A 1,153,433-nucleotide genomic window follows, 5' to 3' on the forward strand; every position below is an offset into this window, starting at 1 on the left:
CCTTACTGCTGTAGCTATTCCTGAGCTATAGTTGATACTCTTCTTCCAACCAACTCTAGATTCACCATCTCCTCCTTTTTTGACTAGTTTTTCACCTTGCTTACAGGAGCAATGAAATGACCAAGATCTTCATATCAAAAGGTTCCGAGTGTATTTGTCTTGGTCTCATGCCAAGCTAAATTTACTGCATAGAAGCACCGAGGAATGTCACACTGAAATTCACTCGTTTCATACATTTTTCTTTCTGCACCCATTGTGTAGAAGCACCCCCACTTTTTCTTGGTAATCAAGATTAACTATACGAAGCAGTCCAGTAATTCCCTTATTGCTTGCTAAGCCCCTGTAATAAAGATCCCTACATGGCCTAGTGATATTTGTAACTTCCATCTCAGTGAAACTCTTATGGTTTCCTCTGGCAGAAATTACCTCCATTAAACAGTACCTGTATCTCAACAGAGTTACTGGCTGGTGGAAAAGGAGGCACAAATTTTTCCTCATTCTCAGGATTCATGTATCAGCCATTGGATCAGCTCATACAACACCCACAAGAGGACAATGCATTTGAACTCATTGTACTTTCCAAAACGGCCACAACAGTATCTTCCATCCCATTTGCTCTTCTGCAATTCAACTTGTCAGTCTTATATCAAAAGGCAAACTCTAATGCTCCTACCTCCTTAAACTGCATTGACCTTAGTGAGTATCTCAACAAAAAATAGTATCAATGATGATATTATAGGTCAGATCATGAGAAGTCTTGCAGCTACCACAGGTGCCTCTTAGAACACTTGCTATCAGAATGCTCCCTTTCAAAACCCAGCCATAAAGCACAAGCTACTTAGGGAGGTCATGAACAGATACCCCAGTTGTCAGCCTAGCTGAGCTCCTGACAATAACTGTCAGTCATGTGAGTGAACTACCAACTTCATCAGTCTTCTGCAGTCCCAGCTACAGCCTCAATCTCAGCCCCAATTATCTGACTGCAGTCAACTAAAACTCCCAGTGAGGACATTCTAGCTGAAGCTAGTCAACCAACTGAAGAGTGAAACATAATAATAATATGCTTAAGCCACTTAGTTTACGGGTGAATTGCTGTATAGCAATAGATGACCAGAGGAGTATTCCAAACACCCCAAGGTGTGTTGACTCCAAGTTGATACCTTAGCAGAGACTTCAACGGGCCATTTCACCATTCTAAGGGAACAATCATTCTGGATAAATAAAAGCACAGTAAGATCAGAACATCCCATGGAAATGCACACATTATCATAAGTCATTCCCTTTATATGGCTCCCTTAATTAGAGGCCATGCTATGTGGGACATTATGGTATTGGACCAGGCATTCTAAAGTTCATCAGACAGTAAGACTGGCAGGAGTAAGGAAGGCAAGCCTGTATCCAGTGTATCTATCAATTTTAGTGAGAGGAATCTGTCCCTTCCAAAGTAAAAGGTGCTTTATAGAAGTTACCTCCTGCTAGATGATTCCCCTGAGTAACAGTGCCATATTCAAGAGACAGCGCTTGTCTTTTCCTCAGTGGTTGGACATTCGACAGTAGCTCAGTCAGGCTTTGCAATAGGTAACCCTTAATTTTGGACCTACATAGCTTTCAGCCATGCCACCATAGCTATTCTCTTCATAGGCCCATTTTACAGGATGGCTGAGGATAGAGGCTTACTGACACACACCATATAGGTCATCCTCTCCATCTGGTTTTTGAGAGCCTGCTTTGTGGTAGAAGGTCACTAGTGGGCATTAATACGAAACACGAAGATCTCCATACTTTGTGCTCTCACTCATAAATACATTCGTATAACTCTTCTCCAGACCTCCTTATCCCCAGTCTTTCATTCTTGTTTCTTCCCAGCCATTATTCCACAAAAAGAATTTGTTTATCCATATATTAGATGATATCACCTTCTGTGCAAAGTGGATTACTGAGTAGTTTGCTCAAAGATTTGCCTTGTGACACGATCTGATTTTATTAATGTCTTTCAGGGCCACCCATGAAAACGGGTATAATGTGGCAGGAGCCCTTTTACCGATAATGCCAACATATCGTGGTGCTCCATATGTGAGCCAGGCCTAAGTCTTTCTTCCTCTGACAACTGGTCAATTTACCCTCCATAAGGACGTATTTGTGATTTAAACAATAAACACTGAATAAACAGAAGTAAGTGACAAGGGAGTCTGGGCCATCTGTTCAATTAATTTATTTGTGCTTTCTGGAGCTGCTTCAGCCTACTACTCCTTAATGTGTCATTCCTATCGAATATTCAATTGCTATACCACCTGTCTAACTTTATGACTAAGTGAATTCAAAATAACTTAATTTATGGTGGAAAGTTCTGGTTATACAATCTCTTGGTGTTCCTTGGTCAGGTGCTCAGATGAAATCAGATGCTCATATAAAAGTTGCTAGCATGTGCAGACAAACTTATGTTTCTCAAATGGAAGATAAAGCTCTGCCATGATGAGATAAAGCTTTGCTCCATGTCCCTATGTGATTATCCTACATCCTGAGACTCAACATAACATTCTTACCTACCACAGAGTCCTCTAGCATAATTGGGTCTATGGATGAAATAGCTACAACAGAAGGGCAGCCTGCTCTGAATACTGGATCTTTGGTCCTCTTTCAAAACTGAATATGGAATCTCCTGATCAGTAGTTTAGAGCTATATTCTCAAGTGATGCACATTTGCATCCATAATGCGAAGAGGCTTATCAAGCATGATGGCTCTTTCTTAGAGCTATATAATACTATGAGCAACAATTTGTCTTTAATTTAATTCAGGATATCCTGGAATTCCCCAGATCCTTGAAACCTTAAAAATTTTACTAATCTGTCAGGCCTCCAGATTTATTACAATCTTCTGGCAATATTTCCCAGTCATGATTCTCACTTGGGTATAACACACCTGTTGAGGCTGCATATTTAGTCTCTTACGTATTTCAATCCTATAATCAGATCTTCGGTCTGATTTTCAGCAGAATCTATCTTCTAACTACAAGAGATAAAAGTCTTCTTAAAATCCACCCAAGAGACTCTTTGGCTTTGACAGCCTACCTTAAGTTGGTAATACACTTTTTATAAGGTCTCCAAAGCCATAAAAATGTTTTTCCACATTATTAGATGTTAAATTATAATTGGCTTTATACTGCTCAACTGCACTTGCCTTACAATTATACCACAAGTGAAAACATGACTATGATGTCACTGAATGCAAGGAGTTACTAACATCTCACTTAGCATGAGAAACATGGCCCTATTTCATTCAATGTGAAGCCTACTCTAAAATCTCATTCTGCAGGTTGACTTTCCAGGGCTTATTCGGTCAATTGTTTCAGCCCAAGTTCCCTTGACCATATGGCTTTAGCTAAGGCTTGCATGCTAATACTTTGTTGGTGAAATTCTAGTTAGCAAGCGGGAGGTAAAAATGAATGTGCAGCAAGGATAAAGAGAAAGTCAATACAACATTTGTTAGTAAACTGTCCCCAGCTTCTATACATAGTGTCATATCTGGGCCTGGACTTTGGAGCTACTACAACTCCCACTGCAGTGGAAATAATGGAGATTACCGAGTCCTTAGCTCAGGAGAGGAGAGACAGCCAGCCGTGTTTAGGTGTTTGGTGATAAGGCAGAGGAAGTTGCTGTGGTCATGGCCCTCTATTGATCAGACAACAGAGAAGAAAAGTGGGAATTAGTAAATCTAAGTAGGGACAAAATTTGGGTCTGATAAAATAAATTACAAAGTGTAAATATAAATTATATTTCATAATATATTTCTATTTTTATTGTTAGATTACCCTAGTCATACCTGGATTAATGGTAGCAGTTCTATCATTTTCTTCAAATATTTTGCATACTAGGAATTTATATACATTTTCCTTAATTTTTTACTGCAACATAATACACATATTATTATCTCCAGTTTAGAGATGCAGTTGCTGAAACTAAGAGAGATGAAATAACATTCCATTATCAATTAGTCTTTGTGATTCCAACCTAGGTCTGTCTGAGTCTAAAGCCCATTCTTTTTCTATTAAAGCATGACAGCTCAATAACATAAACTACTGCTTGCTCATTACTTCGTAGTGTAAAAATAAAATATGAATATCTATTTTGTCCCTTTAAAACTTGTAGAATAAATGTGGCATAAGTTCTGACTTTTATTTTACAAGAAACCTAAAGTTCTGAGTGGTTAAATATCATACTCAAGTTCACATTCCTGGAAAGCAGAAAATTAAGGAAATACTTTTATCACCCATCTGAAAATTCAGTAAGCTGCCACAAGGACTCCAGGAAAGGGAAACATTTTAAAAATGTGGCTCAACTTTATATTATTTATCACATTTTACCAATGCTCATTCTTCATTTCTGCCTGCTTATTTGATTATTTTTTAAAAAGGAGGGCAAAACTCGATGAAGAGATGCCATAATAAAGACTTCACTCAGAAAGCATTCCTATTAATGGAAAACCACAGAAAAATACAGTAACTTATAATTCCTAAGAGGAGGGAGTCTACAAACTTTTTGTAATGATTAATAAATCAGATTTTTTTCCCTTTATTATTAGAAAGTTCTAGATGTAACAGGTTGTCTGTGGTAATAATAAAGTTGCCTTTGGGGTCTGTAGTGAGGCATTCAAGTATGAATACGTGTACCAGAGGCAACCCCACCTGGGATCTAAACCTTGTACAGTCACTTTTTAACTATGAGATCTAGAGGAAGTTAAATGAACCTTTCTGGTTGCTAGTTTTCTAATGTGTAAAATGAAGATATCTAACTTGCATATAAAATGGAAATATTCAACTTGTGCCAACAAGAAGTTAACATTTGCAATGGGTTTTGTAGGTGCCTAGTTCCAGATTCCTCAACACCTGGCAGTCCTGTGGTTTAATTTCAATATTTTAAATTCCTACTTTACCGTTTATATGTTTCAGAAGAGTCAAAGTTTTCATTCATTGTACCATCATTCCTCATATTCCCACAAAGTTGGGACTAATAAGGTTAAGTCTCAATTGCTAACTAATTAATCTAAAAATGCTAAATACCGACATAAATTAAATTCTTGTTTCATCATGAGTCATTCACTAAAAATGAAGAGCTATTTAAGGTTGTGTAAAACATTGATTAATTATCTATCAAAGAGTCCAGAGATATTTAAACTCTTTGTATTTCAGTGGCAGAGTATTTAACTCAAATCACTAAATTAAGTCATTTTATGATAGAGGATGAAAAAAAAAAATGAGCTGTTGCCTGTGAGAAAGGGGCAACAGGACACAGGAGAGTGACCCTATTCCCTATTTTTTCGACAGCATGTGAAGTATGTTGCTGGGAAGTGAACAAACAAAATCACATATGGAGAGAGGTAACAGCTGTCTCCACAACGTCTTCAGCCTCCTGCCGCCCCTTCGTCCTAGAGGCAGACGTGGTAGTTGATGGCTGCCCACCACGCTATACTTTATTGCTTCATTGACTGTGTTGCAAATGCTGACAACAGTTTATCAGCCGCAAAGAAATTATTTGATTTACTCAAGTTCCTTTGCTACCATTTCAGAGTCTTGCATGTCCTTGGTTAAATGGTGCCCTTGTAAAATTGCAAGGCAAAAAAATAAACTGTCTTCCCCTTAACCAAATAGATATAGTACTGTGATCTGAAATTACTGGGGGGGGGGGGGGGGAAACATGATTTGGGGAAATTACAGTTCCTTGTTTAGTATGTATTGTGCATGCCCTACAGCCTTCCCTAACCAGTAGCTCCCAATTTCATTTAAATCGTAATGATTTCCTTTAAGGACAATTAAGTTGCCTAAGAGCACTGCATGCATACTAATGTGGCAGAGGCAAGGCTCAGTGTAGAAGAGAGTAATAACTGTTTATTAATATGATAATTAAGTGTTAATGCTTAGCAACCTAATGATATCTGTTAAATAACTTACATTTTGGAGCCAAATCCTGGCAAATGGAATTCTATTAAAAATAACAAAATGCAGTAAATATAAAAATAAATGATGCTAATCTGCCATTAAATCACATATATTTTCTGATTTGCATCTCATATGAGAGAAGTTCCCTACACTCTCTCCTACAAAATATGTGAAACCCATACAATTATCCATGCCCATTTCAAAGAGCTTTTTATGCTTGTTAATGTTTATATATTCAAAGGAAGGAGGAGTAATAAAAAGTAGAGATGAAGATAAATACCATTTTAAAATATCATTTTAATGCTATGCTTTTGAAAATATGCATATTCTGGATTTTCAAAGAATTTTAAAATAATAAAATAAAACATCCAAAATATGGTATTCAAAATTTTAACACTTTCTATGGGTCCTAATACTCTGGCCTTAAATTATCTTTTCTCTTTTTATTTTTTTTCTTTTTAAATTATTTTTTAATTATTTTAAATTATTTTTTCTCTTTTTAAATTATTTTTTCTCTTTTTAAAACTCACTTTTAAATTTTAAAATGTATATCCTTAATCCTTCATTATTATTACATCTTCAGTGATAGATACACTTGACACTAGACAGTGTCAGTGTCTATCCATTATTAGTTTAACAGAGTTCTGGACAATGTTAAATGCTGGGAGAACAAATTGAAATTGTCGATATTTTCACAAAATGGTTAATGGAAGATTTGCTCTACAAGTGTAAGGTCACACTTCCATACATTTAGTGAATAAGTGTGTTAGTGTATTGCTTCCTTTTGGAAGTTTTCAAACTACTTCCTAAGTTGAAATGAGATACAATATCTTATTCATTGAGTGATTTTTGTTTTTTGATCTGCAGTCTGAACCTAGCAATAAAAGGAGGAAAATATCCCGACAAAAGCCAAATTCCTGCAATCCTGTTTTTCTTGCTGCCTCTTGGACATCTCCTCTTACCATTTTTCTGTTGCCCCTGTGTACAAAGTGACTGAGTAGAGTCCTTTGAAGAAGATTAAATGCCTGGTGAAGTTTTCTCCAGACAGTGATATGTATGAATGTATACAGAAGTAAAGAAGTCAAATACATAATGGATTAAATAAAAATGAGGACTAAACACATTCATTGGATTTAATAACAAAGAATTCATTAATCCCTTTAAAAGAGGAAATATTCTTAGAGTACTGGGAGCTAGATCAGAGCACTATGGGCTGATGCATGAATTGGATTAAATTACATCACAAAGAAATTTTAAAGAATAATAATTTCAATGAGGCTTGGCTATAAAGGGAAGGAGAAATAGGGTATTATCTAGAGGGAGAATATAGAACTGGGGACTATTTTAAAGATAGAGAATATACTTACATAATATGATTAGATGTTAAAGGAATACTCAGGAGAGTGGTTGAAGATTAGTAGAGAAGGTGTAAGAAATGATGAAACAAGATCCCCAAGAAGAGGGAGGTGATAAGACTCAGAGCGCAAGTGAAGGTATTGGCCTTGAACCCTACAGGGGCACCTCTGTGTCTGAAACTGAAAGAAAAGAGGTAAGGTGATTGGATTTGTAGTTGTAGAAGCAAGAATCTCATACCAAATTGTTCAAACTTCTCAATGAAATAAAAAGCACTGTTATCTAACCTTTTCTTTACTACAAGTAGTTGTATGTTCGGTATATTTCTCTTCAAAATACTAAGCAGTAAACTTTTAAAAATACAGACTTTCAAAACGCAGCTGCCATCATTCTCCTTTAGTCTGCAGACCTCTCAACCTTAAAGGTGGTAGCTGGTCTAGTTAGTCTCCTATTTCCAACTTCTGGCTGAAGTTACTGTCGTAAGTTTTTCTTTGCATCTCTAGAATAATAAGGGATTCTTTCCTACTTGGCTTCAGGTTCATCCTTTGGGCTTCTGGTCAAAATTGTACTGACATACCATGTAGCTCCTTGCAAACTTGGCTGATATCCATAATGTAACTGGAGAAGGCTTCTGTCTCTTGGCTAACTCTTCTATTCAGACAGGAGCATAAGTCCTGCGCCCTCCATTAAAGCGTGCTTGCTATTTTGCTTTTCTACTTTTTCTGCCTGACTTTGGCTATTCATATCTTATCTTTTACAAAATGTAATAAAGAAAAATGCAGATAATGCAAATAGAAAAAAAGGTTACTTTTGCTGTAAATGCTTATTAGCCATTTATGTTCAGCAGTTTGAACTTTCCCTTACTATTCCAAGAGTTTGGAACTTGTTTGTTATTTAATTCATGTTTCCTGAGCAACAAGTGAGGGAAATAGGATCCAGATCTCTAAAAAATAGAGAATAATGGTTTGATTAAGTTAGAGTTTAAATGACTTCTCATTTGTTTTCATGATCGAGTTGGGTGGAATTTGTGTATAAGGTCTAGTCATGTGGAAGTAGTAAAAATAACACATTCCAAGAGAGGTTATGGAGGGGGCCAAACTCAGCTCAGAGAAAGCTAGAAAACGAAGAGGTCTGAATGGAGATATGGCACATTACCAAAAGCTTCCCTCGTGAGCCTAATGGACAAACACATGTATCAGTGGTTTGAAATTAGACAAAGGGACAGCCAAAAGATGAGTTTACTAAGGGATTTTAAGTGTGCACAAGAAATTTATCCTTTGACATCAGATGTTTCTCTTATATATACTGTACTTTTGCTAAATCACATTTACTAATACAACATTGTGCCAGAGTGCTTATAAAAATCTTTGCATGCACTTCCTAGTCCAATAAAATTACTTTAAGTGAGTCACATTGTAAAGGAGGTCATATGACAGTAAATCAGAAAGCTTCATGCTAGTGGAAGCATCATGGATGCTTTATTTTTATACAGGAAATAAAGACGGTAAACTATCAATTTCAAGATATCAAATTGAGCACATATATGTACATTAGGAAATGTATTATACCCTTTAGGTATAATAGAAATTACCAAATAAATGTGATAAATGCTTTAACAGTGCTAGAACAAAAAAAAATGGAATCAGTGCTATCGATAGAACAAAACTTCGGTTAATTTTTGTAATACAGGACTCTAATGGGATTGGATAATTTTTAAAAAGACAATTAGTTTCACACATCACTTAATACACATATCAAAAGAAGGATAAACAGAAGCAAGTGGGCTTCTATGTTGCCACCCCCCCCCAAAAAAAGAATCACCAGTTTGAACTTCAGAGAAATCAATGTTACATGTGGGTGTATACCTTTGCATGTTATTTTGGGGGTGTGTGTGCACCTATGTGTGAGTTTTGTGGATAGCAGGAATTGAAGAAGTCTGGAAATGTGACCAGGACCAAAACTGATTGTGACATATTTTTAGGGGTCACTTGATGAGTCAAGTAGACAGTCCAAGATGAAGAATCCAGTACAAAAAGTTAGGAAAGCAGTTCTCCAATTAAGTGCTTGACTGTTACTCTCTCAATAACTACAGAGAAAGAAAAACTTCCAGTAAGTAGTGAATTCTCCAAATCAGAATAGTCTCCACATTAACTCCTTTCCTACATCCTAATCATAAATGCATTTAGACTGAAGGGCATCCTCAATACACCACAGGCAGAAGATGAAAGAGTGTAGAGATTGTTGAGTCTTAGGCAGAGATTAGATCAAAAATTTAAGGAACCCCACTAGCACCCTTCACTTGCACGGTCAGATGCTGCATTCATCCTCAGGGAATGTGCTGGAGTGAGCTTTGCCCACCAACTTTTATCATCAGAGGCTTCCGCCACACCCTAGGATTCATGAAGGAGAATTCTCCAAGCACAGGAAGAGAACTCAAACTATGTTGCTCATGTCTTCAGTACCAAAAAACAAAACAAAACAAAAGAGAAATCTTAATATAGTTCCATAGTCTACATTCATAAATGTCACCTTCTCTTAACCCATCATAATAAAACTAGAAATTAACAGCCTAAAGCCAAACAAAACAAAACAACTAACCACGTAGAAATTTAACAGCACATTTTAAATAAATCTGGGATAAAAAACTAATTCAAAAATTAAACTACAGAAGTATACTACAAGGGGATCATAGCAGAAATGAGAGCTAATCTACCCTTCAAATTTCCAGAGAGGCACTGAGCCTCTCTGAGTCAGCACCTAGCATGGAGGGCCAGAGTTTTCTTCCATTTCCCTGAAAACCAGAGGATTAATTGAAGGTCTGTAAAAAGAACAACTGTTCACAAGATAGACCACTACTTTACCACTCCACGCGCATGCACACATGCAGCCCTTAACTTCTGGCAAAAGGACAAGTGGTTCTTCTCTTAAGGAATTAAAATAGTAATAAAGTGAGAACAAAGGTTTCTAATGAAGTGTTGAAGCCTCAGAGTAAAAACCTCTCTGTTCTGCAGATTTGAGAGTCCCCACCTGACAGCCCATCTGTTCACCCTAAAGGGAATGAAGACCCCCAAATCAACCCCAACTTTCCCACATGCATCAAGGTCCCTGGAAACTTCCCAGTCAAAGAAGGTGAGAAATCATCCTGTATATACAACAAAAGAAGAAACCCATACAACCTTCCCAGTGTTTAATTATTAAAATAAAAGGACAACCAGTGATTACCAGATACATATATAAAGAAAACACCAATGGAATGAAAGATAACCAAGATCAACAAAACAAAAGCTGATTTCCAAAGAAATATGTAATTCCACAGAAGATATTAAAAATATCTAATTGGTATATCCAGAGAAATTGGAAAAAAGTTGCATCTTTAACACAGAAATAGAACGTGGGGATGGGGGGAAGCTGGTGGGAATGGGAAAGATCAAAGAATAAACCAACCAACCATCCATGGGAGAATATGGGTTTGTGTGCAAAACATGATCTATCTGTTCTTTTATTCATCCAGTAGCTGCTTTTGGAATGTCTGCTATGTACCGATGAGTCGTGCTCTCTTACATTTGGATGTTGTTTGAAGACCATGCTGCAAATGAAGGCCTAAAAGGCTACTATGACCGAGAGATGAAAGAAAATTTCTAAAATACCCATTAATGTGCAAATGATAAATATCAAACATTTAGCTGAGAGAAGCTGGGCACTAGAGGGAGTAGATAAGACAAAATCCTAAGGCAAAATGCTAGAAATAAAATAAAGAAGGATACTGGATACTGAAGAAATTAGCCTAAGCTACGTGGCCTGTGACCCAGTGTGAGTTATCAGCTTGGGGAGCGAGCAGGCTCTTCCTGAGTTTCCCCACGCCTGGGAGTGTCTTTGGATACCTCATCCAGGCCTCCAGTGAACTAAAGCAGAAACTCCAGGGCAAGGGCCGACCAACAACCTAGGCTCCGATCAGGAACTGAGGAAAGGAAGGGAGAGCGGGCGGGCAGAAGGGCAAGTCGAATTCTGCACCTGGAGGAATAAAAGGAACATCAGCTCCAGGCAGACGTGAGTTTCCTGGGATTCCAGAAGCCTCAGGCACGGATGCTTTCTCTGTGTGGTGAGTAGGCTCCTCTGTTTCTCCCCCATCTCTTCTGCTCTGTCATGGTATTAGCTTCTCTAAATTTGAAACTCAAACTCTCAAAAGGAAAGACCTGATTGGTGTAATCTTAGGTCACACCTTGCTTTTCTAATCCTTAGTCTCTACTTTAAAATAGTGCTGTTGTGAATATTTACTGAAAATATCAATACGAGGAACACCTTCACAGTGCTCTTATGCCTACTGGGAACTCACTAAAAGGGAACTATTTCATGCTGGTGAATTTGTAGGTCCTACTGACAAATATTATAACCATTTTTATGACTATTTTGTACAAATACTAATTGTGTTGCCTTTTTCTTGAAAATACTTAAAGACTATTATTAATATGGCCGCTACAGCTGCCAATTTTATTTTTACATTCAGGACTCTCTCTTTAGTCAGTTATTGATGTGGATACATTTTCTAGGACAAAATGCTTAAGATACTGCATAATCCTAATTAGTTAAGGAATTTTTTTCTTTTATCAATAAGATAAACTGTAAGGCAGTGTTTGAAAAAATTTAGAAAGCAGAAGAACCACCAGGAAAATTTATTGAAGAATGCAGACTCCTCTCCCAGAGTTTCTGATTTGGGTCTTAGAGTAATTCATGCAAAATTCACAGGTCCTCAGTTCCATTCTACACTTGGAGAATCAGTCCTTACATATAAACTGTTAAGAAATTAAAATATCATCATCTGTCTCTGAGTCAGCTATTTCTGGTTAAGCCATTTATTACATCTTAAACTATTAATAGAGTTTAATATCCCCATCTTTACTCTTACTTTAATTCAAAAGGAAGAGAGTTCTGCTGTAGGGAAGTCAATTAAACCACTCATTACTATAAATATGATGAAAAGGTAGAAAATTTTATCTTACCATAACTCCTGTAAGGTACTTGCAGGCAGATTTAAGAGAAAGCTTAGCAGAATATTTATGTTGCATCCAACTTCACAGGTATAAACTGTGAGTAAATCTGCAGTTGGGGTATTTGATAAGTGCTAGTGTTGTGATGTGATGGCTCAATACACAAATGGGTTCGAATAAACTGAGGTGGGAAAAGTGTTGAATATACTCAAGCTGCCATTTCAGGTTCTTGTTTGGAGATCTATGAAAGCAGTCACTTACTTTAACTTTCAATTGGTTGTTTTGATATCCAAAAGTTCATTTGTTTATTCCATAAATAAACAGCACCATGTGTCAAGGAACACGTATAAGAAGTTAATTTTTTTATTCTTACAGAAAGGCTTGTAGTGAAAACAGAGTTCAATTTTGTCATTGACTAAGAGAGTAACATTGTTATTAGAAGACAAAGCTCACTGTGACTATTTCCACTTAAAACCTATTTCAAGTTCTCTATGCACATCTGTCCCCAGGGAAAGGAAGTGAGAAGACCTGTTCTAGAGTTTTGCATTTATGAACCTCAGCCAGATGATCAATTCATCATCACATAGAGCCACTCAAATGATTTTATTCTAATCTATAGTTTGATTTGCTTATTGAAGGATTCACTCTGTCCTAAAGTCTCAGTATTCTTTCAATTTTCCACAGGTTATCTTATAGAGGGCTCCAGGAAAAACAAAGTCTTCTCAAACATGTCCATTATAATTACTTACCAAAAGAAAAAGTATTTCAGAACACTTTGACCTAGTAAAAAATATTTATTCGCTCTTTATTTTTTCAAAATAAATATGTCTGGAGTTATAAAAATTTAACGATGGCAAAACATCTAACTACTGAGTCAATACTAAGTAATATATTAAGTATAATTGTATGGGATGGGTAAGCTTGTTCCAATTAATACATTTGAAAAGATTTAGTATTCAGGTTTTTAAAAGTTCTTCATACTGGGTTAAATATAAAATATATGAGCATTTCTTTTAAAAAATTCAGTGCTATGCCTCTCTGTCAAAAACACTTTACGATTATTTCTGAAGGAAAGTCAAGTTTGATTTACATCATTTTGACTTACAATACCTTTTATGGGTCTGTTACCCACCTTACATGTCAAGACTATTCTTGCCATTTTTTTTTTTTTTTTTTTTTTTTTTTTGGTAAATCTAACTCAGCTTTCTTTTTTTTTTTTTTTCTCCCCAAGCATATCAACATTACAAGAACTACATCATCTGAGGAAAAACAGAAAGGGAACTTTGAAATGACCTGAAAAGATTACAGTGGCTATCTGAATACAGTGAGGTCCATGTAATAAAACTGGTAGAAGGAAACAAACGAGACTGATGAGATATATAGATAGTAATCTGTTAATGGAAAAATAAATAAGTTCAAGGAAGATCTAGGAGAGATAATGGGAAATAGAATGAACAAGACCTTCCAGAGAGAAAGACATTTTAATGACAAGTCAATTCTAGTAATTAGAAATTTTGATACTGAGAAAAAGCCATCAGATATAAACAAGGAAATGATGGCAGTTTGAAGTTACTTGACCCCTAAAAGGTCACTTTCTCAATTATAGAATAGTCTAAATAACCACCCTGTTTCAATGAGTTCAGGATTAAAACATGAGAGGATTCATGGAAAGAGTTAATATAAAAATATAAATTCCCCAAACCAAGAGAACAGATGATCAAAGAGCAAAATGAAAACACTATAATATTTACAGTAATATTTTTCTGTTTAGCACTTTAGAGAACTGTACAACATTTTTCAGCTTTGTGTATTTGATCCCCACATCCAACAAGAGAGATGAGGATCGTATAATCTTTTTTTCCCCATGAAAAAATGTACATTCACAGATGCTAAACATTCCAGACTGCATTTGTGTTTTTCTCAGGTACACCCATAACTGCACTGCCAGCATCTCTTGTCTTGTTCCTTTCCTTTGATTTATTGTGCTGTTCCTTTTTTTTTTTTTTTTTCTTAGTCAGAAGACAATAAGTATCATGACAATTGGATGATAATATATTCTGAGATCTGTCTCAATGTCTTCTTTACAGCAGAGAAAAACTCAGTGATGAGTATTAGCAGATCTTATGTTTTCTATCAATACATGGTGGTACAGAGGGGCTTCTAACCTAGAATTACCTTGTCTCAGCTCTTTTCTCTCTGCACGCCAGCCTCCCTTCCCTCCAAATTTTGAGCTGAAAGATGATTTTTTTTTTTTTTACTTAACCTTCTGTTGCGGGTTGAGACTGCTAATAAAGTATTCCCCTCTCCTTCCTACCCTCTAAACTGAGAGATGTGAAATTGTAGTGTTCAAAGTGAACATGTCACTAACAGACGTGCTGGAAAATGGTTTAGGGTGAGCCTTAGTTCACCTAGCTCGAAATCTTGGCAAGGCCCACTTGAGGATAAATTTGAGCCTGTAGAGCTGATGTATTTGCATAAATCATTGACTTTCTCTGGGCCTGGATAGGGAAGGAAGGAAAATAGGTTCTTCCACATAGGAAATTTTACTCAATTGAGTATACCAATCTAGCAAAGGTAAGAGTGAGGAACAAAGTAAGAATACAAGAGTGTTTCACTAATTGATGCTCTTTCACATCAAGAATGAGATTATTTTCAGCTGTGAAAAAAATCCAAATAATAGTGGCTGACACATGATAGAAGATTAAATTCTTTATCACTAAATCTTGTATGTAGTACAGGTTTGTGTGACAGCTCCAGTGTCTTGAGGGAGCGAATACTTTTTAACTTGAGTCTGTCTTCGTTCTTCCTTTTTTTCTTTTTTGGTACTGGTCTTAGTCCATTTTGTGTTGCTATAACAGAATACCTGAGACCAGGTAATTTAATGAGAACAGAGATTTATTTGGCTTAAGATTCTGGGACAGCTGCATCTGGCACGGGCCTCAGGCTGCTTCCACTCATGGTGGAAAGCCGCAGGCACCCGACAGGTACAAGCAGATCACATGGCAAGAGGAAGCAAGAGGTGGGGGGGGGGGTACCAGAATATTTTAAACAACCAGCTCTTGTGGGAATTTATAGAGTGAGAACTCACTAACAACCCCCACCCCCAGGGAGAGCATTAATCCATTCATGAGGGATCTGCCCCTATGACTCAAACAGCTCTGAACACTGCCACATTGGGGATCAGATTTCCACATGAGTTCTGGGAGGACAATACATCCAAACTCTCATTAGTACCCAAATTTTACCTTGTGGTTTAAGCAGACCCCAGCTGCAGCCACTACCTCACCACCCAACAGAAATGCATAAAGAGAAAGGCAAGATTATGCACCCTTTCCTTCAAGGACACCTACTTACAACTGCACACACCAGTTCATTCTATAGCACACTGGTCAAAACTAAGTCACTTTCAATACTTATTTGCAAGAAGACTAGAAAATGTAGTCTTTATCCTAAGTACTTATTCTTTAAGTTAAAATTTAGGTCTCTATTACTGAGAAAGACATGGAGAATATTTAGTGGGGACAACCAGCAATTTCTAGTACACTCACCAACAGCTTTTTGCATACCAATATGCTTCTGGAGGAGTAGAGTAACATTCACAAATTTGATCATTCCTTTTCTTCCAGTGGTCAATAATTGTCCAGCTTTCTAATATGAGTTTTTGCTCTTTTCTAGTTTGATTAATGCTAATATATTCTTTTCTGCTTTTACTTTTTGTTTCTTTACTTGCTTGTTGCATTGGTTTTGGTGAGTAGGAACATTTTGACCCAGTGTTTACTCTGCTGTCTTGTCCTTGTCAGCTTTCTTTGGTTCATGTTACTGTGCTCACGCAGGGGACTCCTAGCCTTTCAGCCATGGGCAGTCCTTTCTCACCCTGTGCTTTTAAGGAATCATGTATACAGATAATAGACTCATATGTATCCCCTTATCATTCCAGCTGTGGTGAAAATTATAAGAGAACATATTATTCCACAGCATTAATTTGTCAGTTGATTGTCATTGAACTCTTAAAAGCTCCTTATGGCCCAAGTTTGTGTATTTGTCTTTTTTGAATCGCTCTATTGAGGTATGATTCACATACAAAAATCTGCACATACTCTCATTTAATGTTTACAACTTGAGTTTGGGCATAAGTATATTCCTGTGAAACCATCCCCACAATCTATGCCATAAACATGTCCATCACCTCCAAAAGCTTCCTTCTACCTTCTTATTGATTACTGTTGTGGGTTTGATAAGAACACAATGTAAGATCTACCCCCTTAGCAATATTTTAAGTATACAATACAGTTTTGTTAACTATAGCCACTATGCTGTACAGTGGATCTTTAAAACTTATTCATCTCATGGAACAAACTTTACACACTTTGAATAATACCTCCCTCTTTTCCCCCTCCCCTTGCCTCTGGCAACCACCATTGTACTGTTCCTATGAGTTTAACTATGTTTGATTCATCATATAAGTGTTATCATGTAGTATTTGTTCATCTGTGTCTGTCCTATTTTGCTTAGCATAATATCCTCTGGGTTCATCCATATTGTCACAAATGACAGGATTTCCTTCTATTTTAAGGCTGAATAATATTCCATTGAATGTATACACCACATTTTCTTATCTGTTCATCCATTCAGCCCTATAAATTTTAGGGCTGTGTTTTCTATTTCTATTTAAAAAAAAAAACACATTGTGACTTTGATAGGGATTGCTTTAAATCTGAAGATTGCTTTGATTATTGTGGATGTCTTAACAATATTTTTCCAATCCATAAACACAGGATGTCTTTCCGTTTATGTACGTCTGCTTCTTTTGTCAGGGTTTTATCATTTTTAGTGTACAAGTCTTTCATCTCCTTGGTTAACTTTATTCCTAAGTATTTTATTCTTTTGGATGCTACTTTAAATGAGATTTCTCTCTTAATTTCCTTTTCAAACAATTTATTGTTAGTGTATAGAAATGCAACTGATCTTTTATGTTAATTCATATATTTTTAATTCCAAAATATACACAGATATAAATATAATAAATTAACAAATATTTGTTGAAATAAAAATAAGGAATAACAAAAACACATAGGAAAGAAGATTCTGGTAAAAAAAAAAAAGAGGGAGAAAAGCAAGAGGAATGTGACGTGAATGAATTATTTATGCTTAACTTTATGAAGTGAAAATATTTGGAGGGTAGGTGGAAACAGGCTAGAAAACCATGAGAATCAATTGGAAAAAAAAAAAACAATGTTCAATTTAAAGTAACTACCTATGTTACATATCAATTCAACATTATTCAAAATATAATTGAAAACATTACTAAACATGTAAATTGTAGTCAAAGCAGGCAGGAAAACAAGAATGCATTTTTTTTTAACTGGCTTATGTAGCTGCCATTCATCAGTTGATACAAAAAATAATTGAATGATTGCCCTTGGATGCCTTTTGTTTTTCCTTTAACTAATGCAAATATACCCAACTCTTATACTTTCATTGAAAGAACAAACCAAATGCTGCTGAATAGAATGTCTTGTACCTTTGTACCAAAAGTCAAACCTCTGGACAATATTACCAGCAGATACACATTATTTAAGACAAATGTGATTTAATGAACTCTAAGGCTCAATGGCTGATGTTGTACATGGTCTATTTCACCTAACTAAACATGCTCATAATAATAAAACCATAGATATATCAAAACAAATAATTTATTAATGCTGTTGTGACTCCCTTGAGACTTGTTTTTCTGTATAAAACTGAGGCTCCTATGTAATAAAAGGGCCCCTTCCCTTTTATGGTGTATGAGCAAGGAAAGACTTTAGAAAGATTAGAGATTTGGACTCTGTACCTAACTGAATTATTCAACAAAGTTAAGGCTAACTCTGTGAAGTAGCTTAGGGAATATTAAATAATTCTTTTTGGAACGTGATATCAGGCAAATGAGTTTTACTCATATTATTTTCTCTACCTTCTTATTCTAAACTAATACGTTTTTATTTTTCTTCATGTGAATGTATTTTCCATTGTATGTGTTGAGCACTTATATTATAAATTATTACCATCACATCATATTTGAGTGCTACTTCATACAGAGTAGCTTATATGCTGTTCTTGGTCTTTAGGGCCTTTGCTATTAGCCAGAAAAGAGATAGCACTAGTCTTATCTACTATGCCTACACAGACTATTAAACTACACAAAAATTTGTGAGTGAGTATTTTTTAAAAAATATATGAATCAGAGAGCATACTGTATAATGATATACCTTCATTCTTGTTTTCAGCACTCACTATCATACCTGTAATACAATTTTTCAGAGTTGGTGAAGTGGGATAGAGTATCTGGACACATTTTTAATTCTACTTAGGCAAGACTAGAATACTTTGTACCTAGAATTAGATTAGTTTGGGGGGATTATGGGGTTCTAGGTAAGATGCAAGCAGATTGATGGCTAGGCTTGTGAATGACACATGGTATAGCCATCAGCATCTTACTGGAAATTCAGGTAGGAGGAACAGTTGTTCACTTGGAGTGAAGACTTTGTATAAAACTTATGTAGAACATGAAAAATGCAAGAAAATAGATATCTGTAAAGACTAGTTGCGGAAGTATATCAAGGTAGACTAGAAACAGAGGCCGACTAATTTGATAAGATCTATCTGATTTTAGACAATGTGAGCAAAAAGTTTTCTATGACAGGGATAGTAAGTTCAATATCCACAGTTCAGATAGCCATAAAAGGCAGATGTCAGCATTATCGGACTGATGGGTAGAGCCAAGGTTCAACCAGGTAACAAACTCAAGGCTGATCTATGTTGGAATGAAACTAGAATTCTAAGACATAGTGCAGTTCTACTTACAAAGCCACGACTGTAAGATAAGTAGAAAACTATGACTAGGAAGCAAATGGACTCCCACATCTTCATCCATGAGGCTCTAATACAGGTGCAGGTGTGAGCCAAGCAGGCAAAAAGATTTATAAGGAAGATTGTCAGTGAAGACCACAGTGATAGAGCATCAATAGTACAGGTGGAGGAGGTTAAGGAAGGTGTGGACAGAGGAAATGAGGTGCAAAGCTGAAAAGTTGGAAATGATAAATACTCATTTGCTTTTTGCATGAAATAAGGAAAGCCAACATAAAAAGAGCTGAAAAGAAGAAATGGAAGAAGTTTTCAGTTTTAACAGAAATGCTAAAGGGAAATATGCAGAACAAACTATTTTAAACAAAGGATTCTCAAATTGTTTTTATGGAATTTGACATATTTATACCAAGAATAAAGAATTAAAAGTAGGATATTCAAAAATGAAATTATTATACTTTGTAGTTATTAAGGACTTAAAGAGGATATGCTAACTGAGATTTAGGAGCAGGGACATATGATGTGCAAAATGAGACAATGATACATGACAATGTCAGCATATTCAGGGCTGTCTCCAACATTTAAGTTGCAATTAGAAGCAATACTGAAAGATTTTGTATAAAATGATGCAAGCGTGGTTTGTTAATACAAAATAGCTGGCCTAGAACTATTTAGCAACTACAGGTTTTATCTTAATTTTCATTACAACTTAGCCATCTAAGTATCTTTTTCTACCCCACTAAGGAAGTTAATCTTCAATATTTATCATTAATATCCAGCCCTGCTCATCTTCTTTAGCTATATTCAGGCTTTCTGAGCTGAGGAAATCTCAGCTTTGTAGTCATTAGTGATCATTATCCTTAAGTGAAAATGTACTGGAAATAACTTTTATATCATTCTTAGTGGCTAATTTAAGGGATAAAATGGGAATATTAATGTTGAAAAAGTACAATGTAAGAGCCACAAAGACTGCTGAAGAGAATATTAAGATACAAGGATCACCAAGGAAAGAGGTGTCCTTGTCTGATACTTCATGTAAGGACTCCACTATTTCATTGCACTTACCAGGAAAAAAAAAAAAAAAATACTTATTCTTGCCTTCCAAAGCAGAGAGAAGGAATGCCAGCAATGAAATGTGACATATTTACACCAAGAATAAAGAATTAAAAGTAGGATATTCAAAAATGTACCACGGTAGAGAGACGTATTCTTTAAGCTTCCTCATAGATAGCAGTGGACATGGGACTATTTTGTCCCAGTACAGATTGTTGTATCAGGATTTGAGAAGCCCTCTTTAAAGAGGCTGACTCAGCTTCCCTTGCTGTTTTTACCCTTTTCTCTTGTTCTGCTTCCTGCCTAGGCTTCAGCAAGTGTTATCATGACTAGAACTCTTGAAATCCTTTTTAGAGCATGGATTTACTACTGTCTTCCCTCCTCTTTTCTTGCTCTTTCCTTCCTTTTGCCTTGTGTTTAACACTGGATAAGAGAAAAATATACAATAAGCACTGCAAAAGTGATTGATTTTCCTCATATAGCAAGAAAACCAAGACTAGGGCAGTTGCCCTAAGATGTCTCCAATGCTTCAGGTACCATCAACCCATGGGGCCTGCAATCTTTGAAATGTGACTTCAATCCTTTATTGCAACATGGCATCTGTACTCCTACGCATCACAAAGACATTCCAGAAAATGAAAGGGGAAGGGGATAGAGTAGACTGTGAAATCTGCCTTTTTAAATCCAGGAATAAACAGCATCCTGGGAGCCCTGCCTGATTTTGTTTCATTTCATCTTGCCAGAAATGTGTCACTTAGGCCACACCTAGATGGGCAGGAGCCTGGGAAATCAAGTGTTTAGCTTGGCACATTACTAAAGCAAACATAATTGAATTTATATTTGTGAAAAAGGACAATGAATGTTTAGTAGACAGACAGCCAGCACCGTGTGGTATACATCCTCTTTTCCTCAACATTCTGATCTTTGTATAATTTTATGTGGCAAGCAAAAGTCATTGGCATATTTAATATTTAGCCCAAATTAGATAAATGGATGTGATTTTTAAGGCAGAAAAAGTTGTGGAATTTCAGTAATGGTGTTAATTATTGTTATGTACAGACGTTTGGCAAGTCTTTTAAAGGGATTAACCTGTATGTAGCAGCATTCAGATTGTTATTTATTTAGCATTAAATCAGCATTCTGTCCCAATCTATTAAAAGAAAACTGAGATAACATTTTCTAGCTTTCCAGCAAAATCTTTTGAATATTATTATATTCTTAACCCAAATGTCATTATCTTTCCTCAGGCGCTTAGCCATTTTGTTACTTCTTACAGCAGCAATAATTCTCTATTCCATAAAAAATGGAATTTTACAAGCAGGACAAACGGTTCCATAAATTAAGAGGAATACCTGCCTATGCTGAAACAACGCATTTCTTTCTTATTCATACTTTTGTGATGTATTTGTCTTGGAATCACATTCTCATTTTTCTTAAATTTACAGCTTCTTTTTATGGGTTGAAAATCTGGTGAAAAATTGGTTGACATCTAGAATGTCGAGAAGCAAGGAATTTCTAAGGAAAATGCATATTTCAGATATGAATGTTTTCAAAACATGTATCTCATCCTAAAATGTTCCTGAATATATTGAATAGAATGAGATTTTTCTCCCAACACACCTTTGAGTTATAATGTGTGTATAAATACCCATGTAAGTTGAGAATTTTCCATTGTTTTTTTAGACCAGATAATCTCATTGGCATAATATATTCTTTCACTTTAAGAGAAAGTCTGTTAGTATTAATGCAATTCTATATGTGACAATTGCTGAAGGACACTAATTTGTAGAAACAATAGTATACCAACAATAACTAACACCTTGCATTTCAAAGAACTTGACGTATTTTACGTATTTTATCAGTTTTCTTTTTTTTTCACATGTTACAAGTAAGGCAGCTGTATCAGAATGGGTAAGCACATTTCATATTTTCACATTTAAATAATGTGGTTATTGATAGTCAGAAATGAGACCCATGTACATTCCACAAGCCAAATACTTCAATAAGCCCTGAAAATACTAGAAATAATATTTGTAGAAGTATGGCTTTCTAGCATTTGTTCACCCCCCTTACTTCAGTGCCTATTAAATTTCCAGAAAAGTATAAAAATCCAAAAACCGCTCAGTTTCTTCACAATATGTGGCTTAAGAACTTTAACTTCAAGATTATGAAATATTTCTCTTATGATATCCTGAGGAAAGAAATCTGACAAATGCCAATACTGATTAATATTTTCATAGATATATAATTAATATCTATACATTTGTATAATTTCTCTGCAAATGAATTGGACTTCATTCATAAATATGTATTTCAACTACTATATATACCAGGACCCATGCTTATTTAAAAATGTTTGTCAGTCTTCAAAATTTCATTAAAACAAAGTTTTCAGGAGGAAAAAGACACAGGTAAAATTAGTTATACATTTACATCTCATATGGCTTTTTAAAAATAAAGTGCTTAATACTTTATTTCTGTTTCTATTTCAGATTAAACAGAGAGCTAGGACTGCAGAGAATGTTTAGAAAGCCATTCCAGTATCGGAAAATCATGAGTTATCTTCATGCAACAAATATTGTCCACTAGAAACAGCAAAGTGTTTAAGCAGACACAAGAATGAAAAAAACATGCTGTGGCCTCAAACGTTTAAAATTTAGCAAGCAAAAAAGTAACTACATAGTACAAGGCAAACGGAAAGTGGAATTTGTATCTTACAGCTCTTCAGTAGAGAAGGGGAGACAGGAGGGGGAAGAAAGAGAGAGAATGAATGTTTCCTTTGGGATGTCAGAAAAGTGCTTTACATACTTAATTTTCATGACAGCTTTACAAAGGTAGACACTCCTATTCCCATTTTATTGCTTAGAAAATGTAAAGAGACTAATTTCCGTAGTCTCCGTTAACCTGTGTCTCAGATTTCATAGAACTAAGTACTCTCACTGCCCCTCACCCTCATTCCCACAATGACCTGTGTTGATCATAAAGTGTTAGAAAGAAATAAACATTTAAGTTATGTCCCTTAGATTTTGGGGGTGTCTGTTACTATAACATAACCTAAGATATCCTCAGTCATTGCCATTATGTATGGAGAAACAATAAAAGCAAATGTATAAGTGAGTACATCGTGAGTAAAAAATGGTGAGAAATTTATTTTGGCTAGAGTATATAACTCGTGTAGAGCAGTCATGGAAGATCGAATTGTAAAGACCAGTTGGGTCTATGTTGTGGAAGTCCTTTAATGCCAGATGGAAAGCAACTATCTTCAATTCAATAGATGTAATTCAGTACTCAGGCAGCAGGCTCAATAAATCATAAAGATTAGTCATCAACAAATAATATATAGAATAAAAATGATTTCTAAATTCCTAATCTAGTGAATCTATTATATGTTTAAGCTGTTCTCTGTATTCTTTCATAAGTAGATATGAACAATTCTTCTCCAAAATAATATTTTTATAAAAGACTTGCAATGAGATAAGCTGAAAATAATTATTTTTGGAATAATGATTCATGGAAAAATGGAATTAAAATATAATACAAATCCTTCCATGAACTTTTTGAAGACCCCTTGTAATTAAAATAAGTATGTTAGGTGTAATTACTGAACAACTAGTAGATGGCAATAATATTTTTAGAAGTATAAATATTTTCTGCTAAGTCAGATTAGTATCTATTCAATTAATAGATACTTAAGAAGTGCCAGAAGTTGTTATGATTAAGACATGGTTATTTTCCCTTAAATGATTTCAAGAGCTATTGCTATAATTTGAAAAATGTCTTCCCATAGCTTGAATCCAATCAGCAGTGGTTGGGTACTATCTGCAGTGTAATACATATTAAAGGTTGGCTGTCTCTCATACAAGGGAATACATACTGGACTGGGAGAAACTGACATCACTGCAAGCAAAAACTGAAGATATGGAGCCCTGGAAGTAAAACTAGAAAGAGATGGTATCCAGTGTTTTACAGCAACCACAAATATCTGTGCAAACAAGCAGATGTCTAAACCACAGTACACAATATGGAATGAGAGCTTTTTGAAATCCTTGAAAGAAATTGTACACCCATGAAGTCAGAAGAAAGGTGGTAGATCTCTGTACCACATTATCCACCCACCCCCATCTCCATATACTGGGATTATAAACAGAATGATAATCCATGACAGCGTTACTAAAAAAAAGAAAAGAAAGTTTCATCTAGGTCTAGAGATGATAAAAAAGTGACCAGAAGATCTTGAAAAGAAGACAATAGCAGAGCTAGTAACAGAACATGGTGCAAAGTCTAACATGAATTTTCCTCAGCCCAGGCACCTCCCCTGCACAAATAATTGAACCATACGCAGTTATCCTTGCAGACTTAAACTTCCAGATATGCTATATATTATTCCAAGATCTCTGCAATAATAGTCAAGAAGTATTGTTGTTGAAACAGATAGTCTAAACTACAAATGGTAACACATATATACTTTTTTTTGTTTTTGGTACATTTGATTTGGTTTGAAATTAGGAAGATAAATTGTGAAATTAATTTTTTAAAAGCTCGCTTATTTGTACATGTATTTGATTAAGCTTAATCCTGAGAAACCTTGGGATCAAAAGATAGTAACCCATTTTCCAAGAACAACAATTCTTTATTCAAATACACTTTGGAATTGCAACATAACCAATTCCTGTCCTGTAGCTTCATAATAGAATTAAGATATTAAAGTTTCCTAGACATTCCACAGTAACAAAACATCTTTAACTTGATTTGAGTTAACTAAACTTATTTCCTCAGGGAAAGTCTTTTGTTTGTTTCCTTGAAAGCAAACCTAGTAACATCCCTTTAATTTCAACTTGGGAAGTGCTAGACTACACAGTTTTAACTAGTGTTTCTCAACCCTGACCCAATCAACATGTTGGGCCTCTATTTATTTTCTGCTGCATAACAATTCACAAATTCAGTGAGTTAAAACAATACCCATCTGTTAGATCGCAGCTCTGTACATCAGAAATCTGAAACAGTGTGGCTGGGATTTCCACTTTGACTCCATTCTCATCTGGAGGCTCAAGGTCCTCTTCCTAGCCCATTCCTGTTATTGACAGAATCTACTTCTTGAGGGGGTGAAACAGGCCAAGTCCCTGTCTTCATGTTGGATATTAGCCAGGACCTCCTCTTGGCTTCTAGAGGCCTCTCTCAGATCCTTGACCCACAGCCCCTTAAATCTCCACAACAGCCTCCCTCATGTCAAATTCCTCTCATGTTTGTAACCTCTGTTTTCCTCTTCCTTGATCATTAGGAAAAAACCTTCTGCTTTTGAAAAAGTGCTCATGCCTGATTATCTCACTACCTTAGAGTCAACTGTTCTAATTAATTAACAATCACAGGCATGAAATCTCATCATATTCACTGTTAGGGGATTACACAGGGTAGGTAGATGGGAGGGGGTGGTAAATTTCCAGAAGCCTCTTCGTATACTGACTACTATGGGGCCAGATAATTCTCTGTTGTGTGTGCTGGTTCTGTTCATCATAGGATGTTTAGAGCATCCCCGGCCTCTACTCATTAGACAATCGTTGCACCCTCCACCCCAGTTATCACAATCAAAAATACCTTGAACTTGTCAAATATACCCTGGGGTGCAAAATTGCCCCAGGTTAAGGACCACTGGTTAAAACTCTATTTTATTATGATGAAACTCATGGCAAAATAAAAATATGCATATTTTATAAAGTCCAAATATGGATTTACTAATTAATATAATTTTATTAGTAACGAGTTGATTATTACGTACATAATTTTAGCATCATTACAATATACGTTTTTACTTACGTGGAATCACAGCATTCTTTTAGCTTTCCTGGTTGAACAGCAACCATGGTAAACCCCAGTTTAACAAAAATTAGGCAGATAGGAGGCAGAGTATTGGGAGTTCAGGAACTTCAAAGAAATTGAACTCTACTTTAAATAATGAAATACCTCACTGATACCTCTGATGTCTTAGAGCGATATCTGCCTTCAATTCTGACTTTCCTTTTAATTTGTTATAGACTTTTCTACCTACGAAATCTCTCCCTGCTTCAGATTTATTTATATCTTCAATATGGAGCATTTTCAGGGTTTTAAGTTCCACACTTTTACAACTAACTCTGTAAAATAGAAGTATCTTGTATTAGTTCTAAAAAGTATCTTATGTGAGTTTCTGGGGATAGCCTCTTTAAATGTTCTCAGATTGCTGAAAATTTTCGTGCCCATCCTCTCATAATATTTTTGAATTTATGGATTTTATAACATCCCTTCTTGACTTTTATTTCTCCAGGTTGAAGAGTTCTAATTTTTAAAAAAAATCTCTACTTATATAGAAGCATTTTTGCCACCATAATTCATGAGGCCTCAAGCTTTTATGCTGAGAGGATAGTTTGCTTTTTGAAGCTTGCTATCAGTAGTGTGGAGAGAAGAGGCGTGGCTGACCCCAGCAAAGCACACGCTAGCTAGCTGTCTGACTTCAGACAACTTAAACTTGGATCCTCATCATCCTTCCAGTCCTTACTCTAACCTAGGAATAATATCACATGACTTTTAGTGTTGCTGGAATATACAAGGTGTGACATGTGCAAGGATCTAATACAGTAGTTAGCTCATAGAAGGCTCTAATAAGTTACTCATCTATTTAAGAAATTCATTTTGAAAACTAGTCTGTGGTAAAGCTGAGTATTTAGGAGTTGAACACACAGACAAACATTAGATGGAGTCCATGCTTTTATGAAGCTGAGGGACAAAACAACAAGGATGCTGATTATGTTCCTGCCCCACTTGTTCAAACCTTAACAAGAACTACTAGCAAGCAATAGACTAGTAATTTATATTATAACTCTGATGATCTTCTTTAGAGGAATTTACAAAACACAGGCATCTAGGTCATACCCCAGGTTATTCTGATTCAGTTTCTAGTGGGCAATATTATCTGAATGTTCAAAAAATGCCACAGGTAAGTTTGATGCACAATCAAAGTTCAGAAGTTATGGCCATGTGGGCAATACTTATGGCTGTGTATAGAATCGTCTATTGACCAATTGGGGATTACTACCTTAATAATTTTATTGCATTTTTAAGGATTTAGCAGTTTGGTAATTTCTTGCCTGTAGTTTTCAGAAATGTATATAATAGCTCAGGTCTGGAGGTATCATTATTTTACACAAGGGCAGAATAATATTCTCTGTATTGTGTTCAACACTTGCCATCTAGGGTTGTCAATGTCCCAGAATATTGTGATGATATATGTTTAAGACAGACTACACAATGACAATTTTATCTTGGAATATGAGTGACTTATGAAGAATTGAATTAAAAATGAAGTAATTTTTTATAACTAGTATAGGTATCTATGTTACCTACTGTGAAGTTTACATGCTTCTCTTCCCTCCATTTATTTAATCTCTCCTGATAATCTTTAGATTTTGCTAATAAAGATTAGAAATAATAATCTTATTGAGATAAGTGATGATGACTGCCTCATAAGCAATGTTTAGAAACTCTGTTGTTCATAGCTTTCTATCCATTTAACTTTAATCTATGCTAATTGACTTTAATTCTTTATCCATAACCAATCATTTCCTTGTTTCATCTAATGCTTTGGTTTTTTAACATTGTTTTTTAAAATTTTGTTTGTCTAATTGTTCCCCTGTTCCTAAAAACACGCAAATAAACAACCAAAGCAAAATAAAACTCTAATAACTAACCAAAGTGATTTCCACTTACAAAAGTTTTCTTTTCCTTAATATATATGATTCCATAAATCTCTCCTAATTCTATTATTCATTTCATCTCACCAAACAGAAATAAGTATGCAAATGAGACTAATTTTCCCCTTTTAGAAATAAAATTAATTGGTATTCTTAAAGAAACTATTTGTTAATCACATGGTATCAAATTCTCATAATTTTACCCTCACATTTTTTTCCTCCAAGTTCTTGGTAATTGCCTATTTTGTTATCTTTAATGTTACCTTAAAATATTGACTTTTAAGCCTTTTACTACAGCTGTTACTAAAATGTATATTTTACATGGTGACTGAAAGAACGTCCAACACAATGGATAATCATCACAGACATCTTCCCACCCCAACCTATAAACTTCCCTTCAATTTTCTTAGATCATAGAAGCCTCCTTTTAGGATGTAACCCAATGTGAATCCATGCATGAATGTCACTGAGCTTCTGCTGGACATCCAGAACTGGATTTGATTTGATTTGATTTGCAAAAATGAAGATATGTCACATTTCTTTCACTTTTAGTGTCCTGGAGCAATTAACATCCACCAAAAATGCAATTCCTATTGGTTCTTTGCCTTCCTCGAGTATTGTTGTTTCATAGTGATTCTGAAATTCACAATTTTCTCTAGAAATTAGAGATAAGAATCTATAATTAAATAGGAACTGCTTGTGACTTAGGCCTTTGTAGTCTTCTAGAACAGGTCCATTAAAATGATGGACAGAGTCCTAGAATAAAAATTCTAAGGTTGGCAAATTTTGCATTTTTTTTTAAAGACGAGGAGTAAGGTTGTTTGCCTGTGACTATTTGCCAAAGGAACAAATAATCATTTATTTTTACAAAGGCTATTCAAGGTAGCATAGTTTGGAATTTTCTTCTTTAAACATACAAAGAATCTGCTATATTTTCTAGGATGAAGATGATTTGCTTCCAAATATATATACTTCTGAATTGAAATGTCTCACACAGAAAGCCTAAAGGCAAGAAAGTTTAGATACTTGAAATTACCAAGTTTTATACGCTAACTTATAGAACCAACTGATATATATGTTAGAAATGTAAATATTTGTAAAAGATTCCTACTAAGATTTTATTTCTCAACTTCTAAGATTATTATATTTACTTTTATAGTTAAAATTAGGACCCAAAATTAAGTTCACCATCACAGAAGATAATACTGGTAAAATTAGAATAATGTATAGGAAAGAGCCACAGAGGTGAGGCAGAAATATTGCTATTTAAAGCTTAAATATTTGCTGAATTATGTCATTAAGCAAAATATAGTAAAGACTTGGACACCTTTTTAATCTACTTATGCTATCTCACCACAGGACACTATATTTGAATAGCAGACTTAATGAAAATGCATTGAGAAAGAACAAAGGGGTCATTAAAATATACACGTAAAAATGGGAACTAGGCCACAAAAAATCAGCTAAATATCAGCATTCAAAACTGTGAGGTTCTCTTATGTAGTATTTTGTTTTATGCAACTCTTTGTACTTGGCACACCTTATCAAGTAATAAATTTGTATCTTAGGCACAGTTCTAACAGTTTTAAACATTTTTTTTAAATGGGATAACAACTCCAGCAACTTAAAAATTTAGTAAGAAACTAACATGTAAGCTAAGTATAATACATTGAGCTGATTGCTACAGATTTGAATGGCAGTCTGTTTCAAACATATAGCCTGGGCTTTGAAATGAGAATGAAATAATTTTGAATCTCTGCTGTTACCAACAAGCTGTATAAATCTGTCTTATCACTTAACCTAAGTATGATTGTTCATCTGCAAAATGAAGATGTTAAGTCTTAGTGGTGTAAAGAGGCTTACCTGAGAGACAGCATTTGTAAAGTACTTAGTAAGGGGGCACGTAGTAGGCATTCAATAAGTGGTCTCCCCCCCCCAACCAAAAGGTTTCACATATTTATTACAGAGTCAATCTACTTGTGCAGAGCATAGAAACAAAGAATTTCCCATAATATCCAAATGTCCAGATTTCCAGCTTGATAATGGTAAGATGACAGTGGCATTGATAAATATGTGCCGTCTCATGTGCAATTCTTTATAGATCCAGCTTCGTTCTTCTCCGATGTCTGCTCTTGAAGTTGTACCTGATTTTATTACCAGTTTTCATCTCAATGCACTGGGGAATGGGCCAATTTTGCTTTTGTTTCTTGGTCAGGAATTGCTTGATCCTGAAAGTCTTGTGAGAACATGGTGAGGAAGGGAGGCCACTGTGCACACCACGATGGCAGAGAAAAGGAGAGAGATCAAGTGGTTGCTATTATGTTCGACAGTGAGTAATTTTTCACAAAGGCAGAGAGAGTGAGAAGCCATGTTAACAAAGGTTTCAATGAGCAGATACTGTTGGAACTTGACCTCAGAGGATGGCTTTTATACACACATCAATAACATCAATTTGCTGCTAAGTTATGTTTGTCACTGACCCTATGAACTCTCATAAAAAAAAATACAGCATAAAGAAAATAAAAACCTTCAATTATATTCATCTAAAACTTTAAGTTGGATAATGGAGACCGAAATATGATGACCAAGAGAAGCTTATTCATGTACAAAGTGTGACATCGAATTAACTATTTTCAACATATCTAAGTCCCATCACCTTTGAATTACACATTACTTCAAATAAACGATTATTGACTTGATACAATTTCAACTATGTTATAAGAGCTTCCCTCAAAGTGTCCCTTGACATTTCTAATGAGTTGCTAGAAAGAGATTACTCAGGGTGAAAATAGAGAAATGAAGTCCATTTCCAGGTTGAAAATAGGGTAATTAAGTGATTTTGGCCCTGCTACTTTGAAGACCTCCAGTCCTACAAGCTTTCACATCGTTCCAGGCCTTGTTATTTTATCCTTTTCTTCAGAGACATGGAAAGAAACAGTTGGAATAAAGACAGTGATTATCACTGTGATTTTTGAGGAGAGGCTGGAAATAAGTGACTGTTTAAGAAGGGCTGAGATTTTTTTTAAAAATGTAATGTAAATGAGCAACAAGCTCCTGGTCCTTTGTTCCATTTTCTTTGTAAGTGTTTGAGTTGGCTATTTAGGAATATTTAGGAGTGTTCACATTGTTTACAAAATCATTTGTCAACCACATAATTACTAAGTGCCTATTAGGTGCCCAGGACTAAGACAGGAGCTTCAGAACATCCAAAAAGAAAAGAAAAAAATGCAGCATAATCTCAACATCTTTGAGAATTTACTGAGTCAAAGAAAATGCATATTATGTATTGATAAACATGTGTAGAGGACATTTGTATTAGTCCATTTCTGTTGCTTACAACAGAATATGCAGAACTGGGTAATTTATAAAGAACAGAGGTTTATTTGGCTTATGACTCTGGGACAGCTGCTTCTGGTGGGGGCCTCAGGCTGCTTCTATTCATGGTGAAAAATGGCAGGGAGCTGGCAGGTACAAGCAGATCACATGGCGAGAGGAAGCAAGAGAGAGAGGGGGGAGGTGCCAGGGTCCTTTAAATAACCAGCTCTTGCTGGAACTAATAAAGGGAGAACTCTCACTCACTACCCCCAGCCCCAAGGGAGAACATTAACTTATTCGTGAGAGATCTGTCCCCATGACCCAAACAGCTCCCAGCACTGCCACATTGGGGATCAGATTTCCACATGAGTTTTGGGGGGGCCAACGGATCCAAAACTCTATCAACATTCAATACATAGAAGACAGAATGACAAGAGGACATGACCAAAGAAACTGGTGGGGACTAAAGAAATGAAGGGAAAACAGCACTGCAGAAAAAATGCAGTCTTGGAGTGGGAAAGCAATGACTGTGATAGAGTGAAACTTTGAACGCAGTAATTGTCTGAAATGTGCACTCTTAAGAAAAGACAGAGATACTTTTAATTGGCAAATCTTAGTTCTATCTGCTTTCTAACACTATCCCTTTAAATCACTATTCCATATAGTACAGTAGATATTAAAAGACTAACTTTGGAGCAAATATGGAAAGGAAGAATTCATAATTTCTTGCTCAACTTGAAAGTATTTGGTGAATCTGTGCCACCATCTCACAGGCACAGAGATATACATATAGAGTACAAGTGCTGGGCTCCTGTACTTTTCATAGCCCCTCTGTCCCTCTAGGTCAACAGAATGGCTTATGGGTGATCTGTGCTGTTGAAAAGAGAAGGATGGCCATGGAAGGTAGGTAGGCTGAGCAAAGGCTCACACTCCAAAGTCATCAAACCCACAGAACTTTCAGGGGGAGATAGGCTGCTGTCAGAGAGGTCATATTGCAGGGCAGAAATGAGGGCAAAAAAAGCAGTTCCTTGCCTGTGTGGTTATAGGTGGTGCTCATTCACATAGCAGAAGAGCGGTTTCTTGCTCGGCTTCCACACAGCTGCCTGGCCCTGGGAGAAAGGGTCACAGATCACGTGAAGATAGCATAGACTTTTAAGTGATGATCTCCATCCCTCTCACATCTAAGACCCCACAGACTTTTAGGGTTTAGTTCTCAAATCCAAGCTTTTGGAACTCAATTTTTGTTTCTCACAAATTAATACCTTTGAGATTAATATTAAAATGTGTTTTGAAAGTTAGATATTAAGCATTGTCTTTCTAGTGATCTGAACCTTTCTTTTCCTGGAGGCTGGCAACGTGGAAAGCCACAATTTTCCAGACTACAGGATAATCAGGTTAATATATGGGTATATATACACATATAAGCATATACACATTATACACATATGTAGTAAATATGTTTATTATGTAACATAGGTATTATTTTTTGAAACAACACTTTTTTTGGGGGGGGGGTACCTGGCCAGTACAGGGATCGAACTGTGGATGAAATAGCACTTCTAATTGCTACTTCTTTGTAAAAGTGCTTCATTAATAAATAATTTGGGGAAACATACTCTGTTTTCTGGAGTTTTTTTCTAAGTAATAATACATATCACTGTATGAAATATTATATGAAGCTCATATATATTTTTATATATGTATATACAGACACAAACTTCCAAATTTATTTGACTATAGAACCCATTTTGCTATATCTTTTATTCTCTCATGAGTGCTGAAGAACACTTTATTGGAAATGCTGCTAGATGGTATAGTAAGTACCTTTTTAAATGAGACTTTTCTTCTCTCTCCCATTAGCTACCCCCACCTAACAGCTCTGAGAGGGTGGAAACACTATCCTGGATTCTTAATATCTGGTATGTTATATAAATTACAGTTGGAATCAATATTAGTTCTGTTCAAATTCTCTTCATAATTTGGATTTTTTTTCTGGTGAAAATGTATCAAGAACATTCATTGCTTGCTAAGACATTGTACAGGTTTAAATTTTGGCTTTTATTATTGCTATATTGATATGGCTTTCAATAAAGATGAAGGAAAATTAGGTAAAAACACATTTAAAAGCCTGTAACTGCTTAATTAGTAAATATTTTTGTAGAATATTGAGATGGATCAGGCCCTTATAGCTATGATGTAAAACTCAGTTGGAAAGAAACACTTAACAGATTTGAATACATTTAAATTCAAACTATTATTTAAAAAATCATAATTAAATTGGAAAGGCAAACAAGAAACAAAAATACTTGCATTATTTGACAGTCTAACTACTTAAAATGCATTATTAGCTCCCATGTTTAAGTAAGAAAGATATAAAGAATTTATTAGAAAACAATATGGTATGAACAGGCAACTGCCAAAAGATGTATAACAATATCCATCATTAAAAATCTCAAATTAATGATTAAGTGAATGAAAAGTTAAAAATTATCATTTTTGCCCATTAGATTGGTAAAAATTAATAAAGATTGATCATACTCAATCTTAGAAAGGATTAGTGTATATACTATTGTTATGTTTTTGAGTTAGTAACTATCTGGAAGACAATTTGGTAATATTTATCAATATACCGTATGCATTCCCTTTGACCCAAGAAACTCAACCCTAGCTATTTATCCTCCATGGAGATAAAGGAAACAAAGATATATGTATTGTCAATACAGCATTGATTTTTAGAGAAAAATATAAAGTGTATGGATTTCCTTTTTGAAAGATTTTCCAGCTTTATTGAGATGTAATTTAGAAATAAAGTTGTATACAATGTTTCTACCAATACTGATAAAGTTGTACTCTAAGTATTTTTATACGGAGTGGTCTTTTAGAAAAACACATAGAAATATCTATATGCATATTTCCAAGAATATATAGAAAAATACAAATTGTTTTTCTCACTCCTTTACTCAGCAGCAATAACGACAACTTCTGTGACCAAATATGTAGGTATTTCCCCTCACCAGCAAGCAATCACTTCTGCAGTGGACACCAGCTGGGTGTCCTCTAATTCAAATCTATTCTGACACTATCTACCTGGAAGTAATATAAGATCCCACAAGTTAAGGGCTAAGTCCCCAAGATTGCCCCCACTATCAAATGCTAGTCCCAAGTCCAGGCAGCCCTCAGAACTTCTGACCAACCACCTATAAATTGGGGTTCCCACAACCCTCTCTCTGGGTTTGATTGATTTGCTAGAGCAGCTCACAGAATTCAGAAAAACACTTAACATTTACCAGTTTATGACAAAGGATATTACAAAGGATACAGATGAAGAGATGCATTGAGCAAGGTATGGAGGAAGGGGTCTGGAGCGCCCATGCCTTTTTCGGGCGTGCCAGCCTCCAGAACTTCCACTTATTCCACTATCTGGAAGTCCCCCAAACACAATGCTTTTGGGTTTTTATGGAGGCTTCATTATATAGGCATGATTGACTGAGTCATTGACCATTGGAGCTCGACTTAATCTTCAGCCCCTCTTCCTTCTTCAGAGGTGGCGGGTGGAAGTCTCAACCCTCTAATCCTGTGTTGGTCTTCATCAGCCCCATCCTGAAGCCACCTAAGGGCTGCCAGCCATCAGTCAATTCATTAGCATACAAAAAGACACTCATCACTTTGGAGGTCCTAGGGGATTTTAGGAGTGGTTTATCAGGAGTTGGGAACAAAGATTATATATGTATTTTACAATATCACATTTATTTGTGTGCAATTGTAAGGTGGGAATAGGGATAGAGGCTGAGAGAGTCTAGTGTTATTATATGCCAAACTGTTGGCTGGCAAAGTGGGATTATATGGAAAAGACAGTGTGAGAGGAGACATGGCTCTCTTGACGTTATACTGTTAAAATCATCTTTTTCTTTAAGAAGTTTGTATAGTTTTTGTAATTTAAGAAGATGTTTCAACTTCGAAAAACATTTTCATATATGAATGCCTCATTTTGGTGGAGAAAAAAGAATATTGAAAATAAGACTAAATTAAAAGTGGAATTTAATTACTAGTGTGAAAAAGCACCAATTTTCGTATCATACCTAAGTAATCATGTTGCTAACCTAGATATGTTAAAATGTTTACGACACAGTTGCTTAAGTTATTTGAGGAAAGTACACACTAATTTTCAGGCATTGATAGCATTTTATTTAGGATAGGATTTGAATATAAATGGACAAATTTTATAAATTTAAGATACAAAGTGGTAAGTGAAGACAATGCAGTAATGCAGATTATCAGAATTGCAAGTAATAAGTATAATTTATACTGAGAACAGATTTTAAAATATAAAAATGAAAATACTATTGAAACAAAATCAGTGAAAATAATCAAAATTGTAAAACAGTGAAATCCATGTAATTAAATATTCAATGGGAGTGATATTTTTAAGAATAAATTGAGACTTGGCAATTCCTCTATGAATCTCTTAAAGCACAAGATCTTAGTAATAAGTGTATTTTAAAGAAAAATTACATACATTTTTTCCAAGTATACATAATTTCCTGAGTTCTTTTCCAACACTTCAGAAAGATTTTTGGAGAAAAATAAACCATTTTCATGCTGGGTGATTTAGAACTCATAAAAGGTTAACAGAAAGCTAGAAACCTGATCAGTGCATGCATTTATCTTACTATAGGCAACTGAGTTTTATTAAGTTTGCAACAGAGATGCACGTGGCATATAAACCTGTTGACTTCTGTATCGCAATGCCACATACGTCTTGAATTGGGGCCTAACCCTGAAGCCTTAGAAAAATATTAACACCAGACATCACAGTAGGCTGATACATACCCTTCACATTGTGAGTGAGCTTTCTACAATGCACTGTGGCCTTTTAGGTTTGCTTATTTTTTTTTAAATATAAAAATTTATCTTCTTGAAGTGATACAATTAAAGGGAAAACAAATCAGAATCAAAGAACAAACAATCTGAGAAGTATTTGTGCAGCAAATTTAAAAACCAAATATAACGCCCTCAAATGAATCTGAAAACCACTACAACCCTATCTTAGTCCATTTGGGCTGCTATAAAAAAATTCCACACGCTAGATGGCTAATAAACAACAGACATTTGTTTCTCATATTCTGGAGTCCATGATGTCCAAGATCAAGGCACTGGCATATTCAGTACCTGGTAAGGGCCCACTTCCTCATGATCAGTGGTCCTTTTGCTGTAACCTCATATGGCAGAAAAGACGAGGGCATTCTCTGGGGCCTCTTTTATAAGGGCACTAACCCCATTCATGAAGTGTCTGACCTCATGACCTAATCACCTCCCAAAGGCCCCACCTCCTAAAACCATCATCTTGAGGGTTAGGATTTCAATGTATGAATTTTGAGGTGACATAAAGATACAATCCACTGTAAACCACAATGAAAGATTTTTTCAATATTTGTGAAGGAGAAGGAAGAGAAAGAAGACAAAAGAAAGGATGGAGGCTGAGAGTGTGTGTGGCAGGAAGATGGGCCAGCAGACTGCAGAGAAGAAGCATCATTCTTTCAGTACCTGAAGTTTCATCTGGCTGTAGGAATGCTCCCCAGGAGGTGCAGAAGTGTGGATGGGGATAAAGAGGGGAAGCATTATAAATTACCATCCAAGGAAAACAGATTGTATTCATATGTTTCTGTTGCTTATAACAAAATACACAGAACTAAGTATTTTATTTAAAAAATATTGCTTATAGTTTCAGAGGCTGAGACATCTGAAATCTGGGAAACACATCTGGTGAAGGGTGATGAACAGTGATCTAGGGGTCTCACATGGCAGAAAATGGCAGAGCAGAGACAGACTAACCTCTCATGTGCTCTTCTTTCTAAGCCCTCAGAACCAAGCCTGTGACCACCGTTATTAATCCATTCACTGCAGCACAGTCCTTCAACCTCATCACCTCTTTAAAGCCCCACCTTTCAGTTACCGTAATAGTATTTCCCACCCTCAACAGTTATGGTGTGGATTAAGTTTTGGGGGGACACTGAACCCAAGGCACTGATGAAATCAAATCCAAATCAAAACACAAAAGACACGTAATCCGGCAGGTAAGTAATTGCTTATTATGGCCCGTGGCCTGCGATGTTGCTTTGGAAACAGGCCAATGGCAGTATTGGACTATGCTGCTCTATGACTTTAGGCTGACTTTGAACAAGGAGGGGTAGGGATGAGAAGAGCCCCCAACACATCAGGAGGAGGTGGTTCCAGATGCCTGTGAAGCTGGCTGGAATTCTGCACAGGCTTTAGAACAAGTGAGGAAAGGAATGGGAAACCAGGCAGGCATAGGACTGGGCAGGCAGGGGTAGCAGCATCGGAGGAGGCTGGGGCAATCTCAGGTCTCATCCGACACTGGGGATATCTGATTCACTCTCAGTCTGGTTGCAGGTCCACTTGCTGGTGGGCTGGGCTCCCAATCTACCAAACGCAATGCTCTTCTTGATTTAGGACTGATTAGGCTGCCTGCAGCAATGCAAAGCTGAAGTTATAAGGAATCAAAACCAATCCTTCAGGGGAAACCTAGAGCGCTCATTGGTACTTCAGAGCATGGGAGGTTTTTCTGTTTGTTTAACTTGGTGTTTTGTTTTGTTTTTGTTGCTCTCTTTTCCTTGTATTTATGTTTCCATGTATGAGCAGTGACTATAACCTTTCAACACAATGCAAAAGCTCTAGCAACTAAAATAGAAGAATAGAGATTTTCTTTCTTCAGGCTCTTCCTCAAATGCTTTGCAAACATAGAAACTTACTTTGAATTTGTCAGTTTAACTACGAAATTACTGCCTTTCTTATCATGTTTAACTTCTGCTGAACGTGAAAGCAGGAAAAACAGTCTCTGTTCTCAGATACTGTGACTGAGAACTACTTTTTCTGCCAACAACAACAAGCTGGATGTCACTCTTTATCTTGGGGAAACAAGATAGACAATGGCTAGGAGAGTGAGCAAGGAGCCATGCCAGAGTCATGAGAGGTGGGATTTTAAAGTGTTTTCCCTGCATCACACATCCTACGTGCAAACTGACAACCCTAGACGTTTGCAGAATTTATCATTTTAAGGCAGATATGATCAGATGACTGGAGGCAGTTCCAAGGGCAACTAGCACAGGTGATGCCACATTCATTTTAAGGTAAATTAAGCAACTTGATTATATCAATTCTTGGATATATTTCTAAATCTAATATATTCAGATTGTGTGTGTGTGTGTTGTGTGTTATCTACATACAAAATTAATTTTTCCAGGTAGGAGAATGATTTCATGTTTTAAGTCTTTCTCTCACAATGGCAATAAAGAAATGCAGCAAAAGCCACAAGAATGAATAGCATTGAAGAATTTCATAAGAGGATGTGAAGTTTCAATTAATTTCTGCAAGATCAAAAAACAGAGGAAGCATATCTTCAGATAAACTGAAGAAAGCTGCAACTCAGAACACAGGGATTTGGGGAGTATACCTAGAACTATTCAAGACTCACAACTAACTTGAAAGTAAGAAAGACTATATGTGACTTCAGGTTATGCCAGCTGATGTGTGTGAGAGAAAAGTAAAATCTCAGTTTTACCATCTCAAAATCCATTTCTTAATGGGTACCCCAATCAGAGATCGGCTCTCCTTCAGGGATGAGTTCTGGACCCTGTCTACTTCTTTCCAGGGCTTTAACCATCTTCATAAAGTGGATTCAAAATTAAACTACACTGAGAACTACCTATTACACTCAGAACAATGAACCCTCAGACATTGTGAAAGAGCATTTGGAATTTTAAAACGTAATTGTTTGAGTTTTTTTTTTTTAAAGCAATAGTAAAAGAAAAGGAGAAAAGGGAAGGAAAGCTCTTCTCTACTGAAGAACGAAATCTAATAAAAGAAGAAAGGATTTTCCATAGAGGCTGCACCATTTTGCAGTCCCACCAACAATGTATGAGAGTTCCTTTTTCTCCGCAGCCTCGCCAGCATTTATCGTTCATAGTCTTTTGGATTTTAGCCATCCTAACTGGGGTTAGATGGTATCTCAATGTGGTTTTGATTTGCATTTCCCGGATGCTGAGTGATGTTGAGCATTTTTTCATATGTCTGTTGGCCATTTGGATATCTTCCTTAGAGAAATGCCTACTTAGCTCTTTTGCCCATTTTTTAATTGGGTTGCTTGTTTTCTTCTTGTAAAGTTGTTTGAGTTCCTTATATATTCTGGATATTAATCCTTTGTCAGATGTATATTTTGCAAATATTTTCTCCCACTCTGTTGGTTGTCTTTTAACTCTTTTAATTGTTTCTTTTGCTGTGCAGAAGCTTTTTAGTTTGATATAATCCCATTTGTTTATTTTTCCTTTGGTTGCCCGTGCTTTTGGGGTCGTATTCATGAAGTCTGTGCCCAGTCCTATTTCCTGAAGTGTTTCCCCTATGTTTTCTTTAAGAAGTTTTATTGTCTCAGGGTGTATATTTAAATCCTTAATCCATTTTGAGTTGATTTTAGTATATGGTGAGAGGTATGGATCTAGTTTCATATGGTATGGAGGTTCCTTAAACAATTGCAGATAGATCTACCATACGACCCAGCCATCCCACTGTTGGGAATATACCCAGAGGAATGGAAATCATCAAGTCGAAGGTATACCTGTTCCCCAATGTTTATCGCAGCACTCTTTACAATAGCCAAGAGTTGGAACCAGCCCAAATGCCCATCATCAGATGAGTGGATACGGAAAATGTGGTACATCTACACAATGGAATACTACTCAGCTATAAAAACGAATGAAATACTGCCATTTGCAACAACATGGATGGACCTCGAGAGAATTATATTAAGTGAAACAAGTCAGGCACAGAAAGAGAAATACCACATGTTCTCACTTATTGGTGGGAGCTAAAAATTAATATATAAATTCACACACACACATACACACATACACACACAAACCGGGGGGGGGGGGAAGAAGATATAACAACCACAATTATTTGAAGTTGATACAACAAACAAACAGAAAGGACATGGTTGGGGGGAGGGGGGGAGGGAGAAGGGAGGGAGGTTTTGGTGATGGGGAGCATTAATCAGCTACAATGTATATCGACAAAATAAAATTAAAAAAAAAAAAAAAAAAAAAAAAAAGAAATACAAAAAAAAAAAATAAATAAATAAAAAAATAAATATCTCTCATTAGAAAAAAAAAAAAAAAAAAAAAAAAGAAGAAAGGATAATAGAATTAGAAAATGCTTATTTAGTAACACATAATGCAACTATTGATTCAGGGACTCACGTCAAGATCATCAATGGATGTCAGAATCATTTGGTGCCAGTTTGTCAAGAAACAGAATATTCACATAGTCAATGCATCATCCCACAGATCACTCACTAGTTGAAAAGAGGAACAATCCTCCACAGTGCAAGGGATTGCAGGTAATCCTTTAATAAAATGACCATACTTTACATCAAGAAGAGTAAAACAATCTGACATTAGGGGTCTCCTGGTGTTATTGAATATGAAGAACAAAACCTTGTCTTTAAAGTGTTATTGCCAAAAATATTCAGCTGTAATCTAATCAAGACCTGGTCCTGTGCTATACAATATGGTATTCACATGAATTGTGACCAGTCCAAATTAAGATATGTTGTAACTGTGAAATACATGTCAGATTTCATAGATATAGCACATTAAAAATAGAAGGTAAAATACATTAACATTTTTTAAAATATTGGTTACATGGTAAAATTATGGTTTGTACATACTGAGTTGAATTAAACCTAGTATTAAAATAATTTCACCTTATCATTTTTTTAAAGTGGCTATTAGAATATTTAAAATTATGTATGCAGAGCAAATTATAATTTTATTGGACAGCACTGCTTTACATCTACCTTCCAATTTACAAAAAATATAGGTCATAGAGAATCAAGTTAATGACCTTAAGAGGAAGCAATTAAAAAATCCCAGTTGTGGAACAGTTGGCCATACAAATGTATGGAACTCATCAAAAATTCGATGTCATGAAAAAGAAATTGAGAGGACTGTTTTAAACCTGGAGACCAAAGAGATAGAAAAGAGGCAATGTGAACAGATCAGATTGGATTTAGAAGGGGGAAAAATGCTTATCAACTTTCTGGAAATGAGTAAAAAAATTCAATATAAAGTAGATATTAGATGATGATATGGAATTATTACTTTCTTAAGTGTGATAATGATCATGGTTACGTATGTTTTTCTTAGGAGATGTCTTCTGAATGATTTTGTGGTAACAAAGTCTATTCTTACATTTAAATGTTTCAGCAAATAGGTGATAAAGAAATCAAAGAAATTCAACAAAATATTAAGAATTTCTAAACCTAGAAAGAAGGTTGTCCTTTTTATCTACACATAAAAGTCTTTCCTATTTAAAAAGTTAAGGGTCCAAAGTTAGAGGTGGGCAAGGATAGCCAAATATTTTACATTTTCTATTCCTCTTTATATACTATTTTCTTCCATAGCTATTTCTTCCATTGATTAAAATATATACAATACATAAATATGTAATACCAAATAATACAAAACTATAAGAAACTTCCACTGGAAAAAAAGTTATTATACCTACATACATTGATATTGATTCAATTCCTTCCTTTTCCCTCAGTGATCATTTATAATTCAAACACCAGATGCAATATGGTAATGAAGATAATAGTCAGCGTTTCATCACTATCATCAACCCTGCACTTTTTACTCATGTAAATGTAAAATTATAATTAAATTCAATGGCATTGGACTCTTACGGATATTCTTTGTAATTAAAACATCAAATTATGAGAAGAAAAATTACTTTTATACTGACTTGTCATAAATTTCACCTTTCAATAGGCATCTCCACAGCCTTGTAGCAACTTGGCAGAATTGCATTTTAATACCACATATCTGTCTTGTTTCACTTGATTTGAAATTTACACTCTACTTTCTCTTCTTAGTCACAGAATTCGATTCGTAATCTCTAATGCTTTAGTGCAGGTCTACCATAAAGAAGATACTAAAATAGAATCCTAATCATCCCCCCAAAATGCAAATACATATAACATTGGTTATAATTGATAAAAAGTAGACTGTTTCACAAATTTTGCTAGTAATCAATCTATAATTTAGGGTACATATAAAATATATTTCATCAAGCAACATTTCTATGATTTTTAACTATAAATGTATATATTTAATAGTCACTTAACTTAAAAATGTATACTAATGGTCCCCGGAAAAATTATTGTAGAAAACACTTTTTTTACTATTCACCTATTTTTGACAATGGGAACTTTATAAGTGCTAGTATTTCTATTTAAATAGGACACATAGCAAATTACCACTATTTACACATCTCTTCAGGTCCTGAGTACCCCAGAGAGTCTCAGCCACCATTGATTTATGAGTAACTCCCCAAGAAGCAGACCTTAGAAATCAGCACATTGTGTAAGTTAACGTTCACGTTAAAACTAACATAAAAGAGGAAACACAGGGAAAAATAACAATAATAATAATACAGGTAATTTTGTTGTTTTTCTGAAAGAAACATTTATTGTAAAGTGTATAATTATACATTGACATCATTGTATTGCTGGTTTTTCTAGCTATTGATTCTTATTTATCTTTTGTAAGAATCTGACTATATTTCTGACCTAATTATTAATTCATTTAAAATATCAAAATTAAGTTACTATGACAAATGTGACAACTTTAAAACATTATGGTTAAAAAAAAGTATTTCATTCCACTAATGTCTTTGACAATGTGTCAGTATTGATATTTAAGATCATAGCAAAAAATGTTTAATAACTTACTGCTGCCATTAAGCTAATTTTATGAAATATAGAACATTTTGTCAGATCTAGGAAACCAAAATAAAAATTATAGCACAGGCCCATACATTTCACACATCTAGTTTTCATTTTGATATGCATTACAAAAAAAGTCCTCTAGATGGCAGTGTTTACCACATTTAGAAATTATTTTAGAATTATTTTAACAAAATGATACTCAATTCAGCTAAATAGTATACACTTAAAAATGAGTTTTTTTGTGTACTCAACATTTCTTCAGTATTTTTGTTTTGCTTTGAATGAATATTTAACCTAATTCAGCAAATTTTTGCTGATTTATTAGATTGTTATTGCAATTTAATTTGCTGGTTTCCAGGAACAATTAAGTTGACCTAAAAACTTTAGAGTAAATATACATGTGATATGTATCCTTGGAGGAATTAAAGTAAGTTACTGAGACCACAGTAATCAGGATAAAAGAAATCTTAGCAATTAGCCACATGAATTACATTACCCTTTTTTCCAACCTGTATAAAATCACAGATTTTAATGGAGTTATAGATGCTTTATTAGAACTTACAGTCTTAGAACTGAGGGAGGTTTTCATCTTCTATTTGAAGTTATCACAGTTTTAACTTTCTCACCGGATGAACATTTTACATGAATCACAGATGTATAACAGAACCTAGGATAATCAAATTTTGCCAGAAAATTTGTGTGTGGGTTAAATTATTTTTAACTATTAAATTATCAAAATAGTGATAAAGGTGTGATATAAATTTAAATTTTATACTGGATATATTACACAGTAGTATAAAACTAATAAAAATGCCTCATATATACACTTAAGAATCTTACATTTTCTGACAACAACGGGGGACAGAAATAGTCAAGTTTAGCCCAATGGTTGATTTGCGTATTTGCTGAGCATTCTGTAAAGATAGAACATTTGTCATTAAGGGTTGAAAGAGAAATTTATTTCTTTAGATTTCAACTAGCATTTTAGAAGCATCATTTGTAACAGAGTTTGTACAGACAAATCTTATAGATCTGTACAGATAAATTTCACTGATATTTTCTTTGATTTGGCAATTTAGAGACTCAGATATAAATTTGCTTAAACAGTACATAAAAATACAAGTGCTATTCATCTAATGCAGGGTTTCTCAAGTTTGGCATGACTGCCAGTTTGTTGTGTGGGTGTATCTGTGTGTGTTGGGGGAGGGGCAGTTGTTCTGTGCATTATAGAATGTTTAGAATCGTCTCTGGCCTCTACATTCAAGAAGACAGTAGTAACCCACCCCTCCTTCCAGGTAATTAAAATGTCTCCAGACATTGGCAAATGTCCCATGAGGGGCAAAATCACTCCCATTTGAAAACAACTGACATAAACATTTTTTTTTTCACTTTTCTTATTCTTCATTACCATGATGAAATGCCAGTCGAGTTACTACAGTTCATATTTTAGTCCTTCAGTGGATAAATTAATCACAGATAGAGTCAAGCAACATTACCAAGTTGCTGTGGTTAGCTCTTATATTGGTTTGGACTCTTGGTTGCAGGCAGTAGTTATAAAGACTACTGGTGTAGCTCTTCAGAAATAGTGGCAGGGATACAGCGGAGCAGCAATATGAATTGGAACCAAGTACATACCCACTGTAAGGGGTTCCCCATCTCTGATCCCTTCTGTGCATCATCTTCATTTTTCTCCTGCTTTCTTTTTCAACCTTCCTTTGGTATTCTAGTCTATGTAATGAAAAACTACTGCTTCTAATGACTTATGAGTATACACTGCGTACTGTTCAAAGAACAATTAGATTGATTTTGGAATAGCTCTCTTACAGATCCAGGTTCTTTAGTGAAGGGGATCAGTGGCCCATTTTTAATTTAGGGTCTTCGTAAATGCAATCAAGTGTTGGTAAAATGGATTGAATCTATCAATTCTTGACATGGTAGGATGAGTTCATGCCAGGTGAAGATATCTGCTTTGTTTATAACCATGTGGGTGTAATATGGGGAGAGACATTTCCAATGAAGGAGGAACTCATGTGAGCTTTGGAGATGACCCGAAGATGTCCACCCAGGTATTCTGTTACTTCCTTGGTGACACCTTCCATACACATCAGTGACCTGGTGCACCCACATTGCTCAGCAAGTGGCCTAAGCCTTCCCATGCTGTTCTACACAGTTCTGCCTTCCCCTGAAGGGCACCAGGCTCCAAACAGACTTCTTCCTCATTCCTAGTCAAAGTAAAACTAAAATTTAGCTCAAGCTGTCTAATCTAGATAAGAGGTAGAAAACAACCTAAATCAAATAAATATGTGAATGATGTATATATTCCGTGACCATCTGAGCAGTACTTGCCTCAGAAGGATGTTTGGTAACAAAATTAACCTCTTCATGGTAGAATAGTAGGTATAATTCTTTCTCCACAGTTCTGTCCTTCCCCCCCACACCCGCCATGAGCCATGATACTTTGTATTAAAGATGACTTTTAGGTCCTTACTATTTAAAGTCTGGTCCACAGGTCAATAGCATCAGTATCCCCTGGGAACTTGTTAGAAATGTAAGACCTCAGCTCCCACCAAATAACTAATATATCAGAACCTGCATTTTAACTTAACAAGATCTCTGGCAATTTTTATTCACATTAAAGTGTGAGAAACATGGAATAAGTTTATTACTCTAAAATGTTATTTAAATCACATAGTCAAGTTCAGTATAATATTATGCTTGCGATATTAAGCTCAGTAAACAATCTAGACCAATATGGAGATTTAAAAAAAACAAACTAGATTGTTGGCACTGTACATTTATTTATACATACAAGTATTATCAAGAACTTGCTTGTGAGCATTCAAACTATTAAGAATAACGTAACTAGCAAAATTCTTAAAATCTAAAACCTAAAGGAAAGATAGTGTGACGGGTATTAGCAGAGCAGAAAAGACTCTCAGGAGAGTAAGCCACTACTGTATAAAAAAAAATAAAATAGAGTAAGAGGAGTAAGAGGACTCTGCTGAATTACACTTGAGATATTACAGATATTTGTGTTGATCACATGAAAGATTTTTTTTATATAGGAGGTATTTTTTATTTTTATTAGGTATTTTTATATAATAAGCCTTTTTAAAATAGATTTTGAGTGAACTGGCGAATAGATTTGTAAGACAGAATTTATCCCTTAGGTGTTTTATAATCATTTCGTGTAATCCTCACTTCCATTTTTTTCCTACTAATTGTGGTATTTACTTGAAGTATCACCTGGTCTTTAGGATCTGCTTGTCTGTTTGTAATGCACTGTCCAGTCAGCCTCATTCTATGGTGAAGGACAAATGTTACACAGAAATAATCCTGTTGGTATTATTTACTATAGCCATTTAAAGACACCTCCACTGGTACAGTTGTTACTTGTAGAAATCATAAAAATTTGTAATTAGGCCATAGATATAAAACATGGGTGTTTATCTCCAAAATCAAAACATTACATGAATATTTTGTGACATAAGAAAACATTTATAATCTTTTCAAAATTATTGTAAGGTAGATTTATTTTTTGTCTTATATTTTACAAGTGATATTTTCCAAGGAAAATTTTCCTAATTAGGCTTTCTCATAAACTTCACACATAATGTTTTTTATAACATACTATTTTTTAAAAATCGATTTCGCTTATGATGTATCCTGGCTTACTTTTAAGCAAACCAACCCCATTCCATACAGCTAAGAAGTTTCTTTGAGGCTCTCAATTCTTTCTGAACATTTCACCAACCTGTGGCTAGAGCACAGTAAATTAATAGGCATAAGAATGAATGTTGTGCCTTGCAGCACTTTTCAAAGTCTTGTGTTAGTGTACAGTACAGAATAGAATTTTCACTTAAAATTACTTTAATGAATAGATGTTTAAATACAAGTAGAAACATAATTTTTGTAAGCAGAGTGATACTAACTTAAATCCCAGATTTATGTTATATTAAAGCATAACAGTATCTTTTAAAAGCTGAGCAATCCCATCTCCCTTTGGTGTTATCAGTGATATGGAGCTAAGCCAGGACTGAAGAAGTCAACCTTGAGAGAATTATATTAAGTGAAACGAGTCAGGCACAGAAAGAGAAATACCACATGTTCTCACTTATTGGTGGGAGCTAAAAATTAATATATAAATTCACACACACACACACACACAAAACCGGGGGGGGGGGGGAAGAAGATATAACAACCACAACTACTTGAAGTTGATACGACAAGCAAACAGAAAGGACATTGTTGGGGGGGAGAGGGGGAGGGAGAAGGGAGGGAGGTCTTGGTGATGGGGAGCAATAATCAGCTACAATGTATATCGACAAAATAAAATTAAAAAAAAAAAAAAAGAAGTCAACAGTATACACGGTGTCTCTGACTCACCCTAATTCAATTAGAGGGGGACTGTGGGTAGAACTGGGTTCCTAAGAGGAGACTATAAGAGAAAAATGAGGCTTACCCATCCTGCCCTATGTTAGTAAGTCTATTTATGTGCATGATGTAACTAATTGGGTTTCTAGAAGAGTATCATGTGAGGTTTTTTTTTCTTTTTTTAAAGACAGAAAACATAAGAATGAGGAAGGGGGGAGGAGGAATAGGGAATGAAAGTTTCCAAAACAATATTGTTTCAGGTAACAGTAAGTTTTGTTTTCCACAACATACTCTTCTTAATGAGAATGTGATAAAAGAGAATTTTTAAAAAATGCTGTCCTATATTTATTTCAATTTATTATAAGTCCTAATATCTAAAAAAATCATTCTCCTAATTATCTTTGGGCAAATGCTGTTGAGTTTGAAATGTGTTTTTGTTTCAACATTTTCTGTCTCTATTTTTAAATGTAAATAGAGGTGCTTCCAAACAATGTCCATTGTTTTCTACATTTCTGGACATTTATCATTTATATAAATGTGAATATATAATATGTGAATATATATTTAATATACATATAATATGTGAATAGATAACACTTGACATTTTAATCTAATAATTTTTAACTTACAGAAATAAATATCATACAGACCCAAGAAAAAAGTTTTTTATGTTATGTTTCACTTGAAATTACATGACTTAAAAATAATCAAATTATCTAAGTTTAAGCATTTATACACATATATGTACTCTCTTTTTACTCTCTTAAAACCATCTTTTTATGTTTTTGTACAGATTGCTCGAGACTTACCTGTGATGGAGAAAACATTTGTTATGAAAGCTTTGTCTATATATAATCTTAAATCTTAAAATAGCAATAATAAAAGGCAATATTTTCTTTATTTATATAATAATCATGATAAAATAGCGGCACTGAATAATGTCAGTTTATGTTGTGATAGCTGTTAGAGTTACACCCTGACATCTATAATAGTTGTCAGTCATAAAAATATAGCAAATTGGGATAAATTTAGTTCAGTCACTCAAAGAGAATGAAGGTTGTCACCTGCTTTCCTTTGTGATTTGATTACCTTGGACTAGGTTTTCCTTAAAAAAGAAAAGTAAAAAGAAAAAAAGGTATTCAAAGGAAAGAGCTAATAATAAATAGTGAAGCAAAAGAATTATTCAAGGATTTTACTACACTTTGTCAGTTTGCACAGCTTTAAAACGTGTTAATTTTCTTTTCATGGAGTTAAAATTCTGCATTGTCATTTTCTAAACAGTGATAATAGAAATAACCCTTAGCATTTTAACCACAATCTCCACCCAAAAGAAGTACAGTGCAATAGTCAAGTCTCTTTTTATAAAATGGAGACAATATCTGCTGTGACATAAGAGCCTTTGTGATTGATTGATTAATGTCTGTTAGACACAAGAAGACATCTGGATTAAAAAAACTTTAGAAGTACAGGACACAATAGTATTTTTTTTATTTTATTTAAAATTTTGCAATGTAGAACTAGTATATTAGAGTTAAAAATATTAGTCTTGAAGTCCTTAGGAGGTCATCTGATCATTCTAAATACCACAGTCTATGTCTGTTACATAAAATATAATTTACAAAAAAAGCCTTTATAATCTTGGTGTGAAATGTAATTTTAAAATGCCGAGTGGTAACTGGAAAATAGTAGATGAAAATCCAATTAATAAATTGAACTGTTTAATAATTTAAGTTTTTAAATGCCATTATAAGGAATTTATTATTTAAATATATAAATAGAACAATGGTAAATTTGTAGAATATAAAATAATTTTACTAACTCCCTATTTGTTTCTGTATAGATCTGTAATAGCATTTTAGTCTTCAGTTAGCTGGCTAAAGGAGACTTACATCCCATGACCTGTATAATCAGCAGAGAACACTAAGGCAATTTTACTGTAGCCCAGATAGCATAATTCCTGAAGTAAGCATCAGGTACAAAACAGGTGAGAACATCATAATTCCTTGCTGTAGAAAATATGCATTGACAAAGATGAATAAGGGTTAATTAAAGAGATCTAATTAGAAGTGTATTAAATATATTGGAAGATCTATATTAGAGTCATATAATTGAAAATCTAATATTTTCTTAAGTTCACTAAAGAAAAAAACATAAAATGCAGCATAAAAACCAATAGATGTTCCCTTAGAAAAATTAAAACTAATGAATAATATTTCCTTACTTTATAATTTTGCAGATATAAGTTTTTAAAAAATAGTATGGGAGACGTAGATTGGGTACACTTCTCATGCCAATAGTTTATACAGTGTTTTGGGCAGAGGTCTCAAGTTATGACAGCAGAGGGTTCAGAATATTACCCTCTCTATTTAATTTTCTTCTAGGAATATTAATAAGATCTCTAATAATAATTCTCACTCTAGAGTTTAGCAATTAAAATATAATAGGGCAAACAAGCCTCAACTATTCTAGCTGTAAGAGGGAAAACTTAATTAAAGAATCCCAATTATTTAAATATGCCAAATAAACACCTACAAGATAGAATACCCTGAATTAGTAGCTCTATTTCTATATTACATTCAATCTCCTTTGAGAAGAATCTAGATCTATTTCATTCTGGGGCTTTGGCCTGTGGTTTTCTTTAATTGAAGTCTCATGGTCATAAATTTAATCATGTGATTATTTTTTCTCATCCCTAACCTTCGTCCTGTGTTCATATTAAGATTTCATTTATGAGCACAAGGTAATAACGGGCTCTGCCAACAAGTAAAGCTATCCCTTAGCAAACAGAAACAATTCCACTTAATGATGTTAAATAATTATTGCTGAGCTATGTGTTGCGACTACAACATGACTTTCAAACGACTAAGGTATGATTACAATAAGAATATCATATAACTGTGATGCTTATGAAATCAACTGGAAAGTGGCTGCGCTGCTATATTTATTGCGAATGTATTGGAATGATGGTTCATTTATCTTAAAATACTTCAGAGCATAAAAATACTTGACAATTGGAGTAATGTACTAGCTATAATTGTAGATTCTGTGAATGGCAAAATGGTCATTTACTGCAGTAAGATAAAAGAATCATTCTTTAATTCACTCGCATTATTGTATAAGGTAATATTTTTTCTTTCGGCTTTTGGATACTTAAGCAATCCTTTTTATTCTTAAATTGTATATATTCTAATCATACCAAATATTACTATGTTTTTTTTTTTGTTTTTTTTTTTTTTTGGCTATTTCAAGACAATATCAACCTATTGTCTGCAAGAAAAGTGTTTTATATTTCACATATAAGGGATTAATGGATTTTACAGTGGGATTTTAGACACTGCAGTTTAACTGTGAATATTCACCTTAAGAAAAATTTGAATGAAAAAAAGGAGCTTACAATTTTATGTGGGGAAATTGTGATGTCAAACGAGTGATTAAATAATGGAATTATTTATACACCATATAGTCTGGTAGGTTTGACCAGTGGTCTTTTTTAACTTTTAATTTAAACATCTATATATAAATGTTCCTTTTTTTTAAAGCATTGTATTCGAAAACAAGAGGTATTCTCAAACATGCCATCATAGCGCAGAAATATGTGAAGAGCCTTTAATGCTCATACATTCCAGTACAGAATGGGGAACAGAGAGGTTTAAAATAAATGCCCTTGATTCTTCCTGTAACTTAGAACAAGTTATTCAATCATGCATTAAGACCTTCTCAGACAACCTTTATAGGTCATTCAGAAAAACACATTTTTTTGTTCCAAGTGAACTATTAATGTCTCAACTTTACTCAGGTATCTGGCGTTGGAGGTACAGCCCACTACACAAACCTTCGTGGTTTACTGATTTTAAAGGATCAAACAAATAACAGACAGTGCTTTGGGGGCCGACATTTAAGGAATAAGTCTAATTCTTTCGGGAGTCGCTCCATCCGGCTCTTATACGAAAACGAGAAACATGTGAGGAGACACTACAGAGCTGGAGTGAGAGAAATGAATTGCAGGGGGAAAGACAAGTATTGCAGTAAAGTTGGAAACAGAAGAAAGTGCATAGGGGGAAGGAAGTGTCACATCTTGGGAAACAGCGGCACGAGACTCCTTCCAGCCTCTCGGAAGCAAAGTTTGCAGTTAGGTGAGCTGCAGACGGGTTTTGCCGCAGCCGTGTCCGGGCGAGCCCGGCTCCTCGGCTTTGCAGGCGCTGCGGGTGCGGAAGGGCTGGGACCGCCGCGATCTGCCGCCGCGGCCCGTCCTGCTCCCCCAGACGAGACGTCGCACGCACAGCAAACTGGCCAGGGCTGACCAAGGGGCTCCAAGGGGCTGCCACTTTCCCTTCCCCCGACACTTTCCGTGACCCTGCATGTGAAGTGTTCACATTCCTTTCCTTTCCGGTCTCGTTTGAGATGTAAAAACCCGCTGCCCCCACCTTTCGCTCTGCGCCCTCTCCGCCCTTCTCCCCAATGTCCCTGCCAGCAAAAGCCCCTATCTTGCAGCACCGGGCATGTCCTCCGTTTCACGCGTTCCCGGGATCTGCTGGCCGTGCTCCCCACAGAGGGGTGGCGATGCGTCTCGGATCCCCGGCTGACTCTCCCAGCTGTGCATTTGGGCCCCTGCTTAGCACAGACAAGCGCGAAACAAGCGCCCAAAGACGCGTCGCCGAGGCGACCCCCCTCCGTCCGCGGCGGTGCCGGAGGCTCCCCGGATCCGTGTCCGCGCGCCCCGCCGGGCTCCTGCGCTGCCCACACCCGCCCGCCCGTCCGTCCGTCTGTCCAACCGCCCGGGATCCGCCGCTCGCTTCCCCGCCGCGCCGCGTCCGCGTGGGCCTGGGGAGCGCCGGCGCTTCCCTCCCCGGCGGACCCTGCTGGGCATGCTCAGTGCACCTCCTGGAACCCGGCTCTCGCGGGGCCAGGATCCGCTCTCCGGGTTTTCGCCGCTGCCGAGGGGGCGCTTGGGAGGGGAGGCCGGGAGACAGTCAGCGCCTTGTTCCGCGCCCCCTCCCTAGCGCCCGGCTGCGGCCGCCCGCGCCGCAGGATACCGGCCAATCAGGGGCCGGGGGCGGGGCCTCGGCCGTCACGCCCTCCCTCTGGGCTTATTGAGAGTTATATCAAGAAATTCAGTTCAGAGAGAGAGAGGAGAGAGGAGAGGGAGGAGAGAGGGGCAGAGGAGGGAGAGCACGCGAGACGCGAGGGAGCCTCAGTCTCCAAGGCACGAAAGACATAGCCGATTAGGAATTGTTCGGGCAACTGTCACTCCGGAGAGCAGCCAGAGCATCACCGTCACCCCAACTCTGACGTTTCCTCCAAGAAGTTAGAGACTTAAGCAGTATTGACATCGGGTGGAAATGGTATGCTTAATGCTGTGGAAATATCCCTGAGCTGAAGAAGTGCAACTGGATGTTGTCTGTGTGTTAAATACCAGAACCCAGACTCAGTGGGTAATAGAGACGAAATGTGGAGAGAATGACTAACGACAAATCTGTGAATTTGTTCTCTGGAGTTGCTAATTTGCCAGCCCGAAGCAACACATTTTACAAGGAGGAAACGTTTTGCTGCTTCTGATTTCTCCCCAAACTGGTGCTACCAGATGCATGGCTTTCTATGTGTTGGAACAAATCATTCCTAACTGCAGCATACCGGGAAAGGGGAAAGGTTGAGGAGACTAACGTAAGTGTAAAGTTTCGCATGCACAATTGTAAATTCTGTGTTTAGATATGTCCTCAGTGGAGACGAAGGATGTTTGTAATTGGGTAGACGGTTGGGGCAGAGCTCACCTACTCGGCTGTATCTGCATCCCTACCTGCATCACTCTGCCGGAACTAATCGCGGGCATCAGCTACCGTGCAGCCTAATGCAGATAAGATTAGAGCCCAGGAACTGACCAGTCCTACTCAAGTAGGTACCTGCCTAGAGCTTTGCACCCATTGCAATTGCAGTTAGGGGAGCATCGAAGCAGAAGCCTGTTTACCTGCGTTATTGGTTTGGAGTATTTCTGTGTGGCAAATGTTACTAATGTTATAACCAAGGATCAGGGTTAAGAAACTGCACCCCCCCCCCCCGCCTCTTTTATGCTCAGTAGAAATTATTGTGGTGTTACATGGGAATGTTAGCTGCGTTTCACTTACATCTCAGCACTCTCTTCCACCTCTAGGATAAGGAAACCATGTTATTATACATTTTTAAAAGTTTTAATGTGTTTATTAATCCTCAAGGGATAATCTGGAGAAAGGAGAGCAAGCTGTGGGTAAGAAATTTGAAGTCTTGGTTTTGTGCTTTCAGGCTGAGAGTATGTAGTGGCCGGTGACTATTGCTTCTGATGCTGCAGCAGTATGTCCGATGCTCGTTTCCCAGTAAGATTGTGTTAGAAGGCAGTTGAAGAACTGAGAGGAAAGAAAAATACAGTCTTTTTAGAAGAAAAAGATGATTCAGTGTGGCAGAGAAGAAAACACATCACATTTGACATGTGACAAAGCAATTAGCAGGAGCCATAGCTAAATACTTAGGGTTTTTCACTTGTACCTAAAAAAACTGAGGGAGGTGGGTTAGAGGCCAGAAGGCCGGTGAGATGGGGGAGGGGAAGAGGAGAACAAGAAGGCATGTTTTGAATTCAATAGTATTCTAAAAAACAGCATGGATGAGTACAGGTAAAAATAGCAGCTGTCCTTAATTCAAGAGTAGATAATTTCATTTTCTCTGGGCAAATGCAACAAGCAGGTCATATGTAGTGTTTTTATCCATAGAGTTAACTTGCAAACAGTGGCATAACAAACTGCCATGTTTACTAAAATGCAGTGGAAAATGTGTTGTGATATTTTATGACTGTGTGTTTTTATTTACTGAAGAATAATATTTTCTATACGATTGTGTTGACAGTGGCTGTCTCCAAATAAGTGATGAGATGTAATGCATCCTCCAGTCCATGCACACTTCCTCTTTCAATTCGTGCATCATTCCTCAGTGGGAACCTTTAAACCCTAAAATCCAGGAAAAGAAAATAAACACATTATCATGGACCTGAGGGATTTTTACCTGTTGGCTGCTCTGATTGCCTGTTTAAGGCTGGATTCTGCAATAGCTCAAGAACTTATTTACACTATTAGAGAGGAATTGCCTGAAAATGTGCCCATAGGAAACATACCAAAGGATTTGAACATTTCTCACATCAATGCTGCCACAGGGACCAGCACTAGCCTTGTCTACAGACTGGTTTCTAAAGCTGGGGATGCCCCTTTGGTGAAAGTATCCAGCAGCACTGGGGAAATTTTCACAACCTCCAATCGAATAGACCGAGAAAAACTCTGTGCTGGAGCCTCATATGCTGAGGAGAATGAGTGTTTCTTTGAACTTGAGGTGGTGATCCTCCCCAATGACTTTTTCAGGCTGATCAAAATAAAAATAATTGTCAAGGATACCAATGATAATGCCCCGATGTTTCCATCTCCTGTCATAAATATTTCCATTCCAGAAAACACTTTGATCAACAGCCGCTTTCCAATTCCATCAGCAACAGATCCTGACACAGGCTTCAATGGTGTACAGCATTATGAATTGTTAAATGGGCAGAGTGTTTTTGGATTAGATATCGTAGAAACTCCAGAGGGAGAGAAGTGGCCACAATTGATTGTTCAGCAAAACTTGGATAGAGAACAGAAAGACACCTATGTGATGAAAATCAAAGTAGAGGATGGAGGCACTCCACAGAAATCCAGCACAGCCATACTGCAGGTCACAGTAAGTGATGTAAATGACAACAGGCCAGTGTTTAAAGAGGGTCAAGTGGAGGTGCATATTCCAGAGAATGCTCCTGTAGGTACCTCTGTAATTCAACTCCATGCCACTGATGCAGACATAGGCAGTAATGCTGAAATCCGGTACATTTTTGGTGCCCAAGTCGCCCCTGCAACCAAAAGACTCTTTGCTTTAAATAATACTACTGGGCTGATTACAGTTCAGAGGTCCTTAGATAGAGAGGAGACAGCCATTCACAAAGTGACAGTGCTGGCTAGTGATGGCAGCTCCACTCCTGCTCGAGCAACGGTTACCATCAATGTCACTGATGTAAACGATAACCCTCCTAACATAGACCTCAGGTACATTATAAGTCCCATCAATGGCACAGTGTATTTGTCTGAGAAAGATCCTGTCAATACAAAGATTGCCCTAATTACAGTTTCAGATAAGGACACAGATGTGAATGGCAAAGTGATCTGTTTCATTGAAAGAGAGGTCCCATTTCATTTGAAGGCAGTATACGACAACCAATATTTGTTAGAGACCTCTTCTTTGTTGGACTATGAGGGCACCAAAGAATTCAGCTTTAAAATTGTTGCCTCTGATTCTGGGAAGCCCAGTTTAAACCAGACTGCCCTGGTAAGGGTTAAGCTTGAGGATGAAAATGACAACCCACCAATTTTCAACCAGCCTGTAATTGAGCTGTCAGTTTCTGAAAACAACCGACGTGGGTTATACTTAACAACTATTAGTGCCACAGATGAAGACAGTGGGAAAAATGCAGACATTGTTTATCAGCTTGGACCGAATGCCTCCTTCTTTGATCTGGACCGAAAGACAGGAGTTTTGACTGCGTCCAGAGTCTTTGACCGAGAAGAGCAAGAACGATTCATCTTTACAGTCACTGCCCGGGACAATGGGACCCCTCCCCTCCAAAGCCAAGCGGCTGTGATAGTTACTGTTCTGGATGAGAATGACAATAGCCCCAAGTTTACTCATAATCATTTTCAATTTTTTGTGTCTGAAAATCTGCCAAAGTATAGTACTGTGGGGGTAATCACAGTGACAGATGCAGATGCTGGCGAGAATAAAGCTGTGACTCTTTCCATTCTAAATGACAATGATAATTTTGTGTTGGATCCGTATTCTGGAGTCATAAAGTCAAATGTCTCCTTTGATAGAGAGCAGCAGAGTTCCTACACTTTTGATGTCAAAGCCACTGATGGTGGACAGCCACCTCGTTCCTCTACTGCAAAAGTAACTATCAATGTCATGGATGTTAATGACAATAGCCCAGTTGTCATTTCTCCACCGTCAAATACTTCCTTTAAGTTGGTGCCCCTCTCCGCCATTCCTGGCTCTGTGGTAGCAGAAGTTTTTGCAGTGGATATTGACACTGGAATGAATGCTGAACTTAAGTATACAATAGTGAGTGGGAACAACAAAGGCTTATTTCGAATTGATCCAGTAACAGGTAACATTACTCTGGAAGAAAAACCGGCACCTACTGATGTGGGCTTACACCGTTTGGTGGTCAACATAAGTGACCTGGGATACCCTAAGTCCTTGCACACACTTGTGCTTGTATTCCTTTATGTTAATGACACTGCTGGAAATGCCTCCTACATCTATGACTTGATCCGCAGGACTATGGAGACCCCGTTGGACAGGAACATAGGGGATAGTAGCCAACCCTATCAAAATGAGGACTATCTCACCATCATGATTGCCATTGTCGCAGGAGCCATGGTGGTTATAGTTGTGATCTTCGTTACCGTTCTGGTGCGCTGTCGCCATGCATCAAGGTTCAAAGCAGCTCAGAGGAGCAAGCAAGGTGCCGAATGGATGTCCCCAAACCAGGAGAACAAACAAAACAAGAAAAAGAAAAGGAAGAAAAGAAAGTCTCCCAAGAGCTCTCTTTTGAACTTTGTTACTATCGAAGAGTCCAAACCCGATGACTCAGTTCATGAGCCTATCAATGGGACAATAAGCTTGCCAGCTGAGCTGGAGGAGCAAAGTATAGGAAGATTTGACTGGGGCCCGGCACCTCCGACAACCTTCAAGCCTAACAGCCCTGACCTGGCCAAGCACTACAAATCTGCTTCTCCACAGCCTGCTTTTCATCTCAAACCAGACACTCCAGTTTCCGTGAAAAAGCATCATGTGATTCAGGAACTCCCTTTGGACAACACCTTTGTCGGGGGTTGTGACACCCTTTCCAAACGCTCTTCCACTAGTTCAGATCACTTCAGTGCCTCAGAGTGCAGTTCCCAAGGAGGCTTCAAGACAAAGGGCCCCTTACACACCAGACAGGTAAACGAGCACTTTTACTGGTCTATAAGTACTGCATACAAGTGCCCAGTCAACCAGTATTAACGTGCCAGTGTGTCTCTTGTTTTGGTCTAACTTTAGCTTAGTTATAAAGAGGGAAAAAAAAACTTGACCCCTTTTCTATTCCTCTGGGGCTCAGTCAAGAATTTATAGAACAGCTTTGAAATTTCTGAGTTCTGAGATTTATTTAACCTCCCAGTTCCCTTCAAATGGCAAAAGATGAAAAGAGGAAATTATTCCAAAATGTCCCAGGATAATGTTTGCTGAAGAAGAAAACCTGTCCCAATATGCCAAATTCTGCTCCTGGGGTTGCCAAATTTTGACTACTTTAAGATTTTCACATTACCTTTTGATCTAAAAAGTCACCTTCAAATCTCAAGTTTAAGTGACGTTTGAAGGTCTGACTGCAATCATGTTGGAGCTGTGGTTGCTAAAGGGGTTAATTTTTTTTTAGTCTCTAAACAAGATAATAGAATATTAAATGTACATCAGCTGGGAAGCACATGATTGTTGATAGATTGCAACTAAGCCATATAGGAAGTCTTCTCTTTGATTTTGAGTTGTTTCATTGTAATATAGTAAATTGGGTATTTAATAGAAAGATTTTCAGTATCCACAATGGCCAAATACTCTTTCAAAAAAAGAGAAAGAAAGAAAGAAAAAAAAAAAAGGAATGCTTTCTCCCTAATATAACTGATTTGTAGAGAAAAGAATGAACCCATTGTAAATATTCTCTCATCATAGTAATGCATAAGTGATCTGTCATAACTCATTTTAAACTGTGAAATATGCCATATGAAGAGGGATTAAGAGACTGAGAAATTCATATTTCAACCAAATCCAGAATTAGTTTTTCTTAGGTCTAATAATTCCTTGTTAATAAAGATTTAAATGCAGCACTGTCTAATTTATTTCACTAGTGCTTGTCTGTTGCCACAAAATTTGAATGTCGATAACAGCCTGTAGATGGCACTGGGGTATCGTGTCGCTTGTACTGGCCAGGTGCCAATCCCGCAGTAGCAGGGAAAGGGGGGAGGGAAGGATCAAGCTGGTACTACAGCCAAAGATACCTTTTATTTAATGATAGTTGCTCTGGAGCAACTAGCATTTAAGTTCATTTGCTTGCTCTTATGTGATTGGCTCTCACCACACCAACTTCTAGAGTTTCATAATCCAAGTTCTATCTTTGTTGGTATGGAGTCCACCTATGGTGGTAGCCCATCCACATTTGTTAAAAATAAAGAACGTACAGATTTCAGAAAATTAAGTAAAGCAAAAATAATTTGCAAGATAGTATTGAGAGTCATCGATTAGTCTTCGGAAAATCATGAGTTTTTCTTTTCTGAGGGTGGAATGGAGTAGGGTGTCTTATTGAAACTCTGTTTTCCCTTACCACCTATATTTATTGTTCTGGAATGACCTTAAGGCCATGTGGTAATAAGATATTTATAGAAATAATTTTGACAGTGAACCACATAGATACTCCTAGAGTATTAAGTATAATGCTTATGATTATAAAACTAAAATCTCCATTTCTTAAGGTAAATTAATTATCTAGAGTGTTTTAAAAGTACCTATGCTTAGAGCTTGAATACACAGGATAAGAGGACTTACATCAGAATAGAAGTTATAGAGGAGAATATGAAGTTTTTAGATATAAGCTGAAGTCGGAACAACTAATTTTTTTGTTAACTTTGTCAGCATTTGAAACGAGGTTGATGTTTTAAAACTTAGAAATTGTTCAGGCTTAGTAAAGTTTTTAAAAATGTGTTAAGTATTTAATTATGATAAGAAAAACAATTTATGAAACTAAATGGGTTAATTAAGAAATTGATATTTTAATGAAAAGAAAGATTTTTTTTATTAATATTTACTTTCATTGTGAAGGTCTCTCACAATATACTTACGGGATTTTATGATTTGGACAATATCTTGAAAAAAAAAACTAATGTGATTTAAAATTTTTCATGTAAAATCTAAAATTTTTTTCCAGACAAATGTAGTGATACACTTCCCACTTCGTCTTTCTTTTCATGTAAGTGTGATGGGCATTAGCACTGATGTACAGACCCACTTTTTCTGACTTCTCCCCAAAAGTTGAACCTATATATAGTTCAGTAACAGAAATGTTAAGGGCATTTCAGCAAAGTATGGAAAAGACCTTTCATTGAGGCTTATTCAGTCATAAAAATATTTGTTTGTATGATGTAATCTTTCAAATAGGATGCTAAGTAATTCTCTAACTGGAACTAAAGTGAATTTTAGACATTTCCTTGTGACCATGTGTCACTGCAGTTCTGTAGGCATTCCAATGTTCGAATGTAGCTATAATTTACTATGATGATAAAGGATTATTGAAATAGCTTTGCTTACATCTTTAAGAAGTTTTCATGCTGAAAAAGAAAAGTTGTAATATTGGAGAAAAAATATTAGAAGTAGGTAGAGATACAGTGCTATGTATAATTTTAGGGAGAAAAAGCCTATTTTCTATGAATGAAAGATATAAAGTATATACTACCTATTAAAAATTTGTTTTTACTGAACTATATGATTGTTATCTGAAGATGTTTTAGTTAAGCTAAACAGTTTTTAAAAAAAGAGAAATTTTTAGCTCCTTTACTTCAACTAGTGGCTTTTATATAAAATGTGCTTCTGAAGCTACACAATTTTGAAAAAGGAACATTTGTTACTACAAAAGCTTTCAAAGGAAGTTCTAAACTAACATATAACCTGTGAAGATTTGTAGTTAGGTAGGCACAATTGCTGTTAACAGGAACACCTTTTCACTTTATGGTGCTAATTGATACATGGGTAAAATGCAAGATTCTTGAGTAAAGGGTCACCAAACTTAAATGTCACTAATTTGTATTGTCTTTACATTGAAAACATACTGTCTAACTTACATCGTGGGTTTGTTTGTGGTGCATCAATTCCTGTTTTGTTTGAGTTTTTCCCTTTGCTATTTTTTCTTGTGTTAACCTGCAAGGAACATACAAATTAAAAATCACATTCTTCATCCACTTTATTTTACAAAGCTTTCATTTTTCTTGAATATAACAAATTTGTCAAGGAATTTTCCACAAATTATGTTTTTACAAATTTTTGGAAGTGCCCTTAGCATTCACAGATTGAGAATTTGCGTTTTTTGATTTGTTTTGCTTTTTTAGCAAAAGATCATGTCTTGCTATTTATTTATTAAAAAAAGCAAAGTTCACTGCTATAAGGTTAAGAGGATGACAACATAATCAATTCCAATGAGGCTTTAAATGATAGTTTGTTGGAATTTTTCCCTAAAAAGAAAAATGTATTAAAGATAGATATGATTTTAAAATATGATATTAGTTCTCAAATTCTAGGATGTCTCAGAATCACCTGGAGCAGTTCTTAAAACATGGATTGCTGGGCGTCACCCCAGGAAGTTCTGATTCAGTACCACCAGGGTCAGGCCTGGACATTTTCATTGCTAACAAGTTCTTAGGTGATATTGACGTTGCTTACATAGGGACCACACTTTGAGAAACACTGCCTTCGCATATTGGAACAAGAAATGTCTGCTCCTTTCCCTTTCATACTATCATGACCAGAGGATCCGGTTTTGCACAGCCCAGCTCTCAGCCCACTTACTGATAACCTTTTTATTGTAGCTAGAGGCTTTACAGTAAGCTGCTTATTGCTGTTTCCCACCCTGGTTGGCAGAATTTGGAGAATTAATTTTCTTTATCCCAGTGTGCTTTTTATATTGGGGGGGCGGGCGGGGCAGTGGGGCTAGACAAGAAAATGTTAAAGTAAAGAAAAATAGTGAACTATTCACATTTGACAACTTCTTCAAGCAATGAAACAGCCTGTGAGAGTTGCACAAGAGTTTGGTTCTGAGTAAACAGTCATGTTTAATTTTCTAAGTGAAATGCTTATTTTAGAACTTAAACATCCTGATTTTAACTTTACACATTCTAGAATAAGTATTTGCTCATATATACATTTGTGTATCTATTGAAGAATTTATGCATTGAAAATGTGTATGCATGCTGTACTCAGGTTCATACATGAAATTTTACAGTGTAAAGGGAACTGCTTCTATTCCAAACGATTTGCAGATACTATATTACATTTATGATTACTTTTCATTTTTGTGTAATCCACTACAACCACTACTGAAATGTTATTATGTCATGTAAAATGCACAAGGCAGTCACAGAATTCATATTTAGAACAGTCAGAAAGAAAAATGCAATTGAAAGTGAAGGGAGCAAATGTTAACTATGTAAGGTCAGTAAAAACTTTAAAATATTTTCAACTACTGAATTTTGGAGTATATAGATAGTGACAGTTGAACACTGGTGGCATGAAGACAAAAATTGCTCCCCAAAATGCAAATTATTTTTAAAATGTTATCAGTTGTGATTTTTTAATTTCCATTCTTCCTCTTTGGCAAAGTGGCCTGTAGCTATGAAGTCAATTTTCAAACTCACAAGGTAGAAGATACCCAGAACCCCTTGGCTATTGGTTCAAGATGGGCCGTCCGTTCAAACTGGCTACCTTTCCTCTTGGGTTCCTGAGACACATATTTGATTTTTTTTTCATCTTGATACTTCTAAGCTATAGAATTCAAGGTACATTTTGGTATTCATTGCTAAACACCTTATAGGAGAATAAAAATGAAAAGCTGTCACTGTATTAAACATAGACATTTCTGCTAATTCCTGGACATTAGTTAACATAGAGAAAATAATTTCTTTAGTTAAAATATTCTATTCTGTTTTCTAAATTGTGTTGCAATTAATTCTAGATATAGTAACAATGTACATTAATGTTTCAGATGAGTCATACTCATAGTGTTGACAGAACAGGCTTTGGCATCATTAAAATTACCCTGTCAATATTGTACTTGTAATTGCCTGTAATATTCTTACAATATATGCATATTCTGATAATTTAAATAATTTCAAGCTATCGCTTATCTTCTCGTAATAATACAAATTAAAGTATATGAAAGAGTAAAATAGAGAGAATTTAGATTTAATGCAAAACCTCAAATCTAAAGTAAGGACTAGCCAGTTAGCTCAGTTGGTTAGAGCATGGAGCTGATAAAAGTCAAATTTCCTCATTATCAATTGGGATTTATTTCAAATCTTAAGGTTTCATTTTATATTGATATATATATATATATATATTTATAAATTACACCTAAAATATTAAATGTGGCATCTTAATGCATTGTTTTTTACATTGCATTCTTTTACACTACAGTACTGAGGTATCAAAGTGACACCTTTAAAACATATTTACTTGTAAGCTCCATTTCCACAATTATTTTCATTTTATTATTTATACTTTCTGATTTCTAAAAATTTTGGGTTGGCGGAATTCAGAAATCCTCCAAATACTGAAAGCTACTGTGTTGTATTGGTCCAGCCATTCCAGTCTGGGTGTTTACAGGGTTTTGAGGCCAAGTCAAATGTCTGTATTGTTCTTTTTTAGTACTTCTCAGTTTGACTTTATTAGAAGTGAACTCTTATCTTGTGTATAGTTAAAAACAAAACAAAACTGTGAATCTAGTGGATTGATTATTACTTTCACTTAAAATCCTTGGAGTAAGCTTTCTCTGAATTTAGTCTGGTGTTTTCTTGAAGGGGACCCTTTATTAAAATGATCAATTAGTCTCTTGCTAATATTACTAAGTCAGTTAATATTGTATATATTAAACAAAGTTGGAAAATAATTAGGAATGATTTAACATGAATTTTTTTGTTCATTTTCCCTTTTTTAATACCCAATTTCGCATTTAATATATATTTTTAGAATTTATTACATATTAGGGCCCTAAAATTTACAAGAGGTTTGTTAAAAGGTGACTCTAATCATAGGACAGCTGTTAGTGAGAATTTGGGACTGCAAGTCAGGAAGAGGTTTACTTTGAAGTTTCATGGAGGCATAGGAGCCAGACTTTCTAAAAGGTAATAATGTTGATGTCTCATGGCCTTTTTAATAATCAGCACCCCCTCATTCTGCATCATACTATAGAAGTAAATACAAATATAGAAATATAATTTCTTGTACATAAGGAGATACACTCTGCTGTTTAAGATTTCATCAGTTGTTATTTCAGAAAACTGTTAAATCTGTCAAACATTTCATTTGGAAAGGAATGCATGCTTTCTGCCTTTGTTTGATACAAACCTATTGGGCTGTCAGTCATCAGAAATGTAGAACAAGAAAGATATATTACCATGATTGACATTTTGCTTTTGATTTATATCCTTTTTTCCCTAAGCCAAGATTCATTAAAATGTGAAATTCCTAAATAAGTTAAACAGCTATCCTTCCTTAACACTAAAGAGTGATGATGACAGGAATGAACTGGAAAAAGTAACTCATATTTAATCTCTGTCACTCATATTTTTGTCCTATAGACAGTTTGTCTCCTGTAGACAGGAATAGTGGCAGACTAAGTAGAAATTTCTGAGCCGTAACATATATCTTTAAGGAATTCAGAACTTGAAGTCATTCATTAGGAATCTGTTTTTGCATATTTATCCATTATTTAAATGGCATGTGAAAATATTTTCCCTTGATCTTTAACATTTTGATTGATTACAGTGCCATAAACACATATCACATTTAAAATGATGAACTTGGGACCACCTGTACAGCTAGGATTGGTGAGGTTGTGAGCACAGGCAAGATATTTGAGGCATATTTGATTGATTCTTTATAACCATTTTACATTAATTATTCCAGAATTCCTTGAGAAAATACATGAAATTAACTTATCTGTTCTTGAAAGGACTCTACTACATAAAGCTTTACCACTTATTAATTTATATAGATTTTTAATTTTGTGGGCTGCAGAAAAGAATGAAAATATGTTTAATTTCAGAATGTTTTTATAATATCTTGTATTTCAACATTCTCTCACAGTTTGTCTATCTGACCATCTCCACATTTTAGTATTACACTGCTTGGTTAATACCCAGTCTTCAGGACTTTTTCAGTCTGTTAGCAGTTGATTAAGAAACCCTCTAATCCCTTTCAGGATATTGAGAAACTAATGGATTGCAGAGTATTTGGGTCTTTAAGCTTCCATTGTAAATGGTATGAAGAATTGTCATTGAGCTGATATTTGCACATATCTCTCCCAGTGCTAGTTACTTTGCCTCCTTTTTAGTCCTCCTAATCTTCAGCTTTCGTTCTGAGAATATTTATTTTAGTCGGAAATAAGCATGCCAGTGATAGAAATTTGGGATTCACCTCCAAATGAATGCCATCACAGACAGGGAAGCTCTGGCACATTTTGCATAGATCTGTATGAACACAGTGAACCCTTCATAAGCTCTTAGATTGCAGGAAATCAGTGCTGAAAATTAAGTGGGTTTTTAAAGATTTGCAAAGTAGAGAGCTTTGTATAATGCTGGTATTGCAGGTGCCTATTAAATATGAAGTAAAAGCTTTGTAATACAACTAGCTAACACATTTCTCTCCACATTAGAGTGATTTATAGCCTAGGGAATTAGTCTCGCCTATTTTTTCCAAATTCAGAAACATTGGATGTGTCTGAAAGAATAAAAATCTCAAATACATGCTTTAGAATGGACAGATTTGCTCTTTTATGATTCTAATTATTCAAGATAGATGATGCAGGCCTGCTTATACTTAACCTGTGATACCTCTGATGCCCATGATCCGGCCCTCACCCCTCTTGAGAAGAAACTGTTAACCGAAAATGCAAAATAAACAATAACCCTGTGTATATCTATAAGACTATATAGCGTTACCATAATGAAGAGGGCTGAGTACTAAGTGAGTGCTTTCATTCTCATAGGAATTGCTATCAAATTTTCTCGAACTGCATTTTTAGAATTCATCTTTGCTCCACTTGTAAATGTTGTGTATTTGTAGCACAGCATTTCATTCCAGACATACATTTTTTTTTTTACCTTCATGCCAGTGTTCATTAAAATGTCTTGCAGTTCTTTAAAGCTTTATGTCTTTGACTAGCCCCGTTAGATATAAATTGGTGGATTAGCCATGCATATTGAAAAATGATTTTACAAATCCTATCTTTTTGCCCACTAGAAAAAGTATACAATCCATGTGCAGCCCACAGTACGCACAGTGGCTTGCTGAGAGTCATCATAGATGACTGATTTTGAAAACAAAACAGTTTTTGTGTAAGACAATAGCAACCACAATTCAGCAAATGAGTTTTTTTTTCTCTCTCTCTCTCTCTCATCAAACAAACTTAAATAAAGAATAGAATGGAAATACAGAAGATTTATGAAATGAGGATGTATCTCTTATAGGAAAAAAAATGCCTTCTGCTTACAGTAGTTCCACCGTAGATCTCTTCTTGGGGGAAAAATTACTGATGCTTTTTTTGGATTCTGAGTATGCAACCAATCTGTGCCTCTGTGTGATACGAGCAGCATGCTGTGGGCTTTCAAATACTCAGCTACATAGGATTCTGCAGGAAACTTTTTGTGGAAGGTACAAGTGACAAATGGAGACAAAATGAAGTGAGTTCTGAGTTGTGAGTTGATGCCCTCCTATGTCATATATTCATGTCATTGAACCGATTTTCACATTGGAAGTCTAGAATCACAATAGCCTTCTCACTATGTGTCAACTGTGAAGACACCTGGACTGGCAACTTTTCTTTGCTCCATTTCTTGTCATTCACTACGTGGACTGTATTCATTTATGTTATTTTATATATATATATATATAGTTTATTAGTTTCTTGATAGATTTGAAAGTGATGCAAAATTATTTTCTGCATATCCTTTCTCCAAAAAATATATATACAGTGCTTAACACATCCATAAAGTGTCAGATAAAACCCACAATGTGTTCTTTCTTGCTAGAAATAGCAAATCCTTATTTATTCTGGCTTAATGGTCTCAGATAACATTTCTTCTTTGCTAATTTTAAAATTGAGTTTTTCTTACTGATTAATAAACTTCGATCTTTCAAAGTTTTGGAAGAATATTAGATTTTAGCCATATAGATTAAAATGTTTCAATGCATTCTCAACCCATTCAAATTTCCAACATAAAAGAGATGGTAGAATTTATATGAAAATAAACTGTCATTTTTTTGCCTCAAAATTGAAATAAGGATCAGGATTGCATTACACCACAGTAAAAACAGAAACAATCTTTGATATTTTAGTTTGACATGAATTCATTTTCATTCTCCATCTTGACAGCAAGATATTCTGACAAACAATAGCAGCAGAATATGCTGAATTCATTGATTGATTTTTAAACATGGTAATAATTAAGAAAAAGCATTTTGACACCTAAAGTTTCCATTTTAGACAATTAAATTCTGTTTAGCTAAGGTTTATTGACTTCTGGATGATACTGGGAGCAACACTCCTCAGGGTTTCAACTATTCCTGCAGGACCATCTGTTATTGGCAGGGGCTGTGCCTCTTCTCCAGCTGAGGCAGTGTCAACCCCAGGTGTATATTCAGGATTGTTCAAAACACGGCCCTGGTTCCTGATGATCTCTCAGTCTCAAATGGCAACTCAGTCAAACCAAACGTTGGTATATCATTACTTAAAGCATAGTAATTAAGGAGAATATAAGACAGTCCCTCAAGTAAGAGACTGTTACCTTTGTGTTTCCCATACTGAACATACAACAGTGAGGTTGAAGAAGAACAGAAGAGTGAACTTAGTACACTTTCAATAAATATTGATCAAACTGAGAGATCAGCTGATATTGGAATTATATTTTATATATGTATAATATTTTCCACTGATATCACTTCTATAACAACCACGTAAAGACGACATCATTACTTGTTCAAAATACACTCTTCCATCATTTAGAGACATCTGTAGTTTCTCTCTTCTCATTTCTTATACACCATAATGTGTTTTTTCACTTTACGATATAAAGGGAAGGGGAGCGGTAAGCTAAATAAACAGGGTCAGATTCCTTCTCTTCCAAGCCTAGTCACCCAAAACCTTTATTTAAACATTTGCATACTGAGATTATTGAGTGGTTTCCATTGGCCCTCTCTGTCTATGTATTTCACATTCAGGGATTCAACTAACCAAGAATTGAAACGTTCCAATAAGGAGGGCCAATTACACTTCTAAACATAATAACCAATACATTTACTTTGATTTCTGCTTGATAAAGATACATGTTTTGGAAGGAAGAAAAAAGGCATCACCTTAAAGGTCCTTTAGTAGACTTTTGAGCCACCCAGAGAGTACACTAGAATCAAGAATAAATTCTATAAAAATAAGGAAAGTTATAATGGAAGAGTGATTAATTCAGTATCTACCTACTACATTAATTTTAGAAAGATAAATTTGGTGTCTAATAGAACTCATAGAACAGTTTCACATTCTCAAGACTCCAATAGACCTTGAGATTATTTGGCCAAGTTAAATCTTTTTCTAGCTGAAGAAATGGAGACTATGAGAAATAGTTTGATATTTGGAGTGAAAACAATGACAATGAATTGCTACATAAAGACTGTGTGACATTGGGCACGTCATTTAAATGTATTTGTCCTTGCTTTCCTTGTCTGTAAAATGGATGTAATCATGCCTAATCCATAGAGTTGTCATGAGATTAAGTGAGCAGATACATGTAAATATCTGGCCCATGGCAGGCAGACACACAGAAAAAAAGTTACCTGTTTTTTCACCCCTTTGTCCGAGGATAATAGCTTGCCACTGACAGGTGAGCACATTCATTTAATGAATGCTCTCTTAGTTTTGTTTTTGATGGTTTTCCTAAATCTGAGTAATGATAAGTAAATTATCTGTGTTAGTCTGCTTTTGCTTTAAAGCACTACCTGTTTTTTGGTTATTTAGGAGTTCCAAAATGTTGATCTGTGTAACAATATCAAAATACAGCATGCAGGATATTCTGTTTTGTTTTGATCTCAGTTCCTCCTGTTCTTTCACATTTATATAGTTGTTTTATCTTTCATTTTGTGTATTTTACCTATTTTATTTGCATGTTGTGTTTTAAAATTATTCTCTTCCTTTCAGTATTGTTATTAATATACTTCCCCATTGATTACTGTAGGAGCTCCACCCGTCTGGGGATTTTCATCTTATACTTCACTCCTATTGCAAAACAACATATAGGAGAGTGAATCAGTTTCACAGTCAGTACTTAACACAGCTGGAGTCATTTGAAACCTGCTGGTTCTTGCTTTCAATTATTCCATAGACTAGAAAGCATCCCTCTTTTAAGTAATGGCATCCATGGTGTAATCAAACTAGTCAAAATGCCTTGGAGTGTATGGATCATATTTCTGGGATTCATCAAATTTATCCCAGAAGCATAATAACCAACTGTTTTTACTATTTGTATCATTTCAAAATAATATGTATTCATTTATAAGTAAGTTTTTAATGTCTGAATATACAAATTTATCATATTTGAGAATGCGGGTGACATAATAACATAAATGAGAATTAACAAAGAAAACTATAACATAATATGATAGTACCTGAAAAATACCTTTTCTTAATATCCTGGGACAAAATCATCTCCTTTTGTTGGAGTAGTTGAAATCATCAAGATAAAGTTGCTGATTTGAATTTGAGGCAGAATATAGTGGGGATTTGCTACTAATTCACTTAACTTTGTCAACCAAATAAGAAGTAGATATAATAATATTTCAGTTGGCCCCATTGTGACTTAGATTGTAGAAATTAAATTTCTAACTTTTTGTTGACCACCTTCTTAATGCAATTTAAGTTTTTTTGGATTAGCCTTTTGGTTTAGTTCTAGTTTCATATGAGACCACAGCCCAATTAAACAAAAGAAACTTTAAAACAAAACAAACTGACAACAAGAATACTCATTCTTTGTACTTGGGAAAGTTTAATCAAACAAATAAAACACAGCAAAGTGGCATGATTTTCTTTAGGTTTCTGCTTGTTTTACACTGAGATGTGAGATCCATTTCACAGCATTGAGATGCTGAACAGTGTAAGGGCATAGTATGGATATTATGTTGACTACCAGACCTCGTGGAGTTGAAAAGATGATAGCATGACATATAGTAAATGTTTAGGAAGTTATACTTAATCCTACCACAGGGGCAAACATGAAGATAATCAGGCAGTGATTAGAACCACAGTGTTAAACACATTTTAAATGGTAAAAATCAGGTCTTAAGGATTTAGATTCATTGTTTTATTTGAAATATTTAGCATTCTCATGTCATCAAGTGCATATACACATATACTATATCTAACTATATATTTATTTTATATAACTAAATGTATATTAAAGTAGCCACCTCTTTATGTTGTCCATATCAATGATATTCTCTATTAGCCCTTATAATGAAGAGGTGACTGTCCCAAGAAGTCAATGTAAATCCCAGTTCAGATAATGACCAAATATTCAATTCTATGAAGAAAATCATATTTCCTGCACTGTACATCTCACATATCCCCCCATGTGAACAGGGTTCACTTGATTTTTTCATTTAGTAATGTAAGGAACTTTTTCTGCCTATTGAACGATTATCTTATTTGGGTGTAAGTCTGATAACTAGACAATATCCAATCTTATCACTGGACTATTGAACCAAATTATATTTTCTTTAATGAATACTAAAACTTATTTCAGAATTATATACTATAGTTTAAATTTTCATTCTTTTAAAATTATCTGATATATAACTATGAAATTTTCTGCTGTCAAAGACCTATGATGTGATTCACTTATGTATACACAAATTAGTCTTTTTTCTTTTTATTCTGTTGTTCAACACACATCTAATGAGTAACTGCTATGATCCAGGAACACTGTTAGACAGAGGATTTTTAAAAAATAAATTAAATATTTTCATTGCTTTAAAATATTCCAGTGGATTTAAAGCGCAATACTTTTTTTTCTTGGAATTTCCTTATTTAAAAAAAATATGAGTGCTCTCTCGGTTTTAAATTGATGTCATCATTTCCCTGAAATATATTTTAAGAAGTCTCTCTCTCTCTCTCTCTCTTTTTTTTTTTTTTGACTACTGTTGGAGACTTGATCTGTCAAAGAGGTAATAAAATTCTAAGATCTATTACTCTAATTATAAGAATGCCAGGTTTAAATTTATCCTTCAGTTAATTTAGAGAGAAATGCATTTTTTCATCCTTAAAATCACACTCCTTCTACAGGCAAAGGTGTTAATAAAATATGGTTGCAAGTAAAACTACATTTTTTAACTATATGAGATTAGCATATTTGCTACATTAAAAAATACTTTAAAAGCATGGCACACATTGATAATGTTGAATAATAACCAAGTTAAAATAGACAGTGGTTTTCGAAAAATGTAGTTTCACTTGCAGAGAGATCCATTGTGAAAGGGCTATTTCAAGTTATCTTATTCTGAAAAAGAACGTTTTAACCTTTGCCCTTTGAAAAGACATACATTTAATATAGACATGGAAACATAGATATTAAACTCTGGCTGGAATAAATGTTTGGTTTAATTGGCTTTTGCCTCCAGATGGTTTTGATTTTGGCACGTCCATTTTCTTATGAATACTTATCATAGAATTTCAAGGAATGAATGCAATGAAATAAATGTTGAAAATAGAGGGCTTTATTATATATATTTTTTCTTAAATTGAGAAACATTTGTATCTTGCAATTTTGGTTTTCTTTCATCATAAAATAAAATGTCATAATTGAGATTTACATTTCAGGCAAGACAGACTGTTATTTTTAACTCAATCATTTCTAAAACATGAATTTACATATGCATGAATGTTTATATAAGCAGGTCATTCCAAAATTTCTATATCATATTTAAGCAAAAATCTTTGTTTTTTGAAAAAATAATACATATAATGCCTCACCTGCACATTTTTGTGGAAACATATTTTAAAAGATTAATCTTTACTGCCAGATAATGTACTATTTTAATTGCAATTAGACTTCTGTGATAACCATCAAGCTGGTGTCTAACTCTAAAAGGATCTTTCCAACTGTTCTGTGGCTGCTTAGGCAACTATCACCAAGTAATTACCAGAATTTAAATGAACTACAAAATCAAAACCTGCTAAAATATGTAGATCTAAGGAATAGTATTTGTAATAGCACTTGTTAACTAAATATATTGATTTAAAATATAAGTACTTTACTTTTTGAAATTATAAATGGATTGATATGACCCATTATATAACTATATGGAATTCAGTTTTTAATAATATGAAAATATGGACACTGTGGCAAACTAATTTAGAACCAAGCAACAGAATAGATTATGCTTAGTAAGACAGATACATTTAAATAAAGGTTTGTATGGGAATCACACAAGTGTTGCCTTGTCTGTAGTAATCAATTTCTACATAAAATCAGAAATGTGGCAATCATACCATTACAGTGACAGTTAACTTGGTGTTTTTACATAGTTTCAATTCCTTGCTTATTATGATTTTTCTAAATGACTAAGCATTATGTTACCAAAGAAAATAAACCTGTAGTGGTTATTAAAATCAATACTTAGATTTTTCCCATTTTCAAAACTTTAATATACACTATTTTCTCATTTTGGGCTATAATAATGTCTATTCAAAACCATTTGTACTTTGGTAATATGTCACTTAGCATCTTGAAAATTCAGTTTTCTCCTCAGAAAATTATATAATTGGACTCAGCCTTTTTTTATTTCTATTATTAAAAATTGAACTACAGCTTTGGTTAATTACTTAGGGAAATATCACCCCTTGGCAGGTTTCCTCTTGTCGCTCAACACCAATCTGGCCTATTTCTTTCTATCATCAGCTAATGTATGTTCAAATAGTGCAAATCAATGTTAACATTGGCTCAAGACAAACAATTACAAAGTAAATCACATGGTTCAGACTCTCCCAACAATGAATGATTTGCAATATTCCCATTGTTTGCATGATCTGTGTTATCACTCTCTTGCATTAGTGTTGATAACAGAGCATTCCCTTTATCTTCTCTGAGGTCTGTGCCTGCTTCATTTTCCCCTTCTGAACTAGAAAATTAAACTTTTCCTCCTAAATCAGAAATCACAAAACAGAACTGTAAAACAACAAGCAGATTATTAGTATTTATAGTTTAGTTGGAAAACTATCAACTTAAAATAAATATGTAGCTGTCATATTTTTATAAGAAATATTACTCTTATATTTGATTTTTTCTGTAGTAAGACATTAAGATGAATTCAGTATTTCAACTTTTGTGAATGTCGTAGAATTACACAGTTTTGGGATAATGTGTAAATACATGGGTACTTCAAAAAGTTCATGGAATGATTTTATATTATCTATGAATTCTATTTTTCCATGAACTTTTTGAAGTATCCTCGTACTCATATAATAAAAAAGATCAAACAGTAGTGATTTTGACTGATGGTATTATTAGTTATCAGGATAAGCCTCAGAAAAGCTAATTAAATCAAATAATGCTCATTGATTTTATAGGCAGCCTGTTCATTCAAAGACAAAATAGAGTTAAATTGAAGAAATAATCTGAATCATCACAATTACCAATCTATTGCTAAAAGAAAATCAAGTTTGGGATTTGAAGAACTGAATTGCAGATTAGCTGAAATAGCTTCCAAATATGCCACCTGAATGTCAAACAAGAATTATTTGGTTATATAGACATAAATTAAAATTGTGTTTTGCCGTAAAAGAAACTACCACATTCTCTTCAGAACACTGCAGAAACAAGGACCAGCAGGATGGTTCTGAAACCTGGACAGCAGCCAAGGAATGCTTACTCCTCTAATATCTCAATGATTTCTAAATCTCTCAAATTGCTTGTATTTGTCACTACTTAACTGCATTATGTGCTTTCATCTTATAAAAACTTCAGGAAAACCCAATTCTTTTGGTCTTTTTCATGGATATACGGTAAGGAGACTATTTTATACTGTAGATGATTGGGTTTAGGAGTTAACTTTGCAAGTTTAGAAAGTTGACATAGATGGAGGAGGTGTTGTTCCAGAAATGCCACATTTTGGTTACAAGGTGGTTTTTTTTATCATATTAAGCAGCCTCTCTTAATTCTCATATAGTGAATGTGCAGCAACAAATACGCTTTCCTTAAAATGTTCTAACACTTTCAATTTGAACAGGGGTTAAAATGCAGATGTGGTAAACAAATCATACAAAGAACATAAATTCAGAAGGAATGGTTCTTCTTATGTTATAGTCCTCCAAGAGTGCCAATGACATATCTCAAATATGTGGTGCTAAAGTGGGCATTTTGAGTAATGGCCTAGTTTCAGGACTCAAGTGCTAGGAATTCATTCAGTTCTGCTCTTGTAATACATTGTGTTAGCTTTCAGAACAATACTCCAGTGTTTTTTTCAGGGGAAGATGTGTTTCCCTAATAGAGTAGCCAATACCGAGAGGTAGGAAAGATACATAAAAGCAATACAATCTAAAGTTTCATTTAAAGTAACATTTAAGTAGAGTTGGTTTAGAAATCACATGAGTGTTTTCTTATCGGTAATGACCAATTTCAATCCAATATCAGAGGTGTGGCAGTGTCAGCATCACACAAGTGGCAGTAAACATGGTGCTGTTACAAATACACATTTTGTTTCCCTATCCCTTTTCTACTTTCTATGCATATTCCTCCAACCACTCATATCAAAGCTCTACGTTCTGGTAAAGCCTTCAGAAGTGACAGCACCTGCTTGCTTTTTTGTCATATTTGAACATGACCAGAAGCAAGTGTACTTATATGTTTTCCAGTCAATTCTTTGTTATCTCTGGTGACAGTAGTAAATTTCTTTATAGTAGCAATGAAAATCGGAAAGTTCTTTGATGTGCCAAATGATGTAATCAGTATCTGTGCCAACCTAATTGTTTTGTAATCAAATACTTATGAGTATCTAATATTTTAGTGAAAATTGCCTATTTATTTTGGAGATTTTGCCTGTACAGAAAAAAATGACATAATATTATTAACACTAAATGACATAGTACATTATTGAACATGATATTCATGCCATAAATAAATAGTCACTTGAAGGATACTAAAAATAAAATCCTCAATATTTTTAATGTCCCTATTGCATGTGACAGCAAATTATAAAGAATGTAAAAGTAACATAAAACAAAAAATAGATTTGTATCAAATGAATACCCTAGGATTTTAGCATAAGACACACTTTAGCTATTTGGGGCAGTAATTGACTATAAGCAGTCTCTGGAAGGGTGGAAAGCTGGACAGGCCAAGACTTAAAATCTTGAGAGTTCGTGGAACATTGTCAGAATAAGCCATTCTGGAGACAATTCAGCAAATCACAGCTATTTGATTAATCAAATCAGTTCTCTATTGTAAAAGTACAAAGAGATGATGTCACTGGAATCTGATTTGGAAATGGATGCTTGTAGATTAATAAACTTGTATAGAACATGCCTCCCAATGTTTTGCCTAGATTTGAAATAAATTCGTTAGGAATTTGGACAAAAGCAACATTAGATAACCATAATAGAGTAGCCTTACATGGGGAAAAGCTAACATTAAAAAGAATAAACTCATTAATTTTGATACTATGTTATTGAAATCAAAACTAATCATGAGTGCTTTAACATGATTGATCATTATTATTAAATACACGAACATACTACTAAACGTATGTAAAACCAACTGGCCAAAGCAATCCACAGTAATTTCAGCTAAATAGCATACAATTTCACAGGAAGTGAAAGATATTTGGGGCTCTGTAAAAAGAAGATCATAATGTTCACTTTGGCACCATTATCTTTTTTATTTCAGAAACTCAGTTTGCAATACTTTGAAACTAGATTTCCAACACCAACTAATGATAATAGTTGTACTGACTGAGTGCTTAGTATGTGACTGGCATTCTTTCAGCACTTTACAAGTATTAACTCTTTAAATAGGACCGACTACTTTGCGAGGCAGATACTATTATTATTGTCCCTTCATTACAGCTGAAGAGAGGTTAATAATGATTTGCCTCAGGTAACTGTTCTAGTAAGTTGACAGTAGTTTAAGATTCCAACCCTAGCAGTCTTAAACCCGAGACTGCTCTTAGATGCTAAGCAATACTGCCTGATCACTGAAATTTATTTAAAAATGCAGCACAACAGCAACTCAATTGTGCCAAAAATAAATTATTTGTGGGAAGGTAAAAAAGAATAGATGAAGTCTAACATTTTTTTCCACTTCTTTAGTGTACAGATTTTGCCACTGAGCACATGGAATGATGATACAAGTATACCTAGGGCATGGGAGATTCTTTACATTTTACAATGAATCACAGACAATATATAGTGAATAGTAATTAGCATTTGTATCTTTTAGGCGGTAGGATTCTAGATATTTTTCACAAATAGTAGATTTTAGCAATGAATTTAAAGCAATTTGCTGATCTCAAAATAGAACAGTCTTATAATTATTCCTGTTTTAAACTATACATATCAGTGAAGAAAAGATCTAGAAGAGGGGGAGATCAAACTTTATAACACATAGATCTTACTTCTCTACTAGACTAGAATGATGCTTTCCTTTTTCTTTTTCTTTTTCTTCTTTTTTTTTTTTTTTGACTCTCTATTCCAGCCCCTGTTGAATGGTTCAGCCGAAGTGCCAACAACCATCCACCTCTGCACAAACTTGCCAGCTAAGATCAGCATGGGCCTTCCCCCAACCTATCTGTAATGCACTGGGAGAACACATCTTCATGTCTATTTAAAAACATGCATATAATGAGTTATTTTATTATTGTTTATAAAATTTTAGCCTTTTTCCTAGAGTAGGTTTTCCAGTTTTATCACCCATAACCACAAAAGTTATTCAGTTATTTTATGCAGTTCTATAAATGCACCATATTACAGGCTGCTTGATGACTTTTTTGCTTAAAACTTTAACAATATGTGGTAAAAAATTATGTCGACCACATGTTGAACTTTCAAGATCCCCCTTAAATGTAAGGACTGGAGAGAGCCACTTCAGTCATATAGTGAAATTAAATTCGTTTATCATGGATTACTATAATGGATGCATTTTGATAACACTTTTAGGTGAGAATGTTACCGTTTTAATACGAAGTGCATTTGAAGACTAAAATGTACTAGCTAAGAGTTACGGACACACAGCTTTCCCTATTTATTCTGTTTGCAAAGGAAATTGATTCTTGGAATAACGTGATAATCTTTTTTTTTGTTGTGCATAGTACATATGGGTCATGGAGTCATTTTTATGAATGCTGTTCTTACGTAGAACATAAGTCCTGTCACATTCCTAGAGAATAAAAAAGATTTGCTTGTTCAAAAGAATTTCATGATATGAAACAAGTAGACTGACTTATAGTTCCACACACCTATAATCTGAACCTTGTGTTGCTTACATGTTGATTGAGGACTCAGTTATTTTCCAAAGCTCGGTTTGAGAGGTATTTTGGGGCAGCAGCTTTTTCTTGATGACCCTTACTGATAAACTTCAATAGGAAGTAAGATTTTAATTATTCTAATTAAAGAGCAGTACTGAATATGTTGACAGCACATAGGTTTTATGTTGTTAATGAGACAACAAGAATTTGGTAAGGGCGTACTTTTAGATTGACCATTCATATGAAAAAGTTAAATTCACCTGCTAATTTGTCAATGAACTAGAGTGGCAGGTTTTCCTTTTTTTAAATTATTAAGGTAAGATATTGAAAAAGCGTAATTCTTAGATATGAACTCAAAGACAATCAGGAAAATTTATTTTGAACTCAGAGACCTATGCAGAGATAATAATCAATTTGTGGTGGGGATGTGAGGAATAGTTTTTGTTGTACACTTGTTTAAAGAGTCCTGTTTAGAGAAGTAATTTTAATTTAGAGAAGTAATTTTAAAAAACGATACTCTTTTTGATAGAACTCATGTTTACTTAGACCCAAGACTTTAATGTCTTTTTAGCAGATTTTCATGGAAAGGTGCCAAACTGCTTTGGTTTCATTATAGGTGATGGTCTTCTGATAGAATTCCCAAATGGGGGTTGGAAACCAAAATTCTGTCATCCAGACATGAATACAGTGGCCTATCATGATGTGTTGATTTAGCTTTTGAGATTAGTTTAAATATAGCTGGAGTTTTCCTTTATCTAGGGAATAAACATACAAGGCTTAGTGAAAAAAGTAAATTAATTTTGCATTGACATTCTGGATGTTGGTGATAATTTGTAGTGACATTATACCTATTGGTTATTATTGTAACAGGCAGGCAGACTCTATCCAAATGGATATTATACAAGCCAAGTTTAGTAGTCTTAGTATTGGAAATTTCTGCATTGAGGAGAGCAGAAACTTTCCAGCATACACTTTGTTATTTCTTCCTCCACAATTATGGATTAATGTACATCAATTCTAGGCAGTTGAGAAATGACATGAGAGGATTAATGGAACTGGACAACGTTACACTAGCAGAGTGAAAATTCTGTAATGGCTTTTCTACAGTCATATAGTCCGCAGGGAGAGTCGGCACCAGCTTCAGGCCTCTGCACCTTCAGAATTTCAAGAAAGTTGATGAAAAGAAAAGAGGAAATCAACTAGGTACCTAAAGCTGGCATAATAATTTTTCTCATCAAATACATAAATCATATTTCACAAAATCAGGATTTGGTTCAACTGAGTGACCCAATACTGTGTGCAGTAAATGATTTTATCCATTTAATTACAGCCACCTATGTCTCTTAAAAATATTTACAGAAGGGCCGACCCCATGGTGCACTCGGGAGAGTGCGGCGCTGGGAGCGCAGCGACGCTCCCACCGCAGGTTCAGATCCTATATAGGACTGGCCGGTGTGCTCACTGGCTGAGCGCGGTGCAGGCGACACCAAGCCAAGGGTTGCGATCCCCTTACCGGTCACGAAAAAAGACAAATATATATATATATATTTACAGAAAAGTTATGCTTAGTCCTTGGCCACTTACTTAATCTAAAATCAGATTAGATGCAAAAATGAATATATACAACAAATCTAACAGGCAGTCATATACATTTCGATTTATGAAGTGTCTCTGAAGAAAACAGATTTTTATATACCTTTCTAAAGTTTTAGTAAAAATATTTTGATTCCAATATATTAAAGGCTCCGCTAACTTCGACTGTTTTTCTTCCCCCTACTGCAAAACGTGTCTATTGTCCTTAGAATTATGGCAATAATTTCTACTACTAAGGCTGAGTATTTCTTTTTTCCATGTGTTCTGAAAACTTTTTAACTGTCTTTATTGCGAATTGATTGTTTCCATAGTGGTGCTTTAATAAAATTACTGTTCTTGCACTTTAATTTGGCAAGCTATTACACATACTTTTACATAGGTTCCAGGTGGCAGTGCTAATCTTTAGATTTTTGACAATGTGACTTTTTGAGATGTCTGTTCAGTAGAAGATGTAGACTTCTTTTCCTTAATTGCATACATTCTCTTTTTAAAAACACAAAATTTATTTGAATGCTGTACAAGGATTAGCAAAAGTGAACTACAACAATATTAAAATGTCATACTTGGTATTTTACAGACACAGCTCACTTAGGCAATGAAATACTAGCAATTCACAGTATTTTTTTTAAGTTTGTTTTTTAATTACCTCTTGAAATAGTCATTTTAAACCCACAAGGATCAGGGATATGCCAAATTTAAGATGATCATTTGGAAAAGACAGAAATCATGAACTTGTTAATCATGCATATTTGAGGTGATTGTAAGTGAGTCTTTTGATATACAAAATGGAATTAAAACAGCATTATAAAGTCCATTAACCATAATGATAGAGTTCAAGATGCAGATCAAATGAAACGATTATCTTTAAGCTTTCAATAAATTTGTTACCCAATTTAAGAATACTTGTAGCTTACGAAACATATTTATTTAACTTCAAAACATTAAGAAATAATTGAGGGATATTTGAAGTTCTTATTAAGTTTTTAAGATTGTGAGAGAGTGGTCGAGAAACTAGTATGTCTTAATTTAGTGTGAACCTATACATACGTTATATCTAAATGTATCATTGCTTTACTACCTTCAGGGTCTTAAAGCACAGTGTTCAGATGACATAGCAATTTGCTTAATTAAACTCTGTTCATTTCACAGGGCAAGAAATAAGATACCTTTTTGCAATCACATGTTGCTTAAATTATATTTAATCTTTTTATTACCCTGGAAATACAACAACCCACCTGCGTGCACACACACACACAGGTACACACACACAAAAACCCTAATGCAAATACAAACAAAAGAAACACCCCCACTTATAAGTCACTACATCTCTTCCTCTCAGACTGAATGTTAATAGCTCTGATGGCATTTCTCTCTGATTGAAAAATAAGGTGCCATGGTGAGTAAGGCAAAGCTTGTATTTTACAGTTTATGGCCCTCTCTGAAAGCAGATAAAGTCGGTATTTGTGTGTGCCCTCTACAATAGCCTCCCTAATATCAACTGGATTTTTGCAGAAAGTGTATATGCTTTTCATTCTGACCAATAAAGGGCAACTTGGTGAGTTATAGAGATTGACTGGGTGCTTGACATGTGGTACTGCTTCATTAACGAAGGGGGCGACTGGAAATAGGGAGATTTAAGAGACTGTAAATGTCTTACTTGTTTTTAGATATGCTTTTAGATATGGTAATATCCTAATATTCTAAAAATATAAAATTGCAACTCCAGTTCACCTTACAACAGATTTCTTCATCTTGCTTCTGTGGTCCTAATGTAAAAAATAACACTAATAATAATGTGCACCTAGTCATCTATATTCATGTTCTGATATTACCCAGCAGTTTTGTAGTAATAGCTAGATAACCACATTGTTCATTATTTAAGCACAAAGTACATCTTTTCAATTATTATTGCCTAAGTAATTTTTAGAGAATGATCATTGAGTGGTCCCTCTCCCCACTTCACCACGCCAAGATAGGTTGGTATATTTCTTTTCTTTTCTTTTCTTTCTTTTATTTTTAAAACAATCCTGTAGAAACGACCACTGCTTTCAAGGAAAAAATTGGTAATTTGTATTTCCTTTTACTTTCAAAAAATAGCGACATTTTTACATACCCTAAGTAAATTACTATGTGTAACAATATGCTAAATATTATTCAGTGTGGCTGAAATATATCTCACTTCCTGTGCTATAATGTATGAATAATAACAAACGTGAAACACTTGGCATCACATTTTCCTATAATAATATTAGTCTATAGGTAGTGTTTACAGTAGAGGACATTCTATTGCTACTTTGTGAAATAAATTCTTGAGATTCTTAGCAAAGCACTAAACAAAGGATGACTATTAAAGAATTATACAGAAAAAATTCCATTTGAAAATTAATAATTAAAGGTATTATTTAAAATACGTACATTACAGAGTAGATAAGAAGCTCAGTGTAGCAATGTATTTCTATTTTGATTTCAAATTAAGTTTTTATTATACAAAACAGTTTGGCTTAATTTGTTATATTTTAGAAAATTTAAAATAGCCCAAATAATGTTGAAATGTGTTATATGGATAATTTATCAATACAAATTATTACTGTTAGTAATTGGTAGAATTCTTTCCTCCCTGTGATAGTGATTTAAGTTAAATGGGAATTTAGTAATATATAGGGATGAATCTTAATATCTATACTTGTGCAACAGTGTTAAACACAGAATTAAAACTTGTCCTCATTAAAATGGACTTCTGTACACTATAATTTGAATTACATAGTAAATATAAACAGTATTTAAAAAGTTGTTTATCAAAATGTATAACGTTCCATTTTTGGCTATATTTTGTAAAACATTTTTGGTGTAATAGTATGACTCTATCACGTATGTCAAATCTAGTATTCTACTATTTATTTAAACAGATATATACCTAATGTATTTGGAAGCTTATTGCACTCATATAATTGTATATATTGTAGCTTCAAAAGTCTGTACTTATTCTTGCTTTAAGAAAGTAGTATGTTCATTTTTTTCAATTGATTTTTAATTAATTATATTAAGGATAACATCCTTTACTAAATGTACCTTAAAATTCACAATAAAGTTTCAGAAATTGTTTTGTACAATGTTGAGACTTTGTGTTGAATTTGTTTGCGAACATTTTTTTAAATTGTGCTCTGGTCTTCTACTAAGGATTCCCTGAACTTAATCTTATTGATAAAATGATGAGTTAAAACATGTGGTTTGGTAAATAGCTAGCTCCTTTTTAATTGGGAGGTTGCTCTCCTAAGTGATGAATTGCTCACATATGTGGAACCTTGGCTAGAGGACACCAACTGGGCTTCCCCACCAAGTCTCTAGTTACTCATCATGTCCAATTTTCAGCACTGGAATGTCAAGCAATTTCCACTTTGAATATTCTAGGCTGCAGAGAAGCCGTTACAGGAGGTAATATGAAGAAAATATATGAAAGCCTATTAAACCCTTTTATGCTCAATTTACAGAAGTTAAACAGATATTTAAGAGTAAAAGTTTGGCATATATTACGTTTGACATGCTATTGAAAAAAATTAGGCTAGACTCTCAAATATAGTAAATATAAATATACATGTTTAGTGCAAGTTGGCTCATTGAAGGATAGACTCACTCATTTGGGTAAGAAAATTTAGACTTGTGGACCGAGGACAAGCCCTGTGTCATCAGGAATCACCACACTATTTAATGTCACCCTATGAAGCTTGTTGGGTTATGACCACATGGCTATTACCACAGAGAAACATACGTACCTTTACACTGCTGTAGGTAGGAATGTGTTTTGCTTTTATTCCCTACAAAAGGAAGTGGGGAGTTGAATTAAATTTTCATAGCAAATAATCTTCCAAATTGCAGATTGATTATTTTATTTATGTGCTTGTTAAAAACAAACAAAAAAATCGTTGATGCCATTAAAATGTCCCAACAAAATATCCCTTTTCTTTCATGTAAAAAGAGTTTAAATTTGTAAGGATATTCATTGAAAGAGCAGAGATGAAAACTTACTAATCATAAATGTGGAATGCATGTTTCAAAATCATTGCTGGTCTTAAAGTTACATTTATTTTAACCAGAGGTATTTAGCCCATTCTGCCCTATTTGCTAGTTTTGTTTTATTTTGCTTTGCCAATGTTTTTTCCCATAAAAAGAGAAATTTAATCAGGTCAATTCAACAAATCTAGTTGAATAAAAATATTGTTAGCTTGCTTTGAGGTTCTTCTGTTGCTTCACACAAAACAGAACACGTTTTCACTTTTCATCCATAAATAAAAATAATTTGCATATTGAAGTAGTCAAATGTAAAGACTAACAAGAACTGGGCAAGTGGACTGTTGTTATATTAGTTAAATGTTAAAAAGCTGGGGATAACAAAAAGCTTTTCTGTAGAAAAAAAGTGATTTCAAATATGTATTTTCCCCTTTGATGAGTTATTTGAAATTGTTTCCTATTTTAACGATATCTAGCAGTTCTATTCATTTCTTTCTTCTTTAATATTTTTTTGTGAGATATAATTCCTTACAAAGATTTTGCCCACATTTTTATTCATAAGTTGTGTATATTTGTCTATATACATTAACATAATACATTATCTGAATCATTTTCATCACTTAATTTCACATCAAAGATGTATTCTGATATTAACTTGGAGGGCTAAAAATGTATTATTAGTCACATTTTAAAAGAAGCAAGTGATTTTTAACTGAAAAGAATCAAGGTGGGAGGGGGAGAGGAATGAATTTACACTTGACCAAGAGGAGATTTTGATAGACAATACCTACTAATTTAGCCTATACTATTAATTTAATTATTTGATTACTAGAAATAAAGTGATTATTAATCACTTTATTAATCTTAAAGTCATGTATGTGTCTGTTCATGTATTTATATACCCAGATATAAACACATTATAACATATATGCATCTAGATATAGAACATATCTACATACATGTATCAGTTAGACTGAAAATGATAGAAACAATAATTCTATCCTGTAAAAACCTGAAATTTATGTTATTCATTAAATATGATGAGTCAGTTATCTACTATACAATCAGATTTGAATACATGTTAATGTGATTTTTTTATATTATTTGAATAATGTATCAGTTTTCTGTTTTAAATTTTTGAATATAGTTTTGAAAATATCATTTATGTTAATTAATATTTTTATTAACCTAAGTATCATAGGCTGAGGTCATTATTTTTACTACAGCCACTTTTGTTATCTAAATATATGAGTATAGCATTTCCTTTAGTAGAGCACAACCACCACTTAGTTTTTGAAAATATATAAGTTTCTATCTATTCATACGAACCTATACATAAATTCAGAATTCTCAAATTAGTTTAAATGAATCATTATTTCGAATTTTCTTTTGATCACATTAAAATACTTTGTCTAGAAAACAAAGGGTGATTCCACACGTCACTTATTTAATAAGTATTTATTAATCACCTATATTATGGTGTGTGTTTTTGCCGACTGGATCTTTAAGCATGATTTGATGTGTTTCACATGCAGCCCTTACAACCTTCTGAATAGAAGATTTGCAAGTGACTGTTTGCTTGTTTGTTTTTGATGGGGAAGGGGATGAAATAGGAAGCCGTGTATGCCAAGTGAGATTTAATGAATGCTGCAAATTCAAAAGAACCTGTCAGAATTCCTGGAACATAGTAGGCACTCAGTAAATACTTTCTGGATAGATGAATGACAGAGGACACCTCATGATAAAATTATTTTTAAATGTATTCAGCAATTGTAATTTATACTCTTTTTCAAATAAAATTTCAGATAATCCTGTTATAGGGTAAGACACGTATGAGGGTCAATTTTAGTGTTTTATGTCATTTATTTTTTCTCTTGACATACTTGTAAGACAGAACAGAGTGTTTTCCCATGTAATGGGGAAAATAACACCTAATATTTATTTTTCGTCAAATTTTGTTATAAAAATCTTGTATGTGATATTTAAAATAAGTACATGGTCCTTACAGTTCAGAAAAGTCATCAGCTAAATATTCTATCTGCCGTTTTGAGTGTAAATATATATTCAATAAAATACTGTTTTATTTAATTAACTTTTAAAAATATCAAAAATAATAAATCCAGGAAAACTTTTGGTAACCATGTATTACTTCCTTTGCATTATTACATCATGTCTTACATAGAGGTGTAAGAGTTTTAGAATTAATTCATTTATAAATCATCAGGATTAATTGGTACATTTAAGAGGCTGTTCTTAAATGTATGTACTAAATGCATGCATGTAATATTGTGCCTTTTTGCAATTACTTATTTAAATCAATTTGGAAATATGCAATAGTCTTAAGCATATAAATGGATATCAATATAACAAAAATATATTTGGTACTTTAAATATGTCATTTGAAAACCAGCAGTCCTTAAACATTTTGCATTCTGGACTTTCTTGGGTATCATTGAAACACTATAGGCCCACTCTACAGAAAAGTTCATATACCTGCATATATAGTTTTAAAAATTGCAAACCAAAGTTTCCAAAGACTTCGTATACTCCATCTATAAAATCTTTCAGGGCCTATGGCCCTGGGTAATAACCAAATAATAAGTTACTCAACTTTCAATGCAATTGTTCATAAATATGCTTTGAAGATAGCTTTGAAATATGCTTGGAGTATTTCAAATAAAAGGAACTTAATATTCTTTTCTCAGTGCTACCTATTTTTTGAAAAATGAACTTTCTTTGGAACCAGTTTCTCCTATAATAAAGGTTAAAACCTTGAAATAGTTTTGCTTCCTTATCTTGTACAGTAGGAAAATGAAGTAACACATTAGAGACATACATTTGCCATAGGAAAGAACACATTGATCACATTAATGAAATGCTCTTCATCGCATATATGATTAATGCTGTTAGCAGACATGCAAATAAGCAGCCAGACAGCTAATCAAACAGAACAGGGCAGCTTTAAATTTAAACACTTTTTAATGTATGTGCAGTCCAAACAATTGTTAACTTTGACTTCTTTTTTATGCTTAGTTCATTGTCCTTTCACTGCTCAAAGATTGCACAGGTAATCCCTACGGAGTGACAGGACAAAGGTGTGATTTCCTGTTTATCTTCACATTTCCAGCCTAGACACTGCCTGACTTTTTTTTTTTTTTTTTACTTTTTACAAAGATAATAATAATAACAATATTTTTTTGCCTGTAGCCATATGTTATGAATTAATTTCATATAAAATAGTGTTTGTACCCCACAAAAATGTGTAAATTTAATTTCTGTTCCCATTTCTGTGAAAATTAAAGCTCAGTGTTTGAGCATTTTTCAAGGTCACACAGTTCCTATTTGGATCACTTGGGATTTTTTTTTTTTCTTTTAAATCTAACACTCATACCAAGAATCAGAATTGATTTGAGAAAGAGACAAAAGTATGTATTTTAAAGACAATAAAATGAAACATTTACATAAGCATATATCAAAATGTAGTTGTCAATACTTCATATTTGAAAAAATGGACAACACTTTAAAAGTCATTTATTTATAATATTTTAATAGTGTTTATCATATAGGCAGAGCTACTTTTCTCAGTTTGTTTTCATAATATGTGTTTTTTCTCTAACTCATTATTAAAGAAATATCAAACTTGGTGAATTAGTATGTTTTTTGTTGTTGCTGTTTTTTGTTTTTGTGACTCTTCTGCCAAAACTGAGTGATGAGAGAATGTTCTCTCGTGACTCAGGCATAAGACATCCTGCATGAGATTTCTAATTAACACAAACTTATTTTTATGTCCCAAGTGTTGTTCTCTATGAATCCATCCTTTAGGATGCATTTCTTTATTTCCTTCAGTTACAATTTCTCTTTAGTTTTTGCCTAATTCCTATCAGTATTAGTGCTGCTATTCCTGGTAATTATTATGCACTAAATGCTTTCCACGTGTTGTTTTATTTGTGAATTATTTTTTAAACCTGAAAACAGCTCCATGAGGTAAATGTTATTTTTCTCCTTCTTTCATTAATGAAGAAACTGGGTTTGAAAGTCTCCAAAGACATATCCAAGGAGTTGGTTTAAACTTCATAGCAATCTATCACAGACTAAGTGGAAAACCACTTCAGTGTCACTTCTCCTTTAAAAGTCAGTAATCCCTTTATTTTTTTATAGTTTAATACAGGTTTATTTCACATATTATATAATTACTCATTTAAAATACACAATTCCACAACTTTTAATAAACTTAACAAGTTGAGCAACCATCACTATAAATCAATTTTAGAACATCTTCTTCACCCCAGTGAGATTCCTTGTACCATTTACCATTAAATCTTTCCCACCCCTGGCTCCAGGCAACCACTAATTTATTATCTGTCTCTATAGAATTAGTTTTTCTTGACATTTTATATACATGATGCCATGCCATATGTAATATCTTGTATCTTGCTTTTCAGTGGCCATGTCTGGGACTACTTTTAGATGAGTGCATCTTTACATATTACAATCATTAATTTTGCGAAAATGTAACAATGCCTCCCAGTATGCCCATGAACATGAATCATTTTCCTTCACAATATTTCTAGTAGGCATAGATCCTTACTTTGCTCAAAAAGTTCTGATGAAATCAAGTAACTCATCACAAGAGTAACAAATTATCATTATTGCACTCAAACTGATGTTTCCATCCTTTTTCTAACCTATCAGGTAATAGATTAGTTAGTTGTTCAAGGGTTCCAAAATGTATTTTAAAAAAATAGTCAAGATATTATTAAATTACCCAGTGACAATGTATTGGCTGTATTTTTATATGCATTTTTTGACAGTGGTATGGATGAGGCTCTGGTGACGTTTTCTTATGAACATTCATCAGTTGACAAAACCAGTGAAGGTTTTGATTCTCAATCTAGCTAGCAATTCTTCCTTGACACCTAACACAGCTATTGTGGTTATTACAAATCATTTTTTTGGTAGGCATCCCCTAATTTGTATTGTTGATATCTCTTTGTTATTTGTTTGATTTTTTTCTCTTTTTTTGTGTTTGGTCGAACCCTTGACCTTGGTGTTATAACACTGCGCTCTAACCAACTGAGCTAACCAGCCAGCCCCTGTTTTTTTCTTTCTATATTTCACCATTTATTCTAACTGCCGAGTTGTTACAACTCTACTCCTGATGTCAAAAATTTACGGAGCTGTACAACTTTTCATTCCTCCCATAGTAAATTAAATGAGTAGAAACAAATGCCTGTAATTGTTTAGAGAGATCATTAAAAATCCCTAACTGCAAATTTTAAATGATAGTAAGTCTAATAAAATAATAAATATGAATATTATTGTAAATGAGAAGGAAATATATTTATATTGCAAAATAGCACATGATCCAAATTTTATTTGTTTTTAACCTTAAGATACCTTTCCTGGGGTTTCAGTAGCAAATTTAATGTCACAATTATAAATTTTGAACAAATATTAAAATGATTTTATTCTCAACAAATATTAAACAGGTAATATGAGGAGATGATCAGAAATGGTCATAACAAAGATGTAGTAGGTCACTGAAGATTCATTGTATGTGGAAAAAATGAAGTGCAAAAGATAACAGATGAAGGAAGAGCTACAAAGTTTATTTTAGTTTTCTGCGGTCATGATTGAATTTTTGTCTTTGTTCCCTATGTTTTAATCTGGTGACAATGATTTATGAGTGTCTCAACATTTGTAGAACATAAAAATATTAAAATGTGTTAAAATTTCTATAGTGCTTATATGAGTGCAATAATCTAGTTAATATTTGAAAGGTTAAGAATAGTGCCTGGCACAAAGTAAACATCATGAAGTATTTGATACACAATATTGACAAAACTCCCAAAACAAACCTTTATTCTCAATTAAACTTTTAAAATTGTTTCTGTTTTGATAGTATTCTGTTCAGTCAGCTTTTAAAAAATTCATCTTAATTTGTATAGTAGAAAAAAACTGAAATAATCTATATATAAAATTTTAAAGTTACATTGTTTCTTATTTCTATGTGCGTATGTGTAACTTAAATATTAGAGACACTGAAGTTAAATGTTAGCCCTGTTTGTATAATAAAATCTGATTTAAGGGAAATATTTAAAACTAGTTTCATTTCTATAAAAATATGGACAGAATTAGTAAAAGGTCGTTTCCATGGGGATTTTAGGGGACTTTCAAATAGAAAAATTAAAAGAAACTTTCTCTGAAACTTCCATAAACTCATAACTGTAGTTTTTCTTTTCATTACTTGTAATTAAAGTTCCCCCACCCCTTAGATGGAAGTGGCCAAGAATGTACGTCCAAAGTAATCTACAGTAACATAAGCTTTGCTTTAAGAAGTTATTTATTTTTGTAATTTATTTCTTTTGGAAAAACTCATGGTTTAGAGTTTAACAGATAGGTAATCTAGTTAGGATTCATGTTCCTTTTTTAACTACATTCAACATCAGACCATAGTTAAGATATTGTGCTATGTTCATTTTCCTGAATTTATTTCTATTGTGTTAAGTATAATGAAACCTGACTTGAGGAAAATAGATAAAAGACTGCAAAAAATATTGTGTAACTGGAAGGGTTGAAGTTATAAGAGAAGAGTGCCAGAGACTTTCATTTTCTGCTCTCTGTGTGTGTGTGTGTGTGTGTGTGTGTGTGTGTGTGTGTGTGTTTTAATCTCCTGTAGCACATAACACGATTTCTCATATTGGAGGGTACTTCAAAATTTCATGGAAAAATAGAATAGAATTAAAAGATAACATGAATCTTCCTTGTACAGTTGACCAAGAACTAAACCTTCAAGGAAAAGGAAGATCTTATGACACTCACCTCTTTGGTATGAGATTAACTTGACTAGTCAGACATCTTCATTTCACTAAGCTAAAGAAATTTATCCTGGATATGGTCAAGATCTGGCATGTCACTGGATATTTGGTTACAAAAAAATGTGACTTCAATAAGGCACATATGGGCATGGTAGTAATGCCTTGTACTGTATTTGGGGTTTCATGTGTGTATTTCCAGTGTATGTCTGGTTTTTCAAAAGCAATTAGGTGCTGAGTGGTAGAGAAAGGAGCCACAGGATGGAGTTGCTTGCCAACGGAATTGGACAGAGAGGCACAGTTCCTGTTAAACAGTCTTTCTTTCCTAATACTTGATAAAATATAATAGAATTTTACATGAACTTTCCTTACAAACACACGGAAGTTATATATGTATCTACAGTGATTGGATGGACTGGGTATTTAAACTGAGTGATTTTAAAATATGTAGCTTTGCATGTAAAAATAAGGAAGGTACTATCCCTCTTATATATTATGTATATTCCGTTATCCACATCTCTTGAGGGATCTGCCTCCCTCACTGTGGATTCAGATTTTCTGAGTCTAGCCAACAATGCTTAGTTATTCAGCCTTCCTTCCACTTTTATGAAATAGCCTCGGGCCCTTCTAATATATTTCTAACACTGTCTCTCCACTTTTGAATTCATGTTTGTTACATCAGAATGAATGCGTTCTCATCATTTGGAACCTAAGGATCTTAAAAGGATTTTACAGAGCGCTCATAAAACCCGTGGGTTTTACGTGTATAATATAAGGCAAAATATGTGCAGCCCAGAAGTGCTATAGAAATGTAAACTATTATTTCTGACCGGGATGATCACAGAAGCCTTTACAGAAGAGATTGAATCTTGAAAGAAGTGTCTCAAATAAAGTTTAAGTCAATAATAACATATATTTGTTTGAATTTTTAGTTTTTCATATCATTTTAACGCTTATTCACTCAATTATTCACAAAAAACATAATGGGTTTGGAAAGCCATGCATTTTTTCCCACATCTTAACATTGACCAAAATCAGGTCAAAGGCTAAAATGCATAGTGGAAAAAGAATGCGTATTATATTTTTAGTGTGTAAAAATTGTGTTAATCTCTTTTTTACGTTTTCCAGAAAACCTTTAATACTAGATTGATTTGTCCCAATTTTTACAGGTAAGAAGTTAGAGTAGTAAAGTAACTTATCTAGGGTCATATTAAAAGCAGATGGTTCAATTCCAGCAAAAAAACCAAACAAAACCAAATAACTCATTTCTGATTTAGTTCAATTTCTTTCTTTCATACAGTTTCTTGAAGGATTAGCAGAGATTAAAAAAAAAAAAAGAAGAAAGTGGGAGAATGCTCTAGGAAGGAGCCTGAGGCAGGGTAGGCAGAGGAGAGAGTAGCATGCAGAAAAGCATACTGCAAGTCCAGGTGAGGATGCTAATGGTTTGACCAGGCAGAGGTTTGTTAGAGAAACACCTGAAGTGGCAGGCTGGGATTAAACTATAGAGAGAACACCATAATGTTCTAGCTGTTTCTATTGTTTCCAGTGTTTTTAAAATGAAATGTGGGAAAGTGTTCCTAACTTTAAATGAAATTATCTATTGTCTTTCTTTGTAAGTGTTGAAAGAGTTATAGCTGGTAGGAAGCAATTCAGGATGTCACGTGTGCAGGAGGGGGATGAGCGAAGAAGTGGTTTATAGAGAAATTCTTCAAGTTCTTTCAAGTGCTTATCAAGTGTTTATTGAGAGCCTATTATATGTTAGAATCTGGGGTCAACAAAATGAACAAGAAATCTCCCTGTTTTTCAGGAATTTATATTTTCAAGGAATGTATATTCTCCAAGGAATTTACATCCTAGACAGGGCAATATACTAAACAGATGCAGTAATTATAAAGTAATGTGGTAAGTATAAATTTGTATTACTTTTGGAATCAGGATTTAGCCTGTAGTAAAGTTCAAAGAGAGTAAATTGTTTTCTTTAAATAGGGGGGTATTTTCAGGGCATTCACCAAAGTGTTAGTGGATATTCAAGCACCAAAAATATATTTTATTGCTTTCAGAAATTCGGTCTTAAGAGATCATGTATGAGTAGAAGCCAAGGCCTCAAGAAGTTTTTGTGCCATCATTTCTCAATGTTTTTCAGTAAGATGAAAAATAGAAATTACCAATTTGACTTTTTTCCCCATTGTCTACTTATCTATAAGAAGGTCATCTTAAAGGTTAGCTTTCATTTGACATTTTTAAAATATTACTGGGAAGGATCAAGAACCTAAGGGCCGTAGAACACTAAAACAAGCAATGTGTATTCTATCTGGATGATTAAAAAAGGGTTTTTGCTATATTTTAAAAATATATCCTTTAAAATTTCAGAAAACTTCGAGTTATAAATAGTAAAACTATTCATATAAATAAATCCTTTCTGACACATCTATATTATTAGTGTATTTGAGCCTTTCTCCTTTCTACAATTTAATTACTAATTTACATTAACAGTGTTTTATTGGATTGTGATCACCAAACATTTTCTAAGCAGAAAACCAGAGTTCTATCTTGGAAACTATATTATTCAATTTGCTTCCTCAGAATGTTCCATTAATTATTCAGCTTCCACTCTATATTGTATTAATTATGAGCACAGCAAAATAAAACATTCTTCTTAAGGTATCAAAGTCTACGTGAAATTACCATAAAGAAGTCTAGTAGTCTCGAAGTTCGGAAAAGTGAAAATTACTCCACAACTATTCATACATTCATTAACTTAACAGACATAGTATCTATATTCCACCTATCTAATTTTCTACCTATCTAATGTCCTATTTTCTACCTATCGAATGTTTTGATGCATTAGAGATAGGAGGCATAGCATAATAGTATAATGAGAGAGACTGGGTGTCAAAGGGCTAGCGACAGGAATCAGGTGATATCTTAAAGCTTCAGTGTCTTTATCTGTACAATAGGGAATTTAGAGTAGAATTTCCAATATTCTTTGCATATTTATCAATCTATGAGTACCTCACCAAAGCTTTTTGAACACTGTAAGCCTTATAAAATGAGATTGGCAAATCAACTTTCAATTGATCAATTTTAATGTCAATAATGGAATAAATATTTTATGTGCCTTTGTGGCAGTATCTGAAGTTGTATCACTTTTAATAATTATAAGATTATTTGTTTCACTATGTTTAAGTAAATTAAACATAACATTGTTCTTGAAGCCAAGTTACTTTTTTTTTTTTTTTAAGCATTAACCTAGTAATCTCTTTTTTGTTTTGCTAAGTTCCTTTTCATTAGCTGGAACAATCTTTTTCCAGATTGTCACATGTCTTTTCTCCTTCACTTGATTCAGTCTTTTGACTGAATGTCTTTTCAGTACTGTCTTCAGTACTACCCCTTCAATACTGTTTATCCTTTTAAATGTATATCTTTCCATCTCGGTTTCTCTTCGTAACACTTATCACTACCTGACTTTATGTTGTAAATTTATTTTTTTAATTGTATATAATTTTATGACTAATTAGAAATAAACTTTATGAGGCAGGTTTCTTTATTTACAGTAAAGCCATATCCCTGTTCCCTGTATTTGCTATGCTGTCCAAAGAAGTAAACCCTAGACACATGTGACAGTGTAAATTTAAATTAATTAAAAGTAAAATAAGAAAATATTTCCTCATTCACTCTAGCCACATTGTAGCTACTTAAGAATTGCACGTGTTTATATTTCATGGACAGTACTGCAGTGATTGGCATAGAATAGATGCACAATAAATAATGCTTAATGAATGAGTAATAAAATCTAATATCTTAAAGAAAAGTTAACGTATACTTCTTGAACTAAAATCTATCTTTTTTTTTGGCTTTTCTATATGGAATTACTTCCATATGGTTATAGATATAGGTATTATAAAATTGAAAGGGTAAAGCTTATTTCCCAGGCTCTTATTCACCAGCAAAGTCAAAGATTTCCAGGGGAAAGCAGTACTTTTTTTTTCCCCTCTTTCCAAATGTGATTCCAAATATTTTATTAAAAGAAAAGATACATTTCTTCATAGATAAATAACATTGAAATTAGCAGACACTTTGTTAGTAAAATAGAATTAGTGTTACTATACAGGATTACATGAGGGATTATACCTCCCTTGCTAATTAAAAAATACTTTAAAGATTATTTCCTATGATTTAATAAATAACAGCATTGTCAAAATAAAAGTCCCAAAATATTTGTTAAAATTACTTATATTTACTTCACATTTTTAGGTTCAATAAAGATTTAGACAAAATTTAGATGATAAGATTTGAAAGGACTGAATATTTACAACAGCAAATCTTATCTTTTATGATATTTATGACAGAAAATCTTATCTTTGACACAACAAAGTGACTTACCATCTCAGTAAAGTCAGAAATCTCACATCGATACATAGAAATTGATATGATACACATAAAACACAGTTCCCCCCCATTTCTGCTTAAAATTCAAGTTTATTAGTAAGCTGTAACATATAAGATGGTTTGTCAATTTTATTAATGTATATTCTTATAAAATTTTTACGATTCAATTTTACCCTTGACATTTACTTACTCATCTGAAGAACAGTGCTTTAAAATATGTATTGTGAACATAGTTGCAGTTTCTCTTCCTCTACATCAAAAAAATAAAAATAGACGTGATTTTTAAATTTCATTGCGTTCAGTAGACATATACAAGTGATAATATGTGTGATCATGTATACTTATGGATATAGTGTAAAATCTATGATGCAATTCAATAAGAGTATTATTCGACCAGTTGTACTTTAGAAAAACAGAATTTTATAGCTATACTGTTTAAAAATGTTAGACTGTCTTCTGCTGGAAATAGAAACCGTACCTAAGGAAACCTAATATCTAATCCTCCCAGGTTATGGCAAGTCATACTGTGTAAATCAAATCCATCCGCCAGCTCTTTAGTGCACATTTCTATACTATGCCTTTCCTTTCTCCCTAGAGGTTCAACAATACAGGAGGAAAGACAGTTGATTGTTTTCAGTTGCTGAAGAAAGAGGCTTTTATTATTTACTGGGACGATCAGAGAGACATCCTGCAACCTGGGGTGCTCCCTGGGCTCTGAGTTTTAAGTCGTTGGGGTGCGTTTGTTCTTTTGTTTGTCTTTCAGTGCTGAGTGGAACAGCATGACCATCATGTTTAGCTTTGATGCCTGTAGGGGATAGGTTAGATACAAAACACAGCACAGAGAAAGACAGATGCTCGCTGCGTTTGTATGGAAAAGTTTGGAATGTTAAGTGCTTGGGTCCACATAAATTGAAACAAAGATACAGACAAACAAAAATACTTGTAAATTGCTGGTCCAATTAGTGATGGTTTTCTATTTTAATTTTAAATTTTCCGGTTGAAAATGGCCTTCATATTTCAGTTTTTGCTTTACAATACCACCTTTCATGCAGGCTTTAACATCTGAATCTTATAAGCCTATGAATTTTCCACGTCTGAAGCTTAGTGGGCAGCTTTGTGTATATTTATTTTAGGAGTATAGCAAACCAATATATTAAAAAACAAATATTATTGTATCTAACTAATTACACATTAGTTAGAGTTATTATCCAGTTGATTTTTCACCAGTAGTAAATAACTTTCCCTTTCCTCTTCCCTTCATTAATCCTAAAATTTTCCTCATGTGGCAGATCATTAAACCTTAACTAATTCTATTTAAGGTTTGCTACTCAGAATGCTGTCTGTCCATGAATGAGAAGCAACTGCTCCCAGGAGCTTGTTGGAAATGCAGAATCCCTATACCTACTGAATCAGAATCTGCATTTCAGTGAGATTTCCAGGTGATTAGAATGCACATTAAAGTTTAGAAAGCAGTATTTTAAATGTATGCATTATACTGCAGTAAATACTTCCTAATCCTACATAAATTTTTATTCCTGAATGATAGTGTGCTTTTCTGTTATTTTAAAAATCAAGTGACGAGTTTTGGACTTCAGAATTGCTCAAAGGTGAGTCAACATAAATTATTTTTGGATCATCCTTATCAATCAATATCTATATTGCTAATTTAAATATATACTCAAGATTCAAGAGATAATGGTATATGTAATTCTTTCTAAAAGCAGATTATTTCATATTTATTGATACTTTATTTATGTTTTTTACACCAGAACAAGTTTTAGCTTTTGAAAATCTTTAATGCTTATTTGTTTCCAACTGGTCGAAGAATATCAATGGCAGAGGGTCTCAATGATACTAAGAGAGCTTTTTTCTTCCCCCAGAAGACTTGCAATATGTGGTCCCATTGTCATGTCTTTAGAAACCTTTAAAAATAGTAGATTGAACACCTGAGCAATTTAAATATTTCAAATGATTAATTTTAGTTTATTAACTCCAGGTTATGTTAGCTTCATGTATAAAGATTTCTTGGCCTATAATGAAGCACATTGTTGTAATGCACACTTGTTTTATACACTACATGCCGACATGCCGCATATTTAAATATTAATGTATTTTCATGAGTTGACTATAATCCTGATTCATAACATCACATCTGCCCCCACACTCAAGATATTGTCTTTTAGCCTATGCTCATCCTCTTTTCTTAGTTGTAATTTTTAGCCATTTCATATAATTTACTTGAGAAACATTTCCTCCTGTTAGCCAATGTTTTCTAGTTTGAAATATTTCATACATTCAACTATTTTGATCCCAGAAAATAATTTGGGAAGGAATACCATTTCAATTTGTGTTCCAATAACTTCACTATTAATTATGAGGCCTAATGCACATAATAAACATTTCTTTGTAGCTTAACCAATTAACTTCTTTTTACGGCATACATCTTCAACCATATAGCTGAGATGCATTGGATTCTCCAAATAAAATATAGGATTAAATAGGAATGTTGAAAATGTCATCAATCCTTTTAAAGAAATCTACTATGTGTATTACACAAAGTAACTCATAGCCCTATATTTGGAGAAGGTTAATTATAAGTAGCTACTTGTTACACTAGCTCAATATTAATGTATTTAATTCTGTGTAAAGAAAAATAGAACACTTAATTCTAAGTTGTTAATTTTAAATTGTTTTATATTCCTTATATAAAGCTGTTGGTGGATTTCATTATTCTCCACTACACAAATAAAATAAAGGAAGACCCCAAATTAAGAAATGAGAGTAGAAATCTATATTACAGAAATATTGTTAAAGAGAACGTAGCATGAAAATATAGCATAAATGTCCCTGTTGTTGGTAGTGTTTTTTAAAAAATTTTTTTTGTAATTGACCACAAGCAATATATTTCTTTTAATTGTCAATCTCTCTAGTGTATCAAAAAAATCAGTGTGACATCACTTACTGTTGTGAAGGACATTGCTAGGTACAAGAGGGAGATGAGCTGAGTAGGCAAGTAATTATCATAGAATGTACTGGATGATAAGTGCCATAAAGAAAGTCTTGACTATGTAGTATGGACATTCCGTGAAAGGAGAAATTGCAGTCAACTAAAAAGACCAAAAAAAGGGTGCATTAAGATGAGGTTTGAAGGATGAATAACCTTTTGACAGGTCAGAAAAGGTCAGTCTGAACAAATGGAAAATAGTGAAAAACTGCACTATGTATAGAATGTATAGTTTTGCGTGCAAAGATCACAAAATCACTATCCTAGATTACAAAAGAGAGGTGCATTTTGCAGGGTAGAATTGTCATTTACAATTTATCACACCCCTCACCCTGCCCGCACCTGTTTTTAAAACCCGTACCTCCACAAATTCACAAGGATCTAAATGGGAATCAAATAAGATTATCCCATGAACAAAGGTATACATTGTGCAGAATAAGCACAGAATTTATGGCATGAAAAGGGCATTAACTCCTTTTTCCACTCTAACCTTCACTTTTACCATTTTTACTGTCTCAGAATCCGTATTCCTTTTATTTCCAGTGTTGTTCCCTGTGTAATTTGATTGGATGCTTCACACACCATCCACTTGAAGGAAGTTTTATCACACATTTCCATTCTCAAGTTGTTGTAAAGTAATGACAAAGAAAATAGACATTTTTCTTTCTCTTTGTTGGGTATGAAACAGAAATTTTAGTTTTATACTCAAATTACTAGATGTTTTAGAAATAGGCAAATGCAGCATTAAGGGCATGAGTTTTCTCATCAACACCATGAATTTAAGATAAGAATTATCAATGCATCATCGAATGATTTTTAAATATATATGAAGATACTGCACATCTATATCTTAAATCTTATTTTCTAACCCTTTACAGTGTTGTTGTCTTTGAAAGTTTTATTAAACAAATTATTATTTTTAAATATACCAATGATCTTTCATCATAAAAGTTAAAAATGGCCACACTGCTTAAACATCCTTTTGCCTTTATCTCAAACTTTACTCATGATATCTTTTCTTTTTTTAATTTTTGACTTTAAAAAAGTAAACTGTATAATGTATGGGTATATTGTAATCAAAGTGATTGCTTCATCCAGGGTTCTCTGAGGCATTCTTCTTTAACCATATCCCAAAGACCCGAGAGAGAAAAAGTAAAAATAGCAACTGATATATTTGGGGTTATGGGTGATTCAGAAGAAAAGGATGGAAAGAGGACGTAGATGCAGGAACCTATAAGAGAGCCAGTTGATAGTAGACTTTTTCAAAAATATGTTTACCTACACTTCCCCAAATTTTGCCATATACGTATTTTTTTTTCTTAATGGTGGGGAGCCCAGGGTTGGAGTTGGTAGAAGTAGATTTGATTCCTGCTACTTGCTTGCTTTCTGATTGTGGCCAAAATTTTAGCCTGTGTGATCCTTAGTTGCTACAGTGTTTTGTAGTGAGGTTGAACTGTACTTAAAGGGCTAGGCATACAATGTTAGTAATTATTATTATTTTATTGTCATTGATAATGGCTATAGTAGTAGTAACAGTCATTGTATTAATTATTCAAATTTATAGATAAATTAATGGAGATAAATTTATAGGTAAATAAATTAAATTAAAGTAAGAAGGTGCCTCAGATAAATTTCACCCATCTCCTAACTTTTCAAGGAAGGATTCATAAACACTTTATTCTACTTCCTTCAACCAGTGGCTCCTTAGTGTGAGAGATGAATATTTAATTTCAGTGCACTGGAGGATGCTGATGAGCTGAGGAGTTGGTACAGATCAGTTCATCTAAGTTCTAATTGGTAAAGGTTTGGATTACATTCTGAGTGGGAAAAAAAGTGACTGAAAGTTTTCAGCAGCGGGATAGTTTGATCTGACCCATGATTTTAAAAGATCATTCCGATTACTATGTGGAGAACAGACTTTAGTGGGGAAAGCATGACATAAAGATAGAGATAATGATAGCTTGGACTTGGGTACAGCTAAAGAGATAGTAAAGAATGGTGAGATTTGAGATATGACCTACCTATGTGGTGAAGCTGGTATGGTGTGCTGGCAGTTTGGATGTGGGGTGTGAGGGAAAGGGGTTGGTGTCTAACCTCTTACTCCCTGGTTTTTCACTTGAGTGAGAGGGGAAATAGAGAGTCATGGACTAGGAATAGATTTAGGGGTAAAGCTAAGAGTCCTGTATTAGGCAGGAGGAGATTAAAATGCATATTAGACATCTAAATAGAAAAATCATGGAGGTAGTTTAATTCATGAGTCCTGAGAAGTAAAAAGCTTGCATCTGAAGCCATGTATTTGGGATCCATCATTGTGTTGTTTTAATGCCCTGAAACTAGATGTCAATGTTGGTAGCAAGTAAGAGAAGAGATCCAAGGATATAGAGCCCTGAGACAAGCCCACATTTAGAGGCAGGAGGAGGGGCACTGCCAAAGTGCACAGAGAAGGAGTGGTCAATAAGTTGAGGGGCAAACTGGAGACAGTCGTGTCCTAGAAACCAAGGGAAGGAGGTGTCTGAAAGGGGGGTGATGAGCTGGTAAAATGCTGCTGAGGGTGCATGAGGGTGTTAGAAGACAGAGGATTGACCACTGGAAGATAGATAACTGTTTGAGTCTTGGGAAGAGTGGTTCTACAACCCATTTTGTAGTCGTTTATCCATGTCCTGCATTTTCAGTCACTTCTATGTCCCTATGGTGACTTTAAAAAAGACAGCTCAATTACATTGTCCCTCCTGCCTTCCAAGATCAATCGACTTTACTCTGATTTTATACCCTCTTGTGGAGCTGGTATCCACTGTAATTCTTACCATTTTTAGGGTATTTGTACAGAATGTTCACTTTCTATTGCCTCCATTATACTGGAACCTACAAAGATTCAAATGCCATACCATCTGAACATGTTTAAAAATATCTTGTTTTACTTTTTAAATGGACACATAATATTGTACATATTTATGGGGTACAGAGTAATATTTTGATACATGTATACACTGTGTGATGATCAAGTCAGGCTAATTAGCATCTCCATCACAGCAAATATTTATCGTTTCTTTATAATGAAAACATTGGACTCCTCTCTTCTAGGCATTTGAAAATATACAATAAATTATTTTTAATTATAGACACTTAGCACTACTATAGAATACTAGAACTTATTCTTCCTGTGCTTTATAGCTGTCTTCCTATTCATTTCCCAAATATATTTTGAAAATATGTAGACCTTAGTCTATGTGCTGCTTCTACCAATTCCTCTCCTCTTTCTCTCAAACCTCTTGGGATGTGAATTTCCTCAACAACTTATGAAATTGCTCTGCTTAATGACACCAATGATTTCCTACACACTGAAGCCGGTGGCTTCTTATGATTATTCTCCTTATGCAGCAGCTTTTAGTAGGAAGTTGCAAAAAAATTATTTGCACTATTTGCAAGTTTGATTTACCATGACTTAAATTTCAATAATAAATCCCCAGGAACTCCTCTTTTGACTTAAGCTTTGCATAGACCCTAGTTTGAAAGTCACTGATCTAGAAAACTAGCATTATGTTAATGACTTTTATAGAGGACAGCAGCTAAGGTAAAGGCCAAGCTGATTGTCTCTGGGTTCCTACACATCTCCCACTGTTAAATTTCACGTTAATTTGAAATTGATTTTTAGTAATTAAAATCACAGTTGTATTAGCCTCTTGACACAGATTTAAAATGAAGAGCTTTAACTTTATAAACGATAATGCTTATTGCGGTTGGTGGTGCTGAAAGGTAACAATACAACTCTGTAAACACATTTGGAGTTGCTATCCCTGAACATGAGCCAGCATCATAATCTGCTTATCAGTGAGAAATGTTCAGGGAGTGTGAAATTCAACAAGACAAGCCAAAGAAAATTAATTCAGACTTGCCTCAGAAATGCCAATTGACCTAATCTTCCCAATCTATTAATTCTGAAGGTAGAAGGAGCAAGAGATAGAAAAGCCTAGGGGGGCAATCACAATGACACAAGATTTAGGAGTAGCTCACAAAGTCAGCTTCGCTCATGAAGACCAACCAGGGAATTTTGAATAGTTATTTTAAATGGGCATAGGCCATGCAGAGCCTTACAGGTCAAAAGCAGAATCTCAAAATCAATATCAAAAAGTAAATTAGGGAACTTGAAGACATAAATAATATGACAGGTTGATTTAAAACAAATGACTATTGGAGTAGGAGGCATCTTGTGGTTTCATATAGGAACCCAACAGTGAGCTTCACTGCTACATTTGTAGATAATAGAAGCTTTGAATCCTAGTACTTATAAAATGGTGTAACGGTAGGAGAACGGTCCCCAAAACTGGTGCTGTTTACATAGCATAGATTGTGGTTGTGAGATAAAGTTTATGGGCTTCAAATTTTGTAACTGGTCCATTCTTTTATTCTACATTAGAAGCAATAAAGCAAAAGTCTCAGTAATTAAGGAGATGTATCTTCTAGGACATATTATAGATTGTTAAAAAGCATCTCAATATGTCACACTTAAATCATACCTTTATTGTCTCTTTCATTCTAATAATCTAGGGTAATCCACTTTTGTAGAAAAAAATTCTAAAAAATAATAGCTACTTGTAGTTTGGAGATTTAAAAGAAGTTCGAATGTAGATGACTAATTGACCATAAATACATGCAATGGTAAATTTTAGTTTGGAGTTTTCTTGGGTGTCTGAAATACAGATCACAGATTTCTTAAAAAGCCATAGTTTTAAATCTACATTGCAATAAACATTAGCCTTTTTGTTCTATTTCTCTTTTCCCTTCCCCTTAACATTGACTTTAAAATAGGTTTAAAGAAGATGATAGAAATAGATTTCCAAGAGAAGTAATCAGGGCACATTCAAGTTAGCAGAAATGGTTTGGCCCAGCTTAATTTTTTATCTTTTTTCTCAAAAATAATAGCTTTGGGTTATGGACGATGTATGTAATGTTTATTTCATAAATGATAACCTTAGAGAGGCTTCTGGTGTTGTTAGCTTCAATTCTAATAGAGTATGACAGGCATAAAAACTAAATTTAATAAGAGTAATTATTATAAATTAAATAAACAGTGGTTAACACTAGAAATCTCCTTTTACTTAACCTGGTTTATTAGTATATAGTCCCTGTAGTCTTGATTTGACCTATAATCTAGTTACTTTAACAGCCCACTTCGTAGTCATTTAGCAGTTGTGTACTGAATAGGCTTTGGCTGGTGGCCTGTGGATAGATTGCTATGAATCAATCACAGCCACTGACCCTTGAGGCAAGCACCTTCATCTATTTAAGCCTGAATGATCCCATTGCAAGGACTAGTTATGCAGATGTTTAAACGAAGAAAATAAAATTGGTGCATGGAATTTGGGGTCTGACAATTCTGAAAGTAAGTACTGGCTCTGACAATTACTTTAGGCATTGGACAATAACTAGGTGAACTCTCTAAACTCAGTTTTCTCGTATGTAAAACAGAGATTTTACTATCTTAACTCATAGTGATTAAAAAATGCAAAGTAAACAGAGTGCCTGGAGCATAGTAATACATTCACTAATGTACTTATCACTCAACAGATATTTATTGAGCAATTAATACGTGCTGCAATTGGGGATACAAGGATAAATGAACAAGTTTATATTGAAAGTCTATGTCTTCATGTACTTCACAGTAGAACTGGGACGAAAATTAAGCAAGCTTTTGCATTGTGCTATTTCGTGTAAGTGCAGGGTGCTAGGAGGTTTTATAGTCAGGGTATTTATTTTTCACTCTGTTGGAGCTCAGAAAAGTCTTTCTCACTCATGAGATTGTTTTAAGGAATTTAAAAGTGAAATTATTTGTGTAAATCATCACCCAGTGTAGGGCACAAAATAAGCATACCAGAATGTTACCTTTCATTCACATGTTTAAGATGAGATCTAAAAGTTCCAAATCCAGTAGGATTTAATTGGCAAAGATGATGGGAAAGGTGAATCAGGAAAATGCAACATCACGTGCAAAGTCGTGGTGTGATTGAGAGTAGCACTTAGAAGAGTTTAAAAAATGGATATGGCAGCTGCATAGACGGACTCGAATAGAATATTCAGGGTTCGAGTTATGAAGGGGCAATTATAAAATAAGAAAATGTGGACATTATACTAAGTTTTACTGGGAACTCATCAAAGTTTTTAATATAAATTTGACAAAATCAAATGCAGAAATAACCATAAGTTACAGTTATTGAATGTTAGAATGAACAGTTCCCGTGTGCTAAGTACTTCACATACTCTATCTCATTCATTCCTCCCAACACAAGATATTATTTGCCTTCAGTTGAAGAAAGTGAGGCATAAAGAAATAAGTGATGATTTTCCTAAGATCATATAACTACAATTGTGAAAATGGAATTCTAACCTAATTTAGTTTGACCTTTAACTTCTGTAATACCTTTTCCCCCATCTTAGTGATCTTAGTATGATCTTTTTCAGTATACAGAGTGGGAAGACAGAAGATGGCAGAAGAAAAAATTTAAGAAATAATATCACCTGGACTAAGATAATGGCATTGAGATAAAGAGAAAAGAACAAACCTGAGAGATGTTTAAATTCGATAGCATTTGACACCTGATTGTATGTTGTGGTAGAATGAGAAGGATGACTCAAAGATTTCCTCTAGGCCTGGCTTGGGCAACTGGGCGTGTATTTATTTACTATCCCTTTATTAAGCTAGGGAGCATAGGCAGGAGATTGATTTCAGGAGTGAAGTTTAAAAATCATGGGTTCAATTTTGGACATGTTGAGATTGAAGCACCTGGGATATATCCAAGCTGGGAGGTCCAGTATAGTAAAAGATGTCTTACTGTCTGAAGGCAGAGACTTGATCAGTGGTAACTGATAACAAATGGTATTTTAAGCCTTGCCTGCAATAGCTTATAAGAAAGAAGAGAAGGGAATAAATGAGAGAAACACAAACGCAGGGGAATCAACACCAATATTCAAGGGTTATGCACAGAAGCAAGATTATATAAAGGATTGTGTGTTTAGAGATGGACAGAGGAACGGGATACAGTGGGGGTGAAATGGAGAGAGTGTTATCAGAGAGATCAGAAAATGGAAAGAGAGCCAAAGTACTACCAATGTACTAAGTAAGGTAAATGCTGAAAAATTAACTGGATTTGGTGAAAGGACTCATGAGATAAACTCCAGCAGAGTAGTGGAATCCAAATGGCCGTCAAACGATTGAACAGAAAGTGGACAGTAAATGGAGATGATTTTTTCAAGGATATAGATTCTGAAAGGGAAGAGAAAATACAGAAGCTTGGAGGAGTGACAGGAGGCAGGGGATTGTATTTAATGAGAGAAAGTGTTAATTTTTTTAATAACAAAAGGTAAGGTATTTTAAATTTTGTTTTATTTTTTAAAAAAGCAAATCTAAGTTCTGAAAGTAGTAGATGAATGTCAGAAACTATGTGTGACTTATAAGTAGTCATAGAAATAATAAAAGCACTTTATGGAATGTTTTTATGGGCTGGACACAATATTCCTGATTTACATTATGTACTTTAATTCTCATAATAACCTGTGAAGAAAGTCTGATTATTATTCCCAGTTTCTGAGATGATGAAATTAGGACTAAGTGAGATCACACAGTCAGTACCCAAGATAACTCAATAATTGCACTGTTTTTCCTATCTGACAGCAAATCCACATAACATATATATTTTTAATCTTTTATTTGGAATATGATCACACGAATAATATCTTTATTATATTAAATAGATAAAAGTCAAGCAGATTTTAGAAAGTGAGGATTTCTAAAAGTATCCTCATATGACTTAAAAAAGGGAGTGCCTATGTCAGTGGAAAAAAACCAAAAAACCCCATAAAACAACCAAGTGGGTATTGGAACAGATAAGGCTAGATATAGAGGGGAAATAATCTATTCTTATTAAATGTTCTGTTGTATTTATATATTCGTTTTTACTTTATCTAAAAATATTAGTACTGCAGGAAAAGCAAAGCTAGATAACACTGTAGTTGAAGCATTTCTAAATATGTATTTTAGTCCTAATAGGGTCTCTTCATTTTTGTTATTTGTTTTTATTTCTCAAAACTACTCAAAAGATGCTTTAAATAATGTTTGGTAGTAGAATGATTTTAGTAAAAAAAAAACCCTTAATACTGAACTGAAAGTACCTTTGAGGAAGGAATAAATAAAGAGAGTGGGGTGAAATGCATGTGCGAAGATCCAGGCAGATCATCTGTTTAAGCATGGGGGACTGAACCTGAAAAGATTTATAGGACTCTGAGCAATTTGCTTTCTGCCGGTAATAATCGCAACACCACTTATCCCCTACTTCCCTTATTAACTTTCTCTGCATCACCGCTCTTTTTGAGTTCATCTATCTTAATGAAATATCTGTCTTCTGTCTTTCTTTTCTGCTTTACATTTTAGACCTTACAGAGGATTGAAACTAGATTTCTCAGCTGGACAGACTCACTAGCCAGAGGCCAACTTTCCTTCCGAGTTAGACTCCATGCAATTTCCCCATTAGGCGTTTGTTTCATTGTCTGCATGAGAGCAATAAAACTTATCAGCTAGCTCAATCAAACACATCAGCTGGAAGCATCTTCTTGCTGTGAATGAACAGACCATTTTTTTGTTGTTGTTTTAAAAATTTTTTTAAGTGGTTTTCTTGGATTCTGTTGTTAGAACAGTCTTGATCTGTTGTTTGAACATTAGACATGTATTTTATGTCTGTATTTTTGTGCATTTCTAAAATCTAAAATCTAGTAAGTGCTAGCATTTGATAGAAGTGATTACTATCATAATTCTCTTTATAATTAGTTAAGTCATGGAATTAGAGATACGAGTTTTAGGTGAGTTTAGAGAGTTACAGACATAGGTACTTTATTCTCTCCCTAACCAGTGTGAACAAGGATTAAGTTTTTATTTTCTTTCTCATCCTATGGGAAAATTTGTTTATGAGGTCTTTTCCACTTGTCTAAAATGCTCCCTGAAGCTTGAATGGGCAGGATCACTATTATGGGGGGTACAGTGGGCAAGCTGGGGTAAGGGCTTAGTTGGGAATCTGTGAGGACATAAGAAGCTAGATCTCACCCCAAACAAACAGATGTATGTGTATGTGTATGCATATATGTGTACATACCTGATGTTTATTTTATTTATTTTTTATTTTTATTTATTTTTTTTACTTTTTGCCATTTTATATCCTTGTGTGTTCCAACCCCTCCATGTGGTATTTCTGTGAATGTGGAAGGTAGTTCATGTCTGAGAGGACTGGTGGGGAAGACATGCAGATGACTTACTACATCAGGCTGGTTTAATTGCAATAAATTTTGAATTGTGGTGGGTAGAAACCAACCAAGATCCCTTTATTTCTGGTACTGTGAAAATTGCTTTTCTTTAACAGTAGTAATTACTTAGAGTGATTAAAAAGCTAATTTGTCTTAGGCATGAACACCTTACCATACAAGCTTAGAGAATTATTAAAGACATATTGAGTTGAATTTAACAAAAGATAGTTGCTTCTACCCATATCTGGGTGTCTCATGCAAAAAGTATTCAAAAGCAAATCTCTCTGTAACCTTGCAGTTTGTGGAAACGCCTCTTTATTAAAGAGCATTTAGCTTTGCGTAGATCAAAGTCAATGAGTAAGTATTTTCATGACACAAAAGAGGCTTTAATTTCTTTTTAAATTTATAGTGACTCATTAAGCATCAATTTTAAAATAAAATAAATAAATTAAAGGCCAGTTTAAGATGGAAATAAATCTAGGATGGATGCACCACCCTTGTATTTAATGGTGCAGGAGTTCTCCCACCTCACATAAGCTTACCTGAAGAAGGCAGCTTTAATTATTAGTTCAATGAATAGTTAAATTTACAATCAACAATGTTTGTAATCACCAATGCTTATAATTCATAATAAAAACAACACAGCATTCTTAACTGGGTTTTCTGTAAACAGAACCATTTTAATAAACAATAAATTTCTTCCTTATTTCCTTCTATCCCTCCCTCCCTTCCCTATCTATCTGTTACCTATCTATTTATCTGTCCAAGTACTGTCTCGCTATCTGCTATCAGTAGTATATTTCAAAATTAATATTTTCTATACAAGTAGACAAGGAAAAGTTGTATGTATATTTGGAGTGTGGAGAGAGACATTTAATTTCCCCACAAATAAATATTCTTGTTAATTTAATCAATGTTTTATCGTGTGGGCTATATATGGTCTATAGAAAAGTAAAAATGCTTTTAATTTTTCTTCCATCTAAAATATAAAACAATAATACGAATACATTAATTATAAATATAATATCTATGCATTGTATAGATTGGAAACTTTTTTGCCCCCTTTTAAAGGATAGGTTTGTTCGAAAAGCCAAACCTAAGTTGTTGAAAAAATTTAGCTTTTGGTCTTGTGTAAAATAATTTTTTTAAAGCACAAATAATTCATGCAGGCAAGTTACAATTCAAGCCTCTTGGAGGAGCTTTATGGTTTGATAAGAGGGTGGTGGGTTCTATTTTCTTTTTGTCTTTTAGCTGGAGGCAGAAAACAGCATTTTCTGCCTGTAAAGAGAACTTAGAATTCAAAATTCAAAACATATCGAGGCACACACTTCCTGCTGCCTTGCTAACCTATTTTCCAGGGTCATTTTCTTTCAAGTGCAGTTAAAATTTTTCTCTGTCTAACTGAACTATGTAGCAGAGGCTCTTGGGATTTGAGTTCACCATTCCAGACTTTTATCTAGAGCAGGTAGCCTAAGTGAATTTTCCATCTTGTGAAACTCCTGCAGTGCGGCCGCAGAGGAGAAAATGGAGCTAAGTACTGACAGATGAGCCACAAGTCTCTATACTGTGAATCAGGGTGTAGTTGAAAAAAATATATATAATCTGCGGATCTTAAAGGATATATCTTTCAAGGGGCTAAGCTATTCACTCCTATATTTTCTGCTTTAATACTTCTCATAGGAAGGTGGATTCAATATCTATACTTTTCTCATGTGATACAGTTCCCCACCTTCCACCTCTACCCCCAGTTCTTTTTATATAACAAATTGTTAATTCTATTTATTCAAAAAGATCACTTTGGGGGAAGAAAATCTTAATGTGGATAATCTTCAATTTGCCCTCCTCCTGCTCCATTTTTTCTTTTGTCTGTCTATATAACGTAACCAAGATGGTCTAAATTTCCCTTCCTTTGATTTATCTTTAAACAAGCAAACAAACAAACAAACAAACAAAACTTTTGACTGTTATTTTGAGTTTCCAGAGCTGTAAGAACACAGTTCCACAGAGTTGAGTGACTCCCTGTTTTTCAGAAATTAAGTGCTGATGGCTGCAAAGTTGTGAGTTTCTGCTGTATTTTACTTGGTCCTACAGTGTTTTAAATCTGAATTAGCTGCCAATATTTAACAATTAAGAAGTGTTAGCTTCCCTAGAATGTTTGGATGAACTGGCAATACCACCCTATTCTGGAATGACACAAAACCCTCTGGAGTTGAGCTCTTGCTCCCACTTTAGAAAGTGCAGGCTCCCTCAAATTCGAGTGGTCCCTACCATTGTCTCTTATTCCAATCACTTGAAGCCAAGTTCTGCCTCCATGTTTTGTCTTACTCTCCATTTAACTTCACTTAATTTAGTTCAATTGACTGTTCAGTGAAATCATTTGAGTTTGCTGATCATTCTCTAGAAAGGGCATAGACCTTACAAAACTTCTCCAACTCTTATGAATTAGTATGTGCTACCTGGAGAGATGTGTTTAAAATTATGCTGGGGTTTTGTCTGGACTCTGCAGTAAACTAAGCCTTCAATAATTCTACTCTATTGCCAGGGAGGCCTGTGAGAACAATGTGAGGTACTTCAAAAAGTTCATGGAAAGATTTGTATTATCTTCTAATTCTATTTTCCGTGAACTTTTTGAAGTATCCTTATAATGCTAGATATAGTTGTCACACTCTTTTGAGATTTGAAGGACAGGAAGGATGCCTGAAACAGTCCCATGACAGCAATTGGAAGAGAGGCTGATATTTACTGAGCACTTTTTGTCAGACAGATTAACACACATTCATGGATTTAAGTAGCATAATAATCCTGTTTGCCCCAATTTGCTGATAAGGAGCTGAGGTTCAAAATCTCATCTGATGTGATAAAACTAGTAAATGATGGTCTTAAGTTATGACTGTGCATCTCTATCTTATTATAATGTGCTCCCTTAGTGTTTGAAAACTTTCACATTTTTGAGAGCAGCCAATGAAATGCAGATACCTCTAGCAGTAAAGTCCTTGAGGGTAATAAATGACACTGCCCTCATTCATTGCAGTCTAACAGTGTGCCTGTCATCCTTTAAGGTACTTTACACAGATTATTTCACTTACCTCCACAATTTTCCAGTTTATAGGAAGTATTATAATCACCACTTTATAGAAGAGGAAATTCAGATTCAGTGGCCTTGCATAAGGTATCCATGGTCACAGAACTGATAAGTCACTGAGGCAGGATTTACATCTTGAGGGATAATTTCTTAAATGTCTAGTTTCTATGCACTACATCATTAAAGGTGTTGGTAGAAATTCGCAATAAAAATTGAGGTATAATATACCCACAGAAAAATCACTACAATCACAATTTTGCCTTGGTCTAGTTACTGAAAGTTTAAATGAAATTGCACGTAGTTTAATGGCTTGGCTCAAGGCTCCCACTTTCAATTTTGACACATATGGAAAAAACATATCAACTTAAGACAATATTGAATGAAGACGATCTTGTCAGTGATTGAGAGTTAATTATCAGTGACAATCTAGTGCCCCTATTGAATCTACTATTAATGGCAATGGACCTCCAAGCCCCATCCTGAGCTGGAAAAGTCAACCATTACCCTCATTTTAAAATTCTACCCAGATATATATATTTATGATTGCCTTTACTTAATGTACATGACCTATCTTCAACTTTGTCTTTTAAATATTGTTTGGGTTAGAGTGCATACAATTAATAAGAAAAATTATTCGCTGTAGAGAAACCTACTTGAAAAAATAAGATAAAAAGGACAAAAATCTCTCAGCAGGAGTATGGCATCAGTTCATGGTAAATGGATTTTTGAGTGCTATATTTAGTATGAAAGACATAAGTTCTTTGGGCCAGGAATTGTCAAACTTTATGACATCACCCTTTTATAGCGCTAAGAACATGGTGAACATATTTCTCTGTGTCACCATTATATGCAACTTTTTAATCATCTCCATTGTTCTTACATATCATTTTTGGTAAGAATATTCCAATATTCATTCTTATTATTATTATACTATACCATTCTAACGTTACAATACAAAAGTCTGATCATAAGAGATGGCCTCTCATAGAATCTGCTTTGCTCTCGCAAAGCAAGTGGTACTTCTCACTTTATACTTGTCATCTTTTCTAGTCAGCCACTCTCCATACATGATATAGAAGCAATTCCTTTACCATGGAGTTTTCCCAATTTTAAAGTAATTTTTAGCAAATATTTTTTGAAAACTTACATAAAATGCATACCTCTGTGTCAGAAAAATAATTGTTATCTCCATTCCCAAGGAAACAGTTACTGTCTACAGCTTTGTTATATGAGTTGGACAGTGGAATACATGACTATGTGCATTTTGAATTTTCTTAATTAAGAGCTAGCCAGTTAGCTCAGCTGGTTAGACTGTAGTGTCATAACACCAAGATCCAGGGTTCGGATCCCCATACCAGCCAGCTGCCAAAAAAAAAAAATGTTTTTTTTTCCTTAATGAAGCATTAAATGCAAACACAAATACAGAATAGAAGTTTGCGAAGGAACGTAAGTAAAAGTCAACTAATGATTATGTGATGCTATAGCACTGATACCTTTGTCCTCAGAGAATGTATCACCTAGTATGAGACCAAACCGTAAACAGGCAGATGTTTATAATATATAATACATGATATAAAAGTGGAACAGGATTATAACAGAATGCTCTACAAGCATATAGGCATGTACCTAAACTGTTCCTGTGATTTGCGGAGCTGGATGTATTGCCAGCATTGTAATTGGACATAGTGAGATATAGCAGAAAAAGAAAGAGACCCATGTGAGTATTACAGCAATGAAGTAATTTTACAAAAACATACAGAAGTGGAAAATAAGGGCTAAAATATTAATTCACTTACTCAACTTCTCTGTCGGTAAAAGGAGCTTTATTAATTTAATAATAAAAATAGTGTTGCACTTAAACATCTTGTTAGGAAAATACATGAACATTTTTTGGGATCTTTCTTCCATAGCCTTAGGTTGTTAAGATTCTATATGAGGTAACATTGACCTGGCAGTTTTGATAGCTACAGAAAAGGTAAAGCACTGTTTAGCTTACAAAATAATCTCTTTAGTCCATTGTGAAGCATTTCAATGACAATAGCTAAAAAATGAACACTTCAGAATCAGCTGTAAGAGTCTAGGAAAAAGAGACCAAAAGAAGTATAATCATCAATAATTTTAAGAGTTAAATCTATGCCAGAGCTTTCTTTTACAATAAAAATGGAAGGACTTCTATGGTAGAGCGCTGAAACACATCAACATGTAAGTTCATAATTTTCTTAATGAAACATTAAATTAAATACAAACACCATTATGAACATTGGAATATATACGTAAATAAGTTTGAACTGATGTTTTTAGCATGTTATAGCTCTGAAATTTTTAAAAGGTGGATTTCCAATAATTGTGTAGTTCTGACTTCACGTCTGCATTATCAGCTTACATGTCATGTCAAATGCAATCAGTCATCTATGTTACGAATATGACCGTATTCTCCATTCATAAACAAACATTGATTTTCTGAAATGATGCTGCAGACTGCCAGTGTCACCTGTGTGACTAGGATAATGTCTCTAAACTTAATGAATTTGCCATGTTTTTTAAATATGTGAGTGTAGAGAAGAATGCATGAAACATTTTGAATAACTACTCGTTCAATGAATATGTACTAAACATTTACTAAACTGTTGTTCATTGTTAGGAATACTAAAGTAAATCCAGAGTTACTCATGAAAGCCGCCAAAACAGTGATTCAAAAAAGAGTCATAGAAATTCAGAGAAAGATGAGCTCCTTCAAATTAGATAGTTGAAGTGTTTAAAGATTGCAAAATCATTTTAAACATTCAGTAATTGTTGACAATTGGTAGTCTTTTGGGGGTATTTTTCTCGTATACTCCTATTATCCCTTTTTAGAGTCACTGAAGTCCTTTTTAGTATTCTTAGTATAGAACTGTTTTACTCTCCATATTTCTTCTTCCTTATTATTTATTTCCCCATGGTTATGAACATTCTCTATCAGTCTTTAGAATCAATGTTCCTGAACTATAGCAATATAAGATGATGGTATGATGCTGAAGCTTAGCAGAGGGATTATGTACTGAAATCAGTTCCAAATCAGGTATTTTATATTAGAAGAAGGGTGCAAGAATAAAGATTTTTGTCACAACTTGTCATAAGTATAAACATGGATTTCCACCTGCTTTTGGATAACAAGTGATTTTTCTAGAGAAGTTGTCTACACCGCAGTTGCCTTTATCAGTATATTTTCTTCTTTTCCAGGGTTATATTTGTCATTTTTAATATGAACTTTTGTTATCTATTGCTGCAAAGCAAACACTTTGTTTCTTCATGAAATAAGGGGGGTGTGATCTCGGGCTCCTGAAAACAGCTGTTTCCTTTTCCCTCATTCCTCAGGCATGGTGTATTGGGGGAAACTTGGTTTCTGACTATTTCAGTTACTCCAAATTCCTTTATACATTAGTCTTAATGCTATTGCTAACATATTGAATTATGGATATAACTCTACATAGCTGATCTGTTTTAAGTTTAATCATAGCACAATAGTTGCTGTTATGGTAGAATTATGAATAAAAGGAAAAAAAATCCTAATATTTAGATGGAATGGGGCTTAGAATTTCAGAATATTTAAAAGGCTATTGAAAACAAATTTGAAATGGATAGGTGCCAAAGCCGGGCCTCAGTCCATTATTTAAAGCAAGTGACTCAAAATGTTGATTTTCCAGCCACAGGGGAATGTCAACACTTGTAAGGAAAAAGATATTGACTTAAAGCAAATGAGTTAGAAGTCCACATCAAAAGCCTTTCTACAGTTAAGTGAAAGCTTGGTGAAGAATAGCTTTTCCCTTTATGAAACAGAAAATTTGACTTTATGTATCAGAGAGTTATATGATACAGTCTTTATCATAGTCAGGTACTGTTCTTATTGATTTTTACATTAACATCTTAAATCCCCACAATCATACTATGAAATAAATATAATTATTATATTCCTCATTTCATGTGAGGGGAAACAGGACCGCAAAGAGTTTAAGTAATTTGCTGAGAGCCGTGCAGTTGTTAAGTTGTAGAAGCAGATTAAAACCTATATAGTCTGGCCCCAGATTCTCTCTGCTCGTAAACATTTCATTATGCTCTTAACCATTTCACTAATAACCACATAGCCTTTCTAAAAATCAAATAACATAGCCTAAACATTTTATACTTAGATTGGACCAATGATTTAAAAAAGCATAATGAATTTTTATAAATTCATGGTTGCAAGATAGAATAAAGAAGGATATCATAGGATAAGAAACCAGAATTAATGACAGTATTAAGCATCCTTACTTCTCACTGTTCATTCTAAACTTATGGGACTATTAATGCCAGACAAAGTCCTTTCCAGTGTTTGTTTATCAATGAAAAAATATATTCCAGGTGGTAGAAATAATGATACAGTTGTGGTCTTTTAAGCAGACAAACGTAGACACAATGAACATAGACTTTTTTCACTCACTGTAGGCCATTTTGTTACATTATAAATTTTTTTATCCAGCTAGAGAGAAGGAACTTTATTTCTCTTATTACCACTATAATAATAGATCACAGAATAAAAAATGCACAACAAAACAATCAAAACAAAGCAGTCAAACAATCAAAAACCTTTAAAAATTCTTATTGACCAAGCTTTTTATTTGAGTCTAGTAAAATAACTATACACTTTTATTTGACAGAAAATATCGATTATGTTGTGTTATAAAACTAAAACAACGTACTTACCAAATAATTTATATGAGCTTATTAAATTGCAATATTTTAAGTGCATACTCAAATATTTACATTTTGTATAATATTAAACTGAGTTTTCAAAAAGGTTAAGTGATTTGGTTAAGGTTATTCTAGGTAGTGAACTCGGGCTTCCAGTCACAGGGATTCCATGAATTCCCTCCATTCGCAGTTATCTGTCTATTGGCCATCTGCTCTAGGTTACATATTAGAGGGTAAGGATACAGCACTAAGCTAAGCAAAGAATGCTTTCATGGCACTTATCCATATTTAGTAAAAAAGGAAGACAAGTAATAACATATTGTATGCGAGATGCTTATAAAGGTATTGGAGGAGAATAAAAGAGGATAAGAAGCCAGGGATTTATAGTGAACGTAAAAATGATTTTATATGGATTGGTCGGCAGAGGCCATACTGATAGGAAAATGTAAAGTAATTCATTGCAAAGCCCATGGTCTTAACCATTCATTACTTGTAATAAATATATTTCCTGCAAAATGGGTACAGTTATGTAGTGTCTAATTTACAGAGCATGATAGAGCATGATAGGCTGTTAAGGAGTAATCATAAATCAACAAATCAGTCATTCAAATATAATTTATTACACTAATGAAACTGCAGTGTCAATGCATCTTTAAAAGTTTTTCAAATTTACAATGGAACAAACTTATATTTTTAAAATAAGGTAATTTATGCCTTTCCAACTGTCAAAGTTTTTTAAGAAAGATAAAGTATCTATTTGACTTAGGTTCCAAAAAACAGACATTCTCATAAAAAGCTGTTAGCAATATAAATTAGAATAACTTTTCCTGCCCCCCCGGAGGGAATGGAAAATAGAATAAAAATGTCCTCTTTGTACTGGGTTCAATCTTAATTCTGCCATTTAATCACAGGGTCATCTTGACCATTTATAAAATGGAACAATATCAGAGTTACTGAGAACATAAATGGAGGTAATTACTGTAAGATTTTTTTAATCACAGAATATAGTACAGTAAGTACCCACAAAATATTAGCTATTATTATTGTAAAGTATATAATGGTATATTCTACAGCCATAAAATTTACCTTCAGAATTCAATAGCATGCTGAAATTTTTATAAATATATGGATAACTAAAATAATTCAGGTTATAAAACAATATTTATAGTATGATCTCACTTTGTAAAAGTATTCATATATTTTATGGTGTTTAACCATATTTACGTTGTAATGTATTATTTAACTAGCTTAAACTCTTTTTGTTTATCATTACAATATGCTAATGAAAAAATAAAGTGAGAGAAATAAATCATACCGAAGAATTAGCAGGGTTTTTTTTTTTTTTTTTTTTTTCCTGAGTGGTAGGATTATATGCAATTCTTAAATTTTTATTTATTTGTTCCTTGATATATTGTTTTTCAACAAACATTATCAAGTACCTACACTTGCTAGGGCTCTGTTTCAGACTCTGGAGATTCTGTAATCAATACAATAGCCAAGGCCTCTCCCTTGTTGGGCTTTCCTGAAGGTGTATAGTAAACAGTTGAATGAATTGATTTGTAGGATAATTTCTGTAGGGTTAGTGTTATAGGAACACAAAACAGAATAATGGGATAGAAAGTGATTGGGTAGAGGCAGGGGGAGGGAAACAGATGTTCCTATGTAGAAACATGGCCAGGGAAAGTCTGAGGAGTTAAAAAATAAAGACCCAGCTGAAGAGACCAAGGCAGACATGGGAAGAGCAATCTGTTGGAAGGCCTGGGGGGAGAACAAGCTCTGCCTAGCTAACCCTGGGAAGGTGAGTGGAGCAGACTCCAGGTCATCTGGAAGGGTAGCAGGACATTGACAGCACATCACAAGGCTGGAGTGGAATGTTATCTTCTGGCTAATACTTCTGCTAATATGAGTTTTCTTGATACTAGACATATTTCGTATTTTCAAAAATTCAACTGAAATATATATCTGTGTTATTTAAAAGGGGCAGAAATTCTACAAACAAAAATATTTAGAGGTAAAATTAGAACAGCAGAAAATAACCTTGGAGATGCATTATAGTTGCATTACGTGTAAATACATATATGCATTTGGCAATGACTAAAAGATATCAAAACACATGATTATGTTAGGGGAATTAATAACTTTTTAAAAACTAAATTCTTGAAAGTTTTGAGTAATTTTTACAATAGGATAAAGGAAAAATCATGTCATTTTTTCCTTTCATACACTTCAGGGACTCCTTTTATTTCTTACTTCAAAATTATGGTAGGTAGGCTGTTGTTATGCTTCTCTATTATTATGGCTTGGTTTCAGATCACTAATAAACAAATCTGGATTATGGTTATTGATAGTTTTCCTGGCTGTGTGTTAGAAAAAATATCCATGTACATCATGTTTATCTTTTAAAGAATTGTACATTTTGGATATCTCAATATAAAGTTAGTTATAAGTGATTATCTTTGCAAAACATTGTGCAGTGTTTAAATTTAGTTACTTGACACAGCAAGTTTGGGGATTAAAAATAAACTTTTCTCTTGGTCTGCTTTGGCATACGAATAACTAAAACCAGAAATTTTAATTGCCATCTCAATGCCTCCTTACAGGATAAAACGAGATATTAAAATGATTTAAAGTTAGAAGTTTAATGTTTTTGATGTGACCTTGTTATAGAAAACATGCTCTGGAATTTTAACTGATTGGAATATAATGACAGAGAAGCAAATTTTAGATAGCAAAGTTAGAGCACACGTATAAATGATGACTTTAATAACTTTGACAAATGAGATTAAAATATCTGATCTATCTTTTTTAAAAAAACTATTCAAAATCCTATATATATTTTCTCAAATATGGGTTTATAGATACTGTCTTTAATACATATTATATCTGAGAGCAGCTTGGTTCATATCCAGGAAGCACTGATAAATTTATGCACAATTGGTACAATTTTAATTGAAAGCAATTGTCTTAATTCTGTATTTTTTTTAATCAGGGCTGGATTAAATCCGTATGTGCTTCTTTATATTTGATTCCTTTTGATTCTCATTAACGCACAATGTAGTGGCTACAGGAACCAAGCAGGTGAAAGCCTGCAATTGGTTACTTCTCTGGTTTTACAGGCCAGACTTAAAAGTGTTACTATCTCTGTATGGTAGCTAATTAATTGTCCTAGCTACTGAGCATCACGATTGTATGTGGAAGAACTGAATGGCCAATAAAGTAGTGTGAAATTACACTCATGATTTTGCTCAGATTTTCTCATTAACTTTTCTAAATTTCACTACTAAATTTAATGATGTGCTTAAGAAAGATTTTCTGTTTTAGTGGCTTCAAACCAAAATGCTATTTTTCAGTTCAAAATAGTGCAGACGGTTGTATATTCGACAGTTACCTTTTTTCTTGAATACATTATTAACCGAAATAGAAATGTCTGGGGGTACTCGATCAGTTTTCCTTTCTCTCTGATGTGGAGAAAGATGTTAAAAATTGTGAAGCACCTTATTTTCTCTACTCACTTGGGAGGTTCACAAGAGAGCATTGAAGTATGGCCAATTTTATTTTCTGATGCAGACTTCAGCAGGCCAGGAATTAGGTCAAAAACTGCTGACCTTTGTTGTAGAATTTCTCCTGATAATCAAATAAAAAAGGCTTTTGAGTGTTATTCTGTGAGTAAAGAGTCCAGCAAGTGGGAGTCAACACTGCTTGTGGTATTTGGTATATAGAATAAGAGCTGAACTTTAATAAAACTATTTTATGCTGAAATTCCCAAGAGAATATATCTAGTCCACTTTAATCAACCACAATTTCGAAAAAAAAAAGTTCTAGAAATAAGCTACAGAGAGTTAGATTCTCTCAAAGTTAACGTGTACTTCTAAATACTTATATTTTAGGAGAAATTAGAACTGTAATCCAATTCAAGAAAGACACTGACATATCTTTTGATTTTATCAAATGTTATAATCTACAAATGTTCGTTTTGTGTACATGTACATTTTTTAGCATAGATACCTAGGCCAATAAGTCTTAATAAATGGAAGGAATTAAGCCAAGGAAAATTTAGCCTGAATATGAAACATTAATAACACTAAAAATTATTGGTTTTATAATTGCTTCCCAGAAGATGTGGCAAAATCTCTGCTCCTAGGGTCATTTGAGAAAAATGACTTGAGCAAATTGCTTAGACTGTGGTTTAGGCTAGCTAATAAACTTTGGCCCTCTCCAATTCCCAAGCACTGTTGATTGCATGTAGAAGATCACAGAATCACTTCCGTAAGTCCAGAGAAGGGCAAAACTCTTTACAATCCTTGGAAGAGTAGTGTCGTTGCTATTATTATAACATCACTAGTTGTGAAATTAATAGGAAGAGGCACAGATGACCAACATTTAGCAAAAGGAAAAAGTCTTTTTCGCTATTATTCTCCTTTCTTAACTGCTAATCTCCCTCTCCCTACTTGACATTGACCCTTTCTTATGGTACCTAGAAATTAAAGTGTTAATTGGGTCCTGATCTTCCATACACCGTCAGTGGTACACGCTACACTCAACAGTTCTTCACCATAGGTTTCATGAGGTGACCTGTAGAAAGTGACTTAACCTCTCTTAGAGTTCAGTGGCTTTTTTTAGAGCTTACCCTTAGATAAACTGAAGAGCGTTGGGCTCTATGGATAAATTATGCTTAGAACAAGAAGGGAGAAAGAGATTTAGCTATTCAGAGGAGGTTGGAGTCAGAAGGTGCTAAGCCATGTGTTTCTGTCACTGAAGAGCTTTTAACATGGAAGGAACTGAACAGCAGCAAAGCGGACCTCTTGAATTATTCATCACTTCCCTACACTCTTTTGAGGCCATACTTTTATTTATGAACACAGATTATACTGTTATTGATTGCAATCCTCGTGGAGGCATTTCATTAACTGGGAGGTTTGTCTGTTTGCATATGCTTTGTTTCCCTGAGAGTTTCTTTGTATTTGAACAGAAATTTATAGCTGGAGTAAAATAAAGGGAATTGTCTAACAATTCTGCAGTCAGGAAGAGAATCAGAAATGGTTTCCTCCAGATACCCAGATTCTTAAATCTCTTTATTCCATTAATTATACTGTGATCCAGAAGTGTGATGAAAAGCACCCTAGAAATGTACTCTTCCCAGGAATCTCTCTACCTATCCCATTTACCAATGTTGTTCCAGAGAGATTACATGAAATTTCAAATAAATTCTCCCATGGTACTTGGATTTCAGAGATGCTTAAAGAATCTAAGTGACTAGAAAATTGTTTGACTGCTCCACAAAGTAGCTCCTAACCACATTAATTCAAAGAGTGTGAGAATTCAGTGGTACTCAGTGCTGCATGAATGTTCAGGAGGGAAACCAAAATCAGATCAGTATGACAAATTGTTCTCTTAGGGTCCTGTGAGTGGAATAGCCTTTCTTGAAAGGGATACTGAATGATGCTTGTGGCTCACGATACTGCGGTAGGTGATTCACATGAAATGCTAGCTGGTAGCTGATAAAAACACAATGGTGGGAAGGGTACCACTGCCTGACTGTTGTCTTAAATCATGGTGTTTAAATCATGAGCTCTAAAGTAAGAGCAAGACCAGACTATATAAGATTGGGTTTTTAATCAAAACTGAAATAGGAAGACACTTCTCTATTGCAGAATAGGAAACTCATAAAACCTGTGGAGTATTTGCTGTTGTTGCATTTTGTTGTGGTGGTGGATAATGACTTGTTAGTTTGAAATCTACAATGCTGAAGAGAAATGAATCACACACAAAAATTCAGAGGAGTCAGAATTTCCCAGGTGGCAGAGATGCTTGTCTGAGGAGGCTCTTCAGAATGTCTCTGAGCTGGAGTACTTTGACAATGGAAGTAGAAAACATGTTCATATCAAGAGTCTTTTTTTTATTTGTACAGTTGAAAAGATGCCCTTCAAGTCCCGGTGACTGTGTAACTAAACAATAGGAAAAAAGGAAAAAGAAATCGGGCAAAGGGCCCTTTCTTAAAAAAAGAAAATGTGGCTGAATATTTACTTCTTTATTACAGTACTGGTTTCCTTTGCACCAATTGCTACTTTTTTTCAACGTCAGATTCATTTTTTTTTCTCTGAATGAACTTGTTTCTTAGAGTCAATTACCAAATGAATCAATTCTCTAAGAAAATATGTTGCCATTTGTTAGGCAAAAAAAATAGTCACCACCTGCCAATTTAGTCATTTCTCCTGTTATCTTAAAGGCTTTAATGAAGAGGTTTAAATAAAGTGAAAATCCCAAATAGTATTTTATTTTTTGAAAAAGTTTTACTCTCACTACTGAGACACAGTCTGGTTTCTCTGACCTCTGTTATTTCCTACTCTAGGTTCAAGAACTCACCCTGTTGCTTTTCTTTTTCTAACTCCATTTTATTTCTAGAAGTATTGTGAAGGGCCAAACAGGCCAATCCAATAGTGTGCCAGCTGTGACATGCCACAATGGCTTTGAGTCAAGTCATATCAGTCCTGACTTTACCATTCAGCAGTAAACCTTTTCCCTTAGAATAAATTCTAAACTCCTTGCCATGGTGAATATGTCTCTACCTAGCAGACCCCACCCTCCTGATTTGTGCAAGACTGTCCTCATCTATCCAAAGGTCTTGTGTCTCAGGAAAATCCCAATCCCAGTCAGATCAAGACAGTTGGTCACCCCACATGACAACTCTCCTCTCTAGAGTTCCCCCACTCAAATCTTTCCCTTCCTTCCAACAATTTCCAGTTGTGTGATCTTGAAGAAATCATCTACTTTGCTGATTTTCAACATCTTCATTCATAAAATAGGAATGATAATGACATTTCCTTTTATGGTTCTTTTGAAGATTAAAGATAGTGACCCTGGGCCAGTTTCTGGTTGATCGCGCATGAATAGAGTGATAGCCTTCCTCGTTGGAGTTTTGATATTGCTTTGAATTACAAGGAGACTTTGAATCTGAGGAGAAATAAACTAAAGCAGTATAATTTTAACATGGTAGCTTATGTATCCTTTGCCTAAGTCATTCACTGTCCATAAAATTAGATAGTTATAGTAAAAAACACCACAGAAGCCAAGTCTCAACTACCATATCTCATAAAGAGTGAAGCTATACCAAAAACATTTATTTTGTATCTGTCTTAGTCAGTTTGGGCTGCTAAAACAGAAGAGTGTAAGGTGGGTGCCTTAAGCAACAGAAATTTGATTTTCACAGTTCTGGAATCTGGAAAGTCCAAGATTAAAGCACCAGCAGATCTGGTGTCTGGTGAGGGCATGATTCCTGATTTGTAAACAGCCTTTTTTGTTGTTGTTGTTGTTGTTGTTGTTGTTTTGTTTTATCATACACTCACATGACAGAGAGGGAGAGAGATTTCTCTTTTTCTTGTTTCTTCTTAAAAGGGCACTAATTGGATCCATGGGAGCCCCACCCTCATGATCTAATTACCTCTCAAAGGCCCAGACTCCAAATACTATCATGTTGGGAATGTAGTCTTAGACAAATGAGTTTTGGGGTCGGGGAGAACACACACATTCAATCTATAGCAATATGCTTGCTTTGGGGCCTTTCATCCATTGGGATAACAAACAAGGAAGGTGAGAGTCAACACTTCTAATTCCTGCTGTCAGTTTGAGAGCTACGTAAATATTCAAGTCAAGGAAATATGGAATCAAATACGCGTTTGTTCTTCTAACTCACGTTATGTGAAGTGAAATGAGGTAGCATAGACATTTACTTTCTTTGGGCCTAAAGTAAACACTAATATCTATTCCCTTGTAACTCAACTCTCAGGAATATCAGAAGGTCTGGTGATCCCAATTATCTAAATTATAAGAGCTTGTGTATGATGTACTAAAGATATTTTAATTGTCATTATTTTAGAAAAAAATGTAAGACTGACACTGAGTTACCTTTGAAAGAAGTTTACTTTTAAAATAACTTCATCTCATTTGGCATCTAAACTTACCACAGATGCTTTATGATTTTCTGTTTTTAATTAATGTCAACCCCCAGGTTGCACTGAGAGTTGTCTTATTTCCCTGCCAGAGACCAGACTGAGAGAATTATTCTGGCAATGAAGAAATGATGATGCCCATTAAGGTTTCAAACCCAAGTTTCAAACTTCCCAAAAGTCTGTGTCTGTTTATACGTTAGATTTCAGGTAGCCATTTGCTAAAGGTCTGTCTGGTAACCAGAAAAATGTATTTAATAAATATTTAGGCTAAAAATTTACCACATTCATAATTTTATTTCTATTTAACTTACTCACATGTATTACTGTTTCATTAATTCACATGGCACATTTTATTTCCTATCAATTTCCTATTCAATAAAGAAATTATTTGGAGTTATATACTTTTATATTTGCATAATGTATATGGGCTTGCTAGTCAGTAGAGTTTACCCACAGTATAGACCAGTGCTATCTGAGCCACCTAAGGGACTTTATATGCCATCTGAGAGACTTTTAGAAAACAACATTTTTAAGCTTCTGGGTAAAAGGAAAATGATCATTCTGAAACTCCCCATAATGTAATGTACATCCATTCATTTAAATAATATTATTTGAGCAGTTAGTTATGTATGTCTTAAAGGCATGAATGTATCAAAAACGAATAAAAGAAAGCTCAGCTGTCAAGAAATTAGCAGTTAATGGAGGAGATTTTTAAATTACATAAATTCTAATAGGGATAAGTGGTTTAGGTGAGATATATGCAAAGTTTTGGGGCAAAGGCAATGTAAAGAAAGATAAGAGATATGACACAGTTAAGATATATTAATACTCAAGAAGGAGTGTATTTTATTCATTCATTTAATCAATTAATATTTATGCAATATATTAGGCATCAGGGATACAGAGGATAACAAGAAAGATAAGCAACTTATTTTATAAAGCAAAGGAAATAAACACAGAGATAAAATATTAAAATATAATTATTTAACAGATAATGTTAATTACTCTGAGGAAATCTGTTAGAGAGTGACCGACAAGGAGAATGTATTATACAGGGTAATAGCTTTTAAAATAACATATTTGAGCTGAGACTTTGTATTAGTTCATTTCTGTTGCTCATAACAAAATACAGAGAACTGGGCAATTTATAAAGAAAACAAGGTTTATTCCTTATAGTTTCTGAGGCTGGGAAGTCCAAAGTCCATCTAGTGGTGGTAACAGTGACCCAGCGCTCTCACATTACAAGATGGTAGAAGCAGAGAGAACAGAGAGAGAAAGACAGACTCTCCTTTTCTTTAAGTCATCAAAACCATGCCCCCAACCACCATTTTTAATCCTTTCCCTACTGCACGGTCCTACAATCCAATCACCTCTTCAAGGCACCACCTTTCAATTACTATAATAGGATTTCCCACCCTCTTAACAGTCACAGTAGGGACCAAGTTTCTAATACATAAAACTTGGGGGACACAGTTCAAGCTTCAGTGAATTTTGGGGGGACATAATCCATTCCACTATAGACATGAAGGATGAAATTGGCCAGCCATGTGAGACTCAGGGAGGCAAATGCTCCAAACAGAAAGAAAAGCAAGCTGAAAACTCTGAAGCAGGCATAGGCTTGCCAGTCATGTTAAGGTATGGGTAGAATTTAGACACCTAAGTAAAAGCCCGATTAGATTAATGTTACTTTATTCTTACTGTTATTATTATTCTCATACAGAAGCTTCCTCTTGTTGGTTATTTCAGAGTGAGTCAAATGTTTTACTCCTCTCAGTACAGTTCTTAGTATTCTGGATATTTCCTTTAGGATATCTAGCTTCTGTCAACAGTGAGTAATTCCTCAACAAACACAGAGGGGAAAAAGGAGACTGCCCTGGGGACTTAGAGGAGGACTTTAAAAAATCACCTAATGGAACACATCAGGAATCTAGCATGTGCTCCATTGTTATAAAAAAAGGAAGTATATTTGTTTTCCATAAGTTTGATAGTTACTACTTAAAGATGTGATTCAATTTCAACATAGATAAATTCTGTTTTCTATACTTATTTTTCCCATTTGGAAATCTTCCCAAACTTATGTAATGCTCTAGCCTCTGATACAGTAATATCAAATAATCACTAAACCAAAGCCTTACAACAAATTTTAAAATATTACAAAAGCCTGAAGCATTGAAATACCTATGAAAAAATTGAATAATTTAGAAATGACACTGGAGTTACTTGAGCCTGCTGACCTATTGCATTTATTTCCAAACAGTTTAGTTTGTTTCTGAAAAAATAACTGATAAGAGTTTAAAAATGGAAGTCAGTGAGAAATTGTGAAATATGTGGTAAGCTAGGATGATATGCCAATATACAAAAGTAAAAATCATCTGTATAGAAAGTAAAACCCCTTTGACAAAAGATATACATTAAAAGCAGATGATGAAAATTAGATAAAAATAAATAATTATAGGATAAAATTTCTTAACACAGCATGTTTCCGAAACAAGATAGTGTCTGCTACCTAAACTGGTGGTTGATTATCTTATAAATTTACTTTTAATATCCTGCGTGAGGAGGACTTTTTGGTATTTTAAACTCCTGTTTATTTTTATTCTTTTCTCCCTGAAATTTGTTTTAAATTCAATGTACCAATTCTCTTTAAATTACTTGCATAAAATAATATATGCTTTGAGCAAGGTGCCAAAGTATATGTGTGTATTCATTGTGTGTCTTTTTAATTGTAGGGTCACAAAGCCAGATGAGACTGGTATTGTTTTTGTCATCCATACAAAATGATTTCTTTTGGTGAGTCAGTTATTTCAGGGTGAACTAAATTTTTTTTTTGGTGCCAATTAGACTGTAGATGTATTATTTCAGAAAATGGTAATCCTCTAGTAACTGTAGATAAAAGCATTGTAGAAAAAGAAACCTCTAGGAAAGCAAAGGGTGTAGATATTAAACTTACTGAATTGTATGACTTTCATCAACACATATGGAGTACCCTTAATGTGGAAGGCATTTCAGAGGATACAAATGAAAATGACACAGTTTTCATAGGTTAGAGGCCCACAATCCGACACACAGAAAATACATTTAAACAAGTTGGTAAGAGTGTTATGACAAGTGCCATAAAATATGTACATTTTTTAATATTGTGGAAGGGAAAACTGATTCTGTCAGCAAGAAATTAAAAAGGGGAGACAATACTGGTTCATAAGGCCATACAGATACCCCAGGACAAGAAAGCGTGCTCATAAACCCAAAGGAGAGAATAGTTGCAGGTCCACAAGGAGTGATTTGGGATAGTTGGAGAAGTGTCTGTAAGGCTGCGCTGGGGATAGGGTGGCAACCACTTACATAGGAACAGACATCATCCTGTGTGCATTTTAGAAAGAAGACATTGCTTCCTTAAGGTCTAAGCCTCATTTCTCTAATAATCATCCCAGATTTATCTTCCTAGGTATTCAAAATGTCACTTTGCATCTTCTTCATTCTTGTTTCTTAAGTATCATTTCAAAGAAGCTCCCCCAAAGAAAGTGAATTTTAAAGTAGCATTAATGATAATTTTTTCTTCACATTGATGGAACAGAGGCTTTCTTTTTCTTGTTTGGTCAAAAAAGGCACTGTTTCGTTTGAAGAATACAAGGACAAGAAAACATGCCTTTGAACAGAACTGATATTCCATCCTTTCCACAAGGACATCAATCATTTTGAGGCTGCAGACAATTTCCTGAGATGCTTAGGTCTGTCATGTCTAAGGGGATTCGATTTAATCAGAGATTTAGAAATATTCTGTTATCTACTAAAGAGATACTGATTTTAACTGGTTTACTATTGTCGCAAAATTGAAGAAATGTTCAGAGACTTAGTTTATAAAAATATGTTGTTCATAATTTTTTCTTCATCAATAAGGTAAAATCAGAAGTCTAACAATGTCATGCTTTTTACTCTGAAAGGTACAGAAAGGCCTTAGGCACAAGTGGATTTCTGGAAGCAGTAGATTTCATAAATATGAACTAAATTGTATCAGGCATGGAGTGCTGCCAAATTCTAATTCATTAGTTCACTGCTTGGCAGAGTTCCGTTTCCTATCAACAGTAAAACATACAGGCTTCTTCTGTGGGTATGGAATGTTCTCACATCCAAAAGGCAGCTTACGCTTTTATTTAATGTAAAATTTACAATTCTTATAACAAATACGACACAGAAAGGTCTTGTAAGTTCTTTAGCTAAAAGAAGATAAAATTTGGGGGAATTTGTGAAATATTCCAATTTCTCCTGTGCAGCCTGTAATGTTTTAAGAGATGGGAAAATATCTTCAAGAATGTTGTAGTTTACTCCTATAGTTGTGCAACCAAAGAATTATCTCTCTGTAGGCAAAAGGATGATACAGAACCCCTGAGTGCATCTGAGCTATGATGCCTTAAAAATGAGTGTGGCCCAGAACTCAGCAGAGATGTTTCCTGCAGCTCTATGGATGCTACTATGGATGTTACTTACTGAGGCCTTTAAAAGCCGTAAAGCATGAACTCCCTGAATGTAGTGATACTTTTCTCCTTGTGATTATTATGATCCTCAGTTTTGATCAATTGAAAAGATGAATTTTTTTCTTTTTCTAAATATTGAGCAAAAGATTTGACAGCTTATAATGCAGAAGTAATCCCCATTGTCAGTTGCTGTGTGAAATGAGGTTCGTGGATCACATGGGGTCTTCCAAGTCTAACACTATAGGATTTTAGAATGAAGTACTCCCCCCTAGATTCCTTACCTAAATTGGAATTATGCCCATTTCTTTTAAGCAAATAGTCAAAGAGGTTATTGCTATCGGTTTACCAGTAGAAAACAATTCTTTCCTTTGCGTTTCTCAGGCACATACACCCACACTCAGAAACCCACAGAGAAATGGCAAAGGATGAAGGAAATAAGGTCATGTTCCTTCACTTCTCTGCGTTAAATATCAATGTCCCTAAAGAGGATGAAATGAGGGAATATAAAAGTGAAGAAAAGATTCTATCTCTACTTACCACAAGTTTAACTTTAGTAACAGAAAAGACACAACAATAAAAGACCCTATTTCAAAATAATACAGATATACAACCTACAAATGTGATGAAAAAGGAAGAAACAAAAAAAACAAGGAGCTGTAAGTTTTCATGGAAAGATTAGTTTTGAATAGAATGACCAACGAGACCCTCAAGAAGAAGATGGTCCTTCCACTGGACTTTGAAAAAGATAGAGGATTTTTCTGGATTAAAATAGGTAAGGGTAGAGGAAAAGGTAGTATTAGGTTGAATTCATACATGGTGAATGTTGAATTCAGTTTTACCATAGATTATGTTTTATTTAGTGACAGTCGGAAGTAATTTGATGGTTTTGGGCAAGGAAGATTCACAATTAAAGTTGGTTAAAAAAGAAGATTTATCTGATTGTAGCATGTAGGTTGGATTAAAAAAGACTAGCTACTAACACTGCTTGCAAATAGTAGCACAGTGGAAATACACAGTCTTCCTGGAGTTCTACTGGGTGGGTGAACACCCACCGAATGCCAGTGGTTATGAAGGGCGAGTACTCATTAGTCTATTTTCCAGTGATTTTACTGGTAAATTAAAAACGAGTATGCATTAGTTGTAAAGGTTCTCTATTTATATGCATATAATTGTTCTCATTCTTCAGCATAATTACTGGCACTTATTTTTGATGCGTTTTGTTTAAGAATCACTTGACTTAAAATATTGTATTTATTAATTGAACAAAACCAAGAGGAAGAGTGAGTGAACAACCTGGGGCCATTGAAATGAATATGAAAGCCAGTGATTATATTTCTGACTCACATTTGTTCAAGATGTCTTAGTTTTCCATTCTTTTTACCTGGCAATGCAGCCAAAATGTGGCTTAATAAACATAATAATCTCTATTAATACTGATTTATTTTTCTGATTTTTTTATTTGTTTGTTATGGAAAGCAATGCCTTAGGCTTTTTGTTTTGATTAAAGCTCAAATTATGTTTTATCTTTAAAATATGAATAGCAAATATTGCTGCCTATATACGACAAGACTTTTATTTTCAAGATTTTGGCTGTAAAAGTGAATATCAGATACTTCTGTCACTAAGAAGTTCTGTAACCTTCAGTCTTTAGTTTCTTCATCTGCAAAATGAGGATGAAAATACTATATACAGCGTATTTGTAAGAATTAAATATGCTAATCTGTGTAAAAATGTTCAGTTAGAAGCAGAGTTTTTAAAACAAAAACACTATAAAAATATATTTTTATTACTACTGCCATTACCTAGTGTTAAAGTTAATATTCTTAGATTTTTTTTATAGGATGGAAAAACTTAAAGGAATTGCAATTCTTTTGTGATGTTAGGGTTACAAGTACTCTTTAAAAAAATCAGATAAAGGGCCGAGCCCGTGGCACACTCGGGATAGTGCGGCGCTGGGAGCATGGCGACGCTCCCGCCGTGGGTTCGGATCCTATATAGGAATGGCCGGTGCACTCACTGGCTGAGTACCGGTCACGAAAAAGATTAAAAAAAAGAAAAAAAAAATCAGATTAAAAATTCATGGCCATTAGTATTTATAATTTGATTTTCCCTTTAACCTTGTTTTGTATGAAAGTAGATGCTTTGCTCAGATTTGTTTCTTTTTTTCCTCTCTTGTAAATACAATGATAATGATAATCATAATAACGAATATTAATTTGGTGCTAACAGTGTGATGGGCACTGTGCTTAAAATAAGGTATCTCATTGAATTCTCACCCCACCTGTAATGTGGGAGCTATTAACATAAACATTTTGTAAATAAAGAAAATTAGACCATATAACAGGACTAGGAAGTGAAGCAGAATTCCAGCTTATGCAGTCAGCAACAGAAGCTCATATTCTTGTTACATTATGCTTGCTGTTTCTATACTGATAAGAAGGTTTTCAAGGATCATAGATTCTAGAACAGAATTCGTAGCATTCTTAGCATTTTGTTTACACATAATTACTCATTTTAATATTTCTTCAAGAGAGCTGCAACATTGTTGGCACATAGTTGGTCAATAAATACAGTTGAAGGGTTATTGGTGCCACACAGTAGATTAAAGCAGTAACCTGGGAACTCAGGTTTGAGCACACACCTAAGGGTAAAAGCCATCTTAAAATTTGTTCCATAGCCAAGAGCTGGAACCAGCCCAAATGTCCATCATCAGATGAGTGGATATGGAAAATGTGGTACATCTACACAATGGAATACTACTCAGCTATAAAAACGAATGAAATACTGCCATTTGCAACAACATGGATGGACCTCAAGAGAATTATATTAAGTGAAACAAGTCAGGCACAGAAAGAGAAATACCACATGTTCTCACTTATTGGTGGGAGCTAAAAATTAATATATAAATTCACACGCACACACACACACACAAAACCGGGGGTGGGGTGGGGAAGAAGATGTAACAACCACAATTTCTTGAAGTTGATACGACAAGCAAACAGAAAGGACATTGTAGGGGGGGAGGGGGGGAGGGAGAAGGGAGGGAGGTTTTGGTGATGGGGAGCAATAATCAGCCACAATGTATATTGACAAAATAAAATTAAAAAAAAAAAATTTGTTCCATAGATGCTTTACTTGCCTCACTGTAGTTGCAGCCCTGTAGTAGATGCTCAATAAAAGATTGTTTCATTGGATGATTCCAATTTTGACTAAAACTGACAAAGTCATGCAATAGTTTTACATCACAGAAATCATAATCGTATTATAATACATTTTTATTTTTTAATGGTTTTATATCATAGGAATCAAAAATTTAATATAATACATGCTTTAAAGATCAAAGTAACTTGTTTGTTTATTATTTTCATCCTGGGACAGTTTTCTTTTTGCAATTTAATAGGTGGACCTAAACGTTTAAGAATGTGAAACCTCTGAGCATTGATCAGCTTTTTCTCAGGCTTTTAATAGTAAATAAGAACGTCTTTATGACATGGGTAAAGAATGTAAAGGAAGACTCCAAAAGACATAGAAAAACATGACTAAAATATAAAATGTTAAGTTTAAATTTAAATGAATATGATGATTGATTCAGAAAAGTGGTAATTTTAAAGAGAATTTTGGCTTCTTTTGCCTTAATCTTTTCACTGAAAATTAAAACTCACATGGGTGTTCTAACCAAATGGTGGTTATTGCATATAACAGGGAACAACATAATTACTTTTTCCTTTTTTTCTTTCTTGTGTCTTACTGCACATGTGCATGCTGCTGTTACCTAGGAGAGGAATGAGTGTACATCAGCTGGAAAAATCTAAAAAATATAAGAATTCCTATAATTGGTCCCTAACTGTCTGGGGAGAGCTGCTTCATACAAAGAAAATGGTCTTGAACAAATCTTATTCTGTAGTATGTTTCCTTCAAATCACAAAGGGGGAGAAACATACAAATTCCAATTAATGTAATTTTGCAGGGGGAAAAAAAGACATGGAAGGCATCCTTAACATCCTAGATATGCTTATAAATCCTCAAAGCCACTGAGACTTAGTGAATTCTGAGGACTTAAAGTATGTTAAAAAGATAGGCTTGCATTTAAATGCTTATCTCAACTTTTCACTGGGGACCACTAAAAAGCCTTTCAGAAGAAAAGACCAGGATCAGCAAAACATGAAATCATTATAGCAGCAGACTTTCTAGGTCTGCTTTATATTATACTTTTGAAAAGGACATTTGTTTAAGGATATGATAGTTTTATCCTGCATGTAATGCATACTCATTTACTGGGGTAGAGGATGGGAGGAGAGAAGGGTGGAATGCTTTGACAGTGAGGTCACAGACCAAAAACAAAAGGAGAACTGGCCCAGACCCCAGCTATTTCTTAGCAATTCATCTGCAAAGGCGTTCTTCTAATACCCAAATAAGGGAAAAAATGAACAGCAGGCATTGTAAATGTGTCTATGAAATATAAAGAAATGATTTTAGCTATTAAAAAGGTATAGTTGTAGGAAAGTCCCCAGATTTCCTGGCCTTCTTTCAAAGTCACTCAATTTCATTTATTGTTCCTTTTGTATTAAAAAAAAAACAAAAAAAAACTGAATATGGCACCCTTTTCAGGGCAATTAACCCACCTGTGAGCATTAACCAAAGAGGTCCTTTTAATGTAAGGCAAATATAGACTCTCTCCAGAGACAGTGCTGGCTGCCTGAACAAGAAACCCTGACTGTGTGGTTGGATGTAACCAAATAGCATCATATTGCTATCCTAGTAGATTCACAGTCACAGTTTTATATTTGTGATGTGGACTTACTGTCACTCTTTCCTCCTGCCCCACTTCTACTACTGCTGTTAAAAAATACCACAAGGAGAATAATTGCAAAGATAAAGCCATTTCATTTCTTCAAAAATTATCATCTCTACAATTAGATAGAAGGAATAGTTGTGATGTCCTATTGCACAGTAGGGTAACTATGGTTAACTGTTAAGTTTTGTATATTATATAACAGCTAGAGGAGAGGTTTTTGAATATTTTCACCACAAAGAAATGATAAATGCATAAGGTAATAGATACATTAACTACCCTGACCTGATTATTATACAACATATAAATGTATCAAAATATCAGATTTTATCCCATAAGTATGAACAATTACAATGTGCAAGTTAAAAGAAAAACAAAAAATATCATCTCGTTCAAAAAATGAGGGTCTGATAGAAAGTTTAAGCATTCTAGCATCCTATTTTCAACTGTTAAAAATAAGATATTGAATAAAAAAGAATGCTAAGTCTAAAAACAATGGTTTAAGCCTTTTCAGATGAACTGTAATACTAGCAGAATAGAAAAAAGGCTGCAGGCTAGATGAGTGAAGCAGAGAAACGGTCCATTAGAGCATCTTTCCTATGTTGTTATCTACTTTGTATGTATAAAAATGCTTCCACTTGCCCCTGGGCACCTAAATAACAAAATTCAGAACCATGAATGAATAACTAAACTTAAAAAAGAAAGCCAGGATCACAATTGTTTCTTGACAAACTAGAAGAATCTCTCACATCCTATCAGAAAAGAGAGAAGTGGGGGTGGAGGAAAGCTTCACGATTTACTTTATGAAAATGTTTAGAAAAAACTGCTCTTAAGTAGAAGTTGTTTTGACTGAAGTAGGCTTTTCTGGCAGAGTGCTTTTAATAAAAGAGGAAGAAGTTGCCAGTTATCCACAAGCATTGAAAGCATTTCAGAATCGGAACCCCTTTATAAGTCCTTAATGTAACCACTGCCGCTTCTAAATGTGAACAGTCTCAAAGATTCCTGGAAGGATCTATTTTGGATAGGGTCATTTGCTGGTTTTTGATGTTCCATGCGTATTTTCTGTGCACTTTACAGAATTTACTGAGCAGATGATATTTCAAGATTTCCATTGACACAAATAATGGCAGAAAGCCTGAATCAAAATCTCCATCAGAGAAATCCAAGGACAATCATTCTGTTTTGTTTGGTTTGGTTTTTAGAAATGTGGCTTCAAAATTATATTAGTAAATTTTGATTGGATGCATGATATTCTCCATTGCACAAGTCATCACATATCCACATATTAACTTTATGTGTTTTATATATGTTTAGTTTTATAACACCTTAGTTTGTTAATCCTAAACATATTCATTGCCTATAATCTTAGCAAGGGCTTTACTAAATACTGGGATTTTTGCTCTTACTCAATATCAAATATAACAGAGTCTGTTTAGCATGAATTTCCTGGAAACATTTGAAGACATTTCAATGTCATTTTATGTTGACTGGAATGAAACGTGGACTATTTCCTCAATTACCTGCCTAAAACATTCAGCAAAGAGAGACCTATTAAATCTGAAGATTAAAGGCAAGCCATCTTTATAGCAGACAAAATTAATTCTTAAACTTATTGCCTTGTGAGTTAAGAGAGAAGGGCTTTCTTATTATAGATATTAAGACCCTATAATGTCATCTTTCAAAAGCAAGTGTTAATATAAAATCCTTATAAAATATGAGTTTGGTGTCATTTTATTGACAGATATATCATCTCTTCTGAAGTTTGAGGAATGTCATTGAAGTGACTTTCTAAACACTTCAGGAAGACTTTTTATTCATTATATTAGTATATTTTATATCCTATAAAAAATAGTACTGCAACTATCCAGGAGTAATTTGCCTTTGAGATGAACTACTGTAGTTTGCATGAATGCCGCTCTTAGTCTTTATTCATAAAAGAATCTGACCTGTTCCTGGATTTGAAAAATTATGGGATGCATATCTGAATGTATCACTCAAGCTTCAAGAGGTATTCTTTGTATAGTTTATTATACTATAGAATCTATAGTATAAACTATAATGTGCATGATAAGTTAATAGGGTAAGATATTCTTTTCTGTTGGGCATGAACAGTGTCTTCCTGTTATTGAGAAATCATGCTTTGTTTTAATTAAGACTCTTGAGTTTCTATGGTACTAAATGAGGTGAATAAAATCAACATTCCTATCATGTATAAGAAAGGAAGAACAAAAAGTTTGACAGGTAAAAATAATTAATTCAGAACACGTGGAAGAAACCTGAGCATCTTAATAGAGAGATACTTCATGTACAAGCATCTTGTTCAGAATAAATCACGAGTTTTTGAAGAATTCTACTTTGTTATTTGATACTAATATTTACACAGTCATCCAGACAGCTTTGGACAGTAATCATGCAATACATGTTGAGAGAGATATTTTTTGATTATCATCATCACACTGTACTATGGTGTGTAATAGAAAGCTAACTGGTTTCCATAAAACCAGTTAGGGAGGAAATGAATGCCTGATTTAAGAGATCTTTTATTTCTCTGTTATCTTTATGCCAAACACCAAAGATGGTAAGGAATCTGATAATCTGTGAACACCCTCACTTCCTAATTTAATCCTAATCCTAATTCAAGGGGAGGGTCTTGTAAAATAGAACAATTTATGTGATTTAGTTTCTAGGAATCAAGGGGATCAAAGTGTCAGGTGGGATTTAAATCACTGACAAACATGAGAGGTTTTTAATTCAAAAAAGAGCATGACTGCTGAGACAGCGTTTTTCATTTCATCCTGGTTTTCTGCATGAAGAAAGTACACAGTGAATTTCAGAACATTTGTATGTCCTCTTTGCATGTTTTTCTCCTTCATACTTGGCGTACTAACCTACTATTAACAGCTTTAAAAAGTAAGCGGAATGAATCCTAAGTAACATTGGATTTGGTACACAAAGGTATTCTTTGGACATTATTGGCATTCTTTAGCAGTGAATAAAAAATTATTCATACAGAGATTTAGAATGGTTGATATTTTTACTCTTTTCAGTATCAGTTTGGTAGATAGCAAGTGTCTAATGTTTCACACATTTAATATGTGTACTTGTTTCCAGTACTATAGATATTTCCCAGTATGAATATTTTATAAAATGTATGAATGTTTCACTCATTAACTGAGGTAGTTCATAATTAATAGATGCTGTTTTTTTATTGGGGCTATTTTCTTTAATAATAACAACACCAATAATAAGATATTATATACGGCAAGGCTCTTCTTCTTACATCAACACTATTAATTAGGATGGAAAACAAGATCATTGTTCCTAAGAGACAGTTACTTACAAATTTTACAAAATTGTAGCACTGTTTTCCTCTTTCATTTTTAACCATTTTCTTCCTAAAATTGTTCCCTGGCCAAATATGTCCACTGTCATTAAAGCAAGCTAAAAATCTATTTTGGAAATTATGTGGCAACACCAGAAATGGGCATTGTTGTTCTAAAGAGTTCTATTTGCATTTTCTCTTCATATATTTTACGTTAGAAAGCTCCTCAAATGCACCTTTTTGCTTTTCTTAGACTAAGGGGAGTTCCTCTGTGATAGTTACTATTGCCCTTCAGAGAGATACAGGACCTGATTCCTCATGGGAAGTAATGGGAAGTGTGTTCCCTGGCAGTGTTTACTCTCCCAGAATGCAGAGGAGTGCAATGCTTGTGACTCACCCTCTTACCTATAGGGATGCATTTCTTCTTCAATTTCCCTTTCAAAGTCTTCTTAAAGTATGTAACAGCCATGAAAACTTTAAATGAAATTGAATGTAACATAGGACTTTGAGATGGAGCCCTCTGAAACTGAGGAGGCTATATATATGTGGGATATCTCTCACCCCCTTTTTGACCTCCCGCAGAGTCTGATCTGTTTTCTGTCCGGTCAGCAGAATGTCTGCTTCCCTTCTTACTGTATCTTTGTGACTTTTATCTAAAGCTGTAAGCCAAGCAGAGCAGGAATATCTCCTCAGAAAGTTCTACTCTTTTCAATTCAAATACTAGAAATGTGTTCTCTTGCTAGACCATTTTGGAGAAAATTGTCTGGGAAGATTAGATGTTAGTCTTCAGTTTACGAATAAACGTAAATGAGGGAAAGGATGAGGAACCTGGTACTTGATCCCTGTTGACTTATACTCTTCTGCATTGTGAAGTCAGTGTGGTCAGAACCACTTTTCCAATAACTAGCTGAAGGAACACTGTACAAACAGTGCACTAAACTTAACCACAAGATTTCTTAATTCTAGACCTTAAATTCCTTAATGTTAAATCCTCCGTCTACCTCATTAATTGCCCACATACTGAATCCAAACAAACATATTCGGATAGTTACGTGTAATCTTCCAAGGCTTTCATATCAGGAAAATTGTTACACTGTGGTGATGTAAAATAGCAGTCACAAACATCACCACAATACTTTCTAACCCATCATGCATTTAGATAGTCATCTAAAATTGCGTCATATAAAATTTTAAATTTCCTATTTATAAATGGTGCAGAGGCAAGTCTTACAGTCATTGAAAGTACTGACACTGTGAAAATAAAGAATTACCAATGCATGGATTCCATATGTTCTTGCCAGAAAATAAGGAATGATAACAGTGTTGCAGTCTCTTAGCTGGAACTCAGGATCACTGTCACCCTATGTAATCCAATATTGATAGACCACTCTGTTTCCCTCCCTTCTTCCCACTACTAACCATCATGCTTCCTGCTTTTCAATTCTTGTTTCTCCTTCTCCCTCTTTACTCATAACACATAGCCCACCTTGTCTGTTGCATATATGCTCTTCTCTCTTTTTATTTTTGTCCCTCTTAAAGGGTTTGTGGAATTCCAAAAAAGATAAATGAAGCCATCCGAAGCTTTTTTTTCTTTAGGCCTCTAATTGCTATCAATCACCTGTTTTTCTTCTCTTTTCTCCATTGTAAGGGGTCTGGTTCCTTTCCTTTTCTGGTGTCCCAAGTTGTTCTACAAAGACAGCGTCCAATAATACATAAAACAGAAAAACAGTAAATATTACAAACAAATGACAAAAAAAAAATGCAAAAGAAAGAATAGTTAGGATCATAAAACTGACCTGGAAAAAATTTATGTCCTGAAGGACCACTCAAATACACTGTTCACTTCATACTTGACTTTAAGCTTCCTAGTAGCCAAGACGAGGAGAGAAATATGTGATTCATGATCCACAATGTTCAGAGCGTGCCTTTCTCAATACCAGAACAAACTTTTTTTATCCTAAAAGCAGAGAAACATTTCTCCTGATGGTACAAATAAAGAGATCAATGGAAAAGGCACACTAGAATTAACCGGAGTCTTTTGAGAAACACCAGTTATAGGCCCCACCCCAGACCAATTAAATCAGAATCTTTATGGGTGAACACTGAGAATTATTATTTTTTATAAAAGTCCCGAAGGTAATTATAAAGTGGTTTCAGGTTTGAAAACATATGTCCTCCTCCACGCCTCTAGGAGAGAGGACTGGTTTCTAGATTTTCAGCAGCTAAATACCATATGTATGTTCTTGACATATTAGTCTCCTAGGTTTTCAGATTTCTTTATTAAAGACTTTGAATTAGTTACTTTAAAGGGTCTTTAAAATTTGTAATATTTTCCTCCTTTTCCTTCGACCAGTGGACTTACTTTTACCTTAGCTCTAACAGCTTTTGTGCTGTACATTTTCTAGAAAAAGTTAAAATATACATAGATTACAGCCTGTGGTCACCATAATTAATGGTCAATTCCGGCAATATGAGCAAGACACTTCGTAGGAATGAATTCTGGACCCCAGGAGGTACATTTAGTCTTTCAGACAATAATTGACTAAAAGTGCTTTTGTCATAAATAAGTAGCCATTGATGCTAGCAAGCATGCTCTTTTATGGTTTAAACCTTCCTTAAACCCCAAGAATATTGTTGTTTTAAAAAATAAGACAATGGAGAATAGTTAGAAAATAACATTTCCAGTAGCAGAAGGGAAAGCAACTGATGGAATTACCTTATGAAAGGTGTATTTCAGATAGAGAAATAATTTTCAATCCTATCACACACCAAAAATTCCAAAACATCAAAAAAGACTACTTGAAAATAATTCAGTTGGCTTAATTATTAACTGTTTATCATTTATGAACAAATGTCAGCTGACGGGAACTGCTTTGGAGTTAATGAAAGCATAGGTACTTCATCTCAAGGGTTCATACACAGAGTCAGATCGGGTACTGCAGAGCAGATGTCTTGCTATGGTTCAACCTGAACCTATTACAATTGCTTCTCCACTGGATGGGGTAACCAGATGTACAAGTCATATACTTTGTAAAGCAAAACTGCTGAATGTAAAGACACTTCTAATTTTAAAATAATAGTATTATATTTGGGGTATGTTCAAATCCTTGGTGATAATGCATATTATAGCCACTGCAAATTCAAGAAATAATAGCTTGCAAATAAGTTCCTATATGGCTTCGTTTTATTCACAGAGAATTGGGAGAAAAGAAGATGAAGTCAGAGAATTTTGTATTATCACCCTGTTAGTTTCATTGGTAACTTCTGTGCTGGAATCAAATGGGGAATTTGCTCCGATTGCAATATCCAACTGTGCCGAATCTCTGAGTGATTAAGACTCGTTAATAGCGGTGAACAGTCAATAAGGCTGCTCACAGATTCAAATGGCAATGTTGAGCAGTTAGAACAAAAACCAAATTATTTTAATGAAGCAAATTTGATTCACACATAGTGTGACAGCCAATGTCAGAAGAAAGTCTTCCGTTAATGTTTCAGATGGTTATGTTATTACTTGGGTGATTTGACAGAATCTGCCGTGGCTTATGCAAAATAGGACATGGCAGATGTCAGGGTGGAAGAAGATGCACATGTGATAGTATTGAACTAGAGTTTTGCCCTTGATAATTGCGAGGTGGAATTTCCTTCCTGATACAGGTATCATCTTAACGCTTTGGATTTTTACTATAAGAGACCCATTTTCTCGATTAAACAGATATACATACTGTTGATAATGTTTTGTATTATTTTACATTAAACCATAGCTGTTCTACTTTGTTTCCCAAGAGGATTTTGTGTGGCTTGATCAAAGTATTTAGTTGCTCTGATGTGTATAGGCTACGTTCAATGATCTATTAATGTATTAGCAATAAGTTCAGTAGGTTAGAACAACAGGTGGCACAGACCATAAATAAAGCATGAATAAACAAAAAAAATGATAACCATATTTTAAATATTTCATGAAATTTACATAATTCACATGAATAATGTAGACCATGTATTGAGTGCTTATGTTATGCCAGACAATGTTCTAAATGGTCCAATTATTTCAGCTCATTTGGCCCTCACATTACCTCAATGAAATGGGCATGTATTACTTTTGCCATTTTATAGAAGAGGACACTGAGGATCAATGAGGCAAAGTCCTTCTCTCAGAATATCTCAAATAAATGGTTAAGATGTGATTCAAAGCCATTTCATACGATAAAGAAGTTCATGCATTTTCCATTTAGCTAAAATGAACTTGTTCCCAGTCTGCTAAAAATTCTTATAAATAACCAATTTAGGTAAGAAATTCCTGCCTCTGTCTCTCTGTCTCTCTCTCTGTCATATGATACTATCTCTTTCTTTACTATATGATTTATGCATGACTACTGAAAATAAGACTGGGATCAGATTTCAGCATTCCTTTTAGCTCTAAAAATTTTAGAAATTTTTGACATGAAATTGAACATATTTCCTCTCTTTTTTGGGTACTTTTTGAGTTGTGCTTTTTAGTAAAAGTCAAGTAATCGATTATGGACAAAGCAAATCAAATAATCCTTGTGGTTGATGACATATTTAGGCCAAGCAGCTTTTTCAGTAGCTAGAAGAGACCACCAGTGAAGAAAGAATTCCCTTTTATCCCTGTATATAAATAGCACATAAGTAGATTTAGCAGACTTCATAACAATAGCACTACCTCTCACTATTGCAGACATAGCTGAAAAAAAAATGTGGATAGGTTAAATGTTCTAAAATGTATTATAAAATTACATGTCACAGCAGCCGAAAGCCAATTTCCATTACACCATAACTTCACTGTACAGAAGTTGAGTCATCTCTATTTTGGTAACTGTTATCACCAAAGATAATTCATACTATATTTTCATCCTCATGATGGAGGCAAGAGGATCACCCCAAAGGTTTGACCTATAAATTTGCACCTGACAAAGCAGACTCAGGAATTAGTGATAGACATTTTTGTGCTTTCATTCAGCTTATAGTTCGTGATGTCAACAGAAAAGATTTGATTTAAATAGATGACCAACCACTTATCATCCTTATATGGCTACCTGAATATGACTTGGCTTCCGTATATCAGTCCCTGGCTCTTCACAGGCAATGATAAAATGTGTACTGAATAAAATGATTGAATGAGAAGTTCTAACTTCTACATTGCTACCCAATAACTATCTGATAAATAAATATAATTATCATAAGTCACTTTATAGAGCCTTTATGTTTATGAATGTGTATTCATAAACACATTGTGTAAAATTTGGGGACAGAGTAAATGAATCCACAGATATTTTAATGTTCTTCCTTATTAGTATTACTATGTAAGACTTGTAAAATATAAAATTAAAGTCCAAGTGATTGATTCAGATTGCAATTTTTGTCTCCATTTCAAGAGATTAGACAGGGCTATCCATATGAAACTACAACACTTATGTAGACAGTTTAGTTAGCCTTTATTTCCAGTGGGTACAATTAAATATAGCATATCAAATTCTAAAAGTATAAACTCAGTCTGTTTTCCCAATTTTTTTCCTTTGGTATTATGGGATGCAACAAACTCAAAGGACCAACCACAGGTCTAGATTATGATGTCATCTGGAACACAGGCACATATGAAGAGGAGCAGTGAACGGTACTGCAGTGAATGGTTGATTCATTCCCCACATGATCGCTTATACTTAAAAGTGGAAGAATATTCCATGTGGGAGAAGAGGAGGTGATAGTAGTTGAGGAGGAATCATAACAGACATCTCAGAGAGGCCCATTCTTGCTTTCCGGAAACAGGAAATGTAATTGTAAATGAAGGTAGCATAGATTCCCTCCAATCCACACTACTAGGTCTCTAATTTCTCCCACTATCCAAGAACGTATTATATGAGGAAAAAAAAAAATCTCATAGGAAAACATGGCAACACCTCTCTTTACTTTGCAAATATACTGCAATTTCTCCCACTTGTATTTTTCTCCAAGTGACTTGTTTGTAATTGACTCCTGCCAAACTTTTATTGCATGCATTTTCAAATTCTCCTTGTCCACACTCATTGTACATCCTCCCCTCAGAACTCTGCTATGTTTAAACCACTAATTGTTGGAATCTCGTAAACACTGCCCGCTGGTGTTCTTATTGTGAAATTACCTTGTCCAGTGAAGTACTGGCATTTGGTTAGATGTTCTACCTTAAGTTTCATGTGGATCAAAGTAAGAAAGATTGAAAAAGGAAAAAAAAAGAAAAGAAAGGAAATTCTCCTTATAAAATGAAACCTATGGGAATAAAATGGTGGGAGATATAGAAAATATAGACTAGATACACACAGGTGCAGTTTAGATTCTTTTTTTTCCAAGCTGAACTCTAAAGCCAAATGTCTAGTGTGAACTGACTATGATATCCCCCAAGTGCCTCCACCCTCCCTTAAGTCAATGCATTATTAAATAGCAAAAAAAGTAAGGATTAAGAATAATATTAATAATAAATTTTAATAATTCACAACAGACACTTTGATATTTCTGAAATTGTGCTGCATCTTGCAATCAATAGCATCTTAAAAACAAATTGACAAATTTTTTAATGGTATAGAGAATCATAGTACTTTGTATAATTAATGGATTGGCAGAAACAATGAAATGCATTATTATTAACAATAATAATTAAGGATAATCTTCCTTATCCAGAAATGACTCACATAAACCTATACATATTATACAAGGTACTGGAAAATTTTCGTTCTTCAAATTTTATTGCTACCTCTTGACTACAGCTTCTTTCCAATTTCTATGGCAGAAAAATCAACCAAAACAACACTTTTTTTTGTTTTTCTTTAAGGAGTCAGTTTTTTGAAAGAGTTTTAAACATAAATTTGGGTGAAGAGTCAAGGAGATTAAACTGCCAGCTTTTTCATGCCAGATGCTGCTTACATATTGTTTTAAAAGATCCTGGATTATATTTATAGATGACTTATTTGCTCTCATGCAGGTTGCTAGGTTTGTATTTGTTGCTGTTTGGTGGTATTTTCAGAGATACTGCAGCAGTAAGCTATACCACAACTCAGCCTGATGTTCCTTAAAAATGTGCTTTTGAATTAAAAAGAGAAGGGAAAAAAACAAAAAACAAACAAAAAACAAACCCCAAGCTTTAAATGAAGAAGAATGCATATGCTTAGAAGAAAATGCAGCAACAGAGATTTGGCTGTGGGACCAAAATTCCAGTGACTGATTCTCCAGGGTCATCTTAACGCTGCATGAACAGCAGGGTTAGTGATTCTGGGTCCCCTTGGGGTGACCAAGTATATGAACCATGGTGAATTAAAGTGCTAAAAAGAATGGCCTATTCTAGATTATTAAAACAGCTAATTCTGTGATAAAGGGTGATTTATATCACTTATTACAAGTTTGTTTCTTTATCTAAATGAAATGATCTATATCTAAGATCCTCGGGGAGTGTTTTGAATTGTAAATTCTTTGCTGTATTGAAAATGGGAAAAGAATAGGATACAACTGGTAGGCCTTTTGTTTTTTAAATTGTATATTTTTGTCAATATAGACTTTCATAGTTATTTCAAAACATTTGGAGGCAATCCTAAAGGATTTTATGAAAAATAGTCACTTTTATGGGCAGTTAAATTGCTCAACATCAAATATAATTATTAGATATAAATAATTTAAAAATCATCAAAATCTTATTGATTCAGGTTTTTAAGAGTGAGAGTCCTCAAGACCTGCTTAAATACATTTTTAGTTGTATGTCTTTTATGAAACCTGCCTATGAACATTCATAGGTCTCTTTAAGTAGAAGTCTTTCCTATTTCATCCTTAGCGTGGACTTTTTAAAAGAATACATGAGACTTTCATACATTCCTAAACTAAATTAGAACATCAAACGGTCACTCTTTCTAACATTGCTTTTGATTAATTTATTGCATGAAGAGTCAAACCTTGACTGTTGAGATATTTTCATAGTAGTGTCTTTTTATAATCTTTCATTTCTAGACAAGCAACATAAGAAGAGGCAATGCAGTCATTTAGATAAAACACCAACTGCCTGTCAGGGGACCTGGGTTTGTTCCAATTCTCCTCTTAGGCAAATCTTTTATCTCCCTCTTTAATATAGACCAGGGTTCTATACAGCGTTAAGCTAATGAAAAGGAGTTGTAGTTTTCTCTAATGTTATGACATGAAATTTAAATTGAAGTCATAGAATTGTAGAGGTGAAGGAGACCTATAGTTATGTAATCCAACTTTTCAAGCAATGTAAGAATTCCAACTCAGAGTTCCTTACAGTCTCATTCAAATGAGAGTGAGACTTACGGCCTCTATGCAAATACGTCCAGATATATGAAACTCATAATTTTTCATTATGGAGCTTCAGTTATAAACAAAGCTAAAATCTACTTCTCTGTTATTTTTATGTTGTTCCTATTTCTACCCATTAAAATTTTGAAGCAGCCTATTATGCCCTTCCTTCATTGTACATAGATCCAGATGTCACATTCCAAATTTATTTTACATTTTATTTTTCGGAATCCTGCATTTCTTTTTAAAAAATCTGATATGGAAATTTTATATGGGCATGGGAAGGCCCATACACGGGTACTTCAAGCTTGTTTCTCATGATTTGGGAACCCAATCTGTGAATTTATCTTTTGAGAAGCATCACTAAAATATTTTACAAGAAGATGTTGTTATAAACTCTGGTACATAAAATGAGCATTGCAGGAATTTAGAAAACATATAGAGTAGTATGGGTTATAATTCCTGGATATAATTGTATCTGAGCAGGTCCTTGAGTAATGGGTAGAGTTTTAAGTAGAAGAAAGGATAAAGAGCATTTTCTTTCTGTCTGATGTATCACTTTTTATTGAATTCTTGATTTGGATTGACCTCATAAGACATTAAGGGCCTCAATATTTATGACATATACTTTGTTGATCATATGTATAGTCATATATTTAAAGTTCACTTTTTTTAAAGCTGTTTTCTGGACTTGGCATGAATTAACTTCTATTTGGTTGATTTTGACCCACTGATACAATCTGTTAAAATTATTTTGAATGTTTACAATTATCTGCCATTGCTGATATGAACTATGTGATACTGTTTATTTGACACACACATGCCTTCTACATCTTAATTTCAGTTATTGATATAAACAGGGTGAAACTGGAAGATCTTTGAACCACACTTTTGCTTTGCATACACACCAGAAAATAAACTCAATTGTGATACCTAAGATATTTCTAGCTAGAGAAATCAGGAACAATTTCTTGAAAGGTATTGCCTTTTAATTGTGGATTAGAAGATGAGCAGGAACAGGGGAGAATACCTGTGGAATGGAGAGTATATGTTGAGCGACTCAAGAACATTCTTGGAGGTGGAAAGGCACAGTAACATAATTAAATGGGAGCACTGGTTGCTAATAGGAAAGAAATGGATATTTGTGATGAAATAATGTTCATTCTTTCCTTGTTTTCTTAGAAAAAAAATTGAGAAAATCAATTTTAGTTTTATAACTCTCTGATTCCCCACAATTTCCTGAAACTGACCAGTAGAAACTTCAGTCATACCTACAGGTACATAAAGCATTTCGATAATTAAAGTGGACTAGATGCTTACATTTTAATTCTTTGGGGGGTGGGAGGGGAGGCAGCTGGCCATACAGGGATCAGAACCTTTGACCTTTGTGTTATCAGCACTATGCTCTAACCAACTGAGTTAACTGGCCAGCCTGAGTTTGTAATTCTTGTGAAAAGAGAACACCTGCTTTCTGATAATAGCAGAAGTTCCAGGTAGGCATCTGACTGGCTTGATGTGGGGTCACGCTGATAGCTGGGCAGGCAGGGCTTGAGTTCTTATTGAAAATTGGTCTTTTATTATCAGAACAAGAATGGGGGTGTTCAGGCCATGACAACATTTATTGAAAATGGAATCATATACTTATCATATCCATAATCTCTGTCTCAGAGACACTTGTCCCAGGCAATATCCTCAAGTCCATTTTGTGCTGTCTATTGTAGTTGAAGACCACCATTGAGGTAGAAACTGAAAGTTGTGTGAAAATAGGATGAAGATGTGTACTTAGTTTCTTTGGATTTTATTTAGTTCCTAAACTTTCTCTGAACTTTCCCAAATTTTTATGTGCTACACTTCCTATAATTTTTTATTAATGCTTTATTATAAGTGATAATATAAAATATCACGTTGCTGAGATTTCATAATTGTGTTATTTTCTAACCTCGTTTAATCTTAGAATCAACAGTTTGTAGCGGTTGGAATCAAGGTGTCAAAAATTCAGATATACACATATAAAAATTAGGATAATTTGCTATGTGAAATCATATGTATTAACCCTTTGAGTGTAGAAAAAATGTGTGCCTCATTTTCAAATCGATTCTATTTTTGTGGAGCAACAAATCAGTCAGAGAGAGGTAAATTATCTCCTATGATTAGTGCAGATGATTTATTTCACATTCATCTCAAAAGAGGTGGAACTCCTATAATATAGCCAATTCCTTCACCCCTTCTACAATCCCTGCTTTGTGATAAATAATAACGCATGGAAGACCAAAGGTCCAATTTTAGTTAAAAATGTAAGTCTAAATTTCATATTCAACTAGAAAATATATTATCTGGCCCAAACTATCAGTAAAGTAAACAGGCACCAATTTGAATTAAACATATAAATATCTGGTCTTTCTTTTCTTTGTTCTCATTTATTATTTCTACATTTAATCTAGCAGTATTTTATTATTTTTAATTAATAGCTTTTTTCAGTTTCCTCAATAAAAAAGGCATCATAGAATATGAAAACTACTGTAATATCCTTTAAGCAATGTACTGTTTTGAAGTATTAGATCATTTCATTTTACATAATTTATATATGAAAAAAAAGCTGAAGAACTATTTTATTTGCTACATTTAGGATTAAGAATGTGGATTAAATAGGATGGCCAACTTATAGTTTCACATTTGTTTTTTGATTTTAAAAATTTATTCATCTTTGATGTGTTTTGTTTCTAGTAGCAAGATGGTATCATAGATACTTTGAAATAATCCTTTACTGAACAGCTAAGTGACTACATCTATCTCCTGTTTCTTTCTTTGTGTGTGCCGAAAGTGAAAATGCTCATTCATAATAAGAAAATGTAAGTCTGGTAGGCACCAAGGTTTTAATATTTAATTTTCTACATTATAAAGCAGACTCTTCTCTGCCTTCCCATAAATGCAGAAATGGATAAGATTAATTAAACATTAAACCATTATTCTTTGTAAAAGAAAAGTCCATTGCTATCATGTTTGATATACTTTCTTTCCAAGGTGATCTTGCCCAACTCTCATCCCTTTTAAAAAATTTTAAAAGAGTTAGTAATAAGGAATGTAGCCATTTTACTGTCATTTTTTTCTTTTCTATTTCTTTTTTTTTTTTCTGGTCGTACTATGAAAGACTTTAATGTGAATTGTGGATTGAATCCAGAATACATAATTTATTTGATATCAGACCTAGTACTTATTCATTTATTTTGTAGTAGAACTATCTAGCAGGATACAAATATATATATATATACACACATACACACAAATATATATATATATATATTTACAGATATATATATATATTTGATTCTATGGAAGAGCAGATGTTTGTGCACTTAGCAGCCAATCATGTTGAGTTTCATGATTATACTATTTTAACCAGTGACTCATTCCTATAGACTAATAAATTCACAAGATAAAAAAAGCCAAAAAGTATTAGACCCAAAGTGCAGAGTTGAAATAAAGCCAGAATATTGGTTTGAAACACACACATACAGATATATTTTTCATGCATATAACTTCTATCATGCATTGTCACTTTCTAACATGTATAAACATAACTCATAATTGCTTGCGCTTTTTAAACCATAGGCATAATTACCATGAACATAATTATAGCATTTGCCAGATTCTGTTCTTTGCAAAGAGGTTTTCTTTCTCTCTCTCCTCTTCTTTTGTTAGGCAGGGTTATTAGCTATTCTCACTGTCAGACGATGATATACCTCTGTACTCTACAATGATATGGAAGAAAACCCATAGAAACATTCAGCATAAGATAGAAATATAACAGAATTGTTGGTAACTACTGTTAATGTAATGTTACAACAAATTGTTCTCAGAGGATTGACTTCTGTCCTGAGGTGACATCAAGTTAAAAAAATAGTGGCGGGGTTGGGGGGGCGGGATTGGGAGTTAGTAGTCAAGTGGTTAGCACCAGAAAAGAAAATATGCCTGCCACTGGGAAGAGACAAAATGATTAGACAGACAAAGCTCAAACTTACCTCTTTTGTTCTCTCTCTGACCCTTTCTGAGAGTAGGTAGTATTTCAGTAAATCATTAAAGTAATGTGCTACTGAAAATTATTTGAACCAGATTGTAGACTAGCTGCTCCATCCTCCTCTACCAGGAGGTATCTCAAATTGGAACATAATGGTGGAAGCTCAAGGTCTCCTAGGGGACTTCAAGCCATGGAAATAGATTTACACTATCAGTTATCCATAGAAGCCTCCCTGCTAACAGAGACTCAACTTCCCCCCTTCTACACATTAACCCCTTAACAGAAGCAACAGTTTACAGCAAATAATGCAGACCGGGGGTGAAATGACAGAGGAAGAGATAAGTGATAATCACACTGAGTGATATGAATTAAATCAAATTAAAAAAAAAAAAAAAAAAAAAAAAAGCTAAGGAAGGGCTTTGTGGTACCCAACTGCCGTAACTTTGATTAACCCTGCTGTGTTTCAGCACCAGGTCAGGCAAACCCTTTGACACCATTTCTTTGAGATGTCAGTCACATTTCAATAACTTTTCAGCATGGGCTTGTAAGTCCTGTCTCTTCATTGACTTTGAATGAGGCAGGTTGCTTATGAATGCAGCCTGAAGTGTCGCTCAGACATACTTGCATTGTGTTATCTTTGATTGGCATGCCTGCGGGTTGTGGAAAACTTCCAGCATATCCAAATGCTTCTCTAAACACTGAATAAGTTTACACAAGTATTTTCTCCAGGAGAATTGTCTCACACCCGCATGATGATGATCTGTTATCGTAGTGTTCTCTCTCATTACAGGAGAGGTACATCCTAAAGATTTAGGTTCATGGGTCTTGGGAACTCAGGCTGTGTTTGCAATTCTGATTCCCACAAGCCTTTGGGGCTACAACTTAACTAGTGTATCCCATTAACTGCCACCTGCAGAGGCTATCTAACAACATAATTACTTTGATGAGAATACCTGTGTAATACCCCGCTACCTGGCAAAAACAAGTGGTACTAAAAAGATCCCAAAACCTCTAATTCATTTGGAAAAAAATAATAAAAGCATTCCCTTTGTTAACAAAAATGACATTTATATGAATAACTAAATTGTCCTTATGGGCAAAAATGTGCTCCTGTCCCTAGCATTGATTTCCATCTATGCAACAGATGACGAGCTGTTGGTATCCCCACTAGTGTAATTAGAAAAGGTAAGACTTGGTATGAAGAACAGAGATATATAGATAGATACACACATATATACACATATAGATATATGTATACACACATATATACACATTATATATGCATACACAAATATATATAACAAACACAAAAATCTGTAAATGAAGAGGGGAGCTGAATCTAGAGATGGGTAGAATAAATTGACATGCATGCCCAAAATGTTCTTCCCCACAGCGTAAGCTTTTGTTCTGTTGTAGTTCCAAGAAGGCGCGCGCGCACGCGCACACACACTCACACACGCACGCACGCACGCACCCTGCAGTTTTGTGGATTATCAGGGAAAGAATCATGAGCAAGGTCTTCCAAACTCCCATCATCTCACAGAGAAGTATGCTTAGGCTGGGCGTAGTTTCACCAGTTACAACAGGAAAAGTACTTCAGGTGTGGGTTCCCCACCCCTGCAACGTAATTAGGGACCAAGGGACAGAAACATCTGGACAACTATGTACAGATAGAATTTCCAGTCCACAATGTGGCCTTGGATGGGGATGCCTTCCAAGAACACCCTGTCAGCTATCTCTTCCATTGAGCTCACCAGGTCAGCTGAGAAGCCTGTCATGAAGCTCCTAGCAGCCAGGAGAAAAGCCATTTCCAAGGCCATCTGGATTTGTCTCTCTTCATTTAGATACCAGATTCAATTAATTTACTATTAATCTTAATAAGGAGTATATTTTATAATTCAAATATCTCTGAGTCTATCATGGGACAATGGCCATTTATATGTTATTATTTGCTTAATTCCATTGTTCCCCACCTAACACATAGCAAAGCTCAATTGACATCAGGAAATAAAAATCTTGATTGCCATGGAAATGAAATATCACAGGCTGAAATAACATCAGGACACTAGAGGTATCTGTGAAGTGCCAAAGTAAAATTACAACTATTTAAAAAATTGTGCCTAAAGTCAGCTGTATTCCTTCTTGAAGTAAGGAAAGAACTTGTCTTTTCTCTTTTTTAACTATACCTGCCTCCCTGCTGCCAGGATACAGGAGCATTAATGCCTTAATTAATGTTTAGTTAATTAATAGTGGGTTAAATAGGCCTTTGTGAACTATCCGAGGCATCTAACCGCCACGTATTGCATTGTTTCCATATTTAAACAACTGATCTACAAATTAAATCTTTTAAAAAAAACAATGCATTTGTAAATTGATGTTTTCGCTACACTGATCTAGTTAGCTCCTTTTTAAAACAGGTAAAGTTTTACTCTATTTATGAGTGTACTGGAGTTTGCTAAAGAACAATGCTGTGGGTTGATTAAACCTACTATGGTGTAGTAGCTAAAAGCCTGGGCTCTGGAACTAGATGTTTAAATTTGAATCCTGACCACTACTTATTAAATATAGGATGTGACTGATTTTTCAACCTTTTTTGCACGTCAGATTTCTCATGTAGAAAAATGAGGATATTAACAGACCGCTGGGAGTACTAAATAAGTTAGTACAAGTAACACAATTAAAACAGTGAAGGGCATATAATAAGCACTTGGTAAATGTGAGCTACGTTGTTAATATTAGGGGAGATTATCTTGAAGAATTTTAATCAAGAAGTAAATATCATATACTAATACATGAATAATGCTAAGTTAATAATTCATGAATACTCTATCTATTTTAATACAAAATTTGGGCTGTTCATTTTTAAGGATAAATCTTTTTATTATAATATTTCCCAAACCTCTCAACTCTTTATATGTAAATACATGAAGGAAAAATGTTTTTAGAAGGGGATGCTTTGAAATTCTTAACTTAAAATACCAAGAATGTTTCAGCAATAGGAAATTAAGATATTTAAGCTGATGAATAATATTCTTGTTGTTCTCTACTCAGATTACTATTATATACAGTTATACATACAAGCACATTTGTACATTTACATAAAAAATAATTTTTTTAGAAGGACACTATAGTTGGCCAAGCTAAAGGGTAAGAAAAAAACAGGATCCTGTGAAAATATCAATCTAAGACAAATTAATCAAAAATGACGAAGAATACGTGTAGGAGAGACAAATGTATTTGAATATATGAAAGGAGGTGATATTCCACTGAGTGCAAGATTAAGAAATAATTTCTAATTGCAGCTTAGAATGGATGATGGTGATATTCATTGATAGCAAAAGAGATTTGTGACATAGATTCAAAAATCACTAATTCTTACCTCTCTTTCCACATGTGTGCTATGTCCACAATTATGTTGTGATTTTTCTGTAGCTTAATATTTTTGTAACAAAGAGAAGAAATTCTTACTCCCCTGCTATAATTTTGTTCCCTCTTCCCCAGACCAGTAAAGCCACAGAGCTCTTGTTTAAGCCATGACCTCCATAACCATACATTGTATGTGAATGAAGGATAAGGGTTCAGAATAAAGGATAAAGGAAACATTTAATTGTTCCCTAACAGGTTTGTACTATCTTTCCATTGGCAACACTAATACATGTGCTCTGTGTTCAGGCTGCCAAGTCACAAAAGGAGCTGCAATATGCAACATCGCAGGTGCAAATCCACATCTGTAAAGGCAAGTGTTATGCTGTAGGGAGTACTGATCTAGATGCAAGCAAGGAAAAATGGGTGAAAAATTTACAAGTGTCTACTGTGTCAAGACACAGACACTTTACATCTGTTATTTCTCTAAATTCTCTCATATCTCTGAACTTTCACAATTTTGTGGGCAAGGAAAATGAAGCTCAAGGACTTGCCCAATGTCCAAAGTTCTTATGAGCTGCAGAATCATGATTAACACTCTGCAATGACTCCAAGCACAGGATCTTCCCTACTTCTGCATGACCTGAGTTCTAGTTCTAAGATTCTCACAGGCTATGTTAAACTAAACAAGTCATTCTCCTAGTGTGTAAATTTAAGAAGATATGCCAGGATCTATCTGGATCTTGGGAATAGCTAAATTAGTAAAATCCAATGAGGTGAAACAAAATACATTCATGTCACCAACATGAATGCATCACGCAAAAGGGACACAGAAATCTCTTTTTCAACACCAGTGAAATGTTTCTATCCCCTCAGGGATAACGCTTCCTGAATAACTTATTTCTCTGCCAGGTCAGCTGGAATCTACTTTAGACATCAATGATCATGGGGGAGGGAAGATGTAAAATCAAAGAGAATCCAAAATTTCCTTCTGTTCCCAGTCCTTTTAATTTACTGTGTATTTCAAAACAAATCTCTTTTTGCGTTCTTCTGTCTCCTCATTCTCCTCCCAAACTTTAATCAAGACGAAAGAGAAGTACTGCTTCATGAAATCAGTGATCTACATCAACAATACTATCATAAAAAAAAGGGTGAATATGCTAGTAGGTGTTAGGTTATAAAATTTAATAAAGGATAATGTTGCTTGAAAAGTGCTTTGGGTCTGTCATAAATTAATACTGGGTAGCCAATGATATATTTATTGTTTTACAACAAAGAACTGATTAAGAAGCCCCACAGGACATTCTACCTTGTTACAGAATTAATTTTTAACATGTTTTTCTACTCCACAAGATTGTAAGTTGCTTGCGGAAAGATAACAGGTTATTTATTTTCTCTTATATTTCATTACACCTATAATATTCCTGTATACACACCGGGTATTCACTAAGTGTGTATTGAACTTTTCAAATGGATATATATGTCTACTATATCTGAGACACTTTCTCTAGTAATTTACCCAGTTGAGTTTAGAGTTTTCATCTGTTTTATTTATTTTTCATGAACAGCAAAGAGCTGAGCATACTTAAAACTCAGTTTGATCTTCCTTGTCCCCAGTTGATAGCATGATGACATACTACAGATGTCACTGTTTTGATAACATTTTGTAGTTAAAGGGCACATACATTTCACTCTTTTGAAACAGTGAATTCCTTATTATTTAGTATTTTTTAAAAAGAAAACAAAGTTATGATTTAGAATAGTTGTGTAAATTACAATGAAACATTCATATTTAGTCTTGGCTAGGCATGACAGTAAGCATTTTTGTTTATTTTTCCTTTAACTATATAGATAAGCCTATTTTGAGAATTAAGATACTGTATGGGGATGTTTCACAGTACTGAGTGTCTCACTGACTAATCTAAAATAATTTTTAAGCAGTAACATATAATATACATGTAAATAACAGATGTTTTATAATCTACAGTGACAAGGTGTTTAATGAAGGAAAAGTACAGAAATCAACCAACATATTCATTGTTTTTCCCTTTTTCTTTTTATTTTTTGGAAACTTTTAGTTTTGTCTTAGTTTTTAAAACTAGTTAGTTACATAATACCTTATGTTTTGTTTAGATCAAATAAGAATGAGATGATATTAAGTTTATTTATAGGCACACACTCTTTCCTAATCACTTTCATAGTTTAATAATCATGCTAACCAATGATAGTCATCATAAAATTACTTTAGGAAGACACGTATCTGAAAAAAAGAAAATCAAAGTAGGGCTTAAGCTAGTGCTTAAAATGAAAGACATAAAAACATAGGCAACAGAAACTTTTTTCTCCAACCAAATATATGTTTGTAAAGAATGGAAAGCATCTTCCTTTGCCTTAAATACATGAATAGAGCTGCTATGTTGGAGCACAACCAAGTCTTGGTGTACTTTAAGTTGGGATAGGCCAGCACTGAAAAGAAAGATGGTTACATCTCTCAGCATCTCTTGTAGGAAATATGCTGCCATGTACGTCCATGGCAGTCTTTACTTATTTGTTTTCTGTTTCTAGAAACTTAACTGTGTGAATCACTTAAGAATATAAAGATGGATAGAAAAAGGTTCTTTGCTGTAACATGTGCAGAAATGAGAGTAGATTTTGATTTCCCAAGTTTGAAGGGAGTAATCAAGTGAATTTGAAAATGATTATATTAATATATCAATGAAGAATTGAATGAGAAAGCCAAAAACAAACGTAAGAAGTCTGTGTACTAATTTTCGTTAGCTCTATAGAGTAATTGTTTTCAATGTTTATGTCACTAACAAAATAGTGGCAGAACTGTTTCTTCAAAACAACAAAGTTAATATCATGGGTAAACTGATCCACATACCAAACGCAATATTATTTGTCCAATCTCCCTGGAATACTGACTATCTGTTATGGTGAGGTTACCTTGAGCTGAATAGGATTCATTGCTTCCTGTTATTTCACACTGAGCCTCAAATTTCTGATCTGTAAAATGGAGATAATGCATGCTTCATGAGTTTTCTATTAAGAATAAACTAGAAAATACTATAACAGGCCAAATATATAAAAGCATTCAAGAGATATTGTTTCCTTTTACTCAGGCATCACTACGATATGAGAAAAAATGCTTAGGGCTTACAATTAAGTGCCATATTTTATTTACATAGACATTAATTTCTTTCATTGCAGTTAGAATTCTCTCATCTGTAATTTAATTATTCATAAATAGGAAATAAAGAAAGAAAATATTCCAATCGGGAATCTAGATCAAATAATAGGGAGGGAGGTGGGAAGGCCTAGTCAATAAACTCAACTTGGCCATCTTAAGATAGATGCATGCTCTTCTTTAAAATAATGTGTTTAAAGGGTGTTCATTACAATCAACTATACCATTTTTTTTTAATGGGGAAAAAAAAAAAAAAGAAATCTAGGGCTAGGTGAGAAAACTGAAACCCGGGGCAAAATTTCTATAAGATTACATATAGTTATTTAATGGCAGAATCCGGGTAGTGTCAAATGTCTTGCACTCCCAAATACAGACTATTTTCCACTTTGTAACAAAGATTTTTCTTACAGACACAGCAATAGTCATATGATCTTACATAAAGAATATTCTGTTCATTACTACTATACAAGAACTTTATCTCACCAAAAACTCCAAAAGAGGCATACATTTAAGCACCATTCTCTTGAGATTGCTGATAATATGTAAAAAATGATTACAAAGTGTGATACAAAGTAACGTGGAAAAGGTCAAGGAAAAATAATTATTCTGTATGATGGAGAAAAAAGTGTAAGATACCACAACAAAGACATTAAAAGTTAACATTGCTCTAGGCAGCAATATGTTGCAATTCTCTGGCAGAACACAGAGCAGATTTCTCAATCCCAATACAGTAACTCATGGGGCATGCAGTTTCAACACATTTTGAAAAGACAGTTCATACTCACTGTCTGCTCGTGGGACAAATAGTCAGAGCTTTCAGAAGAAGCAAGAATAGAAGCTTGCATTTCCCAGACTACACTTATGGCCAAAATGAGTCATATTTGAAAAATGTATAATGTACATTAAATCTTGTATTTTATATACTTCTCAAATAAAAAAAAAATTGTTTATATAAAGGAATGTCTGAAATTATATCAATGTCTAGAATCTTGCATCAAGACTATTTTACTGTCGTTCCACCACTCTGCTCTCTTTTGAAGGAAGAACTTTTTCATCAATTTGTGTCTTCAGAATCTTGCTGAGTATATGGTAGAAAGTCAGTAGTTGTTAAAAAAGGTTAATAAGTAGATAGATTTTGTTAACAATGTGATGTTTCTTCCCAATGGAACAGTTCCTCCAGACCCATTTCCTCTGCAATGGTGATTTTCTCAAAATATGATATTTTTCAGTATTCATTTTTAATTTTTTTTTTTGTTTTTTTTTGGCTGGCCGGTACAGGGATTGAATGCCTGGCCTTGGTGTTATGAGCACTAGTCTAGCCAACTGAGCTAACTGGCCAGCCCTAGCAAGTATTTAAAGAGGACATAATGTATGACACTGAAGATTAAAATATTAACGAGACCTAATATTTGTCATATTGGATGAAGGATTTCTGTAACTAAACAACTGATAGAATGTGAACTATGTAAGGTACTATGTAAGTTACCATGTAAGCAATAGTGAGAGAGCAATTGGGTTTGTCATGAAGTGGAAGAGTTAGAGATAATTACAGAGAAGGTGGTACTATGACCTGTATCGTTAAGATTGAGTGGTGCAAAGATTAAAAGAGAAAAAGAAAAAAAACAAAGAGAAAAGGGCTGGGTAGGTAAAGCAAAGTTGGTGGCAGAAAAAGGAATTAGTCCCTCATTTCTAATTCTGAATTCCAGGAGTCAGCTGTGAGGACTACGTGAATTTTCACATCCATGTGGATACTACGTACATCCACAGGGGAGACTGTGTACAAAGAAACATCTCTTTTGACAGTTGGTTATGAATTGCATGTAGGCCCAGATGAGAATAGTAATGTAAATATAAATACCTTTTTCATATGTATCATCAGTCTTTTTCAGGACATTCACACAGACCCTTTCTGGATGCTCCATCAGCCTTCTTTAGGACATTCACACAGACCCTTATTATTGTCACTTAATGCATGGGCACAATATGCGGTAGAATTTGGAAGACTTGCTTTTCATGCCTACACTACGTATACATATGTATAGATGCTTGAGAAACAATAGAAAGTCTTACATTCTTCAGATATTTCAATATATTTTCTGTTCTTACGGATGGTATGAGATTATTAAAGAGGTGGCATATGATGTTATAAAGTTAGAGTAAGATGAATACATAATCTTTGTTTTCTACATAAAATAACCTATTTTCTGAAAAAACACAGATAGACCATGGAAGATCTGGCAGGGGGAAACAAAAACCACCCAAGTGCTTAAAACCCAGTGTTCCCAGCCCAGGCTACTCATCACTACCTAGCTCAGTAACTTCCTAACCCTTTTTGCATCACTCTTTGAGATCCTAAAGATATCTATGAGGCTCACCCCTCCATACCATATCCTAGTTGTTTAAGAACCATTACAAGTCAGTGCCTAAGCATTTCTAAAATATGTGGGTCCCATTTCTCAGTACCGATTGCGTCATTTAGCCAATCAATGCCTGTATCTAAAGGCTACTCCTAAATCCTGAGGAAACAAATAAATATGTATCATTTCCCTGTGTAAACCATCCACACTACCTGATTGCACAGCTTTTAGTATGTACTTGGCTCTAATTTTGTTCCATGACTCTTTTCTTTGCTAGTTTATTACTGAGTAGCATGTTCTGCATTCATCTATCTTATATTAGACAATATAGACTAGTTTAAGAACCTGTTTGAAAGACATTTTTAATAGCCATATTTAATTTTTACGAAGAAGTAAAATTGATACGGAAATGAATAATCTCTCTTTACTTACTTAATAATGCAATAGTAGTTTTCATGATGATGAGCAGGAGGATGAGTTGATCCTGACAATAGCTCTCACAGGTGACTGCTCATGGAAAATATATAGATACAGCATATATTCTGTTCCGGGGTAAAATCCAGGAAAGCCTAACCCAGTTGATTAAATGATGATAACAACAACAACATCAACAACAAAAATTAACAAACAAACCCATAAAGAAAAGAAAAAGGAAAAAAAAAAAACTAACAACTTCTAAACCTTGTAAGGCTTTAGGCTTGTAATGGATTTTAGGATGGAAGACTTAGTTTTTCATCCATTACATCCTGGCTGAAAGAACATTCTGTTTCTTACTTGATATATTCTAACCATGATCTTACAGAATTTGTGCTTTAATTCACTGTTATAAACCACCTGCTACTACAAAGAAGATGATTTAAATCCCAAGCACAACTAAATTAATACTCATATGGTGCATGCCAGGTCATATAGTTTTTTTTTGTTTGTTTTTGTTTTTTTTATTCTGAGAAAATAAACTAATTTAAATAAGTCACTTGTTCTACATTTAGATTCTGACCCTGGTCAATTGTGGTGACATCCAGAAAATTACATGTTAGGAAAAGATATTTAGGATAAATAGGTTGTAGTGTGAAGATGCTTCAGTGCCATAGATATAAATATTTAGGAGCTTGATGAAATTTTGATCCCAAGTTCAGGCCAATTTTCAATTGAATACTGTCATACTCTCTGGCTTCTTGCTCTGCAAGAAGCTATGGTCACTTGGAAAGTTAATTGAAAGTTGTGTGGACATGTTTTACCTTGATTGGCTTGCAGGAAGTCATGTTTATAATAGTTCTTTTATCGAAAAAGAAGTGCTGGGAGCTCACTTTAATGAAGCACAGATAAACAAACAAAATCCATTGTGCCATATGGCAATTATGCCATACGATTGAATTTATTATCAAATAAAACTGTTGGCTTATGCATATCACAGGTTTTACTATACATATCCAGTGTTTTCTTAGAGGTTTTCTGTAGGGTTAGTTGCCCAGACGTATAGAAAAAAAAAAAAAAAAGGTAATAGTAATAACAATTTGTCCTTGTTGCAGGAAGTGTAAGATGGTGAAATCAAACTGGAACAGTGGAAAAAAAAAAAAAAGTACAGGCTGTTCTCTCCTGGTCCTGCTACAAGTGCCAAGAGATAGGAAGACATTTAACCTAATGAATAAAACATTCTATCTGTTTGGTTTTGATAGGTGTATTCTTGTATCAAATTTCCACAGCAAAATTTTCTGCAGCATGCAATCTTTTGTTCCTAAAGAGCAAATAGATATTTTCTTACCTTTGAGTGATTTAACACTGCCCACATGAACTCTTAACTGCCAGTTAGGCTGCTAAATTTTATTGAGTCCAGACAATCGCAGTGTTGAAAATTTAACATCATTTTTCATTAATGAAGTAATGTTACAATTTTTAAAAATTTTATATATTCTAACACCGATAGTTCAGTCAACTTACTTTCCTCATGGAAATTATGCTAACATGTTCTTTTCTTGGAGAGTCACTGAATAGTTCTTGTATTTTATGTGAGTTATCTTCAAATCTTCAAATAAGTTATATTTGAGATCTAACAGTTTTATGACTCCAAATCCTTTTCAATTTACACCCTTAATTAGGTCACATTAAGGAAAGTGCTTAAAAAAATCCAAAGCATTCATTTGTCTGTGAAAGTGGACATTTATATTTTTACTTCAGATAAGATTGCTCTCTGTGGTTCAGATCCCCTGATGCATTTAACAAGTGCAATTCCATAGCTTATTATGCCATATGTACATAGACAACGTTATAAATAGCATCCAGTGTAACTTTTATTTAGCCTATAAATTTATACTTTATTCTTTTTCCTTTTTCACTCTGATTTCCAAGTTTCTTGTTTTTCATTAAGCCACTTTCAAAATAAACTTAAAATGTGATGCTCAACGATGCTTATGTTTAGAACTCATTACCACCCCCTTGCCCAAGAACAAAGCTGGATGTGAAACCCCCTTACTTTCACTTGGATATTCAGTTTGACTTTCTCAATGAATTTGGCAGAGATCCTTAAGGCTGAAAGGGAATCCTTCAAGAAGGACAATAGTGCTTTTCTTTGGCAGTAGGAAAAGATGTAAGAGAACACAATTAATTCCCTACTCTCGCATTCAATGGCTCAATTCAGCTGGGCCCGTTCACCAGCATTTTCAGTGATTGGCATGGAAAGGAATACAGAAAAACGGATCCACAGAATTGCTCCTCAGCAGAGACGACTCACTTATCTATAACCTGTCAAATTTGCTACCAATTAGTGTATCATAAATTCTTTAGAAATTTGTCAAACCCCCCCGCCCCCGTTTTTTTGATTGGTTCTGTTCTAAGAGCGCATCTTTTTCCACTACATGTTTCTTTCTCTTTTTTTATAATGGATACTGTAAAAGTATGATAATATAAAGTTGTGAATAAAATTTGGCCCAGCTCATGTGGAAATGGAAATTCCCTGAGAGGCAACATTAATAATGGGTTGGCACAATAAGTTTGCTAGAATGGGTTTGACGCCTTGATCGCATTTCTGTGGTGCATTTGTTGTTGCTTTGGGGAAAGTATGTATATTGGGTTCAACAGAGCATAGAATTTTCAATTAACCTCTTACTTTCCTCACCTTGAACATAGTGTTTCAAGAGTATCTTCCTGTGTATTTGTGGTGTGTGGTACGAAAGAGTAATAGGTTTGATTTTATCAATATTTCTAACTTTATTTCAGTCAGTTGGGCTTAGAGAAAAAAAACTATCAGTGACTGCTCACTGATCCATTTTGTAGGTAGCTTGACTAAACCTCATTCTTCAAGATACTTTTTTTTGTCAAGTAAAATTCAATAATAACTTATCTTATTCAGGTCCTAAGAATGAAAACAATTAGTACTTTATTTAGAGGGTGTTTCAGTTGGCCCTCCTAATCTTTTTCCTCCTCTTCCTCCCCAACTGAAGAAATGGTTCAAAGAAGCTGGGAAAATCAGTTGATTTTCAGACATTATGTCAAACTTTGGCAGGATCTTCTTTCTAGATAAATAAGAGTTTCTTTTAAAAATGGAGAGATGTGATTTAAAGTAATTTCTAAGAATGAAGATAATATAATGCTTTCATCTAATGTTCTCTAACTCTGTGATAGGTTTCCAGCATTCTCTGGGTAATATTGTGATCCTTACATAGTAAGGATCCTTACGTAGTAGGCTTGGGGTTTCCGTGAGTTTTCACATACCAAAGGAAATAAGATAATCCTTCACTATCAGGCATCTAAAAGAAAGGGAGTGAACAAAATAATTTATATGGTTTCCCAGATTGTATCAGTTCTACCAGAAGGTCAACAATTTAAAGCATGTTGGAATAAGGCAGGGGGAAGAAAACCAACAATATGTTCGTCAAAAATAAAGAAACAGAAAGGAAACGATAGCAGCTCAAATACCACTACTACTCTCATTGCTACTCCAAGTAGTTCCTAATATTTAGCTCCAACCATTAACCAATCTAAATTGGTTGCTTGTATTTTTGCATTTACTCGTCTCAAAGTCATATGAGATAGGAGCTGATAGGATTCCCATTTTTTTGATAAGAAGCAAAGATATATTGATTAAAAATATGAGGAACTTATATTATGCAACTGATGAAATGGATACCTGGGAGATTTAAGTAACAGTCAGGGCCACATAGCTGGCCAGCATCTAAACCATACAATCTCACTAGTGCCTTTTGTCCTAAGCTATGCCGCCACTCCTTATTTAAGTTGATATAGAATAAAATTTGAAAAAGAATATATTATTATTCTCATCCAGATAAATAATGAACCCATGTCAAAGATTTTATTTAATTCATTAAGTAATGGGGGGTCCATTATGTTATTACATCCTGTCCAAAGGAAAACACAAAATATCACACATTAAAGTCAGATAAGGAATGTTGAAATAAAATTATAAATGTATGCAAAACTGGCAAAACAGGTCAATATCCAGAGGGGGAAATCAATTGCATTCCACTGAACACAATTTGCATTTTTATGAATAGGAATTATTTGCATTACTAAGCATTTCGATTAAATATTGATACATATGATTATACCTTAAGCGTTCCATTGCTGAAAAGACACACTCACAAGAATCACTTTATTCTCACAAGGCACTTTTATTCCAAGCAAAAGTAACAGAACAACAGCAGAGGAAGAAGGATTTGCATTGAAAAGGGTACAGAAATATTAGGCATAGTCTTTTTGTCCTCCCACTCTTGGGTGAGTTGCAAAGGACATGCATTGTCTTCAGGGCTCGAACCACCCCTGGTATGTGCACACAGCATCTCTGTGTCAGGAAGCCCAAAGTCAGTTCATAGTGAGAGGTGTGCTGTTCACATAGGTACATCCTAGCTGTGTGACCAGCATTAACCCTGAAATCATACCTGAGCCTTCACCAAAACTAGACATAAATCATAAATCCAATTATTATTAATAAACAAAGCTAATAGCCTCACACATTCTACTCGAAAACAACATATAGACTTATGGTTACAGAATATCATTTATCTATGGTTAGTAGATTATATAGCATTGGGTTAGTAGCTATGGAGATTAGCATGTAGTCATTCCAGCTATCTGAAATTAACCCATGCTAGGTAGCATCATTTTTCTGTAGTTTAAATTCTATCTGTACAGAGCCATAAACAAACAAACAAAAACCTAGACAAAGACAATGAGATGTCAATTAGGAGATGACAGGAAAGCAACTAAATGTCAAAGCCTTTCATATACAATGTACTCAAAAGTAAGGCTATTTCTATATAATGTTAGTCTAACCAGATATGAAGTCAAAAATTCAGGCAATCTTCTTTTGTTTCTATCCAGCACCACATTTCCTGATATATGGACACATTTATTACATTTATTATTGACTTTCTCTTTTTTTCTCCCCTCACTTCCTAAAGATTTAGTTTACAAATTTAGAATACAGAGTAGAGAACTGCTGCACAGTTCTGGAGTTAATTCAAAACTTTCTATTTGTAAACATAGTTGAAATTCTACATCCATCAATACCTTGTCTTATAGAGGCACTGTGAAATATATCGCTTTCAAGGTGTTTCCAAAAAATGTTTCTCTCCTTTTCTTCATTTGTCTCATTTCTTTCATTTAAAATTTTTTGTATAAAAAACTGTGAGAGCAGGTTAAACTATAGAACTGGCAGATGCCTCTCTGGAAATGAAGTGAAAATGTATTTGCTACAATGTGAAACTTTGTGCTTTGTCTACTGTATACGTTCTCAGTGCAAAGACATAGCTGCCACGGGGGCTAAAATTGGTTCCTGAGGGAAGCAGTGAAAAAAAAAAAATCTTACTCTTTGTATGTATAAAGTGCAGATATACATACATTACATAAACAGATACATACTTTGTTTGTGGTATAAAAATTTCATGGATTTGGCGATTAAGAAAAAATGTCTTAAAAGGCTACATAGGGGAGAAATGAAAAAAGAGGTTGAAAAACAAAATTTTACTAAAGTATATGGAATAATAAAGTACAATACAGCCAATCGATTTTTTACATTGAACTAACCAATTATTTTGATTTTAAGCAGACTGAACTCAGACTTTCCTACTGTGTTATAATGAAGCTATGTTTTGTTGTCTAATTGATTCAAAAAAGTAAATAAATGAAACTTGGGTTAGGCTCTACAACACATTGTTCTCTATGATGTACCAAATTGAACACCTTGACTTTTACTTAGCTCTATCCAGCAAAACAAGTACATTTTATTGCCTACCTCAGTGATTGCATTTCTCAGTGTGATCCAGGTGTTCAATGGGCAAAGTTTTGGCAGTTACTGTATCAGAAAAGAACATGATTTGGCAATGCATAAGCTAATGTACTGAGTTCTTTCTGTTACCATATGGAACGAAAGTAATTATTAGTGATGGAAGGGACAGCAGTTATATCACTTGCAGTTTTACGAGAAATATTCTTCATAGCTGATAACGTTGTGGTTGAAGTTATAAGACATGAAATATTGGAAGCCACCTCCGTTAGGAATTTATTAAACATACATTTTCTTTTGCCTTTTTCTAGGATAAATGCAGAAGAGACATAGTCACATATATTTTGTATATATTTTTTTATAAATCTATATTAGTCTAATTAAGATCACAGGCTTATTTGATCTACTTCATGTATCTGGGTACTATACTTTTACCAGTATTATATTGTTAATTCAAAATTAAATCTAATAAAGTTCCAACCTGAGGGCAGAATATTAATAAGAAACTAAAGTCTAAGAGTAGGAAATAATATCACACCAAGGTCAATGACATGATTTTTAACTGCAAAATGAAATAGTACAGTGGGATTAGGCTAATGTCACAAGGAAAAGAAGCCCCAAAGAGACACATGAATTTATCTTGAAGAGGTCTTACATATTTTTGCCTGTTAATCAAATGAAAAGAAAATGTTATTCAGTTTTTTTTATAAATTTTGGATAATGTGTAGCTTCACTTCTTTTAATTCTTACATAGAATTTTAGTCAATATACTCTATTAGGCACAGAAGATCTGGTGTACATGGGAATCCCTTTCCTGGAAGAGTTGTGATGTTCGGGTGAAAGAGATCAAAGTACACAGAGAGTTGTAATAAAATGTACTCATATCTGAGGTAAATAAGAGCTCTGCTGCAGAAAGCAGCACCACGTGGGTTTAAATATGGATTTCCACATAGTACCTTTGTTTCCTTGGACAAATGTGTTTCCTCACCCATTAAGTGACAATCATAATAATTGTGTCATAAAGCTGCTTTGAAGGTGAACACATGTAATGTGCCAAACACCCTACCTGGCACAGAGTAAGTGTAACATTAGGGATGAAGAAAATGTTGATGATGGGAATGGTATTAATAATAATTGCATACATGGCCTTGTAAGGAGTACTGAGCAAGGATACACATGAAAGTTGGAGCCTGGTTTTACTTCAAGTCGGTTACAACTTAAGTGCAAAAAATGACACAGGCATAATCTAACTGGGGTTATTCTGATGCCAAATGACACTGTTGAAAATGTGTATAAAACTAGACTTACTGATAAGGCAAAAAGGACAGTGGCATGACATAACCAATGGTTGGATAAACTAAGTGTTGCTAAAATTATGTGTGAATTTCCTGAAATTTAATTCCGGGCTAGAGCAATAACATTATTAGTTGTGTAAAATTAATAACTTTATTATAAGTAAATGGCGATACAAATTAATGGCTTGAGAGTCTTAATTAGCATAAGGAAGTAAAAATTACGTTTAATTCCATTTTTTTGTAGCTATTTTGTCTTTTGTTCCACTGGTCTTATCAGAGCCACTCAAAAATAAGACTTGACATGTTAATTTCCAGGGACTATTCCACCTCCATTGAAATAACTAAGAAAATATGCCTTAAAAAGAATCAGTGGCCAAAAAAAAATAATTGTGTTAATTTTACAATAGACAGTTAAAAATAAGTGATGTGACAGTGAATTTAATTTTTTTTCCAGTCTTCCCTTATAAAAAACAGAACATGTGAAATGATAAGTTAAAAAGAAAAAAAGAAGAAGAAGAAAGGAAAAGAAACTATTTATTTGGTGGTAGTATTCAGAATTTAGTAACTGTTTTTATGACTGATCATTGCTTGGCTGGTATTTATTATTTAGCCCTTGCAGTAGACCATATATACATAGTCTACGACTTGCCCTTTTAGCCTTGGGTCACCTATCCTGAAGACAAGTATGTTTGTTTATTTGTTCATGCAAAGTTTTATATAGTCTGATGGACTCCTTGTCTAAATAATAATAAAGAAAATTGTGGTGTGCTAATACCTCAGAATGCTGATGACTATATCTTAATTCCATGTATTACTCATTAGTTCTCTTGTATTCCTGTTTTAAGGCCAGTACTTAATTTGACCTGTTATGTCTAATTTACAAACAGGGACTCAAAAATATGATATATATACACACACAAATAATTAGAATTTTAACTCACTTTGGTTAAAGAAATATTATTTGAAGAACCCATCTAAAAGAATTGCATGCCGTATAACAAAAGGCACATGAGAATCAATTAATTCAGGCTTTTTATTTGTTCAGTTAGTCCACCAATAAGAATTCATTAGTCACTATATTCTAAATGCTAGGAATACAGAAGGCATTGCATTCATGGAATTTTCATTCTGCTGGATAAGACTATAAACCTGTGAACAAATAAATTGTATAATTTTATATAATGACCATTACTATAAAGAAAGTGAAGCAGGTAACAGGATAAAAATGGACTGGGTTAGAGTGCTTTACTGGCAGATACTTAAAACAAGTATTGACCTAGAATCAGAGAGGAAATCAGACATATATGTCAAGGTTCAGCCATTTCCTGAGTGAGTATGTTACTTAGACTCAACAAATTTGTTTCCTTATTTGCAAAAGAAGGATCACACCAACCTTGCAAAATTGTTGTGAGATTACACATATTATGTGAATAATGCCTGGTGCATAGGAGCCCTTCAATAATTGTCAATAACTTTAAGAATCATATAATAAAAGCCTCATGAATCCCTCATTGTAGCTGTGTCTTTTCTATAATGTCCCTTTCTTAGAATTGCTTTTTTAACAGCATTATAACTAAACACATAGTCAGGTATTTGTACTTTACTTTTAAATCTCAGTGGAAATGGAGTAATTATTCTGTGGTCATGAGTCTTTGTTTCTCTAAAAAAGTGAAGACAGGGTGGTCACATGCTCATTGGGTATTTTTGGAAATTTTATATCTCAGTTTACTTTGTTCAAATGCATCATTACCGGCTTGCATTTCAGGGGCCACCTGGCTTATCATCTGCACAACAACATGCTGTGTGACTTTAAAAAATCATTTTCATACTTTAATTTTCTATAAACGAACACTTTTGCATAACAGTTTTCCATATGATGAGCTTAAACCTAGATTACAAGGACTCTTAAAATGTGCACTTACTTGGTTGTTGCTTTGTCAGTCTATTTGTTGTTAAATTCTTTCGTGTGTGTGTGAAGCCTCCTGAACTAAATTCTTAAGCTCTTGAGATAAGGACCCATCTACTTTAAAATATTACAGAAATTTAGTACACAGAATGAGTGTTATGTACATAGTAAGTGGTTACTTATTATGGTTAAGCATAATAATATTATAAAATGGACTTCAAGAGGCATATTGTCCTTTTACTATGGATTGATCACAAATACTTTGATTTTTCATTTCACAAAGAAAAAAAAATCAAAGCTTCAAGATATTAAATAGCTTTCCCAAACCAAATAGAGAAATATAATAAACATTTGAGCCAGTTCTTTTATTAACCCAAAGAACTATTTTGATCTAAAATAAAATTTTGTTCTGTTTCTATAAAAGCTTGAAAATCAATTTGGCCTCACTGGAGATATGTTTTGAAATAATTTCTATGTCATTATGATGTTAAATATTAGGATTTTCTAGAGACTTTTATTCAAATGGTTAGTGTAAATGTTGATTATGGGTTAGAAAGCATTAGACACAAATCTTAATGAAACTCTTTTAAAAATCAGTAGTGAAGGTTTGTGTGTGCTTATGAATGGGGAAGATGTCCAGACTTGGGTTGATTTTATAAGCATACCAATTGAAGACAGACGCATTTGAAAAATGAAATATGCCAAATACGTGATTAGGATGCATTATTGGCTTACTTAAGAAAATGAATTTGGTCATATTTATAACATGCAATTACCTAAATACCCTTGGCAAAAAGAATTTTAAAATAAATCAAAATCCTGGCTGGTAAAATAATTTTAGGTTAAGAAGCTAAAGTGGGGAGAGGGTGAGGAAGGGTAAAGGACCAGCAGAAAAAGTGGCAAGGGTAAAGGACTCAGTTTCAACAAGTTAAAGATCACTTTTTATTTATTTATTTATTTTTCATGGGACGTGATTAATGTCCATTACCTCTTTTAAAATTTTGGGTTTATGAGAGTTTGCCACGGGTTAGGTGTTACTGAAGGAAAATTTTATTAAATGTATACGTATATTTTTAGTTTGCGTAGATGTTCTTCAGACACTGGGTTGAGACTACTTACATCATTTCAACTAGGCCACATGATTGTGACTAAAATTGAATATGACATAGCAGTCATGATGTTGAACCAAACTTAAAATCATGCTGAGGTGTTTTGATGACCTAATTAACAATGATGCTTTATGGGTCCATACTCAATGCTATTCTTTTTAACATTATGAAAGCAGAAAATAGTGCATATTCCCTCAAATATGCATTCACTGGAATACAATTAATGTATGCTTATTCAAATTTATTAAAATGTTCAACTTTCTCCTACCTCATTTATTTAATATAATACCTAATTAAAATTGTGGATTTAGTTGATAAGGAAATGGTGATTTTCATGTATCCATGTGAATCAATCAGTTCCTGCTATATCCTTGTGGCTTATTCTTTATTCCTGTAATCAATGTTTGGATCAGGCTATACACTATGCAGTACTAATGGTACAAATGGAGATTAGATTTTTCTCTAAAAATGGATTTTATTATTGTCCTTAGGTGGTATTTTTTTTCTACCTTAAAATTGGCAAAACAAGTTGTTTATCACTTTGGCATGGGTGACGTTCTGAGTGCACCTGCGTCATTCCCATTAACTGTCACAATTTAAAACATTATGTATCACTTATCATGCATCTTCTTCAGTTCCATATAGCTATGCTATAGTTTACTAGTAAATGATCTGTGTGTACCATTTGGTTATCTGAATTATTTTTCAAGCAATATCCTGAATCAGAACTGCATTACCCTTAATATACCACATTAAAATTAGACTTGTAGTATGGCCAAATTAACTTTTACCACAAAAAATAAAATCACAACTGGGGATTAACTTGCTGCCTTTTACTTAAAAGTGATATAATCCTTACTAACCAAAATACAGAACAAGCACAAAAATGCAGTTAATGCTTAAAATAATCTTGAATATTTAACATTTATCTTGTGTTTATAAAGAACACATACTCTTTTAACATAAAGGACTTACACATTCCCAGCACATGATAGATACTTAGCATGTCTATGTTGGATGAATATATAAATTAATAAACAGAAAATACTTATAAAGCAAAGCACTAAGAATTTTTCATAAATTATCCAATTTAATCCTCACAATAACTCTGAAACAAGCAAGGGTACTGTTGTTGACTGCCTTTCACATGTGAGGCACTTTATAAACTTGATCTCCCTTAAGTCTAACAGCATTATCTTCATTTTACTAATAAACAGATTTTAAAAGTTGGATGATTTGGTCAATGGCATCATTATCTTACTGGCCACATGAGTATTGAGCGAATTTCTAACTGACTCAGAATTCCATCAAAATTTCTTTCCTTATACCACAAACTAATATATAGATATAGATATATAGATATAAACTTACATATGTGTGCATGTTTTTGAGATGTGTTTCCTTTTACCACAAAGTAAAATATATATATATATATATATATATATATATATATATATATATATATATATATATAAGCATATATATATTTCCAAGATTATTGGCTTTGATGATGTAGATCATTAAAGAGTATGTATCTGATATACTAAATATACCTATCTTGGGCTACTATTATATTACTAGTATGTTGTACATTTGAGCAATTGTCAAAATATAAGCTTTGGAACTTAATATATGTTATTATTTGGGTAGGTATAAATTTAAGGGTCAAGAAGAAAATGGCAAGCTGCTCACCTAAAAAAAGAAAAGAAACAAAAGAAAAAAAAAAGTGTTCCATCACACAGTTTAAAATGTGCTGCATCATTGCTCCTCTCCCTCATCTTCTAAGGAGGCAGCTTTTGATTTGTAAGATTGGGTCATTTCTGAATTTCCATCATCAAAAACAATGTCTTATTTTCAAATTGAGTGAAGAAAGATAGTGTAATTTATTTCACAAATAGACAAATTTTGTAATAGTTAATTCATGTGCTCACCTCATCTCTGGGTACACAAAGAATCTCCAGCTAGAATTATTTATTTCAGAACTGTCCTGGCCATGGCCCATTCTTTTCCAGTAATCTAGAGTATAAGTCTCCAAACGTGTGGCTGAAGAATATGGTGTTTTATGGGCTGATATAAAGTGTTCTGCTTCTTGTGTTTTTACTTTCAGAGTTTATTGTTTCTTTGCCCAATGGTATCATTTTAATTTGCTAAATTACTGACAGACTAAGAAAAACTTTCCATTTTATCCGATTCTATTCTTAGAACAGAAAATATAATCATCTATGTTTTTGGTCATTTGTCAAAAAGTAGAGGCAGTTTCACATCATCTTCTTTTCCAAGTCAGTTTGTGATTCAACTATGAAGAAGAGAAATAGAACACCAAATGAATGAAGCAGAAACTCCAAGGCCAAGAAGTTTCGATTTTGAAAGAGTGTTAGTAGCAAGATATGTTACTATACACTAGATGCAGCAGTGTGGGTGAAGAGAGAGAATTTGAGTTCAAGAGTGAGATGATCTTGTAAAGAAAAAATATCAAAAAACGTTTTAAAGAAGAGAGGATGATTTTTATTTCAGTGAAAGTGAAACTGGTTTAAAGGTGAGATTAAAGATTCTCCTGTAGAAAGAGGCGATCCAAAAGGTTAAAACCATTTCATCGCATAATGAGATAAAATCTATGTTTAGGCATCCAAAGGAATCATTTGGAAAGTGTTGTGTTAAGCAAGTTTGAAATCAGTTTACAGCCACACACCAAAAAAAAAAAAAAAGCCTATGTTTTAATTGGGAAGGAAGATGGCTCCAAAGAGGGGGTAAGGGTGGGGGAATAGAATGTCATAACAGCTCCTATCACTGGCGTAGCTAATCTGACAATTGCTGTAAATATCTAAAGACCCTTTTAAAATCCATGTAAATTCATTATTTTTGCCACAGAATTCTGAAATACTTGAGTTTCTAACCATTCAATGCATAGATATGCTAGTTAGAAGTAGCATATTTCTTATGATCCTCACCGTTAAATCTTGCCTAAAACCAACATCATATGCGTAAAACTCCAGGACACAGGTTGTAGATATAGTGCTGCTTGTTGGTTGGTTCTTCATGTGTATTTCATAAACTCCATGCCCATTCTTTTCAAGAAATAACGGAGAGGAGAACACAAAGCTTGGCAATGTTGCTGCATCATATGGCAGTTGACAGGAAGGCCTTACTTTGAATATCTAATATAAGAAGTATTTATTAGTTAAGTATATTTTATTATCTTGAAATTTCTGATATTACATTCTTAAAACCACTAAACTGTAACTGCACGGTAACTCCTGTAATTCGATTGCAATTGGCCGCTTTGAAACTAGATTCAAAGTGTTCACTTAGCCCTCCACATAACCATCAAATTGACTGTGTGAATTCCCTGCTCAAAGAACTTCAATGGCTCCCCACTGCCTACTCAATGACATAGAAATTCCTTAGTCAGGCATTCAAGTCCCTATGCAATTCACCATTTTCCAAACTATTCTGAGTGCAAGCTAAATCACTCTGTTTTCTGTACATCATACATCACTTCTGTTTTAACATAGTTTAAAACAAGTTTCCTTACTATATAAGCAATAGAGGTTTATTCTAGAGGATTAGAAAAATATAGAAAAGGAAAAAAAGAAAACAGAAAGCCCTGGCTCTTCTCTCACTTGAAGAAAATCAATATTAATTGCTAATGTTGTTAGCAAGTTTGAAATTATATTGAATTTAGAGCTTTGCAATCTTCTCCTAAGGCTACGTATTTAAGTTGTCACCTTTTTATTATGTTGTATAATATATACATTTTTGTGAGCATCTCTGATAACCACTTGTAAATAAATTCTTAAAAGTGGAAGTACTGATTTATAAGGCGGGATTTCAAAGCTTTTCAATTTCTATCAACACATTTACCTTCAGACGGTCACATTGATTCAACTTCCCAACAGGCAATGATGAGGTGTCCATTTCCCCAGACCTCTTCACATGTGTGTTGGTATTTGATGTTTTAAATGTATGAATATTTTATTCATGGCTTTTATTATTTTCCTTGTAGTGGTTTTACATTTTTACTGACGTGAGATCTCAATATATTATACATATAACTCCTGGTCATATACTGTGAATTTTCTTCCCAGATTTTTACTTAAATTTTGTTACATTTTTATAAACACTTAAAAATATTTGTGTAGTGAGATATCTCTTTTCCTTTATTGTTGTTTCTTTTGTCAAAATACATAGCAAAATATTATAGGTAAATATTTACTTGTATTTTTTCTGTATATTTTAACAACTAGTAAAGTACTATTGCCCTATTCCATAGGGACTTTATTTCTGTATGTGATGAGAGGTAGAAATATAATAGTGTTGTCTTTCAAATTTTTCATGAAAAATGAAATATTCTAGTTGAAAGTTGTACTACCAAGACTTCGTGTTTTGAGACAAAGCCCTCTCAAATTATGAAAATTATTAATATTAAATTAATAGGTTTTGTTGTCATTTTGATCAGGGACTAAATTAATGTACATACTATACTGTTTCCATTATTTTTTTAATCACTTTTATCTTTCAATTATTCTTTCAGTAGTACAGTGGGTTAATAATATGTTTTATATCCAATAGTTCAGGTCAAATCATTATCTCTCTTTTCCAGAATGTCTCGGTCATTGTTGATTATTTAATCTTTTAGATTAGAACTTCTTTGTCATGACTCCTCTATACCCACAGGAGAAAAAAGAAATGGATTTTTTGGTTTGCTTTGAGAAGTGTGAAGGATAGATAAACATGATAATTTGGATATCCAAATGATTTTTTTTCTTCTGTTTGAAAGTGTTTTCTTTCATTGTTTAGAATTCCTTTTGGCTTTTGTTGTTTTAAACATAAAAAGATATTTGGGCACTGTGTTGGCAATACTGATATTTTTGAATGTTAGTGCTTTATATTTGTGTATCATTTCATCTTTAGAGTATATGCTGTGAGTTGTAGATATAGTTTGCCCATTTTACAGATGAGATCATTGAGTCTCAGAAATATCTCAAGATTGCAAGATCACAGTCTAATGAAGGAGCCCTAGTTCTGCTTGAGGACAAAACCTATAATTATTTCATGCATAAGCTGATAAGAATCAAGGGATCTGAGGTACAAGTCTAGCAGTTTCACTATTGCACTATTCAAAGTCCCTTATTGCCTTTGCAGTTAATATCTTTTAACTGAGGCTTTGAAGGACTTGCAATTTTCTGATCTTTTAATGTAGGAGAATGCCTTTTGAAAAGGGACTTCTCTTTCTTTTTGTGATAGAGAAGTTTTATTTAAAATCCCATAAATACTATTGCTACTATAGAAAGAAACATTTTTACAAAGGCTCAGTAGTGAAACTGATATATAAGGGGTCTTCAAAAAATTCATGGAAGGATTTGTATTATATTTTAAATTTATTTTTTCCACAAATTCTTTGAAGTACCCTCATATCGTGAAGATTTAGAAATCTTCAATTATTTAATAGCATTGATATTTCACTGAAGCACAATTCCATTCCAGCATTGGTATTCCATTTAACAGTATTAGTTATCTATTGTTTGCTTTTATTATTTTTTTGTTCCTTTTTTTCTTTTTTGCTCTCAGTGTCACTCATTAAAGATATTATAACATAAACCTAGAGTTAGAAATCAGTAGATTATTCACTCTAAGATTAAAATGCTCATTGAGTGATACACACAGAAATATTAGTTGGGGTATGTACATCAACATAAAACACAATCAAACAAACAACACCTTTCCATATTTTAGAGTTACACTACCCTACATTGGTCTGTATTTTCAGTTCTGTGCAAACACATATAAGTATGTATATATACACATGAGTGTGTGTGAATCACCCTATTACATTGACTCTCAGAACAAAAGCTGAAATATAAAACCCAGTGTGTTTGCTGTTCATATATGAAATATATTCCCCTACCTTCTTTTTTTTCCAGCTGTACAGCAGCTGATTCAGTGATTGATGTTAAAGTGAGAGTACACATCACAAATACATTTTGGGGATAATATGTTCTTGCTTATAATCAGATTGCATTTAAAGTATTTTTTTCTGAAAGCATGAATGAGAATATAGGAATCAGTGTTTGCTATTTTACTTTACTGCCATTTCTGAGTGACAGTGGCAGGGGATAAGGGTGAAGAGCAGCACTGCTCTGGGGAGGTGACAAGACACTTGATATCAAGGGGTTGACCTTCTGCTGACAGGAAGTGCTTTTCCAGCCTAATGGACCTGGTTAGGCATCCAAGGACACCCTTTTGAAGGTAAATCAGGGATTCCATTTGTTAGTCACTTTGCACTCTAGAGAAATGTACCCATTTCTCTAGTGAGTGAATTTCTTTCCCAGCAGTTTTCTCTCTTAGTTTTCTTTTTGTACTCTCCTCTGTGGCTTTTTCCCATAGATATCCCATCAGCGGCCTGAACTATACAGATGTGCAACCTTAACTAAATAGGCTGAGAAGAAATGAATAGCTAAGAGCAATTTGCAAGCAACTAAGCAATGGAATTTTCAAAGTGTTGGCTGATATTAGAAGATGATAAACATAAGAGGGAAAAAAGAACAGACTGTAAGAAATATGTCTGAGGAAGGAAAGACCAATTAAAGATCTGCCTTGGGTTGGCTGGTTAACTCCGTTGACTAGAGTGCAGTGTTGATAACACCAAGGTCAAAGGTTCAGATCCTCATACAGGTCAGCCACCAAAAAAATAAAAAGTCTGTCTGGAAGAATTTTTGGTAAAACTGAGGTAAGAAAGAAATTGCAGTGAGGACTCTTTTGTACTTATTCCTGCAGTTTCTTACTATTAATTCTTACATTAAATTAATGGCATTCCTTAAAGTTGCATATGATTCATGATAAATTATTTTCCTGCATTTCAGTAGGTTTTACACTAATAAAGTTAGTATGATTCAAGATGCAAGTATTTCTTATGTGTCTGTATGGTGCACCTTGCATATGTGTTTAAGGATATGTTATTTTGTGTTCTCCAAGTGTTTTTGCTTTTTAAGAAAAATAATCAAAATAATCCATATAAGACTGTTGCATACTCCCTGACACATATTAAGCACTTACTATATTAGCTCATTATTCTTATTCTTTTTACTATTATTATTTCTTAATCAACAACATAATGAGAATAAAAAAAAAAAACCAATATAAGTATACAATTAATTAGAAAACCTTATCTACAGGTCAACTGACCTAAACTGCATTAACGTCCTAAGCAGTGTCAGGTTCATCAGAGCAGTGATAAAGGAGCATTAACGAAGATGTCAACCACTTCAGAACCAAGGGCAAAAATCCACGGACTCAGTGACGTGTCTACTCCAATGTTTTCTTTTATTTTCTTTTAAATATAGTTCAGTGATTTAAAATCACTAGGAAGAGTGCGTTTGAACTTCTAGAGAAGCGTAATAGATGTTATACGGTGCCATGGAGCACAGGGACCCATTATTACATTTCATTGTCCCTTTTATTACCTGAGGGTAAGTGCAGGCAATAGAACAAGGTGTCAAACTTACTTTTAACCTTTGCTAGAGGAAGAAGCTAGATGAAGGGTTGAAAGGTATTTCGAAGTTATTATCCTTAGAGACTTCTCATGCGCTGTTTCTTTGCAGCTGCAGAGCATGAATGTTATCCAGTCTGTAGTGTCAGCTCCTCATATCAACTTCTACTTAGTCCTGTTGTGTTCTCCACGGGGCTCTTCACCTGAGTGCCTCTGCTTTATCTAATGCATTGTAGATGAGATAGCTTTCCCCACTGTGCAGTCTAGTCAGATGAATTGTGCTTAAAAACACAATGATCTCCATTTCTGAATATTGAGAAGTTATTTCTTTACGCTATTTCATTTAGAATATCCTATATCAAATGCAAAATTTACTAAGGCAGTACATTCCCTTTAGTTGGACATACAGGGCCAGATAATAAAAAAGTCAACGTTGGAAGTCACGGACATTTACTTATTTGAATTTTTACAAATTTAATGGGAGATTTCTAAAAGTTAATTGACTTTTGACTTAAATAATTGGTTTCCTGCAGGCCAAGTTAATTGATGTACAGTGTATGTAACCAAATTTGCAAGGTAAAAGAGAAATTAACAGAATAACTTTAGTTGTATTTGTATTTTAAACTTGTATTTTAAAATTATTTCAACTTTTAAATTCTTAAATTATTTTAAAAAATTGTGTCAGTTAGGCATTTGAAAATGAAAGCAAAGTACAGGAAAATAATGTTATCATTTTTACATCGGTTTCTTTAATAGAATTTTTTATCAATGGCTAGCCAGTATGGGGTTGATCCTTGACCCTGGTGTTACAAGGCTGTGCTCTAACCAACTGAACTAACCAGCCAGCCCTACATAGTTTTCTGTGTGCTTGTTTATTAATAGACTATTTTTGGAGCAATTTCAGGCTCACAGCAAATTTGAGAAGAATTTTAAATACCCTTATACTTCCTGCCCTCACAAACGCATGGTCTCCCTCACTGTCACCATCCTGCACCAGAATTTTACATACATTTTACATTTACTACTAAAAAAGAAAGAAAATAGACATGGAGAAATAATGCAGTAACACATAATCTGCAGTACTGCCATCTCAGATATGGTTGCTTTGTTATACACTATATTTATCCTTTGTATGAGTCAGTTTCTGTTGCTTATAACAGAATACCTGAACTGGAAAATTTGTAAAGAAATAACATTTATTTATTACAGTTGCAGAGGCTGAGAAGTCCAAAGTCCGGGGAGCACATCTCGTGAGGGCCTTCTTGGTAGTGACTCTGCAGCAAGGCAGAATGTCACATGGCAAATGGCTTGAGCAGGAGAGAGCTAACCTGCTTACTTGCTCACCTTATAGAACCATCAGAACCCCATCTATTACCACCCATTAAAACATCAGCTTATTATTCCATGAATGGATCAGTCCATTCATGAGGGCATGGTCCTCACAATCTAATCATCTCTTAAAAGCTCCACCTTTCAATTACATAATAGGATTTCCCACACTCAACACTGTTACAGTGGGGATTAAGACATGAACCTTTGGGGAGCACAATTCAACCCACAGCATCCTTAGAACCTCTGATAAGGACATTGAAGAGATGTGAAAACATCAAAATTTGTCCTTTCACCAACCTGATACAATTAATCAGGATCACATTTCCTTGAGCTGCCAAGGATTCTTTTGGTGTTGCTAAGAAATATATCCATCTAGGGTGAAATTTTCTAGAGAAAAATAAATTTAGTATTTCCATTTCTTAGTTTGTGCAATGAGAATATATTCTAAGGACACAGGATTTAAATAAAAATAATGTTTTTAGCAAATTCTGAAATAAACTCTTCTGAGTCTAGGAAATAGAATGCTTTTCAAATGATTTGGTAGAATTTTATGGGTGTGGCTTTGTCCTGTTGCTATATGATAATTTAGTAAAAAACAATGATAGCGATACAGCAAATGGATAAGGAAAGTTCATGGTAAGAAACACTACCTCTAACACATACACCCAATTTATCTTGTGTTGGTTCTTTATTGATGGCTAATGTATATAAATATTAAGTGCTTTTCCCCAAATAGGTTAAAAATCTCTATTCTGGTTTCTTAACAAAAAACATTTTCTATAAGATATGAACTATGTTTGGCAAAAAAGAAAATGTTGAGTATGTGCTTGCTTATCTTTACCAGTGTAATGTGCTTGATTATCAAGGTTGGCATTCTGTTCCTTCCTAGTCTTGAGTAACTACAGCTTCAGCTTTGGCATGGGAGAGTCAGATTTGCCTTTTAGTAAAAGGCATTTAATTTCTATTTGATTGAGGCATTTTTGAGAATATAGAGATTCTAACAGCAGTTAGTAAACCCAACGTACATGATCAATACGGTATTGTCTGAGACCTTGTTTTAGATTCAGTTAGTTGGGAAGAGAGCTAATCATTTCTTTGGTGCCAGACTCAGAAGGTGACAAGTACTATATAATATGCATTTTATATACATTATCTCATTGAATCTTTGCAACAAGGAGCCCATTAGAGGGAACGGAAGATCAGAAAGCTAACAATGCATCTAAAGTCATACTGCTATATATGGTAGAGGTAGAATTTAGTAAGATGTACTGCCTCGTTGATTAATTTGATAGGTTCATCCCTGTCAAACAAGTGTCCTTTGTTCTGTGTTAACAGAGGGGCTGTTATCATGGGCAGTTTTATCGTATGTTATTTTATTACTGCTTAATTTACTCCACATGAGCTTTGAACTAACCCTAAGGATCTTAAATATATTACCTTTTTGAAATAACAACTTATTTTTTTTTCTGAATTTGGTAATATTTTCAGGTAATCCATCACTTCAGAAATAATAATCTGGATATACCCTGACTTCATACCCAAACTGTAACAGTTAACATGCAACCCAAGTGAATTCATCTGTGGTATACGGCGTTTGTTAAGAAACTCTGAAATACTTCCTGGACACAGCTGTATTCCATGCTGTCTGAGTAATTGGAATGCAAGTAACACTCGATTGAATCACGCACAAGCCAAAGACTAATGCCTACTTCTATGCTATTCATGCTTCAGTGAAGGTGGTAAAAACGAACAAAACAATTTGAAAGAATATTTGTGTTTTGGAGAAAAAAAAGAAAACTCCCAAGCTTTTAAATTAAAATATGTACGTCATGAGAGGACTCAAATGTTTCACAGTTTTCCCATCAGCTGAGGAAGACAACTTGATTTTTACCTCTGTGTAGCTTTTCCATTCTTAAAATATTATTGCTTCTTTATTTTAGTCTGAGATTTGGGCCAGATTCTGAGGCTGAGAGGACAAACTGATAAGTCCACTGCAGGGAATGAACCACTTTTAGTTCTAAAGGCAGTAACAGAAACATGGTTGGATTTCCCCAAGAATGGAATTCAGAAAATTCACCATGATTTGGAAATTAGATGGAAGATTCATGATTCGAAGAACTGGCTTGACATTATTTTAGAAAAGAACGAAAAAAACCCCGCCTCTTTTATTATGTGTGTTTATGCAGGTAAAAAAAAAAAAAAAGGTGAATCTGAGATTGTCTGAAGTCTTTCTTGGTAGGTGCACAACAATGCTGGACATGAGTTTATATTGTGTATCTTGGCATTCTTATGCTGTCTCTGTCACCTTGGGCATGTAACTTAACTTCATTTCCAATATGTATAGTAAAGATACAAACACATGTTTGTAAGGGTAGGAGTCAGGGTTAAATACTACAAAATGTCTATAGCATATGATGCATGAATACTCTCCATGAAAGCCAGCTTCAATCTTTCCTCCCCTTATTAAACCATGACTGTTAGGTTGGTTAGCAGAGTTATTTAGGTGGTGTTAAGCTACATCTGGCCTGGAGGGGAAATGATGACACCAGCAAGAAGGGTTTTGTTGAAAATTTTTCTAAGTTACAGGAACAGGAAATTGAAATATGAGAAGTAAATAGTAGAATGATTGAAATACTTTTTTGCCAAGTATTCTCATTAGGCCTGACTTGAGCTCATGCCCAGGATTGCTACAGACATTACTTAGGAATGTCCTATTCTGCCCCTGAATTCCCAGAAGAAGTTTTGACTGCTTGTTTGGGAATATACATAAATTTCCCAGTTTTCTATGACTTAATATTCCAGCCAAAGACTAGAGGAGTATAAAGATTTTCAATTATATCAGCAAATGTAGTGTTCGTGATCCGCAGAGGAAGAGTAGGAACTTCTTTTTCTTTCTCTGTCATGCCATACTTCTCCGTTCTATATCTGGTACCTTTTCTACCACCTCATCTTCCAAATTAGCTAAAACTTGAAAGTAAATTTACCAAGATGAATTACGTAAATGGTATTGGAACTAGTTAGTAATGCTGGCTTTGATTAGATCATAACCCTAGGCTGCACCAGCCTTCCTAAAACACCACATTCTCCAGGTAACTCCCAACTGCTTAATGACTGACAACCCCAATCACAAGGCCCCACTGTCTGTAACTGTGCAGGCAGGTACTGATGACAGTGGCAGCAATTCCTTCAAATCTGCTGTATTTAAATAGGTGCTAGTTCTCTTAATGAGAAACAGAAGCAGGATATGCTAATTTGCAGAGAAATAATTAGAATATATTTATCTGTAGTCTGCTACTCCTAGGTAGGTGTGTGTGTTTGGTTTAGAGCCCTGAGATTACAGTTGACAATCTTAATTTTGCCCTTTTAAAGACAAATTAAACTAATCAAATTTTATTTTTCATTAACTAATAAAATTAAACTTCTCTTAAAACTAAACTTCTCTTTCCTTTGGATTTCAAATGGTAACAAGTGGCATTTCTCTTTGGTGGGCTCAAAACATTCTTAGTTCGGGTCCTATTAGGGTGATAACTGATATTGTGTAACTATCCAGTTTAGAAGTTATTGTAGTTGTCTACCAACCACTCTCCCCCTTTTACCTCGTGGCCTGGAAGTGTACATCACTAAATAGCTGAACTTTCAGTTAATAAGTGAATCTGATGGTTGGCTGGGCTTCAAAAATGCTTAAGCCAATATGTGAAACTGATTCGCATTGTGCACATTATTATTTTTCTGTGAGAAACCTAACGATGTTATAAAACTCCACATTACAGTTGGAGAGTAAAAGCTCTGGCTCATAGGATATTTCTCACTGTGCTTTTTATGGGAAATAAAATGAAATAACATAGGGGAGAAAACATGTGGTTTAGTGCTGTTGAGATGACAACTTTAGCAAACAGGGTATGCTACCATCAAGGAAGGCTAGAACAGCATTAGGCATTGAAACTGTCTCCTCAGTCTGGGGGAACAAACTACTGGGAAAGAGTTATGATAGTGGCTGTACTTCAAATGTCTACGGGCTCTTGAAAATGAGATTTTGGCTTTTCTTTCTTAGGTTTTTGCCTAAATTTTAAGAGCTGTACATATATACAGGTACATTGTTATTGAGTGATTTTCTTCACAATTTGGTACAGGTCTAACATGGAAATTAATAACAAACCATGTTATTCAAGTTTTAATTTTGCTACAAATTAAGGAGTATTAATTCATAGAGTCAAAAGCAAAATACCAAAAATAATAAAAAAAAAATCTGCCAGTGATGGAAGGTTAAGATTACTTTACATGTATCTATCATAAGCCAGACATACAATAGATCCTTGCTGTAGATATTAAGAAATTTTAAATTCCATAAAATAATCTAAGAACAACCCAAGTAAATGTGCAAAGTGCTTTCTGTTACCTACAGGTAAGATTGGAATGAAAATAAGTTTATTTAAAACTCTGATAATTTCAGCCTAGGGAGAGCAAGTCAAATCACTGCAAAAACTATGGAACTGGTCTTAGTATATATCCAAAATCTTAAATCTTGTTTCTATATTTAAAAATAAACTATAATATATTCCATTTAGTGAACTACCTTAAGCCCCCCCAAATACAAAAATTATAGAAAAAGCATGAACTTCAGTAAATAATATTTTTAAAAAAGCCATTTCATGGGGGATGAAAGCACATGATCGTACTTATTTTATGAGTCACTTGTGGATTGCCACTATAAATAATATCAGGAAGTAAAAAAAGTATCTATGACATACCTCAAGTAATAATAAAAGTAAATTGCAACCTTGATTTGGACCATGCCAGAATGTTAAATGATCTATTAATTTTTGCATACCTTTTATAAATTTAATGCTTATGTGAGTATTAATATTTTCATTATGGAAATGAGGCAACTAATAAAGGGTAGAGAAGGATTAGCTATGTGGGACTTCAAAGCCAGCAATCACACTGCAACAATATAGTGTGTCCTTGCAGCAAATTCCAAACAAATTCAAAGGTTGTGTCTGTCATCTCAGATTCGTGGGCATGTAAGGTAAAATCTGCATGTAACAGTAGGAGAACAACATTGGCAGCAAGTCCTTCATGTCACGGCAATTCACATATTCAACAAAACGTGATAATACTTGCAGTTGGAGTTTTATAAACTTCAGCTTTCATAATTTATGACAGTGTGGATTTAAATTTGCAAAATGTACACTGTATTAGTTTCATCTCTTGCATTTTTCATGAACTTTTTTGTTGTAGATAAAACATAGATTTTATTTTGAATTTCAGTTTTATGTACATTTATAATATTTAAGTCATTTAAATAAAGAACATATGTGATTTTAAATTCCATTGCACCAAAGGGATGTAGAATTCATCTAAATTAATACTTAAGTTCAAACATGTTATGAATTTACAAATTCATTGGTGGAGAAACAAAGTGAAATACTGTAGGAAGCATTGAAGGGAGAAAGAAGTTGAAACTAAGTTATTCTATAACTGCTGCCAAATATAACACGAAGGCTATACTATGTAGGTTTGTGTCAGTGCACTCTATAATGTTCACACAACAAAATTGCCTTGGGACACATTTCTCAGGTGTCCCAGGCCTCAAATGACGCATGACTACTTCTTCAAATGAATCACTGCCATCTCATAAAGAGAGAAGGGCCAATGAGGTTTTATTTCTTGAGTTTTATTAATAAGTAGTAAACTTATTAAAAAGCCAGAGGAAAGTACCATTTTAAATAAACAGGTAACTATATTTCTGTACTTGTATATAATAAAAGTGAAAAAAGTGGAATTTGAATTTTGATCTATACATCCCCCCCACACACTGTTTCTTCTTGTTTTATAGTATTTTGCCTCTGAGTGTGGAATTGAATATTCGAAAATGAAGCAGACATTGTTAATAATCTCTACTCTACAAGTTTAAAGCTTCAATGGGTGAAAAAATTTTGAATGGAAGGCAATGAATGCACAAGAAAAATATAAAAAATGATAGATCATGTTTGTTTATATGCTTTTTTATATGCTTTTAAATTCTGTCATCTCTCTAGTTAGTTTTTCTAATCTTACAGCTACTGTTCTTAGCCTTTTTCCATGCCACTCATTAAATACTGTCTATTAATTCATGTCAGAAACTTGCACTGCAATACTGACTTCCTTGAAGTATTCTTTTATTTGAAATAAAAGTAGAATTTTGTCTTTAAATTGTTCAGTAATATTCTTAAAACATGTTTGATAGTGCAACAGATCTTACAGAGGTCCGAGTGCCTAGTTCTTAGCTCAAGCACTCTAAATGAGTCATGTTATGCCTCAATCCATAAAACACTTTTTTCCCCCTGCTAGATGAAGTAACAATTACATCATTTGCCCAAGTCTTCCTAAGACCTCCTAAGGAATAATAATAACTCTCCGTTTTTTAGGGCAGAGTAAGGTGGCCAGTGTGTCAGAGATTTAAACCTCATTAGCTGAGATGGTTCATCATTAGGGTTTTGCTATGACTTGTGCCAAAAGTCTAAGTTATTTTATATCAACCTTATGGGGAAGAATCTGAGAGAGGATCTAAGAGGAAAAAATCTGTTTTGTAGCTGATGAATTCTCCATGTAAGTTGTATCACTGGCACATAGTATATGCTAGATAAAACTTGGTGAATGAATGCATATCCTGCTGACTAGTCTTGATATAGAATATCATCTGAACTTGTTTGCAAAACCACTCATAGAAGCTAGATAAAACTAAAATGCGATCTAAACTGATTTGAGATCCAAGAGACATGGGTTAATGTAATCCATTAAACAACACTATGACCTCATTCACAAAACAAGAGATAAATGTCACATCAAACCATTCAAGCAAGAATTCTTGTTCTTTAAGCAGTAACTGTGAAAGAATAAATAAATTAAAAGAAAACCTATGAAATAAACCAAATCCCCTATCTTTCACATTGCAGTGTAGCTGCAATTCCTAATAGTGAAGCTCAGCAGCTTTTTAGGCTGATCAGGCTATTTTGGTGCTATATCAAGAGAAAATTTTGACAGTCTTGGCTCGCAATTTAACCTCCTTCAGAACTGTTACAATCTGGTGGGGGAATATCCATGGAATACTAAACATCTATCTTGTTTTAAAACCAGCCATTCTCTCATAAATAATGGCCTTATTTCATGCATGATCCTCTTTTTGTTCTGTTGCTACAGAAGCAGCCAACTAGGCAACAGGGGAAGCAAAAGTAAACTAACATATTCCCAGTTTTCTTGGCATCACTGATCAAAATGTCTATGATACTTACAATGATCCAAAAGTAATCAGAAGAAAATACATGTTGGCTTGTGTTGTAAAAGTAAAGTGTGTGTAACAGGAGGATGGGGTATGGACAGCCGATGTTTGCCAATCAAGAAGAACAAAGCTGGGAGGGAGAATGTTTTACAGTTCTGAAGCATGCTGCCGTTTGTGGAGACGAAGAGATGAGCATTTAGAATATTTTTAACACTCAGAACTCGCTTTTACCATTTATCTGCTAGTAATGGTTGAATTACTTACTATATTAAAATTTATTTCTGAAGGAAGATTAGAATGTATAAACCTTTCTCTCTGTAGATTAGAATAAAATGGGGTTTGTGACATATTTGTAAAATTGTACTAAGAAGATTTACTCTTGTATCCTATAATCTTTGCTCTCATGGAGCATATCAAATACTTTTCTATGGCCTAAAACTCAGAAGCCTAGTGGAGAGTTTTAGCACACATGTCTTCTTGAAGGAACAATAAAGCCCATTTTTTGAAATACAGTCCAGGTATTGATCACTAGTAAAGGACCTTGAAAATGACTGTGCAAGCTGAAACCATGCAAAGAGATTTTAATAATCTATGGGAAAAATTACAAATGTTCCATGACCTTTTCAATTTTCTTCCAAATCACTGAAACTCTCTTCCTGATGATTATAAATGTATAGAGAAATGAACAAATAGTACAAATATATATATATATATATATATATTATTCTCTAAGGTTGTACATATATATATATATTATGTACAACCTTAGAGAAACTGAGGATTAAAGCTTTATTTCTTTGCAAAAAAAAAATCTTATCAAGGGCCGGCCCTGTGGCTCACTCGGGATAGTGTGGCGCTGGTAGTGCCGAGGCCACGGGTTCAGATCCTATATAGGGATGGCTGGTGCGCTCACTGGTTGAGTGTGGTGCAGACCACACCATGCCGAGGGTTGCAATCCCCTTACCAGCCAAAAAAAAAAAAAAAAAAATCTTATCAAGAGTAAACAGTTCCTGTATTTTTCTTCTCATTGTTAAACTAATAATACAAAGCATGCATCTTTTACATGCTTTGGTGAACTGTCATATGTCTTTATCTATGCAGTATTTTATCAGTTACAGTCTCAATGTTTTAAGGTATCTCTAAAAGTTCTTTTTGTGTGTAGATTTTTGCCTGTGTCACTCTGTCTGGGACATCATCATGTTTTTCATCACCACCACTTTCCTCATTTATATCAATACCTTTGCCTTCGCTAAGTTATTCTGGCTGCAGATCCAGTCTCTTGGGCAGTAAGTGTGACAACATCTGTACACTCAGCTATTTCTTCTATAACTCAGTTATGTTCCTTCCAAATTTTAGTTCTGATGTTATCCCTTTTTTTCTTTGGTGCAGTTTTATCTTTATGGGTTGATTACCTCTTTCAATTATCCATTTTGTAAAATATCACCTGTGTTTATCACTGGGAGACAGAAGGCAACAGAATTATATGCTTTGCTGTCTGTGATCTTTGAAAGAAACGCCACGATTGGTCACTGATATTTATGTAGTAATTTGTGGACTGAACAGCTAGCAGCAAAGTTTGTTCTGTCTAACTTTGCAAACTGTATATCACTTACAGTTCACATGCTGTGGTAGCTGAAATTTAAGCCATGTTGTTAGGAGGCTGATATTATTTACCTAAACCATGGTAACTAAAATTCATACAACTCATAAATGTGCAAATGAGGCCTGCTTTTATAGATAATTTGCTATTGAATTATATGATTTAAGATTTATCAAACAGCAAAACTTTGAGAGTCTCCAGGTTATATACACATGGTTTGTTTTCACCCACAGTTATGCCTGTATAGAAGTTGCCTAAATAGAGTATTAATATCTCCCTTAGGTATAAACGTGATTAGGGGGAAAACTATAGGCTGTGTTAAGCTTGGTGTCACAGGATTATCTAGGGGGTTCTTTCGGGTCAAGAATTTTTTTTTTCTTCATCTAACAGATTCTGAAACTTATTATTACCAATTCACCTATATAAATAATGAAGTTGTGGTGAATTCATTCTTGTTAACTACGCAATTCATTTTTGTTAACTAGACCGATAAGAAAATAATAATTAATATTGAGAGGTTTGTGTATCCTCCATTGATCATCTGAACGAAACTATTCCTTGTCCAAAGTCAAATTCCTTCAGTCAAAGGATGAAATAAAACATTTGTTATAATATTGCTTGTTAGCCACAGAAACAGAACATAGTGAGAGTTGGGTCTTGAGGGTTTTTTGTTTGTTTGTTTGTTTGTTTTCCCCAATCAAATAAACACATACAGTAATTTGTCTCTCCCTATTTGAGAAATATTTCTCTTTAGATCAGAGATTATTAGAATCTCCTAGTTGGTATGAGATGCATATCGACACATTTAAGTTTCCAATGCTCATTTGTCAACATTACTTTTAAGTGAACAAGATTAATTCATTTTATAATACTTCCCTTGTAAATACTCGTACTTTACAGCTCATATGGTAATATTCTGCATATATTTGAAAATGGCTAGTGCATAGCAGGTGAGTGTTAAATGTTCCTTTACCTTTCCTCTTCTTCCTATTAGTTATTTTTGTTGTTTCAATAATCTTTCTTTAAAGACATACGGTATTGCTTCTTGTAGAGATTATAAAGCTCCTTAGAACTCTCAGGGCAGTTTTCTTAGATCCCTGTCTTGATTGTTTTGTACTGGAAATACTTCCATCAGTAAACCACTTTAAGTTATTGGCGTAAAGCTCCATTTATAGAATAAATTCTTCCTGTAAAGGAAAACATACAGTGAAATTTTCAAATTTTTGACCCCCGATAGAGTATGTGTTAAGACTTGTAGCTTCTAATCAGTATGTATACTCCCATGATAAGATTAAATGACGACGTATACCAGGAACTAGTGGGACATTTGCAATATCCATAAACTTTTAATCCATGTCCTACATTTAGAGAAAATTTGCATGGGCTGGAAAATTAAAACAGATTAAAAATCTCTTTTAAACTGAATTGGTAACTCATTTCAAAGTGAGTGTTCCCAGGGTATGCTAATATATCGATTATGTCATTTTTATATTTGAAATTTCATAGAAGTAGTTTCCAAACAGCTCTCTCTAGTGTTTCATGAAAGCAGCTCTCAGAGTATCTTGCACTAACATCATGGATGCTCTGGCATGTTCCATTTAAGGTGTCCTTGTGCTATAGGCTCATTTTTCTGCTCTTTCCTTGTTAGGTTTTTGTTTGTTTGTTTGTTTGTTTGTTTGTTTTCCTTATTATTAGCTGAACAGCACTCTTGTTAGAAAAAAAAATGAAAAAATACTGGGCTCGTGAGGCTTCATAAGGATACTTAGTAATGTGAAGTCCCAGTGCTGATTACTTTTCTGTAATTCTCCATTTATGCATTATTTTAAATGATCATATTTCCTTTTCCCAGTCGAAGGTTGGCATTTTAAATTAATACATAAGCCCTCTCTTCTTAATAATGCTAGTGACACACATTTTTTGTTGCTCTCTCTAATTACTTATTTCAGGCTGATATAAGAATGGTTCCCACTAGACATCACCAAATGTAGCTAACCCAGTTGTGTTTCTAGACTGACTTTTGTTATTGTAACACGATTAAAATACCACATTAATTATGCAAAACTCTATAAAATGGAATTCAACAGAGATAATAAATGCATATTAATAATACATAAGTTATTAATCTGAATATTCTGGTTGGACGAGATGCAGAATATCTTCAATTCATAGAGATTAACTGTTCCTTTTATACTTTATTTTCTTTCATCTTATCCAGCTAAATTAAAATAATAATTTTTTCAGTTTAACCAGAACTCAACATCCTTTTCATTCATTTTACTTTAGCTCATAATCTAATTTGAATAATTATTTGGTACATTGGAAATTTCTAGAAGTATTCTAGTGTTTCTTTGGACTTGGGTTTTCATTTAACAGAGAACAAGTAGAAATCAATGTGAGAGAAGACAGAGTTTCAGAAATTTCCTGTTAATTTTTATTTAAACATACCAATGCAAAATTTATTTGGTCTGTTCATTTAGGAATTTGTATATGGATAGTGCTCTGAGCATAGATATTTTTGGAGCAGTATGAAAACATGGGGATAATAAAAAGTACTAATGGTATATATGGATTTGTAATCGGATATTTCTCAAAATAATTTTAAAGGAAAAATTAGAAATCTAGAAGGAAGGATAATAACACAATAGATAAAAGAATTGATGCAATTCTGTTTAAAAATTAAATCACAGTTCAGAGGAATATTAAGCAAAGGGGGTGAGTGTATAGAACCTAAATTATGTCTTGTCAGAGGCCAAACAGGATCACCTAATAAAAGAAAGTTAATTATTTATAGTAGCCAAAACGTGGAAGCAAGCTAAATGTCCACAGATGGATGAATAGAGAGAATGTGACATTTACATACAATGAAATATTATTCAGCCTTGAAAAAGAAGGAAATTCTGCCATTTGGAACAACATAGGTGAATCTGGAGGACATTATCCTAAGTGAAATAAGCCAGACACAGAAAGAAATAATGCATGATTTCACTTTTATGTGGAGTCTAAAGAAATCAGTTCATAAAAATAGAGGGTAGAATGGTGGTTGACAAGGGCTGCGGGGAGAGGGGAAAGGGAAAGGTGTTGGTCAAAGGATACAAAGTATCAGTTATGCAAGATGATTAAGTCCTAGAGGTCTACCGTACAGCACAGTGCTTGTAGCTAACAATACTGTATTGTTTACTTAAAAATTGACGAAGAGGGTAATTCCCTTGGATTCTATAACAAGACCACACAGATAATTTCATAAGTTTGTTTTTTATGATGCACTGATACATATATCATAGTAAATCTACATGTTCCTCATGAAGAGGTTAACTCACAGGCTATGTCTTTTCATGTTTCTGTTATCCACTCAGAACATTGAGTGTATTTGCTATCTGCCATATTAATAGGCCATTAACAAAAGACATTGATTCTAAGGGAGTTTGCCTAAGCAGTAATAATTTGCTTTAATTTTCTAATTTCTTCTGGAATCGCAAATTGTTTTACTGATTTTGATTTGCTAATACACCTTAATGCACAAAACAGTCATAGTTACCTACCAACAGCATTAGACTGAACACTAACACTTCATAGAAATACAGTTTAATAATTGGCTAATCAGAGTTGTGAGTAAAGGCCATCCTTTGGACATTGGCTACTGGACCAAAAATGTTGCTACTGTAGCGTGTATCTATCAGGATAGCAATTTTTGAACAGTTTGACTCAAATAGCCTTTTTATACATTTGCCACTAAAATTCCAAATTTGGTGTTCTGAAGTCTGTGAAATATATGGAAAGGAATAAAATAGTTTATTGGGTAATTTGTTAAAGTTTTCAGAGCTTTAACAATGATTTAGAAATGATAAAACCATGTTTTAGATTACTATAAATTTCATTAATCTACAAAATATTTATTTTCTACTTAGAAAAACACATTTAGAAACTATTTTATTTTCTGTTTCACACAGCTCACCATATTTGTAAATGATAAATAAGATACATTTCTGACTATTGTAATTTCTTAATATACCTTTTTTTAATGTAATGAAATGTATCCTAAATGCCTTGCTTTTTCTGCTCTTCAGAAATCCTCCATTCCAACCTCTCTTATTCTGGTCTTTAGCATTTACCTGAGATATTTTAGGGTCGTGGTGATTATTTTAGTTTCTTGTTTATTCTTTAAGCACTCATGAGTTTTGGATTTCATCCACTACTATACAATGACATTTTCTTAGTTTCTTATTTGTGGACCAGTTCTAGAGGGTCCACTGCAGGACTTTGATAGAGAATTGCTTTCTGATTTATTGGAATGCTATGAAGTATTTGGACATAAATGCAAAGAAGGAGTCCAGATCACATATAGAACTTTATTTTTATGTCCCAGCCTCACTCTTTCTAATAAAGGATCCTCGGCAACCTAATTCATTAAAATTGTATTGAATTTCTAAAAGTCCTAAGATGCTATGATTACACATTATGAAGATTAAAAAAAGGCATAGTTTTTGCTCGAGAGGGGCTTAAAGTTATATAGGAGGATGAACTATTATATAGGAAGAGCTATAATAAAAGGATTTTCTTTAGAAGTTACAAAGTTCTAAAGATTACATAAGGGATATATATAAGGCACGTTTGGGGTTTGAGCTTGCCACTTATGGCCAAGGAAAATCTAGACAGGTAGAACAAGAAGGAGGACACTGCAGAAAAAGCAAAGACAGAGTTGAAAGGCATGAAACTTTTTTGAGGAACAGTATCAGTTCCAATCCTCCAATACAAGCAGGCACTGAGATGGGAGAAGGCCTGCAAGACATTTATTGAAGGAGAAAAGAGAAGGAGCTGGCGAAGACAGGGAGAGCCTTGAGATTATTGCAGGTCTCACACCTGTGAATGAAGAGGTGGGCAAGGAAGGATCGAATAGGAAGAGGCTGAGGACTCAGTGCAGGTCTAAGAAAAACTTGGCCAGGCTGATGGGGTGGTTGGCACCCAAGGCACCAGCACCAATCTTCTGACCACTCTTCGCCTTTGTTGGGAAGCAGCCCCAGGAAAGTATGGCTTCATTACTGATAGGTGGCTGCTGAAGGCTATGGCCCACTATGGCTCCTGGAGCAGGTTTGAAGGAGAACTGAGTGGTAGATCACTCAGGAATGCCAGGTAGTTTCATTTGGCAAGAATATTAGAACACAGAGGAAGGAGCTGCGACCACATCATGAGGCTTCATTAGGAATGTGTACTTTATCTAATGGAAAAGCATGGAAAAGTTTTAAGCTTTTATGTGGAAAGATTATTTTTAAAAATTTATCATTTAGGGCTACGTTTGAATGCATATACATGTGATTGATTTTTAAAAGGGGGCAGGTTGGCTGCACAAACCCACTCAGTATCTGTCACACTAGTTCAACCGAAAAATGTTGACCTATTGTTGATAACAGTGAAATGCAATGTCAGGGAAACAGGTTGACAGTAGGATCAAAGAACTGGGGAAACATTATAAGAAAAATGAAAGAATGAGAAGAGAACTGTTTGCAAGTTTAAATCTAGCTTTCTCAAACAATATTGATGTCATCCATTCATTCATTTATTCAACAAGTATTTATTGTGTTATGTGTCAAATACTATTTTAGACATCAGTGATTTGTTAGAGAATGAAAAAGACAGAAATCTCTTTTTTAATAGAGTTCATTATTAAGAATAATGGCATGAGTGTGAACAAAAGTATAACTTTGATCAAGCGGTGATAAGTGTTACAAGAAAAATAAAGCAGAGGGTGCACAGGAACAAAGAGTACCAGGAAGGTAAGGAGAGTGGTTGCTTTTTGAAATAGGGTGAAAAATGGACACCTCATCAAAAGGAGGATTGAAAAACAAAGAAAAAACAGAAATAACTTAGGAAGCAGGCCAATGGGTATCTGAGGGAGGGTGACAGACAGACAGAGGAACCAAGAAGGGAAAAGGCCCTGACAAAGCATCCCAGACATGCTCAGTAAACACCAAGGGAGTTTAGAGAAAGAGAGTGACAGGAGGGTAGTGGGAAACCATCCCAGAGATTAATGAGTGATGTTGATTAGGGAGTGGAAGTCAGTACCTTTTAAGACAGTGAATAAAATTAAAGGTCATTTTTTGATGAGAGGAGTGATATGATCTGGCTGCAATCTTCATTCTACCTACTCTTGAGAATAGACTGTAGGAGTGCAAGTTTAGAAACAGGAAACCTCCTGTGAGGCTCTTTCAATATCAGACAAAAGATGCTGGCAATGAACGTGGTGGAAAGAATTCAGATTTGGAATGTATTAATCAGACATAATCAGACATTAAAAACTGCTACCCTGTCACTATTGTGCATATTTACTTCTCAAAATTTGTAGCAATGGTAATAAACATATGCGTTATGTTACTTTCAATAGGAAAATTAAGCTCCATATTGTACATACATTAAATAGAGCTGATGCTCTGTCTTGAATAAATAAGATGTATGAGTATGATCATTCCTCTTATTGGTAGTTGTTAGAAAAACAGCTTTGTTTCATGAAATTATATGATTACTTCTATTAATAGTTGCCACAGAAGTTAAAGAGGACGTTGCAGATGCTGATTCATGCCAAAAATGCTATTTCCCTTCCTCATACTTCAGTTTTCCATTGAAGTAACATTCCAGCTAAGTCCTGACCAAGCACCCACGTCACAGATTTCCATTACCGCCTTGTGCTTCCACAGCCCTCTCTTTGAATGTCATCTGCCATGACATGTACTCTTTGTAGTACTTGCTGATTTAAACTTCTATCTTTTTCCTTAGCTGAATAGCCCTTCCACTGAATGAGATTTCTTCTGCTGCTTCATTGTTCCCTATTTGCTTTACCAATTAATAATGTATGTTTATAGTTATCCATATATTGAAAAGCATAGCTTCCTATAAATTTACTGAATCTCATTCATTCTCACAAATTCAAATGCCCTACTATGCTAAATCTCCATATATGAACTCTCTCCCAAATGGAAATTAACATTTATTACTGTATTTTAAAAAAATCTGTAAGTAAAATAATGAAAGTAAAGTACTAAGAGCAGTTCCTGGGACATAGAAAGTGCTCAACATGTTTTTTTTTTTTTTTTTTTTTTTTACCCCTAAACTATTGCTTAGTGATCATATTTATCATTTCTATTTTGAAATGGTTTGAAGAATAGATGTTATAAGTGGAGTGTTTTAGACAATCAACATATTGGAATTTTTCCTTTCTTTTAATTTTGATTAAATATTTTGCATGGAAGTTACATTTAACCATGCATTCATTTACAATTGCATAATGGAGCTGACCGTTGTTCCACAAAATGGTAGGAATGCTATAGTTTTGACAAATTCTGGTATACCAGTATTTTTATTTATAACTATTGTCATTCATTTATTATTTTCTTAATAAATGAAACAAGCACATTTTACAAATTTTAACTAGAATAATCAGATGGAATGTTTTATCCTTGCTAATAAGGAAAATGATGGTTATTGTTGCAGTTTTCTTTTTTATCTAAAGTAGAGAATATGTTGGATTATGTGTAAAAATATAGAAAAAAGGACATACACATAAGATGTGATGGTATTTTAACTGGATATGAAAAGAGATAAAGAGATTTTAGAAAACTTTCTGAAAAGTGCCTGTCTTAGCTAAGAATGAGAATGATAATGACTCCTTAAGTAAGCTGGGCATGGAAAATCCAGTTTGAAATCCTAAGTTCTTCATTCCCATCCCTTATGAAATCTAGATTTCAAAAATCTTTTATTATTTATTTATTTATTTATTTATTTTGGTGGCTGGCTTGTATAGGGATCAAACCCTGGACCTTTAGTAATAAATTTATCAGTACCATGGTCTAACAAAAGAGCTAACTGGCCAGCCACATGTTTTTCTTTAAAACAATTAATTGAATTAAGTCAAATGTCATATTATATAAGAAAAGTAGAAATTTAAAAGTAGGAAATGAGTATAGAAGGGAATGCCTTAGAATCCTCCAGCACCCTACATTGTGAGCTATATCTGGCAGTTTCTTTCACTTTATGTTTATCTCAAGCCATAATATCCTCAGTTTCTTTCCTCTTCTTTGCTTTCCTCTTTCATAACTAACCTAAATAACCTTTTTCTTTATGCACCTACAAGAAAAACAATAATCTTGTTCCTCTAAGAAAAACAATTGTACTGTATTTAGGATGACTGAGAAGTTCGGAGCAAAACAAACTATTTCAAAAGAAAGAAATGTTTAAAATGATAGATGTAGTTGGATTATATTCCTTGGTGTCTTCAAACAGTTTCATCGTTTGGCTATCTGCTTCTAAGCATTTTATTTTAAACAAGAAGTTGCATGTTTTTTTCTTGTCTATATCACACTAATACACTAAGGGATTGCAAACAGAAGTACACATGACAACTGATCCATTCCCCATTGGGACAACACATAGCACCTAAAAAATGTTTACACTTAGGAAGACAAATTGTCTCCAGCTCAGTTTAACAGAGTGTCTTACAAGATACCAGAGAATCATCCTGTTCTCAAGTGTAAGAATAATATATGTTGAGAATCAAAGTCCCTATAAAAACATTTTTTTCCTTTTTTCAGTTCAAAACAATCTTTGGCATATTAATACTAACAATTTTATATACTTGTATAATTCTTTTTTACTCAGTTTATAAGCCACACATGAAAGACATTAGGTTACAGTACATCTTTCAAAGTTTTTGCTCATTTTTACTTGAATTTTATATTTTTACAGTTAAATATACCATTCTGTAATACAGTACTTGCTTCGAGTTTTCTTTACTTAGATAACATCATAAGTGAAACTACTTTCTGAATGTACTTCAGGAAATAAATATCCTCTTGGGTTGTTTCAAGACAAAACTGTCTTGTACTGAATTTTACTCCATAACCTTTCCTATTATAAGGAAATAGGTAGTTAGGTAATTAGATAAGTAGGTAGGTAGGTAGGTAGATAGATAGATAGATAGATAGATAGATAGATAGATAGATAGATAGATAGATAGATAGATAGATAGATAGATAGACAGACAGATGGATAGACAGACAGACAGATGGATAGATAGACAGATTTATGAACAGATTCTTAGTCCATTACAACTGCTATCACAAGAATACCATAGACTGGGTAGCCTTAACAACAAAAATTCGTTTTTCACAGTTGTTGAGGCTGAGAAGTTCAAGATCAAGATGCTTGCAGATTCAGTGTCTGCTGAGGACCCTGCTTCCTGGTTCATATATGTCTGTCTTCTTACTGTGTCCTCATATGGTGGAAGTTGGGAGGGAGCTCTCCCAAGTGTGTCTCTTTTGTAAGTGCCCTAATCCCATTAATGAGGACAGCTCTCATGACCCAAACATTTACAAGATGACCCACCTATAATACCATCACACAGGAGGTTAGAATTTCAACACAGGAATTTTGAGGGAACACATTTAGTCTATAGCAGATAGATAGGTAAATAGATAGAGAATTTAGTTTCAATGGGATAAACTAAAGGACGTGGATCTAGTTTTGCATCAGGAAAGCTATAGTACAAAACTTCAGTGGAACCCCGACGGTTAAGGCCTCAAACTTTACCACTAGAAATGAAAGACTCTTAAAGCAATTCAAGAGGTAGATTATTCTTTCTCTTTTTTTGTTTTCCTCTTTTTTCTTTTTTTTTTAAAGTGAACTTTTAGTAGAAATACTTCATTTTATTAAAAATGAATATATATTTTCATGTTAAAAACCTGGGTATTTATAACTTATCAAAAAATAGATGTAATAGACATCTGGTTAACATTCAAGAAAACTATCACATAAAGTTGAAGCTATTAAACACAATTAGAAATTTTTTTGATGTAAAGCAGTATTCATGTAACATTCAAATATGTCTATCACCCAAAGCTAGAATGTATAAATTTCAGGAGATCTTTAAAAGATCTTCAAAATTTTGAGATTTTGAATTTCAAAAGTATGTACATTTAGAAAATACATTTTATTATACACAGAACAGTTTTGCAGAAGAGATTGGTTAAAGCTGTTAAATTATAAAGATTTAGGATGTGAGCAAATAATTCACTAATTTTTTGCCACAAAGTTTTATTTTTTGAAAGATCTCCTGAGATTTATTCATTTCAGCTTCAGTTGATAACTTTACTTGTATGTTACACCGCTTTACATCAAAGAAGTTTCTAACTGTGTCTAATAGCTTTCATCTTTTTCCTCTTGTTGCTCATAATATGCAATGTCATGTTTTTCTGTAACATGTCTTTCTTCCTAACCTATAAATTCACTGGAGGTCATGAGGAGTATTTTAATCAACCATATCATAATCTCCAGTGGAATAAAACAGGATGGTGTTTTAGTTCTTTCTTGTAGCTTCTCTGCCTTTAAATTTATTGGATGCATGCATTTAGGTAAAAGCAAATAAGAAGTTATTGATAGCATGAAACAAAATAGATTTTATTGGTATGGGTCTTGATATTTACTGGCAGATCACATGGCTCAACCTTCATATGGGAGAAATAAAATTGTTGTCATTGGCAGATATTTGAAAATTCAACTGGTCAGTTTTAAAAAGCTTCACAGACCAAAATGAACTATTTTGTTACTTTCAGGTATGTCCATTACCATCAGTTTCTGTTGAATTTTGGAATACTCTGCTGCTTGATATATAAAGTTTCATCAGAGTATTATTAAAGATTTATTATATTTGAAGGAGGGGGTCAGTAACCTCCTAGTACAATTTTCCAGACCTATTCACATCAGCTTTGTTCTGGAATACCATCTCTCAAATTGTGATTCCCAGACCACTTGCATAAGAATGACAATGAATACTCTATAAAAATTCAGATCTTTAGGCCCCACCCCAGACTACTTGGGCATGTATACCCAGCAATCCACAATTTTAACAACTTCCTTGGGTGATTACTGAGTGTCTAAAGCCTGAGAACAGCTGCTGTATGACTCAAATTTCAGGGGATCAATTGAGCATCTTGAAATGCGCTTGTGTAGAACCAAACTGTTTTATTCAAGAAAATATACAATTCATTTCTGCATGTGGTCAACCATTATTTCAAAAGTTTTCTTTTGTTGGAAGAACAAAAATGAACTAAAGCTACCGACTCCTGAGAATCATCTTGTATACATTGTTTGAAACCTTCTAGCAGTAACAGATATTTCTAAAGGAATACAAATACTGAGATTTATTTTTAATTTTAGTGTTTACCCATGTATTATTACATAATCGAACACATGCTGCTTGTAGAAATTTAGGAATATTTACCAACTGCTATTTTTGGGGAAGTACGTTGAATAAGAAATTTTCTCTCTGCCTCTTGGGTTCTAACATGCAAAACTTCATTCATTGTCAACAATTTGGGATTGATATTTTCATGTGGATGCTATAGGGGAGAAAAATAATATTTTTTTCCTCACCCATCACAAGGTTCATGGTGACATCTCTGTTACAAAGACAGACTATCAAGAGAAGAGCATAACAAATTTACTTAACCAAAGTTTCACGTGACAAGGGAGCCTTCAGAAATGAAGACCCCCAAATCCAGGGAAAACTGTGTATTTTTGTGGACAGTTGTGCAGAAGTGTGATTGGAGGACAAAAAGTTATGATCTAATAATAATAAACCAGAGAGCACTCAGCAAGGCCTGTTTGTTCAGATTTTTGTTCTGGGTATAGGGTAGGACTCTTCTGGAATGTGGGTTTTAATACCTACTTTCAGGGGAGATAGATCAGATAAATCTTTTTATGACCTCAGGGGAAAAGGTGGGAAGAAATCAGACAATGACCTCCTGCTTCTGTGGTTTTCTCAATTTCCTTCAGCTTAAAATACTCTGTCTGCCAAGGTGCCATATTTGGGGAACTCATGTTCCAGGCTCCAACAATAGATACATAGAGGTCAGCAGTCGTTCCTAGTCTACACAGGGGAACATCTCTCAATGATCTGAAATAAGCTTTATGCAAAACTGTACTGCTATTAGTAAGAACTCCACTGCATTAATAATATTGTCATTTTTCTAAGATTTCAGAGGTAAGAGGGTATTGAACCATATGTTTTCTTAAGCATTCTCTTAGTATTGAATAGTTTGTTTTAATTTTTTGCTGATACACTTTTAATAAATTTGTGTTTTATTTCTATAAGAAAAAAATATTAAAAGTAAGTTTGTGGGGCAAAAATTACAATAATTTTAGCTTTCATAGATTCTACCATATTACTCTTTCACCATTGTATTAATTTATATTCCTGTTAAGGTTTTGCCAAGGATAGCAATTATTCATCAGTTTTAAATTTTTAAAAATTTTGTCAATTTGTCAAAAATTGTATTACATAGTGATATCCATTGGCTTTTTATAATATTTAACGAGTTTAGCCTTTTACATTTCTTCTTTTGTGATTTGGAGGGTGATAATCATTCATTTGGTTTAATAAAATATAGCACTCCTAGTGGTTAAGCAAGAAACAGGGAAAAGGGGTCACTAAATTATTAAATCTAATTGTTCTATTGTCATTAAACAATTTGTCTCTTCTCATTTTCTCTATTAATCCTAGGGGTTAAAGGGGTGGGCAGGGAGAGTTGATTTTCCTTAAAAGGAAAACCTCTGAAGAGAAAGTGCCTTTGTTTGGGAAGTTAGCAGGAATGAATATGTAAATCTGAGTGTTGAGATTATTGCCTCAATTTGCTAGAATGATATTTTTGTGAAAATACATGCCAGACTACCTAGAGTTTAGGAGATTGATAAAAATAAGACAACTGTTCTAGACCTACAGAATTAAAATCTCTGGAAAGTGGGGGCAAGGAATCTGCATTTTAACATCACAAATATGCAAACTATTATTTGAGTACCAATGCTTTGGGGGGAAAAAAAGGGAACCAATTTGTAAGTCATTATTAGATTTTATATCCATGAATAAATTGAACAAATAATTAGAAATACCTACTACATATCACAATGCTTTTCTGTAAAAAGGAGACCTATTAAGATGCAGAATTTACAGAAGAAATATACATTAAGACTGAATATGGTTCTGGATATCCTCTGTATAATTTAATCAGTGGCAATTGCAATGCTTAGATGAAATAGGAAAGTCTCAACATAAAACAGTTGTTTTGCTTGTTCTAAGTAATCATTATAAACAAGCACAGCAGGTGAATACTGGAACAATTCTGAGCCTAAAGAGGAAAAGTTTAAAAATAGTAAAGCCCACTGTTCTGCAAAGTGTTAAGGGTAATACTTCTCACACTAACAATTAAATGTTGTCCAGTTCTCTAACAATGTAACTGATTTCAGAAACCTCTTAATATCTGTTAACAGATTTAAATGAACTTTTTTTTTCTTTTTTGAACCTGTGAAGGTGAAATGAGCCTGTCTTTTTCTTCACAGCAGTTATTCTTGGCAATACTTAACATCAGGTGAAAGTTATGTCTTATGATTGATGTCTTTAAACCAATTTGTTTTGTCCATACACATAATCAAGGGGAAAATACTTTTTAATTTAGTCCAAAATAAAACAAAGTAGTGATATGTAGCCATTAAAAACCTCTTCATAGAAAACAACCCTATTTTATGTAAAATACAATATTTGCACCAATAATCTGCATATACAAGGGGCAGGGCTGATAAAAATCAAGAACTTGCCAATTGTTCTTGAAAAATTCTAGATCACACAGTGTCAAGAGACAGAGGAAAGCTTAATGAATTGTTAACATTTTCCTTGATGTGACACAGAGTATGCATGATGTTCACATGCCCAACATATTCCTATGAACATACCTCACTTTTCACAACCCCAGGATTTTTTTCTGAGAAGCAGAGCAATTAGCACCACAAATCCCTTAACAATTAATCTGCTTAAATCCCTTCCTATTAGGACTGTTTATTCTTAGCCTCCATATAGGTAAAAAGGCAATAATTTAATTAGAGGAAATGTCATCCCAGTAAATAAATGTAATGATTTCTTTACCGTAAAGAAGTTTTGTTGTCTGCAAGAAGCAAATTCAGAAAGAAAGGAGATGGTCTGTTATAGGGTGTGAAATGCACAAACCTGGGATGAAGCTGCTCATTCTCAGCATGGACTGGGAAGCTGGGGAGAGTTAAGCAGTCTTGGAACTGGCCTGATCCTCTTCAGGAGGGACGTGATCCTATTACGCTATAATTTGATTGAAAGGGTTTTTAAAAAAATTAATGAATCATTAATTTAAAAATATTTGAATATAATTTTAAAAAGGAATTGCAAAGTTGAGTAGTATTTCAGGTTTATTTTCTGTTAGGTGTTATTTTCTTTACCACTCAACATCAATGCAGAAAATTTCCTTCTCTGTTTATTTTCAACTTCAGAGGAATTTGCAGGATGGGAGAAAATACTATCTTTTACGATGTCCTCCTCCTAAAAAACAAATCTTTTCTTTTTGAAAAAGCATATTTGTAGTCATTCTAGATATTCATTAGAAAATGATTACTAATGTTAACAAAGTTTTATGAAAATGTAAGTTAAATGTATTTTATTATATGCCTTACAAAGTAAACATTAAATGTGAAACAAGTGGTTTTATTTAATGTTCATTTTTTTTTTTTTGTCGTTTTTTCGTGACCGGCACTCAGCCAGTGAGTGCACCGGTCAGTCCTATATAGGATCCGAACCCGCGGCGGGAGCGTCGCCTCGCTCCCAGCGCAGCACTCTACCAATTGCGCCACGGGCTCGGCCCTTAATGTTCATTTTTATATAACTGTTATTGTAAAAACATTCCCAACTTTAAGATGTCAGGAAAGTTTTTAAAAAATTAAGGATGGAAGTTGTGTGTGCCACTAAATTTTCTTTATAGAGATCTTTCTAATGAGATAAGATGACAATTTTTAATTCAAAGACTTACTATTTTGAATTTAATAATTTGGACAGAATGACAAGAAGGTAACACATGGATATGTCTTGTTAGAACTCATTCTTATTATCATAATTTCACATAACAGAATACTTTCAGGATACACGGTTGTTTGTATTTATTATCTTTACGTATATGCAATGGGTCTTCCAAAAGTTCATGAAAAGATCAGTGTTATCATTTAATTCCGTTTTTCCATGAGCTTTTTGAAGTAGCCTGGTAGTTATTGGTGAGTTAAATGTGCCACTTTGGCAAATATTTGAAAGAGGGCTATTTTTTCTTTATTTTTCTTCTTTCCATTTTTTGTTGGATGATTCTAAACTCCAGGCAACAGGCTGTTCAGAAATGAGTTTGTGGTTTGGGATCAAACACACCTGTTCTAATGTTGACTTTGCCACTTACCTGTTGAAACAGGGACAGGCTATTTAATTTTTCTGAATTTCAGTTTTCTCATAAGTAAAATGTAGACGATAACATTCAACCCCAAAAAGTATTATGGTTAAGTGTAATAAATCTGTAACTCCTAATGTTCTAAACAATAAATGTTCTCTTTCTTCTTATTCCTCTTCCTAGAGGATAGAGACTGCACTTCAGGTATCTTTATATATCCACCTTTTAGCATAATGCATATTTCATGTAGCGTGCACAGTAACTTTCGTTGATAATGGCTTTTTGGAAAACAAAACTGTTAATAAATAAGCTTTACATAAAAAAACACTTTACATAAAAAACATTTTGAAATTTCCTCTTACCTAACACTTGAAGAATATTTTAAAAGAAAATTTAAATGAGGTAATATTTTAAAATATATATAGACCCTATTAATACTATTGTTTGTGACTGTGCCCTATATAATTAGAAAGCATTTAGCACTGTTTTGTACTTATTATGCTTGTTTACCCTGCTTTCTCAGGTTATTCTATTGTATAATAAAAATGTGCTATATATATTTGACTAGGAGCTATCAGAACTGAATGCTGTCACCACAACTCATTCTCACCAAATGAAAATGATAAATAACTATGAGCTTTGAATGACTTAAGTATGCCAAACCTAATTGGATCTAACTGAAGATTTTTCTGACCAAGAGACCATTGGACTCAAATGGTATACAAACTTTATAAGTACTTGATCCTATACACAGAGCTAGTTTCCAATCTTGAATATTCGAGCATATCTTGGGTGAAACTGCCTCCACCCTGATAACCAGCACTTAAAACCTCAGAATTTATTTTTTTCCAAATCAGTGAACTACACAGAATACTTGTACACTACCAGGCATTCTCTTGCCTGGAATTTTAATATACTCAGATTTTTGTTCTCTTGTTGTTTTGTTATATTAGTTTTGGTGATCTTTGTTTTATTCTTTCAAATTCTTTTCTAAAAAAAAAAGGGTATAAACAAAAAACTCACATGGCTACAGAGTGGCTACTTTGGGAAGACAGATGATCCTTTTATGTTAGTGACGAATGTGCTGTCCAAAAGGGTAGCTATGAGCCACGTGTGGCAACAGAACGTTTGAAATTTGGCTAGTCCTAATTGAGATGTACTGGAAGACAGTACACAAAAAGTGGAAATGTCTCACTAATAATATTTGATATTGATACATAGTGAAGTGATGATATTTTGGATAAATCAGGTAAAAGAAAGTGTATTATTATAATTCATTTCACCTCTTTTTTTCTTTTGCTCTTAAATTATAACTATGGAGATATTTAAAATTACATAACTGGCTTACTTACTTCTGTTGGGCTGTCCTGGTAGAGAACTTAACTTGCCAGTTGTTTTTTTTTTTTTTTTTTTTGCTCATTAACACAGACATCTTCTCCCACAATTAAATTAAAGGAAAATGTAAAGTGGAATGGCTAGAAATAGGAATGAAAAGATTACATCTGGAATCCTTGGTTAAAAAAGAAGAAAAAAAGCAGCAAATAACACTGGCAGGCATGACAGCCCTAGGTGGTCTCCAGGTCTAAGTCTTTTTTTTTTTTTTGTCGTTTTTGTTGTTGTTGTTTTTTCGTGACCGGCACTCAGCCAGTGAGTGCACCGCTCGGCCCAGGTCTAAGTCTTTTATCATTCTCAGAGCAGATGTTTAACATCACTAATAGGCAACAATGCTATTGAAGATATAGATTTATGCATTTAAGATGGGAATGTTGTGTCTGCTCTGAATATAATATTGAAGGGACATTATAAGTGCATATCCTTATAATCTGGTTAAGGAAATATACAACCTTAAATAGATTGCAGCCAAATTGGACACAATGAAACTGATCATACACGGAAAAAAATTACTAGATGTGCACTAATGTGGAAAATTAAGAAGTAGCTTATTTTATTTCATGTTAACCATACTGTTATTGTTTCAGCAAGGAAAACACTGATAAATACCTAGAATTTTGAAATAATATAACAATAAAAAAATTCTGTATCAAAGTCTTCAGTTAAAATTTGTAAGCATTTGTTTCAGCCATTTAAAACATACCAAAATAAAAAAAAAATGCTAGAAAGAAGAGGGCTTCCACATACGTGGTTTAAATTGAAACATACATTGTATTGAGGTTTTAAAACTGACTGACCCAAATTTATAGCCTGCTTTTTAGTGACTGTCAAGTATTCCACTGAGTTGATAGGCTACACATACACAATATATAATTCCCATTTTTAAAATACTGTGAGAAACAATCCTTTACCTCACATCACTAAGCACACATCTTATATTATTTTTTAAAAATAAATTTCTTAAGGTGGAGTGTGTAGTATAAGGAAACATACTGTAACGTGATTCTTACAGCCATATTCTCTAGCGGCAATATAGGAGATGGACACTTTTTCAAACCATAATTTCTCTAAATTTTAGGTTTTCAATATATGTACTGATTTTTATTTCCCTACTGGATAACTAAATATCCTAATTATCATATGCCTTATAGGCATTGCCTTAATTTTTAAAGTATAAAAATCAAAGAATCACCAAGGGAGTGACAAAAACAAAATTTCCATTTTTCCTATCGAGTAAAAGAGTATTGGACTTGCAGTAAAACCTGCTTTGCCCCTAACGATCATGATGCTTTACAATTTTCATGTCAATTATCTGCGTCACAGTTTCCTCATCTCTAAAACAGTGATGGTAGTAGACAATTATTGCCAATGGAATTTGTGAAGTTCAAAATTAAAATCGGCTAAAGTTGTGCAGGTATCTTCTAACCTGTACCATTATGGGGTAAAGTGGACTTTTTAGCTTTCCCAGATTCCTAACATGTATGTGGATATGATTAATTACCTTCCAAATTCAATTCTCTCTGTCGGTTTTATTGGAATTGAAGCTCAGTTAATATCTGTAACTAGAATATAATTTTAGAGGATTGAAAAGAATTTTTGAAAGAATAATTGTACCTTTAAGCAAAAGATAATTTCTTTTTTTCATGTATTATTTTAAAATTAGACTAATAAAATTACTCTTTTGCGCGGAGGAGGCAAGAGAAAAAAACTGAAATCTCGAAGTGTGCTCTATAAGAAAAAGTTCAGCTGTGGTAGGTGGGGTGGGGCGAACACTTACTTGTTTTCTTTTCATTTTGGTCTGTCACCATTTAGTGGGCTTGCAATAAAAGAATGATTGAATGCATGATTAACATCATGTAAGCATGCTTCACTCCAGTTTCCTGACAAGATAGCAAATCCTCTGAGTTTTATGTGAGAAGTAATCCCAAGATCCAATGTCAGCATAATTCCCCCAAGACAGCTTAAATATTTAGCATTCTCTCTTAAATCAAGTAATCCCTTAGGTTCATTCAGATTCCATTTCTGCAGATGCACATATCAATTATCTATCTGTCTCTCTATCATCTGTCTCTTCACACAGCCATATACTTACACATACACAGACACAGACACACAAATACATATATTTTTTTCCCTTTGAATACGCTAAGGAGTTGCTGAAATGTGTGACATTTGTGTATCTTTATAGTACACTAATGAAATACATTGAAGGGTTGTGCAAGGTCAACAAATTATACCTTTTGGTAAAGTCAAAAGCTGATAAAAAATATATGAGTGGGAGAGACATTTATTGTGATTACTAGACTGGAGTCTCAGTAGGCTAGGATTATTGTAAGTAAAATTGATTTTGTCCACGATTTGATTTTAATCTAGTTTAGCAGAATCATATTCTACAAGGAACAAATATTTAATTTAGTACATTATGATGAAAAGACTTCAGTTTAGAGAAGTTTAATGCATTTCATATGATAAAAGCACTAACTGACCATTAGGTTTTTAAAAATAGTTATTCCTTATTATTTTATTGTCTGTTAAATAATTTCCTATGCTCATAATATTTATATTCAATCTAGAAAATATTTTAGGTGTTTGTACTGGTACTCAAGCTGATTGTCTCTAAAATTAAGCAATTTAGGAAGGAATAAATAACATTTAAAATTTGCTGCACAGGTTTTTTTTTTTTTTTTTTTTCTGATCTAGAGATTTTCAGAGAAACCACTTGCCATAGAATGAGTTGGAGCTGTCTTGTTACAAGCTACACTTGTAAACAAGGGTCTATGGAAACCAATCTCCTGTAATTTTCCAGTCTAGTGTTTTCCAATATCGAGGAGTTAGAACACTTGGCAATTTTGAAGATGCTGCTCAGCAGAGGTCTCTAGCACTCTAACAGTGGGGACCAGATGGGACTATTCTCTGAGGTTAACAATGAAGCCAGGATAACTATCCAAGCAAAAAAAAAGAAAAAGAAAAAGAAAAAGAAAGAAAAGAAAAAGAAAAGAAGCAAAGGGGAGTTGAGGGGGTGGCCTATCGTATTTCTTTTTTCTACTGAATAATTGATCCAAAATATTCTCTCTTTCTCTCCATGTTTCCTATAGGCTGGGCTCTTGACACTATGTAAATATCATATCAATTAGTCACATATCCTATAGCTCTACAACCTATTATACATTTTTGTGTTGTAATAAATACAAAGAATATCTACTCTGTGTGTGTGTAAAGATGCTCTTTCCTTTTCTGTAAATAAGTGATTAAACTATCTTTTAGCTCTGTGCCATTCATATGCTTCACAGATATTTTGTTATATCAAATCACAAAGCCAAATCCAAACAGCTCTATGCATGTGCATACGTTTTGTTTATTGTTTTTAAGATGAGGGATTAAAAAGGGCATGTGAGATTTAATGGATGAGTCAGCGGTATAGTGTAGAGGATAAGAGGGTGACCATTGTCAGACCATAGTAGCTTTTTTTACTTTGGAAAGCTTCTTAGAGTCTATGAGTTACAGATTCATTTGGTCAGCTAAGTAGAATCTTAATAATATCTACTTGCAAGAGTTACTGTGTATTAAAAATATGGAAAGTAGATAAAGCACCTCCCCAAACTTACCATGTAGTTGGCCCTGAATAAATGGTATCTGCTGCTTCTGATATTTATGCTTCATGGTGCCCTTGTGGTAAGTGGCCCCTCATGAGTAGTACACAGTGAACTGTGGGCTGAAGTGAGGTTTTATCCCTGCTGAGATGGAGCATGTAATTGCTTGTGGGAGATTGTCCAAAACTCTATACTCCCCTCTGCCATGGCAACCAGCAGTGTTACAGGTAGTACTTGCCCCATCAGCTAAGATCCCAAAGTGAGAACAAAACAGAATAGAGCCTCCAGCTGACCTGTGATGGACTTGTAATATGAGTAAGGAATACACCTTTTTTTGCTTTAAACCATTAAGAAGTTGGGGCTATTTACTGCAGCATAATCTAGCCCATCCTGACTGGCATAACCTTTAAGTAGTATAGTGTGCTATTGCCATTATAATTCCACTTCTTTGACTTTACTTGCCACCTTTGAACAATAAATGCTGATCTTGATTAGGAAGCTTTAATGCATGCTTCCTGGATTGCTTCTCCTCCCTTTTAAAAGAAAGGAAATGAATATATCCTATTGTTCTCAAATGTATTAGAAAAGGACAAAATTGTCATCATCAACTTAATTAAGCTGAAGCATGTTTTGCTAATTTCCCCCAAATTGTTTTAGGACAAAAATTTACTCCCAATACTTTCGATTTCAGAACAATTTTATAGTTTACTAGATTGCTGTATGACGTATGTCTGTATATGATTTTGCAAGTTTTAGGAAAAGGAACAGTTAAGACCAGCTCTCCAGATGTTCTACAGAACACACAATTGTTCATAGTTTCTGATGATTATCTTTTTCTTCCTCTTCAACTTATATCTGCCTATGCAAATGTGAGCTAGCAATATACGATGTGCAATATGCAGTCATGCAGTGAAATGGCAGGAGATGTGCTTGCCTTTTGCATTATCTAAGATGGTTAACACTGTGAAAGAAATCTTGCATCCTCTGCAAATTTCTCCCTCATCATTCTTGGGAACTGCAAAGAAGGCTTTTTCTTTTGTCAGATGACTCTGCAGCATGCTTGTGCCCATTCAGATAAACACTGGAATTTTTTCTGCAATATGTTGAGGGATTTGGGACACAGTTCACAAGCTTAAATGTGTCGTGTTTTTCTGTTTTTTAATCTATCTAATCTCTCCAATTTCTTGTCTGTGTTTCACTATCTACTTGGGACAAATAAGATTGATAGTGGTACCTTGGTTTCCTGTCACTTGGGGTCAGGTGAAACACTGTAAGACACATGGCCCAAGCTGAATCAAGGGAGCACTTCTTTGGCCCATGCCTTATCAGTATCTTTGACTCCCACTAGCTGGAACTGCTAGAGTGCTTCACTCCATCTACTTCTCCCTCCTCGACATTCTGGAGTAATGAGAATTCCCTGATGTTACTGCTTGTGAGTCCTGGACTGAGATTACATCAGTTCATTTAGCTGGAGCTTTTCAGGCACTTCTTGGCAGGAATTGATTTCCTTATTTCGGTCCCTTTGCTTTTGGATTCTGCCCAAAAGATAGATTCAAGGAAGTGAATTCTGCCCTTACAAGGTCTGTTTCAGATAATTACCTGAAAATATTAGAGAATGTAAGGCAGTAGGGAGGTTGTTTTTCTCTATATCTGCAAACCTACTAAGAACATGCCTATAATGCACTTTTAGAAAAGAACCTTTCTTCCTGAGAGTTTGTTGAGGGATAAGAGACGTGAAAGGGAAGGAGAAAGTTAATTGATTTGCCTTTCAAATAGTTTTATTAGAAATACCCTAAAGAGAAAAAGTCCTGAAATTGTGCAACAAAAAAAGCAAACTAAGAAAACAAAAAAACACATATTTTTTAACTAATCCTTTCTTCTTTCATCATGACATCATTTCAAGTATGCTTTTTGCCAGTTTTCAAACTACAGCTTCTTTGCATTCAAATACAGCAATTATTTTGTAACTATGCTGGATATATATGCAGCGATATGATTAAAACATCGTTCTCTTGCTCTCAAAGGCCTTAAAGTTCAGTTGAGGCAGTGAAATGAACAGAAAAAAACAAAATGTGTTGATAGCTGCTGTGACCGAAAGAAGCCCATGGTATGATCTTGGAAATATCTCTCAATTGTTTAACCTAGACTAATGAGAACAGTGGAAGAGGTAGGAGAAAAGAAGTCACTTGTTCGAAGGGGATGTTTATCATTTTTTTTTTTGTTTGTTTGTTTTTAATTTATTTTTTTATTTTTTTATTTTATTTTATTTTATTATTTTTTTTTTAAATTTAATTTTGTCGATATACATTGTAGCTGATTATTGCTCCCCATCACCAAAACCTCCCTCCCTTCTCCCTCCCCCCTCCCCCCCAACAATGTCCTTTCTGTTTGCTTGTCGTATCAACTTCAAATAATTGTGGTTGTTATATCTTCTTCCCCCCCCCCCCGGTTTGTGTGTGTGTGTGTGTGTGTGTGTGAATTTATATATTAATTTTTAGCTCCCTCCAATAAGTGAGAACATGTGGTATTTCTCTTTCTGTGCCTGACTTGTTTCACTTAATATAATTCTCTCAAGGTCCATCCATGTTGTTGCAAATGGCAGTATTTCATTCGTTTTTATAGCTGAGTAGTATTCCATTGTGTAGATGTACCACATTTTCCGTATCCACTCATCTGATGATGGGCATTTGGGCTGGTTCCAACTCTTGGCTATTGTAAAGAGTGCTGCGATGAACATTGGGGAACAGGTATACCTTCGACTTGATGATTTCCATTCCTCTGGGTATATTCCCAACAGTGGGATGGCTGGGTCGTATGGTAGATCTATTTGCAATTGTTTAAGGAACCTCCATACCATTCTCCATAGAGGCTGCACCATTTTGCAGTCCCACCAACAATGTATGAGAGTTCCTTTTTCTCCGCAGCCTCGCCAGCATTTAACGTTCATAGTCTTTTGGATTTTAGCCATCCTAACTGGGGTTAGATGGTATCTCAATGTGGTTTTGATTTGCATTTCCTGGATGCTGAGTGATGTTGAGCATTTTTTCATATGTCTGTTGGCCATTTGGATATCTTCCTTAGAGAAATGCCTACTTAGCTCTTTTGCCCATTTTTTAATTGGGTTGCTTGTTTTCTTCTTGTAAAGTTGTTTGAGTTCCTTATATATTCTGGATATTAATCCTTTGTCAGATGTATATTTTGCAAATATTTTCTCCCACTCTGTTGGTTGTCTTTTAACTCTTTTAATTGTTTCTTTTGCTGTGCAGAAGCTTTTTAGTTTGATATAATCCCATTTGTTTATTTTTCCTTTGGTTGCCCGTGCTTTTGGGGTCGTATTCATGAAGTCTGTGCCCAGTCCTATTTCCTGAAGTGTTTCTCCTATGTTTTCTTTAAGAAGTTTTATTGTCTCAGGGTGTATATTAAAATCCTTAATCCATTTTGAGTTGATTTTAGTATACAGTGAGAGGTATGGATCTAGTTTCATTCTCCTGCATATCGATATCCAGTTATCCCAGCACCACTTGCTGAAGAGGCAGTCCCTTCCCCAGTGAATAGGCTTGGTGCCTTTGTCAAAGATCAGATGGCAGTAAGTGTGTGGGTTGATTTCTGGATTCTCTATTCTATTCCATTGGTCAGTGTGTCTGTTTTTATGCCAGTACCATACTGTTTTGGTTATTATAGCTTTGTAGTATAGCTTAAAGTCAGGTAGTGTTATGCCTCCAGCTTTACTTTTTTTGCTCAGCATTGCTTTGGCTATGCGTGGTCTTTTATTGTTCCATATAAATGTCTGAATAGTTTTTTCCATTTCTGAGAAAAATGTCTTTGGAATTTTGATGGGGATTGCGTTGAATTTGTATATCACTTTGGGTAGTATGGACATTTTCACTATGTTGATTCTTCCAATCCAAGAGCATGGAATATCTTTCCATCTTCTTGTATCCTCTCTAATTTCTCTCAGCAGTGGTTTGTAGTTCTCATTATAGAGATTTTTCACCTCCTTGGTTAACTCAATTCCTAAGTATTTTATTTTTTTGGTGGCTATTGTAAATGGGCAGGCTTTCTTGATTTCTCATTCTGCATGTTCACTACTGGAGAAAAGAAATGCTACTGATTTTTGTGTGTTGATTTTGTATCCTGCTACTGTGCTGAAATCATTTATCAATTCCAACAGTTTTTTTGTAGAGGTTTTAGGCTGTTCGATATATAGGATCATGCTACTAAACATCATGTATTACCTTTTTCATATTTCATCTGACATGATCTAAATTCACATAAGTACAAAAATAAAAATCAAATTTTAAAAAGTCTCTTAAGTTGTCAGCTATGCAAAATGTAGCTTTATTTGGTTCTTTAATAATAATTTTAAAAACTAGGACAATATAGACATCATTTGCCAAACAAGGTGCTCTTCCGTCCTTCCCAAAGGTAGTATGGAGAGGAGTTCTAGGGTAGGTAATTTCAAGGAAGACTTGAAGCAGAATACATCACAGAAGGTTCGTATATTCTGTTCCATGAGGAACTGTGGAAGGAAAATGTGATCCACATCATGTGGGAAGTGATTCAAGATGGATTGGACAGGTCTGCACTACTTTTGATGCTCTCCTTGGTTTTGAGTCAGTGAGTGTTGCTCTCAGTGATTTTAGAGTAACTTGGGGAGAGAGGAGGAAAAAGGAAGCTAAAAGGTTGAATTAAAGGCCATGATATTTCTATTATATGGTGATAATTGTCAGAATTGTGGTGCTGGCAGTGAGAATGAAAATGAAGGGATTGATAAAAGTTATTTTTCTACAAAGCAAAAACAATACCCAGGTCTTAGGGAGTGATTAGATATGACAGATGGGTGAGAAAAAATAATCAAATGCATTTATTTGTGAAGTTTTATGGTAGGGGAAAAGAAAACAAAAACAAACAAACAAACAAAAACCAAGTGTTTACAGCTGAAAAGGTCCTAGATTTGAAGCTTAGCTCTCCATATCTAAGATGTGAGAGCTCGGAGAAATTGCCTAACTTTTCAAAACTTCCATTTCCTTTTGGGTAGAATGAGGAAGTAATAATGCACACAGCATAAGACTATTGTAAAAATTACAGGGAAGAAAGCATGAGAAATAACATGCATGGTCTCCTTTGCTCCTACAGAGTGCCACGCAGGGCTCAGACACTTTGTGTTCCTGACCTCATGAAATCCTTCCAGCAATGGGTTGAGATGTTTGTTTCCCTTCATGTCTTATAATAGTTAAGGTCCAGTGATGTGAGCTACCTGCCCAGAGTCACACAGACAATGAGAGCACAACCCAAGTCTCTCTGAATTCAGAACCACACTCCTTCCTACATAGCTCACACTCAAAAAAATGGCATTTTTCCTCTTTACAAACAGTGTTGGGCATACTTTTTGAGCATATCATGGAAGTGGTGGGCCTTCACCCCAGAAGAAAAAAAAAAAAACATAAAAAAAAAAAAAAATTCCACACAAAAAAACCAAAGGACAGGGCTGGCTGGTTAGCTCAGTTGGTTAGATCCAGTGTTGTAACACCAAGGTCAAGGATTCAGATCCCTATACTGGCCAGCTGCCACCCCGCCCCCCCCCCAAAAAAAAACAAAGGACATACATAGACACAGAATATTAATGTTATGGATGCCCTTATGGCAGTAAAGTCCTCTGAGAAGCTGATAGTCCACTTTAAAGTTAATTTTTATAACACCAAAAAAAATGTTAATTAGAAAATTAATGCAACAATAGAAATAAATGCATCCCCTCATTCAAAATGCTTTCCTCTATTAAGCTTCCTGTGTTACCCTGTTGGATTAGGCAAATGCTTAGTGGCTTCATTAGTGTTTTGAAAGGACATTTAGACTCTCATATGCCTGGACTCTCTTCCCGAGATAGCCAGATGACTATACTCCTTTTTGTAAAATTCAGATGTCTGCTTAAATGTCAGAGGCCCTCTTTGACCTTTTCATCTACAATCAGCCTCCACAACATGATGCATTCCACACCTGCTATATTTTTCTTTATCACACTTATAATTACTTGACAGTATATTATATATTATATTTTTATTTTTCTGAATTTTTATTTTTTAATTTCTATCTCCCCATTGGATTGTAAGATTCATGAGGTCATGGATTTTGTTTTGTTTGTTGTGTGTCCTCAGTACCTGGAACAATGCTAACACACAATCGACAATTGATATCTATTGCATAAATGAATGAAAACGTTTCTAGGTAGCAAACAGTCACACATGGACAGCAGTGCAACTGTGCTTGCTATTTTAGATACAGGAGGAAAGAACAGGAAGGAGAGGGTAGAGCTAGACCTGAACCTTTGGTTTAACAGACTTGAGTGACCCTATGAGAACTCAGACTCTTCTGGGGAACAGCTGTCGAAGAAGAGGAAGAAGACGGGAACATGAAGTTAGGTGTAGTTTTGCCCTCATTTATGTTGAGGTTGTCTACTGAAATGCCTGTTAAACTCTTTTTACTCAATGAATGCTGAAACACCTCTCCTTTTGAGACCTACACCTGAAATTACCTACACATCATGTGTTTACAACGATTAGAAAGCTGTCATATGTTTGCAGGACGCCAACTGACGACACCTTTATCTCCAGCTAAAAGCCCTTTTCAAAGGTTTGCTAATGTATAGAAAACTATTAATACTATTTGTTATTGTTTGAGAGTCAGAGGTGAGTCAGTTACACGGGTTTCTATTTAGCATCAGTCATAGGCGTGCTGCTATTGCTATTTAAAATGATCCACCTTTTTCAAAGCATAAATGTCTGTTTGCTCTCATTTATAGTAATACTTCTGTGGTGGGAGAAAAAGTGTGTGTAGTTACAAGCTCGATTACTGCTCCTGGTTTATCGGTGGCAGTGTCCTAGACTATGGCATTGCTCTGATAGGGACAGTGTGATAAAAAATGAGGATCACGATGACTACAATGGAAACTTAAAATGAGATTGGGTTTAAATTCACAGCTGGGACTTGCACACTTGGCACAGGAGAACATAGGGTCAATATAGTAAGATAAGGAGCATTCTATCATATCCTGCAGAGAAGGTAAGATACTGGTTTTGTGACTCTTGTTTAAAGGCTCCGAAGTTTTTCTTGGATGATGTATACACATATGTTTGTATGTGAGTGTGTATGTATATACATATAGGCACATAGATATATGTGTATATTGAGCAAATAAGCTTTATTTACATACTGAGAGATCAAAATTCTCAAGTCATAAAAATTCCTTTTTCAATAACATAGCAAACATTCTTTTACAATGTTGTAATAAAAAGAGAAAATACCAGATCATGTAAAATATGAGGACTTAAGACATTTCCTTGAGAATTTAAAAGCTATTGTTTAGGCATGCTCATATTGAGATCAGATAAAAATTGGGAATATGCAAGAAAAATTCAATTTTTGGATTTTTATTTACACATCCATAATTAGAATTTCAGAGAATAACACTAAGAGTCAGAAAAACAACATAAAATTATAGGCAAGAAAGAGGAAAGGAAAGGAAGAACACCACATTTCATTAGTGGGCTTACGTGCTTGACCATTTTTTTTAGTGGTTATACTATTAACCCTCAGAGCTACTATAAAAGATAACTATCATGTCTACTTTTAGAGAAAAGAGAACAAAATTTCTGAGTGATTCATTACTTTGGTCACAGTCAAATGGTAATCATTAGTAGAACCAGGATTCAGACTTAGATCTTTTTGAATTCTAAGTCAATCTTTATTACAACTAGTCCTATCCAATTTTCCTTTTTTCCTCCCTCTTTCCACAAAGTAATGCTACTTAATTTTTGTTATTTGTTTGTTTCTAAAGATATAGTTTACAAAAGGGCATCAAACAGTAAGCTTAGTTTATTGCTGGGAATGCATGGGAATCTCTCAAACATGGGAAATGCATAGTTAATAGGTCTGGGTTAATTACATTTCAGCTTTTGATGGGCAACTGTGGTGCTGATGATCTATGACCTGCAATATGAACATTTTCATTATTTTTAAGATCTGTCATCCTCAGATGTTTGTATTCTCTCAGTCATTTCCTGAGATTAGTTGCCAATGAATATAAAGTTGGTTTGAATCTAAGACAGACAAGTTAATTTTAAAAAATGACTGTGCTTCCCTTTGGACTCCTGTCATCTATTCATTCATTCAACAAATATGTAGAGAGTTCCCACTACATGTATAGTCACTTGTGCCAGACCTTGTCCTGATCCTTTAGGCCTAATGGCTTCTACAAGGGTTGTGAACACAAGTTTGTAAACAGGGAATATAGAGAAGAGAAATGGGTGTGTGGGATTTACCTATAATTCCTCAAAAGACACCCACCACATGTAAAGGGTGTAGCTGCTACTAAACACTTGTTACTTGTCGCCATGTAGTGATACAGCAGTGTTTTCCGAAATACAATTTTCTAAGAGAAGATAAAAATAATTCTATATTTTTGTTTGAAATTATTCATTTTTAAATTTTGTCACAGTTTTTTTTTTTGTTATTGTTACCTATGTGCACAATGGGCACATTCAGCCTATAACCCAACACTTTGAAATGCTTTGTCTATGGCGATTATATAGTTTAATATGGTTTCCACTATCAGATAGTGAGTTCCTAGTGGACTGTGATCATCTTTGTATATACAGGGTTTAGGAAGGAATATAGGAGGGACTATAGCTAATAATGTCATTTGGTTAATAAGGAAGAGAAGCTTATTCATTTAGGAAGCAATTTCTAAATGATGCTCAGTATGTGCCCACCTCTGACTGAGACGGAGAAGAGATTTTATGAGCACCTAGTAATGTCATGGATACCTTGAGCTGATAATGCCATTTAATGACACAAGTCAATGTAGTTAGTATTACCCATTTTATAAATGAAGAAAGATAACATAATTAAATATGGTACAAGAAATTATATTCGATAAGAAATACATGTTCAAAATTACTGTTATCTTTGAATGCTCACTTCAGATTATATTTTTGTAAGACATTGTGCAAGACATTTAAACTTGCTGATCCTCAGTTTTCTTATATATACAGGGAACATAATCATAAAAACTTTACAAATCTTCTGTGATATTTATTTAGAATTATATCTGTGATGTCTTTTGAAGAGTTTGTGACACCTAGTTGATTTTCTATAAATGTTGGATAATACTATAGTATTGTTTTGTGCTAAAGCTTATGCTCTGTCTGCTATACCTCCCCAGGAAAAAAGGTTGGCATATCGATAATATTAAATTCAAGGAAAGCAGAGGCTTGTCATCTTTCCATACATTTAGTTATTTTTAAATAACCATGCCAGTGGAACATCCCGTGAACAAGACTAAAGGCCATGTTTCTCTGTTGGTGTAGAGTCAGCTTTCAAACCTCTCTCTTGAGCTCCTGTCACTCAGATTCAGTTAATTCCATTCAGCAATAAAGCAGCCACCACTCTAAGGACAATGTGTTTGGAATCATGGATTTCAATCTGGAGAACATATATCAGAATCCATGGGGTAGCTTTGTTAAACTACTTGTATTTCTAACCCTTAGGAAGCACATCAAAATAGTTGTGTACCAAGCTGAGAACTATTAATCTGCAAATAGGCCAATCTTCAACCAGAAATGTTAAAAAGAGAAGAAGAGTATCCAATCATTATAATTTATATCTCTTCAATTAAGTACCTATATTGTCATGTATCTGAGAGTATATGACAAGTAGGGTAGTAACACAGTTACAGAATAAAGAGTTATTCATCTCTGTATCCCGAATTCCTTGTAGAAGTACTTTAAAAAGTTTTTGGAAAAACGGAATTAAAAGATAATATGAATCTTTCCATAAACAATTTGAAGACTTCTCATATATAAAACAGTGCATACATTATCAGTGCTGTATGAAGAGCTTAAGTTGAATCTGTCCTTTCTGTCCTTGTGATAAAGTAGTAGATGATGATGATGGTAATGATGACGCTTCCACTGACACTAAGTGCATGATCCTATGCTAAGTGCTTTACATGTATTATCTTAAATAATTGTCATAATACCCTGTAACTAAGTTACCATTTTATCCTCATTCAACAGAAGAGGAAATGAATGAGTGGATAGGTTAACTAGTCAAGGTTGACACGATTATAGAGCCACAATTTGAACTCAGGCATTGTGCCTCCAAAACAAGGGCTCTCCATTTAAAATGTTCTTGTCCCCCATGAAGAGCAAGAAGCTCTAAGGAGGCTGGGGTCTTTCTTACATGATTCCCCTGAAACATACTTCTACCAAGAAACCTTTATCATCTGTAATATTGAACCTCTGTTCCCTCTTTTAGTGATTATAATTGATAATTGACTATGCATCTTATTGGGAGCAGGAAATCAAACACAGAGATACAGAAATAGACGTAGAGATACATAGATATAGTATCTGGTCAGCTAGCTTAATAGAATAGATGTAGTGATCAGATCCAGAAATAATCACATTTTTGTTAATTAGGCCTTCAGTGCTGTTTGTTAAGTGCCATCAATTCTTTTAAGCAAATAAGTACTTGACTCTTAAATAAGTAAATTACAACCCTGGCCTCATTTAGTACATTAACCACCTTATGAGAATTGATTAAAAACTCTTAAAAATATCCTAAGATCCACAACTTATTTTAGAATAACAACACTCAGTTGTGAAGATTCCACTTTAGCAAATCTGTACATTTTTGTATGTTCTTTCCTTAAATATTCTACTTCTTTGTTCTGCCATGATTGCACTGTTTGTATTTAGACACTATTTTTCTTAGAACATGACTTTTGCCTCCCAGGGAGGTTTAGGACATGTAAATCTAACCAAAAATCCTAGGGGAATACTGTGCATTTCAAGACACTCAGTGAATATGGGTTGGATGACTACTAATTGTGCCCATATTACCTGTACAGATACACGCATATTTACCTTAAATTCTTGACAAATGTACCAGAATTTTCAGAAAAAACAATTTGACGTTTATAAAGTGGAAATTCTCAGAATTCATTTTGAACAATGTGTCCTATAGCAACTATTACTTACATATTTAATGTATTGACAAATGTACTACGATAATATCAAAAACCTCATAATGAAGCAGAATAACTTTGGGTGAGTGTAATATTTTCCTCAAAGGGGGAAAAAAAAAACCAGATAGGATCAAAATAGTTCAGTGGCTTTTAAGTGGAAATACTAAATTATAATCCACCAAAGAGAAACTGAGTTTCATACAAGAACAACACAATAGTGAAACTTTAATATGACTTTTAGCAAGAATTCAGTCCCTCAAGATACAATCATACATTTCTCTGATGGTCTCAGCAAACAGAGCTGCACTTATCCTATAGTTGCCCAAGTAAACTCGTTCACTCATTTATCCATTCAAAACTATGCATTTTTTTTGAGCATCTACTGAATACATGTCAAAGCACTGGATATGACAGATGCAGAGAGGTAAATGTTCCTGATTAAGGACTGTGATTTTTCTCAGAATGAATTTGGTCCTGTTATTTCTATTTTTAACCTTTCAAGCTGCTTTGATTATCACAAGTTTCTTAACATTACAACATTGCAATATTTTATTTATTTTCTCTTCTGAGGCGTTGAATATTAACATAACTCTGTCAAAACTTTGCATATACCCATCATATGTGCGTTAAAAAAGGAAAACTAGATAAACTCTAAAGCTTTACCAATACTAAGTTATCTAACTCTTGAGGATACTAGTTAGGTCTTTTAGGTTCTTAGATGAATTAGTTTCAGACAAAAGCAGAACATGCAGGAGATTGTAAGGAATCCAAGGTCTTTTGAATCACTCTGTGCAAAAGCTCACATATTCCAAGATAAAATGAGCAAATGCCTTGGTTTGCTTGTCTGTGGGTATGTGTATATGCATAGAATAGAATCCATAATGTTTTTAATTGCAAGTTAAACTATCTGAAAATAGAAATAATATAACTTCAAAAGAGCAGATTTTTTCTTTCTAATGAATTATTCTACGTTAATGTCCTCAATTAATGTGAATTATTTTTGATCTTTTGAGGTTATTTTGGAAATGATTCTAAATATGTGTTCAGAATTTTTTTTAGAAATCTAATGTTCTGCTCTTCCCCCCTTTTCTTCTTTATTTTACCAGTCTGTCTGTATAACTGGGTTGGTTGGTTTGTTTCACCAGGGTGGATGTGTGGGGGTAGGGTGGGAGCAGAGCAGAAATCAGCAGTATGTGTCTTCCACCAATGAATGTTCAGAGGTGCCATAATTTTAGATCATCTCAAAATAGAGAGTCTTCTTCCAGTCCCACTGAAGAGTGTGATGATAATATCTAGTCATAGGTTTGTTATGAAGATTCAGTTAATAGCTGTAAATTGTTTAGAAATACACCGGGCATATAGTAATTGCTCAGTAAACGTTAGGTAGTGGTGGTGGTGTTTATTCAAGTATCATGAAACTCATTTAAAACATGGGTCTTGATAAATATTGAAATTATAAACTTAAATTGTGTCAACTGTGTTGCAGGATACCTAATATTAATGAAAATTTGGCTTAAAACACAAACCATACATTATATACGTTATTCTACCAGTAAATCACAAAGACGTTTTGTATTGCTTTGTTTCGTGAATATGATTTTATTTTATTTATTTATTTTTATTGTAACAATGTTGATTGTACGTATCTGTGGGGTACAGAGTTGGACATCAATACTCGTGTGCAATACGTGATGTTCCCATCAGGATAATTTTTATATTCAATAATATACACCATCATATTTTTTTTGTTGTTTGGGTGCACCAATATTGAAGGAGATGAATTCAGCATAAAGTTACTTATTTTTAGATAGCTTATAAAGATTCTCTGCCTCTGTCTCTCTTTCAGTCTCGGGAGACAGAATCCTAATGTCTTTTAGGTGTATTTTAATTTCTTCCCCTCCTCCAATACCCGTTTTTTTTTTTAATATTGTTTAATGAAAGTTTTCACCTTATAGTGCCATACTTTATTCCCTTCATTCTATAAATCTTTGCTGTTTCTTGTATGTCCTGTTTCCTTTGTGCTATTTGTGGCTTTCTTATCCTTATGCTCCTCTGATCCATTCTGGGGTTCCTGGAGGATGGAGCAAAAGTGAAGTTTTAAGCATACGTATGGCACTTATTTGGCACTTATTTTTGGACAAAGCTCTGCCACAAATTCCTCTTCATTTTCCATTTTTGCAAAATGGTTTGGGCAACCTAAATGGAAATTGAAATTCCCATTTTCTTTCACTTAATTTAAATTGTGCCCATTGCAAATTCTACTGAGATGATATTTATTTCCTCTACTTTGGGCTCCCTTCTGCTCCCACTGGCTTCTCTGAAACAAGGCACCCCATAGCACATGACCTCTCTGCCCTGTTTACGACTGTGGGCTGTCTCTCTAGACCACTACTCCCTTACTCACTCTGCTAGAACTGCTTACTTGTCATGTCCATATGCACGCACCACATGGACATCTGCAGCACATCAAATTCATCCTTTCTAAAGTGGGACAATCTACTGCTCTGCCTGTGTTGCTTCTCTTAGCTGACAGCATAACCATCTCCTCAAACCAGAAACCTTGAATCATCCTTTGATTCTCCCACCTCTACCTCCACCACCAAATACAGTAAATCACAAAGCCGGGTTCTTTCAGTCTAATACATATCTTGTGAATTTATATATTTACATAAAACTTATATAAAAGCTCCCTTCCTCTCATTCATCATTTACCCCCACTTCTACCAGGGCCTTTTCATCTGAATGGCTGCACCTCCCAACTGTCTGGTCTGCACTGGAACTCAACCTAACAATTGTACTTTTTTTTTTCTTTAAAAGCTCCTGCTAGAGTGATCTTTTATAATGCAAATATGATCTTTCAAAGTCCAACTTTCCATGGATTTTCAGTTATCCTTCAGATAACCTCCCAAGTCCTTAACCAGGCTTACAAGGTGATGTGAGAGCTGACCCCTGCAGACCTCACTTCTTTAAGTTCCTGGAGCCCATTAACCTCTCATTTCTCTCTTAGCCTGAGGGCATGCATTTCCCCTGCCTGAAATCATCTACACTTTCCCTCCCCTAACCCATTGTCAAAGGGCTAATTTGTACTCTCACCTCAATGTCATTTTCTCAGGATGCCCCCTTTGACCCTTCCTCCTGGGCCCCTGGCTGTATACATTATAGTCTCTGTTTGTTTATCCTCATTATTCCTGTTGCTTATTGATATTCTCCAGCTTAGAACAGCACCCAATAATTGTTTGGGAAATTGAATGGAGTCAGAAACACGAGCCTGATTCCAACTATATCACTCATAGTTATATGATTTTGTGTACACCATTTAATTTCTGAGTTTTAGTCCCTCCATCTATAATATCAATCTTACATGGCTGTGATAAGTTTTAATAATATCATATAAAATCTAACCCTGCCTGGAACACTTAAAAAACAGCATGCTATTATTGTTCTAGTATTTCCCAACATCAAAGTTATTCAGCCTTCCAATTAGTTTAGTTGTATAATCTATTCATCCCACATAGCAAAGATATGATTTAGCAAATAATATGATAGCTTATCATACACAAGGAGAAAGAGAGAGAAACTAAAAGGAAGAATGGTTTTTCCTTGCCAAAGTTGTAAAAAATGACCAGTTTCCCTTAAGTCTTTTCTTATTGGCCCTTTACAGTTTGCTAAAGGATTCTTCTGTTGTTTTTACCTTTTCATGGTACTTCTGATTTTTTAAGCTTCAGGTAAGAAGCAATTATCCTTATTCCAGATCATGCCCACCCATCTCCCAAAAAGATGGCAACATGAGGATAGTAAATCAATGCTAATTTCAAACTAGCTCAATGTTTTCTCCCCCTTTATTAATGTCTTTGCATGTTACAAGCACCTTCTGGAGATAAAATGGCTTAACCCAAATGCTGTAATAGTAGCTGTTTTCATTGCTGAGATCAGTCTGGTGGGTAAATATTTTGGATCAGGTTATATTTAAGGATTCTCTAAACATTGTTTGAGCAGAATCTGATCCCTAGTGCCACTGTATCTTCATTTGTGACCATTAATACAATTCAAAAACTAAGTGAAGGAATAAGATTTCTAATCCCCCAAAGATCTATATCTATTGCTTGTTGAGCTTTTAGTTGTATTTTTTTTATTACTAACTCTTGACATGTTTGTATATGCTGAAGATTTCAATTAAAATAGACAGCAGGGTGATATTGAATCAATACTTGTTTTGTACCTAGGGAAAGAGAAGCAATATGAAATATGGAAATCTGAGCAAATGTAAATGTCCTAGGATCTGCTGTGAGACATACCCGCCTGCTTGTCAGACAGACATGATTTTTAGAGCAGAGAATTTGCTGGCTTAAAGAAGACAAGTTGCCAGTTTCATTAGTTTTGTATCTTACGCTAGACAGAGTCACTGTTCCAATCATTAAAGCACCCATCCTAAGCTTCCATTAAGTTTGAGCCAAATGACAGCATATTTTAGAAGTGCTTTGTACAATAACAGTGTGTAGCTGCCTACTGCTTATAGATGAGTAAGCTTGTGATAACTTTACTATAAACTGGGTTCTGCTCTCTTTTTTATTGTAGCTTAGGTTTAATTTTCATGAGCTTGCCAAGAACATAATTATTAGTGCTTCTTATAAATACCCAATGGAGATCACATTGAAATAGTCATTCTTAGAAGAGTGGAAGATTTGCAAATGGAAACTAAAGTACCAGTATGGTAGGACCTAAGTGGGTACGATTACCAGATTTCATTATGGTAGAATTGTGTTTTTTCCCCCTACCAGCTCAGGGGTGTGTGGAAAGTTCAAACAGATTAGAACAAAAGAGCAATAAACTGCTTGAACATATTTAAGAAACACTTCAGAATAAATGCTATCAGATCATGGGGTATCTCTTGCAACCAAAATTAGAGTGGAAAATCCATCTGCAAAGAGCAAATCTCTAGTGTAGAAAATAATATGATTTCACTTTTAAAACCAAGGTATTTCATTATTTTGTGCCACACTGTGTATTCCACACAGCATCAGCCTGGGATTCAGAAGAACCTGCAGGAAATCTTGTGACAAACATTTAAGGTCAACTAGACAACATTCCATTCTCTGTGATTCCCTCTGAATTTACTATTGTTCATTCTGAAGTCATTGTTCTCTGAAGGCAAGAAGCAGAACAAACTGTAACTGTTGGATATCTTGTCTTGCTGTTTATCTGCAATTTTTTTTTGGCTGCATGTAGTTCTTCAGAATATGGTCAAAAAGATATTTGTATTTACATATTTTATGTTTTTCCTAAACATATTATTTTCCTACAGACTCATTAAATTTCTTAAACTGCAAATGTGCAAGAGTTTTTCAAATTGGCAGCTATTTCTTAGACTGGCATGGTAAATATCTCCTTTGTTTGAAAAGTTAACCTTGAAGAAAAGATGGGGAGCTACCAGTAAGTGCTTGGTGCCTTGTTTAAAAGCACACAGTTCCTGCACAGTTATCTGCAGGCACAGATTCCTACAAAAGGTGTTAATAAGTTCTTGATATATATACATATGCCTCCTGGGCTTATGCTCCACCAACAGTGACAAGAGTACTATAATAATATGCCCCTTGAGAAAACTCTGTTCATTGCTGGGAAGTAGAATCTGATTGCTTTTTCATAACGCTTGGAATATGTTTTATGCCTATTGTTATAGATGTTCAAGTATGAAACATACTGTAGCACTTGATTTGTTAATTTTTCACAATTTACATATTCCTACTGGTAGCAACATCATCCCTTAATACACACCTATAAGACAGTTAATGACGACTGTATAAATGATATGCTCAAGATCCTCTTTAGAGCAATGTGCTAGGCCCTTGAACAACATAGTTAGTATTATGTTGTTCAAACATTATTGTTTTACCTTTATGCACATGTTTTGATAAAGAGCATAGTATTAATGAAAGCCACTTTTCATTAAAATAAGAAGTACTGATTAAGGAAGGCTAAAAGTTAAAAAGAGCAGACCATTTTTAATTTTAGTGTATTAAAAATATATGATAACACTGCATTCACATCTAAAGAGTAATTTACCTTTCAAGGGTAACTAAAATTTTTGGTCTCTTAAGGCTTTAAGCACATGTTGGCACTGTAAGTCCTATAGTATTGCAGTACTGTGATGTCTTGCAGAGGTTTTGCTTTTAACTCAAGATGTAGTAGGCCCTAGTGTTTGCCTGCCAGTACGACAGAGGTACCCCAGCAGCAGCTTCAATTCTAGAGAAGTGACATGAACACCTACTGTGTGCAAAAACCATGTGAGTCATTGAGCAGGAAACACCTGTGAGTAAGACAGAGGCTGTGCTTGGAAACTGTCCATAATCCAGTGGGAAAGGTACAGGCTTTACTGAGCTTTTAATTAAAGCCACATAGCTTCAGGTTTATCAGGCCCAGCAAAACTGCATCCAGCACACATTGGTTCTATCCCCCACCTACCCGTTGACTGTTATCTTTTGTTTTCCCATGTAGTCGGATGCGTTTCTTTTGGCCTCCTTCCTCCTGTGCTGAGAATGTACATCTGTGCAGGAGTAAATGCCTGAGTCACTGCACAAGCACATGAAAAGTAAACAGAAGGGACAGGCAGCATGCTAGACTCTTAGCAGCACGGGACTTATTCCTTTTCGATTTTGACAGTGTCACGTTAGGCCTGAGCATATGGACAAGGCTTGTCTTCAGAGCCACTAAGGGCACATATATAAAATGTACTGTACCTTCCTGGAAAAATGCAGTGTTTGTGAACCACTTGGGAGAAGGGTGGATTTATGAATGGGGAAAACTACACCCAGTCAAGCTATTAAACACCGGTTTCCATGCCATATTCAGTCACTAGGATATGAATGAGGAGCTTTCATATTAGGCTCTAAGGTGAGCAAGTGTTTGGATCCTTTTTGAAAAAAATTACCTGTCAAGATCTCTTTCAGGGATCAATTGATTTCACTACTCATATGTTTGAAATTGTAGGTTAATGGTCAGGGATAAGGCAGTGGGCAACATATTTAATGACAAAAGTAGCATAAAAATTATTTTTCTTTTACTGAAACAAAACCCTAAAATATCAGAAACAGCCTTTTTCTCAAGTAATTAATTCCTCCAAATTGATTTTTCAAGGAAATCGGTTCATAAATGGCACCATAATTTTATTGGTAGAGAAACTGTGAACATGTTCTACAGTGTCTTTGGATGGATAATCTTAAAGTATTAATACATGTAGGGCCTTAAATCAACTTTCCTATTTGGCATTAGCATCCCCATTTCACTATGTAATGTATTTTTAAAACCAAGAGAGTTGGCTTTTGGTGCAAGTAGACATGTATTAGAACACACGAGCTTGGTGGCATGCTGTTAGACCCTGTTATTTGTGAAACTATATGAAAGATGTCTCGTGGTAAAATTGTGAACCTCAATTGATAAGCAGCAAGGGTGGGAAAGTAATAGAACACTCATAGAGAAGATCTTCTGGATGTCAATTTCCAATGAACAGAAGGAGGGAGAGTCCTTTGTATGTAGCTATATATTTTGCATAACTTAACCTTTAAAGTGTTGTGTAATTTATTTACATATAAAAAATCAAAAAGAAAATGCCACTCTTTTCTATCGCAGATGTCATTCTGGTTAAAGCTATAATTAGAAATATATAACTTGAGTATTTAGAAAGCATTTTCTTTTGACTTGGGTGGGGTTCCAGGAGGGAAGGGAATGGCAAATGCATTTCAGCAGGTGCTGCTTACTATTAAACTCCAGGATTTCATCTCAGTGTTGCTTGTGAGCACCATGGCCTCTTGGAAAAACTATTAGAATGAGTACTAAGAAATTCAAATTCTTGCTGTTTTTGCCACTAGCTGTGTAACCAGGAGAGCATCACGGGCCTGGGCCAAGCACCTCACTCCTCGTTAGCACTTTATATGTTGCATATATATTATAGCCCACATGTATCTTGTTCTTACTGTGCAGTCACGATGATAAGTCCTTTACATGCATCGCTCTATTTGAAATATCTGATCAGAATATTTGCTAGATTATACTGAAATTATCTATTTATTAGTCTTACTCTCCTATGTGACAGAGACTATATCTTGTTGACGTATTCAATACTTATTAAGGTTTGTTAAACTGAACTGACCTTCTAAAACCCCACATTTTTCAGTTGTTTGGATTTTTACTTTGTCAAATAAAAATAAAATCACATTTTCTCCTCATCAGGTAAGAGGGTTTCTTTATTGTTTTCTCTATTGTTGCTATAATGTGTTAGGGCATACTGTTTTTTGGTGTACATTTCCACTGTTATCACAGATCATTGCTATTTCAATTCTATATTTATAGCTCAAATGATTCACTCAGATACAGTGAACTAAATACATTCTCTCAGTAGATTGTTCTTAGTGATAAAATAAGTAAAAAGAAATCAAATTCTCAGTTCCATGAGACACTAAAACAGTAAAGCCACAGTGTTTGTCAGAATAGTAATCTTTACAATGATCATTGTGAACTTAACTTTTAGGTCTTTTTGAAAAGCTATGCATTTTGTTTTCTTTCTCTCATGCAGCTATTAAGATGTTACTAAGCTTATCAGTTTTATCAAAAAGAAGAAAGTTTGTATGATTGACCAAGATTTGTTAGTCTGTCCCTATCTGTTAATCTAAAAACATCCTTTAAGAGTTATTTTCTAAAACAATCTTTGGGTATATCTATCAAAGCTGAGTGCAAAATCCATTAGCAGTCCACAATGAGGGCTAATTGCTAGCGTGTAATCTTGGCAACGTTTTTATAAGTGCTAGTGAAGCCCACATACTAAGGAGGTACATTGTCTTATAATTATTATATTCTCAGTGGATTTTCTTTTTAACATATCACAATAGTGTGAATACTAGCATGGGCCATTGGCCAATGATGGAATTAAAATCTTTTGGGGTGTAGATCTCATACTAGTATAAACTATGATTGAAATGTTTGGGGTTTGTACTTGGGATGGATGGGATGAAATTACAGTTGGTTAAATGCTCTTCCTTTTTCTTTTTCTCTTTGACCATTAAAATACCCCAGTACCATTCAGCAGAAGAAGGGGATAAAGAGAAAAATAAGAATAAAGAATAAAGAGAATATAAAACCAAAAACAAACACAAGGCAAATACAAGAAATAATCAAAGGACAACAATTACCAAGGTTAGACAGAACATTGCTCTGGGCAGCCAAAAGGAGTTTTAAGGTTGATTGGATTCTTTTGAAAAACAACGCTGAAGCATCCCATCATATTCAATTAAATTTTAGTACAAGGCATGATAAGGATTTTAAAAACATTTACTTATTGAAGCTGAACTGTGACAAGTTTTCCAATTCCATGGCTAAATAGCATATTCAAAACTCCAGGGTTAGTGGCTGTATTAGTCAGTTTTCTGTCAGTTATAACTGAACACCCCAAATTGAATAACTTATAAAGAAACAAAATTTTATTTCTTACTGTTTTGGAGGCTGAGAAGTCCACAGTCCAGAGGGTTTATCTGGTGAGGGTCTTCTTCTTGGTATAGAGTTGCTTGGAGATGCAGGAAATCACATGGAGAAGAGTGGGAAGAGTGTATTTCATGTGCTCCGCTTATAAAGCCACCAGTCTACACCATGATAACCCATTAAACCATTACTCCATGAATGGATTAATCCAGTCATGAGAGTATAGTCCTCACGATCCAATCACCTCCTAAAGGCCCTACCTTTCAATGCTGCCACATTGGGGATCAATCTTCCACAAGAGCTTTGGAGGGGACAAACATTCAACCCATGTCATTGGCCTTTGAGGTCATTTAAAACATTTTTTTATTTTTAGTCACAGAACAGCCTTATTTATTTTCTTGCCGGGCAAGAGCACTACATTCTCAAACAACAAAGTAAGTGATGCAAAGCAGAGGTCAGAGGTGGAGAGAGAGAGAGAGAAAGAGAGAGAGAGAGAGAGAGAGAGAGAGAGAGAGAAAGTTAAGTGATCCCAAGGAACCAGCTAGACACACTGAGATGGGAAGAAGTATCCAAGATATCACAGACTATGCGGGGAAAGAAAGAAGTCTGGGAGAAATGGCACATTACACTATCTAGTTTTCCTGAATATTGAATTTATGTTAGGGGTGGTAAAGAATAAAATAGGAAAAGTCATGCTGAAGAACAACTCAAATACTCAGCTCAGAATGTTTACCACATCAGGCTTCTAGTCAGTTTTTAGGCAATGAATAATAAGGATGCTGGGCAAAGAGCTGTGTTGCTATTGTTATTTTACCCAGATCGCTGCTGAGTCTCCTCCTGCATCTTGGAGCTCTGAGTAAACTTGCTCTGTCTCAATTCTCTATGTTGTGTGACTGTCTCAATCTTTCCCCACAATTTGTGAATTCCCAAAGGCTGGAGTTTCTGTTTCTCTGCTCCATTTCTGCCCTCTGTGTGTGCACAATCTTCACTATACCCTACATCAGAAAGGATATCAGATTCATCTTCCTAATTTTTTCATCAAAACTCCACATATATTTTATATTTTTAGTAACTGTGCTAAAGATTTGAGAGGCTGTGCCCCTGTGTTTCTTTTTATCCACTCCCTCCCATTTCATTCAGAGTATTTTCTTCCCCTTTCTGAAGCCCTGATGCAAGCTGACATCCATGCCCTTCAGGGACTCACTCCCCCCACCTTCATGAATTTGCTCATATTCTTGAATTATTAATGTCCAGTAAGATTTAGTCACAGCCTGTTCTTATCTCTGAAACTGTAGTGTAAAGTCAGCAGCCTTTGGAAGATCCCAGGATATACTTTAACATCTGCCATTCAATTTATGATACTCCATTGAAAGAATTAGACTTGTTTTAAAAGGGATAGCCTGGAGCAAGCTTAGGGCATAATTCTCTTGGGCCTAAAGATATGAGTGAGTGATTGCACTCTGTACGTGTGTGTGCATATATTGTGCACAAACACACACTTTCATACATGTAGGAAAAGCAATGAATACTTTTGAGAAGCACTAAGAATTCCATGTGGAATTGGCATTTTGGGTATCATTTTGATTGGCATACAAAATGTGATATAAATTCTGATCTCTTCCTTCTAGCCACATTAGCAATAGAATGTTGTTATAAAATTATATTTCATACTATTTTATGAAGCAAGGGGTATTTTAAACCTTTCTTTTTGAAATGTTCTTGCTTTCTTCCATTTTTCTCCCCATTTAACTAACCTTCAGGATAAAGAAGTTTCAAAAATTAGTACAATTTCTTTCCTCAGTCATGTCAAAGTTTTTGGTTTCCTGCCTGGCATACCTAACTCCACTCCTCATTCCCAGCAGAATCCTGATTGTGTTTGGGTATCTTCCTTTGTCCCAACTCCTGCTCCAGGGCTGAAACATTGTTAAAATGACCTAATCTTAATCCCATTCTTCTTTCCTTGGATTAAGGATGGGTTGGCCTAAACCAGTTTGAGCTAATTTAACAAGAGTTTTGCAGTGGCCAGCTTGAAGTTCAGAGAACAGAAAGCCAGCGCTACTTTCCTAAAGGACTCAAGCAGGATTATATGTACATAAGGGAGCCATCCTGGGACCACAGATGCTAGCAAATTTATGATGAAGTAATTACAGAGCACAGAAGAATTTGGGAACCGGTCATTGACAGTAGTTTTAAATCACTAAGTCAACCAACCCTAACTTTCTCTTCTAAGTGGATTTTTGTTAGATGAGTCAATACTTTTCCATACACTTCAAGCCATTTGTTTCCTCTTATTAAACCAAATTAGATGTTCCCCTATTATTTACATGTATAAATTTGGCTATTTTATATTTTTATCTCATTGTCCCATAGGCCCTATCATTACATCATTTCCAATGTTCTACTTTCTATATGTTTTATCCCTGTACTTGGAATCACATCCTCTTTGTCACAGAAAAAGAAACCTTAGATTTTCCCTTCTTCTTCCCCTTCTCTTTCTGCATCCATCTTATCACTGTCTTATTGATTCAAACTTCTAAATAGTTCTTAAATTCCTAGTCTTTCTATACCTACTTTAACTGGCTTGCTTCAAGCCTTAATCATTCTTTATATGGATTGTTGCAATAGATGCCAATCATTCTCGCAGGCTTCCATCTCTTCCCCAACAATAAAATCTTCAAATTGCTTCCAGGAGCAGCTTTCTAAAATAAAATTTTGGCATGCCATCTTCCTGCTTAAAATTTGTAAGCAATTTCCCATCCCTTGAGGATAAAGTCCCAAGTCTTTTGCATGACATTTAAGACATTTTTTTTCTTTTCCTTTTTATACATTGCCTAGCTTGTTGCTGGGTGAATCTCATGCCTCAGTTACGTTAAGAAATTCTCTAAATATGACTTATTTTTTCACGATTTGATGGTTGTTCAAATTCACCTCCTTGCATGTACTCCCCCTGCTTTATAATATTTTTGTATGAAAAACTCTTTTTTTTTTCCTCCAAGACTGTCAGGGATTAACTTTTATGTAATTTCTAACCTAACGCTCCTTAGAAAGCATTAGGTCTTCATCTAGAGGGTTCCTGCAGTATCATTCCACACCTCTGTTGGAGCATCTAACAGGACAAAGTCTAATGTTTTCTCAGCTGTTTCTTAATAAACTCTGAACTTTTGGAGCTAAGCACCATTTGACATTGTATTTCTGGTATTCTCATTGTGCCTGGCACACAGTAGACAAGCAATGTTTGTTTTCAAATGAATAGTGAGAAAGCGAATCGCTAATGTCAGACTCAAGCATATTTACAGATGACATCAACCCAACTTGTAAAAAAGAAGAATTTCAGATAATTAATTGTTTTCTTTGCAATTGTCTTTGTGATAACACACAGCTAGTTTTTATGTTTATTTTAGCTGTTTTATTTTTATTTATTTATTTATTTAACTTAGATACTTCAGATCTTACTTTGTAGTGTTGTATTATTTTTCTGCTCTGGACTGTATTCAGTAAAAGGAGATAAGCTGGATATCTCTTAAATAAGAATTTAAGTCACAAATCAGGAAAACACAATTGAAATCATATTTTTTTAACCAAAATCACATATTAATTACTTGCTATTAAATGAATGCTTTATTCTGTTTGACTTAAGGAACTCAGAGAGAGTGGGAACTCAGGAGGTGATCTTCTATAGCTTTTCTTGGCAGATAAAGTATTGCAATTATCAGGATAAGCTAGGCCTTACAGTGATACACACACACACTTATATACACATACACCCCAAAATCTCAGCGGCTCAATACTAAAAACTTCAGTTCTCAGTTGTACTTCGAGCTCCATGCTTGTACCATACCTCCATTCCACACAGTCAGTCAGTGATCCAGGCTGAGAAAACACCCCCATCCTGGAGGTTCACCATCAGGAACATGGGGACTCTGCAAAAGCAACATATAGAGCAAAAATGGAGAAGTGGGTCCTTGTAGCCACAGACCAGAAAAGACATATTTCATTTTGTTCCCAACTCAGTAGCTTTGACCAGCTGCCAAGGGGCTGGAAACATAACGGAGTAAATGGAGAGTTAGTGAGTATTTCTTTCTGCCACAGGCTTACGTTACCTGTTTCATAGATGCAGCTATAGCAATCTAGTCTTGGAAAAGTTTGTAAAATGTTTGAGATGTCAGGGAGAGAAAGTAAAGACCTTTCATCTATTTCTTTCCAGTAAGCAACACTGCTTTTCACTTGAAACTCAACTTTTAGAAGTTCACTATTATATACATAACTTATAGAGAAATATATATATTATTGGATTACATATAGAACATTAAATGAAATACAAATAAAAATGTAAAAATTATCATCCTACTTTTTTCATCAGGACTTTTTACTCTGAGATACAGTATCCAACTGGGTTTTTTAAGCATAGAAAAGAACATATGGGCTTATAGTACTGAAAACCTCAGACATAGTCTACACTGACTTGAAACCCTGCTGTACACTGTAGCTCTAAGAATGTCATCAGGACCTGAGCTCTCTTTCCCTTTCCATCTCTAGATGAAGCTTTCCTATTTGAGCTTTATTTAAACGTAGGCTCTTGTCACATAGTGTTCCATGTTTCTGGATATCTCTATACCCTGCTATATCCTTTCTCATTACAAATGAGGTTATTAGGAGGATTATATTAGTTAATATACATAAATTGTCTAGAACAGGGCCTAGCATTTAACAAACATTTCATATGTGTGTTAGTTATTATTTGTTTTCCCACTGTTTCAGCAACTGTCTTATAACAGAATTTCATTACCTTGGTTCATTTCAACTGCTTATGTCTTATCTAATCAGTGTGGTTAGTAAATCAATATGAATAGCCAGGCCTGAGTCATGTGCCCAGCCTAGGAGCAGGGAGGGATGTGTTTGTGGTCAGCTCCATCTGACATTATTGGACTGGTTGTTGGGGAAGAGGATTCCCTGAAGGGGAAATGAATGCTAAGACAGCAAAACAAAATAAACAAATACATGGGTACTGTGCTTATTATCCCAACCAACATTTGCATGTTTATTTGGAGTTGCCCTCATGGATATGTAGTAAGGTGTACTGATGAATTCTCATCTTCACTTAAAATATGTTTATACATGTTTTTACACATTTTTCAAAATTACCAGTTATAATGGAGGGAATTATTCCAGACTGAATATTGGATATTTAAATATGTAAGTTTTGAAGGAATAGAAATTTTCCTTCTGAAATAAAAATATTTTTATGACTTTAGTATTTCATTACTTAACCAAACTGCAACTTTATTTATTTGTATAGATGAATGTTTATTGTTTCTTAAAATTATACATTTTTTTTACCAGCAATATTTATTAAATATTTCTTGTCTCCATTGCCCCAACCCTCCATTCCCCCACCCCATTCTGTGTTGCAATTTTTAACTTAAGTATCTTAGTCGGTTTGGGCGACTATAACAAAATTTCATAAACTGGGTGTCTTATACACAACAGAAATTTATTTCTCCAAGTTCTGGGGGTTGGAAGTATTGAGATCAGGGTGCCAGCATGGTTGGGTTCTGGTGAGAGTCCTTTTTCAGGTTGCAGACTTCTGACTTTTCTTTGTAACCTCACATGGCAGAAAGAGGGCAAAAGAGCTCCCTGGGGTCCCTTTAATAGGGTACTGATCCCATTCATGAGGGCTCCACCTTCATGACCTAATTGCCTCCCAAAGGCCTCACCTCCTATTCACATCACATTGGGGGTCAGGTTTCAGCATGTAAATTTTGGATATACACAAATATTCATTCTACAATACTGAGTAAAGCAACTGCTTATCCAAATGCAGTACAACTCTGAGTTTTCAATATGACCTTGTCTCGCTCTTAATCCTGTTTGTGCCATCAGTTGTAAGGCTACTCGACCTTGCCAGTTGTTGGGCTATTTTACTTGCCAGTAATCCTGCACTGACTGGGCCAATTGTTGAGCTAGGGCTGGGTCTGGAGCTACCAGACCCTTCAAGCCCATTCACAGACTGGGTCACAAACCGTTCATACACCAGGCTGGGTCACCAGACCCCACACATGCCAGGCTGGGTCACCAGACCCCTTCACATAGGTCTATGAGCTAGGTAACCAGCCAAAGGTGCCTTGGAGCCATAGGTTGGAAAGCATGGCTGTGTGGGGCAGACGCCCAAGGCAGACGCCCGCCGACCTGCTTCACTAAAACTCTTCTCTCTCCCTTTCTCTCTTTTCTTTTCTCTGTTGTTGCTTTGCGTTGCTTCACCCCATGGATTTGTCACCCCACTTCTCCTGGGTGACAGAGACACAAAGGATTACTCAAAGCCCATCTCTTCTGAGCAGTGAGAAGTCCCGAAGTGGTTAACTTCCCTGGGACCCTCCAGCGAGAGGCAACCCTTCCTCAGGAAATTAACCCTGAATTGGGGTTCTCCTCCTGCATGTATTTTCCAGACCAGGAAGTTACAGGAAGAGAACATAGGTGGGATTATAGTTTAACAATATAGGCTGGTAACTTTCAGTGAAACGAGTCAGATGACATTCCATTAGACAATTAAGTGATCTTACAGCAATTTCTCAGTATCTTTACATAACAATCAGTAACTAGTCTGTCTTTGAGCCAGTAACCTGCTGTGCCACAATTCTTATCTTGCAACAAAGACTCACTAGCCTGGGGAAACTTTCCTGTCCTTGCAAGCTCAATATTTGAAACTGCAAGGCTTTGGAAAATCAGGCCCTGTGAAGTACATATGCTTTATAGTATATTCCACACTCTGTCTCCTGAAGAATACAAGAATAGCAACAAAACTAAAAAGATACATTGACTCGCATGTGCACTAATTCCACACACACATAATTTGCTTACAAAGGATGCTGAACCTCACCCAATTGGACCTGAGGTGAGGGTTCTGTCCAAACTATTCTATTTTTACAACAGACCTCTATGTTTGTTTTTGCAAACAAGTCTTATGAATATGAATATTATTGTTTAAGTGCTCTGTTACAATGGATTATACTCACAGTACTTCTGATGACAAATGTTTGTGTTTTTTTCTCCCCACACCAACCTATTTTTCAACTTTCTGGACAGATACTAACTGGGTGATCTACAATTCAATTCAATTCTGACATTTACTACCTGGAGTTAGCACAGACCCCACAGATGAGGGGCTTAGTCCTACAGGACTGCCCCCACTTCAGACAGCAATCACAAGTATTCGGGGCTTAAAGTACTCACACTCCTGTCCAACATGGCTACAAAGTCAAGGGTTTCCATGACCCTCTCCTCAGGTTTGGTAATTTGCCAGAACAACTCATAGCACTCAGGGAAACATTTTACTTATTATGGTTTTATTACAAAGCCAGGAACTGGGGACAAAGACCAGGTATATGTTACTTATTATATCACAATATCACAACCTGCATGAAGAAGAGTGAATTATTTGCCTAGGTGTTTTTAAGTGTTAGATTTGTAATTTCATCAGGAAACTGGATACAGTTTTGGTTCGAATCTAATTAAATTAGATTTGGGGCTTGCACGTGTTTCTTTAGGCAACCTGCTATGTTATTATATCATGAGCATTTATATTTTAAAAGTTAATACTTTCAACATCATAGGAGATGGCATTTTCCGAAAATCCAAAACATATATCGATTCACGTATTTAAATTACTATCCTTATTTAATTATGTTTATAATCATTTTATTCTTCTCTTTCAGGTCTATAGTGATCTTAAAATATCTATATAAAAAGTTAGAAATTTGTGACTTTCCACAATGTGATTAATGTTGTAGTATTTTGACTCCAAAAACATTCACCTTAAATTTAACTCATTTTATAATATAAACTTCTGAAATGATTTTTTATACTGGCAGCCAATACCAAAGGCTATTTCCTTAGATTCTAGTAACTTCTTGATTTCATGTGGATTTTGTGAAACTTATTTTAAAGCACTTGTGATTTCTGTTTCTGGTCTAACAGCTGGTTTCATCTTTTACATATGTACTGTTATTTATATCTTAATGTTAAACTTCTAGGAATTATTTTCTCTACTGGACTACCTTACAACCATATTCTCATGCAGTCTTCCTCTCAGTATGCCCCCTTTCCATCTTTTCCATCTTTCATTTCCATTTCAATGATCTTTTTACTATTTTTATTACAAAATCAAAGTTTTATAAGCCAATATTCTGATATTCTTATTGCTCAGAAAGACATTTCTCCACTGGTCATTAATTCGGTTTCTTATGGGGTAAATAAGCTACTCTTCCACATTGTTAGCTGATCTTTTTTACCAGAAAGTCTAGTTCATATTGCTGAGATACCAAAGTATAGCAGTAATATATTTTCATTTATGAAATGGCACAATCCTAAACCATGACCCATCTCAGAGTTTTCAGTTCTTATTTCTATGCTCCAGGTCAGTAATCTCAGTACCAGAGAGAAAGAGAAACTTCCAAAAGATTTTTGTCCTGTGAAAGCCACACTATATGAGTAGTTCTCATACAAAGAACTTTCCTAGTTATCAGTCAGATTTATATTTACACAATGTAAGAAGAGTAGCATTGTGTACCTCATGTGAACCTGAAAACTCCTGTGAAACGGTAATGTGTAGATCAAGAATTAAACCCTCATAATTTTGTATTTATACTTTGATTCTTTGTGACTTTGTATCATAATAGTTCACAAAGATGGCCGTACTCAAGAACAACCCCCAAACATTAACATTTTTAGAGTTGAAAAGTTATACTGGATTTTTATATTTGTTCATAGAATACATACAGTAAAGCTGCAGAATGTGTAAATATCCCCAGGCTCAGGGCTGAGGGTCTGTACATATGTCAAAAAGAAAGTCCATAAATCATTTCGGTGCAAGGCAAGCAGCTAACATAACTGCATGATTTAACATTGATAAAATCCAGTTCCAACACTACTTAACCTGGAATTGAAAAGGAGCTAAGCAAACCTCTCCTGAATAGCTTTAGACACCCTGCCCCCTATGAAACTGCAACTGGAAAACAGTGTAGGATTTTGTGGGAAGTTGAAGGGGATGTAATCAGGGATTGAGGGGCACTCTAAAGCTGCTTTTAACTAAGTCTGTGGGGTAATCTGAAAACTAGATCCTCTGGCCTAGTGCTGGGTATATGTTAAAACCCTAGTTTTAATTTACAACCTGTGATATAGTTTCCTTGGCTGTGATTCATAAATCTCCATTTCATCCAGACAACTGCTGCATGATAATGGTGCTTTCTCTGGAGCAGCTTCTATCTGCTAAGCTGCTTCTCAGACCACGAAGGCTTCCGCTTAGAGAATACCACCCAATGCCAGTCTTAACAAATGCTTAGCCTTATTGAAAATGTGCTGGTGCCTCACATTGTTATGCAGGTCCATGGTCATTAAAATTTTATCATATAAACCCTGCTGTCTGCACAGAAGAGGAATTGAAAATGTTGGCAAGGGATGATCACATATTTTATCAGAATCTCCTGAAAGGGAAAACCAACATGTTTAGAGCAGGAAGGAACCAAAATAACATCGCCTTTAATTTAAATATAACAAAATGTCAAAAATCCTGAAACTGACATTCATCTACTATAGTTCCTTTGCACATTTCTCTTGAATGTCTCAGTTTCCCAAAGTTGCATGGCAGTTTGATCCAGCTGCTCATGGTCTGATTTTCATGCCTTACTTGGAAAGGTGATATTAATCAAAGGGTGCCACTGAGACCTGAAGCTAAAGGCAGCATGCTATTGATTGCAGTGTTGACTTATCAAAGACCTGAGAGATTAGTGGGTTTAAAGCTTTATGTACAAATAGAGATTTGAATGGCTGGAGCCTGATTTGGAGAATGTACTTTAGCTTATGAAAGCAGATAAAATATAAAGCAGTGGGGTCAAAAACCAACCCTATAGTACCTAAAATATTTTCTTCAAATGCCCATGCATTCCCCCAGCAGAATATCTGTCCCTACAATTGTGCATGAATACATTTTGTCTATTCTGAATTGTGGCATTTTATGTTTTTCTTTTTTAGATTTAAGACAGACTGTAACTCTACTAGAATGCTCATGTGCTGTTCCAATTTTGGTCAATGGCATGAGTAATCATTTTGGAAAAAGAAAGTCTATCAGAGTTTTGAAAAGATATAAAAGTTTTTTGGGGTTTTTTTGGTCATATTTTAACATTTTATTATTTGGAACAGTTTTAATAATTTATGTCTGTAAGATTTCAAAGTTAGAATTAGATTATAGTCAGCTAACTTTTTATGGGATGAGAAAATCCACCAAGGGCAAATGTTGGATTATAAGCTAAACTTTTAAACATTTGTATTACTCTTTGTATAGATAAGATGAGTTCTCATCAAGGGTAAGCAAGTTCTGGATGGTTTTCTAAAAGTAGTGATAGATTTGCTCTGATTTATTTTTTCCTCTTTGGCCTTTTGGATGGTTGTGAAGTTTGGTGGGGAGGTTCCTTGATCCCAAGCAAAGTTAATTAATCTATGGTCAAATTTGCCTTAGGTGCCTTATCATCGTTATTACCGTCCATTTATTCCCTAACAAGCCAAAATTTAATATATAATTTAATCATATAATTCTAATATATAATTTAAAGTTAATATAATTATATATTATATACATTTATTTCTTTAAGCAGTTTCAATTTCTATTGAAGTCTAATTTCTAAGTTTATTAAAGGTTCACAAGGTTAGAGAAGCATTAGGTTGTGATGAACAATTGCAAGTGTTCACTTAAGAAATTGAAAACTATACATCAACTTTATAAACATAATTCAGCCACGTGGAAACTCTGAGTAAAATATGATAGAAATTTGAAAAAAAAAAATTGAGATGGGGATTGCATGTATGTATGCATATGTATGATAAATGACTTATATGGGGCCGGCCCCCTGGCTCACTCGGGAGAGTGCGGCACTGGTAGCTCCAAGGCTGCGGGTTCGGATCCTTTATAGGGATGGCCAGTCCGCACACTGGCTGAGCGTGGTGCAGACCACACCGTGCCGAGGGTTGCCATCCCCTTACCGGTCAAAAAAAAAAGACTTATATGCACAGAAAGTTATATGTACTACCTCCAAACATTTGTAGGACATTTTGATAAGAAATACATGCGCTTTACCTGATTTGCAAACTTTAGACAGTATATACAAGTACTTGCCTGCCATTGTATCCTGTGGTGTAAGCCTAGTCCAAAAAATATATTTATTAAACAACTGAACACATTTTTCAGTTTGGAATTTCATACACACCATAAAGAAATTAACAATTATTTGATAACAATTGAATCCACCTTCCTTTTTCTTTAAGCATTACTCACACAGGTGTGCATATACAGATACATGTATGTAACATATATGCATATGTATATACATGCACACTCTTCTATCAAGCTGCCATATTTCAGGAGCATTATATTTGTGAAGTAATCACACGATTCTTTTTTGAAGAAAGGAAATATTATTCTAGGATGGACTTGGATAGCTGTGTAAATTGGCTAAACTTTCAGCAGTGAGATATTTCTGAACTTATCTGTATTAATTAATACTTGAAATAGTTTAAAAAAATTTTTTGAGCAGTCTATTTTAAGAAATGGAAAAACTTTCAAACATAAAAATATTGTCCTAAATAATGCTATGGTATATTTTGCAAAAGAGTGTTTTGTATGTTTTCCCTTCAGAGTTGGTCCTATCATATGCTGACCTCAGTGGAGCAGGTAGAATATAGGTCTGTATTACACAGCGTACACTGGTTTGTGTTTTTTATTTTTATTTTTTAATGGGATATTCTAAAAGATTGTCAATAAAATACCACTTTAACTATAGAAGATCTTTGGTATGAATGGCATAGCATGATGAGTATGTGGAAAATTTAAAGAATTGGCCTTAGATCATTACATATATATGCTATTGTTTATACTTCAAATAATATGTAACATATATTTAAGATATCATTGTCCCTTTAATTTATATAAAAATAAAAAACAATCCTCAAGTTTCTGAGTTGTAATAGTGATTTTTCTTACAAAATAATTTCAGTGTGAATTTCTTCCTAATCTTTGTTGTCTTCAGTGAATAAATGTTTTATTTACCATTACTGAATGGAGGACTTCAAGTGTTCAAAGGATATCTTGCTTCTTGAGATTGTCTCAAGATGATTTCTGGTATACATAATACTTAACCCACTCTTCTTATGCATTGAAGACATTTAATTATCTCACATCACAGAAAGCAGAGAGGTTGGCAGTTCTGGGGTTCAGCAGCTCATTGATAAGAAGTGTAGCATTTGTGAGGAGTAGCATGTTGAAAATTATCTTGGCCTTTCCTCAAACTCACAAAGTGCCTGTCACAGCAGTGATCATCAAGGTCTCACTTCATTGTTCCAGGCAGAAAGACATTCTTAAAGCAACATACCCTCATTAGCGAAACTTTATATACAACTCAAACATCTATCTTCTCACAGATTGAATAACAAAATTTTCTCTTATCAATGTTCCATCTTTCCCCTTTTGTCTTCCAGTATCTCATCCATGTCACATGAACTCAGCCTTTCTCTAACTTTGCAAAAACACTTCCTAAGGCTTAGTTCCCTTTTTCCCCTTCATTTTTTTACTTTTTCTTGCTTGCTTGGTATGATACAGACATTGACTTCTCACCGTAGTAACTCGGAGCTCTAACTGATAAATTTTCCGTATCCTGCTTCGAACATTTGATAAAAAGACAGACGCACTTTTGTAGCACATGATCACCGCAAAACGAGAGAGAAAGTGTTTATATTCGTTGTATGAGCGTGGCTGTTCTGGCCTCCTTATTTATGTACCTGCATAGAAAAAATAGCAGAGAAGGTAGACAGAAAGTCAGGGAAGTGAGTCCAGCTTGTACTGTGTGCTTGTATTCTAAGAATTTCCTCAGGATTTCTGTGTTTTTTTTTTTTTTTTTTTAATTTTTTTACTAAACATTACAGGAGTCAAGAGTGAGCAATTTAGAAGAAAATTTAACAAGTAGACTGAAAACATAGGCCAATATTAGACATCAGTGACTCAGATTTTGCAAACTATAAAAACCATATGGGTAGATCTGCAAATAATAACTGACTCTGATTGTTTCAAAACAGAGCAGTTGCTGTTCTGAGGAGGCAAGCTCTTCAAATTGTTACTCACTAACTTGCACAGAACAGCATCAATCTTTTTATACATTAGGAACTATATTCTTAAATTTTGTAACTTTAATATAACTAATGATGCTCATGCTTCACAGTTTTAATTCAAAATAAAAAGCTTGGACATTTGTCTAAATAGTCTTATAATGAGTCTCACTCAAAATTTGCTAATAACATGTAAAAACACCCTGGTTTTACATTTAAAACTTAGGACAGGTGAGATCATTCTTTTGAATATTCAGCAGATTTTTTTACATAAATACAAATAAGTCTACAGTTCTTTAAATTACAATTATTTGCTTAATAAATTGTTCTTCTTAAGATCAAAATTTTCATTTTAATAGCCATTTAGCGTTTGCCCCAATACCCATAATCTATGATTGCTGCTCTTCTAACAACTTTCACTGGAAACTCAATGGCTGATTGCAAAAATCTTGTGAAAGTACATCTGTGCTATCCATTTAATTGCTTTTCTTATTCATACCTATTTTAACTTTTTTGAGGAAACTATTTTTTTCCTTTGTTTATCATTGGCAAATTGCTACAACAAGAACTGAAGTCTAAGTAAAAGACCAGAAAGTCTGTGTCATTTTGACAGGCATAATTTCCAATGGTATCTTCCCTTAATCTATAATAATGAATCATATGTAGCATAAACGTTTCTGATTTTCCAAAAAGTGCATTAGCAGGGAAAAATCTTTCAGACATAAATAATGGAAACATAAATCAAAATACCCAAACAATAAAAAGTCCAATATTTTATAGAATTATAAACATATAAACATAGACTAATAGATATTTTAGAGGAACAAAAGTTATTTGAATTGCATTTTACAGGGAGGAAAAGTTAAAAATTCTGGAAGAAATTATTACTGTAAATTATAGAAAATACAGATACTTTTTAACATCATTAATGTACATATATTTTAATTTTCATAAATAACTTGTTTTCTTATCTGCTCATTACAAAAATTATAGGTGTTTCCAACTTTAGATTATACTGTGTTTCATTATCGGTTCTTTTCTTAACACCTCCTTTCAAAGTCATTTATGGCTAGGAAAAAATGAGGCAACATTATAGCTATCTCAAAGCTTTCTGTAGATGATTTTATTTTTCACTCATTTAGGCTTTTGAAAACAAAGTTAGTTTGAAGCAGTATTTCTTTTTCTTTATTTACTCTCAAAATGTCACTTTCAAAACCATGGCATATAATTATAGGGCTTATTCTACCTTTCCTATATCAGCGTCACTAGGTATATGAACAGATTGCCATGAATGACTTGTTAAGAATATTAAATAAACAAATTGACTCCAGGAGTTGGGTGTTTTAGATCGTATACATACTACTTTTTATTTCATTGTCAAAAATTGAAAAAATTAGCTTTCTAGGTCACAGGGTGACACCTTTAACCAACAGCAGAAGGCTGAAGGAAAACTTTAGATGTATGGAGTAAGACAACCTCAGCCTTCAGGGTAAAGTGCTTAGGAGATATGAAGAGCAAACTTTTTTGTTGTAGAGTGGGATAGAGGGTGCCCTTTGATAGAGTTAGCCTCTTAGCCTCAGTTGAAGCTGCCTACTCTAGGAGAGAGCACTGGTACTTAGAGTCTCTTCTAGGCATTCTGAATTACTAGAACAATTAGTGTCTTCCACTATGCACATTTGCACCCATTAAAATGTTTTACTATTGGTCTACAGCTACAGTTCCAGAGTAGGGTATGCCTGCAAGATAAAACATAGTCTCTTTTCGAATGGGGTCACATAGCTAAGAGAAAAGTGACTGGCTCAAACATTGCAATACTATGGGTGTTCCATGGCTTCTGCTAATTATTGCAATAATTTTGACAGAAAGATAAATGGTTTTGACTTGTTTCTGAATATTATTTATTAAATTGAGAGGTTTACCTGGAAAGAATGAAAACAATAGTAGGAACCCCAAAATACTTTGAGTTTGGGATTAGAATATTGGAGAGTAATGAGAGGTTGCATTAGGTGAGTATTATTATTTATGTTTAAAGGTACTCGCCAGAATTTCAATGTGTTTTACCGACTGGAAAAAAGCTGAGTAAGCATAGCTCTATAATGCATATCGATCATTCAAAAACACATTGCACACTAGAAGACAAAACAACTTATTCAATCAAGGCTCTTAAAACACATGCAGGGAATTATGCCAGTAAAGGAAGCTGCTTTCTAGGGAACGTGGGGATATATTAGCTTTTGAATGAAGAGGTTAACCACTGAAAAGCTCTTTTTAGAAGAGATGGAAAAAAAAAAAAAAAGAAAGAAAGAAAAAAAACAACAGATATTAAAAAAAGAGAATTCTCTATGACTGGGGACAGGGCCTGCATGAGAGTCTATATAGGATAGTTTAGAGAACTAGAAAATTAAAAAGTGAAGACTTGCAAAGACTACATTAACATTCTTTTAAAGTAGCCATTATATTTTTCTCATACTTAGTTTTCACAGACTTTCACATATAAACCTCACGTAAAGACAGATTGCAGGATATCACCCTTCACTGTTTCTGCTGTTCCTTTCTGATAAGGAAAAAATTCCAACAGCTTTTTAAGTATTTTATCGAGATGATTTTTTCATGTGTCTCAACATGCTATTATGAGTTCCTTGACAGCAGATCATTTTCTTCCCTCGTTCAGTTTTTGCATAACCAGTGTTTGAGTCAAAATATTTATTGAATAAATTAAGAAACTGAGGGAAATATATTAAGAGACGTATTCAAAATTACAGAGTTCATACAGGCTATCTTTAGAAGCTAACTTTATTCCAGGCCAACATGATTTTGCCAAAATTATCTTTCTGATGTATTTCAGTGCTAGTAGTCTACATTAAGTTAAGAAAGAATAAAGCTCTTTGAGGATGCCAAAATGTGTCTTGCTCTCCTGTTTGAATCTGTAGGTAATCCATCAAAATTAAGGTGTCATTTATTTTAAAGTATCAGTATGTGTATTATAAATAGATATTTAAACAACATTTTCAAGGCAGAGCAGAAATACGTAAAATATTTACAAGAAAAACATATTTAGAATGAAAGTCCAAAAAAAAGTTTAAAATTTCAGTCTCATAAACTTTGGGTTAACTAACTTTTAATAGTGAAACATCTTTATATAACCACAAAAGAGAGAAAGAGTAGGCACAAAATTAGCTACACAGTGATAACCCTAATAATTACATATATTTACCTCATAAATATATACACACACACATGAGGGTACTTCGAAAATTTCCTGGAACAAATAGAATTAAACGATAATACGAATCTTTCCATGAACTATTTGAAGTTCCCTCATATATATATATATATATATATATATATATATATATGCTTTTACTTATATTTCCTCATTTTAGAAACATTAAAAATAGATTTATGGAGGCATAATTGACATTGCATAAAATGCACATAATTAAAACGCAATTTGATAAGTTTTGACATGAGGATATATCTGTAACAAGATCACCACAATCAAGATAGTAGACATAGCCAACCAACACTGGCAAAAGTTTCCTGAAGGCTTTGGAACACTTCGTCCTGCTCCTCACTGGTAATTTTTAATCTACCATCTCATAAATGGAATGGCTTTTAATTTAGTGCATATTGGATATTCAACAAATGGAAATTACATAAATCAATACTAACTTAATTTTTGATACCAATGGTGTTGTCATAATTATATAGTTTGATCATGCCCCTGCCTTCTGGAAAGAAAAGAAAGATAAAATGGTGGCTTTTCTCAATAGCCATACAGTATTAATGAAGAGAAAGGAAACACATCCATATGAATTTTTCTTGGATATCCCACGAATTATATTTTAAATGACTTGTGGTTTGATGTTTCATTACATTTGGCCAATATTCTAATAAGGACCTATAACAGATGGCCTGGCTTTCACAGGAGAGTTAAGCAAAAATATACCAAACCATTTTTCTCTATCCATTTGGAAGAAAAAAAAAGAATATAGCATCACAAGTAAATAATAACTTTTCCCCTAGCATATGTACACACACACATTTATTATACAATTTAATTATGTAAAGCATGTATAGCTCACAATTTACAAATAATAACATATACTTCATGGTAAATTCCATATTACCAATTCTTTCTTACAGAATGCTTTTGTTAATTAGCTGCAAATTATGTTACTAGCATAATCACTTATGTTAGTAAATAAAGCAACACTAAAACAATGAAGCCATATTTCAGAAGTTCACTCATCAATAACATGAGCACTTCTTTGTTTAATCAGATAACAGTTTTCAAATACTGGAACAGTATTTTACTCTTTTTTCCTGCTATTTGCAATGCAATGCCTATAGACATGACACATCTTTAAGTTTATTCTGCATTATTAATATTATCTACATTACTGTCTTAAGTCTACATGATCAACAAAACCATAAATAAAGCCCTGGTATGTAGTATTTATACAGTATTTATGGTGTAAGTACTTCCACCATGGCCAATTTTAAGCTACCAACCTGTAGTTCAGAATGTAGAGTTCAGAAGGGATACACATAGCACAGAAACATATGCATTTCCCCATACAGATGCAACAGGTGCAAAAAACCTCAGGCACATGGATAATAGTAAAAGAAGTAAAACAGATATTTTAATATAATTTGTTAAATTGTAAGTTCATATACATTAATTTTTAATAATAACTGCATCTAACAACTGACTCACAAAATTCCTGAAAATTTAAAAGATGTTAGCTTCAATATATCATCACCTATAGAAGACTGTACACCTCAACAGAAAATATGACCAATGGCCCTTGAGTGTTATAGTAGTTACCCAACTCTAATAACAGTTTTTGCTTTTTAGTGATCATCTGTTTGTGGTCAATCTTTGCTAATATCAACTTAAGTTTTCAACAGATTGGAAAGTTCTACATATCCTGATCTAAATGACTTAGTTTTTTCTCATTGTCTCTTTAAACTAAAACACACTGATTTAACATGAAATAACAAAATCAGCTTCTGCTAGCTTCCTGATAAGAAATTCAGATTAACACGTGGGCTACCAGTTGCATGCAGGTTTCATTTTTCTGAAGTGCTAAGGCATGAAAAACAGTTACGGCAAAAAGAGCCACTACTGTTACTCCTCTGCTTTCTCCTCATCTTCCTCTTGTTCCTTTTTCTTTTTCTTTTCCTCCTCCAGATGAGTGCCTTATAATATAGACCACCCTTAAAATACAGTTTGGTTTGTTATTAATATAATTTAATGAATTTCTTTGTTTATATTCTTTCAGATAAAGTCTGTCTTTGCTTTAAAATTGCTTTAAATATGCATTTTTTCTAGTCCAATTTGATTTGATTTCAAGTGTTTTTCGATTGCCTTTTTGTTGGTATGATTTTGTTGTTGTTGTTGGCTGCTCGTAGCCATGGAAACAACCTGTAGTTACCCATTGTAAGCCTTGCCATCCAGGAGCTCTGGAAAAACTGGTCAAATTCCAGCAATACTAGTATGTGTATTGAAAACTGCAAGAGAGTCCACTTATTTTTCCAGTCTTTGTTACAAATTGAGAGTTCTTTGTTCTGTTTACTTCCCCTCAGGCCGATTATCTTCATTTACTTGTTTCAAATTCTTGACTTGGCTATTAGGTGTCACTTCAAATAACTGTTAAAATAAAAAGATTCACTTCAAAAATGCCTTTATTTTGTGTGCTTTCCTATTTCCTGGAAGTTGATTATGTTAGCATACAGAAATGGGAGTTTTCCTATAGAATTTCTGGTATGTCTTTGAAGTTCTGAAATTGCGTTACAAAGGATGCTAATGTGATTGCTTTTTTATGGGTTAAGAAAGGCAAATGACAGTTGGTGGAAAAGAAAAAAAAAGAGTGTGGGGACTGAAGAACTAATTTGGAACAGGTGTTGATCATTTTTGCCCAGAATAAGTAGTGTAACTATAAGCAAACGGTCTTCTAAAAGAAAGGCTCAGAACTAAAAAGGCTAAAAGAAAGGCTTTCTGTGTGACAGCTTCCCTAAACCCCTTGCTGAAAACAGAAATGTTACTGTAAAACAGAAGTTTCAAAGTGGTTAAAAGTGGTTGGTTGGAAATAAGAGCTGAAAGAGAAAACTGCATTGTAGTGATTGGTTTGATTTGGTGAATAAATTGCTATTTTCAGATTCAATTTGTATCAATAGGCAAAGGTCTGTACACCTACAGAACCTGTCACACTCAGTATCCAGGGCTCTGAAGCAGCCAATCTTAAACAATAGGTTTACCTTTTGACAATAATTGCATCCCCATCCCTGAAGCCTCAGTGTAAGAGAGGAGCCTTTGATATCTGATGGTCAAGCAATACTTTTTTCTGTCTTTAATGGAGAAAACACCACAATTTATACATTTAGATACTATCATAAAAAAAAAAAAATCTGCCCCTTTGTTTTTAAAGTGGTGCAGGGTGTTTAACTGCTAGAAAGATTCATCTTTATTAAATGTGACTGAACACTGGAAGTGCAAGATACTGTTTTCTTAAAGAAAGTAGAGAAATTATGTTTTGGTTATTTACAATGCCCATTGTAGCAGGTTGAGTTAAACAGGTATTCATGAGAGTCATGCTTAGTTCATGGCTGAGAGGACAAGTAGCAAAGTATTTTTGCACACTTTTCGTCTTTTAGGGGTGGGAAGCTGGGGTGTAATAATCTAGACTACTGAGGTTTTGATTCAATATTCAAGTGCCTAATTAAAGACCATCTCCTTTTCTGCCCTAGCACTTAGAGATTGAAACATTCGTATAAAATGAAGAAATCTTCCATTTTGAGACTTTAATGTACACAAGTCAATTACTTTATAAGTATTTTTTCTAACTTTCCACTTGGAGAATATTTTAAAAATCCAAGTGTCGTACTACATACATATATATGTATATAAGGGTACTTCAAGAATTTTGTGGAAGGATTCATACTATCTTTTAATTCTATTTTTCCACAAGCTTTTAAAAGTAACCTCGTATACACATACATACATATACTATACACATATAGAGAGAGAACAAAAAAGTTTACATTTAAAAATTATACTATAGTTGGTATAAAAATGCTACCTTTGCATTCCTTATTCCATCATAGTAACATACAAACTTTTATACCCAAAGATATAAGAGAAAAAAATATGTAATTCATTTCAATGATATTTTCCCAGTATCAAAAACTTCTATGGATACTTGAATAAAATAAAGCTATAATACTTGTCCTGTAAGTGTGCATTCAAGTATTTAATGATTCCTTTTCCCCCGTTACATTCATTCATGAAATACTTGTTGAGTGCCTGGTGCTCAGGCACTGTGCTAGATGCAACTATGAGAAGTTCTTGCAGAATTCCACTTAATCTCTTCAAGAGGGCTTACAGGTAGAGCAAAATATTTTTCTTTCTCTGCTGGTAGTTTTACAGTATCCCAATATAACATAAGCACTTGTCGCTTTGCTTCTTGAGTTTGAATCTTGACTAGGCTATATTGGGTAACTCATGAATGAGTTGTATACTGAATGACAAGAAATGTAACGAGAGACTGAAACTTTGAAACAGAAATGTATTTCTTTTATTTCACATAGAGAAAAAAAAGGTGATGGAAATTCCAAGTTATAATATGTAGATACTTAGACAATGAAGACATTCACATTTAATAGTATACTTTAAAAAGTCTTGGTTTTACCTTCATTTTCTTATATATATATTTCACTGATGCTTTAACTACTGAGAGAAATCTCATACATTTAGATTTTTGTGGGCTGAAAGCACCGAATAAAAATGTGCCATAATCCCATATGATTCAGGTTAACAGATGACAGATACATACCCCAGCTAAAATCAGACACATTGTTACTGGTGTTATTACAATGATCTTATTCCCATAATTCTGCATATATTATAAATGCTGAATTGATTTATTTGACCTCCTATCAGATATTTGTTTATTGCCTGAAATCTACATGGCATTTTTCCCTGTGGGGATTTGGCTAGCATATAAGAAGAACATGCCAACTACATATTTTACTGTTTTGACTTTTCCAGCTGCTTTCATTTTGGACAGTCTGTTCCTAACTTTTTTTTTTTTTTTTTTCCAATTAGTTTGGGAAGAAAGGAATATCTGCATTTTATCTTCTGATATGGGGACACTTTTTTTTCGGCAGTTTAGCCCTCCCTGACCTGTTTTTTGCCTGTTTAGTAATCCAGATAGATATGGATATTGCTTGGGTTTCTACAGATCCAATAAAGATCTACTCGAGCAGTGAATCCAAAAATAATTTGGACTGATGAGGTACTCCAGCTTTCATTTAACTGCAGCTTGTCAATGGCTGGTGGGAGCAGGCAGGTGATTGGATGTGTTGGCATCAGTCACACATGATATATCATAGTCAAACTGGGATAAGTGAGTATCACACAGCCACATAAAAGCGTTTTTCTTGTTTATTTTGTTCTTCAGTGCTTTTTTTTCACAGATGAATTCTGCTTCTGAGCAGTTCTTGACTTTTAGAAAAAAAGAAATTATGCTACTCACAGAGACCAGAAAGGAAAATTTAAGATAACTAGATACAAGTTCATTCTGAAATACAAAGTATAATGAAAATCAAAAGCTTGTTTGTAGAAAATTTGTATCAAGTATTAAGTCTCTCAGTTTATGAATCTTTGAGAGAGCATATTCAGTACAGCAATTGTTAGATACAAGCCACCTACCCAGATCCATCCACTCCTCTGTCCCAGTTAACTGCCATGTCACCAAGACGGTTTGCTCATGGTCCCGCTAGTGAGCCTGGTGCTCCCCTCCACTGCCCCTGTTTTTTTTTTTTTTGGTGTTTTTTTTATCCTGCCTGGGAGTCTCTTGCAGCTTTCTCTCAGCCTTCCAGATAATCCTTGTCCCTGTCTACTCTAAAGTTTCCCTTTTCTACCCTAGTTTGAGGTTATCCTTTCTCTCCTTAAACATTTAATGAGCTCTTACTATGGACCAAACAATGTTCAAGACTTACTATGGACAATGCCAATGAAAGAATATGCTGCTGTGCCTCAAGAGGCTTGTAGTCCTGTGGGTGATCTATAAAAAGAAAGCATTACTATAAACATATGTGGATAGTAAAAGAAAGAAAAAAAAAAGCCACTGCTTCTCATGGACAACTATTTGAATGACATTTTATTTTAAAAAGAAGATTGTCACAAGAACTCTGTGAGGGAGGGCATTTCAAGAAAAAGAAAGAAAAAAAAGAGAAAATGATGACATAAATAACAGGGCTGTTTGAGAAGCTGCAGTTATATTAGTGATACCTGTGGGAAAAGTGAGGAGACAAGTCTTATAACCACATGAGTATAACGCTGTGTATTTGTGGAGTCATGAAATCAGGAATGGACTTATTTGTCAAATAGATTAAGTTTAGAATTAATGATGGTTTTGCGTTGGGGGGTGGTGACACGGTCATATCTAAATTTCAGGAAGAACATCTAATCACCGATATGCAGTGGGAGGCATTGTTGAGTTTAGAAACAGAGAGACCCGAATAGGCATTGCATTGAGTGACTTAGTGAGGGCAGTGCAAGAGCTGAGAGATTTAGGAGAGTAGACTTAGTGTGTGGAGCCTGATTACTTATGAACAGTGAGAAAGAAGGATCTAGGAGAAGGATGGCAAATATAGGCTATAAGTACCATCACGCAAACCCCTGCACCTATAGGCACACTACTGATCAGCCAGAATATTCGTTGTAGCTAAACCTAGAATTTGCTCAAGAATACAACACTTCAGAAACCCACTCCCCAATCAGAGGGGATGAGTATATTTGCCACTATTGAGATAAGGTGACTCAGAGTTTTCTGTTTGTTTCTTTTTGGGAGTCTCATGGGGGATTTTGTTAAATTTATTTAGAAACTCACTATTTGGCTATCCCTTTTATTATCATCTTAAGAAGTATATTTTGCTTATTTGCATTTTTTAATGCAATGTTATTCTCTGATTTTTAACTAATTTTACCCATATATGACACTTTTGCTAACTAAGTTGCGTATGTATTTAGAATCCTGATGATGTTATTTACCTAACATAACTTTCCTTGCTCCAAACATGCTTTGCACATAATTAGCAATTAGCCAATATTGGATGGATGGATTTGTGAGCTGTTTCAGCTGTCACAAGACGGTATCCAAGATGATGTCCAAGAACTTAGTCCAGGTGACTGATAGGTCAATTGCTTCAAATCAAACAAAAATTTGTAAAAGCAAAAAACAGACAGAGCAACAACAAAGAGCTGGTTTACTACCAAATAAGTGAAGGTATATAAATGTGTCTGTGTCCAAATATTTGTTCTTAAGTACAGCTGAGTTGCTTATCTCTTAGTCTTTAATGTTGCTATTTTCCCTCACCTACACCATTAGTTCTAAAATTAATATGTACTTTCTGGAGTATCTGTCCGAGATGATTGCATTTGTAATTTTTCTCTGTGTACAACAAAAACTTTGAACATTTTTTTCCCCTGTTTATCACCCCAATTAAATTCATGTACATTTTTGTTTAATACTCACAGACTGTTTATAAGAATGATTTTTCTTAAATTCTTGGAGACTTTGTTAACTCCTGTTTTGTAGGAAGTTGACACAAACAGTCATTATTTTACATTTGGGATATATTCAAGTTCTAAAAAATACTAAAATAGTAAAAATGTTTAAAATTTGATTTATCCTATTTTTCTTTCATATTTGAGACAAAAAATTAAAAATAGAACTATCTACTCAGTTAAACTGGGATCATGGGCACATATACAATAACAGGTGGGCACCTCTCCTTTTCCCCCCATGGTGCCCATCTGCTGGTCTCCATCTGCCTTATCTTTGTAAACAGGGGTATTTTAATCTGTAAAGGAATATCAGTGTCTGTAAATTTCTTAGAGAGCAAGATTTATTTATATTCCCAAAAGTGATGGTATAATTCACTTAGAGTGAAACTTCATTTATAGTGAAACCAAATTACCATTCAGAAATCTAAAATGTGTTGTTAAATTGCATTTTTGGTTTATACAGAACCACTTTTCTTGGAGCAGAGTTTACTTATGAAATCAAATTGAATTCTCCTTTATTTCTGTTCAGCTTCTGCCCTAAATGAAATCATTCTATTTTTCTAAACAGTGAAAGACAGGACATGGCCAGCTTTGCCTGTGTATGATTCACATTCACCCATGTATCAGCGACTTCTTCTTCATACTTTATAGCTATTTCAATAGCATCCACATTGTTAAGTTCAGAACTATTGGAGGTTGCACATTGATTGTATTGCCCTTCTGAGAGTGCTAGAAATGCTCTCAGAGGACAAAAAAATGCCTAGCAGAAAATATCATTGAGCACTTAATGGGTGCCCTAGGGTCCTATGTAGAAGGCGCTATTATTGAAAAAGACTGCAGTGCAAGAAGTACACTCTTGAAGTTTTATGTGGCGAATTCTCATGTAGAACCTGTACATAAATATAATAATATAAAAGAACAAATGCTTTTATATCAAGTCAATATTGTTATACGAGACAATTGCTAAACTATTAGCTATGAAATAAGTCAAATGTACTTGTATTCTGATTTTGATGAGTAGTAACTTCGGTGGTGTAATGGTCAGTGAACTGTTGGAGAGAATATGGGGAAAGTACAAATAAAATTTACTGGATTGAGACAAAAACTCATTTTCCAGAAGTTCGTTTGCTGAGCCGTATAGGAGATTTGTATGATTGTAGGGCTTGAGGTAAATTGGCAAGATGATTGGGAAAATGTCATAATAACTTCCTCTATAGTGGTTTTGAGCCAACCCACTTTTTTTGTGAAACCAATTTATCAAACTCATCTTTTAAATTATATAACCTGCTTTTCCTGAGTAGCTCAAATTGTTTTACAGATATTATCTCATTTGTCCTCATAAAAAGATAGGAAGTTACTATTGAATGAATGCTTCATGAAGTGAATATGTTAATAAATGGAAATTCAGAGTAAGTGTTTCTAATCTCTACTGTATCACCCACTGGCTTTGTGACAATGATAAGTAAGTTAACCTCTATTAGTCTTATTTTCTCTATCTATACTATGGAGAAATATTCATACTTTTCACTTAACATCATGGGGAGAATTGTAAGAAGTCATGCCAACACTCAAGAAAATTTTTGAAATTCTTCCAAAGAAAAGGCATGCTGTAAATTTTAATAAACTTAAAGCTACACTAGAGAATGTTTTGGTGTTGAATTAACCTCACCAAAAGGCAGGTTATACTTGTACTATATCAAAATGATTTTAATTGCTGAAATTAGTTCTTTAAAATATTTGTTGAGCTCCAAATATTTACCAGAAATTGTGCTGGTGTGGGAGTTATTGTGGTGAATCATATGTTGACTACCTTTCAGGAACTTCTAACTTAACTAGAGGATAAGCATGCAAAGCACTTAATAAAGCAGACATAGTAGAGAGCTATAAAGACTGGCACGAACCATGAGCCATAGGAGCATAGATGAAAGAGAGATTAATTCTGCTTGGGTGGGATAAAGAGAACAATTATGCAGAAACTCAGATTAGAAAAGGAGTTTGGGGCTGAAATATAAAGGACTTGAATAGTAGACGTATATTGAATTCTGTTAACAGAACCAGCAACGTTTTTGTCTCTTGAATCTGATCAACGTACTTAATTTGTTATATGTATTTAAAAAATAATTGCAATATTGGTAAGAAAAGTAGATTAGAAATGAGTTGCAGAGAGAAACAGCAACAAAGGAGGATAAATCAAATATGATGTTATGATTTATAAGTTGAGTAATTGGGTGGATGTTGACACCATTGAACAGATACCAGAAGTAAAGAGGAGAAGCAAGGCCAAGTGGAGAGAAGGGATCACTAAAAAGGTACGGTTTTTGTAAATCACATTTTATTATCCTCTGTATCCCACATTCCACTCCTCACGTAAATTCAAGCTGTACCTTCAATCCACAGATATATCTTCAGATTTGATAGTTACCTGCTTTTTGATAAAAGTAGAGCCAGGGAGGCCAGTGTGCTTGTCCAGGAAAAGTAGGGGAAGAGAGAACACAGAGAGTGAAGACCAAATCCAAATAGCATTTGAGGAGTCACCCGCAAAAGAGGTGCCCATGCACATGGCAAAAAAAGATGGTAAATGAAGAGCCAAAAGTAAGTGATCCCACATAAGTTTTAAAAGAAAATCTCAACAAATAAGGGGTATCTTATTGTTAAATGCTTTAGTGAAGCATTCACTTTATTAGTGAAGTCAAGGAAACTTGATGGGGACCAAAATCATTTTGGAAGACCAAGACTTGAGCTTTGAAATTGACAATTACAAATTCACATGGAGTGGGAGGCACTGGTAATGTTATAGTAAAATGAAGAGAAGGGTAGACAATTCATTCAAGAAGTTTGGTAACTAAGGAAAAGAGAGATGGGACAGCCTCATAAAGAGGAATGAGGATCAAAGAGATCTCTGACCATGGCTGATATTTTAACACATTTATAAGCACAGAAATGTTGGAAGGAGGTGATGGAAATTCAGAAGGGAGAATATAGCATTATTAGAGTAAAGCCACAAAAAATAGGAGAGGTCCGAGATCAAAAAACACAACTCAAAACTAATTGAGCCACTTCTCAAGAGACAGTAAAGAAGTTGGCTAGCAGTGGTACAAAAATAGGTCACCTGCTGAAGGTTAGTTATGTGGTGGGGGGAGAGGAGGGGTGGGATTTGTGCAGAGTGTTTTGGACCAGAACCTTGTTAAAGGAAATAGGAAAGGAAGCCAAGTAGATGTGATTAAGTGTACTTGGTAGCACTGAGATAAAAGCAGTGATTTTATGAAAGAAAATTTAGACTTCAGGTAAGTAGATCAATAAAGGGAACATTCTGGAGAAAAGATTGAGGATATCAATTTTTTCTTAGCAGATGAGTAAAAGTTCTAGAGGAAACAGTTAACCTAGAAAGGACATTTTGCAAAGAAAGGAATATTGAAGGGGCCAGCATAGGACTGTACCTGGGCTACCTGTGGCAGTTCTTACCTCTACAAACTGCCAGTTCTTTCTTGACATTAATATGAGACAATCTTACTGATTAGCCAGGCTCAGAATAGCTGTCAGGGGATTGTATGCTAGCAAGAAGTTTATGCTGGAAATTAGTATTAGTCTCAGTTTGTGGAAAGTAATCTTTCTTTTAGTAAGGACAAATAAATTGCTTAGATACAATAAAGGCAAACAAAGCTATCTATGTAGTTCTGAAGGGTTTCAAGTTTGTTTGTTTGTTTTAGTTTTCATTTTTATTCTTTTAAAAATATTTTTTATTTATTTTACTTGTCAATATACATTGTAGTTGATTTTCATGCCCCTTTACCCATTCCTCTCCCCCCTCCCCACCCCCCCAACATCATAGCTGTTCACTTGACTTAAACAGTTCAAGGAATTTTTGTGGTTATTCTGTCTTCTCTCTCCCCCCCCAATTTTTTTGTGTGTTTATTTATTTATTATTTTTTGTACCCACAAATAAGTGAAAACGTGTTTTCTCTTTCTGTGCCTGATTTGTTTCACTTAATATAATTTTCTCGAAGTCCATCCATGTTTTTGCAAATGGTAGTATTTTATTCTTTTTTATAGCAGAATAATATTCCATTGTGTAGATGTACCACAGTTTCCTTCTCCACTCATTAGATGATGGACATTTGGGCTGGTTTCAACTCTTGGCTATTGTATATAGAGCTGCAATAAACATTGGAGTACAGGTATCCCTTCAGCATGATGATTTCCATTCCTCTGGGTATATTCCCAACAGTGGAATCGCTGGGTCATATGGTTGATCTATCTGTAATTGTTTGAGGAACCTCCATATCATTTTCCATAATGGCTACACTATTTTGCAGCCCCACCAACAGTGGATGAGAGTTCTCTTTTCTCTGCAACCTCTCCAGCCCTCATTATTCTCAGTCTTTTGAATGTTAGCTATTCTAACTGGAGTGAGATAGTATCTCAGTGTGGTTTTGATTTGCATTTCCCAGATGTTGAGTGATATTGAGCACTTTTTCGTGTGTCTGTTGGCCATTAGTATATCTTCCTTTGAGAAATGCCTGTTTAGCTCCTTTGCCCATTTTTTAATTGGGTTATTTGTTTTTTTTTTACTGTAAAGTTGTTTGAGTCCCTTATATATTCTGGATATTAATCCTTTGTCAGCTCTATGTTTTGCAAATAGTTACTCCCAGTCTGTTGGTTGTCTTGTTACTCTGTTGATTGTTTCTTTTACTGTGCAGAAGCTTTTAAGTTTGATATAATCTCATTTGCTTATTTTTCCTTTGGTTGCCTGTGCTTTTGGGGTCCTATTCATGAAGCCTGTACCCACTCCTACTTCCTGGAGTGTTTCCCCTATGTTTTCTTTAAGGGATCTTATTGTTTCAGGATGTATATTTAATTCTTTAATCCACTTTGAGCTGATTTCGGTATATGGTGAAAGAAACAGGTCTAGTTTCATACTCCTGCATATGATTATCCAATTTTCCCAGTACCGCTTGTTGAAAAGGCAGTCTCTTCCCCAGTATGTAGATTTGCTGCCTTTTTCAAAGATCAGATGGCTGTAGGCATACAGATTGATTTCTGGGTTCTCTGTTCTATTCTATTGAACCGTGTGTCTGTTTTTATGCCAATACCATGCTGTTGTGGTTATTAAAGTTTTGTAATATAGTTTAAAGTCAGGTAGTGTTATGCCTCCAGCTTTTTTTTTTTTTTTTTTTTTTTTTTTGCTCAGAATTGCTTTGGCTATGTGTGGTCTTTTGTTGTTCCATATAAACGTCTGGAGAGCTTTTGCCATGTCAGAGAAAAAATGTCATTGGAATTTTGATGGGGATTCCATTGAATCTGTAGATCACTTTGGGTAATACAGACATCTTCACAATGTTAATTCTTCCAATCCAAGAGCAAGGGTTATCTTTGCATCTTCTTGTGTCCTCTTTAATTTCTCTCAACAGTGGTCTGTAGTTCTCTTCGTAGAGATTTTTCACATCCTTGGTCAGCTTTGTTCCTAAGTATTTTATTTTTTTGGTGGCTATTGTAAATGGGCTAGCTTTCTTGATTTCTTTTTCTGCTTGTTCTCTGTTGGAGTATAGAAATGCTACTGATTTTTGTGTGTTGATTTTCTATCCTGAAACTTTGCTGAAATCATTTATCAATCCTAGAGGTTTTTTTTTTTTTTTTTTTTTTTTTTTTTTTTTTTTTTTTTTACAGAGGATTTATGCTGTTCAATATATAGGTTCATATCATCTGCAAACAGGGACAGCTTGACTTCATCCTCTCCAATCTGGATGCCCTTTATTTCCTTCTCTTCTCTGATTGCTCTGGCTAGTAATTCCAACACTGTTGAAAAGGAGTGGTGAGAGTTTGCATCCTTGTCTAGTTCCTGTTTTTAAGGGAAAAGCTTTTAGCTTTTCCCCATTCAGGATGATACTGGAAGTGGGCTTATCGTATATGGCTTTAATTATATTGAGAGACTTTCCATCTGTGCCTAACTTATAGAGAGTCTTTATCATGAAAGAATGTTGAATTTTGTCAAACGCTTTTTCAATCAATAGAGATGATCATACGGTTTTTGTCTTTGATTTTATTGATGTGGTGTATCACATTTATTGATTTGCATATGTTGAACCAACCTTGCATCCCTGGGATGAATCCCACTTGATCATGGTGTATAGTTTTTTGTATCTGTTGCTTTATTCTCTTAGCTAGTATTTTGTTGAAGATTTTTGCATCTATATTCATCATGGATATTGGCCTGTAGTTTTCTATTTTTGATGCATCTTTGTCTGGTTTTGGTATCAGGGTGCTATTTGCCTCATAGAATGAGTTTGGGAGAATGGCTTCTGTTTCAATCTTTTGGAACAGTTTGTAGAGAATTGGTATCAGTTGCTCTTTGAAGGTTTGGTAGAACTCTGCAGTGAACCCATATGGTCCACGGCTTTTCTTTGTTGAGAATCTACTGATAACAGCTTCAATCTCTTTTATTGTTATTGTTTCATTCAGATTTTCTATATCTTCTTGGCTCAGTTTTGGTAGCTCGTATGCATCCAGAAATTTATCCATTTCCTCCAGATTTTCAAATTTGTTGGCATATAGTTGTTTATAGTAGTCTCTAATGATTCCTTGTATTTCTGAGGTGTCAGTTGTAATATCACCTTTTTCATTTCTAAGTTTTGTTATTTGGGTTCACTCTCTTCTTTTCTTAGTCTTGAAAATGGTTTGTCAATTTCATTAATCTTTTCAAAAAATTAACTTTTTGTTTCACTGATCTTTTGTATTGTTTTTCATGTTTCTATTTCATTTAATTCTGCTCTGATATTATTTCTTTCTGTCTACTAACTTTAGGTTTGGATTGTTCTTGGTTTTTCTAGATTTTCAAGGTGAAGTGTTTGGTTGTTTATTTGCCGTCTTTCCATTCTTCTGAAGTAAGCATTTAATGCAATAAATTTCCCCCTTACTACTGCTTTTGCAGTATCCCACATGTTCTGTTATGAAGGAAAGTATGAAGGAAACAGAAATGTTTCTGAGGAGCAAGTAAACAGAGTTCAAAATGGGCAGAGGGCCAAAACATTGGGTTACACACTGAGAATTAGAAGGAGGGCAGGGGATTCAGAAAATGGTTGCCTCATGATGGCAACAATTTCCCTAGTACGGTCTGTTGTCCGTGCTTATGACCTTTACTCCTTTGGCTGCCTTAGTTCTTTGCATTGAAAGGGTCAATAGTCTTATGTCAAACCTGTTTTCTACAATTTAAAATTGTTTTTATGTTGAACACTTTATTTCTCCTATTTAGCTTCTGATTTTTTTCCCCCTTATCCATCAGTAACATCTAAGGACACCCAATCAGGCACAAGTGAGTCTGACATCTGGGGAAAGACAAGTGAGCAGGCTCAGTCTATGCATACATTATTGGTTAGGTGGTCCACACAGGGGTTTCAATGATATATTTAAATAAAGCACTTTGTTATAATTGCAGAGATATGGATAAAGAATTATGCATATAGACGTTTATCACAGGTAGATATGGCAGTTAAATATATGGTACATCCTAAAGAAGGAATCATGACTTTTTATTTAACCTTTAATGATATGGGAGAAAATGCCTCTGTTACAAAGGTAAGTAACAAAAATTGTATAGAAGAGTATGATCTACATGTTAAATGGGAGAAATGTATGTGTGAGTGTGTGTGTGTGTGTGTGTGTGTGTGTGTGTGTGTGTGTCTGTATGTATCTTTCTGTGTGTGTTACATAAAAAAACAAGCTAATGTTTAGGAAACGTCCTGAAAAAATTACAATAGGATTTTAGCACTGGTTATTTCTGAGTAGTGATTTCATGGGTGATTTATATTTTTCTAACCTAGATACTCTAATGTTTTTACAGTGACAATGTATCACTTTCCTAATTATAGAAATGTTATTAATGAAAAGGAACACTTATGTGATCACAACTATAATTTTGTTATGCCACAATTTTTATGGCACTCACACATGCACACACACACACTTTGACACATTGTCTAAGTCTTAAATGAATACCGTGACTTCACCTAGTAATTGGGCCTAATTATCTCTTCCAGGTCTGGGAAGTGTGTTCTTTTTGCTACGAAGTCTAATGCCAGCCAATTTACACTTAGGTTCTCTACAGTTGTTCTTATGGACCTTTTATGATATTAATAACATTTCAGAATTTTCTGTACAGCATGACTCTTTAAGTTTTTTTTAGATAAAAATAAAATATTTGTCTGTTTTGAGTGTTTTAGTGTTACCACTTGATTTAGTTGTACTAGGGGAGTGTAGGATCCCTCACAATTATGAGAGTAGACACTGGATGAATCAGACACTGTCCCTGCTATTCATAAAATGGAAAACAATGTGATTCACTAACAATTCAATTTATTTGTAGTCTTCATGTTCATTAGTCCATTAATAGCATTAACTGGATGAAACAATGATTCAGAATTTTTCTATCGGTGTTCATTCAGCAGGAGAAATCTTGAGCTTCCACAGTTTGTTTTGCTTTTTTCTTTCCTTCTTGCATCAATGATAAATTAGAAAAAGTAATTAAATACTGTTGGTAATAACTTGTTTGTTGTACCTTGAAAAAGAATGTAGCTCATTATAGAAAACCCTATGGCCAGATTTATTCTCATTCTTTCTCTCTCTCTTTCTCTCATGCATGTACATACAAATGCATACACAATAACAACCAGATGTTTAAACATTGTTTTGCTTATGTGACCGCATCCTAACTCAATAAATCTCACAGTCATCAATAATACAATTATTTCTAAAAGTACTATTAGAGATATAAGAGCTATAAATATGGGCGGGGTGCTCTACAACATGTTACACATGAATTACTCATCGTTGATGGTTTTCACTATCCATTTGCTAATATTTGTACTGAGTAATTATCTATTTTTATAAATTTCTAAAAAGGTTAAATATGTTCAGTTTTTCAGCTTAATATTCTATACAACAGGTAACAATGGAATCTCCATTAAGAAATCCTTTTAAATCAATTCTTTAAAATTTAGTGCTTTAAGTAAAAAAATTATAGAAACAATACACTGCTTTCAGATTTGCAAAAGAAAGAAAAGAAGGAAGGAGAGAAGGAAGGACAAAACCAAAGAAGAAAGGAGGGAAGGAAAGAAGGAAGGAAGGAAGGTAGGAAGGAAGGAAGGAATGAAGGAAGGAAGGCAAGAAAAAGAAACTACGATTCTATATAGGATACTTTACTAAAAGCAAGGTCTTGTATTTATTCTTAGTTTCATGGTTTAGTTGATAAGTGCACTGAAATATGTTCTTCTTATACAACTTTAAAGAAGAGTTGACATGCTGTTTCTGCCAAATAAAAGAAAGATAAATTTGAATATGCTTACTTTGTTATTTTGGTGCACAGGGTTGCTGATAGTAGTAGTCACCTAGCCACATTTCCAAGGAACAGGAGATCTAATGTGAACATCTGTATCAAGAGCAAAACAATTTTTCAGGATAATTCCATGAAGAACAGTGTATTATTAGACCTTTTCTGTTGCTTATAACAAAATACCTGCAACCGGTGATTTATAAAGAAAACAAAATTTATTGCTTACAGTTTGAGAGGCTGGTACATCCAAAGTCCAGGGACACATATGTTGAGGGTCTCGGTGGTGACTTCAGTGATGCAGGATATCATATTGTGAAGTGGCAGACCAGAGAGAGCAGAGAAAGCAACCTCCTCATTCACTCTCCTTTTAACGCCCCCAGAACCACGCCCCTGACAGCCATTATTGATCCATTCACTATGGCGTGGCCCTATAATCTAATCCTTTCAATTACCTACTAGGATTTCCTACTCTCTTAACAGTCACAGTGGGAACCAAGTTTCTAATACATAAAACTTGGGGGACACAATTCAAGCATCCATGAGTTTGGGGCTGGGGGACAATTCAATCCACTACAAAAAGGTAACACTATTCAGTTCTCCAACTATCATTCTTGACTCAAATAAGTTATTTAATCAGTTAGAACTGTTTCCTTTGATTAGTCTTTTCGAGCCTTTGCTAATTGGAAATGAGATGCTACAGATCTTGTTACAATGTTCTAGTGATGTTTCATAAGGGAAACTGTCTCTTGCATTACTATGACAGGTAGGTGCCATGCACAAGGCACTTCATTACTGGCACACCAACAATACTTCTCAGTCATAGAATCACCTCTAAGTTATTAACTTAAAAGGTATCTAATGAAAAGCACTTTGGCAAATACTTAATCTCCCAAGATAAATATAAAATAGTTTCATTCTAGAAAACTAGTAATTATTTTAGTTCATCTTTATATGAAATCAATAAAAGGCATTTGATAAATTATAAACTTGCAATTAAATATTTTAATAATATTCTTGTTTTATTAGACTTTATACTGTAAATGCAGGATATAGATGCAGATTTTTCTGTTCTCTCATAACTACATTGAATATAGTTTGTGCCTAATTAGTATTGTGGATGACAACTCTGTAAGTAAACATTTGACATTATTTTATCATAGAGTTGGTGCAAATTACATCATGATTAAAAGGAGCATTAAAAATGATGTATTAAGAAAAAATCTGGTACTATATTAAGTAGGGTCAGAAGTTGTAAGTTTTGCTCACATCTTTTACCTAAGTGTTAATTTTCTTTTTTTTTTTTTTTTAGTTTTATATTGATGTAGGGAATTCTATGATTCACCTTCTAAGTCACACAAATACTATGATAAATATCACAATGTTTGTAAAATTCTTTTGAATCCATAGAAGAGTAGCTAGTAGGAGATAAGAATTAATTATGTAATCTTTCTGGTTTAGATGAATGGACATCAAATAATCCCCCATTTGACTTCACCCACTAGTTTCTACCTCCTGTCAATGGTGACTGATCTGAGTATGAATTGCTTTTTTTAAACTGGTAAAGTCCAGTAGAAATGTTAACATGCCCTGAGGTGTATCTCTGATATCAGGGGCAAGAAATTGCTGCATGAGTCAAGAGTTGTCATGAATCGGGCAATGAAAACACATTTGACCATTGCACCCTGTACACAGTTATGGATAGTCAACTTTGTACCCCACAAATATGTATAATAATCTTTAGACAAAACAAAACAAAAGAACAAAACAATATTGCAAAGTGACCAAGATAACCTAATAATAGAGGATTCTAAGGCTAATAAGATGCTTTTTGAAATCATATCCACCATCACAATCTGTTAACTAGTATTTTATTAGTCTGAAAGCTATACAAAAATGGCATTTCTGATATTCTTCAATGTATTTCTCTCGACTTCAATGTGTATGTGTGCTATTTGGAATTGGTGGGGTGCTGTTATCCATTGTGTTGTTGCATTGTAGCTAAGTGAAGTTAGCTTCCTGCTTCATAGTCTTTTGTAGGCAATAGAAAGAAGAAAAATGATCAAAAGGACCTCCCCTTCTCCCCTGTGCTTCAACATAATGGATCACAGCTTCTAATTTACCTAATTAAGAGTTAACACTCAGGAGTCCTGTAGTTTGAGGTTCGAATATGTTTTCTGTATTAGCTGAGGAACTTTGAGGAAGTTATCCTCTCTAGGCTTTAGTTTTATCTTAAAACATCCACCACCGTTATAACATAGTAGCTTATTTTAGGGAAATTTTGAGGCTGGAATGTAATAATATGTGGAAACCCCTTAGCACAGTGCCTGACAATTAGTGAGTCTTCAATAAATATCAGCTGCTGTTGTTATAGTTATTTTAGTTAACCTGATTAACTTGTTCTTCACATTTCTTTAACATCAATTAGTTAACTGGTACATACGTGGCTTGGTAAAGTAACATCCAAAAGAACTTTACATTTATTTTCTCTAGGGAAAAACACATACAAGGGTACTTTAAAAAGTTTTTGGAAAAATAGAATTAAAAGATAATACAAATCTCTCCACGAACTTTTTGAAGTACCCTCTGTAAAGGAGTAGTAGCAATGCCATTGCAGTTGACAGTCAATAAAAAGGAGGCTAGATTGAGCTAGATTGATTTAGTACATAAAGAAATCATCTTGATAGTCAAGGTTGGGTGGAATCTACTGTGGGAAAAAAGCAAGGGCATGTTGAGGGCTAAAGGACTTACTAAATAAGGGGAACAGATCAGACAAGGCATGTAAATGAAAAGGAATTTAACATGATCATGGATCAATTAAAAATACTAGATGCTTGCAGCGGGGAAAAATCTAGGCTTTGTGTGACTTGAAGCTTATATATTGTTAGGGCTCTCTTTAAGGAAAAGAATACACATTAATTACAAGGCCTTTGAAGAGGTCTCTGCAAATGAAGGGCCTTGAAACTTTTGTGTTAACTTCACTATAAATCCACATCTATCTAGCGAGAGAAGTATGAACTAAGTATAACGGAACAAGCAGGGTGGCCTCAAATTATGAACAGCTCTGAAATCCTGGTAGATGAGTTTGGAACTGTGTTAGAACAGTGGTTCTCAAAGTATGATCCCAGCATCAGCCTCATATAGGAACTTGCTAGAAAGGTAAATTCTAGAGCCCAGCCCCAAACTTTCTGATTCAGAAGTTCTGAAGCCAGTAGCCTGTGTTTTAACAAGGCCCTCACATGCTTAAGATGCACACTAAAGTTTGATGATAATTGTGTTGAAGATAGGCACTGAGGTGTTATAATGAAGATGAGTTTGGTAATAGCAATCTAAATGAAAGGAGTTCAGGTACATTGTGAGTATTCAGTACTGGCTAGATTAGATACAGATAGGCAAGTGATGATTCTGTTGCATTGGCAGGTATATAATGCTTATAAGAAAATACTTAAGCAAAGGGAAATTGACTGGAGATGATTGGTACATGTTGGGTAGAAGAAGAGGGTTTATTTAAGAACGCATCCAGGTTTCCAGGCTGCTTTGAGCAGTGACAATAAAAGAAAGGAGAGGTGGTTTGATGGAGGGAGAAGGGAATGGTTGATGGAGAAGGCACAGAACACTCTGATTTGATCATGCTGACTCTGATATATCAATGACATATCTAAGGAAAAAGCATCTAGTAGCCAGTGGGGCAAAGAGGACTGGAATTAGTTGCAGGGACTAGAAGTATAGGGTTAGTGTATTTCCTGGATACAATATAATGCAAAACAATATGTAATTACACACTGTCCTCACCCTACAAAAAATAAACCAACAATTTTATAGATTGTGCACTAGCTGATTTCTCTTTGCTGAAATTGTTTACATAGAAAAGAAATGTGATACAGTTCTTTTCCCAGTGGGTAGCTAGTACTTAAAAGAATTCCACTGTTGGTTATAGTGCTTTTTACTTTCCAGTAACTTTGAATAGGCTCTAGCAATTTTAACTGCTAGAAAGAATGTAAACAGAAACAAAGGATTTGTTGAGAGCTTTTCATTATTTTGTTTCTTTTTAGTATGATTTTCTTTCATTCTTTTATTCCAAAAGCTACACTACTATATCCATTGCTGACTGGAAATTATTCTAAGTTTAATAAAATCCACCTATTTTCTTTGTACTTTTGAAATATATACATAATAAATATATTTGCATTTCATGATGGATGCTAATAGGAATGGCAAATAAGCTCCCATTAGAAGCCTTTCCTTTGGATACAAGCACAGAAGACCAGAAGAATTTTCCATATACCGGTTGTTCTAAAAGCAGTGATATACTATGTCTTTAATGATGTAATGCTGATATACTCATGACTACCCCCATCCTTTCCAAATTCAGGAAAGACATCTGAATTAAAATCTTAGCCATAGGCACAAGGACTCAGAGATGCATAGTTTCTAGGATTTGTTCACACAGGTTGCTGATCAGCATTTGCCAAAATGAGGAACATGGAAACAAAAGAAACATCACCTGCATGCACATGAGGATTTTATTCAAATTCCATTATAGGGCCTGAGTATAGTACATGGTTAGCAACTTTTTGGCTGAGTGAGTGAATGAAAGTTATTTATTCCTCCTCCTCTATATCCTATGCTCCCAACTATGCAAGAAAACCAGGAAGAGAATACTGAGTGTTTTCAATTATGCCACAAATAATAGTCAAAAGACATTTTAAGCCAAAGTAATAGTGTTTCTACACAGAGCATTTTAATATTTAAAATCATTTTATTAACACATTCTCTAAGTTATTAATTAAATTTATATTTTTAGAATTAAATATTTTAAACCCCTCTTAATCCCACAATCTTACCATCATTTCTGTTTTAACTCTTTCTTTTCCTTTAGGTCTTTACATTCAAGCAAAAGTGTATTTACAAATTTACCATCATGATGTATAGAACCTATTTGTTTCTTTTTTTACTCAAAATTATATCTTAAACATTTTCAAATGTTTTAAATTTTTTTTAATAGATAATAAAATATTTATTGACTTTAACAGAACTGAATCAGGTAAGCAACATTAAAGCGGGGAGCATGAAGGTATTCTTTTTTTAAAAAAATCTTTTTCTTCTTATTTTTCTTCTTAGAATTTTTAATTTAATTTAATTTAATTTTACCTCTCAAAATGCATTGTACTTGATTTTCATGCCACTTTACCCATTACTCTCCCCCCTCCCCCCACGTCGTATCTGTGCACTTGGCTTAAATAGTTCAAGGAATTTTTGTGGTTATTCTGTCTTCTTCCCCCCACCCTTTGTTTGTCTGTATGTTTATTTATTTATCAATTTTTAGCTCCCAAAATAAGTGAGTATTTCTTAAGAGACGTGGTATTTCTCTTTCTGTGCCTGACTTGTTTCACTTAATATAATTTTCTCGAAGTCCATCCATGTTGTTGTGAATGGCAGTAATTCGTTCTTTTTTATAGCAGAGTAGTATTCCATTGTGTAGATGTACCACAGTTTCCTTATCTACTAATGAGATGATGGACATTTGGGCTGGTTTCAGCTCTTGGCTACTGCAAATAGAGCTGCAATAAGCACTGGAGTACAGGTATCCCTTGAGCATGATGATTTCCATTCCTCTGGGTATATTCCCAGCAGTGGGATCGCTGGGTCATATGGTCAATCTATCTGTAACTGTTTGAAGAACCTCCATATTATTTTCCATAATGGCTACACTATTTTGCAGCCCCACCAACAGTGGATGAGAGTTCCTTTTTCTCTATAACCTCTCCAGCCCTTCTTATTCTCAGTCTTTTAGATGTTAGCTATCCTAACTGGAGTGAGATGGTATCTCAGTGTGGTTTGGTTTTGATTTGCATTTCCCGGATGTTTAGTGATATTGAGCACTTTTTCACGTGTCTGTTGGCCATTAGTGCATCTTCCTTTGAGAAATGCCTGTTCAGCTCCTTTGCCCATTTTTTAAACTGGGTTATTTGTTTTTTTTTTACTGTAAAGTTGTTTGAGTCCCTTATATATTCTGGATATTAATCCTTTGTCAGATCTATGTTTTGCAAATAGTTTCTCCCAGTCTGTTGGTTGTCTTGTTACTCTGTTGATTGTTTCTTTTGCTGTGCAGAAGCTTTTAAGTCTGATATAATCCCATTTGTTTATTTTACTTTTGGTTGTCTATGCTTTTGGGGTCCTATTCATGAATTCTGTACCGACTCCTACTTCCTGGAGTGTTTCTCCTATGTTTTCTTTAAAGTGTCTTATTGTTTCAGGATGTATATTTAATTCTTTAATCCACTTTGAGCTGATTTCGGTATATGGTGAAAGAAACAGGTCTAGTTTCATACTCCTGCATATGATTATCCAATTTTCCCAGTACCACTTGTTGAAAAGGCAGTCTCTTCCCCAGTATGTAGATTTGCTGCCTTTTTCAAAGATCAGATGGCTGTAGGCATACGGATTGATTTCTGGGTTCTCTGTTCTATTCCATTGAACCGTGTGTCTGTTTTTTTGCCAATACCATGCTGTTGTGGTTATTAAAGTTTTGTAATATAGTTTAAAGTCAGGTAGTGTTATGCCTCCAGCTTTTTTTTTTTTTTTTTTTTTTTTTGCTCTGAATTGCTTTGGCTATGTGTGGTCTTTTGTTGTTCCATATAAACGTCTGGAGAGCTTTTGCCATGTCAGAGAAAAAATGTCATTGGAATTTTGATGGGGATTCCATTGAATCTGTAGATCACTTTGGGTAATACAGACATCTTCACAATGTTAATTCTTCCAATCCAAGAGCAAGGGTTATCTTTGCATCTTCTTGTGTCCTCTTTAATTTCTCTCAACAGTGGTCTGTAGTTCTCTTCGTAGAGATTTTTCACATCCTTGGTCAGCTTTGTTCCTAAGTATTTTATTTTTTGGGTGGCTATTGTAAATGGGCTAGCTTTCTTGATTTCTTTTTCTGCTTGTTCTCTGTTGGAGAATAGAAATGCTACTGATTTTTGTGTGTTGATTTTCTATCCTGAAACTTTGCTGAAATCATTTATCAACTCTAGGAGTTTTTTTGTTTGTTTGTTTTTTGTTTTTACAGAGGATTTAGGCTGTTCAATATATAGGTTCATATCATCTGCAAACAGGGACAGCTTGACTTCATCCTTTCCAATCTGGATGCCTTTTATTTCCTCTCTTCTCTGATTGCTCTGGCTAGTAATTCCAACACTGTGTTGAACAGGAGTGGTGAGAGTGGGCATCCTTGTCTAGTTCCTGTTTTTAAAGGAAAAGCTTTCAGCTTTTTCCCATTCAGGATGATATTGGAAGTGGGGTTATCGCATATGGCTTTAATTATTTTGAGATACTTTCCATCTATGCCTAACTTGTGAAGACTCTTTTTCATGGAAGGATATAGAATTTTGGCAGATGCTTTTTCAGTATCAATAGAGATGATCATGCAGTTTTTCTCTTTGATTTTATTGATGTGGTGTATCACATTTATTGATTTGCATATGTTGAACCAACCTTGCATCCCTGGGATGAACCCTACTTGATCATGGTGTATAATTTTCTGAATGTATTGCTGTATTCTGTTAGCTAATGTTTTATTGAGGATTTTTGCATCTATATTCATCAAGGATATTGGCCTGTAGTTTTCTATTTTTGATGCATCTTTGTTTGGTTTTGGTATTAGGGTGCTATTTGCCTCATAGAATGAGTTTGGAAGAAAGGCCTCTGTTTCAATCTTTTGGAACAGTTTGTAGAGAATTGGTATCAGTTCGTCTTTGAAGATTTAGTAGAACTCTGCAATGAACCCATCCAGTCATGGGCTTTTCTTTGTTGGGAGCCTTCTGATAACAACTTCAATCTCTTTTATTATTATTGTTCCATTCAGATTTTCTATATCTTCTTGGCTCAATTTTGGTAGCTTGTATGCATCCAAAAATTTATTCATTTCCTCCAGTTTTTCAAATTTGTCGGCATATAGATGTTTATAGTAGTCTCTAATGAGAGGCTCTGGGCTCCCAAGCCTCAAGCCAGATGAGCAGGTGAAGCCAGGTAGGGTGGGACTTCTGGTCCAGGCTAGTTTCTGCTGTTCAGAAGCAGCAGTCCCTTCAGGATCCAAGTCACTCTTGGAGCTGGGATGGCCTGCACCGGAATTCCCGTCCCAGCCCCACCTGCCTTCTTTGGCCAGCAGCCTCAGGGCATGTGTTCCCAGAAGCTCTAAAGTCTCTTTACGAAATGGGGAGCAACCTGAACTGGGGTCCCATGGTAGGCAGCTCCTGTCCATTCCAGCACAGATTTCAGGTCCTCTGTTGCTGCTCCTCAAAAGCTGCAAATTGGTCACTCTGTGGGAGAGAGCAACACCCAGAACCAACTAATGTGCCATCTTGACTGATCTCCCCAAATGTTTTTAAATTTTTACTATTGTTATTTTGATGGCTGCATAATATTCAATGTAATAAGATTGAATTGATATTCTAAAATATATTTAGCCTTTTCAAATCTTAGATATTGCTGCTTTAGGAAGTTTTAAGAATAGCTCTTTTTGCTGTTGTATCCTTAGGAAAATTTTTCAGAAAACAATATTTCAGAACAAGTTTTGATGATCTCTGGAATATCTCAATGTCATATACTCACATCTTGGCAGTAATGTTAAAGCATAATAATATACAAATATTTCGGATCTTGACATTGGTGACCAAATTAGGCTTATATGGATTTTCTTTCTTTAAAAAAGTATTTTTTTCCTTTGAAATGATATGATTTCCCTTTGAAATTGGGTACTGTAGTATATATTTGAAAAAAATTAAAGTTACAAATAAATTGTAACTTTTTGTAATTAAGTCATTATTATGAGTAAGTCATTATGCATATCATATTAAAATATATATTATGTAGCTGTATATATTATATATAATAATCAAATATATCATACTTGTAGTAATATTCATACTGCTATGAGCAATATGAGCTAAATAAATGAAAATTGTAGCCAAATGAGTACTCCCAAAGAGATTCTTTTTAGAATATAAGACCTTAATCAAACTTATAAGGCTAAAAAAAAAAATCCTGTTTTTAAATATGTCCCTTCACTGATCTTCCCTCCTCTTCTAAGTTATTGAGTTCTAAATGATGGTCCAAGGACCAGTGTGGAAGGAACTACATAAAATCACCAGGGATATGGCTAAAAATACTTATTTCCAGATCTTATCAAGCGAATCTTTAGGGGTTGAGACTTGGGAATCAGTGTTTTTAATAAGCTCCCCAGGTAATTCTGATAATTTCTTACAAGATTCAGAACCAATGACCTAGATTACCAGAGACACCCACTCTATTTCGATTCTGGTTTTGTATTTTTTACATCCCTCCATAATCCATCTTCCATGCCTCAAATAGACCCCATTCTCTTGAGGTTTGTACTTGAAGCTATTATAATATTTCTATTTAAGATACAATTTTAATCTAGTTATTTAATGACACCTTCTACAGTTTTTTAGATTTATCATCTAACCCCTGTCTAAAACCATTCTAGATGTAGGGCAACAGTAAATACCTGTGAAATAAGCAGAATTATAGTATTTAAAGGACATTGAAATAACTTACTCATTCTTTGCTTTCACTGAGAAAATGCAATCAGAACCTACTCCCTATCGAAATTCATTCCTCTAGTTTGGAAATTAGAAATGTGCATACAATCTGTGGGAGATATTTAAAATGCATATGTTGACATTATTATGCCACCATAGTAAGCACAATGGCCTGAAGAGGAGTTTGGTGGCAAGAAAACTGAATCCATTGGATATGGGATGTCAACCACAGGGAGCACACATGGAATGTTTGAGGTAAATAAAAGGTGCACTTAAAGTTTTAAAGTATGTGTGTTTGTTTGTGTGTCCAGAGTGGGGGTGAGGCAGGAGTTCTGAAGACAAAGTGATAAATAGTACAGACAGAGTTGCACTGAAAATCCCACCTAGCTCTGTTTTTGCATCGTAAGCTGCTACGAAGTACATTTATCCCAAATTTACCCCAGTTGGTTTTACAAAAACCAACTATTTAAAGCAAACTCAAATAAAAAAAGAAAAGTCCTCTACTTCACCAAAAAAATTCTCCTCCCTACTCCTGTTTCTAACACTTTTTGAGAAAAGGGATCTTAGTTTTGAGGATGTGAATCTTTATTTAATTAGTGGGGAAAGCAAATGATATTTCCACAAGCAGATACATGTGTGACTCTGCTTCTCTTAGTTTATCAATATTTCCTTCAGTCTCCCGATGAAGTTTTTAAGGAGGTGTTCAGGAAACACTTGGTGCACAAGTGTATGTTCCCCTCCTGTGTTCACCTCTTTCCAAAGGGAAACTTTTTTGAATCAGCTGAAATACAGAGAGGACGGAAAAGATTCTACAAATAATTTGGAAAGGAATATTTATTGCTAGATGGACCATTTCAAAATAGTTCTTTTTTCCTTAGATGTTGACATTTACAGTTAGAGAAAACTGATCTGAAGATTGGTTAAGCAATGCCAATAATAATAATGGCTACAACATTTGCTTCTTATAATTTGTTAGGAATAACAAAGAGCCTTAAATAGAATATCTCATTTAATTACTTCCAAATCCTATGAATTTGATACTGTTTGTCCACCCATTCTATGGTAAGGAAATCAAAACACAAATAATTCTAGAAACATCACTGAAGTCATATGTTTACCAAATGAGAGAACCTGGATTTCAACCTGGACTCCACAGAAGTCTACATTCCACCGCTTATTGCCAAATGTTTTAAAATATATTTATTTAAAAATATGTTCTATGCAATGAAATGCTTATAAAAAAAAATGCAAGGTCTAAATTACTTTTTAAAAACTATTATTTTGTGTGAATATTTTAAGGGAATCTAATTAATGTATAGTACTGTGAAAAGTTTTTCAATCTGTAATGTGGCTTTTAACCATATGTTTGTACTTAGCAAGTATATATAACAACAACAACAAAAAAAACAGTTAGTTTTCCCCTTTGTGACCTACTCCCTTTTATGGAATAAATCAGGGCCCTAATAACACTATGCTACAGAATAGGGACATTTTTCACAGGCACTTTTCTCTTCTCAGTTTCTCAAAGAACTTCATCAAACTAATGGGACTGTAGAGAAGATTTATCAGAGGCCAAGTCAGGTCTGTTACATCTCCCCTGCGTGGGAATGGGCACATCCATCTGCCTTCCCTAGACTCTAGTGGGATTGAGAACTCATGACAGATATTATACTTTTTAAAGAGACTATTTTTTTAAATAAAGGCTTTTTCTTCCTATGCTATTCTCTAATAATAAGTAGCAATCATTAAAATAGTTCCTGCAAAGTGTTATTTAATTTTGTAGTTATAATGAATAGACTAGAGAGTGAAATATCTTGAGTGTATCATGACTAATTTTGCAACTGGGACAGGTTCTTTGGCAGTGAATGAAGTAATGAAAGTTCTTGCTTCATACTATATTGCTTCTCTTTTAATCTTCATTTAAATAATTGGATGTGATGTTTCTAAGTATACTTGAAGCCCAGAAATGCTAGGTCTAGCTAATAATGTATGCATCCATCAGGAGCTAGTTACAATTATGAAATATATCTTGTGTAGATAGCCTCAGATGGAATAAAAGATTGAAATGTGAAAATAAGTTTCTGTCAGTATAATTCTTGAAAGCATTATGGCAACAATATATGTTCATAATAAACATACTGTTAGAATAAGGAGATAAATTGATTGAATCAGTCTTTTTTTTTTTTCTTTTAAAAAAATCATTACTTAAATTTAAACTGTTGTGCAAAGTCCAGCGTAAAGGGCCAGAATATAGATTTTGGGGGGAAAAATTTATTTTTTCAGTACTCAGATATCTTTGTTGGGAGGAAGTTATTTGTAAAGTTGCTTTTAACAAACTCATGTTACAATATTTTCAGAAGTATATTTGCTTTGTACAATGGATTTCTAAATCATACGCACTTACCATATATGTATATGTCTGTACACTTAACAATTGTGAGAAAGCTCCTTAAATGAGCCAGGTTATTAAGTTTGACTGGGAGATTGTGGAAAACAAGTCTGATAAAGGCCAATTAGATATCTACCAGTGGTTTCACAAAGTGATGTGTGGCTCTATTAAAATCATTTCTGTTTAAATGTAGTTTTTGTACTTAGTATCAAAAACAAATAAGCAACCAAAACAAACTCCATGTGCCAACAAGAACTACAGTAAGACATATGTGTGTACAGGCCCAGATGTAGATAGATGAAAACAAAGAAACAAACAAACAAAAAAACAAGAACTAGATAGCCTGATAATTAATGGACAGATCAATATGTCACTTTGCAGCACCATTCACTATATTTTCAAATGGAGACAAAAATAGCATAATAAACCTGATAATTAGAAGTACAGTCATGTTGCAAATGTACAGAAAAAAGAAAGTTCACAAAAGATTAAACTTTCTCTTAGGAAGGGTAACTTTGTTTCAGTGAATGTGAAGTTATAAATGATTAGATTTAACCCTTTGCTAGTCCTATTTGTGACAAAACAGGGATAATCATTGGTCTCTAAAAATTGGTAGTTTTTATCTTCCTAAAAAGAGAAAAAATAAGGAATACAAAGACTTGATTTCTTAGATTCTTTATTAATTTTAATTAATTTCAAAACAGAATAGTGACTTTTAGGATTGACTCAATAAATTAAAAACTGAGACGTGAACATATTTGGTTACTATTCTAACTTAGTATAAAATATGGTTGCATTTATATGCATAGATGATAAGCATTTGGATATAAATTTTGAGAACTTTATTGTATTTATTTTTATTTGAGTTAAATTAGGAAGATATTGAACAGCTTATGAAAAGCAGCTTGAAAATTCTTAGTAAATATGTTTTACAGTGTGTTTATTGACAAAGCAAATTAGATTTTTAATAATAAAATTTTTTCCAATTGTTGCTCTGTTGTCCATATTTCAGTGATTGATGGGTATGGTTTTACATAAAAACAAATGTATTGGATCTTTTCAAATTTTCAATGCAAGAAATTCTGATGATGAAGACATTCTATAGGAGAATGCAACCAGCTTACTTTTTGTATTAACTGGTTTGGTTGTAACTATTTCTGGGAACAAGGAGCACGATTTCTTAGCATTAATACATAGTAAATATTTATTTTACCAATGATATAATACAGCAGAAACATACTTTTTTGTTCAGAAGCTTTGAGGTACCATAAATAAGCTGAAAAATATTCCTGACAATAACTAAATTCTCACAAAATTCCTACAGAGTAGTCACCTGTACTGATAGAAATTAAGGTGAGTAAGACATACAAGCTAAATAAAAAAGCATAACATATCAAATGTATCCGAGTTTTTGGAGTGGCATACAATCGTTTCCAGAAGATTCTCTTCTTAAGCAGAGTACCTGGGATTCACTGTTACCACAAGGGATTCTACTATCTCCCTCTGCCCCACTAAGAGTACACAGCCCCGTCTGTTCTTCACACTTCTTGGATCCCATGTCGCTTTCTCTCTCTGTCTTTCAGTCACAGCCAAACAACTCTGGTCCTAATTAAACCAGGGGGATTGACATTCTCTCCTAGGTACTTAGAATGCTGTACCAAGAGCATTCTCAGACCATGCCAGCCAGGGAACAAGCCACTACTTTTCCTATTTTGGGATTTCTCTCTACCCTTGTTTTGTAAGCAGTGTGAGAGAAAGAAACTAAAACTTGGATTCTCTGCAGCACAGTACAGCTTCCTATTCTTGCCCCTTTACGACTAGTGAAGTCATTTTCAGGAACATAGTTCTTAAAAATTTTAAGGCACGGTTTTGAAATGTTGTACACAGTTTTGAAATTATTTTATTGTTTTGTGCTAATGAGTGTGGTCAACATGCACAGTAACTGCATATTTGAATCTTAATTCAAACATCAAATCTCCCACTTTTATCTGTGTACTGTGATCATAAAAACTAGCTTATCAGCTCTATAGTTGGAAAATAAGCATTTGAATCACACAAACTTAATTGTGTGTTGAACTTACTTACTGTATGACTTTGGCAAAATAGCATGCCTCTTAAAGTCTTTGTTTAATCTTTTGTAAAATGTGGATAGTTGTGATTGCTATTTCTCATCTGTCATTTTGTAAATAAGTAGATATTAAGTACTTAGAAAACTTACACGCCCATATAGTAAGTACTAAATAAGTGCAAGTCAATAATACCAATAAAGATTTTATGTAAATGATATTACCACTTTAAAAGTGTGGGGAAGTTAATATTTTAAACTTTAAGAAAACACTATGATATTTTTCAGATTAAGACTATTTTTAAAATATTGTGAATAAAATCAATTAGTCATGAATTAAGTCCAAAAACACACTTTTTTTTTTTAGCATGGATAGAAATGAAGAATATTATAATTTCTCTCTGTACAAAAAGATATTTATTCTATTCTTTGTGAAATTTATTTTCCCAGAAATATGATTGAAGAAAAGAAATAACGTCAAGTTACTTATTCTTTTAACAGTTAAACTTATTTCATTGTAAATTCCAAACAATGTAGAAGGAATGTGAAGTATGATCCTTAGAACTGTAAGGGGTTTTGCTCATGAAACTTTGCTTCTTTTTTAATAATCTTCCTTTGCCAGTCTCATCCATTATCAGCATTTCTATTATTTGCTGCTGACTGAAACCTGTATCTCAACATTGCCTGACATCTCAGGCTGAACTCATTGACTTTAGAAACCAAACGATATAAGAATTGGGCCTTGAAGGATAAATAGGAGTTCATCAGACTGATTACAAATGAATAAAAGATATAATCTGAGCAAAGGCAGAGAAGAGAGGTGGGAAAGAACTACTCAGTTTGCTTGGGAAGCAGGATATTCTAAAGGGTGTATGGCTGGAGAAATGGCTCTTATCAAAGAACCGAGAGAAGATTGCTTTAGATTACAAAGGACTCTGAGTCTTTCTAAGGAGTTTATGGTTTATCTTGGATTATATTATAGTCAGTAAAATTGATTGAAGTATTTGCTTGCTTTTAGTTTTGTTTTTGTTTTTAACTGAGCCTTAATAATATATATGTATTTATTTACTGTGTTTGGCTCTTTCATTGTATAAAGTCCACATGGGAGAATGGACTGAAGAGTAACATGGCATAAAGTGAAGAAGAAAACTTAGAATTTAAAGCCAAACTGAGAACTGAGTGTGGAGGCTGGTTATGAGAGACCGCTGCCAGGAATTTGTGACTGATTGGAAGTGGACCTAGCTAGCTATGAGGCAGAGAGAGAAGTCAACGGTGACTGGGTTGTGTTGTATTTTGTTTTACTTTGGCAATTGTTGGGATGAAAAGTTGGTTTCTTTCAACAAATAGGTAAAAAGTTTGAGGGAGTAGGGAGAAATATAGGTTCAATTTGAAAATATATTGAGCAAGGTGTTACATGTGTAAGGTGGAATCACAACAGGCAGTAGACGTGTGGGAGTTTGGGACTCAGAAGGGTGGACAGAGGTAGAGATATGTATTTTAGAATGACTAGCTACTGGGGTATGTGGTAGTTGAAGTTAAGACCCATTCATGCAGTTTCCCAAAGAACACTCTATTGTTCGATATATTACTATTAATTATCTTTAATTAAAATAGCCCCTTAAACCAATAATCCAAATTGTCTTCTCCTCTCTATTTCTGTCCTCTTCTAAACTCCCCAGTACTTCCCTCGGGGCTTCACACCTTCTCTTCTCACCAATGGACACTATTGTTACTCTTTAAACTGTCTTAATTCTTACTTATCCTTAAGACGTTCTGTGGCTGTCAAATTTATATAATTCTTCATATCAAAATTTCTCACATCACTTTGTACTCTTGGTGTTGACTGCTTAGTAAGTGCCATGAGAATAAAAAACTGTCTGGTATAGCATGTAACCTGGCCCAGAATTTTTACTTCCTTCCCTCCTTCCTTTCTTCCTGTTTTCTTTCTTAACTAAAAGACTCAGTGGATGAATGGATCAGTTTCTTTTGGATATGGCCCAATTTTCAAGTACCAATATCATAATCCTACACTAAGTCTGTGTTACCTCTTGAAAGAAATATTTAGAAGTCTATTAATCACATCCCACATCTCCAGTCTTTGCCATGGCTAATCAAACTCAGCCACCACATTAAAGCACAGCTCTCATCCTGTCACCAACTCCTCCCTTCTCTTTGCCTCTCCTTCTTTAGTCAATAACTTAATTAGTTTTTAATCCTATACTGAATTTCCTAGAAAATTCTTTACCTTTGAATTTAGAATAAAGTCTCGACTTAACTTTTTAGTGTTTTCTACTCTTGTTCTATAACAATGGGACACTTTCCAGTTAAATGGCACCATGCATATTTGGGCAAGTACATTCAGTAATTTCATGATACTCTAAGCTTGCTTATACATGTATTCAGTAAATATTTTTGTGTGCTTACTCTGTCAGTACCAACTAGACTCTGAGGATAAAGGTAAGCATGAATTACAATTTTGATGCTATTTCCTTCCTTAAAACACTCTCTTTCATAAGCAATGCTTACTAACATTCAAGTCTCCATTCAAATTTTACTTTCCCATGAGGCCTATCTCACCCTCCCTAACCAAAATTGTAATTGTTCATTTTCAGCACGGGGCACTCCAAATCCTAACTAACCTCCTCTGCTTTTTCTTTTTTTTCTTAGCACTAATGTTCTCACATGCCATATAATACACTTATTTATTATGTCTATTGAATATCGTTTGCCTCCACTCACTAGACGTTAGCTCCACAAGGACAGAGACCTTTGGCCATTCACCAGTATATCCCACCTGCCTGGAAAATAGTAATATTCATTACAGTGTCCAGCTCAAAAGACACTCTCAGTGAAATCTCTGAGGACACAAGCTACAGTTTATATAGCATTTTTCTTGTGCCTATCAGGCAAAACAGAACATTATCCTTTGCTGTATCTTCCTAATAAATAAAAATCTCTGCAAGACTAGACATCATTGTTCATGTATTTGTATCTTCCATAGCATTAGTAGCCCATTAACCCAGCAAATACATATGATTACGGGGGAAAAAAAAAAAAAAGAGAGAAAGAAAAAAAAAAAAAAGAATGAAGGTAATACACAAGGATGTAATATACTCTGAAGATGTTCTTTACATATTTTTTCAAATATTGCGGCCCAATTGGGTCTAAATAAATTATTGTTTTGTTCCTTTAGGCTCTTTTAATCTGAATTCAGTCCATTTGAAGATTTTGAGATATGGACGATTTGTTCTCTTTGACCTGGTCGAATATATTTGATATAAACTACATTGTAGAGTCATTTTGTAGAATGAGATTGAGCTCTGCCTGGAAGAAGAGAAGTTCGAGAAGCTTTAGTGTTTGCTGCAGGAGCACACAATATAACAGATGTTCTTTTCTTCTTTATAGTCACATAAAACCATCTTAACTTTGAAAAATTAAAGGGTAGGACTGACACAAATATTGAACAATTCTCCTAACTTCCTAACCCAACCCCAAAACTTAGGGTTTGAAAATTGGTTACAGCTGTTCTTTTCTGTTTTTAGGTTGTGTGCATATGTGTGTTTTTCCCTTAGTGGTGGACACTTTTATGCACCAGTACTCAAGCAGAGCTTTTGGCTGCAGGTGCATTTACGTTTGGGGAATGTGCTGCCCTTGTTTTGTTAGCCTCAGCATTTTCCAAAACCTCGCTGCACCCGGGGTGCTTGTGAATATATCACTGTCCACATCTCTTGCCTTTGTATTTACCATTGTCTTATGCTTCAGCGTTTCCTGTGCCCTTGAGAAGCTGTAACTATGCTTTACATTTGAAAGAATGCCAGCTCATTTAATCACGCTGAGTTTGAGAGGCATGGATAAATTTATTCTACCTAACATTTAATGAAAAATAATTTTAAAATGTGACTTAGGCCACAACATGCTAAGAATTACCCTTCCAGGTTTCAAATTGAGAGTTGTCAGTGCCCTCCCTGGTCTGGAAACTGACATGTTATCAATCTAGAGCATGGGTGACAAGGCCACTGATGTCTTCCCAAGGCTCTTGTTTAATAATTAATTTTTCATTGCAGGCATGTTCAATAAATGGATTACAAAACTTAAGCCCATTTAAAAGGTTTTAGAAATTCATTATTAGTTTTAAAAGATGAATGCACAAATTAACTATCCCATGATAGATGAGGCATACCGAAGATAGCTAGGTCCTGTGTGGTTTCATCCTATATTTATATACAGTATAAAGTGGGATAAAAAGTCAAGACAGTTCTGTAGACAATGTCACTTCATCACCGAGTGAGAAGTGAAGGATTCTTATCAAAGGAGACTCAAAAAGGAGATAAGATGACAAAATTGTGCTTTGAACGTTTTTGTCTTTTCTCTTGCTCTCAGAAGTCCTTAACCATCTCACCTCTGGACAGGCTCAGTGCTATTTCTGGAGTCAGTACCTCAGCTCAGCTTTTTCCACAGAATAATATTATGATTTAAAATGAAAGGAATGTATCTGTTATCACATCTTAATTTCCTTGATTAATTTCCTTGAGCCCAGTTGTTAAGCTGTTATCTTTCAACTCCACCCACCAGCTTTGCAATTCCCGGGCTGGAGCTCTATGAACTGTATTTCTGCTTTGCCATCTGGCTCCAACAGGGCACGCTAGAGGGAGACTGAATGGCGGGGGAGAGAGGGACCTTGCTTCCTCCTTTGCAGGCTGTTCTGTTCGTTGTCGCCACCCCAGCAACGGTACTTTATCTTGGCAGCCATCATTCCCTGGTTATAATGCCAATTTCTCTTTGTGTTCCTGGAATTGATCTCATTGCGCCCCCTTGGAGTTACCAGCAGGAGCCAGGCAGTTTCCTCTCTTTAAAAGCTAGACTCCTAATTTCTGATAATCCCAAACTTTTTCCTTTGTTTCTGAAACTCTGTAAGTGTTTGATCCTTCTGGCAATTTTTCATAACTATGTTACCTCTGTCTTTTTTACCCCTTTCTCTTTTTTTCCCTTCATTTTTTTATGTGTATCTTTAGTACTCCAACACCTGATGAACAATTTCTATGTTGATTTCTGTCTGTTTAAACAACAAATAATACTCTGTGTTATCCCAACTGGACTTACAAGTGCTGTAGACAATCAATCAATCAATCAATACAAATTATCTCTAGCTTCTAAAGGGACTTAATATAATTGAATGATTAGAGAATTTGATCTCTTTTACCTTAGGCCATTGAGAATATTTTACACGTAATTATACTGTATGTAATTTTTAAAATTGATTGTCTAAGTCAGCATTTTTAGTAAGTGTATTAGTCCATTTCTGTTGCTTACAGCAGAATGCCTGAAACTGGGTAATTTATGAATGAAAGATTGAAATTTATTTCTTACTGTGTGGAGGCTGGGAAGTCCAAGGTCCAGTGGCTCATCTGGTGAGGGCCTTCTTCTGGGTGGGAATTCTACAGGGTCCCAGTGGTGACACACAGTATGACATGGTGAGAACTGGCATGAACAAAAGAGCTAAACTTCTCAGTCATTTTCCTTATCAAGCCATCAGCACCACGCCCACGGAAACCCATTAACCATCAGCCTATTACTCCATAACGGATCAATCCATTCATGAGGGCACAGTCCTTGCTATCAAATCACCCATTAAAGGCCCAACTTTCCACCACCCTATTGGGGGTTAAGTTCCAACATGAGCTTGGGGGGACTTTCAAACTACAGCAGGAGGTTACCTCAACTTATTTGCTTACTGATGCCTCCTCTCCTGCCCTTCGTAGCTTTCCTGTAGAACTCTTGCATTTTAGTCCAAGGCATGAGGAGGAAGAACAGTAGTATGATAGTGGCTACAACTCTGAGAATCTTTTTCTGAAGTCTGCTAATTTAGCCCTGCTGCTGCCCATTGCCACCTCTTCAAAGTAAATGAGAAGCTTCAAGTAAAAAGCAGAGAAGCAACCCACATTCCATTAGTTTCATCAATGTGCTAATAATTTTGCTTTCTGAAATCACTACTAGTACTTCATAGCTATGCCTCAGATTGTACTTAACAAAGGCTATGTCAGGAATCAGTCTAACTTTCCCTAAATGAGATTAAGCTAGAGAAACCAGCAGCAAATATTTATTTATAGAACATTAGAATTATTGATGTCGTTTAATTTTTCTGTACTCAATATCCAAAGTAGATATCAGGTAAACTCAGGAAAATAAACAAAACCAATTTCCATTTATTATGTTTATTCGTTCATTTTTTTCGATATATATTTCAAATAGCAGCTATGTGTTACATGATGTACTATAAACACTAATCGAACATTTTTAGCAGGAAATTCTTCGTAGAATCACTCTTCACTAAATAATAACTAGTGTTAGCAATACCTCTGTTTCATGAAAAAAATATTTCCAGAAGACTGCAAATTATTTTTGTCCCCTTTAGAGTTTGTTTAATAGGAAATCTAAATTTTAGTGTCCCAACTTTAATTTAAACATTTCATTTTGGTATTACCAGACATGTTATCTTCTTTGCTGTTGTTTTACATTTTTGCTATCGTTTATTCAGGATCATTTTTTAAGAGTAAAGGCTATAAGTGATAAGAGGCTTTTACTCTATAGCTCCGATTTACATGCTCATAAAGGCAATTGCTAGGCAAGACTAATGATATACTTTGGCCCTAGAAGATCCTTTATGACAAAATTCAATGGCCTATTTTCTCTGCTGTGCTGTTTTTTGGTCTTCTGAGGCAGACATTTTTGTCAGCTCGGTTTGTTACTGTGACTAGTCCAACTCGTCAAGGGCTTTATGTCTGCAATAAGTCATTAATTAGCCGACATTGTTGTACCACCCACTATAATCATCTAAGAATGTCAGGGGGCTGTGAAGTGGAAACAGAAATTAAAAAGAGCTCCGAAGTTAAAAGAGCTTGTTTTCCAACAGGAGTGGTGACATGTTAAAAATAAATTAACTAATATCACAAAAGAGATGCAGGAGTCAAAGAAAAGACCATTGCTTAGATGGAGTCAGGCTGGTGCACTGCCAAGGAAAACAGCATTTCTGACGTCTTGGTATGGATTTCAAGTTGCTTCATTTCACTAGAGGGGTTAGTTTTTCCAGTATCAAGTTAGATCCCTTGCCTGTTCTTGAGACAGCAACAGTAGATCCTGCCTCTCTACTCCCACTGCTAGCATAGGATGTAAAATACAGTAAGTACTCCGGAAAGATTTGTTGAGTGCACGTATCACTACAGATGACTGAAACATTTGTTATCCTATGGGGATATTTGCTTCATTTCTTCTGCTGAATTCTCCTTCTATAATCTGCTCACTGATAAGATCAAGAGCCATAAAACAATTATTTAGAGACCACTGACCAGTCACACTAATGTTTCTCTAAAAGTCTGGAGTTTATGACACTTCTTCTCATTGCAGCATGAGGCAAAAACAAAGTTTACTCTATCAAATGCAGACAAAACTGCCACCTAATTTGAAAGACATGATATTAAATTTAAAAAATACTTTAACATAATCATCTGTCTTTTCCTACGTTCTGAAATGGTAAGGCATGAGATTCCACTTAATACGATAATGAAGGAGTATGCCACAATGATTTTTACATTACCTCGTTCTCTTGTTTCCGTTTATAATTATGCTAGTGAAACTTTTTACTATCCTTCATGGAAACACTATTATTTTCCCCCAAGGAAAACATTTTATTTTCTTCATGAAAGTGTGCTTTACTTTACTTCTGAAATAAATAATTTATTTTGGCTTTTGTTTTTTGTTTGTTGTCATGTCAACCTCATTCTTTTTTTTTTTTAAGTGTATAATTCAGTGGCTTTTATTACATTCACAGAGTTCAGTATCACCACAATTTAAAAATGTTTTTATTACCCCCCAAATTTTACACTCCTTAGCCATCACCCCCCAACCCTCCCATCACCCACCAGCTCTAGTTAACAACTAGTATACTTTCTCTGAGAGATTTCCTAATCCAACAGCCAACTCAACCTAAGCTGCCATGCATTCACAGCATGCTGTAGAGCCTGTGAACTTCCTTGTAGTCACTGTATTTTTTGTGTGTGTTATTGAAACATAATTGGTTATACCTATCTGTGGAGTACAGAGTTGACTGTCAGTATTTGTGCACGTTGTGTGATGACCAAATCAGGATAATTAGCATATTCATCATTACAAAGCATACTCATTCTTTGTGTCCAATAATCAATCTTACACTTACCCCTTCACCTCCCCTTTTCCCCCTCTAGTACCACAGTTCTGTTCTCTCCTTCTGAAAGTTCAACATTTTATTGTGTTTGTTGTTCCTTTCTCTGTTTCTTTGTTTCTGTCTGTCTTTATTTTTTTACCTTCCACTGTAAGTGAGGACATGGGGTATTTCTCTTTCTGTGCCTGGCTTATTTCACTAAACATAATTTTCTCCAAGCTTATCCAAGTTGCTGCAAATGGCAGAATTTCATTCTTTTTTTATGTCTGAGTAGTATTCCGTTGTGTATATATACCACATTTTCTATTTCATTCTTAATGTTCACTCAGAATTATTTCTCAGGTTCAAGTTCAGGTAAAAATGTTAATAGAATTGAAAAGCACTTTGAGTCAAGTGAAATTGCAATGAATAAATGAGATTTGAGGAAAATGCAAATAATAAAGGATGCTAAATTTATGAAGGAAGAGTGAATAAAATTTATGCTTTTTAAAAAAAATAGCAAGTAAGTAGAAAAAGTACTTTTATTTTTGAGTCTTTCATGATTCTCTGATCTATGTTTTTTTCTTTTTTACAGAGTATTGTAAACAGGGACAGTTCTGACAACATTAATCACACATTCTTGGTCTTGTGAAGTATTTTGATCAGTGGACAAAACAAGGACCACAAGCCTTGTTTTGTCCACTGCAATGGGAAAAACGTGCCTCCTCTACTCTTCTATATTTATAGGTTTTAGATACTAATAGATTGGTCTTACAAAATTGAATTTATACCTACTGATGTCTTGGAGCTCCATCTTGATTCTGACATATAACAGATAAGTTACGGGCCATAGATAGAATCAGGGCATTGTCTCACAGAAAAAGAAGAAGAAAATATATTATACACTGGTCCAGATGAGATATATAACTGGCAAACTAGAGTCAGGAACATAAAGTAAAAAAACAAAACAAAAACAAAAACCAAAAAACAAAAAACCACTAATATTGAAAATCTATTCAGATGAGACTTCTAGAAAGGCAAATGAATGTCAAACAATAACAGGAAAGCCAAACTCAATGAGGAGACAATGTCCAGGCCCGATTTTCTTGGATAGTCTCTGTATTGAACCTATTGCTGACTAGAAAAATTTCTCTCTGTTTTGAAAAAATAGAAAACTTTTGTCAAAGTTCAGATGAGTAGAAGCTGGAAGGTGAAATATATAAGTTATCTGATAGAAGATGAAAATATCGAATATAAATAAACATAAATCTTAGTATTATTAGAAATCCAGTTGGAGAGATCTACCCTCTTCAGAAATGTAAATTCTCTTTGAATATAAGTGAGAGATTACTATCAATTTTGTTTGTTATTGAATTTGTTTTTCGTATCGATTTCTTTTGATTCGCACATTTGCTTAACAGTGTCACAAATGTTATATTCTTTGAAGGGAATGGAAGAGAGAGAAAGATGATGGACCATATTAACAAGTACTGTACTGATATTCTTGAGTTTTCACCAATCCAGGCATATTGCTTCGGGTTTATTGCTTATAATTAAAATATTCTTAGTTGTAGAACTTTATTCTGTTTTACCCCTCATGATATGAGGACATACAAGATTATAATTTTAAGTCTCATCCAATGTAGCCTTTAAATTAATTAAATGCTAAATAAATTAATGGGAGCATTCACTGGACAGTTATCAAAATTGCTAAGGATTTAAAAACTTTGCAAACAATTACAGAAAAAGAAAACAAAAGAAAACAAGCAAAAAGAAATCAACAACACCTTTTCTTCCATCTAGAGTGATCAAAATCATTCTTAGCTAAAGAAAAATTTACCGATACACTCATTATACTGCTATGGCCTGAAAAAACTATTTTTCATCAGTCTATGAAATGTGCTACTACAGAGTGCTTTCTGTTTTTTTCTAAGGAAACGGCCTGGGCCTCTGGTAGAAGAGTAATTTTGAATTGTTCTACAATACAGGTAAAAATGCTAGCAGTCTGAAGAACTATCCTTCCTTGTTCAATTTTTTATGTCCCCATTGTGCTAATAATACCTCACCCTGTTCTTTAATATTCTTTGAGAGTCTGAGGAAGCGGCTGCTATACCAAGTGCATAGTCAATTAGACGCTATTTCATATGAAGTGAGAATGTGAATTTTAACAATAATTTAGATATCTAAAGTAATTTACAAGTACACAGGATTGTTAGTTCATTATTCATGAATAAAATGATTTAGAGCTGAAGTTGAGCCGAAAGTCTTTCTGATAAACAGGTTGAGTAAAAAAAGACAAGATCATGGAGTAATTCCGTAAAGTGCTATTTCTACAATCAGGAAGTGACATTCATTATTTGAAAAAATTAGTTGAGGAATAAATTTTATCCTGTTTCTCAAATAATTGTATTTGTAAGATCCTAGGAAGCAAACCATTGAAAAGATGAAATTAAATTGTTCTATTTAATGGCTACAATCTCTCTATTAAGGAAATTGTCTGTTTCTGATAGTGACATGATTCTGTCTGATTTCATAAGGTCATTTGGGATTTTGGTGGGCTAGAGTGAAAAACATTTTTAGCTAATTCAATCAGTGATATCTATAAACTAGTTATAATGTGATTTTAAAATTTTCATGAGTTGCTCCACATTACTTTAATTGGAATCACAATCAGCTCATGATTTATAATGTACAGAATGTTAATTCCAATACTTATTCACTATGATTGAAAGCTAGTGTAGATCTTTAATTTTTGCCCCACAAAAATCCCTTTTCTGAGTCTCACCTATCCTCTTAGCAGCCTCACTGTTGCTTAGCATATATGTTGTGCTCCATCCAGTCTGCTGCACGTGATAATCTCTTTCATGTGTGAGCAACTTTGCATACCATTTATTTGTCCTGAATGGTTTCCCATACTCTTCTCTGCAACTGTGTTCAGTAACAAAGCTCTGGATAAGAAGTTAAAGACCTCTTAGGTTCAGATCACCACTGCACTACCTACTAACACTGAAGCTGTGGACAAGTCATCTAATGATTTCGGGCATTCATTTCTTCATCTATAAAAATAAATAGAAACAGAAGATTGTCTCTATTGCATCTAGCTCTAAAAATTTAATTCCCACTAATTCTTTCCTCATTCTTTCATTTACATTTTGACCCAGCTCCTTCATTTACATTGTATATAGGAAATATTTTGCATGTTCTACTTTCTAAACCACTTTTTAAGCACTCAGAGCACTGTATACAATAATACTGTTCAATAATAAAAATATAGTAAACATCCCAAAGGTCTGTGTTATCTTTTTTGTCTTGGAATGTGAGACCTGGTCCAACTGCTTTTTAGAACATAAAATTCACAAATTTGCCATTCGATGCTCAGTGAGGGATAAATTTTGTGAGAAACTCTTGCGAAATTTTTTTTCTTAGAGTTTTGAAAGTGAAATTGGAATGGGAAACTGGCAAGACTGCTATATGTGACATTTTATTGTGTAAACATCATGCTACATGTTATAAGGTTGTTTGTAAAATACAGAATTTTATTTTCATCTTGCACCATAACCAAATATTCATGGCCTTAATTAACTTATATACATTTCCCAATCATCTTTCATTCCTTGAGAAGCACAGTACTTTATTCAGGTTTTAGAAATAAAATTTCCATCAAAAAAATTTTTTGAACAGATATTTATGATGTCATGGAGTGCGTTCTGAATCCATTTGACCTTTTTAAATAAAACATCTAAATGTTAAATTTTAGAGCCACTTCTCTTGCTTCAAACAATGACTTTATTACCCAGCACCTTCACCTGATAATTATTAAAACAAAATTACAAAAAAAAACATGAAGCATCTTTTCTAATCAGGTAGCTGTAGCATCACAGTTTTGTGATTTTGCAATTCCTTGCAATATAGTTCCTGCTTAACAATGATTTAGTTGATTAAAAAAATAATGAGGAGCATATCATCTCTCTTTTTTCATTTTGTAAATTTATTAGTTTAATACACATTATGTAGGTTGTTGAATGTGGAGATTCAAGAGAAAATTGCAAAACAAAGTCAAATCGGAATGCAGATGAGGTCATAAACTTTTAAAATAGTCAATAAAGCAATTAATGTATCAACAGCATGTGCTATTAAACAGTAATGTAACGATTCCACTGATCACACCGGGGTCCCCTGAGTGTTTATAAATGGGCAGGGAAGCTGAGCTCTGTAGACATTTCACATGGCTGCTGCAGAAAAATACCAATGTTTAGCATTGGAGTCATCAAAATAACTCTATTTAAAATGTCTCCAGGAAGCTCAAAATATACATATTACAAAGCATACTTTGGATGAATAAAATTAAAAGATATACAAAATATAAATCAGATCCATTCTTTAAGTTTATTTACTTTTTAAACTGTAAAAGTGGCACACATTCATTGTAATAAATTTAAGTAAAACTGAAGTGTAAAAATTAAAAATAAAAATCTCTGCCCTCTCAAATGCCATTTGTGGAGGTAGCCTTGATTAACAGTTTAGCTGGAATAATTTCCTCAATTTTTCTATGCTATATATATATATACATATATATATATATATACTATATATCATGTAATGTGATATGATATATATCTATTTACCGTATATACATAGATATTATAATAATGGAATCATACTATATATATCCTGAATATTCATTTTTCTGCATTTTACTCAATTATGTGTTTGTTTTTATTTTTATTTTGAACACTTTCAACATTACTGAGAATGAAGCAAATCTTCTTGTGAAACAGAACCTAGGATATTATTCAGTGAAATTGAAAACATCTTGGTATATATTTTTCGGTCTCCCAAACCACTGTGATTTTAGTACTCCTAAAAAGCTACTGAAAAATCACTATCGGGCTGGCAATTTAGCTCAGCTGGTTACAGTGCAGCCTTGTAATACCAACGTCAAGGGTTCAGTTCCCTCTACCGGCCAGCCGCCGGGGGGGTGGGCGGGGAATCACTATTGAAGCTCCACTATAGAAATATTAATAAGATATTAGTTACTTCATATTCCTAGAATAAAACAAGTATCTAAAGGTCATTCCTCTCCCCATCAATTGTGTAAATGGACTGTCTTGTATTTGTACCTTACTTCTAATGCCACATTTTAAAGGTAATATGAGATCATACCGAGTTCTATGTCCTGAATGAACAACAGATTATTCAGATGCCTTTGTTTTGCCATGATCATTTATTCCTAAGAGTATAAAAGAAAATGCAGGACAGGCTTATGTTTTGGCTGATGTGCAGAGACCTAACCAATGAAAAATAGACAATGTGTGAATTTATGAAGCTTTAGGCCGTAGTCACAGCTAAAAGTATAAATATACTGAGTATTAACGAGGTGAGGATTTATGGCTCGGATTGACTATCATTTTTCTGCATATTTTTTGTCTCCCAGATTGCATAAAGAGTGTGAAACCTGGTGTTGGAGAAGAAGACCATAATTCACTCCAACTCCAACATACGAACACATATACATACACAAATAAACATCTATTTTACTAATTTACATGTTTTTGCAGTTGATAGATGATAAGCCATTGTCAGTCAGTCCACCCTGCAGTTACTATTATGGAGCTTGAACAGCACAGCAGCTTAGCATCATTCAGTGAAAAAGTAAACGTTTTATCAACCATGCAAATAAGCTATGTTGATGCCTGGTGGAAATAAAAAGAGAATATAGACTATGAACTTTGATACAGTGTATAATAGAAAAAAAAAGAAAACAACTCTAAGCATATTAAAACCTAAAATTCCAGATGAGCTATAAAAGAAAAAACATGTATAAGTATTTAACTATTTAAAGAATGTATTATACTAGCCATAGTTGTTCATAGGTCAAATTATAGAAACAAATATCCTACATAATTATAATTATTTAACTGTGAAAATTAACTTTATATTAATATTTTAATAATCATTTAGGTTTTTGTATGCTGTAAATGCCCAAATATATGTTTGTATTTATTCAACAAAGATAGAATTTATTGTCAGGGATTGATTTTGGCAGCCAAGAAGACAGAACGAATTTACTATATTCTTGTCTAGTAAACAAGAAAAATAAGTAAATACACAAAGTGATTTCATCTTTGTAATAAGCACCATAGAAAAGATAAACCTGAAAAATAATAATAGAGACTATAATAGACAAGAATATCCAGAACAATCAGGTACACATTCGTGAGAATATGATACTTGAATATGAGATCTGAATGATCTAGGAAAGAAATGGAGAAGAAGGAGAAAAAGGAGAAAATTTTCAGGCAGAAATAACAGCCAATGCAAGTAACCTGAGTCAGGGAATTTCTTGGCAATTTGGAAGAGTGGGCAGACAGCCAACATTGTGGGCATAGGGAGACCAAGGTGGAGGGTCCACATATAAAGAAAACCTTTTAAAATCAACCTTTGGTAACAGTATAGGAAATCATTAAAAACCTAATTATCATTAAAAACAGAAAGAAAATATACAAGGATTCCATTTTATGAAATCAGTTATGTGGGTTTTTTTTTTTGCTAAAATAAAAAAAAAAATTTGAAGTTATTTGGTAGAAATACTTTTGATAGTAAATTTTAGTTACAGTTACATTATTCCCTTGTAATTCATTATATGTAGGAAAATTTGTTTTTATTATTTACTTTCTTGAGTCCACCAATGTATGGTTCCATTTTAGAATTAGAATGTTGAAAAAATCTTATCATTCATCCATTAATCGGATCTAAATATTTTCTCTCTCCACTTTTACAAATGAGGAGACCAAAGGCCAGATGGTTTCAGTGATTTGTCCTAGGTCAAGCGAGCAGTGGTAGGAAAGGCTTTGGAAGTAACAGCTCTGGAACCTTCAGGCAGTGTGTATTTTCCTTTTGCAACACATGCAAATCTGTTATGGAAACACTCAAGAGGTGGAAAAAATGATGTTGGTTTGAAAGTGTAGATTTTAGATATCTTAAAAACCTATGATAATTTTCATGCATACTTAAGTGTCTGATTTAAATAAATCTTAAGGCAAACCTAGTAGATGGCAAATGTTATTACAGCCTTTTTAAGAGAAATATATACTGAACAAAATCCTAGTCTAATATTTGATAAAAATTACAATATTGTTTGCATCTGTGTTAATGAAAACTTGTATTTTGTTGTATAGTATTAACATTTATTTATATAACATAAATATATTAAAAGGTGTATAAATTACAAGATATCTATGGTTATGGCATTTGTTTCTTATTTGTTTGTTTGGTAGTTATCAGAATACAATGCTCAGAATGAGAACTTTTGCAAAAAGTAGATTTTCAATTGAATGTAATATTTATTTTCATTGGATTACATCAGTAAAAACAAGAGTAACTGTATGAAGTAAAATTTTATGATTCTGTTGCCAGAGCAAACACAAAACCCATGTTTTAATTTGAGAATATTTTTAAATCCATCTGCTGCATCTCTAGTAATTCTGAGAATGCAATCAGTTCCCAATTACCTTCTCAAAAAAATGATAAAGTAAAGCAGTGAATAATCCTAAGACTATTTATATTTGGCTAATTACCTTTCTATTTTCTTTCTTTTTATTTTTCCTTTCATAAGTTTTCTCATGCATACACCTCACCTCTTATACACTCACGTTCTCATGAATTAGAAATGACCTTTTTTTTTTATAGTAGCCCAACTCTTCTGGGTAGTGAAGGGAAACAAACCATTCTGTCACAAATAATCTGCAAATGTTATTCCACAAAGTGACATTTTAAATTTTGATAGTTTTTTCTTTAAAAGTAGTGACAACTCTGAGCAGAATCTTTAGCACTTAAGGAAAAAGTAATTGCATAGGAATCAGCAAACGCTCTGTTAAACACAATGGGGTGTGTTTTTCCCTCTATTACTTAATACATGATTTTAACGTAAATCTGTATGTATGAAGAAACACATGCACTACTTTAGATTATCTCCGTTACAAGATTGTATTATTAACTCTGACAGAATTCCCATTCAAGTTAGTCTGCAGTTCTGCAGCAACTTTTAAATTTGCATGCATGTGGAAAACCCACAGGAGGTCATAGTAACATGGGGCTACTATTGTCTAACAACAACAAGAAAACCAACTTAATCTGTTCTAACAACAAACAAAAAAAACCAAGAAATATGTTGGTTCTCTCATATTGGGAAGACTGGGATATACGTGGGTAGTTCAAAAAATTCATGGAAAAATGGAATTGAAAGACAATACAAATCTTGTCAGGAAGAAATGGAAAACCCCTTGTCCAGGTTTTTGAAAACCCCTTGTACAGGCTTCAGTCATGATTTGATAAACGATTCTGTTCCATTTCTCTGCCATTTTCTGGGTTCATCTTTACTTTGTCTTAAGATGCATCCTTTTGCTGGCTTCCCTTATGGCTGGCAGGTATGGGGATCCAAGCTCTTGACCTTGGTATTATATATAACATTACACTCTAACCAGCTGAGCTAAATGGCCCGTCCGTAATAAATTAAATTTTGAATAGTTGTAAATCTTCATTTTGCACAATTACAAATATTCACAAAATGTTTGATAATAATATTATTATATTTAATATGGAATATAGTAATTTATAGCATATTTGATATTAATAGTATTCTAATACTATTAATATTATAAAATATTTAATATTAATACTATAGAATACCTCAAACAAGACTATTAGAAGTATATTTTTTCATGTGAGCTCTACAAATAAAAACTAGATAAGTTACATTTTGCTGAATAAATCTGCCAGATTCTGGTTTTTTTTCTAAATTAATTAATTTCTTCTTATTATTTTACATTCTAAGATGTTGTGGAGAGGGAGAGGGGAAAGGGAGGAGTATAGGGTTAGAAGAGGGTGAAGGTGGGGCACGGTTGAGGCCCGTGGCACCCCCTAATTCTGGCAGGGGAGTCCAGGGGGCTTCCAGCGGCAGCTCAGTGGTCATCACTGGGCTGGGTACAGAAGTCACTAGGCATGGCTGAGGCCCTTGGCTCCCTCCTGCCCCAGCTAGGGAACACTGGGAAGCTTTTGGCAGCGGCCTGCTGGTCATCACTGGGCTAAATGTGGTATTGGAAGGGCAAAGATTCTATTTTTGAGCCTGTGTAATTAGTGGCATTAAGATTTCCAAAAGCTTAATGCCACTAGGTTTATTGATTAATTTAGGAAATATTTGTTGACCCCCCCATATGCAATATATAACCCAAAAGCATTGCAAACAAACAGAAAAACAAAACAAAAAAATCCCTTCCCTCCCTGACTTCACATTCTAGTGGAAAGACAAACAATAACAAATAAATAAATAAATAGCCTGTCAACCATTTTGAAATGTCACAAAAAATAAAAACAAACAAACAAATAAATAAATAAAGTAAGGTAATTGGATAAAGTCCACAGTAATGGGTGCAAATGTGGATTATGTGGGCAAAGAAAGACTTTCTGATAAAATAAAATTTGAATAGAGACCAGAAAAAATTTGAATAGAGGAAGTAGCAGGTCAAGAAGATCCTGGGCTCATGGGGAGGGGTCGCTGGGGGCACTGGTGGAAATATTCCAAAGTTTTGGTGAAAACATGAGTGCAATGGCCCAAATCTGGAGCTCTTTGGTTTATCTAAGAAGCAAAGAGAGAGAGGATTAAAGGAAGAATGTAAGAGTTGAGGTCAGAGTCAACAGGGACTGGACCATGAAGGACCTTGTAGGAGGTAGATGTGCAGACTTTAGATTTTGTCAGAGGAAAGTATTGCATCACATTCAGCATAAAGATGACATAATCTGATGTATTTTAGCAGTACTATCTGGACTGCTGGGTTAAGAATAACCTACGGGAGAAGTATTTTACGCTTTGAACGCATATATTTTTGGTTTTCAGTGTATGTCACTGTTTTAGCAACTACCTTAATTACTCACTTAATGCTGACAACAATCCTATAAAGTACATACTGTTTTTACTCCCCATCTACATATTATCCAATGAGGCTAAGAGCGATTAAGAAACTCTCCTGGTGCAAAAGCAGCAGAGCCTGGGGTTACAGCCCAGGTGTGTCTATATGACTACAAAGCCCAAACTTGCCACCTTGGTGTGATCTTTCATCATGTCCCTTTCAGCCTCTCCTAGACATATCATTAGGACCTGGTTAAAAATATGTATGCCAAGGGTAGTGCAGACTTAATTAAGGGACAAAGAAAACAGCATTTATTTTAGACAACATTAATTTTTTGGAAAAGCATTAGAAAAAATAAAAACAAGTCAGTAGACTATACGCGGTCAGCCTTGTCTTATCAATTCTTATTGCTCTTATTAATTTAAGACCGTTTTCATTCTTAGAACAAAATAACAATGGAAAACCTGGAAACATTTGAATTACGAAATAAAACCATATTTACCTGTAGTCAAATATCATAAGTTAAACATGAATACACAACTATGCACATATAACCAACATAGACAATATATGGTTTATGGGATCTAGATCATGCTTAAAAGAAGAAAGTAAGATATTCAGAGAAGGCTAATAAAGTATTTTCCATCTACATTATCGTAAATATAAAGTCAGACAAAATTGCTGAACTGTGTTATTTAAGCCAAGTACCATAGCCTATGGTTTTATTGGTCTCCAATAATCTACTCCTTGCATCAGAGGCATTGGTGAGGAAAACACCACCATTCTCATGCCAACCCAGCCCCCTTTTGATGAAGTAATGAGTTCTTCTTGTTTCACTTCAGGGTTGTAGTTACAAACATTTAATTAATGGTAGGAAAATTGGGAGATAGGTAGACAGACAGATAATCTCTCCCACCATTTTGTAAATACACACACACACACAAGTATTTGTGTGAATGATTTTATATATAATATGTGTGAGTGTAGTGTAGTGTAATAACATGACAGGTTAAATGACTATTTTCCCCCCAAATCTCCTACCGAACATAAAATAATTTCTTAAACTAGGGACATTTTTGATTTGAATCCTTTTAACTCAAGTTGAATTATGTTCTTGCATTGTGCCCAGATACTCCGTTTGGTAATTGAAATGCCAGTGGTGACTAACACGTGAATGATTCTGTTGGGTCATCATTTTCTTCACTTCTATCGACTGTCACTTGAAGAGTTTGGGGTTGCATTTTTTTAAGGGAAATTGTTAATGTTTAGGATAAAACTATCTCTCTATCTGTCTACACACACACACACACATACCCACAACCTCAGGAGTTTGTAGGTGTCTGTATAGTGTAATTTGTCATGTGCTACAAAGTTGCAAGGACCCACTGGATATAAATGTGTCAGCAAACCCCCTTTTTGGGAATTATCCTTTTAATACCAATAAAGAAATTGAAATATATTAGATGTCGTGAATGGATTTACATTCTCCTACTAAGGCATTTGGACAATTCATCCATGTAAGAAAACTGAAAGCAAGGGAGAGAAATAGCATAATAACTAGTTCATAATAAACACGGCATAAATGAACAAATAGTTATTGAGTGTTTCTAAGATATTACTCAAACCTTTCAACAACCTGTGAGGTAGGTGTTATTGTTGTCATTTTTAGAATGAGAAGACTAGTTAACTGGCACAAAGGATTTTAAATCCAAACCTATCTGACCTCCAAGTTATGATCTTCAAACTATATAATTCAAATGCAATTATGTGTAGAACGGAATTAAATTTTCAGGAAAATTAAAGAGGGTTGTAGAGATACTATTTGATTTGTTATGTGCAAGAAATACAGCAATGAACTTAAATTAGCTGAGAAAGAATGGGAGAATAGAGCAAAATCATTTGTTTCCTAACTATAAGCTTCTACATCGAATGGGAATCCCCTATCAGTGTATTTCCCCTTTCTCAGAACTTTTATAGAATTTATTTACTGATAAACATAAATAAGCTTTCTCTTTTTCATTAAGCTACCTTTGTTTTTGTTTTTATCTTATAACTTCTTCAGATTTAAAGGCTTAGTGAAAATTTCACTACTGAAAAAGTAAAACATAATTTAAATATAAATCAAGACCAGGAGTAGTTCACATTATTTTAAGAAAATGTTTATAAAACAATTCTGTTTGAAGTTAAGAAACAAATGTTTCCAGGGAGATTGGAGGATCCAAGTGTTGTTTTTTTTGCTTTACCAGGTATTTTTGCTTAAAGCATACAGACTCACTGTTTCTTTACAAGTTAGGATTTCAGGGGAGTGGTGCTCTGAGTAGAACAGTTTTGACAGAGGTGCCAGACATGTCTCTAAGAAACTTCTGAGGAGGAGGAGTTGGTAGATGGAATGAGTACGTGTAGTGGTCCTCTTTCCAGGAGAGCCTGGGATGTGTAGGGCTTGAAGACAGCTTTTATACATTTAACAAATTTAAGCAAGGCCACTTCTAGTCCCACTGTTATAACCGAATATTGGATTGTAATATAGATTTTATATTTGAATACTTACCCATGTCTACTTCCACATACCTTGTGTAATTCTGGCTTTTCATTGTATCTTGGTAGCACATTCTATAGAAAAATGTGTGTTTTATAGGAGCTGATATAAGGAATTGGTTATTTTATATTTTCGTAACTGGTACATAAGATATTGTTGGACTAATTTTCTAATAATAAATCTTACTTAAGTTGTAAATTTTAGCCCAATGTTCTATGTTAGTTTTCAACTTTTAATATTTCAGTTTACTTTTTAAGTATTTAATTATGTTTATAAGAAACTTTAAGAGAAATCAGGATTTATAGAACAGCAAGAAATTCATTAGTAAGTTAATCAAATAGGAAAGGTTTTTTTCTTTTTTTTTCTTTTGATAAAAATTATATAATTAACAGGAAAGTTTTTTGTTTTCTTTTTTTTAGTAAAAATTATATAATTAACAGAATCTTTAATAAGATGTAAGAACTCAGTCTTTAAATTGAATTGTTTCAATTATAGTAGTAATAAAGTAAAAAATATTAATCTTGCTCAAGGTTTTTTGGTTTTTTTATTATAATTTACTGTCTTCTACTTTTTTATGCCTTAGTCTTATTTTAACTACATGTCTTTATGGACATTACGTGTTCTGCAAGTAGATAGAACATGTAAAATAGAGCACATATTTAAAATGAACTGTTTATGGCAAAACACATGGAGCTTACTTTAATAAACTTTGTACAAAGACTGACTATGATAGAACAAATATAGCTTACAAAACAGCTTGGAACTAGCATGTGTGTTTTCATGAATTTTTTGTTTATTTTGTTGTTGATTCATATTGAAATTCACCCTAATGATCTTTACTTCTTAAAGGGTCTTACTAAAAGATTTATTTATTTGACAAATGTTTAGTAAGCACCTACTGAGTGCCAAATATTAAGCAAAGAGTTGGATATAAAAAAGCAGACAAAAATAGAACTTTTATAATTCTTAAAATTTAGTGATTAATATAGTTTTAAATATGTGAGTATGCAAAGAAATATATAATTATACATTATGATAAAGACTGTGATGCAGAAATAAGAGGTGCATGAATGGATAAAGGGACCTAGTTTATAACAAATCAGGAAATACCTAATAGAAAGTAATATTCAAATAAAGATCTAAAGGATGGATAGAAATTTCTAAAGACAGGGTAGACATTGAAGTGGTTAGAAACTGTAGAAATATATTTAGCCAAGATAATAAATCCTTGTTTTTTATAAATGAGAAACCTTTTGGGCAGAGGAGTACATAGTCCTATTATACTTTTATAAGATTACCTTGGCCATCTTATGGGAAATGGACTTGGACTTGGGTTGTGGAAACAGAGGGGTGTGTGTGTGAGAGAGAATATGTGGCATGATCAAGATCACCTCTTGATAGAATGAATGAGGCTGCTGAGGGAGATAGAAATTTTAAAAATGCCCCCAGTTTGGGAACATGAGCAACTGAATAATCAGTGTTACCATTTATTAAGACAAAGAAAAGAGATAAAGAAACGAGTTGACCAAAGGATCAGAAGTTAAGCTAAATAGAAAGATAGATAGATAATCTCAAGTTAATGTGGAAGGAGAGGAATGGGCTCTGGAACACAGATAGTCTTATCAGCTTTTAATAGGAAGAGAGATATGGCCACCATCGTTAATGAGCAACATAGTGGAAAAGATAGATTCAGAACCATGTAGGTTTATACACTTTTTGGATAAAATATGAGAGAGTTTCAAATGGCTTTTATTTTATCAATGAAATGTGACACAAGGTCTTGCTTTTTCATTGCCCTACAAGGACATTCAGTTACAAAAGTAAGGGAAAGACTCAATTATAAGAAAGTTGGCCTAGAATCCATCTTTGCATTCATGCTAAGTCTACAACACTCAAACACAGGGAAATCTCCATGTTTGTCGTTTTGTTTTTGTGTAGGCTTTAACATCTTTGGTCTGATAAGGATATTTTATATCAATCCAACACAAGTTGTCCGAAAAAAAAAAAAAAAAAAAAAAGAGGGTCACATTATTCTTTGCTACCCAAATATGAATATTCCCCATAAGAATAAAATATAATTTTGTTATTCTTTATAAATAAAGTGCATGTATTCCTTACAAATACAAACGTGTATGATTTTTGGCCCTTATAATTTAAATATATCTATTATTATAGCAGATAATTAGTGGCTTAAAATAAGAAAAAGCCATTAATGTATGAGTCTCTGATATATAATTCATATACTTCTACACAAGAAGACTGGATAAACATATTATGTACATGATGTAGAAAAAACTAAAATGAGAACATATGTTAATAGCTCATAGTAACTTTTGCTTTATAAACACATATATCTTCACAACAGGTACTTTCAGAAACTTGTACTATAGCATGCTTAGTCATAGTACCTATTTTTCTTGTAATCATTCAGGAATTGCAGTAGCTTTTATTTTACAGATGGATAATCATGAGCAAGAAGAAAATTGGTGTATTTTTTTATTTTATTTTTTTCATATTTGGTTTGCAGACTTACTTTACCCTAGATATCTTACAAGATCTATCTGAAAATTATCATTTAAATGAACTCTTAAATTCCAGCATCTGAAAATAATTCTCATGTTCTTTCATGGTCAATGACAACAACAACAGAATCCGAAAACTAACAAAAATAATAATACAAGACAAACACATCAATATCAATAACATAAGTCTATATGTCTGAAACATCATTCCTATATTTGGTAAATGAATCTTTAATATGTTGCTTTAATGAAAAGGTTGGACAGTTGTAGTGTTTTCTTTCCATTTATGTTATGAAAGGACTTTAGAGTATTTTAAAGGATAAAACAGATAAAAACAAAAATATTTATTTGGCATACTTTCACCTAACATTATTAACATCTATCTGGGTTATGTGCTTCCTTCAAACGTTGCAATTTTGCTCTTCAAATCAGAATTATTTTAATTATACCATAGCTATTTTCTACAGAAAATCTGGTGGCATGGAGCATTTCCAGTGAGATCTGATTTTACCAGAAACTCTATTTTCCAGCACTTCTATCTGGTAGAAGCTGAGTTCCTGGTGGAAATGATGCTGCTATTAGGATGATCTGAAGTACTCTGGAGAGAGACCTTCTGCTCAGTTACCATTCAAGCTGGGACTTGCTATGACAGTTGTCAACAGTGCCCTTTCTGATGTCTCCCAGTTGTGTTCCATTTAGAATAAGTACTTAAAGAGACACCTGCTAGGAAGGCCAGAAAAGAGAAGCTGCATGATTCTGGCAAACATATGTAGACAATAATATCCCCTTTCTACCTTGGGCAATAACTTAATAAAGCCCTTAAGACAACAGAATCTTAAGTAGTCATTGCTTTTGTTGTTGATGAGAAGGAGGGACATGGATAACCAGAATCAAAACTTTCTTTGTGTGCCTACAGCTGTGATCTGGGCAATAGCACATTCTCCTGCTGCTATGACTCTCCAGCCATATGCCGCCGTTGATAGCAGAGCCTATGATTCAGTCAGCAATCCTTGTGAAACTGGCATAATGGCTGTCATCACTGTACTCTAAATACCCTGCAAGCCAGATTTTTTCTTCTTCCTATGAAAATTAGACAAGATCCCCCAAGGGTGAAGCATTTAGATAGTATGTATTCTAATAAAGGTATACCATTCAAAAAGAGCAAAATATTTTTTATTAATTATTACCCAGGGAGAAGTATAAGGATCTTTGACGTTTATCAGCAGAATGAGAAATAAAACGACACAACCCAAACCTATTATAGGTTTCTGGTGAATAAGAGAAGTTTTTAAAACATGACAGACTAGTCCCACTGAGTCATTTTAAAATGACACACTAGGTGTTTGCACCACTAGTTGGTCTAGTTTTTAAAGTTACAAAACTGTTTAAATGGAAAACAAAAATAAAAAATAAGGCCCAAATTTCCAAAAGAGAAGCCAGATTTCATCTTTATCCTCAAGAATTATATACAATGAAAACATGATAATGCGGATGATCCTATAGATAAAAACAAAGGCAAAATAAACTCTTCACTCCTCCAACCATCAGATTTATCCTTATTTCTGTTATTTGATTACAGATAAAATGTAATATCCTGGAATAGGTATAGGTCATGCCAATGGATAATTACAGTTTACATTTGTTTTTTTTTTCACCTTTCCTGATGTTCAGCTTATGGGGTTTGCCCCAGCCCTAAGTACTGCCTTGCCTAAGTTCTGCCTTGCCTAAGTATCGATTCCTCCTGTCCATATTGCTCTTGAACTTTGTTGGGTTGACTCAATTGCTACTCCCAGTAAAAGACAGTATGCCTGGTAATAAGATGTGTGTTTTGCAGAGGAAGATACACAGTTTATTTATGAAAAATCATTAAAAACTTAAAGAATTGTTTTACTGGAAAAAATTGGGGTACTGAAAGATTCTGTAGAAAAAATGAGTTTTAGCCAAAGAGCCTATGTAGTCCTTCTCAAATCAAACCCAAATAGCAGGTGCCTAGTATATCTTTAAATGCATCTCTAGTTTATGTGCTCCTTAGACTGACTGCTTTATAAATCATTATTATATCTTCTGACATTTCTTTCTATTAATTCTTTAAGATGAATAATCAACATTTTTTTCCTCCAATATCTAAAACTAAAATAAATAAATAACTGCTGTAGCTGAAAATCTATGTACCAATCAGGGGATTATGTGATTGAAGGCTATCCATTGTATTGATAGAAATAGACAGCAGGTAGTGGTCACTTTGTGTACTTTCCTTAAAAGGCAAAGGGAATTTCTCTTGTCTCACTTTGTACATACCCTATCTTTCAGAAGAACTATTTTCCTTAATGCTTCTTTTCTGTTTGCCAATCTCAGCTTCTTATCTTTAAAAAAGAAAACAAACAAAAAAACACCACTTATAGATGGTTTTGTGTGATTAACCATATCACACTGATTACTGAATTGCTCTTGCACACCATTTTACTTGGAAATATATTACTATTAATTTATTGTAAAGTTGCTTGTGGAGGGGGATGATATCATAGCACTTGTTAAATAAATATGTTACCTCTTACCATATTTTTTTGAAATTATTTCTATTTCTTCTACTACACTGAGATCACTTCAAGGTCAAGTACAGTATTTCTGTATTTCTGGTACCTAGTTATCTAGTTCCTGGCATGTAGTGTGCACTTGATAAAGGTTTACTGAATGAGAACATTAATAAATATAGAATCACTGTTGAGTGATTCTTCAATTTCTCTGTCCCCTCTTCCACCTACCTCTCTATATCTTTGCTCTGTATGAAAATGTTCAGCATTAACTAGGTATTTTGAACTTCTTAGAAATGGTTTTCAAATTCCTGTATCAGCCAAGTGTTTAAAAGCATGCTCTGTTAATAGTGCCTGAATTCACTAGTTGGGTGCACTAGGCAAGTTACTTAGTATATCTGTGTTGTTTCTCTGCCTATAAAATGGAAATAGTAATACTTATCTAACCTAGTGGGGTAGTTTTCAGATTAAATAAATCCATACGTATAAAGGATTTAGGACAGTGTCTAACACCTAAGAAGCGCTGAGTCAATGTTAACCATTATTATTAATTCTTACCCTAACAAAATATACATTGAGATAACTTGACATTAGAATAGATTGTCTCTTCTTCCCCAAATGATTCATAGTTAATTGACATCTCTCCAGTTGAGAAAACTTCAGGGTGTTTAAAATAATTCTGATTGTTATTAATTCACTAATTCGAGTTAATTTAAATTTCTGTAGCATGTTCCATCCATGTTTTTTTCTGTTCATTATAAACTCCACTAGGATAGATAGAGAAGCTTTATAAGCATTCATCATGCTAGTTCATGGTGAAGATATGGACTTTTTAATGGAAATTTTAAACCGAAAATTTCCTTTTGTTAGTCTAGTACTTTGATTAATATTCTTAAAATAAACAAAGGATTTAAAGCCTAAACATCTCTAATATCAGACAGGCTTTTATTAGTGACATATCAAAAGTCATTTAACTACTATGTGGTTAAAACTGTCTTAATTTAAACCAGGTTATGTCATAAAACTGCAGCAGAGAAGGTGAATATTCATATTGTACTGCCTGTTCAGTCGCTTGTAATTAAACTTCACAATATAAACTTTCATAGAGCTCCTTTAACTCAATTGGAATAAGACCTGAAAAATCTCTATGAATGGAAATTTCCAGAATGTGTAGTTAAGGTCAATTGTTTAAAACCAGAAAGACGTTTTACTATATTAACAATGTATTTTAAGATGATAGGTTCATAGGCTAACTCACAAACTATTTGCTGTTGAATTATTTCAAGAAATACTTCTATGGAATGTTACTAATATAAAACTATTATATGAAAAAATCTTTCTAGAAGTTAAAATTGGGATGCAAAGACTGTCTCACCCTCAACTGTGGACTATAATTTTCCCATTTCCCTGCTTCTTGTCTGATCCAATTTCTGTACAGATAAAGTCAAACCTCCTTCATCTGAAGCCTATTATTTAAAGCTGAAACTTGAACAGAGTAAGCATAAGAATGACTCTGAGAATGGGTTGAAACTCAAGAGGGGGGAAGGTAATGGGGCTGTATTTGGGAAAACAAAAGTGAGATTTTCTTTTCTGTAGTCCCTTGTAGCTATTCCTTCAGATCAGCAGCCTCCAAAGTCGGGAGCATACTCCTTAGAGGGTAGTTCAGACAATGCCTTGTAGTGCAAGAAAAAAAAAAAAAAAAAAAAGTAGAATATCAATTCATTTTTTCTTACAGATGGAAAATAAATTTAACCTTCTGTTATTTAATATGTGCATTGAGACTCACCCTCATCACCAAGGTCACTGTGATTATACACAGCTTTGTGAGGTATTCTGAGGAAAGAATAGGAGAACTATAACATGAATGATCAAACAGCAGCATCCTTAATCACATATTTGCTTGCACTGTAATGTATCATGTTCCAGTTTCCACACTCCTGTTATGAGAAATAACAATTCTATTATTCCATTACAACTAAACTAATTCTCAGAAAGTGGACCTAAGTCCATTTTCCAATGGACAGTGTGCAAAATTGAACATAATACAAGCAAATGCAAGGAACATCAAGAAAGTGGCATATATACTCCTAAAGTAAGTTTTATATAAGGTACATTATATTTTTTAAAAAAAGAAAGAAAAAAAAAACTAACTGTTGATCTATCTGACATGATAAGAAGTAAAAGAAAATATTGAAAATATAAAGAGAATTGAAATTAGATGGTACATCACTTGTTGTTAATGATGAATTTCCCTCCAGGTTTGTATTGTGGCTTGACAGATTAGCTAACGATAAAAATACACTGATATAATTCAAAAGGAATAGATAGTTACATATAGCAGGTTTATCTTCACATTTTATTTTTTAAACTGGTTGAAGTGCATGATCAAGTATTTTGAAAACACTGGTCTAGATCACCATCCTGTCACCTCTTTCTTCTTCTTTGAGTAGTTCCAATATCCATCTCTCCTCTTCCGCCTCTGCTACTCCACTTTACAGCATTCAAGTACAGTTTCCCTCCTTTTGTAGCTGACTGTGGAACACAACCCAGTCTCGTGCATTTGTTTTACTTCAATAGCCATAATGTGATATCTTGTTATTTGGTAGTTTGTTTTGGTTTTTGCTTGTATCAACCTACACAATCAGATGGGGTAAAAACATAAAAGTGGACCTTTAGATTTCTGAAGGACTAAAGCAATATTTAAAAAGACCTTATAACTATTAGTATATGAGTGATGGGAATTAGGATAAAAGCTGATTGCTGAGGAGTTGGATCCAAGCGCTAGGCCCTGCGGAGGTCATAGGAAGAACAAAACGGGGAGCTAATTCCCCCAAAGCTACTACAATTCAGTGAACTAGGACCTGAATTCAAAGGAAGCAAGGTAGCACTTTGAGCTATGGTTACACCCAGTTATATTTTATGGTGTGTTGGTTGGAAAGGAGAGATCTTAAATGGAATATAAGGAAAGAACGACAGTCTCTGAAGCTACTTGGCTGTTTACCTGATCTCAGATAAATTTTTATATATAAGGCACAGGCAAGGACAGTGAACAGTCTTCTCACTTAGCTTTACTTCTTCGTCTTATTTTACTGTTTTAAAGGAAGGATGGACAAGTGTGAGTTATAGAACTCAAGTTTTGATTAGAATCACCCATGACTTCAATTGTTCTTGAGAGCTTCTGGTTGCCAAAACCAATTTCAAAGTTTCTGTATCAGTGTAACGGATATTAGAACTATATCAAAACGTGCTTGTGAAAAATAAATGAGATAATCAGGATTTCAAATGGATATTTTTGGAAACTTCCGTGGATCTCAACAACGAGGACACGAATTAGTTATTTCAGGACTTATTTTAAACTATGCTCTAGTGACTTGAGGAAAACGAATTAAGAAATATTGGACATGTGCTTAGCGAAGAGGGTAGCAGAAGTCATTTATTAAACAAAGAAATGATTGAAAACATAATTTGCATGACAAGCCATACTCGCCTTCAGTATTCAACACTAGGACATAGTGCAAGGTAAGGCAAGGCTCACAAAAAGAATAGGCATGGTGTGTGGAAAAAATACTTTTGAAAGAAAATTATTATTTTTTCTGAGTTTTATGGTAATTGTCTCTCATCCTTTTTCTGCCACTATTTGTGTCTGTAATTACTCTTATATATTTTGCAGGAAAACACAATTATTCTGTTTAACATAGGACTGTTTAAACAGTAACTCTGTTTCTACCTCATTGTGAAGTTTCATTAAGTAAGATTTGGAAATGAGTAGTTATAATAGCCAACCAAATTTTCTTCCTTATTAACAATGTTTACGTTCAATGAAGGTTATATACCTAAAACTAAATTTATAATAACATTAATTATATGAAGATTATATTCACCAGTCTAATGTTATCTTTTGGTATAGCACCCTGTTGTTTAACAATAGCTTGACATCTTAACTGTAATGTAATTAGAATGATTTCTTATGAAAATGTGAAAGAACAAAGAGCTCTTTATTTTTATTCTTTTTAACTAAAATATCTTTTGGGCTTCTAAGGTCTCTTGGATATATTATTTACAAAGACTTTTTCTACCATTTTGTTATTCTTGTTTGGTTTCTGCTCTTCATTAGGACAAACACATGTTCAAGGACACATTTGAAGGATGGAATTTATGGGCTGCCTGTGTTCCAGTGTGCATTAGATTTGCAGTCATTGAATAGATTAGTTTAAGCAATTAAAAGAGACACCATATAAACCTTACACAAGCATATAATGATGCCAGGAGGCAGTAATGGCCTTGGGAGAACATAAATCAAATAATCAGAATAAGATTATATTGTGGTTCCTTTTCAAAAATGCAAGAAAGAAAGCATAAAGTTTTTCATGCATTCATTCTAGATCTTATTTAATGTTTTTGAGAAGGCAGGAAAAATGTGGTTTTAAGAAAGGGATTTTTAAGGACACATCAGTAAACATTATTCTGGAGGTTTGTGTTTGGTTTTGTTTATATTCATTTGCATATTGTGGACTGCTGTTTGCATAATAAGACCACTGTTATTTCTAGTCAGTCCATGGGTGATTACACGTATGAATAACACAATCGTGTATCCTTTGTGATATACATTATTGTAATCTGTGAAAGCATCCTGTCAATTCTCGGCACTGAACACCAGTGAGTCAGCTACAGAGTGTTAGATGACTTTTCCACATTATAATACTGCCATTTAAAAAGCGGAAGATTCTAAAAACACACATACAATTTGTCCAAATACACTTTAAATTTGCAGTGCTGTGATTAGAAAGCTGAGTTCATGCATGGCCACAGATCTGGACAATTCGGCCCCTTTTGATCGATATCTATGACTGACACAATTGCGCAGTGATGTGTATGGATAAGATGGTCAAATAATTGGACTGAGTAGGCAGCAATTCTGATGCTGATCATTACAGGCTAGACATAAGAATTCGATATAGGCCAGCCTCCTTTTTTTTTTTTTTTTTCTTATCTAAATAAACAGACGTCCTCAGAGACTTGTAACCGTAATGGAAAAGGCAAGTGGGATGGGAAAAACATAAACCTCAGTGCCAGAAAACCCCTATTGCTCTCTGGAAATGTTAGGATCAGTCTCATGAGCGGGAAGGGACCCAGAGTGAGAACTCAGGAGAAGAAAGCCGGGTGTGTGAGAAATGGGCTAGGCCTTTTTAAACTCAATTTTTTCATAAGGGCTACTAAAGACTAATATACTTGTTATTCTCGGTATGCATGTAGACCCACGTTGTGATGCTACACATTTCATTCTTTAGGTTCTTCTGCAGTGGAAATTATGTGAGAGTAATAATCATCACACCATCTCAAGTTGTTATGCATCTAGATTTTCTGAAATTCTAATTAGGCTTTCAAGAAGGGTCAATGTGGAGCAACTTCTCTTGGTGTGAGATAATCTAGTTTCCCTTTGCAAGAATTATCTAAGCCAGGTGTGCTTTTCTTCTGCCTCTTCTTTCAGAAAGTATGTCTTTATAATTGCAGAAGAGAAAAAGGGAGAATTACATCTGGAATAATATCTTGATAGTGCACACACATGCACATACTTTGGACACATAACCAAGAGCAAAAATATAGATGTTATTAAAATGATTATTTTAAGAACTGCTATTTTTCCAGGAAGCACTTTTGCTATAAACTTTTACTCTCCAAAAATAAAATGTAGCTAATTATTTCTCAAGAATTTGTACATGCCATATTTCAGATTTATATATAAAGAAAATCTTATAGTTAATATTCAGAATAGATTTAGTTTCTATGGTTGATTCTGTGTTTATTTGTGAAACTAGCATTTTGATAAAAATCCCATTTTCCCATTTTAGTGCTTTAAGTCAAAGCACAAATGATTTCTTAGATTTTTGGTAACAAATGCTGTAAAGTTGATCAATAAATGCTTATTATTGAAAAAAATTTAATTGATGTGCATGATTCTGTTTCATGCATAAAGTGCTGGGCAAGAAAGTCAAAATGAGATTTCTCAATCATATCATTGCAATTCAAGAGTACAGTATTCTGGCACTTGACAAGATTACACTGTGAACATAACTGTAAGCTCTAGACTGTAGTGATTTCAATTTATCATTACTATATAAGCTTCCAAGTGTAACAATAGGCAATAAAATGTTGAAATGAAAAGTGTCTACATATACCATTCACTTTGGAGGAGGAGGTTCTGAATTTCAAAAAGGTTAAAAGATAAATTTTTAAAAAATAAACACTTGTGGTCTTAACACTGCTTCATAACAAAGTGTGGGATCCAAAATTAGGTATGTTGCAAACATTTAGGGAAAAAAAATGGATAATACATATTCATAATTGCAAGAGTATCAAACAAAGTTCATTTTTGATTTTGAAAAAAAAGATTGGCAACTTATTGAAATGCTATAGAAATAAGTTAGCAGTGCCAGTGTGGCTTTTGACAGTCTTTATTGTATTTGGGGGAACAGGATAGATAAATATGTTGCAAGTATTAGAGCTAAGGAGATCCAGCTCTACTTGAAGCAAGTCTTTGTATCATGTGGTAACAGACAGGTTTTGGAGTGAAAAAGTTCCCACTTGGAATTCCAGCTCTGGCAATGTCTACTCAAGTGGTTTTAAGTCATTCACACATTCAGTTTCTTCCTCTATAAAATTGGCATAGCATATGAAATGGTTGTTATAAGAGCAAAATCTCTTATGCTTCCTAAAACATAATAAATGATCAAAAATGGTAATATGTAGGTATAATCTTAGAAAGAGGTTTCTGGTGTTGTGATATCGGCATTTGTCCTTGGACTATTTTTTATCAGTGATATTGTTTTGGATATATCGGTTATGCTTACCATATTTGCACACCGAACAAAGTTGAATTGATAGCTAATGTATTAGATGATTGGCAGAATCAAAGTTTAGAAAATCTTGGCTGATGGAAACAATTTACCTAAGCCATCAGCATTAAATAAAGTCCTTCACTCAAATACAAGAAACCAATAAAAGAACCAAGGACAAAGGAGTCATAATTTGACAACATCTCATCTTAAAGACTTAGGAACTCTTAGTTGATTGTAAGTGGACTATGAGTCATCCTGAAATGAGAATGCCAAGAAAAGCTAATGGAATCTTGGGCATCACTGATAGAAGTATACTGTACAAAGCCATGGTGGGTAATTCCCACAGTTCTCTGCACTGATCAGAACAGCTGGAAGATAATGTAATGCATTTTAAGAGACATTGTAAAATTAGAAGAGGACAAAGAAGTGTCTGGAATTGATGATATTTAAGGATAGTTGGTAAGTTAGGAGTGTTATAGTCACCTGTACATATTTCAAAGACTCTTACATGGGAAGTAATATAAACTTTTTAAAACATTATCTGACAAAACATAAGATTAATGGAAGTTACATAAGCAGGTAAATTTGGATTTTCTGTAATGAAGGAACTTCTTTCTAACTGAACTGTTAAAAATGGAATGCTTTCCCTTATGAGGTGGTAAATCCCTTGCCAATGTAAGTGTTGAAACAGATGCTGAGTGATCTCCTGTTAGAAGTGGATGAGAGGCTCCCTCATTCCACTAACATGTATGGAGTGCATACTAGGTACCAGGGTTACACAAATGATAAATAGAGACCAGTAAATGGCATCAGTCTGAAAATAGCAATATGTTCCAGGATGCAATAAAGGAGCATCTAACCCACCCCAAGTCCTCTAATTATCCTGTAAATGTGAAATTCTATAGTAAGTCTTAACAGGTTAAAATAAAATGATCAGATTAAACCCTTGATGTCAAAATATTTAGTTTGATTTAATTTTAAGATTTTAATATAGCATTTATTATTTTTTTAAATTGCATTCTTTGTATATATATATTCTCTGTTTTTATATTGCATTTAGTATATTATAGTTATGTATCGGGTTTATCTATGATTTTAGCCAACACTGTCACTTATGAAATATGCATTTATGTCACAGTGTTTGGGATAACTCTTACATTAAAATAGCACTGTGCTAAAGAATTTTCTGCAATACTGAAAATGTTTTTCAATCAGAAACCACATTTGGCTACTACATTGGTCGATGTAGATATAGAAACTCCTTTTAGTGTGATTGAAGAACTAATTTTTAAATTTTATATAATTTTTAGTAGTTTAAGTTTAAATGCTTGTAGCCACATGTGGTGAGTAGCGTTATTGGACAGTGCTACATTAAAGAACTGTATTAATTTGATATCACTGCAAATAATTGCACCTATCAATAAATAAGCATACATACAGGACTAAAGGAACTATTTTTTTTTTTTTTTTTAGCATTATGAGGATTTAGATAAGTGCTACTATTTTAGGTGATGTTTTTCCTCTAATATAACTTGGAGTCTGTCTCATGTTTGTCGCAGTATAGTATATCTAGGTCTCTAAACCTCACTTTTCTATTGTCAGTTCAGGAGCTCTCTTGATATAGGCCTCCTCCTTCTACCATTTCTTTCACATTGGTCTTTAAGTTAGGCATTGAAGTTTGCATTTGATGTGTTTATTTATTCATATATTTGGGGATCAGACTATGGGCCACTTTTAGTTTATCCACTGGGCTTCATGCCATTACATTTTATTGTCTCACATTTCCTGATTCTAATTACTAACAACTCTACATAGAAGATGTTCAGTTTTATTCTCTTTTTCACACTCTGTCTTATTCTCTTACCTCCTCATTAAGAAGTTCATTTCTGAGTATTCTACTGAATGCACCCAAGTATCTATGAACACCGAGATGCCCTCACGACCCTGCAGCAAAAGATGTCAGGCACTAAAATTATTATGCATAGTTTTTTGTTTTTGTTTTTTTTTGTATCTCACTATCAAAGCAGTTTTAACAAAGTCATCTTAATATCATAGAATCGTAGAAATTTAGAGAAAATATGAATTTAAGAAATATTTGAATCTCTCTACTGCTTTGTGATGAAGTGCTTTTATTCTCGCTTCTACTCTTTCTAGGAAATATATCTTAACATCTCCTAATGAGTGATCCTATTTTCCTATGAAAACCCTCATTATTGACAGCCCCCTCTGAGTGTATAGCATGACAGCCACCAGAGTGTAGCATACTGAAGAATTAAAACACACCTTCATCTTGCTGTTTTAACATTTGAAATTATTTTTATTACCCATACTTTCTGCTACATCACTTGTTTCTTATTCAGATTAATATTTTCACTTTTTATAAAAATGTTTTTATGATATCTCATTTGATAGGTAAAAACAACGTAAACGAGCAGGGTAGAGAAGGCAATCATTACTATGACTATTTGCTAAATGAGAAAACCAAAGCTCAGAAACCCAAAGGGACTCACCCAAAAGTTTGTGTATTGAGTTGCAGAAATAGGATATGAACCAGGCCTTCTCTTGCTTAAAGCCCCTAATTCCCATAGCACTTCACATGAAGTGTAATGTGAGTTTATGATAAATATTTTTAAATATATGGAGCACAATTCAGCGGTTTCTTCATTCATGGCATTAATTAGTAATGAGAACAATTTCAAATGGATTTAGGTGACCTGAATTCAATTCTTAAAAGTACTCTTTGACCTTAAATTTGTGGCTTCTCTTAATTTATAATTTGGTATTGATTTGTATGTTTTAAAGAAATATGTCTAGAATATGTTTTAGATAAGAATTTACATCTATTTTTACATATTTTATCTTCTCTTTAATGTGACAATTATAAATGACATTAAAAATGATCAGAACTTATTCTATTAATATGGTAATAATGTTATCACCTTCAGTACGTTATTAGGGCATAATGAATTGCTGTGCTTAAAAATAATCATTCATTCATAAGCAATACAGTAAATAAATTATGAAGCTTTCTGCAATCAATTAACAACAAATTTTGATCTAAGGTGTGATGGCCCTGAGGCGGGGGAAAAATAGAACAATTTAATATAAGTAGGAGAAAGAAAGATTTGTAAAAGGTCACGGTTGGAACGTTTGACTGAGCAGGTTGTTTTGGGGGTGTACGGAGGAGGCTGCATAGCTTGACGAGTGGAATCTGGAAGACTTCCTAAGCATATGGAGTGGTGAGAAAAAGTGGCACAGAAATGCTAGTGAGGAAAGATGAAAATTAGATAAATCAAGGGAAATGCCTGGGGGAAGGGAAATAAATGCCCGAAGGAAGAAAACGAGAACAGATGTCGAGATGACCATTGTGTTTTTTAACATCATGAGATTATTCTGAGAATGCTCTTTAAAAGAATAAGCTCCTATAATAGTTCAATAAAGGGCTAAACTGGCTAGAATGGTTACAGAAGGATTTACGTGACAGCAGTTTCCAGTTTCAGCATATTGATTAAAGTGGAATTTAGAATTACGAATGTCCAATAATGGGGTAAGCTGGAGTTTTTAGTTTTATGCATTGAATAGCATCATCATGACCTTATTTTATACCGTTTATTATTTCCCGTCTGCATGTAAGGACATTTCACAATGTCTGAAAGATTTTAAATACCTCTTTTTTTATTTCCTTTTTAAAAAGAAACATTAAAAAAATTGTTTTACAAAATATGCAGACATCTACTTGCTGACTCTAATTAGTTAATGCATTATCTGTAGTAAATGAAAAAAAAAACATATTTAATGATTCTAGACTCTTAGTTGATGATTGTTAGGTAGATACAAGGTATATAATTCTGAAATGCCCTTGAGTTTAGTGCTCCAGATCTCTTACTCAAAAAAATTACAGCTAATTAACCTTCAGTGTATACTTTCACATCAAAGGACTATTTATGTATAGATAGATGTTTGTTCCAGATAATTGAAGGAACTTTTTTGGAATGGAATCTTGTCTATCATTTGGAAAGGACAGAAATTTTGCCACGAAAAGACTCAAGCAACTAAAAGGAAAATTTTCATAACTGAAGGTCTGTTAGAATCCTGAAGAATAGTTTTCATATTTTGTCCAGGAAAAACATCCCGTAGATGATCGATGCTAATACATTGAAACATAAAGAGATCGATTCATAAAAAGCACACAGTAGGTCCATGTTACCCTAGAGCAATCATTTTAAGTAAAAAAGTGGAAGTAGTGAATTCGACATTGACCCACTAGGCCAAAGCCAGAGAACGTACTAGCTCCAGGTTAGAGGGGTACAATTTGTCTGTCTTTCAATACTAACTGTGCAATCACCACAATCAGTTTCCCCTATGGTTTTGTGTTTACTAATTAGATTCTTTCTTGTCTGTCTTTATCTAGTATGCTTAGCCCTGTCTCAGAGGAAACAACATGTATAAACACAGAGAGAAGTCCTCCATTTGAGCCTAATCTTCATATTCATCCGATAGCCTTTTGTTCCGCAGATAGAGAATAAGATTTCATTACATGTCTGTTTAATGCTTACCATGTTGTTACTGAAGATATGCATGTTACCACTGGTTTTCTGAGTATAAACAGCAGCTGAGTTTGCACTATTTATTCACTTCATACAGTTATAAAATTCATGAATTATCAATGCAAGAGATAATGTACTATTATTGTTATTAAGTCTGGAAATTATTCATAGCATTGCTAATAGTTTTAATATTTATATCATTACAATTTTAATGTGTTACTTAACACACAGTCTGAACACAAACTTCCTCTAAAGGAACATCTAACATGTAATACCTGATTACACACACACACACACATAAACACACACAAATAGGCTGCCTTACAGTTACTACTGTACACGTCATGAAAATATAAGATCTTCTGCTTTTAAACAGACAAAATGAACTCATATGTCCATTGTATATTGACTCACTGAACTGTGTTTTTTATTATATCCCAAAAGAAGAATAATGAACTTTTGGAGTTTTCTCATGGAGATGCTGCGTCTATTTTTGTCACCTTTGCCCAACAAATGTTCGTAAGATTATTTGAATATTTTATCACATTCTTTCTACATTAGGGGAAAAAGGGGCAAATGAAAAAAAGCACTGACAGCCATGAAAAGCAAAGTTTATCAGTTTAGTACACTTAGTATGGGAATCATAAATAATATCTAAGTAATGAATTTTTTAACTTTAATTGGATTCTTATTGAATTTAAACCCATCTCCTGGATATTCAATTATGAAAAGAAACTAAATCAAATAGCAAATACAAAATGCAGAAAATGAAAGATTGTACTTAAGAGTCAAGGTGTAATTTTTTAATTTATATGTCATTTTATTTTTTGCAGTTTTGCAGCTTTGCTCAAATACCTGAAAACAACTACATATGATCCCTATCTATTTTAATGTACATCTAAGAGAGTGATATATGTCTTCATTTAGAGTATTAAAACTTTAAGCCAGCCCATAATCAAACTTTATTCATCAAAGGTCCTTTTTATTATCCTTCTGTCCAATAGAGTCAATTTTATCTAATGCATTATTAAGTAATTACTTCCTTTATAATTTCTATTGCCCAAAGACTCTGTAATTTAGAATCAAAGTTTTTGATCAACATAAATTAATTATATAATTTAATTTAATTCTAATATTTCTTAAATTCTAGAAAAGTACTTGTATACATGCCTTTTTTTCGTACTCCCTTTGAGGACTTTCTTATAGATTCCGTTTATTCTGTCAGTTCACTCAATAACTATTTATTTAGCATTAGACAATGTTTCTGGTATTGAGAACACAATGTTGTGCAAAAATGACTTGTATCGTGCCACCAGTGTGCTCATAATCTAATGGACCTTGTTTCAGGGATTTAATCCCCATATTACAAAACAAAATAAAACAAATCAAAACAAACAAACAAAACACTGCTCTCCAATTGCTTTTATAACACCCCTTTAAAATGATACACCAATGGGGTATTGAAACATATGATTTAAAATGCATTATAGTATTTCTTTTTTGATTTTATTTTAAACTGTACGTTTGAAGGAAAACACAAATGGCAAATTTTTTTGTACTATAGTCATTTACATATATGGTCAATACAAATCAGTTGAAGAAATAAGTAGAAGATATGCACAGGTTTGAATATACAGAAGTATGCATATGTTTATCCTTTTAATTGGATTTTCTATAGCTGCCACCTTAAATTTATAGACAACCAATATATCAATCATGCAATGTTTTGATTATTTTACCAATTGATAGTCTATCTAGGTTAACCTTTCACAGAAACAAAGCTAACTATGGTTAAGTATGTGTGATTTGAGATAATTTGAAAAAAAAATCAACAACCTTCTTAGAATTTTATATGTTAATGGTAATGGAATGTTATTAGTATGAATTACATTGGTGATCCTATTTTCCTTTGAAAAATATTTTCTTAAATCTGTGATGAATGCTGATACTCTTTTCTTAACTGACCACTTATAAATTCCCCTAAAGTAAGAATTGTAATATCAATGGCTAGAATGTTATAGCTTCTAGAAAAATTATTTGTAATCTTAAGTACTACTTCATGTACAATCCAAAGAAGTAAATAATAATGTGAGAGTGACCTTCGTTATTTCTCGGACAGAATTTAATTAACAGGAGACCAACTCCTTCCATGAGCCCACTATGGCTCTTTCAAATTCTTTGGAGTGATTGAATTCCTATCATTAATTTTTATAGGATTTTCAGAATTACTGGAGGAAGGAAAGTAGATAAAATAAATCTAAATGTATTACTTACACGGAAAAAAGCACTCTAATTCACATGGTATGCAACGATATGGCATTGCTTGGAAATATTTAATTCCATGTCACTTTTAAAAATTAAAATAATTCTTTTGTGATTATTTTCTGTTAAACAGTTTCTGTAAGATGTTTATAGAACACTGACACATAATTTTGCCTGATGACCAAAAGTTCTGTGTGGAAATAAATATATTTTTAAGTGAACATGAGGTCAGAGGTGCTTTGATTTCAGTTCAGTTGTAAAAATATGAAGACTGACCTTCACTGCATGTATGTCAATTCACAAACAACGGTTTCAGATAAGTCTCTGAGACTTTGTACTTTATTTTTCTTAGTGTCAAAATATCTCCCTAATAAGTATTCTGGTATATTAGATGCTGTTTCAGAGTACTGGGGCAGTAAGGAAACTGTACAGACATCCTCAGTAAGTTAAACTGGTTCAGAAATCAGGGAAAACTTTTCACGTAGAGCGTCAAGCATTTCAGAAAGTATGTTGATTTCTAATTAATTGATTGAGGTTCAGTGACTTAATGAAGAGGGTAAACTAGCTTGTTAGTTCTAGTTACTAGGTCAAAATAATGTCTTTCTTAAGTAATTTCTTAATTGATATTTCTGAAGCATTATGGATGATTTATAATTGGACAAATATCTTGAGAATTTCTTTCTTATTGAGAAAATGCCCTTATTGGTAGTTTACAACTGTCAGATATGTTTATAGATGAGTGATATAGGATTTTTTTTTTTTTTAATTATACTGCCCTTCGGCACCTACTACAGTATTCGTTTAAGATTTTTGGAGGCTGTGCCATGTCTTATATGTGCTGCATGTTATGTGATGAGTACTATATTCAAATAGGTGTTTTGATCATGCTTTTTAGAAAAGGTCTGTGAATATGCCTGAAATTTTTGTATACTTAAAAATGTAAGTCTGTTATTTAAAATTAATATTAACCCACATAGGCTCTTACTTTAATGTATGCACTAACTTGCCACAAATTGGAATATTTGGAAATGATCATTTAAAGCTCAAGTCCTAAAAGTGGAAGAAAAGATAAAGTTTGAGTTTAGTATAGAAACAGCAGCAAGTTTTCAAAGAAAAACTATAGCCAGACAAATAAGATGAGAAATTTAAATAGTTTGATTTCTGAGAAAAATGTCTAAGTACAAAACATAGCATGACGAATCTCTGTAGAGAGAACCACCTCCTCGCTAGCGTGGGTACTGAGCTGAGTGACACTTCAATGGAACTGGGGAGAGCTCCTATTTATGTTTAACTTAGCTTAAAAACAGCAGCAAAGCTCTGTGCTTAATATAGAAATGCTTTCAGAAGATCTAGCTCATTCCATGAACAAATAAAAGAACAAAAATTAAAAAAAATAATAATACATCAATGAATAGCCTGTCCTAGATGTACGTGTAAGGAAACAAAACTGAGTAGGGTTTTGTTGTTGTTGTTGTCATTAATGTCCTAATATATGAGCAAACCTTAAATATTAACTACTCTATAGAGTATGTTTATAAAATGAAAGGCAATTATACTCATGTGACTGATTTCTCATCTTTTTCCACTCTGTTTATCTCTGGCCTCATAAAACTTAAGACATACCATTATAAAATGGACAATTAATCCTTCTGTATCGATGCTACTCTCTTACTATATCATGTCATTTGGAGCAATCGCTACTTCCTTTGATCTTATTATTTACAATCTGTGAAATTAGTCATAGAATTCCATGTTTTTCATCCAGTCCATCTCATAACTCTAACTTTCTAAACACTCCATTTCCAGTACTCAGTACAGGATTATTCTCTTCATCATTAGCTTTCATTTCAATAACTTGCCCTCTTTCAACCATATCAGCCCATTCCATCAAGTTCAGTTTGAGTGTTTTCATTGATTTCATTTTTTCTGCCTTCAAAATGGTGGGTGGGGGAAGGAGTTCTTAATGTGAACACACCTTCATGTATAATTCTTCCTCTTGTAAACATTAATCATATTTACCCTTGTTTTTGGAGCCCAAATTCTCCAGTGAGGTGACAGATACCAAATGTTTCTATTATCTCATTCTTATAATCTTATCAGTTTAATCTATCGTGAGAAGTATAACAGCACCTCTCAAGTTTTCTAGTAACTTTCTTTGCATTTTACTTTTGTATTTGCTTGGGATGTCATAACAAAAAATCAGACTGGGCAACTTTATTTTTTTGCAGTTCTAGAATCTGCGACCATGGTGAGCACATGGTTCTGGTGAGGGCTTTCTTCCTGGCTTGCAGATGCCTGCCTTCTCAGTGTACCCTCGCGTGGCAGAGAGAGACAGCACGAAGCTCTCTGGTGTCCTTCCTATAGGGCATTTTTCCATCATGAGGACCCCACCGTCATGACCTCATCTAAACCGAATTTTCTCTCAAGGGCCTCATCTCCAAATATCACATTGGGAGTTAGGGCTTCAACACATGAATTTTGGGAGGATGAAATTCAGTCCATAGCAACTTTTCTAAAGTATTCAACATTGCTGACTGATCTTCCTCTAGCAAGATCTGTTTTTTCATTTCATGACACCCCACTGATGCATCTTTATTTGCTTTCGCTATCAAAAACTTCAATGAGTTCAGAGATTTCTAATAGGCATCACATTTGCAGATTATGTGAACCTTGGAGGTGTAGTACTCTGTTAGAAGGCTATTTTGTAAGCTGGACAAAAGTAAGTGTAAAAAAAGAGTTCATTGCAGCTACCTGCACGAATATGGTCAGAGGATTACGTGGCTTATCAGCACATGTCAGAAAGATGTTGGGATTTTAGTCGCGGGAAGTCTCAATATTAGTCAGTAGTGTGATGTGACTGCCAAAGTGCAAATGCAATTTTCAGCTACTTTCATCAGCACGCAGCTTCCAAAATAGGGAGATAAAAACCTCACTCAGTGCTGTGTCTAACTACAAAGCATGGCTACATTAAATTTTTGGTGCTACATTTCAATAACCTATATTAGGGGGAATCAAAACTAAGCCTTATGAGTGTCCCTCATGGAAACACAAAAAATTCAGTCTGAAGAGACCCCCAACGTGGCAGCCAGGGATTCAAATTACTCATAAATTGGAGGAAAACAACAGCAAGGGTATATCTGAATATACAAACATTTAGAGATATAAACAAATAGATCCCTATTTGTAATATTTAAATTACAACTATTGCTTTTCACTATCACATTACATCAACTTTAAAAAAAAATAACTTAATACAAGCCTCTACATCGTCAGTGTCTCAGTCATCACGAAGGTCACTGTAAGTGCCATCTAACACGTCATCTCTATTTCTAAGTTATTTGAGAGACAGTACTTTCTGAATTTGATTCTCTAAAAACCGTTTATTTCAAGCCGCGACTAACCATGTATTCATTTCGTCCTTTATTCAGCACTTACTGAGCACTTCCTAGCTGTCACACACTGTCATAGGTAATAGGGATGACTCAGTGAGCAAGAGTACCAAGGACCAGCCTTTATGTTCTTATATTTTCATAACAAGAGAACACTTCAGTTTCATTCATCCCTTAGGTATATATTCCTCATTGCCACAACAAATGCCATTTCTCCCTTGAATTCTTAAAGTGATCTTTAAAATGTGTCCTTTCAAAGTTATACAACACTTGCACATTTTAGTCCATCCCTCCTGACTGGTTATTGAACTGTGTTAAAGTACTTTGTCATTTCTTTTTAATGGTTGACCTGTTTAAGCATCCAAAATAGGAATTGATCATGTTCTCAAAGGCTGATGTGTCTTCCTCAAACAGGGCTCATAACATGAAGGAATCCTTAAGAGGCCCAACACAGTGTGACTATTTTGTTCTAAAGGATAGTTTTTGGAAAAATATCCCCTTACATTTAAGCATATATGGTGCTTGCTAAATCTTAAAGAAGTGGTATGGTGAATCTTTCTGGCTCCAAAGACCAGATTTTGGGGTGGGGCGAAGGCCAAATCTCAGCTGCTTTTATTTATTAGCATACTTATAATTATTTCTTAAAGTTCTGATAATTTGAATGTCCTGACTCATTAGGAGAGCGAGTTTACTATCTTGTGAAATGCTAGCATAGAGCTGGATGGCCAACATTTGATTTATTCATTCATAGATTTAAAAGCTCTACCAGAGAAATTTTAATTCCCTCTGAATTTTAATTTGCTATATGATTTTAACCTGGTAGTAGGCTTTGAAATAAGGAGATTGTTGATAGTTAATGATGTGCTATTGAGCAAGGATAGGTAGTAATTAGAGTTGTAGTTTAAGATGTTTGGTGTGTGGGAGGGCAAATTTAGGAGGGAGATTCCTAATCCAAGTGTCCTTGGGCTGTGAGAGAGAGGGGATGCTGTTTTGGTGTTAAAACTTTGTGCCCAGAGCATAAGTGGGGGCTGTGAGCTGCGAACTGCAGTAGTCTACATCTCAGAGAACATGTGAGGAGCCCAAACTCCCTGAGCTGATACACTCCAGTACCCTTCATATGTCGGCAATCATTCAAGCTGATGTTTCTCTTACAACAACCCAGATACAACTCTTTTCATCAGCTACAGCCTATCCAATATTTAGGTTAAAAATTTGTAGGAGGCAATGTGGTGAGTGCAAAGTAGTGGGCCTAAGTTTGGATCACAGTGTCTGAGATAACTAGCAGGTGGCCTTGCACAAAGGATTTTATCCATGACATGGTATTCAGAGAGATTAGTGGAGAAAATAGTTTTCATCTTGTAACGTTGTTTTGAGATTATATATGCAGACTATGTACATATATATGTACATATATAATGATATATGTATAAATTTGATATACACACATACATATATAGAGACAGTCATAAGGCATGGATTAACAGTAGAAAAGTAGATAAGTGTGTTACTTCAAGGTTCCAGCAGCTCCTGAGACTTGGTAGACACTACTGCCCCATGTCACTGTTCTTGACTGTTGGTTGGTTTGGCCTAATCCCAGGTTTCTTCACCTGATATTGTGCCCTGCCAAGTTTAGCTGCCTAATGTGAGGCATCCCGGTTGTCACGTGTCCCTAAATTTTTCTTCGTTTGCTGAACTGCAGAACGACTGTACTCCAGTTAGAAGCAGAGGCAGAGGTAAAGTAAGATGACTATTATGTCTTCTAGTGTCTCTGCAGGAAATAGAGTGTTTTTTTCTTGGTCTTTTATGATTCAATTTCCTTACCCCCTATTCAATGTAAGCTCTCCCACTGGAATTCTGAACCTGAGGAGAAAATACATATACTAGATATACTAGGTACAAGTACTCTGAAGAAAGCCATTTCAAACATATACCGCACATCAGGTTTGTTGGTGAGGGGTGTGGAGGTGGCAAATGAGAAGCCACAGGGACTTAACTATAACACTGCTTGCTATTATTAATGAGTACAGGGTATAGGGTAGACTTGTGATGAGGAAAGTGTGGGAAAATAGGAAAGGAGGGAGATCTGACACAGTTAGAAATAATTTGTGTAATGTTTTTGCAACAATAACTCTGTATACTAGAATACTTGCCAAGAAATTTTGGGAACTAGTTTATGTGTATATATATATATATATATATATACACACACACAAGATAAAAAATAAATGTTGCAATAGCTATTGTGTACTTCAATCAAAGCAGTGGAACCTTAATCATTCACTCAACAAATATTTTTCCAGCATGTACCTGTACTATGATTCATGTGTTATAGGCACTGGGAATACAAAGATGAACAATTCCTCGGATGTAGCTGACTTGAAAGAGTGTATAATAACTAATTACAATATTCCAGCATGTGGCTTTAATGTTAGCATTTTTAGATAGAAACTTTTTAAAAAAATGTATTTTCACATATAGATGACCGTTCTTTATGAGTGGAACTTTGTACAAACTAGTGCCTATAGCATGTGTTTATATTTGTATGTTTGTGTATACATGTTCTCAAAAGTCATAAATCTGGTGACCTGTTATGACACTTCCTTCTTTCACATTGGAGGATGAGTAGCTGAGATGTAATGTAGGTTGTAGCATATCATTGATATTCCTTAAATCTGTGATCTAACATTTAATACTTTACATTTCTTGGGTTTTACACTACTATTTATCCTCTAAGTAAACTAGTTATGAGGGGGGATTACTCCCTTCTTATGAGGAAGAATTTATTTTGGATTAGATGGACCAGAAAAAATAGAGTATAAGAATAAGAAATACCCATATTTAGAGCACCTATGATATGCTAGGTACTTTTATGTATTTGGAACAAATCATTAAATTACACTAATTTTTTTAACATGTCTGTAGGGATGTCAGATAACACTGTATAGGGGAAAGTCAACTTGAATAATTAGAACAGCATTGCTGTAGATGCGGGAGATGGAACATCACTCAATAAATACAGGGAAGCAGGATTTGTATCAATTACTACCCAAGGTGCTTTCCACATGCATTGCGCTTCTGCTGGAGAAGGCTTTGTACCCCACAGTGTGCTGTCAGCACCCTGCAGTTTCATGAAGGAAGAACTAGCCTGTGCATAACCGTGTGAGAAGTTCATCTATAGGAATGAAAGTGTAGAAGATGCAACAAAATTCAGAGAAACAACTTGCAGAGTTTCCAGGCCTTTAGTAAAGCCAGCTTGCTTACCTTAGCACAGATGCTCACCCCTACTTTAGTTAGACTCATCTCTAGTAACAGATGAAAGAAATAATTACAACATACCCCATGTTTATTTTATAGGGAGGGGATTAACATACAAATTCACCTTCTTTGAAATTTTCTTTTAAACAGCTAGATTCCTGCAGGCGCTTAGAAGATAGAAGCTATATCTACATATAAAAAGGAATTAGAAAATTAAGGTTGTTATCAGGAACTCATAACCTCCAAACTACCTTTTGTTTAAACAAATGCTCTAGAAAGTTCAATGAGGAAAATCTGGATGGTATCATCAATTCTGTCTGTTTTTGTTGGGAGACCTAGCTTTGGTGTTTTGGCATCTGTGTCATTATGCATAGTGACTCCGTTATGAAGTGACAGCACAGGGAGAGCATTTCACTCAAACACACTCACCTTTGCTGTTTCCTTTCCAGTTCACTCCTCCGGCATTTGAAATGATCACTCAGGTTGCTTATATGAAAATAGGATTTTTCATGGCAATTTCATTTGTGACTGCTACTTATTTCTTGTTTTTTATTTTTATTTTATTTATTTATTTATTTATTTTTTTAAGTTGAGGCCAAATATGTCAGCATTCACTCTTTCAGATGTGAAAGAAAACTCCCATTTTCCTCATCTTCTAGAGACACCTTTCAATCTAGGCCGCTCTGGTAGATTTCCACTCCCTGTGCACTTTTATGTGTTTTTATGTATCTTTGCCTCATTTGTATGAGTACTACCATTTGCCATCATCATAAGCAAATCGTGTATATTTTGGTGCACTAAAAAGTGTAAAAAGAGAAATAAATAAATAAATACTTAAACCCAAATCCTTCATCATTATAAACCCTTTGTTAATAGTCTATTTGTATGTTGCACTGGGCTTGAAGCTTTGCAGGGTAAGTAAAGTGCTTGTTGACCTATGCACTACAGCTTTACAGATAACCAAGGGACAGGCAGGATGAAAGACATTTCACCCAGTAAACATTGAGAAAAATAAATTAAATGATAAAATTCAATATTTTCCTTGTTTACAAGCCAAGGGTTAAGTGTGTCTTGATAGGAAATTCTCATTCAACCAGCTGTCCTTAGTAATGAGAAAAAATAGATACACAATGGGAAAACCTGTCCCATGCCATATGACAGATGGATGGAGAGATAGCTTGTGGAAGCAGAGCTGTTTATTGTTAAGTAGACAATTTTAAGCTCTTCACATGGTTTTAATCGTTTGAAAAAGTCCACATGATCACCTGTCTTGAATGTTTATTTGCCTTGTCAAGGAGCTGGTAGTGCTGAGTTGATGTTTTTCAAGAACGTATTTTCCGTGTATAGATAGCTATGGCTGTCTGTTTTATTCTTTTAAATTCTGCTACTTATGATTATTTAACATTAAGAGGACAATCTTTTATTTAACCAAATATATACAGTGACCTAATATACAAAGAGAAAACAATGTTTACCTAGAACAAAAGCTAACATTTTCACTTAGCTAATAATACTGAGTAAAAAATATCATAGACAAATACACTTTAAAGAGCCTGCCATGTTTTCTAATCCTTGATATTTTACATAAATTACTTCAATTTTTTTAAACATTCCTGCATAACATAGCATAAGAATAGTGATTTTTGTTGATGAGTAAATTAACATTTCTAAAAGTTAAATAAATCTCACAGCTGCAAATCTCACAGCTATTAAATGGCAGGATCTGGAGTCAAATCTTCTAACTGATTTTACTCCATTGCAGTATGATGTCACAGACACAGGATGTCACAGACACAGGAAACACAACCACCAGCTTCTGAGGGAATTTCGTAGATTAAATGAATGCATACTCAATGATTGTTGAGCTATATATAGCTGAATCTGACTTTGTCTTAGCGTAGAGTTATTACCTTTTGTTAGTATATACATCACCTAATTTAACATTCACTGCAATCCTTTGCTAGGTAGTATTATTTTCCATTTAATGGGATAATTTTATTTACTGAGATAACCTATGTCCCTAGTCACCTAAAAATAAGTATACTCGATGTAAAACCTAGGCCTCTCAAGTCCCAAGACATGTCCTCTAACTTCCAAATTCTTCTGCTAAATTAACATTGCTGAATGTTGCTTGAAAAGCATTTTAATTCGTAGTCTAAAAGTCTTTCTGTGTCATTTTTCCTTCTTTTACGTAGTTACCCCATTTACTCAGAACTGGTGCCAAGCAAAATTGTGAAATATAGAAGTTCCTATTTCAGAGTCTTCTCTCTCCTGCCAGTATCTGTTTCCCGTTTATCTTGCTTCTCAACTTATTTTTCCAAAGCTCTATTCTATTTCTTGTTTCATTCCAACTAGTCTACTAAGATGATAGTTGATAAAAGATTAAGGCTCTGCATCTCCCCAGAGTATTTACATTTTAATGGGGGTCTCTTGCCGATCAAATAAGCCTCCAAGATGCGGAGGAATGAATTCTAAAGGTAACAGGCGGCGAGATATTTTTAGATAGGAGCATCTGGCTTGCCCCTCTAATCACATCGCATAAGCTGCCTACTCCATTTATTTGTAAAACCTTGGCTTTGCTGTTTACTGTGAGAAGGTTCTCTGTAGTTGCACATGCTTTTTCAAAAGTTTGAATCCTGTCTCAGAGATGGTGTGATATTGGTACCTCAATGTTTGTTTTCTCTCTGAGTTCCGCACTTTTGATGACTGGAACAATTCTGAAAGGATTTTAAACGATGATGTAAGGCCTTGAACGAAATGAAAATCTGTTGTTTTAGCATATTTGGAAGAGAATAATTCAGCTGTCACAGGATGAAAGGCTTGTCTGGAAATGCCATCTTTCCTTCGCTGTGTTATGATGGTCACACATTTAGGTGCGATGTGCACACCTAAATGGGAAATACCACTTTGGATGAGTGCTAGAGTCCAACGTAGATATGAAGAGAAGAAGGCGTAATAAATCACGCAGGAAGCTTTTGTCTTTTCACCTGCAGAACGCTCTCTTGAAAGCATATTTAGCTCAGCTAGAACGCCTACTTGTTTTATCAACTAAAAGAACTGAAAAGATTAAAGAGAAAGTTTTGTTTTGTTTTTTTCTTTTAAGCATTGACTTAGCCTATATGCTAGACTAAATTGTGTGCTCTCACATAGTAATTTTCTATGCAAAAATAGACACCCTACTGGGTAGTTTCAAGCCTAAAATGCGGAATAGTTTTCCAAAAGGCTTAGTAATTAAATATGATGATAATGCATTAAGAATGAAAAATAATTAAAGGAGGCTTTCAAACATATTCTTGTACTAAAGAAAATTGGAGAAACATCCTGAAAAGCTTGATCTTCATTTGATCAATGAATTAATATCTTAGTATTTGACTGCTGAAGTATGGCTTTTCTTTTTGACGAAATTTACGTTTGCCACTCATTTTAATATTTGTATAAAATTATCTAGTCATTTACCTATTTCCTGCTTTACTTAATTCATTTTTTTCCTAACATTCTGACGATGGTTTTGTATCATGGAGCTTACAATTAAAGGTAAGCTTTTCAATATAATATTTCTTTTTTCTGCATCGCTGTACATACTCGAGAATGAAGCAAAGAGAAAGATGCACATAAATCTGAACCCCAAACGCAAACTCTGCACTCCGACTTACTTCCCAAGACAGGCATAACTAATTTTGAGAAGCAGATGGGAAAGATATAATTACAATAGTTCATATAGCAACTGAATTTTTTGAGAAGAACCCAACCATTATTTTAGTTTACAGGTCAATCATTAATCACCAGCAATCCGTTAAATTCCTACTGTATGCTAGGAACTTTGCTAATAAGAGCCACATCTATTTCTGGAGTCTAAATAGATATTAACATTTATGGAGATTGGGATCTCTGGATTACTTCCTAGTATCTTCAAATGAATATGATGAGCCAACCACTTCTCCAGAATTCCCAAGTTTTGTTAATATCATCACTATTCTGTCTATAGTACTTCCATTTATGAAGCTTTCTTTGTTTTATTTATTTATTTATTTATTTATTTATTTATTTAAGAGAAAATCTTAATATTTTTTTTAAAATTTTATTGTCGATATACATTGTAGCTGATTATTGCTCCCCATCACCAAGACCTCCCTCCCTTCTCCCTCCCCCTCCCCCCCAACAATGTCCTTTCTGTTTGCTTGTCGTATCAACTTCAAATAATTGTGGTTGTTATATCTTCTCCCCCCCCCCCCGGTTTGTGTGTGTGTGTGTGTGTGTGTGTGTGTGTGTGTGTGTGTGTGTGTGTGTGTGTGTGTGAATTTATATATTAATTTTTAGCTCCCACCAATAAGTGAGAACATGTGGTATTTCTCTTTCTGTGCCTGACTTGTTTCACTTAATATAATTCTCTCAACATTAATCCCCACAAACCTACATCTGTTAGGTCTTGTCAATTCTACTTCCGTAGTATCTTTCATATCATTTTCCCCCATTTTTAAATTCCTTTTACCATATTCTATTTTCCTCATGGTTACATAGTTCCAGTAACGAGTTGATATCCTCCCTTTCATCTGGTGCTTCCTGCTCAATCCATCCAGCTCACTGAAGAAGAATTCACCTTGTTCAAGAGTACCTCTAATTATGTCGGCCCTTTAACTTTACTGCTTCCCCCAAAAAGCCTAAACTCATTAGCCTGGGCAATGAGTCCTGTGCAATCTTACCCCTGACAAAACTCTCTAATCTTGTCCCAAATGCTTCCACTAAACATAAACAAATTACTAGAAAAAATGAGTGATTTCTTCACTAAAAAAAAAAAAAAAATCCCATACTTTTTCACCTGTAGACAGGTGCTCATGCTGGCTCAATTCCTCTGGTCCAATCCTCTAATTTTCATTCAAATCTGTTTTCAGGAGTTCCTTCCCCCCACCCACCCCCCATCCCCCATACCCCCATCTGCCACCAACAAAAAGAAAAATAAGTTACTGAAAGGTGTTCATTAAACTCTTTGGTACTTTGTCTTTAACCTTCCAATGGCAGTTACTTTCTGCCTTGTACTGCAGTGATTTGTGTATTTGTCATAACACTCATACTAAGGGGTATTTTATTTTTGTATTTTATTTTTGGAAAGAGAGCATGATTATTGATTCATTTTTACAGTAAAGTTATTTTTTACAGTAAAATTTACACTAAAAGCTTACTATCTCTGACCCTTGATTTCCTCATCTGTAAAATGGCTAATAATTTGTTATTATAAGGGCTGTTTTGACAGTTAAATAAGATGACGCTATGTGAAAGTACTTTAGCACAGGTGTGCTTATTTTACCTCTCATCATGGGGTATCAGAGATGCATATGTACAGGATGAAAATTTCAAAGGGTTTTCTGACCTTGAATATTCCAGTCATTGCATCCTGTCCTCCTGCCATGGCAACCAGCTACCCCACCCTCAAGCGATACTTCGTGGAAGGACAAGCTTGCAATTGAACACACTTGAAAAATAGGTACTGAATTCAATCCTGTTGATATTACTTGGTTAACATTATACTTCCTTATGCTGAAAGGTGACTTTTAAACCACATTTCTCTTTGTTTTAAAGTTAAGGAGGCCATTTGTATTAAGGAAAAAAAAAAAGATTCATGGCAAAAACACAGTGTGTTTATTGAACATAAATTTTGTGAAGGCACATGGTTGCTTCATTTTGCAGAAAAGTGTCATATTTGGACCTATTCTTGAAGGATTTATATTAACTACATATTATCCCCTTTGGGCTACTAAAATTCCATTAGGATTTTTTTCTCTAAATAATACAGAATTTGTGGTAAGGTCAAAAAATAGAAGAGATATTTTTAGCTATAAAATCCATAGGGTTTTGAGAAGCCCAATAACTCTTGGATTCTCTGGTTTTCACAAACTATTATAATTTAGGATTTATAATTTATGGCCCTTGCTATATTCTCTCTCTCTCTCTTTTTTTTTTTTTTTACCACTATCGCTATTAAATAATCGTTACCTTAGTATGTACTTTTTTCATAGATTTTACATATGACCCTTTGCAAAGTATTCTTCAGGGAGCAAATTAGATACAATATGTACTTATAAGTGTAAAAGTATGACATTCTTTGTATTTTTGTATGCTTTCAAATAATTTAATTATTCCAGTGTTTAAAGAGTATTTTGTTCTCAGCTCTTCAGTCATTCTAATCATGGTCTATTTTTAAGCATTTTATAAATATTTTTCAATTTTATTCATATTTTTGTGTATACAGTGTGTTGTTTTAATACATGCCTATATTGTACAATGATTCACTTAGGGTAAATAGCATAGTTTTGTACCTGTGATCTCTAAATTTTTCATACGTTCTAAAATTAAGGAGGTAGTTGCATTAAAGAAAGAAAGATTTATTAGAGTATTTATTGAACGTGTATTTTGTGCAAGAAATACAGTGGTTCAATTGTTAAAAAGTATTGTGGTTTTGAGCTGTTCTTGAATTATTCATAATAAGTACTATTGTCACCATATGGCTTGCACAAATATATGTTTAATAAGTTGTTTAATAATTTTCAAAGTGATTTAATAGTCGTTATTTCATAGATTCTCATTATAGCCCTAGGATGTAGACATAGAATTATTATTATTCAATCTGCCATGGACAAAAATAAATTGCTGAATTTCAAAGAGATTTTTGAAAATTCTCTTGAATATGGGTCATGCAGTTTGTGTTTAGGAAGGCAAGGACTTAAAGTCAATTCATTAGTTTCTGAAAATCACATTTTTACCTTGTTTCAAACAGACTTTTTGACTCACCTGGGTGTCATTCAAAGCAACATATATCTACACTCTCATTTTCCTCCTTCCTCTGCCCATACATTCTAATTCCTTGAGATCTTCTCATGTTCCTAGATTGATAGAAAAATTACACCGAGGCACTCTACGAATACAAAGCATAAGTATACATAAGTACACATATCCTTTGAGTATAGAGATCTGTATCAACCTCTAGAAGTCTCCAGAGAAAGTTATAACTTCACAAGTCTATAGTCAATTAAAAAAAAAAAAAGTTTTCAAAACTCTAGAGTAATTGTGTTTAAGTCTAATGGAGGCAATTTTCATGTAATTTCAAAATTTCTAACTTAAGTAAACTGAAAATTTCAAGGCACTAGAATTACCACTAGGGAAATTATTGGGAATAGTGGGGTAAAGAATTGTCAGTTCTCTATAATTTCCACAATCCTTGATAATCTGTCTAGAAAATTAGGGGTAAACATCCAAAAATCTTTAGTAATCTTGCATTGTCCCATGTCAAATAGACTATGATCAAAGTATATCCTCCAATTAATTCCATGAAGGCACAATGGGGAAAGGGTTTAGATAAAAGGTAGAGTGCATTATTAGGAAAGAAGCAAAAAACACACTATTATAATATCACAGATCATTTGTAATGTAACAGTAATGATCTGACTTATCGTGATTTTTTTTTTTCTGTTTTGCAAGTGCACTGTAAGGATATGTTGTGATAACTACCTTTGATATGGATCAGTATAAGAAAATGATGTTTAAATTAGTACAATGCTTGAAGTAAATGAGTCATGATAATGCTTTTCAGATTAGACTATCAAATAGGGTTAATTAAAACCTCTTAGGTTTTTTTTTCTTCTACTGTAAATTTCGTATAGTAACAAAAGTGATATATCAAAGGCCTTGCAGGGAAGAGGTTAAGGCTACCAGCATCTCTCTGTTCTTCAAGATTTGCTCTCCTGATATTGATCCAGAACCTCAGTGGCCAGTTTTTCTATGCGTATTCAAATGCTTGGCTCAAGCCACTTAAGAATTAAACTAGAAAAATAATTTCATCATTTAAATTTTAAAAATCTGCTTCTATATATCTATTTATATCTTCACTAGCTTTCTTTTCAGCTCAGAAATTGTGCAATGGTGAATGGTTACACATTCCTATTGAAAAGATGAGAATGATTTTACAGAAGCTTGGGTAGGGTATATCCAGTTCTGTTAAGAAAGAGGAGGTAGCTGAGGCCCCCAAAAGATGTCCTGATCTCAGGGACCCAGTATAATGCACAGTCTTTATTTCATTTCTTCATCTTTCTCACATGCCCTTGAAGTGTTCATTTGGTTGTATAAACTAGGTAGGTGGAGCATACAGTGTGGACTTAAAATAGGGACAAGTAGGTTAATGTTTCACATATTTGACCCTACCCTGTTAAAGAACCAATTAATGCTCACACATGGCCAGTAAGTTCACTCAGAGTGGTTCCAAAAAGAATGGTGCAATACATCATTATCCCAGGATGGTGAAGGAGTGAAAGATGAAAATTTCAAAAACTGAACTGGATAACATGACTGTATCTAGTGAACTGAATTCTCATGCTCTCTCAACCTGCTTGTTTAGTTTTGGGGGCATTGAAAAACACAGGTTTATTGAGTAAATAGCAAAGACTATTTATTTGAAGCACCACATCATTGATTCATATGCAGAAATTGACAAAAATGGTACACTAATGCCCAAAGTTTATTGCAATTTGCACAATTCATTGAATTATACATTGCTAATGATGAGAACACTTTAAAAGTGATGTAATGTCATTGAATATATAATGTGTTGTAACATAATGTCAATAATTCATGTATTATGTATACTCATCCATGTTTTAAATGGTTATTTGTTTATTGAAATGCCAAAACTTCTTTTCACAATCTCTCATTCCATAAGAATGTCCCTTTTATCAGCATATATCTTGAAAATCACTTCATAAGGCAAGCTGTTATAAAGATATATTTCCCAGAAGAGAAATGTTGTAATTAGAGATTGTGTTCTTGACCAAGGAGACAGAATAAAATATATCAGAGATAATGACAAACAGTATATCATAAGGGATAGATATGATGTCTAAAACCTTTATTATAATTAGGAATAGAAAAATTATGTTCCAAGGCACCAGCATGTTTTTAGGGGTACTTACAAATCGCCCTTCCAAAAAAATCCATATTATTATATGAATGAACTCAAGAAAAATGTAATAAAAGGTTCACGGTCTCTAAATTTTAGATTCTAAACAGTCTATATTTCAGCAAAATTATATATATATATATCCTTTGCTTTGTGGATAATACAGTTTGTAAGGTTTTTTAAAAAATTTCCTTTGAAATACAATCTCTACCAATCAAAATTTTCATGTTAGTTCAAATACAGATTAAATTTTTTCATATATGAAATATGTCTTGATTTTATGCAATCATCTCTCCATTCTTCCAAGCCCCATTCTTTATTGATACATCTTTTATACTCTATGTTCTGGTTTATATTCACATTATCTGTATATTTATCTAATCACCTTTTTACTGCATTATTACTTTTTTATATAAACAAAATCCATATAAAGTAAGAGATCTGGGTTGTATTTTCAAGCATAACTTCATTAATTAGTCACTCTGTAGTCCTCTATTGATTTTATAAAGATTCTGATAATCAAATATCTTAATCTACAAAATTGCCTTAATTAGAATTAAATTTTAATTAAATTAGAATTCTTGGTATTCCAAATAATTTTTTAACCATTAAAACATAAAATTCTATGATTCAGATATTCTAAATGTATTTTGTTGCATAATGAAAAAAAGCCAAACATCTACATGTTTTTATTTTTCTCTAGATGAATTTGTAACATCTCTCTTGCAAAATTAGTCCATTGATTTAGTAAGTTTTCTTTGAAAACGTAGAACCCTTTTCAAAAATCTGGATAGTTTTTCCTCTTTCGCTGCTGAATGGAACATTAGTGAGTTGTTAACTGAATGAAATGCAATTATGATGGTAACTGCCTCTCTAATCTTTTTATTTTTATTTTGAATACAATATTACTTCTTATAATTACAGATTGATTCAGAAACATATCTTACTACCAAGAAGTAAAAAACATGCTAAAATGTTTCTGACTGATTTCATGGACGGTATGCCATATATCATATACAAAAGACAATGTCTATCCCTAAATATTCTAACATAGTTTGTAAGTTTTGATGAAAACTGGGGGTATAAAACTCAAAAAGAGTAAGTTAACTGACATAATATTGATAGTACAATATTTATTGAATGCCCAGTGTCAAGCAATGTTTTAAATAGTTTAAAAATCTTTATTTATTCAATACAACTTTCATATGTAAGTATCTCATTAGCCACATTTATCAATGAAGAAATTAAAACAAAATAATATAATAACAAATCTGGCAATCTCTAAACCTGAGTATCAACAGCTGCTGATATCTACAGAGCTAAGTATAAGCAAGTTACTCGCTGTATCCCTGTCTCAAGATTTACTACCTGCAAAGTAATGTATCAAGAAATAAGCAATAGAATGCTTTAATTTTAGCATTTCCGTCTTTGAATTTTATGCATATATATATAATTTTTCATTTATGGATTATACTTTCACTGCCACAAATCTTTTCTCCTGTTTTCTTTTAGATGTTTTAGAGTTTAGATTTTATTTTTAGATCCATGGTACATTGATCGTGGTGCATGATATGAAATAAGGATTGAGGTTCTTTTATGTATATGAATATTCAACTATTCCAGCACTATTTGTTGAGAAGATTACTTTCATTTTCTAATGAATTGTCTTTCCACCTTTGTTGAAAAGTAGCTGTCCATATAAATTTAGGTCTATTTCTGTACTCTATAGTTTGTTCCCTTTGTTTATTTTTCCATCTTTATGCCAATCCCAAGTTTTTAGTTATTGTAGCTTTATTTTTATTTTTATTTTATTTTATTTTTTTCTTTTTTTTTCCTTTTTATTTATTTTTTATTTTTTTTAATTTTATTTTGTCGATATACATTGTAGCTGATTAATGCTCCCCATCACCAAAACCTCCCTCCCTTCTCCCTCCCCCCCTCCCCCCCAACCATGTCCTTTCTGTTTGTTTGTTGTATCAACTTCAAATAATTGTGGTTGTTATATCTTCTCCCCCCCCCCCCCCGGTTTGTGTGTGTATGTGTGTATGTGTGTGTGTGAATTTATATATTAATTTTTAGCTCCCACCAATAAGTGAGAACATGTGGTATTTCTCTTTCTGTGCCTGACTTGTTTCACTTAATATAATTCTCTCGAGGTCCATCCATGTTGTTGCAAATGGCAGTATTTCATTCGTTTTTATAGCTGAGTAGTATTCCATTGTGTAGATGTACCACATTTTCCGTATCCACTCATCTGATGATGGGCATTTGGGCTGGTTCCAACTCTTGGCTATTGTAAAGAGTGCTGCGATGAACATTGGGGAACAGGTATACCTTCAACTTGATGATTTCCATTCCTCTGGGTATATTCCCAACAGTGGGATGGCTGGGTCGTATGGTAGATCTATTTGCAATTGTTTAAGGAACCTCCATACCATTTTCCATAGAGGCTGCACCATTTTGCAGTCCCACCAACAATGTATGAGAGTTCCTTTTTCTCCGCAGCCTCGCCAGCATTTATCGTTCATAGTCTTTTGGATTTTAGCCATCCTAACTGGGGTTAGATGGTATCTCAATGTGGTTTTGATTTGCATTTCCCGGATGCTGAGTGATGTTGAGCATTTTTTCATATGTCTGTTGGCCATTTGGATATCTTCCTTAGAGAAATGCCTACTTAGCTCTTTTGCCCATTTTTTAATTGGGTTGCTTGTTTTCTTCTTGTAAAGTTGTTTGAGTTCCTTATATATTCTGGATATTAATCCTTTGTCAGATGTATATTTTGCAAATATTTTCTCCCACTCTGTTGGTTGTCTTTTAACTCTTTTAATTGTTTCTTTTGCTGTGCAGAAGCTTTTTAGTTTGATATAATCCCATTTGTTTATTTTTCCTTTGGTTGCCCGTGCTTTTGGGGTCGTATTCATGAAGTCTGTGCCCAGTCCTATTTCCTGAAGTGTTTCCCCTATGTTTTCTTTAAGAAGTTTTATTGTCTCAGGGTGTATATTTAAATCTGATCTTTGACAAAGGCACCAAGCCTATTCACTGGGGAAGGGACTGCCTCTTCAGCAAGTGGTGCTGGGATAACTGGATATCGATATGCAGGAGAATGAAACTAGATCCATACCTCTCACCGTATACTAAAATCAACTCAAAATGGATTATTGTAGCTTTATAATACATCTTGAAATCAGATATTCTTTGCCTTTCAACTTTGTTATTTTTTTTCAAAGTTGTTTTGGCTATTCTAGTTTCATTGCATGTGAATTCTAGAATTATCCTGTTAATTCCTGCAAAGAATCCTGATGGGATTTATTACGATTGCATTAAATCTATAGATCAATATGAAGAATTGGCATCTTTAAAATACTGAGTCATCCAAACCATAAATTTGGTATGTTTCTCCATTTACTTAAGTACTTTTTAAATTCTCTGCAAAGTTTTATAGTTTTTCATACACAGGTCTTAGATATATTTTGTTAGAATTATCTCTAAGAATTTTATTTTTTATGTTATTTTTAATTGTAATTTTTTTAAAAAAAATTTCCGTGTCTGTTGGTTACCAGTATATAGAAATACAGTTGAATTTTGTGTATTTATCATGTGTTCTATACCCTAAATTTATGTGTAGATTGGTTTAGTTTAGTGCAAGGTTTAGGTTAGTGTTATTTCTTCATTACCAATCTTGATGTTTTAAATTTCTTTTTATTGCCTTGTTGCACTAGATAGAACCTCTAGTATGATGTTAAATAAAGGAGATTTCACTGGACACTCTTGTATTTTCTCTGAACTTAAGGGGAAAGTATTCAGCCTTTTATCATTAACTACAGTGTTATATCTAGTTGTTTTTTTTTTTTTAATTTAAGGCCTTTATTATGTTGAGAAATTTCTTCTCTATTATTAATTTGCAAAGAGTTTGTATCTTGGAATATATATACACTTATACATGTATGTATATGGTGTCTATAGGTTTTATTAAAATGTGAATAAATTGATTGATTTTAAATGTTTAACAAGCTATGCACTTGCATTCATGGTATAAACCCATTTGGCCATCGTATTAAGGCACTTCAGAGAAACATAACTGAAAGAATATCTAAATGTATTTAGAAAGAGATTTATTTTAAGGATGGGCTCACATAATTATGGAGGCTGTCAAGTTCCAACATATGCGGGGTAGGTAAGTCAACAAGCTGGAAACTCAGGAAAGCTGTGGTGTAGTTCCAGTCTGAAGGTTGGTGGGCTGGAGACCAAGGAAGAGCTGATGTTTCACTCTGAGTCTGGCTCTATTCAGGCCTTCTGTTCTGTACTGGCATGACTGGGTTAGGGAGGTTAAACTGCTTTACTCCACTTACCAATTTAAATGTTAATCTTGTCCAAAAAACACCCTCACAGAAACACCCAGAATAATGTTTGAATAAATATCTGGATTCCCACGGCATAGTGAAGTTAGCACATAAAATTAACCATCAGAGTCATAATCTATTAACCTGTTAATGCAGTGTTTATTCCATTTGCTATAATTTTGTTTGGAATATTTGGATTTATATTTATGAGGTATTTACTTGTTCTTGGTTTTCTTTTCTTGTCATGTCTTTTTCTGGTTTTAGTATCAGACTAATGCTGGGCTCAGGTTAAGTTAAAAAAATATCCTTTCCTTTTTTCATTCTCTGGAAGAGTTCTATAGAATTCAAATCACTTATCTTTAAATGTTTGATAAAACTTTATTTTATGGGCATTATGTTTTTCATAATATTTCATTATTATTCTTTTATCATTTGTAGAATCTGTGGCAATGTCATCTCTTATCCTTAATATTGGTAAATTTATTCCTCTTCTTCTTGATTATCTGGCTAGAGGTTTTTCACTTTTATGCCTCTAAGCAATGGGTGAATGCACCTGTTTATCAAAGAACCTAATACTGGTTCCTTTAATTTTTTCTATTGATTTTCTTACTTCTTTTTAATTTATTTAATTTCTGATCTCTACAATTTTTTTTCCTGCTTGTTTCAGTTTACTTTGCTATTTTAAAAAAAAAATATTATGGAGAAAACAGTGGTCCTTTTTGATATTTAAAAAAAGTTTCTAGTGAGAATTTTTTGTTATAAATGTACTTAAAAGTCCTGCTTGTGTGGCATTCTACATATTTTGATATGTTGTATTTTTATCAAATTCAAAATAACTTCTAATTTTCCATTTTGTTTCTTCTTTGACCCATGAGTTATACTGAAGTGTGATGCTTAGTTTATAAATATTTGAAGATTTTTCAGTTTTTTTCTGTTATTAATTTCTAATTTAATCACATTGTGGTCAGAGGAAATATTTTTATAAGCTGATTTTGTTTTTAATTGAGAATTGCTTTATGTCTCTGAGTATGGTCTATATTTGCACATGTCCAAAGTGAACTTGAAAAGAATATATATTCTGCTATTGTTGGATAAAATGTTCCTTAATGTCTGTTACATGAAGTTAGTTAATTATGCTATTATCTTCTGTACTCCTACTGGTTTTCTGTTTACCTGTAGTTCTATCAGTTTTTACTTTATGTATTTTGAAGCGCTATTGGTTGATGCATAAATGCTTAGAATTGTCATGCTCTCTTAGCCAACATATTATTATGAAATAGCCCCCCTTATTCTTGGAAATATTTTTTGTTCTGAAATCTACTTTCTGTGTTATTAGTATATCCATTCTAGCTTTTTTTTCAAATAAAGCTAGTATAAGGTATATTTTCCATCTTTTCACTTTTTAGCTATTTGCATCTTTATATTTAAAATGCATTTCCAGGGCTGAGCCCGTGGCGCACTCAGTAGCGTGCTGCGCTAGCAGCGTGGCGACGCTCCCGCCACGGGTTCGGATCCTATATAGGAATGACCGGTGCACTCCCTGGCTGAGCGCCGGTCACGAAAAAAAAATAAATAAATAAAATAAAATAAAATAAAATAAAATGCATTTCCAGTAGGCAGCATATTCATTAGATACTGCTTTTTATCCACTATGAAATTCTCTGTCTTTTTATTGGGGTGTTTAGACCATTTATATCTAATATGATTGTTTATAACTGAAGATTTAAATTTATCACCTCACTATTTGTTCCATCTGTTCAATTTTCTTTTCTTCCTCTTTTTTAGCCATGCTTTGGATTGAATATTCTTATGATTTGTTTTTAATGTGTGTTGTTGGATCATTAGCTATAATATTTTACTTGTTATTTTATTGGTTGTCTTAGGATTTATAGTATGTATCAATATTGTACTATATTATACCTCTGAGTAATACTCTACCCATTCACATACAGTAAGGAAATTCACAATAGTATGCTCCCATATCATCAACATTATGTCAATTTTTATAGTTAACAATCCTTAAAAGTAAACTTGTATTTTATTTTGAATCTTGGGGCAGTGTATTCACTGGTAAGTAAAGTATACCTTATACAAATGTACCCTTCAAGTATCTGAACTATTGATAAAAAAAAAAATATTTTTCCATAATTTGGTCAGTTTGTTCTCTTGAATTTCTGGATCCTTTAGAGTAAAGGAAATCAGTGTGTGAAAACACGTCCTAGTGGCATGCAAATAATATTGCCTTCTATTATAACACACAAACGAATAGGTATAAGAAAAATTGACTCAGAAAAATGATTCTGTTTTCCTTTTCTGTTCTCTTATTTGCCATTTTGTACTACTTTTAGCTATTTGTACTCTTGCATAATTTACAATGCAACTTTTATTATTTTTTATTATGATCAATATTTCCTACAAAAAATAAGCTTTTTTTGGATAAGTCTAGAAATGTTTGCTACTCAGCAGTTTAACATACACATTATCATTTTAATTCATTACATTCTTTGATGTTTATTATTTAAAAGTTGAGCCTGAGATATAGATTACACAAATCCATTTGAACTACCCCCTAATGATAGTGATTGATAAAGTACTAGAATAATCAGAAATTTTAGAAACCACTTTTTACATGCTGTTTTATCATCACCTAAAATTGCCCTTCATAAACACACAAGATACTAACTAGTTCCCCTAAAGAGTTACTGACACATGATATAATGTTCTTGAACAATAATAAGAAGGTAGTTTAGTGCAGGGGTGATTGTGACTAGAAATTTAGTTGACAAGATGACTGTTGTGTCATGATGTATTTTAGAACAAGGTGTTAATGTTCTTGAGTGGCTTTAAATTGATTGAGTTTGCAGTGAAATATGAAGACCAGTGAATTGAAAATGGGACTAGAATGAAAAGAAAAGTGTAATTAAACCTTTTACACAAAGAATTTAGTTTTACAGAGACTGAAGCACAGATTAAATTGTATTTATTTGCTTGTCCATTTTAGCCTTTCTTACAAGCATACTTGTTCTCCATTTCTATCAATTAAGTATTATGTTTCCATCAAAAAATCTATAATAATCATTTTTCCAATCCAAAGAATGTAATAAAAATATTTTTAAAGAATGTCTACAAAACTGTAAAGAAGTTATATATCAAATTGAAAAGTAACTACTGTAAAACAATACAGAGAGACCTCTCTCATTCCCAAAGATGTCGAATCACAGCTCTAAAAGAAAATGTTATCTGACTCCATACTCTGCATCACCTATACATAGAGCTTCTGTAATCTTGTACCAATCATTTTTAGCCATCATTTTTAGCCTCTAAGTGTTCTAGTTTTAATTTATTCGTATATAAATACTTTAATTTGACTCACTTTAAGAATGTATTATTAAAAGTGCAAATTATCCTACGGTATTCTTTCTTATCTATATAACATTGTGTATGTCCAGAACATACATACAGTTCAGAAAACTGTTATCTTGCACAGTTATTTAGACTTCATTTGACCCAGGAATCATGATTGAAGAAAATTCACCATTAATAAATAATGATATTTAAGCAGTGTATTTTTTAGCGATTGTCATGGATTCTTTTGTTTTACAAAGAATCTTATATGGTATTGACTGCTGTAGGTAAAAATTTAATGACTCAAAGTTAAAATATGGGATGACTAGAGAAAAAAAAAACATTGTGTCCAAACGCATGCAAGATCTACTATTTCACAGTAGCTAACTCATCACATGCTACTTGAATGAATAAATATGCCTTTTTATAAAAATATTCTGAGATTATGTCTCAATATGAAGAAATATACTGATAGATAATTCTGAAATTAAATTGAATAATATAAATATAAATGCATTTTTTATAATTCAACTAGAATTATCTTACCTGTGTTATATGTGCACTTGGAATTCAAATTAAAGTGATTTGTATACGTGATATTTGCATGTAGATAGACAGACAGATACACCCAAACTATATACATATTACTCAAAAGAAAAATAAAGAAAAATATGTGATTTTATTAATTTTACAAAAATGATTTTCTGGCCTTTTCCGACTCTTCCAATGATGTTATGGTGATGTGTTTAATGTGAAAGAAAGAGGGGGAAAAGGTGAGGATTAAAAAGATAAGTTTTCCTTTTCTTTGTTTTAAGGAACAACGTCAATGACAATGGTTTTTGCATGATGGTAGGAATTACTGAAGAGACCTTTGCAAATTCTAAACAGCCATCACATGTAAAGATTGCTTTTTGATTTTTGGCTGCTGCAGTTTACGGGGTTTGCTACAGTTTATTTCTTGTACTTGAATTCAGTCAATATCCTCCACTCAAAAAGAGCCATGAAGCAAGCTTCATAGAAGTCCATATCTAAAGAATTACAGTTAAATTAATGGATTATTTATTCCTGCTTACCATGTTAAATAAATTATCTTATTTAATTCAACTTTTTATGATCATTTTAGTTGAAGAAGCCCTGTTGATAATTTCCTCTTTTAGTTTTCCAAGTGGTAACTAAATCCCTCTGTGGTACTCTAGGATTTCCAGTTTAACTATCAGTTATCTCAGAGAGTCAAAGCTAGGGCTTCTGTAGTTTGAAAGACTGAAATATCTGCCACTTGTAGAGGTTGATAGAATTCCTTCTGAACCATAAGGAATACAACCATACTTTTAGAGTACTGGGGAATAAACCTCACACACTTCTGTTCTATCTGAAAGGTTATTAATTTACATATTTATCCAATAAATATTGAGTTCCTACACATAAACGGTTTGTACCAAGTGTCTAATAATACATTTCCTGCCCTCAAGGAGCTTAGAGACAAGTTGGGGACACAGGCAGTAACGAGAATAAAGAAGTAAATAGACAACTTCAAATAGTGATACAAACTATGAGGAAAGGGGAAATTAATCCCAATTTTCTATTCTATGTGTAAAAACTTCAGATAACTATTAAGAGCATGCTGTTTAGAGTTGGGAGTTTCTGGACGCAAAAATTGGTGCTACCACTCCACACACTTGTGCAAGTGGAATAACTTTACTGAGTATGAAAGTCCTCATTTATGCCATAGGATAATAAAATTAACTCCATAGGAGGCTCATGATTACCAAATAGGGGAATGTATGTAAAATCCATAGCCAAGTGATTGGCACATTATATATATCCTGAAATGATTGGATCAGTATTTTTTGTTATTACTTGGATCTGACAAATAAAGATAGATGGTGAAAGTAGGGAAATTGTATTAAGAACGGTAATGACTGTCACAAATATTTACATACTACTTCTTATTGCTTTAGAAAAATATTTACATGATCTGAGTGGAAATTGTTCTGTCTTTCCAAATTATGCAGCACACTGTTTTGTAAAATGGCTTATACAATTTAATCGATACATTATTTAGTCTTTGATATGTTAGTGAAATATGTCAAACAATTGTAAAAAAAAAAAAAGTCTTAGATTTGCCTTTAGGAGGATAAATATTATACCCATTTTATGGATGGCACCATTAAAGTATAGGAAGGTTAAGGAAGTTAGCTAATAGTTCCCTGTTATTTATTAATCAAGAAAAACTTGCAATTCAAACTCATGTATCTCTAATCCAAAAATACTATTGCTTCTATTATTATATTATTAGCAAATTAATATACTTTTCTACCTTATTTATTTAGTAGCCAGTTAGTGAGAGAGCCATGTATGTATTCAGGTCTCCTGTGTCTATGTATAGAGATTTTGTTTCCGAGAACCGCCTTGCTTCACTTTGGTTTCAACCTATCATTTACACTAGTTTATATTTCTTTTGAATTTTAATTTTGTCACCTAATTTTAATTTTTCTTCCAAAACTCTGGTTAAATCTGCACTTTAAAAAAATAAAAAACTCTTCTAAAGTAGTTCTTAATTATTCCCGGTAAATATCCAGATACATCTAGCTTTTTGGACCTACAGTATTAATTGCAAAACAAATAAAAAACATGAAGCTCAGAAAAATATATAAGTTGTGTCATCAGATTGGAAAATGTTATGGTTAGAATGTCTGTATCACTGATGTTAAGCAGTGACATGAATAATATCTAAAAAATATTTAAAATGAATTTCTTGAATCTGCTAATACCTCAAACATAAGCTGCATAAGACATTTAGGGGAAACCAGATATCATTTTTGACCCAAAGAAATGCCTATCCGTTATTAATTTTACCAAATAGTAGGTTTCTTGATCAATACTTCAAAGGGTTGTTATGTAACGTTGGGAGCATTATGACGTTTTATCATAATTTAATATTCATTTTTGTTTTATTTATTTCTTTGGAGCCAAATATTCTTGTTTTTCTGCTGTTTCTCTGTTAAGGTCTACATTGTAATCAAAACAAGACACCTCCAATTGAACAACTGTTATGTAATAAATACACACTATAAAGGTTTTTCTTTCCCTTATTTCCTTGGAGTTAATAGTGTCTGTTCACTTTGACAGAGCTTATTTCTGCATTTTATTTGTACTGCTTGCCACTGTGTTTCTATTTCCACAAGGTGCACCTAGTTTCTTCAGTTAAAAAAAAAAAAATAGGTAAACACAGAGACTGTTTAGTTAACTTCGGTACCAACTTAAAATTACTTTGCACACTTTAAGTGCTTAATTTAAAAATACGAATTAGTGAAGTGTAAAAATGTACACACATGAAAATCGAGCTCAAACATCAAAAGGAAATGTTACCATCATAAAATATTCACTAAAATCTCAGCATACAACTCTCTTGCTTTTTGCTTTATCCATGTTTTGCTCTTACACCTTACTGAGTTTTTCCATTTTTCCTGGATGGTATAGATTGGTGAAGATCACTGTGTAATAGTTAACTTAGTGAAATAGTTGTAATACCTGTTGTCAGGTCACTCTGCTGAGTCAATGCCAAGGTGAGTTGTTGAGCAACATTCAGATGGAGTCATTTTATTGTCCAGCAGCAAGGCTGGCAGCAGGCAGCCTTCAGTATTTTGAGTGTATTTGCTTGTCAGTACGATTTTTATTTATATAAATTATCACATTTTGAAATTGATTACTTTTGCTCGATGTGATTACATGTAAGTGAATCTTTGTCTTCTTCTCAGTTCAATTTGAGCCCTATATTCCTTTTGCCCCAACTTTTTCTGCCTAGCTTATGTTTTTATGAAATTATTGGGTTCTAAATGTTTCATATAAGAAACAAATGTCATGTTTTGATCTGTTGAATTAGAGTTGAGACAAATTAATACAAATTTTCTAATTAATATTTACAGAATCCAAGACACTTGACAGGAGTCTAAGCTTTGATGGATGACACTTTTTTCCTGCCTTGTTTGTCTGACGTTCAAATTGCTGGATATCTAAACAGGAGAACTGAACATTTTGTCTTGACAAGAAATAACAACTGAAAATAACTCTTACCCTGGGTAGAGTAAAGTACTTTTACAAATCTAATCTATGAACCGGCTAGGACATTCTATTCCCAATTTAGATACTGGGGTCTAATAAATCTGCTTTACTATTGTAGCAATACTAAGTCTCAAAGTATTTTTCTCAGTGGTGCCAAATTTGGCTGTATTATTTGGATTATGAAAGAACACCAACTACAACATGACAATATATACTGTTGCCAAGTTATCTAAATCTTCCCTGTTGAGTTTTATAAAACAGTTACTTACATTATTCACCTGAGACACTGAAAAGCTTATTTTCTTCAAACTGATTCTTTAATACTCTTGTTGATGACAATGCTGAAAATGTACTGATGCTATAGGTAAAATGCATTTTAATTCACATATTATTAAGAAAAATGCCCTTTTATAAAAAGAGGGCATTGGTTTTCTGACTAAGATATGCAATAAGAAACCTCACAAATTTCAAGGTATAAGAGGTAGTACCCAGAAAGACAAAAATATTGTGTTAGTTTATGATAAAATTGATTAGTATTGTGGTTCTCTGGTGACAGAACATAAAGAATATTTATGTTCAATATTTCTAAAAATTTGTTATATTATTTTAATATGCTTCTCATACAGCTCAAAGAATCAGGTTCACAGTAACCCAATAAATTTAATTATTTTAACTATGTATTAACATATTATATTATACCATATAATATATTTCTATGTTGATATAAAAACTATTTTAACTATTTCTAAACAACTGGCTATTTTATAAATTTGGGGACATTGCTGATTATTCTAAAAATGTTTTTGTGGATATGTTTTGTGGACTTTTTTTCTCAGTTACACCTGTATTCTGCATTTGCAGTATACAATTTAAAAGAGCCTCATAAGTCCATTCTAAAAATATACATATTAGGGTATTTACACTTTTGAGCCTAGAAAAAAAAAAAATGGAAGTTTTTTCCTTAAGTTTTCCAAAGTGAGTGATGTGGTTTTTCCTCTTATGAGTGAGAGTAAATAAATAGAGGAGAAACCACATCATTCACTTTGGAAAGTGTTTACCTAATTTTACTGCAATAAACTAGGTGTATGATTTATCTGAAAAAGTTATTTTAAAAAAAATCTCTTCTATTTTGGTTTTCTTTTATTTTGCTGATTTCACATTTGAATATTCATCTGATTTTACAGTTGTAGCAGAAATATTTCCGAAATCACTTTAGAATCAAAGAGGTATAAAGGGCTTCAAATGTTCACTTTTGAAAATGATTTAGAGCTGAAAGACAGTTGAAAGGATGTTCTTAGCTAACTCTGATATTTTATGGAGGAAGAAACTGAGACGCAGAAAAGCTAAGTGAATTTACTTTAATATTAAACACATTGCGAGTGGTAGAGCCAAGATTTTTACTCAAGGCTTTTGTATCCTGTGAATCAGAAGTGCCCTGGTTCTCTTTCAAAAAAGATAGATCATGAATTATTCTGTAAAGTATCCAGAAAGAGAGATTTTACAGTTTCCTTCCTGTAATGATAGCAGATACTGATATCTGTGTCCATTTGACTACTGACTTCTCCCTCATTTATCTCCCATATACTTCATTACTAGAATATTACAGTTTTATTCAAACAAGAGGAAACAGACACACACATGCACACACATACACATGCATGTATGCACTCTATTACGTCATCTGTTCTTGGTCATCACTATTGTAAATTCTCTCAGCTATTCCATAGTACTTTGTGACATATTCCATAGTACTTTGTGACATAATCAAGTGTTTTGAGGAAGGGGCATGTTGGTAAGCATATTCTGTCACTTCTGCAAAATCCTCCTAAGAATTGAAATTATTAATAAGATTCAGTCAGAGTATAATTAGTTGGATGGAATTAATGGCTGAGGATACCAGGTATTAAGAACTTGACACAGGCAACTTCTCCATTCTAGGAACTTACCTGCAGACCAGAAAACTCATGCTAGTGGCTTGGTGCTTCCTACTCTTGAGGGTACTGAAAATACAATTAGTTAGAAATCCAAAGAGTCAGAGCATTTTAATCTTCAGTTTCCTCTTTGTTTGTTTATTCCTGCCTTGTAAAATATCACTAAATTCAGAATAAGATTGAGTAGTTTACACTTTTCTTCCACATCAATCACATTCATTTATACTTTCCTGAGGATACAGCATAATCCCTCTGATAGGCCATAGAAATTGTTTTTCTGGAGACTCATCATCAATACACTCATAAACCACTGAATAGAGTTAGTTGATTAGGCCTGGATTTATTTTATTCTTATTCTTAATATTTTGTTTGTAAGGTAGACCCCATATATTCTTAGAATATTTTTACATTTTTTAATTTGTTGTAACATAGATAGCTCATCTATGAATATTAAATAAACAGTGGAGAAAAAGACAAAATGATATTTATTATTGGAATTGATCTCATAAATAAAAATACATAATATTCTATTTTTAAAAACTGCAGTTTTTACAAAACGTTAAGCTGATCCATTTTTTGAAGTTAAGTCAGTGGGGGACAGCAGTTCAGTGAATTGCAGTCAACAAAACAGAGGTGAAAAACATTAGTTGATGTGGACAGGAAAGATAGGTTTCCCTTTTGAAAATTTTAAAACCCTGAGCACATTCCGTGTGTGCTGCCACTTAATGCATTGTTCAAGTATTTCCTGCACATCCAATTTTTATGAGAACCTTAAAAGGCTTCTAGTAGACAGTTTAATCACATTTCCTCTTACCACTTGTATGTGTGCTTTTTATATGGAGGTCATTGTCATAAAAAGGAAACTTTTGTTTCTCATTGTGCCTTTTTGTTTCTATTGGGGGGGCAGGGGATGTGGACGCCTAAAAAAATACATCAAAGCAGATAACATTTATGTCATTATGCCATTGCTTGCCTTTTTGAAGTATGAACTATCATTAATACTTGCAAAACATATCTGTTCATCTCTAGACTTGGCTCTGCCTTCCTCCCCGGCATTCAAAGAAATTAGTGATAGTGATCATTAATAGATGGATAGCAACAGAACAATTGTTTGTAATCCCTACAATACATGTATAGTAAGATGAAGTAATCTTGTAAAAATGGCTTTGTAAAATTTTCATGCTCATACTTCTTCAATGGCTTTTATACCAGATGTCCTATATTTATAGATCAAAGGCTAGAAAGAATGTGAACAGAGCTCTGAAATGGAAAACCAAGCAGCAACTTCCGCAGGTCTTATTTTCCACCTGTAAACAATCTTTAGTTGAAGTTTTAGCTGCTGCTGTCACTGACAGGGTATAGGAGAAAGTACTAGATCAAAATTACTCTTCCACAGTATATATTATAACAGGAACAATGGATAAAATACGTTTTTGTTATTTCATAAAATGTACTCAAAGTAATCCTTCAGGTCACAAATAGTGTTACAGTTTTGAGTGACTGTAGCAGTGGAATGAGAGCAGATTGCTAAATAGCATTACCATTTGGTAAAATAGGGGCACATATACCATTGGTTTAAGGTGGCACTCTCAATTTCTTTGCAGGGCCAGATCATAACATAGGAATCGAATTCAGATAAAAGACCACATCTACATTTTATAAGGTGGATACTAGTTTCTTCTTAATATACATAATCAGAAAGCAGAGACAAAATTCTCAATTTAACCAGATAACCAGATAACTGCCAATTAGAAATGTGAAAACATATGCTTCACTTTTCCAATAGAAGTAGATTACACATCACTCAAGAGCTTGGAAGAACACAATACCTCTTTCAGTTTTTTATTTATATTATTGCCAGGAATTACAAAGATTTTTTTTGCATGGTACACTTAATGAAAAACTTCCCTGTCTCATTATGTCTCTTGGTATCTCCCTATATTTCCCTTATCACGAAGGCTAAATAAGGTCAAAAAATAAATATACAATACATAACTGGAGCATACCAGTATATTTTACCATATGAATGAGTGTGTGTGTGTACAAATTGTTATGGCACAGAACAAAATTCAAACTATCCCAAAATATAAAGTCTCTAAAATTTTAAATTTTCACATAAAAAGTAAAAATGAGAGGTCAATTAATGTGAGTTATCCAATTTGATAGTAAAAGTAAAATTTGGTGTGTCATAAGTTATAAGGCCACTAAACGTGCAACCATATAATAATGAAAGAACAAATACAGTAAATATGGTTTTGAACGTATAACAATTTATTCTGTCTAGGTTGACTAAAACTTTTTAAAACTATAATTTTGATAGCATGAGTCTTAAAAGTTTTGTGTATAATTTCAAAAAGGAAAAAGGAAAAAACATGCTTATTTAGTTAAAAAGTATTCTGCTTAAGGGTAAGTACATTTAAAATAGTATAATTATGTCTTATAATTTATGCATTCTCTATCAAAATTATTCTCTGTCCAAAAATATTTTTTAAAATTGAAGATGGAGACAAGAGATTTCATTTTTTTTAGCTTTCGTGTTTGTACCAGCTTTGGCTGTGAAACTGTAGTTATACTTCACCCTGAACTATCAAAAGTTCATGAACTGTGGAAACACAAAGCCATTTATTTCCTGGTTATGTGTGCCTTAGTCTGTTCAGGCTGCGATAACAAAATAGCTTAGATTGGGTAACTTATAAACAATAGATATTTATTTTTTCACAGTTGTGGAAGCCGAGAAGTCCAAGATCAAGACCTCAGTAATGTCTTGTGAGGGCCTGCTTCCTAGTTCGAAGATGGTGACTTCCTGCTGCAGCCTCACATGGAGGAAAGGGCCAGCAAGCCTCCTCAGGCCTCTTTTATGAGGGTGCTAATCCCATTCATGAGGGCTCTGCACTTATGGTCCAATCACCTCCCAAAAGCCCCACCTCTTAATACTGTTGCATTGGGGATTAGTTTTCAACATATGAATTTTGGGGAAACACAAATATTCAGACTATCGCAACGTGACTTTAGAAGATTTTTTAGTATTCTGAGCTTCCACTTCCACATCAGAAAAGTGGGAAATAATACAATCCATCTTGTGTATTGTTGTGAGACCATGAAATTCTAGACACAAGAATCAGGCAGAGGAGTGCCTAAAGCTTGCGCTAAATTCATGGTATTAGTTTTTGCAATCTTCATCATCATTATGACCCCAATATGTTATTAAAATAGGAGCCAGACAAGTCTCCTTTAACTTGGAGAAATTTTGGAATACTTGTCTTCCAAGTTTACTTTAAAGATGAGAAAATTGTGACCCCCAATAGCTGAACCTGCTGAGAACACATAGCAAGTGTATAGCAAACTGGGAAGGAATCCATGTCTTATAACTTCCAGTCTAGTGTTCTTTCCATCTGATTCCATTTGGAGAGAATAAATATTATAAATGTTTTTTTTACCTAACATTTTCCCATCCACCCTTACTCTGGTTGTGGCAAAGGTGCAGATAGGGTGATATGAATTCAAGGAGGACCTCAAATTAATCGGTTTTATTGGAGTGATGGTTATTACTGTGGTTACTTATTTTTATTTTCTAGTTAACAAAGGTACATTCACTAGGTTTTATGGGTTGAATTGTCTTCCCCCAAAATTCATACGTTGAAGTCCTAACCCCCTGTATCTCAGAATGTGACCGTACGTGGAGATAGGGTCTTTAACTAGGTAATAAAGTTAAGATGAGGACACTAGCGTGGCCCTAATCCAATATGACTGCTGTCCTAACAAGAAGAGGAGATTATGGCATAGATACCCATAGATACCGAGGAAGACCAGATGAAGGAAAGGGAAGAAGACAGCCATCTATCTATAAGCCAGGAAGAGAGGTCTCAAAAGAAACCAACCCTGCTGGCACCCCCATCTCAGACATCCAGCCTCCAGAACTGTGAGAAGATAGATTTCAGTTGTTTAAGCTATGCAGTCTGTGGTGCTTTGTTACAGCAGCCCTAGCAAACGAATACACTAGGCACTAGACATTCTTTTGAAACTGTATCTATTTTGGGTTCTTCCAAGCTGAAATTCAAAACTAATTATTCCAACATTAGTGAAAAAAATTAATATAATTTCTCCAAATAAAGACTTTATTATTTTCTTTGGAACGATGATCATCTGAGAGTCATAGGAAAATAGTGATACGTGGAAATCTCTCATTAGAAAGCCATACTATTATTATTCTAATGTGCTTTCCTAGTTCACTACTCTAAAACTATTTTGTACCTTTGTGTGCAGTTCTCTTAGGAACTTCATGTTATGTTTTACTAATTCTTTGTGTGTCTACAACTCCTAAAAAATGTAAGCTCATGTACAATAGGAACCGTACCCCCAAGCACTTAACACAACAAATTGTAGCGTGTGGCACGCATAAGTACGTGATAAATTCTGTGGCATTACACTGAAACTTCTTCATAATGCTGATCTGGGTACCTATGCTATGTAACTGACTGTTCCAGTGATGAAACAGTCTTATAACATGATCTTTTAAACACCTCAATAATTAAATTTGCTTGGATGGTCTCCAGGAGAGTCTATCTCATGCCAATGTTATTACAGTGAAATTCTAGAATGGTAATTCTGGTTCTTGGTTGTAGTGATCACCCTGGGTACCTAAAGCTAATTAGCATAGCAATACAAATCTTAATCCATGAAGCTTCTGAGTGGAAAACCCAATTAGGGTGATGTGATATTAATTAGAAGAAAATAAGAAGCTTGGATTGAGAGCCCAATGATTCAGTATGAGTATCACTATAACGTGTGAGTGGGGTGAGTGGTAAATGGGGTGCTGTCCACACAGGGCATTACAGCTTCAAACAATTGCTCTGACATACCGTGAGAGTTATTTTGGCGATGTTTCAAACATCTTCTAACTCATCTAAAGAAGAAATACACAACATTAATTGGTGGTGATTTCTTCTCTTTTTTTTCCTCACAGATACTGCACGATATTTAAGAAAGAGACAGGGAAAATTGTATTCAGAGAACATCAGTTAAGCAGCACCTTCTCCCCCACTTCTCAGACCAGGCAGGGGAGCCAAATGCAATGCTAAGCCATGTGAGGAGACTGGCTTCCTATTTAAGCTTATTATTTTGGCTAATGGCATTTCTCTGGGAAAATATGGTTTAGAAAACAAACTAATCTTTGGAAACATAACAATGTAATGCAGGTATTACTGTTGTCATTGCTGTTTTACTCAGATGATTATGTGTAGATAATAAATAAATAAAGTCTTGCAATGAATGAATTATGATTAAATTACCATATCCAGAGGCAAATATTCATTTTAAGGAGTATCATCAGAAATTGTTAGAAAAGTATTTTTTATGCTGTTACCTACTTATTTTATTACATGTTATTGTATTACAATATATTTGTGTGTTACAAATATTTTGATAAAGGGAATATAAATAATTTAAAAAGTGACCAAATATGCTATTAACAAAATAAGCATTGAATATGTAATAAGAATAAAGAGAGAATGTATGAAATCAACTTAACAAGATTAAATAGACGATCAACAAATAACAATTGAAAATTGCATAAATGTGTCAACTTTAAACTCAGAAGTAGACAGAGATTGCAACTAAGACCATTACACAGGGAGAAACAAACTTTTAGAATCTGTTTTAACTTAGTTAAATCAATTCTATGCACTGTGGCTCCACCCCATAGTACTTTGAAAAGAATACATAGAGAATTCCTAAAATATTACATGAATGTATATTAGGAGAAACATTTTATGAGGTATGTATCATAGATGCAGTAAAAACACAAATGTAAAGGTTGTTAGAACTTTAAACATGGGAAAGTGAATTATTTTCAGCATTGAAAACCGTTCGATTTTTAAAATAAAATGGCTTGTACAAAGAATATAGAAATAATATTTTAAACTGAATGAACAATCGTCTATCACTAGAACTATATTTCCTAGTCGACTTAAAAGTATTTAAGAATAAAATATTGATAGTTGAATTGAGAAAGAATAGATTTAAAATGTTATTTTTAGACCATTTATGCCTTTTAGGTTTATGATTTATATTCTTCCTATATCCAACTTGACAATTTCAGATCATTTGCTGAGATCTTTAATGTCTCCTGCAAAGAAATCATATTTATGTTTGTGCCATCAATTTACGTATTCATGCTACTTTGTGAGTTTTGAAAAGTATTAAGGGCTTACGTTCTATATCCCAGTGTGCCAGTTTGCCCTGTGGGATATTTCCTTCTACTAATCCAAATCCCTACAGACTAAAATAATAATATAACTACACCTCCCAACTCAAAATTCCTAATATTCTAACTCTGAGCAGTCAAATTCCTTTAATATTGAGCATACCAATAGATATTTCTTTTTATTTTTTCTTCATGTGTGTATACATGATGTATGTATGTATATATGCTCATGCATATATACTTCTTTCTTATAAATATTAATAATATACTTTTCAAAGTATTTACAGCATTAATTATATATATTTCCGGATTATATTTTGATTTTTTATTAGTATGTTATGAAATTCCTTATTACTTATAGATGTTCTTTAAAAGAAGAGCTTCCCTAGTATATTTAGATATTAACAGAATCTCACTTTAAGCAGCATTATTAAAAACATGAAAATCCCTATCTGTGTTCAGACCTAATTTTTAAGAAGGTGAGAATCTGTCCAAAGCACAGACACTACATTTTTTTACATTTTCTCTTGATAGAAAGCATATTGCTTAAATGTGTAATATGTTTGAAAGGAATAGCGTGGTGAGGAGAATACGTTGAAATAGAAATATTTCATTATATTCAAAACAGTACTACCTGAATGGATTAATACTCCCCCCCACCATCAATCCTGATCTGTCTGTATTTGAGGGCTGCCTGAGATAAGACACAGATATGTATGAGAATGTAATGTCTGACTAACAATTTTATTTGATGACCATTAAGAAAAGTGGTTTACAAATTACAAATTACAGGAGGAGTTTTTTAATGATGTGCTTCCTGTGAGAAACAGAGGGCTACTTGTTCATGAATTGGTGGCCACCATTGATTGCTCACCCAAAGGAATTTAAAAATAACACAAGTTGAAAACTGGTATAGAATAAGGTGCTAAGGAAAAACTAAAATGTTAAGAAGGCCTGCCATTTAGGTTACAGGATTTGAGAGTAAGTGGTCTCTTTATTTCTCTAACGTAGAAACCACTTCACCCTCATTAATAAAGCAGCAATAGTACAGTGCAATTTCCAACACTTTGGCCCTGTATCCATGTCAGGGAATTTGCATCTGGGCTTTTTTACTAATTAGCTTTGTGACGTTAAGCAAATTACTGAATCATTCTATGCCTTAGTTTCCTTACCTATTAAAATGAGGATGTTGCTTGCATACATTGTGGGTGGTTATGAAGATTAAAAAGAATACATCTGAGTTACTTGTAACTATGTCTGGCACATAGTAATTAATGTTACCTATGATTATGGGCTTTTTATTTTAACTTAGATATTAAAATAGGCCTAATCATATAGAACTGTCTTGGTTAAATGAAGTTTTTATGATTCAATTTACAAAATAAAAATGAATACAAAATTTTCAAAAGTAACTCTATTATGAAACAGAGTTTACATATAATTACTATACCACTAGAAGATGTACTGTGTTTTCTCATTTTGCTTATTCTCCATAGGAAAGATTTGGTACATATTACTAGCTCTCTGCTATGTGCCTATTATGCAAATGCTTATATGTACTAGCCAGGTGTAGCCTAGCTTATAAATTAATACTGTGAATCAGAAGACATTGTATGAATTATCCCATTTCCCTTCCTCAGATAGTGGGCATCCAATTATCTGATTATCTACTCGCCAGGTATTTGTGTCTATTTTTTAGTTATCTGAATCATGCTATGTTAAACAGGTTTCATCCTCAGTTTCTGACTTGAGCATAAATATTCTCATCTCATTCATATTATAGTCATAGGATATAACTATATATTAGATATAATGCAAATAAAAAGTGATGAAAACACACTTCTAATTCTATGTATTTCTAAACATTTAATACATAATAAGGATTTTTTAAAGATGAAAAAAAATTAATGTGTTAGAAAAACATGACCATTGCAATAATAGCTAGTCTTGGTAGCAGTGTCATTTTCCCAAGGAGGATGGAAGGGAGATGTGTTTTGATTGGCTCTGTCACCTGAAGAAAAACTAAACTATAAAGCTGAGAAGGGCTAAGTTCCCCATATCCAATACAATAGTGGCAAATTAGAGTTATCTGCAGTAGTAGCAATAGGAACAGATTGCATTATAAATCATCATATCATTGACAGACAATTAGATTCAGAACTTCCCAAGCATGAGGCAGTGGCAATGTTTGTCAACCAACAAAGTTATCCAAGCCAGAAGCCCAGGGAGGATATGAACATAAGGCAGTTACTTCTGTGTGAGTTGCTGGAATTAATTTCTCCTATTACCTTCCTCCTGCACATCTCCTGTAGAATCATAAAAACTAAAGATAGAAAATGCCTATTAGTGCTCCTTGAGTCAGCTCTCCTGCTCATTCAGAAACAATTCAAGTGTATTATCTTTCTTGCCTTCTTAGATTAGGGAGGAAAAAGTCTTCATACAAAGAAGGCAGAGAAATAGTTCTGGAGTTGAAGAAATAGCTGATCAGTTTTTTTTTTAATTACAATGTGACACTTGACATTTACAGCTAGATACATATTTTATATACTCTCAAACATTTGAGTAAAATATTAATCGACAATTTTTGATAAAGTATAAGTTTGCATCACATTTCATTTCGCCCCATTACAAGACTGACTGTCAGTTTCACGTAGGGGCATTTTCTGATACTTGAGTGTAATAAACTAAAGAGATGACATCATTTCTTTCTCTGAAAGGTAAACAAATATTGGTATTACTCGTACCTAAAACATGTTAACATGAAAGGCAAGTCATTTTAGTGGGTAGCTGATAAAGTTTGCATAACTTTTTGGTCCCTCAGCAGTGATATTCATGTGTCAACAGTTTGAAATTAACTGTTTTATAAATTGAATACCTATGTGAAAACTGCTACCAATGAAATAAATAAATTTTATAACAGTTTAAATGACTGTTAGAACTATTACTTTTAGAATAAAGTCTTGTATATTTCCCTGGAAGTTTGGCTAACCATTCACATCAGCTCCACTGAACTCAAAATAGAAAGCACTCACCTAACAACCCACCTTGTTTTAAATTACATTTTGTGTATGTGGTCTTAAGTTCGGATATTCTGAAAATAAATAGTGCTATGTTTTAGTCTTTTCAATTCTCCTAGTGAGGTTTGAATATGTGCTTTGATCCTGCTTTATGCAAAGCATATATTCATGATGTGTGTGTGTATTCATGTGGCAAACTTTAGATCTGTTAGGACTTCAGCTGAAATTGGCTTTGCTTTTATGAATTCTTGGTAAAATACAGATTAATTATCTAATGTAAGAGGACTGTATGCAATAAGTGTAAATCTTCACCCTAGTTTTGAGAACTGAATGAAGCAACAGAACACGCTCAACATGACTGAGTTGTCTGTCTTATATAAAGAGCTGTTCTGAATTTTCCTTTGGGTTTTCTGTCTTAAAAATATCCTGCTTCTTATGTAAATGGCATTTCTGCTTCCGTAGTTACTATAATTAAAGGTCATTAAGAATATTAAGTTTTAAAACACTGTGTAATATTTCTAATTTATTCACTTTGAAAATATACCAATTATGTGAAGTCTTTCTCTTTTTTTTAAGTTTTCTGGTTTATCAGGGAATTATCTGACATAACTCTGCTATCTGTTCTAGGATCATGTTTTGCAGGTAGAGATCTTTGCAAAGGGAATTAAGAACTTATGTCAGTTTGTGAAGCATATATTTTAGGGTTTTTATTCATAGTAAAATTCAGTACAAGCATTGATAATTCTCACTCAAAGAGGAAGCCTCCGTTACTAAATTCTGAGATTCACTCTAAGATAGTTTTATGTAAATGGTAGTCTGGTAGATTCCAAGAACAACCCTATAATCTGGCCTTATCATAATTTCAGAGGCATTCATATGAAGAGGCATTTTTAAAAGATTGATCGAAAATATGCAAACATTCAGGGGGTAATTGTTCTAGGATGCCTTTGATTTTGGAAAAGAGTTATTTTTTGCTCTGAAAATAATGGCTCACTGGAAATAGGAACTCATTCAATAGAATTGATTCGGAACACAAAATACCATGAAAATTCCAATATGTCCCTGTTACATGGGTGCAGAAAGCTGCATAATTTTATATTACTTGGGTTGAGGATTGGGGATTTGTGTTTGTTTTTGCTTCAACAGTTGCCTGTAAAAAGATGATGAATTGTGAGGTGGTTACAGGCTTTAATTTTTTGATTGAATGGGGGGATTATATTTATAGAAGGTCATTCACTCCTGTGGGGAAGGTTATTAATATGAGAAATTATGTGCTGAGGTAAACCACCTCAGTCAGACAGTGAAATTCATCATTCAAGACTTGTTTAGGGACATGCAAAATATACTGTAAATTGAGTGTCTTTCTTTCAAGGGGATTAATGCTACAGCTTGGAATTTTCAGAAAGTTGTAATAAGAGTCCAGAAGTTTAGTGACAGTCAGAATATAGTATTTTTTCCTTTACATACCTGGAAACCAAATCCACTTTGGGATATTTTCTTTCATTCTTTTCTGCATATCTTGTTTGAAAATGCAGAGGAAAAAACCTAGACCTATCATTCCTGATCAAAATTTAAAAGTATATATCTTTTAATGTGTGGGTTCATTAATTAAGTCTCTTGCAAGTAAATGTGAACAGTGTTTAGTTATAGAGCACATGTCCTTCTGAACAATAGTGTGCCAATGTTTATTCTTGAAACATTGTTGTAGGGGTTACAGATAGCATAATATTCAGGTTATTCTAGAAGCAGACATGTTATTAGTTATATGGATATGTTCAAGTAGTTTAAGAATGTTAAAAACATTGCCCTAAAATTTTAATTTGAAAAATGAACACCATGCTAGCATGCTAGCTTTATAATTTAATAAGGACTAGTAAGGACAGATTATATATAATTTAAAATTTTATTACTCATATACAGAATCTGATTTTGTATAGTCCCTAATGCTTTTCAGATTCTTTCACATCTAATTATCTCATTTAAGCCTCTTAGCCACTTTCCCTAACAGTCAAGAGAGGAATTATTACCCCATAGAAAGATTGAGGCCTAAGTATTACATCACTTGCTCATGGTTTTTCAGTGAATAGAATTTTGTTGTTGTTGTTTGCATTGTAACATTCTGAAGACTATGCCTCCATGTAACCCATGTAACTAAACAATCCCAAATATTCAGTTCTTCCAATTAGTTATAGCAAAACTATGCAGCTCTATGAATGGCAATGTACAGCAGAATTTGAAATTGGAAATACTGAATTTATTTGAAAACAGTTTTAAGAATCTATTCTCTGCCAGACATTGTGCATAACACTAGGGACATCAAGGGGAGTTAGACAAAAAAATACATGTAATATTCATACAGAGAAATGAATGTTAAAGTTATATTTTCTCTGGATGCAAAAAGCAAAGGGCATTGAGTAAGTAGGGTGTAAGCCAAGGACTCAGGCTTTGGACAAGTTGATTTTAAGACACCTGAAGAAATCCTAGATGTAATATTTAGCAAAAAGTATTTTGTTTCTTGAGGATTAAGCACAGGAGAAAATTGGTTCTGAAGCAGTAAATCTGAATGTCATCACTTACAGATGTATAAGAGATCACAGGAAGTATGGAATTGTATGAAGTTTCCCAGACAAATAATAGTGAAAAGATAAGCTAACCAAAAATATAGACTTGAGAAACAATACAGAGGGTGTTTCCAATGGGAAAGGAAAATCAAGCTTACTGAAATGAACAGAGATATAGAAGAGCAGAGAGATTAGAATTATGGAAGAAAAAAGAGTGAGGGCTTTCCAAGAGTAGTTTTTGTCAAGTGTTAACAAAGTTGAGGCACAATTAGAAGGTAAGGAAGCTGAAAATAGAAGGTGCAGAGTACTCTCCAAAGTGCACAGTGAGAAAGATATGCGGAAAATGGAACGTTGAAAATACCAGAAACAGTTAGATTAATTTTAGGTAAATTTTTTTTACCATGATCAAAAACCATCCTCATAACTCTTTTACAAGAGAAGTGACAAAGTTATATATATCATTACTGAGACTGAAATGCATTTGATATGTAGGGAGGACTTAGCAGACTTAAACACTGGGTCCCCTATTTGATCCATGGGCATGTATTCTACTCTCTGCTTATTATTTTTTTTCAAGGGGGGAAAATTAGTGAAAATTATTAATTCAGTGATTATAAAAACTGTTAAAATGTTAGATACAATAAAAAATGTTAGATTAGAACACATTTATTTTCTTTTTGTCTTGGTAACACTGAATTTGAAGTTTGTTTCCCTTTACTTTTCTTTCCCTTACCATCAAGAGTAATAAAATGCTAAGTCTATGAACAGTTGAAAAAGATAGTTTTAATAAAGTATAACATATATCATGATTAAAGTTGATGATGAGGACACTTTTGGTTGTAAGGGGAAAAAATTCACTTACATTATCAAAATTAAATTATAGATCTTCTGGAATCAAAGGAGAGAAAAATAAAGAACACTTGAGTCCTTATCTAAAGTGGAACAGACTATGATCAATAAAAGCTTTTCTTTCTGAGTATTTCTTCTCTCTCTCTCTCTCTCTCTCTCTCTCTCTCTCTCTCTCTCTCCTATTCTCCCTCTTTTCACTTGGTCCCTATACATTTCTGGAAACACTGTTTACTTTCTGTATACTATATCCTAACAAATGATATATGGCTGCAGCTGGGTCCTTGTATACGCCAGTCCTTCCATTTCAGTTTCAATCACCAACTGAGACCTTCTTCTACCCCTCTTAGTTTAAATTTCTGCAAAAGCACTGGGGAGGAACCACTCATCTTTGAGCATAGCCATATATAGTTCATTACATAAAACACTGGTCCTCTGAGATTTTGCTTCTGTGGGCATCTGAGGCGCAACACTTTCCTAACATACCAATTTTGCAGGGGAGAGCGAATGAGGGAGAGATTGTGTCTTCTATGTAGGAATGTCTCCGCAGGGAATTAGGATATTGCAGAAGGAGCTGTCTTTAGTAGTTTATCATATACATAATGTGAAATTGAAAACATGACACTTTAAACTTGCAGAATTGTTCATAGAAATAAACAGAATCATCATTCTGGAGCATTTTAATAAGGGAATATTTATGTATCCTTTTTATCTCTTAATGGAATTGAAAGGAATCCTCTGGTAGATTCTGTCTTGCATACTTTCTGTGTGATTTAGATTCTCACACCAAGTATTTGTCACTTCTTTTTTATAAACTTATTTTATACTGAGTCACAATGAATAACTATCATAAAAACAAATAGCATGTCAACACATTTATTTGACCAGAGCCCTCTTGAGATAATGTCTGAATTTTCATCAAGACTGTAGTGATTAGTGTTTCTGATTATGATAATCAAATAACTCTTTGGGGGTTATGTTTCAAAAAGGATTTAAAATATGAAATGTTCCTAGAATATGATGAGTTATTTGGCTCAAGCTTTTCAAAGATGGGATAAATTGAAAAGACACTTTTGGCCCTTAATGTTATGCATCAGTAAAGTATATATGAGGTGAGTGTTCCCCACTTTTACAAGCAACATATTCTTGAAGACCTAGTTTCATGGCAGTTCATTTAAAAATGTACTGTTGTTTACACATGAAGAATAAATTGAGCAAAAGTCATTGCCTTGTCTGATTTGACATCAGCATAAGCCATCAGAGTCGATACAGATTTCACCAAGTAAGTGCATGTTTTACTAGTTGGCGTTTAATAAATAAAGAAGAAATAAAAGTAAGGGAAAGTCAGTACTGATTTCATTTTGAAAGAAAACTTCATTTGCAAGTAGTTTCAGTTTAATGAGCATCAGAAAATAAAATATTGTTATTTTTCATGTGTACTTTCTATAGCTTGTTTAAAAGTTTGTAAATATTTGCTGACTGCGCCCTTTATTAGGCATATGTTTGTGTATGAGTTTTCCTTCCGTAGGCAAGCTTCCCTATTTGTGTTTAGCTATTTATTTTAATAAGAGTGTGAACAAATTTCTATACTTCTCCATGCTTTAGAGAGCTCATCAGGGAATAGGAATGGAAAGAATGTTCTGTATTTGAGAAGATATGTACAATGTCAATTAGCTTAAAAGCACAAAATACAGGTTGGTAAATTTCAGTCAAGCCTTGCTCACAATCAGCCATTAACACAAAAGGGTCTAAGTTATATAGATAAATTACTGTACTTAGACTGATGCTTTGGGCTGTATTCAAACACGTATTTATCAGAGTATTTGGTTTTGAACTCATCAGACTCTCCTTTTCAGCTAATGTTTTAGAATATCTGATTGTCCCTTTCGACCTCACAGATTCTGAACATGGGATATTTTGAGTTGAACCAAGGAAAGGTTTGTTTTATGAATGCGTTTGAATATTGAGCTAAACACATATTTTCTTGAGATTTGGTTAAAAGTCTCTTCTAGGGAGAGTTTTCCCCTCTATTAAATTGAATGGCCGTCTGGATTGAATCCTTATGGCTCTAAATCCAGTCTATTGATGGGTCTTTGTTATTACCCTCTTGCATGGCAGTAAGCTGGAAGATTTGTGAGAGTATCAATGAACTAAGGTAGAAGGTCCCTTTAAACTCTATAAACCTATAATTTACAATATGAGATTGAAAATATGTCTAAATTTCTGTTTGCTTCAATTATCTTAAAAGGAATTAAGATCATATTTACCCTATGTCATCTAAATAAAATAAAATACATCATCCTTTGATCTCTAAATATTTCATCTTAGATCAGTCAGTCTCTGTGCTTTAATTTCCTTATCTATAATAGAGGTTAAGAAACAAATCTGTAACATCCCTCTGAACTCTAATATTCCATGAGTCTACGAAATCTTGAAGTTGCCCAAAGGGAAAAAATTACTACAGTTCCTTACTTGCAAGCACAATTTTCAAACTCAGATTCCAAGCTCTTAACAGAGTTTCAGTGCCAAAGAGGGAAGGAAAAAGAGACCTAACAGAACTTGAAAAGAGCTAGGGCTAAAAGGAAGGCAGAGAGGGGTTTAGAGTTACTGAGCTTGGTGTCGGGAGAATGAATCATATTTACTCTGATGTCCTGTTTCTTTTTATGTTGAATCTCAAAAGAAACCAGGTACCTAATGCAGTTGCTTCCTTCTACTTCTCTTCATTCGCACAGACATCCCACAAGTTCCTATCCTTTATAAGTTAGAGAAAGTTACAATTTGTTTTGTGACATGACCCATAGCTGTTCAGATGATTGCAAAACATTTTGCATTGTAGGATTAATTTAAACATTTTGCCATAGTGATATCAGGAAACCAACACAAATTAGTGTTGATGGTCTTGTTCTGTTTATCTTAGCTCTCTTGAAAACCAAATGATAAGAAAAAGATATCACGTGCATAGTCTAGCTGAATCTTTTCTTTTCCTTTATTGAAGGAGAGTGAAAAGGTCCACTCAGTCTTGTCAGATCTTTATCGTCTATGGCTGAGTAAAAAACAGTTGTATAAAAGAGCCTGGGATTGTAATAGAATGCTAATAAAGATCACAAAGAGCCGTGCTTCACTGACGTTGAGTTTTAGGTGAAGAGGCAATAATTAGACATTCTATATATTTTTTTTCACTTTTCCTAAAATTATTTTTCTTGAATTATAATATTCTCTTCATGTGAAAGTAGATTGCTATTATCAGTATTATTAATGCTGATAAAATGCTTTCTATGTATTGTTTAAACATATTTAAATATTGTCCCCACTTCCATGTCATAAAAACTACCATGAACTGAAATATTAATGAATAAATATATTTATTTTAATGTTATTGTAGGAAAAAAATACATTGTTCTCCAGCAAAGAACTATCATCTGTATTCTTCTGAAGAACACCATGTAGGGGGGAAAAAACTGTTCAAATAGCGCTGTCTACTCCTACTCTTTCAAGATTTTATTCTTCTTGCCCCTCTATTTTGAGCTTTCTAAAATGATATTTACACTGGTTGTTGAATACATCTGGAAGATGTAGAGAGTTCATCAAAATGACCACATTTAATATGCTGTCACTCTTTGAAGAAAAGGGCTTTTTAAAAAATGTGTATTCTTTTAACTAAGTTGTTAAAGAGTAATTGAATGAATGAATTAATGCATTTATTTGAGAGAAACTTCATAAGTGTCACAGCATTTAATGTGCTTCTTGAAGAGAGTATAGAATCATATAGTATTTTAACATTTTCTTCTTCATAAAAGAAATGTTTCCCAGTTATGCTTCACATTTGTTAATATACATTTTAAAGTAGGTTTTCTTGGTGTATATATTTCTGTAATTTATTTCTGGTTCATTTTCATACCTCCCTTCACCAAGGGAACAATTTCATAAGGATAAATCAGAGAAGTGTTAGTGTTCTCGAGAGTCATCTAACTGTTACAGTTCTATGACCTGAGGATTAAAAGATAAACAGTAAAGTGCTCTTGCTGAAGTTATATTAGTTTGGAGCTTGGAAACAAAGAAAGTAATTCAAAAGACAAACTCTATTAGCAATAACTACATCTACAGATATTTCCTTGTTTGTTAAAGTATATCCCTTCAGGGATTCTTTGCCCAAACCTATAAGAAGAAACATTTTTAAGACCTTGAAAATGAACATGTTTCTCATGTGCTTTAGTTTTGTTCCTTAAAATACACAGAGATTTAATTTTAAAAATAGATTTAAAAAACACTCTAGCCTTTTAAACATTCACAGCTAGATAGATTCTAGACTTGCTGAAGAGTTCCTATCCAACATTACTGTGATTGGTTTCTTTAATTTTGGCCTATTTATTCTAAAATAATTCAAAAGGAATTTGTAGCGCCAATTTTTTTCCTGGGAAGAGAGTGGAGGTAGAGTCAATAAACATCAGACCTTTGATTATGGTGTTTTTATCTTTGTGGATTTAAAAAAAAAAAAAAACGTATCTGGAGCATGAGAGTTAAAATTCATAATTTAGTTTTAATAGAGTAATACATTTTTCAGAGACATCAGAAAGATAACAGCAAATGGTAACATCCGAAGCAGTGGTAAAGAAATTTCAGCTTTCTTGCAGTCACTTTATCGACTAAATTATTTACATCATTTTATGAAGTGTTATGGTTAGAGACTTATCAAAAAACAAACAAACTAGCAAATCTCTACTTTAAGTTTTGGGATAACCCATCCAATAATATCGCAATTTATACTGCATTTTTGACTTGGAGAGGCAGAGGAGATTCTGTAGTGTAAACACATTTTACAGATAAGGGCATTGTGGCTGTAAAATGAAGTCAGATAGTAGTAGACCTGAGTCTCAAGTCTGATACCTCCAAGTGCCAACTGGCACTTTCCAGTGTATTCTGGAACATTCTTTTTACTCTAAATCATTAATTTAAAAGTTATGCATTTCCATTCAAATTTAGCTACTGTATAATTTGAGTAAATGAGTCTAAAACCAAAACATGAATGCTCAACTTACAAAAACACATTTTGAAATTATGTATTCAAAGAATAGGATTTGTTTGTTTGTTTTTAGCTTACCATAAAAAAATCGAAGCTTGTGTGCATTCCCTGTCTCTCCCCCTCTCTCTTTTGGTGTATACTATTTTCAAGCTGAAGGGTCAATTTTAGAAAGTTTTGCAGTAAGAGAAGCATAATAAACTACTGAACTTATTTAAGAATTTGCCTTGAAAAAACAATATTCAAATAACTGGCACAGCCTTGAATTTTAAATGTACTTTAAAGCACTCTAGATTTGAATCTCTGAATTTATTACACGATTTCTTTGTCTGAAGGTTGACTTGTAGACTGATGTTTCTAAAGACGGGCGTACAGATATCCAAGGCTAATATTATGTTGAAGGTTTATTTTTGGAAAATATTTTTTCATGATATAAAGATGTAATTATACTATTCAATTGGAAATTATAGTCAACTCAGATTTTTTAAATTTCTCTCTTTACCACAAAAATGTCAAATTATAATTCTCAGTGAGAATATTTTTTCAGAAATGTTTCCTCTTAAAGTTGAGGATGTATTTGTGCTTGACATTACATATATTAACTTAGTATAATATAGGGGTTTTTTTGTAACACTTTTATAAATTCATATATATATTTATATAATTTAGAATTTATATATATAAAGATACAATATTCTATAAAAATATTGTACTCAATTCTGTGTAATGAATACTCCTCAGTACAACTATATGCAACCACCTATATCAAACATGTATTCATAAGCAAGGTGTGCATGATTGCATGTGTGTGCACACACAAAAATGCAATTAACAAATGCTGTCTCTACATAGAAGGAGAATATTTACTTTAGGAAGAGCTCATCACTGTATCCATGTCTCGAGTCACTTCCATTTTAGACTTATGAGTTTTGATAACAGTTAATGGAACACATTATAAACTAATACTGTTGTTCTCTGATGAGTTAGTTTAAGCACTGTGTATTTGGCACTTTTAAAAAACTTCTTGGAAATATCAACAAATTAAAAAATGCATTGACTTGTCTGTTCTTAAGCATCAATTACCTAGAGTAAAAATGAAATGCACTAGTGGAAATGTGTAAAATAAATTTATTATATTTTCTTCCCTGAAGTCTTTCCATTTAATCTGGAAACATAACAGAAAGATTTCCCCCTCAAATTCCCAGTGAACACTTCTAAGACAGTACCTTATTATGTTTGGAATTTGTATTTGGAATTCAAAAAATATTTTTAGTTAATATATTTTTATTTGTGTTGAGGAAATTTTGGTTTTGGTTTTTCTTCAAGGTGTTAATACAGTTTAATGATAAATGTACAAAAAATGTACAAAAAATCTCAGGAATTTTATAATAATAAATAATATAATTTAAATGAACTGCAAAACAATTGTCTTGAACATAATCCTGATTTACCCTGGTACTAAAAATGTCTGTTATTGTATTCCTTGGAATATGTTTGGACAAAAGTTAGCATCTCTTTTTAAGTGTTTGGGAAGTTCCAAACTCCTGTATTACTTGCATTCATTTATTTAAAATGCAGAATTAAGTTGTAATGTGCAAAGCTTACTGGCATTAATAGAGCTTTGCTCAAGCAATATCACATGTAATCCTTTTGTAATTTAAAACCTTTCAATGCATTATTGCTCTTGTGAAATGGCTTTACAGTAAGGTAATAATACAATGAAGGGACCAATGGAGAAATTGTAAAGTATAGAACATTAATGTTTGAAATATACTTTCTATGGAAATTTAATTTCAGTGCATGCCCATAGTAACTGAGTCAAAAGAGTTGCATAAAACTCTGATATAACATCCATGAACCATTAAAAGAAAAGTGTCATAATGTGCACAGAAGCAGTTACGATTTGTGGTCCTCATAAAAGTAGTTTTGCATTGTTCTTCCTTGGTGAGTAATGACCTGAAATTGCATCCAGTTTATCTATATTAAGGTAGAAAGGTTGTAGTAATTGCTTATGAAGGAATTTACAGCTGGATGTTGGAAAATATATGGGCTTGTGCCTATATTTATTTATTTAGCAAAATTGTGTTCACTGCCCTGCAGCCAGCACCCCAGCACCTCTGCCTTGAGCATTCTTTGGCACACTTAATGTTCAGTGCACAGATATCTGCTCTGTTGTGGCACATTTAGAGGGAACCTGCTGAGTAATTTTGCCAAGGAGTGCTACTGTTTAATTCTTGATTGAACTACCAAAATTGTGTAAGAATACAAAATTATTTTTTCCTTTCTCCTCACTTTTATTAAATATTGTACTGAAAAAAGGAGATTCAGCTGAGTGTAACCCTTTTAAAAGCTGGATGATTATTTATTTTTGGAATATATCTCTGTCTCTATTGCTAGCTCTGTATGTATCTCTATCTACCTCTCTTTCTACCTCTATCTGCATTCATCGGTAATCCCATAAGAAAAGAACTGAAAGTCATACATATACAGAAAATCAAAGAAACACATATTCTCAGGAAGTGGACAATAAACAGCATTGATAAAACTTTATAGTAGCCAAGATATTTATGATAAAAAATTGCTCTGCAATACCACTTAAACAATAACACGTTCAAAGAAAGCTATTTCTTGGTTACAGTACTTGGCACCTATTCATTTTATTAAATTGTTAGAATTGTTTGAAAAATGTCAGCCAGCCTATGATAGAGACCATTACATTTTGAAATAGCATATAAAAGGGAAATTTCTAAACAAAAAAATATAATAAGATGTTTCATCTGGTACTCCAGTTTAAACCACTTACTGAATTTCTTTGGACAGTAATTTCACATTGTTTCATTTTTTTTTGCAATCCTCCTTTTACTTAGATTTGTTAGCTTTTTCCTGTACACAAAGTATTTCTTATATCCCAACTGTTTTGGAGCGCATTAGTTACAGCCACTGTACCATAACATAGTAATTTGAGGTAAATATTATATGAATGCTTTAAAAGTAACCGGCTTATAACAGAAAAGTGCACAATAAGAAATATAGCTTTTTATCTGTTAATTTTACTTGATTACAGGGAACTATAATTGAAGGAAGCCGACTGGTCTATGTTTTCTCATAAATCCCATGTGCAACAATCAACTTCTTGCTGCTCATTGAGCACTAGTTACTACCTCCATCTGGCTAATTTCTCTGCAAACCTGGACTAAAAATGGAATAGCTTCTGGGAATAGAGAAAAATGAAGTGCTTTTGAGGAAAGGAGCTACCTCTGAGATATCAAGAAAAAAGAAAAAAGGGTGTATCTAGATGGAAAGGCAATCTGGAATGGGGATTGTGAGAAGCGTGGAAGAGAATTTACATAGAGGAAGGAAGTAGGGTTATTGGTGGGTTCCAGGGAGTATTGAAACAGATCCCAGTCAACTTGCATAGGGATTGAAGGGGGTCTGCTGCCCCAGAAGAACCAAGAAGGTGGACTTTCCAAAGTCCACTGGGTGCAGACATGTGGCAGTGACCAGAAGCTGAACACGAGCTAATTTGCTATATATTCAGTGAATCAATTCAAATTTATCCACCTAGTGGACATACTACTATGTCAAAGTTGCTCCCTGCCTTAGTGGCTAAGGGTCTAGTTGAGGGAACAAAGCATGATGACTAAACCCACTGCTTTGTTTAATGTTGCTGATATGAGAATTCTCAATCTATGGTACCAATGTACCTTACTTTGGTGATAGCATTTGTGATACAAATTGTAGGTTTTAGGAATGCTAATTTTGCAATGAATTTACCTGCTGAGAACAACAACAAAAAATTACAAATAAGTGATCACCCAGAGAGTTAGAAGCCAGAAACAAACTGGGTGAATATAAATCATTGTAAAAGCCTTGTATTTATTCGTTTATTATTTTATTTATTTCATTAAAAATATACATAAAGTACCAAACATTGCTGCAGACATTGTGCTATATGCTAGAGATCAACTGTCAAGAGGAGGAGCATGTGCTCTCTTGATGTGAAAGAAGGCAAAACTATATTTAAAGGAAATAGAGAAAGACTTTTAAGCTATAGTATCAGAGGAGGAGGAAGAACAGCATGTTCCTCACCTGGCCTTAGAAAAACATTTTCTACTGAAAAGGAGAAGATTAACTCTGAGCCAAATCAGAAGGGACCTAACATATGGTACCCTTACTTCTAAAGAGGCACAATTTCAAGATTTCATAGTTTATAAAGCCCTTTTTATAAAGAATTATCAATAATCTTGCGAGGTGGATCGAAGAGGTATTTAACAAAAGCATGCTTATTCTTTTTCTGCATGCTTATTCATTGTCAAGTATTTGAAAAACTCAGAAAATGTAAAGAGAAATAAGGAAAATACCTATGTCCCCACTACCCAGAATTAAAATATTGTTAATATTTTGTGATATTTCTGTCTCCGACTTTAAAAGAAAAGATTTTTTTTTTTTAAGAAGGGAAAAGAATTAAAAAAAACAGACTCCTTGTGTACTGCACATTCAAGTGACATTCCCTTTGTGTCCTTTTGCAATCCACCTTTCTTATTTCACATAAGTAATCTCTACCTTAAAATTGGTATGTATTATAGCCATCTACATTTCTATGATTTAATTAGGTACTTGTATAACATTTAGTTTTAAAATTTATCATGCTGCATTTTCATTTCAAATCAAAATATATATTACCCAAGCTGAATACCTGTATGTTCAATAAATTGCTGTGAGTGTTTTAGCTTTGTTTTCTAATAATAATTAAAGATGACAAAAATAAGCCAAAGGTGAAAGATATGTAGAAAATAGTAAAGTCTGTAAATGAAGTCTCAATGTTTCCTGATTTGAGACAATAAGTTTCAGGACATTAAATGATTAGAACGAATTTTCAGAAATAATAAGACCCTACACTATGGGTTACTTCAAATATCAATCTCATCACTTTCTAGAAATATGTATAAAAATATGCACTTTGATATAAGCATGTTTAGGAATGTTCTAAGAGTTCTTTTCTTGTCTGCTTATAAATAGGAAATTTTCTGTGTTTCTGTCTGAGAACGTATTTTAGAGTCAAGAACTGTTCAGTGTGGGCATAATTGCCATACTAATCAACCACATTGGGAAAAAAATACTTTCTTAGGCCTCATTCTGTCTAGTCCTTTCAACTTGAGTAACAACAGCAACATGAACAGTTAAATAATTCCAGAAAGAGGGCATGAGAAGAAAGAAGAAAACCGAGTGTGTGGTGTCTTGGAAGGCTAGTGACATAAATGCATCAAGAGGAAGTGATCAGTCAGGCTAAGTTAGATGAGGACTGCGAACTGCCCTTTAAATTACTAATGTGAGAGTCATTGGTGACCATGACACAGCAATTTTAGTGTAATGGGGGCAGTAAAAACCCGATACATGTAAGTTCTCCTAGAAGAAGTTGAAGACACCAAGTACAGACAATTGTTTAAATTCTGCCCTGTAAATGTGAATTTCTTATTAACTTTTAGGGTTTGTACATCAAAAGTTTTAAGAATGCTTTACCATTCTTCATAAAAAGAATCCATAGCTTATTAAACTGGGTAAGAATAACATTTTCAGTGGGAGTTTTTAACAAATAGAATTGTTATTTAATGAAACCTATAGCACAAAAATACAAGTCTACTGCCTCTATAATGATTGCAAAAATGTTATAATGGTGTCATTGATTTTTGGCAAACTACTTTGATTTTGTAAAGAGGTAGGAGGGGCAATAGAATAATAGTGTGCAATGCTGCTGCATTAGAGTTGGGTGGAAAATGCAAAGAAACCCCTTTATAGCAAAGAAAACAACCGTGTCTTATTTATGGTTGTGTGATTTTTTTATAAAACTTTTGTTGCTTTTGCTACTGTTGATTTTTTCTTTCTCTTGATGTCATAACTATGAAGTGCTTTCTTAGGAATTTGTGTAAAAAAGGAAAGCACTGAAGTACCTGATTATGTGGCAAGTTGTAATAGGTATTTTGTAGGTAGTGAGTGACAACTTTCACAGGAACTGCAATGGGTATTTTGGGGAGGTAAGGTTTATCCATATAATAAAATACAGACTATCAATTGTAGATAATGGAAAACATCAAATGGATTTTAAAGTATAAAACAAACGTATTTATAGCAATTTCCATTTAATATGATTATTGTTATTGAGCTCCTGACCTCTCAAATTCGATTTACATATGTACCCTGAAATATTAAATCTGATTTAGCAAACCCATCTTAACCATAATTCATTATGTAGTCATTCATATTAAATTTAGCAAACAGTAGAAATTTTTTGTGGGAGAAATCTTGAGACTTTTAAAATAAATCTCTGTTTCAGGCTGCATCTCTCCCTGAAGTAGAAACTCATTAGGAAGGATTCAGAGTGATTACATTGTTTTTCCCTTAAGAATTTTTTTCCTTAATGGTTTGGCTATTTATATTTGATCTCAAAATGTTGTTTACAGTGTTACTTTTTAAATTTTTCTTCTCTCTCTCTCTTTTTTTTTTTTGCTCTGATTTGTAGATTTGTAATCCCCAGAGGCAATTTACATCACAACACTCCAAAATTTGAAAAAGTGAGAAAGTACCAGTGGGTGAAAATTTTCCTTTGATGCCATTCCCTGCTCTATAAACAGATGCTGCTCCAGAATTAGACCCAAGAGAGGATTAGGAGGGAAATTTGGGGGAGAAAGGACTTACCTGGGTTTCGCAGTTATACTGCAAATGCTCTCACTTTGCTTGTAATACATATTTCCTTGGCGAGGTTGGGAGAGAAGGAATCATGACCAAAACTCACTCTTGATACTGCCACTGTTTATAAAACACCTATCCCATTGCTGACTAATCATCCCTTATGCCAAGTCCAACTCTGTAACTTCTCATCATTGGTTCCTAGTGTTGAATTTAATGCCCTAATAAGTTCTGTCTATACTCAAATCGATCCTCACATGCTCTGTGGTTGATCTACCATCATACTATTCCTGTGTCCTGAGAATTCATGTCTTCGAGCCTTTGCATATGTAATTCCTTCTGTTTTGAATGTGTGCTAACCATCAGTCCCTCATCAACCCATCTCAAATCCATCATTCTCTCATCGGCCCATGTATCAAAGCTGGTAGTCTAGTCATTCTCTTTTCTTTGTCCCATAGCAATCTGTGAACATATTTTCACGTAGCGTTTTCACATATCGTGGTGGTTGTTTCCATGTGTGACTTCACTGCTGAAGTGAGAGTATTAAAGACATTAAATGCCATATTTTAGTTAGTGAGTGAAATCTTAACATATAGCATTCACTCAGTAAATATCTGATTACCAAACAAACACATAAACAGAATAGAATGAGTGAATAAATAAGAAAATGGATGAACCCATCAAGAGAGATATGGCAGAGTAGAAATAGCCAGGGTTTTGTCACTGAGGAGTTGCTTTTACTAGGCAAATCCTTGCACAAATGGCACTGAATATATCTGAACCTCTGTCTTCCCCATCTGTTAAAGGATTATGTTTTCTACCCATCTGAGGAGTTTTCCTGTGAATAATGCACAAATTCTTGTATGTGATGGTATAAAGTATTATATAGACACAAGATTTATTTTTCAGGTTCAGAGGTATTATAATGTACCCATAAAAAATGGGTTAAATTAAAAAAAAATAGTAAAGAAGACAAATGCTAAGGAGGAAAGGAAGAAGGAGGAAGATAGATTTAAAAAAGAGTGAGGCCAAAATTCACTATTGTGTCCTGAGGGCCTGGCAAAGAAGTTTTAACCTTAACCTGGGGATTCCAAACTCTGGCTACACATTAGATACCCATGACCTAGGTATCTAAAAATATATTTATTCCTGAGCTCTAATTTAGCTGGTGTGAAGTGGGGCTCAGTCACTGACATTTTTAAAAAGCTCCCCAGGTGATTCTATTATACAGCCAGGGTGTGAACCACTGCTGGGTGATAGGAATTTAAGAAATGTTTCTTAGGGGAAAAACTGCATAATACATGAGATGTTTTAAAAAGATTAATCAGCATGAATAGATAAAAGGAGAGGCTAGGGACAGGAATGGAGTGATTAAAATATCTAGGAACATCACAGATGAAAATAACTGTTTCAAGGTCCAAACTTTTTTTTTTTAGAAAGCTAAGGAGGCTGCCATGGAGAGATATCAAAGAAAGGCCTTTGTAGTTAACAATGAAGTTGTTCAGACAAACTTAGGCACATTCAAAGAATTAATATTGGCGAAGCAGCATTTTACAAACTGCACATAAAAGTTACTTAGGTTGAAAGCAGACGTTTAAATGGCAATTACCACTTGTTGAATTATCCCTGAAGATTTCTAGAGTAGGTACATGTTGAACAGACTTGAAATTAGATAATTTGTAGAACAAACAGGCATAAAATAAATGTTTCCATGCAAAAGTTGTAAAATATGCATATTTCGGTTTAAGAGTCATGTAGATATTTCTCTTAAACAAACCAAAATAAATGAGATAATTACTTGGTATCTTCAAAATGTAATGCCAGTGTTTTTTTAAAAAAAATGCCAGTGGTTTTGAAATAAAAATACAGTGAACTCAATATACTAAAATCTAAAACTCATTTGCTTTTCAAAATGCTTTTGGCAGTAATTTCATAACATTTTTCTTTGAGTTGGGAAAAGTAACATTTCATTAGTGACTAGAAAACGTGGCATACTCATTTGAAAAGACAGTATCTTACCTCCTAATGTCAGAAAAATCTGTGCATATGTTGTAGTCTCATGGAAGAGGGAAGTATATATATCAATGATGAACTTTTTCTGGAAGCACTAGAGTATCTTTTTATGAAAGTGAAAGCCTTGGAAACTACAAAATTATGCTTAATAAGTGACCAAACAGCAATTCTTATAAATATTCCTTGCCTTGAAACTAATAAGAGATTTTGGAAGGTAGGAAGCAAAGAAACAGGAAGTGAATAATGTCACATGAAAAACTCTTGTAAGTAATATGAAAAACAGCCATTTTAATATTTTCACAAAGAAAAGCCGAACCATAATTTAATACCTTATATTTTATAATTCACATCCACTTTTATGTGAATTATTTTAACCTGTTTTTTAAAAATACTTTATTTAGTACAGAAAAAGCATACTAGTATTTTCAGACACTAAATTTTTAGGTTTCAGTTTTATTTACTTCAAATGTCTCGTTTATAAAGGCAGTTCACATAGCTCAGGATCTGGGAATGTTCCCAGAAAACTGTACAGTAACACAACATTGTATTTAAAAACCTAATACCTAAAATTACCTCACAAATAGTGGCACCATATAAGTTTTAGATACCAAAGTTATAAATATAATAAGCAAATATTGCTTAAAAAAAGAAAGGGTTAAAAAAAAGAAACAACTGATCTTATATTTCTTTAATTTCAGTAAAAGCACTTTGACAATTTGTATATCCTGGGGACAATTTTTACCTTTTAAGTAAAGGCTTGATATTAATGCATGTATCTATAAGTGAGACCCTTGTTAGCTCAAATAGTTTTCCTTTATAAGGCTCTTAGCAAACAACCATATCTCTCAATAGACCCTCTAAATGTGGAGTAGTTTGTCACAATTATTTGGTAATCTCTTTCAGTGTAACTCACACAGCAAAAGTGACAATATTCCTGTCACTCCTCAGAAATGTCCCAGCTCTGCGGGTTTCCACATTCAAGAGAATGAAGAAAGCCATTACGAGGTATGCCATATCTCTATAAAGAACATGTTAGTACTGAGCAATTTAAAATTTCCTCATTTTAAATACTCTCTGTTAACTATTATAAATATTTTCTTTGCCAACCTCTTTTATAGTGACATTTTTATACTAGTGCTTTTAAAAATAACTTTAAGTAAACAATTTTAGAACAAAAAGCCAACAATGATATTTTTCCACTTGGGTAATTGTCCGACTATTAAATATAATGTTTATGATATTGAGTGAAAAGTGTTGATTTGTATCTACTTTTGGAAAAAGTAATGTGCAACTTTCTTTTGAAGTTAAATGTTCTTGATTTATTCATTTTTATTAATTGAGTTAAAAGATAAGCACATGTATTCACTGAAACATTGATCTGCTTTATCTCCTATACTGAAAAAAAATAAAATACTGCTACCTCCTATGATCAGGTTAAATTGGAATTTTCATTAATTCTTTCCTTTTTTTTTTCACTATTTTTCTTCTGTTTGATTTTTTACTTCCCTGGATGTTTGAACTTAAAATAAAACTCATTATTTTCCTTTAAAAAAAATGAGTTTATTCACAGTAAAATGTAGAAGATCCATATTCATAGTAAAATGTAGAAATCCAAATATGGATTTTTTTTCTTTTTCTTTTATATTGAGAGGCTAGTCTACTATCAACTATTCCACCATGGCTGGAGACTGAAATCTGTTATCTTTCATTCTCTTTTTTTTTTTTTTTTCAAATTGTGGTTAAAAAAAATAAAATAAAATTTATTGTCTTAACCATTTTTAAGTGTACTGTTAGTAGTGTTAAGTATATTACCTTGTTGTGCAATGGAAGATTTGTATTTTTAAGGAATTATGTTTTAATAGTTAACTTATATTAAAACATACATACTGTTTCATCTATTTTTCACAGTCATAGCATGTAGATTGCAGATAGATGGATAATACATATGTGTGTGTATTTTGTTTTCTCACTGAGCCTAGTTTATTTTTTTCATTTCTTTAAAGTAATTCAAAATGTTTAAATTATAATTGGTAGTAAAGCATTTTTTGCCATCTAAAGGAATATATCACTCCCACACTCTGCAATAGTAATGTAGACGGAAGAAACTACTTGTACTGATAGAAACTTTATTGAGAAAGGAACTTCTTTTTGGATAAACCACTAGTTAAGATCCAAAAAGGATAAAGTGATATTTTGGACAGTTCTATCCCCTAATTTTTCCTTCAGATATTTTTCTTCTTTTTCTTTTTCTCCATGTGGGTCTAAATATTCAAAAACATCTTTCTGAGATATTCTTCTTTTCTATTGCTTTTATTTTCTTCCTTCATTACTCTATTTTTCTCCAAAGCCTAAATCACTTGGAAGTTGAGAAAAAAACCATAGTCGTTTAACTCTTTGACTTTTTGTTATAACTGTATATGTTTCAAGCATCCAGAAAAGTGGAATTTCTCCCACTAGTTACCAACAATAATATGATAGCCCTCACTCTATATAAGAAAAAAAAAAGACTTATTCATAAATGAAAATGAATATAAATTCCAAAAAAGCCTACCCAAAATGTTGTGAAATCATAGAAATCCAAGTAAATTTCAAATTTCTAAGAATTATAATTATTTTTATAACATTTCATGTCTGTATTTATTGACTAAATAATCCATAGTGCTCAGAAAAGCTCCATGATTACCAAAGATGGTAGGATGGGAAAAATGTTTACTGAAGATTTTATTTTATTTTTGTAGAGAATTTAAATGATATAAAATTCAAATAATTTTCTATAAACCTTAGCTTTTCTTCCCTGGATGTTTTATAAGGCCCAAAGCGTAAGAACACAGTTTGCACAGGGTTTATTTGACTGAAGTTCTAGTTCCATTTCTGTGGCTTATAAGAAAATACCAGAAACTGTGTAATTTATAAAGAAATAGAACTTATTTCTTATAGTTTTGGAGTCTGAGAAGTCCGAAGTCCAGAAAACACGTCTGGTGAGGGCCTTGGTGGGTGGTGACTCTTCACAGCAAGGAAGGGGGTCACAGGGTGAAATGGCTGAGCAAGAGAGAACTAACTCCTCACTTGCACACTCCCATTAAACTATTGACTTCTTAATGAATGGATCAATCCATTCACTAGGGCGTAGTCCTCACAATCTAATCATCTCCCTAATGCCCCACCTTAATTACCATAATTAGATTTCTCACTCTCTTAGCACAGTAGGGATTAAGCTTCAATGTGTTTTGGGAAGACATTCAATCCACAGCGCTTGGACAAGACAAAATTATATCTGGAGTTATGATGTTGATTTTTATTATTATTCCAGTTTTCAAAGAACGGGGAAAGAAAATCTGTTTTATATATATAAACAAAAGTATACAATATTTAGAAAAATTTTATCCCATAAATTCTCATTTAACTATCATGCTCCAGGCCCTTTGTAGTTTTAATGGTTTTGAACTTGGTCACCTATAAGGTCATATCTGTCTTTGGTGATACATGATACCAAATAATGTTGATGATATTGACAATTTACACTTTCACAGCTCATACTCCATGCCAGGGACTGTTTCAAGCATTTTATGTATATATTTTTCTATCATCTACATTTTGTCCTTAGTCAGTTTAAATTGCTTTTGATAATATGTCTAATTTCTTAAGTATGCATTTTTTTTAAAATGCAGATAGGCAATCTCTTATATTTCTTGTAAAGTAAAATTTGGAGAGAAGAGAGAGGTGATACCACCTGTAGAGTTCTATAAAGCATGTTGGAAGATGAAGTTTCTGTATAAATGCTTAATATCTGTAGACCAATAACAAAGTGAGTAGTTTTAGTAACCAATTCCTTAAAAGTTATTAGTCTAATGTTAATCATTCTTGAGAATTAATAATGGAAGGTGATTATAAGTTTGGCAACTGCAATGTGATTTTTTTTCTTTATATTAAATAATGTACCAAACCTGATAAATGTAGGTATTTTCTTAATTTTTATTTTTCTCAAAATTTATACTTCCTCTCTTTAACCACCTTGCAAAAGTAAAAATTAGAGAGGTTTGTTCTGTTTAACATAGGAATATATTAAACTGTATAAAACTATACAAATAGAAATTATATTCTACGTCAATTAATGATTAGTCTGGATAAAGTTATTAAATTATATTATGACACTAGATACAAAATAAAACCGACACTGATGTGACTGCCAAGATTTTTATTACTATTAAATTATCATTCTTAACCTAATACTTTTAATTTAGATATAACAATTATTGCTTACTTATAGAGAAATGTTAATTTCAGCTATTGAGAAATATGTGCTAGGCACTATTCTATGCACTTCATATATATTACAATAATTGTTCTAATTTATCACTGAGTCTAAAACATGCTACATTTTTATGTACCACTAGGGAAAAATGCTGTCAATTAAATTCTGAAAAATGCTTATTTACGATTTTTAAAATATGCATCCTGCTTTAAGATATATTAAAATATGAGAAATATTTTACATTAAAATTGTTGAAATATAGCTTATTTAATTCTGTCAACAACCTCATTAGGTAGGCATGATTATTATTCTCATTTTACAGATGAGGAAACTGAAACACGGAGAGGTTATTTAATTTGCTCAAATCCACACAGACAGTTATTAGTGGGGCTGGAATACAGCCACACTACATGGCTTCAGAAACTGCAAAGATAACTGCTCTGTGATATTGTTAAGTAAAATAAACAAATGAACAAATCCCATAGGCTGTTTGACTGTCAGGGACCACAGAATTATATATTCATCTTACAAACTATAGAAATGATCCCTGAAAGTATAGTCTTACTGCCATCTGATCTTTGACAAAGGCACCAAGCCTATTCACTGGGGAAGGGACTGCCTCTTCAGCAAGTGGTGCTGGGATAACTGGATATCGATATGCAGGAGAATGAAACTAGATCCATCCCTCTCACCGTATACTAAAATCAACTCAAAATGGATTAAGGATTTAAATATACACCCTGAGACAATAAAACTTCTTAAAGAAAACATAGGGGAAACACTTCAGGAAATAGGACTGGGCACAGACTTCATGAATACGACCCCAAAAGCACGGGCAACCAAAGGAAAAATAAACAAATGGGATTATATCAAACTAAAAAGCTTCTGCACAGCAAAAGAAACAATTAAAAGAGTTAAAAGACAACCAACAGAGTGGGAGAAAATATTTGCAAAATATACATCTGACAAAGGATTAATATCCAGAATATATAAGGAACTCAAACAACTTTACAAGAAGAAAACAAGCAACCCAATTAAAAAATGGGCAAAAGAGCTAAGTAGGCATTTCTCTAAGGAAGATATCCAAATGGCCAACAGACATATGAAAAAATGCTCAACATCACTCAGCATCCGGGAAATGCAAATCAAAACCACATTGAGATACCATCTAACCCCAGTTAGGATGGCTAAAATCCAAAAGACTATGAACGATAAATGCTGGCGAGGCTGCGGAGAAAAAGGAACTCTCATACATTGTTGGTGGGACTGCAAAATGGTGCAGCCTCTATGGAAAATGGTATGGAGGTTCCTTAAACAATTGCAAATAGATCTACCATACGACCCAGCCATCTCACTGTTGGGAATATACCCAGAGGAATGGAAATCATCAAGTCGAAGGTATACCTGTTCCCCAATGTTCATCGCAGCACTCTTTACAATAGCCAAGAGTTGGAACCAGCCCAAATGCCCATCATCAGATGAGTGGATACGGAAAATGTGGTACATCTACACAATGGAATACTACTCAGCTATAAAAACGAATGAAATACTGCCATTTGCAACAACATGGATGGACCTCGAGAGAATTATATTAAGTGAAACAAGTCAGGCACAGAAAGAGAAATACCACATGTTCTCACTTATTGGTGGGAGCTAAAAATTAATATATAAATTCACACACACACATACACACATACACACACAAATCAGGGGGGGGGAAGAAGATATAACAACCACAATTATTTGAAGTTGATACAACAAACAAACAGAAAGGACATGGTTGGGGGGGAGGGAGGGAGGGAGAAGGGAGGGAGGTTTTGGTGATGGGGAGCATTAATCAGCTACAATGTATATCGACAAAATAAAATTAAAAAAAAAAAATATATATATATATATATATTCATCTTACTAAAGCTTAACCTGAGCACAAAAGAGAGACAGTAGCTTGCCCTAGGTCAATTAGATCCTACGGTTTCTGATGTTTAGATCTAGTGACTCTCCTTTCAAACCACATAAAATTTTTCCAAGCAAGTGTCAAAGGAAATAGTTCAAATGTGAAGTTCTTTCTTAAATTAGGTTTCAAATCAGGTGTGGAATTTAAAGTAGCCAACATGTTTAAGTTTTCTCTTCCTGGCATATCTTCTGTCATTGGATACATTATGGTTAAAATAGCAGCACAGAAATGAAAAGGTGTGCTTGATTTTTATACCATAAATGCATATCACCTTTACTAAGCATCTTTGATCTATACATTTTATTGTCATTTCCATTCTGTTATATCCCATTCCCTTTACCCATGAAATAGCATAGAATGCAAACAGGTAGAGCTTTCAGTATCTATATTCTGCCATCTGTGGGAAAATGTCTCATAGTTATTGGAATTCACACAAGACTGCATCTCAGTATGAGTAGCTGTCCCCTGTCACTGTTTTTGATGCTGGAGCTAAAGAATTTTTACAAAACGGTCTAATGTTCAGTGTATGAATTTTTGAGATAAGACTTTTCCCGGATAGGGATAAAATCCAAAAATCAATGTCAGATGGAAATGTTAGTTCTAAGAGTTAAGGAGATTGTTGGAAGGGTTTAAAAATAAGCGTGAATTTTAGCCGCCAGACTTTGGAAATGTGGCAGTTATCGTGAGTGTGAAATTCATGGGTGCAGAAGGTTGATTAAGGTATCCCAGGATGGGACACTGCTATGAATCTCCACAGCAAAACTGCAAAAACCTTTCGATAAGGGAAAAATTTTTGACCTTTTATGTAAATTTATAACAGGCTTTGCCAGATTCATAAATTCACAGAAGTTAAATTATCATTGGTTTCGATGAAATTGCCAATTGAGTCATGTGATGAAAATATTTAATAGAATAAAAATATGTCAGATGGTAAGAGGAGTGTGTGAGAAGGAAACTAATATGTGTTAAACTACTACTATTACTATGTGTCTTGTATTTCACATCCACGACCTTATTGAAGACAATAGTCTTTAAGGTAAGTATAATTAGCCCCCCGTAAAAGATGAAGTTATGTGTGTACCTTGATCCTAGGTCACCAACCACGGGCACACTGAGAGCAAGAAAGCAATGGGGTTAAATGTTTGTAACACAGCCTAGAACTCTACTGTTTAAATAATACCGAAATGGGGTAGAAGCAAAATAGTAACATTATCTGCTACTTTCAAATAAAAAAAAAAGGAAAACATAAAGCCCAAACACTTTTTGTTTTGTCTTACTTGGTCTTACCTTGTCTTTTCTTTCCTTATGTTTTCTTTTCTTTTCTAAAAATATTCATACACTAAACAGGATTTAGTGTATGAATATTTTACTGAATACCTATATTTTTCTATTCTTGCTGTATTGTGAATTTTATACTGTTTTTAATATATTATATAGTCATATTACCCAAGTACATTTAACTTTTGATAAATAAATGTGTTCAGCCCTTAGAATAGGTATTGCAGTTCATATCAGTTGTTAAATTAAAATAATTAAGAGGTAAATCATTTCACAATAATTGTATGAAGTTTTTGATGTTTTACAATATTTGGGAATAATAAAGGTATTTACAATTAATACATTTTGACTAATACTAAATTAACTCACAAGCCAGTTTATTTTCCTTTTCTTTCTTCATAAGAACAGCCTTTTATAAAACCCCAAAAGTAGTAAGATATATACCCAAAGATATACACACACATACACGTTTTATACACACACACTCACACACACACACACACACACACACACACACACACATATTTTGGAACTAATTTCTTAAATATAAAAATATTTAAGCTCTCAGTAACGTATAGAATTGCTTTCCAAAATACAATAAATTAAGCAAAATGATAAATGATATGTTGCATCTTAGTCACTCTGAAATATTACATATACAACAACTAGTAAAGAAAGCATGTTGGGTGACAGTCTGGCTCACTCACTAGGTAAGAATGAATTTCTCTTTCCATCCTTTTACCATGAAGGGTCCAAATCTTAGCAAGATAACAATTTAGATCAAGGATTGGAGAGTTGTTAGAGCTAAGTTCTCATATGTCCAACTGGGAAAAGTCAAAAGTCTTCTGCCATTTCATGTAAGATTGGCCTTGCCGATAATTCCTAACATATCATGGGACAATTGCTGACTACTATTCTAAACAGCATTTAGGAATCTTTATAATGACTGGTTAAAACTCCGCTTGATATGAATCTGTCATGTGCAATTTACATTATATGGAAAACAATTTTTACTAAATTCATTAAAAAATTTGCTACACCCCTATTAGCTGTTAAGTATGCATATATAAGTTTGAAACAAATGACCAAGAATTCAAAGAATTTCTAATACAGTGATACATAGACACTACACACTCTTGTGTAATGCCTATGTATAATGAACTTTTCTAGAAACATGTAAATATTGGTTTGTTTCACACTATTGAACTTATGCTTGAAAAATTTTAAGAGATGTTAATTTCAACAGGAATGTAGGAAAATAAAAAAATAGGCATATTTGATCAACCCTATACTCCATACTTGTATCTCTGCTTTCTGATGTAGATTGATTTAATTTTTTAAATTGAGCCTTAGATATGTCCCTTAAGTCAGGTAAACATGAATTTGGTATTAGACATTACTCTCTCTGCTTCTTGCCCATAGACATGATGCTGAGACTATTCTTTGGATGGAAACAAATTATCTATCTTCTCCTTTTAGCCCTCTTCCATAATGATGCTGAAACCAATCTATGAGTCATAAATTAACAATTCCTTGTTTGCTTCCACAAACATTTATTGAGCAAGTATGTTTGAGACAATAAGTGCTAAATACATCAGGCAGAGCAAGTAGAAATGATCCGTTGTGTTTCAAATTTTACAGTCTAAGGGAATGCACTCATGTCACTATGCCACCACAACGTTTCATCAGTGCTAAAATAAGAGATGTTCAAGATCAAGAAGAGCACATAACAGGGACAATTTAACCTACCAGAGGAAAAATATAATGTTAACATAAGACTTGAAGGAGTATACCAGGTGAGTGCTCAGGAGTTCTGTGGTATGTGATGACAGAAAAATGAGAATTTTTCTTAAGTAGACAGCATGGGCGAAGGCCAGGTGTCAGGAGAAGGCATCCAAGTTTTGAGGAAAGTTCCACTGGTTCTTTATCTCTTCGATTTAGGTATTTTTCCTGGCTCCAGTTATAAGCCCTCATCCTGCTTCAAAATGAAAAACTATGGTGACTATCAAAGTTCACTCTTAGTTAATGTTATATCTACACACATTTTTAGTTATTAAGAACAATAACTATATAATGTTTCTCAATGTGTGTTCAATGGAGTCAGTTTTAAAACTTCTAAGCACTTAATTGTAAATGCAGATATGCATAATTTACAAGATACTGTTCTAGAAACAGATTTGAATGTTTAAGGAAATTATTATAAAAATAATTTTATATAAAATATTAGTCTGATATCTGGTGGCATTTGTAGGTAAATATTCATATCTGGTTTTATATAGAATAATAAATGACACCTTATTATTGAAGAGAGTGTACCTTAGGTCTGCTTTCCAGGGACTAAATAAATAAACTTGAACAATGTGGGTGGTCTTATGAATTGCTCCAGTGGAAATTTGTGGAGAAGTTTTCAGTTGGATTTCCTGTATTCCAGCAACAGATATGATTTGGTTATCAATATTTCCACCAGTTCAGTAGTTTTTGCAATTACTTAACGCTGTGTAAAGATCGGCCACCACCTTCTTTCACTTTTTATTAAACACGTTCTGCCAATTCTTTCTTCACCACAGAACAAGTGGGCTTGGTTTTATTCACAGAAAGAGCCATATTTGACAGATTTGTTGATGGTGTCAGTGGTGGTCGCAGGCTTGATGGACAGCACCAAACCTTGCTGTGGCCCAGCTCCTGCTAATTGGTTGTGTGAAGCCACTGTGTGTGCCACAGGCATCAGCTTATCACCCAAAGACATCTTTGCCATTCAGAATGACAGCTGCGATGCAGCCGTTCGTGGAGAGAATGGAGTGCACAAAGAGAGGGGGGAAGAGCCTTTCAAACAAGTTACAGCCACAGTACCTTTCATTGAAGGATTCTGAAGATATAACAAAACAACCAATATGTAGAATATAAAAAACTGTAAATCAATATCTGTTGGATGAGCTTAGAAACCACACATGAAATGACAATAAATAACACCAGACTGTGAGAATGAGAGAAAAATACAGCTGCCTCACAAGTACTTTTTAAATCAATTGAAGTCTCATGTTCTTGTGCTTAATGCAGCTCAAGCATTTGCTTATGGAATTAACATAGATGTGTGAAGTTTTCAGATTCTGCACATGCCCATGGAGACTAATGGGGAAGCCTGCCAGAAAGCCTTGTATCTGAACACTTGCAGAGTTCATGGTCATAAATAATATATTGAGATGCTAAATATCTCAGAATACTGGAGATACACTGAGAGAAGTAAAAGTCATATACATAAATGTGAAAAGGGTATAGAAAAGGGAAAAAAAATAGAAATATGAAGTAACTTCTTTTTTAGAAAAATATACTTATATTGAAGTAATAATAAATGAAAACATTTTCCAGTCATTGATGATTGTGAACTGTGAGATCTTTTTTTAACTCCTATTCAAATGACCTGAAAATCTAATAGAAAGCCAAAGTACCTATTGTTAGAAGTTGACTAATCAAATTAAATAAATATTTTTCATATAGGCATTTCATATTATAGCATCCCCATTCTAATTCCAAAATATCCTCCATGAATAAAGTTTTTATATGAGATACCTAATATTTTATAAAATAATATTAATTGTATGTATACATTATAGGATTTATAAATATGTTCTAAATTATGATGTAAGCTACAGTAAGGATGAAAGATACTTCAAACTTGAAATATATTTTGAATGTTTGCAATGAATATTTATATGTTTATAAAATATAAATGTTGTTATTATGGTCTATAGTGACATGCATTGATAACTTCAGAAGGCCTGAGATATAGTTTGGTGTATCACCAAATTTGGGGGAGAATGGAGGTGGAATTGCATCTAGTCTTTTTTTCTGTTCTGTAGTATTAAAAGTCTGGACATGAGCAGAAGAATGTTATACCTATTTAAAACACTTGAAATACACTTATATATGCCAATAAAATAGAAAAATAATGCAGATAATATTAACTATGTAATCTCAACTTTGACTTGATTTTAGCTTTTACTTTAACCAAATAATTTTGAGTTTAAAAATGTTGAAACCTATTTACAAATGAATGCAGCAGCATACAATCACTCTAATTATTGAGGAATAATTACAATTACCTGGACTTTATTTTTCTCTAAATAGTTCAGAAAGAAAATGCATGTGAGAATGTTAGTGTGTATTGCATATGCCAAATACAGATTAGATCTTTTAAGATTTAAGGAATATATTAAGCAGAGACCTTTTTAAATGTTATTTATTTCTTTAATTTTGGAATTAGAAGAACCCTGGAAGGTCATTCATTGTCTATAGAATGCTTTCCATGAGAGAGAGATTCTGGGGCCAAAACAATCAGGAGATCCATATTCAACAGGTCAGAATGGAGGCTGAATTTGAATTTTTGAAAAATCTTCAAACTTTATGAATTATCTAATGGGTTTTTTGGGTGTGGGTGGACAGAGGACTGAATTGTAGGCAGAGTTCAAATGATGATCAGCAGATCATATCACCAAATTAGTTTCTTGCAATCTAAAGACCAGGATTAGCATTTTTTTAAAATGTAAATGAAGAGAGAAGAATGAAATATGACGTAGAAAATAGAATAAATAGGTTGAAATGGAATAGAATAAGGAGACAATGAAAGAAAATAAGTAAAAAAAAATAGAAGAAAATAAAAAATAATAAAGTGCTTGGCACATAGCATCGTTAAGTATTATTTCGATTAGTTTTTATTTCATGGGTATGTTTTTTGTGTGCATGTGTTTTTATACTGTGTCTCAATATGGGTTGATTCCTATGGGTCAAAGTCCGAAGATTGAAAGCCACTGGTAAAAAAATAACTCAAACTTATGTACCACTTATCATTTATCAGGTCCTCTTCAAAAACAATTTGATTATATTAATTGAACTAACAACTCCCTGGGGTAAAATCTCTTATGGCTCCTTGTTTATAATTGAATAAATAAAGGCATAGAGAGGTGACTTGCACACACTCATTCAGAAAGTAAGGGGCTGTGTAGGATTCAAACCCAGATAGACTGTGCTCTTAGCCACTAATCTAAGGCTTCTGACAAAGAAGATCCAGGATTAGAGACCAATCTTGACTCACAGTATAACATAACACTCTTTTACTTCATTAGTTACCTCTCTTGTTAGGCTAAATCCCAATCCTAGGTTAGGATTATTCACATATGTTTCATGGATCATTTGTCTAGACTGAATGAGGTTGAGAAGTTCTGCTCTCAATACCTCCCCTTGATGATTCACAATTGGCTATGCATACAAATGCATTTAACAAACCTAAAGTATGTTAATCCACTGACATTTCTTTAACCCACTCACTTGTAAAATTATTTGACTCTAAAGTCATTTTCAGAGAACACCTATTCCATATAACTCATTTTGTTCAATACTGGTCTAGATCATGAAAGATACTGTATTAGTCAGTTTTTGTGTTGCTATAACAGAATACCTGAGACCGGTGATTTATAAAGACAGAGGTTTATTTGTCTTACGATTCTGGGGCAGCTGCATCTGGAGCAAGCCTCAGGCTGCTTTTACTCATGGCAGAAAGTGGCAGGCAGCCGGCAGGTACAAGCAGATCACATGGCAAGAGGAAGCAAGACAGAGAGTGAGAGGGAGGTGCCAGGGTCTTTCAAACAACGAGCTCTCACGGGAACTAATAGAGTGAGATCTCATTCACTACCCCTCCTATCCCAGGGAGAGCATGAATCCGTTCATGAGGGGTCCACCCCCACAACTTAAACAGCTCCCAACACTGCCACATTGGGATCAGATTTCCACATGAATTTTTGGGGGGACAACACGTCCAAATACTATCAGATACCATAGACTAAAATGGATTTTCTAATGTTATAACCAAAACTCTTGAAATGTAAATACAGTAAGTCCTCCATTTTTAAACAAGAAATACTAATAATTTTATTTTTTCAGAAAATAAGGTAAACAGGAAATGAATATGTTCTGTTAAAGGTGTGCATGTGTGTGTGTGTACTTATTATCCATATGCTTGTTATGAAAGAGGTGAGTGTATTTTTTAAAATCCCTGATTCTGTCTTGCTTTTTAGACATAATCTTCAATAATATATGTCTAGCATATTTTTAAAATAAATATCCCTTCAAAACGCAGAAAGCCAAAGACTTTCTTAGCGAGACTAAAGTCTTAATGCTTTTGGCATTGTTACCCATTACAACGTGTCTTTTTAAATTTTTTAAAGAGACTTATATATATGTCTTATCACAAGTATGGTATCTTTATTTTTTCCATTAAAGCCAATATTTAAAAAAATCAAAATAAATTTTTCTAGCTTCTATCCTCTTTACAAAATAGTAAGGCCCAAACACAGTTATATATTAAAATAATTGCACAAACACTGCTCTATAGAGAAAGATGACACACAGAGCTAAATTTCAGATAGCAAGCAACTCCAGTTTCTTTGTCAGGTAATGTAGAAAAGTTTAAATTTCGCATACAATGAATATTTTATTAATTTGAACATATAAAAATGCAATAATTTTATACAGTCAAAAGTATATTATATGAAAATCAAGTACTTAATATAATATATGTACATATACATTATATGTGTGTACACACACACACACAGATGAGGGTTCTTCAAAAAGTTCATGGAAAGATTTGTATTATCTCTTAATTTTATTATTCTATGAACTTTTTTTAAAAAATTATTTTTATTTTTTATTTTTTTTATTTTTTTAAATTTTATTTTGTCGATATACATTGTAGCTGATTATTGCTCCCCATCACCAAAACCTCGCTCCCTTCTCCCTCCCCCCCTCCCCCCCAACAATGTCCTTTCTGTTTGCTTGTTGTATCAACTTCAAATAATTGTGGTTGTTATATCTTCTTCCCCCCCCGCCGGTTTGTGTGTGTGTGTGTGTGTATGTGTGTGTGTGAATTTATATATTAATTTTTAGCTCCCTCCAATAAGTGAGAACATGTGGTATTTCTCTTTCTGTGCCTGACTTGTTTCACTTAATATAATTCTCTCAAGGTCCATCCATGTTGTTGCAAATGGCAGTATTTCATTCGTTTTTATAGCTGAGTAGTATTCCATTGTGTAGATGTACCACATTTTCCGTATCCACTCATCTGATGATGGGCATTTGGGCTGGTTCCAACTCTTGGCTATTGTAAAGAGTGCTGCGATGAACATTGGGGAACAGGTATACCTTCGACTTGATGATTTCCATTCCTCTGGGTATATTCCCAACAGTGGGATGGCTGGGTCGTATGGTAGATCTATTTGCAATTGTTTAAGGAACCTCCATACCATTTTCCATAGAGGCTGCACCATTTTGCAGTCCCACCAACAATGTATGAGAGTTCCTTTTTCTCCGCAGCCTCGCCAGCATTTATCGTTCTCTATGAACTTTTTGAAGTACCCTTGTGTATGTGCATGACATATAAGTAGATTTGGATTGGCCACCAATATGAAAAATAGCTGATTAGGTTTACAGGAAATGTAAAACTAGAACAAAAATTCATTATTTAGTTATTACTTTATTGTATTTTAGTTTTTTCAATATTCCATCTCACATGTTTGCATCTTAAGACAGAAATAAAAGTGAAGGAAATGCCACAACAGAATTTTTTTTTTTTTTTTTAACAGTCTGTTTTCTAGCTGCAGAATGTGAAAGTTTCCTGGTATTTAGGACTCATTCTCTCAGATAATTCTAAGTGCCAGTGCAAGTCTGAAAAGGAGACAATAAAAAATGTAATGAATGTAGGATTTCTAATTCATTTTAAAATAATAAAGTTTACACATTTAGAATATAAAGTACTAAATATGAGAGTTTAGCAGAAATATTTTTAAATCATACTTTGGGAAAGACATTTATATTTTCTAAAATTGATCTCAGAGTCTAATACTCCTATCCTATTGGTGTATAATTATTTCCATATTTTTTGGCCTGGAAGCCAAGCTACTTTGAATTGTACTTTCTGGCTGAATTTTGTCAATTTTGACTTGAGTATTTAGGACATAATATCTATCTAAAACAAATGGCTAGTATAAAATTTCAGCAAATCTCATATTGCTGTATAATTTCAAGCAATTTGTAGACATGAATTTTAAAAAAATTTACAGGAGTTTTATTATTATTTTCAAAGTGGTGGCTGGTTTGTTTACTTATTTATTGGTATAGTCATACAGGGAATTTTCCAGTTGAGACTGTGGAAAACATCAGCTCACTCTGGAAAGGAGAAAGCAAGAACCATTTTGGTGAGTCTAATCTTGATTCAGAATGTATCTAGAAAACACAATATGATGAGTAATATCTTAAATAAGACAAATATTGATACATTAAGGAGAGTCTGATTTAAATTCTAAATATGGACTGAAAAAATAGTTAAACCGTGGTAGTATAAAATGTAACACTATGCAGCAGTGAAAAGAAGAAACTACTGATTACATGTACTAACAAGGTGAATCTCAATAATATTATGCTAAGGGCGGAAAAACAGGCAAAAAAAGGCTACATATTGTATGATTTTATTTCCATTACATTCTGGGAAAGGCAGAGCTATAGGTACAGAAATCAGATCAGTGGTTGCTAGGAGTTGGGGCTTGAGGGAGGGCAGTAATTACAAAGTGGCACAGAGGAAGATTTGGGGTTCTAAAGGTGTTTTGTAACTTAATTGTGGTGATGCTCTGTCAAAGAAAATTTGCACTGACAGTTAAATAGGCAAGGCGAGGAAGACTTTATTGAAGGCAATTGCAATAGGTGAGAGAGGTGGAACTCAACTCCACTGAAACAAAAAGCAGGAGAGTTTTTAAGCTCTTGTGTCAGCTATTGGAAAAGTATTGGAGAACATTAGGTGGGAAGTTGGTCACTGTGATTAGGCCATCTGAGTTTGCTAATTGGTTTTTAGCAAAGTTAGACTCTTGCCCTCCCACTAAGAATAGGAGATAGAGACAATACCTTTCTCAATGAGTGCCTTTCAGGGATGGCTTCCAGGTCCTTGAGAACGACAGTGCTGGTTTGTAAAACTAGCAAGAAGCTACATCTCAAATGAGCAGAGAAATAATTTACAATTGAAAGTTTTCTAGAATCAATACTCTAAAAAAGTGGGGAGGGGGCAGGATCCTAGGGTGAGGGAGAAGCCCGTCTAAAGTTTAGCCAAGCTGAGCAGAATGTTAAGGGGGGGTCTTAGGGTTCTTGCATGTACATATTTCTCAGAACTCACAGAACTATCCTCCTAAAAGAGTAAATTTTACTGTATGCAAATCATAACTCAATAAAGCTGACATTTAAAAAAAGTGCAACCAGGAAAAATGTCATCGTTGGCGTAGAATGTGAGTGGTAAAATCATGGTGCCATGGAGAAAGGAAAAAGTGAGACTGTAACCCCACCAGAAATAAGTCCTTTTCTCTTCCAAGTGTAGAATGTCTAACATCTTTCGTTAGTGACTTAATAATTCATAAACCTAATAAATTCCCAGCTATCAAGCCTCTCCTTAGATATGCAAAATAGAGACCATAGCTGCTATAGATAATAAAATATGTTCACTTGCATATCTGTTTACTGAATTGTTAAGAAAAGCAAGAGGCTGTTATCCAGAGAAATGTGTTTAATTAATATCAACAAGCTGATACATCCAAATGCTATCCCTGTACTCACTATCCCCACTGCTTCACAGAATTGGAACAGTTGTCCTATTTTTTTCACCAACAAGTGATGCACATAGTTAGGTAAAAAGCATCTCAGCAGGAGTGAACTTTGCTTTATGAAATGTGCCTGTTTCTCAGAATGCAATAGTACAGTGGCAAAAAGAGAAAAGAGAGTTTGCGTATGTTGACTCCTATAGTGCTGAATGCTTTATGTTAATTCCAGAACCAAAGAGTATCTATTCTCCTTATAGTAGTGATCAGAGGGCAAAGTTCTCATTTTCAGCACAGAGTAAGTGACAAGGAGCTTGGGATACAGGGAACGGAGATCTCCAGGGAACATAGTGCTTCCTGTATCCTTTAACACGATTTACAAACCATTCTTCTTCCCACTCAGTCACTTCATTGAAAATACAAAAGGCTCATTTACCAGCACCCATAGGCATAAGCATCAAAAAAACCAATCAATCAACACAAATACTTCCCTTCTGCAGATCTCTCATGACCTTGAGAACTGTGAGGAATGAGTTAAAGGATAGACCAGACAGAGATTTTGCGATAAAGCAAAAAAATTATGTTCTGTTGCACGACGAAGAGAAATAAAATGGAAAGAGCTAGATATATATTTTGTTTAAATAAGAACCAATAAATTCCATAACTGCTTTGTACAGCCTTGGCCCCGGATCAGAGGTACTCCGCCTGCACAGCAATCAGGACTTTTTCAATAAACCTCAGCCTGTTACGGTTCTTACCACATTTACTCTCTCAATATGACAGTACTTTACAGCTATCTACTCGATTATGGCCAGAGTTCCTAGCAGTTATTGATAACCATACCATAGACTTTATATCTCAGCCAGCACAGGCAGGAGGAAGCCAATGAGAACAGTGAATGTCCTAACCTGGATCTATCTTCCTGAAACTCGAAGATGATGACTCAGTTCTACAATTGAGCTTGTGATTCTCACTGTGGCAAAACTTCTTATGTCATTTTTATTTTTAGCTCTTTGGCACAATTATAGAAAATTATTGTAGGAAAATCACAGCTTCTGTAAGGAGGAGTCCTGACTCCTTTTAAGAGGTTTTAAATGTCGAGAAAATTCACAAACACTGTGCCGTGGAGAAAGGCAGATAAAAATTTGTTTACAGAAAGAATGAAGCAAAATTGCAAGATAGTTTCCATTTATCTTTGCCATTTTCTACCCTCTTTTTCTGAACCCTGCCTTTTTCTATTCCTGTTGCCTTGCCTGTTATCAAAAATGCATATTCCTCTAAGGCCTACCTTTCTCTTCAAAGATCACCTCTCTGTGATTCAAGTGTCCATTTTCCGAGTGTGGAGCAGAGCTAAGTTGGGTGAACATACAGTTGATGAGAATGACAATTGTGAATAGCTAGTCTCCTCTTTCCCTTACTGAGATGCAAGCGCTAAAATTAACTGGCATAATAGTCAGTGGTGTTTGCAAGCTGAGATCAGTAAAACCACATCACAGTGATTTGATATATCAGGGAGTGATTTTCCCAAAACCACAAAGTATGGGGCCAAAATTCCAGAATACTACCTATAGAACTCAGTGTATTATTATTATACGCAGTATGCATACCAACATCCCTTGATTTAAAAGCATATTGTCTGCAGAAATAGACTTTAGGTATTCTTGTTATGTGCAGAAATGACATTTACATTTTACAATTAGGTATTTTTTTAGCAGCTTTTGCGATATGGGTAGGTATGATTTTACTTTCATGTCAGTGCCTAGTTTATCTACAATACCAGGGATGGTGTGAAATAAAGATATGAATGTAGGTAATATTCAACAGCACAACTCTTACATAATAGTCACTTCTGAGAGTAGATTAGTAGTGTATTAGTTCAAGTGTCACTAGTACTTAAGTATAACTGCAGCTAGTTCTAATAGTACTTTAGTGATTTTATGTTATTATGAGTGCATGTTATCTATGAGGGCACTTTACATGTGTAACTCAGTGCATTCCTTATTTGAAAGCTTCAACATGCCTTTACTAACATCTCCTTATTATGCAAACATTCTCATGCTTCCTTTCCTACTTTGTTAAAAAATGTCTGGTGTAGAAAATAGAATGTAGCATTTTTTTTTTCCCCAGGGTAGAATACACATCTCCGTTTTTAATGCACGAGCTAGCGTTTTGGTTCATTAAGCTCAGTGGCACTGATAGTAAACTAAAGAGGAATGAACGGAAGAGGAACTGAAATATCATCGTCCCACTAATGACACTGAAGCTGCTTAGCTTTATTGGGAGACTGCCCAGACATCCACTAATAGAAGGCATGGTCCAGGATGTGAACTTGGCATTGGAATGCCAAAATTGCAAAGCCATAAAAAAAAAGCATTGCTAGAAGAATGTCTGGAATAATTTAAGGAACTGTCCAGAATTATGGGGTGTGTGTGTGTGTGTGTGTGTGTATGTGTGTGTTACTATATTTGTTGGTGATTGAGTTAGAGAGAAAGATGGACAGAACACAACAGGTAGAAACAGGATAGAAGAAATAATGGGAACGGGGAGTGGGAGCACCTCAACACTGGTCAGTAAGGACAGCAGTTATATCACAGGGATATATGTACCTAAGGATGCAGGCATTGGAGAATATGCGGATAGCCTGGTGTCACTTGAATTTAAAGCATTTAGTTCCCGAATGTTGAGTAATGTCTGATAAATGTGCATTTTCTTAAGGGATAAGAATGCATGGTTCTTTATGTACCAATGCATTTCCATATCACAGTGCTATTTGGGTATTTACTAACACTTAGTTATAATAATTAACATTATGATTTCCTTTATAAATGAATATTATTGTTCCGAGTTCACCCCTACACATGAGGGAGTATACAGAAACGTGCCATTTGAAACTGGAGGGAAGAAAACAGATTCTCTGTTCAAATTGGGCTTATGCCCAGTTTGAACAGAGAATCACTCAGCTGGGGATGGCAGCTTTCGTGGCCTCTGGCTAACACAAACTCCTCAGTGGCTTTTCAGAGCCACTTAGAATCAAGTTCCAGCAGGCTCAAAGTGGAAGCTGCAGCTGCAGACACTGAGGAACACCTATGTGGTCCTAGACCCTTGCTCGCAGACCTCATTCTGATTTTAATTCTGTTTACGTTTTGTGCAGAAGGTTAGAGATTAGGTAGAGAAGGGACGTTCCTCTCACCCAGTTTTTCCCTCCCTTTTTACAAGCCCTAAGAGAGAGATAAACCTTTTGGAAATTGCTCAGGTATGCTCTGAAAAACACAGATCAGAGATTGGGCCCAGTGTCATCTTTGCCCTTTAAAAACCACAGAGCTAAACACAGAAGTCCCTACTATAAGTTTAATGGTCCAACAAAGGCAAATGAATCAACAGAACAGAAACAGTAAGAAGGCCAGGTTTGATAATTGTACCTGCGTTCACGCTGAGCATTTAGCCGTGGTGTGAAAATCGATTCATGGCTAAAGCTTTTCCTGTTGCGGGGCTTCACGAAGGAGGAAGAAAATGGCATTTTCTACGATACCAAGATGATTCTCTAGGGGTAGAACATGGCCCATATGGAAAAAAAAGAAAAAGAAAAAATGCAGAGTTGTTCTTAAATAGAAACGAGCTTTTAGACAAAGAGAAGAGTTTTATGAGAAGGAAGTATAAGCTGTTTCGAGGGCCAAGGTTTTCACAGCCCAGCAGAAATCTCCATTCACTATCAGTGTTATTACAATTCCTCCAATTTATTTCAGTTTTTATTCCTGTATACTTCAAAATAAATATAGAGGAGAAATTAAGGATTCTTGCCAACTAAGGGACTTAAAAGGCCTTTGTAAAACTGAAAGGGTCTCAGAGTTCAGAAACATCAACTAGTGAACAGGAATATTAGCTGGTTTGGCAATCTACATGCAGAAGCCCACTTTTTACTTGAACCTTCTCTTGCTTTCTCTCCAGTTTCTCATCCATTCAATGCTAAGTCCAGGAAGTTCATATTTGTAAAAGATACCCAATAAAGGAAACATCTCGAACCTTAATGAAACCAAAATCTTGAAGATATTATGATAAATTGCTATTCTATTTAACATCATGGCTCGAAAGTAAGTGCACTTAATTCAGAATAGCCCTGCTAATTAAGCATTCTTCTAATATTAAATTTAATCGATACATGTTAGTATATTGCTCATCTACTATACACAGATATTTTCCTAGGCACTTTAGGGATATATTTATCAACTTTTTCACTTCTAAACCCATGTATTCTAGAGCTTGACACAGACCCTACACACACATCTATATTGCTGTGCTGTGATTGGGCACCTATGGTGGAAAAAGAATGGAAGATGAGCTAGATTCAGGCTGATCTATCAAGGAATGCTTTAGGGAAGAGATGAAATTGAAGCAGAACATCAGAAAATAGAGGGAGAACTATCAGGAGCTTAGAGAGCTAATCAGAAAAGAATACTGTGCAAGTAGTACAGTCTAGGCAAACACAGTAGCACAAGTGAGGGCCAGAGCATTGGAAAATTTAGGGCACATTGTGGTACAGACAGTGCACCATCAGGAGATAAATTTTAATGAATTTTGTTGTTGAGATGAATTTGTAAACCAGGAATAATATACTGACACTAAAAACTTATTATTGAGATCAGCAGCAATAGAGTACAAGGCTATAAATGTTTTAAATATTTTTGAGAAACAGTACATAACTTGTCCTTTTTTTTTGTAATTCACAAAACTCGTCATAAGAAATTTTTTTCATAAAGTAATATTTGTGAAGATGGGAAAGAAAAAGAAATAGACAAGACAGAACTATTTTATCCATGACATTGATATGACATGCCCCCTTTCTTTTCTTCTTCCTCAAAGGACTCTTTTCTGTTTGCATACCTAAAAACATTGTAAATTTGATCAGTGTACAAAAACATTTATTTTACAGATGGTCTGGTCAACTCTCAATGTGACATTGGCTAATAAAAATATAATGAGGGAAAACCAGTCTAGCTTAGGGATCCTTTTCTTATGGTATCTTTCCTTTTACTGTCTTCTCCCCCAAAATGAGCATGACCACCATTCCACCCACTCTCCTAACACACTTCCATAAAAATTCAGCCTCACAGGATCCACTCAATACTGCAAACGCTTTGGATTGCCTACTGAGTGCAGGATATCACACTTACAGAAGTTAAGAATCAGAGACAAGAATAAAATAACTATGATGTGATATTTACTATATTGCAGATGTTGAGGGACCACAGAAAAAGCAATTAGATTCTGATGAAGGTCAAGTTGGAGAACAAGTAGTGGGTGATATTTAAGATATTTAATTTACCACTATCCTTGAAAGAATGGAGAATTGTAAGCAGTGTTTTGGGGGAAAATGCCCCCAGTGACCCAAAGGCACTAGATTCAAGCAAAGATTGTCATGGGAATAAAGTTTCAACCCCTCTCTACTCTCTCTCTCTCTCTCTCTTTTTGTCTGCATAACCTGTTTACTCTCTTCTTCCCTTTTTGCCACCTCTTGTTATAATAGCAGTTTATGGTAGCTACTTCTAAAAGTTCCGGAGGTTTAAAAAAGTTAAAAAATTAATATAAAACAAAATAATGAAAAATACTGTAAATGTATAGGTGAATATCTATTTGAGTGATGATAAGAAATTCAGTAGGTGGACATTTAGGAGCAAAAACTCTCATGGTGGAGGGAGCAGCCATTAGGAAAGGAAAGAGTTAAGGTGTCAGCATGCAGCTGTGTAAGGGGGAGCTGGTCACCTGCAGAGGCTGAACAGGCACTTCCAAACAATGAACAATGACATGGTGTAGAGAAAACCAACAGCAGCAACACACACACACACACACACAGACACATCGCTGTTTTAACAAAAGTAAATATTAAAGCTCCAGGTTTCTTTTCTGGAAGACTTTCTTACCCTTTTAATAAGCTAATGTTTTTCATTATTCTTCCATAAGGCAAATCATTAGGTGAACATCAGTTGTGCATTATGTCAGAGGCAACTAATGTGACTAGTGTCTCATGGATCAGAGCTTGAGAAAGGCTGAGGTAGAATATGCTCAGTCAGTAAATAAAATGTGCTTCTTTTGTGAGAGGAAGAGAAATGGAGGTATTCAAGATTCATTGGCTACCTGAAACTGGGTAGCCAGTTTCAAACACACACACACACACACACACACACACACACACACACACACACACACGTGCACACACACACACGTGCACACACACGTGCACACACACACATGCTGATTATACATCTGGCATCACACCTATGACCCCATAAGCATAATGAAAAGATAAGTTAAAACACAATCTGAGTCTCTGTGTAACTTACAGTTGTATTCAAGTTTTACAAAAGAGTTAAAGAATTATTTTCACCTCTGGAAATAACTGAACACTCTTAACACAGATGGCATTTGATCAGAGTCTTAGAGGGGCTGTAGACATACATAAAGGGCTTTCCAGGAAGAGGGAGCAGCATGAATCAAAGTCTGTCCTTGGCCTCAGGGGATGCTGAGGAGCCCTGGCTTGACTGAATGTGTGTAGCATGTGCTGAAAATTAAAGATGAGAAAAAAATGAGAAAAAGAGTTTTTCATCTTGTCTAGATACTGAAGGACACTGAATGTCATGACAAAGATTTGAAAGTTATTCTCCACATAGTGTGAAGTTGTAAGTTTGTGAACTGTGATATCACCATAAGAAAAATGAAGCATCTAGGACTTCATTAGGACTGTATTATTTGCTGTCAATTAAGATAGTATGGTCAGATAGACCTTATGCACTGAGAAATTTAGTGGATGACAGTTTGTTTTATGAGATTTATGTATTTCTTAATGTTATTCTCCTATAAAGGGACTTTTTTCTCATTAATTTGTGTCCTGGTAAAAGAGAAGTTGCTGATACCTCATATTTAAACCAATGAACAACTTGCTTTTGAGTATCTGCTTTTTGAATACATTTTAATGGCATACAAAATTAAACAGATATTTATCAAGTGTTAGTCTGATTGTGGGAAGTCATACCTACCTACTTGACATTTTGAGGTCAATTACATGCTATATTGTATGTAATTAAAATATAAATACAATAGTTTAGTGTACAGAAAGAGGAATGCACGTTGCCCCCTGTCAATAAAGGAAATAGAAACAGAGCCAAACCTTGATGGATGAGAAAAATTTGGAAGGTCAGAGAGAAAGTATTGAGTAGATCTGGAAGGAGAAAGCATGAGCAAAACTGTGGCATGGAGTCTTATTGCATCCTTTGCCTAGCATTTGAGAGGAATAGGCAGGATTCTGACATGACAAACAGATATTGTTTATGAAGTAGAAGTACATTAAGGAAATATAAGGCACATTATAGCAACCAAGAGTTTCAATTTAGAGAAGAGTGGAGTATTTTTAGATTTTTTAAAATGTTAACCAGAGTTTCTCTATGGCAGATGAGATAAATGTTAGTTTCAGAAATGATTACATTGCTACCAAGAGAATTTCTGAGAAACCAATGTTCCATGGAAATAGAAAACTAGTTGTTTTTGAATTTGGTGACTTGGCTTTCTAGCCCAAATAGGCAATACAGCAGTAAGTTATGTTTTAGACAAGTGTAAATTTGCTTTTAAGAGTGGATTACATTACACACAGATTTGATAGTTTATACATAAATACTATGACTACTAAATTCAAAACAAACCATGTATTTTTAAAGCACTGCTTAAAGTTATCTTAGATAAACTTATAAAGCTCTCCTGCTTTATCCACCTATAACATTGGACATATTTCTTTCCCCATATTGCACATATGCAGTTAATTCATTTATTTTGCCCCATTTCTATGGTTATTAATCCAAGAATATACACAGCTTAGATATTTATAGAAGGCACTGGAAATAATTCCGGAGTTTTAGAACTAGAATACTACTGCACTTATACTATTTTCCCATGCCTTGTACAAGAGTCCAATTTTAAATATTTTTCATTGTTATTTTCTTTTGTAAACTATCTTTAAGTAACCCGCTTAGGAAACACATATTTTTATATAACCCTTACTAATATATAAAACACTTCCCTAAACCACAAATCAAAATTGCAGATTGCAATATTTTACTAATAGTTCAGTTAGCTGCATTTAATAGATAGATATTGCACAGATACTCTTCTTACTACTACTAATTGACAACCTATTATTGTCAGGCATATCTGAAGTGCTTTACATGAACTATCTCATTTAAAACTCAAAAAATATTACTATCCCAAATTTTTACAATGGAGACTACTGAGATGTAGAAAGGTGTAGCAATGTGCCCAAGGTCACACAACAGGATGGGTATTGGGATTTGAGTTCTAACCTCAGAACCTACCATTGTTACCACACATCACACTCAATATCATCAGAAATTTACAAGCAACAAGCAATTCATTTAATTGATTATTGAATTATTATGACAAGTTAAGGTAAATAACCAAATATATCCCAATCCTAATGGTCATTATGTGCTTTGTATTTATCATGTCAATTAAATAATCTGTGAATTAATTCTTCTTGTTTTGCAAGTAAGCATCTGTGTGTGTGTGTGTGTGTGTGTGTGTGTGTGTGTGTGTGTGTGTGTGTGTGTGTGTGTGTGTGTGTGTGTGTGTGTGTGTGTGTAGACCTAAAAAGGTGGTCAGCCTTGAGATAGTTTGAGACAGTCAGGATTATTCATATCAGGACTATGAAATATTATGTACAATAGAGCCTAGGAAAGATACCTAAATAAAATTAGATTATTTGCTTTAAATTTAAGTTAACACTATTTTCTTGTCCAGCAATGTAATTATTTGCTTTCTTACTATTTTTCTGTAGCCCAATGAAGTTTCAAAATCTTTCTGCTTGTGATTGCCAGTTTTCAATTATGAGAGCAGACAATCTCATTTGAAAGGCATTTGTCTCATCCCTCATCAATTCTCCTCTATTTTGGAGTTGTTGCTGTCACAAACGATGATGTCTGATGTTTGAACTTCATAGGATGATTGCACCTAGGGGCTTTTAGGCAGCTGTGTTTGGTGTCTTCTGTACATTATAAGTAGTGTCCTCGCTATAGCTTCCTCACAAAGTACTAGTCATATAGTAAGTACTATGAATCCAGCCAGTGTTATTATTATTCTACTTAATTTGATTTATTCTTTGGTACTTCAAAAGCACGATGCAGCCAACCCCTTGTTTGTTCTATTCAGTTCAGCTATGCATTGAGTTGAGTGCTTTGCAACTATTTTTTCTTTCAATAATAACATCTCCTTTCTTGTCTTGTACCCTGGAGCATTTTTTGGATTTGCTTATATTCCTCCTGTTTGTCCTTTGTCCAGGATTTGTTTGCATTCATTATAATGAACTGCTTTTTTTTTTTTTGCCTTCAAGCCAAGCCACTTAAATTATCTAAATGTGTTAGTAAGTTCTAGAGGATGTCTTATTTCATATCCTGTTCTGCTTTTTAATTTCATAGTATTAGGAAATATGGGATGTATTGTAAATCTAATTTGAATACTTTTTATTTAATTAGACATTTGATGTGTTGTCTCAAAAATGCATTTTTGAGATTTCCTTTCATATTTCCTTCTTATCTCTAGGTCTGAGCAAAATGAGTAGAGCCATCTTTGTCAAAGGTACTTTTTAGTTGAAGTTATTTTTAAAATGAGCAAGGTGAGAAAATGGACTGCTTTCATATTCAAGCTATTTATACATAATTAAGCCTAAATTGCCATTTGATATTTGGGAGTTCATTACTCTCTTTTCCAAAGCTACCATGCCATCTGTAGGATATATATGTGTGTATGTCTCACAGAGGAGGGGAAAAAAAAAAAAAAAAGATTGATAATTGTTAGCCAACCACTGAGGACAACAAGGAAACTAGGCATGTTCATTCTGCTGGGCTTCCCCATTTCTAGGTGCATTGTCTTTTAGCTATCTATTCACCACAAAAGAGTACGTTTTAGAGTAGAGGCTGGTCTATGACTGTTGCCAAAGCAATTATGTAGCCAGCTGTAAAATTAGCCTAAGATTTGTATTTGTTTGCTTTTTCACCACTCATTCTGGAGAATGCCTCCACAAGTGGTTTGGAGAATGGGTATCCCTACTATTCAACATGACAAAATTCAAAATAGGAGGAACATAGTTAATAACTGTGCATTACATATACATACATATAAAAATATGATTTGAGAATAAGTCACTGCTCTTTACTCTTTTGAATGAATTCACAGCAAATCTGCTAAGTGTTTGTTTTCCAAAATGACTGTCTTTTCCATGTTTCACAAATAACAGTTTTACTGTTTCTTTTCTTTTTTTTTTTTTTTTTTTGTGACGTTGGCTTGGTTTCGTCTGCACCGCGCTCAGCCAGTGAGTGCACCGGCCACCCCTACATAGGATCCGAACCTGCGGCCTCCGCGCGCCGCACTCTCCCGAGTGAGCCACGGGGTTGGCCCCAGTTTTACTGTTTCTATAGTGGTGCGGCCTCCTTGCTACGCTGAATGACAGTCTCATAGTCTTAAGTTATTCACATTCATACACGCATTCCTTTGTTTAACTGTTTTCTGTGCATGTGCTGCCCTGCCCAATTTGGAAACAGACATCATTAGAAATGAAAATAGAAGGTATCCTTCCAGTGTTCTTGCTTGTCCTATACTCTGTTCTTCACCTTCTTATTTCTGCTTTATTATACTATACACCCACCAAAATTCCATCTTAATCACAAATTCCCAATGATTTCCGTTTTTTGCAAATATCTTTGTTTACAGGTAGATTTTTCTTACACTTTGTTTATTTTGTTTTAAATTCTAACATGTGTAATTTGTCAACTATTCCTCACTATTTTCAGGCCCAAAGATGCTAAAATTTAGTTATTAAGCTTGCCTCTTCATTGTAGGATCTAACATCACACTCTATAAAAATGAAACGAAGCTTTCAAGGCCCTAATATAAAAAAGTGTCTGTTTTCAATTAGTACCATTGTTCTTACATTCAGCCTCTTTGCAAATTTTATTGCCTTTACTAATCTCACTTTTTCAGTCTTTGCATCGTCTTTTTTCTCTTTTAGAACCCAGTCATTATTTTTGTATCTTTCACTATTTGAGAAGCTATTTCTCAAGGTTTTTAAAATCTCTTGGATTGAAGATTGGTGTCAAACGCTGTTCAAGGAAAAGAGAGTATTAGATTAAAAGTTTTGTCTTCTGTAATTTTTGATCTCTGTTTAGCAAGTTAAAAGTTAATTTAAGCACCCAATGAGGTGAAAGGGCTGGCGGTAGTCATTGAAGTATAGTGTTCCCTGTTCTTTACTGAGTTCAGAAGAACAGAGTGCCAAATAAGGTCTTTTAATTCACAGGAGCCACCCACCAAAAAAAATAAAGAAAGAAAGAGAAAAAAAAAAATGGAGGTTCTAAAGAACTGAAGAATATTTTTTTTCTTCTATGAACATCAAACATTGTGTACTTGAAAGGTGCAGTCCAATGAAGATGTTGTTTCTAGACCAAGGTGTTGGTTTAAACATAAAACTAACTAAGATGCCTAGAGGGAGAAACTGGAGTAAAAATGATCCGATTGCTTTCACAAATCTCTGAAGCCTGGAATGGGCAGAATGCAGACACATTTTCCCAGAGGAAACGCGTGAAACCTGTTAAAATGAAGCTGGAGATTCTAAGGCTCATATAAACTCATATTCTCTAGTTCTTTGTCCACTTCTGACTCAGAATTCTCTTTGTATTAAAAACCACTTTGGGAAGCTTTGAGAGATTTAGGTGAAAGCAAAAGTAATCCAATGAAACTGATTTACATTTCTTTAAATTTTGCCTCCTATTAACTCTAATATTATTATTTACTTAGAACATATAGTGGTCTATTATTTTAAATTTATATCTATTCTATTTGATGGTCAAAAGGATATATTTATGACTTTCCTGTCTTTCAAGTAATGCATGCTTTCTTTTCAATTTTAAATTTGGCTAAGATTAATTGAACATTGAGCATTGTTAGGAGTTTTCATACACATTGTCTTATTTAATAAACTCAAATTTGTGAAGTAGGTATTATTATTTTTATATTTAAATTATAAAACTATTGCAGTGTGTAAGAGGGATCCAAAATCATGTGATGAGAGCTGTCTGAATTTCAGGACAGTGTTCCAAACGTGTTTGTAACTGAAGGAAGTTGGAAAATATCACCCAATTATTAAAAATTGTATTTGTGAAACTCTCAAATGTTCTTTACTTTAAGGTTGTATTTTGCCTGCTGATATTTAAACAATTTTTACAATAGAAGTCTCTTTGCTATACTGATTCAAAAATAATCCGACATAGTCATAACCTGACCTTTTTTCATGATTTACTTTTAATTTGACTACTAATTAGGCTATAGCCACTGCACTAACCTACATCGTCCATGATGACCGTGTCTATAAAACAAAAACAAAAATCAAATATGTAATTTTCAACGCTGAAAAAACAAACATTTCTCCTAATTTACACTTTTAAAAATATATTCCATTAGTCTTTTTGTTGATGTGCTGAAGAGCAGAGAAACATATTTCTGTTTAGAGTCACAAACTCAAATTTGAATTAACAACATGAAACTTTGTTTTGTAAATTTTTTTTTACTTCATTGCTTCCAAGGCAAGGTTACTTGTTATGTCATGCTTTCATTCTTAATCAGTGGTAACTGAATATCTGATCTGTACTTATGATCTTATTTTTATACTGAGAAAGACAGATGTACAGTAATTGAGTAATATTTCTTAAAATTTCCTTACTCTTTGATTTTTGATTATAGTATCCACTGTAATTCACAGTACAAAGTCTAATCAGTTCTGGTCATTGGTTTAAGTAAGTTCTGGCAATGTTTTAGTGAATAACTTTATCAGCTACTGAATACTGATAATCCCCACAAGGCATTTATCAATTTATTATAATTCATATGATGGCAAGACAGGAAAGCAGAGTTTGCAATGGAGGTATTTAATGCCTTGATGAATTGTTTTCCTGGGAGGCAATATCTAAATTTAAAAGCCAAACTCAACCTTTTATAACAAACAGGAATATGAAAATTGGATGCTTTTCAAGAAAAAGGTAGAACTTCAGGGCCTAGCATGCTTCCTGACACATAAAGTGTGTTTACAGTACTGAGGGAGAATGAAAGTACATATTCCAGGTCCCTGAAATTATTCCACTAACTGTAATAATCTATATATTCCAGTATAAACAAATAAGAAGGACCCATTGGCCCCTTAACATTGGTAAACAGCTGTAAATTGTTAGCAGTAAAATATAAATGAATTAGGAACAGATTACTTTTTAAAATCTATATAACAAACATATGGGATTACATAGAAAAGACAGGGTAAAACGTGACTCTTATGGTAAGTGAGAACTTTTCCTTGGTTGACATTTAAAAATACATATTGCAGTTGTTTTCACTGAAATAGACACTGGCATGGAAACTGCCCAAACTCTCATGTAAAAAAGAAAATATTTAAAGCAGCCTCTTATGCTGTGCTTTGTCTACATGGTGTATCCGGCATCATATCCACCTAGAAAGAATGCACACGTGTTGATGTTTATAAACAGCAGGGTGCACAATTTCCTAGTGCACAGGAAGACAAACAAAACATATGCTTGAATATTCCAAATAATTTGTTGGAATATTCAAGATATAGATATATGTGAATCTATATCTAATATGAAATTAATTTTCACACACACAGAGTTCAGTAATCAGATTTTTATGTAGTGGGTTATGATACTGTAATCCCACATTCATGAGCCATGTGTTTGAATTATGCTGTTTGAATTATCAAAGTCATCTTGCTGTTTGAATGCTGCTGGCATTATATTTGAAAAAAAAATTATATTATTAAGTCTAGCTCCTTTAGGGGAGATGTGAATATTGCCCCTGTAGGTGGTACAATAGATGTTAGTGGCTTAAAGCTAATATATATATATTTTTTATTTCATGTATTTATGAAACATCAATTCTCCAAAAGATACCAGATCTCTGATAAATTTTCATTCCTTCTCTCTCACAAACACACACACAAACACATGAACATATGTGAGCACTTTTGTACACACAATCTATCACCTGCTTCCTCACCTCTAAACCTCTGATGGGAAAAAAATAATTTAATAGATTTTTTAAAGTGTGAAATATTACAACAATTTTAGAAAGGATTTGGAACTTAGAGAAGACTTCCAGCTTCCAGATGCTCAGTGAAATGAGTCTTACCTAGTTAAATTAGTCTTATTTATAGTTTTAGCCTCAAAACGTCATACCAAGTATGTTTTGCTGAGCACCTAACCTAAGTCAAATATTTTCCTAGGTATCCTCGTTTATCTGATTTCCTTCTCATAGCTTTGCAATATGATAATTGTTACCTATTAAAACAAAAGGAGTTCTACATATTATTACGGAACACAGTGCTGCCCTTGATTTTAGTTTAGTCTAGCCTTATTTCTATTACTGACTTTGGTAAAGATCCACCAAGTATGTTTATCATATCTGGATATATTATAAAGTGAAGTCAACAGAGTAAAAGAAAGATCAGGGTAAAGAAAATCTCTAAGTGACTGAATAACAAAGACAACATTTAACAGTTTTATATGTCATGCTCAATAAATCAGTTAGAACTAAAAGGAAATGTAAGTAGAAAATGCATTTGACCTAGCTTTTCAGTGAATGACATGATAAGATTTGGAGGTTTAAATTGATCATAATCCATTGTAATCCAGCAGGTTTAGTTTGTTACTAAAAATGATAATACTCTCCTAGGCCAGATTAAGAAATATTCAAGGTCTATATTAAGGAATTAAATGATACGACTTTATACTGGGCTGGTCAAATCATATTTAAAGTTTTATGTTCAGTTCTGGGTACCACACTTTGAAAGATCCTTTGCTACAGTGGAGTGTATACAAAAGAGGAAAACTTGGGCAGAAGTGATCTGGGCACCATTTTCTGTGGCAGGACAACCAGGGATAATATTTTTAAAAAACAAGAAGACTTGGAAAACTTGGGATGGGGGTGTTGGGAGGAATTATATATGTTCTATGTATCTTCAAATATGGTTAAAAAGATTATCTTGAGGAGTGAAGTGAATATATCTATGGCATTTAGTAGGGCCAGCGTATGGAGATTAGGAGAAAAACCTGGCAAAATGAAAGAAAAACATTTAGAACAAGGAGAACTGTCACACAATAAAACAGGTTGACTTTATAAGCAGTGAGCTTCTTGCCCTTGAAACTGCTTTTCTTATATTAAAAGATAAATTGGACTATTTGATGTTCATTATTTCTTCCATTTTGAATGCTTAAGATTTTACACTTAAAATGTAGAATGAAGTCGTGAGAGAAAGTAGTTTATTTTAAGTGTAATGCACATTTTAAGTACATAAAAATGCATATTTTAAGTATATAAAAAATGTCATTCCCCACAACTTAATTTTTATTTTTTAAGGTTTTTATAGATACTATGCTGACATTTCATAGCAGGCAATTATAACATAAATCAACAAAGTAGACTGATGCATAAGTGCTGCTTACCAAAAGAAAAAATTCTATTCAGACACAGGTTGAGGTGGGTTTATTTTTTTCCCTAACTTGTCAAGATAATGTTCATCAGAATTAACAACAACAAAAAAGAAATGCTTTATAATATTTACAGGTAACTTTAAAAATGTATCTATATATACATTAAGAAGTTAGATGTTAGAACGAATGTTTTAGCTTCATAAATTTAAAAATGAGGAGCTGTCTTTTTCCTATAATCATCCATAAATAAATGGAATGATACATCTCTATATTTAGTTTGTATGTTGTCATCATCCCTTAAACCACTTAATTTCAAGGTTTGCAGGGATTGTTGTTCAAAAATTTTCTGATTTCATAATAGTACACTCTTTGAGTAGGTTACAACTTGAGAGTGGAGTAGAAGAGATTGAATTGGCCAAATATATTCGAACATATCTATTTTATTTTAAAGACTTGCAAGTCAATCCCTCAGAATTTGATCCACAGGTCTGTTAAAATATCAATGCTTTTCATGTATGCATTTCAATTGGCCTCACTAAGCAATGTAATATAAAGAAAATGAAAAATAGTATTTTAATAAGATAAATACAGATAAAAGATTTGATTTTAAAAACTTTTTTGTAAATTTTATTAAACTCTTTTTCATGATTTTATGGACTTTTAAATTTGCCATGCCATGTTTTTCCTAGAGCTATACTGTTTTATGAAGAATGACTGTGTGCTTAAAGTTTTTCCAAGCATTATATTTATGCTAGATACATGCTGAAGACATGGCTACAGTCAGATATGGTAAAATTATTTCAGCTTCATTCATCAAAACTCACATTGAAAAGGGCATAACAAAATTCTAGAGAAAAAAAAAGTCGAATCTTAAGTTTCTCCATGAATTGGATTACTAACTCAATGAACATACATGACTTACTAATACTTGTCCAAATCTGGTAATGAATGAGTTGTGACACATAATGAAAGCCATATTTCATCCTCTTGAAGTCAAAGATATCAGCAACCTCAGTATTTTTGACATTGTCCTCAGATCTGTCTCACTCATACTTCTATACTTGGTCATATGTCCTTTATGGAGAATCGTCAGTATCTAGCACTATTAAAGACAGTTCTACAGGAGTTCAAAGTCTAGTAGTACACAGGCATGTTAAGAATGGTTAAAATGCAGGTTTACAAATATCCTTGAGAAATGTGTAAAAAGAATTGCCATTCTGATTGGTAGTTTGGAGTAGGCATTAAATGTAGATACATTTTAACTTGTGTCCGGAAGTATGCAAAGAAGTTTGCCATGAAGTGAATGTAAGGGAAAATATGTCAGACAAAGGGAATAAGCAATGTAGAAAGAAAAAAGAAATGAGATAATATTGGCTAGAAAATTGGTTTGATTTTTGTATGCATGTCAGGAAGTAGGTCTGGAAAATTGTACAAGGGCAGATCAAGATATGCCTCATATGACAAATATAAATAAATAAGAAAATTAAGCTGATAGTGGCATGGGCATAGGTGTATAATAGAAGACTACCTGGCTGCAGTATGAGCAGAAGGATTAAAGTATATCTCACCCTAATTCAGAAAGATGAATTAACAGACTTAGAAAAATCCAGTTGTGAAGCAATGAGTGCAGAATGACAAATAGCCGTAGACCATCATGGATATTTTGTTATTCTTACCTTCTGTGCACAATTCCTCCTTGTGCGAAGAGGAATCAAAAAGAATTGTGTGCTAAATGGACAATTACTCTCAACAGACCCAACCTTGACTTCCCACCTCTTTCCTCCTTCTATCCAAAGAAATTTTGGGGTCTCTAGTCTATCTCCAGTCTCTGGTTACTAGGGAAACAGTAGTGAACGAAGTAGACAAGGGTGACAGGGAATGTTTGTGTGTGTGTGGTGGGGGACGGGGGTGTCAGAAGTTTTTTTCAGATTTAAGTGGCTTAAACAAATATCTGACCAGCAACAAAATATCAGTCAAGTTAATAAAAGTTCTTGTGTAAAAATTAAACATTCAGGTATACAGAATAAATCCTCAGTTTTCTGCTTCAATAATATCATCATTCAAAATATTTCATTTAGAGCACAGCATATGGGTAAGAAAGATAGAAAGCAGACAGGATAGAAATGGAAAATTCTGGTCTCGACAGACCGAGAAATCTGTGTTCAAATCCCATCTCTCTTGCTTTCTAGCAGTAAAACCTTAGGTCATTTACTTGTCCTCTCTTTAAAAAGAGAGAAGGATGCTTCAATCTCCTTCCCTAGACTGGTTGTGAAAATAAAACAATAATGTATGAAGCATCTGGCCCATTGTAGGCCTTCAGTCAATGTTACTTATGACGATGATGATGAAGGCTCTGTTAGTCCGAGGGCACTATTAAAACCCATTATTGTTACTATGGTTAATTGTTAAACTCAGCTTTATTTTTGTTATCTTAAAACTACCTCTTCAAATGTTCCATCTTCAGTAAGAGACCAAGAACTGTGATGAAAGACATCTTCCGATAGGCGGCCTTGAACCATGACTGACAATTGCAGGTCAGACCTAGAAAAGGCACAAAATCTGTGGTTATTTTCATCAAGCAAACTCATAAATAAAAATCCTTTGTGGTTTGATTGAATCTAAAATTCAGTGCAAACTCAGTTTAGCCGGACCTATTTAATCATGCATTTTATTCTCCCACAGTATAATGCATTTCCTTATATTACCTTATTATATATAGGCCTTTAATATACCTTTTAAGTGTATACTTACCATGTTAGTTTATAAGTTCTTCAGAGAGAACCATATTTTCTCGTGTTTTTAAGCCCTACAATTCCTAGAAAGGTGTCCAGCAAATGGTAAGCATGTGATAAATATCCGTTCACTAAATCAGACATGTAACTTATTTTTCCGAGCTTACCCTTGAATTGAACAGAATTTACCGATTAGAATTCAGTCAACTTCTTCTGTACTTTTATATTGTATGTCACTTAATCATTGTGTTTAAGAGCAAGTTTATGTTACAAGCCAATTTCTCATGTTCAGTATCCATCTTTGGTCCTTATTTACTCTGAGATGTTTTATCCTCACACCATGACAGAGAAATAGCACAAATATCTTCTACAGAACACTCACCACATTTCTGTTCCCACAGTTCTTAATATTTTTTTTTCCTTGACCGTGCTTAGTATTACTCAAACTCAAAAATTCGTTAAAAATATGTAAAAGGAAGGTATATTGGTATACACATACTTGTGTAAATACATCTACAAGAGAGTATGAAAACCACAGCCAGTAATTATAAATGATTCTAGTATTCCATTTTAATTGTATATTATCTTCTATAAAAAATTTGATGATGAATTGAAAATGAGTTAGTCAGTGTTATCAAAATTCACCATGTAAATAATGTAATTATAAAACTAATTATAGTATTTTGTCATGGTAAAATTGCCTAATTTGCCCAGTTGTACTGTTATCTTCATAGACTAGTATTGAATTTAGCCATGCTAAATTTGTATTGCATATTACATTTTAGCAGGAGTTTCAGGAACCCATTATTAACTGTCAGATGTCATATTATATCAGTGAAGTTTGAATCACTCATTACATTTTGGCATTTATATTATGACAGCAAATCAGTCTAGGAAACCTATTTAGAGAGAGATTTTAATTTTAGCTAATTTATTATTTAAATAATATATATTTTAGCAATCTGTCAATTATATGAATACATATAATAAACTTTTAATTAATCAGAATCAAATTAATTGAAATTCACATTTATTTGTTCATCAATTCACAAAAAGAACAGCACGCTTTTTATACTTGATTTTAAAAGGAAAACTAAAATATAATGAATAAAGAATAAAAACTAGTATTTATTTTTTTAAAAAAAAACATTGACAATACTTATAGAGCCAGAAAATATTAATCTCACTGTTTTAGACTTGACTCACATATGGATTTACATTATTAATAATTTTTGAAATGATTACTTTTTGTCAATAGCAAACCTCAAGTTGTCAAAGAAAGATGATAGCTTGATATTCATTCCAGGTTAATACATTTTGGATGTATTTTTCAATAGCGTGGCTTAATAAATTATTTCCTCTTCAACTTTCAATTATTCAGCACATTCTGTTACTAAGCAATTTTTTTGTAGCTATTCTCATCAAACATACATACTCCTGCTTTGTCTTTTACATTTTATTGTGCATATGAAAATATTCAATCATATGGTATTCAGTAACTCAGCTTTGCACTCTGCAGCCTGTTAAGGGAGGAAATATTACTTAGAGATAAGCAATTAGATATTTTAAATATTTAGATACCCAAACATCATTCTACAGTCTTAGTCTCTCTTATTGAGACAAATTGTTCCCTTGTTCTGCATTCATAAACATCACCAGAGAGAACATTAACAATCATTAGGTATGTGCTTCAGTAGAAACTGGGAAATAGTTTAACGGGATTTTAACTTAAATGAAGACCAACCACAAGTAACACTTTGCAATGGATCCTAAGGATCTGAAATAACCACTGGCAAGAAAATGATCATTTATCCTTTGGTTTGATCTTTCTGTCTGAATTCTAGAAGAAAAGGCTCAAAAAACAAAACTGAGATAGATAGCCAGCTCTGTTAAATGTTAATTTAAATACAGAAAAATACAGTTCATGAAACTGATTTGTTCATTAACATAAGCAGTTTGAAAACCACCCAGATGTAGTGTTTAGATTTCCAGCAATAATATCCATTGCCTTAGAATAATTGTGTTTTGCCTTGGACTTGCTGGATTTCAAAAATGCCACAAATTTAATATATCTCTCTAATATGAAGTGATTGTATCCACATACATGGGAGCAAGCTCCCCCCACCAAGATTCTATATTTCTCCCAAAGGGTGATATGTGTAGAAAATGACTAAGGAGTTCTCATTTAACAAATACTACATGCACACATTTATTCCTGCCTTTTCATTCTTATTTCTCCTAGTAAAAGGGCCACTTTTAAGTAAAAATTTGTAGTAATCTAATAAACTTGAAACAACAATACTTAGGCATAGCCTTTAATTTTGCATAGCATATATTTCTGGTTCAAATCAGTTTCGAAAACAGATAAGGCCATACACTTCAAAGGGTACACCAGGGGCCTTCAAAAAGCTCATGGAAAGATTTGTATTATATTTTAAATGCCATTTTTCCATGAACTTTTTGAAGTATCCTTATCTTTTCAAAAGACTTTGGCTACTTAAGGTTGCTACATATCAGTTCTGGTACAGCTGCCATAATTCAAGATTTTACTTGAGAAGTAACTTCAAGGAAGCAAAAAGTGAAAATGATCTCTGCCACACTGAAATGAAGCTTTACAATAACATATTGAGAAAGAAATGGACATTTCCAATACATTCCACATCCCACCCTGCAGTATTCATCAGGGGTCACTAAATGAGAAGGAAAATATTTTGTGATGTGCCTTAGCAGAGACCCCTGAAAATGATCTAATATGTGTTGTCTAATGCTTCAGATTTACGGAAAAGTGAAAGAATTAAAACTAACCTTGTTAAAAAAAAAAAAAGCTGATATGTATCAAATGATATAATTTTTTTCAAAGTTCCTACTTATTCAAATAAAATTATTGACTCATTTTGGTAATAAAAATCATTTCAACTTGCGCTGACAAGATGTAAAGACATGTTTAAAATTGTAAAGAACAATTTGACTACATACAAAGATAATAGAATATACCATTCTGGGATTGAATGGCCTATTAATATGTTACTAGCATTCTCATATGAGACAAATGTGTCCGCATACCTGAAATATCCAATAATGACCATAATGGTCTTAATGAATTTTAATGTGCTCATAATGTGCTTAAGCATAAATTATTTTAAACATATTTAAAAATTCATTTTAAAGTTTTTTACCATTTTTACAAAATATTTAGACAATTAGACAATTTTTTTTTCAAGAAAAGAATAAAACTAAAAACGAATCACAAAAATATGAAGATTCTATTTTAGGAACGCATACTTTTAATTTTAATATATTTGCAAAACTCAATCAGAAGGATTTGCTTTTACGATCTTGGCCTAATCCTTTCCTTTGTACTTGTCCTTGTTCTGTAACTCTTGTTTTTCCTCCAGTTTCCCACATGGCAAAATGATTGAGAACATGTGTTGGGTTTTCTCCCTTAGCACTTTTGCTCAGCAACTGTTCTTTTTCGGTCCTTTCGAAGCAATTGGTCAGCTTTCAAGCTTATTTGCATTTTTAAAACAACATACAAAATAAAACACTCTCGGATCTGATTAATACTTCTCAGTTTAACTTCTGAAACACAAACAAGCAGGACAGACCAGCCACCTACAAAACGCTAAAGGAGCTTTGTGATTATTAGGCAAGAGAGAATTGCATGAGAAATGTGGGGGACTGGAAAAGTGGGCAGAGTTGACTTGAGAGGAAATGACTTTGCTCACACATTTTGGATAGAATAAAATATAACAGAAAGAAATGTTCTAAATTCCAAAATAAATTTTAAAATATGCTTTGGTAGATATGAGATATTGAGAGTAAATCATCCATAGTCACATTCTTTATTAAATGACTTCAAGTACGACAACTAGAACAAAAAAAGGAACCTACATAGATTTTAGAATGAAGTTTGTTTTGTTTCAAATCACCTAATATCTGTTTTTTATGTCTTTCTACTCCCCCTTTTTGAGTGGTGAGGGGTGCATGGACTGAATTTCAGGAAATGAATAGCTCAACGACTGAAGAAACTCAGAAATGTTGCCATTGTGACCAAGAAAATGAGAAATGCCATGCAGAATGCTGGCACTCTAATTTCCTATAATCCTATACAGTATTTTTGTATCATGCTTTCCTATAATGTCTTTTAGTGCCAAAATTTCCCAAGAAATTTTGCATGTCACTTAGTTCATGTGGTGGCATTTTTTAAAAAATGTTGGTGTTATACCAGTAAGCCACTTTCAGAATGTGTTTAACCATAAGTTTTATTTGGACAATCGAAACTCAATAAACTGATTTCCTGATATCTGCCTCAATGATCATTCACTAGGCAGTAGACTAAGTGTTTTATTTGTGCATTATCTCAACTCATCCTCAAAATCAAATTCTGAGGTGGTTACTGTTATTATCAACATTTTATAGATGAGCAAACTGAAGCCTAGAGAGATTAAGTAACTTTCTTCAGGTGTTATAACCATAGAGGACAGAGCCAGAATTAAAATTAAAGCAGGTTGTATTCAGACCTTGTTTTTTGTTTGTTTTCTAACCTCACTCAAGTCCTATGGTACCTCTAAATTAGCCTCTAGAAAGCAATATTTACATATTTGAATGATACTACTTTTAAAGCAATAGCATATTGTGTATTTGAAAATGTGACTCTTAACATCTCACTGTCAAGACAACTGAAATGAACTATAGATAAGAGTTTCTATCACTCTTGTGGTGGATTGCTAAAAACAAACAAAAAGTTCTAATTTCCCAAATGTCCAAAAATGTATAATGAATTTGTCAATACTGAGTTTTTCTTTTATAATTATTTCCCAAAATGTTCTTGCTCACAATCATTCTTTCTCCTGGGGTGTTGTGACATTATGATATTTATATTTTGGTTTTCGCCCACGGATCCTGGCTCGTTTTTCTCCTGCCCTCCTGTCACCTGCTCCTTTTTCTCCCTAAGTCAGGAAACCCTCTGACCTCCCTTGGCTGATTGTAGGTCATAAGATCCCTGTTTCAGGAGAGGCACTGCCCCATGCCCAAGAGAAAAAATTGCTGCACAGAAAGGTCAAGAAGAACCTGAACAAACAGTTCTTGTTGGGTTTCCCCAGCTAGTCTGTTGATATTAGATCATGCCATTTTTGTCTGATCACATTTATACAATGTTGAACATGTTTTGGTCATGACTACATAATGAAGCTTCCAGAAAAACCCAAGAGCACAGGGTTTGGAGAGCTTCCAGTAGCTGAACACATGGAGGTTCTTGGAGAATGGTGCTCTCAGGGAGGGCATGGATGTTCTGGGCCCCTATCCACATACCTTGTCCTGTACATCTCTTCATCTATATCCTTTGTAATATCCTTTGTAACAAATTGGTTAACAAAAGTAATTGTTTCCCTGAGTTCTATGGGCCGCTCAGAAAATTAATCTAACCCAAGGAAGTTGTGGTCAGGTGGTCAGAAGCACAGGTAAAACAACCTGTAGCTTGTGATTGGCATCAGAAGTGGGGAGGCAGTCTAAGGGACTGAGCTCTCAACCTGTGGAATCTGACACTATCTCCAGGTAAATAGTGTCAGAATTGAGTTGGAGGATATCTTCCCCACTAGTATCTGCTGAAGAGTTACTGGCTTGCTTGCCAGTGGAGAGAAATCCCTGCACATTCGGTCACTGAAGTCTGTCTTCTTTGTTGCTGATTATGCTGTGAGAGCAGAGGAAAAACTGTGTTTTTTTCCCCACACAGGTGTGCTTGAGAATGAAAAATGTGGAGTAAGTAGCAAATACATATTAATTGAAAATCCTGTACACAGCAATGATGAGAATCATAGGGGACTCTTTCCTGATGGAGATTTGCTCATATCGTGAATCTAGATTGCTCCTGTTACGTGGCATAGTAATAATTTCTGTTAGCAAATTATTCCATCTTTTATACTAAAAATTCCTGACTTAAGGGATTTACAGAGTAGTTGGGAGAGGAAACATATGGGAAGATCATTATAATTCAGAGTGACAAATGAAATGAAAACTATAGGCAGGGAGGATATACTGAATACGAATGAATCAATCTAGTCTGGGGCATCCTAATAGGTTTTTTGAAAAGGGAACCCTCAACTGAAATTTAATTACTTAGTAAAATCAAAAATAGCCTTCTTTTCCTTAGCAGTTTACATTTTAGATATTTTAAAACAGTTAATAAAAAAAATCAACACTGCTATAATGAAAACTACAAAAGTAAAAGGCACCTGTTAATATTAAATTCAAGTAAGAGATTTGCATTTAACAGCCATTTGGGTGCAGCAGAAGAACATGGGAGTTTCATGACAAAGAATGATACAGCGAATTCAAGTCTTCTCCATTTCTTTATAACAGGAAAATATGTGTTCAGTTAACAAAAGAAGTTTCTTTATTCTCAAAATTGCTAGACATAGATAGTATGCTTTACAATCTTACACCTACTCACCAGCATCACATGCTACTGCATAGATGCTTTTCTGGCTTAAGTCAAAGTTTTTCAGCAGTGATCCTTCTTGTATGTACCCCCTTTTGAGCTAATAGAACACCCACAAGTTTATGAGGAAAAAAAAAGCTTAGGCATGCACAATCCCTTTCTCTAAAGATTGGTAGGTATTAGTAATTGAGGTTTGAGAACATATTATTTAAATGGATACAAAGCTAATGTAAAGGCAATAGAGTCATGCTGCTAATACTGTTGAGAGTAATATTGCTATGACTAGTGATGGCATATTGTTGAAAAGTTGAATGCAAAACAAACAGTGAAAGAGAATGTTACAGTCCATGATTTCCTATAGAGTTCTCATTTTGTTCTAGCTTTTGCAGCAGTCCTTCTTTAATAAAATGAGGCTTGCAGGAGAAAAAGGAGAGATAAACATTTACAACAATTGTTTTTTTTTTTTCCCCACAAGTGCTCTAAATCCTTCAACTCTCATACAGATTTGAATTTCTTTTCTTATTCTGTGGTTTTGTTAATGATAGTGTATAAAGTATAACGTCAGCACTATTTCATTTATTTAAAAGCAGTGCTATTTTATTTATTTATAGATATGGAAAGCTCTGGAATATTAAAATATTTTTCTAAGAGTTGAAAGTAATGGGTGAATTGTATATAATGGAAACAACATAGCCCATTGGAGGTATTTAATGTCCAGAGTGGAATAGCCTTTGACTGATTAAGTGGGCAGACTTTATTGACTACATTATTAAATATAAAATCTATTAAACTTAAGTACAACCTTCACCCCCTTCAAATGTTAACATCAGTGACTTTGTGAGAGTAAAACTCATGACATTTAGAAAGGAAAGAGAATCAGATGAGATTTACCAGAAAGAGGATATATAAATAATTGAATAGGAATGTCTGTAACAATGCAGCTCTTTTGGATAATGCGTGACAAAATATTTCTCTATTTTCTGATGGGAAAAGTTTCTAATAGAGGGCTCAATCAGTTGTTTCTTAGGCACTGCAATCAGGGTAATTTTGGAGGCTTCCTTCCAAGTTCTGATTTATCACCCCAGTATCCCAAGGGCCCTCCATGTGATTGCCTCGGCACTGATATTTATGCTCGATGAACTCAAAGTGCTGCACTTAACTCGGTATTATCCTTTCTTAGGTCACAAGAGTGCTATCTCTCTAGTACATTTGGGTGATTTTCACACCACCCCATATCTCACCAACACGAGAGGTATCTCTTCTTTGCAACTTAGAGGGAGCCCACTAGACCTGTAAATAAAATTCAGCAAGTCTCAGTAAACATTTCTTTTTCTAGCTGGGGTGCCAGTTCACAGAAGAGGAACATCAATGCACTGAAGTGGGATAAATTAGTACACTGGCTCATAGTAGCAGCTTTGCAGCTGTGTTATGATTTCCTTTAGGGGTCTAGGAAAATGTAGCTTTTCATGCCTGATATTCTTTCTGTTATTGTTATCTGTCCTCTTCAGAGGTGTAAAGAAATGACCTTTCCCCTGGAAATGCCAAACTGCTTCTTTCAGAGAGACAGCTGTTGCTTCTAAAGAGACAGGCCTCTGTCTCACTCTTTTGAAGAATCTGCCATCGCAATCACAGGTAAAGTACTTAGCTGCAAAGAGACAGAGCCGTGAGTCTCCAAGGTAGGCTCAGTCTCGCAGCGGGGCACTGGGGTTTGCCACTGCCTCGGTGCGTTCCAGCTGCCAGAGAGCTTCTCGCGTGCTGATATCTTAAGATAGCAAGACCTTCACTGTCCTTGTTTACATTCTTAAAGTGAGTCTTTTCTCTCTGCTCACAGTTCGCAAGCTGACAGCTTTGGAATTTGAATTTTTTCGTGTCTTTTCAGATCAAGTATGGTGGCACTGACAGGAGCTTCCCACACCACCTCATGTTAATTTTCTGTAAGATGTGGGCTACAGACTGGTGTTAACTATGCTCACCAGCAAGCTGGATCTTGGGACAAAGGTAGCAGCCTTTCCGCAGACCATAAGGCATAGAAGCAGCATCACTGTAAATGCTCATATCTGAGTATCTTTTGTTAGTCTGAGGTCGTATGGACAGTGGGCTCACTCATATAGATGAAGGTTAAGAGGGAAAAAGATTCTGCTTCCCATCCCTTGCCCAAAACAGAGGCCACTGAAGACATGTATTGTTAGTTTGCTTTAGACATTGGCATTGTTTGGAAAGGAAATTTTTTACTCTGGAAACCTTGACTGTGTTAATCTTTCATTTGCATAACATTAAATAATTGGTGTACAGCTTGATTTCCATGCATCTTTGTAATCCAGTCTACTCTGCAATAGACTGAGGACCTAAAATAACAGCGGGCCGAAAAAATCTAAGCTGTGGATGTTTGTAAATTTTTTAAATTTGAAAATCCATTGCATTCAAATGGCTTTGTGCTTCTTTAGGTTATAACAAAGCCAGCTTTTTTTTTTTTTTTATTACTAGGGGTGTATTTCCTTAAAGACAAAGGATTATAAAGCAATCAGCAATTAAGTGACAAAGCCACCAGAATGTATTCCCCACATGTGCCTTCTTCGTGGATTATATAGTTTGTTCTTATACTGTACTTTCTCGAAATAATTTTGAAATTCCTATTTTAGGAATGCCTTCACAATCAGGTTGCAAGAAAAAATTACTTCATCACACTTTGATTAATTTATATTATTTTACCAGAAACAGTGTTATACCAAATTTCTTCAATAAATCTTCACTCAAAAAATTTTTGTGCTGAAAACATATGCAGACTCTCTGTTCCTAAGAGTGTTTAAAGACTGATTAGAAAACTCAGATAGTTTTTATAAGATATTGAGTAAACCTAATTAATCTACCTAACCTAAATTTTACCCTCAAACTGTGTTTTAAGCTGAAGTGTTTGTTAAGTGTTATCATTTTAAAGACCCTTCTTGCTTAAATATAAGCCTTAACCAAAATTAACATGAGGAAATGCCAACCAAAGAAACAGTCAGAGTACCTATTTACTGCACCAACAAGAAAATGTTAACCATGGTAAAATAGGATTCTAAGTGTCCTGCAAACAGAAAGTTTTCTGCTAAATTAAATATAGTTAATGTCTGGATGTCTAGTTAGTGATTTGAGCAAGAACAAGTTTTGTTCATATTTTCTTTTAAATGCATAAACTAGCATGAGAGCCCTCTGTTGTTTTTCATAAAAATCATGAATTCTCAAGCCCACATATTCAGGAAGTGACATTGATGGAGCCATAAATGAATGTCTTTGTTTCGAGAAGATTTTACCAAGTATCTGATATTCAGAGCACTGAGCACAAAGCTCATTTTCACCAGTAATTACTATAAATATTAAATACAACTATGCAGTGATTATGTAGATGTATAAAGCTGATATCAGAGGAAATAGGAGAGAGGATAGGAAGGGCCTCATGAGGCATTAAGTGTCTACTCTAAGCCAGACATTCTTCTAAGCACTGAAACAAAAATCAATAGATGTGTGAGGAGCTGTTAGCTAATCAGGGAGGCAGACATGTAAACAAATGACTTCAACATGTGAGAATTATTAAAAGAGAAGACAATAGAGAGCTCTGGCAACATCCAGAAAAACTTGGCACACTCTGTCCTCATGGACATTTGTAGCTTGAAGGTGGCAGGGCAACAAAGACTTCAAAACAAAAAATAAAAAAGAAGAACAAAATTCCAAAATTCCTTGAAGGGAAAGTATGTACGAGTGTTTGTAGTCTTAATATAAATAGGTCAGTCCAAGTGTCTGGAGCCAATGGTGTCATGTGCAGACATGCCAAAAAATGGATTTGGAAAAATAAAATATAGGCCTCATGCAACCTTGCATGTCATACTGTGGAATTTGGATATTTTATCTGTACCCGAAGAAGACCATGAAATATTTTAAGCAAAGTTTATGAGGATCAAATTTGATTTCTAGGAAAAATAAACAAAGCAAAATCTATAGCAAGTTTGGAAGTAATTATCCTATTATTTTCAGGTTTATAGAGCTAGTTAATTAAGGGCACAGCCTCATAAATATAATCTCTAAAAAACTAAAAACTGAATGAATTTTCCATTTTTAAATTTTGAGACAAGATAGGGGTCTCTTTAGTAATTTAATTGTGCTTTTCATCCTAGTAAAAATACGACTTTAAAGGAGCATTAATTAATTTGATTGAGAGAAAGATTCCCTGCATTCTAGTCATGCCAGGACTTTGATAGTGTGATGTTTCTTGGGTTGTTGTGTTCAAGCTAACAGCTTAATGATTGAGTTAATGACTGTGTTTTTTTGTTTGTTTGGTTTGTCACCTCTTTGAGGCTGTTGGGCTACCACTATGGATAAGGTAGATAGTATCAGTATTCTATGAGTTTGGAGGAGAAGGTTCTGTACCTTCAGTGTGTGAATCATATTTCCTGAGAAATAACTACAGGGCAAGATGATCTGTGAAGCTTTCATGTTTGCTACATTTCTTTTCTCTATCAAATAATACTATCTCATCTGAAATTACTTATCTAGTTGGAATTGGATGGTTACAGATAAAGAGAGAGAGAGAAAGAAAGATGAACATACAACCCGAAATGAAGAAATTTGTTTAAACTTCTGATATGTAATATATGTTTTATATTAGGGAATCAATAGGACAACAGGAATAAAGGTTTATATTTGTTCCCTGGTTACGTCCAAAAGTTGGTACTTTTAACAGCAGAAATTTCTGCAAAGTGTAAATAGAGCAGCTGCTTTTTCACAGACTGCTTTCTGATTTCTTAACATCCTTTTTTTCTTATCTCCTCCTCCCCCATTCCCTTACACACTTATTGCTAATCAATAAAGTGAAAAAAAATCTTGACTGCTCATTTATTTTTAAGGGATTTCAGTAAACCGAATGTACCAATGGAATAATACTGCTTTGCTCCAAGGCAAGGGAGTCCTTTGAACTTCAAAAGTTAAAGATACGTTGTGAACTAATGGTAAAGCACATGTCTCTCAATAGCCTCTGACCTCTTCAAAGACTTTGCTATAAAATATTGTTAACACTCAGAGATCTTAGAATTTAAGACAGATGTGGAGAATTTAGCATCTAGGCTAGAAAGACTTATTTGGCATGATTAAATTCTTGAAAAATAGAAGCTTAAAGAAAAAAATAAAAAGACTAGAATACTATTAAATTATTTTAAAGTGAAGAGGATAAAGATTTAAGATGTTGAATGTCTATATAGAAACTGCCAAATTTCTTATATTTAAATATATGGGCTTTAAAAGGAAAAAAAGTTTATGAAGTTTATATTTAAAAGAAATAAATATTCAATAGTATATGCCCCTCCTTCAAGGTGCATCCATCCCCTATGCAGGTAAAAGGACATGTGCTTGGTTATTAGGGGATGTGATTGTAAAAACACCATTTTGGTGAAAGCATAGAAGTATGGAGGAGATCAGGTGATGAATATACCTCTGGCACACATGTCACTAACTTGTATGCTAAGAAAGTCCTTATTTACCATGGAAATTTCGTTCCCATAACATCATCTCAGGCTTATATCCCCTACTAATTTGTGGGGCTGTGATAGTAGTGCTGAATCATAGGGACAGGATGGATGAACTTCTTATGAACATTTTAAGGGAGATTCATGATGTTCCAGAGAAAGGACACGAAATAACACACATATACTGTCACTAAAGAAACACAGGTGGAAAAATTATCTTTCTGTCATTGTTGCAAAGTTTTCAGAAAATACATTGCAGGCATAAGATATCCCATGCTCTTGGATTGGAAGAATCAACATAGTGAAAATGTCCATACTACCCAAAGTGATATACAAATTCAATGCAATCCCCATCAAAATTCCAAAGACATTTTTCTCAGAAATGGAAAAAACTATTCAGACATTTATATGGAACAATAAAAGACCACGAATAGCCAAAGCAATGCTTAGCAAAAAAAATAAAGCTGGAGGCATAACACTACCTGACTTTAAGCTATACTACAAAGCTATAATAACCAAAACAGTATGGTACTGGCATAAAAACAGACACACTGACCAATGGAATAGAATAGAGAATCCAGAAATCAACCCTCACACTTACTGCCATCTGATCTTTGACAAAGGCACCAAGCCTATTCACTGGGGAAGGGACTGCCTCTTCAGCAAGTGGTGCTGGGATAACTGGATATCGTTATGCAGGAGAATGAAACTAGATCCATACCTCTCACCATATACTAAAATCAACTCAAAATGGATTAAGGATTTAAATATACACCCTGAGACAATAAAACTTCTTAAAGAAAACATAGGGGAAACACTTCAGGAAATAGGACTGGGCACAGACTTCATGAATACGACCCCAAAAGCACGGGCAACCAAAGGAAAAATAAACAAATGGGATTATATCAAACTAAAAAGCTTCTGCACAGCAAAAGAAACAATTAAAAGAGTTAAAAGACAACCAACAGAGTGGGAGAAAATATTTGCAAAATATACATCTGACAAAGGATTAATATCCAGAATATATAAGGAACTCAAACAACTTTACAAGAAGAAAACAAGCAACCCAATTAAAAAATGGGCAAAAGAGCTAAGTAGGCATTTCTCTAAGGAAGATATCCAAATGGCCAACAGACATATGAAAAAATGCTCAACATCACTCAGCATCCGGGAAATGCAAATCAAAAGCACATTGAGATACCATCTAACCCCAGTTAGGATGGCTAAAATCCAAAAGACTATGAACGATAAATGCTGGCGAGGCTGCGGAGAAAAAGGAACTCTCATACATTGTTGGTGGGACTGCAAAATGGTGCAGCCTCTATGGAAAATGGTATGGAGGTTCCTTAAACAATTGCAAATAGATCTACCATACGACCCAGCCATCCCACTGTTGGGAATATACCCAGAGGAATGGAAATCATCAAGTCGAAGGTATACCTGTTCCCCAATGTTCATCGCAGCACTCTTTACAATAGCCAAGAGTTGGAACCAGCCCAAATGCCCATCATCAGATGAGTGGATACGGAAAATGTGGTACATCTACACAATGGAATACTACTCAGCTATAAAAACGAATGAAATACTGCCATTTGCAACAACATGGATGGACCTCGAGAGAATTATATTAAGTGAAACAAGTCAGGCACAGAAAGAGAAATACCACATGTTCTCACTTATTGGTGGGAGCTAAAAATTAATATATAAATTCACACACACACATACACACATACACACACAAACGGGGGGGGGGTAAGAAGATATAACAACCACAATTATTTGAAGTTGATACAACAAACAAACAGAAAGGACATGGTTGGGGGGGAGGGGGGGAGGGAGAAGGGAGGGAGGTTTTGGTGATGGGGAGCATTAATCAGCTACAATGTATATCGACAAAATAAAATTTAAAAAAAAAAATAATAATAAATAAAATAAAATTACTTAAAAAAAAAAAAAAAAATACATTGCAGGCATAAAACTATTATTTTCAAAAGAAGCAATTTACTGTTTGATAACCTATTTTCGGGTGATAAGGGAAACTAATTATTACTGTTTCATATTTATTCAGTAACACTGGATGTCTTACATGCATTTAAGCTCCCATTGCTTTCATAAGTTAAAAAGATTATCTCCAACTTTCTCACATTTCTCCTTGTGTGCAGTACATTTTACCCTTTTTTTACAATCTCTAAGATGGTGATAACACTTTTAGTTTAAACTAAGCTATCATCTGTCAAACCTGTTTTAGTGTGCTAGAAATTATCAAAATACTATCACTTTTTCAAGTTTCTATTTATATGCATTACTGAACTTAGCAAATTATTTATTTATTATTGTGGAAGATCAAAGGACTGAAATAAGAAAATCCTTTATTCTTGAATCTGAATGTAAAACAGTGTTTATTAAGGTAAAAACCCATACCTGTGATGTATTTAAATGATCCACCTTTCCCCACTTACCTCTCTGTAGAAATAAACTAGTAAACCATTATTATCAGTTTTTTGAGAGTTATGATTTTATTTATTTTATTTTAATTTTAGAGTAATTTTTTCACCCTTTCAATAGATCTTATCCACAATAACAGATGTCTCACTTTTGCTAAAGTAGATGCATATGTGTGTATTTATGTTTATGCATATATAAATACCTATAAATTATTATTCCCTGTTATCAAAACAGAAAGAACATTGCATTTTCCAAGGGTTTGCTTTTCTAGTTCAACTATGCACTCACTTTGTACAAATTACTTAACTCTCCATGCTTTTTTTTTTCTGCCAGTAAGTTAGGATAATAAAAGTAATAATAACACCTAATTTATAGACTTTCTATGAGACTAGAACTCGTGTGTGTGTGTGCGTGTGTGTGTAAACTGTTTTAATATTGTGTCTAGAATAATGGCTCAATAAATATTGGCTATTATTTTAGTGCTTTGTTAAGTGAAAAGCTATTTTTATTTCTTTGAGAAAAAGTCTAGCAAAATCAGGAAATGAGTGAAGGCTACAAAGCATAATTGTACTCTTTAATAACAGTGGTCCCATCACAACAGATTGGGAGATTTGCACTTTGTCAGTGCTCAGCACATATTAAGGAAACAATCAATCAAAACATCATTACAACACAGCAATCCCTAATCCATTATTCATTTTCGAAATACTAGTTGTAAGGCAAAGGTCTGCATGTTGGACCTGATTTCTCATCTTTTCACATTATTATTTCGTGGTGAATGAGAGTAGTGACTTTTCACTCATGGACCAAGTCCACATTATTGTCAAATAAAATAGAATCAGAAGGACATGATCCAAGAGCACAGATTAGTCATCTTCCAATTAGTATTGGTAGCATAAAGCCAAGCCCACTTTTACTTCTTTTATAATTTCCTCATTCTTTGTTACGTATGAAGTAGAAGAAAGAAGAATTTGGTGTTACCTAAAATTTCAAATTCCCTGTTTAGATTTCCATTTAGAAAGGAATACTTTCAGTTCTTGTTATGCACAATAGGTGTGATCTATAAAGTCACTGCAAACACTGAAATTTTGAATACCAAACCATTGCTCCTAGAGAAAATACAGAGTTGGTTTTCTACGAGCCTCTGCTTACAACATTTTCATGTATTGATCAGTGTGTACTCTTGTTTTACAAGTATGTGTGTTTCTGTTTAAAGACACCTGATTTTATACATATTGTTAATTCATTAACATTGAAATCCTGGCCAACAACAGTATAACTCACTACTGAGCAAAATTTACCCAACACACATATTTTCTCTTTAGGCATATCATAGACTTTTTGTGCTTAGGAACATTAAACAGCACTTTAGCACAATGTTTGGGCACTATTCTAAATGACAAATTTATAAACAAAATGCTCAAAAATGTAAAAACAAGTGGCAGTAAATAGACTGTAAAAAAAGACACTCACTTAAAATATGAGAGCTGAAACAGGAAGGCAGAAAGAACACTGCCTTGTTGGACCTCAGCTGGGAACATGTGTACCAGGTGACTCAAACTTTTCAGAGCTCTGGACATGTCTGTGAATGACGGCAAAAATGTTGTGAATATTGATTTTGGTGTTACAAATAAATTTTAACAAGTAGACAAATTCACAATTAGGGAATCCATAAATATCGATGATTGCCTGTATGTATAAAAGGATCTGTATCTTTGAAAAGTTTTTATTCTTATTCTAGGATGATAATGGTACCAGGATGATTTATAATAATAATAACAATGAGTATTTATTGAGTAAATGTCAGGTCAGACACTGGACTAACCACTTTATATTTATTTAATAACTATGACTTTTACAGACAAAGAAATAAAGGCTTAAAAAAATAAAGCTAGGATTACACAACTAGAAGTGGACTAGCCAGGGTACAAATCAATGTCTGAGTCCAAAGACTCTAAGCTCTTTACCACTATGTTATACTTCCCGTTATAAGCAATACAATATTCAATTGCTCCTAATAAATCAACATTAGTGGCTAAAAGAATATTTTCCATTTTAGTGCTCCTTTGATTTTTGAATTTCATGTTCAAGGCTTTACTTCTTACCTTTAAATATGCCCTTGAAATGCAAAATAATATTTCCCTTTTGCATAATTTGTGAGGCCATATTCTTCTCAATTTTTGACCACCTAAATAATTTCATATTTATATCAATATATACCCCATTAAAAATACTTCATGGATCAGTCATGTTCCCAAGGTTCATATGTAAGTGAGTCATTTGGAAGTTTCTTATTTAAACATAGTGGGTAGTGTCCTAGACCAACCCTTCAAAGCTCATTTATCCCACAATAAAGCTTGACTAGAGAAATAACACAAATAGTACCTTTGGAACCACCTTCTATAAACATTCCTTCAGGAAAACAATTTCTGGGTGGAGTAACAAAATATATATCCCTAGAATAGATGATTAGGGATGCAGATTCACTTGGTGCATGACAGGTGTGGGACTCTTCCAACTCGAAGGCATTGCTGGAGGTCTGAGAAAAGGAAATAGCATGAACTCCAGAACGTTTGGGATTGCAGAGGATGGTGAGAAGGAAACACATTGAGATCAAAAGGTTGAGATTAGGGAAGCAGTAGAGAGGGAGGGATGGAGACCAAAAGGATTTCCAATTGTTTTAGCAGCCTTTCTACCAGGGCACCCTCTTAAGACCAGGGCATCTTCCTGTCTAACTGGCTTTTATTTTTACTGTTTTTCATTTCAGATTTTGACTGGTGAGCTAACTTTTTCACAAACATCATTTGTTGCTTTTAAACAGTTTTTCTCATCTCACTACTACTACTCTGAAAAAGATAATTCTACAAATTTTTTAGTTATATTGTTTTCCCTGAAGTTCAAAATTTAAAGATAATTGATGTGTTCTTAAAGTTTTTAGTGCTAATAATGAAAATAAATAAGGTTTTTGAAGAATTTTTCTACTATTCACTGCCCCCCTCATCTTCCCCTCTAAAATTCCTGGGTTTCACGAATTTTAGAATACATAAAAATCACATAAGGACTGTGTTTTTCAAAAAATGTAGATCCATGGACCTCACCTCCAGATAGTCTGAACAAGTAGGTCTTCAATGGAGTTCAGGATCTGAGTTTCTAACAAGTATCCCAGGAACTTCTGATAGAGGTGATGCCACGAGTCATGTGACTTAGTGCTTAGAAGGAAATGAAGTTCAGGCATGCAGGTTACCAAAGGACTTTTACTTACAAATATGGCAGGGTAAATGGAATCAGCATTTCAGATAGCCCAGAAGCAAGTTCTACAAAATGTTTGGTTGCACAATTAGGAATAGGAAGTTGGCAACAATGGTGCCATTTGAGGGGGAAGGGGTGTTGGAAACTCGACATGGGAGAATGTATTCCTCTTAGCCCTAACACTCAAGAGGGAAATAAAAGATTATCTGTAGAGATCTTTTCTGTTCATGCCTCCCCTTTTCTTTCATCACTGGTAATTTGGTCATCAAATATCTTACCTTATTAGATGTAAGTAGAACATGAAGAGAGAAATTAAGATCAGAGGAGGAGGATTGACAATGTCTACATCAACAGATAGAGAGGGAAAAAAATTAATTTTTGCCTATTAGGTCACATACCTGAATGGTACTTTCTGGGAGGTTGTCCCTTTATTGGTGGGTGAGCAATATTATCATCATTATCACTGTCATCATCATCATAGCTATTGTGATAGCTATCATCCATATATTGCTGTCATTTATTGAGGATTAAGAAGTGCTATGGACTAAATTATAAAGTTAATATGTTAAAGCTCTAATTTGCAATGTGACTATTTGGAAATAGGGCCTTTATGGAAGTAATTAAGGTTAAATGAAGTTATAAGGATAGGGTCATGATCCAATAGAATTAGAATTAATATCTTTATGAGAAGAAGTAAAGAGACCAGAGCTCTCTCTCTGTGCCCACAAAGGCCGTGTGAGGACACAGTGAGAAGACAGCTGTCTGCAAACAAGAAAGAGGGCCCTCACCAGAAACTGGATTGGCTGGCACCTTGATCTTGGACTTCCCAGTCTCCAGAACTGTGATAAATGATTTTCTGTTGTTTAAGCCATTTAGTCTATGGTGTTTTGTTATGGCTGCCTAAGCAGACTAAGACAAGGACTTTATTATATTCTCATTTTGTTGTGCTAGGAATTCTAAGATGGATTAGTATGACCCATATGTACTCAAAGAGCCCAACTCTAGAAAAAGTTAAATAACTTGTTCAAGGCCCACAGTCAATAAAAGATATATGTGAGGTGCGGGGGGCATCAGGAGGGTGTTAGATATAACACAGGCAATTTAACTGCTGGACTTGAACTTTTAAAGATGAAACCATACATTCCATGGATGCATGTAATTGGACTTTACTCTTACATGTTCAGTAGGTCCTTTTTCAATAATTTATTCACATTTCTCTTTTAATGCGTTTGTGAATCTTTATGATACAGTTAGGAATTTTGTAATTTATTCAGAGGAGATTTCTTTCCCCCTAATAGGTTGAAATATTTCTAGATACTAACGCCTTTGTGGCAGATTTCAAAGGAAAGTTGTCTAAGGGCAGCATGCATTTTTGAAGAGTTTCTCAAATGCTTTCCTGTCCTTTGTTATACTTTGTATTTTTAAGTTCTTTGAAAGTTGGTACAGTGCCTCATAAAAGATGTTAGAAGAACCTAAACTAGATTTTTATTGGTTTAATTTGACATGTCTTTGAAAACATGCAAGTTGGCAGAGACAGAATTTCCTCAAGGAAGTCTAAAATTTTAGTTCAGAAAAGACTGGCTTGTCTATAGTCACACTGTTTCAAAGCATTTAACACTGTGATGTAACTTGAGAAGAACACAAGACCTCCCATAAGACATCTGAAAGATCAGCTGGGCGTATTTTCAAACAGAAGAATTTCCTGTAAAAGTTGACTCCCTTGTTTGAACTCAAAGTTTCTAATATTTCAGCTTTAGGAACAATACTATCAGAATTTGCAATCATTGTGAGTGAAAAAAAGTCATCTCATATGGGGAGCTAATAATTGGAATATAATTTCAAATAAGAGGATGGAATCATATTTATTATTTTTTAAAGTAAAGCTTCAGTACATTTTAAAGTAATTTATTTTAAGTTTCTTTCTGCAGAAAGTAAATAATAGCCATCCATTGCTGTTTATGTCTTCTTCCTATTATGTTCCTATTTTAGCTTGCTTTCTAATAGTTGTATCTTACTGGTGAAAAAAAAAAATCAAGTTTCTCTAGTTGTGTCACTCTAATATTCTTGAGCAATCAGTCAAGATTTCTGTATCTCCAGCTCTACCACCATATTTAGTGGCACAAAATTGTTGTCTTTTTTCGGTAAATGGTGAATTAAAGGGACACTCTCTCTTCCTCTCCCAGGATATTAAGTGGCCATCAAGGACTCAACCTCTCTACCCTGAAGAGTGACTCACTGCCAAAGAAAAAAGGTTGCTCCCAGGCATCTACACAACCTAGGCTGACATTTTCCCTTTATGCTAATGTGGCAGCACCATGGTCAGTAGCAGTTCTCAACAGCTTCTGTTCACTTTGTCTCTGGTAGCTCTTCTGGAAGACTTGGGGGTGCTAAAAGCAGCATCACTTGGAGGCACCTTATATTACCAGGGACTTCTTCCAACCTCATTTCTCATTGGCAGCAAGCCCTAGTCATAATTACATACCTCTGATTCCTGCTTCTTTCACTCCTCCAAAGAATTGAATGACATGCTCTACCCTGAGGCTAGATATAGATTTTCTGACTCTCCTAGAATCCATTACCTTAAAATGGTACAGCTCTCCCATCCCACTCATGCCTGAAAGACATTGCCAGATAAGACTTGTAGTCTCTGTCTATCACTATCATTGTCTGTATGTGTGTGTGTGTGTGTGTGTGTGTGTGTGTGTGTGTGTATGGCATCATCCCTAAATATCTTATCACACTGACCCCATAGAACACTTGCATACATACAAACCAACTGCAAGATTATTCATCAAATCCAATGCACCCTAAAGAAGGATGTTCTGCAACTTATATGTTAACAAAACCACAATCACTGCCACACATTGCCAATATTAAGTGTGCTGTCACATTGAACTGAACAGATGAATGTCCTTGTATTTTGTATCTTATTTAGTAGTAGTGGTGGCAGTGGTAAGATTGGTCAAATATAATATATTAACAGAATGTTACCATGGAAAAAATTAAGTAATATAAATGCTTGTATATCCAATTACTGTAACTCAGATGATAAAAGTAGCTACAAATATATAATATACTAAATTACTAATGTATTAGAACTTTAAACTTAAAGGAGATCACATGGAGAAGAATATTTGGTAGTGAAATTACTGTAAGCTCTTTATAACACATAAAGGAAAAAATAATTTTCTCTCCTCTTGTATTCTATAAATCATGTCCCCAAAGTATGTGGAGTTAACAAACTGCATACTTATAAAAGGATTTGAGCTGTAGAGTACTATTTATATTTAGCAGTTAGTGACAGAGCATGAACATTTACTAATACTCAAACATTAAAACACTTAAATTATACTTCCCAGAATATGCTGCTATTATTTCCAAGGGTAAATGTTTAATGAATGATGTCTTAACAAAAAATTGAAATGCCATTATTTTTTTCCTATTGTAATGTAAGAAAATAATAAAATGTGATTGGCCACTTAATGATATCTTGTCTGGTTATGGCAAAAAAAAAAAAAAAAAAAAAAAGAGGTGAAAATTCAATTAAAAAATTAAAAAGTATACTAGCTATTTTAAATTATAAATGTTCCATAATTCCAAATATAGATTATATTTATTGAGCTTAGGAATTTTAATATCAATTTATAGTATAGATCTATTAGTCTGTTTCTGTTGCTTTTAACAAAATACTTGAAACTGGGTAAGCTGTAAGAAAATGAAATTTATTTCTTATAGTTTCTGAGGCTGGGAAGTCCAAAGGAACACATCTGGGGAGAGCTTTCTTTGGTGGTAACTTCAGTGACGCAGGGTATCACATTGCATAATGGTGGGGCATAGAGAGACAGACTCTCACATATTCTCCTTTAAAGCCTTCAGAGCCATCCTCCGACTACCATTATTAATCCATTCACTAGACATGGTCATCAGAAATTAACCACCTCTTCAAGTCCCCACCTTTCAATTACCATAGTAGGATTTCCCACCCTGTTAACACTGTCACAGTGGGGGCCAAGTTTCTAATATCTGTAACTTTGGGGGGCACAATTTAAACTTCAGTGAGTTTGGGGTGGGGGGACATTCAGTCCACATAGCCACATAGGAGATGGGAGAGATTCTTCATAATAAAAAGAATATATCTTTTAAAAATAATATTACTTGCTATTTAGGCACCGAATTTTGAAGATATGCTGAATACTTACAGGAGATATGGATATCTTACAAACCATGGGGGATAAGGTAACAGAGATACTAGAACAATCAAACAGAAAACATAAACACACACACACACACAAGGAATTAATTTACACACAAATAGAAATATACTTTGTAAAAATATGTAGGCATGGAATAGTAAATTTTTTACTTAAAAATGTCTCATAATTGTTGAAAGGGTATACAATTTACTATCGGATCAATTTAATTACAGAAAAAACTTCAATGCTTTAAATGAAAAGTATATGAATGAATAGGTGTATGAAAATAATTTTATATGAACCTCTTTTCTGAGACAACATTAAAGCATATCTTTTTTAAAGGGGAGAGCAACTTAATAGCATTAATGGATTGAACTTAGAAAACTATGTCATTTGGACATGTTAATTTTTGTATGTATAGTTTCTAATATTTATTTGTTTACCTGTTCAAAAGAAATGGAGAAAATGATTTATTTAAATTTTGAAATATGCTTTTATTAGATTATCTGTCTATTCAGAAACAACTGGGTTATGTCATAGTGTGTGTGTGTGTGTGTGTGTGTGTGTGTGTGTGTGTGTGTGTGGGTGTATGTGTGTGAGAGAGATTGGTAGAATTCATAAGGAAAGAGCCTGTTCTTTTTCATAGCAATTATTACTAGTACAGCCTTTATGCACAAGGCCATGGAAAAGAAAAGTATATTTTAAAAATTGTTGATAATTTTGTTCAGTGCTTAACAATTTTGCTCCATTCTCAGTCATATGCACCTGTTTTTCAGAGATAAAAATTCATTTGATGTAAAAGTATTCTAGATGAGTATAGTGCTCAATAATTTCATTTTTGAAAAGAAAGAAAAAGATGGATAACAAAGATAAGTAAAATAGAAAAGAAAGAAAAAGGAACATAACTCTCACAAAACTAACAATATGAATCATTTTTCTAAAAATAAAATGGAAGTAAATATCCACATTATTTTAGGTGATTGAATTGCATTCCACTTCTAGTATTTTAGGTGAATAGTAAAAACATCTGGTTCAATATATTGGTAGTGGAAAAAAGGTCTTTATACATTCTATCAGTCAGCAAGATTGAAATCTGCTTTACTATTTAACAATATATGTTAACCAACAGTTACACACATTTGAGAATTCCTTGTATATTTAGAGAAAACAAAATTAAGTTTTACTATTGAAAAGGTATTACATGTTTAGTGATACTTTTCCTCAAGTTCTTTACACATCATTTTCTGAATACATACCCAGTATCCTGTATTTAACTCTCAGGAAGCTTTAGTTCACTGCTTGCACACAAGCCTTTTCTCTTTTTTCCCCTGCATTGTCTACACGTGCTTTCATGCTTGACTGTATTGGACCTCAAACGAAGTATTATGACCCATCTTGTTGATAATCCATATTTTAAATTCCCTAAATACATGGGTGACATTATCAGCTATCATTGTACTGAGCTCCACTTTAAGTATCTAAATACATAGTTATCAGTTTAATCCGTGTCTTGAAAGGCCTGTGTGTATTTATATAATAAATTGTACCTATGCAATGCAAACTGAACTTTTATGCACTGTTATAACTGTTTATTATTTTTACGATTATTATTAAAGTAAAACACAAAGCTATATGGTAAATTTAAAGTACACATTGAGTTTCAGCACTTAAAATTTTCCTTTTGGGGAAATTGTTCCACAGTCCTTTGTAAAAGAATGTTCATGGCCTGTGGGCTTTCTTGTAACGTTTTGTTTTATAAGTGTCTGTAAGAAGCTATAGTCTAGAAACTGTTTACTGGAAACTATGAGCACACTACCTAAGACCTTGTAAAAATATGAGAAATGCTCTGGATTTTTTTTTTCTTTTTTCTTTTTTGGACTACATTTACTTTTCAAAAGCATGGATATATGTGGCTGGTCAAGCTGTCTGTTCCCCAATAACAAAAATCAACATTGGCATAAAATAACATTTTTAGATAGTCTCAATTTTACAGATAATTCCTACAGACAAGATACTTGCTAGTTAGATTATGTCATCTCATATGGACTTTTATTCCATTTATAATGTTTGAAGTATTTTCTTCTTATTTCTCTACAACTTTAACCACTTATTCAAACTAGAAGCCAAATATATCTATAGTGTTTAATATGAGGAATTTGGAAAACTAAATTAAATACAGAATTAAATAGTAATATGTATATATGTGGGGTTTTCCCCATAAATTGACTGAATTGCAATCTGTCTTAACTCAATCACAGATTTTCATACTCTAACTCCTCCCCATTATTCCTTTCATCAATTGTCTCTCAGATATTCTTAAAAACATGTATTAGAAAGTAAAGTATTGCTAAATTGTAGTCAAGTCTCTAGTTGCACCATGCACTGGATACCACTGAAGTAAGTTTGGTGATTTAAGCCACAAATGAACTTATATATATGATATCTCCCCAGAAGGTCATTTATTGACTTGTATTTTAGATTCACATTTATTTAATATCCAAGCATTGACACCAGATACTGTCTCTTAATCCTGTTCCTCTGGGCTGTTCCATGGACAGACGCTAGTATGTGGCCCCAGGAGTAGGTCTAGCTCACATGTCCTCAGCACACAGTCTTATCCAAAAGTGCACACAGTACACCTGATGGCCGCTGTACCTTCCTGTGAAAATGGGTGATAAGCCCATCCCAGAACAAGTATTAGTGTCTGGGGGGACAAAAGGTGCTGTTTTGAATGAACCTTGCCCCTGGCCTCAGATTCAGGGATTGAAAGTGAGAAAGAAGTCTGTCCAAAGCAAATTTGAGGCACTGTTACTAAAAGAAATGGAAGTGGATTCCAGGCTGAAAGCAACGACAAATATTCAAGTTGTGTGGTTTGATATTTTAGTATATTTAGACTCTAGTGAGCTCACCAGAGAACATTGGTGTGTGTGTGTGTGTGTGTGTGTGTGTGTGTGTGTGTGTGTGTGTGTGTGTGTGTGAGAGAGAGAGAGAGAGAGAGAGAGCGAGAGAGAGAGAGACATACTGCTTTAATAGACCTGGACTTCTAGAAAAGTTTTAAATAGTGAAGGCAGATATTTTTGTTGATGATGTTAGGAAATTTATAATATTTGGATTTCTCCATCTGTTTCTGTCGACATGTAAAGCACAACCACTTAAATGTTAAAGCAGCAAATGCAGTGGCACTCCTACCTAATGAAGGCTTAGTCAGAATCACCTTTGCCGAGGGCACACACCTGTGTGTAGCTGGCATCTCAAACCTGGGTCTAACTGAAGTTCACCGCTGATAGTAATTGATTTCCTTCCTTCAGTCAGCTTAACATAGATCAAGAGTGAAGTGGTACTCAGCTACACACACAATCTCAGCAGCTGCACTTTTGCCATTGCCTGTAATACAGACTTCTTCTTTTACAGTTTCCATAGAGTGTGGGCATGTTTCTGAATTTCATTTTGAGACACTGACTGATTCTTCCCTATACACCTGAGTTAGGGAGACATCCCACACCCTGAAAAGAAAATTGTCTCCATTACCATCATCCAGTCTGTGCCTTTTCCGTCTTTATTAAGTGCTTATAGTAGTTTTATAATATTCCATTCTCCTTACCTAATGACAAGTAGACAATACCTCATGCCCCAAACCTTAGATTAATAAATGAGTAACGTCACTACCAGAACACAAGTATCTACATTTTTTTTGTTATTTTATGCTCAAAATGGAAGTAGTTTTATGTTATTTTCATTCCAGAAAAGAGATGAAATGTCCTTATTTCTATACTATGAGGAAAATAACACACCATCTCAGGGACTACAACAGAACGAATCCTCAATGGAACTTGTGCTGTTCCTTTTGGGACTGTCATACAAAGCCTGAAAAAGTTACTGAACAAAAGGGTGGGGAAGAGAAAAGGGGCCGGGAATTGTCCTTCCCTGTTCAACCCATGTGGCTTTGAAGAAGTGGGATTGAATCTCATTAGAATTAATTCGTTATGTATACATTGGGAGTTCAAGTAGGGGAAATGAATTTTCCTTTTCCAGTATAATGTTTAAAATAAGACCCAGCTCATAGGTAAATTATTTTGTAGCAGACACCGACCAAAGACAGAATGGTGACTGTATGAGGATTTATTGGTTTTCAAAAACTCTCATACTACATAGAATAAAAATTAAGGAAAAACATAATTTTAAACTATGAAGTTAAATAAAGCTACATTTGATGTTAGCAAAGTATCACATTATATGCCTCGAGGAGTCCATGTTAATATTCTTATCTAATTTTCCCTCTCCTACCTTTTTGGCTCCTAGTTTCCCAAGCTAAGAATCTCAGAGTTTTGCTAGGTTTTCCTTTCCCTTATCCTCCAGTATCTGTAATTCCCTTTAGCATGCCATTGCTTTCCCCACAATGTCTTCATTAAGCCCTTTTACATCTTTTATCTGAATTAACATAATGATTTTATATCTTCCCAAATACTTTCTAGTGAGAAAATAATACAACATACAGATTTATTATAGGGGGATTTCAGATAAAACTTCAGATTAATGGTAAACTCTTAAAATGTGATAGCAAGTAGGTGTGAGCTACAGGGTAAGCACTGGAGTGTTTCCATTAATATTTGTTAAAACAGTAATAATTTTTGTTGTTATTATAATTTTCACAAGCCCAGATATGTGAATTCTCAGTGAAAGTGGATAGCGTGGATTACAGTAGATCAGGCATTTCAAATATGGCATGGTTTTTAAATTATTACTATTGTTGTTTTCTTTGTTGTTATGAAATATGTTGATTATGAAAACTACAGAGAAAATTTGCTTTTTAAATAGCTCTAACATTTTATAACCTGTGGCTAATTCTTAACTATATTACTAGATACTATGTTAGAAAAAAAATTTACTTCAATAGCATACTATGCTGTTTTAATTTGCACTGCTTGTAGTTCTCTTAATTAAACATAAAAAACAGTCATATAGGGAAAAAAAATCACATAATTGTCATGCAGTTTACATAATAGAAGGATTCCTGTTTTTTTCCTAAGCATGAGTTGTTTGTCAAGAAGACTTTTATATGTGTCTATACTTATGCATTCCTTATTTGGGGAGCTTTAGGCTATTGTAAAACTCATGATCATAATTTTCCTCATTTTTTACTTTGCTACCACTTAAGGATACAGTGCATTTTAAAAAAAAAAGATTTGGATATGATTTAAATACATAGAAATTATTCCTTTTCACCTTTTTTAAAATAAGATATTTTTATGCAGAGTTTTTATTTAAGCTGCTCGTGAGGCAAAAATTACGTAAGAATTCAGACTGAGTTAAGCTACTGAGGTATTGTTTTCAGTACCCAAATGGTCTTTATGAAACAGAGCATCCAGGGTTATATTTTCTTTTAACTTGACTTCATTTCTCCCTAATTAGTAGTGTGCAATGTACCATTATGATGCCTGCTTCACCCCCTTGGTTCTTGTACCTCCCCTTGGGGATTTCCCAGCTGTTTTGCTCTCCTGTTGTAATTGAAATCTTACTTGTTTCAGCCTGTAATTGATAGTGAACCCAACCATTTTATGTTTGTCATGCAACAGATGTACAACAGAAACACTCAAAGTGGCATATGGAAAAAACTGCCCTACTAGAGTGAAATCAGATCTATTCCTGTATCACAACTTCGTGCTCTCAACATTTTATGGTTTTCTCCTCTTTACAATGTGCTTTGCTGCTGTAAAAGTCATTATAAAATCATAATATTTATTGGATATATGGTAATTATTTCTTAGGGTTTTTATATGACTCTATGTCTATAATAAGTACTACACAGAATGGTTTGGATTAGCTAACAAATAAAATAGGGTTCTCTGTACACTTTTTTCGTCAAAGTTGGTCACAACTGTGAATTTAAAAATTAGCTTCACATTATACCCATGAACCAAATCAATAGATATTTGAATTATCTAACTATCTGAAGAGTCTTCAAAAAATTCACAGAAAGATTTGTACTATTTTTAATTTTATTTTCCACTAACTTTCTGAAGTATCCTCATATTCCTTATTTTTTTAAATACTTGCAAATGCAAAATGAACCTTCAAAGCCATTAATTCTAATTATGATTACATATGTATTCAGAAGTCAGAGCCTTTGTTTCAAAAAGAAATATATTTCCAACATAATATAAAGGACCTTGAGTAATTGATTTCATATTACAGGATATATTCTATATTTAAAAGATGGTGCTGGATGTTTTGTGATATGTCTTGATAGACTTTGGACATGAGTATGTTGGGCCCTCAGTGGGTTGACTGGTGTGGAAAGAGAAAGCATAGACTGAGCAGGACAGGAAGGGACAAGAGGGATTGACCACACTGTAGAATGGCCAACACTCTTTCCAGGTGACTTAAAATGCTCAACTGCAGTGTTCATGACACTAAGACATTTTAAGCAAATACCTAATCAAGTCTGATCCAGAAAGCAAAATATGGAGAAAACTTATTTGGATAGTTGTGAATTGGGAAATATATATGGGCAACTCCATAGTTCCAAGTATTCTTTTCATCTTTAATCAGGATCCCAGTCAATCTTTGAGAATGTGAGGACTGGGTGGAAGGGAAAATAATTGGCAAGTGTTTGGAGGTATGATAGCCTACCAATCAAGGGTTTGAGGATCAAAATCAGACCTCTGAGACCCAGTGAAGATACAAAGGGCTCATTAGCTAACTGGGGCAGAGAATGACTGATAGTATCAGAGAGGTATTTTTGAAAAATGATTGATGATGTGATAGTTACTTAGTGCATTTGAGGATGGAGAAGTGGAAGCAGAGAAATGAATTAAAGTCTGTTAAACTATCCAGGTGAGATACCAGAATTGAAGAAGACAATGGCAGAAGACCACCGGAGTACCCTGGGAGTACCCAGTGCACAGGAAGACATTTCAGAGAGATAATTAGCATGACTTGCTGCCACATTCTGTGAAGTGTGAAGAAAATAAAAAGAAGAAAATGGCCCAAGTATCTGTAGCCCAACTGACTGGAAACTTTTAATATTAGTAAAAGAGGAAAGATGCTGGAAGAAAAATTGGGGGGATAAAGTAAAGAAATTTGGGATATAATATCTTGGATATTCTGTTAATATATCTAGATGCAGTGTAAAGTAATTATTTAGAAATAGCAGTCCAAGAAAGAGAGAAGTCTAACTGGACATAAACAATAAAAAATGACTGTTGCATATTAACAAGTTATGTAATATTTTAAATATATTTCAGAATCTTCTATAAGAGGGCATTTTGAAGAAAAATGTGTTGAGAAAATTATAATATAATATTACTTTTAAATTTTTTAAGTACTTTTCATCCTTTGGAGTAAATAATGTGTATACAAAGTGTATTTAAAAAATAATTAAAATTTTACTATTATATTTTGCAGTTTACAAAAGCGCAGATTGAGTGATCATTAGAGAAATTTCTTTGCAGTAGTTCAAAGTGTATTTGCAGTGCTTTCATTTGTTGTGAATTATTCACATAAGTGACGTTATTTTTAAAATGATCATTCCTTCCTTCTGAATAAAAGTCTGTTACTAGAGATTAGTGCATCATACATATACGAAGAACAGAGAAATTAGTTGCTCTACATAATTCCAGAACATCACGTTTTCTCTGTAAGTAAAAAAAAAGGATAGAAACATGGTGTTTATATTTAGCTATGTTTGTAATAAGACATGCCTGTAAACTCATACATTTTCTTTCAATGGTAATATTAAAATGCAAACATTCACATAGGTTTTTATGTAGTGTAGTTTTTCATGCTAACATGAAAAATTGTGTTAATATTGGTTTAATTTTAATGAAGTAGAACAAAAGGTTGTAAAATAAATCAAGCACATTTTTAGCATTAATATCAGAGCAAGTATTCTTTATTGAAAATCTGGCTAAATTTAACATTGTTCTGAATGTGCATATCAGTATGTAAAAAGTATCTATTTTTCTTACGATAAATTCAAAACTTACTTTTTCCAAATAAATCTGCATCAATAATGAGCACATTTTTTTTAAAAAAAAGTTGTATTTTCAAATATTAAATTAAATATAAATACTTCTGCAAATATAAAGTTTAAAGTGCATGGTACTGCTGAGTTGATTTTGCTAGCCTACACTTCTCAAATGGCTGAAGTGTACCTAGAGAAGACCTTTAAAGAAGAAATGGAAATGACTTTTCAGGTAGACTGTACTGATTGATGAGGTTTACAGAAAAGTGAGTGATGAGAAAAAGATAATGTGGTATGAAATCTATGTTCTGTTACATGAATAAATATTTAGAAACCTGGAAGTCATGATAATAAGTACAAAACTGGAAAATTTGTCACAGTGAATTAATTTCATTTTAAATTCTTTATGCTTTAATTTTAATTTTTGATGTTTAGTATTTCCTTTATGTTTCAGTGCAAATTTAGTATTCAATTTCATGTGCACCATCTTCCCATACTATTGCATTTTCTCACACTCTTTGATTAAAATGGGAGAAGGAGAATCTCTTGGTGTTAATTCCCATGTGCATGTATTTGGCAGTCATGTTGTGTAACTATATCTACTGCCTGGAGATTGCTTTTATCTTCTTGAAGCCTATTTGAGGAAAATATTAGCAAACTTCATAGCTACGCAAAGATGACTTGGAAGATTGCTATTTAAAGAGAAAGACTTTTAAGCATAAAGATTAAAACATGCAACATTTCGTACATGTTTTTGGAGGCTTTAGAGCAGGGAGACATATGAAGCAAAGAACAGAAAAATGAAGGGTTTCTGCCCACCACATAGTTTTGTTCTCCTCCTTCCCTTTTCCATTACTTGATTTGGAGAAGGAAGCAGAAAGGAACCAGGAAAAGAGAGTCAAGGAAAGGGAGGCAGAACAGGCTTGCAAATGGAAGGGCCTCTAAAGCAAGCACAGCTCGTAAAGGGTAGTGTAATGCATGGTTCTGAGCAGGGTCTTTAGAGCCTGACTGCTCAGGCTGCACCACATATTCTCACCTTATTTTGTGCTGGTCACTCAAATTCTCTGTCCCTCACTTTCCTTCTCTGCGAAATCAAGCTATTAACAGTACCTTAGTTCATGAAGATTAAGTGAGTTAACACCTGCAATAATATGACATAATTTCCAGCAATGGCTAAATATTTATTAAGTACGAGATAAAGGGACACTCAAAAGAGAATGTGTTTGGGGGAGATTTTGGAATTCAGAAAGAAAATTTAAAAAGTAGAAACTGCCAACTAACAGCACCTCAAAAGCAGAAGCATAGGCAGTTGGCCTTTGCAATTTTGGCATATCCTGTGACCTAAGAATTCCATCCATGGGGTCAAATGCCAAGGAAATCCTCACACAGTTTCAGCACAGGTGGTCCCATGTGTTGATGATGACAATGGTTGAGGAGGAGTAGTATGCTACCTGTTAGCATGACTTGGGTACTTATCATGTGCTGGACGCTTTTGTAAGCAGTTCTCACACATTAACACTTTTACCTCTCCAGCTAACTATGCGAGGCAGGCTGTGACTTATCCCGTATCACACAACTAGTTTATCAGCAATCTGGAATTTAAGCCAAGAAAATGTGACTCCAAATCTTGCTTTTTCCCACCAGTCATAACAAATGGAAAATCAGAAACAAGGCAGGTCAATGATGGGTTCAATCAGAAACATTTACTCAAAATTCACAAAGGGCCAGAAACTCTTCTAGACATTAATGAAGCAAAAGTATGTGTTTTTGGGGGGTGGGGGGTGTTGGGGAAATGGTGTTTCCAATCTCAAACAGCTCAGTTTCTCTTGGATAAGACAGATACATAAGCAAAAATGACCATTTATTGAAATAAATGCTGATGTAGATGCACAGAGAATAGATTTTAACGTCTGTGCTTGTGAGTGTAGGGTTTAGATAAAGACATAGTAAAAGAAGAAAACTGAATGGAATTTCCAAGAAGGTCAAGAAGAAGTTTGAAAGGCAAACAGGACTAGGTATCAGGAAGATCTTCCAAAGAAAATGAACAGTACGGAAATGTTTAGAAAAACTGTATGAAAATGATGTTTAAGCATGACAGAAATATGATAGAAGAAAGGACAATTTGTGAAATTTGCATAACATAAAAATCATTGATACTCCAATCGTCGAATTTATCCTATACTACTGGAGAGGATCTCGCATCAGATTTCCATTCTCTTTCATTTCTGAGAAATGTAGAGCCAAGAAAGAGAGGCCAAGGATAGAAGAAAAATGGCTTTTCATTTTGAACTTCAGTGTTCACGATTGTGAACAATATCAAATTCAAACAAATACAGAGTCTCTTTAAACTGTTTCCCCATGTGACTAAATGTTTTCTCACTTTTATTCCTATCTATCCTGTGCATAGCTGTTTTCTTTGTTTCTGATGTTTCAACTCACTTAACATTACTTTCATGCTCAAGCCTCACTATTTCTCACACCTGCAAAAAAGAAATGTTGGTTCTTTTATATTTCAAATTGATATGCTTTTGATTTTCAACTTGTATCTCATATTAAATGTCTAGGGCTGTATTCAAGCTTTTTTCTCCTTGTTTTTTATAATTTGAGTAAATAACTATGTTGTCCTTGAAAATCTTCTTTATTAAATATGTATTAAATAGATTGGGGGTGATAGTCAACTTAAGAGCAGCCCTCCCTTTCAATTCTGCCATATATAACTGGCTTCTAATATTTTCTATGCAAAAAAAGTAAAGTCCATTAATACATGTATTAATTCAAATATTTATAAGCATTATAGTGTAAAAAAAGTTTGTCAGGTGGTTAGAAGGACACATTTTTCAGCAGCATAACAACCCCCTAAAGAAAAGTTAGCCCAGCATATAACACAGATTCAATGGGAAAAACAGAAGTGCAGATCGTCCATCACTTCTGTGTCACGACCTCTGCTGAATCTACTAGCAAATTCCGTGTTATTGAATCACAGTGACAGACCCAAATACAAATGTCATGACTTTGCTGTGTTCCCTGGGTCTTGCCATATCACCATCACCATTTTATATTCCCTTCCTGGGGATACTTGGGAAGATTTAAAGGCTTTCAGCCTAATCTGACTGGCTCCACACAAACAGCGGGAGCTTTGCCAAGAGCCGAGCCTGATTATGTCAACAAGTCGGCTTCATCCACAGGGGAGCTCCAGCCGGGTGTGCGAGAGTTCTGGGAATCACCATGAATTAGCTTTATGTGCTCCAAGAGGCAATTTCCTATAAAAACAGACTTCAAAAGCTGCCAGAGGAAATTGTTTCCCATTGGAACTAGGCCTAGCTGGCAATTGTCTTTAGCAACTATGACTTTGGTAGTCAGTCCTCAGGACATACCATGCCTAGCCCTTGGATTCAGTTGCTTTACAGAAACAAGCTCAGTTAACACTGCACATGACAATACACTTCTGTAATGATTGTGGAGCTGTTGTTTTGCACCCAATTATTTATGTTATTGTTTTAAGTTCAAAAGTTAGCTAACTAGACAGGTATTTTCTGGTCTCTTAAAGAGGGTTCCTGCTATAACTTAAAAGAGGGTATTCTATTAAACAGTGAACCCAGATTAAGAAGAGAAGCACAAAGCACACTGCGATTCATTAGCCTTTTGATCAACTTGTTTAATAAAACAGTAGGAAGCTTCACTTACAGATGTGTTTAAATATTGGTATTTAAATAAGTTATGCATTTTGACTAACTTTTCATTATCTTTCTTTCCATGCAGTGTTCTAGCTAAAAGGCCACTGGGAAGGTTAACCCTTTAGGTTCCCCAGTGTGCATGCTATATGTTGACTTCTTACAGACAACCGGTCAGTTTATAATAGCTACATATATGAGCAACACAGCATACTACTTTTTGTACATTCTATAAAGCAAACTTCTAAGGGGTTTAAAGGATTCTAAGTGTTCTTCTGGGTTCTTACAATGTCTTTAGTTTTCATCTGAAAGCCAATGATTATATGCTCATAAAGTCCTACTCTGCAAACATTATTTGATATCACTTCACTCACACGATTATGCCTTCTTTTCTACATAAAATTTTTAACTTAAACTCAAGCTATAGGTAGAAATAGGAAGAAATGTGAAAATCACCGTTTGTTCAGTCATTTACCTATTAAAATTTAGGTATCAATCATGTACTCTAGCTGTTTTAGATGTTGTGAGGAATACAAAGACAAGGAGCAATGCGCATCCCCAGTGTGATTATGCTCCCTAAATAGGAAGCACAAGCACACAATAAGTAAAGGAAAAAATAGAATGCAATGCTGGCTACGAGAAAGACACAGAATGTGTGAGAAGGACAAGATTATAAGCCCCTCTGCCTTCAGCTGGAAACAGGATCAGTCTGGAAAGAGTCTGAATTTACACCTATGGAAATATGAGTGAAGGATGGAGAGAAGTAAAAGAGATTAGTATGAACAAGAGAAGATCTGGTTTCCAAGGAAGAGTTTCAGTTCAGTTTCCTCAGAAAGAAGGAAGAAAGGAAATAAGTTGGGGCATATTGCCGAATGTTACTCTGAGAAATCAGTAAACACGTTAGACTAGCAAGGTTAGAGCAGCACAGCTCTCCTTTAGGTACGTTTACGTGGCATTAATGTGAATGATTGTTGGGAAAAGGAAAGAATGATCATCTGGTAGACTACACAGTAGAGTGTATGATTTCAAACAGAGACAATGAGGATGAAAGGAAAAAGACTTTGAGATTCAAGAGGACTTGACAACTGATTCTTTTATGATGTGGAGAAGAGACAGGAGGACATTAAGATCCTGAGCCAAAGCTATTTGGAACATGTTGGTTCCATCAACCAGTATCTGAGGAGAGGAAGAATCCAGGGGGCAGTAGAAATAAGTTCACTGCTGTGCAGGATTGTTATATCCCAGTGGCTATCCCAGATACTATCCTAGTGGCTTAAGATCTTGGGAGAAGAGCCAAAATCAGAGAAACATTTGGTAATTATCTGATTCAAGGTAATGGCTGAATGTCTCTAAGTTGATATTAACAGCTATTTTATAAGATTCCAATCATGAAAAATTTTTACATTTTTAATTTTGTTTTATTGAATATTTGGGAAAGCCATTTAGGCATTATAATTATAACCTAAATTTATCCAAATGGTATCATCCCATATACAGAAAAACAGAGAAAGATCAACAAGTGGGTAACTATTATTCATGTATTCATACACCCATTCATGCATAGTGTATTCTCAATACACACATATATAGATGCATGTGAAAAATATTTTTATTAAAATGTACCTATTTTTTATAGATTTGATTTTGCATAAATATCTACAAAACATATTAGTAATTATAATTCATCATTAAAAATAAAATATAGGGAGAAAACATATGATACTATAAAGTGTTGAAGTTTCTGCAAGGTGTTTTAGATACTTCATTTAATCCAAGGATACTCTCCTTTAAATACATTAATGCCAACTCTGTATAAAAGCTTATGGTAAGTTCTAGTTCTGTTGAAAATAATCAGACAATACAATTTTATCTGTAATCTTTAAAAAAAAAATGTATTTTTGTATCTTGAGCTAGATTTTGTTCCTGTCAGCCAGCTGCACTCTTTTTGTGTACTATTACATCAAAGAGCAATTTTTAGGTAGTTTATCAGTTATTGTCACCTTTAACTATGAAACTTGTAACGGCCACATTATAAATCTGAGAAGTGAAAGCCAGCAACTCATCATGACAACAATTGACTTGAACACATTTTAATATACAGGCTTATTTCCCAATCTCAGTTTTAATCTGGTGCTTCAGATGAAATTTTATTTATGAAAATCAAATAGAAGTTAACTGAAGATTAGGCTGTTCTGCTGTTGAATCATCCTGAGCTCTGATGTGACACCAGTGTGACATCCAGGTGTTATTTCTATGTTTGTATCGGTTCTGTCTTCCTGTTTAGGAGATCATTTCCTCATGTCAGCTAACAAGCACAAATGGTGAACAAGTATTAGTATGCTTGTCACAGCTTGCAATCATTTTGGAATTCCCTTGCAAAACCTCAGAATACAAAAGATGAGGAAAACAATGCCTTCCCAGTGCAGCTTAATTTCTAGGAAAGATTGGTGTCTGAAAGCTTTTTACTGTCGATTTTAAAGAGCTTTTTAGCTTGAAACAAAAAGAGGTCATAGACGTATTTTAAAAATGCAAAATGCTGCACACCAGTCAATACGAATAATAGTACACAGTTTGGGTCAACAACCTGGTATGCACCAAAGATCTCTACGACAGAAACAGGCACGACTGCCCAAGAATTCTTGTGTGCATTTGTAGAAGGCACCCATCCATAGAGAACCTGATTCTCCATAACTCACTTCCCCTTTAGCCTCCTAGACTCTGTGTGTACCAAGCCATGGTAGAAACTCCTATGTTTATGTATTGACTTACCCCAAGAGACCTTGCCTTGTTATTAACTGCAGCTGTTTCCATTTCATGTGTTGTCTATTAATGTTTTTACTTTGGCACTTGAACCCCAGGTACAAAGTTTGTGGAAAGTACAATTTAAAAAGTTAAAATTTAACAAAAATTAAATATTCTCTAGCCCTAATGTACATATATGTTCATTGCCTTTAATTCATCCTCCCTTTCTTTTCCCAGACACCCCCCCCCAAAAAAAATAATGATCTTTATGGCAATTGTAAAAAATAATCAACTGTTTAACTGTTTATTTAAGATATGCTGAGCTGGTTTACATATTTATCATCATGGGTAAATTGAAATATCTGAAATTCATACAGTTTGAATTTCATAGCAGTGACCTAACAATTTTACTGTATGGACACCTGCAATTAGGGTTCCAGACCTTAATTTAAATATCCATTGGCTCATAACTCATTACCTAATCTTTTGATTTTGTTCATAATGTAAATATAAATAATACAGTTAACTATTTATGATAAATATTTATGAATGCACATATATTAATAATTTGTCTTTTTACATTTTTTGAATTTGTATAGTTCATATTATATTTAATTACAATATATTTACTAACTTTAAGAAATCTGAGCAATGTGTATTTATTAATATAAATTTAGTGTGTCCTGCTCTTTTTCAGAGCCATCAATAATGAAAGTAAGTTAATGACCACTGACAAACCAGCCAAATTACCTCAGATAAAGTAGCCTCTAGTCTTTTCAAAAGTCAAGTCAGACTGGGAGCAATCATAGAGCTGTGAGCCACCTGTTTAACTGGCCAGGGTTAATTTCCCTTCACATGTACAGTTCTACCTTTATTGTTAAAATTATGTATTAAGTGTATGCTGCTAGTCACTGAGAAGCAATGTTCACATTGTGTATTTTTCTCTTTTCCTGCAAAAATTTGTTCTGGCTTTACTTACATTGAGGTAGTATTGATGTTTTTGTAATATTTATAACTTGGCTAGCCCAATTTGTTGTTCTTTTGTTTTGCTTTCCTCTCAAACCCAAAACCAAAGGTAAGAAAATGTTGGAACAATTTTCCTTTCTTTTATGTAATCTTATATGTGTTAACCTTAGGTTTGAATATAAATGAGCTATTTGTGAATATAAACTTTGGATTTCTGAGTAAAGATTTGATAAGTTAAAAGTAGGCTGAAAACTTGTGATTTTTAAAATAAATTATGGAACCCCAGAATTCTAGAACAAAATCTATAGTTTTTCAACATTCTGAAAAGGAAATCTTTTTATATCACTTTTTTTTTGAGGTCAGATTAATTTAAGTATAATTTATATAAAGTAAAATTCACCCTTTTCAGAGTACATTTAATGGTGTTTGACAAATAGATACAGTTGTGTAACTACCACCACAATCAAGATGTGAAAAAATTCTGTCATCCCCAATAATTCCCTCTGCCCTTAACCATCAACCCCTCTCCCAACCCCAACTGAAACCACAATAATCACCGATCTGTTTTCTATTCCCATATTTTTGCTTTTTCCATATGTCATATAAATAGAATCTTACAGTACGTAACCTTTTGATTCAGACCTTTTTATTTTCTTTCACTTTTAATAATGCTATTATCAATTCATTTATATGGCTGTATATAACACTTATTAGAAAGAAACATCTTTACCGAATGTGAGTGTGATAGGGGATACACTTCTAATGCTACTTATGTATGAGTATATATGATAAAGAAACATGCTTTTCCTCCCCAAATTATTATTATTACCTTTTGATGTAGAGCTTACAACAAAATCTAAGAAGCAATCTCTATGAATCTCCAAGTTATGTTTGATAAGTTTTCTTCTTCCTGACTTCCTACACTTTGTCACTTTTTCTTAATATACTATATTAATATTTACAAAGACAAGTCAGTGATTTATGGACATTTAAATTAGTTTAGCTTTGTTCTACAGTTTTAAAACATTGTGTTTTATCTGACAGACTACTAAAACAAGTGCTTTTCTTGGATCATTTATAATATGCAGTATTGTTTATAGATGTCCATGGTTTTACCTTGAAAAGTGAGTTGAGTAAAACAGTTAGGAGAGATTATACCTAATGGTAGGAAAAGTAAGTAATTTTGAAAACTAGGAGTAAACTAGGCATTTGGTTCTGTTGTCATTAATACTGTCTTAATGTTTTTTTAGGAATTTCATTTTGGTAGTGCAGATTTATATTGCTTTTTGGAAATAGTCACATCAGCAGAATTTGGAGTTATTTTGCTATCATGTAGAGCTTTTGAAGTCCCAAAGTGTGTCTTGATTTACCTCCTTATTTTTCAAGGTTACTGATTTTCACTTATGGTTTTATTTATTCTCACATCAACCTTATAAATTAGTTATTAGTACTTTCATATTTTAAACTTAGTATGCTATGGGTTTTTTTTTCGTTTATTTTGTCTGCCAGTATTATCCTCATATCTTACCTTGGATGTTGGTCCGAATTTAATTTCTACGTGGACGTGTTTGCCATTTTATCTGTAAAGAAACTTGATAGCAAGAAGGTGAGATCTATTTTTATATTCAGTAATAAAATAAGAAGGAATGATGGTTAGCTTTTGTTGTTTAGTTAATATATTTTAAGAACAGATGTAACCCCTAGAGAAGGCTTCTTTTTTTTTTTGTCCCTTGTAATGTGCCTGTATGTACCATGTGAGGATGGAGGATGTAAGGGACTACCCTAACCCTAACCTTAACCCTCATTGTCCCCGGTCATTGTCTCTAGATGAGTCTCTGTTATCCATTAGTATTTAAAGCAAGTCCACTGCTTAAAACCAAACACAGACAAAATATGAACTCTTGATTTCCTTTCCATCATCTGTCATAATCTTTGTGTAGGTTTAGCCATCTCTCATGAATGGTGCACAATCATCGGGTTGCTCCAGGTTTTCGGATGACTTTCTTCACTCCATACATCCTAACCATCAGCAAGTTCTGTCAACTCCACTTCACAATATAGCCCATGTCTGAAACTTTCCCCCACTTTAACCACCCCCCAAGCCCAATTCACCACCATCTGCTGCTTAAAGTATTTGCAGATGCTTCTGACAGTCTTTGCTTTCACTGTTATCCTTCTACATTGCCTCAAATGATCAAATGAATTGCCCCTGCTAATTCTCTGAACTCATTTTCTGCCTTTTTCCTCTGAATTAGTTTCCTAGTCATGCTGTAACAAATTACCACAAACTTAGTGTTTTAAACCAATACAAACATCTTACAGTATAGAAGGCCAGTAGTCCGAAATCAATTTCAGTGGGCTGAGATCAAGGTATCCACAGGGCCTCTTCCTTCTGGAAGCTCTAGGGAGAATCTGTTTATTTGTCCTTTGTTTCCTGCATCCTTAGTTTGTGACCACTTATCCGCATCACTTCAACCTCTTGCTTCATATCTCCTGCCACTCTTCAGTAGTCAATATCCTTCTGCCTCTATATTATAAAGACACTGTGATCACAAATATGTTCCACCCTTATAGTCCAGCATAATTCTCTCATCTCAAGATTCTTAATCACATCTGCAAAGTTCCTTTGTCATACAACATAGCATTCACAGTTCTAGGGATAAGGACCTGGATATCTATGTGTGTCATTATTCAATTTACCACATCCCCTGAATAGCTCTGCTGAAACCAAAGCTGGTTTGCTAAAAAAGTCAAGCTTTTTACAGCCTCTGACCTTTTTCGTTTGGTATTTCTTCTGCCCAGAATCTGGCCTCTTCTCATCATTTAGTTCTCTGCTCAAAAGCCATTTCCTCAGAGATATTTTCTGATTCTGTATTTTAAAAATCTTCCCTTCAGCCCATTCACTCTAGTTTTTTAAAAAATTTTCTTCACAGCCTGTATAATTCTCATATTATTTTTATTTTTGTGCTGTCTTATTGTCTATAGGGCAGGGTCTTTGTCTTCTTCATTGAAGTATTCCCTGGATTTACAGTACTGGCAAGTAGTACACAGTAATCTCTTAAATATATACTGAGTAAGCTGATGTATCATTCCAATTGTACAGGTAAGTAAACTGATTTACAGGTGTTAAGTAAATTGCATAAGGACCCAGAGCCATTTGGTGGCAGCACTGAGATTTTGTTTCAGATTTGTTTGACCTCAGAACACACATTCTTTACATTACCTTTTTTTTCTTTTTCTTTTATTTTAATGTAATTTAACTTTAACCATGGCCTTTATTGCTATGCATCTATATAAGCCACAAGAAGAAGAACCAAAACTGGAAAATATATCATTTGCATTTTTTTTCAGGGAATCCTGGAGAGTAAGATGCTTATAAGTGGTATTGGAAACATTTTTTGTTTATTTCCTGACATTGTGCCATTTTGGAATTCATTCCATAATCATGTGGTGAATCCAAGCTCAGGGAGTAATTTATGTAAGTCCTTGAAATATGTTATACAATATGGTTCTTAATATGTAAGTTGATTTTCTATCATTCTAAAAATGATTATGAAATGTTAAATATAATCATTCTTTGGGTAGTTTTATTTAAATCCTTGGGAAGTCTCTAGGTTTTAATACAGTACTAAAAATGTAATTTTATACTTTTTTATTTATTATTTCTTTAAACATAAACATTAATGCCTCACGAAATGATTGATAATGATCAAGATGCAAAAACTTGCAATCTTTTTTTTTTTTTTTAATAAGAATGATTTCCTTCTATAGTTCCTTGTAGTTTGAGATTTCTTTTGGCTACTATCTCTTGAATCAAGCTGTTTTTCTATCAACCAGATTCTTGAATCACTGCATACATGTGGAGTAGATATTTGGATATGTGAGAAAACTAGAATTTCATCATGTTGATTTTGTTTCAAGACACGTCTACTTTTATCAATTCATTGGCAATTTTGATTTAAACAGATAACCTAATAAACTTGTATTACGTTTTTAAAAAGCTTTATGTACCACTATGCTTTTAGTATTAATTAGAGTTCATACAATAAAGTTCACAACCAGTGCTAAACATTACCTCAATATGAGAAGAGAAAACATACAACATGTCCAAAGGAAGAAAGAATATTTGGTTTCTTCCAAGTGGTCATTCAGCAACAGCCCAGGTGAAATGAAAGCATTCTGGAACTACTTTTCTCTTTCACATGACTAGAAAATGCTAGTAAATGTAGAATGTAATTAAAAATCTAATTAAAACTAAAAATGGTATGCCATTGTTCTTAACAATCTGAACATTTTAAACATTTTATTCCTGAATAGATTAGCCACTATTCTTAATTTATTGGTGATGCTGATAAGAAAAGTATCCTGCTGCTTGAGATGTCTTGCATTTGGACACAAAACCAGCTATGAACACCTATCCTCTTATGAGGCTGTAATCTTTTAGAGAGATTTAAAACTTGTGACATTTCTGGAACATGCTCCACTCTCTCACCTTGATTATTTTGTTGAGTTGAAAATCAAATTTAAAGGAAAAGCTTTCAGCTTTTCCCCATTCAGGATGATATTGGCAGTGGGTTTGGCATATATGGCTTTAATTATGTTGAGATACTTTCCCTCTATACCTAACTTATAGAGGGTCTTTGTCATGAATGAGTGCTGAACTTTATCAAATGCTTTTTCAGCATCTATAGAGATGATCATATGGTCCTTGTGTTTGAGTTTATTAATATGGTGTATCACATTTATTGATTTGCGTATGTTGAACCAACCTTGCATCCCTGGGATGAATCCCACTTGATCGTGATGAATAATTTTACGTATGTGTTGCTGTATTCTGTTTGCTAGTATTTTAGTGAGGATTTTTGCATCTATATTCATCAAGGATATCGGCCTGTAGTTTTCTTTTTTGGTTATATCTTTACCTGGTTTTGGTATCAGGATGATGTTTGCTTCATAGAATGAGTTTGGGAGATTTGCGTCCGTTTCAATCTTTTGGAATAGTTTGTAAAGAATCGGTGTCAATTCCTCTTTGAATGTTTGGTAAAATTCTGCTGTGAATCCATCTGGTCCTGGGCTTTTCTTTGTTGGGAGCCTTCTGATAACAGCTTCAATCTCCTTTATTGTTATTGGTCTGTTCAAATTTTCTACGTCTTCACGGTTCAGTTTTGGGAGCTTGTGTGTGTCCAGAAATTTATCCATTGCCTCCAGATTTTCAAATTTGTTGGCGTATAGTTGTTTATAGTAGTCTCGAATGATTCCTTGTATTTCAGATGAATCAGTTGTAATATCGCCTTTTTCATTTCTAATTTTTGTTATTTGAGTCTTCTCTCTTCTTTTTTTTGTTAGCCATGCTAATGGTTTGTCAATTTTATTTATCTTTTCAAAAAACCAACTTTTTGATTCGTTGATCTTTTGAATTGTTTTTTGGTTTTCAATTTCATTCAGTTCTGCTCTGATCTTAATGATTTCTTTCCGTCTGCTAACTATAGGATTGGATTGTTCTTGTTTTTCTAGTTCTTTAAGGTGAAGTGTTAGGTTGTTCACTTGCCATCTTTCCATTCTTCTGAAGTGAGCATTTAATGCAATAAATTTTCCCCTCAATACTGCTTTTGCAGTATCCCACAGGTTTTGGTACAGGAACTAGACAAGGATGCCCACTCTCACCACTCCTATTCAACATAGTGTTGGAAGTACTAGCCAGAGCAATCAGAGAAGAGAAGGAAATAAAGGGCATCCAGATTGGAAAAGATGAAGTCAAACTGTCCCTGTTTGCAGATGACATGATCCTATATATCGAACAGCCTAAAACCTCTACAAAAAAACTGTTGGAATTGATAAATGATTTCAGCACAGTAGCAGGATACAAAATCAACACACAAAAATCAGTAGCATTTCTTTTCTCCAATAGTGAACATGCAGAAGGAGAAATCAAGAAAGCCTGCCCATTTACAATAGCCACCAAAAAAATAAAATACTTAGGAATTGAGTTAACCAAGGAGGTGAAAAATCTCTATAATGAGAACTACAAACCACTGCTGAGAGAAATTAGAGAGGATACAAGAAGATGGAAAGATATCCCATGCTCTTGGATTGGAAGAATCAACATAGTGAAAATGTCCATACTACCCAAAGTGATATACAAATTCAATGCAATCCCCATCAAAATTCCAAAGACATTTCTCTCAGAAATGGAAAAAACTATTCAGACATTTATATGGAACAATAAAAGACCACGAATAGCCAAAGCAATGCTCAGCAAAAAAAATAAAGCTGGAGGCATAACACTACCTGACTTTAAGCTATACTACAAAGCTATAATAACCAAAACAGTATGGTACTGGCATAAAAACAGACACACTGACCAATGGAATAGAATAGAGAATCCAGAAATCAACCCTCACACTTACTGCCATCTGATCTTTGACAAAGGCACCAAGCCTATTCACTGGGGAAGGGACTGCCTCTTCAGCAAGTGGTGTTGGGATAACTGGATATCGATATGCAGGAGAATGAAACTAGATCCATACCTCTCACCATATACTAAAATCAACTCAAAATGGATTAAGGATTTAAATATACACCCTGAGACAATAAAACTTCTTAAAGAAAACATAGGGGAAACACTTCAGGAAATAGGACTGGGCACAGACTTCATGAATACGACCCCAAAAGCACGGGCAACCAAAGGAAAAATAAACAAATGGGATTATATCAAACTAAAAAGCTTCTGCACAGCAAAAGAAACAATTAAAAGAGTTAAAAGACAACCAACAGAGTGGGAGAAAATATTTGCAAAATATACATCTGACAAAGGATTAATATCCAGAATATATAAGGAACTCAAACAACTTTACAAGAAGAAAACAAGCAACCCAATTAAAAAATGGGCAAAAGAGCTAAGTAGGCATTTCTCTAAGGAAGATATCCAAATGGCCAACAGACATATGAAAAAATGCTCAACATCACTCAGCATCCGGGAAATGCAAATCAAAACCACATTGAGATACCATCTAACCCCAGTTAGGATGGCTAAAATCCAAAAGACTATGAACGATAAATGCTGGCGAGGCTGCGGAGAAAAAGGAACTCTCATACATTGTTGGTGGGACTGCAAAATGGTGCAGCCTCTATGGAAAATGGTATGGAGGTTCCTTAAACAATTGCAAATAGATCTACCATACGACCCAGCCATCCCACTGTTGGGAATATACCCAGAGGAATGGAAATCATCAAGTCGAAGGTATACCTGTTCCCCAATGTTCATCGCAGCACTCTTTACAATAGCCAAGAGTTGGAACCAGCCCAAATGCCCATCATCAGATGAGTGGATACGGAAAATGTGGTACATCTACACAATGGAATACTACTCAGCTATAAAAACGAATGAAATACTGCCATTTGCAACAACATGGATGGACCTCGAGAGAATTATATTAAGTGAAACAAGTCAGGCACAGAAAGAGAAATACCACATGTTCTCACTTATTGGTGGGAGCTAACAATTAATATATAAATTCACACACACACATACACACATACACACACAAACGGGGGGGGGTAAGAAGATATAACAACCACAATTATTTGAAGTTGATACAACAAACAAACAGAAAGGACATGGTTGGGGGGGAGGGGGGGAGGGAGAAGGGAGGGAGGTTTTGGTGATGGGGAGCATTAATCAGCTACAATGTATATCGACAAAATAAAATTAAAAAAAAAAAAAAAAAAAAAAAAAAAAAAAAAGAAAATCAAATTTAATAACCCTATATCTGATGATTTGACTTAAATTTTGAACATTCACTATATAAATATTATTTCAAGCAAATTAGGGTAGAATCAGAAAATAAGCTTAAGCTATCTTTGGTAAGTCAAAAAGGATAAATTTACAAATTTTGTTGAAAATATATTAGTTAAGGCAAGGTTTTAAAAATAGATTTAAATTATTTTAAAATGCTTAATAGATTTAAAAGAGATTTCATTTTTGTATTAATAAGCAAAACACATTATAAGTGTTCTTAATTGAAATGCTTAATTTTGACTATATAATAAGTTATGAAAGAAAATTATTGATACAAAACAAGTAGGGCCCTGTAAAAAAAAGTTGTTTAGGTCTCATTCTTCTTTGGAGTCCACGTAGCACTTTCCTAAGTAGAATTGTTTATAAGTATTATATGGTTTGTAAGTTTAGGTTGAATGGGTGAACACATTAGAAGAGATAAATGTACACAAAAAGGAAATCAGAACACCTGACATTTTTGATAACTGATGTAATATATTGTCAGAGAATCAGGTTTGTTGACTAAAACACACCTTTTTATGGTCTGAACTAAAATATACTGCAAACATTTTGGGCAATGGTATGAGCTCTGTATTAAATTATTTAGAACATTTGATGTTAGAGCACAGATGCTGAGATGAACTAGATACATGCTTTGAGGACAGGATGCTGTTTTAGACATACCTCAATAACCAGTCTATTTTCCTGAAAGACCAATACATTATCATTAGCGATTAAAATTATGTTAGGATATCCTATGGAAACTCATTATTTAAAGAAATTCATTGTGTTTTTTTTTCAGATAAAGAAACAATTTGCAAAATTATTATTTTCATTCTATACTGTGAAATGTCTACTTTTTATGTTTCGATCTATGGTTTTTGCCTATATATTTAAATCATATATTAATGTCTGCCTATATCCATTTAAATATTTCAAAATGATTACCTTAATGTATTATATTTTACACTGTTTACATAAAGTGAGCACATGTGTATTTATTGCTTCTTTTTTTAATGGAACATGACTCAATATGCCACCCTTATTAGATAAGTTGTATGAAAAGTGATCATCAAAAGGACTTTATCTTACACTTTAATATTTATAAAAATCTGAAAACATGTAAACATATTAAAAGTAGAACTACTTTTTCTGTTTAGTGTATAAAAATAATCTCAAATATCTTAATACGTACAATTTTAGTACTATTAAATTTATAATCTAATGGAGAATATGAAATAAACAACATTTTTATATCTCAATTTGAATATATTTGAAAATTTTTCACTTTACTAAATGTATAGATAATTATGTATTACATTCTCTGTATATGTATAAACTAATTGAAATATGTTAAAATTTTACATTATAGTTTTATACTCAAATATATTAGCAATCACTATATTTCACATACAGGTCATATTCATCCCGAATTCAGGAAATTCAGTTGTTTTTAATATGAGGATACTTCAAAAAGTTTGTGGGAAAGTGGAATTAAAAGATAATAGGAATCTTTCCATGAAATTTTTGAGGACATACACATCCTTTCAATGTAATAACGAAGATTAGTTGTAAGGTAATAATTTTAAAAATCTAGGTTATTATGAGCTTAGGTGAATGTGTTGTTCAGTATACCTCTAGCACTACAGAATGAAAACTTCTATTCATAATTTTGATACTGGAACCAGCCATGGCTCACTTGGGAGAATGTGGTGCTGATAGCACCCAGGCCACGGGTTCGGATTCCTATATAGGGATGACCTGTTGACTCACTTGATAGAGCGTGGTGCTGACACCACCAAGTCAAGGGTTAAGATCCCCTTACCAGTCATCTTTAAAAAAATAAAATAAAATAAGATACTTTAGACTCTGAAATGTTATAAATTGAAAGTACTGTAGTATTTTCTTGATATGTGCAGTTTCCAAATCTTTGAATATTGGTAATCCATAAAATATGTTCATTCTAACTTTTAACTAACTTAACCAGAGATGTTCATTCCCTAATAATTATAGAAAGTGTGAGAGCATGCTAAAAGCCTCAGATCTGCTGCCAAGTAAAAAAATAAATACATTAAATCATTAAATCTTATACATATGTTTGTGTAAATAGGAAATCTTAATACTTATGTATGTATGCATGTGTGTTTTTGTGTTTGTATTTAGTGTTCTTCGTTACACGGTTAGTAGTATCTGAGTAATGGAAAGCCAAGGGACTATTGAGTTCAACCATGCTAATTTATACTGACATGTTAAAAGTATTGATAGAGGTTGAGGAATAAAATTCAATAATAAAGGAAACAACTCTCAACATTTTACAAAAGCAGTGTTTGTATATTTTACAGTGTTTGCTATTTTACAAAGAATAGTCAGTTGACACAAAATCACATAGACAAATTCAGTAAGAAATTTGTAAAAATAAATGTGAATTATAAAAGAGCTCCTTCCAGGCCAAATTAATGTGTTTCTTAGCTGAATCTTCCAGACTTGTTGCTAATTATTTTCAGTTATGGTCTTAAGGCACATTGGGAATTGAATGAACCACAAGAATCCTCATACAAGGATGCCAATTTTATACAGGAACAATTAAAAGATGTTTTTAAGTTGGGGATTCTGGACAGCATGTTTGTGGAACTGCTATGAAATTAGGATGACTTAATAAAAAGATGTAAAAAAAATTCCTGCATCATTTACCACTCCAAATTTATTTCTTCCAGAAAATAAATGGTCTGGCTTGTTCTCTTAAGAATGCCATTTAAAATACCAACTTTTTCTATGAAAACTGACTAAGTACTTGGTAGAAGATATGTTGTGCCATTGCTAGTGAAGTATGACTTGTATGAGTTTGGCTTCCCAGAAAGTCTCAGAGGGATATAAAGTGGTCCGTTTAGCTTATGTTTATATAAACCCTATTACTCTGTAAGGTTCAAAAAGGAATAGCTACTATATTTCTGTGATTCAATTTTCCTCTTGCTGCCTATATCTTTCTGATCCTCTGAAGTGTCTTCATTTTTTTCTAATCCAGGGGTCTAAGAAAGATCTGAGTGGGAAAACATGATTGTACTTATTTATCTAGTGTAAAATACTGCTTTCATCTGAACATAAAAATGGGGCTGAACATTTCCACCTTTAACTTACAACTGTAGAACAGATAATTCAAGGTCACTAGAGATATAAAAGGTTTACAAAATATAAATAACTAAAAATATATAATACAATTTGAATTTACACTATAATCAGAAAACTTGGTATCCATAGTTTATGAATAGAATAATTTCATCAAAGGAGAAATCCTTTTAATAGTCAATGAGTTGAATAGAGTCTAAAAAGTCAGGGGTATTGACAGAAACAAAACAAAACCTAAAACAAACAAACAAAAAAAAAACACAAAAAAATCTTACTAGGATTAGATGAAATAATAAATTAAACCTAAATCTTTTTATATTGCAGTGGTATCCAGTATAATGCATAGTACATAATGTGGGATATGTTTTTGGTTTGCTTTATTATGACTACATTGAAAAAAGCAGATTAGCATTTTAACCCATTGTTTACAAAATAGATTATTATAGCAATTTAAATATATAAACATGCTGATTATTTATAATATTGCTATTTATCTTAAAAATGACTTACTTTGAATTACTCTTTGAATAAAGAGTAACAGATAAGCATTCATTTTGTTTATTTTAAAGTGCCCATAATTCTCTTTTATGTTGAACCTTATGGTTACCCTTTCCAATGAATTAGAATAAAGGGAAATTGCATAAACATATTTTAAAAAGATACAACACTCTCCCTAATTAACTCATTTTTCGGGACTTTCTGAAATTCTAATGAGAAGTCTTCTGCCTTAATTGAACAGTTTCCAATAATAAAGAACTCTTCGTATTTCTCATCATGGTTAAGGTCATTATCTTTAACTGATCTGACTACAGAATAGGTAAGAAATGGAATACAGAGACTTTTTCTAAGGTCCTTGCAAGTTTGTTCAGTTTAGTAAAAAATGATTCAAGCAAAAATGCCTTTTGAACAGTTTGCTTTTTCTCCTCATCAATTACTTTGGGAGGAAGCAAGTGGAAATTTTTATAATGAGAAAAATAAATAAAATAAGTCAAGGACTGGGCAGCTTTCTTGAGATTTGAGATCCCAATAGAATTTGGTAAACCAATGGTTTAAATGCATAATGTCATTGTTATAAAATTACTGAAGTAATTTAACTAAAAATAATCAAAATTATTACAATATTATAATGATAACCTGTAAAAATTAGACCCAAAATAGAAAATGCTAAGGTATGTAACATGCTCATATAGCATCTATGTTAGTTAGTATTACATGAGGCTACTTCAGAAAAGAAAAAGTTCAGAAAGATTCGTATTATCTTTTAATTCTACTTTTCATGAACTTTTCGAAGTACTCGTGTATAATACAATATAGAAGATTATGAAGGGTTCATTCATTGGACTAAGTTCAGCAATATTATAAAACAGAGAGAGGATGAAAAGTGGGGAGTGGGGGAGAGAACACATTTTATACAAATTAAAATTCCTGAACAAAAAATGGTATCCTTCAAGGTATTTTTCTTATACAGACTGCTTTTCCTAGCCCAAATTTAGGAAGTGGGAGAAGGTATGTGCAACATTCAACTTTAAATGAGTTAACAAAATTCTGAAATTCTGTGATCTCATTAACATGTTATCAGTGCAAATGGCAGCTGCTGTACAGTCAACTGAGCTCAGACTTTAGACATGCAATAACACCAACACACGAAGAGTCAGAAAACCATGCTGCACTTCACAAAAAATTATATCTGTTTAATTATCCATAGGGATTGAAAGTATCTGTGAAATTATACCTAACCTTTTGAAATACCCAAAGAGGAATTTATCCACCTACCCTCTCCAGGTTGCACATTAAACCTGAAAAGTAACACAATGCTTACTTAGGTGAAAAAAAAGGAATCAAGTTTAAAACATTGTGAGTATGAGAGAGAGAGAGAGTGTGTGTGTGTGTGTGTGTGTGTGTGTGTGAAAAAGGAATCAAGTTTAAAATATTGTCAGCGTGAGAGAGAAAGAGAGAGAGAGTGTGTGCGTGTGTGTAAGAGAGAGAGAGAACACTTGCGTGCTTGAATCCATACACATGCACTGGAACTCTAACTCTGGCCATATTATCACCTGATCATAATCTTACAGGTTTAGATGGTTTTGTAGACACCTTTACCATCTTATCTAGGGCCACAGCATGGTGTCATGGAAAAAGTATACAGTCTGTCCCAGCTGCGTATGTTCCATTCTTCACACCTAACATTTATTTGAATTTGGAGCAGTTACTTGGTTTCTTCACATGTTTAATTTCCACTTTGTGAGGTGGAATTACAATCACAAACTTACAGAACTGTTTTATGCAACATATATGATATATGTAAAATGCCTGTCATAATGACTAGCAGCACTAAAACTTTTTCCTAAGCTTTGAAATAATGACATGCAAAGTAATTGCAATAGTGTTAGAGAGTGTTATGTCATATTATTAGGAAGTCAAGCCCAATATAATATTTGCTGATCATTTAAAGGTTCAATATATAGGCCTAGTACACTTTAAGTGGTTATTTCATTGGGAATGCAATAATGATCACTTGGGTATTTGTAACCAGAGAGAGAAATGTGAGTGTTTTTTTCTAGGTATCAAACCAGGCTTGCTTCAGGTATGGGTGACTAAAAGATTTACATTATTGCCTAATTTGATAAGTACTTATTACTGTGAAAGTATAACACTTTATAATAATAGCATACACATTTAGTAAATAGCACCTATATGAATATTTAAGGAGACTTTAGTTTTAATATAGCATTAGTGAGGCACTGAACATTTTTTCTCATAAACTACAACATTGATTAGTAATAGCTTAATAAATGTCTGCTAAAGAAAATTATAAATGGAAAAGAAAAAATTAAGCTACAGAGAAGCTGCAATTGCTAGGACTTAAATTTCTGTGGTTATTATTTGTGATTGCTCTGAGAGAAGCTTTTGAGTACCTTCTGAACAAGCCCATTTAGTTGCAGGGCAATACTTTCTTAATATTTCATCTTTAAAAAAAATTATTAACTAAAAAGGGCCTTAAATTCCTCTGTAAAATGTTATGAGTTGACTTTTCAGAAGCTAATAGCCTCAGTGTCCATTTTTCCTGTGACCACTGGATAGGCTAAAAATTAATGGCATTTGTATGCTTTACTTCATTGCTACATTTACACATTAATGTGGCTGTGTTTTACTAATTAGGACTAAATTGCTGGTAGCTTGCTTGTCACTCGCTCTGCTTCCTTCTCTGGGTATTTTAGCAGCCTGTGTTTTGATAACAACCTTTACTATTTTGTAATTTGGCCTCTGATTTTTTTATTAAGACCATTTCTCTGAAGAGTCTAGGTTATTTTTGAACCAGAATTTCAACATATTGTGTATAATAAAGCACTTGCACTTGCTCTCTTTGTAAGAACACTTGAAGGACAATTTTTCAAGTAGTATAGTATATTTAAAAGTAAAAATCTCTTATACTTAATAAAGAACAGAATAATTGGCAAATTGTACTCAGCACTATCTAAAAAAAACCCCATGAAATCAACACATTATGCAAAGTTGTCTTTTTTTTCTTTCAGTTTTTATTCACATGATTGACAAATGATGTTTATCTTTATCTTAATATATATCCTTCTTTCCTTCCTTCCTTCCTTCCTTCCTTCCTTCCTTCCTTCCTTCCTTCCTTCCTTCCTTCCTTCCTTCCTTCCTTCCTTCCTTCCTTCCTTCCTTCCTTCTCCATTCATTTACACATTCAACAAGTATTTGAGTATCAACTATGCATTAGGAGCTGTGTAGTCATAATATCTGTTATTAATATTTTGTTTAAATAATGGAATAAATCTACTTTAATACATGCCTCCTTTGTTTATGGTTAAATCTGATACTGATTTTCTTTGCTGTGGGACTTGCTTTAGGAACTCTGAGAGTTAGGACGTCATCTGTCATCTCTGTGTCATTACACCACAGGCATCAGCCCATGGTGGTGATCTTCCCACTTATTGACAAGTGTAAAGAGTTGGCGCTTATGAAAAATCAAACTCCACAGAAATCATTGGCTCCTTTCATCATGCTCCTGTCAAAAAATGGGAAAGTGAACAGTTCCAGATGAACAATCTGCATTAATGGGTGTGAGGAAATACACTGATCATCTGTTGGAGGGACGATTATGCAAATAATTTCTTTCTCAGTATAATCAGAGTACATTTCATTTGAGTGTTTGACATAGTGATTTATCAGTATCTATAATATATCATTAAATATTAGAATCCTCCTGGCCCAACAGGATTTGGATGGAGTGGTGGCTTAACCTTCCAGGTTTTCCTTTTTCTTTTTCTGTTTTTCCTTAGATGCCAAGTTTAGTAATATCTAATTCTTATACAATTATTTTAAAGTGATGTCACAGATTTTTGCCACACATTTTATATTGTCACCTCATATATTTTGGCACTTTCTATCCCCCCCATTTTTAAAATCCTATAGATATTATGTTTACACTAGAAGTTCTAATCATAAGAAAATATGGCTCAATACATAAGCACTTTTAATAAAACTTTCATTATGCTTTATGACTTACTCGAGGCTTCTGAATAAATTTGGGACTGTGAACTTTGCAACTAAGAAAAAAAAAAGAAAGAGAGGAGGGTAGAGGAAGGAAGGAAGGGAGGAAGGGAGGGGAGGAGAGAGAGGGGGAGTGAAGGAGGGAGGGAGGAAGAAAGAAAAGCTGAACTTGAAATGACTGCAAATGAGCAAAAATATTTTTTAAGTAGCAGCTGTTAGAGTTGGGTGAAATATTTTAAGCATAGGAAAAAATTTCATTATTTTGGAAGCTGAATGAGAGCGTTTCATAAAATATCTTTATTACACATTCCCCTCATGATTACAAAATCTTGGGTAATCATACACCTGCTACATATCAAGGTGCTTAATATAAGACCACAGGGGCCTCATTAGCAGATCTTTAATACAATGGTTTTAGCTCCCGTGTCAATTAGGATTTCTTTGTAAAATAGCAAGAATACCTCTTTCCACTTGTTTTTTCCTTTGGTGGAGATAAGATCCAAGAGGCTGGCTATGAAGCAATAAGTGAAATCAGCATTCTTAATATCTAGATGTTCACTGTTTTACTAAATTTTTGTTTCTTTACTGAGCTAAAATAAAATCTTATTTGTAAATAAATTTGAGGCAAAAATTTTTAATAGCCATTTTTTTGACCCAAGTATGCCTGTACTAAAATAATCTGCAACGAGATTGTAATCAATTTTCGAAAGTGTTACTGGAAGAGATTCCATTTCATTATTGGTGTTAGCCGAGATGACAAACAATGATAAATATGATGAAATAAAAACTCATATTTATATTAGATAAGAGGAATTATATATTTGTTCAGTCAGTTATAAGATTCTTTACCTCTCTTTTGGCATCTTTTAGATACAGATTTTGCAGCATGAGATCTCTTAGGAAGATAGATAGAAATAAAGTATATTAGTGTTAGAAATTTAATATAAGAACGTGCCATCATGTACTTAAGAGCTCACTCATGTCTATATAAAGTAGCATAAGCAATAATAGCTACCACTGACTGAGCAGCTACCTGTCCCCAGTATTTGACATTTATTATATTCCCAAGAACATTATAAGCTATGTGTTTTTAACTGATTTCTAACAGATGAGGAAACTGGGACTCTGAGAAGTTAAATAACTTATACATTGTGTCATAACCAATAAATGAGAAGACTAAATTTAAATGAGTGAGTCTTTTGGACTGTAAGTCTGCTAAATCTTCCATACTGATTATTTTTGATTTGCCAATTATTTAAAATGGATATAGACAGAGGTACCTTAAAGAAAAAATAAACAAACAAACAAAAATACCTGTATTTAACCTCTGCTTCCAAAAAGAATTTTAAACGTAGTTTTAAAAACATAGGTCCATAGAAAGGATTCTAAACCCTATGTTTAAACCTCTTTTTTGTAAAGTTAACAGAAAAAAAAGACTGTGATATTAAGTGGTTATCTGAATGCTCACTGGATTGTGTCTACGTGGATTTATGATAGTAACCCACTCAGTAAATACTACATAATTTCACAACCATACAGTCAGTACAGCTAGCATTCTTCACATGCACTCTTCTTTATGCTTAATCTTCTTTCTCTTGGTATTTCATGCCTCTCTTTTATTGCTATGTCTTGTGTGTTCTTGAGTAACAAAATTATTATTTTAATAATGTTTCTTTTCTTCAGCCACTAGGGCCAAGCCAATATGTGAAATATTTTTATGAAATTTATGAAAGCTTCTGATCATATTCACTTTGCTAAATATATTTTCAGTAGCATTCAATAAATATTCATCAAGCACCTATTTTATTATTATAATTATTATTTTTGCCAAGGACTAAAGCAGATACTATAATCATGAAAGCTAATAAAACATGGTCTCTGCTTTCAAGAGACTGTAAGTACAGCATGACCTAAGTGTAAACTAAGAACTGTACTGAAATCAGAAAGCACTGAACCAAAGTCTCTGTAGATAGGTGGTGAATTGTTATAATCACGCACTGTTGCTAGAGACACACAAAACAGTACTGTCATGTTAATGATAGTGAGCAACAATTTATTAAAACCAGGAAACTTTGCTACCATATTTAGTTCCTTTCTAGAATTTATTGATATTTTTTCCTACTTTAGCCACAGACTTGGTAATAATTTAAGCATCTTATTTATTGCAGAATAGTTTCTTAGGGAAAAAAGTAGGTTCCACAAACTCCATAAAGATCTTATGATCTTTGTAATTTTGCCTGTTTTCTACTAAAGTTAATTTAAACAAAATTTCCTATAAAACATCAAACATATTCAATGTCTTGTATATGCATTTTTAAACCCAGCCTCAAGTTATTCTTCCTTTTTTAAAAAAAATGCATTTTGTGTATTTTAAGGCTTTTAAACCATAAAAATATCTTTAAGGGGAATTTTTCAAAATGTAATGTGCACACAAATCTCCGGAGGATCTTGTTAAAATGAGGATCCACATTCAGTAATCCTGGGGTAGGACCCGAGATTCTGTATTTCTAATAAGCTTCTGCATTTTGACAATGCAGCTGGTTTAGGGTCTGCATTTTAAGAAACAGGACCAAGAGTATTTATGAATAATCTACACTCTGTATATATGCTTTCTCTGGCATAGTTCATCACTGTGGTCAACTAGCCTACTAGCAGTGCTTCACAGGGAAGCAGAGACAGAAATATTTTCAATAAACTTGAATGTAATCAGGTGAGACTTGAACAACTTATCAGGCAAGTGTTAAGACTGGGTCACCTGCCTTCATATCTGTTAACAATTAGTTAATTCTATTCTTTTACTTTAGCAGTGAAATAATCTGAGAACAAGACACTCTTTTACTATCTAATTGTTTTTAAAAGATGTTATCATAAATCCAAAAATCAGTATAAGGGTACTTCAAAAAGTTCATGGAAAAATATAATTAAAAGATAATATGAATCTTTCCATGAACATTTTAAAGTACCCTTATTTATCTTATATTTGCTATAAATTGTAAACTCATATTACCTATATCTTTTTTATGAACCTTCACCTTTATATACCTTTTGTCTTGTTTAAATTGTTCCTGGTACATTGATGACATACCATCACACTACTAAGGAAACTTGATTAAAATAAAATTTCAGCACCCGTTCCTTCCTTCAGTAACAGAGAGAAAGAAATCAAGATACCCAAATGCAATCCTTTTATTATAGCTGCAAAATTTTGCTTTGTTCACTAGAATGAACTGTGAGCTATGATCTTTCTACACATTTTCTTGTAATTTGATAGTAATATCTAGGTTTTCCTTTAGGTCTGGCCACTTGCATAATTCTGGATACAAACTGGAGAGGAAACTACCTCTGAATACTCTTGAGTAGAATATTCTGTCCTCTGGTCTGGTCTGTTGGAGCAGTGACTCCTAAACTCTCGCGGTCTATCCCCACCACGCTAACCATTATTCTGCCACACTTAGCCCTCCCAGGATGCATCCAGAAAAGAGAAAACAACTAGAATGCTATATACATTTGCCTCTCATTGTATCTTACCATAAACAAGTTCAGAAAAGTCTACAACCTTTTTTACAATTATTAATGCCTCTGTAGTGTAGAGAAGTATTAATAAATTTAATTAGTGTTTTTTAATTAAGACTTTGTATGTTTCTTTGTATAACACAAAAGATTAAAAATTCTTAAGGCCTGAAATATATCATTTGTTGGAAATAATATATTCCTTTGTCTAATAATTTATACCTATCAAAGAATTCAAAAATTATATTAATAATCACAAATATGTATTTAGTCTTTAATACTGTGCGTTGTATAAAGTTTTTTATGTACATTATCTCATTTAAAGCTCGTTAAAACAGTAGTTCTTTCTGTTTCAGAGTAGAAAATTTAAGCCAGAAAAGTTAAGGAACTCACGTGCATCTTTAAAGACAGAAATAAGTTAGAAACTTTTCTGATCCTAGTCCCAAGTTCTTATATAGCACCCTATATAAGGTGTGTACTTATCTATACAGTGAGATAGACCAGGGTATAATGACTTTAGTATTTTTTTAAGTACGTGAAAAAAAGCGTTTTTAAGAGTGTTGTCCAAATCCATACACAGCTATTTGTAATCATGATAACTTTCAAGCCATGTGATCATATATGCTTGGAAATCTATAGTCTAGAGTAGAGTATGTTTTTGGTGAAGAAAGGGAATAATAGTGGAATGATAAAACTATAATTTTAAGCTTATAGTTTAAAATAATCATGGAGATTACAGTATATTTGTATTTCTTACTAGAGGAGAAAAATGTTTGAAGACAGACAGTCTAATTTCATACTGCTAAAAATACTCCATAAATCTGGGATTTAATTATGAGGTTTTAGTATATTAGTGGAGTTGCTATTTACAATATTAAAAGAGAAGTAAAAGTAAAATTGCTGCTATAATAATTTCCTAAGTTAGTTATTTAGGTGTTAGGAGTAGAGGGGGAAGTGTGATGAAAGACAGAATTAAGAATTATTTTTTTATCATAAACGGATACAAATAGCCCTGTTTTTCTTTTGCAAAATGCATAACAATTGCTACTATTTATTGCAAATACTAGTTGCACATATTTGAAAATTAAATGGGTTGATTGATGAATTCTTGTGTGTAGATACTGTGCTAAGCACTGTACTCATTGGTCTCAAATACAGCACAGTAGGGGATATATTATCCTTATTTTATATACAGAACTTAAAGAGATGAAGTGCTTTTTACAGAACTTAAAGAGATGAAGTGCTTTACTTCAGGTTACATAGCAAGAATTCATACACAGGGAGTCAGACTACAAATCCAGAAACTGCGCTCCTAATCCTTATATTAGTTATTTAATTATGTTAAGAGTATATGTGGGTTGTTGGAACTGTTTGTAGAGTTAATGATTAGCTCTTTGCTTCCATAACAACGACAAAGGGAATCATACATAGCCAAGATTATACTGGGCAAAAATGTGCAGCAGTTGGGCCTATTCCAACGTGGTAACTAATAGGCTGATTCATGTTGGATGCTGATTTGGAAAGTAAACTTTTCAGCAAGAGGTGGTTATATATACTTCAGATATCTTTCAAGCCATGAGATACAAGGTAATCTTTCAACATTACCTTGTATCATGTGGGGCTACTCTGTTTATTACCAGAGCTCCAAACTGCTAGTTGGTTAGTAACACTGACCCACCCACAATACCGAGTTTCAATATGAAAAAATTTAATCGAACTGTATTGGGGATTTAAAATAAGTTTTAACATCAATATATTTAGCTGGGATGTTTATACATTTATAAACACATATCTATGTGTGTTTGTATTTGTCTATTCACACACATGTGTATATACAAAATTTCTAAAATTTGATATTTTCCCCCCAGATTTGAACTCTTAAAATATATATTTGTGCACACACACACACACACACACACACACACACACACACACACACACACACATGCTGTCTGCGGCTTCAGCCACATTGGCAACCCTTTGAAGAAGTCATGTTTTTTTTTTCTAGAATTGATTGATGGTTTTCTGAGGAAAAGAACAGTGGGCTTTGGGAAAAAAATGTCATAAAACAGAAAATAAATATGAACTACTGTGGTATTTGGCAACCTTTTATCAACTCTGCTAAGCCAAAAGGGCAGTCTGCCAAACCTCAAATGTGATTGCATTGTATCCTGAGTGGATAAAAATATTGTAGCAAAATAAATAAGAAAAAAAGCAAAGCAATAGTATTATCTTAATCTGAAGAAAATATGAAGGAATTGGAATATTTCTACCTGTTATAACAACAAATCTTTTTTTTTTTTTTTTTTTCTTTTAGAAGATGTGAAATAGAGGGAGGATTAGGTTACCGTCCCAGCAGGCAAGTACCTGGTTGGGTGACTTTGTGCCTGTTATTAACTTCAGTGAACCTGATGACTATCCTTTGTGACATAAAGGAATTAAAATACATCAACACTCATCTACTCTGAGCAATAAAATTTATATTTTTAATTTTATAGATTAACTTGAAATTTTATTTTTACTTATTTTAGTTTAAAAGTTTCATCTTTCTTGAAATTCTCTGTGGGTACAGAGTCGTAACCTCTGGATTCTCTAAAATGTGCTCCCACCCCAACTTTTTGTCTCTGGAACTGTCCTACTGAATATCCTGAATATATTTGGAATTAATTCCCTTGTTTGGCAATTAGGTCATAAAAATATACTTTGGAGATCAGCTACATATCCTGTAGGATTTCTGAAGTATGCATACTTGACAAAACACTGGAAAATCAAAATTTTCAAACTTTGAACTATTTATTTTATTTAACACTGAAAAGAGTTGGTGCTATATAATACCATCAAATGAAGCATTTAACAGTCCTAAGGAACATAAGTGAACAATGGATTAAAAAATATGTATTAATCTACTAGGACAAAGGAGATAGCAGAATAGAATATATTCTTACATTCCGACCTAAGTACCCCTTCCATGGATCCCTTGTGGTTAGTAAGCTAGGCCAATACGCTTAGAACCTCAAAAAACATTGACTATAGGTAGGTTGACCACATATTCCAGTTTGTTCAGGACTGTGTCTCCCTGTAATTAATTATTGATAGCATTCCCTTTCACTCTCAAAAGTGTTTGAAATGAGGCAATTAAATATTTCATGACCCTACCCATAAGTATAGAATATCCCTACAAACTTTCTAGACTTGGACTTCTGGTCTTCATAACTCTTCTTCTTATGCTTCTGGAAAACCTTGGGATATGTCAACTATGTCCCAAACTTTGCAGAGAAGGAAATAGTAATTGTCATACAGGGAAAGTGTATGAGCTATGAATAGAACTAATTTGACTCTTAGAAGGATAATTTCAATTAGTTAACAACAGATCCTTTAAGCAGTAATTGGGCAAAGGAGGCTTCCTATTTATTTATATTTGTGTGTTAATTTGTTTATTGATACCACTTCTCTTGCAATTCTGATGGGAAGAGATAAAAGAGAACTGATGATTGCCCTGCAGGGCTTATACAACCATGTACACTTGACAATCTTCATTTCTACCCCAACCAGGACATTTTGTTAAAATAATTCAAATATTATTCTTAGCAGTTAAGCAATTCGGGAGTCATACAAAATGCTTTGAAACATTTCTATTCCGTTTGTTTACAACAAGTGAATAGTCTCTGCTCTTTACATATGTGGCAAACATGGAAGTATGTTTTTATGACTTAATTATTGGTAATCTTTAGTAAAATAAAACACTGAAAAGGCTCTTAGCTGAGAGATCATTTTACAGCCGAATTATTTGAGATTGTCCAAAATACAACGTAGCAAACTGTGATATGCTGCCAGGGGGAGAAAAAAGAAAGAATTATATGCATATGAGTAAATTAGAGAGTAAAGCTCCTCATTGATAATGGTAGAGTTACATACCCAAATGCTGCTATTACAGCAGGATTTCATTGATTTTACCCAGGCAAATGGCTGCTTGTAGCAAATCATGTTGTGGTCACTCAGCAGTACCTTTCAAGCTCAAGGCTGAGTTGTTCAAGTAGCCCCTGGCACCCAGTGAGCCAGAGACAACTGGTTATTATACCAAGCAAATCACACAGATCACTTAACAGCATGTCTGTCTCAGTCAGTCGGAAAGTACCTTCATATTTTGTGGATTATTCCACAAGCCAGCATAGTTACGGCACATGTTTCCAGATACCGTTTAAAATACTTTACTAAGCAAAGGAATATAGATGAAGGATCCTTCTCCTGGGTCAAATTATCTGTAACTTGACCCACCCATTTCTACAATGAGCACTCTCTAAACCTGTTTGCAATATGCATATGAAATGAATCGTTATTGTAATGAAATTCAAAATACTCTAGAGTAATGAAGAGGAAAAAGAAAATAAGATAAAAGCCTACTGCCCTGATACTGAAGACAGCCAAAGGAAGGGGATTGCTTTGGTGAACAACTGGTTTAGTGCTTTCATGGTGGTGCTGCAAGACCTCTGTTGGGGTGGGTGATAATGGGGCAGGTGGTCTCTACTGAATGCTCAATACTAGGCATTAAATGTACAGTGAGGATTATTAAAGCTTTTCTGTCCAGAATATTATGAAATTGTTGTGTTTGAGATTACATGTAGTTGAAAGTGGGAACTTACTTCACTTTGCTCTTAACCGTTACCTTTTGACCTAGTGATTACTTCATAGAGTGTCTCAGCAGCAATGTACTTGCCATCCCTGCATTTGATAGCTTTTTAATCAGGCCATTTATTGTACCAGGAATTGTATATTTACAGAAAACAGAGAAGAAGAAAGGACTGGTTTTATGGCATAGGGCTGGAAAGAGCACACATTAGTTGTATATCTCTAGGGACAAGATGCACCCTCTGCAGAGGCTGAAATCATAATTAATTATACCCATTTGTTTCATAGGAATGAAATTTAACATTGACTCCACCGTGCATTCAGAGTTGATCCCATTTGTAAACCAATAAACTTCACTTTAATAACTCAGATTCTAAATGTATGTCATTAAATTAGTAATGTTTTCTGTACTTTATTATTTGACTGCTAAGTTAAAGACCAGTCTGTTACAGTTCCTAAACACCTGATTAAATTTGGAAGGAAAAATATCCCTTATAATCTGTTAGTACTGTTAGAGCACTCATCACACCACTATTACACTACTTCATTTGCAAACCATCCTACCTTGTATTTTGAAATAATTGGGAAAATAATGAAATGAAAGAATGGTAAGAAATTGATATGTGCTAAGTATTTTGTTTTCTCTGAGTTGTTTTACAATACCTTATACAAAACTTATTTTGAAAATCATAGATTAATGTTTTTTTTATATTATTTGGATAGAATTTTTAAAATTTGATACCTTGTAAGAGAAAAATTAAGTACTTCTAAACTTCATGTTACCCTATAGAAGTGGATATTCTTTGTATCAGATTAAATAATCAATGAAATGGATAGCACATGCCGTATTTTTTAGTTGAATAAACTTTGCCATTGTCTTTTAGAAATATACTGTACACAGTATGTCATTATAATCATAGTTATTACATCTATGATTTCTAAATATTCCTAAATTAAATAGGTGAATCATTTCAATGTCTATTCATTAAGGAAAGATTATGCATAGTATCAATTAATTATATTATTCATTCTGTTAAATGTCCTATTTGAATCAACAGTCTCATGTGTGACAGAGCATGTTTATGGTATAATATATTGCAGTGGCCGTATGTTAAAAAGGAACCCATTATTTTACAAGTTTTGTCTCTGTGATCTTTTAATACTTATATCACTTATTAGAACTGTATTTTTGAAACTTTGATTAATATAAAATGGAATTAATTTTTAAGAGAAAAGTAAAACAAATAATATATAGCTCTAAGGAAAAAAGCTGTTTAATTAATTCTATGCATAGTTGACCTGTTTGGAAGTTGTATTGTCATTTTGTTATATTTCTTTAAAGACTTATTCAATAAAATTTGTGTAAAAAGGAAAAAAATCACCTAGTCCACATGGTATGAAAATTAAGTATTCAACACATAAATAAATATATCCATTTATTATCCTGATTTGGGATCTGGTGAATTCTTTTGAAATATGGTTTTTGAACAGACTACTTGCTAAAATGATTATACTGAGTTAATGTAATTTGTAGAGAAATAGGCTGTATATATTTTTTAAAAAACTATTCTAAAGATTTTCAAAAATTCACGGTTTACTCTCCATTTGTTTGATAATGTATTTTAACTCCTCTGCAATTTGAAGAACAGATGCATTGAATAAATATTAAACAAAATAACTAAAAACTGGCATTAATTCTGAACATTTAGGAATACATCACATTTTCTTGCTTGAATTCACATATTAGTTTATAGACAGTACTGCTTGATTTTAAAAGAATTTTTTCCCCTTAATCCTCAACCAAATAAAATGATAAATTCTGACACTCTGGTAATTTGCATAACAATTGGCAACAAAGAGTAATTCATTAATATTCAATGAAGTTCTAATTTGCACAATGCCTGCAGCAATATGTAAACTTCATTTTGCTTTAAGATGGAAATTTGTTACAGTGCAAATATCAGTAAGAATAATTTTATTAATCAGTCTCAAAGCATTTGATTCTGTGACCTTGACAATGTCTATACTTTTGTCCTAGAATACACAAGAAAAAGGACATTAAGGTCACCTTATTTTCTGTTGTTCAATACTTATATTTTACGTATAGTTCTAGGTATTGAAACACACTGTAGTGCAAAGAGCCTTCAATATTCAAAATAAAGCTAATGTTATTGGTTAACCTTCATTAAAAATATTCCATTTTTTAAAAAATTTTGTTCATTAATTTAGTTTACCAGAAATTGTTGAATATCTCTTGTTTCCAAGCAATTTTTGAGATTCTGAGGATACATATAGAATTGTTTCCCCCTCTTAGATCTTTCATACAACACATTTTCAGTTAAGGAAGAAGCATTTGCTGTAAAAAAAAAAAAAAAAAGAGGGAAATGCTCCAAATGCATTCTAGTTTAAACTGAACTAAGTAATAATAGTAATAATAAGAGGTAGCATTTCTTGAATGCTTATAATGTGCCATGCAACTATTCAAAGCACTTTACATGTATTAGCTCATTGAATCTTCACAACAACCTAGGAAGTAGGTAGTATTATTATCCCTATTATAAGTGAGAAAAACAAGGAATAGTGAGGTTGTTAAATATGTTTATTACCAGACTAAAGTGACCTATATTGTAATTTTAAATCAAAGTTTAATTTCTACTAAAATTTTCTGGCTGGTATACAGGGGATACATCTTTTTGAATGAAACCCTGTTTAAAACATTTTTAGATTAGCAAAGTACTTTTCATTTGTTCATCTGGCATATATATATATATATGTTTGAGCATCTGTGACATGTCTCCTCTAGTCACTAAAGATTCATTGGTCAGTAAGAGAGGCAAACAAAGCCTTGCAGTCTTGGTGTTTATCTGAGGGTGCTGGAGACACATGATAAACAAGTAAACACATCTGTGAGTAATATGCTTTCATGTAGTAATAAGAAAAAGAAAACAGTGCGAAGTGATTGACAATGAGGGAAGGGTGGTAAGGTTAAATTTGAGTTTGAGTGGGTAAAATTGCTTCTCTGAATAGTTGAATAAAGACTTGAATGAAATGAGAAGTGATTCTTGCAACAACATGGGGGAAAGCACTTCGGTAAGAAGGACTAGATCTTGGGGGGTGGGGATAGATTTGTGTTATAGGGCAATACGTAGAAGTTGAGATAGGAGTTGAGTGAGTTATGAGGTTAGAAAGATTGTGGTATCTGGACAATATTGTAAACTTCTATGACCATGTTAAATAGTTTGGACATTATTCTAAATATTATGAGACACCAATGGAGAATTTTGAGGAAGTCAGGTGCTATAGACTATGATTATAAAAGTTGATTCTGGCTTCTGTATAGAAAACAGACTATAAGGCTGCTAAACCAGAAGCAGGGAGACAAGTTAGGAAGTTCCTGTTTTCCGTCTAGGTGAGTAGGGCCAGGATGGTATAGCAGAGGTAGTGGGACACAGTCAGATTCAGGAAATATTTAAATGGCTTATTTAACAAAACTTAATGATGGCTGGAGTTTTAAAGATGTCACCCAGATTGCTAAAAGTCTGCATTTCAAGCAGAATCGTATTTCTTGACCTGGTTCCTGATATTGTGCATTGACTTTTAACATAAAGTAGGGTTTTGACAAAAGTTATAAGGTGAGATAATTTAAAATCACTGATTGTTCCTTACATCAGTGGCAGAGTGTTTTAATTTAAATGTAAGGTAATTTAAGTCATATTACAGGGCAACTCGAAACATTGTATAGGCATTCCTTATTCTCTGAGAATAAATTACGAATGAAATAGATACTGGTACTTATATTTCTTAGCAGATAATTGCTACTACTACCCAAGAGATAGAGTCTTTATTATTTTTCATGGTATAAAGCTATCTCCTCAATCATTTCTTCACCTACTTTCTAACTCTTTCTCTTTGTCTCAACCTATGAACTAGCTATACTGAAGCTCTTGAAATTCCCCTAAGGAGTTGTGTTCTTTCACTAATTTATGTCTTAGCACATCTTATTATCTTTGCACAGAATTTTCTTCCCCACTGCCCATGTCCACCTTTTAAAGTTTTCTTCTGCCATGCAAATAAAACTGTACCACCTCTTTACAGCCTTGCCTACTTCTCCTACTGTGCTAATTATATTTCCTTCTTGAACCATTAATGCATTTCCATCAATTTGTGTTAATATTAATATCAATAACACAACTATAGTATGACATGTGTTTATATGTCTGTCTCACCTAGACTTTGTGCTTCCTGAAGGCAAGAACTATTTCATTCATCATTTTTACAAACAGTATGTGGTAAAGCTCAATGAGCATTTGTTAAAAAAATGAATTTCCTACAGCAAAATTATATTCTGAATAATACTAAAAATCTTTGTTCACCTTATTACTTATGCACACTTCACATGGGAAGCATTGAATTATGTTTGCCTTTTTTCAGTATCATCAGAACTAAAAAAATGTTTTGCTTACTTAATTTTTCAAACCAGAGAAGCCAACTTGTTTGAGGAGGCTGTCAATATCTGCAGTAGACTGGAGTACTGTTTAAATGACTGTCACTAATTGAAGGAAGGAGACTAACTGAATATAAGCAATACCACTGCATTAAAGAGAACATTCCATTGACATTTTGTTCCATGGTAATCTCACATGTTTCACAGAGAAGGGGCTGCGACATCATTCTTTCCCAGCTTCTGTACACATTACAGAAATGCCATAATGCTGTATACAAGTGGAGTTGGCTGAGGAAATAAGCTTCCTTCTCACATAGTCAAATGGATCAGGATTGGGCATGACATATAAGTGCTAGCCAACTGCAGATGAAAGCCAGAAGTGCCCCTTAAACCAATGGCTAGAGACAACTGGTAGCAAATGCCCCCAAAAGACCATGCTGATTTTCATGGAAATGTGACGTTGAAGTGAAAGCCTACACAATTTGTTTTGTTGAATAAATCATGGGTTAACCTGGTAATGTTGCCTATAAAATGGAGGAGGGAGTGTGCAGACAGCCATCCTAGACCATTACTGGGCAGCAGTTACTGCTTCCCAGAGGAGAGCGGAGATGAATCCTTCCAAAAGCAATGAGCAAGCACACAAACAAATCAGTGGGGAAAGAAAAAGATACAGCAGAATTCAATGTTTGCAGTAACAAAGAGATGCTGTTTTATAGCCACAGTAAAAGTTCAGTTGTAGAACAGAATGAGTGCAAACATTCCTTCTGTAATGAGCTGCTTTAAAGTGACAGCATTATCATGTTTTACCGTCTTTGCAAAACATTTTTATTAGCTTGATTGGCAACGAGTAAAGAGAGCCCACTTCCTTTTCTCTGTGTTTTGAACGTGAAAGAATGTCTTACGTGGAAATAACCCAAGCCACAGAAATAAAGGGGGCATAAAAATACCATCCTTAATCGGGAAACCTTATATCACCCATGAAGAAAGAAAGTTACATGAAAGAATGCAAACACACCACACTGGATTTTATCCAGCCATATAGACTAGAATTATTTGATTAAAGATATTTATAAATTATTTGTCAAGCAGTACCTTTCATAAAGGTATTAGCAATAAGTATTTGTTAATCAATTTACTGTATATTTATACATAGTATTATTTTTTTAGACTACAAAGAAAAAATACTAATATTATATTACGTAAGCTTTTAAGAAACTTGATTACTCTATATTGGTTAGCATTTAAAACAATACCCTCCTTTTTTTTTCTTATTTCAATGTGTATGTGTGTGTGTTTGAGTTAGTTCTATTTATGAAACTATCTGATTAGTAAACCTAGAACTGAACTCTAATTAGGATTTATTCACCTTGAGTTTATTTATTAAAAGTATGGTAGATGTAACCTTGAGTGTTTTCGTGAACTAGAAGGGAAAGAAAGGGGCCAAAAATATGAATAACCATGCCAAATCTTCTATATGGCTTCATTGATTAATCAAGAACTTTCCAGTGCAATAGACACATAGGATGAAAAAGAGAGTTAACAGGTTGCAATACAGTATTGACAGCAGGAGAGTTAGGGTCAAGCAGAGTGAACGGCAACAGTACTGCTACTATTCTTCCTTGTAGATCTGAACTTTAATCCAAAGAGATTGTTAAAGCCTCAGGTGGAGGTTGGGTGATAATGGTGGCTGTTATCCTAAGGAACAGATGGTAGAGTGAGTGACACCTATAAATGTGCAGGCTGTGTTGCTTCAGTGACAAGATGCTAAACCCTTCTGGCACTGAAGTAAAAAGACAGGTGTCTTGACACAAAAAGAAGTATCGAAACTCTGCCTCTAACCATGTGTAACAATGAAGCCAATTCTTCAAACCTAAGTAACTGAAAATCTAAATTGGGGTGAATTAATAGGGAAAGATGACTCTTGGATCTTTCCCATCAATGTTTCTTCCCTCCCACTCTTTCTCTCCTTCCTCCCTCCCTCCCCACTTCCTTCTTTCCTAATTAGTCCAGACACCTGTCATCTAATAGTAAGTTAACAAAAATAATCATTGTGGTCTAAGTTTTCTTATTTTAATGGATTCATGCATTTATGTGAAAATACCTCTATTTCTTATTTGTAAGGAAAATAAAATAGCAGTTTTTCTTTGATAGAATTATACATGACAATGGAGTTCTTCAGTTGCCTTAATGTCTGCTTTAAGTGCAGTATGAAATTAATCATATATACATATACTGTTTATTATAATTGTAATTAGCAACGTCAGGTTTTGGGATTCATGTGGCCACCAGGGAAAACACAATAGTGTAAAAACCAATTTAACAAATGTACTTAATTTAAATTCCATTATCACTTCAACAGATTACTTGTTTTAAAAGGTATTAAAGCTAATAACATTTAATCTACTTGCTTGAATGTAACAGCATCTTTTTGGAAGCCAATGAAAATAAAGCTTCAATAATCAAGTGCAACAGCTGTTAAAGTTTTCAGCACAATTTTTTCTAAAAGAATTAGGTTCTAATAGCCAACTCCTCATGCCCTCTTTTTCTTTCCTTGGGTTTTAAAAGATATAGCCATGAATTTTTCTAGAAAGAGAGATAAATGGGATGGGAAAATAAACCATCTTATAATTCTCCAGTTAAATGTTCTGGCACTAGTAATGAATAAATAAAGACATTATAAATGTTGAAAGACAACATGAGGGTTGTTTAGACATGTTTCAGTGCAGTGGTAATACATGAATGGTACCACTAGAGCCAATGTAGTAGTGATATTTAGAATTAATTACACCTAGGGCGCTATTTCACTTCACCTATAAAATTAGTGACTCATCCTAAAGTAGGACTAAGATTTTTTCCAGCTCTATTATTCTAGACTATATCCTTGTGATAAAATTTCTTTCCATCATACATAGAATAAATTAAGTCCATCCACTCTCGCAATAAATCTAGTATTTGGTGAATGAATACAGTCAGCTTAAGGCATGCATACAGTCAAGGTTAATTAACAGTAATAGTTCATGTTCTCCACAGGTGAATGCCTGGTGTGTGGTAGATGTTTGTAGACTAAATATAAGCCTGGGATGCAGGACTTCTGACTGTTAAATGGCAGTATATTATAAAGTACCCTGTTGCCTATTCTTTATATATTACATGTGCAGCATTGTGAAATTTTTAAGTTGGTAGCAAAAGCCAATTTTAATTTTTTGTTAGTTTATTTTCGTTTTACAAAGGATCTCACCATGAGGGAATCCAATCAACTAAGGTGGAAATATTCTTCATTTTTTGATTTGACTCACTATTGAAATTAAATTATTTCTTAATTATTTTAGTAACTCTATTTAAACTTTTAGATACCAAACACTATATGTAATTACTCAGAATGCTCAGATTTAGTATTTGACTTGTTTTGTCACCTTACGCTTAAATGCAAAATCTGCATATGAGTATGTACATTTATATATCATGCATGCCCATGCATAGTCCAATAAGTGATCAGATTTTTCAAAGGTAACCTACAGTAATAAAACAAATGATCACAAGTTTGGTTTTATAATGAGTCACATATATATGGCCTATTTTCTCCTAACTTCATGCATGTGTTCTACATTTAATAAAATCGTATGTTCGCATTGTTTTCAACTGGAGTGCCCATGTAATAATTTATCCAGTTGTATATATTAATATGGACAGTTACCTACTATTTTGGAAATCTTTGTGTGACCCTGGAATAAATCCTGAAGGTGATAGATAGACCAAAAAGAAAAAAATATTTTCCATCACTGCATTGTATACAACCACATGAATATACCTTAATAGACTTTTGGAGTTCTGTTTAGTGAAATTTGCAAAGAACTTTGGTGGAGCAAAGTAAGCATTCTAAATAGGATATTATTGATTTCCATTGTAAAATTCATAACCCAGGTCTTTAAGAGTCTTGGAATAAGTATCTATTGACTTTGGGTCAGGAGAGCAAAGATTTTTTTGGTGTATAATTCAATATATTTGGGTGGTAATTGATACACTATAATATTTATATTGTAGGAAAGTCCACATAATAAGACCCAAATTAGTGTGCTTTATATATGTTTAGAAAACTATTACAACAAAATGTTATTATATGTGTGCACATGAATCTCAAAATCTTTATAGTCTTGCAGTGAGTCATTCTAAGAGTGCCAATAGAGTAAAGTTATTTTACTGAAGTGTTTACCAGTATAGCATAGTAATGAGCTCCCTTTTTAACATGTACTTAATTATTTTTATAAAACCCTGCCCAAGTTCTAATATATTAAATGTTCATCAGAAATTCAAAACCTAAAATAATTGTCAGACATTAAATCCTCTGTTTCTATGACTCACCAACCTTGATTTTGCTGTACTTATTGAAAGTGTATTAATTTCTGTATGTGTTTATGTGCAAAGGATCACTCTTGCATTATTGCAGATTAGCAGAGTTACAATAGAAAGTAAAGTCACTCCACCTACTCTTGCAATAAATTCAGTGCGTGGTATAAGATGATAGCTAACCTCACACAATAGCTTCCACCTTACTAAAGGCTTGGAGCTGGAGAATTTGCATAGTAATGGTAAATTGCCTGTTTAGAAATTGTCTTGCCTTTGAATATTAACTTTCCTACATTGTGTTTGATTGATTATTTATTGAAATTTAACTCCCACAGAGAGCCTACATTGACTGGTTAAGATAAAATATAATTTTAAAAACAGTTTAGGTGATTAGTCTCCTGAGTGACATGAGATTTCTTCTTTAATCCTGTATAAAGTTTCATAGATTAAAAATATGGCTAAGGATTTTTGGCCATATGTAGGAATGTTAATATATAAGGCAGAACTAATAGGCTTTAAGAAGACAATAGAGAAATACATCTCCACAGGTAAGGATAGCCTATAAAGCAGACAAAATTATAAACTGTCTGGCTAGGGTAAGGCCTGGAATCTTGCTCACAGAGCTAATTGTCTAGCTCTCTTAATCCTGTTCATGACGCCAATTGTAAAGCTACTCGACCACGCCAGTTGTCGGGCTGTTTTACCTGCTGGTAATCCTGCACCAACTGGGCTGATTGTTGAGCTAGGGCTGGGTCTGGAGCCCACAGACCCCTCAAGCCCATTCACAGACTGGGTCACAAACCCTTCACGTGCCAGGCTGGGTCACCAGACCCCTTCATGCAGGTCTATGAGCTAGGTAACCAGCCAAAAGGTCCTTGGAGCTATAGGTTGGAAAGCATGGCTGTGTGGAGCATACGCCTGAGGCCCTCCCGTCTGCTTCACTAAAACTCCTTTCTTTCTCCCTCGCTCCCCCCTCCCCTTCTCCCCCGTATCCTTCTCTCTAAAGATCACAAAAATAGCAACAAAACTAAAAAGATACATTGGCAGGCATGCGCACTAACTCCACACATACACACAATTTGCTTATAATGAATGCTGAACCACACCCAATGGGACCCGAGGCGAGGGCCCTGACCAAACTATTCTATTTTCCCAATATAAACTATGCAGAAAAATATTAGTAAATTCAACTACAATAAATTAGAACCTCTCTTTGTGAGAAGTCGTCAAAAATTGAAAAGCCACTTATTTAACTCATGAATGATTACTATCCAAAGTATATCAGAAACCCCTAAGAATTAAATAAGAAAAAAAAAAAACAGTAATCGTTTGAGGGAAAAAAAAATGCCAAAATATTTTTATAGAAGAGAATGCATAAAGAATCATAACTATATGAAATGATGTTCTATCTTGTTAATTATCATGGAACTGCTGAATAAAACCACAGTGAAACACCGTTTCACACCTATCAGACTGACAAAAAAAGGTCTTACAATGCCAAGTGGTTTGCACGTGGCTTCAATGAAATTCTTATTCACTATGGAGACAAAAATTGGTAGAGCCACTTTAAAATCAGTTTAGTATTACTCAGTAAATACCCTACAACCCAACTAAGTATTCTACTACCAGATAGATGCCCTTGAAATGACTTTGGTTGGCAACGGTATTGGTAATTAGACTACAGCCTTATTCAAATGGGGACTGAATTCTTCTTTGAGGAATAGAAAGGTCTGTCCATTGTTTACTTTTGTTTACTCATTAATTTGACACATATTTGTTAGACACCTACTGTATCCAGACATTGCACTAAATGATGAGAATATAACAGCAAACACCAACGACAAAAATTCTATCCTCATGGAGCTTGCATTTTGTGAGGTAGGCCAGATAATAAACAAAATAAGTAACTGAATTTTATGGTATATAGAAGATGCTAACTGCTAGTGTGACCAATAAGCATGAAATAATGGTACAGAGTGCTGAGAGGAGGTTGCACGCTTAAAGTTCACTTTATCAGTGGAGAATATAGAGCCAGAAACCACATGTAATCTATTTTGGGGACTGAAAATAGTTTCAGTTCCTCTATAAGCAGAGGCTAGGTTTGGAGCAAAGAACTTCCTAACTGGTAAAAAGAAAATTGCTGGAGATAGATTAGTGCTACATTAGTGTAGAAACTCTTGATAAGCTGGAGGTAACATTTTACGTTTGCCTGATTGCCAAGGAAAGTATCATTCAGTGTGCCCCAGGACAGCAGACATTGGTTGAAATAAAAATTCTTGCAATGTTAATAGCCTAACTAATAGAAACTGTAAGCCACCCAGGAGATTGCCTCAAAGTGAAAGGTTGCTGGTTAAGAGTCTGGGCTATTGAGTCAAATAGACATTTATATGCATCTCCGTTTTGCCAGATTTTACCCCGCTGAACTTGAGCCAGTTCCTCAGGGTCTGAATACCCATAATCCATAGGGATTTTGTGAGGATTAAATGGAACAACATCTATGAATGTCTTGGTCCAGACACTGCCACACAGAAAGCACCTATGAATGGGAGATATTTGTTGTTGTAATTGTTGCTTGGGGGTTTGGAATGGCTGAGTCTTCCTGGTAAAGACCAGGAGGGGAAGAAGAGCAGAAAGATTTTTAAAATCTGGTAGATTTTTAGAGAACCAGGGAAATTCTGGATATGTTAGTCAAACTGGAAGTCTTATCTCTAGGAAACTGTGCTTGAGTCCTTTGTTGCCAGGAAAGAGGGACGACTAAACAGGGAAAACAACAGGGATTAACCATTGATTTTACATAATAACACTGCTGTGAGAATAATAGTAAGAGGGGTTAAGTTTGCTAGGATTTTTTTGTTTTATTTTGTTTTGATTTTTCCTTTGAGCTTCTAAAATATTGACTTGGATCCCAGAAAAAAAAAAAAATACTGTTTGTCTTTGTATCAAGGGAGAAGAGAGACCAAAGTTTCAACCTGAAATTCAGCATGGAAGTCAGTGAGCCAACAAGCAATTCCAAAACTTAATACTAGAACAATAAGGGGAAGCTGAATGTGCCAGGCATCATGTTAAATGCCTTTACAAATGCTGTTCAGCCAGTTAAATCCCTATGACATGTATGTTATTATTCCATATTACATGTGAGGAATTGGACAGTTAAATAAATCATACAACTTACTCAAGGTTGCTGCTGTGGTTTGAATGTTTCCCCACCAAAATTCATGTATTAAAAACTCAATCCTTAATGCAACCGTGTTGGGAGGTGAGACCTTTTGTTAGATGTTTGTGTCATGAGGGCTGTACCATCATGAATGGATTAATTACACGATGAAAAGGGATTGCTAGAGTTAGTTTGTTCTTTCTTGCCCTTCTACCTACCACCATGTCAGGGTTGAGCAGGAATACCCTGATCAGATGCTCCTGCTTTGATCTTGAACTTCTCAGCCTCCAGTATTTCAGAGAATAAATTTTTGTTTTTTGTTAAGTTGTCTAGTCTCATGTGTTCTGATATAGCAGCATAAAATAAGCTAAGAAAATTGCCAAATAGTAATACAGTACTTCAGAGATTTACCCCAAGTCTGGGTGTCTTGTGCTCCTGCTGTTCACTGACTGTTTCAAACATGAGCTAAAAAAAAAAAAAAGAATGTATATTAACTACTATTGTTCCTTTATTTGTGGAGGAATCTGCCTTTTAAAAAAAGTGGATTAGTTACCCTGATGTATGTTCTTATCAAAAACTTTATTACTGTGCCATAGATAATAGAGAGGGCATATATTCCACCGAGTCTCTCACTGGTTGGGCTGAGGGCAGTAGGGAATTGTCCCCAGGTGATGCTGAAGGAAAGCCAAGTTTGAAAAGCACTGGGTTATAGTTCAAAAGTACCATTCAATAATAACTGAAATAAAGCAGCAAATACAGAATTAGTGATACCTTAATGTTTACCATTTAAAAGTCTTCATTTTGGAAATATTAATAATACAGGATCACATATAAAAATGTTCTGTGTCCTTTACTGTGTTCCACCCAAACTTTGTGTGTCAGGAGTACTAGCCAAAGAAATAGGAGTTGCACCAAACAGCACTGCATGGAGTTAAGAGCAATGTGATTGACTACACACACACACACACACACACACACACACACACACACACACACACACACACTCACACACACTCACACACAAATACAGACTAGAAATACATAATTTATTCTTCTTCCAACCTAAATTTTTCAAAGCTGGGATTGGTTTTTGACTAAACCTTTGTTGTCTGGAGAAGCTTGGTTATGTTGGATAAATCATTATTTTGATTTGTTTTTGAGAATCTGTCACAATTGTATGTATTGTCTTCTTTTATCCTTTTCAGTACATTGCTTTGACATCTCTTGTAATTCATCATTGGCTGTGCTTTTATTTTTTCCTTTCCTTAATATGCACAATGAGGTCTTTTTTCTTTTCTTCTTTCTTTTCTTTTTGAAATTTAATCAAGTTTAGATTTTCTTAAATACCAACACCTTTAGTGTTTGTTTACTGTCTGTCTTAATCATCAGGGTTTCCAGTGTAAACTATTAAGCTATTTGCAACCTTTAAATCATGCATTTAACCAAATGGGATATTTACCAAAGGAAGCTAATCCTACCATCTTGTGGTGTAGGACAGTTGAAATAGAAAGGTGTTTAATCTGCTGATTTAAGCTGCAAATAATTGATTCAAACTGTTTTTTTTCAAAAATAAGAAAACGTTTACTTAATAATCTTAATGTAATCAGACCAATATAGCTCTATATTGAAGCTATGAAATTCAGAAGTTCCTTCCTCTATGTTCTGCCATCCAGCATCAACTTCATTCTTAGACAAGTTCTCCTCATGGGTACAAGATGGACGCAAGAAACAATCTAAAGTGTTTTTTTTTTCACATGCAGGAGTCCATAAAAGTAAATCTTTTCCCCAAGCATAGAGCATAAGTCTCTTCCTTTGGTCTTGTTGGAATAGCTTGTAAAATGGGTCTAATTTTTGATTGGGAGTAGTCATCTGGGTAAAGCCACATGGCTGATTCTCATGAGCATTAACTTTCTGGATCTTGGAATTGTGCCCAGCTATCCCTGACACATGTGGCTGTATGTATTATAGCTAGACACCCCAAATAATACCATGGTTCTATAATGAAAGTGGGAGAAATGGATATTAGTCATTCAACCAACTTACCATTGGGGCTGACTAGCTATGTGACCAGAGGAACATTGACTAAGTTCCAGGAACAATATGAGTCAAACTTTTGCCTCATAAGGAACTAAGAAATTAAATGAGATAATGCAACCTAAAGTAACTGTTTAATACCTGGGCAGTGCTCTAGGATCAAAATTGTTATCTAGTTATATTATAGCACTATTGTCCTCATATCACTATTAGTTCTGAAACTGACCATTGCTATCTCTTTCTAGCTCAATAAATGACAGTCTTAAGTAGTGCATTCTTTTTTTGGTAAAAACCACAAAACCTCAAAAGGAATCAGTGAGTGAAAGTCAAGATGCAGGATGACCCACACATGGCCTATTCAATGATATTCCTCAATTGAGGAAAAAGGTGAAACAGTGAGTTAATGCTCACATTTTGTCAACAGCTTTCTGCTGGATTACAGAATAAGAGGAGGCAGATCAGAATGATAAACATGCAGAAATGTCACCTTAATGTTGTTGATATCCTGTGACTTATCAGTGGAATGAAATTTTCTGAAGCAGACTAAAAATGATGACACTTTTCTGGCCTTGATAGATATATGCTCTCTGAGGTATATCTCTAGGATAACTCTACTGCTTTCCTATTAAAAAAATATTTATTAATCAAATAAATGTAAATGAAAGCAAAATTATTGTTGGTAAAATAAAAAAAAAATCAGTGATCTATTTGGGCAAAGTTTCAGTGAAGGTGACTGTAAAGTGATACGCTCTTCCAAGAGATCAATATGATAGTATTCATCATTAGTATTAAAAATTTTCACATCTTCTGACTCAAAATTCCACTCAGCAATTTTATAAAGTAATAGTTGATGATTCAGACATAGATTTATTTATCGGTTGTTATGGTTTATTGTACTAAACCATTAGACAAACCTATAATACAATGATAGATCAGTGGATATATAAAGCATGGTTTAGCTCTAGATGGAATGTTATTTACTTTGAGAATATTTAGTGTCATGACTAATGAAGCTGCTATAACATTAAGTGAATAAAGCAGGTGCAAAAAATGCAGTTGGTGTCAGCTCATTTTTTAAAAATTACAACTATTAGTATTTTTGTGTTTATAATATTTATAATTTTTAATAATAGTGGAAATACTAAAGAAGAGTTTAAAAAATGAGAGTGAAAGGAAAGTAGTATGCAGAAGAACACTTTGAAGTTTAGAAAAATTATTAAGATAGATGAAAGGACAGGCAGGGCAATTATGCATGATTTCCATCTTGAAAATAGCAGTAAGATTTATTGACTTCAGGAATATGTTTTAACTGACCTATTTATATAAAAATGCTATTCTCAGACTAAATAGTTTTAAATTGCTAAAGTGTATGTTCAGACAAATGTAGAGAGATTTTTGTTTGTTTTGTTTGTTTTAATACAACATTTATAGAGACATCTATAGAAAAGTTTTACATTTACAAGTCTTTGGGGAAATGCCTTTAGGAGGTGAAGTAAGAACATGACTTTAAGCTTAGTAATACTCTATCAGTAAGAGATATATTTAGCTACATGTGATAGAAAAACACTTAAAATATATCAAGGTTTATTTATCTGAACATAAATTGTCTGGAAATGGTTGGTCCAGCGTTTCTGGATTGCTTCAGGGAATGCTCAGAGACCTGTGCAGCAACATCCTAGCACATGGATTTAGTCCTCAAGTTCACCACATGTCCTAGGGGGGTTTAGAACTCTAGACTACATTTCTTCCTTCCAGGAAGCCAGAAGCACAAAGGAGGAATAACAGGTGAATCCAGTCCATCTTAAAGAAGACTTCCCAGATATTTCACAAAACGTTTCCGCTGATAACCCATTGGCTCAAATTCAGGCACCTGTTAATACAGAAGTCCCTCTTATCCACAGGTTCAGTCACCCAAAGGTCAACTGTGATCTGAAAATATTAAATGGAAATTTTCAGAAATAAACAATTCATATGTTTTAAATTGCATGCCTTTCTGAGTAGCGTGATGAAATATCACGCTGTCTTGATCCATCCCATCTGGGACAGGAATCATCCTTTTGTTCTGTGGATCTGCACTACAGATGCAGCCCACCAATTTGTCACTTAGTAGCCAGTTCAATTATCAGGTCCGCTGTCATGGTATCGCAGCACTTGCATTCAGGTCACACTTACATAACTTCATAATGGCCCTGAAACGTGAGGGTAGAGACGCTAGCATATTGTTTTAATTGCTCTACTTTATTATTAGTTATTGTTGTTAATCTACTACTGTGTCTAATTTATAAATTAAACTTCATCATAAGTATGCAAGTATAGGAAAAAACATAGTAATATCATTTTGGTACTATTTATGGTTTCAGTCTTCCACTGGGGGGTCTTGGAATTTATCCCCCGTGGATATGGGGAGCTACTGTACCTGGATGCAAGGGCGGGTCTAGTCTTTTATGTCTGGTGGCAATGTGACGGGCTAAACATTACAGTACTATTACTAATGAGGAAGAGGAGATAGCTGTGGGGGTAGGCAACCAACATCCTCTACATATGTGCAATTAAATTTCTCCTATCAAGGAATGTGATATGGCTGTCCTTTTCATAATGAAATTTATGATTAATCTAATGTGTTTATGAGGTCCTTCTCAAGTATATAATCTCACTTTGCCACTTGGAAATTTTTAGATTTATTCTGCATATGTCAGTCCTTAGATAAAATTAAATTATATTCAATGGCACAGCAATTGTTAAAAATGAATTTAAAAGAAAAAATTAGGCTGTCTTACATACAGTTTGATAATAGTCAAGATATTTCAATATTGCTGTGCTGACCTAAAGTAAGTCAGAAAATATATAGGGTTAAGAGGAGTGTTAATATTTAGAGGAAATAGTGTATCATGTCAAATGCGAACATTACACATTGCTAAAAAGTGTAACAGCATGATTTTCTCCTTCATTTTGTTTCTTCATTCCATAACAATCTAGAGTTTTTTGTCTGTTTTGTAAATATACTTGAATGAATTAAAATAGCTATCAAAATCTATGCGTATTCTTTGTACACATCAGTTTCTGATTCTGGTAGGAGGTGCTATTTGTTAGTTTCAGTAGGTTTATTTCTTGCAATGTACATGGCATTCTTCATTATATACCAGCCTTCGCATGCCACCTTGAAGGGAAACTCTCCTGCTCATCGCCTGGATTAAAGTCCGATCTAGTTGTCTGTAATTTTTTTTTTTTTTTTTTTTTTTGCATGGTGACCTTTTCCCTCATTGCCTCAGTGTACAAAGCCACTAATCACTTCTGAGTGAAGGCAGGGCAGGACAAGGTGAGCAAGGACAATCAGATTCCCTCCTATGGAATGTGAATGAAATAAAGAAGGAATCAGCTGAGAACCTTGGGAACAAAAGCAATTAAAAGAAAAAAGAAGTCACATGCAGAGAGAGTCTGGAGGACAGCCCTCTGGGGCTGTGTAATGGCCAAAGCTGAAAGGGTCTAGGAATAAAACTATGAGGGGAGTCAAGAAGAAATGTCACAAGAGAAAGGTTAGAGGTAGCATGCAGAGAGAAAGAGAAATCCATAAGCAACTAAGCCCATGTATGTATTCCTTCATTGAGCCAAATGGCCTATGGCACTGCTTTGGTTCTAGTCCGAGACCTGCCTTGCTGTTTTCCAGAAAGTTTGTATTCTTGCAACAGAAAAGACAAAACTAAAACACATAAATGTGAAATCATTTACATTAATTTATGTTAAATGATCCATAGCTGTAGAGTGGGTCATTAATTTAGAAATATTAATAATATCCATTACCATTTGACAGAAAAGAAAACTTATTTATCTGACTGATGTTATGTGTAATTACCTCTTACAGGACATACTTCCTTATTTGAGATATTCTCTCTGAATAAATTCTAGACCAGTGCTGTCCAATAGAGTTATAATATGAGCCACAAATGCAAGCCACATGTGTGATTTTCATTTTTCTAGTAGCTATATTAATATTAACAAAAGTAAAAAGGAACGAGGAAAATTAATTTTTATTGATAATTTTAATAATAGATTTGACTTAATACATTATGTCTTCATTATTAATCATTATCACTTCAACAGGAGTGATAGTTTGGGCTACTCACATTTTAAGTGCTCAGTAGTCACATGTGGTGACTGCCTTCCATACTTGGCAGCCTGGATCTGGAGATCAACAGTATGGGTAGTCCATTTTAAAAGTAAATACATAAATCTGCCAGCTGACAGCTATCTCTCCTAGGCTTATATAATCTTGGGTCTTAAATGAAATATTTTTGGGGCCACTGAAGGACTTAGGAACTTATGTAACATGCTAAACTGGTAGAACATATGAATTCTCTTTCATTTTTTAGTTCTTTTATTGGACAAGAAATAATTTAGGTTAAATAGTTTATAAAGTATTTATAAATTATATAATACGTTAAAAGCCTGCCTGTGCCATTAAAATTCTTCCTAGTTCCTAATTTGCTAGAATTAGGAATTTTTCACGCCATAAATCAAATGAACATAAACTCTTAACATTTGTACTTGCTAGAGGAGGTAGAGTAGGGGTGGGAGGAAAGAGGAAAGGACTTGCAAGGCAGGATGTAACAGGCTCAAGTTAAGAAAATTGGAAAAAACCTGAAACATCAAATTCTGAATACAGGAAGCTTACCATATGGAGATTTACTTGAACAAAAGAATTAAAATATCTTATCACTTTAATATTCTTCTTTTACATAAAGAAAATAAGCTCATAAAAAGAACCACAGGTGTTTGGGGGCAAATTTTCAGAGAGTGCCTAGAGGCTGTTGATTGTTTCCCTAGATGCAGCCATTTCATCCTAAACTGATTATTATGGGATTTATTTTATTGGAATAGCTTAATATATAACTAAAATAAGTTTATAACTTCTGTGCCAGTTTTATGATAGAAATATTTCTTTTATCATTATATTTCAGTAGTATGAAATTTAAAAACTCCAAACCCCTGAAACACTTTTTAAAATATATGAAGTCATATCTTCTACCAGTTTAGTGTGTTATATAAGTCACTAAGTCTTACATGGCCAGAAAAAATACTTTATGTAGGACCCAAGATCATATAAGCCTAATGTGTACTTTTAAGTTTTCTTCCCCAAAATGTTTTCTTTTGGTGCCAAGGACAAAATTTAAGTGCTGAGCTAATAAACTCCTCAGAGACCAAGCCTCTACTAATTATAATTTCCTATGCTGATTTTTAATTCCTTTGTAATATCGGTAACAGTTTTAACACCTTGTCAGGCATTCAGGAACTTCCATCTGTGCTGCATAGTGTATTCGTGAAATAAACCCATCTGTACAGCTGATTAAAAGTTGGATTAAATCCATGTTTTGACTTCGCCCTGCTCGAGGTGAATTCTAGTACAGTTGTTGCCGTTAAGGGCAGAATGTGGAATGACTTACACGTGTGGAGCTAATAGACCAAAAGTAATTTTTTGTTTGAGTGTTTGTTAGTTTAATTCAATTCTAATTTAAATAACATTATATAACATTTAAATGAAGTATAATGACTTGGCTCAATTAGAAATAGGAGATCCATTTTCATGATTCCTTTATGGTAAAAGACATATCTCTAGCAAATCCCACCGACTTTTATGCTACTTAATACCGGCTGCTTCATATGATGAGAAATTTGTGAGGAAATTAGAATGACAGGTTCTCATGAAATGCCACCTTCCCCCCCACCTGTCTTTAGTCTGGCTTCAAACTCCACAATTACAGCTGTATGCCATTACTTCAGTTAAGGCTTTGTTGGTCTTTTAAACTGCATGCATTGTGGAAAAACAAATAATTCATTTAGCCAGCCAAATATTTATTGAGTACCTACTATGTGCTAGGTGCTGTTCTAGGCATTGTAGATAAAGCACAAAGCTAAATAAATATCATTTGCTTTCTTAGGACTTACTTTCTATTGTGGAAGAAATGTAAGAAAGAAATACGTAAGTTAGATATATACGTATAAATATATATATATGTATATACACACACACACACACACACACACACACACACACACACGAGGGTACTTCAAAAAGTTCATGGAAATTGGGATTGAAAGATAATACTAATCTTTCCATAAACTTTTTGAAGTACTCACGTAGCACATTAGAGGCTCAATAAGTGTTATGGAGAATTTTAAGGCAAGGATATTGATTAGAGAATAGGGTGGAGGAGGTTTAATTTAAATACAGTGATCTTGAATGTCACTGAAAAAGTAGCTGTTGAATAAAAATCCCAAGGAAGGGAGGAAACTGGCCACATGGGTATCTGAAAGAATGATATTCTAGTCAGGGGGAACAGCCCTGCTGCTATGACAGGAGAGCACCTGGTGTGCTTGAGGAATGGCAACAGCAGGCTCATGCAATCAACCTTTGCACCCGGAGGTGGAAACCAGGGTCTGCACTCTCGAACACTCTGCACAGCCTCATATGGCCACACGCAGCATAGCAAGGATCAGATGCTGTTCCTATTGAAATATTAAGCCGTGTCTTAGACAATAAGATTTAAAAAATAAAATTAGCCATGATAGGTTTGCTTTTATAAATAACCTTTCTTTTTTCAAAAAAAATTGTATGGTATATATTTAAGGTATACAACATTATGTTATGGGATATGTATAGATAGTAAAAACGTTACTACCGTGAAGCATATTAGCATATTTGCCATTTCACAATTACTCATTTTGTGTGTGTGTGTGTGTGTGTGTGTGTGTGTATTCGTGGCAAGAGCAGCAAAAATCTACTCATTTAGCATGAGTCTTACATACAGTACAGTAATATTACCTATAGTCCTCATGTTCTACACTGGAACTCTAGACTTGTTCATCCTGCATATCTGCTACATCATATCCTCTGACCTACATTTTCCAGTTTTCTCCCTCCATCCTTGGTAACCACTGTTTTGATTTCTATCTTTGTATATTTCTTCCTTCCTTCCTTCCGTCCTTCCTTCCTTCCTTTCTATATTTATTTATTTATTTATTTATTTTGGATTCCACACATAAGAGAGATTATGCAACATTTTTCTTTCTGTATCTGGCTTATTTCACTTAGCATAATGTCCCTGAGGCTCAACCATGTTGTGGCAAATGGCAAGATCTTATTCTTTTTTACAACTGAGTAATATTCCATTGTGTATATGCACCATGGCTTGTTTATCCATTTGTTTATTGATGAACACTTAGTTTGTTTCTTTATCTTTGCTATTGTGAATAACGCTGAAATGAAAATGGGAGTGCAATGCATCTTTAGAAAGTGGTCATTTCATTTTCTTTTCAATATTTCATTGAAATATTGGTCAAGGAAAATAGAACTTAAAATATAATGTCATTGCACTGTAGAATTATGAATAATCCCAGTGAGGAAGATATCAGAGGAACAGCTACCCAAATCAGGGAGACTATATAGGGAACTCTTGACAAACTAATACTTTTCAAATATGGAATATTGATACAATAAACTAGAAGTGAACCAAAGATATGCAGAAGAGTAATCATTCTTGATTTGTAAGAATGATGTTCTTAAAATTAAATCCTGAATCTATATTAGGGGGCAATGCTAAAAAATTTAAAAATAATTTATTTATTCCATGTTTTAAGTAAAATGATAAACAAAGTCAGTGAGGTCCACCACTCAGAAAAGATGTTTAGTCTTATCAGAAGAGACTAGATGGAGACCCATGGAGTTGCCAGTCATTGCATTCAATATAAATATATATTTACTTTTTTGAAAATATTTTTAAAAATATTTAAATAATATTGCATAATCTCACTTACATGTGGAATTTTAAAAAATTCAAGTATACAGAGATAGAAAGCAAAACAGTTACAAGGGGCAGGGTATGAAGTAGCAGATATGGCCTGAGTTTGAATCCCAGCTTGGCCAAGTAGTAGCTCTATGAATCAGGATGTAGTATTTAACTTTTTGTATCTCAGCTTCATCATTGGCATGTTAGGTATCTGTAGTTTGAATTTATGTAAAGTAGTATTTTAGAATATTCATCAAAGTGTGGAGCACATAATAAACAATACCTGGACTTAGTTATATAACTACAGTGTAATTCTTGTGTAATTTCCAACAATCTCAATGACCTCATCAATAATCTTTTTATTTGACTGAATAAACACTACATGAGATTCACTATAGCAGGCATTGTGGTGAGTACAAATGTGGGAAAAGACTTCACTTCTGTCACTACAGAGAAATGATATATAAATAATTACCTGCAAAATGAAGGAACATACTATAGCCAAAATGAGAGGTAAAAAGTACAGTATGAACCCAAGGTCCAAAGGAAATATTTTCACAGGTGTTACTGGAGATGATATTTGAGAAAAAAGAATATTTGAGTAGGAGTTTAAAGAATGAAGCCAATTTTGAGATGGAGTTTGGTAATGACATTTCAAAGAATAGGGTAAACAGAGGAAGACTTTGAATAGTGACAGTGTGTCAGAAGACCTGAGATAAAAGCAAAAATAGGGACCTCCAACATGGTAGATGGATGCATGTTTGTATTGACTAATGGGCCCCCTTTTAAAAATAGGGGAGCTCAGGCCTCAGTTCAGGAGAGGCTTTTATTACTATAGTCCGAGTGTTTTCTCTCCATCTGATGGGGAATTCCTATGAAATTTCCAAGCATCCTTAAATCCAGGGTCACCATGTCCTGGTTTGCTAGGGACAGTCTCCTTTTACTCCTGCTGGCCCAATTTCATAATTAACAGAGCCTTATTTTACTCTCAAAAGGGTTCCATTATGGAAAATGCATTATTTGGACACCCTACCCAAATCTGAAAGCCACATTAGGCATATGGAAAATGCAATGAGATTTAATTTCACTACATGCACATCCTGCTTCCTGAGACACTGATAAATCTCTTTATTCCACTTCTTATTCTTAGGAAGTGATCCTTCTTAAAAAGCAAACAAATGTTATGTCATTTTTAAAAGAAACACTGTGTTAGTTCGTAATCCATAAATCAAAACTGCTCAAGTAAAAGACGCTTCTTTTTGTAAGGCATTTGAAGTAATCACGATAGAATAAAAAATAGGAAAATAATCATCATCTAGGTAGAATCTGATAATTATAAAGGATTTCAATGTCATATTCTTAGAAAATAATATCCAAGTTAAATCAAGCAAGGGAAATTAACAAGTTAGTTGATGGTAAAATAGAAAAATTTCCCAGGGAGCCAAGTACCCACACTTGAATAGATAAAACAAAGCTGTCTGATTGAAGGTGGGTAAATATGAACATTGGCTAAAAGTTAGGAGGACTTGGGTAATTGTAATTATACACAATAGAATTACTGCCCACTGAGTACTGATTTTACTTGAATGTAGGCCACTTGAATGCTTAGGTGATAATAACAATACGTCATTTGGTGTATTGTAAATCACCTCAAGGGATTGATATAAAACTCTAGGGCTGAACAATGCCCAAATGTTGGTACCTTGATGAAGCACAATGCATTCATGGGCTTCTTTTATAGAACTAATAGGACTAAAATATAACCACAGTACATTATATTTGGCATGGCAACCTCAATCTGTCCATTTGATATGCTTTGGAAATATGTTAAATATCTTTTGAAATTTGCTGATCTGTTCCCCCAGAGTATAAAATCTAGTAGATGAGCAGGAAAAAGAAGAAATTCCATCATTTCCCCCCTCTTTCTTCTGCACAATGATAAACCATCTGTTTGGGAACTACTTTCTTCTTCTCATCACAGAAGCAGACGGTGACTCACGTAGGGACAGTGCAAGCACATCAGGTTTGCAAGGTGGCTTTTTATTCCACCAGGTAAAGATTGGGTGAGTCAGATGTTGGCTCTCATAATAGCAAGTCTGTCTCCTGTGACCTTCAGTCCCTTATGAATATAACTAAAGAGACTCAGGAAGAGTCGTATTCTGCAACTTGAAGCAGATTATTATGAATATGTTAGAACTTAATTGTCTTATTTCTCAATGCAAAGTCAATGTAAAAATAACAGAAATAGGTGCAAGGACAATTATTCAGACCATTCTCTGCTGTTTGGTATGGTAGCCACTAGCCACCTGTGGCTGTTTAAATTTAAATTAAATTAAATTCAAAAATTGATTTCTTAGTCATGCTAGGTACTTTTCAAATGTTGACTAGCGACATGTGGCGGAAGCTACCATACTGGACAGCACAGATACAGAACAGTTTTATCATTGAAGAAAATTCTACTGGAAAGCACTGACTAAGCATGTCATTTCCTTTTTTCTTTATCTTTCATGTGATGGGAACAGTCATACATGAACAACACACCAGCTGGCTGACTTAGCATCAGTCATATTTGTGAACAAATATTTCATACCACCATAAAAAGTGAAATTTTACAAGTTACACATTTAGTATAATTTATTCAGGTTCATGTCTAATCAAGCTTAACTTAAGAGGGTTGCTGGCATCCTTTGTAATCAACTAAATTTAAACGACTGAAACTATTTTTGTGAGACATTTTTTTTCCTGGCTTTCATTTCAATAAACAATGTGAACCTATATATAGATAATAGAAAAGTAAAAATGACTCTAATAGGCTAGGTATAAATATTGATAGTCCTATGACAGCAGTATGCTTTCTAATGCTGTATTAAAAAGTTATATAGTTGATATTTGAGAATGAGCAATCAAAATAGAGGATTTCCAAATGGAAGATTCTCAAATCTTATGTTTTACTTTCACGTTTTCATGGTTTTGTTTTTGTTATTCTAATTTTATTGAAATGTTCTATTAGACCTATTTTGATACCCCCGTGACATTTAGAAATATCACTATATAAGCTAAGATTAACACCATGTATGAGTCATTTATATATGAATTTACAAGGTATGAAATACAGAAAATGGACAGATAATGTCTCTGATTGATGTAATTTTCTCAGAGACAATTCACAACTTTATAGGAGAGTCTATAATATAAAATAATAATACAGAGCTTTCATATGCTTACAGTTTACCAAACACAAAAAAAGTCCAAAAAAAATTTATAGAGAAGGAAAGTATAAGCTAAAAATTGAACACTTGCGTGTAAACAAGTGCATACCACTGACAGTAGGTATGACTTAATTAGCATGTTATGGCAAATTAGCATCAGATGATGCCACAAAGGATGGGAGTTTTAAGAATTGTATATAAATATGATTTCCTCTCTACTGCAGGTGTCTTGAGGCACACAGAATGATTGCTAGAGCAAATCTGATCAGATTTATGCATGAAACATACTGTATTAATAAAGCTGTTTTATTACATTTGCCAGGTGGCTTCTTGTACATAAAGCTATATTTTTGAAGCTAATATAACATTTTTTTTTTCAATCTCCTTATGCCAAAATATTGGTTACCTTATGCCTTGTGCTTGGAATTCAGTTGTTCCACGTTTTTGTGAAATTTTAACTATGGTTAATTTAAATCATGATAGTCCTCTAAAAATACAAAAAATATATGGATTAGAAATACTACCATAATTTTAGCTCAATGTGTCTATCAGGTTCTTTTTTCAATAATTTATGTAACATTTTTTTCATTTAATGTTTACAATAATTCCAGGGAAAGATTTTGTAAGTCCCACTTGCAGCAGGGAAACTGAGAATTAGGGAGGTAAATCAATTTTCCTAGTACCTATAGGTAGCAAAAGTCCGAGTCCAAAATTTGAATCTAATTAGAACTGACTGCACAATCAACGTTCTTTATATCAAAATGCTATACTACATCCTTCCTTATGACAGGTCTATTATCTGCCACTTTCTGTTTTGGGTTTGGATGTTAATGCAGGGAAGATTGTGTATGATCTTAAATCTTGTTCTCCTAGCACTTAACATAATTTTAATTTATAATTAAATTATTACTATTGCACTTAATGGTTTAATGTCTGCCTTCCTTGGCAAAATATAATATGCAGGGGGGTGGGGAGGCGAGAATCATGGTGAGCACTTGCTCAGTATTTATAAAAAAAACAGACTGAAAGAAAAAACTAATGACAAAGACTGAAGATGGAAGGACGGAAGAATGGAATGGAAGGAGGGAGGGAAGGAGGAAAAGAAGGAAGGAGAAAGTGAAATTGATCATATCTTCCTATAGGTCAGAAGCTAATTAAATGAATCATTAAAATTCAGATGAGTGCTGTGAAGAAGTCCAGGAACACAATAGGGGTACTAACTTGATAGAATGTGACATTTAAGCTGAGTCCTGAAGGATAAGTAGGAGGTAATTCAGATGAGAGATGAGGACCTACTGTGTTTTGTAACTCAGGTTGAGTTAAGGATTTATCGATGACCATATTTGTATTTGTGAAAGGTTTATTTGGCTTCAGTGTTCAGAATAGGCTTGAGGAGACAAAGTATGGATTTTATGCCTGAGAGGTCTTAAAGGCAAGAATCTGCCAGAATGGAGAAGAAAGCTATTGTTACAAGAGTAGAAAAGGATGTCTGCTTGGAGTGTGGCCTTTGTTGGAGGGACAGAGTGACAGCCAAGACAACCTGTTGGTGACTGATTTAATTACCCTTACTTGTATGTCTGCCCACCATCCAATCATCTGTTGATGTCCCATTGGCTAAACCCACTAAGAAGTTTTGGGGGCTGGAAGCCCCTGTTGAAGCCATCTGTGGGTGTTAGCCTGCAGTGCACAAGACAGGAGGAGAAACAGAAATATCCAGAGCACACTGTCATGGATTGTTTATCTTAAGAGATGATGGTGGCTTGGTCTAAGACTTCTGTTGGGTATACTACTAAAACCTACAGATGCTAGATCTTACTAAACCTATTATTTAAAACAGACCTATTTGCATTTTTAAGGTATATGAATAGTACTTTTTTTGTCTATAGCGATAATTGAATATCGTTTCTGCTTTTCTCTTAACAAAGTTAAATGTTCACTATTGAAAGGTGCATGCAACCTTAATTCCCAGTGCAAAAAGACTGATTATTAAATGATTTGCCACCTTCATATTTTCCTCAATAGAGATTTGTTTTTAAAATATTATAGAATCACAGGATGTTGAGATGTATACAAATGCCTACTGGTTTCTCAGTCACATATTTTCAAAGGGAAATTTCCCCTACTTTGCCTGTCATGAACCCCTATACCTTCCTTCTAGGACCCTTATAAAAACCTAGGTGTGTTCTATAACTTTCAAGCATTCATCTTCATGCAGACTCTTCAACTATAAAATCAGGAGGTTTGACCAGATAAATGATCAATGAGGTTCTCTGAACCTCTACAATTCTGTGTTTCTATTTCCTGGAAGAACACCTAATTGAAAGCCAAAGTTTATTGCAATGAACATTAAAGAATATTATCTTCAAGAACAGCAGCCCATTTTAACTTCAACCACAGAGTGATGTGATCTTGTTGAATTTCTAATTGCAAAGCAGCTACATGTGGTCTGTAGGTCAACTTTTAATAGCATTAGTATATTTTGGTTGAAAGAATTATAACCACATTGTTATCAAAGTGGCTCCAAGAAACCTAGAAAATTGTGTATTGGAAAAAAAACACACAACTATTAACGATGCCAGAGAACTTCAGTTGATTGCCCTCCCAAATATTATTTTTTCCATATTATCCCCACTCTCATTGTAGTGCTATAGCCAATTAAAGCCTCAAGCACTTAACCTATACTTGTGAAAAAAGCAGTTTATGATGGGTGTAATCATACTCCCATAGGTCCAATTATCTCAGTTGGCTCCCAATTAATCCATGGAGTTGTTAGGGCCTCCTTTTAATTAGATCTCTTCCTCTCAAAGAACAATCTTTTTTTTTTTTCTTTTTTCATATTTCACTTTATTATTTCCTTTACTGGAACCCTGCAGGGTGGGAATACTACTTTGAAATGTACTTGTTTGTTTGATGGCTTGAGCCTTAATAAAGAGGATATTTTTAACCATAGTCTGCTTCTGAGTAGAGACATAAATGCAAACCCTTCTCCATGAAAATTAAATGCAAATATGTACAGAGTGAGATGAGACATACCTTGTATATTTTAAGTTTAACATTTTTCTCATTAAATCCCATCAATCTTTTGCATTATCCCCTGAATGTGAAAATCAGCATAGAATTAACTGGATTTTTTGGTTGTGATTTTTCTATCTGACTTACCTGTTAACTGTATTATATTTAAGGACATTAATTTATGTCTTAACTTAAAATATAGTAAAATGAGCTCTGGAGGAAGACATTTGATCTGCAGTGACATTTTGTCTGTTAAATCTACTCTAGGCCATAGATAAAGTACCCCTTTGTTAGCTAGGGGTTTCTTTCATATTTGCTTTCTGGTAGCTGGTACACTCTTACATTCTCTTTAGAGTTTATCAGGAAAACTCCTTGAAATTATAGATTAAAATCTAAAATTGTTTCACTGTTTCCAGCCAACTTTTTATGCTGTTAAAAACATTGTATTATGTATGAGTAAAACTTTGTCATTAGATTCAGGATTTCTACAACTTTATAGGAGTAGAATTCCTCTTGTCATATCCTGCATATCCTATTCACTGGCCTAGAATGCATTTCCCTGTAAAGAAGGAAAGTAACCATTTCATCTTTAAATGCACTGACGTTACAGAAATTTAGGAAATTAGTCTTCATGCAGACTGCATTACCTCAAAAGCTTTGTTATTCATATTTAGCATTACACAAATAAGTAATTTTAAATTTCTGGTTGGAAAACCTGGCTAACCACATGAGATATAAATTTAGTCCAATTGCTTTCATTATTTATGTCTTTGATTGTATCTACTATTGATATATGAGAAAATTTTTGCACATTTAATGGAGAGCCATATTTTCGCAAGGTGTCAAAAAATAATAAAAGTCACTAATTTACCAAAAAAAGAGAAAACCTATATGATATAAGAAGTTCAGATACAATATTAGGAATAAAGTAGATCTTTCTTGACTGAGAGCCTTAGAGTGATAAACTAAGACATTGACTCTAGAACTTCATTCATCCTTGTTTTTTCCACTGGAGAGTTTATTTGTCAACCACATATATTCCTTCTTCATAACAACTATCACATGTTGTTACTATTACGACTTTTCAAGTCTGTTCCCTATACTAGAATGAGGAGACACAGTACTGAGCCTTGGGAATTTCTACAGTTACAGCTCTTTTTGTGTTGCTTGCAATATTTACATGGCTTTCAATAAATTTTTACATAAGTAAGAAAAAATAGAAAGAAAGGCTATTTTTATCATCTATTTGGCGAGATTGCTCTATAGACAAGATTGACTACTACAGACATTCTTTTAGTGCACCAGGGGAAAATAGGTATATTACACGGAGTTTAATGTAACTTACTTTATCCTAAATTCCACACTCTAAGTATTGTTAGAAAGAAGTTACAAAGAAGCTGGCCTTTTGCTATCAAGCTGTTCAAAAGTACCAACCATGTACTTTTAGTAAAAGTTCAAAAGGATCAGTAGATCTATTGCTATCAGGGTGGGTGTCAATTTTAATCTCTAGCTGATGTAAACTAACAAAAATATATGTAAACCAGATTCCTGTTATTAAGCTTAAATGAATAATATCTGAATAAACATTAAATCAGGCACTGTTCAGATTAACTTAATCCACAATTGTTCTCAGTTGGGACACTGAATGAACAGTAAATTGCCAGGATGTTGCTTAGTGATCAAGGAATTCTAACAGTGGGACTTGTTTAAAGGAATTAGTCTGAGGTAGTGCCTTAAGTTTAATGTACCTACCCTTTCCATAAAAAACAAACAAACAAAAAAACCCTTCCTTTTGGTCTTATGAGAGACCATTTTCCCAGCACAGTGTGCCTGGAAGTCACTGCCATTGTGTGTTTCAGTGACTCCTTTTCCTCGGCTGCTTTGTCAGTCACACCCTGTCAGACTGATAAAATCTTTCTTTACATAGTTTTCTACTTCGATTATATTTTTAGACTCTAGATCATACCTGGGAGTCAGTATATGTAAAGAGATCTTAAACATCTCCATTCAAGCCATTAGGTGTCGACTACATGGCTTAACTTGGCTTGAAAGCAAGCATTATTGCACTTCTTGCAAGTCAATTTATGTAAAGAGATTTTAAACATCTCCACTCAAACCATTAGTTGTCGATTACATGGCTTAACTTGTTTGAAAGCATTGTGATTGCTCTTTGCGCATAGAACTCTACTGTAGCTTCAAGTGACAAGTACATTAGATGTTCAAAAAAACTTTTTAAGTGAAACCACTATGTGGTACTCTAACACAGTGCTACACTAGCTGATAGCAGTTGTGAGACATATTACTGAGAAAATGAAAATCCCAATTTGTATTTGGACTTGCTGTTTGATACAGCAAACATCTAGTCATGGAGCACCATTGATGACAGATCCATCCTAATAACTTGAGTTTCCCAAACACAGAGGGGTTAGAATATTAGAATATTTAATTCTGTCATTACTGACAAACTACTTTTAGTATTCTTCTCCCTCTCTCCCTTCAGTTTTCTCTTTCCCTTTCCCTTCCCAACTCTGCCTTTTTCTCTGCTCCTCCTTATTCTTAAGTAGAATAATTTTTATTCTTTATTGTTAATGAACTAACAAATCACAGCATGTGGGGTATAATCATTAGGGTTTATTTAATTCATCATTGCTATCCAGGGGCTGTCCTTTTATTTTGGTTTATTTTAAAACCTGATGATTCTGGCTGGCAGGTCTCAAGGTAACAGGAAATAAATTGTAAACATTATTTTTAAAAAATCATATTGAAACCATTACCTACTGTCCATGAGTGGAGTTCTCTGTACTAGGCATTGTTCTAAGCAATTCTAAGCATAATTTCCATATTTCATTTACTTATTATTTTCTCAACAAACCTAATAGGCAAGTGCTGATTTTGTCCCCACTTTGCAGATGAGAACATAGGTGTTTCAAATGTTTAAATAATAATCTTGAGGTCTCCGAGCAATTACATAAACACATGTTTAAATTCATATAAATAAATAAAATTATTTTTTACAGAGAAGGAATTCCTTTATTGTTTTTAGGTAGAGGCCACTGAAATGTAAATATTGAATTTTATTCTGTTTCATAGCTAGAACCTGTATATTCTGAAGGAAAATCTCACCAGAATTTTCTTTTCAATATTACATTATAGAGTGATTTCAGTGCTCTTCATGAGTGTATTATCTATTTGAACATCTCTTTAAAATAATTTAAAATAACTTTTCAGTGATAAAATTTGCCTTTATTAATAGGCTGTATAATAAAACCAAGTCCCCCCCCCCCGGTATAAAACATTATTTAGAAACTTTTTAAATTTTTAAAAAAATTTTACCTTTCAATATACATTGTAGTTGATTTAAATAACAATATATATTGTGTTTGCAAAGTTAAAAGAAAATTGAGAAGCTAACAATGATAGTGTATTGCTTCAAGGAATGTTACACTTATTTTAGCTCCATCGTCGTACTGTAGATCCCTAGTGTTGGTCCATTTTCCCCATTGTCATATATCCAAGTGATTGCACCTAACCCCTGCATAATCCTTTGTAAGACAGTTCAAACTACACCTGTTTCTCTCCCCTCAGGAAAACATGTCTGAGTGAAATTAAGAGTGACCTCCATGCTGGAGTACCTGTGAAGCTGCTCAAACGTATTGTTAAGCACAGCACTTTAAAACAAATCATTCCCAATCTATGGTGCTTTACTATCCCTAGCAAATCATTTTCACATACTTTGCAATTAATATAATGTACTAAATTATATTATTTTGTAAAACAGACTTTGTGAAATACTGGCTTAGACCTGATTGCTATAGATACCTATGAAGAACATCACACGCAAAATTAAACTCTTAACCATTAATCTAATACTGGACATCTCTATTCACAGGAAAGCAACTTTTGGCATGAGGTAATTTTATTGCATAGCTCATTCCAAAAATATTAACAGGCATGAATAAGAACTTATATATTAAAATACCCTTAAGGACAAAAATTCAGTAAATATTTATCAATTTTGAGTGTACATTGAAAAGCCATATGAAAAAAAACTATTTTCCTTAAATTGTAAAGAGATATTATTTTGAATTCAATTTTTTTTCTCTGTACCAATTTCTCAATGAATTGATAACTTTTTTGTGTAGCTGCTGGGAAAATATTTCTTCTTTTCATTTGTTATATTTTTTATTCCATCTCAGAGATCTAGTAACAAATTCTATACTTATATATGGAATCCTTGGAAGTATAGCCAGAGTTTCTTTGTGTCTTCCACATGACTTCCTCTCTGTAGCCAACCTCAGCAATATCTACCCTCTCCTTCTAAATGTCACACTTTTAATGAAAATGACTTCTCATCACTCTCTAGCCATTGTGACAGTATGGTTTCTTCTTCCACACTTTTAATATTCTCTTTCAGCATCTCTAGGAAAATGTGATTCTGTGGTATCACAGGTATAAAATATTAAGCTATATCAGCTATATTTTAAATCTTCAGTAAAACATTCTATCAGTCTTGGTGAAATTGTCTTTATCTTAATCCAGGCTCATTTTCATCTCCCTTGTGCTTACATATTTCACATCCTAACAACTAAATATTGCTTTTTATTTGGCTCTGGTTTTATGTTTAAGTACAATTGCTACATAGTTAAATACAGCTTGTTCTTGTTTGCATGTTGCCTTGTCTGAATTGTATGTTTATTTTCCACTTTCATATGTATTCATTATGCCTTTCTTTACTCATGTATATAGATTATACACAAAATATGTGTTATTTTATAAAACATATATATAAATACACACGTAAATATATATACACACAAAAGTTAAGTAGTCTTATTTTATAAATGATTTATCATATATTTACTTTTTAAATGCGAATCTCCAAATTTAGATGTGAACTAATTCATAGTATATATCCATCAAATTTTTTTTCATTTCTTGAGAGTTCTATGCTAATGAACTTGAGAGTTCATTAGCATAGAAGAGACTGACCCAATGACTTGTAGTAACCTGTGTTACGTAATATCGAAGAAATAAATCTGTGTTTCATAATACCGAAGAAATAAAAGTTAAGATATACAACTTAGAAACAATCTGTTTAGGAGAGGGCAAAGCAAAATGACAGACTGAAACCAGCCAGTGATTGTCCCCCTGTAGAAACATCAATTTGAGTAACAATCCACACATGAAAATACCTTCACAAGAACTAAGGAAACCAGGTGAGAGATTACAGTACCAGGTTATAGCATGATAATTAGAAAAGACACATTGAAGAGGATAGGAAGGACAGTTTTACATTACCTGTGTCACCCTTCCCTCAACTCCAGGTAGCACAGCACAGAGACAAATAACGTCTGCTTTGGAGAAGAAGAGAAAGTAAACATAAGACTTTGCCTTCATCCCTAATACTGGCCCTGCCACAGTAAAACACTGCACTGGACAAACACCGATGGTCCCTGAATCCAGACTATTACCTATGGCCTAAGCCTCCTGACCTGCCCCAATGCCAGGTGGGAATCCATTGACCCTGTAAAACAGACTTGATCTCTGGTCTTCATCACCACAGGCCGACTACAGGGCCTGGGGTTCTAAACCAACCTCAGTGGTAGTCAGGCTTCGGTGGCCAGGGGCTTTAAGCATGCCCCAGTGCTGTGCTAGCCTCAGCGGCCACTGGATTCCAGCTCAGCACTGCACTAACCACAGTGGTCCTCGGCTTTAGTGCACTGCCTAGCTCTATAATGGCTGTAGCGGTTGTGGGTTTAGGGACCACACCAGATGTCTTTCCCAGAATCTCTGGAAAGGCTTATTGCTGAAGGGTGTTCCCAGACAATGCCAGACTGCAAAAATTGAAATAAATACCTACATCTTAAGTGCACAGGCATTGAAACATAACTACAGGGATCAAGAACAATCAGGGAAATGTGATGTCGCTAAATGAACAAAATAAAGTGCCAGTGACCAACCCTAAAGAGATGGAGATGCTTAGCTTGGCTGTACACCAATGGAACTTATTTTTTTCTAGCACTAATTTTGTGTCTGTTAATCAATCTCACACTAGGCATCTATAATTAACAGTAATTTACTACATATTATCAAATGGCTAGAATAAAAGAGATTGCATGTTCACATCACAAATAAAGTAACTGTTTTAAGGAAGCTTAGCAAACTTCAAGAACATATGGAGAAACAATTAAACAAAATAAGGAAAACATGAAGTGACCAGAATGAGTAATTTAGCAGAGAGAGAGAAACAATAAAAAAAAATTTCAAACAAAGATCTGGGAGCTGAAAAGTACAATGAACAAAATGAAAAATGAAACAGAGCATCAATATTAGAATTGATCAAGCAGAAGAGTCTGTGAACTTGAAGACAAGTTATTTAAAAATATACAGTTGAATACACAGTTGAATAAATATATACAGAATGAACCTGGAGGACATTTTGTTAAGTGAGATAAGCCAGACCCAGAAAGACAAATACCTCACAATCACACTCATATGAGGAGTCTAAAAAAGTTGATCTTATGGAAGTAGAAAGTAGAATGGTTACCAGAGGCTGGGGTGTTGGGGGTGAGGGGGATGAGGGAATTGTGGAGAAGTTCAAACGATCTATTGTACAGCATCATTAATATAGTTAATGACAATATATATATATACTGTATCCTTAAAAAAATGCTAAGACAGTGGATGTAAACTGTTCTCACTACAAAAATGTGAGCTATGTAAGGTAATGCATTTGTTAAAAAAGTATATTTAATTATTCTACAATGTATATATACCTTAAAACATTATGTTGCATGTAATAAATACATAAAATTTTATATGTTAATTTAAAAATAATATTTGGAAAAAGAAAATTTATTTTTCATATTACCTATCTTTAGTATGCTCATCTCAATAACCTGTAACCATGTTGGATATATTTAAGAGGTAATTACTGACATTTTAAATTTCTAATCCATTTGCAAATACATCAAGCAATTTAGACTGTGAAATATTTCAGTTTCTCAATAGAAAATTGAAAGATCTTTATTATTCGTGCATTGGGTATTTGGTAAAATCTCATTTTTTATACTTTTTTCTCTTTTATCTACATAGAAACATTTTGATTTAATTGATATTGGGATGCTTGATAACACTATCTGGTGGATATAAAGATGTTGAGTAATTACTTTCTTTATACAATAGTTTGAAGTTTTCCCTTTTTTGAGCAGTGTGGTGATATTTTCCTTCATATGTGTTATTATAGGTTTGACTCTGTATCATATATACCATGTTTAAATTCTAATCCTACATCCTGAAAAACAAACTCTCTAGTCTATTTTTTAATCATTTACATATTCAGGAAAGTTCTCAATGTTTAAGGAGGGCACAGAATTTGATTTAATTAATAAATGAATGGAACAACCCAAAGATGGTAATTTACATAAACATTGGCCTGAACTTCCAGAGCTATGTTTCTATTGTAGTTAATTTGAACTAATCCATTAGCAAGGGACCTAAAAATAATGTAGGGGCTGAAAGAATACAATAAAATAAGAGTGAAGTGAACAAAGGTGTTTATTTTAGGTAATGGTCCAAATTAGCATTCCAGATCGGTAAATGGCTGTGCTCTATGAAGTCGTTCAAATTCCCAAGGAAAGGGCAATCTGCTGTTTTCAACTGGCGTTTTCAGTATCACTCTAGAAAAGGCAGAGGGAAAGAGCACTGAGGATCTCAAATGCAGGTTAGCCCGGAAATCAACCATGTGAACACATTTAGGTGGACAGCAGTTCTCAGCTTCAGTTCTATTATTGTAAAATAAGCAGTTAACAGAATTTGGTATACAATTAATAATATCCAACACAGTTCCCTGGGCAAAGACATGTATATATCTTTTTTTAAAAAGTGTGAGGTTTAGAATTGGGTCTATGGAAGCATGGAAATTGGTATATTGCAGCTCCTGTCATGCAGCTTTAGATTCAGACTAGTATTGCATCAAAGATTATGCTTCAAAAGATTTTGTTGACTTCATTGATATCAACATCATCGGTTGTGGATATATTTGCCAACATCTCTTCGTAATCTTAAATAATCAAAAGTGGTGTTTCATCTAATAGAATTCTTTAAACTATTTACATATTGAGACTTTATAGACTTACATGGTAATCAATCTAACAAGTCACCTTATGGTTTACAAAATACCCATTTATCTCAATCTTATATTATTCAAGATTCCTTGATTTTTTTTATTTTTTATTTTTTGATATGTTAGGATTTGGTAAACATGCTCATATTCACCTTACATATATAAGGGTACTTCAAAAATTTCAAGGAAAGATTTGTACTAGCCTTTAATCCCATTTTTCATTAACTTTTTGAAGTACCCTTGTATTTCCCATAATTTTTGAAACATGATAATTCTGAATTTAAAGCCAATTTTTTTTCTTATGCATTAAATACATTGCTTTACTAACAATAAGCACTTAATTACAAGTTTGTAGATCTCAATCTAATTTTAGACTATTTCAAACAGTAACCACATCTTTATTCTCTTTAGTAACATGACTGTTTACTTTGGGCCTTCAGTGGGTCCTTGGTACTCATCAAGACACTACCACAATTACTGGGTGCTCATAACTAATAACACACCATATTGGGAGTGCTAAGGAATGCAAATGATGTTGACATGCCCAGAAAACCACTCAAGTGCAAAGGCCTCCTGATCCATAACCATCTGCATACATGAGTCCGAGATTCAAGTGTTCCCTGGAAAATTTCTCTGCATGTATCAATTTCTTATTCATTGGAATTTTTCCTTTGTACTCTTCCATTTTTTGTTTTCCTAGACAACATTTTCAAGTCCAGGGCATATACTGCTTATTTCCCCAGTCAATTGATTTTATGGGTTTCCTACACTTCCATTCCCCAACACCTTAGGTCCCCAATTTTGGTTAGTTTTATTCTTTTTAAAAATGAAGTTAATGTGCATGTCAGAAAACCAAGAATGTTTTTTCACTTTAAAGAAGGCTTAGCAAGAGGGACCTGCAGTGTAGTGAACATTTTGTGTGTTGTGTGTGCGGTGCAGGGAAGCTTATTTCTTAACTCAGAAAAGTGTTATATAACAGAGTGGAAACATGATGAGTTTAATGTCAAATGGTACTCTTATATTCATGGCTCCACTGCTTTATTGCAATTAAACAGACATATAGTGGGTACCTATGATCTGTCAGTTACTCCCGTATGTACTGAAGGCTCAAAAAAGAAGATAGTACTAACTCTCAAAAGTATTTACAGTCCACTAACTGTGATGTAGGCAATTTAGTTAATATCCATATGTACCACTTTCCTTCTCTGTAGAAAGAGAATAATATCTGCTTTGTAAGAATATCATGTGGATTAAATTAAATTTATTTGGCCTCCATGATTATAATAAATATAATCTTTCTTGTAGCTTTGGGCTCAGCACAGTTTTGGTTCTATGGATTAAAGTGATTTAAAAATTTTTAACATTGCAGTTTTGAGGGTTATTTGAATATTGACTTTGCATAGAAGAAGCCAAAGTAAATATCCCTAAAGAAAATTCCAAGCTGAGTAACTTGAGATAAGTAATTTATCTCTAATTCATTCCACATTGATATAACTCATATAATTTTTACCTCATTGACAAGAGTAACAAAATAAATTCCATAGGAATATTCACTTCATAGAAATTTTAATCTTAGAATATTAATATTATGTATTACATATGCATTTGTAAATATATATGCAATTTCTTTCTTGATCAGGACCTCTCACAAGTAAGAGGAGTCAGTGGATTACCAGTATAATTTATAATTTTGATCTAGGAAAAGACTTGAGTTTTAATTTTAGTTTCTAATATAAATGCTGGATGTATTTTCATTTATACTTTATTACATAGTTATAAAATTAGTCAATCAGCAGCTGTATTTCTCTGTGGAATCCTCAAAAATTCAGAATTCCTATAGCATGTCTAGATTAAATATATTCTTCTGTATTTCTTTAAAATGTTTTCTTGAAAGTTCTGAAGCATGACTCACTTCAGAACTGAGTTAATCCCTTCCTTGTTCCTATAGAGCCCCACACACCCATATACACACAGATCCACACTGACATACGTCTTAACAACAAAGAGAATGAAAGAAAAGTCAAGAAGCCATTTAATTAAGTAGAAGGATAGATTCAGAAAGAAATGGATAACACCAACATGCTACCAGAAATCAGAAGGAAAAAAAAAAAAAACTATGTTGATGTCATTGATAATCAATGCATTTCTAATAGAAAAATATGAGGATTCAATATTAATGTTATTGCAACAAAGTTTGTGTTCCCAGTATTTATTTGTTTCACGTGTGTCTTTGACACTGTTTTAATTGTGTGAGTACTTTATGTTTAAACAAATTTTAACATATTTTGTGCCTTTTGTCATACTGCTTACAGAATTATAGTTCATTTATCTAGTAAGATTCATCAGCATTGAATTTTGGGTCAATGCATTGAAACTTTTTTTTTTTTTTTTTTTTTTTACCTATGGCTGAGATGTGATTGGGAAAACAGATGATATAAGAAAAGTAGAGAGTAGCATATGATAGGTAGCTGTTCTACTCACCGTATCCCTCCAGTCAGAGTGCTCTGAGCCAGGTTTCTTGATTGGATAACATTACCTCATTAGTTTTTACTTAAAATGGACAACTTCTTTAACAAAAATTATGCTGAGAACACACTAAAAAGTTTTGGGAATGCAGATATGACATAGTTTAAGAAAAATTTATAGTACTTACATGCTAATGAGAAAGATTGACAAGATATAAATTATTGCAATTGATTAGGATGAATTTAATATGAAAAAGAAGACTTGAAGTGTTTTTCTATCTTAACTATTACATTTAAATCATAACAAAAAAAAAATCACTGTTTCTTTTTTAAGGACTCCAACATTTCTATTTCAACCCTGAACTTTCTCTTGATCCTCTCTCTGGCTCAAGTTGTCTGAGAGCTCCATTTGAGTATCTCAAAGACACATTAAAATTAACACAATTAAACATGTGACAAAGCCCTGATATTTATTATTTCTCCAGTTTTTTTTTTTTTTTTTCCATCTCACTGAGATTTATTTACCAACATGTTGAAGCCTCAAGCCTGGTTTCTCTTTTTTCAGCCTTCAAATCCAATCCATCTTGCGTGTGTATGCCTTAGATCTTTCTACATCTTTCCACTTCAAATGCCAGTACCATAGCAAACCAGACATCCACAACACACAGCAACCACAGCACACAACCACAACACACATAGTAAACCAGACAACCACAACATACAACTTTTCTTTCCAGATCCTATTTTTTGCTCTCTCTGGTTTATTCTTCATAAGGTAATGAAAGTAAAAATTTAAACTCACAAATATAATAATGTCTCTCCCCAGAAAGCTCAAGAAATTTAATAACTCACGACTTGACATATACTAGACACTGTTTAATTCTTCCACCTTGACTTGTTCTTTTTTCCTTTTGCTTCATGCTTCTCTCAGTTCCATGAAAAAGCCGAGATTTTTAAGACTTGGCTCCTGCTGCTCCCCAGCCACAAATGACCTTTCCTTCAGCTATTTCCTTGTTTGGACCTTTCTATCATTCAAGTTTTGGACTTGAGCTCATACCCTCCATGTGGTTTTCCCTGCTTCCCCAAGTTCCATGAGTCCAAGACTGGTTTCACTTTTCACTGCATACCTGTCCAGCAGACTGCCTGCTGTGAGAGCACAACTGGAACTGTGTTACCCATTATGGTAGCCAACAGACACATGTGGCTATTTAAATTTAAATTTCAATAAATTGAAAATTAAACAAAATGTAAAGCTTAGTTTCTCAGTCATACTTGCCATTGTTCAACTGTTAAATAGGCATATGAGGTTATTGGCTACCATATTAGGCAATGCAGAGACCATGTCTATGATTGAAGGGAAGAGAATTCTATTGAATAGTGCTGCTTAGGAATGAATAACATTTCAGTTGCTTGTTTTTGAGGCATCGCCATCACACTTTACTGAGACCTCATCTTTAACATAAAACAGAATTTTACAAGCATAATTTATTGGTATATGAACTTAGTGAAATTCTGTCTCTTCTTATAAGACAAAGAGATTTTAATAGTTAGAGGGTTTTTTAAAAATTGTTTTGTTTTTGTTGGTTTTTTTTTTGTTCATTTTGTCAAAAGCGAATTATTGTTATTTTATGTCTTGACATTGAAGAATTTAGGATTAAAGATCACAAAACTTGTTCAATTCTCCCAGAAAAAAATTTCTCTTTGAAGTCATTGGGAGATCCAAAAAGGAATGGGAGATAGAAGCATTGAGCCAGGGGGCAAAATCTGATTCTTTTTCATGTATCTATAAAATGAAATAAAGTATATTTGATGAATTTTAGTCTATTTGCTCTGCTTCAGAGCTTGCAAGGTACCTATGTTATCATGAAATATAGATGCCAAGGAAAACTGGAGTCCCTGAAGAGGGGATGGGAATGTTGAAAGACAGAGGGAAGAGCTTAGCAAAGAGTTAAAGTAAAAGGATGAGAATGTTTGGGTCTATTGTTAGCTGTTTGTTATAAGTTAGTATTTTGTGTGGAATTAAAGGTGCCTCTGTGTTTCTGATGTTTCATTTCTTAGGAATTCATCTTCATGAACATGCACTCACTAATTCTTAAGCAAATGCTATGCATTATACTTATAAGTAAAACATATCATCTGGCCTCTAAAGGTTTAAATATTAGTGTGATATTAATATAACCACTCCTGCTACCCTTTTGTGAATATTTTATGAATATAGCTATGCTTATTTTCTTTTTGTATTTATTCTGAAATTTTATTTCTAAGCCTCCTTGTGTTTATATTAGGAAAACATTTTTAAATGAAAAAAAAAGTCAACCCAAGATATATATGTATATATATTTTTAAAAGTTTATTTGAAAGAGTTTATTTAGACTCATTATATTTGTCCTCTTTTATTTTTTATTTATTTATTTATTTTTACTTTCGTTTTTTATTTTTTATTTTTATTTTTTCTTAAATTTTATTTTGTCGATATACATTGTAGCTGATTATTGCTCCCCATCACCAAAACCTCCCTCCCTTCTCCCTCCCCCCTCCCCCCCAACAATGTCCTTTCTGTTTGCTTGTTGTATCAACTTCAAATAATTGTGGTTGTTATATCTTCTTCCCCCCCCCCGGTTTGTGTGTGTATGTGTGTATGTGTGTGTGTGAATTTATATATTAATTTTTAGCTCCCTCCAATAAGTGAGAACATGTGGTATTTCTCTTTCTGTGCCTGACTTGTTTCACTTAATATAATTCTCTCAAGGTCCATCCATGTTGTTGCAAATGGCAGTATTTCATTCGTTTTTATAGCTGAGTAGTATTCCATTGTGTAGATGTGTAGAGACAAGCAGAAACTTCACTTCATATTTTAGGACTGTTTGACACAATGAAGAGATGCCTTCTCTACGTCTCCACATTTTCCATTAGCAGTGCCAGGGCAACAGCCTCTGTTACTCCCCAAATGCTAGTTTGGAGTGTTACATTTCTATGTCCTAGCACCCATGTAAATCAAGAGCTAGGTCCTATAGGTCCTGTGTTTAAAAACCTGTCTCCCTCTCTGTAGTGGATTGAATTATGTCCCCCCAAAACTCCCTGAAGCTTGAATAGTGTCCCCCAAGTTTTATGTATTAGAAACTTAGCCCCCACTGTGACTGTTAAGAGGGTGGGAAATCCTATTATGGTAACTGAAAGGTGGAGCCTTGAAGAGGTGATTGGATTTTAGGACCATGCAATAGTGAATGGATTAAAAATCGTGATCAGGGGCATGGCTCTGAGGGCTTTAAAAGAGGAGGAGAGTCTGTGTTTTGCTCTCTCTGCTCTCTCTGCTTCCACCATCTTGCAATGTGAGACCCCTGGGTCACTGTTGCCATCACCAGATGGTACCTTGGACTTCCCAGCCTCAGAAACTGTAAGCAATAAATTTCACTTTTCTTTATAAATCACTCAGTTCAGTGTACTTTGTTATAAGCAACAAAAACAGACTAACACACTCTCCAAGAGGGCAGTGGGGCATCTCTTGATTCAAAAGAGTATGTGCTTTGACTTTCCAGTTGGACCCAGAAAAAGGAATAGTCAGTGTTGTGTCTCAGCACCTCTCTGGGAAATGTTGCACTTATCTGCAAGGTGGAGAAACCTTCCACACTGATCTTAAATAACCTCCTGGAGACAAATGTCAGCACTGGTGACAGAACACAGATTAAACTGCAATGGGGTTGATTGCTTTCACCATGGACCCAACAGGCTATACGAATTTCCTCCCCTGGGTCTGTACCATGCTTTTGGCAGTGTCTTATGATCAGGCAGGGGTAAAATCTTGCTCTACCAGAACAGAGAAGGTATTGGGACATGCAAGACTGAAGAAGAAGGCAAGACATTAACCTCCTCCCAGTCCGCCAACACGCACAGGTTGTATGTGGCTAAGACATGGAGCACAGTTCCAGGAACTCAATAGAGCAGCAGGGCCTTGCTGCTCTCCCACAAAACCAAAACCTGGGGAGGACGTATGAATCTCACTCTTGGGTAAGAGGCAAAATTTATTAGAAAAGGTAAAATAGCCACAGGTGGAAGAAGCCCAAATTGGGATGGAAGAGGCAGCCCTAGAAGCTATTTGCCTCTTGTTTAACCTATTTTTCTAATGTGAATTTAGTTAAAATATTGGTTGGCTAATACTTCCCAACTTCTTTTCTTTTGCTTCCCAGTTTTATGTCAAGTAAATTAGTGCATTAGGGGCCGACCCCATGGCTCACTCGGGAGAGTGTGGTGCTGGGAGCACAGTAGCGCTCCCGCCGCAGGTTCGGATCCTATATAGGGATGGACAGTTCGCTCACTGGCTGAGCGCGGTCACAAAAAAGGACAAAAAAAAAAAAAAATTAGTGAATTAGTTTCAGGACTGGCTTCATAGACATGTGGCCCATGCAGGAACTTAGGGCCCCACACGTAGAAGGGCTCTGCACGTATTTAAATGCTCAGCTGGTGCCATATTGAAATTCTTAATACTTTCAAAAAAGAGTCACATTTTCATGTTTTAGTGTTTATTATCACTGGGCCTCACAAATTATGTAGACTTTCCTCATTAATTTTACCAGATTAGTTTTAGAGGCATCTCTTATTTTTCTCTTTTGCTTTCACATTCTATCAGGCATCAGATTTTGTCCGTTTACTTCTTAAGTATCTCATTCATCCCCTTTTCACCATCCCTGATGCCACTGCTTTATTTTAGGAAAATATTCTCTCTCACCTGGACCACTGTAGTAGCCTCAGTGTTCCTTTTGTTCTCTTTGTAATTCAGCCTTCATATTGTTACAAAGATAACGATCAAGATTGCCACTTCTTTTAAGTGGTTATTACTTATGGCAAACTACTTTTTGTAAAATTGTTTTTTCATCTTATAAATGTTTCCTGAGTGCATTTGTTTAACGTATTTGGTGTATTTTTATTATTGTTCAACTTGTTTTAAATATGAATTTATTTCTTTTATTAAACAATATCCATCATTCTCTTCTTTAATAGGAATGATGTCCTTCCTCTTTAACTATTGGGTAAAGATTAGATGAAACCCATTTCTAAAAAGAGCCATAAAATATCTTCTAATTTATTTTTGTGTGTATGTCTGTGTGTGAGAAAGAGAGACAGAGAGAGATAAAGAGAGAGAGAGAAATTTAAGAAAAAATAACTTTATCCTTGTCTCTCACGAATTTTTGCGCTTATTCTCTACCTTTTCTTCTATCAGGGCTTTTTTGTTGTAGAATCTAGAGGCAGGAGGCAAGGGATGGGCGGACCAGTGTCAAGTCTCCCCGATTTTGTCTCAGTAGATTTTGCCTCCTAGTTTGTCCTATTCCTGAACCTTAAAGGTATATAGCTGGAAAAATGTAGGTGTCCGTATCCTAGTTTAGACATTCACTCCTGTGTTTAGGCATTATGCACTTGCACTTTAAAATATGTGAGAGACTCTTTCTAAGTTTTGATGTTGAACTACTGGTAGGGATGAGATAGAAAACAGAGTTTAAGATAATTGATTTTGGGATTAAACTGAATTCTGGTGGTACCAACCATTCTTAATACGATTATGTCCCCTGAGCTCCTAAACCACAATTTTCTCATGTGCAAAATCAAATTGTAATGCTTAGGTCATAGAGAGCTTCTGAGGATAGAACAATGATTGCCTGTCACATGGTAAGTACTTTCTAAATGGTTGTTGATTAAGATGCAGTGTTTGTTATTGCTCCTGGGATGGGTGCAGGAGGTTGGAGATGGATTTTGATCACCCTATCTTCATAGCTATGATTGTTAAAAATACTGGCAAAATTTTAAAAGAGTAAAGTCACAGTTATATATTGGAGATGTTGCTGGAGTGCTCCCTACTCCACATCCTATTGGTGAATACAGAGGTTTGAGAAGATGAAGCCCTTTGTGAGGCTACAGTTAGTAATCTAGCTGAGTGTTTCATGTATCTGTGCGTGTGTGTATACATTAAGCAATATTATTATGTGTTGATAATTATAAATGTAAACAGGGTCCAGAATCTCACAAATAATTGCCCAGTTTTCACTGTTGGTTTCTTTCCTGAGCTCCCATTTGCATCTTTCAACTAGCGGCATGTGAAATCTGCTTTGCTAACGTGCCACGCCTCTGTGTGATCAAGTAGAGATGGAGTGGCCCAAATTTTAAAGTATGGCTAAGGAGAATAATCAAGATCAGAGAAAATATGTACCTGCCTTTAAAAATAAATGGCCATCTTTGGAGAATTAATCTTAGTGATGCTTGAATGGTCTGTAGGATTTCAGAATGGAAAATAGTCCTGAACCTCTCTTTTTTAGTTGTTATGGTTTAACTACTGTGCACTCATCCACTTCAAGAATGGATCTGCCTTTGACAACTGCATAAAATAGCCAAAGTGCACATGAAATAAAATTTATCTCATTAAAGTTGTTCCAAAAATAACAAAACAATTGATTTTTAAAGCATCCACTTTATATTCGTCAATTGCTGTTGGTTTGGGTTTCTATAACTCCTAACAGCTGTTTAAATTAATTCTATAGCCTTGTTAATGTATAATCAGTAATCTAAATTAAGCCTTCTAACTTCTCAAATTTACAGTATACTTTGATATATATCAGCAATTCAAGTTTTTCTGCTTGAATGTGCATGTTCAGTACCACTGAACCCAAAATATGAAGGTCTAATGAATTGGCTTTAATAGTTTCCTTACCTCCTTAAATGTTTTTGTTTTAATTGGTTATACCACACTATATCCTGAACTACATTGAAAAGTTCACAGCATTGAGGATAATGGTCTCTTCATAATTACTACATAATGAACAAGGTCTGACAGTGCAGTTTTAGAGGTTAGACACCATGATTAGTAATCATTGTCATATTTTTATGAAGCAGAAATCTTAAGGCTTCCGTAATAATGTGGAAATTATACATACATATGTGTGCTTCACCATGTATGTGTTTGTGCATGTGTGTGTATCAATCTTAGATGAATGCCTGCCAACATGTATATGTAGGATGTTTTATTTCTAGATTATATAAAACAAAAATGTATGTATGTATGTGTGTGCACATATATGCATATATATTTACACATGCACATATATTGTGTGGAGAAAAAAATCGTTTAAGATAATTTAATTTATTTGGCAGAAATTGCATATCCAGCTTAATATATTCTCTCATAAGTGTATTTAACATTTATGGATCATGTCTCTCTCTCGTCTGGAGTTTGAACAGAATATTCACATTGTTTACCATAAAAATACTCTAATGAAGAGTTAGGATCATGCTATATATTTAATAGATTTAGTCATACTCCTTTTTATTATAAATGCATACATCTTCATAAAATCTTTATAAGGTTGTCTTTACACTTTGATATTTGGGGGGGGGAATGATCAAGAAATCTAACAAATCATGAAAGTTGGGGAAGGGGGAAACCACAATCAGCAATCCCCTGAATTCATTATGCAAAAAGTGCCAAATATTATACTTACTACTTCTCCAAAACATTTTTTTTTCTCCAAGATGGTGAGGAAAATGTAATCTGTTTCTGGCTACGCACAGCTAATTATAATTTGTCTTTCAGGAGTTAAAACATTACTATGTATTTTTAAAGAAGTTTGATGTCAAATTCTCTATCAAAAGACCAATAGATGAAATGTTAACTTTTTAGAAAAAAGACTGTAAATATCTTTCATATAAATCAAATTTTACATACATATATTTTTTCATAATTTTTTAAAAAGACTTTCAACTGAATTTTTGTGCTTATGTTTTGGAGATACTTTACTGCTAATGACATTAAATCTTTAATTCCTACCTTCCTTGTTCCTTTCTCTCTTTTTCCAATTTTCTATCTTGTTATCTGTCTTAAACAATTTGGTGTTTTGGGGGACAGGACACACAGTCTCATCAGGAATTGTATTTATCTGGCATTTTTATCCATGGTTGTTTCAAATATTTGCAGACATCCAAAATAATTTACTTAATTTAAAATTTAAAAAAATATTCCGAATTCAGAGATTTTTTTTTCAAAATTGCTCATATAAATCAATTATTCCTAAGATTAATTTTAGTTAAAACACACTTCTATACCTGATTTTTTTTTCTTCTTAATAACATTGTATTGTTTTTAGGTGGTGTAAGCAAAGTGCACTAAAAAGAAATATTCATATTATATTGTTTGCAATCTAAAGTTATCAAAAGAACAGAGAAGTGAAGGTATATGACAACATACAGGTAATGCCAAGAGAATGGAGAGAGAATGAAATAAGAAAAAAAAAATGACTTTGATGAGTATGTCAATGTGTTTGGAAAAAATGAGCAGAAATGAGTCAATTAGCAGAATTATTTGAGAGAGGAGAGAAGCTCAATACAGACATAGAAGAAACATTTAAATTTTAAACAAGAGGCGATTGGGAGTCAGTGAAAGGATCTAAGGGGGTAATAATGTGCTTGAGCAAAGTAAAAATGTTCTCCATGTTGGCAAATCCTAATCATTTCTTGCTGTGATAATTAATCAGATAGCTAAACACTAGCCACTCACCTGCTTCAAACATAAATTTTACTTTAAGTGCATAACAAATTACCTTTTCATGCACACATTAAAAAATACATACAAATTCTCCATGGGATGGGGGAGATGTTTGATAGCTGCCCTTGGTGGAAATAATTACCCTTAATATAAGATTAGCATATTCTAGGCAGACTGTTAGTATTTCTGTTTTATCTAAACACAGCCATGTGAGGGGCACAAGGCTGTCGGTGTGTTGGTGGAAGCTTTCCCACTGTTCCCAACAGCTGCTGAAATCACAAACATTTCAATCCTATTAATTCAACATGAAAAAATCATTAGTATTGTACTGAGGTGTTGGAACCAGCTCACTGCTGCTTGGTTGATCTCTCAAGTCAAATTAGGAAACCTCCTGCTCAGGAGCAATTTACCATTTGTTGAATAAAGCATATTATCCTGGTCCCATTTTGAGATGGTTCTCCTCTTGCTTGCCTTATAAGCAATGATGAATCGAACACAACAGTGAAATTGAGAATTAAGTTTTTGAGAGAAAGAGCTTTTCTGTCACTTAGGAATCTCTTCAGATAGATATCATACTTGGAAAAAAATAATAAAAATGTTTAAATTTGGTAAGACATCATCATCAACAACAAAAACAACATTTAGCAGTTATTTAATCCTTACTAAATGCCAGGTATTTTTCTAATTGCTGAAGATGTGTTAATAAATTTATTCCTTACAACATCCCTATGAGTTTCATACTGTTATTCCCATTTTCCAGATGAGGAAACTGAGGCGCAAAAAGAAAAAGTAAATTGCCTAAGATTATATAGCTAATCAGTCATAGAGACCGAATTTGAATCCAGGCAGTCTGACCCTGGAATATGTGCTCATTTTATATAAGTGGATGTACAAATACAAAATAAGACAAAAGAAATAGAGAAAAGAAACAAAAAACTTTCTTTCTGAGATATTTACAAGCAATCTTATTTTATTCCCGGAGGTGAGGAAATATCCAGTAAAATGCCAGAGCTAATATAAATCTGAGATGTCAGATTTATGAAAGTCAATATGTCTGTGGTCCAGCTGGGACTAGAAGCCATATTCCTTTCAGTCTAAAACTTTGTCCATGTTTGCCTTGGAAAAATAACATATTGAACAAAGCATGAGTTGTTTTTTATATTAAAATTTCATTCTTGTGTTTGTGTTTGGTATAATAAGGGCAATGGGGAGACAATATAGTACTGATTTGCCATGTTATATAGTTTTTGCTCAATATACAAAGTACAATAATGACACACTGGACTTTATGTGTAATTAAGCAAATACCAGGGGTGTATGTTCTAGTGTGAAATACTTTGGATGTGATGGATGTAGGGAGGCTAACACAAGCATGATATTTAGTATAAGAGATTGGTCATATGCCTTTCATTAGTTTCGGGCTTCTCAAACACCTGCAAATCACTCATATTCCTGATTAAACTTTGCTTAAAAGTCATGTTTTAGAGTCCTTCTACATAGTCTTAGTCATGTGATTCAAGAATATAAATTACTTATTCTATTTTATAAATAAAGAAGTTTGGTTCTGTCAGGCCTGTGTAGTCTTCATAGAGTCATGAAACTTCTTTCTCCTAGGAAATATGAATTGGTTATTAGGAAAATAATAAATATGTGCCCCAGGAATTGATGACTCTTTAGAGGATGGTTTACAGTTTAGGAAGTTTGGAGACAAGGGTCAGAATTTTGTTACCTAGACAGGTAGGGCTCTCAACTTCCAGTCAATGGGTTGGGAGAGGATTTCAAATGACACCTGAGTAATAACAATAATCTTTTTTGACACCTGCTGGCCAGATATTTATGTGCTTACAATTTTCTCATATGCCCTTTCCCTTTTGCATTTTTTTAAAATTATTATTTTTGGATGTGTGTGTCTACATGTCGATTTTTCCCATCTGGCATTAATCCACTTTAAGAGCAGGCATTATGTTCCATACATCTTTAAATTATATCTCATGACCTCACTTACTTTTTGTTTGCTTACAGTTTTTTACATAAATTAATTTTTAAATGGTTTTTTAAAACATTTTTAACTAATTTATTTTTAAATTAACCAATAAAAATTTATGGTATTCAACATGGTGTTTTGAAACGTGTAAGTTGTGGAATGGCTAAATCAAGCTAATTCATGATGAATGACTTCACATATTTACCATCTTTTTTTTTCTGTAGGGAGAATACTTAAAATCTACTCTCTTAGCAATTTTCGAGTATACAATACATTGTTATTAACTATATTCACTATACTGTACAATACGTCTCTTGAACATTTTCCTTCTAACTGAAACTTTGCATCCTTTGACCAACCTCAGTCCGATGTTTAATTTAAATTAATTCAATAAAAGTACAATAAAATACCAATTTCTTTAAGACAATGCAATTAAGCATAATAAAATAGTATCCTTGAATTACTTAATCCTAAGAGATAACCTATGATAACTTGTACAAATTTCTGGGTGTCCTTTCAGGTTATTCCTGCACCATCATGAAGGTTTGATATGCCTGATACATAGGTTCTTCTCAAGCTCTTAGCATATTTTACTCAAATGGAACCTTGTTCATCTCACATATCCCTTTCTTACATACAACTAGCCGTTTTCAGTATAGCAGCCTATTCATCATTCTAAGGCAAGAGTGTTTGAGATGGTCTTCAAAGACATGGGTTTTGGGGAATCTGAGAACTTCTGAAATAGACTGCAAGAGAGTGTGTAACTCAGTTTTAGGGCAAAACACCTATAGCTTTTAATTAAGTTCTGAAAGATATCCGTGAAAGAAAGATTCAAGAACCACTGATCTATGGGCAAAGACTGGACAACTGTGTACTGGGTAAATTTATCCATCTTAAATTACTGTGGCAATGCAACCTTTCTAAAACAATCAATATTTGATGCATGAATCAAGTTAGTTATTACACCTTTTCATTTGTTAATATTTTGTTGAAATTATTCCTTAATTTTAAATCATTTTTGTTCCTATTTCATGCCAGACATCATCCTGGGTCATGTGTAAGATACCAAAAATACATGCTCTACTGTTTTGTTTTTCTCTCAGGAACTTATATTTTGTATGTCTTTATAAGAAAGACAAATGATCCTGAAAAGTTACCAGATGAAGGTAATATTTAGTGTCAAATCAGGGGGAAGATATCTGGGAGACTGAGTGGTTAGTTTTGTCTTTATGGAGAGAGCTAGTCTCTGCATGACAGGTTGGATTCAGATAGTGTCAAGGAAGTGCATGTTCAGAAATGGGAATTCCATTAGCACACATAGAAATGAGACTCTTTGAAGCATCTTCAGAATAAAAATAACAGACTTACCTATTCATATTATGTGATTAATGGTAGTGACTAGTTTTCAATGTCTGAACAAGCACTTTGCACTGCCAATTGGGTATTTAGAACTTCGTTTTCTATTAGAAGGCTGCATTAATTTGCTAGGGCTGCCAGAACAAAACACAAACCATAACAAAATACAAAATAAGACTGGGTGGCCTGAGTAACAGAAATTTATTTTCTTACAGTTCTTGAGACTGGAAGTCCAAGATCAAAGTAGAGGTATGTCTTGGGTTGAATGTCCCCCCAAAACTTAGTCCCCACTGTGACAGTGTAAAGAGGGTAGGAAATCCTATTGTGGTAATTGAAAGATGGAGCCTTGAAGTGGTGATTAGATTGCAGGACCATGCCTAGTGAATGGATTAAAAATAGTGGTCAGGGGTGTGGTTCTGAGGGCTTTAATAGGAGAGCAGACGAGGAACTATCTTCCTCTCTGCTCTGACATTTTCTTCCACGTGAGACCCCTGGGTCACTATCGCCACCACCAAGACACTCACTACATTTGTCCCCCGGACTTTGGACTTCCCAGGCTCCAAAACTGTAAGTAATTACCCAGTTTCAGGTATTTTGTTATAAGCAACAGAGATGGACTAATACAGGATATGTTTAGTTTTTCCGGAGGTCCTTCTCCTTGGCTTACAGATGACCGCGTCCATTTGGTATCCTCACGTGGTCCTTCCTCAGTGCACAGTCATGCCTGGTGTCTCTCTCTGTGTCTAAATTGTGTCTTCTACTAAAAACACCAGATCAGATTAGGGTCCACACTTGTAGCATTATTTTAACTTAATCGCCTCTTTAAGATCCTGTATTGAAATGCAGTCACATTTTGAGGTACTGGAGGCTTTGACATATGAATATTGAGGAATACAATTCAGCCCATAACAAAGCCCAAAGTTCAGGCATAAGAAAATAAATATTATAAATATATTAAACTATCATGGTGTGTTATATTAAATTAATAGGTAATATAAGATATGTGAATCAAAATTGTACTATACTCTACTTTTATTGAATACGTACCATGTTCCAGCATATATGCTGAGTATTTTTACATATATTGTATCTCATTTAATTCTTAACTTCTTACTGCATAAGAAAATAAGACCAAGTCACACAGTGACAAATCTCAGATTTAATCTCATGAAATTCTGACACCAACTTTATTGCTTTTTCTACCATAGATTTCCTCATACCAAGCATATTTCCTGTATGTGCCTATACTAAAAGATTTGTGATTCTATTAAATTTACTTTGCCTGATCCCCATGCTTCTATATATATGGAGTTACATACACATCTAAATGGCTGTAAATGTGTGTAATATGGTATACCCTTGTGTTTGTGAACAAAGTATACCCAATCTTTAGCTTATGAGACATCTTCTGATGTTTCATAAATACTGTCCCTTTTTTATGAGTTGGAAACTTCTCCCTATTTTAATAAAATGAGCTTTTGTTATGTAACATTTTGCAAGTATTTGGTAGTTAAACCTTACGTTATATTTTGGAGCATCTTGACAGCATGTTGTGTCAAATGAAGGTAGTGAAATATTCCTGAAATTTCTGAGCTGTCCTAATTAGCCGATACTCTTTTGGAACCTCAAGAAGTAAATTGCATAATCTGTTGTAGATATAATTTTGCAATGAACAATATCTGATATTTTGAGTTTACAAAACGTGCCTAGCAGTGTATACATGTAACTAAACAAGCTATTCCTTTTATTTTAGCTAACTATGTTAATCAAAATTTATGTAGTTTTTTTTATCTTTAACATATTTCAACTTTAATCAAGTCAGCCTTAAAATAGGTTTGGGAGCTATGTTAAAAAAGAGAGGCTGCATTTGGTAGTAGTTCTGAGTATAGGATTTATAATGGAGTTGGTTTTGAATTTTGGCTTTATTGCACATTAAGTGCTGAATCTTAGACAAGTCCCTTATTTCTCTTCCTGTTTGTAAATACACATAACAACATGTATTTCACAGGCTGATATGATAAACTGAGCACATAATACATGTGCAGTACCTAGCATATAGTTAGCATTCCATGCATAGAGCTGTTGGTATTTATTTCACCAGACACAAGTTTTAATTATTTTTCAAAAATTTCCAACTAAGCAGAGGTAGATACTGATTGTTGATAAAATAGATATATATAAAGATAGATAGATGATAGATAGCTAGATAGATAGATGGAAACTAGTATGTTAGAAGACTGGGGTGTTACCCAGAATTAGCCAAACTGCAAAGTCCGAGGGCCCATTCCCCAAGACTGTCTTCACTTCTGACACCAATTGAAAGTTTGAGGAGTTGACCAAACCATTCTTGAGTAGAATAATTCAGTAGAAGGATTTATAGAACTCAAATGAACTCACAATTATAGTTTATTACAAGGAAAGTTTACATACTAAACTCAGTCAAAGTAAGAGATACAGAGGACAGAATCTGGGAAGGTTCCAAATGCAAAACTTCCATTGTCATCAGAATGTGTTACCCTCCTGGCATCAGTATGTAACGATATGTAAGGAGTATTGCCAACCAGGTAAGCTCACCCAGACTCTGCTGTCCAGAAATTTTATTGGGCCTTCATCACATAGGCATGACTGATTGATTGACTGATTGGCCATGTGGTAAAATTCAGTCGCCAGGTCAGCTAATACCATGTGACTAAAGCCTGTACCCTAAATCACATGGTTTGTCTTTCTAGCATGACTAGCAGATACTTAAGACTGATGGATGTGGGAAACCTCATAATAAGATCCAGCATGGCCAGCCTCTGCCCTAAACAATGGTGAGACAAGGATTACCTCCCCGAAGCCAATGGAAAAAGCCAGATTTCTCTTTGGGCAAGAGCAAATTACTCACCACACAGGAATATTTCCAGAAAACAAATAGGTTGATGTGTTCTGTTTTCGTTGTGCTGTTATTTTATAAGAACTCAGTAAGGTAATTAATAAAGTAATATAAAGTAAGAATGTAAATACAAAATGTTGCTATTTTTATGAAATGTTTCAACATATAATCTCCAGTAGTCAATATTAATATTATAAAGGTAACTGCAAGTTATATTGACCACCTTATGACCTTCAGAGTATCAATGCTGTGGGGAAAAAAAAGGCTACTTTTATACCTTTTTCTGTCTACAAAAATGTCATTAATCTTAGAACTACTAAACTTGTAAGGGTTAGAACGCCATATACTTATACAGATTTTCCAGAAAAATTTATTGAGATTTGCATAGAGAATTGAACTGTCGAATTGAACTGTTGAATTGAACTGTTGAATTGATTGTTAATTTGTAGCATGTGAACATATATTCAATAGCTTATTCCTGCCAAATTAGAGAATGAATTCTTGGCATCATGTTTGTAGTTTGTGAGTTTTTAGTTATAAGATTAATAAACTTATTCATCAAAAATGATTAGTGTGGAAGAAGGTGATCTAAATAATTAACCAAAGATGATTAAGTAGCACTTTTTAGAATTTAAAAACGCAAAAGGAATACTTTGTGGCTACATATAATAGAACTATAAGGAGGTGTTCTGTTTCTATCTTATTGATGTCATAGTTAAAGGGACATTGTGAAAGATGGAAGTATCCTGAAGAGGATAATTATGTAAATGAAAACACTCCCTGATGACTAAGTTTATAAAATTATATGCAGAGGATTTTCAAGGTTAGATTCAAAGCCACAGAGCCAGGTCTCAAATCTGTAGAGCCATCCTTGTCTACATTATGGCCTGTAAGGCTTTATTTGTTTTCTCAATTGCGTAACCAACACCTGGTGCTGTTATAATATTTAATTCAGTAAACTATAAACGTATATGCTTAAATTGTAAGTTTCCATTTTATTATCAGAAATAGTAGGATCACACATATGCATATGTATATTCATCTGTGTGTGTGTGTGTGTGTGTGTCCAAGTTGGTGTAAACTAAGCTGCAAGTACTAAGTAGGTAATATAGCAACAATTTCTGTCATATAGTTTCTCTCATAGATCACATTTTTTAGAAGATTTTGAAGTTGTGGTTCAATTAACAGTTTATTTTTCATATATATTTTTCTACCTACAAATAAAAATGCCAGTTTTCAAATGAGCCTGTCCTAAGATGAAGGACTCAATTAGTCCTATATTAACATAATTTTGAGATATAGTTAGGCAATTTAGCAGAAATAAAACATCAGTTTTTACTCAGGTAAGGAAAGAAAACAAAGCAATGAAAGCAACTGGAAGATTGGAAATTTGGCTTTAATGGCTTTGGAAAGTAATTTTTTAAATGTTAAATTAGTTTCTCTTTGGGTTAGTGATATTTTTTCTTTTACTTCAAGTAATAGCTAATAATTGAGTAACTTTTAAATTATTTTCCAAAGTTGGCAAGGCCCATATGGACGCATGTAGGTATCATTAAAGCCAGGTCAATACAGACATTAAATTTTATTGCCTGAAAAGCTAAAGATTGCATTTTATGGCGAAATATAAAGTGTATCTTGGATTTAAGAAAGAAAAATAATTTGAAATGTTATTTTTTAAAACACGTTTCTACTTTCAAAACAAATATATTATTTCCTATATATTATTTCACATATGATGACCTCTTGGCCCACAAAAAATAACAAAGCAGCATCAAATGTTTTAAGAAATATTGCAGACTCTATTTATAATGATATAGTATATGCAATTTTGCTTAATGTTGATACAGAATATTTCAAATTGTTTTTTAAAGAAAGGTGTGAAAGATAAATCGGTTGATAAATAGGACATATAATTTAATATTATGATAATACTAGTTTTGGTTTGAGGTATGGCATTCATAATATATCTCCCTTGACCTGCTCTGGGTTTTACTGCTTGTGAATTATTGAAACTTGATTCACTTATGAGATATGTTTATCTCAATGCAATTCAAAGTGAATTTCCTTTTCTTTTCCATGCAAGAGCTTATATTGAATGTTCAGTGGGACTATAATCTATCACACTGTGGCTTGGGAAACACATTTATAAACTTAATTCTGTACAGATAATTTTCATTTCTGTTGCATAAGAAACACAGAGTTTTATTTTATTAGACTAATGATACAATATGGAGTATTATCTGAGCATATGCTTCAAAAATTCTCTAATGATAAGTAAAATAAAATGATTTCAAAATCTAAAGGCTAAAAACAACTGTAAAAATCCCTCTCCTCTTTTCACTAGAACCATACTCAGACACAAACTGAACACACGTTGTCTGACTTCAGTACCAAACCTGTATATAATCATGATGTTTATACTGAAAAAATTCCATAAGCTTCCTCAGCAGGCTATTTCAATATCTAAACCTATTCATTGGAGATAAATTAATACTCTAATAGGGGTTTCTTCTTCTGATTGCTACCATTTCCTCTTCCATAGACTCGAGAAATAACCTATCATTCTCTTTAAATGATTCTTTTCTGAATCTAAACATTTTTATTATATTACAGTTAACAATTCCTTTGTAGATACATATCTTGTGTGTCCACCCGTTATGTTATTCACCATACTAGAACATCAGTTTGTTCTCCAAACATTTATTTAACACACACCACACTCCAAGAATTGTACTAGAAAACAGATACCCAACATTCATAGTACTTTATTTGGGGTCTTTGGCATGTTGGGGGGATGGGGGCAGAATAACTCATTCAAGCTACTTCAAGTGTTGCAAGATTATATTCAGGTAGTTTTGGACATAAGTGGAACAGGAATACCACCCAAGCTCTGGAACATCTGGGCTCACAGAGATGGAAGTATACTTTCAGAACCATGACAGACACAGTGACTCGGTGTACCTCCAGGGACTTGAGGAGCATTCTTGGATCTTCTCCCTCTAATGTTATGCTTTAAAGTGATTCATTTACTCTGCAGTTTTATTATCCTCCATGTTTGTATGCTTCTTTTGGCATCTGATTGCATTTTTCCTTTGCATCTTTTCCTTTATGTTATGTAAATTTTCACTGACTTGAAGTTTTTGTCAATACTCCTATGGCCTCAATTCTGCTTCCTCCCTATTACAGCTCTGACTCTGTTTCCTGGATGCTCACAATCCATCTTTTCACCTTGAGGTCTGGTTTCAACTTGTATGACATTTCCATGTTGCCTACTTCAAATTCTGAAGAAAGAAAATCCAACCCCCCTTCCATGAAATCACACATATTTCTCCTTCTTGCTCTCTTTTCTTTTTTTCTCTCTCTTTTTCTGTCTCATTCTCTCTCTCTCTCTCTCTTATCAGGAAAAGTTGTGAAACATTTTGAAATATAAAGAAAAAGAAAAGGAAAAAGATTAGCGGTATCCTACCTAGCTCAATCATATGGAAAAATGTCTTCTTTTTATTGTGTTGAGCTATTTTTCAACTGTGGAGGTTATAAAATAGTGATAATAATGAAAATGAATCTTATCCATAGAGATGCAAATTCATTGTCCCAAGGGAATACATTGATTATTGCCTTGTGGATAGTTCTGTCCTGAATTTATTTGTAAATTATTTTCAAAATCCCTTATTCCCTGTATATGGCTCTGCTCTTTTGATTATCCTTTGAACCAGTCATAACATCTTACTGGTTCTCCCATTAAATAATAATGTAAATAAGTTATTTGACACATGTTCATTTTATACTTTTATGAGATTTATGATTACATTCCCTTTTAAAATTTATCATGTCACACCTTTAAATAAAAGGATACTCTATTGTAGGTCACTGCCCCACTGTTGAAATGTACCTGTAACAGTCTGAACAGCTATGGCTGAGAGGTAACTGTAGGAAAGGGGATGCTGATGACTAGATCATGGAGAACCTTGACATTCCTTCTGTGTGGGAAGAGAAGAACTGCCAAACTAATTGACATTTTAAAAAGATCATTTAGGCTGTGATTTTGATAGGAAACAGGAGGCAAAGGGTAGAAGCAAGGAAATCAATTAAAAGGATATTACAGTAATTTAGATGAGAGATGATGATGATAGCTTGGAAAATCTACCAAGTAGGTGATAGTAAAATAATGCAATTAAATCAGATTCTGTATATCTTTTGAAGGTTGAGCCAACAGAATTTGCTATTGAATAGAAGCAGGGCATATGAGAATGAGAAATCAAGAATGATATCAAAATATTGGACCTAAGAAATTGGAATGGTGAAGCATGTAGGCAGTTTGGGGGAGGTATTTTTGCACATTTAAGTTTAACGAACCCATTAAGTTTCTGAATGTGGATGTTGCAGAGAAGCCTGGCATCCAGGAGAGAATTCTGGGCTGGAGATATAGTACTGGGAGTCATTAGCATCTAAATGGTATTTAAATCCAAGTGTTTGTTGAAATGTACAAAGATCACCCAAATGAGAACAAGGACAGGGCATTAATTCAGAACTTACTATACCAAGATGGTCGGGCAGCATCACTTGTGCTTGTCAGACTTCAAGGCAGGCAGAGGAGTAGGAAAGCTTTCTAGTGGGAATCAAAAAAGAAAGCCTTCAAATGTGCTCTGATTGGAGGTAATTGGCATAGGGTAACCAGAAGCAAGGCCTCTTATGTGATTGATTTAAGATGGATATTTGGTTTTCTCTGTTTGGACTAGAATTGAAAGTGGAGGTGAAGGGAGGGTGGCAAAATAGGAAGACATTTGTTGACAAAGTCCCAAACTTTATGGGACAATTGCTGCAGAGACTGTGGTTTGGCTTCCTGAACATCCTATGTGGGTCAGAATTGTATTGTCATATATCGTCTGGCCATTGTGTGTTTGCAAGAGTAGATAAAATGGCCATGAGAGTACATGTAGGTAGAAAAGATAAGGGTGTAAATTTAAAGATTTACATCCATTTCGATGTGTATAGAGTAATGTTGCTGCTACACTATACGAGACAGGGGAAGAGTTTCCATGATTGCTAGTGGCAATTTCAAGCTGTGCTTTTGTATATTTTCCATGTTGCTTCTAATCCAGGTTTAACTTGTCTCTGCAAGGACACAGCTCACTTAAGTATTGTCGTTGGCTTGTTTGAATAAGATCTGAAGTGAACACCAATCAAATGAATTGTGTACAGATCCTAAGTATTAGACTTTTATGTGAGATGTCTAAGTTATTAGTCAAGGTCTTTTGGAAAGAATCAAGAGTTTTCCAAAGAAAACAAAATTCTGGGCACAGTCAACTTCATAATTGATTAACTTTTTCCTTACTGTACTTTTGCCCACTTTTCTCTCTCATCTCTTTTCTTCTTTCATTGCATTCTGTTGTCACATTTTTCTTCTCTTGTGGCCTTCTTACAAAGAATAATTTCCAATTAAGGAAAGCTATGTACTTTACATTTTAAAGGACTCTCCTTGGAGTGAGGGTCGCTACCAGTCCTCTGGCACAATGCTACTTTTTAAAAACTGTCCAACTGTTGCAGGGCTTTTTGCTGTTGCTCCTTGGCTAGGCTGTCCAGAGCTGCAGCTTTTCATTAGAATTCTGGGCATGGTGCATCGTGCTGGCAGCTCTCTCCTTTGCTTTATTACTATGCCCTTCCTCTTACCCCCTTCTCTTTTGCTTCTGCTTGGTCTTTTGTTACCCAGCTTCTTTTACCCTTTTTGACTTGCTTCCTTGTCCTCTTTGTCTTCTTCTGTTATGATTTATGATTTTGCCCTGCTTCTTCCTTCTTCAGGCCATCTGCTTCCAAGTGAACTCCTTACCTTAAACCACAGCCAATACTTTGCCTCACTACTTGACTTCATTTGCAAATTGAGCCTTAAAATAGAGTTCTGAAATAACTGTTGTTTATGCTTAAATACATACAGATCCTTTTATTTGACATTCTTATACCACTTGCCAGAATTTGTAAAACCTAATGCTGTACACTTTTTGAACATTTTGTTCTGAAAATTTAAATTTGTAATGACTGTGCATTTCTTCAAGGATGATTTCTTTTTACTACAATGCTACATGTGGAAAGTTTTTTCAGAGATCTAATATTTAAGTCTTTCTCTGTGTGTGTGTGTGTGTGTGTGTGTGTGTGTGTGCGCGCGCGCACGCGCGTGTGTGTGAGTGTGTGGATAAGAGGCAGAGGAAGAAGACGTGAAGGGAAGGTGATGAAATATAGGGCAAAGAAAGAATCAGTCACAACTAGAATACTAGTTAGAAACTATTTGGTTGCATATAATAGAAAGCAATGCCAACTTACTTAAGCTGAAAATAAAATTGCAGGGAAATTTACTATGAGAATGTATGGGCATGAAGCAGAAATTAGAAAAGTGCAGGAGTAAGAAATAGGAGTTTCTTATTGTTTATCATCACATTTGTTTTAATTTTTTTCTCTTCCACTTGTCTTTCTCCACATAAAAGAAAATAGGTACCCCAATAATTGCACATTCAAAAGATCAGAAGACACTAAGACAGGAATCTCCCTAATAAGAGGACTTAAGGGGGAAGGAGCTTTGCTTGGCCTACCTAAACCAACTGGGTCCAATTAATAATTATTGTGAAGGAAGTAATGACACTGTAACAGTTAATCATGGCTTCCAGAGTTGTCTGTCTCCAGTACTTTCTAATTGCTTAACTTAAACAACATGTTCAATCTCTTTGAGACTTAGTTGTTGTTCATTTGTAAAATGGGGATAATTGTGCCTACCTCATTAAATAAGATAACCAATAAGTGCTCACTATTATTGTTGCCAAAAATAAAACATTAAATGCAATCATATCCTAAGTATATAATTATTGTAGATCACATTCTAATTTGGTATACTCATGTGCCTGATATACAGTCCAGTTAAAAAAAATAAACACTAAAAAGGCAAGCAGCACTCACCCTTGAATAGTATGAGGCCATTCACACATGGCAAATGTCCATGATTATCTAGGTCATGCTAAGTGCTGCAGAAAGTGGGGCGGGTATTAAGTCTTCCTTAGAGCAAGTGTGTTTAGATAATGGTGGAAGATAAATGACACCCAGTAGTATGAAACAGACTAGGATGTCTCTTTGGAGTCTGTGTTCATAAATTTATTCCTGCAGAAAGTGATTAGAAACCACAGCAAGGTTATAAATTGGAGGCTGGTGTCATGGGAGGTTCAGGAAGATATGAGGTATTTCTAGTACTTGAGGTAGAATGAGAGCAGCATTGTAACAGAAGACTGTAGAAGGGCATAAGGAAAAAGACAGACTTTAATATTTTTTAGGAAATCATTGATGATTTATTTACTGACTAGGTATGAACAATATTGGCTATGAGAGACCTAGAAGTGGCATGAGGGTTCCTGATTTGAGAGTCAGAGTAGCTGCTAATCCTTCAAGAGAATATTACCAGATACAAAGCATATTGCACATTCCAGAAATGTTAATAGGTGATACAGAACACACTAGATTAAACAAAGATAAATAGAAATCTTTACTGAAAGACTTTAAAATGCCAATGTGCATTATGAAGTCCAAGCCAGGAATATGTAATATGCTGAATTTTCAAGATATATTTGATCACGGTGCCCTTTTTCACAGTCAATCTACCTTGCGAGACTTGGTATTCAGAAGACCTCACTTCAGGAAACATAACTTCATTACATTGTTTTTCCATAGCACATTATAATTATTCCCAGATTAGTAAAATATCATCAGCATAGCCTGTACAACAGCAGGATAGTTTCATACATACTTCCTTAAAAGCACTTGAAACTCCTGTGTACAAATAATATTTGTATTAAATTAATGATAATGTTTATAAACCCATAAACATTTGGACATTTTGGGATAAATAAATTATTTTTTATGTGTATGATAGTGATTCTAACTTGCATTCAGTGTAGGTGCACAGACATTGACTAAGGGGATTATGATGAACTAACATTGCTGTTATCTCGTTCTACCTCATAATTTTTTCCCTACATATACCTACAATTTCACTTGTATTTTGGGACCTAGGCTACACAATTATCAAGTTTCTATTACATTCTTTAATTTCTTTCACTATCATAACTTTCTTTCTTGTTCTTAATTGTGTGCCAGAATTTATTGCTCTCTTAATTTTACTTAATGCTTTGAGTTTGTTGTTACTCGTTATAATTGGCATCTGAAAATTTAAAAGTTATTCCACAGAATGTATTTAATATTTTTGGTCTCCTGCCAGTTCTTCCACCTTAAAATCTAAACTTTGCGTTTCATACGGGAAATTTGGTGCTATACATGATATTTAATTAGGATTCTGGTTCTTAAAAGAAAAAAAAAAAAAACAGTGTTCTCAGTTTTTGGAAAAACTACTAGTGTTTTATCTCTAAATTAATGTTTTCTTCCATTTATTTTCATATCGTCTAATGTAAATGCTTTTAAACGAGATCTAGGAAGTGTTCTTAAATTAAAGGCATTTAACAATATTTAATATTGATTTTTCCAAATCGTGCTTTATTTCTCCTAAAAGCTCAGACATGGCAGCTGACTGATCAGGCATTAGCCTGGAAGTTGTAGTAGTAGGAAGAATGTTCAATTACAGCTTTAGGTCCACAGGTGCCTCTTTATTCTGTTGAACTGCCATGCTTGGTTCTACTTAACCCATTGGTACTTTCATCAATCCTTGTCGTCTTGATTTTTGTTAATTATATTCCTTGCTGAACGACTTCACTAAAAATACTTAGAAAAAGATCTGGAATTACTTTCAAGTTACTATGTTAATTACATTCTGATACTGAAAAACGTCACTATAGTGGTTTAGAGAAAGATCGAGAATCTCCTTCAAATGATTTATTGAAACAAAAGTGATACAAATGCTTAGCTGTCTCCTTCTTCATTTCTGTCATCACATACTGAGTGCTGCTCATGTTTATTGTTCATATTTGTCTTAGTCTAGTTGGACTACTATAACAAAATACTTTACATTGGATAATTTACAAAACACAGAAATTTATTTCTCAAAGTTCTGTAGGCTAGGAAAATCAAGATAAAGAAGTTAACAGATTTGGCGTCTGGTAAGGGCTCATCCTCTGCTCCAAAAGTGCCATCCTCTGGCACCTTTTTGCTGAGTCCACATATGGTAAGGGGACCAGAAGCTCTTCTCAATCTGTTTTGTAAGGTCACTAATCCCATTATGATAGCGAACCTCATGATTTAGTCACTTACCCAAAGTTACAAATTCTTAATACTACCACAATGGGGATTAGGTTTCAACATGAATTTTGGAGGGACACATTAAGACCATAGCAATATTTAATTCATAATAATAGCATTTGAAGAACATGAGGAGACTGACTTATAGCGATATCAATATCTTGTCTAAGACCATCTAGCTACAGGGTAGCTGGGATCAAAGCCCAGGTATGGCTACCTTCAGGACCAAATGGCAATGTATTAAACCACCTTGCCTTCTACTACATTTTTAGAATTTATTATTGACATATACATTACATAATGGGTTCCTGTTTGAACATAAGAAATACTTTAGGCCATATTAACTAAGTTTTGTAAATTTAGATAAAAACAAAATGTTCATATGGGAAATAGTTCAGCAACCTTTTTCATCACACACTCATGGGCTTGGAGATTGTCTTAGCTGATATCTAGACTGGTACCTGGATCAGTCCCACACCTATGGTTCTGGGGCACCTGCCCCATGATTGCAGCAAGGCAATACTAAGCCCTGGGAAAATAAAAATAAATTTGCTCAAGAAAATATTAAAACTCTTCTTTTACAGGCCAGGCTTAAATTCAGAACTTCTCTCACCATAAGACATGCTTAAACCTGGTGTTTATTTTGAAGATCAACATTTCTTTTGGTGCTTTGGTGTCACTGTAAAGTTTGAATCATCAAAACCATTTGTAGTTGTTTCATCTACAATTGATTATAATTCACATGGCAACTTCATCATAAGCTTTCTAGAAATTATGTTCTGGTAATGGCTTTTATGTCTACTTTTGCTTTTTAGCACTTAATTTTGAGATAGGTGATAAGAGAAAAATATTTTATTGTCTTTTAATTCTATTATTCATAGTTTTGGAAATATACATATAAACATGGAGTCATTTCTCTACCAGCATGGTATAGTGGATTACGGAATCAAATTCAACTACATCTGGAGCCGTCGATTCAAGTCTCCCTTCAGCAGGTGGTCTAGAATGAGTATTTTGAAATGATTTTAACTCTCTGTACCCCAATTTGCACGCCTATAAAACATTGACAAAACAGGGTCTTGTGAAGAATAAATAACACAATTTATATGAAAACACATTATGAATTATAAAGTGTTATATGTAGTACCTTCCCTCTTAGTTTGAATAGGTCATAGCATAAATTAGCTAAATAGGAATTCTAGCTGTCACACTTACCTTTTAATTTTGCTAAGTACATGAGCCCCAATTTATTCATCTAGGAAATGCAATTAAAATGTTTATTTCCAGGGTGTTTTGACCCTGAACATATTTCAAATAATCACAATGGTTCATTCTTCCCATCACTTTACCATCATCCAAATCTAATCCATGTGTCCTTCAACTGTTTTTTTTTTTCCTTTTTCAATGTGAAAGACAACCTGTAGTTATTAAAGTTGTTAAACTATGAAAGGACAACAGTATGTATTAAAATGATCCTGATTATTTTGATCACTATTGGAAATACCAAAATTATATCTACCTTTCTCTGCTCAACAGCTATGGTTCTGTGTAAATAAACAGACTACTTACTTGTAAAATACCTTGGACATCTCAGTAGGCACATATGAGACATTTAGGAAGTTCTGTTCTGAGAATCAGATCTAAGAAGAGTAGATAATATTAATACATTGACATATGTGCCTACTCAGAAAATGTCACAATGAAGAATATATAAGAGACTTGAGATGGAAGACTGACTATAGCTGATCGTAAAACTTTCGCTCCTTTCTAAAGGAGACGTTAAAGGTGCCTGCAAAAATTAGGGTCATTTAAACAGCAGACAGTGTATAAATTGAGGTTGATAAAACTCTTAATCAAAGTTGCAGGCAATTGCTAAACATAATGCAGCACTGAGGTTTGCAGTTTCATTTAACGTTGACATATGGTGTCATTGGGAGAACCTTGAAGAGTGCCCTAAGAAGTTAAAAAAATAAAGAAAATAAGATAATTTTATACAAATTAATCTCCAAGGTCAGAATATACAAATGAAAAGTTATCATGATATGACAAAATGGTTCACAAGCTTGAACTATCATATTAAATCATAACCAGAGCTGATCCAGGTTTTCTGGGCTCTCAATCTTATAAAATTTGGAAGGCTTTCTTTCAGAAATAAGTATATTACATTTGAAAAGTTTATTGAAATATATTACCACGTGGACACTTTATTCTGGCTTCTCCCCAGGCTTTGGAAGAGACCTATTCAAGTGAAAAGCTTAAGCTTCTTACCTTTGGGTTAATTCTACTGAGTATAGCTGATTGAATGTATGAGCATATCTAAAAAAAGATGTCAATAAGAAAAAAGTTGGTCCACCAAGAAATTTCACAATCAGGAGAGTCCCTGAAATAAATATTGACATTGCCTATCCAAGCAATGCCAGGGAGAAGAATCATAGCTAATAAATTGGAGAATTTGAGTTTTTCAGCAAAACTATCTATTTTGTGAAATGGATCTATCTGGCCATTTTAGAATTCTTACCAGGATCTGACTTCTTATTTACAAAGCCAACTCTTATCCAAGCCTTCCCACTCCTCTAATCCCCCAACCCCACTGGTTTCTTCTGCATGTCCTATTGTAAGTTAATATACAGGCCTACCAACTGCATACATTAATTTATCCAAGCCTGAACATTGCTTAATTATCTCTCTGAAGGTAATTGGCAGACAGCTCACACATTGACTAAGTAACCCAAAATTTCTGCTTTCACCAAGCACACACAGCTATTTTTTTTGTAGCACTCTTTATGTTAGGGGAGATTTTACTAATATTCCAGACAAAAAAAAAATGCTTTCCCAGAATAAATTGAGATCATCATTTAAAATGTGAAAAACAACAATTAGAAATCAGAGATATAAACCTATTCCTAGTGGTTTGCAGCCATTTTCTTGATTCCCTTTGATAGTATAAAGCATGTTTTTTAATTAATCTATTTTACACAGTTCACAGTGGCTCTAATTCTTGGAGCAGTTTCTATACCTATTTCAGATAGGAATAATCCACTATCTCTATTTTGCTTTATGAAATGTTTTAAAGGTTCTGAGTGCTCATTTGCACTAGCATATCTATGAAAACAGAAGATATTGAAAGACAGAGGAAGGCAAAGAATAAACCTGAAATGGAACTTTTCTTTAAGTAAAAGCACCTCTGAAATGCAAACACTAATAAATATCTATGTCAATCTATTGGTTTTTATTATACGTTTGTTTCATTTATTTCTCTGCACATTATTTATTGACACCTTTATATTCAGAGCTATCAGATAAAGACTAGACTTTTTATTAAGGGGAAGTAGACTATTGTGGAAGCAGAAGCACATGACACACAAAGATGTGCACAATGATGAATTATATACGTACATCATATGTACTATAACATCTTACAGTACCATGTAAATGATGGAGTTAATTTATAGAATGGAAACCCAATTATAAACTATATATGGTTCAAGCATACTATAAATACAGCATGTTGACTACTAAATTATTTAGCCTCTTATTTTCAAGTAAACAAATGTCTCATTATTACCTTTTTTCTTATTAATCACATTTTAAAGTCATAAATCTGTGAAACACAAGTAAACCCATAGTTAGCATTAGTAAAATACCAACAAGGTCTGTGACTTTGAGAAGAATATATTGATTACTTTAGCGAAGTAGTTGAGCAGTTAAGATTTATGAAAGAAAAATGTATTTATGATAGCAGAAATTATACATAGCAGATGCTGTATAATAGAAAGTAATTTAGAATTTTGGCTGTATATATATTATAAAGAAAAGGAAAGACAATAAAGGACTGATGATTTGGGTTTGAAGTTAGAAGTGTGTTTGCTATGACAGAAACAATCTATACATATGTTCATTGTTTTCTGCTCAAAGGTTCTAATTTTTTGTCCTTGCATCTTCGTAATCCTATAAGACTATAAATATTTTCTTATTCTTGCTCTCTCCAATAGAAACAGTATGATCACTGCTTTCAGCAAAACTCAGAATCAGCTCCTGATTTCTCACCTATGTTTGCTTGGCCATATCCCCTAAATTATTGTGCTGAGGTTGGAGAGAGGTAGAAACAATTAATTATTAGAATTTAAATGTTTTAATTTTTTTGAATATCTTCTGTTTTCTTGGTCTTCAAGAAAAGATGATATTATTTAAGTTTCAAGAAAAACTCCCTTAGAAATAAGGTGGAAGTCTTTTACGTGACAGTTTACTCCTTAATTACCAAACTCAAGCCACATAAAATGGCAAAATTTTACTTTTATTATAACATTCAGTGTATATCCATTAATATAATCTCAATATAACTAGTGGTGTGATAAAAACAGAAATAGGGTGTGTAAACACCTAGGTATACCAGATTAGATAGATAATAGATAAGATACATAAATAGATCGATAGTTATATACTATTTGTTTATTGTTAATATCAGTATTCTTATAGTCATTATTACTACATTGAAGGACTGTGAAATTGCTCTCCAATCCTTGATATGAAGGTGATTTTTTTAAAAAACAAGATTAAAAATAATTATCTTTTTTATGTGCCACATCTATATCCTAATATAAAATTATACTTTTATTTATATTACATAGCACTATCATACTGAGTTTGCCATTACCTAAGATCCTGCAATAACCTTCAAAAGTATATTTATTTTATCACATTTAGAATAAATTGTAGAATGAGGAAACAATAATCAAATTAATTGATCAACTACACACAAGAAATAAGTAGAGTTCAAATCATTAGGTACAAAATAATATTTAGCAGGATTCACTCTCTATGTCCTTGCATTACACAGAGATACAGCGAGATATGAAGGCTTCAATAAATTCCATGGATTGTTTAACCTCAAATAAATTTAATTTACTCCATTGCAACCTGATTGATACTACTAATTTGTTATGGGAGTCAAACCAAAACTATTCACACCAATGAAAAGAAAAATAGTTGAGGATGAATAAGTAACATCCAATGTATTTTGAATTCATGCAGACTTATTCAGATAACCTTAAATCCACCAGTTCTTTCAAGGTTACAAATATATCATCCATTCATTCATCGGATCTCAAACGGGGCAGATTAAGCAATGCAGATTCTAAGAGAGCATTCACTTTGGTTCTTTTCTTCTCATCTGTAGCAACGCATATTCATTTACTTATTTGATTATATGTTTAATTTCTGTCCTCTTTCTTAGATATTACAATTGGGTACGATGATTTCTGAGAATAGTGTTGAGTGAGAACCAGAACAAAACTTGAGGATAGAGACTGTCTGGGAGGAGACGATGATTGAACACAGACTTAGAGGATGCATAGGTGTTAGATGGGTAAAAACTAGAGATGCATACCCTTGCCTATGTCTCCCACACCTTCCTTAGTACTGAGGGAGAGCAGGCCTATAATTTTAAAAAATGGGAGTGGAGGAATCTACTCACTTAAAATTATGATTGAGCTGTATTATAAAAAAAAAGTGTGTGTGTGTATATATATATATATATATGCACATCAGAAATATTCGATAGTAATGAGCCATTGCAGAGAAAATCTGAGAGAATAATCAAATAATCAAAAAATATTTCAATATTGGAATTTACATGTGGTTTGTAATGTGAGGAATAATTTAGCTTCTTGGGAAACAGAGAAGCTTTGAGGAAGCAGAGAATGGAGAGGAAGAGAGAAGGAAATCCCAGGAGACAGAACTTGGAGAGCGCTGTGTCCGGCCACAAATCTGAATCTTTTTTTTTTCTTCCCTAAGAATGCAATTACTTTTGTTAGAGACATATGGTACTGACATGAGACATAAGTGTTCTGCACAAAACAAAGCATTTATTGTAAGGTATATAATTTAAAGAATAGGCAAGACAGTTCTTTTTTCTTTCTTTCTTTCTTTTTTCTTTGAGAGCATCTTGATTATCCTATTTAATGTCTGCACCCCCCCTTTCTGAAAGTACAGAAGCTCATTCCATGGTCAGATTGTTCAAGAGTGACCATACAGTTCCAAAAATAACAATAACAAAAAACTAGGTCATACTGTCTAAAAAATTAATGTGCCATTTGGAAACATATTAATGTTGGATGGCTAGCACATTCACTAGAAGCAACAACAAACAACAAAATGATCAGATTTATTTGTAAACAAAATCTGAGCTCAAGTTGTTGGATAATCTAAAAGGATATTTTAATTGTCTTCTTGCTCTTGCATGTACTTTCTTAACTAAACTGAATTTAATTATTTAGGATTATCATTGACGGCTGAATTTGGCCATTTATTCTAGGCATATACTTAACATAATATATGCCTTTCTAGTTTTTGCAGAAAAGGACAATCCAAAGGGTACAATAATGTTATAATGTACAAGGGAATATGTGATGTGTATGCAACATCACTAGTTCCAGAGTTCTACATTCAGCAATAAAAACAATAGAGAAATAGTTTGTATATCATTCGAAGGTAAGATTTCCAGTACCGAACAATTCAAAAGGTTATCCAAGTGACTTCTGTCTTCAAAGCCTTTGTGTCCATTTCCTTTCAAAAGAAAAGACACAAAGTAGCAAATATATAGGATGAGCAAGTTGAAAGATCTAATGTACAACATGAGGACTATAGTTAAAAATAGTGTATTGTATTCAGATTTTTGCTAAATGAATAGAAATCGGTAACTATAATAGATGATGAATATGTTAATTTGTTCCACTAGTAACCACTTCTATCTTATAGCATCATATTGTATAACTTATATATACACAATAAAATTTATTTTTTAAAAAGAAAATCTTATTTTAAAATTGTAATAAGAAATTCTGTGTTCAAATGTATTCGTTTTTCATTTCTTTGTGCCCATCATAATATGCATTCATATGTTTAAATGAATGAGAATCCTCGTATTTGTGTGTAAGCTATTTTATGCAAAATGAAAACTCTAAATTTAGGCTTGAGTTTTAACAAGCATTATTAAAACAACCCTATCATAATTAAGCTGAGTAGCAAATGCATAAGTGCTGGGGGTTTTTTTTGTTTGCTTCCATTTTTCTTGAATATCAGTTTTACGGGATAATAACCCTTTTCTCATTCAATATAAGCTGGCAGTGCTTTGTATCTTATAATTTTAACTACATGCACAATGCCTATAGTAAAACCAAAAGGAAATATTCTTAGATATACTAAAATAAGCAAAAGAATACCTTCACTCACGTTAAAATTAGTTTATAAATTCAGTGAAAACAAGTGAAATGCTATTCCACTTTTAATTTTCCCAGTAGCTATCTATATAACTGTGAAAAAATTCAGATTCACAAGGAAGGACTTTAGCAGGGCTCTTGCTCTATAACCCATGAAGGAGGACCATAATGAAGGAGATAGGAAAAGAACTTCATGAGCTGGAAAGGAATCATGCAGTGTTATAAACCTGGGAACGGGGAAACAAGAGACATAGAGTAAAAGTAAGCAGTACGTTGCTGTCCAGAGTAGAAGCCAACAAGGGCTGAAAAATCAAGTGAAACTATGGTAGCAGATGTTCCTTGAAACACTGAGCATGTAGCAGACTCCAAAACGCTCAAGGCTAAGAATGTAAACAAGTCAGAGAATATGACCATGGATTATAAAAAGAATAAGTAATTTGTCATAAAGAATAAGCATATTCCAGAGTAATGTTTACTTTAAGTTTCACTATTTCCAAAATTACTGACATAACCCAGTGTCTACCAGTCTTGGGTTTTATAATCTACCATGGGTAAAACATGGACATGAAATAACATTTTCTTTTTAAGCAAAAGACTACTGAATTTTTTTTTAACTTTGGCACTAGATGATGCTCAATAATATGGCTGAAAAATACTCTTAACATCACAGAGTCCATATGACCTTTAATAAAAGTAAGCTACAATACCCTGGTCACTGTATGTCAGGTTAATTTGTTTTACAATTTTCTTCTTCCTTAGTACACACAGATGCCTTTCTATATAATGTCAGTATTCAAACTTGGACCTGAACATGGATCTGAATCCACAGAACTAAAGATCTTAACAAATATACTTGAGAACATCTTACCCTTTGCATTTAATACATATTGTATGATTATAATATACACAATATATAATTACAATATAGTGGGGCTGCCTTGTTCTTTGTAGCCGTTATATAATTCCGTATCCCATGTATGTGTCAAAAATTTCTTGACCAATTCTCTATTGAAGGGTAGTTTCCAATGTAATGTGAATAAAAATAATATTGTATATTATGTTTATGGTAGACAAATAATGCCTCCTCTCCCGAGAAATCCACATCCTAATCCAAAGAGCCTGTAAATATGTCATTTTATAGAGCAATGGACTTAGAGATGTGAACAAATTAAGAAATTTGAGACTGGGAGATCATCTTGGGTAATCAGTGTGGGCCAAGTATAATCACGAGGTCCTTAAAAGTGGAAGAAAGAGGCCAAACACAAGAGGAGAGATGTTAGAGGGAGATGTGACTTTGGAAGAATGACCAGAGAGATGCAATTTTGCAGCCTTTGACCATGGAGGGAAAGATCTATAAGCGAAGAAATGTAGGCAGTCTTTAGAAAATGGAAAAGGCAAGGAAATGGATTCTCCCCAAGAGCCTCAAGAGAAATGTAGCCCTGCCAACCTTGATGTTAGCTGAGTGAAACCTGTATTCAACTTCTGACCTACGGAAATATAAGATAATGAACGCAGATGTGATAAGCCACAAAGTTGTGATGATTTTTTACAGCAGCAATGCAAAATTTAATACATTATGCTTGCATTAACATTTCTGTTGTACCCATTCCTAGAAGTAGAGTTACTGAAATACAGAAAACAATATGCGTTAAGTGTTTCTGGAGGGATATAAAGGCTGTCCAGTTGGAAAACATGTCTTTTACAGTAAATGCAAATCTTATACATAGCAAAGAGCATTGCTGTCTCATGGCGTATGCTTTTCTCTTTTAAAAGTTTAACAGTTAGGTTATTGTTTATGATGTCAGGATAATACAACGAATTCTGTTTTCTTTTGGAGCTCGAAATAAAATCAAATCAAGTCGATTGCTGAACCATAGTAATAAATAATAGAAAATGTAGTAAAATGTGTAAAGAAAGCTATATATTAATTTTCAGCAAGAAAAATAAAACTTATCCTAGTTCCAGTTATAAGTTAAATGGGAGAAATTTCAGTCCGCAAGTCTCACATGAAACTGTGTAGTGAATTTGTATAATGTCAAACCAAGTGATGAAAAAAAGTTTATTAAACTTTTTTTAATGGCAGACCAACAAATAGTACTTTGGGTCATTTTTAACTCTCAATTGTTTAAAAACACAGAAAAATCCACTGATGTTTTTAAATCACTGTGATAAATTGTATTTACTTTAATTGAGAAGATAATTACTTTTTCTGAAAGTATTTAAATCATTTTACTTATTTATGCATGCAAGTCTTCATGTATGTATTGAATGATAGATTGATGGTCTTAATCCTAATCCTTTGTCAAAATTAGCCTTAGAAAACGTGATGAAGACACTAATACTTTTCTTTGACATCCTGTTAGCTTGTCTACTTCATCCTTCTCCTAAAAGGCTGTCTCCTTCGATAAAGGGAGATCTTAAATTTGCATCCCCACTGACTCTGCAAAGTATATACTCCCTTTTCCACATTATCTGCCATCCCATTAAAACCTACCTGTTCAGTATCATAGCCCTGGAGGTCTTTGTTAAAAGACAAAATAAATTAATACTGACAGTGATTTTTAAATTTTATTTCCATGCTGCCAACATATTTATTTTAACGTTGATGTTCAAAGGCTATTGTCTTGACTTAAAACAATGTATTTGACAATGAAACTTCCAGGCACCAGAAGAGGAAACTGGTGTTTGTTTTCTTGTCTGTTTGTTTTGTTGGTAAGGCAGCCTGTTGGTAGCTAAAATCAAGTTGTAGCCCTGTTCTTTAGTATGTGTTAACTTATATGATTACCTAGAGAATGAAATGAAATTTGGCTGTGGAAAATATGAAAACATGATTGTAAAGAACCACATAGTGCACTACATAGCTTATCCTGGATAGACTGAAAGTGGGAATAGAAGCAAATAAACGTTTCTGAAGTCTTAATAATGATTTTCTTTGATATGATTATGTTCAGTTATTGAGACTAGGAAATGTATTTTAAAATAAGTGTAAAATATATTCATGAATACAGTTTGTAAAATAATCAGTTCAAATGAGTAGACTTATTGTCCTTCATAATGCCATGGTTCCCTAAGTCTGTAAATGTTAATAATAGCAGTATAGAAAATATTATGTTATTTTTGCAGTGAATTGGAAAAACATCCTTCCAGGAAGTTGTTCAGTAAATCAATTGTCAAGTCGTGTTTTCTACTAGCACATCCTGCTATATACTACAAATGAAAAAGCCTGAAGACTATCTTATGGCTAAAGCTTTCAATCTCAATTCTGATCTTGTCCCTGAACCGAGGGCCTACTTAGAAACAGTATGTTTCCCAAAGATATATCAGAGAACAGCATAACTACTGTGACACTTTATGGGTGGTATAATCATCTCCCTAAACCAAACCTCTGAAAATTTGGTTGGGGGCAGAATAAATGATCTCAATCAAAATAGTAGCTGAATGTCATAGATTTTGCTCTTGGGTATTATTTCTGAAGCCAGTGTTGTTTTGCCAACACTACACTTTTGAGGAACAGTCCCTGTGGTTTAATTGCAAAGTTGATTTTCCTATCACTGCATACAGTGTCCATCATTTGAGTCACGCACTTATGTTGAGGAAGCTGTATATCTTCTGTGCATTTCTAATATGGGAAATGAGTCCTTGATAGAGTACATTCACAGCTCTTTCTTATATTCCAAAGCCAGAATATAGACTGGACTTATTGTCGTTAAAGGCACCTACATCTCAGTCTGTAGTTTTCCACAGCTTTATATTAATTTTCCTGAATCCCAACATTATGCCTGTATAGTGTCTAAAGTAACATGTTCTAAATTGCAGTTGTTGTCTAGCTATTTCACAGTACATCAGACGAAAGAAAAATATCTTGGCACTAAATCCAACTGCATCTCAATGTTTAAAACAAGAATACAAAAAGGGGTTCTCTGTGTTTAATTTAAATATTTCATTGAAAATAGCAAGAAAAAACAGAGTCTAAAAGGTAAAGAAAATTTTACTGTGAATTGGTGTGAAGATAGGAGTCAAGCAATTGGTGTGAATATAAACAAGCAGAATAATTTTATAGGATGAACAAAAAGTGTGTATCATGGCATCTCAAGGAGCGCATAATAAATCCTATAAATATTTTAAGTATTACATTGGTCGGCAATTCAGTACACAGTGATATATTCAGGAAGCATTCAATAAATGTTAATTAATGGTGATTAGATAAAATCCTACCAAACATCCCCCTGTACACAAAAGATAAGCCAGTGACCTGAGCAGAGAGAGAAACATGTTTCTTTTCCATTGCTGCTAATTTGTCTTCCTTACAATCTTGATGATCTCTATGGGTTATTTCCATTGATGAGTTAATTAATTAATGTTTATTATCTGAGGTCAGTAAAAGAGCCTATGTAATCTCATTTATCCCTATGTAGATCAGCATGAGAGAATAAAAGTGATGAGCATTTCTCTGTAAGTGTAAAGTGAATAAGTGCTGTCTAAGCTAAGGCAGGTTCATTTTAAATTACCAGCACTTGAGGGTTACTGTAGTTTAATAACTGACTTTATATGCTGCTTTTTGTATTTGTCACTTGTTTTTTCTAAGAGCTTCATCATCATTGTGTTTCTGTCTTCAACACAGTGAAATAAGTCAACAGCATGAATATTTAAATTCAGATACCTAAAGTTGTTCTGTAATGTTCAAAATGACAAAAGAAGTTAAAAGTCTGAGCCTGTCTTAAATAGCAACTTCTTAGTTCCTTAGATCATATTATTGCTACCTGTTTTGGTTGAGTACCATGTATTATCATGCTGAAATCACCTGTTTCACATCAAGGGTATATCTATGTTTGGAGGAGGGGTTTGCAAAAATTAAAATATTTGTTGGAAGAAAAAACTTTAGAGGAACCTCAGCCCATATTAATTGGAAAGATTACTTACTCTAATTTGTCCTTACTTTTGGCTCAAAGCTTTGACCTCTGTTTTGTGTTCCTACGTCTGTCTTCCAAAATAAAGGCTCAGGACTCAGCCCAACATCTTTGCACTAATGCCCACACAGCAATGAAATATGAGTCTCCACGACTGAGGTAGTTTGTCTCCAGTAACCCACATTCCTGTCTTGGTGGGCAACACTCTCGAGCATTTGACAACTGACTCTTTGCAGCTTTTGCCCTGACAAATCCTTTGCTTCTTAACTCTTCTTGTCTTAATTCTGCTTTCCAAAGTTTTCACTGGGCAAATAACATAACCAATGGCTGGCCTCTTATCTTTCACAGACTTCTGTTTTTAACTTCTCATTCAGTCATAACTTCTCATCTGTTTCTACTTTCTAAAACATCATTTGGCACTTAGCGTTTGCCTTATATCTTGGCCTTGTAGACATGTGGCTTTTGGTTTTGTTTTGGTGTTTTAGTAACTGATGAATATTACTGCCACTACCACTACTGCAGCTACTAGCAGTTCATATTTGTTAAACATGTATATTTGACAGGTATTTTGCTAACCACTTCACATACCTCAGTTGATGCAATCCTAACAAAAACCCTAGGATCAAAGTGATTCTTTACTCTGTTATGTTGAAGAAGAAGTGTTTCAGAGATATTAAGGAACTTCACCAAATTTGCAGAGCAAGTATGTTGCAGAATATGAATTTGAACCAAGGTCAGGCTGACACATAAAACTTTTGAAGACAGAGTCTCTGAATCTAGCATAGTATCTTTGTATTCCTATCACCAGCATAATGCATTATACACAAGGGTGCTCTTGAAGCTAACAGCAATGATGCCACTAAGTTTCATGACCTTGCTTTAATTCCTAGGTTTCTAAGCCTTTCTAAGTTAAAGTATTTCTTCGAAAGAGTATTTCTCCCATTAAAATACATACTCTAATCTTCATGTTTTGGTTCAGCTATAATTAATGTCTCCTCATTTACATAATGTTAGCTGTCTTTTGGCCCCAAGTGTGCTTTTTATTCTTCCTCAGTCAAAGTGTTTCATTACAGCCACATGAGTTGGGATCAATAGCTGATGAATAACTTCAAAGGAAATTGTCTAATATCAGATGCCTATAGGGCCAAGGAAAAGTAGCCATGAGATGAAGGACTTTCAGTAATGAACAATTGAATATTTATGACATGTAAAATTAAGTTTCATGCAGTCCTCTTATGTTTATGATTACTTTTATGGTTTATTGAATTAGATCCCCAGATAAGTTTTAACTTGTCATCTAGCTTTATGATAGATTATTTTCGATATCAACATATGTACTTTTCTTGTAATTCCATACTTCTTTATGTAGAGTGAGAGGAGAGGAAACTGCATTTTAGATTTTATTTCTTTATATATTTGTGCAAACAAAAATAGGATTGTTTTCTTTCAAAGTTTTAATATATATAAGACATACATTTATTTATGGAAAATGCCATACATTACACCAATTCTCAGGCACTTTCAAGCTCTCCCACTGAAATTGATGAGATGAACTTTATTTAGGTATGATGGGGGATTGAGTGATTGTTGTTTTCCTCTCGTTAACTGTATAATTTAGGAGGAAATCAACATAAGTGACAAATATGTTGGTACAATATATAGTTAAGCTTGGAGAAATGTGTTAACATCTACATTTGATTAATGCCAGTGCGGAGAACAATCTTTCCCATGTCACCTATAGACATTATTACAATAGTAGCTGTTTATATGTTACATATTTTGCCTTTGTTATTCATTTTAGAAAATGTACTGTCATGCACATGTGCTACGTATAATATTCCTGTGATGTAAAATTATCCCAAGAAACCTTATTTATTTTCATGAACAGAAGGAACTGAGTTATCTCTTCTATAAAAGATCTATAGAATTAACCATCACTATAAATTTAATCCTTTGTATTCATTTCTAGGATAACTGTTTGATTAGAGAAAAAGTATACATTTTATAACCCCACGTTTTAAGGGACATTAAAATTCAAAAAATAAAATTTGCAAATTCAACTAATGTTTTATGATTAAATATCATTCATAAACCCAAATTGCTATAAACTATGAAATAATAAAGTGTTTAACATTAGAAATACTTTTCGGTGTACTAATATTTCAATACTAATGTAATATTCAGCCAAATAAAGAAAACTATATTTTAAGAGATTCTAAGCAGAACAAAAGTGAGAAGATTAGGTTCATTATGCCGCTTCCATTTTTAAAATCAACATCTAGAGAATTATTTTTCTAGAACATGTTTCCATACAACCAATCTAATCTACTATCGTGGAAATGTAAGTTTATTTCTGTTTGCTTAAAAGTTGCACTTACCAGTCTCCTTTTCTTTGATGATGAAATCATTTCTATTGTCATCACTCTGTCTCATTTTATTATAATAATTTTCCATAATTAATAAACAAATTGGAAATCTTTCTCTCCCTCTTCCCTTCGACCTTTTATTTACTTTATTTTCTCAAGTGCCAGAGGCTTACCTTATTGTCATTTTGTCATTTTACATTTATGAAAGAACAAATCCAACTAAATTTGCTTTTATTTAAACTCTTAATAAAACATGAATTATCTATGTAAGGCAGAAATCTTACAGAAAGAAAACAGCCCTCAGAAATGTCTAGTTGTTATGGCTCATATCAGCTTAGCCTCTGGCAACTAAACTGTCTGCACATATATCATATCGGTGTCTGCTTTAACTAAAGTGAAGTCATGTTACAAAATTGAAACTATAACTTTTTTCCTTTAATGCATAATAACTTGAATTCATTTATAATTAAACATACCAAATTTTAGTTCATGAACAAGCTTGTTGTTTTAATTGAGGTTATGTATCTTTTCAAAGTTTTGTTTCTGTATGAGTATTACATGCCTGAGTATACAAAAATAAGTCTTATGAAAACTTTTTTAACTCTGTACCATATTATCCTAATAGCAGTGAAGCATTTTTAGTATTGCTAAAGGAAATAATAATCAGAGAAAACATTTTTAGTTTAATAACTTTTTATTCTTTATGGACTGAATCAAAATTAGTGAGTGATAATGTATGACCACAAAAATTGTACCAAATGGAAATTGTTTTTTCTTAATTTCAGTGAACGTATCTGTTTATCAAATCTATATCAACTATCTTGAGAAAATAAATGTTCTCCTATCCCATTTTCTCCTCTGTGTCTGGAGGTGAGCAACACCAAGAGAGAATTGAATATGATTCTTTGCTTTGATACAAAGCTTGACCTATCCTAGCACATAACTATTGTTCATTAGGTCACTTATTAAAATCCTGTACTCTGCTCAATTAATTACAGAAACAAAGTGGATATAATCCATTATGTTAATGCATAGTCAATGCAAAGAGTTATTTGTGGTACTGCTTGTATGAGCTAACGAGAGGAAAGGACAATTCCTAGAAGGAAGTAATTGGCTCAACTGTAGGTGTTGAATACAATTGTAGATATGTGACAAAATATTTAATGAGAATACAATGCATTACATAATACTAGTAAACTAAAATATTAATATCCTGGGAAATCTATACTGGTATTTATTTTAGGACTTTTTAATAGCAATAATAACTTGGTTGTTTTAATTCACATTCAATGTGTAATTTTATTACAAATTTCTTCTGGAAAATATGCACACATATTGATATATTCATGTATATATATTTTTGGCATTTTATTTTTCAAAACTGATTTTTTTTCTATCACTAGATGTCTCATTCCATTATAATAGTGGGTATGTTAGAGATAGAAACATTCAAATGAAACATGTATATCCCAAATTTATGTTCCCTCTTGGAATACTGTAAGCATTATCAATATTAGCTTAAATGTCTTCATTCATATTTCCTTTACTTACAATATATTTGCATATCTATTTTTTCCAGCTCTACCAGCATATATTTGACTAATAAAAAGTATGTGTATTTAAGGTGTACAGTGTGATGTGTTGATATACATTTACATTGTACAATGACTACCACAGCAAGCTAATTAACATATTTAATACACACACGGTAACACATACTTACTTTTGTGTGTGTGTATTACTAACTATGGTTGCCGTGCTGTATGTTAAATCTTCACAACTCACTCATCCTGCATATCTGACCCTTTGCACCATTTGACGAACATCTCTCCATTTCCCCCACCGCCCCACCAGTCCCTGGCAACCACAATTCTACTCTCTGCTTTTATGCATTTAAATTTTTTAGATTCCACATATTCATATATCTATTTTCTTAAACTAAAAATCTGTGTTCTGAAAGACTTATCTTGTAAGTTTCCTTTTAAACATCTTTATTGATTGAAATTTTAGTGCTAAAATTTAATTTTAAATATCTTTAGTGCTTAATAATTGCCACATTTTCCTTTTGCAAAGTTTTTTTTTTTTAATGTGAACTCATTTCTTAAAGGAAGTACATATTCAAGCAAATCATGAAAATTTAACTTCCTTATATTATTAAACTTTATACAAGTCTGTGTTGACTATGTTGCTATTTGAAAATAAAACGTGATAAATATAAAAGGGAGTAGAAATGAAAATGGTCTCTGGGCAGCACAGCTTTCCAGTTAAGGGCGTGTTCTTCAGGACCAGACCTGGGTACTTGTGCTTTTCCCAGACTCCTGACTCTGGGCAAGTTATTCATTTTGTTAGACCTCAGTGTCTTCACCTGAACAAACGGATTAACAATTCCTGCATCATGGGAAAGGACATTATCAGGATTAAATTAGAAAATGTGCATGATGTTGATTATATAGTTAACCAGTATTACCTGAAAACGATTGCAATTTCTTTTACTATATTATTAATTATTATTGTGTTTGAACACAGAACATCAGAGAAATAAAATTCCACTTATAAAAGCCTAAGAAATTATCTTGTTGCTAGGGAAAAAAAATAAACAAAACCAAACAACAGCATTAATAACAACCAATAGCAAATTCAGTTTTTGATGAGGCCTTGTGAACCCGCCCTTAAAATTACACAGTTTTATTCTAAACATAAATAAATAGCAAGATCAAATGTAAAGACAATTATGGTAATTAGGAATTTCATCGTTCCTTAACTTATTCAAAATTGATATCAATTACTGGGTGACCTAAGCATTGATAAAATGTATGTATGTGTGTGTATGTATGTGTGTGTATGTATGTGTGAGTATATGTGTATATATATATACATACACTCATGTATAAACATATTCATGTATAAACATGAGTATATGTGTATATATATATACACACACACATACATACATACATACATACACGCATACTTGTGTAGATATATGCGCACATATATACACACACACATATATACATAAATATACGCATATACACTATTGTTGTTCACAGTAGCTATGGTGCAAAAATCTGGGTGAAGAGAGAGAATGTCGCCCAATTCTACCCAGAAGAGACTCACTGTCTGAATCTGATACCATTCCTCATTTCAAGATATCTGAAGATTTTAAATAAATGTGTCACATTGCGTCACTTTGATGTAGGCTATAGAATGCAAATATCTTTAATTCTTAATTCTTATTAGGTTTTATATTTGTGTATTTCAGACAAAACCTAACTTAAACCGAATTCTACAAAAATTTAAAATATATCAGTAGAAAAAAAAGGAATTCATTTACTTTTCTGGCCTATGAAATTGAAAAGAAATATGTATATACCAAATATTATGGAAAGAGGATTGCAAAGCATGTAAAAGGATAGAAAATAATTTATCAATGTATAAGAATTATTTCTATTTTACAAGTAGTTTTAAATGATTGCATGACAATCTTGCTGCATATAAGAAAATAGATTTATTGTTGGGGTAAGCAGCACATTTTGCCAATTCTGCACATGTTGACAGAACAAATCAGTTTCCTTTTGAAAGTCTTGACCTGATTTGTAAAGAACACTTAATTTGTTTCCTTTTGTTGAACTTCAGATAAATCAACCCAGTATTTTCAAGCTGGCCTTCGAATGTTCTTCCCTGTTTTCCAGTCAACTGAATTACTCACTGGGAATTCTTGTGGTCTTTTGAGAGCTTGCAGTAAAACAATGCAGAAATTATATATAATGGGTTCGGACTGCTACTGCATTCCAGCTCACCCTCTTTCTAACCTTTGAAAAGCTTAGAATCCCATGTTTTATCAATGGCTCATATTAGCTTTAATTGCAATTATGTCCTAAGAAGTCTTGTAAAATTAAAGAAGGAAAGGAACTGAATGACACCAGTCTTTTCTGCAGGACCTCTTGTCAGCTTCTATCTCATTATGTTAACAATCTGCCAAGAGAATGCAGTCAGATCTTGAGAGCAGGCTAGATTGATTTACTTTACAGGCCTTTCTACCCAGCCTAATTATTGCATTACAAATAGCGATTCTTTCACCCCATGAAGGAGCACTTTGATTAGTGTCTGCAATACAGGTGCCGGGGTCTGCTACAGTAGGTGCATGTTAACTAGCTCCCTGTATCACAGTCAAAGGGCCCTAACAACACTGAAACAAGAACAGATGCCTTGTTGTACATAGTTCTGAGACATAGAGCAGTTATAGACAATGCTGTATGATATGCGTATTAAGTAACAGTCGACACAATACATAGCAGAGTTCCCTAAAAGAAAATGATCAACCTAACAGAGTCTCTCACTATCAACTTTGTGTTTCAGATATGGTTAGATAATTTAAATCTTATTTTAGAGAAGAGTATGTATAACATTTCTAATTGTAAATTGTAGTTGCCTTTTGTGTGAGGTTTCTCTGGCTGCTATAACAAGTTACCACAAGTTGGGTGTCTTCAATATCAGAAAGTTATTCTCTCACAGTTCTGAGGCCAGAACTCCTAACTCCCTCAGGAGGCTCTAGAAGATCCCTTTCATAGCTCTGACAGCTTCTGGTGGCCGCGGCAATCCTTGGTGTTCCTTGGACTGTGGTGGCATCACTCCAACCCCTGCCTCCATCTTCCCATTGCCTTTCTCTCTCTGTGTGTCTCTCCTCTATGTGTCTCTTATAGGGACAATTATCACTAGATTTAGTTCCCTCCAACATAATCCAGGATGATCTCATCTGAAATACTTAAATTAGTGACATCTAAAGATGCTTTTTTTCTAAATAAGGCCACATTCACAGTTTCTGGGTAATAGGACATGGACATTTCCTTTTGGGAACCACCATGTATCTTGCTAGATTGCAGACATTCTAATTGCCGGGGTAACTGATTTGTCATATTTGTGATAGTCATTAATTATTTTCTGTTCTACAAATTAAAAATTCATTTTAAACGAAATTGGTTTTTTTAATCAAAAACAGGCTTGTGAGGAAAGGAGTACTAATTAGTTAATATAGGAATAAATGTTTCTTAAGGGAGGAGTTTGAAATATGAAAGAAATAACACTAACGCTATCTGAAATAAAAGTGATGAACTGCTTGAAAATGAAAGAAAGGACAAATACAAACATGTTTTAAAGCAGTAGTTCTCAATCATAGGTGACTTTGTCTCCCCCACCCACCTCTAGGGGACATTTGGCAATATCCAGAGTCATTTTTTTTAATTGTGGTAAAATATACATAAGATGAATTTACCACTTTCATTTCAGTACAGTTCAGTGGCATTAAGTATGTTCACATGTTGTGCAACCATCACCACTATCTCCAGAACTTTTTCATCCTCCCAAACTGAAACTCTATACCCTTTAAACAATAGCATCCCATTCCTCCCTCCCCACAGACCCTGGCAACCACATTTCTGCTTTCTGTCTCTGAGTTTGACTATTCTAGGTACCTCACATTACCGAAATCATACAGTATTTGCCATTTTGTGTCTGATTTATTTCGCTTGTTATGTTTTCGTGGTTCATTCACACTGCAGCATGCACCAGAATTTCTTTTTTTTTAAAGCCTGAATAATATTCCTGTGTGTGTGTGTGTGTGTGTGTGTGTGTGTGTGTGTGTGTGTGTGTGTGTGTGTGTGTGTCACATTTTGTTTACTATTCATCTGTAGATGGACATTTAGTTGTTTCTACCTTTCGGTTACTATAAATAATGCTGCTAAACATTGGTGTACAAATATCCATTTGATTCCTGGATTTCAGTTCCTTTGGGTAAATACCTAAAAGTGGAATTGCTGGACCACGTATAGAATTCTATGTTTAGTTTTTCGAGGAACCACCATACTGTAGAGACATTTTTTACCGTCATGACTGGGAGTGGTAGTGTTGTTGGCATCTATTGGGTTGCTGCTAAACATCTTACAATATTTATAACAGCATCCTCCCCCATAATCGATGTATTATCTGGGACAAAATGTCAGTAATGCCTCTTTTGAGAAAATTTGCTTTAAAGAAATCATAAATTAAGAATGATCTTTATGCTATTACTTTGATTCTTCCATTATTGTCAAAGAAATATGGAATGTTGCATTATAGAGTTCAAGAAACAATGCTCCAACCATAGCACATTGTGAAGTACAATTTCTCTTCACCTGTGTGAGAGCCCATCACATTTCTCTCCTGTTGTTATTCTGTTCTGTAATATTGGTGTAAGAGACAGATAGAGAAAAAGATTGCTGCTCAAATGTATTACATTCCCTTAGGAATTTTTTTTTGGGGGGGAGAAGACAAATTTTAGAAAATGGTTTATCAACTCATGCATGAAGACTGCTAATATTAACGTCTTCAAATTATTATTAAATTATTTGTCATTTCCATGACGTGGCTTAAAACCATGTAATGTTCTCTTATTTAATGGACATATTCTTAAAAGATAAACACCTCAGGGCCCTTCAAAATCAAATCTTGAAGGAAAAATTTAACAACCAATGATTGTAAGAGAAGCTATTTTATGCAAAACAAATAATTTAAAACCTATATTGATCATAGAATTTTAGAGCCTAAAGAAGCTTGAAATTGTAAAGGGTCTATATGTGCTTATTATGCTATAACTATTACTTCATTAAATCCACGTTGTCTGTTTTATCGATGAAGAAACTGATGCTCAAGGGAATTAAATAGGTTTCTCAAAGACACCCAACTAAATAGTGGAGAAAACCAAGAGTAAAATTCTGCTCTGTTGGCCATACAGGCCCATCCTATAAGGCTACCGCTTCATCCTATCATGCTACCACTTTAAGTCCCGTGTTTCAAGGTTCATTTCATAACCCATAAACCTGAGACCCAGAGAATTTTGACATGGCCAAAGTTGCCAAACATACCATGACTAAGCCCAGCTTCCAATCTTGGTGTGTTTCCTGATTACAGTTTTAATTCAATCTATGAAGCATTAGAGTCTTGTCTACCCCAGCTAACTAGCACCTCTTAGTCAAATAGGTTCTACCTGCCTGGACAGCTGGCAAAGTTTCTCATTCAATGTCAGAAATGGAGGCTTCTGTTAGATCATTGATCTACAAATTAGAGATAAAATAATGTGACTGTACACATTTGACTGCACAAAAGTAGAGTTACGTAGTGTATTATAAATCAAAACATCTTCCTGGAGCAATCCAGTTTTGCCGTTAGAAAGTTAATTATGTTGCCCAATAAGAGGGATGATTTGTGTAGACATAAACTAAGCTATGTATTCCAGAAGACTCAGTGAATAAACAATACATAATGCTTCTTCTTTTCAGAAAGGTTAGAGAATATTTATTGTGCCTGACATTACTATAAATGTTAAAATTATTTTAGGATGCTTACATTATGTATTTTCTAAAATAGATGTGGTTGCACAAATAAAAAGCACAGGTTAATATTTCAGCTATCTTTCTTACAACAAAGATTAAATAATTTTCAGAAAAGTACAACAATGATTACTGAAATATTGAGTTGTAATATAAATGAAATTTCATCAACCATTAATTAATTGATTATTTTTTTGACATTTAAAAAATTCTTTTTATTTTTTATCGGTTATGAATATATATGGGGTACAAAGCTGACCATTACAACTTGTGCCCAAGATGAGCATGTCCGTTACCACAAATTGTGATTATTCCCTGTGTCCCCACCCAATTAATCCCTGACTTCCTTCCCCCTCTGCCCTTCCCCCATTGCATCTCCAGCCCTAGGTATGTGCTCTCCCTCTGTGAGTCCAATGCAGCATTGTGGTCTTTCCTTCCTTCTTTATTTTCTCTATTAGCTCTCACTTTTGAGAGAGGACATGTGGTATTTTTCCTTCTGTACTGTGCTTATTTCACTCACATAAATTTCTCCAAGCTCATCCATGTTGTAGCAAATAGCAGAATTTCATTCTTTTTATGGCAAAGTAGTATTCTGGTGTGTGTGTGTGTGTGTGTGTGTGTGTGTGTGTGTGTGTGTGTGTGTGTGTGTGTGTGTGTGTGTGTGTGTGTGTGTGTGTACACACACATATCACATTTTCCTTACCCAGTCATCCATCGATGGACATTTAGGTTGCTTCCGTATCTTGGCTGTCATAAATAGAGCTGTGATGAACATGTGAGAGGAGGTATCCCTTCGACATGATGCAACATGATGATTTCCACTCCTTTGGGTATATACCCAGGAGAGGGATTGTTGGATCACATAGTAGCTCTATCTGTAGTTGTTTGGGACACCTTCATGCTGTTCTCCATAATGGCTGTACTAATTTACAGTACCACCAACAGTGCAGAGGGGTTACTCTTTTTCCACATCCTTGTCAGCATTTGTTATTCTCTGTTTTTTTTTATTGTGGCGAATCTAACTGGGGGTGAGGTGAGATCATAATGTAGTTTCATTTTGCATTTCCCTGATGATTAGTAATTTTGAGCATTTTTTCATGTACCTGTTGGCTATTTGTAAGTCTTCCTTAGAAAATGTCTATTCAGCTCTTTTGCCCATTTTTTAATTGGGTTATTTGGTTTTTTTACTGTGTCATCACTTGAGTTACTTGCATATTCTGGATATTAATCCCTTGTCAGATGCAAAGTTTGCAGATATTTTCTCCCACTCTGTAGGTTGTCATTTCACTCTATTGTTTGTTTCCTTTGTTGTGGAAAGCTTTTTAGTTTGATACAGTCCCATGTTGCTTATGCTTTTGGGCACTTGTTCACAAAGTCTGTGCCCAGACCTAGTTCCTGAAGTGTTTTCCTATATTTTCCCTCAGTAGTTTACAATTTCAGGTCTCATACATAAGTCTTTAACCCATTTTGAGTTTATTTTGGTATATGGTGAGAAGTGCATGTCTAGCTTCATTCTTCTACATATGGATATTCAATCTTCCCAGCACCACTTATTGAAGAGGCAGTCTTTCCCCCAATGTATGTTTTTGTTGCTTTTGCCAAATTTCAATTGGCTGTAAGTCTCTGGGGTGATTTCTGGGTTCTCTATTCTGCTCCACTGGTCTGAGTGTTTACTTTTATGCCAATACCAAGCTGTTTTTCTTACTATAGCTTTGTAGTATAATTTGAAGTCAGGTAGAGTTATGCCTCTGGTTTTATTTATTCTTTGTTCAGAATTGCTTTGGCTATTTGGGGTCTTTTTCTGTTCTATATAAATGTAAAGATTTTTTTTTTTCCATTTCTATGAAGAATGCCACTGGTATTTTGATGGGCATTGCATTGATTCTGTAGATTTCTTTGGGTAGTATGGACATTTTCACAACATTAATTCTTCCAATCTAAGAGCATGGAATGTTTTTCCATCTTTTTTTGTCTTCTTTAATTTCTTTCAGTAGTGACTTGTAATTATTACAGAGAATTTTCAACTCCTTGGTTAAATTGATTCCTAGGTATTTTATTTATTTGTTGACTATTGTAAATGGGCTTACTTTCTCGATTTCTCTTTCTGTTAGCTCATTATTGGAGAATATAAATACAACTGATTCGGGGGCATTGATTTTGTATCCTGCAATGTTACTGAAATTATTAAACAGCTCTGAGAGGTTTTTTGACAGAGTCTTTAGGTTTTTCTATATATAGGATTATGTGATCAGCAAATAGGGACAGTTTGACTTCATCATTTTCAATCTGGATGCCTTATATTTCTTTCTCCTGCCTGATTGCTCTGGCTAGAAACTCCAGTACTATGTTAAATAGAATGGTAAGAGTGGGCATCCTTATCTTGTACCTGTTTTAAAGAAAAAAGCTTCAATGTTTCCCCAATCAGCATGATACTTGTGGTGGGCTTGTCATAGACGGATTTTATTGTGTGGAGATACTTTCCTTCTATACCTAATTTGTTGAAAGTGTCATGAAATAATGTTGAATTTTGTCAAATGCTTTTTCTGCATCTATTGAGATAATCATATGGATTTTGTCTTTGATTTTGTGGATATGATGTATCACATTTATTGACTTTTGTATGTTGAATAATCTTTGCATCCCTGGAATGAATCCCATTTGATCATGGTGTATAACTTTTTTATATATTGTTGTATTCTGATTACTAGTATTTTGTTGAGGATTTTTGTGTCTATGTTTATCAAGGATATTGGCCTGTAATAATCTTTTTTTGTTGTATCTTTGTCTGGTGTTGGTGTCAGGGTGATGCCAGCCTCATAGAATCAGTTTGGGAGAATGGCTTCTGATTCAATTTTTTGGAATAGTTTGAGGAGAATTGCTATTAATTCTTCTTTAAAGGTTTGATAGAACTCAGCTGTAAAGCCATCCAGTTTTGGGCTTTTCTTTGTTGGAAGATTGCTGATTACTGCTTCAATCCCGTTACTTGTTATTATTTTGTTCAGGTTTCTTATTTCTTGTAGGTTTGGTCTGGATAGTTTGTATATGTCCAGAAATTCTTCCATTTCCTCCAGGTTTTCGTATTTGTTGTCATACAGTTGTTTATAATAGTCTCTAATGATTCTTCGCATTTCTGTGGTATCAGTTGTAATGTCTCCCTTTTCATTTCTGATTTTTTAAATTTGGGTCTTCTTTTTTTTTTTTTCTTTTTCTTTTTTTTTGTTAACCTAGCTAATGGTTTGTCTATTTTATTTATCTTCTCAAAAAATAACTTTTTGTTTCATTGATCTTTTGTTTCATTGAATTTTTTTGATTCATTTGTATCATTTTGGGGGTCTCTATTTCATTTAGTTCTGCTCTGGTCTTAATTATTTCTTTGCATCTACTACTTTGAGGATTGGATTGTTGCTGTTTTTCTAGTTCTTTGAGGTCTGTAGCATTAAGTCATTTACTTGAAGCCTTTCTATTCTTTCAATATAAGTGTTTACTGCATTGAACTTCCCTCTTTGTGCTGCTTTTGCAGTATCCCACAGGTTTTAGTATACTATATCTTTGTTTTTGTTAATTTCATAAATCTTTTGATTTCCTGTTTAATTTTTTCTTGAACTTATAGGTCATTCAGGAGCCTATTGGTTAGTTTCCATGCATTTGTATAGTTTCCAGAGTTTTGTGTGTTATTGATTTCCAGTTTTAGTCCATTGGGGTCTGAAAAAATACTTGAAATGATTTTAATTTTTTTAAACTTGCTGAGTCTAGATTTATGACCAAATGTGGGCTGTCCTGGAGTATGTTCCATATGCTGATGGAGAAGAAAGTATATTCTGGGGCCGACCCCATGGCGCACTCGGGAGAGTACGGTGCTGGGAGCGCAGCGATGCTCCCGCTGCGGGTTCAGATCCTACATAGGAATGGCCAGTGTGCTCACTGGCTGAGTACCGGTCACAAAAAAGACAAAAAAAAAAAGAAAAAAGAAAAAAAAGAAAAACAGAAAGTATATTCTATAGTTGTTGGATGAAATATTCTGTAGGTAATTGCTAGGTCCGGTTGGTCTAAGGTGTAGTTTAAATCCTGTGTCTCTTTGTTGATTTGTTGCCTGGAAGATCTGTCCCATACTGAGAGAGGGGTGTTCAGATCACCCACTATTATTGTATTAGGGTATATTTCTTTCTTTAGGTCTAAGAGTGTTTGCTTTATATATCTGGGTGCTCCAGTGTTGGGTCCATACATATTTATGATTGCTATGTCTTCTAGCTAGATAGATCCCTTTATTGTTATATATATATATTGGCCTTCTTTATCTATTTTTATGGTTTTTGGTTTAAAGTCTATTTTACCCAATATAAGAATAGCTACTCTTGCTTGTTTTGGGTTTCCAATAGCATGGTGTATCTTCTTCCATCCCTTCACTTTTAATCTGTATGTGTTTTTACAGGTGAGGTGAGTCTCTTGAAGATAGCATATTCTTGGGTCCAGCTCTTTAATCCAATCAGTCTGTGTCTTTTGAATGGGGTGTTTAATCCATTTACATTTAAGGTTGTTATTGACAGGTATTGTTTACTCCTGTCATTTTATTGCTTTTTGTTTAGATGCTCTAAATATCTTTCATCCTTTTTTTCCCTTTTAATTTAGTGCAACTGAAAGTTATTTCCCCTTTTTTCAGTGCTAGTTTCAGAAAAATGATTTTTGTAAAAATCCACCTGCTTCACATATCACCTGTTGCATAATTACCAGCAAACTTTAATTGATGCATAATTTTCTGCTTTTAAATCACCAGACAAAAATAATTCATGATTTTATATAATTTTCAATATATTAGGTTTTTTCAAAAAGTTCAGGAAGAGATTCATATTATCTTTTAATTCTATTTTTCCATGAACTTTTCAAAGTACCTTTATAATAAACATTTTTAAAATCCAACATGGATAACTAGCTAAGTCTATTGTGGTTCTTTATCATGTTCATATTTTCTGAGCCATGATAAATACAATGATAGGGCATGGTAATGCAAAGAAAATTATGCTCTAATTGCTTTTTAATATTTATCCTAACAATGTAAACCATAATATTGATTATTTTACCACATATGAAAATATTAAAGTAGCCATAACAATATGAGATCTAATCTAAGCACCATATAATTAAGCTAATATTATGTGGTCTGCATTTAATTTCACATTCAAGTTCAGTTAGTGACATTAAAATTGTCACTTTTTAAAATTTACATTGCAATCAATTAATTTTGAAAATATGAAGCTAAAACTTAAAAAATAAAGTAACTATGTCAGTCAGAATTCATTTAGGAAAAAGGAAACTGTATTAGTAATTTTAACAAAAAGTTTTAGTATAGGGAAATGGTTAAAGGGACACTGAAAGATTATAATGACAACTTGGGAACACTGAGAGAACATTGAAATAGTAACTGCTGGAAACAGTTACCAACCTTAGGGGTGAGAGCAAAGAGACGAAAGTTATCAGAAGAATCTAAAAGCTTGGAGGATGTACCCTGTGGAGCTGGGGCCAGATCTAAGAGGAGAGGGGCCCACCTGGCTCTAGCTGATCTCTCACAGGCTTATAGATCACGTTCCATAGAGATAGAATCACACCCCAGTAGCTCAGATAAGGGGCCTTATGGGGTGGGAATACTAAAGAGGTGGCATTAATGGAACATTTTATGAGGCATGCTGGGTCTGAAAGTGTAGAAAGAAACCAGAATCTGAAAAGAACTGCAACTGGAACCATCTGCCACAACCCAGATGAAGTACCATCGTTTGGGTGATGCTTGTCAGGCACTAACAGGAGCACTCTTTCCTCCAAGGTATGGGTTCAATCTTCATAGGACCGTGCCATACACTCCGGACAGGCAGTAGGTAAAGAGAAAAAAAGAAAAAAAAAAATCCTCCTCCTGCTTCCAGTCTGCTCATGCCCTACACTGGCAGAACCTATGAGAGTGCCCCTAGCAAAAAAGAAATGCATTTATTTGCACAGTTCAGCCTCCACATCCTAAAGAGACTAGAACAGTAGGTTTGGACTGAAATGAAATACGTTAATAAGCAGCACAGTACCCAAATCTGGTTCCAGAACCTCTCTTACGGTGTGATTATAGTATGTTACATTTACTTTTAGCGTAGCAGATTACCATCAACTACTTCAAAAAGATCATGGAAAGATTTGTATTATCTTTTAATTGTTTTTTTCCACAAACTTTTTGAAGTGCTCTTGTACTGAAGGAGAAAGCATGACTGTTATATGTGCTCAAGAAACAGTCGTATCGCATGAATCGTTATTATTGGGACTTATTTTAAAATATTTCAGACTTGGGGATATGACAGCTATATATTAGACCCAGGTTTTGTTGAATCTGTTGCTAGACAAACCTAGATTGAAAATGTGTTATATTATAGAACTTAATTCTCATATTTAGTAACAGAAATTAGAACCAACATATTTTCATTTCCAGATTTAAACTGGTTTCAATAAAATAAAATTAGTGATTAAAATATTTATATAGATTTCAAATATGTATTTTTAAAGAAATGCTCATATATTTAATTCAGCAAATATTTATCAAGCACCTGCAATGTACTTGACATTCTTTAAAATGCTGAATATGCAAAGATGAATGAGAAATAACTGTTATAATAGACAGGCTTCTAAAATCTATAACGTACTTGTGTGTGTGTGTGTGTGTTTATATTTTGTTTGGCTATTAAACTTTCACTCTAATATCTCCTAAAACATTTGTTTAAAATAATTAGTTAAAAAGTAGCAATCACAAATTTTTACAATGATTTTTTTTTCCTAAATGGGTCATAATTTTTTAGTCTACTGGTGCATTTGTGTGAGAGTAACCACAAATTAATGTCTGACATCACCTGAGTGTGTCCCCAGTGCAATCAATATAAGCCAAAATACTCTCTTGAGGAGTAAATGCAACTTCAGTTGTATGATAACATTTTTCCCTTAACCGACCTTATAAATTAACTTGTTTGTAGCCCAAACAGTTGTTTTCTGATATTTTAGTTTGTTAATCATCTGACAGGTCTTTAGGCCAATGATGTGCACAGCCACTATTAACAAGGTGTTTATGCTATTGCTAATGCATTACTTGAAGTCACATTATATGCAAGATTTTACAACAGACATCCGTTATAGAAATTCAAATAAGATACTTTTAGCTTTAAGTTTCAATATCACCCATAGATGACTTTTTTCATTTATAGAATATTTTCAACTGATGATATAAAAGCATTTTGAAAACAACATTAACTAGATTTCTGACCTGGGATATCTCTATGGGAGTATCCTGTATTCTAACCAGCAGGGCTGCTAAATGCCATCTGTAAATTCCACCTTCATTTCTTACTAATTTCTTGTGTATTTTAACCTTATAGTTGTGAAGTAATGTGTGGCTGGAGACATGTCAATGTGTTCTACTCTCCTAAAACTGTTAACTGGAACACTGCCATTTGGCACTCAAACATGTCTTGCAGATGGAAGTTCAATTTCCCAACCAGCACTTCCACTTCGTGTTACTGATATTAGACTGATTAACTAAACCCACCTGATAACATATTAGTCTTTTATCATATGGATATATCACATATTCCTGTTTAGGAGGACATAATTTGACCCATTCTATACATAATTGGAAAAAAACATAAAGCCTGCTAAAACAATTTCATTTGCTTTTGGGAAAACACCTGACCAAATTCTAGGGCATTTGTATATATGAACAATTGGCAAATTGTCCATAGAGAATGACCTCAACAAACATCCTGACATTTTTAAGTTTAAAAAATGGACTTAATGAAATCATGAATTAAAATTGAGTATTTAATAAATAATTTTATCACCAACTGTTTATTGGTAATTAACATATTCAAGTCACAATGATATACTGCTCCTTACAAATCCCTTTTGCTTTTTATTCTTGTCTGCGGGTTCTGTAAGAATCTTAGATTAAAGTTTTTTGTTTTTTTTTTAGTATGTAATATGAGAAGCTTACATAAAGAGATAGTAAAATCTAAGATATGACTTATAATCAATACATACAAGTGTATTTCAAAAGTTCCATAGAAAAATAGAATTAAAAGATAATGTGAATCTTTCCATAAAATTTTTGAAGTACGCTTGTATTTGAATGAGACTTGACAACCTTAAAACTATTAAAAGTCTATGAAAACAGTTATAATTACACAAGTCTGTTTTATATGCAGATAAAAGGTTGTTATTTCTATTATAGATGAGAAAATTAATATTCAAAAAGAGTGATACATTTTGACAAGATGACATGATTAGTCATAAAACCCGGATTAGAATGTATGCTTCCTGCTACCTGTGTAAATAAATGTACTTTATAGTACACCATTCCGAATTTCATTTAAATCGTTAGTCCACCACAGAGAGCTTGATTTCTTCTGAATTTTTTATAATATTGACATTGGTACCACTTATATTGTATTTATTGTTTCATATTTATTTCCTTGTATTGTAAGGATGTATGTACATTTCTTCTTAAATAGTTGATTCCTTGTTTAAATCACCTAGTGCGCTCAGTACAGTGCAGTGTCACGTTGATAACTGTCTGGTGGTGGATTAGTATACACTGTTACTCTCTTGATCAGAGATTGTATGTTGTTGTTTTTCAGCATATCTCTAAATAATAGTACCATGATTGGAATATTTGACAACAGAAATTAAAGGTAATTCTATATGTAATTGAAACATTTGTAATAGCTAATTTATATGGTTATACCATAGGAGTGGGTATTTGTGTAAAATATTCCTATGGTGTCTTAGGTTGAGACATCTTAAGATTTAAATTCCTTTAAATTCAACTAAATGGATGGTTATAGCTTAGTATGGGTTTGTGCTTATGTTCTCAATTACACTGGCTAAATTGAAATTGTAACCAAATATCAGATAAAATTTCAGAATATTGTTTTCTTTTATCCATACATACCATTTAAACTTTAATCAAAGTTCACTGTAAGGTGAACATAATTATATCATTTCATCTCAGGACTTCTTTTTGAGTGTCTTATTGTAGACAAAGAACATTGAATTATGTAAAGGTCTTCAAAATCAAATATGATGCTTCCAATTCAACAAACTTAAGAATTTTCTTTATTTTTTAATAATGTATATATTATGGTCACAGAAATGCTTTTCCCCTAAATTAGAACATGTTATACATTTATAATAAAACTATTGTTTTAAGTTTCCTTCAAGGCCAACTAATGTCTCATTCAGATTTATAACTTAGAAGGTGAATTGAAGATTGACAAAATTATTCCATGCCATATGGAGGCTTATGTCAAATAAACATTGCAGTATGGGCATCATCTAGTCTACTTGCGATTGATTTATACATCAATGTGCAAAGTTGTAAATAGAATTCAGAAGAACAATGCTCCACCCATGGCTCAAAATAATCTACCCAGAGCTTTGGATGAATGATGGTATATTCTTTAAAATTTATTTTCTGTGTGCATCAAATATTGGCTAGGTTTATGCAGGTGGCACAGTATTCTTTTTTCTTTTGTTTTGCTTTCAGTAGAACATCTTACTTTTCTTTTGAAATTTGTCATATTTTCAATGAAACTGAGATTTAATGAGCATCTATTTGAAAATAAGAAATAAAGGTACTGACCATGCTTTCAAATATTATGACTTCAGTATGAAGTTTGAAAACACATCATTATCATAATCTTAGTATTTTATGACATTCAACACATTTTTGCAAATGCAATGCATGTTTTCTTTCTCATTCTTGTTCTCTTCTAAAGAACTCTAAATTTCAATGAGTAAAGCATATGTGAGTTTATTTTCCCATTGGTGATTATAGTGATTAAGTATATTTTTCTTCTGAGATATCAAGACAGATATTATAGTAATTTTCAGATTCAAGAGCATCTATGCTTATGTTTTTTTCTATCACTTATTACATAAAAGTTAAAATAATAAAGAAAAGATCAGGTATAATTTTTTTTCAATTTAAATTTTTTAAAAAAAATCTAATGTCAACAAAACAAGATATTTTGATAATACAGTGGACTGGGTATTATTTATTAGCGTACTTTAATCATTCCATAATGACAGAAATTCAGTATTCTGATATTCTAGCTATGTCAATAGACGTACACAGCACTTGAAAATTATTAAAGTTTAGGTAAAATACATTATTTAAAACTTAAGAAAATATTGAAAAATTTTAAAACCTTAGTGCAATATGTCTTTGTCCCAAGTCTATAGACTGCTTGCTTGCATGCTAGTATCAAGTTAGACCATTCACTGGCACTCTCTAATTCCATTCTGAGCAGGTACTAATATATACTTCACCTAGAAATGTGTTTTGTGTGTAACAAATTCAGGAAAGGAATGGGGAAAGCTCATTTCTAGCCCTGATTTTAACACCTGCCAGCTGCTATATTTTGCCAACCTGGTTTCCACGTATGTAAAATGATGTTTTTTATAGATGACTTCAAAACTCAACTGATGTGTAGATGTACCACATTTTCCGTATCCACTCATCTGATGATGGACATTTGGGCTGGTTCCAACTCTTGGCTATTGTAAAGAGTGCTGCGATGAACATTGGGGAACAGGTATACCTTCGACTTGATGATTTCCATTCCTCTGGGTATATTCCCAACAGTGGGATGGCTGGGTCGTATGGTAGATCTATTTGCAATTGTTTAAGGAACCTCCATACCATTTTCCATAGAGGCTGCACCATTTTGCAGTCCCAACAACAATGTATGAGAGTTCCTTTTTCTCCGCAGCCTCGCCAGCATTTATCGTTCATAGTCTTTTGGATTTTAGCCATCCTAACTGGGGTTAGATGGTATCTCAATGTGGTTTTGATTTGCATTTCCCGGATGCTGAGTGATGTTGAGCATTTTTTCATATGTCTGTTGGCCATTTGGATATCTTCCTTAGAGAAATGCCTACTTAGCTCTTTTGCCCATTTTTTAATTGGGTTGCTTGTTTTCTTCTTGTAAAGTTGTTTGAGTTCCTTATATATTCTGGATATTAATCCTTTGTCAGATGTATATTTTGCAAATATTTTCTCCCACTCTGTTGGTTGTCTTTTAACTCTTTTAATTGTTTCTTTTGCTGTGCAGAAGCTTTTTAGTTTGATATAATCCCATTTGTTTATTTTTCCTTTGGTTGCCCGTGCTTTTGGGGTCGTATTCATGAAGTCTGTGCCCAGTCCTATTTCCTGAAGTGTTTCTCCTATGTTTTCTTTAAGAAGTTTTATTGTCTCAGGGTGTATATTTAAATCCTTAATCCATTTTGAGTTGATTTTTGGTACATCTACACAATGGAATACTACTCAGCTATAAAAATGAATGAAATACTGCCATTTGCAACAACATGGATGGACCTTGAGAGAATTATATTAAGTGAAACAAGTCAGGCACAGAAAGAGAAATACCACATGTTCTCACTTATTGGAGGGAGCTAAAAATTAATATATAAATTCACACACACACATACACACACACACACACAAACCGGGGGGGGGGGGGGGAAGAAGATATAACAACCACAATTATTTGAAGTTGATACGACAAGCAAGCAGAAAGGACATTGTTGGGGGGGAGGGGGGGAGGGAGAAGGGAGGGAGGTTTTGGTGATGGGGAGCAATAATCAGCTACAATGTATATCGACAAAATAAAATTAAAAAAAAAATAAAAATAAAAAATAAAAAATAAAAAAAATAAAAAATAAAAAAAAAAAATAAAATTTTCATTTCTAGTATACCACCCTTACTTATGGTTAGAGCCTTTTCTTGTGTTTCCATAGCCTTTTACTCTCTACTAAAGCTTTTCATATATCTGTTATATGCGTCCACTAGAAGCTTCTTGAGAGCAGGAGGTAACTTAGAAGATTCTTTAATACTAATACCAAGCAAATGTAACTATTAACTTAGGTTACATTCATATTTGTTAAAAGAATAAATGATGACTGAAGTCTCTTCTAACTCTAAAAATCTATTAATCCTTGTCTGGGTTATCGTGAAGTTTTCTTCCAACTTTAAAATTAGACAATTCAATATTTGCCTATTTTATATTTAAGCTTTCTAAAATGACTCATGTCCTACCTACCTGCTGTATAGTGATGATGGACAATTTGATCCAAAAAGCAAAGTCTATATTTTATCGCAAAAGTATTGTATGAATACTAAATATTAAATAACAGTGTGCAATGTTCATTTAGAAGGAAATAATACATAATGTACATTTCTGTACTATTTCTTATATTACATGATTTATCTATGTGCATGGATCACTTTGACTGGCATGTATTTCTAATTTTATTTACACAGGTTTTATGTAGTCCAATTCTGTAACAAAGATTGATAAGGCTCGTCAAATTTTGTAGCTCTATTTAATTTTCAAAGGATGGATTTCTTTTAATTGAAAAGATAATACTTGGGAATATCTTGAGGCACAGTCTTCAAAAAAGAAAGAGAGGAGGAAACATTCAATAAAACTCAAGTCTGTGTCCTGCTTTTTCTCAAGTGGATAGCACTGTTTTGTCAACAGCTCCATCTGCAGACCAGGGACAGCTTGTGAATCTTTCTCAGTGATCAGATTAAAGAATGAGCTCTCTGTCTGCAGTTGTCTATTAAAATTTGATTTCAAAGGCAACACCCGAAGACACCTTTTTGACGTTAATTTTTTAGCAATGTCAGGTTTTATATGTTTTCTTAGAAAATAGCTGTAGGCTCTGTCAATGGAAATTCATTGGGAGAGAGGGAGGGAAGGAAAAGGAACCAATAACTATTGCTGAAGGCCTGCAATCAAGCATAATAAACTCTTCAGTCAGCTGTTTAAATAAGTACACAGCAAATTAATTTTTTTCCTGTTTTCCTGAAAAAAAAAAAAAGATTTATATGAACATTTTCCCCCAAGAAGGCAGTTTCTAAGCTGACACATACTCGGCATTCTTTCCCTAGTGATGTGAGTGAGAGTAGTTCAGTTCCCACTGCCAACGCTGTAATTTTAGCAGTTTAAATAATATGTGCTCCTAGCGGTAGTATTGTCAGCAGTGATTCCACATTAAAGGAGGTGGGTGGGGGATGAGTTTTGCCATGCCTGAATGTACTTTGTTTTGGGGGTCTCCAGCTTTGGAACACTAGAGGGCTGTATAAGTCTTTTTTTTAGTAACCTGTAATGGTGATAGATTCTCTGAGAAAATGGGGTTCACATTACAAGTTAAAAATCAAGCCTTAATATTTGAAAATGCAGACACAATTCATAAGGATAGCATACACTAGTGGCTAGGTACATATACATGTGCTTCCTTAATATATTTCAAAGCATAATTACTATAGTTGAGAACACCTGTTTATCAAACGTATTGCCCTTCCACGCAACCTTACCTTAATTTTAAAATGAACATAGATTTTTCCTGTACAGCCACCATAGGTAATATATTTTCCTACATAATTAGTATGTTTCTAAGGGACCACATTAATGATATGATGCAAAAATCTGCATGTAGTTACAATGAATTTGCTACTTTGTGTGCCATATACATAACAACAGAGCTGTTACAAGGCTGAAGCAAGGTAATAGCTGAGAAAATGCTTTGAGAATAAGCAAGTGTTACATAAATGTAAGGTAGCTATATTTATTGTTATCGATGATTAAGTTTCCATGGTATAATAGCTTTCAGACAGTGGTTTCTGTAACAACAGTAAACTGGATTAGATTGTGTAAAGATGCATTGTTGGTGGAGCAATGGATGTAAAACCACATCACAAGAAAAGATAACTCTTGCATACTTTTTTGGAAGTTGATGTATTTAATATGTAAATACATCAACTTTCAGTTACATGCTAATATGAGCCTTCCACTTTTGCTTTCATGTGTTATAGATATTAATACTTTGTGCTCATCTGTACTTAAATTCTCTTTAAAAAGTAGAAAAATGCTTTTACATAAGACATCTACACACATATCCCTATTTGTGGTCTCTCTTCTCCAGTTAAAAGTGAAGAGTGCTGAGACAGATCAGTCTATACACATAAATAATAGATGTGGCACATGATCTAAATAATTTGTTGTGTTATAAAAAAGAAAAGATTACATCAGTGAGGTAGAACAGAGGTATGGGAATGAAGGCAGTGAACTTCAGGCATTAATGACAGAAAAAGATGAGACAAAATTCATTGAGTCAGGCATATGAAATAAGGACACCAACAGTTGTAAAAGAAGGCAAAACATGATAATTATGTTAAAAGAGGAAAATATTAAAAGAAAAAAATAGTATATGTTGATAGATGTAAGCAAAAGGAAAGCCTTCATAAACAAGGTGGTCTTTGAAAGAGAGAGACTTTGGATTTTGTTATCATATTGGGAAATACAGATGAAGAAAAGATCACTAAAGAGAAAGAAAAACACAGGCAAAGCTTCCCAGGCAGAAAAGAACAATATTCAGCTCCACAACATAACCTCTGAATTCAACATAAAGACTTTTGAACTTTACCTTCTAAGAGCTGTAGTATAGGCAATGGAGAACAAAAAAGTCAAGTTATATTGAAAAGAGTAATCTTACAGCACAAAACGAAAGGTATGAATGAATGAATGAATGAATGAATGAATGAATGAACGAACGAACGAACAAACAAACAAACAAATAAATAAAGTAAAAGTGGAGCAGTCCAGGGCAAATTGCAACTTCATGTAACACTTGATTAGGTTTAGAAACAGGTGGGTTCAGCAGATATAGATGGGAATTAAGTGACCGAAATTAGGTAGTAAAGGCTAAAAATGCATATGACTTTATTTGGGTTTGAATATCTATTATTTCATTCAAAAATAGGAGGAGATCTTCAAAAAGTTCATGGAAGAATTCATATTGTTTTAATTCAATTTTTTTCCAGGAACTTTTTGAAATAGTGTTGTATTTATTGTGCATGTACTAGACACTTAAACTCTAGAAGCCAATCAGATATACAGTTGTGGATGTCAGTTGGTTCACTGGAGATTCAAGTCTAGAATGTGGAAAATAAGTCAAAAATAAGTATTTTAAATTGGGAGGGATCTATATATGGTGATGGTTGAGCTTTGAGTGTGATGGAAAGTCTGAGAACATGTTAAGACATGAAGGAAGACAGCCACAGGAAATGTATTTTTGCAGGATTTGGAAGAAAAAAACACTTTACATAAAGTAAAACAAAGAAAAGAGTAAGTAGATAATAGAAAAAGTAATGAACGAATAGACATTAATGAAGCAGAATTTTGAAGAGTGATTACTCAACATTTTTAAATGTTGGAGAATGGAAAATCCTTATCTCAGAAAATTCTATTTGGGTACTATTGTCTATTTCTTTCCTAATATTTCTGAGCTTGAATCAAGTATATTCTTTGGTTTGGCCATATAAGCAAAGCCCAGCTTATTGGAGCTAATGATTGCCTCACGAGAATAACTCATGCTTCTCCCATCATAACCCTGTGTTTTCAATCACCTGTGTGTTTGAACCTACTTTATGTGGGAGATCTACATGTTTTTTCCTGGGCAGAATTAGAACCCCATTTTTTTCTTCTGAGTAGTCTTTTATAAATGTTCTATTTCTCTGTATTCAGTCTCCTTCTCAGATTTAAGCATGGAAGTTATACTTAATGTGGAGTATGAATAAAGCGAATGTACTTCACAGGGCCTCTTTTTCCAAAGCCTTGCAGTTTTAAATATTGGCCTTGCAAAGGACAGCAAATTTTCCTCAGGCTATAGTCTCTGTTGTAAGATAAAGAATTGTAACACAACAAGGTTGCTGGCTAAAAGACAGACAGGTTACTGATTGATATGTAAAGATACTGGAAAATTGCTGTAAGAAGAGAATGTTTGCTAAAATCAAGCTTTTGTTGCAAATTGAATTATGGAATGTCACCTTGCTTATCTTACTGAATGTTACCAGCTTCTATTGTTAAACTTGTTAAACTATACTTAGAAAAAACCCCACCTATGTTCTCTTCCTGAAACTTCCTGGTCTGGAGAATAAATGTGGGTAGAAAACCCCAATTCATGGTTAATTTCCCAAACGTAAGGAATGCTTCTATCTTGAGGATTCTGGGAGATTAACCCCTTTTCGGGGCTTCTCACTGCTCAGAAGAGATGGGCTTTGAGTAATCTTTGGCAGCTTCATCACCCAGGGGATAAGGAGTGACTAATCTGTGGGAGGCAAAGCAACAAATTAAAATGTTGGCAATATGTATTTCTGAGAGTTTTTCTAAACTAAGTGATGCTCATTTGGCCAGTCCTGTGCCATGCCTTGAAATGCTGCCTTTGAAGGAAAGAATGAGGGCTTTAGAGCAAGGGAGGCCTCTGTTCAAATCCCCTGGGTCTGCCACTTAGTAACAAATTATTCACCTAGCAAATTACTCAGTTATTAGCAAACGTGGTAAAGTGTTAAGAAGTAATGGTCATATTACCACCTTGCACCCTTGTTCTCACAGAAAAGGTGATAAGACCAATGCATATTTTGTGCAGTATGCAGAAAAGTAAAAAGAAATATCTGTTCAATGATTTTTTTGAAGAATATGGAGAAATTGTTATTAAATTGTTACTTTATTTGTGAACATTTTATTGAGCCTATGTGTTTACCATGTTGGATGACTTTGCCCAGTTACGTGAAATACCACTGAATTGATGGCACACCTTTAAGGTATTACGAGGTAAGATTATAGCAATAGATAGCTTAAATCAGAGAAATTGCCAGTTTTTCAGAACAATTAAGGGGCACAACTGTAATTTTAAAAAGTGCTATTAATTGGCTAGCCTGTAGGAGTCAAATAAAAGATGAGACTAAATTGTCATTTATTTTCTTGGAGTATATGAGGACTCCAGGCACTTCCCATCTATGACTAAATCAAAGAATTGTCTTTTAAATTTTTATCATTTCAAACTATGTGCAAGACATTGTACTAGTCATTATTAAAAAAAGAAAAAAAAAACACTAAAAGTATAAGACATGGTTCTCCCCCTGTAAGCTTATTATCTATTTGGGGGTGATAAGGCATAGAATCTTGAAAACTGTAATAGTAATACACAGACCAATACTAAATTATTATTTTATAAATGAATCATAGGAGATTCTACACTGAATATGTCACTGTGAATACATTCCTTTATAGATACTTTGGGTAATAAAAAGGGCTTGAATTTGGATTTGAAAAATGGCTAAAATTTGGATATGTGGCAATGAGAGAGAAAGGCAATTGGGTTAGCTTTACAATATTAAGCAAGGAGGTGTGGTTTATGATAAAGATTAAGCCACTGGGCTCTTTATCCATACCCTCGGATTTTAAACCTGTGATCTACCATTTTCTGGCTATTTATTCCCACTCAAAAACTTAGTCTGTTTTTTTCTTCTTAGCCTGTTTGCTCATCTATATAAACAGAACGATAATGACACCTATATCATACAATTGGTGTGAGGACAAATGAGAGGCACTTGAACACAGTGCCTGCCAGTAGTGCGAGTGGTAGCTGTTACTCTCAATTTATGGGCTAGGGAGGCATCCACCAGATCAGAGCAAAGGGTTCCTGCAGCAGCAAAATGAAATGGTATAATCCCTGTGGTTTAGGGCTTAGTGTGAGGAAGAGGAATTAGGAACATTTGGAAATTTCTCTCAGTTTTGCTGTAACTAACACCTGTTTGTATTTGAAGCCAGTGTGGTATTGGTTGGCTCCTTTGAGGGCAACAACTGATGAGTGGTGACAAGCATGACTTGTCAGTTAAACCATGTAAATTGACAGTGTATCTGGACTAAACTGGTGTTAGGCAGATAGTTTGTGAGTGCCTGCTGGGCAAAAGGGGAAAAAAAGAAGACAAAAGGGGAGAGTCATTTAGACATGTCATCATCATTGAAGTTTCCTTGATTGTGAGCTTTACAAGCCACCTACCTTCTGTGTCATAACAGGTTGTAACATTGTATTTAAATGACAACTGCCACTGCAAGTAGATTTAACAAGGCAATGGTCCCTGGAGGCACTATAAAATGCTCCCAGCAAACCTCTGTCATTTGTTTCTAACCACTCTGTGGACTAATAAAAGCCAGAGAAAGCAAGAAATAGGACTGCAATCCCATTCTTTCTGCAGCTGCTCACGTAAGCCCTGTGGTTTTCCCTGCACCTGAGATACTTGCCCATACAGAGTTAGTTTTCAAACTGCCTGTGGAAATGGAATATATCCTAACGCAACCAATAGCTTTCAAAGCTTCAACTCTGATAGACCTTTGAAAGTAATTAGATAAAGAAAATTAATTCCAGTTGGGAACACATAAAACATTTCATTTGGAAACTGACATGAATAAAATTATGACTATGGTAAATATAAAATATGAAAATTTAAAATGACAATACATTCTGACTTTAATATTTCCATGCAAATTAATATTTTGTTAACTCTCAGTAAAGTACGCAATAGCCAGGAGACCAACACAACAATCAGAAAGATGTATGCTCTTTCTCTGTAAAGCCTTTGGGCAGACCCAAACTCTGAGACTGAGCTGGAAACAGGAAAAGGTTCTGCAAAGAACAGCTAAAGCAATACATCGAAGCATTCTCAGTTGGGCATTCCATCTCTCTCTCTCTCTCTCTCTTCTCTCTAGATAAAAAAAAAAAAAAAGACAGACAGATTGATAAGTAGATGTTGCTGCAGACATGGACATAGACATAGATCATGCATTCTCAAAAGAGGCAATATCACGCCAAGGGGCAAAAACTTCATTATCAGGGGCACAAAAATCTTAGATGTTATTATGGTTATGGATGCTCTGAAGGGCCACAATACATATACAGTTTGCAGCATATGTTTACACTGACATATACACTATCTGATGATCATATCTTTAACTTCAGCACAACCCCACATATACTTATGAAGTGCCTACTACATGTCAGCCATTGCCCTTCCTCTGGAATATAGCAGTAAACGTGCTCTAGTGGAGAACAGAAGCTCAGTGGAAACATAACAAACTATTACTAGCAGAGATGATGTGGGAAGAGAGTACTACAGTGCTGTGAGAGCATAAACAGAGCAATCGTTGCAAAGTGGCTTTTAGTGAGACTTGGATGATAAATAGGATGCAGTCAGGCAGAGGCGATGGAAGAGAGAGCTCCAGGCAAAGCTACTAGCATGTCCAAAGGTCTAGACATCAGAGGCAGAGCGACATGTTCAGATAGACAAATGGGATACAGAAGAGCTGAGGTTTAGAGAGTTTAGAGAGAAGAAAGAGGCCAGCGGAAGGTGGTGAGACTGAAGAGACAGCCAGAGGGAAATGGAGGCCACATAAGAGATAGTAAGCACTTTGGAGTATTTCCCCAAAGAAAAGGGAAGCCATTGAATAATTTTAAGAAGGAGAATGATTTACCTGATTAAGGTTGTGTGACTAAAAGGCTGGATCAGGTCAAGTTCATTTTCCAATGCAAAAGGAAATAACATTTACATTGTTCTAAATGTCTAACAACAGATTCCTCCTAAGTACTAAAGAACACTTTTGCCACAATATAATGCTCTTGTTTAAAATGAAAACTGAAAGTAGAAATTTTTCCTTGGCAATATGCTATCTGGAAAGTGGAGAAAAGGAAATAAATCATGCAGTGGTTGATTTAATCAAATATACAAAGAGCACATTGTGGGGGGTAAAATTATTGGGACAGGTTTTCATAGGGCATGTGGGACAGTTTGAATTAAGACACCTGGGACATCTGCCTTACACTTCTGTAGTGAAGGCAGCAGTCCCTGATAATGGAATAAATAGACCATAATTTGAATATGGGTGGTGATATTTGAGTATAACTGAGTTAGTTTCCCCAGACCTGTATGACTTCTACTTTCGAGAGCTTTATGGAGTGGTTGGGTCCCAGCCTATCTCTGGTAATGCGGAATTGAAGCCCCTCTGTGGGCTCTATTCAAAATATCTTTTGAATAACTGTTTTTTAAAAAAAATATAGGTTAAACAGAGTTAATGATTTTAAGCCATTTCATTAACAGTGATACACAATCCATGAAATGATGCCATTGCCCTATTGATGCTTTTAATTGTTTTCATAAATAAAGTAAAAGAAAAACAAAGCTTTACCTCTAAATATTTTCTCTAAAGGCATGATGAGAATTTAATCATCAGAGCTTTCCTAAGATGTAAATAGTCACGTATGCATACAAAATGCACTACCATGAAGGCCTAAAAATAAGAAGAACGTCTGTTACATGTTGTTTCTTGTACCAATGCACAATTATTATACAGATATGCATAATATTGATTTTTGGTATAGTAATTTTGCCACAATTTGCACCTTTTAGTTCAATGATATTGGCTGCAAGAGGATTTAAAAAACATCTAAATTCATCGTATTTCCCTGAATTGGGTGACTAGTGTTTTTTTCTGTTTGTGATTTGGGAAATTTATTTTGTTACTGTGTATTATGTACTATTACTCACTGGTAGTGGCCCATGGCTTCATTTAGAAAGCTACAGAACTTTTGAAATGCCATTAATCAAAACAGGAAATTATAATTGACAGTGCAATTTTATTTTATAGCAGTAACCAATGGATGAACATAAGGCCTGAAAAAATCGTAAGCTTGTCCAAAAACACTTTGTGAAATAGCAAACTCCTAGAAAACAAAGAACATTACAGAGTACATGGATACAAATTTTGTCTTTACATTTACAATTCTAAAAAAATGTAAGCATACTAACCCAAATAAAACTGTTCAGGTCATCTAGAGAATAAGCTGTGCATGAAGTATATAATAGGCTGAAAAATTAGTTTAACGATTGATTTCATTCTAAATTGGCAAGATCCCATTAATTTTCTCAGTGAAAAACTTTTAAAATTACCTATAAATTGAATGATCATTAATTAAAAAGTGAGGAAATACTGAATCAGCATCTTTAATATTTGTGTATTGTTTCTGTTGATTTCTGACTTGAATTAATTTCATGGAAGTTCAGAATGATGCAGTAGGAAACTGAAATGTTCCTTGGTGACAGCATGCATGCATCACACATGCTGATGTCAGCTTCCAAAGTGCCTTGGACATAGCTGATCCTCCATAAATATTTGCCAAAGAAATCCAGGAGTTGAAATTGTGAATCTAAACTTTTTCACACATGCTGATTCTTACCATAAGAAATACCAAGAAGGAAAAAATGATAAAAACTATAGCTAGGTTATCAGAATTTCTTAGTAACATTAAAGAAGATGCTAAAAAAGCAATTTAATTTCATGATTTATCCCATGAATCATCTGCCTTTATTTAAATAGAATTTCCAAAAGATCTAATGAGATGCGTTCAAGACACTGCTATGTATCAGGTGAGCTAATTTTCAAAAGCATTTGCATATAAAAATTATAGAAATTGTTCTTTTCAACATTGGAAAGGAATCTATGCATATTATATCACTGAAAGCAATTATGTCTCTATATTCCTAGATAACATATTTAAATAATCTATTGGGGATTTGCTTTTCAAATTAAATTACTGTAACATTAACATCGCTATAGTTATAAAAAAATGAAGGCTTCAGATACATTAATTCTAATCTAAACCTTTTCTTCTCTTCATCTTTCATAGCAATGCAATAATAATTTAGAACAAAAAAATTAAATACACATGAGAAGGTTATATTGAGAAGAGAGGACATTGTAATCTTTTCTAAAAGCTTCAGAAAGCCCATTATTTGATCCATTGCTTCTGCTTGTGTGGGGGGGGTATGTGGGTGTGGACGCCGGTGTGTGCTTGTGAATATGTGTGTTATTACAATGCACAAAATGCAATTGAGTTCCACCTTTTCAAGGTTTCATTTCCACCAAGCTGATATTATTATAATGTAGGTATTTGTATTATGGCACAATTAGAATTATCTTATAAATTTTTATGATTAATAAGGAATTATTAAAATACCATATCTAAAATTTTTTAAAGATAAAATTATTTTCCAGAATACGAATTGTGTGTACAATATGGTGAGGAATTTGACAGTAAATTCATTAAAATGATTGAGAAAATACTGCAAGAGAACAGTTGGTTAGTTTAAGCTTGAACAGATATGTATTATGTTTTTATTTATATAATGTAATCATTTACCCAAAGTGGTAATGGTGAATAGGTTAAATACATTGAATATGCTCCTTAAAATTTTCATTTTAACTTGAAACATATAATGTACATCAAATCACCTAACTTTGATACCAGGCCAAGGCCCTTCTTTGAGTGTTCACTGGAGCTTTGTCCGTTCTTTCTTGCAAAATACAATCCAAAAAGTGTATTAAGTATGAGTTCTAGTTTTGTTTTCAGGAATCTGAGTACAGGATTCTTAGAGATTTTTTAATATATCTCTGTTTTTCTATGTTTGCTCGCACCAACCTCAACAATATTTGTTAGCAATTTCGTCAAGGTTTTCCTAAATACTCAACTTAATCTCCATAAATACAGTATTTCTTTCCTTGCACTCATATTTCATTGTAATTTCATATTATTTAATAATATCTAGTAAAATTATATAATCACAGTAAAATTATTAGTGAAATAGACTGGGAACAAAAAAACTTAATGTTGGTAAGCATTATCTCCTACCCCTAGAAATATGTATACAGGCAGGCAGACTACAGTATCGTGTTGGCTCTGAATCTTCAGCCTGCTTGGGGCATCTGTCAGTAGGGTTCACAAAAAGTTTTATCAATTATTCAAGAAAATTAATCAATTAACTGAGAGCCAGGTTAGAGAGATTATTCTACTGTACTAAATTGTGTGTATAATTTTTGATCAGGATTCTGACCTTTATACAAAACCACAAAGATTCATACATTATGAAGGTTCTATGTCTCTCTCTCTTCCTCTCTCTCTTTCTCCATGTTCATATGCATATATTTATATTTATAATTATGTTTATGTTTAAGTTTGTCTGTCTATATATCAGATTAATAACTAGCCTGCAGCTCTCAGCACAAGAGTGGCAAATACAGTTAAAGGACTTACACTTTCTGATTCCCAATCCAATTAATTATTCCATTTTCTTCATAAGCAAATTCTCTGTTTCTTATCACATATTACTTTTACAGGAAGGAATAATCCTCATGGTTGATAATGTGTAGAGCATATATGCTTTGTGTGCCCAGTTTCAATTTTGGCTTTGCTGGCTAAAAGGTTTTGGGCTTTGCACGTGTTGTTTTGCGTTGCTTTGCCCCCCACAGATTTGTCACCCCACTTCCCCTGGGTGATGGAGATGCAAAGGATTACTCAAAACCCATCTCTTCTAAGCAGTGAGAAGCCCTGAAGTGGTTTACTTTCCCAGGGCCCTCCATCAAAAGGGATCCCTTCCTTGGGAAAATTAATGCCGAATTGGGGTTCTCTTCCTGCATTTATTTTCCAGACCAGGAAGCTACAGGAAGAGAACAAAGGTGGGGTTATAATTTAACAATATAGGCTAGTAACTTTCAGTGAAACAAGCCAGATGACATTCCAGTAAGGCTATCAACACAAGCTTGATCTTAGCAAACATTCCTTCTTAACAGCAATTTCTCAGTATCTTTACAGAACAATCAGTAACTAGTCTGTCTTTGAGCCAGCAAACTGCTGTGCCACAAATCTTTATCTCACACCAGAGACTTATAGCCTGAGGAAAATTTCCTGTCCTTTCAAGGTCAATATTTGAAACTGTAAGGCTTTGGAAAACCAGGCCCTGTGAAGTGCATATGCTTTATAGTATATTCCACATGCACATAAATTATTAATTCTGTATGACATGTTTTGAACAATGCCTGGTCCACAATAATTGTTATATAAATATCAACCATTATTAAGTTACACAATCACTCTGAAACTTGGTTTCTAAATCTGTAAAATAGGTATTTCATAAGATAATCTACATTATGAACCTCAGTGACTTTCTTCTATAATACATCAAAGGTTTTGTGTTCAATTTTGGTTCATTCATTTTAAATTAGTACTAAATTTTGAAGAGTGTTTCAATCTTAGAATAATGGAGATGAGATCTAAATGCTACACCTCTGAAATGAGTTCTGAAATTCATTTTATTAATTGCAAACATTTGTATACACATTTAAAAGCACATGATAAGGGCCAGCCCATGGCTCAGTTGGGAGAGTGTGGTGCTGATAACACCAAAGCCATGGATTCAGATCCTTATATAGGGATGGCTGGTTAGCTCACTCAGGAGAGTGTGGTGCTGACAACACCAAGCCAAGGGTTAAAATCCCTTTACCAGTCATCTTTTCTAAAAATAAAAGAAAATGAAATGAAATAAAATAAAATAAAGTAAAATAAAATAAAATAAAATAAAGGCACATGATATATACCATGACAACTGACTTTATTTACTGTTGCATTTATTACAAGTTTTAAGAGACTTTAAAAATAAAACTCTAAAAGAAAAAAGTAAGGAAAAAGAGAGTAAGCTAAAGCAAATGTTCAAACATGAACACCAGAAACAGGTGGGAAAGATCATGAGAACTGTAACCAACTTTATCAAATGATCGTAAATTTTCAAAATTTTGGGAATAATTTACAATAATATTATAAATATCTCTAAGAGGATACTTTTTATTATTGTTGAATTATTGTTAAAAGAGAAATTCTATTGCTAATTTTTAAGTAAAACTTAAATTATGTTTTAATAAGTATTCAAATGCAAAGCAAGTTTTTTAAAAGGGAAACCAAACCATGACTGAAACAGAATAAGCAACCAACACATATTTAAAAATATTTCTTCAATATTATATATGCTACCTATTTTTTTTAGAAAAACTTTTAAACATGTTTATATATATTTTAAACCAGCTTACTATCCTAGAACTTAAAAGAGCAGCATTCCTATTTATATTACATTAAAAATATAATAAAAACATTGTTGACAAGTGGTTTTTTATAAATTAACCTAGACATGCATTTCTACTCATTTCAAGGTACTTAAAATGAAATTTCACATTGATTATATAGCATTTATAAAAATTATATTATCTTAAAATTGCTGTATGGGCATTGTGTTTATGGCTTTCTAAATTGCTTTATAAAGAAGTTAAGATGACAGGTACCCTGATGGCTTTACACCCTTTAATGATTTTCTAACCATGGTCAATCCATTAACCTTCAAGACATTCCTGTATCACTATCTATATCTTCTTGAGTTTGATCTAAAAGAACTCTTAATCCACATAACTACTTTGAGTAGTTGGAAGATTAATCAATATTTAGTTGTAAATAGATGTTAAAAATTTTGTAGTATAAAGAAAAAATAAACATAAGTTATTTTAGATTTGCTAACAAGAGTGAACATTTCACAGAAAATGATGCTTCTGTACATCTGAGGGTCAATAGTTTTATTACTCTAACAGTTAGGAGATACATGATCTGCACTTCAAAACATGCATACGAGTTATAGAATGAGAGACAGCTGTGTACATTTAAATACACAATTGTATTCATTGTCCTTGGTCAGATGTGAGGTTGGTCGATAGATCGGTAGATGATAGTTACATATTATGAATCTTGACTTTCACTAACAATGTGTTATTTTTAAGAGGAATGATAAGGTATGAAAAGAGCCTTATCTTTGGAGTAGCAGATCTAGGTAAAGATCCTAGCTTCACCTGTATCTTGTCATGTGATCTTAAGCAAATTTATAAATTTGCCATAGCTTTCCAAGTTTTAAGAATATATCTGGTCAGCAAAGAATTATGGGCACTGTTATAGGGTAGGTATATTTAATTTTCTTTTAATATCCCTGCAATGTTTCAAACAATTCTTAGATACTCTTTAAAAATAACTAATGTACAAGCTTAGTCCTATGCAATAGAACATCATGACTAAAATCAGGGAATGTATTTTCATTGAACTGCAATGATTATAATTATCTTTTTTGTAGAAGGTGCTTTGTTTGATGAATCACGTTAAAATGGGGCAGATAATTTCTTAGTATTTTTCAAAATAGTGCTGAAGTGAGAGTTTACTTGGGGATGCCACAGTAACCAAAATGAAATGAAACCTACTGATATTGTGAATCTTCATGCTCTGAAGATTGAGATAAAATATGTAAAATAAATGGCACAAAGACTGACAAATGAAGATGCCCCTTAACAAAATCTGGGGCTACAAAACAGCACTTATTTGTAAAGGTTGAAATGGTCTAGAGGCAGTTTTAAGTTGCTATCTAATGGTGCGTGGGAAATTAAACATCTGCCAGTTTCAAGTTACTTTGAGTAATGCCTGAGTAGAGACCAGAGTAATAGAGATAAAAATTATGGGAAAGAGACCTAAGTCGAACCTCTACTTCTGCACACAAGAAGGGTATCACAGAGTGCTTAACAGACTTGCATGAGAGCAAGACTTTTTTGTCAACAGAGCTATAATCAAAGTCCAAATATCTTGGCACCAATTCTTACCATTCTGCAGAAAGATGAAGGAAGGGTCAAGAAAGGAAGTAATATTTGTTAAGCGCCAGTTAGAGACTCTGAACTAAATACTATAATACTAATTGTTCATTCTATAAAGTAAACATCATGATGGTCACTTTACAGAGGAGGCACCTGAGGCCCAATTTGGATAAGCCACTGGTCCCTTTGACAAATGAGTTAATCCAAATTCACGGATGAAAGATTTGATCCTGGATTGGAATCTAGATCTTGAATGCAGATCGTGATCTAAGCTGAATATCTTTGAGTACTCTACCTTGCAGTAGGTATAGCAGCATTGATGACATGCAGTAATTCACACAATAATGACCCACAAAATTCTATTAAATTTGCAGCTGTGAGAACCAGTTATATTTACATTTATTTTGCTTATTTAAAGATATTATTCAAAATTGCATGACAGTGATGTTATAATTTCAAAACAAGCTTTTGGATAAGAATCAAACTATCCGCAAAGGCAAAAGCAATAGCCTTCTGAAAAGAACACATAGGTCTTTGTCATTCATGTTTATTGAATTTTATTCTTTAGCTTAGAGAATTGAATCTCAAAAAAATCTACAAAATGAAAATGTAAGCTTTTATCTTAAAATCTTCACTTTATTTTTACAGATAAGGAATCTGAGGCATCAGGAGTTTGAATTCCTTAATCTCATAACCCCCTGTCTACTTTTCCAGTAACATTAAACAAACCTCAAAAACAAAAAAATAAGATCAGAACAGAAAATGGAAGCACAAATCATGACAAGAGTTAAATTAAAAGATTATCAGGACTGATTTATAATTGCGTATACTTTGAGATGTTTTTAGAAATGTAATTTAATGATAGTTCCACTTACTTTTTGAAGCATAAGTTAACCACACTTTCACATCAAAACCCAATCTAGGTTATCATATCTTTATAAAAGCAGATTTGTTTACTGAGAGTATCTCAGAGAAATCAAATGAATACTAATTAAATTAAGCTGTATTACATTAAAGGCAAACATTTATTCTAATAGATAATTAACTTAAACTCAAATATCAACAATTGTGGTAAAGTAGATAAGAAAAATATTTATCTCTTTGTCTAATCCTTATGGCTAATTATATTCCTTTGATGGCCCGGCTATTTAGTGAAAAGTTTCTATGTTCAATTTTACAATATGTAGAAAGAAAACTACAAATGAAAGTTTTTTTATGGGCTATACATTTCAGAGCATAGTACAAGTTAACATAATGGTTTTGTCACTGGGGTCATTTGTATTAGTATTAAACTCTACTACTGGTTTTCCATTTCCATTCAATCATTTTTTTCATTCAATAAGACGTAAAATGAAAATCATTTCTACATATATAAATGATGTCAATATTAATTGCTGGTAAATAGTTATTTTTAGTTTATACTACAAAGATTCAAACAGAATGTGTTTTTAAGGTTAAAGCATAATAACAGTGATAATTCTTTTGATAATTTTTTTCAGAAAAGGTTCATTTTAGGATATTCAGTTATTATGAATATAAGTAAAGGTCTGTAAACCACTCATAAAATTAGCTCCATGGTTTTTGAAACTGTTATATTATCTGTATTTCTTATATTAAATATATGTTTTGATGGTGGAATCTGTTATCTGATATTTAAACGGATCCAAAAATTATAAATTAACTGCTAATTTTATGTTAATAATTGTATTAATATTTAATTTTATATGAATAAAGTCAAATATAGTGTATACAAATTTTAGGCCTTATACTATTTCCCTAAATGTGTGATGGTAACAGAATGATGCCTTGAATGAATTTTGCAGCAAGAGAAAGATATAAGGAAGATAAATTGCAACCATATAATTATTTTAATTAATTTATTAACAATTAATTACTGAAATGCTATTGGATAATGTAAATTATTTAAACAAATGATGGGGAACATAACTAATTTAAGTGGGCCAATATCTAGATATTGGGCCTATGCAGTTCACAATGGACTTTAATCATTGAAGTTGAGAATGCAGGGTGTTGTAGTTTGCTAGGGCTTCTGTAACAAAATACCAAATTTGGGCATCTTAAACTACAAATCTATGTGTGTCATAGCTGTGGAGGAAGTCAGAAATCAATGTGTCCACAGAATTAGTGCCTTCTGAACACTATGGTGGAGGCTGTGTTCCATGCCTCTGTCCGGCTTTCCTTGGCTTGTAGATGGCTTTCTCCCTGTGGATTCACATCATCTTCTCTCTGAGCATGTCTCCATCTGTGTGTCTGTCTGTGCCCAAATTTCCTCTTTATAAAGAACACAGTAATATTAAATAAAGGCCCAACCTAATGGCCTCATCTTAACTTAATCATCTTCAAAGTCCCTACTTCCAAATAAGGTCACATTTCACAGGTATGGGGGATAAGATTTCCACATCTTTTGGGGAGTGTGATTCAATCCATCACATATGGACATAATGTATATTCATTATGTGGTAAAACTTTTCCAGAAGTAGTGGTTGATACACATGAATGTATGGAAACAGGTAAAGTTAAGTAGAATATGCTTTTCTGTTTCAGTCAATGTGCTACAATTTTCAGCTTCCCCTACACTTCCCTTACTCTTCCAACATAACTGCATACCTATATCATCTGCTATAAGATATATTTTAAAAATGTAGGCCACCAAGTTGGAAAAGATTTTATATTTTAAAAGATGCTACTCTAAATTTTTGGATCCCAACTTACAACCAAGATGGTGATGCTCATACAGCTTTTATCTCAAGTCTCTGTTCTTTTTGTCTCTCAACATATATTTACTGAATACCTACTATGTACTGCTCTTTCTATTAAGAATGTCCCACTGATATTAGTGATATCCCTAATATTAGAGAAATCAAACTATCAGATTACTTAAACCATTTATTTTTCAAAACTCCAGTTCTCTATTTTTCAACAAATATTTATTGATAACTATTATATTGCAGCGTTCTATTAGATACTGACAAAACAAGACAGATGGAGCTATTTCCCTCACAGACCTTATATTCTAATAATCTGACGGATACTTTAAAAAGAAAACCAAATGCATAATTTCAGATGAGGGTGAGTTTTATAAGGAAAATAACAGAATATTGGGAGAGTGACTTTGGGGAGAAGTTTGAGGATCAGAGCTAGTTTAGATATGGTGATTGAGGGAGTCCTCTCTGAGGAGGTGCCCTTTAGTAGAGGAAACAACACACAACACATTTTTTATTTTTTTGACAATATTTACAAGAGAAGTCAAGTAAGAACTTCGGAACAAATATGATCACCTATGCTTGGCTTTCTTATTTACACACTGCATATATATGAGAATACTTTGAAATGCAATTAAAAGATAATACAAATCCTTCCATGAACTTTTTGAAGGCCCCTCATATAAAGTAAACATTTTTTAAGAAGGTTTTTTTTTTTTTCAATGTGGAGTTAAGGGGAGTGATGCTTGTAAAATATGTCTGATGGTTAAAAGACCTGCCATTTATTCTCCATGTTCATTTAGTGTAGGTGTGTCAGCTCAAGTAACTACTGCTAGTTCATCCTAAATAAATATCTTCTTACACCTGTGTTGTCTTCTTGCTTTTCTCCTTCCTTCCACATTCTTATCCTTTATTGCTGTTTGGTTTTCTGAGATACTGGAGAGAGGCGCAGGCTACTTGTTAGGAAATACTGCTGTAACACCTCTGAGAACATTGGCTCCATTTCTGTCAACCTGGCACAATTCACACATCTTCAATTTGCTTCATTATTTATTGTTTTGTAGAACAGTGACAGGATAGTTGGCTCTGTAAAAAAAAAAAAAGATAGAAGGCCACTCTCTGCCCCAAGGACATGCAATTTAAGTTAGACAATTCAGACATAAAACACAATGGCTGAGAAACTGGTTCATTTTCTGAGTGAAAACAACCTGAGTTTACATTCTTATTTTTGGAGGTAGAAAATTTATTGTGAGATTTTTTTTTTTAGAAGAACAAACAGATATGGAGAGATAAAAATGAAGAGATAGGCAATACTACCTTTAAATTTTTATTCTTTTTGTTTCAGACTAATTATTGTCTAAATTTTATCTCCATAGGTGAAACACTAGAAACAAAGTTCAGGATGTAGATTTAGATGCATAAGGGCACATGTAGATATTTTATTTGCTTACTGTGAGATGTAAAACAACTGAAATAGATTCAATGAGATAAAATCAAATCCAAAATCAAATGCAAATGAGATTAAATAAATATTTTATATAGGTGAAATATCTCCCTAGAGAGTAAGAAAATGCAGTGTCTATCAAATCAGTTATCAGAAAGCAGTGAAACAAAGATAAAAACAAATATGAGACTATGAAAGAATAAAAACTTGTTAAATACTCTAGATAAAAAAAAATCTAGTCTAAGAATACAAATTATCTGTTCATTTCCAATGAGCTAACTTATGCACCCTAGACCCTCAACATATATCTCTGCAAAGAAGTAAGAGAGAAAGAGAGATTCTTCAGAGAAGGAATGATTTTCAATAATAAGATTACCCCCCAATTTTTGTCTATGAAAGCCAGATGCTCTCAGAGGGCTCTCTCCATCACAACTTCCTCTTACCTTCTATATTTCACCAAGAAATTCCCATCTCACTGTGAATTACTTAAATCAAATAAATGAACTGTATACAGAATGCTTAGTTTTTGAGTGAAAGAATGAAGAATGAGTGAATTCATTTATGAGTGATGTTTGGGTAACAGTAGTCAAAGAGATACCAGTATTGCAGGATTCAGGACCCTTCACTGGAGAGCAGTTGGTAGGTACCACCGTGCATGTGGGATTGATGAGCAAAAAGAAATCTTGTCGGATTTGAGCTCCTGAAGGGTAAGAAAAATGAGTAGCACAGGGAGGCTAGACAAACTCTCATGAAAAAAAAATGTTATTTGATATCAATTTTGTTGAAGACAAACAAAAACCACGTATGCCATCCCAAAATGTTGTGACTTTAATTATAAGAAAAGGTTCCCAATGTTTAGGTTATATGCTTGTCACTTGTCTTTTCAAACTGTTTTAAAAGAAGAGGCAGAGAAAAATAATCAACCTAATCTGCCTTATTCAATATGGGCCTCTGGGAATTAAAACTATAGAAACTACAGAGACGGAAACAAATAAGTAATTTACTTCTCTACCTCCTGAAACTCGTATCCTTTTAAATCTTTCAGTAGATTTTATTCATTGTGCTTATTCCACTGTAAAATTAGATGTACAAAGAAATACATAATTCTTTGTATTTGTTATGGTTATAAACCTTTAAAACAAGCTTAGAGTAGATTTATTTCAAACTATGCTTCATGACCACATTTGCATTTTTCCCCCAATACTTAGTTAATATTACATAGACAGAGACTTATTAAGATTCACTTAGTTGTGAAGCTAAAGAGAGCTTACCTTCAAATTATACTGGTGAGGGATAAAAATATATACAACACTGCATAGTACTAGATGTGTGTTCTATTTGCCAGACATAAATTAAGTAGTTACAGGAATATAATGATGGCCCTCTATGGCCAATGAATGAGTTCAAACATGCCCATTTTTATGTGTAGACAGATCCTAGAACTTTCATAATTCAAAAAGGTATAAAGGCTATTAAGTAATAAAATTCTATAAATTTGGAGTTCTTAACTTATGATTCATCAGCTCCACTAGGTCCATGGTCCTAGGTACAATGCTTCAGAGTTTCTATAGACACCAATATGTATGTGCTTATCTGCATTTTGCATGAGAGCTATCAATAGATTCTCAAAAGCCACTAAGAAAAAACAAAGAAACAAAATTTAAGATCAGTGTAAACATCCATTTTGTAAAATTTTATTTTACTATGTTTGTATTTCCATTACTGTGAACATTTTATAAAACATCCAAATATTTGGGATTAACAAGAGTCATAAATAATAAACCACTGCATTTGTGAGAGCTTTTACAGATTGTAAAGAGCTTTCACAGGGATGAAACACTCACAGCTTACTTCCCCCCTTTCTCTCCATCCCTCCTGCTTTCCAGCCTTTCCCTTTTTCCTTTTATGATCCTTAAGACAGGCACCATGTTTGGCACAGGCATTTTATGTCCACTGCGAGATCCATCTCACCAGATTTTTTTCTTTCTCTTTCTTTTCTCAGTTTACCCTGATCACTTTTGTAGATTAAATGTGTTGATGATGTCTCTACTCATTCTAAAGCTTACGTCCCTAAATAATTTATATTTTGAGTCTAAGGCTTGCATTATAACTTCCTGTTTTATATCTTGGCTCCAACTTTATTTGGTTCACAAGGACATCAAACTTTCAGTTTTATAAAAGAGGAGGAAGATGATAGTAATGACCTGCCTCATAGAGTTCATATAAAAAACAAAACCAATAATATATTTCATATATTCAAACATTTTTGCCTAATAACTCAAACACAGCAAGTCAGAGCAAGCATCAATAAATGTTGGCCATTCCTAGGAAGTAACTAATGGAATGTGAAAATCCTTGCCTCTCACAATATAGTCTATTTTGACCAGATAACTCTGATTATCGTTATTAACAACAATAAGGAAATCGGTGTTTTCCTGTAGAGAATTTGATACATTGTAGAACAATTCTTCTGGAAGCTTGTTCTGGAATCTGTGAGGATAGCACGGTCAAAATCTTGGACTATTTCATTAGAGTACAGAAAGACATATTGTATTCTTTTAGGTAGTTTAAAAACAAACTGTCTTTTAACTTACTTCTGGCATTTCCTACAAATGGGGTCACCTCACAGAGCTTCTGGCGAAATACCCTTATGAGGCTGCTTCTAGAGCATCCAAAGAAAAAAAAGAAAAACAAAAAAACATAGGACATGAGAAGCCAGTTGGAGGAATCTGTGCATGAGGAATGAATGGCACCTTGAGCCAGCTGGAGCTGTGACCAGACATCCAGCAGAATTCCATCTGGACTGGGCACCAGAATGTCCCTTGCTGCCTGTGCACTGTGGAGCGTCCCCTGGCTTCTGCCTAGTCTGTTCTCTGGCTGCCACCTCTCTGCTCTAACCTACAGCCTGTTCCACGTTTGACCTGCTCTGTTTTCCGGCACTGACTTCTGGATGTACCCCTGTTGCCATGACGACCAACCCTTGGTTTTGACTGAGCCTGGCTTCTGGTCACAGCTTCTGTACTCACACACCGTGGGGTGCTCAGTTCCCAATTTTGGATTTATTTGTGACACTATTTGTACACTGCTTCAAGCCTCTAATTCAGCCATAACCTCTTTAGTTTCACCTTTTGGAAACTGAGGTCTGGGCCCAAGGTCTCGAAAATGGGCCTGATGGTGAAACCTTCGGCTTGATTATTTGATGCTATTTGGGTCATGTCCATGTCCCTCTGTAGTGGATGGGTTTTGAACAGCATTTCTTTCCTCACCTTTAGCGGGAATTCTGCCCTACCCTAATCTAATAACTCTCGAAGCTGTAAGTAAATCAGTGCTGTCAGCATGCATTTACTCTTCTGTGAATTATGCGAGTGTTAGCTTAAACAAATATACATCAATAATTCAATTTAAAATTATATTGAGCACACACAATGGGAAAGCATGTCCAGAGCACAGTACTGGACATAAGATGACCACATAAATAATAGTCAGACCAGGACAGGTGCCCCAGAGGTATATTAAAAAATAACAACAACAAAAACAGAGCAAAGGGAGTTTCTAAATGGCCGAAATGATGTATCCTAAGGACATCAAGGTTTTCCTTGTAAAGGTCAAATTTAATACAGGCCTTAATGAACTGGCAGGATTTGCGTAGAAAGTTGGGAAATATAAATGTACCTAACAGGATAAGAAAACAAGGAAAAAGCATAGAGTTGGTAAAATATGGAATATCATCAAGAAAATGGTTAGCTTCCTATTTTGCCGAGAGGATATTCTTGGTACAGGAAAATAATGAAAGAAAAAAGTTGACTGTTGTTCTGGATTTTTCCACAAGCTTCAAAGCTGGCGTGAGCAGGCTACATTTTATTATGAAGGGACTGATAAGATTATGTGTATTAGAAAGATTAATTTTTTATATTGTAGTAGAGAGAGAATGGGAGTGGGGTAGCAGGGATAGGACAAAGCTTTAGAAATCCTCCAGGTAAGAGGGTATAAGTGCATAAACAAAGGCAATAAAAGAGAGAATGTAGAAGAAATGGTGGGGAGGAGATACATTGCAGAGAGTGGACATATAAGACTAAACCATCTATATGATGCCTGTCTCTCTAAGCATACTGTTTCCATGGGGGTATACAGATCAGATTTTAAAGGAAAAATAAGTCATATTTCTCCTTTTTAGAAAATAAACTTTAGCCATGAATTCTTTTTTGAATTTCATAGAAGTTTTTAGGAGTCATGAAGTCATCTAGTACAGTGGTTCCTAAACCTGATGAAGCATCAGAATCACCTGAACAACTTGTTAATTCTTGTTCATATTCAGTAGTATTAGGCGAGGTGTTTGAATATTTATTTGGAAAAAAGCAAATAGCTGTCTGGGAAGGGATCTGAAAATTGCTGATTACAGGACAAGAGTGCCCACATTCAACCTCCTGCTTTCCCTGAAGTCATAACTAACTGCTACTAATGCTCTCTTGACCTGATGACATTGCTATAAGTTGTTTTAATGACAAACCGATAAAACGAATGTCTTATTTGTCCTTATCCCAACACAGATAAAAATATAAAAATATAGACTGTAAATGGCATAATTATGTATGCATGCAGGCAAATTATTCAGAAGAGAATTTCAATAAAATAAATCTTGAACATGATTAAAAACACTTCTCATTTTTTTTAATGGAAATTAGTGTTGGCCAATTAGTATAAATCAAATTTTTTAGGTGGCTAAGGAGCTAGTGAACTTATCCCACAGTGGCCCGGCTGGATGGTTTCAGTGTGTCCTGCTAGCGGAGTTATAGTTGAAAGTCTGTGGTTCTTTTTTTTATCTTGCTCCAAGCTCCATGGTGCTCAGCCAAGCAAGAAGCTCCAATTGCCTTCAAAGATGACTCTTCACTCGAATGAGCACTGTAGGGTGCAGAGTAAGACAGGAGTCTGGCCTTGTGTAAGAAGCTTTCACATATGCCTCATTTTAGATCAGACTCTATCTAAAAAGGATTCTGTGGAAGCTTCAAGGCATGTACACATGTCTAATTCACAATAGGAAATTATGAATTACAAAGTAAACCAGAATGAACCTTATATTTAAAAGAGACTTAGGATATTAGGATTTAAAAAATGTAAGGATTAACTAATTGTTCATATTTGGAATCTTTCTATGCATCTAATTCATGTGTCTGGAGATATAGTAGTAATCCACAGGTCAGTGGTGCCAAGGTATATGCAAATAAATACATATAGACATCCATCTATTCTTTGAAAAAATAATTAACATTATTTTAGAATATAGGCCACTTTGCTATGTTAACAAAGATACTTGCATAGTTATGCAAACTTTCATCTTTTTTTCTCAAATCTCTTTTTGTCACTGACTACCAAAGATGATAATATATGCTCTATTCCCCAAGATCTTCTCAGACAGTGCTAACTCAGCAGCATTTTTTCTTTTATGCTGTCAGGTTCTGCCCAGATTTTTTTCCCTGACATTTGGAAAGATCTTGCTACCTTTACAGCTCCAGAATAATAGTAATGGGTAAAGGAGTTTTTTGTTTGTTTGCTTTGGATACATATACACTTTTATTTTAGATATCCAGGACATGAATCTCCTAGGTAACATAAGTTAGAAATTGGTCAAAAAAATTATAAAATATAATAAGGCAATACCATAAGTGCTATTACTAATCAGTAACAGGACAATTTACTTGTATTTTTGTTTAGCTATCTTTACATCATATAGGCTATAGTGTTAAGATTCTCCTATAGAGACTAGTTTGTCATACTTTTGTCTGCGAAAAAGATGAAAAAAATGTGATATTGAACTGTGTAATTTAACATCCTATATACAACATTGTTACTTATTTCCTTTTCAAACTGTATGTAAACTCTTGATATTCCATAGTTATAGAAAATAATATGGACAACTGAAAATCTAAGAAGTATTTAAATTCAAAATTAGTTGCATATTAGTCATTAATTCTCTCTATCTCATAGTTTTCTTTACTAATTCTCACCTAACATGTTTCAAAACTGAAATATTTAGGCTGCTTTCTTGTCTTCTCCTATTTGCCCTTGAGTGGCATTGAGCAGAAGACCAGAACAGAGCTCTATACCAATTCCATCCTTCACCAGTTGGTGCTTCATCTGTCCCATCTACCCTTTCCCACTTATCTCTTCAAATGTGTCTGAACGTCTGCTGCATGACAGTCCCTCGACTGGATACTAAATATGCAATAGCTTGGACAAGCAACATTAATCAGGAAAATTGTTTGGTTGTTTGATATTTGCCTTATTTTCCACATTGCTTTTTTTTTTTTTTTTTTTTTTTAATTTTATTTTATCGATATACATTGTAGCTGATTAATGCTAGCCATCACCAAAACCTCCCTCCCTTCTCCCTCCCCCCCCCCCCCAACAATGTCCTTTCTGTTTGTTTGTTGTATCAACTTCAAATAATTGTGGTTGTTATATCTTCTTCCCCCCGCCGTTTGTGTGTGTGTGTGTGTGTGTGTGTGTGTGTGTGTGTGTATGTGTGTGTGTGAATTTATATATTAATTTTTAGCTCCCACCAATAAGTGAGAACATGTGGTATTTCTCTTTCTGTGCCTGACTTGTTTCACTTAATATAATTCTCTCAAGGTCCATCCATGTTGTTGCAAATGGCAGTATTTCATTCGTTTTTATAGCTGAGTAGTATTCCATTGTGTAGATGTACCACATTTTCCGTATCCACTCATCTGATGATGGGCATTTGGGCTGGTTCCAACTCTTGGCTATTGTAAAGAGTGCTGCGATGAACATTGGGGAACAGGTATACCTTCGACTTGATGATTTCCATTCCTCTGGGTATATTCCCAACAGTGGGATGGCTGGGTCGTATGGTAGATCTATTTGCAATTGTTTAAGGAACCTCCATACCATTTTCCATAGAGGCTGCACCATTTTGCAGTCCCACCAACAATGTATGAGAGTTCCTTTTTCTCCGCAGCCTCGCCAGCATTTATCGTTCATAGTCTTTTGGATTTTAGCCATCCTAACTGGGGTTAGATGGTATCTCAATGTGGTTTTGATTTGCATTTCCCGGATGCTGAGTGATGTTGAGCATTTTTTCATATGTCTGTTGGCCATTTGGATATCTTCCTTAGAGAAATGCCTACTTAGCTCTTTTGCCCATTTTTTAATTGGGTTGCTTGTTTTCTTCTTGTAAAGTTGTTTGAGTTCCTTATATATTCTGGATATTAATCCTTTGTCAGATGTATATTTTGCAAATATTTTCTCCCACTCTGTTGGTTGTCTTTTAACTCTTTTAATTGTTTCTTTTGCTGTGCAGAAGCTTTTTAGTTTGATATAATCCCATTTGTTTATTTTTCCTTTGGTTGCCCGTGCTTTTGGGGTCGTATTCATGAAGTCTGTGCCCAGTCCTATTTCCTGAAGTGTTTCCCCTATGTTTTCTTTAAGAAGTTTTATTGTCTCAGGGTGTATATTTAAATCCTTAATCCATTTTGAGTTGATTTTAGTATACGGTGAGAGGTATGGATCTAGTTTCATTCTCCTGCATATCGATATCCAGTTATCCCAGCACCACTTGCTGAAGAGGCAGTCCCTTCCCCAGTGAATAGGCTTGGTGCCTTTGTCAAAGATCAGATGGCAGTAAGTGTGTGGGTTGATTTCTGGATTCTCTATTCTATTCCATTGGTCAGTGTGTCTGTTTTTATGCCAGTACCATACTGTTTTGGTTATTATAGCTTTGTAGTATAGCTTAAAGTCAGGTAGTGTTATGCCTCCAGCTTTATTTTTTTTTTGCTGAGCATTGCTTTGGCTATTCGTGGTCTTTTATTGTTCCATATAAATGTCTGAATAGTTTTTTCCATTTCTGAGAAAAATGTCTTTGGAATTTTGATGGGGATTGCATTGAATTTGTATATCACTTTGGGTAGTATGGACATTTTCACTATGTTGATTCTTCCAATCCAAGAGCATGGAATATCTTTCCATCTTCTTGTATCCTCTCTAATTTCTCTCAGCAGTGGTTTGTAGTTCTCATGATAGAGATTTTTCACCTCCTTGGTTAACTCAATTCCTAAGTATTTTATTTTTTTGGTGGCTATTGTAAATGGGCAGGCTTTCTTGATTTCTCCTTCTGCATGTTCACTATTGGAGAAAAGAAATGCTACTGATTTTTGTGTGTTGATTTTGTATCCTGCTACTGTGCTGAAATCATTTATCAATTCCAACAGTTTTTTTGTAGAGGTTTTAGGCTGTTTGATATATAGGATCATGTCATCTGCAAACAGGGACAGTTTGACTTCATCTTTTCCAATCTGGATGCCCTTTAAGGTGAAGTGTTAGGTTGTTCACTTGCCATCTTTCCATTCTTCTGAAGTGAGCATTTAATGCAATAAATTTTCCCCTCAATACTGCTTTTGCAGTATCCCACAGGTTTTGGTATGATGTATCATTGTTTTCATTAGTTTCAATAAACTTTTTGATTTCCTGCTTGATTTCTTCTTGGACCTATATGTCATTAAGTAGAATGCTGTTTAATTTCCATGTGTTTGTATAGTTTCCAGAGTTTTGTTTGTTATTAATTTCTAGTTTTAATCCATTGTGGTCTGAGAAGTTACATGGGATAATTCCAATTTTTTTGAATTTATTGAGACTTGATTTGTGACCTAATATGTGATCTATCCTGGAGAACGATCCATGTGCTGATGAGAAGAATGAATATTCTGAGGTTGTTGGGTGGAATGTTCTGTAGATATCTGCCAATTCCAATTGGTCTAGTGTCTTGTTTAGATCTTGTGTTTCTCTACTGATTCTTTGCCTAGATGATCTGTCTAATATTGACAGTGGAGTGTTCAGGTCGCCTGCTATTATGGTATTAGTGTCTATTTCCTTCTTTAGGTCTAATAGAGTTTGTTTTATAAATCTGGCTGCTCCAACATTGGGTGCGTACATATTTATGATTGTTATGTCTTCTTGATGGATCAGTCCTTTTATCATTAAGTAGTGTCCCTCATTGTCTCTTTTTATGGTTTTTAGTTTAAAGTCTATTTTGTCAGATATAAGAATAGCCACTCCAGCTCGTTTTTCTTTTCTGTTTGCATGGTAAATCTTTTTCCATCCTTTCACTCTTAGTCTGTGTGAATCTTTATGGGTGAGGTGGGTCTCTTGTAGGCAGCATATAGTTGGGTCCTGCTTTTTGATCCAGTCAGCCAGTCTGTGTCTTTTAATTGGGGAATTTAAGCCTTTAACATTAAGAGTTGTTATTGAAAGGTGTTGATTTATTCCTAGCATTTTATTGGTTGTTTGGTTGTCTTAGGTGTCTTTTGTTCCTTGCTTTCTGATTTACTGTTTGGTTTCTTTGTTTGTTGGTTCCTTAGGTTGTAGATAGTGTTTTTGTTAGCTTGTTTTCTCTTCATGCATGCCATTTTTATTGTACTAGCGGGTTTAGATTTTTCTTAGGTTTTTATGGCAGTGGTAGTTATTTTTCAGGAACCAAACCCAGTACTCCCTTGAGGATTTCTTGTAAGGGTGGTCTTGTGGTAGTGAACTCCCGCAGTTTTTGTTTGTCTGAGAAATATACTATTTGCCCCTCATTTCGGAAGGATAGCCTTGCAGGGTAGAGTATTCTTGGCTGGCAATCTTTGTCTTTTAGTATTTTGAAAATATCATCCCATTCCTTTCTAGCTTTTAGGGTTTGTGATGAAAAGTCTGATGTTAACCTGATTGGGGCTCCCTTATAGGTGATTTGACGCTTCTCTCTTGCAGCTTTTAAGATTCTCTCTTTGTCTCTGAGTTTTGCCAATTTGACTATGACATGTCTTGGAGAAGGCCTTTTTGGGTTGAATACGTTTGGAGATCGTTGAGCTTCCTGGATCTGAAGATCTGTGATTTTTTCTATACCTGGGAAGTTTTCTGCCACTATTTTGTTGAATATGTTTTCAATGGAATCTCCATTTTCCTCCCCTTCTGGAATACCCATGACTCGGATATTTGAGCACTTGAGGTTGTCTGATATCTCTCTCAGATTTTCTTCCATGTCCTTGATTCTTTTTTCTTTCTTTTTGTCTGCTTGTGTTATTTCAAACAGCCCATCTTCAAGTTCAGAGGTTCTCTCTTCAACTTCGACAAGCCTGCTGGTTAAACTCTCCGTTGTGTTTTTTATTTCGCTGAATAACTTCTTCAGTTCAGCAAGTTCTGCTACATTTTTTTTCAGGACATTGATTTCCTTGTATATTTCCTCTTTCAGATCCTGTATACTTTTCCTCATTTCATCATGATGTCTAGCTGAGTTTTCTTGTATCTCATTCAGTTTCCTTAGAATTATCACTCGAAATTCCTTGTCAGTTATTTCAAGGGCTTCTTGTTCTATAGGATCTAGAGTATGAGATTTATTAACTTTTGGTGGTGTACTTTCTTGATTTTTTGTATTTCTGGTGTCTTTTTTTTGGTGTTTATTCATTGTGGCAGGGGGTTTCACAGTCCACCGGTTTGAGACTAATGACTAACTAGGATGTTGCTGTGGTTGCCAATTTGGTATGGCTCCCGCCGTGACTGCTCAGTTGGCCTCTAGTGTCTTGTGTGTGTGGTTGCCTCGGGTCTTGGGCTTCTCCGGGGATCCACCTTTCTGGTCAGCTTGGACTCTGCTGGGCTGGTGGATCACATACCACAGGGTGTGTGATCTCTGTTGAGCTTTCACTTTCTGTACAGGACTTCTCCCCGTTCAGTGTGCTCTGGCCCAGGCTGTTAGATCGTGCAGTGGCGACCCCACCAGGTGTGTGGTTTCTGTCGAGTCTCCGCCTCCCTGGCCGCACGTCTTCCCCCTCTGTGCACACTGTGCTGGGCTGGGGCGTGTCTTCTGCACCCCTCGTCTATCAGCTGGGCCTTCAAGACCCTGCTCAGCACCGCCTCGCCCAGGAAGTCTACCAGGTTTCTGCTAGGCACAGACGACCGGTCTCTCTGGGTGCCTTTGTAGCACTGTGTAGATCTTTCTCGGGTCTTGTTCACCTTTGTATCCCCCCGGTATAAACCGAGTCTAGTGCCCGCCTGCAGCCTGGTCTCCGGCAGGTTCAAGCAGACCTGGGAACTCTCCTACCACACTATTCCCAACCAGAAATTTGTTAGGCTTTTTTCCAAACTGGTGGTCGCAAAGATGGTATCTGCCTCCCAGTAACAGGAAGTTTACCGGGGCCGGAGTCCAGGGTGTGGTGGAGTGACAGTCAGCCCGCCCGTACTTCCTAGTCTTCCCGACACTGGTCGGGACGCCCCACACCCCCAGCCCCGCCAGAGAACCGCGGAGGGAGTGGGAGAGGAGGCCGGCCCGCAGGGTCTGGAAAGCCCGGCGCCAGGCCAAGCAAATGGGCTCAGTGATGGCCGAGCAGGGCGGAGCTGCCCGCACCTGGGAAAATGGAGGCAGCACCGGGGCAATGAGTGGCCTGGTGGTGCAGGCGGGAGCCGCGTGGGCATCCACCCCCCGAACAGAGCTGTGCCAGGGATCACTCACAGTGCTGTGCCAGGTCGGGCGCTCGCTCTGTCTCTGGTTTGTTGCCTTCCGTGTTCTCCCCGCTGCCGCCTCGGGCTGTTCAGTCGCGGCGCCGCTCGGGCGCTCCCAGGAATCTTCTTTAATGCCGGCCTGAAACCTCGAATCCTGAATAGGGCAGCTGGCCGCCTTCAGTGAGGCCCCAGCCTCCAGGATCCTGGCTGCATCCACAGCAGCCCTGGCGCCGTGTTCCCTGTTTCAAGACTCGCTTTTGCAGCTAAGAATCAGTTCTTTTCCTGCTCCGCACTTCAAAGCTGTTGCCTGTAAATGAGGCAGCCTCTCCTGCCGGGGGCAAAGTGGTGTTGAGCCCCCACGACCGGCCAGCAGCAGCAGTCCTCCCTTAAGAGATGGCCAGAGGAAGGTCCACAAGTTTCCCGGCTGCCTGAGGCCCAGTGGCCACCTTTTCCACCTCAGCTACTCCGCGCCAGCCGCCGCAGCCGCCGCCATCTTGAAAAACCCTCCACATTGCTTTTGAATCATTTATTTTATTGGTTCTTTCTGGTTCTCACCTTTCATATACTTGGTATTTTCTTTCAAAGTTGCTAGCTGCAATGAAGCAATCGAAGTTACTGAGGCTTTCCATTCCCACTCTCCAACACACACACATACTCTCTCACACACACGCACACACACTCACAAATAATAATTTTTCATCATGCCACAGCATTAAACAAATGTAGAAATGTGAACCTAAGCATGTCACAGCATTAACTTTTTGTAGGAAAGGGAGCCTGAGCTATTTTATTGGTTGACTTGATTGATTATCCTAAAGAATGTAGGTGTTAATTAAGGCCAAAGTGCTATGATATTGTAACTTCAGAACTACATGTTTATAAATATAAATCAACCAGAAAATGCAGTTTGTTCAAAGTTCACTCTTCCATTTTTATCAACAGCATATTTGGAAGATATATAGCTCCACTGCTCCAGATATAGGCTTTGTCTTCTGCTGTCAGATTGTATATCTGCATATGCATTTATTTGGTTTGATGAACTTAATTGTATGTGTTTGAATAAAATTGTGAGCCAATTTTATCAATTTATTTCCAACTTTTTCATTTGAATTAGTAGCAAATTATGGTCTAAGGGTTGATTCAACCATGATTTCATGGTCTAACCCAGATAAACAAGGGCAAACCTCAGGGGACCTCTCAGTGGTAAAGCAATTTTAATTAGTAAATGATCCTGGAGCTGCACATTCAAGACAAACTATTACTCAGCAAACAATATTCCTGCTGCCAGTCTGAGTTCTCATTCACAGCTTGTGAAAAGGCAGGAAGCTTTGGGGAAGAGCCAGTGAGGGGTAATGAGAAGTGTCACTTAAAGTTAGTTCCTGGAAGTAAAGATTAAAGTGAAGGACACTTGTCCTCCTAGCACTAGAACTCATATCAAAGTGTCAGGTTTGAGTTATCTCAATTCTGCAGTTCCAGAAAGGGAAAGGAAAATACTCAGTTAACTTTCTATAAGAAATAAGATTCTTCATCTTGAAATTCATAGTCATTAAAAGAAATAGGAAAGAGTGGCATTATTATGACCTATAGCAAAACCAGCATGTCACCGAATCATAATCCTCAAAAAGAAAAAAAAAAAAAAAAAAAAAAAAAAAAGCAAAGATTCATACATGAATTGGATTTTTTACTATTTTGTTTATAAATATCAAATTGTTAAATTTTGATTTTCTTTTTATTGATATCCTCACTTCTATTTTCAAGAATTATTTTCTTTTCATATCCTTTATGGATTATGGTTTAGATTTCAATTATTTTTAATAAACTACTAATAGAATATAGTGAATAATAAATTGTTAGGTGTATTTCCAGAAAGCATCACTAAATTATTTGTATTGTGCAACTTTAAAACTACTGCTCCCTTATAAATGGAAAACTACTGCTTCCCTTATAAATGGAAAATTAAAGAAAAATATCAACCGAAAAACTTTTGCTTTTTGCTTCAAAGAAGTTTTACATGCAAATGTATTGGGTACTTGAAGTCACACATATAAGTAGATTGTTCACTATAATAAGTTGGATAGGTCAGTAATCAGCATCTGAACTCTTCTTTCATATTCTCAGACCACCTCATCCAAATGCAGCCTCATTACTCAAACCATGGAGTCATTAATTATAAGGTCAATGATAACAAAAAGAGAAACTCAAGGTAGAAAGGGGCAAAGAAATAAAGACCTCAGCTCCATGAACTGCAAGTAGCCAGGACAGCTCTTCCGCAGGCTAATGAGAGCTGGTGCTGAGTGAGGCATTGAGATAAAATAAATGCACTCACTTTTCCAAGGAAATCTTACCAGGCTGGGACGTTTCTCTTCCTCCAATATTCTTCTTTTATTTCTCAAGCCACGGCGAGGTATGATTCGCTTTACTGTGTGGTGTTGTGTTGTCATTTTCAACTCACTAGAAAAGCTGGAGAGAGAAAGAGAATGAGAGAAAGGGAGAGAGAGAGAAATTAATCTTAGGCATTCATTTATCTGGCTCCTAATGTTAAAAGATTTAATTACTTACCACTTTTCAGGTGGTGAAGCTGACAATCTGCCAACAGTTTATAGTCTTGTTTCAGCACCAGGCAAAGCAATGGCATCTTAAATAGTGTCATTATCAACTCTGTAGTTATTTGTTAAACTCTATTCTTTCTGGCCACTCATTCATTCACTAGTCCTAGGTAAAAATAAACAGAAACACACACACACACATACACACACCAAAACAGCCCACCTTTGCAATAAAAGTCACCCCAAGTTTTTAATGATTCAATGGGTGAAGTTAAGTTGAGAACAGGAGAATATACAGAGAAAGAAGAGATTTGGGCAGGCTCAAGGAAGGCAGTGGAGTGGGGGGACGGGGGCGGTTGAAGCAACAATAGAAAAGAGATGCTTTAAAAGTCTTTCAGAGAAAATGTAGCAGGATGCATGTGCTTTAAAATTGGAGAAGAAAATTAAAACCTGCTAAAGAATAAGCAACCCCCCTTTTCTCTGCTTCTTCTGCCAAACACAAAAATATATATACCCTAAATGGAGGGCTAAACCACGTTAAACTGCATCTGGTTTCAAATGTTCCAAAGCCTGTTTTTGCATAGTTATTTTTCTACAAGTCATTCTAACTTGGAGCAGTGGTCCTCCCCAAGGATGTAAAATGTAAAGATTTATTATTGTGTCTAATGAATCTGATGGTGTTTCACCTCTTTTTGGATGACTAGTACATGCACAAAATAAGCCTTTGAGACTGAAATTCTATGACTTAGTCAATACTTGTTAAGCACTGTTCTAAGGCTAGGAATATATGTGACAGTAAAACAAACATGACCCTGTCTACATGGTGCTTATGAAGTAGTGGAAGAATACCCAATTTATCATCACGTGGGCCATTTAATATATTTTTGTTATTTTGTTTTTAAATTTAGTCACTTTCCCCATCATTGGTAATAATTTAGGTTTTATTTGTTGTTGTTGTATTGTGTTTTGCTTTGTTTTGCACATGGAGAGAATGCATGCAGATAACAAGCAAGGAATTTAATCCTGATAATTACACTTACAACACTTACAAAATATGACCTGTGGCAAGCTGCTTACTGTATCTCTTTAAGTCTATTTCCTTCTTTGCACAAAGAGAATACTAATTCTTGTCAGAATTTGATAAATGTGATCTTAAATATAAAAGTCCTATTATAGTGACCAGAAAATAATAAATGCTCAAAAAATGTTAGTTTCAATCTTTTCCTCCTCTTGGATATCAACGTAGTATTTCACCAGATCAGAGGAGTCATAGATTGCAAATTATAGAGTACCATTATTGTATGTACTATTAAGAAAGTAATTCTGACAATTAAATTACACCTTAATACTTTCTTAGCACATTGATCATATGGCACATTCGGAATCTAGAATGTATATGTACTTTTTTTAAGAAAACATTGCAAATATACAAATGGATATCTAAATTGTGTTTATGAGACATAATAATTTTGGTATTTTAAATTGAAAATAACTCATATTAATAGTATAGAGAAAAGATAAAATTGGTTACTATATGTACACACATTCATGCATGTACTGAGGAAGGACATGGAAATAAAAATTAAATTAACCAATAAATAATCATGACTAAACATTATCCTTAAGAATTTCTTATTCAATAGTTTAAGCAATGGTCTGGAACAAATAAATGAATATTGTTTAAAAATGGAAGGTACCTCTTAAGCTAGAAAAAGAAAATGTGTTTTTATTCCAACTTGGGAAATGAGAATAGTTATAATAAATACTTGGAAATTAAACACATCTCAAAGCAATAGTGTTTCTTACTGTATTCAACATTTTTTTAAGTGAGAAAAGCTTTATTTCTAACCGTATTGACTGATACTGGCATCATTTAAACAACTTATCCAATGAGTTGTATCCCAAAATGAATATGATTATAGATAACATGAGAAACCTCGAACCACTCAACACAAAAAAAGTGAACAACCAAAATCTAGCAAAAGCAAGGTTTTCTTTATAGGTTTTTCTCCTTGGTATCCATTTAGGATCCCTGGGGATACAAAAGTCAGTGGATGCTCACGTCCCTGATGGTGTAGTATTTGCATATAACCTATGTACATCCTCGTGCACTGGTTTTTTATTTGTATTACTTTTTATTGTTGTATTGTTATTTTTATTGTTTTTCTCTCAAAATATTTTCCATCCATAATTGGTAGAATACATGAATGCAGAACCCATGAATACAGAGGGCTGACTGTAGATTTCTTTGATGTGGAGCCTCTGAAAGATTAAGCATTAAGCTTATAATAAACATCAGGAGAGATAATTCATGTTAGTGGTGATACTTCACACTCACAGACATTTCCAGAAATTTGGGATGCCTTTTACTGCTCCATTGGCAGGAGGAGTTATTTTGGCATCTACTTCCATGCGTTCTTAGAATAAAATTCGTACACACGTACACACACATCATTCAGATCTACCAAATTCCAAAAAACGACTTCAATACTGGATTTCAAATGCTGTAAAATGCTGCACAGAGAATGAGAAATTTTTTTTCAAGTCACTTTTGGAGTAGGAAATAGCTTAGATATTAATCTTGCAAGAGCCATCCGTGTGATGTAATCTGGGCCACCAAGGGGCTCCTTGCCTGCCATTCTCTTTGTTCTACCCCATTTGGCATCCTTCCTGAAATGCTTGAGATCATAGCAATGTGAGCGTCCCATCTGATTAAGTGACTTTGTGCACAGGTGGCCAGATGCCAGGTGCCTTTCTTTTATTTGTATTAGCCCTTCTCCTAGAAACAGCAGATGCTGTGATGACTTGGTGAGAGTTGTTTATGTAGGAGAGGCGAAGGGAGAGCTCACTGGAAGCCAAAGTGATGCATACAAAGGAGCTGAGGCTTCCATTACTTGTTTGGAACTAGAGTAGACACTCATGTAATTGGCTATAATATTTTAGAGTCATTGATCTCTATACCCCTTATTCTGGGCCCTGAGACATCCTACTAAATTATAATATAGATTATCTGGTGACCCAGGCAAACAAATGTAATTAAAATGCACAGAGGACTTTGCTTCAAGAAGTTCATTTCTGTTTCTTTTTCTTGTTCTTGCTCTGACTTGCTGTTCTGCGGCAAGAACAATACTATTTCTCTTATCCTCTTTTTTAAATGTTCGAGTGTTCTCGTTTCCTTTTGGGGATTTAAGAAAGCAATAGCAACTGTCTTGGAATTCACCAGGTAAATCGCCAAAACTGTCATTTGGTTTCTTCTTTCTGTATAAAGGGAGATCAACAGTGTACCTAACTATCATAAAAAAAGAAATTCAAACTTGGAATTTTAAAAATATTCCACTTCTTGTCAGAATATTCTCCTGTGTGTGTAAAGCATTTTTACAGGAGTATTAACTTTTATAGGTTTTCTTTCAAGAAACAAAAGAAGAGGGGATTTAAAAAATCTCCCCTCACCCCACCCCAGTGCTCTTAAGCAATGCACATACCTTTAAAAGTGAGCAACATGCCTTGAAGGAGTCACTTTCACAGTAGGAGAATAGCACTTATTAAAGAAAGAAAAAGAAAAAATCATTAGCTTTTTTTTTTCTTTAAGAGAGAACAAAGTACCTAACCAAATTTGTTTTTCAAAGAGTAGCCTGAATGCAAAGATGAGGGAACTTCTCTAATTAGAATATAATTCCAGAAACCTCTGATGGTGCCTTAACTCTACTGAATATGGAAATTTTAAGCCTTCTCTGTTAATTAACTCAATTCGCTAACATTGCGATGGACAGGGCTTCTCACTGCTGAGCTTTAGTATTACACTTTGAAAGCAGTCGTTCAGTGGGGCTTCCACCACTATGCTTGTGTGCTCAACTGGCTTTGTTCAGTAACAGACCCAGCCAAGTAAAGGGCCTGCTGACAAGCATTTTGCTTTGGTTTTGCTTTTATTTTTATTTTTTTCCCCTTTCCTTTTAAAATGTTTCATTTGTTTTGCCAACATGCTTGCTTTTCTGGCACACCTGCTTTCTTCTTTAGATAGTGTTAGTTCTCTCAGAATCAATTGTGAGCAGCTTGCAACCAAACGCCTGATTAAAAAGTTAGCAGACCTTGAGTGCAATTACTTCAGCTCTGTAGCACTCAGGCATTAAACCCGGTGTTAATTGTTTCCCATTTTTGTAACGATCCTTATAATAGGATAAAAACAAGAGATCATTTCTTGTAGTTAAAACAGCAGAAAATAAAGTCATTCACTCTGATTAATCATTGTAATATGAAATTAAACACAATTAGAAGTAAATACTTTTTAGGATTTTTTTTTTATTCCAGTAAAGTCTTATTCTTGCTGTGTAAAAATATATCTATAAATTACCATTGCAACAAATCATTCACCTAAGGAAAAGGTTTATAAAGAAATAACTTTTACAATAATAAGTTTTAGAATTTTATATTGTTTCTGAGCATTATTTGCCTTAATGCTTATCATAAATATTCTCTTGATAAATCATTTCACAGTGACTTAAATTTCCTTATACATTATAATTTTTAAAACATGCTTAAACATTTTAAAGTATTGACTTTATATAAAGAGAAAGCACATTAAGAAGATTGCACGATAAAAATATTCTAGCCAAAATTGCCTTATTCCAGCATTTCGTTGTATTAAGGAGTTTTTGAATTTTATTATTTAAAACTCTTAACATTTTCTATGTTTTTCCTATGTGAGAATAAGTAAATGCTGGAAGGCATTCGCTTCCTTCCTAAGTTTAATTCTGAACAGTTATTTTGTGCCTTATTTTGTTTTACCTGTGATCAGAAAACTGAATTTCATTGTCAGTCAGTACTCATTGGGCTTAACTGCTAGTTTTCGTTTTTGAAATTCAGGCTGTGATTCTGTATTTTCTTTTATAATACAAGGGTCATCCTTGCTAGAGTCCCTGTAGTTCCCAGAAAAGAAGTCAATGTAGACAGGAATACAACTTACTGAATGGCCTTCAGAAATAAATTAGTGGAAAAATTCTTTGAGACAACACTTCTAAGAGTCCATTTTCACTTGTGTTGATATGCTTTTTTAATTATTAAAAAAATGCCAAGATTATCTGCTTGACTTTTTCTTTTTCATCTGTCAACTCAGAAAAATTTTCAGTATTATTTTCTGAACAGATAAGTATTTGCTTTTCATATTTAAAAGAAAATTAAGTCAAGCTAGTTCTTTCACTTTGACACTGTCATTACAGAAAAGACATTATGTTATTATGTAGATTGCAACACATATTTTGAGTGCCTGTTATGAGCTGAGCATTACACTAGGTGCTACATATAACATGTCAAATAAGACAGAGTTCCTGCCTTTGAGGAATTTCTACTTCTAGCTGTGCCTGGTCATACTTCTCTTCATGTATGATTTTGGTAATAATTTTAGAAAGTAAGCGGAAAATACCAGCTATCCCAAGAAAACTCTAAAAGAAACAACAGAGAGTATATCAAGATACCATAAGTGATCACCCAGCATTATTCAGACCTAATAATTAAATACTGTAAAGGTAAATCACTACATTTATGTTTATGTTTATGTGTATAGGTAGATACGGTAAAAATCAAGAGATCCTCAGGAGCTTTGGAAAACGTGTTTTAATAACATCTAGGACATTTATTGTTAGTTTCATATGGGGGGGATGCAGAGTTTGTGTTCCTGAGAGGGATACAAATAAAGTTAACAAGAGGCTGCTTCTAGAGAGTTACTATTTCATATATTTTGCATAGAATTATAAGCTAGTGGGTCTGTGAATTGTAGCCTCCCAGTGTAAGCCAAGGGGCCACACAAGAGCTGCTCTATTCCTATTGGAAGACTTCCCTGAGTAGGTACGAGCTTTCTGTTACTTACTCCTCTTGTACCCTGAATTTTTCGTTTATGGTACCTATTACATTTGTAATTACTTGTTCCATTTCACTTTCTAGATTTTAAGCCTTATGAGTGGAAAGACTGTGCCATTCTTGGACAGCAGAGTTTCCTCCGTATCTAACAAAGTCCTTGATAAATGTCAGGTGGTCAAGTTTTTGTTGAATAGCTGAATGAAGAGCTCTAGGGAATCTCTTGACTTACCTTAAACCCTTCTATTTTAGCACGCATTCTCCACATTTACAAATTCTTCTGATGTTATAATTACAGAGATATCTGCTTAGTGAGGATTCCTAATTTAGACAGTTGTTTCCTTTACTCTATTTTACTAATATATAAGTCTCTTGCTTGTAGTTAGGAACCTAGTAATGAAATTAATAAATAAAATAGGTTAGAAGTTTTTTAACATATATTGCTAAAACGGATTTAAATCTCAAATAAATTGTCAATTCTTTCTCTTATGAGAAACACCATGATTTTACTTTTTCTTCTAAGAATATTGCTTTACAAATATTAGGAGAGATTATATGTGTGCATGTGTATGTCGGGGGCAGGGAAGGGGTATCTAAAATCATATGCTTGCACTAAAAAAAAATTTTCTATCAGAGTTTCCCAGGAATGATGTTAGTTAGCTCTCAGGTTTGATCAGTTATCACCCAAACAGCAGGTCTAATGAAAGGCTCCTAAATTTTCATATCTATGAAAAGTTAGTGATAAAACAAGATGTCTGAACTGCTGTCTCTGTGTGCTTTATCAGTCTGTGAAGCCTAAGATAAGATGCCTTCTACAGACATTAAGCTCTATGGCCTATTCCAGGAAAGGTAATTCCTTAATTCCCAAAGTGCCATCATCTATCTTCTTCCATCTGTCAGACTAGGACAGAGACTAGATCAGAATTATTTTCTGATATGAGAGGCATTTCATTTCATCTTCATGAAGTTAACTCTCTGAAATATGTCTCTAGAAGCATCGAGATGGGTTTGTCATTATAAAACAGGAATTAAAATGTCTATTTAATGGAGGACCTTTACTGTTTATCCTGCTTTAAAATTTCCAAAAAGGAGCAAAGGACAATTGTGAACCACGAAAAAAAATGCGTATATACAGAAATATTTTTTCAAATAGAACATTCATGTATGATTTAAAATGGCCCAAGCAGGGCTAAATATAAGAATGATGATCCATTATTATTTATAGTGCCAACACATGCATGCGTGCACGCACACACACACACACACACACACACACACACACACACACACACACACACACACACACACACACACACACACACACACACACAATAGAAATGCATCAATATAATACAGAACAGTGTTATCATCTTTTAAGTTCCTTGAAATTTTCCTGAAGTCCCCTTCAATTTCACTACAAAATCTGTCTACTTTTTCTCTCTGTCTAATTTTTTTTAATAGACTTTATTTTAGGGCAATTTTAGATTTACATAAAAATTGTGCAAAAAGTACAGAGAATTCCCCTATACACTCTCTCCCTGAACACAGTTTCCTGTGATTAACATCCTGCATTGATGTGCTATGGGTTACAACTGATGAACCAGTATTGATGCATTTTTATTAACTAAAGCCAATAGTTGATATTAGTGTTAACTTGTGTTCTAATTTTTTTTATACCCTAGATAATGAAAAATTTTCTTTCAAATATTTAATTGTACTTTCCACCATTTAATTTAACTGTACAAGTTTAAGCGATTATAGACTATAATAATTTCATTGAAAAAGTAATTCCAAGCTAGCAATTTGTCCATTTTTCACATTATGTACAGAGGATAATATATTTCTGATTTTCAAGATCCTAAATATAAACTTTAGAACGTTAAATATATTTTTTTCAAATTGAAGGCTGCCTTATTGTTCTTATATTTTAGTGCATTAAGTCAAATTGCACCATATAGTAAGTTCCCTCTTGTGGTGGGACATTTCTATGTGTTTGAGTCTGAAAACGTCTCTGCCCTCGACAAAAATTAGAAGGCATTTCTGTGCACACTTGTTATATTTTACAATCAAGTGAACTAACTAGTGTACTTTCTTATCTTCAAAAAATATTTCTAAGTTTCTGGATCTTTAACTTCTGGATTGCTATCTCACATTTGGAACACAATATTTGAAAGTATCATCTCTTCTAAAGTAACTCTTTATTTTACAGATGCTACCTAAATTTACAGAAGACTTTGACATATGGAAGTTTCTTACATATGTTTAGTGTTAAAAGGCCACACAACAGCCAGCTGAGCTAACCTCTTGACATATGTTTAAATTTTATATTTGTACTCAGGGAAAAAAATTATCCCCAGTGCACGAATGACTGAGATTGGTGACCCAGTAATGTTTTCAAAGAAAAGACTAAAGAACCACAGGCCAAGTAGCAATTATCACTGAGATGTGGGAGTGATTTTTGTTTCAAATATCAGGTTTAAAATCAAAATGACCGTCTGTAATAATAGGTGAATATTTTTTGAAATAAAGTCCAGCACTTTGATTGTTCAGAACAAAGACTCCTCTACCCAGGAGAAAAGAGAAAACTTACTCATGTTTATTCCAACTGGGTTAGTTTCTCTGCGTTTTTAAGATCATTATAAGGGCTCTGATTCTAGCAGGGTGGAGTAAGTAGTTACATATTCCATTTTTCAAAGCAAGAGAGGCTTAAAACATATTTTCTTCCAGCTTATCGGGACATCAGTGTTTTTATACTCTACTGATTAATGCTTATTAATACTTTCAAAAATATTTTGATATTATTTCCATATCCAAATGTTACTGCTCAATATGTGTGTTGGAAACTTGTTTCATAAGCTTCCTCTCGGATTTCTTTACTTCAAAACCCCTTATGAAGTCCATAGCCATTCATCTCATTCTCTCATTCCATACTGCCTTCACTGTTATTACTAAATTTATGATCCAAAAAGAGCATTCCTGCATACTCGTTTAAGCTGAGAATAAAGTCGAGACTGATCTTTATTTAAAGAACAGAAATTATGCATTTAGATGTGTGCTGTCCTTCAAATTTGCCCTTGTTCTTAGCTACACTTATTATTTTCATTTCTCAAAATATTTTGGAACTTCGCTTTTGTAATAGTCCTCAAATACAATTTTTAAACTACTGAGGAAAATGTGCCATATTGCTTTCTAATCTTTTCTTCTTTTAAAAACTAAATTGTCCAACCATTACAAATGTAATTAAGCTATTTCAAAAAAATAAAACCAGGTTATTAAAGGCAAAGAGTTGATACCTTGAGACTGTGCAAAATAATATTTTGCAGGCTCTCAAAACAATTGAAAACCACAAACTCCAAAATCTTTTCTAATATAGTGGTATCTCTGCTATGGCATTTAGAACATTAAGTACCTAATGCTTAGAAGAATAGATGTTCTAAAAAAATTCTGTTAATTTAGAAAGTGTTTTTCTCATCTTATAATCACAATTGTATATGATGAATTCTACACTCAATGAAATATCATTCCTAAACAGGTAATTTTTTGTCACCTGGTGAGTCTACAAATTATATGGTACTAAGTATACCCTTGAAGAGGTTGATTTGGGACTGTAACTTGTTGTTTCAGAATTACCAACATTAATTTAGGCTTTCCCAGATTCAACAAATAAAGTTTAGGTTTTATTTTCAGTATTAGTAAGTAAAGCAAAGATCTCAAATACATTTGACAGTTTCACTCTCTAAGAATAGGACAATTTCATGGTCTAAAGCATGTACAGCATGTCTGTCTGCATTGATGTTTGTTCATAAGTTTGTAACACATATTTATAAACATATACATACCAGTAACACAACTGTATACATATGCTGTATCTATCCTTTTTATATCCTCATTTTGTTCCTAACTTACTCTGAAATAAATATGACTTGAATATTACACATCACAATCAAAATTTTTCGACTCCAAACAATATTTTCACTGATGTCCCTTGAGAGAACTAAAAGAAGGCTAGTTAGAAAATACTTGTCTATCATAATACAGGCATTTTTCATAATACAATTACAAAGAAAAAATAAATGAATTTCCTCTTAAGTTTCTCTTTTATTTGGCAGTTAATACAGACACAGTATTGGAGTGGACAGTCATCCCACATCATAATATCTATCTACTTATGTATATATCTATCCCTCCGTCATCTACCTGTCAGTTTCATATCATGTACTATGAGTCTAAGCTTTCAGATGAAATTCCAAGGATGCTCTTTTCTGTGTTCTCTATATGGCCAAAGGCGGTCCCTTTCATATTCTTTCTGCTTCCCTCTCTCCCCAGTTCTGGAAAACCTGCCTTAAATATATGTCGTGTTTGTAGGAGAGCTTGGAAGAGAGAATGCAGTTTTCAGTCAATAATGTCATTGTCATGCTCTGTGCTTGTATGCACACATTTCCATATCCTGTAAGTGTAATTCAGATCTTTACTTATGGTTTGGAGACCGTGTCTGACTCAGCACTTTCTCCATGTGAATTAGTCTCCCCCTTTAACCTGCTGAAGAGGATCAAGTTCTTTAACATGATGGCTTTGGTAAACCCTGTGCTAGTTAACAGTTTGGCGGTCTCCTTGAATCAGAGACTAGAAAGCTATGCTCCAGAAGCATCATTCTCACTGACATTTTCCTTTATTGCTGAAGGAGATATAACTGATGGTGATACTGGAGGAGAGGGTCTGGGGAGGCCCCGTGGCCAGCCTCAATTCATCCTGTACTCTTACCAGGTTCTTGACTCTGTCACATGAAAGAATTTAAGAGTAGAATCACAGTAGAAAGTGAGAACAGGTTTAATGTAAGGGATAAAAGATACAGATTTCACAAAGAATGTTCTGCCTAGCTCCAGAAACTGTGCAGAGCACACACCAAGCTGAATACTAAAGTAAGAAATACCCATTCACAGAAAAAGTGCAGCCTGGCTCTAGAGTGAACAGCAGCCTGCTTAAAGGCAAGTGTGATACATAAAGAAAGAAATACACACCTCAGATGAAGTGCAGGCTGGCTCTAGGAGAGTGAGCAGCAGTCCTGCCTCCTACCATGATTCCACTTTTACAGTTTTGCTAATACATGTTCATGCTGTCTAATGAATACTCAACTAAGGGGGTGGTTCCCAGTATGTAATAGGTTATGTAACAGGTTTGCACATGCTCAGTTGGTCTTTTTTTTAGGGCCGGCTCATTGGTCAAATTCTATCACATGCACCAAACATATTCAAGAATATACTGTGCTCTTTAGCACCTCTGGTGGAAGGTCATTCAAAGGATAAATTCCTTACTGAGCATGCTCAGCTATTAGGGTTACGCGCCTCCTTTCTACTGAGCATGCTCAGCCATTGGACTTGTGTAAGTCTCCCCCTTGTGGTCTCAACCTCCCCATGCTGGTGTTGAAAATAGGTGCAATAAGCCACAGTAACTCTCCTCTAGGGGAGGGTTCTAGCAAAGGGTTCTAGCAAAGGTCTAGCAAAGAGACCTTGGGAAGTGGCTTGAAAACCAGAGGTGTGTCTTGTAACCTGAACTCATGGAAACTGACCACCCCCTATCTCAATGGCTCAGAATTAATCATAATCAATCTGTGGTTTGTCAGGGATAGATATCCACTACATGTGCTAGGACTAGAACTTCCTATTTCCTCACTACCTTGATGTTCTTCTTTATTCTACAAAAATAAGATCAAAAATTTTAATAAATAAAATCAAATTTCAATGTGGTACATAAGATCAGTTGAAAGAGGACCACATTTTAGGGACAAATTAACAAAGCTTCACGAGAAATTTAAACAACCTTATTATACAGTAATGGCATTTCTTGGAGGCTTTATACAGAGATCTCTCCTTCTACCCCTCTATTTGTGTTTCATTCTCTAAATTAGAATAACATGATCTGTCCTCTAAAGACCTGAATTACTAGTTTTCATTCTTACTAGGTAATTATGATCTTGTGCCTATTCAGCAGTACGTGAAGGAAGTTTAAACTATGTTTGTGTGTTTGTGCTTGTTTAAAATCTTTTCTGGGTCAAGTGGCTGTTGTCTGAAGTTAATTGTGATATAACATTGAGGCTACATTTAAAAAGTGTGACTTAGTTAAAAAAAAATGTGTCCTATTTGGCTTTTCAAGTCTTATTTTGTATTCAGAATTATTAACAAAGGGAATGTGAGGTAGATTTCCATGACCTCTTTTGTTAATTCTGCTAAAGCTAGCTGAGACAAATTCTTGACTACTAGACATCAAATTATATTCCATTTCTGTTATTGATATTGACAGATCTGATAGACATTTTTTAGTGATTTTTCATTTCCAAAGAAAGGCCCCCTTTTTATAAGACCACATGTTGTGTCAGTGACTTCTATATATTTACTTAGTAACAGTTATAATTTGGTGCAATATGTAAATTGCTGCAACTATTATGTCTGCTGATTTTGTAAATATGATAAGGATAACTTACTTTGTCACGTGGATTTGTTTGTACTAGAAAACTAAATTGGAAAGGACTCTTGCTGAGTTGTTTCTTCCATATTTCTGTACATATAATTTATAGATGCAAAAATTCTGCTTGCAGATTCAAGAACAGCTGCTCCTGTTTAATGTAGTCATTTTATATTTTGTATGCTCACATAAAGTACTGCATTCCTACTGGGCAATGAGAAATAGGTTGAGAATGATTCTGATAGTGGGAACTAAATAAGATCATAAGAAGCAAAATAACCAACAATGTAGACAATTTTTAATCCTCTCTGCCTTGGACTCCAGAGAACCCTTAAGTGTGGGATGATGTCCCAAAACCAAAGAGGAAAATTGACCTGAAACCTTTTCCTTTTCTCAAATGTCCCACAAAGTAAAAAGATATAGAGGGGAGATTCTTGTTTTATATCTGTTTCAAATATTTAAATTCAAGAACCAATACTATTCACAAAAAGAGTACAAAGAGTGCACTATTCTCGTTTTTTAAAACTACATTTTTTTTTTCACATGAAGAGAAATGTTACCTTTCTCTCAGACTGTGGTGAAATAAAAGTGAAATTATGTTAAGCATGTCACCTACTAACTTGAGTCCTCCCACCTTTGGGAATCCTAAGAGGTATTCGACGTACTTTACTAAGCCCAGAAAAATATAGATCCTTAACTGAGGAACTCATTTCACAATAAGACAAACTAAAGTAAACAGTGTAAGTTTAAATCAATATGAGTTTCTCACATGCATTAAAACAAAATTCCAAAACTAAACATGCAGTGGGATAGTAAGTTAGAACCAAAGCAGACAGGTTTATTCCAAAATGAAGCTGTTGCTTAGCAGCAGATAGCAAACTGGATAAAAGAGCAGTAAGTATATTACAGACGAACACTCTCCATTTTTCCTGAAGATGCAACTTGACTTTAAATGGCTAGTTATCAACTGCACCCTCGTCCTTCTTTATATAATTGAGGTAAAACTAGGAATCACAAAATTCCTTTTAAAGTTGCTGACACATTTACATTCATCACTTATGATCAGTGAAGTTGTTACACGTCTTTGTCAAACACGAACTGAACCTTCCCATTTGTCTCCAAATATTCCAAAATGTAAACACTGAAAGAGGAGAGAAGGAAAGGTTGACAGCTAGTGGAATGTTACCATGCTTGGTTTGCTACTTCTAAAATAGGCAGCACTCTGAAAAGTGCTTGATGGTGAGCTAGAATTTTTCACATGGGAAAGCACATTGGAGGATGGACAGTGATATCTCATTTCTATTCCATCCGCTTTAGATTTCCTATATCAATTCTGGTTAACTCATCTTTCTTTATTTGGTAAATATTCACTACAAGCTCATAAAATGGCATGTATATATGTTCCTTGCAAATACTTGCTAGTTTTGATTTTATTAATCCTTTTTTGAGATTGTTAACATTTCTCTAACTACCTAGATGAAAAAAAAAATTCTCAAGGACATGCAAAGTTAACAATTATTCTGTATTTGAGTCAAGAATAGCCTATTCTAACAATTTCTGTTACTCTTCTTTGTTTTTTATTTTCACAAATTGGCCATGAATTTCAATTTGTGGCTGGCAACAGATCTGTGGATTGTTTTGGCATAGACTCAGAATACACTCTACAACCCTTTTTTTTTTTTTTTCTATTTTTCCCCCGCCTAGGTTGTTACTGATTAATATACTGAAATTCTCCCATTCGTATATAGACCTTGCCTAAGTCTACATAGTTTGCAATAATTAGAAGTTAATCACATTCTAAAAAGGTGACATAGCTGCTGGCCAAAAGCATCCTCAGAACTGATGGCAAGTAGCTTAATGAAATTCTGATTTTTAGAAAAACATCTTATTTAGGAAATATTGAGATATAGTTTCTGTCTTGTTTACCATTGTCTTATTAGCAGCTAGAACAATGTCTAGCATTAGTAGGTGCTCAATAATTACTTGTTAAATGAGTGAATGAGCAGTGCTAATACTTATATTGGAAATCAGAAAATGTGGGTTTTAGTTTGATTCCTTTGTTGCAGCCTATCCAAAGTCACTTTATCTTATTTTCTCATCTGAGAAAATGTAACAGTTTCAAATAGAATATTAAATCCTTAAATAATTTCCAGCTCATAAAATATATATATATGTTCATATGTATATATGTTCTACATTAGTGGGACCATTTTTAACATAAGCACTTCCAATAAATAGATAGGAAATTAACTCAATTTACCAGTTACAAATAATAAAATGACTCATAATAAAAAAATCTTTACTCAAAATATTTTATTTATCACATCTAGAAAAGTCCTTTATAATTTTATCCTTCAAAACTATTCCTTATTCTTTATAGTGGGCACATTTTCACTCATAAGTACTAGTAAATCATAAATCCAGAAACCTTCTCATAAGATTTACTACTGATACCAGAGGAGAGGGTTTGGGGAGGCCTGATAGCTAGATTCAACCCACCCAATCCTCTAGCAGGTTCTTGACTCTACCACAGGAAAGAATTCAAGAGCAGAGTCATAATAGAAAGTGAAAATTGGTTTAATGTAGCAAAGTGAGGAACACAAACTTCACAGACAAAAGTGAAGTGAAGTCTCCATGTAGCCGTAGAGACCTAGCAGGGCCCACACTAAGTTTAATGAAAAAGTAAGAAATATACACTTAGAGTTTAGTACAAAGTGTAGGCTGGCTCAAGAGAATGAGCAGCTGCCCATTAGAAGTAAGGTTAACACACTTTACTTTAAGCATACATACCTCAACAGTAGGAGAAGTGACAATAATCCCACCTGCTGAGATTCAAGTTTTATAGCTTTGCTATCTAATACATATTCATGCTATCTAATGAATATTCAACTAAGGGGGAATGGTTCCCAGTTATGTAACATAGTCTTGCACATGCTCAGTTGATCTCCTTTTAGGGCACACTCATTGGTCAAATTATATCACATGCACCAAGCATATTCAAGAATATTCTGTGCTCTTTGGCATCTCCAGTGGAAGGTCATTCAAATGATAAACTCCCTTCCACTAAGCATGCTTGGTCACTGTGGACATAAAAGCCTGTATAAATTCCTTTTACTGAACATGCTCAGATACAAGAGTATATAACTCTATTCTACTAAGCATGCTCAGCCACTGGCTTTGCATAAGTCTGCCCCCTGGTGTCTCAATTTCCTTATGTTGGTACTGAAAATAGGTGCAATAAACAACAGTGACTATCCACTAGGGGAGGGCCTAGAAGATGGGTCTGAGACCTCGAGGATTGGTTTGAAACCCAGAAGTGTGTCCTGAAACTCTAATCTGGGCAACTGAGCACCTCTTATCGCATTACTTTGATTCTCATCCTTCATATGTGAAAGAAGTACACTTTTTTATTAACTTTAATTACCCTCAGGTTGAATCTGCAAGTATTTAGAATAATAGCAAATTAACTGTAATTATAGATTGCTGTTTCTATCCCATTTACTTTACTTTCCAAAGCACTATGAGTTTTGCTCTATTCTAAATTTTATTAAGAGGAAGTGAGTATTCATTGATGTTAGATGGCAAGAAGTTGTTGAGGAACTTACTGTACACTATACTCATGAGTGTTATTTAAAAATCTCAATTAGAATGTGATCTTAAAAATAAGAAAGATCAAAGTGTTTCTAATAAATATTATATAACATTATAATACATTTGTATCAAAATGTACTTTCTAGTCTCTCTATTTTTAAACTCTGCAATGATTTTCTTTGCTGTTTTGAGAAGAGAAATGAAAATATCATTTCAAATAAAGAAAAATCAAATCTTCATTGGATATCTGCTAAAATAAAGCAGAAACAAGTTCAGATATGGAATTTTAACATGATTTTGTCCTTTACTTCATTGTAAGTAATTGTTGAATAGTATATATGAGGATACTTCAAAAAGTTCACAGAGAAATTTGGATTATCTTTTAATTCTATTTATCCATGAACTTTTCAAAGTATCCTCATATGTGTGTGTTTATTTAGAAATAGATAAATGGTAACATAGAAAGAGAGAGATAGATAAATAGATGTCATATTGTTTCTTAAACTTGGTTGAAGGAACTAAATCAGATTTAGTAATAATATTTATTTGAAAGGATGTTTAAAGATTATTCTACAACTAAAACCATCTCAAACAATTTGAAAGTACTTTTATTGTACTTCCATAATATCAATTTATAATCTTACACAAGAAAATTATTTCAAATGTCAGTCATTAACTAAAGAATTTGTTCAATTGATTTGTAATAATGGACAGTGCTAGATTTAGTTGTCGTTGTGTTGAGAAGACAAGGATCTTTAATTGCAATGATTAAAAAGCTATGTAAAGAAAGCAAGTGATCGAAGATAGAATAGCAGAGAAGGGATTGGAAGATTGCTTGGCATTCCTCAGCTCAAGGGAAGGCCCATCTGCTATATACCAGATTTTTTTTTCTCTTGAATTAAGCTTTAATTTGCTACAAGTGATGAAGAAAAATAATTAAAAGGTAAAATACGTTACATTATTACAAAGATTAACACAAAATTTTTAGTTTGGTCAAAATTATAAAATGTTAAAATACCATAATTTTTCAGCTAAACAATATTATTTTAAATGCTTGGTACATGCATAGTTAGAAATGAGTTCATACAAATTCACACAAAAAGAAACATTAACAAAAACAAAATTCAACTTAACAAAATCTATATTAACTTTATTTTAATATTTAACCAATAGATTATAAATACTTTTCATATCCATCAATATTAACATGATGGTAAGTACTGTATAATATTCAATTGTATTACATTTCATAATTTATTAATCATCTATTAGTCACTACATTCCTTTATTTAATTCTTTAAAAAACTTATTAAAATATTTTAACATTTATTTATACATATTTATGAGATATAGCATGTTGTTTCAATACACACATATACTGCAGAATGATTCACTTAGGGTAGATAGCATAGTTTTGTACCCATTAGTTCAACACTTTTACTCCTCCTTGCCCTCCCCACCCCCACCTCTGGCAACCATTATTCTATTCTGTACTTCTGTGAGATGATATCATGTGGTATTTGCCCATTTGTGCCTGACTTAATTCACTTACCATGATACTTTCCCAGTTCCATCCATGATGCTGCAAATGATAGAATATTATATTTTTATTAACTGAGTAGTATTCCATTGTGTATACATACCACAGTTTTTTTAACCATTCATCTGTTGATGGACATTTAGGTTGATTCATCTCTTGGCTATTGTGAATAATGCTGCAATGAACATGGGAGTGTAGGTTTCTGTTTGATATATTGATTTAATTTCCTTTGGTGTATATCCAGTAGTTAGATAGCCTGCTCTTAGGGTAGATCTATCTTTAGTTAACTGAGGAACCTCAATACTGTTTTCTAAAGTGACTGTACCAGTTTAGTGGCAGGATACAAAATCAACATACAAGAATCAATAGCCTTCCTACATGCCAGCAATGAAATAGCCAAAGAAAAAAATCAAGAAAGTAATCCCACTCATAATAGCTACCAAAAAAGTGAAATACCTAGAAGTAAATTTAACAAAGGAAGTGAAAGACCTCTACAAAGAAAAATATAAAACACTGGTCAAAAAGAACAAAATTGGAGGCATCACACTTCCTAACTTCAAAATATACCAAAAGGTATAGTAACCAAAACAGCATGGTACTGACACTACACTCTTTTCTACATTTTTGCTATTTTATGCAAGGAAACAGTGAGTCTTACCACCAAATCTTTGCACAAGCGAATTCCTCTAGATTAATGGAACTGAAATTGTAGGACTGAATGTGTGTCACTCATTGGTAAATACTATTCTATATCAATAAGAAATACACAAGAGAAATATTCAAGCAGAGATTGGGAAATTACGTGATTCATTCTTGTACTTGCATCAGTCATTATGATGATAAATTAAAGCTGGATTTGCTTGATCAATTTGCTTCATACCGTAATATCCGTGTACCAATTCTTAGTCCATATGCATCACCACTCCCACCTCCTCTTGGTCTGATAAATTGTGCACAATTCTGCCAACTGAACCTTAAACATCTTTGAATCAAATTAATTAAGATATATTTCCATAAGCCACAGTACTTTAAACATTATATCACTGCTATTTACTGTGTCTTGTTGTAAATAAATTATACAAAATTTACGTTTTTTTATTCTCACTTATGAAGTGTTAGAGAAATATATATACGTATATATGTATAATGCATGTAAGATGAAGTCTAATAAAATGAATTTAAAATAGTTTGGAAAAATAGTTTTCAACTTTTTATTCTCAGTGTAATCATAGTACCATGCATATAGTAGATGCCCAATTAATAAATGTTCTGATGAACACACTGCAAGAACTGCTGAATTAAGGCATAGCTGATGTTGTATATTTGGACATTTCTTAGGAGAAAAATATACTGTAATTAAAGGAACATAGATGTATTTTTTCCTTTTTTCTTCTATGAAATATAAACTTTGTAATGGCTTATGAGGCTTCCAGAAATGCTTTATAAAGATTGCAAAACCACTTGTTCCATTCCCTTTCTCTTATGTCTTGACATATTCTTTTACCACCTGAGCTATAACTAAGAGAGATTTCTTCAGAGATAATATCAAAAATACTTTAAAACCTATGGACTTTTTAGTAGGTCAATCACTTTAAATGATATGTTTGACAGTAATGTGTAATGGGCAGCCTGGTCATTGTCCTTAACAGTTGCTTTGTCACAAAAGGATACAGGTAGATTAAAGGCTTACTGGAACATAAATGAAAAATACTTGCATTATTGGTTTTCCCTAGATGTTTATATTCATATGAGAGAGGAAACACTACAATAAATAAAAATGGTAGCATGACTTTCCTTCCTATACAAGAAGAAATATATTTCAGGTATTAATATTCAAGTTCAGCTTGCCTTTCCTATAGCACTCACGTAGGCACGTTTCAAAACCTTTAAGAGGAGAATGATGCTTGTGAGATAGTTGTGCATGAAGGTGAAATGTACAACAATAGGCACAATTAGTACCATTTGTGATTATACTTTATGTGATGTTGGCAGCAGTTCATTAAAAATGTACTCAACTATCAACTCATTTCACACAGGTCATTGAACAGCAATAAAGTGGTATCAGCTCTTCTCCATTATGACTGTGAGCTGGGCTTGAACCACCGAATCACAGGAATAGGCTCTATTCTATCATCATTCTACAAAAACACCTTTACAGATTTGCAGTGTATCTGTCTGCAGCATTTTGTTTCTAATTGCATTAATTTTTCTTTGAAATGGATACAATCTATACATTGTGTCTTGATCAAAATAATAATGGTAAATTGTCTCTTGGAAAACACAAATTTTAGGTACTACAAAACAATTATATTATACATTATATATTATATATTTTATTATGTATGTATTCATAATTCTATTAAATATAAATAAAAGTGGTCATATGTGACATGATATGGAAAGATCTTTTGGCTGTTAAAGCAGAATGAAAATTAAGTTCAGTCATATAGCACAAATTTACCACTCTCACATACTTCCCTAAGGCCTAAATTTTCACCCCACGTAGCTGTAAATATTCTCATATTTCACATATTACATCAGCCACATGAACATTTACCAAGTGAACTAAACAGCGATCTGTGCTAAACTGTGAAATTTTATTTAATTAAAACACTAAAATGTATTGAAGTACCGTATACACACTTTAGGTCACTTCTGAGAGTGACACTGTGCAAACAGATGTCAAACTAACATTCCAAATACATCTCAACTGGGTTATTCTATAACCAAAGGCTGGTGGTAGTATCTGGACCAGAGGCAATAATGAATTGTTTAAAACATAGTCTTTTTTTATGTGTATCAATAATAATTTCATAGAACTTGGTTATTTAAAATAATAATTTTAATTATACTTGTTCCAATATTGGTTTAAAGACACCCGAATATAAAAGTTACCCTTTAAAAATAGCAGGCAAAGGGCTAGGCAGTTAGCTCAGCTGATTAGAACTCAGTGTTCTAACACCAAGGTCAAGGGTTCAGATCCTCAGACCAGCCAACTGCCAAAAAAAAAAAAAGAGCAGGCAATATGTATAAAAAACATACTGATTGCAAAAATTACTGTAAAATCATTAAGTAAGCACAGTGCCTAGTCATTCAACAAATTGGAATGTCATATTATGGGGAAAAACTGAAAGCTTTTCCTTTAAGAACAGGCACTAGACAAGGATGCCCACTCTCACCACTCCTATTCAACATAGTGTTGGAAGTACTAGCCAGAGCAATCAGAGAAGAGAAAGAAATAACGGGCATCCAGATTGGAAAAGATGAAGTCAAACTGTCCCTGTTTGCAGATGACATGATCCTATATATCGAACAGCCTAAAACCTCTACAAAAAAACTGTTGGAATTGATAAATGATTTCAGCACAGTAGCAGGATACACAATCAACACACAAAAATCAGTAGCATTTCTTTTCTCCAATAGTGAACATGCAGAAGGAGAAATCAAGAAAGCCTGCCCATTTACAATAGCCACCAAAAAAATAAAATACTTAGGAATTGAGTTAACCAAGGAGGTGAAAAATCTCTATAATGAGAACTACAAACCACTGCTGAGAGAAATTAGAGAGGATACAAGAAGATGGAAAGATATTCCATGCTCTTGGATTGGAAGAATCAACATAGTGAAAATGTCCATACTACCCAAAGTGATATACAAATTCAATGCAATCCCCATGAAAATTCCAAAGACATTTTTCTCAGAAATGGAAAAAACTATTCAGACATTTATATGGAACAATAAAAGACCACGAATAGCCAAAGCAATGCTCAGCAAAAAAAATAAAGCTGGAGGCATAACACTACCTGACTTTAAGCTATACTACAAAGCTATAATAACCAAAACAGTATGGTACTGGCATAAAAACAGACACACTGACCAATGGAATAGAATAGAGAATCCAGAAATCAACCCACACACTTACTGCCATCTGATCTTTGACAAAGGCACCAAGCCTATTCACTGGGGAAGGGACTGCCTCATCAGCAAGTGGTGCTGGGATAACTGGATATCCATATGCAGGAGAATGAAACTAGATCCATACCTCTCACCGTATACTAAAATCAACTCAAAATGGATTAAGGATTTAAATATACACCCTGAGACAATAAAACTTCTTAAAGAAAACATAGGAGAAACACTTCAGGAAATAGGACTGGGCACAGACTTCATGAATACGACCCCAAAAGCACGGGCAACCAAAGGAAAAATAAACAAATGGGATTATATCAAACTAAAAAGCTTCTGCACAGCAAAAGAAACAATTAAAAGAGTTAAAAGACAACCAACAGAGTGGGAGAAAATATTTGCAAAATATACATCTGACAAAGGATTAATATCCAGAATATATAAGGAACTCAAACAACTTTACAGGAATGTCATATTATCTATGTATTACTCAGATCTATAAAACAAACATATTTGCATATTTCTTATTTAGATGTTTTCTCAAACTTTGTTATTAAGTATTCTTTTTTGCCTTTCTTGTTATACTTTTCAAAGGTTTTATGGTCTTGAATTATGTAAGATTAAAATTCTTTTTGGTATTTTGCTATTTGGACTTTTCATAGTAAACTGCAAATAATGAATGCTAGTTTATTAACTTTGTTCCTAGTTTTATGTATTTTGCTTTCACATTGTTCCGTGTGTTGAAAGTTTTTTGATTTTGCGTTCTGCTGAGCCTATTTTATTTGGGAGGAGTGTTAATCGGCATGTCCTGTGGTCTTCTTTGTAGTCGCAGCGCCGCGTTACGTTTCACCTGCCTGATGGCTCCCAGGAAAGCTGCAGTGACAGTGGTCTAGGAGACCACGAGCCGGTGGGTAGTGGAACCCTGATCTCACACCCTCTTCCTCTGGTTCAGCCACAGGACGAATTCTATGACCAGGCCTCTCCGGACAAGAGGACCGAAGCAGATGGCAACTCTGACCCCAACTCTGGTGAGTCTCCTTCAAAACTTTGCTTGAGTTGCTCTGGTTTTGTTGTGCCCTTGAGCTTTAGACAGTCATCCTGAGGTGCAACTAAATGGACATTTGGCTGTTTTTTGCTGGTTTTATTATTGTTGTATTCTTTGAAATGTGTCAAGTCTACTTGTTAAGACAAGTGAACAGATATGATGTTGATGGGAGGACGGGGGAGAGGGAAGTCGGAAAGAGGAATTGGTAAAGGGACATGAAAATCATCTACATTGCATATTGATAAATTAAAATAAAAAAGCAAATAAAAAAGAAATATGTCAAGTCTAATGTGCTTGATATATTGGCTGTTAAACTGTATGATGACTCTTCATTTCATGAAACATTTAAAAAGAAAAAAAAATGTTACAAATGTATTTGCAAAAATCCATTTGTTGTAAAATGCCTTGATGTCAAAGATGTTATAATGTGAAAGCTCATGTTTTAGAACTGATCAAATACAGTTAGATAGAATATAATCAATGAAGAATAAGAAAAAAATATACATATGTATATATAAAATTGTCCAGTGGAATGCTATTTTCCAATGAAAAATTTACCAAAAAAAAAAATAAATAAAGGTTAGTGATTAAAACAAGTGTGAAGAGGGGACATAATGATTTTGGGGGGTTTTTTTTGTTTGTTTGTTTACCTATCTGAGTTTTGAATGATTTGTTTTTTACCAGTATGTAGAGTGGGATGTATCCACATAAAACTTATTCACCACAGGCCCACATCCCACCTCAGAAATTATTACCCATTCAAAATAAGACCTGTAGGGTTCCTTCGTTTTTGGCCTTTGGAGGAAATCTTGGAAAAATGTTACACCTTTTTTGGCCATGTTTCATTAAAAACAAACAAACAAACAAACAAAAATCAATGACTGCTTCACTTATATTTTAAAAAATGAAAGAGCAATTCAATAATTATTGTATCCAGGACCAAGTAATGACGATAATTTTTATTTTATTTAAAAGTTTTTTCCTGGTGGAGGATGTTGATAGCTCGGAAGGCTATGCACGTGTAGTGGTAGGTCTCTATCTACAATTCTACCTTTCTTTAAATTTTGCTGTGAACCTAAAATTGCTCCAGAAAATAAAGTAAATAATAATAATAGTAATAATAATAGTGCATCCAAAATAAACAAACAAAGAGAATTTTTTTAACATGTCTTGAACATGCTTTAAACTGGTTGCACACAGTGGGAAATGGGGCATGGTGACTTTTTCCTATTTTTTTTTTTTTATCTATTTTGCTGCTACAGCTTTAAACACTAAAGTGCCTCTGGCATTTCTATGATTGAAGTAGGAATGCCAAGAGAAAGTAAAAAGCAGAAAAGGGCTTTCTTAACTAGTCCTGTGGTAGTAATATAGCATTGGTATTCTCTGGCTTTCAGCATTTTATACTGCCTCTTTTTGTCCAAGGAGGGAGATCTTTTGTACGTATGCCTTGTCCTACCTCCCGGCCATGCTCCATCTATGCAGCTCTCTGAAGTGTGGTTCTCTTCTCACTGGCAAGTAGTATGCATGTGGAGCTGCACTGGTATCTTGTTTCTGCTGAGGTTTTTCCTTACTTCAGGCAATCTTTTAAGAGGTTCTAAGTAAACTCCACACCAGCCATGGCTTTTGTGATTTCATGTCCCATACCTTGGTCACATAAGGAAAACATACGTGCATCTTTTGATTTCTCATATCAAGAAGGGCAGGTCATACCCAAAGAGGCAACCTCTCATCACACTGAATTTGGGAGAGCTGGCCAACTATCTTCTTTACATTTCATGGCTTTGGTCAGTTTAAGCACTGTTGAATCTAAGTGGTTTTATTGAATCAAACTTGCCTAGATTTGTGTGAAGAAATCAGGGTCAGTAAGACTCACAACAGCTTTCTCAACTGCTTTCCTGGTCTCCAGCTTCCCCCTGTCCAATTTTAAAGTGTCTCTTATTAAGTTAAGCTACGCGTCTCACAACTGGTTCTTGACAGCCTCTTACGTGCATGTGGAAATGGTTGGCCACTCTTGTCTTTGGGCCTCAGCCAAAAAAAAAAAAGACAAAAAGAGTTCCATTTTATACATACTTTAACAAATTGTTTTTAAGACTTTCCTATAGAGTTTACCAAAGTTAGTTGTTTTTTTTTTTTAACAGAGGTATCTTCAAAGCAATATGCGTAATTCCAGATGGAAGATTTACAATTAATAAGCCTAACACAATGTTTTATGAATTGCTTTAGCCAGAAAAACAAAATATTTTAGAGGTTAGAGGCATAAGCAAGAATATCAGGGTGCAGTGAGTTTAATCAATGGGTTTCAGAAAGTGATGAACATCTGGGTAATTTTCTAGTTAACCAATTGAATTATAGATTTTAAAATATTCAGCTGGAGAGCATATTACCTGTATGGATAAAAGGATAATTATGTATTTTCTTTGCCATGGAAAAACATGTCTGTGCTTGACCAGGGCCAACTGAGAAGTATCTGAGTACAGAAATAAAGTTGCAAAGTAATGTTATATATACCTTCAATATCACAGCAGCAATTAACATGCACAAAAAAAAATTGAAAACTTTGTCTTGTTTCTAATAAGAACTAACACATTACTAAAAATTTATTTAGAGAAAAGTAAAACTAAGGCTTAAGTGCAAAAGTTCATTTAAATACATACTTTAATAAAAATGTGGTTTATGTTGTAGAGCTTAGTTTTTAGAAATACTAAATTTTAAATTCAGAAAAAATATATGACGATTTTATGGCAAATTTATAGTTAAAAGTAATTATGTGGTAAAATTTCATTTTATTTCACTTTGTTTACTTATTTATTCATCAGATAATTTGAATATTTTAATCAGACCCCAGCAGTCTAACAGTCATTCCTTCTAAACTCTGTGAAGGAAATATATGTCCAAAGAAGTAAAAAAATAAACAAGAATGAGATAATAATTAGTATATTGTTGTTGCCTCGTGAGTTCCTCTAAACCAAATGAATGGAAAAGTTTGCTTGTTTGTTTGTTTTTGTCCTTTGGCTAGAGACAGTTTTCACCAATACACCTCTGTTTTCTACTTAAGAAAGCCCATATCTGAGTTTTTCAATCATAGAAAAGGAAAAAGAGAAAGAGAGCATTTTGCCTATCTTTTAAACTATGGTTAACCAAAGCTTCCCTAAGCTGGAACTTGTTCCAATATGTATAGCTACTTACCTGGTGACGTCTTAGACCAGACCAGAGCAATAGCCCTGGAGCACGTGTCAAATGCGAGAAAGCAGAAAAGCTTCTAAACCAGAAAAACAAAAACAAACAGACAAAAAACTATTCAAACCTGCTTTGAGAAGTCCCCAGAGTTTTTTTTACCAATCTAGTCAAATGGAAAAAGAGACCCAAAGGGTAACACAACCTGGCGCACTCCAACATTCAACCCAACGCAGTGACTTCACCCACGAGAATTAAGGTCAGTAAAATGTCTTTAAACCAAAAGGAACAGTGCTCCTTGGTGGAGACAGAGTCCTTATTTATCATTGGGAAGGAAGGAGAAGAGAAAGATAGGAAAATGAGGATCCTGAGAGCCCCTGGAGGCTAACAGTTTTTTTTGACATTTAAAGGTATTTGAAATTTTAACCTCCTTCATACATATCTAGAATAGAATTAATTACAATAGCCTAGAAGTATAAAAAGATTCAAACTGAATGTTAATTCATATTAGGATAGTACCATGATATATTGTCTTTAAATTTTGCAGTCACATCTTTGTAATTACCTTTGAAGAATTTGTGAAGTGAGGTGCGGTGGATTTGATGCAGTAATTATTAACAGGAATAATCTTGCTGTTTAGATCTTGACTGTCTCCTTTGTTTGCAATGGGGTTTTCTGTCTGTGGTCTGATAATTCTTGAAGAGCCGTGATTTTATAGCAAGTGAAGTAGAAACCATGGACATTAGTGTTACCTGTAACATTACTAAGTATTTTGTATTGCACCTGTATGGATTCCTATTTTTTCACACATTATGTTTCTCATTTAAAAGAAAGTCATCAAAAACTAGTACTAATTTCTGTAGTAACTATTTTTATTAAGCATTTTTTTCAAACAAAATAATACAGATGGTGTCATATGGGGGAGTATTTGTAAACTTTGGGTTTTACAAGAGAGTCTTGCTTCTAAACACACACACATACACAGCAGTGGCACACCCAGTGGCATTGATCCACAATATTCTTAATTTCCAATTTTATACTTTCGGGTTGTTGGCATTATAAATTTTATATTACACCTAACTCTTGATTTTTGAAAATATTAGTAAATGATGGAGGTCTTTACATGCAATGCCAAAAATAAATAATAAAGTTTACAAATTAAGCAATAACTGATGGGTTTTTAAATAATATTTATGAAAATCTAGAGTAGTCTTTATCGTGTCAGGTGTGGTTCTTATGCCACTAATTTGCATGTGCTGGGAATATAGCTTTCCTTTTGTGTTTTATTTATTTATTTTTCCAATCTCCATTACACTGGTGTGGCAGAAACTTCACTTCTTTTTTCCCTCAATTCCAGGGGACCTATATCATACCAAAAGGAAATGGGGCATACTGATCCCCAGGTCATCTGTCCACTTATATGTCCATTGTCTCGTGTGGTCCACACAAATCTCAAATGAGACTGCCTTTGTTCCAGTCTTCCTGGCCTCTTCAAGACTATTGCTGATAACTTTATGCAATGATAGGAAAAAGGAGTTTCACTGAGGCTATGTCTGGATTCCAGTGCCTAGAGGTACGGTGCAGCCCATTACTGTCTGGGACCTTCCTGCCTCATTCCTGGACTCTGCCATGGAATGAAGCCGCAAGGACTGGCTAATCTCAGTTCTCTAGATTTCTCTGAGTTCTGCCCAACAAACATGATGTGGGATTTCTCCACTCTGTTTCCATCCCTTTCATCTCTCTCTCTTCTTCCTATTTGGAATGAGTGAATGTTTTTAGTGTTTAGGATTGGGAACCTCCACCACTGTTTTTCTTGATATTTTCCCTCAAAGGCACAATTCTTTACCTTTTTATTTTTTTAGCCTTAGGAGCAACCAAAAAATAATCTTATGATAGGTTTAGAGCTTTGCAAAATAACTGAATATTTTTGTCTTTGTTTTTGTTTTTCTCCATCCTGCTTTATCTTCATCTAAGCAATGAATATAAAGCCAATATGGTTGAAAAGGGTGGGGTAGGTAAGGAGACATGTACAAACATGTGTTAGAAATGCGTTAGAAATGCGTTAGAAAAATAACATGCGTCAGTATTTCAAAGTTATTTTCACCAATAATTATGTAAAATTATAATTGAGTTTATTGCTAAAACAAGAACACAGTGTTCCATTAAATTGTACAGTGGGTGATATAAAAATAGAGAAAAGCAATTATTTATTTTAAACAAAGTGTTTTTTAGGAACATATGGCAAAGAAATTTACTCCATTAATTAGTAATTAACCTGAAGTATAGTTCTTACAGTAAATGCAAGACAGATACTTGATTTGTATATCAATTCACAGAATGAGTAGGTCCCCTTGAAACTTCTAATGGTGACTAAGAATTTTGTTTGTTTCTTTTTTCAGTACTGTAAAAAAAAAAATATTTTGAGACAATTGGACAACTGTAGACATACAAGTATGGGCTTGGTTTTAAATGATAAAGTGATTATTTATTTGGTTTTGTTAAAAGAAGGTCCTCATTTGTAGTGATAGTTTAGGAAGATTTTATAGGGGAAACAATATGATGTCTGGAATTTGTTTTAATACTACTGTACAAAATAACAGCAATAATAAAAGTGATGGTGGGAATAGATGAAACAATGAAAGGTTGGTAGCTACTGAGGTTGGGTGATGGGAATGTGGAGTGTTTTTATATCATGTTGTCTAATTTTTTACATTTTTTTAAAATTTCCATAATACAAAGTTTATGTATACAGTGGTAGACTGGTTTAAAATTCAGAATCAATGTATGAAATACATGAGCTCACATTTTATTTCTTCTTCCTTTACTGTTTTAATCCAAAGATATGATTCACTTTATAAAAGTATAGGGATATGTTGTTGTATATAGCAAGCATGTTTTATATATTTATGTATGTTTCAAATGGTAGTTAGGCAGAAATTTTCCGTAATTACATATATATTTGTAAGATTAGAACACAAATTGATAATTGCTTCCATTAAAGATCTTTTGTATAAAGTAAAGTCTTTCAAAACTTCCCTCTGTAAAGTGGCAATAAAATCAGAGTAACTACAAACCTCAGAGCTGTTCTGTTTGTTGGACACCCACGAGGAGTTTTAGGGTTGGGCATGACTGGTATCCCTCCGGCAACCAAATAGATGGTTTCTCTACATTTTAGGGACATCTGAGTCCTAGGGCATGCTTAGCCAACTACCCCTAAATGATGCACACATGTGCAGGATTTCTTTCACTGAATTCTGTTGCCTTTTATTGCAAGCAAAAATTTATTCCATTACCAAATCGGAGTAAATCATATCTCCTTAAGAAGGTAACTCATTAACATCATAAACTCCATGTTAAATTCAATAAAAGCATTAATTCTAAGAAAATAGTAAGGGGATTTTCAACTAAAGATTATTATTTTTTAACAAACATAACTAGACTCATGAAGAAATTCCTTCACTAATTTGAAAGCAGACAAAAACAATTATGTGATCAGATCAGGAACAGGTTATTACCACTAATTCAGAATTAAGTCTTAATCTTGTCCCATTGAGAATCATGAATAAAGTTATTTTTATATCTGGTATTTCTTTAAATGTTATTTTAAAGGATTTTCTGCTGTTTAATCATGTGCAAAATTGCAGATTATATTTGCTTTGTAAAAGCTGGCTTTACCCAGACTGTGTTATAAATCAGTTGGCGAACTTTTCATTAAGTACAGTTTGATACCTGATGATATTTATGGTTAATACTTATTGAGGTCTATTTTATGAGCCAGGAATTCTACTAATTGTTTTTATATGCTTTTTATGGTCCCGCACCAATACTTAAATCAGATAGTAAATAAGTAAACTGAAACTTACAAATTTTAAGTTATTTGTCTAAAGCTGCTTAGTGAGTAGTTGAGCCAGAATATGAACTCTGGAGTGTCTGACTCTACAGCTTATGCTTTTGCTATTCAGAGAAACCACCTTCAATAAACACATGTTTTAACTCAGTTTATGGCTCAAACCAACCATCACTCATCTTATTTTTAAGAGAAAACTTGAGAAATTGAATAGTAAGAATAGAGTTGGTTGAGTAGTCTGCTAGTAGGCTAAACAACTTGAGAGGCAACTGTTTGTGCAGTTTTTGGTGTTTTTGTCTTGTTTTTGTTTTGCTTTGTTTGTTTTTTTTATTGGTTAATAAAAATTTAGAACTTAATAGAACGCTACAGATCATCCAGTATAATATCGTTTTATACAGAGGCATAAAAAGAGAAGGGCTTTGCCTAAAGTCACAGTTTGTATGTCAAAGGTAAAACTCATATATTCTGACTGTTAGGTCAGTGCTCTTTCCGCTGGAACAATCTTTCCTTATCATGACCCTATATTTTTTCCTCAGAGAAAATATGTATGATTATTTGATTAACAATTGTCTTCCGCATTAATCTCTAAGGACTATTTGCTCACTTTTCTATTCTCCATGCATAAGAGTGCCTGGTATATAGTAGGCCAGCAATGTATATTTGTTGACGGAATGAGTAAATATTTACAAATGCATGAAAATACAATCAGAGAAATTATAGTGCTCTATCAAGACAAAACCAACCAAACAAACAAAATCTAGAAAGTAGTGCATCATGTTGACTTTGGTTATCTCATTTTTGGGTACTGATTTCTTCTTTTTAGTTGCCTATATTTTCCATAATTTTAATAATGTGCTCCAAGTTATGTTTTCGTATTGTAATGAGATAACACACATGGAAAGCACCTGACACAAAGCTGAGAAGAAAATGTTTCTTAATATATGGTTTTCTTTTTATATTGAGTAAAAATTTACATTCAAAAAATATTCTTCCTTGTTCTAGGCTGACTATAGCTCACAATATTATACTGTATATTTCTGAATAGCTAGAAAAGAGGATCTTGAATGTAATCACCATAAAAAAAGATAAATGTTTAGATGATGGATTTGCTATCCTTAAATGGATCATTGTACAATATATGCATGTATTGAAATAAAACACTCTCCCAACAATAAGCACAATAAAAAAATTAAAAATTTAAAAGAAAAAATATATTTTTCCTGTCAGTTCTAAAGTTACAGGATGCACATGCTCAGAGAAATCAAAAATTTAAAAGATTTGAAAGATTAAGCTCGAGAGACAAGCTATCATTTTGGAAAAAGAAATCAAGTTAATAAAACAAAAGACTCCAGGAAAGTCCACAAAAACAGAATTACCCTATCCTAAGGAAATATGCTAGTCCTAACCTGTAGGATAAAAACAAACAAACAAACAAAAAAAAAAAAATAAAAAAACACTAACCACAATACACCTTAGGAATTAAACATGAATTTGATTTTGGAACAGTATTGTATTAAGTACTTTTTGTGAACCATGATTATAACTCCTGAAAGTATCCTGTGTTGAGCTAATTATGTAGATTCAAAAAAAGTTGTCCAGGGATTTCATATTGTTATCTGTTGTGTTCAGTTCCCTGTGGGATTTTTGTAATCAATTCAGGGTGAACCTACAATAGTGGCCCCTGAGTTAATGAATCTAAAGTTCCTCAGAGAATAGTATAGAGAAAAGGTAATCAATCCTACTGTGATTTGAGCATAAATAGAAAACAAGGTTCTAAGAACTCAGTAATATAAGAAAAAACGTAATTTGATTACCTTTTTTACTTTACAAGACTTTTAATTCTTTGTTTTGTTAAGTGTATTTTTCTAATCTAAGCTTAAAACTTATCTATTGTTAATTATCTTTACCTCAAACTCATAGAGGGAAGAATATTTTCTAGGTTAAAAATATCTAGATTATAAACTAAGTTTATGTCTATCCATCCCTTTATCTATCTATTAGGTTTCTATTGCTTCATAACAAATTACAACAAACTTGGTAGCTTAAAAAAGCACACAGAATCTCACAGTTTCTCTAAATAGGGCATCTTAGCATGGTTTATCTGAGTCCTCTGCTCAGGTCACAATTAAGGTGTTAGCCAGGCTGCATGCTCATCTGGAGGCTTCACTGGGGAAGAATTCACTTCCAAAATTATTGAAATTGTTAGAATTTATTTCCTTGCGTTTGCAGAACTGAGAGCCCCAGCATGTTGCTGGCTGTCAGCTGGAGACTGCCCTTAGCTCAGAGAGAACACCGTCAGCTGCCAGCTGTACAGGCCTCCAAACATGACTGCTTAGTTCTTCAAGGCCTGTGAGGGAGACAGAGTCTCTAGAATAAGTTTGTAGCAAGATAGAGTTTTATGTAACTTAACATAATCATGGGAGAGACATTCCATCACCTTTGCCACATTCTATTGGTTAGAAACAAGTCTCAGGTCTCACTCATAGTCAAGGGAAGGGGACCACAGATAGTCCTGGTGGAGGTGGAGACATGAGGGTCACCCCAGAGTGTGTCTGCCACAGTCTTTATAAAACTTAGTCATCTCGACGTATGTTAGTCTTCTTTATTCATTTGATCTTTACAAGATCTACCTGTTTATTTTTTGTTTGTTTACTTCTTTATTTATCTATTCATTATGCAAATATTCTTGTAAAGTCTACTATGTACCAGATACTAAGTTAGGTTCTGGGAATAGAAATTAAAACCATGACTCTATAAACTTAAATATCTCCCAGCTTCTTGCAAGGATTCTTTTTTTTTTTTTTAATTTTATTTTGTCAATATACATTGTGGCTGATTATTGCTCCCCATCACCAAAACCTCCCTCCCTTCTCCCTCCCCCCCCCCAACAATGTCCTTTCTGTTTGCTTGTCTTATCAACTTCAGGTAATTGTGGTTGTTATATCTTCTTAATTAGAGTTTCTTGATCTGAGAAACCCATGAGCAGGTTTTTGGGAATCTGTGAAGTTCCTGAAATCATTTTGCAATTTCGTTATATGAGAGACATGCTGTAAAGATTTCATAAATCTCAGATTAGGAATTAATTTTTTTTCCTTTAGTTTTAAAGTTTGAACTGCTGGGTAATGTTATCTATGAGCTAGGCATTTGATTCTTAGTTGGAAATTGAAAACTGAAAAAAATAGAAAGTGAATGAAATTCTAGGAGTAAATGTGATAATTAGAAAGGAAAGGAGTCCAAGAATGAAATCGTGGCAAATCTTATCATTAGGTTAGGCAAAGGCAAGGTGGGAGCTGAGACCACAAATTAAGAAGGTACTGTCAGAAAATTATTTGAAATTTCCAGGGATATTTGAATCCTATACATAGTTAATGGTGGGGTTTTTGTAGCTAATTTAGAATTATGATTAAGAACACAGACTGTGGAGTCAGACTAACCTAGATTCTAACTCACTGACCTCAGAGCCACAGGGTTGTTGGTATATAATACACGCCCAGTTTATAGAGATCATTATTTTTTATTGTCATTATTACTATCAGTAGATAGTGAAAAGGTATAGAAAAAGCAAAACATGTACCTTAATTATTTAGCAAAAAATTCAAGTTAAAAAAATTACCATGGTAAATATTAAATTATAAAACTGCTGTTATAGATTAGAAAAAGAAAATTCTGGAAAAGTGTTAGCTTAAAATTCTGTATATATACCATAGTTTTTTTTATCCATTCGTCCGTTGGTGGGCATTTATGTTGATTCTATCTCTTGGCTGTTGTGAATAACGGATGTTGCCGTGGATGTGGGAGTGCAGGTGTCCTTTTGCTATATTTTTTCATTTTTCATTTTTGCTATATTAATTTCATTTCCTTGGGTGTATACCCAGTAGTGGGATAGTTGGATTGTAAGGTAGATCTATTTTTAGTTCTCTCAGGAACCTCCATACTGTTTTCCACAGTGGCTGTACCAGTTTACATTCCCACAAACAATGTAGGGATGTTTCCTTTCTTCTGCATCTCTCCCACATTTTTTATTTTCTGTCTCATTGACAATAACCGTTTTAACTAGGGTGAGATGACATATCATTGTGGTTTTAATTTCATTTCCTTGATGACTAATGATTTGGAGCATTTTTTTCATGTGCTTGTTGGCCATTTGTATGTCTTCTTTTGAGATATGTTTGTTCAGGTCCCATTTTTTTTCCATGGGTTATTTGGTTTTTTGCTGTTGAGTTGTATGAGTTACTTATTTTTCCTGGATATTAGCCCCTTGTCTGATGTATAGTTTGCAGACACTTTCTCCCATCCTGTAGATTGTCTCTTCTCTTTGTTAAGAGCGTGCCTTTCTGTGCAGAAGCAGCTTTTCAGTTTGATGTAGTCCCATTTGTGGATTTTTGTTTTAGTTGCCTGTGCCTTTGTAGTCTCACTCAAAAAATTGCCGCCCACTCCCATTTTGTGTAGTATTTCCCATATGTTTTCTTCTAGTAGTTCTAGAGTTTCTGGTCGTAAACTTAGGTCTTTAGTCCATTTTGAGTTGATTTTTTGTGTATGGTAAGAGATAGAGGTCTAGTTTCAGTCTTCTGCATGTGGATACAGTTTTGCCAGCACCATTTGTTGAAGAATCTCTGCTTTCCCCTGTATATTGTTGGCACCTTTGTTGAAAATCAGTTGGCTGTACATGTGTGGGTTTATTTCTAGGTTGTCTATTCTATTCTATTGGTCTATTTGTCTGTTTTTATGCCAGTACCATGCTGTTTTGGTTACTATAACTTCATAGAATACTTTGAAGTCATGAAATGTGATGCCTCCAATTTTGTTCTGTTTGTTCAAGATTGCTTTAGCTATATGTAGCCTTTTGTGATTCTTTACAAATTTTAAGATCATTTTTTTCTATTTCTGTGAAGAATGTCATTGGTATTTTGATAGTTATCGTGTTGAATATTTAAAATGCTTTGGATAGTATTGACATTTCAATGATGTTAATTCTTTGAACTCAGAACATGGGAATCTTTTCATTTATATGTGTCCTCTCCAATATTACTGAGCTATAAAAAGAAATGATATCCTATCATTTGCAGCAATATGGATTTAACTGGAAACCATCATGTTAAGTGAAGTAAGTCAGGAAGAGAATGACAAATACCGTGTGATCTCACTCCTATGTGAAATCTTAAAAAAAAAAAAAAAAATGGTTCTCATAGAAGTAGAGAGTGGAATAATGGTTACCAGAGACCAGGAAGAGAGGGAAGATGGAAGGGAGAAGTTGTGGACTAATGGGAACAAAACTATCCTATCTACCCTAAGGGAATCATTTTGCAGTATATGCATGTATTGAAAAACACACTGTGCCCCACAAATACGTAAAAAAAATATTAAAATAGAAAAGATAATTTAAAATAAAATAAAATTCTGAAAGTTTTAATTTTACATTTTTGTGTGACTTTTTTCATATTTATTATATCTGATGGGTGGTTCCAAAAGATCATAGTTTATTAAAGACTAATACAAATTACATTGTAAAGTATATGTGGAATTATGTTCAAATATCTTCATTGTTTTTCTTGAAAACAATTATGCTTACTTTATGATTTTAAAGTATTTATTTTAATATTAATTTTTTAAATACACTTACTGTTATACTACTATTTTATTACAAAAGGGAGTACAATGAGATAATTTTCTATAATATTACTTAATGTAGTTAAAAATTGCTGTTAAACTTCAAGGACACAAGCTTTCTCTGCCAGAAAGTTGGAGATCTCATCAATTTCAAGTATGACTTTTATTCCCTCTCCAAAATTTGCTTTGATTATTCATTTATTATACAAATTTAAAAGTTGTTAGTAACATTCTATCATGTTTGAATTTCTCTGAGGTCACGAATGTAGTATGCTTAACGATATAGTAGAAAAATCTGTAGGAACAATATGCCTCCCAGTGTAAAGTAAGGGTAATTAATGTCAACTTTCACTTGTGCTATGCATGGAATTTCATTTCCATAGCTGCCGTCGTATGACTCATTTTTCTGAGGAATCATAAAGAGGAACAGCATTTACTTAACCCTGGATGTGCTATCTGCCCTAGGGGAGAAAAAAGGTTCTTTGTATATAATAATTTGAGAGTGGTAAAAGTGATAGATAAATAGATATTCAAGTCAGTATAAGGAGCTTAATGATTTTAGTAACTCTTAGAAACATAAAATTAACTTTTTTCCCTCGAACTGAAGTTATATCATGAGAAAAAAAATGGGAATAAATCACTAATTATAAAGGACATATATACTCATAAAACCAAACTAATATCTTTTAGTTTATCTTTTTATGCATTTACATATACACAGATAAATAAATAGAAATGGTTAGTTTTAAAACCATTTCAAATTTTTGAAGAAACCATAGATGTTTGTTTAAAATGTCTCAGATTCACCTTAATGCTACTTTAATGTGCATTTCTGCCAATAGGTTGAGAATTATTCATATTAGTGTAACTTACCATAGATGCCCAGTTTTTAGTAACACTAAAGTAAGGTTGCCAGATAAAATATAGGATGGCTAGATAAATTTGAATTTCAGATAAGCAATGACATTTTGGAAGTCTAATATGTTCCAGTTGCTTGCATATTGCAATGTCCCTTGAAGTATTTGGGACCTACTTAAACTAAAACATTGATTATCTGAAATGCAAATTTACCTGGCCATCTTGTATTTTATCTGGCAACCTTACAGTTCATACTATAGTTATTTACATATATAGAAAATAGTCACACTGACATTAGAAGTTCAGTTTCTATCTACATTCATTTAACAGTGCAAATGCAATACTCCATCATGGAATGGTGACTTTGATGTTGGTCTTTTACTGGTTGTTGCAAACAGACTTTCTGGTTAAAATTTTTGCTTCATTATTTTGTTTGTTTAATGATCTTTTTTATATATAATGTTTTAGGATTCCTTATGTATTCATTGACTTTTATATACTTTGCTTTTGTGATATAATCTATGCTGTTTAGACTCAAGTGACTTCCAAGGACCTTATACAATGAAGTTGGGGGCGCAGAGAGAGAGGGAGAAAGAGAGAGAGAGAGAGAAGAAGAGAGAGAGAAGAAGAGACAGATTGAGATTAAATTTTTTTTTGGAACTTTAAGGCTTAGGCTGCATATCATAGCAAACGTATCTATGTAGAGTACACAAATGCATTTTTAAGATTTCTCAAGTAAGACACTGAGGGGAAGTGTGTGGAGTACTTAACTGCTATAGAGAGAGTATGAATATGTCTCTTCTGTTTACAGAGGCATGATCTTGAGCAGGTTGCTCTGCTCCGGTGACCTAATCTGTAACATGGGGATGAGAGCAAGATTGTTTACTTCATAGACTTGTACAGACTGCAGTGGGTTAACTAACACATGTAAATCATTTAGAATACTTCTAGTTTCATAGGAAGTCTTTAATTATGTTAGCTATTATTGGAAAAATTAAATTCAAACTAGACAATTATCTAAGCACATTCTTTGTCTTCAATTCTGTCCTCATAACTAATATGCAAGGAAAGAAACATGAAACCAATCTTTTGTATACCCTAATTTCTTGGCAACTGGTGGAAGAAAGATAGGGATTATTTTATTAGAGTATCTTGAATCATCAAGATGATATCTTAGCCCTGCATTTCATTTTACTTGCATAGATAGTCAATTTTGTTATTAAAAAATCTCTTGTTTTAACACCAGTGTTTAAAAAGTTAAATAGATTTTGTCTAAAGAGAGTGGTGAATAATAATATGGACAGAATTTAATATTGCTATAGGATCAAACCGAGTATCTACAAGTAGTTTTAGTGGTGAGCTTTTGGTTACATATGAAGAATATAAATGAAAATACTATTATATTCCACCTCCTAATATTCATTTGAATTTTGAGTCTTTACAGATTTGTTCCTACTAACTGGCCAGAAACCTTTATTTTCTTGTAATTAATAATAACCTAACTCAAAGTCAGTTCTGCAAACAGGCAATATACTATTATTTGGGTGAATTTGCCAGTTAATCTCTGCAACTCAATTGCATGGTTAAAAATAAAATAACAACAATTTCTATTTAAGGGTTCATTGGAAGGAAAGAATTAAACCATGAACTTCCGAAAGTGCAGGCATTGGTTTCATTGATTTTTTTTTTTAAGTTTTGTGTTTCGTTATGAATGGGTATTTTATCATGCCTGAGCATTCGATTGAAAAGTCTTTCACATAAGGAATAACAAAAGAAAACTTGAACTAGCTTTTCAAATTTTCTATGAATGGAAAAAGAAATTGCTTCAGTTAAAGAAGGGAGTACGTTTTATTTTATGTTTTATAAGATGCAGTCTGAGACGAAGCACAGTATGACAACTATAAAACTGTATCTAGGGACCAAAATAGATGTAGGGGCTCCATAAACAACAAGTTCGAACTTAGGAAAGGTACCGTTTTTTCATGGGAGGAGTGGTGCCTCATTGGAATGTTTTCTTAAGGTCTCTTTTTATTAGGGAAATATATTTTTAAGTAAAGTTAAAATGGGCTTTTCATTCAGAAGAGGATGTTGATTTCTGATTTAAGCTGCTTAAGAAATAGCTATAGAATATCTAACAGTAACTCTTCAGTAATCTCTCCTAAGTCATAACTATTGTGTAGTAGACGATTATGATTTAAAATAAGAAGTTCAGGTATTTTGAGCCAATAATATCAATACTCCACAGGCAGTAAAATCTTGACATAAGCGACAAGCAGCATAATAAAGAGGGAAGAAAAGTTGGCCTATATTATATCAATTTTATGTCTTGCTAGCACAATCAGAAGGAATTTTGGTGCTTTGGTTTATTTATTGTTCAAAAAAGGTATGGAGTATAAAGGAATTTTATGATCTGCAGGGCCTTGGGAACAAATGCCTCAGAATTAGGCAAACTGAGGTTGACACTGTCCCTGCATTTTGTGTTCTTGTGAAGTCTCCGTGTTCTCTCCCGCTGTCTCCCTCCTCCCTGTCTCCCTTTCTGTCTCTGTAAGACAATAATATAAATATTTTTAAAAAGAGGATATTAGATACATTAGTAATAATATAAGCAAGGTGTCATGAATAAGATCTGGCAGATCATAACAGCTCAAAAATGTTGGTATTACTATTATTAAGTAAGAAATATTATCTCTCCTTACTGGTGTCATTGTCCTCAGACCTAGTCCTTCTATTATTCTTTCAATCAAATTTGAGTTGATAAACTGAAGAGGCAATTTGAATAAACAAATGAAGAAAGACAGGAGGGATATTTTCATGAATAAAGTACCAGCATTTTTATTTTATGAACATAAAAAGTCTATTTTGAAAGTTCAGATATTTCTATTTACTTTCTTCTTCTCAAAAATAAGATTTTGTAATGATTTTTTTAACTATAAAATCAGAGGAAAGACAAGGTGCATGATTATAACTGTTTAGATGGAATTGAATAAAGAGTTTTAAAATTCTCAAATGGTCAGCTATTCAAAAAAATCTTCCAAAGGTATATAGAAAGTATACATTTTCATAAAGAGTTTTCAAAACTAACAGCCTTCCACTGTCTGGTTTCTTCACATGATAACAATTTATAAATTACTGATTAAAGTTACAGTGATTGACAGAGTTATAGTAATGGTAGTAAAATACAATTATTATGAACAGATAACCACAAAATAAAACATTCACGTTTATGTTACAAAGCACTTCAAGTTAACAAAACTAAGTATTATATTTATAACAATTTATATTGTACTCAAAATGTTATTGATAGAGAAATCAATTTTTAAATTTCATTTGGAGCATATTTTTCTGTTTTCCATGTGTCTCTGAATTGCTTATTTATTTGTTTTCAAATTAAATGCAGGCAGACATTTCTGATTTATGGGCAGAAAGCTTAATATCTGGCTTCTACTTACTCATTTTCATTGAATTATAAGCAGCTAGAATTGAGTGTTTCCTTCCTCCATGTGTAGCATCACATGCTAGGATGAGATCACCCTCCAATGTTCTTCAACACACGCAGGAGCGGTGCTGACACCGTGAAAAGATCTCTTTTAATATACACCAAGCTGGGGTCTCCATGGAATGCAATGCAGACATAAAGGAGACCTTGAGAGGTCCATTAGCTAATCTCTTTGCTACAAGTCAAGGCTGTATTATATAAATATCATCTTCTTTCTGTTTTCTGTACTGACAGATACATTTTTCTTCCTCTCTCAATTCAAGATGCTGATTTTGATCCAAAACATTTTAAATCTATTTCCCAACTATTTTAGGAATTTTCACTTCCTTTCTTTGCTCTATGGTGATGTGGAGGTCAACGAAGCAGCACGCCTAAAGAGTCCCTAGGTTTGAATTTGGGGTTGAGTGTTGCTCAGGGTATCTCCTGCTCAGAGGAGTTTGACAGAACTATCTTCCATTAGCCTTTAGGGTGAGGTTCAAATTCTGTCTATTCCCTTTGCCTCCTTCCTAGCACTATTAGTTTGGGGAATTGGAGGTTTGAGTGAATGATGTGACTTGTTCTCTAATTCCAAGTATCTGGAACAAAATCTTAGCTATAATGCTGCCTCTTTGTACAAGAAAAGCAAAGCTAAGATTTTTTCTTAATATTAAAATTGAGCTCCCTGCCCCCTCCTGCCTCCCTACTCCAGTGGTTTATTCGCAAGAAATGCGTATGACCATAAATATGTGAGACCTTGTAATTATTAAAAAAACAGTCGGGTCTCCTTGAAGTTTTAGGCTTTGAAATGTCTATCCCAGACAATAAGACTGGCTTATGGAAATTGTACAATAAATTGAAAGTTTAATGTTAAACCCATGACACTGTGTAGACGATAATTAGTTATCATAGACATCTAACTTATAGTTTTACTGAAATACATCACAGTTGTGTATACACACACACACACACATACACACACACATACACACACACATACACACATACACATACACACACACATATATATTGTGTTTTAATGGACAAGTATGCCAGAAAATAAAGTTATGAAATACCTTCTGACCAAGTTTGTTACCAAAGAAGCATGTTTCTTCTTTGCACTCTCCATTTGTAGATTGATTGTTTCATGCATTCACATATTTTTCTTTTGCTTATTCATACACTTGGCAAATTTTTACTGAATGCTTACTACATTACAATATGTTTGAAGAAGTTTTTTTTTTTAATGTGGTATATTTAATTTACACTTTCCTACTTTCTATGAAAAATATGATTATATGTAAAATATGTAGTCACATAATAATAATTAGATAAATTATTAAATAATCAACTAAATGATCAGCTCCTTTATTGGAAAACTTCCTCAGTTTTTTAAATTATGATTTAAGCATATACTCATTTGAAAAATTTAGTATCTTACATTAGCCAACAATCTTTATAGTGTTCTATTTAGTAGATATTAGATTTTGGACTTTATTTTCCTATAACCAATCCAATCAAATAAATTTTGAGACTAATTCATTGGTAGTATGAAAATACAGATATATATATATATATATATATATATATATACAAGCTATGTATATAATATGTATATAAGATGTTTATCTAGTGTATTTATATGACAAAATTACAACAGCACAGAGATTAGTACTAACTTTGAGAGATTATGGTAATTTTTTGCCTGAGAAGGCATTATTTTATCTTTAGTATGAGTAGTTCATGTTGTAGAGGCCCCATAATATTTTACCAATGAGGACTGTGATTACTACTACATGTTTAATGAAAGAAAACTAGAGAACACTATGTAATTTGCAAATATTTAGCAAATAGTTTTTTAGTGAAGATGTTTAGTATTTTAATAGAACTCCTGAAAGTCAGCCAATTTTTGACTATTTTGATTATAAGTGGGATTTGCAATCTCAGATTAGCCACTAAATGAAGGATTTTATGTTTCAAATCTCAAAACACAAGTGGATCACCAAGATTTTAGTGTAACAAGTGACTTTAACATAAACATGCAGGTGGTAAGTTACAATAATACAATATCTCGGATTTCCTTTTAACTTTTGCTTAAGCAATGTTTAGGTAATTTTAATATTAGTATTTAAGCCTCAGATAAAGGAGAAATGACACTACTTCCATACAAGTCATTTAATATGGACTAACTAAAAAAATAATAATAATAAAAAGAAGAAACACATAGTTAGGATTTACAGTTTTAGCAGATAAAAATATAGGGCACCCAGTTAAATTTGAATTTCAGGTAAACAATAAACAAATAAATTTTTAAATGTCCCATTTATAATTTAGGACATACTTAAACTACAGCCATAGTTATTCTTTACCTGAAATTCAAACTTAACTGGGTATCCTATATTTGATCTCAAAACCTTACACCTAGTAGAAATACTGATTATGCTCCCTATTATTAATTTTATTCATAATAGTTGCACACAGAGCTAAACCACCATTCCAATGAGACCAGAAAGAAGACCTACAAATTCATCCTAACTTCCTACACAAGAAAGCAAGTTTTACTCCAGAATTCCAGCACTATTCACTTTCTCACGTTTTGCCAAAGCACTTGTTGCCATCAAACATACTTAAGAGCTCCTTCTACTGGAATAGAAGCTGCATGAGAGGTATTTTTTTCAGCGTTGTATCCCCAGTGCCTAGAACGATACCTACAACACAGAAGCATTCCATATATATGTGTTGAAGAAATGAATGAGTGAATAAATATAAAAAATGCTCACTATAGCTATATAAGTTGTCCTTGAAAAGATCATGGAAAGATTTATATTATCTCTTAATTTGATTTTTCCATGAGCTTTTTGAAGTGCCTTCAAATTAGGAGTTCTACATATATTAAGAAGGGAAATGTGTACATTTTTCTTACCACTTATAGAAGAGCAAAAAATATTGCAGTGACTCTCCGTGCCCAAGGTGGTGAACCACCCAATTCTGATTTTGTGTGGGAAAAATAAGTGAGTGGGTGAGAGCCTTGTTCCTCTGCAAGCTCTAATCCCAAGGACCATTGATAGATGAAAGAACTGCCTGCAGCTTAAAGAGCTGCATGAATGCTAAAGGCAGTCCTTTGATTTCCCTTTCACTGCCTCAAACTGCATTTTAGATCCTGCAAATTTTGGCAGACTCTCCGGAGGTGAATGCCCCTGTTATCCAGGATAACAAATTGTACTTGAAAAAGTGAACTCGGCCAGTGTTGCTATTGGAGCCAGAAAAAAGTGTCCCTAGCACATGGCATATGAATCCTTGCTATTCAACAGTGGGAATTACAGAAGAAAAACTAGTCATTCAAGCCTCATGTGATATTACATAACATTACATTTGCATCATCAAGTCTATTAAGATAATGTATGGAAAACATGTTTATTCACTGGCAAACTGATAAATAAAACTATTAAATAAATAATCAGAGTGTTAGTTCTGCTGAATAGTCTGTCATGTGGACACTTCATTTACTGTTTAGCTGAAGGCTGAACAGACTAGAGAGCAAGAGATAAGTAGACAATAACTTTTAAATATAGATGAGGCTTCATTATTAATCCTGCAGTTCAATATTTGTGAGAGCTGCTTGTAAAAATCATATATCATATTTTGCTATTTTCTCTTTGCCATTTTCTTTTGTGTCTTTCTTTTCAGGACCTTTTTTCTTAAACTTTGTTATTTGATACTGTAAAGTAATATAGTAAACATACAAGAAGTCATCTCTATACCATAAAGAGTTGCACACATATTACTTGTTGATTTTTATTGTTACCAAACTGCATCATCTCCACAAATTCAGTGAGCTTGTCCTAGAATAGAAAAATTTGTGTCGCTATTGGTCCAAATATTATCTTGGCCAAGTATTTGGTCAAATATTTAGAAAATGTTACAAATGAATTTACAGACAATTTTAGTTCATATATATGTGTGTACACCAGTTATGGTAAATTTCGACAGAAGATATATTTGGTACATCATAAATATTCCAGTAATTAATGTCATAGAATTAAAATAGGTAATTTCAGAGATAATAGTATTTTGAAATACACTTTAGATGTTCTCAATGATTCCGATGTCTCAATTTCCTCCATCACACAGAAACCTAGTAAAAATCACTGTTCAATCAGTGACCAGCTTATCTAGTTAGAACTTTGCAGCTTTTCTTAAAAGCAAGAGTTAAATCTGGAGAAAAAGATACTATAAAAAGTGATGAAATTATTGCCCCCACTAACAGAGATCTCTTTGGGAAAAATTATGCATAGAAAAATATTTTTAAAAAATATTGATAATGAATGGTTTCCATTGGATGACGGGATTAAAAAGGTATTTATCATTAGTTCTATTTTCTATACATTTCATTCATATATTTATTTCTCATTAAGGAAAATAGCCATTGGCAATAACTTTTTAAAGTTATTTTCATGCATTGAGTTTGTTAACATTTGGTAGTTATCTTAGAAAAATGCAGTTGCCCATCTGGTCATTAGTACTTCTTTAAGTTCATATTAAGGAGGGGAGACACACTTCTTTTGAATGGAAATAAATGTGTAATTAATAATATATAATAATTTACCTGAAATCATGACATAGAGATTTACTTTTACATTTGTTGCAGAAAAATTATTTTATTTGAATAAAAATAATTATTTGTCCTTTTTATTGTAATTAATTGGTGAAAATAAATGCGCACCCATATAATTATTGATTTATACACACACACACACACACACACACACACACACATATACACATTTAAATTATTTTTATAGTATTTCTATTCTGCAAAGAATGTACACATGAAAAATCATATGTACAGTTAGGTGCATTGGAAAAAAATATATAGATTTCAACCTGAAAAAGAATCTCTCCCTTTGAAGCATGCAAAAGAATAACTTTGAGCTGCAGAGAGAGTTGCTGACAAAGTCAAAGAAAGCATAAGATGACAACGTGCAAGGGAGAGGGAATCTGAAAGGAAGGAATAACAGGGCCATGGTTGAGGGCTGACTTTGAGGGACTATATTCTGGAATATAAATTTGACAACCTAAATATAAATTATACATAAAAAGCATATTTCTAAAGAGGAATCAAAATATCCATCATAAATGAAAGAGAAATGCATAGTTACAGCCATGTCTAATTAAAGAGAATTTTACTAGAGAAAATCAGTAGAATAAAAGACTGTACCTAAAGTTTAATTGAATAAGCATGTTTATTATGATCTTATGTTCTTGTACTGATGATTTGTTTCATAATATCATGTATTTCTCTGTTGATTTTGGACTGCATAATTAGATAACAAAGCTTTAAAGAAACGGAGGAATTCTATAAGCAACTAAAATGTGAAACTCTTCAAAAGCTAGATGTGGCACCACAAACATGTCACACTTTTTTTTAACCCATCACATTTATATATAAGTGTCACAATCTACACATGAAATATAAAAATAGTAAAAGAAGTCCTGTTTATAATAATGGACATACATCCATTAAAGTTAAAATATTTCCTAATATTCTATATATGAATATCAATTTATAACTTGTAGATGCATATTCAATCATATACTTCTATGAAAATTTTATGAATGTACATTAAATATGTTGAACAATTTTCAATGACTAAAGTATTACTACACTTTGTACATGGAAGAAATTTCTTTTATGGTATATAAAAGGAAATGTAGAATTTTGGAAGGTTGATGTTGAATACATCCAAGGAATTATACTTTCTTCAATTCAAATTAATTTTAAATGAAAATGTTAAGATCTTTCTTATAGTTATCATAACCACATTCTTCAAGTTAAAAGGCAGCTCACCCCCTCCCTAAATTAACTAAGCTCTACTGGATTTTTAAATGTGTAGTGGTCTGTGCGTAGTCACAATTAGCACTAAAATAACTATTAGTTATAAGAAAGCTTTTTAACTCTTATTTCTTTTCAAACCATATAACTTATTTTCTTGAGTATGCTCTTAGAGCATTTCTATCTAGCAAACAACCTTCTTAAAAAATGTCAATACATATAACAAACTCCATATGTTAAGATATTTGACTTGATTTAATGGTAATACTAATGATGACAGAGTTAAGAAAGAAAATTTACTATTACAATTAAATTATTTATTTTTCCAATAGGTTGGTCGCCTGATTAGTTAACTCTTCCCTCACCAAATAAAGCGAAGCTAATGTCATGGTTACCGAGTGAAACCAATATCTATTTTTTTTGCCAACATTAATCAAATTAACTAGCAAACTACAGATGCTTCTTGGCTTACAATGAAGTTACGTCTTGATAAACCCATTGAGAGTTGAAAATATTGTAAGCCAAAATTCGTTTAATATACCTAACATACCAAACATCACAGCTTAGCCTAGCCTACTTTAAATGTGCTCAGAACACTTACCTTAGCCTATAGTTAGGCAGAATCTTCTAACACAGAGCCTATTTTATAAATACAGTGTTGATCTCGTGTAATTTATTGAATACTGTACTGAAAGTGAAAAAACAGAATGGTTGTATGCAAAATCGAAGTATGGTTTCTACTGAGTACAGTTTTTGCAGCATCATAAAGTCAAAAAATCGTAAGTCAAACCATCATAAGTTGGGGACCCACTATACACCTAATTGCACCTGTACCATATGTGAGTAGTAAATGTAGTTCTGTAGCAAAAATTTTACTGAGGAGTATGTGTGTGTGTTTGTGCATGTGTGTGTGTGTTTTACTAGACTAAAATATATTTTAGGAGGATATATAGAAGGCATTTAGAAAAGTTAAATACTATTTTTTCTTTTTTGTTGACCAGTAAGGGGATCGTAACCCTTGGCTTGGTGTCGTCCGCACCACGCCTCGGCGCTCCAGCGCTGCACTCTCCTGAGTGAGCCACAGGATCAGTCCTAACTACTATTGTTTAAAGAGAGAAGTCACCGACATCTTTTGCAAGAGATCCCTCTCACAATATTTTCTATGAGTTGGAAATAAACTCCAGAAGTCACCATATCCAGCCTAGAGCCATAGTCTAAAGAATAGGAATCTCTGTGTGAAATATATGCCTTATGAATAAAATATTGTAACGTTAAAAATAAAGACACTTTAAACATAAAGTGATATTTTCATATAATATGACTTTCTAGAATGTACAAATGAATCCCAGGTATGCCCCGGGAAATATTTATTTATAAAAACTAGTGGAAATGAAATTATGTAGTTTTTCTCTCTCTCTTTTCCTTGTAATGTAACAATAATTAAGAAAAAAAAAAACAGGAAAAAGATCTTAAAATTAAATGGTCTCAGGTAAATTTGGTAAAAAAACAACCAAACAATTAAAACACATTAGTTAGCTCCCTGAAAAACACGCATATATGCACACACACACACACACACACACACTTATTTGTTCAAAATATTATCATACATATGTTGTATTGAACACATAAGAAAGAGTTCAGGCATAAACTCTGATGTCAGCATCTATACCAATATCTATAATGACTGCTCATAAAATATAAAGCACAAAACAGAAATGACAATATAATGCTCTACTTGTGCAGAATGTGTAATAGGCCCAATTCTTAATTGCTGGTATAGTACAATTAAATCATATACTTACACGAAATGTTAGAAGAAAAATGTATAATTACATGATTGCTTGAAGTACTTTTGGTTTATGTTTGTCTTTTGTCAGCTTACTAGAAGCATAAGAAAACCAGTTACTGGAAATAATCCCAGCAGAGTAAAATACTAGTTTTTGATTCCTAGAAAAACACTTTATTGAAAACCGGATAATATCAACGACTAGAAAATTCTTCGGTAAACTCCATGGTACTCAAATATCTTTTTTTTTTTTTGGTTGTCTTATAATGAACTCTAAAGCCGTGGTTCTGATTATGAAATTTTATACTTGACGCTGAACATTCTAGAATTTAAATCACTTTGGAAGCCTTACAGTATATTTAATAGTTTGTTCTTGGGCTACTGGTCTCATAAACTCATTGAACGTAGTTACATGCAGAGAAGTTGTTTAATTCCACTTCTGGAATGCATATTTAATTCATTAATTTGTGCTTTTATTGTTTCAAAATTTACTGAGAACTTATATGTGACTGAGAAGGAAATATCAGTGTGATATTGTCTCAAATCGCCAAGTGCTGTAATGGAGGTAATGTGGCATCTGCAAACATAACATTGTATCAATCAGGAGTCTTATCATTGTTAAACATTGAAATTAAGACCCAATACTGAAGTTTCTCTTTAATAAAATTTTCAAAAAATTATATTAGGGAAAAAATCAATCACAGAAAAATTCAAAGTACTTAAAGTTTGTTTGTGATATTTCTCCTCTCTGGTAGATATAGTCTAAACTGAGAGAATTCACACAATTAAAATGATAGTGCATGGTTTAAAAAATTGTTAATTAATGATATATAATGTTCTTAAATAATTTTTAGAAAGTAAAAGGAGTGGAAAATATAAGCAAAACTTTAATACTTCAGGTAATAATTTTTTTATATTTGATAAATTCTCTACAAGTAGTCTACTGAGTGATATCCTAAATCTTTAGGAATTTTAAATACTTTTTTTTTAAGTTCAAAAATCTCAATTACAACAAATGCATATTGATTTTCCAGATCAAAATTAATTTTTTTCATTTTAAGTGATACTCATACAAATATATTTCATAACTTCATCAAGTAGTAAAATATAGAGCTCAATTTATATTATGGACAGTGAATGAAAATAGCTCTAAATGAAAATAAGATACACATATAGTCTGTATATTTAACTTTAAAAAGAAAATATTTTTAAATGTTCAAAAAGGTGGTGTTGCAAAAGAAACAACCCTAAATTTCCAGTTAGATATAATGAGAAAAATAAATTATATGATTTTAAGTTGTTCACTTGAAGTAACTGTTACAAGAGCAGCTCTAAGGAAAACTAGTATTCTCCTAATTATATGCTACTTTTATTATCACTGTCTATCCTTTAGAGCAGTTTCATAGTTACACTGTACTAATCAAAGCTATTTTACTTTAGTGATATCAGGTAAATAATTACAAGGCAAAATTATAAGCCCATTCTGTCGTGTTTCTGATGAGGTTCTTATGAGGAATTTATATAAGATCTGGTAATTTCCCCTTCTCCCCTAAACCATTTTAAATTTATGAATGCACCCCTACTTGTTTAATCTCCATTAATGTGTCATGTGCTAAACAAATTTAAGCAAGCACAAAATTTTGCAAGTTTAGATTAATTAAATCATTAAGCCAGTAGTTGTTATGCTGCAAATATCCATTTGGTCATGTTGAATTTATTATGTAATATCTGTGGGCACTGATTAGCAGTTTTGCTCATTATTAAACTGAAATTATTGCATAAATCAAGGCCCTAAAATATTACTTAACATGGTTGTTCCCTGAGCAATTTTTAACCTTAATGGCTCAAATATTTCATTTAGTTTAAGGAAGATAAATATGTATTAATTTCTAGAGCATAATCTTGAATATAAACCATTACAGTATTTGGACAATTTTCTCTCAACTTTTTTTTTTTTCTGTATAATTTCTACATATAGTTTTCCATTTAATATAAAGATAACTTAAAAGATAAAGCAAAACAGCCAAAAATTAGTCTTTTTTTTTTTTTGGCTGGCCATTATGGGGATCTGACCCTGTGACCTTGGAATTATGAGGCTGCACTCTAACCAGCTGAGCTAACCAGCAAGCCCAATCAGCCTTTCTTTTGAATAAACATGATTAGCTATGGTACAATCAGACTACCCATGCTTTTTTTCTAGTATTTTAAAAGAGATTACTTGGGGAAAATAAGTCAGAGCATAATTTTCTTCTTCTGGTAAGGTAATGAACTATTACATAGTATATATGAAAGTTCTACCATATAGATTTCAAATATTTCGTCAATTTTTAATCATTTGGCTTATCTTGGTTAATACAAAACAATGATGCAATGATAATGATGGTGAACTTTATTGTGACATCCTTTAAAGTATTTGACTCATCCATTTAATTGACATGGTCCAAAAAGAAAGGTTGAAAATAACAAATATCTAACAATTTGTGTAACATATAGAAGAAATAGAATATATATAGAATATATATATATATATATATTCTATATATATATAGGGACGTATAGAATATATCTGTCCCAAATTTACATATTTAAGGGTATGTATATGTATGTACTTTGACATATTATATATTTATGTGACTATGCATATATATGCACACATACAACCATCTTATTTCAATCTCTGGATTATATTTTTAAAGTTTAAGAAATTTTTTAGAAAAAAGGGACAATGTTCAATTAGTTAATGTGTTCATTAAAGAATCATTTGTTGGGAAATGAGACAGACAGTAGATAAGTTTAATGAGGGCATGATAAAATAATTTTTCCCTGTCGGGACAAACCAATATGTAATATTAATCATTTGTTCATGTGCATGAAATAAAAGAAATCCCTATACAATATGAAATTAAATTTTGCACTTCTTTGATATCTTCAATACTGGAGCAAAATGTGGAGCAAGACGTGACCTTCTTTTGAATCCTGGGAATACAATATATTCTTGTTTCATTTGTAATAAATTATTGCATATCATTGTTACATGATCTTTTTGACTAAAAATAAGTACTTCTTAATGTTTATTTGTGTAATCTATGACCTTGCACTTTTAATATACAATCCAATCTAACGTGATTTTTTAAATCCTATTCTGCTAGAGGATTATGCCAAAGTTTACCATTACCTTGGAAGGTCTCAGTCTTTCTCTTTCACTTAATTTACAGTGGTGTTCATGTACTGAGAAAAGAATCTTACACTACCTTGAAAGTTTATATTTATTCATTTTTACCCGAAAAAGCAATAATTCCTAGATGTGAGTACATTACATGTAGAAATATGACTATCAATCACTATTCATAAATTTAGCCTTATTTATACCAGTGATAATAAAAAGTTAACATATGTTTCTCTTTGGCACAAATACCCTGCATTCTTTGTTTCTGACAGGTTTTTGTCATTGCTGAAGAATTATAATTAAAAATAAAAATGTTCTCTTAAACCAGAAAACCTCTTCATAGAGTTGGTGGAGAAAGAAAACACTTTTATTATCCAATAAGCATTAAACCAGAACGTGATGTACCTCAAAGGCAATCCACTAAGAGACTGCAAAAACAGAAAGAAATCTCAACCCTTTATATAGCCAAGCAGATAAAACTCATTACATACATGTTTTCAGGGTGAACAATTATCAGTCCTCAAGTAGACGACTTGATAGCAACATTGTCACACATAGTTCGATGTCACTTTACCTGGTAATTGGGGTGACCATCTGTGTTAGTTAAATGGCTTTATCCAGAGGAGAAACAAACTCATGTCTTTAAGACAGGAGGAGTTTTGCAACTTGGAGCAAGGTGTCCTCAGAAATTAGGCTCCTAGACTCCCACAGAAACTGAGAAATAAGAATGCTATATCTCTTGATATTTACCTTTCAAAGAGATGGTTCCCAAGTCCTTGAGAAAGACATTTCTGGGTCATAAAGCTGACAAAAGGCATATCTGGCTTTTAAAACTATTTATATATACATCATACATATATATACATACATATATGTATGATGTATATATAAATTTTTCAGAGAGAGGAGAAAAAAAGACTTAGTATTTTAAGTTTACTTTAAAGTAAATGCTCTAAGAGCAAGGAGGGGAGCAATATTCTCTTTATTTTCAACAGAGAATTAAGCTTCTTATTTTTACTTTCCATTTATTCTTACACCGTCAAAGCTGCAGTTATTTATTTAATCTAAAGTAACCTGATGCTACCTCAATTTTGGATGTTTCAACCAATTATTATCTGTGCTCATAGATACTTCCCCCCCCGAACTATTTTTTTTTTCTTTAAATAAAGAATTAGAGTGGTATTTTCTAATGTCCTTTACATAAATTTTGCATCTGGATGATTTTCCAGGAGACCATGGTTGGAGGTTTTTTGCTCCTTGCCTTTAATTTATAGGATTATGCTCAAATGTTGTGCCTTGCTAAGTAGACTACTGTTCTCCTGAGAATGTCACAGGCATTCTCTCTCTCTCTCTCTCTCTCTCTCTCTCTCTCTCTCTCTCTCTCTCTCTCTCTCTCATATAATGCTTCTCTTAGTCATTTTATTCAGACCTTGGAAAAATATGTTGCCTTGATGCATCATTTTAAATTATCTTAAATTTAGCAATGCTATATTTCCAAATAGATATTTTGTGTAGTTCCATTAAACAAAAACAATTGTTTCACTTATGCCATACCATCTGTTGCCTGGAACACCATTATCCCTAAAAAAGCTCGTGATTAAAACTGTATAAAAAGACTTTATATAAAATAATAACACTAATCTTTCCATGTTCCAAATCCTAATGAGCACTATAGTGATGTACAGAAGAATTTGGTGTCATTTAGAAGAAAATTATTTACAGAGTATGACAAATTGCAAATTTATTTTATCTTTTGAAAGATTATCCATTCTCTTTGTTTTTCAAATACAAACTTGTAATTAAAAATAAAACAAAAACAATAAACGTTTTCTCCTGACTACTTCAAAAAGAATACTAGTTATGGATGTTTACAATTGGACTGTTGACTAATGCTTTTGGGGTGTTAGAAAAATAATTTTTCTGTCTCTATGATCATTGTCAAGTAATTTTCTCTGGTAAGAAAAACTACCCTGTATTTAAAGTTGTCTCAGTGTTCTAAATGATTTTTTTTATGTCCAGAATTATATACACTTGATCATAAAGCAATATCCCTTACAAATATATTGGCATCTTTATTCTGTTTCAGCTCACTGCTTCCACATGAATACTACTTTTTAGGGGAGAAATACATATTATAAGAATTCTTTCTCATATCCTATTTTCCTGAATTTATTTTTACAAATTCTTATTTCCACTTATTGCATTCCATGTCTTCCACAGATATTATAATTTCTTTCTGACACATGTGAAAGTCTAGCTCTTATTAATTACACACCATGAAAATTACCTTTTATAATGACAAGAGGAATTATTCTGAGGAAGATGATCTTCAATCAAAGGTCTATAAGTAAACACTGGGTGCATATAAGCACTGCATCTAATAAGATACCAAAAATGTTCCATGAAATTTTATCAGCTCCTGACAAATACTTCTTAATTTAGATAAAATCTCAGAATCATTGATATAGAGTTGAGGATTCATGGTCCACTATATTATTGAAATAGTGTCTTTCCTTGGCCTTTGTTGTTGCTATCATCCTTAATTTTAAGGTACAGCAAAAAGTATGTGTCCAAATAATGCCTATTTTATGTATAAGCTAATAGAAAACCAACTACATTGGATTTTTTTCTATCTTCATTTTTTAATTTTTCCTCTCTCTGACATTAAGTTATATATATATCCATACGTTTCACTTTCTAAGCAAATATTTTCATATAATGTAGTTTTAATCTTTGAATAAACAACTGTTGTTATCACTACTTTTATTCTTGTCATTATCACCTTGTTCTATTTCTTCTGAAGTTTTTGTTCATCACTTTCCTAAGATGATATTACAAAAAATTAAGTTTAATTTGCATCACACCAAACAAAAGAGGTCAAACAAATCAATTATAATAAAAATATATGTATCTAGGATAAAAAATTTTAATCCTCAATTCATGGGGTTTTTTTTCTGCATTTAACTTCTAAAAGAAAAAGGAAAACTACAGAAAACAAAGGGAAATTACAATGGTTTTGAAAAGCACTGTAAGTTTCTGGTGTCGGTGTAGACTCGGTTAATTTATTTTGCTTTTAATATGTAGAGCCAAAGATATATCATATTTCAGTAACACTGCATTCCAAAAAGTTCTGAACCATCAATTAACTACTAAATATTGAGGCAGGAAAGAATTAAATTGAATATTTGAAATCCTTCCTTCCTCCCTCTCAACCCCTCTTTATTATTAGAGCTTAATACTGATCTCTGAGTTAATAAGGGCATTAGATCAATCATAATGTTTCATGCCCAGCATTCTAGTTAAATGAAATTGTGTTCTACTTTTTCATGTCTTGTTGAACATTTCTTGGCTGATTGCATCTTGCCTTTTCTTAATGATGTGTACTATCACTTTCAGAATATAGATAAAACCTCCATCTTATTGCACCTGTTTGTACTCCATGTATTGAGAAGTACCACTACAGAGAAGCTCACATCAAATTTATACTCCCTGAAAGTTTCTCTGGGTGATGTACAATTCATTAAATAGTTGACCTCACATAAGCAGCAGATATTTGCAATTTTCTCTTTTCATTGTCCTATTTTCAGTAGATACTTTTCTATTAAGATTGTCATGAGAACACACTTTATTTGTAATGTGACTATTTAATGTTTAAAATATTACAGATATTTTTAATATTCTAAATTATTATGTCATTTTGTTTTCCTTTCAATATGAGTAGTACCCTGCCCCTACATTACTTGGTATTAAGATAACTAAATCATCAGAATTACTATTTCAATATTTTTAATCCCATAGTCATTGCAGATCTTTTTTTCTGGCTTGTTCAAAATTCATTGTTGTTAGATAGTTACAAATTAAGATATGTTCTAGGCCAACTGTTAATCTGTCTGAATCAACTCTTCTTCCCTTAAAACTTAAATCATTGCTGATCATTACTTGTTGCATGCTAATTGATTTCTGCTTAATTTGGCTTCTTTCTGTGCTGCAATAGATCAAACTACTTGATAAGATGCTAAAAGTGAGTTTTGCTCTTAGTTTTACTTTTAAGATGGTTACCATCTGTGGGCAAATTTTGGCTTATATTCGTTTAATTTTCCATATTGCTATGTTTAATGTGATTCATTAAGGTAAATACAATATTAGAAAAATCTAGATCTAAATAAGAAATGTGTTTTAGGCCAAGTGTATTATGTATAAACTATTGGCATGTAAAAAGCTGCATAAAGTATATGATATTCTGTATAAACCAACAGATCACAGTTGCTTTATTTTATGTGCAAAACAGCAAACTAATATTAAAATGATTAGAAAACAAAAAATTGATGGACTGAAGACAGTGCCTCTTATGGGACCTTTACACAAAATTCCTATAGAATTTTTTAACTGAAATAAATCCAAAAAACAGTTTTTTGTTTGGTTATCATAGACTAACATTAACTTGTAATATTAAATAATAAAGAACAACTGAAGAGCACTTTTTTTTTTACATCAAATAAAAATCACATAGTTTGGTGAAACTTTGTATGTTTTTAAAATCATAATTTGACAGAACACAATACACGTTTGGGTTAATTTGGATGCAAGTACTCAAAAAAAACTATGTTAAATTTTATATTTTCATTATATTATGTATTTAATGAAAAGAGAGAATTAAACAATATGAGGAAATAAATTGAGAAATAGTGTTATATGTAAAAGAAGTATATTTTAATCTTGAGAGTTAAAGAAATATACTTCCTTTTTTAGATTAAGTTTTAGAATTTCTGAGTGTGAGCTGGAAAAGTACATTTTAAGAAAGATTGTTTGCAAACTATACTTCAGCTGTGCAACAAATGACTAAAGCAAATACTGAAAACAACTTTCACCAAATAGTTGTATATTTCAATCTGTTTAATGCTAATCATTTTCAGAAAATGGTAAATGTAGATTAGATTTAAATTTACATAAAGGAATCCTAATTCTCTGTTAAACAATGTGGGAACTTATTGTCCCAGATCTTTATTATTTTAAACTCTTAATCTAATTTTCACTTGGTTGAGTGGCCAACCAATTTATGGTTTAACATGAATTTAGATAACCTTGAAAAAGACTTTTCTCATGTTTATTATATTTAAAGTCTTTAGAATATTAGTTGGGGTTATTAATCATATCAAGAGCTTTTCATAGATTCAAGAATTTAACTAGGCTTTAAATATGAACATTACCACATATTAATAAAATGATTACTGTGTAATACAAATGTAATCATTTTCAATTGGTTGATTGGTTGGTTTGAATAACATAAACCTATGTAAATGTACAAAAACCAGAAACCTTAAAACAACACAAAACACATTTACACCATACCTGTAAGAAGTGAATGAGAATTTATTTTTCTTTCAGAGTTCTTCCTGTTTTTTCCCATTTGATTATGTAGTTTTGTATGGACAAAATCAATAAAACTCCGCTTTTAATCTGGCCTGTAAGGCATGCCAATCAGTTCTTGGTGTGACATAATGTATTCAATTCAGCATTCTTAAATAGTGGTGTGAAATTTCTGCAGACACGTAATCTCTCTAGATGTAAAATTATTCAGTTTGACTATAATATGTGTTCTCAAAACTTTTAAATTCTTGTATTATAAAACTTTTCAACCATGTGCAGTATTATTGGTAATATAAAATAACTGCTGTAATTGAAGAACCCAGAGCTCAGCCTTCTGCCCTCCCTGGAACCACCCCAGCTTCCACATCACCATGACTACCAGAGCCGAATGGTCACCCGGGCACCTTTGAGTTACTAGGGATACAAGGAGCTCTAGCTTTCAAATCATGCCATCCTACAGGACTATCCTATGTAGTTATTGTAAAATTTTAATACACTCATGATACTACCCCACAATTTTGTTATAATTGGCAGAACTTGCCAGAGTTTACTGCTTTACTTTGAATACACTAGCTCTACCAAATCTGTAAATGCAAGCATGATTAAAAGGATATCTAAATGTAGAGACCCTTTATTTATAAGATGGTCAGGCAGTAACTATGCAATTAACTGGGTTTAAAGAACAGGTAGGACATATTCAAACTTTTTATTTTTATTTTTTTGAACCAAGTGACAGCCAATCACTGAAGCAACTTTTCTTGGTTCAGGTAAAAGTAAACATGCAATATAACATACACTTGTAAGAATAACAAAAGAGAAAAGGAAATATGGGAAATCTTTCAGAAGTATTGATTATTAAGGAACTTAAAAGTCAAATTTTTTCCTGTTATTTCTTTGTAAAACAATGGGAAATTTTGAAAGAAATGTTCTCATAGCAATAGAGTTGTAATTTCTCTGGAAAAATAAAGTTTTGTCTCTGTTATTTCTCCATCTCAAGGTACTGTCTGTATTAGAACTCCAAACCATGCAATTACATAAAATTTATCATATTGTCAACTGTATTGAGTTCAAAGAATTATATTCCAGAAAAGAACTTGTTTCGTAAGCTTTAAATACAATCCTCAGAAACTTTATCCTGGATAGCTTTCTTCAATAAAAGTAGAAATGAATGACAGTGTACAAAGTATAACAGATTTTAGGGCAAGAAATTTATTTAGAAATTTTCTTGTGCACAGATTTTTATTTTATTTAAATTTTTTACAGTTTAAATAAACATATGAAGTGTGTGTGTGTGTGTGTGTGTGTATGATTCTCTTCTTTGAGTGCAAAATAAAATAAAAAGTAATAACAGTAAAAAGCCGATGGGCAAAAATTGATTCATAAATGAGATGGTGGCATTCATCTCAACGCTCTTATTGGAAACCTAAATCTCAGTAAATTTGTAGCCTAAGGATACAATGGGCTTAAAGGATTTCTGTCTCTGAAGAAAAATTAGAGGGCCTTTGAGGTAAGGTAAATGGAAAAGGTTGTTTGGGCAAATGTGGAGCTCTAGCACTGTTAAATGTTAAGCACCATCAGGGGGTATCTCAGTCATTAACAAGAGTGGCATGTGGGAGATTGTTTCAAGCAGGAGAAAAATTATAGATGGCTATGTGAAGGTGGCCTGATGCCAGAGGGAGATTGTGTCAAGCAAGAAATGATTTTTTATAAAGTTATTGTAAAGAAAAAGTGAAGAGGTTATGGCCACTTTTCCCTTCCTTTGCTTAGTCTCCCCAGAATATCAAAGAGCAAGATAGATGCTAGAGAGGGGGAGCAGGGGGCATATCTTAATGGTGAGTGGATCACTCAGTATCCATCAACCAAATACATGAGAGCCACTAAAAAGGTAAAAATACTAGAATTATTACACTCTAGCTGTTTATCATTCTTGATTGTTTTGACAGTGTTTTATTTGGTTTGAAAGTTAGTTTTAATGCATGCTGTTATAATCTCTAAAACTTTTTTTTCTTTAAATGATATTGCAAGTGAACATCTGCTCAACTGCTGCAACATTTTTTCCCATGAGAAGGGATCATTTAGGAACCGATTTAGGAAATTTGTCTCTGGCCATGTTAGAAACCCGAATACCACATACGTGCGGAGTACAGTATTTCCAGGCAGCTATTTTCACACAGTGCTGGGCCATCCATCCACCAATTCTGAGAAATACCCTGAGAATCAGAGCTCTGAAAGAAGACATCAATGTTCTCCTGGCTGGAGGCATGTAGTGGTGACAGCAGTTACATAAATTTCATGAGTACTGAAGTAAGTTTACCTTTAGAGTGCTAACACAAAATTGCCTTCAAATTTTTCTTAAGTAGTTCAAAACATGGTAGCCAATGAAAATCATGTCTGAGGTTTTCTTTTCAATTTAATATGATGTTCTTTTTGTTTGTACATTTATGCATTTTAATTATATTTCTTTTGATTTATAGCATATTCTTACCAATTGTACAATTGCTTTATTTTCAATTTTTCCTTTAAATAAGTTATATTTATCTCATCAGGGAATTAATAATGTTATATGTCAGTCAATGAAATCCATCTACTTTAAAAACAAAAAAGAATGTTCATATTATGATGAGTTTTTAAACTCTGTTCTTAGAAGTAACAAATTATATTAATCAGGAACTTTGAATTTATTTTCAGATTTACCACATAAAGTTTCTAGTCATGAGCATATCACGTAATAGTTTTACAGTAGATTTTTTTTTTTAATGCCATGATATTTTGCAGGTCCTCCCATCAAGAGGTGGACTAAATGTCACCATACAATGTATAAAGGCATGCCATGTCACTCACTTAGGCCAATGAGGTGTTAGCAAATGTGGTGCAAGTAGAGCCTCGAAAAGCATTTGCACATTGGGTCTTGCTCTGTTTTGCCACTTGATGCCTGAGATGTCCACACAAAGAAGCTTGGGCTAGCCTTCTAGAGGAAAAGACCCTCCCAGCCATACCAGCTGGGCACTGACTCGAGCTGACTTTCCAGTAAAGACAACCAGATGCACATTTAGATCTGCTTTCTTCAGAAATACATATTATGTCCTAGTGATTACTTTCTTCCAAAAGGCATTGCTTGGATTGAAAATTAGAGTTAATTAAAATAAACAATCTGTAATTTAATCTCTGAATTTTATCTTATGTATTTGTGTGTGTGTGTGTGTGTGTGTGTGTGTCTATTTCATAGTACTACTTTGATTCTTGATGTTTTTCATTTTTTAAAATGTATTGTCATTAATCTGTTTAAAATCTCATCTATCATTATGCTAGTACTTTTCCTACTTTCAGTTCATTTACGTTTATATCTCCCTGAAGCTACTGGAGAATCTGAATCAAGGCATCAAGACATTATCTACAGGATAGTTAACAAGTATATGTGCTGACAATCAAGTTGGAATGCTCTCTCTTGCTCCTATCCCATAGATAGAATTTTTAAATAAGAGGTCTGTGTTTGATGTGGTTTGAAATGGAGCAAGCTTATATCACAGAAATATAGTATGCTTAACCCAATAGAGCTGACCCAAGGTAAATCACTCATTTAAGGGGCTCAGCTTGAGACAGAGAATTGGGCACATACACACACAAAGAAAAAAACAAAACAAAGCAACAACAACAACAAAACAGAGGACCCCTGACTACTTTTAGACTCTTTGTCTTAGGTCAAAATTGAAACTGAATTTGTGGTTATATATGCATGTTCTAAGGTTATTTGTTCACTTCTACAGACCACAATACAGTTTAATGTAATTTTAAGTCCTTTAAAAGGAAAAAAAGGACCAGCAGCATCACAGGCCACTTTTGAGGTCCTCTGGCAGAGTAAGTGAGGTCAGTGTTAAGTTCTCTGCCTACTGTCAGTATCACTAGCTCTTTATTTTTTATGGCAGTACTCCTATTTTTTTTAAAGATAATATAATGAATGGAAAGGAAGATTTTAAGGGATCTAATTTCTGAAATATCTTTTTTAAGTTCTTAAGTGAATAGACAAAATATCTTTAAAGCAACTTATTTTACTTTAAAAAATAGATTGATAAGGCAAGAAGGAAACTTGATGAATATCACTTATTCAGGAAGTTCAGTCAGGAATGCAGAGATTAGAATATGTTCAGTATATATATAGAAGAGATACACAGTTACGTTAATTTTAATTGGTTGCTCTTGGTATTTATAGAAGGAATAGTAAAAGTACTTGCTATATTAAAAGAAACTACCTAGTTAGTTTCAACTGTTCACTGATAATCAAAATTTTATACAGCACAAAGAAGTTTACTTTCTTTGTGTGTCTTACTTAAGAAATGGGTGTGTGCTTTGCAGAAAAAAATGTGTATATACATTTAATAAAATAGGTAAATATATAGATCACCTGCCTTTGACATCTTATTTGTTTTTATTTACTTGGAAGTACTTTCTTACTGTCTGATTACCTACTCACTATTATAGATATAGAGTAGTTGGTGTACTCTTCCAACATTCACCCTTATATTCCAGTTCTTAAAAATACTAATTTTACCCCACTGTCTCACCCTCACTAAATTCATGTGTGTTCCTAATCATATGCCTTTGTACAAACAATTTTCTCTAACTGGAAAAACCTTACTACTTTTTTCTACATAACAGAGTTTAATTTATCTTTAATTTAATACTGCCTTCTCTTTGAAATGTTCTTAGCTTATTTCTAGTTAGAATTAAACCTTCCCCTTATATTCATAAATATAAAACTTATAAAACTGCACTTATAAAACTACTTTCTACTTCAATTATGAGTCTGTACAAGTCAATAACTATATTTCATTCCTTCCTCTATCAACTACTATGCCTTGTATATATTTAGAGTTAAATAAATGCTGTTTGAACTGCATTCAATGCTCCCTTTTTTTGGCAGCTTTTAAAATGCTGAGAATTTTCTGAGAAATATTCAGGATTTTTTTTTTCTTCTGGAGTTAGAGATGACCTAGAGAAATATGAATAGGAGTTTAAGTAAATATTATAGCTGCATAATGAATCACTTGAGCCTGAAGTAACTAAAAGTTAAAGGAGTCACTCATTTAAAGATTACATGGTGAAAATATCTGGTGGTTCCCTACTTTGGTCATTATTTTGGAAAAAAGTATTGGAAACTTTAGGAAACTAGTGAGCAGAATGGAAATGCCTAGGTTGTTTGGAGCAGTAATATTTGGTTGCAGTAATGAAATTAAGTTTCTTTCACACAATTGACTCAAGTCAAACACAACACACTATTTGACTGGGTTCTCCCCCCAAATCAGAGCATCTACAACAGATTTGAAGGATTCTTTCTTGTGACTTATAGGCTATGGACCTCTTACGTGAGAAGAAACATAAGCACACAAAATAAGCAGGGCAACATTGTAATTTAACTATTTAAATTGTAACAACTCACACTGTCCATATAACCTACATGTAGGGAATCACAGTTAAATAAAATGAAAATGATAGTACTTCTGTTGGCTGTCATTTCAGACGGCTGGAATAGTTAACCAGAAAGATTTTTTTTTTCAATCTGTTCCATAAAATGAAGAAACAAAAGAATAGTTAAATTATCTATCTATCTATCTATCTATCTATCTATCTATCTATCTATCTATCTATCTATCTATCTATCTATCTATCTATCTATCTATGTATCTATGTATCTATCTATCTATCTATCTATCTATCTATCTATCTATCTATCTATCTATCTATCTATCTATCTATCTATCTATCTATGTTTGCTTCACAGTGAAAGTAGCTTTCTTAGGGCTTTTCCATGAAGTATTTTCTACACAAATGACATAGGTTTTTGCAAGAAAAATAAAATAATTAAATAAAGAATGGACGTTTTTGAGAGCCCCCAACTAAACAGGCGTCCCAGTGCCAGAGCATCTAGAAACCACATCTAACTGGAAACAGAGAGGAGGTGAATGTGGGTCTTACAGTACATCTTTTCAAGGGATACTTCTTTTACCTTGTGGATGGCCTGAAGCTAGTTGTCATACCCCAGAGTGGGGGTCCCTCACACGGTAAACTGGTTTATAGTAGCAGGCGCCCTTGTGGCTCCTGTGTGACTTGCATCCAGTTTGTGTCTTCTGCCTCACCATTACTCTGTCACTGGGAGCTTGACCTTGAAAAACCTGGCCTGGGGCAGCCCCTGCTTTTTTAGATGGAAAGTGAAAATCCAGTACACCATCACAACAGGAAACAAGTTCAAGATTTTTACTTACAGATCCTAGGCAAGGAGGGTGCAGTGGGTTGGGGGGAGTGGGGGCAGTCCCTGTCCTCAAGTCATGAGTGAGAAGCAGGAATGAAGAGTCAGGCAGAGAGAAAGACTGCACATGGCAACTAGCAGTATATACTGGGGTCTTCCAAAAAGTTCATGAGAAGATTTGTATCACCTTTTAATTTTATTTTTCCGCAAACTTTTCGAAGTACCCTCATATATAGCAATAGGGTATAAGTCACTTTAAGTTTGTGGGCAAATGCTTGAATGGTCCATTTATCTATCTATCTATCTATCTATCTATCTATCTATCTATCTATCTATCTACCTATCTATTTATTTATGTTTTTAAATTGATGCTTAATTACACATACATTTGAAGTACAATTTGATGTTTCAATACATACATGCTGTATGATGATCAAATCAGGGGAGTTAGTGTATCTGTCGCCTCTCACATCTATCATTTCTTAATGTGAGAACCTCAAAAACTTTTTTTCTAGTTATTTTGTAACATGCACTGGTCCCTTTAAAAGAAGCAGTGGGAAAGTGGGAGCCCAGTCTTCTAGAAAGGAGAGATGCCTCTAAGTTCTTATCTCTGACCACTGGCTTGATGCATTTGGGTATGGTGTAGAACTGGAAACTGGGTCAAGGGTGACTGAGCTGTGCTTCTGGTATGAGAAAGTTAAATTTGTATTCAAAATGGATACCAAGATAATGTAAAATTAAAAGAATTCTCTATAATGGATTTATAAACTCTTTTGAAGAGTTTTATTCCTAAAAATTGAGTAGGTAATCAGGTGGTAAAAAAATACTATCTAGTAAATTTAAGTGAACACAGTGTCATAGGCAGGTGACCTCTATGCATTTATTTATTTTATTAAATGCATATATGCATTAATTTCTTGAGAGGATATCTATTTTTTAAATCACATTGTGACAGTGGTTCACGACACCAAAGTGAACTACTACAAGAAAAATACATATGCACATTCTCACAATTTTGCATATAATTTCAAGAACATTCTTAAACCCATGTACAGATCTTGTTTATCATTAGACAAAACGAGACTTGATTTGGAGAGAGAAAGTCAGATTTACAAAAAAAATGGCAGTCCAACATAACATAAATGAGAGTTTATAGAACACTAAATTTGGTATTGGTTCCCAGATAAAAGGAGGAATCTAAACCAGGTAAGAAATAATCCCATGTGTGTTTGGGTGGAGAGTAAATAGGATTTGTGTTTGGAGCACAAAGAAAGCTTCGGGAGATATAAAGAAATAACAAGGATTGGTGAAGAGATGAAACCAACATCTTGCCTCTGCTACTGAGAAGTGAATTTTCTAAAGAATCCCACTAGTTTTGAACTAGTTCTTGGAGAGCAAAATCAACTTATCATTTCAAATCTGTTATCTATTTATGCCTCTGGACAATTTAGGTAGTTTTTAGCACAGACTAGTAGCTTGGAAAGTCACTGAATTTAATAGTACTTTCAGCATTAGAAATCTTTATGAAGTATAATTTGAAGTAATTGCACTGAATGTGGGAGGTCACACAAGAGATGTCTCTCAATTTGTATTAAGAAATGTGAAAAGAACAAGGCTCTCTAGAAGCAGCAATTATAAGTCAACTTATTAATATTTTATCTTTAATATGAAACGAATAGCTTCTTGAGATGTGTGAAATATCAGGATCATTATTTAAATGGCTTAATGACATTTTAACATATCCTGATTGTTCTTAGCACAGGTGCCATCTAGATAAAGACATAATCGTATCTTCTAATATGGAGTATAACAGTGTGAAATTGCAAGGGTAAGCCAATTTTTTTTTTTTTAAAGAGAGCACAATATAATTTTTGCCCTGCTTTTAAAAAATAAGAGTACTTTTCTATCTCATTATGATAGGTTAGGTGTGTACTGATATACACTTTGGTCTCAAGACATTACCCAGAATGACTTCATGGAGCATGGGATTCTCCCTGGCTTTCCAGAGGAAACTTTAAAGTTGAGACTAACTGAAAGAGGACGCGAAGAGAAATGGATGGATGAGCTGATCCTGTGTTCCACATCCATATGCATAGTCATTATGCTGACTAGATGAGGCACATTTTCAAGATCTAAATAGGAAGACTGGTGGACAGTGTAAGTTTTGTATTATTATGTAGATGTCTGAGGCACAGCTTCGAGTGGTAGGCATTTAAACCACAGAAACTGAAGAAAAAAATGGGGACCGCCATTGAGTTGCTGGTTTTCGTTACAGCACATGGCACATTTCAAGTCTTGGGCAACATGGACTATAATTCAATTTCTGTGGATGAAATTGAAATCTTTTGAGGAAATCCTAGAGTAATTAAATGATTCTGCTTCATGAAAAAACTGTTGTTGTTTTTTTTTAAGTTTAAGTGATGTATTTCATTTTACCCATCTTTTATCTGCATGCTTCCTTCCAATGTATGTTTGTTTTCGTGAGAAGTAGGAATAAATGCTATAATTAAAAGTATCTCTGATAATGTACTTCAAGGAATTCACTTTTGCTATGTATCTTCTTTGAGACAGAAAACCCACAACAGATGGTGTATTTAATGCTAATCTCTTTATCACCCAGTATTGCTAGAAACTTTCACATAACAAAATATGGCCTGGTTTAATAATCATGCTACATAGATGCTTATTTTAGTCCATCTGTAAAATGATACTGACTTGCCAGTGACAGTAAAGTTTTAAAACTTCGATTTGCTTTTTAAAACTTGTTTTAGAAAGCTAAGCCATTTTCCAGACATAATCTATTTACCAAGTTTTGTGGTCTGGAAATCAAAAATTAGAATTTTATGCTTTCTATTTGTGAAAAATGTGAGGCATTACTCATTTTTATGGTCCAGTTTAGTAGCTCTCATGGCATTTTTAAAGATGGAAATAAAGGAATTCATTTAAGAATTAGAGCTCCATGAATGTAGGAATATCTGTGGAAATGAAGTTTATAGATGTAGGTCAGAAGCACTGACCACCATGTTCAAAATCAGCTAAGAAAAGTCCTGCTTTTATAATCTGTCTCCATTTCTATTTATGTCCACTCCTGTTCTGATTCTTGTCAATTATTTTTATCATCAGCTTGAGTATAGAAGAGAAAAAAATTTGTCAAAATTGACATGGCAATTATTGAGCTTATTGTATTATTAACAATCTTGAGATATATAACTTGCATACCATAAAATGCACTCATTTAAAGTGTACATTTCACACACACACACACACACACACACACACACACACACACACACACACACAAACCGGGGGGGGGGGGGGAAGAAGATATAACAACCACAATTATTTGAAGTTGATACAACAACCAAACAGAAAGGACATTGTTGGGGGGGAGGGGGGGAGGGAGAAGGGAGGGAGGTTTTGGTGATGGGGAGCAATAATCAGCCACAATGTATATCGACAAAATAAAATTAAAAAAAATAATAAAAAATAAATTTAAAAAAGTGTACATTTCCAGGGTTTTTAGGGTTATTCACAAAGTTGTGTAGTTAACACTACTAGCAATTTTAGAACATTTCCCCCCGCAAAATCCTATTAGCAAACACTTCCCACTACCACCACCACCGTGTATGCCTTAGTATTTGTCAATATTTAGCACTTCAGCCAAAGTTTGATGACCTTTTCCACACATGCATTATGGTGATAAGAGACATATACTTGTTTAACAAGCTTTTATTGAATATCTCCCAGGTGCCAGACAGAATGATGGGTATTGTGGAGAGAAAGGTGATTATAACACTGGATCCTGGACCTCAAGCAACCTAGTTAGAAAGTAATTGAGTAAGAAATAAAGTTGTATAAGAAATAATCCCTAAAAAAATGAGAAAAAATATTTTTAAAAAGATGTTTTAAACTTATATATAATCACAAAAGAATATTTGGTTAAATTTACCTGGGGTAGGCGAAATATAAAGTTTACACACAGATTCTATTAGAAATTACTTATTGCCTTTTAATTAAAATATTTATTTAATGTAATGCCAACTGACACAGTTTATATAAGGCTTGTACTCATATTCTTCAGAATCGTATAGATACTATTGATCCTGGAAATTTGAGAGATCAAAATACATTTGAAAGAAAGATACTTGAACATTAAAAAAAATCCTTCTATGATTTAGATTTAATCTTGACTCTGGAAATATTGAAATTATCTCCCAGTTTTAGCTCTTTTAATGTACTCCAGTGAGGGCTCTTTGAAGATTCATTTTTGCTAACTTAATAGTTGAGAAAACTAGCTTTGTCTGGTTGATTTAAAATGAATCATACGTTTGTCACTTTCATTTCTTCCTAACTTTTCTTTCTTTGTCTCCTCAAATATTTGAGAGCCTACTGTGTGCCTGGCACTATTTTAGCTTACTCAGACAGTCAAGGCACTTCAAACCTTTTTTATTAGGTGGGCATAAATAAATAAGTTCAATCTGAGTGATGGATATGCCAATTTTTTACCAAGTTTTTATTGTGGCAATGATTTTGATCAATAGCTTTCTCTCACCTCCTCTCGTCCCCATTACACAGTGATGTCAATTGTCCAGGTTCACAGAAAAATTTTCTATATAGATAACCCATTTTTTCACCTCTGGAGAAAATAAGATATTTCTCATAACAGTCATTTTCCCATTCATGTTTTTGACCTTCAACAAATTCATGTTGCAATTTTTTTGTTTGGTGATGATTTAACATTGTTTATTCCTCTTGCAATAATTTCCCAGCTTGAAGTTTAGCATTTTGGCTGCTGGTATACTTCAGTATATTTATATGAAGTCATTTTATGTAGTAGATTTTATGATCTCCATTATGGAACACTTATTTTGATTTATATATTTATATTTTAGTTGTCACTAATGGCTACTGCAGAATGAAACTAATAGGAACATCAATTTCAGGAGAAAGAGTTTCCTATTTATTATGCATGTCAAAACTACAGACAAAGCAATTAAGAATCCAGGTACCTGTAGAATGGAGGGGCTTCCATTAAACACGCAATTTCTGTGGTTATTAAAAAAAATGGGAGAAAGTTTATTCTAGAGGTTCTAACCTCTACTGGTTGATCACTAGGTCTCCTTAATCTACAGTGGTAGGAAAACAAAGGCCCACAGAAGTATTGAGTGTCTCAAGTGGGGATCAGTGATAGAATTACAAGTTACCTTGCCTTGCAGAGATGGTAAAACAGCACTCAGATCTGCAATGTTTAAGAAGCATCAAGCCTGGGCCGACCCCGTGGTGCACTTGGGAGAGTGCGGCGCTGGGAGCACAGCAGTGCTCCCTGTATAAGGATGGCCGGTGCGCTCACTGGCTGAGCGCGGTGCGGCCGGTCACAAAAATGACAGAAAAATTTTAAAAAAAGAAGAAGCATCAAGCCTGACTGAAAATTCACGGGAAGGAGAAGGTATGGCTAGTTAGCACAGAACAAGCACTGTGAACTGAATGGGTTCCCTCAATGGTTACTGAATTGTTTGCATTACCTCTTATTATGTGTCATTATGTTACAATTATTGCTGTTTTTAGCATTGTTTACCCAGAAGAGTAAATACAGAAAATGGGATGTTGAATGCACCATTCAAAGCCTGACTTTGCTTTTTTTCTTCTTCTCTCATGGACTATCCAAGACTTCAATATAGCTTCTAGTTTTGACATTTCTTTTTTTCTTGTAAAATATGTTAGTCTGAATTTGAAGCATTTGAAATCACCTTTTTGGAAGTATCTACCATAAGCAAGCTTTCTAGTTATTCTGTTCTCATGAGTCAAACTATAGCCAGCCACACAACAGACATGTTGAGTGGCGATCCAGGCCCTACAACAGGCAGCTACTAGTATTCCATCTTCTCAACCACCATGTAGAGTGAGTAGTTATTATCATCATTTTAAAGATGAAGAAACTACAGCTCATTAAACCAGAATAATTTGTCCAAAGTCAGACAACAAATAGCATCCAATTCAAAGTCAACTCTTAACTGTTGAAAAGTTTCACTGTAGCCGCCTTCTCTCCTGAGTAGATAAGCACCACATTCAGATAGGAAGATAATGTGAGCCTACGTGTTATGATGTTTTCATTGATAATGAACAACATTCAAACAAACTATCTAAAAGTAGATTCTTCTAGTTTACATGCTTTTTAGTGTGTGTGTATTGAGTAAAATATATATATTTTACTTGCTTCAAGTGTCTTCGTGGAGCGTATTGAATACTTCTCTGGGTAAAATGTGTCCCCCAAAAGCTCATATGATGGAGACTTGATTCCCATTGCAACAGTGTTAAGAAGATGGAAAATCTGACTCTGGTATTTGAAAGGTAGGGCCTTTAAAAATTTATTGGAACTTTGGAGCATGCTCTCATAAATGGATTAATACATTCATGGAGTAACGAGTTTTCATGGGTGTGGACTGGTGGCTCGGCAAGGAGAGCACATGAAAAAGCTCTTGTGATTCCTGCCATGTGATACCCTTCATTGCCACAGGATTCTGTACAGAGCCATGATAAAGTAGAAGGCCCTCACTTGAAGGACTCCCTGCATGGTGAACTTTCCAGCCTCCAAAACTGTAAAAAAATAAATGTTGCTTCTTTATAAATTACCTGGTTTCAGGTATTTTGTTACAAGCAACAAGAAACCAACTAATACAAATACATTAGGGAAAATATTGAAAATATCAAACTTTTAGATAATTTATATCATCTTTTGTAGTATACATTTTACACAGAGACAAATATTAATTTTGATCTTAGTTAATCACTGGATATGGTAAGAGGAAAGAACCAGAAATTAGTTTGTGATCACATTTTCCCACCTTTCTCTCAGCATCAGCACTTTAAGAAACAGTAAATCTCTGGTGAAAGTTTATTGTCTGAGGTTACAGTTGTGTGTCCTATTTTTCAACTTTTCATGCATCTGTCACTTTCTAGGTTTTAGCCAACTTTGCTGAGCATCAGACTGCTCAGTCAACAAAGTGCTAAAATCCATAACTCGGAAAACCCTCTTTTAACCAATAACTAATGCTCTCCAACTCAAGTGGAACTGCAAAACTTACGAAAATAAGAAGGCAATCCCCTATCAGTGCACCAGGCTGCTTCTATTTTAATTACTTAGGGGATACAAAAATAATAGAAATATAGATATGAACTATATATCCTATGCAGTGTATTTCAGGTCTATCAATTAGGGACAATGACAGACCTCTGAAATAGGTGTCACAGCATACCAAATTTTCTTTCAATAGAAGTATCTTGTGCTCCATATGTAGAACTCATATAATATTGATAATACAAATGTTATTCAGAAAATATCATTAATGAAATAAAATTTGAATTTTAAAAAATGTTTCCATTATCCATTTTAGGTTATATTATTTACATGATAATTCTTGTCTCTGAAGTCTAGGGTATACTTTGGTTGCTGCAAATAATATTTCTACACTCAAGAGGAATCAATTCTGAAATACTTTTTTAGAAATTAAAGGTCTATATTATTTCTATATCATTAGCAAATAGTATACATGATAATATTTGTAATTTTAATTGACTATATATATTTTTTTAGTAGACTGGTTAGCTGACAAAATCAATAGCCATAATTCTGATCGTTTGTAACAGGAACAAAGATTTTTAAAAATTAATTTGAATTATATTTGCAAAGGTTATTTTCAGTGAGATAGTTGTTCAGTTACTCATTCCATGAGGTTATGTGTTGTTATTATTCAAGCAGCTACAATGTCTTCATAATTATATATATATATATATATATATAATTATATATATATAATTATATATTTTGGTATTGCAGTTTTTAATGTAAATTTTCATGGGGAAAAGAAAAATGCACTGTGCTAATAGAAATGTCTTCCTCTAAATAAACTTACTAATGAGTTATACCTGATCTTATTTTAATTACCCATAGACACTATTTCTCAATCTTGTGGCAAGGTACTGCAACTAGTTTTTTTATAGCTTCTTCTCCCCCGGGATTTCATTCCACACAAGAATGGAAAATTGAAAAGGAGTGAGATTGTCACAAAATAATTTATGTCCTTTTAGGTTTTCCCCATGAGAATGCTCCCATAATAGCTTAAATTCCCCTGATTTAGGTCTCATAGTTTTACTTGTCAATATGTAATTATGATTCCAAAACAAAACTGATTGCTTTGCAGTTATGATATGAATGCTGTCATGCTGTATAAAAAAGAAGCATTGGCTAGAGAAAGGGAATGTCTCATTAGTAGTTTCTTATTTAATGATCTACCAAGGTTAAGACTCTAAATGTGAATGCCATCTTTAACAATCTTAAGCAAGATTCCTCCAGAGGCTTTACAATAGCTGTAAAGATTTGAGTCTATGACCTTAAATTTGACTGCTATAAATATGGACATTATAAAAAGAAATATATGTACAGATAGCTGTGTGTGTATGTATAAAGAGAAATGTATATATTAATATATAACATCTAATCACATAGAGCTAAAAACTTTATTTATAATTAATTTTTTTGGATTATAAATTAATTTTGAAGTTCTAAAGGAATAAAACTATCAAAGCAATAAAGTGTTAATATTTTAGTAGTTGATTTGGATCTACAAAATGGTTTCTAACCTCATGTTGATTATAAAAGTTTATCTGCTATGGACTGTTGGAGGATTTTGCCTTTAATTTTTTTCTCTGTTGTGATGTTTTATGGTAGTTGCTCTTTTTTATTTAGGTTAATGTTGCTTTGCCTCCCACGGATTTGTCACCCCTTTTCCCCTGAGTGATGGATCTGCCAAAGATTACTCAAAGCCCATTTCTTCTGAGCAGTGAGAAGCCCTGAAAAGGGGTTAATCTCCCAGAACCCTCAAGAGAGAGGCATTCCTTCCATTTGGGAAATTAACCATGAATTGGGGTTCTCTTCCCACATTTATTCTCCAGACCAGGAAGTTACAAGAAGAGAACATAGGTGGGGCTTTTGCTAAGTACAGTTTAACAAGTTTAACAATAGAAGCTGGTAACATTCAGTAAGACAAGCAAGGTGACCTTCCATAATGCAGTTTGCAACAAAAGCTTGATTTTAGCAAACATTCTCTTCTTACAGTAACTTCCCAGTATCTTTACATATAAATCAGTAACCTGTCTTTGAGCCAGCAACCTTGCTGTGCTACAATTCTTTATCTTACAACAGAGACTTTATAGCCTGAGGAAAATTTCCTATCCTTTGCCAGGTCAATATTTGAAACTGCAAGGCTTTGGAAAACCAGGCCCTGTGAAGTACATTTGCTTTATGCATACTCCACATCTCCCCCCATTTTATTTCTTTAAAAGAAAAAGCAAAAGCTATAGATTAGTTTTTCACAGTTAAGACAAAAGCATTTCAAGCAAAGTTGGTATCATTTAGCATGGCAAGTCCTTTTAATTTACTTCAGGTGAGGACTGATGATGTCATCCTCTCAGCGTGGCTGCATTGGCATCATTCTAGGTGCTGTGAATTGGGTGTAATTACCAATTGTCGAAACTCCAGAATGGATTCTCTTTTGTATAATAGTTGATTCTGAGTCCAGAGAGTTTGTTAATGTTCACCTGTCCAGGACATTACTGTTTTAAAAGCATCTAGTCTTTTGTAAAATTTTTGATCAGTTACAAGTCTTTTGTTTAGGAACAGGATGTCTCATCCAAGTTACAAACATCCTCTTTAAGGCCAGGAAAATTTAGAGAACTGCTTTTGTAGAGAAGACATTATTTCCCCCCTTTATGATCAAGGCATTCCTCATAAAAGCATTGATGATCAATATCTTGATTGAAAAGGTCTTACTTTTCTTTGTATAAATCCCATGCTGCTGGGAAGGCCCTTTGCCAGGTGGTGATCTGTCCCACGTCAGGGGGAAAGATGAACAGCAAGAGGAAGCAGCAATTAAGGCAAATTCAGGCAAAATGAAAGAGGGGTCAGCAACTTAGAAGTGAGACATGTTATCTTATATCCAAAATTTTAAATTATATCATGTTATAAAGAGAGAGAGTTAATTTTCATTTAATTTACAAAAATAGCCACATTGTCATAATAATCATAATGACATTTAAAGTTATTAAATTTGGGAGGGGATCAATTAGGGAGAAAACAGATACTTTTACTTCTGTTTTAAATGACATTTTACCAAACTGTTGTTAGTTATAGATAGCTTAAGGGAGAGAGAGAGTTTTCTTAAATTTGGAAAACAAAACATTAAGAGAACCAGCACTGTTTCCAAATAAGGAAATTGTAAAAACTCTTAATTCTTTTTAATTAATTCACTAATTAACTGTTGTTTTGTTGACCTTTGTGAACAATTTCACAAACCCATCAGTTTCTTCATTAGAATTTTGGAAATTTTATTAAAAGGTATAAACTCAAAGTATGTCAGGAAACTGTACCTATCCGAGTTTTTTCATGGAATATTTGAAGACATAACATTTTAAAATTATAAATAAACCAAGATTATGACCAGTAGCATTTATATCAAGACACAGATATTTAAGAAACTTACAAGATTTTGGAACACATATACATAACATCCTCAGTACTGACAATGCTTTTCCATATAGTCTAATTTATTAAATAAGCCAATTAGTTTTGATACATCTTTTATATATCTTTTGAGAAGCTCCAGGGCCCTTGGAACTCCTCAAAGTTAGTTTAAAACAAAAGGTTAAGCTTGCAGTTTTGGATAGCTTTGTCAAATAACAAAAGGCTTAAAACAGTTGAATAAAATCACAAATTATTACAAAAAGTAAAACCAAAGTGACAAAGTGTTTCAAAGGCAGAGAGCACAAGAAATTATCATGAAATAAGTTTTTTAAACCAGTTATCTAAGGGACAAAGAAAACCTTTCACAATTTTATATTAAGAGCAGTCAAATGAAAAGACCTCTAGTAATCATGTTTGTTTAGTAAACCCAGGCAATGTTGTGTACTGATAAGAACATTTTTATGCATTCAGGTTAGTAAATAGGCATCCATTTATCAGAGTAAATTAAACAAAGTCCAGTTTGAGTTTTAACTGTTTTTACCAAATATATATTTATGGTTTCCCAGCCAAAAACTTGGTGTATTAGATCTATACCCTTATCAGTTAATGTTAACTAGGGCCTATGAGATATTAGGCATAGGTTTCCTTTCACTAGCCATTTTGGGTCCCAGGTTTCTGCATGGCATTTGGATCCATGTGGAGCTTAAGACAGAGGGCAGTATTTACAAAGATAATGTCTAAAAGATATTATTTCTCCCAGCATGGCCAGAAGGCAGAGCTGAGATAACAAGGAGACATATTGACCTAGAGACAAATTTAGGTAAAAGGTTTAAATCAAATTTTGAAAATATGTTTATCAAAACTTCAGAAAATTTAAGTCATGTGAACTTGAAAAGTGTATCTATTTATTTAATGAATGTGCATTAATGATAAGCCAACTGGGTACCTAGCCAACAACACAATTACACATACAGACATGAACATACAGACATAACATACAGCTTACACACATATATATGCAGACATAAACAACAAGAACAAACAAGGATCTTATAGGTTTTGTTCAAGATGTAAAAAAAAGCCCACTAGTAAAAAGGACAGTCACATTTAAATTGTGTTGTTTTTTTTTTTAAAGACTTATTGGTGAGGCCTCACCCTACCTTAAAGAAAGCAAGATAACAAATTTACATTGTAAAGCATAGTATGCAAGCCTTTTCAAGAAGATGCAGAGAAAGTTTTCCTTTTTTAAAAAAATGGCATAGAACTTTACCAGAGGATTTTGTGAAGAAATACAAAGATGAGCTTAGAAAAGAATTTAGAAGTCTGTTTAAGATAACCAGCTGGATACCAGAAAATTTGAGACCATCTAGTTAAACAGGTAGATTTTAGGTTAGTTTTTGTTTCTCAAATGAGTTATTGAGCTTAAGGGCTGAGCTATCGGAAGCTATTTGACTGTCAAAGTTTTTAAATTTACCCTGCGGTCAATTTAGAGCTTGTCGTTATTGTTTTAACTACTGGTGGTCTGATGTGTACCATCCCCAGTGAGATGGATTGAGGTATGATGGCGAGGTGTTGAGATTTTGGGATCAGGTTCAATTCCTCATCTGGTTTGGGGTTACACATAAGGTTTAATGGCCTTAGCAGGAATTCACAGCAGGCCTGTGGGTGAGAGAACAGATGCATACCCTCTCCTCCGTGTTAACAATTTGACAGGTCTCAACCATGGTGGTCCCATCGGCAGGTGGCGGAATAAAACCAGGGGGCTAGGTCTCTTAATAGGAGGTAGAAAGGGTTGTTCTGTGGCCATTATTTTTGGGGAATTATGGTTTAAAAAATTTAGTGTAAACAGAGCTTTAAAGACCTGTTTATGAGAGGCCAGTCCTATATCTATATTACCCCTCCTTTATTTACTTATTTGAGATTTAAGAAAGCCATTAGTTCTTTCAACAATTGCCTAGCTAGTGGGGTTAAATGGGATTCCTGTGACATATTTAATATTCCAGTTGTGACAGAATACTTGAAAGACTTGGAGGTATATGCTGGTTCATTATCTGTCTTAATGTGATTTGGAATCCCCATGGTGGCAAAGGCAGAAAGACAATGTTTTTTAACATGTTTAGCAGTTTCTCCTGTTTGGGCAGTGGCATGAATAAGACCAGAGTAAGTATTAACAGTAACAAGTAAATATTTAAGACGTCTGAAAGAGGAATAATTAGTGACTTCCATTTGCCAAGTTTCATTACCTTTTATTCCTCGAGGATAAACTCCTCCAGGGGAATTAGATTTAGAAAATTTCTGACAATTGGGACAAGCATGAACAATATCTTGAGTTTTCCTATAATAGATCTGATGCATTTTAGCCAAAGCTTGTGCACCCTGATGAAAAAACTGATGAGAATCAATAGATTTCTGTAAAACATTGTTATATATAACAAAGTGATCAGCCATATCATTTCAATTGATACAGGACCAGGAAGACCAGGATGAGAATGTATGTGAGTTACATAGAAAGGATGATGTCTTTTTGAATAAGTTTTTGTAAATGTCAAAAAGTTTCAAATAAGAGAAAATCATTTTCCTCTTGAATAGATGCATCTTGAATTACCTGTAAGGCTCCAACTATGTAGGCAGAGTCAGCTACTAAATTAAGTGGCTGACTGTAAAAATGTTGTAAAGCTGCAATGACAGCTGCCAGTTCAGCCCTTTGAATGGACTTATGATGGATAGTAACAAAATGTTTCCAGATTCCCTGTTCCTGCCATGTTATAGATCCCTTTCCTGATCCGCCAGGAACATCGAGAAACACAGTTAGTGCTTGAGGGAGGGGAATAGGGGGTTAAACAGGATTTTCATTGTATGGGCAGTATTTGGAGTCCTTGTAAAATTTTATCATGAGGTAATGAGAATTTTATCTCACCAACGAAATCAGCCATAGTTATCTGTAAAGACTCTGATTGTTCAAGGGTAGTGTAAAAATCAGTTTTAGAAAGACCAGAATTAATAATATCAGGATCATACCCAGTAAGTACTTGACAATGGTGTCTTCCCCTAGTGAGTAAATGAATATGTTGTTCTAATTTAGTACATTTTTTTTTTTTTTTTTGATGGGGTAAGAAAATCCATTCAATGATTCCTATTTGAGGAAGAAATTGGCAAAGCAAACGTGTGGGACTATGTGGGACATTTAAAATAATGAAATGAATGACTTGAGATTTAGCAATATGTGTTAATTGTCTGGAATGTAAAAAGGATTCAATCTGTTTTAATTCTAATTTTGTTTTTTCAGATAAGTAAGGAGGGGAAAACAGATCAGGGTCTCCCTTCAAGGTATTAAATAAATGTTGCACTTGATAAGTTGGGAACACCCACTGAAGGGCAGTGTCAGTAAATGTGGCCAAGTAATTTTTGTAAGTCATTTAGAGTAAAAGGCTCCTGAATATGGAAAGATATATTTCGTGGCCGTATAATTCTCTGAGTGATCAAAAAACCAAGGCATTTCCAACTCTCCTTTTTTTGAATTTTATCTGGAACTACTTGTAAACCAGCATTATTAACTTCTTTGATTAAATGTAAATAAATTTGTAATAGCAGTTCTGGATTGTTATGAGCATTGTCAATTTGTCTAGTTATAGCATCTTGAAGACGATTAATAAAATAGATATAAGGCTCGGTGGGTCCCTGTCTAACAGTAGCAAAAGATTTAGTGGGAGTATTCCAGGGACTATGCAATGGCTCTAAATGCCCCACTTGTAACTGTTGTTTAACAAGTAAAGTAGCTTGATTTAATTTCTCCCCTTTAAGAGGCCACTATTCCACCTAAACCGGAGGACGAGGGGTCCATTGTAATTTGACTGGTGGGAGTGTGGCCATGGCCATCATGATAAATTTTGAAGGAGATGTCCCAATATAAATATCCCATTGAGCAGAGAAGTCTCGGCCCCATAGAGTTTGAGGTACATATGGAACATAAGGCATAATGGGGGCAGTTTGTCCCTCGGGGACAGTACACAACAAAGGATTTTTACTTTGATAAGGGATTTTGAACACGCTTAATCCAGTAAGTGTAACTGGTGAAGAAGTTACTTTCCATAATGGAGTCCAATCCTTTTTAGCAATTATGGTAACATCAGCCCCTGAATCTGTAATTGATTTTTGTTCAACAGACAATGTCAACAGTGGCTGTGTCTTATCTAATCTTTGTATCCAAAATGCATCAGGGGAAGCAAGAGGTTGAAGTTTAGATTTTGTTTCAGGAATTTTGTTCCAAGCCTTTGTGGCTGCACTAGTTGTTTGGACAAGTAACATGTCCATGCTAATTTGAACCTCATTTCATAAATTTTCGAGTGAAATGGCATGTAAGGCTTCCCAATATTCTTGTAGCCATACAGTATATTGAGCAGAAGTTAAAACAGTTTTTCCAAGTGTTTTCTAATCCCAAAGGGTCATATTATACCCATTATCAATTGATGCTAAGTATTCCATAGTAGAAGTAGTACTGTGTAAGCCATTTTCTGTTATGCTCTTTTGAACATTTTAAAGTGAGGAGAATGGGAGGTTTTCACGTCTTGACTGAGTCCCAGTTCTTACAACAGGAAAGACATGACGAGCATCAACTCCCATGTTATGTCCTTCTTTAAGACAGGACTCCATCAAGGGAACAAATGAGTTGTTTGCCTCCAAAGGTGGAGGTGGGGGGAGAGGAGGAGGAGGAGGAGGTGAGGATTGGCATAACATGGCATAAACATGTTTTTTCCTTTTGTTAAGGTTCTGAATAATTTTTAAAGCAATTCAACAAAATTTCCAAACCATTATAATCAATAATAATTTAGTTAGATGACAGTTAGTTACTTTATAACCTACTGCCTTAAGGAGACATAGAAGGACTGAACTATGTTGAACTTCTCTCTTAGACAGTAAACTACCAATAATTGCAAGAATAGATAGAAAATTGAAAGAGTAAGAAAGCAAAACTTCCAGCCAAAGCCCTAGCTAGACACTGCAGCACACGTGCAATCACTTAATCGAAAGCCACCCCTGTGATCTCCTTTACCGGGATTAGTCCCCCTTACCGGGATTTCCCTCTTGATGGGATGAGTAGATGTCCTGTTTCTTTTCCTGGGCATACTTTTTATTTTCTCCCTTTTGTTGGGATGAGTGGTGGACATCCTGTTTTTTTTCCTTTCCAAGGCTTGGCAGGTCTGTCTCAGATCCATGGACCCAGAATTTGTCACATCCGGGCAACCATTTTTTGCTTTGCCTCCCACAGATTTGTCATCCCTTTTCCCCTGAGTGATGGATCCAGCAAAGATTACTCAAAGTCCATCTCTTCTGAGCAGTGAGAAGACCCAAAAAGGAGTTAATCACCCAGAACTCTCAAGATAGAGGCATTCCTTCCATTTGGGAAATTAACCACGAATTGGGGTTCTCTTCCCACATTTATTCTCCAGACCAGGAAGTTACAGGAAGAGAACATAGTTGGGGCTTTTGCTAAGTACAGTTTAACAAGTTTAACAATAGAAACTGGTAACATTCAGTAAGACAAGCAAGGTGACCTTCCATAATGCAGTTTGCAACAAAAGCTTGATTTTAGCAAACCTTCTCTTCTTACAGCAATTTCCCAGTATCTTTACATATCAATCAGTAACCTGTCTGTCTTTGAGCCAGCAACCTTGCTGTGTTACAATTCTTTATCTTACAACAGAGACTATACCCTGGGGAAAATTTCCTATCCTTTGCCAGGTCAATATTTGAAACTGCACGGCTTCCAAAAACTAGGCCCTGTGAAGTACATTTGTTTTATGCATACTCCTCAGGTTAAAACTAATCCAAAGTATAATCTCATTATTTTAAATTGATGACTTTTTTTGTACCTATGCTATACATTTTTATACTATGCATAACATGTAATTATTTGCTAGGCCCATAGTTAATGTATTTATTGAAGAGGTACTATCTACAAGATTATGTTAAGTATTGGAGATATACAGTTTCTTCTCTCATAAAGCTTGTCAAATGAGAAAATCACACATAATTAATTTATTAAAAATTCACTAAATTTAATAAAGAAAAATTACAGGTGGTGTGAGACTTAATAAAAGAGAAACTCAATATAGTTGGATGGAGATATTGGAGAATGTTTCTGGGGAGATGGTGTCTTAGCTAAGACCTTGAGAATGAAATGGTGTTGATGGATGAAGAGGATACCACACATTGAGAACAAGGCACTCTAAGGCTTTAGAGGGAGGTAAAAGGAAAGCATATTTTAAAAAACTAAATGAAGGCTGTATGTTTGGAGCCTACTCATTGAAGAGGAAAGTGGTAGGTTCAGGAGACCTCTCAGGGTTTTGTATACCCTCTAAGGCTTTTCAGCATTATTCCAAAGAGTTGAAAACCATTGACAGGTTTTAAGTAAATGCTACTGAGTCTAGATATGACGAGAGGATTCAGGGGACATAATCAATAAAGACACCCAGATTTCTGACTCAAGCAACTAGGTGAACCATGGTGCCATTTACTGAAGCAGGAACCATGACAGATATGATAGACATATCTTGTGAGAAATACAAATGAATATGTCTGTATCAGGAACCAGGAGAGAGCTAGGGATGAAAATGTAAATATAAGTATTTTTCAAGCACAAATATCTCTGTTGTTGCTAGTCCACTCATTTCCTCTTCTATGAAGTTTAGCAATAATGGAATTGTTTGTGGATTTAGCAAGGCATGTGTCAATGAAGCAGTCAAGGGCAGAAGCCACACTGGAGTTTGCTGTAGAGTGAAGGTAACAGGGTAGAAGTTGTGAGGGCTATGTCTTTTTCAAGAATCTTGGGTCGAATGGAAGAACAGTAAATTAGTAGCTAGACATTGGCATGAAGAAATTATTTCTGAAGAGAAATATGATATAGTCCCTTTGAGAGATCCATAAGAGAGTGGGAATTTGAAAACATAAAAGAGATTGACTTCTCAGTAAGGTACTGAGAAGGCTGGAGGGATTGGAATACAGAAGCTACAAGAAAAAATTAAGGAACATATACTCTGTTTTAAAAAGGAGCATATGAAAAGAGGATGTGTTGATAGCTTGTATGTCATCAATTTAAAGTTTTTCTCAAATGAAGACATCTACTTTCTCTATGTATTAGCAGATTAGATCATTTGCATGAGGGGAAGAGGCTGGTTCAGTGAAGAAAGGAAGGAAAAGAAGTGGGATTGTAAAAAGAAAGGAGGCAGAACAGAAGTTTGAAGAGCCTGAAACTAGTTGGAAAAAGCGGCCGAGGAAAGGGTACAACAAACTGACCAGAGAACAACATAGGTGTTACTGTGCAGTGTTGAGATTCCACTTGAGGCTGGTTACCACAAATATGTAGATAATACCTCCTATTTATTTGGAGTGATTTTTCTCCAGCAATTGTTAGTAGCTTGGATGTAGGCATGTAGGTAGCAGAAAACTGAATTTATTGAAAGGTGGTGTTTTTCTGGGTGAGATTTTTCGAGAATGACAAGGGCATTTAGGCCATTGACTAGAGGAATTTTATGGGCAGAGTACAGAATTTTAAAATTAAAAGTAGAGGAGAAAAAGAAAGCCAGAAAAGATGGATGGGGAAGAAGAAAGCAGAGGGGAAAATTAACTGAAAACTCAGTAAAGTGAAAGAATACAACGGTGGAATGGTTCAGTATGCCTGCCTATGTCTACGTGCAAGAAATATGGACTGATAAGTTGCATTGCATTTCAGCTGTTTTTGCACCAATAAGAAGAAGAAGAAGAAAAAAAAAAAACTGCATCACTCAATAAAATGCCCTTACTTATGTGACTGCAACTTAATTAGCAATAATTATAAACATGTAAGTCTGTAAATCACTTTTCAGTTTATAGCATAGCACATAGCATATAGACTGTCCCAATCTGGCATCTCAATCTGTGCCAGATACTGTGTTAGAATCTAGTAATAAAATCATGAACAAGACATGATCCTTTGTTCTAGAAACTCACACAAGGCAATGAGAAAATCAATTTAGAAGGGCCATACAAAATTACAAATAAGACATGCTAGTTAAATTGGATTCTAATTAATAACAGGGGGTCTCAGAGTGGTTAAGAGATTTACCCAAGTTTGTATGGTCAAAAGGAATCAGAAGTTCAAGTAGAATTCAAGTCTCCTAACTCTACATTCTATTCTTTTGTTTTTCCCATTTTAACACATTGCCTGCAAAAGCACATATGTTTAAAAGTTAATAACACTACTAATTTTCTGTAGAGCAACAATAGCAAATTGTAGATTTTTATATGTAATCAAACTTTCATATTAATTCAGGCAAACACAATGATATGTTTGTATCCAAGACCCATCTGAGATAACCAGGAACACAATGTTGCAATGAGAGACTAGAAAAAGAAAAATGTTAATTTTATGTACAAACATTTGACTATTTTATGACCTCACAAGAATTATTTATCCATTCATTATTGAATTTCTCATTTGTAATTGCATGTACAATAGACTTACTAGTCTATCTCATAAGCCTTTTATGCAAAGTGGCTAATAATAATAATTATATAAAAACAGCAGTCTTTTAGCAATTGAACTGTCAAGTGATAATGAGGATGGTAGCCTGGAGTAAAACTGGTTTGTAGAGCAGAAGAAGACAATTATTTCTCATGACAACAAGGTAAAAAAGAGAACATCAATGTCATTTAGTTGCTATTTTTAGCCTAAATAGAGCTTGATAAGCCTTTGATAATGCCCTTATATATTTCCACAACATTCAGGCTATGGCTATTATAATTTTCCATATACAGCTAGGTGAGCAAATCACTCTGATAGGTCAACAAATACCAAGTGAAGGGTCAGTGTTTTTAAATTACATGTACCTTTTACTCATAAAGAGGCTTCCAAATGTATTGTAATATTGTTTGAGATCAGCCATAACAATTCACAACAGATGCCTGAGAGGACCAGAATTAGACCAGAGCATCTGATATATATGTCACTGTTTTATTTGTGTAGGGTGACTTACCATTTCATAATGTATATTTTCTCATAGGAAACATAATTTTATTAGGCCTCACCTAATATATTTTGACAAAGCAAAAGTTCATGTTACTTTGAACTAGTGATAAGATTTTATATTTGTTATGCCTGAGAATAGCAGAATAAGTGTTTAAAAGGTTAATTCTAATAAAAAATGATGTATCTCCATTAATAAACAATTAATTAATATAGGTATTTAGACATTCTGGTCAATTTTACCTTTCTTTTTTGGGGGGTGGGGGGGATACAAAATGTTCAATCATATACGTACTAAAATGATTATAAAATATATATTCTAGACTTATGAATTTTCCTCAGATTTTGAGAGACATTTATTTTAATGTGTCCTCTAATTGACACATTAAAATAAATACGTTTTTAAAATGGGTCTTGTAAAGTTAACTGTCATATTTGGATTCTGTTGTCTTCAACCTCTGCAATTCTATACTCAGAATCCATTGCCTAAATCTAACCACTTTGTGAAAATAATCACTTCTTCCTTTTCTGGAAATCTCATTGGTCCTTAGTTTGTGTTCACTATAAATCTTTTCTTCAATTAATTTTTAATCGGAAAGTTAATTGAAATAATGGAAGATTCCTATGCAGTTGTAAGAAATAATACAGAAAGGTCTTTAGTCCACTTTGCTCAGTTTACACAACAGTAACATTTTGTCAAACTATAGTGTAATATCACAACTGGATACTGCCATTGATACAATTGACCTGTTTTATTCAGATTTCACCAGTTGTACTGGTACTTGTTTGAGTGTGTGCGTGTGTGTGTGTGTGTGTGTGTGTTATGTATTTAATTTTATGCAATTTTATTTCCTGGGTAGGTTCTTATATGCACCACTACAGTAAAAATACTAAACAGTTTCAACAAAATAAACATCTTTCATGTTGTCTTTTCATAACCACACATACCTGCTTTCCACTGCCCCCTCTGTTCCCTAGCCCATCCCTAACCCTTGGTAACCACTGATCTGTCCTCCATTTCTTAAACTGTGTCATTTCAAAAATGTTATATAAATGAAGTCATGCAGTACTTAACCTTTGATATTGTCTTTTTTCATTCAGCATAATTCCCTGGAGATTTGTCCAAGTGGTTGCGTATATCAGTACTTTATTCCTTTTTATTGCTGAGTTGTATTTTATGGTAATATCAATTTATGGAATCTTTCACACATTGAATGACATCTGGACTTTTTCCAGTTTTTGCTTATTAAGAATAAAGCTGCCATTGAATATTTGTGTACACATATATTTCCACTAGTATGGGATGAATGACCAAGAGTATGATTGATGGGTCATATTGTAATTGCATGTTTCATTTTGTAAGACTGTGTAAAACTAGTTTCCAGAGAGGCTGTACCATTTACAGTCCCACTACAATACATGAATGCTCTTTACCAGCATTTGGTGTTGTCTCCAATTAACATTTTATCATTCCATCTCTTATCTAATAAACCTATCTACAGTAACCTTAAAAAATTATAATGAATAAGAATGACATAATGACATTGAAAAATATTCAGGATATATCTTTAAGTGGAAAAAAATTATATAATTATATTTATTGTACATAACATATGGAAAAAACCAAAATTTTAATTATGGTTAATTTTGTATAGTGATATTATAGGTGAGTTTATAATTTATTTTAATTTATCTTCATTTTCTATTTTTTTAAAGTCACAACTTATAAAGAAAAGAAAGTTAATAAAAACTTCAAATATACCAACATTTCATGACTCATATTGCTTAGTATTTGTGTATCAGGACCTGTCTCTCCTACATCCAGTCAGTGTGATTAAACACTCTCCTTTCCACCATTAATTTTTATTTTTTCTTTCCCAAACTTATGTCTCTTCTTTCCTTTGGAATGTTGCTTAAGATGTAGCTCTATATTTTCATAAATATAACTCATTTCTTCTCTTGGCAAGGAATGTTTGTACAGAGTAAAAAAAGTATATATATATTTTTTGCAAACCATTTTGTGTGAGAGAGAGTGTGTGTACGTACATGTTTAAATATCTCCAGATCCTAATTGTGTCTGCACATGATGGAGAGAAAGAGCTCTTGTATCTCTTCTTCTTATAAATGGAACCAGCCCTATGGGATTAGGGCCCCACCTTCATGATCTTATTTAACCTTTATCACCTCTTCACAGTGCCTATTTACAAGTACAGTCACGTTGGAGGTTAGGTCTTTAAAATATAAATTATGGGAAAACAAACACATTCAGTTCGTAACAAACACAATTATACTCAGTAGGTTTATTAAGCAATTCTTTAGGGTTAGGAAACAAATCAGCAGAAGTGAAACATAAACCAGAAAAACTTTTTTTTTTTTTTTTTTAACTAAAAAGTAGCTCTAAATCAGGCTAGTATAGATGTGACCATGTGGTTTTCACAAGAATTATATTTCACAGCAGCACCCCTTAAGCATTACAATTTTTCTGTGTTCCAAAGAACAATTGCTTACTCATTGCATAATTTGACAGTAAAAATGTAAAGTCACTGACTGTAATGTTAATTAAATTTGGTTTGCACTTTAAAATGATACTTCTGACAGTTTTAAAGAAAACTTTCTGTTGAGTTATTGATACTAGTGGTAAATTGTGTTCCACTAAATATTGCTCTAAACATGTCCTTATGGGCCATTATGCAAAAGAAAGAAGTGTAAGGGCTTAAGAGGTCTCTGCATTTCTTGTTCGGGTCATGCATTTGCATTGTAATATCATTTGTTGAGGTCAAGACTATTGATTTATTAGTAGATGGATGGATTTATTCAGTGTTGTGAAAATGAAACACATTGAAATAATATTTGAAGGTCAGTCGGAGATTGACATTCTGGCATAATGGATGAGAGAAGAAAAAAGAAGTGTCAGGGGAAAGGGAGCTGATTAAAAAACAATGTAACAGAACGCTTTTAAAACACAATGTCTGGACCATGCATTTTTATTCAGATCTCGTCTGGTACTGCAGTATATTCCAACTCCTCCTTCCTAACTAGAAAGTGAACTCCTTGAGAAAGGAACAGAGATGTAGATTCCATCATGTTCTGAGTAGCACCCAGCATGGAGCTCCTCACAGAAAAACACTCAGGGCGCCTTCTGAGTGGTATTGACTTAAACTCAACAGCACTGAATTGAATAAGACTTTTCCCCTAGGACTGGCTGATGTTTCAGTAAACAACGGAACTTTAAGAATTTTTTTTTTAAACATAAGTATAGAGAATTTTTCCCTCATTATTTTCTCCCATTCATATACCATTTTTATTTTACATGTATTTTCCACATGATCCTGGTGGATTTCATGTGACCTTATCATCCCCTTCCACAGCTTACAAACTGCGCTATGTATGTATGACTATGAGATGTCAAAAAAGTCTCTATTAACATCTAAAATACTGTTTTACTCTTGGTTAATAATTAAATGAATACATCAAAAATTTGAGCATGATTTTTTATAAGATACTGTCTAACAAAATTATAACTTGATGTTTAAATTATGACCTAATTGATCATCAAGACTGACCCTTAATTTGGTTTCTAAGATGTTAAACACAATTCCACTTCAGAACTAATAACAGGCCAACTCACTTTGACATATCAACTATTATGTCCCTGACAGGGAATGTTAATGTTAGTAAAAGAAATGCATTTAAAAAATACAGTGATTCGTATGGTAGATCTATCTGCAATTGTTTGAGGAACCTCCATACCATTTTCCATAGAGGCTGCACCATTTTGCAGTCCCACCAACAATGTATGAGAGTTCCTTTTTCTCCGCAGCCTCGCCAGCATTTATCGTTCATAGTCTTTTGGATTTTAGCCATCCTAATCTACCATACGACCCAGCTATCCCACTGTTGGGAATATACCCAGAGGAATGGAAATCATCAAGTCGAAGGTATACCTGTTTCCCAATGTTCATCGCAGCCCTCTTTACAATAGCCAAGAGTTGGAACCAGCCCAAATGCCCATCATCGGATGAGTGGATACGGAAAATGTGGTACATCTACACAATGGAATACTACTCAGCTATAAAAACGAATGAAATACTGCCATTTGCAACAACATGGATGGACCTTGAGAGAATTATATTAAGTGAAACAAGTCAGGCACAGAAAGAGAAATACCACATGTTCTCACTTATTGGTGGGAGCTAAAAATTAATATATAAATTCACACACACACACACACACACACACAGACACACACACACACACACACACACGCACACAAACCGGGGGGGGGGGGAGAAGATATAACAACCACAATTATTTGAAGTTGATATGACAAGCAAACAGAAAGGACATTTTTGGGGGGGAGGGGGGGAGGGAGAAGGGAGGGAGGTTTTGGTGATGGGGAGCAATAATCAGCCACAATGTATATCGACAAAATAAAATTTAAAAAAAAAAAAAATACAGTGATTTTGATATAGTCATTTACCATTTTTTTTTTTTTTTGAGTTTCATGTTAAGAACTGGCTTACCTTTGTCTGGTTGTTTTGTGTAAAGAAAGGAAGATGAAATCTACACAGACCTTATTGCTGTTGATTTAATTGGCAAGGAATGTATGTATAGAGAAAAAAAAAAAGAAATCTAAGGGTGACTTGCTTCTTGATATGGATATAAAACTGGATTGACATCCTTAGTTATCGCGTGGAAATCAAAAGCTCTCCCTCTGTTTTATGGACATTTACAGGGGTTTTGCATTCTTTTGGCTGGTCTGCTTCCAGAAGTTTGCAAATTTATCCCTCAGTCTGTTGATCCAAAGTGAACCACCGTACAAAAACAAGTACACTCCTACAAAGTATTTTTCAATGTAGTAGACAAAAAATATTCTAAGATGGTGGGAAATCTTAAGAATCAAAAGTCAAATAACTTTCAATTGAATATATTAAACTTTCTTGTTTTTAAAAAGCTCTTTCAGGCAATCTGTCAGCTTCTCTCAGACCCAGCCCCACCCTGTAGCATAATCCTCTTCCCTTCTCTACCTTTCTCTTTCCTTCCCCAATATCCTCACTCCCGGCCCTTCCCTGGAATAAAATAACAAACACATGAACCAATAATTTTTTCTCTTAGGCAAATCAGGGTAGAGCTTCTCTAGTTTTGGTCAGGTTCTTGTCACCATTTCTAAAAATCCTAGTTTCCTCTCAAGCATTATTTTTCCAGAAGTGGAAATAATGAGGCCAGATGTTAAAGCAATGAACAGATTGCCACTTTATTAATGATAAACCAATACTGTAGAAGGAATGTATATAAAGATAGAAGAATGTATGGGAATATCTGTATTTTTTCTTAAGAAACCTAAGTCTTGCCTTAAGGGTTTATCAAGACATGTTCTTTCATAAAAACTCTTGTTATTGAGTATGAAAATGTTGACTGATGGAATTTCCCTTAGATGAGATCGCTAACTACATAAGAGTTAGACCACAGAGTGTAAAATCTAAGATGGATATAAATTTCAAGCTTTCTCTGTGTTTGCATTAACAGCTGCTCTATGAAAATCTGCCACTCTCTCCAGTTTCTGTGAACCCAGGACTGAGAAAGCTCATTCCAGGAATTAGTGTCACTGCACTCTCTAGGCTTCTTGTACTGCTTTTCTTTATCCTACCCTGTGAATCTTAAGAGCATATCCGTTCATGAAAATGAAAGAACAATGTTTATCACAAAACTAGATAATTATTCTTCCACACTTAAGTTGTTATCACCGTTTATTTATTTGCATGTCGTTATCTTCTCAATATAAGAGTGAAAACATTGTACATTGCACTTGGAACAGTGTTAGGTTACAATTTCGGGACAGAGATTTACCAACAAATATGATTTATATATAGCATTTTAGCACCAAACATAAATGAGTATATGGTACTCGGCATGTACATTTATTGATCTGAAACAATTAAAAGAACATGTATAAACTTTATGTTATTGTATTGCATTTGTACAGTTTCCTAAGGGAAGAATATTCTTCACATGATATCTGTCAGAGAGAAAAAGGTGCATGGGTATAACCTTTCTATTGATTTATGAACAAAAAATAAATTCTCAGTGTATCAAATTTTTTTTTTTAAAAGTGCATTATGCGCATGTTGTCTGAGTGAGTTTAATTTTGTATTTGCATTTCTGAGATTGATGAAAGCTGTAGAAAAATCACTTGTGGGAGAAAACTCCCTGTTGACTGTGCATAGGAAAAAAGTAAATGTGTTGGAATTCCTGCAACAAGAAGGAATATTTCATAACCAATGTACTAATTTTAAAGAGGAAAATTCAAATAACTAGAAGAAAGAAAAAACTCTCTGTTTTAAAATAGTCTTCCATTTTCAAAAGACTGATGGTTTAATCAGTCAGCGACATCACATGTGGTAACACTTCCATTCCTCCTTTATCTGTCTTCCTGCCATATTTAAAAACATGATTAAAATCTTGCCAATCCACTGGTAAAAGAGTATCGAGTTTTCCCCATAAAAATATATTGAAACAAGCTGTCAATCTCATTCTTCCTTTTAGATCTTCCAGCTTTTAAGATTTTATCCTTCTGGTTTATTGTCCCCAACAAAGTCCTTTCTTTCACCACACAATTGCTTCTTAATCATGGACTATCTGCCAAGCACATTTTAGCTCCTGGGGATACAATGGGTAATAATGGACAAGGACTTTTACAAAGGGCCGTGGTAAGGGAGGTTAGAACTAACAAATTAAAAGAGGCAACTATATAAATAACAACAATATATCCATTTGAAAAAGTGCACTAATAAGAATAAAATCAGGTAATGTGCTTCAAAAAGGGTGAAAGTTGGGGCTGGCCATTTAGGCTGCTGATTTAGAATGGCCAGGTAAGGACTAACTCTTTAAGAGCTGATGTCTAAGCCAAATCTCAGAGCAGAAATATGTCAAGGGTGGGAGAATGGCTTTGTTAAAGCGCATTCTAAAACAGAACCATGGAAATATCTGGAGGATTGAATGGGTTTGAACCATTAAGAAAATAAGGAAGACCTCTGAAGGTCTTGTGGCCAGATCATGCAGCACTTTGTTCTGAAAATAAGGAGTTTAGGTTTTTATTTTAAGCACAAAGAGAAGCGCTTGTGAGGTTTAAAGCAGGAGAGAGACACGTTCTTATTTATAATTTTAATGGTTCACTCTGGCTAGAGTGTGGAGAATGGATTTTTAAGAAGGCCAGGGTAGAGGTGGGGAGAACACTTTAGAGTGTACAGCAGCCGGCCAGGCAGGAGGTGGTGGTTTTGACTAAAATAGTAGGAGTGAAGAGACAGAGACTAAGTGGATTTGCAGGATCTATTTTTGAGGCAAAACCAACAAGAGTTGCTGATACATTGAATTTGTCTGTGGGGAGAAAAAAGGAAGAGGAATCAAAAATTACTTCTGAGTTTTTGGCCTCACAACTGTTGACAGTGATGCCTCTAAGGGGATTGGGCAATGGAAACAGGGCAGGGACAGGTTTACACAGGGATGGGTGGGAAAAATCAACGAGAGCTCTGCTTTGGATAAGAAGAGATAGGGGAGCACATAAGACATCAAAGTTGATATGAGAGGTCGATCTCTGGTATCTATTTCCTGAATGGTGTCCAGCAAAACCCACAAATGTTAAGTAAACTTCATGAAAGCCAATGAATTCCAAAAAAGAAGAAAGGACATGTAAAACTGAATTTTGTTTGGGATTTTACTATAAATAACATGTACACAAGCATATGTGTGTGCAGTATATGAGCCTCAGATACACAAATGCACATACACTCATACAGGAAATTTTAATGTGAATCAAGAGTGTAACCATGAACTGCTAGTTTTGCTATATTCTCTCATATGGGTTGACTCTGTGAGTTCTAGTTATACAACTCTCCATCTATTTACTCATGGGGGACAGATTTGCTCTGACCACTCACACGTGTTATATGTCTGCTTTACTGAGATCTATTTATGTCTAAAACTAGCAGGTCTTTGAAGGTTTAATGATGTGTAAAACACAGCGGTCTACAAGTTAGGCTTAGAAAAAAATCTAGCAGTAATGATGATATCATCTATGATAACAGATTTACATTTTATTGTGAGTTTGAATACTTCTTTTTCCTTTTAGATACGTTTTATACTTAACTAGTCCTTCATATGATTTATATAATTCCTACACCGTACAATCCCTGACTTCTGGATGAATGCTGAATCACTTTCCTACAGGTGGAGTGGAGACGTGATGGGACAGTGGTAAAACTACTAGTATTTAGACAAAGTAGAAGTTAGATAATGTAACCTTAAATCAAAAAGGTATTTTATGTTATGGACTGGGGACAGAGATGTCTTGAATTAAATCTTCCTTCCCAACTCTTCAATCCAAGAGTGTCTTGCGGCCAGTTTTATTAATTGATCACTTATCTGAATTCACATGATTACCAACAACAACCAGACCTGAGTGTTTCACCATTCACTGGGTGGCCAGGTTGTGCCGCAAGGATAAAAGGCAGATAAATGCCACCTAGGGCAGAGATCAGTGTATGCTTCAAGGTTGCTGTAGTGAAAACACACAGACCAGGCTCAAGTCATACAGGGTTTACTTACAGCAGGAGAGGAGAGAGAGAGAGAGCACAGGATCAGCTCCTTGCAATGTGCCTGTCCCCCCATGGTCAGAGGATGCAGTCCACAGCCACACAGGTGATGTGGCTGCAAGGCACCTCACTTTGAGCTGCAGTAGAGGGACCCTCCCACTCCCCATGAGGTTTGAAATATAGAAAGATGGGGGTGTGTCTGAGGGCCATTGACACATGAGCTTAAGCAGAACAAAGGAGTACACAGAGTCTGAAATAGTGAAAGAAATTCCCATACAAGGGGATGACCCCAGCACGTGCTGTGAGGGCTTTGTCTCTGTTGGTCAGGAGGTGTTATGGGTTGAAGCCCATTCTTACGTGGTCCAGTGGAGTCCAGGCGAAACACTGCGTGCACAATACTGCCTTTCCCAGCAATCTGGAGAAACAGCAGTTATTTGAAGACTGAAGAACTTGATACTTCCAATTCTGAATTTCTGTTGCTGTCCCATGTGTGAACGTATGGTGCTCCTCAGCTGTGTATGTTAAAGTAGCTGAAAATGTAGGACAGCAAAGTCAAAATGAATGGGTTTTGCTTCACGTTAACCTCCGTTTGAAATCAGATCCACCTTTTAAATTACTTGTTATCAAATAGTTGTCTAACTTCTTTGAAATTAGACACAATGTCTTCCTCACATGATTTGCTCGATTATATAAGACAAAATATAATAAAATGCTGGTCATAAATCTAGCACATATTCCCCATCAGTACAGCATCAAAGGCAAATTTCCTAATTAGTGGACACAGGAAAGAAGAGGCTCAGTAACTGTGATTTCTTAGCTTATTTCTTTACACAGATTGTTTTCTAGATCACTAAGGTTATCAGGCAGCAGAAAAGTGAATATATTATTATTTTTGACAGGACATAAGTTAGCCAACAGAGTTACATGTTATATTCTTTACTCTCCTGACAATTCTGTTCTGGTAGTTAACAGAGGTAACAGGTTTCAAAACCAGTGCACAAGAGAAACTAAGTGGACAGTTTCCAATTCTAGCTTTTTAATGATTCCTATTGACCCCACTTATCAAGTCTTCAAAACTGTGCATGTCAGCTCTGTCACTGAAGCACAAATTAAGAACTCTCAACTACCAGCAGGTAATTATGTCTCACTTCATTGATAAAGTCTTCCATTTCATTTACAGAATTTTAGTTCTCTTAATTACAACTAAAACAATCCTAGGAATAACTTAAAGAGTAAGAAATTGAACCTTTGCCGTAAGGAGTCTTGAGAAACAAATATTTGCTTCTGGCTGTCTGCATCCAGAGTGGCCTGAAGGGAATCCAGCATTTCCCAGACTAAGCCCATACTTTGCATCACCGTGTTCCTTTACTGCAAGTGCCTGCCCTCTCTGCTTGAGGTGCTGACTTTGGCAATTGCTCCAGAGGAACTGACTGTGTACTAGGGTACTTTCTAAAAAATTCAGGGAGGGAAGAAAGTTTTTTTTCTTTTTCTTTTTTTTTAATTTCTCTCTGTGCCCGAGAAGGCTTCAGGGTATTTTCTTCCTCAGGGTATTTTCTTCCTCAGCAACTCTTTAACTCTCCTCTTGTGAAATATCTTTCTGTGTACTTTGCAGAGAATGAAATCTCACCAGAGCCCTCTAAAATGACTTCAGAAAAGTATAGATAAGAGTCAAGTGCAGAATTATGTCCCCTCCACACCCTTACAGAGCAGCTGCAGGACAGACTATTGACCTCTTTTTTGACTATGCTAAAATCTTAATTTTATCAAAGGCTTTTTTAAGCATAGATTTGTGTAATAGGATGTAAAATCATTTCCAAAAACAGAGTTATTTTAAACAGACTTTCTTTTTCTTTCATGTAGTAATGGTGTAATTTAGTAATAAAAGAGAAAGAAATAGTGGCATAGCTGGCTTATTATCACTCACTTCTGTTCTTTGTCCATAATTTGACCATACTTTTGATGTTGACCTCTGTATACAATTCTATCATAGTTTTAATGTGTACTCCTCGTGCACCTTTATATTTATCAGGGAAAATATTTTTTCCTTAGGACATTTTCTCCAACAGATATTGACAGTAACTTTAAGTCTAACAGAATCTGTAAATTAAAACAAACAAACAAACAAACAAAAAATATTTATCATTTTATTAGCTAGTGTTTTTTTTTTTTCTTTAGATTTTCTCTTTGCTTTTAAAAATGCTTGCTAAATTCATAGGCGACTAACCAGCACAGAGGATGATGCTGGTTCCTGTTACAGAAAAAAGGAAAGCAATATAAATCATTGAGTAATCTTGTATGTGATGATTCCTATATTTATGAGCAGATGAGAAGCATATGTTTCTCTGAAGTTTTCTAATTTGCTGTGAAAGGATTATCCTTAATAAAATAAATTAAAAAGCTCAAAGTATAAATTTGTGAAATAAACTACACTTTTATTACATTTTAATAGTCTCAGTGATTTTTAGTGATAATTATGTGCATTTAAAAAAAAATGAAGTATCACCTATTTGGATTAACCAAGGAAATTCTTCTAAATTTCTAGTCAAACCTTTCTGAGAGATAATTATCAGGTGCTATTACAATGTAATTATGTCAGTAAGGTTTTTTGCAGGATTTATACACAAACAAAAAATATATTCATTTTCCATGTCTGCAGGCAGATTTTTTCTTTTTATGTTCTTCTCTAACCATTTGAACTTGAAAGGGTAGAATACGTTCTCAGCAGTATCTGGGTGTCTTTTGTCCATAATCTTATTGATGGTTTCTTTTGTAATTTGTAAAGCAAAATTAAAATCGACCTGTAATCTGTTAAAACAGTGCTAAGCACTCACATCAACCATTAGCTCTGATAACTCCTTTATCTTTGTGAAGAAGAAAAGGCTCTTAAGTATTGATTTTAAACAACAAAACATAGCTGCCAATCTAATTTTACCTGTTACACACTTAGGTTCTTGGGTTGTGTTCTATCTATTTCACAGTTGGTCTTTTCATTGTGAAATAATATGATCATTTGTCTTGGGGAAGTATTGCAGAATTGTTTTTTTTCCCCCCTACCAAGCAGCTGTAGTCTGAGTATTTGCCACAATATAGATCCAAGTAAAACAATGTAAAATCATAATTTAGGATTTTATTTTCAGTTTTACTTTAAAATTTTCATGATTAAATTATGCGGTTCAGGCAATTTGCTAGTACAATTAGGTCAACATATTGCTATACCACTTAACAACATATAAATTATTGTTTATTGTGATAGAGAGAATAAGCATCACCAAAAATATTCCATTTGTTTTTCAATATTTCCCAACTGCCTTGTCGTTGGGCAGGGTAATTTGACTAGTTCTGGCCAATGGAATGTGATATATCATATCCAAGCCCTATTCTCCCGTGTCTGTCTGTCTGTCTCTCTCTCTTTTTAAGCTAAGATGACCTAGAAAACCGTATGTATGTATACTCCTGATGGTACAATTACTTAAGGGTCTTATATCAGTTGGTCTGATCCCTGAATAACTGTGTGAAGAAACACTTAACTGTGAAAGTTATGTAAAATTAGTGAAAAATAAATTGTTTTGTTTGTTATACCAATAGAATTCCAGGGTTAATTTATTATCACATCAAAACCTAGCCTATGCTGGATAATACAGTTTTAGACTAATTCATGTGTAGAAATTATATTATTACCTACACTCTGCCACATGACAATCCACTGCAAAGCATTCATAATTTTTTTTTCTTTTTTTTTTACAATTGTATTTTCTATGTTGAACTAGGGGGTTTCTTAATATTACATTCAACCTTCAAATGTCAAGGATAAGAGTCAGTGAAAAAACTAGAAGGGAGTGAAATCGTTCTTTAGCTGAAAGTATTGTGCTATTATAATTCATCCTACCAGAGAAGATTCAAGGTCAGAACATTTTTAGAGTTTATGAAGACATTGTAGGGCAGTTCCTCTAAGACAGTTTTTAACTCGCTTAAAAGTTCTACTAGGTTAATTTTATGTTACTTTCCCTGGTTCAGTTGTCAAATATCTTCAGAAGAATTTCAAAATATGATTTGTTTTTATGTAATTTCCATTTAATTATCTCAGTTTCAAGTTCATATTAAAAACACTTGAAATCTACTAAGGACTATTCATATTTATTGTTTGTTTAATAAAAAAATGTTCATAATTCATATATAATGTTTATAAAGTTTTTGATCTTATCACACTGATTTTAAATTAAAAATTTAATTCTAGTTATAAATATTGAAGTGCTTAACCAGCGCTGAGGAAAAGATTGAATTTCTTCTATTTTTGAATGTTGTCACATATTGTATGGAAACTGACTATGAATATTCCTTTGAAGAAAATCCACCCAAAAGTAAACCACCTGTTTATTCACAGAAAAATAGATTTTATATATTAATACTTGAGTGGCAAACTATTTATATTATTGTAATCATTTTTTTCTAGTACCATATCTTAAACTCATGCTTTGGGGAAAATAAACAAGCAAACAAGCCATATATTCATATACGTATATATATATATATATAATTTTAAGTCATCATTATATACAATTTTTAAAAATGTCAGTATATTTTGAGACTATATTTATTTTTAAAGTAGACAGCATGAAGAAATTTAAAATGAGTTATTATTGCATTCAAAGCTTAGTAATGGTGACCTATGCTGAAGATAAGTTAGACACTAATTTCATTCAATTCATACATTGTTTTTGATGATAGAGGCTTAAAAAATGAATATGTCATGGACTCTGCCCTAAATGATTTGCCAGTTTTAATGGAGAACATCTATATGTAAATGACAAATTTCAATACAAGTTAGTAAAACAAATTGAGAACGTTGGTGCACAAATAGAACTTCAAATACTTTAAAGAGGGGAGATTGAAAGAACTAATGCAAATCTAAAGTAGACAAGTAACAATGGTAAAAAAGAATAAAAAATATGTTTTGCAGGTAATATTTTTTCTGAATATGGCCATAATTAGATTCTAAAAAGGAGCAAGGGCATATAAAGGTGCTACCTAGGTGTCTAACATAAATGACTCAGTAATTTCCATTAATTATATTAGGGAACCTATAAAAACAAACAAAAAGCATTTGAGAGAAAGTGCTGTTTGATTCTGTGAAATATCTCTTTTATCTCCAGTGCAAATATATTGCCTAGCATAGAATTGGAATACAAAAAGCATTTTTAAATGAACACACAAAACTACTTTACTTGTATGTTGTATGCTTAATATTTTTCTAAGGCCATTATTTAATTTAAACCTGTTATTCATCTTTAATTTGCTAGTGTGTTTGTTTTTCCTCCAAATTTCTTATTTATCTTTAGTAACTCTTACTTTCTTAATGCTGTCAATTTGCTAAAAGTGACATTGTACATCCATTCAATAAAATCTCACACCTAAGCAATTTATATGTAAGGTAACAAATTGTCCAATAGTGTATTTGTCAGGATTTACTTTTTTGATATAAACTACATGCATTGTGATTACTAATTCATTTGAGTTTAGAAGAAATATTTCGTGATATATGTATCTAGTTATCCATATAATATCTATATGCTCTTATTTAATAAAGTTTGAGGGAGATTAAAAACATTGCCTTAATCCTTTGAAAAATTATGATATTTAATACTATCTTCTCAGAAAAGATCTTATTTCATCTTAGATTGCTGATAATGGTCCTATTTTAAACTTGCAACAGAGAATACATTATAAACATCAGAACTCAAGTTATAGCTATATATTTAATGTCTAGAAAACAGTTGTGTGGCTCTTTAAAAAAACTTACTTCTAAGGGTTAAAGAGTACTTTTTAGGTGGTTAGAGAAAAATAATTACTATTGATTAGCAGTTGGCTCAGCTTCTCTAGGAGGGTTATTAAGGTCCTAAAATACAGAACAGAGTGTTATAAACAATACTGTGTTCTCCCCAGCCTGTCCTGAACTAACCATTTCTTTGTCTGCAATGTCCTTTTGACATAGCTCGTGCATCTCAGGAGCTTTGTTATGGCATTGGTAAGGGATTCCTTTTGAAATTTTCCTAAATTTCCAAATGATTTAACACAAAATTATGTGTGTAGCTCTGGCATTTACTCAAATCACATTTTTTTTTTTTTTAAAGATGACCAGTAAGGGGATCTTAACCCTTGGCCTTGGTGTTATCAGCACCACACTTTCCCAAGTGAGCCAAGGGCCAGCTCTCAAATCACATTTTTATTGAGGGTCAGATTTTTTTTCCCATGCATAAAATCTCAACATAAATAACTCTTTACTGGAAGTATTCTCTCTCTTTGTAAGCACTTTTGCCCTGATTGAAGTAGTTAATAAAACCACATTACAAAACAAGTTTACACATTACAGTTTAGTACACATGGTTCATATATTCTAGTCACAGACCAATATCAGTAAGAATTTTAAATTAATCTGTTTAATTTATTCAGCAGTTTAATTTGCTTTAAGAATAATCATTCATTCAGCCAATCAATAATCCATTCCACAAATACTTAGTGAATTTCAACCAGGTACTAAAGGCTATTAGCATGGCTCTGGGGATACAAGGATGCACAATGAACATTCTGGTGTTATGTTCGTTCCTTTTTTAGCCCACTTCCAAATTAGTTTAGTGATTTTGCTTTGAAACTGAACATCCTTTTTGACTGATACAGTTCCCTATCTTTCGTATTTTAACTACTACACATTATTAAATCCCTGGACCAATTATCAACATATTGAGCACATTATGTTCATTTTCTTATGTGTGTTTTTCCCCAAAAGATACAATCACTATCTTATTAATCTCAGTATATACCGTGTCTCACATTTAGTAGGTCTCAGCATATGTTCGTAGAATTGAACTGAAGGTAAGGCTGGCTACCTCAATGACACAACGGGCATTGGGACAGGCATCAGGCTTTGGCATTGGATTCAGTAAATGGGTCGGGAGTTATTGGGATTATGTGCAACTGATAACTGAGAGTGAATGACACCATCCACATTTTTGTGTCCTATTAGGCACAGGTGAAACTTCAGGGTGCTCAAGGAAAGAGTGACCTAGCAACATAGACTAGAGATATGAGGTAAGCTTTCAAGGAGGCAAATATTGAGCCTAGTCTCAGGATGACAGGAAAATGGCTAAGATGGACATTCTTCACAGAAACAGATACCAAAGTAGGATAAGCTGAGATGGGAAAATCATTTAGAATCCAGGAATCAATATCAGTAAATTTCAACCATGATTAGGTGTTGGGGTGATATGGCTAATAATGAGCCTCACTGTGTTGTCACGGACTTTATAAGGGCTGAGGTTAGGGCAAAAGTCTGCTCAAACCAGATTTGGTAGAAAGTGGGTGGGAAGAAATCGCTATGACAAATAAGGAATCAGCGAGCTCATCTTTGGTAGACAAGAGAGAGAGAGAACCTCAGGGGACACTGACCATTATAAGACAGCAGCATTAATGTTCAGCCTGTTCATAAATTCATTCATTTTACTTTTAATATTCAGTGATAGATAATATAAAATTCACACACCTCTCATTAGGATAAAATCTTCACATAATATACATTTATTTCTTCAGTCAAAAAACAGAGTTAAACCAATGAAAGTTATTTGGACCCTGAAATTGCTATCCTATATTGTATGATGTATGTTTCTGTTTCACTTTTGAGGTGAGAAATTGTTCCACATAATTTGTAATACATCAGATGAAAAAATTATAATCTAAAAATGTACACTGATAGTCAGTTATAGCCTCGGAATTTAAATTAACATAAGTTTATTTCTACTTGAGACCAAACTCTACCGAATAACTTCATGTATATCACTGGAACATCAATGTTTACATTTGCACTATCATAGAGAATTTTTAAAAGTTGATTAGCTGTCGATATGAGTGTGGTTTAAATTCAACATGGTTCTAGAACTCTTTTCTTTCCTGTCATCTCCTCCCTCAGAGTTTTCCCCTATGTTGCTACCTTCTTTGTAATTCGTTCTAATAGAAGAGAAAAAACCAAGGAAGAGCAGAAGGACATGTGATTCCAGGTGCCCTTTCCTCACCTGATGTGCAGTGCTATGAATCATACTCTCTCTCTTTTCTGCAGCGAATCACATTGTGCTTCAAGTCTGTTTTGTGAAAAATAGCCATCTAGCCTTCCTTCGGCAGAGAGGGCTTAAATTGAATATGGTCCTGTGGGATCTGAGTTCCAAGGTCATTTTAGAGAGGTTACACATCACATCAAGGTAAAGACACTCTTGGCCAACATAAAATGAAGTGTTTCTCAGTAAAAAGCTTTGATTCCCTTAGAAAATGAGAAATTAAAAAAATAAATAAATAAATAACTGCAGTCACCCTGAGCTCAAAACCCCAGCTGACAAGCTTGTGAAAGTAGATTAGCCACATTTCTGAAAATGTCATGAATTCCTTTTGCTTTCCCTCAATTGAGAGTAATGTCAAGGGGCTAATCAAACAAGTTGTAGTAGAGAAATCGGGGATATTAGTCTAGAGTATCATTTGTAATGTCGTAAACATTCAGTATACAATGTCTCTCTAGTGTGTTCGTGAATCACTTAAATAGCAAAGAATGACTGTTTTTTGATAAAAAAAATGCCAGGCTATTTAGTCAGCCTCATTCCTCTTTCCTCCAGCAATTCCATATTAGTTAAGATGAGGTTTAGCTGCAAGTGACAAAAAACTCAAAATAGCATGTGGCAGGAACAAGATAAAAGTTTATTTTTTTCTCACATAATAGTTCAAAGCTGGCATGGGGCTCTGTGCTATCAGGGACACAGGCTTCTTTCTACTTTTTGCTTTAACAGGTACTGCCTCTAACTTAAGGTCTAAGATGGGAGCTTGATAACCCAGGCAGAAGGATAGCGGAGTGGATGAAGAAAAGGCCAGAAACATCCCAGAAATACTTCTGTTTACAATTCATCGCCCAGTATTTAGCCTCGAGGCAGGATTAAAAATCTATTATGGTGGCCACATGCCCAGCCAAAATATATATTTCTATGAGTCCAGGAGAGAAGAGATGTTGAAGAAAAAAAACACAAGTCTCTGCACCTAATATCTGTTTTCAAATGTAGGCCATTTAAAGTGGATATGACTATAGTTGTTATTACGATCACAACAAATACAAATCCGAGGGCAAGAGTTTCATAAATTTTTAAAAAGTGATTAAAATAAATTCCCCCAAAGAAAGAAAAAACAGCATTGATAATTTTTACAAGAATAAACCTTTAGGAGAATGGAGTGATGATTTAAATGATTAGCCTCTAATACTGCAAAGTTAAAAAATGTCTATTTTAAAAGGCATTACTGTTATGTTTTGATATAACACATCTCTTCCACAATAAGGAAAATATAATTGTTCTTCTCAACCTTCAAGTAGTGAGAGAAGGGGCACTAAAACAAACAGACATCATAAATACACACGTATAAAACATAAAGCTTCTACAATTTATAGTGTCATTATTTTATTATGAAATATTATTTTATAGCTTCATGAATTGATTTATATATTGACATATCCATTTGACTCATTTGATTGTTTTAAAATATACATTCTATGTTAGCACTTAATAGTCTTGCTCTTCATGGATGCGGAAATAGAAAAATAGCTTTTTCAAATTAAAATACAAGAAAAATTCCTTTCACAAGTTATTAATGATAAACAACAATATCACAATTATTTATGTTATCTTTGGGTAAAATTAGTGGAACTAAGTGTACGAGCATCTTTATTTTTTACCAGGACTGATGGGAAAGAGAGTATTCCAAAACAAATACAGATTAGATATAGGGACAGTCTTACCAATACCGGAACCAGTGCAGAACACAATCACCTTTGTGCCCATAAAAAAATCTGGTGTATGCTTAAATGGGAGGGTGTGGGAATGGTTACTAGAAAGTCAATTTAATTAACCTCGGTCTCCCAGTTTTTGCCTTGTATACACTGTTGTTTTGAACAAAGAAAGAAATAAAGTCATTTATGAAACCGAGTATGTAAGAATACTGTTTTGCTTTGTATTGTTTCCTCCTATGGCATATAATGCTCTCCATTAGGAATAAATGCCCCTAATGCACCCTTAACTCTGCAAAGTCCCACACAAAGTACACAAGCCTTAGTGTTATCTAAGTAGTAGGTAAAGAGTTCTTTAGCAATTGCCCCTTACATAGCAAATAAGAAGAGATTAATTTAAAAGTTTTCAGTTTAATTTTATTTCTATAAAGTTGGTGACTAGATTGAAGGCTGATATAAGACAAAAAGTATATAATTGGTAAAACTGTAAAAGCCAAATTTTATCAGATGCAGAAACAAAACCAATATGCCATCATCTAATTAAAACAAGCCTCACTTTTATTAAATTTCTTGAAATCTTTTATTAACTAACTAATTTGATATGTTTTTATTTTGTATCTGTTTAACCCAGAGAATGAAAAGCTAGGGATATGTTAATCAATGTCAGAATGTTCCTTTCTGGTTCACTTAGGGAAAATCAAATCTCAAGAGTTCTCAACGAAAATAATCGTTGTTCTATTTGCCTCGATTCTAAGCGATAATAAAACAAACTTAATGAAAATTAACATCCAAATCAAATAAAGGAAATTAAATATATCTTATGTTTTTCTTATTATTTAATGTAATCATGTAATGTTAGGGTACCAAAGAACTTAAAAAAAACCATCTAAGGGTGCTTGAATCATTTTTCTATTTAATCTGTATTTAAAATAAACAATCTGTTACATTGGCCAGGGAATATTAGATCTGCCTAAATAAAAATGAATTGCCCATTCATATATATGTTATTTGAATGTGTACGCATGTGTAAAACCACCCTTACTGAAGTTAATTGATTATGTTTGACAAGTTATGAAGTTTATGTAAGAACTAGGCATGCCCCTATGTCAAAATTGTTAGTGTGAGTTATCATTCAATTTGGGAAACAAGTATAGGTTCACTATTAAGGTTTTTTCTGGTGATAGAATTCTGGATCTAAGAATTGTAATAAGAGCTAGAGAAATATTGGCAACATAGACAGACCCAGTCCCTGTGGTCATGGGAGCTTCCGGCCATATAAAATAAGAATTCAAAAACCCTGCATATCATAAGCATAAAGTTTATCTGTATCTGAATAGGAAGAAAATCGTTTAGTAGCCATACATTTCTTTTTTTTTTTTTTGATAGTTTATTATTTAACAAAAAAATTAAAGGAATTTATTTTTTAACTGGAATGTATTGATTGTACATACTTATGGTTACAGAGTTATATTTCAATTCACGTATACAATACATGAATCAAATCAAGATAATTAGCATATTCATCATAGCAGACTTTATCTTTCTTTGTGATTCGAACATTTGATCTTTCTTCTAGCCATTTGAGAACATACAATAAGGTATTGTTAATTATAGATGCCTAGTGCAGTAGTGATACATTTCTAATTCTGTGACTAAATCAAGATGTTAACATACTGAACTTAAGCGTATTCAGCCACTGGAAAGTAAGGAGATGTTCAGACTGTGCAGACTGCCCAGCAGACATGAGCACCAGGTGGGGGTGTGATGGGAGGTGGGAGGTGGCTGCGTCTCCTTTTTGTCTCATTCCCAGAATGCCTCACAGAGTGTGATTTGAAGGTAATTTGGATCTTCCTGATTTTTGCTTGTGTCTTTTCTATATTTTAATTTTATTTGTCATTTATACTGCATTTTGTTTAAAAGAAGAGGTTTTTCAGAGGTGTCTTTTTTAATATGTTTAATTCAATGGACTTTTCTCTTTTCCTTTTTTCAACAACCTTGTAGTGCACTTAATGAGTTTGCAGGGAAAATATCAATTTTTCAAACTGAGGAGAATTTCAGTACCTGACCTGATTAAACTTTGTGTTACTTAATCATTTTACTCACATACTATTTTGACAAAATTTGAGGTGCAAATTACATATACTGCTGATTATTTTGTTCCACCTTCTGGTGATAGGAAAGAATAATATATCAGAGATTTTCATAGTCTAAAGTGCAGTTGATTTAAAATTATTTAATGCTCTTCCTCAAAACACCATTATGTTAATAAGCACATAAAATGGAATAAAAAGGAAAAAACATGAAATTACTGGAAAGTAAAGATATTCTGGTCAACACTCAATTAATTATCGTTGTATGTATTTCGTCTTAGTTGAAGATTGTATTTTATGACCATATGACCTTCTATACACACATACTAATTTAAAAATTATTAGTATTGTAAATTTCCCCCATCATAACCTTGTCTTGTTGTATTTATTAGTAAAAGTTCTCCAGAGAAGCAACCAATTTGATTGATGTATATTATGTTGAATTTAAAATTTTAAATACATATACAGATGCACATACGAATTGGCTCACATGTTTGTGGGGGCTCTCCAGCCTAAAATATATACAGCAGGCCAGCGTGCTGGAAACTCAGGCAGGAGCTTATTCAGGTTGCAGTCTTAATGCAGAATTTCTTCTTCTCCAGGAAACTTCAGTTTTTGCTCCTAAGCCCTTAAACTGATTGATTGAGTGACGTTCACCCACATTAGCAAGGGTAGACTCCTTCACTAAAAGTAAAGTAATTATAGATGTTAACCATATCTATAATATACCTTCTCACAGCAACACCTAGATTAGGGTTTGGTTACATTACTGGGTGCTGTAGCTTTCCAAAGTCGACACATAAAACTAACCATCACACCCTTCATTGGTAAAATCTGCTGGTCAAACCTAATTTAATTTTATACTCTATTGTCATTAGTCAAAATGGTCTGATATTTCACAGAGTACCTTACATAAAGAAGATATAAATGATATAATTTATGGTGGTGATGATTATTAGTCTAAACCCACCCAAAACTTTCACAACACCTACTTTATAAGCTTTTCATCTATTGTTTCCTACAGATTTCTCAGAACTTGTTCTTAATTCACTTTACCTATATGTGAAAGTCTTTAAAATGCAAACAAACATTGTACAAACTGGAAGAGCTCATGTATTTCAACCTCCTCAATTTCAGATAAGGAAAACTCCAATGAACTTTTCTGGCTCAAGTAGATGCAGAACATTTTCCCAGGTCTTTCAGTGTTTTGTCTGGAACTGAGTACTTTGCAGTGGGTTGAATCATGTCCCCACAAAACCATGTCACCTTGGAACCTCAGAATGTGGCCATATTTGGAAATAGGGTCTTTTCAGATGTAATTGGTTAATATGAGGTCATACTGGATTTGGGTGGGCCCTAAATCCAGTGAGTGATGTCCTTATAAGAGGAGTGAGAGAAGCAGAGAAGAGATCATGTGAAGACACAGAAACACACAAGCAAGACGATCATATAAAAACAAAGAAGCCACCAGAATTTTGAAGAAGCAAGGAAAAATTCTTCCTTCAGTGTATGGCCATTCTTCCACCTTGATTTTGAACTTCCAGCTCCCAGAACTTCAAGAAAATACATTTCTAATGTTTTAAGCTTCCTGGTTTGTGATAATTTCATATGACAGATCAGGAAATATACATTCTCATTACTCTTAACAATTGGGGCTTTCTCCACATTTCTCACATTATTTTAGAAAAGAGCAATGATACTTGAATGACTTGTGTTAAATCTAATAAGTAGTTGAGATTCTGTCTTTACTTAGAGGGAATGCCCCATTTGGCACTTCTCTTGAGAGTCTTTCATGGTAGAAAAAGTATTTACGTGTGTAAGGAAGAAAAACTTCTTCAGAAGGGTTTGTTTAAAATATCACATTAGTTGAATCAAATTGTATTCTACTGAATCTAGTCAAAACTCCTGGCCTGATCCAATTTGTCTTCCCAAGAGAATTAACTGAACTAATCTGGAGTGCAATAAGTTACTTCCATTAGAAAACGAGTGAGTAGCCAAGGCTGTCAAAGGTCTGGCCTTTCAAGGTGTGTTGCTCAATTTAGAGCCATGCTGCAACCAAAGACTCATTAAGCTGATCTAATTGAATAAAAACAATAACCCAAATAATTAAGGACAAAGTCATGACCTTTAATGATCCCTTAGCTTATCACTGATACAAAATGAATTTTAATTACCACTAATGGTTTATTGTATATCTGAGGTGTGAAGCAGTTATAATCTGCCCAAAGGGAGTCGTCACTCTGGTACACTAGGTACTCTTCTGGGAATCAGTATTAATTACTCTTAGAAGAAACAGAAGTGTGTAAAGTTCTCAAGGCATTTTCTGACAACTGTCAGCATAAGTGTACATAAAATTTTAATTGTGTCCTGGGTGGCATCTAATATAAAATTATCCTTGAGAGCTTTTAGGAGAACTTTAAACTTTAGTTGCCATGTAAAGAAAGCTTAATAACTAATTTTCTTATTATGTTGTTCAGGCAGCTCAAGTTACCTTTAATTTACATGAATAGAACTGACAGTTTGATATGTGGCTCAGATCAAATTTAATTTCCTACTAAAATTCCTACGTTTGCAAAACCATCACTGCAATGCTGTGTGTTTATATGAACCTACACTTTGTTTTTTAATACTTCCTTCATGAATATGTGTGTGTGTATAAATAGCTTTTCTTTTTCCAAAATCCTATATATTATTGCCCAGTTTTATTTAAAAGGCTATTCAGCAATCGTTCATTACTGCTCTTAACTTTGGGTACTATTTTGTATATCTCTTAGAAATAAATTTTGGAGAGGCAGCAAGGCAAAAAAGTAGTAAATGTTAAGCTTTTAGTATTTGTAGAAATAATCTAAGAATCTATACCAGTTATGTATTACTGTGTAAAAACAAAACACAACAAAACAAACAAAAACTGTACAATTTAAAACAATGACCATTTGTTTAGTTTCAATTCTGTTGGACAAACACTTGGACTTAGATCAGCTGAGTGATTCTTCCAGCCATGGCTAGGATCTGTGGCTGTATTCAGCTCCCAATTGCATGGTAGGTTGGCTGGGGGATGATTGGTCTAAGATGGCCTCACTCACATCTCTTGTTAGTTCCATGTTGGCTGAGGTGATGGAGCACCTAGGCCACATGCCTCTCATCATCCCATAGGCTAGCTTAGGCTAGATCATACAGCGGCCTTGCAGGTTTTCAGTGGTAAATACGGCAGTGGAAGAGGCTTTCTGAGTCCTAGGCTCGGAACTAGCACAACTCCATTTATTCCACATTCTGTGGCTCAAAGCAAGTCACAGTCCCATCAATGTACAGGACTAAATAAACAGACTCTACATGTAGATGGAAGAAGCTTTGCCAAGCTGCCAAAAAATGGGACTGTAGAGTAGGATCGAGAACTGTAGTCATTTTTGCAGCCTATCACAGGATGCTGTTCAAAAAGGAATGGTTTAAGGCTCTATATAAAGATTCTGATTTAGTCACAGAATTAGAAATGTATTGTGCAATTCTTGCCATCTAATTCCAGTTATCTAAGAAAGCATTTCACATTTAGTCTGATACTTTTTTAAAATACTGTATTACACACAGATTTTAAAAAGAACTTCCCCAATTACATAATTTATATTTATTATCAACAACCAACCTTATTCAGTCCAATTATTTTATACTAATAAATCAATGAGTCAGTTATAGAAAAATGGTGTTTTTGTCTATAAAATTTCAAAGCAATAGGTCTTTTCTTATTATAAGACTCTTATGTTGTCTGGATTATAAACTCTTTGTACTTAGGGAATAACTTTAGGCTTTGTGTTTTGATATAGGACTCATTGCAATGCCATTTATTTCATATGAAGTGTCTTACACAAAAAGGGAACAAGCTCATGGCTGAAGTATGAACTAATTTTTATTTTATTTTCTTTATTTTATTTCCCAAGGAGCAAAGGAGAGACATATGACCTACCCAAGAATGTGGTTCTTAGAATGAGTCCTTAAGGAGGTTCCATGTGAACTAAATCTTGCTGATGAGCAGGCCATTAGTTAGGGAGTGTGAAGCAAATAGTGAGACAGAAGAGAGGGTAATTGCCCAGTCTGCACAAAGATGTGATATGATGGTCAGTGTGCCCTGCAAGCAGAAGAGAGGTGAAGTGGAGTCTCTGTATCACAGGGCCTTGGACCCCATCTGAAGGGCTGGGATATTATCCAGTGAAATATCTGAAAATTTTCAGGAGATAAAAATTAAAATTTTCTAGATCATTAGAAATCTTAAATTATTCCAAGTGAATGATACTGACTTTGAAGTTTGTGTAAAGGGAAGAAGGAATCTGCAAAATCCTGGGATGATCAGAAAATAAAGAAAATACAGAGCCCATGAAGGAGATTGAGAAGACCATGGTCTTTGAGAAGGCAATGTTGAGTGGCAAGAAGGAGGAGGTTATAAAATCCAGAAGACTGAAAAATGCCCATTAGTAATAAAGAGGTAAATGGTGAATTCAATGAAGGTAGTTCCAGCAGGTTGTAGTAAGTAACGTGTTGAGTGACTCTTGTTAAAGAAATGGAGGCAGTGGATGTAAACTATCCTCTTGAGAAGTTTGGACGAAAAGGGAGAATTTTATTTTTTAAGTCTTACTATGTGCATATTAGATATTTAAATATTGCAATATGTAGATAGATAACAATCGATATATGCATAGATAGTTATTTTAATGTTTTGCTTCTATTTTGTTTAATAGTTTTAGAATAATGAGATACTGTGTGGAAAATATAGATATTGATATATATATATGTATATATTTTAAATTTCTACTTCTATTTTATTTAGTGGTTTTAGAGTCATGAGATACTATATTGAAAATTATGCTTGTGATGGAAGAATAATCTTCTGTCAAATATTTTGCTGAGAGGAGCACCTTATATGCCCTAGATTGAAACATACATTACCCCAAACCTGTAGTAGACTTCATTCTATGTATGGTAGTTAATTTGATGTGTCAACTTGGTTAGGACACAGTACCCAGATATTTGATCAGACATTATTTTAGATGTTTCTGTGAAGGTATTTTTAGATGAGATTAACATTTAAATCAATAGACTTTGAGTAAAGCAGATCATCCTTTATAATGTGGGTGGGCTTCATCCAATCAGTTCAAGGTCTTAATGGCAAACGATTGACCTTTCTTACTGAAGAGAGAATTCTGCCAGACTACATTTGAACTTGAATTGCAACTCTTCCCTGGGATCCCAACCTCCAGTCTGCTCTGGACTTGGCAATCTCCACTATATATAGATAGAGAGATACAGACAGACACACACACACATATACATAATTTTATACACATATGCACCTATATATACATACATATATTCACACATTCTATTGGGTCTGTTTCTCTGAAGAACGCTGATTAATACTCCATGAGATGTGAATACTGAAGGATCAGGAAATGTAATTCAATAAAAGGCTCCATTATGGTAAAAATAATTTCCTTGAACTTTCTAGTTGTGAAAAAATATATGTTGAATATTTGCATATAAAAATGTACTGAAATACATTGATCATTACCTTCCAGTGATATATCATTTTTGTAGATGTTTTTCTATTTCTAATTACTTTCTATATTTTATTTTATTGTTATCCCATCACCTTTCTTTCTGTCTCTATGAATAACATGTAGAAACCGATAGTACAAAGCACTAATTAATGAAAATATAAGTGAAACATTTGTATTGTCTGAACATTATTAGCATGAGGGACTTTTAAGTGTATCTTTGTTAGTGAGTTAGACAACCAACGTTACTCTCATAAGAAGTGTAAAGAAAAAAAGTATTTTACTTTCTTGTATTCCTATATTATATTTTTGATTCCAGTGGCTTTATCAAACAGCATATAAAAATACAAAGAAAAGCAAATTAGCTTTTGCACAATAAATACTTGGAGGGCCCTTTCGGTGTTTAAAGAAAATTTTATTGGATTACTTTAGAAACAAACTTATAACAAAAATGTGCACCTCACTTTGGTCACTAAACTACCCAGAGCTAGAGGACTTCCTATTCAGTGACTAAGTTATTCAGTGATCAAATGTGTCCTGCATAAAAGATTTATTTTAATTAAAATAACTGTTTGAATGACTTCTCTGTTAGTCTTTACAGAGTAAACACTAAAGACTTCTCAATAGTCTACAAGGCTCTGCATAATTTGGCCCCTGGCTCTCTCCTTGACCTCATCTCCCCACACATCCCCTGCGTTTTCCTCTGTGCCAGCACTACAGACTTCTTTTATTCTTCAAAATGCAAAGAAATTCTGCCTGGAATTCTCTTCACCCAGGTGCCTGCATACCAAACTCTTTCATGTCTTTGAAGTTAAATGTTACCTTTTCAGTAGGCCTTTCATGTTATATGAAATATCAACTGGCACTCACTCTCTTAATTATGTATTATATTTATCAAAATAGGTAGACTAATCATATAAAATATATATTAATTAAACAGTTAATATGGATAGTGTAGATAGATTTCAGGTTCATTCCTATCCAGACTCTCTTTCCACCACAAGTAATGCAGTGCTCAGCACTGGCTGGGCATGGTGCGTCGCTGGTTGACTAGTGAACACTGAGGACTCGGAGGTGCTCGTGACTGGGATGCCCATGATCACTGTGTGCAATGCAACTGGTGGTTCCTGTCTAGGCAGATAACTAGTAACACTGAAGCAAGCTCTTGGCATGCCCGCAAAACACATGCATGATAGCTACACATTCAGTTATTCCCCTACTTTCTAAAACTGAGGCCTCTTATTTAGAACAATAGTGTTAACAGCTAAATAAGCAAATTCACATACAGTTATAATTCTAATAATTCCATATTGTCCCTCCAAAAGGTTTCAAAGATACTTGTGAAAGTTTTTAGCTCCTAAAAGTCATTGATGGAGTCACATAAAACTCATGAATTGGATACAATTCCTTAACTTTTTGTTGTAATTTTGCTTGTCTATTAATCCATTGATAAAATTAGTTTTGTATCTGCTTTTGAATGCACACTGATTTCAACTATAATTTATAACTATTTTGGTACATTATCTGTGATGATTTGGTATGTATTCTTTTAAAAATGCTCAATTTATACATGTCCAATTTTCAGAAGTTCTATCTATTAACTTGAACATTTTTGTACAGTTCACTAATATTTTTTCTAATCCTTCCAAATTATTCTTTATGATTTGCTCTTATGGTCTTTAAAAAATGTAAAAATATCAAGACTTTCTTCATTTGTACCCAGCGACAAAAGTCACATTTATAATGGAAGAAGATTTCTTTCCATCACAGACATGTGAAGATTGAATGTTATAATATATAGGAAACAACTACAGTATAGTCATAAAATAAGAGCTCAAAAAATTTTTCTAAAAACCCAACAAATAAGTTTATTTTATGGTAAAACTGTGCCAAATGGTTTGACTACTTTCTGGTTATTTTGATGATGATGATGATGATGATGATGATGATTTTTATTATATGTTCCACTAAATCCTTACCAGAATAGTAGAAAAGGAAGAGCACTAGGCGAGGAGTAAGAAGACCTGTGTTTGAGCTTCAGCTGCCTTACTCCCTGCGATGTGTGACCTTGAATAAGTGACCTAATATGCTCAAAGAGCTTATTATCTATTACATAGAAATAATACTTTTTCTACAACCATATGGGATGGTGAGAATAATTAAGTTAGATACTACTCAAAAAATTACTTTCTAAACTTAAAGGGCCATACAGAGTGTGTGCATGAGAGAGGGTGTGTGTGCATACATGGATGTGATATTTAACATACCATTTGATAACTGATTACCTCATTTCAACAATATTATTACAAATAAAGCTAGAATTCATTAGAAATACTTTAGAGTGGACATTTTTGTTTTATCCTTTGAAACGTTCTTTCTTCTGCTAACTAGCATCATATTCTTGAGTGAAACTGCTCCTTCATTCTCCTGTTCCAACTCTGTGTTTACAGTGGGAGTGCTGATGAGAGTATCATATGGCTCTGGGAAAATCAGAGAGCATGTTACCCAAGTAGCTCAGTCAGAGCCCTTTCTGAGCACTGTTTTCATTAGTTGACTATAAGAGAAATTTTTTTCTGAAATTTGAGTTTAGAATCCACGGGCAAGCATACTTACTTTCTAAATAGTCAAGGACAGCTTTTCATTTGTTATGTTACCAAAACCCCAAAGGTCCCTTTGCTTGCCACTCAATAGGCGATAAGGACAGACAAGAGTTGGTGTAAGGAAAGGTAGCCTTTAATCAGGAAGCCAGCAGACTGGGGAAACGGCAGATTTATGTCTCAAAGACCATTTCTGTCTCTCCCAGATTGGCTGAAGGGTTTTATAGGGGTCTGTGGTGGAATGCTGATTCATGGTGACCAAGTGGGCATGTGTATACATGCTTGAGTATTTCAGATAATCCTGAAGGAACTTCCTGGGTGGGAGTTGACCAGTGCCATATTTCATTCTCCAGGGGTTCAGTTCCTGTTATCCTCAAATAAGATCAGGTTAGTAAGCTAGTAAAGAATGGCCATCTGGGTTAATACTTTTCCTGTAATTATTATGTGTGCAATGTGAGAACAAGAGTCGCTGTGTTCTGGCAATTAGTGACAGGCTATGTGGTTTGGGTTATAGAAGAGAACAAGCTTTTTTTTAAAAAAATTCAAGGCTTTAACCAAATGGAGTCACTTCTGTTCAGTCTTTTACAGCTATATTCCGAATCAATCAAGTTCGGTATGAAATCTGGCACATCATAATTTAAACAAATTGATACTTTGTAAATAAAGGGGTATAAACTGTTGTATTTGATATTATTCCTGCTATTGCTCTTCTTACCTCTGGGTATTGACTGAGCAGAAGTGCTAGTAAAAACAGCAAACATATTAGCTTGCTATTTTAGGAGGGTTTCAACAAGATCATAGATAGTCATTGTGGATTTTAAATGATTGGAAAATATTCACATTTTCTCTTTATTATTATTATTTATTTAATGATGATTAAAAGAGAACTTTTCCATGTATAACTCAGAGCCTAGTGGCAAGTTGCTTCAAGGGAAACCAGGCATACCAAGGAAAGGTTTTAAAACGTTTAATATTTAATTTAATGTTTAATTTACTTTCCCTTTTCTAATGTTGCATGTTTTGAAGAATACAATTTAAATATTGTTCTGTTACTTTTTTAAATACTAATGAGAATGTCAAAAATTTAGTGGTTCACTAGCTTGATTTCCACTCATGCCACTTCTATGTGAACAATCAAGCAGATCTAGATCAAAGAACTCAGTAATATGTACATCTTTATTACAAAGCCTTTTAATACTTTGGGGGCCAGGTGTATTTTTATATAATAAACTGAGAAAAAAGTGAGTCACTGTTTTATAATAAAATATGCCTGCCAGGTATTAATAACTACAGCTTTTGTCACACTTGACAAGATCTATTCCTGAATTTGTTATGAATTTCAGAATCTCTAACAACAGATTATGCTGCCAATATTCATAAGGGTACTAAAAAGACTGTCAGCCTTGATGTATGCAGCATTCATTACAAGATTATACTGAGTAAAGAGTCACCAGTTAGTATAGCTCTTATAAGAATGTGTGCAACTAAGGCAATGTTAAAAAAGTGTGCAGGATAGAGAAAGGATAACACACACATACACAATAATAATTTAATTAAGGCATCTGCTATAGACTGAATGTTTGTATTCTCCCAAAATTCATATGTTAAAACTCTAACCTCCAATATGATGGTATTAGGTGCTGTGGCCTTTGGTTGGTGTTTTAGTCCATTTTGTGTTGCTATGACAGAAATACCTGAGACTGGGTAATATATAAAGGAAAGAGGTTTATTTGGCTTACAATTCTGGGACAGCTGCATGGGCACGGGCCTCAGGCTGCTTCTACTCATGGCGGAAAAACAGCAGGCAGCCCGCGGGTACAAGCAGATCACATGACAAAAGGAAGCAAGAGAGAGGAAGCAAAAGAGAGAGAGAAGGTGCCAGGGTCTTTTAAACAACAAGCTCTCGTGGGAACTTAATAGAGTGAGAACTCACTCATTTATCCCCCCCGCCCCCAGGGAGAGCATTAATCCATTCGTGAGGGATCTGCCCTCATGACTCAGTCAGTTTCCAACACTGCCACATTGGGGATCAAATTCCACATGAGTTTTTTTTTTTTTTTTTTTGTCATTTTCGTAACCGGCACTCAGCCAGTGAGTGCACCGGCCATTCCTATATAGGATCCGAACCCGCGGCGGGAGTGTCCCCGCGCTCCCAGCCCCGCACTCTCCTGAGTGCGCCACAGGCTCGGCCCAATATGAGTTTTGGAGGGGACAACACATCCAAACTCCATCAATTGGTGACTCTATTATGAGTCACCCTCATTAGTGGGATTGGTATGCTTATATAAGGGACCCTGAGAGCTCTCTTGCCCTCTTTCTGCTATGTGAGGATAAAAAGAGAAGTCAACAGTCTGCAGCAAGAGGGCCCTCACTAGAACCCAACCATACCGGTACCCTGATCTCAGACTTCCAGCCTGCAAAACTGTGAGAAATACGTTTCTATTGTTTGTAAGCCACCCAATCTATGGCAGTTTGTTATACCAGTCTGAACTAAGACAATGTCCTTTAAACAAACAAACAAACTATTCATCTTTAGAAAACTGGAGTTTTTGTGTTGATTTTGTATCCTGCTACTGTGCTGAAATCATTTATCAATTCCAGCAGTTTTTTTGTAGAGGTTTTAGGCTGTTCGATATATAGGATCATGTCATCTGCAAACAGGGACAGTTTGACTTCATCTTTTCCAATCTGAATGCCCTTTATTTCCTTCTCTTCTCTGATTGCTCTGGCTAGTACTTCCAACACTATGTTGAATAGGAGTGGTGAGAGTGGGCATCCTTGTCTAGTTCCTGTTCTTAAAGGAAAAGCTTTCAGCTTTTCCCCATTCAGGATGATATTGGCTGTGGGTTTGGCATATATGGCTTTAATTATGTTGAGATACTTTCCCTCTATACCTAACTTATAGAGGGTCTTTGTCATGAATGAGTGCTGAACTTTATCAAATGCTTTTTCAGCATCTATAGATATGATCATATGGTCCTTGTGTTTGAGTTTATTAATATGGTGTATCACATTTATTGATTTGCGTATGTTGAACCAACCTTGCATCCCTGGGATGAATCCCACTTGATCGTGATGAATAATTTTACGTATGTGTTGCTGTATTCTGTTTGCTAGTAATTTAGTGAGGATTTTTGCATCTATATTCATCAAGGATATCGGCCTGTAGTTTTCTTTCTTGGTTATATCTTTACCTGGTTTTCGTATCAGGATGATATTTGCTTCATAGAATGAGTTTGGGAGATTTGCGTCCGTTTCAATCTTTTGGAATAGTTTGTAAAGAATCGGTGTCAAACACAAAAATCAGTAGCATTTCTTTTCTCCAATAGTGAACATGCAGAAAGAGAAATCAAGAAAGCCTGCCCATTTACAATAGCCACCAAAAAAATAAAACACTTAGGAATTGAGTTAACCAAGGAGGTGAAAAATCTCTATAATGAGAACTACAAACCACTGCTGAGAGAAATTAGAGAGGATACAAGAAGATGGAAAGATATCCCATGCTCTTGGATTGGAAGAATCAACATAGTGAAAATGTCCATACTACCCAAAGTGATATACAAATTCAATGCTATCCCCATCAAAATTCCAATGACATTTTTCTCAGAAATGGAAAAAACTATCCAGACATTTATATGGAACAATAAAAGACCACACATAGCCAAAGCAATGCTGAGCAAAAAAAATAAAGCTGGAGGCATAACACTACCTGACTTTAAGCTATACTACAAAGCTATAATAACCAAAACAGTATGGTACTGGCATAAAAACAGACACACTGACCAATGGAATGGAATAGAGAATCCAGAAATCAACCCACACACTTACTGTCAGCTGATCTTTGAAAAAGGCACCAAGCCTATTCAGTGGCGAAGGGACTGCCTCTTCAGCAAATGGTGCTGGGATAACTGGATATCCATATGCAGGAGAATGAAACTAGATCCATACCTCTCGCCGTATACTAAAATCAACTCAAAATGGATTAAGGATTTAAATATACACCCTGAAACAATAAAACTTCTTAAAGAAAACATAGGAGAAACACTTCAGGAAATAGGACTGGGCACAGACTTCATGAATACGACCCCAAAAGCACAGGCAACCAAAGGAAAAATAAACAAATGGGATTATATCAAACTAAAAAGCTTCTGCACAGCAAAAGAAACAATTAAAAGAGTTAAAATATAACCAACAGAGTGGGAGAAAATATTTGCAAAATATATATCTGACAAAGGATTAATATCCAGAATATATAAGGAACTCAAACAACTCTACAAGAAGAAAACAAGCAACCCAATTAAAAAATGGGCAAAAGAGCTAGGTAGGCATTTCTCTAAGGAAGATATACAAATGGCTAACAGACATATGAAAAAGTGCTCAACATCACTCAGCATCCGGGAAATGCAAATCAAAACCACATTGAGATACCATCTAACCCCAGTTAGGATGGCTAAAATCCAAAAGACTATGAACGATAAATGCTGGCGAGGCTGTGGAGAAAAAGGAACTCTCATACATTGTTGGTGGGTCTGCAAAATGGTGCAGCCTCTATGGAAAATGGTATGGAGGTTCCTCAAACAATTGCAGATAGATCTACCATACGACCCAGCTATCCCACTGTTGGGAATATACCCAGAGGAATGGAAATCATCAAGTCGAAGGTATACCTGTTTCCCAATGTTCATCGCAGCACTCTTTACAATAGCCAAGAGTTGGAACCAGCCCAAATGCCCATCATTGGATGAGTGGATACGGAAAATGTGGTACATCTACACAATGGAATACTACTCAGCTATAAAAACGAATGAAATACTGCCATTTGCAACAACATGGATGGACCTTGAGAGAATTATATTAAGTGAAACAAGTCAGGCACAGAAAGAGAAATACCACATGTTCTCACTTATTGGTGGGAGCTAAAAATTAATATATAAATTCACACACACACACACACACGCACACACACACACACACACACAAACCAGGGGGGGGAAGAAGATATAACAACTACAATTATTTGAAGTTGATACGACAAGCAAACAGAAAGGACATTGTTGGGGGGGAGGGGGGAGGGAGGAGGGAGGGAGGTTTTGGTGATGGGGAGCAATAATCAGCCACAATGTATATCGACAAAATAAAATTAAAAAAAAAAAAAAATTACATATAGAAATGTTAACCTTGCAAAAAAAAAAAAAAAAAGAAAACTGGAGTTTTTACATGCTCCTGACATTTCACAAAAAAATTGCCCTGCCTTTTGGATTTAGAGAATATCTGCTGTCTTCTAATTTATATAGTTGTTCCTAACTGACATTATACAACTGGGGCTTGCTGATTTTCAATTTTGAATTCATCTAGTTCACTCTTTGAAGTTGAAATCTTGATATGCATTAATGAAAACAGCACTGTAAAACAACAGTAAGGAAAATAATTTAAAAACAAAGTGTACATGCTGCCATGATGATCATTTCATAGTGTTATTTTCAGTTATGTTTTCAGATTGTCTAATTCAACTTGCACCCTCCATGAACATGTGGTCCACACAGAGGTCCTAAAGTCAGCCAATCACATTAAGTTTGGATTTGTCAAAATAAAATTGAGTTTATTTTTTTTTGTTTTTGTTCTCTCTGTGGCTTTAGATTTTGATTACACTTCAATTAAACATGGTATTAGATTATGTAGTCAATTAACAAAGTACTTGGATAACCATGAAAAATACTTGTTGACTGCTGTCTAAGCTTATGTCTCTTAAAGCTAACAACATAAACAAATTAAAATAATATTACAGTTAAATAAGTGCATCTTGCAATGACTTAGTAATGACATTTAGTCTAAATTCAGTTACATGAGGAATAAATGCTTAAAAGCAGATGTTTTTTATTAGTGAGTATAAGATTGGAGTATAATTGTTTTATATAGTGAAATAGATTTTAAAAGTATTTTGGTTATTAAATTTGTAGAGATCTAAAAAATGTTTAAATTTTAAATTATGTAATGCTTTCTGTTAATTGTAATACTTTGATATTGCTGTATATGGGAAAATATATGAAATAAGGTATAGAAAATTTTTCAGGAAAATAGTTCTTTTATTTATTTTTTTTACTTCTTCATAGATGCTTTGAGTCATGTGTACTATAACTTCAACATGGTATATTTTCCTCGCTTCACATTAGTTCATATGTTTTCTTAAAAGTAATTTCATGCCTTTAAAATAAGACTTTTGCTTTAGTTTTGCTTATAATTGAGCATATGCGACCTGTATCATTAAACAATTAAATACATTTGAACAATTTTCTATGATCCAGGCATTTTAAAAATAATTAATTATGTAGGAATATTGAAACTATATTCTTTTAAAAGCACATGGATCTTTTCAATATTTTCTGCTCTTCTGTTCATTTTCTTAACCATCTTTATGGAATATTGAATAAAAATCATGTTTACTCACCAAAAGTGAAAAAATATATATTTATATTCTCTTTTAGGAGATAAAATTTTACCTATCAGGAGCAAATGAAAATCAGAATTAGTGAATAGTTATATATTTTACAAACTTATTGTATGGATTCAGTATTTTACCTGTTATTGTTATTGTGACATTTCTCCTAGTTTGTAAGCTCATGTATTTTTCATTATTTTTCTTTTTCATTTTTGCACATTTATTTTATTTTCAGCTACTTGTTTACCTGGAACTCTCTGTAGAACTTAGAACTTAGAGGTCTATATTGAATGTATAAGCTTCTTTGTAAAAACATTTTAAAATCAAAATGCATTTTATCACAAGTTAGAAAATAACATAATTTAATTAAACTTAGTGGCTATCTTACATTTCATGTTCAGCTGAATTATCAGACCACTGAGATATTTCTTTGAATTTCACAGTTTTCATATGCTCTTTAAATACCTCTCTTTTTCCTACAAAAAGTCTATAGTTTTTTTTTTTGAAAATGTAAAATATGAAAATAAAATCAAACATTACAAATGTGTAAACATAGAAAACAAAGTTTTCCATAACTTCCTCTCTCTGGCTTTAGCTTTGTGTGTATGTTCAAGATTAAACATATAGATGAAGATATACATATAAAAGAAATCAAATTCACCATGCTGTTTGCAAGTATTTTTTTTTCTTTCCACAATTTTTTGTTTCTTTTAGGCAATGTCCACATCCTATCTATTTTGCTGACTTGCACCATTAAATCGACTACCTACCACTGGAATTAATTAACTAATTTCTTAGAATCTAGCTAATAACCAATCTTAGGACAAGGGAGCAATGATTAAAAAAAAATCTTCTCTCAAAATAACTAATATTCTTAGAAGCAAAGATAATTTGATTGTTAATTTATAACAAGTATTCAAATAGTTTTCCACTTTCTATTTAATTTTATACACTGATATTGGACTAGAAAAAGATCTATATTTTCTATATCTCATGGTTTATACTTTTTCTAGTCCAATATCAGTAAAGGGATACTGTGGTTTGATTATGAGAAAATAGAAAGGAAGTTAAAATTCTGTAAAGAAATAGATTAATAGTCTGGATCATACCCATAATTATCTGGAAACAGCTGGTGCCCTTTCACCATGGCTTCAAGTGAAGGCTCTAGTTTTATGCTTCTCTGCCAGAAATAACATCAGCCCAGAAGCTCTGAATCCCAGCAGCACTGAACTGCCAGAGTTCTCCCGAACACGAGCAGACAAGTGACTTCTTCAGCCCACGCAGAGATGAGCTGCTAAGACCATAAGACAACCTTTTAACTTCTTCATAGATACTTCGAGTCTTTAAACCACTATATCTTATCCTTGGTTAAACCATTCTTTTTAAAACTATAATGAGTTCCAGAGTTGTCACTTAGTTTGAAATAGTGTAATACACTGACAAAAGTGCTCTAATAGCCAAGCACTAACAACAGGTAGAAAGGAAAGTGAAAACCAAGAATGGCTATTATGATGTGGAAGTGTGCAATTAGAAAACAGAATCAATGAAATATGTATTTATTCTGAAAATAAAAACATTTAAATTTATTGCCAATATTTTTTTAAAACATTTAATTTTTGCTACTCCATTTACAGCTTATTTTCAATGTTCTGAATATTAAAACACACTGATCTATTTATATTTTCCAGTCCTTACTTCGACAAATTCTATGCTGATTGTTGATGGTGAATGTTTAAGTTTAAAAATTTGGTTTAAGGATTTCCAGCTTATGATTTAGACACTAATAACATATCACAGGATGTAAGGAACAGAACAATTAGAGACATGCTCTTCATTTTATAGGAGAGAAAATTATAGCCCAGAAAATTTGAGTTAATGGAGCCCGTAGCCTAAGTATCTAAGTTCTGTGTTTTTTTCTTTTTTTTGTTATCATTGATTAACAATCACACAATGGAAATCTACCTTAAAATCCAGTGAACATATTTGTCTTAATGCTTCATTTGGTAGAATGTATAAACAGTATTTTTAAATGAATGCTATTTAAAGACTTAAATAAAAAAAAATGTCCGTGTTTGTTCAGTAGCATTTTTGCATTTTACTTATTTAGAGAATGAAACAATACCCCAAATAATTTGAAACAAAATTCTAAGCATAATCAATGTTTCTTAGAAAAGCCATTGAAATTTAGATGAGGCTCTTCTTCCTTTAGTTTAGATTCTTAATAGTAAAAAATCTCATGTGAATGAAAATGATGTGTACCATAACGAGATTGCTTCTTGAGTCTTTCATAAAATATTGTCCTTTTATTTTAACATTATGCCTTGATGTCGGTAACAGTGCTTTGGACTGCCAGATTGAAAACAATGATTTTTAATCAGCTTTCCATATATAACTTTTAATGAGTACATCATGGCAATCTATTGAGATTAATTGGGGATAAAGACTGTTGTTTTCTTGTACTTGATAGGAATAAAGCGATGCATCCTCCCAGTCTCAAAATAAATGCAAAAGTGGAGCTATCTATTATCAGCAAGTTCCCATTTGTCTTTTGTTCTTTAGACTAGCAGTCTTATCACAACCTGAGTGTAACAGAATCAATATTACCATGAAAGCTGGGGACACAAGGAATTAAAAGCTATATATATATATATATATATATATATTTAAAACAAACCACGGATTCTTTTTCCTCCAACTCTTTAATTAATTTAAGTTATTTTAAAAATCCTTTTACTTAAGGCACTCCAACACTATCATGGTAATAAACATGGGGAAAAACAATGAGGATTTAAAAAAATGTAACAACAACAGAAAAACACAGACTCATTTTAAGATCAAGTATCATGGCTGGCCTGAGGAAATAGGAGAAAATCAGTGGTAAAGGTCAGTGAGTTCCACATAAAGGTATGAAAATACTTTAAAAGAGAAAGAGATTAGTAATGTATTTCAGAAGGTGGTGTTCTCCCCAGAGAAACTGCTCAAAACTTTAATGCAACCAACTTTAGCAGAGGATTTGGTTGCGCTATTTAACTGGATAAAACATCTTATTTCCTCACTATCATCTTACTTGCTGATGAAAAGAGAGAAAACTTGTGTTGGTGATGTTAATCTTATGGTTATGTTTTCATTGCATCAGCAGCGACATGGAAATAGGCATTACTAATGCATATTGAGGATTGTCCTAATTCTAAATAGCACTTAATTAGCACTTACTGTGACACTAGATGGATGAAGAATGAGAGATTTTTTCTTTCTTATTTTTCTTCATGTCATGGTTCACTTATGGAAAAAAAATGCAACAAAGACACTCAATAGATGGCACAGAGATAAGAATCTCAAAAGTAGAGGTATAATTAAATTATGGAAAGAAATTTACCTTAATAAATAGATATCTAGTACTCAAAGCACAGTAGTAAGAAGGAAATAAAATGTTACTAAGCTAAGTCAGCATTAAGTTTTCATCTCATTTGTGATAGTTTCAAGAGGTAAGCCACATACTGTTTAAAAATAATGAAGTGTGAAAGGTTGGCCACTGGGAATCCTTGCCAGAAACACACATCTTCTCTTGCTCTGACAGCATTAATAATTTCTTCCCGTAGACAAAAAGAACTCAAAACCCTAGGTCACATCAGAAGGAAGTAGGAGGAGCTTAAAAAGAAATTAAAAACCTGCACTTTGGTTCGAAATTGTAAGCGGAGAAGTTATTGCTTAATACACTCTAATGTTAGTGATTTATAATACAAAATATCAATATAATTTAACTACATATGCAGGAAGGGAGATGATGTTTGTGTTTAAGATGTGTTATGTAAATGTGTATATTCATGACTTTAACTCATCATAAAAATTGTGGATCATTAAATTCCTGGAAAACTAGGACTTTTTTTTTTTTCTTGAAACAAGTTAAGGCTTCCCCCCTGCCCAACACACAGTTTGGTGAAATAATTTCTCTCCAGTATGCAATATTATCTTGTATTCTTGTGATATTGATCTGTATGAGGAAGCTTTTGCTTTCTACCTTTCTTCTGCTAAGTGTGGTGTGTATCATGTTTTTATGTGACAAATACATACTTCCTACCCCATGAAAGAGACATAAGAAGAAAGAGACAGAGCAAATCAGTTTGCTGTATCAGGTAATTTTACAAACAGAAAAAAAAAGTATTTGAAACAGACTTTTTATAATAAAAAGAGATTGCATAATGTTCAGTTCCAGTATGGTTTTATTCAACATTCTGGAGACAATCAGATTTCATTACATCTAAACAAACAGTGTAGTTATTAGTTTTTGGAACAAATATGGCTCTACTGATGTACAAACAAAAAGAAAAACAGACACTGACCTTTTTGTTGCTCAAAAAACTTCATACAAATAGTAATAAAAGGCAGTCTCACTTTTTTCTCTGAAATAGTTCACTTTAGTGCAAAAGGTTCTATTTTCTCAGCTGTCAGTACTGTTATTGGCATAAAGATGATGTGTATAGCTAGAATTTTCCAATTCCCTAAAGTGGGGAATCAGTTTGTGTCTGAAAAAAATATGGTGCATGTCAAGTCCATTTCAACATGTGAGTATTTGAGAGTTACTGACTTCAGCTTCCTTTCTGCCTTTTGAAATCTGACACTGATTTGTCCTGTATTTCCCAGAGTCCTCTACATGCAATTAACTATTGGATTCACTGAATAATTACTTCATTTTTCATATAAAATACACTTGATTTATTTTCATATAAAATACACTTGAGAAGGATTGGCAGAGATAGGTCAGCAGCAGTTAGAGGAGATTAAAGGAGATATTGTATTTAACCATGGAAGCAATCAATCCCTGTAAGACCCTGCGAGGCAAGAGTAGGAAGGGTGCCACTCAAAGTTGAACAGTGGTTTTCTTGATGAATTTGCCACTTCTTTGAAAATTAACTGAGTAATGAGAGGTCATTTAAAAAAAGAAGTCATATCTTAGAAACTTATCCAAGTGGGTAGTAGAACGATGCATTGGTTAGAAGAAATTCAAGAAAAAATAAGTTTTTAATTTTTAAGAAGAGTTTTATAGCTCTTATAAATAGTACAAATTAGTGCAGTTTTACTTTTTAAAATGAAAAAAGAAAGTCATCGTCCTACTTTTCCTGCTTATCCTTTTTAGGAGAATTTTGCTAGCAATTGCTGTGCTAAAGGAATACTTTTCTAAATGGATTTTCCTTGTCCATGGATAGGTTACTCTGACTTAAATAAATGATATTTCACACAATAATACAAAAGGTAAGACTGGCTAGAATGAAGAAAGATTGTTTCCTTTTGACTAGGTACTCACATTTTATGTGTAGTTTAGTAGTTGATATTGCACAGCTGAAAATTACACTTCAGTTGCTTGGGAAAACACATTTTAGCAAGATGCCAGTACTTTGTTTCTGTTTGTACAATTGCACTGTCACTAGCAGCTTCCTCAGTAGAGTAGTTTCCTTCTGTGGGGCTGGCGTCTGAAGAGAAGATAATTGAGTGACCTTGTATTGCTGAGGAGAGTGCCAAGTCAGTAATGGAAGACTCCCCTGTGAAGCGAACTGCTGAGAGTTTTCATTGCCCAATATAAGAAAGCAGGGGTGGATCTTTCAGAAATTAAACAGCTTGCTCCAAAGGGACCACACTTTCACTTCCTCTGCCACTTCTGTTTGTATATTTCTAATTCTAGTCATCTGAGAGATGGTGCAATTGCAGGCATTAAAAAAAAGCTATCCCCTCAAGGTTTTCACCCTTTACTTGAACATTATATGATTCATTGTCTGTATAATTAAGTTATTGTTTTTTTTTTTCCTGTAGTAACCTCCTCATCTCTTTCACTTTAAAGACTGTCCCTTAATAAATCACCAACAGCATTGTTTTGGTTTCTTTTATATTTATTCAGGGACACATATGGGTGTTGTGTATACTTGACCAATGTATGCATGATTAGTGTCTTTGATAATTTATCTTTAATAAATGATATTTAAAATATATTTTCTTTTATCTTTCACTTCCTTATACATTTTAGGCCATTGTGTCAAGGTATATTTAAAAAATATATAAAAAATGTAAGCAATTTTCCTTCTGTAGTTTTAACCATATGGAACTTATTAGCACTATGTGTATTATACAGTCTAAAAAATAGAAAGTCCAGAAGGCAACTTTCTAATTTGGTGTATAAGAAATATATTCACATAAACACCTTAATAGTATTACCTGTTTTATATAAATTAAAAGCAGAGGGCAGAGATAAATGAAGATAAAGGGAAACTGATCACTTGTAGGTCAGAGTATTAGGGAAGATTTATATCTAACACACAGGGATAAATTCAAAGAAAAATGAGATTCTTCTGATTTTTAATTTAAAGAAAAATGATGTGTCAATATCTGCTAGTCTGGAATTCTTTTTCTTCTTCTTCTTCTTTTATTTTATTTTTTTTTGACAACATGAATTAAAGAAGGTGACCAGCTATATTTCACCTTGGCACTTAAGGTAATTTGGGAATCATTACAACATAGAAAGATGGATAAAAGGAAAAACATAAGTTTTGCATAATCAGATATTTTCCCCAAGGAGTCTACTAGTTAGTTTTAGTGTCCAAACACAAAGCAGCCTAGGACTGAAGAAATCCCAAGAACATTCATATTCAAATCCCATAGCCACTTCATGGCTTACCTGCTCACATTTAGCTCAGCCAAGCATGGAATGGCCTTTTCTGAATTCATGACATGCTCACAGTACTTTTATACACCTTTACTTGCACCAAAAATGATCATATAGGTTTATCATTTACAAGTAATCCAAAAGACAATATTCTTTTATTCAAAGAGATCTTGTTTGTTTTAAAAAAGTTAAATTTAGGTCATTTTGAGATACTGTTACTGAGAATGTGGGAAGTATGTGTTGAACTTCTATTCATGTTAAATTTGACGTTGTTAGGTTTCAGATATTTCTTAGTGTAGCAGAGCAAAACCAGGATATCGAAAGTGTCTTGTACGGTCACTCCCAGAGCAGTGAGAATTTTTGATCTCTTTCTAAGTACTCAAAAAATAAAAGAAAAAAATTATAGCGAATTAACAAATATTTGTGACCTAGAAGGAATTGTGAAGCTGTGAATTCCAGAGAAAGAGAGAGTGTAAAGGAGGTTTCAAAGCATTGTGTAACTAAAAATGAACACATGGAATTAAAGACCATCATGATTTTTAGACATTGCTGAATAGCAAAATCTCTGAACTTGGAGCTATATAGACTTTCCTCTTCTGGGGAATTTTTATTCTGACTAAATGGTTAATCAAAATATTTGCAAAAGACATAGTACTCTTATTTTCATCTTTTATTAGCACCGCAGGATCACAATCACTTTACACTGCAGTTGTAACTCAACCCTCAGGTGTTCCTTTCTGCTCATTAGGTTCATAATTAAAATAAATAACTATCTTCCTTTTCAAAAGGGGTTGCAATAGAAAGACTCCAGTTCATGGAAGCTTTCTCCCCTACTTGGTAGAGATGGACAGTTAACTTTACACACACAAGTATTATTTATTTTTTCCAGCACTAATTATGTCCAAGCCTGGTACTCAGCCCTAAGAATGTAGCAAAGAATAATAAAGTCATAGCTCCTTCTAGTGGGGCAATCAGACCAATACTCAATTAAATGCTTTAATAGGTGCTTTGAAAGGGAAAAGCTGTACAGTGGAGATGTAAACAATGAAAGGATTTAAACCATTTAAGAGCTAACATCTAAGGATTAAATTGTGTAAGCTGAGGGAGAGAACTAAGTCAAGAAAAACGTGCATGGTCTTAGCTTAGACAACAAGGTGAAAGCTGGGGAGTTTGAGACTGAAGATGACAAGGTTTATTTTGGGCATGCTGATTTTGAATTATATTTGGAGGACACAAATAAAATTTCTGAGGTACAATGAAGTACAGGTTGTGGACAGAAACCACAGTATAACAGCTTGAAATGTTAATGAGAGATATGGAGTCAAGACATTCAACGTAGACAAATATTTTAAAGAAATTTGTCTTAAAGAAGCAAGAATGGGTGCATGGGCTAAAGAGAAAGGTTTTGTTTTGTTCTTGCTTTGTTTGAAGATGGAAGAAGATTTGGATAAGTGTAAATTCTGCTGGAAGAGTACCAGAAAAGGAGGAAATATTGAAGACAGAATAAAGGAGCCATAACTGATAATATTTAGCTCCTGGGAAGGGAAGAGGAAATTGGATAGAGAACGCAAGTAGAAAGGCTAGTATTGACAGGAGACTGGCCGATGTTAACTTTAAACCCATGAAAGCAGAAAGGGTATGTGACGAATCTGGGAGGATAGTGAAGTGTTGGCAAATTGAGGGGATTTCCAGTGATGAAGTCTGTTTGCAAGTATGAATATGATCCCTTATGCATTGGAGGGACACTGATGGAGATCAGGGGTTAGAGAGAGTATGGAAGCTTTGAAAAAGCTGATGCAGAGAGGTGAGTGAGAGTGACAAAAGAGAACTAGAAGCAGCGTCTAGCAATTCTGAGGAGTATCCAGCTGAGGTTAGAAGCACAAATTAAGAGTGATGCCAAACTGTTAGGTTTTGAGATTTCTGTCCTGAGCAAGTGCGCACACACACACACGCACGCACGCACGCACGCACGCACGCACGCACGCACGCAAATATCGCTCAAGATATTTTTAAAGAATTTCCTCTAAAAGTTGCAAGCTATGCATATTAAAGCAGGAGCAAAAGATGGCAATTTTTTCAAGACAGTGGAGGTATCTACATATTTTGGTTTCAACATATGTATATATATTTTTTGTCATTTTTGTGACTGGCCACACCGCGCTCAGCCAGTGAGCGCACCGGCCATCCTTATATAGGATCCGAACCCGCGGCGGGAGCACTGCTGTGCTCCCAGCGCCGCACTCTTCCTGAGTGCCCCACGGGGTAGGCCCCAAAATATATATTTTTTTAATTTTACAAATGAACACTCACTACTACTACTTTTTCATTTTCCAAAATATATCAGTATAAACTGCAACATATTGGCTTGTGTTTGCTTTAATGGAAAGTTCACATAACATTTCTTAGCAAAAGCAGAGTTAACATTTGGGGTAATGGGATGGACTAATCAAACATTGATACTTCTGTTCCTCTCCCCATGGGTTCTCTTTTAATAGCTCTATATTTCCAGATTTCTCCATGCTATTTTGCAAGTCTGGATTGTAATATTATCATTAACACACCCCTTTAGCTGAAAAGAAGAGAGTTTGAAACAGCTCTTGAAATTTGTCATGTTTGCCAGTATTCTCTTTAGAATTTCTTGAGCAGAAAGGATGCTTGCTGATTAGTTGTTGTGGAATTACATACAAAAGCTCAAGACACACTATTCACAAAAATAAAATGGCAGCCTTCCATGGCAGAATAAAGATAGACACAAAGGAAGAGTAAAGAGAAAAACAATTCTGATTTCTGATACAAATGGAATTCACACCAAAGGAAATTATCTTATAATTATTAAACTATAAAGATTTATCATACTTAAAATACTTTCAAAATTTTTTTGTTACTTGTAATTCATTTGATTTTTACTAAATAATTCCTGTAAATAGATTGTAATACAAGAGTTTGAAAGCTCATCTTGGCAATAAATAAATAAATAAATAAATCATGAACAGAAACAAAATACATAAACAAACATGGACTCATTAAAGCCCATTACACTATTTATTTTCTTTCCCTCATTTCTCCATCTGAGGTTTGAATGACCAAGCACATTAATCATTATTTAGCATCACTTCTCAATGAGCTGTGCTGACCTTGATTACTTGAATATCAAGGAAAGTTTCATTGGTAGAGACTGAACATATCAAATTTATTAGCCAATTTAAAACTTTCTGAATGTTCTGTTAGGTAAATTATTTTATGTTTAAGTATCTTCCAAAAGCTTAAATTTGTAAAAACCATAGCAGATTTTTTTCCTATAGTGCATTTTTTTTCCCCTCTATGTGTGCATAAAAATTCAGGTCATGAGAGTGATTTTACATATGTTATCACTTGATCCAATTATCTTATAACGATAACAGTAAAAATAATAATATTTTTAAAAGCATCCTTACTTAATCTCTTCTCACCCCTCATTTTGCCTCTTCCCTGACTCTAAGGCCCCTCTCACACTCCTATAGAGCAGTCTGCAGGTGCATTCTTCTATTCAATCATTGTGCACATAGTCTTCTTCTTGCATACAAGTTCAGCTCATGTAATCCGAGTTTGGGGAGGAATTATGCTCTTAGAAGACACACATTATATGCTACTTGCACAAATGAATTACTGTCTTTATCTATACCAATCTCGCCATTTGGCAGTTTATTTTTCTTATCTCTTCTTCCTTTTTTATGTTTTTTTTTATTTTTTAAGTTTTTAATTGAAACATAATTGATTATACATATTTATGGAGCACAGAGTTGGCTATCAGTATTTGTGTACAGCATGTCATGATTGAATCAATATTATTAGCACATTCATTGTTACAAATCATAATTATTCTTTAAGCCCCTTACCTCATTACTCCCTAACCCCCCTCCCCATCTCTCTTTCTCATTTCCTTTTCTTTATTTCGACTTTGGGCAAATTACTCAAGCTCTGTTTTTCAGTTCCTCTGTAAAATGGTCGTGATAATAATTTCTATTTTTTAGAGTTGCTCTAAGGATTAAATACATTTTCTTATTAATACACTGGCGTAGGGTAAGTGCTCTGTAATGGTAAGTTATGACGTTGATGGCAATGAAGACGGAGGAGGAGGTGGAGCAGGAGGAGGCTGGGGCATTTCACAGAAAGGCAATGATGCAGGAAAGGCAGACGAGAGAATGAGTTAACTCTAGGGAAAGCTGATGACTCTTCCCGGAACAAATTGCTATGACTTCACCTCACACCAGCCTTCAGTTAAGATCATCTTGAAGAAACACCCTGCAAGTAAGAAGAACACAGTACATTCTATTCTGAGACTATAATTTCCATCCAGTGAACTCTGCTGATGTTGTAATATTATGCTACCAGCAGCCAAATTGTAGTAAGATATTGTATTAGTTTTCTGTGACTGTTGTAACAAATTACTACAGCTTGGTGACATGAAAAACAAACAAACAACAACAAGAAATAAAACACTAGAAATTTGTTCCATTTATGGAGGTCGGGAATCTAAAATCAAGGTGCTGGCTGGGCCACCCTCCCTTCGGTTGCTGTAGGGGAGATTTCATTCCCTGTCTCCTGCAGCTTTTGTTGGCTCCATGTGTTCCTTGGCTTGTGGCTCTGTCACTCTAATCTCTGCCTTCATGGTCACATACCCACCTACTCTTCTTTCTCTGCATGTCTCCTCTGTGTGTCCTTTGTAAAGGCACTTGCCATTGGATTTAGGGCTCACTCAGAGGAACCAGAATGATCTCATCTCTGTATCTTTAACTTAATTACACCTGCAAAGATCTTTGGTTCCAAATGAGGTCATATTCACAGGTCCAGGGAGTTGGACACATATTTTCCCAGGCGTCCACTAGAAAACCTTTACAGACGTACATAAGTGATAAGGCTGTTTTAATGAAAATTTGGTGTAATTGCCTTCTTATTCAGTTTGAAAGTTACTTAATATAGCTCCTTAGTAACGAAAACTGCAGTCTTTAATAGGAAGTCTTAGTCAAACCTTTCCAGGACATCTTGAGTTTACATCAGAGTCCCCTTTTCCATGTGTCTGTATAATTATTTGCCTGTGTCACTTATCTTTGTTCCTAGTCATGTATTATCTTAAGATCTGAGGTGTTTTAAGAAAACATTTTGGTTCTTGATCCTGCCCTTTGACATCGTGACTCAGTGCAGCTTTGGGAGGGTTTATGATATTGGCAATTTTTAAAACTTTTTCTACATAAATTTTAAAGTACAGCCAAGGTATGGAAACAGACTGCCTTATGCAATAATTCTTAAAAGTTTGGTATCAAATTTTTCTTTTCAACTTAATGAACATCTATGGAATCTGTTCCAGAAAAATGTACATATGTGCAGACAAAAACAAAATAATGTATGAAATATGTATGTGAGTTTACAAGACTTTCACCGTTATCCTAAGGTTTGAGAGGCCCAGATGAAGAAGCCCCAAATAAAGTGTTCTGTGACTTGTTGTTTCCTATTGATGGAGTTTGGATGTGCTGTCCCCTCCAAAACTCATGTGGAAATTTGATCCCTAATGTGGCAGTGCTGGAAACTGATTGAGTCATGGGGGGGGATCCCTCATGAATGGATTCATGCTCTCCTTGGGGGAGGAGGGGTAGTGAGTGAGTTCTCCCTCTATTAGTTCCCGCGAGACCTGATTGTTTAAAGGACCCTGGCACCTCCTCTTTTTCTCTCTCTTGCTTCCTCTCTCCATGTGATCTGCGTGTACCTGCTGGCTCCCTGCCACTTTCTGCCATGAGGAGAAGCAGGCTGAAGCCTGTGCCAGATACAACTGTCCCCGAATCGTAAGCCAAATAAACCTCTGTTCTTGATAAACCACCCAGTCTCAGGTATTTCTGTTATAGCAACACAAAATGGACTAAAACACTTATATCAAATTTTTCAAAAGCAAGCCCTGCCAACCACGTGAATTCCTTTCGGGATAGTTTTGCATTTTGAGGATTCAATCATTTGGTGTGTTAAATCAAGCCCCTATATATATAAAGGGTGTCTCTTCATAACACATACCACTAGTGTTATCAGTGCCTGAGGCCTCAGTAGTACTCGTATAGTGGGATCTACCATATTTTTCACTTTAACAATATCAATGCTCCTACTGAAAGGTAGTTTCTTTTGACAGTTTTTATAAAATTGAAATTCTATGTCAGCCACCTAAGATAGAATCTGTGATGTTCATAAAAGCAGTTTTCTTATTCCATCTTCAAAGGGGTGTCTGTTTTTTGAGTGACTGACAAAGAGCAAAATTCTGCATCATGTGGCAGAAACTACCGACCTCATCATGGCCCATTTCCTTTCAAATTGTGCAGGAAAATAAATGATGAAAAAGTGTGAAGGAAATGGTTCAGAAACAATCTTTCATGTTTCTAACCACATTACACAACACATGGAAAGGCTAATACTGTATTTTATCCCAGTTAGTGTAACTCATGGCCATGCTCTTTTACCGGAGGGGGAAGAAAAGATTTAAATGGAGGTCTTGGTTTAATTTAGAACCGATTGCTCATTAATCTTTGGAATAGGTATGCAAGTTGTCTTCCAAATGAAGGGGAGGCTGTTGGCTGCTTACCCCAAACCCTACTGTGCTGTTTTCAATTTGTTTTTCTGTATGATATTTAGTCTTTCATTCAGTGTTTAATACTAAACATTAATGGGGAAAATATTGCTTAATGAGCTGTTGTGTTAGGCAGAATGCAGTAAAGCACGCCTCCTTTGGAAGAGGTCGTCAGCTTGTGCCAGTATTTAGATAGTGTCATTAATCATGAAACATTTCATTCTCCTGTATCCTGGAAGACAGGGGGTTCCTGATGTCATGGAAACAGGCCCTTTTAAAACTTGGTCTGAATTAAGACATAAGTTACCTAAGTACAAGGCATCATATAGTTCAATTGCTGTGAGGCAAATATCCCATTTATGATTCTTCTACTGTGGATTTTACTACTTCTACTGTGGATTTTATCAGCCCTGAAGAGTAAATAAAGTTTTGAGTTAAGAATTCATCCTGTGAATACCCAGGATTTGAAGATTCTGTCATTGGAAAAGATCAGCTAAATAATCAGATACCTGATAGATCAATTCAAAAAACAGCAAGCATTAAAATAAGCATGTCTGTTCCCAGGGAGACTGCTTTGCATCACAGGTTTTCGTGTGGCTTTGAACCCACTGGCTGATCTGCAGGAAAGGCAAAGGACAACTGCAGGAAAATGCAGCAATGCACAATACCTGGCAATTTCCAACTCACTGATGTCTCCCACACAGTATACGAAAAGTTAAATGTGTTTAGCTCAAGTTTGATCACTGCTTTCTTCTAACAGAAAAGAAGACCTAAGGAGTTGTAGGACAATTATAAATTCAAAAGTAATGGAAGAGAGAAAAAAATCATTCTATGCACGTTTTATACAAATTCAGGAAATTCTGTTGACACTGACATGTTATTACATTGTACTTATCAGTTTAAGAAGTTAACAGAACAAGATGCCCAAAATAAATAACATTATTGAGGGTAGGGAAAGGGCATAAAGAGGACGTAAGCCACAAACATCCCTGAAGCACAGTGAAGGTACTAAGGCAAAGTGCTCTTCCTTGTAATCACTCATAGTCAGGAGAGGACAAGGCCTCCTTGGTTTTTGTCCTGAACCTATTTGGGTTGCTGCTTTGGCAGCAAAGGACAATCTGAGTAATAGCGTAATAGGAAATACATGTCAGTCAAAAAAGTTTTATTTAGGGTAATCCCTTGTCAGTAAAATGTGAAAGTGTAGATTCTGTTTTAATAGGACTGCCACCGATCAGTCAAATAAAAAGAGAAGCTCAGAGTTTGTAAAGCTAGTCATCTTGGCTTTGTGTAATGTTTTCCAATGGCCTAAAACTGCTTCAGTCTGCAAAATCAGAAAATTACCTAACGAAGCTTATATAATTGAGAATGTTATCGTCTCATGCAAATGTGGATTACGAGGGTCTTTAGTCATATCAGGATCATAACCTCTTGTAGGGAAGAAAACTGGCTAGCGTTTTGCCTGTTTCTCTCATAGTGCCTAACAAAGGTCTAAAAATATGATATTCACACGTCAAGAGGATTAGTAGACCCATAAAATCTCAGGGTCAAAAGGACTTCAGGGATTCTTTAGACTAACTCATTTAATTTTCAGATATGGAAATTGAGACTCAGAAGCTCTAAGTGGTTTACCCAAGGACTTACTGCTAATTAGAATCAAGCCCAAGATTATAAAAAGTGTTCTTCTGATTCCTTCTCTGGTGATGGTCAGTTTGATAATCACAAAGCTTTTTCCCATTTTCTATCACTAGTTATGTACATAACCCGATTAATAGTGAATCTACCTTGATAAATATTGCCAAATGTGTTAAGTGGTTATAATAATAAATGACCTATGATATAATTCTTACTATGAACCTGTTTTTTAAAGAAGGTATTTACATGTATTGACTAATTTAATCTTTACAGAAATCTAAGAGGAATGCACTATTATCACCACTATTTTTCAGAACAGCATGATACCAAAGCACTGAGAGCAAAAATTGCCCATCCAAATTCACAGAGTTCAAGTGTTCAGTCAACTTCCCACAGTACAATGTCACTCCTGTGTGGCCAGGTCCCTGTAGGCTCCCGGCCTCAAACACAAACTATGCCCAGAAACTGGCCTTTCCCAATGAACCCTGAGAACATTTTATGTTATACCTAGATCACCAGGCTAGATTTTCTTTACCTAAAGCAGTCTTGCTTTGGAGATCTCGTTGCTCTATTTTGCTCTTTGGTCTTCTTTGGGACCACGTGTTTTATTCAAGCGATTGGCCCTGGTTTTAACTCACGGGTTATGGTTTTGGTCTCTTTCACACCAGAAGTTTTAAAATTCCTTGTAAAAACTAATTGACCTTTCCAGTGAATTCCCTTGCTCCTCCTTGCCCCCTCCCACCAACATCACTGCATTCCAGGGATTTTGGAGTATAGAAAGTCAAAAAATTTATTACCTCCCCCCATGTACATTCAAAGTAAATTCGTATTTCCCCTAAACTTATGTAACTTCACAACATCAGATGTTTCCTCCCAGAGTACACATCTGCTTTGCGGTGATCGTTTGCATACCTCTATTGATAAATAGACTAACACAATTTTTGAATCCGCAAAGTGTACCCTTTTAATTCCTGCTTAACAGCTCAAACTTGCACATTTAAAGGGGGTTTCCATAATATTATTTAAATCCAGTTTTTATTTGGGAGAGGGGGTTTGCAACTTGCAATTAAGAATTAGCTGTGCTTCTAAATTTCACTACTGAAACTTTGAAAAGTATTGTCCTATTGTGACTTGCTTTAGATGATTTAGAAAAATAGGGTTGAATAGAACATAACAATTCATCTTATTGAGAATAATGGATACCAGAATGAGGAACATATTTGTTCGTTTGCTCATTCATTTATTCATTCCTGCATTCATTCATTACTATTCTGTTACGCCTATTTCAAACATTATTTTATTGTAGCACAATTTTTTACAAGTTGTAGAATCATTAAAAGGAAAAAAAAAAAGAAATTCTTATTAACAGTGTGGAGTGCATGACAGGAAGGAAATTTAAGATTAGCTGCTAAAATTGAGATTAAATTTTAGGTCTGGGTTTCCTGATGGCCAAGTTTAAAAGGAAAAGGCAATAGATTGGGTAGCTGTCATTGTCTAATAAGGGGAAACACAGCACTTCATTAGGAGGCACACATTTTTCTTTAGTGTTGAATTTTCGGATGAATTTCACATGAGTCTTTAAGAAGGGCTTTGAAGAACATAGCCCATGTTGTCCTTGATAGCAAGCTTTTGTTGTTGTTTTCATTGTAGACAAGTCTAAGAATGCTTATTTCATTGGAAAAACAAAAATCCTTATTACTGCCAAAGGTCCTCAAAGCTATGTAGCCCAGATGTATGGTGTTCTGGTGATCTAACCAGATAAAGGGATCAAGCTTAGAGGAAGAATAGTTTATATCATAATTGGATTTCTTGCTGTACAATGATTTAATAAACCAAGTAATGGTCAAGTGTCCAATATTTCCCCTGAGCAGTGAGGAAAATATTTGAGGTCATATTCAAAATATATATTTTAAAAAATTATTCTGAATCTTAAGTATACCAAACTTTAGATGGAAAAATAAACATATAAATTAAAGGGTACTGGAAATATAGAGTTAAGTGATATTTTTTATTATATTCTGTATTATATACAGTTTGCTGGGGGTTGACAAATTTTTCTATGCTAGATGGCACACATTTTAGGTCCTGCTGGCCATATAAGGTCTCTGTGGCAGCTGCTCAATCTTGCCATTGTAGCAGGAAAGCAGCCATACACAATGCTAAACAAATGGCATTGCTGGATCTGGCCTGCTGGCAGTAGTTTGTGAACCTCTGTTACAGAAAGTAGCATTTAACTTAATTCTAAACCACGCGACACTGACTATAGATGTATTAAGAATTTAATAGAAGAGAGATCCTTAAGTAGGAGATAGATACAAAAGGTTTTGATATGAGGATAAATTTGACCATGTCCTAAACAGGTAAAATGACACATACACACACACACCACTACACAGTCAGAGAGAGAGAGAGAGTTAGAATGAAGAGCTTTTGGAAGGGTGGCAGCTTGTCACCTTTAGGTGTGTAGCCAAATGTCTAAAGACAAGATGTTGGATAGTCTCTGGGTAATAATTGAATCTATTAATCAAAATGCTAAATTGCTCACAAAGAACATATGGAAAAATTATAAACCATACTATCATGTCTTACTATTTTACTTTCATAAACATGTTTTATCTCAGAACTTTTCTAATTTGACACATACTCCAAATCTTTTTAAAAATTTAATTAGTACATATTAGAGTGCACTTAGATTGCCATTTGGCTTTTCTGTCTTTATTAGCAAGACAGAATAATTAAAAAATATATAGACACATCTTCTGGTATTATTATCAATGGTATTAGCAAATTCAGTATTTTGGCTTTACTGGAAGGATTAGTCATCATTAAACCATCTTGAACTAGTGCCTACATGTTTGTCTTCATGTTTCCCAGGTGTATCCAGTGGATATCATATGTATTCTGTAGACTATTGATTTATAAAATTAAGGCATGTTTTATCTATTGAATTGCACTACCAACGAAAATAAAATTGTATCGAATTAGTACACTATTTTTATGTTGATGAGAATTAATAAGAAAAATAATGTTAGATGGGACAATATTTTCTTTTAAAGCCAAGTATTTCAAATGGTGTTCAAAAGAAATTCTGAAAAAAATATTTTGTTATACAAGAGCAAAATCAGTGGGTACAGGAGAAAGTTGTCCCCTTGTAAACTTGTAAATGCATTACAGTTATCCTTCTTTGTATGAAAACACAGAAAACAATTCAAGTTCCTAAAAGTATAGCGGATTTTGAGGCTAAGTCAATAATAAGATACACTCTATAGTTTTTTTTTTTTCGTGAATTCATTACTATACACATAAAAAGACAGCCTCTTTATTTTGCCCTGATTCCATATTCTCAAGGAAACTTTTTGTTCACAAATTTGAAATTAATTGGAGGAAGATATTTTAATTAATTTTATTAAAAATTAGAGAAAATAACAAGCAACACATTTGCATTTCTGCAAAACTTGTATAAAATGCTTCCTCATGATTCATAATTTTCTATAAATTTTCCCAATTTTTTATATTTTTGTTAAATTATATGTTCTGCTTTTTTTACTTTTTGAATTATGAAAGATTTCCAGTCTCAAAAAATAGAATAAAATACCTATGTACTCTACCTGGACTTAGCAGATGTTAACATTTTACTCTATCTGCTCCTGGTTGTTTAATTTTTGTGAAAGAAATAAAATACTACAGATACATGTTCTCTCTCCTACTTCCTGCCCAGGAGTATAATTTCCACACATGTATGGCTTTATGAATTTTTTACATAGTTATGTATTTCCCAAATAGTGTATGATAATTATTTTAAATTTTATCTAAATGATATTATATTTTTATCTTTTTGCAACTCTTATTTACAAATCAGATTATCTTAAGAACATTTTAATGGTAAGGACTTTGATTAGCTGTATTTATTCAAATACAGTTACTAAATATATAAGTAAATCTATTTGAATGAATAATAATAAACTCAAATCTGTTCAAATACAATTATATTTTGATTTTTTATTCACATATAACATGCTATATTTGTGTGAGCAAAGGAAGGCCAATATGAGTACATTGGTAACATATAGAAATACTTTTATTTATACAAAACTGGACATAATGCAGTATCTTGGGGGAAATTCCCCACAACTCCTTTCTGAACGTTCTGTCCTTTATTCAGTAACTGTTGTTTATTGTAAAGGGAGGATGCTAAAAAACCAAGAATAAGATTGGTAGAACTCTCACAGCACTTGCAGAATTCCAGGTACAATCAGGGAATTAATATGGTTTTATGATGATGAAAACACCATACTTATAAAACAGAATGAAAATAAGTAGATATTTGGGCCCTGAGTTTAAACTGAGACAAGTGTCTCTGTAGGAAATGGACTATTATGGTTTTATCTTCCATTCATTTCAGAAATACACTACAGTAGACCAGTGGACCAGATAATCACATATAGTTGAGAGTGAACGATGCAGTGTAGCCATTCATTGCTTTTATATTATGTAGCAGGCAGAGAATTGGTAAGAATTCAAAATGCCTGTAAATAGCAATCTCTTCTGAATAGAGGTATCTAGAGGTATTTAGAAGGCTTACTAAATAAGACAATGGGAGCTTTGCTAAAGCAAGAGGTTTTCTCATGTCAGTCACAATAGCACACCTGAAGAACTCCTTTGTCATTGGATTTCCAAATTCTATACATACACTTAAAAAAAAAATTAATATCAAGTGTTGCCTAAGGCATCTCTTACCTAACTCAGCCACCCCTTTTGCATGTCTTTCTTCTTTTTGAATCCACTTCATTTTCCCATTCATTAATTTTTAAATTCAAATGATTTATTCTTTAGACACACTGCCATTCTCTGTCTACATATAAGAATGCATTCCAGCACCATGTCTCAAACCCCACTGCTAAATGAATTCTATACTGTGCAAACCAGGTCTAGGTCTCTGAACAAGGTGAATGTCCCAATATGTGTAGCTAATTCAAGTCTAAAAAATAGATTTTATTGGATTACATTAGGGATTTGGGATATGCAAGCAGCAATGTCTTAGCAAAATCAATTTGGGAACTTTGATTAAGTATACGGTACTGTGTATGCCTAATCAAACTTGATTTTACTCAGACCTATTTAAGCAGGTTTGCAAATATAGAGTCTATATTTTTAAAGAGATAAATCTTCATTCGGTGTGAATCCTCCCAGTGATTACAAACTACTTATTTTACTTCCTAATATGTGAATATGGGCTCAGGGTCACAGAATGGAATTTACCCAAGAGTTGTTGATTCAGCTAAAACAGAAATGCCATGTCAAACCTCCTTTTGCAGTTAGTGCTACTCACTGCCAGGAAATAGCTTTTTGAAACTGAGTTCTTAAATTTAATCTCCACTTGATTGAATTAAGCACACATATCTGAAGAGAGAGTAAGACAAAAGAACCCCTCCCCCCCAAAAAGATTGTTATTTTATTGCCAAACTGTTAAAGAAAGGATAGCTGGACCTTTTGAGGTAAAAAATAACCTGACTTCAACTTATTTCAAGGACATAGTCGGGGCATAGTTTAGGCAATTTTTTTTAAGTTAAGAAAGGTTACACATTTGTATTCTGACAGCTATTCTATTGTTTTCATTAAAGACTGAAGAATGAACGACCAGGAGAATATTCAGCTGCACCTGATAAGATTTTTTTCTATAAAGATGACCCCAACCTGTGGAAGATGATTTATGAAATCATGGTTTTCATTATTGAACTCGGTGCTGACTGTGTTGTTTTTGATTGATGGGCCTGTAGTTTTCTTTTTCTTTTGTCTTCAGTAGAGAACAAGGGCATAAAAACACTGCTAGCAGATGAAATTACGTAAAACGTGGCAATAGTTAGGGACAGGTGGTTTGAAAGAAATGCAAAGGAAAGCATGAGGCTTTATTTTGTGTTACAAAAATAGATTATTATTTTTGAAGTAGATTATATATACTATGGCAGACATTTTGTAAAAGTTTTAATTTGCTACTGAAAAAAATATATTAGAATGCAAGAAAGAGGGCATTGTATTCACCCTAGCATGTAAAATGTTCCGACAAAGAAGAACATCTGTTATTTTATAGGCAAACAGAAAATAGATTAGTCTGTTTATATAGTATATAAAAAAATGTACCTTTATGCAAGAGTTAATAGGTCTCAGCTTAAATTTCTGGAATATGAAATGATATTTTTTTCTTTTTTTTGTAATTTTAAAGTCTGTGTGTGTGTTTGTGTGTGTGTGTTTTAAACTTCTCAAAATAGTACAAACATCTTTATTCCCCTCCTTTGATATACTTCTTAGTAATTATCAGAACCTATGTACATTTAATATTTTATTCATTCCAAAATTTAAAATAAATTCCAAGAAAAATTTTAAATAAAGTAGTGTGAAAGTCACATATTTTATAAAGCATAGTAATTTACATGTAATTGTCACAAGCCATTTATCAATAATTAATAGCTCTCTTCATTATGCATTCTTATTGTATGTATGTAATTTTTAATGTATCCATATATACATTTTGTTGAATAAATTAATTAATTGCTTTCTATGTTTCTGTGAGAAGTACCCTCACCTGACTAATGCCAAAGAATGGACACAGAGACACGAGGTACAGCAAAGTGAGATTTTAATAGCAGTCTTGCAAGATTGGGGGTCTGATGGGCAGGCACACCCTAAACAGTTACAGCAAGCAATTTATCCCTTAGTGCATAAGTCCCTCTCCCAGTTCCTCATTGGCTGAGTACTGTGAAGTGGACAGTTTTCCTGGACATCACCTAAGATTTATTATCCCCTTGTAAGGAATTCCTTTGTCTGATGGCTCAGGATAAGCCCATGAAAAAGGCCTGCCAAAAGTCCTGAGAAGGGAGAACCAGGAAATGAAGAGAACAAAGAGCTGGTGACTAACCACCATCTTGAGAAGTCATTTCTCAAAGGTGATGTGCTGCTTCTGAGCTCTGCCCATTCAGGGACTCTCCGGGAATGGGTTGAGCCAGTTAAAGACCCTTTGCTGAGCTATTCCTGAAAATGATCACTTAAGCTATTTCCTTACAGTTTCTCTAAAGGGTCGTTAGGAAATTAGGCAGGGGTGAATCCAGGCCTAAATATTATAAATGTTGCAGGACCTTCCTCAAGAAAAGAATATAAAATTATGAATACAAATATTACTTAAGGAAGTAGATATTAAACAGGATGGTACCCGTACAAGTGAGAATCCTTAAAAGTTAAGTTGTGTTGACTTCACGGTAAACCTATCTCTGCATTTCTTTTTAAAAAGGAGTAGAGGATTAAAAAATAAATAAACAGACATAGTTAAAACCCATCAGTTATGATGACTGATTGATCAATACCACAACCACCACTGCCATCACCATCGTCATCATTATCGTCATCATTGTTATTTATTGAGCACTTACAACATGGCAGGCACTTTGTAAGGACTTTGCATTAGTTATCTTATAATTCTCACAACAATCCAATGAAGTGTGTGTGATCTTTTTAACTGCATTTTAGAGATGAGGTAATTGATACTCAAGGAGGTTAAATAACATGCCCCAGGGCATGCAGACTTGTATAGAGGAGCAAGAATTTTCACTCAACTTTATAGTGAGTTAGAGTTGATGAAATGCAATATGATCATATACTACAATGCAAAGCAACAACTACAATGCAAAACTAATGTAAATATTTTTATTTTTATGCAGGGGGATGCTCAAGTTGTGTTTTTCATAAATACTTCAAGATTTTTAATGTGACAGATTTAATATCAGAATCTTTCTGGATAGTAATGCTGAGGAGCACTGGAACATTCAAAGCTCATTGCAATTTCAAGCCTCATTGACACCATTTATCCTGCGTGTTTATGGAAAGAGTAGTTTTCTTTAATGAGCAAAGGAAGCATTGCCACAACACGTTTCTGGGCTTCCAAAGTTTACCTAGCTGTTTATAGCTAACTAAACTTTCACAGCAATTCAGTGAAAAATTTTAGAGCCCATTTTAAAAATCTAGTCTTGCATATATGTTATCCTCTTAAAAATTCAAAAATAGCTACTCTGTAAGTAGAAGATGTAATGAAAAAATGTTATTTTTTTTCAAATAAAAATACTCAATCCAAGACTTAGCTGCTTTGTAAATTGAAACAAAAAATTATTTAATTTTTGAGCTGCATGCAATTTGTTTTTAAAATGAGACAATAGATTGATTTGGCAAAAATGCTTTTATTGAAAATATAGAAATAATAATGTATATTCATAATTGATAACTCAGTGTAAGTGTTATGTCCTGGTTCTATCATTTATAAACCTAAAGGATACCTTAAGATATAGCTTTTCAAATTATCTTCTGAATTATGCTTAGGGAGAAAAGAATGACCACCAAAAATTATGGGGGAACTGAAAATTCAGACTGAATCTGTTAGTTTTTATTTGGAAATGGATTGAAATTTCTTTACCTTAAAAGTATATGTGAAATTTGAATTCTACCCCATATTATATCCATGTTTGTTTTCATAGAAAAATGTTTAAAATTTCCAGTTAAATTATATTTTCCTTTCCAAATCTTTATGTATAATGAAATTTCCAGGAAGATATCATTGGGCTCTGTGTGAATTATCAAAGCAAAAATTCCACTGGAAAAAAATAGATGGGCAAGAAAGACTTTATTCAAATTTATTGCAATAAAGTAGAGAGACTGAAAACTACCAAACAAAAAGTGAGAGGATTTTTAAGGGCTATAGTGAGCCAGTGGAAACACAACTGGGGGATGTTGTGGGAGGGAGGTTGATCAATGTGGTATGTCAAGCTCATTTAATTATTCCCAAGTTGGCAATTTTTTTCCTCCAATTAGTCCATCTATATTGGCTAATTGTCCCCCATATAAAAAGTTAGACTCCTCAGCTCCTGCAGAGACTGGGAGATAGGGTTGCCAGCTCATTCAATGTTTATATTTCAAAGACATGCTTCCCAGGTTCTTGAGAAAGACATGTTCTGGATTGTAAAACTGGCAAGAGTCTGGGAGATTTACCTACATTTCAAAGAAGCAGAGAAAGAATTCACAATTTCAAATTTTCTTAAGTAAATGCTCTAAGAAAAGGGAGTTCAGATGCATAGATTCAGGAAGAAACTCATCTAAAGTTAATCGAGCTGAGAGGAATGTGGTCAGAGCTCAATCACAGTATATGTATAATCAAGTTTGAGAATCATTGCATTGTCTGCTATAGCATACAACTTTTTTACACCTTATACTGTATAATGATTTTTTCAACAGGTACATTTATAAGTACTTATTATGTGCCAAGCAGAATTCAAATCTCATTCAATCCTCATATCTTGAGAGGTCTTTCTCACGATCATCGATTCACATAGGAAGAAGGGTTGGGACTTTTTGTCTCCCTTCCAGTAACAGTTATACTCTGCTATTGCCCCAAGAGTTTCTCACAAGAAAGTAGCATCCAGATTCTTCATGGCAAACACAAAGTATTTTCATAAAATAGATTGGATATCACTACATCTGTTACTCGGTGTTGCCATACCCTGCAAGATAATAGGAATGAATATAACATTAATCCATTAGGATAATACAATGGATGGGACTGAGTTATTGTATTTGGTGTGGGCATTTTGTGAATATTACTGGGGGTACCAAGATTCCCTGTCTAGTGATGGTCACAGCGCTTATGAAAAGTTGATTCGATGTCTGTTATCATAAACAGCCTATACAGAAGTGACACCATTTTCTCAAACCTTTGAATTTAAAAACTTGTTCCCTCCTGTAACCCAAATCACATAGCCTGCAGCTAATTGCCAGAACACAATGACTCTTGTTCTCGTATTGTACACAAAATAAGTAGAGAAAAAATATTAACATGGATGGCCGTTTTTTACTGGCTTACTAATCTTGTTTGAGAATAACAGGAACTGAACCCATGGAGAATGAAGTATGATGCTGGCCAACTCCCACCAGGGAAGTTCTTGAAGATTATCTGAAACACTCAAGCATATCTGAATGTCCCTGCTTGGTCACTATAAATCAACTTTCCACCATAGAACCCTATAAAACTCTTTAGTAAATATGGGAGAGGTGGAGATGGTCATTGAGACCTAAGTCCACCATTTCTCCATGCTGCCGGCTTCCAGGTTAGAGGCTACCTTTCCTTACACCAACTCCCGTTCCTTGATTATTGGCTATTGAGCAGTGACCAAATGGACTTTTGGGGTCTTGATAACATTATCTGCCTAGCACATTTTTTTAAGATTACTTATTCTCTTTATTGACGTGAAATTTGTGTGACATAAAATTAGTCATTTTAATGCCAACAATTTAGTGGCATGAAGTACATTAACAAAGTTTTACAACCACCACATGCATCTAGTCCCAAGACATTTTCACCACCCTGCAGGAGCACAAAGGGTATGATACTTTTTCTCACGCCTCATAAGGGTCATGGCCAACACTTCTATAACAAAAAGCAGGTTAATGAGAGAAAAGTATAACGAATATATTTAATTAAAGTTTTACATGACATGGGAGCCTTCAGAAATGAAGACTCAAAGACCCAGGAAAAACTCTCTATTTTTATTCTTAGATTGAATGAACTTTGGAAAGCAGTGTGGAAATGTGATTGGACAAAAAGCAAATAATCTAATAATAGACTGAGTGGGAAACCCAGAAAGGCCTGTCTGTCCAGATTCCTCTTGCTCTCCCTGTGTGGCATTTCTTTCTCCCAGGTGTAGGACAGGACCACTTCTGGGATGAGAGTCTTATGATCTACTTTAAGTCAAGGTAGATCAGAGAATTTCTTTATGGCCAGCTGTTACATAGAAAGGTGGGGGAAGTTTAAAGTAATATTTCTAGGTTTAATGACAACCTTTGGGGGTAAGGGGTGCTGGTTTCTATGATCCATTTTGGGGAAGAGGAATTCTAGTCTCTATGGCCTGCTTTGGGGGAGGAAATGAAGCAGGAGAAAGAGGTCAGGAGAAGGTCAGAAAGAGACTTGGCATATGAGGCCCTTCCAATGTCCTTCTGTTCAAAGTACTCAGCATGCCAAAGTGATATTTTGGGGTATCGTTTTCTGAGCCCTAGCCACCCCCAATTAAGATTCCATACCCAGTAAGCAGTTATTCCCCATTTCCTCCTCTACTAGCCCCTGGCAACTCTCAATCTGCCTTCTGTTCCTAAAACATCAGTCTTTTTTAAACACAAATTTTTATTATTATAGGCTACAACTAACAGGTAACACTTATTTAGAGCAATATTTATTTAGAGGGCACCATGTTCAAAGCACTATTTTAAATGCTCTTTATCAAATAATGTGGTCCTTATGACAACCCTATCAGTAAACTAAGACAGAGAGGTAGAACAGCTCGTGGAAGCACAGGCAGGTAGAGCCAGGTTTGAACTCATTTAGTCTACACAGTTACCACTGGGCAATTTTACATCTCTGCAGCAGACATAGACATACACACACACAAAAATGAGATGATAAACAACAGCCAAAAAGATAAACATATGGGTTTCCTGACAAAGGAGATAAATGGTTTAGGCCAGGAACAGTAAAATGGTTGCAGGAAGAAGGAAAACCCAACAAACCCCTGTGTGAAGTACAAAATAAATTATTATTTTGTGATCTGTCCACCTGTGATACCCACTCTGAATTTTTGCTACATAAAAATGAAGAAAAAATATGTTTCAACTTAAATACATTTTGCCTTAAGGAGCTTTAGACAGTTTGAACTTGAAATGCAGCCCGTGAATGAATATTTAATTTCACTTTCCTTATAAGTGAAGTTGAATCACTTTTGCAAGTCTGAGGGTGACAGTTTCAAATTTCAGCTCAGGCAGGCAATCAACAGAGAATAATATTACAGCAGGGGAAAAAGTTGGTGATTCAGTAATGACATTTTAATGTTACAGAACAGAGTACTGGTATAGAAATTTGCAATCCCTTGTGATAGCTTTCTGTTGACTTAACAATCAATACCATCATAACAATAAAAATATGCAAGTCTCTAGCTATAGGCAATGCCTAAGAATGAGAACTTGTCCATCATTTGTTACAACCCTGCAGGTTTTCCTACACAACAAAGTATTTTCCCTGCATTTAATCTGATGTTATGAAGCAAGGCATAGACATTTAAAGATATTGAGAAAGTATTTTTTCCTCTCGGCTATTATTTATTAAAGGAAAGGTGGTTTTAAGGAATACTTTTTATGTTAGCTTCTAAAACTAATTTGCATTTTATTTTAGATTCAAATGGCTTCAAATGCAATAGATAGTATCTTATCATCATTAAGCATTTATTAAGCTTTCTCATTGTGTGGCGCCATAATACCATAATCCGGATTTAAAACAGACATAGTTGATGTCCATTAGAACAGCATGGCCTATAACCTGCTCAGTGACCGCAAAATAGACTCTAGCCCACTCAGTGTCTTTACTTACTGAGTTCAAGAATAATGACTGTAACTATCTGATCTTTTCTATTAATGATGCTTATAAATTGATCTTCTTTCTTATGATCCATGAGCATTTTCTCATTTCTGACATGATTTTCTGCTTCCAGGGAACTTTGAAATAAACTGTTATGTCCATCTTCCAGAGTAGGAGGAAAGACTGAAAATGAGCAGTAGTTTACAGCTTTTTAAATTTGGGGTTAGGGAATTAAGCTCATAGAAATTTCCTAGGATTGTTTGTGGGGTAATTTAACTCTGTCTACAAACAAAGCTTGTGTAAATTACAGGCCCACAAAAGACAATGTGAAAATTGATCCCTCTCCACCACCAAATACTTCTAGGCATTATTTGTTTACTTCACAAAGGCTTATAGTGAATATTCACTTGCCAAGGAGAGAGAAACAATGAAGGATGATGTCTATCCTCAAGGAATATGTAATATAGAAAGGGAAATGTGAGAAGTATTAAAATTTTATTCTAAGACCATGGATGGGAGATTTACTCCACATATGTGCAAGAACTATATGAGAGCACAGATTATTCTCTTGCCTTAGTTTACGCGTCACAATGGAGATAAACATAGAAATAGGCTTAGAATGATGAGTGGGGTTATCCCAGACTGAGAAAGGTAGGAAGGGAATTCTAGAGAGGTGCAATAACATCAGCAAAAGTTCATCAGTCTCAAAGCACAGCATGTATGGAAATGATACGTAACAGAATAGAAAGACTGTGGGATGTGTAGTGGTGGAATTTCTGAAGATAAACCTAGAACTTCTCCAAAGGCCCGTTTTTGAAGGGTCATGTTTGTTCTGATAAGGAGTTTGAATTTATGCTGAAGCAATTAGTAACCATTGAAGGGGAGTGATTTATACTAATAAGGGGAAGATAACTATGGGAATGGATGTTTACTCAGAGAATGTTTCACCTCATAAGAATTATTTATCCGCTTCTTGAATCCCACATAAAGAGTCCTTTTCTCAGCTGGAAAAGTTTATCAATCTATTTTTCATCCAGTCACTTCTTTTCGTATATATTTATTGAGCACCCATTATGCTAGCCATAGTACTTCTCTATGCAGATAAAAGGGTAACCAGTGTGGACAGTCTGTGCTCAAACAGATTGAGTCTATTGAGGGAGTATGAGCTACCTACGGCTACGTAACACACCACCAGAACTTTAGAGGCTTAAGACTACAGCCATTTTCTTTCTCATAATTCCATGTGTTGACTGGACATTATTCTGCTGGTCTCACTAGGGCTTACTGTTGGGGCTGCATTCAGCTAGAAGTCAGCTGGACTTAGTGGTCCATGATGACCTCACTCATATAACTAGCCCAGATACAAGAGTTAAGGAAATGCACTCCATCCTTTCTAGGGAGAAGCCAAAAAGAAGCATAGTCCTTTGACCATAGGGGGAGTTAATGTTGAAAAAATATGAGAAAATAAAAAATATCAAAAAAGTGCTTTGAAGGAAATAGACCTAGTCATGAAATAGAAGTGAGTCCAGCAAACCTTTTTAGAAAGAGGGATCAGCCAAGGCCTTTCTAAGAAGGTGGTATTTACCTGCAACCTGGAAGACAAAATGAGCCAGTATGTACTATGGCTCAGCTTGGAGAGGTAGGAAGGAAAAGGTGACTGTGTTTGATGGGTAGAGATGAGGTCCGTGTGCCTGAAGAAGAGTGAGCTAAGGGGCAACTGGCATGACATGAAGTTGGATTTGTAGTTAGGATCCATTCCGACTTCTGGGTCTTAACGGATGGTGGTAAGAAGTTCAAACTTCTCCATTGGCACTTCTCAGGCACTGTCCCCTCTGTTGACTTAATAGCTTTTCTGTGGATATGATGATATCTTATATTTTTTCATGTAACAAAGGCCTACATAATTTTTGCACATAGATTGGTCAATAATGTTTGCAATCTGAGTGAAAGAGGTACGGAAACAAAGAGGTAGCAACAAAAATTTGAAGATATTAAAATTTAATTTAGCCATTGAATGAAGCACAAACTTAACAAAGGGAATTCACTTTATTATTTTTTGGATCTTACAATAGGAGGGGATGCATATTGTTAGTAGTCCTTCTGTAAAGATGAGGAAAATGAAGCTTAAATGAATCAAGTTACTTACTTGCTCAAATCTACCCAGAAATTATTGATATATCTAATTATCATTACCCAAAACTTAACATCTCCTTTCATGTTTTCCTCTCTTTTCACAAAAGAAAAATAAAACAGGGAGAACATGTCAGTATAAGAAGAAAAAAATACACATTAGTATTTTCTTAAGATAATATTTTAATATTACTTTTTGATAATATTAAATTATTTTATACTACTTTAATATTATTTTAAATGATCTATTGGTTCATTTAGGCTTGCCATAAAAGGGAATCATCTTGTGTGATTGGTAAAATGCAGATTCTATTGCCAAAATAAATATCTACTAAGTCAAACAGTCCCCATGGGGAATCCAGATATGTGTATTTTTACCTCCCACCTCTTAATCACTGATTTATTTTGAAAAATGGTATCTTAATGCTTCTTGTCAGGATAAGGACATTTATTCTGAAAACTTTTGGCAAATGAGTTATTCCATTGTATACGAATTATGTGATATTGGAGAATAAGCACACATTAATGAAGATAAATTAACAGTAAGATTCATTGCAATTCCAAATTGTGGGTAATAAGCATGTTTGTGGAAGGAATTGACTGATTCTTAAAAGAACATTTTACAAAGAATGTGGGCAGGACCATGCCTATATTTTGTTCATCAATTAAGTGGTAACTGTTTATAAAGTTTTATTTGTTACAAAAAGAATAACTCACTGTGTGCTTTTTAAATCTGGTAAATCAAACTTTAAGAAAAAAATCTTGATCATTAAAAAGTAGAGCATAATTTTTATAAGTATTGTGTTATATCGAGCAGCCTTGTCCAAGAGAAGTATGTTAGTCAAATACATAGTTTAAAATTTCCTAGTAGCCATGTTAAAAAAAAAAAGTACGCATGTACTACAACAATAATACCTTATTCAATGTGACAGTTAACATGAAATGAAATTGTACTGAAACAATAAAATCGGTTTGACAGAAAAATATTTTACTTTGCTCCAGTTTTTAAATTTAAACAATAATTAATTTGATTTAGCTACTGCACACATTTCAAATGCTCCATAATCAGATGTGGGTAGCAGCTACTCTAACGGATAGAACAGAGAGACTATCAAAGGTGGCCATTGGCAAAATTGCAAAACAACTCCTGTTTCTCATCTATATATAAATTAAAACTTACATCACCTTCTGGATGCCTAACAAATTCTAGACCAGAAGAATGTAAATTTCTCTGATTTTATGAATTTTCTTATATGTCTACCCTCTTTTCTGTTAAATGACAGGGCTTTGTCAGAAAAACTAACTTTGGTTCTAGTTTCTTAATCTTTCCCAAGCAAAGGTCTTAATGCCTCAATTTAAGTAAAATGCACATACTTCATTAAAAAGGTCCTCAAAAGTGAATTTGCTAGAAGAAGGGAAGTGTTTTTGTTTGTTTGTTTATTTATTTATTTTTGTCAGTTTGATTTTTCAGGTCTTTAGGATGCATATTATTACAATGATGACTATTTATTGTTATTCTCATTTATCTTAATTTTTAATATGACTGTAGAATTTACTGATATGATTATTATCACTATCGGGAAAGTAACTTTTTTCATATTATGAAAATTTTGCTTAAATATATAAAAATGTAATTCTAATAGGAGCATTTGGATGAAGAAGAGATCACTCATAGTTATGGGAGAGGAGAGATATTAGAAAGCTCATAATGAATAGAAAGGAAATTTTCCTAAAATCACTCTGTTCTTTTCCCCTATGCTGTCTAATAAAATTCTTTGTGACACAAGAGAATATTTGATGTGTGAGAGTTAGCAAAATATTTCATGATGATTCACAGTATGATGAAATACTTTAGAGTCTAGACTGCTTCATGTCTGATGGAGAGATGGTACGTAAAATATCAATGTGAAGGAGAAATCCCTCTCATAGGAAAGCAGAGCAAAAACTTAATAAGTATTAATTTCAAAAATTCCATTATTTTCAAATGGGAAACTTGTAAGAATTTTACAATTTTAAATTAAAAGACATTTTATTTTTAGCAGTTCTTAAGTTTCAACCTCATGTTATTGAGATTTCTATAATTTGCATTAAAGTTGAAATTTCCTAGTTATTGTTTGCCTATGGAAATATTTCTACCAATCAATTAATTCAGCAGTTAGAAATGTAGTTAAACTTAGGCATGTGAATTATTGAATTTCAGATGTGAGCTTTGTCTAGTTGGGTTTTTTTTGTTATTGTTAATCTCATTCAAATAAATATGCTATGTGAAAACAGAAAAAAAAGAGCAAGAAATTGCCCTGTCATACAGAAAGAATATCTCATTTGTAACAGAAATGGAGATATTAGAATGTTAATGGTGACATGATAATATTAAGGAATGTGTACCATAGAAATAAAGTAGAAAATATGAGTAGGAAACATGGAAAAATACATTAAGAGTTTATTTAAGTCTTTGTTTTAAGTGTATTACCCCTTTTTTTGAATCTGATAATAAAATATATTTAAGTTATAATTTTTATGATGTATAAATCTTGTCCTTTCAGATTTTGGATAATACCAATAAAAATAACAAAACCCAGCATTTTTAAAGCACTCCCTCCAAGCCTGTTACTGGGCTAGATGTTTTACAAGCACTATGCTACTGAAAACTTACCCTGTCAGGAAATTTTATTTTTTGTCTTATATATTAACAAACGAAAAAAAAAAAAAAAAGACAGAGAAATCCCTTAATATACTGTTCTCCATGTTTATCCATGTTGTCACAAATTACAAGGTTTTCTTCTTTTTTAATGCTGAATAGTATACCATTGTATATGTGCACCACATTTTCATTATCCAGTCATCTATGGATGGATACTTAGGTTGATTCCACATCTTGGCTATTGTAAATACTGCTGCAATAAACATGGGAGTGCAGATATTTCTTTGACATACTGATTTCATTATTTTTGGGAATATGCCCAGTAGTGGGATTGCTGGATCATATGATAGAAATCCCTGAGACGTGCACAGGAATTACAATCAGAAATAACAATTATTGTAACAATGTAATTATTATCTTTTTTATGTTTAATAATTTATTAATTCTACACAATCTAATAGAATTAGAAGAGGAGAAAGTCTTAGTGCACGGTCCAACTTTTATTTGTCACTAGAGTATTCACATAGACAATGTAGTCTCATCAATACTATCGTATTCAGTAAGTTCCAAAGGAAATGATTAAGCACCGTTCTGACCCACCATTCACTCCCATGATGGTTTGAAATGGTCTCCTGGAGATTTTTATATACACCTCAAACAACACTGCCCCCATCACCACTGACTTGAGAATCATGAGTTCTAGCTGTAGCAATAGGTCTTCAGGTCACATAGCTAGTTAAATGGAGCAGTGTTCACTACATTCTGCCATAGTGTTTTGGGCACATTTTAAAAAATGAATTTACATGAATTGTATTTATTCATCTCTCTCTCTCTCTCTCTCTCTCTCTCTCTCTATATATATATATATATATAGAGAGAGAGAGAGAGAGAAAATCTATTTCAAAGATTTAGTATAAAGGAAAGAGCAAATAAAATAAATCATTTAAACATTACTTTTCCTTTTTCCCACTCTAATATTGTCTTTCATTTAATTTCAATTTGTAGTATATAATGTTTTAAATATAATACTAAGTCAAAATACATATAGTTTATGGATTTTTTTCTAGTCCCCAAACCCATAAGCTTTTATTTTGTCTCTCCCCTTCACATTTGCTTTTAGGCATTCAGGTCTGACATATCTTTCAGAATATAAGTAAACAATGATGAAAAATAAAATGTTCTTTCAAAATTTCATTGTTTTTTGTTCTTTAGGTGAACTATTGCCATGTGACATTTGAAAATGACATCTTAGATGTTTAAATCTAAAAATTGCTCTGGTCTTGTATTTTGATTTTGTTGATGAAAAGCAACTTTTGGTGTAGCTGCCCATGAGCTTCAGAGCAAAACTTAAGGCCCAGCTCTAAGAAATAATTTTTCTAAAGGCGAGATGACAAATGCTTCACTATTTTTTTTAGCTCTTGTCTTTTCCCACATCATATGGGATAAAGTATCAACATTTCATTTTTTCCTTGCTTTTTTATATTTTTGGAACCTTATTTTAGAACGTTTAAAATTGTGGAGATATAACTTTGATTAGATTATGGTGTGCTCTACCTGAAAATTTGAATGTTTGTGGGGCTAGGAATGACATATAACATTATGATATTATACGTAGATGACATTTTCCAAAAAATTATGTTTGTTTTCAGATCACAGGGATGTTGAGAAAGTGAGTAGGAGTCAGTGCAGAATTTTCCCCTATGTTCTTACCTGTGTTCTTTCAACTTGGGAAAGAGGACATTAGGCTGAGAATACTACGTTGCAATTTAGGGAGAGAGGAAGTGTCAAAGGCAGTAAGAGTGCTTCTAGTAGTTTTTCTCCATTCCATCTTTACACTTTCTTAGCTATTGTAACCACATGGGGGACAAATTAGTGCTGTGTAAGGAACACCCACGTGCAAGCCTGCAAACCTGGATTCTCAACCCCTCTTACTACTACCTAGTAATGCTAAAAATGTCTTCTAATTTCTTTCTGCTTCAAACTCCTCATTGTTAATATGTGGCATCTGAAACACGATCTCTAACATCCCTCACCTGTAAACATGAGAGCTTGAGAAAGAAAAAATAAGTGGTTAATTTTTGAGTATAGATTCAGCTTTATATTGACTATGTGAATTCTGGGTAAATAAAGAATCAATTAAATTATAACCAGCTAAGCAAAGTAAGTAGAATGTGGCAGAATGCAAAACAAAGTATAGCCTATGAAAATAAATGATTTATGAGTGCCACTCATTTCTTGACATGGTTCTAATCTACTTATTGAAAATAAGCAGAAACTTTAAAAAAATCCATTGCAAACAAAGTTGTTGAAACAAAAGGTCAGTTTGTGGATTTTAGGTGTCAAGAGAAGGAAAATCAAAGTAAATACATGAAATATGTGGTCTTATGACAGAACTAATCACAGCTGGTAATGCAGTGGATATAAGAGCCTTTAAAGAATATCATAGATAAATAACATCACATTGCTTTGGGATTTTAATAAAAAAACTTTTTTGGGCTTGCATTTGGTCATGCCACTAATTGCACTATTAAGAACTTAATTGCTTGTGATATGAGGCCATGTTCACTATTAAATAAAGGACAAGTAGCTAATTGCTGGTATAAGAATGTAATTGTAACTCACTGAGGAATTATTGACATTATGATCCATGTTGTTTTCATAATAACTAACTTGTGTAAGCCTGTATAGGCCGTCACAAGACAGATGTTTACAACAGATAATTGGCATACAGAATATTTATTTATTCAACCAGTATTATTTTTAAATTCATAGTACTAGAGGGCTATAAATACATGTCATATTTGAAGTGATAGCTTGTACTGGGGGCTTAGTGTCAGCAGTGAGATTAGGAAATGGATGTACTACTTCAAGAAACACTTAGAGAATGGAAGAATGAAGCATTAGGACAATTATTACCTACAGGAAAATATGCTTGGGGATTTGGGGAATCAAAAGTGACAAAAGACCTGGAATATACAATACAGAAGACACAAGGATAGTTTTGATATAGTAGATAAAGACTGAAATGGGCACCTAAGTTTTAACTTAGTTTACTGGACAAATGCTATTTTTTTAAAATTCTGATCTAGTTTGAATAGCAGAAGAGGAGTTATATTTTGAATATGTTCAGCATCATTCAACTGAGTTAATAACTTCCCTAGTCAGAGGGGAATGAATAAAGAAAGTATGGAAGATAGATATCTGAGTGTCAACAGCATGCAGAATAACTACAACAGTAACAAACGTCAAATTTTCATGTGTGCGTGGGTCAAGTACAACTTTTACATGTACATGGGTCAGGTACAGCTTAAACAGTTTAAACTCAAAACCATATAATCTCAACAAGCCAATATGAGTAGGTGTCATTATTACCCCAGTTTTACAGAAGAGGAAACTGTTTCATAGAGAAGATGATCAAAGAAATTTTCTCAAGAACACTCAGTACATGGCAGAGCCAAGATCTGGACCTAAGCAAGCAGATTGCAGAGACGGTGCTCTTAATTACTAGTGGGAATTAGTGTGTAGTGGCTCCTAAAGAGATCAAAAGCTGAACCTTGATTGGCATGCAGAGTTTGGGGTTGGGATGTGGAAATGCTGCCAATACAGGAGAAAGAGTCACCAATCTGATCTCTAGTCAGAGACAAATTAAACAACTCTGTCTTTTTATAATGCTCTATTTCAAGAAAAAGAAAATTTAGACTAATCACCAATGGACCCAGTTTTCTTTTCAACAAGAAAAATTGACTGAATGCCTACTGTTTCCAAAGTACTATGTTGAATCATAAGCATCACCGTAATGCTAACTTGACCAAGGCTAACTCCCTCCCAAGCCCCATCTGGCCTTGAAAGAGGCGCCATTGAATAGAATAACAGCTGAAAGTACACAGCAGCTGTTAATGCTTTATCTCAGATGTCCAGAGGGAACAAATACAATTTTCTTTAGTGTTTCTCTAAGTGTCATTTGCTGAATACCTGCATGAAAAGTGCCTGGGTGTTTTTAAAATATAGATTCCTGAGCCCAGACTAGAATTAGAAATCAGAATCTTAACAGAGAAGATACAAAATTTCTGTTTGCCAAAAATTTTGTGTTTCTTGTTTTTCCTTACTTTAACTATTAAAAATTTTAGTCACAAGCATAAAGAGAAATGCATAATGAACTTCCGTCTGCTAAATTCAACAGTTATTACACAATCTAAATTTCACATATTTCTCCCTCCTGTCTTCCCTTCCTTCATTTCTTTCTCCCTTCTTTTTTTCTTTCCTTCTGTCCTTCCATTACAAAACTCATTTAACCTATTGACATGATCACACTTAATGAAATTAATAATTCTTTACTATCATTCATATTCAGAGGTCTACAATTGTCTTAAGAGTATTTGTACAGTTTTATTTTATTTTTCCTAACCAAAGACCAAACAGGATTCAAAAATTGCCTTTGGTTGTAATGTATAATAAATCTCTTTAGATGTAATGGGTATTTTGATGAAACCAGGTCAGTTCTCCTGTGGGATGTCCCACATTTAGATATGCTTTAATTTTTTTAAAATTTACTTATTATAAACACTTTTATAAGTGCTTATAATCCCTTATAGGCTGCAAATCCAAGTTTTTGGTTTATGATCCTATTGTTGGCAGAGGTAGAACAGTGGGGAATGAAAGTAGACACACACATACACACACACACACTCTCTCTCTCTCTCTCTCTCTCGCTCTCTCTCTTAGAAATCAACTTAGGTAATTCTGATGTGCAGCTATGATATATCTATCCACTCAAACTCCCAGCAACCCCCAGACAGTTATTTCAATCATTTAATGGTTTATTTACAAAATCAAAAACTACCTCCACTAGATTTGCTCTTCGTTGTTTATCAGGCTTGGTGTTTTGTCGTCCATGTAAGTATTGTCTGTTCCTTATATTTCATGCTGTGATGGAATGTCTCAGTGTCTTGTCAGTTATTATCAGCTAGTATATTTTTAGGCCCTAAAAGCTGGGATCTTACTGTTTTATGAAGATCTGCTATCTCAAAAGCATGCAAGTCTCTAAATGGAAAATTCATTGAATAAGTAGCCTTCCTGACCTTGTTCTTCAGCCAACTAGATTCATTTTCTAGTGGTGTTCTACATGTCTGCATTCTCATAGACAGAATGTTTGCATTCCATTTCCTTTCATTTATTGCAATTTTTTTTCATTCATAAATTAACATAAAATTATTTTTAACTCCTAACTCTTAAAAATGAAATTCAACCAATTATTCAGATTGATCATGGTCAGGACTGCCATTGTTATTTATTAGTGACATGTCATATCATCATAATTATTTTACTATAATATTGAAAAATGTTATTAAACCTTTTAAATATTTCAGTCATCATTAAGCATATGATGCATGTGAGATCACTATAAGCCATAAGCATTCATGCTACAGTGTGACTATATATGAAAAACAAATGTATTGACAAAATCAGCTATTTTTATAATCAACTAAGCTTTCAAACTTTACCTGCACCAGTGCCTAGCACAGAGTAGGAAATTAGTAAGTATTTGTTGAATAAATGGATGCATATGTTTGATGTCAAAACAATATTTTAAATGTATGCTATGATATTTTCCTTGCTTATGGCAATTTCTTGGTAACAGTAGCTTCTTATGTTGTTTGGTTATTTGCATTTAGGCTGCTTTTTCTTGACCAGTCACACTGAAGTGTTTAAAACACTTTTCATGCTAATCCATTAAATCACCAAGCTTGCATGAAACGTGAGTGGATAGTTTTACATATTTAAAAATGAAACCGTTTGGGTTATTGTTATTTGCTGAAGTATGTCAAATAATGTGTAGCTATGTGCTAATTTTATTAAAACAACTGTCGTTGTAATAGGAGATTTGATTATTCAGAGAAGAACCATGAGACAACCTGCAATAGTTTTGGAAGTTTAAGTTAGGGACATAATTTGTTGCTGTTAAAGAAGACTTGCTAGCTAGTATTCAAACCCCACAAGAATATATTTTCCAGCCTAACATGAAATACACTCAAACTTTTCCTCCATGAAACAAATATGAAATTTACTTCAAGTCCGCAAAAAGATGTAAATGTAAGTATTCCTATATTGGATTTTCCTCTGAATATTTTGCTTTTCTCTGGAATATGCTCTAATAAGTTTATAATCATTTAGGAAACATATCTATTATTTGACTTATTTATTCTGTAGTACTTTAATCCAGATAGTAGTTCATTGTCACGCAAAAGTGGTGAGAACTCACTCTGGATATTTTTAATGAGGCAGGATTTTCGCTTCATTAATAAAACATTCAGAAGGACTGAATTTTAGGATAACACAACTCCAAACTGCTCACCTTTTCTTCGTAACAATGTATCTAATTTGTTGTATTAATTTGTGTATATTTCATGTATTCACCTGAGAAATTCATTTAATTTGATCATGACCTTATTATTCAAAGCTTAAATGTGAAACATAACCTTTCCTCCTCAAGTGGTGTCACAAAAGGTTGCATCTTAGTTGAGCAACAGATCAATGACTGTCATGCAGATGGAGGCCTCTACCGGCTCTGAGTGGCACCTGGTGGTTATTTATAGTGTGACCAGCAAAGCCATCTATCTCTTCTGACAGTTTACAGTGTTACTAACCCAGCATCGTGTTCTCCGCTCATGCTACTTGCAAAGCATCCACCCACATATTCATCATTCTTTTACTCAACCCCTTTTGAAACACAGACACAGACAAACACACACACACACACACACACACATTATGTCTATTTATTAATGCTAAGGACAGAACAATCAACATGATATCTCCCTACCTTCAGGAAGCTTCAATATTTTTTAATTGATTGGAGAAAATTTCAATGGTATAGAGATATGTGGCTATGTAAAACAAGGCCCACAACTTAAGGAACTTAATATCTTATATGGAAGAATACCTATGAAAGCAAATAACTGCAAATCAAAGCAACAAATAGTAAATACCATGAAAAAAAATGGTATCACTATAGAGGACAGAAAGGAAATGCCTCCTCTGCAATGTGTCTCTCTCTAGGAAATCTCTTTCAAGGGAGCTTCTTTCTCAGAAGCCCCAAACATGAGTATTCTCCCCCTTTTCATTGACCCAAACTGGATCAATAATGCCATTTGAGAACCAAACTTTGTGTCCAGGAGAATGCCATGCACGTAAGGCTTAGGTCTGGGTTACCTGAATCTATCACTCTGACACAAGGCATACAAATGGGACCTGTCAGTGTACACTCCCATGTTGTGGAATCATCTTACCTCTAAGCAAGTGAGCTCCAGAGGAAAGGTGTGGATAATAGATCCAATGTCTATAGGAAGGGGCAGAGGGAGAGGGATGCTGGTAAGTAATCAATAATTGTCAAAAAATGCCATAATAAAAACTTACCTTTCATTATGAGAAAAAATACAATTATAAAGCGAACAGATATATTATGTTAAAATTAACTGAGAAAGTGATAATGTGACAAAAGGAATCGCATTTACATAATAGAGTATATTAGCTAAGTATTTAAGTATTAAGCCAACAATTCAAAATAATACAGTTCTTCAAGAGGAAACCAGATTCCTTGTTGTATCTTACCTCATTGAAAGTATAATAACTAGAGATAATTAGTCAGCTTTCCAACTGTTGAGCTTGGAAAGTAACAAGTCACTAAACTCATTAATATGGCATACTTTTTTATCTCTCTCACACACACACAGACACACACACACACACACACATACATGCACACACATGCATACCCCCATCTGCCCCTTCACACACAGTTTTTTTTTGGCCAAAACCTGTTTAGTTTCAGTCAGCAAAAATTTACCTGAGAATTTCAATAAAAGCTAGGTTCTTATTAAATTTTCCTATTGTGTCTTAAACCAAATGATCCTTAACCACTGTCTAAAAAGAACTATGAATGAATCAAATACAATCCATATAGCTGGGCCCTACCCAAGTTCAATTTCACTAAACAAAAATGCAAATAAAAGACAAAGGAAGTGTCTGTTTCATAAGAGGCAGTAAAAGTGTTTAGTGAGGTTTATTTTCAGCTTACAATACATGTTGAAGAGAAGCTAAGAAAGAGACTGTAAAACTAATATCCAAAAGTGAGAGAATGTTTTATTTCTACAAGCTGAGGATTAATTAGCAATTACTAGGCTAACTTTAAGACAAGCTGTGGTTCGCTACAGTGCAGCTTGAAGCAGAGACAGACATTCTGGGCAAAGAAACGTCATGGAAGGTTCTGACCAAAGATATAAATTTTATTCGTATTTATCTACTACCTAAGAGAAAAGAGAAAAGCTTATTTAGATCGGGTGCCGGAAAGATAACCTCTGTAACTTTTCTCATTGTTCTTTGTGTCAGGTAATTTTTTTTTTCCTGAATTTTATGTGCTTTGATTTATCTATTAAAAAATAGTTAAGCAAATTATAGTTTTAAACAGTTGACTACTCTCTTTCTTAAAGCACTCTATTATTAGACCACCACCTCATCTATTAAAAACAGTTTAACATCACAAGTTGACCTGCCCCCCAAATCAAAAAATAAACACACACAAAAAGGAACAAGACATAAAATCACAGAAATAGATGTAATAGATGTAAAAAATAAACCTTGTGCTAAATCTCATGAACTACACCCACAAAAGGTCCTCTCATATGTTTGCCAGCTTAGTTGTCTGGTTAGAAAGTCCACAGATGATTAAAGAAGCTCATTCACAGGAGAGATGGATAGCTACGGGCTGACGCTCTGAGAGCAGCACCAAATAAAGCCAACCAGCATGACAGTGTTCAGGACCCAGCAAATCGACAGAGAAAGCATTCACACAGCTTAAAGAAAAAAATAACTCTCTGAATACTTTTGGTAAAGGCAAAAACTCTGAAGAATCAGGAGGCTATAACTGCATTGATGTGCTTCAGCAAAGGACAGGTGTTTCTACCCCTAATGGTGACCCTGGGTTATCCCTTGTATACAACAGAGTATCCTTAAGCAGTCAGGAAAGAGGACACGAGACTGAAAAATATTTCTACCCAGTGCCTGAGTCTTTGTGTTTAGAGGAATCTAGTTAACTCAGTTGCTGAGAATTTTGCAATTCAAGTGTTTTTCCTATTTCAGGACAATAAAGTCTGAAAATTTTAGGAATGTAGCTCTCTGTGTTCTTACCATAACAGGTAATGGTTATACTTTAAGAGAGTAAGAATGTAAGGATGTAATTGATGAGTATTCTTCACCAATGTTCTCCCTATGTATTCAGTGGGATTAACAAATTATGGTACAAACTGGGCATACAAACATGGAAATTTTTTCATGAGATTTTTCAGTGGAGGACATAGATATATAAATAGACAGTGAACATGTAATTGTATACTAATAAAAAAGTGCTAGAGAACATTTGGAGTAAAAACAAGGGGCAAAAACTCCAATTTGGGGAATGCTGGTTTATTGAGTAGACTGATAAGAGTTTTTCAATGCAATCACAGTGATATACCATATACAGCATCAGCTGCCAATCATATCAAAATAGGAAAGTAATATGGCTAATTCAAAAGAGAAAAAATACAAAGTTTGATACCAGTTGAATTTAGTTTGAAGTTATCTAACTATATGATGATTATAAATATTAAAAACTTTGAAAGTTGTTAAAATTATATCACTTAAAAATTGCAAAGAATTTACAATGCAACCAAAGTGCAACTGTTTGTATGTGTATACACACATAATTCAGTTTATATATTTTATATACTTTATATATTCTGGTGTACTCACTTGTGGGAACTAATTAATAAAACCATTTTAGTGGTTGGTTTGTTTTATTTAAATGTTTAATCCAACAGAAATGCATTTTTTATGTAATGCAATATAGGGATTTAATTTTATTTTCCTCAAGATGGATTACCAGCAGTTTCTATGCCAGCAACTTTTATTACATAATTGATCCTTCTTGCACAGAATTGAGCTATCACCAATGTCACACATTAAATTCTCACATATATAAGTTCTCATCTATATGGGTATGTATATGTGCTCTTTTTGATTTATGCAAATTATTCCTCTATCAGTACCATATTAATTTTAATACAATAATTCTTACAGAATTTTCTAGTAATTGTCTTATTTTCTCTTACTATTATTGCTGTTTTGGGGTATTTATTTTCCTATATAAACTGCTGGGTTTTTATACTTGTGCCACATAATTACTCCTAAAAGTCTCTTACCTTTTAAAGATTTAGCACTTTTAAAAAATGTTTTATCTGTGTTTTGTGATATTTTTTGCTTATGATTTTCTGGAACACTCATTTGGTTCTGAATTATGACCATCCTTTATCAATTCACACACTGAATTTTCATTTGGGAAATCAGGCTTGTCAGTACCAGAATTCTCCTAATTGCTTTTGAATCGCCGTAAGTCTTCTCTCCCCTTGAGCAATTCTATGTCACTGGTCTGTTTTGTATTTCTCTGAACTTACCTCCCTCCAGATACTGAGCTGTTTTAGCTTGATTTTTACTGCTCAGTGCTGTCTTCTTCTAGCTCAAGAGTGGTTCTTGGAGTTCCCTGTTGTCAGCAGTTTGGTTGCAATATAAACTATCCCTCAAATATCAGTAGTTGTAAAACAAATATCAGTCCTCAGTCATGAAACATGTTGAATGCTGTGGTTCTGAACCAGAGCAGCTGTGGCTCTGTTCCACAAATCTTTTCCATTTGAGGCCTCAGTTATGATGTTGAATTCTCTGCAACACAGATTTCTGCCAGTCAAGATCTTGCCAGGATGGTTCTTGCCCCTCTGGTTCTCACCAAGGGGTTTGCTGGCCTAGCTTACCCATTCAGGTTCTCTCCATAGATCCTTAGTCCTCATTGCATCAAGCTGAACTATCCATCAGTGTGGTTCAGGGAAAGAAAAAATTAAAGTTGATAATAGAGGCGAAGGGAGACTTTTTCAGGTATGTTCCTAGATTCATCCAATAAAGACATACTAGATACGGATTTGAAATAGTAGCTCATTTTTCATTAGGTTGTAGTATTTTTGATTATTCATATGACAAGCCACTTTACTATCTTTGCATACATTCCTAGACAGTTTGTGACATAGACATCGACTAAGTTTGGAAATGATGGAAAAGTGTGTTACTATCTCAGTTCTATAAATATGCAGTGTTATGTTCAATTTACCGGTAAAATTATTATAAAAAATTCATAACAATGGAATTTAGTGAAAGACGTACATGTATTGTTACTTACTCAATAGCTGTAAACTAAGCCTCCCTATATAAATGGCAATTGGTTTGTTTTGTTTTGTTTTTGTAGATGATATGAAACTAAGTATTAACAGATTTAGACAATGATTTGAGGAATTATTTCATGTCACATATATATTTTTGTACACTGTAGTTTTTGCAATGATATCAATCAATCATATACTTAATTCATATATATTGTGAACTTATATTTAGTAAATATTTAAAATACAATTTGATCCACAAAGGAAATTTCTAGCACTACATTCTGGCAAAACAAAAGGATAACTGTCAAAATCTTCGCAAATGTATATATTTACAGTTAACTTGATATATTACTATGAAAAAAAAATTGATATGTTAAATGATCCTTTTAAAATATACAATACAGACATATTAAGTGTAATTAATTGTTAAATCCACTAGTTTTGTGCAAAAATTTTACGTATGTATATGCACATCATTAATGGTGCCATAGAATTTTTTTTATAATGAAATTCAGTTAATGGCATGCACTCAATATGCACTCTCTAGACTGCTTCTGAAATCCATTGCTAGTTAAAAATCCAGTGCATTATGAGCTTTGTCTAGCCAAACACATTGCCAGTGCCAACCTTATCTGATAGATATAAGGCACTAGCCAGATTGTTTGGTTAATGTTTGGAACAACCAATAGCACATTCACTGTGGTTCGTCTTCAACTGGGAACATTAAAAATAGGCAATTATTAAATTTATAAGAGCATGTATATATCATGTTTCTAATCCCAAATAAATACTAAAACTTGATTGAAACTCTTTACTTAGTCCTCTCTGAATGATGATATTAGTGGAGAAATTTTAATATTTACCTAAAAACTAGAGTGGATCTAAATCTATATCACACATATTGTATAAGATGACATGTATTTTAATATATTATCTTGTTTTTAAAATAAAAGGTTTAAAGAATATGATTTTATCAGTTAAAATAAATTTCCAATGCTTCCTTTCTGTGTTTTCATAGTACCCTTTCTGTACTAAATACATGTTACATATACAGTAATATCTTGGTATCATGAGGGATTGGTGCTAGGACCTCCTGCATAGACCAAATCCATGGATGCCCAAGTCCCTGATATAAAATGGTTCAGTATTTTTTACACACATCCTCCTATACACTTTAAATCACCTCTGGATTACTTATAATATCTAATACAATGTAAATGCTACGTAAATAGTTGTTATACTGTACTGTTTAGGAAATAAAGACATGAAAAAAGAGTCTATGCAAGTTCATACAAATACAATTTTTTTCCAAATATTTTCTGTCTGCAGTTGATAAAGCCCTGGATGAGAAACCCATGGATATGGAGAACCAACTGTATATATTTTTTTCATTTACATATATACGTATGCATGCATACGGTCTTGACTTCTTTCCCTATTTCTTCCTCAAATATGTGAACTGGGTGCAGGGACCAAGTATTATCTAATGTTGTTAAATCTGAATTCAGACCTCAATGGCTGATATGTGTATATGATAAATATATAGAAAATGTTTGCTAAATGAAGAAATGTATTAATTTACTTTAAATAGTCCAGCATATTATTTTGTAAATTGAATGGTTTACAATCTCAAAATAAGTCCTTATTGCATAATAACAATTACAAATATAAAAAAATGTATAAGCATTTAAAGGTAAATTTTATTGTGACTAGTACATGAAGAAATTATGCAGAGAATTAGCCTTGATAATTATTATTATCCATCAGCTTTAGACATGTTTCCATCACATAACACTCTACTTTTTAAAGAAACAAACAGAAAACAAAAATAGTTTTAAATTTTTCCCAAGCTATGCTTCAAGTTTTCAAGAATACTATTTAACTGTCAGTACTGTACACCTTAGAATTTATCATCCGCCTTTCTATTTCACTTTCTTGCAGAATGGGATAAAAAAAGTGACAGATAACAGTGTTTTAGAATTGATTTTGTGAACACATAAATAACCCAAATTGCAGGTAGATTTTCTTTTTAATATTAGGAAAGAATTTTAAAGCATACATGTGCATATTTATACGTCCTTTATCCAATACATGATACTTGTAGAGTTTGCCTCATTTTACAAAGTACTAGTACATGTTTTATTCTATTTGATTTTTACAACAAGTGAGATATTCACATAATTACCTTTGTTCTGCAGATAAGGAAACAAAGTCTCAGAGGAGTTCAGTGATATTCTCAGGAGCAGAGTTTGAATCCAAAGCCACATCTGAATTCAGATCTCAAGCTCTTCCCAAGACATGAAGCTAGGGTTCTCTCACTGTACGTACTTGTTAGTGTGGTTATGAAATTTTCCTGGCACTACATAACTATCCCATATAGGTGTCTGCACAAGAGTTTATCAATATCAATGGCAAGAAAGCTAGGAAATAATTGTAATTTAATCATCAAACCTATGTAAATTGCACATATGATTCCAAAGACTTTTCCAAATATGCTCTTCTAGAATCTGCTCTTCTATCTCCAATTTAGGGTACATTATGAGGAGAACACCGGGTAAATATAGCACCATGTGTTGCCATTTCCTGTTAGAAATGTAAATACCGAAGTTACTTTTAGAACAGAGAGGTTTCTTTTCTTTATTTTTTTTTAATAAAATGAGTTTTTCTTTGCTTTACATGATCATGGGTATATACCAGTGATCATTTTCTCATGTCTCACACTCACTTCAGATTTCCTCCAGGATGGTGGTGGCATCATAGCAGTTTCCTTCACCCCACATTTCAGGACATCATTATAATGGCAAAGGTATGGTAGTGATAAATTTGATTCTGGTCTTCCTGCCCCAGTTGTCCCTTTAAATAAAGGTACTAACACATATATTTCTTTCTCTGGACATAATGTATCCAAATCTACAATTCCTGTGTTGGTAAATACTTGTTTCCTATAAGACAGAAGTGCAAATAAGGCAGAAAGACACAATTCTGTGTAGTTTCTCTAATCAGAGAAGCTCATAAACACTTTCGAGGTAGTAAGGATATAACTGCACATCTTTTTTGTGTAGTTGAAGTGAATTAATTTCCAAAATAGATTGTCGACTCTAGAACATGAGTCACAAAGAACATTTTTCTAGCATTGATCACACAGTTACATTCTTCCTGATAGCAAAAACTCTCTGCAGTGTCCACAAATTCCACAGCAAAGCACAGTGAGACTTAGTATGTGTGGGTGGAGGTGGGCACCAAGGGCCAGAGGAAGTGAGAGAGCCAGAGGGCTTAGAAAAATGTTATCACAGGACCATTCATGCTGTTATTAGCATGAAACTAAGTTTCAGCCTTATACCACATTGTTTAGCTCACTGATGCTGGTTGGCTTATAGACTGACTTTGCTAGAAGTAAGAGTAATGTTTAGCCTAGAAATACTGGAGAATACCCAGAATTAATCTAGTGTATGAAAGATTAAAAATAGAAAAAAGTAAGACAGAAGTAAATTATGTCGTAGTAATAAAAATGCTGCTGATGCTAATGAAAGAACTACTTTTTTGTAGATGTTTGAAGTTGTCCAGCCAATATCCATCCCGCCTCGTGCCCCCGTTCCTTGCTTTCTGACCTGACTGTATTTGAGGTGGCAGTATGTCCAGCATTACGTGAGAAATTGTGGTTTGTCTAAACCCATGATGAAAATTTGATTCTATTTTGTCAGACACTTAATTTCTATGCCTTCCTGAAGCAAAGAGTGGTAGAGTGACCAGTGAAAAATGAGGGGACATCTTTTGGAGAGGGGGCCCACGTGTCTGGGAAGGTGTGCTTTCCCGGTACAACAGACAGCAGTGGCTGAGGCTGCTGTCAATTCTTGTTCCTGCAGCTGCAGTAGCCATATTGGAAGTCAGAAATGACAGACATTAGGTTAAAAGACCAACTGCCAAAAATGGCAGAGTAAAAGGTAGGAAAGGACTGGCCCTGGTGGACATTGTTCAAACACAATTGCATCATTGTTCCTGTCTCCAGCCATCTTCTTATGTGGGATATTAATGTTTGACTGCTTAGGCCATTGCTTAGTTAGAACTCATTATTACCATTGCTTGCACCTGAGAACACTTCAAAGTAATATACTTGCCCTTCTGTTTGGAAGTAGAATAAAAGTGTCTATCAATAGAATTTATAGTTTTTGCTTAACACACTTGGTTAATTAATTTAAGAACTTTGCGTTTTATTTTTCTTTATTGATTGTATGTGTGCATGTGTTTATAATTTGTGACTTTTATTCAATATTTTCTGAAGTGCCTTTGTTAATAACTTTTGCTTTGGATATCTTTCAAACCTCTTAAGGAAGTGGAGATTTTAGATGTTGCCTAATTTAAGAGATTGGGTAGGAGGAGGTAGATTATGATTTCCAATTATCTTTTCAGAGATGGAACTTTGTAATGAGATCTACAATTAACTTTGAATAACTTAACATTGTGCTGTGCTGTTTAAAAGAATTTAATAACACAGATGTTTTAAATGACAATATATAGTTGTTCATAATAACCCCTTCGTAGAGTTTTGTGATCATATAAGGTCATCCTAGAGAGAATTATGAGTTAGTGCAAAATAGGCTAAGGTTTTGCAATTTAAGAGGATGGATAGCGTATGAATTTTTATCAGCTTCTCTTTCATTCAAGCTACTTATTTATATTAGGAATGTATAATCAACTATGGTTTGTTTATGATTATACTGATAAAAATCAGTATAATCAACTTTTATAGAAAACATTATATGCCAGACATTATAAGTGTTTTCCCTATTTATTCTTTTAATCTTCACAAACACCCCTAGAAATAAGTATTATTATTTTTGCTTTTCAAATGAGAAGATAAAGGAACAGAGAGGTAAAGCAATTTGTCAAATGTCATTCAGCCAGTAAGTTTGAAACAATTAAAGCCCAAGATGTCTGTTGGATTGCTAACCTTTGATATCTTTAACTTGCCCATGGTTCATCTCAAATCTCATATAATTTAGGTAAGCGTAAATTCACATGAAAATCAGATCAGCGCATAATGAGATTTATGTTTATGAAGGGCATGCTGCTCAGTCCTTGAATGTGTAGGATCCCATTTAATCCTCACAGTAATACTCTTAATTAGCTATTATTATTATTATTATTATTATTATTATTATTCAATTTCATAGGCAAGCAAACTTAGGTTCAGAGAATAACTTCCCCGAGCTATATAGCTTATAAAGAAGTGTGTAGGTATGTCTGACTACAGAATATGTGATCTTAAGCCTTTCCTAAAGAAATGTGGTCTCATATTGTCTTATTTAACACACACACACACACACACACACACACACACACACGCACACACACACACTGAACCACCCTCTCTCCTCATGTCAAAATTCCTACTCTGCATTTCACCTAATAAGTAACATAAGTGAAATAGATTTTTAATTGTTTGAGTACAATGGCTATTGTGTTATTCACTCTATAATTCAGAACATTGAATAACGCCTCTTAGAGAAGTTAACAAAAACAAATTATCCTATAGCTTTTTTACTGAGTATGGCCCAAGGATCTTTACATCCTAAGAAGCAAAGCTTATGCACAGCTATTTATTTGGCAAGCTGAGAGCTGAAGTAACATCAGTATCACCAAGTTTATATTATGTCTTCTTTCCTGACAAGATCTCGGGTATTAGTCTCCTGAGAACACTCCTGGGTTGTGATAATAAAACAATGTCATCAACTCATAAGAAGATATTTGCTTTCTTAGGTGATATGGAAGAGAGGCAAGCATCCAATTTGCATTCTTATACATCCACTTTGCAAGAGATATTATTGAAATCTTTTAAAATATTGAAAATATAACCCATCTCCACTATTGAGAATTTATACTCATTTTTCTCATTTATTTAGATTTATGTTAATGTTTTTTGTTAATCTGACAACAGTTTAATATAGTTACAATTAATTAGGATTGCAAACCATCAAATGTAATAATGAGACTGAAACATCTCACAAAAACCAATAATTCTATTAATAGTTCTCTTTATAAGAAAATCATATTTTATCTATCTCTATGTAATAAAGCTTAATAATTTGTATAATAGTAATGTCATATAATATTTTAGTGATTTTTTTGAAAAATGTAATAACTCTCTTGTTGTGAGGAATAGAGAGGGGAAGAAACAATATTAAATTTAAAACAGAGGAAAATCAGAGTTAACTTGAAGAACAGCAAAAGATAAAGGCCAAGGTATGAGTCAGGAGACAAGTGCTCTGTTAGGGAAAAGAGTTGTAGGTGAATGCGGGAGACACAACTCAGAGATAGAAAAGAGAAAGTGAAAGACCATCTGGTTGCTGAGGCTGTGGCAATATTCAAGTTGAACAAATGTTTGCAATTCATTAGTGAAAAGTAGGTCTTAAACCTCCCTTTCTGGGCATAAAGCTGTATAACTTCATTGGTAATCTCAGTATTATTCTGTCCTGACAGGAGATCATTCTGAGGGCACATTATTAAATAGAACTCATATCAAATACATGTTTATCTACTTTGTGTGTGCATGGGAAAAATAAGGTCGAGAAAAATATACTGAAAGGAAGGAGGGAGAAAGATAACTGAGAAAAGGAATATATTCATGAATGAAAATATGGAGAGCTGCAAAAAATGGTGTGCTAGTTCCAAACGTTTGGTCTCAGAATGGATGAATTCTTACATAAGAGAATATAGAAGTTCTAAGTTATTGTTTATGAATTGAATAGTATCATGATAAAAACCTTTATAAGGAAACATATTTTCTACAAAGCTATTTTCAAGTCACAGTGACAGCAGTGGTGTAAGAAGGTAATTAACAAAGTCTGTGCATCTACTATGTGCCAGCAAGTATGCTCCATACATATGGACTCTTTTAGCAAAACTGGCAGATATTTGCTAATCTCGTATCAAGATAGTCTCTACAACCAACAACAAATGCTTTCCTCTGTGCTATAAGCATATAGCACTTGTATAATGAAAAAAGCATCTCGTTATATTCTGTGATTTCTTTTCCTTGGAAATTTATAGAAATTTATAAGTTACAGAACTTATCTCTTCCAACAGTCTGGAAGTCTTACACATCTTCTGATTTGATTGGTTATATTTTTTACCTATCTCTTATGACAAAGTGTCCCCAGATGACATTAGCCCATAAAAAAAAAATTGTGGATGTGGACACAATATCAATTCTACAGGATGACAGTGAAAACTCATCTAAGGAGACTCTAGTTGAAGACTTCTGCTCCATCTTAGAATTCATTAGACTTAAGAACAGAAACCTTAAGGACCCAGATTTAAGAATTCTGGAATTTCAAATCTGGATTAAAAAGATAGAGGATAGCTTGAGGTGACTTCCAATACAAGAAGCACAAGACTATTCAGTGATACACAGTGGTGAAAACCATGACATATCAACCCCATTTACCTTTCAACTGCAGCCATTTAAATAATTTTATCAAAACAAAATTTATGCATATTAAACTGCAAGTTTATGCTTTATGTTTTAAAATTACAACAAACTATCAAAATAGAAACCCTACTCATCAATATGTTTGCAGTTTGCTGTATTTTATATCATAATTTTTATGCGTTTTAGTATAATATTATATTCTGTGAATAATAAGGGCTTTTGTGTAATATTGACTACATAAATTTTCAAAATTTCAATTCATCAAATATTTATTATGTATCAGCCATATGTTGTACGATTAGTTTTGATTCCATCATTGTACACTGCTTCAGATCAGTACATTAGATAGAAGAAATCACAGTTTTTATGTGGTTTCTTTATTTTATCCACTGAAATTGTGCTTTCAAAACAGCATCTGTATGAACTCAGAGAAATGAATGATCTTATTCAGGGGGTCAGTGTTTATGTGTATGGAGCTGTATGTTGTATTTCTAGAGTTACACTGTGGTTTGCCCTTGCAGATAGATAAGTCAAGGTGAGATATGATTGTAAAATTGTGAATTGATTAAATTTAGTCGTTTTTATAAAAATATCCTTAGGTTATCTATGCTTGGGTTTATGTTAATATACTGAATGCATTTGTCATTGCATTCAATTTCCTTAAATGATCATGTTAAAATAAAGCTAAATGAATGGAAAGTTTATTTTGATTTTTGAAGTTTTTGGTGGACATTAAACATTTATGGGTGGTATGAGAATATCAAAATTAAAGAATTGAGGATTTTTATATATTTCCTTAACACAGCTACTAATAGCAATGTCTGATAATGGAAAATTTATTCAAACACACAGAGACCTACATATCTGTAGGAGAGACAGAGCCAGATATGCTTCTTTTGTGGATATCAGGAGAATCAAAATTTGCTTTTCTCTTTGCAGCATTATGAAAGAAGCTTTACTAGTCCCCAAGGAAAAGTCAAGATCTGCATTTAAATAAAGATATTAATAACTTGAGCTAGGGCTCTCTTTAGATAGCTGTTAAGTGGTTTAAGATATTTTGTATAGGTAAGAATGTGAAGTGAATTGCTAATGACACATACAGAATGATTTTGAAGGACTCATCTTTTGTCATTCATCACATTGTATGCAGTAAATTACTAGTTACATTGTAACATGAACCCTAATAAATGCATTATTAAGGAGTTATTGATAGAATTGCAATAGAGATATGCAAGTTTAGTTTCAGTATGCTTCTACCCATTGTAATAATTCTCACTTGTGTCACTAAATGGGTTATGTATGCCCAATGGAAATAAAAATGGAGATATATATATATGCAAGTGGAAATAAAAAAAACTTATACTTTCATTGTTATTAATTTATAATTTATAATCATATTAGATAATTGACAGTGACTAGAAAATGTTAGTATTTCAATTCCCATTGCCTGCTATTTTTTTTTTCAATTTTTACTATGTGTTTGATTTGGCTTTTTATAAAATCTCAACTAAGATCACCTTCAAAATTTGCCATATAGATAAAAGAGAGCATTTCTTGTGTAAGACTTAGCATCTCTGTGAAGTACGAAAGAAGTTTAAATAAACTGCCACAGTTTAATATCTTAAAATATATGTGAAACTACAATTGTCAGTGGAAGTTCTGAGGTACCTAATGCAAATAAATCAAACAAAAAATTTAAAACGTATATAATATAGAGTAGGTTTTATATGTTGCTAATCACATAGTACTGTTTAAATAGAATAAATATAACTAGAGATAACAATGTATCAAATATAATAAATAATAATACACTGATATTTTGTTCTTTAGGAAATGATTCAGTACACCATTGAATTAACAACACTTAGAATAATTCTTTTCAAATATAGAGTATGTAAATGCTTGGCCCTCACACTCTCTCTTCTAATATAACACTTTCTAAGTTCAAGAAGATTCTAAAAATAAAACAGGCTTAGATGCTTAAGCCATAAAATTCATTATAAAATTCTTTACTAGAAAAAAAAAAAGATATGTAAAAGTGAGAGATCTGGAATAATTTTCAGTATTAAGACACAGCCACAAATGTTCATAGTCAGTAGTTTCAAGTACGACAATCAACAAAACAAAAGTATTATAGTATAGATGCATTTTTTTTCTTTTTGACAAAGGTGAATTACATATTTATTTTAGATAAGTAAAAGTAAAGAAACATAACTTTGGGGAACCACCAAATAGCCCAGATAATGACCCAACACACTTTTTCTTCTGTAATTTTACATATTTCTGAATGCATTTGTCATTGCATTCAATTTCCTTAACTGATCATGTTAAAATAAAGCTAAGTGAATGGAAAGTTTATTTTGATTTTTGAAGTTTTTGGTGGACATTAAACATTTATGGGTGATATGAGAATATCAAAATTAAAGAATTAAGGATTTTTATATATTTCCTTAACACAGCTACTAATAGCAGGATTGTTATGAGGATACACTCTGGAGCTAGACTACCTAGGTTCAAGTTCTAACCCTGTCTCTTGGTTGCAGAATAAATATTGGCAAGCTACTTAACCCCTGTTGTCTCAGTTTTCTCAGCTCTGAAAGAGGATAATAATAGGACCTTGTTCGAAAAGTTGTTTTGAAAATTAAATGTGTTAATCACAAGTAAACTTTTTCGCATAGTGTATGGCAAATAGAATATGATATATGTGTTAGATATCATAATGTCAAAGTAAAAATACGCATTGTTTCTGTTATATCAAAGAAATTACACATCCCCAAGCTGATGAAATTGAGATTCATTAAAATGGAATTAAAACTATGCCCAACTTTTATTTTTGCGATTCCTTTAGTAAAATCTCTGCAGTTGTAATCTTTTTTTTTTTTTTAAACAGCAGCTTTATAAGATTAATTAAATGGCATTGACTGTTTTCACCTAAACTTGTAGGAGCTGAGTAACTGCTCAGAATGTCTTTTTGCTTATTTCACAATTGGTTCTCTTTGTTGTCAAGGTAACAATTTAACAATCACCTTTTCTCACTGCATCCCTCCTTGCTGAAAAAAGGCATGTACAAACTGATCAGTTTGTTTAAAACCATAGCTGAAAATATGAAGTGGAAAACACAGATTGATTTCATGTGCAAGTAGCAATTTTTTTGAGCTCTAGGCAAGGGTTCTATGGTGATCTGGTTTACAAGATAGGGAATCATTTCTCCCAGGCTGCTAACTAGAAGTACTTTCTTCATGTCAAATATTTTTTTAAGTTCCATAACATTAATAAAGGCTGCCTTTTATTGAGCATTTACTATTTACCATCCAGTGTGCATTACTCACTTCAGCGCATTTACTTAAAAAAAAAAATCTTCTAAAGTCAACTATAGTTCAGGTAATGTACATAACTCCATTTTATAGCTGTAAAAGTTTAGACTCAGAGAGATAAAACGTTTGTCCAAGTTTCTAGGACAAGAAGTAGAATAAGTAGGATTTGAACCCAGTCATGTTCCTATACAGTACTTAATACTAATTTCTACAGGAGCTTTGAAAATCTTTTTGAATGTCAAGGATTGTGTCTGTACAATGCCACATGCATCACCCCTTGGCTTTTTCTCTAGATATTTAACATTTTACATTTCCAGTCTTTATTTTTTTTTTAGAAAGGTGTTTTTATAGATAAGTCCCTGTTTAGGTGAGCTTTTCTTCCCAGTTAAACTGACCCAAATTCTTGTAAGTCTCCAGTCCTCTTCAGGAATATTGCACTTTTCAAATATGCATTAACGCTTTCAGATTCCAGACTATTTTAGTGACTAGTGCTAATGTACTTGGGGAATTGAGTTAATGCATCTTATAAAAGTGCCTACATTTGGGGGAGTAGGCTCTGAGTAAATATGTCAAGCAGTGTGTTAGGTATGCGTGCATGCTAAAATCTAACAGAAGGATATATATAATTCCAAATACAAAAGTGCTGTTAAGTCATACTGTTTCTTTGTGAGTCTTATTTTCTTGTTATTTTCTCTTTCTCATCCACATCTATAAACATGTACTTATTGTCACAACTCAAACTAGCAATGGAAGTTTAATTAAGTCATATTGGATTAATTATGGAAGCAATTATAGTAATGTAGAAGTAGGATTGATCAGAACTTGCCTATTCACTTATCAAGAACTGAAACATTCCTGTGAAACAGCAAAATAGAGAGGAGAGAAAAATGAAGCTGGCATTGTAATTCAGGAATTCACCAGAGACCAGTGTAGGAAATGGATGAAGTGTAGAGAGACAGGCAGACAGTAATTCACAGTATCACCACTCTGCCATTAGCTTTGAAGGACGATTAAAGTGGCCCTGTCCATGAAATGCTGTGGCTTTCTTTATCAGTTACAGACACAGCAGATAAAATGTCCATGATAGAAGGATAAAAGAGAGAAAGGGTGAAACAATAGAGAGAGAGAGAGAGAGAGAGAGAGAAAGCAAGCCATTAGTGAATGAGAAACCTGCAAAAAGTAGTAGTGCATAGCTCCATGAACAAATAAGAGGTGATCTGAGATACGAAAATTTCTATATTTTCTATGAACTGTCATCATGCCTTGAAGGAATAGTCTATGATTTAAAAATAATATATATAGACACACACATATATATATATATACATAGATATATATTTTATATATGTATATATATGTGTGTGTGTGTGTGTGTGTGTATATAAAATAAAAATGCTCAGTGGTGTGGAAAGAATGCTATCAATATCTACTTGGTCATGGATAGCTTGTAAGCTAAGAGAGAAAATGGATCCAGTTTGAGATACTTGGTTACAATTTCAGCAGTTATTTCTCTTCTTCTTTTCTTATTTCTTCCCTTTCTTCCTTCCTAGCCCTCTGCAATTATTGCCTTCTGTAAACCAATACTGATATGCTAAATATATATGAAAAGGTATTTAATAAGATGACTTACTGTGGTTTTGTCATAGCAAAATGTTTCTTTTTGTGCAAACAGGTATGTTACTGTTCTGATCAAAACAAATTAAACTGTCAACTGTAACTACATACCTAATAATTTAATTTATAAGCAGCTTTTATACAATATGAAAAGAAATTGTTACTGGATTTAAATGAAATGTATACAATGCAGTTTTGAAATGATAATGGGTATGAGACATTAGCCTAGCAATGGGAATATTTTTGACCCAAATTCTTTTCAGGCACTATAAGCACACACAAACAGACACAAAACACACACACATGCACATGTACATGTATAAATGAGTTCTTTAGAAAGCATTCCTACTTACATTATGTTTTCAGTATAATACTTCTGCATTTATTTTGGCCAATTTTATTCCTTAACCCCATTTTTGTGAGTGCAGAATGACTAGATAATGGTGGACATGCTTATAACTTAACCTGTTTGGGAAGTACATAGAAAAATGCTTAGAAAATTTCTCTATGGAAAGGATATACTCACAGCTTTGTTCAACTCATTACCAATGCAGAATACTTGTAGCTGTGGACACCATGTGTGTACCATAATTGTTAACAGTGCAAATTTGAGGTGCACAAGCTATTAAGCAGAGGATTATTTTATCATCCATGTTTTATCCATGAATAAACTAGGACACTAGTAAAAGATATACGTGACTGGTAATGTGCTTTATATTTGGGAGATATTTAATCGTGTTACCATCATCACTGTACTGAAAGCAGAGTATTATTGTCATGATGAATAAGTTATGATTAATTCTTTTCAAGAAATTAGGACATGAGAGTGGGTTAATAAAAATTGGGTGATGGTAACATTTTCATTACTAGGTGAGTCAGGGAACTGACAGTCATCTACTCCATATTTTAAAAGGGTCACTCTGAATTCTGTGTTGAGAATAGATTGGGTCATTGGAGAAGGATCTGGGATGATGGTGGACCTTATCAGAGTGGTGACAGTGGTGGTACTGAGAAGTGGACTGCTTCTCGATTGATTTTTAGGGTAGATGACTTGCTCGCAGATTAGAGGTGATATGTGAGAAAAGCAAGCCAAAGGTGATGTGAAAGCTTTTGATCTTCATTTCTGAAAGAACACGCTGGTGCCATATCCTGGGACAAGAAAGCAACAGGTTGATGCTTGGGGAAGAAGGTAGAAGACCAGTTTTGAACATGTCAAATTTAACAAATCTGTTAGATATCCAGTTGGAGATATGCAGGAGGCATATAAACAAATCAGAAGACAGGGAAGCAATGTAAATTTAGAAGATTTCAGAGAAAGGAGGTAGATGAGAAAGTGTGATTTGGACTCTGAATTGACTATTGGGTTTAGTCAATTGATGTCCCTTGGTGCGGTTCCGAACCAAGGCAACAGAAAGATCATTATTAACATGCGTAAGATAGGTTTTAGTGAAGAGAAGTGAGCATGGATCTTTACGGTGCTGAATTCTCAAAATAAAAAGAGATAAATTGTAGAAACAAGTATGATGAACTTTTGAGAATTTTTTGCTATAAATAAAAACAGAGAAATGTAATAACTGGAGTGGGATTAGGGGTCAAGATAGATTTTTGGATTGTTTCTGGTTTTCTTTTTCTTTTTCTAATTAATATGATCCATTCAAAAGAAAACATAGATGGTACTGAAGAGAAGGATAATTGCTAGAACAATGTTCTTGAATTAGTTGCCGGGGATGCGATCCAGAGCATGCCCTTAGAGAAGGGAATGGAAAATTCTGTCACAGAAATAGGAGGAAAGGCTGAGGATGTGGACAGAGATGCAAGTTGGCTGGTAGATGTCATGTGCTTCCACTTTCGCAGAGAAGTGGATATCAAAGCCACCATTCGAAAATGAGGTTGGGGAAGAAGTTATTGGAAGTTTGAGGGGAGAGGAGATGGTATATTATTTCTAATGAGTAGAATTGGGTACTTGACTCTGCATGGAGGATTTTTACAAGAATCCACCAAATCCAGGGACAGTGCTTGTTTTTATGGTGGAGAAGTGGTGAGTTTGAGGTTTGGGTTGAAGAGAAATCAACTTTTCATTTTATTAAATTTAGTTTTTTCATGTTGTTTGAATTGCTTTTTCCATGTGTACATATTGAAATATATGCAAACATATAAAAGTAAATAACTAACTTAAGTATTACCTCCTTTGTGAAGTGTTTGGCTGTATTCCATAGGTGTAATTAACTTTTTTGGTGCTTAGAGCAACACACTTTAAACTAATTCTTTAAACAACAAAACAAGCAAAAAACACAAATATCTATTTTTCCCTTGTATTAGGAATTTTTCCAGGTTAGTGAGTCTCTTGTATTAAACTTTTCTGCCACTAGCCTGTCTGCAGTGCCTGAAACAGAGTCAGTATCAACTGGTCAGTGAGTAAGAAAGGTACTTTGTGGAATGTGGTGCTTCTCTAAGTCATCTCAATATCACACAAATTTAAACAAAATTGTGAATAATTTCAAATAGTCTATCCATATGTTGTACCTCTGCATTTAAAACAGTTTTTCCAAAGTGTTTCCCAATCACCTATATTAGAACTCCCTGAAATACATGTTAAAACACAGTTTTCTATCACTCCAAGTATCACTCCAAGTAAACATTATCTCCTCAAAAACTAGCATTTGAAAACTATCTTTTTATAAAGGTAATAAGATGCCATTAAAGGAAAAGTAATGTGACCAGATATGCTTTTGTAAAGATTACCCTTGAAGTAACATGGTGAATAAACTCACTCTGTGGGAGTGGGACTTTTCATTACCTGTCTTAGTGTGAGGTTCCGAACCAAGGCAACAGGCAGGGGATAGAAAGGACAGGTGCAATCTGAGAAATCCCTTGAACGCCTTTGACTCTGTAAGACATATGATTCTATCAGACATAGACTCTATAAGACATGGAGATTCATTCAGATATTTGGAGGATGAAAAAAATGGAAGACTTAAAAGAATCTCCTTATTTACCAACTTGAGGAAATGCTGATACCATAAACCAAGATAACAGACTCATGACAAACAGCAGTTATTAGTGAGACGGGAGAAGTGGGAAGTGTGGAGGGGATTAAAACTCAGGAATGAATTTGTTCAACTGCAATAGTAGTACATCAGTGGATAGGACAAGAGAAATATTTCTAATATGAGCATTTTTTTTTCTTTCTCCCTTGTTCATGGTGAGGGAGGGGATAGAGTTGAGGAAGGAGTGAGGGAGAGGAAGAGAGAAAGAGAAAAGGAACAGAGAGAAATTGCATAGAATTGAACTGATTTAAAAATTGTGTCATGAGATATAGTTGTATTTCTGTGAGAAAAAAAGAGTCTACAATTATTTGAAAAAAAGTAATTCCAGAAACTAGATTCTATATTTTTGATTGAGAGAATTCTCTTTTTCTTTTGTTGAATTCTATGCTTTTTTGAAGGACATGTTTGCAACATTAGCATTGGACGTAAGTCAACTTTTCTTTACTTACCAAATTTTAGGGATATTATATAAGAATTTTAATACTATTATTTCCTTTAGCTTAAGTGAGAACTTATTGAATTTAGAATATTAATACATTTTAATGCGACATTTTAGTGGCTAGTACAGAGAGATTTTATTAAAAAAACTTACACATCTATTTTATTAAAATAAATGTAGGCTTTTAGCTTATGTGGAATTACTTAGACAAAAAGAGGAAATTCAATACTTTCAATAATAATAATAATTTCAGAAATGAGGAAACTGAGGCATAATGAGATGAAACAACATTTTGAATTATAAAGTTAGTGGAAGAGCCTAGTTCAATGTTCCTTCTTATAAAATGTGTTCATTAGTCTAAGCTAACCAAAGCATGATAAAGTTTTTTGATGTGAATAAAACTAGACAGTATACTGCCTACCTTAATAGTGTAATTATTTTGAAGTATATAAATCATACTAATTGAGCTGTCACATATACTTATATTTTACTAAAATTAATTTCATATGTGTTTAACTGGCAATTTAGTTGTAATCCAAAGCTCAACTACATAATCTGAATCATTATAAATACTGTTAGATTTAGGTTATGGCAAGATTTAAATGACTTCTAATGCATTATTTTCTGTCAAGATTTCTATATTTAAACTTCAAGATTTATTAAAAATATTTTGGTTCCCTATAAAATGTTTTTCATCACTGGAATTTTAGTAACATCAAGATTTTATTAAGATCATCCGAGGTTACTATCCTAATACTTTTGGTGTTCATAGGCTGTTGTTCTGTTGTTGCTGCAGTGCAAATCAGTGTTCTTTCTTGCTATGAAATCATTCAAGTCACATTTCCCCCAAGATGGTACAGATGTATAAATTGCAAATGCTGAAATTTCACTTTTCACCAGATGTTCAAAGCAGACTAATATGCTTCCACCCTAAATATGTCTTAGTTGTCTCCTTTCTGTAGAATATGTGTTAGAAATAGCAAGACGGTAGCCTTAATGAAGGTGAAGTTTGTTGTGTTGAGAATAAGAGAATGAAAAATTAACTGCAATACAAGAGTACTTCAAAAGTTCATGGAAAGATTCATATTATTCTTTAATTCTACTTTTCCACCAACTTTTCAAAGTACCATTGTATATTCAATATAGCCTTTGAAAGTGTTTTACTTGAGATAGAAGTTACAGCCTTTGAACACATGAAACAAATTTCCAAAAGACACCCCAACATTAAGATACTTAAACTTGCCTCTTTCTAAATTCTTTCTTTCGTAAGAATACTACCCAAATTTAGGAAGCTGTGCCCAAGCACTTTTCTGCAAATAGTCCACTTGCAGTCCCCTCTCTGGAGTAAATGTAAAAGTAACAGATTTGTTCCTTTAAGCGTGTCCAAGCCTTTGATTACTTCTATTACTGCACAGTCCCTATATCTAGCTATTAAATTGCGCAATTTTCCTTCATCACTGAGTTGGGCTGCTTCAGGTTGAGCACACTGTACTCTGTCTTCTAATTCCAGTAAGTCAATTATATAAACTCTTTTGCTTTTACAAAATGCTCTTTAGCACACTGGTTCTCTCCTAGCAAGCAGAGCTAAGCAAAAGAGAATTGTGGAACCTTTTCAGGTATAGCTGTGTTCTGCTCAGCAGGTACATTTATTACTAATGGGTAAAATAGTCTCCTTTTTTAGCTACATAATGCTTCTGAAGCCTTCCGTTTTCTGGTTTTGATAGACATTCCGGTTACACTAAGAGAGGGAGGCGAATGCCATTGATCGCACCGTGAAGCTACCTCAGGAGCACTTCTTTATCATTGACTTTGCTTCACAGGACGGTGACTGCATTTATCTTAATGGGCTGATTTGCATTGTATACTGGGGTCCTCCCTGCCTTAACCACTTGAATCTGCTTACTGTTCTGTGCAAATACACATAATGAGAGGAGATTCCAATATTTTGATTTCATATTTACGATATAAATATTTGAGCAGAAAGGATGCCGTTGATCACTTGGGTGTACATAGTGTCAAACAGACCTACTCTGTAACTCTGGCATCAGTCAAATTTAAATTCTTCATGCTTATGAATTGTTGTGGTTCTTTTTTTCCCCTAGATATAGCTACTCATTTATTAATAAGTAATACAGAATCATATGTAGATTTGTGGCTTGCTCAAGCTGATGTCTGATAAAACATCCTTTGCTAATAATGACTAATTGTACATTTGAGGAAAGCATGATGATTTGGGGAGGGGGGAGAAGATAGTCTTCCCTACTGTGTATATGATATTTCTGTGTCTGGACACAGTATTTCCACACAGAGTGAATCCAATGGGTCCAACAAACTTTCTATTCCAAGTGTTTGCTGTCTTGCTACTCAAACTGAGGTCCATAGACCAGTAGACCATAAAGCATTAGATTTACCTGGGAGCATCTTGAAAATGCAGAATCCCAGGCCTTGTCCCAGACTTACTGAATAAGAGTCTGTGTTTTAAATGCACAATGAATACTGTAAAGTCCTGTTGGGCAGACCCTGCTTCTGTTCTCTCTCTGTCTCTCTCTCTCTGTCTATCTGTCTCTCTCTCTCTCTTTTGTTTTCTTGTTTGGTGTATAGCACAAAAGTATGTGGCAGAGCACAATTGGAGAAAAAAAGGCATCACTTAAATTTTATATAACATGTTCTAAGCCATTCTGTTTTCTTGAACAACCTGGAATTCTACCTGCCTTTCTGAAGAAGGGGAGACCTTTGACTCCTGAAAGTATTTTGTATTCTTCTGAATACAAAGGGCAAAATCAAGCTAATGTCCATAATCTCAATGAATTTTGTCAGGAGTAGAGCATTTGCCTAAGGAGATAGTTCTCTTCCTTACAAAGTATCACTTATGAGGTTAGTAAGCTATTTCTTCCACCACAATTATAAACACACACACACACACACACATAAACATACACATGCACATGAGTATATATGTATATATGTTTGTGTATAAGAGAGAAAATTATAGTTGATGAGGTAGACATGCATCATGCAATGAATAAGGCACTTTATTTGGACAGGCTATGCAAGTGGTGACATCACATTTAAGTTTATACTGAGAACAATTAGTTTTTTTTTCTCCCTCACAATTTCCAAATTATCAACCTATTAACTGTTAAAATTCTTTGAGTGATGGAAAACAACTGAATTCATTTTACTGAACCCCTCTTATATAGTAGAAAGTAGGAGTGACTTTCCCCCTCAGCTCTGAGTAATGGCAAATAACTAGCACACTTGGAGGGATGAATCTGCAGGGCTCTAAAGCTTGGGATATATCCGTTTCTCTCTCCGTTTCAGAAATTTAAATCATTAAAAGATTCATAAATGTTTGAATCAAGACCAGTGTTTCACAAACTAGTCTGCACATTAGGATCATCTGGGGATCTTTTAAATATTCCAAAGCTCAGGACATATTCCAGACTAATAAAATCACAATTTCTGAGGCTGGGACACAAATATTAGTGCTTTTTGAGGTTCCCCTACTGATTCTAAAATGCAGACAATTTTGGAAACCATTGTTATAGACAACGCTGTGATCATGGATGATTTGAACTTTGATATTTATCTCCCCTGATCTTTCTACTGAATTTCATCCTTAGGCAAACAACTCATGTTCCAACAAAACTTCCCAAATGAGTATCCCTTCCTGATTTTCTCATTTCTGATAATGGCACTTTCATTCTTCAAACCATAAAGGTTTAAACTGTCGAAATTAGCTTTAACTCTTTCTCTTTTCAGTTTTTAAGCCTTATTTAACTCTCCAGTCCAATCCTTTCAAATAAGTATGGTTAAGAATTAGGACTGAGTCTTATTTATTGTTTGCCTCATAAAGCATGCTGTGCAGATTTTTCTACAAAATAACAGTACTGTAAAGAAATGATAAATGTTTGAGACGAGATATGCTGACTACCCTGATTCGGTCATTACGCATGGCATACATATGTCAAAATGTCAAACTGTACCTCATAAATATGTATAATTACGAGGGCGCTTCAAGAAATTAGTGAAAAAATAGAATTAAAAGATAATATGAATCTCTCCATGAATTTTGTGAAGTGCTCTCATATTATGTCAATTAAAAATGACTTTTACAAATTAAAAAAATAATAATAACAGTAGTGTATTGGTAAAGGAGATTGGGGGATGCATGGTTTGTACCACCGCCAATTTTCATGGCTTAAAATTTCATGGCTGATTTCATGTTAACAATTGCTTAGAAAATTTGTGAATCTTTAACAATTTAGCTCCTGCAAGCTGGCACAGCTGGCTCTAGTACACAGCTTTAACAGGTACTCAATAAAAACAAGTTGATGAATAGGATCATTCAATAAGCAATAGTATACTAGGGTAAGGCCTCTGATTATGCATATATTTTGACATGAACATCTATTCATTTGTATGATAAGTTGTTCAACTTCATAATCCAACATACTCGTTTTTTAATAACTAAAGAAAAATTAGCATTTGATACTGTTGTATTTTTCTTCACAATTGCCTTGGCAATTACCTATTGTTCAATGCAATTGATGATGTATCTAAAGTAGCTGTTTGTTAATTCTCAAGAGACTGTATGACAACATGTCTCAGAAGAACAAAAGGACTATGCAGACACATAAAACAATAAACTTCTGAAATTACAGGCCTCACATTTTGTGTATACTGCTTTAATGTCATGATATCTCCTGCCAGGAAAACAGAATCATAATCTATATAAGGTATAATATTAATTTGTTTTGTAGAACTGCTTCTATGGGCACTTAGTTTTTTATTGGATTGGAAGGTATACGCATTAAAAAATATAAGTTAGTTAAAATACGACCATTATTTTAGCTTTTTTTTCTCAAGACCAATATTACTTCTAAATAATTTTCTGCATCCAACACAAAACACTAATTTTGATTCAGGGAAGTCTGAGAATAATAGAAAGTATCCCAAAGGAACTTGAAGATTATAAAGTATTTCTGGCTAAAGATGATTTATTTAGTTTGGATATAACTAAAACTATGCAAAGGAAATTCTCTAAAATGTAACAAATGTGATTTGTAGTCTTAAATTCCACATGAATGAATAACTAATGGAGTACGTGAGTCGGGCATAATCTTTTAAGATGGTTTAATATGCTAGTGATATCTTAAGAACTGACTCCTGATTAATTTATTTTAGCATTTTGAAGACAGTCTCCTGGGGCTATACTTAGTGATGGGAGGGAGGACGATATGGGCAGTCTAAGTTGTTGACCAGCATTAACCTCCCCTGTTTTGGCATCTAATAATTTGTTTGATCAGATATGAAAGCTCCTTGGACAATTTCTCTTGTAGTGTTCTTTCCATAAATGCTCGTAGTCTTATCAGTATTATTTTTAAAAATTAAGGAACAACCAGAGTGTAGGTAGAAGCTTCCAGTATTGTCACCTCTGCCAAGGTTCTATAATGATTAGGATGGGGTGTCACCAGTGATGGGTTTACACGCTGGAGCAGTTCAGGCAATTCTGCAGGCATTGAGTGAAAGAAGAGTCTACCTCTGTCTCTGTCACTCAGTAGCTATACCTGTCTCTCCCACTGACTCATGTATGTGACCTTGGAAAAAGTCACTTAAAACTTGGAGCATCTTTATTCCAATACCTTTAAAACAGGGAGATGGTTTAAATTTAACCCTCTTATAGTAGCATTGGTATAACATCCATTCAGCGCTTTGCAGTCCCCATGAGACAAGGCCCAGGCTTTTTATAAATTGTTCTCTGCTAGTTATATTTCTACTTTTTATTGCACTTCACTTGGCAGAGTTTTCTGAATATCCACCATTTCTCTCCACAACTACTGATATCCTAATGTCGCCGTGTAGAAAATTCTTAAGTAAGCCATATCAGGCAGGTATAGAGCTCATTCTCTGAGGTTTCCTATTTTTTATTAAAGTAGCTTCAGGCTGATAAAGCTCTTCAAGTTAGAAAACGCAGCATTTCTGCATTTAGATATTTGTATTATATTTAGAAATGGTGTAAGATAAAAATAGTAAAATGGCACTAAATTTCATGTCAGTTTTCTTGTTGCTCCTCACTTATTTAATCTAGAATACAGATGCTCTTTGAACAAACGATGGGTACAAACTGGAGGCGGGGTTTAGATAATGATATTCTGCATGAGAAAAATAGTTGCATTCCTCTTTATCATATTTTCCTGGGCTGTGTATGTTTCAACAATAAAGGATTCAAAAGCAAGCACAAAGCTAACTATATTGAACCAAAAATCTGATATGATATGCATATAAATATTAAGTGCTAAAACATCAAGCATGAATGCATAGCTTTAAGCATGATAGAACATTTTGTCTACTTGATTATTAGGGAAGTGAGGTAAACTGGCCCAAACTAATTGGGTGCTGAAGTGGCAATCTTCAAACTGACTTTCTAGTACTCTTCTAAGAACAACTTTTTCTCTTACTGCTTTTTTAGTAGTTGCCATCTATGTTATGGTTTTACATTTTTAAGCACTCCGGAAATTTATGTCAGCGAATATGTCTTCAATACATTAACTCAAATTCAAAAACAAACTAAAAATAAAAACAACTTAGAAAAAATTAGGAAGTAAAACCTAATGTCTTTGCAATCATTACCTTCCACTGAGGAGGCAGAAATGTACATCTGTCTATTTTTCACCAAAAAATCATACTCAATGCACAAATGCTGTCAATTCTACATTCCTCTGTACTATTGTATTGTGACAGGCATGGTTAAGAACTGGCCCCTCCAACACTATAAACAACCCTAAAGCAGAATCCTGTGAATATATACGCTTCTGTGACTCAATTTGTTACCTCTGGGTGACCCTCTCCGCAGGCAACAACCTGCAACAGACAATATCTTCCACCTGAAGCATCAGCCTCTAAAAGTAGTTTTCCTTAAGTTTTACAGTAAACAGAAAACAGTGAATTACAAGTTATTATTTTCAAGAACCAGAAGCAGCATATTTAGGTCCTTCTGGAATTAAAGCACACCTCCAGCACCCCACTTCCCTCCCTGTCCCCCCGCAAAAAGAAAAGCATATTATTTTGATGTTATTTAATGGCCATGATATATTTGTCATTCAGTCATTAGCTGTGGATTTTTCTACCACATGAACATGAATACCTCCTGTAGAATGTCATTTTAGGGGAGAGATTTAATACAGTAGTGTTTAGTTACCATAATTTGAATTAGTTATTTGATTTTAAACTAAGTGGTTAGGTTTACTTTGTTACTAGAATCTTATTGTATATTGTCTCATGGGAAAAATTGGGGAAGGTCACGGCAAGTTTATACTCTTTGAATGTAACTATTGTCTTCTAGGTTGTAGTGGATAGAATTATGCTTCCACAAAACTAACTTAAGCTTGAATTTAGTCCCCAAGTTTTATGTATTAGAAACTTGGCCCCACTATGACTGTTAAGAAAGTGTGAAATCCTATTATGGTAATTGAAAGGTGCGGTCTCGAAGAGGTGACTAGAATCTAGGACCATGATTTAGTGAATGGATTAAAAATGGTGGTCAGGGGTTTGGTTCTGTGGGCTTTAAAAGAAGAAAGAGGAGAATCTGTCTCTGTCTCTGCTTTCTCTGCTCTGCCATCTTCTGCCATATGAGACTCCTGTGGTACTATCACCACCAAGGCCTTCACCAGCTGTGTTCCCTGGACTTTGGGCTTCCCAGCCTCTGAAATGGTAAGCAATAAATTTCATTTTCTTATGGAGTAACTAGTTCCAGATATTTTGTTATAAGCAACAGAAATGGACTAATACATAAGTAGTAACACCAACTGTCTTGAACAAGATTTTAGATAGAATCAAGGTGCTATTCTATTGCACTAGTGATATATGCAAACTGTTGCATCCCAGCACACTTCCAGTTAACTTGAGGATAAGGTAAACACTTTTATGTTACCTCTAAAGTGATAGAGAAAGAGAGAATTGAGAAAGTGAAGAAAGCAGTAGAAATCAGCACAATGTAGAAAACAAAAATGGACAATATGTTCTCTTAATACTTTGCTTCAGCTGGACATATTTTGGTTTCCTAAGGTTAAGTTGAATACAATACATAGCTTTTTTTATACTGGAGATAATTCCCTATTTTAAAAATATTCTTTTGAGCATAGATTGTTGGTTTTAAATCTAAATACTATATAGTCTCTATTCAATTTAGATATAATTATATTTAAGTAAATAAGAATACAATTATGATCTGAAATAAATTAAGCAGGAAACTATTTAAGTAAGGTATTTAAGTAAGGTTGAAGAAAAGTAAAGTCTAAAATAAAAGAGCCTATGTATTACGTATAATTTAAGAAATTTGGTATCAAATTTTAAGGAATTAAAGTTTTTATTCTACAGAAGTTATCATTATTAGAAAAAGCATGCTCTGTCTCTCTGGACATAGCATTCTGTTAGGCACTGTATAGAATTAATTAGGTGACCTGTTTATAAATCCTTAGGCATTAAAATGTGGGATTGATATCAGTATAAATATATTTATAAGAAACTTTAAAACAACAGACAACAAACCTAAGAACAAGATGAATTAAATAATTTAAGGTATATCATTCAGGGAATGGAGTAGGTAGTTTTAGGAGTAACATGTGTATAGAAATAGAAATTAAAAAAAAAAAAATTCACGAGCATTTTCTCAGGGAAAACTTCCTAGAGGCAGATTTTGTGAGTTAAGTAAGTGTGCTTGCGGCTATAAGAGAGGTATTGAAATCACGATACTTTAAATAAAAAATGACTCAACATAACTCAGTGGTTGCCAACTTTGCTATAATTTGCAATTACCTGGGATTCTTTGAAAAATACTAATCCTGGCTCTCACTTCCAGACATTCTAATTTAATTATTACGGGGTGTGATCTCGGCATTGGGATTTTTGAAAACTCCTTAGGTTAGTTTAATGTACAGCAATATCTGGGGATCACTGGAATTAATATGATACCCTTCAAAATTGTGTATGCTAAGGAAACTATTTTTTTTTTTGGAGAAACAACAGCTTTTTATATTTTTAGCTTTCCTTAATTGAGCATAAATGTAAATATACCCTTTATTTTAAAATTGGAAATGCTTTCTCTACTTGAATTCAAAAGCAATGTCGGTAATTTGGGTTATCAACAGGTGGTAGATGCATTAAATAAAATTCAATGTAGCATTAAAAAAATGAACATATTGAAGCCTTACAAACTAGTGAAGCTAGATATCAAAATAATATATATATATATTTTTTTATTTTAGAAAAGCTCAAGAAGCACTTATACAGTATGAAATCATTCATATAAAGTTTAAAAAGATGTAAAATAGTTGCTTTTGTTTATGAGTATGTAATAAAAATAAAAAGCATGAATAGATATAATATCCACTAAATCAAGATAGTGATTACTGCTGGGAAATGGGGTAAGAAACAGGGTTAGAAAAGGGTACATAGTAATTGCATTTTATTTATTTAAATAATATCCCAATATAATATGGCAGAATAATAAGATTTGACAAAGCTGATGGTGGTACACATGCATTTGTTATATTTTTCTTTATAAGTATCTGTGTGCTTAATATATTCCATAGCAAAACGAAAGTTTCTTTCCAATTCTTGGGGTATTCAAACTACATGAGAAAGAATTAGGCTGTGATACTTGGAAAAGAAAAAAGAATAAGAAATCCAAACGGAATAGATTATGACATATTTTTAACAATTCAGCAAGTTGAGAAAGTACAAGAATTGTGATGCTGCGGTCTTACAGGAAAAATTAAGGTCAGAGTTGAGTGTTAGTACAGTAGAACTGAACCAAAAGGAAACTCAATAGAGACAATTTGAACTCTAAAAGTATCCAGTTCTTCATTAGCAGAATGTGAATTTTTAAATTTTTGTCTTGAATTTTTCAGATAATTTCAATAACATTTTAAAAATGTTCGCGCATTAGTTAAAAAGTATTTTATTTATGCTATTTTCAGATTATTAAAATATATTGAAATATGTCCATTTAGAAGCATTTCATAGTATTTTAAAATAGAAGTTCTAAGCACTCTTTCATAAGAGATGTCTATGAGACACATGGAAGAACAATGGACCCTTAGCTCAGAAAAAATGAATGTATATATCCATGCAACATTGTTTCTACAATGTCATAGCCAGTGTAGACTTCTCTGTAGTTTCTTCATGGGCTGCAGGCTATGAGTCTCTCCTCTTTAGACAAAAATGTCATTGAAAGTAAACTTTTTTTTTTTTTTAGTGTATAAAAATTTACCATAAGACATTATATTGACTGGATATTCTGAAAAATGATAATTCTGATAAATGATAATTAAAAAGATAAAATATTATTTTTTCAAGATTGTGATACTCTATCTTCATAGTGAAACAATATTATAAGAAACTAAAAATTGTAAATGAAGAGAAATTATCTTTTAGCTTCACATTTTACTCTAAAATATAAATCTGATAAAAATTAATGTACCCACTGAGAAATGTAAAATGGAAGGAGAAGTCCAAATTGGAAGGATTATCCAACTGGAACCAACCAGAATTTACTTATTCTTTCATACTTTCATTCTTGAAACATTTATTGAGAGTCTAATATGTGCCTAATATTGGGCCAAGACAGAAACACAATCATTTGCCCTTGATCTTTTGGTGTATTATGAGAACAACAGAAAAGTTTTTAATAAAACTTTGTATTGTTATTCTTAGAAATTATTAAAAACAATTATAAGGAAGTTGTCATAAATTAAAAGAATCAAAACTTTATTTTAGGAAGAGATGAATTTGCACAAAAACACAATTATATTTTATATCAAGTTTTAGGTTTTAATATGTAGAATATATATACAAAGGTACTTGAAAAAGTTGATGGAAAATAGAAATAAAAGATAATACGACTCTGTCCATGAACTTTTTCAAGTATCCTTGCATATGTATGCTTATAGAAGAAGACAAGGAATATATGGCCAATATTGATTAGTGTCAAAACATGAATGATAATTTAAGCTGAGGTTAAGAGAATTGAAATTAATAAATTTAGACAGAAAAATATATTACATTGTTTTTAAAAAAATAGTTATCAACCTTATAATTGAAATAGGTAGGTGATAATCTTATCTTGACTTTTTTTAGTGTAACCATGAAAATACTTAAAAATAAAACTGGCAAACATCTCTGAAAGATATAAAAATTCAAATAAATTAGCTCAAATAATTGTTATCCTAAAATGCTTACCAAATTAGAAAATTATTCTTATTGTTTCTAAAATGGATTACCCCATATTAAGGTACAAACTTGGTGATTTTTGCAAGTACACATTCAAAAGGATAAACTGATAAATTCTTAGGACTGATTTATATTCTGAAAATTTTCATTTTCTACATCTTTCCCCAAATGATATGCAAACATCATGTTTTCTACAAGGAAAGAAAGGTTTGCCAGTAATCCCCTGACCTTTACTTCATTCCCCTTCCCCGGGAGAGGGGATAATCTGGATTTCCTTCTCTTCAAAGTCTCCATGACTAGGTAATGAATTTTTAAGTGATAGAGGGAACAGTCTCCCATAAGTCTTTTATATACACCACCACTGGCTTGGAAGGAGAGGATGATTTCCTCCTCAGAACTGCTGCCTTTTGCACATCTGATGTCACTGGAAAAGTCAAATTTTATTTAAGTTTTGAATAGACAGAAAAGGGAGTTCCCTCGTACCTTTTCATTAGTATCATATGATTTGTATGTTGAGTGCAATAGTGAATTTTCTTAAATATTACAGGCGCTAATTAAAAATCTCATAGTGAAGAAATTCAAGTTTGCTATTTTTTCTCCTCCATTATAGCTCATTATATTTTATTTGCTAAGATACAAACTTTTATGTAGCTATAAAAATAATGTCATTTTATTTTTAAACTACCCCATAAACTGTATATTATTTTTAGGAAGAAAATGCATTCCTTCAAAGAAATGTCTTTATTTGAAGACTTTTTTTTTTTTTCATACTAGCGGATATATTTCTAAATAGGCTAAAATTATGAACTTCTTATTATCAGAAAAGACAAAAAACAAAAAAGAGGGTCTTGGAAGATTGTTAATTCCCAAGGTATATATTTAGATATAAGATAAGTTTATTGATTATGATATAAAAATCATAACTATTATTCCAAAGATAAATATTATATTTTCTTCTAGTTTTTAAAAAATTTAGCAGTTTTTTTTTTTGATTGATTATCGACAATGAGGTGAATTTCAATGAAAATATTTATTTTGTTCATTTTTATTCCTGGATTACCACTAATGAGATATGCACATCTTATTAGTAACAATGCAGGAATGATGATCCTAAAAAACAGCTCTGGCCACTGAGGAGCCCACTGATGTTCCAATTTCAAATTCTCAGAAGAAATCTGATTAGCCCAGTTTTGGTCTTATACCACGGCAGAAACGTGGCTGCTGGGAGTCTCCAAAATGGCATTTCCACAGATGTCCCCATGGGTGTCCACAATGGTTGGAGGATTACTGGGAAGAGAAGCTGATTTAATTAACTTCAAAAGTGTTTATGTTAGCACAGTTAAAAGTAATTCACCATTTTAACAAGCACTTGAGAAATGAAGAAGAACAAGTATCTGCCTTTAAAGAAGCTAGTGATTTCCTGGGGATAGGTTACAGTGCTAGGGACTTGCAAAAAAAAAAAAAATGTGTATTATATATATATACACACACACACACATACATATATATGTACACACACACACACACACACACACATGTAAAAGAACCATATCATATAGACTCTCTGTGGAAAACTGCATTAGACCCCTAGTAGGAAGAATAGCTCTCTAGGTCAGCTCACTTTATTGAGGACAACTTTATGTAGGAAGTTAGATTTTAGATTATCATTGAATGAAGGAGTGGAGTCAGATTTTATTTATTCATTCATTTATTTATTTGTTTGTTTATTTATTTATTTATTTATTTATTCATTCATTCATTCGTTCATTTATTTATTTATTTATATTTGGAGGCAGGATTTTAGATAGGAAGAGAAGAAAGAAAAATTTGAGATTCAGCTTAGGTGTCACCTCCTTTTTTCCCTGACTTGCAGGATGAGTTAAAAGCCCTTTCAAATTCTCCCATAACATATGTCCTACCCGTAATATACACTGTCATGTAATTAGGTAATTTCTGACTTACAGCTTGACTGGGAGCATCCTGAGGGCAAAACAATGTTTTAGTCTGTATTTCTAATGTCTCACATTGCGCTAGGTGTCTGCTGCTTACATGGCTGGTGGTTGGCTGGCTGGATGGCTGGATGGACGTATTCTTACTGAAAATAGTGGCTTGGCCATGTAAGAAGGGAAAACTATGAGGAATGGTAATAATCATGAGAAAAATATCTTGTCTAGGATAGGTCATGTTTAAGAAAAATGATATATTTGGCTCTATAAGCAAAGTGAATCTATGGAGATTTTCGGAGGCCAGAGATGTGTCTTCACTTGACCATAGGAGTCTTTTGCTATTGAACAAAAAGTAGTTTTCCTGTCTGTTTGCAGACCAACTTGTAAATCTGTATACCAAGGTTTGCAGTAGGAAAGATTAGAATTTTATTGAAGGATACCAACCAGGGAGAGTAAGACAGCTAATGCTGTACCTGAACTTCCTGAAGGCTTAGAATCATAGCATTTATAGGGTAAATCTTGAGAGTAGGGGTGTGGGGGTCCTGATGGATTTTGATTGGTTTGCAGTGCAGTCAGCATAGCTTGATTAATGTTTTCCTTGGCTTCTCCAGGGCTTAATAATATGCACCTCCTAACAAGACTGCAGCTCCAGGTTGTCTGGAAACAGGTTGACACATGTAAATAATGTCATCCTGCCCCGTAACCAAGGTTCAAAATATCATGGGAAAAAAATGGCACTAAGAGAATTGCATGCTAAGCTAGCTTTTATGCTTACTTTATATTCTGCTAGAAAAGCATACTCCTATTTCCAGGGGTTCAGCCAGCAAGTTTGCCTTGCAAACGTCCTTTAAGGCTGAAGCGTGCTCCAGCTCTGGGGGAAAAGGGTCAGAGGATCAATTATGGGCGTGCTGCTGATACGCTATGGGAAAGTCACTGAGCATTCTTAGTCAGGAATGCAGCATCATAGAATTGGTTATCTGAGTAGATTGAGAAGAGTACAGACCAGGAGTTTATTGCAATAATCTGTTCATGAAACAATGAGGTCATGGATCAAAAAGCGGCAGACAGAATGTGAGAATCCAGATAAGTCCTAAAACACTCAAAAGAAAGATCTTCAGAACATACATATTATTAATGGGTATGAAGAAGGGGGAACAACCAGAAATTCATCCAAAATTTTGAGTTCAGGCTATTGGGAAAATGCTAAAATATTGGCAGAATTGAAAATTTGGCAAAAGAGAGTTTGCTTGGAAGGAGATGAGTAATAAATTATGCTTTGGACCTGTTGAGCATAATACACAATGCGCTGTAAATCATATAACTGAACAGCAGTGATGTTCTTTACAAAGGCTGGTTTTGGACCCATATTAGAACAGTTAAGATCCCCTTATTTCCTCCCCAGAAAGCACTTTTCTCTCTCAGTATTTACGTACAAGCCCCTCTTTTACAGTCTTGCTGTCAACTACACTATCAAGTAATTTTCTCTCAGATATTAGCTGATAAAGTTATCTGTTGCAGTGAAATGTTTACATCCTTCTGAGGATTACAGAAGGCACAAGAGCCATCAAGACTTAAAAGAATATTTAAGAATTTAGGAACCCCGTGACAGGCTAGGCCCTTGCCCAAGCTTAGGAACAAACAAATAAACAAAAATGCCGAAAGAAATGTTGTCAGTATTATCAGAATTATTAAAAAAGACAGTTATTGTATATCTTTGAACCCTAATAGTATGCAAATTTATTCTAAGTTGCAAAACAGTCTAGGGAAAAGGGAATATTACAGGATCTCCAATTTATAATTTGGGATGAATTTCCCATTTTTTAATAGTTTACTTTAGATCTTTACCTTTTTTTTTTTTTAGATAGAGCAGTTGCTAGATAGCTAGATATCAAATCATTTGGTTTTTAGCCTTGCATGTCTCACTTGCTACTTTTGTGGCTTCTGGGAATTGATTTCATCTTTCTGAACCTTAAGTTTCTCATTTGTAAACAATTTTTTGTATGTGCTAGTGTATCGAATGTAAAATGGACTATTTGAGTATAAGCAATTGTTAGTATTACTTGATATAATTACTAAAAAGTTTATTTTGTTGTTAAACTAATTAATAGTATCTTTCAAAATATTAATTAAGTAATAATTTAGAAGAGAAAGCTATATTGAAGTTAATCAAAGTTGTTTGTATGTTCAAGTTTATTTTAAAATGCTACCATAGTAGCTGCTTCGAAAATTTGAACTTGAATGAATAGGGCATACTTATTTGCTATAACCAGATCAGGCAAATTATATCAAAACACATTCTGTAGAGTTATTCTACAAAATATTAAAAAACAGACAGTTGTCTAAGTTAGATTCATGTTTCCTAAATTTTATTCTGTAGGAGTAATTTATTTCATTTATTATGTTGCAGCGTAGACCTGGCATTAGAAATATTGTTTTTTGAGTGAATTTTAATATCCATTACTTTTCTAAGCTATCAGACATTTTGGCATAAAATTATGTAAAATATAGATTACTATTTGATGACATTGGCAATGTCACAACTCTGCTTGAAAACATCATTGGTCACTCCCTGTATTATTTGGACATGGTCTTGTGTGTTCAAACTCTTTCTCATTCTTTCCTCTCTACTGCTTCTATCTCTTTTTGGACTGAAATACTATAGATCCTTCTACATCACTCTAAATGCATAATCTTCTTTCAAAGTCCCTACAGAATCCTCCAGGAAAGTGCTTTTCCTCCTCTCATTCTCCATTGCTCTTTGATCGTAGTTCTCTAGAAAATATCGTATCATTCATTCCCTTTTTTTAGGCACTTGCTTTCTCAAGTTCATTAGAATGAAAGGTTCTTTAAGGCAAGGACTTTTAATGATCTTAAAATCTTATAGTATATTATATAATAGCATACTGAACATGTGATAGGTGCTATTAAATGTTCTGTTTTGAATTGTTGTGAAATGACAATTAATTTGTTTCTTTTTTTTTTTTTTTTTTTTTATGTGACCGGTAAGGGGATCATAACCCTTGGCTTGGTGTCACCGCACCGTGCTCAGCCAGTGAGCGCACCGGCCATCCCTATATAGGATCCGAACCCGCGGCGGGAACGCCATTGCGCTCCCAGCGCCGCACTCTCACGAGTGAGCCACGGGGTCGGCCCTTAATTTGTTTCTTATGGTATTAGCTAGATGTACACAATCTAAATGTTGTCTAATTTTGATATATTATAAATAAAATTAACTGATAGCTACTGAAATTTTCTAGGATCAAATTAGCTGCCTGTTTTTCTTTTTTTTTTATTCTTTAAACAAATATATATATTTTTAAGTGAGTAAATGGAAGTATTGGAAGCATTCCACTGCTTCCTTCATATTTTATGATAGCAGTTTCCAAAGCAATGTTCCTGTCTATTGTGTAAATTAAGTAATGCTCATAAAGTATAGTTGATAGAACTTTCAATTGTTTTATGATCTGCGAATCACAAAGGTCACTTATGGCCTATTGATATAATTAGTACATATAGGGAAACTTTTTCTAACTCAAATAAAATTACGTGCAGATGCATAATACCATGTTTGTTGAAGAAATATTGTAAGTAGTATACCTACACTAATGTACAATTGGGGTATAAGAGTTTGATAAAAATTTAAAAAGACATTATGCATGAATCTAAATGCATGTTTTGATTATTTCACAAATTAGAAAAACTCTGCCAGACAGGACTTGATATTTTGTATTTATTTATGTATTTTAAAACTTTCTATTCAACTTTGCATTTTATTTGTAAGATGAGATTTTCTGAACACTCAGATCAGGTTGCGTGGCAGTATTAATATCTCCATTATACTCACGGTACGATGGAACGTGATAGAGGTTAGGTAGCAAACCTACAGTCCTAGAGTGAAGGGTGACAGAACAGAAAATCAAAACCAGATCATTGTTTTCTCTCCAAATGAATCTACATTCTTAACTAAATATAGTAGAAGAAAAAAGACGGAGGAAGGCAGACAGGAAGACACAATAATGAGAAATAAAAGGAAGAGGATATAACCACTTTTAAGTTATATCTTGTCATTGCATGGCAAATTTAATCATGAAATGATATTCAATTTCACTCTCATTAATTTCCCTGTTTCTCAGAAACATTCGGAAGGACTTCTGGTTACATGTTCAAATACGAGTGGCTAATTGGGTGTTTAATATGAAAGTACCTTAAGATATAGATTATTTTTTTCTTTTTTGGTTCCAGTCAATGGTTTACGGAAAATTATATAGGCTCACAAGGAGGAGCAGATGATTCTATCCCCTTGTCTCTTGCTGAGCTGCATTAAGAATACTGTCTGTACTATTAAATTGCTTTATATCAAAGGTTTCTCACTTCTGCTGGAGGCTGAAGTGTTGATTGAAACTAAGAAGGAATTGGACTACTAAGAAGACCAAAAGTACCAAAATATGGCTGCGTTTCCATGATAACCATTTGTTCAGCTAGAATTAGTATATGCTTTCAAAGAAACTCTTGCAGCATAACTCAATTAATTTTATGAAACAAATCTAACTGGGTTGTATGGTTACAAAAAATTACTTGAAACTCAAAAATAGTAGGCAATGAATGCTTTACTTCTTTCTGTTACAAGAAAATAGATTTTTCTCCCAGCTGCATTTATTAATATTGTTCTTTTATTAATATGGCATTTTTTATATATGGTTTAATTTGCCTTTGTTAGCCCACAATTAAATCTCTATCCCAGTTTCTTTGATATGGTATTATCAAAACTGCATGTGATTTTATACATATTACCAAGATAGGTCTGTATATCAAATTTCAAAGATTTTCTTTTTAAACGAAGATTTTAACCTGTCCTCAAAACTCAGTGTCTTTAATCCTAATATTAACCTAGCTACTATTTTACGGATCTTTCCTTTAAAATGCTGCTATCTCTTTTTGCTATGTAGAGAAAAGAGCTAACACAGGACTACAATTAGGGCCTGACCCCTGCAGTGTGAAATGCGGTGTTCATTCGGTTTATCTCACACATCCACATGGACTGTACCTACACATTCGCTGCACACAGTGAACAGCTCTTTCTCTGGAGCTGTGTTTGTAGTACTCTAGTTCTGAGGCATCATAAATATACTTCTGTAGCTGCTTCTCACAGAACTATGTGAATTCTAGCATTAGGTCATCCAAAAATACTACACCATATAGATTTTCAAATGTCAAGCACACAATTTTCTTGGACTTGAATTTGTGTCCATTTTGGACTGAGAAATTCCTTTCTAAAGATCCAGTAACTAAATTTCCCACTAGCATTTTATTTTCTTTTTTACTGGCTAAGAAGAGGAAAGAAAGGAACCTATTCAGCCAAATATTACCCAATTAGGAGCTAATTACAGTGTGATAACTAAATAATTAAGGCATAAATGACAATGTTGAGGTTCACATAATGAGAAAGAGATAGGATTTTTTGTACTTCCCCAAACTAATAGAAATAACTAGTGATATAATGTCAGTACATGATATTTTTTCAGTACTTGAAATTACATTGAGCTGAATTAGGCATTTGGCAAAGATATATTCAAGCCCAGGATCTAATTATGTTTTACTTGGGCCTTGTAACATTAAACTTAATTTGTCAAATACCCAGCTTTTATAAAGTATGAGACAACGTTCATTCACTTTATTTCAATTATTATTGTTCAAATAATTCTAATAAACAGATTAATGTTATCCAAGATAACCATGCTTTCAGTTTTTCTTCTATTAAATTTTGTAAACTTTATGTATGTGGCATTTAAAAAGAACTATCATAATTTACAAACTGATAAAAAGGAACTCAGTTCTGATCACCTCATACAGATTTAATTGGGCACACATATTAAAACATCAAGTAGAAAGAAATGAAAATAAATTTTATTTGCAAAAATAAAAGAAAAAAGACACAAGAAAATTTCTTGGGAGAAGCTGTAACAGTATGGGCAGATTTCTCTGCCACAAAATCACAACATGTGGTAAGTATTCCCAGTTATATTTTTTAAAGCATTAGCATTTATTATGAAGACAGTGTAATTCATAAGCCTAATATTGGACTCAAATCTCCCAGGCTCTTAGTTATGTTAACTCTGAATACACATGGTCAAGCAGAGTAGTGTTAAAAAATATCATAAAAGAGAGGCTCCAATTGATAAAGAAAATCTGTCTTGCAACCTAAAAAATATAAAAATTTTCAACAATTTTTGTGGGGCTCAGAAAAATAACACTTCATAAAATTCATTGCATGTTTATGATTATAAATAAATGAATAAAACCTTAATATCCCTGTTTTTGTTAACAAAAAAAAAAACCGCTTGCTCCCAGAGAGTAAAGAAAAAAATGATTAACTGCATGATAATTCTCATGCTTATAAACTTATGAACAAGCTAAGATGATAAGAAAGTGTTAACGTTGTAATTTTAATGTCCAAATCCTACTTACATTTTAGAGAATCTTTGTGTTTTTTTCCCCAACTGGTTTATTTATATAATGTTATTGATTTATAACTATAATATATATGTTTATTTAAAAAATAATTTTAATTAACAGTTTTAATAAGTTTAATTTAAAAATAAATGTTAGAATAAAAATTAAGGAATTCTATATTTTTATAGCCCACATCTTCACTACATAAAAAGTTTCTAGCATTAACTCTACAACTTTAAGTGTGGTAGACGATATAAACATGCTTTAATTTATATGAACATATGATTTCTTGGTCTTCAGTTCTTGCCCAAGGTAATCACAATGAAATTGTATCACCTGCCTCACCTGAGGTATAGGATGTGCCTTAACCTACAGCACAGAGAGCTAGTAACATTCTTTCCATATGCAGCATGGATTTTTTAATATCCCTTATAAATCCTGGCTCCTAGCCTTTTGATAATCCTGGTTTCTTCCTGGTGTACCTCATTTGTAATCCTCATCTTCTTACCCATCCTTCAGAAACCCCAATAATACTTATTTTAATGGAATCATTATACATTGGAATAAACTTACAAATCCATAGTACTTTTTTTATATCATAATTTACAGCTGTCTTCTTTTTTATTCTTTTTAATGTCCGAATGTGATTTTGCCATTAATTTAAGGATTAAGTGTTGAACTGGCAAGATTATCAAATGTTGGCTACTATTTTTTCTAGGGTTTTCAGCTGGGCACTGGAATAAAACTCCGCTAATGGACTTCCTGTTTCAAAAATAGAAAGGGTCAGTTGTTTTCTACTGAAACACACACAAATAAATACATACACACATACACACAGCACATATGAACTCTGAGCATTTTTCTTTTAAAAGCTACTAGTTTTGATTGTTCTAATTCTTTATTTTTTTCCCACAGTTGGAGAAAAGCTTTATTTCAAAATACTTAGAAGGACAAGCTTGCAGGAAATCTCCAGAGTATATAGTATCTGAGTAGTTATAACATTGCATTTTGTGGAAGCTCATGTTTAGAAATTGGTATTGAAAGACTTACCAAGCCTTTGAAATAAACATGGAAGAGAAAGGAAAATATATCTATATAATTTTTCTTTACATATGTGTGTATACACACACACATATACATCTATACCTATATCCATTTGTATCATTTATCTATCTTTGATTTAACACATACTTTCAGTAACTTTCTCTAATGAACTAAATCTTGTCTGTGAAAAAACAAGAAGCAGAAGAGGACATAGACGATATTCAGATTATTTTTAAGTAAATTGGTCTTCCTCTCCCCCACTTTTATTGAGGTATAATTGGTAAATAAAACTCATATATATTTAAGGTGTACTATGTGCTATTTTGACCCATGAGGGTACTTCAAAAGTTCATGGAAAGATTTGTATTATCTTTTAATTCTATATTTCTATAAACGTTTTAAAATACCCTCATGCATATACATTTTGGGATGATTACCACAATTGTTAAGTACTACCATTCTCTCTAAAATACTAATATTTTTTGAAATTTAAGTTCCCTAGGATAACAAATTATTGTTTCTGTTAGCAGAACAAACTTTCAGTAAAATACTCATTATAAGTTTACTACACTTGGCTCCAGTTCTCATAAAAATCCTTTTCAAAGTATCTTTTCTCTAATGCATAATATTCTTGGCAAGAAAGAAAAAAAAAAGTCTTATTAGGAGAAAGTAAAATAGTTTCTTTTCTTGTGGAAGCTTTCTAACAGTTAAAACTCATAACTTAATTTCATGTGTCTCTGAGCTACACTATGTAGAAGTCAGTTCTTGTAAGTTATAATTAGACATGTAGGATAATTCTAATGATGTCTTACAAGTGATGAAATCAGTCTCAGCCCTATCTACCACCTGATTACCATGGAAACCATTGCTGGCCAAGAGAGTAATTCTGATCAAAAGGCCTTGTGATTAATCTTCCTAGCATGTTGGATAGGGATTTGCACAGCTTTTGTTAAAGTTTCTTGTGGAAGCTTAAAGGTCCAGTAAGGGTAAATATTAATTCTTAATGTGCTGGAGAGCTAGAATGTCTTAGTCTCTGTGGGGCACAACTGGCTCTCAGTAAATCAGATATTAACAGATTAGAGGATCAGCCTTGCACTATCCAGGATTAGAGATAAACAGGTGAATTTGTAGAGGAGAAAAATAATTTCTAAAGCTGACTTAACCAAGTCATTGCCTTGTCAAACTGAAATTTTTAAAAAAGAAAGGAAGAATGTACAAGGAATTTGAAATTTGTTCAACAACTTTTATGGTAATTCCTGAGAAATCAGATGATAACATTGAACAATTATTTTCCTTCTTTGCCTATGTAGGAGTGTGAGATGTGGAGGGTGACGACCAGCTACCTGTGATGAGAGGCATAGAGTTCTTTAAGGATCTTTTCTACTTATCATTATCTATATATTTATCCAAGCTATTGCTTAAAATTCAAAAACACTAAAATCAGATGACATAATACTCATATTACCAAGAACTGAGGACAAGCTCCTAATTAAAAGAATCATCATATAGAGTCATTTCATGTAATATTGTAACAAAACCATAAGTGTTTTTCAAACTTTCAGTTTACATTTCTATATTAAAAAGTACATGAAAATCAGCACTATTAGTTGTATTAGAATTTTATCACTGTTAATCACGAACATTTTAAAATTTCTTTGTCATTCTCGTTCATTGGTATTATAATGAATATGGAGAAAATCAAGCAACATTAACAGTAACAGGAACTAATTCATTCAGAGCAATGAAAACTTAAAACCTTGGACATTGTCACACTTCTAAAGATTATGTCAGAATTTAAGTTATACCCTCTTTAACTATTAAAATCCATTATTAATGCCAAATAAAAATACTTTTTAGCTTGTTGGCCCAGAGATGAATGAAAATTGGTTTTGAAGTGTTCATTGAGTATAAGGCTTTGTCTTGAATTGGTTTATTTTATGAAAGGCAGGATAAAACCAAGCCAATTATTTCTGAATTATTTCTTAGCCACTCTGACCTTACGTGTTACTTATTTCTCAACTGTTTTAGTTTCCTGATGTGTGTAGTTAGCCCTGTGTTTTGTTCTTATTTTGGCATTCATAAAGAGTTGAGGCTTGAATTGGCACTTGTGCCATGTATTTTTTGGCTTGCCTGATGAAATGTGTTAGTTTCTGAAGCTGTGTAAACTGAAAAAGGAAGAACCATGCAAGTATGCCTGGAATTAAGAGCTACCATGTACACTTTTTGCTAACTTAATAAAGTTTATTATTAAGGTAAACTTTGAATTTAATTAATGTCTAATGTCTTTTTTCTTTTTATTGTTAGTGGTTAAACTTCAAAATCCTGAAAAGAAATAATATTATGGTAAGCAAATAAATACCACTATGTGATACAGGAATACAAATGGTTTCAAACCCAAAGTAACCATTTATCACTAAATTCATATTTTATTCTAATAATAATCATCTCTAAAACTCATGCTCAAGTAATTTGGAGGAGGTAAGACTAAAAATCAACAAATTAATAGTGAATTAATTTTATTAGACAATTAGTAGTTCTTAGTCTGGAATCTAAAACTTATTTATTTGAATAGTTATGATATTTTACAGATATTAATAATTTAATCCCATTATTTGGAAGAGATCATTCATTTGTTTATCATCATAGATTTATTCATTACATACTATTTAAATGAAAAAAAATGCTGATCCATGATCTGATGATCAAGGAGAAAAATCATTTTTGCACATTTCTCCAACTAATTAATTAAAGACCTGACCTCCTAGTGAACTTTGACTAGCGATCCCTGAGGTATCACATAAAACAGGGAATCTGTATCTTCTTTGAAAGACTAGAGTAGTTATTTTATCCCTGCTCTTCTCCTATTTTTCCTTAAGAGTACACATATGTGCTCTGGATATTCTCCCGGGACTTACGTAGTAATCTCTAAACTTTCACTTATTTATATAGTTTATGTAGCTTTTGCAAGGTACTCGCAGGAGATTCAAAACTAACTGATGTATGTGGCAGTCAGTTTTGATACAGCCATGCGTTACGCACTAGACAAGAACCCACACAGAAGTAGGAGGCAGTATCCTCCCTCATCCCTTTATATGGTTGGAAAATTTGCCTAAGTCATTTGGTTTAGATTAAGAAACCAAATAGATAATTCTTCTGGAGTAAAGGGATTCCGATTTGCTATTTGCATACATAACCTGACAGCTGGGTATAGTCTTAGGGTATATAAAGAAATGGTTTTAAGATTTATGATATAAAAATCCAGAAACTGTAAAATAGAGAAGAAATGTAGTACTGAGAAGTCATAAAACATGCATTGCTTTTACTCTGGTTTCAGATATTTTAGTGTTTTTCATTATTCACCATCTATTATTCTTTTTCTTTCTAAATTCATTAAACTAAAAAACCTAATGAATTTAATAAAAATATAGAGTAATAAAAATATAAATATAAAAGGACCAGCTTAATGGTGGTTTTTGTCCTGAAAATTATTATTATAAAGATAATATATTAGCTTTGGAAACTCTGTCCATGCATTTAAATAAACCACTGAAGTTAAAACACTTTATGCATATATTTGTTTGAAATACCATTTAAATAATTATTTAAGAGGAATAAATTCTGTTAGAATACAACTTATTTAATATGTATCTTTCTTTGCAAATTTATATTCTAAAACTTAAAATAATTTTAAACTTCAATATATTTTCTGATGGTATTTCTATTATTTTTTTCCCAATTTGTTCTTTGTTCAAGACAGAAAAATTACAAACAAAACCCAACACCAATCTCTTAAATTTTCATTGCTTTGAGAATAATGAAATTTGTCTATAGCTTTGTTAGTTAATATTTGAAAACATTGGCGATATTCAAATTGTTAATGCAGCTTGTCTGTTCATGCCTGTAGAGAAAACATTCCGTCCGCCGGAGCTCTTACAGATAACACACTTCACTTGCTGGCGAAGCAACATCCAAAGAGTAGTTTTAATGTTCTAGAGATGTAAATGGAGTGTATGGTAGAATGGCAATAAAAAAGCAATTCCATTTAAGAAAACTCATTTCTTAGTGTATATCCTGTGAAGGGATATTGTTTGATTAAAATAAAAGACATTAAAATTCAATAAAGACAAAATGATCATGGTTGAAAGAAGTTGAGTAATTTTAAAGTTAATTATGCTTGTGGTTGATCTCATGGCTGTGTATCTGATATACGTAATGCAAAATCTGTATGTTTCCATGAAATCATAATCTGAAAACAAGCTAGGTGAGGTCTCTATGTTGGATGCAGTGGAGGAGCATGCTGGCAAGGAGGAAAAATAAAGAAAAGAGGCATAGAAAATAAGGATAAGAATATGAGAGCTTTCTTACAAGGAAAAAATTAAAACTAATGTTCTTTTAGAAACATTTGTCAAACAGTTGTGTTACAGAAAGAAGAAATGCAACCGAGTTTATTACCCAGGTTGTAGAAGACTCTGTGGGAGTCCCAGCTCCTTCCATTTATTAGTTGTGTGATGTTAGACTTGACTTCACATCTTTCTGAACTTATTTCTCACCTGTAAATCAGAACTAGTTATATGTGTTTTACGTAAATCATATTGCAGAGATAACAGAAATATTATATACAATTTACATAGATTCAAAATGTCATTATTAGCAGCTATAGTATCTATAAATATGCTATTTGTTAAAGAAATTTATTTAACTCTTGAAGTCTCCAGCCAAAAATCTAGAAAGCATTTCCAGACATCCAATACAGAAGTTAATAATAAATTAAGCAATGGCCTACTTTCTTTTGGCAATGATTTAATCATTTTCCCTTACAAATAAAAGTAGCAATGACTTCAGCACTGGCTTACATGCTTCCTGAATCAAAAAAAAAAAAAAAAAAAATTTGTAAGGGAAATTCTCTGAGACATTCTTTTATGATTAAACTGCAAAATGTCCCCATGCAATTGTAGTTGCATTGGCACATGAAAGTGCATACTTATACCAACATTTGGATGGAAGAGCTCTCATCATGTGAAGAGAAATTAATTTCTACCTTTTGTTCACTGTAAGGAACTACTCATCAATTATGTCACATGTTTAAGGATCCCTATTGTTATTTCTATAAATACGAGTAGACATTTTACTGAGTGTGATGTAAGTTTCATTCAAGGCAAGCTTTAAGTTGTTCAACAAATGTATACTTGAGAAATTAAGAATAAAGCATGGGTTCCCATTAATTTATATCCAAATTAAAATGGATTGTGGAATTGAATGTTATAAAGTAATTCTTCTAACCCTTTATTGACTCTTTATTAACTCTTTTAACACCCTGATCCTTTGAATTTGTTAGACAAGGACAGAAAAATGGAGTTTTGTGTGGGCTTTCATGGGTTGGGCCCACAGTGATGAATAACACTCATGCATACACCCCACTGGCCATAAACAGTCATACTTGCTACCCATCAACAAGGATGAATGGGATAGATAGAATAGATAGATAGATAGATAGATAGATAGATAGATAGATAGATAGATAGATAGATAGAGATAGATAGATGTATGCCCGGAAACACAAGAGAAGTTATTTTGTGAATAATTAACCAGTGTCTGCCATTTTTCCTGAGAATTATTTACCGATACATTTATTGGATCTATCTACTTATTCAAATAGATATCAACAGTTATTTAGCATTCATTCCTTCCTTTGCTAGTGCCTAATTGTATATGATGCATGGTGGAAATGCCCAATTTGTTCAGATAAAATGGTTTGCCTCTGATGTCAAAGAGTGGCCAGGGCACTTTAAAAAATAAATAAATAAAAAGTAAACTTTGTATTGAAGTGTACTATTATCACATAGCTAAATAAAAGTATACATATCATAAGCATACCTTCATAAACTATAAACAGCACCTAGATCAAGAAACTGAACATTACCAACATCCCATAATTTCTCCTAGGACTCCCTTCCAGTTCCCTTTTAGTACATCTATTTTAGTGAACATATGTATGGAATTATTTTAGGTATATATCAGAGAATGGAATTGTGGGGCATAAGACGTGGTTTTTTTTTTTTTTTTTTTTTTTTTCAGCTTTAACAGATACTGCCAAGCCAAGCAGTAATCTAAAGTTGTCATGCCAATCTACACTCCCACCCACAGTGCACAAGACTTCTGGGTGTGCTGCATCCTCACCAATATTCAGTATTTTCTTTCCTTTTCTTTTAGCCATTCTGTTGGTATGTAAACTGTTCTATTGTGACTTTATATGTATTTCCTTGATGGCTAATGTTGTTGAGCATCTTTTCAGCCACAAAGTTTTTGATTAATGTGAAAAGATCCCCACTCTTGTTTGCTAATTTTTTGTTTATTTTGAATGTATATCTTGACATTTCAGAAGCAACCTTTTTTTTCTCTCCTTGTTTTTAACAAAGTGAAATTACAGAAATAATTCAGAATGGTGAGATCTGCATCCTAGACTCCAGCTTTCTCATCAAGAGGTAAAGTGAGAACAGGGACCCCGATCAACTTGATCATAATTCCTTTACTATACACCAAAGACAATCACCTATGTCTACTCTCAGCAAGGCATAAAAATGTTTTTATTATAAGTTTTTCTTGTAATTCACAAAATGTGTAGATTTCTGAGTAAATATTTATTATGAAAAAATTAGTAAGAAAAATCTAGCATACTATTGAATGGAAATTGCTCATGAAGATGTCTCTCTCAAATTTTCTTTGATTTCAAAAAAGACTGACAATTGTATGTTATATATAACTTTATACATGCATGAGCAACCTAAACGGATGGAGTTTAGGCCTTCATTATCAATATGTCAATAATAATGGCAGTTTAATTGAGATTTAAGGCACAGTTATGTTTCCAAGTCAACTCAATATGGGAAAAAAAAATACTTCAGAAGTAATGTTAGTATACTTTTTTTTACACTCAGAATGAAAGTTCAGGAAATAGGAAAAAGTAGAATTGAACCATTTGGAAGCAAAATTGGGAAAACTAGAGTTATTTTTGCACCAAAGATAGATTAAAACCTTTAGGAATCTCCAACACTACAGAGATTGTGGGGACTATCTCAGTTTGGTTTGTGTTGCTATAACAGAATAACTGAGACTGGGTAATTTATAATGAACAGAAATTTACTTTCTCACAGTTTTAGAGTCCAGGAAGCTCAAGATCAAGGGACTGGCATCTGGTGAGGGTCTTCTTGCTGTGTCATCACACGATGGAAGGCAGAAGGGCAAAGAGACAAAAGGGGGCTGAACTCACCCTTTTACAGGATGGAGCCCTTATGACACTTTCACTTCCCAAATGTCCCACCTCTGAACACAACCACAATGGCAACCAAGTTTCAATATGAGTTTTGGAGGAGACAATTATTTAAACCATAGCAGTGATTCTCCCCCAATTTAATTTAAATTAAAAAATGCTAAACCTTAAAGCAAAGATAAGAAAGTCTAGCAAATTGAGATTTATTCTTATGCTTACTTGGCAGTGATTTTTTTTTTTTACACCAAAGGATTTTGAAAATTGATCGTTTTGCTTGCTGACATTCTAACACTGCAAAATATGTGAACCATCAGAAACAAAAATGAGGGAGATTCACTGATATTCAGGGTCTCAAGACAGTACTAAAAAGTTACAGCACTAGAGAAAACCATTTCCTCCCCCAAACTCTGGTTTCCATTGTAATCTTCAAGCATGGATGTGCCTGCAACCATGAAATCCTAACAGAAGATTTCTTTTCTGAGATGTTTAGTTTTTTAGTGAATATCTGTAGATGATTAAAACAGAAACACTTTGTAGCTCATCATTAATGCCAGTATTTTATTATTCTCAGGCAATATATAATGTCTCTAGTCTCCCCTTTGTCTTAATGAATTCAATTTTAATAAATATTATGTGAAAGTCGCTCTGCTATATACAGTACTAAAGCCTTAGTATATGAGTGAACATGAAATGAATTAATCTTATGAAAGCTATTAATACATCTAAAAGTATTATCACTGCTTTAAAAATTAGTGACTTTCCTACACCAACTTGGTTCCTGTGATAAGAAAGCAATTAGTGTGCTACCAATGCAAATATTAAGATAAGACTTTTAGCTGAATTACCAGCTTTGATAAAACTCTGGTAGTTTCCATTTAAAAACTGATTTATATGCTATCAATAACGTACTAATATTCACAATGGACATGACATTATGGGAGTCATATATCCTATTTTGCTTTTTCTAAAATGGATTTTCACTTAAAAGGAACTAGGTATAGATACAGTTTGTGCTTGTCAAAGGCACAACAATTTACAGTCTGACTTAATTATTCAATTTCAAACGATGAATAATTTTACCAGCTATTCTTCCAGACATAGTTGCTGTCACTCCCTTTACCATATCCTACATTAAAACTTATTAAAAAAAATTAGCAGCTTCCCAATCCATATAACGAATTCCTTCACACTTTTTTGATCTCCTTGAATGACTTTTTTGACTTTTGATTTCCACGCTTTGATTTATCCTTCACTTTTGTCAAGCTTCACTTCTACAGCAGCCTGTACTGATTTCTAGGCAATTAGATATTTCCTTCTCTGTGCTCTCCCAGCATATTTTTTTCACAGTCCATTATAGCACTTTCCCAATATTATTGAGTTATTTTCAAACATCATTCTCCATTTCATAGACTGAGAGTATGACACATAGGCTCCTAGCATTATGGCTAGCTTATCATAGAAACTTTCACAAATGATTTTTATGAATGAATTCATTGTAGTTTAACATTGGAACATAGCTTACAAATAAAGATAAACTTCTTGAACATAATTTTCAGTGTGCATGCATGCCATTTGAAAACCTACATGTATTCTAAATTCGTGGAACTTCAAAAATATTTCATGAAAATTCCATTTCCTCAGCCTTATTCATACTTTTTTTTCTACTTAACAAGCATTGATCACTCAGGATGTGCCAAGCACTGCATTCAACTAATGATAAAGCAGTGAAACCCCCCCAGAAATTCTTCACTTTGACTTCCCTTATTTTAGCGGCAGAGCATAAACAAATGAATACAATGTATAATAACCCCAGAAATACACAGCCCCTTTGATTAAATTTAATGGACAATTTTTTTGAACTTACCTACTAATGACTGAAATTCAGCTGAGAGCAAGGACAAAAATTGCCAGAAATGCCGCATTTTCTGTGTAAAATCCATGTCCTTATAGATGTTCAGCAAATATCTCAAGTATTTGTAAGTTAAAGAGAACTAGAGAAATTCATGGGATGACCATGCCATTAAAATGAGCCGGCATTACCTGTGATCAAATTGGCTTTTTTATAGATTTTGACGGAATTATTGAATTTCCATCCATTTTTCACAGAATATCTTGATAATTTTATATTGTATGTATTTCTATTTTTATATCCACTGTAGATTTTTAAAAAAGCATTGGTTCCAACTCTATTAGCATTGCTCTTCTTAACTCTTAGATCTAGAAAATTAATTATTGCCTCTTGACCATGGATAATATCTGATTGCTGTATGAGTTTCAAGCAAAATTATCCAAACAAAAGGTCAGTTAACACCATGGAAATAAAGGCCCACTTGTAAAAGTCTAATTAACACTCCTTCAGTTTTTTGCCAGGGAAAATGCTTAATTTATCAGCACTGTTATTTAATACTATATATACAAAAAGAAACTTCTAATTTGAGAGTATATACAAACAACAAAATATATTTCATCTAACTTAAGTAAGGGCAAATTTGAAAGGGACCAATGTGTAAGCTGCATTTTTAATACCTGTCATAACAACGCATAGAGTGGGATACTTAACATCAAGCAATAAGAATTATAACATTACAATAGATTATAGCTCCGCTCCTCAATTAATATAAAATAATTAAGTGATATACTTTAATATAAAAGCATGCGTATGTTTAAATGGAGGTTAAGAATAGAATCCATTTCTACAGAATATGAATTTTTTATATTGGCATGCAGGCATTATTCCTTGATCTCTAGATTTGATTATGAAATAGATAAATAGCTTGAAAGATAAAGAAGGCTCCATTACTTCTCAATTACATATTAATTAAGATAATTTTTCTGAGAGAGTATGTTCTACGTTAAGGTTACTTCGATTTTTTTAAAAAACTGATGGAAGTATAAGGGAAGATTAACTGGTTAGTAATCATAAATATACAATGTTGGAAATTCTAAAGGCACTAAAATTAAACTAATAGTTAAAGTTGATTCATTTAATTAACATTTGGCAAGCTTGCTATTGCAAGTTAGCCTGATATAATTTAGTTGATGAAAATTTTAATTGACATTTAATAAGTGTGTTGATTAAAATATATGTTGTTTTTCTTCCATTTCAAATGACAATTACCTGCTTAAGCATCCCTTTCATTTCACATTTTAATAAGAACAATAAAATTTTAATATTCCTCTGGCCCCAAGACTGTCATTTATGTGATTTATACTATATAGGATTTTCCCAGTTCAGAATTTACTTCTTTGTAGTAAATTAAATATCTTCCTAAGGGCATTGAGCCATATTTTTCTGGTATGCACAATCTATGTTCTGGGGGGAAGTGAAGAACATTGGGGAAATTTGTGAATTTGTACAGGCCGGTGAAGTGCTATTTAGTAAATAACTACTTAGACTGAACAGTATTCACTATTTCTTCCTCATTCTAAACATCCCATCATTTTCATTTTCTAACCTCCATCCACAATTTTGCTTTCCTACATCCTCCCATGTCTCCAGTTCTATGTCCCCATGAGATGTTGACATGTAGTGGACAGGAGACTGTTAATAGTGAGAGGGTCCCAAGAGATGAGATGGAAAAAACCCAGTTTAGGAATTTCTCCTCTATCATTTCAACCTCTCCAATTTTACTTTCCTCGATCCAGACGTCTGTTTCCTTCCTCCCTGATTTTCTGTAAGGTTTGATGAAAAATTACAAGTTTCCTATCACGCTTGTTAGTCATTTCTCTTGTAGTCTGCATTTTTCTTCCTTGCATTTTTCTCCCTGGTATACAAGGAAGTCTCTATCCATCTTGCCTTTCAGGATGAGACACTAATTTTTCTAAGTTTACTAAATATTAGATATTTCTTAAATGTAAGTAATTTAATAGCTTTCATGAAAAGAAATTTTATTTAGGGACATCAGGAATGTTATCATATTTATGGTAAAAATTGTAAAAATAATTATTTCTTTGAAAGAACCTATGCTTTACTTGCCTCATGTAAATTACCTCAAGGCTCAGACTTCATATTGTCACAAAATCCCAGAGGTAGCTTTAAACTACCTTCTCTCATATTCTTCTATTGGGCCTGTTAGATTGTTATAATCATTGGACATTTTTGACCTGCCAGTGCTGTAATATTCTACTTGATTCAAGGGTCTATGCAGCTAATGTTAAATTAAATATAAACATTTGGAGAATAAATATGGTCTACTTTATTTTCTAACATTTTCTTAAAACAAGCAGGAAGTACAAATTTAAATAAACCCACTTTTGCTTAAATGTAAAAAAAAAGCTTGGCACAGAAGAAAATTTGTATCAAATTATTAGAAACATAACCAATAAAAAATCTTGCAATTTTAAGCATCTTCCTAGAGACTATTTGCAAATGCTAAATTGAATGCAATAAGTCGTGTTGTTAATAATCAAAATCAACAGTGTTAGAAATCTGCTCATTGACTATATTGGCTTGTCATTCCACTTGTCTTTAATCAATAGGCTATGAAATCATATCAGAGAGAATGATGAGACACAAACCCTAATGAATCTCAGAAGTCATTAAAATGTAATCATCCATGTTCCTGCAAAGCTTTTCTTTTTAAAGCCTCTTCCCATATTGCCGATGTGCTTTTGAAATAATCACTTAATGTGTCTGTGGGTGTCTTGGTTTTGAAATATAAGGCTTTCATTTGAAAGCCTTTTAGGTCTGCTTTGATTTTGATACAGACTAAGTCAACATGTATCGTTACACTCTTGTATGTTTATGTTATAAAATAGAAAACTGTGTTTGGATAGCAATATAGTAAGAGCCTTAAAATGATTGGTTAAAATCAGATATGATGTATATCCTCTGTGGACTTACAATGCTACACAAACTATATTATTGATAAATCAACATAAACACCAAACAGTTCAAATAAGACCATGGAGCCTAGTAGAATTAAAACAGATTCTTTGACTTTCGGTTTCAGTTCTGACGTTTTCTGGCTTTGTGATCTTGATCAATTTATTTAACCTGTTTGTATATCAGTTTTCATTTTGTAAAATTGAGATATTAATACTTATAGTATAGCATCGATGTACTAATTCATTGACCTAATATGGAAAGTGTTTTGTACTGTTTCTTACTTATACAAAATGCTAAATACATTTTAACTTGTCTTATTAGTGAACCAAAAATAAACGCATGCTTTGAAAAAAATATGTAGTAATAGGAATTTATGAACCACTATAGACACAAACCTGCACTGAAAGGAAAATTACTCTCTCATCTCCTAGGACCTACATACACATGGTCACCATCAAATTCCTTGAGAAGGGGCCATCGGTAAGATGTACAACAGATATCTGTTTTCTTGAAATAGTGTTCAATGATTTTTAATAAACTGATAGATATCTAAGATACGCTTCATAGCTAATTTATAGATGTGCAAATTTATTTGTAAATGTATGAATTGCCACATGTAATCTCCTTGTGATATTGGAATTTACAGCCCAAATTTCTCTCCAACTTTGGGAGGGAAGGTTCCTTTATGCCCAAACTACAGACCCTTTGTGCCTCCGGTGCACTTTGAGATGGCCCCCATTGCAGTACTCAGCACACTGCATTTCAAATGATTGTTTATGTATATATCTCCCTTCAATTCAGTTCACTTAGCAACATGCCAAGAGTGTGCTATGCGTTAGTGATAAAAATGAATAAAATATGTTTACTGTTATCCCAGAGTCAACAGCAGGATGAGAAAGCAAGGAAGAGCCCTTGATGGCAGGACCCTGCCACCATGTCCCTGTCCCTCAGCTACTAAGACAGAGCCAACACCTGGTTGCCACTCAGTATGTGTTTGCTGATTGAATAAATGAATATGCTATGTTATTGCTCCACTGGAAGGATTTAGCAACATCTTTAAAAATACATTCTCCGCTCTCCCTCACTGACTACCCAGAGCCAAGATTTGCAGCTGTGAGGAAAATAGAAGAGCTAGTTTTTCACATTCTTACTCTACTTTTAGCTTAGCCTATTCTTATTTTGACCCAAATTTAATATATTTATTGATGTGGAAATATGCCCTTGATATATTAAGTGAAAGAATTAGGTTAAAATGCGATGTGTAGCATGATCCCATTTTCGGATAATGTACGAGTGGTCTGTCATTAGTAAAACTATGGGTAAATATAAACCAGAATGTTTATAGTAGCCATCAGTGTGCAGTTGAATAAAGGATATTTTTTATTTCTCTGAATGTTTGTAGCAAGTATGTATTACTTTTATAAATAGGAATAAAAAAGCTATTTTTAAAAACAGAGAAGAAACTTAGAGTAGAAACCAAATGTAAAATGGTCAGGGAGCCTGGATTTGGGTCCATTTATATATAAGAAAGCTCTTTTTGGATACTTTAAGTGTGGTTCTCTAGGAACTTACCCCCTGATACACTTACCTTACAGGTAAAGTGGATGATTCAGGGAACATTTATTCCCACTGTCATTTGCATTACCCTTAATAGACTCTGTAATGCTAAGGACGATCCAGATCCTAATTTGCCAACTTTACCACCAGTGTTAATACCTTTCACAAACTGTCCTTGACAATCTACAGCAATCACTGCTGTGCCCTTGTCTGCTAGTGATTCAAACCAGTTGACCTCAGTCTTAAGAACTTTTAAAATAACCAGCAAAAGTTGGTTTTTTTTTTCTTTTTCTTTTTTAGCTGTAGGCCATTGTTCTGTGTCCTTCTATCTTCTGACATTATGAAGGATGTCCTTCCCTCAGTCTCACCGTTACCTTGAAGATATTTATAGATCAGGTTTTGATCCCTCTGAGGGAGCTCTTCAGGTTGGACTCTTCAAACTCAGTGTTTTGTATCCTCCAAACCTTATTTCCTAACATATTTATCTTGGCAAAACTGTTCTGTATTAGGAAACTTTTGTGTGTGTATTCTTTTTACCCACTGTGGGTGCAAAATATTAAAAACAAAAAGGAAATCACAAAAAAGAAAAACATCAAGTCACATCAGAGAATTTTACTGTTCATACAATCACCATGTACATGATTTCCTATTCTTCTCCCCATTTATATTTCCTGTTCTTCAGGAGATGACATTGGCTTGTTTTTCTGATGCACTGAAGTCTTTTGTGTACATTCTTATTAATCTCTCTTGCTTTTCTCAGACATGTCATTCTTTAAATCCTTTATATGTCTGAGATGCAGTCTTATATATTGCTAAGTTTCAGTAGTCAACATCCGAGTAAATTTTACTGTATGAACGTATTTTGCCACAAAGCAAATAGGAAACTGCATGTTTCTTATTTCAGGTCACTATTATAAAACTGCATGTGCTAGAATTAATTTAATCAATGCACGCTACAATGAAACTCGAATTCCCTTTCATCCTTCAACTCTCTCTTTTAGACTGAGATCCTAATGTACGCCATGAAAATATGGCCATTAATTCACTAAGTGTTTATAGATTTATATTATTTATATTATTTTTAGTTAATTGAATTTTTTTAACGTTGGGGCATATCATTTTTAAAAGATTAAATATGTACAAATATATACTTTAATGTTAGGTTTGAGATAATGCTTCACTTTTATTGATTTAAATGATTTGACAAACAAAAAGTGGAATTTAATATTACAATATTAAAATGAAAAGTAAGGAAGGATATCTGGGAATGATCTGAACCCATTAACACTGGATATCCCACACATTCAATTATTCAATATTTATTCAGTTTTATATGTATATATATATATTTTTCCTATTTATTCAGTTACATATACATATAGCAGCCCTATAGTCCTATAATAGATATTGTTTTCCCTGCTTTATAGATGAGGAGCTGAGAGTAAAATGATTAAGTAACTTGCCTGAAGTGGTAGGTGTTAGCACATGATTGTCCTTTACATTTTACTGCTTCTGCAGACTGAGTTGTCAATAAGAAGATGACATAGTGTAATGCTTGTCCTGAGGGAATTCTAAATGTACAATTTTATGTGTATTATATGCACTCCCTTGCCAGGACTTTAATCTACTGGTATGGAGCTGTAAGTTGAGCTGACAGTACAAATTTTAGTGATCTTTTGTACAAAGATTCTGCAAAATGACGTATTGGGTTTTACGAGCTTTATTAATACATCCGTGATAGTCTACCTACCTGAAAGAAGACAGATTCTCTGACACTTTTAGATTTATTGATTATGATGTTTTTCCATCCTTTATGCATTAGGTTATATAGAACTAAGTCAGGTATTAAAAAAAGAAAAAAAAAAAGATTGTATAGAAACCTGGTTTACCTTCTAATATGGAGAATGTTATATGAAATTTGTTTTGAACTTTTTGAAAATATCATGAAATATTAAATACAGCATTGCCCAAAGTGCTGCAATTTATCGCCACATCTGGCTTCTTTCACTAAAACATTCTTTTAAAAAATCAAGAAGAGAAAAAAAAAATCAAGGCTTTAGTTTTCAAGCTTACTTAAAAATATTTCTTTACCTAAAAAAAAATTAATTAAAAAAAATCCCATATAATGTTACTTCTCTAGTTGTATTATTTATAAGTATTGGCATTTTTACTGATCTCAGTTAATTTTCTTTTATCATTATCAACATGAAATATAACCCTTTGTAATAACTGAGCTATCTATGAATAAAATGTATAAGATGGAATATCTGATGGAAATGCCCCAAAACTAGGTTGATGCAACTACTTGGAGATTCTTCAAGAATAGTTTAGCTCTCGTTTAATTCTTGATGAATCACACTGTCTTGAAAATATATATTAAGGAAGAGCAGCCATCCTGTGACAACTCAAATAGAAATGGGGCTGTTGCCCAGATTTTATTCCTGGCTCTTGACTTCCAATTTATGACTGTGACAAGAGGAAATTTTCAAATCTTGAACTAATACAAAACACGTGTCTAAGTAAACCAGTAGTCTCTGGTCTCATGTCTGTTTCCCAAACATGAGATGTAGTTGAATGGATTTGAAAGGACATGCGTTTATGAAGGAATAAATGCAAGCAATGAAAGTAAATGGAGAGCTATCATATCAATAAGTCAAGTGACTGAATAGATTTCTGCTCATTTTGTCAATGAATGTGCAGTCAAAAAGTACTGCAGGTAATGGAGTATCACATAATTAGTATTTAACTGTTTTTGTAATAATTCAGCTTTGTAATCAAAAGTATTCAGCAGATATATTATATAATTATTCCTCCCAGGTTTATAACCTACATTAGCATGGCCATTGCTATTTTTATAAAATTAAAAAAAAAAATCTTGAATGATTTTTAGTATTGTTTTATTCATGTAGAAAACATTTTATTAGTCTTTTCAAATCATATCAGTTTTTTTGATGTTGACACTGTAGCTAAAACCTCCTGTTTCGTGTTTTCTCATGTGTCAGTATGCCATAAAAATAACAGCACATGTTTTCATGATTTTAAATTCAATGTATAAAATCAGAATTAATCACATAAAGTAGACAGTAATTATTTTTAATATAAGATGCTATGACAAAATGCTCTAATTATGTCCTGTTCAAGAATTGGTTTTAATGTGGAACTCCACTTGTACATTTATTGCACAGAAGAGAGAATATCTACATCCATCTTAATGTATATCAAGGGGTAATTAATAATAAAATATACATAGTTTCTTTAAATGTGGTAAACATTTACTAAGATGATAGTAAAACAATGCAGAAAATTAGTTAGCCTTTAATAAATGTCAGATAATTTGAATTCAATTCATTAAAAGTCTTTTTTGAGTTGATACCCTGAATCTTCAATTACAGTTTTGAGAAGTATATAAGTTTCCAGATATTTTATGTGAATAATAAGATTTCAGTGCATGAGCTGCTAACATCACATAGCATAATTTTCCCTGTTTTTAGAAATAATATCAAAAGAGACTAAATTTGCATTTTTCAAAAGTCAAATAATAATCTGGAAATAAAATGCTGTAATTAAATTGATATACCAATAAATTAAAGGATATTTAAGACCATTAACTACTTCAGTGGAGGTTCTCTCTCTAGGTGTGGTTTAAGGTCAGAAAATATAATTTCCATATTTTTTTGGTTAAAAAGGATTAAAACTGTGGGTCTACTGCTCCCATTAGGTTGTATTAACATCTAATAGTCTTAGTTTTCTGGTTGTTACAAGGAATGTTTTTTCTTTTTCGTTAGGTGATGAGTTCAATAGAAAGAAGGAATAATTCTCCTACTATACACTGAATAGTCTTAAGTGTCCATGTAGCCAATCTGACTACTTTCTTCCATAATCAACATTTTGTAGAAACTAAGAAACTTTCTTTTCCTACTGCTCTTTTTCTTGTCTTGGTTATCCAGTCCCTATCAGCTTCTGCTTTTACAACATTATGTCATGATGGACATAGTTATCATTTATTAGACTAGAACTTATCTTACATTAACTATATTTTAGATGGATGTCTTCATTCCTTGTTGTTGATGAGATTTGATGGAGATTAGAATTCTTAATGATCTCAGGAATCAACCTTGTCACTTCAACAGATAGCACATTTACCAGACTTTTCTTAGTACAGTTTTTTCCTCTGGTAAACCACCCACAGATGTCCCAAATCAATCAATTTATGATAAATACTAATCATTCTAACCAGAATAATTCTGTAGAAGAACTAGATCTCCAGAGGTTTGGCCTGTACATGTACAGTGTAAAATCATAACATAGGTAATTCTGGTGATGTGAACATAGGAATGAAGGATGGAACCAGGTTCTGACTTTTAACTGGTGAATTTGTAAGAGGACTCTTGCAGGACAAAGACATAGCCACAGGCATTTTTTCCTTCATTTTCTGGAAGTAGGAAAACTTCTGAAGCCATTGGGGTAGATATATGGATGTAAGGATTTCTGATGAAACTGAAAAATTAGAAAATAAGCCTACAATGTATTGGTTAAGTTTTGGTTATATTATTGCTTTTGTTATTGACAAGCCATGGGAAATGGAGTTATGCACTCAGCATAAGAGGAGGTCACTAAGTCACTCTAAATGATATGTCTGCTGCTTTGTTAAACGTTATAACTTCAGAACACATTGGAAATAAAAAGTTGACTGTGATCAAAGTTGTCAAAGCTTAACGGTCTTTATCTTTAATGTCTTTCAGATAGCTCTTTAGGCAGAAAGAGAGATCAGGTGTTATTTGTTTGATTGTGGAATGTATTCAAAGAAGATATATATATGTATATATATAATATTCATCATTCTTTCATGTCTAATAGCAAGTGCCATAATAGAACTTGAGATTTTCAATTTTTCATTCAAATTATGCAAAATAGTTGATGAGAGAGCTAAAATATTAGCAATCCTTTTGTTATGGTTTGACCATCCTGGTGCTGCATTCTTTTCTTTAGCAAATGAACTGATTAGATGTGCTGTTTCCAGGTAACTATTTCTTTAGTTTTCAATATAACGTAAGTAATTAAAGATTGACTGGTATAATTCCAGGTAATGCTAAAATCTTGCAGAAGATTATATGTAGATTTATCCCTGTGTCTTCCCTACAAACTCAGAGATGTTTATTCAAATGGAAATTATAAAAATTGATAAATCTGATATTCTAAGATGACATTTTTCTTTCTCTTCTTGCTTTTGTTGTATGTTTGTTTTCATTCTGGTGATATAAACCTTTGACCAGTGTATAAAAAAATGTGGCGATAGGACCTTGTCAAGGATTTTTATGGATACTTCTGGACAAATCAGGAAACAGGAAGTGTTGTCATCAGCTGCACAGATTCTCACTTAATTCATCTTCAGTTTAAAAGATGATGAAGTCTCAGGGTTAAAGGAGGTCACCTGATGCTTATATTCCTTCTATACTTCTCCCAAATGGTCCTCTGTACCATGTATGAATAATTCCAGGAAAAGGAACTCCAGCCTTCTTGAAGAAATTTGTTTAATCTTAGTCTTGCTCAGATTGAAAGTACAATTTCTTCAAAATTTTAGCAAAAATTTGTCTTATTATCATCACCCGCTTATCCTACTCAGGATCATACAGAAAGAGTCCAGTGCTCCTCACTTTATAATACTTGGAATATTTGATGACATTTATTTTTCTTGTGGTGCACATCTCCTTTCGATGCTGGTCTATGTTCCTATGTCATGCACGGTGTTTGCTTAGAATGTGAATACTAACAACTTCTCTGTGTTTTCCCTTTGGCTGTCCCTCCCAGTGGTCTCTGATACAGAGTAGAAGCCAGACAATCAGCCTCATTGCTAAAGATAGAATTCTAAGTTTGAACCCTGCAACTTTGTTCATGCACGTTGCTTCCACCATCCAGGCCATACTGCTGTAGGACTTTCTATATGTCTGAGCCTTTACTAACTTCACCCCTATGATAATTCCCTACTGCAAAGACTTGCTTGTCAAATTGGATAAATTAACAAAGATTCAGGGCAATGCACATTGTAACTCTGTTTTCTGAAAACAATGTTCTATTAACTACTCTAATTTTAGACTTTTATAAAAATATTAAATTAGGCATTTGGAAGAAGGTGGATGTAGTATTACATCTTGTGGTCTACTGCCCATTTGGTAGACTCTTGGTGTCTGAACATGATGTGAAGCAGAATTTGTAGAAAAAAATTTTAAGGTTTTTTTGTTTTTTTTTTCCCTTTTTCCCCACAAGTTTCTTCCATGGGTTAGGAATATACATTGTCTTCCTGGGGCACACGAACTACTAGCAGTATCTAGACGTTGGTCTCCTTCCAACTTTTACTCCTACCATTGAAGGGGAAGATGGTTTCAGAAAGAATACTCAGGTCATAGTTTTCTCAGGGTGACCAGAAAAGCAAAAAAAAAAAGAATCCCCTAACCCCACACTCACCAAATAGCAATATCTATTAAAACATCCTGGCATTCACTGAAGCAACAACACTTAGAATTTAGTAATGAGGTATTCCTCTGACTTCACATCTGTTAACATTTTGCTGTAGTGTAAGATTCAAAGGGAAACAATAAAAATTCCTGACAGTAATCAGAAAACATTCTGAAGAGCTGACACACTAGAAGTCTATTCTTACAAACTCCCTTGTTTTTTAAAGGGGAATTACTATGTGGTCTTAAATGAATTAATTTACAACCTCCCAGCATATTAAGGTAACAATCTCATATTTATACTACTTTTACATTATTTGTCTTTTAGATGAATGAGGTGAGGTAATAAAGTGATGCCTCCTTCACTTCTCTGTTTTTCCTGTTATTGCATTTCTCTTATTTTGCATGTCTCTATTTTATTTTATTAACATTTTTATCTACCGGTCTTTGAGATAATATGTCCTTCATTCCTCTATGTTAAATGGAGGTGGGGGAAAGTGGGAAGTGTCTTCCCAAGAAAGACAGAGCAGTTCAAGGGAAGGTGAGATAGCATTCTTCAGTAAAGGGTACAGCATTCTGTAGCAAGTGATCTGACAGTTGTTAAACATTATTTACATACCACCTAACAATTATAGTGGAATTTATTTGTGGGTGGTGGGGATTGATTTGCTATGGATTCTACCCATGAAGAAATGGCATTTATCATAATGTAGACAGAATTGGAAGTGTGGCAAGTACAGTAGGTGGTCCATGAACCTGAAATATTTTCTGGAACAAATGGCTTTTGGGGAGGCATTTTGGTAGGTAGTGTTTCCACTGTAAACACTGTCCCAGGCTTTTAGTTCATAGAACAGCTATTTTCATTTGAATAAGAAAAGCATGGTAATGGAGTTAGAGGAGACAAAGATGGAAGGTGAAGGTACTACTGGTTTAATATTTAAAGACAGCTTTATTCAAAATACCAGTTTTTTAAAAAAATATTCAAAATTTATTCATCTTTTCTATTTTAAATATTTAATTCCAGGTATTATAATAGGCTCCACCCAATCCCATCAATTTCTCTGATTCACATTTTTAGAATCAAAGTTTTCATCTATCAATACCTTATAGATTACTAAGAAGCTATGGGCATCTTCCTGTGAGCAATGCTAGTTCTTTCAACAGCACACTATTTTTAGGTGTCTTTTTTGTCTTATTTTTATAAGTCTGTCCCTTTTGGCTTTGTTCATATATCTATAACATTTTTACTACTTTGAAATTCAAATCTGTTTATTTTCTGGAAAGCAAAATAAAAAAATATGAAATAATAGTTTTCATGTTGAAGTACTACATTTCCAAAGTAGACAACAAATTATAGTAAGAAGAATTGTACTAACAATTCGATCACACAGGCAACTCATTTCTCAGAAATAACATATGTTCTACATTTTTAGCAGTATTTAGTAGCATCCTGCAAAAACTCTAAGCCTTTAAACTTGTTTAACTCCTGGACTTTATTAGCCATTTTTGTAGACCATGCAGAGTTTGACTATATAAAGTAAACATGTTTATTTCCACAAAGTTAAAATAAGATCTACTTTAGAATCCATCAAAAAGTAACCCACATGCCCTGGTAGCTTTTGTTATGCTGAATGTTCTCTAAAAGGAAGGAGAGCATTTGCAGAGAGCTGCTAGCCTTTCTGTCCAAAAGGGGTTTTTTATCGATGTGAGGAAACTGAGACAGACTCGAAAGTTTCATGCAGACTTTGTATAACCAGAAGCTACATTATTCTATAAGAGCTGTACAATGTGACATATGCCAAAGTAAATAACTTTTATAGTTAAGTCAGCATCTCCACAATTTTGTAGAAAACCAAACCCATTTGTTTATTTTCATTGCAGTTGAAAAACACTGACACATGAAAGCAAGTTGATCAAATCTGTTCCAAATTCAGAGTGGAATTTAAAGTGTTAGGAAAGAGATGAAAATAAATGAACTACATAAAATACGTGTCTAGTCTTTGATTTTTTTTCAATGTAGTCTTCTTTTTAATCTTTTAAAATAGGAATGTAATTTTTCTTTGAATGTTCAGATATTTGGATGAAAAAACGTCCCCTATTCTATTTATTAATCTAGACAAGAATTTTATATAAGGAAAGGGGGGGAAAGCACATTTTAAGATTATATACCAAAGGAACCAGTTTAAAATCCGAAACTGAGCATGTGAAGCTGCATCAGGAGATACATTGTTCACTTTTTCTAGAGGGTTTAGAGGGCCAGTTGTTCTTTGCTGGTCTGACCATATGTCATAGGTCAGTATTTAGTATAGACATACAAATGAATTTATTTTTTCTCCTCAAGTTACTGCAGCCAATCTTAGCAAAGATTTTTTTAAAAATAAAAAGAAAATAGTCAAAAGTCTGAGGATTCTTAGACAATTTAATCTAAAAAGAATATCTAAATCTTTCAGTTGATTATGTATTAAATCTGTGGCATATAGGTATGGGCCTATTCACAGAAAAATACATACCTTGATAATTATAAAGCCATAAAATGGCAATGACTTTATTTTATAATTTATAAGCACAACTTAAGTTTCTAAAAATAGAGAAACTGCATCCTTGAGATTGTAAATATGATAGGAATATGGAAAGATGGTAAATTCTGGAAAGAGGGGGGATGAATTAGAAGCACTTGCATTTTTTCCTTGTAAGACTATCTTATGACAGTTTAAGTCAAACATGGAGGTGTCAACTTGCAGAACAATTTTCTTGGAATTAGGCACACGATGCTTGTTAACAATAACAAGGCTTGTTAATCCAAATCTCCACAGACCCCGCAGAAAATATCGCCTCATGCATAGGTACAGCAAATAATGAACATACTCCCTGTGTGTTTATTTAGCTCAAGCAGTGCCTTCAATTTTCCATATAAAACATTTCATATATCTAGGGCAACTTACCACATTCAGCCTCCAGTTCACTTAACGTCATGTCAGATTATTTTTACTCAATTAACAGAAGAACAAAAATTGGGCAGGGGCCAAAGGGAAGCAACTAAAATTTTGAAAGTGAATACAAGTTTTTGGACACTCAGATTGGTGTGGATGTGTTGTAAGCCTGAGAAAAAAAGAATGTAACCTAACAGCATTGTTCAATTATCTGACTGTATCTCATATTCAGGGTACTGGTTATCTATCTTCACTGAAAAATATATTTAATATTAAAGAAAATATTATTCAATTTATACATCAATAGAGAATGGCCGTACAGATACTATAATGAATGGAGTAATAGAATAAATAACAAAATCTTCTTTCCAAAGAATAATGCATTATAGAAAAATCCTTCTGCCTTGCCTGGCTTATATTTATGCTGAGGAAAGGGTCTATTAGTGATGTCCCTCTTAATATACTATAACTCTGAGTTTTGAATGTAACTTTTACAGAGTTGCAATCGTTAATGTCTGCTGTCAAACTGGGCTTGACAGTTCTATACGTATGTTCTCCCAGGAAAAGTTCAACAGCAGAGAATTATTTGATATATATTCTTATACTTCCTGTGCAGTTCATGAGATTTGTTTGTGGTTTCTAAGGGAAAAGTAACTGCTTAAAAATACTCTGCAGGATGATATTTCTGTTATTTTTGCATCTCTGGGAGCAGCTCACCATTCTAGCTGATACTGGATTTTAGTATCCATTGCCACAATTTGAGTAGTTGTATAGATCAATATTGAAATTAAACCATTAGCAAAGGTTGACCTTACATGGTAAAATTTGTAAACATTTCAGAATAGAAATCCATTTCCTATGTATGACGTATTGAATTTGTCTTCCTCACTGTCTCCAAGATGTTTATTTTAGGATCTCTCTCTCTCTCTCTCTCTCTCTCTCTCTCTATCTATCTATCTTCACTGATCAAATTCAAGCATGTTAGTCAGGTGTTCAAAATTCTAACAGTCTGCATTTCAGAAAATTTTCTATAATATTTAAGGCAAAGATAAATGATAAAAGGTATTTCTTTAAGCCATTGCACAAGAAGTGAATATTCAATTCATCCAATTTAAAGAAAGATTTCCAGTCATATGGGATGTCAGCCATCCTGTAGAACTATAGAGTCATTGAGAAGTACAAAATATATTTTTCTTCTGATGTGAATATCAGTCATAAAAGAAAAATATAAGTTTCAGATGTTTAAAGAACAAAATCAGAAGGGAAAATAAAGTAAAATATAATAATGTGATGAATACTATTTCTATTAAGATTTATTTTTCTTTAAAAAAATTATTGTGTCTTTTAAAGTTTATTATTATGGGAAAAAACAGAAGCAAGTGTTGAATTTGTTTCATTGTTTTTTGGAACTTGTAAGTTTTTAAACCATCTTACTATTAATATAGTCCATTTCTCAAGCAGAAATTTTCCAGATCTTAGGTAACAGAAAAAGAGGAGGAAAAATGACTAAAAATCTTTTATCATTCTTAGGGAAAGAAAAAATCACCAATTTGTCTTCTTCTAAAGTAGCTGACATTAAGCTTCTGAGACAAAAATAATTATATGATTGTAACTCATAATATCTTCAAAAGGCTATAAATTCAGTAAGTCATACTAAGCTTCTCACTTCCCTCCTTCCTTCCTCATACTCAGTAACATTTCTGTCCTGCAGGAGCTATCCTGCTTGGCAGGACGTTTAGGAAAGACTGCAGTGGCTGGAGTGTGTCCCAATATCTGGTCTTCCACTTTGTGGAACATGAGAAATCATCCATTTTGAATAGTAACATCTGGCCCTAAAAATGACCATAACAACAAATCGAAATAATCAGAAACTCACTGTATTAGTCCATTTCTGTTGCTTATAGTAAAATACCTGGAAGTGGGTAATTTATAAGACAATTAAATTTATTGCTTACAGTTTTGGAGGCTGGGAAGTCCAAAGTCCAGGGAATACATCTGGTGAGGTTCTTCTCTCCTGGTGGCTTTACAGCAGGGTATCACATTGAGAAAATGGCAGGGTCAAGAGAGAGAGACTCTCACGTGCTCTCCTTTTAAAGCCCTCAGAATGGATCAATACATTCACAAGGGTACAGTCCTCACAATCCAATCACCTCTCCAATGGCCTACTTTTCAACTACCACAATGGGATTTCCCACCCACTTAATACTGTCACAGTGAGGATCAAGCCTCCAACACATTAAACTATTAAGGGGATACAATTCAATCCATAATAGTGACATTGGCACAAGCTGTAGTTTCAGCAGCCACTCAGGAATGTTCACCTTTACTTGTGGGATTACATCTAGTTATTCATGAGTTACACATGAATATAATTTTCTATTCTAAACCATTTCAAAACATATAAATATCCTACAGGTTTGGTCAATGTAAAACTATGTCAGCATGCTAATCCTTATATGGAGAATTTCTACATTGTGGCCCTTCTCCAATATGATTATATCATTTCTACATTCTCCCATTGCTACACTGTAGCCCTTCGACATATGATTCTGTCATTTTTAAATTGCCATTGAACTTTTTCTATTTTGAAGAATAAAGGCTTCAGAAATACGATTCTATTTTTTTATATTTCCATTATTATCATTACAGATAAGAAAATAAATGCAAAGGCTACTTTTCTCATACTTGGCAGTTATAGTTTATTACTTGATAGCCAAGTTAAAATATCTAAAATTGATTTCCCATGTGAAGTGAGTTTTAGCCAACCATCTGCTCAAGAGAGCAGAAAGGCAGACAAAGCTCATTCTTTCCTACTGCTGATTCTCACTGCTGTTAGGTGACTACTGGGAATCTTAAAATAGGATTTCCAGGTTTAACTTTTCAGAATATGGAGTAGGCATATGTGTCTACAAGGAATTTGAGGCAGGGAGGGTTGTACTTAGACCAGTGGGACTAACTAACTTATTAGGTACTGATGTTGCTGAATGCCGTAGCTGGGAGCACAGATGTCACAAACATGTTCTGCTTCCCATCTCAAATTCATGATTCAGCAATAAATAGTGGGAAGATCTTGAATATATGGATCACCTGGGGACCGATGTCTAGACTGAAATATTGTTACAATAACTGGATATTTTAATCCAGTGGGTTTCAAATTTCAGGATGCATATGTTAGAGAACTCTGCTTTTGGTGCTGGCTACAAATTAAGAAACATCTGGAGACAAAGAGATATTATGAAGCCAGAGAATTTAGGCTTATGTTCAGGTGTAGAAAATGTTGAAAACTTTAAAGTGTTCATGGTAAGACCAATTGTGAAAGAGAATTCCTGAAAGTATAGAATCTGCCAGTTTGCTGTTGCAAAATATGCTTTAATAGAAAAAAAAGAAAAATCTGAAAACAACTGGTTCATTACAACATGATCCTGATATATGAAGGTAGATTTTGAAATACAGCAAATACTTAAATCATGTTTTAAGTGGCCCTGTAAAGTATAGAAAGGAAACATAATGTTAAAGATGTTTTCCATTGAAATATAATTTTTTTTATCTTAAACCTTGCATTTACTTTCTCAAATTTGTGGGTATTTTCTTGGCCTCCTGGCTTCTTTTCCTTATTTAGCAATGTCTGCGTGGTATTCAAGCATTAAATCTCTGTTTCTACCCAATCCAGTCACACACACACTGATCCTCATGTTAATCTGTTCCTCTCTCTTCCTCCCATCCCAGTCTATTTTTTTCTGTCTCTTTCCATTATATTACCTAACCCCTACAAATAAAGAATTTCTATGCTTTCTGCTTTACTTCACAGTATCTCTTAAATACATTTCTATAACTTCAGAGGTAGGCTGATTTTTGTCCTTATATGTCAGTACAAAACTATTTTCCCCCAGAAAACCTGAAAGGCTAAAATTTATCAACTGAAACAGAAATAGTAATTTTGAAGCAGAAAAATGTGTACTAGTTCATGCCATTTAACTTAAGCCTATTTAATAATTTAGTGTTCCTCCATAATTACTATTTTAAAAAAGTCAAAGAGGAAGAAGAAAAGGAGGAGAGAGAGAGAGAGTGAGGGAAATCTGGGAAGGAGAGGAAGAGGAGAAAAATGTCTGCATTTGTATTTGGTTATTCAAGACTTAGAGCAATCAGACACTCACAAGAAGCTATTCAAATGTTTATAGTAGGTTCTACTTTTTAATGAAAGTAAAATGAAATAAAACCAAGATCATAATTATGCTTTATATTTCCAGAGTTTTAAAGTATATAAGCCATGTGTTTTCCCATTATCCTATCTTATTTATTTATTTCTGTGTATACCAATGTATATCCAGAAAGTAATTCTTTTATGTCACACTTACTAAGATTTTAAATTTTGTGGTCTCTCTCAAGAAAATGGTGAATGTGAACAATTCTCAACTAGTCATACTCTAGTTCTTGCTACTTTGCTGTCTTTAAAAGACCCCTGCCAGTAAAGGATCTAGTTCAATTTTGGATATTTTCCACTTGAACTTTGTTTAAAATCTAAATTGTCTGTCTCAATTATGCAATTCACTATGGTCTTATGAACCTAACTCTATTCTTTAACAATGTTTAAAATACTGAAATATGATAGACTACTTGTATAAAATTTCATTAAGTACATGTAATTTAAGGATGTTAAGAGAGCCATCTGAGGGATTTTCTGGTTTAGTGGCTAAAAAGGTATTCTGTTTTATTTTCAATAGTCAGAGATCTCAGAAATGCCAAAGCTGGTCTATTACAGTTCTTTTTGTTAAAGGTTCAACATATTAAGCTTTAATCTTAAACATTAGTGATGACTGTAGGTTATGTTTCTAATACTTTCTAATGAGATAAAATGAAAACAAATAATTTTCCCATGAACATTGTAGAAAGCTCAATGAAATGTTTAAGATGTGAGGCACCAAAGTGTTCTGAGTTAAATTTTACGTACATGGAAATCACAGCTACAGCAACAGCATTAAAAAGCAAAAACTCCCCCTATGCTAAGATGAGATGAACGCCGCCCAAGGGTGGCCACACAATTGGCTCCCTTCTGCTACCATGTCATAGAATAAATTTAGAATAATAAAGAAGGTCTCTCTATTAGAAAGTCCAAACCCGTGTCTCTTATTGAACACAGTAGTTTGCATGCAAGAGTGGGCATAGATTAGAAGAAAGAGATTCTGTCGGGGAGCATTCCTAAGCCTCTTCCTGACACATTTTCTTCTCTCTCAGATATATTTATGCTCGAGCATATTTATTGCTGCCTTTTTCATTGCTTTGTTAGTATTACTAGCACTTTAAACTTTGAAAAGTTTCCTGTCTCTGAGGGGAAATGATGAAAGTCGTTTAGCAGAAGGACATTGCTCCTGTGGTTTTACCTTCTAATGCTTTTTTAGTGTGCTTTTAGGCTGTAAGTGAGATCTGTGCCTTGTTTCTGAGATGAGAGTATAAACTCTGTTTTGGTGAGGCATTGCTTTCTTCAGTCTCCTCTTGGGGGTGCTTCTTTCTAAACCACTCTATACGGTTTTGCTGAATCATGGAAAATAGACATTTTTCTGAAGCTAAAACTCTCATATGTATTTGAAGCAAAAAAATTGGCAATATTAGGTGAAAATGTGATAGAGGAATTTACAACTTCTTGGCATTTAGAGATGTAAAATTGCTGTATTTTACTATCACTAATGCTTAACTTTGTTTTAGTTTTTTTGTTGTTGTTGTTTAGTTTTTGCACTGTCCCAGGCACTGGTGATACAGTAGTAAATAAAACTATCCTCTTACAGGGTTTAAGTTCTAAGTAATTCAGAAATTAATAATATAACTTTGGGTTTAAACAGACCTAAACTGTGATCCTAATTTGGCCAATTGCTAGCCCTTTGAAGATGGATATGTGTTGTAAATTCTCTGAGTCACAATGTTCTCATCAGTAAAGAACAGATAATCACTTTTTTGAACATTATGTTAGGTAGTGAAAGAAAAGAGCTCAAATTCCAGGAAGCAGAGTTATTAGATGTATGCTTAGAATCTAATAATAATAGAAGTCTAATAATAATAGAAGCAGTTTGCACATTGTGTGTGTCACAAATATTGTCAGGAAAATTCCCCGCAATCCTGTAAGGTGTGTATAGTCATCCTCTTTTATAGTTGAAGAATATGAGGCTTAGGGCAAGAATCTAATTAAAACTTGCCCAAGTCTCACAGCTGCTGTTTTTCAGAACAGAGACAAACCATGTTCATTTGATGGCAATGCTCATGCGTTTCTGCTGCATTAATCTGATACTTAATCCAAGGCTTGCACTGCTTGGAGAAACCATTTTTTCCCCCTATTCGGAAGAGTGAAAAATTATATTTTTCCCTTTCTCCAAGTATGTATTCTAACAGCAGCAAGGCAGACAGCTAACTTCCTCATAAAAACAGCACTCTGGCAACATGACCATGGAACAGACTTTGACCATCCCACTATTAAAATAATCTCTCTCTAGCATCACCTACTCCCTAATTCATTCCATTCCAAATCTGACCCTTTATACTTGAGATCTCCATGTAATTTATCTTCCAAACTAGGACACTTGGGCGAGTAAAAGGAGCATTCATCATAATTACTCTGGGTTACCAGTTGTACACCAGTTATATCCCGGAGAGACTGGGATGCATGGTCACCTACTCATAATACTCAAGGGTTAGATCATGTGTTAGATTAGGAAAGTACTGATGATAAAAAGGGGAATCACCCTTCACACCTATATGTGGACACATGAACATTCCCCTCCTAAGGCCAAAGTCACTACATTTTTAATTCATCCTTCAGTCCCTGCTTGGGTACCCTCTATAGCTGTGTAGTAACCACTTCCACCTCTCTGCTCCTTCAGACCAAGGGGAGATGAGTAAGTGGCACTGTCTCCCTATAACATTTAATAGTCTACTTTCAGTTCAGGGGATCTATAGATAAAAACCATTTTATGTTTTCCTTCAAATCCTTTGGTCAGTGCCCACATACACAATCTGTGTATTTGGGAGGAAATACGCTGTGTAAAATGGTTTGTTCAATCGTAGCTAAGTATCCCTGCAAAGGAAGATGCATTTATAAACTGTAATGCAAATTTTGCTATCACAGCAACCACCAGTTATTTGCAGCAGTTTCTTATTGTAACCAACATCTTGGAAATTGACTGCTAGGTTAAATCTTTTATATAGGAATAACAGAGAAAAGTGAGAAAATGATAAGTACAGTGTAAAGTCAGGTGATTGAACCCAGGGGGAGGAGGAGAAAGGAGGAAAATAGAGCAAAAAGAAATGGCCAATAACTGGCAATTATGTTTTTCCTCAAATTTTACTGAGTTTTAGGATCCATTTAGGACCACTGAATTTGCTGAAGTAGATTTCTCATCTTTACCAGGTGTCTGTGATGAAAGCAAATATAGTCAATTTCCTTAAAAACAATTTTATCCTATAAACATAACATTTAAATAGTATGCAAGGACTAAATAAATGGAAGGAAGATGGATTATAAATTTGGCTTTATAGTATGGCTACAAGCAGGAATATTTCTATGATTGAACTTAAAAATCACATAAAACTCATAATTGACAGCAAATATATCTCAGTGTGATAGAAAATTAAACCAACTCAAACTAGAAAGGGGAAAAAAGGTCATTGAAGATAGAGATGCAAATAAAGACATTAAAAGATTCTTTAGTTTCCTCCACCAAAAGAAAAACTTACTGAAACAGCGTAGGCAGATTACAAAGTTTACAATTACATTGTGAATTTCAGTGGCATAATTAAACTGAATGATTCATGTCTTGACCCATAATTGCATTTACTGTCTTTTTCTTCCCTCCCTTCCTTCCTTGTTTTCTTCCTTGCTTCATTCTTTAAAAAAAAAAAAAAAATCATTTTATTTACTCACAGTTCTGAGATTATCAATCTCCTTGTGAACCCAATTTCTTTGGAAGAGATTTACCTCACTTCATTATTAGCTTTACATATAATTATACTGTTATAATTTCATTTTTTAGAACCCTCTCTTCCCTTATTATTCCTAGCTTTCAGAAATTCTGGCAATAAAATCACATTTCCATTCTTGGACATGTTTAACTCTGCCCATCTAACATTTCTGCCTGACTTTAGTTTCTTTTCTTTATTATTTCAAATATGAGAAGCTCACATCTTCTGAGGGTTTCTATCACTTACACATTAACGAGCATCAGCTTTTTTCTTATTTATCAAAATTAAGCCAGGAGTAAGTAATGCCTCTATTTATGTCTACTTTCTAAGAGATAAAATTGACTTCAAGGCAAGTCTTGAATTTTATCAGATATTCTACTTTTAGAAAACTGAGTCATCTTGCAGTTTTCATGATAGTTAATGTACCCATAAGCTCTGTCAGCTTTAATGTAAATTAGAAAAGCATTTTCCATGTTGCAGGCATTTCAGTAGTATATCTGCCTCTCTCTTTCTTTTTCCAATCAATTGTTCTCTTTGCATACTTGTCTGAAAAACAATGTACCTCCCAGCAACTTTGGTCTATTCCTTTTGCTCTGAGTTTTTTCTCCTATTAGTATATCGTCCAATGGTTCTGAATGTAAGGGTCGGGGACTCCTGGGGGCCTGGAAGTTCAAAACTATTTCACAATAATACAAGTCATTCTCTGCCTTTTCCCCTCTTGTTCTGTCATGTGTGGAAAGGAGTTTTCCAAAGGCTGCATCCTGTGTGATGGCTTCATTGCTCTGATCGTTAATGGGATCAGAGCAGTCTTCTCATTCTCTGTATTCTTGTGTTTTAAAATTTTCTGTTTTAATTTCTAATGTATTAAATATTGATATATATGTAACCCACATAAACAAAAGCCCTTTAGGGGCCTCACTATCTTTTAAGAGCATAAGTAGCTTCTGAGACTAAAATATTTTTTTAAACAGTCCAGTCATAGGTAGTGTTTTACCAAGTCTCAATGATAACTATAAAATACATGAATTATTTAATGTTGCAAGCATATTTTGCTTATTTCCCACACTTGGTGAAATTATAATTGTACATCTTAAGCAATAAATGGTTTTACCAGCCTTTTCTATAAACAGTTTCTCTTGAGATACCAATACTTCTTCAGTGTATTTCTTCATTCTCCAATATACATCCATTATACTTTTAGAAGCTTTAGTGCCTGAGAACAATGTGTTTTTTTAGCAACATTTGAAGAATGAGACATTCATGTTTATTTTATTGAAGGATATTAGTGGTAGTATGATTTTAGCTAACTACCATCACCTTTGATAAAATTAAATAACTGACATTTGGAAAGTTGATTTAAAACACATAAAGATGTAATGTAGATGACTTTATTATCTCTGTCATTATTGCATCCATGTGACAACTTTTATACTTCACTGTTTTGTTTACTATTACGTGAAGTGCATTTTGCATGACTAAGTCAAGAATCAACATTTTTCAGTTAAAAATGCTGAGAAACAGAAGTTTTCTGCAGAGGCAAATGTAACATATTACACATTTATATGGCATGTCAGCATTAATAAGAATTTGAATTTATAACAAAATTAATAGTGACATGTCTGCTGCATCCATTAAGACAATGTAATAAATCAAAGATCCAGGTCAATCAACAATCAGATTGTGATCATTATAGTTTCAAAATCTTAAATTAGGAGGATGAATATAAATCTTTAATCTAACTTATACTGACATTTACTTTATGCAGCCAGTAATAATATGTAATTATAATAACAACATAGATATTAGGGGTGTTAATCAACATTCTTATGCGAGTTTTTAAATTCAGTATTTTTCTTATTAAATAAATATTTACAAAGAAGATAAATCAGATTTCTCTGAACCATAAAGACATTTCTTGTTCACTTAGCAAGCACTTTGGCCCTACTCAGTTTCAGAATCAGTTTAATAGCAGTTTAATGATGTCATCAGGGCTGAAGTGTTTTCCCTTCCACTCTGTCACCATTTTTTATCTTGTTGCTCTTTGGCTGCAATATGGCTGCAACAGAGTCAAATATTATATATTAACTCTGTTCAAAGGCAGAAAACAATTTTTTAAAAAACAAAGGAAAGACTCTCAAAAACCCTCCAACAGACTTCTCTTACTATCTCTCTACTATCCCCTAGAGGAAGCAAAGCTAGGAAAATGAATATTAGGTGGAAAAACTACAACTTGTACAGTTGGTTCATGCCTCTCAGTCACCCTTCTGGGCGAGCATGTTGACATTGTTTTAAGTACGCTAGTTCTGTTAGGAAGGGAGGAGGTCATTTCTGTTGAATGGGAGCCTAACAAGTGATGACTTACAGAAACAGAGGCGTTAACAGGATACTCAGAAACTTGAGAGGGTCAGGAAGCCCAATCTGAGTAGTTGAGAGGAGGCACATGAGAAGGGAGGGTACTAAATCTAAATCTAGAAGGCAGAGTAAGAGTCAGCCAGGTAAAGACATATGGAAAAGCAACCAGAGGGACATTTAGTGCCTTAAGTGGTGTAAAATGGCTGAAGTGATAATAACAATACCAGTTTTCATTCAGTAAATTATATTTGTTAGAAGGCAATTGCAGTGCATTTTTCCATATCCTTGCATGCATCTGGTTTACGACTCAAGTGGTGCTAAGATTGAACTAATACAATGCTTGTCCACAGTCATATCATGGCAGTAGGTCAACACAGTACTTTCATAACACTTTTATGATTTCCCTACACATTTAAGGTGGTGCTAGGAGGCCATGTCGTTTTGTTGTTGTCGTCGTCTTTTTTTGTTAGTTGTCCAGGAAGGCAAGATTCCTTATTGCATTTTTTTGCATTTTGTTAGATTATGTTATCAATTCCTGGTGGGCTCTTCTTCTAGAGTGGAAAAGAATTCAAATCACTGAGCTGTAAATTGGGATCCAGTGGATTTTTTTTTTTTTTCCTTAGAAGCTACACTATCAAGATGAGCAGTTGAAATCTAAAACCTTTCTTGTTATTATATTTGATGTATAGTGTGTGTGTGTATGTGTGTGTGTGTGTGTGTGTGTGTGTGTGTGTGTGTGTGTGTGTGACCGCTAAGGGAATCGTAACCCTTGGCTTGGTGTCACCCGAACCGGGCTCAGCCAGTGAGCACACCGGCCGTCCCTTTATAGGATCCGAACCCGAGGCCACGGCGCTCCCAGCGCTGCTGCGCTCCCAGCACTGCACTCTCCTGAGTGAGCCACGGGGTTGGCCCTGTATATAATCATTTTTAAGACTGGGCATTTTCCATACAAATTTATTTTAGATTTAATCAATTATTTGTCAAATCCTTCAGTAGCTGTGTAGTCCTGTTAGAACAGCCCACTTCAGCCTTCCCATAGAATTCCATGTGTTTGTTAAAAGTAGAGGTGGAAATCCAGGAATAGTGACTGGGCTGTGGGTAATTCATTGCTGCAAATGCAAATTTATAAAGTTATCTGGATATAGTATGACTCATTTCTGTAAAGAAAACCATAATTGGAGAGCAACTGCTAACTATGGATGAATGATGATCACACATTTTTGTCCTTAGCAATTTATTGTAGACTTATTTATAGATATGACTTATTTGTGTATTGCCTTTTGAGATTTATTTTTAAGAATTAAAAAAAAAAAATTTCTATGCTTAACTAATAGTCATTCCTTGCTTAACAATGATACCCGTATATATCAACAGCTTTTATCCTGGCATTGTTAAGCTCAGCTATATCTTAAAAAGACTACTATATTTGGCCAATTATTAAAAATAGATGGATTTTATACCACATATATAAAATATATATAAATACTTTACCTAAGTTCATCTGTTGTTTAGATGACCTGACAGTGAGTACTGCTTGCAGTGACAGAATAGGACAAGCTTCACTGGCCTGAAGCGATTGCAGGTGTGAGTGAATATTGAACCCTTTGAGCTCTTAGGGGGCTAACAGTGTCATTAAACTGCTTTGGTTCATGAATCGCAGATATTTTTTCTCAAGTTGAATGGCAAAGTCAGAAAATAAAATATATGTATATAAAACAATAAATTCTAACCCAGGGTCTGATGCTCACTTTTTCCCCCACTTAACTAAACAAATTAAAGATTTTTGTGTGTATGAACAGATACATGTTTTTAATTTGCTGTGGGTGGCATTTACTTAAAAACATAGCTTAGTTCTTTCTTTCTTTTTCTTTTCTTTTCTTTTTTTTTTTTTTTTTTTACAAAAAGTCGTTTTTAAGAGTAAATATATAAGGTGAATTGCAATTCTGTTTTGACTGTTTTAAATGAAAATGGTTTCATTAATATGCCTCAGAAGAAAATGGGCAAATGACCTGTAGGTTTAGGTACCCATCTTACCTTAGGAGAATAATCAAGTGTGTTTTTATATTGACTTACTCTGACTCTTTCATTCTAATTCCAAACAAGTATCAGTAACATCACCAAATCTCTTTTCCCAGCTTCCTATTTTAAGCACCACCAAAAGGCAAAGGGGGAAAATCTTCACTCCTGTCTAAACCACTTGAACATCAAAAATAAGCTGCAGGAAAGAGACAGAAAGATGCAGGCTGACCCCAGGCTTAATCCACACATTTCAGAAGTTCCTTTCCAGCACAGGAAATGGCACAGCCCCGCCTTGGGTGTGCTTATGGATATGCCCAGTTTGAATCAGTCGAAGACCCTAGGAAAAGACCCAGGCTGATTATTCAAGAGAGAAAAATAACTGAACACTCGCAAGGACAAGCTCTATTCTAGGAGCCTTCAAATACATTCTCATTCATATCCCACTGTTATCTGTACAGTATAGGTATTATAATTCCAGTATTTATAAATGAAGAAAAAAGAAAAGAAAAATCAAAGCTCCAATAACATCCAGGGTTCACTATTTGCATGTGGTAGCTCCAGAATTCAATACAGGTGTGCTTAATTCCAAGTACAAAGCTTTTTCCACTGCACAGTTCCATTCCATGCTACTGTCATAGTGAATGGTAGAATTCAGTACTGCCTTACCCCTTTGCAGCGTGATCAAATGTCACAGCATGCAATTAAAAGTTGTTTTGTTAGATGCATGCTGTCTATGCACTGTATATCACCTTGGTTATTTGTTTTGTTTTCTTCTGTTTCTAAGTTTTGTTCTGTTCAGCATATGAAAATCACATTTTCATTTGTAAAGAAAATTACTCTCATATATGTCAATAAATATTAACCATAGTCTGGTGATTTACATGAATAATGCGTCAGTCTTAGTTTTTGAACTTTCTAAGTAGGTACCAAAATGTTATTTTTTACATGTTTAAAATTACAAGTGTTAACTCCATAACTGAATTTAAAATCTACTCCAATTTTATCTATAAACTTTTTCATTTGCTTCATATTTAATGACAAATCCCAATTTAGCATATTTGTGGAAATCCACAAAGGAGATAGTAAGAAAATCCAATGAAGATATAGTTTTTTAAAAAAAGACAAGTCAGTTTCTAAATTAATTAAAATGCCTCTAAATCTCCAAGGATTTTTATTCCTTTCACTGATGTAAACCTAACCTCAGGAGCATATTATTTACAACATGAAGTCATAATCATTCAACAATAGAATTTCTAAATACACTCATTGAATGTGTTTACAATAATTCCAGAAATATTAGCCCCAAACTCCTACACTCTTTACTGAAAACTTTATCCTTAATTTGCACATATCACCTAATCTTTTAAAGATATTTTCTTAGAGCTACACTTCTCACTCCAGATTTTCTTCAAAGTATGAGATGTGATATCTAGTGGCCTCATTTCTTTCTGTCCTAACTCTGCCTGGTCATGTACTATATAACACTGAGCAAATTACATAACCTTTTAGAATCTCATTCTTCTATTTGTGAAGTGAAGGGTTTAAGCCACACTATTTTCAGTTCAGAATAACTAGGATTATATAAAATTAAATATATTGTCATTATTAACTCTATTATTTGAGTATATGTCATTTTTCTTTTCTCAAAAATCCTGATTATCTCACAGACACAACCATAATTTTAAAGGTTGCTATGAACAATAACAGTTACTTCACACTAATAATTTTTGTTATGGTGGATTCATATGAGAAGATGTTGTTCAAGTATCTACCTCTTCCATGGAGAATAAAAGAAGATGCTTAGAGAAAAAAAAAATTAGTTCAGTAATTGATTCAAAACTGTTTGACCAGCCAGCAATAACATGGAAGTATATGGAGAATAGTTTCACCAAAATATTTAAAAATACAATATTTTTTTAAAAAAATCTTTTTATGGTTTGTTGTTACTGTGTTTAGAAACAGGTCTGAATACTCCTTGAATATACTTCAATCAGTGACTACATGATATTAACCACTAACATCTTCTTGGAGTGTATGCCCTGCCTGTGTTCAAAGTGTGTTCATGATTCCAAAGGTATCATTTTGCCAAAACACTGAAATTATAGATTCAAATAATTTTGGTTTTCATGTAAGATAAATGAAAGATCCACACTTATATATGTTTCTACTTTATATCACCTTTATTTTCAAAGCAGTAATGGTAAAACTTGTCATAGAATGATAGTAAAACATATTCTCTGTGCCTCACCCATCTTTTTTTGTTGTTTTGTTTTTCTATCCCATCTTAGTAAAGTTTCTCTCATTTATTTTTTTCTTATGCTGAGTCCTATATCACCTACTTTTCTTTTGTGATTACCAAATTCAAAATGTACAATCCTCTACTCAACTGAAAGCTTGTGTGTACCAGGCCCCATGATGGGCATTTTCATGTACATTGTTTTATTTATACTCATAATAATTATATGAATAATGATGTGTATGTGGAAAAGTGAAGAATTGAATATATACTCTCATTCCAAGTCCGGCGTCACACTGTAGCAGAGCTGCCCCCAGACACATAGACCTTTACTTGTTTGATTATCTATCTATTTACCTATATATCTAATCTATTCATCTATGATCATGGATAGGAAAAAAATAAATACTGGGGTTTTAATGACTGGTGCTGATGGCTGATGAGTATTTGTAACATATAAAATCAGTATTAGAGTTACATTGAATGGTAGTCGACAATTTGTGTACAGTAAGCCTTAATTCAGGTCTTCTGCATGGGGTAGGTATTTATCAAGTCAGTTCATCAGATATTTGACAGAGCTACTATGCCTTTGGCAGGTGTTAGGCCCTTAAGAATAAAAATATGAATAGATACAGTTCTTGTCTTTGAGAAATTTACATTTTAGTAAAATGGTTACTAATGAAGGAGAAATTGAGAAGAGTTCTATGACAATCACAATTATCACCCATCTCCCCCAGATGCCTTTCTCATATTCTGATATTCCATGAAAGTCAGGAGGTACTGGGGATGTGCATTTTGCTCCAGTTGCCTGGATAATTCTTATTCTTAACATCCCTATCCCTAAATCCTGCTCTCCCTTATACTAATTTTAAGCCTCCAAACTAGCTAGGTACATTCTATATACGAACTCGGTTCTCCTTCCCATACTCCCTCCAACTATTTTTGTTTATACCTGGCTCCCCCAATTAATTTAAATCTTTGACAAAAGAATCTTATTTCTATCTTATTCTTCCACAATCTATACTTGAATCAAATAAACTGGAAGGGTGGTTTTCACTTGGTAAGAACTTTAAAAATGCTTTATTGATAAAATAGTGAATAGTGTAATGAGGCTTCAGAGTTAATAAGAATAAATCATGGGAAAGATAATATACGAGGATTTTTTTGTATTTTTGAATGCACAACATTTTACCCTATATTTTACAACATAATTGTCAAATATGTGGTGATATCTTGGTTTAAGATAAACCAGCAAGAAGCAGCAGAGTATTTTGCTGATACAAAATATTTTTTCTCATTATATGACTATGTTCTCTGGGTACTATGTGAAGACCGTTCTGCTTATTTCAAACCTTCCACAGATATTTATTCATTCATAGAGTCATTCTTTAGAGAAGCATGAGTTTCTTGACTATATTAATGGTCCTCAAGAAGATCCATCATTGAATGGAAAGACTGAAGGGGCGTACTTCACTTTTCCCCACCCCTTAAGACCAATCTCTGAAAGTTAGGGTTGTGCTAAACATTTCATTGGTGTTTAAAGATGTTTTCATATATGAGGACTAATATGTTTCTTTCCAATGATGCAGAATCATACAAACAAAAAAGGACATTGGAAATGAGCAATATTGTTTTATGAGAATATTTTTTGAACCCTGCCACTTTTGGAATTTTTCTCTTGAGAGACCAGCAGGAGTACTTAAATATATATGCTTATGACCTTATCATCGATGGGCATTGCAATAACTGGTTTTCTAGAACAGTCTTTTCCTATTTGGGTTGTCAATCAGCTGCATTTATTAACCATGGTGTATTGTCTACTATGAGTAGTTGTACTTTTTATTCACTTAAAAAGTATAATATGGTTATTAAAATAAACATCATCATCTATTTCACTCCTCTTTTTCTGGTCCATTCCTCAAAGTTTTATATTAATTACAACACTTTTTATTTAAATAAACATCAAATAAAAAGGAGGGCAGTTGACATTGTAAAGATGATAGCCCCTTAATATATTTTAAATGAGATGGAACTTTGAAAATTGTTAGTTTTTCCCCATAATTTGGAAAGAATGTGTGTATGCAAATATGCCCAGGCCACCTATAAATAAACATATTCCATTCTGTTTTGGACACATGGTTACATTGTAGACTTTTATGTAATTGATAAACGGCCACAAAACATGGAAATATTCATGAGCCCCAATCTTTTAGTCAGACTTTCTTCAATTTCCCAGTCCTAACCAAACAGGTAGACATATAAGGAAGTCACCACACAAGTAATAACTTTCTGGAAATGATAATAGAAGTTAACTTCTGATAGAAGGAAATCTGGATGCTGATATTTCTTAACAATAACTGCCTTTATTCTTCATCACAGAAGATCTGTTTCACTGAATGCTATGGAAGGGCTACTTTTCAGCTTATCATTTAGGCCAACTATCCCTGACAATCTGAGAGGGCTCTGCCACTCAGTTATCAGATCCTCATCATTCTGTATATACGATCACAGTACTTTTCTAACTAGACTCCCTATCACCAAATCCTAGCCCACTGAGTCACCTCCTACATTATTAACAGAGAAAAAGCAAAATAGTATTGTCTTCCTCAGCTTCCCACCTCTCTGTTTCTATCAGCCACAGCATAACGTCAAATGCCTTAGCATTGTACAAGTTAACCCCGGACAAACTCTATAGACTTGCCTTGTATCTTGCTGCATCCCCTCCCTCATTTATTCAATGAAAATTTCCAGTAGGTGCTCAGCATGAGTGACAAGCCAGTGATAAAAGAACCTCAGTCCTGCCATCAGTAACATATACTGTATTCTTTTAAAAGACTATTCAAGAGTCATCTCTGCAAACAAGCCTTTATTTTCAGTTCACCTTGATCTTTCTCTTCCCACTCTACCTACCCATAATTCTGTAATTCTAAAACATTTTTTGCATATTTGTTTTATTTATTTCTGGGATTCTCATGCACTATATACCTTTAAAATTACTCACTCATTAAATAAATATTTTTTAGCTTTAATTATGTGTTAATGAATAGTCATTGCCAAAAGCTACTTTGGATTCCTTCCGGCATTTTCTATCGCCACGAATCTCCCATTCCTGTCAACAAGTCTGTACTTTGCACTATTTTCAGTGCTGCTGGGTTTCTATTCCCTAACAGGCATCAGCTACCCCTACCACTGAGCCAGCTTCTCTCCCTGCAGAGCTTTAAAGACACAGCACCAACTTAGTTCTTTACATTAAAGGACTTTGCAGTGTGTTATGCCTGTGGATGTTTGCAGATCTTTTTTTTACACCTATTTTTACAACATACGTCATTACTTGTCTGAATGGACAAGTGGCTATTTGCAGATGTGAAATGGCATCAGTATTCTGACTTTTCCATTATCAGTGTTCAGACTTGTGTTTAGAAGAAATGTACATAATTTAGATACAGGATTTTGATATCAATAAGAATTATATCATTGTACATCTAGAAGGAAACTTACACTTGAAACAATCAAGTCCAGGCCCTCCAAGAATTCTTCTCAAGGTCACACGACAAGACAGGTGAAATACTCCAAACACACTAGAGGTAAGGGTGTGGGGCAGTGTTTTAATTTCTGTGTAAAACAACATGCAAGTTTTAAGAGCAATCAATGTAATAAATGTTGTTTACACAAAGACTAAATTACTTATTCTGCTTCCAGTGGGTTTTTAAAGTTTTGCCTTAAGAAAGAAGCAATGGTTTCAGCCCTGTGGCTCACTCGCGAGTTCAGATCCTGTATAGGGATGGCTGGAGTGCTCACTGGCTGAGCATGGTGCAGACGACACTGTGCCGAGGGTTGCGATCCCCTTACCAGTCAAAAAAAAAAAAAAAAAAAAAGAAAGAAAGAAAGAAAAAAAAGAAAGAAGCAATGTCCATGTTTTTCTCTACTCTGCTCCTTTGAATATGAGCAATGTGCTGCTGGCAGAGATAGGGAGCATTCTCTTAGCTCAGTTATAGTGGGACGATTCGGAAACATAGAGATGCTACCTTCATGTTATTTTTTACACAGTTTAACCTGAAGTGATGTTGGCTAATTTTATCTGTATAAGAAATGAAAGTGTGAAATTCAAGCCTGGAAATGTAGACTGCCCGGGAAAATATATTTAACCCACTGACTGATCTCTGCTTCACTTTGTGCTCTGCAGACTTTTAAGCTTCTAGTTCCAGTGGCAAACAATGCTGTTTTAAATTTAAAGAATAACAGAGAATTGCACTGCAAACAAATTGAGAGGAGTAGCTTGAGAAATAAAGAATTCGTTCTGGGCAAAAAACAGTACATGATACTGTTTTTACTTTGAATTCAGTGAGTGGTAAAATGTGTTTGAATATATTATGAAGGACGTGACCTGAATTATATATCCAACTATATAAATTTTTCCAGAATTCATTTAATAAATATTTTGAAAATTATGATAGTCATATAATTTTTGAAAATTTCATAAATAATTTTTTGTATTCTAATGCAAGTTTTGCTATTACTAACATATATATTTAATGCTCTCATCTTAAGATATATGCCTAAATTGACTTAACAAGTGGTTCCCTCGAATTATTAGTGGAAGTAAGTTGACCGTGGAAAACATAAATATTTTTTCTCTTTTGATTTCCTAATCTTAGCATTTCAATTCAGTTTCATTTGTAAAATTTATATTTGGCACATAGCATATGTCATATAATTCTCAGACTATACTAAATCACAAGAAAAATTCCCTAAGCTCAGTCACTTGGTTTATCTCTAATTCCTAGCTTTACATAGCAGTATGTCTTAAGAAGGTTGCAAGTGCGTCTTAGTATATTTTCTTATAACAGGAGCTACAATGTGTAAAAATGCAATTTTAAATATATATATGTGTGTGTGTGTAACTGTGTGCATGCATGTGTTTGTATATTCAGAGAGAGAGAGAGAGAGAGAGAGAGAGATTGAAGATTGGAGCATATTTCTACTACAAATTGTACATCAGATTTATTTTGAGCACCCTGATTCCATATCAAGGCATATTGAACATGGATCACTTTCATGGCAATCACAGAGTCCTTTAAACTGAATACATGATAAATTCCTTCTCTAAGGCTTTGAAAGTGTAAGCTACCTTCAAGTTGTTCATTCCTTTATGAAGGTTTAGGTTTGGTTCTCTGAATTGGGGGGAAAATTGCAATTCATGATACCAAGAAATGAGCATAGACTTCTTGCCATGCAACATTGAATTTGTGAATCTAACCTGAATATATAATGTGAGTTTCCTAAATTCTTTGGCAAGTTCTTCTTTTATGAAATCACTGAAGCTCAAGGCTCTATTAGATACACTTGTTGGCACTTGGGTGCCTTAAAAATGTACCTGTTCACTGAAGAAAATGATAAAACAGAGCATTTGTAGAGTTTAACAGCATTTTGAACCTCCTGGCTACATTATGCAACTTTCATTAGGAACTTTCAACACACTGACATAAGAATATAATTGCAATTGCATAGCTTGTCAACAGACAGTACATGTGCAGGACCTAAAATTTTAAATAGGGTCTGATCACTTACTGTAGCATGATTCTCTCTCATAAAACTGTTGGATGTTATTGGATATTATTTTCTTTTTTGCCATTTTACTGGTGATGTTTTATTTTATATTACAGCATTAGACTGCAATAAGGTGAAAAGGAATAAATGAATTGCAAATCATTGTTAAAGTAAGGGACTATATTGGTAATGTAATTTATTACATGCTGCTTTACAATGACTGTTGTACAACTTAAAGCTGTCATTTGAATTTATTTTCTCAAAGGACTGTAAATGAAAAAAAAAACTGTAGTTGTTCTCCCATTTTATCTTTTCCTAATGGTAGGGTGCTGGGTAGGGATAGAGGCCATAGAATGGAAAAATACCTTGGTGTACTCTACTCTCCATTTAATAGAGATGAATTCTAGTTTATGTAACACTATGGGAAGCTTTGAAAGGAATAAAATTAAATAAAATGAAATGCAGACTCAGGTATAAGATAAGTGGAGGTATGAATGGATTGATGACATGAGAAGGTAGTCTCAATTTTCCATGATAGCAGTTTCTATGCTAGTCATACAGACTCCACCCATTTTCTAGCATGTGGTAATCATGGTCTTTAAAGCAATGTGTGAGTGGGGTAGACTTGCCCAGATATTTAGAAACCCACTAGGTGTCCCATTTGTTGTGGCTGTTCTCTCCCCAGGAATTCTTGTTTATTCAGATTTACTAGAGGATGCGAGGGCTAATTATGGGGTGACTTTTTGGGTGAGACTTAGAAAAAGATAGAGGGTCATGAGACTGATCAATAGCCCACACTGATCTCTCAGATTAATGCTAACTCAGACTTAGTCTTCCACAGTTGCCATTCATCCAGAGTTTGAGAGGAAATAAATCATCCCATTGGGAAAATGTATTCTCTTTCGGATCAGCATTTTGAGAAATAGATATGTGCATTTTAGACAGTGATTGAATATTAAGAAAGTTGGTTTTTTAAAGGAAAATTACCTAAAGAAACATGTTTAGATATGTGCTAGGTATCTCTCTGTCTCTGTTTCTCTCACTCTCTCTGACTAGGAAAAATATATGGCTCTGAGAAGAAAAAATATTTTGTGTGTGTGCGTGAGTGGCAGCATTTTTATCCAGAAAAGACAATATTAAGGAGACAACATTATGGAAGAAAATGCAGAAAATTCTAATGACGGCCTTATAAGATACTTTTTTAGTTGAGCTAAAGATTGCTATCTGGAATAGAACTTTCAAGACTAAAATCATTGACTTCTTTTTTTGAGTCTGCATGAAACTGGAAGATTTGCTTCTAGGAAGCAAAAACAGATCAATAAGGCTCTGCTTAATCTGATATTACATTTATCCCCCTCTAACTAGTCATGGGAATTGAAGTCCCTTTACCAGCTGTTTGAGACACCTGAGAGCCCCCATAAACATCAACTTTTTAAGCCTCATTTTGGACTTTGTTTTCATATCCAAGGGAGATGCTGTTGAAATGAATTTTTATATCTTTAGAGTTTATGCATAAATCCCAAAGTTCTTTTGTTAGAATTCTGTCTCTGAAAGTCCTGGAAAATTAGATAGTTTTGAGAATTATTATATTTCAGATGGTGACCTTTATTCCTGACTCAGAAATTGACTTATGTGTAATGGCAGAATATATTTGTTCATATGTTTTTAGAAATCACTTTTCATGAACCAATTCCCATATGCATCCAATATAAGGAAATAAGTCACATTTTTTCAGAGATGTTTTACATCAGATTCAGCCATTTTGAAACACAGTTTGGAAAATGAAGAAAACTAAATGTTGGGGAATACAGAATGATAAATGGGCCCCACGATGGAACTTTAAAAGACATTGAAAAGATCATGATTAGATGCTAAGATCTGAAATAAATAATTTCTCAATCCAATTAATTTATTCATAAAATTAAGAGCTAACTTTGTGCATAGTCACTATAATAATTTTTCAAATGCATATTTTAATAGTATGAGCAAGTATGGTAAAGGAAAACATGGACAGAAGAAATGAGATTGTTTGCACACATAATTTAAAAGAAAATGTCACATAATTATTTCAAAATTATTTAAGACATAAAATATGGTTAATTCAATACAGAATATTCATATTGCTTATTAATTTCATTTCTTGGAAATGTGATCTGGATATATGTGTAGATTCAGTAATCTGAGGGGCTACATCTTTATATATTTATGAAGAATGACCTTTTTCCCTAAGAGTTCTGCATGATTACATGTTCATGAAAATGTTAGTTAATTTTCAGACAAGTATTCATGATATCCAACAATATAAATAATGGTGTCACATAGATCGGAAATATCCTGCCCTCAGAATACAATGAACTTTTATATGTTTTACTTAATGACTTTTGCAAATAGTAAATCACATCATGTGGATCAAAGGCATGTACATTTTTCTTTTAATTATTGAAAATAAAAACAATTTTGTTAACAGTAAACTATATAAACTTCTCACAGTCAAAAATAAAACATACGAATATTCAAAGCCACTACATATAACCATTAAACATTATTGAAAAATCTTATGAAGTGTTTGGGAGGGGAAGTACAAGGAAAAAAAATGTGGTAAAATCAAAAAATTTTTATTGACTATCTTTGAAACTTGGTAACAGTCACTGTGAAATCTCTATCAATCCAATAAAAAAAAAACACTAAAATCAGTAATAGGTAAAATCATTTTCTAATATAAACTAATTCTTCTTCCAGTGAGCAGGGAGTATAATTCTTATGAGTGTAAACATAGTCATACATCTCATGATTCCATAAATATAAATGATGTATCCTCCATTTCTTTTAGTCTGGAAGAGTTTTTTCTCTTAGCAAGCACATACTGAAGGGAATATATCTTTACTTTGAATGTTCATGGATAAAAATTAAGACAACAAGAAATGAATGAGATCCTCTGATAGAATGTTCATTGAAAATATGTTTGCAATAATTACCCTCTCTTTAGATTCCAGGGGATTTGACTGACATCCAGATGATAGCAGGCTGACTTTTAAAACCTGACTATTAGCTTGGAGGAAAGAGCATTACTTAAATCTATTTAATTCATTCAATTATTTATTCATCAAGAATTGGTGCAACCGGGCACCAGGCACATCATAGGCTCTAGAGACAGAGACATAAATGGAACAGAATGCTGCATTTGAGAAGCTTCTGGTCAAAATCACGAAAGCAATGATTGCAGTAAAGGAGGCTTTGTCAGTAAACCTACTCAGAGAGCTCAGAGGAGGAGGCAACAAGCTCTTTGTAATTTTATGGGAAATTTCACACTGGAAGTGACTTTTGAGATACATTTGAAGGATGAGTAAAAATCAATTAAAAAGTGGGGACTTTTGTTGCTTAATTTCTTGGCTAGAGAAGAAAGTCTTGTAATGGTAATAGTGCACAGCCAGGAGAAAAAAATAAAGGTAAGATAATGCTTTGTGTCTGAGTATTTGTTTGTTTGTTTGTTTCTTAAAGAAATATGTTCACAAAGATCACTGCTCAAAAATAGTGTATTAGGGCCGAGCCCGTGGCGCACCTGGTAGAGTGCTGCGCTGGGAGCGCGGCGACGCTCCCGCCGCGGGTTCGGATCCTATATAGGACTTACCGGTGCACTCACTTGCTGAGTGCTGGTCACGAAAAAACGACAAAAAAAAAAAAAAAAAATAGTGTATTATCCTACAGTGCAGAATGGTAAATGGTTATTTCAATGCTGAGTATTAATTACAAACTTGATTTTTGTGTCTCAAAGGCCATTAAATAGACAAGTTGTGATTTTCTTGTTAGAAAGTAAAACACTTAAAAATTATTAAAAATACAACTATAACTATCTTGCCATTATTATATGAATTGAAGAACTAAGAATCTCTGACGTCATGTAGCAAAGTTGATGTTTGGTAATGACTTAATTACTTAGCTTATTTATCAGTTCTCTGGTATTTTGTTCCCAATAAATTAATGTTAATAATAGATGATGTTGCTATGAAAAACAAGAAAAGTGGTATTAGAGAGCACCCAATTTTTTCATTAATTCAGAATTAAGTAGCCCTTCACTTCTGCCAATCACTACTAGGCTATTTCTATGACACCATAATTTTTGGAATGCATTTGCAAAGCAGTCTATAGTATAATTAACCTATAACAGAATAGTCTGATTAATAAATAATTGCAAATAATTTCACTATTGTTGCTAAAGCTATGCTGTGTGAGTACAAAGAAATAAATCATTATGTTTTATAGTTAAATTTTATAAGCACTTTTTTTTTCTCTGATGGTATAAAACATTTATCCAACTTAAACCAAATTTATTGTTTCACTCAAGAAAATTAAGTTATATTCATTGCATATTAGTCAGGGACTCTATGGGGTGAAGTGGAGTAGGGATAAAAAAAGGAGCCAAACATACAATATTTGAGTTTCAAGAAATAAAAGAAATAAACAACCTTTAGTAATGGAGAAGAAAAGTCATTTCACAAGATCTTCTATTGAGATAGATTTAATGTCAGTTTCAAAAAATAATAGTGAATCATAATGTTAATAAAAAATGCATAATGGCATGGTGTTATTTCTTTGACAGTACACATACAAAGTTGTTTTGAACTAATGGATAATATGCAACATTGTTGCAAAAATATATAATTTGTATATATGTACAAGAAGAATGTTATGGACCATTAAACTGATGTATTACCAACATTTTTTGACTCTAGTTAAAAGATAATTTTTCTTCCCTTTCTTTATCAGACATTTTTCTTAGAACAAAATAGAAAATACAGTCATAACAGTCTTTCATTTGCTACATTAAACACATTTAAGTGCCTGTCCACTGAAGACTTTCACATTCTATGATTTCTCCAAGGACTGAGATATTATTCCCTAGAGTTCTACACTTGATTTTGGTTTCTTTAAACCCTACCAGACAGGCAATATTTGAAACCACTGTTAGAATTAAAATGTAAGTGGAGCTATTTAACTCTTATTATAATAATATCTGACTGTCTTCTTGTAATCTTACTTTTAGAATCCTCTAAAAATACATAACTGGTTCACCACAAGCTAAAACTTTAAATTATAAGTAAGAATAATGAAAAAAATACAAAAGTTCTGAGAGGCTGTGGAAAATATCATTTTAAGTTTGATTAGTTATTTCTATTACATCCATCAACTCCTTATTTAGATAATCTGAACACCCTCTGATTAATTGGTTAGGCTGGAAAGGGGAAAGGTAACATTATGCTGAATCAGTAATTGAATTAATGGTTTTGAAGCACGATTATTTGGGGGAAGATGGGGCAGCAAGGAAGTAGGTATGAGGAAAAATTACAAAATGAATTCAATTTATGTTTATTAGATTTTTAACTTTTCTTATAACTCAGTGTATATATTCTTTATTTTTCTTACCCACAAAATATATCTCAACTTTCTTTATTTGCACTATCAATACATGTGTACAATCAACATTAGATTTTATGAAATTTTAAAATAGTGAGTATATAACAATGAACTATTATTCAGCCTTAAAAAAAGAAGGAAATCTTGCCATTTGTGATGACATGGAAAAACCTGGAGGATAATATGCTAAATAAGCCAGTCACTTGAAGACGAATACCATGTTATCTCACTTATATGTGGTATCTTAAAAAAAAAAAAAAAGTTAAATACGTGAAGAAGAAAATAGTGGTTATCTGGGGGGGGGCAATTGTTAGATAAGGAGAAGGGGTATAAAGTTGCAAATATGTAGGATGAATAAGTCTAGAGATCTAAGGTACAAATGAGGACTACACTTATAATATCATGTTGTACAGTGGAAATTTGCTACAAGAGTAGATTTTTGGTGTTCTTACCACACACACAAGTGCAATAGCAAGTAAATGTTAGTTTACTTGACTTTATGTAACTATTTCATCAAGTATATCAAAGCATCATATCTTACACTTTAAATAAATACAATAAAAGTCTTTCTTATAAAACAAAACAAAAAGTGTAATATTCATCACAGTATCTGTCAATGTTTAAATTTGCAATGAGTGTTTTATAGAATCCCTGACATTTAATATTCCACATTTTGACTGCATAGTTTCCTAAAGCTAAGATTGCCCTCTGGGAACTATAGCCAAGGTCTGATAGAATTCTTATATAAAATTAAATATATTCAACTTTTAACAATATGTAATAAAGTTGTATTTCCAGGGAAAATACAAAGTATATAAATATTTTAAAACTGAAGATTAAATATTCATAATGTCCATACCTGGAATGCACAAATACTTTATTTGTATGATGATTTATATGTTAATCATTTTTGTAAATTTGGTGTTGTCGAAATTACCATCTGTACTTTAATCAGAGATATTTCTACTTGAATACAGTAATTTAGTTTAGATTTTTTTGTGTGAAATATAAATCCTCAGAAAGTTAAAACATATTTAATGGAAAAAAATCAGGTATATTTAATAATGGTGGCTAATCACCTATTAACATAAATAAATAATCAATCAACACATTTCAGTATAAATGTTACATCCTTGAAATGTTGTTGTTCCCTTCTAGAAGATTAGTTTACTAAGTATATTTAATACTAATTATTTTTATGTAGAAACCTTTTACACTGTTTGTGGTGATATTAATATAGTTTGTTACATATAGGAAACATGAGAATTTGGAAAATTAGAATGAGTTTTAGAAATTCCCAGAAAGTGAAAAGACTGATTTTAACACAAACAAGATGTATATGTTATTTTATTGATATTGAAAACCACATCACGGTGATAACTGTCTTCTTATTTTTGCTGATATCTAGTCAAATGACCACACTTGCTTCCCCTAGAATTGCAGCCAGAGTATCTAGGTAGCATTCAAAGTTCTTGAAAAACAATTAAAACCAATTAACAAGTTGACTTTGATGAGTGCCATCCTTGAAAATGACATTGTACTTCCCCTGAGGAGATATGATGTTTCTGAGCATTTCAAATGAAACATGAACACCAAAGACTCAAATTTTCTTAGGAGAAGGGCAGTAGGATACATTAGTTTTAAACCACCCTTATGGGGGTGAAAACTGAAAGAACTACGAGTTAAAAGATTCTTCTGCTTACCTGTTGGTGAAGCACTCAGATAGAGGCATGCCATTTTCTATGTTCATTACATCTTATTTTCCTCATCAGATAAATATTTATGATGTATTTTTTTTCTATTCAGACAGTTTTGTTGATCATCAGAAATTAATGCCTGATAACACTGAATGTAAACTATATTATACTTTGTAAATATAAGGCATATATCCCCATATATGAAAAAATTAAGGATATTTTATTATCTTTAGATCATAGTTCAAGATAGTCTAATAGAGAAAAATCAGAAATCCTCACTCTTGAACTGCAGCTGTCTGATAGATGTTCACTTAATCTCTGAAAATATTTTTGTGCCTTAGAAATAAAAAGTAGTTTACTAACTGATCAAGTAAGTTCATAAAAAATCATTCACACATCATCACAGTTTATGTGATGACAAGGAATAACGTATGTCTTTGCTTATATTTTAAGTTTAATTGCTAGGAAAGTAGTACCTGGTAATTCCTTGCTTTTTTAAAGTAGGATACTGTTTGTTCATTTGTTAGTTTGTTTCACTCAATTTGGCAACTAAATTATCTCAGTTGCCACCAGTCCTGCCATTCTTAACATTAATTTCATCCCCATCTCTAAGTCTCATCAGGTGTCTTTCCTTACCCGTGGGCTGGGTGGCCTATTCTAGCTAATTAGATTCACTTCAAAGAATCTGAGCTATCATTCCACATTGGAAATGAATTAGGGTCATTTTCAAGAAGTACATTTGTTGTCACGGTGAATTTAGAAGATGAAAAGTTTAACAATTAACAGATTTCCTAGGTAAGAGTTCACTTTTAAGCATAGCTGTAAAAGAAAAGGTTGTACTATTTTTCCTCTCTTCACCTACCCTTTTTGATCTTTATATAACAACTTCTTTTTAGAAGAAATTATTGGAACATCTAACCTGCACCCTTTACATAAGAATCTATGCCAACTCACAGGTATTATTTCCTTTTTTTTTCCTTTTAATAATTCTATTCTTATGCATCCCTTATCACACTGAATTTGCCCTTGGTATAGATGGCAAAGGTCTAAGTGAGGATGTAATTATAGCCATTTAGAGACAACTTAAAAGATCCTGTCTAATTTACTGCAGTTCTAAAGTAGAGTCTGGGTGAGAGTTTGAAAGTTTTAAAACTACTCATAGATAAAGATGCTTACAGGGAGGTTTGTACAGTTTGAAATTCTTTTCAAGGAGAAATGAAAGAATCAAAAGACTTTTTCATAATTAAAATGACATGAGCAGACCTAGCTTAAAATCTTGAGTTTTTACTGTATCTTAGCATTTGTTTGCTTAATCAACTACCTTTATTTTATCTTTTCTAGATGGCAGCCTACAATCCTTTTGCTATATCTCTGATTTAGGGCATGTTTTATTGTTTTATTTTGTTTTTAGGGAAAACTGCTTTAAATCATAAAAAGTCAACATCATTTAAAAAATTAAACCTTTCAAAGTCTGACAAGAAGAAAAATATTTTGGGTTCTTAGTAACCCGTATGGAAGCTAATTTGAAGGCATATAATAGGTTTTATACATTTAAATTTTCTCATAATATTTTAGTGCAGTCATACAGTTTAATCAAATAAAATATATTGCCACTATAAAATGAAACAATAGATGTCCCAAATATTTGTTCGATATGTTTCCTTTACTTTGAAGTGCTAAAACTCTCTTCATTCCTGTAATGAAATCTAATCTTTTACCAATTATGAGATGCAAGCTTGTCTCCTGTAGAACAGAAAGTTAAAGACCTGATTGAGTTAAAGAATAAAAAAATTATCCCCAAAAGAGGCTATTTTCAAGATAATGGTCTTCAGAAGGAGAAATACTTTTAACCCCGATTTCTAAGCTAAAATTTCAAACTTTCTTCATCAAAGAAATAAAATTATTATTAGTATTATTTTTGCAGGAGTAGAGATAGGTAACTTCATAGTTTTTCAAGCATTGTATACATTGATAGAAACACTTTTTTGTATTTCCCTTACTGAAGGTTGACATGCATATTTCTTTCTCACTTTGAATCAGGGTTAAATTTCTGGGTTCCAGAGGAAAACAGATTATATCATATTGTACAGACCATGGGGTGAAATGTGAAAATCCATTCTGCATTTTTTCTCCCTGCAATATGTGTTGTCTAGTATACTTATTGCAATGTCAATTCACTATGGAGGTTTGTACTGTTTTTGTCTTATCACTTCCCAAGTTCCTCAGATCATTTAACAGTGGATTCCTTGTAGAGGTTAATGAAATATTTGAATTAGGAAAATAACATGTAATATCTTCAGATGCCATTGGTATGGACAAGAATTTTGAAGATTTTGTCTTGAAATTCCCAACATAGCTATCATTTTACCTAGTTTGTTTTATTATCCCAGTATTAGAAAGCTAATTATTATATGTCCAATAATTTATGATACAAAATGTATTCCTCAGGATCAAAATCCATATGACTGGTAGCAAATTATTTATGACTAAAGAGCAAGTTTTTCTGAAAGAAATAAAAACATTGTACATATGAATCCCTGATCTCAACTGTATGTTTGAATGACTTGATTTCACTAGGTCCATACATATTTTAAGAGTAATCTTTCTTGAACAATCTTTTTCTTCCCTATTTGGAAAGCAACAACCTGAATTTTGGTTTTTATTTGTTTGTTTGTTTTAAGGCACAGTTCACTTCCTCCTCCAACCAGTTATTCAGAATTCTTTTCTTATCAAACAGCCAAAAGTAGTTCTACTTTTTAAGGAATAACTCTGGAAAGCTGATTGCCTCCATCAACTTTATTTCTGTATATATATGCACAAATGTAATTCAGAGGTGATATTTTAAACTTTCATTTGTTTATATTCTATTTCTCCGAGAAGATATACTCCTTTCTCTGCTCCCTCTCTTCCTCCTCTCCCCCCCTCCCTCTTTTCCTCTTCTTTTGCTTCTGCTTCTAGAGCAGGGTTACAGTGGCACACAGCTGAGCAAATTGCACCACAAACCTATACTCAGCCCTTCATACCCATGACTCTCAGTTCCACCATGGCCCATGGCAGCTCTTCACGGTTGCATCTTTCATCCAAATCCTATCTTCTCTGTGCTGCCTCCTTGTATATCAATGAAATAATTCTGTCTGTCTAATCACTGAACAATTGATTCATTCATCCAGTTATATGTATATTCCAAGAGTATAATTTCTCACACTCTATAAATTTTAGGCTGGAGAGTTAAGAATAATTTAACATGACACCTAAACTATACTAAAATGTGATGCTGAGTTCTGACCTAATTTCAACATGAATTCCAGGGTAATCTAGCACTATAGATATCATATCTTTGGTTCAAAACTTTGTAAGTAGTACCCTGGTCAGTTACGTCCTTCAGAAGCCCTTTTAAACCTTTGTTTCATCCACATAGTCATAATGGGTGTCAGACACAGAAACCACAGTGTGCAATTCTTGCATCTCTGCTTAACTGTGCATCTTTTCTTGCCACTCAAGAAAAAACATCAGAATACAGTAAGGGAAAGTAGGCGATAGTGGGACACTAATTTATATTTTTAAGAAGTATACAAGGGTACCTCAAAAAGTTCATGGAAAAATGGAATTAAAAGATAATATGAATCCTTCCATGAACTTTTTGATGATATCTCATATTAGTACTTAAAGCCTTTGGACCCTTAATTAATATCAGTAACACATTCCTTACTATATTAATAAAAGTTCTAATACTCCAGTGTCACACTGCCATTGAAAGCCATCATATTTCCACGCTGAAAATCTTCCATGTAAGTTGCACTCAGCTGTCTACTGCTTCTCACATCCTCTTGTGATGTGCAGCACACATGGAGGGACAGATGGCCAGAGCGAGGTATATTATCAGTGCCCATGCAGCAGTTTCTCTGTGTGTCTTTGCCATTAGCATATGACTTCTCTGCCCTTATTTTCTTCATCTGCTAGTGTTAAGAGAGGTAGTCACATCTGCTGGACAGATTGTTGGGATACTTCCTGCGAAACAATTAGATAGAGATTGCCTATATGGTGGAAAAATCTGTGTCTCTTTCTACATGGTTTCCCTTGAGAGGCAAAGGCCATATACTGACAGCTTGAAGGTGACTTTCCTTTTGAACTCTTGTCATCTTCTTAATTCAACAACAAAATGCAGGTTTACAAAATTGAATGACCTATACTTCTTTCCTTATTTGCTAGATTTCTAAAAATCCTAACTTTACATAATACTCTTAGCTATGAATAAGACAATGAAACATAGGCCTAGTCCTCTCGGTTGCAAACATTCAACTGGTGAATACATACATAGTTATAGCGAGTTCTAAGAGCTACTAAAATAACATTCTTCCTAGATTTTTCTCTTTAACAATATTTAAAAAATACTTATTTAGAAACAATAAAAAAGGAAACAAAACAGCATTTCCTAACCTCCAGAGGTCTCAAATGTAGTTGAAAAAATTCTAATATCACTCTAGAATCATAGTTCTACTGCAGCCCCTAAAAATACGAGCCTTATATTCTTTTCAGTTTTCTTATTTAAGTTTGAAAAAATGCACTCCCCCAATGACTTAATGGCACTTCCTCATGGAGTAGGTGTGAAAATGATAGTTAAAAATACACACATGTACACAAAGATTACTCTTTGTCCCAATTTCAGAAGTACTGTTTTACAGAGAGGATATCTCTGGATACACGCTAGCACTTACCCATCACCAGTTAAGGAGCTAACAACTGTAAAATGAACTCAGGATGAATTACTTTTCTCAAAAGCCAGGGCTTGGGCAAGCTGGTATAAAATATTATTACATCTTTGAAATGTTGAATAAAAATAATTGAAGCACAGTTCATGTGATTAAATCTGTTTTCATTTGAGCACACAGTTTGCGTTTCTCTGCATCCTAAGGGCTTTTCAGCAAAGTTATTTCTATAATCAATCCTTTAAGGAGGAATAGAAAATGTAACCTCGAGCCTCTCTTTGAATGAATTTTCCTTTCTCCTCACAATTTAAATTTCTTTGAAGAATGTTTTCCAAATAGATTTTAATCTATTATACTAATGAAGAGAATTGTACCTTTAGGATCAGCTTGTGACAGAATGGGAACTATTACTGAAATATTGACTTTACAAACCTCATTGTGACAGTGACTACACCTAAAATTACAGAGAGATACAAACCATAGGAAGAGAAAAGAGAACACCGGGTGAAAAAGCTAAGGTGAAAGAATGATGAACATATAGATATGAGAAGGTAGATAGCAAGAATCTTATCAGTTCTCTGCAAATTGCATAGTCAAATTTTAAGAAAAGAGACAGATGTAATTTTATCAGTCTGCTTTCAAAATATTTCTTAGCACATGCTGTCACATTTGCTTGTTCCCACGAGTACTCAATCACCCTGCTTTACTGATGGCAAGGAAAAGATTTTCTGGCTAATTCCTTCCAAATCCTTTTATATCATTGACTCCAGCAGACTCTGGGATGTGTAAGTGGATAACCAATTGATTAACTTAAGTATGTGCTTTGCTCTTTGTATGTGATTTTAGCATAACTGATTTTTTTAGATTGAAAAGTATTTCTACAGTAAAACTACCTTGATTGTTTTTTGTTTTGTTTTGTTTTGTTTTTCATGTCATAAAACAGATGCTATTAAAGTGGGCCAGCAGGGGCAGCATCACCTGGGAACTTGTTAGAAATGAAACTCCTTGTGCCCCATCCCAGACCTAACTAAATCAGAAACTCAGGGGTGAAGCCTAGCAGTGGCTTTAACAAGCCCTCCAGGTGATTCTGATCCTTCTAAGATTTGAGAATCACTCTCCTAAAACATGCTCATTGCACAATGAGCTGTATAGTGTGGGTATCCACTAAATATGACATGATTGACTATCCCACTTCAGTACATGTGCATGGAACACTAACAATTCAAGCTCAATTATATTTTCTTCACAGTCAGGGTGATTGCTCACAAATGACAATATGACCATAGCAACTACAAGATCTGCACTTATTACATTCTGTGCAAGGCATCTGGTTTCTAGTGTTGTCAGCATAGGTATTTTTCATTATTTTGTTACTATTCATAATTAAATATAACAGAAGACCTCATAACTGATGTTATTGGCTCAGATAGATGGTTGATTATTTAAATGTTGAATAAAATAAAAATATAAAAGAGGAGGCCTGAGAGCCATGCCAGAACAGACAGGAGCTCTGTGCTGTGGGAACCCCAACCCAGGCCCGCACCCACCACCCAGAGAGGCCTGAGAGCCACCAGGCTCACACTCCCCTAGTCATCCACACTGGAACAAGCAGGAGCCAAAGGACCTCCAGCCTAGTCAGTCCCCACTGCCTAAAGAGGCCCGAGAGCTGCCGAGCCCACATGCCCTGAGTCATCCATGACAGAACAGGCAGGTGCCGTGGGACCCCTGCCCCAGGCTAGTGCCCACTGCCCAGAGAGGCCTGAGAGCCACTGGGCCACTCCCCAAGTCAGCTGTGCCAGAACAGGCAGGTGCCACAGGACTTCCCCCCCAGCCCTGGCCAGTCCTCACTGCCCAGAGAGGCCCAAGAGCTTCCGGGCCCACATACCCCGAGTCAGCCATACTAGAACAGGTAGACGCCATGGAATCCCCAGCCCAGGACAGTCCCCACCACCCAAAGAGGACTGAGACAGCCAAGCCCACAATCCCCAAGCCAGCCATGTTGGAACAGGCAGGCACCACAGGACCCCCAATCCAGGCCAGTCCCTGCTGCCCAGTGATGTGTGAGAGCTGCTGAACCCACATACCCCAAGTCAGTTGTGCCAGAACAGGCAGGCACCACAGGGTGCCCAGCCCAGGACAGTCCCTTCCACCCAGAGAGGACCAAGAGTTGCCAGGCCCACATACCCCAAGCCAGCCATTGTAGAACAGGCAGGCAGGCACCATGGGAACCCCCAGCCCAGGCTAGTCCCCACTGCCCAGAATTGGCAGTCCCTTCAGGATCGAGGCCAGATATCAGGGTGGGAAAAGTGGATGGTGATACCCCCTGCCACAATGACTAAACAACAAAGGAAAGATGCGAGAAATATGAAAAATCAAGAAAGTACATCACCACCAAAGGAAAATAATAACTCTCAAGCTCTAGATCCTATAAAACAGGAAGTCCTTGAAATGAGTGACAAGGAAATTAGAGCAACAATTCCAAGGAAACTAAATGACATACAAGAAAACTCAGTAAGACAACAAAATGACGTGAGAAAAAATATGCAAGACCCAAAAGAAGAAATGTACAAAGATGTGTGGTATAGCATTGATTATCAATACCTGTGTACTATATGTGATACTCAAGTCAGGATAATTAGTACATACAACATTACAAAAATGTAATAATTTTGGGGGCCCTTTACCAATTTCTCACTAACCCCCACCCACCTCTGGTGGCCTCAGTTCACAGAGCTTATTCAGATTTTGCCAGTTTTACATATAGTCTGGTTTTTAAGGCTCTGGTATATTCTATTATATGGATGAACTAAAGTTATTGAACAAATATTCTACAGTTTGTTTCTAATTTTTCCCAATTATAAAATTTGTTTGTTAAGCATTCTTGTACTTGTATATTTTTGCATATCTATTTCTTTTGAGTAAGTCTGACAAGTAGAATTTCTGGACCAAAGAATATATTTAAAGCTGTTAATAAAAAAAAAAAAGAAAAAGAAATGTACAAAGGAATCAATGCCTTGAAAAAGAATGTACCAGAGCTTGTGGAGCTGAAGAGTTCATTTAACAAAATAAAAAGCACAACAGAGAGTCTAAGCAGCAGGATGGAACAAGCAGAAGAAAGAATTTCTGACCTTGAAGATGGATTGTTTGAATTAACACAGGCAGACTAGAAAAAGAATTTTAAAAATTGAAGAAAATCTAAGAGAGATAACAGACAACATTAAACATTCAAATATCCAAATCATGGGTATTCCAGAAGGGGAGGAAAAAGGAAATGGCATTGAAAACATATTCAATGAAACAATAGCAGAAATTTTTCCAGGTGTAGGGAAAAATCACAGGTCTTCAGATTCAGGAGGCCCAAAGATATCCAACATATTCAACCCCAAAAAGTCCTCTCCAAGACATGTTATAGTCAAACTGGCAAAACTCAAAGACAAAGAAAGAATCTTAAAAGCTGCAAGAGAGAAGTGGCAAGTCGTCTATAAGAGAGCCCCAATCAGACTAACATCAGACTTCTCATCAGAAACCCTAAAAGCCAGAAAAGAATGGGATGATATATTCAAAACACTAAAAGAAAAAAAATTACCAGCCAAGAATACTTTACGTAGCAAGACTATCCTTCAGAAATGAAAGACAAATAGTATATTTCTCAGACAAACAAAAACTGTGAGAATTCACTACACCATGACCAACCTTATAAGAAATTATCAAGGGAGTACTTAGTTTGATACCTGAAAAACAACCATCACTTCTGTGAATACTCAAGAAAAAACAAAACCTACCAGCAAAACAAAAATGCTGACAATATAGAGAAAAAAGAGGTTACCACCCCAAGAAACCATCAAACACAGAAGACAAACAAAAAATCAGAAAGAAAGGAACAAAAGATACTTAAGACATCTAAACAAGAATTAATAAAATGCTAGGAGTAAATCATCACCTTTCAATAACAACTTTTAACGTAAAAGGATTAAATTCCCCACTCAAAAGACACAGATTGACTGACTGGATTAAAAAGTGGAACAACTATATGCTGCCTTCAAGAGACTCACCTCACCTTAAACACACACATAGACTAAGAGGAAAAGGATGGAAAAAGATATACCATGCAAATAGAAATGTAAAACAAGCTGGAGTAGCTATTCTTATATCATAGAAAATAGACTTTAAGCCAAAAAACATAAAAAGAGATAAAGAAGGCCACTGTATAATGATAAAAGGATATACCATCAAGAAGACATAACAATCATAAATATATGAACACCCAACGTTAGAGCAGCCAGATTTATAAAGCAAACACTATTAGATCTAAAGAATGAGATAGACACTAACACCATAATAGTGGGGGACCTGAACACCCCACTGTCAACATTGGACAGATCATCTAGGCAAAAAATGAAAAACTAAAGTTCTAAACAACACTTTAGACCAATTGGACTTGGCAGATATCTACAGAACATTCCATCCAACTACCACAGAATATTCATTCTTCTCATCAGCTCATGGAACATTCTCCAGGATAGACGGCATGTTAAGTGAAAAATCAAGACTAAACAAATTCAAAAAAATTGGAATGATTCCATGTTTTTTTTTCAGCTCACAATGGATTAAAATTAGAAATCAATAACAAATAAACCTCTGGAAACTATACAAACACATGGAAATTAAACAACATTCGACTTAGTGACATATGGGTCCAAGAAGAAATTAAATAAGAAATAAAATTTATTTAAAACTAATGAAGATAAAGACACATCATACATAAACTTGTGGGATACTGGAAAAGCATTAATAAGGGTGAAATTTATCACATTAAATGCTCACTTCAGAAGAATGGAAAGATGGCAAATAAATAACCTAACACTTCACCTTAAAGAAGTAGAAAAACAAGAACAATCCAAACCCAAAATGAGTAGACAGAAAGAAATAATTAAGATCAGAGCAGAACTAAATGAAATAGAAACCCGAAAAATGATACAAAAGATCAATGAAACAAAAAGTTGGTTTTTTGAAAAGATAAGTAAAATTGACAAACCTTTAGCAAGGTTAACTAAGAAAAAGAAGAGAGAAGACTCAAATAATAAAATTAGAAATGAAAAAGGTGATATTACAACTGATACCTCTGAAATACAAGGAATCATTGGAGACTACTATAAACAACTATATGCCAACAAATTTGAAAATCTGAAGGAAATGGATAAATTTCTGGATACACACAGACTACCAAAACTGAGCCAAGAAGATATAGAAACTCTGGCCAGACCAATAACAATAAAAGAGATTGAAGCTGTTATCAGTAGACTCTCAACAAAGAAAATACCAGGACCAGATGGGTTCACTGCAGAGTTCTACCAAACCTTCAATGAGGAATTAATACCAATTCCCTACAAACTATTCCAAATACTGAAACAGAGGCCATTCTCCCAAACTCACTCTATGATGCAAACATCACCCTGATACCAAAACCAGACAAAGTTACATCAAAAGTAGAAAACTACAGACCAATATCCTTGATGAATATATACACAAAAATCCTCAGTAAAATACTAACAGAATACAGTGACACATACACAAAATTATACACAATGATCAAATTGGATTCATCCTACGGATGCAAGGTTGGTTCAACATACACAAATCAATAAATGTGATACACCACATCAATAAAAGCAAAGACAAAAATCATGTGATCATCTCTGTAGATGCTGAAAAAGCATTTGACAAAAATTCAACATTCATTCATGATTAAGACTCTCTACCAGTTAGGTATAGATGGAAAGTATCTCAACACAATTAAAGCCATATATGATAAACCCATTGCCAATATCATCCTGAACGGGGAAAAGCTGAAAGCTTTTCCTTTAAGAACATTACCTAGACAAGGATGCCCAATATCACCACTCCTATTCAACATAGTGTTGGAAGTACTAGCCAGAGCAATCAGAGAAGAGAAGGAAATAACGGTCATTCAGACTGGAAAAGATGAAGTCAAACTGGCTCTGTTTGCAGATGATATGAGCCTATATATTGAACAGCCTAGAGCCTCTAAAAAAGAAACAAACAAACAAACAAACAAAAAAACTGTTAGAGTTGATAAATGATTTCAGCAGTTGCCAGATACAAAATCAACACACAAAAATCAGTAACATTTCTATACTCCAACACTGAACATGCAGAGAAAAGGAATCAAGAAAGCTAGCCCATTTACAATAGCCACCAAGAAAATAAAATAATTAGGAATAAAGTAACCCAGAGATGTGAAAAATTTCTATAAAGTTCTCTTCATAGAAACCATTGTTGAGAGAAATTAAAGAGGACACAAGAAGATGCAAAGATATCCCATGCTCTTGGATCAGAAGAATTAACATTGTGAAAATGTCCATATTAACCAAAGTGATCTACAGATTCAATGCAATTCCTATCAAAATGCCAATGACTTTTTTCTCAGAAATGGAAAAATTATCCAGACATATATGGAATAACAAAAGACCACACATCACCAAAGCAATTCTGAACAAAATAAATAAAGCTGGAGACATAATACTACCTGAATTTAAACTATACTCCAAAGCTATAATAACCAAAAACAGCATGGTACTGGCATAAAAACAGACACATGGATCAATGGAATAGAATAGAGAATCCAGACATCAACCCATACACCTACAGCCATCTGATCTTTGACAAAGGCACCAAGTCTTCACACTGTGGAAGAGACTGCCTCTTCAGCAAGTAGTGCTGGGGAAACTGGATATCCATATGCAGGGGAATGAAAATAGACACATACCTCTCATCATATACCAAAATAAACTCAAAATGGATTAAAGAATTAAATATACACCCTGAAACAATAAAACTCCTTAAAGAAAATATAGGGGAAATACCCCAGCAAGTATCAGTGGGTATGGTCTTCATGAATAGGACCCCAAAAGCACAGACAACCAAAGGAAAAATAAACAAATGGGATTGTATCAAACTAAAAAGCTTTTGCACAGCAAAAGAAACAGTCAATGGAGTGAAAAGACAACCAACAGATTGGGAGAAAATATTTGCAAAATATACATCTGACAAAGGGTTAATATCTAGAATATGCAAGGAACTCAAACAACTTTACAGCAAAAAACCAAATAATCCAATTATAAAATGAGCAAAGGAGCTGAATACAAATTTCTCAAAGGAAGATATACAAATGGCCAACGGGCACATGAAAAAATGCTCAACATCACTCTGCATTTGGGAAATGCAAATCAAAACCACTTTGAGATACTATCTCATTCTTTTTAGGATGGCTAATATACAAAAGACTGAGAATGATCAATGTTGTTGAGGTAGCAGAGAAAAAGGAACTCTCAGACACTGTTGGTGAGATTGCAAAGTGGTGCTGGTGCAGCCTTTATACAAAATGGTATGGAGGTTCCTCAAACGATTACAGATAGATCTACCATATGATCCAGCGATTCCACTCCTGGGAATATACCAAGAGGAATGGAAATCATCATGCTAAAAGGTTACCTGTACTCCCATGTTTATTGCAGCACTATTTGCAATAGTCAAGAGTTTGAACCAGCCCAAATGTCCATCATCTGATGAGTGGGTTAGGAAACTGTGGTATATCTACACAATGGAATACTACTTGCTATAAAAAAGAATGAAATACTACCATTCATAGCAACATGGATGGACTTAGAGAAAACTACATTAAGTGAAACAAGTCAGGCACAAAAAGAGAAATACCACATGTTCTCACTTATTTGTGGGAGCTAAAAATAAATAAATAAATATTCAAACAAATAAAGGGTTGGGGGGGAAGACACAACAATCACAACAATTCCCTGAACTTTTTAAGATAATTGAACAGATATGATGTAGTGGGGCAGGAGGCAAGAGAGAGAAAGGGGAAAAAGGAACAGGTAAAGACGCACAAAAATCAACTACACAGTATATTGAGAAGCTAAAATTTAAAAAAAAATTTTTTAAAGAATAAAAATATTTTAATTTAAAACATGTAAATATATAGCCATTTGCCAAGCTTTTCTTATGAAATGCCAGGGCTGTCTTTTGGTAGTAGTATCCTTAACAGAGTTGCATTCTTTTCCAGAGTAATGATACAGAATTTTTCTCGATTTTTATGACATTGCCTTTCAACTTTCACACATTTTCCCACAGATAATACAAAATACTTTTGGGTGTTTGGTTTTTGGTTTTGGTTTTGTTCAGCTAACTTGCTCTCATTTTGCCTTTTAAGAAGAAATGCCTTAGATTTCATGGGAAAAAAAAGATTATTGTAAAACAAGAGCAATTCTAATTTTCATATCAATTTGGAAAACAATCAGAAGTAACTCGGTAAGCTGGCAGCCCAGCTGGTGAGAGCTGAGGTATGGGAGCTAGTAAACCGGAGAGTAGCTTACTTCGCTCCAGCATTCAGTACATGGAAGATTTTGGTCTTTAGGCTTTAGACTGCAATAAGCACCCTCATTTTACCTGGTGAGTTGGTTATAGGCAGGGGTAATAATATCTACTGTATTAGGATATGAGTTAATGTACTAGATTCTTGAGCTCACCTCATTTTATTCTTTCTATTTTTGGTGGTGGTAAGTCTTGGGAATGGAATTTTTTTTTCTTCTGCATTTGTGCATGAGTGATTCAAATCTTTAGAAAACTTTGAGCTCTAATTTCATGGGAAGTCAGCTATGAACTCTAACTCCGTGGGAAGTCAGTTAGGAGGATGAGCTGCATTTATTTGTGTTTGTTTTTTGGTTGCATGTAAGTGGAACATCTGTTTCTCATTAGATGCACAGTACTCATAGAAGAGAACTGAAGCATGATTTTCTTTTTTAAGTGTTATGTACTTTGACCTTAATGGAGGCTCAACATATACTATAGGATGATGGAGCAGTTGAGGGGTGATATCTTCCTGGCCCAGATATAATAACTTTAAACTCTAAAATGCTACATTTTTTCAGATAATATTTCATCTTAAATAATATTTAACTCCATTGTTGAAAACTATTCTCAGTTTGTTACCTGCACTTTCTTAATTCTGCCCACAATTTTTTTTTATGCAACAGAAAATACACAGCACCACCTGTGATGTATTTTTTTTTTGTATGCAACAGAAAATACACAGCACCACCTGTGATGTATTTTTTTTAATTTCCTTAATTTTATTTTGTCAATATACAATGTGGTTGATTATTGTGGCCCATTACCAAAACTGCCCTCCCTCCTCCCTCTCCCCCCTCCCACCCAACAATGTCCTTTCTGTTTGCTTGTCGTATCAACTTCAAGGAATTGTAGTTGTTGTGTCTTCTTCCCCCCACCCCCCTGGGTTTTTTGTGTGTGTTTGTGTGAATTTATTTATTTATTTTTAGCTCCCACCAATAAGTGAGAACATGTGGTATTTCTCTTTCTGTGCCTGACTTTTTTCACTTAATATAATTCTCTCAAGGTCCATGCATGTTGTTGCAAATGGCAGTATTTATTCATTTTTATAGCTGAGTAATATTCCATTGTGTAGATGTACCACATTTTTCGTATCCACTCATCCGATGATGGACATTTGGGCGGGTTCCAACTCTTGGCTATTGTAAAGAGTGCTGCGATGAACATTGGAGAACAGCTATACCTTCGTCTTGATGATTTCATTCCTCTGGGTATATTCCCAGCAGTGGGATAGCTGGATCATATGGCAGATCTATCTGCAATTGTTTGAGGAACCTCCATACCATTTTCCATAGAGGCTGCACCATTTTGGAGTCCCACCAGCAATGTATGAGAGTTCCTTTTTCTCCGCAACCTCGCCAGCATTTATCATTCAGAGTCTTTTGGATTTTAGCCATCCTAACTGGGGTGAGATGGTATCTCAGTGTAGTTTTGATTTGCATTTCCCGGATGCTGAGTGATGTTGAGCATTTTTTCATATGTCTGTTGGCCATTTGTATATCTTCCTTAGAGAAATGCCTGCTTAGCTCTTTTGCACATTTTTTTAATTGGGTTGCTTGTTTTTTTCTTGTAAAGTTGTTTGAGTTTCTTGTATATTCTGGATATTAATCCTTTTTCCAATGTATATTTTGCAAATATTTTCTCCCACTCTGTTGGTTGTCTTTTAACTCTGTTAATTGTTTCTTTTGCTGTGCAGAAGCTCTTTAGTTTGATATAATCCCACTTGTTTATTTTTCCTTGGGTTGCCCATGCTTTTATGGTCATATTCATGCAGTCTGTGTCCAGTCCTATTTCCTGAAGTGTTTCTCCTATGTTTTCTTTAAGAAGTTTTATTGTTTCAGGGTATATGTTTAATTCTTTAATCCATTTTGAGTTGATTTTAGTGTATGGTGAAATGTATGGGTCTAGTTTCATGTTCCTGCATATTGTTATCCAGTACTCCCGGCACCATTTGCTAAGAGGCAGTCTCTTCCCCAGTGTATACGCTTGGTGCCTTTGTCAAAGGTCAAATGGCAGTAAGTGTGTGGGTTGATTTCTGGATTCTCTATTCTATTCCATTGATCAGTGTGTCTGATTTTATGCCAGTACTACACTGTTTTGGTTATTATAGCTTTGTAGTATAGTTTAAAGTCAGGTAGTGTTATGCCTCAAGCTTTATTTTTTTTTTGCTCAGCGTTGCTTTGGCTATGTGTGGTCTTTTGTTATTCCATATAATGTCTGGATAGTTCTTTCCATTTCTGAGAAAAATGTCATTGGAATTTTGATGGGGATTGCATTGAATTTGTATATCACTTTGGGTAGTATGGACACTTTCACTATGTTTGTTCTTCCAGTCCAAGAGCATGGGATATCTTTCCATCTTCTTGTATCCTCTCTAATTTCTCTCAGCAGTGATTTGTAGTTCTCATTATAGAGATTTTTCACATCCTTGGTTAACTCAATTCCTAAGTATTTTATTTTTTTGGTGGCTATTGTAAATAGGCAGGCTTTCTTGATTTCTCTTTCTGCATATTCACTATTGGAGAATAGAAATGCTACTGATTTTTGTGTGTTGATTTTGTATCCTGCTACTGTGCTGAAATCATTTATCACCTCCAAGAGTTTTTTTGTAGAGGCTTTAGGCAGTTCGATATATAGGATCATGTCATCTGCAAACAGGGACAGTTTGACTTCATCTTTTCCAATCTGGATGCCCTTTATTTCCTTCTCTTCTCTGATTGCTCTGGCTAGTACTTCCAACACTATGTTGAATAGGAGTGGTGAGATTGGGCATCCTTGTCTAGTTCCTGTTCTTAAAGGAAAAGCTTTCAGCTTTTCCCCATTCAGGATGATATTGGCAGTGGGTTTGGCATATATGGCTTTAATTATCTTGCGATACTTTCCCTCTATACCTAACTTATAGAGGGTCTTGGTCATGAATGACTGTTGAATTTTATCAAATGCTTTTTCAGCATCTATAGATATGATCATATGGTCCTTGTGTTTGATTTTATTAATATGGTGTATCACATTTATTGATTTGCGTATGTTGAACCAACCTTGCATCCCTGGGATGAATCCCACTTGATCTTGGTGAATAATTTTACATATGTTTTGCTGTATTCTGTTTGCTAGTATTTTAGTGAGGATTTTTGCATCTATATTCATCTAGGATATTGGCCTGTAGTTTTCTTTTTTGGTTACATCGTTACCTGGTTTTGGTATCAGGATGATGTGTGCTTCATAGAATGAGTTTGGGAGATTTGCGTCTGTTTCAATCTTTTGGAATAGTTTGTAAAGAATTGGTGTCAATTCCTCTTTGAATGTTTGGTAAAATTCTGCTGTGAATCCATCTGGTCCTGGGCTTTTCTTTGTTGGGAGCTTTCTGATAACGGCTTCAATCTTCTTTACTGTTATTGGTCTGTTCAGATTTTCTACATCTTCATGGCTCAGTTTGGGGAGCTTGTGTGTGTCCAGAAATTTATCCATTTCCCCCAGATTTTCAAACTTGTTGGCATATAGTTGTTTATAGTAGTCTCGAATCATTCCTTGTATTTCAGATGAATCAGTTGTAATATCACCTTTTTCATTTCTAATTTTTGTTATTTGAATCTTCTCTCTATTTTTTTTTAGTTAGCCATGCTAATGGTTTGTCAATTTTATTTATCTTTTCAAAAAACCAACTTTTTGATTCATTGATCTTTTGTATTGTTTTTGGGTTTCAATTTCATTAAGTTCTGCTCTGATCATAATGATTTCTTTCCGTCTGCTAACTTTAGGTTTGGATTGTTCTTGTTTTTCTAGTTCTTTAAGGTGAAGTGTTAGGTTGTTCAGTTGCCATCTTTCCATTCTTCTGAGGTGAGCATTTAATGCAATAAATTTCCCCCTTAATACTGCTTTTGCAGTATCCCACAGGTTTTGGTATGATGTATCATTATTTTCATTAGTTTCAATAAATTTTTTGATTTCCTGCTTGATTTCTTCTTGGACCCATATGTCATTAAGTAGAATGCTGTTTAATTTCCATGTGTTTGTATAGTTTCCAGAATTTCACTTGTTATTGATTTCTAGTTTTAATCCATTATGGTCTGAGAAAATACATGGGATAATTCCAATTTTTTTGAATTTGTTGAGACTTGATTTGTGACCTAATATGTGATCTATCCTGGAGAATGATCCATGTGCTGATGAGAAGAATGAATATTCTGAGGTTGTTGGGTGGAATGTTCTGTAGATATCTGCCAAGTCCAATTGGTCTAGAGTATGGTTTAGATCTTGTGTTTCTCTGCTTATTCTTTGCCTAGATGATCTGTCCAATGTTGACAGTGGGGTGTTCTGGTCCCCTTCTATAATAGTATTAGTTTCTATTTCCTTCTTTAGGTCTGATAGAGTTTGTTTTATAAATCTGGCTGCTCCAACATTGGGTGCGTACATATTTATGATTGTTATGTCTTCTTGATGGATCAGTCCTTTTATCATTATGTAGTGTCCCTCATTGTCTCTTTTTATGTTTTTTAGTTTAAAGTCTACTTTGTCAGCTATAACAATAGCTACTCCAGCTCGTTTTTCTTTTCTGTTTGCATGGTAAATCTTTTTCTATCCTTTCACTCTTAGTCTATGTGTGTCTTTATGGGTTAGGTGGGTCTCTTGAAGGCAGCATATAGTTGGGTCCTCCTTTTTAATCCAGTCAGCCTGTCTGTGTCTTTTGATTGGGGAATTTAAGCCTTTTACATTAAGAGTTGTTATTAAAAAGTGTTGATTTATTCCTAGCATTTTATTGATTGTTGTTTGGTTCTCTTAGGTATCTTTTGTTCCGTGCTTTCTGATTTACTGTTTGTTTTCTGTGTTTGTTGGTTCTTTAGGTTGTAGATAGCCTTTTTGTTTGATTGTTTTCTCTTCATGAATGCCATTTTTATTATACTAGTGGGTTTAGATTTTTCTTGGGTTTTTATGGCAGTGGTAGTTATTTTTCAGGAACCAAACCAATTACTCCCTTGAGAATTTCTTGTAAGGGTGGTTGTATGGTAGTGAACTCCCGCAGTTTTTGTCTGAGAAATATGCTATTTGCCCTTCATTTCGGAAGGATAGCCTTGCAGGGTAGAGTATTCTTGGCTGACAGTCTCTGTCTTTTAGTATTTTGAATATATCATCCCATTCCTTTCTGGCTTGTAGGGTTTGTGATGAAAAGTCTGATGTTAGCCTGATTGGGGCTCCCTTATAGGTGATTTGATGCTTCTCTCTTTCAGCTTTTAAGATTCTCTCTTTGTCTTTGAGTTTTGCCAGTTTGACTGTAACATGTCTTGGAGAAGATCTTTTTGGGTTGAATACGTTTGGAGATTGTTGAGCTTCCTGGATCTGAAGACCTGTGATTTTTCCTATACCTGGGAAGTTTTCTGCCACTATTTTGTTGAATATGTTTTCAATGGAATCTCCATTTTCCTCCCCTTCTGGAATACCCATGACTCGGATATCTGAGCACTTAAGGTTGTCTGATATCTCTCTCAGATTTTCTTCAATGACTTTGATTCTTTTTTCTTTTTTCTTTTTTGTCTGCTTGTGTTATTTCAAACAGCCTATCTTTCTCTTTCTTAATTCTGCCCACAATTTAATGAATGTTTTCTAGTATGGCTGTATTCACCTTAAAAATCTGCAAGAAATATTGCATGATGAACTTTAAAGTCCTGTTAGTCACAGTCACTAAGTATGGAAGAAACACATTTCTATTATTTTCTGATGTCTCTTACTAAAATAGTATATGAGTGTTCAATCTTCTTGTAATGAAAGAGAATGGAAGGGCAAATACACTGCACATTTTCTTGTCTTGTTATGCTGACCAAAACAAAACAATAGCCTAGTTTTAGAGATGTGTTAATAAGGGCATAGATTTTAGTAGGGAACAATTATATCAGAAAACATCTTATTCCCTGGAAGAATGAAAAGTAGAAAATGCCAGGGTTGCTGGGAAAATTTGAGACTTACTGATTAGAAGCAATAGTGGGGGTTACTTCCCAGAAATTTGGTGACAGAGTTATGAATATCACGTATCAGTAGACACTTCAGTAATAATATGGAATTACAGAAAAGGAGGCAAATTCCATTTGTGAATATTGCCAACTTTTGATAGAGTGACTTATACCATTGGCAATGAGACTTGGAATCTTTCAGTAACAAGTTAAATGTTTTTAATATAGTTAATCGTGATTAGTACTCTATCAAGAATCTTCGTAAGTTATACTTTGCAACTTAAATCTGTTTATCTAAAATTGTTAATACTTTGTAAAGTGGCAGGATAGTGCGTGGTAGGAGTGTCAACTGGTTGAGTGCCTTTGGCTAAATTCCTTCATTTTTCTGTCTAATTGTCCTCAAGGAAAACATTGGCTGTGATGACCTCTGAGCATTCTTTTGCTTCTAAACCTCTCTGACCAGTCTACCCTCATCAAAAAAATACAATTTATTGTTCAGCAAAAGAATATACTCTTTTATAGATATGTGTCCTCCAGTTAGAGACAGTTTATATTTAAAAGATAAAATGCCACTGAGGCTGTGATCTTTCTGATAACACACCTGAGTGCATCTTGAGAAGTGGACGTTTGAGGGAGTGATATCATGGAAAATGCCTGGGCACAGGAGCCGGTGAGAATTGACTGGAAACCCACCAACCATCTACTGCTCATGTGATTTGGGACAAATTACTTAGTGCCCTCATCAAAAAATTAGAATAAAAGTCTGTCTTCTTGAATTGTTGTGAAAATTGAATGAAATAACATGTATAAAGTGCTCTAAGCTCAGTGATAAAAACTGCTGTTCCCCATTTCCCCAGGTTCCTGTTGGTTACCATCTAAATAAGCAAGAATTCCCTAATCAGATTTCTAAAAGTAGAATTATTCCATCACTTTTAGTTCCTTCTTGCCACTCATTTTTCCTCTCCTGTTTTATATTCTGTCAAATTCACATAAGTCCCTTGTTCCATTTCTTCCTTTCTAATGTGGTATAGAGCACCTCCTTGAAAGATCAACACATTAACAATATGTAGCAAGAAGGAAATAAATGTTGGATTTTTAAAGTAAATTATATTAATGTAAATATACAGACTTGGTAAATGAGTCCACATTTCTGAGCCTAATTTATCTAGTTTGTTCTCAGCTTTGATCACAAAGCCCTGTGTGATGTTCCTTGCTAGTAATGAATGACCTCTGCCAGCCTTTAACAGTCTCTGGTAATCTGCTCTGCAGCAATTAACCTACAAATTGTTATCACTGTTTACAGAAAATCTGTCAAGGTCAGCAGATGAGAACATTTGCCTCTCTTGTATACAAAGCACTAATAAGTGCACTATTTGAAACTCTTAATAATCTCACTAGCTAAGCAGGTATTGTTATTTATGAATTGTTTTAATTGAGTCATTAAGTGACTTTTCCAAGGTCTTATAAACAGAAAGCATTAGAAGGCAAGACTGGAAGCCTAGTCTTTTATGACATTTGTGCTTACATCTACACAGTGGGGACTTTGAAAACCTTTGTTTGGAGCTAGTTGATTAAGTCACTTGGTTAGAGCAGTGTTTTAACAACAAATTCAAGGGTTCAGATCCCCGGACAGGTCAGGTGCCAAAAAAACACAGAAAAATAAAATCTTTGTTTCACAATAGGATCCAATAATTAAATGTATTCATCTGAAATTATCTTAAAATACTACCACCTACTTTTATACAGACCATTTTTTTCTACCTTATTTCTATTGATCTTAGATATATACCGGTAATTTTTAAAGGCCATTTCTGTTTGACATTCTCTCTCCCCTGTGCACTGTGTTGAAGAAGCTATTCTGATTAAATACATCTGTATATGTGTGTTTCTTTTCTTTCATTTTCTATCTGCTATTTTTTCCTTTTCTTTTCTTTTTAAATTGTTTAAAACATTTAGTTTTAAACAATGAATATAGCATAAAATTTCCTATCTTAACGATTTTTGTGTAGTTTAGTAGTGTTAAATATATTTACATTGTTAAACAACCAATCTCCAGAACTTTGTCAACTTGCGAAACTGAAACTCTAAACCCGTTAAACAACAATTCCACATTTATCCTTTTTCTTTCTCAGTCCCCCAGCCACTGGCAACCATCATTCTACTTTCTGTTTCTATGAGTTTGACTGCTCTTGATGGGTCATGTAAGTGAACACAGAGTATTTGTCTTTTTGTAACTGGTTTATTTCACTGAGCATAACATCCTCAATTTTCAATTATGTGGTAGCATGTATCAGGGTTTCCTTCCTTTTTATGGCTGAATAATATTCCATTGTAATATGTATTACATTTTGTTTATCTAATTATCCACTGATCATCTTTTATATATTCTCCAACTTCAACATGTTGTGATGCTATCATGCTTACAGAACAAAATAGTTCATATCCCCTTAGAGGCGTGTCTTGCCAATGGACATTTCCTCTCTCCAATATGTTTTTAAGCTACTGGCAGATAATCTTTTTATAGTATAGCTCTAATGTTGTTATTCCTTCGCTTGGTATTTAAATACCCCTCGTTCATTGGGTAATATATAAAATGAAAACTACTCAGTCTGGTGATCAAGATTCATTATAATTTTAACCTCTTTACCAGTCTAGCTTCCATTATCTGTCTTTGCTAAGCCTGGCTTCTAGCCAGGTTGAATTACTTACCAACATAATTCCTTCACTTTTTGCTTTCTGATCTTCTTGCCTCTTTTCATATGAAGTTTACCATCTGGAATGTTTTTAAACGTACTTTTTTCTGTCTCTCTCAGCCATGTTCTTCATGTCCTTCAGGCCCTAGCCAAAATTCTGAGAACATCCCTGATTTCATGGTTTTATACAATCTTTCTGAAACCAGGACCCTGATAGGACTTCATTGATTTTTCTTCTACAGCATTTATCACTTTTGATCATGTACTATATAGTTATTTATGGATCTTAAATATCCTATAAAATTGAGTTTCCAAATTGCAACTTGAGGGCAGGTTGTGCTGTGTTTTCAACTTTTTATCTTCTCTAGTACATAACAGAACACTTTGCACACAAGTACTAATCGATACATATGTTTGGGGAGAAAGAATCAATAAGTAAATTAACATAAGTATTGTGGTGTGGGACAGAGTTTCTTCAGATTCTTAAAGGCAATGATAGTTCTTATACCTGCTAGGCAGAGAGAAAACAAGGACAGAGGTTTTTGAGCAGGGCTTATATTTGAATCTAAAGACCACAGATATTTTAGGCCAACTATTTGCAACTTTTCTGTGTATTGAGGAGATTTTTGAGGAAACAACTAAACCAAAAAGTTTGGCTCCTGAAATATAACTGTGAGGGAATATTGTAAGTAATGGCCATAGGATTTTTTCTTATTGAGAAGCAGTGTTTCATTTGGCGGTTTCCATCCTGTTTGTCGCTGTTATTGTTTGTAGTTTATAACGTTGAAAGATAAAAGCTAGCTCAATTCATTGTGAGTGTAAGAGCTACTTTAATCTCTTAGATTCTTCAAGTAATATTTCCATTTTATTTCAGGAGTATTAACATTTTTTTAAAAATATTTTTTTTAAAGTTTTGATGTAGTTAGTAGGTGCAAAATAACACATTATTTTGAACACACTCAACTTTTGCCCTAGAAAGATTATAAAATATATCTCAATACCCATCTCTTCAATAAATGGCAAAGCTTTAATTGAAACAAAAATATCAAAAATATAGACAAAATTTTTCAATACAGGTCGAGTATACATAATTTTAAGCAGCTATTCTGGTAAATTGTATCTACGCTTGAACAATAAGAATGTGTGACGTCTAAGCATCCAATAAAATCTTTGTTTCATATTTTAAAGGCAAGCTAAATAAGAAGTCACTGAACTAAATCCTTCATGGTCCCCATGTTGATTGACTTTATTTAAAATTAATAACTTGAAAAAGATTTAGAAAAATGTGATTCATAAAATATTTTCTCAAATATAGAGAACAAGGTTACCCCTTTTGTACTATTTTTGAACTCACAGTATTCTTTATAGGTAATACTGAGGGCAAGAGTTCATATACATGTACCAGCCAACCACACAAAAAAATAAATAAAATAAACTTTAATCAAATAAGTCTGTGTCATTATCACTTCTATAACTTTCTAGTAAATGCAGAGAAATATTATTTTGTGAATTTACTTCAGAGGATGGCTTTAAAAGTTATAGTTTAATAACATGATTGTAATTCATAAATTCAAAGAAACAGTGACAGTTGTAAGAGAAAAATTACAACAGACACTAGTTAAAAACAGCAAGAAAGATTTTGTTCAAGGCTAATGCCATAGGAGTAAAGGCTGTTGCAATAGGAAAGAATGTTTAACTCATTCTATGAAAAAGTACTGGAGGACTTAAGGGAGGAGGTTGGTCTATATAATTAGGCCATCTGATTTTGCTAATTTTTCCTTATCCAAGTTAGGTTCCTACTCTCCCAAAGAGACTGGGTGACAGGGGTCTTATCTTTCTTAACGATTACATTTCAAAGGGATGGCTCCCAGGTTTTTGAGACAGACATTTCTGGTTGTAGAAGATTTACACCTCAAAGGCACAGATAAAGGATTTACTGTTACAAGTTTCCAAGAGTAAATGCTCTAAGAAATTAGAGGTCAAGGGGTCTAGTGTCAGGAAGAAAACTGTCTAATATTTAGAAAAGCTGAGGGGAATGTTAAAACCTTCTTGGTAACAGTGGATAGCCACACTTAGCAAAACTTTCAAATTTGTTCTTTACACTTTTCACTGGAGTAATTCTGACCCAATAATGTGGCAAATTCTTTCGGGAGAAGGTACTTCCGCTGCTCTCCGGGGAAAGTTCATTTCCAATGTTTTTGACAAATGAAATGTCATCCCCAATGAATTAGACAACTTTTATACTGTCATGCCAACATTTTCCAATAGTAGTATTTCTATCAAAAGTAGTTCTTGGGCCGCCCCGTGGCGCACTCGGGAGAGTGCAGCGCTTGGGAGCGCAGCGGAGCGCCTGCCGCGGGTTCAGATCCTGTATAGGGATGGCTGGTGCGCTCAGGCTGAGCGCGGTGCGGGCGAGGGCGACACCAAGCCAAGGGTTGCGATCCCCTTACCGGTCACAAAAAGACAAAAAAAATATATTAAAAATAGTAAAAAGTAGTTCTTGCTGGACCATTCCCAGAACACCCCCATATCCAGTATACTCACTTACTTGCTAAATCAGGAAGAACCACTCTTACTTTTATTTAATTACTTTTAAATGTTTAATTTCATATCGCATGACTAAAGAGTCTTTCTCTATACTTTGACCCATTTTATAAGTATTTATATAATAAGGAACATAAAGTAACTTTCTTTTTTAAAAAAATAAATAGCATTATACTTTTCTAGGAAGGATTTTTTTTTTTTTTTTTTTTTTTTTTTTAAGTCAAAGAGATTAGCAAGAGCGTAAGCATGGACAAAACTCTGTTCTGTGCATTACTCTTTGTTCTCATCAACTCAAAATCCCATTAAAAAATGATCTAATTCTAATTGTATGTGCTAAACTAATTATGGAAAACAAAATTGTGTTAAATATAAAGTACTATGTCAAAGTGATACAGATAAGCCTTTAAATATTCCTGATCTATACTAAATAAAGTGAATTAGCAAGTAAGTACAGGGTATGGGTTTAACCACATCTTACCCTCAGATAACCATCAAAGCATCTACATAGTTGCAGAAAAGGGCACAGATGTTCACCCTTAAAAAACCTGTAATAAAGACACATTTATGCTCTGCAGATGCAGCCATTTCTAAAGACTAACAGGTATACTTGTGAACATACCTGATCCAAACAAAAACCTTTTTGAATTTTCTTAGTTTTATTTAACAAGAAAAGCAAAACAGAAATCCTAATCATGTAAATGTGTGGCAGTTTAATATAATATTTGCTCTCTAGGTACATATATATTTTATAATATGTGCTCAAATTAAATTCATATTTTTTAATTGCTTTATCGGACACTGTTTCTGAAATTTACCATGGTGATTTAAGTCACTCTACTGTAATATAAAATTGGACATGTCACAGATTTTGGAAAGCCCAATGTAAATCAACTTTTGAACACTAAAAGGAATTAAACACATATTGAAAGAAAGAAGAAGATTATCATAACATATTGCACAGATAATATATGCAATAATTTGGACACATTTTGATATTAAAATGTCTTGAATATACTGAAAAATAATTATGGATGTATCCTTTAGTGAAAGGAACACAAACATGTATTCTTTTAAATAATTTTTTACATTAAAATTTTAACTCATTAAATGAAAGAAATTTAGAAAGTCTTCACTATATGTTCTAGAAAAGTTAAATTTATTTGTTATCCTTAAAATAAACTGTCCATTGTTTTCTTTATTTCTTAAACTAAATTTTGTATATTTATTTTTGCTTCAGATATTTAATTTGTCATTTAAATTTGTCAGTCTAAGTCCTAATTTAGATGTTGAATTTGTGTTTCAAAATATATTTTCATCTTGACATCTAGATTACACTTTAAGAGACATAGAATTTCAAGATAACTTCTAAGGGTTTCATGGAAGTTTTACAGAAATAGATTTCATTTCTTGTGTTGTATTCTGAAGTACAATTTCCATCCTCTCTAGGCATTACAAAATTCAGAGAGTTATTTTTCTAAAACAAAATTTATTACATCCTCTTCAAAAAAATATTTCAGTGGCTTCTTCTCATTGTCATAACAGTCGAAATACCTGAATAATGCAAAATACCAGTGAATGGCCACTTCTTTTTCTTTCCAAATTATTATCTACTATCATCCTCTCTTCAAATATGTGAGACTCTATCATACCACGCAGTTCCCCATGTCTGCCGTTTTATTTCTTTCTACAGTCATATGAAACCTTTTCCCTTTCACTGGCCACCTTTGAATCCATTATCATTCAGTCTTGATGTGATATCACAATAAATCTGTCAAGAATGCTTTTTAAAAATGTGTCCCCGGAGAACAGCAATTGAGTCTTAAGATTCAACCAGTAGCTGCAATTTCAGCATAATATAGTCTAACCCTGGTATCCATGGTATTGGTTCCAGGACCCTCATGGATACCAAAAATCAACAGATGTTCAAGTTCCTGATATAGAATGGCATAGTAATTGTATATAACTCATGCACTTCCTCCTTTACATTTTAAACCACCCTTAGATTACTTATAATATGTAATATAGTATAAATGTTATATAAATAGCTGTTATACTGTATTGTTTAGGAAATACAGACAAGAAAAAAAGTTGATATGTGTTCAGTAAGACTCAATTTCTTTCTTTTTTTTTTCTTTCCCCAAATATTTTCAATCCATGGTAGGTTGAATCCATGGATGAAGAACCCATGAATATGAAGGGCCAACTGTATCTAGAATTGAAGCAATATTTTGGTTGACAAGGAAATGAGTGTTTATTTAAAATAATTATTTCTTGACTTTTATATATTGTATCCTCTATTCTAAACTTATGCAGACACAGTTTCTGTTTCATTTACCACTGTAAACCCATTCTTATTTATTTGCATGTAATTTTTTTTAATGATTCAATCTACTGGTTATTTTTGGAAATGGTTTTGAAGTGAACAAATACACATTAGAAAAATAAAGTGTTGGTGAAGGTGAAAGTAAAACAAAATGACTTGCATAATGTGTGTTTAATGTTGGTTTGGTTTGGGTAGACATAAAAAAGATATTTTTAAAAAACAAATGCTACACAAATAAATAAATGAAATAAATTTTTATAAGTCAAACTAGCACAAAAGAATGTGAAAATGAGTTCTGTTATATATTATGTGTGATATCAAAAATAGAAAATAAAATCATGATTAGTGTTAAACCTGGTTAACATTGCCACAGTTGTTGAGAATGGCTGTGATTTATGGGCATATAATAGTTGATGTAAATTTTAATGATGGATGGTTGTGAATTGTGCTATTTCTATCTTTGTGAACTGATTGAATTGTATCCCCCAAATTTATATATTAAAAGCTTAATTCCCACTGCAACTGTTGAGGGTGGGAAATCCTATTATGTTAACTGAGAGGTGGGGCCTTGAAGAGGTGATTAGATTATAGGACCATGCTGTAGTGAATGGATTAATAATGTTGGTCAGGGATGTGATTCTGAGTGCTTTAAAAGGAGAGCACGTCAGAGCCTCTTTCTCTCTGCTCTGCCATCTGCCATGTGAGTCCCCTGCATTGCTGTAAAGCCACCACTAAAGATCCTCACCAAATGTGTTGCCTGGGCCTTGGAATTCCCATCCTCTGAAACTGTAAGCATTAAATTTCATTTTTTTATAAAATACCGAGTTCCATGTATTTTATTATAAGCAACAGAAACAGACTAATAAACCATAAACTGTCAAAGTAACTCAGATGAACCAGGCTGACTTAATTATAACTAATACACTGTCCAAGTACATTGAATTATAATAAAATAATTTATTGAGCTGTTGCTATTTTTATAGACAAATATTTGTTGGATGCTTACTATGTGTCTAGGAACTCTGTACACATTTAGCAAAAAAATTTTAAAATGATCTATGTGAAATAATTAAAAGTATGACACCTTCACTTTCCTCTAGGAATATGCAACTTAATTAAGTAAATAATATATTCATATATAAAAATTCAAAAAGTGGTACAAAAATAGAAACCTCATAGTTCATTACAAATTTTACAAATGATAAATGCTATTAGGAAGTTTTAAAAAAGAGAAAAATCAATTTAGGCTGGCAATTTTAAGGATAGATAGAGTCTAATTTAAGCTGAGTTGGAAAAGCATTGTGATGAAAGAGAAAGATAGCAGATTCATGAAAAAAGATTACTTTAGTCAATAAATTTAAGTAACATGCAAATTTTATGGAAGTGATCTGTTGGCATTAGGTCATACATACAAAGAATTAAAGAATGATTATAATTAAGAAATAAACTTTCTGATTTTGCAAAGATCAACATTATAATAACAAAAATAGCATTTTAGGTAGGAAAAAGATTTTTTTAACATGGATTTATGAAAGAAATTACAGGAAACCTCATAAGTCATCCACATTCAATCTGAAGCCTAAGGAAAATTAATAGATTTTCTTTTCTATTTCCTTATACCCTCTTTTTGATGTGGTGAATCCTAATATTAATATAACTTGATAGAGAGAAACTTTTACTATATAAGTGATTTTGAAACATAATAAATCACAAAGTGATACTTTTCATGTTTGTAAAACTTTATGGTAATCTCCCATTCCCCCATATGATTATTACTTCTATATCTTAATTATATTAATTTGCCTTATAATAATTAATTAAACCACTCATTTATTAATTATCACTCATTTATTAACTATTTACTGGGAACAATGCATTAGGCTCTTGGGATTTAAAGACTAACAAAATTTGTTAGTGCAATGTGAAAAATCACAGGCTAAGTAATTGTCTAGTTAAGATGGAATATAAGTTATTTGTACTTGCCATCCACATACCTATACAATACCACTTGATAATTTTATTTTTCAACTTAACAGCTTAACTTTATTTTTCAATTTAAGTTTATTTCTTCTTAGCTACACCTACCAGGGTGCAAAGAAGACAAAGTAAACATGCACAACAGATTATCATTTAGCACAGCAGACACATTAAAAGGAATAAAAATAACACCTAATCTGAAGGGGTCTGTTTCTCTTTCTAGTACCCTAATACTTACTTGAATTGGAAGTCATTTTTCACAGCTACTCAGCTTTTCCTTATTTGAGGTAGCTGTTGACAATGTGCCAGTTAAAACATCATCTGCACATCCTGACAAGTGTCTAAGGGAGAGAACCAACTTTTCAAATATACAGGATGACTCACAAGTAACTGTCAGACAACCGTGTTCTCCAGAGGTGGCATATCACTTGGACTACAAGAGCTATTAGATGACATTTCTTCAAGAAGGAGCCTCGTCATTCTGCTCCCTGCCTGCTGTAGGTGCTTCCTTTTTGCCATGTGATGAGCCAGAATATAATGTGTAGGAAGCAATGAACAAGTGTAAGAGAGAGCTCTATTTTGACCCTATGTATATATAAAAGGAAAGAAATTAAGTTCATTTCCGTTATTCTCTTTTGCAACAAAGGAAGTTGCAATGCTTCAAAAGGGCAATCGTGATGAAAACCCATCTCTGAGGATGCACTCATCCTTTCTGAAATGCAGCTACAGAACTAAGGGAATGGAAGAGTCTGTGAGAAATACCTCCTGAGCCTTTCCCTGGTTTTGAATTTGTTAGCATCAGAACCTCTATTTGTCTTGAGTCCTCCATTCACATTGGCAGTTGTACAATTATGTTCTCTCCTGTTTTCAGCACAATCTTTGCATCTATTCTGCAGAAAATACAAGAAAATCAATCAGCACCTCGCGTATTTGAAGGATGTAGCAGTATCTAGCTATTTTTTTTCTCTCCAAGGTTTTCTTTTTTTATATAAAGATGATTTTTTTCCCTTCCTTAATCTTCAGTGGGGTTTCACTCTCTATTTCATTCCATTTTCTATGTACACTGGTAATGTATCTCTAGCTGTCAGAAAATTAGGCAATTTAATGCAGTGGGTAGAAGGGAGATATTCCTAATCATTTCCACATATATCCTAAGTATATTAGTTCTGCAAAGAAGATTTTTTTAAATAAACTTACTGCTGGTAAGGTCCTGCTTCAGACAATTGCTTGAATGAAATCATCTCCTTTTCTGTACAAACATCTTAAACATATCCCAATGATAGTCAGTATTAAAATGCCAATGGTGAAGGACTTGCTGAGGTTTTAAATTGACCATATAGTCAGTCAGGATTAAAGAATTAGGGGCTCTTCTCTCCTCCGGTTCCATTGTTAAAGGGATCTGGGTATGTGTAGACAATAAAATCAAGGATAGTTTATCAAACTTGATTCACTGTGTGAATATGTGTTTAAATAACATAAGCACAAAAGTAAAAAAGAAATGAGAAAATAAACTTTGCTTCTTTAAAAACTGCAAAAGTAGTAGGCCCAACATCATGATGCCGAGTCTCAATGTGTGTTCACAGAGATATGTACACACTGACATGGGGGAAAGAATGCATTATGCATGAACAGAATATGCTCCTATGTACAAATATAGTCACTCGTGTTTAAGTACAGTTTCTCATATGAAATTCAGTAAAAGTTGATTTCTGCCATTTGCATTTTGTATATTTTGGTTATAATATTTTCTGGAAAGTTGGTCTTACATCTATAAAATAAGCAAAAAAGACGTGGAATAGTCTTCTACACAATTTTCCTTTAAATTTTGAGTGTGTGCCTATGTGGCAAACCCCACAAAAGTATTATTTTAACATTAAACTTTTAGTTGATAAATTTTCTTATTAAAATTTCATGGTTCATCTTTTCATTCCCATTGAACCTGACACATTTCATTCTCAAATGATTTCTGGCTAATGCTTAAAATGGATATTCTAGTAGACAATCTTAATATTGAACTTTTTTTCTTTTTTCTAAGGAACTTAAAAGGTATGAGAAAATACATTGTATTTTTAATTTAGCTAATGGAGAAAAATCAAAGATCTGTTAAAATAATAAATACTTCTAACAGAAATTTGGGTTGTTTAGTCACACAGACAGTCACACACACACACACACACACACACACACACACACACACACACACAAACCCAAGGATTTTCACCCCGCCATCTCTCTTTATAGAGGAAAGGAGATGTAAGCTAGATAAAGTTTATGACTCGTGTTAAGACATTTCTCATAGTTGCTCACAAGGGCTACAATTAGAATTTGATATGGTGGTCCTTTTATTACACATTATGCTTTGAACGTTAAGTCTTCATCAGTTTCCAAGATAGCATACACATACCTGCCACCCCCCAACAACCTTTGTGACCAAACTCACATATAAATATAGAGAAAGAGAGAGACAGAGGAACAGACAAACAGAAACAGAGAAAAAGCAATAAAGAGAAAAGAAACATGCATACACACATATTCCTCAGTTCTGGGAATTTCTTAGTTAATCATTTCACTCATAAAACAAAACAAAACGAAAAAATCCAATAGGACATGTCCATGAGTAGAGGCCTTTCACAATGGATAGAGGTTTTTTACCATCACACATTCTCACCAATGGCTTTCATGCCTAAAATCCCAGTCAGATCCATGTGATGTGGGGATCTTCACACGACAGTGACTTTGAGAATAGCTTACTGATGGGAGAGCCCCAAATTTGGCTAATGCTTAAGCTGGATATTCTTGGAATGTAGCTCTCACATGGAAAGTACCATATGAAACAACAATTTTGATTAAAAGATAGATTTCCATGATATGTACATATCAGAAAATCACTTGCTGGTAGACTGAGTTTAATCTCATAAAATATTTTAAATTACTGTTAAAACACATAGGTACTCTACTCTTTAAAAAAATTTATTGATCAATTTTATTGAAAGCTGTAAAGGAAAAGCAGATTTCATTTAAAGGGTATGCTGATGACATTTAATGCTTTAACAATACCGATAGAAGTCAATTATTTTCTTCCCAAAATGTCACAGTAAGAAGATCAATAATATAAAATCTTGATCAGAAATTTAAAATAAAAGTTTTCTTAATTTAATCAAGATTTTAAGTCAATTTAAAAATCAGACATTGCAAAATTAAGAGTTTTTTTTTCTAAATTTAAAAATGTTAATTTTAGCATAGGCCAAGAGATGGTATCACATTAGCCAGCTAAGAAAGAAATTTTGTATAACTGCTTATACACACCTTTCATAGACTTGTCCTATAACATTATTCCTTCTTGAAAAATGAACAAACTTGAGCCATTTAAAAGTTTAAACTTATTTTATTTTAAATTGTACGTGCTGTTTATTAATAGATATATAACTTGAATTTATATTATGGAATTTTCTTTTACTTCTTTTTTAAGCAAGCAAGCATCATGAAATATATGATTTAAAATTATTCCAGGAACTCAGTTTAGAAATCTCATCTTTACTGTGATTTTCTGCCACTGGAGATATCAAATGAGTGACACCTTAAACAAAGTGAATCCTGTTCAGATAAGAAAAACTAATGATATAAATGAGTAATGTATTTATCATTACCTAATTAAATCACATTTTTACCTATTACTGTCTCTGTATAGGTCTACATACATTTGCACTAAAACTTATTAATTTGAATAATAATTATTTACACACATTTAATCCACATAGAATATATACACGAATAATTAAAGCAGTGCATTTTAACTCATTTAAGTAGAATTTTACTTGTAATGATACTTATTTTACTGCCAAAAGACAAAATTGTGAACTGAGTGGAGGAGCAGAGAGGTATAATTATGAGATTAGTGCACAACGCTTCCTGTCGGATGAGTAAAGTCATTGTGGGTCTGTAGATACAGTCCGTTTAATAGATCCGGTGGTGCTTTTGTATATAGTCAATGCCCCATTGACTTAAAAGAAACACACTAGGGCCATGTTATTATGCAGATTACCTCATCAACTCTCCAACACTGGGCTATATGAGAGCACTTGAGGAGACGCAGTGGTCACCCCACTTCATTTGCTCTCAGTGAACCATTGTTCTCAATGGTTTTCCATCAAAATTTAGCTCAGCTGGGAGAAGCAAGGGTTCATTATTATTAGGTACTCAAACAAATACCATAACTAGTGCCAGGTAATTGCTTGAGATTCAGTTCCTGTGAGTTGCCCCTCCAACTCAAAAGAATTGATGTATTAGAAATCTATTGATGGGGTTAAAAAGAACCTTCATTTAACATTTATTTCAATTCACCTTGAATTTCACTACTGCTTTAATGCAATCATTGAGACTACATAACATGAATTATGTCAATTTTCAATGATTTTCAGAGAACCTTGTAGTACTTACTTTCAATTTTTAATGTACAGTTGACTCAAGCCACATTCATTACCTATAGGCTGAAAATTTGAATACCAGCATAAAAGGAAAGCAACTTTCAAATATTGTGAAATAAAGACTGCAAGTAGTTTGCTCAAACTATTTGATGTCTCCTTTAATAACATTCATAAGCACGTAAGGAAGAAAACCTCTGAGTTTTAAATTTAAATTAGAAGTCAAGCTGTTTTAGTACAGGATAGGCATATTGCACACCAAAACATCCTTTGAGAATCACAGTTAAGGTTTAATAAACACTCTCCCCATTTCTGCTGCTGGTGTGAGTTTCATTTTGCCTCTGCTGACCTTGGTTTAGGATATGGAAAGTTTGTTATTAAACTTACAATCTGCCATCAAGCTGGACATCAACTTTTGCGAAACAACTCCTATCTAAATATTTCTCATTTTAGCCGTATGTGTTTTCAGCTATCACACTAACATCCAGGGCATCAAACAAGGACATATGCAAAAGAGGACTTAGTTCCCGTGCAGAGGAGACTCTATGATAGCAGATCTGACTTGCAGGACTCAGTGCTATCCTTCTCAACATTTCATACCATCTACCAACATCTCCCACGTACACCAAATGTCTTTTACTTGAGACAAAAGCACCTTTCCCTGGAGGTAGCCAAACAGACCTCACGCTTGTTTTGTTCATCACACCTAAAGAGATTTGAAAGATAGATAAATAGCTACCATCAGCCTACCACATACTTATCTGTTATGTATTAAAATTATTCACTTATACTCTCAACACATAGAACTATGTACTTTGTCTTTATGAGCTCAGAAGTAATACAGAAGCCTGAAAATCAAATAGCTCAAACAATGCCCAAATGAGTAATCTGAATGGTTAAATTTAGAGATAATTTCTAAAGAGGGTTCTTTGTTGCATTTAATTCATACCTTCCTGATGTAACACTTTCAACTCAAGACACAAGAAATAGTTTTGCTTTGTCCTCACTGTAGCAGATTTGCCACTATGTTACTAGACAGCCCCAATGTTTCTCCTAGAATGTAATTCATCTTCATTGTTTCTGTGCCGACAGGATGGAACCTGCTTACAAATTTTACAGCTAGCAATACTTTTTATTGTTGTTCTGAAAGGGCTCCTGAGGGCTTTCTATTTTATTTTTAGGAACATTCTGAATTTTTTCCCCCTTTTTCCTGTACTTTTCACTATTATGAGTGATGACCCTAGGATACTGGGGAGGAAAAAACAACCAACACCTACCAAAGTCTGTAACTGTCACAAGTTTTAATGCCATCTTCCCATACTTTGATTTATCGCAGGTGCTGCATTTTAACTATGTTATAGCTAATGAAGGGTATCAACAGTCCTTGTGGAATGCTGACACTCCTTCAAACCAAGAAACCATCAGCATGGCTCAAACGTCTTTCAGAAAAAAAAAAAAAAAGATACGATAAGGAACGTGACATTCTTCCTGTGTCTTTTAGGTGTTGAATCAAAACCTTAAGCAACTAAAATGCAATCGATTTATCAATTTTATGATGAAACTATGAAATTATACAACTCAGTGTCAACTGTTTCTATAAATGTTTTATTTTACTCCTATGATATTCATTAGGCTTAATTATACTTGCAAGTAGCCAGAAAGAAGCCCAAGAAGCCAGTGTAGTAGGAAATCACCACAAATGAGTGTGTTTTGACTGATTTTTGTGACTATTTTTATATGACTTCTGAGAAAAAAATATTGTTCACTGGACAGCAGTAGGGAGGGAAGCTTCATGAAATAACAAAGTTGGTAGCATTTAAAATGAAACCGAAAATTAATGTGGCATCTTGATAATATTTTAGGAACTTCTATCTATAAATCACCTTGGGAGAAGTCATTTGTCCTCACAGGAAAAACAGGACATGAGAACTAACAAACCAACAAAAACATTGAAACTAGTGGTCTATAATAGGTAGAAGATGAAAGTACACAATATTACACTTTTTATAAGTACACTTATTTTGTGTAGATGAGATAGATTTGCTCTCTTATTCTCTTGTGCAATCAATTTTTACACTAATGTTGAAATCTAGTTGCCAACTGTTTTGCAATAGTTTGTAAAAACTGGATTTATTCCTAATCAGTCTTTATGAACATAATGCACTTCCTGAAAAAATAGTTTTCCATATGTATTCATTACTGTTTTAAAAATGAGAGTTTAGACTATTTGAAATCATTTTAAAATTTGTGAAGGACCTTTTTTCACCATGTGAGCTGTAAAAAGTTTGTAAATATACCTCAATATAATGACATTTCTATGTAACAATAGCTATATGGAATCTGGTAAGTTAGTTTTAACATTTTAAAGTATTTTATTTCCAGAGAAAGGGAAATAAAATTGCTGATAATAATTAAAATCCTAGCAAAGGTGCCACACTGAAATAAAAAAATATATATCAGACTTTTAACATTTGATAAACCTGATATTTTCCTTTAATTAGTAGTCTTGTTTAAATTAAAATTGTTAACAATTTATTGCATATTAAATTAGAGAAATGATAAAATTATGTCCAAGTATTATTCTATAATTGTAAACAAACTGAATTTTGGTAAGCAGTTTAATTATAGTGCTTGCCTCATATCAAATTTTAATTTTAATTAGAATTACAATTCATGTTGCATTGCTCAGAGTATATTACTGATTAACATTTTTATGCAAGTTATAGAAGCAATATATTTATTCCACTTGCTATGACAATAAAATTAAAAATCCTGTGATATTTCTGCATTAATAAACTTTTTAAAGGATATTATGAAAATATCCTATAAAGTATATGATATAGATTATATTTTAAGGGTGTTTGGTGCTATTACCCAAACAAAGGTGTGTATCCCATGCTGTAGTATATAAATTTTGTCTTCTCACTTGCAGAGAAATTGTTGTGAGAGCGTACAAACAGGTTTTAATCAAAGCATATCCTCAGTGATCTAATAAATATTGATTATGAGATAATTGCTATTCTTCATGGTCTTACAGTGTAAGAAATAGATATCTGAGAGGAATTAATCATGTGAAGTAGAATCTTGTATTCAATTCAGCAACTAGGAATTTTAACACATGCAGTTAAATATGCACCTATGGTTATGGTCTGCCTTCCTACAGGAAGAGTCTGAGGGTGGCTGTAAATGTTTTGAGATCCTGCTGGTTTGAAAGACTCAAAGAATTAATTGATAAATTGTTTCATTCATTTTGGCATCTGTGGCTAATCTCCATTAGAGTAGAAAATTTACACCTTGCCTTCACCCGGAAAATATATAGTTTTCCTAGCAACCTGCCTTTCAAGGTTTTACTCCCTGATATTGCCTTGAAGGAATTTTTTGGTTCAGAAAATCTGATGTCACCTACGTGCTCATTTAAACCTTTTACTTTTGCATTTGTCTGTTGTGGTTCTTTCCACTCCTCCTGATAGAAATGCTATTCACACTTCTCTTTACCTACTGGAATCTTACCCACTTACCAAGGCCCCTCTTTATGACAGTTAGGTGGGACTTCTGAATTTATTTATCTCTCTTAATTCCTCTGCAATCCTGTTCATATTTCGCTTAGTCATATCTTGCACTTCTCTTATTTTTTCTGAGAGGCTGCGAGTTTTGTAGTGGCAGCGAATGCAACTGACTCATTTATTTTATTTTATTTTATTTTTTCTGGACACTGGAACAGAGTAATAGAAAGATGGGCTTTAGAGTTTATTGCCAGGCTTGCTTTCCAGCTCTACAGTGTACTAACCTTGTGACCTAGAGCAAGTTACCCAATAGCTGTGTATCAATCTCCAGGGGTGTAAATGGTACATATTAGTACTGTCATCATAGCAATGTTGAAACAATTAAATAAGATGTTTAATTCTTGCAAAATAGTCTATCCCATCTAGTAGGTGCTTAGCATATAGTTGTTCAATAGGCAAGTGATTTGGCTTACTGTCACTACAGGATCTCCTTTTGCTCTAAAGAAATAGTCCTTAATTTACTCAACTCAAACCAATACAATTATTTTTATGATTGTATGGGTTGTTAGGTTTTATCTCACTTGCCTTTTGTGAAGAAACTACATTATTGCCTTTGATATAACAATAGATTTTAACCACCACCACCACCCCTTTTTTTTTTCTTTTTTAATTTGGAGTGAAAAGGACTGACAAAAAAAGAAAATATTAGTGGGAAAGACAAATTAATGCCATTGTAATTGTAGAATAAGAGGGATGATCCTGTATAAAGGGTATATATGAGTGTACTCTAAAAGGTAAGTTGCAAAATAGAAATAAAAGATAATATGATTCTTTCCATGAACTTTTTGAAGTTCCTTCATAGAAGAGATTTAAAGAGAACAGATTTTGGTTTACCAAAGATAAGATTTGGAAGAAGAAATGTATTGTAGAAATTGATGACCTTGTCAAATGCCTAAAGAGGCAAATTCATTTAAAGTTTTCAAGCTAACCTTTAAAATACAAGATTTCCATGAAAGTCCTTCAGGGATTCTGTAAAAGTTTAATCAGCATTTCAGTTTTAAATGTTTTATATTGTGTTAAGGCTGTTATTCAAAAAGGACCCATTCGAATATACTGCATTTTCAAATCATCAATACTTTGGAGCCCTCCAACACTGTAACTTTTGTTCTGAGGAAATGATTTGTTTAGCAAATATTTTAATTTTTAATGCAGAAAATACATTTATTCTAATAAAATTCCCTACAGTATAAGTTGGTTTCTATTTAATATACAATTTTTCATTTAATAAATTATTTTTACTGCTTAAAAATAGTTGGAAAATATCTGGTTTGAGAGTCAGTTGCTGTGGGCGACACAAAAGGAATGTTGCTAGTCAGAAAAGACATCAGTTTGGAGCCTATGTTTCCAGTGAAGTTTGCTCCTGAGAATAATCCAGAAGGTATAGCCAATTCTCGTTCTTTTCAGTAGTTATGTTCTAAGTCACCACAAACACTGAATTAGCCAATACTGAATCATTGCTCCTTTGGGAAATACAAGGTGAGGTTCTTGTGAGCCTGTGGTCACAATATTTTTATCAAACAATCAATATATAACCTTGTTTTTGTATGTTTCTGTTTAAAGACACATTACTTAATATATATTGTTCATTCATTAACATTGAACTCAACGGCCAACAGCAGCACCATAACTCATGCCTGAAAAAGCTGATCTAACACATAATACATATATATTTTTTCATAATGCACATCACAGCCTTCTTGTGCTTAAGAACACTGGACAACACTTAAGTCCTATGTTTGGGGGCATTTTAAACAATGAAATCACTAATAAAAAACACAAAAATGCAAAAAACGTAGCAATTAATAGATCACTAAAATAACACTTTTTTTCTCTTTTTTTACAGTATAAGAGCTGAAACAAAAAAAAAAAAAGCAGAAAGTTGTCTTGCTGAACTTCAGCTGTGAACATGTGTATCAGACTCTGTGCACACATGTTGCTCTGTGCATACATGTCCATGACTGTGAAAGAGTGGTCATTGATTATTGTGATGACAAATTTTAGCAAGTAGGTAAATTTGCAAATACAGAATTCATGAATAAAAGGGTCAATGGTACTTGCTTCCCAATCAAGCCTGGGATTAAAAAACGTATCTACTTGGCTTGAGGTTGTTACTACGGTGAGAAACCATATTGGCAGCGATAGGCAATGAATGGCACATCTACAGGTATGCTGTTTGACTGAATTATGAAATCTCACCTTCAGCTTGTTCTCTGGCCTTGGCACTCCAGTGTGGTCCATGGACAGGCAGCATTAACATCACCTGGGAGCTCATTAAAAATGTAGACTCTCAGGCCCCATCCCACCCAGACGTACTGAATCAGAATGTACATTTTAGCAACTTGTATATATATCAAGGTCTGAACAGTATAAGTCATGGGATATAGTGGATTAATCTCTAATTGGTAATAAAATGGTGATAATAATGTCAGCCTTCTCTTCTAGGCAAAAACTGAATGAGACAAGTTTATAGGAAACTTATTGGTATAATCTTACATGCCATCAAAATGTAGGGAAAAGAGCAGTGAGCCTTAATGGTGGTGGAAAGAGGGAGGGACATATCTACTGCATAGTTAAATCAGCCGGGTAAAAATGCAAGCCTTTCACTTTTCATCTACTTCTATAAGTGGGAATTCCTTAAAATCCATTTTTCAGCAGCTGTAGCTCTTTCTATTCTTTTTTCTCACTTTTCTCTACATTTTAAAATGTTTACCACTCTCTAGTATTATTAACTTGAATTACATTAAAAAATGTGTCAATTGTTTTTTTTTGTTTGTTTGTTTGTTTGTTTTTTATTTTATTCCTGAGAAGAGGCTTTGCAACTAATAGGGGAAATTAGATTTTAAAAATACCACTTTCAAGATCTGTGGGACCTATAATTTTTCTCATTAGAAACAGAACAAGCAAACAGGTAAAAAAAAAAAAAATCGACTTTATATGAAAAGCAATAGATGGCTAAGCTAGAATTTCTTTAATAGATTACTGTTGTGTTAAATGCCTTCATGTTTTATTTCTTCCTTTTAAAATGATTGAGAAAATATCTTTCTTTAAATATATCAGAGACTTCCAACTGCAGAGTAAGTCTCCTAGAAAATCAGAGGGAAACTGATACTTAATCTTGTATTTTCCATTTTTATTTTGTATAACATTTTTTAAAAAAGAAAAGAAAAAAAAGAAAACCCTCTTAAACAAAATTCTCAATGTATGTGGTTATGAATAAAGGGAAAAAAGAGGAGTAGAAAGAGGAAGGAGCATTGTTGTCCTGTGATCATTACCAAAACTACTGAAAAGAAATTTTTGTTTCCACTTTAAAACAGAGCTCTTATGTGCTGCTAGATTTGAAGAAGAGGATTTTCCTTCTTGCCAGTTGTTTCCATTCATAATATTTAGCCACCTAGTGACTGATTTGTGCCAGGTGGAATTTTTCCAAGCATGCAAAATTTACAATTCTCTATTTACTAGCTCCTGGAGACAGTCAGATAAAAATACAGCAGCAAATAGTTCTATCTCCAGATACAGAAGTGTACATAAGTATCTGAGACTCAAATTTAGACAGGTCCCAGAAATGCCTTATTTCACCTACAGAAAACATTGTATTATGTTTTTATAAAGATAACAACAAAAACAAACAAAAAACATTGTAATAAGTAAGAATAGAAAAATTGAATTTATTTGAGTATGAGATAAAAATTTTAAATCTATATAGATATAGAGAAGGGTCAGTCAAAATCAAAAGGGGTACAGAATACATAAGTATAAATAAAATGTATAGTAAAATGTAAATAACATTTGCCTTATGAGCATGGATAGCACTCTCAAGAAATAATCTGAAATTGTTTCAAAAATCAGAATTAGATAAAAGTGATACTTAAATACAACATTAACAATATCTGTATGTTGCTGTATTTTCAATAACCATAAATACACTGTAGGAAGATATCTAAATTGATATATGAACTACGTACCTCCTGCTAGCAATGGACAGCTCTTAAATTTTACTTTTTAAGTATGCTCTTGAAAGTTAGACATTAATATTTTTATTTTTCAACCTTTTCATGCCTTCAAGGTTTTATTACACTATTGATTTCAGTACCAGTGAATCATTATGTTTTTTGAGGACCACTCACTTTCTGCCAATATGTAAGTGCAGCTGCTGGAAAAATGTATTTTAAGGAAACCATACTTAGATCACAAGAAAAATCAAAAGAGGGGAAGGTGAAGGAAGAGATTTCATTGAATCATGAATCAATAGTATTTGACCTTATCCAGCATTTAATTGATTGGCTCTTTAAATCTGCAAAATGGAGGCTTACCCTCCCTGGTTAGAGAGGCTGTTTTACAGCCACTGTGCACATTTGTATTGATCATGACTGCATTAGGTCATGGTTATCATTTAATGGATAGATAAGAATGGAAGAATTCATTTACACATTCTACAATGCTTGTGATCCACCTGTAAGTTGCCATATGTTTGTGTCAATCAGTGTAACTAGCAGTTTTATTTTGGAATTCCAACCTCCTGGAAACATGTTCAGCTATTGTTTATACAAAACATTACACAGAACCAATGAAAAGATGGGTTATTGTTATGTACTGAATGTTGGTATTCCCTCGAATTCCTATGATGAAGCTCTAACCATTAGTGTTGCTGTATTTGGATATGAAGCCTCTAAGGAAGTAATTTATTAAATGAGTTCATAAGGGTGGGTCAACTGATCTTATAAGATTAGTGTCCTTATAAGAAGAAACACTAGACAGCTTGCTCTCTCCCCTTCTTTATGGGAACACAAAGAAGCCCTATGAGCACACAGTGAGATGATTGACACCTACAAACCATGAGAAGAGGCCTCAGAATAAAACTTACCCTTCTGGTACCTTGATCTTGGACTTCCCAGCCCCCAGAATTGTGAAAATTTGTGTCCTTTAAGCCACCTATTCTGTGGTATGTCATTATGGCAGTCCAAGCAAACTAACACAGTTATATAGCATATATAAAAGTGTGAGGACATGCAATGGCACAGATAATGTCAAAGGAACCTCTGGATTAGGTGATTTACAAACAAAGGAACAAAAGACGTATCTTTGGTTGGAATGTTTATTAATTTGTGATTGCCGTTAATAAGCTCTTCTGAGAATATTTCACTGTATAGCACCAATTGCAATTTTTAGAAAAAGGATTCAACATAAGAAAGAAATGCATAAGGTGAAGCTGGTTTATTATTTTCATTTTGGTATAGTGATGATTTGCAATGGTCCCAAATTGAGATGATACATCTTGGAGTACTGATTCAGTATTTTACTTTTTGATCTTGTGCATGTCAGTTAATTTCTTTAAAAAGCAATTTCTTCAAGTGTAAAGTCTGGATAATAATACCCAAGGTGGTGTTGGGAAAATTAGATGAGGTAATATGAACTAATTTAGCTCAGTGCTTGGTACTAAATAATCACTCAAACATATTTGAGGATTTAAAATGCTGTTCCCATTGTTTATTATTTCATAAATATTGGCCTTGTTAAATAAAATATTATATTTTTCTTTAAAGATAGCTATAAATCAAACACATATCTTTCTCCCCTTAATTATTACCTACTTTAGATATAAACAAACTGATTTCTTAAAAAAGACAGAAGTAGCCTCACGACTGGTAGCTTCTGATACCGTTACCTGTAGGAGACTCTTGGCATGAAAGACATAAAATGGGTCAAATTACCTTTCCGTTGTTAGCTCCTAACATGATCCCATTATCTTCTGGTACTCTTTATATGAACTTGCCCTAGATACACCTAGCCAGGCTGAGCTCATCTCTCAAAACTTGACTTGACCTGGCCTGTCACAGAAGGATAGTTTTGATACCTAAATCATGGACTTGTAGAGATGATTAAATTAAAAAAAAATACACATAAAGGATTAAATATGGTGTCTGGCATGTAGCAAGTTCTTGATAAATGATTGTTACTAATAAAGTTACTAATTTCTACTATTATTAATTATACTATAGGTTGCATGGTCCATTTTTGTGGTTATATCCAGTTTGGTCCTATATTCTATATATATGAGAAAAGATTAGCAATGTTTGGTAAGAAGACAAATCACATTTTGGCCTATTACACGTACCTAAATATCTCATTGTACCCCAATTACTATTTACAATTATTACGTGTCAATTAAAACAATTTTTAAAAAGATTTCTAAATCTATTAAGTAACAGAGACATTCTCAATGATCCTGTGTTTAAAATGAGGTGGAAACTATAGAAGAGTTTTGAAGAGAGGAATGACATAATCTGACATAAATATTGAGAGATTTACTCTGTTTCTGTTTGAAGAACAGATGTAGAAAACAAGAAACTGGAAGTCTGTTTCAAAGGTTATTGCAATAATCCAGGCAGGAAGCAATGGCAATTTGGACAAGGGCACTAGGAATGGAGTTGATGAAAAGTGTCAGATTTTGGATTTATTTTGAAGATCCAAAGAATATGATTGTGCATTAAATGTAAGGTGTAGTAAAAGATGTAACTACAATTTTTTTTTTCTTTTCTTTCTTTTCATTTTTTTTTTTTTTTTTTTTTTGTCTTGAGACACCAGGAAGATTGACTTTTCATTGACTGAGAGCCCTAGGAGAGAAAACTGAGACTAGGTGAGATTGCCTGTGCAACAAACACAGCTAGAGAAGAGAAGAGAAGTCTGAGGACTAGGGTCTGATCCCTGTAGTGCTCCAGTGCTTAGTAGTTGTAACAAAGACACTTGAGAAGGAGCGGCCAGTGATGTTGCTTCAGAACTCCAAGAGTGTTGTCTCAAAGTCAAATGAAGAATGCATGTCATTTCAGGAAGGAAAAAGTGCTCAACTGTGTTCAATACTGTGACATGGAGGGATGGAATTTCTCAAAGATTCCCAGCCTATATGATTGGGAAAATAATGTTGCTTTACATATGCACTGAGGAGCCAGAAAGAAGATGTTTGGGGCAGAAGCTAATGAGTTTACTATAGGACAAGTTGAATTTACAGTATGAATGAGACATTAAGTCAGATATATTTTTGACTTGAAATACAAGTTTGGAGTTCAGAGCTAGGTCAGGACTGTTAGTTATAGATTAAATATCATATGAATAGAGATTATGGGGAAGCTGTGGGATTAGATAATACCAATGAGCATGTAGAGTGTGAAATGATTAATGGAAGAATCTTGGGAACAGCAAGGGTAGGATAATGATGATTTTTTTTAAAAAAAGGGGGAGCATGAAGAGGGATAGTGAGAGCAATATGAAGAGAACCAGGAAATGTATAATATTTTTAAAGTCCAGGATTTCTTCAACTATACAAATCAGTAGTTAAAGGGTAATCATGTTGGTAGTCAGGAACAGTGGTTCCCTAGTACTAACCCTTCTAACCTTGCAAGACACATGGCTTCCGTGGCTCCATTCTCTCAGCTTGTAACTGGTGTCTTACTTTTTTTTTCTGCTCCTGCTTCTGTTGATCCAGCTGGCAAATCTTCCATTGCCTCTAAGCCAAGTAAAGGTGGAGCCATTGCTATTGGGGCCTACTATCAGTAATGCTGTCTCCTATTGCTCCAAAAGCCCCTGGTACGCTCGTCAGCTACTGTTGAAGATGTTGGCATTCAGCACCTCACACGTCAGATGCTAGAAGCTCAGCCAGGGCTGCAGGCACTGCTGCTGTGCAAAGAGCTCTGGATGTGCCAAAGCTATGACATATTATCTGTTTCCTCCAAAGCACAATGCTGCATTCAGATACAAAGTAGGAGGAAACCCTCTCTCACCTATGCATTGGTCATAATCATTTCTGCTTTGGGGCCCAAATATCTAATAGCACTAACTGGTCATCAATGAGATAATGGGAACTGAGACAGAAAACAAACAAACAAAAAGTGAAAAACACAGGCTTATGCTTTAAGTCATCTCTTCCCTCCAACAACCAAGGCATACATTCATGAATTCATTTATTCAAGAAGTATTTATTGACATCCCAGTATGTGCCAGCACCCCTCCTCCAGCAAACACTGCCTGCTTGGTGCCATATGAAGAGATATTTTTCTCATGCAGCTAACCTCATTCCAGTACGCTTCTGGATCCTTACTTGTCAAACTCTCGGGACTTCAGAATTGCACCACTGTGGCTTCTGATTGAGGAAGTCTGGTGTGAGCCCAGCAATCTGTTTTCCAGATTGTTCTAATGTACAGATATGTTTGGTGACTACTTTTGGCATCTTGTTTATATTTGGATCCTATTTGTGCACACAGCTTAAATCCCAGGCTTCAACTCCTACAACCCAAGGAAAGAGGAAGTGTACAAGTGTGATGAGACTGTGATTGCTATAGAGAGGAAGAAGAACACAGCTTTTAAAAAATAAAATGTGATTGGTTGACATGGAAGTCAAATGTGACCTTGAAAAAATAATTTCAGTGGGGGGGAAGGTACTGATTGCAAAGATTTAAAGGGTGATATGAAAGTGTAATCTATTAGGCATTAGGCTATTAATCATTAGAGAGACTTGGTAGCAAAAAGAAAGATAAATTGCAAGCATATATAAGCACTTGAGAAATACAGCAATAATGTTATGGTAAAGTATTTTTGCTTTTTGTTGAATTTTGTTTCTTGTTTTTTGACAGGGGACAGTTATTGAACATTTCTACAGTAGAAGGAGGAGGCGGCTACAGACAGGGGAGATTGAAAAGAAGTGTGTCTGTATGGTGGCAGGGTGGGGTGGGGGTGACGGATGATGATTTACCAATTAAGACCCAGTAGTGTGCAGGGTTAGCCCCCAATGTGACCCCAGGAATGTGACAGGAAAGGGGGTAAAAGAAAACAGGTGAAAGTTGGGGGTAAAGCAGAGGATAATTTCTTTCTCTGGGAAACTGATAAAGGAAAGGAATGTGTTTAAAAGAGATGAGATAAAGAAAATTGGGACTTCGGTGGTCTCAGTTAAATTTTAGGTGGGACCATTTGCCAAGAATCAGGTGGTTAGGCCTGAACTGAGGCCTGAGGAAAAGCACCACGTTGTGCTGTCCTATGAGTCAATAAGGGATGATTAAAGGAATTGCTGAACAGCAGTTCAGGTCGCCTTGAGGTTGAACAGCAAAGATTTGTAGAAGGGCCTGTCAACACTAGTTTCTGAGTTGCTCCAGCAATAGCTGGCATCTCACGAGAGATGCAAAGAGAGCAGACGGGGTGAGGCTTCTGCAGGGCGGAGAATTAGCCAGCGGGGCACAGCCGAAGGTCAGCGGAACCAGGCCTTACGAGGTCCTTGCAGGAGCATCTGAAATGGCTGGCGGTGGGGCAACAGCTGGGCAGGAGGGCAGGTGAGGCTGGAGAGGGGTTAATAAACCAGGGAATAGGGAGTGACTAAGGTACTGTGGGCCTCAGTCAGGATGAAAAATACATTCAGCAGGAGCAAGAAAGAAGACACCGTGAATTTTGTTTGTAGATAATTTCGCTAGTCAAGTTTTTGGGGGGAGTGGTGCAATTCTGAGTGATAGAATCATTTTTTTTCCTATTCTGATATTTGTTTTGGTTTCTAACTTGCAGTCTCCACCACAGACTACGGCCTGAGGCATTTATACATTTTAAGTACATCAAATGATGAGGGAATTGTAACTATTAAATATTTTTGTTCCGTCTAAACAGAGTGACTCACTAAAACTATTAAAATTCAGGATGTAAATGCAATATACTAGTGCATTCTATTTGCGAATTACATATGTTCAGAAACATGAATACATTAAAATGCACTTGGTATGCAATTGAACTGGAGCGTTAATATATTTTTCTTTGGAGACCTTCTTCAATTTTTCATGCAAGGTACATTTTATATCAGTGTATAAAATTTATATAGCTAGCTGTAACTTATAATTGTAATACGTAGTACATGTTTAGTTATGAAAGTGTGTTCTTTTGACACAAAATCCCTTAGGGCCTGAAAGAGTTAATGTTTCCCCATAATCTTAAATTTAATACCATGAAGTGACTTTATTTGGGGGGAAATTACCATTTTTATTTCCACTACTGTTGTTGTTGTTTTTGTTTGTTTTTTTTAAATGAGAATTTCTGACTCCTATGTGTTTATTTAGAATTAATAAAAATATTTCTTAGAATATTTGTGATTCATAAATTTCTGGAAGGGACCACTGGGATTCATCTAGGCTAATTGTTCTTTTTAAAGGTGTAGGAAGCCACACCAAAACAGATTATCTGACACATAGCAGTTAGGGGAAGAGCTGGACTGAAAGAGGGTCCCTAGCCAGTGCTTTCTAGACAATATAGCTCATGCACTCTATCTTATTACAGAAGGAATTTTAGAATGAAACCTCCCCTATTCCTGCATGTCCATATGTACCCTACTGGAAACTCAGGCTGTTCCACCAACCATGGGCCACAGGACAACGCATTGCTGTAACTGCAGCTTTGTGATGGTTGGGTTTATACACTAGTGTCAAACCCTCGTATTGATTCAGAAGGTTTCACCTCTCACAAAACAAGTGTCTTCACCTTGCTTTCAGAACTGGGGAAAAGATTCCAAAATTTATCCCAAAAGGTGATTTCAGTAACCACATTTTCTGAGTTCTCTGCATTTGCACACACACAGAGCATACAGCAGAGATGTTTCTGTAAGCACAAAAATTCCTAGTCAAGAATAAATGTTTTAATGGTCCTATGCTCATCATGAAAGATAACCAAAGATAAACGATGACAGGAGGCTTATAATTCTCGCTGTTTTGAGTATGCGAAAGCAATCAAGAACTGCTTACTATTTTGTTCCTACTTCAAGAAAAGGAAAATAGTCCATTTTAATCAAATGCACTTGGCTTGGTAGTGTAAGTATGACAAGCAGAGATGTGCCAAATAGCCTGAAAATAATTTGGGTCATCCATAAATCGCTGTGCCTGCCAGTTTACAGACAATTCCTAGCCCTGTGGTCTGTCACATCTCTTTTCTATTAGCTATTTACCATCTGATGAGTGAAAGAATACACTAATTTATTTCATGAAAAGAGATACCCTGTTTTATTGACAGTTTTTCCTCTACACACTTATTGTTGTGTGGTCTACACTCAAATGCCTTTGCAAATTGCTCACTGGGGTCTTTCCCCCAAACAGGGAGTGTTATAGTAAAAGAGATGGAAAATACTTTTTTTAAGTCTATCTGTTCTGCTTTATCACGATGAAATGGCAGTTGTTTTTTAGATTAGTTTATACTCAGGTTATGCATCCAGATACCTGAAGGAGTGTTTATGACAGTGGACATAGCACATCTCTGTGGATTTGACAGCAGGCAGCTTTCTAGCTCTGTGAACCAGGTCCAAATCAGCCTTATGCTCCTTAGTTTACAGGAGATTCAGGGTAAACCTTTTATTTACAAACATAGAATACTTGCCAAGAAAGAATAAAAAAGCAACTGATTAATCAGCATGCAGCTTTCATCTTGAAGGGCCTTGTTGCCTGGCCCTTTTGAACGTTCAGGAGATTGGCCTTGTGTGAGAGGGATGTAGTGTGGAAATGTCTTTGATAGCTCAGCGATTCAGTCTCTCATGCCTTGGAAAGGGATAGGACTTGGTTTAAACCACGCTGCCTGATAGAACACAGAGTGTGCATGGCTGGAAAAAAAAATTACCTCATTATAGCTCAGTGCTGTTGCCCTTTGGAGTAAAATGAGAGAAAAGCTTGCTCTGGTACTTCTGCTGATAAAATTCACTTTCTGGAACATAACCAAATCCCAGCATATATCATCTGAGAGAAATAAAGCAATCAAAAAATTGTATTTCTAAATAGGCCTGGAACATCTTGGCAACTGCAAAAGCAACACAAATAAAGAACAGTGCCCTACTAGCTCGACCCTTAAATTATGCAGCTGTTCATTACCCGAATTATACATCTCAGGCTGCCCTTTGGAAAAAGGCATGGAGCACAGAGCTGGAACAATCCCTGAATAATAGTACAATAAGAAAGACCTCCTGAAGTGTCACATGCATGTAGTGAAAGATAAGAAAGGCCAGCTTAAGTTCTTGGCATTTTAAAGAAGGCAATGAAGAAAACCTTTGAATTCCTTAGTTTTCTTTCTCTGCAATTAATTTGCATTTTTGTGTTGGTTAGACAAAGCATTCCATTCACGTGTCAGCAGTCCTGTGTCAGACTTCTTCTCTAGAGATATGTATGTGTGTTTTGGTTTAAGCTTCACCATATTTACAGATGGGACCCTTATGAAGCATTAATAATGGCAGCAGTAGGCCTATCGTATTGAGAGAATTAGTAGTGACAATATTTAGTATCTCAAAAATAAAGACATCATAAAAATAAAGTCATTGTAGAGCTAAAGAGTAGGACTCTAAAATTAATTTTGCCCAGTGTATTGGATTTTACATTTCTGCAAACATGAAACATACTGCACTAGTAAGCTGGAGACTTGAGTAGCATGTCTGGTTTATTTTGTTGGGTAAGACTCATTTCTCCACTATCCTATACTAGCAATACTACCTTTGCACTCCCTCAATTGTGTTTAATATCTGAATGCCCTTAATATGTGAGTGACTGTCAGACTAAGAGTTAAAAGATTTTATTTTCATGCAGTTTATAATTTTTTGGACAAAATTAATGATGATACCAACACTTTCTATCACATTTTTTACTTAGGTTATATAGCCAAGTTCACCTTTTACAACATCCTCTTGGAGGAATACTGTGGCAAATGATTTAAGACATTCTCCTGCATAAAAAAAAAATAATTAAAGATTATGTTTGAGAAGTAAGCATTACATTAGACAAAACCGAGATGACTTCAAAGTTTATTTTTGGTCTTCCAGTTTGATCTTTTGGACTCCTTTACCATCTTCCACCCCTCTCAAACCCTGTGTAGTAGGCAAGCCACCCATCCCTACAGTGATATCCATGTCCTAACCCCTGGAACCTGTGAATATATGTTACTTTCCATGGCAAAAGGGTTTTGCAGATGTAATTTAGATTATGGATATTAAAGTGTGGAGACTTTCCTGGATTATCCAGGTGGACCCAATATAATCACTTGAGCAGATGACTTTCTCCAGCTGGAGACAGAAGGTACAGGGTATAAGGAGAAGTCAGAGATTCAAAGTGGGAGAAGAACTGACATGTTGTGGCTGGTTTGAAGAGGAGGGAGGCAATGTGTCAGGAATGCAGGAGTCCTTACAAGATGCTAAGCATGGCTCCCAAATGACAGCCAGCGAGGACACAGATACCTCAGCCCTCCAACCACACTGAAGTCAGCCAATGACGTTAATGTGCTTGTGAGCAGATTCATCTCCAGAATCTCTGCTGCCAATACCTCAATCTTGGCTTTGTGAGACTCTAAACAGAAGACCAGCTGAGTCACTCTCTGCCTACACTTCTGACCTACAGAACTCTGAGACAGTAAATGAATGTTGTTCAGCCACTAAATTTGGGTGCATTTATTACAGTAGCAATAGAAAATTATTATACCTCTACTTGAGTATTCTTTCCAAAGTTTACCCTTCCTGGAAGCATCTTCATTTTAATTCTTATTTTCATTGATGGAATTAAATGTGTGCCACCAGCCCCAGCAGTTACAGATGCCAGTGAAGTTTTTGTAGGATGCTTGTTTATTATTTCTTTGGTGGCATAATTGGAGAGTAAGGATTAAGAAGGATCCCCACTCACCAAAAACATAGAGTGTCAGGAGATAGTAGAGTGTAATATTTAATTAAATGGGCTCTGGAGATAGACTGAAAGGATTTGAATCCTGACTCTACCATTTAACTGTATGACCTCAGTCAAGTTAATTCACCCCTCTGTGCCTCAGGTTTTTTACCTGTAAAAGAGTAATAATAGCACCTATCCTGTTAGGAGAAGTAAATTTGTCAATATGTGTAATGTCTGGTATAAAGTAAATGCTTTACAAATATTAACTATTTTGATGATTATTAGAGTCAATCATCCATCTTATAGCTGTAAAATGCATTTCGTTATTTCAATAGGAACTCTATTTAAAATGGGAATTGTCATGTTTAATTAATTTTCTAGTATGTCTAAACATATAATAATAACAGTCCTTGTACTTAAAATTTTGAGACAGAACTACTATTTCTTTTAAAATTGAAACACGTTCTTAAGTGATGTTGAGACAACCTTGATGTGGGAACTGCTCCATAACAGGGCTATTTGAAAATCATTTATGTTCAGATTATTTTTAATGCCAGTGGGGGTATGAGTTAAAAGTTTTCTTTCCTCTTTAGAAATAATGATGTCAACTTTTTCTCTTTGAACTTATGAAGACATTATTAACAAACCTGCAATCCCCACCCAGTCCAGAGCAGAAGAGGCTAGGTTCCTTTTTTCCATTTTTTCAGTTTTACTGTGACTTCTGTCTAACTGAGGTGGACACTTGCCTTGTTACAGCTTGCAACCCATTCAGCTGCTAGCAAAGCGTATGTAAACACACACTTCAAGAGTGCATATTTATATCTCCCTCGAGTGCAGTGGAGCCACAAGCTCTCCTCCATTCTGCCTCTGTTCTGCCCTGACTCTGCCCCCATTCTGGAGATTTATGGCCATTGCTATATGGAAGTCCTGTTCCTGTTAGTACAGGAGTGGTTCTAGCAAACCAGCTCGGTGCAAGTGTACACCTTGCACCCCAGAACATGCATAGGTATATGGTGTTTGTTTTATCTTTGGGTCATTCATACAGCAAAAAAAAAAAAAAAAAAATCAACAGTCATTAATTAGGTTGGTACTTCTTAAGCTCTAATGTGCATAGGAATCACCGTGGGTTTCTAGAAATGCAGATGCAGATTCAGAAGGTCTGAGGTGGGGCTGAGACTCACCTTTTCTAACAACCTCTCTCCTGAGTGATGCCCTTGCTACAGTTATGCATAGAGAAAAATTAGAGAACCATTTAAACCTTAAGTAAATGTCTACTGTTAAAACAAGTCATTGTCATCTATGAATAAGTGACAATATATTTGATTAGGTATTCTAATTTTTAAAAATGTCTAAGCATTTGAATTTTACTATAGGAATATAGATTTGGTGTTTGCCCTTATGTAAGGACAACTGCAATCAAAAGAAAAGCTTCTGTATTATGTAATTTCTCTTGAAATAAATAAATAAACTGCAGAGATTTGAGATTTGGACTTTAGTATTAATACATGCAGAAAACCGAATAATAATACAATTTCTAGAAATTCAAATTTTGTAAAACGGTGAATGTCTGTTTACCTATGAACTACTTGTTGTAATCACACAGCTGATCTCAAGCAGGTCTCTAACCTCTTCGTATAATGGAGGCGATAGTAGTACTTTGACTAGAGTTTTTATGTAAACATTAAATGAATTAACCATGGAAATAACTTACAAAGAAAACTTAGGTTAAAAGGAATAAACTCTTTTCAAGAAATTCTGCGGGTGTGAAATGACATGTATTTGGCAGATCCTTATTGAAGAACGTCTTTAAGAGAAAGTTTAACTGTCACTCTTGTGACAGTTTTATGATCATTGCTGAAATGTGAAAAGAACTATGTTTTCGTTTGTGATTACAAATCTAGATCTAGCCCTGTCAGTGTTTCATATTGTTTAGATTTATTCTAAGCCTATTGGTTAGGGGCAGTAAAAACAAGACACATAGCAGAAAAGTGCCACCATGTAAACTATCCCTTCGAGACCAAATACAGGATCTTTCATGTCTCCCAATTCTACATTTCTCCTAGCAGAGAAACTTTGTGAAGATCACACTAGTTGAGGACAGAAAAGAAAAGATCCCTAGGACTTTAAAAATATTAGCTCTTTCTCACCAAATGAATTTTGGTTTCACATATAAAGAGTTTAATTTGAAATATTTTAAAATAATACAATGTCATCACCTTATTTATTTACTTGAATGACTGGCTATTACTCTGGAGTTTTTAATTGAGGAAAACAATGGATGAGCTTAGGTTTAAGAAAGTTTATCTCTCACCTTTTCCCAAGTAGTCGCACAGGGAAGGTGAAAGGGAAGCTTATGTCAGTAGGTTGCAAAGCCTGAGGAACAATAGAGTTTTAAGAGGTGCTGAGGGAGTCAACTTCAAAGAGAATTAAAATGATGTGCCTAGAGAAACAAATAAACGAGTAAAGGACATTTTTGATATGATAGAAGGGATGGAAAAATCCAAAGAGTGAACTGGAAAAAGCCAGAGGTTGCTATAATATTCCTTTTTTTTTTAAAAGTGCCCTTAAAATGTGAATAGAACTCCCTTTTTCTCATTCTGCTATTTGACTCAACCACAATTGCATGTTCAAAAAGATAAACTTAGAGGAAAAATGAATGGATGTATTCTGTTTGCTCCCTAATGTAAAATAAAGCAACGCATACACTTAGCAAAAATAATATAACCAGGATGTGGTATATTTGCTTAGTAACTTTATTCTAAATGTCTCATTGTACTTTAGATATATTATCTCAATAATTTTCAGGAAAATATCCATGGCATAAGAAGCAAGTAAAAATATCCCTTTTATAAAAAGGCAATAAACTGATATAGCCAGAATGCAAGAGGATTATAGTCATCTCTAAGAGTTAGGCTAAGCAAAGGGGCATAGAAAAAGTTCCCTTAGGATCATCCTTGTGCTTTTTTGTTCTCACTGCTACAGAAAATTGAAATGAATACCTTAATGGGTCTGTTTCAGCTCACCTGTGATCATAAGAGCTATAACTGTGGCCGTATTGAGAATGGAAGTTATGTTTTCTCTCTTCTAGTCCAATATACTTTTAGACTATTACATATGTGAAAAACTCAAGTGTCCTGAAACTCAAAGATGTGCATGTTTTTGGTGGAGGTTTTCATTAATAATCTCAAATCATACGCTGTCAAGGATCTGCCACTGTTTCAAGTTATGGCTATTTGGAGATCTTGTGTTTTTCTGCCAGTGTGAAAATTGGTTTTGCGGGATTGTTTATTGCTGTTCTTTACTGCTTTCACCCCCCCTCCTCCACCAAGAGAATACTTCTACTCTGCAGAAGCAATGGAAGCCTAAAAAGATAGAACGTTTTCATGTCAGAAAAATTAAAGTCATAAAGGAGATAGATTTCCAGAATTAAATTAGAATTGAACAAGTCAGTTATGTGTACATCCATCAGCCCAGTGGTCAGGATCTCATTTCCACTGAAGCAAACTTAGCTAGAGGGCAGATAGAATTTCTAACACAGAGAAACCGCCCCCCACACACCTTTCACAATAAATTATGCTGAGAAGAGAAAGCACTCACCTGCCATGCAAGGTAATGCCTTAAAAAAAAGTATTCTCCTATTTAAGAATACTGTTAGTTAAGTTTACACAATCATCTAAACACTTGTGAAATCAAATATTAAAAGCATTAAGACAGATTTACTGACTTTATCATATCTGGAATATAACTTTAATGCTGTTGCTTCTATTTGTTCCCATATTAAAGTTAGTATAACCCTAGTTTTAATTATTAGTTATAAAATATTAAATTAATACTAGTGATACTATGCTAAATAATGTTTTTAACATGGCAGGTATATGTTCCAATACATAGGTTCAATAAGGACCATTATAATTTTGCCCTTTGACATAAAAAGATAGGTGTCAGAGAGACAGAAAAGGAAGGGGAAAGGCAGAGTGGACATGTATTAATAGGATACCTATTATGTTCTGCATGTATGATCTCACTTGTGTGTTTTAATAAACCTCACAACAACTTTCAGAAGTAAGCATTACCATTTCAAATTTTACAGAATGTAAAACTGAATTTTTGGATGCCTAATTAACTTACCCAGTGTCACAAGGCTGATATGTGGAAAACACAGCTTGTCTGGAGCTTTGTTCATCTGAATCCAATGCAGAAGAGAAAATTGTACACTGACTGTGCATCCCTTTTGCCCACCCTCTTTATATATGCTATTAAACTCTTTTGCCATATTCTTAACGGTGCTTAGAGTTTCTAAAATCAGAAGCACAGATTTCCCTCCTGAGGAGGTCATGCTAAAGATTTATTTAATTAAATTCCTTCTAATTTGAAACAAGTGTTTTCAGATAAATTAGAGATCTCACTGCCCTTTTATTTACATTGTGCAATTATATAAAATATAGTCATACTTGGTATGACTATAACCTCAAAAGTGCCCTGTGCAATTCAAAATTGTCCTTAAATTACTTGAAAGGTCCTTGATGTAGACTCAGAAATAAAAATCTTTAGCAGACATTAGTGGCTGATTAGTCTGTATTTTTGTTTGCTTTTAACAAATACCCCCAGATGAGTTTGCATCCAATAGAGACATTTGGAAATACTTAATCACAGGATTGCAATCTAATACCATAAGTCTTGGTATGAACCAAAGTTCTGAGACAAGATGTGATCATTCTAAGAGCCAGACATGCTAGCCTCATACCTCAATCATTAAAGGTCTCCAAGGATGGAGAACTCTTAACTGTAGGCCAATGAATATTGGGCTCTTCAATGAAATCTCCTAGTTTTTCCAAAACAGTTACTCTTTTTTGTGTTTGCATTTCTCTCCATAGACCAATCACGTATCAGTAAATGGTTTACAGGGCAATCTTAAATTTCTATATATATGTAAATTGAGTAGAAGTTAATTATTATTATTGATCTAATTTTGACTTCATGTCCTTTTCAGCATTTTTTATAAAGTAATTTGATATTTGATACTGGAAATGCACCAAATACTGCTTTACTGTTGTTATATTTGTATGATGATTTCATATGCGTAATCATCACACCCTCTACTTTGTATTTAATATTGCCTTATGTTCAAATCAGTTTCAAGCTTTTTCTTAGGGAAAAAATTATTCTCTTAGAAAAAAACCTTATAAAAAGAAAATTGTCTAACTATTGCACAGTATCTTCTAGAGCTGCAAAGAAGAATTTTATTATCAAGTTTATTAATTTTCAAAATATTTTTATTATTAGATAGTTTGCATATAATATAATGTATTTTCTCATATGGCCTTAATTTAGTTGTTAAGAATCTGAAATATTTGGAATTAGGAAGAAAATGATCCTTATGAGACACAAGAAACACTATTCTGGGCTGAGGTTGACAAAATAACTTAAAAATAAAATCTATATTGACTTTTCCAGTAGAATTTTTAAAAAAGGAAATTATGTTAAAGAGACACAAATTATCAACATGCATTTTACCATTTAAAATCTAGAAAATAAAATATGAATTTTTAAATTTAACTTCAGCCTAATTGTGTCCAAATAACAAAGCTAATCATTTATTTTTCTTTTCATAACACTATAAGAACATTAAACTCTTTCTATATTCAAGGCTCATCAAAGATTATTTGGCATTTTGAAAAACATTTATAGGTGATTTTTTTATTAGCATATTCTTTTATAAATATAAATAAACTATTATAATAATCTACTATAAAAAGCCACTATTAAAATAATTGAGATAGATTTACTTTTTCCAGAGGTTTATGTCATCTATCTAATTCAGTCTGACCGGCTTTGAAGTATGTAACACAAGCCAGATCAATTCTATATTGTGATTTTGCATTTAGCACAAAATCTCACCCCACCTCTGGCAATCCAAACATGTATTCTCAGTTGGTACAGTACCATGATTTCATAAACAAAACAAAACAAAAAATCCTGCAACTTGAGGACTTTGAGTGGTATTCTGAAATATAGGAGAAATTCTTTCATGTATATATATTTTTAAATGACACTTTGAATCGTCAAAGTTAATAAGATCTCAAATAGCACTCTCATTCCGGCATGTAGGCAATGGATTCCTACTGAGTCCTTAGCTCGGGCCTTTCATATCTTTGTTTGGATGGGTTCTCCTCCCATTATGCACACATTACCACACACGACTGTTTGTCTTTAGAAGGGGTCGCAGTCCAGAGAGTGTTGGGAGATGCAAGTGGACAATCTGTTCTCACAGGATTTTCCAGTGTGTGCTCTGCCAAAGGCTGGGTCATTGCTGCATCGCTCTTGCACAGCAAACCTTACTTAACACTGATGATATAGGCCTCCCAAAACCATGGTTTCAAATACGGTAGAAGCTCCATATACTTTATGCTAGTATTTTACTGGCTTATGAAGAGAAGAGTCAAGTTCCTCTTGTTTATTGTTAAAAATCAAAAGAAAGTTCCAGCAAGAATAAAGGTTGTAGGATCAAATTACATTTCACAGTAAGAGGATGTTTCATCCTGCCTACCACTGTGGCTGAAAGTATAAGTTTTGGAATCAACACTCCTGAGTTTAAATTCTGGCATGGCCACTTATTAACTCAGCTCTATTGTACAAATTAATGTCTCTGATTTTCTGTTTCTTCTTTCCTCAAATAAGATAAAAAAGCCAACCTCATAAGGTTATTAAGAATTAAGTAAGATAATGCATATCACATACTTGGCATGGTGCCTGGTATATAAGTATTCAAAAAATGTTGACATTTTTTGTCTGTTCATTTAATTTGTTTTATGTTGTTAGTTGCTATTGTTGCGAATGTTTTTATCTAAACAAGCTAACAAGCTAGGAAATACATAAACATTAAGTGGATCAAGCACTTATAAAACATCAGAGCAGGCTCTGTGTTAGGAGGAGATAAACAGGGGTTGAGAAAATTCTCAACTGTGAAGTGAGGAGGAAAGAATTAGGATCCAGAAATTTAGTACTTTAAAGTAAGCTAAGTGAGTTTGCTCATTGGATAAAGGTGACTACCTAATGCTTTCTTTTATGTGTTCTGCTGGGCTAACATGTTAATAGCAACCTGAAGTGCATAGTAAGGATTTCCACAGCAAGTGCTCTTGACTTAGGCTATGGTGGAAAAACCAAGTGTTTGCAGTCCACCTAGATGAATTGCAGCTCATACTATGCCATACATTGTTTTATGAAGCTTTAGGCAAGACTCTTATCATCTTTAGATAGCTAGTTGTACAGATACCTATTTTGGGGGCTGGCAATAATATGAAATTAATGAACATATGTGGGTACTTCAAAATGTTCATGGAAATATTGGTATTACCTTTTAATTCTATTCTGTCATGAACTTTTTGAAGAATCTTTGTAAATGTGTTATAAAATATCAAATTATTATTCAGAGTAATTGCTAGGAAGATAGGATCATCCTTATGGTATATAGTTGAAAGTTTAAATATGAAGGGCTATGCCATTATCTGTTCCTCATATAATGTAAATGAAAGGAAGTATTTTTGTTGTAAGAATAATAGGATAAGAATAGGAGTCACAGTCCTTCTACTAGATGAACACCAAGAGTAAGTCATAAAGAAAACTTAGTTGTAAAGTGTAATCTGACAAGAAAACTTTTTATTTTTATAGTGAACACTTATTTATTATAAGGGTTTTTATTAGTTTCTCCAGAGAAACAGAACAATAAAAGTGGATATACAAGAACATAAATATAAAACATTTGGATATGTATGTGGATATATATATTTCTAGATATATACATACATAAAAGGATATATATTATGTGTATATATATATATGCACATACATATATGAGGGGTCTTCAAAAAGTTCACAGAGAGATGTGTATTATCTTTTAATTCTATTTTTCCATGAACTTTTTGAAGTACCCTTGTATATGGAGAAAGATTTATTTTAAGGAATTGGCTCACACAATCGTGGAAACTGGCAAGTCTAAACTGCATGGTGGGAGAGCAGGCTGGAAGAACGTGTTGATTTTGCAGTCCGGAGGCAGAATTCCCTCTTCTGTTGGGGGCCTCCATCTTTCTTCTCTTGAGGAATTTAACTCATGGAATGAGGCCCACCCATATTATAGGGATAATTTGCTTTACTTAAAGTCTGCTGATTTAAATACAATTTAAATATTAATCCCATGTAAAAAAAAATGCCTTTGTAGTAATATTTATGTTTGTTTTACCAAATAACTGGGTATCATAGCCTACCCAGGTTGACATATAACATGAGCCATCACAGCGTTATATGTATTGTTTTCAGAATGGAACTTAAATCATTTTGTTATTAACTAATCATGTTACTAATAAATATTACAAGCACCACGGCAAACATGCTTTAACAAGCTCTTCCTTGATGCTTATTCTAATCAACAAAAATAAACATTCAAAATCTTTTTCGAAAAAAAGTCTATTTTATTTGTTTTCTTTTTTCATTTTAAAATCTTCAATTTTTTGACACACAAAAAATAAACAAAATAAAAAATAAAAGATCTTTGTACTTAGATCAATCCATTTTAACATTTCTATCCAAAGTAATTTTTCTCCTTCAGAGAAGTAGTTGGGGAATCCACTGTTTACTTCAAGACAGAGGAGAAAGAGCATTGCCCAGGGACAAGCTGCTTGCAGCTATGTTGTGCAGAACGTGGTACCCCTGCTGGTCTGGACTTCATGGGGGGCACCTAGTTCATCATTTGTACCTCAGTGCTGTATTGGTTTAGCAAAGGGAATTTCAGATTGCCAATGTGTCCTGTGGTTAATGTCTGGGACCAGGTGAAAAATAAAATGTTCATCTTATCCTTTGACATCTATGCTGAGACTATGACACTACTTTTGTTTCTGAAAATTCACACACACTGTATGCTTATTTCTCTTCCCTAAAATAACAGTTTATGATTCTTGTCTTTAACTTTACCTTGCATTTGCTATTTTATATGGAAGCATGTGCAAGTAAGAAAGTCTTCCTTGTGATGGGAATCCTGTACATTTTCAATTCTATCATAATTAAGAGTCTGTGCGATTGTAAATGCCACCTTTAGGTTAAATATAAACTAAGCATCTGTCAGCATCAGTGTAAGAGAGCAAATAATGCCATAAATGCTAAGAGAGTAAAACTCGAACTGCATTGAAATGAGCTTGTCATCTCAATGAGCAGTGACAAACACTTCTCTGTTTAGTTCTGTGAAAGAGCAGAGTTAATAAGTACATACATTTTCACATATAGTGATATATATAAACTTTTCTTTAAAGTTGTACTAAACAACATGTGATTTTCTAAAGCACGCTGTTTTGCCCCCTTCTCCTTTGTCTCTTCTTGCCCATAATGCCCTTCCCATGGAACTGATTCCATGAACCACCTTTCCCAGGAACTTTTCTCTGACCACCCCTGCCTGAAAGGCCAGATCTCAGTGCTCTTATAGCACAAGAGTATACCTCTGTCATAGCATTTGTCACCTCGTCTGCTGGCTCATGTGCCTCACTCATGACACTGTGTGTCCCTTGAAGGCCTTGGTTTCCCTAGGGCTAACACTTGGGCCTGTACGATTAGTATTTGTTGAGAGAGTTAATCGGCATAAAGTAATAAATTAGTAAACAACTGCTGAGCTCTATTGATCCCAGAATTATGACAGAACTCTGTAGACTGTATTAATAAAAGAACTTGGCAACATTCTCTTTCAACAAAATGAAGATCAAAATGAAGCCACCGCAGTGGCTGGTCCAGAGTTGGCTGAAGACCTCATTTGAGCATAATGTACTCTCCCTCTTGTGCAACTTACTTCTTTTTGTTTCTGGTCCCCTCTGTCTCCCTTAAGTGGGCACAAAAGTATAAGTTTATAGTGGAGAGTTACTTAGCACTTCTAAATGCCTCTGAAATTTGGAAAGTGCTTCCTTCCCAGGTAAGCCAAGGAGCATGGAGAGCCTTTGAATCTTCTTCTTATGGGAACACTGAGAGCAACCTTCTCTTTGCTTTTTAGAAAATACCCACTGGCAACTTTGATTCTCTATTATTCTCCCTCCCTGAACTCTCTTCTTTTGCTTTATAGTATTTGTCACAATCTGCAATTACTGTAAGTTAATGTTTGGTTACTTTACTGCAGTGACAAAGAGGCAAAACAGAATCCTCCATTCTGTACCCCTTTTCCATTTTCATTAAGTCACTCTAAAGCTTATCCCCCAAATAAAACATGTAAATTAAATAAATACACTGTGCTTCAGGTGAAGTCCCTTAGCTTTCTTGCTTAAGTTCCCATATGGAGAAAGTCTGGCTTATTTACTCATTTATTGTCACTAAACCATAATCTTCATAGGGATATGCTGTCTGGTTCCTAATTGTATCCCCTGTACTGAGCAGTGTGTCTGAAACAACTAGGGAATCAATAAAGATTTGCTGAATGATAAATTTTCGGCCAACTCATTTGGGTTGGTCACCAGTTTAAATAAGTTTTTCATTAAGCCATAAAACCTTTTAAGCCATGTTATGCTACTTTTAAAATTTATTCCATGAAACATCAGAGAATTTCGGATCATTTATATGATAGTTCCTTAGTTCATGTAGACATGTCCAATGAGAAAGTCCAGCAAGTGTTAAACCAAATAAGGAGATTTATTGTAATCATTTAGTTTTACCCTAGTACTCATGTAATTTGGAGGTAGAGAGCTACCATAAGATCATTTCAATATATGTTGGCTAAACTTCATTATTTTCACTGATAAATTGTCCAAGGTTGGACTTTTCCCAGTGACAATCAGATATGACTTGAATTTGAAAAGTCTACTGAGTTATTTGGAAATCATGAGGCCTCTTTACCCTATATTTTGCATGCAATGTAAATTCTTGTTTTAAATAACTGAGTATGTCCCAGAAAACACAAACACACACGCACCGCCCTACCCCACTCCACCAACACACACATAATTTACTGAGACTAATTCAACCAATTCCTAATAAAGATTCTTCCAACTATAATTTTCTCTTAAAATGGAGAAGTGCGTCTGTGAAACATTATCTCAGACATAAATAAAATATCCCACAACACATATTTATTCTCAACAAACGTCATAGCCTTCAGATGCCAGTCTAATTTTTTTTTTTCTAAACAGTATCCTCTGCTTAAAATATAGTAGCCAGTTCAGGAACAATCTTATGCTAAGGCTGGATGTGATGGATATAGGACATTTGTACTTGCACACATAACATACTGCAGGCATTTGTTTTGTACAGAATTGTATGATTATGTGCAGGGTTTTTCTTTGCCCTGAGTAAAAAGTAAGACTTGAAAACCCTTAAGAGCTATGCTATACCAGAAGAATCTTAAAGAATATTTTCCTGGAAGTTATGTTTTTGATCTATTAAGGCAGGACTTTCTCTTTCTTTTCCGTTTTCAAATCACATTTCCCTCCTTTGGCTTTAGCAGAAAGTGGGGTGGAAAAACAAACAAGCACTGGCAACAAATCTGTCCAGTGGGCTATATTGAAGCACAGTCGGTGTTGGCAGAGAGGATGAGCGTCTGAAACACGGTGAATAGGCAGCTTGGGCAAGTGATTCTGGTGGGTGCTGAATTCTGCCGCAGGACATGCTGAGGCAGACACTTGCACAGACAACTGCTTCTAAATATGTCGCTGTATCAGCAGGAAGCAGAAGATCTCCCCACTTCTACTTTTCAATTCTGAAAATGGGACCCTATGAGCAATTACTTGGTGAATTAGCAAGCATCCTGAATAAACTGCCAGTGCCAAGCTATCCGACGAGAAAATTTTAAAGAGCAAGAAAAAACAGGAAGAAACTATCAAAATAATCACTGAACAGACTTCTGTATGATTCATGCCATGTGCTAGTGGCGTGTAAGAGGATGAAGTGATGGAGTGCAGTGCTGCTCAGGCAGTCCCGCTACTGAGCGCTTGCAAAGTGTTTTTAATCCGCTAATTGGATTAAATTCATTTAATTAACATGGAAAAGATGCAGTTTAAGTGTTTAATAAAAAAGTTTATACTCAGAACTGCTACCAGATGTTTTTCATTGTAGATGTTGCAAAGTTAGGCATTTTTTCCCCTAGAAATGCAATACTTTCGTATATTAAGAAATGCCTGTTTTGCACCAGTAGATTTTGGCTAATCTCAGAAAGGAAAATTCATGTTTATGGCGTGGTCTCTATCATTTCAAAAAGACCTCTGTTTTTATACTCTCCATTCACCTATCTGTGTGAACTTACATCTACACACAAACTCCACAGCACAAACATGCAAAAACACAGACACACACTACTCTATTTAGATCTGAGATATAGCAAGGCTTCCTTTGGTTGACAAGGGTTAAAAAGTGACCCCTGAACATTTTACTAAAAGACCATTCTATGTATTAGCCACAGGGAAAGACGTCTGAGAGCATCATGAATCATGATGTCCTTCATCAGCTGGGGACATTCTCTTTAGTGTGCTGCACTCTCTCAAGAAAAAAGGATCCTGAAAATCATTGAACATGGATTTCTTAGGGTAACAGGGGCAATGGAGGGTGGTTCGGGGAGGTTGGATAATTAGTTGAAATTATATACTTGAACTGATTCTGCACCTTCAGTGACTGAGCAGCTCCCAGAATCAGTAGATGTTAACTTTTTCTCCCCAAACTCTTTAATCTAGTTTTCATACCTCTTAGTAAAAATCAGAATAGTCGTTAAACATTCAGAGTCTGCCAGTCACACAGCCACACAAGTAACTCAAAGTTACAGTTATAAAAACACTGAAATTACTCAGGTCTAGTTTGTAGTAGAACCTATCTTTATTAAATGATATATGCTTTACAAAGTGACTTACTATCCTCTGTCTTATTCCATTATAACGTTACAAATTCCTGAATCCCTATAACTAACACAAAGTAAAAATACAGAATTTTCTCCAAAAATAAATTCTAAACTTATTTTCTTGAAAACGAGAAAATAAAATAATAATAATAATAATAAGAGGAATGCTGTTATAAAATGACATATTTGAATAGTTAACTGAAAACTGACAAATTAAAATATCAACTAATCATTTAAAGTCCAGGGACAATAGCAAGTTTTATGAATTCCTTCTTTAAGGTGTGTTTCAATTTAAATATGGATGTTCAAATTCTAGGGCCAGCCTCCAAGAAAGTGTACTTTGATACTTCTTTGAAGCTCCATTCAATATCTTTGTATAAGGAAAACGAATCACATCTCAACTGTAGAAATCATATTGAAACACTAAAGTGCTTATTGTTCTGCTGCTGTCAGTCATACTCATCACACTCGGTGACTGTCCTCAATCCAAGCAGAAAACCCATTCTCAGTTAACATGGATCAATTGGAAAGAGTATAAACCACTCCTCTGCCCTTAAGACATACAGATGTCAACTCTCACACAGGTTATTTCAGTGCTCAATAGAATGAGGGCAGCCTGGGAGTGTTCTGATGCACGAGGAGTTTGGATCATAATGGCACATTGTAAATGTTCTGTACTATATAAAAAATAAAATAAGGTAATTTAAAAAATGATGTATTAAGGTCCTATCTTAACTATTGCCTCATTTACTATAAATGATAAGGCACTTCTTACTTTCATAATATTTTTCCTCTAATACTAGCAAGGTGCTTTTGAGTTTAAATGACATAAGCCCACTGAATCACAGACCTGAGCCAATATTACTTATGTCTGAAAAATATCTTTACCTTAGTTTCTGTAATTAAAAAACCCAAAAGATAAAAGTAATAAATGATAATGATTCAGTAAAGCATTTTGTTCAATGCCTCAAAAATCATTTTGGAGCGATAAAGTTTTACTGGCTTTGATGTGAGTAAACCTAAGAAGATTAAAAACTGACAAATTTTATGCAACAACTAATTATAAAGTATCCAACACACATTTTTGATACCTAAAGGGATCTTTGAAGGGTGAGTGATATTCTACTTATGTTTTCAACATTGATCTTTAATAGTAACTAAAGGCTTATTAATTAGATGTCAGATGATGCCAAGTCGGTTCCAAGAATTGTAGAAAAATACAAATAGTTTTAAAGAAATTAAAGACATAGGCAGGAATAAAGAAATTCAACTTCATTCTCCATTTCATAGCTGGAAAAGATCGAGTATAAGAATTTGGATGCATTAACTATACACCTTTCATTTTATTTTTATAGTTATTACACACAATTGCCACCTAATGCATTATCCAGTTGATTTTTGATGCTCCCAATAGCCACAAAATAAACAGATATTGTATTCCATAATTTTAGAGAGGAAGAAGTTAAGGTAAAGAGAAGTTAGACAAGGCCCCCAATGTCCACTGCCTATGATGACACAGGTATTTAAACCTGGGTACTCAGAAGGGATTCCATGCTGCTTCTCATGAGGACATGTTTTACATATTTATATAGCTCATTTTTGGGTTACTCTTAGGTTAATATTTTTGCAGATGTGACTAATATTGTACCAATAGGAAAAAGAGAAGACTTGGAAAGGACATATTTCAAGACAAAATAATTTCTTTTTTTTTTTTTTTTTTTTTTTTAAATTTTATTTTGTCGATATACATTGTAGCTGATTAATGCTCCCCATCACCAAAACCTCCCTCCCTTCTCCCTCCCCCCCTCCCCCCCAACCATGTCCTTTCTGTTTGTTTGTTGTATCAACTTCAAATAATTGTGGTTGTTATATCTTCTTCCCCCCCCCCCCCCCGGTTTGTGTGTGTATGTGTGTATGTGTGTGTGTGAATTTATATATTAATTTTTAGCTCCCACCAATAAGTGAGAACATGTGGTATTTCTCTTTCTGTGCCTGACTTGTTTCACTTAATATAATTCTCTCGAGGTCCATCCATGTTGTTGCAAATGGCAGTATTTCATTCGTTTTTATGGCTGAGTAGTATTCCATTGTGTAGATGTACCACATTTTCCGTATCCACTCATCTGATGATGGGCATTTGGGCTGGTTCCAACTCTTGGCTATTGTAAAGAGTGCTGCGATGAACATTGGGGAACAGGTATACCTTCGACTTGATGATTTCCATTCCTCTGGGTATATTCCCAACAGTGGGATGGCTGGGTCGTATGGTAGATCTATTTGCAATTGTTTAAGGAACCTCCATACCATTTTCCATAGAGGCTGCACCATTTTGCAGTCCCACCAACAATGTATGAGAGTTCCTTTTTCTCCGCAGCCTCGCCAGCATTTATCGTTCATAGTCTTTTGGATTTTAGCCATCCTAACTGGGGTTAGATGGTATCTCAATGTGGTTTTGATTTGCATTTCCCGGATGCTGAGTGATGTTGAGCATATTTTCATATGTCTGTTGGCCATTTGGATTTCTTCCTTAGAGAAATGCCTACTTAGCTCTTTTGCCCATTTTTTAATTGGGTTGCTTGTTTTCTTCTTGTAAAGTTGTTTGAGTTCCTTATATATTCTGGATATTAATCCTTTGTCAGATGTATATTTTGCAAATATTTTCTCCCACTCTGTTGGTTGTCTTTTAACTCTTTTAATTGTTTCTTTTGCTGTGCAGAAGCTTTTTAGTTTGATATAATCCCATTTGTTTATTTTTCCTTTGGTTGCCCGTGCTTTTGGGGTCGTATTCATGAAGTCTGTGCCCAGTCCTATTTCCTGAAGTGTTTCCCCTATGTTTTCTTTAAGAAGTTTTATTGTCTCAGGGTGTATATTTAAATCCTTAATCCATTTTGAGTTGATTTTAGTATACGGTGAGAGGTATGGATCTAGTTTCATTCTCCTGCATATCGATATCCAGTTATCCCAGCACCACTTGCTGATTCTCAGAAATGGAAAAAACTATTCAGACATTTATATGGGACAAAATAATTTCTTTTGCTTCTCAAAGTTCTCTAGCAAGTGGTCTCACATTCTGTTTATAGTGGTGAGCTCTCCCAAACCAAAGTAAATAAAAGCAACTTTTAGGAGAGTAGTAGTCTGTTGCCTTCCTTTTCATCAAAAATATAATAAGATATTGTGGCTTTATGGTACAGTGTGAGGGATTAGGTTAACCAAAATACCAAAAGCATCTCTGATCAAAACTTTAACACATTTTGGTCTGGCAATAGGATTGTTGTGGAAGTTTTCCTTAACATCCAAAACAAACTAACACACATTACATTCTTAGAACTGTGACTTGGTGTGACTATTTCAGAGTTTGCTAAGGAGGTGGTTAAGGCTATTTCTAAGGCTTTGTATACAGAAGAGGGTCTTAATCTTTAGAAAGATAATTGTATTGAAAAAGATAACTCTGACCACCTTGGAGGGAAAAAAGTAAAGAAAATAATTTTTTTATGGAGTCAAAGAGCCCATTCTAAAGGTATTGGCGATTGTCTGAGTGAGAAATCGGGGTTGGAAACTGAGGCACTGTGCTTAAGTTGGGTGAGGGAGAGGAGCACTTTGTGTTTGTTATCATTTTAATAGCTGACTTTTACTGAAATTTAATAAATTTATTTTTAATCTATAAAATTTTAAAATTGCATAAGATTTTTTAATGTCTTTGTTATTAATTTCACCCACAGGAGTATAATTACAATGAATGAACATGCATTATGTATCTATAGAATTGCCCTGGTATCAATGTGTGTGTTTATAACATAACAAAGAAGACTGTCAATCTCAAGGAATTTATAATTTAAAAAGATGAAATACTGGAGATACACTGACAAGAGAACACACATGGGGTTACATAGGTGTAGATGGGAAAAAAGATTGATAATTATTTAAGTTTTATCCATCCATGCCCTGGTTTAAACCATATGGGGATGTAATCAAAGTGGTACAGGAGGAATATCATTTTGTCGTCATGGTATTTAGAGCTGAGTAGCTGAAAATGTGCAAAGCAGGAGGCTGGTAAAATGAAGGCTATTAGAGTTTCCTGGATGTGAAACAACTAGAAACTGGACTTAGGTTTGATAGAGTAATGAGAGAAATAATGTACCTGAGACATATTACAAGGGAAAAATAAGCCGTTGTTCCTGTCAGATTTCTGAATAGGAGGTGGGAATGGTCTGCCAATTTTGCTTCATTACGATTGTAATGAACCTCTGCTTCAAAGCTATTTCATTCTAATTCAGTCAAACTCCATGGACACATAGTTAGTCTAATTCTGTGACTTTTTTCTTCAGTATCTTTTGAAAGTGCTTGTGTTCATTAATAGCAAGCAGAAGCACCAAGTTTAACAATTGCAAATAAAATAAAAGGGACCTCCCACTGATGTATTCTTGGACTGAATATATGGAAATGGTGACCCAATAGGATATACATATGATATATAAATGCAGGTACACAGTGATCATTCTAAAGTACCATTTTTCTAAGAAATAATAAAGGGGAATAACAAAGAGGAAGACATCCTTGAATCTCTCTGAAGGCTGGCTTACTCAATAAAAGAAAATCAGAAATTTAACCTTGTCAGCTCTAATTGTGGAGTAGACTGACATAATTTAACTCGACACGAATGTTACCTCTGTCCTTAAAATTATTTTGGCTTCGGGAAACTTTTTTGTCCTCTCTTGTGCTAAAGACAACTCATGAAATTATGAAATCCCAGAGACTGAGTATAAGTGCATTTCAAACTTAACCCATGGAACTAAGAATCGATCTGTCACAAACCTGACTATCAGAGCTTATCCTTCTCATCTTAATAGAATAGCTTCCTGAATAACTATTCTTCCTCAGTAAAGACCAAAATATCTAATGCTGAAGTAAAATGACAGATTTTTCTTGAATAGAAAGAAAAGTAGTTAGGGAACACATTGTAAAGCTGTGCATCAAGTTTGTATTAGAAACCCTACTGTTTTGTTGTCCAGAGTTTGAGCAATGCTATAGATTTCTAGCAAAAGGTATTGTTTCTATCACATCAATAACTGATATTCTTATGAGTTATAAAGGGGCACAATATCTGTAACATAGTAAAAGTGGAAATACTAACATCTCTCCCAGAATGAGAGTGAGTATCCCAGAATGCTAGTGAGAGATCATAGATCTCTAAGTGTGCATATGTGTTCAAGTTTACTAATTTTTAGCCTAAGAAAGTTTCTAAGGTTCTAATGATGAACACGGAAACATTGGCGGCAGATAGAACTCTAAAGTGGTAAATGTGCCACTTCTAGTCACTTGATGAATTATAGTCATCTAAGTGTTCTAAATAATTTCACTTTTCCAACAGCATATTTCTGTGTTTATAAAGTTACTTTGATTGTTCTGTTTTCTTAGGAAATTTAACTTTCTGTAATACTTTGCCTTGCAAACTGCTTTTACTGTGCCACCCCTACATTGTCTATTATTGTACCTTTTCAAGTGTTTTTATTACATAGAATGCAATGGCTGCATCTGCACTTGAGGGTATTCTAATTGGCACATGCAGTTTTATTTTATTTTGGTCATACATATTTTAATTACCATTATTAATCTAAAACTAATGTCTTCTGTCAACAACAAAGATGCAGCAACAGGCAGCTCTGGTTTTGGAATTAGAAACTCTAAATCCTGGCCTAGTTCTAAGTAGCTGTGTAAACTTTGGCAAGTCACTTTATCTCTCTGAACCCATCTTCTCTAATGAAAGTGGTGGGGTTAAGGGAAATGCTCTCTACTGTCTCTGTTGGATAATTCTAAAACATTTAATCTTGACTACAATATTCACCAATATATCTACCTTTTTCCATTCTGTGAAGGGGAAAACACAGCAGGATAGTGGAGGGAGATCACGCATATCAGAGCCCTAATGGTGCACTCTCAGATGCCCAAGGGAAAACAAGCCTCACAGGTTTCCCGTAGTGTTTCCTAGTTTGCCATCCTATAGTGTAGAATTTTGCTGCTCTCCCTTCTTCCTCCTTTACAGTCCTTCTTTAGAAAAGGGAAAAAGAAAGGAGGATGGAACTAGAGAAGAATTGTGGCTATAAAGTAAATATTATGTTATAGAGCAAAGTTGCCTCCTACCTATGTCTGTGCATTTCAGTGACACAAATACAACTACATTTGCTAGATCAAGATAGTGAGAGAGAAAGAAGAGAGACAGTAAAAGTAGTCCAGGTGATTCTGCTGGTCATTTCTTCCAATCTATGCCCCTGAGTAAACTGCTGTGGGTGACATGAATGTGTCTTCCATCTCAGTTCTCTCTTGCTTTTTAAAATTTGAGCATCTTGACCTGCTGAGTTCATTTCAAAGGCAGTTTTGACTATACCTGAATTTTGCCTTAAGCACTCACTTTAAAATCTTTTTAAGGTATGATGCCAGCATTCATTTCAAAAAATGTGTTCCAAAGCAAAGCAAAACCAATAATAAGAAGAGAAAATAAAAATCAGTTTATCGTAAAAGAATCTCCACACTGCCCTTAAAATCTGTGCTTTAGAAGTAATAGCTCAAATTACAACAGAGAAGGCAAAGAAACAAAACTCTTAAATTCCTTAGAAGGAAACCAAGCAATTCTTTGTTTCTTCAGTGACACAATGATTTTTTTATAGTTATCTGTGTTATTTTGGGGGTGCACACACACATATATTTCCACTGTCTGATATTATCTGGGAATGACTCACTGTTCTGGAATTGTTTCTTAATAATTCAATTCACCAAGCAGAAGTGTAGGCATCTAGGTTAAGAGTGACTGCAAATCCCCTCTTAAAGAAAATGTTATAATAGTTCCTTTCCTAAAGTTAACTTTTGAAGTAAAGCCAAATATTCTGGAAAGGAATTTTCCAGGTTTTCATCTGTGAGGGTGTGAAGACTCTCATTTAAAGTAATTGTGAGAGGTCCATTTTCTCTCATATAAGCCAGTCATCAAACCCAACAGTGGACCAGCGGCACAAAGACCTAGGATTTTAAGTGTCTTGACGAGTCATTCTATATATTATAATTAACATCTGTGCTGCTATTCTTATCAAGAAAAGGAAACACTGAATATGTTAACACTTGGCAATGCAATAATTCTTTTCCTCCTGGTCTTACTTAATAGTTTTGTTAAAACTCTATTTTTGCTTTTAAAAATGGAAACTGATAATGTATCGCAATTCACAGGGAAGGAATTTTTCTAAGTACTATTGGAAGAATTTTAAAAAAAATAGCCAAAGAGTTCTACCAGCTATTTTAGTCTGTTTTTGTGTTGCGCTTATAGAATAACTGAGGTTGGGGTCATTTATAACCAACAGAGGTTTATTTGGCTTGCGATTATGGGACAGCTGCATCTGGCACACATAGTTCTTTTAAAATCTATTTTGTCATGAAATATAGAGAGATTTTTCATACATCTAGTTTTGTTAGCGAAGCTTAGAATGAATAAATGGGCATATAGAAATGAAATTAAAATTATGAAATCACTGAACCTACTTCAGTAAATTTCATGTCATTGATTCCTAGAGTATATAATTCCCAATGTAACATACTTTCCTATTTGAGAATACAAGTTCTTGAATTAATAAGGACTTATACTTGAAGTCACCAACAAGTACGCTGTTAAATGAACAGAGGAAATGTGGTCTGTGCTTTGTTCTCTAATGATATGAAGGAAGCAGATGACTTGAGAAAAGTTGTGTCAGGGCAAGGTGGTAAATCATAAACAGACATAGATTGCCAGCTTACCTCAAATCCAGCCTGCTTTCCACTCCCTGAAGCTCTCTTAGTGCTGCCACTCAAGTTGAACTTAACTGTGTCAGATTTTTGATTAATGTGTTTAAACACTTAGGCAGTGTCTGTGTGTGACAAACTGAGCTGTGACCGTTTTTACAATCCATTCTGATCATCCCAGCCAAAATGATCGTAGGTTAATTTGTATCTGTCATTGAGATAAGCAGAGAGAATGGAATGGCTTGGCTTGTCTCCACTCACTTGGTACATTTTGTTAGGGACTTGGGTACTCTGACCCCAGAATGCTTTCTTATGGAAAGAAATTTTAAAAAGCAAAAATAAAGCATCTTCTTCAAGAAAACAGCAAAAATAATGACACCAATTTAGCATCAATTTCAAATAATAATCACAACCTTCATGCTCTCAAATATACAATATATGGTCCTCTTAATGTAATGAGGGTCATTTTATGTACATTTTATATACATCTCACTCATAGTTTAAATTTAATAAAGTTGATGGGGAAATCATATCACAGGTCTAGAATATTTCTAGTCCATTGACAGTGTGGCTAAGTACAACAGATCCTGTGGTATTGAGCAAGTGAAAACACATACAATGGATAACAAGAAAGAAAACATCTACTCCATAGTAAGCTACAGTAAGGAAACTTCAAGCAGCCTAGAAAGTAAAAAGACTCAAAAGTATCTTCAAATCTCATAGGAGTTCAGAAAACACAGTTTGGTCATCTTTTAGCATGAGCAATTAGACAGAATGGTTTTTGTTTGTTTGTTTGTTTTTTATTTTTTAAGTAAATGCACTGTCTGTTTACTCATATAACCTGTTCATCTATAGTGGCCATTTTAATTAAACAAATAAGCAAATAAAAACAGATTTGAATTGAATGTGCTAACTTGACCATCTTAGGGATTCAAAGGCTCTGGAATAGGCAGCCAGCCAGACAAAACACTTTCAAACAGCACTAGCTCCTAAAATAGTAGCGGTGACCATTCACCAAAAATGTGGTTTATGTCAATTCAAAAATGCTGTCCGTGTCACACTGACCTTCATTTATGCTCATTCACCTGGATTCCACCTTCAAAACCTTGATTTTTATATAAGGAAAATATTATTTACTGCTGTCATTTCCAGTTCATTTTAAAAAATGAGTTAGAATATAACCCCATCAACCCTGCAAACTAGCAAATTAAAAAAAAAAAAAAATCCTTACATCTTTATTCTAAACAAGTAGAGTGATTTAATGACAAACTAATGCTTAGCTTCTGAGGAAAGTCTTTGGCCTGTCTCCTACTTCATGACTTTGGCTTTCTTCAATTTTGTGTCATAGAATTTGAAGAGCAGTTTGTAATTATTGGAATATATTTATAGTTTGCTTCAGGAGCCCAATCAGGCAAGATTGCATAGCAATGTCAGGTATATGTCTTAAGCCCTGCCTAAGGTGTTTGCAGCATATTCATGTGAAAGGAGAATACATTTTAGTGGCTATAACAGTAATTAACAAGAAGCAATGCTTTTGACTTAATGAAAGGGAAAGAAACTTGGTTCAGTAGCACTGCTTGAAGGGAGAACACACATGGTATCTGTGGTGATCTGAAATCATCTATTTAATCCAATAACACCATTTAATCTTCCATCTCTTCCATCATCTGTGTCGTGTTTTAGTAAAGTGAGGCTTGGAGAATATAATCAAGATCTGCATTTATAATTATGTTAACTAAAATAATGCTACTGTCAACAAGGTAGCCCTAAAATAGCTAGCTTTTGGATAGATAGATGGATACATATACATATATATTCCTCCAAGTAATATATTGCCAAGTAGTTTATTAGTTATAACAGGGTCTTGAAATATGTTGTTAGTTGGAGATCTATTTACATTTCATGCTGACAGGGAAAATATTTTGGAGTATTTCAGCCAGATAAAAAATACTCTTAGTGATTGATTTTGAACCAAAGCCATACCAATTGTACTAGACAACAACTTAACTTTATAAATCTTGCCAAAGGTTCACAGATCTTGGAACCTTTGACTGTCATCTAGATTAAAAAATAAAGGTTCACTGTGCAGTTCATTTCTGTTAGAGAGAAATGAACTGACATCCTAAGCAGTATTGATAATATTTGGCAAGGGCCAGCTGTCTTGTGGTTTTATTGATGTGGTAGACTGAGGCAGAGAGGCTAACTCAAGAACTCAAAAAAGGAATCAAGTGCTTTAACTGTACTTTATTGCATGAAGTCAAAAACGTATGGAAACTGTGTTCTATAAAGCTACTAATAATTTTTATTTTCAATGACTTTAAGCCCAGTTTAGTTATTTTGTAATTTTCCATGTATACAAAAAGTGTGGTGTTTGTTAAAATATAGAAAGCACAGCATTTCAAATTTCTTTTGTAAATATTAAAAAGGCAACAGAATATTTCACTCATTCTCACTAGTTCACTTTTCATCAACTCACAAGACTGTTCTGAATTTTTAAGTCATTTTTATCCTGACTTATCATTCTAATAATTGGCTTACATATCACCTATTGCTAATAGGCCGTATTGTTTCTAAGCTGAGCATTCCTGTCTGGATTAGTGGTGGATGACCATAAAAGATTTTGAAATTGTGCTTCGACTAGTTAGACCTTCAAAGTTTAGATTACAATTGGGAGGTTATCATAAAAGACAATTAATGGTTTTATATCAGGTGATTTCAAAAATAACAAAAACAAAAACTTTCGCACATTTGCTTTTGTTTCTTATATTACAACTTATCTTGCTTCTTCTTTCTCTGGTTTCCCGGATAGATTCTTTGGAATCCTCCAAATCTCTGTCTAGGTTCTGGGCACACCTCATGCTCCCTTTGCCCCTTTTGGGCCTAGGGGTGGTGACAGTTCCCTACTTTTTCAGGTCGTTGCCTCCCTAACCATTCCTTCTTGGTTCACTTTCCCAGCCCACACTCCCTTTACTACACTCTTTCCAGTTACTTTCTTGGAGTGGCATCTCCTTCATGCCAGTAGACTGACAGACAGCCAGATCATGGGGATTCATGCTTTCACAATGTGATTTCGTGGATGCCTCAAAGCCTTCTCTATCTCAAAATCACATTCATCTGCCATTGTGCCCCAAGTATGCATGTATTTGGATTGAAACCGCTTTTTAAGTCTCTTACTGAAGTGTAGACATTCTTCTAAAGAATAACACTTAGCATTTTGGTCAATAATATTGTCATATTAATAAGCTGATCATAGAAGCCAACCACCAATTATACCCAAGAGACAGGTCACTTTAATAAGACAATTTAGAAAATAATAAAAACATATTTAATCGTAAAGGGAGAGCAGATCTATATAGAAAGCAAATGTGATTAGCCATAGCTTCTCAGAAGAAGTTATTGAAATAACCCAGAGAAAGCAAAATGACAACCCCTGAAAAGACAAGTTCCAATTTTGCTTGCCAAGAATTTTTCTCAGATATAAAACTTGATAGTGACTACCCCCCCCATTTGTTTTCTTACATTTACTAAGACACGTTATTCTAAGGGTGTATTAGTCTGTTTTTTGTTGCTAATAACAGAATACCTGAAACTGGATAATGTATAAAGAAGAGAGGTTTATTTCTTACAGTTTTGGAGGCTGGGAAGTCCAAGATCCAAGGGGACACTTCTGGTAAGGGCTTTCTTCTTGGTGAGTGCTCTGTACAGGCTTCCATGGCAACACAGGGTGTCACACAGTGAGAATGGCAAGAGCGCTTTCATGGTCTCCCCTTATAATCCCACTAGTCTACACCCATGATAATCTACTAAACCATTAACTCCATTAATGGATTAACCCATTCATGAGGGCAGGATCCTCATGATCCAATCATCTCCTAAAGGCTCCACCCCAACACTACCACACTGGGGATCAATCTTACACATGAACTTCAGAGGGGTCAAACATTCAACCCATATCAGAGAGTAATACAGGTTTTCCTAAAATTTTGCACACACAGTTCATCTTCACCTTGAGAAATTTTTAAAAATTTTTTGATTAAATGTTAAAGCACATTAATGTTGCGACAAATATTTTTATATCCAGAAAAACAATAAATGATTCAGTTCTGTAGTATCAAAGTACAATGACAATGATTTTTGTATGATAAATATGGCAACATTATATTTATTGAATAGTTAAGACTAATGGTCAAAAAATCAATAAAGTAATAACATACTAAAGGAGTGTAACTTTTCTTTTTTCAAAAAATAGCGATCAATAATTGGCAATAGGCAGAGCAGAAAACATTGCAGAAAGTATCACTCAAATTTAGGTAGATGTTATAAAATACATGTGAAATATTTTTTATTTTATGAAAAAAAATTATCTTTCAGAGACCTGTACTAATGAAGTAATTTCTCTGGATTTGCAAGGTATGTTCAGAGATAAACACACATTTTAGATTCAAATAGTTAATCCTATGCATCACCCTGGGAGGGCAAGATTTCTCTCTACAAACTCCATTTTTCAGTCCATTTTCAATAATTGCATTTTTAAGAGTTCCCTTAGGAGATTCTTTCAAAATATAATGTTTTATTTCTTCCCATTTTTAGAGTAGTTTTTCTTTATGTACAATTGAGTTTAAGCAATAAATTTCACAATGATATTCTATATGTACTGCAATATGACGTATTAATCTGTTTTAAAATCACCTTTTCCCCTAAAGTAATTGTGTCCTTTATGATTCTAAGCCAATATATTTATAGAGAGTCTAAACTACTTTAAGTTTTCAGTACATTTGCTAATCAAGTTAATTTTTCTAAATATCCTTCCGTTTGTTTGAACATACCTGTAACAAAGAGCCAAATCCTGCATAGTTATCTTCATCTCACTAGAGCTCTGGTCTGCCTCAGAATAATGGCTAATAATTACTTTAGTGTCTTCAGTCTTTAAAGAATTGTTTTGTTACATACCCTGCAAATTTGGATTTCTGAAGTTATCTAAAGAGCTCTGTTTGTTAAAAGAATTGTGAACTATCTGGCATAATGAAGTGAAAAATAGGAAGTGACCTGATTATGTTTTACTTTGGGGTATTCCCAGTTGCTTCAACTCCAAAGTAAGGTGTGATGAAAGTGCTTTTGAATGCAGCTATTTTGCCCATGTTAATACCATTCAGACATTCCAAATATTATCTTAGTGAAATTTTATGCTGTGAATTATTGGGTTTATCATAAGCAGGTCAGAATATAACTGTTATTAACAATTTTCTCAATGGAAATTATTTGCCATATGATGTTTTACATACAGTTATGTTAGCTCACTGAACTTCATTTCTTTATTTTATTTTATTTTTTTGCAAATATGTCCAGTAATTACCTACAATGTGCCAGGTCATAGTTGCAGATGTTGAGGATGTAGTTATCAAAAAGCAAATGACCTGGCTTTGTGGTGCTTATATTCTAATATAAGAGATAGACCATTAAAAAATAAATGTATTAGGACAGGCAGTGATGTCTGCTATCAGAAAAATTAAGTTGGGTAAGGGGATAGACAATGGCTAAGTAGAGGTTATCAATATTTTTAAAGGTGGTCAGCAAATGCCTCTAATGAATTGACTTTTGAGGAGACAACTAATGAACTGAGGCGGTGCATAACTCTAAGGCCAATGAGAAGGACATTACAGTCATAAATAATACCAAATCCAAAGATCTTGAGACCACACTAAACTTGGTATATTTAAGGCTCAGCCAGAAAGTCAGAGTGGCAGAGCAGGGAGTACTGGGAGAGAGGTGGGGGATGTGATCAGAGAGCTGGGCAGGAGTCTCATCAGAAGAGGCTTTCCGGGCTGTGGAAAGGAGTGTGGCTTCTATTCAGATGTGATTGGATTCAGGGAAGGAAGGCATTCTGCTTTAAATACTGTGTTAGGCTGAATAGTCGTCTCCCAGATGTATCCCTCTTTTAGTCCCCAGGATGTGTGAATGTGTTACCTTACACGACAAAGCATGTGATTAAATTAAGGATCACCTCTTGAGATAAGGAGATCATCCTTGGAGGATCCAGGCAATCCTGGTGCAATCACAGTGTTTCTTATAAGAGGGATGTGGGAGAAATCAGGAGAGAGGGTGATGTGCTGATGGAAATAGAGATTGGAATAATGTGCTTTGAAGATGGAAGAAGGAGCCACATGCCCAGGAATACAAATGGCCTCAGGGAACTGAGAATAACAAAAAACGGGAGTGGATTTTCCCTTCAGAACTTCCCAAAGGAACCAGGCCTCTGGACATCTTGACTTTAGACCAGTGAAAATGATTTCAGACTTTTGACCTCAGGAAATGTTGGAGAATAAGTGTATATTGTTTTAAGCCACTTGATTGGTGGTGATATGGAAACTAATATAAATATACTACCTCTTGTCAGAGATTGGAGAGTAGAATGTATACAATAAGTGGAAGAAGTGTGTCCTGTTAGAGAGTGATAGTGGCTTGAGCTGCTGAGTGTTCAGGAAAGTTGATAGACTAAAGGACTCACAAAGTGATGGGCTGTGTGATTTGATCAAAAAACAAATGAGTTTTAGTATTAGTATTAGTTTTCAATTGCTGTGTAACAAATTACCACAAATTTAGTGGCTTATAGCAACAGAAATTTATTATCTCAGCTTCCATCCATTTTTTATCTCAGGAGCAGTGGGCCCGATATAGTGAGGCCCTCCCGAGGCTGAAATCAAAATGTCAGATGATCCGGACTCTAATCTGGAGACTGAGGAAAATCTGCTTCCAGTTTATTCAGATTGTTGGCTGCATCCAGTTCCTTGTGGTTGCAGGACTGATATCCCTGTTGTGCTGGCTGCCCAGCCGGGGGTTGCTCTCCTACTTAGAGGCTGCTCTCAGATTTTTTCCATTTGGTTCCTTCATCTTCAAATCCAGCAATAACACACTGAATACTTCTCAAGCTTCAGGTCTGAGTTTCCATCTGCTACCAGCTGACAAAAACTCACTGTTTGCTAAGGGCTTGAATTATTAGATTAAGCCTAATCATGATCTCTGCTGATTAACTAAATTCAACTGATTAGTAATTTTATTACACCTGCAAAATCCCTTTTGTCTTATAATTCAACATAATCATTGGTGTAATATCTTATCATGTTGATAGTCCCAGGAATTAGGGTAGGAAATATTGAGGGGAGGAAAATAAGATCTCTCTTATCTTTTTTTATTTTATTTTTTCATGAATCAAGCAACAAGGTGATCAGCGTGCCATATACAAGAATGGTAAATTTGGGGAAAGTAAGAGGTTTGGAGAAAGGAAAAAAATGCAAGAATTATGTAACTTGGAAATTCCATTTACAAATCCAATGATGCCGATGAGTAGGTGGTCAGATATAGTGACAAGGCATCTAGGAAAATGATAAAGGGCTGTAAATGTAAAGTAGTGAACCACCAGCACATATATGTGAGCCACATGATTATGTGAGCTCATGTAAGGGGATTATATAAAGAGCACTGAGCATTCCAACATTTAGGAGTCCAGGAAAGTTTGTGGTGCAATCAAAGGAGACTAAGGACAAAAGGAGACTAAGGCACAAAGGCCAGTGATGGGCTGGAGAAACAGGAGAATGTGGCAGCACTGAGGAAATTGTTAGACGTGAAAATTCTTGGACTCCACCCCAAACTTACTGAGTCAGAATTTCTGGACGGGACCAAGTAATCCGTGTGTATAAAAGCCCTCCAGCTAACTCTGATACATGATGAAGTCTGGGAATTTTAGTATTTAGACCACTGGGAAAAGATGGAATGGAGGGAGATAAGTCCTCAATGCCCTTGCATCTCAAAGTGAACTTCTTGACCATCAGCAGCAGCATCATTTGAGAAATTGTTAGAAAGGCAGGAACTCAGGACCCACCTCGACTTACTAAATCAAAATCTGCATTTTATTAATTTTGCTAGCTGACTCATATGCATATTAACATTTGAGAAGCACTGAGTTAAGACATATTAATTCAAAGTCATGGTAAGAGAAAGCAGGTGTAAGCACACACACACATAAATGTACAGATCCTATGAACCTTACTGATGTTTTATTCCATTTAAAAAAATTATCTTTCACTCTTGATTGTTTCCTTTGCTGTGCAGAAGCTTTTTAGTTCTATATAGTCCCATTTGTTTATTTTTTCTTTTGCTACTTGTGCTTTTGGACTCATGTTCATAAAGTCTGTGCCCAAACCTACTTCCTGAAGTGTTTTGACTATATTTTCCCTTAGTAATTTTACAGTTTGGGGTCTGGTCAAGTCTTTAATCCATTTTGAGTTGATTTTAGTACATGGTGAGAGGTACATGTCTAGTTTCATTCTTCTGCATATGGATATCCAATTTTGCCAGCACCACTTGTTGAAGAAGCAATCTTTTCCCCAATGTAGATTTTTGTCACCTTTGTCGAATATCAGATGGCAACCCACAGAGCAGGAGAAAATTTTTCCTAACTATGCATCTGACAAGGGATTAATATCCATAATAAATGAGAAAATCAAGCAATCACACAGTAAAAAAACAAATAACCCAATTAAAAAATGAGCAAAGGAGCTGAATAGACATTTTACAAAGGAAGGCGTACCAATAGCCAACAGACACATGAAAAAATGCTCTACATCACTAGTCATCCTGGAAATGCAAATCAGAACTACACTGAGATGCCACCTCACCCAGTTAGACTGTCTATAATCAAAAAGATGGTGAATAACAAATGCTGGCAAGGGTATGGAGAGAAGGAAACACTCTTACACTGTTGGTGGGACTGCAAATTAGTACAACCACTTTGGAAAACAGAATGGAGGTTTCTCAGACAACTACAGATAGATCTTCCTTGCAATCCAGCAATCCCATTTCTGGGTATATACCCAGAGGAATGGAAATCATCGTGTCCAAAGGATACCTGCATTCCTATATTTATTGCAGCTCTGTTTACAATAGCCAAGATATGGAACCAGCCTAAATATCCATTAATGAATGACTGGATAAGGAAAATGTGGTATATATATACACCACAGAATACTACTCTGTCATAAAAAATGAAATTCTCTGATTTTCAACAACATGGGTGAGTCTGGAGAAGCTTATGTTGAGTGAAATAAGCAAAGCACAGAGGGATAAATATCACATGTATTCACTCTTGAGTGTTAGCTAAGAGAGAAAGAAGGAAGGAAAGCAAGACCACAGTGATGTGTTGGACTTGCAGAGGGAGAGAACATACCTTGGGATACAAAGTGCGGGGGGGCGGGGAAGGGAGAAGGGAGGGAGATTGGAAATAATTGGGTGGGGGACACAGGGTGCAATCACAATTAGTGGTAATGGGCATGCTTCCAATATGGATCTGGCCTTCCCATCTTGGGCACAAGGGGTGACAATCAGCTCTGTATCTCATGAATATTCATAAGCAATTAAAAAACCTTTCAGAAAACTTTTATATGAATTATTATGTCTTTAAATCCTTAATAATTTAGCAAATTATTTCCTCCAGTTTACCTAATACTTAAAATTACCTAATCTCTGTCCTCTCTGAAGACTGTGAGAAGTAGACTTTCCACCCCAGAAACTGAGAGAGAAAAAAGGCTGCAGGTATAAGTGCCTCAGGTGAAAATGATCAGAGACCACTAGGCATGAAAATAAACTTCTCCAGTTTCTTCTCTCCCACCCCCCCATTCTGATTAAATATAACTGGAATATGGAAAAAGTTGGACATTGTGTAAAGGCGAATTAGTTCGCAACATTGTGTACTACTAGCCTGGGTTCAGACAAGCAACTGAAACTTTTTTAAGGGAAAAGAAGATTATGTAAGTTGCTTCATCATTTTGAACTTGTATTTTAGCCTGAAATTAATCTGTAAAGAATTACTTCTTTGCTTAACACCTTAGATTTGCTCACTAAAACTTTTTTCATGTCAAATAAGATTTACCAAGTTTTTCTGAGAAACAATGCAAATTTCAAGAAGTGGAGAGTAATTCAGGAGATATCAGGATATGAATGAGTTTTTAAAATAAAAGACATCAAATATTAAAAGAGACGAACTGTAGGGGAAAATAAAGATGATCTGCAATAATGTAAATAAAGTGTTTCACATCAAGCAATTTAGTCAAAACTTGAACGTTAGTTTAAATAATCGATGAAGGTCTTTTTCAGGCTATTGTTATTCAATTGATCACAAAGTGAAATGCTAATGGAGAATACATAAAATTATCAGAGTCCATTTACTTTTCATCAGTTAGATTAAGCAAATGAGAAAAAGGCAGCAGAAGAAGCTGAAGATGTATAAGGAAGTGCTCTCCATTCTTTGTGAGCTATAAAGTTTGTCCAAATAGCAGTTATCTTCTCTGTCAGGGAATCTGCAGCTTGGGGTGGCCATGTGTTATTGTATTTGGACTGTTTCCATGTGTAAATGTTGACTTTTCATCTGTGACCAGGGAAAAAAATCTGTATGAGGAACATGCAAAACATTTAATCCTTGTTTACTTGTTGACCAAAGGTTTTGTCAAATCCTCTTGAAGTGGGTTTTCATGTTTGTTTCTCAAGGTGACTATGGATGCATTCACAATGTTATGCTTAAATCTGAGCTCTAAGCTAAAACTCTGATAAAGCCATTAGGTTTTTCTTTAGATTTAGAAATACGGTTATTCTAATATAATTTCACTTTCCAAAACCTAAATGCGACCTAAGTAGTAAAGTAATCTACTGGAATAATAGGTTTATAATTTCTTTGCCCTATCTTGGGCTTCTCATTAGTGTCATAAAAATATGAAAAACAGTGAAAAGTTTGATTGCTATGTTATATTGATGAAAAACCACAGTGATATTTAATTAAAGAATAAAAGAATGTGGAATGTGTAGAGGTCATGCATCAAAATCTAGTCTTTTTTTCTTCTCTATTTACAGATGAGAGACTGGGAGCTAGGAAATTTAAAATTACTTTCTCAAAGTCCATACTAATTCATTGTTCTACTAGGGCTTACATCTATTCCTCTGTTTCCCTAGCTATGATGATCATGTGTCTGGAGATTTACGGATTGGTTCTTATCTTAGATATTCTATGTAATAATCTTTTGAACCTAACATGAGCTGAATCAAAAGTTACTGAATGAATAAATGAATGAATGAATAGATAAATGGAAAAATTTTTTATAAAAATATACTCAAATTTGCCATATCTACCTTTGGATTTAGACTGCCCACATAATTGTTTCGCATACCATTTGAGTTGCAATGGTAATGAAATTCCTATCCTCTGGTTGTTTTTCTGTATAATACAGGCAGAAAAATAACTGAATAACCATTTATTCTCATGTGACAGTGGTTTAAAAGTATTCATTGGGAATAGAATAAAGTGGCCTGAAGTAGAAATGAAGTTTTCAAAGGGAATGAGGTCAAAGCTGAATAATTTCCTCCCTTTCTCATGCCAGCTCTCATATTTGAATTTAATTTTTGCCATGTTCTGATTGGAAGCAAATTAACTGATTTATAATAATGACTGTTCAATAAATATAAAACATGGTGTAATAGTGAATATTAGAGTGTCTATCAAGTGAATTTGCAATGTGTTGCTTACATTTCTTTCAGGTCTCTCCAGATTTACAGAAACATTGACCATTAGCTTATTAGCCTTGTATAAAAGGTAATCCACCAAAAATTGTTATGCTGTTACACTTTGTCTCACAAAAAAAAAAAAAAAAAGGAAAGAAAGAAAGAAACTGAGGGTTAAAATACTAAATATTGTTGTGTTAGTCTCCTAGAAGCACTAAAATTAACTTAAAACGAGAGAATATTTGTTATTGTAAAATTTTACTGCAGGAAGATTGTTTAAGACAAGGAGCAAGTTTGAAAATTAATATTTTTTTAAGTATGTTAATACCAGCAAGTGCAAAGCAAAAAATTTTAGTATAAAGATCTCCTTACAATAGAAATTTCTTTAAAACATCACCATGTCTAAATATCAGAGAAACTCTTTAGCAAATCCAAATCAGTGAACATGTTTCATTTTAATGTGTTCAGTGATGCACAAGTCTTTGCATATTATACACTCAAGCTAGTCCTGGGGAAATACAGCAAAATTGGAACTTAGGAACAAATATTTTGCATAAAAATAGTGATAGGTGTTCTTACCATAAAAAGGATATTATAACATGACAATCATATGTATATTGTATTGAAGAGGAATTTTTCTATACAAAAATTGTACAAAACAAAAAACTAGAGTGAGATGAGTTTGATCCAAAAGGACATGGAAATGACATCTGTGTTACAATTCCATTCTGGCAATCTGTTTAGACGTATTATACCTAATATAAAAATTCTAAGAAAAATTCATATAAAGGCCCAAAATTTTATGCAGTATGAAATCTAACCAGCAATGTAAAAAGGTCTCATTCTTTTTTTTTTTTCTTTAGTACTGGTTGCTAGCTTTGGAATTAAAGGGTTCCAAATAATCAGGTTGAAAAGCATCTGGTCAACAGACCAGAAGCTACTTGTTAATTGCAGCAGTGAGTTAATCAATGAAGCAACAGTTCTGCTTCTGGCTACAATAAAATGATACCAAGGACCCTCAAGAACCCTACCACTTAAATATAGCTGGAGTTCCATTAGCTTGGATTGTTTTACATTTTAAACCTGCGTCTTTAAAAGTCAATAATTAAGGCAGCTTTCTGACAGCTGTTAAAGGTTTTCTAAACCTTTGGAAAATATTTTGTTTAGTTTTGAGTGAGAAGGTGAGTTGTGGGAAGATGGAGAGGGAAATACTTTGAGACCAAATATAAATATTAACTGAGACAACTTTTAAGAAGCTTTTTGTTATGTGCTTTTGTTTTTCTTGCTTTCAGAATTTAAATGCGGAGACAGATGGCTTGTACAGTTTTATCAGCACTTGCATCTTTAAACATTAAACAACCAAGGATAACCAAATCCATAAATTGAAGACTGTGAAAGGGAACAAATTTGACTTTTGAAAAAAAATTAATAAATGTTTCAGTGGTTAAAAAAAAATCATGATAAAGGATTTTAATTACTTTATTTTTAAGAGAAAGAAAATAAATTAGTGAAATGATGAAATATAAAGTATTTATAAAAACTCTGGAGTCCTGTTGGGAATTCTAAACAGATACTTCATGATGTAGTACAAATAGGACATTACAAAATTTATTAAAAAATTGGAGAAAACAGGAAAAAAACACATGCCCATGAGTGCACATGCACACACACACACACACTCAAACGCACAAAATCTCAGGCCATCTAAGAGTCCATCACAATGGTTCATGTGATGCATGTTAGGTTTGAATAAATATTGGTTGACATAATATATGAATAAAAATAAAAATAATTATTCCTCATTAAGACAATTACATATAGTAATATTAAAAATTATATGTCAAAGATAAATAATTATAGTATAGTACATATAATTCTGCAGTATTTCTGCAAAAATAATTATATGCTTGATAAAAATTGTATGTTATTTTTAATCATATTTTGGAACATGTCCATATTGAAGATTAACATTTAAAAAAAATGTTTTCCTACTTTTTAAAAGCATAAGAAACATTCAGTCACTAGTTCTAAAATGAGAGAAATGAATTGAAAACTAGTCAATGATTAGCATATATCAGATCATAAACCTGTATAGGGCAGAGACTACCTTAAGGAATAACAATTTATTGAATTAAAAAAGATTCTTATTCTGATCAATTTATGACACTGACTTTATGAGAGAAAACTTGGAAGATTGGAAGCATTATTTCCCAAAGCAAATTTATTGTGCTTTTTGTTTTGTTTTTCCTTTTACTGTCACCGCAATTATTGGGAATTATACTCATACATAGGCCTAAAGAAAAAAAGTAAAATTTCCCTATTTTACAAAATAAAACCTTACCAAAGCTTAAAGCAAATTATATTTTCCAGAAATGTAGCTCACCCTATAAGGTAGACAAGAAAAATTGGTGTATACAGTTTTGGGGGTTTTTTTGCTTGTGTTTTGTTTTTCTTTTTCTTTTTTTATTGTTGTCATAACCCAGTTTTGAGGCCCTAGCTAGAAGCCAGTTTCCCTTTCTTTTTTTTCTTTTTATTTTTAAATATACATATTTGTGGGGTACAGTGTCTTTCAATTACATGCATACACGGTACAATGATTCACTTAGGGTGGATAGCATATCCATCATCTAAATATTTATCTTTTCTTTGTGGTGATTACATTCAAGATCCTCTTATCTAGCTATTTAGAAATGTATGATACAGTATTATTAGCTAAGTTCATACTTTGCCACTTCCGTTCTAGAGCTCTTATACTTCTGAGTCACTACTTGCCCTGGGGCAAGGTATTAAAAAATTTGAGATAGCCCCTATGCCCTGGTGCTTAAGAAATAATTCAAATTAGCATATTCACCAAGAGACCTAAAAACGTAGATAACCCCACCTCACTTTTGTATATAAATGGCCCCCTAGAGATCCAGTTTGTTGTTACCTTGTTCCCAGGTCCAACTCCTTGTGTGGCTGTGTCTGGCAGGCTTCTCTCATTGGAGTTTAAGTAACAAAAAAACTCAGCCTTTCATCTGAGTGTCACTGTGTATTGGGCCTGAAGATGGTTCTTTAAATCTTTTTTTAATTTATTTTATTATGAATATTCATGAGATACAGTGCTGATTGTCACCCCTCATGGCATGGTTCTTAAATCTTACACAGCATTTGGGTAGCTAAAAGACTTACCTAAGAATCCACACAACTTCCATGAATTTACTTACAGACTTTATTAAAATTCTTCAGATTTACTTACAAGAATAAATCAAAAGAAGTACGATTCTCAAAGAGTAGTTAATATTATTTCGTGGGAAGAAATTGATGTTTTTCGAGTTAAAACTTTTGCACAGTATACAAAATATTTAACTGTAAATGTCCTAATTTGTCAATTATCTATACAAAGAACTTTAAGGAACTGGAAGAAATAATATAACTTGGAGCAAAGTCTGTCTGTTACCTTGTAAAGAGAAAAGTCTCCCTAAGTCAGTTAACTTCCCCCCCATTCCTCCCCCATGACACCATTTCCTCTCCTCTCAGTTCACTGCTCTTAAGGCAGTTATTTGTTTCCAGAATAGATCGCTGCTACCTGAGGATATTTTTCTCACTGATATATTCCTGGTGTCTGTCACAGTGCCAACACATAGGATATGGTCAGTACATTTTTGTAAAATAAATGCATTAGCAATTTGAAAGAAAAAAAAAGAAAAAGAAAAAGATATACAGTGTACTCTATATGTTAAAATGTGTCACTCAATGCTGAAAACTTAAGGTCCACATGCACTTATAGATACACACACATATCGTTCTCAATTTTGGGGTAATATGTCTTAATAAGATGGCAGTATATGTTAGATAAGGCTAATTTAAAAATAACCTTGCATATTCTCTCTTCTTTGATGAGCTCAATAAAATCTGATTCTAATGGCATTTCTGAGGTAGCTAATAATTCATTTTTTTTTCTTTTGGAGACATTAACAATAAAATAAAAATTTATTAATGATGCTGGAAAAGATTAAGGGTTGTCATACAGCTTCAAGATATGTTACACTTCAAATTGGTGATTATCTCCATTGATGTCTAGAAAGGAGTGAATATATTTAACCAGAGAAGTTAAATAATTCATTTATTAACTGTCAAGAAGTATCACTAGACAAAAGCATTTGCTGTTGAGGAAGCTTTTGGTATGAGGTTCATGAAATCAGCACCTTCTATTTATAATTACTTAAGGTCGACCTTTAAGTGGGGGATATCTTTATAATTCTCAGAACATTTTAACCTCATAAAATGTTAATTAACAATGAACATTGTTCATAGATCAACACTATTGCTTAGCACTACAAACGAATCAGAAGACTGATAAGCCATTTTCTTTTCCATCAATAAATTTTCAATCCAGTTAGAAGAAAACAAAAATAAAAAACTTGCAAATGTATGGAATTTCACCCAAAAGAAAAAAATGACATTAAAGTAAGAGTTGGGGGAACTCAATCAGGAAATGTGTTATGCATCAGCAAAGGAAGATCTGTGGAAATTTTCAAGGTGCACATGACACATGACTTGGTATTGTTACGGAAGCTTGCTTGTGGTATATGAGACACAAGCTGACCCTTGAAAGAATCAGTAATTAAATGAAAACAAGACAGGCAAAAAGTATCTTCTAAGCCTGAAATTCCTAATGCAAGCAGCATGGATTGGTTTGAGCAAAATGTGTTAGCTTTGTTGGTGCAAAGTCACTGAGTACACCAAAGGGAACCTAAAAGTGAGAAATTAGTTTGAACTTTTAAAATGTGGCCAGATTATAGAGGGCAAAGAAAGGCTCATAGAGAAGTTTAAATTAAATATCCAAGGAAGTAAGTAATCATTGGAGGTTTGTGAGAGAAATAGTTTTTAGTAATGAATGTGTATTTAAACAAAATAAAACTGTGCTTTTGAGGGGATGGGAATACGGGTCAGATGGAAAGGAATTTTATTCTAAAAAGAAGACTTTTAGAATTTAAAAAATGACTAAAATTTGGGTTTGTAAGAAATAGTCCACTTTAGCCACTTTTTTTTTTTTTTTTTTTCATATCCAGAGTCTATTCTGATGTTACCTGTGGTTTGCTGTCTTGGGTCTTTACCATCAGCTGTTGCCTATCTCAGCAGGAATGTTTTCACATGAAAGAAATCATTAGAATAGTATTAAGGCAAATAGATGTTAATATAAAAGCCCAACAATTACTGGGCATTTAAAAATATTAGTTGTGCTAACTTGAGTTTTATCAAAGATCTATATTCCAATCATTTAGTTATTGTAATTGTTGACTAAGCAAACTTGTAGGTATGTTTTCTTCATTTTCTTTTCTCTCTATATTTTTTTCTGATGACTCCCTTCTTTTGAAAATGCGTTATGTCACAGGCATTTTTGCCTATCCACTTAACCTTATTCATGAAATCAAGTCCTAATTTCCAAGTTATCACTTATCACTTGACTGTTTAATCAAGGATTGAAACAAATCCCACAAAAGACAAACAAAAAAATCTTCCACCTTATTCCTTAGCCATTTGTATTAGTCTGTTTTGTGTTGCTATGACAGAAATACCTGAGACTGGGTAATTAATAAAGGAAAGAGGTTTATTTGGCTTATGATTCTGGGACCCCTTTATCTGGCATGGGCCTCAGGCTGCTACTACTCATGGTGGAAAGTGGTAGGTAGCCAGCAGGTACAGCAGATCACATGACGAGAGGAAGCAAGAGACAGAGAGGACGTACTAAGGTCTTTTTCAACAACCAGCTCTCACGGGAACTAATAGAGTGAGAACTCACTCATTAATCTCTCTTCCCCCAGGGAGAGCACTAATCCATTCATGAGGGATCTGCCCTCATGACTCAATCAGTTTCCAACACTGACACATCGGGTATCAAATTTCCAAGTGAGTTTTGGTGGGGCAACACATCAAAACTCTATCACCATTTGTTGTTGTTTTCAGTAAAGAGATGATTTCCTCTTTACACAATCAGAAAAGAGTTTACTGTTGAAATCCTCATTAAAATGTATGTTCTAGATTGCCTACTGGTGAAAAAAATAAAAGCTAAATTATAGGATGACTTTCTTCACCCTGAATGTTGGTTGGACTTCATGTAATTCAATTTGCAACTTGGCTCCAATTTTATAATTTAGAAATCTAGAAAATAGTTTAGTTAAGTTTGGAGGAACCCACACTGTCACTGGATACAAATGGCTTCTTAATATATTTGGATTTCAGAATGCTTATAGCTGACCAGGTGTGTCTTTAGTAAGATACTTTAGTTAAAATGTTCTTTGAAATGAACATTTAATTTATAAATATGTTAGACAAAAGTATTTTTATATGATTTCATACAGAAGAAAACAAGTGGTTATATAGAAAAAATATATTTTATATAACCATTTAGAGTATTTATTTTTAACAATGTTGTGTTTCAGGCAGTACTTTTGCTTTTTATTTTTGTGGAGCTGCAGCTTTTACATATTCACCACTGCACACAAAATTGTTCTACTTTTTATTAGTTCTCATACATATGAGCTTATTCCAGAAAATTCTTAGAATATAAATCAGTAATAGTATAAATGCCATGGAAGGATTGATAAAAAATGATACAACATGGTTATATTGTTTACCCATATCTTGTCTATCTATAGGTCAATGTAATCTATGTCTCTATCAACATTTCTGAATGTAAACAAAAGCTGAAGGAAGAAAAGAGAGCAATCTTACCTCCATAAACAGGAATTTGATTCATTTTATGTCAACCTTAAAACAATAGAGAATATCTTTGGATTGCTTAACTTAATATACTTTTCGTAAAAAAATAAACATATTTTTTCTATATGGAAATAATTTTAAATAAAAATTCTAACAATTTTCTTATTTTCTCTGTCTCTGTCCTCTGCAGATGGGCCTCTGGGTCCCCGAGGATTAGCTGAAGCTACAGAAATGTGCACTCAAGAGTGCTTGGTTCTGGGTCACTCTGATAATTGCTGGATGCCTCCTGGCTTGGGTCCTTATCAACACCCAAAATCTCCTCTCTCAACCTTTGCACCCCAGAAAGAATGGGTCAAGAAGGACAAGCTTGTGAATGGGCACACGCTGACCAGAGCCTGGAAAGAAGACAGCAACAGGAACCAGTTCAATGACCGTAAGCAGTATGGCTCCAATGAAGGTCATTTCAACAATGGCGGCCACGTGACAGACATTCCTCTGGCAAATCTGAAGTCTTATAAGCAAGCAGGAGGGTCTATTGAGAGTCCTAAGGAGCACCAACTCTAAGAAAAGGCTATATGGGACCTAGTAACTTTAATCTAAATAGACATGCTAATACCGTGTGTGTCAGAGCTTTATGTATTTAATATATCTCTACAACTATGCCCCTTATAGCAGGGATATCCATAACTTTACGTTAGCACCATGGAGAATACAATGTTTTGCAACATAAAGGAAAAGATTATTAGCCATGTGATCCTGTTTACTAGAATTGATTAAACTCTTCAGAGATCTCTCCATTGTGCAAATGTTTCTTTTTTTTTTTTTCTTTCTTTTTTTTTAATTATTGCATTTTATTTGGACCCTGGACTGCTGCTACGAAAATAGAATATGCATTTGGAGAGTAAGAAAGTTCCATGGATTAGAGTGACTGACAAACATATCCAGTTAGAAAATTGTGCTCTTTTTGTCATTGATTAGTGCTGGGACTGCTCTACTTGACATTATGCTTCCAACAAAACTTTAAAAGATAAGCATTAAACCTATTGTGTTGTTAACAACGTCAGTGGACACTTGTAAGTCAATCAGTGTTAAAGTATTTGTAAATAGAAGCAAGTTATTATTAACAACTTTTGTGTACTTATAACATTCACCTAAAAATGTCATAGCATAATTTTGTTTTATGGTTGCTTCTTTCCTTTTTTTCATTTACCTTTTTGTTGTGATTTTTGTTGTTTCTTTTAGTGAGGTGTTTCTACGTTAGTAGTCTGTCTTGACACACATTTTTCAAAGGATCTCAAATACTTGTGTTTAAAAACAGGTTCTGAAATCCTGCTTCTTGTATGATAGCTTATGATGCTGGAGTTCTGTAAAAAAATAAAGATGAAAGAAAAAAAATGAAAACTATACCAAAAAAAAAGAAGAGGACTTCTGCAAAAGTTTGGAAATTCAGAACCTACATTTTTATATCCTTATATTCAAAGTAGGCAAAAGCAAAATCACTTAATTAGTACCATTAAGTGAGAAAGTAAACGGGAAAGTGTTATCCGTCAAAAGTGATATAATATCCTGTACTTGTCACTCATGCAAAACTAATGTATCAAAATTAGCATATATTGAAGAAAAATCACTATTCAAAAATAGTTTCAATTGGGCAAATGTGTGTCTACAACTTTGTTGAAATGGCAGTTTGTGTTGATCCTCATATACAATAATGTTGTTGTAACACAAGTGTTATTAGACCATAGCCACAAAATATTTAATGTGTTGTGCCTTCATGATGTAACAACATTCTCCAGGTAGGGTAGTTGGGGGAAATAAAGGGATAAATCTCTAATTATTGCTGTTTAACTGTTTGTTATCATAGTTGGTCAATGCCTGGCAGGTACCAGCATATTGTCACTTAGGTCAAATCAACAGAGTGACAGCTAATGTTAATAAGATCTCAGTTGCACGTGCAAACAAACAAATCCAAATTCAAACATTCTTAGGAGGTTTTTGTTAAGGCATGACAGATGATTTAAACAAATAAATAGCATGCAACAAAATGTCCTTATTGAAAGAAGTGAAAGTTATCTTAATGCCACGGTTCACCATCAGTTTAAAAGTAAAAAAACATAAAACAAAAAAATTTTAAAAAAAAAAAGGTTTGCTAATCTGATAGTTAATTTGTTCTTACCAAAAATAAAATTACTTTGTAAATAGCAGTTCACATTTTTCCACAGTATAATGGAAAATAATGGGTAGGGGTGCATTGCTTATTGAAGTACATTTTTGTCGGTTTGTGAGGGGTGTTTGATGACTTTGACAGAATAAATATCTAAACAATTATCCTTGTTACTGCTTTGCCAGTTCTACGTTATTTACGATTATTCAGCTCTTGCAATAAATGTTCTGAATTCCTGATTGTAGTGTGTTAATTCTTGGTCAACATCCAAAGTGATTATTTATACTCTAATTTTGGGGTAAATGTATGTTGATAAAACTTAACTTTTATTATAAATCAAGGAAGATTTGTTTGGATTTAATAGCTATGTTCTCAAAATATGCTTCCAAGTTGTGTTAAATTCCCCTGGTGATCTGCAAAATGATTTTCTGAGGAAATTCATGAAGAAATTGGTTCACTTTCTAGTCAAGATTCATGCAAGTTTCATCAAAGTGGAATCCCAAGTCAGAAACTGGGCAGGTAGCACTAACCAGTTAGTGAAGTTATCTTCTTGATTCTTTAGAAAGATTTCATGAAACAAACTATCACTTACTTTATTGTTGGCTAGGCAGAAGAAGACCATTTTGAGATTACAGCCTTAAAGCCAGGGCTGGAACTTCATCTAATTTTTCTTTGGGATTAGGAAAATAGACACACAAAGTTGTCAAGGATATTAAGACTCACTCAAACATACACTGTGTGTTTATATTCACTATAGAGCAACTGTGTCAGTGTTTATTCATATTGGAGTTCTTCCCCTAAAGCTTTTTGAATATGTATAAAATTAGACTCAGGAGTCAGAGGCATAGATGGGAAGACATTTGCTTGGACCACTGGCTGAATGTGACAACCTAACCCTTTATCCCTGGAAAGCCAGATCTCTCCATTAGTCCGAGGCAAACTGTAGCACCGCTTTTTTTCCCTTACAGAGGAAAAACCTGCCCCAGGACACAGAGAGTGAATAAATCCTGAAGAGAGGCCACTCTGAAAAAAAAAAAAAAAAAATAGAATCTATATCTGCATGGTCCCTTCCTCCATTTTTTTTTTTTTTTTTTTACCAGTCAGATAAGTCATTTCCCTCAGCCTTGAAGAGTAAAAAGTGAGAGAAATGAAAATAGTTTTTCTCATATTTTTTTCTTTCCCATAATTAGAAGAGTCAAAATGCTGTCCTCCCTAAGAAGAAACTGGAAGTTTGGAAAAGAAAATTCCTTCCCTCATCCCAACCATTTCTTCTAATAAATACAACAATATCCACTCTTATTAAGGCATTCAGTTATATGCTCTGTGCACACTTAAGATTAATAACATCACAAACCAAACTGAGGAATTTACTCAAGTAAATAAAATAACACATTCACACTAGCTATTCCTTAAATATCACCTGTATTGCTTTATTGTGTAGACATTGAATATCACAAATCATTTACTGGAAATAAAAGCCATTGACATTACCTAGGAGAGCAAACCTATATGAAATGTATACAATTAGTGATTTTTAGAGTGATTATCAAGTATTATGATGCTATATACTAACAATTTTCTGAGGCAAGTGATGAAATAAACTTTATAAAGCTGAATATGATCCTTTTGAATGAGCATTTCCACACATATTTAAACACAAAATATGTATTTAAATAATGGTCATTCATTAATAGACAATTGAGTAGTCATTTTGCTGCACTGATGCTATTCAGCAAATCTCATTCAGAATCTCGTCATTCCATAGCTAAAGCTGGAAATGCAGCTGAGGCCCAGAGCTGTTCCAGTATTTATTAAACTGTTGGAGAGAAGCCAGGAATGGTTAATTATTACTAGTGAGGAGTTTTGGCAGTAAGGGATGAAAGAGATGCCTTGTGGATCTCAATTCTAATGTGGATGCCAGGGTGTTACTTTGTGAGGGCAAACCAAACTATGAAAAGGAGGAGTGGTGTTGTGAGTCTGAAAATGCTTCATTGTTCTGCTTTGTTTTAACAGAGCTGATCTTCCCTCCCTAAAGGAAGTTCCTTCATTGGCTCTTTTAAGAGAAAGTGCTTTAAAATTCTTCCTGTGTTCTTAAAGGCACAGTGATCGCATAATGAATTCTCTGTACACTGTTCTCCGTTCACAATACCACTCTAAAATTTAGTAGATATTAACGAGGCTTTGCGCTCTCAAAAAAAAAAAAAAAAAAAAAAAGTAAAAATATCTGAGAACAAAAATATCTTTATAATGTATACACTACTAAAACATGGTTATCATAATGATATTTCATTTATATTCAGTTCACTGAAAGTATAAATTCATAGGTCTTTCAAAGATATCAGTTTTATATTTTCTTGATGGGTATCATCATCTATTTTAACATAAAATAAAGACTATATTTTTTGCTTCTATATATGCTTTTTTCTTAGAATTATTAAATTGTGCACCCTATTGAAATGAGTTCTGTTCATATTTCTATCCTAACATATCACATTGTTCTTGAAGCTTTATAGAAAAAAATATCATATTTTTAAATAAATCTTTTTATTCTCATTTTTCTTTTTAATGCCCTATGGTTGTGTTCCTATTAGCATATGTACAGCTTAATTTTATTGGAATTGTTCCACACTACATATTTAAGATCCACATATTTGCAAATATGGAGAAATACAGTGATTTTTAAAAATAATTTTGTAGTGCTATTTACATTCAAACCCTGTACTTTATTGATCTTTGTGGTTCTTCTGTTTTTACAAGAGTTCTTTTTTGTTTGTTTTTTTTTTCTTTTTTTTATATCTAAGTGTATCATTAATTTTGGTATCATTGACATACTCTTGAATAATGATACTGAACAATAATAATTAAAATCTTTGCCATGGAACTCTAACACAGTGAAGGCTTTCTGCGATATAATGTTAGGTGGTTCTAGGTAAAATTACACTATTTTTATATTTAAGAACATTATATCTTTTTTAATTGGCTGTTCACATAACGAATTGCAGTATAAATTATTTCATATGTGATAAACTTTTGGTTTATTGCAGAAAAATATATAAAATGATTTCAGGAACCAATAAACTCATTCACCATCAAGTTCATGCACACGAGCATACTACCATGTCAATATATCTGACAATGTGGTTTGCTGGTGAGGCATGAAACCTCTAAATTACAGACACATAATTGGACACTCCCTTCTCCTGGAAACATTTTCTTCTCCTGCCTTCCTGGAAATCACAATCTTCTGATTTCCTCTTACCACATTGCCCATTCCTTCTAAGACTTCTTTGTTAGTTTCTTCTTTGCATGTGGCTTGTTTAAATGCCTTGTGAGATCCAATGCTCATTTCCTAGTCTTCTTTCATCTCCACCTATATGCTTCTCTTGAGAAGCTCATCTAATATTAAAACTTTAAATACCTTCTTTAATGCACTCAAATGTTTAATTCAGTCTGGATCTCTTCCCTAAATTCCAGAATTTGTAACCCAAACCCCGATTTAACATCTGCACTTGGATATTTCAGTGATGAACCAAAGTTAACATGTCCAACAGAATTTGTAATCTCCTCCTTAGAATCACACACACAGACTCACACATGCACATGCACACACGCACATCCACTACAGCACTCAGTCTTCTAACCCAGTGAATCGCACCTCCATCAGTTACTCGGGTCAGAAAATATAGAGTTATCTGTATCTCTTCTCTTTTATGCTTGTGGAACATCTTTCTCTTTCTGATTCCAAAATGCATCCAATCCATGCACATTCCAATGGCTCTTCTGGTCAATTTGGGCTAAGTATCATCATCTCTTTATTGAATTATTACACAAGCCTCCTTCCTATCTGTTTTCCTTCTAACTGGACTTCTTATTTCAAACTTTCCCCATTTAATCTATTCTAAGAGTGCCTGAGTGATATTCTTAAAACAAGGGTAAGCTATATGTATTCCTCTCCTCACAATATTCCAAGACTCAGACATTTTTATATAATAAAAGATGATGTGCACTTATGATGTCCTACAAGACCTACAAAGTCTGGGTGCCCTTCTTGTCTTCAATCTCATCTACCATGACTCACTTGCTCCCGCCATCCTGGCCCACCAGCTCCTCGCTGCTCCTCAAACATGCAGTGATGTGCCTGCCTAAAGCTTTTTACACTGGCTTTTCTTCTACTGGAAATTGGCTTCTCAGATATCTGCAAAGCACTCCTTCCCATCCTTCAGGTCTTAGTTTAAATATAATTTCACTATCAGGCCTACACTGACTCCTCCCATTCTTTTTATTGTGGAAACATATATGTGCATATATGTGTGTGTAGACATATACATACACACATTCTATACATATATAGCTATTTTAACCATTCTAACCATTAGTGCACAATATAGTGGCATTAATTACATTCACAATGCTGTGCAATCATTACTACTATTTCAAAACTTTTTTCCCATCACTCCAAACACAGTCTGTAACTGTTAAACAATAAATTCCCATTCCTCCCAACACCCAGCCCCCTGTATCCTCTAATCTACTTTCTGTCTCCATGAATTTGCATATTCTGGATAATTCATGTCTGTGGAAACATACAATATTTGTCCTAGCTTAATGTTCTAAAGGTTTATCAACGTCATAGTGTGTATTAGAACTTTTTATGGTTTAAATATATATATTTATATATATATTAAAATATATATATTTTAGTAATTATCTGTTAATGGACACTAGACTTGTTTTTACCTTTAGATTATTGTGAAAAATGCTGCCACAAACATAGCATACAAGTGTCTGTTTGAGCCCCTGTTCTTAATTCTTTGGGGTATATACCCAGGTGTAAAATTGGGTAAATACCTAGGAGTGAAATATAGTGGGTTTTATGGTAATTCTATGTTTAGATTTTTTAGTAACTGCCAGATTATTTTCCACAGCTATTGTACTATTTTACAGTACCACCAGCAATATATGAGGGGTTCAATTTCACCACATCCTCACCAACACTTATTTTCCTCTTTACTTTTTCCTTAATAGCCATCCTAGCATGTTTGAAGTGGTATATGATTATGGTTTTGACTTGCATTTCTCTAATAACTAAGAAATTGAGCATCATTTCATGTGCTTATTAGCTACTTGCATAACTTCTTTGGATAAATGTCTTTTCAAATCCTTTACCCATTTTCAATTGTGTTGTCTTTTTGTTTTTGAGTTTTTGGAGTCCTTTACTATATATTCTGGGTATTAAAACCACAGCAGATATATGGCGTAAAAATATTTTCTCACCCTTTAAGTTATCATTTTAGTTTCTTGATAATTGATAATTGTCCATTGATGCACTAAAGTTATTAATTTTGATGAAGTCCAATTTATCTATATTTTCTTTTGTTGCTCATGTTTTTGGTAGCATTTTTATGAATTCATTGCTAAATCCAGTGTAATTAAAATTCACTCATTTTCTTCTTATATTAAGGTTGTCGATCCATGCGTGTTAACATTTGTATATAGCGTAAGGTTGGGGTCCAACTTCATCCTTTGTCATATAGATTGTGTCAAGTGCTTTTCTGCGTCAGCTAAGATGATTATTTTTTCCCCTTTGTTCTACTCATGTAGTGTATGATGTGACTTGATTTTCTTTTGTTGAATCATCCTTGCATTCCTGAGATAAATTCCACTTGGTCATGGTTCACTCTATAGTTTTATTATGATATTAGATTTTGTTTGCTAGTATTTTGTCAAGGATTTTTGCTTCTATATTCATAAGGTATATTTGCCTGTAATTTTCTTTTCTTGTGATATCTTTATCTGGCTTTTTATAAGGGTAATGCTGGTATCATAAAATAAGATAGAATGGATCCCCCCTTTTCTATTTTTTTTTTTTTTTTTGAAGAATTGATAAGTATTGGCATGAATTCCTTTTAAATATTTGGAAGAATTCACCAATGAAACCATCTGTTTCTGGACTTTTCTTTTGTGGAAGGTTTTTGGTTACTGATTTAATCTCATGACAGGTCTGTTGTGATTTTCTATTTCTTCTTGAATCAGTTTAGGTAATTTATGTGCACTAGGAATTTGTCCATTTTGTCTATGTTATCTAATTGGTATCCAATTGTTCATATTATTCTCCTATAATCCTTTCTATTTATGTAGAACAGTAGTGATGTCTCCACGTTCATTTCTAATTTTAAGTTTTTGTGTCTTCTGTCTTTTTTCTCTATCAGGCTATCTAAATTTTGTTAACTGTATTGATTTATTCCAAGAAACATCTTTTGGTTTTGTTGATTTTTGCTGTAGTTATTGATTTTCTGTTTTATTTATCTCTGCTTTAATCTTTTATTATTCCCTTCCTTCTGTTACGTTTGGATTTAATTTTCTCTTCTTTTTCTACTTCCTCAAGATGTAACATTACGTTAGTGATTTGAGATCTTCTTTTTTAATGCGTTCACAGCAATAAATTTCCCTTTGAGGCCTGCCTGCATTTTATTCCATAAGTTTTGTGTGTTGTGTTTTCATTTTCATTGACCCCCAAATATTTTCTAGTTTCTTTTTTGATTTTTTCTTTAACACATTGGTTGTTTAAGAGTGTGTTGTTTTATTTCTACATATATATTTGTGAATTTTCTAGTTTTCCTTCTACTACTGATTTCTCATTTCATCCCAATATGATCAGAAAAGATCATTTATATGTTTTCAAATTATTTAAATTTATTGAGCCTTGTTTTGTGGTTTAACATATCTGACCACTGCATTTTAAAATTGCAATTTCTCCTCCAGTATTCTCAATCCCAGTTAAAGCCTGCTCTCCATTTTTTTCCCCAAGAACACTGACCACTTTCTAAAAGCTATAATTTACTTATTTGCAATGCTTGTTGTTCATCCTCTTCCTCCAATACAAGATAAGTTCTACATGGGCAAAAATTTTGAACTCTTGTTCATTGATGTATTCCTAGTTCCCATGATGTCTGAGATGCAAGTTCTTGGGTTTACTGAGGGGAGAATCCCATCAGGAACCCACAATAATTTCAAGCTCACGAGGCAGGGTCACACTCACAGTCAAAGTTTATTGCAAGGTGAAAGTACATGCAGGAGGTGGTGCCCAGGTGTTTCCTCACAAATGAGGAGGGCCCCATAAATTCTTAGGGAAGGGTTTATATATTGTTCAGGTATGGGGATGTTTATCTTAACTAAAGGGAGGAATATTCAAGAAAAAGTGGGAGAAAAGGGTTTTGGGTGCCTTTTTTTGTGCTTGGGCAAGCTCTTTTTTGAGAATCAAAGAAAAAAAGGGGGTTCTTGTACTTTGTGGTTTTGTTTCCTCTCAGAAAACCACAAGGCTCTGAAGAAGGGCAAGCTAATTGGTAGGGTGGTTAAGGTGTTGCTAGAGCAGCCTGAATGTCCATGATGTCAGCTCGAGCAGCCTGAATGTCCATGAGCAACCTCCCTGTTGAAAGTCTCCGTTCTATTTTGCCTCAACTACACTGTGGCTGGCACCAAGAAAATGCTCAATATATATTTGATGAGTGAATGAATGAATGAACTACCACCCCATCTCTCAGCCTTTTTATTTCTAAAGGCTGTATACGTATAATAAGGAGAAATTGATCCTACTTGAACAATAGTCCAGCTTTCAGATATATAACAAGGTCCTTATAACAATAACTATAAATTAGTATTTTTCAGATTACATGATGGGGAAATTATAACAAAATGAGTTATTTGTAAACAATTGAAACATATCCACTACTCTCCACAGTTTTCCTCTTCTCTTCTATCTCCTAGTTGGAATTTGTTCATCTCCTTCAAGGGGAACTATAGACTACTTTTTAATAACTTTTGAGTGCAAAATTATTGTATTTCTAATTTGGTTCTTTGGCAGAAAGTTCTGACAAAAAAAATTAATTTTCATTTGTATCCTGCACTTTTGCTTCATGGAATTCATCTTTCCCCTCTGTATTCCCCTTGAAATTTGTACGCTCCATTGACTGTAGTGTGTGATTGCTACTTTGTTAGGCAATTGTTTCTTCCTTGACATTTTTTGATGAAGTGATCACACAAGCTCCCTTTACACTTTGCAGCATTCAATATCCATCTCCATCCTTGTGCTGTCTACTCCCACCAAGGAGGTGCTATCTTGGCCAGGAGCCTTACAGAAAAGGCAAAGGTGATAGCAGGAGCCATTTTTTTCAACCACATCTTATTTCTACAACAAACAGGCTTTAGATTGCCTTCCCCCCCCAAAAAAACCCCCATACATTATGAAATAATAAATATAACAGAAAAATAAAGCAAAAGGAACGTGTGTTGTGTGTGTGTATGTGTGTATGTCACCAATTCTGCAAACTTTCCAGGAACAAGCCATACGTTTTATTCTGAGATCACTGGAAGTGAAAGAAAAATAAGTAAACAATCAAAAAACACTCCATTTACCAGTAAAGAAAAAAATAAGTAAAATAAAATTTTCAATGTTATTGGATCACATGCTACCTTTCTGATTTTCTCCAAAGCCTGATAACAAATAGAGCATTAGTAACTTAATAATTTTAAGTGGGCTCATGTTTTTCAAACTTTAGCATTGTTTTAGGTAACAGTTTGTAGAAATCATGAATTTCGCTATATAAACTCCATAAAATTCCATATAAAATACATTTTTACTACACTATAATAATAATATTTTAAATGTTAAATTATATATCACTTAAGTAATCTTCTTTACATGTCCCACCCTTTGGAAAGCATCATAATAATGGCATTTCAGTTGATCCCCAGGCAACATATCACTGAGTTCCCTATTGCCATTGAATTCTCCTCTCTGTCCTATGGAAAGGACTATTTTCCTCATGAAAGCTTAAAGTTGCAAAAGGAAAAAATAATTTTCTTGGCTATCATAGCCAAAAGGTGTGGGGAGCTGCCCACGTTACACCGTAATCGCCATTACAAGATGGCGCCGGCCGACACTGACAATCGGCAAAAACAAGTCTAGAGCGCATGTGCTGGGAAATTCCCCACCTCTAGTCTCTGCCTCTCCCGTGGCGTCATCTGGGCTGATGCACGACCGCCAATCAGATGGGAACACGTCCTAGGCGAGGGACTGTCTCTATATAAGGGGCGCGGCTCCCCTCGCTCGGGGTCTCCATTTTTGGCAAGCTTATGCTCTCCCTCTCAAGATGCATTAAAGCTGATCTGCAGAAGGATCCTTTGTGTGCCGCGTCGTTCTTGCTGGCGAGACGGTAGCGCGGGACAACTGGTGCCGAAACCCGGGAATACTTGTGACATCGTCAGCACCTTCGGAGACCCCCTGGTGACAGGGAGGATTCAGAACTGCAGGGAGGTAAGTTCAGAGAGGCATGCTTGTCCTTGACTTAGGGTTGGGTCTGTCACTTCCGTAGAAAGTTGTGTTTGCAAGTTTTCCTGAGGTGGTCTGCCGCTGATTGTGTGGATGGGGCTTACGGGTGTGGTCAGACTGACTTACGTAGGCAGCTGCACCCTAGGTTGCGTGAGCCTCTCGTAAATAAGAGAGCCGCGCGCCATTTCACTTTCGATTCGTGCGTTAGTCTCTCGTAGATAAGAGAGCTACACGTTTCTGCCCGGAAACTATGGGATCCACACAATCCATAGTTGCTGCGTTAAAAACAGTATTGAAGCAACGTGGCATAACAGTGGGGGACCGTGTACTCAGGAATTTTGTGAAAGAGATCGATCGCGTAGCCCCGTGGTTTGCTTGTTCCGGCTCCCTAACCTTGAGCTCTTGGAACAAATTGGGCAAAGACCTTGACCGCAAGTACACAGAGGGAGACCTACGTCAGGGCACCAAGACCATTTGGAAGTTCATTAAGAATTGTTTGGAGGATGAAGGCTGTAAACCGGTAGTGACAGAAGGACAAAATATATTAGAGGAAGTCCAAGACAGCATGTCAGAAACTGAACGGAGTGAGAGGATGGGTACCCGCAAAAGGAGAGACGTCTCCAAAAAGGTAAACGGCCCTCCCGGTAAGTCTGCTGACAAGGGAGTGAAAAAGAAAAAGGGCCCTCCCGGCGAGTCTGCTAACGAGGGAGAAAGTCAGCGCCCAAGTGATTTTCAGGAAAAAAGGGACAGCCTCTATCCCCTGAGGGAGCTGGGAGCCCTAAACTTAGGGGATTCGGGCTCTGATTCCCTCCGTCTTAGTGATGAGTCAGAACTAGAGGAAGAAGCGGCTAGATATGAGGAAGAGAGATATCACCCTGATGAATATTGGAGAAGTGACGCAGAAAGGTTAACGCGGCCGCCGCCCACGGCGCCGCCTCCGGTGCCGCCTCCCTATGCGTCACGCTCATCCGCCTTCTCGCTGATCCCTGAAAGGGTGAGGAAAAGACTGACCATGACCTTTCCGGTCTTTGAGACTTCCGAGGGAGGACGGGTCCATGCCCCTGTTGAGTTTACTCTGAGCCTGATAAGAGATTTCAATGGAAGGTCTTGCCTCAGGGCATGGCTAATAGCCCTACCATGTGTCAGTTATATGTCCAATTAGCCCTTGAACCTATTAGAAAACAATTTCCATCCTTGCTTTTGATCCATTATATGGATGACGTTTTAATGTGCCACAAACATCTAGAGACTCTACAGAGGGCATATCCAATTTTGCTCAAGACATTAGAGCAATGGGGACTTCACATTGCTACAGAAAAGGTCCAAGTTACTGGAATTGGCTTGTTTTTGGGATCGGTTATTCATCCTGATAAAATAGTCCCTCAAAAATTACAGATTCGTAGAGATCATTTACATACTTTAAATGATTTTCAAAAGTTATTGGGAGATATAAATTGGCTGAGACCATTTTTAAAAATCCCCTCTGCTGAGTTAAAACCTCTGTTTGACGTATTGGAAAGGGACTCTCATATCTCCTCCCCGAGAGTATTAACTCCTGCAGCAGATCAAGCCTTACAGGTCGTTGAAAGTGCCTTACAAAATGCTCAGTTGCAGCGCATTGATGAAACTAAGCCTTTTGATTTATGTGTTTTTAAAACTATCTTCTTCTGTGGCCCAGGCCCTGAACACACAAACTGCAATAAATTCTCAGTTAAGGGGAGGATTGATGGTGGTCAATCAAAGGGTAGATTTAGTCCAAGAACAAATAGAGGTTCTATGGCAAATTGCACAACTGGGATGTCAATGGAAATATTCAGGATTATGTGTAACTAGCATCCAATATGAAAATTATACCAGGGCAGCAAACTTGTCTCATCGCTTGTCTGAGTATCTTTTAGGAAACTGGACAGGAGACTTTGACGGCCTGATGCGGGACCTGCGCTCTGCCATCGTGGCTGTGAATTCGACAAGAGTGGATGCCTCTTTTGCAGATCACAACTGCTATGTCACATTTCAAGGAATGGGTGGGGGTGGGGTTGTTTGGAGCGGCCCTCTGCTGTGGACTAGTGTTCCTTCTTTGGCTGGTCTGTAGGCTGAAAGCCCAAACACAAAAAGACAAGGTGGTCATTGCCCAAGCACTTGTGGCTCTGGAGCAAGGAGCCAATCCCGATATTTGGCTATCTATGCTCAAAGACTAGTCCCCCCCCCTCTTTTCGGCTGGCCTCCCTGAAAACTGGTCAGTGGGGTTCGCCCTGGCTCGTGCTGGCCCACAATTCACAATTCAGAGTCCGCTCCAGTAGATCCAGAGACGGGCAACTTCCCCCCAGACGTGTGCCGACCTAAGACATGGTGCCTGGTGGCGATAGGGTTAACCTTTGACGGGTAAGGTCACGGCCTGAGGTGGGTCGACCTAAGACAGGACTACTGGCTAGACATGTTGTGGCCAATGAGCTTGCTCCAGCCTCTTAATGTAATAAGAAAGGGGGAGATGTGGGGAGCTGCCCACGTTACACCGTAATCGCCATTACAAGATGGCGCCGGCCGACACTGACAATCGGCAAAAACAAGTCTAGAGCGCATGTGCTGGGAAATTCCCCACCTCTAGTCTCTGCCTCTCCCGTGGCGTCATCTGGGCTGATGCACGACCGCCAATCAGATGGGAACACGTCCTAGGCGAGGGACTGTCTCTATATAAGGGGCGCGGCTCCCCTCGCTCGGGGTCTCCATTTTTGGCAAGCTTATGCTCTCCCTCTCAAGATGCATTAAAGCTGATCTGCAGAAGGATCCTTTGTGTGCCGCGTCGTTCTTGCTGGCGAGACGGTAGCGCGGGACAAAAAGGAACATATCCTTATGAAACAAAATAGATACAGATCGAACCTCACTGACGTGTCCTCTTTCCCTTCTGCCTTATTTAAAGCATCTCTAATGGAATTTTGTTTAGGTTCTAAAGGACCCCTAACCCTGGAAATGGCAGAGATTACAAAAGATTGTTGAAATCTTTACTGCGTAGGAATTAGATGGTATTTAGTTAAGTTTTATAATATGAGACCTGCTGTACAATATTTTTTAGAATGAGGGTATTATTTACCTTTGGATGGGATTGTTCCAAATAACAGTGGACAAAATGGGGACTTTGTCAGGACTCAGATATCTTCAGAGTAACTGACAGAGAAGCTTGACATACACATCTTGAGACAAAGAATATCTCCTTGGGAAAATCTATCCAGCAGCACAATTTTCAGACAGAAACTCACATATATAGGAGACTTATTTGCTGTCTTTTGTTTTCCTACAGCATATGAATATCCTTCAATGAGGTTTGCATTATTTATTCATTAATAATTAAAACAGCTAACACTTATAAAGCACTTATTCTGTACTTATTCTGTGCTCAGCACAGTTCTAAGAATTTACATGTATTACCTTAATTTTTTCACAGACTTTTTCAAAAGATATGTGCTGTTTTGTATCACCATTTTACAAGTGAGGAAACTGAGATACAGATACAGGGAGATTAAATGAATCTACTCTAAGTCCTACAGTGAGCAAGTAGCAGTGCCAGGCTCCTGGACTGAATGTAGAGTCTGGGCTTTAACCACTATATGATTCTTCCTCCTTATAAAAGATTCAAACACTTTTTGATTCTGGGACTAAATATTATATTGTCATGTTTTAAAACACCAATAAAATGACTTATTAACTAGTTCTGAAATGCAAATCCCCCTTACAATTACTGTTTGGTTTGCTCAATGGATGATACAATTATATGTTAGTTTAAATATTTTATTAATTAAATATGCAATAATTGTGCTACTCAGACTTGGGACAAAATACAGTAACACAGTCTTAAATGACACACAAGTTTAGAGTAATATAGCATAAGCCACGCTACTGGGAAATCTAGATAAATTCCGTGCTACTAAATAAAAGGGCTACATTCCTTCTATGTGCCCTAGGTGTATCTACTTACCACTCCCTCCTTTTTACACTCGCCTTGTTTCCTACCTTGGAAAATCAGGTGATAAAGTGAGCCACACATCAGACTTCCATTGCCAGTAAACAAGGCATTAAAATGAGACCAAGCTCAGTCTGATAATTAAAATTAGCAAGGCTATTTTCTTCTCTTCAAGGAAATGCAGCTCCTGTTGACATCAAGGGGAGTTACGTGCTCCCATGAAGAAGAGAATGGTCTCAACCGCAAGCATCGTGGGCATAGCTGCATGTTAAGCTTCAAAACCTAAATGCCCTCTCTTACCGCATCACCAATTTTAATCAATTATTTTTACCTCTACAGTTTGGCTTATTGTCCAACTGGAGAAGTACCTCTTAATTTGACAAACAAGAATCCCAGGTTATAGATATGAGAAAAAGTACTTATAATGCCAAGGTCATACCATATAGTAGTACTGCATTAGTCTTCCTTTTTCCCCAGGAAAGGCTGGCCACATACTTCAAATGCCAGCTCTCTGTAATCCACAGTCTTACAGTGTACTCTTACAGTGTACGGTGTGATTGCAAGTAACATAAAGTATTAAATATAAATATTCAAATAATAGTAGTTTAATAATATTGCTTGATAAGCCAGTGTTCTATGAAGCCACTTGCAAAGGGTAACTCTTCATTTCTCTATTATATTTTGATTTTTAACTATTTGCTGTGACATAATTGCTGATAATAATTGCACATCAGGTGCATAAGAAATATTTGCATCTTTAAGCACACACAGTAATCAGTGTGAAGAAAAACAACTAATATTAAATTTCTTGAGAAATGAAACACATATAGAACACTTTTCCTTTAAAAATATTAACCTGGGAGATTTTCTGTTTTACAACATATATATCAGTATTTGTCTATACATTCTCCTATATGTTATTATTAACATTTATTCCTAATAAATTATGTGATTATTTTTGTGTTAATTTGGTATTGCTTACACAATTTGAGAATTCTAAGCAAAGGAGATCAGTAGCACAAATACCCATTTCCCCGTAGAATGACATTTAAACTACCTAGTACAGACGAAATATCACTAGAGAAAAGATTGCTTTGTTGTGCATTCTAGGTGCTCATGAATTAATTTACACTTAGATGGTACAAGTGAAATGCTTAACTATTTAGTTCATAGTTGATGACTTCAGGAATATTTAGTGATAGTGGAGTCCTTATAATGGTTCAATATTTATTAAAATTAATAATGGAATGAGGATAAGAAGATTTATCTTATAAATCCTACTTAGGTAGAAAAATTTAAAGGAGATAATGGTCCTGAATCTCATCAAATTGAGAAACTTCCATTTTTCAGTATAAAACCTGGCATTTTATATAATTGACACAATCATATTGTAATGAAGTAAAATGGGGAGAATAATAATATTCAATTCATAGCCTTATTGTGACGATTAAATGAGGTGATTCTTTAATAGAGCTTAGAATGGTGCCTGGAATATCATAAGTGCTCCATGAATCTATTTAGTAGTAGTAGTAAGTTTATTCTAAACAGCTGAATTTCAATTTCAAAATAATTAAAATATAATAATTACACAGATCATCCCAAATACATTTTTATTTAGTCTTGTTCCTACATACTAAGTGTTATCAAAATTTTTAGTAATGAACTTCTCTCTACTACAAGAAAAGCTCTTGCCCCAACTTCAGAGAGCAGAGATACCATTAAGAAGTCCCTCAACTTTTTACTGAAACAGCTAGAAACTTAGCTGAATCCCTTTCTTATCTTTCTTTACTTTTGTTAAAATTATTCAATTTACTGAGTTCTTATATTTCAGCCCTTTCAGGCTTATTCTATAATTGCTCTATTGTTGTTCTGTATGTCAGCCTGGTTAGTTCAAATGTTTACACAGGAAAATTTAGGATTGACAAATGAATGAGCAGGAAAGCACACTTACTTCCTTTGAAAGGTATCTGGCTATTTGGCCACCATAGCTATCTCCATACAGAACAGTGGGCCCAGCAGATGTTAAATCGTCCAAAATTTTCAAGTGAAGCCTAATTCCATGATGTCATGTGAAATTCTTCTCTTTAAAATACTTAATGGGCCTAAAACAAACAACAAATGTTTGAGCCCATCATGGCTCAGGGTAGCTAGATTTTTACTTGTCAGAAATTCTCTCCGCTATTTTCTATACATTCAACCTCTGTCTTATTACTTGCTCTTTTTCATAAGTGTTTAAGATTGCTCAAGTGTCTCTAACTTAAAATAAACAATAAATAATAAACAAATAAATAGAAAACTTTTATTCCACTCACTTTACTGTATCATTTGTTTCCTCTACTTTATGATCTTTTTAAAAGCATTGTATCGATCTATCAACTCACTGGAATATTTTTTTCCACCTTTAACCATCCAGCAAATTTTCTCTTGCTAAATTCTCAAAATTTTCTTGTCCAAATTTATTATTAAACCTAAAGGCCACCTTTATGACTTCACTTCACTCACCTCTTAGAGCAGCATTTTACACCTTAGAGCATTCCACTCCTTTATTTTTGAAACAAGAAACTCTGTTGGGTTTTCTCCTGTATCCTCAAGGCATGCCTTCTTAATATTCTTTGTGGAACTTCTTCCTTTTTCCATGTTTTGAATGTTAGTTTTCCTAGAGTTCTGTCTTATCTCCCTCTACATACCCTAGAGTGATTTCATTCAGGCCAATCGTTCAGTTACAAGTGTCCCACATCTGCAAATAGAGTCCAGCTTGTTTTCTTACACGCCAGATCCATGTATACAATTAGTCAGTACAAAACCCCAGAAACACCTCAAACTCAATTTGTCTCAGCTACTCTCTGCACCTTCTAGGGAATTCATCCCATGTTTCCAGACTATGAAGCTAGAAGAGGAGTTGCAGCTGAGCCTCTGTGTCAGGTGGTATCTGAGCACCTGAGCTGCTGTGGCTGCTGCTTTAGTGCTAGGATGAGGCATCCTAGAACAACCCTCACCTGAGGAGGCCAGGATAGCTGAGCACATTAGGAATGAAGGGTAGGATGACAGAGTTTTCCACTACATAAACCATCAAAGCCATTGAGGGCCTGGGACTTACATGATGCTGAGCTTAAATGATGCTGGGACTTGGATCTGATACAAGGACCATGTGGGGTAGTAAGTTCTAACATATTTTTAACCACACCTTGACTTAAAGTCCTAAAAATCTGTTCTCCACCAGTTGCCAGTATATTTTGCCTAAAATGAAATCTGATTACATTACTCTGGGTTGAAACTGTTCAATTTCCTTATTACTGTCAGTCCAAAAGTCCACATGTCTTAAAAGAGCTTGCAGACTCCAGCACGCTTAGCCCTCTAATGAGTAAACAAGACTCTTCTCAAGCTGTCCCAAACCATGGGTCACTCCATGATCCAGCTAAATTGAAATCCATTAAATTCCTTGAAAACACCAGGCTCTTTTTCTGCTTCTGGACCTTTATGTGTGTTCTCAGCTCTGCTGGTACATTCTTTCTTTTCACTCTCTTTGTAAGTGGTTAACGCCTTCTCACTCTTCAGCTCAGAGCTTAAAACATTACTTCCACTAGAACGGCCTTTCTGACTGCTCCTGAGGAAGGAGATGCTATTTGCCTTATCACAGCACTTACACTGTATTTTACTTGCCTATTTACTTGCCTGTATCCCTCCCTAGATTCCAAACTCCTTGAGAACAAGTATTAACTCTATTATTTCATTGTTGAGTTCATTGAGCCTTTGACATAGTAGAGGTTCAATAAATGTTTGTGGAATCAATAGATGTTCGTGGAATCAATTAATGTTTGTGGAATCTGTTCATGACTGTAATTTAATTGCAGGGTTCTATACAAAGTGAAGTGTTTTGAGTCCTTGTAAGTACACAGTGGTACTATTAAGAGTACTTGGAAGACGACCCAAGAGCTTGTTATAAAGGTATTAAAGATATTATTAAACCAATTTAGAAGGACTACTCTGCTTTCTTCTTCTCTATCTTATGTGCTTTATGTTTGTTCTTTCTTTCTTTCTTATTTATTTTTTGTCTGAAGACAAAATAGACCCTTTTATGGGTAGGAACTTAATTAGTCTTAACGACCTTTGCCAGCTGGAGCTGCCACAAAAAAGCAGAAGTGAAGGTAATCACTCCTTTAGAAGGCAGGTGCTATAGAGAAACTGGCTTATTTTCCCCTTGCCCGGGTGCCTCTCCTATGTACTCTTTCAGGGGCTTATCAAAGTATTATATAATTAAATTGTAACTGTCAATTTATTTGTTGACTATCCCCACTAGCTGGGGAATAGCTGAAGGCAGAAACTCACTCACTCTATGTGGAATAAACATCTCTCACAGAACATATACTATGTCAGGCATTTAACAAATGTATAGTATAACACATGTAATAAAACTCTTCTGCTTCTAGAAGTAGCAAGCTATACTTCCTACAAATATTACAACTATTTGTAAGAATTTTTTAAAAAAGAGATATATACATGAAATATGAGCTTGATTAAATGGTCTTTAAGTATCATTTCTTCCAACTTGATGTTCTACAACACTATGTGACATGATAAATAGAACATATTTATGGAGAAGTATATGAGGGTACTTCAAAAGTTCATGGAAAGATTCGTTATCTTTCATTTCTATTTTCCACACACTTTTTGAAGTACCTTAGTGCATTAGTCCAGTTTTGTGTTGCTGTAACAGAATACCTGAGACTAGGTAATTCATAAAGAAAAGAGATTTATTTGGCACATGATTCTAGGACAGCTGCATCTGGCATGGGTCTCAAGCTGCTTCTACTCATAGCAGAAAATGGCAGATGGCTAGCGGATGCAAGATCACATAACACATGAAAGCAAGAGAGAGAAAGGGCAGGGAGGTGCCAAGCTCCTAAACCACCAGCTCTTGCAGGAACTAATACAGCAAGAATTCATTTACGACTGTGCCCCGCACAGGAAGGGCATTAATCTATTCATGAGGGATCTGCCCCCATGACCCCTACACCTCCCAACACAGCCACATTGGGGATCAGGTTTCAACATGAACTTTGGGGACACAAACATATCCAAAGTACATCACTCGATATTGGATAATGTAGGGTTGGAAAATAAAGATCTAAACCTCAAAGCAGAAAATGGAGACCCAAAGTTAAGTCTGATTCTTGTAAATGTGCTGATTTCATTGGAAGGCTTTTTAAAAACATGATAGTAAAGCAGATATTGGACTAGTTTATTCCAACTCTATGTTAAAAAACCTCCTGCTCAAAGTTCTTTTTTCTTGATATCTACTTCAACTTTATATTATGGTATAAATAATTCAAAAACATTTCAAATTTTCAAATTAAAATATGAACTACTCAAGAATTATGCAGCAATTGCTAAATGGCACTATAAAATAAAATGGTTGGGCTGTGAATATGGGAAAAACTATACTCAAATACAGTTGTTTGAAGTTTTATGCATTAAATACTGAATTATGAGTTATCAGTCATTCTTAAAAGGTGCATTTTATTTGAAATACTAAAAGATATTCCATAAGAGACAGTAATTTGCACTTACTTAATGCTCCAATATGTAGAAGCAGTAATGCTTATGCAATGGGGATAAACTGCTATTTAAAATTTACCAAGAGTTTCTCCTGCTGCTCAAAGTGGAATCTGGATTTTAAAATTATTGAAGCTGGCAAAATGGCAAATATGTGATTTATAAACAGATTCTTAATTTTAGGTGGATGTTGGATGTGTTCTTAGGAAATACTCTTCCTTTATTCCTGTCACGTTGACCTGAGAGGAACAATTACTCATGTCTATGTGGGGCAATCTTAAACCAGCACTGAGGTCTAAAGAAGGACACTCATATGGAGTGGTTATGATGTCATTAAGACTTACTTAGTGGTGGAGGAGATTACTGTAATGTTTATTCATTCTTTTGCTCCTTACCCGCACAAGAGAGAAGAGTGGAAATTTAACTCCAAGAATGAGGATAGAGGTTGACCTCAGGCAAAATGGTTTAAGAAAACAATAGGTTCTAGAGGTGAAATGACTGCCAGATTGTAAGACTAGATTATCTGGTACCCACTTTTAAAGTTTCCCTTCCTGCATTATAGTTCTTAATGTTATAATCAACTGTTGGCAAAGTTGTATCACATACAACAACCTGGTATTAATTGTGCTCTGTAGGAATTAGTGTAGAACCATTCCCCTTTTTTCTGGGAAATGGCAGTATTTGGAGAAACAATTGTCAGAGAAGAGGTAACAAAGAGAATCCCAAAAGGACACTGCACCAAGACATGGCAAGAGAAAACCAGGATCAACTTGTTGAAGGAGAGAATCATTCCCTAGGAATCCTCAGAAATAGTAAGAAAGGTAAATCTTTGAAAGACACACATTTTCTGCAATAAAATAGGGTTGGGGCTTGAACTATGTTATTTTGATATTAAAGGAAGAGCTTTAGCTGAAGAATCTGGGAAGCAGAAGCACTGAATTAATTTATGTATAACATTAATTTAGTTAATGTATATAAATAAGCATTCATACACTTTTAAATTGGTTATACCCTAAAAGTTGCTTGGATATTGAATGTTAGAAAGCTGGATCATTTTTTTTTTTTTTTTCTCAAGGAGAGCATTACGTAGTTGCTACAGTTTGAATGTGTCCCCCAGCATTCATGTTTTACAAATTTAATTCCAAATGCAACCTTTAGGTAAAGCCTTTAAGGGATGATTAGATTATAAGGGCTCTATCCTCATGAGTGGATTAAGGTCATTATCTCAAGAGTGGGTTAGTTATCAAAGGAGTGGATTACTGGAGATAAAAGGATGAGTTTGGCCCCCTTCCTTTCCCTCTCTCTCATGCGGACTCTCTTGCCCTTCTGCCTTCTACCCTGGGATGATGTAACGAGAAGGCCCTACTAGGTATTTTCTCCCACTCCGAAGGTTGTTTTTTCACTGTTGGTTGTTTCCTTTGCTGTGTAGAAGCTTTTTAGTTTGATATAATCCTATTTGTTTATTTTTTTCTTTTGTTGCCTATGCTTTTGTGGTCTCATTCATAAAAGCTTTGCCCAGACCTGTGTCCTGAAGTATTTCCCCTATATTTTCTTCTAGAAGTTTTATAGTTTCAGGTCTTACATTTAGGTCTTCCATCCATTTTGAGTTGATTTGGTTATGTGGTGAGTGAGAGATTGGGGTCTTGTTTCATTCTTCTACATATAGGTCTCCAATTTTACCAGCACCATTTATTGCAGAGACTGTCATTTCCCCAATATATGTTCTTGGTTCCTTTGCCAAAAATCGGTTAGCTGTAAGTCCGTGGTTTTATTTCTGAAACTTCTATTTTGTTCCATTGGTCTATGTGTTTGTTTTTGTGCTGATACCATGCTACTCTGATTACCAAAGCTTTGTAGTATATTTTGACGTCCCCCCCCACGCACACACTTTGTTCTTTTTGCTCAGGATTGCTTTGTCTATTCAGGGTCTTTTGTTAAATTATTTTCTTTTTCTATACATAATTGATAGTTTGATGGGGATTGTTTTGAATCTGTAGATCACTTTGGGTAGTGTGGTCATTTTGACTGTATTTATTCTTCCAATCCTTGAGCATGGAATGTCTTTTTATTTTTGTGTGTCTTCATTAATTTCTTTAAACAGTGTTTTAGTTTTCATTGTAAAAGTATTTCACCTCCTAGGTATTTTTGTTGTTGTTGCTATTGGAAATGGTATAGCTTTCTTGATTTCTTTTTTCTGGAGATTTGTTGTTGGTGTATAGAAATGCTACTAATTTTTATAACTTGATTTTGGATCCTGCAGCTTTACTGAATTTGTTGATCAGGTCTAAGAGTTTTTTGGTAGAGTCTTTAGGTTTCTCTCTATATAAAATCATTTCATCTGCAAACAAAGAAAACTTGACTTTCTCCTTTGTAAGTTGGATGCCCTCTGGTCCAATTTTATTTACAATAAATTCATATTTTCTATTTCTGTTTTAAATATGATTTAAGAACTGCTTAGATGTGATAAGTCACTATGCTTTCAAAACTTTTTTTTTTCTCAAATGCCCTTAAATTTTTATACAAAAGCAATTTCTCAACTTTTCTCTTGTCAGTATAGGCTTAATTTTGTTCAGGAATGGAATGGGTATTCTTTAATCTAACTCAAGGTGAAACTAGTCTCTGGTATTAGAGTGGATATGTAATGACATTCTAGCCAAATACATGAAAAAATAAAAATAAAAAAGGCTGGGACCTCCTTTTGATTTTTATTTTTCTTTAATAAGAGGATGTCTTGATTGGTTGTAGCTGCCTTGTTTTTCTGATGAGAAGGCCAAGGAAATCATCACGGTGCTAACCCAGAGCCCTGAGCATATTTAATTTATGTATTAACTGAGCAACCACCAACATAAGACTTCCTAATAAGTGAACAGTCAACATCCTATGTATTAAGCCACTGTCACATAAATCTTTGGGTAATTATAGAAAGCGACTCTCATGGACAAATACATATAGCATCAATTCTGGCAGATTAAAAACAAACAAGCAAAACCAATGGTATAGAATAAAATAGGTGATTTTCCAAACCAAAGAGGAAGCTCTATGAAAGGTGAATATGACATATGGGTGCAAGGAATATTAGGTATCTTTATCACTACATATGACTTTCATACTGTGATAATCCTAGCCTAGGGCAATTTCATTTGCTGTCAAGTGAGAGTTTGGGAAGACAATATGATCTGGCTGATAGAAGATAGAATGAAAGCTAAGACATCAGAAATACGGTATTGGTTTTACTTTGATTTTTCAGGACCAACTAATAGCCTTTAAGCAATGTTACAAGTATAAGACAGTTAATCTATGTCAGCAAAAACAATAGACATATTTTGGAAGTACATTAAAGTAAACTATATATTTATATTACCAATTCTTTGTAGTCAGAATCCATACTTATCTCACTGTGAAAGTCAATATTTTGCTTTTAAATTGGGAGCTACATTAAATTTTAGTAATTTGGGTATAGAAAATTGAAAAAGCTGAACAGAAGGCCATATGCAAAGAGTAAAATCATAGTTCATTTTATTAAGCCAGAAGTCTTATTTTAAAAAGAAGCAGTAGTATCAATGATCTAGAATTCCCTTTGCCCTCCTTTTTGACTTTCACCATCAATGTCCCTGTGACCAAATGGGTGATACCAGGCCATGAAATAAATGTGTTGCTTATGAACTATTTTTTCTTTTAATCTCTCCAATCTTTTTAAAACATTAACTGTGTCTTCTTTTATCCTCCATGCCATGTATAATACTTGATAAATAATAGCTGCCTAATAAATCTTTGCTGATATACCAAGTTTCCACCCTCATTAGAGATAAAAATACTGATGAAAACAATGAGATACATTTTAAAAAATTTATCAAATTAAGCATATTTTAAGAATAGTGCTGAATATCAGCAAGGATATGATGAATTATGCCATTTTTTGTCATTGCTAGAAGGAAATTGAATTGGTACAAACATACCCTGGTTATCCATGTTTCCTCACCTGTAAAATAAGAAAAAAAATACTTAATTCACAAGTTGGGATTAAATGAAATAATATATCAAACCATTCAGCATAGAAGCTTGGTACATAGTGACACGAATCCTGATAACTTAAAAAAAAGACAATAAGGCAATAATTGGACAAGTGTTTATACTATTAAACTCTTTGTCTCTTTCTCAATCATAAACTTGGTTACCATATTTATTTTGTTTACTGTTGTATCCTGATACATTATTCAATGCCCACCATATTGTTATTCAGAAAATATTTGTTCAGTTCATAAAGTTCATTTTTAGCTACCCTAATTACTAAAAAGAAACTTCATATGTAAAACTGTAATGAATATCAGTGGGGAAAAATAATACAATTTACATTTAATGAGTGAGCATATATAAGAGGTAGTGTGACACAGTGGAAAAGCACGGGCTCTGAATTTGGAAGAAATGAGTTTAAACCCTACATTGCTATCCACCATTTATAAGTTATTCAACCTTTTGGAACCTCCAGTTATGTTCCTCTGTGGTAGAAATGATCAACATATCTCTCTTAAGGGGTTTCTGACACAGTAGATTAGGACTTAAATCTATACCTATTTCACCTAAAAACAAAATTTCAGATTGTAAAGAGACAACTTCCTTCCACATTCCAGACTAGGTTCTTACCCAGTCTCAAAGCTAGTAAGATTGCAAGATTCCTGTCACATAGTTTGTGCTCTTTTTACTCTAGCCCAGTCTCTCCTTTTATTTCTCTTTTCCTTCAATGATTGCAATGCCTGAAACATTCCATGTTGCCTGTTTTCCACTAGGAACACTGCAGTTTATGTCAGGGAGTAAATAGAATAAAACTGAATAAGACAAATAGACTAGAAAGACAAGTGTGTCTGGTTGAGTGTGTGGTTGGAACTTGTGACTGTTGAAGTGCTCCTTCTTCTCAATAGACCAAACATCCAGACACTTTAAACTTGAGTTTTGTCTACTCTGTCAGAGAAAAATAATATTTCTGCTAAGGAAGGCCTTTATGTAGCTGTGTGTGTGGTTTTAAAGTAAAGTTCAAAAGAAATACAGAGGAAGCAAATACAGGTTGAGCACCCCTAATCCAAGACCTAAAAGGTTCCAAAAATCTGAATAATTTTGACACCAACATAATGCGACAAGCAGAAAATTCCACACCTGGCCTCATATGAGATGTGGCAGTCAAAACACAGGTAGGCAACACAGTTTATTCAGCATACAAAAAGGAAATAAGACCCTACAAGCCCTTTTCAGCTGGGATAGACTTGGATTCCATTCTCAAGATATCTTATTATGCATATGCAAATATTCCAAAATTTGAAAAAGTCAGAAATCTGAAGTAGTTCTTGTCCCAAGTACTTTGGATAAGAGATACTGAACATATATAGCAGAAACCTTTTTTGTTTTGGGGGGCATTTTGGAGAAGATTTTTTTTCCTCAAAGTTATATGAGTAAGCTTTCATATACATGAATAAGCTTAATTTTTAGGATTATGAGTAAATGTTATTATCATTAATATTTTTCTAGTGTGTCTACAAGAGTGTTTATAAATGTACCAAGAAGTTTTCACTGCACTCATGAATCTAGTATTGCCTAAATCCTCTTTCCTAATGAGACAATGCTCAATGTGTTACCTCATTAATTCTTACACTGTCATTGGGAGTCAGGAAATGAAGATGGAAAAATTAAGCTAATACTAATAATAAGAAGAAATCATTGTTGAGCATTTCCTATATGCCAAACAGTATATTAAGTTGTTTGGATCTACTAATTTATTGACTCCTCACAGCAACCATATTAAATGGAACTAGTATTCCATTTTACAGATAAGAAAACTGAAGTTGAAAAAATTTAAGAAATTTGTCCAACCTCACACAACCATCAGGTTATAAATTCAACAGTCTGGTTCAAGAAAATAAAATTGCTTACTAAATGTTAGCTAATGATAATATTTAATCTAGAAATAAAAAATTACTTTTCATCCAAATGATCCCTTTACCCAGATGTAAGTAAATGTTACATGAGTTTTTGTAGACAGTAAAACTGTGGGAAGGGGATGAGGAAAGGAGGATTGGAAGAGATTGGTTAAAGGACACAAAACTGTAGTTACATAGAAAAATTAAGTTCTAGTGGTATACAGTAGTGCTAGGCATCAATAACTAAAAAAATATTTGTTGTTTGTTCTCAAATGGTCAGAAGAGAAGAACTCAAATGTTTCCATCACAAAGAAATGATAAATGTTTACAATGATTAAGCTATGTTTTCTAAAAGAAACCAAAACCATAAAATAAGTGAAGTATATGCAATGATACTTTCATTCCATGAAAGAGTAAAAGAAGTCAGAATTGTCAATCTTTGTTTTATTATTCCAGGAGCTTTTATGATTTTATTAGTCATTTTTGTGGGCTGCATTGTTAACTGTGAGTTGAGTCTTCTGATTTTATGTCTCTTTGGAGTGTTTAATATTCCTTATTTTCTGACAATTTTTTATAAATAGAGTAATTTGAATTCAGTGTTGAGGTGATTGTTTATAGAGTTTAGTTTGGCTGTAGATAATGGAAATGTCTTTTGTAAAAAGTATCATTTTATTAAGCTGAAGGTGGGCTTTGTTCCTTTGATAACTTTTTGACATTGAGACTGCCAAAAGAAGATGGATTTGTATTTGAAATGCTTTGAAGTCAGAACAATTTAAATAAGGAAAATTTCAAATGTCTCATTGAGACAGCAAATTCCTTCATTGCCTGAAGCAGATAAAGAAAAAAAAAAAAAAGCTTATTCATTTGAGTTCTACTTTTAAAGCTGTTTTAAAATTGTAATGATGGAATGTTTATATGTGCTAGGATTTTAAGGTTTAGCAACATGATGAACTGGGAATCAATAATATAAGTGTTTGTCAATAATATCAACATTTTCATTGGATTTTTATTTTTTTAAATGTCTATAAGTTGGAGTTTTAGAAGGTAAGTATTGGAAGAGTATTAGTTTGTCTGACAAAATCGCCCCTAAAGAAGCATACATTAAAAAATAAAAAAGGTTTTCCATATTTCCTTCCCAATGTTTTATGCAAGTGAAATCATATAAAAAACAACTTTCTTAGAACACTTGAATAAAAAAAATTATAAGATGTAGCCTGAAGAGTAATATGAGTATGTGGAAAGGAACAGGTCACAACTCCCCCACTTCCATTTCTAGACCAGTTAATATTCACCTTTTTAGACTCCAAGCCACAATAAGAAATGAATATTATATATGTGATTCACACATATCCAAATGCACAACTGAAATAAAAGTTTCATGAAAACGTATGTATGGCACACTCTATTTACTACTCTTTTTCTGTTATATTTACCATATTTTGTTTTACGTAAGCCAAAATACTGGTCATTACCACTAATGGAACTTCACAATCTACTACTTAAATTTTTGAAGTTTTGTTGTTATTGTTTTTGTTGATGGTAAATGCACACAAACTGTGAAATTATATTTTTTTCACACTAATCTTGGAATTCAGATTACTTTACAGTTAATCCCCACATCTCTGTTAGGTCTCACAGTGTCTGTTGCTGTTAAACGAAGTGGGGCGGGGGCGGGAACAGAGAAAACAAAATGAGAAAAAAAAAACTGTAACTTTCTTCATGTCTTTAAGTTGTAGAAGAATTTTTAAAAGTTGATTGTTGTTAGATCCACTGATACTTGTACAATATTCTACCTACTGTCTATAAATCATAGGTTAAAAAATGAAGCAATGTTATAGTTCATCCTTCATAATTTGTTACTGCACAGATTGGAAGAGGTTTTGATTCCTACACAGAAATAAGGCTTTAGTACCTCAGAAAATTTGTAAGTGAAAGAATGGTGTGAGACCTGCCATTCAAATTGTAAAAGGGAACCTCACCCAACTCCTTGACAGATGAACTCCGCTCCCTCTTGGCTTTTTCTTTAGCAGAAGAGTGACCAGAACAGCACCTTGTGCAACACAGGGTGGATGGTGGGGTCGCTTTCTCATTCTGGAATGGGAATCTTTACAAAGCCCTGGGGTCTGTTCAGGCTTTTCACCCACTTGGGCCTCCCAGTATGTTTGCAGCTGGAATCAAATCCAGGACAACTGAAAAAACCATACATCATTTCGGACTCTGATGAAGTCTTTTGATTTTTATTTACAAACGTCACAGATTTTTCTATCCTCAGAGATAGGCAGATTAGTATGTGCTGTTTCAGGGTCCAGAGTTACATCTTCACATTTCTGTATAATCTGTAGAGCCAAATACTGTGGAGAAAAGCAGCATCCTTCTTTCCCTAACTGGAAGGAATAGAGAGCGGGGTTTTCAGGCTTTCACCCTTGTCTTGGATACTCTTGATATTCATCAGAAATTTCACTTCTGACATTACACATTTCTCCATGACTTCCTTTCATAGTCCTTTGAGTGTGGAAATGCCGTCTAAAAATGCTATTATGTTTGCATGAAATTTCTGCTGAATGTCCTTCCCTTCTTCGCTACCTTGAGAGAACCACCTCTTGCTCTCGTTCTACGAATATGTTCAGGTGCTCAAATTCAAAGGATAATTTCGGCCTCTGCTTCTTCCTGAAGACCCCTCCTATATACCCCTAGGAGGGTAGAACTACAGTCATGCATTGGTTAGCAATGCTTTCTGAGAAATGTGTTGTTAGGTGATTTTATCATTGTGTGAACAGCATAGAGTGTACTTACATAAAACTTGATGGTATAGCCCACTACACACCTAGGCCTATTGCTCCTAGGCTGCACACCTGTACAGCATTACTGTGGTGAATCCTATAGGCAATTGTAACATGATAAGTATTTGTGTATCTAAACATGAAAATAGTACATTAAAAATGCAGTATGAAATAGAAAACATGGTACACCTATACATGGCACTTACTATAAATGGAGCTTGTAGGACTGGAAATTGCTCTGGGTGAGTGAGTGAGTGGTGAGAGAATATGAAGGCCTAGGACATTACCGTACACTACTGCAGACTTTATAAATATTGTACACTTAGGCTACACTAAATTTATATATTAAAAAAATTAAAATAATTGTGCTATGATGTTACGATGGTTGCAATGCCACTAGGTAGTGCAGTTTTTCAGCTCCATCATAATCTTATGGGGCCACTGTAGTGTATGTGCTCTGTTGTTGACCAAAATGTCACTATGCAGTGCATGACTGTGTCCCCCTCAATTAAGGATTGGTGGCTCCTTCCTCCAAGAAGGAGGACGGGCTGCATTTGGGTGAAGGAATATTCAGAGGTTCTTTTTGGTAAGGAAGGGATCTCGTGTGATTAAATCAGGCCAGAATGACCAGACCTTGTATTAATAGTTGTGATCTCATTTACACTTTCCTAAACTCTCCCTAGAACCTCTCAACGAGCTTTAATCGCATTTTTGCTGTGGCGGAAAGTGAAGATCTGAAAGGATGAGTGAGGCCTATTCCTATTTTCTTCCAGGTGTGCAGCTCTGGAGCCCCTGTTTATTTTGAAAGCAGATCGGGCTTCCTGTTTCCCTTTATGCCTAACCTGCACCATTGCTAACTGTTTTCATGGCTGCGAGAAAGTCGAGAAGGCTGTAACTGCAATACTGGGTCATTCAAAACTTTTGTTCTCAGATGATCTATTTTATAAAGAACTCAGAGTTTTGGTATACTTAGAAGTCTAAATTTTGTCATGGGCCTGATTTTAATGGATGCAAGTTTACTATGTCATTTTTCAAATATTTTTCATATGCATTTAAAGTGAATATGTTTTGAAAATTTATAGCGATTCACTGACTCAGGAATTCTTTGCTGATAAACATGACTAATTTTAAGTCTTATAAGGTGTGTCAAGCTGTATTTATTGAAGGCAAAATTTTTTTACAAAGACAAACAAGTTTAATTTTTCTGAAAATATACATGTTAAAGGTTTACTTAGGAATGCACCACTTGCTCACATTTATTAAGGAATGGAATTAAGCTATTTGTTATTTCTCACCCTTTTCTTCTCATTTCCAAAGAAATCACTTCACTTGTAGCGATCAACTCTAATCCTCCTAAATGAGCTGAAGCTAACTACAGTCTAGATATTATAAAGGTTTTCAGAACAGCTGCAGATGTGAAGATTTGTTAATCTGCAACCAAATGCAGCCTGGTGCTGACCTAATGCCTGCCTGAATTCTCTAGCGTGCATGCACATGTGCATACACAATGCATACTCCCTTTCTAGGACAGTACTGTGATCTGTAGTCTGTTTAGTTCAATTATTCTTGATGTCTGTATCTGTATCTAGATTTAGATCTGTCACTATCTCCATGGCACTGCATTTTATTCATAGTTTTTAGCATTTACACCTGACTCTATTTTCCCAATAGCTGTTATATTTCTACGTATGGCTCTAGATCAAAGTTCTGGTCCCTTGTTCTCTTCCACTGGACAGAGTCATTGGACAGTGCTTGGTTGAGTTATGAGGGGAGCTTCTTGCTTCAGCCATTTCTCCCTTACCTGTTTGTACCACTTCCTACTTTTAAAACATCTGTAATATAAGTATTGTCCTGATTCATGCTCCATCTCACCTTCTCCCTTATGTCTTCTCCCATTTGCAGTTCCTCGCTGTAGATTGTCAGTTACCCATCTTGCTCTCTAACAGTCGGCCATAAAGTAAATTTTTTGAAAATCGAATGACAATTTTCCTTTAAACAGGTATTGACCTCTAGAGAAAAGTCTAAGGTAAAAAACTTAGTTAATTGTCTTCTCCATTATATTCTGGAAAATATAATATACAGTTACATTGTGCCCATCAGATTTTTTTGTAAATCTAAACTCTGACCTCCAAGACACTTTAGGATCTGTCCTCATGGATTGACATTTTCAAGGTTTTAGGTGATAATATCAAATTTTGCCTTGAGGTGATGCATTTTAACACAAATATTTATGGGTACTGAATGAGGCTTTTAATTTCAAATATTCAATTAATACAAAATAAACAAGGGCCAAAGGTATTATCTATCTATATCATCTATATCTATATCTATATCTGTCTATATTAGTCCATTTTTATTGCTTATAACAACATACTGGAACTGAGTATTGTGTAAAAAAACAAAATTTATTGCTTCAGAGGCTGGAAAGTACAAAAGTCTAGGGAACACATCTGGAGAGGGTCTTCTTTGGTGGTGGCTCTATAGCAATGCAGGGCTCTCACATGACAGAAAATGGTGGAGCAGAGACAGAGAAACTTTCACATGCTTTCCTTTTAGAGCCTCAGAACCATGCCCATGACCACCATTAAACCATCAACTTAATCACCTCTTCAAGGTCCCACTTTTCAATTATCATAATAGGATTTCCTACCCTCAACAGTTACAGTAAGGATTAAGCTTCAATGACTTTGGGGGGGCCACTGAATCCACTGCACTATTTACCTATCTATATCTATATGTATATAGATGATATCTATGTAGAGAGAATTTATTCTACATAGAGAGTTTATTTAAAATAAGTAGTAGATATATGCAGAGAACTTTCAATGTATGCCAACTTTGTTCACTACTAGATTTCTCCCACCCAGTAAAAGGCCTGCATTTAGAAGTTTCCTATTATATTTGTAAAATTAATAAAATGAACTGATGCTCATATCCTCAATTCAAATGCAAAAAATAACATAGACTTAAAAATTATTTATTTGTCAGTTTTGGTAGGGGAATGCATAATCTTCTTTTGCACAATAAACTGCCATGCTCTCACAAAAAGAAAAAAAAAAAGAGTGAAAAAAAGAAAGAAAATAATTCAGTAGAATAATGCAATATGCACTAAGTAATTCTAAAGCTCCCCTTGATTCAGTTTATTTTCTCTTAGAGTACTTATTTTTTACAAAAGATACTGATATTAATTGTTCTAAAGCAAAGCTTCATTTTTCTTCCAGATATGCAGGATGCTTCCATGAACAAAAATTGCAACACTTGAAAAGTATTTATGTTAATCAGTAACTACTTTGGAGCACATTCATCTTTGTTAGTCCCTATGATCTAGGAGTATGCTGGTGAGGGGAAAATGAGCCTGTAGGCTCCATCTCCACTCTCCATCTCTTCATTTCTTGGAAACAACTTTCAGCACTACATTGTATCCATGTCCTTGTGAACCGGGGTATCTTCCAGACCTCTGTGCTTTCCACTTTTGAGGAATGGATGGGGCTAACCACTCCAGCCTCAATCTGCCTCCTTCCATCAAGAGTCACTGTGGTGGACTAACAATCACAGTGTGAGAGTTAACACAAGGAAAACATACAAGGGTATGAAACAATGAGCTAATGGTTGTAAGGACAGGTGACACCTTTCCATTTAAATTTCCAGAGTCTTTAAATAGTTTCTGCCTCAAACTCGGTGCCATACAGCCAGACTCTGGGTCAGGTAGCATCTCTGCAGGTTAAAGAAAACAAATTCTTTGGAGATAGCGCTGGGGTTGAATGTATTTTCAGTGTCAGCCTGCAAGTGGCCTAAGCATGCCCTCATGACAGTGTCTCATGGTAATGCTTCTGAGGAAAGGAAATTGTGAGGCTGCTCCCACCGACAGTCATGCAGAGAGACTCTGCGGGCAAACTTCTGGACTAACTCCAGTCATTACACATTTGGAAACGGTTTCACACAAAGGTATTTTGTGCATGAATGGTCCAGAGGAATAGGTTTCTCGACCAACTGGTGTGTAGCTAATTTTAAAAAGTCAGTTTACCACAACAATTATTTTATGGGCTGTAGAGCAGATCTCATTAAAGAAGGAAGGGAATAGTAAATTAGAGGAGCAGCAAACACATTAATATGCTCAATGCTTCTTCTCTTACCAGGAACTTACAAATAAGATTAAAAATACAACTTTATCTTATCTTTCCTTTCTCTTTATTTTAAAAAAATAAAAATTAATGTTTAGTGAACATTTTCAAATATAGTGTTTCTCAATGTCTTCATTTGGTTTCTTACGAACATGTACAGAATACCTACAGGTTAGTTCAAAAAGCTCTTTAAAGGTGACTTAATTACTTTACTAGTTTACTCAATTATCATAGGCCTTTTTATGTTTTAGAAATATTTTAAAATTCCTATGTATTTGTAGTTCATTTCTCCAGTGGCCACCTGCTTTCTTTTAAATTCTGTTTTGGAATTAGAGCAAGTTGCTTAAGGCTGTTCTTGATAGCTATTAGAGAAAATAAAATATATATGCCCCCATCACATATTTTGCTGGAAAAAAAAGGCTCAATATTTTCAGTCTTATTTATTTGACTTATTTTAAAGCACAAGCCTTCGTGTGTGTGTGTGTGTGTGTGTGTGTGTGTGTGTTTGGAGTGAGGTGGTTAAAACATCCATTCTTCTTTTTGTTTGTTTTTCTCTCCTTTCACAAACTTTATCCAAACATTAAGAAAAAAATGCAGGTGTCTATGTAATATATGCAAGGTACTGAACATTTGTAAGATACAGCCCCCAAGTTTTAGGGACAATTCTTAAGGTCTGTTCTTTTAATTCTTACCATTCGGTCCCCTTTTATTCATCCATTAATCCTACAAACATTAATTAAATATCTACTACATCTTAGGCAGTAATCAATTCAGATTTGTAGTAGCCTGAGCTCATACAATTTTGGAAGCTATCTTTAATAAAAACTACAGAATAAAGCATTTTAAGAAATGACAAATGTTTAACAAAAACATATGAACTTGTGAACACATTGCTTGGGGCCTCTCCTGGGGTCTTGGAAGAGACTTGTGTAAGGAAGGGGCCCTGAAGCTTAAGGAAGTCATTATTTTCATGGGAAATCTGCCTCTAGTTTCAAGCAGTGTAATCACTGCTGGGAATATAGTGATGAAGAAGATACATAAGGAAGACCATATTCATGAAGCTTAGAGTCTAAGGGAAATATTTAAACAAATCTCATATCCAATCAACATTTCTGTTCCTATTCTACTCTGTATGATCTTTCTACTTATTCAGCCTCTCCCATTTGAACTTCTTCCCAGTTCTATATTGTGGCTTCTGATATCCGGCTCACTTCTAATATCCCACTTTTTTTGATAGCATCACATTAATTACCACTACAACTTTCAACTTAGTTAGAACCTAGATTAATCTAGTATCAGCTCTTTGTGAGTAGCACATTATACCATCGCTTATTGTAAACTCTTGAGGAAACAGAACTGTGAGCATTATTCCAACTCCATGGAGATTTTAAATGATTTTTAGTGAGCAGGAATTCCCAGGTCACACCAGTTAAGGAGACATATTTATAATCATAAATTCATACTTTTACGACTCCTTTCAGAATTCTTGAAGAGTTGATTCCTCCAGATTCCTCCAAAAGACTCGAGGGTTTTCAGGGGCATGTAACAAAAGTACTCTCCAGACTAACCCCTTGGCTCCTGTGATAGCTCCTCTCAGACTCTGGTTCGCTGTCATTATGTTTACAGTCATCACCACTGTCAAAGTCTGCAGCTTCTTTCTGAGGCACTACCATAGTTGTGATGCCTAATGATGTCCATACTAGGACTATAATCCTCTAAGTCAAAGAAGCTCAGTTTTGAGCCAAAGAAAATGTCAAGTATTTTGACAAAAGAGTTGGAACTTCTTCCATTACTTCAGAGGTTTAATCTCTAATGTACTAATTCAATGAGTAGACAATGTCCCAGAAAGTATGCTGTGAAGCAAACAAAAACACAAATATTCCCATCACCACTTCATATATATTTTTCCAACATGTTTTAAGAAAGTTTCCCAACTCATAGAAAAGTTGAAAATGAATTTTTCGTGAGCACCTGTATAACTATTATGAGACCCCCTACCAATATTTTACTGTATTTGCTCAGCCACATCTCTGTCCATCTACCCATACAGTCTTATTTCTTGAAACATTTCAAAGTACACTTTTCCCCTAAATATTTCAGCACATGTACCTCTAAAACTAGAGTTAATGTGTATAATTTTGGAGGTAAGGACTATTAAAATAGCAATATTCACTTTTATTACTTGTGCAATAAAAATCTTGTTTTATGGTTATTGCTTTCTCTGCTTTTTCTAAGAGAAGTTTATTGTTCCTTTCTGTTCTGAGATTTCATCATTTATGTTCAAATTCAGATTGTTCTTCACAAGTCACTGAAGGACTTGGTGATCTAATGTACTAGTTTATTAGTCTACTTTTTCACCTAAACTTCTTTGTTATGGGTAACTCTAACATCAATTAGCCACCCATTTCTTTGCTTGCAAAGAAAATTTTTGGTTGCAAAGAAACTCAATTTATCACCTGGAAACAATCTACTTAAGACATTATTGGGAGGCAGTACTCCATGGCATTTCAACGTCTTGTTTTGGCTTATCTTCTCAAAGATTTGTGAAAAGCAAACAGCCTCAGCAGCTCTATCCCTCTAGATTAGAAGACAGATTCCTTTCCTGAGCAGCATTAGATAAATAAAAAAAATCTCCCTCCCTGAAAACATTCCATCATACTAAAGTCTTCTTCCTCTATAGGGAGGAGATTTATTTACATTCTTGGGTAATAAGACAATGATTCCCCTGGGAGAAAAGGTTGGGCAGGTTGCTAGAGCCGCCTTCCAGATTTGGTGTATCCTAGGCACAGTGTTCCTCAGCTTTGTTTTCAGTGTCCCTTGTGCCTGTTTAGCATATCTCCTGCTACTAACTTACATTTTTGTGTCTCATACACCCTCTAATTTCTCTTTTCTTCTTCTCATGCCTTTGACTCACAACTTCACCTATTCTCCTGCTTTTATCTTAAAATTCCTTGAATGGCTTGTTCAACTGTTGCACCCACCCTAAAAATATCCTATCCAATTCCATAGGCTGATGTTTCTACTTTTGCATTTAGACATTTGAACTCTGCTAGTAAAAATAGGGAAGGTAGAATTGAGATTTTTAAATATTTGAAGAATACAATGACTTTAGCTGGGTCAATATTTGTACCAGTAAATGAATTTAATTTTACTTTAATTAATTAAATAACTAATTTTGCTTTTTTTCCTTTACCATATACTATATAATCTATAAAATCTATCAATGCTTTCCTGTGACTTTCCAGATAAAATCCAGACAAAGATGTCTTATGACAAATTTATTGTGGAATTCAGTGCCTTGAAACTGTTTTTATGCCTTAAGAATTGGTATACTTCCTCCATCACATAAATCAAATTATGTAACCCTGGAGTGTCAAAAAACTCAGAATTTAGAACTAAAGTTAGAGTACAATAATGATAAGTTCATTCACTGACACCTTTTAAGTTTTTTTTTTTTTACATTGCTTTGATTTTTCTCTATTTATTTTAATAACCCTTTATGTTAGTAATCAGCCTTTTAAGAAACAGGAAGATATTCACAGGGAAATAAATAGGAAGTAACTAATTCTATTTTGAAAATACAGTACATACCTTCAAGCAATTTGTTATTCAAAATGTTCAAAATCAGCTTAGATTAAAAATGAGTAGAATAAAAATACTGAACTTGATAATGACATTTTAAAAAATAAAGAATGACTTGATAAAAGAAACTACTTTTTAAAGTTCTACTGATAGTAACAAAATGTGGGCCATGTTTAAAATATGAGCCATTTTTAAAATATGCACCATGTTTAAAATATGCTTTCAAACAAATTTTATTTGAGCCTCAAAATACCTCTGTGAGAGAATACAAGACCCCACCCAGTAACCTCCCCCCATCCATTAATTTCACCAGAAACTTCAAAATCCCTAGCTGTTGTATGACCTGACCATTGCCCATTTGAAAAAATCTAAAGTATCAGCTAATTTTCTGGTCACTGGATTGGCTTGAAACTCTTACTCAGCAATTTAACTGCTTAAGATCATTTGGAAATTGCTAAGCTTCTAGAAGTCAGTTTCTTCATTTGTAAAATGGAGATAATACCTACTGAATAATGTTATTATAATAATTTTAAAAGATAGCAGGTTAAAAAATACAAATGTCTGGCATGTAATAACTGTTCAATAATATTAGTTATTTTTATTACAGTTCTGAAATGAAAACTGTCCTCAATTACCCCTGTCTGCCAAGGGACTGAAGAGAGAAAAAGTATTTATTGTATGTACTCTAGAATAATGCTGGAGACAGAAAGACTGGGGAGAAGGATAAGATGTCACTGTTTCTTGGTAAAGAGATTATCATAAAGTGTTTGCTTTGGGGAAGACAAGCAAGTTACAAATATAGTCATGTGCCAACAATGACATTCTGGTTAATGATGAACTGCACGTAAGACAATGCTCTCATAAGATTATAATCGAGCTGAAAAATTCCTATCGCTTACTCATGTTGAAATTGTAGCCGTCATAACGTTGTAGTGCAAGGCATTACTCACATGTTTGTGATGATGTTTGTGCAAACAAATTCTACTACATTGGCTGTCATATAAAAGTCAAGCACCTACAATTATGTACAGTACATAATACTTGATAATGATAACAAATGACTATGTTAGTGGTTTATGTATTTACTATATTATACTTTTAATTATTATTTTAGAGTATACTCCTTCTACTTAAAAAAATTAGCTGTAAAATAGCCTCAGACAGATCCTTCAGGTAGTATTCCAGAAGAACACATTGCTATCATGGAAGATGACAGCTCCTAGCATGTTATTGCCCTTGAAGACCTTCCAGTAGGACAAGTTGTAGAGATGGAACACCTGGATCTTATATAAGCCTAGGCCAATGTGTGTTTCTGTGTATTAGTTTTTAATAAAAAAGTTTAAAAAGTAAAAAAAAAAAGTTTTTAAAATAGAAAAAAGCTCATAGAATAAGATACAATGAAATATTTTTGTACAGCTATGAGATATGTTTGTATTTTAAGCTGTGCTGTCACAAAAAAGTCAAAAAGTTTTAAAAAATGTAAAATGTTTATAAAGTAAAAAATTACAGCAAGCTGAGGTTAACTTATTATTAAAGAAAGAAAACTATTTTTCATAAATTTAGTGTCACCTAAGTGTACAATGTTTATAAAGTCTGCATTAGTGTACAGTAATGTCCTAAACCTTCACATTCACTCACCACTCACTCACCCAGAGCAACTTTCAGTCCTTCAAGCTTCATTTATGGTAAGTGCCCTATACAGGTGTACCATATTTTTTTATCTTTTATTCCATATTTTTACTATACCTGCTCTATGTTTAGATATGTTTAGATATACAAATACTGTCATTTTGTTACAATTGCCCCTCAGGATTCACTATGGTAACATGCCATACAGGTTTGTAGCCTAGGAGAAATAGGCTATTAATGGGTTAACAGAAAGTGGCTCTGGTGGCTATGAAAGGAGAGTAAGTGAGCACATAAAAATACTCTTTCCTTCTCACCATGCGATGCCCTGGGTCACCATGCGATTCTGTAGAGACTCCTCACCAAAAAAAGACCCTCATCACATGTACCTCCTGGACCTTGAACTTACCACCCTCCAAAATTGTAAGAAATAAATTTTGTTTCCTTATAAATTATCCAATTTCACCTATTCTTTTCTAAACAACAGAAAACTTGGTAATACAGAAAATAATGGAGCATATGATTAAAGATGATATAAAAATATATGGGATTAGTAAAAACTCTGGTATAACAGGGAAAACAGTATTGGAACAACATTAGCCCTAAAAGACTTTAATAAATTCAAAAATATTGTTCCTTGAAATAAATCTCTGGAGTTGTTCAATAACTGATTCTTTGATATCACTAGCATGATCTAAGCAGTTCAGAAGTCAAGGAAAAAGCAAATTTAAAATTGATTAGTTATTTTTGCCAGAAAGATGTAATTGGAATACAGGGATCATATTTTAAATCTTTATAAGTCAACTGGAAAATAGATGGATTGGAAGTGTAGGCTATTATGAAGTAAAGTAATATATAATTAGCCCAAAATTGAAGTTTGCAATGTAAATTTTATCATCTTTCCAAATTTGGGGGTTGTATGTATTAATTTTTGTAATAGTAATTATACTGAAATTAAAACCAAGAAAAAACCATTCAGACCTCCATTACCCCGACAGAAACTTCTACAGGGAGGCTTGCTGGCAAAGCAGAAAGAGACTTGACCTGCAGCCTGAAAATCCAAGTTTCAATCCTATTTCAAATCCTTTAGGTAATGTTCCATTGGACAAATTACCATGATCTATTAGAGGTTCTGTGTCCTGATTTGTATAATGAGTATTATGATCCATGCCCCACAGTCCTGCTGTAATTGAAGGTCACCGTACAGAATAAGCGCTCAATAGATGTTTTAGAAACATGTACTATGCAGTTGAGCATTTCTGTGCAGTAGAAAGATAAGGACCATAGCATCCATTAAACTTTGTTTTGCTGTGTGTTATCTCTGTGGCCTCAGGAAAATTAATGAAGTACTCCAAACTTCAGGTTCCTCATCTATAAAAATGGAGTTATTCATACTTATGCAGAAAAAGTATTGTGGCTATTAAACAAGATAATGTGTGTGAACTGCCTAACCCAGCTCTTGACATAGAGTGGGCTCTCAATAGATGGTTGCAGTTCTGATTATTAAATTACTTGGTAGAAACTCTTAAGCTTGCTCATGAATGGTTTTAAAAGTGAATTGAAATAAATATTTAAGCATTTCACTTCTATTTTTACAAATTATAGGTATGTATGAAATTTTATATACCAGAGTCTAAAAATTCTAGTGATGTTATTGGGGTTTTTTGTTTGTTTGTTTGTTTGTTTGTTGTTGTAGAACAGCATTTTTTTTTCCCTCCAAGGAAAGGTGAGAAGAGATTTGTCACTGTGTTCATAGGATGGGAACTCCCTTAACCTTGAGACAGGATAAACAAGTCTTTGTGATATTCTGTGTAGTAATAACAACAAAAATAATAATGATAATCTAAAAATAATAGAGCACTAACAATATAAAGATGCTATTCCAGTTATTTTGCATATATTATCCAATTTAATCCTCTCAACAACCTTATACTAACAACTATTATTATTTCCATTTTAAAGATGGGGATATTAAGGGCAGAAAGACTAAAAAACTTAGTGAAGTTCACACTGTAAGGCAGTCATCTGATCCTAGTGTGAAAGGTGGGGGTTCATAGAACAGGCTGGTAGAAATCTAAAATTGAGATGAAAAGTGGAATAGATGTCTTAAAATCACCCTTTCTTTGCTGTCTTTCAAAAGAAAACTCTGAGACGGTTATTGCTTGTTTTTGTACTAGCCATTCTCATTAACATCATGTTATTCATCTTCAGTTCTCTTTTCTTCAGGCACCAATTGGGATTTGGTCCTCAGGATTCCACTGAAGAAGTTATCACACACTGACGTCCTCAAATTGCTAAACTCAGTGACCAGTTCTCAATGTACCTCTGAAGTGTCAGTGTCACTGGCCCACCGGATGCCTTCCTCCTGCTTATATTCTACTCTTGATTTTCTTCCTCACTGGCCATCTGCCCAACTCCTTTGCTGGCTCTTCCTCCTCTTTTTGATGTTAAACAACCCCAAAACTTGCCCATCCTTTACATTACACTCAAGCGAGGTCAGTCAGTCACAAGACGTTAAATATAGCCATGCATCATTTAATGACTGAGATACATTCTGAGACGTGCATTGTTAGGCAATCTTGTCACTGAGCAAACCTCATAGAATGTACTAACACAAACCTAGGTTATATAGCCTAGTACACACCTCTATCTCTGTTATAATTTTATGGGATTGCCACCATATATGCGGTCAGTCATCCACTGAAAGGTCGTTATAAGGCATATGACTGTATTTCTTCCATGATAATAATTCTAAAATATAAATCTAATCATAGAGCTCTCACATGCCCTGCAGCACATCAACATTTTATCCACAGTCATCTATATTTCAAATAACGGCACTGCTCTCTGCCTACTTGTTTACATCAAAATCCTAAAGCCTTGCATCCACCTTCATGGCCAGTCAGTCCCAACCATTTGCAGATTGTAATTCACATCTAACCATTTCTTAGCATCTCTGCTGCTATACCCAAATGCAATGGGCTATGTGCTGGTTTCCCTGCTTCCTCTCTTCCCCCTCCACAGTCTGTTACCCACATTGTAGCCAGAATCATCTTCTTTGAGCAGCATCAAATCACATTGCAATAGAACAAAATTAAAACCCCTTACTTGGTTGGTGGGTAAGGAAACCATAAGCCTCACGTTGCCTGGGATAGTCCTCATTTATGTGGGTTGTCCTAAATGGCTTTAGCCTTTTACTGTCAATGCTTTTTTTATGTCTTGTTGACAGTATCCCTTTTACTCTAAAAATATTTTAGGGAGTCTGGTAAAACTAAGATGCACACTAAAGAGAAATAATAATATGAGCCTGCTATTTAATACACACTTTAATAGATTGATAGATAAATACCGTGAGATATTTTTCATGCAGTTGTAATGAAGTCCTGTCATAATAATTGAACTGGCAGTTTAGCGGATGCTTGCAACTATTCATTAGAGATGAGGGCCTCTGAGTTGATTAAGAAGATATTTCAAGGAAATCTCCAAGTGATTCTTAATAGTTTCAAAAAGGAGATGAAAAGTACACAAAGGGTGTGGTAGGCAGAATAATGTCCCCACAAAGGTACCTTCATCCTAATCCCCACAACTTGTGAATGCTTTGTAGATGTGATTAAGCTAATGACCTTGAGATGGGGAAATTAGTCTGAATTTTCCAGGTGGCCCAATTTAATCACACAGTCCTTAAAAAGTGGAGAAATTTTCCCAGCTACAGTCAGAAAAAGATGTGACTGTGGAAGAATGATCAGAAAGAAGCAACACTGCTGGCTTTTAAGATGCAGGAAGGGGGCCGGGAGCCAAGAAGCATGCATGACCACTGAAACTACACAAGCAAGGATACATATTCGCCCCTAGAGCCTCTGAAAAGGAACAAAGCCCTGACAGCACTGTGACTTTAGAACAGCGAGTTCTATGTCAGACTTCTATAGAAATGCAAACTAACAAATCTGTGCTATCTTAAGCCACAAAATGTATGTAATTTGTTACAGAACAATAGAAACTTAATACAATGAGGGAAGTGGCAGAATTATGATTTCACCTTTTCCCTCTCACTACTAAGATTGTGAACACAGAAATGTAAGATCCTCGAGGAAGGGACTGTTGCATTCATAGTTTTATCCCTGGATCCTAGAATATGGCCCTGCATATGGTTGGATCAATGTGTCTGAGGTTAGATGTCTGCACTTTATCCCTGAGTGAGGTTCCATTGATAGCCTGTTACAAGAAAAATGTCATTGACAACTGATTGAGGGATCTGGGTGTCACTTGGAAAGCCAGGGGTTGTGCCAGGACAGAGACCTGACCACAGTCCTGGCTAACCATTCTGTCAGTGAGTTATGCTGCTTGATACTTGGGACCTAACCTCTGACCACCTAAGCACTGGGTTCTTAACATACTGCTTTCCATTCTGAGATGATAAGCATGGGTTCGATGCTATCAGGGCTCTGTCTCCACAGCAAACCCTTCATCCAGTCCTTCAAGCTGTGTTCCCATAATACCCTAGAGAAATTACAAGCACTACGAGGCCCGCTGTACAATAAAAAATTAAGTGTATGTACCTATTTAGTGGACCACTCAGGCATTTTAGAACACCTTGAGGTGTGTACAAAGAGAGGAGACACTCCTGATATAAATGATTACATGAGAAAATACCAAGAAAAGTCAAGCAACTAAATGAATCACATTTATCCTTCAATCTTCCCTTGGACATTTGTTACATAATTCCAAGTCAACATACACATTATATCTGTATCTGTCACTCATCATGAAGCCTTATAATCCTTCTGTGCTGCTTCAGACTTCTGGAATAAGAAACTTTACTTGAATTAACTTTTCAATGTAAACATTTTCTTCACAGGCATTTTACCCAATAATCTAAGAAAATAGTTGAATAAGCTTTTTAAATTTAATTTTTTTTCCATTAGTTGACTTTTAAAAGTTGTCTAGAAATGTACCAAGACACTTAAATATATATGTGTATTTTTTTTTAGTGAGAAGTAGGGCTTAGTACTTTCTCCCAAGTTCAGTCACCTTACCACGACTTATAAAAAACAAAACAACAACAACAAAAAACCACTTTTGTCACTGTGTAAAGCCTATGTCAATTCAACGTTTTTAATTGAAAAATACAAATTGTACGTAATTATGATATACAACTTTCTTAAATTACCATCTAATTAATATCATGAAATAGCGCTATTTGGGGGGAAATCTTCTACCTTATACATCAGTTTTTCTCTCCCTGCTCCAAAATTGAGCTCATTTTGAAATAGCTGAAATATTTAATGATTTAACCAAATTCTTGCTAAAACACTTTCTAAAAATTGAGCTCATTTTAAAATAGCTGAGATGTTTAACGACCTAACCAAATTCTTGCTAAAACACTTTTGGGATATGAGGTTATTAATAGAAAATAGGTATAACTAATACTAAGCCATTAAATTGTAAATATGTTTTTTTAAACCATCTAAATCTCATTCTTCTGATTGTTTTTCACTTTATAGTAGGTAAAAAATAGGGTTTTTCTTTACTTAGTCTTCTCACCGGTTCCTGTTACCAGCAAAGTTGGACAGCATTTGGGTTAATGTGAACCAAAGGAGGGTAGCACCTAGAAACTTGCTAGAAAAGCAGCAAATCTGACTCCACCAAGATGTACTGAATCAGAATCTGCATTTGAGTAAGATCATCAGGTGATACTCATGCATGTTAAATTTTGAGAAATGCTGCTTTAGAATACAATCCACTCAAGCCAGTATGAATAGAACCAATTCTTTGGAAACTGAGTCCATAGTAGTTCTCCGTCATGCTATCCTCAGTCACCACACAGTAGGTAAGCACCTCCAGGAGACAACTTACCTTTAGTGTTTTGAACTTTTCTGAATCTACCATCCCTGTGCGCTCATGGTCAATATTTTCCATTTGGTCCTGGTGAGACTTTTAATGATAATTTAATAATAAAATAATGATTAAGATAATGATGATGGTGGTGGTGATGATGATGATGATGATGATGATAGAATGCCTTTTCCAGCATCTGTGACTTAAGAGATACCTCTAGTCCTGCAAAGATACAGCCTCCCTAAAGCCTTTTCAAAATATTGTGGCTAATTCTACCCTATTTGGTACACCTCAGGGTCTTGAGAATCAGCTCAACTACTTTTTGCTGTAAGATACAGGTTTCAAAAAATTGTTCTTTTACTCTCACAGAAAAGGCCTTGGTCATTTGAGACTGGTGACATCAGGCCATTCAATCAGCCCTTCTCCTAATCATTGCTGTTATCTTCTTCCTTCTCTGTCACTGTTTTTTATTCTTCTAGGGCTTTAAATCCCAACCTCTGTCTTCACTGATAGTTGAACACATGATTCAACAGCAGCATTGTTTGACCTCAATTTCAATGACTTTTATCTTCACACTTTTTAATCTTTCTTACACGGGCAAAACTGGACCTTGGCATTATACAAAATTATTATACCTCTTCAAAAGGTATGATTTTAAAAGGAATGACACTATTGTGTTAGAAAAATAATATAATTTTTCTCCTAATTTTGCTTACTATCAAAGTCTTTCATTATCATCATTTTCTTGCAAAATGTTTTAACTCTTTCAGTCCTCTCTCTGTGTATCATACATGCCTTGTAAGATTCCAATTCTATTTGACACATTTTTCGCCTTCTCAGCAACTATACTTAAACAACTGAACACTGCTGGAGAAAAACTAAGCTAAACTGCCTGCTTTTGCTTAAAATTTATTACCACGGATTTCAAAGGGTCACTCAGTCTCTCTAAAATTCTATCCATTTTTCCACTCTCTGAGAAAACAGTTTTATAGCTTCTCCTTTTTGTTCAATATTCGTGAATTTCCCCTTCACCTCATACTCAGCTGATGACCTTACCCAGATAACAATGAGACAATTAAATGTCTTCAGAAAAGAATGGTATTAACATCCTAATGCAAAGTGTAAAAACAATAACACAGTTACTGACCACTGACTATGTGCCAGGCATTTTATACGACATCTCATTTATCCTTACAGCAAACCTACGAGGTAGTTTGTTACTATTGCAGAAGAGGAAACTGAGGATCAGAAAAGTTAAGTAACTAGCCAAGGTTATACTAGAACATGGAGTCAAGCCCAGGGTGTCCACCTTGAGAACCCATGTCTCAATCACTAAAAATATGCTGCTTCCAAATGATAAACTGATATGCACAGACCTTTTTTTTTTTATATATATATATATATATATATGTATAATCTACTCTGTAACTGCTATGCACTGGAATGTGTTTCTGGTGTTGTAGACAATAATGATTGTGGGACAAAATACCTACCGGAAAATAGTACCATTTTTTAAAAAAATGAAGAGTATTGAATGAGCACTAAGGACATTCCCAGCTCTTACATATTAAGATTTTCAATGACCATATGTACTAATCCATTTCTGGTTATACGGTGAATTAGAGGTAACTAGAATTTATGCTTCACCAGCTGAAGTGTTGGGTCTATGTCGCTGCTTTTTAAATCTGGGAAGGCGCTGTGACTATTCTGACTGATAGAACATGGCAGAAATGACACGATACCGCTTTCTATTTCTTGGAGCACTCATACTTGGACCACTAAGCTGCCATGTTAGAAGTTGGACCACCCTGTTGAACAGACTACGTGGAGAGGCCCTGAGAACTCATGGCGAGGGAGAGTGAGACTACTAGCACAGGCTTCCAGCTACTCTAGTCAAAGCATCAGGAATGTGAATAAAGCCATCTTGGATCTTTCAGACCAGCTAGGCTGCCAGTCGCATACTGTTCAGTAACCCTGTCTGATGCCATATAGAACAGAAAAATCATCCAGCTAAGCTGGGACTGTATTCCTGGCCTTTGGATCATGAACATAATATGATGATTATTGTATTAAGGTATCAAGTTTGGTGTGGTTTGTAATGCAGTACATAACTCTCCTAAACAATTGCAGAAAGAATAAAACAACCATAAACAAAGTGAGTGATTGAATCCTCTACCAATCTGAGGGTGAAAAAAGTTTGCAGCTGGAAATGGAATGTCAGATCCTCAGTGTCTGTACGTGCTTTGGTCCAATTGAGAGGATTTTGAGATGAAAGTTGGTAGGAAACACAGCAGACATTGAATGAAGATGCTGACAGAGGCAAAAGAGGGCTCATAATTAGGGACTTCTCTTCGTTTGTTGGTTTGGGAGCACACCATTTCTCACATCAGGTTTAGTATATGCTGAAACAGTAAATTAACACAATTTATTCTTCTGCCCCTTCCCTAGTAATTGAAGATTTTTATTACTTTTACCTTGCGATAAACTGTACTCTGATGGTGGTCAACCAAACTCAAGGATATATCTATGCCCCATTTATGAACTAAATGACAATTAAAATACTTGTAATCAGTAAAACTAAACAAATGGGATATTCCATATAGATAGAGTTTAATAATTGAGAGACTACCTCTCTTAACCTATACTACAAATTTCCTGAGAAACAGAGAAATAGAAATACAAGCAACAGTCAATAGAATCTGATATTCATGGGCCAATGATGCTTGCAAGGGAGTCTGAAAAGCCAAACATATCCAACAATCAAAGTTAGACTGTGAAGAGGACACATCTAGAAAAATTTATGGGAACTGCAGGCTCTAGGCAAGCTGTTACTTTTGTGTAACTACTATCAGGGAGTCCTCAGCCAAGTGCCTGGTGCTAAACCTGGGGCTGCTTTGACCAGCAGGACCAGCAGTTGGGAAGACAAGCAGAGGAGTGCAAGGACCAGCTGGGACCCTCTGGCAACTCTCTGTCTGTCACTGTGTGTGACTGTAATGATCTTCTGAGAGAGTGGCTTTATGTCTCCTTTTCAGCTCCCAAATCTTTCATGATTCCTCTTTTGGCCATTTATAACTTAAGAGTCTTACAGAGTAAAAGTTTCTAGGAAAATATTTCCCAGCCTTTGTCCAGTTAATATTACACAATCCAGGACCATATGCTATATAATCATACAATTTAGGTGTTTTAAAGATAACCAGTTATTTTCCGACTGAAACACCTAATACTTCAGGGCCTTCTCCTCAATCCCATTCTGTACAGGATGTCAGTAATAAAAAGTAGAGAAAGAAGTGACCAGTCATTTATACATGTTAAAGTGAAGGAACACCATTTACGTTTTTATGATACTTGTTGGCATTAAGAAGTGTATTATACCTTGTCTAAATCAAAGGCATACATCTTCACCAATATTTGTGCAGTTCGTACCTTCCTATGAATTACAAACTTTCCTCCCAGGTTAGCACTCCCTTCACTTTTAATCTGTAGTACATACAATGAAGAGGGGTTTTATGAGGAGAAAAGAGAATACAAAGGTTTCAAACTTCAGAAGTTAATCTTTATTTTGGAGGTGTCTGTACTCCAGACGACCTTATATTTATTCTCATTTGGTGACCTGATTTAAATCTTGTAAGTTCTTGTGATTTTGTTACATATAGCACATACTTCTAGTCTGGAATGTTAGGTAGATGGATCTTGACCCCAAAATGTCACTTTCCCAATATCTAGAATCATATCATTATAAAGATAATACACATATTAAGATTTCAGCTTTATCTAATTTTGCAATCACAAAAGGATGCCAAGATGAAAGAACTCTCAGGTTATAAAAGGACCACAGAGTTTTTCAGGGAACTAAGGAGAAGAGGAACAAGGGCCGGTCTGGTGGGACTGCTAAATTTGTCACTGGGTACCCAGTAGACCTAATTTTTAATCTTTTTGATTGCTTCCCCAAGTCCCCATAAACCAACCTAACAGAATAGTTTAACTTTATGAAAGAAGCCAAAACTTAGGAATTGTCAAAAAAAAAAAAAAAAAAAAAGAAAGAAAATGACAATGATTGCTAGAGAAGGTTTATTTTAGGGCTCATGAAAAAGCCCTAGGGGACACCTAGAATTTTGAAAATATAATATTGTCAAGCTATTTCAGACAGTATAACAACATTTAATTTAAATATATGTGGAATTTTGACCCTTTAATGCACTCTGAATTCCATTGGTTCACTTAGATATAAAGGCCTTCTTTGGACACACAATTTCTAAGTCAGAATGTTTGTTGTATTGACTAAGACCATAGGCAAGCTTCTACCTTCCTGCCCCATGGGATGAAGCAGTTCTTTACCTTCAATTTCTCTTCTACAAGATGTAGGATTTTCATGGTATTTATTCTACTCTATCTTTAGAGAGAATGTAAATCTTCCTGAAGGAACTAGTGTCATCATTTGAAGCCTTGCACTTAGCTACACGATGATTCAAGCAGAGAGAGTAACTCCCTTACCAGTCAGTGATCCTTAATTTTGACTTACAGATTTTGGCTCTGTAGGAGACATTTCTGTGTCTGTTTTCTTTTTTTTTTTTTTTAATTTTATTTTGTCGATATACATTGTAGCTGATTATTGCTCCCCATCACCAAAACCTCCCTCCCTTCTCCCTCCCCCCTCCCCCCCAACAATGTCCTTTCTGTTTGCTTGTTGTATCAACTTCAAATAATTGTGGTTGTTATATCTTCTTCCCCCCCCCCCCCCGGTTTGTGTGTGTGTGTGTGTGTGTGTGTGTGTGTGAATTTATATATTAATTTTTAGCTCCCTCCAATAAGTGAGAACATGTGGTATTTCTCTTTCTGTGCCTGACTTGTTTCACTTAATATAATTCTCTCAAGGTCCATCCATGTTGTTGCAAATGGCAGTATTTCATTCGTTTTTATAGCTGAGTAGTATTCCATTGTGTAGATGTACCACATTTTCCGTATCCACTCATCTGATGATGGGCATTTGGGCTGGTTCCAACTCTTGGCTATTGTAAAGAGTGCTGCGATGAACATTGGGGAACAGGTATACCTTCGACTTGATGATTTCCATTCCTCTGGGTATATTCCCAACAGTGGGATAGCTGGGTCGTACTGTGTCTGTTTTCAAGCAGTCTCAGGTTTCCCTGATGAGACTGATAAGAAAGGCATTGACTTGCATCAATTGTGATGATAGGTTTTATGACTGGACTGACATTAGAAATTTATTTTACAGACCACTGAACAATTGCTAAATGCCTGCTCACCTCAGTTTCCAACCATTCACTAATAATTTTAGTCCTGGGGTGGATTTTATGAATACTGGTCAAATGCCACAAGAGTGAAAATTTGAATTATTGAGAGAAAAAAAAAGGATGATTTTGCTCTAATATGTGACCTCACTGTCTTCTAAATTTTCTTTCAATTTATTGTGTAATTTCTTTTTAATCAGTAAAAGCAACTGATTTCACTTATTAACATTTTTACTACCATTTTAAATAAATAAATTAACAATGAAATAAACTAAAATTGAAATACAAATTAATTTTTTATATATTTTACCTTTTCCACACTGGCACTCCTGTTTTTATGTGTTTAGACTGTTAAAAAGCAAACAGTCCTCCACAGCTAGCATTTAATAGGGTCTTTAAGCATAATATCTGTTCTAGATAATTGTAGAGATACTCTCATCAAAATTATTAATGTTCTATATGAATTTTCACCTTTCGTGTGAATCATAGTGTGGCAATCAGCTAAATCTGAATTATAAAATATGTTGACAAATTAGTGACAGTAGGCTAAATTGCCCCCAAAATTTCTGTGGTTTATAAAGCAAGAAAGTTTTGTTTATTTACTTATTTTCCTATGTAACAGTCAAGGGTGGGAAATTCATGTCTGCTCCATGCAGTTGTTCATGATCCCAGGTTGCCATATTCAACATTTGTGTTTCAAAACATTGACAAATCCAATCAACTGGAAAAGATAAAAAGTATGAAGGAGCATATTTGAAAGGCTGTAGAAACATTTTGGGAGAAAGAGAGAAGTTAAGAACAAGATAATCCACAGGTGGAAAAATATGTACATGTGAGGCTCGCTTGTTAATCCCCTTGATTCAGGTGTCAGAAACCTAACTCAAAATGGCCAAGAGAGGAAAGGGATTGTGTTGGCTTATTGATCTAAAATGTTCAGGGACAGACAAGCTTCAGACAGGGCTGAAAAAAGGGGCTCTGAGAGTATCATACATCGTTATCCTTCCTCTGTCCCTAAGTTCTGCTTTCCTCCCTGTTGGCTTCTTTCTTACAAGTTGCTCCCTACAGTGCCAGGGACACATCCTCACAGTCTCAAGACATCAGAAAAAGAATATCTGTCTTATTATTATTACAAAAATGCTTACTATTTAGTATCTTTAGCTCTGACTGACCATGTCTACGTCACATGTCCACGTCTGCAATCAGGAAATATATTTTAATTCCATCTGAACCACCTGGACAGAGACTGATGAGAAGGTTCCAACGATGTTAGGGTACATTTACCTTATGAAAACACATGTCGTGCAGCCATAATCACCAATTGTCCACTATATATGAGAAAAAAACTCATCTTATGAAGTAATATGTTAACTCTTTAACGTGAAATTTATCCAATTAGTGTACTTTTTTTCAATCAAATAATAGTGCTTTTTAAATCATGGATTTGCTTGTCCCTGATTATGATTAATCACCTCGTGTTTCAAGACCAACCTTAAATCTAGATTTTAATATGAAATTACCCAATTTTCAAAACATGGCCTAGGCCATACCAAAACCCCGCTATGAGCTGTTTATGACCCCCCAGGCCATCATTCTTCTACCACTGCCCTAAGCACATCCTGAAGATGAGTTGGAAATTTTCCCTAGAATGGAAAGTGTTGAAGGCTGGTAGTCTGTGAGTAAGAAAGGTGAAGATTCCTCAAATTGGAGGAGAAAATAATGCTAGTTTCTCAAAGTGGCAGAGTGACACTGAATTTGCCATCAGTGTATTAAAGGCTGATGAGCTTGGATGGGAGTACATGGGGAATACCTGTGATGGTTGGGGCCCTAAGAACTATAATCTTGAGGGATTGGTTAAAGTCCATGTGGCAGGGCTTTGAGGATAGTTTGTGGAGACTTCTGCCTACTGAGGGAAAGCCCACTGCATATGTGTCACGGTATGCTCAGGAATCATTACCAACAGCAAGAGCTATTAACTGAGAGCCAGCAGATTCCATTTTCCCTGGACTATGGCAGCTACAGCATTCCAGTGAAACTCAAGGGAAAAAAGAGAGAACTATAAAAAATAATTAATACTGGACCCTGTGCCAATATTGGTGAGTAGAAAATATGAGAAAAATTTTCAAAGGAAAGAAATGAGATGCTTATTATACTATATATGTCATGGAACATTTATTCTTGTTACATTAGCATGATCAGAGGTCTGAGGATGGCACACTGAGAAATCAGGTGCTCAGGGCTAACAGCACAGGGTAAGAAAACACACACACACAAGTTTGAAGAAGTTGGAACAGATGAAAGTGTGAAATAAAGTGCAAACTTAGGGTTAATCAGATAGTCGATGTTTTTAGTAGTCCCAAACTAATTGAATAAGTGACCATTGAAGGTTGGGAAGACATGGCAGAGTAACTCGAAGAAATAAGATGAGTATCTATTGCACTGCCCTAAAACAAGCCATTGAAAGTAGACAGTGTCTGAGATGAGTGGCATCCCCAAGAGACATACTGGCCTCTTCTACTAATGAGGAGCTTGATTCTGCTTTGTTTTGAAAGGCATGCTATTTGATCTGTCTGAAATTACCCGGGGCTGAGGTGCTATAAACACACTCAAATCACCATTACACACTAGTAAATTACACCTCTGCCTGAAACAGGCCTGTGTCCCTGACTTTATCCACCTTCTACATCAGAAGAAAATGAAAATCATTATGGTTATTTTTTTTATCTGCTTTAAAACTTCACTGAGTGATAGATGCCACGTTTACAGCAGAATAAGACAAGGTAGATATGGGGGTTGGGAATCTGCTGCCTCAATAATCTTCTAGTTTTAAGCCTTCTCAAAGAACATGTATGTAGTTTAAGTCTCTTTTTCTCTTTCTTTCTCATTTCTTCCTCTTTTTCTCTCACTTTCTCATTCAGAGACAAAGAAATTTTTATCAAAGTTATTAAGTTTCATTCTGGTTATAGGTAAGAAATGGAAACAGAATATTAATTATATGATTTGAAAAGCATTCTTACGACATGATAAAATGAAAAACAGTGAAAAGAAAAGCCAATGTAAAGGGTGTCCTAGAATAAAATACATACATTGTAAAATATGAAAAATATTAGTGTCTCTTTAAAATATCCTGCTTATTATTTTTCAAAACTAAGATAAGAAATATGTACAATATTTTTTTCTTTTTTCTTTTTTACTTCTCAATATACATTGTATAATTCTTTTAATGTAATTTAATTCCTACATAATACTGTTTCATTTAAATATTATACATATTCTGAATATATTTATATGAATAATATGTATAATATTATATGAATTATTATTCGAATGTATATAATATATTATATGAATATCTGTATAATTTTTAAATGAAACGGTATTATGTAGGAATTAAATTACATTGAAAGAATTATACTAGGTTTTATCTTTGTTTTTCAAACCATAAATTAACTTAATGAATTAATGATTAAATCACTTCCAATTTAGGAAATTTTATTCTGTGCTTTCTGAAATAAAGACTTACTTCTGAAATAAAGACTTATTTCGAGCTCTACATTAGGAAACAGTCCAACTACTTAAAGACAAATATAAATCAATATTTAGTATATGTAATTTTGAACTCATGAAGAAACATGTCTTTCTCACAGAAGACTCAATAATTATGCAGACTTAAAATATTGTTTATTTTTTTAAAATTAAGATTAGACAATGTCATTTTCTACCATCAAATGCATTTTATTAAATTAAAAATCACTTGGGCCGAGCCCGTGGCGCACTCGGGAGAGTGTGGTGCTGGGAGTGTGGGGACGCTCCCACCACGGGTTCGGATCCTATATAGGAATGGCTGGTGCACTCACTGGCTGAGTGCCAGTCATGAAAAAGACAAAAAAAAAAAAAAAAAAAAAAATTAAAAATCATTTGTTTTTCGTTTATCTTTCTCTAGGCAGTGATGATGGTTTTTGACCTCTGCTAGCTGCAGCAGTAATGCAATACCATCCTCTCACTTCCCCTGCTGGCAAAACAGTCATTGTTCCATAGCAGGGGTTTGAGACATTGGTGGAAAAACTTAGGATAGTGTCTATGTCTGGCATATTTAGAAAAAGAGACCTGTGCATAGCTTTGATTCTGAATCTTCCCTGAAGAAGGGATCAGATATAAGCTACAGGTCACGTTGATTTGAAAATTAAATCTAGGATCATATTTTTATTAGTTTTTAGAGCAAACAATTAGATTTCGGTTTGTTAAAAAAATAACCTTACTTGCTTTTTGCTTTTCTCTAGCCCAAAGAGTGAGTTTTTAAGCCAATAAAAAATGCAAAACATTATAGGTTGTAACAGTTACTTGACTGTTTATTTTTTTATACATCCAGTCTTAAACTATTGACAGCTTGAGGAAGGAAAATCAGCTGTGTTGTTAAATTGCTGCCTGGCTTAGTGCTCTGTGAAGAAGAACTTGGCTATGAGCAGCCAAGGACCATTCTGATTTAAATGCACACAGAGGTCATCTAAACTTGGCTTAATCTTTTCTCCATTTTCTACAGTCTGTTTAACAATCACTACCATTGACATTCACACTTTCTTCCCATTTTGTTAGGGCTTACTCTCACCTCCCAAAGCCACAGCAGGTCTGCTATAATGTCCCCAGAGAAAGCTCCAGCCTGGCTATTTAGGAATTACCCAGCTTTGCCATACATTGAAGAGTGATTGTTTTAAGAAAAATAAAGTAAAGAATGAAAGAAAAATCTTTTGGTTGACCTAGCAGGCTAAGAATGCTCAGGAGTTACTTTCATGAGCTTCTAAAGAAATCTCTCACCAACTTTTAAATATACATTTATTCTAGAAATTCTGTAAAATGCATGTATTTGAATTCCATGGCATTTTGTAATCTTAATGAAATTTTAATTAGTTAGAGCAATTATTTTGCTAAGATAACAATGTGTCATGTAAAAAACAAATCCCAGCTGTCTTAGTCTGTTTCTGTTGCTTATAACAAAATACTTGAACCTGGGTACTTTGCAAAGAGAATGAAATGTATTGCTTATAGTTGCTGAGGCTAGGGAGTCCAAAGTCCAGGGAACACATCTGTTGAGGGTTTTGGTGGTGGTGACGTTGTCCCAGGTTTCTTGTTCTTGCATGGCAGAAAATGGTGGAGCAGACAGAAACTAACCTCTCATCTTCTTTTTAAAGTCCTCAGAACCACACCCTTGACCACAATTATTATTCCATTCACTATAGCATGGTCCTACAATCTAATCACCTATTTAGAGCCCCACTTTTCAATTACCATAGTAGAATTTTCCACCCTCAACAGTTACAATGGGGATTAAGTTTTGGGGGACATTCAACCCAAGGCACCAGCCTATGAAGGAGAGACTTTATTAGAAAGGGTTATTGTAAGGAGAGGGGAAGACATTTCAATAGGAAGAACTTCCTGGTCATAAGATCTGCAAATATCTGAAGGGCCAGGCAAAAAAGGTTTTCTCTTTTATTGGGGGCAGTAAACAAGGCTAGAGATGACTGGCTGTGAGGAAGTGGAAAGGCAATAGAATAGTAGATCAGAGAATGTCTTAGTCTATTGTCAGCATATTCTGAGCACATTCTTGGGAAGGTCTATGTGCTGGCTCTGGCTGAAGATGGATCAAAGTTTGGGAGGAGCCTGGGGGAAAGACGAAGGCTTAACTGAAGTTTGGATAGAAAGCATCATGTTCTCATTGATCAGTGGGGAAAGTAGCTCAGCTAATCATTTATGAGGCAAAGGACGGGAATTTGGAGGGTCTGTGTCTTGCCTTGTCATAGGTAAACACGAAGAACCTCCCAATTTCTGAAAAGTTTTTATGTATCACTAACAATTTTTAAGTGGTGCTATAACTGTAAAGAACAAGTAGAAAAGTAATAATAGTGAAACAATATGTATCTTTAAATGTAAATACTCACACATGAATTTTCTAGAAGTCAAAATGAAGTAAAAGAGAGTCTTGTATTTGCATATAAAATCACCCAAAATGGGAGAGCTACAGAAAGCAGACTTAAACAGGTATTTCTTCAGTGATTCAAAATCTGTCATCAGCATGGATGTAAGTGACATGGTTTTCTACAATAAGTAACAATTCTTGGTAACATTCCAAAATTAAATAATCTTCCTTAGAGTTAAAAAGATTGTTGTACTCCTAGAAGATATGTTTCTACCAAAACCACGTGAAAATATTTGTGTTCATTAACAAAATAAAGTGTGTTGGCAAGCTTCCATAAATATAAAGGAATTTTTCACTTACATAAAAATGAGAGGTGGAGACAATTTTTCTTACATGGGACCTGAACAAGGTGGCCTTAACATTCCTCTCAGCTTGACTAAACTTTAGAAGGGCTTCTTCCTGACTCTAGGCCCCTGACCTCCCACTTCTTAGAGCATTTACTGTAGAAAATTTGTGATTGATTATAAATTATTTCTCTGGGTTTTTGAGATGTTAATCTTCCCCCAGCCTTCAGCCAGTATTATAATCCAGAAATATCTTTCCAAGAACCTGGTAGCCATCTCTTTGAAATACAATCTTGAATGATAGAGCCCCTATTTTCCAGTCTTTGTGGAATGGTAGGAGACTAACTTAGATGGACTGACCAGCAATCTCAGATGGCTTCATCACACCGAGGAACCATACTCTTAATGTCCTCCAGTGCTTATCCACTAGCTTACCCCAGTGCTTAAAAACTTTCACACCATTTGTTTCAGAGGGGTTGAGTTTGGTCTTCCCACCCCATTGCAAAAGTCTTGAATAAAGTCTATCTGCCTGTTTAACTTGTCTGGTTCAATTATCCTTTGACAGGCCCTCCTGCACATTGCAACAGATGCCTTGACCACTCAATGTCAGTATCATCTACAGTTTATAGTGTAACCAAAAACCTCCCAGACCATTTTTCAGAATTCCTTCTGCACGTGGTACAACTCCCTGGAGATCCACTGATTTAAAGTTTAAGTATCTGAGACTTGAAGATCGAAGTTTATAACCTGTTTCCATACCGCTTACTTGTACGTAACCCTAAGAAAGTTACTTAAACTCTCTAAGACTTAGTTTTCTGCTCTTCATAAATACATAATAATGTTACCCACCCTTTATATGACTAATTCAAACATGACTTATACTTGAACCACTTTATACATAAAGTAGACACTATTACAGAATACTTGTTTTCAAGTTATCTCAATTCAGCTATATTTGAGAGAGAGAATGAGGCTGAGAACATTCTAAGGGATTAGCTGGAAGCAGGTGGTTATAGGTTTCCTGGACCTCCTGGAGAAAGCTATTGAAGAACTAATTAAGGACCAAAGAAAACATTTCCTAACAGAAAGTTAGTTGTAGCTGTGAGACAAATGCAAAACAACAAACAGAAAAAGGAGGGAAGCTTGGTAATTTTGCTGAAGATACTAATGAATGAAAGGCTTGAATACATTAATTTCTGAATATGATCCTTCTAGGGAATATTATGTAAAATATATTAGTAAATATATCGTGCATCTGTACATGCTTAGATCCATTTGGAGTTGTATGGACAAAATCAAATTTATTGTACTTTATGAATGAGTCAGAGATGTAGAAAAGTAATTTTGAAAATCACTTATGAAAATATTGCTCTGGCTTTAGACCAGTCCCTCCAAGCAATACGTGTCTCCTCTGTATAACAGACTGAGGAGTCTATGTTACAGCCTGTTTAATAGCCAAGCATTATTGGGCACTTACTTATGTGTACCCTGCACAGGGTTAAATCTTTTCTATGTATTTAAACTCCCCAACTCTTTTTTACTAAATAGTAGTTTATTATCCCTATTTTCCATATAAAGTAACTTGGGCACAGGGAGCATAAGTAATCTGCCACGATCACATGGCTAGAAAGTGATGGAGTCCACATATGTCCCTAAACAGCTGGGCTTGTGACTTGGTGCTCATAATTACTACACTTTTCTTCTTTACGTCCATGACAACACACTCTTGATAATTTCTTTGCCCTTCAAACATTTTCAGAAAGTATTTACTGATTACCTGATATAGGATGTACAGAGTATAAAGAATAAAATGTTAACATATTTGCCTTCAGAGAACATACTCTGTAGAAAGGAAAAGGCAGCAGTAGAAAGTCAATGTCACCGGAAAAATAATAGAAATAAAATCTTGCATAATACTTTAGGAACTGTAGAAAAGAAAAACAGCTGCTAGTTAGGAAGGTCACAGGTGTGATGTCCCCCCTATTTGTCACAATAGATACAAGGTACAGAAAGAGGCAAAGTGTGCAAATACCACAAGCTTTGGGGGCAGAAAACCCAGCATACGGTACAAAGACATCATGTAACCACTCTCAAACTTCATTTTTTTTTTTAAACTCATAAAATAGGTGTAAAATAAAAGCTGGCTCTGGATCCAGGAATGCTGTTCAGGCAGCAGGTGCTGGTTCAACATACTGGTTGCTTGTGACAACATGTAGTCTGATATTTTGGGCATTCTGGTTGGTCCATGTAAACACTGTACCATTCATTAACTATTCTGAATACCACCTCTGCTTACATCATAGGATATTTTTGTTAATATACAACTGGATAGTTTATTTTAAAGTGTTTTATAAAACATTGTATAAATGATAATAGTAATGTTTGCTCAGGAAATATTTTGTCCATTTACAATTTACAATAGCTTGCAAGTATGCTTCATGATATCAAAACTTTGTCTTATTCACCTTTGATTCCCCAATACCTACCCACCCTAAATGGTGAGATTCTATATGTTGTGAACCCATTTGCCTACATAACTAAGGACAGGGGTCTGTGATTTATAGCAGGGACTGGGAAATGATTTGCATAAATCAGATTCCTATTATTGGCAATTTGAATTAAGAATAATAGAAGAATTTGTCAGTTGATAGAAAAACAGAAAAGGAAAACAAAACAATTGAAAAACCAAACCAAACAAAACAAAAAACAAAAAAAACCTAGATTTCTGTTATGTACCTGACTCACACTTAAAAGTAGGACATTAGTGTGAAAGTCCCTACGTATTTTTAGTGCCCCCAGGACTTCCTTAAGTATAGAAATCTTTCTCAGCTTGGTCTTAAGAACCACCTTTGCCAACATTTAGACCTAAAATTTGAGTAAACGGCTCCTTACCATCTCTAACAACACACTCTCTCAGTGTGATCTATTTTCGATGACTTTTATCCTTACAGCAAAATTATCTTAATTAAAATAAATGACTTACCCAATTTTGTATCCCAGTGTCCAGTAAAGTGCTTTGCACACAATAGACAATCAAATATCTAAAAAGAAAATACCTATACCAAAAAACCCTTGTTCTGTGAGTTTTTGCTTGAATTGTCAATACTACTATTTAATATATATATATGTATATTGAAGAAAAATAAATGTACGAAATAGGAAAGAATTTTAAAATCCATGAAAGTGAAAATTTTCTCTTTCTAAAATATCTTTAAGTGACATAATTTTCCCTGAAGACATATGAATTGACCTAAAAACTTCCTCTTTTTTTCACTCTTTAACAATACATACCGTAAATTGCCCTTAGAGAACATTTGTATTCCTGTTTGAGTTGATAAAAACCTTTGTAGTTCACAGCTGTCTTCATTACGCATGAAATGTGAATATACGGAATATACCGTGACTCCAGGAGCCATAATATATAACCTTGGGGCTCACATAGATCAAAATCTGATGACTAGATTGAGAGATAGGATAAAATGCAGGTTGAGCAAAAATTATTTTTAGTTGAGGATTCTTGACTTGACAAGAATAAGGGCTTTATGACTATTGGGTCTATTTTATAGTCAGTATCATGCATCAGTCAGAAAGTGTGATGAGCAACTTACTACACTACTGGCTCTAATAATGTGTGATCATCTCTTTCCATTTTCCATGGTAATATTTTGTCATTTTAATATTCCATCTTTATTATAGTCCACCTAAGCATATTTTTATCACCACAATACTTTGCACAATGTCTTGTTCCTAACGTATTTCTAATATATATTGCTCCTTAAATGATTCATATTCTAGTCCTGGTAATAGCCCAGGGAATGTAAATCTTAAATGAAATAATTTACAGAGGAAGTTGCAAAACTAATTATGCATTGACCATTAGAACTGTGCTTATAATTTAGATTTACTATTTATTTTTAACTGTGGCTAGTTTTCTATCAATATTAATTATTCCTTTTTGTTTTTGATAGAATATTTCCCAGCCTCACTTGAAGCTCTCTGTGAGTGGAGATGATGTGAACCACTATCTCTGTTGTCCCTTTAAAAAGGGGTTTTGTCCTTTCCACCCTCCCCTTGAGTTAGGCATGATAGCAAAGTTGGTGAAACTTCCTCAGATCCTGAAGTTAGAAGCTGTACATTTAGAATGGCAAAGTTGTCCTACTAGCCATGTCCAGCTGAAACATACCATAGTCATGACATTTGAAACATACCAGAACATACAAAACATGGCATTTTAAAGCTATAACTTTTGTTCTCTTTGTTATAGCAGCTCAGGCTATACCTTAACAGTATACAATCATTTTAAAAATCAACTTCCATTTTAAATCTCTATTTATTTCCTTATGTTCATTCCTCTTGTAGACATTATTCCTGTTTGTGCAACTGAGAGAGCTCTAATTATCCTTCTTTTCCTACCCTATAATGGCCTTCCTTCATCTACTCTGGGCTCTCCTGTATGTTTTGTAAGCACTACGGTCACTCCACTTTCTGTCATTACTGATAGGTTATTTTAAAAGCAGATATTGCCCTTATAATTTTCATATGTCTAGAAGTCAGAAAGTGTAACTACTATTTATATCTTTCTTTTCAGCCCTTAGAACATTGCTTGGCACAAATTATGATTAAAGAAACAGGTCTAATATTTATATTTTCATCCTCAGTGCGTGGCATACACTATAAGTCAAGAAATGTGTCTTGGATGTATGAACACAGAGAACCACTGAAAGGTGGACCAAAACCAGAAAAGAGCAGTCTTGGGAGGTGGAGGTGGAAATGGAGGAGATGCCTGACTGCTGGGCTTCCCTAAGGACTGAAGAATAAGGGAGAACACCAGCAATTGAAGGCTTGATTGTTATGCATGTGCGCCTCAGGTTTTTTTTCCTCCTTAATTTTAATTTCAATTTTTTAGTGCCAGCTGGTGGGGCCCCCTCCTCCCCTTCCAGATGCCAGCAGCTGTGCCTGTGGAAAGAGGGATCCTGCCGTACCCGAGGCAGGCCACAGAGCATCACTTCTTCGAGCTTTCTTGGTGACTTCTATCTCCTACCATCTAATCACTAAGCTAGGTATCTTTGGAACAGTCAGGTTTCTTCAACAATAAAAGTGGATTCTAGTTGTCTAAAGCAATGTTTAGGTCCTATCAACTTTATTTCCGTGTCCTTGTTTACGTTTTCTGGTCATACTTTAGATTTTTGTTTGTAATTCTCAAGTGTACAAAGGTGCTCCAAGTCCTCAATATCATAACAAAAATAGGTATCTCAGTTGAATAGCTGCTTATTTCTCATTGCTTTTGCTGGTAAGGGAGGTAGTCCAAGTTCTTTTCTTTTTCTCTTTTTTTCAGCCTCATGTTTGTATTCATGCTTTTATCAGTAGTGACCGTAAGTTGTCACTTAATAGAATCAGTTCAGTGACCTATACAAACTAACTTAACACTTTCTATCTACTTTCTACTGGATATGTGTCTAAATCACAGTTGGGCATCTTGTTAGGTACCTCAGTTAAGAGTTCAGTGAGAGAATGAACCATCCTAGTCTTTCATCCCTAGGGACTGTCCCTCAGTGTGCTAGAGGATCATTAACAGAGCTTTTGCACTGAGATGGACCATGGTATACATGGTATACAGGTTTTCTTACTTTGAAACACGGTAAATGTCTATTGCAAATCCTATTGACATCTAATTTTTAAATTATCTTCTGCATTTGTTTGCAATTTATTCATGATGTATGCATAATTACAATCTGTTGAAATATTGATTCCGATTTATGATTTAGTAAATTAAGAAACAGTTGGGTTGCATATTAAACTTCAGAAGTGACTCACAATATATTACATTTATATTGTCCTTTGGAGTTCCACAAAGTCCTTCCATGAATACTATCTGTGAGCATATTAAGAAAAGAATCATGTTTAATTCATCTTTATACTCCTAGCATCTAATGCAACGCTAGCACTTGAAAGCTACATAATACAGGGTTCTTTTATGAACTCGTTCAAGTTTCTCAACAAGTCAAAGAAGATGATGGATGTGATAGCTTTAAAGCCTGCCCACAAATTCTTTGACACTTCTTGTATTAGCTCCCTATTCCTGCTGTAACAAATTACCATAAAGTTAATGGCTGAAAACAACACAAATTTTATATCTTACAGTTCTGAAGGTCAGATCTCCAAAATGAGCCAAAAATCAAGGCAGGGCTCTAGCCTTCTGGAGAAATGTAGTTGAGAATCTTGTTTCCCGGCCTTCTCCAGCATCTAGAGACAGCCTTGCCTTGGCTTGGCCTCATGCTGACCTTTGCTTTTGTCACCATGTTTTCTTCTCTGATTCTCCTGTTCCCTCACATAGACCTTTGTGATTACATTAGGTTCTCCTGGGTCAGCCAGGATATCTTCCCATCTCAAGATCCTCAACTTAATCGTATTTTCAAAGTCTCCTTTGCCATTTAAAGCAACATTCACAGGTCTCTGGGATTAAGACGTGGCAGCTTTTCTGGGGGGTGGGAGATGGGGAGGCATTATTTAGCCCACCACATTCTTTAAGAGGTTAAGTCTAACTCCTCTCCCTTTGAATATGGACTGGTCTTAGTGACTTGTCTAAAGAATAGAATGCAATGGAGTGACTATACATGACTTTCCAGACTAGGCTAATATGAGTCAATACAGTTTCTACCTGGCTTTTTCTCTTTTGGGTCTCAAAAACCTAAACTATAATTTAAAATTTCTGGTTACATTGAGGCCACTATGTTAGGGAGTCTACCTGGAGACCACACAGAGAGGTGACCAAGAAACATCAGCTGCTCTAGCCCCCAGATGTTTGGGTCTTCCTATCCTAGATACAAGACATGTGAGTGACTCGGAAAGACATTGAGTCTTGTCTTAGTCATCATCTGACTACAACCATGAGAAAGAACTGAGAAAACTGTCACACGAGTCCAGAAAAATATTCATGAATAAAATAAATTATGATTATTGTTTTAAGCTACTGCTTTATGGTGATTTGTTACACAGCAATAGAGAATAAGAAGAATAGGAAATATTTCTTTCAGTTTTCTAGGTGAGAGAATGAAGGTTTAAATATAGCAGGTAGTAAATGGAAACATACATGAAGCAAATCCAAGTTAAAGAAGTAGAGTAGCATTGATAGTATTAAACAGGGTCCTAGCCAGATCTCTCAGGTCCAGGCTCTTTCAGTACTTGCTGTGTGACTTTAACATGATCCTTAGTATCTCTGTGTCAGTCTCAATCTCCTCATCTGTAGAATGGTAATAATAATAGTACCTATTTCATAGGGATGTGCTAAGAATTAAATGAGATAATTTGAATAAACATTGAACAGTGCTTGGAATTATTAATCCCACCAAAATTATAAGCTATTATTTGGTATTTGAGTTACAAATTTAGCGTCTTTCTCAGCCTTACCAGCTTTCTTTCCAAATACCATTAACTTCATGAACTCATGAATGTTTAAGGAGATTTTATGCAGATATTCTAATTGTCTTGGTTCTAGCTACAATATCCCATTCAGAAATTTGGGGGGAAAAAAATTCCCAAATGCATGGCATCTTCAGCTGGTTGCAACTCTATAACTTGAGCATTTATTGGGCATAAAAATAAGAGGTTCTAAAAAGTATTAATGTCCCACACTTTTTCTAAGCCCATAGAGAGATTATTCCTTATGGATAATTTTCTTGTCAGCAAAGCAATCCTCCATCCCCATTGCCCTTTCTCCCCAACATCCTGCAGATTTTCAAACATCAGTTATTCCATCCATTTGCCTTATTGCCTTCCAGAGTTAAGGCACTCATCTATGGTGGAGGAAAAACATATAATCAGATTGATGAAAGTAAAGAATTTATGGAATCCTGTGTCATCTGTGCTCTCAGCACTTATCAGCAAACTTATTGCATATCCCCAGTTGGTTTTATCTCCTATCACATTCAGCCCCAATTTGTACTTTCTTAAAACCCCCAACTGCTTCACTGCTTTTTTTTTCTCCAACAAATGACATCAACATTTAAATCACAGCAAAATATAAAGTCCATAAATTCTTACATTGTCTTTTTTTCTTCCCTACAAATGTATGTTCGTCAAGTCAGCCAGCTACTGTTGGCAGACACATTCAATATTTAATCCTAGCTGATGTCTTCTCAGCCAATTGTGACAAACTCACGTCTCTCTAGAGATTTTAACTATGGTTAAGAGAAGTTTAATGTTCTTCTTGTGGTTTAATGCATCATTAGAACTCCTCCAAAGAGACCCACAGTTATAGAAAAAAAAAATAGGTGTCTGTCAGAGATACCTTCGTTTTTGTTTTTCTTTGCTTTTTGTCTCTGTTTACCATTACCTCTGAACTCATGGACACAAATTCTTCACATAGTCACATTTCCACTTTCTTTAGAGCTTACGGCTCTGACCTGGTTCAGAGCAATAGTCTATCTGTACATAGAATGGAATCTCATTAGTGGGGTTGGATATCTTTCTTCTGAGATACTTCCTCCAACCTTCCAGTGTCTGAGAAATCATTTTTTTCTGTCACTAAACAATTCAGTGAGAATTTTTAAATTACCAACTCACTCTGCATTTTCTCATTCACTCTCTAACTTGAACTACACATTATACTATAAAGAAAATTCCGAGTTGGTAGGGAACAAAAACCCTCCTAAAAATTTGTACTTGATAGAATTAAGAATAAACAAAATGTTTTCTTAATACTTGCTATTACTCAGAATGGACACCTATAGTTGATAAAATTTTTGGTTTAGAAAAATGGTGTAGTCCATTTTGGGTCCTACCCCACCCTCCAAAGTTGAGGATAACATGGGACTGAGAGTGAAATTTTCCTGCAAAATGATGTCATAGAAAGTCTGTTCCTTTATTGATTTAGTTACTAGAAGAAAAAGATCTTACAGCCATTGAATGGTTGAACCAAAAAAGTTATACGGGAAAAAGTCTTCAAAAGAAGCAGAATCAGTTCAGATATTCAATGGCAGAGGGTGGCCTAGGAAGAAATCCAGCAAAGGGGAGGGACTTTGTGGTATGGGTAGCTGAGAAAATTTTGAACCGTGATACCCAATACTTAACTGATTTCTATTTTATGTTGTGGTGTGTGTATTCTCATTTATCAAACAGTCATGGAAAACTGAATACCACTGTCTTACTCAGTTTGCTGATGCTTATAGCAGAATACCTGAAATTGGGTAACTTGTAATTACAGTTCCAGAGGCTGGGAAGTCCAAAGTCAAGGAGGCATATCAAGTCAGATTGTACTTCCTGGTGGAGACTCTCTGCAGAGTCCTGAGGTGACACAGAGCATCACATGGTGAAAGGGCAAAAGTGCATTCAAATGCTAGCTCCCTTTCTCCCTTTCTCTTCTTGTACAGTCACAGTTCCAAACCCATAATAATCCATTAATCCACTAACCCACTAATCTATTGATCCATAGATGGGTTAAGATGTTATGAGGACAGAGCCCTTACTATCCATTCACTTCCTAGAGGTCCAACCTCTCAACACTGCCACACTGGGGACTAAGATTCAACACGAGTTTTGGGGGGAACATTCAACCCATAGCAAGCACACACTTTGTTTGTGGAGCTTTGAGAAGTGGGAAAAAAGAACAAGGCACCCACAAGTGGCCAAATGATAGAAAGGCAGCCACTGCAGAGAGTGAAATAAGTGCACACCAATAGTGCACTTGGAGCCAAAATTGAGAAGGCATAAACATGAAAATAACCCCTTTGGAAGTATCAGACAACATTAGGAACTTTTCAGCCACTTGTATGTAGAATCTAAAAAGAAGTTGATATTACAGAGGCACAAAGTAGAACAGTGGTTACCATAGACTGGGGAAAGAAGTGGGCAGGGAAAACCTTGAGAGGTTGGACAATCTTTCTCCAACTTATCACCCCTCCCCATCTTCTCACCCATAGCTTTAATTCTCACCTGGTGCTATGAGCTGAATGTGTCCCCCTGCCCCTTGCTCAAATTCATTTGCTGAAGCTCTAATCTCCCTTGTGATGGTATTTGGAAGTGGGGCTTTTGGGACATAATTAGACTTAGATGAGGTCATGAAAGTTGAGCACCCATGATGGGATTAATTCCCTTATAAAAAGAGGAAGAGACAGGAGACTTATTTTTCTCTGTGTGCATACCAAGGAACAACAATTTGAGGACATGAACAGGAATCTGTCCCCCACTAAGAGTCTGACCATGCTGGTAACCTGATCTCCATCTTGACTTACAGTCCTCAAAACTATTAAGAAACAAATGTTTGTTTTTTTAAGCCACCCAGTCTATGGTATCCTGAACTGGCCTAAGACACCTGAGTTACTCCATCAGCCCCTATAAAGCCTCGCCACCTCTTATTTTGTTCCTTTTTGAATCATTCTCCATTTTGCTTTGAGGGTTATCTTTCTCAAAACAAATTGGATTGTTTCTTAGGTATTGATTCAATTTATTGAGTACTTACTATTAGCCAGACTCAATGCTTTGCCATATATATATATATAAAGTTTAATTTGTTCATTATAGCAAAGCTATGAAGTAGATATCAGTATTACCATTTCATAGGAGAATATACTGAAGGAAAAAAAAAAGTAACTTTCTCAATCAGTACTAAAACACAAGATTTCCTGAATATAAGTCTCGTGGTTTATACCCTTGAGCAAGAATAGCTAACACTATGCTTTGCTGGGATTACCACATATTTTAACAAATAAAGCCTTTTATAATCTTCCATTGACTAATTTACTCTTCCCCTTTGAAACTCTAATCACTAGTTTATAAGCTATAACATATAAGTTTTTGTACCTTTGTACATGATTCCCTGTCTAGCCAACTTTCTATTATTCTCTAAAGCTCATCATGTATGTCAGCTCCTGCAAGAATCAACAATCAACACTTAGCCACTCTCACCCACATACCCTTTCTGGGCTAATTCTTTTCTTATGGACTCCCATAGAAGCCCTTGCTTATTGTTTTCAACACTGGGTTGCCGTTCTTTCTGCTGCCTCCTTAACAGTTTGTGAGCTCCTTGAGTCCAGTGACTGTGTCTTGGTGTTTCCTAGCAGATAGCATAGCACCTGACTCATGGTTGAGTTTCCATAAATGTTTGTTGAGTGAATCACCTAAAGTTCTGAAAGGAAAGCACTGGTCTTTCTTTCTTTTTTTTTTTTTTTTTTTAATTTTATTTTGTCGATATACATTGTGGCTGATTATTGCTCCCCATCACCAAAACCTCCCTCCCGTCTCCCTCCCCCCCACCCCCAAAAATGTCCTTTCTGTTTGCTTGTCGTATCAACTTCAAGTAATTGTGGTTGTTATATCTTCTCCCCCCCCGTTTTTTTTTTTTTTTTTTTTGTGTGTGTGTGTGTGTGTGTGTGTATTTATATATTAATTTTTAGCTCCCACCAATAAGTGAGAACATGTGGTATTTCTCGTTCTGTGCCTGACGTGATTCACTTAATAAAATTCTCTCAAGGTCCATCCATGTTGTTGCAAATGGCAGTATTTCATTCATTTTTATAGCTGAGTAGTATTCCATTGTGTAGATGTACCACATTTTCCATATCCACTCATCTGATGATGGACATTTGGGCTGGTTCCAAATCTTGGCTATTGTAAAGAGTGCTGTGATGAACATTGGGGAACAGGTATACCTTCGACTTGATGATTTCCATTCCTCTGGGTATATTCCCAACAGTGGGATAGCTGGGTCGTATGGTAGATCTATCTGCAATTGTTTGAGGAACCTCCATACCATTTTCCATAGAGGCTGCACCATTTTGCAGTCCCACCAACAATGTATGAGAGTTCCTTTTTCTCTGCAACCTCGCCAGCATTTATCGTTCAGAGTCTTTTGGACTTTAGCCATCCTAACTGGGGTTAGATGGTATCTCAATGTGGTTTTGATTTGCATTTCCCGGATGCTGAGTGATGTTGAGCATTTTTTCATATGTCTGTTGGCCATTTGTATATCTTCCTTAGACAAATGCCTACTTAGCTCTTTTGCCCATTTTTTAATTGGGTGGCTTGTTTTCTTCTTGTAAAGTTGTTTGAGTTCCTTATATATTCTGGATATTAATCCTTTGTCAGATGTATATTTTGCAAATATTTACTCCCACTCTGTTGGTTATCTTTTAACTCTGTTAATTGTTTCTTTTGCTGTGTAGAAGCTTTTTAGTTTGATATAATCCCATTTGTTTATTTTTCCTTTGGTTGCCTGTGCTTTTGGGGTCGTATTCATGAAGTCTGTGCTCAGTCCTATTTCCTGAAGTGTTTCTCCTATGTTTTCTTTAAGAAGTTTTATTGTTTCAGGGTGTATATTTAAATCCTTAATCCATTTTGAGTTGATTTTAGTATACGGTGAGAGGTATGGATCTAGTTTCATTCTCCTGCATATGGATATCCAGGTATCCCAGCACCAATTGCTGAAGAGGCAGTCCCTTCCCCAGTGAATAGGCTTGGTGCCTTTGTCAAAGATCAGCTGGCAGTGAGTGTGTGGGTTGATTTCTGGACTCTCTATTCTATTCCATTAGTCAGTGTGTCTGTTTTTATGCCAGTACCATACTGTTTTGGTTATTATAGCTTTGTAGTATAATTTAAAGTCAGGTAGTGTTATGCCTCCAGCTTTATTTTTTTTGCTCAGGATTGCTTTGGCTATGCGTGGTCTTTTATTGTTCCATATAAATGTCTGGATAGTTTTTTCCATTTCTGAGAAAAATGTCTTTGGAATTTTGATGGGGATTGCATTGAATTTGTATATCACTTTGGGTAGTACGGACATTTTCACTATGTTGATTCTTCCAATCCAAGAGCATGGGATATCTTTCCATCTTCTTGCATCCTCTCTAATTTCTCTCAGCCGTGGTTTGTAGTTCTCATTATAGAGATTTTTCACCTCCTTGGTTAACTCAATTCCTAAGTATTTTATTTTTTTGGTGGCTATTGTAAATGGGCAGGCTTTCTTGATTTCTCGTTCTGCATGTTCACTATTGGAGAAAAGAAATGCTACTGATTTTTGTGTGTTGACTTTGTATCCTGCTACTGTGCTGAAATCATTTATCAACTCCAAGAGGTTTTTTTGTAGAGGTTTTAGGCTGTTCGATATATAGGATCATGTCATCTGCAAACAGGGACAGTTTGACTTCATCTTTTCCAATCTGGATGCCCTTTATTTCCTTCTCTTCTCTGATTGCTCTGGCTAGTACTTCCAACACTATGTTGAACAGGAGTGGTGAGAGTGGGCATCCTTGTCTAGTTCCTGTTCTTAAAGGAAAAGCTTTCAGCTTTTCCCCATTCAGGATGATATTGGGTTTGGCATATATGGCTTTAATTATGTTGAGATACTTTCCCTCTATACCTAACTTATAGAGGGTCTTTGTCATGAATGAGTGCCGAACTTTATCAAATGCTTTTTCAGCCTCTATAGAGATGATCATATGGTCCTTGTGTTTGAGTTTATTAATATGGTGTATCACATTTATTGATTTGCGTATGTTGAACCAACCTTGCATCCCTGGGATGAATCCCACTTGATAGTGATGAATAATTTTACGTATGTGTTGCTGTATTCTGTTTGTTAGTATTTTAGTGAGGATTTTTGCATCTATATTCATCAAGAATATCAGCATGTAGTTTTCTTATTGGTTATATCTTTACCTGGTTTTGGTATCAGGATGATGTTTGCTTCATAGAATGAGTTTGGGAGATTTGCATCCGTTTCAATCTTTTGAAATAGTTTGTAAAGAATCGGTGTCAATTCCTCTTTGAATGTTTGGTAATATTCTGCTGTGAATCCATCTGGTCCTGGGCTTTTCTTTGTTGGGAGCCTTCTGATAACAGCTTCAATCTCCTTTATTGTTATTGGTCTGTTCAAATTTTCTACATCTTCATGGTTCAGTTTTGGGAGCTTGTGTGTGTCCAGAAATTTATCCATTTCCTCCAGATTTTCAAATTTGTTGGCGTATAGTTGTTTATAGTAGTCTCGAATGATTCCTTGTATTTCAGATGAATCAGTTGTAATATCGCCTTTTTCATTTCTAATTTTGGTTATTTGAGTCTTCTCTCTTCTTTTTTTTGTTAGCCATGCTAATGGTTTGTCGATTTTATTTATCTTTTCAAAAAACCAACTTTTTGATTCGTTGATCTTTTGAATTGTTTTTTGGTTTTCAACTTCATTCAGTTCTGCTCTGATCTTAATGATTTCTTTCCGTCTGCTAACTTTAGGTTTGGATTGTTCTTGTTTTTCTAGTTCTTTAAGGGGAAGTGTTAGGTTGTTCACTTGCCATCTTTCCATTCTTCTGAAGTGAGCGTTTAATGCAATAAATTTCCCCCTCAATACTGCTTTTGCAGTATCCCACAGGTTTTGGTATGATGTATTATTGTTTTCATTAGTTTCAATAAATTTTTTGATTTCCTGCTTGATTTCTTCTTGGACCAATATGTCATTAAATAGAATGCTGTTTAATTTCCATGTGTTTGTATAGTTTCCAGAGTTTCATTTGTTATTAATTTCTAGTTTTAATCCATTGTGGCCGGAGAAGATACATGGGATAATTCCAATTTTTTTGAATTTATTGGGACTTGATTTGTGACCTAATATGTGATCTGTCCTGGAGAATGATCCATGTGCTGATGAGAAGAATGAATATTCTGAGGTTGTTGGTTGGAATGTTCTGTAGATATCTGCCAAGTCCAATTGGTCTAGAGTCTTGTTTAGATCTTGTGTTTCTCTACTGATTCTTTGCCTAGATGATCTGTCTAATATTGACAGTGGGGTGTTCAGGTCCCCTGCTATTATGGTATTGGTGTCTACTTCATTCTTTAGGTCTAATAGATTTTGTTTTATAAATCTGGCTGCTCCAACATTGGGTGCGTACATATTTATGATTGTTATGTCTTCTTGATGGATCAGTCCTTTTATCATTAAGTGGTGTCCCTCATTGTCTCTTTTTATGGTTTTTAGTTTAAAGTCTATTTTGTCAGATATAAGAATAGCCACTCCAGCTCGTTTTTCTTTTCTGTTTGCATGGTAAAACTTTTTCCATCCTTTCACTCTTAGTCTGTGTGAATCTTTATGGGTGAGGTGGGTCTCCTGTAGGCAGCATATAGTTGGGTCCTCCTTTTTGATCCAGTCAGCCAGTCTGTTTCTTTTGATTGGGGAATTTAAGCCTTTTACATTAAGAGTTGTTATTGAAAGGTGTTGATTTATTCCTAGCATTTTATTGGTTGTTTGGTTGTCTTATGTGTCTTTTGTTCCTTGCTTTCTGATTTACTGTTTGGTTTCTGTGTTTGTTGGTTCCTTAGGTTGTAGATAGCGTTTTTGTTTGCTTGTTTTCTCTTCATGAATGCCATTTTTATTATACTAGTAGGTTTTGATTTTTCTTGGGTTTTTATGGCAGTGGTAGTTATTTTTCAGGAACCAAACCTAGTACTCCCTTGAGGATTTCTTGTAAGGGTGGTCATGTGGTAGTTAACTCCCATAGTTTTTGTTTGTCTGAGAAATATACTATTTGCCCTTCATTTCGGAAGGATAGCCTTGCAGGGTAGAGTATTCTTGTCTGGTAATCTTTGTCTTTTAGTATTTTGAAAATATCATTCCATTCCTTTCTAGCTTTTAGGGTTTGTGATGAAAAGTCTGATGTTAGCCTGATTGGGGCTCCCTTATAGGTGATTTGACGCTTCTCTTTTGCAGCTTTTAATATTCTCTCTTTGTCTCTGAGTTTTGCCAATTTGAATATTACATGTCTTGGAGAGGGCCTTTTTGGGTTGAATACATTTGGAGATCGTTGAGCTTCCTGGATCTGAAGATCTGTGATTTATCCTATACCTGGGAAATTTTCTGCCACTATTTTGTTGAATATGTTTTCAATGGAATCTCCATTTTCCTCCCCTTCTGGAATACCCATGACTCGGATATTTGAGCGCTTAAGGATGTCTGATATCTCTCTCAGATTTTCTTCAATGTCCTTGATTCTTTTTTCTTTCTTTTTGTCTGTTTGTGTTATTTCAAACAGCCCATCTTCAAGTTCAGAGGTTCTCTCTTCAACTTCGACAAGCCTGCTGGTTAAACTCTCCGTTTAGTTTTTTATTTCGCTGAATAACTTCTTCAGTTCAGCAAGTTCTGCTACATTTTTTTTTCAAGACATTGATTTCCTTGTACATTTCCTCTTTCAGATCCTGTATACTTTTCCTCTTTTCATCATGATGTCTAGGTGAGTTTTCTTGTATCTCATTCAGTTTCCTTAGAATTATCACTCGAAAATCCTTGTCAGTCATTTCAAGGGCTTCTTGTTCTATAGGATCTAGAGTTTGAGATTTATTAACTTTTGGTGGTGTACTTTCTTGATTTTTTGTATTTCTGGTATCTTTTTTTTTGGTGTTTATTCATTGTGGCAGGGGGTTTCACAGTCGACTGGTTTGAGACTATTGACTTACTAGGATGTTGCTGTGGTTGCCAATTTCATATGGCTACCTCTGTGACTGCTCAGTTGGCCTCTAGTGCCTTGTGTGTGTGGTTGCCTCGGGTCTTGGGCTTCTCTGGGGAGCCACCTTTCTGGTCAGCTTGGACTCTGCTGGGCTGGTAGATCACATACCACAGGTGTGTGATCTCTGCTGAGCTTTCACTTCCTGTGCAGGACTTCTCCCTGTTCCGTGTGCTCTGGCCCAGGCTGTTGGATCGTGCCGTGGCGACCTCACAGGGTGTGTGGTTTCTGTCGAGTCTCCGCCTCCCTGGCCGCACATCTCCCCACTCTGTGCGCATTGTGCTGGGCCAGGGCATGTCTTCTGCAACCCTCGTCTCTCAGCTGGGCCTTCAAGACCCTGCTCGGCACCGCCTCGCCCAGGATGTCTACCAGGTTTCTGGTAGGCACAGACGACCGGTCGCTCTGGGTGCCTTTGTAGCACTGTGTAGATATTTCTCGGTACTTGTTCACCTTTGTATCCCCCCGTCATAGACCAAATCTAGAACCCACCTGCAGTCAGCTCTCCGGCAGGTTCAAGCGGACCTGGGAACTCTCCTACCATACTATTCCCAACCAGAGATTGGTTAGGCTTTTTTCCGAACTGGTGGTCGCAGAGATGGTATCTGCCTCCCAGTAACAGGAAGTTTACCGGGGGCCGGAGTCCACGGTGTGTTGGAGTGACAGTCGGCCCGCCCATACTTCCTTGCCCTCCCGACACTGGCCTGGGATGCCCCCCGCCACCAGCCCCGCCAGAGAACCACGTAGGGAGTGGGAGGGGAGGCCGGCCTGCAGGCTCCGGAAAGCCCCACGCCGGGCCAAGCAAGTGGGAAGGCTTGGTGACGGCTGAGCCAGGCGGAGCTGCCAGCACCTGGGAAAATGGAGGCAGCCCCGGGGCGGTGAGTGAACCGGTGACGCAGGCGGGAACCGGGTGGGCATCAGCCCCCTGAACAGGGCTTGGCCAGGGGTCACTCACAGGGCTGTGCCAGGTCAGGCGCTCACTGTCTGCCTCTGGTTTGACACCTTCCCCGTTCTCGGCCGCTGCCACCTCGGGCTGTTCAGTCGCGGCACAGCTCGGGCACTCCCAGGAATCTTCTTTAATGCCGGCCTGAAACCTCGAATCCTGAATAGGGCAGCTGGTCGCCTTCAGCGTGGCCCCGGCCTCCGGGATCCTGTCTGCATCCACAGCAGCCCTGGCACCGTGTTCCCTGTTTCAAGACTCACTTTTGCAGCTAAGAAACAGTTCTTTTCCTGCTTCACATTTCAAAGCTGTTGCCTGTAAATGAGGCAGCCTCTCCTGCTGGGGGCAAAGTGGCGGTCAGCCCCCATGACTGGCCACCAGCAGCGGTCCTCCCTTAAGAGATGGCAAGAGGAAGGTCCACAAGTTTCCCAGCTGCCTGAGGCCCAGTGGACACCTTTTCCACCTCAGCTACTCTGCTCCAACCACCGCAGCCACCGCCATCTTGAAACGAGCGAAGCACTGGTATTTCCTCCTGGTAGTAGAAGCTGTAGTTTTGTAATCTATTCTGTTCCCGGTTACTCTGATGACTGGGGAGTTCAGTGTTTGAAATTTTTTTTTTTTTCTTACCTAAGATGTGTTAGAACTGTTTATAGCTTTGGATTTTTTTTTCCCCACTTTAAGTAGCTGCTACGGTTTCTATTCCTGCCCTACCCCAGCTCCCCACTCCCATGCTCATATTGAAGCTTAATCCTAAATATGCTATTTGAAAGGTGGGGCCTTTAGGAGGTGATTGAACCATGAGGGTTATGCCCTCTTGAGTAGATTAATTCAGTCATGGATTAATGGGTTAATGGATGAATGGGTTATTTTGGGAGTGGCACTAATGGCTTTATGAGGAGACAAAGAAGTATTTTAACAAGCTCTTGTTCTCTTGCCAAGTGATAACTTGTGCCAATTCAGGACTCTGCAAAGAGTCCCCACCAAGAAAAAGGTCCTCACCAGATGAGCCCCTTTGACTTTGGACTTCTCAGCCTTCAAAACTGTAAGGAATAAATTTTGTTTCTTTGTAAATTACCCTGTTTCAGGTATTCTGTTATAAGTCATAGAAAACAGATTAATACTGTAACAGTATCTATTCTTTTGGAACACACTTTGCTTAAGCCTCAGACTTGAGAATGTAGAACTCACAGAAAATTTCATTCTACTATTAAACTTTGGAAAGTAATTTTCAACGTGCAAACAGAATCTGGGAGTTATATTTAGTTTCTAAATTGGCATTTAGTTGGAGCATAGCATTGAAAATTGTCTTTCAATTTTCTGTTAGCTTGTCAACTGGTTGTGTTCAATGACTTCAAGATATAATATCTGCTACCACAGTAGCCTAAGTATTTGAAAAATGATCTGTGACTAGTGGAATTATATTTCATATAGAACAGGTGTCTTCTTATATAATAACAATCATAAAATACTGGTCCTTTTTATTAAGAATATAATTTTTAAAATCCATGATTTTTTTTTATTCATAAATGAATAAAGAGTTTAACAAAGAGATTTGGGTTTGTGCTTTATTAACAGATAACTCTACATTCATTTTCTTTATCTGAATAATAATTACATATTTTATGAATTCAATCATCAGCCTAGGAAAATCCATTCAGTGGCAGTACCTGGAATCATGTATTTTTCATTTTGCATTAATTAAATCATGCCAGGCCTATTACAGGTTGCCAGATAAATAAAATTTTCAGCTGTTAAATTTCACACTTGTTTATAAAACAGAAGGTACTTCAAAGTTTCTTAACCTGATACTTACTGTTTTAATTATAAAGACCAAATGTCAAGCTGTCTTTATAGTGATATTTAACAAAGCAATTTTTACAACTCTTATGCCTTATACAGTGTGTTTTGCAATATTCTGGCATAGGTTCTAGGATGAAAGCATCTCTTTTCTTCATTGTTATGTTTGGTTGCTAAACACTTTATGAGATATTAAATATGGTTGTCATTTTTTTTTCTAATTTTAGTGCAGTACACTCAGATTAGTGTTTATAGACACAGAGCAGAGCAGATTTGCATAAAGGTTAAAAAGAGAGAGAGAGAAAACAACCAGTACTAATAAAGATAGATCTAAGTTTATGTATTATTTATAAAACTGCTTGTCAGAAATATTTATAGCATCAAAAATTATTTTCTTCTTTCATTTTTCAAAGCCGGAGAGATGTGTTAAGTTCTTTTCTATTTTGTCATTATGTCACCATGCCTGTTTGTACTGAGGGAGGATTAGTCAGGGTATTAGTTTGCTATGGCTGCCATGACAGAATACCACAGACTGTATGACTTCAGCAAACATTTATTTTCTCACATTTCTGGAGGCTGGAAGTTCACGATCAAGGTGCAGGCAAGTCTGGTTTCTTCTGAGACCTCTCTCCTTGGCTTACAGATGATCACCCCTCACTGTGTCTTTCCATGGCCTTTTCTCTGTGCGTGTGTGTATCCCTGTTGTCTCTGTGCATTCTAATTTCCTTATAAGGACACCCATCTGATTGGATTGGGGCTCACTTTAATGACCTTATTTTAACTTAATTACCTCTTTAAAGGTTCTACCTCTAAATATATTCACATTCTGAAGTACTGGGGGTTGATGCTTCAACTTAAGAATTTGTAGGGGGACACAATTCAATAGATAACAGGCAGTGTCAGGAGATTAACACATATGTGATCTCTTTCCATTTTTTGTTTTACAATTTATTTTATAAGAAAGAAGGTTTGGGAGATCCGTGGATATCATTGAGTTTTTTCAATGCAAGGATCATTGTGTTTTTCTTATCCCAAGCATACATAGGTTTGATTTATTAAGGACAATGAAATTATTAAGGATATTATTAAGGATATATTTTAAGGCTACATATATTAAAGATAATGAAAATATGAAGGATAATGAAATCCTTTAAATTATGATTATGTTTTAATATTACCTAACTTCAAGTTATTGTCCCTATTTCTTATAATTCTTGTGTAATTGTTTATGCATTACAAATTATGTATTATATATTATTAAGACTGTCACATAACATTAGCTTTTTACTCTGCTCTAACACAATAGACAAAAAAAAAAAAAGAAGACAAAAATCAAATGTAGTTACTACATTGAATGAGAAATTTAAGGAGAACATGCATCTCAAGGGAGCAGAGGAGTAGAACTATAAATGAAAAACTTTTCTCATGTGACATCTCTAAATATAAATCTGAATGCTATTACATTGGTTAAAACTAATTTCCCAGAAAAGTGAGGAAAAACTATAAAAGGATGAGATTTCTTTTTAATGAAATAGAAAATGTAATAGACAACTGGTTTTTTAAAACTCCTATAATGTGTTCACTGTGTAGTACATTTAAAATTGGGCTATTATAAAATTTATGATTATCTATGTCCTTAGTAATTGAATTAAATATCTTCCATCAAAAGTGATGATAATACTTGATTCATTCAAAGAGCTTATCCATGTAGAACTGTATAAAACTTAAACTTGTGGCATTTGTTCTGTGTGAAATAGCATATTACAAAGTGGCATCACGGAGTGCCTGGAAAAAACACACACAACTCAGTGTTTGACCTACCTGACATGACTAGACAAAGACCTCCTATTGTTCTTTATTTTCCATCCCTGCTAAGGTGTTGCCACAACAGCATGATTTAGTCTACGTTATATATATTTTTTCCTCTACCAAATCTTCTAGTGTTTGCATCAGTGTATTTTAATAATTAATTTCCTTCTGAAAAACACATGTGATTCTAAGTTATTACTTTTGGTTAAACCATTGACTATGTACCACTTGATAGGCATCTGGGATACAGACTAAAGGGAAATCACTTGCTCTCAAGTTCCTGAATTCCATCTGTGAAGACAGAAAAGCAAACTGACTTTGCAAGACACTGTTTTAACTGTAAAATAAGAGGTAAACACAGTGTGCTTAGAGTCAAAGACTACAGCTCATTCATTTAGGCCAAGGAGCTGGGTTGATGGGTTGTGTCAGAGAAGGTTTCACAAAAGGTAACAGCATTGGAAATGAATTTTGAAGGGAAAAGGTGTGAGTAGAGAATGAGCAATTCTCACTAAAAAAATGTTCAAAGGTTCTGATGTATGTTTATTAAAGCCTGTTTCAACTTTGAAGAGGAAAGTTGAAACAGCATGGTACCAACCAGGAGGGACAACTATTTGGACATTGAAACTACAAAAGAAAGCAAGACCCTTTTCATGAAGAGACTTATATGCCTTACTAAGGTATTTAAATTTTATCCTATAGTCAACAGAAGTTTGGAGAGGTTTGTTCTAGGGATAATGTTTTTAGAAGATATATTTAATACAACTTACCACTAATTCAGCAGCTTCAGACAACACACATTTTTTTATCACACAGTCCCATAGGTCAGGAATACAGGCATGACTTATGAACAAGTTCTGTCTCTACTCGGGGTCTCTCAAGGCTGCAAGAAAGGTGTGATCTAGGGTGTGCTTTCATCTGTATGCTCAACTGGGGAAAAGTCTGCTTTCAAGTTCATTCATGTTGTGATTGTATGACTGAAGGTCCCAGCTTTTCACTAGGTGTGTCAACTGGAGGCTGCCCTTGGGTTTTGGAGGCCACCCTGATATCTCTGCCACATGGCCTTCTGTATAGGCAAGTCACAACATGGCTGCTTGTTTCTTGAAGGCAAGCAAGAGAATCTGTCTCCTATCTGCTAAAATGGAGTCTCATATATGAGAGTACTTCAAAAAGTTCATGGAAAAATAGAATTAAAAGATGACACAAAAATGTGTGTGAACTTTTTGAAATACCTTCATGTTATAATATGGTCATGGGAGTGATGTCTCATCACTTTTACCATATTCTCTCGGGTAGAATAAAGGTACACGTTTCTCTCACACTTGAGAGGAGCTCATGACACAAGGATTTGCAATAAAGGAAATAGAAAGCAGCATATGGAATTGATCAGAATTACCCCATTGTGTTAGACTAGCAACATCAGCATTACCTATACATTCATCAGAAACTCAAATTTTCAAGTCCTACCCCAGACCTCTTGAATCAGAAAATTTAGGAGTGGACTTAGCATTCTGTGATTTAACAAGTTCTCCAGGTGATTCTGATGATTGCTGAGTTTTGAGAACCACTGATCTAGGTGGCAGATTTTTCTTGCTCCCTTAGGAATAAGGTTTGATATATCATCTATGATGCTGAGAAATGAGCTGGTAAATAGTTCCAAAATCAGATTATCTCCTTCAGGATTAAAAGGAATTGTACTCATAGTTGCAAAAGAGAGCAAAGAGAAACTAAAAACAAAAGATAGTGTGTGAAGCTAATTCAAACAGCTAAAGACAGCAGTACACGATCAAAGGATGGGAATGTGAAGGAGTGCAAAGCTACATGACTACCAACAGGGCTTGGACTCACAGACCCCTTGAGCCACTTGTACACACTGGGTCTCCAGACCCCTCACACACCAGGCTGGGTCCCCACACTCCTCACATGCCAGGCTGGGTCCCCAGATCTGTCACACACAGGTCCATGCTAGGTAATTAGGAAAGATCCCAGAAGCTGTTGGCAGATCACACGAGGTCAGTCCTCAGCAGCAGCCGCTTACAGGTCCAGTAGCTTACAGGTCCTGTGGTGGCAGTGGCCTCCCAGAGGGTCCCAGAGGTACTAGCAGCCACAGCAACAGCCTCTAGCAGCTCTAGTGGCCTCCCTGTCCCCCCCCCAAGGGCATCTTGGGGATGGGGGGCTCTGTAGATGAGAGCCACTTATCCTTCATACTTAAGTCCATAACCCAGGACACCTGGGTGCACATGCGCAATTACATTAGATAGTAACCAAGGAACACCTGGGCGCACATGCATATTTACATCAAATGCTCAGCAAGATTCTGAATATCAGAGGGGCCCTGACCATTTTCCTTTCACTTTCCCAACAATCCAGTCCTTCAAGATCTCTTGCCGTGCAATCTACACGTTCAGAAACTTCCGTGATGTTTCCTTAGCAAGGATAAATGACCCTTGCATTCACATATTCCATATTCCATCTCAGTCCCAAATGTCTTTAGCTTGTTGCAACGCCAACTCAAAAGTCCAAAGTCTCATCTGAGACTAAAGGCAAAACTCAATTCAGCTGTGAACCTATAAAAATTGAAAACAAATTCATCTATTTCCAAGATACAGTGGGGCAGAAATTGGGTACACGTTCCCTTTCCAGAAGGGAGGAATAGACCAGGAAAGAGAAAAAAACAGGCCCCAAACAAATCCAAAACCCAAACAGGACAAACATTAAACACAGTGAGGCATCTGGAACCTCAAAGCATTGGGCAAGCCTTGTTCCTACAGCTCTGCCAGGTACAGCCCATTGAGCTGCCCTGGTGCCTGCAGCTTTTCCAGGCTGGGGCTGCATGTTGCCAGCAGCCCCACAGATCTGGGCTCCTGGCAGCAGTCGTGCCTTCCTGGCTCCACTAGACATCTCCCCAGTGGGTGATCTCTGTGGGGACTCTGACCCTACTTTTCTTGCTCCATAGATGACATCTGCAGTGGCTCCACCCCTGCAGCAGGTCTCTGCCTGAGTCCCCCGGCTTTTTCATACATCTTCTAAAATCTGGGTGGAGGCTGCCACGCCTCCACTGCTCTCACATTCTGTAGGCTTGCAAACTTAACACAATGTGAATGCCACCAAGGTTTTTGGCTTCTGCTCTCCAGAGCTCCTGCACACTAACCACACTTGGGGCTGCCTGAGACAGGGCTGATTTAGCCAGAGCAACTGAGATGCAAGGAGCAGTTTCCCGAGGGCAGTGGTGCCCCAGGGCTGTCCTCCAGAGAAACTCAGTTCTATTAGGCCTCTGTGATAGAAGGGACACTCTCCCAAACTTCTGAAATGCCATCAGGGCCTTTCTCATTTTGTTTGCTGTTAGCATCTAGCTGCCCCATCCTTGCCTCCTGAATTACTTGAATCAGCTCAGCATTTGCCTGCCATTCACTCACAGTCTCAGGAAGTTCTGCAGCATTTGCCACACAGTTCGAACAACTGCATTTGCCCAGTCCATCAAGGAGTAGCTGCCGTGCCCCTGTGCATATCCGCGGCTATTCTCTTACCACTGCCACAGAGACAGGCATGTGGTAATGGAGACTAACCTTTCCACCCTTTCACCAGGTGAAAAGATATTTGAAATTCTGCAGGGGTACCCGTCCTTGGGTCATCTGCCCACCTGCATGTGGCACTCATTAGTTGGGTTTATACGGCACCCATCGAGCCATTAGCCTTCAGACAAACATGATATGCGTTTACTAAATTGTCTCCAGAGCAAATTACACCATCCACCCCTAGGTCCCATAGCTGCAGCAGCCAGGGGCTCTCCCTGTTTCTGCTGCTTGGTTTCCCCAAGTCAACCTATTTGACCTGGGTATATGGGACATAGGTAGTAAATTGGGCCACCTGTGGGTTTCCTACTGGTCCACCCAGTCCCATAGGCTGCTCGTGCTTCACTTTCTGATGAGCAGGTCATGCCAGGAGACACGCAGTCTCCCCCGACTTACCATTGGGTTCACCATACTTCTTTGGTGTTGAAAGCAGAGATGACCTATTGCTGTACTTCAGCCTCTAGGGCATGTACTCGCACTTCCAACCTGTCTGCTTTTTGCTGCAAACCTTGAAACTGTGATGCTTTATGGGGTTTCTGGTCCATGTTGGCTCATAGTACAGAAACCAACAGCCAGAACCTGGTCAACAGGAAAGTGGCCACCAAGCACCACATACCCAAGGGTAGCCACATTTCCTCCCCTTCCCAAGAGGCTTTCTGCTTCTTTACCTGCTTGGCATCCTACCCATGATGCCAATTGCTGTGCTCTTTTATCTGCCTGGAATCCTGCCACAACTATGAAAATTGCCAGGCTCTTTTACTTGCCCAGAATCCTGCCGACTATGCCAATTGAAAAGCTACATGATTACCAACAGGGCTAGGGCTCACAGACCCCTCGAGCTACTTGTACAGACTGGGTCTCCAGACCCCCACACACCAGGCTGGGTCCCCACACTCCTCACATGCCAGGCTGGGTCCCCACATCCCTCATACACAGGTCCATGCTAGGTAATTGGGAAAGATCCCAGGAGCTGTTGGCAGATGTCACGAGGTCAGTCCTCAGCAGCAGCTGCTTACAGGTCCAGTAGCTTATAGGTCCTGCGGTGGCAGTGGCCTCCTGGAGGGTTCTGGAGGCACTAGCAGCCGCAGCAACAGCCTCCAGCAGCAGTAGTGGCCTCCCCATGCCCCACCTCCAGGGGTATCCCGGGGGTGGGGGACCCCGTGGATCAGAGCCACTTATCCTTTTTACTTAAGTCCAAACCCAGGACACCTGGGTGCACATGTGCAATTACATTAGACAATAAACAAGGAACACCTGGGCTCATGTGCATATTTACATCAAATGCTCAGCAAGAGTGAACATCTGAGAGGCCCTGACCATTTTCTCTCACTTTCCCAACAAGGAGTGAGTAATGCAAGCAATTCCTGAGCTAAATTATAGTAAGACGTAGTGAATTTTTATCTGTTTTCTACATGTAGGAGCTTGGCTTGAATATTAGTGATACTTTCAGGAAGTCAAAAATGGATGTTGGTGTATTTATCCAGAGAGAATCTATTGGCAGCTCTCCTTGGCCTCCACATTCTAGTAAGAAACTCCAAGGAGTCCAAGAAACTTGTAGTTAGCCTTCCGGGTCTTTATGAATGTATAACTTGTCAAAGTTGAATACTGGTCTGTGTTTTATTTAATAATTTGTTAGCTTGATTTATAACCCTTCAATATGTAGGCATATGTTATATAAACCTCTATTTGTAGTCTAGCCTCATGCCCCACACATTTAAGGGCAGATTGCATACCTGCAGGGGATAAGGGACATTATAAGTTGTAATTCTAGTCAATCAGTTAATTATAAATGATTTTTAAATAATGCATGACACTCTATGCTATAAAGTTTTCATTCCTTGCTCTGATAATATGTTTGTAATAAATCATCACAGTTATGCTCTACTTGTATCCATGCTCTTAGGTAATTCCTGTCTATACCAATTATGGCCTTAACTATGTGAATCATTTTGGCCAATGGGATATTATCAGTGTAATTTAAGTAGTGACTCAAAAAGTGCTCTTGCTCTGGGACTTGTCATTTCTTGTTATTCTGAGATTTCTGTCTTATGTGAAAAAGTTTGAGGTAGCCTGTTGGGATGGTAAGAGACACATGGCCAAATCATCCTATTACCCCAGCTCACATTGAGCCTACCATCAGACATATGAGTGGGACTATCTGAGGTTATCCAATCCCAGCTGAACCACTAGCTGACCATATGGATCAGATGAATCTGATCAGATCAGAACAGTCCAGTTGATACACAAAACCTGACAAATGATAAGCATTTATTATTCTAAGTCACTAAGTGTCGGGGTGGTTTGTTACACAGCAAAACGTACTGAAACATTTAGCTAGGATTTTCACTCTTAAGTCATTCCTCATTTACTTTGTAATATATTTTAAACAACATGATATTCAAGACCTCCTAAGATCTAATTTATGTTTGCCTCTTTAGCTTGTCTCTTATATCTCTCCCAATCTTTAGCTATGCATCCAATCTAATGCCATTTACAACTGCTTGCAAGCTTCCAAACATCCCAAGCCTTCACACAAATCATTGACTTTGTTTTTGCCACTCTCTCTGCCTTGATTGCTCTTCTGCTTCATGTCCTGGTCTCCTTCAAGAGGTAATTATCTGCTCATTTTTTTTCAAGGCCTATTTTCTATCTTTGAATTATTTCTGATCCACTGACATAGAGTAGTGCATTCTTGTCTTTCACTGTTGCACTATAATATTAAATTGTATCAACTTATTTAGATTTATTGCTCTCTTTCTATTATGTTATTAGAGAGCCAGCCCCTTGACAGCATGAACTACTACCTATTGTCTCTGCATCCTCCACCTCTATTAGACTTGATGATATCTACTTAATGCAGTTTTGTTGAATGACAAATAAGAGAGGAGGGAAAGATAGATAAAAAGCAAGAGTAGACATTATATGCAGACTTATTTTGTTCCCAAGACTTAGATGAAAGGAAGATGATGATTCAAGTTAAGGCTAATATTTTTATTTTGTTTAGTTTTGTATCTGTTGTTCTGACTTGTTGTTAATTTTAAAGTTTACTCAAAATAGAGGCAGGGGAATTAATTTTGGGATTATGTGTTTTGAGACTGGCACAGTTGGGTGTATTAGGCTTAATGGAAGTCCACATGAAAGAATAACTTTTTTCCTGATATAGGATAAAAGGATATTGGTTGGTGTGTGTGTGTGTGTGTATGTGTGTGTGTGTGTGTGTGTGTGTGTGTAAGCAAGAAGTGGTACAGGAAATTGAGTGCATTCTCAACAACATTGTCTCTGCTTAATGAAGTTTCAATCAGGGAAGATCTTCTGCTGGAAGTGAACAGACAAGAAGGAAATCGGGAAATGGAGAAGTCCAATAAAGTCTGAAACAGCCAATATGTTGACCTTGAGAGTGGAGCAATGATATTTACAGGATATCTAGGCAACTAGATTTTTTCCCATTTATCCTTTTTTGTTACCAAACCTATTTATTGTGCTTTTTTTTGTTCTATTTTAATCAGCCTTTTCTTTGTCAATCATACTTTTACATCTTGTCACAGAACTTTTTTTTTATTTTCTTAGTTTTTAGAGGATAGAATAATGTCAGAGTTCTATATAATCCTTTTTTGAGTGAAATGGTTTTATAGTTGTAAACCTTTTAAATTTAATATGATACTCAAACGTCTCATAACCATTTTACTTTTAGTACTTCTATCCATTTCTTGAGAGTATCAACAATAAAGGAGATTTATTCAGTTTGACTTATTTAACATCTGTAAGGATTAAGTTGACAGAGTTGTTGTGATAGAATTACTATCCACCTTATTTTGTGGCATAGAAAGATATGAATAATTTGAAATCTGATCGTCATCCCTGCCCTTCAACACACACATCTTGTGGTTTCTCAAAAAAAGATCAACTTGTTTCAGAAATAACTTATACATCTCTCTTTAGAGTATGACTGTGTAAATACATAGCTCTAGAATAAATACTTTGTTGGAAAAGTTTTGAGAAGAATCACATTGAAATGGAAAACATCCAGATGTCTGAGTCAGAAAAAAAGCTCGGATTTAAATCCTGGCTTTGCTTAGTATTAACTGTGTGACCAGGAATGTGTATTGCTCTCTCTTAGAGGCAGTTTCTGAATTTAATAGATAATGAATGAACATAATGAGATTACTGTGAGTATTAACTGAAACAACATTGTGCCAAGCAAAATGTTTGGCATGTACAAGGCTCTTGATAAGATATTTTCTCCCTCTCCCTTTCACTCCTCTCAACAGCAGCAAAATAAAAATTTACAAATACACACCATTTTTTTGTGTGTGAGTATTTCTTTATGAAGCATGAGTTGTGCCATATATTGGATTTGCTTAACTTCATACATTATATACAAACACAGTATATAATTCACATTAAATATGTTAAATGTCTTTAAAACTTCTTTTAAGATATTTTCACTTGCAGTGCCTCTTTTACTCTTCTGTTTCATGTAGTAACTAAATTCATAGCAAATATTGAAATCTGGTCAAGAAATCAAAATATCCAAAATCTATTTACATTTGTGAACACTTTTCAAAATATTTTGCCCAAAAGGAAATGAATAGTGGAAATATATGCAGAATATAATTATGGTAAAGTAATTTTGTATTCATACATATATGCATATATTCATGCATATATATGTGTGTATATATGTATTTTATGTATATACTTGTATATACAAATTTTTTTTCAATGTGGAAAATATTTGAGGATGCTTAGTTTTGGGTGTTCTGCAGCTCAAATTCCTGAGAATCTTAGTCTGTTTTTTGTTGCTGTAACATAATACCTGAGACTGGGTAATTTATAACGAAAAGAGGTTTATTCGGCTCATCATTCTGGTGGCTAGAAAATCCAAAATTGGGTATCTGAATCTGGCAAAGGCCTCAGGCTGCTTCAACTCATGGTAGAAAACAGAAGGGGAGTGAGCATGTGCAAAGAGATCACATGGCAAGAGAGGAAGCAAGAGAGAGAGAAACTGAGGAAACCAGACAATTTTAAACAACCGACTCTGTCAGGAGCTAATCCATTCCATTGAGAACAAGAACTTATTCACCCCCAAAGGAGGCCATTAATATATTCACGAGAGATTCACCCCATGACTCAAACAGCTCCCACTAGGCCCCACCTCCCAACACTGCCTCACTGGGGAATCAAATTTCAACCTGAGTTTTAATGAGGATAAACCATATCCAAAGCATAGCCAAGAGATTTCCCTGGACCTAATCACCAAGCTTAACTGGCATTTCTGAAGTCATCCTGTCAATGATTCCAGCTCTAGACAGCATGCTGCCTGTATGATCTCCTCTTTTTCCTGAAGACATAATCAAAAAAGTATCATATCAGTATCAAGGCAGACCTCTTTGAGATCAGAAAATCTGACCAATCCCAAAGGTATGTTTAGACTGTGTCAAAATGAAAGCCAGTGGAGGGCCGGGGGAACTGCTGGGGCAGTGAGTTCTTCCTTCACACTAATCTTTGGTCTCATGGAAGCAGCTCTTTACTTTTGTATTCACTTTTCAGGCTTTGATTCTGGATCCTTGAATCACTGTGCAGAGTTGCCTGGACTTAGATCCTAGAGCAAGAAATTTCTAAGTACCTGCCACAGGCCAGTGGTAACAAGAAGGAAGGCAGAAAATGTTCTTTACCCAGGAATTTAGAACCTAGTGGGTGAGTCAGACTGAAAGGCAAATTAATACACTAAAACGTTAAAGATAAAGGAAGGAAATGGGATGTGCAAATATTAAATGATGGTATATTTCTAATTTCAATATCTGTATTTTTTCCATAATTTTGACTAAGAATAATTTATAACCCAAATCCTATTCTTCTTCAGATGCTTCAACTTGTGAATGCATATAATTTACCTTCCAGAAGAACTTGATTTTGATGGCCAAGGAGGAAAGTAGACCCAGAGGTTTGGATAAAGATCAGTAGAAAGAATAAAGCTTTCCCTTTTTGATAATAACAACTGTCTTTCTGTGCATAATTGGGCAAACATAAAAAAGGAGCAGCTCCTGTGAATATATAGCAATCAATTCAGCAAGGAAGAGTTGGGAGAGCTAGATGGTATAGAACCAAAGATTTTAAGAGTCTAGAAGTCAGAGTTTGAATTCCAGCTCTACCATTTCCAAGCTAGTGATTTTTGAGAAGTTCCCAAACTGCTCAGTGTTTTCATCTGTTAAAATGAGTATTATAATAGTACCTATCCCATAGGATTGAAAATTAGCTAAGGTGATCCACATAAAGAACTTAGCACACTATATTGTCCAAAAATATTAGCTACTTTTACTAATGTGAATTATATTTTGATAATTGTAGTAGTTTTTTTTTTATTTATTCCATCTATAAAACTCTCTCAACATACGTGTGTATTAATATGTACAGTTTGGGACTAGATATACATAGTATGATAGAATGTTGGGAATATACGTAAATTTGCTTTTAAAAGCAGACACATTGCTAATGTATGTCAGAGATCTAAGTCTATTCTTTCTTAATTGTTGTTGTCCCCCCCCTTTTTTTTGATGTCCTACTTAAGAATACAATGGTCATAAACTTAATGATATATTTTATATTGCAGAAATTTAATCACTGGCTTTTATGTTTTCCATTGAAATCAGAATTTATCATATTCTATTAATTATCATGTTTACTCCAAGTATTGTTTTAACCTTGATTTCTTATTTTTCTTTGACTTTTGCCTGCATGTAGTGATATCCTTAGGGCATAGTAAACACAAAGTAATTTTTTAATGAGTGGATAGATAAATGAATCACTAAAATATAAGATAATGGTCATCATGACAATAACATTATTGCAAAGGGATATTATCACAAATTCTGTAATCTACAGTGATAATTGGGCATAACTATCGATATCTGAAAAACTGTATTTTTTTCATGATACTTCGCAAACTCTACGTGTGAACACCATCCACATTTGAGGAGGAAATAATTATTTGGGGTCACATGCAAAAAGTTACATACAATGCAACCTAAGGTTTCTTCCAAATAGTAAATCATAATACACGGAATTGTGAAAATCACACTTGTAAAACATGCTGAAGTACAGTGATTAAAAAATGGCACCAATTCTTCCATATTCCCTGTATCCATACATTTTGCAATAACTTTTCAGCTCATCTCATCAAGAGGGAAATATTTTTCCCCATTTGAGATGTCCTCAATACTTTCTTTTGCCAAAAGAATGTGTGGAAAGTGACATTGTGTTAGTTACAAGCCTGGGTCTCTAGTGGCCTTGAGAACAGTTCCATGTAAACAGTCCCAACCTAACCTGCTATATGATTAAAGACACGTGAACTATGTCAGGCACTCCAGCCATCAGTTAATCAACAGATAAGCGAGTCCCCCATGGCAGAAACAAGCCAAACCGGACAATATCAGCCAATCCTAGATTAGAATAGCATATTTGCCTGGCTGATTCATAACCAAGGTACAACAGTAAATTACTATAACTTTAAGACACTGGATTTTGGTGTGGTTTGTTATATAGCAATATATGACTGATTCACCAATATACTCATATGGAATTAGTTATATAATATGTGTGTATTCACTCACAAATTATACATAGAATATATTTACACACCTTTACATACACATGTGCATGTATATGTACACATAAATACATATATTTATATAAATGAAGGGATGAGAAAGAGAGACAGAGAGAGAGACAGAGACAGAGAATTTGGGAAACTAATCTTTCATCTCTCCCATGGGCAGCAAAGAAAATTCTAATTCTGGCTTCAGATTGGTACCCATTGTGCTGCTTCTAATCTCCTTCCACAAGTAGTCTTAACTCATACAATTCTCATAAGTAGTAGCTGCCTCTTGGTGGTGGGGCCAACTATAGTAAATAAGATAGGAGAAGAGAGAAGGTTGAATCTATCTGAAGGCTCTCAGTGAGGAATCAGGCCTAAAGCCCTGGTAGATGAGCTATTCTTGGTCTGAACAATGTAATTTCTAGCAGAGATGGAATGGTCAGGTTTCCATGGAATGTCATGATTTTAGAACTTTTTATCTGCTGAGAGAGAGATAGCAATGCCAAAGTTGTCAAGGATTTAGTTTAGTTGTAAATATATGAAAACCATTTAATTTTTTGTAGCATTCCAATATTCCAGTCCAACTCAGATTTTCATTTCTAATTTTTAAAAATATATATATTCTAAAGCAAACATTCCTATATAATTGTAAGATTGTTTAATTATGGGTTTGGGGGCCGTATACATAAGCTTACTTTTTGTCCTCTTTTTTAAATTTCAGTTTACGTGAGTGAAATTCAGAAAATAATGCTCTAAAGACTTCTGATTTTGATAAAGATAGGATAGTACTGGTAACAAAAACTTTCAATAAAAATGATGCATTAAATGAAAAACAATGTGGAGGTTCCTCAAAAAGTTAGAAATAGAACTACCATATGACACAGCAATCCCTTTTCTGAGTATGTACCCAAAGAAAATAAAATCAATATCTTAAAGAGTTATATGCACATCCATGATCACTGTAGCAGTATTCACAATAGCCAACATATGGAAACAACCTAAGTTTCCATCAACAAATGAATGGATAAAGAAATTGCAGTACATATATATAAATATGCATATATTTATATTTAGTAATATTCCTCAGTTACAAAACAAGGAAATCCTGCCATCTACAACAATGCGGATGAACTTGAAGTTTATTATGCTGAATAAAATTAGCTAGACACATAAAGATGAAGACCATATGAACTCACTTATATGTGGGAACTTAGACAGTCATAGAAGCAGAGAGTAGAATGGTGGTTGCCAAGGTCTGGGGAATGGGGGAAATTGGGAGATGTTGGTCAAAGGGTAAAAATTTTCAGTTATAAGATGAACAACTTCTGGGTATCGAATGTTCAGCATTGGTGATGCTAGATGTGTTAATTTGATTGGGGTAATAATTACACAATGCATACATATATCAGATATTACATTTTATACCTTGCATATACTCAAGCTTTGTCAATTTAATATTTTAAGATATCGAATGCCTTAAAGCATAAAATAGATGAAATATAGTAAAGAATTACCAAACAAAAAGTGACAACTAAGAGGCAGTCAGGGAATATGAAGACCCAAGGGCCTTTGGCAATCAAGACCCAATCAAGTTGTAAACTGTACCTTAGTTTTGAGAACATGCAAAGTAAAAGTTGAAACATAGAGTATCTGGCAGACCCTCCTGCTCAACAGGATGAGACCAGAGTGAGAGTGAACCAGAAGTAAACCAGCCCCCCTTATTACACTCAAAAAATAATAAAGGAGAGTTGCCTTGGCACTGGCCAGAGAGAGGGAAAAAGAAACAAAGGAAAATCTTGGCCAGCCCTAAAAGCAATTTGCAGCTAAAATTTTCATCACTATGGTGGTCTAAGGAACTATTTCATGGTAAATTTTGTTTAAAGTAGTTTTGTTATAGTTATCTGGCAACAAACAGAGCAAACATTGATCCATGATGGAAAAGCCGTATCTATTGTAGACCTCTAGATACTACTACAGAAATAATATTTCCAAAGCTATAAATAATGCAGCAGTTGAGATGTTTTAAACTTGCAGTTTGAAAAGGGTATAGAGGAGAGCCTAGCGGAATGGAGAAATTCTAGGTTTCTGTTAGAATGAGAAGTTTAAGGTAAGGACTAGAGAAGAAATTGAGAATATAGAGAATTTTAGCAATCAACAATAAATTCCAGAAAACACACAGTGATGAAGGAATTGGAGAGTGGCAGGAGATGGGATCAGGTAGATTAGAGTACAGAATTTATGTTCATGATCTGGGACTTATGGGATTCTTGTAGGACATGACATAACCCATAATAGCAGTAAGTTATTTCCTAATTGATAAATCTTAACATCTCAAGGTAGAAAGTTAGAGTATTTATGAATGAGGAGTTTTTTCTAGGAGCTTCTGAGTTTCTGGGGTTACGCTTTTTCTTGACGCTTGCAAAGCCTAGATCAGAGCACTCTTACACTCAAAATTTGAGAGCTGTCTCAACCTCTAATGATAATGGCTGAAGTGAAGGTGGGAGTGAATGGGATAGTTTACTCATTTTCTGGGGCTTCTTCCCTCTTCCCAAATGTAGAGATATATCATGTCACAGTAAAGTTCTCTTTACTAAATATAAATTCAAAACATATTCTACATATCTTTTTATTGCTGTTATAAAAATAATTTAAAATTGTATTTTCTACTGTTTTTCCTTATGTGCAATAACGCAGTTGATTTCTGTACAGTAAAGTTACTCAAATTTATAGATCTTTGATTTTTTAGAAATGTAGATATTTGTAATATTTGAGAATAATGCCATTTTCTTCCTGTCCTATTATCATAAATTATATTTTCTTGGCATATTGTGTGGGCTAGAACTTCCAGTAAACTGTTGAAAAGAAGTGGTGATAACTGACATCCTTTTATGTTCCTATTTCAATGGGAATGTGCCTATCCTTTCATCACTATATGTAAACTTGGAGGGGGAGGTGTTTTTGGTAAATATCTACCAGCCATTTAAGGAAGTTACATTCTATTTGGACTCATAAAAGTATTTTGTATAAACCTTTTAAAATATTTTGTTATTGCCACAAATTTAAGAAAAGACATTGTTCTGTAGACACCAAAGCTTCATTTAAAACTGTTGACCAATAATACATCTAAGTGAGTATGCTTTTGCGGGCCAACTATTTAGTTGTCATCCTTTTAGTTCCGAATGTCAACCAGGAAAGGGAAGATTTATTTGAATAAACTTCCTCTTAGAGTCAACCAATCAACAACACTTTCACCTGTGAGTAACCACATATTACCAAATGACTGATACCTACAACTTCTACTTCTGAAAGTCTAACTCCCGAATTCCCCTGATTCTTAACTGCTGTATATAAGGTCAGCATTCTGATCTGCTCTGGGAGACTGACTGACTAACATAGCTCTTTATTACAATACTAAGCAATAAACGTAGCTTTTTTAAACTTTCATATACTGAAATGTGATTCTTTGAAAGCTGCATCTAATATGATAATCATACATTAAAAAAAATCTCTTAGCTTGTTAATATGATTAACTATGTTAGATTTGTTTTTGATGTCAAACTATCCATGCATTTCTGGTATAAATCCAACTTAGTAATTGTACAGTTTTGTTTTGTGAATATAAATTGGTAGATTTGAATTGCTAACATTGTAATTAGGATTTTGAATCTATATTTATGAAATTATCCCATAATTTTTTTTTTGTATACCCATTGTTGATTTTTGGTATCAAGACGTTTTGAACTTTATAATTTGAGTTTTTCTGTTTGTTGGAATAAATTACATAAAATTTAAATTATCTAGCACGGGTTATCTGGACATGTGTTGGTTGCTAGATTTCTATGTAACTACTTACTTTGGCTGTCTCTTGTACCGTACATTAAAATTCTCTTGACCTCTTACTCCAGCCATTGTTGTGGTGACCAGTTCTATGCACATGTTGATTTACTTTATTCAGAAACAACTGAGCAACTCATCACCTCAAGCCACTCCATGTACCTGTCATTTTCTACAATGGGGCCACCTATAGAACCACTATGCACTCATGTGTGCACAACTTGGAAGCACTGAGAAGTTAATGACCTTAGGGCTACACTTGACCAATGAAGAAAGAAAGCAGATGGATACATGCTATCCTTTTTCTTCACCTATGTGAAGAATTCTGAGACATCTTCTTAGACCCAGAAGTATTTACCTAGAGTTGAGGATAATTTGATACATCCTGGGGTTGACTGTCCCTCTATTTCTGTTTCATACCACCTATCTAGTACTCTTATTCCAAGAAATCACATTCCCACCTATGTACAACATGCAAGGCTCTATGTCTGGTTCCAAGGGAACCCAGGTTAAGGCATTATTAAAACAAATATATATAATTTTTTATCTTTTGTATTAGTTGTGATGTTATATTTTTGTAAAAAGATTAATTTTTTCTCAGTTTTTATAATGTTGACATAAAATTGGTCAACGTTATTTATTATAATGATATTTTATTCAATAATTTATAAGACGTACCACAAATTTATGTTCCCTTAAGAAAACAAAAAAAAATCATCAATTAAACTATGATGTATTATTGATTATAATCCATCTTGATTTTAGAGATGTTGAAAAAAGAAAATGTCCATTTTAAAATTTAAATCTAGCATTGATTTTTTGTGGTTGTTATTCGTTCAATTTATTTGTCTATGTGATTTTAAAGTCTTTCCTGAAAATAAGATTTTTTGGTTTTATCAGTCCACAATTTTTATATTTTTGTTTTCTATTTTGTTCTTACGTTTATTAAGTCCTTACTTATAAATTTTGGGATCATGCTAAACTTTCTTTACTAGCATCTCATGTTATAGTCTAATCTCATATTAGGTTTCAGTCGTCTTTCCCCCAATGTAAGCTCATGAAACTAAACTTTCCCCTCTAAATACTGTATTAGCTGGATCACACATATTTTGGTAAGTAAAATTTTGGCACCAAATAGGTCCTAGATTTTTGTACATTATGATTTTGTCTCTGACCTATGAGATATTTATATATTCCTTTTAAAACTTCCACATGCATGGGCTTTTAAAAGTTAGTTTTTCATATGGAATTATGATTTATTTATAATATGATTAGGGAATATGTTCTGAATAATACTCTTTGTTGTATGTTGAGATCAGTATTGAAATCTGATAAACTTTTAACTTTTTAAATTTATAAATATAGGCTTAACAAATGTTTATTCTCAAATTTGTGAATTCAGGTTTTCACCCTCCTGTATTTTATTACAGTCTCTCCTTTTCAAACTTCTATTATATTTATATATATGTTGGACCTTATTCTGCCCCTCCTCTCTCTCTCTTTATTTTTTTTTTCATATTTTCTACGTATTTGGGCTTCTATGTTTTTATTTCTATAATTTTCCAGCTGCACTTTCTACTTTACTAATTCTTTATTCTGCTGTACCTAATTTTTTATTTTGCTCAATCCATGGAGGTTATTTCTATAGTACATATTTTATTTACAGAAGTCTAATTTTATTTTCAGCCCAGCTTATTCATTTTGAACGTATTATGTCTTTAATCATTTTATTCATCATTTTAAAGTTTGTTTATAATAATTATATTATGTAAGGATCTTGTTTGTTGTATCTGCAAATTCTTGCTCATGCAGACTGCTTGCACAAGTGTGTCATTTTCTGTTTTGAGTTTACATTCAGTGAAAATTTATATGTGGAAATCTCTAAATTAAACAGTGTCCCTCTAAAATACTTTTGCCTTGTTTTTCACTTTTATTCCCACTCAAGACCACTTATTATATTAATTTTTTTTTTTTTTTGGCTTAGATATTCTTGAATTACGCAAGAGTTACACATTTAAACTCAAGTTAGGTCATACCCTTCCTTATTCATTAATTCTCAGATGTGACTATTTTTATTTACACATGAAGCCCAACCAAAGTGAAGCAAATTTCTTTGTTTTCTAGCTGTCAGTAGATTGATTTTTTTCTAACCCAATCGTTCAACCATGATGACATCCTTTAAATATTCAAATTAATTATGTTATCATTTAAATGTTCAAGCTCTGAAAAGTAATATGAGTTTCAGATACTCTCTATATGCAGGCTGATACTAACCTTTTTCACTGTTAAAACCAAAACTTTTTTTACTGACACTGCAACTTTCAAACCCAAATCATCACCTTATCAGGTACTACAGTCTCTGTTTTCTCTTTCCACTTTCCGTTTTTAGTTTCTTTATTTTTCACACATCAGGATTGCATTCCTCTCTACTCAGCTATTTTTTATTGTATATATTTCAGATGTATAATGTAATCTTTTGATATACTCATACATAGTGAAATGGTTAGTACAGTCAAGCAAATTAACATATCCCTCATCTTACATAATTAATCCCACCCCCTTTCTTTTCTTTGTTAAGAACACCTAAAATCTACATTCTCAGCAAACTTCTAGAACACAATACAGTAAGAATGGACATATTCATCCTACATAACTGTAACTTTGTACTTTCAACATACATCTACCCATAATAACTGTTGTACTCTCTATTTCTATGAACTCACTTTCTTTAAGATCCCATGTATAAGATCATGCAGTATCTTGCTTTCTTTGTCTAGCTTATTTCACTAAGTATAATATATTCTGTGTTCATCCATGTTGCTGCGAATGGCAGAATTTCTTTTTTTTTGTGGCTGAATATTATTTCACGTTATATTATGTACCACAATTACTTTATGGATGCATGCATCAATGGACACTTAGGTTATTTCCACATCTTGGCTATCATGAACAATGCTGCAATGAACATGGGAGTGCAGGTATGGTGATAATTTTATTTTCTTTGGGTATATACCTGGAAGTGGGGTCGCTAAGTCATATGATAGTTCTATTTTTAATTTTTGAGGAAAATGTACACCATTTTTCATAGTGGCTGTACTAATTTACATTCCCACCAACAGTGTGCAAAGGTTCCCTGTTCTCCACACCCTTACCAACACTGGTTATCTTTGGTCTTTTTGATAATAGCCATCCTCAGGCATGATTCTTCAAGCAACTTATTTTTAGCATGTAGGTAAAAGAGTATTCAGGATATTTTGTCTACTTAAATATTGAAAAATAAAATCAAATTTATTTACTCTTAAAGTTCAATTAAGAGAAATTCCCAATGCTTCACTTTTTACCTCATATGCAGACAAACAAAAACATGTTAATTATAAATCTCTATGTAACAGAACCACGCAATGGATTTGACACACAGATCCCTAAAAACAAGCTACTACCAACCATTGTACAATCTGGAAATCTTCAATAGCTTTGTGGGTAGAAGGGAGTATAATTGTAGAACTTTATATATAACCAAAATTAGAAGTTGCTATTTTTCTACTCCAGAAAAATGCATCTAATAGCAGTTTACTGAAACTCCATCATTGCAAAGTGTCACTGGTATAGGGGGGAAAAAAAAACACTTACATAGTCAGAGAAATACTATGTTTAGCTCATTTCTTCAACTTATCAACCCCCAAAGTTGACAGTTTTTAAGTATAACTACAGCAATAAAATATGTAGCTATGAAGAAATGATTCACTCATAGGACTTTGATTCATTCACTGCCACTAATGATTGTAGCCATCATCTCAAAGTATTCATTTTGAAATAAATGTTTAGACAAATATTATAAATGTACAATATTATGATGTGTAAAAGTCTTTGAAAAGAAAACAAATGATCACTTTATTCAAATTTGAATATGTAAATATAGAATTGATGATTTAAATAGCTTTAAAAATTGCTTGAATAATTTTGTTCTAATGAGGTATTGAACTATATTTTTATCTATCATGAATACTTATCAGACCATTTACCAATTTATTGTTTTTCAGCTCCAAATCCACTCTTTCTTGCCCTGTCTTATGATATTGGAGCTGCCCCACCCCCTGACATTTGTTTTCTTTGATGCTTGATGCAAAGTTTATCATTAGATGGTGTTAAAAGGAGTCTGGAAGGCTAAACAGAAGGAGCTTTTCTTTTTAGTTCCGGTGTTTTATTCTTCCTGCCTCTAATGGCAAATGGTTTGAGGTAAACCTGTTGGCTCATCCCACTTCAGCAAGACTCACCAGCATGCCACCGGCAGCTTCCTTGCTAGTAGTGTGTAGGAGAACCAGTGGTACATACCTTCTAGCAAGCTTCACATCACTGCATAGTAGGATTGCTGTATTTAGCAAATAAAGATACAAGATACCTATTAAACTTGAATTTTATATAAAAATTGTTTTTTGGAATATTTGAGTCATACTTTTACTAAACTTTTATTCATTGTTTATTTGACATTCAAATTTTGCTGGATAACCCTACATCCAGTGACAGTTTTCTCCTTGTCAGTCCCAATCAGTTGGCATTCTGGTTAGAAGCTCTCTGTCCAGCAGCTCTGGACTGCAGTACCTCTGCAAATTTTGCTATTGAGTGTACTACAACTACTTTCTCCAACAAAGTATGAGTTTCAGTCTAGTTTCGGGTGTGGGTGGTTCTTCTACATTTCTTTTCTCATTGAATACTCTCGCTTGGCCATAGAGGTAGTAGCTGTCCTTACATTTGCTATTTCTGTATTTTTTGAGTTGTCTTCTGTTTAGTAGTTTATCACCTTTAGTTGATAATTGTTTTGTATTAAATTTTCCCTATACCAATTCCTAATATGATTTCTATCACCTAACTGGATCCTGACTGGTACAGAATTGGTACTGGAAGTGGTCCTAGGAGATAAACCTTTAAAAATGGGTTTTGGGGAATGGTTTGGTCATACTCATGAGCTTGAGAAAATGCTGATATTCTGACCATTAAGAAATAGAATACTAATAATGCAAAGCATGAAATGGCATCACAATTAATCAGCTACGACCTGTGCTTGATTTTGAAACAGTGCCAACTGAAGCATGTGTCTTAGGAGCTTAAGTGGCAAAAGCACTTGACCATTATGGCTGTAATGATACTTATAAGGACTGTGGTGTGTGCAGAGTCTGTTGAGTGCATTGGAGCACTTACAAAAATAAATGACAAGCTCAGGTCTCTTAACCCTCAGTTCAAATCATGATCTGAAAACCAGAGAGGCTCCATGACAGCCTTCAAAGACTCTCTTATTTTCTTAGCCACAGAGACTGATGTCGCTCAAAGATCAAACAGTGTTGGGGGGGGGGAAGGGGGAGCCTAAATAACACTGATTAAATTCAACAAGTCACCATGTTTCTTGTGTGAATTTTGCATTTATTGGGAAAAAATGGAACCCTGAAACTTGGAATGAAAACATTTGTTTGGACTCAGATGAAACAGACATGTCAAACTCCCAAGTCAATCTGGGCTTCTCTTGCTGGTGGAAGAATCTTTTCCTGTTGTGTCTGAGACTAGCCATTCTTTATCTGAAAGCACTGTGATAACCTCACCTTGGTAGATGCCTTGAAAGGGGATGCTTATTCTCCTCAAGACCCATCAAAACCACTCTCCCCCTTGCTGCTGCTAGACCCACAAGTAGAGTCAAATCTTAGAAGTCTGCCTTAGTATGAAGGAGAACCAGTGATCCTCTCCCTCCAATGTATTTCCAGCATCTGAATAAGCAGTTTCCTTGTTAGCAATGTTGGGAACACACAGTGGTGTTAATCCTCCAGCAAGTTTCACTGGCATTGCACCAAGAGCATCCTAGTGTATTTTGCTGGCAGCACCCCGGCAGCTCGTTTCCATGGGAGTAGTGTGCTAGAAATTCAGTAGCATTCACCTTCAGCAATTTTTGCCAGTACCCCAGTACATTGCTTCCTTGCTCTTGGTATTCAAGAGAGCCAGGATTTCACACTTTTGAATGAGCTTTATCAGCAGTACAGTGGGCAATTTTTTATACACAGATTTGGCCTGTCAGCAACTCAGCTAACTTTTCAAATAAGGAAGCCCATAATTACACCTTCTACAACAAGGTCTGCATCTCAGTGTTGCCTTCAATATTATTCCTTTTGGGTGTACTCTCAGCCTTACAGGTAGTAGCTCTTTTATACATTTACTATTCATGTATCCTTTGGAGTTCTCCTTAACAAATTTTAGTAATTTATTACTGTTTTATTAATAATAATTTTATATTGAATTCTTCTTGTTCAGAAAATTGGTGCATTGTTTTTTCTTGACTAGACTCTGACTAATACATTTATAATTATATTCTGCCCAGATTTAAATACCCTTAATATGTGAAAAGCATTTTGACAGCTCTGTATTCTGCCACAAATTTACGATATGTTATTTTAGGTAGATTTTATATGTGGTGGCTCGAGTGTTCAAGGCTCAGTAAGCACTTCAGAAGAATAGCTGCAGATTCACAACAGCTGTATTCATAGGGGTACGGAGAGACGTATCCAGAGGCATCAGAGGCTATTCCTGTGGCAAAGTTTATGTCCCAGCTTGGTTTTTCAGCCTCCTCCTGAGTATATGACCCTTTTGACATCAATTTAATTAATTCCCTTTCCTCTTCCATTAATCAAGGTTGGCTTTCATTATCTGCAACCAAAACCCTGACTAGTACAGTGAAAAATATCAATGTAGATTACTGAGGAGTTTAAAAAGAATAATAATAATTAGTTGAGAAACTTGTGCTTAACAAATAATTTAAATCTATTATTGATTTGGCATGCAGTTAAAACCTTGACTCAAGTGATTGATTAATTTTATTTTTAGAAGTAGCTAAATTAAAAATAATAGATATCAGATCTGCTGCAGAAGTTTTCCTAGTGAGAGGATAACCCTAGATGGAGGATTTGGTTTTAATGTTATGGCCATCTGACATGTTTTGTAATGGGCAGGAGCCAGATTTCCAAATGGTTCCAATTGGCTCTTCCTCTTTCAATTTCCTCTAACAGAGGCCATTTTGATTTTCAACATGACATATTTAATAGGTGACCATTTACTTTCCAAATGTTTTTCTCAGTGTGCTTTTCAATAGTTTGTTTCTCTATATTCCAGAATAACGGAAATAAACATTTGGATATGGAAAAGAATTTTAGTAAATACAGACATTCATTAACAATGCATTTATGTTCCAAAACTTGGAAGCATTAACATGTTTATAGATTTGGCATTGAGAAATTTTGCAGTTGCCAAGAAAATGACAGCATAGTAAAATTAACCTCACCATCTCCATTCTGTACTCCATTGCATAGTCTGAATTTGTTTCACAAACTCTTAGATGATCAGTGCAGGAATTCAGTGGGAGTTTTGCCCAGGAAACAAGTGCAGAATATAAAATATTTGTGTATAATATAGAACAGATTCTCGATAAAACACAATCGCAAATATAAAAAAGAAGAATTTACTATGGTGTTTCTGTTCAGAAAATAAAAACTATTGTGACCATGTCTGTACATGTTGTGTGTATTCTGAAATAAGATTATGCTTTTGAAGAGATACTGCTGAAGATTTTAGGTTAAAGTTAATCGCCAGTGATAAACAGCAGAGGGGCAGAAGTTTAGAAAATAATTAATCTATATAGATCCTGCATATGAATGAGGTTTCTTAATACAAGTTTCAAAAAATAAAATGAAAACCAGTTAATCAATTTTATGATCATATGAATGATGGAATAAAGCCAGTAAAAAATGTTATCATTTCGGAAAAGCTAAAAAAGTACAGCTATGTTAAGAAATGGACAGTACTACACAAGGGGTTCACTCTGAGTGTATTTAACACTAATCCATAATTTCTAATGGTATATGCTGGTGATTGCATTTCTTATCATAGCACTATCAACTTCACAATGCCAATAAGGTAATTATCGATTTTCTTCTGTGCAAAAAGTGCATTGATTAAAATAAAAATTCATTGTTTGTAAAATAAACCTAGACAATTCTGTCGGTTAGAGCATGGTTGTTCGAAAGTCTTGGGCCCTTTTTTTATACATCTTCTCTTTGAAAAGAGAAAACAAGTTCACAGTCAAGTATTCAGAGAAAAATTCAAAACATGTTTTACGAGTATGAGTTCTCATTTTTCACATAGTAGATACTCAGTAAACATTTTTTTGTGTTAGATTAAATTTGTAAGGAAAAGTTAAGCAATATTATTTGAAAAAACATTAGCAATTTGGTCAACTTACTAAATGAATTCATCTAGAACATACACAACCCCAACCCCTAAATATACACATATTTTAAGTCAGTAATACTTTCAAGTAGTGAACATCAGAATCACCTGGAGAGCTGCTTCAAAAGCCCAGGCCCAAGTCTCACTTCCCAAAACTCTGATTCAGAGTATACATGTAGGACTTAGGCGTGGATATTGGGAAAGGTCTGATGTACACTAATTCAAACTCACTGATTTTAGCAAAAGGGCTTGGATCAGCACTGCTGACTTTAATCTCTCTGACTCACTTTTCTTCTCTTTCTTACCAAACTGCCATTTCAAGTTTAAACTTCCTACAGATAAATTACCTAATTCACTAAACTGCTTTGCCCTATACTGAGATAATCTTTCTGAGGTGATTTTGGATAACTTTGATTGCATTGTTATGCATGTATTTTGTAGATTAATTCATAAGGGGCAACGTTTTCTTGTGTTTTAAATAAGGGGACTTATTATCTCCTGAGGTCCAGTCCCATATTCCCCATATTTGAAGTGATAATTCTGATTGTATAGAGTTCTCAATATTAATATGGCCAGAAGATTATTTTTCTCAAACAACTCTTCCTGCTTCCATCTTCCCCATCTCAGTAAAGTTACCACCTTAAGTGCATAGGACAAAGAACGTGTTGTCAATGGTAATTTCTCTCTTTTTTTCAAACCCATATCCAATATATCAGGATTTTTCATCTATTTTCCCTTCAAAATATACCTAGGATACACTTATTTAACTAGTCTAAAACACCCTGATATCTCTAGATTGCTGCCATAGCATAACTTGTCTTCCTACTTCTAACCCTCAACTGTCTTTAAAGTCAATTTTTCAGGAAGTTGCCAGTGTGAGCTTATAAAATTTAAAATTGGTTCATTGCTGGAGACCAGCTCCACAGGATTCATTGGACCTGAATAGGTGGTGTGGTGTCAGCGAGGAAAGAAAGAGACGGACCACAGATGTCTAGTGTAAGTGTGGACAACGACCACAAAAATCTTGCTTTATTTATATTTTTTACTTAACCTTTTACATGATGATTTATCTTTTAATCAAAACATTTATTATTTCATCTCTATAGAAAAAGAAAAAACAGAATGTTCCAAAGCAATTATGTTGTGATAAAAGCACCCACTCATGCATCAATAGTTCATCCCAAAGCCTGTGGCCTGTGGCCAGGAAACTATACAATAGCAGCATGCTTGGCATTGAAGAGCATCAGACTTTTAGTTTAAACTATAGTTCTTAAGCTTCTTAGCTTACAATTTAACCCTTTTTAAATCTTATACTTACTATACTTGATTTTAATAACATTGATTAGTTATGGTTAACAATTTAATATTGCTTATACTCTATATTGATCTTTTTTTTTTATTTATTTTTTGTCTTTTTGTGACCGGTAAGGGGATCGCAACCCTTGGCGTGGTGTTGCCCGCACCGCGCTCAGCCAGTGAGCGCACTGGCCATTCCTATATAGGATCCGAACCCGCGGCGAGAGTGCAGCTGCGCTCCCAAGTGCTGCACTCTCCCGAGTGCGCCACGGGGCCGGCCCTATATTGATCATTTTAATTTATAATCAAAATCACAATGTTTATACCTTTTATTTCCCTGTCAACAGACTCTGGGAACAGCACAGGGGACAAAGTGAAAAGTTAAATGATCCTACTCAAACTAACAAAAACACACTATATCATTCTTATTATTACTAAAGAAAGAACATGTTCTTGGTACATCAAGTGAAACTGTGGGAGTGGGGAGAAACAAAGAAATCTGTAACTGGTTGTGATCAATTAGTTATAAACATTACTGCACCCAGACCCACCGTCTCCCTGGGCGAATGTGGATACAAATCTATCATAATAACTTCATTCCACACTTACAAGAGCATGACCACAGCCACAATGGGTCCACGTACACATCACTAACAAGGAAGATTAATGACAAAATTAAATGGAGTCAACCCATAACCGGGAACATGCATCAAAAACACCTTTAGTACTGACAATATCTTTTAAATAAACCAGTTAATTTTGATATATTAACATGTCCTTTGAGAAACTCCAGGGAATTTCCCAAAGCCATACTAAGCCAAAAGGTTAGGCTGTTTAGTTCTGGGAAGCCTTGTCAAGCAACCAAAGGTGAACAAACGAGAACTTCCATGGAGCGGTGCCACACACATGGGACCCCCTTGCAGCCTGCAGAACAAGGGGTATCACTCCTCAGGCTTCCATGTCATTCCCTATAGCAGGACGGCTCATGGCAGTTCATGTCATTCCATTATTATAAATCCTGCAATTGACTTACAAAAATACTTAGAATAAAGTGAAACTTCTTTCATGGTCTACTTGACTGTACTTAATCCACCCTGTCAAGGTCTTCTACCTCGCCTTGCTGTCCCCTTTTCTTCCCTATTGCTGATCCTTCCACTGTCAAACTTTGACTTAGGGGCCTTGTACTCACTGTTTCCTCTGCCTGGAAAGCTGTTCCTCCAGATGCGCATTGGTGTGGCTCACTCCCTCTTGTCATTCAGAGCTCCGATCATGTGAACAGCCTCAGAGAGGTTTTCAACCATTTTAAATGACATAGTGCCCCTTCTAGTTACTATCACACCCTTCATTTTGCTCACTCATTTTCATTACTCTTTTCATGACCCAGAATTACCTTTTCTTGATTTCTTGTTTAAAATGTTTGTCTTACTAGAGTATATATCAAGCCACGACTTTTAAAAAATTATATTAACTTTAATTTTTTAATTAAAATTTTATTTGCTTTAAATTATTGCTGTAAGCTTAGCTTAGAGCAATACCTGTATATTAAGCAATGAATGAATTGGAAGGAAAGAATATTACACAGTGCTTCCTTTCCAAAATATCAGTCACTCTTTCACAGTGCCTGAAATGCTTAACCCCTGTGAGGCCCTTTCATCTGTTCTGCATTAATTTTCTTAATTTAAGAGCACCTTATTGACATCGAGAGGGCAGATACTCAAACTGCTACCCATAATACTTATTCTCTGCTATCAAATTTGGCAGAGCTCACCTGTTCAAACCTATTTCATACCTGAATTTCTAGACTTTTACTGATGTCTTTTCACTGCAACTGGCACCAGGTAAATTGTTTTAAGATTTTTCAATTTTGTATTTCACATACATTAACTGAGTGCTTCTTGTATGTTTACAACTAAATAAAAACTTCCTTCCTTTACTGTGTCCCCCAACACAGAACATATTGAGTTTAGCTGATGTTCAAAATTTTCTTAACTGTCTAACAAGTCTTACCTCTTAATACTCTCATATACACATTTTAGAATATCCCAATCAGAAATATTCTCATAGAGATATTCTAAGATAACCTAAATTTTATTTAAGTATCTAGTAGGTAGACAAGATGCCAGATGTAGGATTCGTGATAGGAATTTTTAAAAACTTATGTTTTTTTAATCCACTGGGGTGTGAGAGATATTTTGGGAACACATATGGGAAAGATTGGTCATGAGATGACAATTCTTAAAATTGAGTAATAGATATATGAAAGTTTAATATTCTATTTTCTCTACTTTATATATGCATAAATTATATATAGGCATATATATATGAAATTAATTGGTTCTCAGTTTTCCACTTGCTCTATTACTCATATATTCTAAATGTTAAATAGAAGTGTTTTAAGATCACTACATGTTTACTTTTATCTACACAACTGACTGAGTATTTGTCTTAGTAGTTGTATGTTTTAAGTTAGGTAGGCCTTGGAACTCACATTTGTCAGGATGCATATGATTTTGTATGCCAGATGGTATGTAAAAGAAACTTTAAAAATCAGAATTACTTTGAAAATATTCTTAGGGGGTTGTCTGAAGTATTTTTATTTACTTAAGAGGAGTGTTAAATCATAATCAAGATTATGAATCAAAATGTTTTAATTTGTTTTTTATTAGGCAACAATTATTGTTAAATCACTTAGAAAGTTTCAAAAATGAGTAAGACATTTAAAGATAAGGTAAAACTCTGGCTTTTATGTGGTTTTTTAATGGGAAGAAGACAAAGGTTATATCACTGTGTTGAAATAGGAGGATGGAGAGAGAAAGAAAAAAAAAAGGGAAGGACATGAATTCCGAAAAATAATAGGGAATCTGCTCAGACACTGGATTAGTTTCCTAAGGCTTCCTTAACAGAATATGGCAAACTGGCTGGTTTAATTTTGTTGTTTCATAATTCTGGAGGCTAGAAGCCCCAAATCAAGGTGTTGGCTGGGCCATGTTCACTCTGCAACATGTAGAACACGTAGGAGATTCCTTCCTCACCTCCTAGCTTTGGATGGTTGCTGCCAATCCTCAGTGTTCTGTTACTTGCAGTTGCACAACTCCAACCTAAGCCTCTGTTCTCATCCGGCGTTCTCCCCACGTGTCTCTGTGTCTTCCCTTGTAAGAATACAAATTATATTAGATAAGGGGCCTACCCTATTCCAGTATCACCTCATATTAATTCAACTACATTTGTCTAAAGACATTATTTCCAAATAAGGTCACATTCCAAGGTACGTTAGGACTTACTTTTAGGACTTGAACATATTTTTTGGAAAGAGGGGGAAACAATTCAACTTTAAGAGTGGCTTATGGAACATAGTGATAAAAGTGTACGACTTGGATGGAAAGATTACATGACAATGGAGATTCAATGAAAGGCTTCCCAAATGAGTAGAAGTGTTCAGATGTATCTTGGAAAACGTAAGAATATCTACAGCTGGAGAAAATGCAAATTTTGCTTGGGAAACTGTGAATAGTACAATTAGGATGAAGAATAAATTGTGTGTGTGAAGATCAAAAAGGAAAATGATGGAAAACTGGGTTAGATCTATTTTATAAAGCGTCTTAATAATCAGACCAACAAGTTTTGATTCAATTCTCTAAACAATTTATAATTGACACATGCCACGTCTGAGGTTGATGTGAGTGGATCTGTGTGTTAAAGATCAATGAAGTAAAATTTTCTTGGTTAGATTTTATTGGATAGTGTGCAGACAGCTCAGGTGAAAGTCCAGGTTAGAGAAATGCCACTCTAGACTGGAGTGATATAAATGGCAACGAAAAGGAGGTGCTGGATTTTTGTTTTCCATTCATGTTTTAATTCTTCGCAATAAGATTGACATAAAGTGTAAGGTTCATTTTTATTCTAAGCACATTTTCCTTTTTGTTTAATAACAAATGACAAAACTCAAAAGTCATCTGCTAACATTTGGTGTTTATATTATCTCTGAAATGACTCACACAAAATTGCGTCAAAGCAGTTAATTTAAAATTATTGCAGATTTACTGTATTTAGAGATCACATTATTAAAATTAACCAAGTTCCATCTTTGTTTATATTGTTATATTTCATTTTGTAAAAGTTATAGTTTAAAAATACCTTTTTGATTTTAATAAGAAGCAAATTATAATTCTACTTCCTTTCCTACACCTAAAGTCTTTTTTCCTCAGGAATAAGCATTCCAAAAATATGGCTAAAGAAGCATTTTATCAAGTCAAGAAAAACATATTTAGTTACATCTAAGAATAAATATGTGCAAATGAAAACTGAATGCCAGACAAACAATACCTTACAAGTTCATTCATTCATTCCAAAAAATTTTATTGACTACTATGATTAAAAGAATACATCAAGCAAAATTGGGATAAAACAAAAAAGCTTTCTAATGTTGTCTCTTCCTTAAAGTTACTTGTTGCTGTGAATTGAATGTCCCCCCAAAACTCATTGAAGCTTGACCCCCCTGATTATAACAGTGCTAGAAGGGTGGGAAATCCAATTATGGTAGAAATGATTAGATTTTGAGGACTGTGCCCTTGTGAATGGATCAATCCATCCATGGAGTAATGGGTGTGGTTCTGATAGCTTTAAAAAGAGAACAAGTGAGAATGCTAGCTGCCTCTTGCTCAGGCCATTCTTGCCATGTGATAGCCTGTATCGCTGTAGAGAAGGCATTCATCAGATGTGTTCCCAACTAATCCTTGGACTTCCCAACCTCCAAAATTGCAAGAAAAAAATTTCATTTATTTATAAATTACCCAGTTTCAGATATTCTGTTATAAGCAACAGAAATGTACTCATATACTTGTATTCTATGAATGAATATAAGCATCTTACAAAAATAAGTATCATCAAAGGAGAAAGAAAAGTAATCGTTGCAACAGATGTGGCATAAATAATTAAAGTGTTTGTGACGAACACTGTAGTGCTAATCCAATTGTATCACTGACACCTCCTTTGCCTTTGACATTAGAACCCCTAAACTGTTCAAGTATCAGAAAACCATGTGCTATTTGATTTTGATTAGTCCAAAGCCAAGTACTCACAGCAATTCTATTCACTCTTAAGAGATAGTCATGTGAATGGCCATATAACATGATTCTAGAAAATTAGATATGACTCTGCCAAGCGTGTCTGAGAAAACTGTCTTCATTCTTAAAAAGAAGCATAAGGAAGGGGCATGTCTTCTTTTATCCTTTTATCCAAAGCTGTCATCTTCTTTTTATGCCTGGAACCTTGGCAGCCATCTTGGAATCATGAAGTTCACTATCACTGTAAGGAATGTAAAACTGGAGAGATGAAGAGAAACTGAATCCTTGATGATTTGAGCTAATGAATTAGCCAACCACAGAAGTATCCTACCTTGAGATTTCTCATGTGCAATATTATTTTTCTTATTTTAAAACTAATCCTATTTTTCAGAGAAGAAATGGTGTGGAGCTGAAAGCACTCAAACTACAGAGAATTTAAATAGATGGCATTGTTACTTATTCTTTAAAAATCATAATTTCTATAAATGCTGAAGGTGCAGGACATATAGCATAGGCAGAGGAGCTGACATAGGAAAGTGAAAGTTCTATCTAGTCCATACATTAGAAGAGATCTAAATGTCTAATGATTTTTTAAATGTGAAAATACCCTCCATTTTATTTTTATGGTTAACCTCACTTAATGGGAAGAAATTACTGTTTTACATTTTAACTTGCAGATTTATTTTTTGACCTAAAACTTTCAAGTTCTTGTAGATTTAAAAACCAAGCATGGTGGGCCAGCCCCGTGGCTCACTAGGGAGAGTGCGGGACTGATAGCACTGAGGCCGCAGGTTCGGATCCTTTATAGAGATGGCCGGTGTGCTCACTGGCTGAGCATGGTGCAAATCACACTGTGCCAAGGGTTACAATCCCCTTACCGGTCAGAAAAAATAAAAAACAACAACAACAAAAAAACCCAACGACAAAAAAAAACCAAGCATGGTGTTTTATTGCACGGTAAATGATACATGTAAACTCCTGTAAATGTCTTTTACCTTGTTCTTATTTCTTTAACTACATTTCAGGACCCACTATTTGGTGCTTTATAGAATGTATTCCAAAGTATACACAAGAAGGTATCACATACCAAGGTTTGAAGCATTAAATATACTACAGAAGAGAATTAAATAAGCAAGAATCATGGAAAATCTAAATTATTTTTCTGAGGTTAATTGTTATTGCCTTTAAGTAGTCATTACTGTAAGGTCAATTGCTTTATTCTGTGCTTTAAAAAATCTACATCCATTTTTTAGAACACTGATATATTTTATTCTTGGGCCTTCTTAGATGCCCAGAAATTTAATTAAATTCTGGAAGATTGAAATGAGTTACTAATCTAAGCTATTTAAGAAACCTGAGGACCAAGCTATACTTTTCTGACAGTACCTTCCAACCATGTTTACCTCTGTAAATAGCATACATACCCTGCAAAAAAAATTATTATGGAGTGTGAAAGGGGTTTAGGAAGGCTAAGGTGGGGCACACAGGGAGGACTGACGTTCTGATGACATGGGATCAAAGCTGCTGATTATTTTTGTGGGCCTTTCAAAGTCTCTCTTGTTTTTAGGAAAGCCATGTGTGCCTGCAAACGATGTATAATATGTGTTATTTCTGGATGAATGCACTTAATTATCTCTAAAAATCATTTCACCAACAGATGTCTCCTCCTTCTTTTCCTCGTACTAATCATTCTCTGCAGTTGGAAACTTCTTTTTTTTTCCCCCCGAGTCCTTGTGTTCCCTCTCTTCTTCTTTCTGAAGGATTTCTCCTCGAGGGCAATTTTCCCCTCTCAAAACCAGAATATAAAGCATCATAAAACATACCATAAAAACTTTTAAAATGTCCCTTAGGGCATATTTTAATTTAACAACCAGATTTGTCCAAAGAAAATAAATTTTTATTATTTTAGTAATTTTTGCAATGACATCATAATCCAAATATATCAATTTGTCTATCCCTTATTTGTTTATCCATGTAAGTGTGGTTATACATTATTATTTTGACAGCACTTAGAAAATGAGAACTTACAAAATTTTATTACTTCCATTTCTATGTCTCATTTTGTGAATCACTCCAACGAAGATGTTTAGGTATTAGGATCACACAGGATTTATGGGGATAGATTCCTAGCCCAAGTACTAAGCCTCCAGAAAAACAAATAAACACATCATCTGGGTTAAGAAATGAAAATATGCCCAACTGTGATTGTACATATATTAGAGTTGTATTAGGCCTTAAGCCAATATTACTATCATATTTTCGACTTAGTATGATCTTAGTTTATTTAAAATGATTATCGTAGACATATTTACCTTCTAATTTATTATTCTTCTAAGGATCTGATATTGTACAATCAAATCAAAGCCACTTAAGTGTTTAGTAATGACCAAATAAAAATAGAGGGCTCATTATATACGAAGACAACACACTTAAACCTCCCAATTTTTATGGTTGCTTTAGCTAACAATGAGGTTTTAAATTTTACCAATTTAAATTTTACCTTTTTAGCCATCAAATCAGGTACTTTGTATTCAATTGTTTCTTAAGTCAAAATACCCATATGTTTGCTCTGAGAACCTTTCTCTTCCTGTCCTTTACTTTCCTCTTTTTCTTTCTTTTTGTTTTCTTTATTCAACTAAGAGCCTCCAAAAAGTGGTTCTCATTCTGGAAGAAGCCCTGGCATTTTTAGTTTGAAAAATTTCCTAGAATGATGGTTTTTATATTTAACTCTGATGAAGGACCACTAAATTGTGGAGTCATAACAGAGTACATCCTTGCCTGAGAAAGTTAAGAGCAGGGTAGATCTGTATCTCCTCAATGGGATAACTTCAAAGTTTCCATTAGATTTTGGAAGAAATTCAGTCTTTTAAAATTTGAGTCTATTCAAAAAAATACTTAAAAAGTATCAGCCAATTTGAAGAATAAAAATCCATTTGGAGACTGCAGTGGAATTCAAATATATTTTACTGTTTGATGTGACTTAGAGAAGAATGTGACCTCAAAGATTAAGGCAAAGACTGACACTGCCAAGATTAAGTCCAAAAAGTGTCTTTTATTGTGCATCATTTTCTACCTGCAGCCCCCTTAGCTACCATGATGTTTAAAGAAATGCAATTGTATCTGAAGTAATGCTCTTCATAATGTAATGCCCTAAAAATATTACCACTTCTAATTATTTCTTAACTCATTCATATTTTGTGTTCATTTGACTGTATTCTTTACAATGTTCATAATATGTTAATGTGGTATGTATAAAATAAATAAATATACAGCATATGTTTAGGTATGATTGCTCAAAAAAAACTTATGAGGCTATAAGCATTTGGAAGATACTGATGTAGGGAAAAAAATAACAGTTCTTTAGCAAAAACAATGTCTCAGTAGTCCCAAGTACTGAGAAAAATTCAACATGAGAAGTAACACTTAGAAATATAATAGACAGTAGTAGGAAGCACAAATGCCTCTAAGAGTCAGCCAGGTAACACAAATGCTTTTAGCAGCTTTATTTGAGATAGCAGAGTATTATGGACCCATACAGACATGGACAGTGCCCTGCCTAAAGGACTTCATTTCAAGTATATATATATATACATATAACATTATATATATAACATTGCATATGTCTAATATATAAAACCATTATATCTGTAATTGACTATATTAAAAATTATATAATACACAAATTTTGCAGTAATATAATTACTGTATATTAATTCAGTTACCAAACAAAACATCTGCAGGCTCAAGGCATAGACTTTGCTATCTCTTGAAATGCATGGTGCCCTCAACAATGGTTTCAGAACAAGTAAAAAAGATATCACATGCCTCTTAATTTAGTGATCCTTAATCAAAGTTTAATAAACAATATTAAAACACAACATTGTAAACATGATTAAAAAATATAACCTCAGGATTTTTTTCGTCACTGAGGTTTTGATAAAACCCAAAGTATAATCAATTAAAAGTTATGGGTGGAGAAGGGACAAGGTGGTGGACTAGAGGTGCCCAGCATGCAGTTCTCCCACAGAAGAGATCCAGAGCAGAGACTGGACAGCGGAGATCGGTGCAGGAGAAATTCTCCCTTGAGACAAGAAGAGTCTACTCAGCTGGAGCAGTTCCCAGTGGTAACCTCTGATTACTTCTGCTCCAGCCCACCCTCACCACCATGGAGGTCACCAGTGTCATTGTCTGTCCCCAGGGCAGGGATCCACTCCCCCTACAGGAGTTCCTCTTGCTCCCTGCAGCAGCTACTGGTGCTCACTGCTGCATGGCCCACACTACCTACAGCTGCAGCCCAAGCTGCTGGAACTGCAGGTCAGGCAGTCCCAGCCATGGCCACCGTGCAGCCCCTAGCCAGGAACACTGGAGTACTGTACCACCCACAGGAGCCTCCAGAGCCCCACCCCATGTGGCATCCATCACAGGAGACTGGAGCCAGTGGGCAGCAATCCCTGCAGCCCCTCTTCTTGAGGCTTTCACCACTACAGACCAGAGTGGCTTGGATCCAACCCTAGGAGCCACACCCCTGTTCACAGCTTTCCTGGGGAGGCCCCAGTGGCTGGCAGGAGCCCCAGGAGCCCCACTTCTCACAGCTCCTGCCAGGAACGACTTGAGCACCTCTATACCAGCCCTGGAAAGCCCCACCCCTCACAGCTCTCACTGGGAGAGGTCTCAGCACCCTGGCAAAAGCCCTGAGAGTCCTGTCCCTCACAGCTCTACCTGGTAGATACTTGAGTGCCTTTACACCAGACTCAGGAACCCCACATCTTGTGGCTCTCACCAGTTGAAAGCTCAGCAGCCCAGTGCTAGTCCTGGGAGCCCCACCTCTTGCTGATAGAGACTTGAGCACCTCTACACCAGCACTGGTAGCCCCTCCTCTCACAGCCCATACTGGGAGAGGTCTCAGTAACCCAATATCAGCACTGAGAGCTTCACCCCAGATGGTTTTTACTGGGAGTGGCTTGAACATTCCTGCACCCGCCCCAGGAGACCAACCACTTGAAGTTTTCCTCGTGAGAGGCTTCAGAGTCTTGACACAAGCACTCGGAGCCTCACACTTTGTGGTTCCCTCCTTGGGAGGCTTGAACCATGAAATGTCGTAGAAGTACAAGAACCTCCTTTAGAAGAAGTACATCTATTTTTATATGAATTGAATTCAGACTGGGTTGAATTAAAACTATGAATTGAATCAAAACTGTCTTGGCCTAAAATCAATTCCACATCATAGGCTATGGCAGAGAGTCTGAACATATTTCAGGGCAAATATTGCCAGTACGTTGGATGGGGCGATAGCCAAGGAACAGAGGCAGCCTGTAGAAGCTGGAAAAAGTAGGGAGATAGATTCTATCCTAAAACCTTGCTATAGTTTGAATGGGTCTCCCAAATTTCATGTGTTGGAGACTTGATCATCAATGCAACAGTGTTGGGATAGGGGGTCTAATAAGAGATGATTAGATGAGGAGGGCTCTGCCCTCATGAGTGAATTAATGTCACTATCATGGGAGTGGGTTCGTTTTCATGAGAGAGGTTAGAAAACGAGAGAGGTTCGTAATAAAAGTGAGTTTGGTCCCGTCTTGCTGCCTTGCTCTCTCACATTGTCTTGTTATTCTACCTTCTGCCATGGGACGATGTGGCACAAAGGCCCTTGCCAATTGCCAGTGCCGTACTTTTGAAATTTCCAGCCTCCAGAATCATCATGAGCCAAATAAACTTCTTTTATTTATATATTACCCAGCCAATGGTATTCTGTTACAGCAACACAAAACAGACTAAGACAGGCCTCATTAAAAGAATGCAGCCCTGCTGACACTTTGATTTTAGCCAGTGAGACCCATTTCTGGAGGACTTCCAACCTCCAGAACTATAGGATAAATTTTGTTTTAAGACACTAAGCTTGTAGTAATTTGTTACAGACATAATAGGAAACTAATATAGTTGTACCTTTGTATCTCTGGGTGATTGGTTCCAGGACCCTCCACTCCACTATCAACAGATACCAAAATTTGGGGATGCTCAAGTCTCTCATCTAAAATGGCCTGATATTTGTATACAACCTATGTACATCCTCCCATATACTTTAAATCATCTCTAGATTACTTATAATACCTAATACAATGCCTACACATAACTTCATTTTTGTGGATTCAATGTAGTACCCTGTGCTTGGAAAATTAAAATTTAGCTTTTTGGAACATTGAGATTTTTTTTTTCCTTTTTATTTTTATCATCAGTTGGTTGAATCCACAGAGGCAGAACCCACAGATACAGAGGGTCAACTGTACTGTATTCTTGAGGACCTGTGATACAATCCTTTCCTTTCATTTGGATTTCTAAACTAAATCTTTTCAAAGAAGCAGTCACATTTTCTATACCTATATACCTTCCTATATAATTTTTTATCTCCAGACAGTATTGTAACTATGTATCTATGGAAAACTGATATCGCCCATTATTTCTACCTGGCATACATTTTTTTTTTTTGTGAGTGTTTAAATAATAGTACATATTTTTCTCTCAAAGTTACCTTTTGATCTTTTACTCACAAAAATTCTTCAAATTATTTTATAATATTACTTTATTTCTCTGGTGGACTTTTATGTTGTTGCTATAGAGGACACTCATATATAAACCAAACTCTTTGGTTCTCTATCTCTTCACATTCAGTAATATGTGCTTATTCCCTTTCTTCTTGGACTTCGAGTTGCCCATAGCAAGATGTCCCTTGCACTTACACTGGGATTTATTAAGTTAATGTATATACTCAAAATGAATAAAAGTGTACGTAGTGATATAAATTTATGGAACTTATGTTTTTCTAAAATGTCACATACTATAATTGCATAATATAATTATAAAAGTTGTAGCACTCCACAGCAACCCTTAATAAATTAGTTCATTGTTCAATTATGGTATTAGTAAGGAGACTACAAATGTCATGTACGAAGAGAAAAATATAAAAATGTTTATATGACAGTTCTAAAGAAACAGGGATAGCTTCCTAAGAATGTTCTTAACCCAGGGAAATTAAAATTAGGAAGCTTGATCAAAGCCATATCATTCTCCATTGGAAAAATGATTTGTTGCATTGTCACTGAAGAGAAGCCTGGAGGTAGTCACCCTCAGCTAATTGTTTGTGCTGTGTTAATAAGGTTGGTGCCTAATGGACTTCATCACAGGAAAGTCTTTATTGCCTAAGAGACCTTGACATCAGGAACGTTATTGGAAGGGTTTCTGTCTACACATGTATCCAGCTATTTGCCTGCCCAGAGTTAACATAAGATTTTTTCAAAAGGTTGATTTGTTCAGCCATCACTTTGATTCCCTGTCTCCTGTCACCTTTTGCAGTAATCACATAAATAGTTTTTGTTGTTGTTTTTTAAGCAACCTGGATTAAGAAAATGGTTTTTCACTTGTACTAAGAGGTGTTTTTCATTAAACAACCTGATCAAAGTTGCTATTTTCAATTTATATGCTAATAAAGTGTACTTTAGAACTTATAAACATGCATTACCCAGTGGGATTTTATTCCTGAATCCAACATAATCTATGGCCTCTGAGGATCTCTTCAGGTTATGAGTAAGAGAAAAGTGCTTGTCAATTGATAGGTATGAAGCAATATGTGCAACAAGAGAGAGGATTAGAGCAATAAATGATAAATTCAAGAAAGATTAGCACAAAATGCAGATAGAACATACATATATAATTTATTTTGAAATTAATTATTTAGGGTTTTTTAAATTAAGAATATTATACATCATATGTTTGGTATGCGTGTGTTTATCTCTTCAAAATTCTCCTATACATCTTTGTTTCCAATAAACGTAATATACTATAATGCCTAATAGACATTACTTTGATCAAATTAAGTGAGTCTTATGAGACCAGCTGTGACTACAATGTTTTTTGAGATGATACCTGATTATGATCTCTGCTCTGGGTAGTTAACCTAAAGAATTCCTTAAGTATAGAAGATTGTGTTTGTTTTTATGTGACTGCTCATCTCAGAAAAATCTGATGGGCCTGATATGAGAATTGATTCAAGAAAAACCAATATATAGGTAGATAAGTTTTGTATAAAGAGGCTTCAAATTAGTATTCTACCCAAATAGGCATAATGTAGTTAGCTGACTGAATCACATTTTTTCTCAGAAATTTTACTTCACAATACAGAAAAAAAAAAAAAAATCAGCATTTGATTGTTGATATACCACCTAATATGATATACAGAGACCTTTACAGAGAAGAGGAAGTGAGTTAGCAGATGCTATGAGTAAACTAAAGCTATGAATTAAAAGAATTTGTAACAGAAATCAGAAATTATGAACAGTCAGAAACAAAAATAACACATATAGTTGAGGTGGCTGGAGTTTCTCGACAACAGCAGGGGCTGGAGAAACAGAGAGAGGATTTGAATCTACAAAATAAAGTTCTCCAAACACCTGATGCTGATATAATACATCTGAGATAGTCATGGATTTGGGAGCAGATGAGTGAAAGACATGTGTATCATAGAATTTTGTGACTGACAGCAAACCATGAAAGTACTGTACATGCATGTGCCTCGCATGGAGAATTTTCCTCTCAATTAGATACATTGATGTTTTGGAAATGAAAGTGAGAAGCCTGTGCTTTCAGGGTGGATAATCCACTTTCTTTTTATTCTGGGCCCCCTTTCTTTAGATGATTCTTAGAAGTGAAGATTTTATTCCTTATGAATTATTAAAAAATCTGATCAAAAAGAAGCATTCCATTGCTTTCTAATTTATACTTAAATATTAAGCTAAATAAAGCCCTACACTGCCAGCTTCTATGATAACTTACAGAGGTATATGAAATAAGTGTATGTTTGAGTGCATGTTCGTATAAGTTATGCTGAGTGTTATGAGCAATATTAGTGATTTTTAAAGTTTAGATTATTTATATTAAAATATTTTCAAAGCCTTCCTCTAGTAGACATTCTTATAATTCAGTGGTATTCAATTTTCCTCTTCATCTGGGCAAAGAAGTAAATTACACTTACTTATCTCCTTGAAGAGAGATGAGACCATATGACTTCCTGTAGTCGATGACATTTGAGCAGAAATTGCACATATCAGTTCTAGATGAAAATATTTAAAGATCAACTCTTCAACTGCTTTTTCTTCTACTGCATGTATATGGTGATATGTTGACATGTAGGTAAGATATACTATACACGAGGAAGAGCTGCACTGTGTAGTTGCCCAGAACAGTGGTAGGCTGCATAAACAAGAAATAAATCTGTGTTGTTTTAAACTACTGAGATTTTGGTATAGTTTGAAATTAGAACATAATCTGATTTATCCTGACACAGCCCCCCAAAAGGGAAACGATTACAAAATTTTGTGGGTATTAAAGATAGAGGATTTAATAGGTCTAGGTTATCTCAAAAATGTTTCCATACTTTAGGGAGAAAATTCAGAAGGTGCAGAAACATGTTTTTTTTTTTTTTTCCTAATCAGAAGAAAATTATTAATGACACATCATTTTATAGGTAATGATAATTATTTATTAACTAAACCTCCACAACAATTTGTAAAAAATCTTATTTTTAATCAAGTAGATTTTTTTCTAACTGATATTTATGATTTTATAAATAAATTGTATACTATTTCTTAAAGAACATGAAAGTGTTAATTTACAGTTTCAAGTTTAACAAATCAAATGTGCAAAAAATTTCCTTTCCCTACTCTGTCATTTAACAATTTACTCAATATGAACTTCTAATATACTTAGCTAGAAATGTTCAATAACAAATTTCTGTTTCCTGTCAAATTATTTTCAAATACTTTGGATGGTCTTAAGGTATTTTCTTTTTCTCTCCTCTTGCATCTATTTCTAATTACATTGACCAAAACAAAAGGAAAAATATAACTGCTTTATCTCTTTCTGAAATTTACTTGCAATGATCAAATCTGGTTAAAAAAAATGTGGAGCAGTTACACATTTCCATTGATGAATAACTGATTCACAGAAAAACATGTGTCTGTATTAGTCAGGTTTCTATTGTTTATAGCAGAATACTTGAAACTGGTAATTTATAGGAAATTAAATTTATTTCTTACAGTTTTGAAGGCTGGGAAGTCCAAGGTCCAGTGAACATATCTGGTGCGGGTCCTATTCTTGGTGGGGCCTCTCTGCAGAGTCCCATGGTGCTGCAGGCTATCACATGGTGAGGGCTGAGCAAGAGCATGCTAACACACTTAAATTCTCTTCTTTTAAAGCCACTAGTACCACTTCCCTGATAACTCACTTATCCATTAGCCTATTAATCTGTGAATGGATTAACCCATTCATGAGGGAAGACCCTTCATGATCCGATCATCTCCTAAAGCCCCTACCTTTCAAATATCATACTGGGGATTAATTCCCAACATGAGCTTTGGAGGGGACAAACATTCAAACCATAGGAGTATATATGAGGATACTTCAAAAAGTTCACAGAAAAATAGAATAAAAAGATAATACAAATCTTTCCATGAACTTTTTGAAGTATGCTTGTATAAGTAACCATGTGACTTTGACAAATGACATGAAAGCAGACATGAAGAGGCACTTAGAGGTAGAAGCCTTAAGAGACAGTGGCATGGAATGAAGAGGATGAGCAGATCCCCAACTGATCTTTAATGCAAACAAGAAATAAACCCCATTTTGCTTTAAGCAATTACATGTAATGTGAGCAAAAATAAACCCTTGTTGTTTGAATCCTTTGTAATTTTGGAGTTATTTCTTACCACAACCTTATATAGCCTTCTGAACTACATTAACTTTGCTCTATATCTGTTGGGAATTGTCTCTTTATGTATTTTGCACACTTAGGGGAAAAAATCGATCTTTTTATAACTGATTTGTTTTAGGTGTTTGTTTATTTTTCTCTCATTAATGTTATAATCTTAATCTATTTTTTTCTAACCCTTAATTTTGTTTTATAATACTTAGGTTTTTAATTGGCAGAATATCATATTGTTTTCAATGTTATTTTGAATAGTTAAATGTTTCATTTTATTAATAATTTTTTGGTATATGTCATGAGATTGCTATGTAATTTTGATTTTTAAAAAATTACAAGCAACAATGACATCATCAAGATGGTGGAATATATGGTCCCCAGAGTAGCTCTCCCACACCACAGGTCAATTCATAATTGTTAAAAAATAAGGACTGTGAACCTGGACCACTGGAGATTCAGGGAAGAGGAGGACAGACCCATGGAGTTCATGAAGGCAGAAGCCATGATGAGGGAGAGTAGGGATTGCTCTGACCATTTTGAGTCCCAGCTGCTTCAGGGCTACACTGGTGAGAGGCAGAAAGGAGCTGAAGCATACAGAGCAGGAGCCAGAAAAGCCACAGCTGAATTCTTTGCATGAAATTGTTTGGAATCTGCATGGGAGAAGAGGGCCTCAGAGTACCAGCCCCCAGGCCAGTGAGACTATTGGCAGGATTCCTACGGACCTACGTAAGAGTAAGGAGCCAGAGCCAATAGGAGGAAGGAGGCACCCAGATGCTGGTAAGGCATTGTTAGAGACCTGCACACAACCTGCCCACAGGAAGCACTTGAAGTGTGGGGGGAGACTAGCCCACTGGGAGAACATCGGGGTGCAGTGTTGGCCATGATCTGCCTTCCAATTGGCACAGACCCTCTCAGTGGAGACTGGGCAGGGTGATAGAACTGCAGGTGACACAGTTTTCTGGACAGACTCACTCCTAAGTCAGACTTTCCACATAACCTAGGTGTGTCTGACCTCACAAGACCTGGAAGTGATTAAAACACCAACAATTAAATCTGATCTGCATAAAAAGTCTTCCCCAGAGAATCAGCAGCAAAGAAACAATTTAGCTAAAGCACAGAACTCAAGTGCTGATCCCAACTTGAATTTCCAACAGGAATTTCTGCCAACTTGTGAATTAACCAAAGGGTAACAAATTAGTTCCAGTGAAGAGATTAAGTGGTGGTGGTAGCTAATAATTCACCACAGAACTGAAAAGAACAACAATGACAAAAAACACAGACCAGAGACAAGACTCTGATATTAACCAATAAAGGTCTAAAACTATCAAAAAACACCTAGAGAACCGAGAAGAGATAGTAGCCTCCTTAAATGCCCAGGCATCAATGAAAAGAAACAAAGATCAAGAAAGTACAGAGAAATATGACACCAACAAAGGAAATGAACAAAGCACCAGCAATGGACCCAGTGGAACAGTGGGTTCATGAAATGTTTGACAGAGAATTCAGAATAATTATTTTAAGGATATTTAGAGAATCACAAGACAATACAGATAAAAAATTAAATGATATCTGAAAAACAATTTAGGAGCAGAACAGGAAACTTGACAAAGAAATAGAATCAATTAAAAAATAAAATTTTAGAAGTAGAGAATATATTATCTGAGCAGAAAAATTTGCCACAAATCTCCAAGAGTAGACTCAATCAGAGGAAATTATCAGTGAACTCAAAGATAGAACATATGAAATAATCAAGTCAGAGGAGCAAAAAGACTAAGAAAAAATGAAACATAAACACAGCAAATACTTCCCTCAAGTGAAATAAACTCTGCATAATTGGCATATCCAAAAGAAATGAAAAAGAAAGAGACCTAGAAAGCATTTTTAAGGAAATAATGACTGAAAATTTTCCAAGTATAGAGAAATATGATTGTGTCCAGGTACAGGAAGGATAGATGGTACTGATCAAATTCAGTCCAAAGAGGAACACTTTAAGATATATCATAATCAAAGATGAAGAAAGAATACTAAAAGCAGCTGTAGAAAAACACTGACATTCAATGGAGTTCCAATATGTCTCTAAGCAGATTTCTCAGTAGAAACCCTATGGCCCAGAAGAGATTAAGATGGTATATTTAAAAGACTGAAGGAAAAAGACTGTGAGCCAAGAATTCTGTATACAGCAAAACTAATGTTCAAATACTGAAGGAGAAATAAAGCTTTTCCTGGGAAAAAGCTAAAACAAGAAAAAGCTTAGACAATTCAACAACACTAGACCTGCCTTACGAAAAATGTTAAAGGGTATTCTTCAGTCTGAAAGAAGACGATGCTAAGGAGCAGCAAGAAAACATTTGAAGGTGTATATCTCATTAGTAAAGTAAATTCACAGACAACCTCAGGATACTCCAATGTCATAAGGGTAGTGAATAAACCTCTTGCATCATTAATATTAAGATTGAAAGACAGACCTAACCAGACAATAACGTATGCAACAGCCATATAAGAGACAGGCAGTATTAAAAGTTGTAACTAGAAACAACAAAATGTCAAAAAGTGGGGAAAATGATGCCAAAACACAGAGTAGGCTTTCTTCATTTTTATCTGAGATATCAAAGTTAAGTTGCTATTAGTTAAAATAATCTGTTATATCTATAACATGTTTTTTTGTAAGCCTTATGGTAACCATACCAAAAAAATTTATGAGACATACTGAAAATAAGTAAGATATCAAAATATACTGCTAGAGAAAAACACTCAATTGCAAAGACAGTAATTCCTAAAAAAAAAAAAAAAAAGAACAAAAGGATCAACAAAACAACTACAAAAAAAGTAACATACAGCAGTAACAAGTCCCGATATATTAATAATATCTTTAATTGTAAATGTATTAAATGCCCCAATTAAATGACACAGAGTGGCTCAATGGATTATGAAACAAGAATCAACAATATACTGCCTACAGGAAACTCATTTCACCTGGAAAGAAACACACCACCTGAAAGTAAAGAGGTGGAAAATATATTTCATGCAAATGAAAACCAAAAAGAGCAGAAATAGCTATACTTATTTTAGATAAAGTAGACTTCAAGCTAAGGAATGCTAAAAAAAAAGGAAGGTTATTATATAATGAAAAAGGGATCAGTTCAACAAGAGAATATAACAATTCTAAATATATACACACCCAACGCTGGAGTACCCAGTTATGTAAAGCAATTACTGTTAGACCTAATGGGAGAAATAGATTCCAGCACAATAATAGCTGGGGACTGTAACACCCCACCTTCAGCAAATGGCAGATCATCAAGACAGAAAATTAACCAGGAAACATCAGAATTAATATGTTCTCTAGGCTTATTGGAACTAACATTCATATTTAGAACATTTCATCAGTAGCTGCAGAATATACACTCTTCTCAGCAGCACATAAAACATTCTTTACAATAGACCATATGCTAGGTCAAAAAGCAAGTCTGAACAAATTTAAAAAATCGAAATCATATCAACTGCCTTATTCAACCACAATGGAATTAAACTATAAATCAACAACCAAAGAAACATTAGAAACCATACAAATACATGGAAATTAAACAACACAATTCTAAACAATATATGAGTCAAAGAAGAAATGAAAAAGGAAGTTAAAAAATTCCTGAAGACAAATGAACATGAAAACATAGCATACCAGAACTTATGCGATGCAGCAAAAGTAGTTCTAAGACCGAAGTTTACAGCAATAATGCTTACATAAAAAAAGAAAGACTTCATATAAACAACCTAACATTACAACTCAAGTAACTAGAAAACAAGAAAAAAACCAACCTCCAAATCAGTGGAAGGACAGTAATAAAAGAGATCAGAGCAAAAGTAAATGAATTACAGATTTAAAAATAATGCAAAAGATTGATGAAACAAAGTGTTGGTCTTTAGAAAAGATAGACAAAATTTATAAACCTTTAGCTAGTCTAACCAAAAAAAACAAAAAAACAAAAAAACAGAGAGAAGACTCAAATAAAATTGGAAATGCAAAAGAAGACATTACACCTAATACTACAGAAATACTAAGGATCATATGAGACTACTATGAACAACCATATGTGAAAAAACTGTAAAACACAGAAGAAATGGATGAATTCCTGGACACAAACAACTTACCAAGGTTAAATCATAAAGAACTAGAAAACCTAAACAGTCCAAAAATGAGTAATGAGATTGAAGCAGTAATAAAAAGTCTCCCAACAAAGAAAAACCCAGGACCAGTTGGCTTTGCTGCTGAATTCTACCAAACATTTAAAGAAGTGCTAATAGCAGTTCTTCTCAAAGTCTTCTGACAAACAGAAGAGAAAGATGCTTCCAAACTCATTCTACAAGACCAACATTAATCTAATTACAAAAGAAGAAAAGATACAACAAAAAAAAAAAAAAGAAAAAAAAGAAAGAAAACTACAAACCAATATCAATAATGAACGTAAATATGAAGGCCCCCAACAAAATACTGGCAAATAGAATGCAACAACATGTCAAAAAGATCATAGAACATGATCAAGTGATCATCTCAGGGACACAAGGGTGTTTCAATATAGGCAAGTCAATAAATGTGATACACCACATCAACAGAATAAAGAAAAAAAATGATGATTTTGATAGATGCAGAAAAAGCATTTGACAAAATCCAACACCATTTCATGATAAAAATGCTCAACACATTACATATAGAAGGAATGTACCTCTGGGCCAGCCCCATGGCTCACTCAGGAGAGCGTGGTGCTGGGAGAACCGAGGCCGCGGGTTCAGATTCTATATAGGGATGGCCAGTGCCCTCACTGGCTGAGCGTGATGCAGACTACACTATGCCAAGGGTGGCGATCTACTTACGGTCAAAAAAAAAAAAAAGAGGGACTGTACCTCAACACGATAAAGTCCATATATGACAAACTCCCCACTAATATCACACTGAATGGACAAAAATTGGAGGCTTTTCCTCTGAGATCTGGAACATGACAAGAATGCCTGTGTTCTTTCTCTTATTCAGTATAGGACTGGAAGTTCTAGCCAGCTAAATAGGGCAAAAGAAAGCAGTAATGGGCATCTATACCAGAAAGAAGGGAGTCAAACTATCCCTAGAGATGACATGATCATATATATAGAAAATCCTAAAGACTCCACCACAAATTTACTAGAACAAATAAATAAATTCAGTATAATGCCAGGATATAAAATCAACATATGAAAATCAATAGCATTCCTATATGCCGATAACAGAATTGCTAAAGAAGAAATCGAGAAACTAAGCCCATTCACAATAGGTACCTAAAAAATAAAATACATGGAAATAAATTTAACCAAGGTTGTGAAAGACCCGTACAACAAAAATTATAAAACATTGATGAAGAAAATTGAAAAGGACACAACTAAATGGAAATATATCCCATGTTCATGGTTTGGAAGAATTAACATCATTACCCAAAGCAATCTACACACTCAATGTAATCCCTATCAAAAGACTGATGACAATCTTCACAGAAATAGAAAAAAATGATCTTGAAATTTGTATGGAAACACAAAAGACCCCAGATAGCTAAAGCAATTTTGAACAAAACTAACAAATTTGGAGACACACTTCCTGGCTTCAGAATATACTACATAGCTAAAGTAACCAAAACATAAAACTGCCATAAAAGGTAAATAGACCAATGGAACAGAATAGAGAGCCCAGAAATGAATCGCTACGTTTATAGTCCACGTTTTGTTGACAACACTGCCAAGAATATACAGTGGGACAAGGACAGCCTCTTCAATAAATGGTTCTGGGAAAACTGGATACCTACATGTAGAAGATTGAAACTAGACCCTTATCTCTCACTTTACATAAAAATGAACTCAAAATGGAAGAAAGACGTAGACTTCAGACCTGAAACTATGAAATTACTAGAAGAAAACATAGGGGAAATGCTACACAAAATGGGAGTGGGCGAAGCTTTTTTGAGTAAGTCTACAAAGGCACAGGAAACTAAAGCAAAAATACACAAATGGGACTACATCAAATATAAGGGACATTGTTAACAAGGTGAAGAGATAACCTACAGAATGGGAGAGAATGTTTGCAAACTACACATCAGATAAGGGGCTAATATCGAAACTATATAAGAAACTCAAACAACTCAACAGCAAGAAACACAAATAACAATTTAAAATGGTCAAAAGATCTGAACAGACATTTCTCAAAAGAAGACATATACATGGGCAACAGGCACATGAAAAAATTCTCAAAATCAGTAATCATCAGGGAAATGCAATTTAAAACCACAGTGAGATATTATCTTGCCTCAGTTAGAATGGATATTATCAATAAGACAAAAAATAACAAATGCTGGTGAGGATTCCCTTTCCTCCTACCTTGTTGGTGGGAATGTAAATGGACACAGCCATTGTGGTAAATAGTATGGAGTTCCTCATAAAACTAATAATAGACCTATCTTAAGACCCAGCTATCCCACTGCTGGATATATACCCAAAGAATATGAAATCAATATACCAAAAAGACACCCGCACTGCCATGTTCAAAGCAATGCTATTCACAATAGCCAATAGATGGAATCAATCTAAATGCCCATCAATGGAAGGATTAAAAAACTGTGGTATATACATACATACATACAGTGGAATACTATTTAGCTATAAAAATAAGTGATAGCCTATCATTTGCAGCAACATGGATAGAACTGAAAACTGGAGCTGAGCCCAGGAGACCCGAGCAGCGGTGCAGTCTGCCCCTCCCCTCTTGGACATGGAGGGGGATGCCAGCTACTCATGGCATGCCCCACTGAGAGGTGGGTCACGTGGCTCATTCTACAGCCACAGATACTTGAGTAGGACCCAAGGTAGCATAATAGCCACTACCACCCCTAATCTCAAGCAAGGACCATACACCACCACAGTATCAGCCAGGGGCACTCTACAGGTAACCTATGTCTCACTCGAACACACTGAAAGAAGAAGAGTCACCAGTAAAGCCTTCAAACAGAGGAAGAAATCTTGATCCTCATAGACAACCTCAGTGTAAGAGAAGTAAACCTTCTACCAAATGACCAAATGTCAGTGAAAAAATACTGCAACTACAAATAAACAGGAAGATATGACACCAAATGAACGAGTACATTAATGCTCAAATTTCAGACTCCATGGAACAAGGAATCCTTGAAATGTCTGAGAAAGAATTCAAAGCAATGATCTTAAGAAAACTTGAAGAAATAAAAGAAGACTGAATTAGAGAACATAATGAAACAAGAAAAAAATATCCAGAATGTGAAGGTGGAAATTAACAAAGAGATCAATACCTTAAAAAAGAGTATAGCAGAACTCCTAGAAATGAAAGATTCACTCAATTAAACAATAATAATAATAATAATAAACAGAGAGCTTGAGCAGCAGGGTAGAGAAAGCAGATGAAAGAATTTCAGATCTCAAAGATGTTTTTTTTTTTTTTCAAAATAATCTAGGCAGACAAAGAAAAGGAAAAAATAATTAAAAATAAAGAGGAAAATCTAAGAGAGATAGCAGACAATCTCAAATGCTCTAATATCCAAATTGTGGGAGGAGAAAAGAAAAGGTATTGAAAACATATTCAAGGAAATAGTAACAGAAAACTTCCCAAGCGTAGGGAGAGATACATACCTTCAGATCCAGGAAGCTCAAAGATCCTCAAACAGATTCAATCCAAAAAGATCTTCCCCAAGACACATCATAGTTAAATTTGCAAAGCTCAAAAACAAGGAGAGAATTCTAAAAGCAGCAAGAGAAAAGAATCAAGTCAGCTATAGGGGAGCACCCATCAGACTAAAAGAAGACTTCTCAACTGAAACCCTATAGGCCAGAAGAAAGTGGAATTATATACTCAAGATTCTAAAAGAAAAAAACATGCCAGCCAAGAATTCTTTACCCATCAATGCTCTCCTTCAGAAATGAGGGAGAAATAGTGTATTTCCCAGACAAAAAAGTTGTTGGAGTTCACCGCCACACGACCAGCCCTGAAAGATATTCTCAAGGGTGTTCTTCTTCTGGAATCTGAATAACGGTGACCACTATCACAAATACACAAGAAAGATCAAAATCCACCACTTAAACAAAACTGCCAACTAGAAAGAAAAAGAAGCTAAATAATCCCACATTAAATATCCAAATAACATTGAAGAAGAGAAATAAACGGGGAAGCAATGATCAAAAGATACTTAAATCATCTTAATGAAAAGCAATTAAAAGACAAGAATTAAACAATACTTGTCAATAACTACCCTAAATGTGAATGGATTAGCTCTCCATTCAAGACACAGACTGACCGATTGGATTATATACTGTCTCCAAGAGACCCACCTCACCTGTAGAGACACACACAGACTAAAAATGAAGGGATTGAAAAAGATATATCATGCAAATGGAAAACAAAAGCAAGCAGGAGTAACTATTCTTATATTAAACAAAGTGGACTTTAAACCAAAAACATAAAAAGAGACAAAGTAGGCCACTCTATAATGATAAAGGGATATATCCAGCTAGAAGACATAACAATCACAAATATATATATGCACCCAATACTGGAGCACCCAGATATATAAAGCAAACACTCTTAGACCTAAAGAAAGAAATAGGCCCTAATACATTAATACTGGGTGACCTGAACACCCCTCTCTCAGTATGGGACAGATCTTCCAGGCAACAAATCAACAAAGACACAGAATTTAATCTTCACCTTAGACCAACAGGATCTGGCAGATATAAACAGAACACTTCACCCAACAACTAAAGAATATACTTTTTTCTCATCAGCTCATTGAACATTCTCCAAGATATACCAAATATTAGGTCACAAATCTAGTCTCAGCAATTTTTGAAAAATTGAAATCATTCCAAGTATCTTTTCAGGCCATAATGGACTAAAATTGGAAATTAATAATATGCAAAACTCTGGAAACTATATAAATACATGGAAACTAAATAATAGGCTCCTGAATGACCTATGGATCCAAAAAGAAATTAAACAGGAAATCAAAAGAAATTTTGAAACTAATGAAAACCTAGATACATCATACCAAAACCTTCGAGATACTGCAAAAGCAGCTCTAAGAGGCAAATTTATTGCAACAAATACTTACATCAAAAGAATGGGAAGACTTCAAATAAATGACCTAACCCTATGCCTCTAAGAACTTGAAAAGCAACAACAATCCAAATCTTAGGTAGTAAATGGAAAGAAATAATTAAGATCAGAGAAGAATTAAATGAAATAGAGACCCAGAAAACAAGAAAAAATAACAAAACAAAATGTTGGTTTTTGAGAAGATAAATAAAATAGACAAGCCATTAGCTAGGTTAACAAAAAAAAAAAAAAAAAAAAAAAAAAAGAAAGAAAGAAAGAAAAAGAAAGAAGATCCAAATAACAAAAATCAGAAATGAAAAGGGAGACACTACAACCAACACCACAGAAATACAAAGAACCATCAGAGACTATTATAAACAGATGTATGACAACAAATATGAAAATCTGGAAGATATGGATAAGTTTCTAGACACATACAAACTACCAAGACTGAACCAAGAAGAGATAGAAAACCTGAACAGACCAATGACAAGCAATGAGATTGAAGCAGTAATCAGCAAAATTCCAACAAAGAAAAGTCCAGGTCCAGATGGCTTTAGAGCCAAATTCTATCAATTTTTTATTTTTTATTTTTTTTAAAAGATGACCGGTAAGGGGATCTTAACCCTTGACTTGGTGTTGTCAGCACCACACTCTCCCAAGTGAGCTAACGGGCCATCCCTATATAGGGATCCGAACCCATGGCCTTGATGCTATCAGCACCACACTCTCCCAAGTGAGCCACAGGCCAGCCCTAAATTCTATCAAATTTTTAAAGAGGAGTTAATACCAATTCTCTTCAAATTATTCCAAAAAGTGGAAGCAGAAGCTACTCTCCCAAATGAATTCTATGAGGCCAACATTACTCTAATACCAAAACTGGATAAAGACACAACAAAAAGAGAATTACAGGCCAATATCCTTGATGAACATAGATGCAAAAATCTTCAACAAAATATTAGCTATCAGAATACAGCAACACCTCAAAAAAATTATACACCATGATCAAGTGGGATTCCTCACAGGGATGCAAGGATGGTTCACCATATGAAAGTCAGTAAATGTGATGCATCACATCAATGAACTCAAGGACAAAGACCATATGATTATCTCAATAGATGCTGAAAAAGCATTTGACAAAACTCAACATCCTTTCATGATAAAGACTCTCAACAAATTAGGTATAGAAGGAAAGTATCTCAACACAATAAAAGCCATTTCTGACAAGCTCACTTTCAGTGTCATTCTGAATGAGGAAAAACTGAGGGCCTTTCATTTAAGAACAGAAACAAGACAAAGTTGCCCACTCTCACCACTCCTATTTAATATAGTGCTGGAAGGACTAGCAAGAACAATCAGGCAAGAGAAAGAAATAAAGGGAATCCAGATTGGAAAAGGTGAAGTCAAACTTTCTCTATTTGCAGATGACATGATACTTTATGTAGAAAAACCTAAAGACTCTATAAAAAAACTCCTAGAGCTGGTTAATAACTTCAGTAACGTTGAGGGACACAAAATACATGCCCCCAAATCAACTGCATTTACTTACTCAAATAATGAACTAACAGAAAGAGAAATAAAGAAAGTAAACCCACTTACAATTGTCATGAAAAAAATAAAATACCTAGGGATCAATTTAACCAAGGAGCTGAAAGATCTCTACAATGAGAACTACAAACCACCTCTGAAAGAAATTAAAGAAGACACAAAAATATGGAAAGACTCATTCAGGCACAGAAAGAGAAATATCACATGTTCTCACTTATTTGTGGGAGCTAAAAATAAATAAATACACAAATAAATGGGGGGGGGCGGGAAGAAGACACAACAATTACAATTCCTTGAAGTTGATACGACAAGTGAACAGATATGAAGTTGTTGTGAGGGAGGGGGAGAAGGAGGAAGGAGAGAGGTTTTGGTAATGGGCCACAATAATCAACCACATTGTATATTGACAAAATAAAATAAAATAAAAAATAAAAAAGATATAGAAAGATATTCCATGCTCTTGGGTTGGAAGAATTAACACTATGAAAATGTATATACTACCCAAAGCTATCTACAGATTCAATGTAATCCCCATCAAAATATCAATGACATTCTTCACAGAAATGAAAAAAAACAATCTTAACTTTTATATGGAACAACAAAAGACTCCAAATAGTCAAAGTGATCCTGAGCAAAATAAATAAATAAATAAAATAAAGCTAGTGGCAAAACACTACCTGACTTTAAATTTTCTACATAGCTATTGTAACCAAAACAGCATGGTACTGGCATAAAAACAGACAGAGCAATGGAACATAATTGAGAATGCAGAAATCACCCCTCAGGCATACAGCCTTCTGGTATTGGACATTGGCAACAAAAATCTACGTTGGGGAAAAGACCGCCTCTTCAACAAGTGGTGCTGGCAAAATTGGATATCCATATGCAGAAGAATGAAACTAGATATGAATCTCTCACCATACTCTAAAATCAACTCAAAATGGATGAAAGACTTAAGTATAAGACCTGAAACTGTAAAATTACTAAGGGAAAATATAGGTGAAACACTTCAAGAATTAGGTCTGGGCACAGACTTTATGTAAATGAGCCCAAAAACACAAACAGCAAAAGAAAATATAAACAAACGGGCCTATATCAAACTAAAAAGCTTCTGCACAGCAAAGATAACAATCAACAGAGTGAAATGACAACCTACAGACTGGGAGAAAATTTTTGCTAACTATGCATCTGACAAGAGACTAATGTCCATATTATACAAGGAACTCAAGCAATTACACAGTAAAAAATCAAATAACCCAATTAAAAAATGGGCAATAGAGCTCAATAGACATTTCTCAAAGGAAGACATACAAATGGCCAATAGGTACATGGAAAAATGCTCAACATCACTAGTCATCAGGGAAGTGCATATCAAAACTACGTTGAGATACCATTTCACTCCAGTTAGACTGGCTATAATCAAAATGATGGTGAATAGCAAATGCTGACAAGGGTGTGGAGATAAGGGCACGCTCTTACGCTGTTGGTGGGGCTGTTAAGTTTGTACAACCACTATGGAAAACAGTATGGAGGTTTCTCAAACAATTAAAGATAGATCTTCCATACGATCCAGCAATCCCAGTTATGGGTTTATTCTCATCATGTCGAAGGGATACCTGCACTACCATGTTCATTGCAGCTCTCTTTACCATAGCCAAGGAATGGAGCCAAACTAAATGTCCATCGATGGATGATTGGATAAGGAAAATGTGGTATATATATACCATAGAATACTACTCTGCCATAAAAAAGTATGAAATTATCCCATTTGCAACAACATGGATGAACCTGGAGAAATTTATGTTGAGTGAAATAAGCAAAGCACAGAGGGATAAATACCACCTGTACTCACTCATAAGTGGGAGCTAAGAGAGAAAGAAGGAAGAAAAGGAAGTTCATAGTGGTGTGCTGGAGTTGCAGAGGAGAGAACATACCTTGGGATAGAAATTGGAGTGGCGGAGAAGGGGGAGGGGGTGGGAGGTGTGGGATAATTGGATGGGGGACATGGGGTACAAACACAAACACAATTTGTGATAAGGTGCATACTGCCAGTATGGATCTGACCTTCACATCCTGGGCATGAGGGGTGACAATCAGCTTTCTATCTCATGAATATTCATAACCAATAAAAAAAAGAACTGAAAACCTTCCTATTAAATACAGTAAGTCATGCAAAGAAAGACAAATACCACATGCTCTCACCCATATCTGGAATCTAAAAAACAAAGTGGTTCTTGTAGAAGTAGAGTAGACTGTTTGTTTTCAGAGGCCAGGAGGGGAGGGGAAGAAGAGAAGTGGTGACTAATGGGAACAAAACTATGCTATGCACTGTAAATGAATCATTGGGAAGTATACACATCAACCGAAACACACCGTACCCCACAAAAATGTGTAAATAAATGTTAAAAAAAAGTAAAAAAAAAAAAGATTCAAACAACTACAAGCACCATTATAATTAATAAAAAATCATCACTTTATGACTTGGTTGAAGTGCCACCTCTGTCATATTCAATTATTTTTCTAAAATGTTCCAATGGCATTTCATTTTATTATACAACCAATAAAGAATGTTTTAATCATTAGAACTTTAGAACATGTTTTAATTATGGAACGTGAAGTACTCCCATTATTATCCTTCTTCTTGATTTATAATTCTTATCCATTCATCTTTTCACAACTAATTCAGAATTATTATTAAGAATATTTGGCTGAGCCACAAAAAATACCATTGATGTTCTATTTGAATAAATTTTGCATTCATAAATTTGTTTGGAGGAGAACTAACACATTCATAAGATTTATTCTTTCCAGTTTGGAATTTTAAATGGTTTCTGCTGATTCTCCAGCATTTTCCAGGCAAACATTCACAACACTATCTAATAATCAAAATTTTTTCCTCTTTTTCTATAGTTATAATTTTAATTTATTTTCTACATTTATTGTATTGATTATGTTCATAATAATAATAAATAATAGTGACAAAAGTGTGTATTATTGCCTTGCTGTTAAGTTTATGGTAATGGCACATAGATTTTTTTACTTGTACTATGTCAGTTGTTAACATGAGAAAATATTAGTTTAGCCTCGATGCCTTATTCTTATTTTACTAGAAGTTTTACTGAAAATGGATGTTGGTTTTGCCTAAAGCTTTTTGTATTCTATTAAAAGAATCAGAAAACATTTTCCATTTTATTTTTAATGTAATTAATTATATAAGCATATTTTTATTTATTCATCCTAGCTCTCCTTAAACACACCCTTTATCATTGTAACTTTTTTGTTTTTTCCTTTTTGTTAACTCTTCTTTCTTTTCCACCTCTTTTGTCACTTTCATTTTTTTCTTCTTCTCTTTTCTTTTTGTTTTACTATCCTACAAGTTTTGTTTTACTATCCTACAAGTTCAATTTGCTAGCATTTCATTCAGGACTGTTGTATCAGCATTTGTATAAGTTAATCAAGTTCTAATTTGGAAAATAGAAAAGATACTAGATATTATAAAAAAGATAATCTTATGTAGGCATCAGTAATTCAAGCAGTAGAGAGCATAAAAAAAGAGGAAAAAAGCCAGAGATAGTAATTAAAGCAGCTATCATCCTCAAGACAGGACAAACTAATGGGAGACATGGGTGTTGTCAGGACATAGAATATAGTAGGTCGGGTCTCCCAGAGCTGGTTCCTGGACTTATGAGGAACCATTTGTACCTCCTGAACTTGGAGAAGGCCCCCTGAAGAGTTGAAACTCTGAGAAAGGGGCATCTGCTATCTGGTCTTGGTACTTCTGAAGAGGAAAAATTGAAACCGGTTCTGGTATGCTGGGAAAAATAAATAAATAAAATAAAAACACTGTGTTTTGAATTAACTGTTTCTGCTGGGGTGAAAAACTGTGGTGGTGATGATGTTGACAGAGACAGAAAGGAAAACAACTTGAAGCATGCTCATTCTCCCTCCTGTCCTCACTTCCCTTTGATGTCTTTTATTGTGGAAACCTGATAAGCAGCAGCTGGCAAAGGAGAAATGTAATTTGTAGAGGCTGAGCTCCAACAATGCAAAAGTGTATAGAAAGGTGGCTTTGGAGCTGAGAAACAATAGCTTAATAAATGACCCAGTGGAGCTAGTTTCTAATTTTCCCTTTCAAGTATTGTTAGTATGGTATCATAGATGCCCTAGGTTTGTAAAATGAAAATGTAATTTTTTTCATATTTTCTTTGCTCTGGAATGGTTTATATAACATGAGAATTTTCTGCCCATTGAAAATATAAATGCAATATGAATCAACTCTCTGGGATCAGGGCCATTTTGGAGGAAATTTTGGATGATTTAATTTTAGCCATGGTTACTAGCATGTATGCGTTTTCTACTTTTGCTTAATTCTTGGCCACTTTCTGACACATTCTGAAAAGCTTTTGCTGCTCTCACTTGTGTTACTTCTAGTTTGGCAAAACATTGCCACGTAATATCTAGTATAGTATTAATCCCCGAAATTATGAGATAAGGTGAAGATTTAGAATTTAGGGGTGTTTTATAATGCAATAATACATATATAGATAACTTAAACATATGCCAACTTACTCATACATTCACACAACTAATCACATTTGAATAATATAATCTTAATATAATTACTTTTCTCAAATACATATGTAATTTTAGGATAGACTTAATGTAGTACTAGAATTAAGTAGACGTGACTGATCACTAAATCATAGATTGGTTAAATATGGTTGCTTTATATGGGTCTCTTTCTAGTAAGTGCTTAAAAAACTTGCTTAAGTCGATGTGTTAAAACTTGAGGCCCAATATAAACCTACATTTGAGGTCAACAAAGCCTAGTTAGACTTTGTTTAGTCAGTGTCATTTATTACTGGACTTGAATAGGGGCTATTACTGAGAAAAAAGGAACATGAGAGCACTTTTGAAGGGAATTAGTGTCCTTTCTCCATCTCATAGATCTTTAATGCTCTGTGTCCCCTCTGGGGTAATTTCTGTAACTGATTGTTTGGGTCATCTTGTCTAAAGATTCCAGGCCAAGCTGTCTTTGAAGAAATTTCTCTTTCCTTTTTAGTTAGTAGCTTCCTTTTTTCAAGTTTTTGAATCTTTTTTTAACAACGGTATTAATTTTTAAGTTTTAAATATGAGGCTAATGCTAGTGTTATTAAAACATTCTAGTGTTTTGAAACTGATGCATGTGAGTCCACTTAGTTTCAGGTGCATTTTCAACGCATAACAGGAAGTGAAAATGTTAAACTCTTTGCAGAAAAGTGTGAAAATATATTCATGCATTATCTTCTTCTTTCCAACACTTCCTGGCTTACAATAAAAAAATATGGTTTAAAAGATTGTTTTTTCATGATAAATAGCAACCTAAAATTAAAATATCAAATTTATTTAGAGATATAAAGTATGCCTTTTAGGGAGATAAATAGGGAAATATGAAAAGAAGTCCTTTTACATGTGATTTTCTTAATATTTATGAAAGTGGAAAAAAAAATTAGCTTTTAAGCCATTAAGTGTCAAAAGAGGAAATTTTGTTTTATTGAGAGTGTGCTGAGAGGAAAATTTTGCTCTTGACCCTGCCTTTTATAGTCATTGTTTCTTGGGATCTGAGCGCATTTTCCCTGATCTACCAACAGAATTATTCTTTTCTTCTGTCTTTACTAGTAGAGTTCCAAAAACATGACTAACTACAAAGCAAATCTCCCAACGCATGTGTCAAAACAATGTGATACATGCCAGAGTGCAATACTGGAAACAAAGCTCTGGTGATGTTTCTAAAGCAACACTTAATTAAGTTGTTGTTCATGCAGTAAATACAACCTCAGACTCTTGGGTCCAGCATTCTGAACTAAGGGACAACACAGCTTCACAGACTCTAATAACAGGACATATTTCAGAAACAGCTAAAATACTCCTCCAAAAGAGAAAGCACACATTTTAGTATATTATCTGATTAAACACTAGTTTTATAAACCCATTTTATTTTAGAGGCAGGAATAGAAAATGGGAAAATATCGTGATAGTTTGTAGAGCTATTAAACTTAGCAAAATAATAATATGGAGGAAGAATCTCACTTTTAGTTTAAAAGATTAAGGGAAAGTTGTGTTAGAATTATAATTAGGATGGAATAATATTATTTCTTCTTTTTAAATCAAGTTTAGTCCTTTATATTGATAGGATGATACCAGATTATACACAGGTAAAGCATATACAGGGGTAATAAAATACATGTACCAAATGACTAAAAGAATAAACTGTACTGTTTTTATAGTGTGAATGGTTTTATAGTGTGAATGGCCTGCTGACATTTGTATGGATAAAGTTCTGGACACCTATACACTATCAATACAGAACTAAGAAGAAATAGAAAACCTGAACAGACCATTTAACAAGGAATGAGATTGAAGCAATAATCAATCAGCGGTCTCCCAATCAAGAAAAGCCTAGGACCAGATGAATTTATGGCTGGATTCCACCAAATCTTTAAAGAGGGATTCATACCAATTCTTTTCAAAACTATTTCAAAAAATTGAAACAGAGAGTATTCTCCCAAACTCATTCTATGAGGCCAGCATCACCCTGATACCAAAACCAGACAAAGGTACAGGAAAAAAAGAAAGCTATCACTCATTTTAAGCCATATTTTGCTAGTTTGTCTAAAATTAAGACAACAGAAACTCAAGGTCCACGATGTTACATACATGAGAGAAATTTTGCCTGAGTAATAAATGTCTTGTATGTTAATTAAAAGAAATAATCAATTTATGAGCAAGTATAAAATTCAAGAACATTTATCTTTATAATCTGTCTTATATCATATTAATCATTCAATAATTAGACACATGGGTTTTATTATAGAAGTAACACTTGTCCAAAACAAACATTCTTATGAAATACTACAATAGTTATGTCTAGGCCCATAGTAAATAAGTAATTGCTTATATGCATAAATTCTGATTTTAACTTTATAGAGTATTTCCTCCTTAAGTTGTAGAAAAGTGTTTCAGAAGTTGAGTTAATGATACAGCAAATATGCCAAGTAACAACAATGTTACGAAAATACAAATTCGGCTAATGTATTTACACAAAAGAACAGAAATGAGATTTTGCAGGGTCAGAAATATATAAGACACAGATTTAATAAAAGCCACTAACAATATAAAAGGAAAGGAATATGAAACAGTTGGGAGATCAACATAAATCAGTATGCCAGATTGTCATGGACATTTGTCATGGACAGCTTCATTCAATTTAGAGATTTGAAAAAGCTGAAAACAACCTTTCCCAACTCTCTTACAGAAGGAGTTTGGATGCAAGTTTCATAATTAGTTGCATACCTACGAGGCTTGGAAGGTAGAAGTGAGATAGAAGCTGCCTCCTGCTGCTGTTTCCTCTTCAAACAAGATCATGAGAAATCTGAAAGTGTTGAAGACCAATTTAACATTCTGACATCTAGTGACCACCTTCCTCGGCATCGTAAAGCCCTCTTGGCCAGTCTTGATGGCTACAGTGGCAACAACATCTTCTTGCATTCTGGACTGTAGCTAGATGTTGGCACTTCGGATCATTAGTAGAACGGCTTGCTGACTGTGACTTCTCCAGGCATTCCAAGGATTTGGTAAGGTTCTAAGTGTCTACATTTTTAAATTCACTTCTGCTTGAAATAAGTAGGAGGGTTTCTATTTTCTGCACTGAACCTTGACAGATACAATGCTTAAAGAGTTGACTAGAGCATTAGCAATGATAAAGAATGAAGGAGGAAAAAAAAGTAACAAAGAAGGTTAAAAAGAAAAGAAGCGGGAGGAAGTGGAGTTAATTATTGATTATTGATCACCTGCAATACACTGGTAACTGTTCTTGTCACTTTCACATGCCTGAACTGCCTGAATGATAGATGTGAACTTGGAAACAACAAAAATAACAAAACAACCAGTACTCTATTGCCCACCCACTTTATAGTTTCATGTTAGATAGCAGTTGGGGCATATATTGTACAATAGGCATCCTGTCCTTCTCAAAACACACACTTAGACACAACCAGAGCTAGTAAAACACCATTAGGAGCACATAAACTTGGAAAACATTGGAATCCCTTCCTCATATGCAATTTTAAAAGCCTAATAGTTAATAACGAAAAAATATTCTGACTTACCCATGGTTATGTTGATACTTTTATGAAGGGTGAAATATCAGAAATTCCCTCCATCAAATTATTCTAAGGAAACGCTGGTATACTCATTATAAATCTACAACTGCTCTCAAACTCTCACCTCCACTCCTATCTCACTACATTCCATTGAGGACCACTTCTCCATCTCAATGTCAGCCACATTTTGAATCTATTCTTCCAGAGGTGAACTACTCTTGCTATTGAGTTGATGTGCAGTGTACGACAGATGTGTGGGTTGCATCTTTTTGGTTCTCTGTTTTCCCTATTTCTAGTTTCACTTGAGGACTAGAGTCCTATCCCACATACTTAAGATTCTATTAACCTGCCCAACTTTGTCCATTTACATTTTCTTTGGAAAATGTCTCCCTTTATACTATTCAGTCTACAAATGGAATTCTTCAACATCTGTATAGACTAACCAAAATGGCTACTGCTGCCCATTAGCTTTTTATATGCACTCTCCTCATGGATTCTCTAATGCCACATCCTGAAGAAATATCCTGAAAACCATTTCTGTTCTCTACCGTTGTATACTACCCACTGGAAATGACTATTTGCAGAGCTAATTAGGAATGACCCAGCCATACTTCCTTCTCTGAACCCTAACACAAAATTCTCAGCTTCCTCTCCAGGCAGCGTCTTTGTTTACATCTGCTTCCTATCCTCACCCACAACCCCATCTTCTTCTTCTGTTCCAACAAGTAGATTCTTATTCTAAAACCAAATAAAAATAATTGACACCAAATGGAAAGAGGCAAGCTATAAAATATTTATAGTATCCAAGAGGCTTTCCCCAGTTATTTTATTTGATACTTATTTCATTTAGATGAAGAATCTTACCTCTTGAATGTAAGTGTCATAGGAACAGTTATTTTATATTAACAGTTACTTTATCTCCAGCTCTCATTATAATCATTCAAAAAAGATAGCACTCATATAATAGTTTTTATATAAACCAACCAAAAGGAATAAATGAATTTGATTTCACTCAAAGTTAAGTATTATTGTCAGTATACATTCAGTATAATTTACTATTTATTTGTAATTTAACTTTACCAGTTAGAGGCACACATTCAGTTTTTCCACAGGAAACATAAAGTTGTTATTTAATCTTACAAAAATATATGATGTATGCAACTAATTGCTATCATTGATCATTTTAAATGTTCTCAGTTCAAACAAAAATAATACAGAAGAAAGTGAATTATTCTGTGTCTGTGAAAAGAAAATCTGGTCAAAATCAAGGAAACAAGAATGCTTCTAATAAAATGAGGTAATAAAATCTTGTAGCAGATTTATTACCAGTGGATTATCTTTTTCTTCCTCCCAAAGCCCACATATTTCTCACTAACTAACCTTATAGCTCAGCTGATAAACTATTTCCTATATACACACGAAATGTAACCTAATTTTTAGCTTTTGCTTAAGTAACATGCAATAATGTGGTTCTGTTGCCAAAAAATATATCCCCATATTGGACGCAAATGCCTTCTGGGTTATTCATAGTTTGGATAATCCATGCTGCTGCTCTCTGATAGCTGAGAATTATCTGTAATACATTCCAGAAATGTGATAATTACTTAAAATAAAAATAAATCTTTTCTATACTTGTAAGCATAATTTTGATATTTATACTCTGGATATTTATGATATAACATCTGTCTAAAATTTCATGTGCTATTTAAGTTAACTATGATGGATTGAATAAATTAGCAGGGAAATTTTATTAAACTATAGTAACAAAAAAAATAAGGATGTTTTAAAACAAACCTTTACATTTTATATTATACCTTTGAAAATATTACATAAAATATATTCATTAATATTTATTACTTTTTTCTCAAACACACCCCACACAGAAATCCTTTGATCTATATGAATAGTTTAACTTACTATTTAAATACTTTCTTACCAAATGAGCTGCATTCACCTAATATTTGCTTGCCTGATTGCAAGAAATAGCTACTCTGACATCAGATACACAGCTAATCCAGAAGAAAGAAGAATGGTGAACATTTCTTTAGAGTTCCTATTTTCTGCAAGTAGCTTCCTTTGTTCTATGGAAAATACAGTGGGATGATATAAAAGTTTTCCAGAAGAATATTAAGCATTTTTATGGATAAAAGAAATCAATTGCAGTGTGATTCAGCATTATATGAAGGATAAATATGTAAAACATATAGTCACTGATAGGAATCTTCATAGCTCTCTCAGAGTGATTGACAGTTATCTTATTCACTCATTAACTCCGAAAGTATTTATTGAGTCTACTACATACCCAGATTTATGCTAGATACTACTGACTCATAAACAAATGAGTGTGACACTTCACAATGAGTTCCATGATGCAAGTGAGCAGTGGGTGCTATGGGAGCAAATACAAGGAACCTCTCACTTGGGGAACATCTGAGCGGAATTCTTCATGGTCAGTAAGATCAATCCACTCCTGATTCTCTCGGTCTTCCAATATATATATTGCCAAAGTTAATCTTCCTAAAAATGAATCTCATGTTGGTTTTCAAATTAAAATCTCTCTTACTCTTTCCTGTCAAAATCTAAGCTTCTTTCATGGCTCCTAAGACTCATTGTGATTTGCTTCTGCCCACATCTACAGACTGACCATTAAATAGTCCTTAAATCGCTCTACACCATAAAGCCAAACAACACGAATTATAATTTCCCAAATTCACCCTTTGATTATTCTTCTACCAGAAATGCATTCATTTATTTGTTTTTATACTCACGTTAGGTTTCAGCTAATGAGGAAAACTTTTCCAGATTCGTCAGGCTGCTTAGACGACCCTCCATGGTACTTCCATATAATCTGGCACTTTCTCTTGAATATTTTTATCGTGCTGTACCATAAAAGCCTCTCTGCAAAACTGGATTGGGAAATAATGGAATACAGAGACAGATTTATTATTTCTATTTCCCAGGTTAGCACAAGTCTGACACCCAGTAAGCAGTCATTGAAAATCTACTAAATGAATTAAACAATAATTGATTGTGGAACATCACTGAATTACATTTCTGTATTTTTCAAGAGTAATTCACCCCAAGAAGGCAAAAATGGAAATGTGTAAATCCTTGGGATTATCACTGTAAGGAAAACCTTTTCACTTTCTAAATTATGTCCCCACCTGAAGTCTTGTTCCCATTAAATTCACACTCATATTGTGTTAGGAGATCCTTTTATTGGACACTTTTAATATTTGTTTTGGCATCGGACTATCATATTATAATATGTTCACACATGTATGTCTTATGTGTCCACAATTTCTATGTAGTTTTTTTCATCCAATATATAATACAGTGCCTGAAATATAATATTTTCTCAATTTTTTTTCATTTATCTATTGAATAAGTATATATTTAAGAGCCTCCATCAAGTGTGGAAGATAAAATGTTAAATAATCAGTAACATAGTGTTTGCCATATTACAAACGGAGATAAGCAAGCAGAAGGGAAGAATACAATTCTAGAGGTCCATATAATACAGAGAGTTGACCCAAACTGGGAAATCAGGTAAGGTTTTCCTGAGGATGTAAGTTTGGGAAAAATATAAATGATAAACTGGAATTAGCTAGGTGAACGTGTGCAGAGGAGAGGGCATTCCAAACTGAAAAACAAGAATACGTAAAGAACCAGTGGTGAGAAGCATGACATGATCAAAGAATGAAAAGAGTTACAATATGCTTGGATCTTAAAGACGAAGTGGTGTGTGGTGTGAGATCAGAGAGAAGAGGGAATCGGGTAGGAGTCAAACCATTGAGCCCTCTGTGCCACAGGTAAGATTTGAGTATTTCTTCCTAGAAGCATTGAAAAGCAATTAGTGAGTTTTAAACAGGAGACAACATCATATTTTCTCTTAAAAATGACTAAAGTGTGAGAAACAGAATATAGTGAGGTAGGAATAAATACGGGGAAGCTAGGAGTCCCAACAAGAGACAAAACAGCCACATCAAGATGAAAGTAATGCGAATGGTGATATGAAATGGATATTAGGAAGTAAAATCAACAAGATTTCATGAGAAATGGGATGAAAGGTGTGAGGGAGAAAGCTGTATCAAGTCAACAGGTTGGATATTGAGCCATTTTCTAGAACAGTATAATTAGAAAAAGGAAGTAGTGATAAATAGTTGAGTGATTCAGTAAAATTCAGAGAAGATAGTATGGTCTTAGTGATAGTGATATTGCTGATATTTGATTTTTGAAGTCAAAGAAAAGTATAATACTAAGAGGTTTGATAAAAAGTGAATCCATAGTAAGGTTTGAAAGGAACAAATGAAATATATTATTATTTTCAGAGGTCATTAAAAAAGGAAAAGTCTTATTTATATTTTTGGTTTTTCAACTGTGCAATGTGGTGACCAAGATATATATGGTAATTTTTAAAGGGAGATAGAGTGATGTGAAGTTAAAAGTCAGTTGATTAGAAAGGGTGGAATTGAGTGATAATGGTGAATGGATTGAGGTGTTCAACGAATTGTTGACATTATTATTAATTGTTGAGTATAAATGATTAAGCATGAAGATAGGAAACAAGTAAGCCAGGTGTTGAAGTCATCGAGGAAAGTGGAGGAATTGTATTGATCATTTGGGAAAGATGCAAAGTGATATGGCATGACTTCAGATAACTGGTGATATCTATACAGGAAGCTGGAGAGCCAAACCTTCAGTGGGAGGTGGCAGCAGATAGCAGTTTTGAATTTGTGCTACCGCATATGGGCCACATGGATACAACTTTCTCTTTAGTTGAGTCTGGGAGAAAAGGAGACAGTAAAATTGCCACTTTTGTACCCTACCAACATCTTGTTTTATGACTCTTTGATTGCAAGTGACAAGTACATAATTCAAATTTACTTTTTGATAAAGAGAATTATTTTCTCTCATAACCAAAAATCTCCTTCTCTGTGTGTCTTGGTGCAGGTGTTCAAGTGATGAGTCAGTCTCTCTCACACTCTTTCCCTCTTCTTTGTGGTGTGAAAGTGTCAATGACGGGATGGCTCTCACCATATGGTGTAGAAACAATTTTGGTATCTTGAGATCTACATGGAAATTAGTACTCATGTTATTCATTCTTTTCAGATAGTACCAATAAAAATCATAGGAAAAGCTTATACTGGCCCTGTTGCAGTGCATGCTATCCTCAAAGAAATCACTGTGGTCAGAGAGATGCAGTACTCTGGTTGGTGAGACCTCAGTCATGGATCCATTCTTTTGCTAGGGGTAAAGAAGGAATGGCCCCCTCCAAATCTCACATAGTGAGGACAAAAGGTACTATTTTCAGAGGAAGGGAGGATCCTCACAAACTCTCAAAAATATTTATGCACAATGTACCCTAATGTCAACATTTCTAGACTAAACTCATCTTTCTCTAAAAATCTATTTTTGTTTCTCTTCCTTATTTCTTAGTCATCGACCCCTTCATTTTTGTTATTGTTGTTGTTGTTGTTGTTGTTGTTGCACAGGCAGGTGTTCTGGGAGACATCCATGACTTTCACCTTTCACAAAAAGAAATTTATATCTAGTCAGAACAGCACTTGAAAGAAAATATGTAGATGTAGTTAAGGCTTATGGCATAGGCAAGGAAGATTTCTGGGGTATTTAAATACTGCCATGATATTAATGGTTTTCTTACATTTAGAGATCAGTAAATCCCTGAAATAGTGATTATTATGATTGTTCTTTAATCAGAAGTCATTTTCACATAGTTTAAGATGATAGTCTTGAGTCAGACAAACTTGTGTTAGAATTCTAGTCTACTAAACTACACTGATTGACATTAGACAAACTTATTTATCTGTAAAATGGAGACAATTATAGAACCATCTTCTTAGATATAATGCAAAGATAAAATGAGATAGTGCAAATAATTTCCTCTAGGTGGTGTGTGGTTCATGGTATATGTTTGATGAATGGAATTATGTTACTATTAGAAATTTCCTGTTCTTTGAGAGTTGACCTTTTCTTTTTGTTATTGCTTTAAATGAGCAGTATGCTGTTATTCTTATTTATTTTAAAAATAGCATGTGTTTCTATGTGATTGGCCTGGTGCTGTGAGGGAGGCCAGATTCCCACTTGAATGTTTAATAGTTCTAGCTAATTTCTTAGATTATTTCTTATAGAAATCACAACAATTGAGAATGGAAACCTGCCTAGTATCTGAATACACTAAAACCTCCTGGGCATTCCCCCTTTCTTCATGCTCAAAGAGGGAGGATAGAAAAGGGAAATCTGACATGTTTCACAATACAAAAATAGGAGGAGAATAAAAAACATAGAAGAAAGAGTAAATTTAGGTGAATTTTTTTTTTAATCCATCTTCAGTTTTGCTCCAGCAACCTGAACCTCAACCTTTTGTGGTGATTCTGATGGCTCTATTTGACCTCCTTTTCTGCCTCTCTCCCCTGTTTAATTTTAATTAAACACATCTGTGACATGGTAGTAAGTAGCCAGACCCCATTTGAATTGTTTAATCAATAATGCAAATATGTTTTCTGCAAACTTTATTCATTTTGCTTTCTTCCTTTAAAAAATGTCTATGTACGTGTTCGAGTAGAGCTTAACCAGAGAGCATAGATGAAATAATCTATTGTGATTGTTCATTCTCTCCTTATGTGCTATACCTACATGCAATAAAAGGTTTATTATGCTTGTGAGCATGACCAAACAAACGTATGATACAAAGTCAACCAACCCTCAAATTATCATGGTCCTATATCATGAGAATCAATTTAGAAAATATGAAGAAATCACATTATGTAACAGGTGTTACAATGGAGGGACATTCTTGCCCCCTCACCTCATTTTTTCTGTTGAGGGACAGTAATTAGTATAACACAAAGTTGGCCCTCTTAGCTTCCTACATCATTTCTCACCAGGGTAACATGAGTGAATTATCAATTATAAATTTTGCTTCAAAATGTATCAGTTTGATAATCCATTCATCTTTCCCTGGTAAATGTAGTGAGTGTCATCCATCTTCTTTCCCTTGGTAGACTCTTTACAGAGAAAATATATTCTGCTCGGCACTGTACCTTTCCTGAAGCTTATCTCTGCATTAGTCAAACACGGACCAGATAATTCTTTATTGTGTGATCTATTCCATACATTGTGGAATATTTAGCAGCATCCCTGGCTTATACCCACCAGATGCCAGTAGCACTCTCCCACTTGTGACAACCAAGTTTATCCGGACATTGATGACTGTCCCTTGGTGGTTGGGGGGTTGTCCACAATTGAGAACTGCTGCTTTGAGTCTCAAGGAAATGGCTGTCTGAGGTTGAATGTGTGACTCGGTCTAATTTGCATACCTAAACCAGATTCTACAGTAACTCTATCAGTAACAAAGCTGGTACCTTAATTTCTGCCTGTGTAACTCCTTTGCCTCTCTTAAGCACTCCAAATTTTGGAAAGATATTGGGTATTGGCTTTCTATAACCTCAGTTATGGAGAACACAAATAAGTGTGTTTATTTGTCTGCTTTTAAAAAATAACTATGAATTCAGTATGAACCTATTGACGGATAAAGAGGTAAAAATGCTAAAATATAATCTTTACCTCCCCCATATTAATTTGTATGAAGGTTATATTTTTGTTTATTAAGCAGATTTTATTTCTTCAGACATGAAATAAGATGAAAAGTTTTCAAAAGAGATAAGAAAGTAGTCAGAGAAAGGGATATATTTTCCTAGTCTCAGTTTGCCTGAAAACTATTTGTCATGCAGTTTAGATTAATGGACAAGAGTTTAGGTTCTGGTGTCAAGCAGGCTTGAGTCATTTATTAGCTCTTTGACTGTATTTTATACAAAAATTACCTCTGATCTTGTTTTCTTGCCTCTAAAAATGCTAATATTAGTATCTTTTTATACTTTTTATATTTTTATTTTTGAGGATTACATTAGATAATGTGTGTCAAGTACTTATCACAGTATCTGGCATTTAGGAAGCACTAAAAAAATTACAGTCATTATTCTAATTCACACTCAAAATAATGACAGCAGGACAAGTATCTATTCATGATGTGCTCAGGGAAAAAAGTAGAGGGATCATTGACTCTCAGGGATCATCAGAGATAAGAGGGACTATTGAAGACATCAGAAAACAGTGTAAGCCACCAGGTGTCTTAGCAAGCTTAGAAGCGTGAGGTAATAAAAGAGATCATGAGACTGTAGCTTCCGTGCATAGAACAGAGTGGGAACAGGCAAACTCAAAGACTGGGAGAGAAAGATTTATTAATCATTAAAGAAAACAGAAATCACAGAAGAACATTAACATCAGTATTTCCTGATGGACGGAAAACATTTTTAGTTGGTAGAAAATAGACTTTGAATTTAGCAAATGCAGAAGGTGTCAAATAAAACACTGCAGGCAGCCTATTTCTGAAAGTCTGTTTCATCAGAAGATGGCTGCAGTGTACAAGAGAAGAGTATGACACAAAGCAGACAGCTAGCGTGAGTACTGAAATATTTAACCACACAAGGCTTAGAGTCCCATTGATTTGGAAATCACAGTTAAATAAAAATCAGAATTACTGTACATATTGAAATTATCAACATATAGACTACATTGTTCAATTTTCTAGTAAATGTTTTGGTTATTCTCACTTAGTCAGCTGATCCCTAAAGATCCCATGAAAGGACCTGGCTCAAGTGTTGTTAAAATAGAAATAGATGAACCCAAGTGGACATAACCAACCACATGTACACAGTGAGGGGGCTTAGGAAGCTCCTTCCCACAATTGTGTCTGACAGCTGCATTGATTCTAGTTGCAAAAGTGGTGCCTTAGCAGGGATTGTTACCAGATAACCCATTCTTGCAGTAGCAGGTTAGAGAGACATTTTCACATTGTGCTAAGTAGAATCAATGGCCCTTGGTGTACAACCTTTCCCCTACCCATTCAGCTGGTAAGGCATTGATACAAAAGTGGATAACAAGCAAGGAATCAGGAAGTGAATTAGAGAGCACTAGTATTCTGCTTTCTTTTTGTCTGTGTAAAGTTTTACTTCATCTCACTAACACCTTTTGAAAGTCTTATTGCTAGGACAGTGGAGAGTACATCATTGGAGAAGGTATAAAAGAAAAGGAAATGACATACTTAAGAAATTTTCCTATACATTTTACTCTTTGTAGAGTTTTGCAAAAAGAGATAAAGAGAGTGACATTTTTTGATTATTTACATTTCAATTTCCTCAATTATCTCTCAATTTACCTTTAGTTATAATGCAATTCAACACTCAGGCACAAAGATTAGGCTGTTAGAACTCCCTTTGAGACTTATGAATAGGAGCTCTGCTCTCTGTGGAAACAGGAAAGGCAACATAATTATCCTTCCCTTCTATCTTAAGACTTCTGTCACAATTTGAAGAATTCAAGGTACTATAGCTCAAGTTTAAACATAATCACTTCCCTGCCTTGATTTCACATGGAAAGAATGTTAAATAGAAATTTAATAAGAAGCTGAATTTTCTTCTTTAGAAATACAGTGTATCAGTAAGATAGAGATCTTGTTTTATGTGTATATCAATTTTATCATTGTCCAGGTAAATTCATAGTTTTGAGGGAAGCTGTCTATAAAACTGAGATGTCCATCTATTAGAAAGTCACTGTGATGATATGCAATTACAAAAATATATTTTAAAATATTAAAGTATTACGCTCGGGGAGTATAGTAAACTGTATTTTTAAAACCTCTATATAATCTGTTAAATTGCTTGATAGCACAGTTTCTCTAAGGACTTTGAAAAGTAAAAGTTCTGTGTCACTATTGTGATTTTGTCTACACACACGGCATAAAATGGGAAGATGAAGCCAAAAGTCAAACCAGATTCATGGCTTATCTTCCTGCCTTTTGGAGGTTTGACACCTTGAGATGTGTATTAGTCCATTTTGTGTTGCTATAACAGAATACTTGAGACTGTGAAATTTATAAAGAACAGAGGTTTATTTGGCTTATGGTTCTAGAACAACTGCACCTGATGCGGGCCTCAAGCTGCTTCTACTCATGGCAGAAAGTGGCAGCTAGTGGATACAAGCAGATCACATGGCGAGAGGAAGCAAGAGAGAGAGGGGAGGTGCCAGGGTCCTTTAAACAACCAGCTCTCATGGGAACTATTAGGGAGAGAACTCACTCACTACTCCCACCCCCCAACCCAGGCAGAGCATTAATCCATTCATGAGGAATCTTCCCTCATGACGTAAACAGCTTCTAACACTGCCATGTTGGGAATCAGATTTCCACATGAATTCTGGGAGGACAATACATCTATCTAAACTCTATGAAGTTGATTTTTCAAATTTAGTATTTTTTAGATATATTTCCTATATAGCACATACTACACGTTAACACACAGCTGAGCAGAGCATTGCCCAGTTGCTTACAGAAAGATGGAAGAGTTGGGAATGCTGGAACCTGTAAATTTCCCTAGATGTAACATGTTCTATCTGATCTCTATGGGCTTGCCTAGACATCTTTCTTTAGCTAGAATGTCCACTACCCAATTCAATATTGTATGGTCTTCAACACCCAATTCAGATGTCAGTTTCTCCAATTTATATGCTGTCTGCTTGACTAAATTGTCAGCTGGATCTTATGCATTTTTGTGCCTGTTTTGTTTCTGCTCCTGTTATTCATCCAAAAAACATTCGCTAAATAAAATGTTTACTTGAGTAGTAAAATTGACAGAGAGTCAGACAGATACTGAAAGAAAGTCTAGTCTTGAAGATAGAGGATGGCCAAAAAAATAAATCTTGATTTATGATACTACTATTTGTTTAGTCATCCCTCCCTAAACCTAGAAGCCATCTTATAAAAGCTTATCTTAACTTTTATTTTTCTTTTTAGTTAAAGATCTCAATTTGCTTTATTGTGATTCTAGAATCAAGTAACACATTCCATAGAATAGAAAAAATGTTCCATTATTTTCATTTTATCTCTTGTTTTCAATCAATATGATCCTGACAATTCTACTCTGACAGATTTTTAAATCTGCTCCCTTCCTTACAAACATTATGACCCTGGTTCATGACCTAATTTTCAATTTCTCCAAGAAATTCATTGCTGACAAATTTACATACAGACATTTAATGTATAAAACAAATGTGCTTAGTACATATTAGACTTAAATGATAATACTTACCTCTATTTTCTCTACGTGTAATTTGCCCTTATCTTTTTCTTAATTAAAAAGTTCTCACTAAATTCTCATTTTGTGTCGTATACTATATTAAAGGATACAGAGAAGATAAAAACAAGTTTATAACACAAAATACCTATCTTTGAGGTATTTTTATCTAAGTAAAGAAAAAAAAAAGCAAATGTAAGTCAAGGACACCTGGGACATGGTGTAAGCTTTATATATACTTGTGAAATGACTGAGTAAAGTTTAGCTTTGTAAGATAAAGATCATAAGCACAATGGCGATGTGGAAATGAAGGAAATCAATGAATATTGCAAGAAAAAGATGCCAGTAAAAAGATAGCTAGGTGTCAAAGGGTTGGGATAATTCGAAGAAGTAGATAGTGGAATATAGTCTAGGTGTCACAAACAGTGATCTCAGATGTTAGGACCTTTAAAAAATAAGCATTAACACAGGCGCAGAGCCGGCAATTTTCAAAGAAACTTTGCCAGAAATAAACATACTCTACAAAATGTTTTATCATCTTTTAAGCTCACATATTTCACTTTCTTCATTATGCCAGTTGACCCTGAATTTGTCCATAGATGTTCATAGATCTCTCCTGCATGCACATGAAGGATGATTTTTTTAGTATTTGACCCCATCCTCTTCTCATCCATCAGTATATTCATGAATTAGATGTTTGGCATTCATTATATCCCTTTGATTGGTGTGCCATATAAATGGGAACAAACTACAAACTGGTGGCTAAGTTTGAAAAGCACAAACATTGTACAATCTAACAAGAAATTCCACTGAAAACCAAGCAACAGACCTTTTACTGGCATGGTCAAAAAATGGCATCTGTTAAGCTCACCTGGCAGAATTGCTGCTTTTAGTTCACAGGGGAGCTAATGAAAAGACAAGTAGAAAACACATACAGAGAACATGGGCCTTCATAGAGAGATGTCAATAATTAGGGGAATTTACTTAGGTGCTACAGATGGCAGACACCAGAACCTTACAATGTGAAATGGATTTATATTGTGTAGTTTGTTTCTTAGTAGAAAAACGATCACTGTTTTCATTTTCTAAGTGTGGTGGTGGCTCCAGGCTTATTCAGTGGTAATGGCCTGTATTATGATATGACCTCTATATTCATGAATAGCATAGATTTCTCTTTTAAAGAGCAGAACTGAACTAACTTTGGCAAGATGGTTCTAGAAGATTTACATTTACAGCAAGGGAAAGTTTACACATAGTTATTTTGCTGATACATCACTTAACACACAGGGATGGACTTGAGTAGGAAAATTGCCCACTATTAGTTTTCTGTTAAAAACGGAGTCTGCCATATATGCTCATTTATAACAGCTAGATTTAATCATTTGAAATAGTTAAGAGAGAATTGAAGGTGAAAAGACATTAGTGGACAAACACTGAGGGAAAGTGAGAAAAATGTCAGCAACATCTTTCCACATTTTTCTTATCTTTTTTTTTAAGCCAAGGTCTTTGAAAGAACTTTATTCACTATTATACATCTATGCTCCATCTTATATCTTTATTCTCCTCATTATTCCCATTTCATTTTAAAGCTACTGATTAAACATTGACTGTAGAAGAACTTTGGCCTATAGTTTTATTCTAAAATTAAGTTGATTGTGGTTGCTCTCTTGCTCTTCTTTTTTATTTGTCATTTGTATAATTGCTGAGGAATAGGCAAAGATGCTGTAGAACCATGATATTGCTGGAGACACTCACCATGTGGAGATTTGAGGTAATCATCAGACTCATTAGATTTAAATTGCATATTCAAATGAGAGAAATGAAAAAATAAAGGACAGTGGGTAGAGAGAGGAAAAGTAATATATCCTTAATATTTTCAGAGTATGTATTACAAAAGAATTAAAAACCAGTCAGTGCCAGCAGCTGCACACAGAATTCAGCAGGCTGGTCAAATGGAGAAAGATGGATTTGTACATCTGTATCTACTCTGAACCGCAGTCTGACTCTAGTACTTATGACTGATATCCCTTAGCCTCTAGGGCAACATTCAAACACATGGGCAGAAGCCAAACAGAAGTGGTTGAGCTTGGAAAAGAGCATTTATGAGGGCATTGCAAAGAGCTCATTTAAAAGGTTTTCAAAATATGGTTGTAATATTGCTCAGTGACTTCATTCTAAAGACTCTTGGAGGCACTTTTCTCAAAAATTGTAAGCTCATAAACACAGTTCTCTCTGGTTCTTTCTTTTTCAGTTTTATACTGTTAGTTTCAGCAGTGAAATATGGAAGTGAGAAAGATTGGGCTTTGTGATCAGCAGAGACCTCAAATCCTACTTTGGTATTCAAGAACTCAAATCAGTAAATACTAATCTGACCCCCCCTTTTTTTAATAGATATTTGCATAGCCAAAAATATGTCAAAAATTTGTGTTGATGCTATGGAGACCACTACATTTGTCACTGGGGTCTGCCATCTGTAGTGCACAAGCAAATTTCCCTAATTGCTCACATCCCTTGAGTTATATGTGTGTGTTTTGCACTTTCCTTTTCTTTGGCTTTCTTGTGGACCAACACAAAAGAATGTGGAAATTTAAAATATTTGAACTGCTGGAGTGCTTAATAGATGTTACCTTCTTAACAATGTTACTTTAAAGATGTTACCTTTCTTGCTCTTCAGCTAGAAGGTTCTATTTTATGCATCATCACTAGTAATTAGAGAAAGTAAAAAAAAAATTATTTTCACTTAAATACCTGATATTTAAATACCTGATATTGCCTCTATGAATTAGAGGCAGCTTTTTACAGTAAAAGTAAAGGCACCTTTAACCAACAGCTAGCAAGAAGGCAGGTCCTCACAGGAACAGCCACGAGAAAATGAATTTTACCAATATTCTGAGGAAACTTGGACATGAGATCTTCCCCAATTTGGCTGTCAGATGAGAACACAGCCTATAAAATAACTACAACCTCACTGAGACCCTAATCAGAGGTTCCAACTAAGCCATGCCTAAACTCCTGACCTATAGAAACTATGAGATAATATATTTATGTTGTTCTAAGCCTCTAAGTTTGCAGTAATTTGTTATACAGTAAAAGATAAGCATACAGCTATAGGTTCATATTTAAGTCTTGGCGATGTAAAAACCATAATGAGAGTAGATGAAAGTGCAAAATGAAGGTATGGATTAACATAGGAGAAAGAAAATCATTAACCAGAGACAAGTTTGCATTCAATAATGTAACAAAACACCTCATAGAGAAAACTTGTCACAAGATTTACCTCCTAAACATGAATTAGTGTAATATGGTTTTCTTGCATAAAAGTCAACATTTGAAGGCAATGAAGTTATACAAGAGCAAATGTATAACATGTTACTCATATTACTTGCTCATATTACTGTCACTGTAATTTTCCTTAAAGATTAAAATAAGAGCTATTGTTAAAAATACGCCATATGTAACTAACATGTTCTAATATCATGACCACACTCTACTGGTTCTTTAAAATATATTATAACTTTTAATACCTATGATATTTTTAATGTATTTATTGTTTTAGTGGTGCACAATAACTGTTGCATGCATATTGTAGTATTCCCCTTTCTATTCACTGTGAGGAAAGTTTTGGTGTAGATGAACACCAATGATTCTGTGGCGCTTGGAAGTGAAAAACATAGAGAAGGAATGAAAGGACTGTAAATAGAAATGAACTGGGGTAAATATTCTCTTGGCCTTTGCTTCTGTTCTCAGAACTTGACACACTTGTGCCCTACATGCTTACATAACTTTCCTGCTCTTGATAAGACCACTAGGTTCAGAGACAAACCCAAGGCCTGGGATCTAGACTTTTTTCGCTTGTTTCTCTTTCCTTTCTTGTGTCTTGTCTCCCTACCTAAATTTAAGAGCTTAGTGATATAGGATCACAATAGTATGGACAGGAGAAAAATGGCCCAGCATGGTCATTTAGCCTGTTTTTAGTCTAAGTTTTAGTTTAATGGGTCAAAGTTAGAAAATACGTAAGCTGGGCCAGCTTAAGAGTCTCATATGTAGTTTAGTTATTTAAAATAATTTTCTTATTTTAAAATACTTCTTGATTTGCTGAAAAGTGTGACTATGGAACAGAGAATTCCCATATACCTTACACTTAGTTTCCCATTTTATTTACTCATATAACTTGCATTAGTATATTGTCACAATTAATGAATCAGTATTTCTACATTATTATTAACCAAAGCCCACTCTTTTCTTTTTTTTTTTTTTCTTCAGATTTCCTTAGTTTTACCTAATGCCTTTTTTCTGTTCCATGATCCCATCTAGGATATCACATTGCATTTAGTTGTAATGTCTCCTTAGGCTCCTTTTGGCTATGAGAATTTCTCAGACATCCCTTGTTTTTGATGACTTGGAGAGTTTAGGGGAGTAATGGTCAGGTATTCTGTAGTGTCTCTCAATTGGAATTTATCTGACGTGTTTCTCATGATTGGACAAGAGTTAATGGACTTTTTAGTTGGAAGACTGTAGAGGTAAGTTCCATTCTCATCACATCATATCAAAACACATGAATTAATATGACTTATCAGTGTTGACGTTAATCATAATAACCTGACTGAGAAAGTGTTTGCCATGCTTTTCCACTGAGAATTTACTCTTTATTTTTTCCCTTTCCAAAGTGTGCTTTTTGGGAGTAAGCTACTATGCAACCCACACTTAAGAAATGGGGGGTTTCATATAGAGTTAAAACAATGGTAGGTATCAGACAGGAATGAATCCTTATTAGGAACATGGTAAACTGATATAATGATAGTATAGACATATTAGCATAGACATATAACATGTATTCTCAGGCATCTATCTAATCTGCCTATGTATTTAATATATGTTTTTATCTATCTATATAAAAACTCTATTACTTTTTAAGTTGTGTATACTTCAGTGGTAGGGATGACCTTCAGTGACCCAGAGAGAAATGGAAAAGTTTATAAGGCTCTGAATTTTCAAACTATCCCATGAAACTCTTTAAAGTCAATAATATTGCAGAAGAAGTAGGATAGTCTTAAAAGAAAAATCATTATGAAAAAATTGATGAAGGAGAGCAGGAGCAGGAAAGATTCTCTAGACTGAAGAATTTTATATTTATGAAAGAATATAAAGGAACTGTATCAGGAGCTTCATATGATTAATAATAGTTGATTATAGCCTACAAACAAAAAATGAAATATGTGGATTATTGGAAATCAATCAGCAAAGAATCATTTTTTATATAAAAATTAGTATGAACTTTTCACAATAAAAACAGACATGGTATTTGAAATATATATTTGTTTGTGTATGACTTCTGTGTATAATCATGAATTCATACCATAGAATAGACGAGATTATGAATTTCCAAATAATATGGCAAGTGACAACTATAAAAATTTTGTTTGCTGGTGAAATTAGAAAAATTAATGCAATATAGCCAATATGAAATCCATCTTGAAACAACAGAGGACATGTATTGGCTCAGGTATCTGAATAGTTCAGAGGTAGGGAAGGCTTGAGACCTGGTTTGATCAGGGATCCATCTCTGTTTCTGTATGAATTCTCCATTTTCCTGTAGCTGGGAAAAAAACTACTTCTATCCTAGCCATACAAAGGGTAGTCCTGTAATCTCCCACAGTTAACTGATGATTACATCTGGGGAAATGGAAAATGGTTGGTTTAACAGGACAGAACCTTCCTACCAAACTGTTCCTATTCCCAGAACTCCACTCTGCCCTCTGCAGGTAGGTTTGTTCCTGAAATACACAGTCTCAATGCTAGACCAATGCATACCCAAACACGTGGACAGTGCTGAGGAGGAGGTACGGTGGTCAAATATAGCAAATTTCTATGTCCTGGAAAATTAGGAAGTCTATTTTTCTGCCTTTACTAATATCCTTTTAGTTATGAAAGACTTACTACATAAGTTCTACTTATTACCCAAAGAATGTGGATGTGATCTATGTGCTTGAATATATAACTTAACAATCAATAGATCACATGATTTCATAATCAGTTCTTGTCACATACTAGATAGGTAATTATTGTAGAAAATTTTAAGGGGGTCTCAAAATGCTGAAAACGTAATAACTTTGATTATGATCACTAATATAGGTACCATTTGAATTAAACAAATTTGTGATTGCATGAGTGGATATATTTAATCAGGTGTGAAACTCTTTCTACTAAAAATATTTTAAGCATTGAATGTAGAAAAAAATCACATTTTGGTGTTTAGTTTTCTTATACTCCGCTTCGTAAAATGTTTCCTAGTATATGGTTTCTAGAATTAAAATTGAATAATTAATTAGTTTAATATTGTCTGTTTTTAGACTTCTAAAATATAAATATAAGTTATGTGAAGTTAGGACAAATAATGGTTCAGGCAATGAGACAATTATATGTCTATTTAATTCTTTTTTTATTTGTAAGGGGCCATCGATGTACTATACATCTGGCATTATTGTTATCATTATTATTTAGTATTAATATTACATATTGAACTTTTTAAAGGCTTTATAATAATTAACTAGTCATACTTCTTAACACTCCTATGAGGTAATGTGGTGATTATAGAAAATTAAGTTTCAAATAATGCAGGTTCCTGCCCTGAAGAAATTAACACTTAAAAGTGAATATATTCCATATTATAAGTTAGTTATCTGTGGAGTTTTTGAGATTTTTGTATTGATATGTGCAAGCTTGGATACTAAGTCAAAAAGTACATTTATACTACAGATATGCCATTTCTGCTATGTTATTTAATATTATGACATTCGGATACTTTCTTTACTGAAAAATTTGAATATAAATTTGATTAGACTGTTCTGTTCTTCTTGAATTCACAAATTAAAAGCTTAAAGAAAAAATAATACTTCTGCAAATCATCTATTTTTCCATCCCTCTAGATCTTACCTTATTTACATAATTTATATATACTATTAATTTATCTTAAAGATTTCTTAGGAAATCTCTAACAACTTCTCTTTTTCAACATTTCCCAATCCTCTATTAACTTTCCTGTTGAAGTCCATGTTCTCCAAAATCCATACTGTCTGTGACTTTTCAAATATATGTCACCGTTATTTACCAGAAAATTCTCTTTAAACCTAATAGGACTGAACCTTCACAAACTGTGAGGAGACCGAAACAAAGCAAGGTGAATTTTCCAAGTAGATTTAAGTAGCATAAACATGAAAGAGAGTTTCCATATTAATTTTACCACCCTCTCCACTCTTCTGTGAGACAAAGAAAATGAGGTACTTTCTAATACGTAGATACCTTGATTTGCCATCTTACTGGTGATCGAATGCCTAAAAATACTAATATAATAACTTAATGTTTTATTCTACTAAGTTAACAGTTTTCCCTTAAGAATGGAAGAATGTTAAAGAAACTACTTTATATTAAAACAGTCCAGATTAATATTTTCAAATTTTTTGTTCTTGAAGAAAAAATTTGAAATGTGAGCATTGTAACATGAGTAGAAAATTTCCAAGGATGGAACTCATTTCTTAAGAAGGAAAGAAGGATCTGAAAAGAAGAAAAACGGTATTACCTAGAAGAGAGGAAGATTCTTGCAGGCAGGCAGTAAATGTAATGCATACAACTCTGCCTTTCTCAGGTTGCCTAATACTCAATTAATACATTTTTAATGAATTAGAATAAATGGGGAAGGAAATGCAAAGAAAGGAATATGCTTTACCTTTGTTCTCTAAATTCTCATAATTCAAATGGGAAAATATTTCTATGAGATATTTGTGTGTATGTACAGGTATAAATATATATAGCTTCATGGAGGTAAATTTATGTACACAGATATAACTGTACATACATCTGTGTATATATTTAGATATATACATAGATTTAATCTTTCTACTTAAATTTATGTTAGACCATATGAATTTGCTGGTATTTGACTATTTTTGACCTATGGAAAGGCAATTTAATTAACTAATCAAATAATATTTATCAGAGAAATTTGATTAGAAGTACAGTGGTATCAGGTACCAAGGAATTAATACTTTCCTTGGGAACTCGGTTTCTGGTTTTAATTCTGCTATTCGACAGGTTAATGATTTTGATCAGACCACCTTTCTAGGACCCAGTTTCATCATCCGTAACATAGAGGTTATCTCATCCTGGATCTTTAAATTTCTATTTAGCTCCAAATTTGTTTATGATTATTCATTCATTCACTGAACAAATATTTTATGTTTTTTTTTTTATATCTGATATGTTGTGGGAAACTTTCTAGGCTTTGAATGTAAAGCAATGACCAATATAGGCAAAATGTTCTTATGAATTAGAACTAACAGTGGGTTCTCCTTCATCCAGAATTAGAGAAATACTCTCTGACCAAAATCCTCCATTCAGGACCTTATAATTATTCTGAATAGGAATATTTTCTATTTTGTGTGCAGGCTTTCTTAATGTCAATAGCAATGCAGTGATTTGGAGCAGCAGGTGCAGGAAAGAAGTAGAGGAATCATTACTAATTTTAGTCTGTTGAAAATTCAGGACATGGCTTTTTCTCAGTGGTATCGAAGGGTTTAGGTATAAAATTCCCTGGTTTTACAGAATATCAAAATACTTTTCCATCATGTGAACATTAGTTATCATCAAGACGTTTTCCTGTAACAGCTAAAAGTTGTTGAATCTAGGTTTGTACTATAAGGCCTTCCTCTTCCCATTGCCTTTTTGCCTAGCTACTTCATTCATTGCCTGGGATATCCAGAAAACTAGCAGAAAGCACATTCTCTTTGAAGACTGCATTAAACATATTTAACCCTATTCAGAAGATTTTGTGTCTGCTCACTTACTGCGTTATTATTAAGCTAAAAGATAGAACTGAGAAGAGCTGAGAGACGTGTTTTTCAATCTTAAGTATGCGTACATCTGAAATGGAAATCTAATAATTTCCTGAAGAAAAAGCAATCAGGAAATCCACACACTAATTGATAGTCCTTGTATAATAAAAATAGTATGAATATATTTAGATTTCCATGATTCATTAAAAATGATATGCTAGTAATTTTACCTTGATAAACTGCAAAAATATCTCTCCCATTATTCCCTGTCTTCAGGGCATCTTTTATTTTCTCTATTCACATTGTTATATCATATTATTTTATTTGAGAGAATACAGAACAACTTTTATTAAAATAAGAACTAGTAGTTCTTAATCCTCTAATTAAGAAATTTTATATTCTCCACTATGTTCATTAAATAGCTATCAATCTATTCCTATTCTTTTAAAAAACACTATACATTGAAAATATATTATTTAATAACTATTTTAAATTTACATTGGAAAATGTCTAAACTCACTGTTCCAGAAAAATTGGTATAAATGATGTAAGACTAAATGCTTGAAGATTTTCTTAATAGATTAAGTGTGTAAATGTTACCTAGTAAAGGTATGTAAGAGCCTTCTTCCTGATACAGAAAGAGGAAAAGTGAAGCCAAACTGGTTGAGTGCTGGGCTTAGTGATGGTGGGCCCTAAACCTGGGAACCTTGTTCCCGCCGTGATCACCAAATAATTTGGTTTTAGCCTTGTTAACAGTCCTATTTCACATATTCTGTTCACGTGTTTAAAGAAAGTTATAAGACCATAGTCTCAGGCCACTTGTCTTTAGTGCAATCATCATCCATTGATTCATTCTTCATTAAAGCTTTAGCACACTCTGCCAGGAATTTAATTTTGCATCCCACTCACCTCCCCACCCTCAGCTCTATCACAATCTCTAGTAAAGAAAGTGCTTTAAAGATGCCTTTATCAGTCGTAAAAGGATAAATTATGTTTGAGTTACCAAATGTCACTTTGCTCTAGGGTGAAGAGTGGCTTAGATGACCACTTAAAGCACTGAGAGACGATCTTAGGATGATGAATAGGCTCTCCCACTACATGAGAACTTTTGTGTTATGAAAATCTAAACTGAGAAGTTTCCAGACCTGAGAAGTGACTGGGGAACATAAAGGTGTGTGGGGTTGGTTGAGACTTTGGAGCAAAAAATGGTGGTCATCTGAACAAATCATAATCCAGAAAAACAGGCCAGATGAGGGCCATGAAAGGAGTACTTAGGAATAATGAGAAGGTTTTGCAAACAGGCCTTGTAAGAGTGCTTATCTCATAAACGTAATAGATGTTCTAGACTTTTATTCTCTGTTCTCAATGATCAGCAATTTATTCTGTCTCCAGTTTTCTCTGCTGTAGAAAACGCATCCTGAATTCCTTGCTCATGATGTGAATCAAGCACTTTGCTCTTTGGATCTTTTTCAGATAGACTTTAGCTTGGCTAGCTACCTTTTTTTCCACTCCCTCATGGTAATTACTGGAAAAGATTTTAAAATATAATTCTCCTGATGACATTAAATTAGGAACTTGTAGGATAAGCAATATGATTTTGAGGACTGACTGGGGCATACTAATGGCATCTAGAAATAGAGGAAGTGAAAGTGTTTACTACGTATCAGAGTTTTGATAAGAAATGCTAAGAGTATCCTTGCATGTGTGAAATTAACATTATGATGGAAAAAGATGTTCTCCTTGGGCTTTTATGGTTAAAAGAAACAGATTCATTCCAGTTACTACTAGTAATTTTAAGGATAACTGTGCACCCAAGGGAAAAATTGCATAATTAAGTAAAAAACAGGTAGAAACCATAGTATAGCAAGCCAAAGAGAAAATTCAAATGCCTAATATTTGGGGGATTTAAAGTAGTACTGAGACCCTTAGCTGTAGAAGGTCAGATGGAATCATTAATAACCTATATGCTTTTCTATAATATGATTCATGTTCCCACCAAATTTTTGTTATTTTCCCCTTTTGCTACAAATTCACTTTGCCTTTCCATTGTTCATAGACATTTTATTTGCCACATAGATCCTGCTTACTCATACATTTTGGCTTACATATAAATTTGGTATGCCATGATTGTTTAAAGACCTGGTTCTTTCTTGTCATAAACTACCTCAGAGTTCCTTAAAATGTCTCTTTCCAGCTTTATTTTCTGCTGAAAACTGCCTTATTCTTCCCATATTTTCTAATTCAAATTCCTGAGAAAAAATACATTCACCAAGTTTATCTGTGTTTTCTGCCCAATTTATTGATCAGGTTACCTTGTATTTAGTGGTCATTCACGGTTCAATTTTCTGTGGGTTACAGTGTGTGAAGTCAAGTGATTGGAAATATGGCTGTTCAAACTTTTCTTTTGAAGTTAAAAGTAGAAAAACCAGAAATAAATTGTCTTATGCAAACAAATAATTTCAGAAGAGTATAAAGGGTACCAATAATATTATCATGTAAATATGTAGTAGGAACACAAGGAAATAATAAACAACAAAAACTGGAAAATCAGGGACTGTTTCACACAGAGAGTATACTTGAATTAGAGTTGAGTCATCATTTACCAGGTTATGAAGTGGGAGGAAGAGTTTTTCGAGATGAGAAAAGAATGCATGTCAAGGCACAGAGATTAAAATAATAAAATATCTATGATATATTTGCAAAATTATGAATAGTTTTGACTGGTGAAGGAAGAGGTAAAGATGGGAAAGTTGTCAGCAATCATTTGCAGTAATAGCTAAGGACTAGGTAATGCAGGTCTTGCAAGTCAATGGAAATGATTAAGGATTTTATCCAATAGGTGATACGGAAACATAGAAGTATTTTCAGAAGGTATGTGATGTTATCAGATATTTATTTTAGAAAGAGAATTCTGGCAATAGATGAGCCAGGACTGGAGATGGACTAGATGGGTCATCAATTAGGAACCATTTACAACATTGTTCTTAAGATTTAACAAGGTAATTCAATGGCGGTGACCGTCTGGAATGAAGATGTAAACATAAATGCGAGAGGTTTTAAAGAAGAATCAATGGACCTCAGTTGTAGGCTCCTGATTTTAAACTTGTGATAGAACAGTAACAATATGTTTATTGTTAGATTATCATATCCAAACCATTCTTATTTTTAATTTTAATTATAGGATTTTTATTAAGAATGGCTGATAAGATTTTATCAGTGATGCCTAAAAACATCAGGATCACTTCACAGAACAGGGGAAAACTGAAAGCTGAGAGATCATTTATCAGACTGGTAAACTGGGCACATGAGGTGTTGGGAGAAGGCATTTCAATATCTGGCAACTAAAAAAAAAAAGATTATTTTCTTTGTCTCCATAAAGTTGGAATTCACCCTCTCAGTTCTTGAGGAACTGAGATCACCTTCACAGTCAAAGGGATTATAGAATTTATTACAAATTTATTGCATCTCACAGATAAAGTGAGATGCAGTCATTAATTAGTTTATTTATTTATAAAATACTTATTGGAAAACTGTTCCCACTGTCTTGGCCCATAAATTCTAGTGAGGGTAATGAGGAAGAAAATAAAGAAGTAAAATACATATTGTTTTCAGACATTAACTACTATTATGAAAAGTAAATTAGGGAGTGGAAATGAGTAGAGATGATGCCTCATTTATCACAGAACTGATGGAGTTAAAGGGTCCTAGGGATGAGGTATGATCTGGAAGTTATGGGACTTTTTGACTGCTATAAACAAGAGTAAAGAGCATATGAGGTTAGTATTGATGGGCACATTGGTGAGACTGTGAATTTTGAAAGTGAGAGAGGAGGCATTCTTATTTTTGCATGCAGAAATTCTTTTCTCTTTGATGATCCTTGAGATGGGAATGTAGACCTCAAAAAGATGAAGTCGCACCAGGAGCACTGGACTTCCTTGGCTTTTTCTTGTTTCCTGGCCATGCCAATATGAAAGTCCAGGAAGGGGGAAGTTATTTCTTCATTCCTAGGAGGGAACAAAGGATCTAGAATTCTAGTCAGACTCAATGTCTCTCGCTCTAACATCGTACATTTTTAGCCTAGTTTAGTTGCTCTCAACGTTTGCTGCATACATATTGCTTGAAAAGTTTATAAATAATACAATCTCTTCGGCTTCTACAATTTATATTCTGATGTGGTGGAATTCAGGTATCTGCATTTTTAACAATAGCCAAGCGATTCTTATCCAAGGGCTCTGCAGAACACAATTTCATAAATATCAGTATAGTTATTCCCATTTCAACACTATCAATCAGAGTGAAGAGGAGTGATTTGCCTGAAGTGAGCTAGTAGAACTGGTATCAGGATCAGATTTCAGTATCTGTCTTACATTAAATTGTTGACTTTAGCTGCCAGGTGGAATAAAATGTCTGGAAAGCCTGCCAGAAGACTTCTAGTACTACACAGAATTGACTGGGCACAGGAAGACATTCTTGTCAAATATTTGTCATGTCATGAGCTTATCCTTATTGTAATGCCCTGGAAGCTACCATTGGGAGCATGGATGTTTGGAAATCATCATTCCGGGGTTAATCAACCTGCATTAGAAAGGATTTCTTTGATTTACTTAATTTAAGTTTAGAAAATGATTATTTTTACTTACAAGGTCAGAAACAATCTTCAGGACATATAAAATGGTCTTGTGTTTTTTGTCTTTAGTTAAAAGTCTAATTTAATTTCACATATTTTAAATTTTGATGTTTAGAAATTCAAAAATTAAGGCCAAAACCACAATATTCAAAAATGCAGTAATGCACTATGTCAACTTAGTTTTCGTGATCTTTTACAGGCTCCATTTAACCATATGTGTTTATATTCACGTTATGAAGCAAAACATTCATTCTGAAGTAGTATCTGATGCAGTTGTTGCAGCCACACTCTTCCTGCCTTTAAGGGGATTAAGCTACATGTATAAAATATTTATATTTTGGATATTAGGCGTTTGTGTCTTCCTTATGGTGAGAAAATTATTAGTATCTTTATTCTTGATAGGGACAAGGAGTTGTAATTTTCATATTTCAATAACATTTGTGTAACTAAAAAGCTATAATATATGGTATAACAGGAATTTATTATGAATGAAAAGGAAGCTGGTTCTCTTCAACAATCATTTCTACTATGAGCAGATTTTTTTATGCCTTCAAGTTTTTATTTCAAATATATATTTTGAGATGTACATGATATTGTTATAGATCAAAGAGCTTTACCATTTTAGAAATGTTTACTGTCTTCTTTTCCTCCTAATTAATATCAGAATGTTTTCTAATTCTATATCTTCTCCTTTGACTTTCTATTTGCAGGAAGATAAAAGTAATGATAATAAGCTTAGATTAATTAGAGTAATGGTCTAACACTGAGATGCTGTAACAGCTTGTAGGATTTGGACTCTGATTCTAGTAGTGTAATTCATATAAACACTAACAACAAAGAGTCATATGTATCCAGCGTCTTTCAAATTCAGTTTGTATGTAACACTTCCTCATTTACCAGCTCAGTGTTCTAAAGGATATTGTCCCAAACCACGAGGCTCATGTCAAGACATTTTATTTTAATCAAAAAGATGAAAGTTGAGGCAAAGGCAATAATTTTGTGTGCTCCTCTGAGCTAATTAAATTATTAGTAGTGTACATAAATTTGAAGATAATTTAAATCTTTAGCTTAATTGATTAAATTAACTAATTAAATTCAGCTCATATTGGCATACAGTATAAAACTGAATAACTTTGAAAATTAGACTAAAGAAGTTCAGCAAGGTTAAGGATATAAAACTGAACTAGAAATGAGGTTATCAAAAAAATAGATATCATAAATCCTATCTATGCCTTTGTCACGAGTGGGCCAGGATTTTGACATTAGTGAACATGAGAAGAGAAACCTAGTTATTTACAAAAATCTACCAAATTCTTAGAACAAAAAACTTGTTGTTTAGGAACATATTTTTCATTTAAAAAAACATAGAAAGTGATACATTAAAGTTAATTTCTTAACTCTGTGAGAATATTGTGTATGTAAAATTCATAAACATACTATTAAAAGGTAGTATAAATAGATTGAAAATCACAATTTATATTATTTAATGTGTATTTGAATTATTTTCTACTATGGTACTCTATTTTTTCATATCAGAACATACTATATTGTAATAACTTATTTCATCCTCTTCATGTTTGGGGGACAGAGGCAATGTTTATTTTATTTTTATCAGTGTATTCCCAACTGAACCATAAATCATGTTCAAAAAATATTTTTAAGTGAAAATATAAGGTCTTCAGAATTCTGTTTTCATTGACAGGATTGAAACATTTGAGCTATGAAAAGCTTCCTTATATAGAAATTAGGATTCTATAAATGTCCTCTGACTTATCTTCAAAGTGTGGAGTATACTAACATTTATAAGGCAAATGTATTTCATTGGGCCTACCTTCCAAAACCCTGCAGTTTCAGGTATAATCTAAGTTTTCAAAATTACTTACAGAAATATTAAGCTTGCAAAAGACAGGAAACTTTCCCCAGGCTAAAATCTCTGTTGTAGATAAAGAATTGTAACACAGCAAAATTGTTGGCTCAAGGACAAACGTCCTTGGTGTGAGTTAACCTAAAATTACTTGATTTTTATGTAAACATACTGAGGAAATTGCTGTAGGAAAAGACAGTATTTGCTAAGAACAAGCTTTTGTTGGTGGATCGACTTAACCTTTTGCAAATTGCATTATGGAATGTCACTGTTATTTCACTGATGTTAACAGCTTCTATTGTCAAACTATACTTAGCCATAACTCCACCTATGTTCTTTTTCTGTAATTGTCTGGCCTAGAGAATAAATACTGGGAGAAGACCCCTGTCCAGTTTTATTTTTCCAAGGAGGAATGCCTCTCTCTTGAAGGTTCCTGGAAAATTTACCCCTTTGGGGCTTCTCACTGCTCAGAAGAAAAGGGCTTTGAGTAATCCTTTGTGTCTCCGTCACCCAAGGGGGAGAGAGTGTAACATCAAAGGTCTGGGATTCCCAGGAGAGTGAAACATTTACAGTATTGTGACTGCATGGCTATATTTATAACTATATATGCTATATGAATGTATGTATTAGTGATTCATATCATTAACTTAATGAAACAGGTCAAGTCTTATGACCTTGTAATTTTACATGCATATAAACTAGCAGAACTGTATTAAAAATAGTATCAAAATTGGAGATAATTATTCTGTTTCTAAAATATGTTTGTCATTACTTTGTACATTACTATTATAATATTTTAATAATTTTGAACAATGACATGAAAATAATTTGCAGCTAAATTCAATGATAGCTTAAATATTTACATGCCCTCTACTTTTCCACCATATAAGGAACTGTGATACCTTTCTAAGGTAACAAGGAGTGGTACATTTCCAGGTTCTTCTGGCTATTACTTTAGACCATAGAGCTGCTCCATCACATGAGCATCTCCAAAACTAAGGCTTAACCTAAGAGAAGCACAATGGAGTGTCATAGACCTAGAGGGGATTCTGGAGTATTTTAATCTGTCTGAACTTTAGTTTTCTTATTTTTAAAATAAGGAAATTGAGCTAAATATTTTAAAAAATTCTTTCAAGTTTAAGTCTTGGGCTGGCTGGTTAGGTCAAGTTGATTAGAGTGTAGCCTTATGACACCAAGGTCAAAGTTTCAGTTTCCAGTACCAGCCAGCTGCCAAAAAAAATAGCTTAAGTCTCTATGATTCTGTAATTACTATAGTTCTTTACATGAAAATTAGAATATGAGATGAAATATGAACAATAAAATTAACAGTTATGGATTTGGAATAGTATGGTAATGATTTTTAGAAAAACTTATTTTGCCATTTTATTTCTCAAAATTTTTATGTCTTCCCTGAACACAAAAGTAATACCTGGAAAAAAAAGGCCAATTGAAATAATTTTCTCTCGATCTTACAGAAACTAAGTAATATGAACAATTACAACACTTCTTTAATCTTACATTTTTCCTATTTCATATTATTCTTAAAATCCAGCATGACACATACAGTTTAGTACTTTTTCAGTGGATATTCATCCTTGTTATAATGGAGAAAATTTTTGTCATCAATTCTGCTATAAGATCATAATTGCCTCCTTTTTTATTATTATTATAAATATTCACAGGATACAAAGCTGACTGTCACCCCCTGTGCTGATGATATGAGGGCCAGATTCACACTGGCAGTATACCCATTACCACAAACTGCATTTGTACCCCGTGTCCCCCACCTAATTATCCCAAACCTCCCTCCCCTTCCCCCTTTACCCCCACGCCACTTTGTAGACAAAGGAATGTTCTCTCTCTCCGCAAGTCCAATGCACTACTGTGGTGTTTCTTTCCTTCCTTCTTTCTCTCTTAGCTTCCACTTATGAGTGAGTACATGTGGTATTTATCCCTCTGTGCTTTGCTTCTTCACTCAACGTAAATATCTCCAGGCTCATCCATGTTGTTCCAAATCAGATAATTTCATTCTTTTTTATGGCAAAGTAGTATTCCATGGTGTATATATACAATATTTTCCTTATCCAATCATCCACTGATGGACATGTAGGTTGGCTCCATGTCTTGGCTATTGTAAACAGAGTTGCAATGAACATGGGAGTGCAGATAACCATTTGACATGATGATTTCCATTCCACTGGGCATATAGCCTGAAGTGGGATTGCTTGATTGTATGGAAGGTCTATCTGTAGTCATTTGAGGAAACTCCATACTGTTTTCCATAGTGGTTGTACTAATTTACGGTCCCATCAATGGTGTAGGAATGTTCTTTTCTCTCCACACCCTTGCCATCATTTGTTATTCACTGTCTTTTTGATTATAGCCAGTCTAACTGGGGTGAAGTGGTATCTCAGTGTAGTTCTAATTTTCATTTCCAGGATGACTAGTGATGCAGAGCATTTTTTTCATATAATTTGGCCATTTGTATGTCATCCTTTGAAAATTATCTCTTCAGCTCCTTTGCCCATTTTTAAATTTTTTTGTTTGTTTTTTTGTTTGTTTGTTTGTTTTTAACTGTGTAATTGCTTGAGTTCCTTGTATATTCTGGATATTAGTCCCTTGTTGGATGCATAATTAGCAAGAATTTTATCCCACTCTATAGGTTGTTGTTTCCCTCTGTTGATTGTTTCCTTTGCTGTGCAGAAGTTTTTTAGTTTGATATAGTCCCATTTGTTTATTTTTTCTTTTACTGCTAGTGCTTTCAGGCTCACATTCATAAAGCCTGTGCCCAAACCTAGTTGCTGAAGTGTTGCACCTATATTTTCCCTTAGTAATTTTATAGTTTCAGGTCTTATACTTAAGTCTTTAATCCATTTTGAGTTGATTTTTGTGTATGATGAGAGATGCATATCTAGTTTCATTCTTCTGCATATGGATATCCAGTTTTCCAAGCACCACTTGTTGAAGAGGCAGTCTATTCCCCAATGTAGATTTTTGTTGCCAGTGTCCAATATCAGATGGCTGTAAGCCTGAGGGGTAATTTCTGGGTTCTCAATTCTACTCCACTGGTCTGAAAGTCTATTTTTTACCAGTACCATGCTGTTTAGGTTACAATATCTTTGTACTATAATTTGAAATCAGGTAGTTTTATGCCTCCAAATTTTTTTTTTTTTAATTATTATTCAGGATTGCTTTGGTTATTCAGGGTCTTTTGCTGTTCCATATGAAAGGTAAGATTGGTTTTTTTTTTTCCATTTCTGTGAAGAATGTTATGGGTATTTCAATGGCGATTGCATTGAATCTGTAGATCGCTTCAGATAGTATACACATTTTCACAATGTTAATTCTTCCAATCCAAGAGCATGGATTATCTTTACATCTTTCTGTGTCTTCTTTCATTTCTTTCAGAAGTGGTTTGTAGTTCTCACTGTAGAGGTATTTCACCTCCTTGGTTAAATTGATCCCTATATATTTTATTTTTGTGTTTGACATTTGTAAATGGGCTTACTTTCTTTATTTCCCTTTCTGTTAGTTCATTATTTGAGTTTATAAGTGAAACTGATGTTCGAACATTTATTTTGTATTTTGCAACTTTACTGAAGTTATTAACCAGCTCTAGATGTTTTTCGATAGAGTCTTTAGGTTTTTCTATATATAATATCATGTCATCTGCAAATAGAAAAAGTTTCACTTTATCTTTTCCAATCTGGAGTCCCTTTATTTCTTTCTCTTGCCAGATTGTTCTGGCTAATACTTTCTGCACTACATTAAATAGAAGTGGTGAGAGTGGGCATCCTTGTCTTGTTCCTGTTCTTAAGGGAAAGGCCCTCAGTTTTTCCCTATTCAGAATGATACTGGTGGTGGGCTTGTCATAGATAGCTTTTATTGTGTTGAGATACTTTCCTTCTATACCTAATTTGTTTAGAATCTTTATCATGAAGGGATGTTGAATTTTGTCAAATGGTTTTTCAGCATCTATTGAGATAATCATATGATCTTTGTCCTTGACTTTGTTGATGTGATGTATCACAATATTGACTTTCATATGTTGAGCCATCCTTGCATCCCTGGGATGAATCTCACTTAATAGTAGTGTATAATTTTTTAAAATATGTTGCTATATTCTGATTGCTATTATTTTGTTGAGGATTTTTGAATCAAGATTCATCAAGGATATTGGCCTGTAATTATCTTTTTTTGTTGTGTCTTTATATAGTTTTATTATGAGAATTATAGGCTTCATAGAATGAGTTTGGGAGAGTAGCTTCTGTTTCAATTGGTTGGAACAGTTTGAGGAGAATTGGTATTAACTCCTCTTTAAGAGTTTGATAGAATTCAGCTGTAAAACCATCCAGGCCTGGACTTCTCTTTGTTGGAAGATTGTTAATTACTGCTTCAGTCTCCTTGCTTGTTATTCATCTGTTCAGATTCTCTATCTTTTCTGGGTTCAGTCTTGGTAGTTTGTATGTGTCTAGAAACTTATCCATATCTTCCAGATTTTCATATTTGTTGTCATACAGTTGTTTATAATGGTCTCAAATAATTCTTTGTATTTCTGTGGTATTGGTTGCAATGTCTCCCTTTTCATTCTGATTTTTGTTATTTGGGTATTCTCTCTTCTTTTTCTGTTAATCTGGCTAATGGTTTGTCTATTTTATTTTCCTTCTCCAAAAGCCAACTTTTTGTTTTGTTGATCTTTTCAATTGTTATGGGGTCTCTATTTCATTTAGTTCTCCTCTGATCTTAATTATTTCTTTCTGTCTACCACTTTCAGGTTTGGATCATTGTTGTTTTTCAAGTTCTTTGAGGTATAGTGTTAGGTAATTTATTTGAAGTCTTTCTGTTCTTTTGATGTAAGCATTTATTGCAATGAATTTGCCTCTTAGTATTGCTTTTGCAGTATCCCACAGGTTTTGGTAGGATGTATCTTTATTTTCATTAGTTTCTAGAAAATTTTTGATTTCCAGTTTAAATTCTTCTTGTACCCATAGGTCATCTAGAAACCTATTATTAGTTTCCATGTATTTGTATAATTTCCAGAGTTTTGCTCATTATTTATTTCCAACTTTAGTCCATTGTGGCCTGAAAAGATACTTGGACTAATTTCAATTTTTTGTAAATTTGATGAGGCTAGATTTGTGACCTAATATGTGCTCTCTCCAAGAGAATGTTCCATGAGCTGATGAGAAGAAAGTGTATTGTTTAGTTGTTGGGTGAAATGTTCTGTATATATCTGCCAGGTCCTGTTGGCCTAAGACGCAGATTAAATCTTGTGTCTCTTTGCTGATTTGTTGCCTGGACAATCTGTCCCATACTGAGAGATGGGTGTTCAGGTCAACAACTATTAATGTCTTAGGTCCTATTTCTTTCTTTAGGTTTAAGAGTGTTTGATTTATATATCTGGGTGCTCCGGTATTGGGTGCATACATGTTTATGATTGTTATGTCTTCTAGCTGGATAGATCCCTTTATCATTACATAGTGGCTTTCTTTGTCTCCTTTCATGTTTTTTGGTTTAAAGTCTATTTTGTCCAATATAAGAATAGCTACTCCTGCTCATTTTTGGTTTCTATTTGCATGGCATATCTTTTTCTGTCCCTTCACTTTTAGTCTATGTGTGTCTCTACAGGTGAGGTGGGTCTCTTGGCAACAGCATATACTTGGGTCTAGCTTTTTAATCCAATCAGTCAGTTTGTGTCTTTTGAATGGAGAGTTTAGACCATTCACATTTAGGGTAGTTATTGACAATGTTACTTAATTCCTGTCATTTAATTGCTTCTTGTTTAGATGGTTTAAATATCTTTTGATCATTATTTCCCCTTTTATTTGTCTTCTTTGATGTTAGCTGAAAATTTAAGGTGGGACGATTTAGCTTCTTTTTCTTTCTTGCATCTTTGTTTGAATAGTGGGTTTTGCTCTTTCTTGTGTATTTTTGATAGTGGTCATGATTATTCAGATTCCAGATGAATAATTCCCTTGAGAATTTCTTGCAGGGCTGGTTGTGTGGTGGTGAACTCCTATAACTTCGTTTGTCTGGGAAATATACTATTCTCCCTCATTTCTGAAGGAGAGACTTGCTGGGTAAAGAATTCTTGGCTGGCAGTTTTTTTCTTTTAGTATTTTGAATATGTCATTCTACTTTCTTCTGGCCTGTACGGTTTCAGTTGAGAAGTCTGCTGTTAGTCTGATGAAGGTTCCCCTAAGAGTAACCGGATGCTTTTCTCTTGCTGCTTGTAGAATTCTCTCTTTGTCTTTGAGCTTTGCAAATTGAACTATAATTTGTCTGGGGAGGATCTTTTTGGATTGAATCTGTTTGGGAAACTTTGAGCTGCCTGGATCTGAAGGTCTGTATCTTGCCCTACATCTGGGAAGTTTTCTGTTACTATTTCTTTGAATAGGTTTTCAATACCTTTTCCTTTCTCCTCCCCTTCTGCAATACTCACAATTTGGATATTAGAGCACTTGAGGTTGTCTGCTATCTCTCTTAGATTTTCCTCATTATTTTTAACTCTTTTCCTTTTTTTTGTCTCCTGAGTTATTTCAAAAAGACCATCTTTAAGCTCTGAAATTCTTTCTTCTGCTTGCTCTACCATTCTGATCAAAGTCTCAGTTGTGTTTTTTATTTCATTGAGTGAATCATCCATTTCTAGAAGTTCTGCTACACTCTTTTTTAAGGTATTAAACTTTCTGTTGTTTTCTTCCTTCATATTCTGGATATTTTTTCTTGTTTCATTGTGTTCTCTAATTGAGTCTTCCTTTACTTCTTCAAGTTTTCTTAAGATCATTGCTCAGAATTCTTTTTCAGACATTTCAAGGATTCCTTGTTCCATGTTCTCTGACTTTGGAGCATTACTGTATTCTTTTGATGGTCTCATTTCTTCTTGTTTATTTGCAATTCTATTGTTTTCTTGTCGACGTTTGGTCATTTGGTAGGGGATCTGCTTTTTCTATTACACTGAGGTTGGCTATGGAGTGGCCCTGGTTGTTACTGTGGTGGTGAATAGTCTTTGCTTGACAATAAGTGTAGTGGTGGTTATGTTAAATCACCTTGGGTCCTATTCCAGAATCTGTGGTCATAGAATGAGCCCCCAGCACAACACAGTTCTGCTGGGCTCACCTCAGCAGGTTGGGCTGCATGGGCTAGCACTCCCCTCTGGGTCCAAGGGGTGGGGAGTAGTCACCTCTGCCGTGCATGTCTGCTGGGTTACATAATCGCCTCTTTTGTATTTTAACATAAAAAATAAGAAGTAAAAACCTTATATATTTAATAGATATTATTACTTTGACTTCAAATTCTCTTCCTTATGTTTTCATGTAAAGTTTTCAATATTAATAGTTTGCACACACATAAAAAATATCTTAGCAGATGGATATCCTCTGTAGTATTGAGTACCTCATTAATTATTCAAGAATTTTTAAGCCTGGTTACAGGATCAAAAATGTCATTAATCATTAATTCTGCTTGCTTAAATGCATTAGAATAAGCATTTACTTTTCACAACAGAAACACCAAATGTATAGATTATCTCTTGTTAAAAATTGCTTCCTCGTTTCATTTGCTTAAAAAACAGTTCATGTTTAGTCCTCAAAGCTGTACTTTATCAGGGAAATATTGCCTTTATTTTGTCCTTTAAATGAATTCATTTAAATTAATATTTAAATTATTTTCTTATTTTTTATATATAATTGTAATAGAAAATTTTGCCTCAAAATAATATGTTTAAAACATATTTTTTTTAAAAAAAAAAGTAGATTCAGTGAACTTAGCCCTCTTTAAATATGTAAATATTTTCAAATAGAATAAAAAGCTCAAGATTTGAAGGATATGATCTGTGAGCAAAAAAAGGTGAAAGCTGAGGGAACCAACAGGTATTAGAAGAAAGAAATATTAGTATAATTTAGGCCAAATACCTCATATATAGACGGGGAAACTGATACCAAGTGACAATGTAACTCGTTCAAGTTCATGCATGTAATTAGAATAAGAGCTAGTATTAGAAATAAAATTCCAGACTCCTTAGCAGTGATTTGCTAAAGCATTGTGCTATTATATGAATACAGTCTATATAACATAGCTTTAAACCCACTTTGTTTGAATTATGTAATTATCTAAAATTACTTTGTTTATGAGGATATAACTTAAAGGTAAATGATTTGCCCTTTTCTAGCATTATAATCTGTGCTTCTTAAATGCCAAGCCAGGCAGAATGAAAGCACAGGATCCCTTGTGACCATCAGGAATAAATTTGGTGTGATTTCATACAACTTCAATTTAGTAATTTTATTTTTATTTCCATGGCAATAGGAAAATACAGTAAAGTAATAGCAATATATTTTTAAATGTGCTATTTAAAAATTATTTTCCTGTTAAGTCAATGGTAGGGACAATGAGGTCTATATGATTTACAAGCTTTTGATCAGTTTGATTCCTTGGAAAATCATTACGCTGAATATGACTCTGGGAAAAACTAATTGATACAGGTGATTATTTTCTCTGGTCTTTTTTTCTCCACTTATTCTGACATATTCGTACTCTTGCTGGGCTTCTCAGTGGTATTTTTCTCATTACTAAACCTACTCCATTTCTTCCTTAATCTCGATAGAGTATTAAAGATCCTAAATTGCATCCCTAGGTGACTACCGATCCTCTGTAGGACAAGTTAATAAGGCCAAAAAATGAAGCAAGCTTTTTAGAATTCCCGACATTATCATAATTTGGTAAGATGAAATAATTACACGTGGACAAAACTTACAAAGATATAGATAATAGATAGATAAGTAGATAGATAGACATGAGATACAAAATCATATAACTCAGAAACTATATGAAGAAATAAATCTTGTCCAAGTTATACTCAATGGTTTGTTGCATTTTATGCTATTATCTAAGCTGAAAGTAAAAAATAAAATGATTTTTATGATAAAAAAATGCAATTACATTAGCTGATAAAGATATGTCACATCACAATATTTAGTAGAATTCAAAAGTGGAACCATGATAAGAATTGTCTTATTTCATGGTCAAATATTCATTTAATATTTTCTCATCTGTTAAATTCATTTTTTTTTCACTAACTTTACTATTAAAATGAAAGCTTTTTGAAGGAAGGTGATTTCCTATATTATAAATTTCATAACATCAGGGATCATATTGTTTTCGTTCTTAATTCTATTACCAATACTAAACATTGCACCTAATACACAGTTTTAAATAGGTATTAACTGTACCTGTATCTGCATTTGTGTCTGGGTGGAACTACATGTTTAAAGAGTGTCTTACAATTTTAAAGAGTGTTTTGCAAAATAGTAATGCTCAACATCACTAATCATCAGGGAAATGCAAATCAGAACCACATTAAGATATTATCGCACCCCAGCTAGACTGGCCATTATCAAAAAGACAGAGTAACAAATACTGGGGAGGATACGAGAAAAGGGAGGATATGAAGACCCTCTCAGTTTTTGCTAAGAACACTTGGTATGCAATGACTCAACTTGCTGAGCTTCGGTCTACCAACTTCACTGGACACCAAGGCTGGATAATTGGCACTGCTGATTACCTTAAGAACCATTATATGTCAATTACCTAAGTTTCAAGATAGCAGGCAATAGTGTTCATTGTACACAGTTGTTATCAAACCAGTAAGCAAAATCTTGAGGTTCAGAGAGTTTCTCTAAAATTAAAACACACACATTCACAGTCAAAGGGCATTAGATGTATGGCATTTCCTCATTTATTTTCAACTGGAGAGGAAGAAAAGACTTGTTTATATAGCAAATTCCTCTGAAAACTTTCCTTTTATGTGCTCCAGAGAGTTAACAGTATGCTTGTATTTAGCAGAGGAGTAATGTTACTCAAACTTTTAAAACACCTTTACTGGGCTTCCTCTAAGAAGATAATGGAACGAGGCTTTATTTTGCAATCAATATTCTTGTTAAAAGACATTATGACTTCATGTAACTCAGTTAAAAGAACCCTTCAGAAAAGTAACTGAACAAGAGCAGATACCTGACTTTTTCTCTTCTCTTAATTTAAGACAGAAACATCAAAGTTGCAAGCCCTCAAGCAGTAGCAGAAGTCAAGTGCAGCCATTAGACTACAAAGCAGTCTTTGTAAATTATTAACATTCCAACTGTAGCATGCAGCTAGCTTCTGTGTAAAATCATAAATATTAATCAGTAAAAAATTATTTAAAACATACAAAATGATTTTAAAATGTTGTTTTAAGGGGCTGAAAAGCATACATGTTGAACTTTTCTAATTCAGAACCCTTAATCATTAGCAAAATCCACTATAGGTAACTGTGACATCTGTAGAATCACTGGAGTAACCTTCCACTTTATTCATTGCTTGAGTTGTCAAAATCAAGGAAGCACTTATACCTAGAAGAGGAAAAGTTCCCATCCTCAAGGATTTCCTCCTACCAGATCATAAGCATACGTAACTTGAGTGGTAACCTGTGGCATGTGTGGTGATGTGAATTTTTTTCCAGACATAGAAAGGAAGGGGATCTGTACTAGTCCCCTACTCTTGTGAATGTTTCTGAGTCCTTAGGATTTTAGTAATATTGTCAACCTGTTTTGTAGCATTAGACTGACTCTAATACCGGCCTTCCTTTTATATTGCATGAAATGACACAATTGGGAAGAATAGGGTTCCTCACTAAATGAGGCATTCGATTCTTTCCCTCCCAGGCTCACTCCCCTCTTTATATGATTAACATGGATTTAGATGGTGGCAGTGAATTTATTTATCTTTGGGGATGTTACACTTTTATAGAAGCAGTTCTCCTTATGATTTTCTAGACAGCACATTCCCAGGAGTAGGTGTCACTGAGTGGCAGCCCCTTGTGTAAGATTTCTTGTGTCTTTTTCTCTTTCATAACAAATCTTTCAGGAATCCAGAAGACCAATAAAGTGTTACCTTCTCACATAGTATTTTCCTGTTGCATTCCTATTCTTTTCTGGGTATGAAAATGGATATTGACTACATAAGTTCAGCACTACTTGACTTTGATTGACAGGTAAGGTGATATGCACAGGACTTCGGGAGTGAAGGTTATACAAAAGAATAAAATATGGTTTCTCTAAGCTTCTGCTTTCCTTGTATTATATAACTGGATCCTTCTAAGACTCAGATTGTCAACTTTATGTTTCATTCTATTAGGTAAAGTTTAAATGTTTGTTTTGTGAAATTAAATATTTATATTTTAAATTACATTTTACAATTTGAACTAGTGAGAAAATTTGATAAGTTTATCAATCCGGCTTTCTTGTAAAAATAAAGTGATGTTAAGGGAGTTGGAGTGGGATTTGGATAATACAATAGAAATTTTTAAAAAATGGCTTTTATTTCTAGTAGCATTTATTTACTAATTGTATGACCTTGGATAAATCTCTTATCCTCTGAAGCTTATGGTTTTTATTTATAATATTAGACATAAATTCTTGCATTCCCTCACACAATGAATTTACCAAAGAGGTTACTGTGATAACAATATAATAAGTTTAACACTTTCAGACTGTAAGATAGTGCAGATAAAATTGTTGTTATGCTAGATCATATGAGATCTGATGCATGTGATATTACAAAATGTATTTGCATTTTTAGAATTATTTTGGAACCTGAAATGAAAACAGTTGCTAATTTCTTAATGGTCAGCAGTGTGACAGGATTAATACAAATGGTTTCTATGTAATTTGACAGAGTAGCACTTTGTGTATTAGACTGATTAGACTGGATACCATACCATACACTACACTTCACTTTCCTCTCCTCAGCTAAATCACTTTGAGAAACCACTATGGGGGAATATACTGGATGAGCACACATTAGGTTATCTAAAAAGTAAAATTATGTGTACTGGTATTATTAAAGATAAATGTATCAAATCCCAGACAAAGATAAAGAAAACTGGTATTTCTGCTGACTTCATACAGCATGATAAGTAGTTCCATTAGCTTTCAAAATGTCATATGGAAGATACCAAAATGAATACACGTGCAGGGATACTGTGATCTACAAAAGCTATAAGGTACTTGAGGCTTGAGTAATTTTACCTCCTCAAACATGAAAATAAATAAACAAACGCAGGCTTTTTGCACCATACTTGTAAAAATAAAGACATCCTGATTTTATTTTTCAAATCTTGCTATTTTTGTATAAAAAAAAATTAAAGATTAAAGGAGATCTTTTTAAATCATCTAAATATCTTCTTCAAAGGCAAAGCATAAAGGAATCAGTCCTAGGTGCACATTGTTTGAAAGCATAGTTGCCAGCATCATTATTCCTAATTATTCTTGACATTTTGTCCGTTATACCGTGAGGCTCCTCCGAGGATAGAAATAATCAGCTGAAAGTGAGGACTAGCTAATTATCTACATTGTATGAAAAAAGTTCTAGTAGTATAGATGAAACATCAATTATGGAAATTGGTGATAAAACTGGACAGTGGAAATATATCTTGGAAATGACTCTTAGCCAAAAGTCTAGAAATATTTGTCATTATTTTTTGTTTCTCCTCCATAAAACAATAAAACCTCATTTGCAACAAGAAATATATGCAAGAGCAGTTTAAGTGAATAGCATACTAGGGTACTACTTATAAAATATAACCACCTTTTAAGATTGCAAATAATCTTTGAAAGTGATTTTCAAACTTTGCCTTTCTAAAATTTTTTTAATTGACATGTAAGTAATAATTGTACATATTTATGGGTTACAGTTATATTTCAATACATGTGTACAATGTGTGATGATCAAATTGGAGTAAAAATTGATTATTTATGAAGAAAAGTAACATATGTTGTTTCTGTCTACATTAAAAAGAAATTGTAATAATTATTTATATCTTGTTTTCATTAAACAGTAAAACACCAGTTAATTTTATAAATATAACTTAATAAACATTTTATAAACATAGTTGTAATTTTGTGTATGTTCTTAACATAAAATTTGACCATCTTATGCTTTTGGATCTAAATGTGGGTTGCTACAAAAGTTGTTTGCACTGGAACTTTAGCAAGGTACCCTCAAGGCAAATGTTAATTTATGGAAAGAATTGGCTTACTTGTAATGCTGGAAATGAAGTTGGTGTTTCCACATAATTCTATAAAAATAGATTGAAAAATGAAAATTTCCCTTGTATTACTGAGAATGTTATCCTTATTTTGCATTTTTTTTAACATCAACCTTTTGTGTCCCTGCTTACAATTCCTTTTTCAACTATTTTTGAATTTGCACATTATGTTAGTGAATGTCATGAAGTGTACCTGGTGTTCAGAGAACTCTGTAAATGAAGGAGAATGCAAATCTTACCAACTGGAACACCCCATCAACTGCCTATACCTACATTTGGGAAAATAATTACAAGCCAAATGTGTTCGGACTACCACACCCCAGCCTGCTACATCAGTGTTAGCATCTCAACCAGGCTGAGTCCTGCTAACCTGGAGGGCAAACAGACATGGAGGATGATCTTGGTTTCTGTGAGAATGATCAGGATTTACGAGAGAGCAGGTGGACCAATTCTTATAATGAAAAATTGCCCCATCATAAGTAATGGCATACAAGTGCTAATGGGTATACAAGAGGAAACTTGGTATACAGAGAAAATTCTGGTCTTTCAATGGGTACTTGTATTAAAAAAAAAAAAAAAAGCTTTACAATATTAATATATGCAATTGATATAATTACATGTGAATGATTCATAACATAAGTAAATGCATACATTGTGGGGTATTACCAAATATACTAGAGATTTGCAATGAAACAAAATATGCAATAAAATAACATTTGAAATGATTCATAATATAAATGAATGTGCATATATTGTGGGATATTATCAAATATATAGGGATTTGCAATGAAACAAAATAAGCAAAAAAAAAAAAAAGTTTGAAAATCCCTGCTGTTAGAAAAGTAAACATTTATTAAGTTATAAATGATAATGAGCACACCCTCAGGATTGTTGGTAGACCTAGGACATTTCTTTGATTAGCTTTAGGATGAAGGAACCAGTAAAGATTGTAGGTGTTTTTTCCTTTTTTTTTTTTTTTGCAAGATTTTTTTCTTAGAGTCAAAACCCCTTTTGCTTGACTTCTTCAAGATAGTTGTATCAGTGAAAGTTTAGACAGAAACCTTCACTGATACAACTATGTTACAACTATGAAACACCTGTGTGTGTGTGTGTATATGTGTGTGTATGCATATGTACATACACACACACACATACACACACACAGAGGAGAGAGAGTGTGTGACTTGGTTAAGTGGTCTGTCAGGTTGTTGTCTTTGCATCTGATGCTGGAGTTCAAACAGGCAGTAAAGTGAGGGAGAGTGAGGACAAGCTGGAACCCACAAGCAGAAGCAGGCAGTTCTCATCGCCTCTGACCTTACTGCTGTGGGTGTCTTGCCGAAGTCGGTGCCCTTTGCCATGGAGCTAAACATAGAATTGGCCCTATAATAAGAGAAGCTGAATGCTGATCCAGAGGAAGGTCGAAGAGTTGCATTCCGAGTTCTGACCCTCACCCAGGAGATGAGCCAGCTGACCAATGTGCCTGAGCTACAAAATGCCTGCTGCCTCAGTTACACCCTCTAAATACTATGCAAGAGTCTCTCATGGTCCATTCTAATTGGAAACATACAGAGAAAGGAAGTCTAAGACATGTAGTTCACACTAGCGGGGTTGACACATTACAAAGCCTCCACAGTAGTCACTGGGAAGATCAACTGTGTTTGCCCCTCTGAGGCTTAAATGATTTATACAATCTATTTTCATAGAGTAGGATTATATTCTGAATAGGTGTGGGTTACATGATTTGTAACAGGTCAACAGCAGGCAATGCAAATATGGCTTGAGTTGTAAATGACTCTAAAACTCTGAGACAAACTTTCAGTTCTCAGATACACAATTAATATCTATAGAATTGATTCCTTAAGGAGGAAATTAATCTGGTGCAATATTTAGATTCATTTAGAATTTTGGAGCTAATCTTTGGAATACTTCAGCAAGTTCATATTAATGCACTTCTGTGGTGCCTCCAATCTGCATCAGAAGGGTATTAATCAACTGTACTTCATGATATGCTATGCCTTGTTGTAATTATCAAATGTTTCTTTATTATTAATATTTCTAGATTGTTAATATTTATGTTTTCATTGATAAAACTATATATCACACCTAAAATGTATAATAAACACATCATTAGACAGTGGATATATTTACCTTTGGTGAAGACTTCTATTATTAGTTATGTAATAACTAATAATTGTTAATTGTTATTGTTAATTAACATTGTTAATTAACATTAACAATGTTAATTGTTATTGTTAATTGTTAATGTTAATTGTTAATTAACATTAATTGTTTTTGTTAATGTTAATTGTTAATGTTAATGTTAATGTTCATTCATGTAATTGTTAATTGTTAATGTTCATTCCATGTAGTCAAAGCTAAAACCCAAACTTGGAAATAATAAAAGTGATAGGATGTTAAGCTGAAATATAACACACATACACATACACACAACTTTTTATTATACATTTTAGTTACAAATATAAGGGGCACATTTGCACTTACTTCCCTTACAGAACTTTTTAAACTGCCACATAATTATTTATTTATTTGTATCTACCCCTACCAAACTGCAGAATAATTGAGAGCAGTTTGCTAAAACATGCAAGTTTAGTGTACAAAAATCTTACCTAAAATGCAGTGCAATGTCTCTGAAATAAGGTAGCTACATGAGAAAACCTAACACTACCTTACTCTCTCAATTTTGGTGATTTGTGTTTTTGAATTCCACTTCAGCTCTAACATTTCTTCCTCTTTATAGCAACTAAACGTGGAAAAGACACATAAGAGTATATTTCATATTTTTAAAAGGGAGAAGAAAGAAGCATTGTCCATCTGGTAGGTTTTGCCCAGTGTAAGAAGGGATCATTCTGTGCAACTACAGTGATCCTACTACAGACACTCAAATCCCACTAATCTCTTCTAGAAGGCTATTGCTCTCTTGAATGGTTGTCATATTGCCATTTTAGGGAAGGCTTTCTAAGTAAATCCCTTTGGAATTGTTTAATTAATTAGAATCTATAAGGAATGAGAAAAACCAACTTTCTCTACATGCTTAAATAGATATGATTATATCGAATTTTTGGCAGGGAATGGAGCTTGTTTCCTTCCCAACACATCTGATCATAGACTAAATTAAAATTTTCCTGGTAAGATTGAGCCAATTGATCTTCTCTTACAGTTGGCTGGACAGGGATTGTTTCAAGCAGGTTGTGTTCCCATATGAACAGACTCTGAGAAGGAGGAATTTTAGGATGAATTCTAGAAATGAAAAGTGGAAGAATGGAAAGGAAGGAAGCAGGATTGAACAAAGGGTTATGTTAGGCTGTGATACAGTCTCAGTAAAGACCTCAGATAACCCACAGGTAGCTTGGAAGCTGGGATGGACTTTAGACTTGTTCTATGTCAGGGCAAGAGGGGGTGAGCTGCTCACTTGCACATGAATCATTCATTGGATGTATGCTGTCTTGGAAAGGGGCCTAACTTTGAGGAGAAGGATGCTATTCGGGTAAGACAGTTCTGAAGATGACCATCAGCAGAGAGCTGTCTGCCAGCAACCCTCCCACCAGCTGGAGGAATTTGCCTTTTAGTGCTAACAGACCAGTGAATTAGAAAATCCACTACAAAATGTTATCAATTTCTTTTATGCATTTCCACACCTCCTTTAGAATATCTATTTTCACTTTATTTATTTGGAATCTGAGCAACCTGAGCTATTTGATTAAAAAAACGCATTTTAGATTATTTTCTAAACTAATAAACATTTGATACATAAAAATATCAGATTAAAAATGAATAAATCTTAAGGGCAATAAAGAAAACAGAAGAATGACCAAAAAAAAAAAAAAAGTTGCAAAATCAAATCAAATCAAGTTATATCAAAACAGAACAAAATGTCTAGAAATTATATACAGTAACAATATTTGAATAAATCATAAGAATATTAGCTGGTATTCAAGATAAGCAATTTCAATAAGAAACTTATTTCCTCCTTATTGGTTTTCACTGAAAATTTTAGAAAAAAATATGATTTGATAAAGCCACATGCAGGAATGAATTCTGACCAGTACACTGCTGCTTGGCATCCCCTAGCTGTACCAGGATTCATGCCAGAATGGACAGATTCCATTTTAACAGTCTAAAGATACTCAAAAATAATTAGACATAGTGTTAGCATGAGACCAGACACGTTACATTCTGAATTATAAGTTAATATTCCATCTCATCTTAGTATAATTTTAAATAAATATATTCAGCTCATATGAGATGGGAGAGAATCGATTGTTGCAAAAAACAAGGTAAAACTGAAGTCATTCTGTAAAATATTTTAAAATATTTGGGAAATATCCTGTAAAAAAATTTAGTGAAGGTTGAACTTAGCTAAAATACCATCTTGGTGGTAACCTTTCACAGTAAGTGCTACATAAAATTAGTCTATATGTATAAAAGTCAAAAAGCCAGATAGCCCTATTATAGAATTTGTCAAATTATAACAAATTGGGTTGCCTGTCATTATCTTCTCACAAAACTGTACCTTCATTAATGGCAGGAATAATGTTCTTATAAAAATGAGACAAAAATAATATTATTCAAAGTGGTATTATTCAAAGGGTGACTGAAAAATTCCTGGTAAGTAAATGTCCTTAGCTTTATTATTATTATTATTATTATTATTATTATTATTATTATTATTATTATTATTATTATTATTATAAAAAAGAGCTGTTCTAGGATTATTGTTTTTCCCCACCAGTCCTTGAACTCCTTGAGGGTCGGGGCCACATGGGATTTGTCTAGATAACTGCTACACCTCAGGCAGCACCTGGCAATTTGTCTGCTAATTTGGCAGTACCTGAGATCTGTCTGCTTGTGTCCGTAAAAGTGCCAATGAATTAATAAATGTATCTGTAACACCTGGGTAGAGAAGCAAGCTTTCCCACACTAGAAAGGAGAGCATAGTATTTTTCAGCTCATTTTCAACCATAAATATTCTAGATCTTACTGTCTTGCAAGAAAGTACCCTGCTGTTGGGAGGATAGGAAAATACTATCCTCCCAAGAACATATTGATAAGACTATGCTGGTATTATCAATAGTCATGTAAATATCATAGTAACTTTGATTGTTACCCGAGGTTACTAAAATAATTGTTTTCTCTCTATGTAACCTTGATAAAGAGAAATAATTTTAAAATCCTAAGAAAATAATTTATTCTTGTCCATAGGGAAGCCCTAGCTTCCTTTAGTATTCCTTTATATAATTAAGTAACATAAATTCAATTTTGGCTCTAATAGTATAAACCAGTTCAGACCAGGGACATAGTGTTAATGATCATGTAACGTTAAAACCAGGCTGTAGCGGGGAAAGGGTGGGAGGTGGGGAGCATGCGCAGTCATCTGTCGTGGTTTCCTAGCTGCTCGGAGTAGCTGCTGCGGGGCGTGCGAGGATGCGCGGATCTCCGAGTCAGGGCTGTCCAGGATCCTGGCCACTCTGGCTCCACCGGCAGGGAGCAGAGAAAACACGAAGGAATAACAGGACTCCAGGCAGTGCAAAGATAACAGGTGCCCAGACCTGGAAATCTATAAGCCTGGTCTTTCTCTGTTAAAGAACAAACCTAAAATCAAGCAACACTCTGGCAGTGAGGAATTTAAGGATGAGGTGTTAATGACAGATATTCTTCTGCTGTTGGAAATAGTGCACAGCTCATTAAAGATGTCTGCAAGGAACTGGACAACCGACAGCACAATGGTCCTATAGATGCCGCAAATAAGCGGGGACAGGAGTCCTTATCTAGGACTGCTGGACGAAAGGAGCAAAGTCTAAGAATGATGAAGAGGACAAAGAAACCAGGTTTGCAGATCTATGGATGAGGAAGAAATCCTCAACCAGGCAGAACAACTTAGAGTGGAAGATGAGTGAGGGGGAAATGTGAAAGAGGGAGCTGTGGATAAACCAGACAAAGCTGAGACAGAAAAGGGCCCAAATGGTGACAGAGTAAGGACTGCAAAGGGGCGAAAAGGAAAGAGGATTGAAAAGGGGAGGGTATGAAGAAAGGGAACGATGACCCTGCCCAGGGGAAGCCAGGTTCTTCACATCGCACCTGCAGTACCCGCTCTGTTGGCAACGGTGCTGAGGAGCTGGCCTGATAATAGATATCGAAGTGCTCGACATGATCAGACCAAGGAGAGGCCACGACTGAAGGAGAAATATCTATGTCCTCAACCTACTCCTTAGAAGAGGACAGAATTAATGAGCTCGATGGCTTAGGACTCAGGAGGAGCTCAGAAAGGAAGAACCATTTAGAAAGAAACTGGTCTGGTCATGGGGAAAGACAGCAGAAAACAACAGTAAAGAAAATCAAGACATGCTTCATGTCATTTTTTGAGACATAAGCCATGAACAAAGATCCCCCTATGGAAAGGTTGGCCAGGAAGGATGTGGACAGGGTAAAGCCTGACAAAGGCTGAGCAGTGGGGACAAAGGCTGTGGGAAGCAGGAGTCCAAAAACCAGAAAGAAGAACTCTGGGGTCACGGTGGTGGCATTCTGATTCTGCCTGCCCATAGCACCCTATATGTCAATTCAGCAACCTCTCTAGAGTCCACACTTTTGAGAGCTCAGCTTTTATTTGGATCTGGTTATAGTAAAGGGACGTGGAGACACAACCCAGCGATGGTGGGAGCAAAGCAATCCTGCTCTAAAGAGCTGGATGCCCAGTTACGTTTCTTGGACACAGATGATGAAGTCAGCCCCACATCTTGGGGTGATTCACCCCAGGCCTAAGCATCTTATTATAAATTTCAAAACTCTGTCAACTCCTATTATCACCCCTGGACAACAGGCCCTGTCTCTCATTATTCCTTTACAGGCTATAGTCCTCTGCAGTACCCAGTGGGCCCTGCCAATACAGGGTCACCAGGGCGTCACTACCCAGGCTCCCCACTCCATCACTCAAGTATATATGTTGCCATTTCTCTCCCAACACCATGAGTCCTGAGGATATGAAGTGGTACACGAAGCACATACAGAAGCAGGAGCCACACAGGCTTCTCTGGGTGGCTGACAACCAGGAACTGCAGCTCAGCAACCTGCCCTCCAGGGAGCGCTTTAGTGCTGAGGGCCTGGAGAAGATGGGCCAGCTTACAGCTGGACTGCTGCAGCTTTATAAGTGCAGTATTCTATTACACACTGAGTTATCTGATAATCATAATATGGATCAGATTATTTGGAAGAATGCTTTCTATCCGGTGATTGAAACATTCAGGCGGTTTCTCAAGGATCTGAATGTTGAGAACCTAGAACAGATTTGAAACAGACTTTTGGATGTCTTGGATGAGGGTGGTGACTTCTTTGATAGTTTACTTCAAAAGCTAAAGGTAACTTACAAGTTCATACTGGAGGACTACATGTATGGTCTTGCCATTTGTGACAAGCAAGAGAGTAAAATATTCAAGAGAGTAAAATATGCCTTCGTTAGTGCACAGCGATGTATGATTTGCCAAGGAGATACTGTTAGGTATCGGGAGCAAGACAATGATACAGCAAATTATGGGAAAGCGTGCAGTTGGTACCTGAAGGGCCAGCACATTCACTGCTCCCAAGAATGAGTGCCCCATAGCCAGTTGGCATTGCTAGTAGTGTATATGAGGAAGAAGCTTAATACTACTATATATTACTATATGTGCAGTTTAGCTGCCAGCAATCCTAACCTGACTGCCAAGGATAGTCTCATGAGCTTGTTTGAAGAGACTAAACAAAAGGCAGAACACATGGAAAAGAAGCAACACGAGGAATTTGAACTGAGCCCTGACCAACGATGGAAAGAAATGAAGACAATTTTCTGGCATGTTGGAGCTGACACCACTTACCTGGAGATCTGGATTCATCCATCCCATCCCCGGTCCTTGCAGGGCACTGAGTCTGTGAAGGACGCTGAGTAGGAGAATGGGCTGGGCAGCCTCAGCCCCAGTGGTCTGAACCAAAGGTTCATCCTCAGTTTTCTCCATGCCCACGGGAAGCTGTTTACCCAGATTGTGATGGAGACATTCCCTGCAGGAGCTGACAAGGTCCTTAAGATGTCTCTGCAGCATAGTCCCTTTCCTATTGGAAGAACCTGCATGCTGCAGCTTATGACCATCAATGTGTTTGCTGTACACGATTCCCAGTTAAAGAAGAACCAAAAACTTGATAGCCCAGCTAGAGAATATTCAGCTTTTAAAATTCAGAGAATTTTAGCTTCATAAGATGCAAGTATGTATCCCGCAAGTAGTGCATGTATCCATAGGGACAGGAGACTGATATTTTATCAAATCTCTAACGGTGTTTGAGACTGACTTTAAAATTAGGCACTTAATCAATAGTGATGGGTTAGTTGATTGATTTACTAGGATCTGGGAGTGTATAAAATGAATTTAGGCAAATAAGAAATTAGCAAATTGTTAATTTAAAACAAAAATTATGTCTTTCTTGTAGTCAAGTAATAGTGCCTGATAAAATGTGAATGTGTTAGAAAGAAAACCAAAACATATTATACAAGGAAAGTCTAGTTCCAGGAGAATGGGAAGTAAAATACAATATAATAAAAGAAGGGCAAGTTAGGCTGAAAAGACATATTTTTGGATGACCAAGAAATCAATCAAGATATAGAACTTGTTCTTTGCCCTTAAAACTTTCCTCATTCTTCATTCAAGTCAATCTTCCTGCCCCATAGGTAAACACTGTTGTTATTTCTATGGATGATTGAATTTTAACTCAATTTACCTCTCCCCTGTTAATTTAGAACCACTGAAACCATAATATTGATATAACTGAAATTTATATACTTTCCTAAAAACAAAAGGGAATTTCGAGACCTGTAGATTTTTTGCATGTGTGCTGTACATCTGCTAAAAGAAACAACTCTGTTTTTGTAGATTTTAAATGAAGGATTAGGATGATTAATTAAAGCACTATTTAAAATACGAATAAATTATAGTCAGTGCTTTTATTCAAGGATAAGATTTAAAATTTGAGCCATTGTTATATTCCATGATCTTACAAAATAAATAGAATTTTTTTTGTAAAAAGCATTAATGTTTTTTAAAAAACAGTAATGGAAAGAAATATTTAACGGTAGCATGATTGATAAATTAGAGCTATATAGTGGTGAACTAGGCATATGTAAATTGAAAAATACCACAGTAAGTAATGGATTCTCTTTATATCCAGAAACATAATGCATTAATAAATATAATACAAGGTGGAAGGGATGAAAGCAGTGGAAACTTTCAGATGGGAGTCATTTATTTTTGCAGTTAATAGGAGATTATTTTCAGATGGTTGTTACTTCTGCCACTGGCTAAAGCATTTCATTAGCCCTTCTATCAATCATTAAGAGGTTGTTTTTTGTATGTGTTCAAAAAAGGCAGGCAGTGGAGTCAGAAGACCTGAGTTTTTATGTCGACACTGCCATTTGCTGAATGTGCGATCTCTTTGTTCAGTTTTCTTGTCGTAAAATGAGGATAATAATTGCACCTAACTCAGAGAATTGTTGTGAGCATTAAATGAGATAAATAATAGATGTAAAGCTATTAGCCCAGTGCCCAACACTAGGTATCTTCTCAATAAATGTCTGTTGTTTTTGTTGCTGTTGTGTTTGCTACAAGGCATGCAATAAAAATAAATAAATAAAAGGGAGACTTTACATGAATAAATTTATCCTAATGCTTAATCAATGAAAAATTCATTCCTTCATTCAAAAAGCATTGCTAAGAGCACGCTGTGTATTAAGGAGAGTGCTAATGGCATGCCAGAATGGATGCTATATTGCCTCTGTTCTGGAGAAAAGCCTGGGCTAGTGAGAGAAGCAGGCATGTAAAATTTTATTTCAATATAAGTAGATCAATGCAATAGTACAATATATACCAAGTATTCTGTAGAGAAACACAGATGACTTTGACCTTGACTTATGAGAAAAAATACATAGATAAATTTCTATTTCATCCGTGTTTTAAAAGTTGATGAGTTTTCCAGACTAGGGGATAGGAAGGAAGAAGCAAAGAGTTCTTGGCAGACGATTCAGTATGGGCAAAAGCAAGAAGATATGAAAGAATCTGGTGTATCAAAAAATAGCAAGTGCCATGTGGAGAAGTAGTCAGGGAAGGTATGAGAGATGACGAGGTAGTTTTGGATCTTATCATGAAGGGTCTTGTGTGTGAAATTCACCCTGTTGCCTCCTTTTTTGTTGTCAACACAACAAACACAATTATCTTTCCTAATAATACTGACTTCAGAGAGCAATGATGTGTAATTAACGAATACTTGTTTAATTAATAAGAATCTAGGACTTTAAAAAAATAGACATTGAATATAAAGGGATGAGAAATTCATCTAGTATTTGGCAGGTTTTGACTGTGGTTCTCAAACTGATTAATTTTGGCACAATCGTATTTGACAATATTAATAATCAATTAAGGACAGAGGGTCACATATTTTAAGCAGCTTAGACTTTTGACAATCTTTTTAAAAAAATATTTGTACCTGCTTAATTAAGCAATTACTCGCTGAATTTTGAAAAACACTCATATTATGACCAAGTAATTTGTTCAATGCATGTTTTTAAATGTTTTCAAACTGTTCCTAGTAGAATCTGCTGTCTCAGAAATATCTTCCTCTTTCATCATCAAGACAAATGTAAATCATTCTCTTATGGCATTTATGATATCTTATCACATATTGTATTCACTTGTATTTGAGAGGGGCCTATGACACTCTGAGTATCTGTCACCACATGAACAAAACCCCTTATGAACTGAGCAGCCAGAGGTATTTTCTTGTGTGCTTTTCCTCATTTGATCCTATAATACTAATCCCAGTTGATTGGACCAGGGTAGTTTGACACTTAACCCTAGTGCTTAAGTAGATTTGAGTAAGGGCCTATATTTTACATTTTTAACAAGCTCTGGTGTGATGCCTCATACTTTCTAGACCATGCTTTCTAAAGCAAAGATTAATTATTTAGTTTAATTCAAGGGTTTTTAAAAATGTTTTTAGATAATTAATTGTACATACATGTTGGGTACAATGTGGATTTTCAATGATTGTGTACAATGTGTGATGATTAGATCAGTACATTTAGCTTATTCATCATTACAATATATAATCATTCTTTGTGTCCAGTGACCAATTCCTCATTAACCCCCACCCTCCTCCCCTCCCCTTTTCCATTTCTAGTTTTCTAAAAGTTCAACATATTACTATGATTTTTGTTTCTTTCTTTCTTTCTCTCTGTCTCACTTTATTGTTCATTTGTTTATTTATGAATTCAGTTCCCGGTTATGAGTGAGAACATGTTTTATTTCTCTTTCTGTACCTGGGTTGTTTTGCTTAGAATAATTTTCTCCAGTCTCATTCATGATGCTGAAAATGGTAGAATTTCAATTGTTTTTATGACTAATTAATATTCCATTGTCTATGTATACCATAATTTCCTTATCCAGTCATCCATCAATGGACATTTAGGTTGGTTCCATCACCTGGCTATTGTAAATAGAGCAGCAATAAACATGGGAGTGAAAGTATCCCTTTGACTTGATGCTTTCCAATCCTCTGTATATATCCCCAGTAGTGGGATTGCTAGATCATAGGGAAGTTCTATCTGTATTTGTTTAAGGAACCTCCATACTGTTCTTCATAATGGCTGTACTAATTTACAGTCCCACCAACAGTGCAGAAGTGTTCCTCTTTCTCCACATCTTCATCAGCATTTGTTATTCTCTGTCTTTTTTATAAGAGCCAGTCTGATTGGGATGAGGTGATATCTCAAAGTGGTTTTGATTCGCATTTCCCTGATGATTACTGATGCTGAGCATTTTTTGATATACCTGTTAGCCATTTGTATGTCTTCCTTTGAGAAATGTCTATTCAGCTCCTTTGCACATGTTTAAATTGGATTATTTGTTTTTTTGCTATAAACTTGTCTAAGCAATCCTGAACAACAACAACAACAAAAAAGTAAAGCCTGAGGCATTACACTTCCTGATTTCAAACTGTATTACAAAACTATGGTAACAAAAACAGCATGATACTGGCATAAAAACAGACATATGGACCAATGGAACAGAATAGAGAACCCAAAAATCAACCCATGTATTTACAGCCAACTGATCTTCCACAGGGACACCAAGAACATACATTAGGGAATAAATAAATCATGCTGAGAAACTGCATATCTATTTGTAGAAGAATGAAAAGATCCACACCTTACACCATATGCCAAAAGCAACTCAAAATGGATTAGAGATTTAAACATAAGGCCTGAAACTTTAAAACTTCTAGAAGAAAACATAGGGGAAACACTCCAGGATTTAGGACTGGACAATGACTTTAGGAATAATACCCCAAAAGCAAAGGCAACAAAAGAAAAAATAAACAAATGGGATTATATCAAACTAAAAAGCTTCTGTACAGCAAAGGAAACATTCAACAACTTGAAAAGACATCCTACAGAATGGGAGAAAATATCTGCAAACTACACATCTGACGAGAGATTAATATCCAGAATATATAGAGTAAAGCAAAGATTTAAAGGGTATAAGATTCAGCCAGTTCTAGCTCGAGTTTATTTGCAAGTATGAGGGAGAGTTGGAACGTATTAAATTACATGGCAATCCACAATCACCCTAATTGACAATAACTTATATAAATGAAGAATGGTACAGCCAGAATGTGTAATTGTTATTCCTGTAAACAATGTAGATGGACAAAAAGTTTGAGAGTCCCTATCAGAGAGTGGAAGCCTAAGTCCTTATGTTGAGCCCATAATGCACCAGAGGAACAAGACAACAAAAGACTAAAAACAACAAACCCAAAAGACTAAAAACAATTCCATGATCACTTATATTAGAAGAATGATATGCAACACAAACAATTAATTTTTAAAAATTAAAGTTTTATTTTTCTAAGATTATCTAGCATTTTGCAGAACTTTTGTCTTCTGTTTTTAATAGGCTTTTTTTCTGTAATGGTAATTTAATTGACTATTAAACCCTCTAAAAAAAATAGACTTCTAAAGATCAAGATGGCTGTCTATTTACAGCATTGTTTCTGGAAAGGAAGTTTAAATTGAACAGAACATATATACACAGCAGTTGCTCAGTCTTTCTTTTTTTCATCAAAATCCTATATTTATCAACTAATTCATCAATTCAATTTCAAGTACAACTCAAACACCAAAAATATCAACCTATTTGTCCATACATGTATATACTTTGGAAAATGCCTCATATCTATTCATAAAATCAGGATTTGTCAAAAGCTTTGCATATATTTTTTTGTAAATCTATTGCAGTTTTCTTTTTCTCCTATATGAACAGCATACCTCAGACTTAAGTAACTTGTGGGGTGCATGTTAATAACATGAGCTCTCTTGCATCTAATGGTAGAAGTATGAGACTTCTCTAAATCTTTTCCTTGTACACAAAGAATAAAAACAATTTCAGTATACTGCACTTCCATAGTAGAGGCTGATATTTGGAAAGAGCACAGGGACTACTTTTATAACTATCGGAACGTATTGATTCATCATTTAAGTAGTTCTCCCATTTTAACTTATTATAAGCTTAAAAGTAAAAGTCATCTAGTTTAGGAACTGGAAAAGCTCTGTAGATGAATTAACAGCATATGTACATTAAATTCATGAAAAGTTCAAGCTGATCTTGAGATGGCATTTCAAAGTTCTGACAAAGTTTGATCAGTCTTTTCTTGCATACTAGACATGGTGCAATTAGTTTCATGCTAAGTTTTATATTGACTTCTAGCAATGGTTTTGTGCTATTGTAGGTACTTTTACCAAGATCCTTCTTTAGTTTAAGTTTTCAACATATTAATTAAAACAATCACATATACATCCCCAAATATCTATGATATATAACATTATTTCCCATATTTAAGTTAATAGTGTATGTGCCATAGTATTTTTATTACTCTTTAATTATGTATTTCCTATTATAGTTATATCTCAGTGAAAAGTGATTAAGAAATTATGTTAGTTTTGCAGGTAAAATGTGCGCATAGATGTTAAGTGCACATTCAAATTTGGTGGTGCTTAACTAAATCCAACAATGGAGATCTGTTCTAAGTATGCACGTTGTAATTATTTAAAGCTCTGTACATTTGGCATTTAGTACGTGAACACATTCTCTTCACAGTGTGAGTATTTCCTGTGAGTGGTGTATGAGGACTTGTTGATAAAGCTTAGGTGACACTTAAGCAGCTAATAGAGGTTTGGGGTACAGTGACTCTGAAGTGTTTTAATGAATCATGAGATTGTTAAAAGTAGCATTGATGCCAGACTTTATATCTGTGAAGTGACTTGCATTCTCATTTTCAATAAGAGAACTTGAACTCTAGAGTAGTCATATGAACCATGAATGACTACTCCAGAGTGTGAATAGAGAGTAAAATATATTTCCCAGTGCACCATTTACATAGAAATGTTTCTAGAGTAAGAGGATTGGATGTGGTAGCCAACAACCAAAATGTCACTGTGTTCTGTGAAGTTTTATCAAAAACAGATCAAGTAATTCTGGATAAAAACAAATGCTTTCTTGATGTTAGCCATAAAGCAGCATTTTTCCTCCACAAGACAGGTCTGCTTCTTCTCTGTTGAGTTAGCTAACACACAGAGCATTTCTCCTGATGATTGTGCGCTGTTTATCTCACTCAGCTCTACACTGGGTTCCTTGAGGAAAGGGACGATAGTTTATTAATGTTTGTGTTCTAAAATGCCTCTACATAATAGGTAATTAATAGTATTTATTGAATATATAAATAAGAGATTTGACATTTCTGAAAGGAATTTACCTATGATTTAAAAAATATCAATAGATTTGAAGCTCAGATAATTAAAATCCCATAGAGGATTTCTTAAATAGACACCAGGATAGGTCCATAAAATGCTGAGTACAGGTTATATTATACCCCCATGGGTGGGTTTTTTTGTACTCTTTGATAATGAGGATCATTTACAGAGGTGCAAAGATGTGTTGAATCTTCTCTCCACTAAAATAGAGCATGTTCTTAACTGAACCCTGAGCCAGGAAGCCCCATGGAATAACATGTATTTCTTCCTCTCTTTGTTGTTAGGAGGTTGTACCTTGTGCATAATTGCTGTTAGATACAGGTAAACACTAGTATAGTTTTTTTGTTAGCAAGCCATAGCTAGTTACAGGTAGCTACCAAGTTATTCCCTTTGGTGAAAAATAGAAGAGTATACTGACAAGAGTTTTAGGGAGAATAATAACATAACTATTAAATTCTCATTTTTAATGTACTTAACAAATAAGTATCCAGGACTATGTTCTAAAATACTGTTTCAAACAGCACATGTGTACACGGATTAAGGTTTACTTGACAATTAATTTGTAATTGGAGAATATACATTTTTTAAGACTGTGTATTTTACTAATAGGAATTCAGTGCTTACTTAGTGCTAGGAAGTGTGCTTGCATGGTGATCCCAGGATAATTCCTCCTCCTCTTAAGGGGAATTCTCCATTTCTAGAACAATTTTTCCCTTTAAAGTACCCATAAAATAATAATATAAAATTTTTGGTGAGTTTGAAATATGTGTGTAATAGAGTATGAACATATTCTGAAAAGGTGGAGTACCTAGCCTGATGGACAGTTATTAATCTTTTAGAATAAATATTTATATAAACAGATATTTAAAATTGCCAGATGCATCTTTTTACTTAGAAATGGGGAATGAAAAAGCACAGAGATTCTCCCAATGTCTTCCAGTTGTGCCCAAATAAATACATTGTTGTAACTGTGGTTAAACTATCACCATTCTTTATTACTAATTAATTTTATAATATTTTCGAATGCACAAGTTAAAATTTCATTTTATATAGGTTAAGTTGTATGTATCTTCTAATTTTACTCAGAGTCTCCTTAAAATCAGCAACAAGTTATATCCAACATTTATAGCTAAATACATTATGGGTATTGATACAGTGCAATGTTGCATAAGGAAGATATTTGTGACATGATGTTAATTGAGAAAACCTGGATAAACACAAATATAAAAATGCATATAAATATACATACATATACATACATGCACACACTCACATGTATGCCTTAAGCTTGCAATGTGTGTGTGTAAAAAAATTGGAAGAAAATATATCAACATATAAATCAGCTGACGTCTATGGATTCTGAGATTATAAGACTGTCATTCTGTGTATGGCGTATGACTACTGCTGCCAAAATCCTAAGTATTTAGTGAATTCACATTCAGGAAGAATTATCTTTATATTGTCTCACTGTCCCCATCTGCTCCACTTTTTCTATAGAGAAAAACAAGAAGACAGATGCATAAGCAAGAACCCACTCTAGAAACATCAAATATTTAAGAAAAATTGGATGCCAAGTAATTTATGTAGAAATTTGCAGTTTACATGGTTTTAACCACTCTTTATTTCTAAGCTACTTCATTTTTATTTATTTTTTGCCTTTTGTGAATAGGCTTTTTATTACACCCATAAGAATGAATTTACCTTATATTAAACTTTGTCCTCAAATGACACACTAAAACAATTTTAGTTAACCTCAATATCATAGGTTCCTATGCATTATGTATGCTACTACAGGGCATATTTTTAAGATATGATACTTTTTATTAGGAAGATATTCTAATATTTTAAAATGGTATGGAAATATGAAATTACAAATTGAACATTATCTTAAAAGTTACATATTTTAGTTCCTTGGGTTCAGACTTTTTTTTTCCTTTTCTAATGTTTGAATAGATATGTATTTTCATAGATGGTAACCCATTCATACATTTACACAGATAACTATTCTACCTGACTTAAAATCTACTTGTAAGAAAAATTGTAAGTAATGTAAATAAGACAATGAAGTTTAAAAAAAAACCACACAGATTTTTAAAAACATATTTCCACAAGTAAAACATAATTTGCCATTAAGATTCTTGATAACCAAATGAACAGCAATACATGCTCTTGTTACATAATTACTTTTTCCAGAATCAAAGTCTATCTTAAAAGAAAGATTTTTCATAAAATAAATTTTGATATTGGAAATTTACATATAGTGAAGATACTAAATAATATATTCAATAACATGTCTACACTAACAGTAAACAGAAACAGATTACATGTAGTCATCTTTACAGCTATTACCCGTGAAGCCTAATATCAATGTTATAATTAAAAACATTTTCCACGTAATGGGAAAGCAGCATCAAGACTGAAGTCTGTGGATTCTAGTTACTCTTTCCTGGTAAAAATGAGACTGCCTGGAAAAAAAAAAAAATATATATATATATATATAACAAAAAGAGGTTATGGAAAGCTGTTATTACTGATTTTTATATTCTATTAACAATGAAAAGCCTGGCATTTGAAATTCACAGAACTGAATTTTGTGTAATTTGTGTACTTTTATCTTCATACTTTCAATTCCTGAAAACTTCCATTTCTATATCTTTGAAATTTCTGTCACGTGAAAGTATTGTAAGATTTGAACTTTTCTAAATTTATGTTGAAGAATTGTTTACAAATATCAATAAAAGTAGATACTAATAATAGAATTCCTATATATGCTGAAAGATTGCTAGAGGGAATTGCAGCAGTAGGGTAGGAAACATTATTAAAGATAAACAATGCCTTGAACACTAGGAATAGATAATGCAATGCAAAACTGTTTATATGTTTAGTGCATTATTGATCACATACTTAGGGCAATGCTGATTGCTATTACATCTATTTCATACCTACAATATTAAAAAAAAAAAAACTACCACCTTATATGTCTTTTGTGATGTTTCATTTCCAAGTATTTATTTTTTTAAAAAAGCATGATTTCTATTATACTCTTCTCTATAAAGTTATTTCCACTATACAAATCTGTTTTAATATCTCAAATAGTACTTTTCACAATGTTATGTATGTGTCTATACTTGAAAACAAAAATTTAAAAGATTTAAAAATTAAAAAAAAATTAAGGCCTATTTCAAGTTAAAATTACAGTTTTAAAATTGTTGATTTTAGTTCATATTGGTCTTTGTTATCTATATTTCCTCAAATGTGATTTTATACTCTTGTTTTAAAATTATTTGTATTGTACAAGTCTTGAGTTCTCTAAAGGAGCCCCAGCTTCAGTCATTAATTTTACTTAAGCCATTTCTTTCTTTAAAAAGTACAAAATTCTACTTAATCAAATAAGTGAGGATTCACTGTAACATCACAAGTCAACCCTAGTCAATTTTTCTGCTCTGTGTATGCTATAAAGAGGAAACTGATTCTAATGCTATACAAGTGGAAACTGATAGCCAAGGAGATAGCACATGTTTTTTTGAGTACTCTTTAAGGTTGAGGGTGGAAAGGAAGAAATAAACTGTTAATCATCCAAAATAAATATTTTTTTTTAATTTAATATAGCACGAATATTCTGACTTTGGCTGTAACGACACTTTGGTAACAGTCCAAAAGATCCAAAAATGTAATAAGCTGTCAGGGCAGGTGCTGAGTTAATCCTTTGGCTTTCCTGGTCTTTAACCACAGGCTGTATAAACACTTGTTGGGAGTAGTGGATGGGAGATTTAAAAATTGATTAAATTGAAGAACTAGATGACCTTAAAAGCTTCTACATTCTCATGTGTTGCAAACCTGAACCTGATTACATGTAACTCTACCCTCCAGCCTGCATAATGAATTATCTAAATAGCAGGAAAACAAATCTCCCAACTCCAGGCTTGTCCTTGCTTCAGCCCATTTTTCATGTTGCTTTTCATATTGCTGCCAGAATAATAATTCCAAAACAATAATATGCTTATGTTACAACCCTTCCCTTACCCTCTAAATTTCCACATTCTACTGTTTTTTCTGCTTATAGCACAATGCACACTTTGAAGCATGCCTAACAAGACCCTTCACTTTAAGGATTTATCACTTTTCCAGCCATGCCATATGTTCTTATTTCAGCCATACTGGACTATGCGCTGTTTGCTGAACTTGTCATATTCTGTAAAACTTAGTACTTTTGCTAGACTGTTTTTTCTCTGTACATTAGGCAAATTCAAAAGGATTCTTCAGTGCATTCCCAGAATGTCTTCTCTCTGGGAAGCTTCTATGACCACTTTTCAGACAGTTACGCCCTTCTTTTATGAGCCCGTTACTCTGTGCATGCCTTCTTTATAGAACTCATTGCATTATAATTGTTTGTGTATGTGTTTATTACCCTACTTAAGTACAAGCTTTTGGAGAGTAGGGACTTTTTTTCACTCTTTTAATTTATTGTTTTCAGCAGAATGCCATGCATGTACAGTAAGCTCTCAATAAATATTTGGTTAATGACCAAGTTAATTTATCATTCAAATTCTTACTAATCTTCGTGTGCTTTTCTAATAATTAGAATTTTATGTAAGCAATAATTATAGATATAATTTTTGTGTGACTGCAATATACAGATCAAATAGAATTTGGACCTGTGACTACTGTACGATCAGAGTAGTTTTGTGGCAGAGTGAAGTTTCTTTTAACATTAGACCAAATGTATCTTTGGAGACAAATTGGGTGACTACTTAAGAAATAAAAGGCTGAGCACAAAAGGAACTTAAATGTTGCTAGCAGTAGTGTTTGTAGAAGCGGGTTGGAGGAAGCAGAAAAGTTGGACCAAATAAAAAGAAAACCTAATTATTTTCTTCTGGAAAATAAACAGAACAAATCAAGAGAGAAGTGAGATGGTTGCTGAATGAGATCATTTTCTTAGGCTTATCTTCTAAAAATAATGTATTTTATTTTCTTCTATCTATTTAATCATTCATCCATCTGTCCATCCATTCATCATCTATTTTTAAAATTTTTTTATCTCTGATTATGAACTCTAAATTGAAAAGTGCAAATATGGCAAAACTTTCAAACAATCCAAAATAATATACAACATAATCTTAAATCTTGCTCAGCTGCCATACTACTTTAATCCCTGTTCCAAAACAACACAGTTAACAGTTTTTTTAATGTATGAAATATATATATATATAGTTATATAAATATTCTGGATGCATGGAAACAGAGCTTTTATGTTATGCACTAATAAATGCATATTGCATATATTGCTTGCTTTTTTAACTTATGAATTTATCTGGTATTTATTCCAAACCAGTATATTTTGGTTGAGCTTATTTATTTATTTTTTTTAATCAGTTGAATAGTAATCTCTTATATGGGTAGGACTTTAATAACTTTACTCAGTATTTTATCAATGAAAATCAAGTTTGTTTGCTATTGTTTGCTCTTCCAAAAAATGCTGCAAGAAACATCCTCTTAAATGTATTTTTGCATGTTCGATTGATTAGAAGCGGAATTTCTAAGATTTACAGTTACTACATTTTCTTGCTAAGTGTCTTCCAACACTTTCGATTGTAATAATGTATTAGTTATTTTATTGTTTGTTCTACATTGTTATTGTCTACGTATATAAATATTTATATAGCAATTCTGTAATTAGCCATATTACTGAGTTTATTCTGCATTTATTTTGTTTTTTATAGCTTTTAGTTAGTCCCTGGGGTTTTAAATGCATACAATTTTCAAATATTAACTTTGCTTTCTCATTTCCAATTATTTTTTTCTTTTATTTTTCTTATTCTTGATTTAATAATACTGTTTTATCATTAAATGTGATGCTGTACTTTATTTTTAAAATTTTATTAGAAATTATTTATTTGATGAAATTATATGAAAACACTTGATGTTCAAAGTAACATTGGATAAAAATAAATACTGTTTCTAAAATTCTGGAGAATATTTTGTGACCATTGATCTATTAGTGTGGTGAATTATGTTAATGGAGTTCTTAACATTGAACCACAGAAGAATTATCTTACTGTCTAATACTGTGTATTACTTTTCAATGTTTTCCAAGACTCAATTTCCAAAATTTTATTTGGGTTATTTGGATCAATATTTATGAAGAAAATTGGTCAGTAGTGTGTATGTGTGTGTATGCACTCATGCATGCCTTTTACCATGGATGAAATACCTTTGTAAAAAATAGAAAGTTGCTTTTTCAGTCTGTGCTCTGGAATACCACCGTCAATAATGTTAGAATTTTCTATTTCTCGCGTTTTGATAGAATTTATCTGAGAAATTCTCATTTGTGTCTTATTTGTGGAATGAGTGGGAGTAAGTCTTTGAAAATATTTTCAATTACTTGAATAGTAATTGACATGTTAATGTTTCTTAGATCAATTTCAGTTATTTGTAGCTTTATAGAAAAGTCATTAATATAATGCAGGTTATCAATTTATTTACACAAGAATTAAATAAAATATTCTCTGATCATTCTTTACCCTTTTAACTCACATTACGTATTAATTCATTTTCTTTTTTACCTCATTTTTATTTCTATTTGAGACATATTTTTCTGTTTTCCATCTCACCTCTTTGTCTCTTTCTCTCTCTCTCTCTCTCTCTCTCTCTCTCTCTCTCTTTTCCCTTTTATATTGGCCATTTTTCCAATTTAATATTTTTCTTTAAAGTACAACTATATTTCTTTTCACACTAATAAATTCATATTTTTATAGGTATTCATTCATTTCTTCTTTTCTTCAGTTTTCTTCCTGTCTCTGACATCTCTCAAACATACACACTCATATGCACATACATTCATATGTGTAAGTATTGTGAGTGTGTGTAAAATGTATTTGGACAGGTTAAAGAATAATAACAAAATGTACATCCAGGTACCACCACCAAGGTCTTTTATCTGTTCCTTCAAAGTAGCAAATATCCTGAGGCCATGGGAGAAGTGCATGTCTAACCAGGGAGCGGCTCTGCCTGTGGAGATCCGCAGAAGCCTGCAGGATTCCTTGGCTGCTGTCCCCGCTGCTGTGCACTGGGTTAAAAAGGACAACTGACGCCAGCTGTTAAGATCCAAGTCACAGCAGTACTAGCCCAAGCATGAAGAAGCCTGTCGAGGAAGATGTGATTATTAAAGGTCATTCTCATGAAGCTGATAGTCCATTTGCAAAGTAAATGTGGGTGGAAAATGAAGAGGAATTTAACAGACAAATGTAAGAGGACTTATGGGGAGAAGAATTTATTGAACGCTGTTTCCAAGAAATGCTTGAAGAGGAAGAAGCACTTGAGTGGTTTATTCCAGCTTGAGATCTCCCACGAACTGTGGATCAAACTCAAGACCAATTTAATGAACTTGTTCGCAGTGATGGCTCTCGTCTGGAAGATCTTGTGTTAAAAAGTTATTTTTCATCTTTTGAAAACCTAGTTTATCTTTCCCATAATTGGAAAGGCCAGCTACCACCTGTTTAAGAAGACATCTGCATGTCTCCCCTTTCAGAAATTTTGCTGCTTCTTAGCAGTGGAAGCAGAGGCCTCCCGGTCTCATTTATGGCATGGAATGACTCTGGCAGCCCTACGGAGCTAGTCTTAGACTCATAATAGACTTCTATAAGTCTTGATGTTGCCTTTTACTCCTGGTATTGCCTTAGGATACTTAAAGAATTAATCAAAAAAAATATATGCAATATTACCACAGGACTTGCCTATAATAAAGTAGCCTGATGGAGAAGTTTTGTTCTTTCAATTTATCTTAAACATTTGGTGAAGTATGAAAAATTTTATCTGAAAGGTAAAACTTTGGAGATCTTTTCCTGACCCAGGGTTTTTGGTAAGGAATTCAGTTTGTTTGTAACTGTGATGGAATAAGGAGTTTTATAAGCTCTTGGCAGAAAAGAGAGATAAACCTATATTTGCATTTTTAATTATTGTCAGTGTCTCATTACTAATGATATATTTGCAGTAAAAAGTTTCCTCAGGAATTGCAATAACTAAACATCAGCATTATAATAAAGCCTGATGAGTCCTTCACTAAAATGAAAATAAAATAATTTTCTGAAACCCCAAAATAAGTAACAGCTATCCAGAATTTTAATTATTTCCCAGATTTTATTACCTTTGTATTCATTTGTACATAGTATATTCTATACTGTTTTTATCACAATGCTTCTTCACTCACTGGGCCCAAGACTCCCTTCTGAGATATTCTTTCTTTTTCATAAAGGGTAGCATTTGTTTGGAACTGAGCAGTTTTATCAATCAGTTTCCTGACTATATAATTTTCAGAGTTCAACAACCTTCTTTCATTTTGTCCTTTCTCTGTCCCCTTCAGTACAAGCTGGCCAGCGACCTCCTAGGTCTCCTGTGTAAGTCACAGGGAATCACTCTATTAGACAGGATTTTCCTCCACAGGACTTTGCAAGATAATTCTGTCTCTTTTTTGGTTTCTGCTGAGATGATTGAGAGGATCTATGAGCCACATGCCTAATCTCTTCAAAGATCCTTCTTTGTGAAGAAATGTTATGACCATTTGTTCCTCTGAAATACTAGAAAAACATTGTCCAGCCACATCCTTGGTTTTCTCTCTGAAGTAAGCTTTTTTTGACACTGAATCTCTTAATTTTAGTGTCTTTTTCAGTCTGGATAGGCTGAAAGTTCCTCAAATCCTTAAGTTCTTGCTTCTTTTTATTTAACAGTACTTCCCTCCATTTATATATATATATATATATATATATATACTTTTTTTTTTTTTTGCCCCCTCTCTCTTATTTTACTATGTGCAGCAAGAGGAAATCAGGGCATGTCTTTCAAAATTTGTTTAGAGATCTCCTAAACTCTGGATCCAAGATCATTGCTTGGAAGTTATGTTTTCCATATAAATGTAGGACACAGGCAGCTAAGTTTTTGGACACAATATAATAGGGATCCCCTCTCCTCTGGTTTCTAGTAATGTGTTTCTCATTTGCTCCTGAGCCTTTACCAGCATCACTTTTTAATGATGATTTAGGTATTCTCTGAGATGATATAGGTATTCCCTACCAGGCACCTAACTTTGTTCTCACCCACAACAGCAAGACTTTAATATCCATATTTCTACCAAAATTCTAGTTTTGATGATTAGGTTTTCCAAGAGACTATATAGATTTTTTTCTACCATGTTTCTCACTTCCTTCTGAGCTGTAAGCAGCAGAGTATTTAATAAACGTATTTCTAGTAACAGTCTATTCAAAGCATGCCCTTTAAAATTCTTTCAGCCTCTATGCAGTACCCAATTCCAAAGCCAGTTCTGTAATTTTAGGTATTTGTTACAGTAGCATCACAATACCAAGTACTAGAAATCTGTATTAGTTTCCTCTAGCTGCTGTAACAAATTACCATAAACTTTGTGGCTCAAAAGAACACAAATTTCTTTTCTTATAATTCTGGAGGATGGAAGTCTAAAGTGGTTCCACAAGGCTACGTTCCTTTCTTCCAAAGGCTCTAGGGAGAATCTGTTTCATTGTCTTTTCTAACTTCTTTTTTTTAAATTTATTTTTTATTTTATTTTATTTTATTTTATTTTATCAATATACAATGTAGTTGATTTTCATGTCCTTTAGTCTACCTACGTTCTTTGGCTGGTGGCCTCTTCTTCTATCTTTAAAGCCAGAACCACAACACTTTCTTTTCCCTCTAGGATTCCCTTATCACATCACCTTTCCTCTTTTTCTGAACCTCTTCTGTCCCTTTTATAAGGACTATTCTGATTACATTGAGCCCTTCCATCTCAATATCAATAACTTGTTCACATTTTTAAAAACTTTATTTTACCCTGTATGATAACATATTAACAGGTTTCAGGAATTAGACTATGGGCAACTTTGAGGATCCGTTATTCATCCTTCCACAAAAGAGGGAGATTTATTGTGATTACCCTGTCCCTATTTTATCACTATATTGGAAAAATTGGGGGACAAGGGGTATAGGGACGGATAACTTAGTTCATAGATTTCTTGGCCACAAAGAGTCGTGCCTACACTTAAAAAAAACGAGATGCCACACCTGGTGATTCAGGACTCTGAAATAAATGCTTTGATTTTATTAGGACTTAAGAAGGTTGATGAGTTCTGCATGTAGAACAAAAAATATAAATATATGTGTGTATATATATATTTGTATATATATACTGACATATATACTGACTCCCCCCACCCTTTTTCCCCTTCCCCACCCCCCTGGACAATTATTGTAGGACAACCTGTTAGATGATCAGGAATACTTTTCATCTTTCTGAGAACATACGAAGATTAAAATTCCAAGACTCCATTACTGTAATGTAGGTCACTTCGAGAATTGTCCCTAAACAATCACAGCAAACGCTGCTCTTCCTCTTTGTTCACTGGCTGAGTAAATGTGGAGAATTCAGTGGAGAATTCTGAGAATGTCCTAGAAGATGATGATGCATACTGAAAAAAGAGGCAGGATCTATGAATATAACTTTTAAGACTACCTATGAAACACCTGATTGAATTATTGTCATGAGTTAGAAATAAACCATGATTGTGTTAAGCCAGTGAGATTTAGAGGGTTGTTTGTTGCTGAGGCTAATATTACTCACCCTGACTAATAAGCTGTATTTCATTCCAGTATCCAATTTTTTTGTTCATCATATATAGAAATGCTATTGATTTTTATTTGTAATTCTAATAATTATACGTAGAAACACTTAGGATTTTCCTGTGTACACTACCATATTAATTATAAACAATGACTTTGTTTATTTCTTTCCAATGTTTATCTCTTTCTCTTCTATTTATTCCCTTATTTCATTGTTTTAGGCATGCCAGACTGAGGTTAGATAGAAGTTCTGAGTCCTAACTATAGGCTTCTTTGGCTTATATCTGATGTTAAATAGAATTAACATCAGTATACGATAGCTGATACCGGCTTCATTTTGGGATTTATTTATTTTTTGAACATAGCTTTAATTTTTTTTTTTCAGGATAAGAAAGTTTCTTCTAAATTTAGTTGTTAAAAATATTTTTAAAATAACAGATATATACTGACTTCTACTAAATAATTTTTTGGCTGTATTGATATAATAATGTATTTCACCTTTTATTTGTTCTGGTAGTAAATTCCATTCAGTGATTTTCTAATGTTTATTCAACCAACATGCTTCCTGGAGTAAACTCAATTAGGTTATGATGTATTATTATTTGCATACAGTCCTGGATTTTATTTGTTCATATTTTATTTAGAATTTTTACATCCAGTATCATGAGTGTTTTAAAATACTAGCATAATTTTTTCATGGTATTGTCTTATTAACTTTTAACATTCTGAAACATCTGGTTATATGCCTTTTGTTCATTGTATCCTCTTAATAACTTTTTTAAGTCTGAAGAATCTGTAGTTATATCTCCTGTTTCATTCCTAATATTGTTTAAGTGTGCCTACTCGCTTTTTTTTTCTTGATCAGTCTCACCCGAAGCTTGTCAGTTTTATTAGACTTTTAAAGAAACAACTTTGGCTTTGTTGATAGCAACCGTATGTTCAATTTCTGTTTTATTACTTTCTTCTCTTATCTAGACTGTTTTCCTCTAATTTCTTTAGATTTGTTTTACTGTTCTTTAATTAATTTCTGAGGAAGTAGGCTCTATTTAGCTCATTATGTTTCTTTTCTAATAGAAGCATTTATGCCAGGGTCAACAAACATTTTCTGTACTTGGGCAGACAGTGAATATTTTAAGTTAAGCAGGCCACGTATGTACTCTGTTGCACAGTTGTAAATTTTTTGAACCCTTTAAAAATATTAAAAATTTCTTATTCCAGTGACTGTACAAAAATCGTGATAGGCTGGATTTGACCAGTAGGCCAGTTTGCTGACTACTGATCTTTCTGGTTCCCTTTTAAGTTACATAGTCTCAGCTAACAAGTTTTGAAATATTTAATTAATTTCAGCTCCACAATGTTTTCGAATTTCCAGTGGCATTCCAACTTTGACTCATGAGTCTTGGATTTTTTCTTTTCTTAATTTCTTAACATATATTTTTTCTGGCCATCCTTTTATTTTTGCTAGTTTATTTGCATTTTCTGTTATGTAGAGTGTAATACCTTTCCAAACCCTTGAAATTTTTTGAGGCATGTTTTATAGCAAGTGAGTATTCTACACACATTTGAAAAGAGTGTGTATTCTATAGTTGGATTGTTTTCTATAAAACCTTTAGATAAACTTTGTTAATTTTCTTATTCAAATCTTTTATATATTCAACTAAATTTTTAACTATTCTATCAATTTCTTAGGTTTTGTTAAATCTCCCATATGAAGATATATTAACCTGTTTCTTCTTGTAATTTCCATACATTTTGAAGTTTTGCTCAGTTTCATGTAAATTATTTTTTTGTTTTCATTTCAATTACTGACAAGTACATATTTATTGTAGCATTTTATTTAGTAGTTATTTGTTGCGCTTTTTCTTTAAGTTGTTTCTGAGTGTAGATTTACTTCAGTTTATCCTCCTATGGATTAGTTATACTTCTTAAATATGTAAATTTGTGTCTTTTATCAGCTCTTGCAATTTCTATTATTTATTTAAAAAATTTTTTGGCAGCTGGTCAGTAGGGAATCCTAACCCTCGACCTTGGTGTTACAACACTGTGCTCCACCTGAGATAACCAGCCATCCCTGAAATTTCTATTATTATCTCTTCAAAGATCACCTTTTAGAGGATAATGGGTAAAAGTATAAATGAAATAAAACTAAATATGAGTTAATTGTTAAAACTAGAAATAAACAAATGAATATTTATTAGACTATTCTATTTTGTATTTAAACATTCCATAATAAAGTTTTCTAAAAGTGTATACTTAACCAGCTATCTGTATATCAGTTCTTGAGTTTGAAAGCTGTTTTTATTTCTTTTCCAACCAGTTAGCAAAAATGGCTCAAGGCATTTTGACTCTTTACTATATATATTTTTATAACTCTCCACTGATGTATAATCTAAACACACAAATATGCAAAAATCTTCAGTATAGGTCTGAATGAACTTTATACACTAATCACATCCATGTAAACTGGTCGTAGAATAAGTAACCCAGAAGTTCCACTACACGTATTAGATCTATCTCCTCCAAAGCTAAGCAGTATATGGACTCCTCATGCTGTAGAATTGTTTTGTTTGGTTTTCAATGTATTTAAAGGAAGTCATGCACATTGTACTCTTCTGTATCTAGTTCCTTTAGTCCAACATTAAGTCATCATTTGAGTCATTAATTTTAGTATACATATTTCACTTTTACGTTCTGTTTCTCTTTTTAAGTTTGCTTGCTAGCTTAAATCTACTAATATTTTACACCTATCTTTTTTTTTTTTTTTTTTTTTTACCGTAACCGGCACTCAGCCAGTGAATGCACCAGCCATTCCTATATAGGATCCGAACCCGCGGCGGGAGCGTCGCTGCGCTTCCAGCGCCCACTCTCCCGAGTGCGCCACGGGTTCGGCCCTACACCTATCTTTTATTTATTCAAACATTTATTATACTAATCATATAATCTCTTATTGAGTATTCCAATATCTAAAATACTTGTGGCCCTGCTTCTGCTGTCTATTTTTTTTCTTGGTTCTGATTTATATTACCTTGTTTTCTGTGTGTGTGTGTTCAGTTAAATTTATTTATTCATTTTTAAAAATATGTATAGTTTATTTTCTAGAAAAGTTTAACTATAGAAATACATGAGATGTGGGATGAAATTGAGTTACTCCAGGAAGTTTTTACATTTGCTTCTGGAAAGTACACAGGTAAATAATATTCTGAGTCTTTGAACAACTTAACGGTTGAAATTTCTCTGGCTACTCATGCATAGTGAATTTGAGAAATATCCCTTATGAAGTCTGCTCTTCATTACAAACTTACAAATTTCACTTGCTGGTACTGGGTGGGGGCATGGTGACATTGTTTGTATTTTTCAGGGTGTCCTTAAACTGAAGGTATGGATATTTGGGATGCTAGCTCAGTGACAAATCGCCTATTAGACTTCCCATTTTGGTCTCCGTCGAGCTATATCTGTTCCACAAGCTTTGGGAGGTAAAAAACTAGTGTTTATATTCATTTTGTTAGGGAAATTCCCAGAAGGAAAAACTGACTTTTGTGCTGCGCTTACTTTGTGGAGTTCCTGTCTTGGTCTAAGGATTCTTTATATTTTATTCTAAATTATAGTTATGTAAAGAGATGTTTTTGCATGGCATTCAGCATTTTCTTTTTTCTTTTTCTTTTTTTTTTACATCAACAGCTTCTGTCCAGCTATCTAGCACACCATGTTTATGGAAATAAAAGTAAACACAACCATTTTTTTAGGATATTCTTATTTTTGACCCTTGAAGTAAGTTTTTCTTCATTTGAAATATTATTTTTTATTAATTTTTAGTTTCAATATGAGCAGGTAAATATTTATTCCAAAAAAGTTTGTATTTCTACTTTTATATGTTATTGACTTTTTTGTTATCTAAACTGGAATTATCTTTTTGTAAATTATCTATGGCTGTAGTCTTCTTGGAGAGAACTGAATTTAATACATGTGCAGTAAATTCACTTCATTAATTATGACATTCTGTACTTATATAAGGTCACTTACTTCTTACCTACTTTATCTTCATTTTCTGAGATGTGTTAATTCCATTCACATGCTACATTAATAATTTTCTATACTTTATGTAGTATTTTTTCTTTATAAATTATGATACTATAATATTTGCGGCATACTTGTGATTGTTTATTACAGATAGAAAACAATATCATTATGAGGACCACAGACATCCTTAACTTTTTATATTATTACCAATCTTGTCTAGTAATAATAATCCAACCCTCCGATTTTCCTTTCTCAGGCCATACATCCAACACTGTTCACATCACTGTGAGTAAGCATGATGTTGCACTCTGATTAGTCAGCTTGGGAGTAATAAAAATGTCTGTGATGGTAAAGTAATGATCTGAAGATTTAACAAGAAGTACCATTAACTATGGCATTTAAAAATGATTTTCTACCTGAAAAAATAGGTATGGTGTACTAACAAAAACAATGGAAGTCTTATTAATGCAATGGCTTAATAAAGGTAGCTGCAAATGAATTGGGAAACATTTGAAAGCTTGGCTCTAGGAAATACTAAGAATGCATAAGAAAGGATAAGGTTATTTTCTAGAAAAACCTGACAAAATTTTACAAAATCACATTTTTTAAAAGACAAATCACTTATATACCAGTTCAATAAATGAACTTACTTCTTTAAAGTATTTAATTTTAGTTTATAAAGTTGATTACATCTTTATAACATAATTTTCAGAAAAATTCATTTTGTATGTGCTCAAGATTCCTGCTCTTGAGCACATAAAGTGGAAAAATATTGATATATTAAAGAGTAGATAAATGGGAGACTGAGAGGCTAAGAGAAGAAAATGGAAAAATCAGAAAGAGACCTCAGTTCTTTTCTCTTTTTACCTCTCAGTACCATTTTTATTTTTCTCAGTTTACATCTATAGTGGCAGGGCACACAGGCAAAGTTCAACACTTTTCAAAATGACAATCCAAATGACATCCAATTGTAGGTATGAACATTGATAGAGTTTGGATACGTTGTCCCCCGAAAGCTCATGTCAAAATCTGAAAAATTCTGATCCCCAGTTTGGCAATGTCAGGAGGTGTTTGGATTATGGTGGCAGATCCTTCATGAGTAGATTAATGCCCTGGGGGAGGGTGGTAGATTGAGTTCTCTCTCTCTCTCTCTCTCTCTCTCTCCATGTGATCTGCTCGCACCCACCAGCTGCCCTGCCGCTTTCCACCGTGAGTAGAAGCAGCCTGAGGCCTGCATCAGGTGCAGCTGTTCCAGAATTGTGAGCCAAATAAACCTCTTCTCTTTATAAATTACCCAGTTTCAGGTATTCTGTTATAAGCAACAGAAATGGACTAATACAAGCATCCTGGACAGATTGCTATTACAAAGACCAAAGAGCAGTAGATATTAAATGTTAAAGTTTAATTTCTATCTCAATTAATAGCTTTGCCATGAACTGATATGGCATCACAATATTGGTTACTCAAGTTTCTTCCACTTTACTAATCTGAGGCCCTCAACAGATAGCTTCCATTTTACAGTGAAAGATGGCTCACGGTTTCATTTGTCAAGTCTGTACTTCAACCATAAGATAGGATAGAAGGTGCATTGGACATTATGCTCCTGCCCTTTAGTAGTATGGCATATAATTTGAATTTATTGATTGCTCCTCAATTATCCAGGATTTAGTCACATGACCAACTATTGTTGAAAGAAAGAAAGAAAAAGAAAAATCACATAGAAATTTCAGAAAGAGAAAACAGAATTATGATTACTAGAGGTGGGAAGGGGGAAAGGGTATTAGGAGAAACTCAGTAATGAACACAATAATTATGATTTGTAATAATAAACATGCTAATTATACTGATTTGATCATCACATACTGTATACAAATACCAATAGTCAACTCTGTACCCCATAAATATGTATAATCAATTATGCTTTAATTAAAAAATAAATTTAAAAAAATTGCTGAAATAGACTCTGATAAATGCATTCATTAGTTGTGTGGTCATGCACACAGATACAATTTGGTGTCTTTATTAGTAAAAATTAATGAAAGATAATGTGGGAAAACCAGTTCCCGATTCACCACATAACACTAAATTTGTAGACTGATTAGAAGGTGAATCGATCTGCTTCTGAGGAGCTGTAGGGATATTTAGAAATTATATACACATAAATGCTTACCTAGTGCATGGAAGAGATACACCATCTTTTGAATAAATGAATGGCTAAGCTCATCAATTCTGTGAGACAGAGCACAACTGTCTCACAGAATCAGTTCAGTAAATGTTTATTGAGGAACTGTAGGCCAAGATTTGTGTTAGACACTGAGTTAACAAGACTAAATAAGATGTAGAACCTTCTCAAGTATGCTATGATGAGGAAAAAAATGCAAAACAAATTATATTAAAAGATTAGAAATTTTAAATATTCTTACATACTCACATGTCAATATCACCACACCTGTACAATGTTTGAATGCTACTGGCTTACCTCAAAGAACAGTCATAGGTTAGTGTACTGTAATGCATGCACCTCTTCTCAGCCTTGCGTATACTATTAACCAAATTCGTGAGTCTGAGGTACAAGCAGAATGTCAATGTATTTCTTTGCAATAAAACATTCTTGACAAACAGACCAAAAGACTCAATAGTGACATAATAGATGTCTTTTCTCTCTAGAAAATCTTTACAAGAAAGCAACTCACAATAAAATGTTTGCTCGATAAACTTGAAATCTTAAAATTCCATGAGATAAACTGAATATTTAATATCTATTTTAGCCAAATGCATCCACTTCACGATAGAAGCTTCTTCATCAATGGAACTGAAATATTTGTAATATATAAGCAAAAGGTTATCCTGTAAGTGCTTTGGAAATAATTTCAGACCTTATTAATCTCCCATACCCTTATTTTTATTAAATCAGACCAACACTGACCAACACTTGCCACCCCAAACCTAGCCCTAAGATTCTCATTGTGTACATATTTTGCTTAGATATATTAATGTTTCTTCCATCGAGTAATATGGAGCCATCCTATTTTCTCTATTTAATTTTAAATATATAAAATGTTTTATCTTAATCACTGTGCTAACTTCATTCAAATTCACTAAAATATATAAGGAGATATCTTAGTATATTCCTAATATATTTAGAATACAAAAAAATGGACTAAATGACGTACCTAATGTACAATAAAATATTATGAAAATACAGAGGAGAGAAAATACATTTGATTAGGAGCATCAAGAAAGCAATTATATTTGAACTGGGCATTAAAGAGTGATTAAGATTTAAGAGAAATGGTAAAGAGCAATTTAGGCCAAGAAATTTGTGAAAATAAAGAGTTGTAAAAGTCACAGGCCATGTTTAAAGAATAGTCAGTAATCTGTTATGCCTAGAGTATGACAGTGTTTTAACATATAATAATATTAGAGAAAAATTATAATTACTATGTGGGATACCATGATAAAAACAGAAATTTTGCTTACTATTATAGTTTTAGTAATGATTCATGGCATGGATTCATATTAATAGATCAAAGAGGGAAGACCATACAATGAATGAATTAAATGGTCTCAATGTCAGACACAAAAAGCAGAAAATTAATAGAAAATAATCTAGCCAGTCAGAATTGCTTATCTAAGGACATTAGTCTATAATGCATAGTGAGTTTCACCTTCTTTTCTTTCCTCTGTTCTTTATCATCAGACTTTCTGAAAACGGTCACATGTTTCCAGATAAGATTTTCTGGACCCAGCATATATACAACAGTATTTCTTTCAGTATAAAATGTACTGGGGCTAAAAATAGTCATACTGCAAAGCAGACTTTAAGTCTCCCCAACACATCTTGATAGGGATAGTATATGAACTGTTAAAAATATAATAGCACCTACATATATAAAACAAATGTTTAAAGACTCTTGAGAGTATGCAAAGACAGTGCTGTTTCTGTACATGAACTCCTATATCTGATATTAAACACTCAGCAATGCAAGGTCTCTGGAGCATTTTATCAAAGCAACAGCAGAAGTTGCTTTTGTTGGGACACTCTTTCGCTGTTGGACCATCATTTATGCAAAGGAAATAAACTGTGTATATGGGTAAGAGTAAGAGACAAAGAAAAATACAGACAAACACATTTTGATTAAAAAACTGTTAAGACTTGAAGATTACAGTGCATCCGATCCTAATTTGTCTTAACCTTTGTCTCCCTAAGATGCTACATTACAGAAGCAATTAGTCATTTAAGATCGGTTTCCAAATATGGTGGTTCAGAAATAGACACTGAGGATTTATTTGAAAAATATCGATGTTATGTAGGGCCTCAAATATCTTTACCATTTAAGATATAGCCCTATATTTCTTCCTTGCTGTGCTCTACAAAGAAAGGTTGTAAGTACACATGATGCCCAACTGAAGTGGCATGGTTCCGCAGATCAACCTCCACAGGGAATGGCAGTGGCTAGTGACCATGTCACCTCCTACTAAGTGCCAGGCAAACACTGAGGTAGAAGCTCCAGCTGGTAAAACTTTACCAATAACCCCATTTTGACTGGGGTGCCCAATTGTAAGATAACTCACTCTCAGATATTTCAACAAAGTTTACCAGGCAGGAAATTAATTTTGGAAGATCTTTATCAATAAAAGGGCATAAATCATTTATAGGTCTGAAAACCTACCTCTGCTCAACACAATTGTGTGTTTCAGGGTTAAAACTTTTGGTCATACCAGTAATGCAGTAACTGAAAATTAGGAGAGGAAATTTTTTTTTTCACGTATAGCTTCATGACAGAAGAGATGGTACTGAATCTTTAGGAGTACTTTAATTACTAATGATAACAAGCAAACATTTACTGAGTAGTTATTGTGTAGTTGGCACAATTCTAAGTGCATTGCATAATTTTAACACTCACAAAAATCCGGTTAGGTATTACTATTATCAAAATTTACAGATTAGGAAGTTGGCCACTGGAGATTAAGTAACTTGCCCACTGTCACGCAGCTAAGTGGTAGAGCTGAAAATTAAACCCAGATATTCTAAATCTAGAATTTTTTGTACACCTCACTGCATGGTGAAATCCACTGACATGTACCATTATTATTTCTGAAGGCAATTTTATGATAGAAATGCCTCAAGGTTATTCACATATTGTGTGTGTGTGTGTGTGTGTGTGTGTGTGTGTGTGTATAATTTTTAATATCAATTTTGGCTCAATAGAAAATAATCTTAATTAGTTAATTTCAGACAGTAAGAGCCACTAAATTTTAAATCAGTGTTTGTGTCTCTTTTGTTTTACCATTTCAAACATCAATAACTACAAGGCATAATTTAGGGAAAAAGTATATTTCCTGTATGTGGCTGCCTATGAATACTGTGCAACTCATCTCCTGACCGCTAAATTTCCTTGTTTTTAGATGGCCTTTTATCAATTGATTTTATTTACTTTCAAAGTGACATTTCAACAGAGGTATCCACTCTCATTTCCACTCTCCTTTGACATTTCTGTGACTTAGAGTGCAAGAAGCTGCTTGCCAGAGACTTGCTAGATTGATGTTGGGAAGAAAGAAAAAAAAAAAAAACTGCAGATAGCAGATGTTTCTTTTCTTCTTGTTGTGCCTATTAGTTTGAAAAACTGACACTGCTTAAAAACAGATTTCAGATGTTCTGTCTTTTTGGCAGCAAGAGTGAATGTGTTGCCCAACTAGGAAAAGTGTAAGCATTGTCTAAACAGGAAAATTGGAGTTGGAGGATGGAGGAATGAATAAACTCTCAGTAATGGTTTGCTTTTTTCTTTCTCAATGAGCAATTTAATGCAAGAAATCGCTAAGTTAACTGGATGAGTACCTTGGTTGCCCTTTTTACTTTGACTTTGTTATGGTATTGCTAGTACTCAAAATAACACTTCAACTGTTGTATTTTCATTCTTTTCATTCTTATTTAATAAGTGACATACAGAAAATATTTCAAACCCCAAATATAGTTGCTTGGATATATATTCTTTCTGGGGGTCATGTGCATATTTCCAAAGTCATAGATGAATAATTTAGCAAAAAATAAAAAGTTTGAGATTCTTACCGTAATCACAAATGACACCAGGCAGGTATCTGTTGGCACATACACGGTGTTGTAGAAATAATAAAAAAGGAACTCCCCCCACCCCAGATATACTAATTGGAAAATGGTTTCCCCTACAGGAAGACAAATTAGAAAAGGACATCTTTGCTTCCAGGCTAAATGCAACCTTATACAGAGAACTGGGCGACTGAGCAGGCTGGCTTAGAACCCCTACATGACTCCTACCTAGGAGGCAGGGCACAAACCCTGTGACTGAATTTTATAGCTCTGCAAATGGACTAAAGTATTTTACCAGAGATCTTTTGATATATTTTGATTTTATGTTCTCCTCATGTAAATTTCACATAACCTGTTTTGTCTACTTCAAGATCCATAAAACAAGTTTAAAAGAGCTATGAATGGTGAAACCATTGACAATACAAGGCCAACTCAAGAAAATTCCAGAATACTATGGCAATAGTCGTGATGGGTGTATTTTGCATGTTCCTTCAGATTCCCCCATCATCTCAAACTTCTCAGGAGAGGTTTTATCTAATTGATCAAGTTCTATTATGGACACATTACAGTTACAATGTCATCTGTGTTTAAGAAAAGTCTGTATATAATCTTCCTGTACTGTTTGTTACATAAGTAATAAAAATATAGTAGCTGTTAACTATTACTTTTGTTATTTTTATCATTCTTGACTTTTTATTCTCTTTCTTATTATTATCTTTCTTAGGCTGTAGAGCAGTAACAGAATGGTTCATTTTATTTATGCAGGTAGAATCCCAGCAGCTTAAAAGCATAATGAGAAATTTAAGACATTAAACATCTTCACAAAAGTTGTCACCCCTTTGTAATGGAAAGCCACTTTTGTGAAATGATGAAGGGTTTTTTTCCATTGCTCTGAACCTTACAGGAAAACATAGGGTAGAATATCTAAACATTCTCTTGTTCAAAGTTACAGACACGCATGGGAACTTGGTGATCTTACACGAGAGACATTGACAGGAGATATAGAAGTCCAGTGAACTAAAACATTATTAAAGGAAGAACAAATCTAGGTTGGTGACTAAGTCACTGCTGAAAGAAATTAAAGGGGATAAAAAAGATGGAAAGACATTATATGCTCTTAGATTGGAAGAATTAGCATTGTGAAAACATCCATACCACCCAAAGCAATCTACAGATTCAATTCAATCCCCATCAAAATATCAATGGCATTCTTCACAGAAATAGAAAAAAACAACCCTAACATTCATATAGAACAGCAAAAGACTTCAAATAGCCAAAGCAATCCAGGGCAAAACAAATGAAGCCAGGGGCTTAATAAATTAAAATACAAGCTATAGTAACCAAAACAGCATGGTACTGGCATAAAAATAGGCACTTAGACTAATGGAACAGAATAGAGAACCCAGAAATCAATCCACATACTTACAGTCAAGTGACCTAGGACAAAGGCACCAGGAGCATACATTGGGGAAAAGATTGCCTCTTCAATAAATGGTGCTGGGAAAACTGGACATCCATATATGGGAGAATGAAACTAGGCCTTTAGCCATGTACCAAAATCAACTCAAAATGGATTAAAGACTTAAATATAAGACCTGAAACTGTAAAATTCTTAAAAGAAAACATAGAGAAAACACTTCAGTATGTAGGACTTGACAAAGACTTTATGAACAAGATCCCAAAAGCACAGACAACAAAAGAAAAAATAAATAAATGGGATAATATCTAACTAAGAAGCTTCTGCACATCAAGAGAAACAATTGACAGGGTGAAAAGACAACCTATAAAATGGGAGGAAATATTTGCAAACTATACATCCAAAAAGGTGTTAATATACAGAGTATACAAGGAACTCAAACAACGTCACAGTAAAAAACAGAAATAATCCAATTTGAAAAATGGGCAAAGGAGCTGAATAGGCATCTCTTAAAGGAAGACATACAAATGACCAACAGACACATGAAACAATGCCCCACATCACTAGTCATCAGGCAAATGCAAATCAAAACCACACTGAGATATTATCTCACCCCAGTTAGACTGGCCATTATCAAAAAGAGAACAATAAATGCTGCTGAGGATGTGGAGAAAAGGGGAACCCTCCTACACTGGTGGTGGGACTATAAATTGGTGCAGCCTTTATGGAAAACAGTATGGAGTTTCCCCAAACAACCACAGATAAAACTGACATATGTCCCAGCAATTCCACTGCTGGGGATATACCAAAGGAATGGGAATCATGTCAAAGGGACACCTGCACTCCCATGTTTATCGCAGCAATTTTTACAATAGCCAAGAATTGGAACCAACCTAAATGTACATTGATGGATGACTGGATAAGGAAAATGTGATATATACACAATGGAATACTACTCAACACAAAAAAGAATGAAATTCTGCCATTTGCACCAACATGTATCAACTTAAAGAAAATTGTTATGGAAAAGAAGCCAGGCACAGAAATACCACATGAAGTGGGAGCTAAAAAAAAAAATACAGCAATCTCAATAATTCATTGAACTTTCAAATGGAGAGAATAGAACTGAGAAGAGGGATGAGGAAGGGGCTTAGTGAGAAACTGGTAAAGAGCCACAAAAAGTGATTTTAATCTGTGAGGTTAGATACAGTACTTATCCTGATTTGATCATCACATATTGCACACAGGTATTGATATTTAACCCTGTACTACACAGGTAAGTACAATCAATTATGTTTCAATAAACTAAAACAAAACAAAACAAAAATTACCTCCCAGTTTGGTGTGTTAAAAACAAGACATTCATTATTACACAGTTTCTGTGGCTCAGGAATCTGGGCACAGCTTACTTAATTGGATCCTCTACTTCAGAATCTGTTTAGAGATTATAATCAAAGTGTTTCCTGAGCCCACAGTTATCTCAAGTTTGAAATGAGTCAGAACCACTTCTCAGCTCACTCACTGGTTATTGCCAGAAGTACGTTCTTCGTGGGCTATTGGACTGAAGACCTCAGTTCTTACTGGCTATTGGCCAGAGATCACCCTGCGTTTCTTGAAAGGTGGCCTTTTCTATCACAGCATGTGAGAAGAGCCAGAGAGAGAATATCAGCAAGACAAACATCAGTCTACTGTAACTGAATTATGGAAATGACATCCTATCGCTGCTGCTGTACTCTCTTCATTGGAAGTGAGCACTGTGTCCAAGCCTACAATCAAAGTAATTTTGATAATGGAGTCAGAAGGACCTCCAGAGTCAGACAATGCAGAAAAAAATCACTCTTTTTCCCACAGAAAGAGGAAGAAGAAGATAATGAAAAAGAAGCCCAAGAACCAGAGGGAACAGTCACCATGAACCACCTCTTACAACCTGCTCTTACAGGGGATGTAGAAGACTTGCAGAAGTTATAACTAATTTTAGCAGAGAACTATTTACAGCAAAATGTTTAATCCTGCAACTTGAGTTTCTGGAAGCACCTCCAGTGCCTACCATCTTGATGTTATTTGAGCTTTAGGTAAAAGTGCTTACACGTGTAAGTAAGAAACAAGAGAGAAAAATTTCACAAACTAAGTTTTCCAGTAGTTCTGCTCAGGAGAATGGACTAGCAGAGCCATACCTGTAGCAGACAAAGGATCCATGAGAATATGCTGTTTTAACAGCAACTCTATGAGATAAGGAAACAAAACAGCAAAAGTGTATTTCTTCAAACAACAAACGTCCCTCTTCTTGGTGTGTGAGAGCAGGACATCCCCTAATTTTAGATTCAGTAATTCAATCGAGTTTTTGTTTGTTGTTTGTTTTAACAATGGGGTAGGGACAGCCATAAAGAAGGAAATTCCTACCAACAAGGCAGGTAATGACAAGAGTGATTATTTAGGCAAAAAGAGAAATGTGAATACATTTACCTGAGATTAATGAAACAAGTCATACCAGATATAAAAAAATCTATCATTATCTGTATAAATTGCTGTGATCTTTTATTTATCCTGTTAATCTGTATGATCACAAGGAATCATGTGTTTCTTATGCTATTAATGTACATTGTGTGATTATAAAATACAGTAAAAAACTATAAAATAATATATTTCATTCTCTGATAAAAGCATTATAATAAGATACTCTGATACAGAGAGGCATTTGGATTGATTCACTTTTATTATTTTGTTCACTGCTTCACTTTCCAGCCCTACCCCTTCTGTCTCTATCCGACAAAAAAATAAATCAACAAATAAAAGATTTATTATGTTCTAACTGTTATAAATTTTTTACACAAAATTATCATTACAAAGTAATTAAAAGTGAAATGCTGAAACATGTGATACTCTTCTTGAATTTGGGGTGCTAATTAGTAGAGTGTGATATTCATGTAAAAGACCAAATTATTTATGATACCATCAGATGTGTTTCAAAAAAATGCTATGTTAACCTTACAGGGTGTGTGTGTTTGTGCACATCTATGTTCGTATGTGTGTATTATATTTACTAAACTTTATTGACTGAAGTGTTGATAACAATTGCAAAGTGTACAAGCTATCAGCTTAACCCTGTTAAGATTGAAACTCAAACAAGTCTCTTGTATTTACCATATTTTATTTAATGACTTGTAGCAGTTTGTGAGATGGCAATATATGTTTAATGCTATAATGTAGTCAACCTTGGAAATATTCCAATTAAAGACTAAATTGTAGTATATGTAAAAATATAATTAGATTTTTGTGTTCTAAATCCCATTCTTTAATAATTAAAATACTATCCAGCTTTGACCTAAACTCACATTTATATGAGGCTAATTTTCACACTTGACAAAGTTTTATAAAAATTATTTTTCTCACATGTAAACTGGAAAATAAAATGTACTTAAACTGTAGTGACATACATCTTGCTGATGAGAAAACAGACTGTGCATATTTTTCCGAAATTAAAAATATATGATAGAAAATAAATAAAATTCACATATAAATTAGATTTTTTATTTTATTTAAATAGAATTTTTTTAAAAGATACAAATCACAAGTGAGAGCAAGTGTGGCACTATATGAAGGTACTGCAAGAGTACAGACACCAAAAAGGGGAAACTGTAAGTCTGTACGTTTAAAAAGTATAGCATTTAGTAGAAAAAAATACATTATATATCATGAGTTCAGCAATTCTCACATGGTCCATGTGCAGTAACTGTTAGATGAGTGAGTTAATAAACATTGAGTCAAAACATAAGTACAGCACTTATATCTGGTAGAAATCCCAAACAACCATGGGCAGAACTATAAGATAGAGAGTTGGATGTTTTGTCAGAGGCAGAGGAAAAGGTAACGACTGCAGTATTAATAGAAAAATAAATCATTGGGAAATGAGATATTAAAAGAGAAGAAAATTATGGTAAGAAACTAGTGGCTTTAAGAGATTGAACTTTTTTTGGTAATATTAAGGAATGTTAGGCATTTTGAAAAGGCCAAAGAAAAGTTTCCTATGGGGAAGCTGATGTCTCAGAAGAAAAGGAGTAAATAAGTAAACTTTACTTGCACTCAAGTATATTCTAAAATTAATATTTCAGCAATAACATTAAAAAGCTCTAATTTTTATATCTGTTAATAATACAAATAACTATTACCTGACTTCCTAATTATTATATTGGCTTTGGCTCTTAGAAGCATGGAATTCCAGAAAAGAATGAAATAATTCTAGGATGAGAGAGAGAGAGAGAGAGAGAATGAATGAACTCCCAATGTATATGGAGTGGAAAGAAACAAAGCTGATTTAAGAGAAACCCAGTAAACAACATTTTGGAATATACCATGAGTACCCATGAATTTTACAGTTCATGATTGAACTGTAAAAATTAATTTTAATTTATTCTTACTATACCTTCTAAAATGACAAGTTGTTCCGTTAAATAGTATATTCCCAAAGGTCTGACAGTAATTTTATCTTTTCCCTACCTATAGCTTACCTTACAGCAGACCATGTAATGTTTCTGTAAATGTCTGTTCATCTGTATGTGAGCGTATGGGTATCTGTGGTAAGCAGAATAAGGGTTATGAAGTACCTGAGGACTGAAAGGGTAGAATGATTATTTTATGTTGAATAAAATATTTTTGTTTATTTCAACATTTATTTAGCTCACTGAGTATTCTTTAAAGATATTTATTATCAACATGTGTTAGGCACTGTTTGAGACATAGAACATAAAATGTTTAACAAGTCACGAAAAATAATTGTCCTGGAATATTTTCACAGCAAGAGAGAAAATTAACAAATAAGCTCTATAAAAAAAAGCCAATCAAAAAGAAATAAGATCTACAGCCTCTTCAGTAAATGGTGCTAGGAAAACTGGATATCCATGTGTAGAAGAATGAAACTAGACCCATACCTCTTGCTATATGCCAAAATCAACTCAAAATGGATTAAAGACTTAAGTATAACAACTGAAACTGTAAAAGTCATAGAAAAAAATAGGAGAAACATGGTAGGATGTAGGATTGGGTAAAGACTTTATGAATAAGACCCCAAAAGCACAAGCAACAAAAGAAAAAATAAATAAATGGGATTATATCAAACTGAAAATTCCTGCACAGTAAAGGAATCAATCAACAGTGTGAAAAGACAACCTACAAAGTGGGAGGAAATATTTGCAAATTATACAACTGAAAAAGGATTAATATCCAGAATATACAAGGAACTCAAATGATTTAACAGGAAAAAAACAAATAATCCAATTAAAAAATTGACAAAGGACCTGAATAGACACTTTTCGAAGGAAGACATATAAATGACCAACAGGTACATGAAAAAATGTTCAACATCACTAGTAGTCAAGAAAATGCATATCAAACCCAAATTAAGATATCATCTCATCTCAGCTAGACTGGCTATCAAAAAGACTGAGAATGACAAATGCTGGTGAGGATATGGAGAAAAGTGAACCCTCCTACACTGTTGGTGGGACTGTAAATTAGTACAGCTATATGGAAAACAGTATGGAGATTACTCAAACATCTACAGACAGATCTAACATACAATCCAGCAATCTCACTTCTGGGTATGTACCCAGAGGAATGGAAATCATCACGTCAAAGGGATATCTGCATTCTCATGTTTATCTGCAGCCCTGTTTTCAGTAGCTAAGAGTTGGAACCAATCAAAATGTCCTTTGACAGATGACTGGATAAAGAAAATATGGTACATATACACAACAGAATACTACTCAACCATGAAAAAGAATGAAATTCTGCCATTTGCACCAGCATGGATGAATTGGAGAAAATTATGTTAAGTTAAATAAGCCAGGCACAGAAAGAGAAATACAACATGTCCTCACTTGTAAGTTGGAGCTAAGAAAGAAAGAGAGAAAGAGAGAAAGAGAGAAAGAGAGAAAGAAAGAAAGACCAAAATAAAACACTGAACTTTTGGAAGGAGAGAAAAGACCTATAATTACTAGAGGTGGGGAAAAGGGAGGGGAAGTGGGTCAGGAAGTAATTGGGTTAAGGGCCACAAAGAATAATTATGATTTGAAATGATGAACATGATAATAATATTGATTTGATAATCATATACAGTCCTCAAATACTGGCAGTCAATTCTTTACCCCATTAATATGATAATCAATTATGTTTTAATTAAAAAAAATAAAAAAGGAAAAGATCTAAGAAAAATATATAAAGAAAATAATAAAAATAGAATATATTTTTATAAGAAATTACCAAAATAAAATCTGAGGAAAAAAAATCATAAAATAATATTTGAAAGAACAGACCTAAAGAAAAGAATGTCATACAGGAAAAGAGGCATCACCACACATATATATGTACATAACAAGCAGAATAAACACAAATAAAACAACTTGCAAAATTGCAAGGAGAAATAAATCAATCAAAAATTATGGGAGAGATTTTAACTCACTTATCCCTGAAAATGAGTAGTTTTGTAAAATAAAATGTAAAAAAATTAAAAGATCATTTAAAAAGGTAAAATTATTATTTACAAATGTCAGGCTCACCTAGATAGAAAAATCAACACATCCACCAGAAAAGTTATCAAAACTTGAAAAGGATGGTGTAAAGTTTTTGAACCCAAAATCAACTTGCAAAAATCAGTGGAATGCCTCTGCACCACCACCAACTAACTACAGACTATATTTTTAAAATGATATAATATACAATAGCAAAAACAATAACAAAAGAAAAGTAAATTAAAACAAATAAACCCATCTGACATTTCTAGAAATTAAAGCATATACTAGACCTATTGAAAAAAGTATTTTAAATTTAAAAGTAAAAGAAGTTCTAATTAAATAGATATTTCTAGCTCTCAGATAGGTTGACTCATAGAATAATTATTTATATAATATATAAAGTTTAATCAATTTCAATCAAAGTTCAGCCAGGATATTTTAGAAATTGACTTGTTCTATAATAGCTAAATTCATTTGGAAAAGTAATTTTATTCACCAAATATTCAGCTATACTACAAAGCCTGATGAATAAAAAACAATAATGAATTGATGGAAATATTGACAGATAGGCAAACTAAACAGAATACAGAGAATTCAAAGTCTCAGCCATGTATATATGGAAATCTGCACTATAAAGGAGGAATCACACTCAATGTAAGGACAAATTTTTGTTGGTGGTGTTGAAGAAACTGGCTCATGTATGCAAAACATGAAAAATAGATGACAACATAAAACCATTTAAGAGGTGGATGTAAGGTTATTAAAACTGAAATGTGAAAGAAGCTATTTCAAAAAGACAGTATTTGTGGCTGACTGAAAAGAAAGGACTTCTTAATATCTCCAAACACTAAAGCCGGGGGAAGAATTAGATTTTATTACATTAAAATTAAGGATTTCTGTTTAAAAATTATTTGATGGTGACTTGATTCTAGTGATAATTACACGAGTGAGCACATTTTCAAAACTCAAACTGCATACTTAAAATGAGTGCATTGTATTGTATGTAGAGTATACTTCAAAAAAATTGACTTTTAGAAATGACAACATGGATAAAGATAACAGTGAGACGATGAATAACGATATTTGCAATTTCACAAAGTGACAAGGGAAGAATATCCTGAATATACTAGAAATTCCTATAAATCTCCTACAACCATAACAGCAAAAGAGGTAGAAACCTCATTAGAAAAACTGACAAAAGGCATCACAGAAGAGGAAATACAAAAGACGAAACAATGTATTATTCAGCATATGGTCAAAATCACTACTAATTAGAAAATGCAAATTAAAATATAGTTGTGTATTATTCTATATCCATCAGATTGATAAAATTTTCGGCAACACTTTGGCAGAGATTAGGGTACATTTCTAATGTATATCTGAACCAAAGTTTCTGATAATTGGGATAACCAATTCCCTAGTAGTCATAGATCCCTGCTTCTAGTAATAAATAATTCACAGAAATTTTTAGACAGATCCATAAAAACATTTTTAAAGATATTCATTGCTATGTAGTTTGATGTAGAGGTGAGTTGGAGACCAACTACATGTCCCTGGGGAAAAGATTATTCAGAGTGTGCTGGATGCATTAATACTGTTACTATTAAGCAAAACTAAAACAAAAATGTTGTACTATATGTAAACCTAACAATATGAATAAATTCTAAAAAATATAATGCCAAGTTAAAAAATATTTTTTTTGCCATTGAAATAAATTTCAAAAACCATTTATACAAAATATTATGTTTTACTGGATTATATATAAATAAAAGACAAATACCAGATCCATTAGAATGATTGTCAATGGTGTGACAAGGGGAATGGGAATGTGGAATCAAGACAGAACGAGGAATAAATGAATGAATAAATAAATGAGTGCATGCATGAATGAATGAATACGTACATATATACATACATAAGGGGCTTTGTGCAGGTTATTGGTGACAGATTGCTACGAACTAAAAAGAATTATTAACTGTACATTCTGCAGTTTAGGAGAAAACAACATATAAACACCCAAAGCAGATCATTATAGGTTCTGTGGTTTCAACAAAGACCCTCAATAACCCTCTCCTGCTGATGTTCGCATACTTGTTGAGTCTCCTCTCACCTTAAATCAGTTTTGGCCTCTGTGACCAAGAAAATATAGTGAAACTGACTTCCGAGTCTAGGAGAGAAAGGGCATTGTGGTTTTATCTTTTTCCCTTCATGGATTTCTTGCTCTGGCTAGGGAGACATCTGCCTTGTCGTGAAGACACTCAAGCAGCTAAGGAGAAACCCAGGTAGACAGGAACCATTTTGGCAGCACCAACTTGCCAGCCTAGTAATCAACCACCTTGGAAAAAAAACCTTCCATCCCCAGTCAGCTGTACAGATGATTTCAGGCTTTCAAAATTTGAGTGTTCTAGCTCAGTCCTTCAATGTAAAGGAGCAAACAATCCTCCTGTTGCATCATATAAGAATTTCTTACCCACATCCTCTGTGAGACATAATAAAGGTTTGCTACTGTTTTAACTCACTAAGTTTTGGGTGGTTTACGAGATTGAGTTGACTGAAACAAAGAAGATCAATTGTAAATACCATGGTTAGGGAAGCTCCTTACCTAGATTTTTGTAATAACATATGAAGAAAAAAGTAAGAATCACTGTTCAAGTATAAAATATTTAAACAAATAATCAATTTTAATCTTTTTTCTTTGTCCATTTTGTTGCTGTAGCAGAATACCTGAGACTGGGTAATTCATAAAGAACAGAAATTTATTTTCTCACAATCCTGGAAGCTAGTAAGTCCAATATCAAGGTGCTGGCAGGTTTGATGTCTTGTGAGGTCTGTTCTCTTCTTCCAAGATGGCATCGTGATGCCACATCCTTTAGAGGAAAGGAATGCTGTGTCTACACTTGGCAGAATGTGTAAGAGCAAATGGGATAAACTGTCTTCACTAAACCTTTTCATAGGAACATCTAGCTGACTGGTATTTACAGAATAGGTCATCCTATCCACTTGATTATGAAAATCCTCTTGATTATTAAATTTAATGTCACCCTTTGGTAGGCATTAAATAAGACAGATCTTCACATTTTTGCTCATTGAAAAAGAACCATACACGTTTCTTCCCCAATTTTTCTTCTTACCTATTTTCCAACCATGTGCCTTTCATTTCTCTTACCATCCAGCCAACCCATTGGCCATAGCACGTGGATCAGTATAAAATTTGATGTATGACCATTTTTCCTTCCAAGCAAAGTGAACAACCAGGTGCACTGCCTGGAGTTTTGCCCACAGGAAGAATTTCCCTTCACCACTGTCCAGGGATGCCCCAGAAAAGGGGCCTGTTGCTGCTGTCCATTTTTTAATGTTACCTGCATGCTCTGCAGAACCATCTGTAATCAAGGTTTGAGTCTTCTTTTCCACTGCCAACTAATTGTAAGGAATTCTCCATTTGGTAATAGGTATAGGCTGGGAGACAGAAGGCAATGTAGCAGGAGTAGGGACCATAGGCATTTGGATAACTCCTTTATGTAAATTATCGTGCCTTTAAAGCTATCTCAGGCCTGATCACTTATATACCACTTGTATTTGATGATGGAGTGCTTCTCTGCATGCCCAACTTCATGACTTGGTGGACCAGATAAGATCCAGCTCATGATAGGCAGCTCAGGTCACATGGTAAATTGGTGGCCAATGGGTAAGCGTTTATTCTGTACTAAAGCCCAGTAGCAAATCAAGAGCTGTTTCTCAAGGGGAGAGTAGTTATCTGTGGAAGATGGCAAGGCTTTGCTCAAAAATCCGAATGGCCTCGATTGCAATTCACCTATAGGGGCCTGTCAAAGTCTCCAGATAGCATCCCTATCTGCCACTGACACTTCAAGCACCATGGGGTCTCCTGGATCATTTGGCCCAATGGGATGAGCAGCTTGCTCAGCAGACTGTTGCAGAGTCTTCACTCTGGAGCCCCATTCAAAACTAACAGCTTCAAGGATTACTTAGTAAATAGGCTGCAGTAACACACCCAAATAAGGAATATGTTGTCTCCAAAATCCAAACAGGCAAATTAGGCATTGCACCTCTGTTGTAGGAGCCAGTTGCAATAGCCTATCCTTCATCCTAGAAAGGATATGCCCCACACCACTGGACCCTTAGAAATTTCACTGAGGTGAAAGGCCCCTACATTTTAATCAGGTTTATTTTCCACCCTCTGGCATGAAAATGTCTTACTAGTAAGTGTAGAATAGTTGCTATTTCTTGCTCACTAGGTCCACTCAACATAATGTCATTAATGTAATGGACCAGTGTGATATCTTGTGGAAGACAAAGGTGATCAAGATATTTATGAACTGAATTATGACATAAGGCTTTAGATTTGATATACCCATGAGGTAGGACAGTAAAGGTGTATTACTTGACTTTGTAAACAAACTGCTTTTGATGGGCCTTATGGACAGAAATGGAGAAAAAGGCATTTTCCAGGTCAATAGCTACATATCAGGTAACAGAGAATGTGTTAATTTGCTCAAGCAATAAAACCACATCTGGTATATCAGCTGAAATTGGAGTCACCACTGTTTAAGCTTACAAGAATTTACCGTCATTGTCCAAAATCCATCTGTCTTTTGCACAGGCCAAACAGACTAGTTGGATGGGGATGTGGTAGGAATCAGCACACCTATGTCCTTTGTGTCCTTCATGGCATCACTAATTTCTGCGATCCCTCCAGGCATGCAGTACTCCTTTTGGCTTACCATTTTCCCGGGTAGAGATAGTTCTAGTGGCTTCCACTCGCTCTTTCCACTGTAATAGCCCTCACTCCACAGGTCAGGGAACCAATGTGGAGATTTTGCCAGATGCTGAGTATATTTATTCAAATTATGCCTTCCAGAACTAGAAATATAACCACAGGATAGATTTGGGGACACACTGGGCCCACTGTGCAATGGACCGAGCTAAATCTTCAATGATCACCTCACTCTACACTGGTGAGCCACAGTGACATTTTGGATCTGCTGGAATTAGTGAAAGTTCAGATCCAGTGTTCAGTAGTTTCTGAAAGTTCTGATTGTTTCCTTTTTCCCAATGCACAGTGACCCTCATAAAAGACTGTAGGTCTCTTTGGGAAAATCTGAGAGAGAGATTAACAATGTGAATTTTTGGTAATGTACTGGTTCCTTCCTCAAGGATACCCAGCATCCCCTTAAATCAAGAGGTCTGGCTCTGAAAATTGGCTCATGTCTGGAAATTGATTGAGGGCCCATGACTCACTGTTTTTATAATTCAGATTAGATTTTTTGTTCACTTGACTTAGAACTTTTCTGGTATTATAGATTAAGTAAGAATTTAGGAGACTTTTATCTATTTCACCTCTAGAAACACTATAATCAACAGGCACAACATGTCTGCATGATTCAGATCATTCTGATGGTTGCTTTGATTTTGCAACAGAGACAGTGTCTCTGGCATTTGAGTGCCAACATTTGATCCCTGCCACCCAACGATTCAATGACTCCCTTAGCATTTAGGTTTCCCAATTTAGTGACTGCAGCTCCCACTGTGAGATCTGGCCCACAGATATCTGAAAAATATCACAGAGATCTTCAAGGGTGCTGGGGCTTACTCAGTGTGAGTGGACAGGTCTTAAATGACAATCCACTGTAACAATGGAATTTTCCTAATCATTTGGGTTGCATTCCTTTACATTAAACCAAGTCATCTCCAGAATTTTCAATACACTCTCTGTGAGCCACCTTTTGGTCTATGTTTGGCCAACTAAATTGTGAGAGCCCTTTCTGACTCCTGATGTTGCAACATTAAATGCCAAATCTCTGCTTAGTAAAACCATATCAATACATTTGGCCTGATTCAACTTTATTTTCTTTCCACACATCCTTAGTATTCATTTTTACACCTTTCCCAGATTTCTGTCTGTATAAATTATAAAACTCAGGGGACTATTTTGGTGTGTAGCAGCCCTCTTCATGGTTCACACAGAGGTGGTTGGAGTGTGTCCTGAGGAAAATCAGCACTGCTTTGCACTGCAACTGCCTCAGGTGAGGCCATTACAGTTCTCCTCAGACAGGAGTTCTAGAGAAGAATAATGTTCACGATGAGTTTTCTAAATCAATTCTGGAGTCCCTGGAATTGGCTTTCTCATCTCATAAGAGATAAAAGAAAAAAAGAATGAGAGAACAGGAGAGGGAGAGTGAGAGAGAGTGTGCGCAAGAGACAGATTGACCTATGGAGGCTGAGAAGTCCCACGATTTGCCATCTGCAGGCTGCAGAATCATAAAAGTCAGTGATAAAGTTCAGTTCACATCTGAGGGGCTCAGATCCAAGGGAGCCTATGGTGTAAGCCTCAGTCTTAGGGAAGGAGAAAGATCCATGTCCCTCGATCATTCAATCAGTCATAGAAGAGGATCAATTTTTCCCTTCCTCTGCCTTTTGCTTTATTCAAGCTCTTAATAGATTTAATGATTCCCACCCACACTGGAGAGGACAATCTTTATTACTGAATCCACAGATTTAAATGCTAATATCATTCAGAAACACCCTCACAGACACATGCAGAAATAAGGCATAGCCTAATACATGGCCCGGTCATGTTGACACGTAAAATCACCATTACTGTATGTGACCTGAATAAGCACCTGGGAATTTTTTTTTTCCCCCTGATAGAAAAAATGAAACAACACAAAGGAAAGGGCTATTTATTTATTTATTTATTTGTCGCTGCTACCCTTGTTTAGAGAAGTGAGAATGGCTAAGATGCTAAAAGTTGCAATAGCCATCTAGCAGGTGTGAATTAAGGATATCACCCCCGTGCATGATATCTTGTGGAGAAGGAGAATGTCCTGGGAAATCGATGGTTTCTCTAAGTCACAGGATCAGCAACTAGACTACCAACTTTGGAAATTAATAATGATAAATGCTCTTATGGCTAAAGACAATTTTAATTATGTCATCCCTATGTATAGCCAAATGCTTCAGACAAAATATGTAATAGTAATATTTTTAAAGTATTCAAAAATTAAGGGTTTTTTTGACT

General features: G+C 34.2%; 2 protein-coding genes and 1 pseudogene across 5 annotated transcripts; 2 read left to right on the forward strand and 1 right to left on the reverse strand.

The window, feature by feature from the left end:
* Nucleotides 1-29,983: 29,983 nt before the first annotated feature.
* On the reverse strand, nucleotides 29,984-44,659 carry LOC134381621 (large ribosomal subunit protein eL39-like). Its single transcript, XM_063101528.1, has 2 exons — nucleotides 44,639-44,659; nucleotides 29,984-30,202 (listed from the first exon to the last, which is right to left on the reverse strand). The coding sequence occupies exons 1-2, from the start codon at nucleotides 44,657-44,659 to the stop codon at nucleotides 29,984-29,986; spliced, it is 240 nt and encodes a 79-aa protein (XP_062957598.1).
* Nucleotides 44,660-54,379: 9,720 nt separating this feature from the next.
* On the forward strand, nucleotides 54,380-927,407 carry PCDH9 (protocadherin 9). 4 transcript variants are annotated; one of them, XM_063102896.1, is made up of 4 exons: nucleotides 54,380-57,415; nucleotides 367,201-367,302; nucleotides 613,538-613,739; nucleotides 927,034-927,407. In XM_063102896.1, exons 1-4 carry the CDS (start codon nucleotides 54,380-54,382, stop codon nucleotides 927,405-927,407), a joined length of 3,714 nt encoding a protein of 1,237 aa, XP_062958966.1. The 4 variants fall into 4 exon arrangements, with proteins under 4 accessions (XP_062958966.1, XP_062958968.1, XP_062958967.1 ...); XM_063102898.1 differs by having other exon boundaries at nucleotides 613,664-613,739; XM_063102897.1 differs by lacking the exon at nucleotides 367,201-367,302.
* Nucleotides 927,408-1,106,370: 178,963 nt separating this feature from the next.
* LOC134381622 (telomerase-binding protein EST1A-like) lies at nucleotides 1,106,371-1,111,171 on the forward strand (annotated as a pseudogene).
* The last annotated feature ends 42,262 nt before the right edge of the window (nucleotides 1,111,172-1,153,433 follow it).

Source organism: Cynocephalus volans, chromosome 7 (assembly GCF_027409185.1).
Source record: "Cynocephalus volans isolate mCynVol1 chromosome 7, mCynVol1.pri, whole genome shotgun sequence".
NCBI classification, from domain to species: Eukaryota; Metazoa; Chordata; class Mammalia; order Dermoptera; family Cynocephalidae; genus Cynocephalus; species Cynocephalus volans.

Coding starts and splice junctions, on each gene's coding strand:
- LOC134381621 (XM_063101528.1), bottom strand. CDS start 44,659: ATGGGGAACCCCTTACAGTGG. Junction 30,203..44,638: donor TGGGGAACCCCTTACAGTGG/GTATGTACTTGG, acceptor CGAACATAATAG/CAACCACTTGATCTCTCTCC.
- PCDH9 (XM_063102896.1), top strand. CDS start 54,380: ATGGACCTGAGGGATTTTTACCTGTTGGCTGCTCTGATTGCCTGTTTA. Junction 57,416..367,200: donor GCCCCTTACACACCAGACAG/GTAAACGAGCAC, acceptor AATCTCTTTCAG/TGTAACTCACACAGCAAAAG. Junction 613,740..927,033: donor CAACTCTGACCCCAACTCTG/GTGAGTCTCCTT, acceptor TGTCCTCTGCAG/ATGGGCCTCTGGGTCCCCGA.